This window comes from Macaca mulatta, chromosome 14 (genome assembly GCF_049350105.2).
Source record: "Macaca mulatta isolate MMU2019108-1 chromosome 14, T2T-MMU8v2.0, whole genome shotgun sequence".
Lineage (NCBI taxonomy): Eukaryota > Metazoa > Chordata > Mammalia > Primates > Cercopithecidae > Macaca > Macaca mulatta.
Genome location: NC_133419.1, coordinates 54947613 through 56070370, shown reverse-complemented (window position 1 = coordinate 56070370; position 1122758 = coordinate 54947613). Strand labels below are relative to the sequence as shown.

At 40.9% G+C, this 1122758-nt stretch overlaps 8 protein-coding genes, 12 long non-coding RNA genes, 4 other non-coding genes and 3 pseudogenes across 106 annotated transcripts; 12 read left to right on the top strand and 15 right to left on the bottom strand.

Moving 5' to 3' along the window:
- The first annotated feature begins 10788 nt into the window (after positions 1 to 10788).
- ZNF143 (zinc finger protein 143) lies at positions 10789 to 74261 on the top strand. Of its 36 annotated transcripts, none has more exons than XM_077963440.1 (16): positions 10789 to 10853; positions 20595 to 20709; positions 22260 to 22352; positions 23521 to 23601; positions 24130 to 24210; positions 27688 to 27884; positions 28773 to 28847; positions 43247 to 43366; positions 44916 to 44991; positions 46688 to 46813; positions 50144 to 50323; positions 54723 to 54950; positions 58548 to 58696; positions 62287 to 62448; positions 70881 to 71027; positions 73524 to 74261. In XM_077963440.1, exons 1-16 carry the CDS (start codon positions 10812 to 10814, stop codon positions 73605 to 73607), a joined length of 1956 nt encoding a protein of 651 aa, XP_077819566.1. In that variant the 5' UTR covers positions 10789 to 10811; the 3' UTR covers positions 73608 to 74261. The 36 variants fall into 36 exon arrangements, 30 of the variants coding, with proteins under 30 accessions (XP_077819566.1, XP_001101763.2, XP_077819565.1 ...); XM_001101763.5 differs by having other exon boundaries at positions 23521 to 23604; XM_077963439.1 differs by having other exon boundaries at positions 23521 to 23604; positions 24127 to 24210.
- LOC144334314 (uncharacterized) lies at positions 31991 to 35238 on the bottom strand. The gene is made up of 2 exons (XR_013404035.1): positions 33708 to 35238; positions 31991 to 32226 (listed from the first exon to the last, which is right to left on the bottom strand). It is a non-coding gene; the product is annotated as an uncharacterized LOC144334314 (long non-coding RNA).
- An 11681-nt stretch (positions 74262 to 85942) lies between the features above and the next one.
- Positions 85943 to 86050, top strand: LOC114672464 (U6 spliceosomal RNA). The gene has a single exon (XR_003722880.1). It is a non-coding gene; the product is annotated as a U6 spliceosomal RNA (small nuclear RNA).
- Positions 86051 to 102604: 16554 nt separating this feature from the next.
- LOC703865 (myosin light polypeptide 6 pseudogene) lies at positions 102605 to 103225 on the bottom strand (annotated as a pseudogene).
- A 12062-nt stretch (positions 103226 to 115287) lies between these two features.
- Positions 115288 to 134871, top strand: WEE1 (WEE1 G2 checkpoint kinase). Of its 5 annotated transcripts, XM_028833695.2 has the most exons (12): positions 115288 to 116163; positions 117587 to 117792; positions 117929 to 117992; positions 118183 to 118355; positions 118836 to 118957; positions 123172 to 123318; positions 126407 to 126502; positions 126591 to 126676; positions 127603 to 127773; positions 127865 to 128010; positions 129878 to 129966; positions 134640 to 134871. In XM_028833695.2, the coding sequence occupies exons 1-12, from the start codon at positions 115588 to 115590 to the stop codon at positions 134705 to 134707; spliced, it is 1944 nt and encodes a 647-aa protein (XP_028689528.1). In that variant the 5' UTR covers positions 115288 to 115587; the 3' UTR covers positions 134708 to 134871. The 5 variants fall into 5 exon arrangements, with proteins under 5 accessions (XP_028689528.1, XP_014970371.2, XP_077819556.1 ...); XM_015114885.3 differs by lacking the exon at positions 134640 to 134871 and having other exon boundaries at positions 129878 to 131174; XM_077963430.1 differs by lacking the exons at positions 115288 to 116163; positions 134640 to 134871 and adding an exon at positions 116377 to 116915 and having other exon boundaries at positions 129878 to 131174.
- LOC114672552 (small nucleolar RNA U13) lies at positions 119707 to 119809 on the top strand. The gene has a single exon (XR_003722958.1). It is a non-coding gene; the product is annotated as a small nucleolar RNA U13 (small nucleolar RNA).
- Positions 134872 to 179477: 44606 nt separating the features above from the next.
- LOC100423423 (large ribosomal subunit protein eL39 pseudogene) lies at positions 179478 to 179869 on the bottom strand (annotated as a pseudogene). The gene has a single exon (XR_001439577.3). The product of XR_001439577.3 is annotated as a large ribosomal subunit protein eL39 pseudogene (transcript).
- A 28909-nt stretch (positions 179870 to 208778) lies between these two features.
- On the top strand, positions 208779 to 292468 carry SWAP70 (switching B cell complex subunit SWAP70). 11 transcript variants are annotated; one of them, XM_077960548.1, is made up of 13 exons: positions 208779 to 208980; positions 237535 to 237675; positions 254691 to 254864; positions 266278 to 266505; positions 269509 to 269655; positions 270763 to 270871; positions 273898 to 274079; positions 279553 to 279660; positions 281509 to 281675; positions 287318 to 287516; positions 288560 to 288656; positions 288897 to 288987; positions 289330 to 292468. In XM_077960548.1, exons 1-12 carry the CDS (start codon positions 208882 to 208884, stop codon positions 288947 to 288949), a joined length of 1704 nt encoding a protein of 567 aa, XP_077816674.1. In that variant the 5' UTR covers positions 208779 to 208881; the 3' UTR covers positions 288950 to 288987; positions 289330 to 292468.
- On the bottom strand, positions 209870 to 218495 carry LOC144334310 (uncharacterized). Its single transcript, XR_013404025.1, has 2 exons — positions 218107 to 218495; positions 209870 to 210811 (listed from the first exon to the last, which is right to left on the bottom strand). It is a non-coding gene; the product is annotated as an uncharacterized LOC144334310 (long non-coding RNA).
- LOC144334312 (uncharacterized) lies at positions 244535 to 260926 on the bottom strand. Its single transcript, XR_013404027.1, has 2 exons — positions 260754 to 260926; positions 244535 to 248511 (listed from the first exon to the last, which is right to left on the bottom strand). It is a non-coding gene; the product is annotated as an uncharacterized LOC144334312 (long non-coding RNA).
- LOC144334311 (uncharacterized) lies at positions 275430 to 280055 on the bottom strand. The gene is made up of 2 exons (XR_013404026.1): positions 279202 to 280055; positions 275430 to 276027 (listed from the first exon to the last, which is right to left on the bottom strand). It is a non-coding gene; the product is annotated as an uncharacterized LOC144334311 (long non-coding RNA).
- LOC106993338 (uncharacterized) lies at positions 289740 to 312226 on the bottom strand. 3 transcript variants are annotated; one of them, XR_013404018.1, is made up of 3 exons: positions 311983 to 312226; positions 296895 to 296970; positions 289740 to 289935 (listed from the first exon to the last, which is right to left on the bottom strand). It is a non-coding gene; the product is annotated as an uncharacterized LOC106993338 (long non-coding RNA). The 3 variants fall into 3 exon arrangements; XR_013404019.1 differs by lacking the exon at positions 289740 to 289935 and adding an exon at positions 296277 to 296453 and having other exon boundaries at positions 311983 to 312142; XR_001439559.3 differs by lacking the exons at positions 289740 to 289935; positions 311983 to 312226 and adding exons at positions 296277 to 296453; positions 298167 to 298285.
- On the top strand, positions 298380 to 348933 carry LOC114672343 (uncharacterized). The gene is made up of 3 exons (XR_013404020.1): positions 298380 to 298587; positions 323744 to 323816; positions 348418 to 348933. It is a non-coding gene; the product is annotated as an uncharacterized LOC114672343 (long non-coding RNA).
- SBF2 (SET binding factor 2) lies at positions 318780 to 847740 on the bottom strand. Of its 11 annotated transcripts, none has more exons than XM_077963415.1 (42): positions 837883 to 838087; positions 744134 to 744219; positions 600250 to 600387; positions 586316 to 586438; positions 585056 to 585166; positions 583730 to 583835; positions 556641 to 556773; positions 555288 to 555396; positions 552292 to 552405; positions 549005 to 549082; positions 548041 to 548154; positions 547149 to 547277; positions 544253 to 544351; positions 523023 to 523227; positions 518507 to 518616; positions 516380 to 516529; positions 496298 to 496384; positions 436118 to 436186; positions 397593 to 397763; positions 395829 to 396091; positions 394607 to 394779; positions 393728 to 393801; positions 390749 to 390944; positions 387773 to 387900; positions 386421 to 386596; positions 383445 to 383590; positions 380519 to 380717; positions 373261 to 373457; positions 370436 to 370576; positions 369296 to 369391; positions 358084 to 358268; positions 353769 to 353945; positions 349474 to 349575; positions 348570 to 348755; positions 336717 to 336843; positions 331475 to 331602; positions 330030 to 330263; positions 328585 to 328689; positions 325812 to 326005; positions 325040 to 325127; positions 321515 to 321646; positions 318780 to 320529 (listed from the first exon to the last, which is right to left on the bottom strand). In XM_077963415.1, the coding sequence occupies exons 1-42, from the start codon at positions 837935 to 837937 to the stop codon at positions 320431 to 320433; spliced, it is 5733 nt and encodes a 1910-aa protein (XP_077819541.1). In that variant the 5' UTR covers positions 837938 to 838087; the 3' UTR covers positions 318780 to 320430. The 11 variants fall into 11 exon arrangements, with proteins under 11 accessions (XP_077819541.1, XP_077819542.1, XP_077819550.1 ...); XM_077963416.1 differs by lacking the exon at positions 837883 to 838087 and adding an exon at positions 761419 to 761486; XM_077963424.1 differs by lacking the exons at positions 369296 to 369391; positions 496298 to 496384; positions 837883 to 838087 and adding exons at positions 844358 to 844449; positions 847194 to 847740.
- LOC144334307 (uncharacterized) lies at positions 337041 to 339792 on the top strand. The gene is made up of 2 exons (XR_013404022.1): positions 337041 to 339589; positions 339727 to 339792. It is a non-coding gene; the product is annotated as an uncharacterized LOC144334307 (long non-coding RNA).
- LOC114672500 (U7 small nuclear RNA) lies at positions 384641 to 384702 on the bottom strand. Its single transcript, XR_003722909.1, has one exon. It is a non-coding gene; the product is annotated as a U7 small nuclear RNA (small nuclear RNA).
- On the bottom strand, positions 404616 to 425188 carry LOC144334309 (uncharacterized). Its single transcript, XR_013404024.1, has 3 exons — positions 425135 to 425188; positions 413072 to 415949; positions 404616 to 404841 (listed from the first exon to the last, which is right to left on the bottom strand). It is a non-coding gene; the product is annotated as an uncharacterized LOC144334309 (long non-coding RNA).
- On the top strand, positions 408173 to 416227 carry LOC144334308 (uncharacterized). Its single transcript, XR_013404023.1, has 2 exons — positions 408173 to 408845; positions 412895 to 416227. It is a non-coding gene; the product is annotated as an uncharacterized LOC144334308 (long non-coding RNA).
- Positions 504430 to 508124, top strand: LOC144334313 (uncharacterized). Its single transcript, XR_013404028.1, has 2 exons — positions 504430 to 507856; positions 507990 to 508124. It is a non-coding gene; the product is annotated as an uncharacterized LOC144334313 (long non-coding RNA).
- Positions 512997 to 514334, bottom strand: LOC106993337 (glutamine synthetase pseudogene; annotated as a pseudogene).
- Positions 847741 to 848978: 1238 nt separating the features above from the next.
- Positions 848979 to 851300, top strand: ADM (adrenomedullin). 2 transcript variants are annotated; one of them, XM_015114882.3, is made up of 4 exons: positions 848979 to 849135; positions 849572 to 849690; positions 849842 to 849991; positions 850223 to 851300. In XM_015114882.3, the coding sequence occupies exons 2-4, from the start codon at positions 849593 to 849595 to the stop codon at positions 850527 to 850529; spliced, it is 555 nt and encodes a 184-aa protein (XP_014970368.2). In that variant the 5' UTR covers positions 848979 to 849135; positions 849572 to 849592; the 3' UTR covers positions 850530 to 851300. The 2 variants fall into 2 exon arrangements, with proteins under 2 accessions (XP_014970368.2, XP_001100827.2); XM_001100827.5 differs by having other exon boundaries at positions 850220 to 851300.
- A 63797-nt stretch (positions 851301 to 915097) lies between these two features.
- On the top strand, positions 915098 to 934493 carry LOC144334306 (uncharacterized). The gene is made up of 3 exons (XR_013404021.1): positions 915098 to 915587; positions 921861 to 922296; positions 932854 to 934493. It is a non-coding gene; the product is annotated as an uncharacterized LOC144334306 (long non-coding RNA).
- An 11397-nt stretch (positions 934494 to 945890) lies between these two features.
- Positions 945891 to 946015, bottom strand: LOC114672546 (U6atac minor spliceosomal RNA). Its single transcript, XR_003722953.1, has one exon. It is a non-coding gene; the product is annotated as a U6atac minor spliceosomal RNA (small nuclear RNA).
- A 51369-nt stretch (positions 946016 to 997384) lies between these two features.
- On the top strand, positions 997385 to 1055618 carry AMPD3 (adenosine monophosphate deaminase 3). 18 transcript variants are annotated; one of them, XM_077963403.1, is made up of 15 exons: positions 997385 to 997909; positions 1008542 to 1008767; positions 1025283 to 1025487; positions 1028762 to 1028924; positions 1031487 to 1031706; positions 1033915 to 1034044; positions 1039993 to 1040187; positions 1041546 to 1041677; positions 1042319 to 1042482; positions 1043563 to 1043689; positions 1046824 to 1046987; positions 1048207 to 1048327; positions 1049510 to 1049683; positions 1051348 to 1051458; positions 1052828 to 1055618. In XM_077963403.1, the coding sequence occupies exons 1-15, from the start codon at positions 997897 to 997899 to the stop codon at positions 1053002 to 1053004; spliced, it is 2322 nt and encodes a 773-aa protein (XP_077819529.1). In that variant the 5' UTR covers positions 997385 to 997896; the 3' UTR covers positions 1053005 to 1055618. The 18 variants fall into 18 exon arrangements, 16 of the variants coding, with proteins under 16 accessions (XP_077819529.1, XP_077819539.1, XP_014970365.3 ...); XR_013404016.1 differs by having other exon boundaries at positions 997895 to 998122; positions 1048207 to 1048715; positions 1048765 to 1049683; positions 1052828 to 1054978; XM_015114879.3 differs by having other exon boundaries at positions 997895 to 998122.
- Positions 1028972 to 1029559, bottom strand: LOC144334305 (uncharacterized). Its single transcript, XR_013404017.1, has 2 exons — positions 1029513 to 1029559; positions 1028972 to 1029468 (listed from the first exon to the last, which is right to left on the bottom strand). It is a non-coding gene; the product is annotated as an uncharacterized LOC144334305 (long non-coding RNA).
- Positions 1055619 to 1056853: 1235 nt separating the features above from the next.
- On the bottom strand, positions 1056854 to 1086217 carry RNF141 (ring finger protein 141). Of its 2 annotated transcripts, XM_015114744.3 has the most exons (6): positions 1086140 to 1086217; positions 1078873 to 1079066; positions 1075548 to 1075656; positions 1070126 to 1070307; positions 1063937 to 1064044; positions 1056854 to 1059984 (listed from the first exon to the last, which is right to left on the bottom strand). In XM_015114744.3, the coding sequence occupies exons 2-6, from the start codon at positions 1079013 to 1079015 to the stop codon at positions 1059834 to 1059836; spliced, it is 693 nt and encodes a 230-aa protein (XP_014970230.1). In that variant the 5' UTR covers positions 1079016 to 1079066; positions 1086140 to 1086217; the 3' UTR covers positions 1056854 to 1059833.
- A 16262-nt stretch (positions 1086218 to 1102479) lies between these two features.
- On the bottom strand, positions 1102480 to 1119072 carry LYVE1 (lymphatic vessel endothelial hyaluronan receptor 1). Of its 2 annotated transcripts, none has more exons than XM_077963398.1 (6): positions 1118883 to 1119072; positions 1114245 to 1114416; positions 1113982 to 1114121; positions 1105764 to 1106110; positions 1105129 to 1105229; positions 1102480 to 1104603 (listed from the first exon to the last, which is right to left on the bottom strand). In XM_077963398.1, exons 1-6 carry the CDS (start codon positions 1118965 to 1118967, stop codon positions 1104417 to 1104419), a joined length of 1032 nt encoding a protein of 343 aa, XP_077819524.1. In that variant the 5' UTR covers positions 1118968 to 1119072; the 3' UTR covers positions 1102480 to 1104416. The 2 variants fall into 2 exon arrangements, with proteins under 2 accessions (XP_077819524.1, XP_001100103.2); XM_001100103.5 differs by having other exon boundaries at positions 1105129 to 1105207; positions 1105808 to 1106110.
- Between the last annotated feature and the right edge of the window lie 3686 nt (positions 1119073 to 1122758).

The following is a 1122758-nucleotide window of genomic DNA, read 5'->3' as shown; positions in this document are numbered from 1 at the left end:
CTTTTTTTCTTTTTATATACAGCTTTTCCTAGTTTTATTACCCTATAATTTTTTTTTTAGTTGTAGAAGTTAATTCTGATTTTGTGTGGATTTCAGTATTTGTCTGTTAATGGCAGATATTAGCATAAATCACTTTTGTAAATGTAAGCTATCTTTTTTTTTTTTTCTTGAAAAAGGCTTTCTGTTTATCAGTATTAAATAAATGAAGTTAATCTGTTTCTCAGCAGGTAATAAAATAGTGACACATTGTATTAAGATAGTGACTGCTGGCCGGGTGTGGTGGCTCACACCTGTAATCCCAGCACTTTGGGAGGCCGAGGCGGGTGGATCACAAGGTCAGGAGATTGAGACCATCCTGGCTAACACGGTGAAACCCTGTCTCCACTGAAAATACAAAAAATTAGCTGGGCGTGGTGGTGGGCGCCTGTGGTCCCAGCTACTGACCCAAGCTGAGGCAGGAGAATGGCATGAACCCAGAAGCGGAGCTTGCAGTGAGCCGAGATCGTGCCACTGCACTCCAGCCTGGGAGACAGAGCGAGAATCTGTCTCAAAAAAAAAAAGATAGTGACTGCTATACTCAACTCTGGAAGAGACTAGAGTATAGAGCATGAGTGGCAAAACCACAGCCCTTGGCCCATATGCTGCTATTCAGTCCCAGATGTAGCCCCTGAAGCAAGCATAAAGTAAAATGAATTAAAAATTGAATTAATATGGAAAATTTTAAAAATGAGTTACATTAATATGACTAAATCATGTATTTGGCAAAGATCTAACACAATGTCTTAAGTATAATAGGTAGTCTCTCAAATAAATGACAAAGTTAAAACATCAGTTATAAAACTGTCAGTTCTGTTCTTTGTAATTTAAAATTTGGTAAAGATTTTCTGTGACCATTTATCAGTGCCTACCGAATTCTGGCTTTTATCTTTGGTGAGCTGGCCATTCTTGCAATAGCCGCTTCACACTTTGTCTCATGGTAAACAAAGGTTACCTGGAAAGTGCTCTTGGAAATAGTACTGTCATCTCTCATTTGGGGGAATTACCTAAATCAGACTTCCAAATTAGAGAAGGCTAGGCTAATAGATTCTTTAACATAAACAGTTACATTTTAAGTTGACCTGGCAATCCAAAAACTAGCATTAGCAGAAGCAGTATGTTTCTCCAAAGGTCTTCTAGACCCAGGCTGTAACTCAGCTAACTAAAGTTATCCAGTACTGTTCTAGGCCCTTCATCCTTTATATGTAGTATTACTACTGAATAAAAACAAGCAATGGGGACAGATATATCCCTTTCGTTTAGGAACCAATACAGCAAGCTATACTCATTGTTGCCCCTTATATAAAGGGTCAAAACATATTCTTATGACCATGCATATCAAAAGAAGCTGGACAATGTGGTTCTTAAAAAGGAGAGTTAGGCAAAATCTTTGGTTTTAGCACCATAGGAGAAATAAATATCAAGTTTTTGCGTATGTATGTGTCTGTATGTGTGAGGTAGTCATCCCCCCGCCAGGTGTTTTTAAGGCACAGGTGAGAATTCACCTTTATATATTTATAGATGCTGGGCCAGGCACGGTGGCTTATGCCTGCAATCTAAGCACTTTGGAAGGCAAAGGTGGGAGGATCGCTTGAGCCCAGGAGTTCAGGACTAGCCTAGGCAATACAGCAAGACCCTGTCTTAATAGGCTGGGCATGGTCGATGACTCATGCCTGTAATCCCAGCACTTTGGGAGGCTGAGGTGGACGGATTACCTGAGGCCAGGAGTTCAAGACCAGCCTGGCCAATGTGGTGAAACCCTGTCTCTACTAAAAATACAAAAATTAGCCAGGTGTGGTGGCACGTGCCTGTAATCCCAGCTACTCGGGAGACTGAGGCAGTAGAATTGCTTCACCCTGGGAGATGGAGGTTGCAGTAAGCCAAGATCGCACCACTGCAGTCCAGCCTGGGCGACAGAGTAAGAACCATCTCAGAAAAAAATAATGATAATAATAGATTCTGCTTTCATATATAAGTTGGAATTTGTCGATTACATACAATATTTGAGCTCTATAACTACCAGAGCCTCTTTTTTTTTTTTTTTTGGAGTCTCGCTCTTGATACCCAGGCGGGAGTGCAATGGCATGATCTCAGCTCACCTCAACCTCTGCCTCCTGGTTCAAGAGACTCTCCTGCCTCAGCCTCCCCAGTGGCTGGGATTACAGACATGTGCCACCATGCCCAGCTAATTTTTGTATTTTTAGTAGAGATGGGGTTTCTCCATGTTGGTCAGGCTGGTCTCAAACTCCCAACCTCAGGTGATCCGCCCGCCTCAGCCTCCCAAAATGTTGGGATTACAGGCGTGTCCCACCGCGCCCAGTCTACCACAGCATTTAAGGTTTCTTTCTGAATCTTTTCTTTAAATAAACCCAAGAAACTAGAAAAAGTAACTTCCTTAACCTGATAAAAGGGATCTAACAAAACTATAAAGCTAATAGACTTAATAGTGAAAGACAAAATGCCAAAGATGAAAACAAGGATGCTCCCTTCTGCCACTTCTATTCAACATGGTACAGGAAGTCCTAGTCAGGGAAATTAGGAAAGAAGAAATAGAAGACATGCAGATTGGAAAGGAAATTAAAACTATACATCAAAACATGAAGGTCTCTTCACATTACACATAAAAATTAAGTAGATTAAAGGTCTAAATATAAGACCTCAAACTATAAAATTAGGAGAAAAACAGGAATAGGGCTGGGCATGGTGGCTCACGTCTGTAATCCTAGCACTTTCGAAGGTGGGTGGATTCCTTGAGCCGAGGAGTATGTGGCCAGCCTGGGCAACATGGCAAAACCCTATCTCTACAAATAAACACAAAAATTAGCCAGGCATGGTGGCACACAACTGTAATCCCAGCTACTCGGGAGGCTGAGGTGGGAGGATCACCTGAGCGCAGGGAGATTGAGGCTGCAGTGAGCTGTGATCACACCATTGCACTCCAGCCTGGAGTGAGACGCTTGTCTCAAAAAAAAACATAGGCATAAATTTTCATGACTTTGGATAAGGGACTGGGTTCTTAATACAACACAACACAAGCAAAGAAAAAATCAAATTGGACTTCATCATAGTTACAAATTTTGTGCTTCAAGGACACTTTTTTTTTTTTACACGGAGTCTCGTCTCGCTCTTGCCAGCCTGGAGTACAGTGGCGCAATCACAGCTCACTGCAGCCTCTGCCTCCCGAGTTCAAGCAATTCTCCTGCCTCAGCCTCCAGAGTAGCTGGAACTAGGAACTACAGGCCAATTTTTTTTTTTTTTTTTTTTTTTTTGAGACAGAGTTTTACTCTTGTTGCCCAGGCTGGAGTGCAATGGCACAATCTCAGCTCACTGCAACCTCCACCTCCCAGGTTCAAAGGATTCTCTCAGCCTCCCGAGTAGCTGGGATTACAGGCATGCGCCACCACACCTGGGTAATTTTGTATTTTTAGTAGAGATGGGGTTTCTGCATGTTGGTCAGGGTGGTCTTGAACTCCCGACCTCAAGTGATCCTGCCGCCTCGGCCTCCCAAAGTGCTGGGATTAAAGGTATGAGCCACTGCGCCCAGCCTTAATTTTTGTATTTTTAGTAGCGATGGGGTTTCACCATGTTGGCCAGGATAGTCTCAATCTCCTGACCTCATGATCCACCAGCCTGGGCCTCCCACAGTGCTGGGATTACAAGTGTGAGCCACTGCGCCTGGCTTTTTTTTTTTTTCCTGAGACAGAGTTTCACTCTGCTGCCCAAGCTCAGATGCAATGGTGCAATCTCGGCTTACTGCAGCCTTTGCCTCCTGGGTTCAAGCAATTCTCTTGCCTCAGCCTCCCAAATAGCTGGAACTACAGGCACCCACAACCAAGCCAGCTAACTTTTTTTTTTTTTTTTTTTTTTTAAAGACGGAGTTTCACTCTGTCGCCCAGGCTGGAGTGCAATGGCATGATCTCGGCTCACTGCAACCTCCGCCTCCGAGGTTCAAGTGATTCTCCTGCCGCAGCCTCCAGAGTAGCTGGGATTACAGGGGCCCACCACTATGCCCAGCTAATTTTTATATTTTTATTAGAGATGGGGTTTTGCCATGTTGACCAGGGTGGTCTCGAACTCCTGACTTCAGGCGATCTCCCCACCTCGACCTCCCAAAGTGCTGGGATTACAGGTGTGAGCCACTATGCCTGGCCAATTTTTTTGTATTTTTAACAGAGATGGGGGTTTAGCCATGTTGACCTGGCTGGTCTTGAACTCCTGACCTCAGGTGATCCACCTGCCTCAGCCTCCCAAAGTGCTGGGATTACAGGCTTGAGCCACTGTGCCCAAAAGACACTTTCAAGAAAGTGAAGACAAGCCAGAGAAAGGGAGAAAATGTTTGCAAAGTATATAACTGAATATATATATATATATATATATATATATATATATATATATATATATATGAATAACTTTTACAACTCAACAGAGACAACCCAGTTAAAAAATGGGCAAGGAATCTGAGTAGACATTTATCTGACGAATACATACAAATGGCCAGTATCACAGAAAAAGATGATCGACATCATCAGTCATTAGGAAACTGCAAATCAGAAACAATGAGATGCCACTTCACACCTACTAGTGTGACTATAATAAAGAAAAGATGAGCTGGGCGCAGTGGCTCACGCCTGTTATCCCAGCACTTCCCCAAGCCCAGGCAGGTGGATCACTTGAGGTCAAGAGTTTGAGACCACCCTGGCCAACATAGTGAAACCTGTCTCTACTAAAAATACAAAAAAAGTTAGCCGAGCCTGGTGGTACGAGCCTGTAATCCCGGTACACGGGAGGCTGAGGCAGGTGAATCACTTGAAGCCGAGATCACGCCACTGCACTTCAGCCTGGGCGACAGTGTGAGACTCCATCCAAAAAAAAAAAAAAGATGGACAACTGGAAGTATTGGTAAGAGTATGGAGAAATTCGCCTGTAATCGCAGCACTTTGGGAGGCCGCGGTAGGCGAATCACGAGGTCAAGAGATAGAGAACATCCTGGCTAACACGGTGAAAACGTCTCTACTAAAATTACAAAAAATTAGCCGGGCATGGTGGCGGGCGCCTGTAGTCCCAGCTATTCCGGAGGCTCAGGCAGAATGGCGTGAACCCGGGAGGCGGAGCTTGCAGTGAGCCGACATCGCGCCACTGCACTCTGGCCTGGGCGACAGAGCAAGACTCCGTCTCAAAAAAAAAAAAAAAAAAAAAAAAAAAATGGAGAAATTGAAACCCTCATACATGGCTGATGGGATGTAAAATGCTTATTTGCTGTGGAAGTTTGGCAGTTTCTCAAAAGGTTGAAAATACTGTTTTGTGAGGCCGGGCAGGGTGGCTCATGCCTGCATTCCCAGCACTTTGGGAGGCCCAGACGGGCGAATCACGAGGTCAGGAAATCGAGACCATCCTGACTAACATGGTGAAACCTCGACTCTACTAAAAATACAAAAAATTAGCAGGGCGTTGTGGCGTGCACCTGTAGTCCCAGCTACTCGGGAGGCTGAGGAGAGAGAATGGCGTGAACCCGGGAGGTGGAGCTTGCAGTGAGCCGAGATCACCCCACTGCACTCCAGCCTGGGTGACAGAGCAAGACTACGTCTCAAAAGAAAAAAAAAAAAAGAAAAGATTGTTTTATGTAGACATGACCCAGCAATTCCACTCCTAGGTATATATACCAAAAGAAATGAAACACAAGGTCTGCAAAAAAAACTTGCACACAAATGTTCATAGTAGTGTTATTGATAATAGCCAAAAGGTGGAAATAACCCAAATATCTATCAATTGATAAACAAATCGGGCATATACACAACCAAATACCTGGCAATAAAAAGGAATTAAGTACTGTTAACACCCTACAACCTGGATGAGGCTTGAAAACATTGTGCTAAATGAAGTCAGACAAAAAAGGTTCCATTAATATGTAATGCCCAGAACAGGCAAGTCCAAAAGAGCAGAAAGTTAGAGTCATGGTTGCCAGGAGCTGGGGGAAAGAAGGAATGGAAGTGACTGCTAATGAGTATGGGGTTTCTTACAGGGGAAATAAAATATTTTGGATTAGATAGTGGTGTGTGCACAACCTTGTGGATATACTAGAAACTACTCAAGTGTATAAAATGGTGAATTTTATGACAAATTTATTATATCAAAAATAATTTTCACAGGTTTATTTTATTATTATTAATTTATTTATTTTTATTTTTATTTTTTTTGAGACAGAGTCTCGCTCTGTCACCCAGGCTGGAGTGCAGTGGCGTGATCTCGGCTCACTGCAAGCTCCTCCTGGGTTCACATCATTCTCCTGCGTCAGCCTTCCGAGTAGCTGGGACTACAAGCGCCCACCACCACGCCTGGCTAATTTTTTTTTTTTAATTTTTAGTAAAGATGGGGTTTCACCATGTTAGCCAGGATGGTCTGGATCTCTTGACCCTGCTGCCCGCCTCGTCCTCCCAAAGTGGTGGGATTACAGGTGTAAGCCACCATGCCCAGCCTAATTTTTGTGCTTTTAGTAGAGATGGAGTTTCGCCATGTTAGCCTGGTTGGTCTTGAACTCCTGACCTCAGATGGTCCACCTGCCTCGGTCTCCCAAAGTGCTGGGATTACAGGCATGAGCCACTGTGCCTGGCCCAAACTGCAAACTTTTTAGTATATTTTTCATAGCTCTCATCAGAATCTGAAAGGAGTTGTTGAAGTACTTAGGTATGACTCTGAATCATAAAGTGGGAATGGTGGAGATGGGCTAACATTTAAGCACTTTAAAAGCATCTCTGTTATCATATATCCTCCTTATCATATTGTGTAATGGGTGGTTTTGCCTTACAGATGAGGCAACAGGTTCTGAGATAACTGACAAATCTACAGCCACAACTTCCAATGCAGAACAAGCCACTGGTTTGGATTTAAATTATTTTATGTTTAAAAAATCTACTCTCCACCCTTAGGGAAGTTTACTAAAATAATAAAGTAAGTACACGATAAAAACATTCAAATATATTAGAAATAACTTGGTAGGGCACGGTGGCTCATGCCTGTAATCCCAGCACTTTGTGAGGCCGAGGCGGGGGATCACAACCTCAGGAGTTCAAGACTAGCCTGATCAACATGGTGAAACCCATCTCCACTAAAAAATACAAAAATTAGCCAGGCACAGTAGCACGCGCCTGTAATCCCAGCTACTCGGCAGGCTGCGGCAGGAGAATCGCTTGAACCCGGGAAGTGGAGGTTGCAGTGAGCCGAGATCGAGCCATTGTGCTCCAGCCTGGGCAACAGAGAGACTCCGTCTCAAAAAAACAAACACTGAAAGAAAAAAACAAAAACAAACAAACAAACAAAATCTTAATGAAGTCATCTATAATCCCTTTTCCCAGAAATAATCGTTTTTTTTTTTTTTTTTTTTGAGACAAAGTTTCGCTGTTGTTGCCCAGGTTGGAGCACAATGGCGCGATCTCGGCTCACTGCAACCTCCGCCTCCCGGGTTCAAGCGACTCTGCTGCCTCAGCCTCCCGAGTAGCTGGGATTACAGGCACCTGCTACCACGCCCCGCTAATTTTTGTATATTTAGTAGAGATGGGGTTTCACCATGTTGACCAGGCTGGTCATGAACTTCTGACCTCAGGTGATCTACCCTCCTTGGCCTCCCAAAATGCTGGGATTACAGGCGTGAACCACCGCACCCGGCCTTTTTTTTTTTTTTTAGATGGATTCTCACTGTGTCACCCAGGCTGCAGTGCAGTGGTGCTATCTTGGCTCACTGCAACCTCCGCCTCCGAGGTTCAAGCCATTCTCCTGACTCAGCCTGCTGAGTAGCTGGGATTACAGGCGTCCTCCACCACGCCTGGCTAATTTTTGTACTTTTAGTAGAGACAGGGTTTCACCACGTTGATCACGCTGGTCTCAAACTCCCGACCTCGTGATCAGCCCGCCTCGGCTTCCCAAAGTGCTGGGATTACAGGTGTGAGCCACCGTATCCAGCCTGAAATAATTGCTTTTAAGCTTAACTCATCGTTTATCTTTTTTCTATATATATAGGAAATATATATCATATATAATTTCTATATATGTATAGTAAACATATATACTACTTTAATGCTTATAGCATTGTATAAATATGCCAAACCAACCAATTCTCCGGTAAGTTTTGAATTACTGAAAGAAGTGTTTTAGAAAATATGATCTTAAGAGTTTTTGAAGGGGGCTAGAAATAAGTTACCTCTTATTTAGGAAGTTGGGGAAATTATTTAATTTCTGTATTTAAGAGCCTGGACTAATGCTGATTGACAGGGAAACATTTTCAAGCCATTAATTTGACCGCATGTAACATGATAGAAAGGAAGGGAGATTAATTGGAGAACATTTTAAGCTTATGAATGGCTCTTTGAATACTATGTACATTTGAACTCTGTTCTATAGTCACTGGTAAATACTATTAATACAAGGTTCCATTACCTGTGACAAATCAGAATTAGGTTTCTCTCTGAATCCAGTTAGAATTACAGCATCCTATCCACCACCACCATCACCGCGATTCAATTTTTACAACCACTCAGTAATTTCCAGGGACACAAAGATGTCCTGTAACTGTTATCTACAATAAGAGGGCGATTTAAAAATTCTTGAGATTCTGTATTACAGTGCTTGAATGAGTAGCCTACAGGCATGGGACTTAGTGGAACTGCATAAAAATATTCTGATTGGTTAAAAAACCCTTCTGATTAGAAAACACAGAAACATGTGGAAGGAATTGAAAGTATAAATTAAAACCGTTTGTTTTTCAGTTAAGCTCTGTACTTCTCTGTAACAGAGAATGTATCCACTGGGTAGGAGACTGATTTAACTGAGCAAAATCCTCCCGTTAAAAGTAACCTAATCCTTTTTTTTTTTTTTTTTTTTTTGAGACGAAGTCTTGCTCTGTTGCCCAGGATGGAGTGCAGTGACGCAATCTCAGCTCACTGCAAGCTCCGCCTCCTGGGTTCTCGCCATTCTCCTGCCTCAGCCTCCCGAGTAGCTGGAACTACAGGCGCCCGCCACCACGCCCGGCTAATTTTTTGTATTTTTAGTAGAGACGGGGTTTCACTGCGTTATCCAGGATGGTCTTGATCTCCCGACCTTGTGATCCGCCTGCCTCGGCCTCCCAAAGTGCTGGGATTACAGGCGTGAGCCTCCGCGCCCGGCCACCTAATCCATTTTGTATATGTGACACTTTTATTTTAAGGGCTTAAAAAGCAATCCAGGCCGGGCGGGATGCCACTGCATTCCAGTCTGGGCGACAGGGCGAGACTCCGTCTCAAAAAAAAAAAAAAAAAAAAGTAATCCGGACGGATTTAAACTTCTTTATTAACAGAATATGTGTTCTAACAAAGCTTAAAGTCCTATTTTCTTTAGAATGGCGTCTAGGCCGCCATTACTCAACTATCCGTTGGTTAGGGTCCGCACCTCAAAGTAGACTTAATTGTAAATCAAAACATTTACTATCCACACTTAGAGGGCTATCTTTAACATCTTTTTTATTTATCCCCGTCCATTCGATAATCGTCTGAAATGCAAGACATTAAGTTGAACATCATCCAGATTTCTGTTTTTCTAAGCGGGATCTAAATCTTTCACAACAGGGTAGCCTCTCATTCTCTTGGTAGCTCAATTCTAACCCTGGCCTGGCCAACTTAAGACATTTTGAGTCTAATACACCCACCTCATCTTTAGTCGGCCGGGTGCGCCAAAGCAAATTTGTACTGAGTGCCTTCGGAACTGACTAGTAAGTATATCCAACGGTTTAGAAAGGGCTGGGTTGAGAGCTACAAGAAGCATTACCACAACGGACACAATTAAGTTGTACCCATTCTTAATAACTTTAGGGAACCAGACTGAATGCTTTTCCCATCCTTTTGAATTTCCTTTATTAGTTCGCGACACAAGAACATACAAAAGACCGTAGCGACACCATTTCTGATGCCTTCAAATTTTAAACCGAAACTACGTGAAAGCACAAAGCATCCGTGGTGTCTCCCAGCGGAATCCAAGACCCCCCAGCCGGTTGCCAAGCCGCCAGAATTTCAGCAGGAGAGGAAGGCTCACCCTCCCACCGCATGGCGATGCCCCGGGGACTGGAGAAGCTCAGACAGGCTTGGAAGCCAATCCCCGGCATACAGCAGCTCTCGGGAATGCAGGGCCCTAGACCAAGACCAAGGGCCTCGGCCGGCACTGAGAGCCTCCAGGGAAAGGTCAGGTCTCTCATTCTGTCCTATTCCTCCCTTCGACTTCCCTCCCAGCGGGCTGCTATTCAGCATTCAGCAATCGCTAGGCAAAGCCCTTCTGGTCTGCAGAACGCACTCCGGCAAGCCCACCGGGAGAACCAAGGCCGACTCCTCGCCCCTGTGGGGAAAATGGCGCTCGTCACCCCTTCTCCCTCCCGGGTAATCACAAGGACCAGCCTCCCTCCCTCGCTAAAAAATGGCGCCTCCCGCTGGGGCCCCAGAATCGGTGTAACTCACTAGTCAGTGAGGCGGTGTCCGTCTGGGATGAGCGGTTCTGTCAACCAGTCAGACACAGGAGTTTTGACTCTGCACTTTGCGCGAGCCACTCAGGGGCGGGCTGTAAAGTCAGGCTTGGATGACGTCAGATGAGGGGGCGCGGCTAGGGCGGTTTTCTTTTGCGTCGACTAAACGTGGGCCAATGGAAAACCGGAAGCATCCTGTGAGTGATGTAATGACAGCCCAATGGAAGCTGGGGGCGGGCCTCAGACACACTATGCGGGTTGCGGGGCCTGGGGGCCGGACGGCTGTTTCCTGTCCTGGTGCATGGTGGTCGGACGAAGGAATTGTTGGAAAATTTTCTCGGAGGTTCGTATATAAATGTGTTTTTACCCAGTGTGCATTATTCTCCGCCCGGCCGCCGCCCTCAGCGCGGCGGCGCGGGCCCGCTTGGGCCCGGGCTCCGGCTCCCGTTGCTCAGCCTCCGCCGCAGGCCTTGCCGATTCTATGGGCCGGCCGCAGTAGCGCCGTCTGGGCAGAAGCGGAGTTTATTAATAACCCGCGGCCGCCACTCTAGGCGGCGGAGCTTTTCTCGCTGAGGACTCAACCCCCCCCAATCGTCTCTGAGCGATACGCCCCGCCTGTTTCCCTCAGGGGACCGCCAACGGGAGGGAGTGAAAGAGGGGAGGGTGGAGCCCTCGGGAACCTTGGCCGCGTTTCTCGGCCTGACCTCCGCGCGGAGCGAGTCCCCAGGCGCCGCGGAGGCAGAGTTCCGCCGCCTGGGACGCCGGGCCCACGGGCGGCACCAGGCCGCAGCGGTGGCGCCGAGGACAGGGCTGGCCCAGGCCCTCCCAGCACCCCGCCTGCCGATCGCACGTAGCGGTTCCCTCCCATCCATATCGTGGGCAGATTGTTTCCCCGACACCCTTTCTTTTATTAAAAAAAAAAAATAGGTTACTGAGGTCTAACATCGAATATTAGAAATTTACAATTTTATCGTCCTTTTCTCCAGTTTTGGCCAAAAGAGTGAGCAAATCCTTATAAGTCGCTTTGAAACATATTATTGTGGAACGTGAACCAGTTTTTATTCCTTCCCCTTTTGCTTTTGACATTTTTTTCCCCACATAGTAACGAAGTTAAAAAGACGAAAGAAGAATACCATCGCCAGCCCATTTATTTGTTTAAAATCAACGTCAGCCTTTGCCTTGGAAGTGTTTAAATCAGCTGGTATAATCAAGTGAGGATGTGGGGAGAAATTGTAGGTTCGAGATTGTGGTCGGGTTTGTCCTGAATCTTACCAGAAGATACTTATGTTTTCCTGTAGTTGACAGAAAACGGTGCAGTATTTAATGTTTTTTCTTGCTGAGTATGTAAATCAAATTTACATTTAGTAAGAAAATACGTAACAAGGAGATCACTCAAAAGCACCCATAACATGCATCGCTAATTTTATCCTGCGTATTTTGACTGTTTGGAAATTTTTTTTTGTCAGTGTCCACTATTTGGAAATTCTGTGAGCGGTCAGCTGTCTACAGATATTTGAGTGTCTTTTTTTTCCTTTACAGAAGCCCCCCCTTTATTTTTTTAAAATAGCTTTATTGATGTAATTCACATACCTTACAGTTCACCCATTTAAAATGTGTAATTAGGCCTGGGCAGCATAGGGAAACGGCCCTCCCCCGTTTCTACAAAAAAACCATTTTTTTTAAGTCAGATCAGCGTGTGCCTGTAGTCCCAGGTTCTTGGAGGCAGAGGTGAGAGGATCACTTGAACCCAGGAGTTCCAGGCTACAGTGAGCCATGATTGTGCCACTGTACTCCTGTCTGGGTGACAGAGAGACCTGTCTCAAAAAGGAAAAAAAAAAGTTACAATTAGTTTAATTTTAGCCTGGGCGTGGGGGCTCACACCTGTAATCCCAGCACTTGGGGAGGCCGAGGCGGGTGGATCACCTGAGGTAAGGAGTTTGAGACCAGCCTGGCCGACGTGGTGAAACCCCCTTCTCTACAAAAAATACAAAAATTAGCTGGGTGCGGTGGCAGGTGCCTATATCCCAGCTGCTCAGGAGACTGAGGCAGGAGAATCGCTTGAACCCAGGAGGTGGAGGTTGCAGTGAGCCGAGGTTGCACCATTGCAATCCAGCGTGGACAACAAGAGTGAAACTCCATCTCAAAAATAAAGTTGAATTTTAACATATTCAGAGTTGCGCAACCATCACTACAATCAATTTTACAACATATTCATCACCCCCAAAAGAAGCTATACCCATTAGCAGTTACTCCCCATTTCCTCTCAGTTGTCCCACCCCACTACTAGTTTGCATATTTGCCTATTCTGGATATTTCACGTAAATGGAATCATGTAGTATGTAGTCTTGTCCAGGATCATTTATGTTATAACGTATCAGTACTTTCTTTTTATTGCCAAATAATATTTCATTGTGTGAACATAGTACATTTTACTTATCCATTCGCTGCTGATGGACATTTGGGTTGTTTCCACCCTTTGGCTATTATGCATAATGCTATGAACATTTGTACAAAAGTTTTCGTGTGGACATAGGTTTTCATTTCTCTTGAGAGTAGAATACCTAGGAATAGAATTGCTGGGTCATATAGTAACTCTGTTAAACTTCTTGAGGTACTCTAAAACTTTTTCAATGTGGCTGCACCACCTTTACATTCCTACCAGCAATGTGTAAAGGTTCCAGTTTCTCCACATCCTTACTAACACTTGTTATCATCAGTCTTTTTGATTATATTTTTCTAGTATGAATGAAATGGTGTCTCTTGTAAGTTTGATTTGCATTTCCCTGACGGTTAATAATGTTGAGCATTTTTTTGTATGCCTAGTGATCATTTATAATCATTGGAGAAATGTCTGTTTGGATCCTTTACCGATTTTAAAGTTGAATTATTCATCTTATTATGACTGGGTTGTGAGAGTACTTTATACGCTCTAGATAGAAATCCCTTATCAGATACATGGTTTGCAAAATGTTCATAGTCCTTTCCTGTGTGTTGGGATGTTGCTGTGAAGTAAGGGCTCATTGTGTTCTTCACAGAAATATAGCATGACTGTATTGAACTGTGCCTCTACTACATGGTTTTATTTTTAAAATAAAAAACCACTCCACCCTCATAGCATAGTTCCATTTCTGGAAGGTAAGCACTGAATTTTTAAATGTTCAGGCAAGCATATACAGATATCTATATACATTTTTAAAAACATGAATGCAATCATATGGTATCTGCTCTTCTGCAACTTGCTTTTTCCCACTTACCATGTGTCTTGGACATGTTTCTCACTGTTTCAAATAGATAGATCTCATTCTTTTAAATGCCTACATGTTTCATTTAGGGATGCCGTGTGTGTGTGTGTGTGTGTGTGTGTGTGTGTGTGTGTGTGTATTTGTGTATAGATATTTTTTTAAAAATCAATTTTTTTTAAGAGACAGGGTCTCACTCTCACCCAGACTAGAGTGCAGTGGCATGATCTCAGCTCACTGTAGCCTCAACCTCCCTGGCACAAGCCATCCTCCCACCTCAGACTCCTGAGTAGCTAGGACTACAAGTGCACACCACCATGCCCAGCTAATTTTTTAAAAAATGTTTGTAGGCCGGGCGCGGTGGCTCACGCCTATAATCCCAGTACTTTGGGAGGCTGAGATGGGTGGATCACCTAAGGTCAGGAATTTGAGACCAACCTGGCCAACATGGCAAAACCCTGTCTCTACTAAAAATATAAAACTTAGCCGAGCATGGTGGTCCATGCCTGTAATCCCAGCTACTCGGGAGGCTGAAGCAGAAGAATCGCTTGAACCCAGGAGGCGGAGGTTGCAGTGAGCTGAGATTGCACTACTGCACTCCAGCCTGGGGGACAGAGCAAGATCTGTCTCAATCAAGCAATCAATCAATCAATAAATGGTGCATGTTAATTACATAATAAGAATAATGCTCATGCCTGTAATCCCAGGACTTTGGGAGGCCGAGGCGGGTGGATCACAAGGTCAGGAGTTCAAGACCGGCCTGACCAACATGGTGAAATCTCATCTCTACTAAAAAAATACAAAAAATTAGCTGGGCGTGGTGGTGGTCACCTGTAATCCCAGCCACTCAGGAGGCTGAGGCAGGGGAATTGCTTGAACCCGGGAGGCTGAGGTTGCAGTTAGACAAGATTGCGTCGCTGTGCTCCAGCCTGGGGGACAGAGGGAGACTCCGTCTCAAAAAAAAAAAAAAAAATACTAAATGGCCTGTAAGGGTAACTAATTTGTTAAATGTGAGTTAAAAGTGATCAATTTTTGACAACTTAGGAAAATTTATAGAAATGAAAAAAGCTGAATACCAAATGTTATCTGTATGATAATTATGCTGTAAAAATTATGTATGTGTGTGGCTAGCAAGGCTAGAGAATAAAACCAGGAAAAATGAAAATGTTTGATTTGTTAAGCTATTGGGACTTATTATTTTATTTATTTTATTTGTTTTGAGACGGGGTCTTACTCTGTCACCCAGGCTGGGGTTCAGTGGTATGATCTCAGCTCACTGCAACCTCCACCTCCCGGTGGTTCGAATGATTCCCCTGCCTCAGCCTCCCAAGTAGCTGGGATTACAGACATGCACCAGCACGCCCAGCTATTTTTTTTTAATTTTAGTAGAGACAGGGTTTCAGCATGTTGGCCAGGCTGGTCTTGAACTCCTGACCTTGTGAGCCACTGTGCCTGTCTGGGACTTATCTTTATTTATTTATTTATTTTTTCTAAGATGGAGTCTCACTCTGTCGCCCAGGCTGGAGTGCAGTGGCGTGATCTCGGCTCACTGCGAGCTCCCCCTCCCAGGTTCACATCATTCTCCCATCTCAGCCTCCCGAGTAGCTGAGACTACAGATGCCTGCCACCACGCTTGGCTAATTTTTTTTTTTTTTTTTTTTTTTTGTATTTTTTGTAGAGACAGGGTTTCACCGTGTTAGCCAGGATGGTCTTGATCTCCTGACCTCGTGATCTGCCCGTCTTGGCCTCCCAAAGGACTTATTAAGTTTTAAATTTATATTACAATATTGTGTGCAAGGAAAAGGGTTTTTTTTGTTTTTTGTTTTTTTGCTTTTGGGAGGATTTCTCTCTGTTTCCCAGGCAGGAGTGCAGTGGCACAATCACAGCTCAGTGCAGCCTGTACCTCCCAGGCCCAAGTGATCCTCCCTCCTCCTCAGCCTGCCAAGTAGCTTGGTATTACAGGTCCAAGCCACTATGTCTGGTTAATTTTTTTTTTTTTTTTTTTTTTTTTTTTTTTGAGATGGAGTTCGCCCAGGCTGGAGTGCAGTGGTAGATCTCGGCTCACTGCAGCCTCCAACTCCCAGGTTCAAGTGATTCTCCTTCCTTAGCCTCCTGAGTAGCTGGGATTACAGACACCCGCCACCACACTTGGCTAATTTTTGTATTTTTAGTAGAGACAGGGTTTCACCTAGTTGGCCAGGCTGGTCTTGAACTCCTTACCTCAGGTGATCCACCCACCTCAGCCTCCCAAAGTGCTGGGATTACAGACGTGAGCTACCATGCTTGGCCTAATTTTTTTCTTTTTTTTTTTTTTTTTGAGACGGAGTCTTGCTCTTGTTGCCCAGGCTGGAGTGCAGTGACACAATCTCGGCTCACTGCAACCTACGTCTTCCGGGTTCAAGTGATTCTCCTGCCTCACCCTCCCAAGTAGCTGGGATTGCAGTCATCTGTCACCACGCCTGGCTAATTTTTGTATTTTTAGTAGTGACTGGGTTTCACCACGTTGGCCAGGGTGGTCTCAAACTCCTGACCTTAGGTGATCCACCCACCACGGCCTCCCAAAGTGCTGAGATTATAGATGTGAGCCACTATGCCCAGCATAATTTTTTTCTTTTTTCAGTAGAGACAGGGTTTCACTGTGTTGCCTGGGCTGGTCTTGAACTCCTGGCCTCAAGCCGTCTTCCCTCCTTGGCCTTCCCAGGTGCTGCAATTACAGGTGTGAGCCACCATGCCCAGCCTGCAAGGAAAATTTTAGTGGTCTACAAAACACAATAAAATAGCTGACAGTGTTACTAGACTGAAACGATGAGAACATGGCGCAGACAGATTACTGTAATACTTTTAAATATTACAATAGGGTAATACTCTTAAGTGAGAGGATGAAAAAGAAGTGGTTTTTTTTTTCGAGATAGAGTTTCACTCTGTTGCTCAGGCTGGAGTGCAGTGGCACGATCTTGGCTCACTGCTGCCTCCACCCCCCGGGTTCAAGTGATTCTCCTGCCTCAGCCCCCAGAGTATCTGGGATTATAGGCACGCATCACCATACCCGGCTGATTTTCTTGTATTTTTAGTAGAGACAGGGTTTTGCCATGTTGGCCAGGCCGTTCTCAAACTCCTGACTTCAGGTGATCCACCAGCCTCACCCACCCAAAGTGCTAGAATTATAGGTGTGAGCCACCATGCCCGACAACAAAAATTTTGAAGAGTAAAACTCATGGCTGGCTGGTGCAATGGCTCATGCACTTTGGGAAGCTAAGGTGGGTGGATCGTGAGGTCAGGAGTTCAAGACCAGCCTGGCCAGCATGGTGAAAACCCTTCTCTACTAAAAATACAAAAAATTAGCTGGGCATGGTGGTGTGTGCCTGTAACACCAGTTTACGAAGTTTAAGAGAAGTGTTTTTTGTTCTTTTGCACATCAGTGGTTCAGTTAAGATCAAACCATCACCAAACTGGGCATACCTGATGACTAGACCTAGATGTTCATTTCTAAATTCTTGTCTCTGCTCTCAGCTCTTTTCTGTCAGGTATTTTTAGCTTTAAGCCTAGCAGGCCCTATCTCTGTTGTCACTTCAAAGGTATCAGGCTGTACCTACCTGCCAGTCAGTTTCATATATTCAGTTTTGGAATAGTCCTGGAACTGCACAAAGCCTTCAAGTTTCAACATTTCACCCATCCAGTAGGATATTCTACTGCCCCAATTAAAATTGGCAGTATAAACTCTTTCCCCATACTTTAACCCTTAGCATCTTATGGAGTCTGTGAGAACTTTGTCTCATTTGCCAGCACATTCTAATTACTTTTTACTTCACTAAATGATGTTTATTTAATGGAACATGCTTAGACTCTGGCTATATTTAAATATAACTCAACACTGGGTGTGGCTTATTTCTATAATCCCAGCTACTCAGGAGGCTGAGGCAAGAGGATCACATGAGCCCAAGAATTTGAGGTTGCAGGGTCCTGCCACTGCAGTCCAGCGTGGGTGACAGTGAGACTCGACTCTCAAATATATATCATATATTTTCTGGGCGCAGTGGCTCACCCTTGTAATCCCAGTACTTTGGGAGGCTGAGGCATGCAGATCACTTGAGGTCAGAAGTTTGACACCAGCCTGGCCAATATGGTGAAACCCCACCTCTACTAAAAATACAAAAACGAGCCAGGTGTGGTGGCACACACCTGTAATCCTAGCTACTTGAGAGGCTGAGGCATGAGAATCGCTTGAACCTGGGAGGTGGAGGTTGCAGTGAGCTGAGATCACGCCATTGCGTTCTAGCTTCGGCTACAGTGAGACGCTGTCTCAAAAAAAAAAAAAAAAAGGTGGAGTAATGCAGTATTTGTCTTTTTGTGACTGAAAATTAGCCTATGCTAATTTTATACTCAGCAGGGGTCTTTTTCTTTTTTACCTCCCCCACGCCCCGAGACGGAGTTTCGCTCTTGTTGCCCAGCCTGGAGTGCAGTGTTGTGATCTCGGCTCACTGCAACCTCTGCCTTCCGGGTTCAGGCAGTTCTCCTGCCTCAGCCTCCCAAGTAGCTGGGATTACAGGCGTGCACTACCACGCCCGGCTAATTTTTGTATTTTTGATAGTGACGGGGTTTCACCTTGTTGATCAGGCTGGTATTGAACTCCTGACCTCAGGTGATCCATCCACCCTGGCCTCCCAAAGTGCTGGGATTACAGGTGCGAGCTGCTGCACGCAGCCCACGGGTCTTAACAGTAGGGTACTGGTGTTACTTTGAGTTTTCTCTGTCAGCCTTTGGAGGTGCCAAGGAAATGACGTTCCATCTTGTTCTATGAACAGTTATAAATTATGGATCCTTTTGTACCTAAAAGGTCACCCTTTAACTTTTTATTTTTTTTCTTAAAGTGTGCGTGCGACCACATCCAGCTAATTTTTTTGTATTTTTAGTAGAGACAGGGTTTCACCATGTTGGCCAGGCTAGTCTCAAACTCCTGACCTCAGGTGATCCATCTGCCTTGGCCTTTCAAAGTGCTGTGAATTCAGGTGTGAGCCACTGTGCCCAGCCTTGACTGACTTTTATCATAGCACTGATACCTTTTTGTGTATATGAACAGTAGTTCCCACTTTTGGTCTAATGAGGGTACAGTTCATAGTATTTCCAAGACAAATTTCTTCAAACAATCCTAAACGTAAAATGAATTACAAATTATTACTACTATCTGTGTATTGCTCTTTTATTTATTTATTTATTTATTTATTTATTTATTTACTTATTTATTTTTTGAGACGGAGTTTCACTCTTGTAGCCCAGACTGGAGTGCAATGGCACGATCTCAGCTCACTGCAACCTCCGCCTCCTGGGTTCAAACGATTCTCCTGCCTCAGCCTCCTGAGTAGCTTAAGATTACAGGCTTGCACCACCATGCTCAGCTAATGTTTTTTTGTAGTTTTAGTAGAGACAGGGTTTCACCATGTTGGCCAGGCTAGCCTCGAACTCCTGACCTCAGGCGATCCACCCACCTGGGCCTCCCAAAGTGCTGGGGTTACAGGCGTGAGCCACCGCGCCCATCCTGCTTTTTAAAATATTGGTGCTAAGTCAGATCTTTGGACCTGGAAAGGTCATCCTCAAGACATCTGGTTCAGTTCCCTGGCCCAAGGCAGCTAAATTATCCTAGCTACTGTTTGAGGTAAGCCAAGGTCCACAGAGGTAAGGAGACCTGGAGGTAGAAGGGAAGAAGGAGGTTGTGTTGGTGATTCGTAGAAGAGTTGCCCATTCATCCACTTATTCAATACCTATTGTACTTCTGCTATGGGCCAAGCACTTTTTAGGCACTAGAGTCAGCAGTGAGCAAACAAAAAAAAAAAATCTCTGTCCATTCTCATGGAAGGGGAAATAGATAAACTAAATAAGTAAATACATGTAATTTGTCAAATAATAAGGACTGTGCAGAAATATGGAGGGGAAAAAAAGGATGGGGTTTACCGTGATTGAGCAGTTGGGAGGTACAGTTTGAAATGGGATGGACAGAGAAGCTCTCATTCCATTTGAGCAAAGACTTGAAGAGGTGAGGGAATAAATACTGAAGATACTGGGGAAAATGTTTCAGGCAGAAGGAAACTCAAATGAACACGTCTTAAGGCAGCAGAACATCCAGTATGCTTGAGGAAAAGCAGGGATGCCACTGTAGCTGAAGTGGAGTGAATGAGATGGTGAGTAGTAGGAAATGAGGGGCAAGATCATTAGCCTCATTGGTCAGTGTAAGGATTTGGGGATTTTACTCTGATGAGGAGTCCTCGGAAGGTTTTGAGTAGAAGAGGGACATGAGCCCACTTTTCCCTTCAAAGGACACTGACTGCTGTGTCAAAAGAAGAGTGTAGGAGGCTAATGGAGAAGCAGGGAAATAAGTTAGGATGCTGTTACAGTAATGCAGATGAGAGACTGGTTGTGGCTTGGATCAGGGAAGTAATGGTGAAGGTTGTGAGAGGTAGCCAGATTCGGGGTAGATTTCTGAAGATTAAGTCAACAAAATATGCTGACACATTGTAAGTGGGAATCTTCAACAATGCTAAACCCAAAGGAGTCAAATTATGGGAATTTTAGGGATCATACAAAACTGATGGGTACAATTTGTCAGTGTGCTTCTAAGTTGCTGAGCACACTGATAAAAGATTGTGCCCATCAGTTTGAATTGTTGAATTATGAGATGCATGCCTTGGACTTCGGGCTAATACTCTTACCCTACATATTGAGTGAAATTTTATCTTATTTCCAACACCATTACATCCTCAGCAGTTTTTTGTGATTCACAAATATTCTTTGTAACTTTCATTTCATATGTATCATTCTTTGTTCCCAAGTGTCTTTATTTTTCTTCAAGGTAGAAGATGTTGTTAGCCCAAATAAATCGAGATTCTCAGGGAATGACAGAGTTTCCTGGAGGAGGGATGGAGGCTCAGCATGTTACCCTGTGCTTGACAGAGGCAGTCACAGTGGCAGGTGAGCAGTTGTGTTTGAAGGGATGAGTTTGAAAATATCATTTATCTTAGAAGAAAATGAAAATTTACAACTTCCTAGTTCCTGATTTAGCAGAAAACAATATATATAAACCTAGGTCTTTCTATGAGGGTTTTTTTTTTTTTTGAAACGGGACAGAGTTTTACTCTTGTTGCCCAGGCTGCAGTGCAATGGCGCAATGTCGGCTCACTGCAACCTTTGCCTCCCAAGTTCAAGCGACTCTCCTGCCTCAGCCTCCTGAGTAGCTGGGATTATAGGCACGCACCATTACGCCAGCTAATTTTTGTATTTTTAGTAGAGACAGGGTTTCACCACATTGGCCAGGCTGTTCTCAAACTCCTGACCTCAGGTAATCAACCTGCCTCGGCCTCCCAAAGTGCTGGGATTACAGGCATGAGCCACTGCGCCTGGCCTCTATGTGTATTTTTTACCTTGGTGTGGGTACAGTAGGGCACGTAATTTTTTTTTTCTTTTTCTTTTTTTTTTTTTTTGAGACAAGGTCTCGCTTTGTTGCCCAGGCTGGAGTGCAGTGGCACAATCTCGGCTCACTGCAACCTCTGCCTCCTGGGCTTAAGACATCCTGTCACCTCAGCCTCCCAAGTAGCTGAGACTACAGGCATGCACTAGCGTGCCCAGCTAATTATTTTATTTTTAGTAGAGACATGGTTTCACCATGTTGCCCAGGCTAGTCTCGAACTCCTGGACTCAAGCCATCCACCCACCTCAGCCTCCAAAAGTGCTGGGATTACAGGCATGAGCCTTTTGTTCGCAGCCTATTTTTTTGGTAAGTACTAAATCTCACTTTTTTTTTTTTTTTTTGAGGCGAAGTCTGGCTCTATCGCCCAGGCTGGAGTGCAGTGGCACAATCTCAGCTCACTGCAACATCTGCCTCCTGGGTTCAAGCAATTCTGCCTCAGCCTCCCAAGTAGCTGGGACTACAGGCGCGCACCACCGTGCCCGGCTAATTTTTTGTTTTTTTTTTTTTTTTTTTTTTTTTTTGAGACTGAGTCTGGCTCTGTCACCCAGGCTGGAGTGCAGTGGCCGGATCTCAGCTCACTGCAAGCTCCGCCTCCCGGGTTTACGCCATTCTCCTGCCTCAGCCTCCCGAGTAGCTGGGACCACAGGCGCCCGCCACTTCGCCCGGCTAGTTTTTTGTATTTTTTAGTAGAGATGGGGTTTCACCGTGTTAGCCAGGATGGTCTCGATCTCCTGACCTCGTGATCCGCCTGTCTCGGCCTCCCAAAGTGCTGGGATTACAGGCTTGAGCCACCGCGCCCGGCAATTTTTTGTATTTTATTAGAGACAGGGTTTCACCACATTGGCCAGGCTGGTCCCAAACTTCTGACCTTGTGATCCACCCATCTCTCCAAAGTGCTGTGATTACAGGCGTGAGCCACCACACCTGGCCACTAAATCTCATTTTGAGTCTGAGTTAAGCAATCTACCTTTTTTCTGATCTTTATTTTTTAAAAAAATTAGCGTGTCCATATGCTAGCTGTCTAAAGAAAATACTGATTTTTTTTTTGTAATAGATGGTGACAACTTAGAAAATATGGAAGGCGTAAGCTTGCAAGCAGTAACACTTGCAGATGGTTCTACTGCTTACATACAACACAATTCTAAAGGTATGTGCCTCACATATGGCTGATTGGTTAACACCAGTGATTTATGACCTGTGAGTTGGAGCACCTAGAAGCTATCCCACCTTTCCTATCTCTCCTAAAGATGTTGTATTGCACATGATAATTTTAAGTCATTTCAGTTTAATTCCTTTTTTTTTTTTTAAATATAATTTGGGGTCGTCCCTTGAGATACTTGGAAGATACCCTGGGATATCAAAATTAGTGGGGGAGAGGAGAGCAAGGAGTATGTCTGGACTATTTTCTAGTAAGACCTTTCTTGCTTCTTTACTTCAGGTCATTATTTCATATCTTTACCAAATATGTGTAAGAGTAAAGACATTTGGGGCTGGGCACGGTGGCTCATGCCTGTAATCCCAACACTTTGGGAGGCCGAGGCGGGCAGATCACCTGAGGTCGGAAGTTCGAGACCAGCCTGACCAACATGGAGAAACCCTGTCTCTACTAAAAATACAAAATTAGCTGGGCATGGTGGTGCATGCCTGTAATCCCAGCTACTCAGGAGGCTGAGGCAGGAGAGTCGCTTGAACCCAGGAGGCAGAGGTTGCAGTGAGCCGAGATCATACCATTGCACTCTGGCCTGGGCAACAAGAGCAAAACTCTGTCTCAAAAAAAAAAAGACATTTGGTCTTGCTTATCTAACATTGTCTCTGAATTAGTGTTTGCTTTGCTCCAGGAAACAGCCAAGTCCTCAAAAACTCTTTGTTTTTATGGAAACCTACTGAACACATGCATACATAAACAAGGGTCTTTTAGCCCTCAGGGATGAGAATGACAACTGACCTCACATACACTGACATATCTGTCTGTCTTCCCAGCTTCAGCTCCCCCCGGTCATGGTCACTGATTCTAAGTGACTCTGAAAATACCTGTATAGCAGTCGAACTCATGTAGCCTGCTGTGATGAGCCACTCTTCCTCTTGACCTCATCTAATTGAAAATTGCAGGGGAGGAAGGATGGCTGAGGGAGGATTTTCTGCTTTCTGTAGGATCACTGGATGTGTTATTGAATTGCCTCAGAACGTTGAGGGAAGAATCAAGATGAACACGAGCTTAAGTTGTGTATGTTTTTATAGTTGATATCATTTTGAAATTGTATAAAGTTTAAAATTTTTGTTTGTGCCAATTTATTGTCTTGAATCTTTTGTTCTAGATGGAAAACTCATAGATGGCCAGGTCATTCAGTTGGAAGATGGTTCTGCTGCCTATGTTCAACATGTACCCATACCTAAAAGTAGTAAGTATTTAAGATAACAGCACAGGAAACCATTTTAATTCTCAGCTTTTAGTATTTGCTGCCTGCAGCTCCCTCTTACTACCTAAACTTGGGCTCGATCTCAAGTCCTCTTTCTGTAAAGGGAGATTATAGATACCACAGAGTGGATCTTAACCAAGACTTTCTCTTAAAGATAATGGAAAAGAAGTTACTGGACTGCACTGTGGAGATTGAGTAACAGTCCTAAGTGAATGTTTCTGTTTTTTGAGTTGAATCGTACATGTCTCTCATTTTCTTCATTTTTCCCCTTCTTTCAACTCTCTTTAATACTGGTATATATTCCTAAAACCAATATTCTAATATCTTTTTACCTTTAAACACTGACTCAGAGAAGCTTTGCTGAACTTACTTAAATGTTCAAAGACTCATGAAGCAAATATAGATTGTTATAATGTGTTAATGGTTTATTGACTCTTGTTGCTAAGTGAGTTAATTGGAATGTGCTAGAAAACATGAGATCTAAATGTAAGCATTGTTCTTGAGCAGGGGACAGTTTGCGTCTAGAGGATGGTCAAGCAGTGCAGTTAGAAGATGGTACCACAGCATTTATTCACCACACCTCCAAAGGTAAAATAACTTTGAAAGTACGAATAAAATAAGGGAGAAGTGAGAGTGTAGGGGGAAAGAAGACCTGCGTTTAGCTTCTGAAGTGTTGTCATAGGAAAGAATTGTATTTCTTCATTAAAGTACAGGGTGGCATGATTTAAGGAAAAATTTTCCTACAATTTGAGATGTCTAGTGACAAGTTGGAACAGCAAACCAAATGATTGGTCCCTGGAATACTTAAAGTAGAGGCCACATTTTGTTTTTTTGGTTGGCTTTTTTTTTAAGAGACAAGGTCTCACTCTGTTGCCAGGCTGGAGTGTGGTGGCGCAAGCACAGCTCACTGCAGGCTCAAACTCCTAGGCTCAGGGATCCTCCCACCTCAGCCTCCTGAATAGCTGGGACTACAGGTGCACGCCGCCACTCCCGGCTAATTTTTTCATTTTTTGTAGAGATAGGGTCCTACTGTGTTGCCGGGCTAATCTCAAACTCCTGACCTCAAGCCAGCCTCCCAAAGTGCTGGGATTATAGGCGTTAGCTACTGCACTCAGCCTTAATTTCATATTTTAAATGCAGCCTTGGCTACTTTTTAAAAAGACTAAGAAATAAAATCACGATGTAACATTGAAATGGTTAACTTCATATTTTATTTATTTCTGTATTTTAGAGATAAGATCTTACTCTGTTAGGCTAGAGAGCAGTGGCACGATCATAGCTCACTACAGCCTTGAATTCCTGGGCTCAAGGGACTTTCCTGCCTCAGCCTCGTGAGCATCTAGGACTATACGTGTGTGTCACCACAGCCAGCTAATATTTTAATTTTTATTTTCTGATTAAATTTTTTTTGTTAAATATAGGGTCTTGCCCTCTGGCTTCAAGCTAGTCTTGAACTCCTGGCCTCAAGAAGTCCTCCTGCTCCGACTTCCCAAAGCACTGGGGTCATATACATGAACCACTTTGCCTAACCTGTTTCTTCCTCTTAAATAGAATTTTTTAGCTGGACACGGTAGTTCATGCCTGTAATCCTAGCACTTTGGGAGGCCGACGCAGGCGGATCACCTGAGGTCAGTGGTTCGAGACTAGCCTGGCCAACATGGCAAAACCCTGTCTCTACTAAAAATACAAAGATTAGCCGGGTGTGGTGGCGCATGCCTTTAATTCTGGCTACTCAGGAGGCTGTGGCAGGAGAATCGCTTGTACCCAGAAGGAGGTTGCAGTGTAGTCGAAATCGTGCCACTGCACTCCAGCCTGTGCAACAAAGTGAGACTCTGTCTCAAAAATTAAAAAAAAAAAAAATATATATATATATATATATATATATACACATATATATATATATACACACACACATATATATAAAATTTTAAAAGCAAGGTCCTTTGCCTACTGTGTTTAATTGAAACTAAGTATACAGTTTCAAAAATATTTGAAGCAAATACAACAAAACGTTAATGCTTATTACATTTGTTTAAGGAAGTTCAGAGTTTTGAGGTGGAATGTGTAGGAATGATGAGTACAGCTCTGCAGCCAGACTATGTAGATTCAAAACTACTGTTTTGTTTTTTTTTAGTTGTGTGACGTTAAGCAGATTACTTCTCTGTTCTTTAGTTTCATCATCTGTAAAATGAGGATTATAGTACGTGTCCATATCATATGTAGGGTTGTTGTGAGGGCAGAATGCACAAACATGTAAAGCACTTAGAACTGTGTTTGTCACATACTAAATGCTCAACAAATGTTACCTATTGTTACTACTTTAGAGAATATTTTATTTTATTTTATTTATTTATTTTTTTTGAGAGAGTCTCACTCTGTTGCCAGGCTGGAGTGCAGGGGCGCAATCTCGGCTCACTGCAACCTCCGCCTCCTGGTTTCAAGTGATTCTCTGGCCTCAGCCTCCCAAGTAGCTGAGATTACAGGCACCCGCCACTACGCCCGGCTAATTTTTGCATTTTAGTAGAGATGGGGTGTCACCATGTTGGTCAGGCTGGTCTCGAACTCCTGACCTCAGGTGATCCACCCACCTCAGCCTCCCAAAGTGCTGGGATTACAGGAGTGAGCCACTGCGCCCAGCTACAGAATATTTTATTACAGAATGACATAACACATTTTAGAAAGACTGTTTTGTTGTGAATCTAAAGGGAGGAATCTTTAAAAAAATTAAAACACTTAAATTTATAAATAAATTTAATTACAGTTGGAAAAATGTAAAGTCTACACCCCTTCCTTCCTTCCTTCCTTCCTTCCTTCCTTCCTTCCTTCCTTCCTTCCCTCCCTCCCTCCCTCCTTCCCTCCCTCCCTCCCTCCCTCCCTCCCTCCCTCCCTCCTTCCCTCTTTCCCTCCCTCCCTCCCTCCCTCCTTCCTTCCTCTCTTCTCTTTCTTTCTCTCTTTCGACAGAGTCTTGCTCTGTCATCAGGCTGGAGTGCAGTGGCACGATCTCGGCTCACTGCAACCTCCACTTCTCAGGTTCAAGTGATTCTCCTGCTTCAGCCTCCTGAGCAGCTGGGACTATAGGTGCGCGCCACCATGCCCAACTACTTTTTTTGTATTTTTAGTAGAGATGAGATTTCACCATGTTGGCCAGGATGGTCTCGATCTCTTTACTTTGTGATCTGCCCAGCTTGGCCTCCCAAAGTGCTAGGATCATAGGCGTGAGCCACTGCGCATGGGCACACTTTTTTCTTTATCAATAAGTTTTAGTCATAAGTTAATTGTAACTGGCTAGATTTATTATTTCACTCTCTCTCTATATATATATATCGATATAAAATCACAATTTCATATCGATACCATTATAGATATAGATATATCTTAGTGTGGACATTTAGAGGGTAAAAAGAAAAACACCGTGGAGGGACTGTGGAGTTATACTGACATGAGTTCAAATTCTGATTTCTCTACATATTGTTTTTGACTGTTAATTGTTAGTGTGGTTTTTTTTTGTTTGTTTTTTGAGAGGGACTCTCGCTCTGTTGCCCAGGCTGGAGTGCAGTGGCGTAATCTTGGCTCACTGCAACCTCTGCTTCCCAGGTTCAAGAGATTCTCCTGCCTTAGCCTCCCCAGGAGCTGGGAATACAGGCGTGTGCCACCATGCCCGGCTGATTTTTTTTCTATTTTTAGTAGAGCGGGTGTTTCACCGTGTTAGCCAGGATGGTCTCAATCTCCTGACCCTGTGATCTGCCCGTCTCGGCCTCTCAGAGTGCTGGGATTATAGGCTTGAGCCACTGCACCCGGCCTGTTAGTGTTTTTTAAATTTTCTGATTCCTAAGGAAAGTGATGTTACTTCTCCAAACCTGAGTTCCCATTTATACAATGAAGGCGGTAAATATACCTGCCTTGCAGAATTACTGTGAGGATTAAATGAAATAACACATATAAAGTACATGGTCCAGTACTCAGAGTAAACTACTCAATAAAAGCTCATTTCTCTCTTCCTTTCAATTTGTAAATATTTGTCAGATTTTACCTTTAATTTAATGCCATTCTCTTCCACTCTCTCAGATAGTTATGACCAGAGTGCATTACAGGCGGTTCAGCTGGAAGATGGCACCACAGCTTATATCCACCACGCAGTGCAAGTCCCGCAGTCTGACACCATCTTGGCAATTCAGGCTGATGGGACAGTGGCAGGTCTGCACACTGGGGATGCCACAATTGACCCCGACACCATCAGTGCTTTGGAACAGTATGCAGCAAAGGTACAGCATTTCACAATGTTAAGAATGTCCAATATATAACTTCTTTATTTTTCATGAAAAGAAAACAAAACAAAAAAGTACACCTCATCAAAAAAAACTGGCCAATTTTGGCCAGCCATGGCGTGATATCACACCTATAATCCTAGCAGTTTGGGATGCCAAGATGGGAGGATTGTTTGAGCACAGATCCCTGTCTCGAATTCAGAAATTAAAAAAAGAAAAAGACACTAGCAATTCAAAGTCAAAATCAGTCAGTATCGAAGAGATCAGCATTTATCTTAAGTGAAGTGTAGAAAGACTGGGAAAAAAAATAAGGGAATAGGGTAAAGGCTTATAGAAGAGAAATGAGTGGCAGGTAATTCACCAAAAGATATACAAGGATGAAGAGCTATAAAAGAAAGTATAAATGGAACTGCTTATGAATTAAGAAGTAGTAACTATAGATGAGGAAAAGTAAAGGAAAGTCTCAAGTTTTATATCAAAAGGGCTGATATTTTCCCCCTGCATTGAACATGTATCTCTCATATAACTTAAAAGGTTTTGTTTTTTTTTTTTCACTTTTATTAGGGAAATTTTCTTTTTTTCCTTTACAAACAAAATAAATAGAGACAGAGTCTTGCTCTTTTGCCCAGGCTGGTTTTGAACTCCTGGGCTCAAATTATCCTCTTGCCTCAGCCTCCCAAAGTGCTGGGATTACTGGCGTGAGCCACCATGCCCAACCTATTATGGAAATTTTCAAATATACACAAAAATAAATGATAACGAAGCACCATGTACTTTTTTTTTTCTTTTGTTGTTTTTGCAAGCTTCTCCCTGAACCATGTACTTAACCAGGCTAAACCATTATCAAAATGGAAAATGTTTTAAAGCTTTATTTTATTCCTATAGGTGTCCATTGATGGAAGTGAAAGTGTAACAGGTACTGGAATGATTGGAGAAAATGAGCAAGAGAAAAAAATGCAGGTATGTAAAACTACTTTTTAATATAAAAATCTATCTTAGCATTTCTGTGCCCTTCTGTGGATGAAAGTAAGAATAGGTAACTCACTACCTCTCTAGGAAAATCTCACCAATTCAGAAAAACAATGTATGTATTAGGCAGCAGCTTTCTCAAACTGCCTGAGGTCCCAGTGTTCATTGGTGGATGCAAAATGACACTAAAGAAATGGAAATATCACAGAAATCCAGTTGAAACTTGTGTGCTGAATTCTAAGGCAGTTTTCTGGACAAGGCAGTTGTGGAGACGAGGTGATTTCCTGACTGCCCCCACCCATGGCATGGCAATTTGTGGATACTTTTTCTGGGACTCCATCATGATTCTTTCTAAATAATCTTCACTGCTTTGCTTTTTGTATTTTTAAATTTCTTCTCCTTCCAACTGATTCCCTCCATATTTTCCTTTTCAACTTCTGAAGGGGGAGTCCAGCCTAGCTAATCTTGGACAAAGCTGTTTATACTTTTTCTACCAGACTGCTTCCTGGTCTGCAGGTGGCCTATGGGCTGGTTTCCCATGGTTCAAATGTTCACCCTGGGTCCAGTCATTGGCTGCCCCTTACCTAATTAACAGCCTAGAGCACCAGTGCTTCTCCAAGTTTTGTAGTATGTACAAAGTAGTCACAGGTACATTCTTGGGTATCTCCTACAATCAAAAACTCAAAACTTATGTTATTCAAGAATTGTTTTTGTGTTTGCGGGGGATGTTTGTGTGGAGGGTATGCTTGGAGCTTATACAATCATTGTAGGACATTCCTGCTTTAATGCTGCTCTTTATTTTCTCACCAATTAGCTCTAATATTTTGTTGACTGTTCCTTTATAGTAGTTTTTTTTTTTTTTCATTCTTCAGAGTTTTATTATATTTAACTCCTTAAATTGCTACTCAGGGTCACATTTATAACCTTGAGCATTAACATGACCACTTATGACATTGAGTGATACTGTTAGGGGTTGTCAAGAAGATTTTACATTTATGCTAATAGTAAGTGATAAAATAACAGGAATCACTGAAATCACTTGTAGAAATATGCTTCTGGCCAGGCATGGTGGCTCATGCCTGTAATCCCAGCACTTTGGGAAGGCTGAGGTATATGGATGAGTTGAGGTCGGGAGTTCGAGACCAACTTGGCCAACATGGTGAAACCCTGCCTCTACTAAAAATACAAAAAATTAGCCAGGCATGGTGGCTAGTGCCTATAATCCAAGCTACTCAGGAGTCTGAGGCAGGAGAATCGCTTGAACCCAGGAGGCGGAGGTTGCAGTAAGCCCAGATCGCACTATTGCACTCCAGCCTGGGCAGCAAGAACGAAACTGTCTCAAAAAAAAAAAAAAAAAAAAGAAATATGATGCTTCTACACATTGCTGAATAGCCAGTATTTCTGTTTACCAGCTGAAGTGATGCCACAAAGTGGCAATAGTATAAATACAGTTTTCAGTTCACTAAGCCCATCAGCTTTGATGCTGTGTGATTCTTAGCAAAATTTTCAGGTCTCAATTCATATTCATATTTTGTGAATGAAATGAGACTTTAAGGTGGGTGTGGTGGCTCACACCTGTAATCTGAATACTTTGAGAGGCTGAGGTGGGAAGATTGCTTGAACCCAGAAGTTTGAGACCAGCCTGGGCAACAAAGTGAGACTCCGTCTGTACAAAAAATTTAAAAATTAGCAAGACATGGTGGCACACATTTGTAGTCACAACTATTTGGGAGGCTAGGGCAGGAGGATCGCTTGAGCCCGTGGTTTGAAGTTATAGTGAGCTGATTGTGCCACTGCACTCCAGCCTGGGCAACAGAGCAAGACCCTGTTCTCCCCCACCCCCCAAAAAATGAGACTTCAATATTTTTTGTACAGTTCTATGTCAAATCCACCTAAGTCAACCTCTATTAAGATGCAAACACAGGGCTGGGCACGGTGGCTCAAGCCTGTAATCCCAGCACTTTGGGAGGCCGAGGCGGGCGGATCACGAGGTCAGGAGATCGAGACCATCCTGGCTAACACGGTGAAACCCCGTCTCTACTAAATACAAAAAACTAGCCGGGCGAGGTGGCGGGTGCCTGTAGTCCCAGCTACTCGGGAGGCTGAGGCAGGAGAATGGCGTAGACCCGGGAGGCGGAGCTTGCAGTGAGCTGAGGTCTGGCCACTGCACTCCAGCCTGGGCAGCAGAGCGAGACTCTGTCTCAAAAAAAAAAAAAAAAAAGATGCAAACACAGGGTAAATATATGCGGGAGTTATAGGTCAGTGGCTTGGAGTATTGGAGTGGCCCAATAAGTTATCTGTCTTACTGGTGACTGACAGACAACTACATTTTAAAAAAATAGAATATTTTAAAGAAAAGGCTGGGTGCAGTGACTCACGCCTGTAATCCTAGCACTTTGGGAGTCCAAGGCGGGTGGATCACCTGAGGTCAGGGGTCTGAGACCAGCCTGGCCAACATGGCGAAACCCCATCTCTACTAAAAATACAAAAATTAGTTGGGTGTGGTGGTGTGTGCCTATAATCCCAGCTACTCGGGAAGCTGAGGCAGGAGAATCGCTTCAACCTAGGAAGTGGGGGTTGCACTGAGCCAAGATTGCACCGCTGCACCCCAGCCTGGGCAACAGAGCGAGACTGTCTGAAAAAAAAAAAAAATTTCTGAACTCAGAAACGTAACTAGGAATTCAGAACTGCTGAGGCAAAATGTCATAAAAAGCCCCATTACTCTTTATCTGTAGACATATTACCATTTGGTATGGGTACCAGTAGACAAATAGAAGACTGTTGAATAGGATTCTTTTTTTTTTTTTTACTGTAGCTCTTTCTCCTTTGCCTTTTATACCTCTTCCTTACAGACTAGATCTGCAATGTCCAGTACGGTTGCCACTAGCCATATGTGGCACTTGAAATGTGACTAGTCCAAATTGAGATGTGCTGTAAGTAGATTTTGGAGACGTAGTACGATAAAAAGAATGTAAAATATCAATAATTTCTTATATGGATAACATCGAAATGATAATTTGGACTTACTGGGTTAAACAAAATAATTACTATTAATTTCACCTGTTTCTTTTAATTTTTTTCAGTTGGTTACTAGAAATATTTTATTTTATTATTTTATTATATTGATTTATGTATTTTGAGATGGAGTCTTACTCTCTTGCCCAGGGTGGAGTGCAGTGGTGTGATCTTGGCTCATTGCAACCTCCACCTCCCAGGTTCAGATGTTTCTTCTGCCTCAGCCTCCCGAGTAGCTGGGATTACAGGCATGCACCACCACACCCAGCTAATTTTTGTATTTTTTAATAGAGACGGGGTTTCCTCCTGTTGACCAGTCTGGTCTTGAACTCCTTACCTCCAGCAATCAACCCACCTCAGCCTTCCAAAATGCTGGGATTACAGGTTTGAGCCAACATGCCTGGTATTTTTTTTTTTTTGACACAGAGTCTTGCTCTGTCAGACTGGAGTGCAGTGGCGCAATCTTAGCTCACTGCAACCTCCGTTCAAGCCTGCTCAGTTCAAGCAGTTCTCCTGCCTCAGCCTCCCGAGTAGCTGGGACTACAGGCATGCACCACCATGCCTGGCTAATTTTTTGTATATTTAGTAGAGATGGGGTTTCACCATGCTGGCCAGGCTGGTCTCGAACTCCTGACCTTGTGATCTGCCCATTCGGCCTCCCAAAGTGCTGGGACCACAGGCGTGAGCCACCACGCCTGACCCCTATTTTATTTATTTTTTTATTTTTTGAGACTGAGTCTTGCTCTGTCGCTCAGGCTGGAGTGTAGTAGTGCAGTGTTGGCTCAAGTGAGCCTCCTGCCTTGACGTCCCAAAGTCCTGGGATTATAGGTGTGAACCAATTTATGTGGCCAGGGTTTTTTTTTTTTTTTTTGAGATGGCGTCTCACTCTGTCACCAGGCTGGAGTGCAGTGGCGTGATCTCAGCTCTCTGCAACCTCCGCCTCCCGGGTTCAAACAGTTTTCCTGCCTCAACCTCCTAAGTAGCTGGGACTACAGGCACATGCCACCACACATAGCTAATATTTGTATTTTCAGTAGATACAGGGTTTCACCATGTTGGCCAGGATGGTCTCGATCTCTTGACCTCGTGATCCGGCCGCGTCAGCCTCCCAAAGTGCTGGGATTACAGGCGTGAGCCACCGTGCCTGGCTCAGAAAATTTTTAATTACATATGTGACTTGCACTTGTGACTCATTATATTTCTCTTCATTAGTGCTGGATTGGAAGTTCATGACTTCACCATTCTCTAAAACAATTAATTACCATATTTAAGGTTGAGAACCTAGTACTTTGGTTTTTTGTGGTTTTTGTTTTTTGAGACAGGGTCTTGCTTTGTTGCCCAGGCTGGAGTGCAGTGGCCTGATCTCAGCTCATTGCAACCTCTGCCTCCTGGGTTTAACCGATTCTCCTGCCTCAGCCTCCTGAGTAGCTGGGATCACAGGCACATGCCACCATGCCCGGCTAATTTTTTATATTTTTGTTAAAGAAATATAAAAAAATTTTTTTTTGTATTTCACCATGTTGGCCAGGCTGATCACAAACTCCTGACCTCAAGTGATCCACCTGCCTCTGCCTCCCAAAGTGCTGGGATTACAGGCGTGAGTCACCATGGCCAGCCTAAACCCTGCTTTTCTAAGTCTCTATCTTTCCACCTCTAAAAGAAAGCTATTAATTAGATCGATGACTGTCTTGGGGGCAAGGTTTTTTTTTTTTTTTTTTTTTTTTTTTTGAGATGGAATCTCACTCTGTTGCCCAGGCTGGAGTGCAACGGCCTGATCTCGGCTCACTGTAGCCTCTGCCTCCTGGTTGAACTCCTGACCTCCAGTGATCTGCCCACCTCAGCCTCCCAAAGCACTAGGATTACAGGCATGAGCCACCACACCTGGCCAAAGATTTTTTAAGATAATATTTGTAGTAGTTTTTTTTTAATTCAGAGAAAGTACAAAGAAGAAAACCCAAAATGACCCATAATCTTACTCTACACATATCTATTTTACATATTTTTAAAGATAAAAGTAATCATGTTTATGTTTAGAAAATCCAAATAGTATAGATTAGTAAAAAATAAAAAGTGAGAGATTTACTACCTGATGATAATTATTGTTAGAAATCGACTGTTTTTGTTTTCTCTCTCTCTCTCCTTTTTTTTTTTTATGAGAAGAGTCTCGCTCTATCACCCAGGCTGGAGTAGAGTGGCACAATCTCGGCTCACTGCAACCTCTGCCTCCTGGGTTCAAGTGATTCTCATGCCTGAGCTTCCCAAGTAGCAGGAATTACAGGCTCACACCACCATGCCCAGCTAATTTTTGTATTTTTAGTAGAAACAAGGTTTTGCCATGTTGGCCAGGCTGGTCTGAACTCCTACCCTCACGTGATCCATCTGGCTTGGCCTCCCAAGGATTATAGGCAGGAGCCACCGTGCCCCGCCTTGTTTTTGTTTTTTAATCTTCCTGGCAGTGCTGATGTGTCTCATGGTTCCTTAGAAGTTCCTCTGGTGCCACACTTCTAGGATTGTTTCCTTTCTTCAAAGAGAACACGTTTTTTAAAATTCAAATTGTTTTTATTTTATCCTCCCCCAAGAATATAGATTATTTACATCATACAAATTAACAAATACCAGATTGTAAGTTATATCTCCCATGTGCATTAGGCCATTACAGTAAATGGGATTATAACTACTAAACCAGACAATATAATGCAATATTTATCCTCAGCCCTACTGAGTCTCTCACTCTATGATTACAGAAGCTCTGCTAGTTAGGTGCCACTAGACTACAGCATCCTGAAACCTGGTAGGTTAATAGCTTGAGCTCTAGAGCCAAACTCCTTCAGATCTCACTTCCTAGATTTTGGCCATGGGCAAGTTACATTACTTAACCCCTCTGAGTCTCATTTTTTTCTATTTGTAAATCATAGATAATATTGAATTCATTGGGTAGCCAGGGGGGCATACATTAGACAGTATGTGTAAAGCAGCCACCACAGTGCATAACATAAATGCAACTGCTCAGTAAATGCCAGTTAGCCTCTTTATTTTTGAGGTCACTTTGGAATTTAATCTTAGCTCCAGTCATGTATCTACCTCTGGAATTTGCACCTCTTTAGAATATAGTGGTCCTAGGTGCTAGTATAACTATCACCTCCTAGATTGTTTAAGCCTAAAAGGACTTAGGTTATCTGTCTAGTATGAGCTTTTCAAGCCCTGTTTTTTGAGGTTTCAGTAGTCCTGTCAGGGACTCGCAGATCTCTGATCTACCCTCATCTGCCAAGGCCAGCAGCTCCAGTTCCTTTGTCTGTTTTACACAGTAGAATGCTGTGTAAGATTTTATCTGCCAAAGGTGTTTGACTCCTTCAAAAAAGAAAAAACATTACTGACTTAGAACATTATGTGTGTGATTTTGTTTTTGTTTTTTTTTTTGAGACAGTCTCATCTGTCACCCAGGCTGGAGTGCAGTTGCACAATCTCGGCTCACTGCAGCCTTTGCCTCCTGGGTTCAAGCAATTCTCCTGCCTCAGCCTCCTGAGTAGCTGGGACTACAGGCACCCGCCTCCGCGCCTGGCTAATTTTTTGTATTTTTAGTAGAGACAGGGTTTCACTGTGTTAGCCAGGATGGTCTTGTGATCTGCCTGCCTCAGCCTCCCAAAGTTCTGGGATTACAGGTATGAGCCACTGCACTCGGCGTTTTTTTTTTTTTTTTTTTGAGATGGAATTTCACTCTTGTCACCTAGGCCGGAGTGCAATGACGCAATCTTGGCTCACTGCAACCTCCGACTCCCAAGTTCAAGCAATTCTCCTGCCTTAGCCTCCCGAGTAGCTGGGATTACAGGTGCCCGCCACCACGCCCGGCTAATTTTTGTATTTTTAGTAGAGATGGGATTTCACCATGTTGGCCAGGTTGGTCTCGAACTCCTGACCTCAGGTGATCTGCCTGCCTCGGCCTCCCAAAGTGCTGAGATTACAGGCTTGAGCCACCACACCTGGCCACAATATGTTCTTTATAGACAGGCAGATACGCCCTATGTATCTTGCACAATATTACACATGATGAATTTATGGCAGAGCTAAGGTTATGTCTTAATTCTCAGAACATACATTAAATACCAGTTAAGTCATTTTCTATACATGGTTCTTGGAAGCTGATTAATATTTCATTGGTGTTAGCTTCAAAATTGCCCTTGAGAGTTTTCCCTTGTGATGATATTTCAGATTGCTGTTTCTTTGACAGAGACTGCACATATCTCATGCTACATAACCCTGAAGTACCTATTATAGTTTTGGTCTTTTAATTGAGCTTTTGAGTTATGGATTCTGTCCATTTTTGCCCCTAAAACATCTGTAGAATCAGCTATTGCTTTCTATTCCACAGTCATTATCCTAGGTTTGTTTTTATCACTTCTTTCCTGCATATTTATGATTATACAAACTTCTTTTGGTTTCCCTAGCTTATTTGTCTTTTCAGTCTGTTCCCCGCCATTACTGTAGTTCTCTTTCTAAAATGCAGATAGCCAGGCATGGTGGCATGCGCCTGTAGTCCCAGCTGTTCGGGAGGCTGAGACACAAGAATTGCTTCAACCTGTGAGGCGGAGGTTGCAGTGACCTGAGATTGCACCACTGCACTCCAGTGTGGGCAACAGAACGAGACCCTGTCTCAAAAATAATAATAATAATAATAATTAATTAATTAATTAAAACACAGAGCTGATCTTGGCTTGTCCCTTACTTAAAAATTTTTAACACCTTCCTTTGGCTTTCATTGTCTAGGCTTACTGTTTGGGGTAGCATCTATTGCTTTTCACTAACTTGGTCCTAAACTTTCATTTTCATGAAACTCATTCTATTATGTAAGCATAATACTCTCATGTTGTTTCCACTTCTTCTAGATATACTGTAAACCTTTGATCATACTGTTCCTTCTGCCTGGACAGCACTCCCCAGTCGTCTTCTTCAGCCTTCAAATTTCACCCCTAGACAGCTTGCCCTAACCTACATCTCCCTACTTTTGCATTTTGCCCTGTTAGATCTTTTCATAGACTCCTGTGATAGCAATTATTATGTTCCATTATAATCCTTCATTAATAGCACAGTTTTACTAGCTAGACTGAGAGCCCTACAAAGGCAGGAACAGTATTTTATTTATCATTTTAAGAAGTAGGTATTTAGCCAATCATTTATTAAACATTTATTATTTTATAATGTTGTGATAGGAAGTGGTAGGGAGTTGTGATGGAGGGATAGGTATAAAGGGTAGTTTATTGGAAATAGAATAAGGTATAGATACAAAGCGGGTTCCAAATAGAAAAAAAACATTTATTTGGGAATTGAGAAGGTAAATGTTAGCCTAGATTGGAGATAAAGAGCTTTGCAAGGAAACATTTCCAATAAAAAGAGAGGGAATCCTGTCACACCCAAATACTCTATGCATTGAGATAAAAGCCAGAATGACTTTTTGACTGTGTCTTCCTGGCCTTTTATTTTTCCAACTACTGTATACTGTAGGTCATTGCTATTTTTGTAGTTTTCTTTCCAGAGGTTCCTTTTGTTAGTTGGGTGTTTGTACAGGTATTCATCCTACTGCACTTCGTGAGAATGCCTTTAAGAGAGGTCTGTTTTGGGTAATTAGATAGTAGTGGAAATAATTCTGTTGGACACTGCCCTTACTAATAATTCTCATAGCATGCCAAATGCTAGTGACTTCAGCTGGCTTACAAATACGAAACCTTGCTGTTATCACCCATGTCCCCACCCCATAGGCACACATTCAGAAACCTCAGTAGTTCTCCCTAAACTGAATTTTCTGACCCTTATTTTACTACTGTAAGTTCTTAAAGTCTCCACTATAGACATTAAGAATAGGAGCAAAAACAAGTACATTTTTGGAAAAAATTTCCAGTACTCATCATTGGTTAGGAATTCAACATTGTTTCCTTGGCTTAACTAAATTAGATGCCAAATTCCTGGTATGTGTTTCATACCAGAAATGAAGCTCCTAATAAATTGTCTTAGGAGGAAGCAATAGAAGAACAGAAAAGATTCAGATATGAGTCTTTCAGGGATTATTTGCTGCTGCTACCTAGTCTGAAAGTGTGAGCAGCTGGGCTTAGTTTGACAGATGTGGAAAGGTGGTAAGCACTTTCATTTCATAGTGCTCTTAGAGAGGAGGGGAAGAGAACAGGAAGAAGAGTCCTTTTCTCTTAATTTGGAGTCTTTCGTCAGTTGAAATCTGCCTTTACAAATCATATAAAGCCTGATGTCAATTCTACTAAAATAAAGCTCTACACTTATATGTGTATTTAAAAAACACTGGGCTGGGCATGTGGCCCACATCTGTAATCCAAACACTTTGGGAGGCTGAGGCAGGAGGATTGCTTGAGGCCAGAAGTTCAAGACCAGCCTAGACAACATGACAAGACTCCCTCTGTACAATTTTTTTTTTTTTTTGAAAACAAACTGAGCGTGGTGGTACACACCTGTTGTCCTAACTACATGGGAGGCTAGGCAAGAGGATCACTTGAGCCCAGGAGTTGGAGGGTGCAGTGAGCTGTGATTGTGCCACTGTACTCTAGCCTGAGCGACAGAGTGAGACCCCATCTCTAAAATAAATAAATAAAAAATACTGAATGGAAATAGACCAAGAAGTTGACAATGGTTTTCCCTGGATGGTGGAATTATAACATGCTTGAGCTTTTTTTTTTCTTTTTTCTTTTTTTTTTTTTTTTTTGAGACAGGGTCTCATTTATTATCCAGGCTGGAGGGCAGTGGAACAATCTTGGCTCACTGTAGCCTCAACCTCCTGGGTTCAAGTAATTCTCCTGCCTCAGCTCCTCAAGTAGCTGGGATGACAGGCACACACCACTATGCCCAGCTAATTTTTGTATTTTTTTGTAGAAATGGGGTTTTGCCATGTTGCCCAGACTGGTCTCCAACTCCTGGGCTCAAGTGATCCATCTGCCTCAATCTCTCAAAAGTGCTGGGATTACAGATGTGAGCTACCGTGCCTGGTTGAACTTTTTGTTCTTCACTATGGTATCCAGATTCCTCCAGAGTATATGTGTTGCTGTTACAATACATGAAAAAAATTATAATGAAGTTATTAAAATAATAGCTAATTTTTAAAGGGTTCATAGAGGCTCTTCTGTTTTCATGAGATGTAAACAGAAACTGATTTTTTTGAGACAGGATCTCATTCTGACGCCCAAGCTGGAGTGCAGTGGGGCGATCATAGCTTACTGCAGCCTTGATCTCCCAAGGCTCAGGTGATCCTCCCACCTCAGCCTCCCATGTAGCTGGGACCACAGGTACACACCACCACACCCAGCTAGTTTTTTATCTTTTGCAGAGATGGGGGTTCCCCCATGTTTCCCATGCCGGTCTCAAACTCCTTGGTTCAAACGATCCTCCCACCTTGGCCTCCTAAAGTGTTGGAATTATAGGCATGAACCACTGCATTTGGCCTAAGAAACTTTTTTGTTCTAATAATATTTGATTTCCATTTCTTATAGTTTTATTAAGATATATTTCACATACTAGCTGGGCAAAGTGTTACATGCCTGTAGTTCCAGCTATTCAGGAAGCTGAGACAGGAGGATTCCTTGAACCCAAGAACTTGAGTCTAGTGTGGACAACATAGCAAGACTCCAATTTCTTAAAACAAGAAAAAGATATATTTTACATACTTTTTTTTTTTTTAAATTTTTGAGACAGGGTCTCGCTTTGTCACTGTAATTTTATCTATTTTATTTCTGTTACTTTTTTGTTTATTAAGACAGGTGTCAGCTGGGCATGGTGGCTCACACCCCTAATCCCAGCACTTTGGGAGGCCAAGGCAGGCAGATTACAAAGTCAGGAGATCGAGACCATCCTGGCTAACACGGTGAAACCCCGTCTCTACTAAAAATACAAAAAAAATTAGCTGGGCATGGTGGCGGGTGCCTGTAGTCCCAGCTACTTGGGAGGCTAAGGCAGGAGAATGACATGAACCCGGGAGGTGGAGCTTGCAGTGAGCCGAGATTGTGCCACTACACTCCAGCCTGGGTGACAGAGCGAGACTCCGTCTCAAAAAAAAGAAAGACAGGTGTCTTACTCTGTCACCCAGGATGGAGTGCAGTGGCACAAACACAGCTTGCTGCAGCCTAACCTCCTGGACTTGAACAATCCTCTCACCTCAGTCCTGAGTAGCTGGAGTTATAGGCAGGTGCCACCATGCACAGCTGATGTTTTTGCATTTTTTGTAGAAATGGGGTTTCACCATTTGCCCAGGATAGTCTCGAGCTCCTGATCTCAAATGATCTGCCTTTCTTGGCCTCCAAAAGTGCTGGGATTATAGGCTTGAGCCACTGTGCCCAGCCTACATACTATTTATTTATTGATTCATTTAGTTTTGTTTGTTTGAGATGGAGTTTTGCTCTTATTGCCCAGGCTGGAGTGCAATAGCATGATCTTAGCTCAGTGCAACCTCTACCTCCTGGGTTCAAGTGATTCTCCTGCCTCAGCCTTCCAAGTGGCTGAGATTATAGGCATTCGCCACCACACCTAGCTAATTTTTTTTTTTTTTTTTTTTGAGACGGAGTCTCGCTCTGTCTCCCAGGCTGGAGTGCGGTGGCGCGATCTCCACTCACTGCAAGCTCCGCCTCCCGGGTTCATGCCATTCTCCTGCCTCAGCCTCCCTGTGGCTGGGACTACAGGCGCCCACCACCACGCCCGGCTAATTTTTGTATTTTTAGTAGAGACGGGGTTTCACCGTGTTAGTCAGGATGGTCTCGATCTCCTGACCTCGTGATCCGCCCATCTCGGCCTCCCAAAGTGCTGGGATTACAGGCTTGAGCCACCGCGCCCGGCCTTTTTTTTTTTTTTTTTGAGACGGAGGCTTGCTCCTTTCCCAGGCTGGAGTGCAGTGGCTTGATCTCGGCTCACTGCATCTTCTGCCTCCCAGGTTCAAGCGAGTCTCCTGCCACTGTCTCCCTGGTAGCTGGAATTATAAGCACATGCCACAACGCCCGCCTATTTTTTGTAATTTTTAGTAGAGACAGGGTTTCACTGTGTTGGCTAGGCTGGTCTGGAACTCCCAACCTCAGGTGAATTCGCCTACCTTGGCCTCCCAGAATGCTGGGATTACAGTTGTGAGCCACTGCACCCAGCCCTAATTTTGTATTTTTAGTAGAGACAGGGTTTCACTGTGTTTGTCAGACTGGTCTCGAACTCGACCTCAGGTGATCCACCCACCTTGGCATCCCAAAGTGTTGAGATTACAGGCCTGAGCCACCGTGCCTGGCACAGCCTGCATACTTAAATTTACCCATTAGAGTATACAGCTTAGTGGTTTTTAGTAAATTCAAAAAATTGAACAGTTACCACAATCTTAATTTTAGAACTTTAAAAATACCCCTAAAAAGAAAAATTTCTTGTAATTCTGTTCATATATTTTAGTGGTATGAATCCTTTTATAAATCTTACGACATTTTCAGGGTGAACCTAGCACTGTGAGTTATGAAGGCATATAAGACATAGTTCTTGACTTCAAGTAACTGATAGACTAATAGGGAAGAGAAGGAAATATAAATATCTTTACAACAAGACAGTGTGAAGGTCAAGTTTCATACCAGTGATATAAGCTAAATATCACAGGTTTGCTGAGGAAGTGAAGAATCATCTATGTTTGGAATGATGAGAACAGGCCTCATGGAAGTAGAGAGATGGAATTTTCTAGACAGAAAAGATGTAGAATTACATTATTCTTTGTATAGGCACTTTTCAGTCTATAATGAACATTTCCCTTTTGCCCATTGGGAATTATGCATACTTTTTTTTTTTTTTTTTTTTTGAGACAGAATCTCACTCTGTCTCCAGGCTGGAGTGCAGTGGCGTGATCTCAGCTCTCTGCAACCTCCGCCTCCTGGGTTCAAGCGATTCTTCTGCCTCAGCCTCCCGAGTAGCCTGGACTGTAGGCCTGTGCACCTCCACGCCCAGCTAATTTTTGTATTTTTAGTAGAGATGGGGTTTCACCATGTTGGCCAGGATGTTCTCGATCTCTTGACCTCGTGACACGCCCACCTTGGCCTCACAAAGTGCTAGGATTACAGGCGTGAGCCACTGCACCTGGCCTATGCATACTTTTATACAAATATTTTATCAACAGATCTACCTTCGTTCAGATAATTATGGTCTGCAACGTTTAATAGACATACCACAGTATGGGGATGACAAAATAAATAGCTTGTAATTTAACAATTACACTGAGATCTCTCCTGCTTGTTTTTTAGTTGATTTATATTACAAGGAAAAGTCAAAGTCTTTCTATATTCTTGTCACCTAATGCAGGGTATTTCTCAATTCCCCCACTGTTATTCTAGCCTCTGTAACTCCTCCTTTCTCTCCCCTTACCATTCTGGGATGTGTGTAATTGTAGTAGGTCATTACCCAGAATTATGTGCCATGTGTGACAGTCTGCAGAGATAGGATGTTGCAACACTATCACCACATGGCCCACAGAGTAGAAAGTCATTCTTCAATTTTTATGATACCCTAATTTCTATTTTAAAAAGCCTTTAAAAATCAGTGTTTGGATTTTTATGGTATTACATCCCAGAAAAATGATCTTCTAATGAATATAAGTGCAGAGTAGTAATTTTTTTGTATGGATTGTAATGTTTCCTATAGGTGACTCAGATGATCTAATTCCCCCCTTTCTCATTGCTTTTGAAATTGAAAACACTTCTGGCATTGTTTTTAGGACACAGATTCTTAAAAAAAGCAGGTAGACGGATCACTTGAGTATATCAAGGAATACCTGCATCCAATGAAGATGCTACTTATGTTGATTTTCTAGAGTGGGAATAATCTGTGAGCTCCAGCTGTGTATTTCTGTGACTCTCCTTTTGACTGCTGTACTTTCAGAGTCACTGAATTCAGCCATGCAATGGAATTAATGTGACTGACTTAGGGTGAGAATCCTAATAAAGTGATGACCTGAGATTGGAAACCCACATAACAGTTTTATCTTTTTTATTCTGAAAATCATAATTTGTCCATTTTATTTCTGTATTATTGATGGATTGATTGAGACAGGTCTCACTCTGTCACCCAGGCTGGAGTGCAGTGGTGCAACCACAGTGCACTGCAGCCTTGACCTCCCTGGGCTCAGGTGATCCTCCCACCTCAGCTTCCCAAGTGCCTGGAAACCACAGATGCACCACTACACCTGGGTAACTTTTTAATATTTTTTTATATAGAGACAGGGTTTTGCTGTGTTGCCCAGGCTGGTCTTGAACTCCTGGGCTCAAATGATCAGCCTACCTCTGCCTCCCCATGTGCTAGGATTACTGGCATGAGCCACTGTGCCTGGCTTAAGTAATTTAAATGATACTATTTGTTTTATTTAGATTGTTTTACAAGGACATGCTGCAAGAGTAACTGCTAAATCTCAGCAGAGTGGAGAGAAGGCATTTCGATGTGAATATGATGGATGTGGAAAATTATATACAACAGCTCATCATCTCAAGGTATATATAAAAGAAATGTTCTATCTGGTTATGAGAATACCTAGGATATTAAATACTAAGATCATATTTTTGTGTAATTCAGATGCCACTGTTTTGTCCCAGTTATCAAGATACTGGGACTTGGTCACACTCATACACAGACATGTAAAAACCTATGCAGACTTTAGAGACTGTTAATTTTTTGAGGGCTTGGACTGTGTTTTTTTCATCTCTGTATTCCTAGTGTCCAGGATACTACCTGGCACATGGTAGGTACTCTATGTATTTGAATATATGTTGTCAAGTATGAAATCCATATAATTATATGAGAGATATGTGTGTAGTCACACATCTCTGTTAATTCACTGAAATCTAGCAAAAGTTGGTATTAATTTGTCTTTTAAATATTTGGGCTAAGGCCGGGTGCAGTGGCTCACGCCTGTAATCCCAATACTTTGGGAGGCCGAGGTGGGTGGATCACCTGAGATCAGGAGTTCGAGACCAGCCTGGCCACATGGTGAAACCCTGTCTCTACTAAAAATACAAAATTAGCCGGGCGCGGTGGCAGGCGCCTGTAATCCCAGCTACTCGGGAGGCTGAGACAGGAGAATTGCTTGAACCCGGGAGGCAGAGGTTGCAGTGAACCAAGATTGCGCCACTGCACTCTAGCCTGGGCAGCAAAAAGCGAAACTCCATCTCAAAAAAATAATAATAAATACATAAATATTTGGGCTAAGTATTATTATTTCACTTGTTGCTATATGTAACAGAATATACCATGACTCAATAATAGCTAAGATTTGTTAAAGAACTTCCAATGTGTCACGAAGTGTGCACTTAGCATATCTGGAATAGTGACCCTAGGGCCCATCTTCACTATTTATCAGTAACCTTGGCATGTTAGTTGACCTCTTAGTACCTCATTTTCCTCATCTATAAAATTGGATCCTAAGAGTTGTCTCCCTCTCAGAGTGGTTGTAAAACTTAAATTAATACCATACACATAAAGTACTAAAAAGAGTGGCCTGATGTGGTAAATGTTCAGTAAATGTTAGCCATTGTCATTGTTACTCATTTGTCACAGCATCCCTCTATGGTAGATACTATTGTGTCCCTACTTTTCAGAGAGGCCTTTGAGGCTTAGAGAAGGCAAGTGCCCATGTCCACACCACTGGGCAGTGGTGGATCCTTGCCTCAGATCCAGGCCCCTCTAGCAGCAGCCTCCACACTCTGAACCTTACGTTGTGTAGCCTCTCCCAGCCCCCTGCTTCTAGTTTCTCATCACGTGTATGTTTCATGCAAACACCTTTGACCACTCGAGAAAGCTCACACCTCAAACGTTCCTGTTCCCTACTTAAAATATTATTAGTAGGTACCTCTTAATATTTAACATTTAGGTCTATATTGAGAACTATTGGGCTATCGTTTTTGTGAAGTTGTCTTTTTTATAAGGAAAAAAAAGCATACAACAAAATCATTTAGCAGTGTGGGAAAAAGTAGGTCTGTGTTGCAACCATATTCCTGAGGAATAGGTAAAGGAAATAGAATCATGCCTGCATTTTAATCACAGGTCCATGAGAGGTCACACACAGGAGATCGGCCTTATCAGTGTGAGCATGCAGGCTGTGGGAAGGCATTTGCAACAGGTAAAAGTATGAATTTTGTTTTTTTCTTGGTTCTAATTAGGGGTCAAGTAGAGACAGGCTAGTGGAAGGAACTGACCCCTTGGCTGTGTCTGAATCTGCAGAAGCACATGATCAGTTCTTCAGTCTCTCTCATAACTGCCTTTTGTCCTGCTTGCTCTAGACCCCTCTGTTCTTTCTTCACTGACCTGTCTCTGCCTGCTGTGTTTTTTCCTTCCTTCCTTCCTTCCTTCCTTCCTTCCTTCCTTCCTTCCTTCCTGCCTTCCTGCCTTCCTGCCTTCCTGCCTCCCTCCCTCCCTCCCTCCCTCCCTCCCTCTCTCCCTTCCCACAGTTTCACTCTGTCGCTCACTCAGGTTGGAGTGCAGTGGCAGGATCTTGGCTCACTGCAACCTCTGCCTCCCAGGTTCAAGCAATTCTAGTGCCTCAGTCTCCCAAGTAGCTGGGATTACAGGCGCGCGACACCATGCCTGGCTAATATTTTGTGTTTTTAGTAGAGATGGGGTTTCACTATGTTGGCCAGGCTGCTCTCAAACTCCTGGTCTCAAGTATTCCATCCGTCTTGGCCTCCCAAAGTGTTGGGATTACAGGTGTGAGCCACTGCACCCGGCCTGCCTGCTGTGTTTGATACTTTTCACTCCTCCACATTCTGTTTATTTTAGCAGGAAAATAAAAGCCAAGCTTTAAAGGCTGCCATAGACTCCAACATCAGGACAGGCCTTAGCAATGGGATGAGACCTCTGCATCCAGCAGGGCCAGGACTGGCACCAGACCTCCTGGCTTCCATTCTTCATTCCATGTCTTGATTCTACTTTGAGCTTTTGGAGTATGAGAACATCTGATAAAACTGAAGCACTTGCCAGGCGCGGTGGCTCACACCTGTAATCCCAGCACTTTGGGAGGCTGAGGCGGGTGGATCACAAGGTCAGGAGATCGAGACCATCCTGGCTAACACGGTGAAACCCCGTCTCTACTAAAAATACAAAAAATTAGCCGGGTGTGGTGGTGGGCACCTGTGGTCCCAGCTACTCAGGAGGCTGAGGCAGGAGAATGGCGTAAACCCGGGAGGCGGAGCTTGCGGTGAGCCGAGATCACGCCACTGCACTCCAGCCCGGGTGACAGAGCAAGACTCTGTCTCAAAAAAAAAAAAAAAAAAAACAAAACTGAAGCACTTTAGAAAGAAACACACAGCCTCTTCTAGACAGAAATGAAACTATTGAATTTTTAGGATGGCAGTCCTGAGCTGTGATACTTTTGTACATTTTTTTGTTTGTTTGTTTTTGAGATGGAATCTCACTCTGTTGCTGGAGTGCAGTGGCGTGATCTCGGCTGACCGCAACCTCCGCTCCTGGGTTCAAGCGATTCTCCTGTCTCAGCCTCCCAAGTAGCCGGGACTACAGGCATGCACCACCACACCCGGATAATTTTTTGTGTTTTTAGTAGAGACGGAGTTTCACCATGTTGGCCAGGCTGGGCTGGAACTCCTTACTTCAGGTGATCCGCCCGCCTTGGTCTCCCAAAGTGCTGGGGGTACAGGTGTTAGCCACCGTGCCTGGCCCTTTTGTACATTTTAAATAGTTATTCAGTGTATTTGCCTAATATTTTATACTTGGTATTGACTATATTTTTCAGTGACTTAATCTCAGTGTGCACGTTTAGAGGAATATTGTGTAATGACATTTCTTTTAATTTTTTCTTAAAGGTTATGGATTAAAAAGTCACGTCAGAACTCATACAGGAGAAAAGCCATATCGGTGTTCAGAAGATAATTGTACTAAATCTTTCAAAACTTCAGGAGATCTACAGAAACACATCAGAACTCATACAGGTACTAGTGGAAACAGAGTGTCATATTAGGCCAGGAATTCTTAAATCTGCAGGGAGGGGACTTGAGGAAGGAGTCTCTGGAAGAGTTTCAGGAAGTCAGTATCAAGGACCTCTCTTAAAACCCTGAAATTCCATATGACTTGCTGTTTGTGCATGTCTGCTGCTTTTCAGGATGAGGTCCCATAGCTCTGTTAGATTCTCAGAAGGGTCTATGTCCCAGAAAGGATTAACAGTGGCCCTAGACCACGAACTCTCTCAGGTTTTAGGAGTTGTCTGGGCAACAAGTTTATTTACCTAGGATTACACATCTAATTAGCAGCCGAGCTGAGACAGAACCTAAGGCACCCAGTTGTTTTCCTGCATTAAGCAGCTGCTAAAGAAAGTGTCTGAACCCCAACAGCCCCACAGAAAGGAAGACTCATTATTTTTTGTGATCATTTCTCTTTAAATTTTATCTTCTTTTCCTAAATAGTACTTTATTCTTATCTCCCCGACCATCTCCTCTCCTCCTTATACTTGATTACTTGTGGAGTTGGTATTAATAAGGTAAATATTTGCTTTGGATTGGAGCTAAAAAAAGTTCAGCAGCTATTGATAAGAGATGCTATTATGAGCTGTTGACTAAATAATGCAGCATTAAGGTAATTTAGTTTGGGATTTTAGTATAGATGTTTTAAACATGGTGTGATAGCTGTGTCCCCATATGTGGAAATATATGAAATAGTTTAGCTAATTTCCATGTAGGATTCTTGCAGCTATTAATGTTTAACCTGCAACTCAAGTGTGACCCCAAATTGGCTTTACTTTACAACATTGAGGAACAGAACTGTAGGTCCCTGCTTCCATCTCATTCATGCACTTTTTATTTATTGTATCAGAGGTGAGTATTTCCAAGCTCCCATAAATTCTACTTGAATTTGCAAATAAAACCAACTTGTTATATAAAAGCTATATCAAACCAATAATCTAGTTCTATAAATATTGATTTAAAAACGTCAGAATTGTGATTTATTTCATTGTATTCATTTGTCAAACCACATGTTCATATAACAGCTTTAAAATCATGATGTTTTCATTGGTATAGTGTGGGATTGAGTAAGGGGCATAAGGACTTCTGTAACAAATACAGAAGATTTCAGTGCAAAAACAAAGCAGGATGTTACGGTATCAGAGTAGTAATACAGTGAAAATTATTCTAGAACAGTTGATTCCCTATCATTAGCATGTCAGAGCTGGGAATACTTTAGAGGTCATCTAGATCCAAGAGAAAAAGACTTGCCTAAGATAAACTCTTTGTTTTCCTTAGGCTGACATAGTGAATAAAACTTACTAAAGATAGGATCAAAGATTCCTGCTCCTTTTAAAATGATTTCATACTTAAGGGGAGAAATCTTTTGGAATGCTTTGCACCAATAGGGAAATCATAATTTCATTTGACCAAAGGAAAAACAACAAACTAGCCAGGCATGGTGGCATGTGCCTGTGGTCTCAGCTACCTGGGAGGCTGAGGTGTGAGGATTGCTTGAGGGTAGGAGTTCGAGGCTGCAGTGTGCAACCGTCGTGCCTGTGAAGAGCCACTCCATTCCAGCCTGAGCAACGCAGTGAGACTCCGTCTGTTAAAAAAATTTAACATCCGGCCGGGCGCGGTGGCTCAAGCCTGTAATCCAGCACTTTGGGAGGCCGAGACGGGCGGATCACGACGTCAGGAGATCGAGACCATCCCGGCTAACAGGGTGAAACCCCGTCTCTACTAAAAAATACAAAAAAGCTAGCCGGGTGAGGTGGCAGGCGCCTGTAGTCCCAGCTACTCGGGAGGCTGAGGCAGGAGAATGGCGGGAACCCGGGAGGCGGAGCTTGCAGTGAGCCGAGATCCCGCCACTGCACTCCAGCCTGGGCGACAGAGCGAGACTCCGTCTCAAAAAAAAAAAAAAAAAAAAAAAAAAATTTAACATCCTTACTATATATAGATAAATATCTGTATCTGTCTACATAAAGAAATATTTTTTTCCCTTCCCCAGAAGTTGTTTGCCTAATTTGAGCTCTACCTAGAAAAGGGTACATGGGAATCAAAAGCAAAGGCTACTTCTTGCTTGACAATTTAAAGGCCTTTTGTGGTCCAAGATTGTATAAAGCAAATATGAAGGAAAGAAACATAATTGGTAAAGCAGATTTTTTTTTTTTTTTGAGACAGTGTCTCACTTCAGTGCCTAGGCTGGTGTGCAATGGCACAGTCACAGCTCACTACAGCCTTGACTTCTCGTGCTCAGGTGATCCCCCGTCTCACCCTCCCGAGTAGCTGGGACTACCAGTGTGCACCACCACACCCAGCTAAATTTTTGTATTTTTTTTGTAGAGATGGGGTTTCGCCATGTTGCTCAGGCTGGTCTTGAACTCCTGAGCTCAAGTGATCAGCTTGCCTTAGCCTCTCAAAGTGCTGGGATTGCAGGCATGCACTACTGTGCCTGGCCAGACTTTTTATAAACTTAGATAATGAGAGTAGTAGTAGTATGTCCAGCAGGTGTTTTTGACATATGTGCTAGGCGCTATATTTTCTTTCCTTTTTTTTTTTTTTTTTCTGGTTCATTAACACAAGTGTTTCTTGAACACCTACTATTTCCTGACACAGTTAATATTAGGCATTATCTTGTTGAACATTACTTAAAACACCTTTTTTTTTTTTTCTCTCGAGACAGAGTCTTGCTCTGTCACCCAGGCTGGAGTGCAATGGCACGATCTCGGCTGACTGCAACCTCCGCCTCTTGAGTTCAAGCAATTCTCCCACCTCAGCCTCCTGAGTAACTGGGATTATAGGCACCCACCACCACGCCCGACTAATTTTTTGTATCTTTAGTAGAGACAGGGTTTCACCATGTTGACCAGGCTGGTCAAAACACCATATTTTTAAAGAGCAAAATTTTTTTTCCTGCAAGATATTGTAGAATAAATCAAGTAGGATACAAGCTTTTAGGAAATTCTGGGTTTGTTCTAATTTAATTCATGTTCCTGACTGTACTTTTCTTTTATATTTCTTATGTTTTTCTCTCTGCTTTTCTCAGCTCATTTTTTTGCCTACCTGGATGATTCCATCTTAGAGAACTATGTAATCAGTGATTAGTTTTGAATACCATTCCCAGTTTCTTATGTAAATTTAAGTTTGGAGTGGAAGATGCTGTTTCCCCAACGCCCCCGCCAAAAAAAAAATGCCGAAAGGGAAGTTCAGCACCAGAAGGCTAGAGTCTTGAGCATGATCCTAGGCAGGATTGAAGGATAAGACATTTCAATCTTCTATATATTTTTGCACCATTTAATGTATTACCCTTTATATTTGCAGGAGAAAGGCCCTTTAAGTGTCCCTTCGAAGGCTGCGGTCGGTCCTTTACAACATCAAATATCAGAAAAGTGCATGTTAGGACACACACAGGAGAAAGACCTTATTACTGCACAGAGCCAGGATGTGGGAGGGCATTTGCCAGTGCAACAAATTATAAAAACCACGTGAGGATACACACAGGTAACAATCTCTGATCTTTTGGTCTTTTATCATTCAAGGCTTGTAACTCTTGCCTCTTCCAGAAACCATTTCCAACTAATCTCTTCCTTCCTTTCTATCACTTGGCATGGTGGAAGGAGATTAAGCAACTTAAAAAAGTTTCACCTTAACATTCATACATTCATTTATCCAACAAACAGTTATTGAGTATCTCCTGCCAGCCATCAAACAGAGAGAGAGAGAGAAGACATTGCCAAGGGCAGGCTACTTGGGAAGAGATAGTAGACATCAAGTTGCTGCAGTGTCTCCCATTATATGGACAAGATGCTGTGGGAGCAGAGAGGGGGGCAGTCACTTCTGCAGGAATGGGAGAAGCATTTTGGGAAGGCTTTCTGGGGGAAATTCGGCATACAGACTCAATCCTGAAGTTTACCACATAGGAGAGAAGGGTATTCCTGGCAGGGGAAATGTCATGGGGAAAGGCACAAAGGTATGAAAAAGCATGATACTTAGTGGTTCCATATGACAGGAGCATCAAGTACATGTAGAAGATTTGTACAAGGTGAGTTCTGAGAGGTAGCCAGAGGCCTTGCGTATTGTGCTGTCACAGTTAAGGTACCTCCTAAACCTTTTTTTTTTTTGAGATGGAGTTTTGCTCTTGTTGCCCAGGCTGGAGTGCAATGGCGCAATCTTGGCTCACTGCAACCTCCGCCTCCCAGGTTCAAGTGATTCTCCTGCCTCAGCCTCCCTAGTAGCTGGGATTACAGGCATGTGCCACACGCCCGGCTAATTTTGTATTTTTAGTAGAGACGGGGTTTCTCCATGTTGGTCAGGCTGGTCTCAAACTCCTGACCTTGTGATCCTCCCATCTCGGCCTCCCAAAGTGCTGGGATTACAGGTGTGAGCCACCACACCTGGCCAAAGCATCTTTTTATGTATTTATTAGTCGTGTAATATCTTCTTTGGAGAAATGTCTATTCAAATCCTTTGCCCATTTTAAAAATTGGGTTGTGTCTTTATTACTGAGTTGTGTAACTTTAATTCTGGATCTAAGTCTCTTATTAGATATGAGTTACAGATATTTTCTTTCATTCTGTGGCTGGTTTTTTTTTTTTCTCTTGATGATATCGTTTGCAGTATAGAAGCTTTTAATTTTAATCCTCCATTTTGTGGATATAGTTTTGGTGGGTGAGAATGGAATGGCAAATGTGAGAGTAAGGCAGAATATGCATTCGTTTTATAAGAAAAATTTTAATTATTGTTTTATTACTGGTATTAAGAGTAAACTTTTGTTAATTCAAAATTAAAATACTTTTTTCTTTAAGACGGAGTCTCGCCCTGTCACCCAATGTGGAGTGCAATGGCATGATCTAGGCTCACTGCAACCTCCGCCTCCTGGGTTCAAGCGATTCTCCTGCCTCAGCCTCCCGAGTAGCTGGGACTACAGGCGCACACCACCACACCCAGCTAATTTTTGTATTTTTAGTAGAGTCGGGGTTTCACCATGTTGGCCAGGATGGTCTCCATCTCCTGACATTGTGATCCACCTACCTTAGCCTCCCAAAGCACTAGGATTACAGGTGTGAGCCACTGTGCCCGGCCAAAATACTTTTTTTTTTTTTTTTTTTCTGAGACGGCGTCTCGCTCTGTCACTCAGGCTGGAGTGCAGTGTCGTGACCTCAGCTCACTGCATCCTCTGCCTCCTGGGTTCAAGCAATTCTCCTGCCTCAGCCTCCCAAGTAGCTCGGATTACAGGCCCCTGCCACCACACCTGGCTAATTTTTGTATTTTTAGTAGAGACAGGGTTTCACCATGTTGGCCAGGCTGATCTTGAACTCTGATCTCAGGTGATCCACCCGCCTTGGCCTCCCAAAGTGCTGGGATTATAGGCATGAACCACCACTCCCAGCCCTGATACTCAATTTTTATGTGCTATACATAAACACGTACCTACAAATGAGTTCACTTACTGTTAAATAATTATGGCCAGGCGTGGTGGCTCACACCATTGCACTCCAGCCTAGGTGACAGAGAGAGACTCCGTCTCAAAAAGAAAAGAAAAAAGTAATGGAATACAGACTAATTATCTGAAAGCTAGCCATTCAACACATGTTATGGGCAAATTAGCATTCAATAAGAGAGATGCCTACATTAAGTTTGGCCATACCGATATCTTTGGAACATTTAGGTAGAGCAGTGCTCTCAAATGAGGCTGCATAAATCAGTCTTTAAAATAGACTGATAGACTGATTTTCCAGATCCTGTCTGCAAAGATTCTGACATAATTGGACTGGGGTGAGGCCCAGGCATCAGGATGTATTAAAAGCTCCCCAGGTCTTTTAGTAGACTGTTTGAGAATAATTGGAGTAGAGACAGTCAGTATGCAGTTATAAATGTTGGTCTGACCTAAGAGGTAGTTGTGGGCTGGAAGAAAAGATTGGCTAATGATCAAGTAACTGCTACAATAACTGGTCACAATATCTAGTAGAGTGTAAAGATTCAGCCCTGAGAAATGCAGTCCTTCTGCCCCCCCCCCCCCCCCCCGCAAGGCTAGTCAGATGACCCAGTTGAGGCAGGCTATGCAACTAGCCAGTAAGGGAGCTCAAAAGCTCAATCCAAATCCTTTCGCCTCTTGGCTGTGGTTTGGTGCCACCTAGTGGCAGTTTCTGCTCCAGCCTAAATATCACTTGGGCTGATTTTTCCAAGTTGAGATTGGCTGCCCTTTCTCTTGCCCTCACCACATCTCAACAACCATCCACCAAAATAAGAACATTAACCTGCCTGCTTTGAGAATGGGAACTGGGCAGAGGACAGGAAGCAGTCGCCAATTACGTTATGTATAAGACTTATGTTCCAGTACATTAGTGTAATATCTTATTATTTTGGGTGGGTTTAGTGTGTTTAGAACCACTGGGAAAGGTGCAGTTACCCAAGGAATGTGTGAAATGAGAATAAATCAGGACATGTATATGTATACACACTTTCATATGTACATTTTAAAAATCTGAATTCACACCAATACCTCCAATTCCATTTCACCACAGGGTTCTTCTTTTTTTTTTCTTCCCCCATTCCATATTTGTATTCTCCCTTTTCCACAGCTGGAGCCCTTACTTCCAGCAGCATTTGAAATATTTACTCATTTGCTCAGTGTTTTATTCCAACTAAAATAGTTTCAGAATCTCTTCACCCATACCACTGCAGTAAACAAGCCTACTGCAGATGAGCTGAATATTTGTTTGCAATTCTACCCCTCACCCATACCACTACAGTAAACAAGCCTACTGCAGACAAGCTGAATATTTGTTTGCAATTCTTCCCCTCACCCTCACCACTGAGCCCAAGACTGAGGGCATAAGTCAAATACTGTGTAAATGAGCTACCTTAATTAATTTATTTGTTCCCCCACCCCAACCCCTTCAGTGTAGTTAAAAGTATTCATTTCAACAATTAGGTTAATTTGTTCCAGTTTGCTTTCAGTTTTAGGTCCGTATACCACCACATGTTAGCACTGTCTAGATATTTTGTGATATTAAGTAATATTAATTTTGTTTACATATTTTTTAAGCAGGAACACATCTTTTAGGTATACAGTCTGAAAGAAAAAGAGTGTTACCTGGAACTGTTTCAGAATAATCCTGGTCAGGAAGAAGGGGGAAATGGGTAGTAAATATAAGAAACAATATTGGTCATGAATTGATAGTTGAAGCTGGATGATTGGTACATGGGGTACTATTTCTCTATACTTCTGTGTATATTTGAAATTTTCTGTAATAAAAAGTCCTAAAAATATATGTACTGCCTATAATGTTCTCAAGCTGTTTCATGGGACAAAAATTTAAGTATTTACTTCCCTATGTATTGCCTGCTTGCTCTTAGTAAATACTCAGTAGCTTTTGATTGGATGCAAGAAGTCAGGTTAAGTTAAATGAAACATGTATGTCCTTTCAGATGTATTGACATATCTAACTAGGTTTAATAGACTTTTAAATAAAATCCTTTTTTATTATCTTTATAAAATTCTTAGGAAGCTGCATAAGTTACAGTAATAATAGCATTTATTATTGTCATTATTAATAGAGTATCACTAACAGTATCTAGGTTATCTAATTATGGGAAACAATAAATTACAGTTTCATTAAAGTTAAACTGGGCAACATCTCCATCCTTTTCTCATTCCTTGAGATTAAAGGGAACCTGGTGTTGATGCATGGAGACAGCACTAAGGATGCATACTACCTTTTGAGTCAAGTCAAAACCATAGTTAGGGAATCTTTTCTTGTGTGCTGCCTCATGGTGGGATGAGGAGGGATTTGGCAATTATTTATTTTTAGAGGTATTTTACCCCCTGGGGATGAAGTATGGAATGATTATGCCTACATATGTAAAAGTTGAACTTTTTGTTGGTGCTGTTCTTTAGGGGAAAAGCCATATGTTTGTACAGTTCCTGGGTGTGACAAAAGGTTTACAGAATATTCCAGTTTGTACAAACATCATGTTGTCCACACTCATTCCAAACCTTACAACTGTAACCACTGTGGGAAGACATACAAGCAGATCTCCACGCTGGCCATGCACAAACGGACAGCCCACAACGATACTGAGCCCATCGAGGAGGAGCAGGAAGCCTTCTTTGAGCCACCCCCAGGTGAGAGTTTTGTCTGTTATATTTTGTTTCTGAGTTTGAGGATCAACAGTTATGAACATAATTTATGATTCATAGCATTTTCTCAAATCATAATGTGTCAGTCATATAATCACACAAACACAATTCACAGCTGCAGTAAGTGCTATTGAAGAAAAGTATGTGGTGCTCTGGGATGTATAGAAGGGAATGTTAGTCTGGGAGGTCAAGGAAGGAATTTTTAGAGAGATCTGGAGGTTGAATAGAGGTTAACTGGGTGAAGAAGCAGAGGTTGCTGGGAAGGGAAGCAGGAAGCAAAGGCAAGAGAATGTTCCAAATAGAGAGAATGGCACATGCAGAGAGCCAGGAGGTTGGAGAGACCAAAGTAAATTGGAGATACTGGATGAAACCTGGCCAGTAGGGCAGTACTGCCTGGGAAGGTGGTGAAACAAGACTGGAGAGTGAGGCAGGGGCAGCCAGGCTGTTTGGGTCCATTAAGGATGTTGGTCTTAATCGTAACAGTAGACAAGTACTCCCAAATAACTCATCATTGATTCAGGTGCTATTAAGTATGTTATTGTAAGAGACAAAATTATTTGTTTCAGTAAACTCTTGGAAAAATATTTTAGAGAATTACATTGAATTATTTCAGGTAAATAAGCATAGGTAAGTAGGTAAAAGGAAGTAGGTTCTTCTAAAACACAAAGCAAGTTGTCTTATAGTTTCACTGAGTACCTCTAAAATGAAGTAAATTTGAAAATTAAGAGATGGCATCTTTTCTCATTTTTAACAACTGATATTGAAGCATTGAAAAACATTTAGGTGGAAAAAGTTTGTTGAAGAATAAGGGAAAGAACAAGTCATCTGCTCAGATGATTCCTTGTAGTCCTGATTTGTCTTTTCAGGTATTTGTTAGGTGATGGTAGGAGAATAGCAATTCCATCAGTCTTCATGGTGATTATTTTCTAGCCAAAACACTGTAAGTGTGCATGGTTAGATATTACATCAATTGGGGAGATACTGGTCAAAGAGTACAGAGTTTCAGTTAGTAGGGATAAGTACCATAGATCTGCACAGCGTGTGACTACAAGTTAATAATAATGTACTGTATATTTGACAATTGCTAAGAGAAAGGAAGTAAATAAGATACTACAACAACTGCTGAATCTTTTCAGTTAGAAAGCAGGCTTTAATGATATCAGACTTAAGTTTGCAAGACTCTTTTTTTATTTTTTAACCTTCCTCAAGTCTCTTCCTTAAATGTTGATATTTCAGATTATCAGAAGTTCCTATATTCTTTTTTTTTTTTTTCTTTTTGAGACAGAGTCTCGCTGTGTTGCCCAGGCTGGAGTGCAGTGGTGCAATCCCAGCTCACTGCAAGCTTCGCCTCCCAGGTTCATGCCATTCTCCTGCCTCACCCTCCCAAGCAGCTGGGACTACAGGCGCCCGCCACCAAGCCCGGCTAATTTTTTGTATTTTTAGTAGAGACAGCGTTTCACCGTGTTAGCCAGGATGTTCTCGATCTCCTGACCTCATGATCCGCCCACCTCGCCCTCCCAAAGTGCTGGGATTATAGGCATGAGCCACTACGCCTGGCCTGGAAGTTCCTATATTCTAGAAAATAGTCTATAATATAATAATATACATTTTCTTTTCTTTTCTTTTCTTTTTTTTTTTTTTTTGAGACGGAGTCTCGCTGTGTCGCCCAGGCTGGAGTGCAGTGGCCGGATCTCAGCTCACTGCAAGCTCTGCCTCCCGGGTTTTTACGCCATTCTCCTGCCTCAGCCTCCTGAGTAGCCGGGACTACAGGCGCCCGCCACCTCGCCCGGCTAGTTTTTTGTATTTTTTAGTAGAGACGGGGTTTCACCGTGTTAGCCAGGATGGTCTCGAACTCCTGACCTCGTGATCTGCCCGTCTCGGCCTCCCAAAGTGCTGGGATTACAGGCTTGAGCCACCGCGCCCGGCCCATACATTTTATTTTCAAAAAAAAAAAAAAAAAAAAACTAAGATTGCTTTTCAAAGTATAGGGATGGATTTCTGTTTTCTCTCACATGGTTCCCTGGGTTTTGTAACCTATTGGAATAATGGTATATAAATAGCTGTGAAACAGAACAAAAAGAAATGAAGTAATGTCTGTCATGGAAATTACACCTTGATGACTGTAGCCATATGAGTGCATGGATTAACCATTGACTTGAGAAGTCCTCTTAGATTAGCATATTAAGTCCTTTGAGGGGGAAACATTTTTTTTGCTCTCTTTCTGACTTCATGGGAGGTGGAAAATGATGAAAGACAGAGGTACCAGGAATCTTCCTGGTTGACAGTTATAGCAGTAATGAACTGTTGAAATTGCTGTTTACTTGCTGGTTCTTTATGAAATAAAGAAGTGATGGAGTTTCCTTTTGTGTCACTAAATTATTAACCATACCTCAGATAATATGCCATACATTGTCTTTACACAGTGAGGTCATTGTGTACTGATGCCTTGCAATCAATCACTTGTGCTAAAGACCAAGTTTAGTATCAGTGAGTGTGTTTACAAACCGTTCTGGCTTTGTGGTTAATGTTTATGAAAATGAAAATAGTCTTAACCACTTTTAACAGCTTCTTTTTTTTTTTTTTTTGAGATGGAGTTTCGCTCTTGTTGCCCAGGCTGGAGTGCAATGGTGCAGTCTCATCTCACCACAACCTCTGCCTCCCGGGTTCAAGTGATTCTCCTGCCTCAGCCTCCCGAGTAGCTGGGATTACAGGCATATGCCACCAGGCCTGGGTCATTTTGTATTTTTGTTTGTTTTTGTTTTTGAGACAGAGTCTCGCTCTGTTGCCCAGGCTGGAGTGCAGTGGCGCGATCTCGGCTCACTGCAAGCTCTGCCTCCTAGGTTCACACCATTCTCCTGCCTCAGCCTCCTGAGTAGCTGAGACTACAGGCACCTGCCACCACGCCCGGCTAATTTTTTTTGTATTTTTAGTCGAGATGGGGTTTCACTGTGTTAGCCAGGATGGTCTCAATTTCTTGACCTCATGATCCACCCACCTTGGCCTCCCAAAGTGCTGGGATTACAGGCGTGAGCCACCCTGCCTGGCCTTAATTTTGTATTTTTAATAGAGACGTGGTTTCTCCATGTTGGTCAGACTGGTCTCGAACTCCCAACCTCAGGTAATCTGCCCGCCGTGGCCTCCCAAAGTGCTGGGATTACAGGTGTGAGCCACTGTGCCTGGCCTTTAGCAGCTTCATAAGTGAATGCGAGAACTTAGTGCATACTTGCTGTATTTGAAGGGTTATTTGCTAGTCTTCCTGTACAGTTCCTCCCCTCCCTGCCCGTAATACACATGCAGTATCAAGTAGTTACTCCAACTAAGAGAATAAAACAGGTCCCTAAAAATCAGAGCATTTAAATATGATACAGAAAAGTTTTTTGTTTGGTCTGCTTTGATGTGGTTTGCCTTTGCAAAAGTGGAGGTGGAGGAATTGGAAGGAGGTCCTGGAAGCCATTTTTATGACTTAGAATATGATATATGTACATTTTAATTTATATAATTTTTTCTTTAATATTTAAAATATCCTATTTTCTAAACAAATTGGTTGGTTGGTCAAATAAATGATTGATTTGTTTTAAACAGGTCAAGGTGAAGATGTTCTTAAGGGGTCCCAGATTACATATGTAACAGGTGTAGAAGGGGACGACGTCGTTTCTACACAAGTAGCCACAGTAACCCAATCTGGGCTGAGTCAACAAGTTACACTCATATCCCAAGATGGAACTCAGCATGTAAGTATCAATCAAAAGCCAAACAAATTAAATCTTTCCGTGAACCTGGGCTTGAAAGGCAGGCTGGCTCCCCATTGAGGAAAACTTTGAAATACCAGGGCACAAAGTTTGGAAACCCTGAGGTTTTCCAGGAGTCTGCTTAAAGAGACTGTGTGCAGAGAGATGAGGAGAAAGAGAATGTTTGTGACTGCAGAATCCAAATGGTATTCTTGGTGTAGCTCAAAGGTGAGATGATAAAGGTCAGCCACAGAGAGGCTGAGGTCTTGACAAGTACTGGATCCATGTGAAACACAGCTCAGAAAAGGGATAGGATTTGGTGGCTGATGAGATCCAGGAGGTGAGATTGAAAAAACAAAGATTTGGCTGAGGTGATCAGCATATGATGGCACCATTAAGAGATCAGGAATCATGAGAGTTCACTCAGCTAGCTTCACAGAGTCGATAGAATAGGTATGTTGATTTCCCCCAGAAAAAGCGCAGTGTAATGGTTCTCTGATAGTCAAACTTGTTATTATTTTCTAGATGTTACTAGCCTAAAATAATTCCACCTTCATTCCATTTTTAAGCTCTAGCAAAGGCCGTCTCAATACCTGGTGGAAATATGCACAATGTGCTTCTTTTACCCTTCTGTGTCTGCCCCTTTCATGAGAATGCTCTCCTTACCCATCTCTCTTAGGGTTTAATGATTAATCTGCCCTGTTTTGATACTCAGGATTCAAAAGTACAAAGCTCTTACACCATCTCATTTATCTCCTTCCTCATTTTGACGTCACTAATTTCACACTATACTCTTTGTCCTCTGACTGGTATGCAAGATTATTAACCAAGTTTTAATTCTGCATCAGCCTTAACACTTTCTTGAATTAGATCATCACATACAGAGGTCCTCTGGAGGTTGTTTTATATAACCTCCCTCTTCCCTATACATGAAAAATTCCCACTATAGCAGGTCTGAAATAGCCGCTACTGAGAAACCCCCAGTGATTAGGCAATTTCTGTCTTAGGCAATGTTGGGCTGGGTGCAGTGGTTCACACCTATAATCACAGCACTTTGAGAGGCCAAAGCGGGTGGATCACTTGAGATCAGGAGTTTGAGACCAGCCTGGCCAAAGTGGTGAAACCCTGTCTCTACTAAAAATATTGAAATTGGCTGGTGTGGTGGCACACTCCTGTAGTTCCACCTACTAGGTAGGTTGAGGCAGGAGGATCACTTGAACCCAGGAGGCAGGGTAAGACAACATTGTGCCACTGCACTCCAGCCTGGACAATAGAGTGAGACTCCATCTCTAAATAAATAAATAAGTACATTTTAAAAAGAGGCAATCTGTTCCATTGTTGAATAATTCTAGTGTTTGTTTGTTTGTGTGATTTTAGAGATGGTCCCACTCTGTTGCCCAGGCCAAAGTGCAGTGGCACAACCATAGTTCAAAGGACTACAGGCGTGTACCACCACACCTGGCTAATTAAAGAAACATGTTTTTTTCAGAGGTGAGGGCTCACTGTGTTATCCAGGCTGGTCTTGAACTCCTGGCCTCAGGTGATCCTCCTGCCTCAGCATCCCAGAGCACTGGGATTTCAGGCATGAGCCACCGTAATTCTAGTATTTATCAGACCAGAACCCACCCCTGTATCATCCAGTCATGGCTCCTCTCCGACCATACTGATAAGTCTAATCCTTCTTCATATATTCCAAAACAACTATCTTTCCCTTCCCAATGTTGTACTTTCTCTACACTTAACCTTCTCATTTCCTTCAGGAATTAGATTTCCATTCCATTCCTTTAATCAGTCAAACGATAGACATTTATTGAGCATCTACCCCATGCCAGACATTTTGGTCAGTGGACTTAGTGTTGGAATCACAGGAAGGGCAGTATCACAGTCTAGTAGGAGAGAGACCCTTTTAGAATGAATAATTTTTCATAATGAGGGGTATATAATTGAGGGATATAGAAAGTGCTGTGGCACCCTGGAGGAGAGAGTAAATTTTTCTTCCTAAAGTAATCTTGCAGATCCTCATAGAGAATGGGTGTTCAGTTGGGTCTTGAAGGATTTTCATGAACTCACCAAACAGTGAAGGGAAGAGAATATGATATTTTCTAGGACTACAAATGACTAGTTGTGGCTGGAGTGTCAGTTGCTAGTTTAAAAGTAGTGGAAGATGAGTCTGGGGAAGTTGGTAAAGGCCAGGTCATGAAAGGTCAAGAATGCTATGTAAGAAGTCTGGGCTGGGCACGGTGGCCCACACCATAAACCCAGCACTTTGAGAGACTAAGGCAGGCAGAGCACCTGATGTCAGGAGTTTGAGACCAGCCTGACCAACATGGAGAAACCCCATCTCTACTAAAAATACAAAATTAGCCAGGTGTGTTGGCGCATGCCTGTAATTCCAGCTACTCGGGAGGCTGAGGCAGGAGAATCGCTTGAATCCGGGAAGTGGAGGTTGTGGTGAGTCGAGATCATGCCATTGCATTCCAGCCTGGGCAACAAGAGCAAAACTCCTTCTCAAAAAAAAAAAGACTAAACTATAGGTGATGGGCAGTCACAGAGGATTTCAGCAGCAGAGAGCATAATAAGATTTTGTTTCGTTTTGTTTTAGAAAGATGTCAACATGGAGGATGGTTAGGGAAGGGTTAGACTGGATACCTGGAGAGAAGTTGGATTCTCGTAGAAATTCAGATGGGAGAAAAATAAGGATCTAAATTAGCAACAGGAATGGAGAGGAGGAAATGCAATTAAGAAAAACTGTATTGCCGGGCATAGTGGCTCACACCTGTAATCCCAGCACTTTGGGAGGCCGAGGCAGGCGAATCACAAGGTCAGGAGATCAAGACCGTCCTGGCTAACACGGTAAAACCTTGTCTCTACTAAAAATACAAAAAAAAAAAAAAAATTAGCTGGGTGTGGTGGCGGGCATCTGTACTGTAGTCCCAACTACTTGGAAGGCTGAGGCAGGAGAATGGCGTGAACCCAGGAGGCGGAGCTTCCAGTGAGCAGAGATCGCACCACTGCACGCCAGCCTGGGCAACAAGCAAGACTCTGTCTCAGAAAAAAAAGAAAAAAGAAAGAAAGAAATACTGTATTGCCTGTATTGTGTGAACAGTGGCTCACACCTGTAATCCCAGCACTTTTGGGAGGCTGAGGTGGGAGGATCACTTGAGGCCAGGAGTCTGAGACCAGTCTGGGCAACATGGTGAGACCCCATCTCTACAAAAAAAAAAAAAATACAAATAATTAGTCAGGAGCAATGGGTCACGCCTGCAGTCACAGCTACTTAAGAGGATGAGGCTAGAGGATCACTTGAACCCAGGAGTTGTAGACTGCAGTGAGCTATGATTACATCACTGCACTCCAGCCTGGGCAACAGAGCAAGGCCTTGTCTCCAAAAATAATAATAAAATAATAAAATAAGAATTTTAAAAGAAATATTGTATTGATTTTTTTCTGATGGCTGAATGAGTTTATTTCATTCTAAAAGACTTATTTACATTCACAGAGCAAACTTATACAAGGATTAGTCCCAGTCCTTATTCAGATTGTCAGCTATAACAGGAAACATTGACTGCTTTGTAAAATTCACTGTATTGCAGGTCAACATATCTCAAGCTGACATGCAGGCCATTGGCAACACCATCACAATGGTAACACAGGATGGCACGCCCATCACAGTTCCCGCCCATGATGCAGTCATCTCGTCAGCAGGAACACATTCTGTTGCTATGGTTACTGCTGAGGGTACGGAAGGGCAACAGGTAATTACTTTTTTCTGTTATATCAATCAATACATATATCAGTACCAAAACTGTTACATAGATGTACAATGTGGTACAACAGTTAAGCACACAAACTTTGGAGTGAATAATATTTTGCAACTTCTTAGCTACTTAACCCTCAGAGCCTGTTTTTCCTCATCTGTAAAGTAGGGTGCTAGTGGCATCTACCCCATAAGATTGATGTAAGGATTGAATGAGATAATGTATATAAGATACTCAGCCTACATATATATTAAGTGTTCAGTAGTGGTAGTTATTGCTATTATCATCATTATCAGATACTTAGGAAATAATTGCAAAATTTACTATTTAATTTTTTGAATATGTCATATATTCATATGGTTTAAAACTCAAAAAATATATACAGGTGTGTAATGAAAAGTCTTCATCCCACCCCTGCCTTCATCAACTCAATTCTTGCCTCCACAGATAATCAACTTTTATCAATTTTTTGTGTATTCTTCCAATCATTAAGCATATACAAACAAATACAAATAAGTAAATAGTCATCTCCCCCTTCCTTTTTTGTTAACTAGCCCACAGCTAACATAATAGCTCTCTTTTGGTTTTTGAGACAGACTGGAGTGCAGTGGCACGATCACGGTTCATTGCAGCCTCCACCTCTCAGGCTCAAACAATCCTCCCACCTCAGCCTCCCGAGTAGCTGAGACATGGTGGTATGCACCACCATGCCTGGCTAATTTTTCTGTCTTTTTCTTTTTTCTTTTTTTTTTAATTGTAGAGACAGGGTCTCACTATGTTGCCCAGGCCTTGGCCCCCCAAAGTGCTGGGATTACAAGCATAAGCCACCATGCCCAGCCTCCATTTTTTTTTTTATTGATAGTAAACTAGTCTGTTCTGCATCTTGTATGTTGTCTTTTAGACTTAACAATACATCTTCAAAATCTTTCTATTTCATTATATAGACAGATTCCTCATCCTTTTTTTTTTTTAAGCTGCATTGTATTCCACTTACCGATGTGCCGTAATTAAAGTCTTTTGCTATTTCAAACAACACATAACCTTGTGCACATGTGATTTTACTTATATAAGTGTGAGTATATATGCTAGATAAATTCCTAGAGCAGGATTGCTGGTGCAAAGTTACATGCATTCGTAATTGTGTGTGTTTTAATTTTCATTTCACTTAAATAACGTAATATATTTAAAAACTGTTCTTGTACTATACTAAAGGCAATGTTGAGTCTCACTCTTGAAAAAAGAATGAAGTTGGTGGTCTTATAACACCCTGAATGCAAAACTCAGAATCATAAAGCTTCTAGAAGAAAAGAGAGGCAAATAGTTTTGCAACCTTAAAGATTTCTTGGACTGTATTCAAACTGTAGTAATAATGAAAGAAAAAAAACTGATAAATTGGACTTAATCAAAATTAATTCTGCTCACCAAAAGACACTGTTAAGAAAAAGATCAGACAACTCCCAGACTGAGGAAAAGATATTCACACCATATTCACACCCTATATTCACACAATACAAGTCTAAAAACAGACTTGTATTGAGAATGTGTAACAAACTTCTACAAATCAACAATGAAAAGATGAACAACCATTAAAAATGAGCCAAAAAAATGTTTTAAATGTACAAATCATTCAGTTGCTCATTGAACAGACCTCCCACAAAAGATACATAACACAAGTGCACATCTCTTATCATCAAAGAAATGCAAATTAATATCACAATGAGAGAGCATTTCAAACCCAAGAAGATGGCTAAAATAAAAAACCAAATGTTGATTTCTCCTAAGAAACTAGTGAGGAAACAACCACCACCACCACCTCCAAATGTTGGCAAAGATGCGGAGCAACTAGAACATTCATGTACTGCTAGTGGGAGTGTAAAATGATGTACGTAGCCGATAAGCATATGAAAAGATGTTCAACATCATTAGTCATTAAGAAAATGCAGGCTGGGTGCGGTGGCTCACTCCCGTAATCCCAGCACTTTGGGAGGCTGAAGCAGGTGGATCACCTGAGGTCAGGAGTTCAAGACCAGCCTGGCCAAACATGGTGAAACTCCGTCTCTACTAAAAATACAAAAGTGTTAGCCAGGTATGGTGGTGTGGCACCTGTAATCCCAGCTACTCAGGAGGCTGAGGCAGGAGAATCACTTGAACCCGGGAGGCAGAGGTTGCAGTGAGCCAAGATTGCACCACTGCACTCCAGCCTGGGCAAAAAGAGTGAGACTCCGTCTTAAAGAAAGAAAAAAAAAAAGGCTTCTGGTTATTTTCATAGGAAACAAATTTTTGTATTAACAGTTTAAGCTATTTTAAACTGCTTGTTACATATTGCCAAATTATTTTTCAGAAAGGTTTAATAATCATGTTATGGATCTAAAAGGTTTCTTTTTCACTGTACTCTTGCTAGCATTGAGGTTTTTTTTTTTTTCATATTTACAGAATTAACAAGCAAAAGTTAAATTCTGTTTATTTTCATTTGACCACTAGTGAAGTTAAACCTGTTTTTCATATTTGCCTGCAATTTGTTTTTTTCTTAATTGAGGTAAAATTTACGTAACAATGAAATGCATAGATCTTAAATTTACAATTCAATGAGTTATGTTAAATATGCACCCATATAACTAACATCCTAAACAAAATGTAGAACATTTCTATCATGCCAGAAAGTTCCCTTGTGATTCCTTTGTAGCCAGTACTCACCCTCCTTAGGCAGAAACTGTTGTGATAGAATTAGTTTTGCTTATTATTATTATTTTTTTGACAGAGCCTCACCCTGTCACCCTGGCTGGAGTGCAGTGACACGTTCTCAGCTCATTGCAACCTCCCGCGCCTGGCTAATTTTTTTGTATTTTTAGTAGAGATGAGGTTTTACCATGTTGGCCATACTGGTCTCCAACTCCTGACCTCAAGTGATCTGCCCACCTCAGCCTCCCAAAGTGCTAGGATTACAGCGTGAGCCACTGCGCCCAGCTTAGTTTTGCCTATTCTTGAACATTACATAAATGGAACCACAGTATGAACTTTTTTGTGTCTGGGTTTTTCTACTTAACATTTTGAATATTTACTCACATTGTTGGCATATAATAACAGTTCATTCTTTTTTATTGCTGAGCAGTATTCTATTGTAACAATATACCACAATTTGTTGATATATTCTCCCCTTGGTGAACATTTGAAATGCTTCCAGTTTTTGACTATTATGAATAAGATGGCAATAAAAATTCTAGTAAAAATATGTTTGTAGATGTATACTCTCATTTGTCTTGGATAAATACCTATTCATGGAATTGCTGGGTCATAGAATAGAGGCATATTTACCTTTCTATGATAGTACCAAACAGTTCTCCAAAGTGGTTGGGCCGTCATACACTCCCACTAGCAATGTATAAGAGTTTCATTTGTTCAGTGCTGCTTCTTGTGGTTAAAAATTTTTTTTTAAATAGGCTGGGTGCGGTGGCTCACACCTGTAATCCCAGCACTTTGGGAGGCCAAGGTGGGAGGATTGCTTGAGCCCAGGATTTTAAAACCAACCTGAGTGATGTAGCAAGACCCTGTCTCCACCACATTTGTGTTTGTTTGTTTGTTTTTTGAGGCAGAGTCTTGCTCTGTCACCCAGGCTGGAGTGCAGTGGCACAGTCCCGGCTCACTGCAAGCTTCGCCTCCGGGTTCATGCCATTCTCCTGCCTCAGCCTCCCGAGCAGCTGGGACTACAGGCGCCCACCATCATGCCCGGCTAATTTTTGTATTTTTGGTAGAGACGGGGTTTTACCATGTTGGTCAGGCTGGTCTCCAACTCCTGACCTCAGGTGATCCACCCCCCTTGGCCTCCCAAAGTGCTGGGATTACAGGTGTGAGCCACCATGCCTGGCCAATTTTTTTTTTTTAAATTAGCCAAGCATGGCAGCGTGTGCCTGTAGTCCCACGTACTCTTGAAGCTGAGGTGGGAGGATCACTTGAGCCCAGGAGGTTGAGACTTTGGTGAGCCATGTTCATTGTACTACAGCCTGGGTGACAGAGCAAAACCCTGTCTTCTAAAAAAATTAAAAAGAGGCCAGGCACAGTGGCTCACGCCTGTAATCCCAGGAATTTGGGAGGCTGAGGCAGGTGGATCATGAGGTCAGGAGTTCGGGACCAGCCTGGCCAGCATGGTGAAACCCCGTCTCTACTAAAAATACAAAAAAAATTAGCTGGGCATGGTGTGGTGCGCACCTTTAGTCCCAGCTACTCGGGAGGCTGAGGCAGGAGAATTGCTTGAACCCGGTAGGCGGAGGTTGCAGTGAGCCAAGATTGCACCATTGTACTCCAACCTGAGTGACAGCGAGACTGTCTCAAAAAAATGAAAAATAAAAAAGAGTTCTGTTTGTTTCATATTATCACCAACATTTGGAGTTGTTTTAAAGTTTTAGCCATTCTACTGGATGTGAAAGGGTCTAGCATTGTGTTTTTAATTTACATATAAAAAAGCTAATATATCACTTGATTATGATGTGTTTACTTTTTCATATTTTGCTGGATTGAGTTCACTAATATATTTTTTAAAGATGATTTTTTTTAGAGCAGTTATAGGTTCACCACAAAATTGAGAGGTAAGTACAGAGACTTTCCTTATACTCCCTGGCCCCACACATGCATAGCCTCCTGTATAATCAACACCCCCACCAGAGGAGCACGTTTGTTACCGTCGTTGAAACCTACACTGTACATATCATAGTCACTCAGAGTCCATCATTTACATCCGGATTCACTGTTAGTGTTATATATTCTATGGGTTTGGACAAACATATAATGACATACATCTATCAGTAGAGGATCATACTCCATCAGAGTATTTTTACTGCCCTTAAGATCCTCTGTGACAGTTTGCTAGTATCTTGTTAAAGATTTTGGTGTCAATATATATGAACCATATTGATCTATAATTTTTTTTTTTTTTTTTTTGAGACGGAGTTTCACTCTGTCGCCCAGGCTGGAGTGCAGTGGCACGATCTTGGCTCACTGCAAGCTGTACCTCCCGGGTTCACGTCATTCTCCTGCCTCAGCCTCCTGAGTAGCTGGGACTACAGGCGCCCGCGACCACTCCCGGCTAATTTTTTGTGTTTTTAGTAGAGACGGGGTTTCACCGTGTTAGCCAGGATGGTCTCGATCTCCTGACCTCGTGATCCGTCCACCTAGGCCTCCCAACGTACAGGTGTGAACCACCATGCCCAGCCTTGATCTATAATTTATTATGAAATTATAAGACAAAGTTTAATCTCCTGTTTCAATATCGGGGTTATGCTTGCCTCATAAAATAAGTTGGGAAGTGTTCTATTCGGTGGTATTTTCTGATAGTTGTGTAAGATTGGTATTATTTCTCCATAAAAGCTTGATAGAATTAATCAGGACACCATCATCTAGGTCTAGAGTTTTCTTTTTTGGGAGGTTTTTTTTTTTTTTTCCCATGGATTCAAGTTTTTAAGTAGATCTATACTATTCAAGTTATCTACGTTTTTTTGTTTCCATTTTGCTAAGTTTGTTTTTATAAGTTTTTTTCATCTAAGTTTTCGTATTTATTGATATAAAGTTGTTCATACTATTTCCTTATTATCCCTTTAATATACATAGGATCTGGGGACCAGGCGCGGTAGCTCATGCCTGTAATTCCAGCACTTTGGGAGGCTGAGGTGGGTGGATCATCTGAGGTCAGGAGTTCAGGACCAACCCAGGGCAACATGGTGAAACCCCGTCTCTACTAAAAATACAAAATTAACCAGGTGTGGTGGTGCATGCCAGTAGTCCCAGCTACTCAGGAGGCTGAGGTGGGAGGATCACTTGAGCCCAAGAGGCAGAGGTTGCAGTGAACTGTGAGATAGCACCACTACACTCCAGCCTGGGCGACAGAGGGAGGCCCTGTCCCCCCACAAAAAAGAAAAGAACAGGCAGTGGAAGCTAAAGCAATTCTTAGGGGAAATTTTGTTTTAAATGTTTGTATTGGGAAAAAAAGTTTTAAATGCAATGATCTTAGTTTCTACCTTAAGAAAAATTAAAAAGTAAATGGAAGGAAATAAGGACTGGGCACAGTGGCTCATGCCTGTAATCTCAGCACTTCGGGAGGCTAAGGCAAGCGGTCCCAAGTAGCTGTGACCCAGGCTGGCCTCAAACTCCTGGGCTTCAGGAATCCCTCAGCCTCAGCCTCCCAAGTAACTAGGACTGCAGGTGGAAGCCACTGCTTCTGGCAAAAAAAAAAAAAAAAAAAAATTAATTAATTAAATTCTTTGTCTACTGCCTTCTGGAACTCTAATTATATGTATATTAACTTGGTGTTGTCTTACAAGTTGCTGGGGATCTATTTGGTTTTTTTGCCTTTTTGAGACAGAGTTTTCGCTCTTGTTGCCCAGGCCAGAGTGCAAATGGCACGATCTCATCTCGCTGCAACCTCCACCTCCCGTGTTCAAGCGATTCTACTGCCTCAGCCTGCCAAGTAGCTGGGATTACAAGCACTGGCCACCACGCCTGGCTAGTTTTTGTAATTTTAGTAGAGATGGGGTTTCACCATGTTGGTCAGGCTGATCTCAAACTCCTGAGCTCAGGTGATCCACCCGCCTCAGCCTCTCAAAGTGTTGGGATTACAGGTGTGAGCCACCACACCTAGCCTATTTGGGGTTTTTATCAATCTTTCTCCAGGTTCTTCAGATGGAGAATGTATATTAATTTGTCTTTGACCTTGTTCTCCTCCCTCCGCCTCCTGAGTAGCTGGGACTACAGGCACCTGCCACCATGCCCAGCTAATTTTTGTATTGTTTTTGTTTTTGTTTTTTTTAGTGGAGACGGGGTTTCACCATGTTGACCAGGCTGATCTCAAACTCCTGACCTCAGGTGATCCACCTGTCTCAGCCTCCCAAAGTGCTAGGATTACAACGTGAGCCACCATGCCTGGCTAAGCAATTGTAATTTCAAAATTGCATTCTGGACCTTGTGGATGACACATTATAGAGATTATGAATTTTGTTATCTTTCTGTGGAGAATATTGATTTTTTTTTTCTATTAACTAGTTAAATTATGTGTTGAGGCTGGGTTTTGTACTTTGTTAAGGCAGATCTGTTTCAGTGTTGCCATTATGTCTTAGGGTGAATATTTAATCCTGGGATGTAATCTTACCTCATAACTTGGTAAGATTGAAACTTCAAATTCCATCTCTTTTTGGTGAGTTGCACTGAAAGCTCTCCTTAACTTCTCAGCCTTCTAGATGCTGCTTTGCCAATCTTGTTGGAACGTTATTGGAAACTGGAAATATTTGTGTTCAGGGATCTTAAGGATTTGACGACAGTTTATACAAAGATTTGGGGGCTTCCTGCTCAGATTCTTTGCTTTCTGGGCTATTCTCTGTACCGCTATTCTGGCAGCCCTGGACTCCATTATCTTTAACATTAAGTTGCCCCATGCTGCTCAAACTGGGTAGTGCCCTCAGTGTGAAATCTGTAAACACAAATGTAACACAGTGTGACTCCCTTCTTTCGAGAATCCCCTCTAGTTTCTTCCAGCTTTTCATTGCTGCTCAAAGCCTTCAAATAGTTGCTTTTTCGTATTTTTGTCAAGGGTTTGTAATTGTTATCTGCAGGAAGGTAAGCCCAATATAAGCTACTTAGACATTGCTGGAATGAAATCTGTTGTTCTTATAGAATTAGGGAACATTACTGGGATTGATCCAAGCTAAATATCTGTTAGCTTAAAATGTAGCATTTTTAGTGGGTGAATAGCCAAGTAAAACAGCAGTTTTCATTTTTAATCTATTCTTTCTCTGAATTGGCTGAGTAAAATTTTAGAATATCATCTAACAGAAATAGTTAATTGCCATTTTCCATGTTATCTGCCTTTTTAAAAAAGTTGTATTTGTGGTATAAGAGCCACAAAAGCACGTTTAATCCTCCTGGCTAGATGCTGCAAGAGGAGTATGGGGAGATTCCATACAGTCTAAAATGGGAAATGAGTGTGAGATGAGATGCTGTTTGTCAGTAATACCACTGGACCTTTCAGTTTTCCTAGTTAAATGGAAATCTAATTTTAAATACGACAAACCGGAAAATAGTCATTTATTTTCTCCTATGATCCAATCTCAGGGAAAAAAATGGACTTTTGAGGTACAAATTAGTCCACATGCATAACTTCCCAAGCAGCCCCTTAGGGGTAATTGAACCTAGGTACAGCCACATCTCCCTGGCTAATGGGGCCTGGCATAGCAGATCCATTTCTCCAGTGTCCTCTACCCTGTTTTGCCGTTGGCTTACTTCATAACCTTAAATAATGAGCCTCAACTTCCTTCCAATATAGGCTTTGACAAGTCTATGGTCAGAGGAGTTTTTCTTTTTCAATTTGAAGACAGTCCATTGTATTAAGTGGACTTTAACCTATTTAAATCTCAGATTTAATTCTTCATGTGTGTGATTTGTTTTGTTAGGTTGCAATTGTAGCTCAAGACTTGGCAGCCTTCCATACTGCCTCATCAGAAATGGGGCACCAGCAGCATAGCCATCACTTAGTAACCACAGAAACCAGACCTCTGACCTTAGTAGCAACATCCAATGGCACCCAGATTGCAGTTCAGGTGAGTACCAAGGCAGGCTGTCCTCAGTTGACAGCAGTGCTGCTCATAGCTCTCAACTTTGTACACTGTGCTTTGTGTATAACCTTTACAGGAGGCAAGGTACAGAATAATCTCTATCACCTAGCCTACTTTAAGGAAATTGCAGTGTTTGAGGTGGACTCAAAGAGACCAGCACTTTGTTCTCTACCCATCTTTTCATATTCTAGGGGAATTTATAGCAAGAAAAAAAAACCTTCAGGTGTACATCGCTGTGTGCACCCACCCAGGCATCTTCAAATTAGGCAGGGGTCTATAAAGCACTTAAGAGCTACTCCTTAGAGCGAAACCTAGTGGAAACACAAATCCTAAATAAGTCTTCTGAGAATCTGTGCATAGCCCCCATTTTAAAGAGGGGAATGTCAGAAGAGTTAGAAGGAATCATTCTCTGGGAAGCAGAGAATTTAGAATCTTAGGTGCAGCTGGGCATGGTGGCTCATCCCTATAACCCAGCACTTTGGGAAGCTGAGGCACGTAGGTAGCTTGAGCTCAGGAGTTAGAGACCAGCCTGGGCAACATCGTGAAAACCCGTCACTACAAAAAGCACAAAATTAGCTGGGTGTGGTGGTGGGTGCCTGTAGTGCCCAGCTATTTGGCGGGGGGCTGAGGTAGGAGGATTACTTGTACCCAGGGTATTTGAGGCTGCAGTGAGCCAAGATTGTGCTACTGCACTCCCGCCTGGGTAACAAATGAGACCCCAAAATAAAAGAGACCAGCCTGGGCAACATGATGAAACCCTATCTCTACAAAAATACAAAAGTTAGCTGGGTGTGGTGGTGTGCACCTGTAGTCCCAGCTACTCTGGTGGCTGAGGTGGAAGGATCACTTGAGCCAGGGAGGTTGAGGCTGCAGTGAGCCAAGATCGCACCACTGTCCTCCAGTCTGGGTGACAGAGCGAGACCCTGTCTCAAAAAAAAAAAAAAAAAAAAGAATGTAAAGTAATATAGAATCCTAGGGGCTAGGTGCAGATTACCTGTCCTTAGGGAGATTTTTCCCCCCATGTGTTTACTTGATAAAGAGTTAGAACACACTAGAGGAAATGTCAGCTGTTGGTTTTATGTAGTTTGTGGGTGTAGAAGCCAAAGGCTCAAGAAGCTCTCTTTTGTTGGCTGAGGTAAGCATCTTTTGTCTCTTGCATGTATGAAGATTTTTTTTTTTAAGTTTTTATTCATTTAAAAATAGAGATGGGGTCTCACTATGTTGCTCAGGCTGGTCTTGAACTTCTGGGCTCAAGTGATCCTCCTGCAGCCTCCCGAAGTGCTAGGAATGTAGTCATGAGCCATCATGGCCGGACTGTATGAAGATTTTATCAGAATCCCAAATAAATTGCAGGCCAGGCACAGCAGAAAGAAAGAAAAAGAGAGAGAAAGAAAAAGAAAGAAAGAAAGGAGGGAGGGAGGGGAGAGGGGAGGGGAGGGGAGGCTGAGACAGGATAGGGTGGCTGAACCAAGGAAGCGGAAGAGTCTGCCCCTCAGCCTCTTCCTCTGAGGTGGGAGCCTCAGCCTCTCCAGCAGCTGAGACTCCAGGTGCATGCTGCCATGCCCAGCTAATTTTTAGTTTTTGAGACAGAGTCTTGCTCTGTTGCCCAGGCTGGAGTGCAGTGGCGAGATCTCGGCCCACTGCAAGCTCCGCCTCCCGGGTTTACGCCATTCTCCTCCCTCAGCCTCCTGAGTAGCTGGGACTTCAGGTGCCCGCCACCACACCCAGCTAATTTTTTTGTATTTTTTAGTAGAGATGGGGTTTCACTGTGTTAGCCAGGGTGGTTTTTTTTTTTTTTTTTTTTGAGACGGAGTCTTGCTCTGTGGCCCAGGCTGGAGTGCAGTGGCGCGATCTCGGCTCACTGCAAGCTCCGCCTCCCGGGTTTACGCCATTCTCCTGCCTCAGCCTCCCGAGTAGCTGGGACTACAGGCGCCCACCGCCTCTCCCGGCTACTTTTTCGTATTTTTTAGTAGAGACGGGGTTTCACCATGTTAGCCAGGATGGTCTCGATCTCCTGACCTCGTGATCCGCCCGTCTCGGCCTCCCAAAGTGCTGGGATTACAGGCTTGAGCCACCACGCCCGGCCAGTTTTTATATTTTTTAAGTAGAGATGGGGTTTTGCCGTGTTGCTCAGGCTGGTCTTGAACCCCTGGGCTCAAGCAGTCTGCCTGCCTCCACCTCCCAAAGTGTTGGGATTACAGGCATGGGCCACCGTACCCCGCTGAGACCTCATCGTATCACCAGGCCTGGCTGCACCTAGGATTCTAAATTCAAAAAAGAAAAAGAAATTGCATTGCATTATCCTCCCCTGCAGAAAATTGTTTTGTTCTCTTAATGATTGAGTTAGCAGTAGTATCTTAACAATACCAAGTGTCAGAATTACAGAGGGAAGTTTTCCTTCTAGCATATAACATTTCTTTGGCATTTTCTTGACTGTGGCTTTTGAATTGTTAGCATTTGATGTGTGTGTTCCTGTTTCAGCTTGGAGAACAGCCATCTCTGGAAGAAGCCATCAGAATAGCATCTAGAATCCAACAAGGAGAAACACCAGGGTTGGATGATTAATCCTCAGAACAATGGAGCAATAAAGCAAGGAGTCTTTCATCTTCTGGCAGCAGAAATCCATGAAGCCTGGGCCCAGGAAAATTAGAAGTTTTCCATTCCTGATACACTGTACACATTTTTATGCGAGAGTGGAGAACATTTTATTCTTGACACTTTTGTGTGTATAACCCTTGGAATAGATTCTCAGAGTGATTCATTGTGTACAAGGAAGTATGAAATTAGGGCAATACAGTAAATTTTCATGTTACTCTTTTATCAGATCACAAACTCCTAGAGTCTACATGCAAGACTAGTAGAGTCTTATGGAGTCTTATGATGGATTTTTAACTTCCCATGGAAAAAAAAATAAAGGCTGTATCTAAAATATCAAAGGTTCTATATGTCACACAATCGTAATTCCAAAAGCCATTATGGATAATAAAGGATGTAAAGCCTTCAGATATTTCCCCAGTTAGTAGAGTGTCTGCGGTTTTTGTTCTACTATATGTTTGTCCATTTTTATTTGTATCTCATGGTTTGCAGACTATTTGAATAATTTATAGTTTCCCATCCCTGTTAAAAACCAGCTCTTCAAGCTGAAATGCTAATTATATTGGCATTACGTTGAATTATGTACAAAATTATAAAATTTATTTAAAATTAAAAAGTTAAATCTAGTGGTTTTGTTAAAGATTTTGCTTAGTATTCAGTTTTTATTACTGTTTTTTAAAAATAATGAATTATCAAAGTTTAACCACAGGCTGGTTCCCGAGATAACAGTACTGTAATTGGAAATGGCTTTATTCTGAAAATTAGGTTAGTGGGTTGGTGTAAATTATTTATTTTTGCTTATGTACTTTTGTTTTAAAGCTTATTTTCCCCAAAGTTTATTATTAATTTTGAATACAGCAATTTTTAAAATGTTACTTTTATTTTTTTTATTTATCAAATTGGGGGGATGGGGGAATGCTGCAGAAAATATCGCAAATGGAGTGTAACTTAATACACACATTGAAAGGATGTTGTGTATCAAGTACGGAATAAGTGCTTTTCCATATATTTTTATATATTCACAACAATTTTGTGAAACATAGGGGATTTACTGCCTCCATTTTACATATGAGGAAACCAAGAGTCCAGGGAGGCTGACTGTCTTACCAGCCCTCACAGCTACGGAGAGGCAGGACCAAGATGGGAACCCAGACCTTCTGGCACTGCACCACAGTTACCTCCTCGAATGCTCACTTGTGGCAGAGATTATCAAAATGAACTTTGGTGATACCTGATTGCCTAATGAATTGAGCCATGGAAAAACCATTTTCTAATGTTGAAAATTCAGCATTCACAAAGGTCAAAAAAAGAAAAAAAGATGAAGGTGTGTTCTGCAGCAGCCCTCCTGCACTGTCGTTCAGCGAGCTTTGTTTGCAGAGAGCTGAAATGTGGCTTTTTCATTTCAAGCTTTACAGTAGAAAGGGGAAACCATTGTGCTATTTTGTTTTACATAAATGTTATCTGTGATCAGGTTCTATGAACTCTTGCTAAAAAGGATGGTGACTTACTTGAAATAGGAACCCTTTATAGATATATAACATTAGCAAAAGCCCTAGTCAACCACAGATCCAGTCTTCATTCTTGAGAGAGACACAGACCCACACAGAACTCTTTGCTGAAGCCCACTGAGGCTCAGAAAGGGGCTGTCGGGCTGAGATAGAAGACCAGAATCTGTGAAATCGCGGGCAGGGTGGCACCCAGCCTCCCAGTGCTGGTCCTGGCTCCTGGCTGCTGGCCAGGAGCTCCTCCCCACTGGGCCCAGCCAGGCGCTGTGCTTCCCAGGACCAAAACCAAGCTGTCAGCCTCCCATGGCCCCTTAGATCTGACTTTGCTCAAATTTTCAGGGTGTTTCTCTTTACTCCCAGCACCTTTGCCAGTTGAATTGGGCAGGGCTCGACCTGGACTGTTTTGGTTAACCTGATTATCTCTCAGCTCAAAAGCAAATGACTTCCTACTGGCACCCAGAGAAAAGGATCTAGGGTCACTGCTAGTTTTCCCTGACCTGCCGTCTTGGGAATGGGGCTTCAGAAGCCTAGCGAGGTGGCCTGTTTCCTCCAGGGGAAGGGTGCAGTTGCTGTGCTGACAATTGCTAGGAAAGCTGCTTTGGGGGGGTTCTCTTCACAGTGCAGGACACGGAAACGTCCAAGGTTGAAAAATCCCAAAAAGACACTTGAAATAAGAGTAAACGCGGCCAGGCGCGGTGGCTCAAGCCTGTAATCCCAGCACTTTGGGAGGCCGAGATGGGCGGATCATGAGGTCAGGAGATCGAGACCATCCTGGCTAACACGGTGAAACCCCGCCTCTACTAAAAATACAAAAAATTAGCCAGGCGAGGTGGCGGGCGCCTATAGTCCCAGCTACTCGGGAGGCTGAGGCAGGAGAATGGCATAAACCCGGGAGGCGGAGCTTGCAGTGAGCGGAGATCCGGCCACTGTACTCCAGCCTGGGCGACAGAGTGAGACTCTGTCTCAAAAAAAAAAAAGAAGAAATAAATAAGAGTAAACGCTAGCAAACAGAACCAAGTGGGGCATAACCCTCTGGAATTTGATCCAGACAATGCTCAAGGAAAACCTCTCCGTCCAAAAAAATCACCCTGCTTTGCCCTAGACACACAGCTTGAGGCCACTACAAAGACAATGCCTTGCTGGCAGTCTGAACTCTTTGTAAGAACTTAGAGTTAAGGGAGGGACGAGGCTTTCTCAATTCTCTACAGGTGGCAGCTGCCCAGAGAGCCAGATCTCTCCTTCCCCTCCAACCCACCAGCAGGAGATAAACCTTCTGGGATGAACCACAAAATTCAAATTGTATAATTTCAGTGATTCCAAATATGAGATAAATATTCTGATATTTACATTTAAAATTGGCATTGTATAATACAAAACTGGAGGGTAAAATGCATGCCAAAATTTTTAATTTGTAGTTTTTCTTGCTTTTTTTTGAGACAGAGCAGCTCTGTTGCTCAGGCTGGAGTGCAATGGTGCGATCTCGGCTCACTGTAATCTCCACCTCCCGGGTTCAAGTGATTCTCCTGCCTCAGCCTCCCGAGTAACTGGGATTACAGGTACCAGCCATCATGCCCGGCTAATTTTTTGTATTTTTGTAGAGACAGGGTTTCATCATGTTGGCCAGGCTGGTCTTGAACTCCTTACCTCAGGTGATCCACCCACCTCGGCTTCCCAAAGTGCTGGGATTACATGTGTGAGCCACTGAGCCCCGCCTGTAGTTTTTCTTAGAATGACATTAAGTAGCAAATAAGCACCATGACAAGTCAAGAGAAAGACTACAAAAGAAGGAAAAAGCTTATGTCTACCATTTTGTGTGTGTAATAAAATATACATAAAATTTACCATTTTAACTATTTTTGGGTGTGCTGTGGTACTTAGCCAACCCTCTGTATCCTTCAGTTCCACATCCCTGGGTTCCACATCCATGGAGTCAACCAACCATGGATCTAAATATTCAGGAAAAAGGCTGGTGTGGTGGCTCACACTTGTAATCCCAGCAGTTTGGGAGACCTAGGCAGGAGGATCACTTGAGGCCAGGAGTTCAAGACCAGCCTGGGCAACATATTGAGACACTGTCTCAACCAAAAAAAAGAAAAAATATATTCAGGACAAAAAAAAGACTTAAGTTCCAAAAAGCAAGTCTTGAATTTGCAAGGTACCGAGTACTATGTTGAATTCATAAGAGTGATGTGTAGGCATTGTATTGGGTATCATAAGTAATCTAGAGATGATACAGGAGGATGTGCGTAGGTTATGTGCAAATACTACGCCATTTATTACCAGGGACTTGAGAATCCATGGATTTTGGTGTCCTTGATGAATCCTAGAACCAATCCCCCTCCAATACCGAAGGGCAACTGTACATTCACACTGTTGTGCAACCATCACCACCATCCATCTCCAGAACTTTTTTCATATCCCCAAACTGAAACTGTACCCACTAAACAATAATTCCACATCCCTCCTCGCTCCAGTTCCTGACAACCACCATTTTCTTTTCTTTTGATTTTTTCAGACAGGGTCTTGCTCTGTCACCCAGGCTGGAGTATAGTGTCACGATCTTGGCTCACTGCAACCTCCCCCTCCTGGGTTCATGCGATTCTCCTGTCTCAGCTTCCCAAGTAGCTGGGACTACAGGCATGTGCCACCATGCCTGGCTAATTTTTGTATTTTTAATAGAGATGGGTTTTTGTCATGTTGGCCAGGCTGGTCTCGAACTCCTCACCTCAAGTGATCTGCCCGCCTCAGCCTCTCAAAGTGCTAGGATTACAGGCATGATGAATTCATAAGAGTGATGTGTAGGCACTGTATTGGGTATCATAAGTAATATGATACTAGCCACCATTCTATTTTCTGTCTCTATAAATTTGACTATTGTAGGCACCTCAGATTATATTTGTCTTTTTGTGGCTGGCTTTATGTGTACCTTTAAAAGCACATTTTTCCTGTCTTTTGATCAAGAGGTTGCGCATTTTCATTTTTGCACGGAGCCCCACAGATTATGTAGCCTGTCCTGCTGAGGCGTGCGCTTCTACTAGCCCTTCCGTTTTTGCTGCAGATATGTGACCTGTGTTTTGGGAATATATTATCTCTTGTTAGATTATGGGCTCCTTTAAGACAGCTGGGGGTTTAAATTTCCCAGTAACTCCTGAAGGCCTTGCAGAGTAGTAGGGCACCTCTAGCTGTTCCCTCCAGTTCCAAACTCATGGGGCTTGAGATGTACAGAGAGATTCCTCAATTCTCCATGCAAGAGTTTCGTTTTGCTTCTAGAGCACCGCTAAACTGGAAGGACAGAAAATCTTGCTGAGAATGAAGAATGCTCAAAATTCAGGATAATTGCATGAATAGTTAAAACTGCCTGGCAAAAGCTTTTTCTGCTCACTTTTCTGCATTCAGATTGTGAAAGAAAAATAGAATCTCGGGACCTCAAATTCAGTATGCCAAAGGGAAAGTTAAGTTTGGGAACTGAGTCATGCAAACAAAAAAGCAAAAACAAAACAAAAACAGCCTCTTGTTCCCAAACAGCTGTAATTTCACATGCTTACCTTATCTTATAAAAAATGTAGATTGACTGAGCATGAGACTAATGCATAATTGATTTTTCCTCTACCCTTTCCTTTTCACATGTAAAACATAGACTCACTGAACTCTAACCAGAGCCTCACAAGAATGTAACCACTTGCCTCATTGTCTACCCACCCTCCTTTTTTTCTTTCTTCCCCTCCTGCTTGCCCTTTCCTCTGTGAAAGGAAAATAAAAACTTGGGATGCTAATTTCACTATGCCAAAAGAAAAATATTAAGCTGAAAGCTGAATTATCCAAGAAGCTACTTTTCCTTTTGTTCCTAAGCAGGTAGCTACCGGAAAAAAGTTATCTCCACAGAGCTACTCTATGTTCACCTTAGCTTCTGTAAAGAGGAATATATAATTGACTGTCCCCTACCTGCTCCTTTTCTCTTGCAACATGTGAATTCAGTCATGTGACCATACCCTCCGTCTTTCCCCTCCAGCCTGCTTTTCCTGCTTTGAAATACTGAAGCCCTCAAAAACATCTTTGGAGAAAGGCACAGACCTCTCTCCCAAGTGCACATCCTTAATGATGGTAACGTAAATTTCTAAATTAATTGTTACCTATCTCACATACTTTTTGGTTTACACTTCTTGAAATATTGAAGTTCCCCAAATCCTCTTTGGAAAAAGCACGGGTCACAGATCCTATTGTGACTTGGGTTTCTTTTTCCCAGGCAAAAGTCCTCAGACTTGGCAAAATAAACCTCTAATCAATTGAGATCTGCCATGGTCATGTTTTGGTTTACAAGATGAAAGAAAATGAGATTCCAGCTCTAATGTCAATTCCAGACTTCTTCCTACTTTGCCTCACTGCTGCAGGGGTTCCCTGGCACACACAGGTCACAGCACACAAAAGCCTCCCACAAGCCTAAGCATGAATCTGCCCCAAAGCCCCCCAGCCTAGGAAAGGGATGTGGGAAGCAGCTCTCATCTGGGCTGCAGACTCAGTGCCAATGCCCTTCACACAAATTCTGCAAATTCTAAAGAAAACCCAAAGCAGTAAAAAATCTCTGCTGCCCCAAGGGGTTTGGCTTATCTTGTTAAATAGGAAACCTTTACTCCAAGCCAGTGACAGGGCTTTTGTGCTGATGAGGGCCCTGGGAGGACAGTAGGTCCTGCTTGAGGGCAGCTCCCACACTCACCTGATGTTTTATTCAGATAAAACTGATTAGGCAAGTTTCCTCACGCCTTAGGACTTTTCTAATATCCTGAAATCGCTTCATGTTCTTTCAACTGAAAAAGCAGGGGCGACAGAAAAATGGAAGCGTTTTTTTTTTTCTTTTTTTTTTTTTTTTCTCCCCTCTACAAAGGTGGACTTCACTATTGGAAAGCTGGTGGAACCTCTGCGTGTTTCAAAGCCAAAAAGAAAGGAGCCGGTTAATAAATTAAAGGCAGGATGGTGGGCCTTGGGGTCGACCACCAGCAGGAGGCGCTGTGGAGGCTCAGGGAGCAATCCATCTGCTTGCTTCATCATTTCCTTCTGGGACAAATGAGCCAGCTGTGCCTTGATGGGGGCAGTCAAAACAAGGCAAGTGATGAGAAGAACCCTGACAGCCTCAGGTCATTGGGACGTCACTGAAGACGACATGCCCTCACCAGACCTGGAAGACTAGTTTTGCCTCCTTGCACAATCTGGCAGCCACTTTTGGTTTTATAGCCAGTGTTGACCAAGATGATACTTCCAGGAGTAGCTCAGATTTGGCTTCCTGAGACGCTAGTTGCAATCCTGTGAAAAGAAGGTGCTAAGAATTAAATATCATTCTCACACAGGCACTTCCAGGGCAAACCTCTGCCAGGCCTAAGGAATCTCTGGCCCCAGTCATTCATTCCTAGCAATATTCCACACTCTTTGTTTTGTTTTTGAGATGGAGTCTTGCTGTGTTGCCCAGGCAAGTGGTGCGATGTCGGTTCACTGTAACCTCCGCCTCCCGGGTTCCAGCAATTCTCCTGCCTCAGCCTCCCAAGTAGCTGGGAATACAGGCGTGAGCCACCATGCCCGGCTAATTTTTGTATTATTCGTAGAGATAGGGCTTCACCATATTGGCCAGGCTGGTCTTGAACTCCTGACCTCAGGTGATCCACCCAGCTCAGCCTCCCAAAGTGCTGGGATTACAGACATGAGCCACCAGGCCTGGTCTGTTTGTTTGTTTGTTTGTTTGTTTGTTTGTTTGTTTTTGAAACAGAGTTTCACTCCTGTTGCCCAGGCTGGAGTACAGTGGCACGATCTTGGTTCACTGCAACCTCCACCTCCTGGGTTCAAGCGATTCTCCTGCCTCAGCCTTCTGAGTAGCTAGGACTACAGGCGCCTGCCACCACAACCAGCTAATTTTTTGTATTTTTAGTAGAGATGGTGTTTCACCATGTTGGTTAAGCTGTCTTGAACTCCTGACCTCAGGTGATCCACCTGCCTTGGCCTCCCAAAGTGCTGGGATTACAGGCGTGAGCCACTGCATCCAGCCCATTCCACACTCTTAAATCCAGTCCTAAGGCGAGGCCAGGTTGCTGTAGTATTTGCCATTTGGCATGCCTTCTACAGTCTTAGGAGAAGGTCTATAGGGTCACCTTCCTTCATCCCCACAGGGAAAGTCACTTGCCCATCCACAGGCAGAGCCCTGTCCAGGGCTCCAATGTCAACCATGACTGGAGACAACATGCTATCAATAGCTTCTTTTTTTTTTTTTTTTGAGACAGAGTCTCACTCTGTCGCCCGGGCTGGAGTGCAGTGGCCGGATCTCAGCTCACTGCAAGCTCCGCCTCCCGGGGTTATGCCATTCTCCTGCCTCAGGCTCCCGAGTAGCTGGGACTACAGGCGCCCGCCACCTCGCCCGGCTAGTGTTTTGTATTTTTTTAGTAGAGACGGGATTTCACCGTGTTAGCCAGGATGGCCTCGATCTCCTGACCTCGTGATCCCTCCGCCTCGGGCCTCCCAAAGTGCTGGGATTACAGGTGTGAGCCACCACGCCCGGCTGCTATCAATAGCTTCTATCCCAAGTTCTTAGACAAGAAATTTTGGAATAAATGCCAAACTTATGGGATAAATGCCAAATTCCTGTCCAAGAACTTGGGATAGAAGCCCCATTGCTGCCCTGCCCTTGGACCCAAGTCTAAGAAGTGGGCTCTGATATTGTTCTTGAGGATTGACTCTGCCTTGATTACCTCTCCTGGCCCCCAGACTTGCTCAACTGTGGCCATGTTTATCCCGGCAAAACTCCAGAGGACTCAGAGTTATTGAAATCCAGGCTGGTAACAAGGGGTCTTATTCATGGGGTCTTATTCCTACCATAACTCCTCTCTTCTCCTGCCCCTGAATTCTGTACCCTTCAGAGGAGCTTTGCTTTGTTTTATTTTATTTTATTTTATTTTAATCCTATGACACTACTTTTTCACCCGATTGCCACTGTTTATTTTTATTTGAGACAGGCTGGGGTGCAGTGGTGCAATCTCTGCTCACTGCAACATTTGCCTCCTGGGTTCAAGTGATTCTCATGCCTCAACCTCCCAAGTAGCTGGAACTACAGGCGTGCACCACCATGCCCGGCTAATTTTTGTATTTTCAGTAGAGACGAGGTTTTGCCGTGTTGGCCAGACCGGTCTCAAACTCCTGGCCTCAAGTGATCTGCCAGCCTCGACCTCTCAAAGTGTTGGGATTACAGGTGTGAGCCACTGCGCCCGGCCTGCCACTGTTGACTATGCCTTCAGATACAGTGTTGCATGAGGGACCAATAAATCACAGAAAAGATAGAGAAATGGCAGTTTCAACTTATGAAAAAATGTATAACCTCACTTATAATAACATAAATTAATATTAAAACAATACCAAAATTATTTCAAAAAGTTTTTCAAAGTTTAAAAAACCTATACTGGGCTGGGCGCAGTGGCTCACACCTGTAATCCCAGCACTTTGGGAGGCTGAGGCGGGCAGATCACTAGGTCAGGAGATCAAGACCATCCTGGCTAACACGGTAAAACGGTGTCTCTACTAAAAATACAAAAAAATTAGCTGGGCGTGGTGGCAGTCACCTGTAGTCCCAGCTACTCGAGAGGCTGAGGCAGGAGAATGCTGTGAACCCAGGAGGCAGAGCTTGCAGTGAGCTGAGATCGCGCCATTGCACTCCAGCCTGGGCGACAGAGCGAGACTCCGTCTCAAAAAAAAAAAAAAAGAAAGAAAAGAAAAAACCTACTATACTGAAATCCCATTTTTCACCTATAAAATTGGCAAATATTTAAAAAGTTGATAATGTTGGCAGAGATGCAGGAAAATAGGTTTTTGTTTTGTTTTGTTTTGTTTGAGACAGTCTATTGCCCAGGTTGGAGTGCACTGGTGCGATCACAGCTCCCTGAAGCCTCAACCTCCCAAGTTCAAATGATTTCCCCATCTCATCTTCCTGAGTGGCTGGGACTATAGACGCAAACAACCACACCCAGCTAATATTTAAATTTTCTTTCTTTCTTTCTTTCTTTTTTTTTTTGAGACGGAATCTCACTCTGTTGCCCAGGCTGGAGTGCAGTGGCACAATCCCCACTCACTGCAACCTCCACCTCCCAGGTTCAAGCGATTCTCCTGCCTCACCTCCCAAGTAGATGGGATTACAGGCATTTGCCATCACACCCAGCTAATTTTTGTATTTGGTCTTGAACTCCTGGGCTCAAGCCATCCTCCTGCCTCAGCTTCCCAAAGTGCTGGGATCACAGGTTTGAGCCACAGTGCCTGACCAGGAAAATGATTGTTTTGTTTGAGACAGGGTCAGGCTCTGTCTCCCAGGCTGCAGTGTAATGGCGTGATCTGGGCTCACTGCAAACTCTGCCTCCTGCGCTCAAACCATCCATCCTACCATCTCAGCCTCCTGAGTAGCTGGGACTACCGGCACGTGCCACCACGCTCTGCTAATTTTTTTTTGCTGTCATTGTATATTAGGTAGAGACGGCGTTTCACCATGTTGGTCAAACTGATCTCAAAACCTCCTGGGCTCAATTGATTCTCCCATCTCAGTCTCCCAAAGTGCTGGGATTATAGATGTGAGCCACTGAACCCGGCCAAAAATAGATTTAAAGTGCATATATCCTTTAATTTGGCAATTCTTCTTCAAATAGTGTATCCTAAGGATATATGAGCAGCATTGCTCCTAATAGCAAAAGTTTGAAAACAGCCTAATGGAGAGCTGTTTAGATAAATCATGGGAAAAATCATGCTGCCCCAGGCTCTTCCCGGCCCCAGCACTGCATGGGAAGCTGTTGGGTAGGTTGCTCTTGGGTGTGAGGTGTCGTAGGCTGAAAAATGCCCCCACCAAATATGTCCATATTCTAATCCCCAGAAGCTGTGAATCTTATTTTATTTTTATTTTTGATTAGAGACAGTGTCTTCTTGCTCTATAGCCCAGGCTGGAGTGCAGTGGCATGATCATAGCTCACTGCAGCCTTGACCTCACAGGCTCAAGCAATCCTCCTGCCTCAGCCACCTAAGAAGCTGGGACTATAGGTGCACACCAACATGCCCAGCTAATTTTTTCTTTGTTTGTTTGTTTGTTTTTGTGACAGAGTCTTGCTCTGTTGCCCAGGCTGGAGTGCAGTGGCATGATCTCGGCTCACTACCACCTCCAACTCCCAGGTTCAAGCGGTTCTCTTGCCTCAGCCTCCGGAGTAGCTGGAACTACAGGCACCCGCCACCACACCTGACTAATTTTTGTATTTTTAATAGAGATGGGTTTTCGCCACGTTTGCCAGGCTGGTCTCAAACTCCTGGCCTCAAGTGATCCACCTGCCTCAGTCTCCCAAAGTGCTGGGATTACAGGCGTAAGCCACTGTGTCCAGCCTCCAAATAATTTCTTTAAAAAGCTTTTGTAGAGACAGGGTCTCACTACGATGCCCAGGCTGATCTCAAGCTCCTGGTCTTCAAGGGATCCTTCCATCTCAGCCTCCCAAAGTGCTGGGATTACAAGCATGAGACTGCACCCAGCTGAATCTTACTTTATATGGCAAAAGGGACTTTGCAGATGTTGATTAAGCCTCTTGAGATGGGGAGACTATCCTGAATCATCTGGGTGGGACCAATGTAATCATGACGGCTGTATAAGAAGGAGGCAGTAGGAGACAACAAGACAATTGTTCAGCGACACAGCAGAGGTTGGAGTGATGTGCCTTGAAGACAGAGGAAGGGGCCACAAGCTAAGGAATAGAGGAGGCCAGTAGGAGCTGAAAAAGGCAATGAAACAGATCCTCCCCTCAGAGCCTCCAGAAGGAACCAACACCTTGACTCTTTTTTTTTTTCTAAGAGATGGGACATGTCAGTATGTTGCCCAGGCTGGACTCCAACTCCTGGGCTCCAGTGATAACTCCTGTCTCAGCTTCCCAAGTAACTAGGACTATAGGGATGTGCTCCTATGCCCAGCTAACACCTTGACTTTAATCCAGTGCAACTCATTTCCGCTTTCGGACCTCCAGAACTGTAATAATTTTTTGTTGTTTTAAACCACAAATTTGTGGTGTTTTTTTGCAACAGCAATAGGAAACTAAGGCACAGACATCCTAGCCTTGAGAGTTCAGGGTCGCTGGCCTAGCCCAGGCTGGCCCAGGGACAAGGAAGTCCTTCTGAAAGGGAAATCCAGTCTCTGTTCTGGCTCTCCACATCCCCATACATTCACTGGTGTTAGAGTTTGATCTCCTTCAAGAGAAGGGGAAACTGCAGAAAAGTCACATCACAGACATACAGGCCCCTGGGAAACAGTGATCAGGCTCTTCTCAGATATGAGTTCATGGAAAGGCACCCAGAGGCCTCCCTTCACAAGGCAGCTCTAGCAAGGGCATCTGTATCCAATGGCCCATTGACATTTCAACCTTCTACAGAGATTTCCCCTGGCTCCTCTTCTTTCTGGCCCCTAAGTTTAAATTTCTGAGCGCATAGATGTGTTAGCTAGACAGTCATCTCCTCTCTGCAAGTTGAGTCACAAGAGTGCTTCCCAGCAGGAGGGAAGCATCACCTCAGGGAGAACCCAGGTTGACCAGGCAGTGACTTCCTTGTGCAGATACATTTTTTCCCCTGAACAGCCTGGGTGTGTCTGATACCACTGCTAGGAGCCAGGACCAGGGAAAGCACGTAAACCCTTCCTCCATTCTCCCCTAGGGCCCTGTTTTGATCATGCAATCTGCTCTCCTCTCTTTCCTGTTGAGATAGAAGAGAACAGGATTCATCTACTTAAATTTGGATTGGAGAATTACTCATTTGGAAGGTAAAAATGTGCTCACCTCAGCAGCACATACAGTAAAAATTGGAATGATATAGAGAAGATTAGCATGGCCCCTGTGCAAGGATGACATGCAAATTCATGAAGCCTTCCATACTTTTAAAAAATAAAAATAAAGGGGCCGGGCACAGTGGCTCACGCCTGTAATCCCAGCACTTGGGGAGGTTGAGATGGGTGGATCATGAGGTCAGGAGTTCGAGACCAGCCTGGCCAACATGGTGAAACCCCATCTCTACTAAAATACAAAAAATTAGCTGGGCGTGGTGGCAAGTGCCTGTAATTCCAGCTACTCCAGAGGCTGAGGTAGGAGAATCACTTGAACCTGGGAGGCGGAGGTTGCAGTCCAGATCATGCCACTGCACTCCAGCCTGGGCAACAATGTGAGACTCCATCTCAAATAAATAAATAGAAAGAAAGAAGAAAATAAAACATAAAGAAGGCTGTAGATGAACATTAGGGAATAACTATAGGCACGCACCACCATGCAGCTATAGTTATGTCCCTAACAGGTAGGTACGTAACTCTGATATTAGAACTGAGGAGAAAAAAAGGCCTGAGAAAAACAAAAAGTATCCTAATTTTGGAAGAACAATATCAGAGAAAATAATTTTTACTTACCCTGTATATTTTAGTGTGATATTTCCTGTTCTGAGTACTAACTATGGACAACCTTATATGTGAGGCAAAAAAGTAGTGAGTAGAACTGAGAGCCCATTCAAAGAAAAGCAAAAACCTCAGCAATGGATGATCTTAACATACTTTCACATTCTAGACCATGTGATGACACTGCTACCACCTATTCTCCTCCTGGTGCCCCCTATTCCATTGCAGGTATGTACGCTGGCCATGGGCTATGGTAGAAGGAGTCACACATAGTCTCTCATTAGCCTTGGGGATAATCTGCTAAATGAAGGGTAAGCGCCTGTCCAAGATGGGGTGTTAGCAAATGTGGGGAGGTCACTTGCCTCTGCGTCTCACGTCTCCCAGGGCAGTCTGTAACCACTGTAACTTAGCTAATATTTATCACAATCAGCCATCTTCTGGAAGGAGAGAGCAGATAGATGCTCATCCATCTTCTCCAACCTGTCTATCATCTTTAAAACTCTACTTATTCTGATTATCATAGTATGCAGAGCGAAAGAAAGAGGGACAGCAAACAGCTCCCTGGCAGAATGTTCAGGATATGCTATACCTCAATCTGTAAATTCACAGCAATTTTTTTCAACTGAATGAAAAGAACGATAGTTATTGTTTAATAGAGAGTACCAGCACTGTTTGAGTTTCGAGGTGCTCTCCTGACACATCTCTGCCACTCCAAAACCTACCCAGTGTTACAAAACAAAGAATCACAACCTCAGGAAAGGTTAAAACAAATTACTGAAAGGAAAAACAGTTTGATTAAATGATTAAAAGATAAATTATGGGAAGAAGAAAACGGGTGAGAGCAGTGTTCTAAAACTTGATTGTGGTGATGGCTGCATAACTATTAATTCACTAAAAATCACTGAACTGTATACTTGCAGTAGGTGAATTTTATGGTGTGTAAATTTACCTTTAAAAAAGCTGTTAAAAAAAGACAAACCTTTTTTAAAAAAGTATGGCTCATCATCCAGACAATGAATATTATGCAGCCTTTCAAAAGAATGAGGCAGTTTCCATCCTGGCTAACACGGTGAAACCCCGTCTCTACTAAAAATACAAAAAATTAGCCAGGTGTGGTGGTGGGCGCCTGTAGTCCCGGCTACTCGGGAGGCTGAAGCAGGAGAATGGTGTGAACCCGGGAGGTGGAGCTTGCAGTGAGCCGAGATCACACCCCTGCACTCCAGCCTGGGTGACAGAGCGAGACTCTGTCTCAAAAACAAAAAAAAAGAATGAGACAGTTCTGTATGCATTAATATGAAACAATCTCCAGTAAATATTAAGTGAAAAATAACGAAGCAGAACAGTATGCATAATATGGTATACTTTCTTATAAAAACATTTGAAGGATTACATATATTTACATAGATTATTTCTGATAGGATATACAAGAAACCTGGGGTTGCCTCTGGGGAATAGGTGGGAGCTGGGAGTGAGAGGAAGACTTACTTTTCACTGTATACTTTTTTATGCCTTTTGAATTCTGTGTTATAAGCTTTTTATGGTCTATTTTATTTTTTATTTTTATTTTTTTGACACAGGGTCTCACTCTGTCACCCAGGCTGAAGTGCAGTGGCACAAACACGGCTGACTGCAGCCTCGACCTCCTGGGCTCAAGTGATCTTCCCCCAGCCTTCTGAATAGCCGGGACCACAGGTGCATGCCACCATGCCAGGCTAATTTTTAAAATTTTTTTAGAGACGAGGTCTCACCATGTTGCTCAGGCTGGTCTCAAACTCCTGGGCCCAAATGATCCTCCCACCTTAGCCTTCCAAAATATTGGGATTACAGGGGTAAGCCACTGCGCCTGGCCTGATCTGTTTTTGAATAAACAAAATTATTACTTGTTTTAAAGAAACAAACAAAATGACAGGCCTTCCACCTCAAGCAAATAACACTTTGAAAAAGATTTTCTATCTTTGGTCATCAAATTTGAACTACAGGTCTTAAAATAAGGCTCATATAAGTTGATTATAATAAAGTAATTTGAATTTAGGCTCCAATGTTAGGTTTGAAGTGGAAAAGTATGATTGGTTTTTAGCAACATATTCTTTTTTTTTTTTTTTTTGAGATGGAGTCTCACTCTGTAGCAATATTTTTTTTAAGGATGGATGGACTACTTGTTTGGGTTACTTATCTCTATCCTCTGAATATCCAACTATTCTCAATGTCAGGACTGCACCCAACTGTACCCATAAATAGAAAGGACCCCCTGGCTGCTTCTCCAGGACAGTGAGGCAACAGATCCATGACAGAAGTGCTGTGCCTCCCTTGACTTGTTAAAGAAGGAGCCAATTTCTTCCCAGTTTCCTTGAGAATTCACAGCTGACAAGACAACTTCAGTGCCTGTGTCCACAGTCAGTGTGTGCTATTATACTTTGCCTGGAGAGGAAAAACCAGTTACCCTTAACTATTCTCACTGGCTCTTTTCTTCCTCATTAAGTATCAGAAGATCAGGAGGAGAAAATAAAGCTTGCTAGTTTCTTACCCATATTGTATATTCTATGAGTAAAGACCCATTCCTTCAAAGAATAGCTCCACCCCTGAAACCAGGAACTTGGTCCTTAGCCCGATGAAGTCAACCTCTTGGAGAAATTTTAAAGTTCTTCTAAACAACCTTTTTTTTTTTTTTTTGAGAGGGAGTCTTGCTCAGTCACCCAGGCTGGAGTGCGGTGGCGCGATCTCGGCTCACTGCAAGCTCCGTCGCCTCCCGGGTTCACGCCATTCTCCTGCCTCAGCCTCCCGAGTAGCTAGGACTATAGGCGCATGACACCACACCTGGCTAATTTTTTTGTATTTTTAGTAGAGACGGGCTTTCACAGTGCTCGCCAGGATGGTCTCAATCTCCTGACCTCGTGATCTGCCCACCTCGGCCTCCCAAAGTGCTGAGATTACAGGTGTGAGTCACTGCGCCCGGCCTAAATAACTCTTTAATCAGTGACAAACCAAAACTGAATTACAGACTTTTTTTTTTTTGAGATGGAGTCTTGCCCTGTTGCCCAGGGTGGAGTGCAATGGTGGGATCCCAGCTCACTGCACCCTCCACCTCCCGGGTTCAAGCAATTCTCACGCCTCAGCCTCACAACTAGCTGGGACTACAGGTAGGTACATAACTCTTACTCTTCATTTAGCAGATTATCCCCAAGGCTAATGAGAGACTATGTGTGACTCCTTCTACCATAGCCCATGGCCAGCGTACATACCTGCAATGGAACAGGGGGCACCAGGAGGAGAATAGGTGGTAGCAGTGTCATCACATGGTCTAGAATGTGAAAGTATGTTAAGATCATCCATTGCTGAGGTTTTTGCTTTTCTTTGAATGGGCTCTCAGTTCTACTCACTACTTTTTTGCCTCATATATAAGGTTGTCCATAGTTAGTACTCAGAACAGGAAATATCACACTAAAATATACAGGGTAAGTAAAAATTATTTTCTCTGATATTGTTCTTCCAAAATTAGGATACTTTTTGTTTTTCTCTGGCCTTTTTCTCCTCAGTTCTAATATCAGAGTTATGTACCTACCTGTTAGGTGCTGTGTGCACCACCATGACAGGCTAATTTTTTTTTTTTTTTTTTTTTTTGAGATGGAGTCTCATTCTGTCGCCCAGGCTGGAGTGCAGTGGTGCGATCTCAGCTCACAGCAAGCTCCGTTGCCTCCCGGGTTCACGCCATTCTCCTGCCTCAGTCTCCCAAGAAGCTGGGACTACAGGCGCCCACCACCACACCTGGCTAATTTTTTTGTATTTTTAGTAGAGACGGGGGTTTCACAATGTTGGCCAGGCTGGTCTCGAACTCCTGACCTCGTGATCTGCCTGCCTCAGCCTCCCGAAGTGCTGGGATTACAGGCGTGAGCCACCACGCCCGGCCTAATTTTTGTATTTTTAGTAGAGATGGGGTTTCACCATGTTGGCCAGGCTGGTCTCAAACTCCTGACCTCAGGTGCTTGGCCTCCCAAAGTGCTGGGATTACAGGCCTGAGCCACTGCGCCCCACCCAAAGTTGTTAATAATATTTGAATAAAGGGCTGAGCATTTTCATTTTGCACTGGGTCCTGCAAATTATATGATTGGTACTGGTAATGTTCTGTTTCTCAATCTGGGTGTTGAATTTGTGAATATTCACCAAACTGTACGTATTTTGATATGTTTGCTTTTCTGTATGTGTATCATACTTCAATACAAAGCTTAGAACTATAGACTATTCTAAAAATAACTCATGAAACACTATCTATATAATGCAGCCAAAGTAGTTTTCACAAGAAAATGCATGGCCGTAAACACTTTTATTGCTTAGTGAGAATAAAAGTTCATTATTTTAAAAATAAAAGCAGACAATGCAGGAAATTAAAAGGGGAAAATGTCACAGTAAGGCAAAATCTAAAGAAAGCAAAAGGAAAAGATTAAGGATAAAAGCAAACAGAATTATTTCAAAACCAGAAAAACAATATAATTGGCCAAGTGTGGTGGCTCATGCATGTAATCCCAATGCTTTGGGAGACTAAGGGAGGAGGATCATTTGAGGCCAGTAGTTCAAGACTGGCCCAGGTAACATAGCAAGACCTTGTCTCTACAACAATGACAACAAAACTAGCCAGCCATGGTGGCGCATGCCTATAGTTCCAGCTACTCAGAAGCTGAGGCAGGAAGATCACTTGAGCCCAGGAACTGGAGGTTATAGTCAGCTATGATCACATCACTGCACTCCAGCCTGGGCGACAGGGAAAGACTCTGTCTCTCTAAAAAAAATTTTGGGGGCCGGGCGCGGTGGCTCATGCCTGTAATCCCAGCACTTTCGGAGGCCGAGGTGGGAGGATCACGAGGTCAGGAGTTTGAGACCAGTCTGGCCAACATGGTGAAACCCTGTCTCTACTAAAAATACAAAAATTAGTCATGCATGGTTGCAGGCAACTGTAATCCCAACTACTTGGGAGGCTGAAGCAGGAGAATCACTTGAACCCAGGAGGTGGACGTTGCTGTGAGCCGAGATTGTGCCATTGCACTCCAGCCTAGGTGACAAGAGGGAAACTCCGTCTCAAACAAAACAAAACAAAACAAAACAAAAAAGTAAGACAATATAGTTGATGAATAACTCTAAGATCTGGTTCTTTGGCAAGAAGCAAGCAACAAATTTGATAAACCACTAGCTAACAAAACAAACAAAAAAAGAAATGACATAAATATACACATCAGGAATGAGAAAGGGTTTATAGCCATCAGTACAGAGGAAATGAGAATTACAAGGGAATACCTTGCCCAACCCAATACTAATACAATATAAAACCTGGATGAAATAGATAATATTTGAGGAAATATAAATTACCAATTGGGACTCAAAAATCTAAACAGATAAATAATCATGAATAAAAGCTGCCAAAAGATATACTCAAGGACAAAAGCTGAAACTAGATAGGTTAATGAGCAACTTCTTTCAAACATTCAGGCAATCAATCATACTCATATTCCAAAGTATAAACATCCCAGTGTTTCATAAAGCCAAAATTTTACATCATACAGCAGAAAAACTATGAACCAATCTCATGTATAAATGTAGATGTAGAACACCTTAAAAAACACAGGCACATCTTGGGACTTGATTGTAAAATAGAAAAGTATAATTAAAAATTAAGGATAGGCGCAGTGGCTCACGCTTGTAATCCTAGCACTTTGGGAAGCTGAGGCAGGCGGATCACCTGAGATCAGGAGTTTGAGACCAGCCTGGCCAACATGGTGAAACCCGTCTCTACTAAAAATACAAAAATTAGCCAGGTGTGGTGGTGTGTGCCTATAATCCCAGCTACTGGGGAGACTGAGGCAGGAGAATCGCTTGAACCTGGGAGGTGAAGGTTGCAGTGAGCTGAGATGGTGCCCTGCACTCCAACCTGGGCAATAGAGCAAGACTCTGTATCAAAAAACATTTGTTTTAATAAAAAAAAAAAATCAAAAAATTAAAATTAAAATTAAAAAATTAAAAAGGAAAAACAAAATTTAAAACTCAGGCATATCTCATTTTATTGCTCTGCTTTATTAGGCTTTGCAAATACTTCATTTAAAAAAATATTTTTCAGACCTCAGGTAACTGAAACTGCAGAAAGTGAAACTGCAGATAAGCAGGGACTGGTTTTGTTATAAAATGGGGCCCCCTGTGCTTGGACGTCTTCTTTTATTATTTTATTTATTTTATTTTTTTTTGTTTTTTGAGATGGAGTCTCGCTCTGTTGCTCAGGCTGGAGTGCAGTGGAGTGATCTTGGCTCACTGCAGCCTCTACTTCCCAGGTTCAAGTGATTCTTCTGCCTCAGCCTCCTGAGTAGCTGGGATTACAGGTGTGTATCACCACATCCCACTCATTTTTTGTATTTTTAGTAGGTACGGTTTTTTGCCATGTTGCCCAGGGTGATCTCGAACTCTTGGCCTCAAGTGATCCGCTTGCCTCAGCTTCCCAAAATGCTGGGATTACAGGCATGAGCCATTGTGCCCAGCCAAATACTGCATTTTTACAAATTGAAGGTTTGTGGCAACCCTATATTTAGCAAGTCTATCAGGCCATTTCTCCAACAGCATGTGCGCATTTCGTGTTTCTTTGTCACATTTTAGTAATGTTTGCAATATTTCAAACTTTGTCATTATTATTGTATCCATTATGTTGATCTCTGATCTTTGATGTTACAACTGTAATTGTTTCGGGGTGCCATAAACCATGCCTATACAAGATGGTGAATTTAATCTATAAATGTTGTGTGTGTTCTGACTACTGAATGGACTGGGTGTTCCCCTGTGTGTCTCCCTCTCTTGGAACCTCCTCATTTCCTGAGACACAAAAATACTAAAATTAGGCCAGTTGGAACCCTACAGTGGCCTCTAAGTGTTCAAATGAAAGAGTCACACATCTCTCATTCTCAAAAACTAGAAATAAATAAGCTTAGTTAGGAAGGCATGTTGAAAGCTGGGAAAGGCTGAAAGTTAGGCCTCTTGCACCAAATAGTTAGCTAAGATGTAAATACAAGGGAAAAGTTATTGAAGGAGATTAAAAGTGCTACTCCAGTGAATATGGAAATGAGATAACAAAGCAGAACAGCCTTATTGCTGATATGGAGGATGTTTTAATGGCCTGGATAGATCAAACCTGTCACAACATTCCCTTAGGCCAATGCAAGGCCCTAACTCTCTCCCCCTTTTTTTTTTTTTTTTAGAGGAAGTCTCCCTCTGTTGCCCAGGCTGGAGTGCAATGGTGTGATCTCGGCTTACTGCAATCTCCGCCTCCAGGGTTCAAGTGATTCTCTCACCTCAGCCTCCCCAGTAGCTGGAATTACAGGTGCCTGCCACCACGCCTGGCTAATTTTTGTATTTTTGTAGAGATGGGGGTTTCACCATGTTGACCAGGTTGGTCTCGAACTTCTGACCTCAGGTGATCCACCCGCCTCGGCTTCCCAAAGTGCTGGGATTACAGGCATGAGCCACTGTGCCTGGCCCAATCAATATTATTATTAATATCCCATTAAAGTCAGGAGCTAGACAAGGATTCTCACCACCTGTTATTTAATGTTGTTCTGGAAGTGCTAGTTAATGCAATTAGACAATAGAATAAAAGTCAAAATACTAAAGTGGATGAGAGAATTATTATCAATTACCTGATTGGTCAGCCTAGAAATCCAAAATGATCAAATGAATAGTTGCTAGAAATAATACAAGAGCACAGAATATTCTTTCTATATTTATTTTATTTGCACTTATTTTATACTTGTGATTTTTCTGTGCTGTGTTGTTTCTAACAATTGGCTGACAAGCATACTGACAGAGCCAATTGTTTCTACCAGTTGGTTTCAAGCACACAAGACCCTGAAAGTCAGGAGAGCTTGGTAGTGGAGACTGAGAGTGGGGATGGGATGGGCAGAAACAGTTACAGCTTGAATCCCTCAAAAACCTTAAATAGGGCTGGGTGCAGTGGCTCACACCTGTAATCCCAGCACTTTGGGAGACCGAGATGGGCAGATCACTTGAGGCCAGGAGTTCGAGACCAGCCTGGCCAACATGGTGAAACCCCATTTCTACTAAAAATACAAAAACTAGCTGGGCGTGGTGACTGTGCCTGTAATCCCAGCTACTTTGGAGGCTGAGGCACGAGAATCACTTGAACCTGGGAGGTGAAGGCTGCAGTGAGCCAAGATCGCGCCACTGCACTCCAGCCTGGGGGACAGAGCAAGACCCTGTCTCAGAAAAACAAAACAAAACACAAACCTTAAAGGGAAGGCAGGTGATGCAGTCAACATCAGCCGGAGTGTGTGTGAGCAATCCTAATGTTCTGAGGCTAGAATGGGGTTGGTGGGGGAGACACAATAGAGCCTTTGACACTGCTCTTGACATTGCACTGTACCACATTGAAGTGAGGCTACAATGAACCAGAGGGATCCAGGAAACCCTCTTCCTTATCAGCACCTCTCCACGGACTGCAGCCAGAGCACAAAGCTGTTTGTCTGAGGGTGGCGGGAAGGTCATTCCAGATGAAGGAACCAGATTAAAAAACAGAAGTACAAGCTCCTTTCCCAAGAGCAAAGCTAGAGGAGGGACAAAGCCATGTGAGGAAATGAGGAAGGGTCAGGAATACGTGGCTTAAAAGAGAGGAGAGCTCTAAGTATATCAGAAAAGGCAAGGGGATGGATCTTCAGGACTCATGTCATAATTCTGTCTGCCCTATCCTGTCTTAGAGATGACAAGGCCTTCCTTCTGGCTCTCTCTTTAGTATGCACCTAAGCACTTTGACTCATTGTTCTCTCATTCAATCCATGCAACAACTCTTAGAAGTCAGATTTTTTGACAACGCTTAAAATTTACTTATAAAAATTTTATTTTTAATTTTTAAGGGTATATAGTAGGTATATGTGTTTACAGGGCATATGGAATATTTTGATACAGCCAAACAATGTGTAATAATCACATCAGCGGAAATGAGGCATCCATCCCCTCAAGCATTTATCCTTTATCCTTTGTGTTATAAACAATCCAACTATACTCTTTTCGGTTTTTTGTTTTTTTTTTTAAGAGATGTCACTCAGGCTGGAGTGCAGTGGCACAATCTTGGCTCACTGCAACCTCCACTTCCCGGGTTCAAGCAATTCTTCTGCCTCAGCCTCCCAAGTAGCTGGGATTACAGGCACATGCCGCCATCCCCAGCTAATTTTTGTATTTTTAGTAGAGATGGCATTTCACCACGTTGGCCAGGATGGTCTTGAACTCCTGACCTCGTGATCCACCCACCTCAGCCTCCCAAAGTGCCAGGATTACAGGTGTGAGCCACTGCGCCTGGCCGATTTTTAAATTTATTTTAATTTTATTTATTTATTTATTTATTTGAGATGAAATTTCACTCTGTTGCCTAGGCTGGAGTGCAGTGGTGCGATCTCAGCTCACCGCAATCTTTGCCCCCCAGGTTCAAGTGATTCTCTTGCCTCAGCCTCCCGAGCAGCTTGGACTATAGGTGCACACCACCATGCCGGGCTAATTTTTGTATATTTAGTAGACACAGGGTTTCACCATGTTGGCAAGGCTGGTCTTGAACGCCTGACCTCGTGATCCACCCGCCTCTGCCTCCCAAAGTGCTGGGATTACAGGTTTGAGCCACCATGCCTGGCCTAGAAATGATTTTTATATGTCATGTTCTCTTTTTTTTTTTAACCTAATAATAGCTGTGTGTACTGATATATGTTGATTTTGCATGTTGACTTTTGTATATTATTTCCTGCAAGTTTACTGAATTTGTATATCTGTTCTGATAATTTTTCAGTGGTGTCTCTAGGTTTTACTAAATATAAGATCCTATCATCTGCAAACAAAGATAATTTGATTTCTTCCTTTCCAATTTGGATGCCCTTTCTTTCTTTCTCTTGTCTGATTGCTCTAGCTAGGACTTCCAGTGCTGTGTTGAGTAACAGTGATGAAAGTGGGCATCCTTGTCGTGCTCCAGATCTTAGAAGAAAGACTTTCAGTTTTTCATCATTGAGTATGATACTAGCTGTGGGTCTGTCATGTAGGGCTATGTTGAAGTATGTTCTTTTTTTTTTTTTTTTTAAGACAGAGTTTCACTCTTGTGGCCCAGGCTGGAGTGTAATTGTGCAATCTCGGCTCACTGCAACCTCTGCCTCCTGGGTTCAAGTGATTATCCTGCCTCAGCCTCCTGAGTAGCTGGGATCACAGGTGTACACCACCATGCTTGGCTAATTTTTTTGTATTTTTAGTAAGATTTCTAAAATCTCTACTGGGTTTCACCATGTTGGTCAGGCCAGTCTCGAATTCCTGACCTCAAGGGATCCACCTACCTTGGCCTCCCAAAGTGCTGGGATCTCAGGCATGAGCCATGGTGCCCAGCCTAAGTATGTTCCTTCTATACCCAGGTTTTTTAGGGTTGTTATCATGAAAGGATGTTGAATTTTATCAAATGCATTTTCAGCGTGAATTGAAATGATAGTATAGTTTTGTCCCTCATTCTGTAGATATGATGTATCACATTGATTGATTTGCATATGACAAACCATCCTTGCATCCCTGGGATAAATCTCACTTGGTCATGATGAATGATCTTTTTAATGTGTTGTTGAATTCAGTTTGCTATCAAGGTGAGTGAGAAAGTATTGCAGTTTTTGCATTGTTGGAATTTGCCATTTGATACTGGAATACATTCTTCAATAAATGTGGTTATGTTATACATCATTTTAATGGACATTTCTCGCTTTATGTTTTCTTGCTAATGACTTATTATTTGCTGTTTATTTTATGTTTATTTTAGACTATGGAAATGATGTTAGACAAAAAGCAAATTCCAGCAATTTTCTTATTTGGGTTCAAAATGGGTCATAAAGCAGCAAGAAAACTCATAATATCAATAAGGCATTTGGCCCAGGAACTGCTAATGAATGTACAGTACAGTCGTAGTTCAAGAAGTTTTGCAAAGGAGACAAGAGCCTTGAAGATGAGGAGTGTAGTGGCCAGCCATCAGAAGTTGACAATGACCAATTGACAGCAGTCATCAAAGCTGATCCTCTTACAACTACACGAGAAGTTGCCAAAGAACTCAATGTCAACCATTCTATGGTCATTTGGCATTTGAAGCAAATTGGAAAGGTGAAAAAAAAAGGGGTCTTGATAAGTGGGTCCTTCATGAGCTGAGCAAAAAATTTTTAAAATGTTGTTCTGAAATGTTGTTTTCTCTTATTCTATGCAATAACAGTGAACCATTTCTTGATCGGATTGTGACATGTGACAAAAAGTGGATTTTATACAACTGGCGATGACCAGCTTTAGTGGTTGGACTGAGAAGAAGCTCCGAAGCACTTCCCAAAGCCAAATTTGCACCAAAAAAGGTCACGGCCACTGTTTGGTGGTCTGCTGCTGGTCTGATTCACTATAGCTTTCTGAATCCCGGCAAAACCATTACATCTGAGAAGTATGCTCAGCAAACAGACGAGATGCACCAAAAACTGCAACAACTGCAGGCAGCATTGGTCAACAGAAAGGGCCCAATTCTTCTCCACGACAACACCCAAACACACGTCACACAACCAACACTTCAAAAGTTGAGCGAATTGGTCTATGAAGTTTTGCCTTATCTGCCATACTCACCTGACCTCTCATCAACTGACTACCACTTCTTCAAGCATCTCAACAACTTTTTGTAGGGAAAACACTCCCACAACCAGTAGGATGCAGAAAATGATTTCCAAGGGTTTATTGAATCCTGAAACATGGATTTTTACAATATAGGAATAAACAAACATTTCTCATTGGCAAAAAATGTGTTGATTGTAATGGTTCCTGTTTTGATTAATAAAGATGTGTTTGAGCCTAGTTATAATGATTTAAAGTTCAAAGTCTGAAACCACAGTTACTTTTGCACCAACCTAATAGTATTTGGTTGAAGATTTTTGCATCAATGTTCATCAGGGATATTGGCCTGTTGTTTTCTTTCTTTCTTTCTTCCTTCCCTCCCTCCCTCCCTCCCTTCTTTCTTTCTCTTTCTTTCCCTTTCTCTTTCTTTCTTTCTTTCTTTCTTTCTTTCTTTCTTTCTTTCTTTCTTTCTTTCTTTCTTTTTCTTTCTCTCTTTCTTTTTCTTTTTTATGTGTCTTTGTCTGGTTTTGCTATCAGGGTAATAATGGCCTCATGGAATGAGTTTGAAAGTATTCCCTCCTCCTCAAATTTTTAAAATAGTTTGAGTAGGATTGATATTAGTTATTTAAATCTTTGGTAAAATTCATCAGTGAAGCTATTGAGTCCCAGGCTATTCTTTGCTGGCAGACTTTTTATTTTGGCTTTGAACTTGTTACTTATTATTGGTTTGTTAAAGTTTTGAATTTATTCATGGTTCAACTCAGTAGGTTGCATGTATCTAGAAATTTATCTTTTTTTCTAGGTTTTCCAATTTATTGGCATATACTTACTCATAGTAGTACCTAGGATCCTTTGAATTTCTTGGTATCATGTGTAACATCTCCTTTTTCATCTCTCATTTTATTTCAGTCTTCTCTCTTTTTTTCTTAGTCTGGCTAAAGGTTTATCATTTTGTTTATCTTTCCAAAAAATTAACTTTTTGTCTTTATCCTCTGTATTGTTTTATTTGTTTCAATTTCATTTATTTCTGCTCTGGTCTTTATTATTTATTTCCTTCTACTAACTTTGGGTTTGGTTTGCTCCTGCTTTTCTAGTTCTTTAAGAGGCATCATTAGGTCGTTTACTTGAAGTTTGTATGTTTGTTCATTTGTTTGTTTGAGACAGAGTCTCACTCAGTCACCCAGGCTGGAGCGCAGTGGCCAATTTTGGCTCACTGCAACCTCCGCCTCCCAGGTCCAAGAAATTCACATGCCTCAGCTGCCCAAGTAGCTGGGACTACAGATATGTGCCACCATGCCTGGATAATATTTTTGGTATTTTTAGTAGAGATGGGGTTTTCCCATGTTGCCCAGGCTGGTCTCAAACTCCTGAGCTCAAGCAATCCACCCACCTCAGCCTCCTAAAGTGCTGGAATTACAGGCATGAGCCACTGCACCCAGCCTTTTTATCTTTTTTGATGTAGGCACTTACAGCCATAAACTTCCCTCTTAGTACTGCTTTCACTGTATCCCACAGGTTTTGATATGTTGTGTTTCCATTATTGTTTCAATAAATTTTTTAATTTTCTTATTAATTTCTTAGTTGACCCACTGGTTATTCAGGGGCATATTGTTTAATTTTCATGTGTTTGTATAGTTTCAAAAATTCCTCTTGTTATTGATTTCTAGTTTTATTTCATTGTGGTCAGAGAAGATCCTTGATATTATTTCAATTGTTTTAATGCTTTAAGACTTGTTTTGTGACCTAACAGGAGCTATCCTTGGGAATTATCCATGTGCTGAGGAGAAGAATGTGTATTCTGTAACCATTGTGTGAAATGTTCTAAATATCTATTAGGTCCATTTGATCCATAGTGCAGATTAAGTCTGATGTTTCTTTGTTGATTTTCTGTCTGGATGATCTGTCCAATGCTGAAAGTGGGGTGTTGAAATCTTGTGCTATTATTGTAGTGGAGTCTGTCTCTCTCTTTAGCTCCAATAATATTTGCTTTATATATCTGGGTGCTCCAGTGTTGGGTGCATATATATTTACAATTGTTATATTCTCTTGCCGAATTGACCCCTTTATCATTATATAATGACCTTCTTTGTCTCTTTTTATAGTTTTTGTCTTTTTTCTTTTGAGACAGAGTCTCACTCTGTTGCCCAGGCTGGAGTGCAGTGGTGCAATCTCAGTTCACTTCAACCTCCACCTCCTGGGTTCAAGCAATTTTCCTGCCTCAGCCTCCTGAGTAGCTGGGATTACAGGTGTGTGCCACCATGCCAGGCTAATTTTTGTATTTTTAGTAGAGATGGGATTTCACTATGTTGGCCACGCTGCTCTTGAACTCCTGACCTCAGGTGATCTGTCCGCCTCAGCCTCCCAAAGTGCTCAGATTACAGGTGTGAGCCACCACACCCAGCCTAGATTTTGTCTTGAAATCTGTTTTGTCTGTTATAAGTATAGCTATTTCTGCTTTTTTTAGTTTCCATCTGCATAAAACATCTTTTTCCATCCCTTTATTTTCAGTTTATGTGTGTCTTTATAGGTGAAGTGTGTTTCTTGTAGGCAACAGATCATTGAGTCTTTTTATCTTTTTAAATCCATTCAGCCATTCTGCGTCTTTTGATTGGAGAGCTTAGTCCATTTACATTCAATGCAATTATTGATAAGTAAGGACTTACTCCTGCCATTTTGTTATTTGTCTTCTGGTTGTTTTGTGGTCTTCTCTTCCTTCTTTCCTTCCTTCCTGTCTTCCTTTTAGAGAAGGTGATTTTCTCTGGTGGTATGTTTTAATTTCTTGTTTGTTATTTTTTGTGTATCCATTGTATGCTTTTAGATTTCAGGTTACCATGAGGCTTACAAATAATATCTTATAACCCATTATTTTAAACTGATGATAATTTAACACTAATTGTGTAAACTAATAAACAAAAAGGAAACTAATAAAAACTAATACAAACTTTAACTTTGTCTCCCCACATACTAACTTTTTGTTGTTTCTATTTATATCTTATTGTGCTGTCTATGTCTTGAAAAGTTGTTGTTGTTGTTGTTGTTATTATTATTATTATTATTATTATTTGGAGACAGAATCTTACTCTGTTGCCCAGGCTGAAGTGCAGTGGCATGATCTCAGCTCGCTGCAACCTCTGCCTCCCGGGTTCAAGTGATTCTCCTGCTTCAGCCTCCCGAGTAGCTGGGATTATAGGCGTGTGCCACTATGCCCAGCTAATTTTTGTATTTTTAGTAGAGATGGGGTTTCACCGTGTTAACCAGGTTTGTCTCCATCTCCTGACCTCGTGATCCACCCGCCTTGGCCTCCTAAAGTGCTGGGATTACAGGTGTGAGTCACCTCACCCAGCCCGTAATTATGATTTTTGATTGGTTCGTCTTTTTGTTTTTCTACTTAAAATATAAGTAGTTTACATACCACAACGACAGTGTTATTATATTCTGTGTTTTTCTGTGTAGTACTTATTGTTACCAGTAAGTTTTGTACCTTCAGATTATTTATTTATTTATTATTATTTTTTATTTTTTTGACAATGTCTCACTTTATCACCCACGCTACAGTCCAGTTGCTTGATTATAGCTCACTGTAGCCTCCTAGCCTTAAGTGATCCTCCTGCCTCAGCCTCCCAAAGTGCTGGGATTACAGGCATGAGCCACTATGCCCAGCCAATTAAAACAATTTTTTTTTTTTGTAGTGATGGAGTCTCACTGCATTGCCCAGGCTGATCTCAAACTCTTGGATTCAAGCAATTCTCCCACCTTGGCCTGGATGATTTCTTATTGCTCATTAACATCATTTTCTTTCAGATTGAAGAACTCTTTTTAGCATTTCTTATAGGATAGGTCTTGTGTTGATGAAATCCTTCAGCTTTTGCTTGTCCAGGAAAGTCTTTACCTCTCCTTCATGTTTGAAGGATATTTTCATCAGATAAAGTAATACTATTCTAGGGTAAAAGTTTTTTTTCCTTCAGCATTTTAAATATTGTCATGCCACTCTCTCCTGACCTGTAAGATTTCCGTCGAAAAGTCTGCAGCCAGACCTATTGGAGCTCCATCGTATGTTATTTGTTTATTTTCTCTTGCTGGTTTTAGAATCCTTTCTTTATCCTTGACCTTTGGGAGTCTGAATATTAAATGCCTTAAAGTAGTCTTCTTTGAGTTAAACCTGCTTGGTATTCTATAGCCTTCTTATACTTGAATATTGATATCTTTCTCTAGGTTTGGAAAGTTCTCTATTATTATGCCTTTGAATGAACCCCACCTCTCTCTCCACCCCTCTTTAAAGCCAATAACTCTTAGATTTGCCCTTTTGAGGCTATTTTCTAGCTCTTTTAGGCATGTGTCATTCTTTTTTATTCTTTTTTCTTTTGTCTCCCCTGACTGTGTATTTTTTTTTTTTTTTTTTTTTCTTTTTGAGGGTCCAGAAAGCAAGTTTATTTAGTGAATGCTGATGGCAAACATCATCCAAGGGAGACAAGATGGGAAAGGTGCTGAGACAAGAGAGCCTAGGGAAACTTCAGGGTAGATACAAAATTCACACAGGGAAAGGCACAGACTCTGGGGAGACTGGGAAGGTCCTCAGCCATTCAGCACCATGTGGACGAGCTCTTCCTAGTTGATACAACCATTGCTGTCCTCATGCCCTGCCACCAGCATCTCTACTTCTTCCTCTGTCATCTTCTCACCCAGTGTGACAAGAACATGACGGATTTCAGCACCCATGACGGTGCCATTTCCTTCCTTGTCAGATACCCAAAGTCCTTCAACATAATCCTCATAGGTGCCCTGGTCCTTGTTCTTGGCCACTGTCTGCAGCATGGGCAGAAAGTGCTCAAAGTCCAGCACCTTCACATTCATCTCATCACTCTTGGGATTCCCCAGGACCTTGAGCACCTTGGTGTTGGTAGGGTTCTGGCCCAGGGCCCTCATCACCTCCCCACACTGGCTGTACAGGATCTTGCCTTCACCTGTTCGGTCAAACAGCTGGAAGGTCTCCTTGAACTCTGTGGTCTGGTCTTCGGTGAAGTCACACATCTTGACTGCTCAGCTCTGCAGGACCTTTTTGACTGTGTATTTTAGAACAGCCTATCTTCAAGTTCACTAATTCTTCTGCTTGATCAATTCTGCTATTAAAATACTCTGATAAGTTTTTCAGTATGTCAAATGCATTTTTTTTGGCTTTAGGCTTTCTGCTCAATTCTTTTTAATTATTTCTATTTCTTTGTTAAATTTATCTAATGGATTCTGAGTTCCTTCTCTGTGTTATCTTGAATTTCTTCGAGTTTCTTCAAGACAGCTATTTTGAATTCTCTGTCTGAAAGGTCAAATTTCTCTCTCTCTCTGGGATTAGTCCCTGATGTCGATTTCCCTGGATGGTCTTGATTCCTGCGGATGTTTGTCAGTGTCTGGACATTGAAGAGCTAGGTATTTATTGTATCCTTCATAATCTGGGCTTGTTTGTACCTGTCCTTTTTGGGAAGGCTTTCCAGGTATTTGAAGAGACTTGAGTGTTGTGACTTAAGTTTTTGGTCATTAGCGGGCCATTAGTGGGTAACCCACAATGTAACCCAGTAACGCCATAGTTCTTGCAGACTCATAGAGGTACCACCTTGGTTACCTTGAATAAGGCCTGGAAGAAGTCTTTGGATTATCAGGCAGAGACTCTTGTTCTTTGCTCATATATTATATTCCTTCTTTTCTTTTCTTTTCCTTTTTTCCTCCCCTTCCTCCCTTCCTCCCTTCCTCCCTTCCTCTCTTTCTCTCTTCTCTCTTTCTTTTCTCACAGGGTCTCACTCTGTCACCCAGGGTGGAATACAGTGGTGCAATCTGGGCTCACTGCAACCTGCGCCTCCTGGGTTCAAGCAATTCTTATGCCTCAGCCTCCCGAGTAGCTGGGATTATAGGCGTGCGTCACCATGCCCAGCTAATATTTGTATTTTTAGTAGAGACAGGTTTTTGCTATGTTGCCCAGGCTGGTCTTGAACTCCTGGCCTTAACTGATCCACCTGCCTCAGCCTCTCGAAATGCTGAGGTTACAGGCATGAGCCACTGCACCTGGCCCCATACTTTCTCCCAAACAAACAGCATCTCTCTCTCTCTCTCTCTGTGCTGTGCTGCCTAGACGGTGGAGAGGTTAAACAAGCACCCCTGTGGCCACCACCCCTACTCCTGTGCTGGGTCAGACCTGAAGCTGGCACATCTTAGTCTCACTGAAGGCTCACAGCATGTACTACTTGGTTACCACTGCTGCTTATATAGGGTTCTTAAGTTAGCTGGTGATAAATCTTGCCAGGACTGGGTCCTTCCCTTCAAGGCAGCAGGTTCCCTTCTAGCCAAGGTTGTGTCTAGAAATGTCATCTAGGAGCTAGGTCCTAGAATGGGGGCCTCACAACTCTGCCCAGCGCCCTTTCCTAATGTGGTTGAGCTGGCATCCAAGTTGCAAGACAAAGTTTTCTTTACTCTTCTCTCTCCTCAAGTGGAAGGAAGGGGTCTCTTTTGGATTTGCAAACTGTGTTGCCTGAACTTGAAGGAGGGGTGGCACAAGTACTCCCTTGACTGCCCCAGCTGGTGTCTTACTAAATTGTATGGCTCCCAAATCCACTGGCTCTGAGACCAACACAGGACTAAGCCTTGCCTAAGATTTGCAGTCCTTGTGGCCTAGACAGCCTTCCAATTTTATTTAGGACCCCAGAGAACATTAGCCTGTGGTGGCAAGGCTTGGCAAAACTCAAGTCCTGACCCCTAGGATGAGTGATTCCCCTCTGGGTAAGGCTGGTCTAATGCTGCCTCTACGGGCACTGGTGGAGTTCTGCCCAGTGTTGGTAGCACTGTGTTCCAATGCAAAATCCCACAATCGCTGCACTCGCCCTCCCTGAAGCACACAGATTGTCTCTCTGTGCCATGCAGCAGCTGCTGGGGAGTGGGGGAAGGGTCCTGTCAAGACTGTACAATTCAAGACTGTATTTCTTACCCTCTTCAGTGGCTCTTTCAGTGACATGAAGTTAAAACCAGGTACTATGATCGCTCACCTGATTTTTGGTTCTTATGATGGTGCTTTTTTGTGTAGATAATTATTCAGTTTGGTGTTCCTGTGGGGAGGATGATTGATGGAGGCTTCTATTCAGCCATCTTGCTTCCAACCATCCAATTTTCAATTTTTGTTTTGTTTTGTTTTTAGACAGTCTCACTCTGTCACCCAGGCTGGAGTGCAGTGGCATGATCTTGGCTCACTTCAACTTCTACCTCCCAGATTCAAGCGATTTTTGTACCTCACCTTCTCCAGTAGCTAGCTGGAATTACAGGCATGCACCATCACACTCAGCTAATTTTTGTATTTTTGGTACAGACAGGGTTTCACCATGTTGGCCAGGCTGGTCTGGAACTCCTGACCTCAAGTGATCCACCCGCCTCGGCCTCCCAAAGTGCTGGCATTACAGATGTGAGCCACCGTGCCCAGCCCAATTTTCAATTTTTTGTATTTCTTCAGATGTTCTCCCTGTGATAAATATGTTTGCTTTAGGTTAATTTTCTCATTTGTTTGTTTTAATGGAATCACTATACAGTTTTGTAACTTTTCTCCATTATATGTTTTTGTTTGTTTGTTTTTTGAGACACAGTCTCACTCTGTCACCCAGGCTGGAGTGCAGTGGTACAATCTCAGCTCACTGCAACCTCCGCCTCCAGGGTTCAAGTGATTCTCTCACCTCAGCCTCCCGAGTAGCTGGGATTACAGGCATGCACCACCACACCTGGCTAATTTTTGTAATTTTAGTATGGTCTGGGTTTTACCATGTTGATCAGGCTGGTCTAGAACTCCTGACCTAAAGTGATCCATGTGCCTTGGCCTCCCAAGGTGCTGGGATTACAGGCGTGAGCCACCACAACTGGCCCTTTTCTCCATTATCTTATAGACATCTTTTCATTTTGTACATATAGTTCCAGCTCATTATTTTGCAAACTATAGTTACTTAGTATTTAATGGAAATTTGCGTGGTTTCCAATATGGAGTATAATAAACAATGCCAATTTTTGGTTTTGTAAACTTTCTCCCAGATCTCCATGTGGCTGATTTTCTCACTCCTTCAGGTTCCTGCTCAAATGCCACTTCCTCAGAAAAGCATTCCTTGATTTCACTATTTAAACTAGCACTTCCCTCCAACCCTCTACCACTTCTTCATCCCTTACTTTACTTTCTGATATCAATCTTTGTAATCTTTCCTCTCGATTTTAGAGTTTAAAATACATTTGGGTTTTATGATGAAACAAAAAAATAAGATACAAGTCTGACTCCCTCTGGATCCCATTGTCCACACTCACACCATCAAGTTGTGTGCTGGGCTACCTGGAAGGATGACTCTAGACATCACACTGTTCCACTAGCCTGGCCTACCAGCTGGGTCCAGCGTGACACTGCCTTCATCAAATCTCCCTGTTTCGCCCTTCACCTTACCCCCTTCTTACTGGGGTAGGAAGAACCAGGCTTTAAGTCAGCAGTCATAAAGTCTCAGAAGGCTGGGCATGGTGGCTCATACCTGCAATCCCCACACTTTGAGAGGCTGAGGTGGGAGCATCCCTTGGAGTGTGAGAGACTGGTCTGGGCAACATAGTGAGACCACGTCTCTACAAAAAAAATTCTTTTTTTTTTTTAATTAGCCAGGTATGGTGGCATGTGCCTGTAGTCCCAGCTACTCAGGAGGCTGAGCTGGGAGGATTGCTTGGTTCCAGGAGATTGAGGCTGCAGTAAGCCATGATCGTGCCACTGCACTCCAGCCTGGGTGATGGAGACCCTATCTCAAAAAAAAAAAAAAACTAAAATAAAAAATATTGATAGGTCATTGGATGGATAAATTTAAAAATTTTTAAATTTTGAAATTAAAAATAAAGTTTCAGAAATGCAGTCTCAGTAATACTAGTTCTATGATTGTATGATGAAGGCATTTTTTAACCTGTGTTTCCTTTTCATCTGTAAAATGTGAATAAAAATAACTCTCTTACAGAGTTTCTGTAAAGATTAAATAAGTATGTAAAGCATCTGGTTCAGTGCCTATCATATAGTTGGCACCAAAATGTTCTCCCCTCTCCCAGCTCCTGCAAAGGCACCCCAGCTCTTTGTAGCACTTAGGGCATTTCTCATATTCTGACCTGTATTAAGCAAATGTGCAGTTGGTAGGATAGATGCTTGAACATAGTAGACACTCAATAGAGGACTGCCAAGCAGAGTTGATTTCTGTAGTTAGAAACTAGTTCATCCTCACCAGTACTTTTTTTTCTTGTATACACTCCCAATCGGCTTATCGGCTTATCATGTCACACACAACTGGTTACTCTCTACCCAGCTAGATACTGGATGAGGTCATCTCTCAATCCTGTCTGAGCTGAACAAGGCCTTTTATAGAACTTTAAAGTTGACTCACCACTGAGTCATCAAAACACAGCAATACCTAAACACACTCCTGTTGCTAACAAAAGACCAGCATGGGATGTCTGTCTTACCTCCTTTCCCTCCCCTAATGAGACAGGGCCCCTTGACTCACTGGAGAAGAGTCATCACATCTTTTGTGCTGCAGTAATCTGAACAAAGCCAGTTTAAATAATCACAATGTGGCCAGCAAACAACTGGCAGTCCTTGTGGTCATTCAGGTCATTTCCTGTGTATGTCACTAACCCAAAAGGAGAGGCAATTAATCAATTACTTGAATATTTAATGAGTGCCCGTACTCTGTTGGGCACTCACAGTTGCCTGTGTTTATGATATTTCTGTGAAGTGAACTTTTCAGTTATTGAAACTCATTAAAAATAACAGCAACATTTGTGCCTCTGTAAAGGAAATAAAAAAAGGAATATTGGAGAAAATGGGGCTATTCAGTTCCATTGCAATACAAAAGAATTACAAAATAGCAAATAGGAAGGGGTTATTTGCTAATGTTTTAGCTAAATGCTTCAGAGAGCTATAATTTTAAAATACCTTGGTTGAGAACTACTCCCTTATCTAGGAATGAAATGGTCAGTGGTATTTTCTCTTGGGAAAAATCTTGCATTAGTACCACTGCCTGACCTATTGCAGTGGACTATGAAGTGTTTCAAGATTAGGGGCCCTGTGTAAGACTGAGAACTGCTGAAATAACTAGGAGTAGGCCTAAGGGCTCCTTTCACAAATAAGGCTGGTTACAGCTGTTTCATATATGAACGGACACAACCTTTAAGTACCCTACCATGGTCTCTCCTAGCTGAAGACCCCAAGCAAAACCTGAATGAAAATCTCAGATCTTCAGACATTTTGTATAGAATCCATACAATTGATATGCCCATATCCAAAGGATACAATGATCTGTCCTTGATCTATCTTAAATAAATATCAGAACGATACATGGAAATTGCATGTTAGTAGTCCTTAAAGATTAATTCAGCATGACAAGAAATGTTTATTTTATTAAAATACAAGCTCTTAATTGGTTGTTTTTCCTGGGTTATGCTTGTCAAGTTCTTATTACAAAGATACTCTATTCTGATTTGCTCTTCCTAGCTGGTTGTGCATAAACTCAAGCCCATCCATATTAAGTAAACTTATTTTGGGGACATCAGGAGTCATATATTGCAATTACTGACTATAAAGCCATTAACAATTATGAGTTTTTCTCAAACAACATTGCTATAATTGAAAGTATACTTGTAACTTTTTTTTCCCCCCGACAGGGTGTTGCTCTGTTGCCTAGGCTAGAATGCAGTGATGTGATCACGGTTCACTGCAACCTCTACCTCCCAGGCCCAAGCAATCCTCCCACCTCAGCCTCCAGAATAGCTGGGACCACAGGCGCATGCCACCATGCCGGGCTAATTTTTTAAATTTTTTGTAGAGAGGGTGTCTCCCTATGTTGCCCAGGCTGGTCTCCAACTCCTGGGCTCAAGGAATCCTCCTATCTTGGCCTCCCAAAGTGCTGAGATTACAGGAGTGAGCCACCACGCCAAATCAGAAAGCACACTTATATTTATTGAACACTATTCGCAAGAGAGAATGCTAGTCTCACATTTAATAAACTGAACAATTGGCCGGGCGCGGTGGCTCACGCCTGTAATCCCAGCACTTTGGGAGGCCAAGGCGGGTGGATCATGAGGTCAGGAAATCGAGACCATCCTGGCTAACACAGTGAAACCCTGTCTCTACTAAAAATACAAAACATTAGCCAGGCATGATGGCGGGCACCTGTAGTCCCAGCTACTCGGGAGGCTGAGGCAGGAGAATGGTGTGAACCCGGGAGGCGGTGCTTGCAGGGAGCCGAGATCGCACCACTGCACTCCAGCCTGGGTGACAGAGCGAGACTCCGTCTTAGAAAAACAAAAAACAAAACAAACAAACAAAAAACCTGAATAATTACGGAAGAATTGACTTTGACTGCACTGTACTCTCAGGGTGTGCTGATGAACATGCGGTGAAATGGTCAAATAATCACATCCATCAGAGGTTATTAAGGCAAGTGACAAAGTAGAGAAATCTAATTTATACCTGGGAAGTCAAACAGGAGCAGTCTAGGAGTTCCCGCATTCTAGCCTGAGATTTGTATTCCTGAGGCCAATAGGCAGCTGGTAACAGAGCTGGGTTGAAATAAAGTGAGACTTGCTGCGAGAACAAGCAGAAGGGGAAAGGTAAAGATAACAAGGAAGATGAATAAAGTTGAACTCTTTAAGCATATTATTTGTCTTTTAAGTGAAAAACTGACATTTGACTAATGTGTCTTTTTTTAAAGTTAGAAATCGATCAGAGTAGGGTCTTTAGAGAAACTGATTACTTCTCCAGAACAAAGAGCATATTAATAGAAAAGATTCAGCTTTTGGTAATGGCTGACTAGTCTTAAGAAACATTCCTGAAGGCTTTGTATCACTGAGAAAAGTTGGTTCCTAGTTCTGAAGGATTTCATTCAAAGTGCAAGGCTCATGTTAATAGGAATATGCATGCATATTCATGTGCTATATGTGTTAAAAATACTTGAGAAGGTGACTTAGAAATCTCAGTTTTAAATCTTCAGGGCAAGAATCTTGCTTGTTTTGTTGCTAAGGAAGGTGAACCGGTTGAAAATAGTTTTAAAGCCCTTTATGTGCTAAGTCATGAGTCTAAGGAGGATAAACGGGTTAGGTTTGTTATCCCAGAAGCTAGAGGCAAGATTTTTACTCAGTTCTTACAACATTACCACAAGCATGTGGATTCTGCAAAAGTTGCCTAGCAACATTAGTTGGAAACAACATTGGTTGGAGAAAGGAACTGGAAATTTGAATTAGATATGGCCTGGGGCAGGCGGGTGTAACCCATCTCTCCAGTACAGTGTGTGCTGTACTCAGAGGAGCGTGAAATTTAAAAAATCAGAACAGTCACTTAAAATTTCAGTTAGGATGTTGCTACAGTTAAACCATAATATTGTGCCATGTTCTCAGCTTGAAGAGGCAGGGCCTGGGTTTTTCACATATTTTGGCACTTTTGTTTTAAAGATCACTGGATTTTCATTAAATTATTCCAGAAACATTTATTAAGCACTTTCTCAGGGGCCAAGGCACAGTGCTGGTTGCTGGAGCTCTGAAGACAAATACAGTTTGGACTCAGCCCTGAGCAGTATGAAAACCAGACAAGTAACAAAGTAAGAGTGTTACATAGTCTGTGCTGGGTGCGGTGGAAAGTCTGGAGTAGGGAATGGAGAGTCAGGAAAGGCTTCATAGAGGAAACGGCTCTAGCACTGAGTCTTGTTTTCAACTTAAAAAAAAAAATCCTTCAGCCAGGTGCAGTGGCTCACACCTGTAATCCCAACACTTTGGGAGGCTGAGGTAGGTGGATCACTTGAGCTCAGGAGTTCAAGACCAGCCTGGGCAACATGGTGAGACCTGGTCTCTACAAAAAATACAAAAATTCACCAGGACTAGTGACACTTGCCTGTAGTCTTGGCTACTCAAGAGGCTGAGGTGGGAGAATTGCTTGAGCCCAGAAGGAGAAGTTGCAGTGAGCCATGAAAGCACCACTGCACTCCAGCCTGGGCAACAGAGCAAACCCTTGTCTTCAGAAAAAAAAAAAAAATCCTTTCCCCTAGTCATTCTACACATTCATTGTGAGCTTACCTCTTCAATTTTGTGTGAGGACTTCAAAGTCCTGGGTCTGTGGACCAAGAACTCTTCCCTTCCCATCCACAACCCAAGCCCTTCTGCCTTAGCCTACTTCAAAGACCTCCCAGTTTAGGGAAGCAGACAGGTGGCAAAGTAGGAGTTGACAAAACAAAACAAAACATTGTTAAGAGTGTTTACCTTCAGGAAGGGGAACTGGGCTGGGAATTGAAGGGATAGGTGGGAGAATTTTGTACCATTTAAATTTTTGTTATTGGAGTGGGGAAAAACCATGGGGAAAAATATAAAGTGTGATGGCTGCTACCTGTACAATCTTGCATTAAACAGAGTAATAGAGTGGTGATCTCTGTTCAATTTTTTTTTTTTTTTTTTTCCTGAGAGAGTTCTGGCTTGGCTGCCTAGGCTGGAGTGCAGTGGCATAATCACGGCTCACTGCAGCCTTTGTCTCTCAGGCTCAAGCGATCCTCCCACTTCAGCCTCCTGAGTAGTTGGGACTACAGGCATATGCCACCACACCCAGCTAATTTTTAAAGTTTTAGTAGAGGTGAGATCTCACTGTGTTGCCTAGGCTGGTCTTGAACTCCTGGCCTCAAATGATCCTCCTGTCTTGACCTTCCAAAGTATTGGGATTGCGGGTGTGAACTATCACGCCCAGTTCAAAATCTTAAATAGGCAAACTTATCTGCAAATGTGCCAATTTAGGAAGCGAATAAACCAACAATTATTTAAATAAGGGCTCTTTTATCACTCACAAGGGAGTGAGCACCTAATCCACATAAGAATACTGCAATAAACAAGGAATAGAAGGTCCCTACCCTAGGGGACCTTATTTTTCTAGAAGGAGATAGTAATAAACTAACAACATACTTTGAGATAGAAATAAGCCTGCTAAGGAAATAAAGCCAGATGTTGTGAAAGAGCAAAGGGTGAAGGAGGGGACGTGAGAACAGAGATACAGAATTCTTACATAGGAGGAGTTCAGGAGCATCAATCTAGTTGTGGAGAGGTATCTAAGGGGCTTTAAAGTCCCATTTACTTAGAAGCACACTATTTTCACATGCAGTTTACGTTACAGATTGATAAAAGTAGTGGTTCTCTATTTTTATTTATGCTTCATCTTAGAGAAAATGTCAATTATATCAAATAATTATATTTGTCATCAGGAGTGGCAGGAGGGGACCCACAGCCTGGGCAACATGGTAGCTCATGCCTGTAATCCCAGCACTTTGGGAGACAGAGACGGGTGGATTGCTTGAGCCCGTCTAGACCAGCCTGGGCAACATAGTGAAACACAGTCTCTACTAAAAATGCAAAATTAGCTGGGCGTGGTAGCACACATCATTAGTCCCAGCTATTTGGGAGGGTGAGGTAGGAGGATCTCTTGAGCCTGGGCAGGTCGAAGCTGCAGAGCCGTGATTGCACCACTGTACTCCACTTTGAGACAGGGTAGGCGGAGTGAGATCCTGTTTCAAAAAATAAAAATTTTAAAAAAAGGAGTGGCAGGAGGAGAAGTGTTGGAGGGAGGGTTCTGAAAATCACACCTTGGCTTTGGCCACTGTGGATCAGAGATTAACTCTCCTTATACAAGTCGAGAGTTCTTGTCCTCCAAGAGCTTAAAATTAAGTTTGCATGACCATATAAAAAACACATTTATACACCGGTTAGCAAATGTTGGGAGAAAAGACAGCTATTGATCCTTCACTGTGTCTTCAGTTGTGTGATCTCAGGAAATTCCCGATTTGACGTGTTAAGTACTACCGTGTGTTTCATGAAAAATTCAGCTTGAGTTTATTTAGCCTTTGAAAAGCATTAGAACAACATATATGACAAAGTGTTAATATCCATAAAGGGGCCGGGCGCCTGTAATCCCAGCACTTTGGGCGGCCGAGGCGGGCGGATCACGAGGTCAGGAGATAGAGACCATCCTGGCTAACACGGTGAAACCCCGTCTCTACTAAAAATGCAAAAAATTAGCAGGGCGTGGTGGTGGGCGCCTGTAGTTCCAGCTACTCGGAGGCTGAGGCAGGAGAATGGCGTGAACCCAGGAGGCGGAGCTTGCAGTGAGCGGAGATCGCGCCATTGCACTCCAGCCTGGGCAACAGAGCGAGATTCTGTCTCAAAAAAAAAAAAAAAAAAAAAAAAAAAAATCCATAAAGGGCTAACAATAAGAAAAATAGGCAATAGAAATAAATGTAAATTATCATTAAACCCATGACAACTGTTCAACAATATGAATCAAAACAATAAAACCACATCAGCGAACATTAAATATCCACTGATGTCCAGAATTCACAGAGTGTGCTCTAATCCACTGCAGGTGAGAATGTATGGTGTTTCTGGAGGGCAGTTTGCCAGTTTATATCCTTTGACTGAGGAATTCTCACTCCAGGGAAGTAGCCAAAAGAATATTTTAAAAAGGCCAGGCGCAGTGGCTCACGCCTGTAATCCCAGCACTGTGGGAGACCAAGGCCGGGGGTGGGGGGGTGGGTGGTGGGATCACCTGACGTCAGGAGTTTGAGAGCACTCTGCCAACATGGTGAAACCCCGTCTCTACTAAAAATACAAAAATTAGCCGGGCCTGCTGTGTGCTTGTAATACCAGCTACCCGGGAGACTGAGGCAGGAGAATCGCTGGAACCCGGGAACCCGGGAGGTGGGGGCTGCAGTGAGCCAAGATCGCACCACTGCACTCCAGCCTGGGCGACAGAGCGAGACTTCGTGTCAGAAAATAAACAAACAAACAAAAAACATGGAGAAGGAAGAATATACACCACGGGGTTATTTACAACAGAAAACTGGAAGAGGCCGGGAGGGGTGGCTCACGTCTGTAATCCCAGCATTTTGGGAGGCTGAGGCGGGCGGATCACTTGAGATCAGGAGTTGGAGACCTGCCTGGCCAACATTGGGAAGTTCGTCTCTACTAAAAATACAAAAAGTAGCCAGGTGTGGTGGCAGCCGCCTGTAATCCCACCTACTCGGGTGGCTGAGGCACGAGAATCGCTTGAACCCTAAAGGCGAGGTTGCAGGTTGCAGTGAGCCGAGATGTGCCACTGCACTCCAGCCTGGGTGACAGAGCAAGACCATGTCTCAGAAAAAAAAAAGAAAACTGGAAGAAACGTGTAAGTGCATTAAGGGACGGATTAAATCAGTTTAACGAAGCACTAGGAAGATTTTTTTTAAAATTGCGTTTAAGTTTGCAGCGAGCCGGGCCAATCGGTTTTGCCAACGCATGCCCACGTGCTGGCGAACAAATGTAAACACGGAGATCGTGTGCTGAGCACTTGGTTTCATGGTGGGCGACTGTGCTGCTGTTCCTTTTGGCCGCGGACAAGGTCAGCTGCAGAGGTGGACCTCTGCTTGGGAGAGCTCTTCTCGCTGTGCAGACACCCGCCCCTAACAGCCACCCACCCGGGGAAATAATGGGGCTCGGAGGCCTCCTCCCAGCCAGTGTCCAGCCTAAGCACATCGGCTCCCGCAGTTCAGAAAGGTCCTGAGGCCTGAGTCACCATTTCCGGCTCAGACCTCCACCCGAAACGTGGATACCCACTGCCACGCCCACTACGCCTCAGTGGCTTGCCCCAAGCGACAAGCGGCAAGAAGCGGACTCCGGGGACAGCGGCCGAAGGCCATTCGGTCCCTGGCTCTTCTCAGCTCGAAGAGACCGAGAGGTGCTGCTCGGCCGCCTGCCCCTCTTCAGATCCCCCAGCACGGGAGGAGCAGCGACCAGGCTGCGTCCACGCCGGCTTTCGGGTCGGCTTCGGCAAGTCCAGCTCTCTTTTGCCCCTCCCAGAAGGCCGCCTCGGGTCCCGGGCCCAGCCCTGTCCGGGCGGTGTTCCAGCCACCCCGGGCTAGCTCATAGGCCCGGAACACTACAGCCAGCCCAGATTTGGCTGGCGCCGAGACGGGGGCGGAGCCAGCGGGTTCCCGCCAAAATCGCGTAGCTGGTCCTTCCCCCGCGGGCTACGTCGCGCCCTCCTTTTTTTTTCAAACCCGGAGCTGGACGGGGATTGGTGGACTGGGCACTCACGTGGTTAACGGTCGCGGGAAGCCGCGGAGCCCGAACCTGAGACTGGACCTGAGGAGACCTCAGCCTCGGTGCTCGGGCCGCCCCGCCTCTGCCGGACAGTCCGCGCAGCCGCTGCCGCCACCGTCCGCAGCCCGAGCGCCCCGGAGCCGCAGGCCGCCGCCGCGCAGAGACGCCGCGACTGCGACTAGGCGCGCCCAGCCGCACGTGGCGGACCCGCCCCCTGGTCTGCCGTGTCCTGGACCCCGTGGGTCTCAGCTCTCCGGTCCTCGGCCGGGTCCCCCGGGCCGCGATGAGCTTTCTGAGCCGGCAGCAGCCGCCGCCGCCCCGTCGCGCCGGGGCGGCCTGCACCTTGCGGCAGAAGCTGATCTTCTCGCCCTGCAGCGACTGTGAGGAGGAAGAGGAAGAAGAGGAGGAGGAGGGCAGCGGCCACAGCACCGGGGAGGACTCGGCCTTTCAAGAGCCCGACTCGCCGCTGCCGCCCGCGCGGAGCCCCACGGAGCCCGGGCCCGAGCGCCGCCGCTCGCCCGGGCAGGCCCCCGGGAGCCCCGGCGAGCTGGAGGAGGACCTGTTGCTGCCCGGCGCCTGCCCGGGCGCGGACGAGGCGGGCGGCGGGGCGGAGGGCGACTCGTGGGAGGAGGAGGGCTTCGGCTCCTCGTCGCCGGTCAAGTCGCCGGCGGCCCCCTACTTTCTGGGCAGCTCCTTCTCGCCGGTGCGCTGCGGCGGCCCGGGGGATGCGTCGCCGCGGGGCTGCGGGGCGCGCCGGGCGGGCGAAGGCCGCTGCTCGCCGCGTCCGGACCACCCGGGCACCCCGCCGCACAAGACCTTCCGCAAGCTGCGGCTCTTCGACACCCCGCACACGCCCAAGGTGAGAGCGGCGGGCGCGGGCACCCAGCGGCCGGGACCCCGGGCCCGCGCCGACCCAGCCTTTTAAAAAGGCCGCGGCGCCGGAGCCCAGCGCCGCTGCCTGGGTTCGGTTACATAACCGGCCGGCTGCACCCCCGCTCGCTTTCCTGCGCCGCCCCCCAAAGTTGGCAGCCCTTGTTTTTGGCCCTGTCCCGAGGTTGTCCGTTGAGATTATGTAACTGAACAATGGGCCTCGTCTGGAACTTTTTCATCTTACAAAGGGGCCGATCGGCCCGTCCAGGTGGCCGAGGATTTGCCGCCTGTTGAGTCCGGGCCGCCCCGAGCGTCAGCCTGGAGTGCGGCACCGATAACGCGGTTTGCGAGGATGCTGGAGGGTACTGGCTCGGCCACCTGACACCTCCCGAGCCATATGGTGCCTTTTAAACACGGTGATCGGGCCTGTAATTTGGGCGGCGCAGGCAGAAGGAGTTAAAAAAAAAATTGTCCTGCGCTGATCGTGTCGTGTCGTGTCGTGTGGCGTTGATGCGGGGAAAGTCTGGGGCATGCAGGGAGACTGCGCTTGGACTTGGGAGTAAAGGCTGGCCTTCCAAGCATTTGCAGTCCTAGAAACTCATCCTTATCCGTAAGTCCAGATAGCGCTGAAGCCTCTGTCTGGACAAGGTCTTGGCCTAGCGTTTGTTTATATCGTTGGGTTTGTAGTGCCCAGAGTTTGGCCGGCCTCCGTGCGATTAGGAACATCCTACTGTTGATAAGGTATCTTAAAGAAGGTGTTCAGCACCTGTGTTTTGAATGGCCTTCCAGTACTCTGCAGATTACCACTTATAAAACTGCGGATTTTAAAGCTGATACTTCCAGAGATTAAGACAAGCCTCGCATTTGTAAGATTAATATGGAAAATGCACCTTTTAAAGTGAATTTGTTTTGTTTTCAATGTACCGTTTGTCATCAGCCTCAGGAATATGTGTGCTTTTGAGCTTTACGGTTTATTGGCCGACTTGCTCAAGGCAAAATCCCACTGGAAGTGAGGGGAGGAGTCCAGTGAAGGTGGTTATCCAAGCCCTATTTAGATGGGGGAGGGGAGCTTTTATGGGGCTCTCGGACTGCTTTCTATTTTTGGATGAGTTCAAATAATTTGTTAACTTTTAGCCACTAGAATGAACTTAGTTTTAGGCAGCATTCATTTTCTTTTTAGGGTTAGAGGCAGATTTTACTTGGCTATTTTTTTCCAGAAAAGGTAGTTAATACCCAGCTTCAGTCTTCCTAAATTAGCCACAATTTATTTTGCTCGAACTCTAACAAAGGCTTGTGTGTCGCTTTGACCTACGCATTCAGCCATACGAATAAGGCTTGTTGAAGGTTAGGTTGAGAAGGCTGAGGATAGGACTTGGATCCTAAAAATTGTATTTGTATTTTTCCTTCCCTAGAGTTTGCTCTCCAAAGCTCGAGGAATTGATTCCAGCTCTGTGAAGCTCCGGGGTAGTTCTCTCTTCATGGATACAGAAAAATCAGGAAAAAGGGAATTTGATGTGCGACAGACTCCTCAAGTGAATATTAATCCTTTTACTCCGGATTCTTTGTTGCTTCATTCCTCAGGACAGTGTCGTCGTAGAAAGAGAACATATTGGAATGAGTAAGTTGTTTATTTAACAATTTGGTTATCCAAATAACCTAAGATTGGTTTGGTATACTTATAAAAATTTAGTTTCTGTTAAATGGCGTGGATGTGTCTGTCAGATATATTGATAGAAAAATACATATTTTTTCAGTTCCTTTGGTGAAGACATGGAAGCCAGTGATTATGAGCTTGAAGATGAAACAAGACCTGCTAAGGTAAATAGCTTTTTATTTTTTTTTTGAAATTTACCTTTCTACCACTTAAAATATGCTATGAATATGTTAAATAAGCATTTATACATAAGGTAGAATGGTTTTTAAATTTCACACATAGCCCTATCACCATAGCAAAAAATAATTGTTTTCGTATATTTGTATTACATATATGGAACCCTTTTTATTACAGAGAATTACAATTACTGAAAGCAATATGAAGTCCCGGTATACAACAGAATTTCATGAGCTAGAGAAAATTGGCTCTGGAGAATTTGGTTCTGTATTTAAGTGTGTGAAGAGGCTGGATGGATGCATTTATGCCATTAAGCGATCAAAAAAGCCATTGGCCGGCTCTGTTGATGAGTATGTATTAAACATTTTGTCTTTTGCTCTTTTGTCCCCTATGGTGTTACTAACATTAAGGTTTCAGCTGATCAAACACTGAATTCCATCTCTAACTTTGGAAGTTGTAATGATTTAATCAGGTCTTTTTCACTTAGTACCATCAGTTCTTATTGGACTTGTTGAATAATATGAGTAGTCTGATTTGGAACCTAACTTAAATTTCTTATTTCTAGTCAGCATCCATGAATTCACAGTAAAATGGAGTTTATTCTTACCTGAGTCCTCGGGCAAGCAACATTTCTTCTTTCTGATAAATCTTTAGTGGAATCTGCCTTTGGAAAAATCTCTTACAAGTCTAAACCCCTTCTCTCTTAAGCAAGTTGCTTTTTAGCATAACAATAGATACAAAAGTTTATTGTATGAAGTTTCAGATAAATTAATTCAGTTTAAGCTTGAGTGAAAATTATTTACCATTCTATTAATCTCAAATTCTCCTAGGCAGAATGCTTTGAGAGAAGTATATGCTCATGCAGTGCTTGGACAGCATTCTCATGTAGTTCGATATTTCTCTGCGTGGGCAGAAGATGATCACATGCTTATACAGAATGAATATTGTAATGGTGAGTGATGTAATGGTTTTCTTGTGAGTTTGAGAAAATGAACACCGAGGAAGAATTTATGGTTATCTAAAATCTTGCTCTATTTCTGTCACTTTTATCTTTTATAAATTTAAAGATCAGAGGCCTAACAAATTTCAAGTACAAGATTAAAAACCTTGTCCCTTCTGAAGCACCTAGTACATACCCAGTAGTAGAACTTTGCGTACTATTTATGTGCTTATCACTCCAACTGAACTTTTTGAGAAGACAATGGCCTCGCCACATATACTTTGGTGTCCTTAGTACCTAGCATAGTGTGTGGAGCATGTAGTATTATGAAATGTTATGTTGAATAGATTCTTCTGTGTCTAGTCTTTTATTTCCTTTTCATGTGGTGTGGTGCTAAAACTGATGTTTGTTAGTCAGTGAGTCTCCATTGATCTAAATTCAGCTGTTTCTTTAAGCGTTCTGTAGTCCTGGTGTCCAACCTAGTCTACCACTAGAATCCACTAACACTTTTATTATGTTACATTATTTTAGTTCTCTAGCTTGTCTTCTCTGCCTTCTCTCCCCCAAGGATGAAACAAACAGGCATGTATGGATTCAACTTTGGATGTCTCTGTATAGCTTTCAGTTTCAGTAAGTCCTTCAAGGGCCGACTTACGTCTGTCCTTTTCTATTAAAAACCTTTACCAAAGTCTTGGTCAGAATTCTGGTTCTTATGGACGTCTGTCATTATTATACACCAAATCTTTTATAGATTATTTCTCAACATTTTGTAGTTATAAGCATGATGATTGGGTTTTCATACTCAAGTGTGAAATGTGCCTCCCTCTAACCTTGTTACAACATCAGCACATTACCAGTCTGAAATGAAAAATATCTATAGATTGTTTCTGTTTCTGTATATCTTTTGTGAATATAGAGAATTTAGAGTTTAGTGAACAGTTGAGAGGAGATAACAAAGATTTATTTTTGTTGATTCTTTTTATTCCTTAAATAAACAAGACCAGTTATCTCATAACTTGTAAATAAATAAGTGGTGTAGGTATGGATTCAGGTCCCCCATATTTAAAAACAGTGAACAAAACAGAAGTAAAAGATCCATTTTTCAAACCTGATTCCTCGTTAAGTTATTTAATAAAGTTCTCCACACTTGAAAGAACTTGAGTGTCTAGTATACAGCATTGCTGCTAGTTTTTTTCACACAGCTTTTGAGATGTTTCTATTCATACCATCAAAATGTTTATGTAACTATCACAACCTTATGGATTATTCTATTTCTTAACCTTTATTTTTCAGATATTGCATTTGACCTAGAACAACTTGACCATAATGTCATGTCCATTCCATATTTGCTAGACACCATCTCTTTTCAGTTTCCTTTTTTCTCTTTCTCACCTTGTTGATGTGAATAGTTCTTTTAACAGAATAGTTCATTAGTAGTCCAGGAATGGCAAATATGTAGCAACCTACCAGTACATGGTTGTGTAAATCAGATGATTTTGAGAAAACTTACTTGAGCCTGGGAGATAGGGAAGAGTGACTAGTCTTGCTATCCTCTCAGATTACAAAAACCTTGACCTGTAATAATGTTAGATTATAAATAATCTATTGAAAATAAGTTTTTATTTAATTTATTATTTTGTTTTGAGACAGAGCCTTGCTCTGTCACCTAGGCTGGAGTGCAGAGCAATCTCTGCTCACTGCAACCTCACCTCTGGGGTTCAAGTGATTCTCCTGTCTCAGCCTCCCGAGTAGCTGGGATTACAGACACGTGCCACCATGCCCAGCTAATTTTTGTATTTTTAGTAGAGACCGGGTTTCAACATGTTGATCAGGCTAGTCTTGAACCCTGACCTCGTGATCCGCCTGCCTCAGCCTCTTAAAGCAATATAAGACTCTTGAAGAAAATAAGTAGTCCTGCGTGAAACAGGACTGCCTCTTTGTGTGGCTGTTTGTCCTAGTTAGATAAAAGAAAGTAAGACTATCTGGATGCATTTGTGATCTCTTCCTTTTGTTTCCTGTGTCCACCATTCCTCTTTCCACATAAAGCTTTGAATATACTAATAGGGCTCATCTTCACATCTTTTCCACAGTTTCACAGGAAAATGATTCTGTTATTTGTACATGAGTAACTGATTCCCTTTATTGCGATTTAATTTCCTTATTATCTTATTCACTTACATTATAAGCCTTTTGTCTTGGTTTGGTGATAGACTGGAATTAACCTGTATAAACAAGTGTAGAAAAATGTTGATGGATAGGGAAATAGAACCTGAAATGTCAGAACCTGTTTTACTCTCGTCACCTTTCTTGCCCTTCTAGCAATAAAAGAAGAAATTGGCACAGCTAAGGTTGCTGAATCTGCTAAAAAAAGAATTAGCCATATTCTTTCTAGCAAATTTGATCTAGGACTTTGCCTGTCTTGGCTGACAGTGTTATTGGTTTGCTCTCTTCTAGAGCACTCTTTTCCCCCCCTCAGTTCAAGATTTGTACAAGTAAGGAGAACATACTCAAGACTAAGATACCGAGATGGTAATTTATTTTTATTTTAAAAACACGTTTGACATTATATTATTCAGTCTTATTTAAATTGTAGGACCTCCTTTTCTGACTAATACATCATTGACCTTCCTAATTTTATTACCCAGATCTGATTTTTTTATTCCTAAGACTTAAACAGAAGATGTTTAAAACAATTCCTCATTGCCTTTGAGATAAAATATAAACTTTAAAAGTTTGAAAAAATATAAACAAATTAACTGATTGATTTAACTAATTCTATAAAAGCAGGTTATAGTCTCATTCACAGTAAGAATAGTATAAATTAATAAATTAAAACTATACTAAAATACTGACTTTTTACCTATAACATTTATAGACTTGTCAAGGGTATGGGGAAACAGGTATTCTCATGCATTGACAATGGGCATATATATTGCTACAGCCTTCTCGATGGAGAAATGTGTATGTGTAAAACACACAATCTCCATATATTACAAACGTGCATACCCTTTAACCCAGCAATTTGGCTTCTAGGTGATATACTAAATGTATGTGAAATGACCAATGTACAAGGTTATTTATTAGGCCATAGTATGTAATAGCAAAGACTTGGAAATAATTTTAAAATGTCCATCAAATGGGGGACTGATAAATGCATTTCTTTTTTTTTTTTTTTTTGAGACTGAGTCTCACTCTGTCGCCCATGCTGGAGTGCAGTGGCCTGATAGCAGCTTACTGCAACCTCCGCCTCCCAGGTTCAAGCATTTCTCCTAACTTAGTCTTCTGAGTAGCTGGGATTACAGGTGCGTGCCACTGCGCCCGGCTAATTTTTGTATTTTTATTAGAGACGGGGTTTTGCCATGTTGGCGTGGATGGTCATGACCTCTTGATCATGACTTGTGATCGAACTCCTGACCTTGTGATCCGCCCACCTCAGCCTCACAGAGTGCTGGGATTACAGGTGTGAGCCACCGTGCCCAGCTGATAAATGCATTTCTATTCAATTATACAATGGAATTCTATACAGACAAGAAGAAATGGGTTGTCTTTGTATATTGGTATAGAAGGATCTTTAAGATAATAAACATATGCCATTATTTATGCAAAAAGTTGAAAAGAATACGTAGACCTGAGCTGGGTGTGGTGGCAATGCCTGTAGTCCCAGCTTCTTGGGAGTCTGAAGCAGGGAATTTGAATTTGGGTTTGGGAATTCTAGGCTGTAGTGCACTATGCCGATCTAAGTTGAGCATCAGTATGGTGGCCTCTGTGGAGTGGGTCACCACCAGGTTGCCTAAAAAGGAGTAAACTGGCTTAGGTCGGAAACAGCACAAGTCAAAACTCCTGTGCTGATAAGTAGTGGGATCAAGCCTGTGAATAGCCATGCATTCCAGCTGGGCAACATAAATAGACTCTGTCTCTTATAAATTAAAACAAACAAACAAAAAAACAAAAAACCCTGATAATACTGGTTTACTCTGGGAAAGAAACAGGTGGGTTGCTGAGGTGTATGATTGGGAGAGAGACTTTACATTTTATTTTGTACCCATGCAGATGTATTACCTATTGAAAAAATAAAATTTTGATTTCACAAGCAGGTTGAAGGGAGAAGGTCCTATAAAATAACACTTTCTTGGTTGAGATTGGTTGGTTGAGACTCATTCAGTAAAGATGGAAGAAAGAAAATATTTCAGAAAGAAGAAAATGCTAATATTTTCTATTTTTGTCAGGTGGAAGTTTAGCTGATGCTATAAGTGAAAACTACAGAATCATGAGTTACTTTAAAGAAGCAGAGTTGAAGGATCTCCTTTTACAAGTTGGCCGAGGCTTGAGGTATATTCATTCAATGTCTTTGGTTCACATGGATATAAAACCTAGTAAGTATTGCAGATCTTCTGACCTGTGTTCTTTGGGGTTATAGAGAACAAATTACTTCATTATGACAACATTGAAAAAATACGTATCTTATGTTTTCTCATTGTTAGTTTTAAAAGGCCTTGGATCCACTTACCAATATTGTTTTATGATTTCTGTTTATCTCTTCCCTTGTTAACCCCCAAAATTTGAGATGATAAACTTTTTTGGCCTCCAGGCCGGAATGCAGTGGCACCATCTCCACTCACTGCAACCTCCCCATCCCATGCTCAAGTAGTCATCCCACCTCAGTCTTCCGAGTAGCCGTGCTACAGCCATGTGCCACCATGCCCAGCTAATTTTTTGTATTTTTAGTAGAGACGGGGGTTTCACCATGTTGGCTAGGCTGGTCTCAAACTCCTGACCTCGTGATTTGCCCACCGTGGCCTCCCAAAGTGCTAAGATTACAGGCGTAAGCCACCGTGCCTGGCATGTGTTTTATTTTCAAAAGAGAAAAATATCTTTGGACTTAAGGCAGTAAATGTGAATTCTTAAGGAATAGCTGTATTCATATAAAGTGTTAGACAAATATAATAGACCCTTATACGGTATAAAAGTTGAAAATATGAAGGGATGTGAAGTTTAAAAATCTTCAGATTTAGGCCAGGCACAGTGACTGACACCTGTAATCCCAGCACTCTGGGAGGCCGAGGTAGGTGGATCACGAGGCAGGAGTTCGAGACCAGCCTGGACAATGTGGTGAAACCCCGTCTCTACTAAAATTACAAAAATTAGCCGGGTGTGGTGGTACGTGCCTATAGTCCCAGTTACTCGGGAGGCTGAGGCAGAAGAATCGCTTGAACCCAGGAGGCGGAGGTTGCATTGAGCAGAGATCGCGCCATTGCACTCCAGCCTAGGCGACAAAGCGAGACTCTGTCTCAAAAAAAAATTGGCCTGCGTAGTGGCTCACACCTGTAATCCCAGCACTTTGGAAGGCCGAGGCGGGCGGATTACATAAGCTCAGGAGTTCGCCACCAGTGTGGACAACACAGTGAAACCCCATCTCTACTAAAACACAAAAAATTAGCTGGGCATGGTGGCAGGTGCCTGTAGTCCCAGCTACTCTAGAGGCTGAGGCAGGAGAATTGCTTGAACCCGGAAGGCAGAAGTTGCAGTGAGCTAAGATCACACCACTGCACTCCAGCCTAGGCGACAGAGCGAGACTGTCTCAAAAAAAAAAAAAAAAAAACCTTCAAATTTACAAATACCATCATAAAATAAGTTGTCCTATGAAGAAAGTAAAACTGTGTAGATGACTCCAGTAAATGTAACATAAGTTTAATACTATATATTTTTGTGTATGTGTGCGTGTATATATATATATTTTTTTTTTTTCTTTTTTTTTTAGACAGAGTCTCGCTCTGTCGCCCAGGCTGGAATGCAGTGGCGTGATCTCGGCTCACTGCAACCTCCGCCTCCCAGGTTCAAGCAATTCTTCTGCCTCAGCCTCCCTAGTAGCTGGGATTATAGGCGTGCACCACCATGCCCAGCTAATTTTTGTATTTTTGTGTTTTTGTTTTTGTTTTTGAGACGGAGTCTCGCTCTGTCGCCCAGGCTGGAGTGCAGTGGCCGGATCTCAGCTCACTGCAAGCTCCGCCTCCCGGGTTTACGCCATTCTCCTGCCTCAGCCTCCCGAGTAGCCGGGACTACAGGCGCCCGCCACCGCGCCCGGCTAGTTTTTTGTATTTTTTAGTGGAGACGGGGTTTCACCATGTTAGCCAGGATGGTCTCGATCTCCTGACCTCGTGATCCGCCCGTCTCGGCCTCCCAAAGTGCAGGGATTACAGGCTTGAGCCACCGCGCCCGGCCTAATTTTTGTATTTTTAATAGAGACGGGGTTTTGTCATGCTGTCCATGCTAGTCTTGAACCTCTGACCTCAAGTGATCCACCCACCTTGGCCTCCCAAAGTGCTGGGATTACAGGTGTGAGCCACCACTCCCGGCCTTATTTTTCAAAGATAGTCTCACTCTGTTGCCCAGGCTAGAATGCAGTGGTGCAATTATAGCTCACTGCAGCTTTGAATTCCTTGGCTCGAATGAACTTCCTGCCTCAGACTCACAAGTAGTTGGGACTACAGGCGTGCACCACCATTCCCAGCTGTTTTTATTTTTTCTTTTTCTTTTTTTAGAGACCAGGGTCTCACTATCTTGCCCAGGCTGGTCTCAAATTCTAAGTCTTAGGCAATCCTTCTGCCTCAGCCTCTCAAAGCACTGGGATTACAGTCTTGAGCCACCATACCTGGCCAATACTATACTGATAAAACTATTAAAATCTGCCACTAAAACCTCATGTTAGTCATGATCTTACCTGAATTTGAAGAAAAAGGTAATGTGTATACAGTAGGAAATAGTGAATCACAAAGCCATATTGCAAGGTAGATGCTGTATGGTCAGCCAGACTCACTGGCTAAATGACTCATTCGGCTCACACCAGCCTTATAGCACTACATTAAAATTTGGGCTTTCACAGAATTTCACAAATTACTGATATTACCTTTTTTGCTGAAGAGTAATGTGCAGAAGACAAGGGCCTCATCCAGTTTAAAGTGTTTAGGATCAGTGATAGGCTGGAAAATATATTCCCAGAGGCCCAGAGTGGTGGCTCATGCCTGTAATCCCAGCACTTTGGGAGGCTGAGGCTGGAGGATCACTTGAGGCCAGGAGTTTGATCAGCCTGGCCAACATAGCAAAACCCCATCTCTACTAAAAATATCAAAGTTAGCTAGATGTGGTGGCATGTGCCTGTGGTCCCAGCTACTCAGGAGGTTGAAGCATGAGAATTGCTTGAACCTTGTTGCAGTGAGCCAAGATCATGCCACTGCACTCCAGCATGGGCAACAGAGCAAGACTGTCTCAAAAAAAAAAAAAAATTCCCAGCAAATATAACCCTGGTCTCTATCCCCTGAGATGCTTATTCCATGGGTTTGGGCTAGAACTTGAGAATCGGCATTTTAAAGAGTATTCTTGATGATTTTGGAATATGATCTTGTTTATGAACTCTGGCTTTATTATTAATTGTTAGTTTGGCTTACATAATTAACTGTTTGACAGGTAATATTTTCATATCTCGAACCTCAATCCCAAATGCTGCCTCTGAAGAAGGAGACGAAGATGATTGGGCATCCAACAAAGTTATATTTAAAATAGGTAAGAAAGGTAACCAGATTATTACCTTAAAATAAAGAGAAGGCTGTTTTGTTTTTGCTCTTCACTGTATTTTTTTCAATACTTCCAGGTGATCTTGGACATGTAACAAGGATCTCCAGTCCACAAGTTGAAGAGGGTGATAGTCGTTTTCTTGCAAATGAAGTTTTACAGGAGGTAATTTTTCTTCTCCCTTAATCATAGTTTGCTTTGTAACACTTAGCAGTTGATAGAATAATATAAATTCAGATATACTAAACTTTTTAAGTTTAACTAATAGAAGGGAAATACAATCTAAACCATCATCTGAGGGCATTTAGTTAGCAAAAAGTCATGAAGGCAAAGATTTATAATGGAGTTGTGGTAAAAAATATGTTCTCATACACCACTGGTGGAACCTTAAAATGGCATATCCTTTTTGGAAATCAGAGTATTAGTATTGCATTAATATTTAAAAATCATGTACCCATTGACTCATAATTTTTACTTCTAGGAGTTTTTCCTATGGACATATTCATATACAAACACAAGTTGAGAACAATGTAAATAAGTGTTTACCAATAAGAGAATGATTAAGTAAATTATGGCACATAGTTTTTAGTATGGCATATAGTTTCAAAAGAGTGTGACAAAGTATTTCTTGATAAAAATTTTGAATGAAAATAGAATAAGTAGAAAAATTTAAAGTGTAATTGTCTGATCCCATTGTTCTTTGTAAATATGTGTGTATATATATGTTTGATTTATCACGTATATGTGTATTTGTAACTTGTCAGTGTGTTTCTATGTGTTTTGTGTTTGCATATGAATCCCTAGAGGTAGAGGGGTTTCTTTTGAGAGTTGAATTGAGCTGTTGACAAAGAAGAGGCATTTACTTTATATATGTGTGTGCATTTTCCCCCTAAGAGTGTATATTACTTTGTAATTTAAAAAATAAACCTCCCCAAATTTAGCAGTTTATTCTCTGAATAGGTCCCAAACTTAAATGTGATATTAGACATTTTGATTAAGTCTTATTTTTCACCTAAGTCATCTTTGAGGTGTAGTCTTGTTTTATTTTGACCATGTTTACATTCCTTAAAAAAATTGTTTTAATTTTACAGAATTACACCCATCTACCAAAAGCAGATATTTTTGCGCTTGCCCTCACAGTGGTATGTGCTGCTGGTGCTGAACCTCTTCCTAGAAATGGAGATCAATGGCATGAAATCAGACAGGGTAGATTACCTCGGATACCGCAAGTGCTTTCCCAAGAATTTACAGAGTTGCTAAAAGTGAGCATTTTATATATGAGGCCCTTTATTGACATGGTTCTATGTTTTATTAAATGCATGTCTGTACGTTAATTTTACTTTTCTTTTTAAGGTTATGATTCATCCAGACCCAGAGAGAAGACCTTCAGCAATGGCACTGGTAAAGCATTCAGTATTGCTGTCTGCTTCTAGAAAGAGTGCAGAACAATTACGAATAGAATTGAATGCCGAAAAATTCAAAAACTCACTTTTACAAAAGTAAGTGAGGGTTTTATGTTTTCTTTTTACTTTTTCATTCGTTTTGATTCTCAAATTTTAATGAGAGATGATTTAAGCTTTCTGTCAACCAAGGGTATGGTGGTTTTTTGTGTTTTTTGTTTTTTGAGACAGGATCTCACTTTGCCAGGCTGAAGTGCACTGGTGCTATCATGACTCATTGCAACCTCCACCTCCTGGGCTCAAGCTGTCTTCCTATCTCAGCCTCCTGAGTAGCTGAGCCACAGATGCGTGCCACAACACCCAGCTAATTTTTATATTTTTGTAGAGATGGGGTTTTGCCATGTTGCCCAGGCTGGTCTTGAACTCCTTTGGCTCAAGCCATCCACCTGCCTTGGCCTCCCAAAGTGCTGAGATTATAGGAGTGAGCCACCTCACCCGGCTCCAGTAGTTCTATATGTTGTTATACAGTGAAAGCCTGGGGACTTCTGCCATAAATTAGTATTTTACCTATTAAATTTGTGTTGTTTCTAAACTTTAAAATTATGAACTTTAAAAATGTTGAGACTAACATATATTTGCAAGTGGTGATAGTCCCCAAGCCATAAATGGTAGTAAAAGCTAAGTGAGCCTATACCAATGTTTTCTTCCCAGATTGTCACCAAAAATTAATATTGTCCTTAAAACATTCTATTATTTTATGAAAGGATGAAATTAATGTCAATTTGGTTAGTAGATGATTCTTATACATATGTTTTTAATTTCTGGCTAAATCTTTTTATCCTGAATGAAGATTCTCATATTTGACTTCATGACTGGATATTTTCGAAAAACTGGTTGCAATGGTAAAGGTTATTAAAGAGAATATTAGAGAATATTAAGTTACCACAGATCACATTTCTAATTTTTTGATTTATTGCAACCATTTTGCTTTTAACGTAATAAAACTGACTTGAAAAGGTTATGTTAAGTATTAAGATTTAATATTTAAATTTTAAAAAGTGGGCCGGGCACGGTGGCTCAAGCCTGTAATCCCAGCACTTTGGGAGGCCGAGATGGGCGGATCACGAGGTCAGGAGATCGAGACCATCCTGGCTAACACGGTGAAACCCCGTCTCTACTAAAAAAATATTAAAAATTAGGCGGGCACCTGTAGTCCCAGCTACTCTGGAGGCTGAGGCAGCGTAAACCTGGGAGGCGGAGCTTGCAGTAAGCTGAGATCCAGCCACTGCACTCCAGCCCGGGCAACAGAGCAAGTCTCCGTCTCAAAAAAAAAAAAAAAAAAATTTCAAAAAGTGTATATTAAGAGGTTTACTTGCCACTAGTTTGGTATCCATCATAGTTCATACAAATAGGAAATAAAGTGTTCCTTTCATCTCTGTTATGTAAGGATAGATTCACAATATAAATTGGAGTTTTTGAAATTATTACTTATTTTTAATTTTTTTTTACTGGGGATAGGTTTGTCTGGAAATTATTTATTATTATTTATTTAAAAAGATGGGGTCTCGCTCTGTCACCCAGGCTGGAGTGCAGTGGCACTATCATAGCTCACTGCAGCCTCAAACTCCTGGGCTCAAGCAATCTTCCAACCTCAGCTTCCCGAGTAGCTGAGACTACAGGCATGAGTCACCACATCCAGCTCAAATTATTTTATAAGAACCAAAGTCATTACTAGCATCTTTACTACTTGTTTTCAAGTATATGTGATATTTTAATTCAAAAAGCACAAAATAATTTCATAAATTTAAGTTGTTTTGATAGAAGCTTCAGTTTCATGTTTTATTTTTCAATTATGTCTTAGAATAATGATGGCATGCAAATATCTCCCAATCGACAATATAGTTTGTGTTTAGTTTTTTAGGGTCTCTTCCTAAGAGTAATACCTTGTTGTCTATTTTTATGTCAGAGAACTCAAGAAAGCACAGATGGCAAAAGCTGCAGCTGAGGAAAGAGCACTCTTCACTGACCGGATGGCCACTAGGTCCACCACCCAGAGTAATAGAACATCTCGACTTATTGGAAAGAAAATGAACCGCTCTGTCAGCCTTACTATATACTGAGCTACTCATTTCCCACCTCCCCCTGAACACTGTGACAAGAGGAAGCTAGGTTGAAATCACTGATAGAATCCAGTTTGCAATTACTTTCTCGATTGGTGTCAGTAGTTTTACTGATTAGGACTTTTATTGTGAATTACAGTTGAAAGCTGTATTTTGACCATTGCTATGTCAGGCTTTCATCTAATCTTACCAGTCTGTCTTCTGTAGGATGTGTCACTGTTGGATGTTACACCAGCCTTTCCAGGGTTAACCACTGTGGTGGTGTGCTGCTTATAGTTTGCTGTTGCATTGTAATAAAAGGTGTCTTTCCCTGTAGTGACCTGTAAAAAGTACTGAAGGGCTTTGTTACAGACATACTCTCCCTTTGAAAAGGGACATGCTAAAAGACTCGTTACTACTCAGCCTTCAATGTACCTTTGTGTCCATCTTGTATTTTTTTAAATTGTGAATTAGACTTGTATATCCCACTGGGAGCACTTTGTAGGCATTTCATGAACCATGGGATGATGATTCTGTGGAAGTATTGCCTTGTGAATTTGCTGCTATTTTAGTTTTGTCTTTGCTGTAAACTTGTAGCATTAAACAATCATTGTTGTTAATAGGTCTTCTTTTTGAAACAATTATGTGAAATGTATAGCTGCTTTTGATGAAAAGCAGCTATTTGCCTTTTTTTTTTTCCTTTGAACTTTGAAGCTAGTGCATTGGAAAAATGCACCCTTTCCCCCCTTTGGAATGCTGTATTAATGTAGTATAATAATTACTGGTTTTGTAACTTGTTCTGGTAATGTCCTTCCCTGACTCTTTTAAAATGTCTCCCCTCAAGTTTTGTACTTGATTGTATTATTAGTCTGTTTTTAAATGTTTTGCCCGGTTTCTCTTCAATATTTGTGTATATAAACTGATCTTCGTGATATTGTATATAGCTGTTTGAAATGCCAGAATGACTTCTGACATTCCAAGTTTTTCACAAAATATATTTTATCTGTGATTAGCCATTTGACTAATAATACTGGCTAACAGATGTTGAAAAAAATTGTCTATTGTTTGTTTTCTTACTAATTTTGGTCTAAAACATGTTTGCACTTGTCTTTGACTTGTGTTTTATTAACATTGATTGGCATATTAAAAGTCACTCTGAGCTTACCTTAATTGTCTAAATCCTTGTGATGCCTGTTTTCTAATATTTTATCTCTATTCACTATACTATAAAATGTATAGTGTGTATAATGTACTATTATAAAAGCAGAGGGCACATTTTTATTGAATATGGAATTTCGTGGTGGGCTTTAGAACAAAGCTACATTTTGCCATTGAAAAATTTACCCATCAACTTTGAATATATTTTGTCATAAATGTTTAGTATTTTTATATCACATTGCATGTTGTGCATGTGACTTGCTAGAAATGTAGCATGATGTAATTTAAAATATCTTCAGATTATTAAGTAATACGATTCACAGAAGAAAACTTTGGGGAGGTTTTGTTTTTGTTTTTGAGACAGAGTCTCACTGTATTACCTAGGCTGGAGTGCAGTGGCATGATCTCTGCTCACTGCAACCTCCACCTCCTGGGATCAAGCAATTCTCCTGCCTCAGCCTCCCGAGTAGCTGGGACTACAGGCACGCACCACCACACCCAGCTAATTTTTTGTATTTTTATTAGAGACGGAGTTTCACCATGTTGGCCAGGCTGTTCTCGAACTCCTGACCTCAGGTTATCTGCCTGCTTTGGCCTCCCAAAGTGCTGGGATTATAGGTGCCTGGCCCCTAAAGTGGGGAGGGCTTTAATTCTCACTAAACTAGGCTGGGTTTTAAGATTTGAGGCGAGGTGTCTTGGCTCATGCCTGTAATACCCACCACTTTGGGAGGCCAAGGCAGGAGGATTGCTTGGGGCCAGGAGTTCGAGACCAACCTGGGCAACACAGTGAGACCCTATCTCTACAAAAAACAAAAGAATTGAGTGCAAATTGAAGTGATAGTGTTATTTCTATGGTATCTTTTTCTGATGTTGATTAGAATCAGAGATGGGGACTCATTGTTGCTTAGGCTGGTCTTGAGCCCCTGAGCCCAAGAGATCCTCCTGCCTCTGGAGTAACTGGGACTATGAGTGTGTGTAATCATGCCCAACCTCTGCCATAAATACTTCTAACAAACTTGATTATATTAGCTTTCTAGTCTATGGTATCTTAAAATTTAGAGGTGTGAGATGAATTGGTGCAGACAGAAGAATTAGATATAAAAGCTGGTGAGTATGTGTGATAAGACCTAAAAAGCTACAGGAACTGGAGCATGCAACTCACACCTTTTAGTAGCTACTGATGACAAAGCTATAAAAAGATCACGATAATTGGGCTGGGTGCTGTGGCTTGCACCTATAAAATAAGCTACGATGCTGCCATTGCATTCCAGCCTGGGTTACAGAGTGAAAACCTGTGTCCTAAAATATATATAATTGGTGTTAATTTATGATCATTTTAAGTCACTAAGGTGTATTTTTCCAGTGCACTAGCTTCAAAGAAACATTCAGGTGTTTTTCATCAATATTTGCAGTAAAATTTTCACATAAGAATATTGGATTAAGAAGGAAAACTGATATTTGGTGTTCAAAGAGGGAATTCTTAGGCCATCTAAAAGCTGATATGAGAGTTAGACTCATATTTAACCTAAAGGTACTTTTGTTGAGTGCTATGTGCTGACTATATAGTAGACCAAAGACCAGTAAGAATTAGTTTTTGCCCACTAGGATATCAGGAAAAAATAGAGGAGACTTTTGTAAATATATAATGACAATAAAATGTAATAAATGCTAATGCTGGAGGGATTGTGCAAGATAGAATGAAGGTTCGAAAGACTATACATATCTTATGAAGATACTGGTGGTAGATTGGAGAATAGATCCAGGGAATTATGTTCAGACTAGTTTCAAGATTATTGTATAGTAATGACTATACAAGAAAGGAGGGCCTGAACTAGGACCTTGCTGTGGATAGAAAATAAGTGGATAGGGATTTTCTTTGAACAGTTTGAAACTTTGAACAGTTTTTGTTTGTTGCTAAGATTGAAGCATTGAAGGTTTTTTCAGAACACTTAACTAAAATGCAGGGGTATGTTACTGTTTGAGACAGGTATTCGCCATCGATAAAACTTTTCTTTTTTGGAAAGCTGACTTTGGTAAGGTAGAAAATTTTTAAGTATTGACTATGTAGTTGGGTAGGAGGTATTACATATTGTGATTGACTGCAAATTGAAACTGTTGCCTTAACTTTATCCTGCCAAGAATACAAGAGCAGTAGGCTTTAATTAATGAACTAATGTATTTTGAAGAGTCCATTATTAAGCTTTGATTTTCACTACACTTTGTTCTGGAAGTCAAGAAACTATGGTATTTTTTTGAGGCCAGGCACAGTGGCTCAAGCCTGTAATCCCAGCACTTTGGGAGGCCAAGGTGGGCGGATCATGAGGTCAGGAGTTCAAGACCAGCCTGGCCAAGATGGTGAAACTCCATCTCTACTAAAACTACTAAAATTAGCCGGGTGTGGTGGCAGTGCCTGTAATCCCAGCTACTTGGGAGGCTGAGGCAGAGAATTGCTTGAACCCCGGAGGTGGAGGTTGCAGTGAGCCAAGATCATGCCACTGCACTCTAGCCTGGGCAACAGAGCGAGACTCCTTCTCAAAAAAAAAAAAAAAAGCAGGGCATGGTGGCTCACGCCTGTAATCCCAGCACTTTGGGAGGCCGAGGTGGGCGGATCACCTGAGTTCAGGAGTTTGAGACCAGCCTGACCCACATGGAGAAACCCTGTCTCTACTAAAAATACAAAATTAGCCGGGCATGGTGACCCATGCCTGTAATCCCAGCTACTCGGGAGACTGAGGCAGGAGAATTGCTTGAACCCAGGACGGGGAGGTTGCGGTGAGCCGAGATTGCGCCATTGCACTCCAGCCTGGGCAACGAGAGTGAAACTCCGTCTCAAGAAAAGAAACTATGGAGTTTTTTTAAAAGTTCATAACAGCTAGGTTTAATGCTAACTGTCCTGGGATGCTCCAGGCTGTCTCCCAATTCTTAAGCAGCAGCATCCTGACAATAGAGTAGTTTTCCTTCTTCCCCAATCTTTACAAAGCATCTCACTGACTTTGACCAACAGAGCAAATAAACTGTTGCATTTTTTTTCTAAGTTGGCTTGCTACAGAATTTGTTGCATTCTTAAGGTATCTTTATTTGTGAAATTTGCAAAGGCCAATTAAAGCCTTAATACAAGGAGGATAGACCAAAAAAGAATTTTGTAAGTGTTTTGGATATCATGTAAATCTTAAGTGAAGCCTGGAACTAGGAATTTGGAGGAAACTGCCTCATTCAGTATTTTTGAAGGTATTTGTATAACTGTAAAAAGCATCACTGAAACTGACACTGCAGAGTAAGTGAATCTAGAAATTTCTCTTGCAAACTGATACTATTGCTGGACATTTCTTGGAAGCTCAGCAAAGTAGATGTTTATAAAAATGGAAGAATAAGACATCATTGAAACTGTCCCTCTCCCAACATTTAACATTCAAACACTTTTGAAAGGCATTCATCTGAACATCACTGAACTTTCTTTTTTCTTTGTGGCAGATGACCCTAATTTTCAATGCAAATTCAAAGGTCTCTGGAGTAAGGAAAAATATCTATGTATGCCCTAGGAAGATTCACCAGGAAAAGATGGCATGTTGTGTCCAAACTTCATTAAACTAAGAGGCAAAGAAACTTCAGCCAGTCCAGTCCATGAAGAAAAATACCTCAAAGGAACATTTACATCACAGTTCACATTGTTTAGTTTTATATGGTTAATAAACATTTTGAAGAGCATATATTTGTTCTGATTTTTGACATAGTTATGGTATGAAACAGGTTTCCAGGCCTGGAATTCCAATTTATGCTTACTAATTCATTATGCCAATGGGAAATACAGTTTTTTTGTTTGTTTGTTTTGTTTTTGAGACGGAGTCTCACTCTGTTGCCCAGGCTGCAGTGCAGTGGCACAATCTTGGCTCACCACAACCTCCGCCCGCCAGGTTCAAGCGATTCTCCTGCCTCAGCCTCCCAAGTAGCTGGGACTACAGGCACCCGCCATCATGCCTGGCTAATTTTTTGTATTTTTAGTAGAGACAGGGTTTCACTATGTTGGTCTAGAACTCCTGGCCTTGTGATCTGCCTGCCTCAGCCTCCCAAAGTGCTGGGATTACAGGCGTGAGCCACCGCACCCGGCCTGGAAATATAGGTTTGGTATACAATTCAATTTAGGATGACTATCCAGGAGAGGAGGAACTTTCTTGCAGGTGAAAGTATGAAGGCTCAAGGGAGTAAAATAATTTAGGAAATCAATTTAGTAGGTAGCAGAGTCAGAATTCCAACTCAGATCTCATAGTAAAGAATCATGCTTTTGGCCGGGGGCGGTGGCTCAAGCCTGTAATCCCAGCACTTTGGGAGGCCGAGACGGGCGGATCACGAGGTCAGGAAATCGAGACCATCCTGGCTAACACAGTGAAACCCCGTCTCTACTAAAAAATACAAAAAACTAGCTGGGCGAGGTGGCGGGCGCCTGTAGTCCCAACTACTCGGGAGGCTGAGGCAGGAGAATGGCGTGAACCCAGGAGGCGGAGCTTGCAGTGAGCTGAGATCCGGCCACTGCACTCCAGCCTGGGCGGCAGAGCGAGACTCCGTCTCAAAAAAAAAAAAAAAAAAAAAAAAAAAAAAAAAAAAAAAAAATATGCTTTTTCTAGACATATGAAAGTTGAAGACAAATACTAATTAAAGAGGTGATCCCCAACCTTTTGGGCACCAGGGACTGGTTTTGTGGAAGACAATTTTTTCACCGGGATTGAGGGGTTGTAGGGGAATGGTTTCAAGATGATTCAAGCACCTTACATTTATTGTGCACTTTATTTCTATTATTATTACATTGTAATATATAATGAAATAATTATACAACTCACCATAATGTAAATCAGTGGGAGCCCTGACCTTGTTTTCCTGCAACTGGATGGTCCCGTCTTGGGGTGATGAGAGATAGTGACACATCATCAGGGATTACGTTCTTATAAGAAGCATGCAACCTAGATCCCTCGCATGTGCAGTTCACAATAGAGTTCGTGCTCCTATGAGAATCTAATGCCATGGCTGATCTGATGGGAGGTGGAGCTCAGGTGGTAATGCAAGCAATCAGGAGGAGCTGTAAATACAGATGAAGCTTCTCTGGCTTGCCTGCTGCTCATCTCCTGCTGTGCAGGCCAGTTCCTAACAGGCTACGAACTGGTACCGTAGGGTTTTCACCTTAATTCAGGGGTTGAGGACCCCTGACTTGAAAGAGAGTTGAGGAAGCAAAGGAGAGTTAGAAGGTGCAGGCTGAGAATTAGGAAAACTAGATGGAATCTGATAAAGAACAAGATAATTTTGAAGGAGAAATTGATTAACTGTGACTAATACAGAAAAGATTGAACAATGCTCTGTGAAGATATCTAGAGTGCATTAGAAGATATTTGGTGAGCAGGGGAAACAGCCAGATTACAATGGGTTGAGATGTAAATGGGAGATGAGGAAATAGAGATAGCAAGCACAGATTACTTGCAAGAAGCATGACTGAAAGAGAAGGGGAAGGGAGGAGAGGGCTATAATTAGAGGGGAATCTTCTTTGGGTTTTGCTGGGGTGTTTTGTTTTGTTTTGTTTTGCTGAGATAGGGTCTCACTTTATAGCCCAGGCTGGAGTACAGTGGCCCAATCTCGGCTCACCACAGGCTTGACCTCCCGGGCTCAAATGATCCTCCTGCCTCAGTCTTTCAAGTAGCTGGTGACACAAGTGTGCATGACCATGCCTGGCTAATTTGTGTATTTTTGGTAGAAACAGGGTTTTGCCATGTTGCCCAGGCTGGTCTCAAACTCCTGGGCTCAAGTGATCTGTCTGACTAGACCTCCCAAAGTGCTGGGATTACAGGTGTGAGCTACCGCACCTGGCCTGGGTTTTGGTTATTTTGCTATTATTTATCATCTACGTGCTAAGTGTTTTATATACATAATGACATTTAATCCTCGTAAGAACTCTGTGACAAAATCCCCATTTTACAAATGGTTTTTAGAGAGGTAAAATGTTTCCCCAATTACAAAGCTACAGCGTCAGGATTCAAACCTAAAGGTGTTTGGCTGAACCACTAGCCAAATTTGTAGCAAGTTCTCTGAGCCTGGAGCAGAGGAAGAATAAGTGTGAATGAGACAAGTTTTGAGAAGTGCAGGAAATGGGGAGGGGGAATTCCAGTGTAATGCCCTCTCCTCTGAAGTCGGAATTGTGTCCCAGGAACTTAAAGTGCCTCCGGGGACTGAGGACAGAGGCACATGCACAGAAGGAATGCCTCCTCACTCAGCTGCCGCTGCCTTCTTTCCTTCTGGATGAAGTGGTTAAAAGTCTTCAGAGGGCTGGGAGTGGTGGCTCACGCCTGTAATTCCAGCACTTTGGGAGGCCAAGATGGGTGGATCATTTGAGGTCAGGAGTTCAAGATCAGGCTGGCCAACATGGTGAAACCCCGCCTCTACTAAAAATACAAAAATTAGCCAGGTATAGTGGCAGGTGCTGTAATCCCAGCTACTTGGGAGGCTGAGGTAGAAGAATCACCTGAACCCGGGAGCTGGAGGTTTCGGTGAGCTGAGAATGTGCCACTGCACTCCAGCCTAGGTGAGTCTTTAAAGTATACTACATAGCTATTTAAAGCAGCGTTTCAAGAAGTTTTTATGATTAGAGAAATGTATGTGTTATAATAAAGTAAAAAAATCAGCAAACAAAATTGTACACATGGGATTGTTGTTAAAGCACTAAAAGAATAAAGGCCAACCACAGCTGTCATTTATGTGAGTGGTGGGATTACCGAAGCTTTCCCACTCCTTTGCCTTTTAAAAAATATTTGAGGCCGGGGCCGCGTGCAGTGGCTCACGCCTGTAATACCAGCACTTTGGAAGGCCAAGGTGGGCGGATCACATGAGGTCGGGAGTTGGAGACCAGCCTGCCCAACATGGAGAAACCCCTGTCTCCACTAAAAATACAAAATTAGCTGGGTGTGGCGGCGCATGCCTGTAATCCCAGCTACTCTGGAGACTGAGGCAGGAGAATCGCTTGAACCCAGGAGGCAGAGTTTGTGGTGAGCTGAGATCGTGCCATTGCACTCCAGCCTGGACAATAAGAGCAAAACTCCATCTCAAAAAAACTATATATATATATATATGTATGTATGTATGTATGTATGTATGTATATTTGAGACATGGTGGCTCACACCCGTAACCCTAGCATTTTGGGAATTGCTTGAGCTCAAGAGTTCGAGACTAGCTTGGGCAACTTGTGAATCCCCATCTCTACTAAAAATACAAAAATTAGCCAGGTATGATGGTGTGTACCTGTAGTCTCAGCTACTTGGGAGGCTGAGGTGGGAGGATCACCTGAGCCTAGAAGGCAGTGGTTGCAGTGAGCCAAGATCTGCACTCCAGCCTGGATGTCAGAGTGAGACCCTGTCTCAGAGAAAAAAAAAAAAAAAAAATTATTAGCATATGCAGTCAATAGAAATTGAGCAAGTCACCTGGCTTGCAAAGATTTGTCCAATAATCATCCTCTACTCCCCCTACACATTTTTGATAATGGGCACCACTCCCTTGAATACAGGGGCACCTATATGATCTGGGCTGAACCAAATGGAGTTTCTCCTGGAACCTTGCAGATGCTCCAGTTGCTGGCAAAGATAAGGAAGCCAAGCTGCTTAGCAAAAGCTGATTTGCAGGTGAAGTGAATGAACCGACACAGAAGTAGAATTGAGAAATGAGGAGGGCAAGATCTGAGAACGTCTGAGTCCCTGACGCCAATCTTAGTTTGGTTCCGTGAGCCTATACATATTCCTCTTTTGGCTTAAGCTATTTTAAGGTGAGTCAGTTGCTTGAAATGAAAAGAGCTTGCCTAATGCAACATATTTCTCTAAACTTGTAGCCATCAGTTAAATCATCTAGATACTGTATTGTTGCCAGAAAAATGGATTTTGATCCAGACCCCAAGAGAGGGTTCTTGGATCTTGTATAGGAAGGAATTCAAAGTGAGTCACAGAGTGCAGTGAGAAGAGATAGTTTATTGAAAGCTACTGTCAGCCGGGGGTGGTGGCTCATGCCTGTAATCCCAGCACTTTGGGAGGCTGAGGCGGGTGGATCATCTGAGGTCAGGAGTTTGAGACCGGCCTGACCAATATGGTGAAACCCTGTCTCTACCAAAAATATAAAAATTAGCTGGGCGTGGTGGCGGGCGCCTGTAGTTCCAGGTGGAGGGTGAGACAGGAGAATTGGTTGAACCCAGGAGGCGGAGGTTGAAGTGAGCTGAGATTGTGCCATTGCACTCCAGCCTGGGTGACAGAGTGAAGACTCCATGTAAGAAAGAAAGAGAGAAAGAAAGAAAGAAAGAAAGAAAGAAAGAGAGAGAGAGAGAGAGAGAGAGAGAAAGAAAGGCTACTGTTACAGAGTAGAACATTCTCAGAAGGCAAGAGGAGGAATACCTCATCTTTAAGGTTTTCTTATATAGAGGTCTTGTCTACATAAAAACTAGGCTAAGATGTGTCTACATGAGAGTAGGTTGACAGCATCACAAAATTTATTGTTCTGTTGATTTAAAGAAAGCTATCCTTGACATTCTAGTGTGTCAGTACCTCAAAGTGTAACTACAGTTATATTTTGGGTTTTTTTTTTTGGGGGGGGGGACAGAGTCTCACTCTCTCACCCAGGCTAGAATGCAGTGGCACAATCTCAGCTCACTGCAACCTTCACCTCCCAGGCTCAAGTGATCCTCTCACCTCAGCCTCCTGAATAGCTGGGACCACAGGTGCACACCACCATGCCTGGTTAATTTTTTTTTACTTTTGTAGAGATGGGGTCTGGCTGTGTTGCCCAGGTTGGTCTCAAACTCCTGGGCTCAAGGAATCCTCCCTCCTTGGCCTTCCAAAATGCTGGGATTACAGGCATGAGCCACTGCATCTGGCCATTATAATTATCTTGAAAGCATATATTGTTATGGGTATTGGGACATCTGGACTTTTAGTTGCTGTAGGAGTATGTCCTTGCAAGTATCTTTAAGCTGTTTCCTCAACTGTAAACAGCTTGTGATCGTGAGTCATGAGTGGCAAGGAATGTGCCTTGGCTAGTTTTAAGATGGAGTTTAGGCCAGGCATGGTGGCTCATGCCTGTAATTCTAGCATTTTGGGAGGCTGAGGTAGGTGGATCACTTGAGGTCAGGAGTTCAAGACCAGCCTGGTCAACATGGTGAAATTCCGTCGCTACTAAAAATACAAAAATTAGCCAGGCGTGGTGGCATACACCTGTAATCCCAGCTACTCAGGAGGCTGAAGCAGGAGAATCACTTGAACCCGGGAGGCGCAGTTTGCATTGAGCCAAGATTATGCCACTGCACTCCAAATTGTGCCACTGTACTCTGGGTGACAGAGTGAGACTGTGTCTCCAAAAAAAAAAAAAAAAAAAAAAAAGATGGAATTGATTTTAAAATGCTGTCTCTCTGACTCTCCTTCCCTAACAGCACGGCAGAGAATTGCATGCCAAAGATCTGAGGGTGCCTGGGTTCATTCCTTGGTTGAGGTTTCTGCTATGCCAAGAATGGTATGTGATAGCAGCAGACCCCACAGCATCTGCTCCTGGCCTGCCTCACTTTCCTGGTTATATGTACTTATAGCATTAACTTTCTAGTGGCTACTTGGTGCAAAGCACCAGACACAGCAGTTCCAGAAAGAATTTTACTGCTAGACCTTGACTTCTGTTGAACAAGATTAGACATCCCATAGTTCCATTAATAATTAAAGAGACCTATGCAGCCAGGTGATTTGGACAATAAAATGTGCGGTTTGTTTTCCTGTCACACACTATTGCTACAAGTATTGAACAACATATTCCTGGGGAATGAAAATGGAGATAAAAGTTCCTGAGGCAGGCCAGGCACGGTGGCTCATGCCTGTAATCACAGCACTTTGGGAGGCCAAGGTGGGCGGATCACGAGGTCAGGAGTTTGAGACCAGCCTGACCAACATGGTGAAACCCCATCTCTACTAAAAATGCAAAAATTAGCCGGGCATGATGGTGCACGCCTGTAATCCTAGTTACTTAGGAGGCTAAGGCAGGAGTGAGCATCACTTTAACCTGGGAGTTGGAGGTTGCAGTAAGCCGAGATCACACCACTGCACTCCAGCCTAGGTGACAGAGTGAGACTCCATCTAAAAAAAAAAAAAAAGCCCATGAGGAGTCTTAAATTTGTATTTGAAATTGGGAAAAGGTGGTATTTCAAGGCTCCTCATTCTTTATTATTATTATTATTTGGAGATAGGGCCTTACTCTGTCACTCAGACTGGCGTGCAGTGGCATAATCATGGCTCACTGTAACCTTGAACTCCTAGGCTCAAGTTATCCTCCTGCCTCAGACCCCAGAGTAGCTAGGACTACAGGCATGCACCACCATATCTAGCTAATTTTAAATTTTTTTGGTAGATATGGGGTCTTGGTGTGTTGTCCAGGCTGGCCTCAAACTCCTAGCCTCAAACAATCCTCCTGCCTCGGCCTCCCAAAGTGCAGGGATTACAGGCATGAGCCACCAACCCCAGCCTTAAGCTTCCTTGGTAAAAGATTGAGCAAAATACTGAAGCTAGGGAAGACAGAGGACCTGGCTCCACCACGTGCTTCCCAATTAGATTCCTGGCTCCGACATTGAAGGGACCAGGGCATACAGGAAAATGGCACTTAGGTTTACTTTGTTGATTCAATTTTTTGGTTCATTTTTTTCAATAAACATTTTTTTAAATTTTATTTTTATTTTTTGAGACAGTCTCACTCTGTTGCCCAGGCTGGAGTGCAGTGGCATGATCTTGGCTCACTGCAGTCTCAATCTCTCAGGCTCAAGCCATCTTCGCACCTCAGCCTCCCAAGTAGCTGGGACTACAGGCTCCTGTCACCATGCTTAGCTAATTTTTGTTTGTTTGTTTGTTTGTAGAAATGGGATTTTACCATGTTGTCCAGGCTGGTCTCAAAGCCCTGAACTCAAGCCACCTGCCCACCTTGGCCTCCCAAAGTGCTACGATTGCAGGTGTGAGCCACCATGTGCAGTAACATTTACTTTAAGGATTTGCACTGTGCTAGTCCTTGCACCCTCATGTCTCCTGCGTCATCCTCCTGCTCCCAGTGTTCTGGTGCTGTCTCCTCTGTGCCCAGGCCTCTGTGCCTGAGACTTGAGCAATGTCAACCCCAGGTCCCCTTCTTTCTCCTGGTACCTGAATGCTGAGCAGTTACTAGCTAGTGCTAGACACAGATACAGATACAAATACAAACAAGATAATCCTTCCTCCTTCTCCATTGTACATAGTTTAGTGGCAGTACTAGGCAGAAACAACTAACTATATACAATAAAATAATGTTCTTTTGTGGCAAGCATAGGTCACTATGGGGATCAAATGATAAGCAATTAATCCATGGGATAAAGAGGTGGGTATTGCTGTTCCCAGGAGAGGCGACACCTCAACTAGGGCTTGAAAGATGGGTAAGAGTTTGCCAAGTGGATGAGGCAGAAGGGTTTCCTAGGTAGTGGGATCCATCATCATGAACAAGGCCCACAGGAATGCAACTGTGCAGGTTATTAAGGTGGCAAGAGCATAGTGTGTTTCACTGCAGTGAAGCCAGTTTCACTGCCAGGTTCATGTTTTCCATTGCTGGGTTTCAATTCAATAAGCAAACTTCTGAAAAATATGAATTTCTGTTTATTCTTGTTCAGACAAGAGCTAAAAATATTGATGAATGAGCAAATGAAAGGAATGTATGTAAGAGAGCCTAGGCTTTTTCCACCAAGGAAGGAGTCACAACAACCCTGGGAAGAAAAGAAGAGAAGGACTTGTGTCACCATTGCAATGTTGTCCTCTTTGGAGCCCCATCTTCTTCTGGCAAGGGCCCAGAGCAGCTACTCTTGCTGTAACACCAGCTCTGCTGTCTGCTCCTTCAGCAGGCTAGATCTAGGCACTGTCCCTCATGCCCCCTACACCATCCTCCTGTTCCCAGTGTTCCTGGTGCTGCCTCCTCTGTGCCCAGGTCCTTGTGCCTGAGTCTTGAGCATCACCACCCACAGGTCCCCTTAGGTCCCTTCCTATCTCCTGGTCCCCAAATGCTGAGCGGCCCCAGTAGAGACAGAGCTGGAGGCTGGTGGTGGAGGGCAGAGCTGTACTTCGGAGTTGAGCATTTCTTCCCCTTTGGCAGGGCAGCTGCTTCTCTATCTTTCTTACTCCTTGGTGCCCAGACAGGACCAGGAAGAATCTAGCTCCCTCCCCCACCGGAAGTAGTATGCATATTTGCTGCTGAGCCCCAAGACTGTTGCTGGTGTGAGGTTGACTGGAGGACTTTCCCACAGGCTGGGTTTGGGGTTTAATGTGAAAGCTGAAACTAGAGGAGGAGATGCTAACCAAAGTGGCCAGAAGGTGAATAAGAGCTCAGACCTTAGGGAGCAGCAAGGGCCAGTGCAGACGTCAAATTCAATTGCAAGCCAGAGGCAGAAGGCTTGGATCCCAGCTTGCACCTGGAGTGAGTGGGAAGGGCCTGGGACAATCACCGCCCACTCTCAGCTGCACACTTGTCAGTTGTACGCAGTTGGTCTGTCACACAGGCTCATGCATGAGCACACACACACACGCACACACACACACTGGCTCACACATCTAGGGGGGCAGAAAATCCCCTCACTCGGGGAGGGACCCAGACCTATTTGGGGAGTCTGCAACACAAATGCCCCTTCCCCTCACCTATTCTTCTGCATCAGGTTTTTTTGTTTGGTTGGTTTTGGTTTTTTGGGTTTTTTTTTGAGACAGGGTTTTACTCTGGTCACCCAGGCTGGAGTGCAGCGGTGCGGTCTTGACTCACTGCAATCTCTGCCTCCTGGGTTCAAGTTATTCTCCTGCCTCAGCCTCCTGAATAGCTGGGATTACCGGAGCTACTGTGCCCGGCTAATTTTAGTATTTTTGTAGAGACGAGGGTTTGCCATGTTGGCCAGGCTGATCTTGAACTCCTGGGCTCAAGAGATCCGCCTGCCTTGGCCTCCCAAAGTGCTGGGATTACAGGCGTGAGCCACCGTGCCCGGCTGCACCAGATCTTAGAAGGAAACTCTTCCTCAACTGCCAGTCTTATGGAGCGCATGCAGATTTATATCTGTAGATGTTTCCCTTCCAGGAGACTTCAAGGCTCTCCCTTTGGGCATAACAAGAAACGAGATCATCTCAGAGGGAGGGAACACAGAGGGCAGGGTTTGTGTAGACACTTTTGCAAGCAGCCTGGGAGAGGGGCTGAGGCCTTGGAAGCCAGGAGAGGGGGCACAGCCCAAGGGCCTGAGGGACTGACAGAGCAAGGAGAGAGGGTTCAGCCATGTTCTTATGTGCTTTGGCACATGACCTCATTATCATGGGCAATGTGCTAAGGCTATTTGACTGTGTTGTGGGAAAGAATTAAAAAGCACTTAGCGGCCGGGCGCGATGGCTCACCCCTGTAATCCCAGCACTTTGGGAGGCCAAGGCGGGGAGATGGCTTGAGCCCAGGGGTTTGAGACCAGCCTGGGAAACATGGCCAAACCCCGTTTCTACTAAAAATACAGAAATTATTGTATTTCTGTATTTAGTGAGGCAGGATAATCGCTTGAATCCAGAGTATGGAGGTTGCAGTGAGCCAACGTTGTGCCACTGCACTCCAGCCTGGGTGGTAGAGTGAGATTCTGTCTCAAGAAAGAAAAAGAAAAAAAAATTACTTAGCAATGATGTAGTAATCCCACTAGGGTGGCTGCCCATATTCTAATTCTAATATTGTAATTGCAGTCCAAATTCTAATATTCTTTTTCCTTTTTTTGTTTTTTGAGACAGAGTTTAGCTCTTGTTGCCCTGGAGCTCTATGGCGGAATCTCAGCTCGCTGCAACCTCTGCCTCCCAGGTTCAAGTGATTCTCCTGCCTCAGCTTCCTGAGTAGCTGGGATTATAGGTACCCGCCACCACGCCCAGCTAATTTTTTGTATTTTTTAGTAGAGACGGGGTTTCACTATGTTGGCCAGGCTGGTCTCGAACTCCTGACCTCAGGCGATCCACCCGCCTCAGCCTCCTAAAGTGCTGGGATTACAGGTGTGAGCCACCCCACCAGCCCCAAATTCTAATATTCTTATACATCCTTCTACCCTGGAAATTGTCCTTGTTACACAGGGTGAGTGCCCAATGACCAGGTCTGTACTATGCAACTCTGTCCCCATGGCATATAGCTAATTGATCCAGTGGCAGACTTGAATCAAGAGGTCTCATCAGATCTCTTCACAGCTCAACCACCAATAGTTTGGGGGTCTCCCTCCAAGCCAAGCCAGGCCAGAGTCCCTTTGCAGAGCAGAGTGAGAATAGACCAGTACCTCTCTGCCAGTGGCAGGTGGGATGTGAATGAGGCCAGGGAGCTAACGGCACTCAGTCACACTGAGGAGTTCAGGCAGTGGTGGGGAAAGTTGAAGGCAGCGTGCAGAGGAAACCAGAGAACTAGACATTGAATCCTTGGTTCCATTCATATCTGACCAAGGCCCCAAATCAGTTTCTCTTTTATTCTTCTGGTTTAGTTGCTACTTGAAACACTCAATTATCCTTCCAGTAAGCTTCAACCCCCGCTTTTCCTTCTTAAAGTAGTTGATTAGGTTTTTTGTTTCTTGCACCACAGACCAAGAAAACAGATGACAAACTGAGTAGGTTAAATTAATGTCATCCAAAGCTTTGTTCATTCTGAGACCTCAGATTACTTTGCATCCCTCAATCACAGTGGCTCCCAGGAGGCGCTGTGTCAATAGGGACTGCTTTTCCCCTAGGCAGTTTTGGAAGCTCCATTACCAGAGCTGGTGCCTCCCTTTCTAGAAAATTCTCAGTCCATTTACATAAGACCTGGAACTACCTGGTAAGAGCCCACAGTTCAAAAGGTGATATGAGACCCTCCTGGAGTGTCCTCAGAGGACATGCTGGGGGCTCATCTCTTTTCAGCTTTACACACGACTCAACTTTTTTTCTTTCTTTCTTTCTTTTTTTTTTGGTTGAGATGGAGTCTGGCTCTGTCACCTAGGCTGGAGTTTAGTGGTGCGATCTTAGCTCACTGCAACCTCCGCCTCCCGGGTTCAAGCAATTCTCCTGCCTCAGCCTCCTGAGTAGCTGGGATTATGGGTGCGTGTCACCACGCCCAGTTAATTTTTGTATTTTTAGTAGAGACGGGATTTCACCTTGTTGGCTAGGATGGTCTTGAACTCCTGACCTCAAGTGATCCACCTGCCTCAGCCTCCCAAAGTGCTGGCATTACAGGCATGAGCCACCGCACCCAGCCATACGTTCTGTTATGTCCCACCGAGTGTAGGGTAGAGAATAGAAAGTTCAATTTGGGAAATGCTGAAATTAAGGTCCCTACAGGACATGTTAGTGGCAATACCCAATGAGCAATCAAGGCCCCAAATTTAGGTTTGGATATCATTAGCATTTAGGTGGTTGTTGAAACCTTGGGTATGAGTGAGATAATCCAAGAAGAATTTGTAAAATGAAAGGAGAAGTAAACCAAGACAGAGCTCTAGGAACAGCAACATTTATGGGGCTGATGGGAAGAAAAGGAATTAGTGAAGAAGAAGGAGAAAGCACATTTGAGGAGATAGAAGAAAATGACAGGTGACCGGCAATTTAGTGGCCGCAGAAGAGGATTTCAAGAATGAAGAAGTGGTCAACACAGAGAAGGAGACTAAAAAGATAAAGACCTAGAGGACTAAGAAGATAAGAGATCCCTCTAGTTTAGCAACAAGGAAGTCCCTGGCGACGTTAGTGGCTTCAGTGGTGTAGTAGAGAGAGAATCCAGATGTCAGGGGGTTGAAGACCCTGGCACCAGTCCACAGGGGAACGGAGCTTTCCCTACACTGCTCAGCACTATGTGAAGACAAGAAGATGGAAGGTTAAGGGGACACAGATGTAATGAGATAAGGAAGGGGGAGCTATAAGAACAGGGGCTTATGTTTGGATAATCGGATTTTGTCAGAGTATTACTTTTAGGTGATGACAAGGCTCAGAGTGTGACCAAGGGGATGAGTGGCCTGAGCAGTAAGAAGGGCTAAGGTCACTGAAGACAAGGGGGCTAGAGACTTTAAGATTAAGATATAGAAGGTGTTATCCACAGGGATACTAAATCATCCAGGATGAAGGCAGTATTTCTCCTGGGAAGTCTATGAGTCAGGGGCCAAAGTCCTCAGTGAACGTAGGGGAAGTGCCGAGGAAGGGAGCCCAAAGAACAGTGGTGATCTGAAAGAGGCAGTGAGGGCAGGGGATGCAGACCACCTTCCTCCTTGTCACATGGTAGGTGGGCTATCTTGATGAAGTTAGCAAGGCCTCATGCCATGTCCTCAGCCAGGTTTCAGTTAAAGCAGAAGGTGGAGGGAGCTCCCATCTATAAATGAACCAAGGTTCCAGGTGATACAGGCTCACGACGCTGTAGTAGTAGCAGGAAACACAGAGGGCAGCATCATCCTAAGAGTACAGGAGAGGCCCACTCTCTGGATTCACTTGCATTAGGATGACAGGAAGAGTTGGGGGCATCATGGGGCTGATTGAAGAGGCATTAAAAGAGACCATGATTGACTCGGCTTCCACGCTGTGCAGACCAAGGTCCTAGGTGATGCCTACAGCCTGGTATGCACCAGGTTCCCAACAGATATTTGGTGAGCCTCTGCAGTGCCTGGCCCTGGTGAGGAGAGGGATAACTAGACCCAAGTCAGAATAGAAGTAGACAGTGGTCTCCTGGACCCCCCTGGGTGGATATGTCTTTGTCATGGATTCTGTAGTTGGTCCCCCATCCATTCACACACTGCTCCCTATGGAGGAGCTGTTTAGGTAGGATTGGCTTCACTTCCAGCCTCAGTGGCGTGTCCTAAATCAGTTAGAAAAATCCCATCCCCGGGCCCAGTGTTTGGATCAGGGAATGGCCCAAGCCAGCTCTACCCTCCTTTGTGTGTTGACTTTTCTCTGGTCACAGGGGTTGCTTTAGAATGAATCTATGACAAATGACCCAAACAGATTGAAGCCCAGTCATTTGAAGTGATAGATTGAAGTCTAGTGCAAAGATGTAAAATCTTGAAAAATTGCAGCCATTTCTGCCCCTATAAGGAGAAACAGCCTTGTCTGAGTCCATTCTTTTTTTTTTTTTTTTTTTTTTTTTTTGAGGTAGAGTTTTGCTCCTGTTGCCCAGGCTGGAGTGCAGTGGTGCAATCTAGGCTCATCGCAACATTTGCCTCCCAGGTTGAAGCGATTCTCTTGTCTCAGCCTCCCTAGTAGCTGGGATTACAGGCATGCGCCACCATGCCCAGCTAATTTTGTGTTTTTAATAGAGACAGGGTTTCTCCATGTTGGTCAGGCTGGTCCTGAACTCCCGACCTGAGGTCATCTGCCTGCCTTGGCCTCCCAAAGTGCTGGGATTACAGGCATGAGCCACTGTGCCCAGCCACCTGGCTAATTTTTTTGTTATTATTAATTTTTAGTTTTTGTAAGCAAGATACAGGGTCTTGCTTGGTTTCTCAGGCTGATCTTGAACTCCTAGGCTCAAGTGATCCTCCCACCTCAGCCTCCCAAATGTTCTTTATCATTGACACCAGTTTGAACTGGATTTTCTGTTACCATGCCTTACCTGAGAGTATCCCAGCTGAAAGAAACATACCTTAGGCATCCCTTTGCCCCATTAGCTCCCACCCATCTTCCGGGACCAAGGTATGTATGGGGGCTGGGCATGTGTAGATTCTGGAGTTCTCAGCCCTCAGGGGACTGTGATTCTGAAGATGGAGCTGGATGTAAACTGTGAGTCAGGGAGGGAGTCAGTTTTCTCTGTCAGAGACTATTTGACCCCCAGCCCCTATCTTGGTGACTCAGACATTTAGTTATATTTTGTAGAATCTTTTGCATGACCACACCTGACTTTCTTAGTAATCTCCCTAAATTAGTTTTCTGCTAATAAGAATGTTTCCTGTTGTCTCTGATCCACACCACATGGTTATTATGTGCTTTTCCTTCCCACTCTTATTCAGTCAGTGAATATTTGTCAAGTGTCTACCAGGTGGCAAGCACCATTCTGGGCACTGGGGATACATCAGTGAACAAAATAGACAACAATCTCTGCCCTTGGGGCTTATAGGATTACATTCTAATAGGGAGATACAGACAATAAACAAAATAAACAAGTAAAAAATATATAACTTTAAACAGTGATAAAATGGGCCAGGCATGGTGACTCACTCCTGTAATCCTAGTGCTTTAGGAGGCTGAGGCGTAGGATTGCTTGAGGCTCGGAGTTTGAGACCATCTTGGGGAACACAGTGAGAGCCCTGTCTCTACAAAAAATAAAAATAAAAAATTAGCCAGGCATGGTGGCACATGCCTGTGGCCCTGGGAGGATGGGGCAGGAGGATTGCATGAACCCAAGAGTTCAAGGCTGTGGTGAGCTATGATCATACCACAGTACTCCAGCCTGGGTGATAGAGCAAGACCCTGTCTTGAAAAAGGCAATAAAATGCTAAAGTGGAAAATTCAAATCAGGGAGTTGTTTGTGTGTTTATTTTAGATAGGTTGTATAGGGAAGGCCTCACTCAGAAAGTTGCTTTGTCTTTTGTGTAAAGACCTCATCAAACTGAGACAGGGACCACGGTTGAGTATGGAGGGGAAGATCACTCTCAGTAGAGGGAACAAGTCCAGGGCCTTGAGGTGGGCACATGTCTGGTGTGTTTGAGGAATAGCAAGGGGGCCAATTCGACCCAGAGGGGTGATGGAAGGGTAGAGTAGGAGGTCACAGAGGTGATGAAGCTGGTCACATGGGGCCTTGTGACTTGCTATTAGTTGGCTGGGTGTGGTGGCTCACGCCTGTAAACCCAGCACTTTGGGGGGCTGAGGCCGGTGGATCACTTGAGGCCAGGAGTTCGAGACCAGCATTGGCAACATGGTGAAACCCTGTCTCTACTAAAAATACAAAAATTAGCCAGGTATGGTGGCACATGCCTGTAATCCCAGCTACTTGGGAGGCTGAGGCAGGAAAATTGCTTGAACCCGGGAGGCGGATGTTGCCGAGAGCTGAGATGGCACCACTGTACTCCAGCCTGAGTGAAAGAGTGAGACTCTATCTCAAAAAAAAAAAAAAAAAAAAAAAAAAAGAATTGCCTTGCTATTAGTTGTTAGAGAAACTATGCGTGTGTGTGGGGAGGGCAGATGGAAAATCAGTGGTCAGTTTTGGGCATTTAATTTTTTTTTTGAGACAGGGTCTTGCTCTGTTGCCCAGGCTGGTGTGCAAAGGTGTAATCATGGCTCACTGCAGCCTCAACCTTCCTGGCTGACGTGATCCTCCTGCCTTATCCTCCTTAGTAGCTAGGACTTACAGGCATGTCCCAACATGCCTGGCTAATTAAAAATTTTTTTTTTTTTTTTTTTTTTTTTTTGAGACGGAGTCTCGCTCTGTCGCCCAGGCTGGAGTGCAGTGGCCGGATCTCAGCTCACTGCAAGCTCCGCCTCCCGGGTTTACGCCATTCTCCTGCCTCAGCCTCCCGAGTAGCTGGGACTACAGGCGCCCGCCACCTCGCCCGGCTAGTTTTTTGTATTTTTAGTAGAGACGGGGTTTCACCATGTTAGCCAGGATGGTCTCGATCTCCTGACCTTGTGATCCGCCCGTCTCGGCCTCCCAAAGTGCTGGGATTACAGGCTTGAGCCACCGCGCCCGGCCTCAAAAAATTTTTTTATAGAGACAGGATCTTGCTGTGTTGCCCAGACTGGTCTTTAACTCCTAAACTCAAGTGATCTGCTCGCCTCTGCCTCCCACAGTGATGAGATTACAGGTGTGAGCCATGGTGCCCAGCCTGGATATTTAAATTTGCAGTGCCTACCAGACATCTAAGTGGAGAGGTCAAGTAGACAGGTGTATATTTGAGTCTGGAGTTCAGGGTTAAGGTTCAGGTTAGGGATTTATTTGAGACTCACTAGAAAAGTGATAGTAATTAAAACTACAGAACTGGCCAGGTGCAGTGGCTCACGCTTGGAATCCCAGCACTTTGGGAGGCTGAGGTGGGTGGATCATTTGAGGTCAGGAGTTCGAGACCAGCCTGGCCAACATGGTGAAACCCTGTCTCTACTAAAAATACAAAAATTAGCCAGGCATGGTGGCAGGCGCCTGTAATCTCAGCTACTCGGGAGGCAGAATCGCTTGAATCCAGGAGGCGGAGGTTTCAGTGAGCCGAGATCAAGCCGCTGCACTCCAGCCTGGGCAACAGAGCACAACTCTGTCTCAGAAAAAAAAAAAAAAAAAACCCAAAAAACTACAAAACTGGATAATCCCACTCAAGACTTTCTGTCTTTATTGTGATGACCCTTTTTCTGAACTGTGACAGTACTTTAATTCACATGTTTAGATATTATTTAGAAAAGGACTGAACATGCTGCAAATGAAGACATAACATTTCATGTCTGGCAGACTCTAGCTTTGAGAAGAAGATGGGGTGAAGCAAACTTTTGGCAACGTCACCTTCCACCAAGGTTAAGTTTTGGTTTAGTTAAGATAAAAAACAGATATTTGACTATATTGCTTCTGCTTAATACATTTATTGTGGTATGTATATAAAGTAAGTTAATTTAAACATTTCTTCAGTGTTACTGTGTGCATGGTTAAAAGGCAATCAGTTGATGTTCTACCACAGTATGATCTTGCCTCAGGGTCACTGTACTTTCTGTTCCCTTTGCCTGGAACACTCTTCCCACAGGTGTGAATGAGGTTTGCTCCCTCACTTCATTCATGTTGCTCTGTTCAAATGTCATCTTATCAGGGAGGCTTACTTTGACTAACCAAGCCGAATGCAATTAGCATATCTTTATTGCTCATGGTTCTATTTTTCTTCCTACCACTACCACCACCTTGCATCATGTATGTTTGTTTCTTTATTCTCTCTTCCCTCCATTATAGTGAGATCTTAGAGTAGTGTTTAACCTGCAATAGGAACTCCCTAATAGTGGTTTGTTGAATAAATGAAGATCACTATATTGCTATTCAAAAGAGTTGTATGGGTCGGGCGTGGTGGCTCACGCCTGTAATCCCAGCACTTTGGGAGGCCAAGGTGGGTGAATCACATGGCAAGACCCTGTCTCTACTAAAAATACAAAAATCAGCTGGGTGTGGTGGCACACGCCTGTAGTTCCAGCTACTTGGGCAGCTGAGGCAGGAGAATCGCTTGATCCTGGGAGGTGGAGGTTGTAGTGAGCCGAGGTTGCACCACTGCATTCCAGCCTGGGCAGCAGAGCAGTGGAGTTTGAGACCAGCCTGACCAATATGGTGAAACCCCATCTCTACTAAAAATACAAAAGTTAGCAGGGTGTGGTGACGTGTGCCTGTAGTCCCAGCTACTCAGGAGGCTGAGACAAGAGAATCACTTGAACCTGGGAGGCAGAGGTTGCAGTGAGGCAACACTGCACTCCAGCCAGTGCAACAGAGCAAGACTCCATCTCAAAAAAACCAGAAAGAGTTGTATGAAGCAATGGTGACTATTATTTTACCATGTTGCTAACATTATGCATTATTATTTTATTTTACTTATTTTTATAGAAACAGGGTCTCACTATTGCCCAGGCTGGAGTGCACTTATGTGATCATAGCTCACTGTAACTCTCAGGCTGAAGGGATCCTCCCACCTCAGCCTCCTGAGTAGCTAAGACTACTAGAGCACAGCACCGTGCTGGACTAATTTTTTAATTTTTTTGTAGTGACAGGGTCTCATTATGTTGCCCAGGCTGGTCTCCAACTCCTGGCCTCAAGGGAACCTCCTGCCTCGGCCTCCCAGTGAACTGATATTACAGGCACGAGCCACTGCATCCATCCTGCATTATAATTATAAAACATTTTTGCTACTTTAATAGATGTAAGGTGTTATGTCATGACTGTTTTAAGTTTAAAATTTCTGATTATCAATGAACATTTCCCCATGCACTTGGGTATGAATTTTATTTCTTATTGTGAATTACAGTGCATGTTTACCTTCTTTGTCTATTTAGCAATTGCTACTTTGATTGTTTTTATATATATAAACAAGCTTTTTTTGGGGGGGGGAGGTGGATGGCATCTTGCTCTGTCACCCAGGCTGGAGTGCAGTGGCGCCATCTCGGCTCACTGCAACCTCCACCTCCCAGGTTCAAGTGATTCTCCTGCCTCAGCCTCCTAAGTAGCTGGGACTACAGGCACATGCCACCATGCCCAGCTAATTTTTGTATTTTTAGTAGAGATGGAGGTTTCACCACGTTGGCCAGGCTGGTCTCAAACTCCTGACCTCGGTTGATCCACCTGCCTTGGCCTCCTAAAGTGCTGGGATTACAGGCGTGAGCCACTGCACCTGACCTATAAGCAAGTTTTTATACATTTCAGGTAGTATTTGCTTGTCACTTGGTGCAGACATTTTTCTCAAGTTGTCTTTTTAAAATTATGTCCAGCTTTTATATTTTTGAACATTAGTCTTCCTTTGTTGTTTCTTCTGTTGTTTCAAAGTTTTGAGAATGCTGACATTTATCCATAAATATAACTGCCTTATCCTATTAAATATATAGTTTCTATGGCTGTTCTTTAAAATATTTAACACTTTAATCCACTTGGTGTTTATTTTGATATACGATGTGAAACTTACATTTTTGTCCTCCAAATTTTCATTCATTTATCTGCGCATTCTTTACATAGTTCATCGTTTCTTACTGCCGTGTTTGGGAATGTTATTTTACTATGTGTCCCATCATGATTAATACGTGTGTTTGTTCAGTCTCATTCCTTTCCATTGATCTCCGCTTCTATTTTTGTGTCTGCTCTTAGTCACAGCCCAGCAGTGCCAAAGGAACATCTCGCCCCCTGCAGGCAGCTGGTGTCCCCCACAACCTGGGAAGCCTGGGACAGGGCCTCAGGGGACTCCTGGTGTCAGTCCTCCGAGCTCGGGTGGACGTGTTGCTCTGTCCCTGCGGGAGGATTCGGGGCCCCTTTGACAAGCCTCTTTCTATGCCAATTTCCCGGGGCCTCGAGCTTCCTGGGTTCCACGTCTCTAGTAACCAGTAGAGACGGGCCTTTACCCTGCCGTCGCGTGGGTACTGTCCCCTTCTGGGCTTTTCCTTTCAGGCCTTTCCACCTCTCCGACCCCAGGGCACCCGCCCCACCATGTTGCTGGCACAGCGCTGGCCCCGCGGTCCGCGGTTCTGGCAGTCAGCACGGAATGCCACGGCACCGAGCCTCTATGTCTAGATGAGTTCTGGGCGCTGATTTTCCAGCTCACTCGGAAGCTGCTCTCTGGGCCCTCCTGTTTCCCTTCACTTTGCCTCCTTGTCCTGCTTCCCTCGCAGTATACCACTCACTGTATCCCTCCTAAGAAGGACCACTGCTGGAAGCGTTATTAAAGCAGACACGGTTCAAACACGAAAAACAAACTCCTCTTTATTCAACAGTGTGCATGAATCTGTTGTGTGTTAGATACTGATAAGTGTCTGTTAAGTCGTGCACTGAGCCAGCCCGGGCTCCTAGAACCGGGTTTACGTGCCAAAGTCTCAATCAGGTTAAGAGCGTCTGGGGAGAGGGGGGCGAGGGCATAGAAGGAGGTGTTGGGGCTAGCGGGAGGACTGTTCTGGGGGCGCGAGTAATGGGGAAAGGGCTGTGCTGTGCGCCCCTCCCCTCGCTGTCTCCCCATTCATCCGCAAGCCCAGGGCCTCACGCGCCTCTCCGGGGCCGTGCACCCGGAAGGCGCCGAGGCGCGCCCAGCAGAGGGAGCACGCGGGCAGGGCATTCCACCGGTACCTGTGCAGCAGGACGGCCACCCACGTCCCTCCCGGGGCTCCACCTAGGGCGCACACCCGGAGCTACCCAATGACTGCGTTTCGCGCCTGGGCGCACGCTGGTTACTGGGCACGCGCTGACAACCCACATCTGGAAAACCCGGTCCTAACTGGAGAATAAAACTTAAATACACGTGAACCCACCAACAGCTGAACATTTGCGTGGGAAAACCCCGAAAAGCCAGCGCCGGCTCTGGCGGGGCCACAGAGTCAGGCTCTGGAGCCAGGCTCTCTCCAATGCCGGAGCCCTGGGACAGAGCAACTGTTCCAATTGGATCCCTTTCGGGCGTTTGGAAGACGGCTTTGTTGCAGGGATAGGGGATTCTTTTAACATGTTCCTTGGCTTGCACAGGCATTCACTGGTCCTCTGGAGATCACACGTAACAAGAAGTCTCTAAATTCAGTATTTCTTTTAAATGAAGTTGTATTTATTCATCACATTTCTATCAATAGACTTAAAAAACAGCATACACATTGTCTCTACATTGTATGTAGGACATTGTATTAATTCAGGTCCATCAGAGGTTCTTAATCTGGGGTACGGGGACAACTCGGAGTGGATAGGATTCAGGGAACCCATGAAACTCCTGATACGGTTTCATATTTTAGGGCAAATGTGCAGTTTTTCTGGGAAGAAGTTCTGTTGTATTTATGATTACCAGGGTTCATAACCTTAGTTTGGTTAAGAAATGCTGTTCTAAAGTCAATGCTCAGCCGGTTTACGGATTCAGAACTCATTGTACTAGCACTGAGGCCCCCTTGAGGGCCTGAAGCCCCCGATCTGGACCCCTGCAGGAGAGTTTGGTTCTCCAGTGAAGGTCACTAGAGCCTGGACTTGATTTTCTCTCCTTATAGGAAGGCCCCCCAAAACTCCAAGGCGCACAGTTGTTTTCGTTTTAAAGCCATATTAGGTTCAAGTAGATTTACTTCTGCATTTCTCTGTTTTAAATAGAAATAACTCTCTGGTGGGTATTTTCCCCTGGGTTAGTCATGCAAATGCCCTATGCTTCACTTACCATTCGTTTCAACCTCTGGGACAGCCCTTCTGCACAGACCTGGCCCAGGACCCTTCTGCCACCCACACATGGGAGTCTCTGGGGAACTTGGGTACTGACTTCATTGGGCTGGGATTTTCCTCAACCAATGTGCCCAGGGAGTTAAAACGTGTTCCTTTTATGGGAAAAAGGAGTATACTTTTTTTTTTTTTTTACTTGTGAAGAATTAAAGATTACAAAACTACCCATAATCCCCTTAATAGGCCTAACACAATAACTAATTTTGTTTTAAATCTCAGCTTTCCTATGTGTATGTATTTTGCATTGTTGTGATTACAGCAGTACTGTATGTAATTATATATTAAGAGCCAGTCTGTTTTACAATTGATTGTATTACTTTTCCATACCATACTGTAAGAATTTTACTGTCTCTGTAATTAGTGTTTTTAATTACTGTATATTTCTCTTTTCTTTTCTTTTTTTTTTTTTTTTTGAGACGAAGTCTCACTCTGTTGCCCAGGCTGGAGTGCAGTAGTGTGATTTCGGCTCACTGCAACCTCTGCCTTCAAGAGATTCTCCTGCCTCAGCCCCCCAAGTTGCCGGGACTACAGTCATGTGCCACCACATCCGGGTAATTTTTGTATTTTTAGTAGAGATAGGGTTTCACCATGTTGGCCAGGCTGGTCTCAAACTCCTGACCTCAGGTGATCTGCCCACCTTGGCCTCCCAAAGTGCTGGGATTACAGGCATGAGCCACTGCACCCAGCCAGTCACTATATACTTTTCTACCCCACAAGCACACTTTATCATTTCCCTTTGTTGTACATTTGCATTGGTTCCAGGTTATTTAATATGTGTGTGTGTGTGTGTGTGTGTGTGTGTGTGTGTGTGTGTGTGTGTGTGTGTATGGTAGTGGTGCTCATACTGAGGTCTCTTCTTTTCCCTAGCCAGTTTCTTCTTTTCCCTAGCCAGTTCCTAGCCAGTATATACATATATATACTATAGATATACACGATATATATACTATATATATCTATATATTAGATATACACTATATATACATATATAGATATACACTATATATACACTATATATACTATGTATACACTATATATAGTATATACATATATACTATATACACTATATAGTGTATATCTATAGTTTATATATGTATGTGTGTGTGTGTGTATATATAGTCAGGTACTGGTAAGTGTAACAGAGAGAGATGAAGCAAGGTAAGGGAGATCTGATGTACTTTGGAGTAGAGCCAGGACTTGACTTTCCCTGCTTATAGACTGTCGCTCCCCGAGACCCCAGAAAAATTCCAAGGGCATAGTTGGTTTCATTTTACAGCCAAGTTAAGGTCAAGTAGATTTACTTGATAAGTAGAACTTTCTGATAAGGTGACATTTGAGCAGAGACATGAAGGAAATGAAGAAGTAACCTTTTTGCAAATCTGGGAAAAGGGATTTCTCTCTCTCTCTCTTTTTTTTTTTTTTCAGACAGAGTCTTGCTCTGTTTCCCAGGCTACAGTGCAGTGGTGCTATCATGGCTCATTGCAGCTTCGACCTCTCAGGCTCAAGCAATCCTCCCGCCCCAGCCTTTCAAGTAGCTGGGACTACAGGTGTACTCCACCACATTTAGCTAAGTTTTTCTTTCTTTTTTTTGTAGAGATGGTGGGGGCGGGGGGTCTCATTATGTTGCCCAGGTTGGTCTCAAACTCCTGAACTGAAGGGATCCTCCTGCCTCAGCCTCCCAAAGTGTTCGGATTACAGGTGTGAGCCATTGCGCCTGGCTGAGGAAACTGCTATCTAGGCAAAGGAAACATGATTGCAAAGGCCCTGAGGTAGGAGGGTGCTTAGCGTGTTGAAGGAGGCCAGTGTGACGGGAGTGAAGTGGGCCAGGAGGAGTGAAAGCTATTGTGAGTAGGAAGGTGAGTCGTAAGTGGTGGGCCCACACCCTGTGAGGCCTATAGGCTTTCACTCTGAGAAGAAGAGCTGTTAAAGGGTTTTGTGCAGAGGAATGAGATGCTCTCATTTTAAAAGAATGAATTTGTCAATGGAGAACAGACTGTCAGAGTTATCCAGGCAAGAGACGAAGCCCTTCTTTGGAGCGGGGCACAGTGGTGTGAGTGGTAGGGATAGCCTGGGGACAGTTTTTTGTTTTTTTTTTTTTTTTTTTTTGAGATGGAGTTTCGCTCTTGTTGCCCAGGCTGGAGTGCGGTAGCACGATCTCGGCTCACCGCAACCTCCGCCTCCTGGGTTCAAACAATTCTCCTGTCTCAGCCTCCCAAGTAGCTGGGATTACAGGCATGAACCACCACACCTGGCTAATTTTGTATTTTCAGTAGAGATAGGTTTCTCTTTGTTGATCAGGCTGGTCTCGAACTCCTGATCTCATGTGATCTGCCAGCCTTGGCCTCCCAAAGTGCTGGGATTACAGGCGTGAGCCACCACGCCCAGCCCTAATTTTTTTCTTTTTAGTAGAGACAGGGTTTCACCATGTTGGCCAGGTTGGTCTCGAACTCCTGACTGCTGGTGGCGCACCTCAGCCTCCTAAAGTTCTGGGATTACAGAGGTGAGCCACAGCACCCTGGGGATGATTTTAATGGGATTCGTTGATGGTTTAAAAGTCAGAAAGGGAAGAGTCAAAGATGATTTCAAGGTTTAGGAAGAATGGAACCGCTATTGTGTTTTCTGAGTTTTGTTGTTTGTTCATTTGTTTGTGTTTTGTGTAGGGAGATGGGGAATTAGGAATTTAGTTTTGGACATTACTAAATTTGAGATGTCTGTTAGAAATCTAAGCAAATAAATCAAGTAGGAAGTCAAATATAAGAACTTAAAGTTTATGGGAGAAGTCAGAGCTGATTTTGGAGACATGAGTGAGGATATATTTAAAGCATGAAATGGCATGAGATCCAGCCCAGACTTCTCTCCCAATCATTTATCCATCTGTCTACTTGACATCACCACTTGGATGTCTAAAAGACAACTCAAGCTCAAAACATCCAAAACAACATCTGATCTTAACTCCCCTAAACAATTCCACCTGTAGCCTCCCCTACCTCAGTTAATGATAGCACCATTCTTTCATTGCTCAGGCAAAATACTGGAGTGACTTTACTTTTTCTCTCATCTCCCACATTTAATTGGTTAGGAGGTTCTCTTGGCTCTGCCTTGAAAATATATCCAGAATCCAAACACTTCTTACCACCTTCATTGCTACCATTCATTGGATCAGAGTGCCATTAGTTGTTTCTTGCCTAGCTTACTCCTAACAATTCCTCTGCTTCTGCAACTGGCCTTCCCCATCCCTGACCACTCTGTTTTCAACAGAGGGATTTTACAAAAACCTGTCAGATCACGTCCCTTCTCTGCTCAAAACCCTCCAAACAGCTTGCTGTTTCCGAGTAAAAGACAACGTCCTGGGCCGGGAGCGGTGGCTCACGCCTGTAATCCCAGCACTTTGGGAGGCCAAGGTGGGCGGATCATAAGATCAGGAGATCGAGACTATCCTGCAACATGGTGAAACTCCGTCTCTACTAAAATACAAAAAATTAGACAGGCGTGGTGGTGCGCACCTGTAGTCCCAGCTACTTGGGAGGCTGAGGCAGGGAAATTGCTTCAACCTGGGGGGTGGAGATTGCAGTGAGCTGAGATCGCACCACTGCACTCCAGTCTAGCAACAGAGTGAGACTCCATCTCAAAAAAAAAAAAAAAAAAAAAAAAGACAAATGACTTATGATGACCTACCCTATCTGACCCAGAGCTTCTACCTATGACCCTACATCCTACTGTTCTCTCCATCACTCAATTGGCCCCAGCAACATAGCTTTGTTCCTCAACTATGTTGTTCCTCAACCATGCCAGACATACTCCTGCCTCAGTTTCCTCTGCTTACAATGCTGTTCTCTCCGCTAGCCCCCTTGTCTCATTCATTACCTTCCTAAGATTTTGCTGAGACTTCTTCTGGACTGGGTGAAGGGCACAGGCAAAAAATTACAAGGGCCTGGACCAAGGCAGGGAATGAAAACATATTTTAAAACATACTGCAGTGACAGTCTTAAAAAACAGGAAGTTAGAGAAACCATGTAGTCATTTGTTCATTCATTCATTCAGTTAATCATTCATCAAATGCCTTTTCTGCACTTTCAACGTGGAAGACACTGAGAATATCAGTACTATGTCCAGACAGATCCTTAACTCAAAAGGTGAAGCACTCAGGCAGGTGCAGTGGCTCACACCTGTAATCTCAGCACTTTGGGAGGCTGATGCAGGTGGATCACCTGAGTTTAGGAGTTTGAGACCAGTCTGGCCAACATAACGAAACCCTATCTCTACTAAAATACAAAAATTAGCCAGGCATGTAATCCCGGCTACTCAGGAGGCTGAGGCAGAAGAATTGCTTGAACTCAGGAGGCAGAGGCTGCAGTGAGCCAAGATCCTGGGCAACAGAGCGAGACCAAAAATAAATAAATAAAAATAAAAGGGTGAAGCACACAAGTGATATAATCTTTGAGCAGCACATTTGTCTCACTCTCACAGAGCTACCAATATGTTGCAGGAATAGCCAAACATCTCAGAGGTGGGACGAGGGAAGTGAATTGGCTAGTGCTCCTCCAGTAAATGCTGTCCTTTTATTGCCCAGGGGCTCTGGACCTGCCTTGGGTCAAGAAGGGCACAAAAGCGGGATCAGAGCATCAAAGCTTCCCAAGCAGCTGTGTGGGGCAGCTGTGCAGCTGAGACCACGCTCCACCTTCCCTTCCTCATCCCCTGTGAACTCTCTGAGGCCAGTTAAGTCCTGGGGTAGGACATGCTGGTGGGTGGAAGGAATATGGGGAAGAGCTACCAGTTAGACCAATTAGAGATTCACCCAGGTTAACCAGCAGGTTTTTCAAACATGCAAGTCCCTGAAAGGACTGAAATATATGGGTACCAGAGTTAGTAGAGCCCCAGAAGGGGAATCTGCCTGCAGGGTCTATGCACAGAAGAAGTTCGCTGGGCCCTGAGTCTCAGAGGCATCTGGAAACACAAAGAGTATGGCAGTGTCATTCCTTACTACCCTCAGGGTGTGAGTGTACCCACAGTTGAGCACATTGAGTTAGGTCTTCAGGGCAGGCACGGATCCAGATCTAGACCCAGGGTGATGCAGGAGTTAGGCTTCCTCACCTTTTGACTCCTCTCCTCTCTAGCTAGTCTATGTTTTTTTTCCACCTGAGGTCTGGTATTATAGAAATCATCCCATTTTGTAACTGTGATAGCTTTAAGAAAATGACATGGGTGGGACAAAGGGGTTAATTTTTCACTTTATTTATTTTGGTGTTATATGAGTTCTTAAAACGAGCAGGGGCTATTTTTGTTATTTTATTTTATTATTTGAGATGGGGTCTCACTTTGTTGCCCAGGCTAGAGTGCAGTGGTACAATCATGCCTTGATGCAGCCTCAACTTCCCCTGGCTCAGGTGATCCTCCCGCCTCAGCCTCCCAATAAGCTGGGACTATAGTTACATGCCAACACACCTGGCTCATTTTTGTATTTTTTGTAAAGATGGAGTTTTGCCATGTTGCCCCTCAAACTCCTCAGCACAAGAAATCCTCCTGCTTTGGCTTCCCAAGTGCTGGGATTACAGGCATGAGTCACTACGCCTGGCTCCAAGAAAATTCTTACCAAAACTTGACAAATTAATATTATTTGGCCAGGCGCGGTGGCTCACATCTGTAATCCCAGCACTTTGGGAGGCTGAGGCGGGCGGATCATGAAGTCAGGAGATCGAGACTATCCTGGCTAACATGGTGAAACTCCCAGCTGCTTGGGAGGCTGAGGCGGGAGAATCACTTGAACCCTGGAGGCAGAGGTTGCAGTGAGCCGAGATCATACCACTGCATTCCAGCCTGGGTGACAGAGTGAGATTCCATCTCAAAAAAAAAAAAAGTTGACCAGGTGCGGTGGCTCACACCTGTAATCCCAGCACTTTGGGAGGCCGAGACGGGCGGATCACGAGGTCAGGAGATCGAGACCATCCTGGCTAACACGGTGAAACCCCGTCTCTACTAAAAATACATTTTAAAAAATGAGCCGGGCGTGGTGGCGGGCGCCTTTAGTCCCAGCTACACAGGAGGCCGAGGCAGGAGAATGGTGTGAACCCGGAAAGTGGAGCTTGCAGTGAGTGGAGATCGCACCACTGCCCTCCAGCCTGGGTGACAAAGCAAGACTCCGTCTCAAAAAAAAAAAAGTTATTTATATGTTTTATTCTTTAATGTAGAGGCACCTTATGTAGCCCAATATACTCAGAAAGAATTGGAAACATAAAAATATTAATTTTAGTATGTCTTGCCAATATAATTTTTTGTTTGTTTGTTTGTTTTAGAGACAAAGTTTTGCCATGTTGTCCAGGCTGATCTCGAACTCCTGGACTTAAGCAATCCATTCGTCTCAGCCTCCTAAAGTGTTAGGATTACAGGTGCAAGCCACCGTGCCCAGCCCAAATATAATTATTTAAAAATAAAATGCTTTATCTTACTATGGGCTTTATAGTTTGTCGGAATCTTGGAGCTACAGAAGCAACTAATTCAACTTAGGAAAATATCTGTCATATAACCAAATTGACAAAACCAGTCTTTTTTTTTTTTTTTTTTTTTTTTTTTTGGCGGAGTCTCGCTCTGTGGCCCAGGCTGGAGTGCAGTGGCCGGATCTCAGCTCACTGCAAGCTCCGCCTCCCGGGTTCACGCCATTCTCCTGCCTCAGCCTCCCGAGTAGCCGGGACTACAGGCGCCCGCTACCTCGCCCGGCTAGTTTTTTGTATTTTTAGTAGAGACGGGGTTTCACTGTGTTAGCCAGGATGGTCTTGATCTCCTGACCTCGTGATCCGCCCGTCTCGGCCTCCCAAAGTGCTGGGATTACAGGCTTGAGCCACCGCGCCCGGCCTGACAAAACCAGTCTTATTATCAAATTAATAGCCAATGAGGCTTCAGTTTTCAATTTTGATAAAATGTGTGTTTCCCTATCTCTTGTCTGAATTCTAGTTCTAAACTGAATAACTATCCAAGGCAGAGAGTAAGGCCCTGAGTTTGTGCCGGGATGACAGAAGGTGCTGCCACGCTTGGTATTTCCTACTGAACTTCTATTTGTTTTGCCCTCATAGGATTCTGTCTTGGAAGCAGTGCATTCTTTCACAGCAGTGGAGAGATAGGAGAAGGAGTAAAGCCTGTTATTATTCCTTGGTCAATATCTCTAACATCTCAACATGTGCCAAGTTACACTGTTTCCACTGTGGTGCTTCAAACTTAACAGAAATATGTATAAGACAGGGAAAGATATGAAGCCTCCTATAGGTGTCCTGTTAAAAGAGATGAATTTTTAATATCCTGGGCCAATTTACAATGTAAGATTCAAGATGGGTAAGAAATGTACCTTTCTTTTGCAAAGAGAAAGGGAGATTGTGAAAGGGGAGATGGGAAAGGACAACAGGCATGGTGGTAGACACTGAAGGCATCCTTAGGTCAATTTTATGCAAAAGTACCTATGAGTTGGCATGGTGGCTCATGCATGAAATCCTACCACTTTGGGAGGCTGAGGCAGGAGGATTTCTTGAGCCCAGGAGTTCAAGACCAGCCTGAGTAACATAGCAAGACCTGCTTTCTACTAAATATAATTTTCATTAAAAATTTAAAACAATTTTTTTAAAATTAAGAAAAGTATCTATGGAAGTCAATGTTCCCCTTAAACTGTTCATTCTTGCATAACCCTTGATATCCCAGAGACCAATATCTCAAAGCATAGTTATAATCAGTAACTTCCCAACCAAAGGCTTTAGCAGCTTCTGCTTGCCTGCAGTTGTAGCTCCTAATCTGATTATCATCAGAAGCATGATGATTCAGACTAATCATAATCATGATTATGATTCAGGATTGCTGGAGTGGGGCTCCAAAACATGCATGTTTATGAAGTTCTCAAGTAATTCTGATGGTCGGTGAGACTAAAGCCTTTTGATGAGAACTCGAACTCCTGCTTCATAGCCTTTCCCTCCACCCCTGCTGCGTAATTATTGTTGATGACTCCAACATCCAGGTGAGTGACCTCCCAACACCCAGGCCTCTCAATTCTTTGCCCTTCTAGCCACCAATGACATTCCCTGTACTCCTCTCACTCCTGCAGATACACCCTGAACCTTACCGCCAGAATCTTCCCACCTCTAAATTCTGCACCTTCTGTTTCTTTAGCTCACTTGTTCTAGTCACTTCATGTTGTGGGAGGCAGGATAAAGGTCTCCCAAGATGTTCACATGCTAATCCCAGGAACCTGTGAACATGTAACCTTGCGTGGCAAAATGAACTTTGTAGATATAATTAAGGTTATAGACCTTAAAATAGGTAGATTAGCCTAGCTTATCTAAGTGTGCCCAATCTAATCACCTGAGTTCTTAAAAGCTGAGAACTTTCTCTGGCTGGAGTCAGACAGATGCAACAAAAGAGAAAAGCAGAAGAGATGTGGCTGGAAGGGAAGTCAGAGAGACCTGAGGTGAAAGAAGGACTCCAGGCTGGGTGCAGTGGTTCATGCCTGCCTGGAATCCCTGCACTTTGGGAGACTGAGGTGGGAGGATAACTCAGGGCCAGGAGTTTGAGACCAGTCTGGGCATCATCGTAAGGCCCCATCTCTACAAAAATAAAATAAAATAAAAATAAAAAAGAAGGACTCCAGTGCTGTTGCTGGTTGAAAGATGGAGGAGGCAACTTGACAAGGGATGCAGGTGGTTTGAAGAAGCTGATAGAAGCTCCTGACTGACACCCAGAAACAAAATGGTAACCTCATTTCTACAGCCACACGAAATTGAATTCAGCCAATAACGAGAATGAGCTTGGAAGCAGATTTATCCCTAGAATATCCAGAAGAATGCAGTTCCACCAACACATTAATTTGAGCCTTTATGAGACTCTAAACAGAGGAGCCAGCTGAGACATGCTGTACCTGGACTTCTTACCTCCAAAACTGTGGGATAATAAATGGCTATTGTTTTAGCCACTAAGTCTGTGGTATTTTATTCCGGCTGCAATAGAAAATGAATACATCATGCTACAATTATTTGAGCTTATTACATTCCAAGACATTGACCCATGACTTTATCACTATTGAACAGCCCCCTCATACCTTTCCTGTCTTCCTTTTCCAATTTGGAATCCGTAGCCTGCCATTTTAATCATCTCACATAAGCATCCTCAGCTCTCTTGTTCTTCTCTCCCTTTATTACTGTGGTGCTCAGACTTGGCACACCATCAGAATTGCCTGGAGGGTTTGTTGAAGCACCCTCTACTGGGCCCAGCCTCCAGAGTTACTGATGCAGGAGTTTGGGGTGGGGTCTGAGAATGTGCATTTTTCACCAGTTTTCAATGATTTTGATACTGCTGGTCCAGGGACCACACATTGAGAACCACTGCTTTGCTACAGTCACCCTGATTGCACTTGACAGTCTTCTTCACACCTGCAACCAAGGAGTCTGGGGTTGCTCAAGAAAAAAAATCACCAAACTGGGCCTACTGCTTTCATTTAAATTCATGTTATAGCCCCTAAATAACCCTCAATAACTGCCAAGCTGCCTGTCCTTTCCCATTTCCCTAATAAAGTCCCTTTGTCTTTCTCATACACTGTCCTCTCTTCTCAAACCTCCCGTGTACTTCCACTCCTCAGTTTCAGCAGATAATCTCATCTCCCACACTTCAGTGAGGAACCAGAGGCCAGAAGATGGGAATTCCCTTATCTTCCCTCCCACGAGGCTGCAACCCTGCCTGAGACTGTTCCTTCTTCCCTCTTGTTACAGTGGAAGGACAGATCTCTGCCCACTATCGGCCACTCTCTCCTCCTGTCTCTGCACCCCATTGCTCTTACCTCTCCAAGAACCCTGCTTCTTTAATTGCCTCCTCTTTCCTATGATATTAGCGTATGTGTCCATCAGAATTACTTGCTGGATCCCCATCTTCAGCCCCTCCTTGGCCCCATGTCCTCTTCCAGCCACCATCCAATTTCTTTGCCCCCATTCACAGCAAAAATTATTGAAAAAGTTGTTGGCTCACTGTGTGTCTATCTCCTCTCTTCCCATTCACCCTTTTAAAAGATGTATGGAATGTGTAGTCATTGAATAAATATTACATCGGATACCTGATATTTGTTGAGTGTCATCCTGCGATCCCCCTTTCATGAAGTTTGTGGACAAAATCCCTAAATATGGCATTTACAGTTAGTGACAAGTGCCGTGTAGAACACAGAGGGATGTGATGGCTTTCACGACCCATAAGGGCATTCAAGAAATACATATTGAGCAGCCACTATGCGCCAGGAACAGTTTATATTCTAGTAGGAAAATATAGGGGAAAAAAACACCCAGCAATAAAAAGTAAAACATGTATGTTAGTGATACATGAAACAAAGAAAGCAAAGTGAGTTGGGAGTGTAGGCAGAGGGATAATGATCCTTAATTAGCGTGGTCAGGTAAGGTTTCATTGAGATGGTGCTTTTAAGTGAAGACCCAAGGGAGAAGGAGTTAACTGTGCAGCTATCTCGGGGGAGAACATTCCTGGCAGAGAAAATGGCAGAAAATGGCAGGGCAGAAGCGTGCCTGGCTGTTTGGAATAACCGCAAGAAACTGGCAGCAATAGAAAATGAATCAGCAGCTGGGCGCGGTGACTCACGCCTGTAATCCCAGCACTTTGGGAGGCCGAGGCGGGCGGATCACGAGGTCAGGAGATCGAGACCATCCTGGCTAACACGGTGAAACCTGTCTCCACTAAAAATACAAAAAATTAGCTGGGCGAGGTGGCGGGCGCCTATAGGGAGGCTGAGGCAGGAGAATTGTGTGAACCTGGGAGGCGGGGCTTGCAGTGAGCCGAGATCGCGCCACTGCCCTCCAGCCTGGGTGACGAGCGAGATTCCGTCTCAAAAAAAAAAAGAAAAAAAAAAAAGAAAGAAAAAAGAAAAAGAAAACGAATCACCATGCTACAATTATTTGACCTTATTACCTTGCAAGACATTGACCCACGACTTTATCACTATTGAACAGCCCCCTCATGCCTTTCCTGTCCTCCTTTTCCTCATGCTTTTCCTGTCCTCCATGCTTTCCGGGCGGAAGCATGCCTGGCTGGTTGGAAAAACTGCAAGAAACTGCAAGGAATGACAAGGAGGCCAGTCTGCCTGGAGTTCTGTGAGCAGAAAGAGTCAGGCTAGGGGATGAACTCTGCATCACAAAGGGGCCAAGTTGTGTGGGGCAGAGGTCAGCAAGTTTTTCTGTAAAGTGCTAGATAGTAAATATTTTTAGCTTTGCAAGCCACATGTGGTCTGTGTGAATGTTCTTTCTCTTTTTGAAAAAAGTGTGAAAGCCCTGTCTTCCCACTGGCCATGCAAGGATTATGCTGGCCGGCCTCAGTTTGCCGCCCCCTGGGACCTTGTAGGCTGTTCTAAAGATTTTAGCGTTTACTCGGAGTCACATGAGAAGCACTAGAGGATTCTGAGCAAAGGAGTATTAGGCCCTCTCTTACATTTTAAGAGGATCTTTCAGTTTCGTTTGTTTGCTTTTTTTAACCACAGGCACGCACCACCATGCCCGGCTGATTTTGATATTTTTTGTAGTGATGCAGGGTCTCATTATGTTGCCCAGGCTGATCTCGAACTCTTGGGCTCAAATGATCCTCCTGCCTCAGCCACCCAAAGTGCTGGGATTATAGACATGAGCCACTGCGCCCAGGCTTTAAATATATGTTGGGAAACCTGGCCAACATGGTGAAACCTGTCGCTACTAAAAACACAAAAATTAGCCGGCGGCAGTGGCGCCCGCTTATGATCCCAGCTACTTGGGAGGCTGAAGCATGAGAATCGCTTGAGCCCAGGAGGCGGAGGTGCTCACACACTGCACTCCAGCCTGGGAGACAGAGCAAAACTCTGTCTCAAAAAAAAAAAAAAAAAAAAAAGTATATATATATGTGTGCGTGTGTGTGTGCGCGCGCATGTGTGCGAGTGATATGTATGTAGTTTATTTCATAAGATGCCTGTAAGTGTTCAGAATCTTTTAGTTTTTATATGCTGACTCTTTTTTTCCTCCCCCCCAACACTCTTGAATGATAATCTAGTTGAGCACACATTTATTTCATTTATAGGGCATTTTCTTCAATTCTAGGGGGAAAAACTCAGTAATTTCCTCATCAAATACTGCTTTTTCCATCTAATTATCTTTTTCTGGAACTCCTATTATTTTATAAGTGTTTGAATCTTGTAATCTGTTCTCCATGTTTTTAGCTGCTGTTTTTTGTTTATCTTGTGCTATATTCTGGATGAGTCCTCAGTTTTGTCTTCCAATTCTCTAATTTACGGTTGGAGTGTGTTTAATCTAGAGTTTCTCCCACTTATGACCTTTAAAATTTCAATTAGTGTATTTTTTTTTTTTTATTTCAAGGATTTCCAGTTAGTTCTCTCATACTGTTTCATTTCTGCCTATTTTTGCTGAATAATTTCATTTGGAAATGAAAGTTATGCATTCATCCCTGAACATTTTTAAAATCTAAAGGAAATCTGAGAAAAGTTCTGGTCTCGATTGTTAATTTCAAAGGCTATCTTTCTGTTTTGCAATTGTGGTTGAAAGCTCTTTTAGTGTGAGAAAGTATTCATTTTTGTTTGGTTTCTCTCTCTCTCACTCTCTCCTCATTCCTTTCCAGGATGGCTCTAGCTGGCCCTCTGGGCCTCAAACTAGAGTCAAAGTTTAGGATTATGGTTTTTCTAGCCTTAGATAATAGGGATGTGGTAGGTCTAGTTATGGGTCCAGCAGACAGCTTGACAATTTCTGGTAATGAGGTGTTCTCTTTGCTCCTCATCTCCCTAGGCTCTAATAAAGTCTCAGTCCATAGATTAACAGCTATTATCTTCATCTTCTTGTCACAGGCGGTGGAGCTCACTTCAGCCTCTGATATCAAGCTGGAAGCTTCTGTCTCCCACCTTGTGGGGAGTGCTTTAGCCCCACCCCCCTGCTAAACCCTCATCCAACTGCCAGTGTCCAACTTCCAGACTTAGAGCCCCACAAGCTTGAGACTTCAGCCCCACTTAACTTAATGTGTTTCCATTCTATTTCTGGTTCATGGAGATATATAAGAGTGCAACTTTGTCTTTTTTGAAAAAATCATTTTTATATTTTAAATGTCATACCTAGGTGTTTGAAGCAAAGGGGGTTTTGGAGACAAGCTCACTTCCTTGTGTTGACTTCAACCTCCTCATATCTGGTTTCTGTCCGCTACCCCTCTACTGAAACCACCACGGTTAAGGTCACTGGTGATCTTTAGGATGCCAGATCCAATGGACGTTTCTTTGTCTTAATCTTACTTGGCATATTGTCAGCTTTTGACATAACTGACCACTCTGTTCTTAAAACATCACTCTCTGCTTGACCACACACTCTCCTGAAACTCATTCTCATTGTCCTTTACAGCTCCTTTTCCTCTCCTTGAATTCCACATACAGAAGTTCTGGCCAGCGCAGTGGCTCACACTTCTAATCCCAGCACCTCTACAGGCCAAGGCGGGAGGATCACTTGAGGCCAGGAATTCAAGACCAGACCAGGCAACATAGTGAGGCCCTGTCTCTACAAAAAGCTTTTAAAAATAAAAAATAAAAGCAAACTGAAAAACTAATATGGAAATTCTACACCTCTGGGCCTGAGGCTTTTTTCTCTATCTACACCCTTCCCTTGAAGATATCCTCAGTTCCATAGTTTTAAATACCATTTATAGTCTGATAACTCCCAAATTTTTATTCTCAGATTAAATGTCCTATCTGAGTTCCAGACAGGCTACATACGAACTTCACAATTACTGTTGCATGTTTAATAAATATCTTAAGTTTAACATATTCAAAATAAAACTCTTGATTTCTTCCTGCAAACTTCCTCCTCTTTCAGTCTTTCCCAACACATGGCAATATCATTTACAAACTGAGAGCCATTATTATTATTTTTTCGTGTTTAAGTCTTTTACGCTCCAAATGTAATACAATTGTTCAGCTATAACAGGAATAACGGCACAAAATGTTCCTGAAAAGTACAATAGGAATATATCGTTCACTGGTTTATTTTTCCAAATGAGCAACAGGCTATTTATAAATAAGCAGATCTCCAATGATGTGTATTCAAATGCAAGTCTATCATTGTTTGAAATCTAAATGAAAAAAAATTATTCAGGCACATTTGATCTGAGACAACAAACAAGCTTTCTGGTATAATGACAGATTCATTTCACTTTTGTCTCCAAAACATGTGAGCACCGAAATTGTCAAAGAACACTTAATATTTAGTAAAACAGTAAGGAATGTAAAAATTAAGGAGGGGGAAAAGCATTTTCAAAAGGAAATCTTTGGAGATCGGTTTACTACAAATAAAACATACTAAACATACTCCTGATACACATGAATAATAACTAACAGGTACTCAAGAAATAGCAGACCTTGCTGCGCGCAGTGGCTCACGCCTGTAATTCCAGCACTTTGGGAGGCCAAGGTGGGCGGATCACCTGAGGTCAGGAGTTTAAGACCAGCTTGGCCAACATGGTGAAACCCCATCTCTACTAAAAATACAAAAAATTAGCCAGACATGGTTCTGTGCACCTGTAATACCAGCTACTTGGGAGGCTGAGGCAGGAGAATCGCTTGAACCCAGGAGGTAGAGGTTGCAGTGAGTTGAGATCGCATCATTGCACTCCAGCCTGGGAGACAGAGCAAAGCTCCATCTCAAAAAAAAAAAAAAAAAAAAAAAGGAAATGGCAGACCTCTGGACAATGGATATTAAATAAATTAAAGGTATTTCAGAAACAAAGGAAAAGACAAAACAGTCATGAAAGAATGAAAACCATCTCCACCCAAATAACACAGACAGGATGAAGGGAACAAAACCAAATACATTTTTCCCTAATGTTATTAGGGTGTGTGTGTTTTTTAGCTTGTATACATCAGATATATTACAATTAATTATCTTTGTCATTCTAAACATTAATAGTTTACCCTTAAAAGGGAAGAGTCAGGAAGAGAAAATGCCAAATCTTCCTTGAAATTTAATGCCAGGTCCATTTAGACCAAATGAACTACCACAAGAACAGCCACATATCTCTCTGTGCTGTCCTCACACTCCTCGCTTTATAAATCTACGTGACCATGATGACCAGAGTAAAGTTCGGGGAAATGATCAACGTTGGAAAGCTCTCCTGAAAACAATGAAGAGACAGCTATTATCACATTTCCTTATCTTACAACTGGAATATGAAATGGCTTTTAAAAAAATTGTAGGCCGGGCGCGGTGGCTCATGCCATGCCTGTAATCCCAGCACTTTGGGAGGCTGAGATGGGCGGATCATGAAGTCACGAGATAAAGGCCGTCCTGGTTAACATGGTGAAACCCTGTCTCTACTAAAAATACAAAAAAATTAGCCAGGCGTGGTGGTGGGCGCCTGTAGTCCCAGCTACTCGGGAGGCTGAGGCGGGAGAATGGCATGAACCTGTGAGGCAGAGCTTTCAGTGAGCCGAGATAGTGCCACTGCACTCCAGCCTGGGCAACAGAACGAGACTCCATCTCAAAAAATAAATAAATAAATATACACACACACATATATGTGTGTGTGTGTGTGTGTGTGTGTGTGTATGTGTGTGTGTGTGTGTGTATATATATAGTTTTTGGCTGGGCGTGGTGGCTCACGCCTGTAATCCCAGCACTTTGGGAGGCCGAGGCGGGTGGATCACGAAGTCAGGAGCTCAAGACCAGCCTAGCCAACATGCTGAAACCCTGTCTCTACTAAAAATACAAAAATTAGCTGGGTGTGGGGGTGTGCGCCTGTAATCCCAGCTGCTCCGGAGGCTGAGGTAGGAGAATAGCTTAAACCCGGCAGGCAGAGGTTGCAGTGAGCTGAGATCACGCCACTGCACTCCAGCCTGGGTGACAAGAGCGAGACTCTGTCTCGGGAAAAAAAAAACTGTTTTGTTTTTGCTTTTGGAACTTTCCCATTATAAACAATCTTTGGGTCACACTGGCTGAAGATGATTGGAAAATGTATTTGTTGGCCCAGAACTGTATTTGCTTGACATCACTGAAGGAATTCTGTAGTAAACACGAGGACATCGCAGAATAAAAGCAAAGACTCATTATTAAATTGGGAAGATCCTACTTCCAGGGCTGGAGCACTTGAAAGCTTTTCAGACACAGGCAAAATCTGCATGTCAGCCTTAGGATACTTAATGCAATAGTCTCTCATCAGTTCAACTTGTTTGGCCTTGTCAGGGTTGGAGTCAGAATTGAAAAGCAGAACCACGAGCTTGATGTTCTGACTAGGGGTAAGACACATCTTAGGGTAATTATATTTTTTGTTTTTAGGATCCAGTTGTATTTCCTTTTTTTTTCTTTGAGACAGAGTCTCACTTTGTTGCCCAAGCCAGAGTGCGGTGGTGTGATCTTGGCTCACTGCAGCCTTCACCTCCTGAGTTTAAGCAATTCCCCTGCCTCAGCCTCCTGAGTAGCAGGGATTACAGGCACATGCCACCATACCCGATTAATTTTTGTATTTTTAGTAGAGATGGGGTTTCACCATGTTGGCCAGGCTGGTCTTGAACTCCTGACCTCAGGTGATGCACCCGCCTCAGCCTTCCAAAGTGCTGGGATTATAGGTATGAGCACTGCACCTGGCCTGTATTTCCTTTTTATGATCTGTCTACAGCTTTGTCTTTTTTTGTTGTTTTTAACTGTTGGTATTTTTCTTTTCTTTTTCTTTCTGATTTTATTGTTGTTGTTGTCTGTTTGTTTTGTTTTTTCTTTTTGAGACTGAGTCTTGCTCTGTCACCCAGGCTGGAGTGCAGTGGCGCAGTCTTGGCTCACTGCAACCTCTGCCTCCTGGGTTCAAGGGATTCTCCTGCCTCAGACACCTGAGTAGCTGGGACTACAGGTGCCCGCCACCATACCCAGTTAATTTTTGTATTTTTAGTAGAGACGGGTTTTCACCATGTTGGCCAGGGTGGTCACAAACTTCTGACCTCAAATGATCTGCCTGCCTCAGCCTCCCAAAGTGCTGGGATTACAGGCATGAGCCACTGTCCCTGGGCCGGTATTTTTCTACTTATTTGCAAGAGCATTTTACATATATAAAAAAGAGGTCTTTATCTATTACATGATTTGCAAATAATTTCCCCAATTATTAAACTCTGTCTTACAGGTTTTAAATTTTTTTCTTTTATTTAAATTTTTAAATTAAAAAAATAGAGATGGGGTCTTGCTATGTTGCCCTGGTTGGTCTTGAACTCCTGGGCTCAAGCAATCCTCTTATTTTGGTCTCCCAAAGTGCTGGGATTACAGGCATGAGCCACCATGCCCAGCCTATAGTTTTTTTAATTGCCATGTAGAAATGCTTTTATTTTCATGTGATTAAATGTATCAGATTTTTAAAATATCTTCTGAGTTTTGTGTTATGCTTAGAAGAAACTACTCTGAAACTCTAAAATTATTTAAAAATTTTTTTCCCATGTTTTCTTTTAGTACTTCTATGGGCCATTTTTTTCATTAAATTTTTTGCTCAATTATCGTACTAACTTGATATAAGATATGGATTGGAATAAGTTGGACTGAAATCCAACTTTATTATGTTTCAGATCACTACTCAGTTATCCAAAATTACTTATTGAACAATCAATCATATCCTGTTTTGAAATGCCACCATTAGCACATATTAAATTCCTGTATGTACTTGAGTTTTTTTAGACTTTTTATTCTGTTCACTGATATGTTTATTAATGCACCAATACTCTCTTTTTAAAATAATTATAGCTCTATATTTTGTTCTTTGGTAGGGCTTGTTTCTCCTTTTTTTTTTTTTTTCTTCCTCATCAGAAATTTTCTGGCTATTTCTGCTTGTTTATTTCTTTCATATGAACTTTAAAATCAGCTTATCTGGCCGGGCGCGGTGGCTCAAGCCTGTAATCCCAGCACTTTGGGAGGCCGAGACGGGCGGATCACGAGGTCAGGAGTTCGAGACCATCCTGGCTAACACGGTGAAACCCCGTCTCTACTAAAAAATACGAAAAACTAGCCGGGCGAGGTGGCGGGCGCCTGTAGTCCCGGCTACTCGGGAGGCTGAGGCAGGAGAATGGCGTAAAAACCCGGGAGGCGGAGCTTGCAGTGAGCTGAGATCCGGCCACTGCACTCCAGCCTGGGCGACACAGCGAGACTCCGTCTCAAAAAAAAAAAAAAAAAAAAAAAATCAGCTTATCTGCCTTAAAAAATGTACTGGTGTTTTTAATAGGATGATGTTTATTTGATGGACTAAATTGGCCAGATTGATCAGTCTTTATGAAGTGTGTATTCCTATTAAGAACATGTTGTGCCTTTCTAATTATTCAGTTACTCTTTCGTGTCCTCAAGTAGAAATGGAAAGTTTTCTTTATAAAGTTTTCTTTCTTTGCACATTTTTGCTATGTTTATACTCAGATATTTCATTGTCTTTGTTGCTATTGTAAATGGTGTTTGCTTCCATTTTATCTTTCAGCTGCTTATTTTTGATATATTTGGGGACTAATAATTTCCCTACAGTTATTTTTATTCAAGTTTCTCATCTATTTTTCTTATTATTCATAATAACTATTTATTTGATTATTTTGGGTTTTCCAGGTCTATCTTATTTTTAACCAACTGCTTTGAGTTGGTCTTCTTTTTTTAAAAAGCCAATACTTGCTTAGACTTATCTGTTTGAATGCCTATTTGTTGTTATTACTTCAGGTATTTGGGGTTCAATTTTCTCTGTGCTGACAAATATTTTTAATCATTATTTCAGGAAGAAACTGGGTGGTCATCTTTTTTACTCTGTATTTGCCTCTCCTTCTTTAATGCTAGTTTAGCTCGATAGAATTTGAGTTTGACAATTATTTTCCATCAGTAATTTAAAAGCTATTCTTTGTCTTTGGGCATCTATTGTTGAAGAGTAGCTTGCAGTGGTTTGTTATTCTTTTGTAAGTAGTCTGTCTTTTTCTACTAGTTATTTTTAAGATTTGGGGTTCTTATGTTTGATGTTTTCCAAAGCTATCACACTGGCTGGACATGAATTTATTTGTATTTTACTCAGTGTCTATGGCCTGTACCTGATAGATTAAGTGGGCTCATGTTCCATTGTTGCAGAAACAGACTTGAGGTTCCTATTTTTCATAGCTGATTCTTTTCCTCCCTGTGGTCCAGGCCAATGGTAAGTCTTCTTGTTCCTTCCCCAAACTGGTAAGTAGAGTTTTTCTTTTCTCCTGTGGGGAGCAAATAAAACCTTTATTCCAACTTCAGATCTTGTCAGGACTCAAGGCCTCACTTCCTGCTGCCATGCCAAGACCTATTCTGTCTTAGCTTCAGATTCTCTTTACTGTGGTAGCTTTGGGTTCTCTTTTGATTTGTGGCACCTGGGAATGTCTCTTTCTTACCTTCAATCTCAGATATATCTTTAGGGATTTTATCATAAAGGGATGTTGAATTTTATCAAATGTTTTTTCAGTATTGGTTGAAATGATCATATGGTTTGAATCCTTCATTCTGTTGATATGATGTATCACATTGTTTGATTTGCACATGTTGAACCATCTTTGCATCCCATGGATAAATCCCACTTGGTCATGATGAATGATCTTTCTAATCTATTGTTGAATTCGGTTTGCTAGGATTTTGTTGAGGATTTTTGCATTAGTATTCATCAGAGATATTGGCCTGTAATTTTCTTTTTTTAATGTGCCTTTGTCTGGGTTTGGTATCAGGGTGATACTGGCATTGTAGAATGAGTTTGAAAGTATTCTCTCCTCCTCTATTTTTTCAGAATAGATTGAGTAGGATTGGTATTAGTTCTTTAAATGTTTGGTAGAATTCAGCAGTGAAGCCATTAGGTCCCAGGCCTTCCTTTACTGGAAGATTTTTCATTATCGCTTTGATCTTGTTACTTGTTATTGTTCTGTTCAGGGTTTGGATTTCTTCCTGGTTCAATCTTGGTAGGTTGTATGTGTCTAGGAATTTTTCCATTTCTCCTAGATTTTCCAATTTACTGGCATATAGCTGTTCATAGTAGCCACCAATGATCCTCCGAATTTCTGCAATATCAGTTGTAGTGTCTCCTTTTTCATTTCTGATTCTATTTATTTGGATCTTCTCTCTCTCTCTCCCTCTTTCTCTGTTTTATTTTGAGATAGTGTTTCGCTTGGTTGCCCAGCTGGAGTGCAGTGGTGCAATCTCAGCTCACTGCAACCTTGATCTCCTGGGCCCAAGCAATTATCCTACATCAGCCTCTGGTTAGCTGGGATTACAGGTATGTGCCACCACTCCTAGCTAATTTTTGTTTTTTTTTGTAGAGACCAAGTTTCGCCGTTTTGCCCAGGCTGGTCTCGAACTCCTGGGCTCAAGTAATCTGCCCCCCTTAGCCTCCCAAAGTATTGGGCTTATAGGCACGAGCCACTGCACCTGGGCCTTCTCTCTTTTTTTCTTAGTTTGGCTATCATATATGTCTCTAAAAATTACTCAGCATTTCTGTTTGTGTGAGAGGTGATTCCTGCTTCAGTTCAGTCAGCTTGTCTGATTTTGAGATACTATTTTGGGCTGGGAGTGGTGACTCATGCCTGTAATCCCAGCACTTTGGGAGTCCGAGGCGGGTAGATTGCTTGAGCCCAGGAGTTCAAGACTAGCCTGTGCAACATGTCGAAACCCTGTCTCTACCAAGAAAATACAAAAGTTGGACGTGGTGGCATGTACCTGTAGTCCCAGCTACTCAGGAGGCTGAGGTGGGAAGATCGCTTGAGCCCTGGAGGTAGACGCTGTAGTGAGCTGTAATCATGTCACTGTACTCCAGCCTCGGTGACAGAACAAGACTCTGTGTTAAAAAAAGAAAAGAAAGGCCGGGCGCGGTGGCTCAAGCCTGTAATCCCAGCACTTTGGGAGGCCGAGACGGGCGGATCACGAGGTCAGGAGATCGAGACCATCCTGGCTCACACGGTGAAACCCCGTCTCTACTAAAAAATACAAAAAAAAAAAACTAGCCGGGCGAGGTGGCGGGTGCCTGTAGTCCCAGCTACTTGGGAGGCTGAGGCAGGAGAATGGCGTGAACCCGGGAGGCGGAGCTTTTAGTGAGCCGAGATCTGGCCATTGCACTCCAGCCTAGGTGACACAGCAAGACTCCGTCTCAAAAAAAAAAAAAAAAAAAAAAGAAAAGAAAAAGAAAAAAAGACACTATTTTGGAACTCAGAACCAAGAATTTGACTTTTTTTCCTGACTGAGTTCTTTTGAGTTCTCTTTCCTGGGTCAATAGCCTCATCCCCAAGATATAGGGCAACAAAGCTAGCCAAAATTGAGTGTCAGTCACTTGCAGCCAATCTGTAATACAGTGGGGTCTGAGAATTTCTGGCCTTCAGGATAAAGTTCAATCCTCCAAACTTTCTGCCCCAAGTATGTTTCTAACTCACTTTCCTACTCTCCTCTCTTATCCACCCAATGCTTTAGAGAAACCAAAGGTGTTTGTTATTTTCCTCAGTGTACCTCTGAGCTTTCTCATATCCATGTCCTTGCATGTAATGCGCTCTTTTTTGTTTGTTTGTTTGTTTTGAGACGGAGTCTCACTCTTTTGCCCAGGCTAGAGTGCAGTGGTGTGCTCTCGGCTCACTGCAATCTCTGCCTTCCAGGTTCAAGCGATTCTTCTGCCTCAGCCTCCCAAGTAGCTGGGACTATAGGCACGTGCCACCACGCCCGGCTAATTTTTTGTAGTTTTTTAGTAGAGACGGGGTTTCACCACATTTTCCAGGATGGTCTCGATCTCCTGACCTCGTGATCTGCCCGCCTCGGCCTCCCAAAGTGCTGGGATTACAGGCGTGAGCCACCACGCCTGGCCCCATGTCCTTGCGTATGATAAGCTCTTTACCCAGGTACTTTTTTTTTCCCCAGGTGACTGGGTCTTGTTCTGTTGCCCAGTCGGGAGTGCAGTGGCATGATCCTAACTTACTGCAGCCTCAAACTCCTGGGCTCACACAATCCTCCTGCCTCAGCCTCCTGATTAACTAACCATACACTTTTGGCACTATTGCAGGCCAAATCCAACTGATCTTTCAAAGTCTAGCTTAATGGGTGCTGCTATGAAGCCTGACTAATCTTCTCAGCTTAAAGTTTTGTGTACTTCCTCTGTATTTCTGCAATTGAAGAAGTCCACTGCAGTGTAAAGGACTGAACCTGTGAATTGATACCAGGACTTAGGGGCTCAGGACCTGGCTCTGTTACTCCTTAGCTGCCTCTTTTTACCTATCTCAACTTCAATTATTATCTAAAACAGATGGAAATATTTCCCTCACAGAATTAAAGTCACTTTTATGACCACTTTGATTTTGAGTGAAGGAAAACCTAACATGAAAAGAGTATAGATTGGTTTATATAGGTGAAAAGTTCAGGGGTAGAGATGACTTCAGGCATGGGGTGGACTCAAAGCTCAAATGCTATCAGCAGGAGTCTGACTCTGTCTTCTCTCAGAGCTGCCTTTTGCTCTATCACCTTTATGCCCAGGTTCAAAGAGTAGCCTGATGGCTGGCAGCACTCCCAGAACCCAATCTTTCTGCTTCAAGTCCAGCTGACTAGCTTGAGAACATCTTTCTCAAGTCACAACAAAATTATCATGGGCTCTTATTGGGTCATCTGCCCATCCCTGAGGTGGTCACTATGGCCAGGATAATTTGATGCTTGGATTGCCTAAGGCCCAGGGGACTTGTTCTACCTCAGACCCTGGGGTACATCCCTGGCAGCAACACATGGGATGAGTGTGGGTGGGTGGAGGTTCTGCAATGAGAAGTTACGGTGCATTTCCAGCATGGTGAAAGGATGCTGGATGAGAATAACTGCAGAGGTTCACCACAGATATTCTGGGGATCAAATGAGACAATATGAGGAAACTGACTTCAAAAGTCCTGACAGGCTGGGTGCAGTTATCCCAGCACTTTGGGAGGTCAAGGCAGGGAGATTGCTTGAGGCCAGGAGTTCGAGACCAGCCTGGGCAACATGTTAAGACCCTGTCTCTACCAGAAAAAAAACAAACAAAAACAAAAACAATTTAGCCAGGTGTGGTTATATATACATGTGCCTATAGTCCTAGCTACTCAGGAGGCTGAGGTGGGAGGATTGCTTGAGCCCAGGAGTTCGAGGTTGCAGTGAGCTATGATCGTGCCATTGCACTCCAGCCTGGGTGACAGAGAGAGACCCTATCTCAAAAAAACAAAAAAGAAGTCCTGTTCAAACATAAATGATTATTATTATTTGGTTATGTTTCTCTGTGGCACTTAGCACTTTTTTCCTTCTCTCCAGAGTCATCCACTTCATGGTTTATCTTCCCTATTCCACCCTGAGCATCTGGAGAGCACAGTCTGTGTTCTAGTAATCTCTAGAGGATTCTACCATTTCAACTCAGCACCCAGAAAATATAAAGTACCCAATAGATGATTGTGGAATAACTTGATTAATCTGAAATCCAAAGCATTCCCCCCAGAATTCCTTTTTTTTTTTTTTGAAATGAAAGGCCTCACATATTTATTACTGAACCCAGCCCAACCAACGCATTCATAATAGATTCAGAGAGGAAAATACGTCGAACTCTCCAGAGAGTGGTGACATTTTCAGTTTGATATGGTAATGTGATCGTGACCTTCAGACAGCACAAATATATGTGCCATCTCATGTGCAATTCCTTATAGACCCAGCTTGGTTCTTCTCCAATGTCTCCTTTTGGAGTTGTACCTTATTTTTCCAGTTTTCATCCGAATCCACTGGGGAATGGGGCGATTTTGCTTTTGTTTCTTGGCCAGGAATCGCTTAATCCTGAAAGTCTTGTGAGAAGACATGGCGAGAAGTGGAGGAAAGAACACACCACGATGGCGGAGAAAGGAAAAGAGGGGCTCCCCCCAGAATTCTGTTAATTCCTAGGCCAAAATCTCAAAAGGCTTTTGAGAACTTGAACCTTTCCCTGGAATCATAGCTAAATAAGCTCTGACCTTTTTCATAGTGGGTGGGATGAGATAAGTAATTTCAGGAAGATGTGTCCTTGCATTGATTTGTTCACCTGGCCAACCTAAGGCCACCCAGAGAAAGAAAAGTCTTGGTTTGTTTATTTTCTGTTTATTTATTAAATTTCTGGTTTATTTTGCTCTGACTGCCCTCATTAAAGGGTGTAGGCTTCAGGAAAGTGCAGACTGAATGAAGTAACTTCCCGAAGGCCCTGACCTGCAGGGCAGATTTGGAGCTCCCTCCTGGTCCAAACTTAAACTTCCGGGAAGTTTTGAGTTTAATGAAGGGAATTGGTGGTCAGTTCTAGTCAAACATCTGGGAGCCCAGCCCCGATGTTCTCCCTCATGTCTGTGTTGTATTCATGTCCTTAGATTTCCTGTCTGAACACAGAGTCTGGAGCTCCTAAGGATCACAGGAGTTTGGAAAACAAAAAAAAAACTTTTCTCTTTCTTTTTTTTTTTCTGAGACAGAGTCTCACTCTGTCGCTCAGGCTGGAGTGCAATGGCAGGATCTTAGCTCACTGCAACCTCCATCTCCCGGGTTCATGTGATTCTCCTGCCTCAGCCTCCCAAGTAGCTGGGATTACAGGTGCCCACCACCACACCCAGCTAATTTTTGTATTTTTAGTACAGACAGGGTTTCACCATGTTGGTCAGGCTGGTCTCGATCTCCTGACCTCAGGTGATCCACCCACCTCAGCCTCCCAAAGTGCTGGAATTACAGGCGTGAGCCACCATGCCTGGCTGGAAAACCAAACTTTTAAAAGAGGGAATGAAGGACCCAGATCACCTATTGAAATAGTCTACATGTGGCCCCAGTCCCAGAATTGGCTGGAGCTACTTTTTGGCTGATTTTGCAATGGAGACATTAACTCTTTTCAGCCACAAGCATTAAGTTGAAAAGGTAATGTGGCTTAACTTATAACATACTGACCCACTAGTTTTCAACCTGCCTCATCTTATGTTGCAGCAATGATGCTATTCTAGGAACCTGGGCCTTACCAGGGCAGAAACGACAGGGCCATGCCTTAGAGAAGGAAAGTTCCATTATTGCAGGTATCTGAGGAAGTTCATACGCACATAATTAAATTACAGTCTTTGTTAGAAACAGGATTTCAGCTCTTGTAGACCAAAGACAATTGCTGATGGGTAGGGAGTGGGAATGAGAACAGTCCAAGGATATTGTTGGCAGGCCAAGGATCACCAAAGGAAACTCTGAGCTGGGCGGGTCAGCAGCACTCGGCCAGTGCTTGGCAGGCTCTGCAGCATAAGCTGGATATTGCTTAAAAGGAACTCCCTGTACCACATCTTCCCTTCCTGGATGGTCCAAGCCACTCCCAACTCACTTCTGGAAGGATGTCCCTTGACTTCCAGGTTCTGACCTTTCTTCCTCTTGGTGCCTCTGTCTCCTCCCCAACTGATATCTTATCTCTCTTCCTGACCCTGGCTTCCTGTCTGGGCCTCAACAATGCTCTGACAACTTCTTTAGGTAATGCTCCCCTTGCCTAACTGCCTTTTGGTCTCTCTTCCCCACATGCAATCACAGGTGCTCTTCCCAGGGACCTTAGGCAGCATGGCCTGATGGAAGGAGACTGGATTTTGAAGCCAAACAGCTGTGTGTGTTTTTGTTTTGTTTTGTTTTTTGAGACAGAGTCTTGCTCTGTCACCTAGGCTGGAGTGCAGTGGCACAATCTCAGCTCACTGCAACCTCTACCTCCTGGGTTCAAGCAATTCTCATGCCTCAGCCTCCTAAGTAGCTGGAATTACAGGTGCCTGCCACCATGCCCGGCTAATTTTTGTATTTTTAGTAGAGATGGGGTTTTGTCATGTTGGCCAGGCTGGTCTCAAACTCTTAGCCTCAAGTGATCCCCCCACATTGGCCTTCCAAAGTGCTGGTATTATAGGCATGAACCACCATGAAGCCAAACAGATGTGTGTCCTAATCCTGGCTCTTCCATTTGTTAACAGGGTGAACTTGAGCAAATTATTCCATTTCTTCAACTGTAAAATGGGAATACTTTATCTTACTGGATTTCTGTGGGGGCTTGGTGAGATAAGGGATGTAGGACACTGAGCAGGTTGACCCTTTGTAAATGGTGGCTCTTACTAAAAGTGAAGACAGACAGGAGCACACACATTGCATAAATGCCACCTTCTCGCCTCAACAGTGATAACATCTGACCAAGATACCAAGCATTTACCCTATGTGGAAAAGTCCTGCATAGATGGAGCTGCCACTTCCTCATTTGTAGCCTGCTCTAATATTTCACAATCTGTGTAGTTAGGAAATAGTTCTTAATATCTAACCTAAGTTCCTCCTGCTACAGTATGTCATAGCACACTTATTTTTAAAATAACACACAGGCCAGGCACGGTGGCTCACACCTGTAATCCCAGCACTTTGGGAGGCTGAGGTGGGCAGATCATTTGAGGTCAGGAGTTCAAGACCAACTTGGCCAACATGGTGAAACCCTGTCTCTACTAAAAATACAAAAAAAAAAAAAATAGCTGGGTGTAGTGGTGTGCTCCTGTAATCCCAGCTACTTGGGAGACTGAGGCAGGAGAATTCCTTGAACCCAGGAAGCAGAGGTTGCAGTGAGCCAAGATCGTGCCATTACACTCCAGCCTGGGCGACAGAGCAAGACTCTGTCTCAAAACAAACAAACAGCAAACCACACACACACACACACACACACACACACACACACACAGAGGCCCATGAAAATGAGCAGATTTTTCTATGAGTCAGGCATTCACCTGCCTTGGGTTTGCTCTTATCTTCAAGAAACCAGTAAATATTTGTGGTGTGGCTACTGCAGGCAGGGACTATGCTAGGCTGTGCTGGGGAACTCCAAAGAGGTGTGACAAGACTCCAGCTCTAGGAATCTCAGTCCTTCTTCTCTCTTTAGTTTTCAATTGCAGGTGAATGACTGTGTCAGTTTACATATTCTATAAACACAGCAAAGGAGTTTAGTGGGACTGATCACATTGGTAGCTAATCAATGACTGGATGTACAGCTTGGCTCTGGCAAGGATTGAAATGAAAATTGTGGGTCAATCTTCAACATTTAAGCAGATGACACTAAGTGGCCCCAGGAAACAGGTTATTTCATTCAGCTACTCAGGTGCATCTTGCAGCTAATCCTTCTTGGTGGGCTGTTAGAATGAACCGTATCTTTTCAGCTATGTGGTCCAGAATCCAAGTGGCTAAGAAGCTCCTGTTGAGGGAAATGTTTGCCCTGCCTGAAAGCAAGGGCAGACTTCTCAACTTTACACATGTCCACTCTGACCCTCCCTGCGGGCTGAGAGGATACCCTGTGGACCACAGACAGCCTATAGATGTGTTTTGTTTGGTTCAATGGTGTTTTACTTTTGTTTTTTAAGTTGAATTGTTTGCCAAAAATCTAAAAACTGATAGATTCACATGATCCAGGTTTCTGGCTTTCCTTTTTTTTTTTTTTTTTTTTTTTGAGACGGAGTCTCGCTCTGTCGCCCAGGCTGGAGTGCAGTGGCCGGATCTCAGCTCACTGCAAGCTCCGCCTCCCAGGTTCACGCCATTCTCCTGCCTCAGCCTCCCCAGTAGCTGGGACTACAGGCGCCCGCCACCTCGCCCGGCTAGTTTTTTGTATTTTTTTTTTAGTAGAGACGGGGTTTCACCACGTTAGCCAGGATGGTCTCGATCTCCTGACCTCGTGATCCGCCCGTCTCAGCCTCCCAAAGTGCTGGGATTATAGGCTTGAGCCACCGCGCCCTGCCGGTTTCTGGCTTTTCTTGAAAAATGGAAGCTCTGGAGATACTGAAGCTCCATTTCCTCATAGTAACATCACCTAGATCTGAGTGAAGATGCTGTCGCTGGGTGGGGCCACCATTTCCTACTGCCTCACTCTGGTCAGTTTCATTCATCTATGGAACTTGCCTGGGCTCTGAAGGCATTTGAATTTTGGACTCTTGGCCTGTGAAGTCCTCTTTGGTCACTGATAGACAGCACAGCTGCCAGTGATCTGTTTCTTTGTATTCTCTGCTCTCTCCCCCTCTATGAGAAATGATACTAGCATATCAGTGTTTGTGACTCCTGCAGAATCATATCTTCTCCAAGTTTACATTTAATGCCCACTATTGAAGATATTTCACTACAGTTGGAAACATTTCTCATGTTACCTCTTAGTCCTCATATAAGGAGTGAGGGCATGAATCCCCACCCCCTGTTTTTTTTGAGCTGAAGTCTCACTCTGTTGCCTGGGCTGGAGTACAATGGCACAATCTCGGCTCACTGCAACCTCCCTGTCCTGGGTTCCAGGGATTCTCCCATCTCAGCCTCCTGAGTAGCTGGGATTATAGGCGTGCACCACCATGCCCAGTTAATTTTTGTATTTTTAGTAGAGATGGGGTTTCACCATGTTGGCCAGGCTGGTCTTGAACTCCTGACCTCAGGTGATTCACCCTCCTTGGCCTTCCAAAGTACTGGGATTACAGGTGTGAGCCGCCGTGCCTGGCCTGATGAATCCATTTTTGAAATTTGTCTCTTTGCACTGTTTCTAGGTTCTTTATAGTCCAAGGGGCTTCTGTGTGGGCAAAGGAATACCCTTTACAACTTCCAGTATAATTGATGCTCACTTTATCAAATTTATATTCCTAGGGAACAAAATCAGGAAATAAAAATTTTTTTCTTTCCTTTTTCTTTTGAGACAGAGTCTTGCTCTGTCACCCAGGCTGGAGTACAGTGGCATAGTCTCTGCTCACTGCAACCTTTGCCTCCTGGGTTCAAGTGATTCTCCTGCCTCAGCCTCCTGAGTAGCTGAGATTACAGGCACATGCTACCATGCCCGGCTAATTTTTATATTTTTAGTAGAGATGGAGTTTCACCATGTTGGCCAGGCTGGTTTTGAACTCCTGACCTCAGGTGATCTGCCTGCCTTACAGGCGTGAGCCACAGAGCCTGGCCAGAAGTAAAAATTTCTAAGCCACATTTTTGCATTTAAATCCTGATTACAAACTATATGTCTTTTGGGTGAAAATAATAGAAAAGCTTGACTCAAAATGTCCTAAGCAATAAGGATTTTTTCTTTTTTTTTGAGATGGGGTCTCACTGTGTCACTCAGGTTGGAGTGCGGCGGTATGATCAAGGCTTAGTGCAGCCTCAACCTCCTGGGCTCAAGTGATCCTCCTGCCTCAGCCTTCCATGTAGCTGGGACCACAGGTGCATATCACCATGCCTGGCTAATTTTTTGATTTTTTTTTTTTTTTGTAGAGATGGGGATCTCAATTTGTTGCCCAGGTTGAAAGGAAATTTATTATCTCCCATAACATGAAACCAGGAGGTAGGGTGGACTTCGGGCACAGTACGTCTGGGCTTGGGCTCCATTTCCTGTGATTCTTTCATTGCTGCCCTTCTCAGTGTATTTGTATCATTCTCAGCTAGCAATGTGACTGGTACAGTGACAATGTCATATCCAGGCACAGTTTGGAGCAGGAAGTGGGATTCTTACTATTTCCTTTTTGGGGGGACTGTGGAAACCTCTCCTAGAAGCCTCACAGTGAACTTTTCTTGAAACCTCATTGGCCAGAATTGTGTAACACACCTGTTCCTAAATGAACCACTGGCGAGAATGGGACTGCCAGTTGGCTTTTACTAATCATCTCAGAGTGGAATGAATGTTGGGAGTCTATCATAAGGATCATTACATAAACTTAAATTAAATTCCCTTAAAGAATCTAAATTACAATAATAAATTCAATAAGACTGATCTCTTAAACCTGCGAACATCCTAACACATCAAATAACGGACAGAAACATGAAAATAAAATGATCACGAAGGCTAAAATTATACTTAAATCTAATTTTAAAACATTAAAATCATGGATTTAATTTATTTTTATTGCCTCTACACTTATTCTTTTTTTTTTTTTTTTTTGAGACGGAGTCTCGCTGTGTCTCCCAGGCTGGAGTGCAGTGGCGCGATCTCGGCTCACTGCAAGCTCCGCCCCCTGGGTTCACGCCATTCTCCCGACTCAGCCTCCCAAGTAGCTGGGACTACAGGCGCCCGCTACCACGCCCGGCTAATTTTTTTGTATTTTTAGTAGAGACGGGGTTTCACCGTGTTAGCCAGGATAGTCTCGATCTCCTGACCTCGTGATCCACCCGCCTCGGCCTCCCAAAGTGCTGGGATTACAGGCTTGAGCCACCGCGCCCGGCCGCCTCTACACTTATTCTTATAAGTAATATTTATTTTGACATTTTTCTAGGGTTACAGTAATATTACTAAACCCCAAATTCAAGTAAGACTACTTCATACTGGCAAAGGTTGTAGTTGTTTATATTATTTGTTTGAGATTGATTCTTGGCTGGAGCAGGGGGCTTGGTGGCACCTTCTAAACCTTAGTCAGCATGCATTAGGGTGCCTCTTACATTCTTTTAATAACAGGATTGTATAAATAAATTTACATACCATATAATTCACCTGTTTAAAGTTTAAAATTCAATGGTTTTTAGTATACTCAGAGTTATGCAACCATCACCACAATCAGTTTTACAACATTTCCATCACACCAATAAGAAACTGCTTAAACAGTCATGCTCCAATTCCCCGCTCCTCCTGGCCCGGGCCACCGCCAGTCTCCTTTCTGTCCCTTTGAATTTGCCTTTTCTGGACAGTTCATGTGAATAGAGTCATACACTCTGTGGAGGCTGGGCACCTTTTAATCATTAAACTTTGCTTGCTCTATCAGTGGCACTTGCCATGTCTATACTCTTCCCAGGGGATTTCCTGAAATTATGTATTCAAATTTTTTTTTTAGAGACAAGATCTTGCTCTGTTGGCCAGGCTGGAGTGCAGTGGTGTGATCATAGCCCACTGTAGCCTGGAACTCCTGGGCTCAAGAACTCCTCCCACCTCAGCCTCCCCGGTAGCTGGGACTATAAGCAAGCACCACCATGCCTGGCTAATATTTTTATTTTAATATTTGATAGAGACAGGGTCTCTCTATGTTGTCCAAGCTGGTCTCGAACTCCTAGCCTCAAGTGATCCTTCTGCCTAGGCCTCCCCAAGTGCTGGGCTTACAAGTATGAGCCACAGCACCTAGTCTCTATTTTTAAAATTTTGCGGCCGGGCGCGGCGGCTCAAGCCTGTAATCCCAGCACTTTGGGAGGCCGAGACGGGCGGATCACGAGGTCAGGAGATCGAGACCATCCTGGCTAACACGGTGAAACCCCATCTCTACTAAAAAATACAAAAAACTAGCCGGGCGAGGTGGCGGGCGCCTGTAGTCCCAGCTACTCGGGAGGCTGAGGCAGGAGAATGGTCTAAACCCGGGAGGCGGAGCTTGCAGTGAGCTGAGATCTGGCCACTGCACCCCAGCCTGGGCGACAGAGCAAGACTCTGTCTCAAAAAAAAAAAAAAAAAAAATTTTGCTTGGTTAGTATTATATAATTGATTATAGTGTCTTTGTTATATATTGACCCAGATGTTTGGAATGATTGGAAATATTCACATGCCTTATATTAGACATTCACACCCTTCCTTACTTCATTCATGTCTGCTTCCATTCCCCTTTCCTTTCTTCCTTCCACAAATATGTATTGAGCATCTTCTCTGTATCAGGTATTGGAGTGGCAGGCACTGGAGATCCAACAAGTGAACATGCATGCATGGCCCTTTCCCTCGTGGACTCATGGTTTGGTGTAGTCCTGTCCCTTCTGCTGATGACTGGAGGAGGCCATGCCATATGGGTGCTGCTGAGTTACCACTCAGAACGATACAGCAGGCCCTTAGAGCAGCTTCCTCCTCCTTCCCATGTTTCCAGTCTTTCCTCATCTCTTCAGCCATCTAACCCTTGACATACTATCTTCAGATGTGTAATTACATATATATGCAGACTTTTCTGTACATACGTAACAGAATAACAACTCATAAATATATGTCAGATTTGCTTTGTTATCAAGTTTTATTTGATTAAAATACTAAACTGTTCGTTTATCTCATACTTAGATTCTTCCATGAAAAGATTAAATTGGAAGCATAGCACAGGTTATTTATAAATAGCCAAAGTATAGATGTGCAGAGCTAACTGGAAAATCTTACAGTTGAGCACTAAATTTATTTTAGACTAAAAATGAATGCAAACAAATTTGCAACAATGAAGAGTTCTGAATGGTAATATATTATTCAAATAAAGATTATAAAAAAGAAGAGGTTACAATAATAAATTTGGAGACAGGTTAAAAATTAAGGAAGTATGTGGTAGAGAACATTACTGAAATTTCTATTTTAGAATAAGATAGAGTTGGATAAAAAATCAAACATTTTAATAAAAACTGATGGTCTTAAAAAGAAAAGTATTCTTCAGTTGTATCCCCTGGAAACAATGTCCCTCTAACTCATTATCAAACTGTTTCATTTCTTGTTTTTTTTTTTGTTTTTTTTTTTTTGTTTTTTAGACAGAGTCTTGCTCTGTCACCCAAGCTGGAGTGCAGCGGTGCGAACTTGGCTCACTGCCACCTCTGCCTCCTGGGTTCAAGCGATTCTCATACCTCAGCCTCCTGAATAGCAGGGATTACAGGTGTGCACCGCCACACCTGGCTAATCTTTTTTTTTTTTTTTTTTTTTGTTTATAATACTTTCTTTTATTTTCCATAAGTTATTGGGGTACAGGTGGTATTTGGTTACATGAGTAAATTCTTTATTGCTTATTTGTGAGATTTTGGTTCCCCCATCACCCAAACAGTATACACTGCACCCTATTTATAGTCTTTTATCCATTGGCCCCCTCCCACTCTTCCCCCCAAGTCCCCAAAGTTCATTGTATCATTCTTATGCATTTGTGTCCACATAGCTTAGCTCCCACATATCAGTGAGAACATACGATGTCTGGTTTTCTACTCCTGAGTTACTTCACTTAGAATAATAGTCTCCAATCTCATCCAGATCACTGCAAATGCTGTTAATTCATTCCCTTTTATGGCTGCATAGTATTTTTTTTTTTAATTTATTTATTATTATTATACTTTAAGTTGTAGGGTACATGTGCATAACGTGCAGTTTTGTTACATATGTATACTTGTGCCATGTTGCTGTGCTGCACCCATCAACTCGTCATTTACATCAGGTATAACTCCCAATGCAATCCCTCCCCCCTCCCCCCTCCCCATGATAGGCCCCGGTGTGTGATGTTCCCCTTCCTGAGTCCGAGTGATCTCATTGTTCAGTTCCCACCTATGAGTGAGAACATGCGGTGTTTGGTTTTCTGTTCTTGTGATAGTTTGCTAAGAATGATGGATTCCAGCTGCATCCAAGTCCCTACAAAGGACTCAAACTCATCCTTTTTTATGGCTGCATAGTATTCCATGGTGTATATGTGCCACATTTTCTTAATCCAATCTGTCACTGATGGACATTTGGGTTGATTCCAAGTCTTTGCTATTGTGAATAGTGCTGCAATAAACATACGTGTGCATGTGTCTTTATAGCAGCATAATTTATAATCCTTTGGGTATATACCCAGTAATGGGATGGCTGGGTCATATGGTACATCTAGTTCTAGATCCTTGAGGAATCGCCATACTGTTTTCCATAATGGTTGAACTAGCTTACAATCCCACCAACAGTGTAAAAGTGTTCCTATTTCTCCACATCCTCTCCAGCACCTGTTGTTTCCTGACTTTTTAATGATTGCCATTCTAACTGGTGTGAGATGGTATCTCATTGTGGTTTTGATTTGCATTTCTCTGATGGCCAGTGATGATGAGCATTTTTTCATGTGTCTGTTGGCTGTATGAATGTCTTCTTTTGAGAAATGTCTGTTCATGTCCTTTGCCCACTTTTTGATGGGGTTGTTTGTTTTTTTCTGGTAAATTTGTTTGAGTTCTTTGTAGGTTCTGGATATTAGCCCTTTGTCAGATGAGTAGATTGCAAAAATTTTCTCCCATTCTGTAGGTTGCCTGTTCACTCTGATGGTAGTGTCTTTTGCTGTGCAGAAGCTCTTTAGTTTAATGAGATCCCATTTGTCAATTTTGGCTTTTGCTGCCGTTGCTTTTGGTGTTTTAGACATGAAATCTTTGCCCATGCCTATGTCCTGAATGGTACTACCTAGGTTTTCCTCTAGGATTTTTATGGTATTAGGTCTAACATTTAAGTCTCTAATCCATCTTGAATTAATTTTCGTATAAGGAGTAAGGAAAGGATCCAGTTTCAGCTTTCTACTTATGGCTAGCCAATTTTCCCAGCACCATTTATTAAATAGGGAATCCTTTCCCCATTTCTTGTTTCTCTCAGGTTTGTCAATTTTTTTTTTTTTTTTTTTGTATTTTTGGTGGAGACGTGGTTGTGCCATGTTGGCCAGGCTGGTCTCAAACTCCTGGCCTCAAGTGATCTGCTCGCCTCAGCCTCCCAAAGTGCTAGGATTACAGGCTTGAGTCACTGAGCCTGGCCTATTGTATTTCTTCTGTTAAGTTCATTTTGTATATAAAATATATTTCTCTCTGGTAACGGGGGAAGAATGTATTCAGGGAACTTGTGAGTAAGCCAAAGAGTATTGTAAAAAAGCAGCAATTATACCAAGAACAGGAAAAACTGAATAACCTTCATGGTCACTTAATAACCAGATAAAAAGAGAGTCTGATAATGTGTTACAAAATGGTGTGTAAATCAGATGCCATTAAAAAAAAAAAAAAAAAAAAAAAGCTGACTCTGCAGACTCAATCCTTTCTTTCCTGGCTGCTAAAACCTTTGAAAGACACTATTAATAAAGATTAGATAATGGAGGACTGGAAACATGGGAAGGAGGAGGAAGCCGCTCTGAGGGCCTGCTGTATGGTTCTGAGTGGTAACTCAGCAGCACCCACATGGCATGGCCTCCTCAAGTCATCTGCAGAAGGGACAGGACTGCACCAAACCATGAGTTCACGAGGGAAAGGACCGTGCATGCATGTCCACTATTGGATCTCCAGTGCCTGGCACAATACCTGATACAGAGAAGATGCTCAATACATATTTGTGGAAGGAAGAAAGGAAAGAGGAAAGGAAGGCATGGAGAAAAAAAGAAAGGGAGTGAAGAATGGAGGAAAAGATGTTCGATGCTTTCCCAGAGGGAGAGGATGAGTGGAGAGTGATGACCTCTTCTCTACTACTCTCTGCTGTTAGTTTCTTGTGTGGAGTCAGAGGCCTGAGTTGTTCTGTCCTTATTGAGTCAATAATGGGGCAGAGGACAGGTGGATATTCAGCCTGAGGCTGAACTGGACCTTGGAAACCAGTATTTGCCCTGTCCCACTTGGATGCCAATATTTGCCTAGAAACTCTATGGATACATGGCTGTCAGTTAGAGGTTTGCATCAGATTCAAACCATAGATGTCCTCATTAGAAGATGTTGGGAAAGAGGAAACACATGAGTATCCCAGAATTAGGACTTCAGAGCTGCTTCCAACTGTCTCCTCTGCTTCTCTCCCACAAGCTGAAGTCAATGGCTACAGTAGCCATAATTGAAGCATTCTTTGCCACTCCCAGGTCAAGTAGGCTAAAATTTCATCCAGTGGAGATTAATTTACACTTGTAGGTTAATACCCATGATGGCTGAAGCATTGGTCATTCACACCTGAATATAAATTGCTTTAATTTAGATTGGTTTCCCACACTTAGGAGATTTTGATGGAGAGGGTGAAAGGGAGACTTTGGACCCCTCTAGTGGCACTCCTTCCTTGCATCCTCCCTCCCTCCCTCCCTCCCTCCCTCCCTCCCTCCCTCCCTCCCTCCCTCCCTCCTTCCTTCCTTCCTTCCTTCCTTCCTTCCTTCCTTCCTTCCTTCCTTCCTTCCTTCCTTTCTCCCTCCCTCCCTCCTTCCCCTTCTCTCTCTCTTCGTTTCTTTTTTTTTTGAGACAGGGTCTTGCTCTGTCACCTAGGCTGGAGTGTGGTAGTACAATCACAGCTTACTACAACCTTGAACTCTTGGGCTCAAAAGATCCCTCCACCTTGACCTCCTAAGTAGCTAGGACTACAGGCAAGTGCTACCACACCTGGCTAATTTTTAAACTAATTTTGTAGAGATGGAGTCTCACCCTGTTGTACAGGCTGGTCTCAAACTCCTGGCCTCAAGCAATCCTCCTGCCTTGGCCTCCACAAGTGTTGGCATTACAAGCATGAGTCACTGCACACTGCTGTGGCTGCACTGTCTTAGTCTTAGTCTTTTTCATGGGCTCCTCTATAAGCCACTCCTTAATTTAAGCCACAGCTTAATAAGCTGACCCCTATCCCCACCCAATGCAGTTGAAAATTCTCATATAACTTTTGACTTCCCCAGAATTGACTACTAATAGCCTCCTGTTGACCAGAAAAGGAAGAAAAAAGCTGGAAGCCTCACACTTCCTGGTTTTAAAAGTACTACAATGCTATAGTAATCAAAACAGTATGGCACTGGTGTAAAGACAGACATACAGACTAATGGAATAGAATAACAGTCAATAAACATAAACAGTTGATTAACACATATTTTGTATGTTATATTTATTATATACTGAATTCTTACAATAAAGCTATAGAAATAAAATATTATTAAGAAAATCATAAGGAAGAGAAAATACATTAACATTTATTAGGTGGAAGTGGATCATCATAAACTTCTTCATGATGAGTAGGCTGAGGGGGAAGATGAGGGATTGATCCTACTGTCTCTGAGTGGCAGAGCAGAAGAAAAACTGCATGTAAGTGGGCCCACACAGTTTAAACCTGTGTTGTTCAAGCATCAACTGTACATGTATGTTACACCTGAGCTGGGCATTACCCACAATTCCTCAGACTACCCATAGGGACCATGAGAAAATCTCAGTCATTTCTTCAGGCTTTGCCTCTTGCCCTTGGGTTTGGATCCTTGACTTGGCCTGTTCTTCCTGATTTCTCCACCTCTGGTTTTATACCAGATTTCCCTCCTCTTTGTCTTGTCCTGAGATTTCACTACTTGGCTTGGCTTTTTTTTCTAATTTTTTTATTGTGGTAAAGTACACATAACATAAAATTTACCGTCTTAACTATTTTTAGGTATACAATCAGTAATATTAACTACATTCATAACATTGTACAACCATCATCACCATTCGTAACTCTTTTCATCTTGTAAAACTAAATCTACACCAACTAAACAACAGCTCCCCATTCTCCTCTCCCCACAATCCTGGCAACCACGATTTTACTTCTGTGTCTATGATTTAGATTAGTCTGTAAGTACCTCATATAAGTGGAATCATATAATGTTGGTCTTTTTGCAACTGGCTTATTTCATTTAGCATAATGTCCTCAGCCTTCATCCATGCAGCATGTATCACTATTTCCTTCCTTTTTAAAGTGGAAGAATATTCCATTGTATGCATATGCCACATTTTGCTTATTCATTCATCCCTCCATGGACATAGGTTGCTTTTCCTTTTCAGCTATTATGAATAATGCTGTTATGAAATAGATACACAAATAACTCTTTGAGACCCTATTTTCAATTCTTTTGGGTAATACCAAGAAGTGGAATTGCAGGATCATGTGGTAATCCTACTTTTAACATTTTGAGGAACCATCATATTGTTTTCCACAATGACTATATCATTTTACATTCCTACTGTCCATGCACAAGGTTTCCAATTTCTCCACATCCTTGCCAACACTCACTCTTTCCTTTTTTTGATAGTAGGTATCCTAATGGGTGTGAAGTGATAGCTCATTGTAGTTTGATTTTCATTTCCCTAATGATTAATAAGGTTGAGCATCTAATCAACATTAGTAATGTTGAGCATTAGTGTTTTTGCATACCTTCTTTGAATATTCAAGTCCTTTGCCCACTTAAAATTTGAGGGTTTTTTGTTGTTGTTGAGATTGAGGAGTTCTTTATATATTCTAAATATTAAACTCTTATGCGATATATGCCTTGCAAATATTTTTGCCCATTCTGTGGGTTGTCTTTTTGCCCTGTTGAGATTGTCTTTTGATGCACAAAATTAAAAAATTTCCATGAAGTCCAATTTGTCTATTTTTTCTTTTGTTGCCTATGTCTTTGGCATCAAAGCCAAGAACTCATTGCCAAATCTAATGTAGTGAAAATTTGTCCTATGTTTTCTGCTAAGAGTTTTAGGTCTTACCTTTGGGTCTTTGATCTATTTTAAGTTAAGTTTTGTATATCATGTTAGGCAAGAATCCAACTTCATTATTTTGCCTGTGGATGATATCCAGTTTTTTCAATATTATTTGTTGAAAAGATTGTCCTTTCCCCTTTGAAGGGGCTTGGCACCTTTGTCAAATGCCACTTGATGATGTATGCAAAGGTTTCTTTCTTGGCTCTTTATTCTATTCCATTGGTCTATATGCATGTCTTTATGCCAGTACAAACTGTTTTGGTTACTGTAATTTTGCAGTAGTTTTGAAATCAGGAAGTGTGAGGCCTCCAGCTTATTCTTCTTTTACAAGATTGTTTTGGCTATTTGGGGTCCCTTGAGATTCCATATGAATTTTAGGATTTTTTTTCTTTATTTTTTCAAGAGGGAGTTTTGCTCTTGTCACCCAGGCTGGAGTGCAAGGGTGTGATCTCAGCTTGACCATCTCCCAGGTTCAAGCAGTTTTCCCACCTCAGCTTCCTGAGTAGCTGGGATTACAGGCACTTGCCACCACACCCAGCTAATTTTTGTATTTTTAGTAGAGACGGTGTTTCATCACATTGGCCAGGCTGGTCTTGAACTCCTGACCTCAGGTGATCCTCCCACCTCCGCCTCCCAAAGTGCTAGAATTACAGATGTGAGTCACCATGCCTGGAGTAGGATTTTTATTTTTTTCTATTTCTGCAAAAAATGTCATTGGGATTTTGATAGAGATTGCATTGAATCTGTAGATTGCTTTGGGTAGTATTGACATCTTAACAAAATTAAGTCTTCTAATCAATGAACATGGGATAACTTTCCACTTATTTGTGTTTTCTTTTTTCTTTTCTTTTCTTTTTTTTTTTTTTTTCTGAGACAGAGTTTCGCTCTTGTTGCCCAGGCTGGAGTGCAATGGCACAATCTTGGCTCACTGCAACCTCCGCCTCCTGGGTTCAAGTGATTCTCCTGTCTCAGCCTCTTGAGTAGCTGGGATTACAGGCATGCACCACCGCACCCAGCTAATTTTGTATTTTTAGTAGAAATGGGGTTTCTCCATGTTGGTTACGCTGGTTTTGAACTCCCGACCCCAGGTGATCTACCTGCCTCTGCCTCCCAAAGTGTTGGGATTACAGGTGTGAGTCACTGTGCTTGGCCTATTTGTGTTTTCTTTAATTTCCTTCAGCAACGTTTTGTAGTTTTCATTGTACAAGTCTTTTACCTTCCTGGTTAAGTTACTTATTAAGTATTTTACTCTTTTTAAAATATACATCTTAACATTTTATACTTTTTTTTTTGAGATGGGGTCTTACTGTGTTGCTCAGGCTAGTCTTCAACCCTGACCTCAAGTGATCCTCCTGCCTCAGTTGCCCAAAGTGTTGAGATTACTGTGCCTGGCCATTTTATTCTTTTTGATGCTACTATAAATGAAATTGTTTTTGTAATTTCCTTTTTGGATTGTTCATTGTTAGTGTATAGAAATACACTGATACAGCTGATTTTTGAGTGTTGATTTTGTATCCTGCAACTTTGCTGAATTCACTCACTAGTTCTAAACATTTTGAGAGGTGGAATCTTGGGGTTTTCTACATATAAGATCATATCATCTGTGAACAGAGATAATTTTATTTTGTCCTTTCCAATCAGAATGTTTTCTTCTTTTTTTTTTTCCTTGCCTAATTGCTCTGGCTAGGACTTCCAGTACTATGTTGAATAAAAGTGGTGGGAGTATGCATCCTTACCTTGTTTCTGATCCTAGAGGAAAAACTTATAGTTTTAGACTATTGAGTATAGTCTAAATAGTCTTATAGTTTTAGACTATTGAGTATATTTTTTTCTCCTTAAAAAATCCTGTCTTGTGCCACCTTTCTGACCGCAAAGACCAAAGAATCTTGGCCAAAATACCATTCTACAACATTCCGCAGTCCTTTTTCTCCTTCATCTCTCACATACTTTTTTGTTGTTGTTTTTTTTGTTTGTTTGTTTTTTGAGACAGAGTCTCCCTCTATTGCCCAGGCTGGAGTGCAGTGGCGTGATCTTGGCTCCCTGCAACCTCCACCTCCCAGGTTCAAGCAATTCTCCTGCCTCAACCTCTTGAGTAACTGGGATTACAGGTGTGTGCCACTGTGCCTGGATAATTTTTTAATTTTTATTAGAGACTGGGTTTCACTACATTGGTCAGGCTGGTTTCGAACTCCTGACCTCATGATCCCCCTGCCTCGGCCTCCCAAAATGCTGGGATTACAGGAGTGAGCCACCGCACCCGGCCTGTTTTGTTTTGTTTTTGCTCCCATATGTCTGCACATGCAGCTACCTGTTTTTGGAATGTCATTCCTTCCCCTCTATAGCTATCTGTGAACTTTAATTCTCAAGTCTCAAATGCCACATGTAGTAAGCTTCTCCTAATTGTACTCCTAGCCCTGTCCTCAGTGGGTCAGGCTGACATGGATTTTCATGCATTCAATGTGGCAGTAGATCTGGACTTTGTCGCAGTGGAATTATCACTAAATTGGGGTTTTTCATGGAATGCTGGTCTCAGCCGGAACTCCAGTTTGTAATGTCTGAGAAGTCTTTCAAAGTTAGTCCTGTCACCCAGTTCTTATCATTAAAAGATGGTATTTTGCTGCTTTTGTACCTTGACCAAAACACCCAACCCCAAGGCATCAGAGGCCTTTGTCCTCTTTGGCATCAGAACTCTATTATTATTATTCTCCTTTTTCCTGTTTGTCACTCTCACCCCTCCCATTTGGATAGGCTATCGTGATTATGCCATGCTTTCACAGCTGTTATTATTTTATTCATTCTTCATAATAACTCAGTGAGGCAGAGAGGGGTGTTGTTTTTGCCATTTGAGGAGCCTGCAATCTCACCTGACTCTGAAGACATGAGACAGGCCTAACTTCCTAAGGCTCTGGTTAAATCCTGGACCAGCTTATGAAACTTACCATGGAACCAGAAGTGACCTTTCCTCCTCAGGAAATGGCAGTAATGAAGATGCTATCAGCTACTGCTGAACCCAGTGGCCAGGGGGACCCAGTGGCCAGGGGCTGGATACCACTATCACATCTGCCAACTTTAGTCACAGACATTCAACATTTCTGCTTCCTGTTGCCAGATTGTGTCCACTGATTACAGGGTATTTGGAGGAAGATAAGAGCTCTACTGAAGTAACTGACAGGCCTGGTGCTCCTGGCTTAATAGACTCAGATACCAACCAATTCCCTTCTGTCATCTCAGCACTCTTCGCAGTGTTCACCACACTCTAGACCTGCTGGCCTTCATTTGGGTTTCTTTACTAAACCATTCTCCTTTCAGGCTGATCTTTCTGTCTGGAAGGATCTTCCCCCATTTTTTTGCCCAGTTAACTGCAACTCATCCTTCAGGATCCAGACTCATTGTCAATTTCTCATTTGAAGCCTTCCCTGATCCCAACAGACCAGCAAGTTCACCAGTGTATATTATCATATCAACCCCTACATTTTCTTTGTAGCACTTAGCAGGATAACTCTTAGAAAGCAATGACTAAGCGTCAGCCATGACTGAGCTAGCCCTAAATGTAAGAACACAGTCCACGCAGCCAGAACAAATTTAAAAATATTCCGTATACTTTATTTGTACATTTTGAACACTATAGAAACATTTAGCTTCCCATGAGACTTCTTAGAATTCCCTCTTCATCCCTTTCCCATCCAATGTTTTCACATACTGTAGCTGCTCTTTCTTTTTTTTTTCCAACGACTGCCCCTTCCCTCCAAAAAACTGCATCGTGGTCCTCTTTCCTTCTTCCTTTCTTCTTAATTCTCCACTGAAACAAAACAAAACAAAACAACTGGTCTGGGAAGGTAGGACCCTCCTTGGAAGGCAGGGGAGGGGAAGAATCTGAGTAGGCCAAGACAGAATCTTCTCTGGTGGGCAGGAGAAGGTAACATTTTCTTGGGGACACTATCATGTTACTGCTGCTTGGTTATCTAATGCTACATAACCATCCTTTCCAAAACTTAGTGGCATAAAACAACTACTGTGTTTTTGTTTGTTTGTTTGTTTGTTTTTTTGAAATGGAGTCTCGCTCTGTCTCCCAGGGTGGAGTGCATAATCTTGGGTCACTGCAATCTTCGCCTCCTGGGTTCCAGCAATTCTCTGCCTCAGCCTCCCAAGTAGCTGGGATTACAGGCGCCTGCCACCACTCCCGGCTAATTTTTGTATTTTTAGTAGAGACAAGGTTTCACCATCTTGGCCAGGCTGGTCTTGAACTCCTGACCTTGTGATCCACCCGCCTTGGCCTCCCAAAGTGTTGGGATTACAGGCGTGAGCCACAGCGCCCGGCCCCACTATTTTATTATACTCATGATCAGTGGGTTGGAGTTTGGGCAAGGCAGAGCAGGAATGGCTTGTCTTTGCTTCCCAGCATTAGAGGTCTCAGCTGGGTTGGCTCAAATGGCTGGAGATGGCAAGAACAGGTTGACCAGAGTCATATGTCTGGGGCTTCAGTTTTGCTCCATGTAGCGTCTACTGGGTCTAGAGTGTCCCAGGTAGCTCCTTTCCTCCTTTCCTAACATATCTTATTTGTGGGCTGTGTGGTTGAAACAGCTGGGGGTTGGCCAGCATTATTCTCTCTCTCCATGCAGCCTTTCCATGTGGCTTTAGCTTCTTAGAGGATGGAAGGAAGTTTCCAAGAGGGAGCAACCCAAGAGTGAAAATTCCAAGAAATCCAGGTGAAAAGTTTACAACCTAGTTTTAGAAGTCCCTGTTCTGCCACATTCTATTGCTCAAACAAGTCACGAAGTTTAGCCCATATTCCAGAGGAGGGGAATTAGACTTCCTTGATGTGTGTCTATAGGAAGGAACAGAATGAACAGCACAGGCTACCACGATTCATGTCCCTTTCATGGTATTGGCTTGAAGTCCAGGCTCGCATATAAATTAGGTTCAGGTGTGAATGAGGCTCCTTGATTGCAATCTCCTCTGGATCAGAAGAGCCACAAACTAGAGACAAATTATTTGTATCTCTTGCCTGTGTTAGGGGTCCCCCAGCCGCGGTTGAATGATTCACTACAAAGACTCACAGGACTCAGCAAATAGTCATATTCATGGCTAATATTTACTACAAGAAGGTACAGGGCAAAGTGGCCAGGCGTGGTGGCTCTTGCCTGTAATCACAGCTCTTTGGGAGGTCGACGTGGGTGGATCACTTGAGTTCAGGAGTTCAAGACCAGCCTAGGCAACATGGCAAAACCCTGTCTCTACAAAAAATGTAAAAATTAACTGGGCATGGTGGTATGAGCCTGTAGTCCCAGCTACTCGGGAGGCTGAAGTGGGAGAATTGCTTGAACACAGGAGGCGGAGCTTGCAGTGAGTCAAGATCGCACCACGGCACTCCAGCCTAGGCAACAGAGCGAGACTCCGTCTCAAAAAACAAAACAAAACAAAGGCTAACCTTGGAAGCAGACCTTTCTGTCTTTTATCTTTTTTAGAGACTGGTTCTTGCTTTATTGCTCAGGCTGGAGTGGAGTGGTGCAATCATGGCTTACTGTAGCCTCAAACTTCTGGGCTCAAGTGATCCCCCTGCCTCAGCCTCTTAATTAGCTGGGGCTACAGCCATGCACCACCATGTCTGTCTAGCTTTTTACTTTTATTTTTTTGAGGTAGGGTCTCATTTCACTCAGGCTGGAGTGCAGTGGTGCAATCACAGCTCACTGGAGCCTTGACCTCGTGGGCTCATATGATTCTCCCATCTCAGCCTCCTGAGTAGCTGGGACCATAGGTATGCACCACCATGCTCAGCTAATTTTTTTTTTTTTATTTGTAGAGATGAGGTCTCATTATGTCGCCCAGGTGGTCTCAAGCTCTTGGGCTCAAGTGATCTTCTGCCCTGGCCTCTCAAAGTGCTGGGGTTACAGTCATGAAACACCATGCCTGGCCTAAGCAGACCTTTCTAAGGATAAGTAGAGGGGCCTGCTATGGTTAACTCTATTTTGCACACTGGCCAACATGTAATGGTGATATAAGTACAGCAAAATTATAGCGAATACTCCCATTGAAAAAGGTGGAGGAAGGGCCAGGTTCAGTGGCTCACGCCTGTAATCCTAGCACTTTGGGAGGTCAAGGAGGGTGGATTGCCTAGGTGAGGAGTTCAAGACCAGCCCAGGCAACACAGTGAAACCCTGTATCTACTAAAATACCAAAAATTAAGCCGGGCGTGGTGGCGTGTGCCTGTAATCCCAGCTACTTGGGAGGCTAAGACAGGAGAATCTCTTGAACCTGGGAGGCGGAGGTTGCAGTGAGCCGAGATTGTGCCGTTGCACTCCAGCCTAGATGACAGAGTGAGACTCCATCTCAAAAAAAAAAAAAAAAAAAAAAAAAAGAAAGAAAAAGAAAAAGAAAAAAGAAGAAGGTGGAGGGGCCAGGCATGATAGCTTACGCCTGTAATCCTTGTACTTTGGGAGGCTGAGGTGGGTGGATTGCTCAATCTCAGGCTTTTAAGACCAGCCTGGGCAACATGGTGAAACCCCGTCTCTACTAAAAATACAAAGAAATTAGCTGGGCATGGTGGCATGTGCCTGTAGTCCCAGCTATTTGGGTGGCTGAGGGAGGAGAATCGCTTGAACCCGGGAGGTGGAGGTTGCAATGAGCCAAGATCACGCCACTGCACTCCAGCCTGGGGGCATGAAGTGAGACTCTGTCTCAAAAAAAAAAAAAAGAATAAGGAAAAGGTGGAGGGAGGAAGAATGAGAGGCACATAGCAGTTACTGGCTCATAGCAATTCTGAAATCCATCCAGGCACATATTTCTAGTTCCTTGACTAAGGCCTAGTCCTGCTCCAAGGGAGTTTTTCTCTGTGATTCTTGGCTCTTCCCTTTGGACCCTTGGCTCTTCCCTTTGGACTCTTGGCTCTGCATTTAGCTTTGCTTCCTTTTCCATAAAAAATAACCTGTGTTTGCAAATAAGTTGCCTTTTCAGTCTGCTTCCTCTCTATATAAAGTTGGGTGCCCTGAGGTCTCTTTTCATTTTGAATTATCTGTTCTTTTCAGTTCAAGTTCATGGTGCTTCTACCAATATAATTCTCTTAAAAACATTTTGAGTTTTCTATTAACAGTATTGAGGTTCACTCTATTAGACAAAAGCCACACTCTAAAGTCTTTTAAGAGACAGGGTCTTGCTCTGTCACCCAGGCTGGGGTGTAGTGGCAAGATCTAGCTGACTGCAGCCTTGACCTCCCAGGCTCAAACAATCTTCCCCACCTCAGCCTCCAGAGTAGCTGGGACTACAGGTGCATGCAACCATGCCCAGCTAATAAGAAAAATTTCTTTTGTAGAACTGGGGGATCTCACTATGTTGGCCAGGCTGGTCTTAAACTCCTGGACTCAAGTGATCCATCTACCTTGGCCTTCGAAAGTGTTGGGATTATAGGCCTGAGCCACTATGTCTGGCCCCCTAAAGTCTTTAAAGGCTATTTTCTCTCTTCCTTGGACTTAGAATCAATGTACTCTGAGATAATGCTCTTAAAATTCCTGAAGCCTTTTTGTCTAATTGGGAATGTCTAGGAAGCATGCCCTTCAATCTCACAGATGTTTCCTGAGCTGAAAAAAGCCCTTAAGATTATTATTGTTTATTTTTATTTTTATAGTGGCCAGGTCTCACTATGTTGCCCAGGCTGGTCTTGAACTCCTGTCCTCAAGTGGTTCTCCTGGCTTGGCCTCCCAAAGTGCTAGGATTACAGGTGTGAGCCACCATGCCTGGCCCCCCAAGGTTATTTTTTTATTTTTATTTTTTATTTTTTTGATATGGAGTCTTACTCTGTTGCCCAGGCTGGAGTGCTGTGGTGCAATCTCGGCTCACTGCAAGCTCTGGTTCCTGGGTTCACACCATTCTCCTGCCTCAGCCTCCCAAGAAGCTGGGATTACAGGTGCCCACCACCATGCCTGGCTAATTTTTTGTATTTTTTAGTAGAGATGGGGTTTCACCGTGTTAGCCAGGATGGTCTCAATTTCCTGACCTTGTGATCCACCCACCTCAGCCTCCCAAAGTGCTGGGATTACAGGTGTGAGCCACTGTGCCCGGCCTCCCCGAGGTTATTTTTACCCAGAGGCCATACTTTACTTAAAGTGTATTGAATTTAATCTTTGCTATTAGGTCATCTCCTGCTGTGAAAGTCTTTTTGTTGGGAGATACTAGAGGTTAGAAACAGGTTTATTTTTGACCTAGCAAGTCTTGACTTTTTAATATTCTAAGTGCTGCTTGAAAATTAAACAATTCCTTAGTTCAACTTTCTTGTATTTTGTCTTAGACAAATAGAAGACTCCACTTGGCAGTTTCAACACTCTGACTGGAAACTTCCCCAGCCAAACCCATGAGATACAAGATCATTAACTGCGCTTTCTAATCTTCATGAGATACCCTTTCTTTCCTTTCTTTTTTTTTGTTGAGATGTGTCTCACTATGTGACGCAGGCTGGCCTTGAACTCCTGGGCTCATATGATCCTTCTGCCTCAGCCTCCTGAGTAGCTGGGTCTATAGGTACACACCACATACTCACTAGTCTTTCTGTTTTTTACATTACCTTAGACAACAGTGCTGCCAAACTTGCTGCCACTATACGACAGGAGTCGCCTTTTATCCAACTGTATTAGTTTGCTAAGGGTGCCATAACAACCACAAACAGGGTGGTTTAAACAACAGAATCGGTGGCTTAGACTACAGAAATTTATCATCTCACAGTTCTGTTTTTTTGTGTGTTTGTTTGTTTGAGACAGAGTCTCACTCTGTCACCCAGGCTGGAGTGCAGTGGCTCAATCTCAGTTCACTGCAACCTCTGCCTGCCAGGTTCAAGCGATTCTTGTCCCAAGTAGCTGGGATTACAGGCACGTGCCACCATGCCCAGCTAATTTTTTGTATTTTAGTAGAGACAGGGTTTTGCCATCTTGGCCAGGCTGGTCTTGAACTCCTGGCCTCAAGTGACCCACCTGCCTCAGCCTCCCAAAGTGCTGGGATTATAGGCATGAGCCACTGCTTTTGGCAGCCTCACAGTTCTGGAGGCTAGACATCCAAGATCAAGGTGTTGGTTGGGTTGATCCTGCCTAAGAGCTGTGAACAATAATCTGTCCCACGTTTCTCTCCTAGATTCTCGTGGTTTGCTTGCTGGCAGCAATGTATGGCATTCTTTGGCTTGTAGATCCATCACTCTGATCTCTGGCTTCAGGCTGGCATGGTGTTCTTTCTGTGTACATGTTTGGGTCCAAAATTTGGACGCCAGTCATAATGGATTAGAACCTATTCTAATGACATCATTTTAAGTGAACTACCTCTGTAAAGACCCTATCTTCAAATATGATTACATTCTGGCTCGGTGCAGTGGCTCATGCCTGTAATCCCAGTGCTTGGGGAGGCTGAAGTGGGAGGATCCTTTGAGGCCAGAAGTTTAGACCAGTGTGGACAACATAGCAAGAACCCATCTCTACAAAAAAAGTAAAAAAATCAGCTGGGCATGGTGGTATGCACCTATAATCCTATCTACTTGGGAGGTGGAGGCAGGAGAATCACTTGAGCACAGGAGTTCAAGGTTACAGTGAGCTATGATTGCACCATTCTACCCCAGCCTAGGTGACAGAGTAAGACCCTGTCGCTAAAAAATCCCAAAAACAAGAGCAAATAAGATCACATTCTGAGGTACTGGGAGTTAGAATTTCAATATGAATTTTGGTGGGGACACAAGTCAACTCAAAGCACTGACCTTCAATAACAATTCCTTCACTGTCCTTCAAGACTTCACTTGAGGTCCTTTTGGCTTCCGCCCACCCCTGTCCAAAGCCAATGACACATGTTTTTCCTTTTGTTTTTGAGACGGAGTCTCGCTTTGTCACCCAGGCTGGAGTGCAGTGGTGTGATCTCCACTCACTGCAAGCTCTGCCTCCTGGGTTCACGCTATTCTCCTGCCTTGGCCTCCTGAGTAGCTGGGACTACAGGCGCCCGCCACCACATCTGGCTAATTTTTTGTATATTTAGTAGAGACGGGGTTTCACCATGTTAGCCAGGATGGTCTTGATCTCCTGACCTTGTGATCCACCTGCCTCAGCCTCCCAAAGTGCTGGGATTACAGGCCTGAGCCACCGCGCCTGGTCGACACATTTTTCATTGTTGCAGTATCTAACTTCACCAATTTCATTATCAGTTATGGGCTGATCAGGAAAGTGGCCACCACTATGGAATTAAGCTTTATTCTAAGAGTTGGGGCTGGGTGCGGTGGCTCAAGCCTGTAATCCCAGCACTTTGGGAGGCCGAGACGGGTGGATCATGAGGTCAGGAGATTGAGACCATCCTGGCTAACCCAGTGAAACCCCGTATCTACTAAAAAATACAAAAAACTAGCCAGGCGAGGTGGTGGGCGCCTGTAGTCCCAGCTACTTGGGAGGCTGAGGCAGGAGACTGGCGTGAACCTGGGACGTGGAGCTTGCAGTGAGCTGAGATCCGGCCACTGCACTCCAGCCTGGGCGACAGACTGAGACTCCGTCTCAAAAAAAAAAAAAAAAAAAAAAAAAAGAATTGGATACAATACAACTGCAGGAGAAGCTAGGGAAGAAAAGGTCTGAAAGGAGATGGCTGGACAATCAGAAAAGTCACTCAGCAGAGATCACAAAGGAAAGCTGACGAATGAGTCCATGGAAGGCTGTTCCCTCTGCATCCAGCAATGGGCCTGAAGTTTATGATAGGTCATCAGGGCTAGCAATCAGGAAGAAAACTTGGATTGCATTGAGGGAGAGTGAGGACAAACTAGAATCCACAGGACAAACTGGAACCCACGAAGACAAAATGGAACTCACAGCTATCTTTCACATTGATGAGCATGTGATATGTAGCATAAGCTAATGCCCTTACCACGGAACTACACATGTGCCTTGCCCCAAGGCTTGGAGACACTGAAATAGAAAATCTGGTGGAAGCTGAAAGAGCTGTGGGCTGGTTAATGCTCTGTACTAACAAAGTATATTAGCAGATCAGCAACAACTCTTTGATCTGCATAGCATGTGATATTTCCATCCACCTTCAGAACACAAGGGCTGCTGCTTCCAAATCTTACACAAATCTTACTTGATCCTTCTAAACTTACATGAAATGCTTTTGTGGACAATCCTATCCTGGAACCATATTGGGAAGGGACATTTGAGGAACCATATTGGGAAGGGACATTCAACTTACCTAATTGACACAGTACAAACACCAGTGACTGTCAGATACCATGATGCCGAAGCTATGTCTTATACACACTAGCCTCTCATTTAAACTTCATATCAGTCTTGCAAAATAGACCTCATCTGTAAAGACCTCATCTGTAAAGACCTCATCAAAAAATAAAAATTAAAAAAAGAGGCCAGGCACAGTGGCTCACGCCTGTAATCCCAGCACTTTGGGAGGCTGAGGTGGGTGGATCATGAGGTCAGGAGTTCAAGACCAGCTTGGCCAAGATGCTGAAACCCCATCTCTACTAAATATACAAAAATTAGCTGGGCGTGGCGGCACACGCCTGTAACCCCAGCTACTTCAGAGGCTGAGACAGGAGAATTGCTTAAACCCAGGTGCCAGAGGTTGCAGTGAGCCAAGATCAAGCCACTGCACTCCAGCCTGGGAGACAGAGCAAGACTTTGTCTCAAAAAAAAAAAAAAAAGAAAGTCTTGCAAAAGAAATATTAGCATTCCCATTTTACATATGAGGAAATGAAGCCTCATGTTTATTCATAGACGAGTCAGTGGGGAAGCCCGGATTCTTCCCAACATCTGTGGGGTAGCCATCTTCCAAGATGACCCCCATGATTCTTGCCCATTGGTACTCATACCCTTTTGTAGTTTCCCTCCCAAATCAAACAGATTTGACCTGAGCAATCAGTAGAACATTGCAGAAATGATGGTGAATGATTTTTGATGGTGGATCATAAAAGACATTGCAGCTTCCATCTTTCTCTTTCTTGAATCAATTGAAAGCCAGCTGATGTGTTGTAAGGATACTCAAGCAGCCTGAGGACAGGCCCATATAGAGAGGAACTGAGGCCTTCTGTAAACGACCCATCCACGTGAAGTAGATTTTCCAGCACCAGCATAGCCTTCAAATGACTACAGCCCTATATTTTACTGCAACCTCCTGAGATACTTCAAGCCAGAACTATAGAGCTAAGTGGCTTCTAAATTCCTGACTTACAGAAAATACGAAATAATGTTTATTATAGTTTTAAGTTGCTAAATTTGGGGTTAATTGGTTACACAGCATTAGATTAATATAATCTGTTAGATTCTGAAGCACAACTCTTTATTTTTCTTTCTTATTTTCAATTTTTTGTGGAGATGGAGTTTTGCTACCTTGCCCAGGCTGGTCTTAAACTCCTGGCCTCAAGCAATCCTCCCATCCCAGTCTCTCAAATTGTTGGGATTACAGGCAGGAGCCACTACACCCAGGAAAAGCACAGCGCTTTCTGTGACATTATGCTACTTTAAAATTTGTTTGGACAGGAAGGGCGTGGTAGCTCACGCCTGTAATCTCAGCACTTTGGGAAGCCAAGGCGGGCAGATCACTTGAGGCCAGGAATTTGAGACCAACCTGGCCAACATGGTGAAACCCAGTCTCCACTAAAAATAAAAGAAGTTAGCTGGGCGTGGTGGCTGGCACCTGTAATCCCAGGACTCAGGAGGCTGAAGCAGGAGAATCGCTTGAACCCAGGAGGTGAAGGTTGCAGTGAGCTGAGATCGTACCATTGCACTCCAGCCTGGGCAACAGAGTGAGACTCTGTCTCAAAACAAACAAACAAAAAACCAAAAAAAAAGAAAAAAATTCGTTTAGATTGTATGAATGAAGATTATGGGAGAAGTAGGACTTTGGAAGTCCACAATGTCCTGGTCTTGTCCTTAAAAAAAGGTTTTGAAATATGTTTGGTGCTTCCAGATACTGAGAGAGAAGGAGTGTCACATAGTGGTTAAACTGAACCTTGAGAATTAGGAGGTTTTTTCGTTTCTTTTTTCTTCTTCTTCTTCTTTTTTTTTTTTTTTGCCACTCAGGGTAAGCTGAGTTCGCATGAATAAATTAGAGGTTAAACCATGTGTTTTTGCTGACTGGCAGACTTGGGCTGGAAATGGGGAAGACAAATGATAGAAATTGGATTCTGGTAGGGCAAGAAAAGTCCTGACAAATGGTGATGAAATGGGGTGGAACCTTCAGGACAGTCACAGTGAGGGGCTGGCCACCCTTTTGCTCCCGCCCTTTCTTTCGTCAGTGGGGCCATCCTCTCCTCTTACCCACCAGTTCCGTTTTGATCTCAAACTCACTGAAGAAGCTCCTCTTTGTTCTGATCTTTCCAAATATCCCTTTCTTATGAAGATCTTTTCCTTTCTTAATAAGGCAAACATGTGCATTAAGGAACTTAAAAAAGCAAAACAAAATCAAACTTCATCTGAGAACCACCTCATTTAAAAAACTCTTGGTGTTTATTGTTCTCTCCAGTTGGTCTAGGATTGGAGAGAAGAGGTACTGAGCTTGGTGACTTAATCAGACCTTAGTTAACCGGCAATAGTTATTATCCTAGGATACTAGTACTGCAAGAACCTTCCAGAACATCTGGTGCAACCCTGCTCTTTTTATACAGGATAAATTTGAAGCCCAAAGAGATCAAGTGACCATTGTGAACAGATACTAATTCAACGGCTGCAATCGAATACTTTTTTTTGCTTGAGACGGAGTTTCACTCTTGTTGCCCAGGCTGGAGTGCAACGGCCCGATATTGGCTCACCGCAACCTCCGCCTACCGGGTTCAAGTGATTCTCCTGCCTCAGCCTCCCGAGTAGCTGGGATTACAGGCATGTGCCACCACGCCCAGCTAATTTTGTTTTAGTAGAGATGGGGTTTCACCATGTTGGCCAGCCTGATCTTGAACTCCTGACCTCAGGTGATCCGCCCACCTTGGCCTCCCAAAGTGCTGGGATTACAGGCGTGAGCCACCACGCCTGGCCAAATACGTTCTTTTAAATAGTCCATCTGTTCTGATTAGTAAAATGGGTGGAGTGATTTGGAGTTGGCGCAGATCTCCTATTTTGCAAGCACAGAAACACTACAGAGAGGCATTAACCAGGTCAAACCCTTCCTAAGATGTGAACTGAACAACAGTTAGGCGTTAGGAAGAAAATGCTGCCTGACCCTGACTTCTAAACTCCCCTTAAACCTCGTCTCTGTGTCCCTAGAACCCAAGATAGAGTATGCACGAATAAACTTTTGCGAAATGAACGAACAAACTTCCCTCGAGGTCCTTCCCTGTCTCCCCACCGCCCTCCCCGACTTGGGACTGCGCTATCATTTGAGTCCCTATCTGGGGACTTTTCGGGGTCTTCTTCGGCCTCCTCAGACAGTGACTGCGTTCCCAAGACAGGACCAGGGCTCCCTTTTTCACTGCGGGGCGCTGGGAAGAGGCGGGTAGGCTGCTCACCTAATCTCTCGGCTTTTTCCTCAAGACGGTGTCATTTGTGTAAGGTGTTGTACTCGAGCACCCAAAAAGGCCCGAACTGGTCTGGGAAACATTAGGGAGATGTGTTTATCGTCCTGGCTGACAAAGAAGGCCAGGCATTCCTGTCACCACGGGTGGCTTGACCCGCAGAACCCACGCTCCGGCTGCTGTGGGCGCGGCACCGGACCGGCGCCGGCAGCAGGGCGGGGTCTGGCGGGGGCGGGGCCTGGCGGGTCAGGTGACCGCGCGGCGGGCGGCGGACGCGGAGGCTGAGGGGCGTTCGAGGCGCGGAGGGGCTGGCTGGGCCCGAGGGGTTGGTGGGGCAGCAGGGCCGCGGCCATGGGGAGCTTGAAGGACGAGCTGCTCAAAGCTATCTGGCACGCCTTCACCGCACTCGACCAGGACCATAGCGGCAAGGTCTCCAAGTCCCAGCTCAAGGTGGGCGCCTCCTGATCCGGCCCCCGACCCGACCCTCCCCGGCGCGCTCTGTACTTCCCTTGGGTGGAAGCGGGACCTGGCGGCCTGTGACCACAGGGCGGGGCGGGCCGGAATGCGCCCGGTAGGCCCGCTTGGGGCGGAGTGGGTCTGAGACCGGGATTTGGTGTTTACTGCCTACCCCTTCCTTCGGGCCTTGCCCTTGGCTGGATGTGTTAGTTTCCGCGGGTCTCCCAGGGACTGGGAAAGGTGGAGGGCATAAGGCTGGGTTGAAGTCTGTGAGGGGCAAGTGTGGTTCCTTCTTGGCGTTGGAGAACGAGGGGCAGAAAGTGGATTCTGAGGCGTCAATGGGAAGCGAGCTTACACAACCTTCCCAGAATTTTCCTCTTACTCCAGGAGAGGAAGGGACTTGCCCAGGGTCGCTGGGCAGAACCTTCTGCAGCCCACAGCCTCACACCAGCACTGTCCTCTAAACGGCTAGCTGCCCCGGAGGCTCCCGGGCAGTCCGGAGACGGCAGAAATGCCCCGAAGCCCGGCCTCCAGCGTCTTCCTCCTTTGGGAGACTTTTTGACTTGAGAAGACCTCCCGCCCAGCGTCTTTAGGTTTGGAACTAGTGGACCGGGTGTGCTGTGTCCCACAGGGACCTTAGTTCCGGGTGAGGAGGGCTGATCTTTCTGGCACCCTGCAAAAGCGACTGCTTTTTCAGAGTCGTTATTGTGACTGCCAGAGACCCCAGAGTATAGGGTATAAATAAAGGGATGCTTGTAAATTGAGTAACCCCAAGCAGGGAAATTGGCACTCAGCCAGGAGAAATTGGCAGCTGCTTCAAAGTATAAAATATAGAAACAGACAAGAAGAGCTATTCATAGGCATTTAAAAATATACACATTTTAGATACGAATGTCCGGTTTTCTTAGCCCCTTCTGGGAATAAATTCTGAAGATTGGGTTTGTTTTGTATATTTTTGTACAGTAATCAGGTTCTTGTGAGTAGTGGCTTTTATGCCAGTAGGATTAGCATTCTCCTTGTCTTCCTTTTGCCTCTCCTCTCTTTTTCTCACTGATAGAATCATAGTCTGGAAGGGTCCATGGAGATCATCCACGTAATTTTTATTTTACTTTATTTTTAAAAATTAACATACAGTAAAATTGACTTTTGGTGTACAGTTCTATGAATTTCAACATATGTATAGATTCATATAACTGTCACCACAACCATGGCTTCCACAGTTCCATCATCCTAAAAAACTCCGTGATGTTGCCCTACTTCCATCTCAACTGTTGGCAGCCATTGATCTTTTCTAATTGCTATAGTTTTACCGTTTCCAAAGTGCCATGTAAATGGAGTCGTATAGTTTGTAACTGTTGAAACTGATTTCTTTTACCCAGCATAATGCCTTAGAGATTAATCCATTTTGTTGTGTGTACCAATAATTTTTTAAATTGCTAAGTAATATTCTGTTGCATGGATGTATGGTAGTTTTTAGCCATGCATCCTTGAGAATTTGTGTAATTTCCAGTTTAGGGGAGTTATGAGTAGGTCTACATTTTACTTTTATTTTTACTTTTAACTTACCTATGCCATTTTATTTAAAGTAAGTTTTTAATAAATAGATGTAGCTGTGTCTTTTTTTTTATTCTTTCTGACAATCTGTGTCTTTTAATTGGCATCTTTAGGCCATTTACATTTAATGTAATTATTGATATGGTTTGATTTAGGGCTACCATTTTATTATAATTTGATTTCTGTTTTTTTTTCCTCTACTTTTCTTCCATCTTTGGGATTATTTGAATATGCTTCAGTTTTTTTTTTTTTTCTCTTTTGGAGACACAGTCTGCCTCTGTTTCCCAGGCTGGAGTGCAGTGGTGCGATCTCAGCTCACTGCAACCTCTGCCTCCTAGGTTCCAGAGATTCTGGTGCCTCAGCCTACCAAGTAGCTGGGATTACAGGTGTGCGTCACCACGCCTAGCTAATTTTTATATTTTTAGTAGAAACGGGGTTTCACCATGTTAGCCAGGCTAGTCTTGAACTCCTGAGCTCAGGTGATCTGCCCTCCTTGGTTTCATAAAGTGCTGGGATTGCAAGTGTGACCGACTGTGCCTGGCCAATATTCCATTTTAATAGTGAGTTTTTTACTATATTTCTTCGTGTAGGTTTTTTTAGTACTTGCTCTAGGAGTTAGAATATCCATCCCTAACTTTTCATAGTGTACTTAGAGTTAATATTTTGCCACTTTAAGGAGAATGTAGAAAACTTATCACCATATAGGTCCCTTTACCCTCACTACTTTATGTTGTAATTGTCATATTTATTAATCTACATACATTGAAATCCCCATCAGAAAATATTAAATTTTTTGCTTTCAACCATCATTTCTCTTTTAAAGATCTTAGGAGAAGGAAAGTTTGTTCTTTTTTTCCAGATATTCCCAAATAACCTCTTAATTTTTTTTTTTTTTCCTGTGCGGGAGTCGCACTCTGTCACCCAGGCTAGAGTGCAGTGGTGGGATCTCAGCTCACTGCAACCTCTGCCTCCCGGGTTCAGGCGATTCTCCTGCCTCAGCCTCCCGAGTAGCTGGGACTACAGGCACATGCCACCAAGCCTGGCTAATTTTTGTATTTTTAGGAACGATGGGGTTTCACCATATTTGCCAGGCTGGTCTCAAACTCCTGACCTCGTGATCTGCCCGCTTTGGACCCCCAAAGTGCTGGGACTACAGGTGCCCACTGCCATGCCTAATTTTTTTTTTTTTGTATTTTAGTAGAGATGGGGTTTCACCATATTGCCCAGGCTGGTCTCGAACTCCTGAGCTCAGGCAGCCTGCCCAACTCGGCCTTCCAAAGTGCTGGGATTATAGGCGTGAGCCACCATGATGATATGTTTAGTGATTTGTCCAGAGTCACAGTTGTAAGTAGTAGCTAAATCTAGAACCAAGATTTTCACACGTGTGTGTGTGTGTCAGAGAGAGAGACAGGGTCTCGCTGTGTCACCCAGGCTGGAATGCCGTTGCGCTATCTCGGCTCAAGTGATCCTCCAGCCTCCACCTCCCAAGTAGCTGGGCTCACAGGCATAAGCCACTATGCTCAGTTCATTTTTGTATTTTTTTGTAGAGATAGGGTTTTGTCGTGTTGCCCAGGCTGGTGTTGAACTCCTGAGCTCAAAGATATCCACCCGCCTCGGCCTCCTAAAGTGCTAGGATTCAGATATGAGCCACCTTGTCCAGCCAACTCTTTATAATTCTTTTTTCTTTTTTTTTTTGAGACAAGGTCTTTTTGTTGCCCAGGCTGGAGTGTGGTGGCGTGATCATGGCTCAATGCAGCCTCAACCTCCTGGGCTCAAGCAGTCCTCCCACTTCAGACTGCCGAGTAGCTGGAACTACAGGCACAGGCCACTATGCCCAGCTAATGTTTGTACTTTTTGTAGAGATGGGGTTTCGCCATTTGCCCAGGCTGGTCTTGAATTCCTGAGCTCAGACGATCTGCCTGCCTTAGCCTCTCAAAATGCTGGGATTACGGGCACGGGCCACTGTACCCAGCCTGTTTTCACACTTTATTACTATTACTGTTTTATTTATTTTTTTGAGATGGAGTGTGGCTCTATCACCCGGGCTGGAATGCAGTGGTGTGATCTTGGCTCACTGCAACCTCCGCTTCCTCGGTTCAAGCGATTCTCCTGCCTCAGCCTCCCAAATAGCTGGGATTACAGGTGCCCACTACCACACCTGGCTAATTTTTGTATTTTTAGGAGAGATGGGGTTTCACCATGTTGACTGGGCTGATCTTGAACTACTGACCTCAGGTGATTCACCCGCCTCAGCCTCTCAAAAGTGTTGGGATTACAGGCGTGAGCCACCATGCTTGGCCTATTTTCACACTTCAAAGCCAATGGTTTCGTCATTTTCTTCTCTTCCAGTTGATGGCATAAATGAGATTTTTTTGGATTACTTTGATTATATTTTATTCACAATTGTCTTTATGGCTGCTTATAGGAAAAGCGTCTTGGCAGAAAGTGATAAATACCAGTTCATAGGTTTCACCCACAGTACGTTGATAGTGCAACTGCGCAGTTGTATTTTGTGTCTCTCTTGTCTGTGTGAGACTTTGGGATTGGTTCAGTTCTGTTCATCTTGCCAGTGTTTGTAGAATTGAAAATATGTAAACATTTTTATTTAGGTCTCCTTTTGTGTTTGACCCTAGTTCTGTGTTCTGTTGGCTGGGAGTAGAGTTTTTGCCTTTATTTGTTGATTGATTCATTCATTCATACAGTAACCTTCTGTAAGTCTACTATGTGTAAGGTACCATGCTCATTTAATAATAAGGTTAGTATTTTTAGGCTCTTAAGATTATCTCCTTGGAGGAAATGTCAAATAATTGATTTATTAAGCAGCAGACTAATAATTATATATCCAAAATGATGGTTAAAATGTATTGCTTTGGAAAGCTATGTGGGTATTCTAAAAAATATTTTTGATACTTGCCTTTTTGAGTTATCTTCACAACTTTTGAGACAGAGAATGGATATATTCACAAGATAAGGGATATGGTGGTGAAAGGCAGAGAAAAAAGAAATATGAATCTTTGCCTTCAAAGAGTTTAAATTTTGGTAGGTAAATTAAAAGACTAAACGACCATTAAAGAAGGCACTCTCTCTCTCCCCAGATGGAGACTGTATTACTCAGACAATTACTGATCCTTAAAAAACATAAAGTCTGGTGGTAAAGAAAAGAAACGGAAATATTGGGTAGAAGATACTGAGTGTGACAGAAGATATGGGGCCATGAGATTTTAAAGGAAGAGGTGATTTCTTCTCACTGGTGTGATTGCTTTATGAAAAAAGCTTCTTTGAAATGAACTCTGAAGGAAGTTAGGATGTGATTATGTAGGAATGGGGGAAGATTAAGCCCGTTCTATTAATTAATTACTTAGTTTTTTGAGACGGAGTCTTGCTCTGTTGACCAGGGTAGAGTACAGTGGCAACCTCCATCTCCCTGGTTCAAGCGATTCTTCTGCTTCAGCTTCCCGAGTAGCTTGGACTACAGGTGTGCACCACCATGTCTAGCTAATTTTTGTATTTTTAGTGGAGACAGAGTTTCACCATGTTGGCCAGGCTGGTCTCAAACTCCTGACCTCAAGTGATCCACCTGCCTCGGTCTCCCAAAGTGCTGGGATTACAGGCATGAGTGACCACGCCTGGCCTAATTTATTTATTTAATGGATATTTATTGATTGCTGTTATCCCTAGGGGACACTGAACTACTGCAAGAGACGGGAATGAATCAGGTATTTAAGGGGACTTCTGTGTAACTTATTTTGATTGTAGTTAGAACATACACATGTGTGTTCCTATGTGTGTATGAGAGAGAATTATTGCTGGTGATAAAGCTATAGAAATAGATTGGGGTTAATGCATAGAAAGCTTTGATTGCCAGACAAATTAGGTAGATGCCAGGGGCCCCCCAGGTTTTCAGAGGATGAGGAGTTGTGATCAGAATTGCACTTTAGAAAGTTACTTGCCAGGCGCGGTGGCTCACACCTGTAATCCCAGCACTTTTGGAGGCTGAGGTGAGTGGATCACCTGAGGTCAGGAGTTTCAAGACCAGTGTGGCCAATGTGGCGAAACCCTGTCTCTACTAAAAATATAAAAATTAGCTGGGTGTGGTGGCACACACCTGTAGTCCCAGCTACTTGGGAGCTGAGGCAGGAGAATCGCTTGAACCTGGGAGGCAGAGGTTGCAGTGAGCCGATATTGCACCACTGTACTCCAGCTTGGGTGACATAGCAGAAGTGCTGGCTAGAGTGAATTGGGAAGATAAGAGAAACCATTGCAATAGCCCCGATAAGAGGTAATAGGGACTAGAGACAGTGAAGGTGGACAAGAGGGAAATGGTGGGTCAAGGTATGAGCCTTGACCCATGATCCCATGATTGGGTGGGAGGAGGACGGGAAAGGACAGATTCAGAAATGTCTCAAATGTCAACTGCAGTTGACCAAATATATAGTAGTGGTTTTTATTTTTTTTAATAATGGTTTTTAATAGAAGTGGGTTTTAATAGAAATGGAAAAGCCATGAGAAGGAGCTGTTTATGCAATGATACAGTTTTGAACATGAAAACTTTTGTTTGTTTATTTGTTTTTTTGAGGTCCTTGATGGGTGTATGTTCAGCTGGAGATGATACTCCTGGGAAGTGTGGGGTTGTCAGTAAGGAATTTGGTAGTTGAAGCTTGGAAAAAGAGGAGAAGAGAACCATCGACAGTCTTGGGGAATGGCTATAGTAGATGGTGAGAGGAACAAGAAAACCAGAGGACCAGAAATCAGAGAACCCCTTTGGGGCAATGTTGGAGCTGAGGAAGAAGAGTTTTAAGGAAAACATGGTCTCATACCTTTGAAAGTTAATTTTGTTTTGTATATATATACACATATATATATAGGAGACTGTAAAGTAATCAGGTTGGTTCTTCCTTTCCATGTGTCATAAACTTCATATTTCTTCTCTAAAGAGAAGTTATGAAAAGCTTGGAATATTGACATCATCTTTGGAATAAATATATTTTTTACTTATTTTAAAATTATTTATTTATTTTGAGACAGGGTAACACTCTGTCACTCAGGCTGGAGTGCAGTGGCATGATCATAGCTCACCATACCCATGACCTCCATGCTGAAGCGATCCTCCCACCTCAGCCTCCTGAGTAGCTGGGATTACAGGTGTATGCCACCACACCTGGCAAATTTTTTTGTTTGTTTGTTTTGTTTTTTGTAGAGACAGGGTCTCACTTTGCTGCTTAGACTGGTCTTAAACTCCTGGGCTTGAGCAATCCGTCCATCCACCTATAAGTGTTAGGGTTACAGATATGAGCCCCCACATCCAGCCTGTATTTTTCATTTTTAAGAAGATTACTTTGTAGAATGGTATTCATTGAAATAAATGTGCTTGAGTCAATGCTATAATTGGTAAATATTGGCCTTGAGGGCCTCCAGTGTAGTACAGACAAAGCTTATTTATATACTGAATTTTTAACAAATAGCATATTATTAAGTAAAAGAAAAATTATCCAAATAAAATTTGAAGCAAAATCTGTAGAAAAATTAACAATGTAATTAGATATCATTTTAATATTATGTCAGTGGAAACAACACGCAAACTGTTTTTTTCTCTGCTCTCACACCACAATAACAATCAACACAGAAGATTTCTGGTGACCAAATGTGTGGAGGTTTCTCCCCACACACCAAGTAAGCAATCAGTTCTGCAGTGGACACCAGTTGGGTATCCTCCAGTTCAATTCCAACACTATCTAGCTGGAGACAGTGTCAGATACCACAGAGTGTCAGATCCCACAGATTGAGGGCTCAGTCCCACAAGACTGTCCCCTTCCTTCCTACCAGTTGCAAATCTGGGCTTCTGGAACTTCTGATGGACCAGCTTCGAGTTGGGGTCTTCGTGACCCTGTCTTTGGGTTCAGTTACTTTGCTAGAGTGGCTCATAGAACTCAGGGCGACATGTTTATTGATTTATTACAGAAGATATTTTAAAGGATACAAATAGACAGATGAAGAGAGACACAGGGTGAGGAACCTCTCATGGAGTTTGGGTGCACTGCCCTCCTGGTACATGAATGAGTTCTCATTAACCTTCCTTTAAGTCTCCACATGTTCAGCTCTCTGGGAGCTCCTCAGACCCTGTCCTCTTGGGTCTCTTATGGAGACTTTATTGGATAGTCGTGATTAAAGTACAGACAACCATGTAGGAATGTGATTAGACAAAAAGGGTATGATCTAATATTAATAGACTGAGTGGGAAAGTCCAGCAAGGATTGTCTGTTCAAATTCTTCTTGGTCTGTCTGTGCAGCCTTCCTTCCACAAGGGTGTGGGGGAGGACCCCTTCTGAAATGAAGGTCTTGTGGCCTACAATTAGACAAGGAAGGTCAGAGAATTTCTTTATGACCAGCTCCAAGATAGAAGGATTGGGGGAGATGAGATTATATTTTTAGTTTCTACGGCCTGCCTTGGGGAGAAAAAGGAGCAGGCGAAGAAAGGACAGAAGGTTAGAGAGAGAGAGAGATCTATTTTTTTTTCCTTCCTTCCTTCCTTCCTTCCTTCCTTCCTTCCTTCCTTCCTTCCTTCCTTCCTTCCTTCCTTCCTCCCTTCCTCCCTTCCTCCCTTCCTCCCTTCCTCCCTTCCTCCCTTCCTCCCTTCCTTCCTGCGATTCTCCTACCTCAGCCTCCCAAGTAGCTGGGATTACAGGTGTACACCACCATATCCAGCTAAGTTTTGTATTTTTTAGTAGAGACCGAGTTTCACCACATTGGCCAGGCTGGTCTCAAACTCCTGACCTCAAGTGATCCGCCCGCCTTGGCCTCCCAAAGTGCTGGGTTTCAGGTGTGAGCCACCATGCCCGGCTGAGATTCTGTTTTCTGAGACCTGCTTCTGAGGCCTAAAGTACCCCAACATTATAACAAGGGCTATGGCATTATGAGCCAGGGACCATGGATGAAAACCTATGTATATTTCTCTCTATATATCTCTTGTCTCATAATATCACATGTTGCAAACATAGACTTTTGTCAGACTTATCAATAAAATTGAACTATAGAACACAGATTTAAACCCTTGGGAAGCTGGGTGCAGTGGCTCATGACTATAATCCCAGAACTTCGGGAAGCTGAGGCAGGAGGATTACTTGAAGCCAGGAGTTTGGAAACCACCTGGAAAATATAGTGAGACTTTGTCTCTACAAAAAATTAAAAAATTAGCTGGACATGGTGGTGGGCACTTGTGGTCCCAGCTACTTGGGAAGAGGAGGTTTCAGTGAGCTGAGATAGTGCCACTATATTGCAGCCTGGGTGACAGAGCAAGACTTTGTCTCAAAAATAAATAAATAGGTCAGGCGCGGTGGCTCACACCTGTAATCCCAGCACTTTGGGAGGCCGAGGTGGGCAGGTCATGAGGTCAGGAGATCGAGACCATCTTGGCTAACACGGTGAAACCCCGTCTATACCAAAAATAAAAAAAAGAAATTAGCTGGGTGTTGTGGCGGGCGCATGTAGTCCTAGCTACTCAGGAGGCTGAGGCAGGAGAATGGCATGAACCCGGGAGGCGGAGCTTGCAGTGAGCCGAGATACTGCCACTGCACTCCAGCCTGGGTGACAGAGCAAGATTCCGTCTCAAAAAAAAAAAAAATTTGAAATAAAAAAAATAGAAGCCACTCCTAGTCCGGGTGTAGTGGCTCATGCCTGTAATACTAGCACTTTTGGAGGTTGAGGCGAGTGGATCACTTGAGCCCAGGAGTTTGAGATCAGCCTGTGCAACATAGTAAGACCCTATCTCTACAATAAACTAATAGAGTTAGAGAGGTATGGTGGCACATGCCTGTAGTCCAAGCTCCTTCTGTAGCTGAGACAGGAGATGGCCTGAGCTCAGGAGATGGAGGCTGGAGTGAGCTCTGATCCTGCCACTGCACTCCAGCCTGGAAAACAGAGTGAGACTCTGTATCCAAAGAAAAAGAAAGAAAGAAACAGAGAGAGAGAGAGAGAGAGAGAGAGAGAGAGAGAGAGAGAGAGAGAGAGAGACAGGGAGGGAGGGAGAAGAGGGAGGAGGGAGGGAGGGAAAGGGAGAAAGAAAGACCTCTTATGACTTACATAAACTACAATAGAAACAGATGTTTGCTGGTTGTCTAGTCACAGTAATGTTTTCTTGTTAAAACAACTTTTATATTTTATATATTTTACATATATTTATAGCCATAAATAAGGTCATTGCAGGTCAGTAGGTTTTCTCAAATCTTTAAGCCCTCCTCCACACACCACCCTCCTCCCCAAAAAGGAAACCACTTCTGTCTGCTTCCCTTTACTTACCTTGATTTTTTTTCTCCTTCCTTCTCCCACATTCCCTGTAATCTCATTGGGTATCTTCCTGGCAATCTGTGCACCTTCTACAGGGGAGCTCTGTCTCTCTGGCTCCAGTTGTAAGTTTTCTGGCTTAGTTGTAAGCCAGTCTGGCTCCAGTTGTAAGTTTCTGGAGTTGAGGGTACGCAGGCCTTCTTCCCTACACTCATCCTGTGCAGGCACCGTCATAGAAGTCATCAGCTCTGTTAACTTAATTTGCAATTGGATTGTTAAAAGACAACTGATTGTCATGTTGATTTGGTATTACTTTGTTTTTCAGGCGGAACTACCGAGCAACACTAAGTGATTGTTTTGAGCTTTTTCTTAAGCAAAGATTTACTTGCTTTTCAGCAGCTGAAGTAGATAGCAATAAGCTAATAGTGGGGAAACAGTATTCCAGAAACACATTTTCTACTTGCTTTTAAACTTGTATTCATGAATAGTCCTTTCTTAGAACAAACCGTGTAGTTTAAGACTATATTATTTGTTTTGATTGCAATTTTAGTATATTCTGTGATAACTGATGGGAGACTGAAAACTGTATTGAGAGAGAAGGAAACTTTTCTTTATATCTATAGGAAGGTGCATATAGGTAGCTGAGTAAATGTAGTTTAATTGAATGTTAGACTTTTTTTTCCACCATTGTTTCCCCTTGGTTTGGTTTTGGTGCTCTTCTTTTGTTTGTACAGGCTGTCCCTTGGTATCCGTGGGGGATTGGTTCCAGGACTCCCTGCAGATACCAAAATCCTAGGACGCTGAAGACTCTTATATAAAATGGCATAGTATTTGCATATAACCTAATCTTTCTTTATATTTTTAATTATCTCTAGATTAATTATAATACCTAATGCAATATAAATGCTATGTAAATAGTTGTTAAGTTACATTGTTTATGGAATAATAACAGGAAGAAAAGTTTGCCCATGTTAAGTACAGATGCAGTTTTTAAGGGGAATGTTTTCAGTCCACACTTGCTTGAATCCACAGATACAGAACCCAGGAATACGGAGGGCCAACTGTATTTCTTCTTCTTCTTCTTCTTTTTTTTAATGAGAGCTATTCGTATATGAATTCTATACTCTCTGATAATAATAAACCTTTTTAATGTGGCACCTGAAACAGAGATTGTTACTTTTAAATTATGGTATAAATTTTCAGAAGTCATAATGGAAATAGGAATAGGGCATCTTATTTGAAGTAGAAGCAATAATTGTTTCTCCTCTACTGGTGCTAAAAATTTTTTAAAAACTTTTTAAGAAATTTCAGTGGTCTTGCTGAAAGATGCTAAATCTCCAATGTTACTTAGAAATACAGTACATGTAATTCTAATAAAATAAGAGGTTATTATTTAAACAGGTATATTAAAAAGAAACTTTTTGAATATCTCATATAGACACATATAAAAGTTATAAAATTCTAAAGGGTATTTACAAAAGTGAAAAGTAAGTTTTCCTTAACCCTTGGCCCACATTAGTCCCCTGTTCTGGAGGTAACCATTATTTCTAACTTCTTCTGTTCTGAGATCAAAATGAAGCTTAAAATTAATATCCTTATTTAGTAAATGTTTTCCTCTTAAATATAGCAGAATCTAGTGATATTTTTTGCAACCTCTGTTATAGCTTTACTTTGCAATTATGGTTGCAGGGTGAATTACATGTCAGTGCTGGAAATGTCTCGAAATGAACTCATTGGCTGTGAATTTTTATCCTGTTGTTTTTAGAAATAGAGCTTTTAAAAAATTTGTTGTAGCTTTTTGAAATAAAAGAATTTACAACTCTGGTATAGATCTAAATGAAAAAATTTTGACGAACAACATGGGTAGTTTAAATCTTTATTATTTTCTCAGTGATAGATTTTCAACTAAAATCTCTTTTTTAGTTTTTTTTTAATATTTTGCCTCACAGTTGGTTTAGATATCTTATGAATCATACCATATTTTCTGTTCCCATGTCGACATTTAGCCTCAAAAAATTTTAACCTTGCTAGTTACAAAGGTAATTCAGCCAGGCCATTGGTAAGTTGAAAATATAAAGGAAGCAAATTATGAGACAGGGTTTTTATTTGTGGAACACAATATACAAATGTAGTTAATTCTTTTGTGAACTTGGCATGTATAGTATTCCCTCCCTAATCTTTTGTATTATGTTTCTGTTAATCTCTATGGTAAAAGGTTCTCTTGAGGAACAACAACAATCAATTTTTAAAATGGGGTTGGGGATCAGAGTCTTGAGTGAGCCTATTAAAGTGCTGGGATTACAGGCGTGAGCCACTGCACCCAGCCTAAAGTCTTTGTAAATATTTTTTGTGTAGATATCACCAAAATAAAATAGTAAAGACGACTCTCTAAATAAAGAGAAAATTAGACATTTAGAAATCTTAAAATAGGATAATGAATGTTGGATTATTTCTGGTTTCTATTCCTTACTTGTTAGAAACTTTTCAGTGAGATAACTTGGACATTTTTGTGGTTTTTTTTTTTTTTTGAAATACATGTACTTTTATTGAAAATAGCATGTAAACGGTGAGGTGCTTTTTTTTTTTGGTATTTGACCTTCAATCTTAATATTAAGTCAGTACATTTCTGATCTTATGACTCAGAGTTCTAAACCTCTCTGATCCCCATTTTGTATTTCCTTTGGGGTCTCATCACGGTCCCAGAGGTACATAGTAACAAAGCTAGAGACTGAAGAGGCTTTGGGCAACCTTCTCCCATGTACTCAGCATGCCATCACTCAATAGATATTTCTCATTCTTTCCCACCATGAGGGTTATAGAGCCTTAGTCCCGTCAGTGGTGATTATTGATTATTAGCACATTAGCACTCTCACTCGCTTCCTTAGTCCCTTTTAGGCATGTCCTTGTTCCCCTCCCACAACGCAAGCCTAAGGTAGATCCTTGTCTCAGCTTCCTTTTTCTTCCCCAAGGCTGCATTTCATAAAACTATTTTTCCTGCTCTACCTTCTGCTTTATTTCCTTCTTCTCATCCCACCTTCGTGTTCCTTTTTTTAAACTCAAAATCTGTGTCAAAAACTGTAGTTTTCAGCAGTTGAGGGAGAGATATTTAAATGGAAATCTGTATGTATACTTGAATTTCATATAAGGAGATCTTGCGGTTAAGGAGAGATTTCTGCAATATTAGAAAAACTAATTTTTTGATCTTAAGACTCTTCTGTTTTCTATACCTTTTGCTTCTCCCTATACCTGTAAAGGAATAATTAGCTTTACAACATTTGATTTGAAGGAGGAGAATGGTATTATGTGGGTATGGTGTATCAGCTGGAAGTGACATTAGTTAGGATGAAAGTTGTTCTGGTCATATGGACAGTGTTGGAAGGTATTACATTCCACTGGATAGACAGCTGTGGGAGGATGGGGCACTGTCTGCCTTGGCAGGCAGCACATACCCATCCATTCTTTCAGTTCCTAGGATAATGGATACTCAGCTAGCTGGCTGTTACCCTGAAATTTAGCCTTCTAACTGAACCTTGTAGCTTGATGAGCAACTGACTCCAGTCTCAGTGATCGTCTTCAGTGATGATTTGAGAAACACTGTTAGGTAATAGGACACCAGACGATTAGTAGATCAGACTACATTGGAATTCTGAGGTCCTTTACCTGCGTGACTTTGGGAAGCTTACTTTGCTTTTTATTGTTTTTATTTTTATTTATTTATTTTTGAGATGGAGTCTTGCTCTGTTGCCCAGGCTGGAGTGCAGTGGCGCGATCTTGGCTCACTGAAAGCTCTGCCTCCCAGGTTCACGCCATTCTTCTGCCTCAGCCTCCCGAGTGGCTGGGACGTAGGTGGCTGCCACCACGCACGGCTAATTTTTTTGTATTTTTAGTAGAGACGGGGTTTCACCATGTTAGCCAGGATGGTCTTGATCTCCTGACCTCGTGATCTGCCCTCCTTGGCCTCCCAAAGTGCTGGGATTACAGGTGTGCGCCACTGCACCTGGCCTGCTTTTTATATTTTAAGATTATAATAGAGCTCACAACCTTTATATGTGACAGCAGAAATTCTGTCTTATTTTCTACCAAACACTGATGTTGAAGAAAATTAATGTATAAAACATTATATGAGTTTGAAGGTTTCAGTCTACTGAACACTTTTTGTTAGGCACCCTGGGGAAGAAAAAAACATGCAGCCTTGTCCCTTATGTTCAGGATTGTGTGATGTAGTCAAGAAGACAATACATGAAATGACCACAATGATGCAATATATAAGCAAGTTCTAGAAAGTGTAGAAGATGACCCCTGTAAGCTGTGTCATCCAGTGTTAGCCAATAGCCACGTTTGGCTGTTGATTGCTTGACAAGTCGTGAGCCTGAGTTGAAATGTACTTTAAGTATAAAATATGCATTGGATTTCAAAGACTTAGTACCAGAACAAGAGTAACATCTCGTTATTTATTTATTTATTTGAGATGGAGTTTTGCTGTTGTTGCCCAGGCTGGAGTACAATGGCACGATCTTGGATCACTTCAACCTCCGCCTCCTGAGTCCAAGTGATTGTCCTGCCTCAGCCTCCAGAATAACTGGGATTACACGTGCCCGCCACCTTGCCTGGATAATTTTTGTGTTTTCAGTAGAGACAGGGTTTCACCATGTTGGCCAGGCTGGTCTCGAACCCTGACCTCAGGTGATCCACCCGTCTTGGCCTCCCAAAGTGCTGGGATTGCAGGCATGATTTTTAAAAATACTGATTACATGTTTAAATTACAATATTTTGGATATAGTATTTAAGTTAATATTGCCTATTCCCTTTTACTTTTTTTTAAATGTGGCTTTAAACATTCTAAACTTCATATGTGGTTTGCAGTATATTTCCATTGGCCAGAACTGCTGTAGAAGTTCAGGGCAAATAGTGAAAAGGATATAGACAGTTGCAGACAGTTTCATGAAGGAGATAGAACTTCAGCTATTTCTTGAGGGAATGGTGAATGTTGAGGGTGATCTGGCTGTGACATCTGTCACCCCATTGATCACCAGGGTTGATTTCACTGATCTGACTGGCTAGGTGGTTGTCCCCTTCCTCCCTCACCACTCCATGTGCATCCCTCCCAGTGCTGTGTGCTCAAAGAGAATGACCATCCTCGATAGAGGAGGACCGGTCTTTGGTCAAGGGTATATGAGTAGCCGTGCTCCCCTGCTAAAACCTCCAGACAAGCTCTCAAGGTCTTGAGAGAATGGAGCAAATCTTGTCCAGTATAATTGCAGAAAGGTGACAAATATGGTGGTAGCACTGTAAATTAAGAGCAAGAGCCTCAACTTGGAGTATTTGAGCAGAAAGGAAATACTGTGAGTGGAGTGGAAGGTTTGTTTTGATGCATAATGGAGAATTAGGATTTAAAGAGAGATGGGGCTACATTTTAGATGTCATTGAATGTTTTTGCACAGAATAGATAGCTAATGTATGTTTATTGAGTGACAGTCTGTTAGAATTAGTTCAGAATTGACCCTGTAAAGAGGGTAAGTCATTTAAAGTTTTTAGGTAGATAAATGGCAGAGATACGGTTTTAAAATTATTCTGATGATGTGGGTGTGATGATTAAAGATGAGAGGCTGGAGATTGGGGGACTTGTTAGTGGGGTGTTATGAAGTCTGGGTAAGTTGGTGAGTATGGGACAGGAGTGGTGGCTATGGAAATTAAAACAGATATGTACCCTCCCCTTATAGAGCTTAAAATCTTGTGAGTGATACAGATGAGCAAACTGGCAACTCAAATACAGTGAGATACAGAAGGCAGAATGCAGAGGAAGGGAACCTGTTTAGCTTGGGGTAAGGACATGAGGAGTTAGCTCAGAGAATGCTTCCTAGAGGAGGAGACATTTGTCACTAACTTGAAAAGGATGTGTGAAATTCCTCTGTAAGAATACTATGATGAAAGATTCAGAAAGTAAAACCTTTAGAGGAACATGAAAAGTGTTAAGAGAGAACGGAGTTGGGGAGTAAGGAGAGTTACCTGTACTCCATTACTTGTGTGGTCATGGGAAGTCACTTCTCTTTGCTGAGCTTTAGTTTCCTCATTTTAAAATGTAGGGTAGCAGACACACTCTTTGAGGTTTAGCCTTCTAACTAAACCTTGTAGCTTGATGTGTTTACCATGGTTATATCCTGAGGAGTGGTTGCTCTTTGTCAGGGCCTGAGAGGGGAGAATGGGACCTTGTACTGGGAGGTGAGGGGAGGAGCCTTGTTTCCCCAGCCTCACACTCTCTGCTTGGTTAGTCTGAAGGTGACAGAGCCGCTCATGCAGTAGAGACAGGAGTTGGCATTGGCTGGGGCTGAAATAGATCCAGAAGGTGGACAAACTATATGAAAAAGAGATATAAGAAGAGACCATAGTTTTATTAAGGCAATGGTGATACCAAAGTTAGAATCAGGGTTCAAACCTATTTTGGGGAGAAAGGTGATGAGATCTCATTTGGATCTTTTGGACGAGAGGCAGATTTAGAATAGAAATCTCTAGTATTGTTTAGTGATATAAACCAGAGCTTATTGGAGAGGTCAAGAGCAGAAAGAGATCTGTGAATCATTTGGATAGAGATGACTTAAGGTTGTCAGAATGAAAGCATTTTCCTTTTTTCTTTTTATAAATTTTTAAATTTATAAAATATAAAATTTAAAAAAATTTAATTAAGTCTTTTGATTCATAAATACAGAATTGTCTTTTTATTTATTTATTTATTTATTTATTTATTTATTTATGAGACAGGATCTTCCTCTGTTGCCCAGTGCAGTGACACAATTCTCGGCTCACTGCAACCTCCGCCTCCTGGGTTCAAGTGATTCTCGTGCCCCAGCCTCCCAAGTAGCTGGGATTACAGGTGTGTGCCACCCCACCTAGCTAATTTTTATGTTTTTAATAGATACGAGGTTTTGCCATGTTGGCAGGCTGGTCTTGAACTCCTGGCCTCAAGTGATTACCTGCCTTGGCCTCCCAAAGTGCTGGGATTACAGGTGTGAGCCACTGTACCTGGCCAAAAGCACTTTCCAAGAAGAAATTAAAGAACTCAGGGTTGAAAATTGACCTTTGGGAAATGACCAGATTGGGAGAATGAGGGATGATGGATGTGACTGCATAAAGGCACCTTTGAAGAACTTAGAAACTATTCTGTCTGGGTTGGGTGTGCTGGCGCATGCCTGTAATTCCAGCACTTGGGAGGCTGAGACAGGTGGATGGCTTGAGCTCAGGAGTTTGAGACCAGCCTGAACAACATGATGAAACCCGTTTCTACAAAAAACAGAAAAATTAGCTGGGTGTCATGGCAGGTGCCTGTAGTCCCAGCTGCTGGGGGTGAGGGGTGGGGGATGGTGGCTGAGGTAGGAGAATTGCTTGAGCCCAGGAGGTTGAGGCTGTGGTGAGCCTGGATCGAGCTACTGCACTCCAGCCTGAGTAACAGAGCAAGACCCTGTCTCAAAAAAAAAAAAAAAAAAAAAGAAAGAAAAGAAAATGGTATGTCAGGGACCAAAAACGTCTAAGAGGAGGGGGGGTGATTCAGACTGCCAACTGCCAGACCTTTGGGAGAGTGACTTGGCCAGAAGGTACCTGTCCCAGCATGGGTTCTCCAGGAAGCCAATGCTAAGACAGTGTTAGGAATACAAAAGTATTATTCCTCTATGGGGTGGGAGAGAGAAAATGAAATTGGGAAAAGGAACTGTCAGACCATCATATGGATTTGGCAAAACCGGGAGCTCTGAAGCAAATATTGCCCCTTATGGGACTCCCACGTTGAGGAAAAGTGATCCTACCACCCCACTCTGTCACTGGGACCCTGAAAGTAGCTGGAGGCTGTCAGCTTAACACAGTCCTTGTAGCTGGGTAGCAGTTACCTTCTTGAGGGGACATCTGAGTGGTGCATCTCTGTGTCTACTTCAGAATCCATTTAGAAAAGCAATTTCAAGAGATTGATAGGGATAGAAGTCATATTATCATGCGGGGTCAGGTAGGTGAGAAGGTGGGGCAGCTGAGGGAAACCTCACATTTGTGATTTTTTTTCATTCTTTTAATTTTATTTTACATATTTTTGATTTCTGTATATTTTAATGACTTCAGATTTGTGATCTTTCTTAAATTAAAAAATTTTTCTTTTTGAGACAGGGTCTTGCACTGTCACCCAGGCTGGAGTGCATCATGGTTCACTGCAACCTTGAACTCCTAGGCTTTTGTGGTCCTCCCACCTCAACCTGCTGAGCAGTTGGGATTACAGGCGTGCACCACCATGCCTTGCTAAGTTTTGTATTTTTCATAGAGACAGGGTCTTGTTATGTTGCCCGGGCTGGTTCCAAACTCCTGACCTCAAGTGATCCTCCTGCCTCAGCCTCCCAGTGTTGAGATTACGGGCATGAGCCACTGCATCCAGCCAGATTTGTGATCTTTGTCACCACCTGAGTGCACACTGTGACGTCACATTTTCTCTTGGAGATGAATGTACTAAATTAAACTTCCAAGGAAGGTGATAGTCAAGGAGTCACAACTCAGAGCCCCCTCTTCTGTTATAGAGCCTTCTCTCACACATGCTTGTTAATTCTTATTGTGTCCTTTTCTCAGAAGTCTGTACTTGAATTTTAAGGAACTGGACTTCTCTACTAGATCTCAGGCCAGATGAGTTACACTTGACTAGTTCTGGTGGTGTTAAGAACTAATGGAGGCATTGTTTTTCACTCTGAAAGTGATCTGATCTAGACATTCCAATTAAAAATTCTTCTAGAAACATGGTAGTATAGTAAAATAAATGCAGAGACCCAGATCTAGATGAAGATGGTAGAGTAGCAAAATGAAATTTAAAAAAAGAAAAAAATTCTTGGAAATTCTTAAATGGGACTAATTTAGCAAACATTTGTTGAACAGCTCTCTCATTAGGTACTTCATTAGATTTTGGTATTGCACAGATGGCTAAAATACGTGTTGCACAGATAGCTAAAATATAGACCCTCTCTTTAAGGAACTTACAGAGTAGTGAGAAAGATAAAGAAGCTTGCTGGAGTTAAATCTTCTCACAAATGGTTTACCTTCTTAAAAGACATTTGTGCAATATTTTATTAAGGGGCTGGACTCTCAGGAGGCTGTCCCAAATTGGGGGACTTTGTTGCCCATTAGGGTGACTTTTTTTTTTTTTTTTTTTTTTTGGGATGGAGTCTCACACTGTGCCCAGGCTGGAGTGCAGTAGCACCATCTTGGCCTGCTGCAACCTCCATAGGGTGGCTTTTTAAAGGGGTGTGGGAAAGCATGCTTTGTGGATGACTCACATGAGTTAATTTTATCAACTTCATAGTTCTGCAATGATCTTTTCATTTTCTAATTTTACTGGTGTTTTCTGGCAGGATCCCTGTTTTCGCTTATTCCTGATACTGCAGCAAAATACCACAGACTAGGTAATTTATAAATAATATAAATTTATTTATCACAGTTCTGGATACTAGAAAGACCAGGATCAAGATGCTGGCAGATTGAGTGTGTCTGGTGATGGCTTGCTGTCTGCTTCCAAGATGGTTCTTTGTTGCTATATCCTCATGTGGCAGAAGGGCAAAAGAGACTAGGGAACTCCCTCCCTTCAACCTCTTTTATAAGGTCATTGATCCCATTTGCGAGAGTTCTGCTCTCTTGACTTAATCAGCACATAAAGGCTTCACCTCTTTTTTATTTTGAGATGGAGTCTCGCTCTGTCACCAGGCTGGAGTGCAGTGGCGTGATCTCGGCTCACTGAGACCTCCGACTCCCTGGTTCAAGCGATTCTCCTGTCTCAGCCTCCCAAGTAGCTGTGACTGCAAGCACACACTACCACACCTGGCTAAGTTTTGTATTTTTAGTAGAGATGGGGTTTCACCATGTTGGCCAGGATGGCCTTGATCTCCTGACCTCGTGATCCACCCACCTTGGCCTCCCAAAGTGCTGGGATTACAGGCATGAACCACCGCTCCCGGCCAGGCCTCACCTCTTAATACTGACACATTGGAGATTATGTTTCAACATATGAATTTTAGGGGACACATTCAGACCATAGCAAGCCCTCAGCCCTACTTAATTTTTAAATTTTGTATTTAAAATATATAAAATATTAAAACATAAAAGCTTCATTTTCTGATTAAAAGGTAATACATAGAATACTCAATGTATTAAAGTACAGAGTCCAAGGTAAAACACTCAAATTCTACCACCAGAGGCAGATGCAATTAATTTTTCAGTGAATATCTTTCTTATATATCTCTCTTTCTCCCTTCCCCTGTCATGCACACACATGCATATACACATGTGTAAATACAGACATATATGTCCTTTTGTGTAAATAGGGTCATATTCTGTGTCCTTTCATATCCTCTTTTCTTATTTATTTATTTATTTATATTTTTTTGGGAGACAGGTTCTCGCTCGGTTGCCAGGGCTGGAGTACAGTGGTGCTATCACGGCTCACTGCAGCCTCAACCTCCTGGCCTCATTTGATTCTCCTACCTCAGCCTCCCTAGTAGCTGGGACCACAGGCGCACACTACCCCCTTCAGCTAACTTTTGTATTTTTTGTAGAGACAGGGTCTTACTTTGTTGCCCAGGCTGGTCTTGAACTCCTGGGCTCAAGTGATCCTCCTCCCTTGACCTCCGTAAGTGCTGGGATTACAGGTGTGAGCCACAGTGCCGAGCCTGTAGTCTCTTAAGCATTGTGTTAGGGTCATCTTTCTGTATCAATGCATATAGATAACAGACACCATCCTTTATAATGACTGTGAACTATTTCATTGTGTTGATGCATCGTTCTTTAACCATTTCCTATTCACAGGTATTTGAGATGTTTTAAATGTTTTTAACCCAGGATATTGCTATACATTGTACAATGCGTAGGTTACCTGCCCTGTCCCCCCAAAAAATAATTATTCAGCCCAAAATGTTAGTAGTACTGAGGTTGAGAAAACCTGCTCTGTACCTTCTGTAGTGTTGGATATTGGTAGTCTTTACTCCCTTATAGCTCCTCAATCACCAGGTATTATTACTTAGGCAAAAAGTAATAGCTCTTTTAATGTGCATTCTTTTGATTACTAGCAAGATAAAGCATCTTTTCCTATATTTTATTTACCTATTTTTGAAGTAAAAGGTGGGGTTTAATCTTTAGTTATATGATACTGCAAGCTATGAAATTCCATGTAGAAACAAGGAACCCATTCAGAGGACAAGCTTCATACAGTATGTACAGTTTGGAACTGTTCAAGTATAGTTTCCTTGTAAAAAGTATCACAATAACAAACCACATTTAAAGGAGTTCTTAGTAGAGAAACAGTAAGAAAAGTTATACCAAATATAATACACAGCGAACAGCATTACACCGCCTTAGCCATTCAGTCTAGAAGTTAAAGGTCCCCGGAGTTCCACCCCAACTTGAAAGGTACCCTCTTTTATTAGTGATTAGTTTCTTTTATGAATTTTCTATTCATGCCCACTAGAATGATTTGAATATTGGAGCTATTTACCTTATTTGTTTGTTTATGGTTTCTTTCTTTTTAAAAGAAAATATAAGCATTTTTATGTGGTCAAATTTACTGGTATTTTCTGTTTCATTTCTGAAGAGGGGTAAGTTGGTAAGTTATCCAAAATAAATTTAAAAAGGTGGTTCAGTTCAGTTAGAGTGTAATCCAGTGCCACTGTATGACATCAGTGGCATGCAGTCTGTGGACAGCATTCCAACAGATGACTTTGAGTTACTTTTCCTTAATCTGTCTGTAAGTGTTCTGCTCTTACTGAATCTTCCCTTAGCCCTATGCTAGTCACTGAGGGATGTAGAAGGAAAATATTTGTTTCCTCCCTTATTGATCTACAGTTAGATGAGATACCATTAGTATCTGAAACAGAACATAGTTAAATGCTGAATAGGAGTTCATGGGGCAGGGTGGTAATCCATGAACATTTCCCAGAGTTTATGAATGACCCAATCTTGAAGGATGTGACTAGGCAGAAGGGAAATGTTTCCAGCACCGGGCATCACTGTGGGATAGATAGTTAAGAGATTTGAGTTCTAGTCCCTACTTTGTTGCTAATTATTGTGTGACTTAGGCCAAGTCTCAGGCCACAGTCTTTTTATCTGTGAAGTGAGGAGATAGAGATAGTATATTTTCTAAGATTATTGTTGGTCGGGTGCAGTGGCTAACACCTGTAATCCCAGCGCTTTGGGAGGCTGATGCGGGTGGATCATGAGGTCAGGAGATCGAGACCATCCTGGCTAACACGGTGAAACCCCGTCTCTACTAAAAATACAAAAATTAGTCGTGTGCAGTGGTGGGCGCCTGTAGTCCCAGCTACTCAGGAGGCTGAGGCAGGAGAATGGCGCGAACCCAGGAGGCAGAGCTTGCAGTGAGCCTAGATAGTGCCACTGCACTCCAGCTTGGGCGAAAGAGCGAGACTCCGTCTCAAAAAAAAAAAAAAAAAAGATTATTGTTAATAGTAAAGTCTCACGGCTTTAATGTTAAGATAATTTTTAGAAAGAATTCACTTAGCAGTTATTGAAAGTCTTCTGGATTCTGGGCAGCATGCTGGGTGCTGTGGGCATGCAATGTTGTGTAAGATATGGGCCTTTCAGAAATGTACAGTCTTATAGGAGAGAAAAATCATGTGTGGTAGTTAGCACAAGAGGTACTGCTTGGGAAACAGAGTGAAGAAAGATCATCTTGGTTTGGGTGATGAAGGCTTCAGAAAGAGATGGCATTTTTGTTAGGTAGGAAAGGAGGCGGGGGTAAATTGAGCAAGGGCCCAGGGGAGAAAAGGGTGTGGTACAGGGTTTGCCTGGAATGCAGTTAGTAAGCTTATTTGGCTGTATTTGTATGGTTCGTGCAGAGGGGTGGGAAGAAATAAGGAAGGTGAAGTGGGCTGGCTTGTGGAGTGACTTAAATATAGAACTCACATATTTCCTTAGCTTTTACTTCTGTAGTCTTCTGATGATTTTTAGGCAGGGGAAAACGTGATGTTAGTGGTACTTGAAGATTTGGTGTAGGTGTCTAGGATGGTAATTGATTGCACTTAGGTATCGAGAGCAATGTGAACAGTGACTGAGATTTTTGAGGCTGAATAGATTAAAGATAAGAGAAAACAAGCAAGACTTAAACAGTGACAAGCAGGATGAAAAGATGTTTGGAAGTGGAAAATGAGTCCATGCGGTAATGGGCCGGACTTAGAGTAGACAATGCTCTTAAGGCAGGGCATAGCTGTGGTAGGAAATTGGTCATGCTGGTCCATTGTTAGGAAGAATTTTCTGGTAATTTGCCATTAGCTTGAAATTTTATAAATCAGACAGGAATTTTAATGTTTTAAAAAAAGGTTACCCATTATGAGTTATAAGTCTATAATTGTGTCAGTTCAGATAAGTCTTTTGGAATAGAAATCCACCCCCTCCCCTTTTTTTCAGTGTTGAATCTTGCCCATTACGCACATCCTGTAAAGGGAAACTGTGTTACTGGGCGGCACATTTTAAATAACTTTTTAGAATCTCTACTTTGGAGAAAGGATGGTGAACACTAACTTACTCATGTGTTAAAACACTGTTCACCATCCTTGATTTTATTTTCATGATGGCTGGAGCAAAATGCTTAAAAAGGGTAAATGGCAAGCAAACCACTGAATAGGAACAGACTACACGAGCAGGGCTCATGCAGTTAATTAGTCATCTTGTCAGCAGAGGCCCTGCAGAGGCAACTGCAGACAGCTATGAAGGAACTGGAGAGATGAGTTTCTGGCATGGATATGGATCTGTTATTGTGGTAACAATAGTTTATTCTTCAAATTAGCAGAATGAGAGCAAAGCTGCTTAGCAATTATGTGCGTGCTGAAAGAATGGCCTTTGGAGGAGCAGGCATTTGAAGTGGGATAAATTCAGCTTTTTCAAGAAACTTGCAAACACCCTGATTAGAGTGATCTGGGGCAGTCCTTTTACAAATCAAGAACTTGTAGTCCTCTCTCTGATTCTTTTGTCTTAATTTGCTTTTCAGCTTTCTCATCTGGGGAAGGGGTTAGTGCCTCTTAATGTGGTTTCCCCCAGAGGGATAGGGTACTGGGAGATGAGGGCTCCCAGAGAGAGAATGGTCCCAGACTTCTAGGTCCATGTACTTCCTTGCCACTGGCACTGACTTGGCCCTGCTGAATAGTGCCAGTCATCTCTGTTGGGTCCTGTGGAGCTGATGGGGTAGGGCTAGGGTAGCACCAGCACATCACTGAAATTTGGAAACAACTTGCAGGCATGTTCATCTTTGTATTGGCAGGGCTCTCTGTTTTTCCAGAAACAGAGGGAAAGTGGCAAAGCATGGAAAAGACACCAGAGTGGGAGACTTGGGTCTAATCCCAGTTTCACTACACATAAAACTCTGTGATTTGGGACACATCTCCTAATCTCTGACTCAGCCTCTTCATCTGTAAAATAGCAATAATATCTACTCTCCCTGTGGAGAGGCTAAAACAGATTAATAGATGGTATGAGTCTACTTGAAAAAGCATAAATTGCTGTATAAGTTTATGGAGGAGCTTTTACTTCTTTTTACTAGTTTATATTTCAGCCATCAAAAATTTTATTTCTTGTATATTTTATTTTTATAAAAAGAAAACCTTGGCCAGGTATACTGGTTCATGCCTGTAATCCCAGCACTTTGTCAGGCCAAGGTGGGTGGATCACTTGAGGTCAGGAGTTTGAGACCAGTCTGGCCAACATGGTGAAACTTTGTCTCTACTAAAAATACAAAAATTAGCTGGGTGTGGCGGCAGGTGCTTGTAATTCCGCTACTTGGGTGACTGAGGTGGGAAGATTGCTTGAACCTGGGAGGCAGAGGTTGCTGAGATCATGCCATTGCACTCCAGTCTGGGCGACAGAGCGAGACTCTGCCTCAAAACAAGAAACAAACAAAAAACCTTGTTGAGACTGGGCATGGTGGCTCATGTATATAATCCTGGCACTTTGGGAGGCTGAGGTGGGAGGATCACTTGAGCCTAGGAGTTTGAGACCAGCCTGGGCACACATAGTGAGACCCTATCTCTATTTTTAAAAAATAAATATAAATCTTAAAAAAGAAAAAAATACTTGAGATACTGTCTAAGCTTTAAAGAAAGGTTGCTGATGAAAAGTTTTAAAGATAGTACACAAGTTTTTTCTCTTTTAGAAATACTGTTTCATTGTTGCTTTATTCAGTTGGTTGTTTTATATATACATATATATTATAATTAATTAATTTTCGAGATGGGACCCCCTCTGTCACCGAGGCTGGAGTGCAGTGGCATGATCACAGCTCAATGCAGCCTCGACCTCCCTAGGTCAGGTGATCCTCCCACCTCAGCCTCCCATCTCAGCCTCCCAGGTGGCTGGGACTACAGGCACGTGCCACCACGTCCAGCTAGCTTTTGTACTTTTTATGGAGATGGGGTTTTGCCATGTCGTCCAGGTTGGTATTGAACTTCTGGACTCTAGCTATCCATTTGTTTCAGCCCCTCAAAGGGCTAGGATTATTGGCGTGAGCCTGTTGTTATGTTTTTTGAAGAAGACTTCCCTTTTATAGACCTTACTAATGGTGAAAAAGCTGTCACAAAGCTGGACTTCTTATCTAAATTATGAAATGAGTTTGGGTTGATAGTTAAGGGTTTTACAAACAAGTCCAACTCCTCATTTGATAGTGAGGATGCAGAGACATTGGAGTTCAGGTCCCTTCTAGGTGCCTTGTATAATGTGCTGCCTTCCTCACAGTTTGCTTAACTAAGTAAATGTAGTTAAGAAAATTATCACTGAATTTAGCCATCCCTGTGTTTAACAGGAGTGCTGTTTCATTGTCCAAGGCTGAAATCTTGAGTTCAAATCTGTATCTTCTTCAGTGGGATCACTTAAGCGTCTATATGTACAAAGAGCACTGTTGACTTTAGAGAACTGAAGACATAATGTTTCTTATTACTGGAGAGTGCTGGACCAGAGATTACAAAACCTGAGTTCTAGTCTCAGTTCTCAGTAACTTTAGTCAAGAAAAACAAATTTAATATCTGTGAGTCTGTAGTCACCATTTATAAGATGAGGATGACAATATGACATCCAAGGCCTCTGCCAGGACTTTAGTTAGACGATCTGTGAAACCCAAAGGTAGAGAACAGGCTGGGTATGGAGGAGATGGTGTTTTTTGTTTCCTGAGTGCTTTGGATTAATCAACTACTTTTATCATGTTATTCCCCTATCTGGAAATTTTTCTATTTGCCTCTATTCCTATCCTAAAACTATCCTTATTTATCCTGTAAGCAATAAGTTACATTTCTTTTTTTTTTTTTTTTTTTGAGACGGAGTCTCGCTCTGTCGCCCAGGCTGGAGTGCAGTGGCGCGATCTCGGCTCACTGCAAGCTCCGCCTCCCGGGTTCACGCCATTCTCCTGCCTCAGCCTCCCGAGTAGCTGGGACTACAGGCGCCCACAACCGCGCCCGGCTAATTTTTTGTATTTTTAGTAGAGACGGGGTTTCACCGTGGTCTCGATCTCCTGACTTTGTGATCCGCCCGCCTCGGCCTCCCAAAGCGCTGGGATTACAGGCGTGAGCCACCGCGCCCGGCCAAGTTACATTTCATTTCCTCTGTGAAGTCCCTGTAACACATACTATTTCTCCTTTTCTGAGCTCATTTATTGCCATTAGTCATGGTATATTGCTGTGGAATATGTCTTCCTTTTACACCTTATCTCTAGTCAGCAGGTTAATGTAGAAGAAAAAGTATAGGCTATGAAGATAAATAGATTGATCTTTGTGATCTTAGGCTGGCCACTTTATATATATATATGTATATTTAATTTTTAAAATATGTAGTACATTTTTGAGTAGGTTAATTTTTTAAAAAAACTTAATACAAAGAAGAGGTGCAGTGAGGTCTTTTTCTAACCTTGGTCTCATCAAACCTGTCTTCCCTTCACAGTTACTAATTTCTTATATATCTCTCCAGAATTTCTTTTCTTCCTCCCTTTTCTTTCATACAAAAGATGACATACATATTCTTAAGTACCTTGTTTTTTTCACTTAATTTATGTTGGAGATCTTTTCATATCAGTACATAGCAAGCTTTCTCATGGTTTTTATGTTTTATGGATATACCGTAATTTAACCAGTAGTTGGGAATTGTTAACTTGGGTAGAGTTCCAAATGATTTTAAAATTTGAATCACATTTGAACCTGATCTGAGTAATGTGCATTTCATTTCTTTAATACTTGTGTTTCCATAGCATTTTACAGTTTTTAAGCACTTTATATTCTTGAAATTGATCTTTAGTATGTAGGATTTACTAGGCTAGTAGAAATTAAATATCTATTTAAAATTTTGCTGACTGTGGTGCAAGATTCTCCAATAAAAGCTCCACCATAGTCTTTTCATGTGCTTTACTGGCAAACACAGGGTTTGCTTGAGAAACACAGGCTGCTTTGTAGAGGCTCATAAAAGTCTTCATTACTGCATTTATAATCATTTGTGAATTTACTTCCTTAACTTACTTCCTTAAAACCAGTAGAGCGTGTAGAAAAGGATCTCCACATAAATGAAGCTTTGAGAAACAAAACAAATTTAGAAAGAAGATATGCAAATTATTTTATAGATTAAAATTTTTTAATCTTAAAAAAACAACTAACTGAAATATGTGTATGCAGAAAAAGGGACTCGCTTAATGCAAATAAAAGTATTTATTGATATGAATGTGGCTCCTTAAGGTTAAATGTTTAGGGCTGAGAAAAATAAGGAATGTTTTTATCTGGGGTTCAACTAGGAAGATTCTCTGTTGAAGAAAGTACAGCCTTAGCTATATAATTTGACCTGTTCAGAAAGCACAAATGAAATGGAAGGGACTTAAGTTCTATTTTAAAATTTTCATTTAATGTAAAACAAGATTAATACTAAGGTAGCCCAGACTGCTAATTTAACTACTGTATCTGGACACTGAAGTGTGAACTTAGGTTATTGCAAGACCCGTAGCCCTTTATATGTATTTAGGCTATGGAATGCAAGTTTTCTATAAAGTATTTTTAACCATGTTGGTGACTCCAATTTTTGCTATTTAATTTTTTCTTATTTTTAATCCAGGCCCTGGATTTCTTTCTCTTTTTATATTTATATTCTTTTACACTCATGCTGAAACTTAGCCTAGTCATAGAATTTTAGAAATATTTAGATACTTAGAGATTCCTAATTAATATTTGGTATATTAATTTGGCCCCTTTCTATTGAATAAATGAGAAAACTAAAGCCTGGAGAGGTTGTGACTTGCCTAGGTCAGCCTCCTTGTCCAGAACCCCTGGCTGCCGTCCCAATACCAGGTTCTTTCTCGGAACAGCTCTAATTGGCTGACTGTGCTCTACTTGGCAAAAAGTTTAATTTTGAACGCATTCTCTTACACTTCTCCCCCCGCTTTTCTTTCTGATGTGGATAAATTAGTAAAAGACCACAGGAGTATTATATTCACATATCTCGCATGGAGCGTGACTCATAGTGGGCATGTAGGAGAGACTAGTTCTGAGTGAACCAAACCTGGGAAGAAATGAGAAAGAGTAACAGGTGACAAGTAGGGGCTGGCAGCTGAGCAGCCCTCACCCTGTTTTTGCTAGTTTATTTTCCATCTTTCTCTATCCAGGACAGGGAGCAGCGTGTTGTGTTCACGGTGAAGGTGTCATGTGCTGGTTAGTGGGAGTCTTTAAACGATTTTCTTTTCCCTTGCAGGTCCTTTCCCATAACTTGTGCACGGTGCTGAAGGTTCCTCATGACCCGGTTGCCCTTGAAGAGCACTTCAGGGATGATGATGAGGGGCCAGTGTCCAACCAGGGCTACATGCCTTATTTAAACAGGTTCATTTTGGAAAAGGTATGATTCTAACATTTTTTTGGGTGCAGCATTGTTTGCTTTGCATGTTTCAAGTGGGCCCCAAAGCCCCCTGTTGGTGCATTCACTAAGGAGTTGAGGTACAAAGAATCACTAGATAAATCAGAAAGGAAGAAAGAATGAGAGACTGACAGTGCTTCTTATTCTTCCCTCTCCTCCACTGTCTTCTAAACTTGGTTTGATGTTTTTCCAACTTGGTTCATTCTTTGAAATTAAGAACTGTGTTTTGTGTTAATCTGTACCTGTTCTCTCTCAGGGCGCTTTAAAAAAATCAGGTCTAATATCTAGAATTTGCAAGGAACTTAAACAAATTTACAAGAGAAAACTCTATCAAAAAGTGGGCAAAGGATATGAACAGACACTTCTCAAAAGAAGACATTTACACAGCCAACAAACGTATGAAAAAAAAGCTCAACATCACTGATCATCAGAGAAAAACAAATCAAAACCACCATGAGTTACCATCTCATGCCAGTCAGAATGGTGATTATTAGAAAGCCAGGAAACAATAGATACTGGTGAGGCTGTGGAGAAATAGGAATGCTTTTACACTATTGGTGGGAATGTAGATTAGTTCAACCATTGTGGAAGGCAGTGTGGCAATTCCTCAAGTATCTAGAACCAGAAATACCATTTGACCCAGCAATCACATTACTGAGTATATACCCAAAGGAATAGAAATCATTCTACTATAAAGATACATTCATGGCTGGGCAGGGTGGCTCACACCTGTAATCCCAGCACTTTGGGAGGCTAAGGTGGGTGGATCACCAGAGGTCAGGAGTTCGAGACCAACCTGACCAATACGATGCAACCCCGTCTCTACTAAAAATACAAAAATTACCCAGGTGTGGTGGCATGCTCCTGTAATCCCAGCTACTTGGGAGGCTGAGACAGGAGAATCGCTTGAACCTGGGAGGCGGAGGTTGCAGTGAGTCGAGATCACGCCATTGCATTCCAGCCTGGACAACAAGAGCGAAACTCCGTCTCAGAAAAAAAAAAGATACATGCACACGTATGTTTATTGCAGCACTATTTACAATAGCAAAGACGTGGAACCAAAGATGGATGGTCATTGAACCAACCATCAATGATAGCCTGGATAAAGAAAATGTGGTACATATATGCCACGGAATACTATGCTGCCATAAAGAAGAATGAGATCATGTCCATTGCAGGGACATGGATGAAGCTGGAAGCCATCCATCATCCTTAGCAAAGTAACCCAGTAACAGAAAACCAAACACCACGTGTTCTCACTCATAAGTGGAGGTGAACAATGAGAACATATGGATACAGAAAGGGGAACAACACACAGCAGGACCTGTTGAGGTTTGGGGGACAAGGGGAGGGAACTTAGAGGATAGGTCAATAGGTGCAGCAAACCACCATGGCACATATATACCTATGTAACAAACCTGCACGTACTGCACATGTATCTGTTTTTTTTTTTTTTTTTTTTTTTTTTGAGACTGAGTCTGGCTCTGTCGCCCAGGCTGGAGTGCAGTGGCCGGATCTCAGCTCACTGCAAGCTCTGCCTCCCGGGTTTACGCCATTCTCCTGCCTCAGCCTCCCGAGTAGCTGGGACCACAGGCGTCCGCCACCTCGCCCGGCTAGTTTTTTGTATTTTTTAGTAGAGATGGGGTTTCACCGTGTTAGCCAGGATGGTCTCGATCTCCTGACCTCGTGATCCGCCCGTCTCAGCCTCCCAAAGTGCTGGGATTACAGGCTTGAGCCACCGCGCCTGGCTTTTTTTTTTTTTTTTTAAAGAAAACAATTTGGTTTCATATGTACTGGCAATTTTTTTTTTTTTGAGGGGTCTTTATATACTTCTAATTTCTAAATTCTTATTTATTTTTATTATTTTTTGCTCAGACCATTCTCTGTAACAAGTATATTTCAGTAATGCCTTTCAAAAAATGATAATGATAATACTTTCGAATTAAAAGTAAAATACTTGCAGCTGGGTACAGTGGCTTACATCTGTAATACCAGCGTTTTGGGAGGCTGAGGTGGGAGGATTGTTTGAGGTCAGGAGTTCAAGACTAGCCTGAGCCACATAATAAAAATATAAATAAAACATTTAAAAATTTTTAAAAACTCAATTTTTGCATCAAACCTGAATCCACAACTATATACGTGTTTTTCTGTGGCTTCAGATTTTTTATTATTTTTATATAATTTTAAAACAGTTTAATGTCTTTTTATAATAGTAAAGTATAGTAATTAACATTTATAATAATAATTTAATAGTTTGGAAAATGCCAAAATGTTGGTCAGGATTCTTTTTTTTTCTTTTTTTCGCTCTTGTTGCCCCGGCTGGAGTGCAGTGCCACGATCTCGGCTCACTGCAGCCTCTGCCTCCCGGGCTGAAGCAATTCTCCTGCCTTAGCCTCCTGAGTAGCTGGGATTCCAGGCACACACCACCACGCCCATGTATTTTTTGTATTTTTAGTAGAGACGGGGTTTCATCATGTTGACCAGATTAGTCTTGAACTCCTGACCTCAGGTGTTCCTCCCACCTCAGCCTCCCAAAGTGCTGGGATTACAGGCATGAGCCACTGTGCCCAGCCAGGATTCTTTTTAGAAACCAACAAATATTTTTCAAGAATTTTGCAGTAAAGATTCTAAAAATTACAATGTTCATCTGTGTGGTAATCTTTGTATCTATATCTGTTATTCCATATCAGCCTCACAATACAATTTCATGATCTTTCTTTATGTGTATGCATGCCTGTGTATATGTGTGTGTGTATTTCATGTGTTATATGTGTTTTTTGGTTTTTTGAGACAGTGTCTTGCTCTGTCGGGTAGGCTGGAGTGCAGTAATGCCGTCACAGCTCCCTGCAACCTTGAACTCCTGTGCTAAATAAAGTAGTCCTCTTGCCTCAGCCTCTTGAGTAGTAAGGACTACAGCTGCGTGCCATCACACCTGGCTAAGTTTTAACATTTTTTATAGAGACGGGATCTCACTATGTTGCCCAGACTGGTCTGAACTCCTGCCCTCATGCAGTCCTCCCACCTGGGCTTACCACAGTACTGGGATTACAGATGTGAGCCATCATGCCTGGCCAATACATGTTTTTTGTTTGTTTGTTTTTGAGACCAGGTCTCGCTCTGTCACCCAGGCTGGAGTACAGTGGCATGATCTCAGCTCACTGCATCCTCCGCCTCCTGGGTTCAAGTTATTCTCTTGCCACAGCCTCCCCAGTAGCTGGGATTATAGGTGCATGCCACCACGCCCGGCTAAGTTTTGCTTTTTTTTGTAGAGATGGGGTTTTACCATGTTGGCCAGGCTGGTCTTAAACTCCTGACCTCAGGTGATCTGCCCGCACTGGCCTCCCAAAGTTCTGGGATTACAGGCGTGAACTACTGTGCCTGCCCTGTTTTTTTGTTTATTTGTTTGTTTGTTTGTTTTTTGAGACGGAGTCTCTGTTTGTCCCCCAGGCTGCAATGTGGAGTGCACTGGCATAATCTTGGCTCACTGTGGCCTCTGCCTCCCGGGCTCAAGCCATCCTCCTTCCTCAGCCTCCTGAGTAGCTGGGACTACAGGCATGTGCCACCACACCTGGCTAATTTTTGTATTTTTAGTAAAGATGGAGTTTCACCATGTTGGCCAGGCTAGCCTCCAACTCCTGACCTCAGGTGATCTGCCTGCTTCAGCATCCCAAAGTGTTGGGATTACAGATGTGAGCCATTGTGCCCAACTTCAATGCATGTTTTTGAAGAATTTCCCTTGCAGAGATGATAACATTGCCCTGATGGTGCTTTTTTCTCTTCTTCGTGTTTATTTTTTTAATTGACCAAAAAAATATATTTATGGGATACAACATGATGCTTTGCAATGTGTATACATTGTGGAATGGTAAAGTGAAACTAGGTAATGTGCATTACTTCACATCCTTATTTGTGGTGAGAATAAAATCTACTCTCAGCAATTTTTAGGTGTTTAATACATTGTTATTAACTATAGTTATCATGTGGTACATGATCATGCTTTAATTAGGAAAAAAAGAAGGAAGAAAAACCACATGATAATGAAAGGTAAGATTTCATTAAATCCACAAAAGCATCATATGGTATGATTCTATTTATATGAAATGTCCAAAATAGGCAAGTAAATAGAGATACAAAGTAGATTAGAGGTTTCTTGGGGTGAGGGGGAGGTAGGAATGGTGAGTGATTATTAATGGTCTTGGGTTTCTTTTTGGGATGATGAAAATATTCTAGAATTAACCAGTGATAAAGCCTTATGAATATATTGAAAACCACTGAATTGTATACTTTAAAAGGGTGAATTTTATGGTATGTGAATTATATCTTAATAAAAAATAATTAAATTGTACCAAAATTGATGTGTAAAGTCTCAGCACTTTATAGTATGATGCTTTTTTGTGTTGCTGTTCTGTTTATTGCTCAGGTAGCTTATTGATGTTCTATAGTTTTATTATGTGTAAGTATGTCTAATATGTCAAATATTTGCTGAATATATTTCATATATACTTATAATAAAACTATAGAACACAAGTGTTTGATGATCTGCTGTGTGTATGTGTGTTTAATGATAGACACTATAGAACACAAATATTTGATGATCTGCTGTGTGTATGTGTGTTTAATGATAGACACTGGTTGGGCACAGTGCCTCATGCCTGTAATCCCAGTGCTTTGGGAGGCTGAGGTAGGAGCATCATGTGAACCCAGAAGTTCAAGACCATCCTGGGTAACATAGTGAGATCCTCTCTCTATTAAATAACTTAAAAATTAGCCAGGCTTGGTGGCACATGCCTATAGTCCTAACTACTCGAGAGACTGAGGTGGGAGAATCAGTTGAGCCTAGGAGTTTGAGGTTACGGTGAGCTGTGATGGTGCCACTGCACTGCAGCCTGGGTGACACAGTGAGGCCATATATATATAGTCTCTAGATATAGACAGTAAATAGAATTGTGTCTGTTATTAAAATATTATAGAACATACTGGGAAATTCTTAGAAACCTGAATTTGTTTTTCTTATTTCAGTGCTAGAATTTGTGTGTGCTGGGCTAGTGAATAGAGAAACATGGTTTAATATCTTGAAGTGGTGTACCCTACTACTGCATTTTGTTTTCCTTGGTGTGACATTCTTTAAACTTACTGAATTTTATTTAGTTTTAAAATGTTCTTTGTTTTAGTATTTCAATGTTTTAAAAGTTTTATAACTGGGGGAGGAAATGTAGTAGTATTTTGAAAGTCCAAAATGAGCCACTAAATTTGGAGAGAAACTTATTCACGGAAGGAATGAGGATGTGATGAAACAGTGAGCCCTTGTTTATTATTGCTTAGCCACCTGGAGTGGAATTTTGCCAGTCCTGCAATTCAAGTAAAGCAGCCGAGGTTTCCATGGTTTGAGTTTAAATTGAGCAAAGATTAGTGCCTTGTTTGAAACTTGGTTGAAAAAAGAAATGCTAACAGTGACTGAAGAATGTTAACATAAAACTTAGAGATTATAATCAGTTATGCAGAGAAAATATGAAATAGTTATTAAACAGTCACAAGGTATACTGTCATGTATATGTACTGTCCCATTTGATCCTCATGTTAATTCTGTGAGGCAGAACTGGAATTATCCCCCATTACCTAAGGAGGAAATGGCTTAAGGTGGCCTAGCTAATAAGGGGTAGGTAGATTTTTGAACCTAAGCTATTTAACTTCACCACCAATGTTTCTTTAACTGTACTATTGAAGGATTAATTACTCCCCTTAGGAATTAAGTTTTTTTTGAGTGTCTAATATTTGGATACATAGGGGAAATCTTGGTCGAAGGCAGGAAGGGGTAAAGTTGTTTAAAAGCCATTTTGATTACCTCAAAGTAGCTCAGCTTTCATGCAGTTTTCTTCTGTTCTGTCTCAAGTTGTTTTAAGGTGATTCTCTTGTCTTAGTGTGTGGTGTTCCTTAGTATTCATTTTGGTCAGTTTTTTCGTTTTTTTTTTTTTTTTTTTTCCCAGGTTGTTTTAGGGGCTTTCTGCCTTTGCCTGGGAGAATTATTCTGAGGAGGTTGGTACCAAGAGTTAAATTATATTGAAACTTCCCAAAAAGTAATTTTTTATGGTTGGTTTTTGTATTTACTTTGTTCTTTTACATCGATAGAATTAATTTGCAGCTTTCCTGAGACCTCAAATGATAACCTGTCTGTTATTCCTTTACCAAGTATTTTATCCTTCCAAATGTTAACTTTTGTTTTTAGACGAAGTCTCACTCTTGTTCCCCAGGCTGGAGTGCGATGGCGTGATCTTGGCTCGCTGCAACCTCTGCCTCCTGAGTTCAAGCGATTTTCCTGCCTTAGCCTCCTGAGTAGCTGGGATTACGGGCACATGCCACCACCACGTCCGGCTTATTTTTGTATTTTTAGTAGAGACGGGGTTTCACCATGTTGGCCAGGCTGGTCTCGAACTCCTGACCTCAGGTGATCCGCCCGCCTCAGCCTCCCAAAGTGCTGGGATTATAGGCATGAGCCACCACGCCTGGCCCCAAATGTTAAATTTTTGAATTCCTTCTTGGCTGGGCGTCGTAGGTTATGCCCATAATCTCAGCACTTTGGGAAGCTGAGGCAGGAGGATCACCTGAGCCCAGGAGTTCTAGAGCAGCCTGGACAACAAAGTAAGACCTTGTCTATAAAAACAAACAAACAAACAAAAAAATCATTTTTTAGTAAAGGAATGTTCTTTAAACATCTAGAAAGAAACTTGTGGGTTTTGTTTTTTTTTTCTTTTTTTTGTTTGTTTTTTTTTTTTTAGACAGAGAGACACTATTGCTGAATTATCTGACAGTGAATAATTGAAGAAAGTGGTATATTACTACCTTCTAGTTAGTAACAATAAAGTATGTAAAAAACTAGTTTTCCTTCAGCATATTTTTAAGGCAGTCTAATTCTTCCATGAGATTTAATGGCTGATTAGGCTTGCTAGTCCAAATCTTATCAGTTATTTTCTCTGATTCTCATATTAAGGCTTGGTTTGGGCTGTATGATTAAAATCATTAATACATTGGCAGTATGCCAAGCTCCAGTTGGGGAATCTGGTGCTTTCCAACAGAAGCCTTTTTGTTTTTGTTTTTTTGGAAACATACACAAAAGAAAAACAGAGACATTTCAGTTCAGTATGTCTATCCTCTAGAGCCTAGCTGCCTCTGCATTGTGTTTCTCTAGTCTAACATTTATGCTTTTCCCGTTGGTGTACTTTCTCATTGTTCATATGTCACTTATAATTCTTGTATAAAGTGTTGTTTCAAGTTTCTGCTGTTAATTAAATGACTATCCTGTCAGCGCTGAAAGCACTTCAGATGTGTGCCTAACAACGTCATTTAATCGGAAGTGGTACTGTTCTTTAAACACTCAAACCTGTGCTTTCGTGTGGTTCTTTTTTATTGCCCTTTAGCCTGTGTTATGTTTTCGTTCATTGTTGTTTGAAAGTTACATAGTTACATAGTGTGCATTTTCTTTGTTTTGTTTTGTTTTTTTGTTTTCTGAGATAAGGTCTTGCTCTGTTGCCCAGGCTGGAGTGCAGCGACATGATTGTGGCTCACTGCAACCTTGCCCTGCTGGTCTCGAGAGATCCTCCCACCTTAGCCTCCCAAGTAGCTTGGGGAATAGCTGGAATTACAGGTGTGCACCACCATGCCTGGCTAATTTTTAACTTTTTTTTTTTTGTAGAGATCTCACTATGTTGTCCAGGCTGGTCTTGAACTCCTGGGCTCAAGTGATCCTCTTGCCTTGTCCTCCCGGAGTGCTGGGATTATGGGTATGAGCCACTGCACCTGACTGAAAGTTACATAGTTTTAATTTGGTGCAATGACCAAGTTGGACTCTACATTTTCATTACATTTGTGAAACTATAGAGGACTATAAACTTTTGAGGAAATAAAGGGGTTTCATGCTAAGAAACGTGAATGACTTTATACTGATGAACACTTTGGCCAACAATATGAGTCACGTGCTGTAAAGATATATTGTTTTTTAAAATAGCAGTTTTATTGAGATATAAATCACATACCATACAATTAGTCTATTTAACATGTACCAGTTAGTGGTTTTTTTTGTTCATTCACTATAATCATTACCACAATTGATTTTAGAATATTTTCATCTCACTGCTGCCCCCAAAATCTCATACCCACTTAGCAATCACCCCCTCTCCCCTATAGCTCTATGCAAGTGCAAATCTACTTTCTATCTGTATGTATTTGCCTATTCTGGACATACAATATTAGTAGAATCATACAATAGGCAGCCTTTTGTATCTGGCTTCTTTCACTTAGCGTAATGTTTTCAAGGTTCATCCACGTTGTATCCTGTAACAGTACTTCATTCCTTTTTATGGCTGAATAACATTCCGTTATGGATATACCATGCTTTGTTTACATATTCAGTTCATCAGTTGTTAGACATGTGGGTTGTTCACTTTAGTGCAACCATGTTGGCCTTTTCTCTGTACCTCAGGTTACCAAGACCCTTCCTGCCTCAGAACCTTCAGACATGCTGCTTCCTGTGTTGTAAGGCCAACTCCGCCCATCAAATGCAGAGAATTTTTGTTCATCCTTTAGCTCTGAACTTGATTGTCACTTCCTCAGGGAGGTTTCTCCTGGTAGCACCCACCCTTCCCAGAGCTAACCAGCTCTCCTGTAATGTGTTTCCCACAGCAGCCTGTGCTTTTCCTCTATAGCACTTACTAGTGGTTGGGTTGTTGTGTGTGCTGTATTGTTTGGTATCTGATTCCCTCTCCAGAGTATAAGTTCTGTGACAGCAAGAACTGGTTCACTGTTATCCAACTCTTAGCAGAGTAACTGATACCTCGTAAACACACACAATGATTTGAATGAATGAATGAGCAAATTAATACTGCAAACCAGGCAGAGGGGATACAAAGCTAAATAAGATATGGCCTTTGATTTCAAAGAATTTATGATTTCATGTGAGTTGTAATAAAATATAGAACTGGGACTCAGGAAAGAGTTTGAGGTTAGAAATGTATATGTAGTTATATGAGAAGAGCCTACCATTTTACTTTCTCCATTTTCTTGGCTCTTGGACTTTTGCTCTGGTTTAAATGGTCTTATGAAAGTATAAAAACATTGAGATAGAATTCACATAACATAAAACTTACCATTTTAAAGTGTACAGTAAAATGGTTGTGAGTGTATTTATTATGTTGTGTGGCCATCATCCCTATCCAAATTCTGGATTTCTGTTAATTTCCCAGTATGGTCTATAATATTTTAATAACAGGCATAATTCTGTTTACTGATATATAGAGAGACCATATATATATTTATGGCCTTACTGTGTGTATATATGGCCTCACTGTGCAAACACACTGGTCAATTTATCCAGCATCCAATGCTTTGGAGCTGCTACCTGCTTCATATGCTTCTTGGGACCACGAGCCATGGCTGCATTAGGCAAGGAAAGAGAACGTCCATCTTCTCTCTCTCTCTTTTTTTTCTTTGAGACAGTCTTTCTGTGTTGCCCAGGCTGGAGTGCAGTGGTATGATCTCAGCTCACTGCAACCTCCACTTCCCGGGTTCAAGTGATTCTCGTGCCTCAGCCTCCCGAGTAGCTGAGATTACAGGTGCGAGCTACCACGCCTGGGTAATTTGTATTTTTAGTAGAGACGGGGTTTCACCATGTTGGCCAGGCTGGTCTCGAACTCCTGGCCTCAAGTCATCTGCCTGCCTTGGCCTCCCAAAGTGCTGAGATTACAGGCATGAACCACTGTGCCCTGCTGAATTAGATGCTAGAGTTCCCTGTATTCCCCTTTATTAGAGCATTTGCACATAACTGTTAGTCTGTCTTCCTCCCTGCACTAGAAGCTCCTTAGAGAGTACATATGTCTTATTTTATGTGGGACTCCTCCCATACCAGATGCTGACTGACCTATAGTAGACAGGTAACACATATTTGCATATCCATAGATACACAGTAAAAGACAGGATCTAGAATAAGAGTTTCGAGCTGCAGTTCAGCTCAAAGACATATTGATGCAGACATTGCTACACCTTATACAAACAGCAAAGATGATCTGTTCTTTCCCCTTTGTACACAAATGGTTGATCTGTATACACTTGGTGATCTGTATATACTGGTGATCTGTGTACACTTGGTGATCTGTATACATTGATCAGCACTTGTTTTTTTTCCCCCATTTTGTCTTTTTATTTATTTTATAATATGATATATACAAAAGAATATTTGTAGGATATATGAAAATTATAAAGCATAATAAAGTGAACATCTGTGAACCTACCACTCATTTTGGGAAACACATCACTAATGTTGTTGCCTCAACCCCTTTGCTCTTCTCTTTTTTCATTTCCCTGCCTCCTCCCAAGAGGAAGCCACCATCCTGAATTTTATGTGCATTTTCCTCTCACATTAGAAAAAAGTTTTGTCATATATGTATATCTTAATGTATGATTAATTTTTACTCTGGAGACATAAAAATAGGATCATGTTCTATATAGTATTTTGTGACTTGCGTTTTTCACTGGACATTGTATAATTCTTTGTGTTGTGTACCTTCATGTCATATCTTGGTGATTATTTCACATTAACACATAAAGAACTCGTTTTTTTGTTGTTACAGCTGTGTATATGGTCAGTACATCATATAATTTAATAATAAATACTTTGCAGCATTTTTCTTCCTTTTTTTTTCTTTATTTTTACCTATCTCCTACAGGAAGGAAGCGTTTTTCTTCTTTAGCAAGATTCTTTCACATATATTTCTTTATTCTTGTTCTTAGAACCTTGAAAACCATTTGGTATAATTTATGATATATGAAATTCTGGAAACCCAAGATTGAATTTCCTTATTTTGTTTGACATTATACCTTGTGTGAAAACACTTGAATACTAATGCTTTATGCACTATTTTCTATGAAAACTATGGATTTTGTACTTAAAAAAACTGGTAAAAATATATAATGTAAATTTATCCTCTTAACAGTTTTAAGGGTATAGTACAGTATTTTTAATTGTATGCACATTGTTGTACAACAGATCTTTACAACAGAAAGTACAACAACTTTACAAAAAAAAGTACAACAACAACTTTTTTTATCTTGCATAACTGAAACTCTATACCTTTTGAACAACACATTTTTTTCCTTTCCCCCCTGTTCCTGGCAATCACCATTCTACTATCTTTTTAAAGTGTGTTTGATTACTTTATTATAAGTAGAATCATGCTGTATTTGTCTTTTTTTGATTGGCTTATTTCACTTAACATGGTGTCCTCAGGGTTCTTCCCTATTGTAATGTATGACAGGATTTCCTTCTTTTTTTAAGGCTGAATAATACTCCATTTTATATATATAACACATTTTCTTTTTTTTTTTTTTTTTTTTTTTTGAGGCAGAGTCTTGCCCTGTTGTCCAGGCTGGAGTGTAGTGGTGCAGTCTTGGCTCACTGTAGCCTCTGCCTCTGGGGTTCAAGTGACTCAGCCTCTCGAGTAGCTGGGATTACAGGTGCCTGCCACCATGCCCGGCTAATTTTTGTATTTTTTGTAGAGACGAGGTTTCACCATGTTGGCCAGGCTGGTCTCGAACTCCTGACTTCAAGTGATCCACCCGTCTTGGCCTCCCAAAGTGTTGGGATTACAGGCGTGAGCCACTGGGCCTGGCCCTCATTTTCTTTAAAAAAATTTTTTTTTTTTTTTTTTTACTTTTTAAAACTTTTAATAGTTTTGGGGGAACAGGTGGTTTTCTTGTTATATAGATAAGCTATTTAGTGGTAACTTCTGAGATTTTGGTGCACCTCTCTCCCAAGAAGTGTACACTGCACCCAGTGTATATCACATTTTCTTTATCCATTCATCCTTGGATGGATATTTAGTTTGCTTCCACATCTTGGCTATTGTGAATTATGCTGTTGTGGGTATAGGTGTGCAAATGTCTCATTAAGGTCCTGTTTTCAGTTCTTTTGGATACATACCCAGAAGTGGGGTTGCTAGATCATATGGTCATTCTATTTTTAACTTTTTGAGGAACTTCCACACTGTTTTCCATAGCAGCTGCACCATGTTACAATCCCACCAACAGTGTGCAAGTGTTCAGATTTCTCCACATCCTAATAACACTTGTTATTTTCTGTTTTTTTGATAGTGACCATTCTAACAGGTGTGAGGTGATACCACATTGTGTTTTGATTTGCATTTCCCCGATCATAAGTGATGTTGAGCATCTTCGCATATGCTTGTTGGTCGTTTGTATATCTTTGGAGACGTGTTGAATAATTTCTTTGTCCATTTTAAAATTCGCTTATTTGTTTTTCTGTTATTGAATTGTAGGAGTTCTTTATGTATTTTGTTCTAAAATCCTTGAACTGTTTTCCTACAGGCTATTTCTTAAAATTATGAAGCCCTTTGTGATTTGGTCTTATGTTTGCTTTTCCAGCTGTATATCTAGCCACTTCCCCTCAGGAACCCTATGATTCACCACATAATCCACATAGAATCACTTCTTGTTCTCAGAGCAAGGCTATCAGCTTTTGTGCACATGTCATTTCCCCTGTGTGACATATCTTCCACTTAGTGTTTTGTGGGGTGTGGATAGATAAGAGTTGGTGGTAGTGGCCTTGGAAATGTTCTGCGTAGATGGCGTTCATCCCATAGATGACCTCCACCTACTGAGTTCTACAAGCAATTTGGGATGGTGGGAAGAGCTGGCATTTGAGACAGAGTTGCGCTTTGTCACCCAGGCTAGAGTGTGGATTTGTACAGTGGCATGATGACAGCTCACTACAGCCGTGAATTTCTGGGCTCAAACGATACTCCCACCTCAGCCTCCTGACAAGCTAGGACTATAGGCACAAACCACCATACCCTACTAATTAAAAAATGTTTTTCTTCAGAGACAGAAGTCTCACTATGTTGCCCAGGCTGGATTTTTTTTTCTTCCTCAGACAGAGTCTCACTCTGTCGCCCAGGCTGGAGTGCAGCAGCACAGTCTTGCCTTTATTGCAGCCTCCGCCTCCCAGGCTCAAGTGATCCTCCTGCCTCAGTCTCCTGAGTAGCTGGGGCTACAGGCACGTGCCAACATGCTCAGCTAATTAAAAAAAAAATTTTTTTTGTAGAAAAAGGATGTCACTATATTGCCCATATTGGTCTCGAGCTCCCGATCTCAAGCAGTCCTCCCACCTCAGCCTCACAAAGCATTGGAATTATAGCCGTGAGCCACCACACCCTGCTGAGCTTGAGTTTAAACTTTGGTTTTGATATTTACTAGCCATGTGAAGTTTGTAAATGTACAGTTGACCCTTGAACTCACACAGTTGAAAATCCAAGTATAACTTTTTTTTGAGACAGAGTCTCTCACTTTGTCACCTAGGCTGGAGTGTAGTGATGCGATCTCCCCCCACCCTCAGCCTCCTGGCTGATTTTTTGAATTTTTGATAGAGACGGGCTTTCACCATGTTGCTCAGGCTGATCTCAAACTCCTGAACTCAAGCGATCCACCCGCCTTGGCCTCCCAAAGTGCTGGAATTACAGGCATGAGCCACTGTGCCTGGCCTCGAAGGATAGCTTTTGACTCCCCCAGAACTTATCTTCTTATAGCCTACTGTTGACTGGAAGGCTTACCAATAACATAAACAGTTGATTAGTACATATTTTAATGTAAAATGTATTATGTACAGTTATTCTTATGATAAAGTAGGCTAAAGAAAAAATGTTATTAAGAAGTTCATAAGGAAGAGCAAATATATCTACTATTCATTCAGTGGAAGTAGATCATCATAAAGGTCTTTATCCTCATTGTCTTCTTATTGAGTAGGCTGAGGAAGAGGCAGAAGTTGTTGGTCTTGCTGTCTCAGTGGTGGCAAAGGCAGAAGAAAATCCAATCCACATTTAAGTGGACCCTTGAAGTTCAAACCTATGTTGTTCAAGGATGCTCAGTGTTTTGGAACCTTTATTTTCTGATCTGTAAAATAGGGGCAGTAATTAACCTTATAGGACTAATACAAAATTTAAGTTAGAAATTTTTTTTCTAACTCTAGAGATTAGAAATCACATATAAAATGCCTAGCATATAGTAAGTCTTCAAGGTGATAGTGATAAGCCAAAAAAGAAAAGCAGCAGCAATTGCTGCTTCTGCTGCTGCTGCTGCTTTCCCTCGATGGGATCAATTGTTTTTGATGGGGCCATGGGAAATGGTGTTAGACTGAGGCAAAGTGCTAAAGGCAGAACACAAAGGAGCTCTTTCTACTCCTGGAGGACTAGTTTGCCAACTACAAAATAAAATTAGAGATCAGGTGAAACTTCTGCCTGCAGACAGTTGGTGACTTCTTTCATAGAGTAAACAAAATGCTTTGTTCATATCTTTCTAAAAAGAAATGCTTTGGTGATATTATTCTGCTGCCCATGCCTGCCTCCTCTAGTATATCTTCTATGCTATTCCAGGATATGGCTTTTTTTTTTTTTATTTTCAAAAAAAAAATTTTTTTTTTTTTTTTGAGAAAGTGTCTTGCCCTGTCTCCAAGGCTGGAGTGCAGTGGCATGATCATGGCTCACTGCAGTCTTGACCTCCTGGGTACAAGCAATCCTCCTGCCTCAGCTTCCTGAGTAGCTGGGACCACAGGCATGCACTGTCGTGCTCAGCTAATTTTAAAAATTATTATTTGTAGATACGGGGTCTCTCTATGTTGCCCAGGCTGGTCTCAAACTCCTGGGCTCAAGCAGTCTTTATGCTTTGGCCTCCCAAAGTGCTGAGATTACATAGGCATGAGCCACTGTGCCTGGCCTATTTTTTATTTTTATTTTTTTAACATTGTTTATATTAATTTAAAAAATAAATAGAGATGAGGTCTTGCTATATTGCCCAGGCTGGTCTCAAACTTCTAGCCTTAAGCAATTCTCTTGCATCAGCCTCCCCTAGTGCTGGGACTACAGGAGTGAGGCACTGCACTGGTACAGAATGTGGCTTTTAAAATGAAGAGTGTATTTGTTACTACCTTCAATTTTTTCAGTCCAGATAAAGGCCTAACTCCTTAACATGAATGATAAATCTCTTAATGATCTGGTCTTCACCTACCTCACTGGCTCGTCTTTCACTGTGTCCCATGTAGTGGAAATTTACCTTTGTGTGTGTGTGTGTGTGTGTGTGTGTGTGTGTGTGTGTGTGTGTGTCTGTCTGTCTGTCTGTTTAGCATCTGAACTTTTTTCTTACATTTGGGAAATTCTACAGAGTTGTGGTGGGGAACAGGACCTGTCTCACACCTCAACATCTGGAAAGTTCAGGTACTGATTTTTTCCCTGCTCCTTGGCAGCTAGAGCACAGGAATGTGACCCAGGCTCAGCCAATAGAACTTCGAATCTGCAGTGAGTGACACAGAAGATCATGGACGGGGCAGTGGTAGCAGTGGTAATAGTGAGAGTGCTCTCATGTTATACAGGTAGTGGTGTCTCCACCGGACTGTTCCCATGAGTGGTTCAGCTGCAGTTCTGGCTGCCTACTCTACCTTGATACCAGCCTAATTTCAGAGCCTAGATTTTTCTAGCCTTTGCATTAGATCTGTGAGGTTACCCATTGTTTTTCCAATAAATTCCACCCGAGGTGGTTTCTGTTACTTGCACTTATGAAGAGCCTTGATTATACCACCCTCCAGCACCAGGTGCCTCATTAAATACTCACAGTTCTTCCAAACTGACTATGCTTGCCTCCACTTCGGGGCTTTCTCACATTCTCTTCTACCTGGAATACTCTTTATCCCATTCTTGATCTGTTTGACTCTTGATGCTCCTTGAGAACTCAGCTCTGTTGTCCTGGCACTCTTTCTGTGAATCTTTCCCCAGATCTCAAGATTGTGTTAGCTCCTCAGTGCTCCCACAAAATCCTCTGCTTATCTCTATTGCAGTACTTGTCACACTCTGCTGTAATTGTCTTTACATTCCTTGGGAACAGGCCAGTATTATGTTGAGTATTTTTGTACTGTCTTTGGCAAATAATAATTAGGATCTAAATTTTATTTGTCAAATGAGTGAACAATTCTGTTGAATTATACACTGTTAAATTATACACAATTATATTAAAATTTATTTACATATCTGTTTTCCCTAATAAACTGTGAACATTTTAAGAGCACAGACCTAGTTCTTCATCTTTGTATCCTTAGTTTATAGCATAGTACTTGGCTCGTAGTAGATGCTGAGGGAACACTGGATACGTGAACAAATGAATGAATCGCAGGATTGCTGTTCTAGAATTTCAGTTAAATAATTTTCCACAAAAGAAGGTATCTTCTTCCTCTTTTTTTTTTTTGAGATGGAGTTTCGCTCTTGTTGCCCAGGCTGGAGTGCAATGGCGCTATCTCAGCTCACTGCAACCTCCGCCTCCCAGGTTCAGGCCTGCGCCACCATGCCTGGCTAATTTTTGTATTTTCACTAGAGATGGGGTTTCTCCATGTTTGTCAGGTTGGTCTCAAACTCCTGACCTCAGGTGATCCACCTGCCTTGGCCTCCCAAAGTGCTGGGATTACGGGCATGAGCCACCGTGTCCAGCCTCTTCTTTGACTGTATATGTAAAGATAAGGTACCTGTACTTGGCTCATACTGAGTAATTGACATTCTCAGTTTATTCTATGTGCTAGGATTGGTAGTTTATTTATTAATAGGAAGATAGTGTATACACATGAAACAGTAACTATTTGAGAGGTCAGTGCTAGGATTGGTAGTCTATTTATTAATAGGAAGATAGTGTATACACATGAAACAGTAACTATTTGAGAGGTCAGTATTTTATGTGCCAAGGGAGTGATATGGACAGATGTTGGTTCAGTGTCATGCTAAATGTAACATCTTAATTGAACCACTGAAAGTGTAATATCTAAAGCAAATATGTAGGATATGGCTGTTGGTTAATTGGAGTGATTAAAATGGGAGCCAAAGGAGGCTTTGTCTTTCTATTTTACTTGCCTTATATACTGCTTATATCGGACTGATTTGTTGGAGTTTTTCCTTATTCCTTTTTAGGTCCAAGACAACTTTGACAAGATTGAATTCAATAGGATGTGTTGGACCCTCTGTGTCAAAAAAAACCTCACAAAGAATCCCCTGCTCATTACAGAAGAAGATGCATTTAAAGTATGGGTTATTTTCAACTTTTTATCTGAGGACAAGTATCCACTAATTATTGTGTCAGAAGAGGTAAGGGGTGTGGCTTGGGGAGTTTTTACTTGGTCATTTTAGCATTTAATAGACCTGGCTTGGTATTTTTTCTGTTAATTCAGCATAGATATGGAAGGAGATCCTTGACTAGTGTTTTTGGATCAGAGGCAAAGCAGCTTGAATATAGAAAAGCCTTCCAAATGTAGTAATTTGGGGCATGTAATACCCCTGGAGGTTTGCAGGGAAAGTGGGTCTCTTCCTCTCTAAATGACTATGATGATAAGTGAATCTATCCTCATGTTCAAAGAATATTCTGTACAAGTCACAACATAATTTTAATTCTACTTGCATATTGACAAAATGTAACTACTGAGTGCTGGTACATGGGAAACACATAAGATCCAGAATGTTGTTTTCAGGGCTGTTTTGTGTGAGCAAATACTATTCTTGTTTCAAAGCCCAGGGTGATGACTTTCCATACCTTTCAAAGTAAAATAAACAGAATGCTTGTTTTGTTATTTTCCCTACGCTTCCAAAGGAAAAAACTAATAGGAGTAAGGCTTCTGTGTTATCTTACTGTCCTAAAAAGTGACACATGTTAATACATGGTTATTATAGTAGAAAATTTAGAAAAGATTAATATGCACAATTAAAATCAGCTGTAGTCCCCACACTTAAAAAGAAGTCATCTATAATCCCTTAACCTTGGACAAATGATTTAACCTGCAAGTCTTCATTTTCTCATCTGTGAAATAAAGCTAATTACAGTGTTTACTCTAAGGGTTGTGAAGTTCTGCATTTAAAGGATTTAGCTTAATGACTGGCACTTAATATGTACTCAGTAACTCTTGTGACTACTCTTATTACATACATTTTTGCATACTAGTCTGCTTATTTTCTTTGGATAAACTTCCAGCAGGGGAATTTTGAGTCCTAAGAAATGCACACTTTCAGGGTATTAGATGAACAAGGCAAAGTTGCCCTTCAGAAAGGCCGTACCAAGGCCTTAAAGGGTGGGAAAGATTTTGAACAATAGTGAAGGCAGAGGAGAATTCTGGATGGAAGCATCAGTGGGCAGTGTTTTATGAGTCAGGGAAGCAAAGGGCATGTTCTAAAAGGACTGAGGGAGGTAGCCAGCTTGACTGAGTTGCCAGTCAGGATGCTTACTTAGAAACAGCCACACTGGCTGATTCAAGCCAAAAGGGGAATTTTTTTTTTTTTGAGACAGGGTTTCGCTCTTACTGCCCAGGCTGGAGTGCAATGGCGCAATCTTGGCTTACTGCAACCTCCACTTCCTGGGTTCAAATGATTCTCCACCCCTCCAAGTAGCTGTGATTACAGGTGCCTGCCACCACATCTGGCCTTTTTTTTTTTTTTTTTAAGAGACGGGGTCTTACTCTGTTGCCCTGGCTGGAGTGCAGTGGTGCAATCATGACTCACTCCTTTCTCAACCTCTTGGGCTCACGGGATCCTCCTGTCTCAGCCTACTGAATAGCCGGGACTATAGGCATACATCACCACATTCAGCTAATTAAAAAAAATTTTTTTTGTAGTGATGGGGTCTTGCCATGTTGCCCAGCCTGGTATCAAACTCCTGGCCTCAAGTGATCCCTTTACCTCAGCCTCCCAAAGTGCTGGGATTACAGGCATGAGCTACTGTGCAGGGCCTAAAAGGGAATTTTTAAAAGGGATACTGGATAGCTTACAGAATCATCATGATGGCTTAAACAACAGGTGTGGAGGCTATGCCATTTGGTCTGTTCTATTTACTGTACTGGCCACTTCAGTGAGGAACCACAAGGAAAATGCTGCTGCCACCAGAGGATGGGTGTTGCACTTATACCACGGAATACATCTGGTCCTGGACGCTGATTGCTGCCTGTGTTAGTCCATTTTCATGCTGCTGATAAAGACATACCCAAGACTGGGCAATTTATATAAGAAAGAGGTTTAATGAACACACAGTTCCACGTGGCTGGGGAGGGTTCACAATCATGGCAGAAGGTGAAAGCATGTCCCACGTGGTGGCAGACGAGAGAAGAGAGCTTGTGCAGGGAAACTCTCCTTTATAAAACCATCAGATCTCATGAGACTTATTCGCTATTACGAGAACAGCACAGGAAAGACTTGCCCCCATGATTCAATTACCTCCCACCGGGTCCCTCTCACAACACCTGGGAATTCAAGGTGAGATTTGGGTAGGGACACAGCCAAACCATATCACTGCCCCAGAACTCAAATCTTCTTGCAACTGTTCTTCCTACGAGGGAGAGTTCTCCATAGTGCCCACTTCCCAATTACCATCAGGGTATGATGTATCTAATTGGCATGGCCTAGGTCAGGCACCTTGCACTAGCTGCAAAGGAGTCTTGGAAAGGATACATTTGCATTTTCAGCTTCTACATTGGCAGGTAGGGATTTCCCCAGACATAAGAAAAGGGTTAAATGCTGGGCAGTCAAAAAAGAATGATACATGTCCTTTCTCACTGGAACATGATGACTGTGAAGAAGACAGGTGGTAGACGAAGCTGGAGAGTTTTGACTTTATCCTGTAGGCAGTGTGAAAAGATGAGCCGCTGATGATTTTTGAGGAAGAGAGTGATAGGTGAATAGACGAAATATGGAGACATGGGCGGTGAGAAGAAGCTAAGTGGCATTGAGGACTAAAATACAGTGAGAGGCCGGGCGTGGTGGCTCAAGCCTGTAATCCCAGCACTTTGGGAGGCCGAGATGGGCAGATCACAAGGTCAGGAGATCAAGACCATCCTGGCTAACCCGGTGAAACCCCGTCTCTACTAAAAAAATACAAAAAAAACTAGCCGGGCGAGGTGGCGGGCGCCTGTAGTCCCAGCTACTCGGGAGGCTGAGGCAGGAGAATGGCGTAAACTCAGGAGGCGGAGCTTGCAGTGAGCTGAGATCCGCCCACTGCACTCCACCCTGGGCGACAGAGCGAGACTCCATCTCAAAAAATATATATATATATAGTGAGAATGGAAAAGAAGGCCAGACGGGAAGAACCTAGAGGTCACAGGACCAAGCATATAGTGCCTGGCTGTGGGGAAGTAGAGACAAGTTTCAGGCCTGGGCAACTGGGGAGTAATGTAGTATATTTGTTTAAAGCATGGTCTCTGAAATCAGACTGACTGGTTTGAAACCCAACTCTACCACTTATTAGCTGTGTGACAAATTACTCATGTTCTCTCTGTTTGGAGTTCCCCATCTGTAAAATGGGGATAACTACTTTCTTCATTGGACTCTGTGAGGATTGAAAAAATTGATGTATGTGAAACATTAAATAAAGTGCCTGGACCTATGGTAGCTGCTCACTAAAAGGGGTGTGTGTGAATGAATGGTAGGACGATGAACAAATTTGGGACATATTGCATGATGGTGAGTTTGGTACATTTGGGATTTTAGGTGGAACACTCGTGTGGAGCTGTGCACTAGAAGTGTTTATCTAGAACTTGTGAGAGGCCAGGGCTGGAGACAGAGATGGGAAAACCAAAGGAGTAGGTTAGATCAGGGAGGAAGACTGTAGTTGGAGACGTGAGTGCCAAGGATGGAACCTTGGGACCATTTCTGTAGCAGAAAGAGGAAGTAGTTTGGCAAAGGAAGCTGAATTGAACAGGCTGTGAGGTAGGAGAACTGGGAGAGTGGTGAGTCATAGATGTCTAAGAAACACAAAGTTTTAAGAAGCACAAAAGTAGTTACTGGCATTAGATGCTATGCAAAAATTAGACAATGGTAAGTGAGAAGTTGCCCTTGGATTTAACAATTAGGTGCTCATTGGTTTCACTGTAGTGGTGGGAACAGTTTCTTAGTGCTTAATAACAATAATGATGTAATCGTATATGTATGTTAAAAAGGAAATGAAAAATAAAACATGCTATGAAATTTTTGTCCAAGGAAATTGTCTAGCTTAATACAGAGGTGTATAGAGGGAATGTCTGTAGAAAAGATATACCAGTGGTGATTTTAAAACCTAGCTGCTGCTTGAAAGAACTGTGCAAATAAAATTCACAGTATTTTAGACTAGGTACATTGGCTGAAGCCTATAATCCCAGCACTTTGGGAGGCTGAGGCGAGCAGACTGCTTGAGCTCATGAGTTCAAGACTAGCCTGGGCAACATGGTAAAACTGGTAAAACCCCATGTCTACAAAAAAATACAAAAATTAGCTGGGCATGGTGGTGTGCACCTGTTGTCCCAGCCACTTGGGAGGCTTAGGTGGGAGGATGGCTTGAGTCTGAAAGGGTGGTTTGAGCCTGGGAGGTGGAGCTTGCAGTGAGCAGACATCATGCCACTGCACTGTAGCCTGGGAGATAGAGCCAGACCTTGTCTCAAAAAGAAAAAAATTTATAGTATTTTAAAACATTTTGTAGTTATACTGTGTTCCACAATTAATTGTGTTTTCTTCAAAAAACTGAATGTGGGGTGGGTCTTTTACCTTTGATGTTTTGTTTTTTTTCCATCACTAAAATATTTGGTGGACTTGAAAGTGACCTTGTCCTGATTTCAGAATTAGAAATTAATGAGTATTTTTATTGCCTTAGGTGGCACTTGCTTAATGTGGATGACATGTCAATGGCTTTAAATCACCATTGAGCCACAGGCTGTGAAGGGAGCCAGTCAGCATCAGTTTTCTGACTACTCTGCCTAAGAACTTGAAAGATTTGTGCTGCAGGTGTCCCGAAGAATTGGGACCCACATGGACCTTGATGTGTGTTTCTGTAGGCCAGAGCCCAGCCAAGGCTCCTGGCATGTTTATCTTCGCCTTTGCAGGCTAACAGAAATGTCTTGATTCTCTTTCAAATCAAGTTAATTTCATTTGAGAAATGAACAGACTTTCTTTGATTTGTTAGAATAGCCAGGCAGCATACCTTGTCGTGTTACTGTTTGGACTCACTCTGTGCTTTGACAGCTTTTACTCTCTCAGCATTTCTTCTTGTTAGAAGTAGAATTTGAGTTAGTTTTACAGATTTTCCTCTGGGGCCAGGAGTGCTTGTGTGGGGAAAGAAGGGATCATTGGAGTAGATTTATGTGAGATTGCTTTGTCTAGCTGCTGAACTACCCTCCTGAGGTTAAACACATGGATTTGTATTTATGGAGCTCTTAGCCTATCACCTGGCCTTTGACCAAGCACTGCAAACTCACGGTCATGCTATATTATGAAAAATACATTCTCTGTTAGCTTTTGCTTCCTTTCTGAATAATAACACTTCAAAAACTATATTTGGACTGATTGTAGACTTACAGATTTTAATAAAATTTAATGTGAAAACAGATATATTTAAAAAATAAATTCTGTAGTATAATGTCTTAATTTTTCATGAACATATAGCTGGGTTTAACTTGTTATCTTATCAATAGTTTTTAGGCTTATAAATTTAAAGTAATATTTGTTTCCAATAATCCACTTACCGTAATGATCATTTGCATTTTGTTTAAGTCTAGAGTGTTTTTTAAGGAAGATTTTTTTTTTTAAGCCTTAATTAATACAATGTAGGATATAACCAGCCTGGCTCAGTGGCTCATGCCTGCAATCTTTGAGAGGCTGAGGCGGGAGGATTGCTTGAGCTTGGAAGTTTGAGACCGGCCTGGGCAACATGGTGAAACCTCGTCTCTACAAAAAATACAAAAATTATCTCGGCACAGTGGCACATGCCTGAAGTCTTAGCTACTTGGGAGGCTAAGGTAGGAGGATCACCCAGGAGGCGGACATTGTAGTAGCTGTGATCGTGCCACTGCACTCCTGCACTCCAACACTCCAGCACTCCAGCATGGGGGACAGAGCGAGACACTGAATCCAAAAAAAAAAAGATACAATTGTCAGCTGGGTGCAGTGGTGCACACATGTAATCCCAGAACTTTGGGAGGCCGAGGCAGGCTGATCACTTGAGCTCAGGAATTCGAGACCAGCCTGGGCAACATGGTGAAACCCCGTCTCTGCAAAAAATATAAAAAACTAGCCAGGCAGGGGTGCTGAAGTGGGAAGATCGCTTTCGCCTGGGAGGTCAAGGCTGCAGTGAGCCAAGATCACACCACTGCCTCCAGCCTGGGTGACAGAATGAGACCCTGTCTCAAAAAAAAAAAAAAAAAAAAGATAGAACCATGGCAGTTAGCCAGGTGTGGTGGCTCATGCCTGTAATCCCAGCTATTTGGGAGGTTGAGGCAGGAGAATTGCTTGAACCCAGGAGGTGGAGGTTGCAGTGAGCCGAGATAGTGCCACTGGGCAACAGAGCGAGACTCTATCTCAAAAAAAAAAAAAAAGAGTTAATGTTTGCTTTTGATTCAGTTTCCTGTTACTCAGAAAGTAGTGTCAAGTCTGTTAAATAAATATTTAAGTGACTTACATAGTGAAGTTAAGATGTTTCTGTCACACAGATGTAAGAAATAGTGTGTCCCCATTTGAGTTGGTTCCATAATTTTTGTAAGAATATATTCCTGGAAATATGTGCCTGCAAAGTATAGTTTTTATTTAGTATTCGTTTCTCACAGAACCAGGAACAAAACAGGATGTGTCTCTTGTGTACTTATTTGGAAGAATTGCCTTGATGCAGTTAAAAATTGAACCTGAAATAGTTTTAAGAGACCCTAAATAAAATAAAACCTATTAAGCCAATAAAATGCCCCTTATTAATGATTATAAAGAATTTTTAATAAAATAAATTTTGGAACTGAAGGCCTCAAAAATCACATGTATCTTGAAAGTTTATTCTTTGTTATTTTTGGTGAAACTTGCTTGGAAGGAGGAAGTCAGCTGCTTCCTGAAACTGAATGAGCTCTTAGAATTGATGCAGGCCACTAGAGACTAAAACGGCAACACGTGATTTATTATTTAGTATAATTGAATAGTGGAGAATGGTAATGTTTGTCTCTCCTTGGCCCCATATAATGAATCAAAAGGCCCTTAAGTTATTTGGTTATGGTAAGTATATGATTGTGTTGAAAGTCAGCAGGAAACGAATCTAGATTAGTTGTCTGGCACAGACACTGGGAATGCTGAGCATATCGAAGCTGGGTGCTAATGACAGTTTCATAAAGCTTGGGAGGGCACCTTCAGAAAGGTTCAGGATGAACCTGGCAAGCTACTTCTAGAGCTGAGTTTGCTGCTAATAGGTGCTTTCTGAATTACAAACATAAAAAGTCATCTGATTTTGAAGAGGAAACTGAAGCTTGGAGTGTGAATGGCTTGGGTTCGGTAAGAGGTAGGTGAGGAAGAGCTAAGACTGATTCTTGACTTCTGCCAGGACATGGTCAGTCGGCTCCACCATCTTGTCTCGCCCACGTGTAGTCATCCTGCACACACATGTGGCTATACACATGTGCTTCCTTTGCCTTGCTACTGAAACTTCGACTTGTGCCTGTACTCCTTTTACCCTAAGTTGTAATCTGCCAGCCTGGGCCCTTCTTTTTGCTGCCTTAGGGAGATTGAATTTCTGTACCTGTTAATGCTACTGATTATTTTACCTTGAGCAATTGTTTACCTTAATGTCCTTTTTGACTCTCTTTTTCTTGCTTTTATCTCTTCAATCTCTTCTTATTTATTTATTTATTTTTAAAAGATGAAGTCTAGTTCTGTCTCCCAGGCTGGAGTGCAGTGGCACGATCTTGGCTCACTGCAATCTGTGCCTCCCGAGTTCAAGCGGTTCTCCTACCTCAGCCTCCCGACGAGCTGGGATTACAGGTGTGTGCCACCACACCCAGCTAATTTTTGTATTTTTAGTAGAGATGGGGTTTTGCCATGTTGGCCAGGCTGGTCTGGAACTCCTGGCCTCAGGTGATCTGCCCACCTCAGCCTCCCAAAGTGCTGGGATGACAGGCATGAACCACCACGCCTGGCCTTCAATCTCTTAATCTTTTTATACCTTTCTCTTTTCTGTCCCCTTTTCTCCTTTCCTCTTCCCTTTTCCCTCTTTTTCTGAACATTTTCTTTTTTTCTCTTCCTCTGCCTATCCCTGTTACTTCTCTTTAAAGAGCCAAGGAAAACCTGATAATATCTGATAAGTTTAAAAGTAGATGACATATCTCCAACAAGAGAAAGGAAAGATCTAATTGTGTTTTTCTCCAACAAGTAAATTTTGGTGAACACTTACCATGTGCTGTTTTTAGGGTGTAAGATAAATCTTTGTCCTAAAAGAGCTTGCAACATCTCACCAAATTAAATCAGTAGACATATATATATATATATAGGTATGTATGTATGTACTTTTTTAATGAGATAGGGCCTTGCCCTGTTGCCCAAGCTCAAGTGCAGTGTTGTGATCATAGCTCACTGTAACCTCAAATTCCTTGGCTCAAGCAATCTTCCCTTTTTAGCCTCCTGAGTAGCTGAGACTACAGGCGTGTACCACCACACCTGGCTAACTTTTTAATTTTTCTCTAGAGATGAGATCTTGCCATATTGCCTAGGCTGATCTTGAATTCCTGGCCTCAAGTGATCCTCCTGTCTCCGCTTCCCAAAGAGATTACAGGCGTGAGCCACCACACCTGGCTTCTCTTGATATTTTTTGAACTTGGGATATTTTGTGAATGTATATGCCCTTGCAAACATGCATGTCTATTTTTCTGTTAAAATATGTTATTTTACAAAAAACATTATAACTAAATTATTGGAAATGCAAAGAAGAAAAAAAAAATAACTCATGATCCTATAGTAACAAATTAAACCTACTATTTCTGGTTTATTATTATATTTTATTATATTATAATATTTTTAATATATTAATATATTTTTATATATTAAAATATTTTGACAAATATTTGTCAAAATAATTACATAGTCTTTGTGCAGTAGAAATCATAGGTAAATTTAGTTTTGCATTCTTCACTTTCTTTTGTTTCATAAATGCTTTCTTTAAATGTAATTTTGAACGGTTGGATAGTATTTCACTCAGTGTAGAAGGGAAGCAACATTAGTGGAGTACCTGCTATGTGATGGGCATTGTGCAAATTGCTCCATATTTGCCTCATTTCACCCCACAGCATTTCTGTAAGTATTATTATGCCCATTTCATAGAAGAGAAAATTGAGGCTTAGCTTAGCTAATTTCAGATTAGCAAACACTAGTTGAACTCTGAGGTACCACGCTGAGTTTTGGGGATTAAAGATGAGTGGGACGTGGTTCCTCCTACAAGGAATACAGAAAATCATAGAAAAACAAATGAGTGTAAATACGCTAAGTGCAGTGACCTAGAAAAGGAACATGTGACCTGGGTTAGGGTTGGTCAGAGCAGGTTTGCTAAAGCAGCAGTGCTTCTCAAAACTTCAGTGTGCATATGGAAGTACTAGGGGTGTTTGTTAAAATATGGATTCTCATTTTTGGTCCTTTGGTTGGTCTGACAGTCTTCATTTCTAACAAGCTTCCAGGTGGTGCTGATGTCGCTGGCCCGCATACTTCATTTTGAGTAGGAATATTCTAGAGGATGTAGGACTTGAATAAATACCAATTAGCTGGGTCGAGAGGTGGGAAAAGGTATTCTAGACAGAGAAGACAGAGTGGGGAATGACATAAAGCATAAGGAAAGTATGGTAAGAGGGTAAACTACTTATAATCTATGGCAAGTGGTGGCAAACTATAGCTTGCTGGCTAAATCCAGCCCACAGCCTGTATTTGCATGGCACGTGTGCTAAGAATAGTTTTTATATTTCTAAAGGGTTGTAAAAAAACAAAATCAAGGAAAAACACGTGATAGGGAGGCACAAAGCTTAAATATTTACTGGTCAACCCTTTACAGTAAAAGTTTGTGCCCCCTGATCTGTGATATTGGCGGTATTGGTGGAGTGTAAAGTCTGAGGTGGGACATGTTTGAGAAAGCAGGCTGGGGGATGATCACCAAGGGATGCAGAGGAGCTTGACCTCTGTCTTTGAGGTGATCGGGAGCCAGGGCAGGGCTTAAAGAGGGGAGTGTCAGGCTCTGGCTTGTGTTTTAGAAAAATCCCTCTGGCAGAATATATATAAAAGGGGGCGACCTGGAGGTAAGGATACCAACCAGGAGGCCTGACCAAAAGCAGATTGTGTAGGAGTGACAGAGTTCAGAGCTGCCTGGGACAAAGTTTTAAATTTTATTATCACTGCAACCCCTAGGAAGATAAACATTTTATATCATGACCCAGCATGCATACACACTCAAAGCAAAACTTATCACAAAACACTGTTTCTTTATTGTGGATGAACTCACATGTTTTTCATTCCATTTAAAAAAAAAAAAAATGCTGTTGCTACCCACTAAGTTGACTTCATAGTGGGCCGTAACCCACAGTTTTCAAACTTATTAGGGAGCTCATTTGGGGAAATAAAACAGCAGGATTTTGTCATTGGTTTGATGTGGAGGGTGGGGAGCAAGAATCCCGACATGGATGTGTGAATGGTGTTATTTCCTAATGGAAATCAATAATAGAAGGGGGAAGCCATTTGGAAGGTAGAGAAGATTCATTTATTTTTGTACGTATGTTGAGTTTGAGAGCACTATAGGATATTTGGGCTTTCCAGAAGATAAGAGGTATCAATTCTCATTCAGTTTTACTGCCTTATTGTTTTGTTTAACTGCTGTTATTTCTTTCTTTACTATTTTTTTTTTTTTAAACAAGAGTCTTGCTCAGTTGCCCAGGCTGGAGGGCAGTGGCACGATCTCCGCTCACTGCAACCTCTGCCTTAGGTTCAAGCGTTTCTCATGCGTCAGCCACCTGAGTAGCTGGGATTACAGGTGTGTGCCACATGCCTGGCTAACTTTTTTGTATTTTTAGTAGAGATGGGGTTTCACCATGTTGACCAGGCTGGTCTTGAACTCCATGCTTCAAGCGATCCTCCTGCTTTGGCCTCCCAAAGAGTTGGGATTATAGGCGTGAGCCACCACTCCTGGCCTAACTGCTGTTATTTCAATAGCAGTATTTTCTACAAAAAGTATGATGTTTTAGGATTTAGTAAGCTTTTCCTGCTCAGGCTAGGTATTCCACCATTATTTACAACATTGTAGTGTTCCAGTGGGAGGAAGCAGCATGAATTTTGAATAATTGGCTTATGTGGAAAGTTTGTAAATTGATCGATAACTTGTACGTATTACTTTGATATGTTTAATTTAGCACTTATATGTTCAGTAAGACTAATGTTCTGATATATTGAAATATTTAACAGAGTAATTGGATCACATTAATTCGTTTGTATATTCTCATATATGTTCAGTTTGTTTTAGCTCTGCATACAAATATACTGCACTATTAGAGGGTTATCAGTTTTTGATTACTTTACTTATTCTGCACTAATACAGAACAGTGGCATTTATTTATACTCTTCTCCCTGTATTTTAGGAGACTCTTTAAAGATAGGCATTTCTGGAATGGTAAAGAGTATTTCCTAAGTTGAACATATCAGTGTTTATAACATAAATACATAACTATGTTAAAAAGTTTTTTTTAACTAGGAAATAATTGTTCCTTTCACATTCTTTATATAGATTGAATACCTGCTTAAGAAGCTTACAGAAGCTATGGGAGGAGGCTGGCAGCAAGAACAATTTGAACATTATAAAATCAACTTTGATGACAGTAAAAATGGCCTTTCTGCGTGGGAACTTATTGAGCTTATTGGAAATGGACAGTTTAGCAAAGGCATGGATCGGCAGACTGTGTCTATGGCAATTAATGAAGTCTTTAATGAACTTATATTAGATGTGTTAAAACAGGTAAGAATTCTGTTACTGTATTTTTTTCTCATCTTTAGAATTTGACATTTTAAAATTAATATTTTTATCACAAAGATGAGTATAAGTCACTTATTTTCTTACACTGATTGCGGTTTTTTTTGTTTTTTGTTTTTTGTTTTTTTGTTTTTTTGTTTTTTTTTGAGGCAGTCTTGCTCTGTCGCCCAGTCTGGAGTGCAGTGACATGATCTTGGCTCACTGCAACTTCCATCTCCTGGGTTCAAGGGATTCTCGTTCCTTGAAGGCATGCACTCCCATGCCCAGCTAATTTTTGTATATTTAGTAGAGCTGGGGTTTTACCGTGTTGGCCAGGCTGGTCTTGAATGCCTGACCTCAAGTAATCCACCCACCTCGGCCTCCCAAAGTGCTGGGATTACAGGTGTGAGCCACTGGGCCTGGCCTGATTTTGAATAGGAATAAAATTTCTTATTTTTCCAGTCTTGTATTAGGCTTTTCATTTAAAAAAATTATTGGTGCAATTTTAAAGTACAGTTAAGAATTTTAAGTACAGTTAAGAATACATATATTATTATATATTAACTTTTTTTTTTTGAGACAGAATTTCACTCTGTCACCAGGCTGGAGTGCAGTGGCATGATCTTGGCTCACTGCAACCTCCGCCTCCTAAGTTCAAACAATTCTCCTGCCTCAGCCTCTGAGTAGCTGGGACTATAGGTGTGTGCCACCATGCCCAACTAATTTTTGTATTTTTGGTAGAGATGGGATTTCACCATGTTGGCCAGGATGGTGTCGATCTTTTGACCTTGTGATCCACTAGCCTTGGCCTCCCAAAGTGCTGGCATTACAGGTGTGAGCCACCGCACCCAGCCCATTTCCAAAGTATTTTTAAAGTATCTTTCTGTCATGTGTGCATTCATAACCATTTATCCAGAAAGATCTCCATGGCATAATGCTGAGTGGAAAAAAAACCACATTGCTGAACAGGAGATACCTTTTAATCCCCTTCAGATAATGTTAATGTGTGTGTGTAGAGCTGTCAGGAAGATGCTTGCCAAAATGTTTACAGTGATCACCTCTAGATGGTGGGATTTTGGTGAATTTTTTTCTTCTTTATTCCTTTCTGTATTATTGGACTTTCTATATGATTTTATATTATTTTTATAAAATCAGAAAAATGCCTCTGTTTGTAGAGAAAAAAATACCTTTATGTAACAAAGTTGCTTTTGTCTTACTTAGACTGTCATCTTTTTCTTAGCACCCAGCATAGCAGATGAAGCTTGATGCTTGTTAAATACAATTTATATTTTTTTGGTGACTCTTTGAAACTTCTTACATTATTATATTGAATAATAACTGATTTGGGATTCCCTTACTTTGATCCTTTCTTTCTTCCATAGGTAATAGTGTTGTCTTTGTTCTTTTTTTTTTCCTAATGGAGCACATCATAAACGTTGAGGCTGAATTTGTATAGGTTTTTGGTGCTACAAAGAGGTATGAGACGTGGTCTCCATCTGAAGTGGAATTCTCAGCCTCTTAGGATGGCAGGATGTGACTGTAGTAGAATTGCAGTATGAGATAGCTTTTGCTTAAATGTCCAAAGATTAGGAAACTGAATATGTAATATGATTAGAACTTAGTATAATAACCAACTGAAACTTCAATCGATATCATATATATTTAATGATACGTATATTCTGTCATGCGCTATCACACCTGTAGATTTAATACTAAAAGTAGCAACTATTCTTAAACAAGCCTGAAGGGCTTTGGCCTATAATAATGTATAATTTTGCTTAAGTAAACATTTGAGTCACACACCTTTGAGGCCAATCTGTGGGAAGGAAATACAGAGCTAGTGAGTGTTAGCTTAGAAGCCACATTTAGAAGCCAGTATTCGAACTCCTGGTGCAGTATTTTCCTGCTGGTCTGGGGCACAGTTCCTCCTTCAGAATACTGAGAGGTCAGGCAGAAAGGTAGGTTGGTACCAGAGGTGGAAGTCCTTGAGTATTTGTTGAGAAGATATATGTGGCCAAGCTTTAGCATTTTCATTGATTGAGGTTTTGCTTATTTTATTTAAAAATTTTGGCTGGGCGCAGTGGCTCACGCGTGTAATCCCAGCACTTTGGGAGGCTGAGATGGGCAGAACACGAGGTCAGGAGCTAGAGACCATCCTGGCCAACATGTTGAAACCCCGTCTTTATTAAAAATACAAACATTAGCCAGGCATCGTGGCTTGCCAGCTACTCAGGAGGCTGAGGCAGGAGAATCACTTGAACCTGGGAGGCAGAGAGATTGCAGTGAGCCGAGATCGCACCCACTGCATTCCAGCCTGGGCGACAGAGTGTTACTCCTTCTAAAAAAATTTTTTTTTGTAGAGATGAGGTCTTACTATGTTGCCCACGGTGATCTTGAACTCTTGGCCTCAAGCGATCCTCCTGCCTTGGCCACCCAAAGTGCTGGGATTACAGGCATGAGCCACTGCATCAGGCCTAATTGAGGATTTAATTTACAGAGAATCATTGTTAGGGGTTCATTCTTTCTTTTTAAGTGGAATAGACCAGTATAATGAACTCCCACATACCCATCAGCCAACTCCAGTAACCACCAACATATGGCTAATCCTACCCCACCTACTTTAACCTCTCCTGTATTATTTTGAAGCAAATCTCAGGTATTTTATTTTGTTTATAAACATTTCAATAGGTATCTCTAAAAGATAATGATTTTTAAAAAAATGTCAAATGCTACTTAATATCAAGGGGGTTCTGTTATCTGCATATCATTTTTGGGAGGGGTTGTCTCTGAAGTGTCTGAAATTGTATGCAAATTTTTGTCTGGTTATGCTTGCCTGACTGGGTGTAATGCCCCTCGCCTTCACAGATTCTCAGAGGGTCCAAGAACAATTGGTGTTCATGTTTTCAGGATCATATATCAAATAATGGAGTAGGCAAGTATATCAAGGAAGAGATGTCAGCTCTTACAAGTAAAAGGACAAGAATTTATATCACATTTTATCTTTCACAGGGTTACATGATGAAAAAGGGCCACAGACGGAAAAACTGGACTGAACGATGGTTTGTACTAAAGCCCAACATAATTTCTTACTATGTGAGTGAGGATCTGAAAGATAAGAAAGGAGACATTCTCTTAGATGAAAATTGCTGTGTAGAGGTGAGTCTAGTGTTACTTCTTTGCATTATTACCCCATGCTGCCCCCTGATGCTGAAGTAGCTTCTCACCTTCTTCCACCTAGACTCTAGAACCTTAAAATAATCCCCAAATTTACATTTCCAAAATAACATAGGCATACAGTTGCCATGGTTTCTGAACCAAACATTAAAGACAGCTGACAAAATTTTTTTCTAATATGAATTTATTTTCAACCTTATACTTGTGAACAAAATATAAGGATTAAATCATTTATTGGAACATTTAAGGAATCATTTATTGAATAAAATGGAGTCATAAAAGAGATAATAAAGTAAAAACAATGTTCAGTAAGACAATATTTGGAATCACAAATATGCCAGAAAATCTGGGACATTTTGAGTGCAAGAAGTAAAAGAAGATGTAAGCATTGTCTTTGAATACTTTGGGTGACTTTCAGGACACTTTGTTCATAGGTACTAATTCTTGAAAGAAGTGAAATTCTCAAGAACATAAATTTTTGAGTTTTTAATTTTTATATGAACTGTCCCCGTGTCTGTATGTGTTGAAGAACATTTAAATACCTGAAATCTCACGCATAAACTATAATGTATTTTAGTGAATAATAATGTCTTGAGATGTGTAAAGCCCATGAAGGAGTCTGCTTTTAACTAAGCATAGAGAACTACAAGGCTACCAAAGGCCAGTTTACTCATAAACATATAGGACAGAAACCACAGGTTGCCAGCCACAACATTCCAAGTGCAAGGAAAGAAAGCCACATGATGCAGATGTAGGAATCACCCTAGCTTAGGTGCTTCATATCCCACAGGGTTAATACCTCTTGTAACATCATCACAGATATACCTTCCAGGATTCCTGCAAGGGAGGTGCTCAGGGTAAGAGCTGCTATGCCCAGGAAATCGCAGTGCATGGCATTCTATCAGGTGTTTATAGTTTTCCCAATCTAGATGTAGTATACCAATGGGGTCATTTTTACCGTAAGTAATGTGCTTAGGGAACAGCATTAGTAAATAAGTAATATGCATTTATAGGTATTTTTCATTGACATTAAGTTTCAGCTGATTTTTACTTAAAATTTTGAAGAACTAACTTTGCTTTCTGTTTCAGTCCTTGCCTGACAAAGATGGAAAGAAATGCCTTTTTCTCGTAAAATGTTTTGATAAGACTTTTGAAATCAGTGCTTCAGATAAGAAGAAGAAACAGGAGTGGATTCAAGGTAAGGTGATTTTTATTATTTGCCATTATATAACTTGAGAGCTCTGAATTTCTTTTTTTCTTTTGAGATGGAGTCTCGCTCTGTCGCCCAGGCTGTAGTGCAGTGGCGTGAACTTGGCTCACTGCAACCTCCACCTGTGGGTTCAAACAGTTATCCTGCCTCAGCCTCCAGAGTAGCTGGGACTATAGCCAGCATGCCCAGCTAATGTTCTTGTGTTTTTAGTAGAGATGGGGTTTCACCATGTTGGTCACATTGGTCTCAATCTCCTGACCTTGTGATCCACCTGCCTTGGCCTCCCAAAGTGCTGGGGTTACAGGCGTGAGCCACTACGCCCAGCTGAGACCTCTGACTTTCTAGTTTTGAATCTCATGAAGGATACTAAGGCATTATTTCCTCATTGTCTGTAGTTATTTCTGCATGTGATACAGTAGCTGAGAGAAAAACAAATTAAGATGAGCTCTCAAAGTTTTCATTAGTTTTGTTTGCATAATGAACCTGGGGTAAATTATAAATGGGAGATTTACTTTTTAAATAGATTTTGGGGTTGCAAGTAAAGTTTTGCTACAGTAATATATTGTGTAGTGATGAAATCTGGGCTTTTAGTGTAACCATCACTTGAATAGTAGCTTTTAGGTAATTTCTCATCCCTTGCCAGCCTCCTGCCTTCCCACATTTCTGAGTCTCCAATGTCTAGTATTCCATGCTCTATGTCCACGTGTACACATATTTTAGTTCCCACTTAAAAATAAGAACATGTAGGCCCGGCACGGTGGCTCATGCCTGTAATCCCAGTTCTTTGGGAGACTGAGGTGGGTGGATCACAAGGTCGGGAGATTGAGACCATCCTGGCTAACACGGTGAAATCCTGTCTCTACTTAAAAAAAAAAAAAAAAGCACATGTGGTATTTTATGTTCTGTTTATGGGTTATTTCAAGAAATACTTCAAGATAATAGCCTCTAGTTCTATCCATATTGCTGCAAAAGACATTATTTCATTCTTTTTTTTTTATGACTGAGTAGTATTCCAAGGTATATGTGTATATGCACACACTACAACTGTTGGTGGACCACGTGGGTTGATTCCATATCTTAGAGATTTTAGGTTTTACTTACTATTTGAAGAGTATAGAATTTTCCCCTTTAAGGACTGTGAAGAATTTTAAAGTGGCCGTCTTGAGGTTGAGGTAATACGTAAAAGAAAAGAGGAATTATGCAATAGTTTTTTAATACTTCAAGTGATTTTCAAGATCCATTACTTCCATGAGAAATTACTAATTTTAGGTAACTCAAGAACACAAACTTTTGAATTAATAACCTTTTAAAAAAATAATTTCAACTTTTATTTTAGATTCAGGGGTACATGTGCAGGTTTGTTACATGGGTGTATTGTGTAATGCCAAAGTTTGGGGTATGATTGAATCTATCACCTGGGAAGTGAGCATTGTACCCAACAGAGTTTTCCAACCTCTTCCCCCTCTCTACCTCCCATCCCAGTAGTCCCTAGTGTCTGTTGTTGCCACTTTTATGTCCGTGAGTACCCAGTTTTTAGCTCCCACTTATTAGGGAGAACATTCATTAATTGGTTTTTTGTTCTGTGTTAATTTGCTTAGGATAGTGGCCTCTAGCTGCATTCATGTTGCTGCAAAAGACATGATTTTGTTCTTTTTTATGGCTCCGTAGTGAATGAATAACTTTAAAGTGTTTCATTATTCCAAAATTAGTAAAGAATAAAATACAATATAAGAGGGCTTTTTAAAAAAAAATCCTGAAAGGAGATTCTGAATATTATATTCTTAGACATAGATAAAATTATGTTATATTGGAGAATTTTTGATGTGGTTTAAGAGTTCGAGGCAAATGCATCTGGTTTGAATGCTCTTTCCTGGGTCTCTTGGGTTGAGTTATGAATTCTGTAACTGCTTTTCTCTTCTGTGCAGTGGGGATAATAATAGTACCTTCTTCCCAGGGTGGTGGTGAGGGTTAGAAAATAGATAATGACAAATATACTGACACATTTTTCAAAATGACATAGATTGCAAACAATCTAGCTAGCTGTTAATAGGGAAATAGTTGAATAAGTTATGGTTTAGCTGCACAATGGTGTGTACAATGCAGTACTTTATGTACAGTACTTTATGTATCGATACTGGGAACTGTGAGATAGATTAAATGAAAAAAACTGAGGGTCAGAAGAGTGTGTTGTGCCATCATTGTGTGAAAAGAAGGTGGAAGACATATATACATATTTATTTGTATAGGCTTATACTATCTCAGGAAAGATGCATAAGAAACTGTTACCTTTAGTTACTAGTGGGGAGGGGAATCCAGTACTTGAGGTACAGGAGTAGAAGGGAGCTTTCCTGTGTGTCTTTGAATTTGAACTATGTGAAAGTATTAGCTATTCAAGAAATTACATTTAAGTAATTTAAACTATCAAAAGAAAAATCAGATGTTGTATAAAAGTTAGATAATGCATGTAAAGGATATATTTATTTTATTTTTAAAATAAATGACAGCTGCTGTTACCTGTTATCTCAGGAAGGGGTTGCATAAGGCATAGATGATAGGCCAACTAAACACAGTAAGTTGCAAATTAGGTATCAGAAACTTGAATCTCTGTCCTTACTATGTCTTAATCTTGTTTGGCTTTTTGAGAAGTATAGAGAAAGGAGTTGAAAGTATTGTCATTAGTTCTTAAAAATGTGTGCAATATTCCGAGATTGAGTGCTTCTGAGCACAGATACAGTTACGGAATTTTGGAGCTAGAAAGGACTTTATAGATCATCTCTCATTTTAGAGATGAGGAAACTGATGCTGCAAGAGGTTATTTCTTGAGGGGAACTCTGAAAACAACCAAGAGGTTATGTGGCTGCTCAGGGTCACCCCACTACGGAGTGGCAAAATCAGAATCTACACTGGGCCTCTGGCTCCCTGTCTCGTTTTCTTCCCACTGTGCCATTTGCATAGTAGGCTTACAAAGAATAACTATTATTTCCCCATTTTTTTTTCTCCTACACCTTTTACAGCCATTCATTCTACTATTCATCTGTTGAAGCTGGGCAGCCCTCCACCACACAAAGAAGCCCGCCAGCGTCGGAAAGAACTCCGGAAGAAGCAGCTGGCTGAACAAGAGGAACTGGAGCGACAAATGAAGGAGCTCCAGGTTGCCAACGAAAGCAAACAGCAGGAGCTGGAGGCTGTGCGGAAGGTGGGAATGGGCGCTGGGCTGGGAGAGGGCCTTTCATTCCCCTGCAGAAGCCATCGTGCCTTGCTTAGGGGCGTTGGTTCTACCAAGACGAATGTAGTGCAGTTTTAGGGAGATACTTGTGGTGAACTGTTCTCAGAAGTGTTTCCAGACCATCAACTGAGACACACTGGTTTTCCTAGCCCTGAAACCATGTTGATCTCGGCAGCAAAAACATTTCGTTGGCTAGGAAGGAATTTTAATAATAATGAGCACAGTTGAATTTTGTCAGAAGAAGATGGGAAATTTCATTCCCTTGAGGATGTCAAGGCTGTTTTTAGTGACCTGGGCAAGGTGTGTTGCTTTTTAGTTTTCTCCTTAGCTCCCATCTTCACTCATGAGTACCTTGGAAGACGCTTAACTGTTAGTTTTACGTACTATTTGGAGTTAAGATACAGTCTGGGTCAGCTTTTCCTTCCATCTCAAGGCTAGGAGGTCAAGTACCATATGCTGTATGAGATAGTTGATGTTCACTGGGAACAGTTCCTTGGTTATGTCATGATCCCAGGGGTGGTAGTGAGTTCCCAGTATATGCGTATGATCTTTATTTGAGACACTTTTGGGCTGAGTCTGTCTGCCTTGAATCAGTGAGCACCTGCTAACCACAAGCTCAAGGACGCTTTCGTGCAAATCTGTGCAAAAACTTTGCCCTGGGATATGGGGGCGCTCATAATCTATGACTCCACATTCCTAGTGGGGTTCTCCCTTGGTAACCCATAGAAATGCCACATTGTGTGCTGAACTTCCTCTGAGTAGGGTAGACTCATGAAGATTTTAAAGAATGCTTTTATAATCTTAGGAGTTGCATGGGCATATATATAATCTTAGAAACAGTTATTACTATCACACACTTAACTTTGTAAAAGCAGCTCCTCGTTTCTGACTGCCTCCCGCCCCCGAAACACTCTTGCATCTTGCCTCTTTCTGCTGCAATACATTTTCTGCAAAAATTCCCTTTAAAGGTTACACTGAGCACCTGCAGTATGTGATTGCTGCTGCTTCCTTTCACTGTGCACACATCAAAAGTGGGTGTTATGAGGGAATGGCGGGGAGCTAGAACTTGGTGTCTTTTTTAAGAATTTTAAAATTATAAAGTACCTTGTACCTGCAGAGGAGAATATGAAATGTGTATATACAAATAATCATACAGTGAATACCCATGAAAATACTACCCAGGTTAAGATAGATTATTGCCAGTACAGGTTGGGTATCCCTTATCCGAAATGCTTATGACTCGAAGTATTTCAGATTTGGGATGTTTTTGGATTTTGGAATGTTTACTTTATATACCGTATTTACCAGTTGAGATCCTCTTGCCTCAGCCTCCCAAATCCAAAAGTCTGAAATTTGAAATGCTTCAGTGAGCATTTCCTTTGAGCATTATGTGAGAGCTCAAAAAGTTTCGGATTTTGGAGCATTTTATATTCTTTATTCAAATCTTTTCCTCATCCCTAACCCCTGGAAACCACTGATCAATTCTCTGTTCCTGTATTTTTGCCTTTTGCAAATTGTCATATAAATGGAATCATACAGAATGTACATTTTAAGACTGGATTCTTTGACTTAGCGTTGTATATTTGAGATTCATACATCGATGCCCTTTTTAACACTACATGCCATCCAGGAGCATGTAGTGTTCTGCTCTGTATAATGTGAAGAAGGCATGCCTGGTGTTAGCAAGCTGTAGACCTGTGTAGACAGCTTTCCCACTACCTAGGTTTATAGAATTATTTAAATGACTGATTTAGGATTCTTGGATAAGTGCTGAAAAATTCTTATAGATAGCTTAATAATCTTTGATTTTCTTGTCAACTAACACAGTTCTCCAATTTTTTCATGGAGGCATTCTTAGAAAAACACAGCTTAGATGAATATTTAATTAAATTTATTTATTTTGGGACAGGGTCTCACTCTGTTGTTCAGGCTGGAGTGCAGTGGTGCAATGGTTGCTTACTCCCCTGCTCAAGAGATCTTCTTGCCTTAACATCCCAAGTAGCTGGGACTACAGGATAATTTTTTGTATTTTTAATAGAGATGGGGTTTTGCCATGTTGCCCAAGCTAGTGTTAAACTCCTGGGTTCAAGTGATCCACCCACCTCAGCCTCCCAAAGTGCTGGGATTACAGGAATGAGGCACCATGCCCAGCTGAACCTTTTAATCATCTGGAATTAGGTTACGTATCTGTGGGTTTCTTAAAATTTGACAGGCCTCATTTTAATTAGAAGAAGGAATAAGAAATCATGGTAGTTTTTATAAATTAATAGATTTAAAGGGTTTACTTAAATTTTTATTTCTACTTTTGTTTCTTTTAAAAAATCATTTGGGTAGGTTCAAAATACACATATATAAAAAGGCAGCTGTGAAAGATTTCCTCCCCCTCCCCCACTTAGGAATTTCCACCCCTTGCCCAAGGTTAGGAAATATGAATATACATTCTTGTTTTCCCATTTTTTAAACACACAAAAGTATATACCAGTATTACTGTTCTGCCTCTAGTTTATTTCACTTAATTTATTTTTTAGATCTTTCCATATCAGTATAAAGAGAGTTTCCTCTTTTTTTTTTTATGGCTGTAGAGTATTCTGTTATACAACAGTGTCATTACTTAATCATTCCCTGTTAGTGAACATCTGGGTTGTTTTAATCTTTTAATAGGTAATGCTGTAGGGAATTATCTTGTACCTGTGTCATTGTATATGTGTTCACATATGTTCTGATATCTCTGGGGAATGAATTCTCAGAAGTGGGAATGCTGGGTCAAAGTGTGTAATTATGAAATCCAGGCTGATGGACCAGCCACCATCTTGAGTGTTGCTATTCACTGTGCTGGAACAAAAAGTGTTCTAGGGTTTGGCAGTGCAGTGCTCCAGCCCAGAAATGTCACACTATACTTCTATTTATAACATTTTGGTCAGAACTAGTCAGAACTTTCTGATGAGAAGTCAGCTGTCAGGCTTGCAGGAGTGCGCTTGTGTGTGGTAAATCATTTTTCTTTTTCTGCTTTTGAGATTATTTTTTGGTCTTTGTCTTTCAGCAGTTTTACTGTGGTGTATGTGGGTGTAGATCTCTTTGTGTTTATCCTCTTTAGAGTGTATTGAACTTGAATATGTAGATCAATGTTTTGCCTTAAGCTGGATAAGTTTTCAGCCACAAATATTTTTTCTGCTTTTTTCTCCCTCTTCTGATACTTCCATTATGCAAATGTTGGTAAACATAATGGTGTCCCACATTTCTCTAAGGCTGTGTTCATTTTTCTTCTTCTTTTTTTTTCTTTCTGTTTTCCAGTTGCATAACTTACATAGATCTATCTTTAGTAGATTTTTCTTGTAGCGCAAATATACTGTTGAGTCCCTCTAGTGAATTTTTCGTTTCAGTTATGGGACTTTTTACTTCCAGAATTTCCATTTGGTTCTTTCTGTGATTTATATCTCTTTATTATTCTCTATTTGATGGGATATTATCATTCCTTCCATTACTTCTGTAAGTATGGTTTCCTCTAGTTATTTGAGCATACAATATTTTATAACTGCTTTGAAGTCTTCATGTGCTAAATCCACCATCTGGGCCTCTTCATAGGCAGTTTCCATTGCCTGCTTTTTCCCCTGTATGTGGGCCATACTTTCCTCTTTCTTTACGTGTCTCATAATTTATTGTAGAAAACTAGACATTTTAGATAATGTGTGGTAGCAACTCTGGATTCTGATTCTACCCTTCTCCCCAAAGGCCTGTTGTGGTTTGTTCCTTTATTTGTTTAGTGACTTGGCTGAACTATTTCAGTGAAGTTTGTTTTCCTCACAGTGTGAAGCTTCTGACTATTGCTCCTCAGAGGCGCAGGCTTGGACAGGAGCACAGTCACCCTGTGAAGACCCTGATTTTTGCAGGGCACTCTTTGGGTGTCTTTCTGTGATCTCTCATTTAAGCTTTCCACCTCTGTTGGTACCACACCAACAGCTGTTAGAGTTCACTAATTTTGTTCTGTTGTTCTCCACAATGCCCTGAAACCTGAATTGCCTCACAGTCTGAGATCATTTAAATTCAGGCCTACATGTAGTCTTTAAGGTCAGTCTTTGAGACTTGTTCCTGCTACATGAGAACTCTTCTTGGCTGTCTCTTTCTCTGGTTCTCTCTGTCAGACGTTTGGCTAGTCTGGCAAGAGCAGTGGCTCACACCTGTTAATTGCTTTGGGAGGACAGGGTGGGAGGATCACTTGAGGCCAGGAATTTGAGACTAGCCTGGGCAACATAGCAAGACCTCATATCAGTCAACCAACCAACCAACCAACAACACTCTTAACTGGTCTGTGGGTTAGCGTGTTGTTCTCATGGAGCCACCAGCCTCCTCTTAATTCTCAGCCACTCTTGCCTGGAATAAAGTTTCTGCAACATGCAGCTGGGGACAAAGAGAAATTCTGGCAGCCAGCCTGCCCCTCTCAGGAAGATATCATAGCCCTAGACCTGAGCTGAGGGGAGGGGAACCCTTGTTTGGGGTTCCATTTGCCAGGAGAAGAGCTTCCTTCTCACTGACACTGTGGGGGAGGGGAGGGAGTGCATCATATGCCACAGACCCTCACTGTTCTTACTGAGAGTTAGATTTTCTTAGATAAATGTTCTCTATTTTAGAATGTCCTTAGCATAATTTCTAGAGACTTTTAAAGGTTTTGTTTTTTTAACAATAATTTTCACCAGTTATGGTTGTTTTACTGGGGAAAGGGTCTGTGGAGTTCCTCGTGCCACCCTTCTAGAAATTGGTTCTGGTAAAAGTTATAAGGAATAATGTATAAGATGACAAAACTGTACAGAAAGAGCTCAAGAAACAGCTCTCGAATCTCATGAATGTGGCTGGGCATGGTGGCTCACACCTGTAATCCCAGCACTTTGGGAGGCTGAGGCAGGCAGATCACGAGGTCAAGAGATCGAGACCACCCTGGCCAACATGATGAAACCTCGTCTCTACTAAAAATACAAAAATTAGCTGGATGTGGTGGTGGTGTGCACCTGTAGTCCCTGCTACTCGGGAGGCTGAGGCAGGAGAATCACTTGAACCCGGGAGGCGGAGGTTGCAGTGAGCTGAGATCGTGCCATTGCACTCCAGCCTGGCGACAGAGCAAGACTCAGTCTCAAAAAATAAATAAATGAATAAAAATCTCATGAGTGCAATTGCAAGTGAGTTTAATTCAGTGACTATACTAAAACTTTCTTTGCAAAATGTTGTTCAGGCTTATCAATAGTCTTTCATTTACCTAATTTATTTTATATGTTGACTCAGCAGATTGTTAGACTGGAATTCTAATGGAGCTGAAAGTTTTTATTCTATTATCTTTATTGAATGTTAAGAATGTTTGGCTTTTCCGGTACTTCAGTGTGACTGTCTCTCTCTCTCTCTAATGTACTTCTACTCTAACATCTGCTTTTCTGTGGATGGGTTTTTCATTGGCTAGAAACTGGAGGAAGCAGCATCTCGTGCAGCAGAAGAGGAAAAGAAACGCCTTCAGACTCAAGTGGAACTTCAGGCCAGGTTCAGCACAGAGCTGGAAAGAGAGAAGCTTGTGAGTGTCACGTGGCTGGAGAAAGCAGCTGCAGTAGCTCAGCCTGGGTCTGTGGGAACGGGGAAGGGCTGGAGGCTACAGTGAGGCATGTCGTCAGCTTGGCTTTGCTACTGACCTGGAATGGGCTGTAGGGGAAGTTGCATGTTTGTTCATTCATTCATTATCTGTTTATTGAGCACCTTCTATGTGCCAGGCACTGTGCCAAAGATGTAATGGCAAAAGACATAAACCTTGTTTTCAAGACTCCTAAGTGGAAATTTATGGAGCCAGGCACGGTGGCCCACTCCTGTAATCCCAGCACTTTGGGAGGCCAAGGCATGAGGATTGCTTGAGCCCAGGAGTTCAAGACCAGCCTGGGCAATATCTACCAAAAAAAAAAAAAAAAAAAAAAGAATTAGCCAGGCCTGTTGGTAAATGCCTGTAGTTCCAGCTACTCAGGAGGCTGAGGTGGGAGGATTGCTTGAGCCCAGGAGTTCGAGGCTACTGTGAGCTGTGATTGTGTCACTGCACTCTGCACTCCAGCCTGAGTGACAGAGCAAGGCCCTGTCTCCAAAAATAAAAATAAAAGAAAGAAATTTGTGGAATGATGTGATAAATGCTTGGTTAGGGTGACTATATTTCCTAGTTTGCCTGGGAGAGTCCCTGCCATTCTGGTATAATTATTAATAACATTCCTTTTCATTCTCAAAATAGTTCTGATTTGGAAAATGAATAGTTATGGAAAAAGTAAGCATAGGTTCCATGGCATTTCTCCTCTGTAATAAGCAAGGATGGCAGGGGTGAGATCCTGAAATTGTGAGAACATCTAGATTCTGATTTGTTGCTCTTGGCAGCTCTGGTTCATCCTAGAGGCTTCCATCTTCAAGAGACGCAAGATCCAGGTTGTCTTAGGTAGTTACCTGTTTAGCTAGAACACAGGTCTTCTTACATTGAGTGATACTCTGTCGGAGAGTGCTGAGTCCAGTACCTAAATAGATGCATGCGACATTTCCTCTAGTCACTCTTTGTTATTTAGAGTTGAAAGAGATGTGTTTGTGGTTTGAGAGAAAAGAGGAAGGCAGATGTGACGTAGAGAAACAGCCAGAAGGTCTGGTCTTGTTTCCTCTCTGGTCCTTCTTATTGAGCACTGGCTTTCTCTTCTTTAAGTACAGGATGATCACATGCTCTCTCATGACTCTTATGAGGACAGAGTGAGCTAATGCAAGTGAAAATATTTTAACAACTGCAGAGAAGTAGGCTAATGTGTTTGTTATATTTAGGATGTTCTTGTAATTTTTAAGGCAGGGATTCAAAACTCTGTAATCCAGAAGGGAAAAACCATTAACTTACACAGACTAACTGAAATGCTTGAGTTCCCCTAGGGCTGGAGGTGCCCCAGGGAGTGGAGGCAGCCAGAGAAGTGCCAGAGGAATCCCATGCTGGCTGATCTTTCCTTCTTTAGTGTAACACTCTACTGTTCTGACTGGGAAAAGGTTCGTTCCTTTTAGAGAAGACTCTATTGGTAAAAAGATTGTGACTTTAAGACAGAAAGGAATTTAGAGAGAAATTATACAGGGAAACATTTTTTTCTTGACTTGAGTCTTAAAATGTGGAGTGGAAGGGACGGAAAATACAGCAGGGCAGAACATAATTTGGGTTATAATTTGCTCTTCCCAGACTCCTTCATTATTGCGATTGGGTGTGGTGCCCTCATCTCCTCCATCTTCAGTCCTTCAACGATTGAAGGACAGGGTCCTGCCACCCTGATGGGCTGAGGCTGCAGCTGTAGGCAACCCCTCAGGTGGAGGGGAGGCTTTCCCTGAAAAAGAAGTCAACCTGCACTTAAACAAGACCCTTCTATACCAACAGATCAGACAGCAGATGGAAGAACAGGTTGCCCAAAAGTCCTCTGAACTGGAACAGTATTTACAGCGAGTACGGGAGCTGGAAGACATGTACCTAAAGCTGCAGGAGGCTCTCGAAGATGAGAGACAGGCCCGGCAAGATGAAGAGACGGTGCGGAAGCTTCAGGCCAGGTGCTATATTGGTTTGCAGACTGCCTTTGTGTACTTTGCCTGGGCTAATACAGTTTCTTGGAATGACTAACACTCTGGTGGAGAGGGAGAAGTGTCTCTGCTCTGGCTGTGACTGAGCTCGAGGTGCTGTCCAGATTAGGGAGACCATGGATACTCGACTGGCTGGGGTGTTTCTTTTCATTCTGGGGCTCTGGGAAACCCTTGCTTCTGGGGCTAAATAAGGGCCTATTTTGGAGCAGTCTGGTAGGTATGTTTGATGGGATACCCTTAGTCATATCCGAGAAAATCCACAAACCCAGAATTAGCTCTGATGAGAGCTTGGCATCTTCAGTATGTTCCAGACCAGAGAGGGCCATTGGTATGCAGGCAGGGGCCTATTCAGACCAAAGTTGCTGTCAGGTTTTGGGGAATAAGAAGGAAATATGCAGTTTCTATTTGGCCATTCGGGATTGGTAACATTCCTTCAGTAGTTACTACTTGAAATCCTAATTTTAAAAGTATTTGAAACCTAGATTTTTTTTTCCCCTTAGAACTTTATTTATGATAGTCATGTTCTCAGATGAAAATTCTCAATTTGGGGTCTTCATAGCAGCAGGGAGGATAAAATAAAATGAAGACTCCCAAAGGGAAAAATTGAGCATATCCTCTGCCAGTTTCTACTTTGCTGCCCCATTTACATTCTTTAAGATGTCTGGGATGGGAGACAACACTAAAAAGTATTTACTACAGTAGCAGCACATGGTCGAGTCTTTGATCTCTGACCCCCTGTTTTGGGGAGCAGTTATAAAATGAGCTGGGGTAGATTTTCCATGGCTGCCATTTTACATGTGGCAGCAAAAGATGTTTCGTTAGTCTTCAGATAGGAAGAGAAAGAAGAAGCCATCTTTAGTTGTTTATTTTGCCAAAAGTGACTTCAAAAATAAATAAATTGTTTTGGAAATTTAGATTTTAAATCTAATTTTTTTAAGGAAAAATTATTTTCTAAATAGAAAATTAAGCATGTAGCATATTGCCTGGCATTTATAGGCTCCACAGGTACAAACTTACTGCACTGTGAGGTTAACCAGGTTCTTGGAACTCCCTTCCAGTGCCACTGGGCAGTGATTTTAGCAGAAGATTCACTCTATGGGAATGTTTGAGTGCTGTGTGACGTCCAGAGTGACGTTCTACATGACACTCAACATTTTTTGAGCCTCCTCATGATTTGAGCCATGTTGAGAGTTTATAGATTGTTTTTGTGCAGAGAATTCACAGGTAAAATATGCTATATGTATTACTGCAGTTTTGTGGGAAATTTATTATGACACAGCAGAGACTAGATCACAGAAGGAACTGGATAACTCTAGAAATTCTAGTCTTTGTTATTTAGTGTTTATAGGATGAGTGATATTTTGAATAAGGGATAATTTTGGATAATTGAAGCCAGTGGTTTTTTAACCAATGTTATATATCAGAATCACCTGACAAAGCTTCTGAAAAATACACATGTAGGGCCTCACTCTAGATTTACTGAATCAAAATATGTGTGGATAGGAGCCAGACACAAGTGTTGTTATTTAAAAAGCTCTGGCTAGGCCAGGTGTGGTGGCTCACACCTATAATCCCAGCACTTTGGGAGGCCGAGGCAGGAGGATCACTTGAACCCATGAGTTTATGACCAGCCTGGGCAACATGGTGAAACCTCATCTTTTTTTTTTTTTTTTTTTAAAAAAAAGGCTACTTGGGAGGCTGAGGCAGGAGGATCACTTGAGTCCAGGAGGTTGAGGCTATAGTGAGCTGCGTTTGCACCACTGTACTACAGCCTGGGGGACAGAATGAGACCCTGTCTCAAAAAAAAAAAAACACAAAACAACGACGACAAAAAACTCCAGCTAATTATTTTGCACACTCTGATTTAAGCAATAGCAAAATGCTTTCAACCTTTTGAATCCAGATACATACAGCTACATACAGCTCTGCTCTAATATGCTGAAAGTACTGCACACAAATTTAACTTTTTCTTGATGTGCAAAGGGCATTTTATGAATGTAATTATTTTATTATTCCAAATTATTTTTTTCTCTTAGTTTTTGGAACCTGAAATGGACAAATTTGCCACCCCCGCCCCCCCTTTTTTTTTCTGAGACGGAGTCTTGCTCTGTTACCAGGCTGGAGTGCAGTTGTGTGATCTTGGCTCACTGCAACCTCTGCCTCCTGGGTTCAAGCGACTCTCCTGCCTCAGCCTCCTCAGTAGCTGGGACTACAGGTGTGCACCACCACACCTGGCTAATTTTTGTATTTTTAGTAGAGATGGGGTTTCGCCATGTTGGCCAGGATGGACTCGATCTCCTGACATCATCATCCGCCTGCCTCGGTCTCCCAAAGTGCTGGGATTACAGGCGTGAGCCACCGCGCCTGGCCTAGTGGTCATTTTCAAGTGAAGTGTGTTCCTCTTTCCTGAAGTCACTGAAGGCTGTGCCTGATTCAGAGGGACTTTCTGTCAGATTGGCATGGAGGGTTTGTTCTTTGCTCCTCAGGATAGGCCTTTCTGGATAGAAAAAACAAGGGAAGTCATTCTGGAGTTGGGTTGGAAAACCAGCACTAATGAAATGAACATAATCTTATGCCAAGGGCCTGTGTAAAAGCCTGCTCAGTTAACTCTTCTCACTCCTTTCTTAAAGCAACAACTAATCACTTGTGGAATATTTGGAATCTCATTATTCTTCCTATGAATAGTTCTTTCTCTGTCAGTGTCTTAAGTTTACCCAGAGAAACTTTTTATAGTCAATTGTTTAAATAAAAGACAAGAACTTTAGCTTGAAACATCTAGATCTTGTAATTTTAAAATTATGATTGAAGTTTTTTTTTAACTTTTAATTTTTGTGGGTACATAGTAGGTGTTTATATTTGTGGGGGTACATGAGATATTTTGATACAGGCATACAATGTATAATAATCACATCAGGGTAAATGGGGTATCCATCACCTCAAGCTTTTATCCTTAGTCTTACAAACAGTCCATTATACTCTTTTAGTTAGTTTAAATGTACAATTAAATTATGATTGACTGTAGTCACTCTTTGTGCTATGACGTTTATTTTTTTTATGTGTAATCCTGAAGGTGATGTAGCCTCTTCTGAATGAGAACTCAGAAGAAAACTGTTCATTTAAAATTTAGAACACTTAAGTTACTGGCCGGACACCATGACTCATGCTGTAATCTCAGCACTTTGGGAGGCTGAGACAGGTGGATCCCTTGAGGCTCGGAGTTTGAGACCAGCCTGGCCAACATGGTGAAACCCTGTGTCTACTAAAAATACAAAAATTAGCTGGGCATGGTGGTGCATGCCTAAAATCCCAGCTACTTGGGAGGCTGAGGCATGAGAATCACTTGAACCCAGGTGGTAGAGGTTGCATTAAGCTGAGATAGTACCACTGCACTCCAGCCTGTCTCAAAAAAGAAAAAAAATGAAAAAGAAAAAAATAAGAAAAATCAAGTCATTGGAAAGTTCTTGAAGCTGAGCCATAATCTGTCCTATTATAACTCTTACCCACTTTGGATCTGTAACACCCAGGAGTATACCTTAGTCATGTCTGTATTCCCAGCAACTTGTACCTAGCACACAGTAAGTACCCAAGGAATATTTTTTGAATGAATGAATGGATCCAAGTTCTACCCAATGGGGCCACATGAAACAACAGTCCCTCTTCCATTTGATATTATACTTTTCATATATGTGAAGGGCGGAGACTGGGCTCTGGAGTGAGGCCACGGTTTGATTCCTAGCTCTGGTACTTTTAGCCGTGTAACTTGAGAGAATTACCAACTTTATACAGTTGTTGTGAAGATGAAATGAGATGATGCATGCAGAGTGTTTTAGAGTAATGCCTAGCATTTGGGAGTCACTCAGAGTGTGTTGCTTTCTGTTCCTTTATCTCATTTGCAGACAGCGAAGATATATAATGTGTAGAATGTAAAAATAAGCATTCAGAAAAAAGATGTTGACAGGCTAGAATGATGGTTTTAGACCAAGAAGATAATTTAACATATCAAAAGAACAAGCACAGGATCCAGGAGACTTGGCTTTATAGAAATTCATTTGAAAAGTTCTACAGTTTCATATCCCTGAAATGTGGTTGTCAAAACTCTATACACTCTTAGGCAGCCTTAATGAATGTGAAGTATCCAGAGCAAATGAGATAATTGTCCCTCTATAATGTGAGCTGTCCTTGCTACCAGTCCTTGCTGTAGTAGGCATGTAAATACCTTATGTGCATTATCACATTTAATACATTAATAAACCTTTGATGGTAGGTGTAGTTTCTATTCCTTTTTTGATAAATGAGGAAGCTGATACACAGAAAAAGAGTGAGGCACTAAAGTCTTTAGTCAGGAGTCTTGTTTGCAGACCACAGAAACCACCTTGTATTAGCTAAAGCAATAAAACAATTTGTTGAAAGTTTCTTAAATAATTTGCCAGTTCCACAGAAAGGCAGGTGACCAGGCCGTGAACACAGGCAGGAACCACAGGGGGATGAGTAGCCTCAACTACAGCCCAAGCCAGGCCATGGGAAGAGTCCAGTGAGGATGCCATTGGCGCCCATGTTGGTACCAGGCATCAGCAGTGCCATCGCGCCTACTGTCATTCAACACTGGATGTTACTGCCACCAGCAAGATGAATTCTCTACTGGCTTTGCTTCTTTGTGCCAGTTGCTTCAGAGTCAAAGTTCCAGAAGGAGCATCTACTTAGCTAAGCCTAGCTTGTGCCTCCACCATACCCTAGCTGCCGAGGGGTGGGAGGGCAGGGGTCTGGCCTGTGAATTTAAATTTCCAGGTGCTTAGGCTGCCCAGCCTCTGAACTCCTTCATGTGTCTGGAAATGTCCATTGCCCCTCCATATTTTTACCACTAGAATGAAAAAACAGACCCATCCAATATTGTTCATTCTCACATCCTCAGTGCCTAGAAAAGCATGTAGAAGGCACAGAAAATACACATCACCTGAGTGAATAAACTCTGCGCTGGTCAGACCACATCTGTAGTGTTGTGTTCTGTTGTGTACATCAAACTCCAAGAGACATCTGAGGAGACCTCAGTGTCTCCAAAGAAGGATATTGAGTCTGGAAGCTGGAGTTAAGGCTGGAGGTGGTCTTCTTAGGGAAGGATGTTCTCAGCAGGCAACAAAGCTGCCTTCCAGTTGCTGAAGGGCTATCACAGGGAAGAGGGAGTAGATACCTCCTTTGTGGAACTAGAGTAGTGGATGGGAGAGCTCATCTTAGTATAAGAAAAAAGGCCACTGAACCTTCGTGTCTCACTTGCATCATCTCTAAAATACGAGTAACAGCACCTAAATTTACTGTGAGGATTAATTGAGAAAATACACTTGCCTCTTAGGCCAGTTCCTGGCACACATTAAACTCTGGATAAATGTTATTTTTTATTTCACAAAAGGGTGAAACTGAGAGAGCTTACAGCAGGACACATGGGCTGCTTTACCAGCTTTGTGAATATGAGCTTCTCTGACTCCTGCTTTCCTCCTGGTGGAATGAGAGGCGGATTAGACGACCTCAAATATTCTCTTGTCTAAAATGCTTCCCTCGTCTGCTGGGTCAGGGTGGTGACTTGGGCAGGATTTGATCTGGAGCTTTCTTCCACATCGTAGGTTATTGGAGGAAGAGTCTTCCAAGAGGGCTGAACTAGAAAAGTGGCACTTGGAGCAGCAGCAGGCCATTCAGACAACTGAGGCGGAGAAGCAGGAGTTGGAGAATCAGCGTGTCCTGAAGGAACAGGCCCTGCAGGAGGCCATGGAGCAGCTGGAGCAGCTTGAGTTAGAACGGAAACAAGCACTTGAGCAGTACGAGGTGATGAGACTTGGCCCTGCAAACTTCTGTATTTAAATTTTTGAAAAACATTTCTCAATAATAGAATTATTTATTTAGCTGCCAATATGAAGCTGTAGTAAGAATCTTGCTTAGCTGTAAGAAAGAAGAAAGAGGGCGTTTTTATAGGAGATAAGATGTATTATACATCCATCAGAGACAGAAACTGTACAGTAATTTGAACAGGGAAAGTTTAATATAAAACATTATTAACTGTAACAGGGAATTACCTACTGTGTTGTAAAGAAGGCTTTGAGAATGCAGGAATGGCAGACGTAGGGAGCAGCCACTGCCTCAAAGACTGAGGCAGAGCACCAGGGAGGGAATGGATCTGGAAGAGGATTCTTTGCTCCTTGCCCCATAACCCCAGTGCTGTGATCCAGACCTCTGTGGAGAGGGTGGCTGGATGGCAGAAAAGTTTGTTGAAGTGCTGTGCCAGCAAAGCTCAGTGGGAGGCCACCTTTTGGGGCACTGGCAAAAGCTTCCCACAGGGAGGTGCTACAAAAACTCACCGGTGGTGAGCACTTTGGGTGTTCTGAGTGCCACAGGAGCCACTGAGTGGAACCTAGAAGAAAAGTCCCTCCCTCCTTGTGTCCCTTCAGCACCCTCTAGTGACAAAGCTTTATGCTGCCAGCTAGTTAGGGAGAATTATTTTAGTATCACCAGCAGGATGGTTCAGGGTGGATTTGGAGTGGAGAGGCAGTAAACTGTAACCGGCACACAGAGCCATACACTCATTATAATTAGTGTGCAGATGGTAGAAGAATAGGCTTTGGAATCAGACAGCCTGGGTTCCAGTTCTGGCTCTACCATTTCCTGTTGTGTGACCCTAGGCAGGTTACTGACCTTCTCTGAACCCATTTTCACTCTGTACAATGGGGTAATAGTAATTCCCGCTTCTTAGAATGGGCTATGAGAGGATTTAATGAGATAATTCACAAATATGTAGTAAGGGCCCAATAGTTGTGATTTGGTTCTTAAACTACCTGTGTGTCTGCATAGTCCAAAATCTACTTTTGTTTCAGGAAGTTAAAAAGAAGCTGGAGATGGCAACTGATAAGACCAAGAGCTGGAAGGACAAAGTAGCCCATCATGAAGGATTAATTCGACTGATAGAACCAGGTAACAACAGACTCTATGAAGTAATCATATTTTAATTTTAATTTAATTTAATTTATTTATTTATTTACTTTGAGACAGAGTCTTGCTGTCACCCAGGCTGGATGGAGTGCAGTGGTACGATCTCGGCTCACTGCAAGCTTGCCTCCTGGGTTCACACCATTCTCCTGCCTCGGCCTCCGGAGTAGCTGGGACTATAGGCGCCCGCCACCACGCCTGGCTAATTTTTTGTATTTTTAGTAGAGACGGGGTTTTATCGTGTTAATCAGGACGGTCTCGATCTCCTGACTTCGTGATCTGCCTGCCTCAGCCTCCCAAAGTACTGGAATTACAGGTGTGAGCCACTGTGCCCAGCCCATATATTTATTTTTAAATTTATTTTTCTGTTTCACTTGTGTATTTGAATTGTACTAAAGAAACTTTTTTAGCCCAAATGTAAAAAAAAAACAAGCTGTTTAGGGTAAATTTCTCTTGAAAACCTTATCCCCTAACAGGTAAGAGCACCCAGTTAATCCCCTCGGTATACATCTTCTAATTGTTTTAGCTGGTATGACATTTATGGATGTTCCTCAAAGAAGAAATAAAGTAGGAAAGTTACTGTTTTGTCTGTAGAAAAATGATGGAGTACCCTGAAGAATATAATACTTCCTGTATTTAAAGCATGTTTGTCTCTTAGGTTCAAAGAACCCTCACCTGATCACTAACTGGGGACCTGCAGCTTTCACTGAGGCAGAACTTGAAGAGAGAGAGAAGAACTGGAAAGAGAAAAAGACCACGGAGTGACTGAGCTTGCTGGCAGTCACATCAGTTATGTAGATACTGCATGGCAGGAGAGCTTTACGCTAAAGACAAAAGAAATGGCTTTGGGGGCTGGGCGCGGTGGCTCACGCCTGTAATCCCAGCACTTTGGGAGGCCGAGGTGGGTGGATCACCTGAGGTCAGGAGTTCAAGACCAGCCTGGCCAACCTGGTGAAACCCCGTCTCTACTAAAAATACAAAAAAAATTAGCTGGGCGTGGTGGTGGGCGCCTGTAATCCCAGCTACTTGGGAGGCTGAGGCAGGAGAATCACTTGAACCTGGGAGGCGCAGGTTGCAGTGAGCTGATATCATGCCATTGTACTGCAGCCTGGGTGACAGTGTGAGACTCCATCTCAAAAAAAAAAAAAAAAAAAAAAAAAAAACCGGCCTTGCTGCTTTTAACTGTTCTTCCTTCCATGCCTCTCCAAGTGGGTCAATATCCTAAGGAAGCCTTCTTATTTATCTTCCTGCAAACAAGGGCTACCTGAAAAGAGAAAAAAAAAAAAAGTCAGCATTGTTAAGCTGTTTATTTACTCTTTCTTTGAAAACATCACCTTCTGAAATTTGTCTTTTAGCTCTCTCAGATTCTTCCCCAAATGAGGCAGGGTGCAGACAGCACAGTCAGCTCTGCAGAGTTTGGAGCGGCTCACTGCCATTGGGTACTCAGAACCCTGTGGACTGGATGTTAGCTCTTTCCTTTGGCAGCGTGTTTCCTTTGTTTCCTTCTCTGAGTATGTGCTGTTAAACTAGATTGGCCAGTTTGCTTTCCATTCCCTGACACTTGGCATGGAATGCCTTTGACTATTGGTGCTCTGACAGAGAAGTCACGGAGTCACTGCCATTTCCTGGTTGCCCTTTTGGAATGTAATCCTGTTAGTAGAGGTTTTCTAGCTTCTGCTAAGATATTTCTTTCCCTAACCATCATACACTTGGCATGTTTCATTCCCATCTCCTTTCCCTTCACCTTAAAGGAGACTACCCCTTTGCCCCATATTGTCAACCTAATTTTCTTTCGTCCTCTCTCATTGAATGATGTGCTACCAGGTATATGCCAGGCTGTGAGAGGATTATGCTGAGTAGTAGAAAGAAGCTAATTTGAAATAAAAATTATTTGGATCATAAAGAAAGCAGATGAGATGCACATGGCCAACAGGAAGTTGACTGTATGTCTGCTAGTTAGATTCAAAACATCATAAAGATGATAGCATGTCAATATATTAGCCTAGCCATAATGTTAGCCTTTGTTAGGTGGGCAGCTTTTCTGCCTTTTCCCTTCCTCTATAGTGACAATGGAGAAAATATCTAATAGAAATAAGTGTAACAGGGAAATTGGGATCATAGTTTATAGGCATCTGATTTGAAAGGAGTATTAAGGAAGGTTTTCTATCTTTAGATTAAAAAGAACATTTATGAAATCAAGCCTTCTAACACTAGTTATAATTGAGAAGCAACAGTAACTCCATGGACAGCAATCAAGCTTAAAATTGTAAATAAATATGAGGATAATTCAGTTCTTGCAAAAAAGGGCAGAATTCAGTAGAATAAAGTCCTTTTCTCTCTATAAGTATTAAATGAGGACAGAGAACCTCAGGTGTTCAACCTCAGTGCTTGCTGAGTGCATACTAAGAAAGCAATTCCAAACAGATGTATACATCGAGAGAGAGTGGTATTAGAGGTTTCAGTATATGTATTTATTTACATGAGAGGAAACTGGAATATAATCCCATAAATTATCACATTTTACGACTGGAAAATATTTGCCAATGAAGAAATGCTCTGTAGGTATTTGTGTTAAGATTTTGGGCTGTTTAATAAAAATGTAACTTTATTTAATGATTTCTTATAGTTGCCTTTATAAAGTTTATTGTCTAAAATATTTTTGTATCATGTGCCTTTGAAATTTGCCAGCTGATTTGGGTGTTGGATTTCTGCCCAGACATTTATCAGTATTACCATTTTATTCAGTAGCTGGCAGGTGTATAGACCAACGAGACTTAGGTAAGGAATGGAACCTTTCCTGTGGTTTGATTGCACATTACACCAGAAGACTCCAGTATCCGTCATTCCAGAATGAGGAAACAGTATTTTGCAAAGAACCTAGTCACCTATGTGAAATCTATGGGATGGAAACAGTGTGGCCTTGGGAGTCAAATAGTCTCTGCATGGTGGGGAGGGTCATGATGGAATGTGTGAATTTCTACTTCTAGAAGTTGTGAAATAGGCCCTGCACTTTTGCAGAATGTCCTTCCTTAAACCTTGCTTATTCTACAACTGTAGCTGATAACATGACCTGGGGCTTAGCTGCTCTAGCCCTGGGTTCTTGAAGACCTCACTGCCTGACCCCTGGTCATCCGCCTAATGACTGCATGCTTTCTGGTCACATGTGAACCTTGACATGACCAAGCTGTTATATATGTGGTTGCGCAAAAGCTTTCTGTTTAATGCGTAGTGTTATTACATCTTGGTTTTCAGTGGCACTATGTCTAGAAGGCAAAATCCTTTTAAACAGTGCTTTGGCTAAGATAGATACTTGTGAATCAAAGATGGCAAAGAAATGAACTAAGTATATTCCATTTGGAATTATATTTTGATACTAAGTGAATTCTTCCTAATATTTAAAATGGTTTCACCTGTCAAAGGGCCAACAGAACTCTTGGTTTTACTTTTGTAATTACTGTACAGAAAATTTCAGGAGTGTTTGAGTGCTTGTCATCAGGTGTTTTCCTTAATAAGTAGGGATATGATCAGTTACAGGAATTATACATGAAAAAAGTTTTTGAAATGTATTTTTGTGATGTGCTATGTTGAGAGGAAACCAAATATTTATGATTTTAAAACATTCGTATGAAACCATTGTACAATGTAATATGCTCAACTTTCTCAATTTTTTGCTGATTTTTCTAAGATACATTAAAAATGTTTTGTATTTTTTTTTTAAGTAAAATGGACCCAGTAAGAAAATTAAAAATACCAGAATATACATTTACTGTCTGATTTAATAAAACAGTGGGGGTAAAGTTGGGTGTATCTGTATGTGTTTTCATATGAGATGGACTTTGGTTTAGGGACACTTCCTGAAAACACTGGGTTTGCAGTTTAGAACCCAAGAAGTTAGCTATGGCCTCATCTTTGGTGTTTGAGTCACGAATGTGGGCAAGCCATGGCTGATGTGTCAGCTCACAAACGGGAACTTACAAAGATGATTTCTCATTCATTGTTGCTGTTACCTTCAAATTTTCTTACCTCTGTTTTCCTTAGTTTTTTTTATGCCTTTCAGTTTTTCTTTCACCAGAGTAAACCATGTGGCTTTTTGTTTGTTGTTGTGGTTTACATTGTTGCCAAGATAAAATGCCTATTGTGGACTAAGTGGGCCCACTCAGTCCAGCTTGAGTGTATATTGGAAAACTGATCTTTCCCTCTTGGAGGGAGGGAGAGGACACTGGTTGGTGTGTTTAAAAACTGTTCTTTCGGCCGGGCGCGGTGGCTCAAGCCTGTAATCCCAGCACTTTGGGAGGCCGAGACGGGCGGATCACGAGGTCAGGAGATCGAGACCATCCTGGCTAACACAGTGAAACCCCGTCTCTACTAAAAAATACAAAAAACTAGCCGGGCGAGGTGGCGGGCGCCTGTAGTCCCAGCTACTCGGGAGGCTGAGGCAGGAGAATGGCGTAGACCCGGGAGGCGGAGCTTGCAGTGAGCTGAGATCCGGCCACTGCACTCCAGCCTGGGCGGCAGAGCGAGACTCCGTCTCCAAAAAAATAAATAAATAAATAAATAAATAAATAAAAACTGTTCTTTCGGGCCGGGCGCGGTGGCTCAAGCCTGTAATCCCAGCACTTTGGGAGGCCGAGACGGGCGGATCATGAGGTCAGGAGATCGAGACCATCCTGGTTAACACGGTGAAACCCCGTCTCTACTAAAAAATACAAAAAACTAGCCGGCCGAGGTGGCGGATGCCTGTAGTCCCAGCTACTCGGGAGGCGGAGGCAGGAGAATGGCGTGAACCCGGGAGGCGGAGCTTGCAGTGAGCTGAGATCCGGCCACTGCACTCCAGCCTGGGTGACAGCGCGAGACTCCGTCTCAAAAAAAACAAAACAAAACTGTTCTTTCTGAGGCGGGCAGATCACGAGGTGAGGAGATCGAGACCATCATGGCTAACACGGTGAAACCCTGTCTCTACTAAAAATATAAAAAAATTAGCCAGGCGCGGTGGCGGGCGCCTGTAGTCCCAGCCATTCGGGAGGCTGAGACAGGAGAATGGTGTTAACCCAGGGGGTGGAGCTTGCAGCGAGCCGAGATCGCGCCACCGCACTCCAGCCTGGGCAACAGAGCGAGACTCCATCTCAAAAATAAAAAAAACAAACTGTTCTTTCTCTATCACAGTGGTTCTCAACTGGTGGTGATTTTGCCCTCCAGGGGACGTTTGGCAATGTCTGGAGACATTTTTCATTGTCACAACTGGAGGGACTGTTGCTGGCATCGAGTAGGTAGAGGCCAGGGATGCTGCAAAACATCTCACAATGCCTAGGACAGCCCCCAGTAACAGAATTATCTGGACTAAAATGTCAGTAGTGGCAAGATTGAGAAAACCTGCTCCACAGAAAGGCCAGTTCTGTTATCCAGAACACTTGTCTTTCAGATGTCCTAGGAGTTGACTGACCTCTTCGGTGCAAATGAGGAGCACCTGGAAGGGAGAATGCCTGTTCTCTGTGAGCTGGCAGAGAGCAGAGGGCAGGGACCTCTGACACACCCAGAGCCTCTGGAGGGGGTTGCTTTGGATATATTTTAAAGACTATGATGCAAGTTGCTGAAGCGTGAAGTGTAAAAGCTGCCTTAACCCTGATTTCTTTCCAGGTGCTGAAACACAGGGTGAGTCTGTCAGCACCATTTAGCAGCTTGTGAGGAATGAATGTTCACATTTGCCACTCAGGTGGTGATGTGTCCTGCACAGCGCTTGTGCTTGTTCTAACTGGCCAAGCCTTAATTGCAACCTTCTGGGTAGTTCCAGCAAGGCACAGCTGCCCTAGCGGGGTGAGGATCAGGTGAATAAGGTCAAGACATAATGAAAGCGTGGGAAGAGGCACTCCTCAGCTTTTACAGTGCAGAGGAGGTGCTCCAGATTTGTTAAAGGATCAGTCTTGGGAATAGTTTATGGAATCTCTATTTCTTTCCTCTCTTTCCCCCTCTACTCCTTTCTTTATATATTAGAGACTGTAATAATCACCTCCCTACTTCCTACTTGGCAATATCCACTAAAGCTAAAAACAACAGCTACCCTCTGGCCCAGCAGTTTCCACTCATTTCAGAGAATGAGGCTGGTGTCCACCAAAAAACTTGTATAAGAAGATTCACAATAGTTTTATTATAATGGCCCCAAACCAGAGACACCCAAATATCCACCAGTAGAGAACAGACGAATTGTATATCCAAACAAAGGATACTACACCTAAATTAACATAAAATTAACATATTACAGAGAGAGGCAACAACATGGCTGAATCTCATGGACATCATGTTGAGCAAAGAAGCCAAACACAAAAGAGCACATACTATATGATTCCATATAGATTTCCAAGACACTGCTAATCAGTGGATTTAGAAGTGGTTGGGAGGCGGGGGGCTGTAAACTGGGAAGAGACACTTTAACTTTCTGAGATGCTGTAAATGGTGGTTACATAGGAAAAAACAATCAACTTTACACCCAGGATTTGTGCAGTTTACTGTCTGTAACTGCAGTGCCTCTAGAATGCCTGAACTGGCTCACCTTTAATTTTTTTTTTTTTTTTCCCCAATGGAGTCTCGCTCTGAGTGCAGTGGTGTGATCTCAGCTCACTGCAGCCTCTGCCTCCCAGGATCAAGGGATTCTCCTGCCTCAGCCTCCCAAGTAGCTGGGATGACAGGCATGTGCCAGCACACCCGGCTAATTTTTGTATTTTTAGTAGACAGGTTTCACCATGTTGGCCAGGCTGGTCTCGGAACACCTGACCTCAATGATACGCCCGCCTCGGCCTCCCAAAGTGCTGGGATTATAGGCGTGAGCCACTGCACCTGGCCTCACGTTTCAATTTGCAGAGAAGGAACTAGAAGGGGACATGCGAAATCTGTACCGGACTTCTAGGATGCTGTTCATTATACCATCCACCTCCTCTCAGGTCCTGATTACATTTTTATGTCAAACATTTAATTTCTCAGTTCCCCATCACCCAGCTAGTTGCCATGTGCCACCCCTACATGCACAGGAGGGCCCTGACCCTTTCTAGTCCTGTGCTCAGCTTCCATTGAGGCTTCTGAGGCTACCGAGTCTTTGGCCCTGGGTAGTGGATACATCTGTGGTGGACACTAAATTCCAAGCGGGGCTACACTCAGCTGCCTTTTCCTGTTCCCACCACACAGACGCAGTCCATGGTCTCTTAGGGTTATGCACCCACAGGAATGCAGGACTTTGTTTAAATCCCCCTCAACAGCAGTTCACAGGGGCCAGCTGAGGTCCAGCAGGACTAGAAAACTCTGTCTAGCAAACCCCATTCTGTTCAGTTCCCAAGACCCGCAGCCCACTGCCCCCTCCTCCTCATCGGAAGTCCTCGTTTCCTGTTCCATTTCACCCTGCCTCTCCCCCTTCAGCAACACTTTCTGCTTGAACCAGCAACCCATGGGGGTTTCAGGGAGCAGCCTCCCTGCCCCACTTTCTGCATTTTTCCTCTGTTCTCAGGTTCCATTTTCTTCCTGATGCATGGACCAGGACCTCCTGAGCAGCTCCCCTGGGAAGACTGTCCTCCCACAGGCTGGTTTCAGGGGATACCAGGGCTGCTGCACCTCCACACTCACCGGTTTTCCACTCCCCTCAAAGTCCAGGCTGATACGAGACCAGCGTCACTGTCCAACTCTGCCAAACATGTGTCTCCATTCCCATTTGGAGGGTGTGTCTGGAATCCTTGTTTACAAGGTGTAGAGGTGGAAGACCATCCCAGAGCCCCATGGCCCTGTACATCTGACTGCAGTTAGCTGGAAGATGGGTAAAGCAATGAATGGCTTTTTTTTCTAAAGCTGTTGCCCTCCCAGCCTGGGCTACAAGCAGTCAGTGCTTGAATCTTCCTCCCTACCCCCACCCCAATCAGGCCTTTAGGGCACTAAGTTGGAAAGGAGCCTGGACGTCAGAGTCAAACAGGCCTGGGCTCTACTGTGGTTTTACCTTACTGTGTCATCTTGGGTGGGTTAGGATACTGTACAGGTGATGTGTCCTCACGGTGTCACACCTAAGGCACCTGGTGTTTTGTCTTCATGCATGTTCTTTAGAAACTCACGTGGAGGGGGGTTTTCCATCTGGGCTGGGCCAGGCCACTTAATGGGCATGTTGCTGGTGGGCTGGCCAGTTCTGAGAAGATCTGGCAGGTGACTGCGGTAGGTCAGCCATTCAAGGCTACTACTGGAGAGTTTGGGAAATACCTTAGGTGCTCTATGCATGTCCACAGGCAGGTCTGTAACTTTTGAGGTGTCCGGCAAAGGCAGGTATCTGGCAAATCTGTGAATGGATGAGTGAACAGATGAGGTCCTAGGTGAGGGCAAGAGCCCAGCAACACACTTCCCCAGTCACACCTGCTCTTTGGAAGGTTCCAGCAAGGCTGTGGAGAGGACCCAAGAGCCTGTGACTGCCACCTCCCAGTAGACCCCAAGGACCTCCAGCCTCTGCTCTCCCCTCAAGGGTCCTGTCGCTCCGTTGGTGGCCATTAGCTGTGGGGGCCAGAGCTGTTCTCCACTCTACCTCCCAGGGCCTGTATCAGCCGATGACGGTTCCTGCGGCTTGTAATGTTCCTGCTGATCTGCTTCACTCACTACCTGTCACTTCTGATGAACTTTCCCAAAAGTCAGCCCAGAACTCCTTAAGGGCAGGGGCAGCCTGTTGTGGTAGTTCCAGCACCCTGTACCAAGCAGGTTCTTAGTAAATGCTGGCTTTTGAGTGGCCCCTTTCTGAAATAAATTCCTTGTTCTCAAATATATCCTGGATCTGGTCCCCTTGGGTCCAATCAGAGCTTGAACCAGACAGCAGTGACTGACCACCTCAACTCTCAAGAGTTTCTGGTTTATTTGGAGGCTCTACCCCACGTTACCCTAGTAAGGCTGGGAACTCTTGCCTTTCTTTTATCTTAAAGGAAGTTAATCCCAGCATATGTGAAAGATGGACCATCCACCCCAATGCCTCAAGTCCTGGGCTTCATTTCTCCATTTCTCCCAGGGGACCCTGGGAGTCTACATGCAAACAGTGATACTAGAAAGTTAACTTCCGGAAATCCCCTTGATAGGCCAGTTCGTCCCCCACTCTCTCTCCATGTGATTTTTTTTTTCAAAAAGTAACTTTTGTAGTTTTTTTTTTCCTTATCACCAATACATACCCAATGTGGAAAATTGAGAAAAAGCAGGTATGTAAAAAGAATAAAATGCTTCGCCATAATCTCACTCTGCAGACAACCGACAATGGCAAAAACCGCAATTAATTTTGCACCAACCTAGTGCTAGGATTTCAGTACACAGCCTTCCAGGCCTACATTTAGGTTTGTTTGAAACAGGAACACGCGGTTTAACCGCCAAACTGCGTCCGCCCCCCCTTAAGGCTAATCCCACCATCCTGACCCTCCTTGGGAGGTCCCGAAATGACCCCGGTTCCAGGTGTAAGGGTAACGAAATGCACACGTTTTTGAGGGAAGGAGGGGAGGAAACGACCTGGTGGCGCAGGTCTGTGCGGCCGAGGGGGTTCGCTGGGCTGGTGGAGGGTCGTGGCGTGGCCTAGGGGGTCCCTGGGCGAGGGAGGCGGGGCGCGGCGAGGTGGGGGCGACTGGGTGGTGCAGGCCTGCGCACGCGCGCGGCCGTGGGCGGGACGGGCGGCCAGGTGGCTTCGCCGCCAGGTGGCAGGCGTGCGCCGCGCCCGCAGGTTCCAGCCCCGACCCGGGCGCTCAGGGCGGACCAGGGTCGGGTCGGGTGGGGTGTGCGGTGGCGGCTCCGCTCCTGGCTGCTCCGCTCTGGGTGCCAGGGCGCGGGTAGCTGCCCCGGGGTTCTGCCCACCGGGGAGGAAAGCCACGGGCACTGAGCGCCTCCTGAGAGCCAGCCCTGATGTGAACTCATTTTATCTGCCACGACCCAGAAGGTGGGCGCAATTTTCCCATGTTCCAGGTGTGAAAAGTGAGGCTTAGGGAGCTAGGCAGTTGCTCAAGGGGACACAGCAGTGACGGCTCTGGGACGAAGCCCTGGTGTCCAGACGCGATGGCCTCTTCCCTCATTCCCCGCGGGTACGGCGCGCCGCCGGCCTGCGGCCTGCGGGGAGGTGGTCGGGTGGCCGCCCGGGCTCCTCCTCGGGCCCCTGAGGATTTCCGGCCGGGACCCCGAGGAGGGCCCTGTGGCCTTCCGGCATCCGTGGTCACGACTCCAGCCCCACACGGCCTCCCGCTGGTCCCTGCGAGTGCCCAAGACGGGGCCGTCCTCCCGTCTCCTCCCTTCTCTCCCCGCCCCCGGCGTCTCCCGCGGAGGGCGCTGCAGGCGGCCTAGTTGGGATGAGGGCGGGCGGGCGGCCCACAAGCAGGGGCCTGTTTCCTGACTCGTTTGACCCTGGCTGTCCCCGCGGAGGCCCCCGGCAGACCCAGCAAGGTCATCTAGGGCGAAATTCCAGTCTGAGCCCTGAGCAGTGACTTAAGTTTTCCCGATAAGGCTCAAGAAGGGACACAGAGTGTCCTGCCCACACCCTCACTCTGTCAGCACCTCCGCTCTGGTGAAGCCTCTGCTGCAGACAGCCCGGCTCGAGAAGAGACAAAGATAGACTCGGGACAGATAAGGACAGAGACAGCCAGGGAGAGAGGGGCAAGGAGCTCAGAGGTGAAGATGGGGCCGCGCCGATGGGGAGGCAGCGGGCCTGCGGCCGCTGAGATGGGAAGTGGGCCTTGGAGCGGGCTTGCCGAGCCTACGACCGGGGCTGGGATGTTGGAGTAAGACGCCGCCATGGGATCTGGAAAAGAAGGGGTTTTTGGCATAGTAGAAAAATGGATTGGGCTGGCAGCTTGAAGGTCACAGCCCTGTACCTCTGGGCCTGGTCTCGTGTGTGCACCTGGGACCAGTGGGTGAGGGGTGATGTAGAGTCAATGAGGGACGCGCTCGCTGAGTCTCCAGGAGGCAGGAGTGGAGAGGGCGAAGTGGGGAGGGTAGGACCTGTATACCTACGGTGGAGGGGGCAGGCGGGGGACACATGCTGCTGGGCCAAGACTACTGAGTCTCTCTTGCCTGCTGGAGGTCCCCGGCTCAGGACTTATTCCATGCACATTCTGATAAAATATTTGTGCCCAACACTAACTGTTTGGCTTGGCAAATAAGCAAAGCCATAAAGTCATAGCTGGCTTGTAGGCTCCCAGTCACCATGTGCAGCTGAGTCACAACCACTTCCCCCACCCCCTGAGGAGCTAGCGCCTATGCTCATGCCTGCACTCAGACACATATCCACACAGGTACCCACAGATGCCACGTGCCACTGAGTCATAGCTACCTCCTCAGCACGTGCCTGCATGCACTTGCACACAGGTCCCCACAGATGCCATATACACCTGAGTGTGAGTCATCATCACCACTGAACCCGGAGGGAGGACACCCAGAGTATGTTCTGCCATCCCTGCTTAGAGAGAACCACATATATACATATACAGATATGTGCCCACCGCACATCCTGTTGTACCTGCTGCATCATACCAGCAGATCAATAAATGTTTGTGGAATGAATAAATGAGTAAACAAATGAATGAACTAACAAGTGAAAACGTGAGTGACAATCACACTGCGTGGATACTGGGTAAAATTGGTTGGGGCAGCCCTGCAGGGTGGGTCCCAAGCTCTGTGTCCAGAGGGAGTTGTCTTGCTCCAAATATAGTCTCTGTGGGCTGGCAAGGAGCCAGGGCTGCCTCCCAGACCCTGACTTCACTGGGCCAGAGGCCCAACCTCTGAGGAGTTGAAGAAAATTAACAGAGAAGAGGCCCTTGCTTTCTGTAGCCAGGGCTGAGCTGTGAGATGAGTTGGTGGGGGAATGTGTACTCTGGAAATATCACTTACTCAGAGACTTGAGATGTAGGACAGAGTGCTCTGCTGAAGGGCCCAGAGAAGACTGGTTCTGGATTGGGCTTCTTGGGAACTCTGCCCCAAATGTGCAGAATGTGCAAGAGGCCTGGTCCCACTTGAGATCTGGGGCAAACACAGTGCCTGCGCTGAGCTGGTGATTGCAAAACTGAGGCCCCCTATTAGGCAGTTTTTTGTCTAGGCCTGCCCTTCTGGGCTGGGCTTGTTCCCAGACCTGCTTCCCTGTCTCTCCCTTGAATCTTCTTTTCTGAAGCCCCTGTGCCTCTGCCCTAATTCATCATCTGGAATATTTTAATATTACCCCAACTGGTCTTCTTGCCTTTAGACAGTAAGTATCTTGCTCATAGCTGTCAGAGTTATTTTTCTAAAATACAGATCCAACTATATAACTTTCCTGTTCAAAATCCTTCCATAGCTTCCCACTTTTCAGCATTAAAGTTGGATGGCCTCAGCCCTGTGATGAGATCCTTCATGACCTGACTCCACTCTACCTGGAGGTTATGAAAGGAGGTTATCCATCCACATGTGGATGGATAGTTGTTGGTTACATGGATCGATGGATGATGGGTGGACTCTAGGATAATGGACGCTTATAGGGATGAACGGACTAGTGGACTGATCTGTAGACAGATGATTAGAAGTATAAGTGATCAGCCAAGCACAGTGGCTCATACCTGTAATCCCAGCACTTTGGGAGGCCGAGGTAGGTGGATCACCTGAGGTCAGGAGTTTGAGACCAGCCTGATCAACATGGTGAAACCCCCTGTCTTTACTAAAAATACAAAATTAGCCAGGCATGGTGGTGCATGCCTATAATCCCACTTACTCAGGAGGCTGAGGCAGGAGAATCGCTTGAACCCGGGAGGCGGAGGTTGCAGTGAGCTGAGATTGAGCCATTGTATGCCAGCCTGGGCAACAAGAGTGAAACTCTGTCTCAAAAAAAAAAAAAAAAAAAAAAAAGGGGAAAAAAATGAAGTATAAATGATTAGGAGGGCATGTGGGGATGGAGAGATGGGTGGATGGATGGTTGGAAGGACACTGCTCAAGTCAAGGTTGTTTTTGTTGCAAGGAACAAAGAAAACTCCAGTGTTTTTAAGAATGAGGGGTACAATTGTGAGAATACAATGGACAACCTTGCAGAGAGCACTGACATTCAGGCCTTGTGAGATTGGAACTGGAAAGTCAGGAACAGTGGCTCTTCTCTCCATCTCCCGAGGACCTCAAGGTTCCTCTCTTTCCCACATTTCTCTGTACTCATTCCTGTCTCAGCAGTCTCCCTCTGCTCGATTTTCCTCCTCATGGTCTACTCTCAGCCACTCTTACTCATTCCTTCCACAAGTTTTTACCAAGTGCTTATTTATGTGACTCTTTGTACCTCAACAAAGCTCCTACGTGTTGAAAAATAGCAAGCAAAACAAAGTTGCTGCATTTATGAAGCATACTTTCTAATGAGGAGAGAGAGAGAGTAGGCAGTTATATGTGAGCTGACGTTAAATGCTATGGGAAAAATAAAGCAGGGAGCAGTTTGGGGAGGGGTTGGGTTTCTGCTGCATGTAGGATACTCAGAGAGGGTGTCCCTGATATGGTCATATTTGAGCAGAAATCTGAAGAAATTGAGGGAGTGAGCCGTGAAGATATCTGGGGGAAGAATGCTCTAGGAAGAGGGCATGGCAAGTGCAGTGGTCCTGAGGTGGGAACTCTGTGGCACTGTGTGAGGAACATCAGTAAGGATGGTGTGGCTGATGTTGTGTGAACATGGGGAGGATAGTGGAAGATGAGGTCAGACGGGTAGCAGGACAGATCATGAAGTGTGTTACAAGCCATTGTGAGGACTTAGACTTTTACTGTAAGAAGGAGGGGAGGCATTGGAGGATATTGAACAGAGAAATGACATGATCTTAGATTTTAAAAAGGACCTCTCTGGCTACTGTGATGAGAATAGACTGAAAGGGACAAGGCGGGAAAGGGAGACAAACAGGGAGACCACTTAGGAGGCGACTGCAGAAATCCAGGTGAGAGATGTTGGTAGTTTGGACCAGGGTGGCAGTGGTGAGGGCAGTGATAAGTGGTCCAGTTTAGGATTGATTTTGAAGGTAATCAGGATTTGCTGATGGATGGGATATGGTGAGGTGGCCCTGCTCCAATCAGCTGTGGACAGGGAGGATATGTGGTATAGTGTGGTCATCTAGCTCCACCCTCCAGCAGAGGCAGCTTGACGTTTGTCTTGGATAATGAGGGCTAAATGCAGGGTTGCAGAGTCACGCCCGCAGCACAGTTGTTTCTGTCTGAGCTATAAGGTCACTCTAAATCCCACTCTTTCAAAGCAGACATATTCAGCAGGCTTCATTGAAAACTGCTTACCATTGTTAGGATAGAACTGGAGCTTGAAGTGACCTGACTTCTCAGTGATACCAAACATTCATACTCTCCAAGGAAGAGAATGAAGGAAGAGAATGTTTATGACTGGCTAAGTCTGTCACCATTCAGTACAGACAACCTCCTTTGGGCAGAGTTTTATGGCAAGCTATTGAAGTTATATATGTACACATATGTGTGACAGATCTATATCTATAGAATATATCATATCTCTATGTAATACTTAAGCTACTGTGTGTGTGTGTGTGTATATATATATATATTAAGATTATACACATACAAACACAGTTGCCTTTAGTTGAGGAACCCCAAGAACCTGCCCCTTGTCCAGTCAGGGTTGCTGCCCAGAGAAATAGAACTGATTTCACTTAATACACATGATATGATCCTGAAACTTTAAGCAGAAAGAAATGTTTATGTCCATTTTCCTTAGAAAGGGGAGGTGGGTGTGGTGGGTACCAGAGCTTAGATATTCTTTTGTGTCATAAATGAGTTGTGAAGATAGTGAGTAGATGTTTGTAACATAAATAAAGAAATATTTAGAATGATGACTATTTAGGCTGATGATAGACTAGATTACATGAGATTAGATAGATAGGCACAGGTGGCTGGACAGAATGCGAACGTGGATTGTTGATAGCTAGTTCTCTGTGAGCCAGGAAGCAGGCTCTCACCAGACACCAGATCTGCTAGTGCCTTGATCTTGAACTTTCCAACCTTCAGAATGGCAAGAAATACATTTCTGTTGCTTATAAGCCACCCAGTCTGTGGATGTCCTGTTATATAGCAGCTCAGACTGACTAAGACAGATGGTTGAATTGCACTGAGAAATGGACAGTTGGATGATGGCTGTTTAGATTGGTAGATGTCTGAATTTTAGGTTACTGGACGGACAGCAAATGGAGGGATGAAAGGCTTGATACCTTAGAGAAGTGGTGCCTCAAAGTCACTTGGAAACTTTGTTATACACACACTGCTGGACTCTACCTCCAGAGTTTTTGATTTGATAGATCTGTGGTGGGGCCTCAGAGTTTGCATTTCCAACTAGTTTCTAGGTAATGCTGATACTCCCAGTCTAGAGGCCATCCTCTGAGAACCACTGCCCTGTGGTATGCCTGGGAGTGTCCTATGCCAGTAGAGCCAACATGGTATTGCCAAGCTGGAATGGAGGCATCTGGGGACCCTGGACTTAGAGATACCATCCAGCAGGGCTCCAGGCATCCTGTCACTGGCAATGGGCTCAATGTCCACAATAGGCCTAGAGGCCCATGGCTCTTCTCCCAGGGATGTAGCACCCTTGTTTAGGACATCACGGCCCACCATGGTCTGTCCGATCATCTCTAACTCCTGCCATCCTCAACTAGGGTTGAATAGGGTCCATAAGGTACATGTACTTGGCCATCCAACGGTGCTGGCCTTGGCTGTGGGGCATATAGAGCACTCAGAGGCAGTGCCACAGCCAGCCTAGTGCCCAGGAGCCAGCTTCAAAGGATTGGAGATGTTCCCTCTGAGCCCTACCCTGCTGAGGGGCCCTGGCAAGCCCTCCTGCTTTGTCAAAAACACTTTTATGTTTGTTGTCCTTGTTTTCTCAGGCATTGTCAGTCTCTCATCTGAACAAGATTCTGCTTATCAACATTTAAACATGTTTGAATCTCACTTACCTTAAAAAACAACAAAAGCCCCTTTCTTCGACTCCTTGTCTTACTGCAGCTACTGCCCCACCCTCCTCTCACCCACAGTCAAACGTCTCCAGAGCACTGTCTCTTTCCTCACACCTCACGTGCCTCCTGTCGGTGACAGTCTGGCCTCTCCCTGCTTCACTTCACCGAAACAGCACTCCCTAAAACACTGGTGAGGTGACCTTCAGGACACTAAATCCAAAGTGCATTTTACATTCTCCTCTTTTTTTTAGATTTTCCAGCAGCATCCGAACATTCTCTTCCTTCTTGAAACACTCTTCTCCATTCATTGCAAGGCACAATATGCTTATGGTTCTTCCTATATCTTCGGCTGCTCTTTCTCTGTTCACCCTCTATTCCAGGTTTTTCCTCCTTTACCTGGCCATTGAACATTAGTGTCCTTAAGGCACAGGCTGGGCTCTTTTCTTACTTAATACTCTTCCTTCTTGGCAGTTTTATCCATGTCCTTACCTACCATCTACTTTTCTCCCTCCCAAATAAGTATCTTCAGCTTATTCCTCTCTGGATATCCATGTGCTCAGCCTCTTCACTGGGACAGCTCAAAGGCGCCTCAGCCTCTAACTAAGGCCAAACAGGATATTTTCCCTCCTCAACCCAACCCTGGTCATCCTTTGGTGTTCACCATCTCAGGGAAAGATACCACCATCCATTCAGCTGGGCAACTCGGAAACCTAGCAGGCCCTTTGACACCTGTGTCCCTCAGCCTTCATGGCCAGACCATCACCAGTATCTCTCCATCTTACTTCCTAAATATGTCTCCAGTCTATAGTTTTTGTCATCTTCACCATCCCATCCTAGTCCAAACCATCTCTTCCCTGAAACATCACAGTTGCATCTGAGGTGGTCTCTCCACTGCCCCTCTTGTGTCCCTCCAACCCATTCTCCATGTTGCAGCCACTCTGCATGTGGGTTCCCTCTCACAGCTCGGAGATGGGGAGATGAATCGCCTGGGGGTAGGCCCTGCTCAGGGTCATGGCAGGGGCTGGGCCTCAGGCTTCCCTGCACCACTCTTAGCCAGGGCCCTTTCCAGGACAGGAAGGCAGGCCCACACGTAGGCTGGAGGCCCCACTAGACACACAGCTCAGCCAGGCCTCCAGGGAATGGAGAAGAGGCTTTGAAATTTGCAGTATCAAGTTTCAGAAAACACAGGGTCAGGGTCAGCAGAGCAGCTGGTAGTGGGGAAGGCCAGGCCCAGCTAATTTCCTGTCAGAAGGGCCCAGAGGCTCCAGCCCCTCTCTGGGCTGGCCACAGGGGAGGAGATGCCGGGAATGGTTCACATTCTTCTGGCTGAGGCTGCACTGAACCTCGGGGGACCTGTGGGGAGTGAGGAGGTGGATCTGCTGAGGCCAGAGTTGGGGGCTTTCCGTAGGGACCAGGCATCTGTTGTTCAACTCTTAGGCTTGGATGAGGCCAGGGACTGCAGAGGAGATGCAAAAAGACCATTGCAGCTGTGAGAGCTGTAGGATAAATAAGCCTAACTTCACGTTTTACAGATGAGGAAATAGGCTCAGACAGGGCCAGATCCTCACCAGGATCCTGCAGAGTATCTCATTCTAAGCCCTGAGCTCTCTGTTTCTAATTGCCCAGGTCTGGATTTCCTGGAAGGCCCAGCTATGGCTGAGCTGTGTGACAGTGGGGACGTGCTGAACTGGGCTGGGCCTGGGCTTCTCCTGCTCACCTACAGACTAGGAGATGCACTTCTTAGGTGCTCTAGCTGTGGGGTGGGTGGCCACGGTGTGGAGTGGGTATGAGAGGGCTAAGTTAGCTGTGGGGCCATTCCGCCTCTCCTTGGAGGGCCCAAGGTCATTCTACCCACAAAGAGAACTTTTTGTCCTGGTCCATTGTCTAAGAGAGTGAGGCAGTCCTGGCTTTGAATGGCCCTGTAAGTGGCCTGGCCAGGCTGGGTGTGACATAGAGGTCAGAGGTCCCCTGGATTCTTAATTCTCTGGTGCCAAGACTGGCCTGGTTGACCTGTTGGGACTGGGGAGAAGAGCACAGGATGTAGTCAGACAAGCCTGGGTTCAAATCCCAGTTCCATCAGGCACTGCTCTGTGGCCTTGGACAAGGTCATTTAACCTCTTGAAATCATGGACTCCTCAGCTGTTAAAATGGGGAGGGGCTACTTAACTTCTTTCTCTAAGCCAAGAAGATGTGTGATTGGTGTGTGTGTGTGTGACGTGGGGAACCCCTCCCAGATTCAGGAAGTGCTGCACATACCCTCTCTACCAGCTGACTCCTCCCCAAGGAAGCATATGCCTGCTGCTGAAGTCAGCACCAGGGCCTGCATGCCCCCAGCCTGGTTATCCTTTCTTTACGCCTGGCACTTGACTCTGAGACTGGGGCCATTCTTAGATGTCCCAGCCATCAACCTGACAGTCTTTAACTGCTCCCTCTCCCTTTATCCCCTCTGTCCCCATCAGTTAGGCCCTACATCCTACAGATACCACCTCAGGCATGTCTCTGGAGCTCCCATGTCTATCCAGCCCAACTGCCTTCTCAGGTTGGGATAATTACAGCAGCTGCTCACTGGCCTGCCTTCCTCCCAGTCCCCCTTTGCCATCCTCACCAGGGAGATCTTTCTAAAATACACATCACAAACCTGACTTAACTTCTTTTCCTTGCTCCTCCTGATTTCACCTTTGCCCAGTGATCTTATTCTTTAATACTCAGCCGAAATGTCATGTACTCATGTCTCTTACCCCAAGGCTGGGCTATGAGCTCCTCCTATCTTTCTGCAGGCTCCTACTTGCTCTCACCCTATCATAGCTCTGGTTACACCAGAAATCATATCTTGGATAGTAGCTTATTTTACTTGGGGTCCAAAGTATCCAGGAGCAGGCATTAACACAGAAGAAGCATCAATAAATGTATGTTGAATGAATGAAAATGGACAGACAAATGCATGGGAAGATGGACACACTGGTTTTGGGTGACCAGCTCATTCATAATAGGTTCCATCATACAGCTGTGAGGGGAGAGACTGAGATTTGGGAGAACATGTGCAAGGTCAGGGCTTACCCTGACACCTTACAAACTAAAATGCTGGGCAGGTAAATGATTTCCAGCTGCCCCCCAACTGGTGAGTCTCAGCCTCCCAGTGTACCTCCTGTTCAGGTGAAGGCTAGTGACGGAGCCATGGTAGACAAGCCCTGTCCCCACCTGCTAAATTCAGCTGCCCTCAGGAAATATGGTGTTCAGAGATGACAGAGTTGATATGGTTTGGCTGTGTCCCCACCCAAATCTCATCTTGAATTGTAGTTCCCATAATGCCCACATGTCATGGGAGGGACCCAGTGAGAGGTAATTGAATCATGGGGGCAGTTACCCTCATGCTGTTCTTGGGATCGTGAGTTCTCACGAGATCTGATGGTTTTACAAGGGGCTTTTCCCCCTTTTGCTCAGCACTTCTTCTTGCTGCCGCCATGTGAAGAAGGACATGTTTGCTTTCCCTTCCACCATCATTGTAAGTTTCCTGAGGCCTCTCCAGCCATGCTGAACTGTGAGTCAATTAACCCTGTTTCCTTTATAAATTACCCACCCTTGGGTATATCTTTATTAGCAGCGTGAGAATGGACTAATACAAGAGAGGTCACCAAAAACGGGTGGAATCCAGGCAGTGGGTGGGCCTGTGTCAGAAAGAGTCTGCATGTGTAAGTGCCAATAACACTAGGGTGTGTATATGTGAGAACATGTATGCCCTTGTTTGTGTTGCATGTGTGTGCACAGGATTATATGTTTGCATGTGTGAGTGTCCCTCTTGGCCTTGCAGCAGCTGCCTCTGCATATCACATTGCACCTCTGCCCCTCTGTCTCACTCTTTTTTCTCCCTAGGCCATCCCTTATCCAATTTGCTTGTTCTGAGCTCCTGCCCCCTGTACACAGCTGTTGTACGAATACAGTGCAATTGCACGAATCACTGTGGTTCATTATATAGCCCTATTAGTTTCCTATTGCTATTGTAATAATTACTACAAATTTAGCAGCTTAAAACAATACAGATTTATTCTTAGTATTCTGGAGGCCAGAAGTCCAGAATGGGTGTTACTGGGCTAAAATCAAGGTGTTGGCAGGGCTATGTTCATTTCTGGAACTCTGAAGGAGAATCCATTTTCTTCCTTTTACTAGCTTCCAGAGGTTGCCACATTCTTGGCTCACGTCTGTCCTCCTTCCATCTTCAAAATCAGAAATGGCTCATTAAGTCTTTCTCCTATTGAGTTTCCTGTTGGGTCTTTCTCTGACATTTGCTTCTGCCTCCCACTTCTACTTATAAGGACCCTTGTGATGACATTGGACTGATCCAGGATAATGTCTTGGTCAGCAACCTTAATTTCATCTGCAACCTTAATTTTTGCCATGTAAGATGACATATTCACAAGTTCCAGGGATTACAACATGGACATCTTCAGGGAAGGGGGGTGGGGATTGTTCTGCTTACAACAAATAGTCTGTGTCTACTTTAGGTTGTGAGTTCTTTGGGGGCTGAGCTGTACTGTGTTCATCCAGAGATTCCTTGGGATCCATTCAGTGCCCAGTATGCACCAGATGTTTGTAATTTATTCAACATATTTGTTCCTTCCTTCCCTCTCTCTTTCACAGCGGTCCACCCCCATCATGGTCTGATAGCCCTCCCAACCTCTCTGGCCTCCCTGCCCATTGTCCCTCACAGGTGCTTCCCTTAGAAAGGAATGGTTCTATATCTGAAAATCAGCTTAGGTTTGAGAACTATTGACTAAAGAGGTGGCCAGCTCTCTAAGAGGAAGGACTTTGCAGAATTGCAGCAAGTGTATGTCACAATGATTCCTTCATTTTTCCCCCCAAAGAGACCTATGGCCATTTAGGTGATCATTCACTAGAGAAATGGGGATAACAAGACATTTTGAGTAGTAGATGCAGAGTTTGAGTTGACATTAACACTTGGAGCTCAAAGCATCATCATGGCCCCCCTTTAAGAGGCCTTTTGGGCTGGGCGCGGTGGCTCAAGCCTGTAATCCCCGCACTTTGGGAGGCTGAGACGGGCGGATCATGAGGTCAGGAGATCGAGACCATCCTGGCTAACACGGTGAAACCCCGTCTCTACTAAAAAATACAAAAAATTAGCCGGGCGTGGTGGTGGGCGCCTGTAGTCCCAGCTACTCTGGAGGCTGAGGCAGGAGAATGGCGTGAACCCGGGAGGCGGAGCTTGCAGTGAGCTGAGATCCGGCCACTGCACTCCAGCCTGGGCGACAGAGGGAGACTCCATCTCAAAAAAAAAAAAAAAAAAAAAAAAGAGGCCTTTTGGAGATCACTGTGATGTGATATGGCAGAAGAGCCTAGGGGCCTTTGAATGTCCAGTGTGTCAGCAACAGAGACCAATGCTGAGCCCCTGAAATGGCACTGTTCCTTGAGACCAACACATCATTTGGGGCAAGTCAACTGCATCAGGCCCTTTCCATTCTGGAAGGGCCAATGGTTCATCTCTACAGGGATAGAGACTTATTCTGGGCATGGGTGTGCCTTTGCTCACCACAGAGCCTTAGTTAGCATCACTTTCCAGGGACATACAGAATACCTGATCCAAAGGCATGGAATTCCACACAGCACAGCACTTAACTGGGGGACACTATGATGGCAAGGGTCCTATTGAACTATGGTTTGTGGCTGCTGCAGGGCACTTGGGATTCTTCGTGCTCAGAAACCAGCAGACAAGAAGAGTCATCATACTGGCAGGGATAACTGACCCTGATCAACAGGAAGGGGCAAGGCTGCTCCTGCATAATGAGGGCAGGAGGAATGTGTGTAGAGCCCATGTGATCCACTGGGCACCTCCAGGCAGCCCCACTGTAATTGTGAAAGGATGTGCAGCAACCCTGAGAAGGGTTTGATTATTTAGCATTTATCGCCTTCCCTCCCCTCCCGCTCACCCCCGGAATGAAGGTTTGGCTCACACCACCAGGTAAACCACCAGCATCTGAGGAAGTTGTTGAGGGTGGGGGGAATTCGGAATAGATAGTGGAAGAGGGAGAGAATGAAGGCCAGTTATGGCTCCAAGATTAACTTCACTGGTAGGGGCCATAGTTGGTCCCACAGACCTCCTGCATTCTTCTGAGTTCCCCTTGGGAATAGAGGCCCAAGGGAAATGGGGAGGAACTTCTCCCTGAACCTGGTGGAGAGTAAAGATCTGTGTGGCACAAGGGGTAGACTGTGATGTTAACACTATAGTTGTAGTGTATTTTAGAGAGTTCAAATTATGACTCTTATTTTTTTATTTTTAGTTTTTTTGAGACAGAGTCTCGCTCTGTCACCCAGGCTGGAGTACAGTGGCATGAACTCAGCTCATTACAAACTCTGCCTCCTGAGTTCAAGTGATTCTTGTGCCTCACCCCCCCAAGTAGCTGGGACTACAGGCATACACCACCACGCCTGGCTAATTTTTGTAATTTTGGCAGAGATGGGGTTTCACCATATTGACCAGGCTCTTTTCGAACTTGTGGCCTCAAGTGATCCACCTGCCTTGGCCTCCCAAAGTGCTGGGATTACAGACACAAGCCACCATGCCAGACCATTTGAGCTCTGAATTTTCCTTGATATGATTTGTCCATTAGTATTTGTTGTTGTTGTTTTTATTTTTGAGACAGAGTCTCGCTGTGTTGCCCAGGCTGGAATACAGTGGTGTGATCATGGTTCATTGCAACCTCAACCTCCTGGGCTCAATTGATCCTCCAGCCTTAGCCTCCCAAGAAGCTGGGACAACAGGTACATGCCACCATGCCTGCCTAGTTTTTATATTTTTTGTAGAGATCGCGCTTTGCCATGTTGCCCAGGCTGGTCTTGAACCTCTGGGCTCAAGTGATCTATCTGCTTCGGCCTCCCAAATTGCTGGGATTACAGGCGTGAGCCACTGCACCTGGCCCATTAGTTTAAATATATTCATGAGATAGACCATAATATGTAGCTGGCTGGAGTCTCAGAAAACCTTGGCATGCCTTAATATGTGAGAATCCCATTTCATTTCTTATTAATCTCTTGAGAGCAAAGAAAATCCTATAAATCCTGTCAGAGAATGTCAAGAGTTTGGACCCATGTTTTAGATAGTGGTGACTGTCCTAGTGGCTTTTAAATAGCCATCCGGCACCCGCCATTTAGAATATTTATTTTTGCTCTCAGAAGAGTTTTAGAAACAAGCAAGGGAAAGGAGCCAAACCATTTACAGATTCATGTAACCAAACCAAAATGAAACCAAGATAAAAGTGTTCACAAAAATGTTAACCCAGGAATGTAGAAAAAAATTAAATTATGCATGCATATATTAGTCAGGGTTCTCTAGAGGAACAGAACAGATATATATATAAAAGGCAGTTTAGTAAGTATTAACTCACGTGATCACAAGGTCCCACAACAGGCCATCTGCAAGCTGAGGAGCAAGGAGAGCCAGTCTGAGTCCCAAAGCTGAAGAACTTGGAGTCTGAGGTTCAAGGGCAGGAAGCATCTAGCACGGGAGAAAGATGTAGGCTGGGAGGCGAGGCCAGTCTCTCTTTTCACATTTTTCTGCCTGCTTTGTATTCTATCTGTGCTGGCAGCTGATTAGATGGTGTCCACCCAGATTAAGGGTGGGTGTGCCTTCCCCAGCCCGCTGACTCAAATGTTAATCTCCTTTGGCAGCACCCTCACAGACACACCAAGGTTCAATACTTTGCATCCTTCAATCCAATCAGGTTGACACTCAGTATTAACCATCCCAACGCAGAAAGAAACAAAAGTAAATTTACCAGAGAAGACATGTCTTGCAGACAGAACATGGATTCTGGAGAAACCAGAGTACTCAATCCAGAAAGACACTTGTCTTTAAACCAAAAGATAAAAACCCTTTTATCATTCCAGGAGGACGTACAGTCCTTTATTAAAGGCGGCTTTATCACTAAACCAAATCCTGAATAAAGTTGATATAGGAGTTAAGAAGAAATTATTTAGGCATAGGGTAAGGAAGTCCTTAGTAAGGTTTTCCTTTTAATGAAAAGAAGCTTCCAAATAATTTTCTAACAAAGAGCAGCCTGTAAAATTGAGCTGCAGACATAGACAAGCAAGCTGCAAGTTTGCACGGGTGAATGCCAGCAGCTGTGCCAATAGGAAAAGGCTACTGGGACTAGGCATATCCAACATGACAGCTCCATCTTCTCTTCTCTTTGCCAGCCACGCATACCATAAGGAGCAGACAAGATGGCGCCAGTCAAGCAAAGACCTCATTTGCAAAATAAGATTAGGGTGGGGCAGTCATTCCCTGGACAGTATGTAATGTCACACCTGGTCCAACCAATCTTTGGGCCCTGTGTAATCAGGTATCACCTCCTCAAGCCTGTCTATAAAATCCAGTGCACTCCACTGTGGTCCAGGCTCTCTTGAAGGGCAGAGCTAGCTGTTCTCTTTCTTTTGCCTAGTAAACCTCTGCTCTTAAACTCACTCCTTGTGTATGTCCGTGTCCTTAATTTTCTTGGCACGAGGCAATGAACCTTGGGTATTACCCCAGACAACAACTCCGCTTCCAAGTCAAGAGCTTCTACCAAAAAGGGGGAGGCTTGGCCTGAGAGGAAATCCACCAGGGCAGAAAATGTGAGCCATAGAAACAGAGTGCTCAAAGGGCTCAGGTGAGTATTGTACACTAGTTCCAAGAATCATGAATTCCTTCTGATACTCTTTTTCAGGTCCTGCTTCTGGACACCATTTATGTCACCTTAAATAACAGAGAGGCTCTCTAAACGAAAATAATATTTATATAATAGGGCTGTATTAGTCTGTTCTTGCATTGCTATAAAGAAATACCTGATGCCAGGTGCGGTGGCTCATGCCTGGAATCCTAGCACTTTGGGAGGCCAAGGTGGGAGGATTGTTTGAGCCCATGAGTTCAAGACCATCTTGGGCAATATAGTGAGACCCTGTCTCCATAAAAAAATTAGCTGGGCATGGTGGAGCACACCTGTAATCCCAGCTACTCAGGAGGCTGAGCTGGGAGGATTGCTTGAGTCCTGGAGGTCAAGGCTGCAGTGAGCTGTCATTGCGCCACTGCACTACAGTCTGGGTGTCATAGCAAGACCCTGTCTAAAAAAAAAACAAAACAAACAAACTATAAGCGGTTGAACTAGTTCATGGTTTACAGGCTGTAGAGGAAGCATAGTGGCATCTGCTTCTGGGGAGGCCTCTGGAATCTTACAATCACGGTAGAAGACCAAGTGGGAACTTGCATGTCACATGGCCAGAGCAGGAGCAAGAGAGAGACGGGGAAGATGCTACACACTTTTAAACCTCAGGAGAACTTACTCACCATCATGAAAATAGTACCAAGTTGACGGTACTAAACCGTTCATGAGAAATCCACTCCCATGATCCAATCAACTCCCACCAGGCCCCACCTCCAACTGGGGATTACATTTCAACATGAGATTTGGGTGAGGACACACATCCAAACTACATCAAGGGCATTGCAATGGGAATACCTATATAACACATAGTAAGCTATGTGTGTATTCAGGGAGGTAAAGGACCACAAAGGTTTTTTAAAGGAAAAGTGAGGATCAATACATAATTGTTTTGAGATAATTATCCTGGCTACAAGGATCAATAACAAGGGTGACACTAATCCAAGGCTGGACAGGCAGTTGCTGGACAGATGCCTTCAAAGGAGTAATTTTTGTGTAAGGTTGCAATGGCCTTTGTGCAAGGTTGCAAGTTTTGCAGTTTTTTATGATAGTTTTTGTTATCAGGTATTTATGCATGAGTACTCTCTCTTCATAGCTTTTCCTGGCTCAATTTATCAGGCTTTTTTGTTTTGTTTTGTTTTGCTTTTTATAAACATAAGTGACTCCATTTTGATTCTGACAACTTTAACATTGACAACCATGAAAGATTTCTGACTGCAGTGACTGTCATTGACTGTTGGCCTCAGCTGGTATATTCTGAAATCTATTACTGTGTTTCCACCAAAACCATGCTTCCCATGAACTGCTCCTAGCCAATGATTGAGCATGGCAGGGATCCTAGGAAGGCCCATTCTTGGAATATGTGGGATTCCCCTGATGGCTCAAGGACTTCTTATCTGCCTTGCTGAACTTCCTTAGAACTGCACTGCAATCCAAGTCTTCTCCACTCAACTTTGCTTCCCTTTCTTTTTCAAAAGGATTATACCAGCATCATGGTCTCTTGGCTCTTCCAGCCTTCCATGAGTTCCTGCCTATCAGGCATCTGCTTCTCAGAGGACTGAGACACATTTCTGTTACTCCAAGAACAATTCTGTTACCAAGGACCAGTGTTGTGGTCCTTGGACCAGCAGCACTGGCCTCATTAGAAATGCAGAATGTCAAGCCCCACCCCAAACCTCTTGAATCAGAATCTCATTTTAACAAGATGATTCATATATGCATTATAATTTGAGAAGCACTGATTTAGATGATTTGGATTTTTCAGCAAATCCTTTAAATCTCAGTTTGGAAACTAAGTCCTTGCCAAGGTAAATATTTGGAATCACAAAGTAACAGATCATCTGTGTCCTGCATTTTTGTAAGTCAACGCCCAGCAAAGTTAAGGGACTGGTTCAAGGTCATAGATGAGATTAGAAGACAGCCAGCACTAGAAGCCAGGTCTCTTGCCACCCAGCACGGCTCTGCTGTGAGCAGGCTATTTGCTGTAAATATGTATTGTTTAGTGTGGTAGCAGTGGAAATAAGGCTAGTTGTGGTAGAGTACAAAATATATTTGTTCTTTGTTCTGGGTTCCTGGCACACAGTGTCTAAAACCCTAGAAATTTCTGAAGTGATAGTTTCTTTTAAAAGTTCCTAACACACCCCACCCTTTAGGAGTATCTTTTGTTATTCATAACTGCCCTTCGCAACACCTGAGTTTATGCTAACAAGGTGATTCAGGTGGGGTCCCTAGCTAGGTTAAGGATGCGTGCTGGTCGTCTGAAAGGCCAGACTAGTGAATAGAAGGTGGGAACTTTCAGCCACCCCCAACCTCGGGGGAGGGAGGGTAACTGGAGACTGGGTTGTAAAACCTCTTGAATAATGAGATAAGGAGTGCCTCTGGGTTGGTGAACACATCAGATGCTGGGCAGGTGGTGTGCTGCCTCCCTCCATACCGTGCATCTCTTCCCTGTGGCTGATCCTGAGGTTTATCGCTTAGAAATAAGCTGGTAAATGTAAGTAAAGTGTTTTTCTGAGTTATGTGATTTGTTCTGGCAAATTACTGAACCTGAGAAGGGGGTTGTGGAAACCTTCATATTTATAGCTGGTTGGTTAGAAGTTCTGGTGGCCCTTGGAACTTGCAACTAGTGTTTGAAGTGGGGGCAGTCTTAAAGACAGACCTGAACTTGTGGAGTCTGTGCTAAATCTGGAGAGTTAGTGTCAGACTTGAACTGGATTGTTGGATGTCCAGTTGATGTTGGAGAACTGGTATAGAAACATGATATGCATTTGTTTTATCAGAAGTGGCCTCTGAAAAAAACATATTAGTCCAAACTCAGATGTGCTGTAAGTATAAAATACACACTAGATTTTGAGGATTTAGTATGAACAAGGAATATATTTCATTAATTTTTTTGTATTGTTTACACATTAAAATATTTTTGATATATTGGAGTAAATATATGGTAAAAACAAATATATTAAAATTAATGTCATCTTTTTTTTAAACTTAAAGATACCTATGTGGCTTGCATTATATATGCTTGATGGTGCTGCTGTAAACCCTATCTCTTCATCAACACTGTTTTATTCACTGCTTAATTAATAGCTTTGGCTGGGATTGCTGAGGGCACTTCCCTGTTATCAACTTGGGATCTTTCAGAAATTCTTTATGGGATGATAGGGCTACTTAACAACTCTTATAAGAACCCCTGATTAAATACCTAAAAATGTCAGTTTCCCTTGAGAAGCAAATCTGCCATGTTATTAGCAGTTTAAGCTCTAGCTCCGGGGTGGAGACTAGTAGAGTGAAGGGGTTTGGGAGGTGGGAATAAAGGATTTGGGTCAAAGGGGTTGGGAAGTGACTTTATGCTATGTGCTCCTTTGAGTTTGCATCTTTCAAGAGCCCACATTAGAAGGGTTTTGTCACTGGGACCACAGAAGGAAGGGCCCTGTTAAGGCTCTTGCAGGCAGCCAAGCTCTGGTCTTTCTCCCTTGGAACTGTAAAGCAAAAAAGTATATGAGACAGGTCTCAATCAATTTAGAGATTTATTTTTCCAAGGTTAAGGATTGTGACCCAGGACACAGCCTCAGGAGGTCCTGAGAATACAAGCCCAAGGTGGTTGGGGTAAAGGCTCTTGTTTTTGTATGTTTTAGGGAGACATAAGACATCAACCAATGCATGTGAAGTACAAATTGGTCTGGCCTGGAAAGGCGGAAGCTTATAGGTCACAGGTGGATTCAAAGATTTCTGATAGGCAATTGGTTGAAGGAGTTATTATCTAAAAGGCTGAAATTGAGAGTCTAGGTTAAGATAAGGGGTTGTAGAGACCTAGTTTCTTATGTAGACGAAGTCTCATAGGTGGCTGCCCTTAGAGGCAACAGATAGCAAATATTTCCTATTCAGACATTTAATAAAAGGCACTAGACTCTTAGCTAATCTCTTCAGGATCAGAAAAAGACCTGGGAAGGGAAAGGGATCCTCTATAGAATGTAAATCCCCCCAAGATACAGCTTTGCAGGGCCATTTCAAAATATGTAAAAGGAATGTATTTTGGGATTAAAAAAGCTTTGATTTCCTTTAGGGCTTACTATCTGTTATGTGATGCTATACTAGAGTCAGGTTGGAATTTGGTATTTTATTGTGACAGTCTATTTTGTCAGTCTTAAGATCTGTTTTAATGTTAATGCTAGTCTGTTGTGTCTAAACTCCAAAAGGGAGAGGCTATAATGAGGCCTGTCCACCTCCTTGCCCCAGCATCATGACTGGAACTCATTTTTCAGGTTTCTTTGGAACTCCCTTGGCTGAGAAGGATCCATTCAGTTATCTGGGGGTCTTAGAATTTTATTTTTGGTTTACAGAACCCAGTATTCTCCCCTTTTACAGTTAAGACCTGAGGAATGAAGGGCATCCAGATACTGACACTGTGAACACAGCTTCTACTCAACCCCTAATCCCAGTTGTTTCCTGCCTGACTGAATCTCAGGGACACAGCAATGCGTAATGGTAGCTGTTGAGAGGCCCAGGACCAAGGAAAGGCTTGAGGGCCCTTGGCTTAGATCAGCATGCTCTTGAGACTGAGGAGAACCGAAAGCTCAGGGAATATGTCACTGTCCCACCTTGAGCCTCAGTGGCTCTTTGGGGTCCTCTTGCTTGGCTCAGAGGACTCTGGATGTCAAAGGACTTAAAGGCTCAGCCCTGAGATGAAAACTTGCATTCTCTGTTGGCTACATGAGGTAAACTCATGGGCTTAACCAGAGAAGTACTGTCTAGAACGGAAATCACTGATCATTTGTGCTGTTTAACAATTCCCTGTTTGGGAGGCCGAGGAGGGCAGATCACGAGGTCAGGAGATTGAGACTATCCTGGCGAACACGGAGAAACCCCGTCTCTACTAAAAATACAAAAAATTAGCCGGGCATGGTGGCAAGTGCCTATAGTACCAGTTATTTGGGAGGCTGAGGCAGGAGAATGGTGTGAACCCGGGAGGCAGAGCTTGCAGTGAGCTGAGATCGCGCCACTGCACTCCAGATCCTGGGTAACAAAGCGAGACTCCGTCTCAAAAAAAAAAAAAAAAAAAAATTCCCTGAAGCAGAAAAATCTGCTGCTCAGACTTCAATGTCTCATGCCTAAAATTTTCACAAATTACTATATACTCTAGGTGGTGGAATGGACCCAGAATAGGTAAGGGACTTAAGCAATTTCAGACAAACAGCTTATTAGACAGTGGTAGGAGTGGCAGCACACGTGAGAATCTTGGCCTCAAGTCTCTTACCTAAACTCTGCAGAAGTGTGTCTGGAACCCAGAAGCTCATGCTAACATGTTCAGTATCCCTGGTTACTTCTTGAGCAAAGGGCAGTGATGACATTAGGAGAATGAAGGCACAAAGTGGGCCATGCTTTGTTTTATTCTTGAACCTTTAGTCCCATGTATGAATCCTGAGTGTTACCCTCCTGCGTGCTGTGCACTACAGAACGAACTTCGGTTCACAGTAAATGAGGGATGCTTTTTCTTAAGAAATAAATTTAATTCAAGGTGGTTAGTGAATGTGAGGCAATGTAATGCCTTCACGAAAGTTAAAATAGTCCAGTTACAAAAGAAGCACTGTGTATAGTCTCAAATAGCTGAAGGTACAATGGGGTCCATATTTTACAAAGTACAAAAAATTATTTCATATACAAAGAAAAATACAAATAATGTGCAAAAACCATTTTCACAGGTGGCAATTTATAAAATGGAAATGATAGAAAAGTCCTTCATTCTTAATTATCCCCGAATTTCTTATATATTAACACAGTTCTATTTCCTAGTGTGTAGACAATTTTAAATTTGAAATTCCGACATTTTTAATCTACAAAGACAATGTATTTTTATTTTTAAAAAAGGGAACCATTTCATTATTGAAATCTTATGAATGCATCAGTTAATTTATATTAAATTATAAGCAGGCTATCTGAAAAGCAAGGATATAGAAATCATATATACACATTTTTGAAATATTAGTTTAGTATTTAACATATTAACATTTCAAAACAAATGCAATGATCTAGCTACCTATGACGCCAGCTGGTGTCAGTGGCTGTAGCAAAGATGCTGTTTCTGTTTACCATGAGCAAACAGCATTTCTTGGGTCTTAAGCTAAACAAACACAAGTTATCAAAGTAAAGAAAATCTAAAGACAGTTCTTACTTTTCATGTGTAGAAGTGTAGTTTGGGTATCCAGTCATGCCACAGTGTGACTGTGGTCAACACAGCCCTTGTCACAGGTGTGTGTGGTCCTAAATAGCTGGCCTCTGTCTTTCCAACATCTTCACTTCATTGGGAGTTCAGTGCAAGTGTTTGTGAGTTAGTGCATTCAGCTTTTTTTGCATGTTATTTTGAAAAAGAAACTGTCAGGAAGCAGAAGATACATAAGAACACAAGGCCCTGGATCCTCAGAGCACCTCTGGTCTAGAGAATTCAACGTTTTGGATAGAGAATTTAATGTTTTGGAAGTAGTGTTTTCCTGCATTGGGCTGGTCATTGTACCATTCCCTGGATAATCTTTTTCCATCAGAATAATGCTGTGTGCTTCCTCTTTGCCTGCTACTGAACAATGACATCTCTTGTTGTGAACCCCAGTGGCAGAGAAGGGACCATGGAAGCACCTTTTGGCAGCACCAGAGAACTGAGCATCTCAAAGGTCAGGCAGTACAAGTAGATGCCTCTCATAGGAAACCTAGTCTAGGTAGAATATGAGACAATCTTGGAGGGTTTTGATTTTTGCTTGTTAAACAGGTCTCCAAGCAAATTATGACCCTGGAGAACAAAAAAGGATCTATAGCTTTCATGAAGAAGGACCCAAGTAGGTGGTAGCCATTTTGCCTGGGTGAGGTTCACAGTTGGCTCAGGAGACATCTTCTGATCATTAACCACTAAGACCCTGTTAGAAAAATGTAGTGCAAGATATAGGGAGTGCATGGGGCTATTGACCAGACCTGTGTGAAACACCTATTCAGGTTAAGTAGATATAGCAACCCCTGCAAGAAGGGATTGGGCAGGAGAACCTCAGGCCCTGGGATAACGTGTTGTCAGCTCCTCAAGGATCCATGCTTTTTTTTTTTTCTATCTGGCAGCATGAGTTCCTCTATTTCTTCGGCATAGGTTGACCATGGGCATCAGGCATCAGAGATACAGCTCTGGATCCTGTCCATCCATTGCTGGGCACTCTGTCCATCCTGCGCGCAGAAGTTATACACACGTTTGCTGGTCTTGAGCTACAAAACCAAATGACAGAGAACCAGAGATGAAGGGCAGGGCTGTTTTATAGATTTGGGTAAATGGTAAATCAGTCCCTGTGACCTTTCTTTTCCATACTGCCCCAGAACCTCCGTATGAATTTTTCTCCTCAACTACCATACTGTTACTGCCTTTACTTTTCTGGTCTCTAGAGTCATAGGGGATGTTGGTAGAAGGGTACTGGCAGGAAAAGGAGACACACTGAGAGCGCCTTACTTTGCATTTTCTTAGTGTCTTCTTTGACTAAGGAGGAAGGGTCAGCAATGAATGGTGCCTTTAACCTCTCCCATGCACTGCACCAATGCACTAAAGGTGAGGGAGCTCCTTGTGCTCCAGGGGGATGCCTGAGATTCATCCATACCATAAAGTTGGCCTTTGTGTCCCCTTTCTTCAGTTGGAGCCATATTGGAAGCCCACTGTCAGGAAAACGATCTCATGGCCTGAGCAGGGCAATAAAGGATGACCTATCTTCTTTATGAAGCCCTGCTTGACTCCAGGGACTACATAAGTCCCCTTCTATTATGTGGCCTATAAAGTGCCCCATAGCCCACGTGAGGGCTGCTGAAGATGTTAGGGTAGATACTTCTCATGTGTGCCTAAGGACAGTCTTTTGTGGGTGGTCAAGCATGAAGACCGCTGAATACTAGGGAAATAGCATCTGTTCTTGAAAGTAGGTAGTAACTGAACTAACAGCATTTAACAAGGAGTTCATCTGTTTCCATGTGTGGCTGGACTCCTTTTGCATAAAGCAGTATACAGCTTTTCTGAGACATACAGACAGGAAGAGAGGATAGCCTTGGGGTCAATAATGCTGAGTTCAAGCTCTGGAACAATTCCCATAGCCAAGGGGGTCTGTCATCCATCTGTAGTCACCACCAATTGCTCTGAGGGCTCCATCATTCTTGGAGACAGATAGAATGATGTGCAGGCAGAGCCAGTAAAAGAGAAGTAAGATCAACTTACATCAAAGAAAGCCTTGTCACTTGTGTGCTTTGGGGCTCCCATGCTGGGGCCAGCAGGGATGACCATTTCTACTTCAGCCAGATCAATGTGGCCTTTACAGCTCGTGTCCTCACCTGAGTCATAGTATCGCAGCTGCAACCAAAAGGATACAAGTGAGATATCAGAGACGCAGAAAGAGAAAATGGCATGGCTTTTCAAACTGTATTTGAATACCTTCCTCTGTACCTTGGTTATATATGCTAAACTATGCCTGGAAGAATACACAAAAAATTAATGTTACTTGTTGCTTCTAGGAAGAACTAGGAAGAACTTGGAGAAAGCACTGAGGGAAAGACTTATGTACTGTTTAGAAATTGAACAAATAAATGTATTACATCTTAAAAAATAGAATTAAGGCTGGGCATGGTGGTTTATGCCTGTAATCTCAGTACATTGGGATGGATCACTTAAGCCTAGGAGTTCGACAGCAGGCTGGGCAATGTGGTGAAACCCTGTCTCTACAAAAACATACAAAAATTAGCCAGTCGTGGTGGTGCATGCCCGTAGTTCCAGCTACTCAGGAGGCTGAGGTGGGAGGATTGCTCGAGCCTGTGAGGTCAAGTTGCAGTAAGCTGAGATCCTGCCACTGTACTCCAGCCTGAGTAAGACCCTGTCTCAAAAAACAAAATAATAAAAAAAAAGAAGTGAAGTAACAACTGTAAAAAGTATATGTAACATATAAAAAGGGGGCTAATGTTTAGTAATATACAGAATTCCCAGAAATTGATAAGAAAAAGATAAACAATCTAGTAGAAAAATGCTCAAAATATCTCAACAGGCGAGTCACAGAGAAATACAAATGACTTACAAATATTTGAAAAGATGATCAACTTCATTAATCAAAGAAAAGTAAATGATAATAAATGAGATTCCACTTTTGGATTGAGAAATATTAAAAATGGCTGATGATATCCAATAAGGTACTAGATCATCTCAAATACTGCCAGTGTGAATATAATTTGTTGGAAATTTTTTGGAGAACAAATTGGCAATATCAACTAAAATTTAGAATGCTTATGCCTATTGAAACATCTTTCCACGCTGGGTGCAGTGGCTCACGCCTGTAATCCCAACACTTTGGGAGGCTGAGGTGGGTAGATCACTTGAGGTCAGGAGTTTGAGACCAGCCTGACCAATATGGTGAAATCCCATCTCTACTAAAAATACAAAAATTAGCTGGGCATGGTGGGCACTAGTAATCCCAGCTACTGGGGAGGCTGAGGCAGGAGAATCGCTTGAACCCAGGAGGCAGAGGTTGCAGTGAGCCGAGAATGCACCACTGCACTCCAGCCTGGGTGACAAGAGTGAAACTCCATCTCAAAAAAAAAAAAAAAAAAAAAAAAAGAAACACCTTTCCCACCTTTATAAAGTAGTCCTACAGAAATACTCCTATAAGCATGCAAAGAAAGATGTATGAAGAAGTTTCCTTCAGCTTTATCAGCTAAACATTGGAAAAGACATATTTGTCTTTCAGTGCAGCAGTGAATACATTAAATGACAATTCATCAATAAAATGGAATACTATAGAGCTTTTCAAAAACAATATGGAAGATCTATATGAGTTCATACAGAACTCATATAGGAAAACTGTTCAAGACATTTTAAAGATCAAGTTGCCAACAGCATGTAGATAAAAAATGATTTTTGAAGAACACAATAAATAGCTTAGCGTTTGACTACACAGGGGATTTTGAGATCTGTATGAAATGTTTGAATGTGGTATAATAAGCATATATTGCCTTTTGGAATAATAAAAAAAGGAAAAAAAAATCATCCCAGCACTTTGGGAGGCCAAGGCGGGCAGATCACAAGGTCAGGAGATCGAGACCATCCTGGCTAACACAGTGAAACCCCGTACCCAGTCTCTACTAAAAATACAAAAAATTAGCCGGGTGTGGTGGCGGGCGCCTGTAGTCCCAGCTACTTGGGAGGCTGAGCCAGGAGAATGGCGAGAACCCAGGAGGCGGAGCTTGCAGTGAGCCGAGACTGCACCACTGCACTCCAGCCTGGGCAACAGAGCAAGACTCTGCCTCAAAAAAAAAAAAAAGGAAAAATGTCAAAGAGACTGCTAGGGAATAAGCCTTATTGGGCCATAATCTGTGGATTTTACTCTCTAGTGTACATGGCAGGAAAGTAGTGCTTCTGACAATGTGGCTCTGGCCTGAGACTTTTCTCTCTCTCTCCTCTCAGGCATGGTATAAGCAGGGCTAAGTGGAAAAACTGTATCTTTCATGTTAAAGAAGTCCAGAAGACTGGTAAGAATGTAAGTATAATTTGATGTAATTGTAAATTATAGAAAAATTATGACGTTCTCCTACGTTATATTTAGAAGTTTAATGGAACTTTTTTACACAGTGTAGGCTCTATGATTTCAGAGTATAGCTCCCTAACAGGGCTTCCATTTGTATATTTGAACATAAATTATCTATATTGTCCCACAAAGACTCTGTAATCATTATGAAATTCCTTAAGTAGAGGAAAAGCTGGACCCCAAATATAGTCTTCATTTGGAAGGAGTCTTCTAGATGCAGGTCCAACCAAAGCACTGTATTATAGGAGTAACAGTTCAGGTTTTTCCTAACAGATTCCATTTTATAGTAAATGCATTGACAATCAAAATGTGTAACCCTCAGCCTCAAGGCTGAGTGGTCAATTCCAAGGTAGAGTAAGGCCTGCAGTCAGAACACAGGAGACCATGCAGCTCTCAGTAATGCAGGGTGCAGAGCTGCTGGAGGTTTGGGTAGGAATTGCTCTCCCTTGAAATCACTGGAGTAAAGACTATGATGCTAAGGATTGCAGAGGCTGCTACAGGAATAGCTAAGAACCTAACAGTAGTCAAAAGATTTCTTGACATAGTCAGCAAGGTCCAGTCTAGTACTTGCCCACGGTGAATTCCAAGTTTGGGTGGGCACATCCCCTTCTGCCTCTTTTGGGGCCCCTTTGCTCCCCTGTTGCTGCCATCTTTGAAGGGTAACAGTGCCTTCTTTACTAACCAGTACAGCAATGGGCACAGAGGTGGTGTTCAATAAATGTTTGTAGAATAAATTAATGCCCTCCGTTTTGAATGGATGCTTTCTGCTGCAAGGACAAAGGTAACCTGTATTCTGAGGAGGGTTCACAGGCACAGGCTTATATGTGCATGTATGCAACAGGCTGAAAACCTCAGGAATCCCCTCACCTGGGTTTTAAGATCAGGCAGCAAGAGATATCTGAGCATTAAAAAAGAGTTCTATTGCTGTATGCTCTGGGCTCAACTGTTGCTGCCTCAGCCGCAAGTACCAGGCCGAGCTACTTGGGAAACTTCCTCGGAAGGCTATTGCCCTTACTCAGGGACATCTGGGGCCCTTGAGGAGCCTCCAGATTGCATATGAGAGGCACTAAAAAAGCAGTCTGTACATGAGGAATCTGTCTGCTAGAGCCACATAATAGCCGGGGACTGGGACTAGCCTAGACAGAAATAATTTCTTTTGGCTTTAAGAGTATTACCTGATGTTTTGTTACATCCAAAACAAACCAACGGGGCTTCCAACCTTTCAGCAAAGCCCCTCTTTTATAAAGTGTTCCCTCAAAGGACCTAGAAGAAATGATGACAGGAGAGTTAATTTTGATTTACACTTACGAAATGCTGTAAAGGGGAGGGGATGTCTGTTGTTTTTGTTAAGTCTCTATTTCCCCTAGATGATCCAAAAATGGCCAATAAGAGTTCTCCCTGGAATTTTGCTACTAGACCCCTGGGGAAAGACTGCTGCTTTCTGCTGGGATTACCACATCTGTGAGGCTTGGAATGATCAGTAGCCATCTTTTGTGCCATGTTGGGACTGACATAACACAGAGAGAGGGCAAAGCAGAGCCGGGAAACGGATAGAAGATACTGTGTGAGAAGCTAGCATACCCTTGACTGTCCTAGTTTATGTGAGTAAATTCCTTTTTGCTTCAGCTAGCATAAGCTGGATTTCTGATGTTTGCCACTGACAAAGTGCTGGCTAACACATATTCCCTCAAACGTTCTGGCAGACAGGAGATAAGAGCCATCAGGACTCAACTACAAATAACTACAACCTCTTGGCATTATTTTTAGTTGTAATTTTTTTTTTTTCTTTTCAAAGAGACATCTAAAACATTACAAAAGTTAAAGCAAATCCATTTCAAGTTTATAAAAGACTGTACTGCACAGGCCTAGCTTATTGAGGGGCCTGTGGTTTAGCCTCAGGTGGTGTGGGGAAGTCTTCAGCACACCGAGCAGGATTCAGCATGTCACCTGTTTTCCTCATTCTTGGACGTATACTGGCTATAGAGCGTGGCTGCTCTTCGCTCCACTCCATTGGATGGGGAGATGCTGGAATTCTGTTCCTCCCCCATGCTGCTGTCTGGGAGATGTAGCAGAGATCTCTTCTGATAGGAAGGGAGGTTGGCAGACACAATTCCTGGGGACCTCGACAGGTGTCTTTGGGACTGAAAAAGACAGGACAGGAGCTAGGAAACCTTTACAGACACTTACGCCACTGATTGGAACATTTCATTTACAAATATTTATCTCAGGGAAAAAACTGGACGAATAAGCAATGATAATGTACAACACTATCAGTCCCAGAGTTAGTTATCATGGTAAAAAACTGGAAACAACCTACCCGTCCATTATTAGGGACATTAAACAAATTATGGCATTTCCATACAGTGGAATTCTAGACAGCCATTAAAAAATGATGTTGCTATGGCCAGGCGTGGTGGCTCACACATGTAATCCCAGCACTTTGGGAGGCCGAGGTGAGTGGATCACTTGAGTCCAGGAGTTCGAGACCAGCCCGGGGAACATGAAGCCCCATTTCTACAAACAACATTTTAAAAATGAGCCGAGTATGGTGATGTGTGCCTGTAGTCCCAGCTACTTGGGATGATCACCAGAACCCGGGAGGTTGAGGCTATAGTGAGCCATGATCACACCACTGCACTCCAGCCTGGGTGACAGAGTGAGACCTTATCTCAAAAAAAAAAAAGATGATTTTTTTTTTGAGACAGGGTCTCACTCTGTCGCCCAGGCTGGAGTGCAGTGGTGTGATCTTGGTTTACTACAACCTCTGCCTCCTGGGTTCAGCCTCCCGAGTAGCTGGGATTACAGGTGCACACCACCATGCCCAGCTAACTTTTTATATTTTTAGTAGAGACGGGGTTTCACTATGCTGGCCAGGCTGGTCTCAAACTCCTGCCCTCGTGGTTTGCCTGCCTCAGCCTCCCAAAGTGCTGGGATTACAGTGCGCCTGGCAGACATTGGTTTACACACAGTGACAGATGGAAGGACATGTATGCCAATGTGGAGTGAAAAAGCAGGTTTATTTTATTTATTTTATTTTTATTTTTTTTTTTGAGATGGAGTCTCGCTCTGTCGCCCCCAGTGGTGCGATCTTGGCTCACTGCAAGCTCCACTTCCCAGGTTCACGCCATTCTCCCGCCTCAGCCTCCGGAGTAGCTGGGACTACAGGCGCCTGCCACCTCACCCGGCTAATTTCTTTTTTTTTGTATTTTTAGTAGAGACAGGGTTTCACCATGTTAGCCAGGATGGTCTCGATCTCCTGACTTCGTGATCTGCCCGCCTCGGCCTCCCAGAGTGCTGGGATTACAGGCTTGAGCCACCGCTGCCGGCCGAAAAAGCAGGTTTAAAATAGTATGTCTAGTAAATCTCTTTTATATGTGAATTTGTATGGTAAAACAAGTTTGATAGCACAGTGGTTTACTTCTAGGCTATAAATTGTGGGTGATTCTCATCTTCTATTTTATAACTTTGTGTGTTCTTTCAAAAAAATGAACATTATTACTTTCATTATCAGAAAAAATCAATAAACTATTATTTTTCTAACAAAAAAGCATTAAGGCATCACCCACCTGTTGTCTGTCTGATAACAGCTCCTGAATTGCTATTTGAGGTTAAGAGATAGAGCCCCAGATGGTCTCTTTTTACCACAAAGGTTTTCTTCTACCTTCCATTCTTCTTGACCTTTCTGCAACATCTGACCTGCTGGCCTCTTCTTCCTGAACTGTTCTTCAGAACACTCATCTATCCTAATTTCCCTTCTGTTGCATTTGGAGCCAGTCTGATGTGGGTTCGATTGGTGGCTCTACCAGTTGCCACTGGATGATCTCTGTGCCTGTTCCTCACGTAGGAGAGGGAATACTATTCCCTCACAGTGGATTAAATAGGATGCGAAGGTGTGTACCATATTAGATCAGAAATAGGAAATGGGGTATGAGAAGCAGAAAACAGAGTATTTCGTTCATATATATATATATATATATATATATATATATATAAAATTTTTTTTTTTTTTGAGATGGACTCTTGTTCTGTCACCAAGCTGGAGTGTGGTGGTGCAATCTTGGCTCACTCACTGCAACCTCTGCCTCCCAAGTTCAAGCGATTCTCCTGCCTCAGCCTCCTGAGTAGCCAGGATTACAGACGCCCAGCTACTTTTTGTATTTTTAGTAGAGATGGGGTTTCACCATGTTGGCCAGGATAGTCTCGATCTCTTGACCTCATGATCTGCCTGCCTCGGCCTCCCAAAGTGCTGGGATTATAGGCGTGAGCCACCTTGCCCAATCGTTAAAATATTTTTATGATAAATGTTTCTTAAGTCAGAAACAGAAAAGGGATTGTGAACAACACAAAGTGGCATGTTTTGTTGTTTTAAAATACTTTCTGTGGAGCAAACATGGTCTTGGCATTCCCCTCCTCCCTCATGTGGTAGAAGATCCGCTGAAACCACACAGGCAGTGAGACAGGAAAGAACCCAATAATTTCCCTTGGATTTGGGGTGCTGAGACATAAGTAGTATGTCACTGTGGTGAAGTGAGACACTCAGGAAGTATTCAGTCATTTGGAACTTTCTGCCCTGGACCCCCAGGACATGACCCCTCCCCTTTCCACCCTTCCTTCTGGCCATAAACCCAGCTGGGTCTTGTCACCTGTGGCAGTGGGCTCCACCTGACTTAGCACCCTCAGAAAACTCAGAAGTAGCTCTTAAGGGGCATTGCCAACTCACACGATCTGTTCTTGGTTCTTCTTTAAGGTCCACAGTTACTCTTTCCCACAGCTGCTGCCACTTCTCAGGGGCTTGGTTCAATTTGTGCTCCAATTTTTCAATTTCCTGCAAAGAAATGAAAAGTTTTCTGATCAGTATTTCATAGAAATCAGGATGTGCCCCAAAGCCATACTGCTTCTGTACTAGGCCCAGATGAGCAGCATGGCCAGAGGGCAGTTAAGTGGTGGACATGGGTCTGAGAGGTCTCCCAGCCAGAAATAGTGGTGAGAGCTCTAGCTGGTGTGCCGCACTGTGGCGAAGATGGTTTATTAGGACCTATAACTAGGCCTTTTTGTACAGGATAGCTTACATACTAGAATGTGAAATATGTATCTCAGACATCTGCACCCTTGGGCAGCCCATGGGAAATCTGATAGCCAAAGCAAGAGGTCAAGCACTGGCCCATGGCCCAGCCCTAATAGCTGAGGTAGATGAGAAGCCAGTCCTTGACAGGAGGAACCCCTCAACTCTGATGATTCAAACCAGATGTGGAAAGAATAAGCCAAGAAATACCTAAGGAAACAGATATACGTTCTGACAGAGAAGCTGGAGATCAGGGCAGCTGCCTCTGTGACAGTATGACTACTGAAGCATACTCTTCCTGGTCAGGAAACCAGAGGGGGAAGACTCTTTAGGAAGTGTCTGGCCTATATCAGGGCTCAAAGCTATTCCTCAGGCTGGCTACTGCCAGGAGGGGTTGGTTCTGGAACATTCCTTGCAGAAGATGGTTGGCAGCACTCCCATCAGGCCACTGACCACCCACACTTCTGACCAGAGGAAGTAAAGCACCCACAAAAGCCACAGCCAAGGCCTGACTAAGGCTGTTCAGGCAACTGAAACAGCTGGGAAGCTGCCGGAAGGAGTAAATTGCTCCATTTGCTTGATTGCTTCCTTGTAATGCTGGAAAATCATTTTTTTTTTTTTCCTGAGAGTCTTGCTCTGTCACCCAGGCTGGAGTGCAGTGGCGTGATCTCCACTCACTGCAAGCTCCGCCTCCCAGGTTCACGCCATTCTCCTGCCTCAGCCTCCCGAGTAGCTGGGACTACAGGCGCCCGCCACCTCGCCCGGCTAGTTTTTTGTATTTTTAAGTAGAGACGAGGTTTCACCGTGTTAGCCAGGATGGTCTCGATCTCCTGACCTCGTGATCTGCCCGTCTCGGCCTCCCAAAGTGCTGGGGAAAATCACTTTTATTGAGACTCTTTTCCAGTAGTGAAGCCTGGTTCCCCACTGATGATAGGAAGCAAATCTGGTTTCTTCATACACGGAGGGTGCTACCATAACCCTAGCCCAGAGTAAGCAGAGCCATGTTCAGAAGTTTGTAAACCATTCTTAACTTAGCCTGGTTCCTCTGGCCTCGTGCCTCCAGGGCCCCTGGTGCCCCAGGTGTGTGTCTACAGTTGACTTACACTGAAAAGGCTGGTGAGAGCATCGGGCTGAGTACAGCTGACATCATCATAGCATGGCCACACTGTTCTCCTCTGGCTCCGTGGCCCAGCTTCTCCAGCCAGGTCAGAGTCTTCGGAGGGGAAATGCTTGGGGGTTAGCATCATCCAGTCATAGGAAGGGCCTGTGGACAGGGTCTCTTCTATGTAGTAATCCCACTTCTTGAGGCTGGAGACATTTACATTGGGCTTTAGAGCCTGTTAAAACAGAAATATAGTTTCATCTTGACCCCAAAGTACCCCAAGCTCACTGTCAGGCAAACCCCTAACATTTGTAGAGTCCAGAGGAGGAAGAGTATGAATGGAGTTCAAATACCATATGTCTAAATCTTAATTTAAAAGTCATACATCAAGATAAATTATTAAATAAAACATCTTCCAATCCTCCCTCCTACACTGAGAAATGTAACTTCCTAATGACCTAGAAGGTCAAGTTCAATAGAGAATTCTTGGATTCCTCAGAATTTTATACTAACAAGTGGTGGCACTGGGAGAGCTGGCCCCAGCCCCCTGTCCTGGGCCTCTCTTCTTCTCCCACCCCTATCTTTATTCTAAGGGTCTTACATGAATGATTATGTATACCCCAGCCCAGAAAGTCAAACTCTGTCCACTCTGTCAAACCTGCTACTTTTTGCCATTCTTTGGGCCTTGGGGTCCATGTACTAACATAGGAGACTGACTTGGAGAAGTAGCCTGGTGAGCAGCCTGAATTTGGGCAAAGAATTCTGAAGTGCCCAGACAGAGCATGGTTTAGATGAAGGAGGGGCATCTAACCATGTACCTTTGGTTTCTTGTACTCCTCACCTCATGAGGAGGATGCAGCTGGAGGAAGGCCAGACTAGGGTTCTATGATTGGGGCCCAGGGGAGGGACCTCTCTTGGCCCTAAGTAATGGTGGAACTGCTTATCAGACCAATCTGTTCCATTCCAGGGCGTGTGTTATGTAGATGTGCATGGTGGGGCACAGTTGCCTTGAGATATGTTATCCTTCTTGGGCTCAGCTCCAAACATCTCTGCTTCCTATAGGGGTCCTTCCATGGCTTTGGTACAGATAGACTTAAAGAAACTTTTTCTAAAGTATTTTAAGGTTTTTCAGCTTAGACCACCTGTTGATATTTCAAATTCTGTTAGTTCTTTCTTTCTGGGGAAAGTTGTCTTGCTTTGATTCTCTAGAAGTTTTCCCTTCTAGGTTTTGGGAGCCAGCTCTTAATTTTTGTGGCAAGAATTTAGGGAACAGTCTCCATTTGTGTCACAACCCAAAACTATAATATCTAAACTTTGACATAGCTTTTTGGTATGAAACCTAGTCCAATGTTTATAAAAAGCTTAAACAGCTTATATATGTTAAAACTAAGGAAAACCTTAACACAAAATTTCAGAAAATGAAACATAAATGATTTCTTACTCTACCTCTATTTCCAATGGTGAATATAAATAATTAAAGAAAATGGGACTCCTCTTGTGCATTCTGTCAATACACTCCCAAATACAGATTCCCTTTTTGGCATGCTTTTCTCCTTTATCATCAAATAAAGTTCCTGTAAGTTAAAAAAAATCCAACAAAACAAAATTCAATAAATTTTAACACTTTGCAAAAAAAAAGTATGATGCATGTAGCAGATAAAAAAGTGGATTTTTTTTATGGCTTTAAAAATAGCAACATTTGTGCAAAAACGTTAGAAAATAACTGCAAAGCTAAAGACAGGAATGAATTTCATAGCTATAGGCAAACAAATCCAGATGGAGGAAACATCCGATGAAGTTTGCCTCAGCAACCAGCAGTCTATCAATCATGACTCTTCCAACCCTCCTCCTGCATCTATATCTAGATTCAAAGAAGTCCATGCAGGAGGCGGTCTATAGTTTTCAAGAGAAAATGGAAGGACTTCAGAGTTGATTCGATGAAGCTCAGTAAAAACCATAATTTTATGTTTCTCTTTTAAGTTGTTGGCTGTTTATTATGAAGCCGTTTAAAGTGTTTTCTTGTTTAGGAGTTTATATATACCACAGATCATGGTTACTGAGATTCTAGATGACAGAAGGGTGTAGTCTGTGTCCTTGGGTGATTTAAAAATAAAAACAGAACTTTTATACCTTTTTCAAATAGTCAATCTATTACTAACATGAGCCCACTTTGTTTTTAATAGGGAGGAAAATGTGTTGGGGTGAGGCAAAAAGTAGTTCTTTAAAAGGCCATGAAGGGTGTCTCAGCAGTGGTATCTTGCTTGGAATGAAGTGACTCAGTCAAAATCAACATGCATTTTACCAGTTTATATATATATATAAAAAAATGTCTCAAGCCCCAGATGGCATGAAATTCATAATATGTGGGGCCCCTAAGACTAATTAACAGTTTCTTCTCTACCTTTTAACTGCAGGGTCCAGTGCAGTAGTTCTCAACCTTGGATGTACATTTGAAAAACCAAGGGCTTTAAAAAAAATCCCAATGCCCAGGTCTCACCTCAGACCAATTAAATCGGAATCTCTGGGGATGGCCCAAGATATTAGTTATTTTAAAAGTTCAAGTGACTCCAATGTCCAAAGTTGCGACTGCTCTAGGGGTCGCAGTAAGATTTGGACAGCCACCTTGTATATTGCTCCATTTGGCGCCTTGAGGCATGGATTAGACTGAAAGGCTGTGTGGTAGTCAGCCCCAGTTGAAATAGGCTCTAGGCACCTTTGTAGACAGAAAGAGAATGAGCTGAAAGCAGAAGAGGAGATGCAATACCTGGCCCTCTGTTCCTCAGGGCTATTGTAACACCTTGTAATTGGAACCAAGTCCAGTGGACTTTTCTTACAATATCCATATGGCTGGCTTAGGGCAACATGTACACATATAAGGAACATCTTAAAAACAGTCCAAATCAGACAGCTAGTGCCAAATACTATCACAGTCCAAATCAGACAGCTAGTGCCAAATACTATCAAATTACAACCCCATAATCCAGTATGTAATAATCAACATATTAAACTTTTAGGACACAGGATAATTCATTGTGTTTAAGTTTTTCTGCTAAAGATCTTAAAAATTATGACTCAGCGTGGTACGGTGGCTCACGCCTATAATCTCAGCACTTTGGGAGGCTGAGGCGGGCAGATCACTTGAGGTCAGGAGTTTGAGACCAGCCTGCCAACATGGTGAAATCTCTCTCTACTAAAAATACAAAAATCAGCCGGGCATGGTGGCGGGCACCTGTAATCCCAGCTACTCGGGAGGCTGAGGCAGGAGAATCACTTGAACCCAGGAGGTGGAGGCTGCAGTGAGCTGAGATTGTACCACTGCACTCCAGCCTGGCAACAATGTGAGACTCCAGCTCAAGGAAAAAAAAAAAATTATGACTGATGAATTCTACCAGCAGTGGTTGAGATTACTTACTTTATCATCTTGGCATATAGAGGGTAGCTACCACAGCTGTTCCTAAACAAGGTTTCACTGTAGACTTGATAACGAGTGCATCTACCAGCACACAAGAAGGAACCGACCTCAAGTAGGCAACCTAGCCTGGACTAGGGACACAAAACCAGGCTTCTTTGATGCTGATTAGATAGGTGGCCTAACATCCAGAGAGGAGGCTGGGTAGATGATTTCTATTGAGCCTTCGGCAATGACATTCTAGGATTTGAAATGCATGTTTATTTGTTGTTGTTTTTGAAACAGGGTTTCAACCCTGTCACCCAGGCTGGAGTGCGGTGGTGTGATCTTGGCTCACTGCAGACTTGACCTCCTGGGCTCAAGTGATCCTCCCACCGCAGACTCCTGAACAGCTGAGACTACAGGAGTATGCCACCACACCCAGCTATTTTTTGTGCGTTTCTTTTTCTTTTTTTTTTTTTTTTGAAGAGATGGGGTTTTGCCATGTTGCCCAGGTTGGTCTTGAATTCCCCGGGGCTCAAACAATCTGCCCACCTCAGCCTCTCAAAGTGCTAGGATTATAGGTGTGAGCCATTGCACCCAGCCTGTGTTTTTGAGTTTTAAGAGGAAACGTGTTTCATAGGATGGAAATGCTTATATTTTCCAATAATCATGACAATCTTCCAATATATACCAAATGTATCCTTTTATCTGCATCATTTTATTTAATCTTTTCAACAGCCCTGTGTGATAGGCAGGGCTATTTAGTTTTTCAGATGCGGAAACAGATGAAGTAATTTACCCAAAGTTACTGACATTTTCTGACTCTTGATCTATGGCTCTACCTGTGGGACCAGTGGTGGGTCTCAGACTTGGCAGCATAATAGGCTCACCTGGGGAGTTTTTATTTTTTATTCTTTATTTTTGAGACAGGGTCTCACTCTGTCACCCAGGCTGGACACTGCAACCTCTGCCTCCTGGGGTCAAGAAATTCTTGTGCTTCAGCCTCCCAAATAGCTGGGATTATAGGCACATGCCACCACGCCTGGCTAATTTTTGTATTTTTAGTAGAGATGAGGTTTTGCCATGTTGGCCAGACTGGTCTGGAATTCCTGGCCTCAAGCAATTCACCCGCCTTGGCCTCCCAGAGTGCTGGGATTATAGGCGTGAGCCACCGTGCCTGGCCTTACCTGGGGAGTTTTAAAAGCTCTTGATGCCTGGGCCTTACCATCACAGATTCTGATTTCAGTGGTTGGGGATGTTGCCTGGACCTTAGAAGTTTTAAAAGCTCCGCAGGTGATTATAATGTTCAGTCAAGTCTGAGAACCACTGCACTAGACCTTGTTGCTTCTCTAATGAAGAGAACAGTCATCTGCTATAGGAGAAGCCTTGGTCTTTGGCCACATCTGCATGCTGCTAAGGTAATTTGCTGATCAGCTTAATTCAGCAAAACAAACTGCTTTGTTAAAAAACCAAAAACCTAGCCTGGGCAACATGACAGAACCCTATGTCTACAAAAAATAAAAAAATTATGTGGGCGTGGGGGCACGTGCCTGTGGTCCCAGCTACTCAGGAGGCTGAGGTGGGAGGATGGCTTGCGTTCCAGAGGCAGAGGCTGCAGTGAGCCGAGATCCTGCCACTACTGCACTCCAGCCTGGGAGACAGAGCGAGACCCTGCCTCAAAAACAAAACAAAACAAAATAACCCCCCCACCCCACAAAACAAAAAAACAAACCCCCAAAAAACACAACTACTCCAGGGAGGCAAATACCTGCGTTTTACTCCCACCAATATTTGTACATGTTGTTCCTTTCAGTGATAAAGCTGAGTGACATGGTGACCCCTGTAGGTATAGGTCAGTCCACTTAAGACCAGACCTGGCCAGGCGCGGTGGCTCATGCCTGTAATCCAGCACTTTGGGCGGCTAAGGCAGGCAGACTGCTTGAGGCCTGGAATTCAAGACCAGCCTGGCCAACATGGTGAAACCTTGTCTCTACTAAAAATACAAAAATTAGCTGCGCATGGTGGCACGGGCCTTAATCCCAGCTACTCGGGAGGCTGAGGCAGGAGAATTGCTTGAACCTGGGAGACAGAGGTTGCAGTGAGCCAAGATTGCACCAATGCACTCTAGCCTTGGAGACAGAGTAAGTGAGACTCAATCTCAATAAAAAAGGAAAAAAAAAAAAAGATCAGGCCTGGGGCAGTTGTAACCAACTATACTTACTACCTTCCCAATAAGCAGTATGCAGATGCTTTAGAAATTAAGGTTTCTGATTGTGATGTGAAGAATAACAATTCCATGAGTTAACAAAGGACTGGAAGTATAAATAGGATGGGAAATGGTCTCACCAGTGCTCTTTACCTTATCAAAAGTATGAAATATCATACTAGACAATTTCAATAGGATGCCCTGGAAAGCAGTATTTCCTGATTTCAGATTTCAAACTGAGAACATCAGTAAATATTTTTTTGGAATTAAGAGTTCTCTTTATGATACTGAGTGCATATAATACATTGAACAGGGCTGATTTTTGTTTGCTTGTCTTAACAAAAATAGTCATGTGTTTCCTTTCCCCCTGTAACAGTTACAAAAGAATGTAAAATCCCCTTGGGAAATGTTTTTACCAGGGCTGACTTTCAGAATCTACTCATTACAACTATCACTGCTATTAAAAAAATAGTTCATCACTATCATTAATAATGCTAGCGATGTCTAAAATTTACTGAGTGCTTACTATGCAGTAGTGACTGTGCTAAGAGGCTAAGTGACTGTGTGAAGAGTTCACAACTATTTTCTCATGTGATCATCATGACCCTGACAGGTGGGATAGTATCACTGTCCTCGTTTTAAAGATGAGGAAACTGAGGCTCAGAGAGGCATTTAACCCCTCCCCAAAATACTCAGTTGGTGCTGGGATTTTACCCTGGTCTGTTTGGTCCAGACCACAGTGTCTTAGCTGCTATTCAAGCTGTCTCCAAGGGCAGGCACCCTTCCTACCAGAGTGCATCAGGATTGGAAAAACTATGAGTCAAAGTTCCTTCTCAAACAGTGTGATCACTTTGAGGTATCACAATAATAAACATTTTAATTTTACAAAGATGCTATAGGAATGACCGCCTGCTAAGAGCTAACATGGTACATAATTTCAGAATTTGGCCACTTATCCACTCTACATTCATAGTTCAGAGTTAAACCTTAACTCAGCTTGTCACTCTTGGGAGTAGTTACATTATTAGAATTTTCATTAAAAACATGCAGAACCAACAAAAAAGATGAAACAAGGGCATACAAACACATACCGTGCTCTAATCTTTCATAGTCTGAATCCAGGAGAAATGTTTTAAAGCGATTAGACACATAATGGAAAGCCAAGAACTTTAAGTAATAGAGATTGAATTCAAACTCAGTTGGATACTGGTTGTGAACCTGAAACACACAAGGCAAAGAATAGAGTAAGAATCAAACAGACAAAAAGGGATGCCAGGCCACTGAAGGCTCAACTGAAACATGCAGGAGACCATTCAGTCATTCACTCAACAAATACCTGAATCCCTACCATGAGTAGAGATGGGAAGGGAACCAGCTTTTCCAAGTACTTACTATGTGCCAGACACCAGACGAGGTTTTTTTTTTTTTTTTTTTTTTTTAAATAAACATAATCTCATTTAATCTCTATGTATAGCAAGAGAGGCATTATTATCTCCACTTTACAATTGAGAAAGCAAAGGAGCAGCGAGATTAAGACATTTACCCGATGATATTAAACAGTAATTAGCGAGCCCAAATTTAACCCTGGCTTATTAGGCTCCAAAGTCTCTACCCCACTCACTACATTATACTGTGCTTGGCACGTGATAGATATATATTAAATTATGGTTCTTGCTTTCCAGGTAACTGTGGTGTAATAGTGTGACATACAACAAGGAAAGCTATTCCTACAGAAGTTTAGCAATGAAAAGGATTGAGAAGAGAAGGTGGTGGCTTAAGGGGACAGCAAGAGATGTTTTCTGGTCAAAAGAAATGTGTGTGTGTCTGAAGGCAATCCAGAAGGAGCCAACAGAACACATTTTAGAAAAATTTGTTAGCTAATAACTAAGATAATAAGATCCTAGGAAAGCAAGAATGAATGAGGCTTGGGCCCAGATTTAGGGAACAGCTTTGGAAACAGGGAGGGCTGAAAGGTAGGCAAGAGAAAGACAGTTCAAGTGCCAAGGGAAAAGGCAGGAGCTAATACCTTTTAGCTCTAATTTTTCATCAGTAAATTAGGCAGTGAGGTCACTGGGCACAGGAAAAGGAATGAGTGAATGACATGGGAGGTAGAAGGCTGGGCAAAGCTTAGAATGGTCATTGAGCCATAGCATGCTTTAGGCAAACCGTATACAGACTGTGGAGCCATCTCACGTTGGCAGAGGGTAGGCTGATGATCCTGTGAAACTCCCCAGCCCGCCTCGCAATCTCACCTCTATATTGCTCAAACAATCTCTCATGACCAGCTAGAAAATTTTGTTTGGTTGAAATAAGTTCCAGTCATAACTGCACTTGCTTAAAACCTGGTTCAAATGAACACTAAGGCAAGCTGTCTAAAAGTCAGCGTTCTCCTCCAAGTTTAATTTGGCAATACGGCCCTGTAGTCAGTCAGCTGGGTCAGCCAGAGTGAGCAGGCATGTGTGTAGTATGTTGACTGTCCAGTGGACCAATGGGAATTTAAAGTTATGATCTGGACATTGATTTATCAAAATTTATCATCTGGTTAGGAACCTGGTTTTCTGTGATGATTAAAGGCCTTTTTTTCCTACATTTTCTTATTGGCTTTTTAATTGAACTAAAATTTTAGCTTGCAAGTAATGCAAAATAAAATAGATTTTAGGAAGATGCATTAAAAAAGTTTGACTCCTATGCAGTAGGCCTGCAAACCATGAAACTGCTTCCTTGATGTGAGCCAATGCCTTCCTGTTGCATCAGATCTCCACAGGACAGCAGAGCTTTCCATGGGACATGGTTCTGAATAGCTAGGTAGTGTGCCATACTCCAGGTTTTTAGAACTGCAAGCATTTGTATTAAGTATGAGTTTTCTCCTCAGTGAAAATGAAGGGATAAGAAATCATGGGTTTCCTATGATCATGTAATATGAGCAACTAATTATAAAAACTGGCTGGGCACGGTGGCTCACTCGGTAATCCCAGCACCTTTGGGAGGCCAAGGTGGAAGGATCTCTTGAGGCTAGGAGTTTGAGACCAACTTGGGCAACACAGTGAGACCTTTTCTCTACAAAAATTAAAACCATTAATCAGGTGTGGTGGCACGTGCCTGTAGCCCCAGCTATTCAGGAGGCGGAGGAGGAGGATCGCTTGAGTCCAGGAGTTTGAAGCTGCAGTGGAGCCGTAATTGTGCCACTATACTCCAGCCTGGGTGACACAGTGAGACCCTGTCTCTGAATGAATGAATGAAAAAATGATAAAGGCTAAACTTGAATAGTTTATAGTTACAATAAAACAAGCAGATCTGACACATAATTAAGGATCAATATTAAAAAATACCTTTTATTTCCTTGTTTTGTTAGCCTTCTATGTGTGTCTCAGTAGTCAACCATGTCCCTTAATACAGCAATTCTCATTCAAATGCTTGCCCCTACTAATACTTATGCACAGCAAAGAAGGCCCTGGGTTTGACTCTCCACTAGGCCTGGTTCTCTGGCCTTCCTGGCTCCTTCCTTAAGCATTGCTCAGACCTCAAGTTTCCCCCTCAACCTGTCCTGTAATGCCATACAGAGCTCTCCAGTCTGAGCTGTGGCTTTGGAATCAACAGCCCCACCCCAAGGGGCCAGTGGTGGACAGGGGGGTGACTCAGATTGTGGGTGCTGGTACAGAAGAAGGGGACAGGGAAACTGAGGATGGAACTTGGTTCCCTACCATCTGAGTCCGGGGAGGAGAAATCTGCAGTGTGCTCAGGCAGGGTGAGCTCCAAGGGCAACTGCCCCAACAGCCCTTGGAATAAATCTTCAGTAGTCACAGGTCAGCCCCTCGCTCACTGTTTCCAGGGAAGGAAGAGTTCTTTCCACTGATCCAGTCTATAATATGTTCTAAAATCTCTTTTAAAAATCTTTATTAAAGCCTCAAGGGCCAGGCACAGTTGCTCACGCCTGTAATCCCAGCACTTTGGGAGGCTGAGGCGGGTGGATCACGAGGTCAGGAGATCGAGACCATCCTGGCTAACATGGTGAAACCCTCTCTACTAAAAATACAAAAACAAAACTAGCCGGGTGTGGTAGGGGGTGCCTCTGGTCCCAGCTGCTCAGGAGGCTGAGGCGAGAGAATGGCTTCAACCTGGGAGGCAGAGCTTGCAGTGAGCCAAGATTGCGCCACTGCACTCCAGCCTGGGCGACGAAGCGAGACTCTGTCTCAAAAAAAAAAAAAAAAAAACTCTTTATTAAAGCCTCAAAACAACATTTCTCTCAATGACTGTTCTCCACAGAAACCACATGCCTCATACATACTTGTATCTTTTCTTGATTATTCTGATATTTAATCTACTCAGGAATACAATTTTGAAGAACCACTTCTGAGGTAAAAGTAGAATGGAAATGATAATAAATATGATCTTAAGTTGAACTTACAGGCATTTCAGAGAGATCATAGACTCAGATTAAAAGTGAAATTTCTTTACAAGTCAAAAAATGCTTTCATAGCCCAGTATATTGGCCTCACTACAAGCCCTCTACAATTATGCTAGAAAGGTTAGACAATTTTCCGAGGCCTCTTGCACCCACTCCACTGGGACAGGAATGGGTGCTTGGGGAGAGCATCAAGGTGTATACACCTCGGGGCACTATGCTTGTGTCCTCCTGTGTGCCACAGGAGCACCTCCAGTTGCTGTTTGGGGTTGAAAAACAATCTGCCCCCAAACTGGGGTTAATGATCAGGTCTACTGGAAGTGGAAGAGAAGATGCTGAGCAATTTGTTTTACTCTTCAGCAATAAAGTAACAAGCATGTAAGCATTTCTTTGGTGGAAAAGAAAAGTCAGATAGACCTCAAGACTGGGTTGATTAGTACCTAGATACTATGTTTAGAATCTGACATTAAGAAAAATAAGGAATTTTCTGAGATGTCTTTCTTCTATCATGTATGAAGAAATGAGGAGATGGCTGAACTCTTACTGGTGCTTAGATTTCTAGGAAGCAAGTAAAATCATACTTTCTCCATTGAGCCCTGCACCCCAGTGACACAGTTTGTCCACTTCATTGGCTTCTTTTCCTCTTTGCCAATGGAACTCACCTAGACTCTTGTGATTTTAATTTGCATTTTCTAATGAAGAGTGATGTCAAGTATCTTTTCATGTGCTTATTTGTATATCTTTGGTGAAATCAGTACAAATGTTTTGCCCATTTAAAAAAATAAGTTGTTGGCTGGCACAGTGGCTCATGCCTATAATTCCAGCACTCTGGGAGGCTGAGGTGGGTGGATCACTTGAGGTCAGGAGTTTGAGACCAGCCTGGCCAATATGGCAAAACACCATTTCTGCTAAAAATACAAAAATTAGCCGGGCGTAGTGGTGCACACTTGTAATCCGAGCTATTTGGGAGGCTGAGGTGAAAGGATTGCTTGAACCTGGGAGGTGGGGTTGCAGTGAGCCAAGATTTTGCCACTGCACTCCAGCCTGGGGGAAAGAGCAAGACTCCATCTCAAATTTAAAAAAGGTTGTTTTCTTATTATTGAATTTTAAGGTTTCTTTATGTATTCTAGATAAATTCTTCAGCAAATATATGGTTTACACATATTTTCTCCCACTGTGTGATTTGTCTTTTCATTTGTTTAACAGGGATTTAAAAAAAAATTATTTATTGCTTTTTTTAAGAGGTGGGGTCTTGCTGTGTTGCCTAGGCTGGTCTTGAACTCCTGGGCTCAACTGATCCCACCTTGGCCTCCCAAAATGCTGGGATTATAGGCGTGAGCCACCATACCCGGGATCAGCCTTATAATATCTGTAGAATCTGTAGTGACGTCATCTTTCTCATTTCCAGTGTTAGTAATTTGTGTCTTTTTTTTCTCAAGCAGTCTAGCTAGAGGTTTATCTCTAGCTATATCAACAAATATTTATATCAATAAATATTCCCAAAGAACAGCTTTTGGTTTCATTAGTTTTCTTTATTGTTGACCACAAGATTTTGGGGGCCTAAAGGCAATGTGCTTCAAATAAATGTAGCTTTATTATATTATATAGAATTGGGAATGATAGGTATTTCAGCTAGTAAATTAATTCTGTGTCAGCATTTCCCTAAGTATGGTGATGAACAGAGTTTTAGACCTCTCACAGGCATCATCTGGATTTTGTTGTTCAAAATAATTTTGTATTTATTTTGTTGCAGGTTAAAAGGTAGATAGATTTAAAAGACTAAACTGCATGAAGCATTTTAGTTTTGTTTTTCCGTTATGGAGTGAAACTTGCCAACTTCACTTATTTACACGAAGAGAATCTGAAATGGAATTTGGAGCAACATGAATTTATAGGGTCTTGTTTTTTGCCCATGTGCCATTAAGTACTTTGTAAAATTTAAAGGCCCATAAAAATAAGCTATGACTCAAATCCCTGGAAAGATCAACATTTTGGAAATAAAATTTAATACATTAAAACTGGATTCTGCTTTCAGAATTATAAATATTGAGCTATAAGAGACACTATACATCAACACGTGAAAAACTGTGGATAGGGTTAAACAGACCCTAGAGCAGTATGTACCTAATATTAATTTTTGTATTCACAGATTAAGATTTAACAAACATTAATTGTGTACTTTGTGTTATATCCTTCCATATTATATGGCCTTAAATATTAAGCTTTGATGCAAAATTGCCTTGTTATAAAACAGATTGGATTATGTTCATTTTTGCCAGTTTGCAGTTGAATAGGAAGCAGACAGCAGAAACTCTTGAATATACCAAGAATCCATCAGCTACAGCTATTTTGCCAATATTAATGGATAAATTTTAGAATAACCAACCTGTGTGCGGGCAGCTTAGCAGCTCACATATGTGCTCACAAGGAAGGCTCATATCTTCAAAAGGCAAATAGCTTTTCTCTTTGGGGTCGGACCTAGCATAGTGCTATCATAAGGTAACCATGAGGAGAATCACATAGAGCCAGACCAGACTGAATCAATTTACAATTTGAATAAACTTTGAAATCAAAGTAAAAAATCCTGAAAAAGTTCTAAGATGCCCTCAAAGATTTACTCTAATGCCAGAATAAAGGGGATGCTTTCTTCATGTTTTTATTCATACAATTCATATGGTTTTCTCTTGCTATTATATTTTTAAAGGAAATTTTACATAAAAATTTAATCCTTGTATATTGGAGTTTTTAAAAATTTGGCTCAACTATTTTAAGAAAAGGAAGTCCTATAATGATATCATTTGAACTAAGCCAATTTGTTTTAGAAGCAAAAAATCTGCCAGATGTTGCTATTATGAAACAGTGAGCTAGCATTTATAATTCATTTGACACCTGGATATACTGGCATAAACAATGGCTTTTTATACAATGAGGCAGTTCTAATTTAAGATCAGTGCTTCATCTGTTTTCTTGTAACTTTATTAGTACTAATGGACAAGTCTAGGCATATGTCCATGGACTGCCTTTTGGCATTCAATGTTAGAAATGGTTAGTAAGCAGGGAATATATTCCATCTGGGAAAGCTTCACTTGCTGCTGTGTAATTTTGAACCTATTTTTTTGATGTTCTTGGGCCTAGCCGGGTTGTGTGTCCGTGAGAGACTGAGGGCCGCACTAATTCGAATTATCTGGTAAAAGCCAGAGTCATGTAAAGCACTAGTGTTCACTTGAAAGGCATTCAAAGAAGGCATTTTCTAATGCCTAAAACCGTATGTCAAAGATGATGAAACACTACCTTATAATTAAGTCAGCAAGAGTCAGAAAAACTATTTGTTAACTATAGTCTTCTTAGATTCCTCTGTTTTTGAGTGAATAAACAATCCCTTTTCAGCACAAAATAATTTGCATCACCAAAGCTGATACCTCTGGTAGCCAAGCATGCTTTACTTACTGCAATTAAGGTCATATGCTTGCTTTGCTATGACTTGTCTGCACTTAGGTTATTACGTATGAGGTATTAAGTGAAAGGAGGATTAAGGCAAATTCTTAAAAATTTATGTTTTAATTTTAAAAATTTTACTTTGGCACAGCCAGATTTGAAATCATACTAATAGGGTCTCTAGATCCTGAACAATGCTACTTTTTACAGTTTGTGAAGCTTTCACCTACAAATAATCGAACTTTAATTAAAAGTTAACTTCTGTTTTTGATTTCACAATCAACTGGTTTATATAGAACATTTGAATTTTAACTCTTTACTTGAAAAAGAAACCCAAATGAATCTTAAATTCAGCTGATTAGTAAATAAAACAGCAGAAATTAAACATATACCCCAAATTGTTTTAATTAACTTAGCATTTTGTAGTTTTAGCATCTATTGTAATGTATTCTAAAGATAATGGGAATGTAAGTTATGCTACATCTTAGTGTATGTTAAATTGCTTTAATCATACCGCTTAAGGGATACTCACAGAATATAGGTTACCTTCCAGCATCTAGACCTCTCCCACTCCTCCCGCCCTGAGCCCCATTCCCAATAATAAAATAGAAGAATTTCATTGCAAGTAAGCATTATTGTACTTGGGAGATAATGATGCTCCCATCTTTGAGGATAGCATGTCTTACATGGGAACCTCCTTTCTCTTACTGATTGTGGGTGGATTATTTTGCTGACCCTAGTGTTTAGGTGTGCAGAATTCTGCAAGTTGAACATAGAGATTTAACATATTAAGTAGTACATTTAACTTAAGCCAAATTTGGCTGTACAAGCTCATTCCCCTGGAATCCGCCCCCATTAAAGGAATTTTTAAGAGGTAAAAAAACCCAAAAGGGAGTGGGGAGAATGGGAGGAGACACAGTATTGGGCCAAAGCAATTCAGCAAATTTTTGAAAGACGGAAAATAGAAGGAAGAATAGCAGTAAATGATAGAAGAGGAGAAGCTATATTGGGATCCCTACCAGGAGGAAAACGATTTGAGAAGGTAACAATTTGCTGTTAAGGTAAACCCATAAAGGCTCAGGGCACAGAGGCCCAAGTATTGAGTACTGCAGGGGTGAAATGGAGGCTATCATGGGACTAGCTAGAAGTCTATGGAGGCAGTACGTAGACCCCAGGTCCTTTCCCACTCCATGTAGTCATATGATTACTCTTTTCAGAGCAACAGATCAGAGGTTTATTTTCTGAAAAACAAACAAAAAAACAAACCTGATAAGCTCTAGACTTGGGAACACCAGACACAACTGGGTTAGTGATGAGACTTAGGAGACACTGAAAATAGCATGGAAAAAACGAAAGTCTGCATACTGAACTGGGATTTCCCTGGACCTATTTCCTGCCCTGTCTCCAGAAAGCAAGCAGGCAGACCTGCAAGTACTTTCTGGGGCCCCAGACAAATTCTTCTCCGTAGAAACAAGGTAGCTGCTGTTTTCTTTTTCTGGAACTCTAGTTTACTGAGATGTTGGACTTACTAATTATAGATTATTATTTTTTCCTCCAGATTTATTGAAGTATTATTTAAATATAAAATTTCCCTACTTTAAGTGTATAGTTTTATTAGTGTTGGTCACTGTACACAGCTGTGTAACCATCACCACAATCACGATACAGAACAGTTTCCTGATACTGAAAAGTTTGCTTATGCCGTTTGCATGACGATTCATCCCCTCCCTTGGTCACTGGTCCCAGGCAGTCACTGATCTGCTTTCAGTCACTATGGTTTTGCCCTTTTTAGAATGTCATATAAATAAACTTATGTAGTAGATAGTCTTTTCTGCCTGGCTTCTTTCACTGAGCATAATGATCGCAAGATTGGTCATGTCTTTGTAATATTAATATTTCATTCCCTTTGTGGAGTGGTATTCCACTGAATTAATATGCCAGAATTTATTCATCTCTTCATCGGTTGATGGACATTTGGTTTGTTTTTCATGCTACCTCTTTATAGTCACACTCATTTCCTTCTCCCCTACTATCTTGAATCTGGCAACCAATAATTTATGATCTTGTCATTATGAAAATATTAGCTGGGCATGGTGGCTCACGCCTGTAATCCCAGCACTTTGGGAGGCCAAGACGGATGGATCGCCTGAGCTCAGGAGTTCAAGACTAGCCTGGACAACATAGCAAAACCCTGTCTCTACCAGAAACACAAACAGTTAGCCAGGCATGGTGGTGTGCACCCCTGGTCCCAGCTACTTGGGAGGCCAAGGTGGGAGGATTGCGTGAGCCTGGGAGGCCGAGGTTGTAGTGAGCTGAGATCACACCACTATACTCCAACCTAGGTGACAGAGTGAGACTCTGTCTCAAAAAAAAAAAAAAATTATATACATGGAATCATACCCAATTGGACCCTTTGAGATTGCCTTTTTTTTCCCTTTCAATATAATGTCCTTGAGATCCCTTTAAGGTGTTGCATGTGCCAGTAATTCCTTTCTACTACTGAGTAGTAGTCCACGGTATGGATGTATCCCAGTTTGTGTAGTCATTCACCTACTGTAGCGCATTTTGGTTCCCCCCAATTATATTCAAATTGGATATGTGGAAGGGTAATTCTTTTGGAAATGTGGAGCCACTGAAGGTTTTTGTTTGTTTGCTTTGAAGACTTTTGTGGAGGGGAATAAAAGGATTGTATCTGAGTTTTTGGAAGATTATGCCAGCAATTCTACTTAGGATATTCTAGATGGGTTTTTTGTTTGTTTGTTTTGAGACGCAGTCTCGCTCTATCACCAGGCTGGAGTGCAGTGGGGGATTCTCAGCTCACTGCAACCTCCACCTCCCAGGTTCAAGCGATTCTCTTGCCTCAACCTCCCAAGTAGCTGGGACTACAGATGCGTGCCACCACATCCGGTTAATTTTTTGTATTTTTAGTAGAGATGGGGTTTCACCATGTTGGCCAGGATGGTTTTGACCTCTTGATCTCGTAAGCCTCCCACCTTGGCTTCCCAAAGTGCTGCGATTACAGGCATGAGCCACCATGCCTGGCCAGGATATTCTAGATGGTCTTGATGAGGGTGGTAAGAGCATGAACAAGACTTATGGTCTTTCAAATTCTCATATATTCATTGAGATTATCTATTTATTGTCTATTATATTCCAGAGACAGACTGTAATTGTGTTAGATACTAGGGATATGAAGACTAGTATGACATAGTCCTTGTTCCTGGGAATTCTCAGATTAAGTAGAGGGCAATACTTACATACAAATAAATATACTTTCGTGCTATCGATGCTATCAAAGATGTCTATACTGACTCATTAGAAATATAAATGAAGTGGGAGGGTGAGGGTCAGCGAAAGATTCAAAGAATGATGAACTAAACTAACATGTGTAGTGCTCAGAACTGTTCCTGGCACATAGTAAGCAGTCGACATAAATTAGTAATTGTTAGTAATGGTGGTATATGGAGGCAGGAAATAGTCTAGTCCAATTGATAAGCATAATAAAAAGATAAGAAGTGCTTTCATGAAGAACTCATATGCTTTCACCTGCCTAGAAGTGAGAAGAGATGCTTGCTCCTCTCCTTTGGCCTCAGGTAAGCTTTCTGTTTCAGAGACAATGGTCTCCAAACTTCTCCTTTGTCTATTTGCCAAAAGGAGTATGAATAAAAGGGCCAATATTCAAACAGAAAACAAATATAGTATACTATTTGCTGCAAAGAGTTTAAAGGTACATGCTTAACCTTGTAATGAGCTCCTCCAGTTACTGCTTGGACAGATCAATGAAATTCTTCAATAGGTCTTTTCGTTAATAAGTAAATTAGAGCAGTAAAAAAAAATAGCTTCCTGTGTGTGGGGTGGAAGGTTGGAAAGTCACTGCTCATGAGTATGGAGTTTCTTTTTGGAGTGATAAAATGCTCTAAAATTGACTGTGGTAATTGTTACACAACTTTGTGAATGGATTCAAAACTATTGAACACTTTAAATAGGTGAATTGTATGATATATAGTTCAATAAAGCTGTTATTAACAAAAATTATGTAGTGATTTGGAAAGCTGATCAAGTGATTACTAGAATAAAAACAAAATAAAACGTAACCACTTACTAACTTGGTGTCATCAGAGTTCGTTTCAACTCTGGTTCCTGAAAACATAGTTCTACTTTTCTTTCCAATTGATATTTGAGGCCAGTGTGTTTCAAAGAGGCTCACCATTCCCACAGACAGGTTTGACATGCCAGAACTCATTCATCCAACCCTGGGATTATGGTCAAATGAAAGCTGGAAATAGGTCTGCTTTTCCTAGGCCAATTCAGTCTTCAACTTGCAAACTCGGTGCCATCCAATTCTCAAACCCAGTCCTGACCAAGGTCCCATCCAGAGGTCTGTATCTGATGTGCCTGCGATGAAGGCAGGAGGGTGCCTAGAGCACTCACATCTCCCCTACCTTCACTGCATTTGAATGGATATACCTGGGCTCCCACTTATAAGTAAGAACATGAGGTATTTGGTTTTCTACTTCTGCATTAATTTGCTTAGGATAATGGCCTCCAGCTACATCCATGTCATTGCAAAAGACATGATTTCATTCTTTTTTATGGCTGCATAGTATTCTATGGTGTATATGTACCACGGTTTCTCAATGTGGTAGAAGTGACCAGTGTTCTCAAGCCTGTATGTCCGTCTGGCTGGGCCCTGATTATTTCTCCAGGGGTTAGGCTTTACCTCTTATGTTCCTAGGCACAAGCTGGGGTCCTCCTGAACTGCGCAGACCATGTGCTGGATTTCAGGACCCCTATTACCTAGAGATTTTGTTCTTAGGTAATAAGCCCAAGTTTGCTCCTCTTCTTTGAAGATGGTCATTTAGAGTGCTGGCTACTTCACTTGGGGCAAGCCCAGTAGCCAGCTTAGCTGTCCTCGTTTCAGAAACCAACTAATTTTTTTTCTTTTCCATTTCTAGGAGTCTACTGCTAAGATTTCAGCACGTCCTATGGCTGAGTTAATCAGAGTTATGATAGGAAGGTACCTGGCACACCATCGCAGTGCTCCATCAGTGCTAGTATGTTGTGTTGTTTCCTTCACATCAAGTCAACTCAAGCTTGCTCTACTTACCTGGTGTACACAGTCTAAGAACTGTAAGAAGACTGGAGCAAAACCACTCCCCTGACAGTTGAGGGTCAAGCTGCTCCGCTGACTGAATTTGTGACCAAAAGAGAGCCACTCTTTTTCAACCAACATCCGGAAGCCTTCAAGTGTCCTATAAAAGGGATCACTGAGTAACTGAACCAGGGATGTCACCTAGGGCACAAACAGGATGGATTGTTATTAATTTTAGTTCTGAAAAAGTCCTATTACTAAGATAAAAGCACTTCCTTCTGATAATAGCTAATTCACAAATTTACCTGGACAGCAAATTTGTTCACTAACCATTCCAGGATGGCCAATAAAATGAATTTTGTAAGCTTTCCAGTAAAAACTAAAGCTCAAATTCATTTTGGCTACAAGTTTACTTTCAGGGAATTAAGCCTTTAATCCTTAAACGGCCAGTTTGCTGACAACAACCTTTTCCTAAGTTAATCAGAGGCCAGAGGATCAGTTAAAATCAATTCTACTTTTTGGCAGATGCAGATTAATGTCTTAATGTAGTCTGAACTCACGTTTCACTCTGGAGTGGGTTAAGGTGGGGCTTACAGAGAGCCAGGGGATGGACTGACAAAACCCAGAAAGGATGGTCCATGCCTCACACTGCTGGTCAAGGGCTCCATCCACAAGCCTGCATGGTAAATCTGTGGGTGGGAGAGCCTGATGCCTGGAGCCAGAGCTCCAGGCTGCGTAGGGGCTAAGAGCTCATGGTACAGAGTTTTCTGATGGATAACAGGTGGTGTTTAACACAGGACTTTCTCTGTCCATAAACACATTAGTCATTATACAAAACATTCATCTGAAGAATTTAAAAACCACCAAATGGAAATATAAATATAAAATGAAGTATCAAAAAATATGTCTAATAGTTTACTTGTGCAGTGATGTCCCAGCCTTCCTCCAAACAGACCAAAACTGAGGAACCATTTTCAAGTACTTCTGATACAACCACAGCCAGCTGCATTATCCTGTGAAGCTAAGAGATAGGAAGGAGAACACAATTAGACCAAGCACTTTCTGAGTGCAGAAGTCAGAAAGAGTTACTTTCCCTGGATAATCAAACAAGTTAGGGATAAAGCACTTGGATAAAAGAACCACATAATGTTTTAAATACTTAAAGTTCTTTCAAACCAAGATTAAACAATGACACTTTTGTCTGGGTGCAGTGACTCATGCTCGTAATCCCAGCACTTTGGGAGGCTGAGCTGGGCAGGTCATTTGAGGTTAGGAGTTCGAGACCAGCCTGGGCAACATAGTGAGACCCCATCTCAATAAAAACAACCACAACATGACACTTCAAAAAGGTAGACACATTTTAAAACAATACATAATGAAATAAAATTACATGATTCCCCCAAAAGTAGGTGAGCTATAATTCCATAGAGTACAAAAGATATTCTATGTGGATTTCCCAGCAAAGGAAGGAAATTCACATGAATTTTATTGGATTTAAAATTTGTTTTTCAAAAAAAAAAATTTGTTTTTCCATGATGTAGTAAGTTCTATTTCAGATATTCTTAATTTTTTGGGAATTAGATAGTGGTGATAGTTACAAAACGTTGTGGATATACCAAAAAGCATTGAGTTGTACACTTTTATCATAAGGATAAATTTTATGGTAAATGAATTATATGTTAAAAAAGATACTCCTGGCTGGGCGTGGTGGCTCAATGCCTGTAATCCCAGCACTTTGGGAGGCTGAGGCGAGAGTAGTGCTTGAGCTCAGGAGTTTGAGACCACCTGGGCAACATGGCAAAACCCCATCTCTACAAAACATACAAAAATCAGCCAGGCGTGGTGGCATCTGCCTGTAGTCCCAGCTACTCAGGAGGCTGAGGTGGGAGGATCGCTTGAACCTGGGAGATATAGGCTACAGTGAGCTGTGATCGTGCCACTGCACTCTAGCCTGGGTGACAGAGCAAGACTCTGTCTCCAAAAAAAAAAAAAACAAAAAAAAAACTCCGATTTGTCTGTGCTGTGTACGAAATGAGAAAAGAACTTTTATATTTTTGCTAAGTTTTGTTTTTTTTTTTTTTTTTTTTGGAGACGGAGTCTCGCTCTGTCGCCCAGGCTGGAGTGCAGTGGCCGGATCTCAGCTCACTGCAAGCTCCGCCTCCCAGGTTTACGCCATTCTCCTGCCTCAGCCTCCCGAGTAGCTGGGACTACAGGCGCCCGCCACCTTGCCCGGCTAGTTTTTTGTATTTTTTTTAGTAGAGGCGGGGTTTCACCGGGTTAGCCAGGATGGTCTCTATCTCCTGACCTCGTGATCCGCCCGTCTCGGCCTCCCAAAGTGCTGGGATTACAGGCTTGAGCCACCGCGCCCGGCCTTTGCTAAGTTTTTAAAGCCACATCAATTGGCTCAAAGTCCTTGATAAACAATTAAGGTGTGAGAACAATATATAGATTTTAAAACCAAATGTATAACATTCTAGTTTTAAAAAATATTTTAATGATCATCAGACATAATTTGCAATTTGAATCCAACTCTGAACAAGAACAAAAATGAAAAAACCCATATCTTAAACAGAGCTAGGGTACTTTATTTATTTATTTTTTTTATTAAAAAAATTTTTTTTTTTTTGAGACGGAGTTTTGCTCTTGTTGTCCAGGCTGGAGTGCAATGGCGCAGTCTCGGCTCACCACAACCTCCACCTCCCAGGTTCAAGTGATTCTCCTCCCTCAGCCTCCCAAGTAGCTGGGATTACAGGCACGCGCTACCATGCCTGGCTTATTTTGTGTTTTTAGTAGAGACGAGGTTTCTCCATGTTGGTCAGGCTGGTCTCGAACTCCCAACCTCAGGTGATCCACCTGCCTCAGCCTCCCAAACTGCTGAGATTACAGTTGTGAGCCACTGCGCCCGGCCTAGGCTACTTTAAACACAGGAATAAGGCAAATGTCCTACTCAGTAATGAGAAGCTCCTCACGTAACTGTTTCTACAACATAGCTATCACCAGGCCTGAATTCTTTTGGGCTCAGAATTCGTTCTAAGAAATGGCTATTATTAAAAAATCAAAAAATAACAGATGCTGGCGAGCCTGTGGAGAAAAGGGAATGCTTATACATCTCTGGTGGGAATGTAAATTAGTTCAGTCATGTAGAAAGTAGTTTGGTGATTTCTCAAATAACTTAAAAAAGAATTACCATTTGACCTAGCAATCCCATTACTGAGTATATACCCAAAGGAATATAAATTGTTCTGCCATAAAGACACATGCACACACATGTTCAGTGCTATACTATTCACAATAGCAAAGACATGGAGTCAGCCTATATGCCCATCAACAGTAGACTGGATAAAGAAAATACAGTACATATACACCATGGAATACTACACAGCTATAAAAAGAATGAGCTTATGTCCTTTGCAGTAACACAGCTGAAGCAAACTAACACAGGAATGGAAAACCAAATACTGCATATTCTCACTTATAAGTGGCAGCTAAACATTGAGTACATATGGACACAAGGAAGGGAATAGATGCCTGGGGCCTACTTGAGGTTGGAGGTGACAGGAGGATGAGGATAGAAAAGCTACCTATCAGGTACTATGCTTATTACCTGGGTGATGAAATAATCTGTATACCAAACTCCCAAGACATGCAATTGACCTATACAACAAACCTATATATGTGCCCCTGAACACAAAATAAAAGTCAAAAAAAAGAATTTGCTTTAAGAGTTAACTTTTAAGATGTCAATATCCCAAGTGGGCAATTATTTCCACTGTCTTTAGTCCCTAACTTTCGGTACAGGTCTACTTTCTACAAAGAGCAGAGCACAGAACGTATCAGAAACGCGGACAGTTAAGTTGGGTGGTGGGGTCTGTCTGGAGCTGGGGCTCATAGCCTGGGGACAGAAGGGAGTATTGATCAGTTCCTTCCATGGGTATGCAAAGCACCCTAAATTGCCTTAATAATAATGAACACGGCATGATACATTTATAGCCAAATGTATATGTGGTAGTGTTTCTCTTTGGTTTAAGTATCTTGAGAACAGTCACTGCCCTGCCCTGGGTACTGACATCATTCCTTTTTTTTGTTTGTTTGTTTTTTAGTCCAATGTGCTGTGGGAAACAAGAGGCAGGATGCTTGCAGGTAGATGGAGGCAGGGGACTGGGAATTTCTGCAAGGTGATAACAAATAATGGGGGCCAGGCATGGCAGCTCATGCCTGTAATCACAGCACTTTGGGAGGTCAAGATGGGCAGATTACTTGAGGCCAGGAGTTCAAGACCAGCCTGGGCAATATAAGAAATAAAGGAGCTTAAAGACAAGGCCCTTTAATTTCTCAATAAAAGTTCCATTAAGAATATCCCAAAGTTGCCGGGCGCGGTGGCTCACGCCTGTAATCCCAGCACTTTGGGAGGCCGAGACGGGCGGATCACGAGGTCAGGAGATCGAGACCATCCTGGCTGACACGGTGAAACCCCGTCTCTACTTTAAAAATACAAAAAACTAGCCGGGCGAGGTGGTGGGCGCCTGTAGTCCCAGCTACTCGGGAGGCTGAGGCAGGAGAATGGCATGAACCCGGGAGGCGGAGCTTGCAGTGAGCTGAGATCCGGCCACTGCACTCCAGCCTGGGCGGCAGAGCGAGACTCCGTCTCAAAAAAAAAAAAAAAAAAAAAAAAAAGAATATCCCAAAGTTGACTGAACTGAAAGACAGACACTGTGTTTTTTTTCTCTAGCCTTAGGTAGGCTTGGGGGCATCCAGTGTGCCTTTGGTGGGTAGTTTGGGGTGAATCTAAAATCTAGAGACCTGGGATAGGCAGACAAATGAAAGGTGAGTGCTCTTGGAGTCATGCAGAAGTTGTCCTCTGCCCTGGATCCTTACTGTACTGATAACAGAGCAGGAGTTCTATATATACATGCTGATTAAATTTACTACATCAAAAATTTCCATCTAAAAATAATTTTCTCCTTAGTGTCCTATAGACACCAAACTTTGAATTACACAGAGATAAAAACCCAGCAGTCAAGACTTCTACTCCCTCACCTCCTATATCAGATGATTTCCTGAAACTGAAAGGCCTTTACTGATGGCACGCAATGAAGGAGGAGAATGTTGGTGAGTGAGGGAACCAAGTATTTTTTTTCTCAAATACAGTTCTGTATATCTACTTGGGCCTCTGTTTCTCTGAGTTATAAAGAAAGAAGCTGCTTCAGACATTACCTGTGGGAGCCACTCAGAATCTCCCAGCGCTTTCAGGAAGGTCACTTCTGAGTCAGTAGGGATGGTGCTTGGGATACAAGCCCTCATCAGCTTCTTAAAACTGGCTTTCACTTGCCGGATTTCATGAAATTCAACAGGAACAAACTCACAATTTAAAGCAAATTCTACCTTGAAGTTCTGTGGATGAAGATTCAGAGAATCAGGCAGATGAAGTGCTATAGGTAAAAGAGTGATGTTTCCAATGGGGCAGTGCATAACGGTAAACAGTTAGTTGGGGCCAAATAGCTGCAGAGGCTGCCAATGGGTCAAAAGAGTCAATCTTGTATGGCAATGTGTCAGTGTTGATGGGAAGAGCCATTCAGTACAGTCTAGTGGTTTGCCTAGAATGGCAAATCTAGTCCTTACTAGAGGTAGATTACTTAGCCTAAGAGTGCTCTCATTCTGAGAACTGGAAGAGACTACTGGTAGACTGGAACTTGATGGAGCTTATAATACCAAATATAAGTCAATTATAAGGCCATGAACCCGGAACTTTAAAGAGCAACTAACGATACATGGACAGTATGACTACTCCAATAGTGTAAACTAAGTCTTCCCAAGATGTATATGGGAAAGGATAGGTAATACACTGTTGGAGTTCCAGACTGTACATGTATTAAAGTTTGTAGATATGCACATATTTGTTTCTTATTATGCAAGTAAAACATATTCATAATAAAAATGAAAAAAGGTAGAGATAAATATTGAGAAAGAAATAAAAATCACTTTCTTGCTGCCCCAAGACTACCAACATTGTGGTGACTTTTTGTTTGTTTGAGATGGACTCTCACTCTGTCACCCAGGCTGGAGTGCAGTGGCACAATCTCGACTCACTGCAACCTCTGCTTCCTGGGTTCAAGGGATTCTCCTGCCTCAGCCTCCCAAGAAGCTGGGACTACAGTCGTACACTACCACGCCCAGCTAATTTTTGCATTTTTAGTAGAGATGAGCTTTCACCATGTTGGCCAGGATGGTCTTGATCTTTTGACCTTGTGATCCGCCCACCTCGGCCTCCCAAAGTGCTGAGATTACAGGTGTGAGCTACTGTGCCTGGCCCTACTTCTTAAAAGTCAATAATAAAAAATTACATGGCTGGGCGTGGTGGCTCATGCCTGTAATCCCAGCAGTTTGGGAGGCCAAGGCAGGCAGATTACCTGAGGTCCGGAGTTCAAGACCAGCCTGGCCAACATGGTGAAACCCCATCTCTACTAAAAATACAAAAAGTAGCCAGGTGTGGTGACGGGCACCTGTAATCCCAGCTACTCAGGAGGCTGAGGCAGGAGAATCACTTGAACCCCGGAGATGGAGGTGGCAGTGAACTGAGATGACACCACTGCACTCCAGCCTGGGCAGTAGAGTGAGACTCCACCTAAAAAAAAAAAAAAAAAAAAAAAAAATTTACATAAAAAAACCATGAAAGGCTTTGTTCATTTCTATCTTTGGGATAACATTTTTTTCACTTAATATTATATATGTATCAACCTATATTTATTTGAGTACTTTCTCATTTACATCTTTAATCCATATGGAATTTGTGTGTGGTATGAGTGTTGCATTTGTAATTAAAGAATGCTATACTGATGGCCTACTGGTATATTTCATTTTAATAACCTAGCTGTGAAGATTTAAAAGTCCTCTAACTTTTCATGCCAAAGAATGAATTAATTTTCTCAAAATGTTTCCACTTTCTTTTCATTTTGCCCAAATTACTCTACTGGACCATCTGCTTTTCTAAGAGTAAAACTGCTTTCTGGAGATTGGTTGCACAACAACGTGAATGTACTTAATAATACTGAGTCATATATTTAGAAATGGTTAAGATGGTAAATCTTGTTATGTGTATTTTATAATTTTTCCTTTGTCTTAATAATTCCATTTTAAGGAAGCTACTCTGAGGAAATAATCTAATCGGAAAAAAACCTCTGGGAATGGTATCTCAATAAAAAAAATAACAAAAGAACCTATTTGCTTAGAATTGTGACTGTAATTTTATATACAGAAGATAAAGAAACCTAAACATCCAACAATACGGGTTGAATAGTGACTAAAATAGTTATGGAGACTACTATACGACATGGAAACATGATGTTAAGGCTTCAGATAAAGAACCTAGTGATATACATGAGTTCCTTTCTATTATTTTTAAAAACTTATAATAGACAAAACATAGTTTACTTTTCAGGAAAGGTAGATTCCTATTTCCCAACTATACATAAGCTAGGTATGCCTATCTTAGAAGCCAGGAGTTACTAACCAAAGTAGTGAGACACTCCATTAGGTTGGAAGGAATTTGTTCCCAATAATCAAGTATTAAAGTATGTGAATTTACCTAGGTAAAGGTCAAATTCAAGATTATTTTCAGAATAACTCACTGTAATTTATTGACTTTCTTTTATGCCTCTTTGTTGGGAGAAAAAGGTATGGAATTGTAACTGGATGGCATTGTGCTAGCTAGAATGTGGCACATATCAGACAGATACAGAGCCGTATTCTACACACAAAATCGAATAAAAGATAAAACCTGAATGGAATACATAAAATTGCTGACAACTACTGTGCCAGAATGGTGGGATTACATTTTTAAAAATAATAATACTTGGCCAGGCGTAGTGGCTCACGCCTGTAATCCCAGCACTTTGGGAGGCCAAGTGGATCACGAGGTCAAGAGATGGAGACCATCCTGGCCAACACGGTGAAACCTCGTCTCCACTAAAAATACAAAAAAAAAAAAAAAAAAAAAAAGCTGGGCGTGGTGGTGCGTGCCTATAGTCCCAGCTACTCGGGAGACCGAGGCAGAAGAATCGCTTGAACCTGGGAGGCGGAGGTTGCCGTGAACTGAGATCATGCTACTGCATTCCAGCCTGGCGACAGAGTGAGACTCCGTCTCAAAAAATTAAAAAATATATAATAATGATACTTTATTGAGGAAGGACAGACAGAAAGAAAAAAGAGAGGGAAGGAAAAAGGCAGCATCCCAACTCTTTCTTACTCAAATACGTATGATCACACAGCTAATCTGAGAAATCATGTGCAAAGAGAATGGCAGAGGGGAGTATTAAGGAGCTAAACCTTGGAGAGTGATTCGGATCACGAGTAAGTGTTGTGCTGAAGCACGGAAAGTCTGTGCTCTGGAAAAGACACTGGCACTAGCAACCCTGGATTGCTGTAGAAAAGTGTTCTATTTTCTGGATATAAAATTATTTACTGTATCAGAAGACAAATATGCAGATTTAAAAATTGAGCATTACCCAGCAGTTTTATGCCCTCTACCCTAAAGGCTGATGACTAAGTGGTTGCAGCAGTCCAGGCAGTGGGAGAAGAGCTAGCAAAGCCACCAGCCTGCTCCAGAAGAGATGACTCAGTTACTGGCGTCTTAAGGGCCAAGCATGTGGGATCTTGCTAATGGCACCCTGCTCACAGTTTCTGCTCCATGGTTCAGCCAGAGGTCTGTCTAGGTTGTCCAGTGCCAACTGGAGCACTGGACTAAACGTTGAAATTTCTGAGTTAACAGGTAACTTTCATGTCCTATACACCTATTCGTGGTAATGAAATTTATTTTGTAATGCGTGACTTGCAAAACATTAAATTCAAGGAATTATTGTTGCTTTTGGAGGAAAAGACCATCTTTACAATTTATGGCCCCTCAGCATGGTGAAGCTCTTTAGCACAACAACTTAACAGTAAGAATACAGTTGATTAGCATCTAGTATTTTGAATTTTCTGACATGTCTTAGGACATGTGTCTCTTTCTGTATAGCCTTGAGAAGTTTTAACAAGTGTTACTCAGAAAATCTAGACTTGGCCTTGCCTTGCCTCCATACGTGGCACCACAGTCTTCCTCTCTCCATTCTTCTGTCTTTCTGTAGCCTTTTTTATCCGTAGGTTTACAACAACGAAACTATCTGTTTTGCCATGGGCAGATTCCTGTGGAAACTGAATCAAGGCTGTTGAAAACACAGCCTGATGAAGCCTTATTTCTTTTTTCGTATGTACACTTCCTAGTATTCCTAATGTTTATGTTGATTTTTTACTGTCATGAATAAATACTTATTTTCGTGGCTAATAAATATGCATATGTATATATGTGTATGTATCTATATAAAAATTAATATATATAAATAAATTCAAAAGGAGAGCTAAATTTTTTGAGATTATTAACTCCAGGTTAAGAATCATGCTATAAAAAAAATTCTAGCAAACCTGGTTTGTGATACATGTTTTATAAACAGCCCTAGTGCATCCACAAAGTTTCTAAGTGAGAAAAAAGAAATCTTACCCTTAGTTGCGACTTTTCACCAAATATGTAAAGCGCTGCTTGCCGTTTCAAGAGCTGGTTTTGTAGGTAGGTGCTGTTACTGAAGGAGGCCGAATGGTCCTTGCCTGCCAGCCGGGCGCCAACATCAATGAAGGATGTTGGAGAGCTGATCAAGCGAGTGCTAGAGCGAAGACTTGCCCACACACCTTCACGAAAGCCAAAGTCATGGAGTGAGATAATCTAATGTGGGAATACCACTGACTAAGGAAAAAGGTGCATGCTCTGGAGCTACAATTTTAGAGGTCATAGCAAGTTGATTAATCTAAAAATCATAAGTCATATGGTCATTTGCTACTTCTGTAACATAAGCATTATCCAATATAGCATTTCAAAATCACAGAATCTTAGCCTCAGAATGACCTACCAAACCCCCCAAATCAATCTTATTTTATATTTTGATGTAAATTCAGGATTTAAAAGTAAATACTAAGATCATAAGTAGAAACAGTACATTGACACTGAAAACAAAACAAGCTGGCAGGAGGTACTAATAAAGTCTAGCAAGGCAAATGCTGAGTTACTCAATTTCTCAGGGCTTCATGAAAAAAGTAAGGAACATTCTTCTGCTTATTTGGTCAATTTCACATGACATTTAAAGATATAAAATAGAAACTTCGAAGTCTACTAAAATCTGAAGCTGGATTTGTAATTAATATTTGTATATCATGCCAAAATGATGTAATTCTAAACAAGATTATATTATAGTTTTTTTTTTCAGTATCTGTGAAGAATGAGAAATTATAAATTTAGTAATGGGCACAGTGCCTCATGCCTGTAATACTAGCACTTTGGAAGGCCAAGGTGGGCAGATTGCTTGAGCCCAGGAGTTTGAAACCAGCCTGGGCAACATGGTGAAACCCCGTCTCTACCAAAACAAAACAAAACAAAAAACAAACGCCTATAGTCCCAGTTACTTGGGAGGCTGAGATGCGAGGATCGCTTGACCCCCAGAGGTGGAGGTTACAGTGAGCCAAGATAGCGCCACTACACTACAGACTGGGCAACAGAGTGAGACACTGTCTCTAAAATAAAATAAAATAAAATAAATGAATAAATGTACAGTCAGAAGCAGATACCTTTATTTTATTTTATTTTTTTTGAGACAGAGTTTCGCTCTTGTTGCTTAGGCTGGAGTGCAATGGCATGATCTCAGCACATCACAACCTCCACCTCCTGGGTTCAAGAGATTCTCCTGCCTCAGCCTCCTGAGTAGCTGGGATTATAGGCATGCACCACCATGCCTGGCTAATTTCGTATTTTTAGTAGAGACAGGGTTTCTTTATGTTGGTCAGGCTGGTCTCAAACTCCCAACCTCAGGTGATCCGCCCGCCTCATGCCTCCCAAAGTGCTGGGATTACAGGCGTGAGCCACCACACCCAGCCAGAAGCAGGTATCTTCTAAGAGAAAGGGCAAGCTAAAATGCTAGAAGAGTCTCAGTGAGATAAGTTGACCTTAGTTATATTAATTAGAAAAATCAAGGATTTCTATATGCAAGTGAGACTATTAAATATCAAATATCCAGACACAAAGGCATACACTAATTCTCAAATTTGACTAGCACTGTATCACCTTCAAATCAAGAGGCCCTCATACATGCCTGTAGAACTGTGGTGTTTATCTCAGTGATGGGGTCACAGGGATATAGGACTTTCCTACTGCCTCCCTAAAGTGGGTTTTCCTCTTTAGATCTAGAAAGCCTGTTTGAGAAGCTTTAGTCTTTTCCCAGTATTAAATTGAAGTCATGTTTCTAGGTGACCAGAAGTCACCATGATAATGTCACCTCTGCTTCTCTTTCTCTTTATAAGCATTTATGGGGTCAAGAGACCAGTTCCCAAGAAAAGTTTTTATGGCTCATTTCAGCTTCACATGCATGAATCTTTGAGACAGAGTTTCACTCTTGTTGCCCAGGCTGCAGTGCAATGGCACGATCTTGGCTCACCACAGCCTCCGCCTCCCAGGTTCAGGTGATTCTCCTGCCTCAGCCTCCCGAGTAGCTGGGATCACAAGCGTGCCCCACCACGCCCGGCTAATTTTTGTATTTTTAGTAGAGATGGGGTTTCACCATCTTGGTCAGGCTGGTCTCAAATTCCTGACCTCAGGTGATTGCCTGCCTCAGCCTCCCAAAGTGCTGGGATTACAGGCGTGAGCCACGGCGCCCGGCTGCATGAATCTTTCTATGTAGTTTATGAGTTTTTCTTAGACATTATGGCAATTATTAATTTTTTTGTAAATGGAATCGGAGGAAATTCAGAATGTAGATGAGAATAAAGGATATAATTTTACAAATGCAAAAAAATTACTTGTAACATATGTAGTTTCACATGAAGATGGTTTAAAAGAGTGACATATCAGGACACATAATACAGTACCTTGATTATGGACTCTTCCCTTAGCTGAAGATTTGGGATTTGACTGAGTAAAACATTTATCTCTGTACCCATGCACTGGTAGGTAAGATTAAAGACAGAAAGAGAAATAAAATGTATATAGTAGCAAATGTCAGAGCAGATTGAGTAAGAGAAGAATAGGCTACTTAATTTTTAAAATTAACAGGGGAAAAATGTAAATATAATAAAAGTAGAAGATTTAATTAACAAACAAAAAGCTGCAGTCACAAAAAAAAGATGCATTGAGTACCTGTTAAATGAAATTTCAGCACCTGTTTATAAATACTATAAGCACAATGAAATGGACAGCACACAGCAGAAGGTGCCACTAAAAAATTATACCAAATGGAATAAGCTTTTAAAGATTATCATTCAGTCAGAAACAAATTTATATAATAAAATTAAGGAATTTGGGGTGTATATGTGTAAATGTTAGGAATACACTGGTCCTCATATCGAAGGAGACTGGCGAATGCTCTGTGTTGTACAACACATTTGTTCTTTGAGCAAGGTCATCACACCAGGAAACAATGAAGCTCTAGCAACCATTTGGAATAACTAAGGGCATATTTTTGCAGTAGAGCATTAAGCATTGCCACGCTATCTTCCTTCTCTTTCCATTTGGAAATTACATTTATTTTCCATAAATACTTATGAGCAGCAAAAATTCATAACCCTGTGACAATACCCAGTACCACTAATAATACAGCTTGTGATGACTGATGTAATGACGTCTCTTAAAATCCCTACTTGCACCAAAATGATAGGCAGTATTAGAGATAATAGTTTTGTAATTTGAGTAATATATTTTTTCCGACAGAAAGAAAGGAGTTTATGATGATGGCACACCAAAAATTGTGAGCAGTTTTAGCACTTTCCAAGCAAACAAATTGCTCAAGTCAATTAGAGGAAATGATTTTATATTTATTCAGTCAGGATTGCAATCTTTAATAGTAGTATTAAGTTATACAATGCAAAATTGTGTAACATATGACATAACAAAAATCATTCGAAGTGAGTTTTCATTCCCACTTCACTTCTTTAGAAGCAGAAAATGAAGGGCACTGATGGCTCTGGTGGCCAAAGGAAGTCAGAAAGTAAGGGCTGCAGAGGTGCTGGCTGATGACAGACAGAGAATGTGACTGCAAGACAGAACAAAGGCTTGGGACGACATGGCCAAGGCACACTGTGTGGCCTCCTCTGTGTTGGCTGACTGCTCTCCTTTCTGCCAAAATTTTGAACTTTCCTATTGAAAATGGGACACTAAGATGATGATAGTGATACTTGAGTAGTTCCTGATTCTGAGATACAGCTTCCTTAACACATCACACTTTCTTACGCTAGTCTTATTGCCTGGAATGATTTCTCCCATTTCCTTACCTGACACATTCCTACGTAACCCTTAAGATCCAGGTACAATGTTAGTACCTCTTCAAGGCATTCCTGACTGCTCCCAAACTGGGGAGCTCTATTTGAACTTTGATCACATTGCATCATGATTATCTGCATATTCTTTCACTCTACAAGATTGTATGTGTGAAAGGAAAATAAAAACTCAGGACTCCAGTTCATTATGCCAAAAGGAAAAAATTAGGCTGAAAGCTGAGACATACAAGAAGCTGCTTTTCCTTTTGTTCCTAAACAAACAGCTACAGTTAAAAGGTTAAATTTATCCACAGATAGCTACTGGTATGTTCACTTTATCTTATAGACAAATACATAATTGACCATTCTCCTACCTGCTCCTTTTTTCTTGCAACATGTGGATTACTATACCCTCCCTCTTTCTCATTTAAATATTAAAGCCCTCAAAATCATTGTTGGAGAAAGGCACAGACCTGTCTCCAGGGTGAGTCCTTAACCTTGGCAAAATAAACTTCTGAATTTATTGAGACCTGTTTCAGGTACTTTTTGGTTTACATGTGCTAGTGAGGGCAAGCACCCAATCATGTTTATTCTTGTATCCATGCTGACAGCCTGAAATACAGGCACTCAAAGAATTTGTTGATTATTTACTTTTTGCAAACCAATACATTGTGAGCTGTTGTGACTCATTATTATACCTTCAACCCAATTATTTGCACTGAAAGAGTGAAAAGAGGGGTATTAAACAAAAAATAGTAAGGACTCCCCCAAAGAAGGGCTCATCAATGAAAAACTGCCAAGTTTTGGCCAATTAGTAGAAAATCAGCAATGATAAAATGGCCAGTACTGATATGGGGCCAGCAGGGGGCTTTGAGAATTCTAATTCCATCTGGAAGTCATTTTAACCAAAGGAATTAGACTAGCGCATTGGTTGTTGGTGGTGAGGTCTACTTAGATTTCCTGAATGATTTCTAGATGTCCTGGGCACTTAACACCAGCAAAGGGTCTCAGGCAGTGTTTTTCCAAACTGCAGGATCATCCTTAGTGGCTTGGGAAGTCACTCTACTAGGTCAAATCAGTATTTTTTTCAAAATTAAACATTACAGTTGAAAATACTAATGAGCACTGCATGTGGTACAGATGAATATTGTTTCACAAAACTTTTGTTTTAGTGTATATATTATACATTTTGCATGTGCCTTAGTACTACCTGAATTGTGATATAAAATGAATGGGTATGTATACATATAAATATAAAATACATTTCTTACTGTGAGTCATGATCAAACAAGTTTGAAAGTCACTGGCTAGACCTAGGGCATATGCCTTCTATCTCTTGCCTTAGATCAGTAAGGCTCAAAGCAATTTAAATGCAAACGTCAACTTTCTTCCCATTTCAGCAGAGTATTAGGCAATGGCAATGATAACAGTAACTATAATAATAATAATGACAACTAACATTTATTAAAATACTACTATGGGCTAGTTACTAAGTTAAATGTTTTACATATATTATTTCATTTATTCCTCATAACTACCTTAAAAATCTGTATTATTTATTACCTTAATTTTAAAGATGAAGACACTGAGAATTAAGAGGTTTCCTAAATTGTTTAATCATACAGTAAGTAGTGGGACTATGGTTTGAATTAGAAAGTAACTAAACTCTTAATATACTGTTTCCTGAGGAACCATGTGACCCTGGAACCAATCAGTAGGACTGGCTAAGGGGACTGCTTCAGGGAAGATAAGACACAGTTCATTTTCCCCATAGGAATGCATTACTGTTCAGAGAACCAGTGTTTCCTAAGCACTGGTGTTATTTCCTCTACTCTGTTCTGACGGAAGGGGAAAAGGAAAAGAGATGCTTAGGTTACATGTGGTGCCTTATTTATCATTTTGATCTTATAACTGGCCCAGTGCATGAGACACAAGATATATTCAGTAAATATATCTGCACTGATACGATGCAACACTGAACTAATTCTAGTCCCAGTTGTACTGATACTTGCTGTGTGGCCTTGACCAAGTCACTTAATCTCCCTGGGCCTCTTTAAATACCTATCCTGGAGGTTATTTCAAGGATAAAATAATACATGGAGAAAAACTTAAAATGTAAAAGATGAAGAATTAAAAAGCTGCCTCCAAGTGGCTACTTCTCAAATATACCCAGCTATTATATTTTGGTATTTGAGAGGCAGTACTGATTTTCTCAAGGCATTTTTCTACTCAACAAAGAAATTTATCCAAGTTGTAAATATAGGTGCTTCCCCCACTGGGCTTAAATGTTATTTTAATTTTAAATGAAAAACAATGTGATCTATTCACTTCTTACTTTTAAAGTGATTCCTGTGTAAAAAAGGATGCATCCCTTGTATTAGGAACTCACCAACATGCATGCTGAATGCAAAGTGATCATCCTGACTGAAAAAGAGGTGAAGGTCAATTTTAACCCTGGCTCATCAGACCAGGAGAGACACACAGTGGAAATAACATAAGAAAAGTAGGCCAGGCGCGGTGGCTCACGCCTGTAATCCCAGCACTTTGGGAGGCCAAGGTGGGCGGATCACGAGGTCAGGAGATCGAGACCATCCTGGCTAACACGGTGAAACCCCGACTCTACTAAAAATACAAAAAATTAACTGGGCGTGGTGGCGGGCGCCTGTAGTCCCAGCTACTCGGGAGGCTGAGACAGGAGAATGGTGGGAACCCGGGAGGCGGAGCTTGCAGTGAGGGAGATTGCGCCACTGCTCTCCAGCCCGGGCAACAGAGCGAGACTCTGTCTCAAAAAAAAAAAAAAAAAGAAAAGTAGGAACTAGGACTGTATGAAAATGAAAGCAATGAAAAAAATTGTGAAAATAGGGGAGCAAAAAGAAAAAGGCTAGGAAGAACTAGGGGTCAGGGTAAAAAAAAAATAATAGAAGAAGAATTAGATGATAGGAGGCTCCTCCCACAGTGGTACCTAACTCTGGAAGAATGAAGAGACTCTGTACTGTGAGTTGATACAAGGAAATGAATTCCTTGCAGGGCATGGGCATGTCTAACCTAGTCTTGCCTTGTCAGTCTAAATATGTGTCTGCCTGGCATGTTCACATAATAGAGAATCTTCTGAGATCCTTAACTTGCCTGCCCCAGTTCATTCCTCCTACTTTGAGAAGGAATGACACTATCAGAAGAAACACAGAAACAGTTCTAGAGATCACAGAGAATGTTCAAGGTGTCAGGAAACAGCAGTATCTCTTTGTCCAGTTTATCACTGGGGCTTTAGAAGGTTTTGGAGGCTTTGGGAGTGAAGAGTTAAGAGATGGAGTAAAAGAATTAGATTTGCGTTTCTGGATTTTAGCTTAAGATACCAGAATGACAAGCACCTGGTTAGGAGTACAAAACTGTCATAAGGAAACAAGCCAAATTCACAGTAATTTTCAGCAGAAAGTATTTGAGAAAGGTGTCAGAAATAATAATTATAGCCTCAGATATGCACATAGAGGTCATAAATTAAATAGGAGATTTTAATCTGAAAAGGTAAATACAGCCTTTTGGGTGCCTTTAGGATTAGCAAAGAATGGAGTCATAAGAATATAACCACTACTGGGAATTCCCTTGTATAAAAGAAGCCAAGAGCTGGAGGCCAGGGTTAAAAAAGAATATAATGTAGTTGAAAAAGATTGTTAAGGCTGGGCGGAGTGGCTCACGCCTGTAATCCCAGCACTTTGGGAGGCCGAGGTGGGCGAATCACGATGTCAGGAGATCGAGATCATCCTGGCCAACATGGTGAAACCCCATCTCTACTAAAAATACAAAAATTAGTTGGGCATGGTGGCACATGACTGTAATCCCAACTACTCGGAGGCTGAGACAGGAGAATTGCTTGAACCAGGGTGTCCGAGGTCGCAGTGAGCCAAGATCAAGATCGCACCACTGCACTGTAGCCTGGTGACAGAGCGAGACTCCATCTCAAAAAAAAAAGAAAAAGAAAAAGATTGTTGAAAATCCATGAACCTTTGGTACCAACATAAAAGTAGAGACAATTGTGTAGCACAATTTATATTATAGGCCACCTGGCCAAATGTTGGAATTGATAACATGGTGACGTGTACAATGGCAAAATACAAGATCAGGTTGTGGGTGCGAGGGCTTCAATTAACTAGACATCTGCTGAAAGCTGCGTTCTCTAAAAGTTGAGTGGAAAAATTACTGACTTGCCTTGCTGACAATATAAACTTTCATATGGTAAATAAAGCAGTAAGGGGAAATGCAATCTCAAATCGAATTCTGACAAGAGTGCTTAGCAACTGAAATACCAGGACCCTAAGGAGAAAAATCACTGTACCATCTTTTAGTTCAAATTCACTGAGAAAGAAATGATGAGAAGAACAAAGTTTGTATCTTAAACTTTAAAATAGTAGTACTCTAAAAATCCAGAAAAATGAAATATATGGCTGTAATGGGTTGAAATATGTCCCCCTCCCAAAATTTATATTAAGTCCTAACACCCAGTGCCTCAGAATATATATAATTAGTTAAGATGAGGTCATAGTGGAGTAGAATGGGCCCCTAATTCAATATGACTGGTGTACTTATAAAAGGAGAAATTTGGAGCTAGACACAGAGGGCGAATGCCATGTGAAGAGGAGGGCAGAGATTTAGGTAATGCTTCCAGAAGCCAAGCAATGCCAAAGATGGCCAGCAAACCTCCAGAAGCTAGGAGAAAGGCATGGAACAGATTCCTCCTCACAGCCCTCAGAAGGAACCAACCCCCTTGACACCCTGATCTTGGACTTCCAGCTTCCAGAACTGTGAGACAATAGTTGTTTAAGCCACCCAATTTGTAGCACTTTGTTATGGCAGCCCTAGGAAACTAATACAATGACTTCAAGGCCTGACACAGTAATTGGAAAGATGACTCAAGAAGGTTGAAAGCTCTTAGGAAATCTTGCAATTACAGAAAGTTCTGACGAGGCAGGAAAAGAAAGTATCCAAAAAACAAGTATGACCACTAGGAGATGAGTATGGTTTTCAAAAGGGAAAAAAGTGAATTTTGTAAAGTAGAATCTTTATGTTGATTCTGAACCAAATTCTAGGAATGGATTATCAATGAACTATTTATAATTACTTTTAAAAAAAAGCACTGATTCCTATAATAAGTCACAGCAAAGTAACTACAAAACCCTTGTTGATGCAGTTAATTATTTGAAAGACTGGCAAATAGTGGATTAAAATGACTGACAGAGATTTAGAAATATGGGCCTGGTGAGTTTTAGTGGGAAGACTCATAACCAGTATAGATGAACAGATTGATCTTTTTCTTCAGAGAGGTTTATGTTATTTTGCTGTAGGTCTTTGTCTTTAGCTCTGGCTTGTTCAACATTTTTTTAAACAAAGAATCACATGAGAACAATCATCAAATGTATGGATGACAAAAGGCTTGCAAAACAGCAAATGCACTGCTAGACAGAATCAGGGTCCAAAGGTCTAAAATACCAGTCCACATCCCAAAACATGAAATTTCCTAGTTATAACACTGCTAGTGGGTCCAAAAAGCAACCATCAAGGCCAGTATGTTTTTAAGAACAATAGCACATATGAAGCAGACAGGGACTTCAAATGATATTAATCTCCACATGGGTTAACCTAGTGATGGAGCCGAATGCAGTTTTAGGCTGTGAGAACACCTAGAGTGCTGGGTTCAACTCTGTGGAGTGTTCACAGTGATAAGGATGGTGAGCGGACTACTACCATTTGAACTGGGGATATTCAGAGTTAACTAAAGGCAGGAAAAGAAAGTATCCAAAGGGCCAATATTGGGGATGTGTATGGTTTTCAAAAGGGAAAAAAGTGAATTTTTTAAAGAGTGAATTTTGTAGAAAGCAAGCCTGACAAGAGTTTTTCCTGAAGGGTTTTAGGTGTGGGAGATTACACTTACGTTCTAACCTCAGAGGATAGAGCTAGGGCCAATAAGTCAAAGTGGTGGTCAATATGAGAAAGCAACACATAGAGTTGCTCCCAAATGTAAGGGATTATTTTGGGGCAAGAAATGAGTTTCCCATTACTGATGATATCCAAGCAGAAACAAGATTACTTGCTTAGTGTGTACATATGTGTGTATGTAATTTTTTTGAGATGGAATTTTGCTCTTGTTGCCCAGGCTGGAGTGATCTCGGCTCTTGTTTTGCTCTTGTTGCCCAGCAATGTTGCGATCTCGGCTCACTGCAACCTCTGCCTCCCGGGTTCAAGTGATTCTCCTGCCTCAGCCTCCTCAGTAGCTGGGACTGCAGGTGTGCACCACCAAGCCTGGCTAATTTTAGTATTTTTAGTAGAGACAGGGTTTCACCATGTTGGCCAAGCTGGTCTGGAATTCCTGACCTCAGGTGATCTGCTTGCCTCAGCCTCCCAAAGTGCTGGGATAATAGGCATGAGCCACCGCGCCCGGCCTACTTAGTATCTTTTTAAGACTATTCATCATTATATGGGGATGAGAGGAAAAGTCTAAGATTCTGTGACTTTATTGTGAGACAGTGGGACTTCACAGTTGAGATATCTGGGGCCAGGTGCTTTCCCATGCCTGTAATCCCAGCACTTTGGGAAGCCCAGGTGGGAGGACTGCTTCAGGCCAGGAGTTCAAGGCCAGCCTGGGCAACATAGTAAGACTCTGTCCCAAAAAATATTTTAAAAATTGAGCTGGGAGTGGTGGCACACACCTGTAGTCTCAGCTCCTTGGGAGCTTGAGGCAGGAGGATTGCTCAAGCCCAGGAGCTGGAGGCTGCAGTTAGTTAGCTATGATAGTTCCACTGCACTCCAGCCTGGGCAACAAAGTGAGACCCTGTCTTAAAAAAAAAAAAAAAAAAAAATCTGGTCTGGAATTTCCTCTGCAGAGTGAAAGAATCTCACATAAACTTCCAGAGAACAAAGTGGATGACCTTATGGAGCTTAAAAGAACGAATACTTAGCCTTTCTCTATTTCCTCATGCCAGCAGCTACCTGGATATCACGACGTCTTATTCTCCAAAGCAGTATTTCAGAAGACAAGAGCAAAAATAACAGGACTTGGAGTTCCTTGGATCTGGAATCACTTCTCCTTAACTATCTATACTTCTGTGATTGATTGGTCTTTCTGCCCTGCAAATCTGGAGTATCATGGAGTACTCCCAGGGCTGACTCGTCATTTAGACATGCTCCCCTTACCTCCTAATGCTCCCAAACTTATCAATATATATGACATCAGCAATTATTATACTTCTTGTCCCACGAGGCTAAGTTCATCTGTCATCATGCTAGTAATAAATTTGACCATTCATTCAGAAGAGGGTAATTAAGAACAATTTGAACCATAATTAGTTGATTGAAAATATCAACTATCTAGAAAAATGCTTTCTGCTTTTAAGCTTGCATCAGTGCTCAGTTATAAAATCAATCTTACTAACCTCCTCGAGCAAAGCTATTGGATGGGTTTACATCCAAATGTCCTGGCACTACCTGCTTAAGCACAGTGGACATTCTTGAAGTCCTCCTTTCAGTCCCTAAAGTCAGCCAAAAAGAAGAACAAAAACCATGTTGTTTGGGTTAACATTACTCAAATGACAAAAAGTTATCTTCATGTGTAGCATGTTTAATTGCTGCCAAACATTGTACTTTTAAGTACCCAAAGCTTTATTAGAGATAACAAGGCAATGTTATTATTAATCAGAGATAACACACATATGCAAGATTATAGAGAGTTAGGTTTGGCAAGTGCAATCACAGAATTTAATGATAAATGGAGCAAGGCATGCATGGTGTTACTTTACAAGAAAAGCCACTTTCTGCTTATGTTGAGCTAATTCAAATAGCTGATTAAGCCAAAGAGACCAACTTCTCAAGTCACATGCTCCTGTGTCTAACACATTAGGGTTACCTCTACATGAACCCTTTGGGGTTCCATCACATGATAACTGAAACAGAATATTAGTACAAGTCTTAATGGCTTCATCCAAATCCAGTGAAAACAAACTGTACTGAAAATCATAAAGGTTGCAGATATTTTGGGAATTTCAAACTTATAAATGATGATTTAAATAAATACACATTTAATAAACATGTTCCACTTACATATTCCATGTCATAATAATATTTTAAAGTCTATGAAAGATAAATATGGGAATAAAGGGTGACTTTATTTATATTCCTCACTTCCTCTCCAATTACTCTTTTGAAAAGGGAAAAACTGAGCTGGGTGTGGTGGCTCACACCTGTAATCCCAGTACTTTGGGAGGTTGAGGCGGGAAGACTGCTTGAGCCCAGGAGTTAGAGGCCAGACTGGGCAACATAGTGAGACCCCATCTCTAAAAAAAAAAAAAAAGAAAAAGAAAAAACTGAATCTCTAAAGTTCATTACTATTTACTAGAGATTAATAGTAGTAGATTTTTAAGTAAAAGGAGTTAAACTTATAATCCTTCCGGGTAAAACTTTTAAGAAGTCCTGGTGAAGGAACAGTACAAATAACAAATAACAGTACAAATAACCCTGGGAACAGAATTGACCTTTCATTAGAAGCTGTCAAGAAGAAAAGGATTATCAAGTCTTACCTGGAGATAGAGCAAAGGCTGGTCTGACAGTAAGAGTGCTGTTGCCTCTGAGTTTCTGATGGACAGAAACAGCATTCAGTAAGGCTTGCAAGTATTTCTCTTGTTCTATGCTACTGGAAGATTCTAAAGAGGAGGTAGGAGCTATAAAAGGAAAATATATTGAATAAAATAAACTGTCTCTGTATTAACAAAACAAGTTATCTATCTATCTATCTATCTATGCTTATTTTTCTCCATATAGGCTACAAGTTACCACACCCAAATATAGAAACCAGCCCCACTTAGATTGCCAGTATATTAAATGGCTAATCCTCCACTGTAATGCTGGTTTTACCATACCTACTTCTTGATTGCCTCATTATCTTTTCAGAAAGAGCCCAGGTCTGGAAAACCAGCACAGGGCTATCCTTCCAAGCATAGATTGGGCTTGAAAGCACAGGGCATAGCTTCTCATTATCCAAGCAACTTAAAATGAAGATTTACAAACAACAACTCCTTGATGATATCCTCCAACCATCCTTACCAGGTTATTGTTTGGGAGTGGGTTCCTTTGACATCCCAGAATGGGTAGAGTTAAGAACTTTCCAATATCAGTAATTTTATTTCAATAATTTGCCACACAGTCCCACCAGGGGACATGAGCCTATAAGGATTTGTAGAGGGAAGAGTGGAAGAACATGGGGAGAAGACAGGAGCAACTACTGCCAATCCCTGGTCCGTCTAAACGAGGAGCAAAAAGTATACACAATTGTGAGAGCAATTCTGGGTTGATGGGCATATGAGCCTGGTTTGGGTGAAGCAAAACAGAATCACTGAAATCAGCCCAGACATTTTAAAAGAGGAATAGGGGATGGACTCACTACAAGGACAATAGATATTCATAAATTTTCTTACAATCTGAATAGAAAATAAATAATTAGCATTATTGTATTTTATCAACTTTAATATGTCATCAATTCTAAGATGCACTGTTAGTTTATTGTCTAAGAATAAACACTGCTTATCAATAAAAAACACTGCCATTTAAACTATGACACTATTCTTTCTGATCACATCAACTGTAAGATGCATTGCAATTTCAAAGATATTAGTTGTCGGCAGGGCGCGGTGGCTCACATCTGTAATCCCAGCACTTTGGGAGGCTAAGGTGGGTAGATCACCTGAGGTCAGGAGTTCGAGACCAGCCTGACAAACATGGTGAAACCCCGTCTCTACTAAAAATACAAAAATTAGCCAGGCGTAGTGGTGGGCGCCTGTAATCCCAGCTACTTGGGAGGCTGAGGTGGGAGAATCGCTTTAACCTGGGAGGCGGAGGTTGCAGTGAGCCAAGATCGTGCCATTGCACTCCAGCTTGGGCGACAGAGTGAGACTCCGTCTCAAAACAAAAACAAAACAAACAAAAAAACAAAAAACAAACAAAAAAAGATATTAGTTGTGAGTAAAGGTGTGAGTTGAATATGAAATACAGTAAATTTAAATTAAATTAAAAAAAATCAGCAACCAGTGGAATAAGTTTCAATTGTTTTCCAACTAAAAGCTTAGCGATACACTTATCGGTGCTCCTAACATCATTTGCTCATTTTACATAACTTATATACACTTGTGTTCTATTTTATTATTATTTTATTTAATTTTTTTGAGACAGGGTCTCATTCTTTCAGGCTAGAGTGTAGTGGCGCAACTGTGCCTCACTATAGCCTTTACCTCATGGGCTCAAACAATTCTCCCACCTCAGCCTCTGGAATAGCTGGGACTCAGGTGCATGCCACCATGCCCGGCTAATTTTTGTACTTTTTTGTAGATATGGGGTTTTGCCATGTTGCCCAGGCTGGTCTTGAACTCCTGGGCGCAAGCAATCCTCCCACCTTGGCCTTCCAAGTAGCTGGGACTACAGGCATGAGCCATTGCACCTGGACCCTTCTTATGTTCTAATATACCCACCAGGTGGCTTGGGAGCACACAGTGTTTCACAGGAGAAACAGTAAAAAGTCAATTGCCTTCCATTACACCAATAGTGAGACTCCAAGGCAGGTGGAAGGCTGCCCTCAGTCAACCTAATGATCAAAACATTGGCTGACTTTCAAAAAGCACATGGTTGTACCTGATGAATCAGATTCTGAGTTTACTTCATTTCCAAAGGTGGAAGAACGCAGCCATCCCTAAATTGGATCTGATATCTTAGTGGCCCACTGTTTCATTTTTTTTTTGAGTATCTATTATGAGGCAGAAGCTATGAGAAACGTCAGCAAAACACAGCTCCTGACTTCAAGACCTCAGACCTGGTACTCACAAGCAGCCTCAGAATATGGGGCAGCTGTACGTATTATTTCGCTAGCTTCCTAAAAACCTCTTTGCTTGAAAGCCCCTGAAGCAGCATTTGCAGTCATTAGTTTGTGCGTATGACTTGTAAGAATGAGGATGGATATCTCATATCATATGGCACAGAATCTCGTCTTGCCTCTGAAGCTGTTAAATGTATTTGGATGCTTCCCAGAAGAAAAAAGATTGGTATAACCTAGTTTCCATCTGTGGATACTCTGGTTTGCTGGAATGAAAATTGCCTAGGACCAAAGACTTTATTATATTAATTTCTATTAAAATCCAAGTACAGACCAGACATATTAAGATGTCAAATTCAATGTGGAGCCTCACACTACCAAGTATAGTTCTTGTTTAAGCTGTACATGTTGTATGTAGCAAAATGGAAAAGTTCGTGTGTGAGACAAGACTTGATGAAAAGGTTCCATTCCCAGATTTTACTTCCTTTATTTTTAGTAATACCCTTATGTGAACGGGTGGTAATTGTGTTACAGAGAGATGCTTACCGGCCTGAGGGGAGTTTTGAGATTTGAAAAGACCAACGACTCCCTTCCCATGGAATCCTCCAGATCGGAGGAGCAGAGTACCACTTCTTGAGTTCTTCCAACATACAACAGGCAGGCGATTGTGTCGATAGCAGCGAGCTACTCTCGGTAAACTACTGTCCTGTACAGCTTGAGGTACAACTAAAAGGCCAGGATAGCTTCAGAGACATAGAAGGGAGAAAAGAATGATTGGGGGAAGGAGCAGAGGGGAAGAGATGGGGAAAGAAATGAGAGAAGAGGGAGAGAATATAAGAAATTGAATATTAATATCATAGTAATTTTCTAAGATTCAGAAACATATTAGTTGAAGGGTAAGATATATTTCTTTTCTTTTTTAATTTAATTTTTATTTTTGTAGAGACAGGGTCTCACTTTGTTGTCCAGGCTGGTCTCAAATTTTTGGGCTCAAGCGATCCTCCTTCCTCAGCCTCCCAAAGTGCTGGGATTATGGGCATGAGCCATTGTGCCTGGTCAACATATTTCAAATATGGAACTTAGTTTCAACTCCTGAATTCTTCAGGGATTGAGAAGAAAATCCCTAGATGGTGAAAATAGCTAACTCATCCACTGATCTGTAGTCTTTTTTGGAAAAAGCCCCTTTCACTGATATTGCAGACTTCTGCTGAATAAGTTTAGAAAATAAAAATATTATGTAGAATTCTTTAAAAGGCCTCTGTTGAACTTGCCTTATACATTACTTTTCCACAACTTGAAATAAAGATTGTAAGATTACCGGATTAATGTCAACCTCATGAGAATGACAAGTCAAACTGTCAACAATTCACAGATCACTGAGATGACATCAGAGAATAGAGCATGCCAATATTAGACTGCCTGAGATGGTGAAAGGCTAAAAACCAAAACCAAATTATTTTTGGCATGAGAACAATATGTTCAAATGTCAAATGAGTTTAAATAGTTAATAACACTACATGTTGATACTTACTTCAAAATACTAGCTTATAAAGTTACAGGATATGGTGCTGGGAAAATAACATTTAAGAATACATACAGATTAATAAATGCAAGAAGATAGGCAGGTTTCAGAGTCATTTCCCTTTTTAGTTTACTTAGAAATATTACACTAAACAGATTTTGTATTTATAACCTCCTAACTACTAAGCCTATATCTTTTTTTTGGTGATATATATATATTTTTTTAGATGCAGTCTTGCTCTGTCACCCAGGCTGGAGTGCATTGGCGTGATCTCGGCTCACTGCAAGCTCCACCTCCTGGGTTAGCCATTCTCCTGCCTCAGCCTCCCGAACAGCTGGGACTACAGGCACCTGCCACCACGCCCGGCTATTTTTTTTTTTATTTTTAGTAGAGACAGGGTTTCACCGTGTTGACCAGGATGGTCTCGATCTCCTGACCTCGTGATCAGCCCGCCCCAGCCTCCCAAAGTGCTGGGATTACAGGCATGAGCCACCACGCCCGGCTGGTGATTTTTAAATTTTGGTAAAATATACCTAACATAAAATTTACCATGTTATCCTTTTTTTGAGACAGAATTTCACTCTGTTGCCCAGGCTGGAGTGCAATGGCGCGATCTCGGCTCACCACAATCTCTGCCTCCAGGGTTCAAGCAATTCTCCTGCCTCAGCCTCCCGAGTAGCTGGGATTACAGGCATGTGCCACCATGCCTGGTTAATTTTGTATTTTCAGCAGAGATGTTTCTCCATGTTGGTCAGGCTGTTCTTGAACTCCCAACCTCAGATGATCCACATGCCTCGGCCTCCTAAAGTGCTGGGATTACAGGCATGAGCCACTGCACCCGGCCCATGGTATCCTTATTTATTTATTCTATTTTTTATTTATTTTTTGAGACAGAGTTTTGCTCTTTATGCCTAGGCTGGAGTGCAGTGGTGCGATCTCGGCTCACCACAACCTCCGCCTCCCGGGTTCAGGCAATTTTCCTGCCTCAGCCTTCCGAGTAGCCGGGATTACAGACATGCGCCACCAAACCCGGCTATTTTTGTATTTTTGGTAGAGATGGGGTTTCTCCATGTTGGTCAGGCTGGTCTCGGACTCCCGACCTTAGGTGCTCCGCCCACCTTGGCCTCCCGAAGTGCTGGGATTCATGCTATCCTTTTTTATGTGTACAAACCAGTGGCATTTAGTACATTCCCAATGTTGTGCAACTACCACCACTATCCATTTCCAGAACTTCTTATCCCTTATCTTGATAAGAACCAGTGCCGAGAGGAGGGAGAGGAAATCTAGTTTATGGTCACATAAATCATAACCTTCAACTACTTTACTGAATGCCAAATTAACTTTCCATACTTAACCAATGATACCTTAGAAGCATTTGGAAAGCCTAGGGCTTTGGTGCTCTAGGAAGTTGTGACCTGAATTTTTCTAATACCACAAACTGATGAAAAGACCAAGCTATAGACATAGTCACTCATGAAGACTGAAAAGGCAGTTCCATGATTAGGACCCTCTATCTCCACCTGAATATCAGTTTTTCCCAACTTGCTTCAAGATACAGTGTGTATTAGATAAGGGAGTAATGTTTAATGGCTCCAGGAGCTACTTCAATAACTGGTAAAGAAGGAGCACACTCCTTCACTCCCTGCCCTTCATCTCCTTGCACTGTGAATGAGCACTACACACAGACCATGCTCTGTTACATACAACATCTACGACTCTCTCCTGCTTCCTGATGCGGGCTTGCATGACAGCTGGATAGCCCCTAGTGCTGGGGCAAATAGTGTGAAGCCTAAAGACCAATAGAAGCTACTCTCAGTACCAGTCTCATTTCATAATGAAAGATATCAATTTCCCATCCTAACCCACTACTCAGAGCCTTCAGCTCTGGGCTCCACAGTTAACTCTCAAGAGGTAGACTAGGCTTCAGAAGCTGTTGTGGAAACTTTTTAATTCAAGCATAATTCACATACAAGTGCTCAAAATCTAGGTGATATCACTACCACCTAGGTCAAGAAATGGACCACTACAAGCATCCAAGATCTAGTATTTCCTCCCAGTCACTATTTCTTCTTCCTTCTTAAAGATTACCACTATCCTGCCTGGCACAGTGGCTTACACCTGTAATCCCAGCACTTGGGAGGCTGAGCTGGGAGGACTGCTTGAGCCTAGGAGTTCGAGACCAGCCTGGGCAACATAGTGAGACCTCTTCTCTACAAAAATAAATAAAGTAAAAAGAAAATTAGCCAGATTTGGTGGCATGCGCCTAGTCCCAGCTACTCAGAAGGCTGAGATGGAAGGATCGCCTGAGCCAGGGAGGTTGAGGCTGCAGTGAATTGGAATCGCATCACTGCACTCCAGCCTGGGAGACAGAGCAAGACCGTGTCTCAAAAAAAAAAAAAAAAGATTACTACTGTCCTGAATGCTAATAATGTGGATGAGTTTCGCTCCTTTTTGAATTCTAGATAAAGGGAATCAACAGAGTTTATTCTTTCATGTTTGGCTTCTTTTGCTCAATATTATGTTTATGAGATCCATTCGTGTTATTGTACTCATGTGTAGTTTGTTCATTTTCATTACTGTATAGTATTTCACTGTGTGAGTATAATACCATTTATTTACTCTCTTGTTGATTTTGAGTAGTTTCTAGTTTTTTTAATTATTAAGAATGTTGCCATGAACATTCTTGTAGATGTCTTTTGGGAGCATGTATGTATTTCTGTTAGAAATTCTACTCCACCTAAGAGGAGAATTTCTAGGTAATAGGTTATGAATATGTTCAGTAGATGTTTAAATGTTTAGATAGCATTAGACAACTTTCCAAAGTTATTTAACCAATTTATAGTCCTTTTTACTCTCTTGATGATATCTCCTGATATACAGAAGTTCTAACTTTATTAATTTTTTACTTTATAGATAATGTTTTTCCCATCCCAAGAAATCTTTCCCTATACTTCAAGGTCATGAAGACATTCTCTTATCTTCTAGAAGCTTTATTAAGTTTGTTTTAACCTTAATAACAAACCTATTGTTTTATTGTTTTACCCTTTTACATATAGATCTATATGTCAATGGGAATTAACTTTTGTAAATGGTATAAGGTAGAGGTCAAGATTAATTTTTCCCAGCATCCTTTATTGAAAAAAACATCTTCTATCCGCTGCTCTTGTGTTATTTTTATCTTAAATCAAGTATCCACATATGTTGGGGTGTTTCTGCTTAATATATTCCCTATTTTGCTCCCACTGGTCAATTTGTTCATTCTCGTGTCAATCCTATACTGTCTTAATTACTGTAGCTTTATAAAAAGTCTTGACATCCTATAGTATTATTCTGTAATACTTGGCTACTCTTTGTCTTCTGCATTTTTATGTAACTCTTAGAATTACCTTTTCAGTTTCCATTAACACTTTGCTGAGATTGGGACTCTGTTGATTCTATAGAACAATTTCAGGAAACTTCAGTTTTAGAATATTGAATATTCTAATCTAAGAACCTGAAATATCTACTTATTTAGCTCTTCAATGATCTTCAATATTGTTTTAAGTATTCCATGTAGAGGTCTTGCACAGGTTATTAGATTCATCTAAGTAATGTTTTTTAGTGCTACTGTAAATAGTAGGAATAGTACCAAAACAGCATCACTTTTTGAAAATTTCATTTTGTAATAATGTTTTTAGTATATATATGACTAATTATTATAAATGACCTTGTACTAGTGACCTTATCAGTGACCCTGTACTAAGTCCACTTAATAATTTTAAAAGTTTATGGGTAGATTCCTTCAGATTTTCTACATGTGCATTTTGGTCATCTGTGAGTAATGGCAGTTTTATTTCTTTCTTTTCAATCTTTATACCTTTTATTACTTTTCTTGTCTCTCTGCACTACCTAAGACCTCTACTACAACACTGAATAGAAATGGTGATAATGGGCATCCTTGTCCGGATTTCAGAGAAAAAGCTTTTAATATTTTATTTATTTTTAAGATAAGTAATTTCCTTGTAGGATTTCTAAGACGGAAGATTAAGGAGCTACCCACTGTTCCACTGCAGATGCCTCTGAGGCCTTCGGGGCGCTACTCATGGGGAGCTCGTTCTTACTCTATTTTGCTGAGAGCTTTTTTCTAAAAGTCATAAATGTGACAAAAATATAGAATTTACATACATAAATTCACATAAGTAAAACTCATAAGTGTACTTTGCATTTCCAAAATGCTTTTCTTTATATAATAAACTTCTTTTTAATTCTGTTAATGTGGTAAATTACACTGACTGATTTTCAGATGTCAAACCAGTACTCTATTCCTATAATAAACTCCATTTGGTCTTAATGAATTACTGTGTGTAAAATAAACCTTTTGTCATTATGAACCATCCTTTCTTATTGCTTTTAAAGTCACTTTGATATTCATATAGTGACAACAACTTTTTTTAAAGTTAGTTTTGTGTGGTATATTTTTTCTATCCTTTTACTTTCTACCTTTTTACACACTTGTATATTAGATTTGTCCCTTAAAAGCAGCAGAAAGCCCTTTTTTTTTTTTTTTTTTGAGACAGAGTGTTGCTCTGTCACCAGGCTGGAGTGCAGTGGCGTGATCTCGGCTCACTGTAACCTTCGCCTCCAGGGTTCAAGTGATTCTCCTGCCTCAGCCTCCCGAGTAGCTGGGACTACAGGTGTGCACCACCATGCCCAGCTAATTTTTGTATTTTTAGTAGATACATGTTGGCCAGGATGGTCTCCATCTCTTGACCTCGTGATCCACCCGTCTTGGCCTCCCAAAGTGCTGGGATTACAGGCATGAGCCACTGTGCCCATTTTTTTTTTTTTTTTTTTTTTAAAGCAAAGCCTGATCTCTTTCTTTGAATTGGAACATTTAGTCAATTAATAATTAATGCAATTATGGATATATTTGAATTTAAATCTACCATCTTAGTACTTGTTATTTATTCCATTTGTTCTATGTCCCCCTTTTTTTTTTCCTTTCTTGCCTTCTTTTGGATTATTTTTTATTCCATTTCCTTCCTGCTAAAACTTAATGGATATATATTACTTTTTACCACCATAAATGCTTTATAAACAGTGTTCTAATAAGTCATCTACTAAAATTTTATTTTACTTCTGACAGATTGGAATGATAAATGAGTCTGTTTTCTCAATGGCTGGCATAATTTTGATAGCAAACTTTCCAAACAGCAGGACATCACACCCCAACAACATGACTTATCTTCAGAGAAAATTTAGTTAGAATGACAGAGAATTCCAGAAAAATTACTGCATACTGAGAGTCCCAGTTTTTCAGAACTTCATTCAAAATGTTTATTTGGCCACAATCTCAAAACTATATTCCCAACTTGTTTCTCAAGTTTCATATTAATATTTGTAAACTTAAATTGTCATTTAAAATGACATATCTATCTTTAAGAGCAACAGGGTTGAAACCAACAGTAACATTAAGACAACTTTCTAAAATATGTACAAAGCTTACAATTTACAAAGTGCTTTCACAGCTGTTTAAGCAGGAATTTATAAATGCAAAGAAAACAACCTACCTAGAGATGAAAATGACTAAACTTGTGAATGGTGAAAACGTAATTTTAGAAAATACATATTTACATATAGTAAAGCATGGAATAAGGCTCAAAATATTCGAAAAACAGTGAGAGATGACAAGAACAGGAAAAAGAAAATGTCTCTTTATTTACATCCTTTAAGTAATATTCCCTTGAAAACATTCCAGTTAGACGGCATAAGAAACCCTTGCCTACACCTGGGTCAGCAAATTATAGCCTGTGGGCCACAAATGGCCATGCCCACTCATTTCCTCACTCTCTGTGGCTGCTTTTGCGGCACAGTTGAATAGTTGCAACAAGAGACTCTATGGCTCATAAACTGAAAATATTTACCAACTGACCCTTTATAGAAAGAGTTTGTGGCTCCCCAGCCTACAAAAGACTTTCATGTCTTCTATTGGCCTGGGAAAATCCTGTTCTTCAAGTTATCTTTAGTCATGCTAGAAAAGAAGCAAACTGGGAAGAGAGAGACAAGAGAAATTCATAGAGGGGTGAGTAGTTTACCTTTCACCTTCTTACCTACTGGAGGTACTTTCAGTAAGGTAATTGTTCCAAAAATGCCAATGAGATACTTGCTCATATCCTAGAAACCCTGTTCTTATTTTCAGGCATTTTTATCTATCTCAGGGCTATGGATGCAAATGGCCTATTAAAGATTCAAATGAGAAGAAAGGAAAGAAGACCTCTTTTTGGAGCCCACTGACACACTTACCTCCGGCAGAGTGAATACATCCTGTTGGAGGCAGTAATTCGAAAATACTCGGGTCTTGAACGGGAAGAGCTGCCACTTATGGTTCCTAAACCTAAACGCTGATAGTCTCTGAAACAAGCCTTTTCCACCAACTGCTCCATTGTAGACTTCTCGGAGGCCTTCAGGGTGGTACTTGTGGGGAGCTCACTCTCATCTGAAACTGGGATGGTAGAGACAGATATTAAAGAAATGATTAGCTCAAAGCACAGGATTAAAAACTTCCTTTTGGGCTGGGCATGGTGGCTCACACCTGTAATCCCAGTACTTTGGGAGGCTGAGGCAGGTGGATCACGAGGTCAGGAGTTCAAGACCAGCCTGACCAACATGGTAAAATCTCATCTCTACTAAAACTACAAAAAATTAGCCTGGCGTGGTGGCAGTCACCTGTAATCCCAGCTGCTTGGGAGGCTGAGGCAGGAGAATCACTGGAACCCGGGAGGCAGAGGTTGCAGTGAGCTGAGACTGTGCCACAGCACTGCAGCCTGGGCAACCGAGCAAGACTCTGTCTCAAAAACAAACAAACAAAAAAACCCAAAAAAGTCCCACTTCCTTTTGAAGAAGACCCTTACACCAAGACAGGTTTATATTAGGATGACAAGTATTATGTATATCACAAATTAAATCATATAACTTCTGTGAGGGATCACACTTAAATAAACATAAATTAAAAGTGTAATGAATAGTCAAGAAATAAAATATCAGTAATTCAACTAAAAAATGTCAGGAAAATAATACCTTTAAATAATTTCTAAAAACAATATAATTTTGAATTCATTACCTACACTGTTCTGTTTCACGCAGGCTTGCTTATTGTCAAATTGCAGTGATTTCCATTTAGGACTCTATACAAACACCCAAAGTTTGTCAGAGGCTAACCCATCAGTAAAATTTATCTTTCGTATAATCACTATACAAGCTCATCATCCAGATTTCAGTTTACTTTTCAGACCATAAGCTTTTATTAGAAATTTCTGGATTAACCAGAAGTTCATTAGAGGGAAAAAGAACTGTATTTCCTCAGAGAGGTATAAAGAAGTTACACTTTTTTCCTGGAAATATTTTTGTTAGAGGATGTGGTGTACGTGGGAAACCCCCTCACAGTTTTACAATCACAGGTTACAGAATCCTTTACGATTTTAGATGTGGAAGAATTTACTCAATAATCAAATATTTTAGGGAGGCTTTTTTTTTAAAAGGACATTCCTAATTGGTACTGCATGTTCTAACTGAAAAAAACAAACAAATAAATTCCATGTTAAAAACTGTCCTAATTTACTTCCTTATTTATTTTGAAAGTAAGAGACATCAAATCAAGCTTTCAAAGTTTTTGAAAATGTACTCAAAGTACTAATGTGCAGGCAAAGCTATGGCCCTCTTTCATTAAAATATATTTTTAAAAAGCAGAAAATCAACAGCTGCGTTTCAATTTGTGAACTTTAATTCGTGTTTCAATTTGTGAACTTCACAATGCAATATAATCAGGTATCAGTTCTGTGTTGGCCTTTTATTTTCAGAGGAGCAAAGAACATTATATAATTTTGTCTTTTAGTAGAATAATCATCATAGAATAATAAGTTTTGTTCCATGAAACATAAAAAAATTGAGTTAGAAGAGTCAATAGTGATGGGTAGCAATACTATTTTTATGGCTTGACATACGACTGCGAAAAGATCAGGGTTCCAACAAATGGTTATTTCAGTAATGTAATGGTGGGTATTTTCACTGCCCCCAGAGGCAAGCTTGTATGTACACATTCTCACCCAGGGCATGCATACATACATACAAAACCACATAGGTTCTTTTTTATTTTTATTTTTTGAGGCAGAGTCTTGCTCTGTCTGACCCAGGCTGGAGTGCAGTGGTGCCATCTTGGCTCACTGCAACCTTCTCCTCCCAAGTTCAAGCAATTCTCATGCCTCAGCCCCCTGAGCAGTTGGGACTACAGGTGCATGCCACCATGCCTGGCTAAAATTTTGTATTTTTAGTAGAGACAGGGTTTCACCATGTTGGCCAGGCTGGTCTCGAACTCCTGGCCTCAAGTGATCTGCCTGCCTTAGCCTCCCAAAGTGCTGGGATTATAGGCATGAGCCACTGTGCCCAGCCCACATAGGTTCTTTATCCCAGCAACTGAAAATGGAGACCTGTTAGCCAGTGCTTTCTCTAAAGATGAGGTTTCTTTTTTAAAATGTTGTTGTTAGTAGTAGTAGTTCTTGCATAACCACTTGTGACTGATTCTAAGATCCTGAGGGGAAAAAAGGGTGTAATGGCATTCTGCCTCCCATTATATCACCTTTTCTGTAGTGCTGATTCCATAGCATATTTGATACTGGGTTAAGAATGGGAAACAGTCTCTCAGACATTTTGCTACTAGCTTTCTGCCTCTATTTTTCCCACTCAGAGGTATTGTAGCTGTTCTTTCAAATATTTAGCAAGTATTTTTTCTTATGACCTAAGTGTTCCTTCATCTTAGGTCCCCCATTTTGATTAAGAGCACCAACAACGTTCTTACCAAAAACTGAAATCTTCAACTTGAAATGTTCAATGTCTTTACCTTAAATTCTTATTCTAGAAGAATAAGATACAGGGGACTACCCTATACCTAAATTTCCCATGCAGTGAGGTTTCCTTCTTTCTTCTTTTAATGAGACCCACATAAAAATGACCAATTAGCTGTATGGATTTAGTAAAGAAGAAGTATAATTTAACAAAATATTACCTGAACAATGGAATACTGGGAAAATATTTTCCCCCCCGTTCTAAGAAGCTGGTAAGTGCTTCCATCTTCTCATGAGATCTAGGTTTTCATGAATCAAAATTTAAGCGACATCTTAGTCTCTTATTCATATAAGAAAGTTGAATAATGAAGGAAATTCAAGTTCTCACATACCAGATACATCATCATCTTCATTCCATCCAGGACGACTTACTCTTTCTTCCACAATTGTCCCTGTCTTCTTCTTCAGTAAATATTGCCGTCCAATTGTCATTTTCCCTGCCCTTTTGGCACCTTTCACAATTGTTTTTGAGAAGGTACTACAAGTTATAAAACCAAAAAGAATGTCAACTTAATATAAAAGCACTACTTGTATTGTTGATACCTACTTAGCTCAAATTGTTTCTTTTCCTTTCCCACAGCCACTACTGGTCCAGACTTTTGTTAAGCCTCTCCTTCTTTAGGTTATTTTTAATACGGCAGTAGACTAATTTCCCATAAAACATCATTGTCATCAGGACACTGTCTTAGGCAAAACGTGCAGGAAAACGTAAAGTGAGACGCAAACTACTTATCACCCCAAATCTAAACTCCTTGGTTTGGCTTTTTGGGGAGGACTGCCCTGAACCCACTCTGGTTATCCCCATGCCACTGTCCCTACCACAGTTCCCACAAAGCATGCTTGTTGGAGTCCTCCTACATGGAAAGCTAGCCTGCCTGCTTCTCTACTTACTCAAACTCTCTTTCTACCAACTCCCAAGACTTTCTCTGAGATCATATGACCTTCATAGCTGGCAACACATTTGCTTATTTCTTAACTGTTTTAAGTGTGTATATGTGATGTCCTGACTCTAATTAGCTGTAAACCTTAAGAAGCATAGAAAAATAATATAATTCCCCTTTTTTGAGAGGATAAAAATAAATCAGAAACTTGAGTATCCTTTTGAGAATCAGCTTTAATTAAAGGGAAATTAAGATGTAAATCATTTGGAACTAAAAGTACTTTATTTATTCAAACAATTTACCCCTTCTTGCTGACAGAAAATCTAGGCAATCCAGAGAATTAAACAGAGAACCTATTTCCTGACTAATCAGATGGAGGTGAAGATTCTGAAGACTGTTCTTGATTATATTCTTCTCTATCACAAAGAACTCTTCTGGTGTTTTCCTGCCATTCAGTAAAAAGTGATAAGGCTTCTTTTATGGTCAGTTTCACCAGACTCCGTCTTTAGTTATTTGCAATGTAAACCTGAAGGTTATGAAACAAGTTTGAGATAACTGCTGGGAAGCATAAAATAGTGATATTTGCTAAATTAAACCTATTGTAAGTCACTTGTATAACTTTTATTTTTATTTTTAAATTTTTATTAGTGGGCTTTCTGGCAAAAAATGGAAAGCCCGCTAGACAAATTCCAAAAGAGCTGTAACACCAGGTATAACTTAAACTGTATGGGAGTTTTGAAATTTTTTCCCAGCTAAAGCTATATCTTTTGTTTCATATACCCAGGCAACTCTTAAAATTTTCAAATTGCTATATCTCTGTTGCAGCTGATACAACAGGCTTGATACAGGTATATATTTCTGAAACTAATATAAATATACATGTTTCTGATAGTTTGTAAATATAAAATATCACACAAAGCTTTGTCTCTTCCATTGAAGACTGAGATAACAAACATCATAGGCTCCTCTGCAACCCTATGGTGCTAAGACAAGATGCTTGGTCCACTGCTATAAATCCCTAGGAACTTGGTCATGCTTCAGCATACCATACCTGGATATTTCTGGTCTCCTTTGCTTACCAGGTAATACAGGTGGCTAGCTGTGCAACTGAGAAATAATATACTGTCTGAAACCTCAAATCTTCTATAATCCCCAATCTACCCTTCTTTCAGGCAAAAGGAAAGGCCTCTTTTCCAAAGTCTGTAAAGCTCTCCCTAGTATTATAATTTGTATTGGCAGATGCCCACATTCTACATGGTTAACAATGAATGAAATTTTAGCCCTTATATTTTATCACTGATGGAAGATAACTTAAAACAATTGTTATTTTGTAATAACTGAAGTTTAAAACTTTCAACATAAATTTCTAAAAACTTTCTAGAAAATAAGGGTTCATACTAAAGAAATATGACAACCAAATGCAATGCCTGATCCTGGATTAGATCCTGGACCAGGAATAAAAAAGTTTAGGTTCTAAACTAAAAAAGGATCATTAACACAATGTGAATATAGACTCTGGGTTAGGTAAAAGTTTTATATTAATTAAATTTTCCGGTATTGATTACTGTGCTTATGTAAGATAATGTTGGGCAAGGGGAGAGAGGGCATTAGGACAAATACCTAATGCATGCGGGGCTTAAAACCTAGATGACGGGTTGATGGGTGTAGCAAACCACCATGGCACATGTATACCTATGTAACAAACCTGAGTGTTCTGCACATGTATTCCAGAACTTAAAGTATAATAAATAAATTTAAAAAATAAAACAAATAAAAAGATAATGTCTTTGTTCTTAGGAAATATATTTAAGGATAAATACATTACTTAACGTATTTATGTGATGTACTTAAGGATAAAGGGACATCTTATATCTAACTCAAATGGCTCAAAAAAAAATACGTGTATATATAAGAGAGAGAATGATAAACAAATGGACCAAAGTAGAAACTATTGGTGAATCTGGGTAAAATATATACAGAAATTCTTTGTACTACTGTTACGAATTTTCTGTAAGTTTGGAAGGTTCAAAAGGGTTACGTAAAACAGAAAATAAAGCCTCCTGTTTCTAGATAAAAGCAAATCTGTCCACTGGGCCTGGATATTAATAAAAGCTGAAGGAATTGGTCAAAAGCATTTAGAAAGTGATCAATATGGAAAAAAGAGAAAATAGAATTTCACATTCTAAAAAAGGATTGTGAGCAATGGACATGACAGTCAAAGCCTCTGATAGCTTTTAGTGTTTGAAACTTGCTACATTTATCAATGCTGCTGTTCTATAACTTTATGATCTTGGCCCCATGGGCTTGACAGAAACAGAACAGTGAATGAAAAGAGCAATTGCTTACACCTGGACACAAAGGATAGGTCACTCCTTTTGCAATCAATTATGGGAGGGCTGAAATTAACAGACTCGTCTTTCTTCTTACCGAAAAGAAGTGTTCTTTTCCTTCTGTTTTGGTAAAATTATTTGTGGGGTAGTCTGTCCAGCAGCAAAAGCAAAGGTGCTGAAAATGGACTGAGGATAACGGAACTTCATCAGCTGTTTCTTAAAGATCTCTACTACTTCTGGACTGACTTCTTCATCAAATGCTACCTTAATCAACTAGAAGCAAAAGAGATTAAACACAAAAGAAGCATTAAGGATTTCCAGGCAACTTTCCCCCAAACAACAGAATATAATAACACAAAATGGCAAGACTGGAGGTTGAAGGGACTCTTTGGATAACATGCACACAATTTTTAAATTTTTAAAAATAAAAGGCTCAAAAAGGTTTACTTGCCATAAATGGCTAGTTGGCAAGGAAAATCATGTATCTTCAAGTCAGTTTCTTTAAGATTATTTCTTCTACAATGGGATAGGGAATTGTACTAGCAAACATGCCCTTCTCATTTCTCAACTGGTTGGTTCCAGATAGAGAGTTTGGCCTAATAAGGACTCTTCCTACCCAGATACAACAAATGTAGGAAGAAAAAAAATCCATTTGACTAGAATCCTAATCAGTACAGCTAGGCAATATTCAAGTGTGGAGTTCTTTGGAAGTTGGAACAGTGAGGAAATCCTTAGGCAGCCAATGTTTTCAGGTGATGAGAGGTCTGGAGCCTAAAGATCAGCAGCCTTACATTTCACACAATTAGCACAGAAGCCAATAGGAGAGATCCTTGACTAGAAGGTATGAGGCAAGAACTGAAATCTGAAAAGTGATGAAGAATAAGAAAAGCAAAATATTACAAACTGAGAATTTAAAAAAAGGAAAAACTAAGAAAAGGTCACTTCTTCCAGGGTCTGGTTTGCATCAGTAATTCTACAAAGTTCTGACATAGTCATAAACCCCTGGGAAACCTCTTGCTTTATCAGGGGTATGCAACTAGTACCAATAGAACTTTAGCCCTAGCTATACTTTTTATCTCTCCACAGAACAGCCACAGGGCGTTTCCTTCAAAACAGATGCCAAGACAACTGCTTTTTATCTAAAGGCTTCATCAAACAGGTACTGAGGTATAACTTGGGAAAGAATAAGAACCAACTGTATGTGTCTAAGTTTCTAAGATCACTCATTATTGAGTATCTGTTGGTACTCTGAGTTCACTAAGGGGCTCCAGGGATTAAATCCAATACCATTCATGAGTTTACTGAGTTGATGATTACCTCTCAGAGCCTATGATCTTCCCCATTCTCATCCTCGTAACTTCTGAGCACATGACCACAGAAAATGGCCACAATATCATTTGACTTTTGAAAATTTTTGAATAGTAAAACAATGGCTTCCTTTTTTAATACCTGAAAAGATGCTGATGTGATCTGCAGTCCTTCTTGCATGTTCTGCTGTAGTTGGTTCTGCATTGTAATCTTCTTCTCCTTGGTGATGGAGGCAATGGGAAAGCTCCGCACAACTGTCTGCTCACCCACTGTAAACAGACAGGACACAGGTTTAGCAACAACACTTTATGGCTCACTTCTAGAGTGTCTACTGCTCACTTCATCAGTCACTGCTGGAGAAATGTATTTGAAGAGGACACTGCCCAGGGATGCAGTGAAAGAAAGTGCCCTTCACTCCAGGAAAGGATTATGTCTCAGGAGCGGCAAGTGACTTACATTTCACACAATTAGCATAGGAGGCAATAGAAGGGATCCTTGACCAGAAGGAATGAAGCAAGAACTGGAATTCTTGGAAATCTGAGAAGTTAGAGACAAGTGACTTGCCACTCCTGAGACAGAATCCTTTCCTGGAGTGAAGAAACTGTCACAGCCTGACTGCCTTCATTCTTTCTATCTCCCCAACCTACTGTGTGCCACACAAGATCACCTGGTTCAAGGCAATTTTATAGGAAGGGAGGTTTTGTACAAAAAAAAAAAGTGCTCCTCAAGTATTGAAAAGACATCGAAGATATTTAATGTAAGGATGAAGCAAAAGAGAACAGGTTTTTAAAGTTTGTTTCCATATATGGTAAAAGGTGTTATACTATGTATGTGTGACTTTGGAAAACAAGCCTGGACTTAGGCGCAAGATTTTTAGGAGTTTATTAAAGCAAACATGGGAAAATATAAATAATTATTTATCAAGTACCTGAGGTTACGAAGATGAGAGTCTAGAAAAAAGTAGCACACTCAAGACCTCCCTTGAAGAGCTTCCAATTTCCCATGGGAGGAGAGTCACATGCAGAATATAATAATATGTGGTTAGCTCTTACGTTTGAGGGAACAGACTACAGGGATTTAAATATTTCAGAGAAGGATCTCTGCATGCTAGATGGATAGAAAATGATTTCTGGGAGAAGTGAGGGAGAAGCTGAGCTTTAAAGGAAGTGTAGAATCTGGATTTGCAGAAGGGAAAGGAAGAGCATTTTAGGCAGTGGTAGAGGAACATAACAGGAGTGGCAATGAACAAGGCCTCCCAGCTAGTAAGCCAGGGTGGGGAGGAGGTGGGGAGATGTGAACTAGGCTCATCTTATTTAACAGCCCATACATTTCTTCATTTATTATAATTAGAATCCTAATTCCCTGGATCTATCAACCTGTAATCTAGAAAAATTCTGACTATCTTTTTACATCAAGCTCATATCCAGAGGCTAAGCAAAGTCAGGATGTACATAGGATTTAAGTTCTAGGATGTATTTAACACCTACATTTATATAACATGTAAAATTATAATATTTAGATGTGTCATTAAAGGAGAAATTTTAAATTAGAAATTTAAAAGGAAATAAAAATATTTTCTTTGACAAAAATAATTTTCCTAAGTGAAATTAATCCAAAATTTGAAAGGAAAAAGCCAGAGAATATGAGATTTCACACTAAGCATGACTTTAAAATAAATTACAGCAATTTAAATGACCATGTAAGTATCACATGTTTATGTGTCCAAAATGTATGTTTATGGCCATTAATCTCACAAAAGTCCAACTATAAAAAATGGTAAGTACTGTATGGTTTCTTTTAGAAGTACGTTTACTTTCAAATACAATTTGTGTACAGCAATATGAAGGAGTGGGCTAAGACATTTTTTCTCCTTTTCACTTTTTCAAAATAAGCAGAACTATTCTTACAAATTCATCTTTTCTTATTTAATTTTACGAACTTGTTGCACATTATATGGTAAGCAGTCTTTTATGACTGATATACTAAATCATCTTGATTCTATTCAACCTAGGGATAATGCAACTGTTAAGATTTAAAAGAGAATACATTTTATATATCTGAATTCAATTGTCCAACAAATGAGTAGCACATAGTGCATACTCATCAAATGCTACTAAATACATAATTTCAGAGGAGAAAGGCACTTTAGTGACCATTTAGCCCAATGGTTCTCAATCACAATCACTTGTGGGGCTAAAGAAATACACAGATGCCTGGGTCTCCCTATTTCTACTGCTTCAGATTCTAATTCAATTGTTTGAGGGTTGGGCCCAGAAACTGGTATTTTTTTTTAAAGATTCCCAGATAATTCAAATATGTAGTCAATGTTAAGAACCACTGAATTATCACCAAAGAAAGCCCAATCTCCCAATTTTATAAAAGAGGAAAATAAAGTACAGAAATGTTAAGTGACTTAAGTCACTGAGCTCTGACTTGGAGTCCTATTGTTTTGCCCAAAAGTCTTACTTATGTGCTTTTCCTATCAACAAGAGCATTTTACATACAGACTATAGTGACTTTAAGAAGATAATGTAGATTACTTCTGGTAGGGCATGCTATTCCTTTCTAATATAGAAGGCTGTACTGAATAGTAGAAAATAGAAATAGAAGTTATAGGAGTTTGGCAAGTAGAAGAGAAGTTGTCTGCCAAAAGGGAAGTGGGGTTAATTGGAATGGAATAAGAGGGAAGTGGGATTGGTGCTGGACAACCTTGTGATGGTTAGCATATCCTTCCACAAAAAGGTTCAAGTATCTGCAAGACCTTAGTTTTACAGTTAACTGTAGGACTCAGAAAGCGGAGACAAACCAGCAAGGAATATATTCAGCAGTTAGAGTGAATATCTCTAGTAAGTTATAATACTCTGCCCCATGAAATTATGATCATTTCAGCAAATGAACCCTTGATTTATTGTTTAGAAGACAACCCTTTGTTCTTCAAGTAAAAAACTATGACCCAAATTATCATTAGCTCTGTTCATCTAAAGTATTTCACCAAAATACCTGTGTGGCAAAAAGCTTACTTTGGATTTAAAATGATCTGCAAATCACTGTGCACAGATGGGATCGACACCTCATGTACCACACAGATATCCATGTTCTGATGGCATAGAGTCGTACCTAACTGATCATGGGGGGTTCCTCTGAAGAGAATTCTGTATGTGGTGAGGAACAAGGCTCCTTCTGCTGGCAGGAGCTGAGGGCCTCCAAGAAGACCTCCAGTAGCTTCTTCTCTTCCATCAGGATCCAGTAAGACTCGAAGACCCTCACAGACAATTTCCTCTCCTGGCAGCAGAGCAGGTCTAAGAATCTTGGGCTTACAACAGAAAAAGATTGATTCACTGATTGACAAATTGATTGATTTTTGGAGACAGGGTCATGCTCTGTTGCCCAGCCTAGAATACAGTAGTGCAATCATAGTTCACTGTAGCATCAAACTCCTGGGCTCAAAAGATCCTCTGACCTCAGCCTCCTGAGTAGCTGAGACTACAGGCATGCACCACTATGCCTGGCTGATTTTTAAATTTTTTTGTACAGACGGGATCCTGCTACATTGCCCAGGCTGGTCTCAAACTCCTGGCCTCAAGCAATACTCCTGCCCCAGCCTCTCAAACTGCTAGGATTACAGGCATGAGCCACCATACCTGGCTAGAGAAAGTATTGTAAACACAACTTTTGTGGAGTTTCTAATACTCAGACCATGGTGATCTTTTCAATTATAGACCTAAAAATCTTAAGCCAGACTTCCCAGATAGTCACATGAGAAAGCTGATTCGGTAAGAGGCAGAAATGAAGTTTATACATCCAAATGTGGGAGGATTCTTTGCAGAACTGTCTAAAAGTAAAATCAGTGGGAAACAACTCAAATATCTGAAATATTCATTCAATGAAACATTCTGTAACCTTTAAAATATGACATAGATCTATATGTGTTAACATGGAAAAATATTCAGAAGGCCTGGTGCGGTGGCTCATGCCTGTAAACCCAGCACTTTGGGAGGCCAAGGCAGGTGGATCACTTGAGATCAGGAGTTCGAGACCAGCCTGGCCAACATGGTGAAACCCTGCCTCTACTAAAAATACAAAAATTAGCTGGGTGTGGTGGCAGGTGCCTGTAATCCCAGCTACTCATGAGGCTGAGGCAGGAGAATTGCTTGAACCTGGGAGGGGGAGGTTGCAGTGAGCCAAGATCGTGCCACTGCACTCCAGCCTGGGTGACAAAGCAAGACTCCATCTCGAAAAAAAAAAAAAAAATCCAGAATACATTGATAAGTTAAAAAAGCAAGTTAGAAACCAGTATGTACATTATAATCTCATTTCTGGAAAAAGAAAAGGAATTGTAAGACTGTGAACTAAACTATTTTTTTTTTTTTTTTTTTTTTTTTTGAGACGGAGTCTCACACTGTTGCCCAGGCTGGAGTGCAGTGGCGCGATCTCGGCTCACTGCAAGCTCCGCCTCCTGGGTTCACGCCATTCTCCTGCCTCAGCCTCCTGAGTAGCTAGGACTACAGGTGCCCGCCACCGTGCCCGGCTACTTTTTTGTATTTTTAGTAGAGACGGGGTTTCACTGTGGTCTCGATCTCCTGACCTTGTGATCCGCCCGCCTCGGCCTCCCAAAGTGCTGGGATTACAGGCTTGAGCCACCGCGCCCGGCCGAACTAAACTATTAAAGGCAATGGTATCATAGTTAAGGGTGGAGGTGGAGGTAGTATAGGGAGGACTACAAGGGACTTTCACTTTGTACAATGTGTATTTCTTTTATGCTCAAATTTATACAAAGAACATTATTACTTTTGATATTATTTGGACATTATTATTTCTGTTTTTGGAAAAAAAAAATACGGAGGAGCTTTTAACAAGACCTGTCCTTCTTGGCCACGTAATGAACATTTACACAACTCAGGAAATTCTGACTCAGTAACCACATAATACATTCCTCTGAAGAGTTTAGGGCTAGGAAAAAAAATCTCTCCTGAATGTCTAATATGCTTATTTTTTACTAAGCAATAAAAACTAATCAGCAGTATTCTTTTTGTTGGCTCTAGTGACTTTAGAGCTAAATGTAAAGCCAAAGTATAATAATCACTATGTCTCAGGTTTCTGTTAGAATTATATTCCTACCTATCTGGCTTCTGCTCGCTCCTATGAATGAATGAATGAATGAATGAATGAATGAAATTAATTTACTTATTTATTTATTTATTTGTTTATGAGACTGGGTCTTGCTCTGTCACCCAGACTGGAGTGCAATGACATGATCTCAGTTCACTGCAGCCTCAACCTCTTGGCCTCAAGTGATCCTCCCACCTCGGCCTCCTGAGTATCTGGAACTACAGATAACACTACCATAGTTGGCTAACTTTTAAATTATTTTTTGAAGAGATGGGGTTTCATCATGTTGCCCAGGCTGGTCTCAAACTCCTGGCTCAAGTCATCTGCCTGCCTCGGACTATCAAAGTGTTGGGATTATAGGCTTGAGCCATGGCTCCTGGCCTCAATTTGTTTTTGTTCTATTATAAAGTTCTGTTATATAGGCAACAGGGTCCTGAACCATAGTCTACTGGCACCAGACTACAAAGTACTCATCTGAGAGCCTTGTTAAAATACAGATTCCCAGATATGTCCTGAGGTACTCCGATTCAGGAGGGTGGGGTTGGGTCCAGGACTCTGAATTTTTAATAGACTTTCCAGCTGTTTGGGATGTATAGTCAGATTCAGAAACCTGGGTTTTTTATGATAATTGCCTTAAATCCTTTTTTAGGGGTGGGGGAGGGGGAGAAAATAGGCACAAAATAAAATCTTGGGTTGGGCTCAGAGGTTAGAAATGTTCCTAATTTATGCCCTGCCTATAAAAGTAGACTCAATGAGAGGTTATTATCGCTCCTTTGTTGAATCCAAGAAAAGATTCTGTTCCTATTTCAGTATCCTTTTTATAAGGTTCTATATGACAAACTCCTCTGAAAGTTTAACATATCATTAAAACTGGAGCTAGTGTCTGTAAAAGGTTAGGTGAACACACTTTCCTGGCACACAGCAGTCTATCGTTTGTTTTTAAGAAGAGAGGCTATGCCCTGAAAGCATGTAGTCTGGAATTATTACCTTCTGAATAGGTGGAAGTCTTCTGCTTTCTCGATGTACTGCTTCCAGGGTCTCAATGTGCATAGCTACAATTCCTAGGATGAGTCAGAGTATTCAAAATGAAAGAACACAGACAAGCAGAATAAAAACAAATTCTGGATATTTTAGAATTAAAAGTTAATTAAAGTTTAGTGGTTCCTCAAAAAAGTTAAAGAGAATTACCATTATGACCCAGCAGTTCCACTTCTACATATATACCCCAAAGAAATGAAAGTAAGGACTCAAATAGATACTTGTATGTGGATATTCATGTATTATTATTTATAATAGCTAAAAGGGAGGGAGAAACAACTCAAATGTCCATCAACAGATGAATGGATAAAATGTGGGACAGCTATACCATGGAAAATTACTCAGCCATAAAAAGGAATGAAATTCTGATACATGCCACAACACGTATGAACCTTAAAAACACTATGCTAAGTGAAATAAATCAAACCCGAAAGTACAAATAGCATCTAAGTCCACTTATGTGAAATATCTAGAACAGGCACTTTATAGAGACAGAAAATACATTAGAAGCTACCAGGGGCTGCAGGATGGGGAAACAGGAGTTATTGCTTAATGGGTAGAGTGTTTGGGGTAATAAAAAAGTTTTAGAAATAGATAATAGTGATGGCTGCACAACATTGTAAATGTAATTAATGCCACTGAATTGTACACTTAGATTGTTTTATGTTATATATGTATTTCACAACAATTTAAAAACATTTTAAAAACTAATCAGAAAATAAATAAATAGCATGGCTGAACTATATGGAAGACACGTATTGCCAGGTTTTATGCTGAAACTCAATAATCTCCAATATTCTGATTCTCTAATATCTGCAAAGTGATTACCTGGTATCATGCAATGAAGGCTCTTGATGTGATCCTGAGTAACTCCACTCTCTGTACAAACTTTGTCAATAAATCGGGTAATGAATCGCACAACAGAATTGGCAATGTCATTATTCTCTGAATCTTCAAACCCACTCTCTGTATCATAGCTCTCAGCTACACTTCCTGCAATACTAAGACAGTCAAGGAAAGAAATCATGGTCAGTACTCAAATGCAACAAATGACTACTATATAGTAGTCAATTTACATAGCAAATGAAATATGATCAAAGAGATGTCTACTCAAGTAGAAGGCTCACTTAACTCCATGGCTTCTTAGTAAGTCATGGTGATAAAACACAACGTTCTACTTGTCTACATTTGGAAACTACTGTCAGGTATTATCCTTTGGACCCAGATTTGTTTCTGTAAGGAATACCTTTTGTCACTCTCCCAAAAGGAACCCAGGAACCACAGAAAATAAAGCAAAAGAGGATTCTCTCGTTTATTATGGACTACCTGGGCCTTCTAAAGCAACCTGTCCTCCCAAGTTAATTATTACATAGAGACCAAGTAATATGGCTATCTTTGGCAATTTGGCAACTGAGGAACATGTTTCCTGGTAGGCAAAGTAAGAGAATTTTTCTCAGCAACAGGCATATTCTTCGGTATGTAAGGACCAAACTGTCCTATGAACCTTTCTCTTGCCAGGATTTATCACTCTCTGAGTAAACTGCAACCCATTTGGGTTTTAGTTTCAGTGGTATGAGAAGTCACTGGAGGGTAGAGACACGGAAGGCATGGTTGAGGATATGACTATAAGGTTGAGGAAAAGGAGGGCTGAGAAACAAACAGTCACTTTTGCAAGAAGGTGCTCACTAATTTCTCTGGAATGATTTCTGTAAATTGCTTTGGCAGACAGTAACTAAAGGGCTGGATCAGTAATGGGTGAGACATTTGGAAAAATTAGGTCATAAAAAAGAAGAGAGTGTGGAAAGTGGTTAAGAATAGTAGGATGAAGTGAATCTTTTAGAGAGAAAAGCTGAAAAAGTCCAAAGGTGAGGAAAAAATGGTTAACTTTTGAAATATGTTAATGGTTAACTTTTGAAATATGTCAATATGTTAATAATCAAATATGTTAAAATTTGAGCAGTATTTGCTCAAAATGTTTAATATTATCTGTCAAGCCAAGACTGGTCCCAAGAAGAGTAGGAGGAGGGTCTGTGTGTTCACATTTCGGTACCTGTTTGTGACAATGCTGTTGCTTCCGCTCTCCCAGTCACCTGGTGCTGATGTTCTTAGGAGCTTGTTTTTACTTGTGTCGAGTGGAACTAGCAGGTTCACCATGAGGTTTGCAAAGTGAATGGCCTGACTAAAGACAGTGCTTTCCTCATGTTGCACTAGCTCTTGCTGAGTTAACTTGCTCAGGGTAGGCCAAAGGCGTAGTTGCTCAGCTGCCAGGTCCATTGCTGTCTTTTCCTGATACTGGTTATCAGGAAGCTTATCCTAAAAAATAAAGCAACACAATCCAAAAGAGAACCATCACTTCAGGTGAGCTTAAAAAACATAGATGTTTTAAATAACTATTCTATTAAATGCTTACATCAGCAAAAATGAAAACATAAACAAAACATAACAACCACAAAACAAAACCTAGTCTTCTTTCCCAGATCCAACAGGCCTTGAGTGGAACTATGTGACAAACCTCAGGAAGCAGCAGCAAAGCACCTTATAGCTTGTGAAGAGCTGGTATGTCTATGGTCTCACTTGTACCTAACCTAGGGCTGGCTCCGGGATAGACTTCTTTAGAATGGCTGGCAAAGAAGCAGTGACATGTGTTTGCTCTATGAATTCTTTCGAGATGTGTCAATATTAACATTACAGCTGCTTAAAAAATTATCGAAAGCACCCCCAAAGCCCAATAAATTTCTGAAGTATAATGATAATCAGCCTTTAAGGCTGCTTTAAATTCAATTCATAAGGATAATTTCTAACACTTATTATTACTGCATGCCAGGTACTCTTCAATGCACTTTATATATTAGACACTAAAATCTCATAATAATCATATCCATTTTACCAGTGAGGAAATAAGGCACAGTGAAGTAACATGACTTGACCCAAACCAGAGAGCTAGTAAATGATATTTTAAACTTTCAGAGTATTTAAAACTACTCTTTCAAATTAAAAACAATTTCCTTGATTTTAAAATATTTTGATATTTTTCATAAAAATATTTTATGCTGATGAAACAGAGAGAAACATATAGAATATTCCTAGAAGAAGACCTAGATTTATTACTGGCATTTTTAAAAAATAGAACTACTAAATTTTACATTTATTTTGGAGTCAATTAACTTTAATTTGACATTCCTCCAGGAAAGTTAGTTGCATAGAGAAGTATGCCTGTTATTTTAGGTTTGTTCTTTTTTTTTTTTTTTGAGACGGAGTCTCGCTATGTCTCCCAGACTGGAGTGCAGTGGTGCAATCTCGGCTCACTGCAAGCTCCACCTCCCAGATTCACGCCATTCTCCTGCCTCAGCCTCCCGAGTAGCTGGGACTACAGGCGCCCGCCACCACGTCCGGCTAATTTTTTGTATTTTTAGTAGAGACGGAGTTTCACCGTGTTAGCCAGGATGGTCTCGATCTCCTGACCTCGTGATCCACCCGCCTCGGCCTCCCAAAGTGCTGGGATTACAGGCGTGAGCCACCGCGCCCGGCCTAGGTTTGTTCTTTCTATTCAACTTCCTATAATCATTTCCAGGAAATTCTTATTTATTAAAGTATATTAAAACAATCCTAGTGCTGAAGAACTGAATTAAGAAGTTATTATGGAAAAACATAATGTCTGAAAACAACAGAAGAAAGATATCACAGGGCTCCCTAAATAAAACCCAAATACACTGATAGGAAGTAGCTAGAGCTTTTTTTTGCCCTGGGAAGGTCTGCTTTCCTTAAAGCCAGAATCCTAATCCCACACAATTAGCGTTCTTTTCTTCTCTCTTACCTTTTGCTTCAGATGCGGGGCATGATTGTCTTCCTTGGCTGAGAGATAAAGGGAGCGAACCTGTTCCTGCACTGCATTGTAAAAGGTTGTCTCCCAAAACTGCTGATTTGTCCAAATGGGGTGGTCTTGTACACATGTATAAGCAAACTGGCTGACTCCAGGGGCAAGTTTCTGTGAGAATACACAAAATATATCACCATGGGGCTGGCAGAATTATAACAGTTCATAAGGTCACAGGGGCCACAGTTAATCATAGATGTGATCAAAGGATTTCTCTAAAGAATATCTTATGGTAGTACAGGCTTAGCAATCAGCAACTTACTCTTTTTTAACTGGCAACTGTGGGCTTGCTGTTGGATCCTTGAGAGTCTCAGTCACTTTATCAAAATGGGTATTTTAGTAACAGCTAAAAATCAAAGCTGTTATTATATCAATTAGAAAATACAGGAAAAGGAGGCACTGTAGATTTAGTGAATATTATTACAATTAGGGCATATAATAAAATCCATCACGATGTAAACATAAAACTCCAGATAATTTAACATTTCCTCTACTTGGCTTTAGGGTACTCTTTTTAAGAGACAGCAATTGATATGTGAGTGAACCTACAGCTTTGGCCTTACACACAGAATGAGGATATAGCATGAATTAGGGACTCAGGAGAACCGCACTTTTCCTACTGCTCATTCCAGCCCATTACCTCCCCACCAAAGCTGCTGCCTGGCTCACGTACTCTCTAGAAGACTGTCCTGGGCTTCAAGGGCATTTTCTGGTAACCAAATTTGTGCAGGGAAAGATAAACACAAATCAAACCGCCTTCCTTTCAGGGACTTCCTGCTGGGTTTCAGAGTAAGAGTAAACTTAAGAGATGATTAACAACAGAGGGAAGGAAAATGAACTCTGCAGGCATTTAGAAGGCACTTCATATATATTTAAGTTTGTTTAGTTCCAAAACCCCTGCTCATTTTACAACATCAAATTGTCTTTCAAAAGAACTGAAAGTAAATCAAAATAAATTAAATGCCAAATTAACTGCCAATTAGCACTTCTGTTTTCCCCTCACTTTATGATTTTGTTTCTAAAGTAATATTCTGCCTTGAAACCTCTAAAAAAACTTATATAACATTGCTTTTCAAATTTTAAAGATAATTTACACTGCTAAATTTCAGTTAGTGACTTGAGTCATCTTTCTAGAACTACTTCTCTCACCTCTAAAAGTTAAGGATGTTTCAAATTTTAAAAAATTCATAATTTTCCAAGAAAAAGTAGGTACCATTTTCCATAAACATTTTTTTGGCCCATTTTATTCTTTGGAATTGAGTTCATCTATTTTCTGTGAGTAGAACTAAAGTTTCTGGTAAGTTTTCTTTTGAAGCAATTTAATAAGCCGAGTCTCTTCTGAAATGTTGGACACTGAAGATGATTACTAAGGTTATATAACAGTTACACAACAAAAGTTGGTTTATTTCTTAGGAATGTATACCAGATATATAAGACATCCGGTAAAAATTATATGCTTAATACATGCTAATCTCCTTTTTGGTCTAGAGCTGGAATAGGTATCATGAAGACCACAAAACGTAGTGCCTGTGTAGTCAGAAGCCAGGTGGTTGTGGTTCTGCCTTGAAGAGTCTCTGTGTACTACACGCCATGTGTAAGACCTTTTCAAGATAGGACTGTGTTACTGCTGCTGAGCTAACTGGCTATAACCTCAATTCTCCCTATTAAGTGGCTGTAAGTTGTGGCTATGAAGCAAAAATCAGGAGTTCTTTGAGGGTGCACAGGGATCACTGTTGGATTTCATGTCGTCTATCTGCTCATTTAACAAACAGCTACTGTCTACCTATGGGAAATCATGAACAAAATGTGTGTGGTTTTGTGAGTGCGTAAGCAGAAGCCACACACACTGAATCACAAGCTCCTTATATACTCTGCATGAAGACACTTGGGACATGGATTACACACTTTTTCCTCCTTCATTTTTTAGTCCTTTACTGTAAGGACCAGCAATTATTTCAGTAGCAGTACACAAGCCTATTTTGTTTTTTTTTGTTTTTTTTTTGAAGCGGAGTCTGGCTCTCTTGCCCAGGCTGGAGTGCAGTGGCCGGATCTCAGCTCACTGCAAGCTCCGCCTCCTGGGTTCATGCCATTCTCCTGCCTCAGCCTCCCGAGTAGCTGGGACTACAGGCGCCCGCCACCTCGCCCGGCTAGTTTTTTGTATTTTTTAGTAGAGACGGGGTTTCACTGTGTTAGCCAGGATGGTCTCGATCTCCTGACCTCGTGATCCACCCGTCTCGGCCTCCCAAAGTGCTGGGATTACAGGCTTGAGCCACCGTGCCTGGCCCACAAGCCTATTTTGAAACAGTTTTTTTATTTTTTTAGACAGGGTCTGGCTTTGTCACCCAGGCTGGAGTGCAGTGGCATGATCGTGGCTTACTGCAGCCTCAACTTCCCAGGCTCAAAAGATCCTCCCACCTCAGCCTCTCTAGTAGCTGTAGTAGCTGGGACTACAGGTGTGCACCACTATACCCAGCTGTTTTTTGTAGAAAAATTTGAAACTGGGAGGTGGAGGTTGCAGTGAGCTGAGATGGGGTTTTTGTAGAGATGGGGTTTCATCATATTTCCCAGGTTGGTCTTGAACTCCTGGGCTCAAGTGATCTACCTGCCTTGGGCTCCCAAAGTGCTAGGATTATAGATGTGAGCCACCATGACCAGCCTGAAAGAGATTTTAAAGGCACTAAACTCAAATGAGATAAAACTGTAATTCTCAACTGCCTTTACCATGAGTATACTAAGGGCAGTACCATTTCTTACAAATGCAGCATAACATAATCAACGGCGACTCTAAAAATGTTGAAGTCTTGAAATTATATTAATATAGATAAGCTCCAAAAAAACGAGCTTTAAACAAATCCTTATCAGATTCTCATAAAGCACTTTTAGGATAATCAACACACCAAAAAAGTTATTAATTAAACATCTTTTATTAAAACTTAACAGAGATGTACAGGAATCTGAGTGTATAATGAAGCCCCACCTTTCTTCAGCATTTTTCTCACTGATGGTGTATATTTGCTTTCCTTGGCACATGTGAGTTGACATTACAGGTTGAGTGTCCCTTATCTGAAATACTTGGGACCAGAACTGTTTCAGATTTTGGAATATCTGCATTATATTTACTGGATGAACATTCTAAATCTGAAAATCTAATATCTGAAATGCTCCAATGAACATTTCTTCTAAGTATCATGCCAGCCTGCTAGAAGTTTAGAATTTTGGAGCATTTTGGACTTTCTTTTTTCTTTTTGGAGACAGGGTCTCATTCTGTCACCCAGGCTGATGACAATCATAGATCATTGCAGCCTAGAACTGCTGGGCTCAAGGGATCCTCCCGCCTTAACCTCCTGAGTAGCTAGGACTACACGCATGTACTGCCATGCCTGGCTAATTTTAAAATTTTTTTTTTTTTTTTTTTTTTTTTGAGGCGGAGTCTCGCTCTGAGGCCAGGCACAGTGGCTCACGCCAGTAATCCAAGCACTTTGGGAGGCTGAGACAGGCAGATCACTGAAGGTTGGGAGTTTGAGACCAGCCTGGCCAATACGGTGAAACCCCATCTCTACTAAAAATATAAAAATTAGCTGGGTGTGGTGGCGGGCACCTGTAATCCCAGCTACTTGGGAGACTGAGGCAGGAGAGACACTTGAATCTGGGAGGCGGAGGCTGCAGCGAGCTGAGATCGTGCCACTGTACTCCAGCCTGGGCAACGGAGCGAGACTCCATCTCAAAAAAAAAAAAAAAAAAGAAAAAGTTTCTTGAGACAGGTTTTCACTATGTTGCCCAGGCTGGTCTTGAACTCCTGGCCTCATGCAATCCCCCTACCTCGGCCTTCCAAAGTGCTGGGATAGGATTAGGCCACCAAGTGTGGCCCAAATTTTTGAATTAGAGATACTCAACCTGTATCTTCATGTTTATTCACAAACTAAAAGTTGAATATGCAAAAACTAATCTAAGTAATTTGAACAAAAGGGGGACTATATATGTCCCAAGGAAGAAAAATGGTGCAAGACAGAGTGACAGTGGCCCAAAGGGGCCCACAGCCTGCTTACTAGGTGAGAATCACAGCAGGGTAAAGTGACTATAGTACAAACACTTGGTGGCAAGACAGACACAAATGGCTATGGCATCTGTGATAGTGGCAGTAGTCTTAGTAAACAGAGAAAATAAGTGCCTGTAGATAAAACAATTTCCTGATATGTGCATTAGAAATCATTAACCTCCAAATACTTAAAATATTATTCTTTTTCTAGACATGCAATTTGCCTTCTTTCTTTGTGGTTTCTTGCTTTGTCTGGTCAACCACAAGCAAGGAGCCCTGTGTGCCTCAGTGAGGATGGGCAGGGCCATTTCACTGATGGGTGTTCTCAGGACCAGCAGAGGGCAGTATCACTTTATTCTGCCTAGACGCTATCATGGCTTGATCTACAAATTGCAAAAATGGAACTTTGCAGTCAGCTTGGGATAGAAAGTGGGTGGTAAGGTAAATATTTCAGGTGTTCACTGTGCATTTGAGAGAATCTATAAAGAAAAAGAACTGTTCAGGGTCATATGGCAAGGTCATATGGCAAGATGAGTAGAACAGATGGGAACAGAAATAAAGCTTTCCATTACTCTATGTTGTCTCTGTAAGATACAAAATTAAGATATTTTACAAACAAACCTGTAATATAATTATGTAGAAAAAGATGTAATGAGACTTTAGGGTTTCAAATTCAGTATAACCTGGGACAGTAGCAGTAGTTTTAGTAAACAGAGAAAATAAGCATCTACGGATAAAACTATCTTCTGATTGTAATAATTTATTTTTAAAAATTTTCTTTATTATTTTGTATTTAATTTTTTTATTCTAATAATTTCCCTGGTTTGAAGAAAAAACTTTCCCAAGACAAGATGGTTTTACAAATTGGTCTGTACACTAGCATCATAATCTTTTAACACTGCACAAAGATGAGATTTAACTCATACTGAGGGTGTGAGAGCGGTGGTGCTGGTTGGGAATGCTTTTGCCAAATCACATCTCTCATTCTCTTCAATTCTGGCAACAATATTTATATTTCATAATAATTTTTATGATTCTGTCCTAAGGAAACAAGTGATATTGTGCCATGCAATTTTATGAGATGTTTAAGAATGCGTTGACTTTCTTCTTTATCTAGAAAAAATAGCCCTTGAATATACCAGATTAAGCAATGCCATTCATTTTCCACAAAGCTTTCAAAGGAAACCCAGCATGGGACAGGATATGAAGAATAAACTCATGGGGCTCACCTACCAGCAGGCCAGTTTGAAATCCAAATAAAGGACGTAAATCATCTGAGAGATGAGATGGTCCAGGGAAAGGTTAAGATATCAGCATGAGGGGCCTGTCAAAGGCCTGTCTGGCTAGATATGTTTGTTCCCCAAGCTCAAGGCTCTAGTTTGGGATCTCAGGGAAAACCAGATTTCAGGAAAGAAGGCTAGCTGGCAGGACTTATCCATAAACATGTAATGGTCTTAAAGAATAATGCAGAGATTCATTGTTTAAATTGCTGGTGATTTCCTATCTAGTTCTGGTCCCTGGAATGTAAGTGTACCTAACTAACCGCACAATTCAAGGATGGTGCTAGCAAGTCCTCCTGTGATTCTGCTCTGGTCTCACCAAGTCCAGATAATAAATCCCTTTAATAATTAATTTTAGAGCATTTTCTGATGAAATTGGGAGTCTTTCTTTTGCTTAGTCTTGAGAGACAAACAAAAGGAAGATAGGAATAGGAAAAATATGTATCCAAAACCTGGCTTTATCACATCTTAAACATATTTGCTTTGTCCCTCCCCCCCTTTTTTTTTTAAAGAAAGGACATACAATACATACAAGTCCACTGTATACCTCTCCTGATTCTATTTCTCTCCTATCCTAGAGGTGACCATTATCATGAATTAGGTATTATCATTCCCATTTTGTTTTTTACCTGTGTATGTCCATAAAGAATATATCAGTTATATTGCAGGTTTTATTCTATCCCTTATTGATGCTTTTCATGTATATAACTCATACTTCATCTATTTATGTGATATCTAACAAAACTATATAATTAATTGGGACAAAACACAACTGGCTTTTGTAAACATACAACTCAGCAGGAGCAGAAAGAGAATGGCCTATAAGCAATGAGTATTTAGAATATTATGTTCATTAGTTAGTGGGATTTACAGAATAGTGAGTAATCCATTTAGTTAAATGGGGTGACTAAAAGCGTATTCCACATTTTTTCCTGTTTTACTACCTGATACTCAGAGATTGAACAGTACAAGTATCCTTAAACTCAGAATAGTCTATACCCCTTCTGGATTGCTCCGAAGATCGAGGCATACAATTTCTGCATGAGAGGCATATTCATCCACCAGCATTGTCCAGTATTCACTTGATGTGCCAGGTTCTATAAATGTCAGTAGTTGGGATGATAGGATTAAAGTCCTTTTTTTTCAAGACATAGTCTCGTCTTGTGACCCAGGCTGGAGTGCAGTGGCACAAACGAGGCTCACTGCAGTCTTAACCTCCTGGGCTCAAGCAATCCTTTTGCCTCAGCCTCCCATGTAACTGGGACCACAGGCGTACACCACCATGCCTGGCTAACTTCTGTATTATTTGTAGAGATGGGGTCTCACTTTGTTGCCTAGGCTGGTATCAAACTCCTGGGCTCAAGTGATCCTCCCGCTTTGGCCACCCAAAGTTCTAGGATTAAAGCCATGAGCCACCAGGCCCAGCTGAACTCCAGTTTTAAACCACTTAGGCTTCTAATGATTCTGTGTCTTAATTTGTTTAGTAAATATCAAGAGTTCAGAGGATAAATCAATTTCTTTCCTTTGTGGTCCAGAAATTTGTAGACATCAAATGCAAGACAGTTGTCAAGTCCTTTGCCTGGGTTTGGTGGTCTCAAAAATATAAGATACGATCTAAATTCTCCTAATCCTCTTATTTTTGGCCGGTTTTAATTTTTTTTTTTTTTTTTTTTTGAGACAGGGTCTCATCTGTTGCCCAGACTACGGTGCAGTTGGCATGATCTTGGTTCACTGCAGTCTGAACCTCTGGGGCTCAAGTGATCCTCCCACCTCACCCTCCTGAGTAACTGAGACTAGAGGTATGCATTACCATGCCTGGCTAATTATTAAACAAAATTTTTGTAGAGATGGGGGTCTCACTATGATGCCTAGGCTGGACAATTTTATACAAGTAGTACAATGTTGTGTTTCATTCTGCAACTTGGTTTTTCATGCAGTATGTTGTTAGATTTATTCAGGTAATGAGAATTATCTGACAACTAAAAATATCTCTGTAAAAAGTCTTTAAAATAAGAAAAAATTATTATAACCAACCTATTCTGAGTATAATACATTTTCAGTATAAATATTTATCAATTCAGTTAATCCTCACTACAATCTTATGACCCGCTGAGATAGGTACCATTATTTCCCCTGTTTAAAAATGAGGAAATAGCCAGGCTCGGTGGCTTATGCCTGTAATTCTAGCACTTTGGAAGGCTGAGGCACGTGGATCACCTGAGGTCAGGAGTACAAGACCAGCCTGGTCACCATTGTGAAACCCTATCTCTACTAAAAATACAAAAATTAGCTGGGCGTGGTGGCATATGCCTGTAATCCCAGCTACTTGGGAGGCTGAGGCAGGAGAATTGCTTGAACCTGGGAGGCAGAGGTTGCAATGAGCCAAGGTCGTGCCATTGCACTCCAGCCTGGATGACAGAGCAAAACTGTTTCAAAAAAAAACCAAAAAAGTCGGGGGGGGATTGAGGCAAAAAGAAGTGACTCGTTCAAGGGAACACTGATAGGGAGTGACAGGCCAGAGATGGGATTTGAACCCAGCCAGTTTGGCTTATAGAGTCTTGTTTTTCAACTACTGCACAATTTAACTATTGTATGGAATTCCATGGTATGAATATACAGCGTTGTCTTGTTTCTGTTAATAGACAGTTGTATTATTTCCAACTGTTTGCTATTATAAACAATGATGCATAAATATCATCATATATTTCAACTGCCAACTATTGATTATTGGTTTCAGCACCATTTAGTAGGGCCTGGAAGTACTTGACACGGGTCCCAGTAAATGTGGTAATTCTCATTGTTATCTATACCAATAAGCATTTTGGGGTTATTGCATATTGGTTATTTTTCTAATAAGAAATCATTTCATGTAGGTATTTTGCAAATCCACTATTTTAAAAAATTAACAGTAATTCTTTAATATCAGGAAGTCCTAGCCAAACAATCTTAAAATTCATATGGAATCACATAAGAAAGACCCTGAATAGCCAAAGCAATCCTGAGGAAAAAAAAAAACAAAGCTGTAAGCATCCCACTATCTGACTTCAAAATATTCTATAAGGCTGTATTAGCCAAAACAGCATGGTACTGCCATAAAAACAGACTCATTGACTAAAAAAGCAGAATAGAGAACCCATAAATAAATCTATGTATGCATAGCCAACTGATTTTCCACAAGGGTGCCAAGAACAGATACTGGGGAAATAACAATCTCTTCAATAAATGGTGTTGGGAAAACTGGATATCCATACGTAGGAAAATGAGACTAGACCTCCATCTCTCACCTTATACAAAAATCAAATCAAAATGAATTAAAGACTTCAATGTAAGACCTGAAACTATGAAACTACTGGAAGAAAATATTGGGGAAATGCTGCAGGACATTGGTCTGGGCAAAGATTTCTTGGGCAAGACCTCAAAAGCACAGGCAACAAAGAGCAAAAATAGACAAATGGGATTATATCAAGTTAAAAAGCCTCTGCACAGCAAAGGAAACAATCAGCAAACTAATGAAACAACGTACAAAATGGGAGAAAATATTTACAAACTATCCATCCAACAAGGGATTAATAACCAGAGTATATAAGGAATGCAAGCAACTCAAAAGCAAAAAACTGACTAAAAAAATGGGCAAATGATTGAGCAGACATTTCTTAAAAGAAGACATAAAAATGGTCGACAGGCATATTTAAAAATGCTCACCATCAGGCCAGGCGCTGTGGCTCACGCCTGTAATCCCAGCACTTTGGGAGGCCGAGACGGGTGGATCACGAGGTCAGGAGATTGAGACCATCCTGGCTAACACAGTGAAACCCCATCTCTACTAAAAATACAAAAAATTAGCCGGGCGTGGTGGCGGGCGTCTGTAGTCCCAGCTACTCGGGAGGCTGAGGCAGGGGAATGGCGTGAACCCAGGAGGCGGAGCTTGCAGTGAGCCCAGATCGCTCCACTGCACTCCAGCCTGGGCGACAGAGCGAGATTCTGTCTCAAAAAAAAAAAAAAAAAAAAAAAAAAAAAAAAAAAAAAAAAAAAAAACTGAAAAAAAAAAAAAAAAATAACAGTAGATCTACCATACCACTGCTGGATATATATCCAAAAGGAAGAAAACTAGTATATCAAAGAGATTACATTTATTATAGCAGTATTCACAAGGGCCACGATATGGAATAAGCCTAAGTGTACAACAACAGATGAATGGATAAAGGAAACATGGTATATATACATAGTGGAATAATATTCAGCCATAAAAAAGAATGAAATCCTGTCATTTGCAGCAACATGGATGGAACTGGAAGTCATTATGTTAAATGAAATAAGCCAGGCACAGGATAAATATCACATTTTCATGCATATGTGGGAGCAAAAAACGTTCATCTAATGGAAGTAGAGAGTAGAATGATGGTTCCAAGAAGCTGGGAAGGGCTACTGGGGAGGGGGGAATAAATACATTTAGAAGGATAAGTTCTAGTGTTTGAAAGCACAGTAGGTGATTACAGTTAACAATAATTTATTGTATATTTCAGAAAAGCTAGATTTGAAATGTTCCCAACACAAAGAAATGACAAACGTTTGAGGTGATGGATATTCTAGTTACCCTGATTTGACCGTTACACACTGTATACATGTATTGAAATATCCTTGTACCTCATAAAAATGTATAGTTATGTATTAATAAAAATTCTTTAATATCAAATATCTAGTCATTGTTCAAATTTACAATTGTTAAATGTAAAAAAGTTTGTTTTTCTGCTATTTTTACCATCAGTTTGCTTAACTCAAGTAGGAATTAAGGTCAAATAATTATATATTACCATTAGTCTGCATATTGCTAGCATCGATTTTATTCTAGTTTCTTTTTCCACTTGCAATTTATTTGTTGAAAAAACTGGATCATTTGTCCCATAAAGTTTCCATCAGTCTGACTGCATCCCAGTGGTGACATCTGACACATTTCTTTTGTCCTCTGTGTTTTCCTACAAATCAGTAGTTGAATCTAGAGGCTTATCAGATTCAGGCTTGTTTGGCAAGAATACTTCAGACAGTACTACCCCGAGGCGTAGCACTCACGGGGCACATCTGTTTGTCTCTCCTTTTGTTATGTTAGACGATGTTGATTGTCAATGCCCAGATTTGTTAATAATTAGAAGTGGTAAAATTGTGATATTCTAATTCTAGCATTACTTCCTCACTCACTAGTTAGAGTACTTCTTTTTTTTTTTTTTTGAGATGGAGTCTTGCTCTGTTGCCCAGACTGGAGTATAATGGCATGATCTCAGCTCACTGCAACCTCTACCTCCTGGGTTCAAGCAATTCTCTGCCTCAGCCTCCCAAGTATCTAAGATTACAGGTGCCTGCCACCACGCCCGGCTAATTCTTTTATGTAGTTTTTGTAGAGATGGGGTTTCACCATGTTGGCCAGGCTAGTCTTGAACTCCTGACCTTGTGATCCGCCCACCTCGGCCTCCCAAAGTGTTGGGATTATAGACATGAGCCACCGCGCCCGGCCTAGAGTACTTCCATAAAAGAAAGTTTCCCTTATCAACTGTTGGTGAACCACAGGCATAGTCTGTATTAGAAAAGCAGGATAAATATTTGATTCAATCCCTTTGTTTAACAATTTTAAAAACAGTAAGTTGTTTTTCTAGTGTCTACCACAGGTAACCAATTAGTTCGGTTTTTAAAAATTAATATCTTTATCAACTCATAAATTTTAAAACATATTTGGTTCACCATTAAATTATCATTAAATCTAAGTTTAGAAACAAACCCTCCCAAAAAATCTATCCATAAGCATTCACTGAAAATTTGTTCTGTTTTTGTTTTTGTTTTTTGTTTTTGGAGACAGTCTTGCTCAATTACCCAGGCTGGAGTGCAGTGGTGCGATGGCAGCTCACTGCAACCTCCGCTTCCTGGGTTCAAGTGGTTCTTGTGCCTCAGCCTCCTGAGTAGCTGGGATTACGGGTGCATGCCACCATGCCTGGCTAATTTTTGTATTTTTAGTAGAGACAGGGTTTTGCCATGTTGGCCAGGCTAGTCATGGTTCAACATATGCAGATCAGTAAATTTGATTTATCACATAAACAGAACTAAAGACAAAAACCACAAGATTATCTCAATAGATGCAGAAAAGGCCTTTGATAAAATTCAATATCCCTTCATGTTAAAAACTGTCAATAAACTAGGTATTGAAAGAATATACCTCATAATAATGAGAGCTATATATAACAAAGCCACAGCCAATATTATACTGAATAGGCAAAAACTGGAAGCATTCCCTTTGAAAACCAGAACAAGACGATAGTCTGATTTCCCTCTTCCCCCAAAAGGCAAGCACAAGGAGCGGCAGGACGAGCATGGCTACATCTCCCGGTGCTTCACGCGGAAATACACGCTGCCCTCCGGTGTGGACCCCACCCAGGTCTCCTCCTCCCTGTCCCCTGAGGGCACACTGACCATGGAAGCCCCCATGCCCAAGCTAGCCACACAGTCCAACGAGATCACCATCCCGGTCACCTTCGAGTCGCGGGCCCAGCTTGGGGGCCCAGAAGCTGCAAAATCCGACGAGACTGCCGCTAAGTAAAGCCTTAGCCCGGATGCCCACCCCTGCTGCCGCCACTGGCTGCGCCCCCCCACCCTCAACCTGTGTGTTCTTTTGATACGTTTATCTTGTTTTTCCTCAAATAAAGTTCCAAGTAACAACAACAAAAAAAGAAAACCAGAACAAGACAAAGATGCCCTCTCTCACAACTCCTATTCAACATAGTATTGAAAGTTCTGGCCCAGGGAAACCAGGCAAGAGAAAGAAATAAAGTGTATTCAAACAGAAAGACAGGAAGTCAAATTATCTTTGTTTGCCAATGGCATGGTCCTATATCTAGAAAACCCCACTGTCTCAGCCCAAAAGCTTCTTAAGCTGATAAGCAACTTCAGTGAAGTCAGCATACAAAATCAATGTGCAAAAATCAGTAGCATTCCTATATACCAACAACAGGCAAGCAGAGAGACAAATCATGAATGAACTCCCATTCACAATTGCTAGAAAAACAGTAAAACACCTAGGAATAAAGCTAACAAGGCAAGGGAAGGACCTCTTCAAAGAAAACTACAAACCACAGCTCAAAAAAATCAGAGAGGACACAAACAAATGGAAAAACATTCCATGCTCATGTATTTGAAGAATCAATATTGTGAAAATGGCCATACTGCCCAAAGTAATTTATAGATTCAATGTTATATCCATTAAACTACCATTGACATTCTTCACAGATTTAGAAAAAAAAAACTGTATTAAAATTCACATGGAACCAAAAGAGCCTGAATAGCCAAGAAAATACTAAGCAAAAAAGAACAAAGATGGAGGCATCATGCTACCTGACTTCAGACTATACTAGAAGGCTACAGGAACCCAAGAAGCATGGGATTGGTACAAAAACAAATACATAGACCAGTGAGAATACAGAACTCAGAAATAAGACCGCACACCTACAACCATCTGATCGTTGACAAACCTGACAGAACAAGCACTGGGGAAAGAATTCCCAATTAATAAATGGTGCTAGGAGAACTGGATAGCTATATTGAAGAAAATTGAAACTGGACCTCTTCCTTACACCTTATACAAAAATTTACCTGGCCAGGCACAGTGGCTCACGCCTGTAATCCCAGCACTTTGGGAGGCCGAGGTGGGGGGATCATGAGGTCAGGAGATCGAGACTACCCTGGCCAACATGGTGAAACCCCATTTCTACTAAAAATACAAAAACTAGCTGGGCATGGTGACGCACGTCTGTAGTCCCAGCTACTTGGGAGGCTGAGGCAGGAGAATGGCGTGAATCTGGGAGGCAGAGCTTGCAGTTAGCCGAGATCAGACAGAGCAAGACTCCATCTCAAAAAAAAAAGAAAAAAAAAAAAAAAACTCAGGATGGATAAAAGACTTAAATGTAAAATGCGAAACTATCAAAAACCCTAGAAGAAAATCTAGGCAATACTTTTCAGGATATAGGCATGGGCAAAGATTTCATAATGAAAACGCCAAAAGCAATTGCCACAAAAGCAAAAACTGACAAATGGGATCTAATTAAACTAAAGAGCTTCTGCACAGCAAAAAAACTATCATCAGAGGGAATAGACAACCTACAGAATGGGAGAAAATTTTTGCAATCTATCCATCTGATGAAGGTCTAATATCCAGAGTCTACAAGGAACTTAAGTAAATTTACAAGAAAAAAAGACCACATTAAAAAGTAGGCAAAGGACATGAACAGACACTTCTCAAAATAAGACATACATGTGGCCAACAAACATATAAAGAAAAGCTCACCATCACTGATTAGAGAAATGATAATCAAACCTACAATAAGGTAACACCTCACGCCAAACATGATGATGATGATGATTATTATTATTATTTTGAGACGGAGTCTCGCTCTGTCACCCAGGCTGGAGTGCATTGGCGCGATCTCGGCTCACTGTAAACTCCGCCTCCCGCGTTCATGCCATTCTCCTGCCTCAGCCTCCCGAGTAGCTGGGACTACAGGTGCCCGCCACCTCGCCCAGCTAATTTTTTGTATTTTTAATAGAGATGGGGTTTCACCGTGTTAGCCAGGATGGTGTTGATCTCCGGACCTCGTGAACCACCCGCCTTGGCCTCCCAAAGTGCTGGGATTACAGGTGTAAGCCACCACGCCCGGCCAGGGTGACAATTATTAAAGTAAAAAAACAGATGCTGGTGAGGTTGCACAGTAAAGGAACACTTTTACACTGTTGGGGGGAGTGTAAATTAGTTCAACCCTTGTGGAAGACAGTGTGGTGATTCCTCAAAGATCTAAAGGCAGAAATACCATTTGTCCCAGCAATTCCATTACTGGGTACACACCCAAACGTAAATCATTATATTATAAAGAAACATGCATGCATATGTTCATTGCAGCACTATTAACAATAGTAAAGACATGGAATCAACCCAAATACTCATCAATGACAGACTCAATAAAGTAATTGTGGTATATATACACCATGGAAACTATGCAGACATAAAAAGGAATGAGATGATAATCTTTGCAGGGACATGGATGGAGTTGGAAGCTATTATCCTCAGCAAACTACCACAGGAACAGTAAACCTAACACTGCATGTTCTTACTTATAGGCAGGAGCTGAATGATGAGAACACACGGATACATAGGGAAGAACAACACACACTGGGGCCTGTCAGAGGTGGGTGAGAGGAGGGAGAGCATCAGGAAGAATAGCTAATGGATGCTGGGCTTAATACCTAGGTGGTGGCATGATCTGTGCAGCAAACTACCATGGCACACATTTACCTATGTAACAAACCTGCACATCCTGCGTGTACCCCTGAACTTAAAATAAAGGTTGAGGCCGGGCATGGTGTTTCACGCCTGTAATCCCAGCACTTTGGGAGGCCGAGGCAAGTGGATCCCTTGAGATCAGGAGTTCGAGTAAATAATAATAATAATAAATGCTAAGCCAAATAACCTAAAGAAACTGCTGAAGAGTTCAACATAGTTGTGTCTGAAAAGCACATCATAAAAGAAGAATAGGGACCTCTGTTTTTGTAATAAACTGTAATCTTTATATTTCTGAAATGTATGCATATATGCCACAGATCATGAGGTCAGGAGATTGAGACCATCCTGGCTAACACGGTGAAACCCCGTCTCTGCTAAAAATACAAAAAATTAGCCGGGCACGGTGGCACACGCCTGTAGTCCCAGCTAGGCAGGAGGCTGAGGCAGGAGAATCGCTTGAACCCCGGAGGTGGAGGTTGCAGTGAGCCGAGATCGCACCACTGCACTCCAGCCTGGGCGACAGAGTGAGCCTCCATCTCAAAACAAAAAAAAAAATTACTAAAAAATGCTCTATGTAGTTCGTCACAAAGGTTTAAAGTGATATGGATTAGTGCAGCGTAAAAATATTGGTTCACAACAACAAGTGTTGGTTATAGTCATTCACCACAGTCTGACAGTGCAAAAGAAACATGGACACAAAGCTGAAAAGATTATGGTGTATAGTGCTAACTTCATTTCAGGGCAGCTCTACCACATGAACACAAGAAGATCCACCAATATGTATTTAGAAAACAGAAGCAGCAGCCAGGGGCTCAAGGGATAGTGGGGGCAGCAGCATAGTTGCACAAGGTCATGGTACAACAGCAGAAAACTCACATAGGCAGTCATAGATAACTGGAAAATAGAAGCAACTGCCTAGGTAGAGGAACAGTGAGCAGTTTTAGGGATCTGCATGGGCAGTGAGGTGGCATATACCTAGAAAGCTGGCTATCATTTAGCTCCAAAGATCTTTCATTTAGTAGGTCAGCACTATATTAGGATTTAAAGAAAAGACAAAGGTAAGTCCCTTGAAAGAGTATGTTTCTTTCCTTGTATGACTGAACTTTAGAGTTTAAATCCTCTCATTATATCCGGATAATGTTATTACTATCTTAGAGACTACTCTAATGACAAAGAGAATCTAGAAGCAAAACACAATTAGGAAGCTCTCATTCTAAGTGATTTTTAACTTGAATTTTTATTGCCAAGTACATAATAGTGAATCTAAGTAAAAACTTATTCCTTATACTATTTTCTACTTACTAGATGAAGGCAGAAATCACAGTACTATTGAATTACAGTTTTATACTACATCTCTTCTTTCCTTAGTTTCTGTCTACTCAACTTTTCCAGAGACCCCTAAAAAAATTATCAGAGATACAAAAAGCAAAGTCTTAAAAAGCATTTCCTATAAACAAGAAAATCAGTATCTTTTAGGGGCTCAATTTTTCAAATTTCACTGACATTTTGACAAAAAAACTTAAGACTCTTGTCAATGACCAAACAAAGACTCAAATTGTAGGTTGCCTCCATGATACAGTCAACCATGGGTGCATTTAAACTGTAACTGTTACTTCAGTGCTTATACTTTCTAACGGTTTTATTTTGATGCTGTGGTCTTCTGAGAATGAGTGACAGCCAGCCAGTGTGATTCACTGAGGTCGTGTCTACACAAAGTGGAGGCTACAAAGCAGTAAATATGGGGTTGGGCCTTGAAGAGGCTCTGACTTACAGAATATTATCGGATGAGTCACCTAAGCTCCTAGCTTAAGTTTATTATTAAAATAACACCTCTTGACTTGCACGTACATCTGCTAAAAGTAGACTAACCAATCAACCTTGATGAGCCAATAGTATAAAAAGTTAAAATATTACATGAAGATAAAGAAGGAGACCAACCTATTACTGGAAGAAAAACTTAGCATTGTAAGCTGATTATAAGAACATTTATTTATTGAGGAGAAATATGCCTCTGTTTCTGAGGAAAACAGCTCTTCAACTTTAATTCTAGACGGTATTTATTTTGGAAAGATTCATTAACACTGAGCCTCTAGAATGACAGACAAGCTGTTTACCTATTGGCCATTTCCCAGGAAGAATTATCTATCAAATCATATAGACTGGGTCAAAGTTATCAAAGTAGTTGCATGGGTAAGCCAATAATTATGCCTAGAATTCTAGAAAATGAGTAAACAGCAGTAATTATCTAGCTAAAAATAACCAAGACGGGTCCAGTGCTAAGAATAAACAGCTATAAAGTTACATTAAACTGTTCTAGGACTGAAGATGGTCTTCAAGCTCCAGAGGATCATTTCTCACTTCTAAGGCTTCTAGGAACACCATAAAATCCACCTTCCTCCTACCCACTAGCTCCTCTATTTACTAATGTGTAGAGGTTTGCTATTTATGTTTCATTTGCATAGTTTGAGGCCTACTTCCTAATACAAAGCAAATGTTACTATAGGCTTGAGGATACCTTTACCCAATTTCCATAACTGAATATGAAAGAAGGCTTTGGGATTAAGTTTCCGTAACAGGGGAGAAAGACCAGTTATGAGGGAAATGAAGTCAAAAGCAGGAGAAAATAACAGGGCCAGAGAAGTGGAAAAAAGAGTGTGGAACAAGGCAGGGGAAGCCATATATCTTCTCTATTTGCCTGGTCAATCCTCCCTGCGAGGTCCAGTTTGGGTACTTGAAATATGCTGAATAAGCTTCCCAATTCATGGAGGGGCTGGGCGGGGAGGGAATTGAAATTCAACTTAGGAAGCCAAAATAGATTTTTCTGCCTATTATCAAAAATTTGCAGAAGGTGCACATCTGCTGGTGTGAGACACAAACGTGAAAGTATGCAGGCACACCCAAACACATAACACTCAAACTTGAATCACTTACTTGTTATTCAGTATAGACTCACTGAGTTAGAACAAACCTCAGAGATTTTTTTTCAGTAATACATGGGAACGCCGAGATAAACAGAAGTAAAGAAACATAACAAAGGTCATACAGCTAGATAGAGCAGTGCTGAAGCTAGCATCAGATGTTTTATAAGGTATTAAACAATCTGGTCACATCCTCCCTTTCTCAACTTTCTGAATATTATTCACTTCTATAGGTGTATCCACAGGTGAACGAGCTGAAAGCTCTGTGTACTAAGTGCACTCTTTGCTTTCTCCCTGCCATGATATTGGTCAAGCTGTTTCATCTACTTGGAATCCCTCCTTCCAATCTCTAATGGTTCAAATCCATTCTTCAAGGGCCTATTCAGATGCTACTTCTTTCAAAATGCCCTCCCTGTTTGCTCCCTCTTTATTTACTACATGTTATAAACTGAATGTTTGTGTTTCCCTCAAATTCATATGTTGAAACCCTATCTCCAGTGTGGCCATATTTGTAGTAAGGAAGTAATTAAGGTTATATGAGCTCATAAGGGTGAGGCCCTGATCCAACAGGATTAGTATCCTGAGATAGAGAGCTTGGTCTTGCACACGCTCACGCGTTCTCTCTCTCTCCCTGCCACCCCACATTCTGAAGATGGTCGTGGGCCCCTGTAGTCCCAGCTACTCGGGAGGCTGACACAGGAGAATGGTGTTGAACCCGTGAGGTGGAGCTTGCAGTGAACCGAGATGGCGATACTGCACTCCAGCCTGGGCGACAGGGCAAGACTCTGTCTCAAAAAAAAAAAAAAAAAGAAACGCCACATGACATAGTGATAAGGCAGCCATCTGTAACCCAGAAAGAAAACCATTCCCGGAAAGTGAATTGGCTGGAACCTTGATCTTGAGAAAATAAATTTCTGTTGTTAAAACACCTACTCGGTGGTATTTCAATATGACAGCCTGAGCAGACTATGACACTATCTTATGTAGAACTTTGTTGTTGTTGTTGTTTTGAGGGGTAGTCTCGCTCTGTCACCCAGGCTGGAGTACAGTGGGGCGATCTCGGCTTACTGCAACCTCAGGCTCCTTGGTTCAAGCAATTCTCCTGCCTCAGCTTCCTAAGTAGCTGGGATTACAGGCGCCCACCACCATCCCCAGCTAAATTTTGTATTTTTAGTAGAGACACGGTTTCACCTTGTTGGCCAGGCTGGTCTCAAACTCCTGACCTCAAGCAATCCACCCACCTCGGCCTCCCAAAGTGCTGGGATTACAGGCGTGAGCCACCATGGCTGGCCTAGAACTTTGTTTATACTTCTTTAACAATTATTTCACTCTATTTTCTATTACATTTAGGACTATTTTTTGCTCTAAAATGTGCCGAAATGCTATGCTACAACCTTTCTTAGGCTTGATACAAGATAAAATAGTAGCCATAATAACAATATAAAGTATTAGTATTTCTACAACAACAAAGATGATCAAAGTAGAGTTTTTAAAAAATAAATAATACTCTACTGTTTTATAAGAAAATATATTATATGAAGTTCCTATGTTGTTCCTATTTTTGTATGCTCATTAAGAGATAATATTTTTAAAATGCCAACAATTAGGTTTTAAAAACTAAACACTAAACCATTAATTAAACCTAAATACTTTTTTTAAAATTATACTTTAAGTTCTAGGGTACATGTGCACAACGTGCAGGTTACATATGTATACATGTGCCATGTTGGTTTGCTGCACCCATCAACTCATCATTTACATTAGGTATTTCTCCTAATGCTATGCCTCCCCCAGCCCTTCACTCCACGACAGGCCCCGGTGTGAGATGTTCCCCTTCCTGTGTCCATGTGTTCTCATTGTTCAACTTCCACTTATGAGTAAGAACACGTGGTGTTTGGTTTCTGTCCTTGTGACAGTTTGCTGAGAATGATGGTTTCCAGCTTCATCCATGTCCCTGCAAAGGACATGAACTCATTCTTTTTTAAGGCTGTATAGTATTCCATGATGTATATGTGCCACATTTTCTTAATCCAATCTATCATTGATGGACATTTGGGTTGATTCCAAGTCTTTTCTATTGTGAATAGTGCCACAATAAACATGTGCGTGCATGTGTCTTTATAGCAGCATGATTTATAATCCTTTGGGTATATACCCAGTAATGGGATGGCTGGGTCAAGTCGTATTTCTAGTTCTAGATCCTTGAGGAATCGCCACACTGTCTTCCACAATGGTTGAACTAGTTTACATTCCCACCAACAGTGTAAAAGCGTTCCTATTTCTCCACATCCTCTTCAGCATCTGTTGTTTCCTGACTTTTTAATGATCACCATTCTAACTGGTGTGAGATGGTATCTCATTGTGGTTTGGATTTGCATTTCTCTGATGACCAGTGATGATGAGCAATTTTTCATGTATCTGTTGGCTGCATAAATGTCTTCTTTTAAGAAGTGTCTGTTCATATCCTTTGCCCACTTTTTGATGGGGTTGTTTTTTTCTTGTAAATTTGTTTAAGCTCTTTGTAGGTTCTGGATATTAGCCCTTTGTCAGATGGGTAGATTACAAAAATGTTCTCCCATTCTGTAGGTTGCCTGTTCACTCTGATGGTGGTTTCTTATCCTGTGCAGAAGCTTTTTAGTTTAATTAGATCCCATTTGTCTATTTTGGCTTTTGTTGCTGTTGCTTTTGGTGTTTTAGTAATGAAGTCCTTGCCCATGCCTATGGCCTGAATGGTATTGCCTAGGTTTTCTTCTAAGGTTTTTATGAATTAAACCTAAATAATTTTTTAAAATCTGTGTACATATAGTCTCTCTCTTAATAGCCTTTGAGGGCAGAGACCATGTCTTGCACATCTTGGCATCAATTCAAATGCTAGGTTAAAGCATCTTAAATATAGGTACTGGCGGTACATACAATGCTTGTTAAATTCCAAAAGGTTAATTACATATTTCCCAGAGGCTTGCTTCTAAGATTATAATTTTAATTCTAATTTTATTAGCTGGAAATGTCACCCAAGAGTATAATAAAACCAGCTAACTCCACAGTCATTCCAGATGGTTCTCTGACTTCTTCCAGGTAATCTCCTGCTATCAATACTGAAACATGCCTGTGACTGAGGGTTAATCCCATGTTTTCATCTCCCCAATACTTAAAACTCCCTCTGAAAGTGACCTCTCTTTATCTTTATGTCTCTCTTAACATGTAAAAATCTATCAGTGACAAAGAGGAACAACTGCAAAGCTGTAGAAATTAAAAACAGACCTTTTGAGTTAGGTACAAAATGTTTGCACTTTGGACATAAAGGGAATTGGCTGAGTTACTGAGTCAAGTATTTATTACAGCAACACATAACTGATTTTCTGCCATAATAATTTCTTCTGTAATTCAGCAGCTCCTCCACAAATCCTCATCAAATCTATGACTTCTCAAAAATGCTAACAACACTGGCTAATACAAAGGAAACGGTGCCACTGAAGCAAAATTAAACTAGAATAATAATCTGTTCATAAAGTTCTTTTTAGGGATACATAGTTATTAAAATCTTTGCTTTTGTTATTCACGAGTCATGAGTTTTGCATTTTCCATTCTTTTCTCAATTATGTTATTAGGCTGTATCTCACTAAAAGTATTCTAATTCCTATCTTCAGGCTACAGAGTCCTTGCCCTAAATGAAAATATTAGGGTCCACTAAAAACCAACATAATCAAGTATGCCCTGTGACTTCCAACCCCAAAGGTGGAGGATGCTGACATGCATCATCATGGGTTTTGCCATTTGCCACCTGGAGGACCTGGGCTAAGCTTGTTGAGCATAGGGACTGTGTCTGTTTTATTTGTCAATATATATCCAGTGACTGGTGAAGCAGACATTCAATTTATGGTTGAATTCATGTCTTGTCTTTCATTCAACAAATATTCGCTGTGCACTTACTATATACCAGGCACTATGTTAGGTGCTTTATGTGAATAATGAAAAAAATTCCATCTTTAGTTATCACCATCTTCGAGTAGAAAAATAAAAGTTCAGACAGTTAAACATTTGTTTAATAAAAGTTCAGACAGTTAAACACGCCTGGATGAGGCCAGGCGTGGTGGTTAGTGTCTGTAATCCCAGCACTTTGGGAGGCCAAGGCAGGCGGATCACTTGAGGTCAGGAGCTCAAGACTGGCCTGGCCAAAGTGGCAAAACTCCATCCTCACTAAAAATACAAAAATTGGCTGGGTGTAGTGGTGTGCACCGGTATTTCCAGCTACTCAGGAGGCTGAGGCAGGAGAATCGCTTGAACCTGGGATGCAGAGGTTGCAGTGAGCTGAGATCGTGCCACTGCACTCCAGTCTGGACAACGAGTGAGACTCTGTCTCAAAAAAAAAAAAAAAAAAAAAAAAAAAAATCTCAGGATGAGCCAAGATTCAAATCCAGATCTTTCTGGCCCCAGAGTTCAGGCCTTTTCCTTACAACTTTCCACACAACTACAATTCACAACCAGAAGCTAAAAGCTAGAGGTTGTGAAGCTCGCATGCTATTAACTACATCTGGCCGCATATGTGCTTTGTTTTGGCTGTCTAGGATTTTTGAAAAATGAAGTCAACATTTGAAAGTGAAGAGGTTTTACATACAATCTAAATTTCGCACTTCTTTTGAAAAGCCTAAAGATGTGATAGCAATGTTCCTACATCCCTGCGTGGCAGTTCTGAGCAGAGGCTGCCCCTTAGATGGGACATGTGCTCTTCATGTGGCCTGCTAACTCATTTGTCTTATTTGTTTGGCCCCTGTAGATTTGGTTTGTAACTGTTGCTACCTCTATGTGGATCTCTCTCTAAGTACCCTCATCAGCACTTGTCTGTTATATTAGCCTACTAAGTGGCCTCTGTTGCTCTAATCTCTCATCTTCCTATCTTCTACAATGCTCTAGTTTATTTCTGCAACAATCACGTCACTGCCCTACTCAAGAGTATTTTGTACTCCTTAGTGACCAGAGAATAATATTAGTCTAAACTCCTTAACATGACATTCTAGACATTCTGTGATTTGATTCCAAATTACTTTTCCTGTCATATTCTCCTTGTCTAATGACTGCATGGATTGCAGCTATCCTAGAAGGGGATGTCTAGCAGCCTGCTACAAAATTCTGCCCTGTCAGCATTTTAATCAATGACTTGGATTACAAGAAATATGATTTTCAAATTTAAGAAGAAGGAAAAGGAAACCTATAATTTATTTCTATCCAGCCTCAGAAATGCATGCCTTAATCCTTTTACTGCCCTCAGAAGACTTTGGCAAGTGCTTAACAAAAAGATCTGGAGTCAATGATGGTTTTAAGATTATATACAAGCCACTCACAGAGATACTAGTGCTCCTTTGCCTTTTTATAGCATAAAAAGGCATTTTTGGATATAGAATCTCATTTCTTCAAGTCCAACAACAAAAATAGCATGACATATAAAATATTTAAATGAACCAAATGAATGATTAAATAAGGTAAGATATGTATTTGGACAGAAAGCTCTTGGCACGGCACTAGTACCTAAGGCTAAATTATCCCCCAATGGTTGTTCCCCCAAACAATCATTTTATTACCTCTCACTAGTCTACTGATGGTTAAGGGAATAGGTTCTGAAATCAGACTGATGGTTAAGGGAATAGGTTCTGAAATCAGACTAATTCTCAAGGTTATGTTTGTGAAGATTAAGTCCTCACATGTGTGTATGTGAAGTGCTTAGAGTTCCAAAGATGTGTTTAGCACTCTGCTGGGGGCTGGGATGGTGATTCTAAAATGTACTATCACATATGAGGTTCAAAACATGGGGATGAAGCCAGTGAAACCGATAATACAGTTGTTTTAGAAAGAACGAGTAACTTTTAATTGTTACATGCATCTCATCTCTCATAACTACAGAGAGAGTTATGCTGTAAAAATTTAGTTTATTAATTCCAAATAAGGGGATACTGTCCAGATACTTTTCCCCTGCCTTAATCCTTCCAGAGGATTCAAATCTCACTCCTGTTGGACTGATTTCTCATGGTAACACTTTGGCATGGGGCACGCCCAGAGGTCACCTGCAAGGCACTTCCCAGAAGTCATGTCAGCTTCAGTTAGCTCTCTTGGATGGAAAAGAGAACAGATTTTAGCTGTGGCCAAGTAGAGTCTCTACAACTCTCCCCATCCCCCCAATTAAACAAAGTTGATTTTGTGAGGAAAGCAATAAAAGCCTGGGCAACATGGCAAAACCCCATCTCTAAAAAAAAAAAAAAAAAATGATAATAAGAAATAGGCTAGGCATGGTGGTGCACACCTGTAGTCCCAGCTACTCAAGAGGCTGAGGTGGGAGGATCCCTTGAGCCCAGAAGTTTGAGGCTGCAGTGAGCCATGATCATGCCACTGCACTTCAGCCTGGGTGACAGAGTGAGATCTTGTGTTTAAAAAAAGAAAAACAATAAAGCACAAATGTGTCGTTTTTCCACAGCTCTCCTTGTAACACCACAGATCTTTATACAACATAATGAGAAGTTATTAAACATGCAATTTGGAAACCAGTTACTTAGTAAAGAGACAAAAATTCCAGACCAATACAAACGTCACCTTGGCTTAAAAGACAGCAAAAATGCAAGCAGTCGCCAGACAACATTTCAGAAAAAGTATTCTAGGGCTTCCTTGGGTGAAAACAAACCTCTTCAAAATTTTTTAACCTTGAAAACTTTGAATTTTACTTTTGTTGTTTTTAGAAAATTTCCTATAAAATTCACAAGATTAGGATGAAGCCAGTAAAATTTTGATCGTTACCATGAGGAAGAATAATTGTTAATGGTGACACAATATCCTAAATCACAGAAGGTATACAATTGTATAACTTCAGCAGATATCTGTAATATGTAATTTTGTGTTGAACCACTGATTTGCACTTCCATACAGTTCTGTTTTTGTGAAACTTCTAATACAGTGCGTAAACATATCTTCTCTTGCACTAATCAATATTTCTTTTAAGCCATACTTCATTACAAACTTAATAAAGTATTATCTAATTCACATTGCTCTCTTGCCCAAGCATCTAAAATAGCTACCTATTAGCCTGGGCAACGTGGTGAAACCTGTCTCTACCAAAAATTCAAAAATCAGCCAGTTGTGGTGGCATACTCCTATAATTCCAGCTACTAGGGAAGCTGAGGTGGGAGGATTGCTTGAACTCGGGAGGCGGAGCTTGCAGTGAGCCGAGATCATGCCTCTGTACTCCAGTCTGGGCGACAGAGCGAGACTCCGTCTCAAAAAACACAAACAAAAACACACACAAGAAAAAGTTCCCTACTGATCACATATCTGGATTTTATAACCTAGCATCAAAGATCTACATAATAATAGCAATATTAGCTAAGATGTCAATAGCACTTACTATGTACCAGTATTTCTACCATCTATTGCTGTATGGGGGAAAAAAAAAACAGCCAAAACTTAGTGGCTTAAGAACAACCACTTTGTTTTTTTATTTTAAATTGATTTTAAAAATTTTATACCCAGGACATAGCAGAGGACTCCAGCTCTGTCCCCGCAAACAGCCATTTTATTACCTCTCACTAGTCTATGGATTGACTGATGGTTAAGGGAACAGGTTCTGAAATCAGACTAACTCTCAAGGTTATGATTGTGAGGATTAAGTCCTCACATGTGTGTATGCGAAGTGCTTAGTGAAGTGCTCAGTATAGCATCTGGTACCTAGGAAGTGTTCAGTCAATGCTAGGTATCATTATTATTATATTTTATGAGTTCTTTTTCCTCAACTCAATGATAATAAATCACAAGTTCCTCAAAGGCAGAGGCTAGATCTTCTATGTTGAGGTTCTTCATTTTGACTGCCAAAGGGTTCTGAACACAAGAGCTGAATAAACACTGTTGATTTGAATCATCAGGTGTGATAAATTAAAAATAAGTATCCCTCATTTTTCATTAAGCTTTTAGAACCCTAAACTTACAGAAACTTACAGACCTAAGTTATTTTTTGGAGGCTAGAATCTCCAAGTACTCTGCCATGCTAGCCTGGAGAGTACTGTCTTTATAACCAGTGTCTACTGGTGAAGTATGTCATTAAGCTGTACTAGATATCATCAGCATTTACATAGAAGTGAATGACAGACTCTTAGGGTTCTGAGATCCTTGAATACTTCTGGAATTTTTAAGACACTGATGGCTTTAGCCTCAAGGATTTTGTTTTCAACTACCCTTTGATGGGGGCTTTCCATCTGTTGTCTTTAAAAGCACTCCAGGGCCGGCGCAGTGGCTCATGCCTGTAATCCCAGCATTTTGGGAGGGTGAGACAGGTGGATCACAAGGTCAGGAGATCGAGACCACCCTGGCTAACACGGTGAAACCCCGTCTCTACTAAAAATACAAAAATTAGCTGGGCGCGGTGGCGGGCGCCTGTAGTCCCAGCTACACGGGAGGCTGAGCTTGCAGTGAGTGGAGACCACACCACTGCACTCCAGCCTGGGCGACAAAGCGAGACTCCATCTCAAAAAAAAAAAAAAAAAAAAAGGCACTCCAAGTGATTCTAATGTGCAGCAGAGTTAAGAGTCACGGGTCCAGGTCAAAGGATTAGAGCCCATATTGAGCAATAACGGATCTGAAATCAGGACACCTGGGCTCTTGTATTGAATATTAGATCATCAGTTCAATTTGAGAAACTGTTTTTGTGAAATGCTCTATGCTAGATGAAGAACGAGGAGCCAACATGAAGAAGAGGAGCCAATAATCCGGACCTTTAGTTTTTGAGTCTGATCATTTAGAGATGGGAGGGGGTTTCCTACTTTAAAAAAATGTGGTTTCAGCTTTTAAAAATGAAATCTTACATATAAGTTCAATATAAGTAAAAGAAACAAAAGGAGGCCAGGCGCGGTGGCTCAAGCCTGTAATCCCAGCACTTTGGGAGGCCGAGACAGGCGGATCACAAGGTCAGGAGATCGAGACCATCCTGGCTAACACGGTGAAACCCCGTCTCTACTAAAAAATACAAAAAAAAAACTAGCCGGGAGTGGTGGCGGGCACCTGTAGTCCCAGCTACTCGGGAGGCTGAGGCAGGAGAATGGCGTAAACCCGGGAGGCGGAGCTTGCAGTGAGCCAAGATCCGACCACTGTACTCCAGCCTGGGTGACAGCGCGAGACTCCGTCTCAGAAAAAAAAAAAAAAAAACAAAAAACAAAAGGAAAGTAGGTTGGCATTAGGAATTCCTACTATACTGTATTAGCTCCTCCCCCTGCTTTTCTCAACTGGAAGATGACTAACTGCATTTTCCTCCTATAGTTTTGGTGGTGTACTTTCTCCTTATCCTAAGGTTGCAAATTTCAGTTTTCCTGGAGCACAACGGAAGAGAAGTCAAGCATTTGCCACAGAGCTGTGGGTGCATAAAATACTCATGCTGAATGGAACCTTGGCTCAGAAGAGTCCCTATCTGCTCATCTTATGGGAGGCACTGTAGTTTGTGCCATTTCTGACTTTCTGCTTAGACTCTCCCCTGTGTTTTCTGGGCTAAATTAGCCACTCTTCTCCAATTGTTCCAAGTAATAGTCTGGGAAAGGAAAACCTAACAAAATAACTTAAATATTCAATCATGTAAACACATTCTCAACATTTCATGGAAACAATCTAAGGCAGTAAATTCATAAACCAAAGAAAGTTTTTTGGGACCTAGATATTCAAATAGTGTAATTATGGTCTGGCGTGGTGGCTCACGCCTGTAATCCCAGCACTTTGGGAGGCTGAGATGGACGGATCACTTGAGGTCAGGAGTTTGAGACTAGCCTGGCCAACATGGTAAAACCCCATCTCTACTAAAAATACAAAAATTAGCTGGGTGTGGTGGTAGGTGCCTGTAATCCCAGCTACTCAGGAAGCTGAGGCAGGAGAATCACTTGAACCCGGGAGATGGAGGTTGCAGTGAGCTGAGATTGCGCCACTGCACTCTGGCCTGGGAGATAGAGACTTTGCCTCCAAAAAAAAAAAAAAAAAAACCACACAAAAAATACCAGAGTAATTACTTCCCATTACTGAACATGATGCCAATACTCTTGAGTGGCTCATGATGAACTTTTCGTTGTATTATTTGAACATTTTAAAATATTATTGAAAATTTAACTCTATACTGTCTAATATTTTCTTCCAACCCTCATGTTGCCCACGAATAAAACTCTTTCAAGTCTAGGTCTGTATACTTCACAATCATTTTTTCTTCAAGTTTTATAAGACATAAGACAGTGGGTAGAAACAGTAGATATCTTACTGGTTCTGAGAAAAATCACAGTAGACATTAAAGCTTGCTACTTCCTTTTTCAATTTAGTGGGGACAGACACTTTGTATTATATTCTATACATGGTGATAGCAAAGTAAGAAGAGGTATACTTCTGGAAGAAATCCATTTTTTCTGGAAGATGAAAAATTTCAATAAAAAATTTCATGTTTTTATTATTTATTCTGTTGTAAAAATTTTACTTTTAAATGTGTATGTCAGGAATTATTTGATGGTTCTGGAATCCTCCTGTAATAGGGTCCAGGATGATTGGTGAACTAAGGCCAAGGCAGAATCAGAATTGAAACAGACTCACACAGGACAACCTCCGTAGCCTTGCCCCCAATCTTCCACAGCATGACTTTCTAGGAGATGGGATGCCTCCTCCCTTCAGTGCGACCTTCGCCTTCACCTCCTACTGTCTCAGAATTAGAAGAGAGGGCATTGTTCCTTTTGTCAAACACGTGCTGCCTTTATCTGTTTGTGGGAAGTGTTACGATCTTCTAAAACAGAAAACGTAGTTTGAGGGGCCAACAGGAATAATCAAATACCATGCTACTGTAGAATAAATTAGAGCCTGGCTCAGTCATAATTATGTTTCCTTTCTCACTGTTTTCTTGCAAAATAAATGATCAGTTGATTTTTAATGGCACTACATAACCTACTAAAGACTGCTCAAATTAGCAACTTTCTTTTAACTTCTATTCCAAAATAGGAATTCTGCAACTTCACCTGATCTTCACATGATTCTCTTGTGCTGTCTCATTCTTTAGCTTTTCTTCACTTTGTTATTCCATAGATTTTTCTTCCATGTTTCTGACCTCTATTCTTTTTTCTTTTATCTTCTTCCAACAGAATTTGGTAATCATCTCTCTGTAGAAGTCTCTTGAATTTATATTTTTAGCTGGACCTATCTTTCAAGTTAAAATTTCAAGTTAAAATTCTGCAATTTTCCGTGTTTCTGGACAGATCCACATAGAAGTCCAAGCTACGGGTAGCCTGTTTTATTATTAATAATTAATTAGGAAATCTTTAAAAAGTGGATTTCTGCCTTTTTTTTTTTTTTGAGACGGAGTCTCACTCTGGAGTGCAGTGGCACCATCCTGTTCCTTCTGCCTCCATTTCCAGTCACAATTCCCAGTAAGTGATTCAAGTGTTTTTTTTTTTTTTTTTTTTTGCCTGTAATATTTATGTCATCTCATACTTCACTCACTGTTTATCTCATTCCCACCTGTAAGACAAATGCTCATTTACCATTCATGGGCATATATGTCACAATTTTTGGGGAGTGTTCCTTGGGTCACCAGGAACTAATGTATTCTTACAATACTTAGATTATATCTGTTTTAGAATACATATGCTATAATTTGTTTTACTAATCTATCTTCTCTGTACATGCGTGTGTTTAAGGGTGGAGATTTTGACTTGTTGGACTTTGTAGTCCTAATACTCAGGACGTGGTAGTATAGGACTTCAATGTCTCTGAACTGAACGGTACTATATTTCTTTTGGAGTAGAGAAACAGTCTTAGTAGGCTGCCTCATTCTTCTGAAGAATGAACAAAAGGGTTCAAACCTTTTTTCATCATATAAAAAAAAACTGTCCATCACATGAAAAAAGTTAATCATCACACAAAAAAAGTTGACAAGTTCAGAAAAATATTTCATAAATTAAAAATTAATAAATATTATAAAAATAAATTTAATAAGATTAAAAATACTGTTTATTCACTGGAAGACACAATTTAATTGTTGTAGAGCTTCTGAGTAAATTGCCCCAATTTCCTTCTATCACTAGTTTAAATAGTACATATAAACTAATCTTAATAAAGAACATTAGTTCTAAACTAATTATAATAATTCACAGTTTCTCAGAAGCAGAAGTTTTCCAGCAGCAGTAGGATAGAGTGACAGTCTTTCACAACTAGAAAGGAAAAGTGGGAGAAGCAAGGAGAGGTTGTGCTGAAAGGGAAGAGGAGGAGGAGGAATGCTAAACTGTCTTAAAGAACAAGAAGAAAATGAAGGGAGGAAATAAAAGCAATACACTAATTATCTGACCATTCTAAAATTCTGCTGTGCTGGAAAGATGTGCTGTAATAAACACATTCACATCTTTTCCAGGCCAAATTTGGATTCAGCCAGCACTGATACTTGTCTTCACTCGCAAACATTTTTCTGCTAATTTGTTTTTAAGTTTAATATTTGGTTTACAGCAGAAAAAAAGATGAAAAAAGACCCTTCATCACCCACTCACTCCCCCATCTTTTTTTTTTTTTGAGACGGAGTCTCGCTCTGTCGCCAAGGCTGGAGTGCAGTGGCCGGATCTCGGCTCACTGCAAGCTCTGCCTCCCGGGTTCCTGCCATTCTCCTGCCTCAGCCTCCCGAGTAGCTGGGACTACAGGCTCCCGCCACCTCGCCCGGCTAGTTTTTTGTATTTTTTAGTAGAGAAGGGGTTTCACCGTGTTAGCCAGGATGGTCTTGATCTCCTGACCTCGTGATCCGCCTGTCTCGGCCTCCCAAAGTGCTGGGATTATAGGCTTGAGCCACCGCGCCCGGCCCCATCTTTTTTTTTTTTGGGCAAAAATATAATCCCTTGAGACCTATTGTAGGAAATGCAATGTATCCAGATCATGAAGTCTGAAAAAAAAACAAAATTCTTTTCCTATTTTGTAAATTTTTAAGAACCTATCATTTACCAATTAAAAGTGATGACTTATGAAATATCTATTTTTTATATTTCTATAAGATTTTTCTTCTAGCCACAATATCAATACTATGGAAAATAGGCATATTTGTATTCCATCAGAATTACCTACAAACTCTCATATCTATAGTAGGACAATCAGAATCCATATTAATTACTAAGGCAAAACCAGTATTCAAGGAACTTCTGAATTATCAGTGAAATACAAAAGTGTATTTAGTGTAATTTTGAAAACTATGTTTCCTATTAGAAATATGTGAAAATGGCCAGGCATGGTGGCTCATGCCTATAATCCCAACACTTTGGGAAGCCAAGCGGGAGGATCACTTGAGCCCAGGAGTTTGAGACCAGCCTGGGCAACAGAGTGAGATGTCATCTCTACAAAACAAGAAAATTTTAAAAAATTAGCTGTGTGTGGTGGTGCATGCTTGCAGTCCTGCTACTGAGGAGGCTGAGGTGGGAGGATTGCCTAAGCCCAGGAGATGGAGGTTGCAGTCAGCCAAGATGGCATCATTGTACTCCAGCTTGGGTGACAGAGCTAAAAACCCGTCTCAAAAAAAAAAAAAAAAAAAGAGAGAAATATATGAATATTTGAAACTTATAAATAATACTATGTAACAATTAATTAAACCATAACATCTTGACTTTGCCCCCTCTAAGCCAAAACTTAATGAAGTATCCTTGCTGGTTATATGTGTGAAAATGGCTGAAGAAATTAGAGAGTAGGAGTGATGCCAACTCAATATCTCTAAGCAAAAATATTTTTTAAAAGTTTCTAGAGGTATGCTTCATAAATTGTAACTCATTTGAAGAACTCTATTATAGTTAAAGAACATGAGGTTTGAAATAAAACAGAATTGAGTGAGTCCTGATCTGACATTTACTAGCTAGGTAGTATAGATTCTTTCCAAGCCACATTTCCTTCACCTTAAAATGGAATAAAATTTCATTGGGTTAGATTAGGTACTGCAAGTCAAACGTAGCATCTTGTATGCAGTAAAAGTTCAGTAAATATTAGCTCTCTTTATTATTCCTATCATCTTCCTCTGGACTGCCATTCTTTACCGTGTTCTGTTAGGTAAATGGACTTACACAAGAAACACCAGGCTGTGACATGAAAAACACAGATTTTACTTTACTCATGTTAGGGAGTATCGGCTGGGGGAAGAATTAGTGCTAGAGTCTGATGGTGGCAGGAAAGTCACCACTTAGCTAGCTCAGGAAATGCTGTGACTCTCTATACTTTAACGACACTAACTGATTAGGTCAGTTAGATTTACACAAATGACACAAGTGACTTTTCTAACTGCTTCTCTGGTTAGGTAAGTTAGATTCATACAAATGACACAGATTACTTTTTCCAGGTAGACTTTCCTATTACCCTACCCTGAATTTACTTGCCATCGGCTTTCATATTTTGAAATGGAAATAACAACTAGGTCTAAAAATTTTATTTACAGCCAGAAAAACTAGTGGGTCTTTATGTAGAATGTATAAGCCAAAGCTAAAATTCAGCAATCAAGAAATTAAATAACTATAAAATCAGGTAGAAATGTAAATTTATATTTCTTTAGACTGAGGAGTGATGTTGTACATCTCACATTTTTTCCTAATATATTTATAAGATAATTAGTTTAATTATATATTATATACTGAATTAGACACATTTTGAAATAGTACAGGTTACCTAAACCCTCCAGGTGTGGAAAATTCTTAATAATTAGCAGTCTTAAAGAAATCTTCTAACGACATGGGTGAACCTCAAAACCATCATGCTCAGTGAGAGAAGCAACACACAAAAGAACATACATTGTATAATTCCCTTTAAATAAAATGCCTAGAAAAGACAAATTTATAGAGACAGAAAGCAGATTAGTGGTTGCATGGGGATGGGGAGTGACTGTGAATGGGCATAAGGTTTCTTTTTGGGGTGACAGAAATGTTCTATCTATCTATTTATTTATTTCCATTTTTTATTTTTGAGACAGTCTCACTTTGTCGCCCAGGCTGGAGTGCAATGGCATAATCTTGGCTCACTGCAAACTCCGCCTCCCAGGTTCAATTGATTCTTCTGCCTCGGCCTCCCAAGCAGCTGGGATTACAGGAACGTGCCACCACACCCAGCTAATTTTTGTATTTTCAGTAGAGACAGGGGTTTCACCATGTTGGCCAGGCTGGACTTAAACTCCTGACCTCAGGTGATCCAACTGCCTCGGCATCCCAAAGTGCTGGGATTACAGTCATGAATCATCACTCCTGGCCTATTTATTTATTTATTTACTTACTTATTTTTGTTTTTGAGAAATGTTCTAAAATTAGACTGTGGTGATGGTTTTACCACTCTGTAAAACACTAAAATTACTAAAATACATACTTAAAATGGGTGAATTTTATGATATATAAATTATACGTCAACAATCTTCTTCAAACAAGTAAGTCTTTTTAATGGCTAGATACTAGAAAATAATTTTTTACATGTTGGAGAATTTTGAAGAAAAAATATGTTTCTCCTGAGACTGAGTGTCTGAATAATGCTCTTATTCTGAAGACCTAACTCAGTCAATAAAACTTCCTCAAATGCCAACTACATGTGGGGATCTTTAGAATCTGGAAAGGCTTCATGTCAGGATGATTACATTTAAGGTGAATAGGGTATTTATTTTTCCTCCCAGGGTAAACATAGGCTATAATGGGTACCAAAGGAGAAAGTGTTAGCTCTCCTGGGAGTCATTTTGAGTATCAATAACAGATGTGCCTCAAAGAAGTAATGGGAGGGCTTTGCCATATTTTGACAGATTCCAGGAAACCCTCAGGAATACCCTGGTTATTAAGAACTACAGCAGGGTGACCCTGAGGTGCATGGTTCACTGCAGAGAAGGCATTAAGTTAAAGGTGGCAGCCGGGTATGTGGCTCATGCCTGTAATCCCGGCACTTTGGGAGGTTGAGACAGGTGGATCACCTGAGGTCAAGAGTTCAAGACCAGCCTGGCCAACATGGTGAAACCCCATCTCTACAGTAAAAATACAAAAATAAGCCAGGCATGGTGATGGGCACGTGTAATCCCAGCTACTCGGGAGGCTGAGGTGGGAGAATCGCTTGAACCCAGGAGGCAGAGGTTGCAGTGAGCCGAGATTGCGCCATTGCACTCCACCCTGGGCGAAAAGAGCGAAACTCTGTCTCAAAAAAGAAAAAAAAAAGTTAAACGGTGGCTTGTGGTAAAGGGGCCATGACTTTCACTGTTGCTCACTGTTATTGTTGGGAAGGAATAATACAAAAGTATTCTATTGTGGTTCTATTTCTGCTCTATTGGGTTTTACTTTATTATTTCCCTTCTAAAAAAGTAACCTTTAGATATGAACCCCTGCTTTACATATTCTCCGTATACACTCTGGCTCTGAATTTAATAAACATAATCTTTAAATGAAAAGGGCATAAGTAAATCAATGAGTAGCTCAATGTTATTATTCATCAACTTTGAAATGATTCCTCTACTGTCAACAGCTGACCAATGGATATGAAAGGCCATTAGTATGTGTCCTGAGGGTAAGGATTATGTGTTACTACTAATCTGTGATTACTCTGAAACAGACATAAGCACAGGGCTTGCCATATCTAATAAACTGAAATCAAAACTGAAAGTACCATATAAACAACAAACATAAGTATAAAAGATTACATTATTTTTCACAGTAAAAGTAATCCTGAGAATTTAAACCTGGCTGTTAAGGTACCACCTTCAAAGAAGGCTTCCATAAGAGTTAGTGAATCACATGTAACTTAGTAAAAGAGGAAAGAAGGAAGAAGGAACTGTAGGCTTACAATCTAGGGGACAAAGTAATTTGTGGTGGCTGTTGCATGACAAATTCCAAAGGATCTAAGACAGGAAATGTTACAAGTGGGAAATCTTGAACACTTTGACACTAAATAAAACTCTAAAAGATAAACATAACCTTTCATCTGGGCTAATGAAATATTCTGCTCATATGAGATTAGTAGGTACATATATGCCATCTTTTCATTAAAAATATAAATGGAGTAATTAAAAATAATTAGGTATATGTGCTATTATGAGAGGATGACCAAGACGTACTACTAAGTGAAAAAATCAAGGTGTGAAATTAGTGTAAATGGTTTCTTTTTGTTAAAAAGATACTTTTTAAAAAAATTATTTTTTATTTTTATTTTGAGACATAGTCTCGCTTTGTCACCCAGGCTGGAGTGCAGTGGCATGATCTCGGCTCACTGAAGCCTCTGCCTCCTGAGTTCAAGCGGTTCTCCTGCCTCAGCCTCCCGAGTAGCTGGGATTACAGGTGCACTCCACCATGGTTGGCTAATTTTTGTATTTTTAGTAGAGATGCGGTTTCACCATGTTGGCCAGGCTGGTCTCGAACTCCTGACTTCAAATGATCCACCACCAAAAAAAAGAAAATTTTAATCTGCATATGCTGGCAGTAATGCATGACTCTTCCCTGGCCCCTCACCCCCACTCCCACTCCTTTTCGCCAGGAAGGAAACCAATGGTTCAGAGGAAATGGGATGAAGGTGGAAAAGGGAACTTTTACTTTGCATTTTGTTCCTTTCTGTACTATCTGGAATATATATATATGAATTTCTTTTCTTTTTTTTTTTTTAAGATGGAGTTTTGCTCTTGTTGCCCAGGCTGGAGTGCAATGGTGTGATCTCGGTTCATGGCAACCTCCACCTCTGAGGTTCAAGTGATTCTCCTGCTGCAGTCTCTCAAATAGCTGGGATTACAGGCATGCGCCACCATGCGCCGCTAATTTTGTATTTAGTTTCTCCATGTTGGTCAGGCTGGTCTTGGACTCTCGATCTCAGGTGATCCGCCCGCCTCGGCCTCCCAAAGTGTTGGGATTATAGGCGTGAGCCACCGTACCTGGCCCGTGTATATATATGTATATATATATACACACACACACACACATAACTTTTACTTAAGATAATGTCCATCTGGTTGGTGGCATTGCGGATCAGTTTGATTTTTAAAAATTATCTGCAGTATTAGACTATTAATATAAGTTCCTAGGGACCATGTCAATGTTTGATTAATGTTGCTGCCCATGATGTTGCCTGTCATAGTAGCTTTTTATATTGAGATACCCAATAAACTTTTGTTCCATTGAAAAAAATTAATAATGTTATTTAAAATATTTTAAATATTTTTAAATATTTGTTTATTTAAATATTTTAAATATTTTAAATATTTAAATAAACAAGACAAGCAGCTGAGTCCATTCTCTGAAGCAATGCTAGCAAGACCCAGGAGTTTATACTGGCTGGACAGTATAAGGATGGCTAATTTGCAATTTGTGCCCAGGATAATGCAATTTATATCTACTTCCTTAATCAACAAATCTAATATGCACTAGAAATAATTTTCCAAAAGGTACAGATTTAGAAAATATCCGAGAATCAGTGTGATCTACCTTACCTAACCCCTCTGTAATCAATGCAGTACTTCTTTCTTCCAAACTTATCCTTCTCTGTCTTGCTTTGTGATACTGGAACTGGCCCTTATAAACATTTCTCCTTTGCCAAAATGCAGAATATTAAGCTTTGCCAGTAAAGATGCTGAAGGAACACTGCAGTAGGAAGTGGATTCTCTTCCTAGTTCTGGTGTACTTTCTCCTTCTTGCTACTGTGGTAGGCACCTACTGGTGGTGTGTGGGACTACAGTGGCAGTGCTCACTATCTATACAGTTTCAGGGGTACCCCAGGTGGTAGCTTCCTATCAAGTTTCACTGGCACCCTAGAAGTTTCAGGGCCATCCTAATGGGTGGCTTCCTAGCAAGTCTTGCCAGCACTCCAGCAGGCAGTTTACTGCTTGCCAGTTCTGGTCTGTTGAAATTTTATGCCATCCAGTGGCCACAACACCTCTCCAACATGATCTGAATCAGCCTAGATCTGGGGAGGGGCTTTCTTCCAAGTCTGCTTCTTTGTTGGGTACTATGTCTGAGCTCTAGAGGCAGTAGTTGCTCCCTATATTCTATTCCTGTACTCTTAAGAATTCTCTTTACCTCTTAGTACTTAATCCCCTATTACTACTTAATAACTCCCTATATTAAAATTTCTGGTCAGGTGTGGTGGCTCACCCCTGTAATCCCAGCACTTTGGGAGGCCAAGGTGGGCAGATAGCTCGAATTTAGGAATTTGAGACCAGACTGGGCAACAAGGTGAAACTCTGTCTCTACGAAAAATTACAAAAATCTGCTAGACGCGGTGGCTCACACTTGTAATCCCAGCACTTTGGGAGGCCAAGACAAGAGGATCATGAAGTCAAGAGATCAAGACCATCCTGGCCAACATGGTGAAACCCCGTCTCTACTAAAAATACAAAAATTAGCTGGGTGTGGTGGCACGCACCTGCAATCCCACCTACTCAGGAGGCTGAGGGAGGAGAATTGCTTGAACCTGCGAGGTGGAGGTTGCAGTGAGCTCAGATCGCACCACTGCACTCCAGCCTGGGTGACAGAGCAAGACTCCATCTCAAAAAATAAAACCAAAAAAAAAAAAAGATTAGCTGGGTGTGGTGGCGTGTGCCTGTAGTTTCAGCTACTTGGGAGGCTGAGACGGGAGGATCACTTGAGCCCAGGAGGCAGAGGTTGTAGGGAGCTAAGATTGTGCCACTGCACTACAGCCTGGGCAACAGAGTGAAACCCTGTCTCAAAAAAATAAAAATAGGCTGGGCACGGTGGCTCATGCCTGCAATCCCACCACTTTGGGAGGCCGAGATGGGTGGATCACCTGAGGTCAGGAGTTCGAGACCCACCTGACCAACATGGTGAAACCTCATTTCTACTAAAAATACAAAAAATCAGCCAAGTGTGGTGGTGTATGCCTATAATCTCAGCCACTTGGGCAGCTGAGGAGAACCGCTTGAACATGGGAGGAGGAGGTTGCAGTGAGCTGAGATTGCGCCATTGCACTCTAGCCTGGGCAACAAGAGCTAAAACTCCATATCAGTAAATTAATAATAAAAATAAAAATAAAAATAAAATAAAATTTCTCTGTTCAAATTACTGGTGTGGTTTCTGCTTCCTGATTGGACCTTGACTGATTCATCCCTAAACCAAAACAATCCAAAACAAACTCATCCAACAACAAACCATGCCAACCACAAAAAATCAAATCCAAGCCCACCACTAAAACATTAAGTATGTATGATTACTCTGCTAACAGAGAGAAACAGTATGGCAGTTACCAAACTTGTTACCTTATTGCTTCTTGAAGCTGACTGTGCATGTGGCTGAATAGTAAGTGAGCTGCTACCACAGAATTACTGTGCATTATTGCATATTTCAAAAGGACGTATTAAATGCATTGTTCCAAGTGTGGGTGGTTATCTAATGCTTTACAAGTCTTTCACGGGAAAAGAAATTTGCTGATTTTTGTCTGCCATAAGAATTAATCTATTTATGAAAAAGCATAGATATAACTGTAATAAGTGACAGAATTTTAAAAAATCACTTTGAACATTCCGGAAAATTCTCAGAAGGTTCACAGAAATTACCAGTAAAGTTAAACTCTAATTTCCGGCTTCAATGTCATTCATTCAATAAATATTTACTGAGTGGCCCTGGAACATAGCAGTAAAGAAGACAGACAATATCCCAGCCTCATGGAATTTACTTTCTATGATGGGGAAAAAACATGTAAACAAACCAATATGTAACATAAATTCAGATGTTTTAAAGTGTTATAAAGAAAATTAAGGAAAAGGATGTAATGGGTGTGGGTGCTATTTTAGGAGATGATTTAGTGTTCTATATTAAATTTCCTACACATAGCAATAAATGTTATAATAAATATAACCACAGATATATCTTAGGCATACTACTAAGAGGACAGGACTCATGTAGTTCCATAATAAATCAAACTGAATACATTTATGTAAATCGTAACAAGCTTATATATGGACCAATGAAACTTACCCTATAGAAAGCACTGGTCAAAGGGAGTAATGCTGCGGCAATGTTATATTCTTCTAAACTTGAACAATCCTTTAAGCAAAACAAAGACAAAAGAGCATTAGGATACTTTTACCAGAAATCACAAATATATGGGAACTAACATCTGGAATACACTGTTTACTGTCCTATGGGGTTTTTACCTTTTTATTTTTATTTTGCAGAGGACCTGATGGAGGGGTTTGTACTTTTATTCCAAACTGCCATTAAGGCATAGCTAGGTAAGTTTTGGGGTAAAAAACTGTGTGTGAAGCACATTCTTTTTTTTTTTTTTTTTTTTTTTTTGAGATGGAGTCTTGCTCTGTTGCCCAGGCTGGAGTGCAGTAGCGCGATCTCGGCTCACTGCAAGCTGCGCCTCCTGGGTTCACACCATTCTCCTGCCTCAGCCTCCCAAGTAGCTGGGACTACAGGCGCCTGCCACCACACCCAGCTAATTTTTTTTACTTTTAGTAGAGATGGGGTTTCACCACATTAGCCAGGATGGTCTTCATCGCCTGACCTTGTGATCCGCCTGCCTCGGCCTCCCAAAGTGTTGGGATTACAGGCATGAGCCACTGTGCCTGGCCCACATTCTTTTGTAAATAATGTAAAAGTACATTTGAGAAAGGTATTTTCATACACTATTGCTGAGTAGCCACTTTTACTTTCCTGCTCCACAAAGATTGTGTTAAAAGTTGTGTAACTTACACAAATTTTTTTTGGAGGGGGTTTTAGTATGTTTACCAACTATATTCCATTGAGACTAAGATACATTTTTTGCACATTTTAACACTTCTGAGATTGGGATCATCTTATAATTGACTGGAGGTATTTTTTTCTCTCTCACTGTTATATAAAAAGGGTTATCTTGCAGGCCGGGTGCGGTGGCTCATGCCTATAATCCCAGCACTTTGGGAGGCCGAGGCAGGTGGATCGCCTGAGGTCAGGAGTTGGAGACCAGCCTGGTCAACACGGTGAAACCCTGTCTCTACTAAAAATACAAAAATTAGCCAGTCATGGTGGCGGGCACCTGTAATCCCAGCTACTTGGAAGGCTGAGGCAGGATAACCGCTTGAACCCAGGAGGCGGAGGTTGCAGTGAGCCAAGATCCTGCCACTGCACTCCAGCCTGGATGACAGAGTGAGGCTGTCTCAAAAAAAAAAAGGAGGGGTGGGTGGCGTGGGGGATCTTGCTATTGATCCGACAAGATATATCACTGATTCTAAAACCCATTGAGTGAAATGCTAATGAACAGAAAGTTCAGGAAATCTCAGTGGGAATGTAAAATGGCACAGTGACTGTGTATAGCAATTCCACACACACAAAAAATAAAGAAATATATAATTACTGTATATTACAGTTATTCTTCTGGACATATACCCAAAAGAATAGAAAACAAGAACTCAAACAGGTTTCTGTATACTCATATTCACAGAAGCATTATTCACAATAGGCAAAAGGTAAAAGTGACTCAGGTGTCTACTGACAGATAAGTGAATAAACACAATGCGGTGGAGAGAGGTTCCAAGATGGCTGAATAGGAACAGCTCCAGTCTGCAGCTCCCAGTGTGAGTGAGGCAGAAGACGGGTGATTTCTGCATTTCCAACTGAGGTACTGGGTTCATCTCACTAGGACTTGTCAGACAGGAGGTGCAGCCCATGGAGCAGGGCGGGGCATCGCCTCACCTGGGAAGCACAAGGGGTTGGGGAATTCCCTTTCCTAGCAAAGGGAAGCTGTGACAGATGGTACCTGGAAAATCAGGACACTCCCACCCTAATACTGCGATTTTCCAATGGCCTTAACAGATGGCACACCGGGAGATTATATCCCGTGCCTGGCTCAGAGGGTCCCACACTCATGGAGCCTCACTCACTGCTAGCACAGCAGTCTGAGATCGAACTGCAACGTGGCAGTGAGGCTGAGGGAGGGGTGTCCACCATTGCTGAGGTTAGAGTAGGTAAACAAAGCCACCAGGAAGCTTGAACTGGGTGGACCCCACTGCAGCTCAAGGAGGCCTTCCTGCCTATGTAGACTCCACCTCTGGGGGCAGGGCATAGCTGAACAAAAGGCAGCAGAAACTTCTGCAGACTTAAACGTCCCTGTCTGACAGCTTTGAAGAGAGTAGTGGTTCTCCCAGCATGGAGTTTAAGATCTGAGAACAGACAGACTGCCTCCTCAAGTGGGTCCCTGACCTATGAGTAGCCTAACTGGGAGGCACGTCCCAGGAGGGGCCCACTGACACCTCATATAGCCGGGTGCCCCTCTGAGACGAAGCTTCCAGAGGAAGGATCAGAAAGCAACATTTTCCGTTCTGCAATATTTGCTGTTCTGCAGCCTCCGCTGATGATGCTCAGGCAAACAAGGTCTGGAGTTGACCTCCAGCAAACTCCAACAGACCTGCAGCTGAGGATCCTGACTGTTAGAAGGAAAACTAATGAACAGAAAGGACATCCATACCAAAACCCCATCTGTATGTCACCATCAAAGACAAAAGATAGATAAAACCACAAAGATGGGGAGAAAACAGAGCAGAAAAGTTGAAAATTCTAAAAATCAGAGCGCCTCTATTCCTTCAAAGGAATGCAGCTCCTTGCCAGCAACAGAACAAAGCTGGATGGAGAATGACTTTGATGAGATGAGAGAAGAAGGCTTAAGACGATCAGCAGTAACAAACTTCTCTGAGCTAAAGGAGGATGTTTGAACCCATTGTGAAGAAGCTAAAAACCTTGAAAAAAGATTAGATGAATGGCTAACTAGAATAAACAGTCTACAGAAGTCCTTAAATGACCTGATGGAGTTGAAAACCATGGCATGAGAACTACATGACACATGCACAAGCTTCAGTAGCCAATTTGATCTAGTGGAAGAAAGGGTATCAGTGATTGAAGATCAAATGAATGAAATGAAGCGAGAAGTTTAGAGAAAAAGGAGTTAAAAGAAATGAACAAAGCCTCCAAGAAATATGGGACTATATGAAAAGACCAAATCTATGTCTGACTGGTGTACTTGAAAGTGATGGGGAGAATGAAACCAAGTTAGAAAATACTCTTCTGGATACTATCCAGGAGAACTTCCCCAACCTAGCAAGGCAGGCCAACATTCAAATTCAGGAAATACAGAGAACACCACAAAGATACTCCTGGAGAAGAGCAACTCCAAGACACGTAACTGTCAGATTCACCAAAGATGAAAAGAAGGAAAAAATGTTAAGGACAGCCAGAGAGAAAGGTTGGGTTACCCACAAAAGGAAACCCATCAGACTAACAGCAGATCTCTCGAGAAAAACACTACAAGCCAGAAGAGAGTGGGGGCCAATATTCAACATTCTGAAAGAAAAGAATTTTCAACCCAGAATTTCATATCCAGCCAAACTAAGCTTCATAAGTGAAGGAGAAATAAAATCCTTTACAAACAACAAATGCTGAGAGATTTTGTCACCACTAGGCCTGCCCTACAAGAGCTCTTGAAAGGAAGCAATAAACGTGGAAAGGAACAACCAGTACCAGTCACTGCAAAAACATACCAAACTGTAAAGACCATTGATGCTAGGAAGAAACTGCATCAACTAACGAGCAAAATAACCAGCTAACATCATAATGACAGGATCAAATTCACACATAACAATATTAACCTTAAATGTAAACGGGCTAAATGCTCCAATTAAAAGACACAGACTGGCAAATTGGATAGAGTCAAGACCCATCAGTGTACTGTATTCAGGAGAGCCATCTCACATGAAGACACACACATAGGCTCAAAATAAAGGGATGGAGGAAGATCTACCAAGCAAATGGAAAGAAAAAAAAAAAAAACAAAAAACAGGGGTTGCAATCCTAGTCTCTGATAAAACAGACTTTAAACCCACAAAGATCAAAAGAGACACAGAAGGCCATTACACAATAGTAAAGGGATCAATTCAACAAGAAGAGCTAACTACCCTAAATATAGATGCACCCAATACAGAAGCAGCCAGATTCATAAAGCAAGTCCTTAGAGACCTACAAAAAGACTTAGACTCCCACACAATAATAATGGGAAACTGTAAAACCCCACTTTACACTGTTGGTGGGACTGTAAACTAGTTCAACCATTGTGGAAGACAGTGTGGTGATGCCTCAAGGATCTAGAACTAGAAATACCATTTGACCCAGCCATCCCATTACTGGCATATACCCAAAGGATTATAAATCATGCTACTACAAAGACACATGCACACATGTTTATAGTGGCACTATTCACAGTAGCAAAGATTTGGAACCAACCCAAATGTCCATCAATGACAGACTGGATTAAGAAAATGTGACACATATACATGATGGAATACTATGCGGCCACAAAAAAGGATGAGTTCTTGTCCTTTGTAGGGACATGGCTGAAGCTGAACCATCATTCTGAGCAATCAATCGCAAGGACGGAAATCAAACACCGCATGTTCTCACTCATAGGTGAGAACTGAACTATGAGAACACTTGGACACAGGGTGGGGAACATCACACGCTGGGGCCTGTCGTGGTGAGGAGGGAGGTGGGAGGTATAACATTCGGAGATACACCTAATGTAAATGACGAGTTAACGGGTGCAGCACTCCAACATGGCATATGTATATATATGCAACAAACCTGCACGTTGTGCACATGTACCCTAGAAATTAAAGTATAATAATTTTAAGAAGTAATAAATAAGAAATAAATATTTATTTATTTTAAGAAATAAATAAAAAACAAAACAAACAAAACACACAATGTGGTATATAAGCACACACACATAGATGTATGGAATATTCAGCCTTAAAAATAAATTCTGGCACATGCTACCACATGGATGAACCTCGAGGACATCATTATGCTAATCTTTTTTTTTTTTTTTTTTTGAGACAGAGTCTCACTCTGTCACCCAGAGATGGAGTGCAGTGGCATGATCTCAGCTTACTGCAACCTCCGTCTCCCAGGTTCAAGCGATTTTCGTGCTTCAGCCTCCCGAGTAGCTGGGATTATAGGCACATGCCACCACACTTGGCTAATTTTTATATTTTTAGTAGAGACAGGGTTTCATCATGTTGGCTAGGCTGGTCTCAAACTCCTGACCTCAAGTGATCTGCCTGCCTCAGCTTCCCAAAGTGCTGGGATTACAGGCGTGAGCCACCATGCCCAGCAGATATTTTCATACAGTTATATTAACCAGTTCTTCCTCTATCTGGCAGCGGGGTCCAACGTGGCCAGAATCCAGAATAGTGCCCACAATGGCTGCAAATGTGGCAACTGATTTCCCTAGTGGCTGAAGAATAGTGATTAAAGCCCTGACCTTAGACAATGTAGCTATCTCCATCAAAAGTCCTCATCCATCCATTATTTTATATGTTTGCATGAAATTATTTTAAACTCATAGAGCTGGGACCTTAGACATCAATTATTCCCGTGCAATTCCTCCACTTTCCAGATTAGAGAAAAGAGGCATAGATGTCAGCCACAGAACCACAACTGGAATCTAGATTTATCTACCTATTGGTGTGGTGTTTTTTCCTCTAGACACTGCCTTTTGTACTTGCTTTCCTTTAATTTGTGAGGTAGAAAATACGGATTGTCTGAACTTCCAGCACTAATTTTAGAGTGTGAGGGTGGTGAGAACAGACCTGACCAGGAGAGCAGCAAAAAGCTTAGAGCTGCCTAAGTGCACTAATGCCCGAGACAAGCACTCTAGAAAACAGGAGGAAGAGTCAGAAGGGAAAAAGAATATACCACAGATAATCTTTGCCTATTTCAAACTACTGCTGTGGATGGGGAGGTTGTAGTACTGCCCTGAGGAAAAAGGAAGAAACTTTCTTTCAAGAGCTTAGCCTAGAAGTGGCTATCTAGTCTAAAGCCAGTCTTTCTAGCCTGAGTGCTTTTGGTACTAGGATCAGCTAAAAATGTTTTCAATTGAATTTCATGTATTGTCAATTCTGAAAAACAGTTTAGAATCTACTGCATGTTCTATTGCAATGACTACTGAAACAATAACGGCTGGGCACAGTGGTTCACGCCTGTAATCCCAGCACTTTGGGAGACTGAGGTGGGTGGATCACCTGAACTCAGGAGTTCAAGACTAGCCTGGGCAAATGGTGAAACCCTGTCTTTACAAAAAAATACAAAAATTAGCTGGGCACAGTAGCCTGTGCCTGTAGTCCCAGCTACTCAGGAGGCTGAGGCAGGAGAATCACTTGAACCTGGGAGGCAGAGGTTGCAATGAACTGAGATGGTGCCATTGCACTCCAGCCTGGGCAACAGAGTGAGATCTGTCTTAAAAAAAAAAGGATTATAAGATACATCTCAGCAGTAAAAAGTCATTCTCATATGCTCACATTCTGTGACCCAATTAAAAATAAAAAGGTAAAAGATAGGCTCAAGCTTTCTATATTATGCTAAAAATAATATTTTAACTAATTCATCCTATTGAGTAAATGTTTATTGGAGAAATGAATAAGTGAATAAATAAAGGAATAAACGTAAGGAGAATAACGAGAAAAAGGAGCTAAGGACAGAAACTTGGGAAAGATGTGTATTTATATAAAGGGAGTGAGGAAAATCAAGATGGGGAAAGAGAACTGTTGAGAATGGATCATAGATATTAAGAGGAAATCACCAATAGTGTTACATGCTTTAGAGAAAGTTTAGTAAAATAAACATTTAAAAAACAAAAAGAGAAACTGATGAATATAAGAGGTCACTGGTAACTTCTGAAATTATTAGGGAACAGGTGAGTAGAATAAAACAAAAGGCCCTGACTATAAATCTTCAAGGTTGAAAAGGAGAGCAATAAAATAGCCACTTAGGCTGGGTGTGGTGGTTTATGCTTATAATCCGAGTACTTTGGGAAGCCAAGGCAGGCAGATTGCTTGAGCCCAGGAGTTTAAGATCAGCCTGGGCTATATAGGGAGACTTTGCTTCTACAAAAAAATTTAAAAAATAAAAAATTGGCAGGGTATTGAAGGTCCCAGCTACTCGGGAGGCTGAGATGGGAGGATCGCTTGAGCTTGGGAGTTTGCAGTTGCGGCAAACTATAATCACGCCATGACACCCCAGCCTGGGTGACACAGACACTGTCAAAAAAAAAAAAAAAAAAAAAAAAAGCTTTGTTATTACATCTAAATTTATTGTCTAATGAATCTCGATAGGGCTCAACTAGATGAATGGTGAGATTTTATCCAATCCTTTGATTCTTGAGAATTAGGAGGGCCCCAAGTACACTAAAATGGAAACTCCAATGGAGGAGAGAGAGGAAAAAGAAAGATCACTAATAGACTGAGGACTCTGAGATACGTCTGGTAGTCAATATGGTCCCCATTTCTAAGGCAGGATTAGACCCTGAAAACATCATTAAAAGCAAATATCTAGAATTTATATTAAACAGCAAGATTCCTGATGATATCATCAGATATAACATATGAGGAAAAAGAAGCTTGGTTCTGCAAGGAAGACTCAGGACTTCCTATTTTTATGGCGGGGGGAAGGATGAATGGGGAGAGCTCTTTAAAGTATTCTGCAAATACTAGTTCTGTAGAGCACTGATAGCTGTTACTTGGGGGGAATTGGGGAAATGCTGAGTAAACAAAATCAAACAAGGTTTTCCTTCTCTTTCTTCTTCTTTTTTTTTTTTTTTGAGATGGAGTCTCGCTCTGTCACCCAGACTGGAGTGCAGTGGCGCTATCTCGGCTCACTGCAAGCTCAGCCTCCCGGGTTCACACCATTCTCCTGCCTCAGCCTGCGGAGTAGCTGGGACTACAGGTGCCCGCCACCACGACCGGCTAGTTTTTTGTATTTTTAGTAGAGACGGGGTTTCACCCTGTTAGCCAGGATGGTCTCCATCTCCTGACCTTGTGAACCGCCTACCTTGGCTTCCCAAAGTGCCGGGATTACAGGCGTGAGTCACCGCGCCTGGCCTTCTTTTTGTAAAAAAAAAAGAAAAAACAAAACAAAACAAAACAAAACAAAACAAACAAACAAAAAAAACCCCAGGATTTTGCGAGAGTTTAAACTGTGACTCTATGAAGGGAATTCGGCATACAACATTTGTAAACCCAATTTAACTGAGTATTTTAAAAGAAGGCAGTTGTAAAATACATTTTGGAAAATGATTATTTAAGATCATCAAAAATCCTATGATAGAATTCCAATCAAAATGTTAAATGAGTTCTAAATTTCGTTTCAAAGAATCAATATGTCAGTATGTTCAATTCTTTGCCTTCTACTTTTAAACTTAACTTCCTCATAAAGCAACCTTTCTCGATTACTGTTCCACCCTGACTCATTCCGGTTACCTGTTCCACCCTGACTCATTCCAATTACCTGCTACCTGCTCTGCCCTGACTCATTCTCCACCCTGCATAACCATTTTTGCCGCCAAACCACTCACCCTGTCACTCTCTTCAAATTAGCCAATAGGAATTAGTTTAACCTGTGCCATCTAACCCTAGCCAATAGGGAAACGACGCAGCAGCAGGGGCCACGTGCATCAGGAATAAGAACCCCTTCCCCTCCCTTGTCCAAGTGTGAGCTCACCATTGCTCCATCTGTAAGGGCACACACTTCTATAGAAGTAACTTGCCTGGCTGAGAATTAAAAAGACAATTTTACATTTGAGTGCTATTTCTTTTGCGGCACCGAAATCTTATTTATAACAAAAAGAATTTAAAAATTTAAAAAAATTTCTTTCTTAGAGACAGGATCCTGCTCTGTCGCCTAGGCTGTGCAGGGGCACAATCATAGCTTACTGCAGCCTTGAACTCCTGGGCTCAAGGGATCCTCCTGCCTCAGCCTTCCAAGTACCTGGCACGCACCACAGCACCCAGCTAATTTTTTATTTTTTTATGTAGAGGCAGAGTTTCACTATGTTGTCTAAGCTGGTCTTGGACTACTGTGTCCTTCTGTCTCCACCTCTCAAAATGCTGGGATTACAGGCATAAGCCATGACACCCAGCCCAAAAGATCATTTTAAAATTTACTTATAGATTTTTATTTCTTGACTTATGGTTGTTTTCCTAATCTGATAGGCAATTCTTCTAAAAATAATTTTCAATGATAGATAAAATATTTTAAAATCTTTAATACAATGCAATAAATTGGCAAGAAAGCAAGGAATATGCAGACCAAAATATAAGTAGAAACTTGGAAAGATAAACAGAACACTGAAGCTAAATTTTAACTTAGGAACTGGTGGTGAGCAAATTTTAGTATTAGTTTTGAACTCAAGGGACTCAAGGGATAGGACAAAAAGACTAGCATTTGCTAAAGGCAGAAAGTCATTTAGGAGAATATAAACCAAAAATGAAATGCTGAGCCCCACAACCAAATGAATAGACCCCTGGCCAAAGTGATCCCAGGAAACGTGAAAAACTGAATTCCCGGCCATAACAGGAAGGGAGGTCGGACACGCCTCATTAGCCCCCTCCCTTTTGGTGTTTAGGTAAAATTACAGATCTGACAAAACAGACTCTTGGTGGCAATAAGATACCATATTATAAACACGACCTAAGGCCATGCAAGGCAGGGGTTAAGTCATACCCTATAAACCATAAAATCTCATTAAAGGGTTGTTTTTTTTTTTTTTTTTTTAATTTTTGTATTTTGAGACAGGATCTCACTCTGGAGGCTGGAGTGCTGTGGTGTAGTTTGCGCTCACTGCAACTGCGACCTCCTGGGCTCAGGTGATCCTCCCACCTCAGCCTCCTGAATAGCTGGGAAAACAGGCATGTGCCACCACGCGCAGGTAATTTTTGTATTTTTTGTAGAGATGGGGTTTCACCATATTGGCCAGGATGGTATCAAACTCCTGAACTCAAGTGATCCACCCACATTTGGCCTCCCAAAGTGCTGGGATCATAGGCATGAAAACACGTTTTTAAAATTATCCCAGTATAAAGCAGCTTCCTTTCCAACCTGACTCTGATACAGCATCACATGATAGACAGGAGACCCTGAAGGAAATCAAAATATTTTTCTTTGACATATTTTGAAATGGCCCTGCAAAGTCATCTGCTGTGGGGGAAATTTGCATCTGTAGAGACTCTCCATTAATGCAGCCAGGCCTTCCCTTTCTAGGACTTTCTCAGCTGTGGGAGAGATTAACTGGGAGTCTGACACTTTTATGGTCTAAAAAGAGACATGTACCATCCATTCTCTCTGAGGGCTACTACCTATGAGGCTTCATCTACATAATAAACGCTTTGACCTCCATGACCCCCTTATCTTGACTCAAGCATTTCTTTCTACTGACATCAAGTATTTATACAAAGCTTAATTCTTTCAATCAGTAGCCAATCAGAAAATCTTTGAATCCACCTATGACCTGTAAGCCACCACCCCACAAGATATCCCACCTCTTTAGGATGAACCAAGGTACACCTTCCATGTATTGATTTATGATTTTACCTACAATTTCTGTCTCCCTAAAATACATAAAATTAAACTGCAACCTGACTGCTGGGCTGTGGTCACTCCTATTGGCTCAGAATAAGCCTCTTTAAAATATTTTACAGATCTGGTTTTTCAGTTAACAAGAATGACAATAATCCTGGGATCTCTAAAGCCACCTATGACACCAGATAGAAAGTCTGAGATGGAAGAAGATAACTGAGCCAAAAAAGAGATAAATATGTAGGTAAATCTAAACACACACTGACTGTATAAAATGACAATATTGTCTTTTGATGGCAAAGAAAATTAAGATACAACTAAACTATACAACCATGGTAGCATAGACTTTGTAAGGGAGTGGATTGGAGTTAGATTTTGATAAATCTGATAGATTTTGATAGATTTTGATAAATTAAGTAAGCATTTAAGAATGTCTGTATTATCACCAAAGAAATAGAAATAGAGTGGGTTGCAACTTCCAAACTAGTGGAGAAAAAAATGGAATAACAGGAAAATAAAAAAAACATAACAAACCTGAACCCAAGGGAAACAAAAACGAAGTGGAAAAAGAAACTCAGAAAAGGGAAACAATCAGAAAAAGAAAAAAATAAGATGGTAGGAATAAATATGTTAGTGGTGGCAAATATCTGAGTATCACAGCACCAAATACGTTGCCAGTCAAGGTATCCAAGGTATTACTGATGGTGAATCCCTATGGGTCTGCAGCAACCTTATTTCTTGCCTCCTCAGAAGAAAGAACTGGACTGAGGAGCATAAGGCAGAAAAAGAGACCAAGGCAAGTTTCAGAGCAGGAGTAGAAGTTTATTTTAAAAGGCTTTAGAACAGGAAAGAAATGAAATAACACTTGGAAGAGACCCAAGTGGGCACATGAAGGTCCAGTGCCATTTTAACCTTGATCCTAGGACTTTATACCCTGGCTCCTTTCCCATGATTCTTCCTGTAGGCTGGACTACTCATAAGTGCAGTGCCCTCCTTACACTTGGGAGGTGAGCATGCATAGTGTGTTTAGGAAGTTGTATGCATGCCCATCTGTGGCTTTCTTCCCTTTTTGGGTGGTGTGCCCCTGGAAGGTCATACTCTGCCATTTTGTCTCTTAATGCTCATGCCCAGGAAGTTGCTTCTCCCTGGTGCCTGCATTCAATTAACACTTTAGTGTACCAGGTGTGGACAATCAGGAAATGGCCTGTCCCTGGTGCCAGTTGCCAATTTATCACTTTTAGAGAGGCAATGTGATAACTGCCCAACCATCACCTGACATTCCTAGTGGGTGGGGGACAGCTTTCTCCTGCCTCGCTCATGCCTAACTACTTGTAACAAATACAACAATAGCACAAATGGACCAAATGTTCTGGTTAAAAAAACAAAGATTGACACTGAATCTAAAACCAGAATCTAAATATTTGTTGCTTATAAACAACATATATACAAAACTTAAGGATACACAAAATTTAAAGGATAAAAAAATATGTACCAAAAGAAGTTGGGGTAGCTACATTAACAATCAGACTATAAAATACTCTTTAAAGCAAAATGCATTACTAGGGATAAAATGAAGCATTACATAATAATAAATAGCTCAATCTACCAGAAAGCTATAACAATTTAAATGTGTATAAACCTAGTAACTTAGCCTCAAAGTATATAAAGCAAAAACAGATGTAAAAGGAAAAATAGATAAAATAGATAAATTTACAATCATGCTAAAATATTTTAATATACCTCTCTCAGTAACTGATAGGTCAAGCAGGTAGAAAAATCAGTCATCGTATAGTAGATTTAAAGAAATACTGCAAAAATTAGAGCTAATAGATATGTACAGAACACTGTATATAAAAACTTGCTTGCTCTAATGGACACTGCACTCTAACATTGTACTCAGAACTGTTCACATGGATTTAAAAAAATTGACCTCATACTGGTCCATAAAATAAGTATCAGGGCTGGGTATGGTGGGTTACACCTATAATCACAGAACTTTGGAAGGCCGAGGTGAGAGGATCTCTTGAGCTCAGGAGTTCAAGACCAGCCTGAGTGATGGTAAGAGCTCTTCTACAAATTATTAAAAATTAGTTGGGTGTGGTGGCATGTGCCTGTACCCCCAGATACTTGGGAGGCTGAGTTGGGAGAATCACTTGAGCCCAGCAGGTTGAGGCTACAGTGAGCCATGATTGCATCACTGCACTCCAGCCTGGGTGACAAAGCAAGACCCTCTCTCAAGAACAAAACAAAACAAAAAACTATCAGTAAATTTCAAAATGTTCTGAATCATACAGATAGAATTGTCAGCTCACAATGCAATCAAGTTAGAAATCACTAATACATGTAAAATACTTAAAATTGTACCTGGTATATAGTAAGTACTCAATAAATGTTATTATCACTGAGGCTAGGAAATGCTTAGCATATCACACTCTATTGTGATTATTTACTTGTCTCTTTACTAGACTATAAGCAATTTAATGGCATTTTTATAGCAGTGAGTAAGAAGCAGTTATCAATATTTATGGCAAGTTGTTGAATGAGTGATGTGCCTTTTTGAATGTCATACAAAGCTGAAAGAACAGTAGAACAAATGATCTTACTAGGTCTTAGATTTCCAGAATTAGCATTGAGTGTAATCAGGATTTTCCTTTGAATAATGATTTTCATTTATTCAACAAATATTTATTGAGTATCTACTATGTGTCCTAATGAACTCAGGAATCTCTTTATCCCAAGAGGGAATAGGGATGACAAATAAGAACACATTTTAAAGGGATGAGATAAATTCATGGCTGAATAAGGTACATCCTTAAATTAGAGGGACAATGATGTTCTTTCATGATGTCTCTGTGGGGAACTTTGTTGGAGCTCAGTTACTGGTTAGGCAGATTTTTAAGTTAGAACAAGTGATCTTTTGTTTTAAATTCAAGAACATGAGTTTTACACATAAAAAGAGTGACTGTTAAAACTAAGTAGCATCTCTCCCTCAGTCAAACCTCTGGAAATGAATGTGTGTGAGAAAGGAAAGGAAGAAAAGAAATATGAGTCAATGGGAACTTCCTTCAAAGAGAATATTAAAATAAACTGAAATATTACTTTGAAGGCAGTCATTACCTTGGAGTCATGTTTAGGTTTTTATTTTAGAATACAGTCAGGCCATGTAGGAAAACACCGCACCTTTTTCCTATGTGGTATCACTGCAAGGTCTCCATCTTCTCCATGGATTTTATATAATAATCCCAGAATGCGGCAAAAAGTATGAATCATCTTTTTCTTCCTGACTTATTCCTCACCCCCTTAGGACACTGCTATGCACAAGAATGTCATCTGTGTCCTAGCACATCTGAATTTCTTTAACAGAAATGCCTTGCATGTTTCTGAAGACTGTCATGAGGCCCAAGGCAATAAAGTTCAACTGACTTGAGCTGTAATCTTCTCCCAAGGAAATGGTTGGGATGCCAAGATGCCTTTTGACTTTGATTTTACAGCAGGGCTTCATTTGTAATGACACTGTCCAAACTTTAAATGACAACAGCTGTGATATGAAGCCCTACACACTCATTTATAATAATTTTCCACAAATTAAAAAAATTAAACAATGGGGAATTTCAATCCATGACCAATTAGCAGGGAACAGGCAATCATAAAACGTTTAGACTAGTAGGCACTATTTATTATCTTACAAAATGTTTACACATTGTAGTGCATGTCTCAAACCTGTGTGCTGGTCAAATGCTGATTGCAAAATAGAAATAAAAAATTCTTTGCAAATCACGTTAGAGACATTCTAAGTTAATTAGGTTGAAAGAGAGAACAATTTTACAACAATAAGTCTACAACTATTGACACAGCAACAGCATTCCAGAATTGTGCAGTTATCTGTTGGGGAATCAGTCCATAAATACATAATCTGAAGTCCCCTGTGCTTTGGCCAAATAATAGCATTATAGTAATAAACATACCAAGCATTTTATAACTTGCAAGGTCTTGAATACTGACACATGTTTTATTCTGAACTTTGCTTTGTAATTTACCTTTAATTTTCCTACTACAATTGAAGAGTGAGCCCTGCAATCTTAATTTCCCATTATCCTCAATTACTTCATACTTTTAACCTAGATACTTTTGAGCTGTTGTGGCCAACATTCCAGTTTGATAAAACTCTGGAATCTCTAAAAAATGTTATATTTAAACATTAAAGAAAAAACTAGATGGAAAGGAACAGTGTGTTACAGAACTGACTTTCCGTTAGAGTTTAGATTAGACACAGCTTAGAAAAAAGTTTTTTGAATTGCCCAAAACATTGAAAACATTTGCATCTTCTACATAAGGGCAAAAATTAAAAACACAAACTCCTCTTTGTATCATATTACTCTCCTATTCAAAAATTCGGCAATTTTCTGACCATTTTAGAATAATGACCAAACTCTTCTGCCAGGCGTATTAGTCCTCCTTGGTACGGATCCACCTCTATACCCACCTGACCATATGGGCCCCTGTCACAAGCTGCTGCTTTAGTCAACCTATTTTATTTATCACCTTCTATTCCACATCATACTTATTCCTACCATACCTAATATGGCTGAAGAAGCCCATCCATGCTTTGGTTTGTCATTTACATGCTCTCTCCTTGGTATTTTCATATGCATGCCCCCATATTTCTCCCTTCTTTCCAAGTACAATATTAAGCAAAAAATAGGCAAAAGGATTTTTTTTTATACAGTTTCAGCTTCAAGTTATATTTTATTTTATTTTATTTTGAGACGGAGTCTCGCTCTGTCGCCCAGGCTGGAGTGTGGTGGCCGGATCTCGGCTCACTGCAAGCTCCGCCTCCCGGGTTTACGCCATTCTCCTGCCTCAGCCTCCCGAGTAGCTGGGACTACAGGCGCCCGCCACCTCGCCTGGCTGGTTTTTTTTTGTATTTTTTTTTTAGTAGAGACGGGGTTTCACCGTGTTAGCCAGGATAGTCTCGATCTCCTGACCTCGTGATCCGCCCGTCTCGGCCTCCCAAAGTGCTGGGATTACAGGCTTGAGCCACCGCGCCTGGCCTTCAAGTTATATTTTAACTTTAAATAAACCTATAAAACCATAAAGGATGTATCACAGTTTTGAATACCACTGTTATTTATATGTACAATGACTCCCATTGAGATAGAAGGTGAATGCTAGACTTGACAAATAATATTAAGCTTTATTTTAAGTTATTTGAGTGAAAGGACCAAGTCACTTTCAACTTTATATGCCTGGAAACTAGAACACTGCACCTGGCATATGGCAATAATAGTTAGCACTTATTAAGTGTTTACTAAGTATCACACATATTCGAAGTATGAATTTACAGATATTATTTCATTTAATCTTCACAACATCTTGATTAGATAGGTACTGTAATTATGTCCTTTTTGTTGATAATGAAACTGAGCCTCTCAGAGGTTAAATTATTTGCCTGAGATTATATGGCCACAAATGGCAGAGCCAGAATTTGAACCTGGGTAGTCTTACTCCAGTATTTGTGCTTGAAACCTCAATGTTCTCTTGCCTCTCAAGCAAGATACTGAACTGAATATAAAAACGAAGTCTATGGAAACATAATTCATGAAAAAGAAACTTTCTTGTAAATGATAAATAATATCCTCAAGAGAGTTTGAAACTATACATCTATGAAAAAACAATTAAAAACATAATTGTTACAATTAAACTGCAATGGAAGGGCTTGAAGAAATTTTTTTTTTCTTTATGTGTTCATTTTATCTCTATATTTAGGAATTTAAAAACATTACAAAATATAGGGGATGAAATTAAAGCTTCTAAAATATACCTAACAGAAGTACCGGAAATTGTGAATAGAGAAGGCAGATGGGATACCGTAGAAGAAATAATTTTAAAAATTTAGTCTTCAGATGCAGACAGTCCACATAGGACAAATCAAAGAGAACTACACTGAGACACATTGTGGTATAATTTCATTACACCAATGATTAACAAAAAGACTCTAAAAGCTGTTATAGAGAGAGAGAGAAAAAAAAGCAGTTCATCTACAAAGAAACAAGAATTAGGGGTGAAAAAAAGTTCAACAATGTTAGATGATAGAAAATCACACTGGGCACTACTAGAGGCAGTGGAGAAGGACGGGGGCAAGAGTTGAAAAACAGTTGGGTACTATGCTTACTACTTGGGTGATGGGATGAATCTGTATCCCAAACCCCAGCATTATGCAATATACTTGTGTAACAAACCTGCACATGTACCCCCAAATCCAAAATAAAAGTTGAAATTCCTTAGAAAAAGAAATAAAATCACAAACAGCAATGTTTTCAGAGTGCTGAGAAAAAATACTTAAACATCTATTTTATTTTATATTTAAAAATAATATACAGTAAAATAGACTTGTTTTCTGGCTATACAGGTCTATGGATTCTAGTACATAACCACATTAGATTGTATAACCATAGTCGGATTCAAAATACAAAACAGTTCCATCACTCCCCACATTTCTCATTGCCATCTGTTTATAGTCATGCTGTCCTGCATGACTACTAGACCCTGGTAATTACTGGTCTCTTCTCTGACACTATGGTTTTGTCTTTCTGAGAATGTTATGTCAATGAAACTGCACTATTTATAACCTTTTGTGAGTGGCTTCTTTCACTCATAAAAACATCTTTGAGATTCATCCACACTGTTGTATACAACGGTTCATTTTTATTGCTGAGTAGTATTCCATTGTATGCATGTACCAGTGTGTTTATCCATTCATCTGTAGAAGGACATATGGGTTGTTTCCAGATTTTGGGAATTACAAATATAGCTGCTATTAATATTCAAGTACAGGTTTTTGTGTTAATGTAAGTTCTGATTTCTTTTTTTCCAGGGTAAATCCCTAGGAATGAGATGGGTAAGTCATATGGCAAGTATGTTTAACTTTATAATAAACTGCCAAACTGTTTTCCAGATAGGTTGTACTACTTTATTATTATTTTTATTTTGAGATGGAGTCTCACTCTGTCACCAGGCTGGAGTACAGTGGTGAGACCTTGGCTCACTGCAATCTCCGCCTCCCAGGTTCAAGTGATTCTCCTGCCTCAGCCTCTTGAGTAGCTGGGACTACAGGCATGCGCCACCACGTCCAGCTAATTTTCATATTTTTTGGTAGAGACGGGGTTTTGCCATGTTGGCCAGGATGGTCTCGATCTCTTGACCTCGTGATCTGCCCACCTCAGCCTCCCAAAGTGCTGACTTTACAGACATGAGCCACCATGCCTGGCTGGTTGCACTATTTTATTTGAGAGTTCTGTTATCTCTGCATCCTTGTCAGCCTTTGATATTTTCAGTGTTTTTATTTTAGCCATTCTAGTATATGTACAGTGGCATTTCTTTTTATTTTTTTATTTTTTATTTTATTACTATTATACTTTAAGTTCTAGGGTACATGTGCATAACGTGCAGGTTTGTTACATATGTATACTTGTGCCATGTTGGTGTGCTGCACCCATCAACTCGTCAGCACCCATCAACTTGTCATTTACATCAGGTATAACTCCCAATGCAATCCCTCCCCCCTCCCCCCTCCCCATGATAGGCCCCAGTGTGTGATGTTCCCCTTCCCAAGTCCAAGTGATTTCATTGTTCAGTTCCCACCTATGAGTGAGAACATGCGGTGTTTGGTTTTCTGTTCTTGTGATAGTTTGCTAAGAATGATGGTTTCCAGCTGCATCCATGTCCCTACAAAGGACACAAACTCATCCTTTTTTATGGCTGCATAGTATTCCATGGTGTATATGTGATAGTGGCATTTCTTTAAGGTTTAATTTGCATTCCCTAATGGCTAAAGATATTGAATAGATTTTTATGTGCTTATTTACCATCTATATATCCTCTGTGATAAAATGTCTGCTCAACTCTTTTATCCATTAATACAAATCAAGCGGCTTGTTTTAATATTTTGTAAGAATTCTTTAGATATTTAAAAATATAAGATCTTTGTCAGATATGTTTTGCCAATATTTCCTCCTAGTGTGTGGTTTGCATTTTAATTTTCAACAGTATTTTTTGTAGAAAAAGTTTTAAATTCTGATAAAATCCAATTTATCATTTTCTTCATTTATGGTTTGTGCTTTTGGTGTCCTAAGAAATCCTTGCTTTACACCAAGGTCACAAATATTTCCCCTGTTTTCTTCTGAAGTTTTATAGCATAAGCTCTTATATTTATGTCTACAACTTAATTTTTATAAATGATATAAGCTAAGGGTTGAATTTCACTTCTTCTCCCATGTGGATGTCCTGTTCCAGCACCATCTGTTGAAAAGACTATCCTCTCCCCGTCAATTACCACGCCTTTGTCAAAAATAAATTATCTATATATGTGTAGGTCTATTTCTGGCCTCCCCATTCTGTTCTATGGATCTATATAGCTATTTTTTTGTTTTATTTTGTTTTTGTTTGTTTTTGAGATGTTGTTTCGCTCTGTCGCCCAGGCTGGAGTACAGTTGCTTCATGTCGGTGTACTGCAACCTCCGCCTCCCAGGTTCAAGTGATTTTCCTGCCTCAGCCTCCTGAGTAGCTAGGATTACAGGTGCTCACCAACACGTCTGGAAATTTTTGTATTTTCAGTAAAGACAGGGTTTCACCATGTTGGCCAAGCTGGTCTTGAAGTCATGACCTCAAGTGATCTGCCTTACTTGGCCTCCCAAAGTGCTGGAGTTACAGGCATGAAGCCACTGTGCCTGGCCTATTTAGCTATTCTTACACCAATACCACACAGCTTTGATTACCATAGCTTTAATGTAAGTTTTGAAATCAGTTTTTCAATTTCTTTTTTTTTTTAAATATGGAGTCTCACTCTGTCACCCAGGCTGATGTGCAGTGGTACAGTCTCAGCTCACTGCAACCTCTGCCTCCTGGGTACAAGTGATTCTCCTGCCTCAGCCTCCTGAGTAGCTGGGATTACAGGTGTATGCCACCACACCCGGCTAATTTTTGTATTTGTAGTAGAGACGAGGTTTCACTATGTTGGTTAGACTGGTCTTGAACTCCTGACCTCAGGTAATTTGTCTGCCTCGGCCTCCCAAAGTGCTGGGATTACAGGCATGAGCCACCATGCCTGGCCAATTTATTCTTAATAATTGTTTTGGTTATACTAGGTCCTTTGCATCTCCATATAAATTTTAGAATCAGCTTGCTAATTTCTACAAAAGAGACTGCTAGGATTTTGATGAGAACTGCACTGAATAAACATGAATTTGAGAATTGACATCTTAGCAATTTCGGGTCTTCTAACCTATGAACACGTGTTATGGGGTATCTTTTCATTTATTTCAGTTTCTTTAATTTGTCTCAGTAATATTTTGTACTGTTCATTGTATAGGTCTTGGCATGTAAATCTATCTCTAAGCATTTCATGTTTACTGGTGCTATTGTAAATAGTGTTTCTAAAAATTCTAATTGTTACTATTATATAGAAATCAATTGGTTTTTAAAAATTTACCTTGTACTTGGCAGCCTTGTTAAACTCACTTGTTCTAGAAGTGTTTTGTGTATGTCTGGATTTCTGAAGATTTTTTCTATATATGATATCATATGTGAATAAATACAGTTTTACTTCTTCCTTTCCAATACTTATCCATTTTATTTCTTTGTATTGCCTTATTTCACTGCCAACAAACTCCACTATAATGTTGAGTAGAATGGCGAGGACAGACATCCTTACTTTTCCTCTGAAATTTATAGGGGGGAGAGCATTCAGTCTTCTTCTATTCGATCTGGTATTAGCTGTAGGTTTTTTGTGTATTTATTAGATTGAGAAAATTACCTTCTAATTCTACTGTGAAGAAACTTTTTTTAGTAATGAGTGGGATATGAATTTGTCCATACTTTTCCTACATCTACTGAGATGATCACATAGCTTTTCCATCTTGGTCTGTTAATATGGTGAACTTGTTTTCAATTGTTTAACCAACTTGCAACCCTGAGATAAATTCCACTGGTTCATGATGTATCATTTTTTTCTTAAATATTTGGTACAAATCATCAACATCATATTCATTTTTAAATATTCACTAGACACAGTTTCATTTATTTAATCTATTAAAATTATCGGGGGCAGTAAATAAAACTAATTTTCACTTTATAAGATATACAGAATAATTTATGATTCGAAAGAGCTGATTCTGGTCTCAAAAAAAAAAAATTATTATCATGACTTCCTGGTAGCTTCTAGAACATACTACAAAAAATGCTGTTCAAACTGATTTCACAAAGATATCAAGTATTTTCTTAAATAGCATGCAAACAGTACCAGTGGAAGTATTTCCGGAAACTGAGCCCAAATACAGTGCCACTTCAGGACTTGTTGGAAACCTGAATTAACATTTCTACATAGTTCAAGTATGCGTAGCAATAAAGGTCCTACACATGTGCACCAAAATCACTGAAAACAGAACATCTTTTATGTCTATCTGTGAATACAAAGATGACTGGGTTTCTCAATAAGTAGTTTTCTACTTTAAACTTTTTGTAAATATTCATACCCATTGATAAAATTTTATAGACATTTACATATCAATATTTTCTTGTTAGTTTTGACAGTAGGTGAAAGCAAGTTATTAAGCTGGGATGCAGCTGGATTACATCTGTTTTTTAGAATGACCACTCTGACAACAGTGTGGAGAAAGAGCCATGTAGAGGACAGATTCAACCATTCAGCCACCATTGAGCTCCCATTACGTGCCCAGTGCTATTTTAGGTGCCAGTTATATAGCAGTAAACAAATCAAAGTCCCTTTTATCATAGAGTTTACATTAGAGTAGAAAGATATTGGAAATATACTCCTTAATCTTTAGATATTAAAATCTTACATTTAAATTTTTGGCCCAAATGCCATCTGTTCATAATCTTTTGTTGTTGTTGTTGTTGTTTTAGAAAGGGCAGGGTCTCACTCTGTCCCCCAGCCTGAAGTGCAGCAGTGTGATTTTGGCTCACTGTAGCCTCGACCTCCTGGGTTCAAGTGACCCTCCCACTTCAGTCTCCTAAGCAGCTGGGACTACAAGCATGTGCATGGTTTTTTTTTTTTTTTCTGTAAAGATAGGGTTTTGCCATGTTGCTCAGGCTGGTCTTGAACTCCTGAGCTCAAGTGATCCTCTCACCTCGGCCTCTAAAGTGCTAGGATTACAGGTGTAAGCCACCATGCTCAGCCTATTCTTTAGTTTGTATTAAAATTATATATATTATATATCCTCCCTAATTAGTCATAAGGCCTTTTGAGGGCAATGACTGTGTTAACATAATAGATGTTCAATAAATATTACTAAACAAAAGAACTATTACTCTAAAAATGAAAAGAAAGTTATTTTACAAATATAACTAAAAGAGAAAATAAAGTATTAGTATAGTGATTCCTTTTTATGAAATCACTTCTCGGGGCTGGGTGCGGTGGCTCACGCCGGTAATCCCAGCGCTTTGGGAGGCCGAGGCAGGTGGATCACGAGGTCAGGAGATCGAGACCATCCTAGGTAACACAGTGAAACCCCGTCTCTACTAAAAATACAAAAAATTAGCCAGGTGTGGTGGCGGGCACCTGTAGTCCCAGCTACTCAGGAGGCTGAGGCAGGAGAATGGAGTGAACGTGGGAGGCGGAGTTTGCAGTGAACCGAGATCATGCCACTGCACTTCAGCCTGGGTGACAGAGTGAGACTCCGTCTCAAAAAAAAAAAAAAAAAAAAGAGATCACTTCTCAAATGTGCACTTTTATTCTAAGGAACTCACTTTAGCCTAACTACTTATTTTGGAGAGTTCTTGTTTTCTGTTCTGTTGGTTTTGTATTTCCCCCCAGAAGGAAGGCAAAAAACAAAACAAAACAAAACAAAACCTGACTTACGCAACAGAAGATACCCTGAGGCCTTTGTGGTAAAAACACTCAAATCTTACTGAGAAGTTAAGTTGTAAACATCTATACTCTGTGGGTTTATTTTCAGAAGTTACCCTACTAACTAACAGGTATAGCTCAGAATCTTCATTAACTATTGGCATAGTATCTAGGCCTAGGACTTCCCATCAAAAAATACTGCCATTTCTGACAGAAGTGGCATGGCAGATCAAAGAAGAAATGATATATATTTTAATATATGATGCTGAGGCTATTGGGCAGACGTATGGAAAAATAAAATAAAATTGGACTGTTACTTCAAACTACATGCAAAAATCAGTTGCAGGTGGGTGAAAGTTAGATGATAATATAAAAGAATGACTTCATGACTTCAGGTTAGGGGAACATTTCTCATGATACAAAAAAGCACAGTCACAAAGAAAAAGACTAATAAATTCAACCATAGTCACATGGCCTTACAATGATGTTTTGGTCAACAATGGACTGCATATATGATGGTGGTCACATATGACTATAATGGAGCTGAAAAATTCTCATTGTCTAGTGACATTGTAGGCATTGTAACATCCAAGAGATCACAGTTTAACACATTACTCAGACATTTGGGGTGATGTTGGTGTAAACAAACCTACTGTGCTGCCAGTCTCATAAAAATATAGCACATACAATTTGTACAGTACATAATAATGAAGGATAATAAATAAGTATGTTACTGGCTTATGTATTTACTATACTATACTTTTAATCATTATTTTAGAGTGCACTTCTACTTATTAAAAAAATAGCTAATGGTAAAATAGCCCAAGGCAAGTCCTGCAGTAGGTATTCTAGAAGGCACTGTTATCGTAGGAGATGACAGCTCCATGTGCGTTACTGCCCCTGAAGAACTTCTAGTGGGACAAGATGTGGTGGAAGACAGTGATATTGATGAACCTGACCCTGCGTAGACCTAGGCTAATGTGTGCATTTATGTCTTCATTTTTAATAAACAAGTTTAAAAAGTAAAAAAAAAATTTTTTTTACTTTTTTCTACTTTTCTATTAAAAATAGAAAACACAGCTGGGGCTGCACACGGTGGCTCATGCCTGTAATCCCAGCAGTATGGGAGGCCGAAGTGGGTGGATCATGATGTCAGGCGATTGAGACCATCTGGCCAACATGGTGAAACCTTGTCTCTATTAAAAAAAAAAAAATCAGCCGGGTGTGGTGGTGCACGCCTGTAGTCCCAGCTACTCAGGAGGCTGAGGCAGGAGAATCGCTTGAACCTGGGAGGCGGACGTTGCAGTGAGCTGAGATCGCCCCACTGTACTCCAGCCAGGTGACAGAACTAGCTTCCGTCTCAAAAAAAAAAAACCACAACCGGGCGCGGTGGCTCATGCCTGTAATCCTAGCACTTTGGGAGGCCGAGGTGGGTGGATCATGAGGTCAGGAGTTCAAGACCAGCCTGGCCAAGATTGGTGAAACCCTGTCTCTATTAAAAATGCAGGCCAGGCGCGGTGGCTCAAGCCTGTAATCCTAGCACTTTGGGAGGCCGAGATGGGTGGATCACTAGGTCAGGAGATCGAGACCATCCTGGCTAACACGGTGAAACCCCGTCTCTACTAAAAAATACAAAAATCTAGCCAGGCGAGGTGGTGGGCGCCTGTGGTCCCAGCTACTCCAGAGGCTGAGGCAGGAGAATGGCATAAACCTGGGAGGCAGAGCTTGCAGTGAGCTGAGATCCGGCCGCTGCACTCCAGCCTGGGTGACAGAGCCAGATTCAGTCTCAAAAAAAAAAAAAAAAAGCAAAAAAATCAGTCAGGTGTGGTGGTGGGTGCCTGTAATCCCAGCTACTCAGGAGGCTGAGGCAGAGAATTACTTGAACCTGGGAGGTAGAGGTTTCAGTGATCCAAGATTGTGCCACTGCACTCCAGCCTGGGTGACAGAGCGAGACTCTGTCTTGAAAAAAAAAAAAAAAATTGAAAACACTTATAAAGATAAAATGAAAGAAAATATTTTTGTACGGCTATACAATATCATGGCTTTTAAGCTAAGTGTTATTACAAAAGAGTCAAATAGTTTAAAAAATTAAAAATTTTGTAAAGCAAAAAAGTTATAGTAAGCTAAGATTAATGTATTTTTGAAGAAACTAAAAAAGTAAATTCAGTGTAGTCTAAATGTAAAGTGTTTATAAAGTCTACGGTAGCATACAGTGATGTCCTGGAGCTTCACATTCACTCACCACTCACTCACTGACCCACCCAGAGCAACTGTCAGTCCTGTACGCTCCATTCATGGTAACTGTCCTATACAGGTGTACCATTCTTAATCTTTTATACTGTATTTTTGCTTTACCATTTCTATGTATAGATATGTTTAGATATACAAATACTTACCATTGTGTTACAACTGCTTACAGTATTCAGTATAGTAATGTGCTGTACAGATTTGTAACCTTGGAGCGATAGGCTATACGATACAACCTAGGTGTGGAATAGGCTAACTAAGCTTGTCCAATCCGCGGCCCACAGGTCGCATGCAACCCAGAACAGCTTTGGATGTGGTCCAACACAATTCATAAACTTTTTAAAAACACTATAAATTTTTTTGTTATTTCTTAAAAATTTTTTTTTTTTTAGCTGGGCACGGTGGCTCACGTCTGTAATCCCAGCGCTTTTGGAGGCTGAGGCAGGCGAATCACAAGGTCAGGAGTTCAACACCAGCCTGGCCAACATGGTGAAACCCCATCTCTACCAAAAATACAAAAATTAGCCGGGTGTAGTGGCAGGTGCCTGTAATCTCAGTTACTCGGGAGGCTGAGGCAGAATAGCTTGAACCAGAGATGTGGAGGTTGCAGTGAGCCAAGATCACTGCACTGCACTCTAGCCCGGGCAACAGAGTGAGACTCCATCTCCAAAAAAAAAAAAAAAAAAAATTATTTTTAGCTTATCAGCTATTTTCAGTGTATTTTATGTATGGCCCAAGACAATTCTTCTTCCAATGTGGCCCAGGGAAGCCAAAAGATTGGACATTCCTGGTACCATCTATAGCACACTCCTACTTATTTAAAAAAATGAGTTTGCCTAAGCATACAACAACAAAACTGTCAAGCTACACATTTCTCAGCATGTATCCCCAACGTCAATTTAAAAATTTATAAAATGGCATCATAAAGAGTCAAATGACAAGTCACTGCATACAAGAAGACATATGTAAAACATATAACTGTTATCCAGACTATATAAAGAATTACTATAAAACATTAAGAACAAAAGAGATAACTCAGAAAAAGTTGGGTAAAAATGTAAACAGGTACTTCAAAAAAGAGAAAATCGTGCTGGATGTAGTGGTTCACACCCATAACCCCAGCACTTTGGGAGGCTGACAGGGGTTGATGGCTTGAGCCCAGGAGTTCAAGACCAGCCTAGGCAACATGGTGAAATCCTGTTTCTACAAAAAAATACAAAAATTAGCTAGGCGTGGTGGCATGTGCCTGTAGTCCCAGCTATTCAGGATGTTGAGGTGGGAGGACCATTTGAACGGAGGTTGCAGTGGGCTGAGATTGCACCACTGCACTCCAGCCTGGGCGACAGGGCGAGACTGTTTCAAACAAACAAAATGAGAAAACCAGAATGGCCAAGAGACATGAAAAACTGCTCAACTTCAGTAGTAATGCAAATTATAATCACAAAGAGATAGCATTACACAGCCACCAGATTGGGAAAAATAAAAAAGTCTGACAAAACAAGTGTTGATGAGGATGTGAAAAAATAATGGAGTTTCTTGTGGGAATGAGATTAGTATAATTACTTAGAAAAAAAAAATTTGACCTCATTTAATACAGTTGAACATATGCATATCCTATGACCTAGCAATTCCATTCCTAGGTATATATTCTAACACTTATATATCTGTGTACTAGAATTGTATGACAATGATGTTTTTAATAGAGTTGTTTAATATAGCTGAGATGTGGAAAAAACCAAAATGTCCACATGAATAAAATGCAGCAGTGACAGTCCAGAGGTACAGGCTCACCAGAAGACTAAGACCAAATCACAGAACTACAGAACGCTTCTCTTCCCTGACACCTTACCACAATACATTAGTAAAGACCTACTTACAGCAGCTCCTTTTGGCTGTTGTTGTTGTTTAAATAGAGACAGGGTCTCACTATGTTGCCCAGGCGGGTTTCTAATTCCTGGGCTCAAGCCATCCATCTGCTCTGGCCTCCCAAAGTCCTGGGATTACAGGCATTAGCCACCACACCAGGCCTTGCAGCAGTTCCTTTTACATAGTATATCACATTTGGCTATCAAGATAAAATTATAAGGCATACTAAAAGGCAAAAAACACAGATTGAAGAGACAGGAAGTATCAGAACCAGACTTAGATATGGAGGTATGTTGGAATTATTAGACCAGGAATTTAAAACAACTGTGATTAACGTGCTGGATAAAGTAGACAGCACACAAGAATAGATGGACAATATAAAGAGAAAGATGGAAATTCCTAGAAAGAACCAAAAAGTAATGCTAGAGATCAAAAACACAGTTAACAGAAATAAAGAATGTCTTTGATGGGCTTAGTGGTAGACCGGACATGGCTGAGGAAAGAATCTCTGAGAGCCACTAAATAGACCCGCATAGATATAGTAAATTGATCTTTGACAAAGGAGCAAAGGCAATAGAATGGAAACATAATAGTCTTTTCAACAAATGGTGCTGGCACAACTGGACATTCACATGCAAAAACTGAACCTGGACAGAGACTTTACACACTTCACAAAAAATACGTCAAAATGGACCAGATATCTTAGTGTAAAATGCGAAACTATAAAACTCCTGGAAGACTACATAGGAGAAAATCTAGATAACCTTGGGCTTGGCAGTAACTTAGGACACACTATCAAAAGCATGATCCACGAAAGAAATAACTGATAAATGAGGCTTCATAAAAATGAAAATTTTCTGTTCTGCGAAAGACACCATCAAGAGAATGAAAAAATAAGCCACAGATTAAGAGAAAATATTGGCAAAATATAAATCTGTACAACACCAAGAATGAACCCTAATGTAAAATGTGTACTTTGGATCACAATGATGTGTTAATGTAGGTTCACCAACTGTAACAATTATACCACTATGTTACAGGGTGTTTATAGTGGAGGGGACGATAGATGTGTGGGGGGCAGGTGGTATACAGAAAATCTCTGTACCTTTTGCTCACTGTTACTATGAACTAAAAACTGTTTTAAAAAATAAAGTCTATTAAAGAGAAAAAGAATATAAGGCTTCAAAAATTAAAAGACAAGTGGAAAAGGATGAACTTGTGAAGATGGAGATGAAATGGCCAGAGAGACAGAAGGATATGCTAGAAATGTTTCATTATGGAAGCCAAGGAAAGAGAGTACTTGAAAAAGAAGGCTGGGTGCAGTGGCTCACGCCTGTAATCCCAGCACTTGGGGAGGCCGAGGCGGGCAGATCACGAGGTCAAGAGATTGAGACCATCTTGGCTGCCATGGTGAAACCCTATCTCTACTAAAAATACAAAAATTAGCTGGGGGTAGTGGAGCGCGCCTGAAATCCCAGCTACTCAGGAGGCTGAGGCAGGAGAATTGCTTGAACCCAGGAGGCGGAGATTGCAGTGAGCCGAGATCGCGCCACTGCACTCCAGCCTGGCAACAGTGCAAGAGTATGTCTTTAAAAAAAAAAAAGAAAAGAAAAGAAAAGAAAAGAAAAGAAAAGAAAAAAAAAGAAAAAGAAATTCTAGCTGATAATTTGTTTCCTCTATCTTCAAAACAAGGAAAAGCTGGACTTACCCATGAAGAGGTAACATTAATAATTTGTACAGTTTACATAGTTTCAAAGTCGCTACTGTAATTTTTTTTTTGCTTTTCTTTCAGAAAAAAATAAAATAAAATACAGACCAGACTTAAAGTTCCTGTGAGATAAAAGGAAACTGAATTATAAATTTGTCATACTTAGAAGGGTTAGTAGGATGACCAAACAAATAAAATGTACAAAAAACCATTCTGTACATTAGAAAAGGCTTCATGCATACAAAAAATGTCATAAGAAACCAAATAGGCCAGGCACAGTGGCTCATGCCTGTAATCCCAGCACTTTGGGAGGCCAAGGTGGGTGGATCACCTAAGGTCAAGAGTTCGAGATCAGCCTGACCAATATGGTGAAACTCCATCTCTACTAAAAATACAAAAATTAGCCAGGTGTGGTGGCATGCGTCTGTAACCCCAGCTACTCTGGAGGCTGAGACAGGAGAATCGCTTGAACCCAGAAGGCAGAGGTTACAGTGAACCAAGATTGTGCTACTGTACTCCAGCCCAGGTGACAGAGCGAGATTTCGTCTCCAAAAACAAACAAACAAACAAAAAACCAAATAGTAATTTTTAGCATTTTAAATCTATGAGCTGTCATAATATTGCCTTTATAATACTAGCAAAGATAAAGTAATCAAATACTTATGTAATCAACTATCACAAATAACTAGGGATAATTTTCTTTATGACATATCATAAAAAGATGATAACAGAAGATCAGAGAAAAGCTTACCTAGTTCTCAGTTTCAAGAAAAATATTCTGGAATGTTACTGTAAATGGTCAAAAACAAACAAACACTGGCAGAAAAATTTTAAATTTTAAGAATGTAATTGTTCCTGCTGAGCATTATTAATGAAAATGTTTTTGAAATTCACAATCCAGTTCCATACAACAAATGAAATATATTTATATTTATATTTCACATATTTGCCTGTGCTTAAATATATTTTTTTTCGGATGCGCTGACAAACACACTCAGTGAAATGTGAAGTATTATAGGTAGTCAGGATAGTAACATGAAAGCGGCCTGGGAAATACTAAGAAACTATGTGCAAATCCTGAACTTACACCTTTTTCTTTCTTTTCCTCTTTTTTTTTTTTTTTTTTTTTTTGTGACAGGGTCTTACTCTGTTGCTCAGGCTGGAGTGCAGTGGTGCAGTCATGGCTCACTGCAACCTTGAACTACTGGGCTCAAGGGATCCTCCTGCTCAGCCTCCTAAGTAGTTGAGACCACACACATCTGGGTATTTTTAAACTTTTTGTAGGGATGGGGTCTCACTGTGTTGCTCAGGCTGGTCTTGAACTTCTGGCCTCAAGTGATCCTCCTGCCTCAGCCTCCCAAAGTGCTAAGAGTACAGGAGCAACTCACCATGCCCGGCCCTGAACTTGTTTCTTAATGACAACATAAAATTGGGTATTAGTCAGAAGATCAACAGCCTCTTGTTTGGCTTGGGCCTTCTGTACCCCACACCCTCATCAACCAAATGGATTATATTTAGACATTTAATTTAACATCTGTACCATTTAAGATTAAACATGTGTTCTTTTTTTTTAAATTTTCATTTAAAAAAACCTCACGAACTTCCATTTCAATATAAAAGATGTAGGAAACACAGGTAGGTGAAAAGAAAGCAAAATATCTTGTGGATAAATCCCGCCATCTTTGAATGATCAGTGTAACTCTTTGGTGTCAATACTTCATTTTCTTCCTAATTGCAGATTACATATTTATTCATATAATTTCTCTTTTATAAAGTCACTTTATTCTTGAACTGATTTCCTTCCTTGGCCTCTGTGACCTTCTTTTGTCTCAGGTTCCATTACAAGTTTTTATTATTCTGTCTACCCCCTTAATATTAGTATTCCTCGGCCGGGCGCGGTGGCTCAAGCCTGTAATCCCAGCACTTCGGGAGGCCGAGACGGGCGGATCACGAGGTCAGGAGATCGAGACCATCCTGGCTAACACGGTGAAACCCCGTCTCTACTAAAAAAATACAAAAAAAAACTAGCCGGGCGAGGTGGCGAGTGCCTGTAGTCCCAGCTACTCGGGAGGCTGAGGCAGGAGAATGGCGTAAACCCGGGAGGCGGAGCTTGCAGTGAGCTGAGATCCGGCCACTGCACTCCAGCCTGGGTGACAGAGCGAGACTCCGTCTCAAAAAAAAAAAAAAAAAAAAAAATATTAGTATTCCTCACTTTGTGTTTTCATCTTCAGATCTCTTCTTATGGTACCTGCCCTCCTGAGGTTAGGGCAACAATTTTTGTGACATAAAGCACCACTGGAATCTGTATCTCCAGCCGAGACCACCCTCCTCAGCTCCATCTGACTGGACACCTCCAATTTCATGTCTTTAAAAACCCCAAACTCGATATATCCTAAACTCAATTATCTCCACCCAGGTCTCTAACACTCACCCCTAAGCATGATCCTCTTCCACACTGCCTTGGTAAACAGGACCAGCATTTACTCAGTTACCTCGCCGAAAACTTTTCCATCACATTATGCCCTGCGATTCCATCAGATGTCAACTTGATGCCTCCAAAGTGATGTTCTTTCTACCTAGCCATCCAACAATATGCTTAGTTGAAATAGGTGCATCTAGGGACCATGAATTAAGTAGTTATATGATCATTGCCCTCTTGAAGCTTGATCAAGTACTGTTATTTCTATCTTCACCACATTTGTCATCGGTTCCCTCTTATTAACTTACTACTTTTAGACTTTCACCATGGCTATAACCTTTACTCCTACCCATTTTACAGCCTTTGGGGGAACTTTGTAGTACAAATCAGATTGCTTCTCTGTTTTCCCCCCATCCTCCTATTTTTAGCTTTCCCATGTCTACTAAGTCCACTTGTCCATTTTCTTTTCTTTTTTTTTTTTGAGACAGGGTCTCACTTTGTCATCCACGCTGGAGTGCTGTGGCACAATCATGGCTCACTGCAGCCTCGATCTCCTGGGCTGAAGCCATCCTCCCACCTCAGCTTCCTGAGTAGCTGGAACTACAGGTGTACGCCACCATGCCTGGCTAATTTTTGTATCTTTGTATTTTATTTATTTTATTTTATTTATTTAATTTTTTTTTTTTTTGAGACGGAGTCTCGCTCTGTCGCCCAGGCTGGAGTGCAGTGGCCTGATCTCAGCTCACTGCAAGCTCCGCCTCCCGGGTTCACGCCATTCTCCTGCCTCAGCCTCCCGAGTAGCTGGGACTACAGGCGCCCGCCACCTCGCCTGGCTAGTTTTTTTTTGTAGTTTTAGTAGAGACGGGGTTTCACTGTGTTCACCAGGATGGTCTCGATCTCCTGACCTCGTGATCCACCCGTCTCAGCCTCCCAAAGTGCTGGGATTACAGGCTTGAGCCACCGCGCCCGGCCTATTTTATTTTTTTGTAGAGACAAGGTTTTGCCATGTTGCACAGACTGGTCTCAAATTCCTGGGCTCAAGTGATCCACCCATCTTGGCCTCCCAAAGTGCTGAGATTACAGGCATGAACCACTACGCCTGGCCCCTTTGCTTTCTATATTCTAAAATTTTGTCGCGAATACCTCTTTATTTTCTTTTCCTTGTGGATTTACATCTTTTTTTTTTTTTAATCCTCTACTATCCAACTTTTAGGAGAAGAGTAGAAGTAAATGGAATATGGAGATAAATGACCAGGAGCCCAGAATTAGGTCATTCTTGAGTTCATAATTCCTAGAAACTTCTTTATACCACTATTGTTAGAATATTTTAATCTCTTTTCTCTCACATTCTCTAGCTGATTTTCCACCAAGATTTGAAACAACCTCTCCTTTCTTCTTCTTCTCTTTTTTTTTGAGACAGAGTTTCGCTCTTATTGCCCAGGCTGGAGTGCAATGGCGTGATCTTGGCTCACCACAACCTCCACCTCCCGGGTTTAAGCAGTTCTCCTGCCGCAGCATCCCGAGTAGCTGGGATTACAGGCATGCACCACCACACCTGGCTAATTTTGTATTTTTAGTAGAGACAGGGGTTTCTCCATGTTGGTCAGGCTGGTCTCAAACTCCTGACCTCAGGTGATCTGCCCACCTTGGCTTCCCAAAGTGCTGGGATTACAGGCATGAGCCACCGTGCCCAGCCTCTTCTTTTTTTTTTTTTTTTTTTTTTTTTTAAAAAAAAAAAAACTTACTTATTTCTTATCTCATATAGACCTCTAGTCCAAAGAAATAGAAAATAAGACTTAGTAAGTCGCCAAGTATATTGGGAGAGTATAGCAACCACATATAACTCATAAGGCTCAAAACTGCAAATACTGTGTGTATATATATACACATACATGTACATTTATTTATTTATTTTTGGCATGGAAAAACAGGCAGAATTGGGAAGTGGGAAAAATTTACTCCAAGTTGTGTAACTGAGCTTTGGCAGGGAGATAGGGAGGCAAGAGTCAGGCCAAGTTCCTGATACAGAGAAGCTACCAGCTTTGTGTGAAGTTTACAAGACCTAATCTAGACATTGTAGGCACCAGTGCAAGAATTATGTACTATTAATTACCACATATATGCCTTAGCATATGCCTACATAAAACCTAGTCTGTCTTTCAGAACATATATTTAAAGGAATTTTATAATTAGGTTGCAGATCATTAGACTCTCTGCTTATTGAGTGATAAAGTATCTTCTTTCACACATGAGAAGAGACATTAATCTAAAAAAATTTCTTTATGATTTTATCTATTCTAAGATTTCAGTGCTGTGTGGAAAAGTAGCCCTTCAAAGTACTGGTTTTAAAAGACTAGTTGCAGAAGGAGGCCAATTTCCCAAAACAAAAGTGACCGGATATTAAATTGCAATGCGGACACTGTGCCCTGTACCTTTATTTCAGAATGTCCAGGCATGAGGACAGTGATACCCTAGTCAGGGAAGCATGCCATGGAGAGAGGCCAAGTCTTTCTAATGCCCTGGTGTTCTGTCAGGGTTCCACAACCTACCCTTAAGTGTTCCTCCTACCCTTAATTTTCCCATTCATTGCATCCTTTGCCCTACTTTTCTTTCTTCCTCTTTTCTGGTTTACCTCTCTTCCCTTCTCAGCCTACTGCCTATAGTAATAGTTTTCAAAATATGGTCCCTGGATGATATGCATCAGTATGACCTGAAAACTTTTTTTTTTTTTTTTTTTTTAGATGGAGTTTTGTTCTTGTTGCCTAGGCTGGAGTACAATGGTGTGATCTCGGCTCACCACAACTTCCACCTTTAGGGTTCAAGCGATTCTCCTGCCTCAGCCTCCCAAGTAGCTGGGATTACAGGCATGCGCCACCATACCTGGCTAATTTTGTATTTTCAGTAGACATGGGGTGTCTCCATGTTGGTCAGGTTGGTCTCCAACTCCCGACCTCAGGTGATCTGCCCACCTGGGCCTCCCAAAGTGCTGGGATTACAGGCTTGAGCCACTGCTTCTAGCCAGAACTTGTTAAATATGCAAATTCCTGGGCTCCATCCTAGACCTACTTAATCAGAAACTCTGGGTGTGGCCCCAGCGACCTGTGTTTTAACACGCTCTCTAGTTATTTTAATACTTGCTAAACTTCGAGAATCACTGCCTTATAGTGTACTAAAATTATCCTTTCTGATATGGCCTTGAAACATTCTAGAAAACTAGAATTATACCTGATTTAGATTCAACCAAATGTGTGAAATTCTTTGCATGATTAAAATTACTCTGTATTTGCTTAAACTTGTCACCACATTTTTACAATTAAAATCTAAGTGTTTTAAATAAATATGCTTGTGTTACTTACTTTCTACTTATGTCTTTATTTCTTCACCAATAAGTATGAGCCCAGTGTATACAAAGTAAAAACCTGCATACAGTCTCTTACAATTGGAGTTATTCTGTCTTCAAAGGGCTTTCAAGCTAGTGGAACTAACAGATATGCAGGCTTACCTATAGCTAATATAAATCCATGTGTTTAACTTGCCACAATAGAAGTAGAAAAAGATGTTATGGGATTATAGAAGAGGGAGCGATTCCAATAGCAACCAGAAAAGCCTTCATGGGCTGGGCATGGTGGCTCATGTCTGTAATCCTAGTACTTTAGGAGGCCAAGGTGGGAGGACTGTTTGAGTCCAGGGGTTTAAGACCAGCCTGGGCAACATAGTGGGACTCCAATTATACAAAAAACTTAAAAATTAACTGGCATGGTGGTGTGCACCTATAGTCCTAGCTACTCAGGAGGCTGCAGTGGGAGGACTGGTTGAGCCCAGGAGATGGAGGCTGAATGCAGTGAGCCATGATCATGCCACTGTACTCCAGCCTGGGAAACAGAGCAAGACTGTCTCGAAAAAAGAAAAAAGTAAAAAACCAGCTTCCATAAGTAAGATATATTTTAGCTGGACTGGAAGATGAATAGTCTATTTGGACTCATTTTTCTTTCACATTTTCCTCTAATTTTTTTCTCTTATATCCCAGTAGTTAATGGCTGTTATTTTGCACATAGTTTACACTATACCTATAATTTACATAAAGTTTTTACACATATCTGCACTAAAAATTGGGTCTACTGATTTTCATTTTTAAGCATTATGTTTTGCCTAAATAGAAGTTTACAAAATGAAAGTAGTTTATCATTATGTGAATTCAAAAATTTTTTTTTCCTTTCACACAAATTTAAAGAAATGTTATTATGGTTATAGACCAAACACCATTATCATTTAAAGACCATATGTAGTAAACTGAAAAAAGCATAGGACCTGCTTTGAAACATACCCTTGTAACTGAGCACCCCCATTTTTCTAAGAGAGAGAGGATGAGCTCGTTTTTTTCTCTTTTCTCCACTTCCCCCTTTCTACTTCCTACTTAGCCCTTTAGAAATGCAATTATAACCTTTTACCTCCCTGTTACCAGACACTCCCTACAGAGCAAGTTCATTTAACTACATGCTTAGAAGCTCCAGAGTGGAACTCACTTGCACCCACCAGGAGGTTACCTCGAGAGACAACAGTCAATCTACAATCCAAAGTATGCCCTAGGAAACTTTCTCCTACCTGGAGAGTTTCAGCTACCTTTACAACCTAGTTCTGCCTACAAAGGCACCAGTGCTTGCCAGCTCAAATGCTGGGCAGACAGGGTACTGAAGCAAGGCATGTGGATCCCCTCCTCTTCCTTCCTCCCCTGCATGCCATTCATGCCAAACTCCCTTTTAAAAGCACTTCCTGCTCCAAAAGCGAAGCAGTACCCTTAAGGCAGGAAGCCTGTACTTCCCCTAAACTAGCTTTGGAATAAAGTCATTTTCTTTATACTAGATCTCTCTCTTGTTAATTGGACTCTGCAAGTGACGAGCAACTAAACCTGCATTTTGGTTACACCTGAGTTAACAACAACAACAACAACAACACAGACAAGGCATGCTGAGTTCTACAATGGAGAGACTAAGCAATTTAAATCCAGTGGCAGAATTTTTGGCTACACTGAGACAAACTTTACGGACAGACGAGACTCTCCAAAAATGTGGTTAGAATGGTTTCAGTCTAAATGCAATTCTTAGAAACATCATGGCCACTGTTTACATATGGTCATGAAATTTTGAATCTGTCAAAAGTTGTTTGAGTAAGTAATCTTAAAGAATGGAAAGCTATTTACAAAGGGACGTATTTTCTTGACTCTAAAACAATAAATGGTTGTAGATCTTCACCATTTTCTAGGCAGGCTCCTCCTGGCACATGGAGATCATGCTGTGAATTGCAGGAGGAAGGGTTTAGCAGTAAACTTTGGAATGTAACCTCTTACTGGCAAAGTATCTGTACCTAATTGATTTTCTTTACCCTTTAAAAAAAGAATATCTAGTTCCAGGCCCCAAACGGCCACCTAAACTTCAATCAAATATTGCAATAAAATCCAAACTAAGTGGATTTCACTGAAGTATAAAGTGTGAGGCAGAGAATTAGAGACCAGATTTATTAGCTTAGGTTGAATTTCATGCTAGTTCTGAAAGGACACAAAGATAGATGTGTACCCGCCCCCCACCCGCTACACCCTTGTTCTGCTCTCTAATCTTTGCACATACCAGAGATTTCGTAAGTTCTGTGAGTACCTGGTTTTCTGCACGTACCAGAGATTTTGTTTTGCACATACCAGAGATTTTGTAAGTTCTGAGGCAAGGTCACAAGACGTGTTTAAGTAAGATAAACTCTTGCTGCCATAAACCTGCTCTCCCGCCTCAAAGTTTGAACCAAAATATCAGAAATGGCGGGAACCAATCATAGTTAGCCAAATCGCCTTGTTCAAACACTAGCCAATCATATATCTGATTTGTATAATAACTCTATGCCCACTTTTCTTAGACTATATAACACTGCTCGGAGCTCGGTGGGGGAGCTCTCCTGCCCGTCTCGTTTCACGAGCGAGGGAGAGTTCCAGGTTCGAACCTGTGATAAAGATCCTTGCTGCTTAGCTTTGACTCTGGACTCTGGTGGTCTTCTTCGGGGAATAAACGGTCTGGGCATAACAAATGGGGGCTCGTCCGGGATTTCCCCCAAGCCCACCAGACCCCCAAGTCAATGGATCTTAATCTGTAGGTAAGCCGGCTTTGTCACTGTCTCTGTCTTTGTCTCTGTCTGTCTCCCTGAAATTTCGTGAAATCCGTAATCTGTAATCTGTATTGGTCTGTTTTATAAGTGGCATGGTCTTGGCGGACGCGCTAAAAGACAGCCACTCGGGACTGGTGGGAGACGTCCCCCAGTGCCCATCTGGGGGCCTCCATCCTTGGTTGCCCCGTCTGACTCAGGTCGGAAGTCCGACACGCGCTCGCGAAGGCTCATCGTTTCTCACTGTCTGTCCGTTATTGTTAAGTGTTAAGTGTAAGTCCAAAACGAAACATAAAACCTTTTCTTCCCCTTCCAGGACCGGACCTGTCGGATACTCCCCTCTGCTTCACACTCATTTTCGTCCCTCCTTCTCTTTGTAGGAGCAGTCCAAAGATGGGCAACAACCAGAGCACGCCGCTCTCACTCCTTGTTACCAATTTTAAGGATGTGAAGGCTCGGGGGCGTAACTTAAGCGTAGAACTAAAGAAGGGAAAGCTAGTTACTTTCTGCCGTTCGGAGTGGCCCTCTTTCGGCGTAGGGTGGCCCTCCGAAGGAACTTTCTGTCTCTCTATTATTACTAAGGTAAAAACTAAGATTTTCCTGCCAGGGCAGTCAGGACATCCTGATCAAATTCCTTATATTCTAGTGTGGCAAAATCTTGTGGAAGACCCACCGCCCTGGATAACTCCATTCATCCTTGAGCCTTACAAGGTCCTAGTAATGCGACCTACAGGACAAAGGACTCCCTCTGCTCCCTCGGCCCCTGTGCTGCCAGACAGCCAGGACCCCCTAACGTTAGAACCCACACTTCCCCCACCATATCCGCACCTTATCCCGCAGGACCCAGTCCCCCAGGGTGGTGCTTCCGTAGAGGGAAACCGAGAAGCGGAAGCAGCCGAGAGCGAAAGTAACCCGGGGGGGCCGGCCGGCCGAACGCGAGGCCGCGTACTGCGGGACCAAGCTTCCCGACTCCCTGACTCCACCGTAGCCCTGCCTCTCAGAGAAATAGGATCGCTCGATGATACCGGGCTCTCCCATCTCATGTATTGGCCTTTTTCCACTAGTGATTTATACAATTGGAAGTCCCAAAATGCTCGGTTCTCCGATAATCCCAAAGATCTAACCTCGTTGTTAGACAGTGTCATGTTTACTCACCAGCCAACCTGGGATGACTGTCAACAGCTCCTCCGAATCCTGTTCACAACGGAGGAGCGGGAAAGAATCCAAGTTGAGGCCAGAAAGCTGGTTCCAGGAGATGACCGCCAGCCAACTGCAAATCCTGACCTCATTAACGCGGCTTTTCCTTTGACCCGGCCCAGATGGGACTACAACACGGCAGAAGGTAGGGGACGACTGCTCATTTATCGCCAGACTCTAATGGCGGGTCTCCGGGCTGCAGCTCGCAAGCCCACCAATTTGGCTAAAGTATATTCTGTGTTACAAGGTAAGACAGAAAGCCCCGCTGTGTATTTAGAGAGATTAATGGAAGCTTTCAGACAGTATACCCCTATGGACCCGGAAGCACCGGAAAATCAGGCTGCGGTAGTAATGTCCTTTGTAAACCAGGCAGCATCAGATATTAGAAGAAAACTCCAGAAATTAGAAGGTTTAGAGGGAAAGCAGATTCAGGACCTCCTTCAGATGGCCCAGCGAGTTTATAATAATAGGGATACTCCAGAAGAAAAACAGTTCAAGGCAACCAAAGAAATGACCAAAGTTTTAGTAGCAGCTTTCCCCCAGGCAGGGAATGGCCAAAGCAGAAAGCAGACAAAGCAAGGCTCTAGGCAAGGATTAGAAAAGGATCAGTGTGCTTATTGCAAGGAACATGGTCACTGGATTAAAGACTGCCCAAAGAAACGGAGACCAGCTAACCCTACCTCCGTACTCGTTACCCAGGACTCTGACTAGGGAAGACGGGGTTCGGACCCCCTCCCCGAACCCAGGGTAACTTTGTAAGTGGAGGGGTCCCCAGTTCGCTTCTTGGTCGATACTGGGGCGGAACGCTCAGTCCTAACCAAACCAATTGGAAAAATGTCTAAGAAAACATCCTGGGTGCACGGGGCCACAGGCATCAAAAAATACCCCTGGACAACCCAGAGGACTGTAGACTTAGGAACGGGAAAAGTCTCCCATTCCTTCCTAGTCATCCCAGAGAGCCCCTGCCCTCTACTAGGGAGGGACTTGCTGACAAAAATGGGGGCCCAAATCCACTTTGAGCCAGAAGGGCCCAAGATAACTGATTCCCAAAACAGGCCAATATCTATCCTGACTGTCACCTTAGAAGATGAGTACAGACTCCATCAAGAGCAAAAGCCCCCCGATCAGGAAATTGACTCTTGGCTCCAGCGTTTCCCTGAAGCGTGGGCAGAAACTGGGGGCTTAGGGCTAGCTAAACATCGACCTGCCATATTTGTGGAAGTTAAGCCAGGGACGGACCCGGTTAGGGTTCGGCAATATCCTATGCCCCTGGAGGCAAGAGAAGGAATTACGCCCCATATCCGGCGACTCCTAGACCAGGGAGTCCTACGGGTTTGCCACTCATCCTGGAATACTCCACTGTTACCTGTTCGTAAACCCAACAGTACGGACTACAGGCCAGTACAGGATTTAAGAGAAGTTAATAAAAGGGTCATGGACATACATCCCACTGTGCCCAATCCATACACCCTTCTGAGTGCTTTACATCCCGAAAAACAGTGGTATACCGTTCTTGATCTAAAAGATGCTTTCTTCAGCCTTCCTCTGGCTCCCAAAAGTCAAGGACTCTTTGCATTTCAATGGACGGATCCTGAGAGGGGCATCAACGGTCAGCTAACATGGACCAGGCTGCCACAAGGGTTCAAGAACTCGCCAACCCTGTTCGATGAAGCCCTTCATGAAGATCTGGGTGAGTACCGGCGGCAACACCCTGAAATAACTCTTTTGCAATATGTTGATGATCTCTTAATAGCAGCCAGATCCCCGGAAACTTGTGTTCAAGGGACTGAGGACCTCTTGAAGACTCTGGGGGAGCTAGGCTACCGAGCCTCAGCAACAAAGGCTCAGATCTGCAAGTCGGAGGTAACTTATCTGGGGTACCTATTAAAAGGGGGACAACGCTGGCTAACCAAAGCCCGAAAGGAAACAGTCCTACGCATCCCTAGACCCCAGTCAACACGGCAAGTGAGAGAATTCCTGGGGTCGGCAGGGTTCTGTAGGTTATGGATACCCGGATTTGCTGAGTTAGCCAAGCCCCTATACCAGGCAACAAAGGAACGGCAGCCCTTCAATTGGACGGAAGAGGCTGAGCTGGCCTTTCAACAAATCAAAACTGCCTTGTTATCAGCCCCCGCGCTGGGGCTCCCTGATGTCTCCAAGCCCTTCCACTTATACGTAGATGAAAGTAAGGGTGTTGCAAAAGCCGTGTTAACACAGTACCTAGGCCCCTGGCAGAGGCCAGTTGCCTATTTGTCAAAAAAATTAGATTCAGTGGCTGCTGGCTGGCCACCCTGCCTGCGGATAATCGCGGCGACCGCCCTAATGGTCCAAGACGCTGATAAACTTATCATGGGGCAAGAGTTGCGCGTTATAACCCTGCATGCCATTGAAGGCGTCCTCCGGCAGCCGCCGGACCGATGGATGAGTAACGCCCGGCTCACCCACTATCAAGGACTGCTGTTAAACCCCCTCAGAATAACTTTTCTGCCCCCAACCTCTTTAAACCCTGCTTCACTGCTGCCAAATCCAGACTTGGATGCCCCGTTCCATGAGTGCACTGAGATACTGGCTCAGGTGCATGGGGTGCGGGAGGACCTGCAAGATCGTCCGCTCCCCGACACAGAACTCACCTGATTCACTGATGGCAGCAGCTACGTCCACCAAGGCCAGCGGTATGCAGGAGCGGCTGTAACGTCAGAGACTGAGGTAATCTGGGCGGAACCCTTGCCTCCAGGGACATCGGCCCAAAGAGCCAAACTGATAGCCCTCACACAGGCCCTCACCCTAGGGGCAGAGAAAAAACTAACAGTATACACGGATAGCCGCTATGCTTTCACTACTGCGCACATACATGGGGCCATCTACAGAGAAAGGGGACTATTAACAGCCGAAGGCAAAGAAATAAAAAACAAGCAAGAGATCCTAGCTCTATTAACTGCTTTGTGGAAACCAAAGAAATTGGCTATCGTACATTGCCCTGGGCATCAGAAACCAACTACGCCAATTGCTCGAGGCAACTTCTTAGCCGACCAAACCGCAAGGAGCATAGCAAAAGCTCCCAGTCAGCTCCTCGCGCTCCAGCTCCCCGATCCTGGCCCGCGAAATTTGCCATGTTTTCCCGACTATACCGAACAGGATCGCGAATGGATGAACACGCTTCCCCTAAAACAGGTTAAAAATGGGTGGTGGACTGATATAAATGACCAAACCATCCTACCAGAAAAATTAGGACGGCAGGTGTTGGAACACATCCACCGGACAACCCACCTGGGTGCCCGGCGAATGATGGACTTAATCAGGCACGCCAAGTTTAGAATCAGGCGCATAGCTGAACTGGCCAGCGATGTCACAACAAATTGCAAAGCCTGCCAACTAAACAACGCTTGCCCCCAAACCCAGACCACCGCAGGAATTAGGTGTAGAGGAACTAGGCCTGGTATCTATTGGGAAATAGACTTTACTGAGATAAAGCCTGGAAAATATGGGTATCAGTACTTACTTGTCTTTGTAGATACTTTTTCAGGATGGACAGAAGCGTTCCCAACTAAGGGAGAAACTGCTCAGGTTGTAGCAAAGAAAATTTTGGAAGAAATCCTCCCCAGGTATGGCTTTCCCGTCCAAATAGGGTCAGACAATGGACCAGCCTTCGTTGCTAAGGTAAGTCAGGATTTGGCTTCCATTCTTGGGGCAAATTGGAAATTACATTGTGCTTATAGGCCCCAAAGCTCAGGACAGGTAGAAAGGATGAATCGGACTCTGAAGGAGACCTTAACTAAATTGACCATGGAGACTGGCGCTAATTGGGTAGTACCTCTCCCCTACGCTCTGTTCCGGGCCCGAAATACCCCTTACAGACTGGGCCTCACACCATATGAAATCATGTATGGCAGACCCCCACCCCTGGTCCCCAGTCTAAAAGATGACTTACTCAAACCTGAAACTGAAAATGTCTCTGAGCTCCTGTTCTCCTTACAAGCCTTACAGAAAATTCACCAGGAAATTTGGCCCAGACTACGAGAACTGTACGAGGCAGGACCTCCGCCGACGCCTCATCCGTTCCAGCCGGGAGACTGGGTCCTAGTCAAGCGCCACCGGCAAGAAACTCTTCAACCCAGGTGGAAAGGACCACTGCAAGTACTCCTGACTACTCCCACCGCTCTCAAAGTAGAAGGCATCGCTTCGTGGATCCACTACACACACGTCAAACCAGTGGACCCAACATCCGACCTTCTCGAGCCGTCTGGAGCACCGGTTACATGGACTGTAGACAAAGCTAAGAACAATCCCTTAAAGCTAACCCTGCGCCGTCACCCACATAGCCGTAACCATGTCTAGCTTGCCTATGCTTTTATGCCTTATACATCTGACTCTCCTAACTGCTGCGCCGTCTAATCCCTATGTCTGGAGGTTCTGGCTCTATGAGAACAAAACTCACCCTGGGGAAACCCCCCAAGCGGGTAAACTGCTAGCTAGTGCAGACTGCCCCCCCTCCGGGTGCAATACTCCAATTTACCTCAATTTCACTAATTTCCAAATTGCCCAACCGGGGATACCCATGATTTGTTTTGAATATGATCAGACTGAATATAATTGTAAGAATTATTGGTGGCACCAGAATGCAGGTTGCCCATATCACTATTGTAAAATGCACTCAGCCAGGGTATGGGACGAATACCCGAGAAAGTCTAACCTCCTCAGGACTCGCTACCCGACAGGGACTCCCAACATATTCACTTGGATAATAACAGATCCAGGGCACTCCCGGTGGACATCGCCTCAACATGGGGCAGTCTACTACGATGCCAGTAGTAGCTGGCCTAGTAGCCACCTGTACTTGTGGCGGAGTCTAGTCCAGATTCGACCCTTAATCCATACACAAATCCACAGACAGGAAACTAAGCTATCACAAGACTTGCAGCCCTTCTCCTGGCTAACCCTATTACAAGAAGGGCTAGCATTCGCCAACCTCACTGGTTTAGGCGACCTGTCCTCTTGCTTTATGTGTGCAACCTTAGGAAGACCACCATTAACCGCTGTTCCCCTTTCCTCCCCACCCACAAACTATATGCCAGATTCGAATTCATCAACAGTTGCAATACCTGATGTAGCCCTGTACCGTGACCCATACCAAGAGAAATACCCCTACTGTTATTCAGCATTTAGTAGCAGCCTCTGCAACCAGACGGCTACATACCCTAATAGCCCCATACGTGCTCCCCCTGGTGTGTTCTTCTGGTGTAATATGACTCTGTTAAAAACTCTGTCCAAAAGCATCTCTGACGGACAGTTGTGCATCCCTGTTACACTAGTTCCCCGACTGACCCTGCTGACCCCGGCAGAGTTCATAGGCTGGGCAGGGACTGCCCCAACTGAAACTGCGCGACATAGACGAGCAGTTTTTCTACCACTAATTGCCGGAATATCCTTAACCACCTCTGTCGTCGCAGCGGGGTTAGCAGGAGGGGCCCTACAACACTCCATGATAGAAAACGACAAGCTGTTACAACAGTTCTCTGTTGCTATGGAAGACTCCGCCTATTCCCTAGCCTCCCTTCAGCGGCAGCTCACCTCCCTAGCACAGGTCACCCTTCAAAACCGCAGAGCCTTAGACTTACTCACGGCTGAGAAAGGAGGTACCTGTATGTTCCTCAAAGAAGAATGCTGTTTCTATATAAATGAGTCAGGGTTAGTTGAGGAAAGAGTCCAACGCCTACACGAACTAAGCTTAGAAATGAAAAAGCAACAATTCACTACAGCCGCTAACAATTGGTGGAGCTCTTCAATGTTTTCCCTTCTGGCACCCCTTTTAGGCCCCCTAATGTCTTTACTACTTCTATTCACTATAGGCCCCTGTGTGGTAAATAAAATTTTACAATTTGTCAGAGAAAGGTTTGATACCATCCAACTAATGGTCCTCCGTAGCCATCACCAGCCTCTCCTGCACCCAAAAAGTGAGGCTATATTATAAGACTCTGGAAATCCAAGATTGGACATCCAGTTACTTATGAGAAGGGGGAAATGAAAGGACACAAAGATAGATGTGTACCCGCCCCCCACCCGCTACACCCTTGTTCTGCTCTCTAATCTTTGCACATACCAGAGATTTCGTAAGTTCTGTGAGTACCTGGTTTTCTGCACGTACCAGAGATTTTGTTTTGCACATACCAGAGATTTTGTAAGTTCTGAGGCAAGGTCACAAGACGTGTTTAAGTAAGATAAACTCTTGCTGCCATAAACCTGCTCTCCCGTCTCAGAGTTTGAACCAAAATATCAGAAATGGCGGGAACCAATCATAGCCAAATCGCCTTGTTCAAACACTAGCCAATCATATATCTGATTTGTATAATAACTCTATGCCCACTTTTCTTGGACTATATAACACTGCTCGGAGCTCAGTGGGGGAGCTCTCCTGCCCGTCTCGTTTCACGAGCGAGGGAGAGTTCCAGGTTCGAACCTGTAATAAAGATCCTTGCTGCTTAGCTTTGACTCTGGACTCTGGTGGTCTTCTTCGGGGAATAAACGGTCTGGGCATAACAGTTCCATTACCTAAAAAGCAATTTTGCTAAATCTCTGTAAGGGCTTTGATGCTCTCAATTGTTCTCACTTACATCCACCACTACTTCAGGGGCTTCTATCATCACGATCAAAGGAAAACAAGTGGTGGAAAAGGAAAGCAAGACTAGTGTCTTAAGCTTGAGTTTGAGCATGGGATTCTAGAGCAATGATGTCTGACTGAAATACAGATAGTCCTAGACTTATGATGGTTCAACTTACAATTTTTTGAGTTGAAGATTGTCGGGCCTCTGAGCCCAAGCCAAGCCATCGCATCCCCTGTGACATGCACATATACGCACAGATGGCCTGAAGTAACTGAAGAATCACAAAAGAAGTGAAAATGCCCCGCCCCTGCCTTAACTGATGACATTCCATCACAAAAGAATTGAAAATGGCCAGTCCTTGCCTTAAGTGATGACATTACCTTGTGAAATTCCTTTTCCTAGCTCATCCTGGCTCAAAAGCTCCCCCACAGAGCACCTTGTGACTCCCCCACTCCTGCCCGCCAGAGAACAACCCCCTTCGACTGTAATTTTCCTTTACCTACCCAAATCCTAAAAAAGGCCCCACCCTTATCTCCCTTCGCTGACTCTCAGACTCAGCCTGACTGCACCCAGGTGATTAAAAAGCTTTATTGCTCATGCAAAATCTGTTTTGTGGTCTCTTCACATGGACGTGCATGACAAAGATGATATGAAAGTGATATGCATTTGGTAGGGACTATACCTCGAGTACCCATACAATCATTCTATTTTGCACTTTTAGCATAGTATTCAATAAATTACATGAGATATTTGATACTTTATTATAAAATAGGCTTTGTATTAGATGATTCTGGCCAACTGTAGGCTAATGTAAGTGTTCTGAGCATGTTTAAAGTATACTAGGCTATGTTGTTCAGTAGGCTAGGTGTATTAAATGCATTTTCTTATTTTTATTTATTTATTGATTGAGACAGGCTCCTGCTCTGTCACTTATGCTGGAATGAAGTGGCATGATCACAGCTCACTGCAGCCTCTACCTTCCAGGCTCAGGCAATCCTCCCACCTCAGCCTCCCAAGTAGCTGGGACCACAGGTGTAGGCCATCACGTCCAGCTAGTTTTTTTTATGTTTCATAGACATGAGGTCTCACTATGTTGCCCAGGCTGGTCTTGAACTCCTGGGCTCAAGCAATCCTCCCTCCTCAGCCCCTCAAAGTGTTGGAATTACAGGTATGAGTCACTGCACCCGGCCTAACTGCACTTTCAACTTAGGATATTTTTAACTTACAAAGAGTTTATCAGGAATGTAATCCCACTTTAAGTCAAGCAGGATCTGTGTGATGTGAGCTATATGTGTAATTTAATATCTTCTAGTAGCCTAATTTAAAATAGTAAAAGGAAACAGGTAAAATTAAATAGAATAATATATTTTATCTAATCAAACATATCTAAAATATGATAGCTCAACTTAAAATTAATATAAAAATCACTAATGATACATATATATTTTTTAGATGGAGTTTTGCTCTAGTTGCCCAGGCTGGAGTGCAATGGCGCGATCTTGGTTCACCGCGACCTCCACCTCCCGGGTTCAAGTGATTCTCCTGCCTCAGCCTCCCAAGTAGCTGGGATTACAGGCATGTGCCACCAAGCCCGGCTAATTTTGTACTTTTAGTAGAGATGGAGTTTCTCCATGTTGGTCAGGCTGGTCTCAAACTCCAGCCTCAGGTGATCTGCCTGCCTGGGCCTCCCAAAGTGCTGGGATTACAGGCGTGAGCCGTCACGCCCGGCCACTAATCAGATATTTTATACTCCTTTACTGGACTAAGTCTTCAAAATCCAATGTGTATGTCACACTAACAGCACATCTCAGTTTGAACTAGACACATTTCACTAGTCGAATCTAGTTCCACGTGTCACATGAAGATTTTGGACTACATTAGACTACAATACCCTTAAAATATAGGTCTCATAGTCCTAAAGTTGTAGAAAGTGTGATCTTCTATCTCTTTTCTTCCCACAACTGCCATTTCCTTAGGCTTTTGGCTGCTATTTTTGGAATACTGTTTAGAAAATTATGGCAGGGGACATCAAATCAGGGCACTGAACTTGTTATAGGGCAACTAGAAAATGTCAGTCTCCCCAGGCTAAAAAAAAAAAAAAGAGGTTTGGAACCATGTAATAACATGTTTTCCATGAAATTAGTTATAGAAAAAAGAGAGAACAGTTTGAACTTCAAAGGGTATCAAAGTCAGACAGCCTCAAAGACTGATATGTGGATGCTTCCTCTTTGACTTTGTTACGAAACCGGGCTGTCTCCATTGCAGACTATCTGTATTCTGGCTTAAGTTGTACTTATAAAAGTGTTTTAGTCTCCTTGTTTTTTTTCCCTTTTCATATTGAACTTTGGTCATTTCCACACTGCATAAGTAGAAAAATATTTGGGGTAGACTGTATTTGATTTTCCTGTAGCTATTAGAAACTTGCAAACCTTTTTCTCACTGGTGACAACTCAAAATTGAAGTTTAGCCTTAAGAATTAAAAAAAAATTGTCTTTTTTTTTTTCCTTTTAACAAACTACCATTGGAACGACTGAAAATCTTAAGTAGGGAAAAAAACAAAAGGATGGCCCCCTACTTGAAATTTCATAATGCTACATCTATCAAAATTCATATATTAGAACACACATTCTTTTCTTAGACCATACACTGGACCATAAAACATCTCCCAATTAATTTAAAAGCATGTTATCTGATCACGATAGACGTTAGCAAGCATTAACAGAAAAACCTCTGAAAGATCCACACAAAGATTATAATATAAACTAGATAACATAATTCTAAATAACCTAAGCGTTCAAAGAAGAAATCAAAAGGGAAATGAGAAAATATTTAAAAATGAATAAAAATGAAAATATATAAAAATTTGTTGGCTGCTAATAAGGTGGTATTTAGTGAGAAATTTATAGCACTAAATACTTGTGTTAGAAAAGAAGAAAAGTTTCATATCAATCACTTTAGCATCTACTTTAAGAAAATGGACAAAGAGCTAATTAAATATAAAGCAGAAGAAAGGAAATAAAAATTCGTGTAGAAACCAACAACAGAAAACATAAAAACAACAGAGAGAAAATCAATGAAACCCAAAACTGGTTCTCTGAGAAATTTAGTAAAACATATAACTCTCTAGCTTGACTGAAAAGGATAAAAAAGGGAGACCACAAATTATTGCCATGAGGAATGAGAGAGATGACATTACTCTAGCTTCTATAGATATTAAAAAAGATAATAAAGAACTAGGATTAACATGTTATATCCATACATTGGACAATTTTGACAAAATGAACAAATTCCTTTTAAGATACCAATTGCTGAAGACCTCTTACAAAATAAATAACCCTAATACATTACAACTATAAAATAATTGAACTTGAAGTTAAAAATCTTCTCATAAAGAAAAATCTAGGCCTGGATGGCTTTATTTGTGAATTCCACCAAATAAGGAAGCAATAATACCAATTCTAGACAAACTCTACTGGAAAATCGAGTTGGAGTATACACTTCCCAATTCATTTTACGAGGCCAGCAATACCCTGCTACCAAAACTAGACACAGAAATTAGCAAATCAAATCCAACAAGTTAAACCGGATGCAGTATTACACGCCTATAGTTCCAGCTATTTGGGAGGCCAAAGCAAGAGGATCACTGGAGCCAGTCTGGGCAAGATAGCAAGTCCTCTGTCTCTAATAAAACAAAAACTTAAATAAAAAAATAAAAAATACATCATGATCATGTGGAATGGAAAGATGGTTTCACATTAGAAAATCAACCAATGTAATTCACTCTGTTAAAAAACTGAAGAGAAAAACTACCTGATCACCTTAAAAGATACAGAAAAAAAAATCTGACACAATACCATAAAAATTATTTGATTCCTCCATATCCTAGGAATCAAAGGACACTTCCAAAAACAGTTAAGAGAGTATCTACAAAAAACTCTACAGCTAGTGTCTGCACTTAAATCTATACTATTTTTCACAAAAGTGCAAAGGCAATTCGGTGAGGAAACAAATGATGCAACAACTATATACCTGTTTGTAAAAGAAATGAACTTGGTCCCACACCTTGTACCAAATTAAAAAGATAAACTAGAAACAGCTGAGACCTAAATATGACACCTAAACATTTAGCATTTTTAGAAGAAAATAGGAGAAAATTTTTGTCACTTTGGGTTTAGAGAAGACTTCTTAGATATGATACCAAGTGCATATCTATCCATAAAGAAAAAATTGATAAACTGGACTTTATCAAAATAAAAAGATTCTGATCTTTAAAAGACACTGTTCAGAGAATAAAAATATAAGACAATATCCGAAAGTAATTGAAAATGATATATTTGAGAAAGGACTTGTATTCAGAATAAAAATTTTTCCAAACTCGGTAATAAGAAAACAAAAAACCCAACTTAAAAAGGGCAAAATAATTGAACAGATACATCAACAAAGATATATAGATGGTAAATAAGTATAAATCAAGATGTCCAATATCAGTCATTAGGAAAGTGCAAATTAAAACCACGTAAGACACCACTATAGGATGGCTTCAAATCGAAAGACTGACTACAGGAAGTGTTGGAGAGGGTGTGGAAATACTGGAACTTTCATATACTCATGGTGGGAATGTAAAATGATACAGCTGCTTGACACACAGCTTAGACATTTCTTAAAAAGTTAAAAGTACACATACTATAGGGTCCAGCCAATACACTCCTGTGATTCTAAACAAGATAAATGAATGCATTATATCCATCAAAGACTTATGTATGAATGTTCACAGCAGTTTTACTTGTACCAGGCCCCAACTGGAAATGAATCAAATATTCATTAACATGAGAATGGATAAGCAAAAGTAACTGAGGTATTTGCATTGTTGCAAGCTGCCGTTTGATACTGGAATACATTCTTAAATAAATGTGGTTATGTTTTATACATCTCTTTAATGGGCATTTCTCACTTTATTTTTCTTTTGTTAATGACTTATTACTTGGTGTTCATTTTACATTTAGACTATGAAAATGATGTTAGATAAAAATTAAATTGGAGCAATTTTCTTGTTCAAGTTCAAAATGGGTCATAAAGCAGCGGAGATAATTTGCAACATCAACAACGCATTTGGCCCAGGAGCTGCTAATGAATGTACAGTGCAGTGGTGGCTCAAGAAGTTTTGCAAAGGAGACGAGGAAGATAAGGAGTGCAGTGGCCAGCCATCAGAAGTTGACAACAACCAATTGGGAACAATCATTGAAGCTCATCCTTTTACAACTACACGAGAAGTTGCCGAAGAGCTCACCATTGACCATTCTACTGTCATTTGGCATTTGAAGCAAACTGGAAAGGTGAAAAAGCTAGATAAATGGATGCCTCATGAGCTGAGCCAAAAACAAAAACAAACAAACAAAAAACCTCATTGTTTTGAATTGTCATCTCCTCTTACTCTATGCGACAAGGAAACATTTCTCAATCAGATTGTGATGTGCCACAAAAAGTGGATTTTATATGACAACCAGTGATGACCAGCTCAGTGCTTGGACCGAGAAGAAGCTCCAAAGCGCTTCCCAAAGCCAAGCCTGTAGTAAAAAAAGGTCATGGTCACTGTTTGGTGGTCTGCTGTCAGTCTGATCTACCACAGCTTTCTGAATCCTGACGAAAGCATTATATCTCAGAACTATAGTTGGCAAATCGATGAGATAAACCGAAAACTGCAAGGCCTGCGGCTGGCACTGGTCAACAGAAAAGGCCCAATTCTTCTCCATGACAATGTATGTCACACAACCAATGCTTCAAAAGTTGAACAAATTGGGCTACAAAGTGCTGCCTCATCCACCATATGCACCTAACCCCTTGTCAAATGACTACCACTTCAAGCATCTCAACAACTTTTTGCAGGGAAAATGCTTCCACAACCAGCAGCATGCAGAAAATGCTTTCCAAAAGATCATTGAATCTTGAAGCACAGGAATACAGAAACTTATATGCTATAGGAATAAAGAAACTTATTTCTTATTGGCAAAAATATGTTGATTGTAATGGTTCCTAGTGTGATTAATAAAGATGTGTTTTCATTGTTCAGCTCCCATGGACACAGGGAGGGGAACAACACTTACTGGGGCCTGTTGGGGGATGGTGGGGGTGGGAGAGCATTACAGAAAAGAGCTGATGCATGCTGGGCTTAGTATCTAGGTGATAGGTTGATAGGCACAGCAAACCACCATGGCACACATTTACCTATGTAACAAACCTGCATATACTGTACATGCACCCCAGAAATTAATTTAAAAAGTTTCAAAAAAAGTAAAAACAGGTGAAAAAAATGTGTTTGAGACTAGCTATAATGATGTAAAATTCATGGTTCAAAACTGCATTTACTTTTGTACCAACCTAATATTTATACAATATATAACAGTACTATTCACCATTAAAAAGGAATGAACTATTGATGCATACTACATACATCAAAACAATGACATTGAGTAAATGAAGCCAGACCAAAAAAATTACATATTTGATTCCATTACATAAAATTTAGAAAATGCAACCTAATTTATAGTGTCAGAGAAAAGATCAGCAGTTACCTGGGAATGGGTATAGAGGCAGGGTGTTGAGAAGAGGAGAGAGTACCCTTTGTATCCCTTTTCTTGTGCAAGAGGGTACAAGAAACTTTTGGGGATAAGGAATTTGTTCATTATGTTGATTGCTGTGATAGTTTTTTTATTTTTATTTTTTTTTTTCTTTTTTGAGATGCAGTCTTGCTCTGTCACCCAGGCTGGAGTGCAGTGGCGCAATCTCAGCTCACTGCAAGCTCCGCCTCCCGGGTTCACGCCGTTCTCCTGCCTCAGCCTCCTGAATAGCTGGGACTACAGGCGCCCACCATCATGCCGAGTTAATCTTTTGTATTTTAAGTAGAGATGGGGTTTCAGTGTGTTAACCAGGATGGTCTTGATCTCCTGACCTCGTGATCCTCCCGCCTTGGCCTCCCAAAGTGCTGGGATTACAGGCTTGAGCCACTGTGCCTGGCCTGTTGTGATACTTTCAAATAACATGTTAAAAAGTTATTAACTTGGGGAGATTCGTTCCAAGATGGCCGAATAGGAATGGCTCTGGTCTGCAGCTCCCAGGGTGATCGACACAGAAGACGGGTGATTTCTGCATTTCCAACTGAGGTACCTGGTTCATCTCATTGGGACTGGTTGGTCAGGGGGTGTAGCCCATGGAAGGTGAGCCAAAGCAGGGTGGGGCGTTGCCTCACCTGGGAAGTGCAAGGGGTCAGGGGATTTCCCTTTCCTAGCCAAGGGAAGACGTGACAGACTGTACCTGGAAAAACAGGACACTCTCACCCAAATACTGTGCTCTTTCCAAGGTCTTAGCAACTGGCAGACAAGGAGACTCTCTCCCATGCCTGGCTTGGCGGGTCCCACATCCATGGAGCCTTGCTCACTGCAAGCTAGCGCAGCAGTCTGAGATTGAACTGTGAGGTGGCAGCCTGGCTGGGGGAGGGGCGTCCACCACTGCTGAGGCTTGAGTAGGTAAACAAAGTGACCAGGAAGCTCGAACTGGGCGGAGCCCACCGCAGCTCAGCAAGGTGGAGCTCTACAGACTCCAGCTCTGTGGGCAGGACATAGCTGAAAAAAAGGCAACAGATAGCTTCTGCAGACTTAAATGTCCCTGTTTGACAGCTCTGAAGAGAGCAGTGGTTCTCCCAGAATGGCGGCTGAGCTCTGAGAATGGACAGACTACCTTCTCAAGTGGGTCCCTGACCCCCATGTAGTCTAACTGGGAGATACCTCCCAGTAGGGATCAACAGACACCTGATATAGGTGGGTGCCCCTCTAGGATGAAGCTTTCAGAGGAAGGATCAGGCAGCAGTATCTGCTGTTCTGCAGCCTCCCCTGGTGATACCCAGACCAACAGGGTCTGGAGTGAACCTCCAGCAAACTCTAACACACCTGCAGCTGAGGGACCTGACTGTTAGAAGGAAAACTAACAAACAGAAAGGAATAGCACCAACATCAACAAAAAGGACATTCACACCAAAACCCCACCTGGAGTTCACCAACACTGAAGACAAAAGGTAGATAAAACCACAAAGATGGAGAGAAACCAGAGCAGAAAAGCTGAAAATTCTAAAAATCAGGGTGCTTCTTCTCTTCCAAATGATCGCAGCTCCTTGCCAGCAATGGAGCAAAGCTGGATGGAGAATGACTTTGACGAGTTGACAGAAGTAGGCTTCAGAAGGTCAGTAATAAAATCCTCCGAGCTAAAGAAGCATGTTCAAACTCAAGCTAAAAATCTTGAAAAAAGGTTAGACAAATGGCTAACTAGAATGAACAGTACAGAGAAGACCTTAAATGACCTGATGGAGCTGAAAACCATGGCACGAGAACTTCACGACGCATGCACAAGCTTCAATAGCTGACTCGATCAAGTGGAAGAAAGGGTATCAGTGATTGAAGATGAAATGAATGAAATGAAGTGAGAAGACAAGCTTAGAGAAAAAAGAGTAAAAAGAAACGAACAAAGCCTCCAAAGAAATATGGGACTAGGTGAAAAGAACACATCTACGTTTGACAGGTGTACCTGAAAGTGATGGGGAGAATGGAACCAAGTTAGAAAACACTCTTCAGGATATCATCCAGAAAACTTCCCTAACATAGCAAGGCAGGCCAACATTCAAACTCGGGAAATACAGAGAACACCACAAAGATACTCCTGGAGAAGAGCAACCCCAAGACACGTAATTGTCAGATTCACTGAGGTTGAAATGAAGGAAAAAATGTTACGGGCAGCCAGAGAGAAAGGTCGGGTTACCTACAAAGGGAAGCCCATCAGAGTAACAGCGGATCTCTTGGCAGAAACCCTACAAACCAGAAGAGAGTGGGGGCCAATATTCAACATTCTTAAAGAAAAGAATTTTCAACCCAGAATTTCATATCCAGCCAAACTAAGCTTCATAAGTGAAGGAGAAATAAAATCCTCTACAGACAAGCAAATGCTGAGGGATTTTGTCACCACCAGGCCTGCCTTACAAGAGCTCCTGAAGGAAGTACTAAACATGGAAAGGAACAACCAGTACCAGCCACTGCAAAAACAGGCCAAATTGTAAAGACCATCGATGCCATGAAGAAACTGCATCAACTAACGAGCAAAATAACCAGCTAGTATCATGACAGGATCAAATTCACACATAACAATATTAACCTTATATGTAAATGGGCTAAATGCCCCAATTAAAAGACACAGACTGGCAAATTGAATACAGTCAAGACCCATTAGTGTGCTCTATTCAGGAGACCCATCTCACATGAAGGCTCAAAATAAAGGGATGGAGGAAGATCTACCAAGCAAATGGGAAGAAAAAAAAAAAAAAAAGCAGGGGTTGCAATCCTAGTCTCTGATAAAACAGACTTTAAACCCACAAAGATCAAAAGAGACACAGAAGGCCATTACACAATGGTAAAGGGATCAATTCAACAAGAAGAGCTAACTATCCTAAATATATATGCACTCAATACAGAAGCAGCCAGATTCATAAAGCAAGTCCTTAGAGACCTACAAAAAGACTTAGACTCCCACACAATAACAATGGGAGACTGTAAAACCCCACTGTCAATATTAGACAGATCAATGAGACAGAAGGTTAACAAGGATATCCAGGACTTGAACTCAGCTCTGGACCAAGTGGACCTAATGGACATCTGCAGAACTCTCCACCCCAAATCAACAGAATACACATTCTTCTCAGCACCACATCACACTTATTCTAAAATTGACTACAAAGTTGGAAGTAAAGTATGCCTCAGCAAATGTAAAAGAACAGAAATCACAACAAACTGTTTCTCAGACCACAGTGCAATCAAATTAGAACTCAGGATTAAGAAACTCACTCAAAACCACACAACTACATGGAAACTGAACAACTTGCTCCTGAATGACTACTGGGTACATAACGAAATGAAGGCAGAAATAAAGATGTTCTATGAAACCAATGAGAACAAAAAGACACAATGTACCGGAATCTCTGGGACACATTTAAAGCAGTGTGTAGAGGGAAATTTATAGCACTAAATGCTCACAAGCGAAAGCAGGAAAGATCTAAAATCAACACCCTAACATCACAATTAAAAGAACTAGAGAAGCAAGAGCAAACAAATTCAAAAGCTAGCAGAAGGCAAGAAATAACTAAGATCAGAGCAGAACTGAAAGAGACAGAGACACCAAAAAACCTTTCAAAAAAATCAATGAATCCAGGGGCTGGTTTTTTGAAAAGATCAACAAAATTGATAAAATGACAAAAACCACATGATTATCTCAATAGATGCAGAAAAGGCCTTTGAAAAAATTCAACAGCCCTTCATGCTAAAAACTCTCAATAAACTAGGTATTGATAGAACGTACCTCAAAATAGTAAGAGCTATTTATGACAAACCCAAAGCCAGTATCATACTGAATGAGCAAAAACTGGAAGCATTCCCTTTGAAAGCTAGCACAAGACAGGGATGCCCTCTCTCACCACGCCTATTCAACTTAGTGTTGGAAGTTCTGGCCAGGGCAATCAGGCAAGAGAAAGAAATAAAGGGTATTCAATTAGGAAAAGAGGAAGTCAAATTGTCCCTGTTTGCAGATGACATGATTGTATATTTAGAAAACCCCATCTTCTCAGCCCAAAATCTCCTTAAGCTGATAAGCAACATCAGCAAATTCTCAGGATACAAAATCAATGTGCAAAAATCACAAGCATTCCTATACACCAATAACAGACAAACAGAGAGCCAAATCATGAGTGAACTCCCATTCACAATTGCTACAAAGAAAATAAAATACCTAGGAATACAACTTACAAGGGATGTGAAGGACCTCTTCAAGGAGAACTACAAACCACTGCTTGACGACATAAAAGAGGACACAAACAAATGGAAAAGCATTCCATGTTCATGGATAGGAAGAATCAATATTGTGAAAATGGCCATACTGCCCAAGATAATTTATAGATTCAATGCCATCCCCATCAAGCTACCAATGACTTTTTTCATAGAATTGGAAAAAACTACTTTAAAGTTCATATGGAACCAAAAAAAGAGCCTGCAATGTGAAGACAATTCTAAGCAAAAAGAAGAAAGCTGGAGGCATCATGGTACCTGACTTCAAATTATACTACAAGGCTACAGTAACCAAAACAGCATGTTACTGGTATCAAAACAGATATATAGACCAATGGAACAGAACAGAGACCTCAGAAATAACACCACACATCTACAACCATCTGATCTTTGACAAACTTGAAAAAAACAAGAAATAGGGAAAGGATTTCCTATTTAATAAATGGTGCTGGGAAAACTGGCTAGCCATATGTAGAAAGTTGAAACTGGATCCCTTCCTTACACCTTATATAGAAATTAATTCAAGGTGGACTAAAGACTTAAATGTTAGACCTAAAACCATAAAAACCCTAGAAAAAAACCTAGGCAATACCATTCAGGACATAGGCATTGGTAAGGACTTTACGACTAAAACACCAAAAGCAATGGTAACAAAAGCCAAAACAGACAAATGGTATCTAATTAAATGAAAGAGTTTCTGCATGGGAAAAGAAACCACCATCAGAGTGAACAGGCAACCTACAGAATGGGAGAAAATTTTTGCAATCTACCCATCTAACAAAGGGCTGATATCTAGAATCTACAAAGAACTTAAACAAATTTACAAGAAAAAAAACAAACAACCCCATCAACAAGTGGGCAAAGGATATGAACAGATACTTCTGAAAAGAAGACATTTATGCAGCCAACAGACACATGAAAAAATGCTCATCATCATTGGTCATCAGAGAAATGCAAATCCAAACCACAATGAGATACCATCTCACACCAGTTAGAATGACAATCATTAAAAAGTCAGGAAACAACAGATGCTGGAGAGGATGTGGAGAAATAGGAATGCTTTTACACTGTTGGTGGGAGTGTAAATGAGTTCAACCATTGTGGAAGACAGTGTGGTGATTCCTCAAGGATCTAGAACTAGAAACACCATTTGACCCAGCAATCCCATTATTAGGTATGACCCAAAAGATTCCAAATCATGCTACTACAAAGACACAGGCACACATATGTTTATTGCGGCACTATTCACAATAGCAAAGACTTGGAATCAACCTAAATGTCCATCAATGATAGACTGGATTAAGAAAATGTGGCACATATACACAATGGAATACTATGCAGTCATAAAAAAGGATGAGTTAATGTCCTTTGCAGGGACATGGATGAGGCTGGAAACCATCTTCTCAGCAAACTATCACAAAGACAGAAAACCAAACACCGCATGTTCTCACTCATAGGTGGGAATTGAACAATGAGAACACTTGGCTACAGGGCGGGGAACATCACACAATGGGGCCTGTCGGGGAGTGGGGGGTTGGGGGAGGGACAGCATTAGGAGAAATACCTAATGCAAATGATGAGTTGAGAGGTGCAGCAAACCAACATGGCACATGAGAGCAAGAACTCCTTTACTCCCTTGAGGATTAACTCAGTTATAAAAGAGTAGCATTAATTCCTGTCAATGATCTAATAATCATCTCTTAAAGGTCCCACCTCACAACACCAACACATCAGGGGTCAAATTTCTAACACATGAATTCTGAGGAACACACTCAAAGTCTAGCAAGGGCCAACATGTGAATAGTATAAATCCCAGAAGAGCAAAATGAGAAAAAGAAGGAAGATGAAATTGCCCGGAATTTAAGGACAAAAGCTTCCAGATTAAAAGGGCTTGTCACATATTCAGCACAAGATATGCAAATACCCCAATGACATCAGCAGACATCACTATAACATTTCAGAAGACTGGGGTCAAAGGGAAGATCCTACAGGCTTCCACAGAGAAAAGACAAAGTTTTGTGGGAAGCGTAAAGGAATGCAATCATGGGTCAGTGTAAAAAATTTATCAATTTCATCTATTAAATCAGGACATTAAGGAAGAGGAAAACATTATAATGAGTGCTGAAAAGCAACTGAAAAATATTTATCAACCAATACAAATAACAAGTAAAATGGGAACAGAAGAAAACTAGTTCAAGATAATAACAATTATTTACTAAAGCCAAATAAAAAATAATTATCCCAAATAACAAAACACTAACCATTTTGATTAGGATTAAGAGAGTGATAATTTTTATCAGATTTTTATTTAACTATGTCTTGGAGGTTCTGACAAATATAATACGACAAGAAAATGATATAAATAAATTGTATAAAAACGGGCAAAAAAGACATAAAACTTTCTTTTGAACTGGTATTATTGCATGCCTAGAAAGCCCAAGACACTCTAATAGAAAACTGAAATTAATAAGAAAATTTGGTAAAATGGATAATAAATATGTAAAAGCAATAGATTTGATTTACTATCGCAAAAAAGCAACTGAAAATGGAAATTTAAAAAATGCTTCACTCACAACATCAGTATAAACTATAACATGCTAAAGAATACATCTAATAAAGCAAAGAACTTGTAAGAAAACTTTAAAAGCTTACTGAAAGGCACAAACAAAAAGTGAAAACTGGATGTTATTAGATGGGAAGACTTACAAGTTTAAGAAAATATTAAATTTTCAAAATTAACATATAAATAGAAAGCAATTCCAAATGGTTTGCACTCTCAATTCCAGTGGATTTTTTTTCAGGGAACTGAACAGTATTGTCTTAATGTTTACATTAAATAATCAATGCCCAGGAATGGCTTAAAAAGTACAAAAAAAATCAATGTAGGATAATTTGCTTTTGGAACATAATGTTATTTTGGAATCAAATAAATATGGTATTTGTTTAGAAATAAATATCCATAGATTAGAATAACAATCCAGAAATAAATCCCAGTATGTATAAAAATCCAATATATGACAAATATTACAGTTCAATTCCGTAGGAAAATGTCAAATTATTTAATAAATTTTGCCAGAATAACTGGCCATTCTTTCAGAAGAAAATAAACTGGATATTTCTAATATAATATACAGTTATAAATTCCAGCTGCAATAAGAATCTTGCAAGAAATTCAGACAACATATATATCTTGATGAAGAAAATGTTCTAAACAGACTGAAAATATGGAGGCTATTTAAAAAAAGGCTAGCCAAAATAAGCAAGTATAATTAAAAGTTTTTCTATGGCAAAAGTTAAAATACAAAGTCAATAGATAAATAATGTATTTGGGAAAAAATTGTAAAGGGTAATATCTAAACTAAACAAAGTGCTCTTATAAAATGGCAAGAAAAAGTTAACCCAAAAGAAAAAAAGGCAAAAAATATGCATAAGCAAGTCAAAGAAAAATAGAAAGGCCAAACAAGCACGCTTTGCTTCACTTCATTTCATTTTACTTTATTTTATTTTACTTTTTGAGACAGAGTCTCGCACTGTCGCCCAGGCTGGAGTGCAGTGGCATGATCTCGGCTCACTGCAACCTCTGCCTCCTAAGTTCAAGCGACTCTCCTGCCTCAGCCTCCCAAGTAGCTGAGATTATAGGTGCCCACCACCATGCCTGGCTAATTTTTTTATATTTTAAATGGAGACAGGGTTTCACCATCTTGGCCAGGCTGGTCTTGAACTCCTGACCTTGTGAGCCGCCCGCCTCGGCCTCCCAAAGTGCTGGGATTACAGGCGTGAGCCACTGCACCCGGCCTAAACACGCATTTAAAATAATGCTCAAATTCAATTAATACTCCAGGGACTACAAATTGAAGTAAAAATAACATAAGTTAGTTGACTGATTCCTGCATCCATTCACTCAACAAATATTTACTGAAACTTTTATGGGCTAGGCCCTATTTTAGGTGCTGGGGATCAGAAGCAAACTAAACAAGTTCTTTATATGTACTTTTACCATCTTTTTTGCCTATATAGCAAACAATATTTACAAGAGCAACTGAACCGATTGTTGGTAAGGATGTGGGAAAGGAGATACTCTGAAAAACTGCTGGTGGTGATATGAAACCTAGCCTTCTGGACAGCAACCTGCCAATACTTATTAACTACAGGTACCAGTAAATAAAGACATATGTACAAGCATGTTTGTACATATGGGCAACAGAGCAAGACTCCATCTCAAAAAAAAAAAAAAAAGTGCATACTATGCTAAAAGATAGAAATGTTGGTGGTGCAGCCAGTCTAATACCAAAGTCTGAGCAGCTGTGTGTACCCAACAGGAGCACATATACCATTAGTAAGCAATTGTAGTTATTTTTAAATGAAATAAAAATATTACTATTTTTGAAAAAATTTAAGTGTATATTTTTTCCCAGATGGCTATTAAGTTGTAGGAATATAATACACATTACTTGGCCTGAAAGATTTACTAAATGAAGCTGTTAGGTATTCGGTTTGGCCCAGGGAGCACCAAGAAAATACTGCTGAGATACTAAGGACTCATCGTGAACTCAGAAAATTTGGGAACCTCTTAAACCTGCAACTAAAGAAGTAAAAAATAACAGAACAAGTGAAAAACTTAGATGAATGGAAATAACAAAGATAGAAAAGAAATTAATTAGACAGAAAGCAAAGATACAAAGGCAAAGCGTTTATAGACTAATGAAATGGACAAAACTAATTTTAACAAAGAAAAAAGTCACTAATCAATAGAAATGTTCTTAGGAAATAATTACCAAATGAACTCAAGAAAAGTTGAAAATCGGAATAGACTATAATTAGAAATTAAAAATATTCTCCCAAAGGCTGGATGTGGTGGCTCATACCTGTAATCCCAGCACTTTGGGAGGCCAAGGTGGGAGGGCTGCTTGAGAATTCAAAACCAGCCTGGACAACAAAGCGAGATCCTGTCTCTACAAAAAAATTTAAAAATATTTCAGCTGTGCATGGTGGCGTATGCCTGTGGTCCCAGCCACTGTGCCCAGCCCATACAATGTTATGAAAGACATTAAAGATCTAGATGTACAATACTATGTTTAGAGATAGGAAGACTTGCAAAAATGTCAATTCTTCCTACATTAATCTATGGATTCAACGTAATTTTAATTCAAGTTCCAATAGAGGTTCTCATGGAAGTAACTAAGGTTATTCTAAAATGATATGGAAACACAAGGGGAAAGAATATGCAAGATATTTCTTAGGAAGATATAGCATGGGGGCTTGCCCCAGCAGGTATTAAAATTTATTATAAAACTTTAATTAAAACTATGTGATGGGCAACATGGTGAAATCCTGTCTGTACTAAAAATACAAAAAATTAGCCAGGCGTTGTGGCGTGTACCTGTAGACCCAGCTACCAGGGAGGTTGATGTGGGAGGATCACCTGAGCCCAGGAGGCAGAGGCTACAGTGAGCCATGATCACATCATTGCACTCCAGCCTGGGTGACAGAGTAAGAGAGTAAGACTCTGGAAAGAAAGAAAGACAAGACAGACAAGAAAGACAAGAAAGACAGAAAGACAGAAAGACAGAAAGACAGAAAGACAGAAAGACAGAAAGACAGAAAGACAGAAAGACAGAAAGAAAGAAAGACAGAAAGACAGAAAGACAGAAAGACAGAAAGACAGAAAGAAAGAAAGAAAGAAAGAAAGAAAGAAAGAAAGAAAGAAAAGAGAGAGAGAAAGAGAGAGAGAGAAAAGAAAGAAAAAGAAAGAAAGAAAGAAGGAAAGAAAGAAAGAGAGAGAGATCGTGATGCTCTTACATAAATAGGCAAATGAATGAACTGAATAGAAATCCTGAACTGAGTCACACATTTATAGAAATCTGATGTATAAAAAAGGGGTCATTGCAAATCAGTGGTGAAAAGACACAGTATGAAATAAATTGTTCTGGGGCAACTGGTTATTCATTTGCAAAAAATTAACTGGATCTCTACCTTACACAATTCACAAAAATCAATTTCAGACAGATTAAGGACTTAAATAGGAAAGGTAAAATAACTAAACATTTTAAAAGAGTATGAGAATATTTTTATGGCCTCATGATAGTGAAGGATTTCTTACACAAGACACAAAAAGTGTCAAAACATCGAGGAAATGATTAATGAAGTTGATGACATTAAAATTACAAACATATTTGCCAAAAGACATCAGAAAGAGAAAAGACAACCACAAACCAGGAAGAAATACCAGCTACATATATAAGTATCAAAGGACTGGTATTCAGAACATACTAAAACTCCCATAAATCAATAAGAAAAAAAGAAACAATGCAAAAGAAAAAAGGGCAAAAGAAGCAAAGGCATTTCCTTATATAGAAAACATGCAAAGCCAATGAACATGAAAAATTGTTCCATTTATTAGTCATCAAGGAAATGCAAATGATAATCACAACGATATGTCCTTTTATAATCACTGGACTCGTAGAATTTAAGAATCCAGAATTTTTAATACTAAAAGTTGGCAAGGATGTGAGGCAACAGAAACTCTCATATATTGCTGTCAGAGTATAAATTTGTAATACCATTTTGGAAAATAATTTGTTATAATCAAACACAGCTGAAGTTGCACATACTCTTGACTCTGATTTCATTCCTATGTAGTTATCCAAGAGAAGCTCTTGCACAAGGGAATCAGGAGACATCTATTAGGAATGGTCATTACAACACTGTGTTTAGTTATAACACCGTTTTCATTGCCAGGGCAATGCAATAACCCTCAGTAGTAGAATGGACTTAAACATCAGTGCAAATAAATAAGCCATAACTACATGAATCAACATGTATGAATATTATAAGCAGTTGCTCAATGAACACTTATTTTATCAGTGAATAAACAGGATGATTCCAATCACAAGAAGGTCAAAATCAGGCAAAACTAAACTGAATTATATTTTAAGAGTACGTCCTTATTGGGTGAAACTGTGGGAAAAAGCAAAGAAATGATTAAACCAAATTCAGGGCAGTGGTTCTAAAGGAGAGGAAGAATGAAAGCAGTTGCAGTGCAGCTTTGAGGACTTCAGTGCTCATCTCCTATTTCTTAAACTGGGTGTTGGGTACACAGATATATTTTGTTATTATTCTTTAAACAAAACATATATTAATAAATACTATATATTTCATTTCATAGGTCATACAATGACTACTAGAAAATAATGCCAAGTTGAGATGCAGAATGGGTAGTGATTAGCAAGGTTTACACACTAGTGTTTCACTAGCACATACTGGCATTACATGTATAACCCAAATTTCTGCTTCAGCAAAAACACAAATTACTACATATTATGGATATTCTCAAATAGCCAAACACATAGAATATTAAATTTTCACAAAAGAGTGAAATACCTAGGAATACAGATAACCTGGGAGGTGAAAAAATCTCTGCAATGAGAATTATAAAATACTGCTCAAAGAAATCAGAGAGCTGACACAAATAAATGGAAAAAACAGTCCACGTTTAAGGATTCGAAGAATCGATATCATTAAAATGGCCATACTGCCCAAAGCAATTTATAGATTCAATGCTATTCCTATCAAACTACCAATGTTATTTTTCACAGAATTAGAAAAAATCCTAAAATTCACGTGGGGCCAGGAGTGGGAGCTCATGCCTGTAATCGCACCACTTTGGGAAGCTGATGCAGGAGGAATGCTTGAGGCTAGGAGTTTGAGACCAACTAGGGCAACAAAGTGAGACCCTGTCTCTACAAAAAAAAAAAAAAAAAAAAAATTAGCCAAGTGTGGTGGCACATGCTTGTGGTTCCAGCTACATGGGAGGCTGAAGCAGGAGGATCACTTGAGCCCAGGAGGTTGAGGATGCAGTGGGCCATGCTTGCACCACTGCACTCCAGCCTGAGTGACAGTGCCAAGATTCTATCTCAAAAAAATAAAATTCATATGGGACCGAAAAAAGCCCAAACAGCCAAAGCAAACAAAGCCAGAGGCATCACACTACCCAACACAAAGCTATGGTAACCAAAACCAGGATGGTACTAGAACAAAAACAGATATACAGGCCAATGGGACAGGTTAGAGAAATAAATAAATAAAGCCACACATCTACAACCATCTGATCTTCAATAAAGTCGACAATAACAAGCAATGAAGAAAGGACTTCCTATTCAATAAACGGTGCTAGGATAACTGGTTAGCCATTTGCAGAAGATTGAAACTGGACCCCTTCCTTTCAATGTATGCAAAAATAAACTCAAAATGGATTAGTGACTTAAACGTCAGACCTAAAACTATAAAAACTCTAGAAGAAAATCTAGGAAATACCATTCTGGACACAAGCCTTGGCAGAAGTTTCATGGTGAATTCTCCACAAGCAATTGCAACAAAATAAAAAATAGACAAGTGGGATCTAAATAGTGAGCTTTGGCACAGCAAGAGAAACTATCTAAAGAGTAAACAGACAACCTAAAGAACGGAAAAGAAATATTTACGAACTATGCATCTGACAAAGATTTAATATCCAGAATCTAAAAGAGACTTAAACAAACCAACAAGCAAACCCAAATAACTCCATTAAAAAATGGGCAAAGGACATGAACAGACACTTCTCAAAAGAAGACATATACATGGCCAACAAATATATAAAAAATGTTTAACATCACTAATCATTAGAGAAATGCAAATCAAAACCACAATGAGATACCATCTCACATGAATCAGAATGGCTATTATTAAAAAGTAAAAAACAAAAACAGAGGTTGGTGAGGTTGTGGAGAAAAGGGAATGCTTATACATTGCTGATGGGAATGTAAATGAGCTCAGCCACAGTAGAAAGCAGTATGGAGATTTCTCAAAGAACTTAAAACAGAACCACCATTCAACCCAGCAATTCCATTTCTGGGTATATACCCAAAGGAATATAAATCGCTCTACCAAAAAGACAAGTATAACCTGTATGTTCATTGCAGCACTATTCACAAGAGCAAAGACATGGAATCAACCTAGATGCCCATCAATGGTTGACAACATGGATGGAGATGGAGGCCATTATCCATCCTAAGCAAATTAATGCAAGATCAGAAAGCCAAATACCACATGTTCTCACTTATAAGTGGTGGCTAAATGTTGAGTACACATGGACAGAAAGACGGGAACAACAGACACTGGGGCCTACTTGAGAAGAGAGGGTAAGAGCTGAAAAACTACCTATTAGGTCCTATCCTGATTACCTGGGTGACAAAATCATTTTTATACAAAATCTAGCAACACACAAGTTAACTACGTAACAAGTCTGCACATGCACTCCCTAAACCTGAAATAAAAGTTGGGGGAAAAATGCCAAATCTACAACTGCTGACAGGCTATTATATTTCTTTTTTTTTTTTGAGATGGAGTTTCACTTTTGTTGCCCGCGCTGAAGTGCAGTGGTGCGATTTCGGCTCATGGCAAACTCCGCCTCCTGGGTTCAAGCGATTCTCTTGCTTCAGCCTCCCGAGGAGCTGGGATTATAGGTATGAGCCACCATGCCTGGCTAATTTTGTATTTTTAGTAGAGATGGAGTTTCTCCATGTTGGTAAGGCTGGTCTTGAACTCCCGACCTCAGGTGATCCACCCGCCTCGGCCTCCCAAAGCGCTGGGATTACAGGCATGAGCCACTGTGTCCAGCCTATATTTATATTAAATGTCCCTTATATATGTGTAACAAACACTTAATACAATTTGATATAACTAGGTAAGATACTATTTTAAATTCTACTTGCAAAAGCAATTATCCAGAATATTTGGAAATTACTGTCTTTTCTATACACTTAGACAGATATAACTGGGATAAGTATAATAAAGACTTGCAGAAAATAAAGAGTGTTACTTAAGGAATTTCCTAACCTGTAACAGAAGTTGTTTTAGGAGAAATGAAACTTAAGGATTGGAATCTAGAATTAGTTATTTGATCTAATTAGATTGAAAAGCATTAATAAGTTTTTTTGCCAGTGGTTAATGAGAAACTGGTAGTCCGTGGCATGCAATGGCAAAACAATTCATTAAATAAATGATCACCTATGGACAACTATAATCAAGTGCCTATAGATAACCAAATAGTTACTGCCATAAAATATTTTAGTTCAAATAAGAACAATGGGGTTAGTCCATTGTTTTATTTTTTTATTTTTATTTTATTTATTTATTTATTTATTTTTTTTGAGACGGAGTCTCGCTCTGTCACCCAGGCTGGAGTGCAGTGGCCGGATCTCAGCTCACTGCAAGCTCCGCTTCCTGGGTTTACGCCATTCTCCTGTCTCAGCCTCCCGAGTAGCTGGGACTACAGGCGCCGCCACCTCGCCCGGCTAGTTTTTTGTATTATTTTTAGTAGACACGGGGTTTCACCGTGTTAGCCAGGATGGTCTTGATCTCCTGACCTTGTGATCCGCCCGTCTAGGCCTCCCAAAGTGCTGGGATTACAGGCTTGAGCCACTGCGCCCGGCAGTCCATTGTTTTAAAGTGTGCTAGAGAATTTTGAAAAAGATCACAACGAGCTCAGGCTTTAGATTCCTATCACAAGTTTCAGGTAAGGGAACAGAAAAATGTCTATGACCGCTCTAAAAGATAAATCAAGTAAGATACAGTAGCTGCAGTGTTGAGATGTCTAACTATAATATACAAAGTCTAATCTTTTAGCTGACTCAGCTGAGACACACTGAGTTCACAACCTTACAGGTCTTTTAGGTTAAATTCGATACTGACGGGGAAGAAGAGTGTGGTGACTAGGTACTGTCAATTTAACTAAGCTGGTACTATATTATCTCTAGTTCCTTTCTCTGTATGGTGCTGTTAGTGTCACTTCGTGATTGGAAGGTGGAAGCGAAGCGGCATCTATGCTTATGCTCAGAGGTCAATGTAGGGTCAGGTACTCTTGCAGCTTGCTCATACTGTCACTAATCAAAAAGATGCTCAACACCACTCCCATTAGGGAGATGCAAATCAAAACCACAATGTGATACCCAGTTCACATACATTAGGATGGCTACTATTGAAAAAAAAAAAAAAAATCAAGCGTTGGTGAGGATGTGGAGAAACTGAAACCCCTGGGCTGGTGGGAATGTAAAATGATGCAGTTACTACGCAAAACAGTATGACAGTTACTCAAAAAATTAAAAGGAGAATTACCATAAGATCCAGTAATTCTACTTTTGGCTATATACTCAGAATAACTGAAAGCAGGAGCTTGAAGAGATGTTTGCATACTCATGTTCATAGCAGCATTATTTACAATAAGCAAAAGGTGACAGCAACCCAAAGTGTCCACTGACAGATGAATGGGTAAACAAAACATGGTATATACATACAATGGAATATTATTTAGCCTTAAAAAGGAAGGCAATTCTGATACATGCTACAATATTATGCTAAATCAGCCAGTCACAAAAGAACAAACAATGTATGATTTCATTAAGTACTCAGGGTAGCCAAATTCATAGAGACACAAAGTAGCATGGTGGTTGTCAGGATCTGGGGGCAGGGGGAAATGGGAGTTACCGTTTAATAGATAGGAAGTTTCAGTTTGGGAAGACGGAAAAAGTTCTGGAGATTTAAGGTGGTGACATTTGCACAACAATATAAATATATGTAATGCCACTAAGCTGTATACTTAAGGATGGTTAAAACAGTAAGTTTAATGTTATATACATTTAACCACAGTTTTTAAAAATCCAACTAGAGTTCATTGATTCTTTAAGCACTTCTGTACTTTTTGAAATAAAAAGATGTTCAAGCCCTGCTTATATTTTCCTTGCCCCACCCCTGCTGCTAGCCATTTCTTCAAGGAATCCTAGTTCCTTTTAGTAGACTCATATTTAGAAACCAAGATCTGGACACTAGATATGCTTATTGCTATAGGGTGTCTGTTGCCAGACTCTCTCAGAACAGAGCGAGGAAATACATATATGCATTCCTAACTCCTCCCCTCATATACACATAGATACACACCCACATTTTCCACCTGTATTTATTTCAGTATTTATTAAAAGGTAAGCATCATTAGCTTAAATTCATCCAAAACTATATGATTCATTCTAGCTTTCTCCTTTTCCATATTTGAACTCACTTCTCTATGTGTGAAAAACTTGGCTAACATTACCCTCAGTAGATTTACGTATTTGCTTTGTCTTCTGAGTATAAACAATACCCTGACTTCACTAGGCCACTTATACTACCTCATTTAAACTCAATGTTTGTAAGTATAAGCCCCAGCTACCATTTGGCTGCCATTACTTCTCTGTCTGAGCCTGCTGAATGGTGCCTGGACAAGGAAAGAAAGAAGGAAAGAAGGCAGGGAAGGAGAAAGGAAAGGTGGGAGAAAAGAAAGAATGGGAGGGGGAAGAGGAAAGGTAGAAAGCACAATTTCTAAAAAATTTTACTTTTTAGTTGTTTTTTGCTGATGAAAATAAATGCTATTGATTTTTATAGGCTAATCTTATATTTGAAAACCTAACTAAATCATCTTATTAGTAAAAATAGTTTGTTCTATCTGATACATTTTCTAGGTAGAGGATCAGAAATCTGATTTTCTATCTAAAAATAATGACAGCTACTGACACACTAATAATATTGTGAATAGTGTAATAGTAAGCATCTTTGTCTTGCTCTGATTTTAAAGGAATGCATATAAAGTTTCTTCATTAACTACAAGGCTTGCTGTAGGTTTTACCAAACATGGAAGCTCTTTTCTAATAATAGCTTCTAAGAACTTTAAAATAAATAGGATTAAACTTTATTAAATGTCTTTTCTTAACTGACTGAGATAATCGTAATTCTTTTCCTTTAATCTATTAATGGGGTGCATTACACTGAAAGAATCCTAAGTTAAACTCCACTATATTATGCATTTTACTTTTTTAATGCACTACTAGATTAGATTAGCCAATATTTTTCTTAAGAGTTCTGCATTTACATTCATAAGAAAAAGGGGCTTTTTTGCCTTTCTTTATATTGTATCGATCTGATTTTGGAATCAGATTTACTCGAGATTCACGTTTTATTAAAAACATAATACTGACTGACAAAAGACATAAACAGAATGAAATACATAACACACCATTTACATAAATTAAAATACATGTGTACTAAACAACATACATTTTTCAAGGACACCTGCATAGAAAATAATACATTGAACACATTAAAATATCCACAATATATACATACTTCAAAACATCATGTTGCACATGATAAATATACAATTTTATTTGTCAATTAAAAAAGCACATTTAAACACTTGAGGGAGATTGGGAGCATGCTGATAAAAATAAACAAATACATAAAAGAAGGAAGGGACCAAAGATGATAATGTGTTATGAACTGGAGAACCAGGAATGCTTCTCGTAAGCAGGGATTAAAAAAAAAAAGTGTCCTGAGATCATGAAATTCAGAGGAGGAGACACGTTAGAGGGCACTTAGTCCAATCTCCCTGACAATGTAGAAATCCTTTACAGTTTTCCTGACAAATGACTATAAGAGTGTTTGATGGCACACTCTATGAGATGGGGATTGCATTTCTACAAAGCTGCTCATTTCACTGTTGAAAAGTTTCAAATGTTAGCTCTGATCTACCCCTTCCCAAACTTTCCAAATCAGAACATCTGATGATGAGGCCCAGAAATGAACATGAAAAGTTTTAAAAATGACTACTCCAGATAACAGGGCACTGATATTTCAACTCTAGGTATATATCAAATTTACTTGTGGAACATTAAAAAAATACAGATGTGTAAGCTTTAGCTATGGTAATTGTAACTCAGCAGTATGAACATTTGCACTTTAAATATATCAATGACACTACTGTCCACTGGCACAATATTGACCAGCTATATGCAAACTTTAAGTTTTACTTTCAAGCTAGGTCATGAATTATCAACATATCCATCAACATTCTCTAACCTAGAGATTACCGTACACAAAGACACAAAGGTGGATAGAGCTTGGCTTGGGTTGATGGTTAGATTATAGCCAAGAAAGGGGCAAAAGCTACTGGCCTTTGAAGGGATAGAAACTCAGTATAGGGACTAAAATTCTAACCAGCTGAGGTAAGCAGCTACTTACAATACATTCATTTATTAATTCATCAAATTTTTAGTGAGAGACTACTCCATGCCAGACAAAACGGGAATACAGATGTCAACAGGCAGTATCATTATATGTGGTAAGTGCTACTGCAGGATCATGGTGGATAGTATAGGGGAAGTACAAGAAGAAGTAGAGGCACAGAGTGGCTACCAATCCAGGCTTCATGGGCTGAGGAAGGCTTATAGGAAGAAATGACATCCAAGTTGAAATTAAAGGATGAGGAGGAGTTGGCCAAGGGAAAGGAAAGATTGAGGGAGCAGGGAGGAGAAAGGAGAGGGGGAAGAAACAGTGTTCCAAACAAAGGCAATAGATGTGTAAGGCCTGGGGACTGACAGCAGTGAACGATGAGACTATAGATATAGGCAGGGGCCAAGATAAGATCAGAATTTGCTCTGAAGGCAAAGGATTTTAAATTGTGAAGTGACGAGATACAACTTGAAATATACGAGTATCACTTTGGTGAAATGGAGAACAGTTATATTACAGAAATGGGTCAGGATGGAGGTAGGGTGATCAGTTAAGAAGTTGGTGCAGTAGCAGAATCATTTAGGAGATGAATTTAGGCTTGAGATTTGGAAGGCAGAAGCAAGAGACGGTAATGCAGATGAGTAAGATTGTGTAGGGAGAATTTTAGACTGAGAGAAGATCTAAAGATAGATCTAAAGAGGCAAATGAAAATACCAGATTTTCATTTAGAATTCATCGCTTTAATTTACTAGTTGTGTGATTTCAAAAATGTACTTAATTTATTTAAGTCTATTTCCAGAGGGTAACCATGATTGTGGCTTACCCAGTTTCATGGACAAATAAGAGCTGAGATTATCTGAGGCAGTACAGAGTGATACAGGCACCCAAGAGGAAGAGGATAGGATAATTATAAATGCTGACTGAATGGTTCTTCTACAAGGAAAAATGGAAAATGAAAGCAGACTTGGGGGAACAATGGTGTGGAGCAGCAACTGACTTTGTTTGATGGTCCCTTCTGTTTAGGTTATTTCCTGAAAGCAGAAGTAAACCAAAGAATGACAAAAGAAAATAATGTCCACATGGATGAAACTTGTTGAGTGACAGCTTCATTGTAGTATGGCCTGGGAGAGCTGTTCTACTGAAAAACATCAATCTCCACATCTTTAATAAAGTGTTTTTCTCTTTGGCTGGTCACATTTTCCAGAGAACAGGTTTACAATCTCTTGCCTTGAGGGTAGGCTGCCAGAGTTCTGGAAGCTGAAGGTGGAAAGCCCACTGGCATTCTCAGTATTTGGTATTCACATAACCTCCTTGTTTACAGCAAGACAGAATTTCCTTCAACCAGACCTAGTATCTTCCGGGCCAATTACAGCCTTTCTCTCATAAAAATAAATACACAAACAAACAAACAAACATCTAATCTTTTGCCATGGTAAAGGAGAGGCAGCTGGCTGTTTATACCGAATTAAGAAAGGATCTGGGAGGGGGAATCCAACAGAATCTTAAGCAGCTTTCAACCAATCCTCTATTTTTATGTTTTAGCCCTACCTTGTCCTTCTGCTCCAAGAGATACATGATGTTACTAATTCCTGAGCCTTTTGGGGTTTTGTAAACTGGGCTGCTTCAACGCTTTTCCCGCTGCTACTTAGGAAAAGGCTTTCTTGGGTCTGCTAAGTAAAGATCACTCATCTATCAGCTTTCTAGTTTCTAAGATGTTGCTGTTGTCTCCTCTCCTGTTCTGCCTGTGGGTTTATGTATTTTTTTAAAGTGGTTTACTTTTGTTATAATGGGGTTTTGGGTGGTAGCAGAGATTAATGCACATATACAATCTGCTTACTTTAACCATAGGTTACTCCATCTACTGTTCTCATCTCTTCTCCAACCACATTTCTAGACCATACTCACTAATATGGAAATATTCTTCAGTTTTCAAAAACACAGGCTCTTTCCTGCATATCAAAACCACAATATGATACCACCCTATTCCTGCAAGAATGGCCATAATCAAAAAATAAAAAAATAATAGATGTTGGTGTGGATGTGGTGAACAGGGAACACTTCTACACTGCTGGTGGGAATGTAAACTAGTATAGAAAACAGTGTGGAGATTCCTTAGAGAAGTAAAAGTAGAACTACCATTTGATCCAGCAATGTATCTACCCAGAGGAAAAGAAGTCATACCAAAAAGATTCTTGCACATGCATGTTTTTAGCAGCACAATCTGCAATTGCAAAAATGCAGAGCCATCCCAAATGCCCATCAATCAATGAGTGGATAAAGAAACTGTGGCATATTGGGTTGGACGCGGTGGCTCATGCCTGTAATCCCAGCACTTTGGGAGGCCGAGGCAGGTGGATCACAAGGTCAGGAGTTCAAGACCAGCCTGGCCAAGATGGTGAAACCCCATTTGTACTAAAAATACAAAAATTAGCCGGATGTGGTGGCATGCGCCTGTAATCCCAGCTACTCGGGAGGCTGAGGCAGAGAACTGCTTAAACCTGGGAGGCAAAGGTTGCAGTGAGTCGAGATCACATCACTGCACTCCAGCCTGCGTGACAGAGCGAGATTCTGTCTCAAAAAGAAAAAAAAAAGAAAAAGAAAAAAAGAAAAAAAAAGAAACCGTGGCTTATATATATGATGGAATACTACTCAGCCATAAAAAGGAATGAATTAATGGCATTCACAGCAACCTGGATGAGATTGGAGACTATTATTCTAATATTCTTTTTCCAGTGTTCCAGCTTGATGCAAAACTTTCAGGTTCAACCAGATGGCCAAGACTTATAGAGGCCACGGGTGTACTCACAAATATGATTGCCCTAACTGCTAACTGCTCAGGGCTTGGTTTTCTCTATTTGTCCTTTTCTTCAGAGTATAAGGAGGTATACATTAGAGATTTTCTTTTCTTCTTGGGAGACGCAATGTAACAAAATAATGGTTTATATTTGTTTGTAATTTTCTGAGATCTATTTCTATGTTAGTGAGAGGATTCCTTATAGTATATGCAATTTAACATGATGCTGGAAATAGAAGACTTCACTGGGTTTTCAAATTATAATTTATTCTCAAAAGACCTTAGCTAGGATCTAGACACATAAAAAGCCTTAACTATATATTTGACAAAGTAAAAAGTTAAGGCCATGATATTTTTGGAGAGATTTTTAGTAATCTCATTTTCAAAAAATACTAAAATATGATCAGTTCTTTGAAATGAAATGATATATAGGAATAGTCTATAACCTCTATGAAACAGTGCTGTAAAAAATTACACTGGCATTGAAATAACCTGATAAACAGCCTTTTGGCAGTACTCATGTTCCATTTAATTTTCCCTTGTGGACAGGAAAGACACAAGAATAACTTCTAGGTCATGAAAAGCAAAAATTACCAAAGTTTTTGAATCACTACCTAAAAATTAGTTCATTTAGTTAATGTTTCTTTCTTAAAACATCAACACAGATGTTTGGCCACTCTGCCTTGAAACTCTATGCTTTTGTAAAAATATGTTTAGAATGTCATGTCAAATCCCTGTTGATAAGCATGTTGTTGCGTCAAGAAGATAAATACTAACAAATCCCAAGTGGGTAACACATTAAACAAATAACACATTAAAGTAAGAACATCACATATAAGCCCATTCATAACTGGGAAGGGCCTCTATATAACGTTCAACAACAGCATGTGCTTAATGAAGCACAGGATCTCTTTTTATGTATATATGAAATAGTGAATTATAAAATATTAAGTGCCCCTCAATCCAAATGTATTTGGTTTTTTTCAAACAACTCCTGAGTAAATCAATTGTATTTGAAAGCTGCAAAAAAAACTCCATGTCTTTTTTGTTTCTAGAAATATGATTAGTCAAATGAAAAATATTTGTAGCCTAAGGGTATCTGCTATTCTGTAAGTGCCATAATCGTAAATGCTAAAATTAAGTTTAGAGAAAGTCTTAAAAGTTAGTTCTTCAGCTAATAAACAGCACAGAAAGTACTAATAGCAAAAAGCTCCAAAATAGTTTTTGTAATTTTAATTCCAATTATTGGGGAATCAGGAAATCACCTGACTTTAGGACTTCTAGAGACCTTAATCTGTTAATTCTATTGCTTTATTCTCTATAACAATGATAACAAAGTAACTGTAATAAAGTAACAAAAGACGGGGCCTTTTTTTAGGGCAAGTTCTTCTCATAGGATGTTAAAATTTCCTTTCTAAAAAACTGAGGACTTTTTTCGAATCATAAAAGTAATATACACTTGTTATATATCTTATGTAATGTAGTTAGATGTGTATGTTTCAAGTAGAGAATGGTTTAAAATGGAAATCAAAACTCTTCTAATCCATATCCCAGAGATAATCATTGGTATCTCTCTTATCAGGATAATCTTAACAGGGTTTAGTGTAAATATCCTTCCAGATTTTTACTATCATATACATACATACATACACACATACATACATACATACAATTTTAGGTGAAAAAGAGATTCATATCTACTTTATGTAACTTCCCTTTTGCCTACCTAGCAATATATAGTAGAAATTTTTCCATATCAGTACATGTATAGATCTACTTGTTTCTATTTAGTAGCTGAACAGTGTTTTAAAGAAGAGTTGCACCATATTTAATCACTAGCCAAGTGGTAGGCATTTAGGTTGTTTTTGATTTTTGTCATTATAAAGTATTATATCTACTGTCTCACATGCTAAAGAATATCCATACTCTAAAGAAATAGAGAATATCCATACTCTAAAGAAATACAGTAAAAGTGACTCATCCCCTAACTTGTCAATCAGCTTATACAATCTACAAACTGTTTGATGTGAGTTTGAGAAGATAAGTATGTCCTGTAAAAAATCTAATAGCAGTCAGTACTTTAAGACATAAAATATGCATAAGCTACAAGGTTATCAAGAATGATACAATGAACACCCATGTACCTAAATAGAATATTACCATCACATTGGAAGATCCCCACGTTCACTGCTCTTCCTCTGTGTCGAACAGAGGTAATTTTCTTAAATATTTTCTTATTACCTTAGCTTTTTAAAAATATTTTTGCCACATATGTTTGTATCATTAAATATCCTTAGATAGTATATAACATGCATTTGAATTGTGTAAAGTAGAACTATATTATAGTTGAATTGTCCTTTTTTTTCTTTTTTCCTTTTTATTTTTCTGTAACTCATGACAGTGCTGAATATTTTTTTAATTTTTGTACAGAATTATCTCCTTTAAGATTCATCTACATTATCCCTTGTAACTGCAGTTCATTTATTTTCTCTGATAAAAAATATTCTAGTTAGTGTAAGGAGATATTATAAATTATCCATTCTAGTGCTGGTTGGCATATGAGTCATTTCAAGTTTTCTGCTATTTTGAACAATCTTGCCACTATCATTTTTGTACATGTCTCTTGAGGTATGTGGGCAAGAGCTCCTCTAGGAATGAAATCACTAGGTGATAGAGTATGCTTCACATGCAGCTTGATAAGATAATGACAAATAATCTTATTTTTCATATCTTATTAAATTTGCTAAAGTAGCTATACCAACTTACACGCTCACTAGCAGAGTTTATACACTCTATTTGTTCCAAACATTTGTTTGATATTATCAGACTTTTTAATTCTTGCCAAATAGTGAGTGTAAAAGGCTCTCCTTATAGTTTTAATTTGCATTTCTTCAATTATTATCCAAGTGGGTTTCCTTATATCTTTTATCTTTTATCTTTGTTTTTTTTTGGAGATCTTATGTTAGGCTGATTTATAAGTGCTGCTCTAGGCAGTTACACAATTTGTTTACAGTAAGGAGTTGTCTGACTTTCAGCATACTGCACATGGCGATTAGAAGTCATCATGGCAAGAGAAAACCACAGCTGGCCCCCTGCAGCAAACACAAAAACCAGAGAATGGTAGGGGAAATGCAGAGATAAAGGTGGGGTTTGTTTCTTATTACAAAAGAAAAAAATAACTCCTCAGTAGTCTTAACAAAAGAATGGAATATTTCACACTGGGAGAAAAGACACTGGGATACAAAATTTCAAGTGTTTTGACTCTAGCCCTGTCCCCATATCCTTCAAGAGCAGAGGGAGGAGACAGTTAAAGCAAACAAGCAATTCTGTAAAAATTACTTAGAAACCCTACAGATTTAGATTTTAAAATCTAACTTCTATTTTGTTTTTTAAAAATTCAATATATCAAAAGGCCTGCTTTAGTGACATGTTATTCCCACCAGAAAATAACTCCAATATCCCCTCTATCAGTAACATGCTCAAGTTGACCAGCTAACTCTTACCTGTAAACTCATGTGGACAAGTATATGTCTTTTAAACCAAAGCCATGGGGATCAAGTGACTGCTAGTAACATGTCATCTGTTAACTGACCAGTATTCATCTTCTCCAGAGGGTGGGCAGGGCACAGAAACCCTAAAGTGGTCATGAGGGACTAACCGCAAATCAACAACTTTTCAAGCACTACTTTCCTCATTCCTTACTCAAAAGGGGCTACTTGATTTCGATCTAGACTATTTGCCTCGAATTTGGTACCCCGTGACCTGTATGTTGTTTTCCTTTAGCAAAACACACATAAGACACAAAACTATATATATAAACTTTTTGTTTTTACATTTTTTTTTTTTTTTGAGACGGAGTCTTGCTCTGTCGCCCAGGTTGGAGTGCAGTGGCATGATCTCAGCTCACTGCAACCTCCGCCTCCCAGGTTCAAGCGATTCTCCTGCCTCAGCCTCCTGAGCAGCTGGGACTAGATGCCTGCCACCATGCCTGGCTAATTTTTTGTATTTTTAATAGAGTCAGGGTTTCGCCATGTTGGCCAGGATGGTCTCAATCTCCTGACCTCGTGATCCACCTGCCTTGGCCTCCCAAGTACTGGGATTACAGGTGTGAGCCACCGCACCCCACCCTTGTTTTTACATTTAAATATAAAAATACTGCTCTGTTTTGTGTGATAAATAGAGGACCAAGCAAAAAGAACCTTTTCTTTTTTTAAGGTAGGGATATCCATCAGTTTATACTGAGCTTTGTGTTCTGAGGGCATTTCACCCCAAGCCAGGCTAGTTCCACACAAGCAAGAGACCAAGGCCATTCTCCTCCCTGATCCCCAATCCCTACCTTCTCTCTTAATCCCTAATTTTAATAGAAAGTTGGTTATAACCTCTTAAGAAACATTTCCACCACAAAGGGAAGTCCTAACCTAACCAGAGTTAAGTCAGGTCTTCTCCTCTCAGGTACTTCAAAGAAAAAGTCCCCATCCTGCAAACATGCACTCTGTTTCCATAGCTACGCTTACTGAACAGGCACACCCCATTAAATGGAAGCAGTGGTTATGTTTCACCACCCACCTCCCCACTAATGTACTAAAAACCGTCAGTGATAGGGAAAAAAAGGAGGGTAAAGATGTGAAGAAATTAATTATGTGACCCCTCTATCCCAGCCAAACAAATAAAGCAAGATTGACTGGGCACAAGGAATAAAAAAAAAAGACCTTGGTATTCCATCCTTTGAGTTACAATTAGGACAATTGGGAGAGGGGAAGAGTTGGAGTGAGAGGAAGAACTAGGAGGGGCTTGACAGCTGGAGGTCTAGTCCACTTAGTTTTTGTACTGGAAGGGCTCAACTTTGGTTTGAGAAGACACAGGCAGATGAGGGCTTCTGTCACCGAAAATGGGTCACATTTGGCAGAAAGGCAGTGATCTTCAAAGTAACCCTTCTTCTCCTGGCCAACAGTCTGGGGAATGTGTATGCTGGCACTATGATGGGCTATAAGAGCAGAAAAGTCACTGATGTTGGAAGTTTCATGGAATCCAATTAGGTGCCAAGCCGGGCAAAAATGCAGACGTGGTACTGCTGTCACTTGCTTAGTTTCTTGATGGCCTCCTCAGTGTACTTCAGACCATTCTCCTCCCGCATGGCCTTGGTGCTAAAGTTGGTATGGCAGTCTGAGCCATTCCAGTCCCAGGAATGGGCTTAGGATCAAAGGTTGCTATCACTCTGAAGTCTTCACATACACGATGCATGATGAAACAGGTCACCCAGAAATGATCTTCCATGCTGATTCCTTCACAGCGTCCAATGTGGAATTCCCACTGGGCAGGCATGACCTCAGCATTAGTCTCTGCAATCTTGACTCCAGCATACAAGCAGGTCCGGTAATGAGCCTCCACAATATCCTTGCCATAGACTTTGCTCCCATACCACAGTAATACGGACCCTGGGGCTCAGGGAGTCCACTGGAAGGCCAACCAAAGGTGCCCATCTGTCCCCATGAGGTTATATTCCTGCTCCATGCCAAACCACGGGTGCTGGTTGCTCACCATGTCCATTATCCATTTATAGTTGTGCCTCAAATTGGTCTCTGCAGGCTTTCAATTGCACTTGAAAACTTCACAGAATACCAGCTTGTGGAGGTCCTTGCGGAAGGGCTCCCAAAACATGGCAACAGGCATGAGATACATGTCACTGTTAGAACCTTCCAAGTACTACAGCCATCAAAATTCTACTCAAGTAACTTTTCCACACTCTTGGGCTCACTGTCCAGGGTCTGGGACTTGCAGCACAGTCTTGCTTCAGTACCATCGACTCAGATATACATGGCCTGGACTTTCTCACACTGAGGCAGGGACATGTACACCTGCTTGATGCCTCTGTTTAAGTGGGAGCTTGCTGAGGTGGTCATGGTGGAAGGTGTTTTGGGCACTGAGCAGGCAGGTAGGTAAAGGTAGGCTGCGAGAGTGGGGTGAGGAGAGAGGAGGGGAGGCCGCTGTGCTGCTCAGAAACTCTGCTCTTCTCCCATTCTCAGCTCTACCTTTGTATCCTTTTAATTAAGACACTTAAATCTTTTGCTCATTTTTGAATTAGGTTGTCTTTTTGAAAAAATATTGATTTGTAGGGTTTTTTTCTTTTTTAAAGAGATGGGGTCTTGATAAGTTATCTAAGCTTGAGTTCAGTGGCAATTCACAGATGCAATTATAGTGTACTGCAGCCTAACTCCTGGGCTCACGTGATCCTCCTATCTCAGCTGCCTGAGTAGCTGGGACTATAGACGCACACCACTATGCCTGACTTATAGTTCTTGTAATCTGAGCACTAACCTCTCACTCTGAGGTTTATGTTTTCACTCTCTTTATGTTATCTTTTAATGAACAGAAGTTCTTAATTTTAATGTAGTAAAATTTATCAATCTTTTAACACTGGCACTAGTCGTGACTAGTTTAACAAATCTTTCCCTATCCCAAAGTCATAAGGATATTTCCTGTATTATGTTTGAAAACTCTTAAGCCTTATAGATTGGCTTTTTTTTGGCTCTCCATATTTAAGTCTTTAATACATGTGGAAATGATTCTTGTGTGTGGTAGGAGGTATGTATGCATTTTTTGTATCAATGGTATATTATGTGTACATGTCCCAGCACTATTAATTAAACTGCTCATCTTTTCACTGCCGGTGCCAGTTTTGTCATAAATAATGTTTCCATATATGTGTGCATTTGTTTCTGGGCTTTCTATTTTATTCTGTCGGTCAATTTGTTTATGAGTGTGCCAATTCTACACTATCTTAAATAATATAATATTAATATACTATTTTTTTTTGAGACGGAGTTTCGCTCTTTCACCCAGGCTGGAGTGCAGTGGCGCGATCTCGGCTTACTGCAACCTCCACCTTCCGGTTTCAAGCGATATTCCTGCTTCAGGCTCCGGAGTAGCTGGGATTACAGGCACCCACCACCACGCCTGGCTAATTTTTGTATTTTTAGTAGAGACAGGGTCTCACCATGCTGGCCAGGTTGGTCTCAAACTCCTGACCTTGTGGTCCGCCCACCTCGGCCTCCCAAAGTGCTGGGATTACAGGCGTGAGCCACTGCGCCTGGCCAAGTAATATAATCTTAAACTAAATTTTTGATACCTGACAAGGTAAACTGCTACACTTTGTTGTTTTTCTTTAGGAGTATGTTGGTAGTTTTAAGGCTTTTATTCTTCTATTTAAGGTTCTGATAGGAACTGCATTGTCTCTGTAGATTGTTTTGGGGAGAATTGACATCTTTAACATATTGAGTCTTCCATTCCATGCACATTTATAAATCTCATTTATTTAGGCCTTGTTTCATTCATAAATTTGATTAATTATATCCTATAATTCTTGCTTTCCAATGTACCAATATTTAACATGCATTTATTTACTTTTTCTGGAGTCCCACAGATGATCCCACAGTTTTAATATTTAATTACATTTCCATCTTGGGCAAAATGTTTGAGAGAGGAACTTTACATTACCTCTCGGCAGAATGCCAATGTTAAAGACTATCTAACATGGGAGGCAGGATAAGGAAACAAGATTAGCTTCTCCTAAATTGTCTTCACTGTTTTGTGGGAAGTTTGTTTCTGAAAGATCATATACATATTTTGAAGCCAAGTGGAAATTTTGTTATTGTGCTTTACAAACAAAGTACTTAAATACTTAATTGAGTAGTTCATTTATCATTTGGATTATCCACCATTCATTGTCCTCTGCCTGAACAGTACAACTGAAAACTGACTGAAAAGGGCTGATGTGACTACAGACATGAATATACAACTGAATGCTTTAAAGACGACTTCTCATTTTCAAAGAACTTGCTTATATTACAAAACTAGTAAAATAATCTAGCATTTTCAGAGAGAAAACAAAGAAAGAACAAAAAACTCTTAATATTTATGCCAAGTAATAAAAAGTATTTGACAGAAATGATATAGATACTGATGCTTCATCCTATTAGCTGTGGTAGGTTCAAGAACTGATATACTGGTAATTACAAAATATTCTGGAAAAATGAAAAGTATTCTCAAATGAGAGGAATAATCTGAAAGAACTACAAATTACCTGTAGAGTACAATTCATCATCCTTATTATGTAGTCAAACTGTTGATGGTCTAATATTGCCCGGTTTTGCTGGACATGCAAACCCAACTCATCAGTGAGACACTGTCTTGCTGCCTTTCCTTTAAGGGCTCTGAGTGCAGCAGGAAGGGTCTGAGGACAAGAGAGGTACAAATGACCAAATGGTACCACTGGGGGAAACAATAACTTTCAAACAATCATCTTGAAAATTCAAATGCACCCTGTAATTTATTTAACACAGTTATTAATAAAATTAAACTCCTAGGGAAGAGGTGATTTATTAGTAAGACCAATGATAAAATAGATTTGTAGTTATTTTTATACGTAAACCAGCAAGAAATATAAGAGAATTATGTGATAAATTGAAAAACATTTAATTTCACTTTTTTTTCTTCAACTTAATAAAACTTTGGTTACCAAATTGACTGTTGCTTCAGATTATGAGTCAAAGCCACAGATATGTAAGACATCTTCTTTCTATAACTAGTCAATTTTCCATGGCAAGAACAGAAAGAAAAAATAAAACAATAAGAAATACAAGTGATTTCATACTTTTAAACTGGTTGGCTGCTTAATCACTATTCAGTTTTAATTTATGACTGTAAAGTTCTACAATCTCTTTTCATTTAAATATCATAAAAAAGGAAAGAAAAAGGACTCGGAGTTGCAAAAATAGATTATCTCTAGGTGTATGCATTAAAACTCTTTTCACTTTACAACAAGAACATCCATAAAGATGCCTCCTTCAGTTCACCATGTAGGATTTAGTTAATTTACTTCACATATAATAATAATAAGCTTATTTAGCTAAAAAATCAGAACAAAGGAGAAAATAAGAAGGAAGTAGAAGGGCATGATATCACTAAAGGCAGGCATAAGAAATAGGATGTGGAAGTTGAAAGCAAGAGAAGTGAAAGACTCCAACTATAAGAAAACACAGAAACCAAAAAGCACAAAATGTAAAGGGCACTGGGTCAGTTAGGTTAAAGGTAAACATTTCTATAAGCTTTACCAGTCCCTGAAAATAGATATTCAGAACTATGACAATGAGTCAGTAAGAAAGGGTTATATTATGTTCAGCATGTTTCACTGAACAAGGCAAGAAAACATGCTCTAAGGAGGCACATTTAAAGTGAATACTACAGTTCTTATAATCCATTACATATTCTAACTAGATTCTTTGCAATACATAAAATTATATTAAAATGTTAAGTTTTGGCCAAGCGTGTTGGCTCATACATGTAATTCCAGCACTTTGGGAGGCTGAGGTGGCTGGATCACTTGAGGCCAGGAGTTCGAGACCAGTCTGGCCAACATGATGAAACCCCATCTCTATTAAAAATACAAAAATGAGCCGGGTGCAGTGGTGCATGCCTGTAGTCCCGGTTACTCAGGAGGCTGAAGCAGGAGAATCACTTGAATCCGGGAGGTAGAGGCTGCAGTGAGCCAAGATCACGCTACTGTACTCCAGCCTGGGTGACACAGCAAGACTCTGTCTCCAAAAATAAAAACTAAAATAAATAAAATGTTAAGTTTCTAAGTAATATGCCAAAATAGTGTTTAGTGAACAACGTTTAAAAGTTTGAGAGAAAAAATTACTATGAATATTTTTCTGCTGGTCATATAATTAAGCTTGGCCCAACAGCTTTATATCTTAGACACTATTCATTTAAAATGATCCAAACAATGAGAGGAGACTTTATTAGGAAAAGGGACAGAATTAAAGAAGAGAAGCTGGCCGGGCGCGGTGGCTCACGCCTGTAGTCCCAGCACTTTGGGAGGTTGAGGCGGGCGGATCATGAGGTCAGGAGATCGAGACTGTCCTGGCTAACATGGTAAAATCCCGTCTCTACTAAAAATACAAAAAAATTAGCCAGGCGTGGTGGGGGGTGCCTGTAGTAGTCCCAGCTGCTGGGGAGGCTGAGGCAGGAGAATGGCATGAACCCGGGAGGCGGAGCTTGCAGTGAGCTGAGATTGTACCACTGCACTCCAGCTCGGGCAACAGAAGGAGACTCCACTGAAGAAAAGAAGAGAAAGCTGGTAACTTCAGCATGTAAATCTGAAAGGGAAATGATAAACGCTTACTTGGGAAAGATGATATTTCATTACCTTTTCAGTTTCTAAAATTTTATTTTCAAATATGAATGAGATGCAGTTTCTGACAACTTCTAGTCTCTGTGCACTGTTGAAAACTGTCGTCACCTTGTCCATTATCGAAACTAGTAAAAGAATATAAAGAAAGCACAAATAAATTAAACTCCTTTGGTAATTACAAAAGCAAAGAGACTATTACTTTAAGACTGTAGGTTGAGTGTGGAGGCTCACGCCCATAATTCCAGCAATTTGGGAGGCTGAGGTGGGATGATCCCTTGAGCCCAGAGGTTTGAGACAAGCCTGGGCAACATAGCAAGCCCCTTCTCTACAAAAAATACAAAAATTAGCCAGGCATGGTGCCTTGCACTGTAATCCCAGTGACTTGGGAGGCTGAGGTGGGAAGATCACTTGAGCCCAGGAGTCCAAGGCTGCAGTGAGATAGGACAGCACTACTATACTGCAGCTGGGTGACAGAGTGAGACCACATTTCTTATTAGAAAACAAACAAACAAAAACTATTGATATGACCTACACTTTATTTTTTCTCTTATTACAGAGCATTGAAAATATTCCACATCATTATTTTGATTACATGTTGCAGTGCTGAAGTATCAGGCTAGTCGATTAATAATTTCACAGGATAGATTCTAATGAGACACTTAACTTTTATGCGAACTAATTCACATTGCAAAGTAAAGTTATATTAAACAAGGGCAAACATCTATTTGAAACTTTGTAACTAGTAATATTGTTAATATTTCTAAGATATTACTAAAGAAAAACTACATTCCACAAAATATTAGATATTACACATTTGAGTAGAGGTGACTTAAAGGAAAGAAGTAGTGCAAAAAAAGAGAAATAATCATGATCAATGAACTGCTATACTGGCTTAGGAAAGTCACTTTTTAGTCATGTAAACTTAGCACCTTTCACCTTTTACCATAGGGTTAGAAAATTCTAATGTATTACCTAGGCTACTAAGCTGGTTACCTAAATAAATTTAACTTATTAAAATAATATTAGAAGGATATAAATCAAAGTAGTATTTATACAAAATTTATACTTTCACAAAGAACTATACTATGTCATTTGTTTAAATGAGGTAGTATCAATAATTCTTTTTTTTGTATAAATTTAAGGGGTACAAGTGCAGCCTTGTCACATGGACGTACTGCATAGTGGTGGTCTGGACTTTTAGTGTAGCCATCAACCAGAATAATGTATATTGTAGCCATTAAGTAATTTCTCATCCCTCAACCCCTTCCCACCCTCCCAGCCTTCTGAGTCTCCAGTGTCTTATTATTCCACACTTAATGTCCATGTGTACACATTATTTAGCTCCCATTTATAAGTGAGAACAGTATCAATGGTTCTCAAGCCAAAAAGACTACTTATACTTTAAGGCTACTCTTTGGATTCTAAAGGCCCAATCCCTTTACCTTCTCCCATACCTAAGAAGAAAGACTATTATATTTTACTCATTAGTATTCCTTTCATCTCATCAATACCAAACCTATATTCTTCAAATAATGTTTTAAACTTTTTTTTTTTTTTGAGACAGAGTTTCGCTCTTGTTGCCCAAGCTGGAGTGTAATGGCGCGATCTTGGCTGCCTCCCGGGTTCAAGCAATTCTCCTTCCTCAGCCTACTAAGTAGCTGGGATTACAGGCATGCACCACCACACCCGGCTAATTTTGTATTTTTAGTAGAGATGGGGTTTCTCCATATTGCTCAGGCTAGTCTTGAACTCACGACCTCAGGTGATACGCCCACCTTGGCCTCCCAAAGTGCTGGGATTACAGGCATGAGCCACCGCACTCAGCCTTAAACATTTTTATAAAAATAATTATATGCTTACAATAAGGTGCAAACATAATACAAAGAAGATCCTTGTACTCGTCACCCAGCTTCCCTCTATGGTGACATCTTTCATAATCATGTTTTATTAGAATCAGGAAAACAACTGGCACAATACAATGAATGAGACTATAGCCCTTACTTGAATTTTACCAGTTTCTTCAAATAATTTTTAATCATGTAACATTAATTTTCTGGTTAAACTGATTATTTCGCATGACTTTTCTCTCTGAAATGCTCATTCATAATTGTGGGCTCTGGTGCTTCCCACACACATAGGTTGGTGGCATAAACTGAAAATCTATCCATATTAGAATAGAAAACTTACAATCTCCAATAACACATACTTCATTGAGAGAGCAACATCTTTATGTTTATAAGCTTTTAATTCTAAAATATCTTTAGCAGTATTTTAAATTTTCTTTAGGCTGAGTTATTAGGAAACATATTTTCTTTTTTTTTCCTTTTTTTTTTTTTTTTGTAAGACAGAATCTTGCTCTGTCACCAAGGCTGGAGTGCAGTGGCACGATCTTGGCTCACTGCAACCTCTGCCTCCCAGGTTCAAGTGATTCTCCTCCCACCTTAGCCTCCCAAGTAGCTGGGACTATAGGTGCATACCACCACGCCTGGCTATTTTTTGCATTTTTAGTAGAGATGGAGTTTCACCATGTTGGCCAGGCTGATCTTGAACTCCTGACCTCAAGTGATCCGCGCACCTTAGCTTCCCAAAGTGCTGGGATTACAGGCGTGAGCCATCACACCCAGCCAGAAAACATATTTTCTTATAATAAATATGTTTACTATCTGGAATTTTTTTCCTTTGGAGAATCCAACTAATTCACATTTTATACATGCACCTAATTAACCAACTTCAAAATATGTCAAGAAAAACAGGAAAAACTGAGAAATAGGGAATTCTGCTATTATAATGGGAGATTTTAATATATCTTCCTCAATAGCTGAAAAAACGGGATAAAAGTTAGTAAAGGAAGACAACTCACAGATTGGGGAAAAATTTGCAAATAATATATCTGGTAGGGGACTTATCTGTAGAATATACAGAGTATGCTTACAACTCAGTAATAAAAAGGCAAATAGCCCAATTTCAAAATGGGCAAAGAGACAGTGAAATGGCCAATAGTACATGAAAAAATGTTCAGTACCAGTGGCTGAAATTATAACCCTTATACACTGCTGACAGAAATCTAAAATGGCACAACTGCTTTGGAAAATGGTTTGGCAGCTCCTCAAAACATTAAACATAGAATTACCATATGACCCAGCAATTCCAATCCTAAGTATACATCCAAGAGAACTGAAAACATATCTACACAAAATCTTGCACATAAATGTTCACAGCAGCATTATTCATAATAGCCAAAATGTAGAACCAACTCAAATATCCATCAACTGATGGATAAATAACCAATGTGATATATATCCAAACAATGGAGTATTATTCAGACATTTAAAAAGAAACGAGGCCAGGTGCAGTGGCTCATATCTGTAATCCCAGCACTTTGGGAGGCCAAAGTGGGCGGATCACGAGGTCAGGAGATCGAGACCATCCTGGTTAACACGGTGAAACTCCATCTCTACTAAAAATCCAAAAAAAAAAATAGCCAGGCGTGGTGACAGGTGCCTGTAGTCCCAACTACTCAGGAGGCTGAGGCAGCAGAATGGCGTGAACCTGGAAGGCAGAGCTTGCAGTGAGCCAAGACGGCGCCACCGCACTCCAGCCTGGGCGACAGAGCGACACTCCATCTCAAAACAACAACAACAACAAAAAAGAAACAAAATACTGACACATGCTACAACATAGATGTACCTTTGAAATATTATGCCAAATGAAAGAAGCCAGTTATAAAAGATTACATATTGTATAATTCTATTTATATAAAACGTCCGGAATAGGTAAAGCTATGAAAATAGAAAGTAGATTACAGTATAATGCTGAGGAGGAGATGGTTTGGGAAGGAAATGGGGAGTGACTGCTAATAGATGTGAGGTTTCTATTTAGGTTATAAAAATATTCTCACCAGGTGCAGTGGCTCACGCCTGTAATCCCAGCACTTTGGGAGGCCAAGGTGGGCAGATCACCTGAGATCAGGAGTTCGAGACCCGCCTGACCAACATGGAGAAACCCTGTCTCTACTAAAAATACAAAATTAGCTGGGTGAGGGGGCGTATGCCTGTAATCCCAGCTACTCAGGAGGCTGAGACAGGAGAATTGCTTGAACCCAGGAGGCAGAGGTTGCGGTGAGCCAAGATCACATCATTGCACTCCAGCCTGGGCAACAAGAGTGAATCTCCATCTCTCTCTCTATATATATGCTCAAATTAAATAGTGATAATGGTTGAATGAGTGTGTAAATATACTAAAAATCAAGGAACTGTACATTTTACACTGGTGAATTTATGGTATGTAACTTATATCTCAATAAAGCTGTTATTAAAAAAAGAAAAGATTCTATAGTGGCAGCGGTTGGGTTATGATTACCCTTTTTGGGAGGCAGTGAATGAAACAGGGTTTCTAAGTGTTGATAATGCTCTGATTCTAGCTACAGGAGTTTGTTCACTTTGTGAAAATTCATCAAATTGTACACTTTTCCTTTTTGGGTCTTATATCTTTATAAAAAGTTTACTCTTAAAACAGACAGGCAAATACATACCAACAGGTGGACCAGCTGGCACAACACATTTCTTTTCTACTCTTGTGGCAGGAGGTGCATTCTGGTTCTTAGCAAGGTTTTCCTGTATTAATTCCTGAACCCGGGCTTCATTAATCTTTGGGAAAGGAAGAATATGAACTCGCAAGTGGGATCCTTCTGTTGGCCGCGGAACTTTCTGGAATGCCATATGAGGGTTTGGATTCTCCTGTAATATTAGACATAGGTAAAATTATTCCAAGTTAAAATAACTGGCAGATCGCCAGGAAGGGAGTGGGAGCTTACAGAGACACGAGCTGGGTGGTTATACATACATTCATACATACGCCATAAAACATGAAGTACCAAAATCTTACTTCTTCTTACATGCTCTATCAGCAGCATCTGATACAGCTGGACATCTGTCTTCCTCTTCCACGAACACTTTCTTTACTTGGTTTCTAGGTCTTCTTGCTACATCTTTGTCTATTTCTCATCTCCCTACTCTCTTTAACAATGTGAATACCTCAGGGCTCAGTCCTTGGGTCTTTTTTTCTGTTAACACTCCTTCCTTGGTGATCACTTCCAGTCTCCTATCTTTACCATAAAAACACCAACAATTCGCAAGTTTTTTTCTTTAAACAAGCTTTCTCCTAAACCCCATACCCACATGTTTAACTCTCTATACAATATTTTCAGTTGGATTTTAAAAAAAATTCTAAATCTATGTTGTCCAGAATGGAGCTCTTACTCTTCACCCACCTCTATCCTTGCTTTGTTCAGTCTTCCTCACATCAGTATATGGCACATTTATTTTTTCCAATCACTTAGGCAAAAAGCTTAGAGTTATCTTTAATGCCATTCTCTAACACCCAATTATCCGTTCCTCTGCAGATCTTGCGGACTTTACCTTTAAAATGTTTACAACTTGGCCAGTTTCACAACACTTTGGTTCAAGTCAACACCTCATGTTACAGCACTACAACAGTCTCCTAGTTCCCCTGCTTCCACCTGTACTCCTTCATTCAACATTGCAGACTACGTGATCTAGTTAAAAGTATGTCAATTCATCACATAACCATTCTATTCATTCCAATGGCTCGTCATCTCACTCACAATAAAACCCAAGGTTCTTTTTTTCTTTTTTTTTTTTTTTTGAGACGGAGTCTCGCTCTGTCGCCCAGGCTAGAGTGCAGTGGCCGGATCTCAGCTCACTGCAAGCTCCGCCTCCCGGGTTTACGCCATTCTCCTGCCTCAGCCTCCCGAGTAGCTGGAACTACAGGTGCCCGCCACCTCGCCCGGCTAGTTTTTTGTATTTTTCAGTAGAGACGGGATTTCACCGGGTTAGCCAGGATGGTCTCGATCTCCTGACCTTGTGATCCACCTGTCTCGGCCTCCCAAAGTGCTGGGATTACAGGCTTGAGCCACCGTGCCCGGCCAAACCCAAGGTTCTTAAAACAACTTACAAAGCTCGACAAGATCTGGCCTTTCTATGTGATGTGTTCTACCATGATTTCTTTCATTTTTTCTGCTCTAGACACACAGAACTTCTTGTTCCTGCCTCAAAGCCTTTGCACTTAACTGTTCTCTCTGCCTGGAATGACTGTGCCCCATGAATCTGTACAGCATCCTCCTTCCTTTCTTGCATTTCTTAGCTCAAAAGCCACCTTTCCTGATCACCTTATCTAAAATTATACTCTCTCCCCCAACACACTCCCTATCCCTGTTATATTTTTCTCTATATCACTTATCACTGTCTCACATACTTTACATTTTATTTAACTTGTTTATTGTCTATCCTTCTCTCCAGAAAATAAAGCTCTATGAGGGTAGATGTATACCTACTGCATCTAGAAACTGCCTGGCACATAGCAGGCACTCTAAATCTCTTCCTACTGCATCTTAATGAGCGGGACACAGTTGAATACACATAAGAATTGCAAGAATTGAATTAACTGTGTCAGCTAATACTTTTATAGACTCTTGGGGTTGGCATGAACTTTTTAGTCATCTAGTTAAGCAGGATTAGATCTCAAACACTCCAGGTAGAATGGAATCCATTCTTTTATAAAGTTCTCTAGGGAAGGCTGCTTTACAACTATTCTTGACCAATTCTAACACTTACCCTTTGCAGCCAGAAAATTCCTTATTCCCACTGAACCTATGTTATTGATGCATAGATTAAACTCAATACTATCCCATACATCCTCTTGATAGTTAAAATGGCCAACTGCCATCACCTTTGAGGGCTGCTCCCCACAATTCTTTTTGGTTATATGGCCCAGACCTGGATAAAGAAAACGTTGGGCTGAGGCAGATGATATAGTTAGTATGTCTCAGCAATGTAACAGAAACACACTGCTTCCTCCCACTGCTTTAAGTGTCAAAACACATGGGTTCCAGTTCTTGCTCTACTCCTTATTATGTGATGCAGGACAAACAACTTTGCCTAAGTTATATACTTAAGCTTATCTTATATAAGGCTCCTCAGAAGGTGAAATCAGATTTAAAATCTGTTCTTGCCAAAGTAGCCTTCATACATGCTCTGTATTTCTCCCCCATATCTAGCAAAGACAGGGAAAAATAAGTAAGTAAATCCTTAGTCCAACTCTTAGTAATCACTCTTTCTGAATCAAGTGTTGAAAAACTGTTTTAGAATTCTGTCTGGATTTAACACCAAGTCAACATTTAACAGTCACTGGCCTGTAGTGTCTAAAACTGCCCTTTTCAAAAAGTAGTATTTTTGTTCTCTGTTCTTTAGGCATGACTCTTACCCACATACTGTCTTCTCAAAAATAATAAATACCAATTCTCTAAAATATATTGGGTAGATACCTTTTTTTCAGGTGGGTCAGGTAATTCATGTGGATCTTGAGGTCTGAATTATTTAAAGTATATTCATTACTTTGGTTTCTATTTATACTTTCTTTATAATAAAATTAAAACTCTAAATATATTTCCCATGAAGTAAATATTATAATAAAATTTAAAACATAGAAAAATAAAAGTAGAAATAATCTTAGTAACACCAGTATTTTTTCTAGTTTTATATATATATATATATTTTTCTTTATCACTACATTATCTGTCTTGTCTTGTTCCAAAAATGACTTGCGGTGGTTTAGAAAAAGCAGGATGCACTGGCCAGGCAGTGGCTCATGCTTATATAATTTCAGCACTTTGGGAGTTCGAAGTGGGCAAATCACTTTAGTCCAGGAGTTCAAGACCAGTCTGGGCAACATAGTGAGATCCCATTTCTACAAAAAATAAAAAATTAGCCAACCATGGTGGTGCCTGCCCGTAGTCCCAGCTACTCAGGGGACTGAGGGAGGAGGATAGTTCAAGCCTGGGAGATGGAGGCTGTGGTGAGCTGTGATTGCACCACCACACTATAGCCTGGGTGACAGAGTGAGACCTTATCTCAAAAAAGGAAAAAAAAAAAAGAAAAAGAAGGATGCACATATCACTTTTAGTCAAAATCTTTAAAGAGTTGGTCCTGTAATTTGGTAAGTTCATCCTAAACTTTATAGGGACATACAAAGACCAAAAATAGTCAAGGAAATTCTGAAGAAGAGTTAAGTGGGAGAGTTAAGATTTCCAGGTATCAAAACTTATATAAACCTTTAATAATTAACACAGTTATTAGTTAATTATTAGTTAATAATTAACTAATAACAACTGTTATTAGTGAAGAGTTAAAAGGACGAATGGAATAGAACAGAGAGTCCCAAAACAGGACTATGTGAGAAAATATGATAGGTGGCATGACAATTCAGGGGGAAAGGTTAGATAATTCAATGAGAGAGGTAGTTTAACAAAGTATTTTTAGTTCATAATCTCTGATTTCAGAACGCCTGGTTTCAAACCCTAGCTTGGCCACTTACTAGTACTGTGACCTGGTGCAGTGTCAATTCACTTACCCCTGTGTTTTAGTTTTCATATCTGTAAGGAAGATAATAATATAGTACCTACTTCATAAGGTTCTTATGAGTATTGAATGAGCTGTTACAGTAAAGTTGTTAGAACACACACACACACACACACACACACACACACACACACCCCATCCCAGAATGAATCTAAAGTCTGTTTTCCAAAAATTTTGGCTACATTCATTTTAAAAGTATTTATTCTCTTATTCTCTGCATATTCTATGGCATGGTACCATGCTTCTGTAACTAAAGCCATCTCTTTCTTCCAAGATTTCCATCATATTACCAACTACTTATATTTGAGTAATTATAGTAGTGGTATCTGATATGTTTTTTGTTTGTTTTTGAGACAGAGTTTCACTTTGTTGTTCAGGCTGGGGTGCAGTGGTGTGATCTCTGCTCACTGCAACCTCTGCCTCCTGGGTTCAAGTGATTCTTCTGCCTCAGCCTCCCAAGTAGCTGGGATTACAGGTGTGCACCACCACGCCCGGCTAACTCTTTTGTATTTTTAGTAGAGATGGGGTTTCACTATGTCGGTCAGGCTGGTCTTGAACTCCTGACCTTGTGATCCGCCTGCCTCGGCCTCCCAAAGTGCTGGGATTACAGAAATGAGCCACCACGCCCAGCCCTCCAATAAGTTTTAAATAGAAAACATTTATGTAAAAAAGATGTTGTTATAAGTTATTAACAGTCTTCCCAGAAGCAATTAGAAATATTGTAAACCAAATCCATACACAATTTAGAATTATAAGCATTTAAAAGATCATGTTAAAACAAAGTTCAAAGTTGAATATCTGTAGTTGTATAGATATTTTACACCAAAATGCAGATTAGGGGTTAACTTTGTTAAATTATGACATTTAGCTGTGTTTAGAAGATTCAAAAAAGACTCATGCCCCAGAATCTAATAGTATTTGGTTTTCTGGCTCCTGAGTCTGTATACTACTGCCCTCTAACGGGCAGCATGATAAATGTAAAGGACCACATTTGCCACCTCGAACCTAATTTGGTCACAAAATGACTCTTGAGAAGACAACAGCAATGAGAGGAGGTTTAGGGTAGGGCTCACTGTATTCTGCATATACTTAAAAACATCTGCTCTTACTTGTAACACAAAATGTGTTTGGACTGGTCCCTTGAAGGTCACCAAGCTCATTAAAAGCTACAGCCCAATTTTGTGTTGAATCTCCTTGTTGAAATAAGGAAATCCATTATTTTCTGACAGTACAAAGCAGCAGCCAAATTTTCATCTCTGATCCCAGAGAAATGCAAATATAAAGTAATAAACAAGGGCCAGACAACCAAACACTTACAGTGAATCTGGCAACATTTATTTCCAAAGTAACCAAAATAAACTACTGAAAAAAGTTTGGCAGAATGCACTGTCTTTTAAATTTTGAATTTGGATGATGATTTTCAAGGAATCATCTTTATAATCCTGCTTTAAGAGTATACTTTAGTAATTTGAGGTACAATGATTTTTTTCAGACATGAAAAAATGACATATACACACATCATCTAGTCTGCAACACTCCCCCAAACCTCCCAGCTTTGGTAGACTAAGTGAGAATGTGCCTAGGGGTTACAGAATACAAGGCTTGAAACTAATTTCAAATAAAAGCAAAGCAAGGCACAACAAAAGCCCCAAATCCCAATGGAAATTCAAAGTAGGCAACAGCCACCATGGGAAAAAGAAAATTTTTCCTACTCATTGGTCTCAGCACTGAATGACAAATCAATATGATATTGTTAGAGCTTACCAAACTTCCCAGATTAATTCAAGTATTTGAAATTATTTAATGTGCACCAATTATACTTAGAGCTATGTGGGATAGCAAGTTACACAAATTTTTTTCTAATACAGTTGATGGCAATACTATCACTGGAGTAAATTGTTAAACATTGTCAAAATGTAACTGGACTCTTTAGAGTTGCCTGGTAGTGTACATGACGCTGATGGAATGACTCATCCTCAATTTTCCAACTTCATAGGACTTTCAAGGATCACATCCTTGTGAGATGACTGAGACATTCAACTGAATGTCTTATCCTTTTTTTTTTTTTTTTTTTTTTGAGGCGGAGTCTCGGTCTGTCGCCCAGGCTGGAGTGCAGTGAGGCGGTCTTGGCTCACTGCAAGCTCCGCCTCCCAGGTTCACGGCATTCTCCCGCCTCAGCCTCTCAAGTAGCTGGGACTACAGGTGCCCACTAATTTTTTGTATTTTTAGTAGAGACGGGGTTTCACCATTCACAGGATGGTCTCGATTGCCTGACCTCGTGATCCGCCCGCCTCAGCCTCCCAAAGTGCTGGGATTACAGGCGTGAGCCACCACGCCCGGCCTGAATGTCTTATCCTTAATACAAATACATTTGGTGGATGACTTTAATATCTGATGTGCTGGTTGCCCTAATTCAGGGTTTCTCAACCTATGCACTAATTGACATTTGGGCTTGATAATTATTTGGGATAAAGAGTGGGTGTCTTGTATATTGTAAGATGTTTAGAAGTATCTTTGGCCTTTATCCACTAGATGACAGTAGCACAGTCCCTCCAACTGTGACCACCAAAAATGTCTCCAGACGAATTTCATGAAGTAGGGTGGGAGGGTTGCTCCTGTTGAGAACCAATGCTCTAATTCATGACTCCAGATGGAGATTTCTTATTTTAAGACAAGTACTCTTGTCACAAGTACGAAGGCAACATACAGTGACCAGCTAAGAGTCCTACACTCTCACTTACCTGCTAAAATACAAAGTAGAATCACAATGAGATACCGCCACATAACTGTTGGAAAGGCTAAAACAAGACCCCCCTCCCCAACCAACCACCAAAAAAAAAAAAAGAAAAGAAAAGAAAAGAAAAGAAGGAAACCAGCCGGGTGCAGTGGCTCATGCCTGTAATCCCAGCACTTTGGGAGGCCGCGGCGGGTGGATCATGGGAGTTCAAGACCAGCCTGACCATCATGGAGAAATCCCCGCCTCTACTAAAAATATAAAATTAGCCAGGTGTGGTGGTACATCCCTGTAATCCCAGCTACTTGGGAGGCTGAGGCAGGAGAATCGCTTGAACCTGGGAAGCAGAGGTTGTGGTGAGTGAAGATCACACCATTGCACTCCAGCCTGGGCAACAACAGTGAAACTCTGACTAAAAAAAAAAGAAACCAACTGACAATACCAAGTGTGAGTAAAGATGTGGCGCAAATGAAATGCTAATATACTGCTGGTGAGAATGCAAAATAATATAGACACTTGAGGAAACAGTTGGGCAGTTTCCTATACAGTTAAATATTATATTACCATATATTCCAGCATCCCACTCCTAGGTAGGTAGAAATGAAAACTTATATTCACACAAAAACTTATGCAAATGTTTGGGGTGGTTCTATTCATTACTGCTAAAATTGTCTTTCAGTTGGTCAACAGGTAAATAAAACTTTAGTCCATCCATAAAGTGGATTACCACTCAGAAAAAGGAATAAATAATTGTATGAAGCAACATGACTGAATCTGAAATACATTGTGCTAAGTGAATGAAGCTAAACTCAAAAAACTACATAATGACATTATGGAAAAGGCAAAACTACAGAGACAAAAAAATAGATCAGTGGTTGCCAAGTGTTTGAGGTGATGGGAAGATGTGACTATAAAGGAGAATTAGGGAACTTTGGGGGATGATAGAAATACTCTATGTCTTATTGTGGTGCTAGTGGTTGTATGACTTCATGCATTTGTCAAAACTCATAACTGTAGATTAAAAAGTATACATTTTACTGTATATAAAAATTAGATCATGATAAACCTGACTTATAAGTGAACAAAGAAATCAGATAGGACGGGACAGGGGGTTCAATTTGAAGCCCATGCTTTGGGGTAGGGCTTCATTTCATCATCATAATCTATACAAGTCATTTATGTCATGTCTTGACTCTCTAAAGGTAATCACAATATTTTACTTCCATCCTATAATTTAAAAATTCCTTTATTCACAGTTGGCAAACAGTATAAATATTATCAGTGTAGACTGCATTTGCCTGGTAGTGAAATTAACATTTTGCAGAAATGTAAAGGGTATAGATTTTATTTGATTTACACTAGTTATTTCTTGTATGAGTTTTCTTCTCCCATTAGGACTTCTAACACCTATTTGGTTCAATGCTGGGCAATGAAATATCCATAAGGCACAATTAGAAATTTTGTATTATTATTATTACTCTTTTTTTTGAGACAAAGTCTCGCCCTGTTGCGCAGGCTGGCGCACAATGGCATGATCTTGGCTCATTGCAACCTCTGCCTCCCAGGTTCACGCGATTCTCCTGCCTCAGCCTCCCAAGCAGCTGGGATTACAGGCACATGCCACCATGCCCGGCTAAGTTTTTGTATCTTTAGTAAGAGACGGTGTTTCACCATGTTGGCAAGGCTGGTCTCGAACTCCTGACCTCACGATATGCCCGCCTTGGCCTCCCAAAGTGTTGGGATTACAGGCGTGAGCCACCGCACCCAGCCCAGAAATCTCATATTATTTTACAAAGAATTCTAGGTTCTTTAATATTTCCTTTAACTTTTACTAAAACTGTCAGATAAAGCCAGGTATGGTGGTAAGTGTCTGTAGTCCCAGCTACTTGGCAGCATGAGGTGGCAGGATCGCTTGAGGCCAGAAGTTTGAGGCTGTAGTGCACTATGTTTGTGCCCGTGAATAGCCACTGTACTTCAGCCTGGGCAACAAAGTGAGACACCATCTCTAAAATAAAAAGCAAGAAACAACAAAACAAAAATTGTCAAAGTACATATCTAAAAAATATTTTTATACTATCACAGATGCAAAACAAATTAGAAAAACTGTACTATGTAAAACAATAAAACACGTCCAACTGATTTCTTAATGCCCTGAAGTAGAAGTTTTATGAAGTTCTTGTCTTGGCCTGTCTTTTTATCTTGGCCTATCTTAACGTTCTCACTTTGTGAAAACATTTGTTAGTGGCCCTTTATATGTGCATATCAAGAGTCATAGTGGTCAGGGGCACTGGCTCACCCCTTAATCCCTGTCTCTACAAAAAAATTACAAAAAGTTAGCTAGGCATGGTGGTGTGTGCCTATAGTCCCAGCTACTAGGAAGGCTGAAGCAGGAGGATTGCTTGAACCTAGGAGGTCAAGGTTGTAATGAGCTATGATCAAGCCACTGCACTCCTTTCTAGGTGACAGGGCATGACCCTATCTCTTTAAGAAAAAAAAAAAAGAATCATAGGGATAGGGCAGGGAAGTAGTTAAATGTGTTCTCATGCAGACACTGAAGATTCTGAAAGCCAAAAAAGTAGGTCAATCCCTACATTATCAATTGGAAATGGAAAGAAGCTGCATAGATGTGTTGCCAATAATCTCTGTGGTATAAACCCTGCCAATGCTTACAAGGTTTGTCTCTAGTGGATTTAGTCCTTCTCTTCTCCTTCCTTCCACCTAAACCATTCCCCCAAAGTCACCAAATGCCTTTCTTAATTATTTGGGAAGCTCCAGAAAGCTAAAAGAGCAGCTAAGCTCAGTTACAATTCATCCTACTCACATTCCTGAAATCTCACTAAAAAGCAATACAAAGGAGTGGTGAGAAGAGACTGCAAAATGAAGGTACATTTTTGAGGTGCTTCAAAGGGAAATGAAAAGAGGGCCTAGATACACATACCAGACTTCAGTGCAATAAAGTATTTACAAACATCTGAATGGAATCACCAGGTCTCAATTCCAACCCAATAATAAGGAAAGAGTCAAATTATATGGTTGGTTCTTGCTTACCAAAAGGGAATTTTAGAAATGTGATTAAAAAAAAAAAAAAAAGACTGACTAGTTAAAAATAGAACCATGTGGATTATTTTCCTTGCATTGACACTATCCTGCCTCCCTTCCCCCAATTTCCTGCATAACCTATGAAAGTAACTTTACTGTCATGTTCTGCTTTTTAACTTTATGAAGTGTTTACTTCATGAATGATGATTTTATCACGGACTTCAGAATCTTAGCACTAGAATGAATCTCAGACAATCTAATGACAATCCACTGGGATAGTCACAAATTCTTACTTGTCATGTCTGTGTATCCTTTTCTGAAGGATATTAGGAGAATTATGTATCTAGAAAATGCTTGGCACTAATAAGTACTTAAGGAATAGAATTTATTAAATTAAATGAAATATAATTAGATTGTGAAAAAAATTTCCAATAAGGCCCATGAAATGTAGAAGATATTTGAAGGGCTCTTACCTAGTAATACAATCTCTTAATAATACTTCATGATGCTCACTTTTGAAGCGTCAGTTTTAAAGGATAGGGACAGTCTGTGTTTTTGTTTTTGTTTTCGAGACAGAGTCTCACGTTATCACCCAGGATGGAGTGTGGTGGCAGGACTTTGGCTCAATGCAGCCTCAACCTTCTGGGCTCAAGCCTCAACCTCCTGGGCTGAGGCAAGTGGATCCCTTGAGCCCAGGAGTTCCAGATCAGCCTTGGCAACAAGGTAAAACTCCGTCTCTACCAAAAAATAAAAAAAAAGTTAGCTGGGTATGGTGGCATATGCCTGTAGTCCCAGCTACTCAGGAGGCTGAGGTTGGAGGATCGCTGGAGCCCAGGAGGTCAAGGCTGCAGTGAGCCGAGATTGTGCCACTGCACTCCAGCCTGGGCAACAGAGTGAGACCTTGTCTCAAACAAACAAAAAGAACAACATCTAAAGTCAACTATTGCAAACATCATTGTTTTTTCCAATTGGAGATGATCCAGCTTTATAGTGAAAGAACACAGGCTTAGGAAATGAATAGATGAAAATTCCTAATTTAAAATCTGGATTTCATCACTTAAGAGTCATATGATTCTGAGTCAATTAGCCCCACTAAAATGGGGATAATGATACTTGCCTTACATTGTCATGAGGATTAGAGATCATTGTATGTAAAGTGCTTAATCCCATGCCTGACACAATGTAGCTAAATGTGCTCTCATGCAGACACTGAAGATTCTGAAAGCCAAAGTGGGCCAAGTCCTGCATTATCAGCTGGGCATGGAAAGAAAAGCAGTATATTTATATATGAACTCAATATTATTATTATAATAGGTCAACAAAAATTTCTCAGATGATCATGCTGTAATTACTTCTACACAGCCACCATAAGTGGCAAAGACCAGCACACAACACAAGTTTTCCTTCTAACAGAATTCTACCAGATTTCTTTTTTAAGTTTTAGTATACTAATCAGGAAACACATTTATTATATTGGGCATAGTTACAAACAACTAAAAATGTGATCAGTCCGGCTGGGCGTGGTGGATCACTCCTGTAATCCCAGCACTTTGGGAGGCTGAGGTGGGTGGATCACAAGGTCAGGAGATCGAGACCACCCTGGCTAACACGGTGAAAACCCGTCTCTACTAAAAATACAAAAATTAGCCGGGCATGGTGGCGGGCGCCTGTAGTCCCAGCTACTAGGGAGGCTGAGGCAGGAGAATGGCGTGAACCTGGGAGGTGGAGTGCAGTGAGCCGAGACTGCACCACTGCACTCCAGCCTGGGCGACAGAGCAAGACACTGTCTCAAAAAAAAAAAAGTGATCAGTCAATAAATTCAAGTAACAGATCTTGGCATGCAAGTTGCCAGAAAAATAATTTCTTTGTACTTTTGCTAAACCGATATTATGATTTAATGTGTGATGTATTTAGAAATCTGAAAGTATTGCTTCTTAGTAAAGAAGCCAATAATCTACAAGTAACAGTCAATTAAAGTACTTCTGTGTTAAGTAATTTAAAATTGAAATTAAATTCATCTTTTTTTTTTTTTTTGAGACAGGGTCTTGCTCTGTTGCCCAGGCTGGAGTACGGTGGCTCAATCATAGCTTTCTGCAGCCTCAAACTCCTTGGCTGAACTCCTGGGCTCAAGCAATCCTCCCACCTCAGTCTCCTGAACAGGCAGGACTACAGGTGTCCATCACCACATGTAATTTTTTTTTCTTTTTTCAAGACAGAGTCTTGCTCTGTCACCTAGGCTGGATGTGGTGGTGTGATCTCAGCTCACTGCAACCTCTGCCTCCTGGTTCAAGCAATTCTCCTGCCTCAGCCTCCCAAATGGTTGGGATTATAGGCATGTGCCAGCATGCCTGGCTAATTTTTGTATTTTTAGTAAAGACAGGATTTCACCATGTTGGCCAGGCTGGTCTTGAACTCCTGACCTCAAGCAATTCGCCCACCTTGGCCTCCCAAAGTGCTGGGATCACAGGCATGAGCCACCACACTCAGCCTAAATTCATCTTTTAACAGGCACAAGAAACGTTATGGCTAATGATTTCTGCATGTGTTAGTAACATTACTGTTCCCTTAATATTACAGGCAGACTATATCTATTTCCAGAATTTATAATGAACCACTAGCAATTGATAAAACAGAACTTAAGAATTTTCTATTTACCAAAATTTAGATAAGCATAATTAATAAAAGATGGATTTTTTGTTTTAATATGAAACCTCTGAACTTTATGTTGTTCTCTTTCAAAAAAGTATATATTCCCTCAAAGAAAGATCACATTCTAAATGTAGAACCTAAAACTCAGAAATAATGGAATAACATTAAAAAAGGCATTTTTTAAAGTATCCCTGCTTGTATCCAATTGGTTCTCAAATTTCAAATGAATGTGACAAAGCACTGACTGATAATCCAGTGTCCAAAAAGGTCCATCTAGTCAAATCACTAAATTAAACAACACCTGTTGCCGGTCAAGATACTGACCCTGAATTCTTCTTCACTATTTCCTTAAAATTACATCTTCCCCAGAAGCTAAGTAAGTGGTACTCATTAAAGCTGGCAACAATAGACACTGAGGACTACTAGACAGGGGAGGAAAGGAGTGGGGAAAGGGGGTGAAAAGTGACTACTGGGTACTCTGCTCAGTACCTGGGGGATGCCATCAATCGTACCCTAAATCTCAGCATCACACACTAAGCCCAGCTAACAAATCTGTATATGTGGCCCCTAAATCTAAAATAAAACTTGAAATTATTTAAAAAATGTTTGAAATAGGCAAAAATAAAAGTTTACTTGATTTATAATTTCTCTTATTTTTTTCAAGAGGTATACAGTCAATAACCACCATCTTATTAGTAAGATTTTAATGTTCAATTCTACATTTCCCTTATGAAAAGACTAATGAGAAAATGTATAACCATTACTGTATTTTAATCTTTGGATGCCAATACTCTATTTAAATCAATGATATGGCTCTAATTTTAGATTGGTTGAGTTGTCTTTGCAGAAGTTATTTGCTATACAGATAAAGTATATGTTAGAACCACAAATTAAAAGAAAATTTCTACTTTGACAATGTTTAGATTAGAAACAGTATAGAATGTTACATTTCTGTCTTCCAGAATATTTTTTTGTTTACTAAATTAAAGTCAGAATCTAACCATAATGAAAAAAAATTAAATCTTCCCTCAACTTTTCCCTGGAGGACTACAGTTCCCACTTACTTTACTTTTCTTAGGACTGAAAGCTCCACAGCAGGAGAAATAAGGAACACTCATGAGCCCAAATCCATTTTTCCATATGAATATAATCTCTGTCATTTTAGGCTCTTTTCTTTCCTGGTGTTCAAATAGTTATTTCACATTTTACCACATCTGAATCCTTTTAACTTATTGCATTTCCTCTATCCATGGAATATTTTCATCCTTGTGTTTCTGTGGTCACTTCCCAATTTGCTATTTTTCTTTCAGCTTTTCGCTCCCTCTCTGTTCAAAACAATACAACTCCTGATCCAGCTGACAACCACCGTACCAAGCCAAAGCAGAGCACACTGGTCAGTTCTGTTTGAGGTGGTTCTGGTCTCCAGTGAGTCTCACCTTTATGTCTTACAAGAGACCCAAATAAAAACCATAATGAGGGCAAATGACAAACTGAAAAAACTGTGACTAACATGTTTTCATAACACACTGATTGACAGGAAAATTACTTTGAAAAATGTGGTCTATTTTGATATACAGTACCAACTGTAATATCTCATAATTTATAATCTAGAGCAAAAAATCTATCACAGAAAGAGGAAGCTTTCTAGTTCTGTCAACAAAATACTTTAATAGTATATTTTAAAAATTAATGACTGTCTAAAGAGAGGGGATCATGGCAGATGAGAGGTAGGACTAGATTGCAGCTCCAGATAGAGCAGCATGTGGAGGCTTGCATTGTTTTAGCTCCAGATCAACTGCAAGAACAAACCAGCAATCCGGAGAGGACCCAGAGACCCTCGGAAGGAAGTGGACTGCTCCTGCGGGATTCGAGGCACACCCCAAATACTGTGAGTGCCCCAACTGCGTAAGTGGGAAAGGGAGACCCTCCTCTCCTGAACACACGGTGGAGAAGCTGAAGGTCTGTTTGTGAGAGAAGTTTTGGTTTACCTAAAGCTGAGTTAAGTTAGAGAGCCAAGCGAAATACAGGGGTAGAGAAAGCAGCAGAAAGGCCCTGGAAGCTCGCTGGGTTCCAAAGCAGCCCATTCCTGCCTGGCACCACAGGGATCCCTCGGGAGGGTGGCCAGAGGAGTGGCGGGTAAAACTCCACAGGGAGAAGGAATTCTTTTTTTTTTTTTTTTTTTTTTTTGAGACGGAGTCTCGCTCTGTCGCCCAGGCTGGAGTGTAGTGGCGCGATCTCGGCTCACTGCAAGCTCCGCCTCCCGGGTTCACGCCATTCTCCTGCCTCAGGCTCCTGAGTAGCTGGGACTACAGGCGCCCGCCACCGCGCCCGTCTAATTTTTTGTATTTTTAGTAGAGGCGGGGTTTCACCGTGGTCTCGATCTCCTGACCTTGTGATCCGCCCGCCTCAGCCTCCCAAAGTGCTGGGATTACAGGCATGAGCCACCGCGCCCCGCTGAGAAGGAATTCTTTGGTTGAACTTTGTAACTATTTGAATGGGGTGAGAAGCCCCGGGGGTTGTGGGGGATGAAAATCTGGGTTACAGACTTCACAGGCCGGGGAAGAACTTAAGCACTTTTCTTTCACAGCTGGGAGGCGGATAGCCTCACGTAAGTTTTCAAGCCCATCTTGCCCTCCACCTGGAAACAGACTCAGGGCTACTAGGGGGCACAGTGGGAGAGAAACTGGCCCTTCCGTTTGCGTGGGAGCTGGGTGAGGCTTGTGCCTGCTGGTTTCCCCCCACTTTCCTGACAACCTGCATGACTCAACAGAGGCAGCCATAATCTCCCTAGGTACGCAACTCCAGTGACCTGGGAATCTCACCCCCATTCCCCACAGCAGCCACAGCAAGACCTGCCCAAAGAGAACCTGAGCTCAGACAGGTCTAGCTCCGTCCCAACCTGATGGTCCTTCCCTATCCATCCTCATAGCAGAAGACAAAGGGCATATAATCTTGGGAGTTCAAGGGCCCCGCCCACCGCTGGTCCCTCTCCACATTAGTACAGCTGATGCTTTCTGGAAGGCACCACTCCTGACAGGAGGGCAATCAGAACAAAAATAGAGCATTAAACCACCAAAGCTAAGGGCCCTCAGGGAGTTCACTGCACCCTCTGCCACCTCCACCAGAACAGGCATTGGTATCCACAGCTGAGAGACCCATAGACGGTTCACATCACAGGACTCTGTGCAGACAATCCCCAGTACCAGCCTGGAGCCGGGTAGACTCGCTGGGCGGCTAGAGCCAGAAGAAAGACAACAATCACTGCAGTTCGGCTCACAGGGAGTCACATCCATAGGAAAAGAGGGAGAGTACTACATCAAGGGAACACCCTGTGGGACAAAATAATCTGAACAACAGCCTTCAGCCCTAGACCTTCCTTCCCTCTGACAGTGTCTACCCCAATGAGAAGGAATCAGAAAACCAACCCTGATAATATGATAAAACAAGGCTCTTCAACATCCCCCCAAAAATCACACTAGTTCACTAGTAATGGACCCAAACCAAGAAGAAATCCTCGATTACCTGAAAAATAACTCAGGAGGTTAGTTATTAAGCTAATCAGGGAGGAAGCAGAGAAAGGCAAAGCCCAATGCAAGGAAATCCAAAAAATGATACAAGTAGTGAAGGAAGAAATATTCATGGAAATAGATAGCTTAAAGAGAAAACAATAAAAAATTCAGGAAACTTTGGACACACTTTTAGAAATGGGAAATGCTCTGGAAAGTCTCAGCAATAGAATTGAACAAGTAGAAGAAAGAAATTCAGAGTTGGAAGACAAGGTCTTCGAATTAACCTAATCCAACAAAGACAAAGAAAAAAGAGTAAGAAAATATGAACAAAGCCTCCAAGAAGTCTGGGATTATGTTAAACGACCAAACCTAAGAATAATCGCTGTATCTGAGGAAGAAGAGAATTCTAAAAGCCTGGAAAACATATTTGGGGGAATAATCGAGGAAAACTTCCCCGGCCTTGCAAGAGACCCAGACAGCCAAATACAAGCAGCACAAAGAACACCTGGAAATTCATCACAAAAAGATCTTCACCTAGGCACATTGTCATCCGGTTATTCAAAGTTAAGACGAAGGAAAGAATCTTAAGAGCTGTGAGACAGAAGCAACAGGTAACCTATAAAGGAAAACCTATCAGATTAACAGTGGATTTCTCAGCAGAAACCCTACAAACTAGAAGAGATTGGGGCCCTATCTTCAGCCTCCTCAAACCAATTATCAGCCAAGAATTTTGTATCCAACAAAACTAAACATCATATACAAAAGAAAGTCATTTTTCAGACAAACAAATGCTGAAAGAATTCACCATTACCAAACCACCACTACAAGAGCTGCTAAAAGGAGCTCTAAATCTTGAAACAAATCCAGGAAACACATCAAAACAGAACCTCTTTAAAGCAGAAATCACACAGGACCTATAAAACAAAAACACAAGTTAAAAAGCAAAAACAAAAAACAAAACCAAAGCACACAGGCAACAAAGAGCATGATGAAAGCAATGGTACCTCACATTTCAATACTAACACTGAATGTAAACGACCTGAATGCTCCATTTAAAAGATACAGAACTGAAGAATGGATAAGAACTCACCAACCAACCATCTGCTGCCTTCAGGAGACTCACCTAACACATAAGGACTCACATAAACTTAAGGTAAAGGAGTAGAAAAAGGCATGTCATGCAAATGGACACCAAAAGCAACCAGGGGTAGCTATTCTTTTTAGTTATTTTTGTTTTGTTTTGTTTTGTTTGAGAGAGAATCTGCTCTGACACTCAGGCTGGAGTACAGTGGTGCAATCTTGGCTCACTGCAACCTCTGCCTCTCAGGTTCAAGTGATTTTCCTGCTTCAGCCTCCCAAATAGCTGGGATTATAGGTGCCTGCCACCATGCCTGGCTAATTTTTGTATTTTTAGTAGAGATGGGGTTTCACCATGTTGGCAAGGCTGGTCTCAATTTCCTGACCTCAGGAGATCCTCCTGCCTCCGCTTCCCAAAGTGCTGGGATTACAAGCGTGAGCCACCATGCCTGGCTGGGTAAGCTATTCTTATATGAGACAAAACAAACTGTAAAGCAACAGTGGTTAAAAAAGACAAAGAGGCACAGTATATAATGGTAAAAGGCCTTCTCCAGCAGGAAAATATCACAATCCTAAACATATATGCACCTAACACTGGAGCTCCCAAATTTATAAAACAATTACTAATAGACTTAAGAAATGAGATAAACAGCAACACAATAATAGTGGGGGACTTCAATACTCCACTGACAGCATTAGACAGGTCCTCAAGACAGAAAGTCAACAAAGAAACAATGGATTTAAACTATATCTTGGAACAAACAGAGTTAACGGATATATACAGAACATTTCATCCAACCACCGCAGAATACACATTCTATTCAACAGTGCATGGAACTTTCTCCAAGATAGACCATATCATAGGCCATAAAACAAGCCTCAATAAACTTAAGAAAATTGAAATTTTATCCAGTACTCTCTCAAACCACAGTGGAATAAAACTGGAAATCAACTCCAAAAGGAACCTTCAAAACCATGCAAATACATGGAATTTAAATAACCTGCTCCTGAATGAGCATTCAGTCAAAAACGAAATCAAGATGGAGATTAGAAAATTCTTTGAGCTGAATGATAATAATGACACAACCTATCAAAACCTCTGGGATACAGCAAAGGCGGTGCTAAGAGGAAAGTTCATAGCCCTAAATGCCTACATCAAAAAGGCTGAAAGAGCACAAACAGACAATCTAAGGTCACACCTCAAGGAACCAGAGAAACAAGAACAAACCAAATTTAAACCCAGCGGAAGAAAGGAAATAACCAAGATCAGAGCAGAACTAAATGAAATTGAAACAAAAAATTTACAAAAGATAAATGAAACAAAAAGCTAGTTCTTTGAAAAGATAAATAAAATTGATAGACCATTAGCAAGATTAACCAAGAAAAGAAGACAGAAAATTCAAATAATCTCACTAAGAAATGAAACTGGAGATATTACACCTGACACCACTGAAATACAAAGGATCATTCAAGGCAACACCTTTACACACATAAATTAGAAAACCTAGAAGAGACTAATAAATTCCTGGAAAAATACAACCCTCCTAGCTTAAATCAGAAAGAATTAGATACCCTGGACAAACCAATAACAAGCAGCAAGATTGAAATGGTAATTTAAAAATTACCAACAAAAAAAAGTCGAGGACCAGATGGATTCACAGCAGAATTCTATCAGACATTCAATGAAAAATTGGTACCAATCCTTTTGACACTATTCCACAAGACACAGAAAGAAGGAACTCTCCCTAATTTATTGTATGAAGCCAGCATCACCCTAATACCCAAACCAGGAAAGGACATAACCAAAAAAAGAAAACTGCAGACTGATATCCTTGTGAACACAGATGCTAAAATCCGTAACAAAATACTAGCTAACCAAATCCAACAACATATCAAAAAGATAATCCACCATGATCAAGTGGGTTTCATACCAGGGATGCAGGGATAGGTTAACATACATGTCAGTAAATGTGATACACCATATAAACAGAATTAAAAAGAAAAATCACATGATCATCTCAATAGATACAAAGCACTGGACAAAATTTAGCATCCCTTTATGATTAAAACTCTCAGCAAAACTGGCATATGAGGGACATACCTTAATGTCATAAAAGCCATCTATAACAAACCCACAGTCAATATAATACTGAATGGGGAAAAGTTGAAAGCATTCCCTCTGAGAACTGGAACAAGACAAGGATAACCACTCTCACCACTCCTTTTCAACACAGTACTGGAAGTCCTAGCCAGAACAATCAGACAAGAGAAAGAAATAAAGGGCATCTAAATCAGTAAAGAGGAACTAAAACTGTCACTGCTTGCTGATGGTATAATCATTTACCTTGAAAACCCTAAGGACTCCTCTAGAAAGCTCCTAGAACTGATAAAAGAATTCAGCAAAGTTTCTGGATACGAGATTAATGTACACAAATCAGAAGCTCTTCTATAAACCAACAGCGACCAAGCAGAGAACCAAATCAAGAACTCAACCCCTTTACAATAGCTGCAAAAAAGTTAAAATACTTAGTAAAATACCTAACAAAGGAGTCAAAAGACCTCTACATGGAAAACTACAAAACACGGCTGAAAAAAATAATAAACGATGCAAACAAATGGAAACACATCCCATGCTCGTGGATGGGTAGAACCAATATTGTGAAAATGACCATACCACCAAAAGCAATCTACAAATTCAATGCAATCCCCATCGGAATACCATCATCATTCTTCACAGAATTAGAAAAAACAATTCTAAAATTCATATGGAATCAAAAAAGAGCCCACATAGCCAAAGCCAGACTAAGCAAAAAGAACAAATTTGGAGGCATCACACTACCTGATTTCAAACTATACTGTAAGGCCATAGTCACCAAAACAGCATGGTACTGGTATGAAAACAGGCACATAGACCAATGGAACAGAATAGAGAACCCAGAAATAAACCCAAACACTTACAGCCAACTGATCTTCAATAAAGGAAACAAAAACATAAAGTGGGGAAAGGACATCTTTTTCAACAAATGGTGCTGGGATAATTGTTTAGCCACATGTAGGAGAATGAAACTGGATCCTCATCTCTCACCTTATACAAAAATCAACTCAATATGGATTAAGGACTTAAAACCTAAGACCTGAAACTATAAAAATTCTAGAACACTGGAAAAACCCTTCTAGACATTGGCTTAGGCAAGGATTTCATGACCAAGAACCCAAAAGCAAACGCAATAAAAACAAAGATAAATAACTGGGGCCTAATTAATCAGCTTTTGCACAGCAAAAGGAACAGTCAGCAGAGTAAACAGACAACCCACAGTGTGGGAGAAAATCTTCACAATCTATACATCTGACAAAAGACTACTATGCAGAATCTATAATAAACTCAAACAAATCAGTAAGAAAAAAACAATCCCATCCAAAAGTGGACTAAGGACATGAACAGACAGTTCTCAAAAGAAGATATACAAATGGCCAACAAACATGAAAAAATGCTCAACATCACTAATGATCAGGGAAATGCAAATCAAAGCCATAATGCGATACCATCTTACTCCTGCAAGAATGGCCATAATCAAAAGATCAAAAAACAGTTGATGTTGGAGTGGATGTGGTGAACGAGGAACACTTCTACACTGCTGGTGTCAACATAAACTAGTACAGCTACTATGGAAAACAGTGTGGAGATTCCTTAAAGAACTAACAGTAGAACTACCATTTGATCGAGCAATCACACTAGGGGGTTTTACTCAGAGGAAAAGAAGTCATTATTCGAAAAAGATACTTGCACATGCATGTTTATAGCAGCACAATTCACAATTGCAAAACCATGGAAACAACCCAAATGCCCATCGATAAGTGGATAAAGAAACTGTGCCATATATATATATATATATATATATATATGCATACATATATTGCGCAGCCATGAAAAGGAATGAATTAACAGCATTTACAGTAACCTGGATGAGATAGGAGACTATTATTCTAAGTGATGTAACTCCGGGATGGAAAACCAAACATTATATGTTCTCACTGATACATGGGAGCTAAGCTATGAGGACGCAAAGGCATAAGAATGATACAATAAACTTTGGGGACTTGGGGGGAAGAGTGGGAGGGAGGCGAGGGATAAAAGACTACAAATATGGTGCAGTGTATACTGCTTGGGTGATGAGTGCACCAAAATCTCACAGATCACCACTAAAGAACTCACTCATGTAACCACATACCACCTGTACCCCAATAACTTATGGAAAAATAAAATAAAATAAATAAATAAATAAAATTAATGACTGTCTAAATAAATATACTTACTTACATTTTTGAATAGTTGCTCAGCAAGTTCTCTGACATGCTTTATCATCTTCACTGGGCTATTTTCTTCAACTTTAATTCTCTCTACTTCAAAGGCTACCAACTAGGAAAAAGAATCAAAAGGCAAAACATCAATTCCAAAATATGCCAAATTCAAAAACTGTGATAATTTCATACAATTTGCAAGCCAAAAAAATCCAACATATACATTATTTTTAAAACAAAATATTTTAGGTTTTGGGGTTTCACCTCCATTCTGGGGTTACAGGGTCAATCAAACCCTTGAATTGTATAGTGGTCCCTCCCTGAGGATTTAGGGCCCTATTTCTTCTAGGGAAAAGTCATTTCTGGAACTCAGAGAGACCCTGTCATTCCACAGGCCTCAGTCAGAGAAATTCAGACAGTTAGAAAGTGTCTAAACACTTCCTTAACTCACAAAACATGAACCAAATGTCCAAGTCAGGATGCTCAGACTTTAGTCCTAGCTCTGCTGATACTGTGTGATCTGGGACAAGGCACTTAAACTCCTGAGCTTCAGTTTTCTCATCTCTAAAATAAGATAGAAGAACAAAATGGCCTTTAGATTCCTTCTAGTCTCAAACTATCTCTTTATTAACTAATTTACTGGGAGAACTGTGTGAGTCTGTATACTTAGGGTAAAGAAAAGAAGGCTGACAGGAAAAAAAATTGTGGAGGGTAAATAGATGGACAATAAAAATAAAAAGGTACAATACAGGATTCTTCTAGGAACTAATAGATTCGCTGCATAGGCATATAAAACTATGGCTTACCTATTCTAGGCTAGGATTCAGAAAGATGATCAAGGGCAAACATTCTTTTCATTCTAAGACATCTAGCTGATGGGAGTGTGAGGACAAGGCCATGCACAATGCAAGCTGCCTCTCAAAGCCCCCGTAATACCCCATTGTGGTAGACTGCCCTAGGCTAAGTGAAAACAAGGATCACTTTCCCAGGAGCAAATGCTATTTTTCTACCAAAGCATTCCCATGCAAATGGCCAAAGAGGGTAGAATGAGAAATTAGTTAGTTCTGATGGTTCATTTTTCTTAGGCTCTTGACTGATATATACATATGATTTACTGGCAGTCAAGTAACAAAAGTAAAACACCCAAAGTCACCACTGTAGGCCAAACAGAGAACTGGATGAACACTAATGGGTGACCCAATAGGAACCTTGGCTTATCATTGTTTCCAATCTAGAGTATATTTGTATAAACAATAAATAAATAAAAAATAAGTTAGCACATAAAGTTAGAGACATAAAATGAAGCCTAACGCAGTCGAGTGGCTCTCAGAGTCAATGACTTTGGGAGAGTTTGGAAGAGGTGGTGAGATAAGAGCAGAGCATGAAGAACAGAGGAGGGCACTCCAAGCACGGGAAAGACCTACAAAATAGAGGCTGTGGCAAGTAAGTTTTCTGTAAGTAACTAATCTTGCTTTTTAGTTGTGATGAAGCTGTGAGAGGAAGATAAATTTGAATAGAAAAGAGAGAATATATAAACCAATGTTACTATTCATAAAGCTTCAAAGACTAACAAAACGTAGGTGCTAGAAAAGACCTTGGAGACCATCTATTTTAAACCCATAAAATATTATGTTATGAACTTAGTACAGAATCTAAAGGCTGATATGTTAGTAGAATCAATAACCAATCATGTTATATGTAGTATTAGAGAATCAATGACCAATAATTGATTACAAAAAATTGTCCACCTCAGGATGTTTCCTAAATCTTCGTATGCTTTGTGTTATTAATTAAAGCATCTGATGCAGTAAACATATTCTACACAGAACTAAAACATGTGCCTCTTCTTTAAAAATTCTTACCTGTGAATACTTCACTATCTTTTAAAAAAAAAAAAAGATCCTTCTCCTCTGAACCAAAGATATTTAAGACCTTCATTCCTACCTTCCCTATATAAAAGAAAATCACCAGAGGCAAAACATGACCACTATCACGATTCTCCAATATCCTGGGATCTAGGAATGTGGTTTTTTTATAGATATCAAGAAACTTTTTAGATTTTTGGTTCTAATACAGTACTCTTTCAAAAATTGAAATGAGAATAATATTCTTGTTCTATCCACCAGAGTGGGCTGCTGTGAATATAGAGTTAAATGATAAATGGAAAGGTGCTTTTAAAAAAGAGCACAATAAATGCAAATAGCATTCTTATTTTGAGTCACATCTGCCCTATTTCTCCCTTTATATGGCTAATTCCTTGAAGACAGAGACAGAAATCTGTTTTCCATATATTTAATGTCTCCTAAGACAGGTAGAGAAGAGTTGAAAATTGATTAGTGAGAATGCCACAAACTTAAACTATGGCTCTATGATTCTGATAGACCAAATGTAACTCCAGTTTGAAGTAATTTCAGCTATCTTAGCTTCAAATTAGAGCTTTCTCCCTATAACACTGACAAAAGAATTACTGTATTAGGGCCTTTAAAAATAAGAGTTCTATTTATACAATCACTGTTACCTTTTCAAAAAGATTTTAATCAACTATTTTAAAAAATATAATAGTTTAAAATATGAATAGTTTTTGGAGTATGAGTGGTTTTCGGTTACATGGATGAATTATATAGTGGTGAATTCTGAGATTTTGGTGCACCCATCACCTGAGTAGTGTACATTGTTCAATTAATTAAAATTCAGTTGTTCAAAAATTATATGTACTTTCAAGGCATCTTATATTTTTTTTGGTAATTTTTATAATCCACATTAAAATATCGAGATTTGATAAGCATAATAAATAACATTGGGATTAATACCTGATTTATATATGACTATATAAATATGAAAAATGTTACTTTTTGCTTTTAACTACTAGTCTAATTATGTCTATAAATAATGCCTTCATTTAATAAGAACTATACCTCATCAAAGAGATCACAAGATCTATAAGGAGGACCTCTTTCTGAAACAAAACCTGCAAATGCCATTCCATTGAGTACTTTAGTGAGGAAATCATTCTCGACCAAACCACGCTGCCCCAAGAATGCTGTCTGTGAAAAAAGAAAACGTGAAATAATAATTTATCACTTGGTAATGGACAAATGGTCAAAACAAAAATACAATAAAAAGAGCAAGGCCTATATAAATCCCTTCATGTATAAATATGTGTTGTCATAAAATACTTTCTCTCAAAGGGAGTTATTCTGAAATACTACATACATTGAAAAGAATAAAAATGAATCTGTCTCCATGTCAGGAGAAGAAATCAGAAATTAACATTCAATTTTAAAAGAAAAATTGATTTGGCCGGGCGCGGTGGCTCAAGCCTGTAATCCCAGCACTTTGGGAGGCTGAGACGGGTGGATCATGAGGTCAGGAGATCGAGACCATCCTGGCTAACACGGTGAAACCCCGTCTCTACTAAAAAATACAAAAAAAACTAGCCAGGTGAGGTGGCGGGCGCCTGTAGTCCCAGCTACTCGGGAGGCTGAGGCAGAAGAATGGCGTGGACCGGGAGGCGGAGCTTGCAGTGAGTTGAGATCCGGCCACTGCACTCCAGCCTGGGAGACAGAGCCAGACTCCGTCTCAAAAAAAAAAAAAAAAAGAAAAATTGATTTAAAGTTAACATATTCTAAGACAGTATGTGAGTTCCATATTATTATTAAGAACCAATATCTAACCACATAGAGATTTTAAATAATCACATTTGATAAATCAAGGTCAAAATAAATGGCTAGGAAAAAAAAATCAAGTAGTTTTATTAAATTAGAATATATTTCTTGGACAGACACAATACAGTACTCTATATCTTACTTTGTGGAAATGTATTACTGGCTCTGCATGAATTCTTATAAGTTGCAGGCAGGATCTATATCCTTGGAAGAGTTGTGCAAATAATCTAAGGAAAACTGCTCGCACCTCTTTATCCTAAAAATATAAGAAGAAAGGTTAGGTAATTTAACTTTTTAAAAACAAATGAAATATCAAGTCAAAAAGGTGACCTTTTCATACATCCCAAGGACATTTGGCATATATCCCAAGTCCTTTGATTTTTATATGCACCAAAACAATTACAGTCACAACCAAATATAAGACAAATATAAGAAGAAAAAACTCTTAAGATTGTATTTAATCCAGCTTTTATTGGAATCACAGTTTAGAACTGTAAGAAAACTGACAGATTCTGTTAGTCAATGCCTTACTTAATTGATCAGGAAATGAAGGTCAAGAATGCTTAAGTATATGTGTTCAGCCCCCTGAGGTTCCTTATTGGTTACAAAACCCACTGCTAAGAAATGCACTGAGCAAAATAAAAAAGGGGCCTCTGTTATATATATAACCTTCTATGGCTTCTAATTGGAACTATTTCCATCCACACACTCTTCAAACTTGATTCTCTCCTATAACCAACATTCTTTATATCCATTTTTGTAAGCATCTCTTCTGTTTTTAATCCTTGCCTGGCTGTTTCAATTTGATGCTTGGCACAGTTTTCCAGGCTGTAATCTAGGCTCTGATTTTCTGTCCTACACTTAACTCATGCCTCCTCAGGGCAACAGTCTTAGCCCTAGTGGCCTGTTGCCCAGTGTGCTTCCCTGTGCTTCCTCCTTGAGAAGGACATAAGGACAGTCAGTGGCAAGTCTCTTAATTTCTAGTTTTGGGCACTTTTTACTCTGCTGTCCATCTAACTCTAACTTCACTTAGCTTCTTTAAAAACCCTACAAATAAAAGAACAGCACTCTTCAACAGCATTAAATGTAAATATTAAACTTCTTACCAGCATTTTTGAGTGGGATAAAGCTGTTCGTGGAGGAGGAAAAGCATGATCTGCTACTTCCAAATCTGGGTGTAAAATCTAAAGCAAAAAAGTTTTGTTATGTAAAATATCTTAATATCAATGAAATCTATTATTGGGACATTAAGATGAAAATGTCAGCATATGAATTATAATATATTCCCTCCATTAATACAATTCAATTAGCTGGGATAGTTCTATATGTACCACTGTAGAAAGATCTCCAAGACAAAATATTCAGTTGAAACATGTTCTAGAAAAATATACATAGTATGGTCTAACTTATTTGAAAATAAAACAAAATAAACCCTAAATCTACATAGGTATATATATATATATATATAGAGAGAGAGAGAGAGAGAGAGAGAGAGAGAGAGAGAGAAATGAGAATGAAAAGTTCTGGAAAAAAAATACACTAAACTATAAAATAGTAGTCATGTCTGGTAAGGGAATAATCTATATAGCTGAATTTTTAAAAACAGCTGCTTGTTTTTATGTTCTAAGTGTAATGAAAAATTACTGAGGAGAGGCCAGGTGCAGTGGCTCATGCCTGTAATCCCAGCACTTTGGGAGGGCAAGGTGGGTGGATCACTTGAGGTTAGGAATTCGAGACCAGCCGGGCCAACATGGTGAAACCCTGTCTCTAGTGAAAATACAAAAATTAGCTCAGCATGGTGGCACATGCCTGTAGTCCCAGCTACTTGGGAGGCTGAAGCAGAATAGCTTGAACCTGGGAGACGGAGGTTGCAGTGAGCTGAGATCGCACCACTGCACTCCAGCCTGGGCGACAGAACAAGACTCTGTCTTAAAAAAAAAAAAAAAAAAAAAAAATTACTGAGGAGAAAGAAAATAAGATTTTGAACTTTGCAGTCTAAACAGGTAAAAGTATAAAACCATGTCACAAAAGTGCTAAAATATATAAAGTGCAATATGTGAAATGTAAAGCATAATTAATTCAACTTAGGGAAAACTAAACAAAAAATAAAGTAACATTTGAGTTAAGCTTTGAAGGAAAGCAGGTTGGGGAGCAGCTGTGAAAGAAGGGCCTGTGTAGGACTTACACAGAGAAGATGAAATTGTATCAGTATGTAGCAAATTTTCTCCTTGCAGAATCATTTTCAAATACTAAGATTTTTGATGGTATGCTGAGAACAGACCAAAAGACTCAAAACAACACTTAAAGACAACACTAAAATATTGGCAGTTCAAGTCATTGAATCACAAGCATAGCACAAAATATCTTGGTGTCTATAAAATAATCCATTGTTATTACACAGTTTAAGTATAGTGTTGCCATTTGATTATAATTATTTACTAATGAAACAAAGCTTATATGCTTGTGTGTTGATGTTCCCAATCATCCATGAAATGTAGTTTCTTTTTGGTCCTAGTTTGACAATACATTATGCTCCTATTTCTTTTTTTCTTTTCTTTTTTTTCTTTTTTTTTTTTTTTTTTGAGACGGAGTTTCGCTCTTGTTGCCCAGGCTGGAGTGCAATGGCATGATCTCGGCTCACGGCAACCTCCGCCTCCTGGGTTCAAGCGAGCCTCCTGTCTCAGCCTCCTGAGCAGCTAGGATTACAGGTGTGCACCACCACAGCTGGCTAATTTTTTGTCTTTTTTTTTTGTAGCGATGGGATTTTGCCATGTTGGTCAGGTTGGTCTCGAACTCCTGACCTCAGATGATCCACCCACCTCAGCCTTCCAAAGTGTTGGGATTACAGGTGTGAGCCACCACACCCGGCCCTATGCTCCTATTTCTTATTCACGGAACAGTAAGTAGTACCTAATCCACCATTGTGCTTAGTAACTATAACAATATGTATACTCAGTTTTACCAAAAAGGAATTTTACATATTGATCAAATTTGGTGGCACAGGTGTTGCAGGTTTAGGTATACGAGTATGCAGCAGAACCCTTACCAGGAGCCATTGGCTTAAGAAGTACAATCTTACTCTTTGTTAATTTTGGTACTTAACCCCTAAATAACTATTCATATCACTAGTAAGTAACCACACATAAGATTTAATCCCTATAGGAATTCTAGAAACATTAAACTTTCTTCAGTCATTCAAATACTACCTTCTCAGCTTTTGCTATATATACATATACCATCTATGCAATTATATAGTCAAGATTTCTCTTTAAATTGTCTTTAAATCAACTCCTTTTTTTTCTTTTTTCTTTTTTTGGTGAGATGGAGATTTACTCTTGTTGCCCAGGCTGGAGAGCAATGGCGCGATCTCGGCTCACCGCATCCTCCACCTCCCAGGTTCAAGCGGTTCTCCTGCCTCAGCCTCCTGAGTAGCTGGGATTACAGGCATGTGCCACCATGCCCAGCTAATTTTTGTATTTTTAGTAGATTCTCTAACTGTTCCCATTTCACAGATACCACTATGACAACAAAAAAGACCAACACAAATTTGAAAGTTTTCTGAGAATAAAATCCCTCCTGGTTATCCTAGGCTTCTAAGTTTCTATTTAAGAGGGAAAAAATGTTTTAAATAGCCCAGAATAAAATATTCTTAAAGTAGAATATGAAGGCCTTAGTTCTAGTAATGTGTTGAAAAGGAATGCAGAATTTCTACACTTCAATTTTCTGATGATAAGCACCTAAAATGCTATCAGTAAAACAAAATACCATGTTTTCGGAATTCAGCTAAGATAAAATAACTGCAAAAAAAATTCAATCTGTTTCAATGAGAAAAACTGAAGCCACAAGATGTTTTAAAGCTTTACTTGGCTTGAATGTAGTGTATACTTCTCCTTCTTTGGTATTTCTATTCATATGGCATTTAGAGTGGAATGTTGGACATTTTATGTATCAATAAGACACATCTTTCTGTAATAACCTGAAAGTATTGGCAAGACAATATTACAGTGTTTTGTAGGTACCAAAGAGGAACGAGATGCCAATAGGGAGGCTAGAGAAGAGAAGCCAACACCTAATGGGGGATCTTAGGGGAATCAGGGATTTCAAGGCAGAGCCTTGTTTTCACAGGTGAATTTCCAATACCTAGGACAGTACTAGGTCCTGTACGCTGAATGAAGGAAGCAATGTAGAACAAATATTCAGTTAGGATCCAAAATATATGTTTTAGATAACTACCTAGTAAATAATTCTAAATACTATAAAAGAATATGTTCATGTTTCCAACATATAGCTCTCTTTAAAGTAACAAACTGTATTGACAAACATTTTCAATTTCAGCTATCTTAGCTTCAGATTTAAATAAAGAGAAAGTTACTATTACAAAAACATGTCATACCAAAGAAAGAGCTGATTGCGTCTGATGTAGAAGTGGTTCTGGGAGAGAAGACAGGTGAATACATTCAGGAATTTTAATAGTGCCTCCATCCAAATCTGCTATGATTACATCTAACTGAAAGAGATAAAAAAAATTAACCTATAATTACGGAAATACATTTGTTGTTAAGCAAATTATTTTTCCCTTGACTAATTCAAAATGAGAAGAATCACGTGTAGAAGAGACACTTGTTTGTCCATAGTAGTACAATTTTGGGCTAACAAGTTCCCAGCAACACTGTGTTTCCCAGCTTCCTTTGAAATTAGATGTGGCATGTGGCTTAGATTCTGCCAATAAAACATGAGAAGTGACATATTCCTGTCCTTCAAGAGAGGGGATATGTAAAGCTCTCCTATGCTGTCTTTCCTTTTCCCTTAGACTAAAATTATAAACGACAGCAAACCAGCCTTCAAGCATACACATGATGACAATGCCTGGGAGGATTCTGTTGGAGAAACAAGAAGGATGGAAGCTTGGATCTTGAATGACTTCATAGAGCAGATTGGTCTGGCATAATGGAACATGTCTATGGACTGCTGCATGAGTGTTCAATGACACTATTTTGTTTCAGCCATTGCCTTTTGTTCTGATTTTACTGTATATGCGGCTGCAGCAAGCACAGAGGATTGCATTTCAGACACTTTATTCAAGTAGTTTAGTAATATTCTAAACAAATTAGTATTTATTACAAGAATTAACAAAGCAATTAGTATACATCAAAAGGGTACTGTTTAGCCACTTAGAAAAATCTGATTTTTAGCATTTTACAAAAGTCTATTTAAAAATAACTTACATAAAAATGTAAGAGAAAACAGCCAAAATGAGTGAAGCTGTTATATTGACAATATAATTCATTCTAATTTATTCATTACGATTTTAAGAAATTTGCATTTGGCAACACTTGGTTTGTCCTACCTCCAGCGACTGTTTTTATTTATTTATTTGGCAACACTTGGTTTGTCCTATCTCCAGTAACTGTATGTATGTACGTATGTATATGTGTATGTATGCATGTTTGTATGTATGTATTTTTGAGACGGAGTCTTACCCAGGCTGGAGTGTAGTGGTGCAATCTTACCCAGGCTGGAGTGTAGTGGTGCAATCTTGACTCATTGCAACCTCCACCTCTCAGGTTCAAGCGATTCTCCTGCCTTAGCCTCCTGAGTAGCTGGGATTAGAGGCATGCGTCACCAAGCCCAGCTAATTTTTTGTAGTTTTAGTAGAGGCGGGGTTTCTCTATGTTGGCCAGGGTGGTCTCAAACTCCTGACCTCAGGTGATCTGCCTGCCTTGGCCTCCCAAAGTGTTGGGATTTCAGGTGTGGGCCACCATGCCCGGCCTCCAGTGACTGTTTCCATTTAGAAGAAATAAAATTACCTACAAACCAGGTGGGTATGCTTCTAATTAGTATTAATTAGGTTTTATTGAATGTTTATTGATTTATACATATTTTTATATGGTGATACCAAAATTAAATAGGAACTAAGTGTCAACACCTAAAGTTAGAAAGAATGATGACTATACGAATGAAAGTCCTGTTTATAATGTTGAATAATATTTTGTTACTTTAAATGATACCTCTGATTTGGTTACAACTGTAATTACTTAGTTGCTGGCATTTAAAACTAAAACAGAAGCAGAATTACAAAATCTTAGGGATCTGTGGAACACAGACGTTATGCAGCCTAATTTTACAGTAAAGAATTTCTCTCAGACTCCCTGTAAAGTGTCACATAATCTTTTCCTTACACTCTACTTACAGTGCTTGAGAGTACACTCCTCATCTCACATAAGGAAATCCATTCTATAACCGGGCAGTTCTAATTGTTGGAAATACTTTTAATGGGCAGAAATCCGTTTCTATAGCCACTTTATCCACCGATTCTATTTCAGCCTTTTAGAGTTACAAAAAATGAATCTCAACCCTTCTTCTATGACAGTAACTTAAATACTTATCTTTACCTGTGAAATAGTATCAGCTTATTACCTGAGAAAATTTCCTTAGGCCCTTACAGAATATAGTTTCTAAATACTTGATAATCCTGGATGTCCTTTTCTGATAAGCTTTATTTTGTTACAGTCCCTCATGAAGAGTGATACACAGAACTAAATGAATTATTCCAGAACTGGCTTGAATGTAGAGTATACTTTTCCTTCTTCGGTATTCCTATTCATATGGCATTAAGAATACAAAACCTTGGTGGAAGCTCATATCAAACTTGTGTTCTACTAAAACTCTTCACTCTTTTGAATATGCTTTCTGCTTTGTTAGTTATCAGCAATTTGGTATCAAGACAGGTCTCGGCCGGGCGCGGTGGCTCAAGCCTGTAATCCCAGCACTTTGGGAGGCCGAGACGGGTGGATCACGAGGCCAGGAGATCGAGACCATCCTGGCTAACACAGTGAAACCCCGTCTCTACTAAAAAAATACAAAAACTAGCCGGGCGAGGTGGCGGGCGCCTGTAGTCCCAGCTACTCGGGAGGCTGAGGCAGGAGAATGACGTAAACCCGGGAGGCGGAGCTTGCAGTGAGCTGAGATCCGGCCACTGTACTCCAGCCCGGGCGACAGAGTGAGACTCCGTCTCAAAAAAAAAAAAAAAAAAAAAAAAGACAGGTCTCACTTCAAAATATAAATCAATTATGCACTAATATCAAAAGTATAAATAGAATATTAGATTAATTTATCTTTTGTCATATGTAAGATGAATAATAAAGATAAACAATGCACCAAAAGAGGGATATTTAAAAATATTAATAAATTCCTTTATAAAACCTTCTATACTTGTATATGGCAAAATTAATATACAGACTTTTCAATGATATTTTTCTTCTATCCAATCTTTTCTACTGGAAATGCTACAGATCTGAAAATAGTGATTAGTTGAAATGTTATAGGACCCAAAGTAATATGATAAACTTCTGGACTCAATAACTGGAAACTTTAAAGATGAATACTTACAAGTTCGTGGATATCAGTTTTAAAGACAGAATGTACTCCAATAATGAAAGGTGTTGGGGAACTCAGAACTTCCAGTAGCTGAGCCGGGAGAATAGGGATATAAGGATAACTGGAAAGAATAAAAATACGTGTCACATATATTTTTCTTTAACATAAACATATTTTCTTTCATCCTTATGCTGTATAAGTTGCATATTACTTAGGTTTAGAAATTATCAATAATGTTTTCATGCTTTTTAATACTAAAATTTTGGAAAAAATGATTTAAAAATCTTCATGTGAAAAATACAATAAGATATAAGACATAAAGTGAATGGAATCCAAGCCTGCTTCCTTAACCTTTGTTTCTTCTAGGCAAGCAGTCTCTTTAGGTCTTCTAATATTGTTTGAAAGCATTTTTCCTTACATAGAAACCCGACATTAGACAGTAACACTGACTCTCTGATAGGGCCTCCTCTCTCAATATGAGGCAATGATTTGTCTATATAAAATAAGCACTCAAATTCCACTGTCTATATTTGATTTTTGCATTCAATAAGAATGGCAAAAACAAAAACAAAAACAAAAAACCAGGACCAATAATTCTCTATCTTATCTAAAAAGTTAAGAAAAGTACCTAAATTTAAAAATATTTTTTAAAGAAATTCTGGAGTCTAAAATTTTATCTAGTTTATATGAACTAATTTCCTAGATGTTAGATTATCAGTTGATTAAACAGTATATTAGAGGTATGCTATTCTAGTTATAGCACTATTAGGCATCACTGTTTTGTTTTTTAAGTTTTTATTAGGAAAATTTTTTTAACATATCCCATAAAAAAACAGAGGAAAAAATTATAATGAAGCCCTGCAGTAATTGTCAATTTTGAGAATTACCAATGCACGGCTACGTATATATCTCTACCCACTTTTTTTCTCTTCTCTACTGTATTATTTTCGAGCAAATCCCGGATGTCACATTGTTTACCCATAAATACTTCAGTGGGTATCTAAGAAAGATAAGAGCTTTTTATTAATAGAATCTCTACCATTATAACTTCTAAAAATTAATAATTCTTTAATATCAAATAGCACTGACTAGACATTTATGCCAAATGTGTTAAAAGACAATTAAAAGTTGCTGACAATACTATTCAAATTAAGTATTTTTACACTAATCAACATTCAGTAATGGACAACTTGGAAAGTCTCAAATTCTAGACTAGATTTTATCAAAACTATGACTCATGTAACAGCATAACTTTGTGAAATACCCCTATGTGGTTCAAAACCATTGTGCCATAACATTATGACTTATCGACAATAAGTGATATGTAGTTTAGGAATAAATAAAATTAACAAATGAAAACCTCACCTATATTTAAGAGGAAACATTAAAGATTCCAGGGCTCTACAAGCATCGCTAAGTCTCTGGAAACTTGCAGAATGGAAGAGAACCTTATTTTCTGTGAGGACTGCACAAAAGAGGCTGAGGACATTCTGAATTCCTGAAAACATAAGAGCAAGGACTTACCAAATGCATTTAATTTTATATGTGTTGTCAACAATCATAGACAGTATACATGGAAAGAAAAAGCCAGTAATTTTGGACTCTGAAGGAAAATACTTGGTTAAACTGTAAATTCCATGTAATCTATGAGTATTTGTTTTCCCAAACTTTCAGTTTTGCCTTTATTCTTCAAATCACGTAATACTCATTGAACATATTAGTTGTTTGGAAATACACTATTACCTTCTTTTCAATTTCATCTCTAAGGCCTGTATTGAGGTTCCTGTTTTAGAATGCTAGCATTGTTCTAAAAACTAACCCTTGCAGAATCTATTTGTCTGACGTTACTAATACCACACCAGCTTTGTTGTTGTTGAAATTTGCCTACTATATCTTTTCCCATCTTTTAATTTCAACCTTTCTCTACTTCTTGTAAACAGCATGCACAAATGCTCTGCAATTTAATGATGGGGTTACGTCCTAATAAACCCATTGTAAAGTTGAAAAATCTTAAATTGAACATAAATCAGAGACTGTCTGTAACTGAAATATTTTAGTCTGACAACCTTTGTCTTTTAACTAGTTCACTTAATCCATCTATACTTATTGTAATTATTGAGATATACACTAATATATAGAGATATATGTGGTATCTTATTTTACGCTTTTTATTCTATCTTCTCTTTTTTCTTTCTTTTCGATTTCTCCTGTCTCTTCTTTCATCCCCTCTGTTAGTATGGTATTTATAAACTCTTTTTCTATTTTTTTAGTGGCAACTCCAGAAAATACAACATACATACTTATGACATTGAAGTTAAATAAATACATAATTTCTTATTTTCTCCTGTTTATTACTGAACCAAATTATCTTTCTTTATATCACTTCAACTTTAATCATACAGATCCAGTAAAGCAAGAGTCCCCATTTGTTTTCTCAAGGTAAAATACTATATTGTCCCTTTATCATAGCTTATTTCTTCATGTGACATGTAAATTTCCATAGTCTATTATTAATTGCTATTCCCTCTTATCATTTCCAACTTATCCCATGTGATACATCAGAATCTTTAGTTCAGATTTTAATCTTCACTCATTTTGATTAATGTAATAGTTTCATAAGTGATTTTCCTAATCCAGTCCTTATTCCCTTCAAATCTACCCTCCAGATAGTTTCTAGAATAAAGGAAAAAAATGATATAATGACTAAAGAAATCTAAATACATTTTCAAGTGGTTTAAAAAATTCATATTAAATCCACAAGAATAAATGCTACAAATTTTACAAAATACATTCTTGTGGATTTCACATGAATTTTAAAAACCCACTAAGGTTTTGGTACACTTGAACAACAGTGGAAATGAATGAGCTAGCATTATATGTATCATCATGACTAACTCTCCCAAGTATAATACTGAGTGAAGGTAGTAAGGCATACAATGATGATATAGTTGTGAAAACAAAATAAATCTCAGGATCCCCAAACCACCAAGCCAAAGGGAAGTCAAGCTAGAAACTGCACCAGGAAAATCTACCTCCTATTTTATTCCTAAATAAGATAGCTACAAAGATTTAAAAAAAAAAAAAAAAGGCTGGATGTGGTGGCTCACACCTGTAATCCCAGCACTTTGGGAGGCCGAGGCAGGTGGATCACTTGAGGTAAGGCGTTTAAGACCTGCCTGGCCAACATGGTGAAACCTTGTCTCTACTAAATATATAAAAATCAGTGTGGTAGCAGACGCCTGTAACCTCAGCTACTCGGGAGGCGGGGGCAGGAGAATCGCTTGAACCCAGGAGGCAGAGGTTGCAGTGAGCCAAGGTTGCACCATTGCACTCCAGCCTGGGCAACAGAGCAAGACTCTGTCTCAAAAAAAAAAAAAAAAAAAAAAAAAAAAAGCTACATACGTCCCATACCTCCCTCACAATTTGCCCACAAGGAAATTCCTTGTGGACAAAGGACAGACAAAACTCAAAGTCATCAAAGTCATCCCTGTACTCCTATGAGACAAATGTGTATCTGATTGCTTCCTCTGCCCTATTATTTCACTAAGCCAGACTAAGACTTAAGTGACTATTCCTCTATCTGCCACTCACATGTAAATTGTGTATTCAGTAAAAGGCTAATCAGAGACTCAAAAGAATGCAACCTTTTTTCTCTTATATACCTATGACCTGGAAGCCCCCTCCCCTGCTTTGAGTTGTCCCGCCTTTCCAGACCGAACCAATGTACATTTTATGCATATTGACTGATGTCTCATTTTTCAGCAGGTGGCTAGCCAGACATGAGCAGGGAAGGAGAGGACCCCTTCACTCCCACGCCACCACCAAGAATGTCAGGCAACCATCAGGTGATGGTCAGGTGATTATTAAACTGTCTCTCTAAAATAATAATTGGTCATAGCTGATGCCAGGGAAAGGCAATCTTCCAACAGACAGAAACATCTGAAACTGGTGATCAGTAGCTTCCTGATAAAATCTCAGGAGTTGGAGAGTGGGCTCATGCCTGTGCACTAAGAGGCAAAATGGCAGAGTTTAACTGGTATATGACCCTCTAGGAACATTTGGACTGGTAAAGGAAGAATGCCTCCAGTGAGCATGTGTACAACTCCAGTAAACACATGGCACATGTGACCCCTACCAAATGCTGACAGGTCTTTGTGCATGTGGAGTGCCCACCCCAAGGGAAGAATCCAAGGAGGAGAGATGCAAGACCCTGAACACATGACAACATATAAAATCCCGAGTCAAAGCTCTAACAGTGCACTTAATCTCTCAAGTTGTCTGCTTGGCCCTCTTCCAAGTGTACTTTACTTCCCTTCATTCCTGCTCTAATGCTTTTAAATAAACTTTCACTCCTGCTCTAAAACTTGCCTTGGTCTCTCACTCTGCCTTATGCTCCTTGGTTGAATTCTTTCTTCTGAGGAAGCAAGAATTGAGGTTGCTGCAGACCTGTATGGATTTGCTGCTGGTAACATACTTTGGTGCTGTGGCTTGGATACATTCCCTAATATTAACATACTTTGGTGCCACGTGATTCGAATATGCTTCCACAGTGGTAAGACATCTCTATGCCTCACCTTCTTTGGCTGGAGGTGTTTAACCCTTGTACACAGTTTTGTTTGCTCTTTTCATTCTCCGGCTTACTAACCACCCCCCAGAACAATTCTCTGCCACAGTGGCTCTGTTCCCCAAGCTCATCTCTCAGCTCCTGCTGATGGGTAGCTCACAGGGGTAGGAAGGACCTTGGAGTCCTTCACAGGTAAGATCCTTGACCTGAGACACAAAGGTTCTCCTAGACAAGAGGCTCATGAGAGTGGTAAGGCTAAAGCCTAAAACTGTGCAATGTCTGGGGTTTCCTCTGCTTTTTCAACTAAAATTGGCTCTTTCCCAAAAACCCACACCACCTATTCTCCCGTTTTCTGTGTGTATTCTGAAATGGCCTTGTACACCCTTCAGACTGTCCACCTCGAGGCAAGTTAGCCTCTTTTGCTTTCACTTTGCATGCCATGTAACTGTTATTGGTACACCCTCAGCTCTTGCGGAATTTGCGCAGCAGCAAAAACATGGGCTCCCTTGTGGATATCTCGAGACTTATACTAGTTTTTACCCTACCAGCTCAGATGACTTCTAATCCTTCCTCTGTCTGTTGGCACACTGCTAGGACAGACACTAATTGGATCCCCAGTCAGCTCCTTATGACTTACCATATGCTTTTCGATCCTGTTACGGTCCAGGGCTGAGTTTTCCGGTGGCTTCTGAAGTAGTTTCCTGCCCGCATAGGGCCTCATTCTAGCCCTTTAAGGACCCCATCTACCTGCTTTTTTTGAGTTAGCACCCCTTCGGGAGGAGGGGAAATTCTTCCTTTGCCATTTGTGAATTCTTACATCAAGCCCTAAGTCCTCCAGAGGTTACTACTTTATGTTAAGACGACAAATAAATGTTGCCCTCTCAAATCCAAGGGATGTTGTTTTTGGAAGCCTAAGAAAGGTTTCCATGATTATTCCTCTGGCTTCTTCCTACTTCCTCCTGGAGCTTCCATTTCTCTAATCACTTCCATGCCTTTCTCAATATTCATCAAGATCTTCAAGGTCATATTTGAAGGGAGGGAAGTTCAGCCCCCTTGCAGCAGTTAGCTGAAAAACAGGTTTCTTGTCTAGTTAGAGAACAAGGGAAATGGGAATCTGAGAAAAGGGATAATCATTTTGTTGCTAGAATGCTCCAAGTGAGAGTCACTGTAAGGTCATGGAGGCAAGAATATAGGATGGCGCAAGGCCGCCGGCACAAGAGACCCATAGGACAGAGACGGAGGCTGGTCCCAAGTTAACAGATTATCATTAGAACAGAGATGAAGGCAAGGTTAGGGGTAAATAGTAAGACCAGTTCATTCCGGAACCCCACGGATGAACAGGAGAGGGCTCTCTGTTCACTCTGGTATCTCTTCTGTGAAAAGAGGGTACCGAAGTTAAGGGTACACGGTAAGATCAACTCATTCCAGAACCCTAAGGACAAATGGGGGGCGTCCTATTCAGGATAATAGGAAGAGAAGACACTTTTTTTCTTTTTTTCTCGTCTATTCTCTCTTCACAGGTGGGTAATTCCATCTTCATACCACAGGACACAACCCTCAGATGCATTCTCAAGAACTGGGAAAAGTTTGACTCCAAAACCCTATAAAGGAAAAGGCTAATGTTTTTCTGTAACACAGCCTGAGTTGAATACAACTGTGCTCCAAGACCAGGAATCTTGGACAGAAAACCAAAATATTAACATAATCTATCAACTAGATTTACTTTGCCACCAGCAGGGAATATGGATAGAAATCCCCTATATACAGGCCTTCATAGCCCTATAAAACAACCCTGACCTTTGTTGGGCTTGTAAAATGGATCTAGTGATGATAGCTGCCATAGCCAGACAGTCCCCTCTGGTTGGTTCGGGATACTCCTTATTGGGTATACCCTGGTTTCAAGCCCCAGAAGGGCAAAAGATGACAGCTCAAACCCCACTGCCCCTTCTACCTCATTATATTCTAGTCTCCCAGGCCCGTAGCCCCTCCATATCCAGGGCTATCATCTGGATACCACCCTCTTAGGTCATGCCCCCTTCAAGAGGCCAGTAGCCCCAGTGTACCCACTAGATCCCAGACTCCATTCACTATGTAAGGCCTGAGCCAAATTACAGTAGAACTAGGGGAGTTTATGGAGGACCCTGACAAATACATCAAAGGGTTCTGTAAACTGGGATTAACATTTGAACTCACTTGGAGGGATTTCTCAGTCATACTAGGGCAAATTCTGTCTAAGGGAGAAAGTGATTCCATTACGGAGGTGGCCCAACAATTTGGAAATCCAATGCGTATGACTGACCCTGGTGGCTACCCTGTAGGAGCCATCACAGTTCCCCAGGTTAACTCTAAGTGGGATTACAATACCCAGGGAGGTATATGGGGATGAAACCACATGTTCCTCTGCCTGGTAGAAGGGATAAAAGCTAGCAGAACAAAGGCTGTGAACTATAATACATTGGCCTTAACAGATCAAGGTCGTCTTGAAAACCCCATCACTTTCCCAGAGAGGCTACAAGAGGCCCTAGTGAAACATACTAACCTAGACCCAGAGACATCAGAAGGGCAACTGGTCCTACAGGACCATTTCCTAACTCAGGCAACCCCAGATATTCAGAGCAAACTCCAAAAGCTACCATTGGACCCCAATACCCCTATGCCTGACATTCTCAAAACAGTTGCCTTGGTCTTTTACAACAAGGACCAAGAGGAAGAAGAAAGGGCTCAGGAAAAGGAAAGGCAAATGGAAAAGTGGCAGCTCCAACTATTGGCTGTCTTAGAAGTCCACCAGCTCCCTCCAATTTGCCCTAGGAATATCTTCCCAAATAATCGCCATTGGTATAAGAAGCCAGGCCACTGGAAGGCCAACTGCATCAATGGGACAGATGAGAAAAAGCCTTGCATGGCTTGCCCCCCTCCACCACAAACCTGGCAACTGGGAATAGGACTGCCCAGAGGGCTGGAGGGCCCCTGGGAGAGAATCCCTGACCTTGAGCTGAAGTGGCCTACAATCCAGCTGGCTCCCAGATCAAACATCACTATTGAAGGGACAGAGCCAAGGAATGCTTTGGATGTAGCAGGTAGGACTATAAGTTTTCTTTTGGACACTGGAGTAGCCTACTCAATGCTTACGTCTTTTCCTGGGCAATTATCCTCCAAATCCTGCCAGATAATGGGGATAAATGTAGTGCCCATAACCAGGAGGTTTACTCCTCCTTTGTGCTGCCTATCTGGGGGAACTGTCTTTTCTCACTTGTTTTTAGTGATGCTAGAATGTCCCATACCCCTTTTGGGAAGAAATATTTTATTTAGTCTAGGGGCTCAGTTAACCTTTCCTCCAGGGCAGACATCCCTTTTCCAACTGCAATCTTACGCCTCAAGGAAACCACACACAAGAATGAACTGCCCATGGACTGTATCATTAATCCAGAGGTCTGGATATGTTCCTACTGTCATATATAACATTTAAAAATGTTACAACTGCAAAACAGTTAAAATTATTACTTTCTATGTATTTTTATTAAAGTTCTAGGATACATGTGCAGAATGTGCAGGTTTGCCAAATAGGTATGCGTATGCCATGGTGGTTTGCTGCACCCATCAAACTGTCATCTATATTAGGTACTTCTCGTAATGCTATCCCTCCCCTATCCCCCGACAGGCCCAGGTGTGTGATGTTCCCCTCTCTGTGTCCATGTGCTCGCGTTGTTCAACCCCCACTTAAGAGTGAGAACATGTGGTGTTTGGTTATCTGTTCCTGTGTTAGTCTGCTGAGAATGATGGTTTCCAGCTTCATCCATGTCCCTGCAAAGGACATGAACTCAACCTTTTTTTATAGCTGTATAGTATTCCATGGTGTGTATGTGCCACATTTCTTTATCCAGTCTATCACTGATGGGCATTTGGATTGGTTCCAAGTCTTTGCTATTGTGAACAGTGCTGCAATAAACATATGTGTGCATGTGTCTTTATAGTAGAATATAGTAGATTTATAATCCTTTGGCTATACACCCAGTAATGGGATTGCTGGGTCAAATGGTATTTCTGGTTCTAGAAACTTGAGGAATTGCCACACTGTCTTCCACAATGGTTGAACTAATTTACACTCCCACCAAGAATGTAAAAGAATTCCTATTTTTCCACATCCTCTCCAGCATCTGTTGTTTCCTTTTTAATGACTGCCATTATGGCTGGCATGAGATGGTATCTCACTGTGGTTTCGATTTGCATTTTTCTAGTGACCAGTGATGATGAGCTTTTATTCATGTTTCTTGGATGCATAAATGTCTTCTTTTAACAAATGTCTGTTCATATCCTTCACCCACTTTTTGATGAGGTTGTTTTTTTCTTTTAAGTTTGTTTGAGTTCTTTGTAAATTCTTTCAATATTAGCCCTTTGCTAGATGGATAGATTGGAAAAATTTTCTCCCATTCTGTAGTTTCTTTTGCAGTGCAGAAGCTCTTCAGTTTAATTAGATCCCATTTGTCTATTTCAGCTTTTGTTGCCATTGCTTTCAGTGTTTTAGACATGAAGTCTTTGCCTATGCCTATGTCCTGAATGGTATTGCCTAGATTTTCTTGTAGAGTTTTCAATAATTTTAAGTCTTACATTTAAGTCTTTAATACATCTTGAGTTAATTTTTGCATAAGGTGTAAGAAAGGGGTCCAGTTTCACTTTTCTGCATATGGCTAGCCAGTTTTCCCAACAGCATTTATTAAATAGGGAATCCCTTCCCCATTGCTTTTGTCAGGTTTGTCAAAAATCAGATGGTTGCAGATGTGTTATTTCTGAGGTCTCTGTTCTGTCCCATTGTTCTATATATCTGTTTTGCTACCAGTACCATGCTATTTTGGTTACTGTAGCCTTGTAGTATAGTTTGAAGTCAGGTAGCATGATGCCTCCAGTTTTGTTCTTTTTGCTTAGGATTGCCTTAGCTATACGGGCTCTTTTTTGGTGCCATATGAAATTTAAAGTAGTTTTTTCTAATTTTGTGAAAAAAAGTCAATGGTAGCTTGATGGGGATAGCATTGAATCTATAAATTACTTTGGGCAGTATGGCCATTTTCATGATATTGATTCTTGCTATCCATGAACATGGAATGTTTTTCTATTTGTTTGTGTCCTCTCATGTCCTTGAGCAGTGGTTTGTAGTTCTCCTTGAGGAGGTCCTTTACATCCCTCATAAGTTGTATTCCTAGGTATTTTATTCTCTTTGTAACAATTGTGAATGGAAGTTCACTCATGATTTGGCTGTTTGTGTATTATTGGTGTATAGGAATGCTTGTGATTTCTTTATGCTTTTTTTAAAAACTAAGAGAAGAAATAAAAAAATACACATATAGTCTATTTACCCACAGATTTGCCATTTCTAGTGTTGTTTGTTCGTGTGAAATCAAGTTATTAACTGGTCTCTCTTTCCTGCAGTCTTAAGGATTTCCTTTGATTTTTTGTTTTTTTGGAGAGACAGTCTCACTCGATCACCCAGGCTGGAGTGTAGTGGTGCGATCTTGGCTCACTGCAACCTCTGCCTCCCAGGTTTAAAAGACCCTTCCAACTTAGCCTCTCAAGTAGCTGGGACCATAGCTGTATGCCATCACATCTGGATAATTTTTGTATTTCTTTGTAAACATGGGGTTTCACCATGTTGGTTGTGAACTCCTGGGATCAAGTGATCCACCCACCTCAGCCTCCCAAAGTATTAGGATTACAGGTGTGAGCCACCACATCTGGCCTTCCTTTTGTATTTCTTATAGAGCAGGTCTACTAGTAGCAACAAATCTGTTTTTGTTTACTTGAAGATGTCTTCATTTTATCTTTGTTTCTGAAAGATAGTTTTGCCAGTGACAGAATTCTTGTCTGACATTTTCTTTCAGTGCTTTTAATACATCACATCAATGCCTTCTGTCTCCCATTCTTTCTGTTGAGAGACCCACTGTAATAATATTCTAGTTCTTTTGATTCATATTGATGAATTATTTTATCTTGCTATTCTCAAGAGTTTGCTTTCACCAGTTTCACAATCATGCTGTGTCTACATGGGGATTTTTTTACTGTTAATCTGGGCTTCATTGTGTTTCTTGGGTCTACAGGTTAATGAATTCAACAAATTTTGGAAAGTTTTTGAGATTATTTCTTCAAATACACTCTTCTAATCACCCCCATATCCATCCAGTGGAGATGATCTGTACCTAAAAGGTATTATTGTCTCAAAGGTCTCTGAGAATCTGTTATTTTATTTCAATCTTTTTCTCTATGTTCTTTATACTGGATCATTTCTCTTGGTCTTTCACCAAATTTTATTTTTATTTCTGACATCTCAAATGTGCTATTAAGCTCAGCTAGAGAATTTCTGTTCTAGTTATTTATTTCGAGAAAGGGTCTTACTCTGTTGCTCAGGCTGGAGTGCAGCGGCATAATCACAGCTCACTGCAGCCCCAGCCTTCTGAGCTCAAGCGATCCTCCTACCTCAGCTTCCTGCATAGCTGGGACTAACGGGTGCACCACCACACCCGACTAATTTTTTACTTTGTAGACATGAGTTCTCACTATGTTTCTCAGGCTGGTCCTGAACTCCTGGGCTTAAGAGATCCTCCTGCCTCAGCCTCCCAAAGTACTGGGATTACAGGTATGAGTCACAATGCCTGGCCTGTTTCAGTTATCATACTGTTCAATCTATAATGTCTATTTGGCTCTTTTTCAGTTTTTACTTCACTACTGAAATTGCCTAGGTGTTGAGCCACTCTCATTATATTTTGTCTTAATTCTTTCAATATGGCTACCATTAATTCTTTTAGCATATTTATAATAGTTGATTTAAAGTCCTTATCTGCTAAATCCAGTATGTGTGTTCACTCAAGGCAGTTAATACTATTTTTTTTCCCCTGAGTATGGGTTACACTTTACTGTTTCTTTGAATGTCTCTTGCTTTTTGGTAAAAATTGAACATTATAAATAATACACTGCATTAAATTTGAATTATTTTTTCCTGAAAGCTTTTTTTTTTTTTTGAGTGGGGGAAGGTGGTCACTGCTTTAAGCTGCAAAATCTGCTTGTGATGTTAGGCTGCTGCTGTCTCATTTAAAAATTTTTATTGTTTAGCTTGGCTTCCTAGGGGTTATCCCTGCGTTTGCATGGTCCACTTGGTCAGTCCATAATTTGGGCAGAGGTTGTGCTCAAAGACCTTGAACCAGTAAAGCTTCTATGTACTGCTGACCAATTTTGCACGGGTTGAAGTGTATTCACAGTTTATCCAGATTTTAAGTATGCCTTCAGTTCCAGCTGAATTTTATTGGGTCTTCCTGCATATGTGCATAGTTTCCCAGGCAGCCAGGGATGTATAGAGACACTGTCTAGTCCTTCTAAGACTTTCTCCTCTCCACAATTTCTCTGTTAAATTTCTGGCTGATGTGCACTAGCCCCAACTATGACTGTAATTCAGACAGGCATCTGATGTTTTTCTCCTTTCATCTTCTACTGGGTTCAATACTTATACTGATAATGATGCCATGGGTTTTAGCCCTCCACCCCAAATAAATTCCACTCCATCTGGCAGCAAAGCTGGTTTGCTACCCAGCCCTACTCTGCCACTACCACTCTCACTGGCAGAGATGGGATGTAGGGGAGAGAGGGCAACCACCAGATAAGAATGCTGCAGACTCCTGCAGTTTTTACACAAAGTTCTAGCATGAATAAACGTTTCTAAATTTGTCATTTGCTTTTGGTCAATTTCCAGAGCCCTGAAATAGTTGTATTCAACAATTTTGTCTAGTTTTATACTGGTTCTTTGGGGGAAAGGATTTGCTAAACTCTTTGTACTGTCTTTGGTGATGTTAATTTTGTTCTCCCAAATTTTGTCCAATGCTGTCCAATTTCTCCAATGAATACTTAGTATTTTTCCTGCAACTAAAAAGCAATCTGTAGCAAGGCACTTTAAGATCACGTAAATATCTCATCTCTCATCAAAATGCCTGGCTAGATTTAGCATCTATTGATAATTTCTGCCTGAATAGATCTTTACTATAATGATTATAGAATTATTTTCCAAATCCAGCACTCACTCTGTGTTTACCAGTCAGCACTTGGCATTCTACATAGCAAAATCCTCCCTTTTTCTCTACTTACTTTATTCATTAGCAGTGTGGACTCATGAATACCTATATTTTTCCTAACAGTCTATAAGTCATTACTATCCTTAATTATTCTGGTGCTAAACATGTCCTAGATTTATGCAGTAGGAACCCTTTAACTTAGTTCCTGCGTCCTTGAGACAGAGCTCTTTTCTTTTTCCAGGCTCATATTGTACCTACCCTGTCCTAGCCCCAATCCAGCCATTTCTCCTAAGAGTCCTGGTTCCCTTTGGTGAGAAATGGTATCAAAGACCAAAATTTTAGGTGTTAGGGCATGTGTTAGATCATTTTTACTGGGGTGACTTTGCTTCTAGGCCACTTTTGCCTATAGATGGAGCTAGGAAATATATGCATGTACATATATACATACACATACATACATGAGAACATATACATGCATATATATTTGAGAAATCCTGAGTCTATGCCATTACTTTCAATTCCATTCCATCCCCACAGGGTATCCCTCACTATCCCAATTCATATTTGTATGTTCCTTCTTCCACTGAGAATCCTGGGTCCTAATAACATCAACATACTTATTCATTTGCTAAATCCTATATTACACATAAAAGAGCTTCAGAATTGTTTCAGCCATTTCAACTAAAAATGGCCGGGCGCGGTGGCTCAAGCCTGTAATCCCAGCACTTTGGGAGGCCGAGACGGGCGGATCACTAGGTCAGGAGATCGAGACCATCCTGGCGAACACGGTGAAACCCCGTCTCTACTAAAAAATACAAAAAACTAGCTGGGCGAGGCGGCGGGCGCCTGTAGTCCCAGCTACTCGGGAGGCTGAGGCAGGAGAATGGCGTAAACCCGGGGGGCGGAGCTTGCAGTGAGCTGAGATCCGGCCACTGCACTCCAGCCCGGGCGACAGAGCCAGACTCCGTCTCAAAAAAAAAAAAAGAAAAAGAAAAAGAAAATGGAGTTCACTATTTGTTTGCAATTCTGTTCCCAAAACTGTCCAAAGCTGAGTTTGTACAGTCAAATACTCGTAAGTTACTAAAGTAACTTAGTTTTCCCTCTTCAGTGTGGTTACATTATTTGAATGACAGTGGAGTTTGTTTACATATGCTTTTACTTTTAACATAATATTTTCTTTCTTTTCCTTTCTTCTCATCCTAATTTTTTTATATAAGACACAAATATGCTGCCACAAGTCAAAATAATTCAGGAAGACACCCTTAGAAAAGTGTCATTCCCTCCCTCAGTTAATAGTACCGTACCAGGCCAGGCGCAGTGGCTCATGCCTGTAATCCCAGCACTTTGGGAGGCTGAGGTAGGTAGATCGCTTGAGCCCAGGAGTTCAAGACCAGCTTGGGTAACATAGTGAAATCCCATCTTTACTAAAAAATACAAAAATTAGCCAGGCACGGTGGTGTGTGTCTATAGTCTCGGCTACTTGGGTCGGGGCTGACATAGGAGGACTGCCTGAGCCTGGGAGGTTGAGGCTACGGTGAGCTGAGTTTGCATCACTGCACTCCAGCCTGGGCAACAGAGTAAGACACACCCTGTCTCAAAAATAATAATAATAATAATAATAATACTGTATCAATGCCAGTTCCTGATATCCATAATGTACTATGATTATGTAAGATATTGTTGTAGGAAGGTGGGTAATGCATACATACGGACTCCAGATGAATTTAGTTATTTCTTGTGAGTCAAACTATTTAAAATAAAAAGTGATATTTTTTAAAGTCTGTGCATGTATTAGTTTTTTATGGCTGCTGTAACAAATTACCACACATTTGGTGGCTTAAAACAAGACAAATTTATTATTTCACTGTTGTGGAAGTCCTGTGATCAAATTTTCCAGCTTCTGTTGACTTTTCACATTCTTTGTCTTGTGGTTTCCTTCCATCTTCAAAGTTGACAATGGCCAGTCATACTGTATTACTCTGAAGGTGAATCTTTTGCCACCCTATTTCATCTTTTAATGACTCGTGAGATTATTGTGGGTCCACCTGGGGTGGGAGCTTCCTAAAGGGACTGACCCTTGAAGTAGATTTTGACAGAGAAGCATTAGTTAAGGAGAAAAGAAAAGCATAGCATTCAAAGCTGACAAAAGAGTGAGGAAGTAAACGGCATTAACAGACCTACAAGTAACTTGGCCAAAGACAAATTTATGAAGAATCTGTATGTCATGTCAAGTCTAGTCTTTTTAATGAAGACTCTGGGGAAAAACTTACCCCTCTTTCTTTTTTTGAGATGGAGTCTCACTCTGTCACCAGGCTGGAGTGCAGGGGCATGATCTTGGCTCACTGCAACCTCCGCCTCCCGAGTTCAGCAATTCTCCTGCCTCAGATGCCCCCCTCACCACTCCAGCTAATTTTTGTATTTTTAGTAGAGATGGGGTCCCACCTTGTTGTCCAGGCTGGTCTTGAACTCCTGATCTCGGGCGATTGACCCGCCTCGGCCTCCCAAAGTGCTGGGATTACAGGCATGAGCCACCATGCCAGGCCCCCACTTTGCTCTTATCTGAACTCTCTGCCCTACCCCACAAAAATTCACAAGTAGTTCATCAGAAAATAAAATTCATAATCAGTATCATTTAGTATCAGATAAATTGTGAAGAATGGAGGCATGCAGTTGTGAGGAACTTTACCTTACTCATACTAGTAAAAACAATCAGTTGATGTTGTCAAGAGAGGCAATATTATACTATATTTACTGAGAGGACATATGTCTCATAATGTAGAAATGAGATAGGAACAATAATCTAGTGCTTAAAGGGTAAGTTTTTCATTATCCAGAAAATTAATAGTATAATACAAAACAATTTACCCAAGCCTAGTTGAAGTACCACTTATATTCTTTATTCTTAAATGTCACACGCTTTCTTAAGTTTTACATAATAATAATAATAATTATTATTATTTTTTGAGATGGAGTCTCACTCTGTCGCCCAGTCTGGAGTGCAGTGGCGCGATCTCAGCTCACTGCAAGCTCTGGCCCCAGGTTCACACCATTCTCCTGCCTCAGCCTCCTGAGCAGCTGGGACTACAGGCACCCGCCACTGTGCCCAGCTAATTTTTTGTATTTTTAGTAGAGACGGGGTTTCACCATGTTAGTCAGGATGGTCTCGATCTCCTGACCTCGTGATCTGCCTGCCTCGGCCTCCCAAAGTGCTGGGATTACAGGCGTGAGCCACTGCGCCCAGCAAGTTTTACATAATTAATAATCTCAAATATTTTAAATTACATTAATGATTTTTATTCCTATGTAGCAGTCTTTGTTGCTGTGTTCACAGTTACATAGCTATTGAGAAATCCAGTTTCTTTGAATTTTCTAAGTCAAAATCAGTTTTCTATATAACTGAATTGTCTCATCTTCTGTAGCCCAACATCCATTCAAAGCTGCACAATAACACAGGAGAAGAAAATATGAAAAGCAGACATTCCAGTGATAATTACTAGTGATTTCACTACAATGGTACATATACATCCTGTTGATTATTCAAAGAGTAAAACATTCTGAAAGATGGCTTCCTGATCTCAATTTTCTTGAGAGGTTAGAGTTCTAAAATTCATTGCACCACATGTTAACAAATGTATCTGTTTCTTTTTGGGGGAAAGAAAAAAACTTTCTCCAGACTCCTCCATTCTTTTAATAATAATGATACGTTACAAAATAGAAGACTATGTGTCAGCTTTCAAATGGGTAAATGGTGGAACAGAAGACCATGTTTCAAAACAGAATATAGTTCAAAAAGTCCTGCACATTTTTAAATTTAATTTAATTGTATTTTTTTTGAGACGGAGTCTTGTTCTGTCACCCAGGCTGGAGTGCAGTGGCGTGATCTCAGCTCACTGCAAGCTCTGCCTCCCGGGTTCATGCTATTCTCCTGACTCAGCCTCCCGAGTAGCTGGGACTACAGGTGCCCGCCACCACGCCTGGCTAATTTTTTTGTATTTTTAGTAGAGATGGGGTTTCACTGTGTTAGCCAGGATGGTCTTGATCTCCTGACCTCGTGATCCACCCGCCGCGGCCTCCCAAAGTGCTGGGATTACAGGCATGAGCCACTGCACCCGGCCTGCACAATTTATTATAGTTCTTTCTGGTCAATCCACAATGGGGAAAACAGTATAGTACTGGTCACAGCTTAATGTAAATCATGAAAAAGGAGATTTCTCATTCACTGAACCAACATTTATTGTGTACTACAGGCACTAGGATATAGCAGTGAATGAAGACAATATCCCTAACTTCATGGATTAACTAATAAAGTTTCAAATTTATCACTGAGAGGTAATGTTTACTACCTGTTACAAATTTAGCATTAGTTCCACATATGGTAGATATGGCAAATATTCTAAGTAAAAAAGTAAAAAGTGTGGTCAGTTGGGCATCTGAAAGGAGGTGTAGTTTAGTCCTTATGAACACAGGCTTACCCTCCTGACTATGACATGAATTAAATATATTTTACACACACAAATAGAGCTTAGCAATGTGGGAGACTAAATATAAGAAGTCAATTACCAAAAACATATGACTAAAAATGATTCAAATACGTAAAAGGCCAACTCAACCAAAACTGTGTAAAAAGGTACAGCATACCTTTTTCCTTCTTGAACATTCTAATTGTTTTTCTAGCTCTAAGGTAATAACATCAGATTTTTCCAACCTCCAATGACCCAAATTCCTAGACTACATCTGTTCTGAATGACTTGGTTTTTAATCTACTTTCAATTTTAAATTTAAGAATTAGGAAGCAAAAGGAGCCTTGTGAGTAGAGCACAAGCAGTGGGGAAGAAGAATAGAGAATAACTAGAGAATTATGCAAGTAACAAATAGGAGGGAATTGTACTGGCAGAAACAACTCTTTTAATTCAAACTTCCTCCTTTCTTTTCCTCTTTCTTCCCTTCTGCCAGTATTACATTATTACTGAACTACTGAGATATATTAGCAATCATAAAATTCTAGGGATGGATATATAGAAATATGAGGCAGGCCGGGCGCGGTGGCTCAAGCCTGTAATCCCAGCACTTTGGGAGGCCGAGACGGGCGGATCACGAGGTCAGGAGATCAAGACCATCCTGGCTAACACGGTGAAACCTCGTTTCTACTAAAAAATACAAAAAACTAGCCGGGCCAGGTGGCGGGCACCTGTAGTCCCAGCTACTTGGGAGGCTGAGGCAGGAGAATGGCGTACACCCGGGAGGTGGAGCTTGCAGTGAGCTGAGATCCGGCCACTGCACTCCAGCCTGGGCGACAGAGTGAGACTCTGTCTCAAAAAAAAAAAGAAAAGAAAAGAAAAGAAATATGAGGCAGGCTCTTAGGAGCTCACAGTTCAGTGAAGATGAAAGACTGGTAAATAAACGGTTAAAGCATAAACGAACAGAGCTATGTACCAAATGTTACAGAGCGCAGGAAAAAAAAAGGTACTTCATCCTGCCACCGTTTGGAAGCTATATACTTAAATGCTGGAGTAGCCATATTTTATAAAAATATTAAAGACTAAAATGCTGAAAGAGCAAACAGAAATTTTAGACAAGAGAACTTTGTGACAAGGAAGAACAATACCTAATGACTCTCTTGCCTTAGAGCATTTATATTCTTTATAGATAATTCAGTACAAAGATAGAGCTATTTAATATTAGCACCTAAGTGCCATACAAAGACAATGGGCAGGACAGTTTTGAACCAGGATCTTTCTGAACTTTCCTCAGATTATATCATGTAGCAACTACATACTTTCTTCACATGTGATCTGAGCAAGCATAGTACACCAGTTCACAAGGACTCAATCGGTCAATGACTGTCAGTCTTTGATATTTTTACAATGGTTTCTTTATAGAACTAGCATAAATATTTAGTCTTTAATTTTGAAATTAAAGCAATCAGTTTCTTAATAACATTCTGACTACTTCTTACAACCCTGTGATCAGGCTTCACCAAACATCTTACTATTCCATGAAGGCCTTTTGTAACTTCCTATATTGCTAAATATGCTTTTCCTTCTAGAATGCCCTTCTTCCACTTTTCTAGCAAGTAAGAGTTTGCTCTTGGTATCTCTATTATTGCACTAATTATATTGCACTGTAGTTTTAAAACGATACCTGTTTTACCATTAGGCTAAAAGTGTATCTGGGATAAGGGCTGTGATTTGTTCATCTTTATATCCCCAGTGACTAACTCAGGAGCTAGCACATAAAAATGGCTTTGTAAACATTTGGTGGAAAAAACATATTTCTACCATCATATAAGCAGGAGGGCATTATGGGGACTTTATTACAGACTCCCATGCCATTTATTAGAAGAAATTACATTAGAACTGTCTTCGTTAGAGATCCTTAGGCCTCTAAAGGTAAGCACATGGTATACGTGGTAAGCAGTTTCTTCAGAAAAGTGCTCCAGAATGCTAGCAAGGAGATTAAATTTGCTTCAAATCCCAAAGAACATAGCTGACATTCAACTGTCAAAAAATAAGTAATCATAGATATAGTAAAATAGGGCACAAGATGCCGTTATTAGTAATAGTTTAAACTCTTGTGTACTCAAATTTGCAAACTATCTTTTTATGATTGGAGAGGAAATATATTTTCTTTAAATATTTTTTTAGCCCTGATAAGTTTGTTGTTGGGACAGACCCTTATGAAAAAAGACAGATTAATGAGAAACATAAGCAAGCTTCCTTCAAAGTCAAACATTGAAAAAAAAGGACTACTTCATTTTTTCCCCTTATAAGTGAGAATACGACTAAAACAAGTAAATAATGCTATATGAATAAGCTGAGAAAACTAAGTGAAGACAGAACCATGATCTGAGGCCCTAGATGTTGATCATTCAAGTAAAAAGGACAAAAATCATCCTACAATTGATGCATGAATTGGGTGGTTCAGCAATTTACCAATCAGTATTTTCTTTTTAAAGAAAACATTTTTACACATCCTAAGCTTCATTTTTACCTCTGGCATCTTTTCATCTTGATGTTTTGGGAACATAAGTTATTTTTAAGGTTCCTACAAATGTTCCTATTGTTATAGTAGGTATTCAGGCAGACATAAGCAGAGCAGGAGAACCTCCTCCCCCTGCCCAACCCCAACCAGCAATGTCAGGCGACCATCAGGTGATGGTCAGGAAAGTTGTTAAACTGTCTCTCTAAAATAATAATTGGTCACAGTGATGCCAGAGAAGGGCAGTTTCCCAATAGATAGAAATACCTGAAACTGGTGATCAGCAGCTTCCTGATAAGAGCTCAGGAGTTGGGTGAGTGGGCTCATGCAGGTGCAGTAAGAGGCAAAATGGCAGAGTTTAACTGCTATATGACCTTCCTCTAGGAACACTGGATTAGTAAAGAAAAAAATGCCTCAAGTGAGCATGTGTACAACTCCAGTAAACACACTGCATGTGAAGCCCCTCCCAGGTGCTAGCAGGCCACTGTGTATGCAGATAGCCCACTCAAGGGAAGAATCAGGGGAGGAGAAATGCAACTACCCAGAAGCATGCCAACCTATAAAATCCCAAGTCAAAAAGTCAAACCGTGCACTTGCTCTCTCAAGTTGCCCGCTTGGCCCAATTCCAAGTGTACTTTACTTCCTTTTGTTCTAGCTCTAAAGCTTTTTAATAAACTTTCACTCCTGCTTTAAAACTTGCCTCGGTCTTTCACTCTGCCTTAGGCCCCTTGGCTGAATTCTTTCTTCTAAGGAGGCGAGAATTTTTGCTGCAGACCCCTAGGGGTTCACTGCCAGTAACGTTATCACTTCAAAAATAATCACATAGTGTTACAGATAGAAGTTTTTCCAGGGAAAGACAAAAGTGAGACTACCAAATGTTTTCCATTAAAACATTTTAAAACTGAAACAACTTTCTGAATAGCAAAGAATGGCTACAGTCAACATTTTAATAACTTTTAGGTACAATAGCAAGGAATGGCTACAGTCAACATTTTAATAACTTTTATGTACAAAGTAAGAATAATATTTGTATGATAAACTGAACAAAAACTTTAAGAACTTAAAAAAAATCTATATTTAATATCAGAGATCAATAGAGACATATTGACCCATTAATAGCTAATAAAAAACTGGCCAAAGTTAAACATAGACAAGTAAAAAGAAAGCATGCATAGAAAAAGGTACAAACACAAATGACACAAGATTAATGTGGTTTAACTGTGGAAACAAAGAGTTGATAGCTGATGGCCCAGGATCATTTTAGTCAGTTTTCAAAAATGTCTGTTAAACAGTATACTGTGCACTGTGAAAACTGGGGGATACATATTCTAAAACTAGTACATGTGCTAGTAAAATCCAAATTACAAGTGAACAGACATGACAAAAGATGTCAAGAGCATTTTACAAGATTATTTGGGGCAGGGAGGGACACCCAAGATTAAACGGGTATGGATTAGATTAAAACATCACAGGGTCTATAAAAACTAGTTCCTATGAATACAAACTTATTAACATTAAAAATCCCAGCATTGTTAGTACACTTAAAACACTAATCCTCAGGTAAACAAAAATAGTTCACATAGGCTGCCAAAAAATAAAAAAAAAACCCAAATAAACAAAAAAGACAGTAAACAAGAGATGAAAGCGATTAACAGGAAATTGTAGGGAGTGAAGCTTGGAACGGCAGAGTCCATATAATTATTTCAGAAAAACACAGAGACCTTTTAAACTGTGAAAAACAAATTCATTATGATAACAATTCTTAGAGAGAAGAACAAAGGAAATGCTATCATTACATTTAGACCTTTCACAGGAAAACTAGTCAAGGCTACAAAAGGATCTTATAGTCTTATCTGCTTCCTGTCTGTGCTTTGTAAAATCTGCTACCACCACTACCCCCAACTCAGCTCGAGAACTCTGATAATGGCCTAATATTGGCCTTTGACAAAGTCCAAACAAAATGGTGATAACAGAATGCCTTTACATAGAATTATCGCCACCATATGCTTTGGAAACAACAACTCTGCACACTGCACTGCATCTTTCTTTCTGCTTTCCTTCCTTATCTTTTCCCTATTCTTTCCCAGAAAAAAGTCAATTTACAAAATGCAAGCAAAAGATAATGAAGCTGAAAATATTAGAGAGTAAAATAATATAACAAAATTTGATCTTCAAATGAGCAATTATTATGTATTCCAGCACACTTCATCAGTACACAGAAAAATCTTCTACAGTATGATTATGACTTCCACATAGCTAGTGCCTTCTTTTATTTATTCAATAAACACTGATGCCTTTTGCACCTGAGGCACTATGCCAGATATAGAGTACACAATAATAAGACATGTAAGTTTTAGGAAAAACTTCTTATAAACAAACGGGAAAAAAGCATAGGAGAGAATTTCTGTAACATCCCTGAAGATATACTGGAACCAATATACATCAGCCCTGGACTGCCTACCTGTAAGCAGACTTTTTGTTATGTGAGAAGGATAAAATCTGTATTTTGCTTAAATATATATATTTTTAAGGTTTTTAAAAAATATTAGGTATGCACATAAAGGACATAAATAATTTTACAAGTTTAAAAAATCTTTTTATTATAAAACACAGATATAGAAAACCACGCAAATCAAATGTATGGCTTAATACATTATCTTAAATATACCACCCATATCAAGAAAGAGAACTTTGCCAGCAACTGTAAAAGCCTCTGGAAGCCCCTTTTATGTGCCCCCCAATCATAATCTCCTTTCTACTGCCAAGAGTAACCATGCTTTTATTTAATATTATCCACTTTCCTGATTTTTTCTATAGGCAGTTTTTATCACCCAAAAGTACATCTGTAGACACTATAGTTTAGTCCCACTCTATTAAAAAGTTGGATGTCTTTTAAATTTCTTTCAATCTCGAGGTTGAGGAACCTCTAGATTGTTAAAGAACCTGGGACATTTGACTAGGAGAGTTTCCAACAGCCTGGATTTTGGCAATTACATTCTCTTGGTGCAGTTTAACATGTTCCTCTATTTTCTACATTTTCTGTGATCAGACTCAGGTTTAATCCCTCTGGCAAAACAATAAGTAGTGTTTCGTAAGGGTAGACACATAATACTTGCTTGTTTTTCTTTTTGTGGTAACAGCTGTTGATACTTAGATCTTGGTTCACTGAGGATTGCAAAATGATACTCTATTTCTATCATTTCTTTTATGTTTATTAATTAGAAGACTTTCTAAAACAGATAATTGCCCTCAACTACTATTGGTTATCATGATTTTTTCTTTACTGATAAGTTTTCAAGATAAATTGCTCTTTATGATATTCTGAGGTAGGTGACAATTCCTTTTAATTTAATTTTTTTTTGAGACAGAGTCTCCCTCTGTTGCCCAGGCTGGAGTGCAGTGGCCGGATCTCAGCTCACTGCAAGCTCCGCCTCCCGGGTTTATGCCATTCTCCTGCCTCAGCCTCCCGAGTAGCTGGGACTACAGGCGCCCACCGCCTCGCCCGGCTAATTTTTTGTATTTTTTAGTAGAGACGGGGTTTCACCGTGTTAGCCAGGATGGTCTCCATCTCCTGACCTCGTGATCAGCCCGTCTCGGCCTCCCAAAGTGCTGGGATTACAGGCTTGAGCCACCGTGCCGGCCCGACAATTCCTTTTTAATATTATGAATTCATGGATCTTAAAATATTTGCTGGGTTTCAACCAGCTGCAATTATTGTAATTTTTGAAGCTCAAATTCTATCAGCTTAGATCAGTTGTGAGCCTCTTCAAGATGGCTCCTGAGTTCTTTTAACAAGCCTCTAAGAGTAATTTTTTTTTTAATTCTCATACCATAAATTCACCATTTTAAAGTATATAATTCAGTGGTTTTCAGTGTAGTCACAAGGCTGCACAAGCACCATTAGTATCCAATTGTAGAAGAATTTCATTCCTCAAAAGAAACCCCACACCCATTGGCAGTTATTTCTCATGGCCCCATCCCTCAAGCCCCTCATAATCACTAATCTGCTTTGCCTCTATGGGTTTGCCTAATTCTGGACATTCCACATAAACAGAATCACAGAATATATGGTTTTTGTGCCTAGTTTCTTTTACTTAGCATGTTTTCAAGATTCACCCAGGTTGCAGCACATATCAATACTTCATTCCATTTTGTGGCTGAATAATTTTCCATTGTGCAGATATATCACAATTTGTTTATCCATTCATCAGCTGAAAGACATTTGGATTGCTTCCACTTTTTGACTCTTATAAATAAGGCTGCTATGAACATTCATGTAAAAGTTTTGGTGGGAATATATGTTTTTCTTTTTTTTAAGAATCTGATACGTTTTGACATATGTACATACTTATAAAACCATCACCACAATCAAGACTGTATACACAAATATCATCCAGAAAGTTTCCTCATGTCCCTTTGTAATCTCGCTCTTCCTATCCACAAAACAACCAGTGACCTCTTTCCATCACCATAGATTAGACTACATTTTTTAGAACTTTAGAGAAACCGAATCATATGATATATAATTTTTCTGACATTTTTCATTCAAAATAATTATTTTCAGGTTAATCTATGTTGCGTGTATCAGCCATTCATTTTTCATATAGCTTAGTAGTATTGCATCATATGAATATACCACAGATGTTTTATCCATTTCCATAATCAATTATCCGTTACCACTGGTGGACATTGAGTTTGTCTCCAGTTTTTCACTACCATAAATAAAATGGCTATGAACATTCACATATAAATATTTTCATGAACATTTTTAAACTTAAAAAAAATAGTCAAACTGTGTTCCAAGATAGTGGTACCATTTTATATTCCTATTAGCCATGAATAAGAGGTCTAATTCATTCACATCTTCAACAGTACTCAGGGAAGCACTCTGAAGTCTCAACACAAAACGCTCCTCCCCCTTCTCACCAAGGGATAAGCCTCAAGTTGTGTGCCTTCTTCCAATCACACCAAGCTGTGTAGGTCACAGCAAGTGTCTCCCCAAGCCCCTTCTTTGTTCTTTGTTCTCAGCCACCCCAGACATCCAAACTATGTCAGTTCCTGCTTGTACTTCCAATGAGGCAACACAGAAACAAATCCCTTAGGCAGCTTGCTCAACAGCCAGAATTTGGGATGCAAGCTCCACTCTTCCCTCCTCCCTGTACCCCCAAGCCTTAAGAGAGTTGAGGAAGGGGCTGATACAGGTAACATAAAATTGCTCTATTTACACATTTCAATGCTGCTATTCTCTGCTTTGTGCAAGTCTGAGGTACTGTAATTTCTTAACTGGAATCTGGAATTGTCATGCAGGGATTTTTGTCAGTAAATCTTTGTTAAATCAGTGTTTCTGTCAGGGAGGGAGGACTGGAATTTCCTATTCCTCTATCTGGTTAATGTCACTCCCAAATTCTCAGTCTTGACTATTTCCTTCACTATTTTAAATATAGTTATTTTAATAACTGCATCTGATAACTCTATTTGCTAAAGTCCCTGTGGTCCTTCACATTGTCTATGGTTTCTTTTGCATTTCTTTCATATAGTTTTGATTCTCACGTTTCTGGTTATTTTTGATTGAGTACAGGGCAGGTATATAAAAGTTTAAAGACAAATTGGAGGTCTAGAATGTAGTTATCTTGTTTCAGAGAGGATATACTTTTACTTCTATGAGATGGATAGACAGTAGCATCAAGGATTACCTTAATCCAACTCAAGAAACTGAAATGATTTCAGGCTGTAATGTAGTTCCCAAGGGAGCCAATCTACTTCTGATTCACCCACTCCTAGGCTGTGGCCTTTTATGGTCTCAACTCAAATTATGAGAGTTTCATTAAAAAAATCCACCTTGGTAAAACTTGAATTCCAATTTTCCCTCTTCCCCATAAGATATCAATAGCACTGATCAGCTTCTCAGCCATTTCTTCAAAAATCAACATGTGCCCTTAGGAAAAAATGGTCCCAAATGTTTGGCTCACTTCATTTTCTCTTGGATTGTGGTTTGGCAATTATTTACTGGGTCTGATGCCTTCAAGCAGATCTTATTTTTATTTGTTTATTTTGAGACGGGGTTTCACTCTGTCACCCAGGCTGGAGTGAAGTGGTATGATCTTGGCTCACTGCAACCTCCTCCTCCCGGGTTCAAGCGATTCTCATGCCTCAGCCTCCTGAGTAGCTGGAACTACAGGCGCCTGCCACCATGCTCCGCTAATTTTTTCTATTTTTAGTAGATACGGGGTGTCAGCACGTTGGCCAGGCTGGTCTCAAACACCTGCCCTCAAGTGATCCACCTGTCTTGGCTCCCAAAGTGCTGGGATTACAGGCATGAGCCACTGTGCCTGGTTTAGCAGATGTTGTTTATATTTGTGTATCTTTTCAAGTTGACATTGTTAAGAGGATTATTCCGAATTACACAGGCCACCATTACTGGCAGAGAGGTCTGGGTTTTATAAATGTATACTTTATCTACAGTTTTTTTTTTCTTTTAAAGTATTTGGGGTAAAATTTTTTCTGGTACCTAAACATCAAACAAACTGCAGGATGCTTAATATCCCTGGTCCTTGATGCTAAATGCTGGTTACAACCTTCTCCTCTCCTCCCCACTCACAACTCATTGTAAAACTAAGACTGTAGAGGTTTATAAGGTACTCATTAAGTTCACAAAAAATGGTAGCATTTGGAAATGTGAAATAATTTCATTTGTGAAATATTTGTGTCATATCCTTCTATTCCTCTTCATAGTAAATCTCTGCTTTGACCCTTTAGAGGTATGCAACCTTTTTTTAAAGTAAAAACGTCAAGTGAATGGTGCTTGGCCAAAATCAATTAAGTCAATGGTTAGTAGGGACCACGGACAAGCTGCATGCAGGTAGTCCATGAATCTACTAAATTTACTTCCAGGCTGGGTGCAGTGGCTATGCCTATAATCCCAGCACTTTGGGAGGGCAAAGCAGGAGGACTGCTTGAGCCCAGGAGTTTGAGAACAGCCTGGGCAATATGGCAAGACCCTATCTCAATAAAATAAAAAATTAAAAAAATTAACTGGGCATGATTGCATATGCCTATCATCCCAGCTACTCAAGAGGCTAAGGAGGGAAGATTGCTTGAGCCCAGGGTGTTGGAGGCTGTAGTGAGCTGTGTTCATGCCACTGCATTCCAGCCTGGGTGACGACTAAGAGCCTGTCTCCAAAAATAAATTTTTTTTTAATTTCCAAAAGTTTGTGGAGGGAGAATGTAATCAACAAGATGTTCTTTGGAGATATGCCACCAGGAAGGGATTATGATTTCATATTAAATAGATATGCATTAAATATCTAATATGAAATGAATTTAAAGAAAATAGCTTTAAATATTTTAAGGCTTAACTATGATTGCTCAATGAGTAAAAACTTGCACTAATTGACAAAAAACTATATATTTACAGTGTACAATGTGATGTTTTGAAATACGTACACTTTGCAGATAGGCTAAATTGAGCTAATTAACATATGCATTACTTCACATACTTTTTTTTGTGGTAAGAACACTTAAAATCCATTCTCTTAATGATGTTCAAGTATATAATACATTGTTATTAACTGTAGTCACCATGTTGCATAGTAGATATCTTGATATTTCTCCTAATTGAAATTTTATATTCTTTGACCAAAGGGAAATATTATTTTAGAGTTGGCCTGAGAAGAGGCAAATGTAGCTGGAAAGAATTACTTTGAAACTGAGATCACCATTCATTTTAATTCAGATATTAGAAGACTCTATTTATATTTATACTAATTTCCTCTAAGGCTTTCTAACTTTCACTGATTGAAGTTAAAGCAGAAGAATATGGACAGGGACACTGATGAAAAGGGTGGTAAGTTACAGAGCAAAACTAAGAGCAAAATTCAACAAGAGACAAGAGGGAAGCAAGAGGGCAGAATTTCTGTGCAAGAAATTAAGAATTTCATGAAGAGGCAGGGTATGGACCTTAGGGAAGGGAAGATTTCAGCATAACTAGGAAAAGACAAACACAGATGGAGAACAATGAGAGTGGGACACTCATAGGCAGGTATATATAAAGGACAAATCAGAGGTAATGTAAATGGGAATCTTTGGGCAGCCCTAGTTTGAAACATCCTCATTTGTGTTATATTTTTCTTAAATAATGTAAAAGCTGTCCAATGTACAGTAGACACTTTCTAGAATCCTCCCAATCTTTCATCCTAGCCATTGCTGAAAAACTGGAGATAAAGTCCTCATATAGATGGTGGGATGAGAAGAATGAGACTCATAGTCCCACCTGACAAGGTTTCTATAAAAGCAGTTCATCTACGGAAATGCTAAATATATCATCTATTCGTCTTTTAGCATAAAGAAAATGTGTCCACTTTCTTTCTTTCTATGTTAGAGTACAGAGGCACCATCACAGCTCACTGCAGTCTTGAATTCTTGGGCTCAAGTGATACACCTGCCTCAGCCTCCCTAGTAGCTGAGATTACAGTGTGCACCAACATGCCCAGCTAATGTTTTAAAAACTTTCTGTAGATATGGGATCTCACTATGTTGTCCAGGTTGGTTTCAAATTCCTGGGCTTAAACAATCCTCCTGCCTCGGCCTTGCAAAGTACTGTGATTACAGGCATGAGCTACCACACTCATCCCATCCACTTTCTAAAAGTCTAACTGACCTAAGAAAAAAAGGGGTCTGGGTTAAAATTTTTAAAAAGAATGAATACTAGGTAAGATCAGGACCCACAAAATTATATATATCCTATATATAAAATATTTAATGGTTTAAAAAATATTTTCTTGATTCATGTGAGGTGATGTCAACTTAAAATAAATCCTTTAATCACAGGTTTCTACAAGATGACATTGAAAATGGGAGAAAAGACATACCCAATTGCTGGAACAGGAGAGCCACACTAGTGCCCGTGACAGGAAGGCTATCATGTAAAGGAGTCTGGATCAGCTGTCTATCTCCTGCACCCAAAGAAAACAGCTTCTGCAGAATGGGAGAAACATACACACACAAACACACACACACACACACACACACACACACACACACACACGCACACACGATTTCAGACATTTTTTAAAAAATAAAAATATCTTTGATGTTCATTTTTAGAGCAAACAACCATATAAGATCCAATTAACAGATACAAAGGGCAACAATGGATACCCCATAACATTTAAGTTCTTTGTATACTTAAGTGGCATTGAAAGTTGCAAATCTAGTAAAGATAAGACACAAAAATCATTGATAATCATAACTGGCTAAAAAATAATGAAATGTTAAAGTCAACAACATTAATAAAGGCTCATAAAGCAATTCAAGTTTAGAATCATCTGTGATCAAACTCACATTTAATGTTCTGCCCTTTAAGCAGAGGTAGAAGAATGAAGGAGGAGAGAGCAAGAGAGAGAGAGAAAAAAAAAGGATAAAAATTTAAGACAAAAGACAATGAGAAAGACAGAAGAGAAGCAAAAAGGCGAAGGGCAAGAAAAAGAAATGCCAATCTCACTATAAGCAGGATCTTTGTCAGATTGAAGACAATGTGATTTTTAGAAGGCTGTCCTCTTCCCCAATATTATATAAGAATAAGCAAAATAAATTATCAACTATTTTTAGGGTTTAAGGAAAAAATCTATTCTTTTAAAAGTGTGGTTGACCAAGAAACAATAAATAAATCATAGCAGCAGAGATTATTTTTTTACTTTAGAGACAAATATGAAAATCTCAAGACATACAGAATACATGAATCTATTAATAAGTAGTTACAATGTAACAAAGAACTGTGTTGAGAGTTTTCTTAGAGTTATCTTCTAATTTTTATCACTCCAACATTTTTCAATTTAGGTTAATAAAAATGAGGTGTAACTATATACAAGAGTAAGAAAGGTAAAAGAGCACATTTAAAAGTTCAACTTAATATATTTCCAAGAAAATACAAACTGCAGTTCAAGTTACACGAAATATGACTTCTAATTATGCTATGTGAAAGACGAACCCTGTGTTAAAATTAACCTCATGACCTAAGAAAAGAATGGAATCTTGAGTGTCTAGAAGGCAGACCATGGGGACAATGCTTAACTAAACTAGGATCTTCCCTAAAACAAAAATATTTAAAGAATTCTTTCTTTCACCATAAATTAAATTAACTGGAGGAGAGGGGAAGAGAAACAATCCTTCTCCACCCCTCTTTCTATTCTATTTACCTGAGACCCTCCAGCCGCTGGGACAAGGCAGGCACAAAGGTTAGCAATTAGACTTTCCAAGGAGACATTCAGGCTATCCACATACACGGTATAGATCAAACCCAGGCAAGCCTGCAAAAAGATAGATACATGTAATTATTTCATGGAAAAAGCATTAAAAATAAATTGTTATGACATCTGTTCTAGGACAATTTCTCTTTGAACCTAGTAAAGTATATTATACAGTGAACATGGAATACATTTTAAACAGCAAAAATTAAGTTTATTAAATTTTCCTTAGAACCAGAACCTCCAAATGAGCTTCTGAGATGAGTTTATGGAAAGCAGAAATCCACAATTTGTAAAACAGATGTGTGTGCTCTGATAACTACTTTAGCAAATCTGTAGCGCTAATATTGTTTTTGCCTCAACTTAGTTTGTTAAACTCCAAATCTCAAGATAGAAACTTAGAAATTTTATCTTGTTTGGTGGTTTTTATAAATCTGGAATGCTTATTCTACAGAAAAATTTAACATGTGAATTGTAAGAAAGGATTGCAAAACAGAGACAAGATTGTAAGATTAACACTGAGTTCAGAAGAAGGTAGGTGGTAAAACAGACATAATGCAATCTTTATGAATCTCTTTCAGTATAGTGAAATTTGTGACTTTGAAAACTTAGTATTGGCTTGGAGTTACCCATTGTCATTGAAATCTTGGCACTAAATTAATTCTTTCTTAACATAAATAATCTCAATTTCTGGAAAAGTTTTACAGAAATTTTATGTTAGCACAAACATTTACAATGAATAAAAATTTCCTCTTATGTTTGAAAATTCTGTGTTTCTAAAATAAGAAAATAAATGGAAGCAATATTTTAAGGTATTTTGACAGAAATATGATCAGAATTATTTGAAATCTCAAACATTCATCCTATTTACTTAAACCTGATTCCGCGTAAGGTGAATAAACATACATAAAGTTGTTAAATCACTCATGCATTTACATTTACTACAGGTAATCAAATTATTTCTTTAGGATGTATACATTCTGGATTTAATAAATGTGGGACCTATCCTTAGAAGTTTTAGTAGTCACATTAACTTATTCAGGTATTTATTTCATCCAACATGAAAATATTTCTTCTGTTCACGCTAACTGTATTTCATAGATGAATTCCTAAATCAATCTAACAATATTTTCAATCCAAACAAATTGTACCATGGTTCACTCAAGAGACTCACACAATAATACAAATTAATAATAACTATGTGTTCTTTACCCTAAAAATTTCTGGATAATATAATCTGGATACCAACACCAGGCTTTTGGGAGCAAACACTTCTGCAGGCTGAATTAAACCAGACACTTCTGCTTCACCTTCAATCTCTTCCTTCTTTGTTCCCTAGAAAAAGAGACACTGAAATCAACAAACAGAAGGGATTTCCTAGACTCATAATTTACAAAAGATGAACATCACCTTAAACATAACTTATACAAATTCAAAATTAATTATAAAATATAATTCAAAAAATCAAACTACAAATAAAGAATAGACTTTAAGAGCAATCTAAAAGTAAAGTAGACAAATTATGAAGCAGGGAATACTTATTTCATTCTTGAAAAGCTCCTTAAGCTCTGGAAATATAACACAACTTTATTTGAGCATTTCCTTTCTGAGTGAATCAAAGGCAAATAAGACATGTTCAAATTATTTTAAATAGTGACCCAAACAATTTAAAATTATACTCACTTAGATGAAAAGTTAAAAAATGATATTTAAATGAAAAGTAGTTTTCAAAAGAAGAAGATCTGTTTTGGAAATACGATGCTAATTTTCATTTTGGTTTTTCTACTTGTCTCAATCTCTCAAACAAGGATTCTAAGGCTTGCAGAATGCTTGGTGCTCAATGCTCTTGGCAGTAAAGCACAATTGGCTCCAAATTGCTTTTGTTCATAAGCGATAATGCTGATATTTTGAGAAAAGTGAACTTTGTTTTTGTTTTTGAAACAAGGTCTTGCTCTCTTGCCCAGGCTGGAGGGCAGTGGCACAATCACAACTCACTGCAGCCTCAACCTTCTGGGCATAAGGGATCCTCCCACCTCAGCTTCCTGAGTGGCTAGAATCACAGGCACACGCCACCATGCCAGGTTAACTGTTTAGTTTTTGTAGAGACAGGGTCTCCCTATGTTGCCCAGCTGATTTCAAACTCCTGAGTTCAAGTGATGCTCCTGCCTTACCATTCCAAAGTGCTGGATTATAGGTGTGAGCCATCATGCCTGGCTGAGAGAACATTTTTACATACAAAACTGAATTTCAAAATGTATTTAATGCCACTGAACTGAATACTTAAAAATGGCTACATGGCAAATCTTACATATATATTTTACCACAATAAAAAAGGCTTAAAACAATACATAAGTTTTAATAACTAAACACGAATTAATAAACTTGGAAAAATATGATTCTCCCACTTAACAAACCAAAAAATCCTGATTCCCTTCTTTTTAATAGCCTATATCCCACTGTCAACAAATCCTGATTTCTTACCTACTCTATTGCTACCATAATGCTGTGAGCTACTATAATCTCTTGTGTGGATTACTCTACCAGCCTCCCTTCATCTCCTTTACTCTTCTTTAGCCCCACTTTGCTTCCTTGCTGCTCTTTAAACACACTGGGCATGCCCCCATCCACTGATCTACGCACTTCTGTGTTATTCCTTTGCCTAAATACTCTTTCCACAGATATTTTAATGACTCAATTCCTCATCACTTTCAAGTTTTCATTCAAGCATCTTCTGCTCTGCTAAGCTTTTGCTGACAACATTATTTAAAACTGCAATGCCCTAACACTCTCTACCCACTTTCTCTGCTTTATTTTTCTCCATGGCACTTGTTACTATCCAACATATTGGATATCTATTTCACTTATCTTGTTTTTTAGTTTGTCTGTCAACCACACTAGCACATGCTCCCATAAAGGCCAGGATTTCAGTTTTGTTCAATGGTGATCTCCCAGTTCCTAAAATAAGGGCTGGGCCCATAGTTGATACTTAATATTTATTCATTGCATACATGCATGAATACATTTTCTTGGCATAGTTTTTTAAGCATTTTATCAAGGGAAGTCTTTTCCCCCCTATTCATAGAGGCCAAGAATTATATTTTCTATTTCCTTTAGAGCTCATTTAGTTTCTATTACAATGCAATATAACAGTATTAGATGTCTGTGGAATGCGCACATCCAAAGGGAACTGTTTACTTTTTGTATGTATGATAAAGGCCATATGCTCTTGAAAGATTTTCATTTATTACAAAGCAAAAACAAAAATTAGGTTGGTTGGTTTCTGGAATCCTTAGAAATAATAAAAATGTGATGAATATGAATTTACCAAAGATTTCCACACTTAATGAATCATATTCTTCATGGATTACCAACAAATTCAAAATGACAAAAGAATGACTAAAATTCTTGGAAGAGATAAAGCTATCCACATTTTTATGGGATTGTGATAAATGCCCTAGAGTACCATTAGAAGCCAGCGAGAGTAAGTAGATAACCATTTCAAATATATGACCATTAATTTACTTTGACCAAAACACAAAATAGAATGCCATTGGTCATTTCTTAAAGTTGCTCTTCAATTAAACACTCACCAAAAGAAAAAGTTATTAACAAGAAAGAAAGGCCGGGCGCGGTGGCTCACGCCTGTAATCCCAGCACTTTGGGAGGCCGAGGCGGGCGGATCACAAGGTCAGGAGATCGAGACCACGGTGAAACTCCGTCTCTACTAAAAATACAAAAAATTAGCCAGGCGCGGTAGCGGGCGCCTGTAGTCCCAGCTACTTAGGAGGCTGAGGCAGGAGAATGGCGTGAACCTGGGAGATGGAGCTTGCAGTGAGCCGAGACTGCGCCACTGCACTCCAGCCTGGGCGACAGAGCGAGACTCCGTCTCAAAAAAAAAAAAAAAAAAAAGAAAGAAAAAGGTCCAATAGAGTGAAAATCAGTATTAAGTAAAAAATAATTTTTATTTATATCACTTTTTATTATAGATGTTGACTTTTCCTTTGTAAATGTGCTACAAATCCTAAAATATTCTTAGTTCTTAATTTTAGTATCTCTAGGAATGCAATGTCCCAAGTTTAGAGAAAAATTCTTATTTCTGCTTTTAAAGCAAAATGTACTGCTGTGATTAAACACGCACACACACACACACACACACACCCCCCAAATAAACCCCAAATTTGTTAGGTAAAATAAAGTTTGTTATAGAATGGTAAAGTGACACTTTTGATAAAATTTTTCTAGAAATAATTTATTATGTAACAGAAATACTCCCTCTTCTACACAGCTGCTAGATATATCCTGTGTAATAATTATATAATGACACTAGTTTTATTTGGTGTGTGTTTTACAATGACAGATTTCACCTACTGAAAAGATGTGAGAAACTTAAAAATAAGCAGGAAATTCAAAACATAGTTTATGAATATGAGATACTCTAATAATGCTTCTAAATTCAATATTTTTCAGTATAAAACAGTTTCACATATTTTATCCAGCTGAACAATATTTTAAAGGCTTTGCCAACTTAAGATTATTTCTTCTCATTAAATTGGCCACTTAAAGATTATTCCTTGCTTTTAGTAGGTCTCATTAAAGATACAAATTTAACTTAAACACTGTTTACTCAATTATCTCACATTGACTTACAAGGTCAATACATATCATAATCACATGCCACAACTTGCCCATTTGTAGATATCTTTGCCTACCAATTACTACTATGGATTACATTTGCCAGTGATTCCCAGCTTCTGTGTAACTTATATTATGTGTAGTTCATAGTCTCTGTGCTTCAATAATATGGGATAAATTAGTACTCACCATATCAATCTGGACTAAAAGTGCTACTACTGCTCCTAAAACATATCCTGAGACAAAAAGTACTAGATTGCTGATTGCATGCAATAACTCGATGTAGCAGATCAGCACAAGCTTTAAGGAAGTTTATCTTACCATTCAGGTTGAACACTTCAGCCTCTTCTTTGTTGTATCTTGATGCTTAATTTTAGTATCAAAATAACTGTCAAGTCCTGATCCTTCTATCCTTAAAGGACCTGTGCCATCCAACATCTCTCTGCTATGTTCATTTTTAACAATACTGTATCACAGTAAAAATCTTCCCACAGCATTTCTTAAATAATCACTTATAAAAAGAGGATAAAATTAATTCCACAAGTAAAACATTTTCAGTCCTAAATTTCCTTTCCAAAATGTAATATATAGCAATTGTACCACTATATAGAATTGTCTCAGTAAAGCAATTTAAGAACTTAAAAATTTTCCAGAATTGGAAATAATGGAGCCTAAGTAGTTGCAAAATTCTATAAGTTCTAAAATTCTCCCCAAAACCCTTCATTTCTTGCCAAATAATCTTTTAATCATGTTGACATGTCCACATGATCAAACCAGGTTTGCCCTTTCATTGGTCTGGAAAATAATGAATACATAAGAAATACACATTTTAGGATAACAAGCCTTCAAACCATCTAGGCCACCAGTCTTCAGTTCAGAATCAAGTTTACCTCTAGCAAAGAGAATATACTGCAGATTTTCCCCTTCAATAGCAGAGCCCTGGGGCTCTACAGTATTCAGAAGACAGGACAAATTCTATTATATGTCTACTATATATCTGCTCATAAAGAATTCCGGTTTTAGCATGTAGTGAGCCAAGATCGCACCACTACACTCCAGCCTGGGCAATAGAGGGAGACTCCGTCTCAAAAAAAAAAAAAAAGAATTCTGGTTTTAGTGGCACTAAAATAGGAAGTGTTTTCTCCTGGAACCTAAAAGACATTACTGAGCAAAAGGGTCTCCTAATGAAAGAATGTTGGAAACAATACGTTAAAAAGGTTGCTTTACTGCAGGATTTCTCAAATTTTGATATGAAAGTATTGTTTGTTCAATTCAAAGCACAGTATTTGTCAAAATTATTGGATCTCTACATTATGGCACATCTAGAAGACCTGGTGCCCTATGGAACACATACTGGGAAATGCTGTCATGAAGTATTATATGATACAAAATGTCAAAACCTTGTTTAATGACTATGTAATGTGGCATATTAAAATACTGCATGAAGAAACAGGACATTTGGTTATAAACAAGTATCATGCAATAAATTCTACAACACACATTCATCTATAAAGGACCTCTTCAAGGAGAACTACAATCCACTGCTCAAGGAAATAAGAGAGGACACAAACAAATGGAAAAATATTCCACACTCATGGATAGGAAGAATCAATATCATGAAAATGGCTATACTGCCCAAAGTAATTTATAGATTCAATGCTATCCCCATGAAGCTACCACTGACTTTCTTCACAGAATTGGAAAAAAACTACTTTAAAACTTCATATGGAACCAAAAAAGAGCCCACATAGCCAAGACAAACCTAAGCCAAAAGAACAAAGCTGTGGGCATCATGCTACCTGACTTCAAACTATACTACAAGACTACAGTAACCAAAACAGCATGGTACTGATACCAAAACAGATATATAGACCAATGGGACAGAAAAGAGGCCTCAGAAATATCACCACACATCTACAACAATCTGATCTTTGACAAACCTGACAAAAACAAGCAATGGGGAAAGGATTCCCTGTTTAATAAATGTGTTGGGAAAACTGGCTAGCCATATGCAGAAAACTGAAACTGGACCCCTTCCTTATATCTTAGACAAAAATTAATTCAAGATGGATTATATTCTTTTTTTTAAGATGGAGTCTCGCTCTGTCACCAAGGCTGGAGGGCAGTGGTGCAACCTCGGCTCACTGCTAGCTCCGCCTCCCAGGTTCACACCATTCTCCTGCCTCAACCTCCTGAGAAGCTGGGACTACAGGTGCCCACCACCACACCCAGCTAATTTCTTTTTTTTTGTATTTTTAGTAGAGATGGGGTTTCACTGTGTTAGGATGGTCTCGATCTACTGACCTCGTGATCCGCTCACCTTGGCCTCCCAAAGTGCTGGGATTACAGGTGTGAGCCACCGCACGCAGCCTAAAGTCTTAAACGTAAGACCTAAAACCATAAAAACCCTAGAAGAAAACCTAGGCAATACCATTCAGGACATAGGCATGGGCAAAGACTTCATGTCTAAAACACCAAAAGCAATGACAACAAAAGCCAAAATTGACAAATGGGATCTAATTAAACTAAAGAGTTTCTGCCCAGCAAAAGAAACTATGAGCAGAGTGAACAGGCAACCTACAGAATAGGAGAAAATTTTTGCAATCTACCCATCTGACAAAGGGCTAATATCCGGAATCTACAAAGAACTTAAATTGACAAGAAAAAAACAACCCCATCAACAAGTGGGCGAAGGATATGAACAGACACTTCTCAAAAGAAGACATTTATGCAGCCAACAGACACATGAAAAAATGCTCATCATCACTGGTCATCAGAAAAACGCAAATCAAAACCACAATGAGATACCATCTCATGCTAGTTAGAATGGTGATCATTAAAAAAATCAGGAAACAACAGATGCTGGAGAGGATGTGGAGAAATAGGACATTTTACACTGCTGGTGGGAGTGTAAAGTAGTTCAACCATTGTGGAAGACAGTGTGGCGATTCCTCAAGAATATAGAACTAGAAATATCATTTGACCCAGCCATCCCATTACTGGGTATACACCCAAAGGATTATAAATCATGCTGGTATAAAGACACATGCACACGTATGTTTACTGCGGCACTATTCACAATAGCAAAGACTTGGAACCAACCCAAATGTCCATCAATGATACCGGATTAAGAAAATGTGGCACATATACACCATGGAATACTATGCAGCCATAAAAAAGGATGAGTTCATGTCCTTTGCAGGGACATGGATGAAGCTGGAAACCATAATTCTCAGCAAACTAACACAAGAACAGAAAACCAAACACTGCATGTTCTCACTCATAAGTGGGAGTTGACAATAAGAATACAGGGACACAGGGCAGGGAACATCACACACTGGGGCCTGCTAGTGGGTAGTGGGGTTAGGGGAGGGATAGCATTAGGAGAAATATTTAACATAGATGACAGGTTGATGGGTGCAGCAAACCACCATGGCACATGTATACCTATGTAACAAAACTGCATGTTATGCACACGTACCCCAGAACTTAAAGTATAATAAAATTTTTTTTAAAAGTACACTTTATTCAGAAGATGACTTGCAATAGTGTTCTGTGGGACATAATTTAAAGTGTATCTGCTATGAACAATATTAAAATATATCTTTAAAATCAGACATAGTTAAAATGACAGAATAAGAAAAATAATACAGTAGTGGAAGATATTTAAAATCTATGCTACCTGCTTCATTTTATAAATCAGTAATCACATGCCCAGAGAGATGAAATGACTTGCCAAAGTCATACAGATCATTAAAGGCATAACTGGGATTAACAAGCCAAGTCTTCTCTTAAGCTACTTCTCCTTTCAGTATCTTATACTCTTCTGTGTAAACTTTGTAAGAAATAACATATTAGTTCAAATAAGCTGTTTAAGATAACATCTGAGAAGCCAAACAGCCAATCTGAAAAGATGTTCAGATTTGTTTTCCTTTAATTATAATTGAATGTAGTAATCTTTGTTTTAAAATGAAATAGTAACAATACACAATTCTCACTGCAGCCCTTCCTAGCCTGAAATTGTTGTCAAAATTTAAGAAAAAGTATTTGATGTTGAAGGATTCTGGAAACTTACTCCTAAAAGTTTCTCCTGCTGTTTTAATGTCTTATATCATTTTAAGCATGTAGTACCAATTAATCGTAGTTAATTCAGTGATAGTTTTTTCCTACAAAGTACAACTGTGAGGGACACCAAGGTGACTGTTAAGATCCAGCATTCTGTCCATTTGCCAATTCTCATTTCAAAAAGGGGGAGGAGAAGACAGATGCTTTGGTAAAAAACATAATCTTCACCATCCATACTCTAAGGAGAATCCCATGTGGATATTTGCAAAGGTTGTAAATTATCAAACTATAGAATAAACTCAGAACATACAAGTCTCCCAATTTTTTCTCTGTGTGAATTATGTTACACATGCTAGTTTTCACTAGACTCTAACAAAGTCTAGTCTTGTTGAATAAGACCTAAGAATTAGTCTCTAGAATGCTACCAAGTGTAAAGTTGATTATAATATCAGCAAGCCCAATTCCCAAACGCCGCTATTTCTAACTTTTAGTTCAAAGAGTTGTATTACCTTGTACTAAGTTCTTCTTGAAGGAATCAAGATTTTTCCAGATATTCATCACAGTTATTCATAATACTGACAAAACAGGAAATACATGTCCATCAGGGAATTAATTAAACCTACCCATATGGTCAATTAGTGTACAGCAATTTTTGTAAAGAAAAAAATCCTTTTTATTGGAAGAAAATATGTCCATTTTTTTCTGTTCTCTCAATTTTTTTCCTGCATGTTCTTTCTATGTTTTCTACAACGAGCATAGTTTACTATGATAAACAGCGGGACAGTGGGGGTGGGGAGTACCAAAAATGATTGGGTTGTAGTACTTCAGCTAAATCTATATAATGTTTTGTATGTGGTGTTCTCCACTGTTTTATAACATATAGAGATGAATTTTTTTTTTAGACAGAGTCTCACTCTGTCGCCCCGACTGGAGTGCAGTGGCGCGATCTCGGCTCACTGCAAGCTCCACCTCCCAGGTTCATGCTATTCTCCTGCCTCAGCCTCCCGAGTAGCTGGGACTACAGGCACCCGTCACTATGCCCAGCTAATTTTTTGTATTTTTCTTTAGTAGAGACGGTTTCACCATGTTAGCCAGGACAGTCTCGATCTCCTGACCTCGTGATCCGCCCGCCTCGGCCTCCCAAAGTGCTGGGATTACAGGTGTGAGCCACTGCGCCCGGCCTAGAGATGAATTTATAAATTCCTTTTTATGACTCCATTTTCCAGGTAATTACTTAACTACTTGGAATTAATTGTATGATATTATGTTTAAATTTATTTTGTTTTCTCAAATAGCTCATCAACTGTTTAAATAATATTTGTTGAAATACACACATTCCATTGATTTATAAAGCTTCTATTGTTGGATACTGATTTATACACAATAGAGTCTGCTCCTGGGTATCATTTTTGTTCCCATAATTGTTTTTATCCTTGACACTTAATTCTTGAACCTATAGCACACTGATACAATTTTCGCAGGTTTGTAGTAAATGTGGTTATTATTTGGTCCTTGGAGACACAATCAATCAAGCACTTCAACTTGGTACTGAATGTCCCTAAGGAAGCCTCATCTGTAAAATGGAAATGTTAAAACCTATCAAATGCTGTTTTGTGAGAATAAACTATATGTGAGTTAAATAAAACAGAATGAAATAAAGTGTTGTGAAACTTTTAGCACAGTGCCCAGAACGTAAGACTTTAATTTAGCATAAGCACTACAATCTTTTTTCCTTTTCACAAGCTTTTTGTTTGAATTGCTCTTTTTCTTTCCCTTACTCTAGGTGTTGGCTCTTATTAAAATGTCCACTGAGTCTTTTAAACTCCGTATGATTTATTCCAGTTGCTTGGTCTGCAATTATTATCTATTTCACTGAATGATACTTAGCATATGGTACTTTGGAATGTTTTTGTACTTAAGTTTTGGTTCTGCTTCCCAAGCTAGATTTGAAGCCCACTGAGATGGAGAAACATATCTCATGCTTTCTATGTCTCTCTCTCTTTTTTCCTCATCTTATCTCTCGAAATTACAAAATTCATTCCCTCTCTCTTTCTTTGATGACAATTTGATGACATACCAAATGTTCTCACTGAGAACTGCATAATTATCACTGATTCAGAGACAAGTATATAAACATATGAAATAACTTTAAAAAGATACAGAACTAAATTTAAATTTTAGATATTTAAAATTTTATACTTAATATATTTTAAGATAATCAACTTCTTATTTAGTTAAGTCATAAAAGTCAATGTAAATCTATCATATTTTACTGATTACTTAAAAAAATTTAGGATCACATTACCTAGTTGAGTAATTTTGGGAACATATTATCAAAAGTTTAATGCCAAAGGTTTGCTTATGATTACTGACAGTGTTACTGTATCTTGGAAAGATAACAGAGCTAACATTTTTAAAGTTGCACAATCATATTTTGGATGGTGTATGTCCCTAAGTTCCCCCTCTTTAGGATTCCAAATAATGTGTCATAGTATATTTGGTATGAAGTAATTCACACCAAACAAGAATTAAAAGATCTATTTTGAACTGATGATATGATCCAAAAAGAAAAGAAAAACACATTTTTCAAGGGACGTAAACAGTTCATGCCAAAAATGAAAACAACTTTACTGATGACCAAGAAAGAAACATCTTCTGGGTTCTATTTTTTTTTCAAATTCTGCCTCATTGTTTGTCCCTCTTTCCGACCAAGCCCAAAAGACATTAACTTATGTTTCCAGAAAAGTGATCTTACAATTCTGGCTAGTACTTAAGTACAATTATATAGAATCCAGAATTCTCACAATCTATCTACATTTTTAGAATCTTGGAAAAATCTGGTATGAAGCAAACTGTAACCTTCTGTAAGGTGATCGTAAAAAATAAATTATGATTTCTGGGTCCACTGAAAATAGCAAGTAGGAAAATATCTAAGCTAAAAAGAGAAATAACTTTTGACATACAGATTCAAACTACACAAGAACCCAGATCTTAGCTTCTAATATTATTCCCTACTCAAAACAGCCAGACTCCTTGAAGAAATGGCTGATTTCAAGGCAGAGGCAGGGAAGGAATAAAATGATCCTAGATCAACTTGTTATGATGAAAAGTTAAAAAGTACTTTTTCTAAAAGGACATCTGTGAAAAGAACACGGAAATCTGTCTGAGTGGTGCACGCTGGTCAAATATGGGATAATTTGTGCATTAAAATAATAAAAAGCATTAATGATTTATATATTATTGGGGGAAAAAACCTGAATCCACGAGTCTATAGCTCAAATAGACAGGAAGAGAGAATTCTAGCTTATAGTAAAAGGTCAACTGCTGACTGCTAAATATAGAGGGAGTATGGAGTTAGAAAATAATCATTTTTTGTTATCAGAATCAAAATTGCTGTAGGCAAGAATCATTAGTAAATGCTGAATCTAGGGGAACATGATTGATGAATAGTAGGATATTTGCATAGTCTTAGAATGCCTTCCAGTAGACTGATTATTAATTGCAAACATAAAAATAGCCACTATAAAGTGGAGAAATCTGACAACCATCTGACCAAGTTACCAAAATTAACATCATCAATGAGGGACAGATAGGCATTGTGTACGGATCACGAGGTCAGGAGATCAAGACCATCTTGGCTAACACAGTGAAACCCCGTCTCTATTAAAAAATACAAAAAACTAGCCGGGTGAGGTGGCGGGCGCCCGTAGTCCCAGCTACTCGGGAGGCTGAGGCAGGAGAATGGCGTAAACCCGGGAGGTGGAGCTTGCAGTGAGGTGAGATCCGGCCACTGCACTCCAGCCTGGGCGACAGAGCAAGACTCCGTCTCAAAAAAAAAAAAAAGAAAGAAAGAAAGAAAAAAGAAAGAGTCCCTTAGAAGGAACACAGGTAATATTCCAACTGTTGGTGCAGAGCCTGAAACTAACAATGAGAGACATTGCAAACGCAAAATAAGAAACATTGTATTAAAAATGGGGGTGAAAAGTTACATTATTTAAAAATGTCCACATTATAGACAAAGAAAGGCTGCACAACTATTCCACATGGAAAGAGACAAAAGAGAAATGACAACTAAATGCAATATATGTAGTATGTTCTAGATCCTGTACTGGAAGAAAAAAGGGATGGGGGTGCTATAAAGGACATTATTAGGTCAAATGACAAAACTGGAACATGGATGGTAGGTTTTATTATATTGATGTTAAATTTCCTGAGGTTGATAACTGTACTGTTTACATACTGTCCACGTACCTCTGAAGCATATACTAAAGAATTTAGGGTAAGGGTAAATGATACATGCAACTTTCTTTCAAATGGTTCAGAAAAAATAAACTGTGTATGTGTGTATGGGGGAGAAGGGGAGGGAAGGGAGGGGAAGAGGGGAAGAGGGAAAAAGGGATAAAGGGAGAAAGGAACGGTAGGGAAGAAAGACCTCAAATAAATCAATGGGGCAAAATATTACAACAGGTGAATATGGGTAAAGGCTATATACATGTTTGCATTATTCTTGCAACTTTTCTTTAAGTTTAAAATTATTTCCAAATTAAAAGTTTGAAAAATACCCAAGAATTCCTAGAACCTATTTATAAACATCTGCTATTAATATAATGTCAATATATTGCCTTTCTGATAGTTTGTCTAGAAGAAGAGGGGTGAATAGTGAAGAGGGAGAATCTAAATAATTATAGTTAGTTTCATTAGATAATTCCAAGGAGTTGTGAAGCAATACCCTCAAGAATATGGAAAAAACAGAAAATATTGAATTCTCAGCATTAACTTAAATGCTAAAGATCAACAGAGAAATGAAAGGCCAATAAAAGAGACAAAGTGGTTCTTGGGTAGAGAACACTCTCTAACTTATTCAGATTGAATTGATCAAAATGAGAAGTTGATTAGCTATTTGTTGGCAACATACATCCACACATTATCCAGGGGAAAGGAGACTTTAAATCACACTTAAAGTTTTCTGTCCCCATTGATAACATAATCTCTGATTTCAAATAGAAGCAACAGGCTATGTTCGTCTGATAGTCTTTAAGTATTTAACATCAAATATCCCTTAGTTTGATTCCATAATCAAAAGTCCATACTTTGATATGGCTTTCTACTAAGATCTGGTGACAGGAAGACAACGTGCTGATGATGCATATTTTGTTCTATATGCATTTTCAGCACTTTTCACATTCTCTATAAATTAGTAATCTAGCATGTTGGTTTTAATACATCAGTCTAATGAACTTGAGTAATGAGTCTGCATCATGAAAGGTAATTTGTCTCCTCTTACTCAAAAATCAGATTTCTGCATCCAAAAAATTCAGATCTTAGAGTTTAATAAACATAATCAAAACTACCAAACACTCCTTTGTTAAGCCATTTCAGAAAGCAGGCCAATCTTTTCCCCCCAGTAGTGATACTCTATATGTAGCAGAAACTACAGCAGATTATGCAAACTGGCTTACTCAGTATCTTCCAAATCCCCTTTACAGTTTCCTTCTTGTATTATAGAGCCTGGAAAGAAAAACCACCACCACCAGCAGCAACAAAAAAAAATCCCTTCATTTTTTGGGGCAAAATGGGCTCTGTATGCAATCTTACTTCCACCAAAGAAACAACTCATGTAAAACTTAAAAGAAGTCAGCAGTGTGAGACTAAAGCAGAAGTCAGCAGTGTGAATATCTGCAGGAGAATGGATATTCTAGCACAACTATGGTGAAGGTTATAATGTCTGATATATACCCAGCATCATAAGTGCCAAGTGGTAAAAGGTGGAAGGAATATGGTTTCTATGAGACTAGCACCAAGCTGGGCTGTTCCTAGTACCCAGAATTGGTTCCCTGCTTGTCCCTCACCCCTAAAATTTCATAAGCTGCCAAATACTTTGTTATGACTCCTTTCTGCTTAGAGAAAGTAGAGCCAGTAGTGTGAAATTAAGAACCTCAACCAATAGTCTGAAAGGGCAATTATTTTCTAAGTCTTCATAGTTCTAGCTTATGAATTTCTGCCTGATCATGTTGATAACATTACCCCTAAGAAGAATGAGTTAACATTTGGATGCCTAAACAATAATGTCAGGCATTGTAATTACGATTTGCAAACATTTTGAGTAAATGTTCCACATTCTATGAAAGACCTCCCAGGAGAAGGGCTGGCAGGGAAAATCATAGGTTCACCAAGAGAAGAAATTAATATTCTTAATAAACCAATTCAAGGATGCACTATTTTTAGAAATATTCAGATTATGATCAATGTTTCGAAAAAGGACAATTAAATCTGGAAAGTAATTTTAACATGTTGCTCTCCTCTCCAACCTTAAACATAAAAATTTCTACACGCTTCTTAAGCTAGCCCATAAAACTCAAACTTGCAGTTTTAACAAAAATATGGCATATAAAAAACATTCCTAAATGTTGTACCTTCAACTGTACTTTAGCTAGTAAAGGTTTTTGTACCTGAAGATTAATCTCTGCCTCATAGAAGGTCAGGCATGAGCAGTAATGTCGATCTGAGTCAATATCTGTCAGGACAACCACAAAGAACGTTGGCTGCTTCCTCTCTCTGGACAGTTGCCACCCGCCAGGCTGACAAAACTAAATGAAATAGAAAAAAAAAAAAGTAACATTTAAAAATAATAGAAGTTAATTAGTAGTTAATCTCTGAGAAATTTTAAATGTTTGCCCATTTTAACAAATTCCTACCTGATGAGGTATGACTCTAAAGCCAATATTTTAAAAAAAAGTTCATGTACAGATTCATAATGTTGAAAACTTTCACCAATGTGCATATATATTTCATGAAGACAGCCTAGATTTCCCACAGATGCCACTCTGGGTGCCATTTCTGAGACCTAGGTTGGCATATGTAGGAACACCACATCAAAATGAAAGACTCCCTCCTAACTATGAGAACAAATCATGGAATAAATTGGAAATCAAGTGCAAAATATGTATCACTGAGAGAAAATAGTGTTATTTTAAAATTTCCATATGAATCTGAGAGTCTTCAATTCATTACAAAAAAAAGAGATATATTGTTCAGCAAGACAGACCATATTCTTGTCCATAAAACATACTTTAACAAATTAAAAGAAGAGAAATCATACAATGTCTGCTGTTAGACCATGACAGAATTAAACTAGAAATCAGTAACAGACAGATAGCTGGAAAATCCAGAAATACTTGGAGGTTAAACAACACTTTTTTTTTTTTTTTTTTTTTTTTTTTTTTTGATATAGGGTCTTGTTCTGTCACCCAGGATGGAGTGTAGTGGCATGATCACAGCTCACTTGAACCTCAACCTCCTGGGCTCAAGCAATTCTCCCATCTCAGCCTCCTGAGTAGCTGGAACCACAGGCAACTACCAGCATATCTGGCTAATATTTTTTATTTTTTATTTTGTAGAGAAAGGGTCTTTCCATATTGTCCAGGCTGGTCTCGAACTCCTGGACTCAAGCAATTCTCCTGCATCAGTCTTCCAAAGTGCCAGGATTATGGGCATGAGCTACTGCACCCAGCCAAATAATACTTTTTAAATAACATTATGAGTCAAAGATGAAATCTCAAGAGAAATTTTAAAAATATTTTGAGCTAACTGAAAATGAAAATCCAACATCAAAATTTGTGGGATGTGGTGAAAGCAGTGCTTACAGAAAAATTTATATCACTGAATGCACATATTAGAAAAGAAGAAAGATCTAAAGTCAGTAATCTAAGCTTTGACCTTTGGAAACTAGAAAAGAGCAAATTACATCCAGAGTAAGCAAATAAAGAAAATAAAAGTTAAAATTGAAATCAATGATATTGAAAACAGAAAATCAATAGAGAAAAATCAATAAAATAAAAGGCTGCTTCTTTGAAAAGATTAATAAGCCTCTAGCCAGGCTAATTAAGAAAAAAAAAGGCACCAATTACTAACAAATGAAATGAAAGAGGGAATATCAGTACAGATTGTTCTGGGCGGGAGACCCGCGAGAGAAGAAAAGGCACACACACAATACTTTTAAAGGTAAACAAGCTTTATCCCATATGTAGATTTAACAGGCAAATGATACAATAAGCAAACTAATAAAATAAGCAAATTGATATAATAAGCAAATGATATAATAAGCAAATTGCAATGCGAAGGGGAGAAGGGAAAAAGAGATAAATGTCTTTACACCCACCAGACTATGGAGGATTCACCACCAAACTGGGAAGCAACAGCCTGGGCTCCAGAGCTGGACACCGCACTCACCAGACTATGGAGGATTCACCATGCCAGAGGTGGTGAATTCCTCTTCAAAGGGTTTAATTGTGTAATGTCCTTGGTTCGAAGGCCCTATCTCCTTGTACTTTCTCGTTTTTAGCCTGCAAGCAGCCCTCCTGCTCTTGCCGTGCCCTAACTTGCCCAGACATGTCCAGACACATCTTGTGCCATAGCAGAAGAACAATTGCTACCCACTCGCTTGCGAATTGCGCATCTACCCTATTTGTTCAGTGTGCTCTTGCAATCGTGGCTGATGCAGGGAGCACCCTTCGGCAGAAGTAAATTGCCTTGCTGAGAACGCTTTTTGCCTGAGTGCTGGTTTCACTTTGTGGCTCCGAGCACTTGTTTCTAACAACCACCAGACTGGGAAGCAACAGTCTGGGCACCATAGTCAGCCACTTGTCTGTACACAGACAAGGAGAGGTCTCATGAAGCTTCGGCGCAGCGTGGGAACCTAGCTGTTTTTGTAACGAGTTGTTTGGCAGGAGGTCCAGTCACGAAGGCCCTTGGTGAGTGTGCTCAAGGAACACAAAAAGGTCAACTTGTTTTTATGATTGTCTATTGGTTTTCTTTTTTTTTGGGATGAGTCCTGCTCTGTCGCCCAGGCTGGAGCGCAGTGACACGATCTTGGCTCACTGCAACCTCCGCCTCCTGGGTTCAAGTGATTCTCCTGCCACAGCCTCCTGAGTAGCTGGGATTACAGGTGCCCGTCATCGTCCCCGGCTAATTCGTGTATTTTTAGTACCGATGGGGTTTTGCAATGTTGGCCAGGCTGGTCTTGAACTCCTGACTTCAAGTGATCCACCCGCCTTGGCCTCCCAAAGTGCCGGGATTACAGGTGTGAGCCACCGCACCCAGCCTATTGCTTTTCAATAACCAAGGTATAGGAATAGATTGAAATAGAGATTTCTCTGAAACAGTGCTGGAAGAACGCCTCAAGGGGCTCACACAACCTGTTCCAGGACTTGGTGACCATTGTTTGTGTCCACGTTCAATTGAGTTCAAATTTAATATTTAACTTTTCCTCCACACAAAAGTTCCCATGAACTTTTAAAAGATAATCAATGAATATTATAGACAACTCTATGCCCAGAGCTGTGACAATGTAGATGAAATGTACCAATTTCTTGAAAGACACAATCTGCCAAAACTCACACAAGAAATGGACAATCAGAATAGTCCTATATTGTCAGAGAAACTGAATAATTAATAACTTTCAAAACAGAAAGCCCCAGGCCCAGATGAATTGACTGGTGGATTCTTTTAAACATTTAAGGAAGAAGTTACAGTCAGCCCTCTGTATCTGTGGGTTCTACATCTGTGGATTCAATCAACCATGGATCAAAAATATTTGGAAAAAAAAAAAGAAAAATAACAATACAACAATAAAAATAGTATATATAAAAATCCAGGTAGTAGCTATTTACATAACATTTACATTGTCTTAGGTATAAGTAATCTAGAGATGATTTACAATATAAAGGAGGATATGCATGGGTTATATGCACATACCACACCATTTAATATAAAACATTTGAGCATCTTCGGATTTTGGTATATGTGTGGGATTCTTGGAACCAATCCCCCTGCAGATTCCAAAGGACAACTGTACACCAATTATCTGCAAACTCTTTCAGAAAACAGAAGCAAAGGGAATACCTTCTTTATTCTATGAGGCCAGCACTATACTAACACCAAAACCAGATACAGACAGTTACAGAAATAAAAATTATTGACCAATATTGCTCATAAACATAAAAGCAAAAATATTAGCAAGTTGAATTCAACAATGAATAAAAAGAATATCATAACCAAGTGGAATTCATCCCAGGCATGCAAGGCTGGTTAACCATTCAAAAATCAATTAAACCATTACATCGTATCAACAGGCTAAAGAATAATCATGTGATCATACCAATAGATGCAGAAAATGCATTTGACAAAATCCAATACCTATTGATGATAAATAGCCTCAGTACACTAGAAGTAGAGGGAAGCTTCCTCAACTTGATAAAGAATATCTTTAAAAAAAAAAAAAAAAAAAAAAACTCCTATGGCTAATAGCATACTTAATGATGAAAAACTCAAATGATCAGGGGAATAAAGTTAAGGATGCCCCTCTCACCACGCTTCTTAATATTATCCTAGAAGTCCTAGCTAAAGCAATAAAATGAAAAAGAAATAAAAAGTATATATATTGGGAGGAAAGAAACAAAACTGCTTTTGTTCACAGATGACATGATTGTGTAAACAGATAATCTGAAAGGACAAAAGAAACAAACAAACAAAAACCACCCCTGGAACTAATAAACAATTAAAAACAAATTCTAAGGCCGGGCGCGGTGGCTCAAGCCTGTAATCCCAGCACTTTGGGAGGCCGAGACAGGCGGATCACGAGGTCAGGAGATCGAGACCATCCTGGCTAACCCGGTGAAACCCCGTCTCTACTAAAAAATACAAAACACTAGCTGGGCGAGGTGGTGGGCCCCTGTAGTCCCAGCTACTCGGGAGGCTGAGGCAGGAGAATGGCGTAAACCTGGGAGGCGGAGCTTGCAGTGAGCTGAGATCCGGCCACTGCACTCCAGCCTGGGTGACAGAGGGAGACTCCGTCTCAAACAAAACAAAACAAAACAAAACAAAACAAAAACAAGTTCTAAGGTACAAAGTTAATATACAAAAATCAACCACTTTTCCTTTATGTCAGAAATAAGTGGAATTTGAGGCAAAAATATAATACCATTTACATTAGCACTCCACTAAATGAAATAATTAGGTATAAATCTAACAAAATATGCAAAAGATCTATACGAGGAAAACTATAACACTCTAATGAAAGAAATCAAAGAACTAAATAAATGAGAGATTCCATGTTCATGGAAAGGAAGACTCAATACTGACAAAATGTCAGTTCATCCCACTTTGACCCACATCATAATTCCAAAAGCAATCCCAGCAAGTTATTTTATGGATATTAACAAAATGATCCTAAAGTTTATAAAGAGAGGCAAAAGATCCAGGATAGCCAATACAATATTGGGGAAAAACAGTTGGAGGACTGACACTACCAAACTTTGAGACCTATCAGGAAGCTATAGTAAATAAGACAGTGTGGTACTGGCAAAAGAATAGGCAAACAGATCAACGAAACAGAACAGAAAGCCCAGAAGTAGACTTACATAAATACATTCAACTGATCTTACATACACATGGCAAAGTGCTCAGAGAAGCCCCTGGCATATAATCCAGTGGATGTAAATGTTAGGTATTATGACCGTGACCCTCTTTGATCCAACCCATGTTTCTATCATCATCTCTTTGACATTTTCCTCTTTTGCACAGACATTTTTCAAAACTAGCTCCTGCTTTCACTGTCTCATTGCCTACCTTGTATGAGTCTAGAGACATCAGAAAATAAGATCGACATGATTTCCTACATTTGGAGAGGGATGTTAATCATGTTCACAGTTTCTCTAGAGAAAGGCTTAACCGTACCTTAATTAGCAAATCAGTAAAAACATTTCTATTATATATTCAGTTTAAAATAGCAATTTATTCAAAATATTACTGATCACTTAAGAATCATTTATTCTATGAAGTCTTCTTTGAAACTTCCTAGCTTCTCTAGCCCTCTCCAAACCAAAGAATCAGGCCAGGCTGTTCCTCTACTATACTCCAAAATCATCTTTATTATGAATAACAACAACAATAATAATGACAACCTATTCTCCTCTGTATTTCCCTAGAACTTCTTATCTATTAATACTAATCTGGTAAAGAAAAACCGACATCATTGTCTTTATGTGTCCCTTGGTATCTGTGGAGGATTGGTTACAGGTCCCCTCACTAATATCAAAATCTGCAGATAATCAAGTCCCACAGTCAGCCCTCAGGAACCTGCAGATATTAAAAATTGCCCTTGATACCCATATATTTTTCTCTCAACAACCCATCTATACTAAATTCCATAACCCTATATCTCAGGCTTATTTGTGACTGCAATAAACCTATTTTATTCTAGAACAGCAGCTATCAAAAGAGTCCCCAATGTCAAAATTATTTTCATAATAAAACTGAGATATTGGTTGTTTCTTTCCTGTGAGTAAAACTGCTTGTGTCTTAATAGGAATCAAAGCAGTGGCACCAAACCATACTAGTAATTGCTGTATTCTTTATAGCTGCACATTTGCAATAAAAAAGTCAGTCTTAATTGAAAAGGCCCTTGATGAGGCAATAAACATTTTAATTTCATTATAACTGGCATTATATATGCCAAACATATTTTGGCAGACATGTATTTGGCAGATATTTTCTCAACATGAATCATCTGGGCCTGTCACTTCAAGATAAAGATCTGAGAGAAAATTTGTTATCAATGATAAAATATGAGCTTTCAAGTACCTGACAGTTTTGCAATATTTTAAGACTTCTATGACAAATATTATACTATTAGTTAATGTTATATTTTAAGTATTATATAGTGACATGTGTCAATATTTGGAAGCTGTATATAACTCACTAAACCCATATTTGCCAAATGACCAGTGCATGATATAAAATCATGCATGTGAAAGATCCATTCAAAGTGCCCAGTACACCAACAGATTTTAATGTAACAATATAAAAAATTCACAGACGTGGTTACAAATTCCACAGTAACTAACCTTTAAGAAACTACTATTCATTGGATATTGGAGCAGTATATAAAGAAGAGTATCCGTAATTATCTGAAAAAGCTACTAAATACTCCTTACTTTTCCAATGACATATTTGTGAGATTTGATTTGCTTCATATACTTCAACCAAAAAAATCAAATCCAAGAGCTTGAATGCAAAAGCAGGTATGAGAATCCAGCTGCTTCTATGAAGCCAATATCAAAGACGTTTACAAAAATGTAACAGAGTATCACTCTTTTCTGTATTTTTTTTGTTTTGGAAAAGACAGTTATTTTTCATAAAAACATGGTATTTTTGTTAACATGGAATGGGATTTTGTTATTTAAAAGTGGGTAAAATTTTTTAAAAAATTATTTTAGTTGTGGCCGGGTGCGATGGCTCACGCCTGTAATCCCAGCACTTTGGGAGGCCAAAGTGGGTGGATCAATTGAGGTCAGGAGTTTGAGATTAGCCTGGTCAACATGGTGAAACCCCGCTTCTAATGAAAATATAAAAATTAGCTGGGTGTGGTGGCACATGTCTGCAATCTCAGCTACTTGGGAGGCTGAGACAGGAGAATCGCTTGAACCTGGGAGGCAGAGGTTGCAGTGAGCAAAGATCGCGTGATTGAACTCCAGCCTGGGCAACAAGAGCGAGACTCCGTCTCAAAAAAAAAAAAAAAAAAAAAAAATTAGTTGTAATTTCTAATATATAAATGAACTGATAAAACCACATAAACAAAATTCTTTTAGAGTTCTCAATAATTTGTGACAGTATAAAGGGTATTGAGACTAAAATTATGGGAACTGCTATTTTAATGAGAATGGGTGTTAACATGTAACTACCCTTGGCTTAAACTGCTTGGGTAATAGAAAGGTATAATCCTTGGTAGAACTGGAACGTTTTATCAGGCTACAACAAAAGCCAAAAATATCTTTCAAAATCCTTTTACTTTCTCTCAACAAACTTCTTTCGTGAATAAGGTACATCATTTTCTAAAATGAGCCTCAGAATCAGGAAAGAAGTATGTGAGCTTGGGTTATAACATAATGTAATGATACAGCCTGCATCATCAGTTCTACCACCACCACAAACTGCCCCTCTGATAAAAAGTGAATCAGTTCTGTGAATTAACAGCAAATAATTCCATTTGCATAGAAGTCTGTCATTCATGATCATTAGCTAATCACTAGGCTTGGTAAATGGTACAAAAAACATACACTAGAGAATGATGACTGCTTATTTTCACATTTTTAAAGAAACTACAGGTTTTCAATAAGAAAAAGCAAAATCTCTTCATTTTAGTTCTAATTCTACCAAATATATTTGACTTCTCAAATTGAAGTTACCTAACAGAAATAACAATGCAACTTTTTATAACCATATACATATAGGCATATAAGTCCCCTCTTACCCTGGAGGATATGTTCAAGATCCCACAGTGGTTACCAGAAACTGTGGATAATACTGAGCCCTATATGTACTATGTATGTATGTATGTATATGGAACCCTATATGTACTATGTTTTTTCCTATACATACATAACAATGATAATGTTTAGTTTATAAGTATACATAGTAAGAGATGAACAATAACTAATAATAAAATATAACAATTATGATATTAGACTATAATAAAAGTTATATGAGTGGGGTCTCTCTCAAAATGTATTATTGTATTATACTTACCTTTCTTGTGATGATGTGAGATGATTTAATGCCTTTGTGATGAGATGAAAGGTGAATGACATAAACACTGTGACACAGCTATAGGCTACTATTGACCTTCTGATGGTAAATCAGATAAGACGGTTACTGACTAATGCATGCATAGTGTATACAGTGTGGATATGTTGGACAAAGGGATGATGCATATCCCAGGTGGGATAGTGTGAGATTTCATCATACTACTCAGATGGTGCATAATTTAAAACCAATGAATTATTTCTAGAATTTTCCATTTAATATTTTTGGACCTCAGTTGACCATGGATAAATAAAACCACAGAAAGCAAAACCATGGATTAAGGGGGAAACTACAGTAAATCTATTACTTAAATGGGCAGTGAGATATTTTGCTGCCTGAAACTAGAAAAAATAACTATTAATGTGCCCACTTTTCTCAAATGCTTTGCACACACAGACAATATAAGAAAAATATAACAGAATAACAAAAGATGTCCATAGCACTGTGACTAAATTAAATGATCTCTTGAAATGAAATATTATAGGTTCTCAATATTTCCCAAGACCTTTGCTATTGAGCCATGTTTTAATGTATAACCTTTAAATTAAATGTGTCTCTTTTTAAAAAGCCTATAAGAAAATTCCTTCTTCTAATAGAAAATAATAAACATATAACATCCAAAAAAAGAATGTGAGTGTTTAGGTAGTAAGACCACCTTAGTTACTTAAATAGCCTCATAAATATGTTAGTTTACACTATAAGATAATTCTGCGATTAGGAAGTATTACCCTTAAAACTTTTGGGAATTTCCAAGGATCAATTTTCAGATCCAACAGACTTCTTCAAAACTCAGCTTAATGTGACCACAGCTCAAATAGTATAGTAATTAACGGTTGGCCTGGTCAGATGTTTTTTTACCACATTTTTGACAGAGAGGTTGTCAAGATAGTTAACTAGACACTGGTTACATATGAGATTCTCTATTTCACATGTAAATGACATTAAATATACTGTGCATTTAAAAATACCATTAGAATCACATTTTACAGAATATTTTGAATTCTATATTCTCAAATAAAACAAAACACTAACAGACATAGTCAGAAATATAACAATAATTTACACAATTCAGTTTACAAATATTCTTTTTCAAAGGATGAAAAGAAATGACCCTAACTTGCAGTTAAATGACTCTTTTTCAAATTCACCGTATCATAAGATTAAACAATAATAGATTCTGAAGTATAAGAATACAAACCCACAATTTAAAGAGAAGTACTCCTCATAGAATTTGGGTTTCAAATGTAATAATGCTAGCTGGCTTAGTCTTTTCCATTCTTAACTAAAAATGTGTTAGAGAAATAAACAATGAGGATGTGGACATCCCAATTCTTGAACCTGGGTTTAAGTCACACTTCCGACAGGAACGTGAGGAAAATGTTTAGACAGCTGGAGAGTAGTCACTAAAAGATAGTAAGCAGGATGATAAGCATTAAACAAACAGGATAAAAATCAGGATTTTTCTCTCCCCAGTGTCTTTATAGGCAAACAGAAAAAAAAAAAAAAAGCTATCACAGGTGCAAAACCCAAAATGTTTAGAACTGACTTCATAACAGACTGACTTAACACTGCGCCCTCCTTTTTTCAAGTCACTGAGAAAACACATATATTTGAAGTGACAAAACATACCACATAATCGGACAAATAATACTGTTTTCATACATGCATGAGTGTATGAGCAATGACGTATGTTTTTGACAACTCCCTTCTACCTTGACCTCACCATTTCACACATACCATGCCCATAAAAATGTTACAACATGCATTTGTTTATCTCTACTTCTCTTCAAGAACTTAGTATAACCTATAAGCAAATTATACTTCAAGGTTGCAAGGCTGGAATTGTTAGACATTGCTAAAGTCTATACGTTAATGCATTACAAACACCTGCTTCGTTTACTTGCTTGTTTAATTGCCAAAATGTATGAAGTAGATAATTTGCAATTAGGCCATCCATCTGCAAATAAAAGGTACGTGCTAATATAATAATCTCTCTAGTTGGTAAGATACTTTATATATAACCATATCTCACAAGACTCATTCTACAAACAGTGAAACCAAGACTGTTAGACATTAAGGTTATAAAGAGTTTGTGACACTGGCAGGACTAGAATCCAAGTCTCTGCATCTCTAGAACCCATGTTCTTTCACTTCTAAATTATCTTCATAAATCACCTTATGCATATTATTTTATACTAATATAAATACATGGCAGAAAAATTTAAATAATATGAAAGTGAAATAAATTCTGTAACATGTAACATTTCCTAGCAACCATTTATCTGTTTTTTTTTTTTTTTTTTGAGACGGAGTCTCGCTCTGTTGCCCAGGCTGGAGTGCACTGGCCGGATCTCAGCTCACTGCAAGCTCCGCCTCCCGGGTTTACGCCATTCTCCTGCCTCAGCCTCCCGAGTAGCTGGGACTACAGGCGCCCGCCACCTCGCCCGGCTAAGTTTTTGTATTTTTTTTTAGTAGAGACGGGGTTTCACCGTGTCAGCCAGGATGGTCTCGATCTCCTGACCTCGTGATCCGCCCGTCTCGGCCTCCCAAAGTGCTGGGATTACAGGCTTGAGCCACCGCGCCCGGCTGCAACCATTTATCTCTGAAGGTATGCGTGTGTGTGTCTGTGTGTGTGTTTATCCAATGGGGGCATACTGTATATACAGTTATGAATCCTGTTTTTCTCCACTTCCTCTAACATGTATTTTCCCATGTATTTATATATTTTTAATATTATATAAATATTATTATGAATAATATTTATATATTATATATTTATCATGAATATTATACTATCATGTAGATATAAATAAAATATAACCAATTCCCTATTGTTGGTTAAGATGTTTATTATTTTTTATAATTAATGCTGAAATAAGCATAGTAGTATATAAATATTTCCAGACATGTCTTTTTATTTTCCCAGGGAAATAGAACTGGTTTTCTAGAGCATGCACAAGTTGAGCACAAAAATGTTTAATTGTCCTTGAATTCCTTTTTAAAGGTTAAGTAACCCCAAAATTGTTTTGTTTTTGCTAATACATTTCTAAAGAGGATAGAAAAGAAGTGATAACAAAGAACTGTTATTATAAACTATATTCTGACCAAAGAATAACTGATTTGTGAATAAAGTAATAGAAGCTTTAGGAGACTGAAGTCTGTGCCAAGCCAGGCCAGGGCAGAGTCAGATGTGTGCTCTGAACATTATATAGATATTCTTCAAAAAGAAAAAAGACCCAGCGTGGTGGCTCATGTCTGTAATCCCAGCAATTTGGGAGGCTGATGCCAGAGGATCACTTAAGCCTAGGCATAAGAGGCTGCAATGAGCTGAGATCGCACCATTACACTTCAGCCTTGGTGACAGAGTGAGACCTTGTCCTGAAAAAATAAAATAAAATAAAATAAAATAAAATAAAATAAAATAAAATAAAATAACCAAGGGGAGTGGCATGCACCTGTAGTCCCAACTACTCAGAAGGTTGGGGTAGGAGGATTGCTTAAGCCTGGGAGGTTGAAGGTGCAGAGAGCTGTGATCACGCCACTGCACTTTAGCCTGGGTGACAGAGCGACATTCTGTTCTTCCACCAAAAAAAAAAAAAAAAAAAAAAGTTCAGAGAAAATATAGTGGGCAGAAGACTTTGGAAGAGAAGTCAATTTAAGAGTTTGTGAAATCTCAAATATTTTGTTTTTACAGAATAATGCATGTCACATATATGCCCAATTTTAATAAGCAGCTTTTGATAAAGTATATACTTAAAAGGGACTATCCAAAATTATTTGCTTAAAATGGAAGCTTAACTGAAATGGGAGACCTATATTGCTTTTGGCAAAAATTTACATCCAGATATTTTATTACTACCATACAATATTTGCATTGTCCTCACCACTCTAATAAAACTTTCATTATGTGTAAGATAATATGATTGTCTGCCTAGAGAATACATACAAACTGACTAAACACTGTTTGAATTGGTAAGAGTTTAATTAGGTAGGCAGACATACAAATATACACAAATCAAAAGTTTTCTTTGACACCGGCAATAAGCAATTAGAAAAAAAGATCCTATTTGTAATCTTAATATGTTCTCAAAGACAAAGGATAAGCTAACCTAACTTCTAAGTTTTGAATATTTGGGTATATCAGTCTCATGAACAGATTAAGGCTTTAAATGCAAAAATTTCATGACTAAGGCCCCAAAAGTAAATACAACAAAAACAAAAATAAATGAAGGGGACCTAATTGAACTAAAAAAGCTTCTGCAAAGCAAAAGAAATAATCAACAGAGTGAACAGACAACTTACAGAATGGGAGAAAACTATTTTTAAACTATGGATCTGACAAGGACTAATATCCAGAATCTGTAAGAAATTTAAATTAGTAAGAAGAAAACAAATAATTGTATTAAAAAGTGGGCAAATGACATGAACAGATATTTCTTGAAAGAAGATATACAAATCGCCAGGAAACATGAAAAATGTTCAACATCACTAATCATTAGGAAAATGCAAACTAAAACCACAATGAGATACCACCTTACCGCAACCAGAATGCCCGTTATTTTTGTTTGCTTTTTTTTTTTTTTTGGTTTGTTTGTTTTGAGACAGTCTTGCTCTGTCACCCAGGCTGGAGTGCAGTGGCGAGATCTCGGCTCACTGCAACCTCCACCTCCCAGGTTCAAGCAATTCTCCTGCCTCAGCCTCCCAGAACTACAAGTGTGCGTGTCACCATGCTTGGCTAATTTTTATATTTTTAGTAAAGATGGGATTTTACCATGTTGGCCAGGCTGGTCTGGAACTCCTGACCTCAGGTGATCCACCCACCTTGGCCTCCCCAAGTGCGGGAATCACAGGTGTGAGCCACCAAGCCTGGCCAGAATGACTATCATTAAAAAGTAAAAAAACAAAAGATGTTGGCATGGATGTGGTCAAAAGGGAACACTTATATGCTGCTGCTGGGAATGTAAACAGTAAAGAGATTTCTCTAAGAACTAAAAGTAGATCTACCATTTGATCCAGCAATCCACTACTGGGTATCTTACCAAAAGGAAAACAATTCATTATATGAAAAAGACACCTGCATGAATTATGGTTATCACAGCACAATTCACAATTGCAAAGATAAAGAATCAACCTAAGTGCCCACCAACAGATGAGTGAATAAAGAAAATGATACATACACACACACACACACACACACACACACACACACCCACCCACCATGGAATACTACTAACTCATAAAAAAGAACAAAATCATACCTTTTGCAGCAACCTGGATTAAACTGGAGGGTTATTACCTAAGAAAAACAACTCAGGAATGGAAAATCAAATACCACATTTTTTAGTTTTAAGTGAGAGCTAAGCTATGATTATGCAAGGGCCTACAGTGGTATAATGCACAACAGAGTCCCAGAAGTGGGGAAATGGGGAAGGTAGACGGGGTAAGAAATGAAAAACTACCTATTGGGTACATAGTACACTATCTTGGTAAAGGGTATACTAAAATCCCAGACTTTACCATGCTATAATCTGTCCATATAACCAAAAACCACTTATGCCCCACTAAAGCTATTGAAATAAAAAATATTAAAAATTATAAATGAATATAAAAATTTCAAGAAGAAAATTAAAGAGAAAAACAAACATTTGGAATAGCTTTGAAGATTCAAGTTTTGAAAAAACAAAACAGGCCGGGCGCGGTGGCTCAAGCCTGTAATCCCAGCACTTTGGGAGGCCGAGACGGGCGGATCACGAGGTCAGGAGATCGAGACCATCCTGGCTAACACGGTGAAACCCCGTCTCTACTAAAAATACAAGAAAATTAGCCAGGCGAGGTGGCGGGCGCCTGTAGTCCCAGCTACTCGGGAGGCTGAGGCAGGAGAATGGCGTGAACCCGGGGAGGCGGAGCTTGCAGTGAGCCGAGATCGCGCCACTGCACTCCAGCCTGGGGCACAGAGCAAGACTCCGTCTCAAAAAAAAAAAAGAAAAAAAAAAGAAAAAACAAAACAGATACAATATCCTGCAAACTAATTATAAGCTTAAAATAATTCCAAGACGAAGATCACAAAAGAAAAGTTTCTGTACCAATGCCATGTTGTTTTGGCCACTTGTAGCCTTGTACTACAGTTTGAAGTCAGGTAACATGATTCCTCCAGCTTTGCTCTTTTTGCTGAGGCTTGCCTTGTCTATTTAGGTTCCTTTTTGGTTCCATATAAATTTTAAAAAAATTTTTTCTAGTCCTGTGAAGAATGTCATTGGTAGTTTGACAGGAATAGCATTGAATCTGTAAATTGCTTTGGGCAGTGTAGCCATTTTAATGATACTGATTCTTCCAATACATGAACATAGGATGTCTTTCCATTTGTTTGTGTCTTCTCTGATTTCTTTGAGCAGTGTTTTTTAATTCTCATTGTAGAGATCTTTCACCTTCCTGGTTAGCTGTATTCCTAGGTATATTATTTCTGTGTGTGGCAGTTGTGAGTGGGGTTGCCTTTCTGATTTGGCTCTCAGTTTTGGTTGTTGTTGGTGTATAGGAATGCTAGTGATTTTTATACATTGATTTTGTATCCTGCAATTTTGCTGAAGTTGTTTATTAGCTGAAGAAGCAGTTCTAACAAAACGTGGCCACACTGCTGCTTTACATGGGTGGGTGATCCTGTTCCTCAACACTCAGCAGGACCTCCCAACCAGGGCCTCCAGCCACCCCCGCCTAAGGTCTCCAGCCAACAGAGAACTGAATTTCCCCTGGGATGGTGCTCCAGAGGGAGGGACTGGCCACCATCTTCGCTGTTTGGGTGACTTAACCGTTCCAGCCTTTGGGCTTTGGAGTGTCTGAGGCAACTGGGGGCTGAATTGGACCCCAGCACAGCACAACTGCTCTACTAAAATGTGGCCAGACTGTTTTTTTAAGCAGTCTCAATCCCATTCCTCCTCACTGGGCAGGACCTCCCAAACAGGATTCTCCAGTCACTTCCTACAGGTGCCTTTGGGTTGGCAACAGGTCAGTACCTCCCTGGGACAAAGCTCCCAGAGGGAGAAACAGGCTCCCATCTTTGCTGTTTCACAGCCTACACTGGTGACACTTCTAGGCTCTGGAAAATCTGAGGTGACTAGAGACTGCTGTGGGCCCCAAGCATACTATAGCAGCCCTATGGAAAAGTGGTCAGACTGTTACATGGGTGCCTTTTCCCATATCTCCTCACTGGGCAGGTCCTCTAGGCCTAAGCCTCCAGCCACCCCCTGCTAGAACTATTAACCCAGTACCAACTCAGCAACACCCTGGACACAGCCTCTCTGCCACTATCTCTGCAATGTAACTGCCCTTGTCACTCTTGGACTGACGAAGGAGCAAAGACTGACTCTAAGTACCTTATCCACACCTCCAACAAGTGGCAGTTGACCCAAGGAGAGGAGACTAGTCTGTCTCCCACGGGTCCCACAAACCCCCCATGTCTTATCATCAGAAAGGGAACCCCTGGCTTGGGTCCACAGCACAAACTCTCCATCCTGGGATGACTGCACTGAGCAATTGCTGACTTGCATCTCTCTAGGGTGGAGCCTCCAGGAGCCAAGCAAATGACCCTTGGCCACAACTACTACTAAGATCTCTTCCTCTGCTGCCTCTAAGCTGAGGAAGGAACATAAACACAGAGATTGCCCCAAAGTTGCAGTGGGCAGCCCAGGAGTACCAAGTCATGAACTACAGCCAGTTTTCAAGTGGGAGAGGAACCCATACTTTCACAGCACTGAGAAGGAACATGGCTACACTGTGAGGAAACACAGGGAAGACACACAACCAAGCAAGAATCAACCAACTGACCAATAAGGCTAAGTGTCACCTGCTGGATCATACCCCAAAGCTTCAACACCAAAAATACCTCATTAACATACCCCCCTTCTAAAACCAGAGACAAGAAGTAGGCTTCAAATAAAGACCCTACACAAAGTCTTGGCCTGGTGAAAACATCCAGAAAAGAAGTCTATTGAGTGTACTCAGTCTACACTGCAATTAAAGAAACACCCACACACACAGATGAGAAAGAACCAATGCAAGAAATCTGGAAACTCAAATGGTCGGAGTGTCATTATGTCCTCCAAATGACTGCACCAGTTTTCCAGCAAGAGTTCTTAACCAGGCCAAACTGGATGGATTGACGAATAGAATTCAGAATATGGATAGAAACAAAGATTGTTAAGATTCAGGAGGATGGCAAAATCTAATCCAAGGAAAATAAGAATCACAATAAAGTGATATGGGAGCCAAAGGACAAAATAGCTGATATGAAAAAGAACCTAACGGGTCTGATAGAGCTGAATAACACAATACAATAATTTGACAATGCAATCACAAGTATTAAGGGCAGAATAAATCAAGCTGAGGAAAGAATCTCAAAACTTGAAGACTGGTTCTCTCAAATAAGATGGTCAGAAAAAAATAAGGAAAAAAGAATAAAAAGGAATGAACATAACCTCCAAGAAGTATGAGATTACGTAAAGAGACCAAATCTACGAATCACTGGCATCTCTGAAATGGAGGGGGAGAAAGCAAACAACTTGGAAAATATATTTCAGGATACTGTCCATGAAAACTTACCCCACCTTGTTAGAGAGGCCAATCAGTTGGAAATACATTAACACCTGCAACAAATTAAGGAAATATAGAGAACTCCTGCAACACTCTATACAAGAAGATCATCCCCAAGACAAGTAATCATCAGATTTTCGAAATGAAAGAAACAATGTTAAAGGCAGCTAGAGAGACAGGGCAGGTCACCTGCAAAGGGGACTCCATCAGGCTGACAGTAGACCACTCAGCTGAAACCCTACAAGCCAGAAGAGATTGGGGGCCTATATTCAACATTAATAAAGAAAAAAAACCTTCAACCAAGAATTTCATATCCAGCCAAACTAAGCTTCCTATGTGATGGAGAAATAAGATCCTTTTCAGATAAGCAAATACTGAGGGACTTCATTGCCATCAGACCTGCCTTACAAGAGATCTTGAAAAGAACATTAAATATAGAAAGGAAAGACTTCTAACAGCTAATGCAAAAACAAACACACAGACTAATGTCACTGTAAAGCAACCACACAAACATGCCAACATAATAACCAGCTAACAGTACAATGACAGGATCAAATCCACACATATCAATATTAATCTTGAATGTAAACAGGCTAAATGACCCACTTAAAAGGCACAAAGTAGCAAGGTGGATAAAAATAAGACTCAATGATATGTGGTCTTCAAGAGATCCATCTCATGTGTAATTACACTTATAGGCTCAAAATAAAAGGATAGAGAAAGATCTACTAAGCAAATGAAAAACAGAAAAAAGCAGAAGTTGCAATGCTAATTTGAGACAGAACAGATTTCAAAGCAACAAAGATAAAGACAAGAAATAGCAATACATAATGATAAAGGGTTCAATTCAACAAGAAGACCTAACTATCCTAAATTAAATAAGAAAATTAACCAAAATATTCAGGACCTAAACTCAGCACTGGACCAAATGGATCTCATAGACCTTTACAGAAGTTTCCACCCCCAAACAACAGAATATACATTCTTCTCATCACCATATGGCACATGCTCTAAAATTGACCACATAATTGGACATAAAACAATCCCCAACAAATGTAAAAGAACCGACATCATACCAAACACACTCTTGGATCACAGTGCAATGAAAATAGAAGTCAACACAATGAAAATTGCTCAAAACCATATGATTATTTGGAAAATAAACAACATGCTCCTGAGTGATTTTGGGGTAAATAATGAAATTGAGGTAGAAATAAAGAAGTTCTTTAAAAATAATGATAACAATGATACAACATACCAGAATCTCTGGGACACAGCTAAAGCAGTGTTAAGAGAAGAATACACAGCACTAAATGCCCATATAAAAAAGTTAGGAATATCTCAAATTAACAACCTAACTTCACAAAACAGAAGAATTAGAGAAGCAAGAACAAATCAACCCCAAAGCTAGCAGAAGATGAGAAATAACAAAAATCAGAGCTAAACTGAAGGACATTGAGACACAAAAAGCCATTCAGAAGATCAATAATCCAGGAATTGGCTTTTTGAAAAAAATTAATAAAATAGGCCAATAGCTAGACTAATTAAGAAGAGAGAAAACCCAAATAAACACAATTAGAAATGGCAACGGGAATGTTCCTACTGAACCCACAGAAACAAAAATAACCATCAGAAACTACTATGAACACCTCTACGCACACAAGAACTAGAAAACCTTGAAGAAATGAATAAATTCCTGGACACATATACCCTCCCAAGACTAAGCCAGGGAAAAACTGAATCTCTGAACAGACCATTAACAAGCTCCGAAATTGAATCAGTAATAAATAGCCTACCAACCAAAGAAAAGCCCAGGAACTGATGGATTCACAGCTGAATTCTACCAGGTGTACAAAGAAAAGCTGGTAATGTTCCTATAAAAACTATTCCCAAAAATTGAGGAGGAAGGACTTCTTCCTAACTCATTCTATGAGGCCAGCATCATCCTGATACCTAAACTTGGCAGAGACACAACAGAAAAAGAAAACCTCAGGCCAATACCCTTGATGAACACTAATGCAAAAATCCTCAACAAAACACTTGCAAACTGAATACAGCAGCACATCAAAAAGCTAACCCACTATGACCAAGTAAGCTTCATCCCTGGGATGCAAAGTTGGTTTAACATATAAAAATCTGTAAATGTGATTCATCATATAAACAGAACTAAAGACAAAAACCACATAATTATATCACTAGATGCAGAAAGGGCCTTTGATAAAATAAAACATCCCTTCATGTTAAGAACTCTTAACAAATTAGATATTGAAGGAACATACCTCAAAATAATAAGAGCCATCTACGACAAACCCACAACCCACATTATACAGAACAGGCAGAATCTGGAAGCATTCCCCTTGAAAACTGGCACAAGGCAAGGATGCCCTCTCTCACCACTTAGTATTGGAAATCCCAGCCAGAGCAATCAGGCAAGAGAAAGAAATAAAGGGCATCCAAATAGGAAGAGAGGAAGTCAAACTATCTCTGTTTGCAGATGACATGATTCTAGAAAACCCCATAGTCTCAGCCCAAAAGCTCCTTCTGCTGGTAAACAACTTCAGCAAAGTTGCAGTATACAAAAATCAGTGTACAAAAACCACTAGCATTCCTATTACACCAATAACAACCAAACTGAGAGCCAAATCAGAAAGGCAACCCATTCACAATTCCCACACATAAAATAATAAAATACATAGGAATACAGTTAACCAAGAAGGTGAAAGACCTCTACAATGAGTATTACAAAACACTGCTCAAAGAAATCAGAGTAGACACAAACAAATGGAAAAACATCCCATGCTCATGTATAGGAAGAATCAAGATCATTAAAATGGCTACCTTGTCCAAAGCAATTTACAGATTCAATGCTATTCCTATCAAACTACCAACAACATTCTTCACAGGACTAGAAAAAATTATTTTAAAATTTATATGGAACCAAAAAAGAGCCTGAACAGCCAAGGCAAATCTCAGCAAAAAGAGCAAAGCTAGAGGAATCATGTTTCCTGATTTCAAACTATAGTGCAAAGTTACAGTAACCAAAAATAGCATGGCACTGGCACAAACACAGGCACACAGACCAATGGAAGAGACCAATAGAGAGCCCAGAAATAAAGTCACACATCTATGACCATCTGATCTTTGACAAAGCTGACAAAAAACTAGCAATGGAGAAAAGACTCCCTAAATGGTACTGGGATAACTGGCTAGCCATATGCAGAATACTGAAGCTGGACCCCTCCCTCACACCATATACAAAAATCAACTCAAGATGGATTAAAGGCTTAAATGTAAAACCCAAAACTATAAATACCCTGGAAGACAACCTAAGTAATACCCTCATGGATCTAGGAACAGGCAAAGATTTCATGACAAAGTCACCAAAACCGATTGTAACAGAACCAAAAATTGATAAATGGGGTCTAATTTAACTTAAGAGTTTCCACACAGCAAAAGAAACTATCAACAGAATAATGACAAAGTCACCAAAACCGACTGTAACAGAACCAAAAATTGATAAATGGGGTCTAATTTAACTTAAGAGTTTCCACACAGCAAAAGAAACCATCAACAGAGTAAACAGAAACCTACAAACTGGGAGAAAATTTTTGCAAACTATGCATCTGACAAAGGTCTAATATCCAGAATCTATAAGGAACTTAAATTTATAAGGGAAAAACAACCTCATTAAAAAGTGGGCAAAGGACATGAACAGACCATTTTTTTAAAAAAAGACATACATGTAGCCAATAAGCATAAGGAAAAAAGCTCAATATCACTGATCATTAGAGAAAGGCAAATCAAAACCACAATGAGATACCATTTCACACGTCAGAAAGGCTATATTAAAAATTCAAAAAATAACAGATGCTGGCAAGGTTGTAGAGAAAAGAGAACCCTTATACACTGTTGGTGGGAGTGCAAATTAGTTCAACCATTGTGGAAAGCAGTATGGTGATTCCTCAAAGAGCTAAAAGAAAAACTACCATTCAACTCAGCAATCCCATTACTGAGTATATACCCAAAGGAATATAAAGCATTCTACCATAAAGACCCAGGCACATGAATGTTCACTGCAGCACTGTTCACAACAGCAAATACATGGAATCAACGTAAATGCCCATCAATGATGGACTTGATAAAGAAAATGTGGTACATATACACATGGAATATCATGCAGCCATAAAAAAGAATGAGATCATGTCTTTTGCTGAAACATGGATGGAGCTGCAGGCTATCATCCTTAACAAACTAATGCAGGAACAGAAAGGCAAATACCGCATGTTCTCACTTATAAGAACATATGAACACAAAGAAGGAAACAACAGACACTGGGGTCTACTTGACAAGGGAGGGTGAAAGGAGGGAGAAGAACAGAAAAGATAACTATTGGATACTGGGCTTAATAACTTGGTAAAGTAGTAATATGTATGACAAACCCCCTGACACATGTTTATCTATGTAACAAACCTTCACATGTACCCTCTAACCTAAAGCAAAAAATATATATATATATATTTTTTTTGAGACGGAGTCTTGCTCTGTCGCCCAGGCTGGAGTGCAGTGGTGCAATCTCGGCTCACTGCAAGCTCCACCTCCTGGGTTCACACCATTCTCCTGCCTCAGCCTCCTGAGTAGCTGGGACTACAGGCACCCAACACCACGCCCAGCTAATTTTTTGTATTTTTAGTAGAGACAGGGTTTCACCGTGTTAGCCAGGATGGTCTTGATCTCCTGACCTCGTGATCCGCCCACCTTGGCCTCCCAAATTGTCAGGATTACAGGCGTGAGCCACCGTGCCCAGTCAAAAATTTGTTAAAAGTTAGAAATGATAATATAAAAAAACTCAAACCTCTAAGGTTTAAAACCATAATGTCTGAGATAAAAGACAAATCAAATGATATTCACAACAGATTAGATGCTATGGAAGAAAAGATTAGTAAACTTGAGTTTACACCAATAAAAATAATCTAAAATAAAACACACACACACACACACACACACACACACACACACAGAGAGAGAGAGAGAGAGAGAGAGAGAGAGAGAGAGAGAGACAGAAAATGAAAAGAGGATCAGTGAGCTGTAAGACAACTTCAAGTGGCCTAAAATATAAGTAACAGGAATTAAGGTGTCAGGGGGAGCAAAAATATTTTAAGAAATAATGGCAAAAACTAATACCAGATTAAAATATGACTCTACATAAAACAATGAAGAATACCAGAAGGAGTAACTACACAGATAAATGCATAAGACTTTTTCCTTATTATTTAAATCTCTTTTAAAGATGATTGACTATATAAATAAAAATAACACTGCAGCATGGGGTTTATAGCATATATAAAACTACAATATATGTCAACAATAGCACAAAATTTGGGAAGGGAGAAATGAAAGAGTACTCTTGCTATATAGTTCTTATAGTATAGGAAAAGTGAAACAGTATCACTTGAAAGTAGAATATTCAAATTAAAGACTGCATAGGTTATACAAGTATTGTTTAAGCCCAAAAGTAACCACTAAAATGAAAAAACAATGAGTTGTAACTAATAAACCAACAAAGGACTAACCTAAAAGAAGACTGAAAACTAAAGGGTAGAAAGGACCAATGGAATGAACAGAAAACAGTAAAATAATAGATTCCAGCCTAACCATATTAATCATCACATTAAACAGATTTTAAGACCACGTAAAAAACCAAGACCCAACTACATACTGTGTACAAGAAACACTTTTAATACAAAGACTCGAAAAGGTTAAAAGAAAAAGGAGGGGAAACAGATATATTATGCTACCATTAAATAAAGCTAGAGTGGCTATATTAATATCAATGTAGATTTCAGAAATTTTTTTAAACAGGAACAAAGAAGACGTTTTATAATGATATATGGGCCAATTAATCTAGAGAACATAAAATCCTAAACATTTTTGTACATAATAAAGATCTTTGAACTATATGAAAAAATCTGATAGAACAGCAAGAGGGAAGAGAAAATATCCTCTATTTCAGTCAAAGATTTCAAAACCCTCTCTCAATAACTGATAGAACAAATAGAAAAATAGTAAGGATACAGATGATCTGAACAATCTATCAGTCGACTTCACCTATTTGATGTTTATAGAATACTCCATATAGCAGAAGCAGAAAATGCATTCTTCTCAAGTACATCTGAATTATTTGCCAAACCAGACCATATACTGGGCCACTAAATAAGCCACAATACAATCAAAATGATTTAAACAACATAAAATAAGTTTTTATGTCAAAGGGAATTAAATTAGAAATGAAAAACAGAAACATCTCTTGAAAATTCATAAATTTAAAAACTAAATACGTATCTAAATAACTCATGAGCCAAAGAAGAAGTCAAAAGAAAAACTGGAAATTATTTAGAACTAAATGAAAATGAAAACAACCTATAAAAATTTGTCGGATGCTACTAAAGTAGTACGTAAGGGGAAATTTATAGCACTAAACACTTAAAATGTTATAGAAAGTTTCAATCAATGAACTCAGCTTCCACCTTAAGAAATTAGATGAAGAGGGAATTAAAGTAAATAAACAAGAAAAGAAATAATAGGGATAAATACAGAAATCAATAAAACAAAAAGTAGACACAGTAATAAAAAATCAACTAAAGCAAAAGTTTGTTCTTTGAGATGGAAAAAAAAAAACTCTAGCCAGACTGATCACACAAAGAGAAAAAATATGCTAATATTTGGAATAAGATGATATTACTAGAACTTCTATAACTATTAAAAGGACATTAGGGAATATTATGAAAAACATCCTATAAATAAACTTGACAACTTAGATGAAATAAAGAAATTCTCTAAAAGACACAAACTACTTGCCAGGCGCGGTGGCTCACGCCTGTAATCTCAGCACTTTGGGAGGCCAAGGCGGGTGGATCACTTGTCAGGAGTTTGAGACCAGCCTAACATGGTGAAACCCCGTCTCTACTAAAAATACAAAAACTAGCCAGGCGTGGTGGTGCCTGTCTGTAATCCCAGCTACTTGGGAGACTGAGGCAGGAGAATCCTTGAATCCAGGAGGCGGAAGTTGCAGTGAGCCGAGATCGCGCCATTGCACTCCAGCCTGAGCAAGAAGAGCGAAACTCCTTCTCAAAAAACAAACAAACAAACAAACCCAAACTACCAAACCTCACTCATGAAGACACAACCTGAATAACCCTATATCCATTAAAGAAATTAAAACTATAGTTAAAAAAACTTTCCACAAGAACAAAAAACCCTACAGTTCCAGATGGCTTCACTGGTAAATTTTACTAAACATTTAAGGTTTTTTCCTTAAAAAAAAATAGCTATTCTACCCAAACTCTTCTAAAAAAATGGAAAACTACAGAATACTTTCCAACCTATTCTATAAGGTTGACATTACCCTGATACCAAAACTTGATAAAGACATTACAAGAAAACTACAGTTCAATATCCCTCATGAACACAGTTGTAAAAATACTAAAAAAAAATTGTTTTATTTTAGCAAATAGAATCCAACAATGTAATAAGACTAACATATCATGACCAAGTGGGGTTTAACACAGGAATACAGGGTTGATTTACATTTGAAAAGCAATCAACAGAATTCTTTTTAACATGTTTACATGAAAAAGAAACAAACTAAGAAAATGTTATGATCATTTGGATACAAAGAGAAAACGCATTTGACAAAAGTGAGCATACACTTCTGTTAAAACCTCTGAGTATGCTAGGAGAAAAACCAGATTTCCTTAACCTAATAAAGAGCATTGATGTGAAATCTACAGCTAACATCATACTTAATGTTGAAAAACTGAATGCTTTTCCACTAAGATCAGAAACAAGATAGCACGTCCTCTATCACCACTTGTATTCAGCTTTGTGCTCCAGATTCTAGCCTGTGCAATCAAGCAAAAAAAAGGAAGGAAACTGATTGCTGAAAATCTACAGAGAAAATCTACAAAGAGTGGAATCTACAAAGAGTGTCTAGAACAAATAAGTTCAGCCAGGTAGTAGAACACATGATCAATATATATAAAAATCAATTACATTTCTTCCTACTAGCAATGAGCAAACCAGAAATTTAAATAAAAATGTCATTTATGATAGCATCAAGAATATGAACTAGTCTGGGTATGGTGGCTCACACCTGTAATCCCAGCATTTTGGGAATCTGAGATGGAAGGATTGGTTGAGGCCACGAATTTAAGACCAGCCTGGGCAACACAGTGGGACCCTGTCCCTATTTTTTAGAAAATGAATTACTTAGGGATACATATGTCAAAAGATGTGAAAGAGCTGGACAATGAAAATTACAAAACATTGCTGAGGAAAACTAAATAAGACCCAAACAAATAGGAAGATGTATGTTGTTCAAAGGTTGGACAACTTGATATTGTCAAGATGTCAATTCTCCTACAAGTCAATCTGTTTGAATAAATCTACAGATTTGATGCAATCCCAATCTAAATGTCACCAGGTTTTTTGGTTGTGTGTTTGTTTTTTTGAGGGGGAGGGAGAAAGTGAGGACAGTAGAAGTTGTAAAACTGAGTTTGAAATTCCAGTGAAAATGTAGAGAACCTAGAAGACCAAAACAACTCTGGAAAACACTAAATTGGAGAAGTAACACTATTGATTCCAGGAATTGTGGTAAAGCAACAGTAACAAAAAAAAAAAAAAAAAAAAAAAAAAGCTCAGCATACTACTGGAGTAAAGAAATGCAAATAAGGTCTGGTGTGGTGGCTCACACCTGTCATCTCAGCACCATGGGAGGCCATGGCAGAAGGATTGCTTGAATCCAGCAGTTTGAGACCAGCCTGGGCAACACAGGGAGACCCCGTCTCTATAAAAAATAACGACAACCAAAAAACAAAAACTTAGCTGCCTGTGCATCCAGCTCGGGAGGCCGAGGTGGGAAGATCAATTGAGCCCAAAAGGTTGAGGCTGCAGTAAGCTATTATCATGCCACTACACTCCAGCCTGGGCAACAGAATGATACCCCTCCCCCACCCCCCCCAAAAAAAGAAATGCAAACAGACAAATAAAACAAAACACAGAAACCCACACATACAAGGACAACTGATCCCTGTACATTAATGAGAAACTTTAACACTCGCTCAAGAAAACTATAACTAATGTTAGGTGTTCTTAAAGCAGGGGTTAATGAAATCATGAAATGAAGCAATGTGTTAATAGAGAAGGTACCTTGACAGCAGAAATTCTCCCTGCAAATTGGATTACCTGATCTATTGCTACCTGCAAACTGCCAACTGCAACCCCAGCATAGCACCCACATGATTAAATTTTACTTTACATGTATTTATACAGTATTAAGTGCTTCCTTAAGTGATTTTTAAGAATAAATCATAGGCAATTGAGATCTGATTACAATTCACCCTTTCCTGAATCCTCATTTTGGTCAGTTTGAGAAACAAGGTCCTTTTCTGTCTGAATCCAAGGTCTAGCCCTCTGGCTAAGGGTTCTACATACCACTGACCTGACCATTTTAACCACTTTCAGAACTATGACTTTAGAAATACTGTTTTCCTATTTCTTCCCTATTCTCATTATTCAGACTCTAGCACTGTGGTTTAAGACTTGGGATTCTAGAATAAAAGACATATTCAAATTTCAGCATTGCTCTTTACTTAGCTATGTGGGCTCCCCACACTCTTTAATTAATAAAATCCTAATGAAAATACTGTGGTATACCTTACCTAGTCTTTATAAAAAACTATTCTATGCACCTAAAATGTTTAACACAGTACCTAGCAAAGAATAAATATTTAATAGTAGTTGTTGTATTATCATTATTACTAATATTATTACCGACTCACCCCCAGTCACTCCCTTCAAAATAATTTCAACTTGATTCTTCTCTACTTCAAAACTTGAATTAATTCACAGCATTGTTGCCCTCAAGGAGCTGATAAATGAAAGTACATACTGATTATTTTGAATTTTTTAAACAATTAAAATAAGAATATATTTGTATTGTTAAAAACTCAAATACAGAAATTTGTAGGGAAACCATTCAAGTTCTTGCTGCCCAACCCAATGATGTGGGGCACTCTACCCATCACCTCCAGCCATATGAATCATTATTAATTGCTTTATGTGTTTCCTTCCAAATATTTTTATATGTATTTACATACACATGTATGTGTGCATATAAATAATCAGGCATAATTTGAATAGTACAATGAAACCCATTTACCCTTACCTAGATTCACTAACTGTCAATAATTCACCACATAAAAATATCCAATTTTGATTTTTTTAAATTCTACTTTAAGTTTTACGGTACATGTACACAATGTGCATGTTTGTTACATAGGTATACATGTATCATGTTGGTTTCCTGCACCCATCAACTCATCATTTATATTAGGTATTTCTCCTAATGCTATCCCTCCCATAGCCCCCCACCCCCAACAGGCCCTGGTGTGTGATGTTCCCCATCCTATTCCAAGTGTTCTCATTGTTCAATTCCCACCTATGAGTGAGAACATGTGGTGTTTGGTTTTCTGTTCTTGTGATAGTTTGCTGAGAATGATGGTTTCCAGCTTCATCTATGTCCCTGCAAAGAACATGAACTCATTCTTTTTTATGGCTGCATAGTATTCCATGGTGTATATGTGCCACATTTTCTTAATCTGGTCTATCCATTGATGGACATTTGGGTTGGTTCCAAGTCTTTCCTCTTGTAAATAGTGCCACAATAAACACATATGTGCATGCATCTTTACAGTAGCATGATTAATAATCCTTTGGGTATATACCCAGTAATGGGATGGCTGGGTCAAATGGTATAATGGTATTTCTTTTTTTTTTTTTTTTTTTTTTTTTTGAGACGGAGTCTCGCTCTGTCACCCAGGCTGGAGTGCAGTGGTGGGATCTTGGCTCACTGCAAGCTCTGCCTCCCAGGTTCATGCCATTCTCCTGCCTCAGCCTCCCAAGTAGCTGGGACTACAGGCATCCGCCACCACACCCGCCTAATTTTTTTGTACTTTTTAGTGGAGACAGGGTTTCACCGTGTTAGCCAGGATTGTCTTGATCTCCTGACCTTGTGATCCGTCCACCTCGGCCTCCCAAAGTGCTGGGATTACAGGCGTGAGCCACCGCGCCGGGCCTCAAATGGTATTTCTAGCTCTAGATCCTTGAGGAATCACCACACTGTCTTCCACAATGGCTGAACTAGTTTACACTCCCACCAACAGTGTAAAAGCGTTCCTATTTCTCCACATCCTCTCCAGCATCTGTTGTTTCCTGACTTTTTAATGATCGCCATTCTAACTATCATGAGATGGTATCTCATTTTGGTTTTGATTTGCATTTCTCTGATGACCAATGATGATGAGCATTTTTTCATGTGTCTGTTGGCTGCATAAATGTCTTCTTTTGAGACGTGTCTGTTCATATCCTTTACCCACTTGTTGATGGGGCTGTTCTTGTCTTGTAAATTTGTTTAAGTTCTTTGTAGATTCTGGATATTAGCCCTTTGTCAGATGGGTAGATTGCAAAAATTTCCACCCATTTTGTAGGTTGCCTGTTCACTCTGCTGATAGTTTCTTTTGCTGGATAGAAGCACTTTAGTTTAATTAGATCCCATTTGTCTATTTTGGCTTTTGTTACCATTGCTTTTGGTGTTTTAGTAATGAAGTCCTTGCACATGCCTATGTCCTGAATGGTACTGCCTAGGTTTTCTTCTGGTTTTTATGGTTTTAGGTCTAACATTTAAGTCTTTAATCCATCTTGAATTAATTTTTGTATAAGATGTAAGGAAGGGATGCAGTTTCAGCTTTCTACATATGGCTAGCCAGTTTTCCCAACACCATTTATTAAATAGGGAATCTTTTCTTAACTTCTTGTTTCTGTCAGGTTTGTCAAAGATCAGATGTTTGTAGATGTGTGGTGTTATTTCTGACGCCTCTGTTCTGTTCCATTGGTCTCTCTCTCTGGCTTGAAACCAGTACCATGCTGTTTTGGTTACCGTAGCCTTGTAGTATAGTTTGAAGTCAGGTACCATGATGCCTCCAGCTCTGTCCATTTTGCTTAGAATTGTCTTGCCAATGTGGGCTCTTTTTTGGTTCCATATGAACTTTAAAGTAGTTTTTTCCAATTCTGTGAAGAAAGTCATTGGTAGCTTGGTGGGGATGGCATTGAATCTATAAATTACCTTCGGCAGTATAGCCATTTTCATGATACTGATTCTTCCTATCCATGAGCATGGAATATTCTTCCATTTGTGTGTGTCCTCTTTTATCTCGTTGAGCAGTGGTTTGTAGTTCTCCTTGAAGAAGTCCTTCACATCCCTTGTAAACTGGATTCCTAGGTATTTTATTCTCTTTGTAGCAATTGTGAATGGGGCTTCCCTCATGATTTCGCTCTCTGTTTGTCTGTTATTGGTGCATAGGAATGCTTGTGATTTTTGCACATTGATTTTGTATCCTGAGACTTTGTTGAAGTTGCTTATCAGCTTAAGGAGGTTTTGGGCTGAGACAACAGGGTTTTCTAAATATACAATCACGTAATCTGCAAACAGAGACAATTCGACTTCCTCTCTTCCAATGTGAATACCCTTTATTTCTTTCTCTTGCCTGATTGCCCTGGGTGAAACTCCCAACACTAAGTTGAATAGGAGTGGTGAGGGAGGGCATCCTTGTTTTGTGCCAGTTTTCTTTTCTGTTTTTCTTTGAGAGGAAGTTTCACTCTGTTGCCCAGGCTGCAGTGTAGTGGTGTGATCTCGGCCCACTGCAAGCTCCGCCTCCCAGGTTCACACCATTCTCCTGCCTCAGTTTCCCGAGTAGCTGGGACTACAGGTGCCCACAGCCACGCCCAACTAATTTTTGTATTTTTAGTACAGACGGGGTTTCACTGTGTTAGCCAGTATGGTCTCGATCTCCTAACCTCGTGATTCACCCGCCTTGGCCTCCCAAAGTGCTGGGATTACAGGTGTGAGCCACCGTGCCCAGCCATTGTGCCAGTTTTCAAAGGGAATGCTTCCAGTTTTTGCCCATTCAGTATGATATTGATTTTGAGTTTGTCATAAACAGATCTTATTATTTTGAGATACGTTCCATCAATACCTAGTTTATTGAGAGTTTTTAGCATGAAGGGCTGTTGAATTTTGCTGAAGGCCTTTTTAGCATCTATCGAGATAATCATGTGGTTTTTGTCATTGGATCTGTTTATGTGGTGGATTATGTTTATTGATTTACATGTGTGGAACCAGCCTTGCATCCCAGGAATGAAGCTGACTTGATCATGGTGGATAAGCTTTTTGATGTGCTGCTGGATTCGGTTTGCCAGTATTTTATTGAGGATTTTCGCATCAATACAGAAATTTGTAGGGAAACCATTCAAGTTCTTGCTGTCCAACCCAATGATGTGGGGCACTCTACCCTTCACCTCCAGTCATATGAATCATTATTAATTGCTTTATGTGTTTCCTTCCAAATATTTTTGTATGCATTTACATACACATGTAATGTGTGCATATAAATATTCAGGCATAATTTGAATAGTACAATGAAACCCATTTACCCTTACCTAGATTCACTAACTGCCAATAATTCACCACATAAAAATACCTAATTTTGATTTTTAGCCAAAATATATTTTATATCTTATATAGCCTTTAAGGTAGATACTAAGACTATAGTTCCTAAAGCCAAAACTTTACAAACAGTTTAAGAAAATATAACTCATATCATCAAGGATTTATATATTTTAAGGGAAATTTAAGATTCTAGTCAGCACAAAGTGCTGACATTTCAAAATCTCTCAGGCCCAACAACCTACTCACTTCTTGAAGCTCACTACCTTTTAAGAGTCAGAAATCTTATGTATAATGATTCAGGAAACAGTTGAAGATATACTTTTCTTTCTTTCTTTCTTTCTTTTTTTTAATTGAAATTGACAAACAGTAATAAGAATTCTTTGATTTTTAAGAATAAGTTTAAAAGTACTTAAATAGAGGAAATAAGGTGAGTTCCATTTCAATTCCTTTTCCTTTCTTGTAAATTATAAACGTTGGAATTTTACTAATTTCCTGGACAACAAATAGAAGGAATGCTATCATTTGGGGCTTTTCCACTAATAGCTGCATTACTACGTTCTCAAAAAACAAAAGACCCAGTGGAATCTTTTTTTTTTGGAGACAGCATCTCGTTCTGTTGCCCAGACTTGAGTGCTGTGGCACCATCTCAGCTCACAGCAGCCTCACCCTCCCAGGTCAAGCAATCATGATCCTGTCAAGTAGCTGGGACTACAGATGCGTGCCATCACATGTGGCTAATTTCTTTTTTGTTGTTGTTGGTTTTTTTTGGTAAAGACAGGTTTCACCATTTTGCCCAGTCTGGTTTTGAACTCCTGGGCTCAAGCAATCCACCTGCCTTGGCATCCCAAAGTGCTGGGATTACAGGTGTGAGTCACCACACCCAGTGGGAATCTTGCTTTCAATTGACTCCTTCAAAAGGCCGATATATAATGTGATCTAAGTAATGGGATGCATTGCAATATGGGGTCTACAGGGTTGCTGTGAATATGAAAGTACTTAGAATTGTGCCTAGCAGGTAAGTAATTAATAAAGGTTATCTGAAGAGAAATAAAGTAAGTTTTTACTTACAATGAGTTATATTTATGTGTTTTCTATACCCCTTGTAAAGTTGAAATAAAAATTATTAAAATTATTTTCATTTTATTATTATTAAAATTTTCAAATACCTTATTAAATTGAAATTAAGGAAGAGCAATTTCCTTAACAAATTACATGGAAGAAAATCAAAGAAGAAATTATAGATTAATAAAGATTTAAGTGGCCCAGTGCAGTGGATTACACTTGTAATCTCAGCACTTCGGAAGGCCCAGGCGGGCAGATTACTTGAGGTCAGGGGTTTGAGACCAGTCTTGCCTACATGGTGAAACCCTGTCTCTACTAAAAATACAAAAATTAGCTGGGTGTGGTGGTATGCACCTGTAGTCCCAGCTACTCGGGAGGCTGAGGCATGAGAATTGCTTGCAACTGGGAGGCAGAGGTTGCAGTAAGCCAAGATCGCGAGATCGCACTACTGCACTCTAGCCTGGGTGACAGAGTGCAGCTCCATCTCAAAACAACAACAACAAAAAAAGATAAAGATTTATGCAACTAAATGCATATGTAGACCTTGTTTGGATATGAATTCAAACAAACCAACTGTGAAAATATAGTAAATGAGCAATATGCACACATACATACTACAAGTGGGGAAATACAAAGACTGCAGATGGTTGGGGATATTATTAATTATCATTTTTTAGGTATGATAAATGACACTGTGGTTGTGTTAAGAAAAAAGATCTTTTAGAAGTACTCTAATATTTACGAACAAAATGATATGAAGTTGAATCATATGTAATTTATCATTTTATAGGTTAAAATAAATGGACGTAGACAATTTCATATGATTCAATTAATATAGTATCTCTAGTTTGCTTCACAATAATCCAGTTAGAAGGGTTTGAGGCCAGTAGGTATACAGGTATAATAGAGGGGAAAGAAAGAGTGACCCAGAGTTAACGATTGCAGTAGGTGTATGGTGAGTACATGGGAGTTCATTGTTCTCTATTTTTATGTTTTAGTTTTTCAATGTTTTTAACAAGAAAACCAAGAGAACCCTACCTTATACAACTGTGCCTTGCCTAATGCTTATTAGCACTATATTTTATAAATAATAAATACCAAAAACATATATGTTGAACATGTTTAAATCAATATTCTTAGAAAGGTCCATCTGTAAGAAATGATGAATTCACAAAAACACAGACCGGCAAAGGAAGATCAAATGGAAAGACAAAAATTAGAAACAAAATGTTCTTCGAATTTTATAAAACTCTCACATGTGACTGACTTTTCATTCTGCAGATTTTATTATCTCTCAAAGTTATCTCTCAGAGTTTGTGATAGCTATATATTCCTCTTTTCCTTATTTTAAGTAAGTGTTTTATATTATTTTACTTAGGCTAATTAAAAAACATTTGCACTGAACTCCATTACCTATCTCTGTTTATGAAGTTTAGATGTAGGTGTAGACTAGAGAGAATAGAGAAAATTGAAAATGTATACATTAAGCTCCCTGGAGTAATTTTGTTTTTGCTTTTTACATCAGACACATGCAATTTTAAATACCAGTTTATCCATCTGAAAAGAGATTTCTTGCTTATAGTCAGGCCAGTTTTGTTTATACATATATTAAACAAAATTTGCTAAATATAGCCAATGTTAATAAGTATAGATTCATTTTACCCTCTGTATATCTGGAAGGGTTTATTAAGATATAATAGTTTAAAAGTTACAGAAAAATATATTAATGTTTCCTTAATATTAGGGAGAACCTGTTAACATTTAAAGTTGTCAAACAATGGAATAAACTATGTCCTAGAGAATGAGAACCCCTTACTTCACATATTAAACCAGAAGTTGGATGGCGATTTATCAAACATACTGAAAGAGACTCACAGAGAAGGCTAAAACTTGATAATCTCATGGCCTGTGCCACCAGACAGACAAGAATCTTGATCTGACCCTTAACTTAGGTTATGATTTTGGTAAGTTACCTAATTTCTCTAAACATCAGTTTTCCTTGAACACAAAATATATCATTACTGTCAAGATTAAATAATATCATGCATGTAAATTGGTTAGCATACTGCCTCAGACATCGTCAGTGATTAATAAACACTGTTATAGAGTTATGACCAATCACACAATCAGTACTCAAGTAATGAGTAACATCTTCACTACTACTGCTATTGCTATATAAGAGAATAATAGGTAGTTGATATGGTTTGGTTCTGTGTCCCCACCCAAATCTTATGTTGAATCGTGATCCCAAGTGTTGAAGGTGGGGCCTGGTGAAAGGTGATTGGATCATGGGGGCAGATTTCTCCCTTGTTGCTCTTATAATAGTGAATGAGTTCTCACGAGATCTGGTAGTTTAAAAGTGTGTAGCACTTTCCCATTCATTTGCTGTCTCTCCTGCCACCATGTGAAAACATACTTGCTTCCCCTTTGCCCTTCTGCCATGATTGTAAGTTTCCCGAGGCCTCTCTGCCATGCCTCCTGTACAGCCAGACTGTGGAACTGTGAGTCAATTAAACCTCTTTTCTTTATAAACTACTGGTCTTGGGTAGTTCTTTACAGCAGTGTGAGAACAGACTAACACAGTAATTGATGAATGGAACAGAGGACACCTCTAGCCTGAGACATAAAGGATGGGATTGTAGAGGAAACAGAATACCATTTCTGGTAGTTTTTTTTTCTTCTTCAAGATGGCAAATTAGAGGCTTTGTTACCATAACTCGCCCACTCAGAAATAGCAAAAGTGTGTACAGATTCACATGGTGAACTTTTATCCAAGAAGGAAAATGGGAACTGAACATAAAAGCAAGAGAATAATTGAATACTTTGAAAAATACAGTGGGCAGTAGGCTGCGCTGTAGATCTGGTGGAAAACTGTGAGTGAATCACCAGTGTATGACAAGGGAGAGAGTATCTTACAATACATATTTCCACTAAGGAACAAGGCAATCCAGGCCACTGGGGAGCTCCGTGACCCTACTGAGAGCTAGATCTAACTTGGAGAACAACAGGGAGACTGTGAGAAGGAATGGCGGTGGAAAGTGCTCCACATGCACTCCCATCTTCCGGTACTGACAGACCATTCTTGATCCTAACTAAGGGGACTGCATGAAAACCAGCCAGCCAGCACAGGTGGCAGATGCTGGTTTGGAGAATCTTCAGACCAGGATTTGCAATCAAGTCTCTAGTGGGACAGAAGCCCCTACGGCCAGAACTGAGAGGTGAGTATATGTGGGCTCCAGCTATGGGTACAGGAGTTGGGCATTACCTGTTTGCAGGATAGGACCAGGAGGGGTGTGGCCTGGGAGTCATGTTTTTGGTCTCAGGCAGGGAGCTTTGAGACCTGGGTGGACTTTACAATCTAAAGAAGGACTGCTGATAACCTGGCTGGCTGTATTAGCATACTACTGGCAGCAGGCTATGGGACGGAGCCCTGCCAGGTTGAAAGTGTGGATGTCAGGCAGGTCCCACTACTGCCTGCTAGGCTGTGGAGACCAAACGACCCTTCTCTGTATTGGCTCTTTGACACAGCAACAGTTGCTCTGCTCCTCCCTAGAGCATTGTCCCAGGGGCCTGAGAACTGCTTTCTGATCCTTGTTGGGGACAGCACTTGTGCTTGGTGCTGGGGATGCCAGAGCATGGGACTGTCCAGTCTAGTCCCACTTGGCCTTGCCCCTATCAACCTGCATCTGAGGAAGAGCATGGGAACAGGGCCCCTGGGAGTTCCACAGCTTGGTCCATCACCTAAGACACCACAGTACTTCTGGTTAACAAAGGTCAAGCATACTGCCACCACCTCAGCTGGATCTCACATGCTATCACCACCTACTGGCTGCAAGGTCAACCCATAGAGCTTATTACATTATCTGCTGATACAATGGCATGGGGTTTGACCACTGCTCAAGGAAATAAGAGGACACAAACAAATGCAAGAACATTCCATGCTCACGGATAGGAATAATCAATACCATGAAAATGGCCATACTGCCCAAAGTAATTTATAGATTCAATGCCATACCCACCAAGCTACCAATGACTTTCTTCACAGAATTGGAAAAAACTAATTTAAAGTTCATATGAAACCAAAAAAGGGCCCACATAGCCAAGACAATCCTAAGCCAAAAGAACAAAGCTGGAGGCATCATGCTACCTGACTTCAAACTATACTATAAGGCTACAGTAACCAAAACAGCATGGTACTGACACCAAAATAGATATATAGACCAATAGGACAGAACAGAAGCCTCTGAAATAACACCATACATCTACAACCATCTGATTTTTGACAAACCTGACAAAAACAAGCAATGGGGAAAGGATTCCCTATTTAATAGATGTGTTGGGAAAACTGGCTAGCCATATGCAGAAAACTGAAACTGGACCCCTTCCTTATACTTTATACAAAAATTAACTCAAGATGGATTAAAGACTTATTTGTTAGACTTAAAACCATAAAAACCAGAAGAAAACCTAGGCAATACCATTCAGGACACAGGCATGGGCAAAGACTCCATGACTAAAACACCAAAAGCAATGGCAACAAAGCCAAAATTGACAAATGGGATCTAATTAAACTAAAGCGCTTCTGCACAGCAAAAGAAACTATCAGCAGAGTGAACAGGCAACCTACAGGATGGAAGAAAAATTTTGCAAACTATCCATCTGACAAAGGGCTAATATCCAGAATCCACAAAGAACTTAAACAAATTTACAAGAAAAAAACAACCAATCCCACCAACATGTGGGCAAAGAATATGGACAGACACTTCTCAAAAGAAGACATTTGTGCAGCCAACAGACACATGAAAAAAATGCTTATCCTCACTGGTCATCAGAGAAATGCAAATCAAAACCATGATGAGATACCATCTCATGCCAGTTAGAATGGCGATCATTAAAAAGTCAGGAAACAACAGATGCTGGAGAGGATGTGAAGAAACAGGAACACTTTTACACCATTGGTGGGAGGGTAAATTAGTTCAACCATTGTGGAAGACGTGGCAATTCCTCAAGGATCTAGAACTAGAAATACCATTTGACCCAGCCATCATATTACTGGGTATATACCCAAAGGATTATTAATCATGCTACTATAAAGACACATGCACACGTATGTTTATTGCGGCACTGTTCACAATAGTAAAGACTTGGAACCCACCCAAATGTCCATCAATGATAGACTGGATAAAGAAATTGTGGCACGTATATACCATGAAATACTATGCAGCCATAAAAAAGGACGAGTTCATGTCCCTTGCAGGGACATGGATGAAACTGGAAACCATCATTCTCAGCAAAGTAACACAAGGACAGAAAACCAAACACCACTTGTTCTCATTCATAAGTGGGAGCTGAACAATGAGAACACATGGACACAGGGAGGGGAACATCACACACCAGGGCCTGTCAGGGGTTCGGGGGCTGGGGGAAGGATAGCATTAGGAGAAATACCTAATGTAAATGACGAGTTGATGGGTGCAGCAAACCAGCACGGCACATGTATACCTATGTAACAAACCTGCGGGTTGTGCACATGTACCCCAGAACTTAAAGTATAATAATAAAACACAAATTTAAAAAAACTGAAAAACAGACAAGCTTTGTGTGACCTCTACTACCAACATCACACCCTGGCTACTCAGGAGACCTTGAACCCATGTGCTCAACCTTACATTATGACTGCAACTAGCACTTAAGAAATCCACCAAACTGAGGTTATTTATAACCAAGGAAATCATACATAGTCTATGCTACTAAATGCACCCAGAAGCAAAGCCAGAGAACCCTACTCAACATACATCATAGATGCATCCTGAAGAAGGAAAAAGTTACTTTTCAGTAAAAGTAAATTCAAAAATAAGAAGAAGCAACTGTCACCCCATGTGCAAATGTATCAGTGCAATAATACTGGAAATATTAAAAAAAAAAAAAAAAAGGTGCTATGACACCTCAAAGAAACACCATAATTCTAACAGCAATGGAGCCTAACAAAAAAGAAATCTCTGAACAATGTATAGAAGAAACCAGAAAACCAACACAAATAAATTAGAAAATGATTTCAGGATATAATTGAGAAATCTGCAAAGATATATTATACAACTACATCAGTATCTACATTTACAGGATATGACTGAGAAATTCACCAAAGATATCTACATCCATCTATCTTATCTATAAAGCCAAACCAAACTTTTGGAAATGAAAAATTTATTGAAGAAATTCCAAAAAGCAGTTGACAGTTCCAACAACAGACTAGACCAAATGGAAGAAAGAATCTCAGAAACTGAAGACAAGTCTTTCAAATCAATCCAGTTAGACAAAATTTTTTTAAAAAAGGATTTAAAAAATGAACAAAACATTTGAGAAGTATGGAACTATGAAAACAGGACTGAACCTAGAAATCATAGGTACTCCTGAAAAAGAAAAAAGTTTGGACACCTGATTTGAGGAAATAATTATTGAAAACTTCCTTATTCTAGCAAAAGATCTAGATATTCAAATACAAGAGGCTCGATGAACTCCAGAAAATACATTGCAAGAAGAAACTCACCATGACATAGTCATCAGAATGCCTATGGTTAACATTAAGAGGGCGAAAAAAATCCGAAAATCAGCAGGAGTAAAGCAAATAGTGACCTATCAAGGAAACCCCAACAGACTAACAGCAGACTTCTCAGCAGAAACCTTACAAGCCAGAAAGATTGAGATTCTATTTTCAAAGTGCTTAAAGAAAAAAAAAATGTGGGCCGGGCGCGGTGGCTCACGCCTGTTATCCCTGCATTTTGGGAGTCTGAGGCGGGTGGTTCACCTGAGGTTAGGAGTTTGAGACCAGCCTGGCCAACATGGTAAAATCCCGCCTCTACTAAAAATACAAAAATTAGCCGGGCCTGGTGGTGTGTGCCTGTAGTCTCAGCTACTTGGAGGCTGAGGCAGGAGAACTGCTTGAACCCGGGAGGTGGAGGTTGCACTGAGCTGAGATCGCACCACTGCACTCCAGCCTGGACAATAAGAGTGAAACTCCATCTCAAAAAAATAAAAATAAAAAGTCAACCCCAAATTTTATATCCTGCTAGAGTAAGTAAGAGAGTAATAAAGTCTTTCCCAGACAAGGAAACGCTGATGGAATTCATCACCACTAGACCAGTCCTATTAAAAAAACCCAATGACGTTTTTAACATGGAAACAAAAGGTTGACACTCTCCATTCTAACAACATACAAAAGTATAAAACTCACAGGTCTTATAAAACAATTATACATATGAGAAAGACAAATAAATCATATGGCCATGTGACAAAACCCTACTAAACCTAAAAAGACAGACAAAAAAAAAAAAAAAGAATCCCAAAGGCAAGTAGACAATAATTAACATTATGATAGAAACAAAAACCTTACATATCAGTATTACTCTTTAACATAAATTGATTAAATGCTCCACTTAAAAGATACAGATTCATGGAATGAATTTAAAAACAGATCCAACTATATTCTGTTTATGAGAAATGTGTCTTACTCATAAAGACATGTATAGACTGAAAGTAAAGGGGTAAAAAAACATATTCCATGCAAACGAAAACCAAAAGCAAGCAGAAATAGCTTTACTTACATCAGATAATACAGACTTTACATCGACAACAGTAAAAAAAAAAAAAAAAAGAAGTCTTTATGTAATAATAAAGCAATCAATTCACCAAGAAAATATAACAATCCTAAATATATATGGATCCAACAGTGCAGCACCCAGATTCATAAAACAAGTATTACTAAACTTAAGAGAAAAATATAGATAGCAATACAATACTAGCGGGGGATGTCAGCATCCCACTGACAGCACTACATAGAGTATCATGACAGAAAATTAAAGTGGACTTTAGACCAAATGGACCTAACAGACATTTATAGAACATTCTATACAAGGAATATATCAACAGATGGAACATTCTTCAAGACAGTACATATGTTAGGTCACAAAAGAAGTCTCAATAAATTTTTTTAAAAATATCAAAATCATACTAAGTATCTTCTTGGAACACAGTGGAATAAAACTAGAAATCAATTCCAAGAGGAACTTTCAAAACCATACAAACACATGGAAATTAAAGAATATGCTCCTGAATGATCTATGGGTCGACAATGAAATTAAGGCAGAAATTTACAACAAAAATGGAAAAGAATGAAAATGGAGACACAACATACCAAAAACCTGTGGGATATAGCAAAAGCAGTGCTAAGAGGGAAATTTATAACATTAAATACCTCCATTTAAATAAACGGTCAGGAGCGGTAGCTCACACCTGTAATCCCAGCACTTTGGGAGGCTGAGGCGGATCGATCATCTGAGGTCAGGAGATTGAGACCATCCTGGCTAACATGGTGAACCCTCATCTCTACTAAAATTACAAAAAATTAGCCAGGCATAGTGGCATGCGCCTATAGTCCCAGCTACTTGGGAGGCTGAGGCAGGAAAATTGCTTGAACCTGGAAGGCGGAGGTTATAGTGAGCCGAGATGACGCCACTGCACTCCAGCCTGGGTGACAGAGCGAGACTTCAGCTCAAAAAAAAAAAAAAAAGGAAAAAAAAACAAATATTGCAAATTAGCAACCTAACATTGTATCTCAAGGAACTAGAAACCAAGAACAAACCAAACTCAAAGCCAAAAGAAATAACAAAGAATCAAGCAAATAGAAAGAAATTGAGACCAAAAAATACATCACAAAGGATCAACCAAAAATAAAAAAGTTGATACTTACAAAATATAAACAAAATTGATAGAACACTTGATTAACCAAGAAAAAAAAAAAGAAGATTCAAATAAACACAATCAGAAAAGAAAAAGGAGACATTGCAACTGATACCACAGAAATACAAAAGAGCATCAGAGACTATGATGAGCAACTCTTCATTCACAAACTAGAAAACCAAGAGGAAATGTATAAGTTCCTGGAAACACACAACCTCCCAAGACTGAACCAGAAAGAAATAGAAATTATGAATAGACTAATAATTAGTGAGATTGAACTAGTAATAAAAATTCATCCATCAACAAAAAAGTCCAGGACCAGAGGATTCACAGCCAAATTCTACCAGATGTACAAAGAATAGCTGGTACCAGTCCTACTAAAACTGTTCCAAAAAATTAGTGTGGAGAGAAACTTCCCTAACTCATTCTCTGATGCCAGTATTACCCTGATATCAAAGCACAGCAAATACACAATAATGATGACAAAAAAAGAAAACTACATATCAATATTCCTGTTGAACATAGACCCAAAAATCCTTGACAGAATACTTGAAAACTGAATTCAACAGCATGTCAAAAGGATAATGCACCATGATCAAGTAGGTTTTATTCCCAGGATGCAAGAATGGCTCAACATATGCAAATCAATGTGATTCACCAGATAAACATAATAAAAAACAAAAACCATATGATCATCTCAACATATACAAAAAATCATTTGATAAAATTCAGCATTCCTTTATAATAAAAACCTTCAACAAAATAGGTACAGAAGGAACATATCTCAATATAATAAAAGCCACATAAAACAAACCCACAGTCAACATCACTAGTGAAGGGGGAAAAAGATGAAAATATTTCCCCTAAGAGCTGGGACAAGATAAGGATATCCATTATCACCACTCTTGAATTCAACATAGTACTGGAAGTCCTAGCCAGAGCAACCAGGCAAGAGAAATAAAAGGTGTCCAAATTGGAAAAGAAGAATTCAAATGATCTCTGCTGACAATATGATCTTATACCTACAAAACCCTAAGACTCCTCCAAAAGACTCCTGTATTTGATAGAATTCATTAAAGTTTCAGCATACAAATCAACATACAAAAATCAGTACCATTTCTATACACCAATAACTACCAAGGTGAGAACCAAATCAAGAAGTCAATCCCATTTACAACAGCTACCAAAACCAAAACAACAACACAACCCTAGGAATACAGTTAATCAAGGAGGTGAAAGATCTCTACAAGGACAACTATAAGATACTGATGAAAAAAACTGAATATGACACAAACAAATGTAAAAACATCCCACACCATGAATTGGAAGAATCAATATCATTAAAACAATGATGCTGACAAAAGCAGTCTACAGATTCAATGCAATCCCTATCCAAATAGGAACATCATTTTTTCACAGAATTAGAAAAAATAATCCTAAAATTCATATGGAATCAAGGGAGGGCTGAAATAGCCAAAGAAATCCTGAGCGAAAAGAACAAAGCTGGAGGCCCCACAGTACCTGGCTTCAAATTACTCAAGGCTATAATAACCAAAACAGCATGGTACTAATATAAAAACAGACACACAGATCAATGGAACATAACAGAGAACTAAATAAAGCCACATGCCTATGGACAATTGATTTCTGACAAAGTCAACAAAAACATACAATGGGGAAAGGACACCTTATTCAATAAATGGTGCTAGGAAAATTGGAGTGCTATATGGAGAAGAATAAAATTGAACCCATATCTCTCACCATATACAAAAATTAATTCAAGATGGATTAAAGACTTAAATATGAAACCTGAAACTATAAAAAGTACCAGAAGAAAACCTAGGAAAAACTCTTCTGGACATTGACCTAAGCAAAGAATTCATGAATAAAACCTCAAAAGCAAACGCAATAAAAGTAAAAATGGCTGGCCATGGTGGCTTACACCTGGAATCCCAGCATCTCTGAAGTCAATAGAGTAGGACTGCTTGAGGCCACAAGTTTAAGACTAGCCCAGGCAACATCGTGAGACCACATCTCTATAAAACATACAGAGACAAATAAACAAATGTGAATTAAACTAAAAAGCTTATGCACAGCAAAAGAAATAATCAACAGAGTGAACAAACAATCTGCAAAATGGCAGAAAATATTTGCAAAGTATCTATCCAGCAAGGGACTAATACTCAGAATCTATGAGGAATTCAAACTAAGAACAAGACGAAACAAAAAATTAACCCCATTAAAAAGTGTGGAAAGATGTTTGCCTATGTAACAAACCTGCACATCTTGCACATGTACCCTGGAACTTTTGGGAAAAAAAAAAAAACAAGTGTGCAAAAGACAAGAACAGACACTCTTCAGAAGAAGACATACAAATGACCAACAAGCATGGGAAAAAATGCTGAAAATCAGTAATAATCAGAGAAATACAAGTTAAAACCACAATGAGGCATCATCTTACACCACACAGAATGACTATTATTAAAAAGTCAAAAAATAACAGATGTTAGTGAGGATGCAAAGAAAAGAGAATGCATATACATTGTTGGTGGGAATGTAAATTAGCACAACCTCTGTGGAAAGCAGTATGAAGACATCTCAAACTAAAAAGTATACCATTATATCCAGCAATTCCACTAGTGGGTATCTACTGAAAGGAAAATAAGTTACAACATCAAAAAGATGCCTACACTTGTGTATTTTTATTGTAGCACTATTCACAATAGCAAAGATGAAACCAAACTAAGTGTCCACGAATGGATGACTGGATAAAGAAAATGTGGTAGGTATATACAATAGAATACTATTCAGCCATAAAAAAGAATATAATCATGTATTTTACAGCAATATGGATGGAACTGGAGGCTGTTATCTTAAGTGAAATAACTCAGAGTCAAATGCCACATGTTCTCACTTACAAATGGGTGCTAAAAATGAGTTCACATGGATGAGAGAGTGGAATTATATATATAAGGGAGACTCAGGTGAGGAGCTATGGCGGGGGTAGCATGGTAAAAAATTGGTTAATGGGTGCAATATATATTAGTTGGGTGATGGATACCCTAAAAGCCCTGACATGACTTCATAATCTATGCATATAATAAAATCGCATATGCATTCCACAAATTAGTACAAAACAAAACAGGAAAGACTAGGATGTTGAGGTAGAGACAAATCTATGGGAAATTCACAGATTAAGAAACAATTTGAAAATATCGTCTTTTCATGCTGACTTCAAACATCCAGTTTCTTGATTCATTTTTCTTTTGTTCTCAAATCCTTTTAGCAATTATTGTTTCTTCACTGTTTCTTTTAATCCCTTTCTCTCAAACTCATATCAGAGTCTTTCAGTCTACCTTATATGTCTTTTAGTTGTGGTAAATTAAATTGCTTTTTTCTGACCCTATACTGGGTTTCTGGTAAATGTATCAGGACTACCTGAATTCTCTCTTTAACTCTATCTAGAGAAGCTTTTATTTAATGTACTGATTTATGTTTACTTCAACGACTGTATTTTTCATTTTCAAGTTTCTAACTGGATTCTCTTCATCCATACATTTCTGTCCTGCTTTTGTTTTTATCATTTTCTGTTCATTTTTATTTGATGTTTTGTCTGCATTTGACTTTTTGAACATTTGGTATGCACATATTTTTAAGGTTGTTATTTATTTCTGTAAAATTAATTTCATATTAAGCAAATTCAGGTTCTGACTTTTCTTCTTCTGGCTGTAATTTTTAGCAGCAGATTTCTCCATATGATTTTGAATATTGTTTTACTGGCTCATTTTGAGTGGAAGATGTTTTTGTGAGGCTGTTTTCTCTCACTTCCTTCTCCCTGCTCATACCTGTCTGTCCTTATCTTTCATCTTGACCCTCCTGTCCCCTGCCAAAAATAATTCTTCTTCTATCACCAGTTATATTGTACATATGGAAGACTCTTTCATAGACACATTTGATACTTTGGTTCCGTTTCTAATAGATTAATAGGTATGTCAGCTGTCCTTCCCCCCAACCCCCCAAGTATACTCAGGCAAGCAGTTTGTTAAAAAATGTAAATGGAGGTTGGCACACATGTGCATGTGTGCATGCATGTGTGTGTGTGTTCTAACCTGCCTTCTTAGAGACAAGTGCTGGTGTGTTACTAAACTGTCATTTCTGTTTAAGTTCTATCATCAACAGGCTACTTCCTTTTTCTACTTTATACAATTTCTGTTTAATTATTGGCAATTGAGGTGTTTATCTTGCTTTTGAACTTGGCTCTGTCTTTTATCTTTTCGTATGTTTTATATGTCCTGGCCATATTTTTTGTGTGCAATCAGTGATTGATGGTTCACTATCATGCCATCCTGATTTGAAGACAGGTTCCTAAGTTAGTAGATTTTTGAATATACCTGACATAACTCTTACCGATTTAACTGGACAAGGAAAGGCAAGGAAAAGTTAGGATGATAAATGTAATGTAATTCACTTGCTGGTCCTCTGCAGTAGATAATATATAATTGGTTTCCTTATTGATAATGTGCAATTGCTTGGCTTCATTCTGAATTCTGTAAGTTCTCCACGAATTCCTGCCCCCAAGTTTTCTAAGCACTATGGTACAATCAGAGGAGAATAATTAAACCAGAAGTCTAAAGTCCTGGAGCCTAGGTGAGTGAATTTGGGCACTTTTGTATTTCAATTTCCTCCTTTATAAAACAGGTATAATAATGTCTATGTTCACCTTAGCATGGAGTTGTTGAGGATACTGCAGGGAAAAAAGTGAAATTCAACAAAGTTTTACTTAGCTTCTGTTTGGACAGAGATATATTGCTAGGTCTAGGGAAATAAAAATTGAAGCATAGCCCTTTGGCTATTTATAATACTGTGGTCCAGATTGCCTGTTTTATTATCAGTTGTAACAAAGCAATGTGGACTGTGGTAAACACTAAATTAGGTATTAACAATGAATTAAGACCACCCTCCAAAAGGTGCAATTAACACTTGAGGAAGTGAGTAAAAACTTCACTTTGATCTAAAGTCCTTTGAAAATGCCAAGTGCTATGTAAATGTAAGATGTGCTATTATTTTATTTTATTTTATATACCAAAGTTTTCTCATGAGTGAATCTAACTGGAGACCACTTAGCCATTTTGTCTTTTTTGTTGTTTGGTGTGTAGGTCAGACCTTGCACTTAAATCTTCCTTCTTCTGGGTCCTGGTGCTTGTCAGTCAATCATTCTCTCATCTGTGATGGCTAATTTTGATGTGTATTTTCAAGGGAAAAGTTTGTCACTGTACGTTTTACTTTTGATAATGTAATTATTGAAAATCTTCTCCTCCAGGCTGCTTTTCAATCTGAAGTTCCAAGGAAACACCCATTTTGCTATTATCCAGATACAATTTAGACTGAGCCGTTGCAGTAGAACATTGTGTTCCATTTGCCGTAATTTTTTTTCAAGAGACAAAGATAAACAGCTTAAACAGATAACCATCTCTGGTTGCTGATTCTAACAATAACATTTAGCAGCCAGTGAATATTCTGCAAGTGCTTTTCTCAGAAAGGTTGCATTAAGTAAACAAGCAGTAAATATTCCGAATGACTGCGATAACAGAAGTTAAATTTAGTTAGCTAACTGCCCATATCTGTCTAAAACGTTGTTTTTCTGTTACGGTAAATAATACTCATCTTGTTTAGACAGGTTTTTATCAAAAACAGTGTTAGTATTTCATACCAAACATACTTTTATGAAGCTCATGAAGCTCATGAGGGCTAAAACTAACAAATTTTGAACTGCTTCAGTCATATTTCATTAGTTTTCTTTAGATGTATATTTTGATTTATTTCCAAGTCACAAGTTATACCGTATCCTGTGATTTGAAAAACAATAATGACTGTGGAGTATTTCAATCAGTCGGCATTTTCAGTAAAATCTGGGTTGTTTCTGCCATTGAAATCTCAGCCATGATTTGAACTGGTATTTTGGAATTTATTTTCATTTGATTCCTGGCAGGCAAAGAATGATTTTGTTACAGGTGTTTTTTGAGATTTATGTACTTAATATGTGGTAGGTTCTCTGTCAGATATCACTGTAATCTGAAGTGTCAACGTGTCATTTCCTTTGCAAGCTTTAAAATTACTTTTTAATTTTTTTATTTTTGAGACAAGTTCTCACTCTGTTGCCTAGGCCGGAGTGCAGTGGCATGATCTTGACTCACTGCAGCCTTGACTTCCTGGGTGTAGGTGATCCTCCCACCTCAGCCTCCTGAGTAGCTGGGACTACAAGCGCACACCACCATGGCTGGCTAATTTTTTGTATTTGTAGTAAAAGACGAGGTTTTGACATGTTGCCCAGGCTGGTCTCAAACTTCTGGACTCAAGCAATTCACCCACCTAAGCCTCCCAAAGTGCTGGGATTACAGTCGTGTGCTACCATGCCCAGCCCTTTGCAAACTTCATAGCATGAGTAGTCTAAGAGATGTAGCCATTCGACAGAAAAGACAGTTACTATACACTACATCCACAGTGTCTTCATCTGTTTATCATTGCTATAAAGGAACACCTGAGGGTAGACAACTTATAAAGAAAATAAGTTTATTTAGCTCACGGTTCTGCAGGCTGGACTCCAAGATTAGCCACCTGGTGAGAGCCTCAGGCTGCTTCTACTCAAGGTAGGGGAAGGGAAGCCAACATGTGCAGAGACTACATGATGAGAGAGAGAGCAAAAAACTGAAGGGGAGGTGCCTGGCTCTTTGTAACAACCAGCTTTCGCTGGAAATTATAGTGTGAGAACTCACTCACCTCTTCATCCCCCTGCAGACAGGCATTAATCTATTTTTGAGGGAGTGTACCCCCATGATCCAAACACTTTCCATTAGGGCCTCACCTTCAACATTGGGATCAAATTTCAGCATGAGGCTTGGGTGGGACAAACAGCCAAACTATGGTAATCAGAATAATGAGAAACACCAAAAAGCAAACTTCCACAGGGCAAGGATTTTATCTTTCTCATTGTATTCTCAGATCCTAAAACAGGCCTTTCCATATAGTGGTTATTCCATAAACTAAGTGAAATAATTATCATCAGCCCCAGGATCATCATCAGTATTCCCACTGCTTATGTAAATACTGACACATAGAATCTGGGTCCTGCCCTCCTCCAAAAGATGGTCTTTAAAAAATGTATAAATTTAGTGGGTACAAGTGCAGTTTTGATACATGGATATACTGCATAGTGGTGAAGTCTGTACTTTTAATGTAACACATATCACCCAAGTAGTGTACATTGAACCCATTAAGTAACTTCTCATCCTTTAAACCCCCCCACCTTTCAGGTCTCCAACGTCTATGAGTCCACACTGTATGTCCGTATATACACCTTGAGGTACAGTAAAAATATGGCATTAATCTTATGAAATTACCATCATATACGCAGCCTGTCGTTGACTGGAATGTCATTATGCAGAGCACGACTGTACTTCTTTGGCCTAAACAACCTACATGCCAATAAAAGTTTCACTGTTTCTTGATTCTGTGTCTTTCAAAATGTTTCTTCTTGAATGCCTCCCTCATTTTCCAACTATTCATCAAAATAGTATAAATTGTTCAAGTGTTGGCTCAATCTCACTTTCTCTATTCCCTGATTTACCTTAATTAAAACAACTTTGTTACATTCATGGATACCCAGAGTACTTTAATACCTCTTGTAAACAAATATTACATGTATACAGGGCAGTTACATACCAAAAAAGCTTGGAAATGAAAGAAATAAAGCTGTTCTCCAAGATAAAATTTTAAACATTAACATATATTTCAATAAAGTGTCATCTTTTCAAAAATTTCTGGTCCACAAGCCAGACCAACACAAAACTAATGGCATTTACTTAAAAATATATTCTCAAGAGAATTATATTAAGTAGAAAGGAGGTGGGGAGAAATGAGAAATATTCAAATACTTAACAATAAAAACTCAGTGAGTATACCAATAGTCACAGCAGTATTATTCACAATAGCCAAAAGGTGGAAACAACCAAAATGTCCATCAATAGATGAATGGATAAACAAAATGTGGCACAAGCACACAATGAAATTTATTTAGTCTTAAGATGGCCGGAAATTCTAATACATGCCACAACCTGGATGAGTCTGAAAGACATTACGCTAAGTGAAATAAGCCACACAGAGCGATACATATTGGGTGATTCCACTTATATAAGGTACTTAGAATGGTCAAATTCCTAGAGACAGAAAATAGAATGGTGATTACGAGAGGATGAATGATGGGGGAAATGGGGTTATTATTTAATGGGCACAGCATCTGTATGGGCTGATTAAAAAGTTCTGGGGATGGATAGCAGTGCTGGTTGCATAACAATGAGAATATACTTAATGTCACTGAACCATACACTTTAAAATGGTTAAAATGGCGTATTTTATGTTGTATATATTTTAACACAGTTATATATATAAACTTAGTGGAGGAAGAGTTGACAGGTCTCACCCAAACATTGACCCAGGTACAGACGACCCATGCCCACCTTACAGATATAACTTTACTGTGAAAAATAAGCAATAACCACATAAAACTATTAGAGGCTTGGGGGCACAGTGGATTATGCCTATAATCCCAGCACTTTGGGAGGCTGACACGGGCGAATCACTTGAGGTCAGGAGTTTGAGACCAGCCTGGCCAACATGGTAAAACCTCGTCTCTACTAAAAATACAAAAATTAACTGGGTGTGGTGGCACACGCCTATAGTTCCAGCTACTTGGGAGGCTGAGTCAGGAGAGTCACTTGAATCTGGGAGGCAGAGGTTGCAGTGAACCAAGATTGCACTACAGCACTCTAGCCTGGGAGTCAGCGCAAGACTCCATCTCAAAACAAAACAAAACAAAACAAAAAAAACAACAAAAAAAAAACCTCTTAGAACCTAGTACAACTAAACAATCAAAAAAACAATTCCCCTCTTCCTAAGTTCCAAGTGTGAGGTCAGTATGCTAAATAAAATGCAATTCCTTTTTTCTTCAATTTCCAGCTCCAGGGGCTATGAACAAGGAGCTTCTACTATAAAACCTAACTTATAATGCAATTCTTACACACCAAAATCCAAGAAAATGGTATCTGAGAAATAATTATTGAAAACTCATCAGCACACCTTCTAGGGATTGATACAGCTACTAAGCATCACAGAATACCTACTATACTCAAGATACTATGCTAACAAATTAAGTACAATGAAGTATAATACTATCCTTACTCTCTGGGAATACAATGCAGTTTGGGACTAGATAGGTAAGCATTAAAAACTATATACAATACAAAGCAACATATTCAAGGTTCAAAATGAGTGGCACAAACAAAGATTTTAAAGGAGCTAAGACAAGAAAGGAACCTCCAGACGTGATACAAACTTTCCTATAAACTTGCCTATAGAGTTGAAGAACTATCAATTCTCTACTTAGTTACTGTCCTTCTCCACAGAAGTCTTCCCTAATTATTCTAGCCTCTATATGTCATTTGCTGTACTCTACACTGTAATCTATATTCAATTTTCTTATAAGCCATCTTGTCACCCTAACAACTGAGCTAAAATAAAGTACATTATTAAGTATAATTCTGTACATAAAGAAAGTGCTCCATAAAGACCCAATGAACTGAAAGGAATGCTTCCGTTATAAGCACTCAGGAATGCTGCCTGTGTACATAATAAAGCAAACAATTACTAGCTAATGTTTGTTATACAGATAATTCTAGGGGTGGGGAGGCTGCATAGAGGAGGAACTATATCTCATCATTTATCCCACTCCAAAAAGTTTTAGCATTATGGATATGGCAGTCATTCAACAACTACTTGCTGCCTTTATTTTGGGACAACCCAGTACATACTTTTGTGGTCTCCTGCACAAGGAGATAAAGAAAGCATGAAATGATCTAAAACCAAGACAGTTGTTGGTTATGATGAGACGTTAGTTCTTGGTAGATTCCTAGGGAGTTTTTGGGTTTTGCTTCCCTGATTTCTGTTACTTGGAAGAGGTCCAGAAGATATCAGTACAATTTGGATTAGTCAAGTAAAAATTTAGTTGAATTTATTTATACTGTAAAATGTAATAACTGTAATCTGATTTTTAAGAAATTTAAAATAATTAAACATTTCAAGACTACCAAAGATAATCAAATTCCCCATACAGAGGAAAAATAATGCAAAATATGATATGAAGACAATATTTAGAGAAAATAACTCTTCCAATCACTTATAAAAGTAGAGCAAAAGTAAAGTAAGTAATTTGGAGAAACAGAAATTAAAACAAGTCCCAAGGGAACAGTAAGGGTGTAGGGCCCTAGAAAGATCCATCATTTGGCAATCAAAATGACTGCTAATACCCTAATTTTTTTCTTGGAGATAACATATACATGATTTTAATTTTTCCTAGAAAATGTAATTTTTATTCCTATATTTAGTTTTAAACATTTAAAACATTTTACTCTAAAAAGAAGGACTCTGTAAATACAAGGCCGAAGTTGTAATTTTTGCAGCTTATGTATGGCTGTAATTAGCTGAAGAACGAAATCACAAGTGAAAAACTTTGACTTGTCTAAGACAGAATCTGATTTTCCCATACTGTTATCAGAAAGGAGTGTATCATTAATCATTTGTGCTACCATGCAATCATACAGCTCCACTAAACTATTTATCACAGATCTGTTTTCTCTAATATTCTAGAACTAGAAATTAATTCTGGCAGATCTGAGTCAACTTGCTATCTGCACAGAAGCCGTAATTTCTATTGGTGATAGGAATGAAAGAGGGTATGATTTAGAGAAAAAGAACATCCACTAATGCTAAAATAAAGGGATGACACAGACACATGCATTTAAATTCAAGAGTTAACTAATGGAGCTTGACCAACACCCAAGTGAGACAGACAGAGTATCATGAATGCAGTGTAGGCAATTTTACTTGATATTCCTCTCAGTAAGATTATACCCTGGAATGAACATAAGATTCAAAACAAAAACGCATTATCCACAATGTACCTCAATTTAGGAATGCCTTTTAGGAAAAAGAAAAAAAAAAAAGAATACATTTACACTGTGTGGATTCAAGTATTGAAGTCACACAATTCCTCATTCTCTTTTCTTTCTTTTTTCTTTTCTTTTCTTTCTTTTTTTTTTTTTTTTTTTTTGAGACAGGGTCTTGCTCTGTTACCCAGGCTAGAGGGCAGTGGCATGATCCCTGATCACTGCAACTTCCTCCTCCTGGGTTCAAGCGATTCTCCTGCCTCAGCCTCCCAAGCAGCTGAGACTGCAGGTGCATGCCACCATGCCTAGCTAATTTTTGCATTTTCAGTAGAGACGGTTTTGCCATGTTGACCAGGTTGGTCTTGAACTCCTGGACTTAAGTGAGCCACCCGCCTTGGCCTCCCAAAGTGCTGGGATTATAGGTGTGAGCCACTGTGCCCAGCCTACAATTCATAATTTTTGATCAACATAAACTCCAAATATACTAACAGCTTCATCCAGTAGTCAGCTGGAAAAAAAACAAAACAAAACATTTCTTCCAATGTTGAAAGAATAAGCTGCTTTAGATGTAAGATTTAACCTTATATTAACTCTGTAATTATACAGATAATTTATCATTTTCTTAAGACAACCTTGGAAATACAAGATTTTTTTCCTTATGTGTTAACTTTAGAACACAGTTATAACATATGATGTACACATATGTACTAAAAACTATGCATGATAGTTAACATACGCTAAATATCTATCTAGTTTTATTTCTTAAAGCAATAAATAATAGATATGTAACTTCTATTCTCCCACTAAATTGTGATTGTTTCAAAAATAATACCTTTTAAAGTATGTTCTCTTTTTCTAAATAGAGAAAGGTTATCCCAAAATACCTTTGTGTACAGTAAACACCAATTTTGGATATTTTGTAGTAGAGTGAAATCTTGAAAAACTGTGGGAAGAAAAGTAAATAATACCAATATTCTTGTCACATATAAATCACAAACTACATACAGTAGTTAAATAGACACAATAAAGTTTAGACAATCCCATTCAGTAATGGTAAGATGACATAAACATTAAAAAGCATTAAAAAGTACAAACAAGGATATTTGGTAAAGCATAAAATTTGGAAAGTACTTCTCAGAGTTTCCTAAAAGTTCCTATAAATATATTAACTTCTGGCTGGGCACGGTGGCTCACACCTGTAATTCCAGCACTTTGGCAGGCCAAGGCAGGCAGATCACCTAAGGTCAGGAGTTCGAGACCAGCCTGACCAACATGCTGAAACCCCGTTTCTACTAAAAATACAAAATTAGCCAGGCATGGTGGCACATGCCTATAATCCCAGCTACCTGGGAGGCTGAGGCAGGAGAATCGCTTGAACCCAGGAGGCGGAGGTTACAGTGAGCTGAGATGGTGCCATTGCACTCTAGCCTGGGCAACAAGAGCGAAACTCCATCTCAAAAAAATATATGTGTATATATAAAAACTTTTTATTCAAAATAAGACCTGGAATTTCCCACTTTCATTTAGAATCACTTTCAACATATAGGCATTTATTTTTAACAATTAAACCCAACTGCCTATAAAGGTTGTGCATATGAGTCTGTGGGTATGTGACTATATACATTTAAAAATTTTTTTCCATACTACAAATACATACAGATTTTCTTTTTCTTTTTCTTTTTCTTTTTTTTTGAGATGGAATTTCACTCTTGTAGCCCAGGCTGGAGTGCAATGGCGTGATCTCGGCTCACTGCAACATCTGCCTCCCGGGTTCAAGTGATTCTCCTGCCTCAGCCTCCCGAGTAGCTAGGATTACAGGCGCCCGCCATGACACCTGGCTGATTTTGTGTTCTTTTAGTAGAGACGAGGTTTCATCATGTTGGCCAGGCTGGTCTTCAACTCCCGACCTCAGGTGATCCACCCGCCTCGGCCTCCCCAAAGTGCTGGGATTGTAAGCATGAACCACTGTGCCTGGCCCAAATACATACAGATTATATGTGTATTAATATCATATGATTTTTGGGTGGTGGTAATGGGAAGTGAGTATCACTGACAAGCCTTCTTAGACTCATGAACCATAACAAAAAAAATAAAAAGGAATCCTACACAATCGCATTTTTAAACAGCATAGCTTATGGCCAGCTGAGAAAAAAACGAAAAAAGGAACCACCAAAGCCATTAAATACACACACACACACACACACACACACACACACACACACACACACACATACACAAGCACATTTTAAGAGACAGGGACTTGCTCTATCTCCTAGGCTGGAGGACAGTGATGCAATCAATCATAGCATACTGTAACCTCAAACTCCTACCTTGGCTTTCTGAGTAGCTGGGACTATACACATATGTACCACCATGCCCAGCTAAATTTTTTTCTTTTTTTTGGTACAGACAAGGTCTTGCTATGCTGCCCAGGCTGATCTCAAGCTGCTGGCCTCAAGCAATCCTCACACCTCAGCCTCCCAAAATGCTGGGATTAGAGACATAAGCCACAGTGTCCTGCCTATATCTGGTTTTTAAGTAGTACAATATCACCTTCAAGTTACTGTAAACATTTAAACGGTAAGAAAATACTATTAACAATGAAGTAATAGGATTTAGTCTGTATCAGCACTAAAATGACAACTCCTGATGTAAGACTGGTGGGCTAAACATGTACAGAGAATGCAAGATATCACCTGCACACAAACTTAAGATACACAACATAGAAATAGTTTAATGCAAACAGATTTAAACCCACAATTTAGTACTTTCAACAGCCAACTATGACAGTATTATACATTTTTTCCCCAAATAAAAAGGAATATCACTGAACTCCACCAGCTTATGTTTTTAAAAAATCAACTGCTGCTAGATGTAATAATATGGCATAGAATAAGAAAATGAAAGCACATGGTATATTTGATGAGTCATGTGCCAAAGAAAATAGTCCATTTTTAAAAGGTTTAAAAGAAAGTTGCATGAGGAAAACAAAAGGATTCAAGTTTTTGTCTCAGAGAACAAACTAATGGCCACACATACTGATTTTAATCACATATTACCTGTTTCTAGACTTAAATAACCTTATATTACACAGCTGAGCAAAATGTCCCAAATAAAACAGCCATATAGAGTCTCAGAGCAGAGGAAAAAAAGAAGTATGCTAACATCAGAAGCACATATCTAAACAAATAAATGTTATTTTCATTTCAACCTGCCATTGCTTAGTTACTTTAACTAAGTGACTATTCAAAGGTAAACTGAATCAGGAGACATAACCAGTGAACTATTTCAAAAGTAAACTGAACCAGGAGCCATAAAATGTCCTAACACCTAATAAATACAAATGAACCATGCCACACTGACTCAACACAAACGAGACCTTCATAAACAAATCTCTTCATATTTTAAAAATATTTGGCTAAATAGATGCTAGAGGTTTTCTAAAACAAGAGAATTGTATTTTTCTACATGTCAGTTAGTTTATCATCAAGTTTTAGGTATAGTTTACACGCAGAGATTTAAAATCAAAACTACCTATACATTAATAAACAATACAGGTGAATCAAGATTTTACTTTGATTGATACGTAAGATTTGGTATATAACAAAATGAAATGTTTCCCTAGAAATACATCTTTTTAACAACTTAATTAGATTAGCCTTATATGTCAAAGTTCTGTAAAAAAAAAAAAAATGCAATGAAATGAGCAAAAGGTCTTACTTATCTCTATTACTTTATCAGGAATTAGTTATTTAAATCTAAATTCCTTGCTGTCTATTACACAAGGCATTAACAATATTGTTATCATAACAATACTTTAAAAAGCCTTATGAGACTTAGAATAAAGTAATTATGCAAGTACAAAATAACAGAACTGCTCAAGATCTGGAACAAAGTATTCACAAAATCTCATACAAGTCTCTTTAGGTCTTTTAAAAATATTACTTTTCTGTTAATGTCAAAAGGCACCTCAATAGTACATGTGTGACAATAATAATGCACTTTTTTTATCACCTTGCAATGAGTCATTACTTTTTCTCATAAAACTTAAGGGAAAAAATTCTTTTATAAAGTACAAAATAATTTGCTTTCCAAATTATAGTGTTAATGATTCACTTTTTTCTGACAGGCAGCAACAATAGAAATTAAGGAAACTGGACATGTATATAAAGGATGAATAAAGAAGAAATAAACCAACACATTTATAGTATTCAGTCAGTATGACTCTCTCTAGAACCTACTATTCTGATTGCTATGGTCTAAAAGGCCCCTAAATTCATGTGTTAAAATTTTATCAACAATGTGATAGTGTTAAGAGGTGAGGCCTTTAGTAGATGATTAAGTCATGAAAATACAACCCTGATGATTGGAATTAGCAACCTTTAAAAAGGAGCTTGAGGAAATGAGTTCACCCCGTCTGTCACTTTCGCCATTTGAGAACACAGCATTCTCTCCTCCAGAGGATGCAGCAACAAGGACTTTACAACAGAGAACAAGCCATCACCAGACAACAAACTCTCTGGAAAGCGTGGACTTGCAGCCTTGAGAACTGTGAAGAAATAAATATCTGTTCTTTATAAATTATTGTCTGTAGTATTTTGTTATAAAAGCACAAACAGGCTGACACATTGACCCAATTTGGTTCTAGAGTAAACGGGTAAAAAAGAGGCAGTGAAACGGCATTACTTTCCAGGCAAGTGCCTCTTTATTCAGGCAGAGGCCACGAAACACAATAAAACAAAACAATTTAAAATATTCCAAAACACATTTTTTAAGAAAAAGTTGTTAGAAAGAAAATTCTCAAAAATTTGGCATCGAGATGTAGAAATAGGAAATTTCAGCCATCATCCTCCTGCAGAAACAATTTTGTCAACCACTCACAGATGAGAGTAGCTTTGTGGGAGCCCAAAAGTCAGGCAGATATGGCCAGCACCCCATTAGGAAAAAAAACTTAAATAAATAGATGCAGTGAAAAGCGTAAGAACAAGTTTACTTTAGCTAGTTCTTCATCCCTCCCCTAAAGCAGCACAGCCCAGTGCCAACAGAGATCCAATCAGCCTTGGATCTGTCCCAGAAAGGAAAGTAAAAGCATAGTGAGTTCCTATCTTCTACAGCTCTAAGAGTCACGCCTAAGAGGCCTACTTCTTTCTAACCCCACCCACAACACACAGAACACTCACGAGAGAAGCTAGAAACAGGAGAAAAGGGTTGGGACTCAAAACAACTATGGCACAGAACTCAACAAAACACCATGGTTTCTGCTAATTGCTTCCCACACTCCACCAAGAGGTATTTCCAAGAACATCTCACCTGTGGTCCCATCTGCCAACTAGGCTATATGTTCCCCTAACACACCATGTGCCCCTCTCTCCTGTACATGGCACCCTGCATGTACCCCTGCAGACAACACATACAAGCATCCACAGACTTGGTTTGATTCTAAACATTTCAAGACACTACCACAGGGAAAATTAAAGGAGGCTCTCAACAATGGGTATAGCTTTGCAGAATTGAGAGAAGGAACATAAACCTAAGATTTCTCCCCCCAAAAAGGGAAGAAGTAGAGTGGTTATATCCACAGAAAAGGTCTGAAAGACCTCCAGAATCCCTACCTCAGCTGACTGGTGAAGGTCTTTTCTCCTGAAGCCAGTCACTACAGAGCAAAGAAGATAACATCACTCTTTAATGTGAAGATGGCAAGGCAAGTCTTCAAGGAAAATTAAAAAAAAAAGAAGGAAACATGATACCACCAAAGAAACAAAGTAAATTTCTAGTAACTAACACCAAAGAAATTGAGATCTATGAATTGTCTGACAAAGAACTCATAATAATTATTTAACAAGCTACAAGAGGACACAGACAACTCAATGCAACCAGAAAAACAATATATCAACAAAATACAACCAACAAAGATAAAAAATGCACACACACACACACACACAAGAAATTCTGGAGCTGAAGAACACAATAAATGAAATAAAAATGTAACAGACAACTTCAGTATCAGACTTGATAAAGAAAAGAAAGAATCTGCAAACTCAGAAACAGGTCATTTGATTTCCAGTCAGAGGAGAAAAAGAAAAAAAAGAATGAAAAAGAGTGAGGAAAGCCTGCAGGATTTATGGGACAAAATGAACCATATATATATATATTCATTATAGAAGTCCCAGAAAAAGAAGACAAAAAGAAAGGAGCAAAAGGCTTCTTTATATAAATAATGGCTTAAAACTATCCAAATCTTGAGAGAGAGATGGAATTTCATGTTCATGAAGCTCAAAGACCCTTAAAATCAAGACCAACCCAAAGAAAATTACACTAAGACATGTGTTAATCAAATGACCAGAAGTCAAAGACAAAGTAAGACTTTGAAAGGAGCATGAGAAAACTGACTCATCAGAGACAAAGAAACACCAATGAGACTAGTTTCTCCCTAAAAATGTTACGGACCAGAGAAAGGGATAATATGTTCAAAGTGCTGAAAAAAACCATGTGAACCAAGAATACTATAACTAGCAAAAATGTTTTTCAGAAATGAAAGATTAAAAACTTTCCCAAACAACAGCTAAGGGAATTCAAAAACAGTCGACCTGCCTTACAAGAAATGCTAAATGGGGTTCTTTAACCTGAAACAAAACTATTCTAATTAATAACATGAAAACATGAAGGTATAAAACTAACTGGTAAAGGTAAGTAGACAGTCAATGTCAGAATATTATACTATAATGATGATACACAAACCACTTTTAACTCTGGTATAAAGGCTAAAAGACAAAACTATTAAAATGACTATAGCCATAATAATGTGTTAATAAGTATATTAAGATACAAAGTTGTAAATTGTGACATCAATAACAAACTGTTGGGGTGGGGGGAGTAAAAGTGCAGAGGTTTTATATGTGAGTGAATTTAAGATGTTATCAGTTTAAAAAAGACTGTTAAAACTATAAAATCTTTGATATAAGTCTTACGAAAACCACACACACACACACACACACACACACACACACACACACACCCCTCTAATAGATACACAAAAAATAGAAAGAAATCAAAGTATACCACTATAAAAAAATTAAGTTACAATGAAAAACACAAAAGAGGAAGAAAGAATCACAGGACCTACAAAGCAGCAGGAAAAAAACTTAACAAAATGGCAATACTAAGTTCTTATCTATCAATAATTACATAAAATTGCAAATGAAACTAAATTCTTCAATAAAAAGACAGAGTGGGTGAATGAATAACAAAACAAGACCCAACTGTATGTTGCCAACAAAAGACTCATTTTAGTTTTATAAACAGACATAGGCTAAAAGGGGATGGAAAAAGACATTCCGTGAAAATGGAAACCAAGGAGACAGATGTGAGTAATTATAAAACTCCAATCTCCTGCACAACTGGCTCTGCATTAATTACTCTTTCTCTACTGCAATTCACCTGTCTTGATAAATCAGCTCTGTCTAGGCAGCGGGCAAGGTGAACCTGTTGGAGAGTTACGAATTTGGGGGCTCGTCTGGGTTTGCCCTTGTGGCTGCCTGCCTGTGGTTCAGTAGCCCCCTCTCTGGTGATAGATCCAAAGGCCAGCCCAAGCGGTCACAGTTGTCTTGGACTGGGGGCTGATTCTGGTAATCTCTCCACTGGCAGGGTGCTGCTGATCCAATGTGCATGGATTTAACTGCAATAGAGAAACAGTACTGGGGAGACGCCCTGTAACTATAGCCCTACCACAGGGTGTCTGTCTGTAGCTCCATGGCAGGGTGTATGTCTATAGCCTGGTCATGGAGTGCTCATAGCTGTAGCCCCATTATGGGGTATCTGGTTTGGTGAGTATCCTAGGTGCTGCCCATGCCGCCTTCCTTCTCCAGATCGGTTTGGCTCCTTCAGGGGTGTTTGTTTTTCTGTAGCCCCATGGTGGAGTGTCTGTCTGTAGCCCCATTGCATGGTGTCTGTCTTGGTTAGGCTCCATCAGGGGTCTTGGTTTTTTTGTAGCCTTGTGTGGGGGTGTCTGTAGCTCCACTGCAGGCTGGTTATCTTGGTCCAGCCCTTTTGGGGGTCTTGGTTGGCTCTCCCTAATTAGTAGGAGTCGTCTTGGTTCAGCAGACATCTCAGTCAGGAAGATTTCAGGGAGATTTCTCAGATAGAAAATAGGATAGTTTAGAAAAGATACTCTTAGAGTTCTTGGTTAGGGATTTGGATTTGGAAGCCCCTCTGCCTGTCGTGTCTTTGTGTGCGTGTTTGTTTATGTGAAGGGAATCTCTAGAGTAATTGCTGACACAAGTTCTGCACGCCTAACTCAGAGAACCCTCCTTATTTGTCTGGTCACATTCAGTGAGCCCTGAAGAAATCTCAACAGGCCTGACCTGGGGAGACTATCCATTCTTGGTCTTACCCAGCAACTACCCAATGAATTACCATTTGGAGGTCATCCCTCCCCACCTGGAGTGAACCAAAGGCAACAGGGACCAAGAGGAGAAAGTTTGAGCCTTGTCAGTTTAATATTGGGTGCTGAATGAGTTGACTAGTGTCCATTTTGTTCTATGTATTTTGCTTCAGTTGGGATGGAAAATGTTAACTCAGTTCCCCATGCAGTCTGTTGGGCAGCATCTTGCAAAATTGGGAATCTTTTGCCAATAGTTCCATAAAACAGAAAAGGGTGATTTCCTTTTGTAAAGTGGCTTAACCCCCACAGTTATGGCACAGTGAGCAGTGTCATCAAAAACCGCTCCATTTTTCTGGAAGCTGCAGAGAAATGGAACCCGGAAACCTGGTAGGCCGGCAAAAAGGGTAAGAAATTCTTGCCAGTCAAAAGTTTCTGGTGTCTCTATCTCTCACTCTGTGTGTGTGTGTGTGTGTGTGTGTGTGTGTGTGTGTGTGTGTGTGTGGTAAATGTCAGTATTTATCTCCTCTGCAAGGGTTTGACTAATAGAAAAAAGGATTTGTGAGACTAGTCTTAGGCTGTAGCAAATCTGGTGCACTTTGTGCTAAGAATTTTCTTTCAGTGTCATTCTGTAATGGAGAGGGGGGTATCACAGGATAGAACATGGGTTTAGGACCCCTATAAGCCTACCTTTCAGGCTGGTCAGTTGCAAACTTTGCTAGGGGTCCCTGAAACCAATACTGGATGAAATGTCTTTGTCTTATTTTATGTCCTTAAGAGCTTAACCTTGTGACCATGCGGTGATACTTTCTCTTGGTTTCTACCATCCAGAAGACATGTGACTTTAGTAATCTTATGGGAATAAAGACAGTTTTAAAGATTAGTGGTAAAATTAAAAGGCCTCGAAATTTAGACATTTGGTCTAAATTAAGGTCAGATATCAGATTTGCTAAATGCTTTAAGGTCCTAAACTGCTTCTCTGACTTTTGAAAATTGTTCAGTTTACCTACTTTGGAGCATTAGATTTTAGATAAGGCATGGGAACATGTGGATTTAGCCTGGTTCCCTAGCTATGCTGGAAAGAGTAAGACTTCATCTGCACTTTTGTCTCATCTCATCTTGCACTAATGTCCTAGCCTCCACACCTAGTACATAATTAAAATCACCCATTTATCAGCTTTTTCACCAAAAATAAAAGTTGCTAAGAGATAAACACTGTAATATGTAATTGAGACTATGGAGAAACAGCTTGACATACAAGGTTGCAAGGTATAGTAGGAAAGTTTTTGTGCGAGATCAAAAGAAGGCATGGGGATATGGTTTTGTGAAAGAAAATGTAATTTTGTGTAATTCAGAGGGTTTTAAAGATTGTCTTAACCTAAAATAGTAAAGGGACAAAACTAAAAGTTTAAGCAAGTTGAAAAGGGTGTGTGAAGGGTTGATCCTCTAAAAAGTTCCGGGGGTACAAGCAAGTTGGCTAACGTTTGAAGGGATTATTTCGTTTTTTCTGTAGGTTGAACACTAAAATAAAGGCACACTGATGTGGGGCCAGAATCTGGGCCCATGTGTCTGAGTAACGGCGTTTTCTTAGAAAATTTATCTGCTGCTTAACAGAAAATTATAAAAAGATCTAAAAAGTTCACAAAAATCTTACCTTATGGTAAAACTAATAAAAAGTGGATGGATTTATAAAATTTTATTTAAAAACTAGCTTTAGCATTAAAGATACACTAATAAAAACATAAAATTTTTCTCTTTTGAAAAAGATTTTTATGTAATATTGAGAGACAATGAAAGATTTTTGCTTGCCTTTTAAATAAACTACAAAAAATGGGGGGAGAGAGGAGAGAGAAGAAACAGATTCAGTTGGCCTCAGGGTGTCTTCATTGGGTCCTAATACATTGTTTGGAAAGCTGAGTCTCCTATCAGAGTAAAGGTTTTTTTTAAAAAAAAATTTTGAGTTATCATTTTGGCCAAATGAATGACTTATGGTGACCTGAAATTCTATTTTGTGATATCCAGTGTTTTAAACCTTTGATATTTAACAAACTTTCCAAAATCAAATTATGAAGTATGTCTGTTTCTGACTTAATTAATCTTTTAGATATTATGTCCTCTAAAGCCCAAAAATGACACACTTGATTTATTTGGTATAAAAATCATAAAAGAAACACTCAAATATGAAATAGTGTTTGGCTTTCTTTGTGCTATATTTGTGTAAATGTGTTATTGGTATATGTTGTAAAATTATATGAAAGTCGTAATTCTAATATAACTTAGTATATGGTACCAGGAATAATTATGTTAAATTATTGTGTGCCCCAAAAGTAACAAATTTCCTTGTCAATTTTGCCTTTACCTGTGGCTAACCTAAGACTTTTTGTAATACACAGACAATTATTGTCTTGCTTTGATCCTCTTTAAATGGTGATTTTATAATCAGCTGTAAAACTCTAACAGATGTTCTTAAATGCAGGTTTCTGATAACTTTGAAGATTGTGATATTAGAATGAAGGGAAATAACTTTCAGGACTCTCATGGAGAGCTGATATGTTCATGAATATCAAGCAAAACAGGAGTTAACTGAATGGACTGAACTAACAGAAAATGAAGGCCAGGTGTGGTGGCTCACGCCTGTAATCCCAGCACTTTGGGAGGCCGAGGCAGTGGATCACCTGAGGTTGGGAGTTCAGGACCAGCCTGACCAATATCAAGAAATCCGTCTCTACTAAAAATACAAAAATTAGTTGGGCATGGTGGCGCATGCCTGTAATCCCAGCTACTTGGGAGGCTGAGGCAGGAGAATCACCTGAACCCGGGAGGCAGAGGTTGCAGTGAGCTGAGATCGTACCATTGCACTCCAGCCTGGGCAACAAAAGCGAAATTCCATCTCAAAAAAAGAAAGAAAGAAAATGGAAGTAAACTTTTTTTTTTTTTACTTTTTTGCCTAAAATGTTGCTGATCCTTTTTGTTTTTCAGAGCCAAGAACTTTCCTTTTGAGCTATTTACAACTTTTAACCATTGAGTAAAACATACTCCTGTTAACAAAATTTGGAGCATATTTGCTTCTCTCTACCTGATTTCTCCAGAATATAAAAACTGTGAGTCTTCTCAACTCATGGCAGTATAGTTATTTGCATAAGTACAATAAGAATATGTTTTCCGGCCGGGCGCGGTGGCTTAAGCCTGTAATCCCAGCACTTTGGGAGGCCGAGACGGGTGGATCACGAGGCCAGGAGATAGAGACCATCCTGGCTAACACAGTGAAACCCCATCTCTACTAAAAAATACAAAAAAAACACAAAAAACTAGCCGGGCGAGGCGGCGGGCGCCTGTAGTCCCAGCTACTTGGGAGGCTGAGGTAGGAGAATGGTGTAAACCCGGGAGGCGGAGCTTGCAGTGAGCTGAGATCCGGCCACTGCACTCCAGCCTGGGCGACAGAGCGAGACTCCGTCTCAAAAAAAATAAAAAAATAAAAAAATAAATAAGAATCTGTTTTCCTTAACAGGATACAACTAGAGAAACTAGTTATTTTACCAAGGCTTTGAGTGGAATGGAGTGCTTTCCTTTAAGGAATCAAACTTGACTTAGAGTGCCAATCAAATCCCCTTGGGAAAACTGGTGTCATACCTTGTCTACACAGTCCCTGTGCAGGGTTCCTGACCTGTGGTAAGTAAAGAATGCCACTTTCTGACAGGCCCAGGAGCCCCAAGTTATCTTCAGACCTCAAGAGGAGAGGAATTTACCCAACTTAGAGGTATTTGAGGGTACACATCCATGGCTGGGCATGGCTTTTAAAGTCTTATCTGAGATTCCTTAGGGAACAGAGTTCCATCAAAACCTATGGGGAAAACGATTATTCTTGCTGCATTTTATGCAAATAATCAGGCCAAGTATAATCAGACTAAAGTTTGTTTTGCAAATAAATCAGTCCTATCATGATTTATGTTTAATAAAAATGGGTACTAGAAAGAGAACAATTATGCTTTACAAGAACTATAGTACATCTGTTTTTAGCTGTTCTTAAGGTTTTTTTTTTCCCTGCAGTTTGGACTAAATCCCAAATTCTTGGCAGGCTACCAGTCCCCATACTAATGCTTTCAAATCTTTACTTTTAAAACTGAGAATTGCACCCCTTAATCTTAATATTCATGATTTACCTTATAGTACACTGTTCTCTTAAATGCAGTACTAAAACTATATATGACAATACTAACTCCTTTGTCATGCAAGCCTTGGAACTCCAGCCAGGCCTGCGAGAGTACATTCAGACAGTTGCAAAGCAGTTCCACTACTCTTGCCTTGGGGTAACACCTACCCCCATTATGCCCTGGTCAGTAGGAAGAAATTACAGCAGTATTCACCCTTTCCCCATTTTCATTAACCAACACCTTAGTTTAAGGTGTTAACAAAACCCAAAGGTAGGAATTGAAACCGCCAGTGCAAAATATATAACAGACAGTGAAAGAGATCTGACCTAACAACCTCCATCTTATTTCTAACCTCTAAGCTGTTCTTGTTTATTCCTGCGCATAGGCTAAACTACCTTTGGGAGGAACTTAGTTTAAAACTTAGTTTATAGTTTAAAACAAAGACGTTAAAAACGGCCCTTCCACCAAACAAATCCCTTTTTACTAGGGGACTAGACTGCTTCTGTAGGACTAACAAATTAGTCAAAATATTACAAAGTATGGTTTAAGAGTCATGCAGCTGGACGCTACAAGATTGCGACCTTCGACAAATTGCTCCTGGGGATAAAATCACTATTGTAAAACCTAAGACCAGTGCTTGAGATATTCTGCAGACCCTACACTCAATGGATCCGCTAGCACCACCTAAATAGATAAATTGGCTCCTCTGATCTTGTGGTCCCCACCCAGGCACTGACTCAGTGCAAGAAGACAGCTTCAACTCCCTGATTTCATCTCTGACCTGACCAAACAGCACTCCTGGCTCACTGGCTTCCCCCAACCCACCAAGTTGTCCTTAAGAGTGGAGGTTGCAATACTTAAAACAGACAAAATAGACATTAAGTAAGAAACTTTAACAACAGAAAAAGAGATTCGTTACATAATAATAAAGGGGTCAATTCATCAAGAGAATATAACAATTTAACAAATATATGCAGTCAGGCGGTGGCTCATGCCTGTAATCCCAGCACTTTAGGAGGCCGAGGTGGGTGAGAATCACTCGAGGTCAGGAGTTCAGGACCAGCCTGGGCAACATGGAGAAACTGTCTCTACTAAAAATACTAAAATTAGCCGGGTGTGTTATCTGGCACCAGTAACCCCAGCTACTTGGGAGGCTGAGGCAGAAGAATTACTTGAACCTGGGAGATGGAGGTTGTAGTGAGCTGAGATCCTGCCACTGCACTCCAGCCTGCGTGACAGAGTGAGATTCCGTCCCAAAAACAAAAAAACAAAACAACAAACAAAAAAAATATATATACGCTTACATATATGTACCTAACACTGAAGGACCTAAATATAAAGAAAATATTAACAAATTTGAAGGAAGAAATAGAAAGCAACACTATAATATTAGGAGCTATCCAATAGCTCTTTTTTCAACAATGAATATATCATCCAGACAAAATATAAACAGGCAAATAATGGTCTTGAACTACACTTTAGACTAAATAGACCCAACGGATACATATAGAACATTCTATCCAATAGCACCAGAATACAAATTCTTCTCAAGAATACACAGAACATTCTCTGGAATATATCATATGTTGGCCCATAAAAATAAATCTTAACAAATTCCAAAAGACTGAAATCATATCAAGTATCTTTTCTAACCACAAGGGTTTGTTGGGTGTTTTTATCATGAAAAGGTGTGGAGTTTTGTGAAAGTCTTTTTCTGTATTACTTGGGGTGATCATGTGATTTTTTTTTCCTTTACTCATTCAATATGGTGTATTACATGATCAATTTGTTTAATGTTGAACCATCCTTATATTACAGGACTAAATCCCAGTTGGTTGTGGTATATAATCTTTTAACATACATCTAAATTTGATGTGCTAGTATTTTCTTGGGTATTTTTACATCCATGTTCATAAAGGATATTGATATATAGTTTTCTTATCCTATAGTGTCTCTGTCTGGCATTGGTATCAGGGTAATGTTGGCATCATAGAAAGAGGAAGTGTTCCTTCCTCTTCAATACAGGCATGATTCACTTAACAAATGGGATACATTCTGAGAAATGCATTGTTAGGTGATTTCATCACTGTGCAAAAATCACAGGGTATACTTACACAAATCTAGAGGACAGAGCCTACTATACAATCCAAGGCTGTGATATAGCCTATCGCTCCTAGACTATAAATCTCTACAGCATGTTATTATACTGAATACTATATGCAACTGAATACAATGATAAGTATTTGTGTATCAAAGCATACCTAAACATATTAAAGGTAATGTATTATGCTATAACATTATGACAGCTATGACATCACTAGGCAAAGGAATTTTTCAGTTCCAATATTATCTTATGGGACCACCATCATATAAATGGTCCATCATTGATTGAAAGGCATTATGTGGTGCATTACTATATTTTGAAAAAGTGTGACAAGGATTGTGATCTGGTTTGGCTGTGTCCCCACCCAAATCTCATCTTGAATTGTAGCTCCTATAATTCCCACGTGTTGTGAGTAGGACCTGGTGGGAGATAACTGAATCATTGTGGTGGTTCCCCCATACTGTTCTCATGGTAGTAAATAAGTCTCATGAGATCTGATCGTTTTATAAGAGAAAACCTCTTTCACTTGGCTCTCATTCCCTCTTTGCCTGCTGCCATGTGGAATGAGCCTTTCACCTTCCACCGTGATTGTGAGACCTTGCCAGTCATGTGGAACTGTGAGCCCGTTCATTCAATCTCTTTTTCTTTGTAAATTAGCCAGTGTCAGGTATGTCTTTATCAGCAGCATGAAAACAGTTTGCTATACAGATTGGTATTAAGTCTTCTTTAAATGTTTGGTAGATTTCACCAGTTAAATCTTTAACTTCAGGACTTTTGTCACAAGATTTTTTTATTACAATCCCTTACTAGTTATAGGTCTTTTCAAATTTTCTATTTCATGACCTAGTCTTGGTAGATTTTGTTTCTAGGAATTTGTATATTTCATCTAGGGTTACCCAATTTCTTGGTGTAGAACTGTTCATAGTATTCTCACAGTATGATCTTTTTTACTTCTGCAGAATCAGTAGTAATGCTCCCACTTTCATTTCTGATTTTAGCAATTTGAGTCTTGTCTCTTTTTTTCTTAATCAATCGATCTAACTAAAACTTTGTCAATTTTGTTTTAAAAAGCCAACTTTTGGTTTATTGGATTTTCTTATTTTCTCTATTATCTTTTTTACTATCTCTGCTCCAGTATTTATTATTTCCATCCTTCTGCTAGCTTTTGGTTTAGTCTTTTTTTTTTTTCAATAGTACCTTAAGTTGTTAAGTTAAAATGTTGATTTGAGACCTTTCTTGTTTTTTAAGGTAAGTGTCTATAGCTATAAATTTCCACCTTAGCACTGCTTTCACTGCGTCCTGTAAATTTTGGTATGTTTTGTTGTCATTTTTATCCATCTCTAAGTATTTTCTAATTTCCCTCATGATTTGGCAGGGTGCGGTGGCTCACACCTGTAATCCCAGCACTGTGGGAGGCCAAGGCAAAAGGACTTCTTGTGCCAAGACAATAGCTGAGACTAGCTTGGGCAACGCAGTCAGACCTCATCACTCCAAAAAGCTTTTCAAATTAGCCAAGCATGGTGGTGCACACCTGGAGTCCACGCTACTCAGGAGGCTTAGGTGAAAGGATCACTTGAGCCCAGGAGGGGGAGGCTGCAGTGAGCTGAAACTGCACCACTGTACTCCATCCATCTTGGGCAAGAGAGTGAGACCCTGTCTCAAAAAAAAAAAGAGTGCCATTTTATTTCCATAAATGTGAGAATTTTTCAATATTACTTCTGCTAGTGAGTCTAACTTCATCCTGTTATGGTCAGAGAAGATACTTTGTATATCTCTTTTAAATCTGAGGCAAAAATTTGTGTCCTAAAACATGATCTATCCTGGGAAATATTCCATGCATAACTGAGAAGAATTTGAAAAGAAAAAAGAAAAAGGAAACAGTACCAGCCCTTTAAATCCCCTGGAGGTCACTTGTCAAAAGAAGAACAGTTTGAAACAATGGTGGAAGGTATAACAACAATGGCTGCCCACCTTTTTGTCTGGAAATCTGTGATCAGAAGCAGCAATCAGCAATCAGAGGAAAGATACCCAATATGTGGAGAACAGGCTCCTCTCTTCTGCAATGTGGGTGCAAACTGCTCCAGGAATATGTACTTGGCTGACCATCATGGGGCTGGGTGTGAGAGATGGGGAGCTGGTACTGTGCTAAGAGCTGAAACTGACCAAAACTAACTACATTTATCGTCTAAACCTTTTCCTGGAAACTGTAAGCATTAAACAGTCTCCAGAGTTCCAAAATAGTCACATTAGATTCTACCAGTGCAACTGTTGTCTAGGTGGGGAGACAGATTCCCACTGCTTCCTACTCAGCCTCTTCCCATAATTCTCCAATAGATTTTCTTAAATAAATTTTCCTTTATTTGCTACATGACCTTAGGACCATTTCCAGAGACTTAAAATACTTGAGCATCTCACGCTATCATTTCAGAAGTCATGTTTGACTATATTATTTTCTCTTCTTCACAGAGTATTAAACAAGGCTTGCATTCCCGGGATAAAGTCTACTTGGTCATAGCATATGATCTATTTTATATATTGCTAGATTCAATTTGTTAATATTTTGTTAAGGATATTTTTATTGTCTTCAATGGGAACACCGGCCTTTTTCACCCCCTGTACGTGTTTGCCTGATTTTAAGGTGAGAATAATGCTGGCCTCATAATTAGTTGGAAAGTATTCCTCCTCCTCTATTCACTGAAAGACTCTGTGAACGATCAGCTACAGATAGATTAGCGCAGTAGGGATTCAAAAGAAAACACTGTGTCTTGAGAGGACTGATACAGTTGGTGAAATCTGACCTGCTAAAGCCAGTCTTAGGAAGGGTGAAGAAATACCATAACTAAGGGAACAAATATGAGAAATTTTAAAACAAACCAAGGAAATAAGCAGCCTACTTTGCTGTAACTCAGAAACTTTTGGTACATTGGTAATAAGCTACTAAAACATGATGATAGAAACATACAAGGAATTTATATCTCCAACTTTCAATCACTTCATGAAGAATAATCACACTGCTATAATCTTACTAAAGTAAATAGATTAAGTAAATGGATTGTACCATTCTTCACTTATACAATGTGAACATGGTATCACTACATGCTATGTAACTTTTGAATAACAGAGAAGGCATTTGATATTCTTTTAGCCTGTGAAAAGTAAGAGCTCACTTTTTTTATATTTACAGAATATCCAACGTAAGGCCATTTCACTAACATATGCTGTAAATGTCAAACACTTGCTCTCTTAGTCTTCTTTGCAGCCAGGGAAAGGCACATGACCTAACCTATGTCAATCAGCCATCAGCTGAAGCATGAATAGGTAACTGGAAGCAATAGTCAAATCCAATTTTCAAAGCACATTCTGGCTTCTACAGCTATATCAACCTCTAAAAATACAATGTAATGCATAGTGACAGAAAGCATATCAGTGATAGCTGACAGAGGGAGTCACATGGGGAAGAGCAGGAGGGAGATTACCAAGAGGCAATAGGAAATTATTAGAGTTGATGAATATGACATTATCTTCAAAAGTGACTTCATATCTGTTTAGATATGCCAAAGCTTTTCAAATGTGTGTAGTTTTATTTTTTATTTTTATTATTATTTTAGACTCAGGAGGTACATGTCCAGGTTTGTTACATGGGTATATTGCTTGATGCTGAGGTTTGAACTTCTAATGATCCCATCTTCCAAGTAGTGAACACAGTACCCAATAGGTGGCTTTTGAACCCTTACCCCACTTCCTCACTTCCCTCTGCAGTTTTTAATATGTGTAGTTCACTGTGTGTAAATTATATCTTTTTGAATACCTTTTTGAAATAAAGAAAATAAAAGATAGGGAAAAGCCTTTGTTCCAGGAGTAAGGCAGTAATCCTTTAGATACACACCAAAAAACACAACTGGCCAGGCACAGTGGCTCATGCCTGTAATCCCAGCACTTTGGGAGGCAGAGGCAGGCAGATCACCAGAGGTCAGGAGTTTGAGAACAGCCTGGTCAACATAGTGAAACCCCGTCTCTACTAAAAATACAAAAAAAATTAGCTGGATATGGTGGCGTGAACCTGTAGTCCCAGGTGGCATGTGCCTGGAGGTATGAGAATCGCTTGAACCCAGGCAGCAGAGGTTGCAGTGTGCCAAAATCGCACCACTGCACTCCACCCTGGGAGACAGAGCGAGACTCCAACTCAATTAAAAAAAAAAATCCACACAATTTAAAAAATTGATGAAATTGTTAAACCTCAGTTTTTTTTTAAATATAAAGTAATAAAAAAGCCACAGATTGAAAGAAAAACATTTGCAAATCATATAACTGAAGGACTTGTATCCAGATAGAGTTTTTAAAATCTCTAAACCAAGAAAAATCAAATTTAAAATAAAAATCCAACTTAAAAAATGGGCCAAAGAGTTGAACAAGTACTTTACCAAATAAGATATACAGATGGAAAATGAGCTCATAAAAATGCTCAATATTCTAATTCATTAGACAAATGAAAATTAAAATACGAGATGCCACTACACTGTAGTCCAATGATTAAAATTACACCAATTGTCCCTTCCTAGATGTTAGCAGGATGTGGAGGCAATGGACCTCACTCTACTTGAAGAAATGTAAAATGGTGTACAATATATTTGAAAAATACTTTTGGCAGTTTATTCCAAAAGTTAACTATATACATATATATAGTTAAATAAGTCAGGCCATTCAACTTCTACAAATTTACCCAAGGGAGATGAAATCATGTGTTCACTTGACACAAATATTCATAGTAACTTAATTTATAATAGCCAAAAAACTAAAACAACCAAACATTCATCAACAGGTGAACAGATAAAGTGTGGCATATACATATAAATGGAATACTATTCAGCAATAAAAGATGAATTATTAATCCATGCAATAACAAAGACAGATCTCAAAATAATTACACTGAGTTAAAGAATCTAGATAAAAAAGAATATTGTATGACTCCATTTAGGTAAAATTCTATAAAATACAAACTGATCTTGTATTAGTTTCACAGGGCTGCTGTGACAAATTACCAGAATCTTGGTGGTTTTAAACAACAGAGATTTAATCTGTTGCAGTTCTAAAGGCCAGGGTCCAAAATCAAAGTGGTGGCAGGATTGGTTCATCTGGAGGCTCTGAAGGATAATGTATTTTGTGCCTCTTGCCTAGCTTCTGGTGGCTGCCAGCAATACTTGGCATTCCTTTGCTTCTAAATGCATTATTCCAATCTCAACCTCCATCACATCACCTCCTCTTTATGTCTCCTCCCCTCTCTTCTAAGGATATTTGACATTGGATTTAGGGCCCATCCTAATACAGGATGATCTCATCTGAAACCTTCAATTACATTTGCAAAGATGTTTTTTTCCAAATAAGGTACCATTCACAGGTTATGGATAGACATATCTTTTGGGGTGGGGGCACCATTCAACCCACTACAAAGCTCTAGTGACAGAAAGCACATCAGTGGTTATCTGGAGATGGGGAGGGATTAGAGGAAAGAATTACAAAGAGGCATGAGAAGACTTCTAGGGTGATAGATATATCCACTATCATGACTGTGGTAGTGACTTCATAGATATAAATGTATATTAAAAGTTATCAAAGTATATACTTTGTGACAAGAATATCATAATTTCTCACGTCTGAGTCTCTGAATACAACCATCAAATATAACCTAAGTAAGTAACCATAAATTCCAACACGATAGAAGAAATAGTTTTAAAAAGATGTGGAATTGAGAAAGGATAGCAGACCACTGAGTTATAAATTAATAAATGACAGAGACTAAGGAAGAACGAGTTCTGCTACCCCAAAAGGGAAGACAGGTAAATCAGACAGTTTAAAATTAGTTCCCTAAGCATTGCCTTCTACATAGACCCTAACACAAATATTGCTGGAGTGAGTCAATGGATCAATGAAGCACTAATTCAGAGTTCCCTGTGTTAACTAGGAAGCAGTATTTATAGATTCAGGGCAGTTTGGGTGCTTGTTGGGACAAAGTAAGGCACACAGAACCTCAAAGAAGGCTGCAAAAACAAACAGTAATAGTTACCTTCTTAAGCGGACTGTATGTACCAGTACAACAAACCAGATTTCTATAGTAACATTAGCAAACATAAGATCAAATAAATTAAGGTTTCCACTTGAACTCTCATTTGCCAAGAAAAAAATTTTACATGGTGCAGACTAGAGGAGGAGGAAAAGTTAGAAGAAAGAATAAGACGAAAAGAGTAGGAACCTCCAAAGGCTGGCCCCTTCTAAGCCTCTTATAATACCTACAATTTGGTGATGTGCTGGAAAATATGCTGAACATAAAAATTCCTGCCATATTGTTTAGAAACCGCCAAATACAATACATATGCAAAAGGCATTTTTTTTCTATTCCACAGAAAGTTCAAAGTCATATATATATATGCAAATAGCTGTAGATTTATCTGTGAATAAACTTTATAATGTTATTACATGAAAAATATATTACACATTAAAGGACCAAAAAATAATCCTTGAGAAAGATCAAACATCTTCTTTAATGAGGGAGATTTACTAAGCAGCAACCATTTGTTCTAGTGTACTGAGTTTAATTCACATGACTAGCAGCTTGATTTGGCAGTCTCAATGCATAAGACAAATAATTCACAAAAGTTTGACAATATTATTTTTAGCTCACATGCTTCTTAGATTCAGCCCACAAATGCTCCTGCTTTATGCTACTCTAGGGACTCCATTCAGATACAAATACATTTGTTAGTGACTGGGAGGCTGAGGGAGGCACTCAGTGCACACAACATGATATTGTGAGAATCCAAATTTATCATCTTATTTGGGTAGACACTTAGAATAATTTAAAAAGGACAGTTGTTGCTTCTACATGGACTCAATGAAATAAGATGGTATAATTCAGACCACATAACATTATGTACTAGAAGTATGTTTCTAGTAAGGGTTATGGTTACCAATGATCATTACCTAGTAAGTTTAACAATTTAATTGATCACCCTTTCATAAAACAATGTTTGAGAATGGTCACCTAAAACATCTTGTTAAATGTAAACCGTGTTTTCACATACCTTGATTATATTATGAAGCACAAAACATTTTTATTTTTCATGAGGGAGAACTATATCTAAAATTAGAACTTAACACAAACATGTGAATCAATTGTTTCCCCAACTACTTCCAAACAAAATATTTCAAATTCCTCACAAGATTCTGCAAACCCATGAGTACAAGCTCTAATCTTGACACTGAATTTGGATCATCTCCATGGAGGAAATCCACGAACCAGATGTGGATTTATTCTTCCAGATGTATTTCACATGTATGAGGAAAAATAAAACATTTCTTCATTGCCTTTATTTGAGGCCACTTAAAAATACACTAGATAAAAATAGCAAAAAGGAAATCCTACAAATCTTGAGTCTTCCACTGTTCTGAAGGAATCATTTATTGAATTATTACTAAATTAACCAAACTACATATAGAGTAGTTTTCATATTATCAATGCACAATAAAGTTACTAGTAAATCAGAATCAACTGAACATCATTTTTATAATCCACCATTTTTCTCGGTATTCAGTAGCCATACTAATTAAAACAGAAATTTTTAAAACAATTTTTGTTTTCATATTATTTGCAAATTAAAGAAAAAAAGTATTCCTTCAGTTTTAACTAAAATGTCATGACTTCAAGATCTAAAATAAACTTCTATGCACAGAGAAAACACGGATCTACATTGGCAAATTAATGATCACAACAAAATTTAATAAAATTAGTAATACACCTGGATCTAATTGCATGGTCTCAAAATTTCAAATTACTTTAAAATACCAATGACACGAGTTTTAAAAGCTATAAATTTAATATCACAAAACCAACCTCCATCATATTAAGAGTTCAACTAACTAGAAACAAACAAAAATGGTTCTGTTGGCACATATATTTCCTTTGCCCTCTACCAGAGATCCTTCAAATGCTTAACAATTCTTTTTAAATGTTAAAGAAAGTCAAATCAGGAAAATGGATGATCTAGTTGAAATGTTTAATTCTACCCAGGAAAAGAATGTACACATATACTATTTAGTTATAATAGTTGTAAACAGGTATAACGATACTTATTTTATATGAAAATTGTTTAATTTACCAAGACACAGTAGCTAGTCATATATCAATGCAAATTACAAGAGTATAAATATACACATACAACCACATTAAACTGAATTAACTTTTGTACAGCTTAGGTTGTCAAGGATTTAATAAGAATGTTAAAATTATTATATGCTGGCATAAAAATGAATATTTTAAATTTAGTAACCCATTTTAATTTAATAAAAATATGATTTTAAATGATTTCACAGAAACACTTCATGCTTACTCCAAAAATTAAAATTCTAAACAAAAAGAAGAAACTTTTCCAGTTAAGAAATATTTTATAAATAATTACTTTTTAATTATGGAAGAGGGATGGTTTCCCATATGCATCAGAAATAAATGCGAAGTAGTCGGCAAGAATGTATGTTTTTTGTTTTGTTTTTTGTTTTTTTTAAGAATGTATTTTTTAGGCTTCGGTAAAGTTGTACAATCACTCAAATCATAGCAATAGTATTTTGTTTCTATAAAGTATTTACATAGTATTTTATACTATAAAAAAATCAGAAGTAGATCATTTTCATAAACACATATTTATTTAATGCATAATTTTGGTGTGTGTCAATAACTCTAGAGCTTTAAGAATTTCTCTTTAGAAAAAAGTAACTGTAGTTGGATTTTAAATACAAATAAATTAAGAACAAAAATTTTACTTGACTGGGCACAGTGGCTCATGCCTTTAATCCCAGCACTTTGGGAGGCAGAGGTGGGCAGATAACTTGAGGTCAGGAGTTCAAGACCAGCCTAGCCAACATGGGGAAACCGCATCTCTACTATAAATATGAAAAATTAGCTGGGCGTGGTAGTGCACGCCTGTAACCCCAGCTACTCGGGAGGCTGAGACAGGAGAATCGCTTGAACCCGGAAGACGGAGTTTGCAGTCAGCTGAGATCACACCACTTCACTCCAGCCTGGGTGACAGAGTGAGAGTCAGTCTCAAAAACAAGCAAACAAACAAACAAAAAACCTTAGAATTCTGTTAGAGATGTTTTGTTTTACGATTTAACAAATTCTAACGAGGGCAAATCTCCTATTTCAGAGGAAACCAGTTATAAGCTGTATTTAGATATCATATTTGAATGACATAAGTTACTCTGAATCACAGAAAGATGTAGTCTCTAATTTCAAGAATCAAAGTATGAATAAGACCAGCCATGAACTAAATGTCACATTCTACACATGATAAAGCTTGAACCCTTAATTTCTAAAACACATCTGGTCTTTATTTAAATTCTTGAAAGCAAAATAAAAAAACCTGAGAGGAAAGAGCGCATTTACCACCTGATATGGTTTGGCTGTGTCCCCATCTAAATCTCATCTTGAATTGTAACTCCCACAATTTCCATGTGTTGTGGAAGGAACCCAGTGAGAGGTGATTGAATTATGGGGGCGAGTCTTTCCTGCACCATTCTCGTGATAGTGACTGAGTCTCACAAGATCTGATGATTTTTAAAATGGGAGTTTCCCTGCACAAGCTCCCTCTTTGCCTGCCACCATCCATGTAAGACATGACTTGCTCCTCCTTGCCTTCTGCCATGATTGTGAGGCCTCCCCAGCCATGTGAAACTGTAAGTCCATTAAACTTTCTCGTATAAATTACCCAGTTTCAGGTATGTCTTTATCAGCAGTGTGAAGTGGACTAATACACTACCAGACAAGGATAATGCAACCTTTAATAAGTCAGTTAGCAAACATATCTTTGGGGAAAATAAAATTTGTAAGGCTCAAGAAACAGAACACAGAAGCAAAATGAATAAACAGAAGACATAAGATCAGGGAAAGCAAAATCATGTAAATCTGACTCTGACACAGCTCTTTAAATAATAAGAAGTACATTAAAGAAAATAATATGAGAATGTTCCTTATTAAAAGGAAAACCTACTGAAGTATGCTGAAAACAGAATGAAGAATAAATAGGAAAGAAGTGCATTAAATATGTGTACTTATGATGGAGAACAGAAAACAATTTTTCTATCATCTCTCCTGAATTATTTCTAAAAAGTAATAAAACAAAAAACACTCTTGTATCTCATAGAGATCATTCTCTCGTTTTGTTTATTTGCTGTTGTTGTTGTTTTTGAGACAGGGTCTCACTCTGTTGCCCAGGCTGTAGTGCAGTGGATCAATCTCAGCTCACTGCAACCTCTGCCTCCTGGGCTTACACGATCCTCCCATGTCAGTCTCCCAAGTAGCTGGGACCAGAGGTGCACACCACCACATCTGGCTGATTTTTTTATTTTTTGTAGAGATGGGGTCTCACTATGTTGCCCAGGCTCATCTCAAGCCCCTGGGTTTAAGCAGTCCTCCCACATCAGTCTCCCAAAGTGCTGGGATTACAGGCATAAGCCACTACGCCTGGCTGAAACCATTTTCTAACAACAACATACATATTCAAAGTGACACATATTAAAAATCTTAAGTATTTAAACCTGAAATATTTGCAGAGAATAAATAATAAGATATAAAAAATATAAACAAACTTGTTTCATCTGATATTTTTCTATAGGAATTATGATAGTTCAAATATTGAGAGCAAATATAATTATGAAAGACTTCTAAATATTTTAAAAACATTAAGATATTACTATATTTATTTTTCAGGCAAATATTTATTGAGACCATAACACATGCCAGGTATTTCACTATAAAGACAAAAGATGTAGCTGGCAAATAAGAAAAACATGGTTTTTGCCCTTATAAAAGTTACTTTTTAGTGGGGCAGTGAAACATACATTAGGTAGAGATGTGTGGTAAATGCTACTCAGAAAAACTATTCAATTTTACATTTTCTGGAAATACTAATAGAAGTTTTGGGAAAATTCACAAATAAAATGTATGAGACTGGTGTTTCTCTTACATGCAGTTTTTAAAAAAATGAGTCAATGTCTTTAAAGGTTAGAGTTCTTTAAGATTTTCTATTTGCTTTTACATTTCTCCAGAAAATTGGTAATTCTTTGTTCAAAATTTTCATAATTTTAGAATAAACTTGTTCAAAGCTGCTATTATAATTTTTAAAATATCAACAGGTGCCTTTCACATTCCTAATATTGTTACTGTGTATTTCTCTTATTTCTTGATCAATGTCAGGAAGATTGCACAATTTCAAACACTGGTTCCACCATTTACTACTTGTGTGGCCTTAGGTAGGTTACTTCTCTGGGTCTCAGTTTCCTCAATTTTAAAAAAGGAATAAAAACAGTACTTTCTCCCAAAGCATTAAATTAGATAATGCATGTATTTAGAACATGCCTGGGATATAACATAATAAGTGTTCAATAAATGTTACGTATTATTTTTAAGTGTAGATTTATTTGCATATACTTTATTTGGAACTCAGTATCTGTCTTCAATCTGAGATCTCATGTTTTTCTTTAATTTTGGAAAATATATATGCTTTATCTTCCTTTCAGATGGCATTTCTTATTCTTTCTATTCTTGGGTTCTAAAACTCCTATTAGGCATAAGTTGAAGCTTCTCATTCTGTCTTCCATGTTCTTAACATTTCTCCTTTCCTCTTTCTTTATATCTACATGCTGTTTTCTAGGTGACATCCTCAAATCTTCCTTCAGATTATGTAAGTCTGTCTTTGCATGATCATAAAATACTATACTAAGAACTACACAGTGGCACATAGAAAGAACTCAAAAGTTTGCGGAATGAAAACCAATGACATTTTAATTTCAATTACTGTTATGCCTTCATTTCTACGTATTGTTTGACCTCTTTCAAATCTTCCTGTTCCTTCTGTATTGCACAGGTTTTCCATTATGATCTTATTGTCCTTTTTGTCTATAATCATTTCAAACAAATTTGTTTCACAGTCTCTTTGAGGTTTTTCTATTATCTCCAGTTCTTGCTGTGTTTATTATCTTACTTATGTCTGCACATTCTTTCACCTGATGGTTTGTTTTCTCCTGCGGTTTATAATATCTATAACCGTCAGCAAAGGTCAGTTTATTCTGTGGGAGCCTGGTGTGCCTGGAGCTACGGAAACCCATCTACAGGGCAGTTGCATTTGGACATTTGCTTCTGCCAGGCTCCAAGAGCTCTTATTAGTTCCAACCAGGGATATGGTTGCAACATATGCAACTCAAGTTTGTAGGAATTGTTTATTTACGCATACTTTTTTGCTTATTTTACAGTATTTTTGATTTTGATATGAATGACTTCATCATTGTTAATGAAATTCCTGGCCTCGGTAGACAATTTAATGTTCCTTTAGATGTTTTTCTCTGAACAATATATTCAAATCATACCAGATATGTATACTACTATCCCAAGTACTGGCAGTTCTAACCTTTTCTATAAATCATCTTTTTAATAAAGGACTACAATATATTGCTGTGTATTTTTAGAAGTAATCATGATAAAAATGATATTAAATACATTCAAGTTGTATGCTAAGAGTTTATATAATCCTTTAAGTAAATTCAAAAAATGGTGTATTCCATGTATTCCTGGCAACCATCTTGGGAAGAAAGGGCATGGTTTACTAATTCCATTTGAGACATGAAGATCTGAGATCCAAACCTACTGTCTCATGTGCATACACAGAAATATACTACATTCCCACTTACTGTTCATTTGGAGTACACATATTTGATATTCTCACATTGGTAATTATTCTTTCTTGTTTTCTGCTAAATTCTAGATACTAAATCCTGCAACTCTTCCCACCTATTTTCCTTCTTCAATTATTAACATATAACACTAATTGGCACTCCTAATCTATGAGACACATAATGCTATGGACATCATGAAAACACTATATAACCTCAAACCTAAAAAATACCTTTCACACTTTAATGTTTCTACAATCAGGATGTATCTCTTTCAATTAATGTCAAAGGAAACTTTATGATGATCAGGTAGAAAAGTAAGTTATAATACTACTGTAAACACAATTGTGCACATAAAATACTTGTTTATTTGGGCAGAAGGCGGTGGTGGCTCAGGCCTGATCTCAGCACTTTGGGAGGCCAAGGTGGGCGGATTACGAGGTCATGAGATCGAGACCATCCTGGCTAACATGGTGAAACCCCATCTCTACTAAAAAAAAATACCAAAAAAATTAGCCAGGCGTGATAGTGGGCACCTGAAATCCCAGCTACTCAGGAGGCTGAGGCAGGAGAATGGTGTGAATCCAGGAGGGGGAGCTTGCAGTGAGCCGAAATCAAGCCACTGCACTCCTGCCTGGGTGACAGAGTGAGACCCCCTCTCAAAAAGAAAAAAAGAGAATATATATGTTTGTTTATCTGAATATTACTTTGGTTGAGGTATTTGCATTTGTATGTCATTGTGACTGAATTGTAATTCATTTAATCCCTGGTTGTCTAATTTTCTAAAAAGATTATACTGTGATACTGTTCTGAAACAGAAAGTAAGACTATACATATAAAGTTGATTGTCATATACCAGGTAAGGCATTTAATTAAATATAGTGGAAAACATGAAGTCTTTAAGAACTGGTTGCTGAATTACAACGCCAGGAGAGGATTTATGCATCAGAAAAAAATCAAGATATTCTCTTCTAAATTTTTCAAAAATAATTGATATATTATTTTTCTAAAACATTGCATTTGTCATATTAATTCCCTGTTCAAGAATCTATAATGGTTTCTAATTGCTTCCCAATTCAAATATAAACTTCTACACAACTTTCAAGGCCCTCTATTACCTGGCTTCATCAATTTATGCAATTTTAATTGTCTTTTTTTCCTCCACAATTCTCCATGAGCTCTCTGCTTTAGTCAGATCAGTCTCTTTAAGTAAGTACCCATCTTGCTTACAACTCTGCCTTGGTCCTCACTTCCTGTGTCATCCTCTTACTAGCAGGAAAAACCCTGCCCAGCCTTCAGGCCCATTCAAGTCTTAATCTACATCATTTTGAGCTCCTATTTATAGTCAGAGTCATTATTATGTAAGTTATCCATGGCATTTGTCTATTCTTTGTTTCAAAACTATTACTTTTTTCAAATTTATGTTGAATATGGAAAACATTATTGATCATTTCTCTTTTTCATTAGAGGAAATTCTATTAAAAAGAAAAGAGATTGTAAAGACAGAAAACTAAATTTCAGAGAAATTAAGTGAAGTGCCCAGATCAAATAGTTAAATATTTCAAGCTAGTCAAAAACCCAGGTTAGTGACCTTTTACTTTCATAGTACTGATACATGAAGAAAGGAGCAAAACAAAAGATATGTATCAAATCCTGTGTCCTATTTTGCTTTTCAGCTAGCTTAATATAAAAATGAAAATCACAAATGGGGCCCATTCCACATTTCTGTTTATTGCATGTTAATCCACTGACATTCCTCTTTCCTGATGAGACTGAAAGTTTATGAACTTTCAAGTGTAAGTTCACATCAATACAAATTAGGTGTGATGATTGAGAGCTGGGGAGATGGGGAGGATTAATTATGGATTTGCTTAGAGACACAAGACATATTTGAACTTGGGAAAGCAGTCTTAAGAGTCTCTCTTGGGTGCTATTTCCATGTTGTTGGGTTTTTTTTTTTTTTTTTGGTCTGATTATACTTATGCAATATGACTCCATTTGGGATTTCAAGTAAAATTGGAATGCTGTATTCTCTAAAGAATTAATACTGTTTAGTTTTTTGTTAAAACAAAGAATGTGATACTTCTGGTCAAAAGTTCTTTTTCTGGAATTCATGATAAATGAAAAGAATTTTGGCAGTTTCTATGTCATTCTGCATCTCACAAGCAACGTGCAATTCTTCATGTCACTACAACTTGGTTATTCACTGAAACAACTGATCTTATTACAAAACAAGTTAAAGAAACAAACAAAGCCTCCTTCAGTTCCTGCCTTGATTCATTATTAGAATTCACCTTTCCTTTCACCTCACCCACAATCCCAGATATTGAAGGCCAAATGTTGTTCTCTCTGAAAGACAGGACATTAGACAATTTAAACATCAGCAAATTGAGTTCAGCTATCCTTAGTCACTGACTGATGACTCAATTCCTATTTGTACATTTTTAAAGTAATACTTATGTCCTTCCCGGAAGTTCTTTTTGCATTCCAGATTACGACAGGGACTAAAGTACAACAAAGAAAAAAATGCAAAAAGTCAAGTGTCAGGCAGAATAAGATCCATAAGCATACACATATGTAGGTAAGTCTGGGTCAAATTCACCAGGGTATTAATCTTTATTTTAAAATTACAAAGAATATTATCAAGTTTCGCCCAAAGAAATTTAATCCTGGCTTAATATTAAATTTTAAAATATAGCCAGAAGGTACACGTTTCTAACATATGTAAGCAGAAAATATTTACAAAGAATTTAAATTCTATAATAATATTTGGTTGTACCATATATCCTCTTTCTAATGTCATGTGATAATCAGATGTAAAAATTGCTACCATCAATTTTCCAACTCCAATTTTAGAAGATGGATTAAATGTACCTGCTATCCCCAAAATCAGAGATGACATAATTGAATGAGTTAAAATTTCTAAAATTTCCCTAGAGGAATTTCAAAGAAAATAAGCAATTTAAAAAGAACTTTAGAAAATCTCAAACATTTTTAAATGGTATACTCCCTCTATCTCTAAATTAACTAGGGTTCATTTAGCAAATAACTATTGTCTTTACTTTTGCTGATTACCTGAAGTACTGGAAGGAAGAAAAAAAAAAACCAACAAAACTAAACAAACAAACAAACAAACAAAAAAAACCACTCAGCATCTTCCTCTGTTAAAGTCACATCTGCAGGAAAAAGGCTACTATAAAAAGAACAATCTGCTGTTCCAAGTTCATATCCTGCCAGTAGATATTTTGCAACGCTCAGGGTAGAACAATGTTTGAAAAAAATAGTTTTATAGGATCAAATATTTAAGGTGGAAATTCCATACTCAGAATATTTAAATGGTAGTTATATTATTAATTAATATATTTTACTAAGTCTGCCACTTAGTGTCTAAGTCTCCAGTTTGTACCATGTTTTCTAAAACTTTACATGATAAAACTTGTCTCAGTACTCCCTGTTCCGCTTGTTTTTCCCAAGGACTATATTTACCATTTATGATTCTCATGAGTAAATACTAGTATGAAGAACAAAGTAGAGACAATTTTTCTGGAAAAATCCAGAAAAAATTTAAAGATATATACAGATAAAAACAATAAAGGCATAAGCAACAAACACTATTCCAGTTGAACTGTACTTAATCTCCCAAAGCAAAAGTTTAAGTTAAAGAAATGTTTAACTGTACACAGGTCACTGCAAGGTCAAAAATAGATTCAAAAGTTCTTAACCAAGTGATAATGCTGTTATCTTGTATACACTGGTCAAAATCATTGATAAGAGAATCTGACATATCTGTTTTCACATATTTCTTCATTTATTAAAATTATTCTCTGATTTAAACTCTGATGGCTAAATTAATAAATAATTGCTTAGTAAATTGGAGTCTGACAGTATGTGAACCAAAGAATGTTTAATCTCCTGGAATAAAATTACTTATAGGGTCATAAAAAAAATCACCTACCTAGTACCTTGTGGTTACAATTACTTATGTTTTTATGTTTACTTCAGTGTTTCTCAACTCTGTGCTGTGGAATCAACCTGGGAGGCTTTTTAAATTTTCCAATACCAAGACTCCATCTCAAATTGTATAAATCAGAATACCTTGGCAGTCAGGCCTTAGAATCAATATTTTAAATTTTTAAATTGTGGTAAAAACATAAAATTTACCATCTTATCCATTTGTAAATGTATAGTTCAGTAGTGTTAATTAGATGTACATTGTTGTGCAACAGATCTCTAGAACTTTTTCATCCTGAAAAACTGAAACTCCACTGAACAACTCCCCATTTTCCCTTCCCTTAGCCCCTGGCAATTCCATTCTACTTCCTGATTCTATGAATTTGACTACTTCAGAGACCTGTTATAAATGAAATTATTAAGTATTTGTCTTTTCATGACTGGCTTGTTTCACACAGCATAACGTTCTCATGGTTTATTCATGTTATATTATGTAATAGGATTTTCTTCTTTTTTAAGGTTGGGTAATATTCAATTGAATGTATACACCACATTTTCTTTATTCATCCACTGATAGACATATGGGTTGCTTCTACTTCTTGGCTGCAGTGAATAATGCTGCCATGAATATGGGTGTGCAAATATCTGCAATTCTCCTTGAAGCTCTTCTGGAAATACACCCAAAAGTGGAATTGTTGGATCATATAGTAAATATAATTTTTCTAATTTTATTTTTAATTTTTTAAGGACCCTTCATACTGTTTCCCACAATGGCTGTAACATGTTACATTTCCGCTAATAGGGCAAAAGGGTCTAATTTAATCCACATCCTCATTAACACTTGTTGTTTTCTATTTGTTTTTTTTTCTGTTTTTTGAGACAGTCTTGCTCTGTCACCCAGGCTGGAGTGCAGCGGCGTGATCTCGGCTCACTGCAACCTCTGCCTCCTGGGTTCAAGAGAATCTCCTGTTTCAGCCTCCTGAGTAGCTGGGATTACAGGCGTGCACCACCATGCCCAGTTAATTTTTGCATTTTTAGTAGAGACAGGGTTTCACCATGTTGATCAGGCTGGTCTCGAACTCCTGACCTTGTGATCTACCTGCCTTGGCCTCCCAAAGTGCTGGGATTACAGATGTGAGCTACTGTGCCCGGCCATGCCCAGCTAATTTTTTATATTTTTGGTACAGACGGGGTTTCACTATGTTAGTCAGGTGCTGGGATTACAGATGTGAGCTACTGTGCCCGGCCATGCCCGGCTAATTTTTTATATTTTTGGTACAGACGGGGTTTCACTATGTTGGTCAGGTTGGTCTCAAACTCCTGACCTCAGGTGATCCTGGCCTCAGCCTCCCAAAGTGCTGGGATTACAAGCTTGAGCCACCACGCCCAGCCTGTTTTTTTTTTTTTTTTGGTTGTTTGCTTGTTTTTTAAATAGTATCCAACCTAATGGGTGTGGTGTGGCATCTCATTGTGGTTTTAATTTGCATTTCTCTAATGATTAGTGATATTAAGAAACATCCACATAATAACATCCAGTCAGAAATATGGGATCAGCACTCAGAAGATAATGCATAGAGAGGTAATGGTTGAAATACAATTAGATGATAGACAAAACTTTCAAGTAAGACTGGTTTGCTCCTTCCATCTAAGACAGCCTGCTTCCCTCTTTGAAATCTCTCCAATCTCTCCTTTTTCTATATTCTTTCAATTCAATTCTGCTTTTAACAAATGATTTAATATGACTTGAGGAACATTTTTTATTTCTCCCAGGGACATTTATGTATGAAGTCTTAACACTGTTAAAGGAAAGATATATCCTCCTCCCACCACCACATGGTAAGGAGGATGGGATAAAGCCTTAAGACTTAGCTACGAGGTAGAGGTATGCAGGGCTGGTATTCTCACAGCCAATTTTAAATATGACTAGTAGCTGATCCCCTATTTCACCTAAGACTGACGATTTTTAGAAACAAAAACAACCGACATTAATATAAAAATATGCTTTTGTACAAGCCAAGCATTTACTCGGGAACCTGTAGAATAAATTACAGTTGTCATCTTTTACCCACAGTTTCATTTTCTGTGCCTTCAGATCTGAAAATATTAAATGGAAAATTCTAGAAATAAATAATTCATAAGTTTTAAATTTCATGCCATTCTGCACAGTGTGATGAAATCTGCCACCGCTCCATCCAGCTTTGGACATAAATCACTCCTTTGTCCAGTGAATCCACAATGTGTATGCTATCTGCCCACCTGTTACTCAGTACCACCTTGGTTATGATGACTGCTGAAGTATTACAGGGTTTGTGTTCAAGTAACCCTTATTTTACTTAATAATGGCCCCAAAATACAAGAGTAGTGATGCTGGCAATTCAGATATGCCAAAGAGAAGCCATAAAGTGCTTCCTTTAAGGGTAAAAGTGAAAATTCTCAAGTGAATAAGGAAAGAAAAAAATCGTATGCTTAGGCTGCTATGATCTATGGTAAGAATAAATCTTCTACCCATGACATTGTGAAGAAGGAAAAAGAAATTCCTGCTAGTTTTGCTATCACATCTCAAGCTGTCAAAGTTACAGCTACAGTGTATAGTGAGTGTTTAGTTAGGATGAAAAAGGCATTAAATTTGTGGGTGGAAGACAGGAATAAAAATGTATTCCAACTGATGGCAATCAAGTGGGTACTGTCCACAGTTTCAGGCTGGGAGTCGTGGAATATATACCCCTCAGATAAGTGAGGACTACTGTATATTTATGTATTTAGAATGTACAGCTAGAACTCAGAACAGGCCCTAAAAACTTGCTTAATATTTGAATTATGAGACTTTTCCAACATCTCACTTGTTCAACACCCTCAATTATGTGGCACACAGCCACGGTCCTAAAAGTAGGCCAAACAAGCAAACTATAAAAAACTAAAATTAGATATCACAAATCTTTATTAAAAGGCACTTGATTTTCCTCATAGGAGAATCATTTGACACTCACTCAGTTATTAAATACTATTAGTTTACCCATAATTCTAGCAATTTCAACTAAGTCATTTTGCAATTTATAACAAATGCATTTACACTGGGGGTGAAGATGGAGACATGGGAGTCTCAGCACGCACAGTAGGCTAGGTCAGCCCTTCATAACTACACACTTACATATTACTTGTATGCATCATTTACTAGAGTAGATTACAAGAATTGAAACTCTATATAATAGCCTTAGTCATCAAAGGTTAAATTATATTAGTATGTGCTCTCAGAAATATGCATAGCTTGTACAGCGTGTAGTTACACACACACATACACACCCATACCTTGTCTCCGTTTTTCTTCTGCTTTCTGCCAAAAGCTATTCAAACCTCAACCAATTCATGAGTCACCCACACAGGCAGCTCTTACTTTGGCTTTACCTCTCCCTGCTTGGTTTCACCACTCCAATCACCTGGCTCAACTATAGAAAACCCTTCTGATTTTCCCTACTGAAGGAAACATCAGGGTTAGTTAGAGTGTCACAAAACACTACAAAACCAAATGAATCCATGTATGCTCATCTTTGAAAGAGAAAGTCAGGGAGGAAGAGTTCGACAAACAGAAACTGGAATAAGAAGGGAAACATAGGGTTCAGCTCACAAATACTTGCAATTTATTTGAGTACAAAATATTCATTCCTCCTCTCTAAGTAGTTTATTTCTGACAGACACTTTGAGGTACTATATACTCTAATCACTTGTTCTACTTTATCTGTCTTTAAAATTACTAGGAAAAACGGAAGGATTTCCCTGTTATCTGGGTAGTTTTATAAATCCCAACAATAAGAAATCTACCAAGAGAATGTGATATTTAAGTTTTCGTATTTATATTTTTTGAACTCTTTTTAAAAATACAAAAATTAAAATCACTTATCCCTACTTGAAAAAAGTGAGAGAAATCTACTTTCTAACAGTGCCTAATGGTTATAGATCTCCACTAGTTCCTGTTGTATTCAGAGTCAAGTTTAATCTCTCTCCCCCCAGTCTTGACTATAAAGTCTTCCTTACAAAAAAAAAAAAAAATTTTCCTTACTTCCACTAACATAAATAAGCTTTACTGTCTATATTATTCAGACCTAGGTACAAACATACACATGCAATAGCTTTTTAAAATAAAAATGTACATTTGTCCACATCTTGCTTTTCTCACTTAACAATCTCATTCTTTTCTACACTTCTAAAACATGGTGTATTTACCTAACATCAAGACTACTGAGAAGGGTTTCAGTATTTTGCTATTCCAAGAAACACCAATGAATATGCTTATAACAAATCAGAACCTCACTATTAAAGTGTGAGTATTAACAGCCTAACACTAATAGTTATAAAAACATTTTATAGTTTGGCCAATCTGATAGCCAAAATCTTCATTCACTTTTATTTTAGATTGCCTTTTAAAAATTATGACAGATTGGAGGCAGCTTCTCATGGTTTCTGGCAATAGGTACTTCTTCAGTGAACTGACAGTTTGTATTTTTGTTGTTGTTGCTTAGTTTTACTATTAAGTTCTAAGGTGCTTTTTGATCAAGGTAATCAACCTTTTTATCTTTTAACTTGGTTGACAATGTCTACCACAGTAAGAAAATTTATCCTTCCAGTGGCATACTAGAAAACTGTTAACCTGCCTACTTACTCTATCTGATTAGAGTCTAGACACTGTGAAGTTCCATGTAACTTGTACATTTCTGTCCTAGAGAAAGCATAAACCCAAAGGTTATAGTTTTATAACTTTTTAGAAAATTAACCAAATTTGTATCTAATCACTATTATTCTGAAGGCATCATTTTTCAATTGTCCTGGAAAGGTGGACTATATAAGTCTCTATTATTCAAATGCTCTAATATCAAGTTTTATCATCTTACTGGTTCCTAAGTTTTTGACACATGTTCATTCTATATTTTCATAAGAGTCATTTTTTCTAATGTATGAAAATTACCTGACATTTAATTTATTTGTAGATAGATCTATCAATGTTATTCCTTTAAATCACCTGGGCTTTCTCATTAACTGAGGAAGGTCATCTCCATCTCTGCACTGTGAATAATATATATATGTGTGTGTGTGTGTGTGTGTATATATATATATATGTATATATACATATATACACACACACTCATCTATTTTCCACAGATTAAAAAAATTTTCTGGCCGGGCGCGGTGGTTCACGCCTATAATCCCAGCACTTTGGGAGGCCGAGGCAGACAGACTACCTGAGGTCAGGAGTTGGAGACCAGCCTGACCAACATGGTGAAACCTCGTCTCTACTAAAAGTACAAAAATTAGCCAGGCGTGGTGGCAGGCGCCTGTAATCCCAGCTACTCAGGAGGCTGAGGCAGGAGGAGAATTGCTTGAACCCGGGAGGTGGAGGTTGCAGTGAGCCAAGATCTTGCTACTGCACGCCAGCCTGGGCGACAAGAGCAAGACTCTGTCTCAAAAAAAAAACAAAAAAAAATTCTACTTAGAATTTTACCATGAATAGTATGATTATGCAGTTTTACTCTTTCAATATGTAATGAATTATATTGACACATTTCATTACAATGAAACATACTGTACATCTCGAATGAAAACTACACAGCATATTACTCTCTCAACAGACTACGAGATTCAATTTTCTAATACTTTGCTTAGGATTTTTGCATCCATATTTTCTCTTTTTTGGTATCTTCATTAAGTTTTTTTTGTACTGAAGTAATGCCGCCTTCATATAATACAGTGAAATGCTTTCTATATTTTTAATATTTTGAAATAGTTTTAATAGTAATTTAAAAATTTTCAGTTACTTGTTAATGAACGACACTAGAAAGGGCAGTAAGTCTATAAAACTACATAGCCTGCTGCCTTGTGTGTGTGTGTGTGTGTGTGTGTGTGTGTGTGTGATCTTTAACAACTCGAGATTTAAAGAAAACTGTAAATATAGAATAGAGTCCTTATATACCCTTCACCCAGCATCCCCCTATATTAACATCTTAGAGACAGGGTACAGTTGTTTGAACTGAGAAGTTAGCATTAGTATAATACTATTAACTAAGCTACAGACTCTATCCAGATTTCCCCAGTGTTTCCACTAATGTCCTTTTCTCTTCCAGGACACCATACTGCATTTAGCACCGTGACTCTTTAATCATTCTCCTCTGCTCTGTGATAATTTCTCAACCTTTTCTTTTTTCTTTTTTTCCCATAAACTTGGCAATTTTAAAAAGTATGAGTCAGAAATTTTGTAGAATGTTCCAAAATTTGGGTTTACTTTCTGTGTTCTCATGCCTAGACTGTGTTACAGATTTAGGGAAGGATACCACAAAGGTGAAGTGATCTTCTCATTGCATCATATTAGGAGGTACATTCTACCCACATGACTTATTTACTGGTGATGTGAGTCTTGGTTACTTGGTTATTAACAGTTCTTTTCACTTCATCCATTGTTATCAGTTTGTTCAGGTTTTCTCTCTCTTCTTAAGTTTCATTCTGATACTTTATATTTTATTTTAAAATGTATTTGTCTCATCTAGATTAATAACTATGTATGTTTAAAACTGCACAAAATGTTTTATTATTTTTGGTATTATCTAAATCTGTGATTATACTGCTTTTCTCAACCCTAATGCTGTATATTACTGTTTTCTTTCTCTTTTTTCTTAGGCTTCTTTAGGGTATACCTAATTTGTTCATCTTTTGAGTTTCATTATCAATTATATTTTGGTTTTCTAATTTACTATCACTATTTAATTCCATTATGTATCAAAGGAATGGTATTTAGATCTTGATAAATGGTCAACGTGTAGACAGAGCAAGAAGGAAAGTGGAAGGCAAAGGGAACAAGCCAGATGACTACAGCCACAGAAGGCTGGAAAATACGGAGCATATAATCTGTAATCTGGTCTAGCTATAATATATAATACATGCAGGAATGAAAAAGAATAGATGTAAGCAACATTAAACAAGTGGGAATAAAATATTATATTTAGTAAATAGACACTGAAAAATTAAACACTAGTATTTAGTAAATAGATACTGAAAAATTGTTGGATTTTCATACAATCCAACAATTTTACTTCTGGGTATATATCCAAAAGAACTGACACCAGAAATTCAAACAGATATTTGTCTATCCATGCTCATGGCCGCACTATTCACAATAGTCAAAAAGTGAAAGTAATCCAACTGTCCATCAACGGAAGAATAGGTTAAACAAAATGTACTATAATCATATCAGGATATTATTCATGTTTAAAAAGGAAAGAAATTCTGATACTTGCTATACCATGGATAACCCCTGATGTCACTACACTAAGTGAAATAAGACACAAAAGGTCAAATAATTGCATGATTCCACTTATAAGGGGTACCTAAAACAGGCAAATCATAGAGACATACAAGGGAACAGAGTTTACCAGGAGTTGGAGGCAAAGGGAAATTGAGAGTTTTTTAAAAAATGAATACAGTGTTTCAGTTTCAGATGAAGGAAAAGTTCTGGAGATGAATAGCAACAATAGTTGCACAACAATGTGAATGCACTTAATGCCTCTGAATGGTACACTTAAAACACTTAAAATGGTAAATTTTATGTGTATGCATATTTTATCATAATTTAAAAAATTAAATAAATACAGATTCCTTACTACGTGGAATTGAAGATCCTACATAATTAGTTTGAAATGTTTTTCACATATTATGCTTTACTATTTACTGACAAAGTATCTGGCTCTCAAAGTTTAAAGAATGAACGGGCAAAACTGTTTCCTCTGTTAGGCTGGTCTTATCCTCACAACCTTCTAAAAGAGTCATGCTAATTCCTGCAATGCATCCTTTCCTATTGCTGTTATCTCATCAACATCCCTCCATTGCCTCCGCAGTCCACCTCCCCATCTATACCGTTATCTTAACCATCTTCTAAGGGTCAGTTCTCCTCCATGGAGTCTTTCCCAATAATTCTACTTGATGGTTCTCTATCTCTATTTTCTATCCCAAAATCCTTTTGTGTCAAAGTATGTCACTTGACTATACTTTTAGAATTTTATCTATTAACATCATCTAACAGTTAAATATGTTGTCTTTACTGGAATAAGACCGAAAGCACCTTAAGAGATAGGGATTTTGGTCATGTTTCTTTTATATCACTACATGGCCTAACACAGTGCTAAATAATACAGAACAGAATACACAGCGGTTAAGAGCTCAAGATCTGCTATTACTAACTCAATACAAAAACCAGTTCTACCACTAAATAGGCTATGCAAATTATGAGGCTAAGCAAGTTACGAGGTTAGGCAAGTTACTTGATCTCTGAGTCTCTTTTTTCTCACTTGCAGAATGGGAAGAATAAAAGTCTCTATACTTTATAACATTACACGAGCATTACATAAAATAATGAATGTTAAAAGAACATAAGCACTCAATAAAGGTTAGCATTCAGTATTACTATTAGAAGTGCCTGATACTATTTAGCATAAATGATGTTTAGCAAATTTCTGAGAAGTGAAACTCGATTTTGGTGACTCTACAGCACACTGGTGACAAACTTGAGAAAATAATATGATTAAACACACACTTGTTTGTTTGCCAGTTCTTTAGCTGTCTTCCTAACTACACTACCTTCGTGAAGTCAGGCATTTTATCAGTTTTACCTATTATCATATAGACAGCACCCAACACAGAAGCTGGGAGAAATATACTGCACACAAATTTGGCATTCAAATAACTACTGAATAAATTAATCAAAAAGCTAATATTTTGTAAAATTCAAACACAGATGCTTACATTACTAACAACAACTCCTCTTCCTCTTTTCCCTATAAGAAAAGATGATTCTGCCTTCTTGAACAGCAAAAGCAGAAATTACATTTTTTACAAAGGTAACCATAGAATATCAATCTGTTTCAGTCCCTGCCTATTTTACAACATGGTCTAATCCCAAGAACATACGCTAGATAAAGAAAAATAATCTGTAGTTGTACATTACACACTGGTTAAAAACTCTGATGACTCTGGCATTAGATGAAACTACAGTACTAAACTTCGAAGTCCTAAAGAAAATACTGCTGTTTAGACTGAAAATGAGAAACAGTACACTTTGGCAGTTTTATTAATTTATAAACTCAATTTGTAGAAAAAAGAATGCTCAACAAAATAAAAGAGAGTGAATTTAGAGAACTGTAAACATTTCATCTGTTTAAAACATGTAGGGGAAATAAGTTTGTTTTCTTTCAAACTACATTTGCTAATAATTTTATATGAATACATGTTTATTTTCCTACTTGTTTTCTTACCTAGTTCCATTCAGCTATCAAAACAGGAATTCCTTTCCACCTGCACCAATGCAGATAGTATCCAAACAAGTTGACTACAGGCTAAAAGAGTCATGTTTCCCATGAAATACTATTTCTTACTCCTTTGTTACCATTTTCTTGGTGATAAGAAGCATTGAGAAAAATGATTTTGTTATTTGCATGCAATTTTCTCTCCCCTTTTTTTTTTTTTTTTTTTTTTGTGACAGAGTCTTGCTCTGTCAGACTGGAGTGCAGTGGTGCAATCTTGGCTCATTGCAACCTCGACCTCCCAAGTTCAAGCAATTCTCCTGCCTCAACCTCCCAAGTAGCTGGGATTATGGCATGCAGCACCACACCCAGTTAATTTTTGTATTTTTAGTAGAGTCAGGGTTTCGTCATGTTGGTCAGGCTGGTCTCAAACTCCCGACCTCAGGTGATCTGCCCACCTCGGCCCCCTAGACTGCTATTACAGGCATGAGCCACTGCACCCGGCCATTTTTCTCTCCTTTCTTCAAAAGAATCAACAGCTATATATCAAACACATAGCCATGTGCCGTGTTTAAGAAGTGAGAAAACTAAAAAATAAATTATAAGTAAGGCAGGTGCTCTCTTATATCAGCTCACACCTAATTAGATCGTCCTTTACTTTTGTTGAAAGCAATTAGTTGGGAATCATCTAACTTCTAATAGGGTTTGTACACAGACATAAGAATTATTCAGTTTCTAATCTTCTGGGAAGTAAACCAAAATGGTTTTCCCAAAAACTATCTTATGAATATTAATGATGCCTCTAAATTTTTTACCTAGAGACAGTATCTTTAATCAAATATAATAAAAAGGCAGTAATCATAGCAGTTTGGGAGGCCCAGGCAGGAGGGTTGCTTGAGGCCAGGAGTTCAAGACCAGCCAGGGCAACATTGCGAGACCCCCATCTCTAAAAAACAAACAAACAAACATTAATGCGGTATGGTGTTGCATACCTGTAATCCCAGCTACTTGGGAAGCTGAGGTGGGAAGCTCATTTGAGCCCAGGAGGTCAAGACTGCAGTGAGCCAAGATCGTGCCACTGCACTCCAGTCTGGGTGAAAGAAGGTGACCCCAATCTCAAAGTATTAAAAAAGAAAAAACCAAAAAGGGACTGGAAAACTTAAAGTAGTCTTAAATTTTAATACATCTCACTGGCGCGGCGGCTCATGCCTGTAATACCAGCACTTTGGGAGGCTGAGGCGGGCAGATCACGAGATCAGGAGATTGAGACTATCCTGGCTGCCATGGTGAAACCCCATCTCTAGTAAAAATACAAAAAATTAGCCGGGTGTGGTGGTGGATACCTGTAGTCCCAGCTACTCGGGAGGCTGAGGCAGGAGAATCACTTGAACGCAGGAGGTAGAGGTTGCAGTGAGCCAAGATCGCACCACTGTACCCCAGCCTGGGCGACAGAGCAAGAAACCATTTCAAAAAAAAAAAAAAAATGAATAGACCTCTTAACACTCTTAACAATACACCCCTAAACAATTTTTCTAGTTTTTATTTTTAAATTACAGAAATTCATCAAGTTACAAGGCAATACAATGAGGTCCCCTGTACTCTTTACTCAATTCCCCTCATGGTTATTTCTTATATAACTATAATACAATGTCAAAACCAGAAAAATCACATTGGTACAATGTGTATATAGTTCTATGCCATTTTATCACACGCATAGATTTGTGTAATCACAATCACAATCAATAAATAAAACTATTCTACCACTATAGTTTCCTCATGCCACACTTTTATAGTTTCACCCAACCCCGCCCCCACAAAAATCCCATGACTACCATTAATTTGTCGATGACCTCTACAATTTTGTTGTTTTGAGAATGCTATATAAATTGAATCATACACTATGTGTCCTTTTGAGACTGATTTTTTTCACTTACATAATGTTCCTGACTGAGATCTGTCCAAATTTTTGAGGGTATCAATAGTTCATTACTTTATATTGCTAAGAGATATACCATAGTACAGATGTATCACAGTTTAATCATTCCTACTATTGTAGGACATTTTGGTTGTTTCCAATTTTGGTCCATTGAAAATAAAACCATGTACGGGTTTCCGGTGCAGAAATAAATTTTAATTTCTCTAGGAGAAACTCCCAAGAGCACAATGGCTAAGTCATATGGTTAAGTGTATAGTTAGCATTTTAAGCAATTGCTAAACCATTTTCCAGAGCAACTATACTATTTTACAACTCCCACCAGCAATATGTGAGAGACTGTATTACCATATCCTTGCCAACTCCAGTGGCTGTTCCTTGCCAACATTTAATATTGCCACTAATTTTTTTTTTTTTAAGATAGGGTCTGGCTCTGTCGCCCAGGCTGGGGTACAGTGGCATGATCACGGCTCACTGCAGCTTTGACCTCCTGGGCTTAAGTAGATTCCTCCCACCCTAAATCCTTTGTTGCAAAATACCTTTTTGTGTCTTTTGCCCATTTTCTAAATGAACTGTTGCTTACTGTTGTTTTTAAAAAAGATCATGATTTGAGAGTTCTTTATATATATATATATATATATATATATATATATATTTTTTTTTTTTTTTTTTTTCTTTTTCTTTTTTTTTTTTGGATACGGAGTTTTGCTCTTGCTGCTCAGGCTGGAATGCAATGCCGTGATCTTGGCTCACCGCAACCTCCACCTCCTGAGTTCAAGCGATTCTCCTGCCTCAGCCTCCCAAGTAGCTGGGACTACAGGTATGCATCACCACATCTGGCTAATTTTTGTATTTTTAGTAGAGACAGCGTTTCTCCATGTTGGTCAGGCTGGAGGCTGGTCTCAAACTCCAGACCTCAGGTGATCCGCCTGCCTCGGCCTCCCAAAGTGCTAGGATTACAGGCCTGAGCCACCACGCCTGGTCTAGAGAGTTCTTTATATATTCTATATACAAGTCTTTTGTCAGATAGTGGTTTGCCAATATTTTATCCTAGTCTTTTCATTCTCATTACAGGGTATTTAGCACAGCAAAAGTTCTTAATACATTCCAATTTAGCAATTTTTTATAGATCATGTTTTTTGTGTCATGTCTAAGAACTCTTCACCAAGCTTTAGTTCCCAAAGATGTTCTATGTTTTCTCCTAAAAGTTTTATAGTTTACATTTTGAACTTCAATCTATTATCCATTTTGGGTTACTTTGGTACCACTGTGAGTCTTAGGTCAAGATTTTTTTTTTTTTGGTCTATGTTTTTGTCTATGGATATCCAATTGCATTGGCCCCACTTCTGAAGAATATTATTCTTTTCCTTTGAATTGTTTTTGTACCTTTGTCAAAAGCCAGGTGGCTGTAATTGGATAGGCTATTTCTGGGTTTGCTGTTCTGTTCCACTGACCTAGTGGTCAATGGAACAAACCAAATATATATATTTGGTTTCTGCCCCTGGTTTTAACACAAAGCTCCTAAAACTCTGGTAATTTCGTGAATGACAGGGGTCCTAAGAGCATCTTTTGTTCTAATATTTGGTCTTTGACCTTGGTTCCTGACACAGAACTCCTAAAACCCCTGACTGATAGCAATGATAGGAGCATCTTACATACAGCTTCTAAATTCCTTAGACTTAGTATTAGTCCGATTTTATGCTGCTAATAAAGACATACCCAAGACTGGGCAATTTACAAAAGAAAGGCATTTAATAGACTCACAGTTCCACGTGGCTGGGGAGGCCTCACAATCATGGTAGAAGGTGAAAGGCATGTCTCACATGGCAGCAGACAAGAGAAGAGAACTTGTGCAGGGAAACTCCCCTTTATAAAACCATCAGATCTCATGAGACTTATTCACTATCACTAGAACAGCACAGGAAAGACCTGCCCCCATGATTCAATTACCTCCTACTGGGTCCCTCCCATGACAACACATGTCAATTGTGAGAGCTACAATTCAAGATGAAATTAGGGTGTGGCACAGCCAAACCATATCATTCTGCCCTGGCCCCCTCCAAACCTCATGTCCTCACATTTCAAAACCAGTCATGCCTTCCCAACAGTCCCCCAAAGTCTTAACTCATGTCAGCATTAATGCAGAAGTCCACAGTCCAAAAGTCTCATCCAAGACAAGGCAAGTCCTTTCTGCCTATGAGCCTGTAAAATCAAAAGCAAGTTTATTACTTCCTAGATAAAATGGGGATACAGGCATTGGGTAAATACAGCCATTCCAAATGTGAGAAATTGGCCAAAACAAAGGGGTTACAGGCACCATGCAAGTCCAAAATCCAGCGGGGCAGTCAAATGCTAAAGCTCCAAAATGATCTCCTTTGACTCCAGGTCTCACATCCAGGTCACAGGGATGCAAGAGGTAAGTTGTATGGTCTTGGGCAGCTCTGCCCCTGTGGCTTTGCAGGGTACAGCCTCCCTCCTGGCTGCTTTCACAGGCTGCTGTTGAGTGTCTGTGTCTTTTCCAGGCACACAGTCAAGCTGTCAGTGGATCTACCATTACAGGGTCTGGAGGATGGTGGCCCTCTTCTCACAGCTCCACTAGGCAGCAGCCCAGTGGGGACTCTGTATGGGGGCTTCAACCCCACATTTCCCTTTTGCACTGCCCTAGCAGAAGTTCTTCCTGAGAACCCAGCCCCAGCAGCAACCTTGTTCCTGGACATCCAGGCATTTCCATATATCTTCTGAGATCTAGGCAGAGGTTCCCAAACCTCAGTTCTTGACTTGTGTGCACCCGCAGGCTCAACACCATGTGGAAGCTGCCAAGGCTTGGGGCTTGCTGCCTCTGAAGCCACAACCCATGCTGTACCTTGGCCCCTTTCAGTCATTGCTAGAGCAGCTAGGAGGCAAGGTGCCAAGTCCCTAGACTGCACACAGCAGTGGGACCCTGGGCCTGGCCCAGTAAACCATTTTTTCCTCCTAGGCCTCTGGGTCTGTGATGGAAGGGGCTACCACAAAGGTCTCTGACATACCCTGGAGATCTTTTCCACATTGCCTTGGAAATTAACATTTGGCTTCTTGTTACTTATGCAAATTTCTACAGCTGCTTGAATTTCTCTTTAGAAAATGGAATTTTCCTTTCTATCACATTGTCAGGCTGCAAATTATCTGAATGTTTAATGCTCTGCCTCCCTTATACAATTAAATGCCTTTAACAGCACTCAAGTCACATCTTGAATGCTTTGCTGCTTATAAATTTCTTCTCCCACACCCTAAATCAACTCTCTCAAGTTCAAAGTTCCACAAATCTCTAGGGAAGGGGCAAAATGCCACCAATCTCTTTGCTAAAACATAATAAGAGTCACTGCTACTCCAGTTCCAGTAAGTTCCTTATTTCCATTTGAGGCCACATCAGCCTGAACTTCATTGTCCATATCACTATCAGCATTTTGGGCAAAGCCATTCAACAAGTCTAGGAGGTTCCAAACCATCCCACATTTTCCTGTCTTCTGCTAAGCTCTCCCAACTGTTCCAACCTCTGCCTACTACCCAGTTCCAAAGTCACTTCCACATTTTTGGGGTATCTTTACTGCAGCGTCCCACTCTCCTGGTACTAATTTACTGTATTAGTCCATTTTTATGTTGCTTTATCAGCAACATAAAGACATACCTGATACTGGGCAATTTACAAAAGAAAGGCATTTAATAGACTCACAGTTCCATTTGGCTGGGGAGGCCTCACAATCATGACAGAAGGTGAAAGGCATGTCTCACATGGTGGCAGACAAGAGAAGAGAACTTGTGCAGGGAAACTCCCCTTTATAAAACCATCAGATCTCATGAGACTTATTCACTATCATGAGAATATCATGGGAAAGACCTGCCTCCATGACTCTACTCCCACAGGGTCCCCCCCGACAACACATGGGAATTATGAGAACTACAAATCAAGATGAGATTTGGATAGGGACACAGCCAAATCATATCAGGCTTCCTTGGTGACAGGCATATCTTTGCTCTAATTAGGAAACTCTTGGTGGGCTCCTGAATGGCTTCAGGATGGGGAGCTGATCACCGAAAAGACCAAGCCATAATTTGAAGCTGGGGACTTTTAGCCCCATCTGCATTCTCCAGGGAGTGGCTGGAGATTGAGTTAGTATTTGATTATGTGTACACACTGAAGCCTCCATAAAAAGTCTATCTGCTGAAGCCTCCAAAACTACAGGGCTTGGAGAACAAACAAATTATCAAACCTGAGGAGGGGGCTGTATAGCCAAGTCAGACAAAAGTGTGGATACTCCATACTTGCAACTAGCACCTGAAATGGGAGGTACGGTACTCTTGTGGGACTGAGCCTTTAATTCGTGGGAATTCTAGGTAATTAATGTCAAAAATTGAGTTAAACTATAGGACACATTATCGGTATCCACAGACAACTGAGGAACTGCTTGGTGTGGAACACCCATACGTTTGATATAAGAAGTGTTGTGAATAAAGAAACTGTTTTTCTTTCATTATCTTTCTGCCAATACAATAGGATGATTCTTCCCACTTTTTTCTTCTTTTTCTAAATTGTTTTAGCTATTCTAATTCCCTCATCTTTCCATATATATAATCTCGTCCATGTATTGAAAAAATCTTTGGGGATTTTGATAAGAATTGCTTTAAACCTGTATATCAACTTGAGTGGAATTAGCATCTTTATTGTATTGAGTCTTCCAATCTATGTACACAGTATTTCCATTTACTTAGATCTTTTAATTTTTTTCCCAACATTTTGTAGTCTCGGCATATAAGTCCCGTATATGTTTTGCTGGATTTACACCTAAAATACATCATTTCTTTTAGAAACTATAAATTACACTGTATTTTAATTTTTTTTCACATCTTCATTGATAGGATATACAAAAATACAATTAGTTTCTGTATGATCTCATAACCTATGAATCTATATAACTCACTTATTAGTTCTAGATGTGTTTTTGTGTACTTTTTGGAATTGTCTATATACATAATGATGTCAACTACAAACATGGTCAGATTTATTTCTTCTGTTCTGATCTGTATGTCTTTTATTTCCTTGTTTTGTGGTACTGAGCTGGCTAGAACTTCCAACAGCATATTGAATAGCAGCAGCAATGAGAGCAGACATCCTTTCTTATTCTCAATCTTAGGGGGAAAGCATTCAATTTTTCTTTTTTTTTTTTTTCTTTTTTTTTGAGACAGAGTCTTGCTCTGTAGCCCAGGCTGGAGTACAGTGGCCAGATCTGGGCTCACTGCAAGCTCCACCTCCCGGGTTTACGCCATTCTCCTGCCTCAGCCTCCCGGGTAGCTGGGATTACAGGTGCCCGCCACCTTGCCCGGCTAGTTTTTTTTTTGTTTTTTTTAGTAGAGATGGGGTTTCACCGTGTTAGCCAGGATGGTCTCGATCTCCTGACCTCGTGATCCGCCCGTCTCGGCCTCTCAAAGTGCTGGGATTACAGGCTTGAGCCACCGCGCCCGGCCCAATTTTTCACCAGTAAGTATAATGTTACCTTTGGCTTTCTGTAGCTGTTCTTTATCAAGTTGAAGCAGTTTCCCTCTATTCCTAGCTTTCTAAGATTTTTAAAAAATCATAAATGGGTGTTGAATTTTGTCAAATGCTTTTTCCACATTTATATACATTTTGTAGTTTTCTGTTTTTGTCTTTGTCTTTGCTTTTGGTATCAGAGTAACACAGGCTTTAAAAAATAAATTGAGGTCGGGCGTGGTGGTTCATGTCTGTAATCCCAGCACTCTGGGAGGCCGAGGTGGGTGGATCACCTGTGGTCCAGAGTTGAAGACCAGTCTAGCCAACACGGTGAAACCCTGTCTCTACTAAAAATACAAAAATAAGCTGGGTGTGGTGGTGGACGCCTGTAATCTCGGCAGGCTGAGGCAGGAGAATCACTTGAACCCAGGAGGCAGAGATTGCAGTGAGCCAAGATCGTGCCATTGCACTCCAGCCTGGGAGACAGAGTGAGACTCCATCTCCATAAATAAATAAATAAAGTGTTCTTCTCTCTTCTGTTTTTTTTGGAACCAATTGTATAGAATGAATGTTAATTAGTCTTTAAACATTTACGATAATTACCTGGTAAAATCATCTAGGTTTGGAGATTTCTATTTTGAGAATTTTAAAATTATGAATTCAACTTTCTTAATAGTTATAGAGTTATTCAAATTATCTATTTTATATTGGGTGAGTTACAGCAGTTTGTGCTTTTCAAGTCATTTGTCCATTTCATCTAAATGACTCAAATTTACATGCAAAGAGTTATTTGCAGTAGTTTCTTATTAACTTGTTGATGGCTGACTATAAGGTCTCTAGTGATATCTCATTTCATTTCTGATATTGATCATTTTGTCCATTTGTTCTAAGGGTGTAACAATTGTGTCATTCCCTCAAAGGGCCAACTGTGTGTTTCACTGATTTTTCTCTATGTTTTAATTTCATTGATTTCTGTTTTCATGTTTATTGTTTCCTTCTTACTGCTTGGCTTAACTATTTTAAGCTTTTTTTTTTTTTTTTTTTTTTTTTTGAGGCAGGATTTTAGATTATCAATTTTACACTTTTCCTCTTTTCCAGTATACGTAGGTAGTACAGTAAGCTTCCATCTGAATAATGCTTTAGCTGAATCTCAGAATTTGATATGTTATACTTTCATTCAATGTATTTTTATTTCTTTGAACCATTAACTATTTAGAAACATACTGTTTACTTTTCAAGTGTCCAGAGATTTTCCTATTTTCTTTCCATTATTGATATCTAGTTTGATTCCATAGTGGTTAGAGAACATACTCTATATGTTTCAAATTTAAAAAAATTTTTCAGATTTCTTAGTGGTTCAGACTATGGTCTGTCTTGGTATATTTTCCATGAACATTTGAAAACACTGTGTATTCTGCTATTCATGGATAGAATGTTCCACGTCTGTGTTTTCCTTGGAAAGTGTTCATGCATCCCAGGATAAGATTGCTAATTTGCCCATCAACTGGACTCTTTAACAAATGTGACTATAGAAAATCATGTAAGAAACTAACCCATATAATAAGAAAGTATTAATGGAAGGGGAGATTATTCATATCATAAACTATTACTACAATAACTCCAGAAAATTACATATTTAAATTTCATTTGGGAAGGAGTGTGTATTATTTTTAGTTTACATGAGTATTAAAAATTACTTACTTTTGGGAAAATGTTAAGATTTTCATTTATTTAGCCCATCAACAAATATTTACTAAGCACTCTATCATATACAAAGGACTGTGGTTGGTCCAGACTTTCTAGGGGATCATAAACCAGGTATCTTATAGACTCTCCAGCAGTTTTTTCCTTGTGTTAGATCACTGCCATCCAAAAGCATTTTCTGTGATGATGGAACTATTCTTCATCTGTGATGTCAAAGACTGTAGTCACTAGATACATGAGGCTATTGAGCACTTAAAATGTGGCTAATGCTACAGAATAAATTTTTATAATTTTAATTTATATAATCACATGTGGTTAGTGTCTACCATATTAGAGAGCGTAGCATCAGAACATAATACAGGCCCCTTGCATTTATTACACCTTCTTTGTTTAAAGCTGTGCAAGATTTGTCTGAATTTAAAGCGAATAAGACAGGAGTGACTAGGATACCTAGTTTTACATTAGACTGCTTCAGATTTTACTTTTACATTTTCTATCACATGGGCTAAAACTGCTCCTGTATATAAGCTCCTGTCCAATCTTAGCTATTTGCTTTATTTAATTTTTGTTCAATAAAATGGATAGTGTTAAGTAATTGTCTTCCTGCCTTCATTCCAAAAATATGACTAATCTCGGCCAAATAAGAGTTATTGTCCTCATTAGTTTCCCTGCCAAGGAAGAATCAACAGAAAATGCCAGCCTTCTACATAGCTCCTTCCATCTACATTCCTATGTAGCTACTTGCTAGATCTTTCTGCTCCTACCCACTGGGTGTGGATCAGCAGAAGCATAAGTCAACTATGATGCAGATGCTATCCGGAGATTCAGAAGGGAAATCCTTAGGTGTGGTTTCCATGAATAAAAGGCCTTTGGACATGTAAATATAGGAGATTAAACTTGTATTTCACTTTGATATTGTGATTTGCAGTAAGAAATATACATTTGGTCTTTGCCACCAGTTCCCGGCACAGTGCTTCTAAAACCCTTGTAATTTCCTGAATGACAGGAGTGCCAGGACCATCTTTTGTTCTAATATTTGGTCTGTGACTAGACACACCGCTCCTAAAATCTCTGGAATCTCAGAAGTGTCTTTTTGTATGCTAATGAGATATCCGGTGGCTAAAGGCTCCTGAAAAGCCTTAGGTTGGAGAATGGCTTCCAGGGAAACCAACAAAATGATTAGAGCACTGAAGTTTCAGCTCTCCTCTCCTGATGTCTTACAAAGAGGGACTGGTGGTTGAGTTAATCAGTATTGGCCAATGATTTTAATCAATCATGCCTACACAATGAGGCCTCTATAAAACCCCAAAGGACCCGGTTTCAAGAGATTCTGGGTTGGTGAACACATGGAGGTTCTGAGAGGTGGTATGCCTAACTGGGGCATGGAAGCTCTGTGTCTCTCTCCCTTAATTGCCCTATGTGTGTCTTGCATTTGGTTATTCCTGAGTTGTACTCTTTATAATAAACCGACACTCATAAGTAAAGTGTTACCCTGAGTTTTGTCAGCTGTTCTAGAAAATTTTCAAGCCCAAGGAGGGGTCATGAGAACTTCCCATTTATAGCTAGTCAGTCAGAAGCACAGGTGACAATTTGGACTTGAGAGTGGCATTTGAAGTGGGGAGCAGTCTTGTGGGACTGAGCCCTTAATTTGTGGGGTCTGTAGTAACCCCACGTATATACTATCAGAATTGCATTGACCTGTAATACACCCAGTTGGTGTCAGAGAGTTGGAAATTGGTTGATGTGGCAAAAATTCCCAGACATCTGTTTTCAGAAGAGAAATATTTTAAGTATAGGAAAACAGTTTATTTTTCCTTTTTTATTCATATAACTTTCTTCAAAGACAAGCAAATGATGATTGGTGGTAAAATATGCCCAGAAAAAAAGAAAAAAGGAAGAAAAATAAAGATAAGTAAATGAAAACAACTCAGTCCAGAGAGATGCATATATCCTTACTGTGTGGCAAACATAAAAATGCTTGATCTCCTCTTACCAAAAATACAGACTTAAATCTATACCTGTGAATAAAAGCATAAAACCCATGTAATAGCTACAGTATCGTGTTCTGTATTCAGAAAAGGTTTATAACAGTGTTTCTTGGGACCCAGGAAAGAAGAGAAAGCTACGTTATTAGAAGTCACTATGTACACAATTATCTCTGAATGTAAACTGTGCTCTTGATGGGAATAGCTAAAGAAATATCAAATTTAAAGAAGGAGCCATTAGTTAATTTTTCCATTTCAAACAGTGCTTTCTGTGCTTGCTGGTTCTGACCTTCTTTTATTCCTTCAGAGGCCATCTCCTCTCTCTCTGGAAAAGACTGTAAATATGTATTTATTTTAGAACAAGAATGGGGCTTGATTCCCTTAGCTAATGTAATATGCATACTAGTCTGTATGAACGCTATAAATCATTTCTTTCAAAAGACATTAAAACTTTTATTATCCATCAAACTAAATCATCAAAATTATAGTTTCCCTCAAATTTTTAATAAGGTGATGTTGCTTGATAAACTACCACACATCTTTTGTCCTCAGATAAATATCATAGTTTCATAGCCCTCTCATAAATACTAGTAAGTATAGGATTGGAAATCCTATCAGAACGTAAATCATAGTGAAGCATCTATCCAGTTCTCCAACAAGACTCCCCAGCTGATATATCAGTTCAAAAATAATCTTAAAAGCAGTCACCATCAAACTTATTACAAAACTTGCATTCACCAAGAAACCATGTCATAAAATTTCTGAGTTTAAATGTGTTCAAATGTGACTTCGTAGAGCATTTGACGTAACATTCAGGATAGTAAGAACAGAAGTAAAAGTTATCCATCCTCTTTAAGCTCTTAACCTTAGAGCTCTGCACCTTTTCTTAGAAACATCATTCCTCCAATATTTCAGCCTAGATTTTTCTCACTGCTAATATTGCAGTTCTGAGAAGGCGGCAAATACTAAAGTTATCATCATTAGCAGAGGAGTAAACTGTGTCATGGATATGAACTGCACCACTTCTGAATGTTTTAGACATTTCTCTTAGCAAAGAAGCATGGATAGGGATAACCAGTTCTATAACCTGAAATACTGCACAAAGGCTTATAATTTCTTATCTTGCATCTGTCATTTAGAGGTAAATTAATTTCCTTATTTGCTAGAGACTCAGAAATACATTTTGACTCTGTATTTTTCAATATTTAAGGGAACTATGTTGTTAGGTCCTCTTGCAATGTGAAAGGACCGCAAGGTCTGACTCTCACAACTAATTTAAAAATTGGGATCATTGTAGAAAGCTTCTTCCATTAAAGCCACAGGTTGTAAGAATAACCTTGCTTTTCAAGATTAGTTATACTGGAACAAAACATTTTTCCCTTCTCTCTACCCAAATTCCTGAAGTCCCATTATACTTTTCTCAAAGAAGAGTTTATAATATAACTAGCATGAAGTCACCATTGTCTATAGAAATGGTTTCTGATAAGTGAATTACAAATGATAGCATATAATTCCATAAAACACTGATACTTAGCACTTCCCCACAAACCACAAAAAACTTGTGAAGTCACCATTCTCTACAGAAATGACTTCTGGTATGTGAATATCATAAATGATAGGCTATAATTCTATAAAACCACTGATACTTAGCACTTCCCTACAAATCACATAACACTCGTAGACTGATTTTAATCAACCAATACAACTACTTCACTTCTGTTTGAGGAAGGATTCAAACTCAGAATTTATTTTGACTGTTTTAAGACTTTGTAAATTGAGATGTCTCCAAAGAGAATGGTCTAAAGAAAGGTACAACTTGGCAATGCAATGATAGCATATGTAACCGATACAAACACTCTTAGGGAATCACTCTGCAAACTCCTGAACTTGTAAGGGTAGGTACTATTAAGTAGACGTCTCTGCTACAAACCTAACAGGTTTGTGAAAGTATTCCTCTTCTTAAATTATTGCCAATTCTACCCGCTTTGGTTACTCTATAAAATACTGATACAGTGGACCCTCATCCTCACTCTTCCCATTAATTTGACATTGCAGGCTCTAGTCAATTATATGATTTTTTTTTTTTTTTTTTTTTTTTTTTGAGACAGAATTTTGCTCTTGTTGCCCAGGCTGGAGTGTAATGGCACAATCTCGGCTCGCCGCAACCTCTGCCTCCTGGGTTCAGACGATTCTCTTACCTCAGCCTCCCAAGTAGCTGGGATTACAGGTGTGTGCCACCACGCCTGGCTAATTTTGTATTTTTAGTAGAGACAAGGGGTTTCACCATGTTGGTCAGGCTGGTCTTGAACTCCCAACCTCAGGTGATCTGCCCTCCTTGGCCTCCCATGAATTTTTGCCCATAAAATGAAATCAAAGAAAGGCATAGCAGGGAGAAACCACCTGGCTCTGTGTGATATAATCCCATGAGAAACAACATGCAATGAAAGAAAGTAATACTAATTACTACTATACCTATACTAAAACAGTAATTGGAGAAAAATTCTGGGTTCATAGATTGGTAGATCAATATCAGTAAGATGTCATGTCTCCCTAAATTGATCTACAGATTTCAGTGCAATCTTCACCAAATTTATAGCACACATTTTTGTAGATATTAACAACTGAGTTTTGACAAAAGCACAGAGATATGTATCCCCACTAAATAATATTTCCTGATCTTCATTTAACCTTCAAGCCTTTTCTACTGCATTTATGCTTTACATATTCAATATGATTACTTAATATATGCAAGTAGCCAAAATAATTTTTAGTGCCCTATTTAGAAATAAAAATAACATAATAGGTCAGGTGTGGTGGCTCATGCCTATAATCCCAGCACTTTGGGAGGCCGAAGTGGGCAGATGGTTTGTGCCCAGGAGTTTGAGACCAGCCTGGGCAGCACAGTAAAACACTGTCTCTACAAGAAAACACAAAAATTAGCCAAGCTGGTGGTGTGCACCTGTGGTCCCAGCTACCTGGGAGGCTAAGGTGGGAGGATTGCTTGAGCCCGAAAAGTGGAGATTACAGTGAGCTGAGGCTGTGCCACTGCACTCCAGCCTGGGTGACAGAGTGAGACCCTATCTCAAATAACATAACATAACATAACATAACATAACATAACATAACATAACATAACATAATATAACATAACATAGCATAACGTAAAATAAAATAAACATTATATCTGGCTTTCTTACTCAAAACAATTTCATGAAAAAAATAAATATTTTCACTTTACAAGAACTATGCTTCTGGCAGAATGTACATGTTCGAGAAATGTTTGCTGAGTGAACATATATAAGTATAAACTTTAAACACATTCCAGGAACTTGAGATGATGTAAAACAAAGTGAGAAAGTTCCATAGTCATTTTCTACATGTTCTTCTATGCTCAAAAAATCTTTATAGTCTCATGGCACAAGGGAAGAAGTTTAGACCCATTAATGAAACATTAGGAGCCATAAACAATTGGCCCCTAATGACTTTCCAGACTTCTCTTCTATTACAACCTAACATCCTTCCAAATCCAAAATAAACACTAAGGGTCAAGCAATTAAACATACTACTTCAGGACTTTTGTTAAAGCAGTACAAATGCCTCTTCTCTTTAGCATGTGTTCGAGTTCCACCTATGTTACTGTTACTACTATTACCAGTTACTGTTGCTACATAATAAATTACCAGTTACTGTTGCTACATAATAAATTAATCCCAAACATAGCTTAAATTAAGGATCATCTTAACATGGTAAAAGGAGTCTGGGGATTAGGAATTCAGATAGCACAAAGAGGCAATGGCTTGTCTTTGCTCTACAATGTCCGGGGCCTCAGTTAGGACAACCTGGAGACTGAAGATGATGCAACATTTGGAGGCTGGAATCATCTGAAGTCTTGTCCCCTCATACGCCTGGTACCTGGGCTAGGAGACTCAAAGGTTACGACTGCCAAACAGAGTACCAACCCTTGGCCTTTTCAAATGGCTTGATTTCTTCAAAGAATGCAGACCTCAGAGTAGTCAGACTTCTTACACTATAGGCTCAGGGATCTAAGTGCAAGTATTCCAAGAAAAAGGAATACACCTGGATCATCGTTTATGACCCAGCCTCAGAAATGCATATTCTTTTGTTCCAATCAGTTATGAGACCACCCAGATTTAAGGAAAGAAGAAAGAGGTATACATCGTGATGGGAGGGGTATAAAAGAACTTGAGGGCTATGTTTAAAAACTACCACAGCTTTTATAATCATGCAAAATTTTTACCTCCAAGAAAATGTTTACAAACTCTTCCTAGGCAAACTTAAATTCTCCCAATATACTCTTAGTATTTTATAGTTATTATCATCACGGTACTTAATATAACCTCCCATTTAATTGGGAGTTCCTCGAGAGATGGGCTTCATAATTTGTATATCCCATTACAGCACCTGGTATAGTGCTCTATACTAATGTCACAAATACAGTTTTTCAATATTTATTCTATAGTCAAACTATCCCTGTTTGCAGATGACATGATTCTACACCTAGAAAATGTCACAGTCTTGGCCCAAAAGTTCCTTCAGCTGATAAACAACTTCAGCTAAGTTTCAGGGTACAATATCAGTGTACAAAAACTACTAGCATTCCTATACACCAACAGTAGCCAAGCTGAAAGCCAAATCAGGAATGCAGTTCCATTTACAATTGCCAAAAAAAAAGAAAGAAATACCTAGGAATACAGCTAACTAGGAAGGTGAAAGAGCTCTACAATGAGAATTACAAAACACTGCTCAAAGAAATCAGAGATGACACAAACAAATGGAAAAAAAATTCCATGCTCATCAGAGGAAGAATCAATATTGTTAAAATGGCCATATTGCCCAAAGAAATTTATAGATTTAAGGCTATTCCTAGCAGACTATCAATGACATTCTTCAAAAACTAGAAAAAAAAATTTTCAATTCCTATGGAACCAAAAAAGAGCCAGAATAATCAAGGCAAATCTAAGCAAAAAGAACAAGGCTAGAAGCATCATGTTACCCTATTTCAAACTATACTACAGGGCTACAGTAACCAAAACAGCACGGGCCGCCACAAAATCAGACACACAGACCAATGGAACAGAATAAAGAATCCAGAAGTAAGGCTGCATAAATATAACCATCTAATTTTGAACAAAGTCAACAAAAACAAGCACTGGGGAAAGGACTCCCTATTTAACAAACAGTGCTGCAATAACTGGCTAGCCATATGCAGAACATTGAAACTGGACCCCTTCCTTACATCATATACAAAAATTAACTCAAGATAGAATAAAAACTTAAATGTAAAACCCAAAACGATAAAAACCCTGGAAGACAACCTAGGCAATACCATTCCAAATATAGGAACTGGCAAAGAGTTCATGACAAAGATGCCAAAAGCAATTACAACAAAAGAAAAATTAACAAGTAGGATCTAATTAAAACTAAAAAGCTTCTGTACAGCAAAAGAAACTATCGACAGAGTAAATGACAACCTACAGAACAGGAGAAAATTTTTGCAACCTATGTATCGACAAAGATCTAATATCCAGCAACTATAAGGAACTTAAATTTGCAAGAAAAAAAAAAAAACCATTAAAAAGTGGGCAAAGGACACGAACAGATATTTTTCAAAAGAAGACACACATGTGGCCAACAAACATGTGAAAAATGCTCGATTTGACTGATCATTAGGGAAATGCAAACCAAAACTACAATAAGATACCATCTCACACCAGTCAGAATGGCTACTATGAAAAAGTAAAAAAAAAAAAAAAAAAAAAAAAAGATGCTGGCAAGGTTGCGGAGAAAAGGAAACACTTATACACTCTTGGTGGTAGTCTAAATCAGTTCAACCATTGTGGAAAGCAGTGTGGCAATTCTTCAAAGAGCTAAAAACAGAACTATCATTTGACCCAGCGATCCCATTACTGGGTATATACCCAAAGGAGTATAACTCATTCTATCATAAGGACACATGCACCCATATGTTTACTGCAGTACTGTTCACAATAGCAAAGAGATGAAGTCAACCTAAATGTCCATCAATGGTAGACTGGATAAAGAAAATGTGGTACAAATACACCATGGAATACTATGCAGCCATAAAAAAGAATGAGATCATGTCCTACGCAGGAACACGGATGGAGCTGGAGGCCATTATTCTCAGCAAACTAACAGAAAAACTGAAAACCCAATACTGCATGTTCTCACTTTAAGAGGGAGCTAAATGATGAGAACCTATGAACAAAAAGAGGGCAACAACAAACACAGTGGCCTACTTGAAGGTGGAGGATGGAAGAAGGGAGAGAATCAGAGAAAATAACTGCTAGGTACTAGGCTTAGTACCTGGGTGACGAAATAATCTATACAAACAAACCCCCATGACATAAATTTACCTATATAAAAAATCTGCACATGAACCCCTGAACTATAACAAAAGTTTAAAATGTGTATTTTTATTCCACAACTACTACAAATTCTATAACCTACTAGTGATAAATAGCAGTGAATAAGGCAGACTTTGTGTCTGGTTCTTAAAACACTATTGTCCATCAGAATGAAATTAAATAAGTAATGATGGTAAAATACGAACCCAATAAATAGCAGCTACTAGACCAAGTTACTTATAAGTGTTCTCAGCTTTAGATTCCTAAATCTCTGTAACAGGAATAACATTCACTTCCGATAAGTGATAAATAAAGAGCAAATAAGATGACAATGTGCTAAATGCTTGGCATGGTACCTAAAACATTGTAAATAATCAAGAAATGTTATTTTCTAAATGTCGCCAAAATATTATAAATGTAAAATATTTTTATATGTGTGCTTTATTGTATAATACTGAGTAAGTTTACTGCTATAACCCAAATCTCAATGTCTTAACACAATGAAAGTCTAATACTCATTAAATAATAATTTGGGGGTGGGGGTGAGCAGGAGTATTGCAGTAGAGAGAGAATACTTGGTACATGGTCATTTAGGGAACTAAGTTCCAAAATCTTGTGAGATCTACTTTTGAGGACATAATTGAAAGGGAAAAGAAAGCAAACCCTACCTTTGCCTTGAAATGACTTCTGCTAACATTCCATTGACAAGGAATAGCCTTCATACATGAGGGCTATCTGAGTCTCTGTATGCCCCAGAAGAGCAAAGACAGAATCTAATTAGTTTCTGCCACAATCCCTAATTTAAGTCACTAAATACCTATTTTTTAAATTCTTCCTCCCAGATACAGAATGCACTCAAGCTCTCCACTAGGAAGATTACCAAAGATCCCAGCCAGGACAAAATCTAGGATCTCCAGTTCATATATAATCTTCTTCATCAGATGTAGATGTTGCTTTCCATGCCCCTACAACATATGCCTGTCCCATCTCCCTCTGTACAAAACACATACCATGGGAAAACAGAGAAAGGATAACCACATTTAGAAAGGCCAAAAAAAAAGGAAAATATTTGGTGGTTGCTAATCTGTAGCATTCTGAAATCCCACTGGATGTTTGAACATTGTGAAGGAAGAAATTCCTTGTTAAGGCCCTAATTTTGTTCTCCAGGAGAAACTCCCTAGTCCTTTGTTGTTCTCCATGGTTCCTGATTTCACCCTCTATGAGTTTTCCTTGCCTGTTATTTCCCGTGGCCACAAATGAAGTTGGTGTTGAGAAGTATGCCACTTGAGGATAGCCAGAGCTCAGTGAACAGTCACATGCCTTCTAAGGCCAAGTTCACAGTTTCTCTAGCAACAAAATTCCATCAGAATCATAGCAGCTTCCAGTCAGATCCAAATGCTAATAACCAACCCCAAAATTACTTTTTATCATTCTCAAATCTGCTTTATTTATTTGCTTCTTTTCCCAATGCCTCATCTCTTCGTTAATTTACTGGTGGCTACTTTGACTTTTCAGGCTCAAGAAAGCCACATATCTTAATCTGACCATTGTATCAATGTGTAGCCACTCGGCTCAACTGAGAAGTCTTATGGGGTCTTTTTTGCTCAAAGCCTTCTTAAAACCCATCTTTTATTTTTGAGAGTTTAAAAACAGTCATTTTTTTCCAATTCTGAATTTCTGGTTATTATTTTCTTTCACTCCTGGAAACAAAACAATACTTTCCTAAACTCATCTCCTCCTTGACTACATTTGGCAAGGTAGTGCAATTACAATGAACACATACTACTAACAACTTCTTTTCTTAAACCTTCAATCTTGGTAGAAACATGGAATGGCCTCCAAGTTGCCAAAGGTAAGAGTTTTGCAAATATTCATCACATGACATGGATATCTAGCCATCCTACTATGCTGTATGTGTTCCCTACTGCCCAACCTTAAGCCAAGGTCATATACCTTGGGATCTTGTTACAGCAGCAATCCAATTCAAAATGTCAATTTCTGTGTTGATCAGGGTAAGTAACTCTCTCTGCTGTAACAACCAACTCCAAAGCTTCAGTGGCTTACACAACAAAAGTTCTCCCTCATGTCACAATCGATTTGGGACAGGGAAAGATGGTCTTTTACTATGTGACTCAATGACATTTTGTCTACTAGTGTCTATTCTAGGGCCTTGGAAATTCCCACTAAATATTCCTCAATGAAGAGAGTATGGAAAGTTTTGAAGGAAATTTTAGGGTTACGTCTAAACGTCATGTTCATTATTTTCACCTACATTCCACTTTCGAGAGCTAGTATCATGGCCCCACCTAATACAAAAGGAAGTACAGTCTAACAGTATGCCACAGAAGAGAGAAAATGGTTATAAAAGAATAAGCACCCAGTCTCTGCCATATCTCTATCCTTGAACAAAAATTGCATACTCTTATCTATGCCAAAATCCAAGACTATCATTTCAAGCAGACCCTTCTCAGCCCACAGATGAAGAATACTAAATAAGTGAATTCAGTAGGTTCATTTAGTTACTGTAAAGTACAATTCTGACATAACCATATGAACTTAATCCAAATCAAAAATTTTATCATCATTCTTTTAAAGATAGATTATCTTAATCATGATTGGATAAAATTTATGACAGAAAACTCATTACTTTTTCAGGGAAGAAACACCATTTTCATTCCTGACCAAATATCTACATAAAAGATTATGATGAACAAATCAAGATCTGTTATTTCTGGAGAATGGGATTACTGATGGAAGAGGGGGGTACTTAAATGGAAATATAATAATTTAATATTTAAATTTACTTTAAGTTGACTAAAATGTTTTAAAATCTATTTCAAAGAAAAAAATTGTTTTGTTACAATAATCTGTCTTGTTTAAACAATTAAAAATATTTTGTTGACTAGAAATCAACTCCAAAAGCTAGTTTTTAACCTGTTCAGTTGAAAACTCTTTATCAAGAAATAACTGATCATCTGTTTTAGTTCTACCTTAACATAAATGTCCCACATGTTGTACTTGGATAAAACAGTAAAGACTTAAATGCTTCAAAGAAAAACATACTTTAAGTATAAATGGAGGCATTTAGTTGTTGTTTTTTTCCCTCAAGTCTATATAAAAAGATCAACTGCTAAGTAAAAACAAGAATAGGAATGAAATGGGAGGATAAATTACCAAATAAGGATAAAGGTAGAACTGGAGCAATTACTTAATATGTTAAATTATTAATCACATATGACTTAAACCTTCTGGAATTGGGGTGAAATCATTATAGAAACACCAGTCAGCATTTCTTGTAAGACTCCTAGATAAGTAAAAGGTTCTTCCCAACTTTCAATGCTAAAGGTTGACATGTATTTCCCTTGGAGAACATGTCTATATGTTATCAAATATTATATTCCAAAATACACAGTCTCTAGCCTTCAGGGACTCAATGACATTTGAAAACATCTATGCATACATACACAATACTTTATACCTCTAAAAATATCCAGTAATCCAGTTCTAAAGAGGTTCTATAATGTTGACCAGAAAATCCCTTGGCATCTCTTTGCTTGCTCAGCCATCTGGATCCATCTTTTTTCATGAATTAGGGAGGAAGAGCACAAGGTTCCATACATCCACTGATATCTTCAATTAGGATTTCTTTACTCCCCAAGTTGTTGAAAGTCAAAGAAATGGCACACCCAAAATATCTTTGAAAATGGTAAAAGTGGTATTCAAATGTTACTACTGCACAGAGCTTATTTTCTTGGTTATAAGAATAACTCCCATTCATATAATTATTTACAGATCAAAAAGTATACAGCAGGTTAATCTGATTACTTAAACTAGTTGACAAATGCAGGAAATCAGAAAAAATGATAAACATCTCTGACTGTTCATTTTAGCTTAAAACATAAATGTACAACTTTTACTATAATAAAACACTTTTAGATTTAGAAGAAATGTGATGATTTCCTGAATAACTTTCCTACTGTTCTATCGTAAATTAAACTAAATTATTGAGTATAACATAAAATTATGGACTAGGGATCTTTGGCTAGCACAGAAGAAATTTCTAGCTTTGCAGGTAATTTTTGGCCATCTTCCTCTTTATATTTAAATAGGTCTATTGCTGTCACTATGAGTATGATTCCTACATCACCCATAATTTCATTTTCCAGTGAATAGTCAACATTAATCAACTATTACTGCCATCTTCACTAAACTTTCAGGAACACATACTTTTATAGCTATCGGCCAATAAACTACATTTTTAGTTCTTTTTGTGATTCATTATTTTCTGTAGCATTGTCAAAATTAGTTTTTGTTTTTCTCTAAGATTTACTAAAAATTAGGCTGGGAATTCTGCTGTACCTGTGGAACTGAACTGGGAATTCTGTTCTGTTGTAAAAACTATCCATAATGCAGATGACTTGTAAAAGATGTATAGAATCTATGATTTTGAATCCAATTTATCTTAAAACATAACTTAAAAATTTTCTTCATGCCAGGACCCATTGATCTATACGCTGAATTAAGGAAGGCATATTTATTAATTAGAAAATACCCCAAATAGGCCAGGAGCGGTGGCTCACACCTGTAATCCCAGCACTGTGGGAGGCCGAGGCGCGTGGATCACCTGAGGTCAGGAGTTCAAGACCAGCCTGACCAATATGGAGAAACCCCCTCTCTACTAAAAATACAAAATTAGCCGGGTGTGGTGGCGGGCGCCTGTAATCCCAGCTACTTGGGAGGCTGAGGCAGGAGAATGGCTTGAACCTGGGGGGCAGAGGTTGCAGTGAGCTGAGATTGTGTCATTGCACTCCAGCCTGGGCAACAAGAGTGAAACTCTATCTCAGAAAAAAAATAAAATAAAATAAAAATAAAATAAAATAAAATACTCCATATATTGTCCTAATTTCCTCACAACTGAGATACAGTGAATGCCTACTGTATTTCAGGTGTTAAAAGATTTGTAGGCCGGGCGCGGTGGCTCAAGCCTGTAATCCCAGCACTTTGGGAGGCCGAGACGGGTGGATCACGAGGTCAGGAGATGGAGACCATCCTGGCTAACACGGTGAAACCCCGTCTCTACTAAAAAATACAAAAAACTAGCCGGGCGAGGTGGCGGGCGCCTGTAGTCCCAGCTACTCGGGAGGCTGAGGCAGGAGAATGGCGTGAACCCGGGAGGCAGAGCTTGCAGTGAGCTGAGATCTGGCCACTGCACTCCAGCCTGGGCGACAGAGCGAGACTCTGTCTCAAAAAAAAAAAAAAAAAAAAAAAAAAGATTTGTAGAAAAATAACATTTACTCAGAGGTGAGAACAATGACACAAATAGTGTCACCCAAAAGTATACCATAAGAAACATATAAACAATGAACCAAAGATAAAGCAGGATTCTGACTAAGGGAATCAAAAATGTTCCACATGTGCTGCAGAATCAACCATGGGTATTAAATGGAAAGCAAGAAGGCGAGAAAAGGGGAATGCAAAGAGAAAGGAATAGCTTGATAGAAGGCACAGAGGTCTGAAAATCCATAATACATTTTCTGGGAAAAAAAAAAAAAAAAACAATAAAACATGGCTCATACAGAATGTTTGGGAAGAAGCAGAAAAGGATGATAGTACCAGATGAGGTTTTCATAGAAAAATAACTTATAGGCAATTAATGAAAGGCATTTTCTACAATGATAAAGAGGATTCATTTCATTCTACAGATAGTGGGATGTCCCTGACACTTTTGGAGTAAGATAAAAGTGACAAAATCAAATTACTGTTTAGGAATAATAACTCTGGTGACAGTGAAATGTAAGCAAGATAAACTAGAGGAAGACTTGATAAGAAATGTTTATGATTACCAAGAAGAAAGATAATGAGAGCCTTAAATTTAAGTAGTAGAGGCCAGCCAGGCGCGGTGGCTCAAGCCTGTAATCCCAGCACTTTGGGAGGCCGAGACGGGCGGATCACGAGGTCAGGAGATCAAGACCATCCTGGCTAACACAGTGAAACCCCGTCTCCACTAAAAAATACAAAAAACTAGCCGGGCGAGGTGGCGGGCGCCTATAGTCCCAGCTACACAGGAGGCTGAGGCAGGAGAATGGCGTGAACCCGGGAGGTGGAGCTTGCAGTGAGCTGAGATTGTGCCACTGCACTCCAGCCCGGGCGACAGAGTGAGACTCCGTCTCCAAAAAAAAAAAAAAAAAGTAGTAGAGGCCAAGATGGACCAATTTGGGGTCACAAAACTAGCATTCATAAAATTTAAAATAATTTGAATCATACAAATCTACATCTTCTGACCACCATGGAATTAAATTCAAAACCAATTTATCTACAAAATCTCACAATATTAGGAAATACTACTCTAACACAATTCTAAATCAGTCATGGGTCAAGAATAATTCAAAAGAAAAATTTGAAAATATTTTAACTGAATAAAATAAAACACAATTTAATAAAGTTTGTGAGATGCAGTTAAAGCAGTACTTGAAGATTAATTTATAGCACTAAACACTTTTACCAGAAAGGACTAAAGGTCTCCAATCAGTGACTTCAGCTTCTACCCTAAAAACTTGAAAATGTAATGCAAATTAACCCAAAAGTAAGCAGAAGGAGGAAAATAATATAGTTGCGAATGGAAATCAATGAAAGTGGTAACAAAAGTAACAGAAAAAAATAAATGAAAGCTGGTTTTGAAAAGATCAACAAAACTTATAGATTGATCAGGGAAAAAAGAAAGAAGGAAGTTTTATAATTTTAGAGTTTACATTTAGGTCTACAATTAATTTGGATCATTTTTAATATACTGTGAGATATGGATTGAAGATCATTTGTTAATATGGTTATTCAGTTATTCTGCACCATTTGTTGAATAGACTATCCTTTCTCCACTGAATAATCTTTATACATTTTTCAAAAAAATCGGTTGTCCATATATGTGTGGGTCTGTTTGTATTCTCTATTTAGTACTATTGATTAAATTAATATTGTTTATTGTCTATCTCGTCTACAGTATTAAACTATTTTTGTCATTATAATGTGTCTTCAAGTTAATTAGTGGAAGTCCTCAAACTTTGTTCTTACTTTTCAAAGTTGTTTTGCCTAGTCTAGGTCTTTTGCATTTACATATAAATTTGAATTTCAATAGATTATTGCTATCCTATACAAAAATAACTTTTGTAAATTGATCTTTTATCTTGCAACTTCTAAGAACTCCTTAATTAGTTTTAGTAGTGTTTAGAGATTCTGGAAAGTATTCCACATACCGGATCATTTTATCAACTCTTTTCTGTATTTTTTATCTTTTAAAGAAAATCCCCATTAAATAGTTTCAGTATTTTCTTCTGGCCTACATTTTAGTTCACTAATTTTCTTCAACAATGCCCAATGTGCTGCTAAGTCAATCCTCTGAATTGCTAATTTCAGTTATCATACCTTTTCAGTTCTCATATTTGATGTAATTCCTAGTTTCTAGTTCTCTGCCACATACTAAGTCTTTTTCCCCCTTAAACATATTAAGCACAGCCATGTGTGATAGTGTCATTAGCTAAATCCCCTGTGAGTCTGTTTCTACTAATATTTCTCTTAGTTTCTTAATCACATTGTCTTACCTCCTTGAATGTCTGACTACTTTTGATTGAATGCTAAATGCTGTATGTTTTTTATGTGGCCGTAACTTGAGACTCTCAATGGTGCTACCTTCATCCAAATTAAACTTATGTTTTCTTTTAGCAGGCAGCTAGCCTAATGGCCCTAGAAATAACAAATCGCCTTAATCCAATCAGTTAAAATTATTCAAGGTTAGGATTCAGTCCCAGTAAGAGCTGAACTATTTCTAGTTCACCAATACACATACAATATAATCTATTTTGACAAACTAAATCCAGAAACTGATTTAAGTTAAAAGAATAAAAGTTACCCAGTTTCTGACTCCATTAAAGTCAGAAAATTCTGACTCCCTATTTTAGTACTGAAAGCTCTCCCAAAAATTAAATGCTCTCTATCTTGATTTTGTGTTAAACTCCAACTGGATTTCTTTATTAATTAGAAAACAAACCATTTGCAGTAAGCTATAATGTTAGTCACATAGAAAACACGTTAGGTAACAATACTTTCTGCATATAGTTGTAATTCAGTAATTGTTTCACTATCACTCAGAAGAGAATTATTTTATACACTGGTTGCATTTAGTCCAGAATTTAAATCATTTTCCCTCATTAGAGAACAGTAAAATGTAAGAGAAACATAAATTTAATGTTTTTAATTTGTTCAAAATTTTAAAACATTAAATTTTGTAACACTGTTGCCATGTTCTGTTGATAGATATATTAGAAGAGGGTGGAACAAATTCATAAAGTATAAGGCCTGCTTGGTTCAAAGAACATAGAGACAGAACACTCAAATATATGTTATTTCCATTTATTTGTTTTTTTTTAAAGGGGAACTTTGGGGTAATGCCAAACAATAATATTTATGTTTATAGTCCAGAATTTTATGTGTTCTTCTGTTAAAATTTCCCACCAATTTTATTCTCATTTCAGAGGGGAAGGTCATACATATTTTAAAACTTCACATATATAAAGGATTAAATAGTGAAATAACGTTTGTATTTCTGATAATTTTCAACTCTACCTTATTCTAAAATAGAGTAACGTCTTAAATGTCTTCATAATTTTATTTTTCCATGCCTACTGGTGTTTTCACATTATTGAAACAGTTACAAATGGGGAAAATTACCACGCACTTGATACTATTCATATCTTTTCAAGGATACAACTTATCAAGCTATCAGATCATTTACTTTACTGAAAGAATGAATACAAATTGATGGTGGCAGTGGTCAGTTTGGAAGAGCCACTGTGGGGATGCCAGCTGCAGTCGGGGACGTGGGGCTGGGGCTGTGCACTCCACAGAGCCCATGGGGGTAGGGAACAGGTGGGAGCCCCGCCACCAAACAAGTCCTGTGCTACCAGGCACAGCTGCAGCTGCCCAGCTGCAGCTCTGGACCCAGGCATCCCTGCACTCTCGGAAGCCCAGGAAGCCCCCCATCCCCACAGGCTTGGAAGTGCCTGCTCCTGTTCCCTGGCCTCTCCGCGCTCTCAGTGCTCACTCCGATTTCGGAGCAAAGTTGTGGCCGAGCCCGGGTGCTGTCGCCACCTGGCCAGGTGTGTGCACTCAGGGTAGTGCTGACATGCCAGCCCCTTGCTACCTCACCCACCTCTGGACTTTGGTAACCGGTGAGTACGGGAGGGAGGCTTTGGGGTGGTGCTGAAGACAGCTGGGTGCAGGCCTGCCGCTGACCCTCTGTGCGAACAGCCTGGCACCATGGACAGCATGTCAATGGCAGTGGGAGGCAGATAGATTACCAGGCAGGAAGGGGCGGGTCCCCAGTGAAACCCCCACCTTAAGGCCAAGGATAGCCTGAAGCCTGGGGTCTAGGCCATCCAGTTCTGGGTGAAGTTGGGGTGCCAGTTCTGGGTGAAGTCTGGGGCTCAGAGTGAGAACTTCATTGATGACTGTTCAGCCAATCAGATGGTGCTTTTTCCAGGCCTGCCCGTGGCTACCCATGGATCAATCAGCACGCAGAGCCAAATCAGGAATGAACTCCCATTCACAAAGGCCACAAAAAGAATAAAATACCTAAGAATACAGCTAACCAGCGAGGTAAAGGAGCTCTACAAGGAGAACTACAAACCACTGCTCAGAGAAATCAGAGATGACACAAACAACTGGAAAAACATTCCATGCTTATCAGAGGAAGAATCAATATTGTTAAAATGGCCATACTGCTCAAAGTAATTTATAGGTTCAAGGCTATGCCTATTAAACTACCATTGACACTCTTCATGGAACTAGAAAAAACTATTTTAAAATTCATATGGAACCAAAAAAGAGCCCAAATAGCTAAGGCAATCCTAAGCAAAAAGAACAAAGCTGAGAGACATCATGCTACTCAACTTCAAACTATACTACAGGGCTACAGTAACCAAAACAGCATGGGACTGCCACAAAATCAGACACACAGATCAATGGAACAGAACAGGGAACCCAGAAATAAGACTGCACACCTACAACTATCTGATCTTCAACAAACGTGACAAAAACAAGTACTGGGGAAAGGATTCTCTATTTAATAAGTGGCACTGGAATAACTGGCTTGCCTCATGCAGATGATTAAAACTGAACCCCTTCCTTACACCATATACAAAAATTAACTCAAGATGGATTAAAGAGTTAAATACAAAACCCAAAATGATAAAAACCCTGAAAGACAACCTAGGCAATACCATTCTAAACATAGGAGCTGGCAAAGAGTTCACGACGAAGATGCCAAAAGCAATTGCAACAAAAGCAAAAATTGACAAATGGAATCTAATTAAACCAAAGAGCTTCCGCACAGCAAAAGAAACTATCAACAGAGTAAATAGACAACCTACCGAATGGGAGGAAATTTTTGCAAACTATGCATCCGACAAGGTCTAATATTCAGCATCTATAAGGAACATAAACCTACAAGAATAAAACAAACAACCCCACAATAAGACGGGAACTTCTAGTTGCAAGAAAACAAGCTCAGGTCTCCCACTGATTCTACATTATGGTGAGTTTTATAATTGTTTCATTATATATCACAATGTAATAATAATAGAAATAAAGTGCACAATAAATGTAATGCACTTAAATCATCCTGAAACCATCCCCCTGCCCAGAATCCATGAAAAAACTGTCTTCCACGAAACTGGTCCCTGATGCCAAAAAGGTTGGAGACCACTGCTCTGGAACAAATGGACCTAACAGACATATACAGAACATTCCACCCAACAACAGAAGGATAAACATTTTCCTAAGCACACATTAAACATTCTCCAGGATAGATCAAGTTAGGTCACAAAACAAGTCTTAATAAATTTACAAAAACTGAAATCATACCGAGAATATTTTCTAAACAAATTGGTATGAAATTAGAAATCAATAATGGGAGGAAAAACTGGAAAATTCACAAATCTATGGAAATTAACACACTCTTAAGCAACTAATGGATCAAAGAATAACTAAAAAGAGAAGTCAAAAAATATCTTGAGAAAGTGAGAATGAAAAAATAACATATCAAAACTTATAGGATGCAGCAAAAGCAGTTCTAAGAGGAAAGTTTATAGTACTAAATGCCTACATTAAGAAAAAAATCAAAGATCTCAAATAAACAACTTCACTTTATACCTCAAGAACTAGAAAAAGAAGAGCAAACTAAGTCCGAGTCAGCAATAGAAAAGAAAATAATGAAGATTAGAGCAGAAATAAATGAAATATAAACAAGGAAAGCAAAAGAAAAAAATCAACAAAACTAAGAGGTGGTTTTTTGAAAAGATAAGCAAAACTGACAAGCCTTTATCCAGACTAGGAAAAGAGAAGACTCAAATAGATAAAATCAGAAATAAAACAGCAGACACTACAACTGATGTCACAGAAATAGAACCATAAGAGATTACTATGAACAATCATATCCAAACAAACTGAATAACCTAGAAGAAACGTATAAATTCCTAAAAACATAAAACCTACTATCACTAAATCATGACAAAATAGAAAATCTGAGCAGATGAATAATTAGCAAGGAGACTGAATCATACAAATCATAAAAAGCCATATAAAGACTACAGAAAAAGAAAAGTACAAGCTAACATCCCTGGTGAATACAGACTCAAAAATATTAAACAAACGGAATTCAACAGCACACTACAAACATCCTATACCATGATCCAGTAGGATTTATCCCTGGAGTGCAAGAATGGTTCAATATATGCAAATCCATAAATTTAGTATACCACATTAACAGAATTATTAATATCACACGATCATCTCATTAGATCACAAACAGCATTTGATAAAATTCAATATATTTTAATGATAAAAACTCTCAACAAATTAGGTAAGAAGGATGTACCCCCAAAATAATAAAGTCTATAACATCATATTCAATGACAAAAAGCTTTTCCTCTGAAAGTTCTTCCTCTAACATCAGAGACAAGCAATTATGAAACCGCCTTTGCAAAATTATGACTGAGACAGTGAAAGAGATCTAACTTACCCGACTCCATCTTGCTTCTAATCTCCAAGCTGTCCTTGTTTGTTTCTTGGCGTAGGTTGAACTAACTTTGGGAGAAATGTAGTTTATCGTTTAAAAGAAGATGGTAACAGCCCTTTCACAAAGCAGACCTCCTTCTGGCCTGGGTACTAGATTGCCTTTGTGGGACTAACATTAGCCACAAGATTAGAAATGATGGTTTAGGAGTCATACAGCTGGAAGCTACAAGATTCTGACCCTCCCTAAATTGTTCATAAGATCAGTGCTTGAGATGTTTTGCAGACCCTGCACTTGAGGGATCAGCTGGCACCACCCAGATCAATAAACTGGTTCATCTGATCTTGTGGCCCCCACCCAGGAACTGACTCAGCACAAGAAGACAGCTTCAACTGCCTATGATTTCATCCCTGACCAATCAGCACTGTGGGCTCACTGGCTTCCCCCCAAGTTATCCTTAAAAACTCTTGGGGAGACTGATTTGGGTAATGATAAAACTCCGGTCTCCCGCACAGCTGGCTCTGCGTGAATTACACGTTCTCTACTGCAATTCCCGTGTCTTGATGAATCGGCTCTGGCTAGGCAGCAGGCAAGGTGAACCCCTTGGGCAGTTACAATTAGACATGAAAAGTAAATAAAAGACACTCAAACTGTAAAAGAAGAAGTAAAAAATGTCTTTGCAGATGACGTAATATTATGTATACATAGAGAGAAAACCCTAAGTATTCCACCAAAAATCTGTTAGAACTAATAAACAAGTTCAGTAAAGTCGTAAGATACAAAATCCACATATAAAAATCAGCAGTGGGCCAGGCGTGGTGGCTTATGCCTGTAATCCCAGCACTCTGGGAGGCCAAGGCAGGCGATCACCTGACGTCAGGAGTTCGAGACCAGCCTGACCAACATGGTGAAACCCTGTCTCTACCAAAAATACAAAATTAGCTGGGTGTGGTGGTGTGTGCTTGTCATCTCAGCTACTTGGGAGGCTGGGGCAGGAGAATTGCTTGAACCTGGGAGACGGAGGTTGTAGTGAGCCAAGATCATGCCATTGCACTCCAGCCTGGGCAACAAGAGCGAAACTCCATCTCAAAACAAACAAAAATCAGTTGTGTTTCTACATATTAACGAGGGACTATCCAAAAAAGTAAATTAAGAAAACAATCCTATGTATGATAGCATCAAAAAGAATAAAATACTTAGAAATTGAACATAACCAAGGAGGTGAAAGATCTGTACCTGGAAATCTAGAAAACATCAATGAAAGAAATTGAAGTAGATACAAATAAATGGAATATTTATCATGTTCATAGCTTGAATAAATTAATATCATTGAAATGTCCATACTACCCAAAATGATTTACAGATTTACTGCAATCCCTATGAAAATTTCAATGGCAGTTTTCATAGAAGTAGAAAAAACAATTCTAACATTTGTATGAAACCTCAAGACCCTGAATAGCCAAAGCAATCTTGAGAAAGAAGAACAAAGCTGGAGGCATCACATTTCCTAATTTCAAATGGTATTACAAAGGTACAGTAATCAAAACAGCACAGTACTAGAATAAAAACGAACACGTATACGAATAGAATGGAATAGGGAGCCCAGAAATAAACTCACACATACACAGTCAGCTAATTTTTGACAAAGTTACCAAGAATATACAATGGGCAAAAGACAGTCTCTTCCATAAACGGTGGTGGGAAAACTGAATATCCACATGCAAAAGAGTAAAATTTGACCCTTTTCTTACATCATACACAAAAATCAACTCAAACTGGATTAAAGTTTGATATAACATAAGACCTGAAACTGTAAAACTCCTAGATAAAAATAGAGGGCAAAAGCTCCTTGACATTGTTCTTGGCAACAATTTTTTAGATATGACACCAAAAGCATAAGCAACAAAAGCAAATATAAACAAATAAGATTATATCAAATTTAACTTTTTCTGCACAGCAAAGAAAACAATCAACAAAATGAAAAAGCAGTCTACAGAATGGGAGAAAATACTTGCAAACCATATATGTGATAAGGGGTTAAGATCCAAAATGTATAAGTAACTCAAATGACTCAACGGCAAAAAAAATAAATAAATAAAAAATAAAAATAAAAAATAAAAAATAAAACAAAAAAACCTGAATAGACATTTTTCCAAAGAAAAAATACAAATTACTTCCAGATATATATCCCTAGACCTAACCTGTTCCTGGGTTTCCAATGGATAATCGCATGCCTACTGAATATCTTTACTTGACTATCTCACATATATTTTGGCCTCATTCTGAGAGGTAGCATAGCATAGTGGTAAAGAGCATGATCTCTGGAGCCAGAACTGCCCTGATTTAAATCTAGAGCCTGGATTTCAGTTACTAGTTTTGTTAACTTTAAACAAATTACTAGATCTCTTTGTGTCTCAATTTCCTCACCTATAAAATGGGAATAATAATACAGTTTAAACATCCCTAATATGAAAATCCAATATCCAAAATCTGTAATTCTCCAAAATCTGAAACTTTTTGAGCACCGAGATAACACTCAAAGGAAATACTCATTGCATCATTGCAGACTTTGGATATTTGGATTAATGATGCTCAACTGGATGGTATCTGCAAATATTCCAAAATCCAAAAAAATCCAAATTTCAAAAACACTTCTGCTCCCAAGCATCTCAGATAAGGGATATTCAACCTGCTCTTACCTTGCATGATCATGAAAAGGTTTAAATATGTAATTTTTAAAGCTCTTAAAATAGAAGTGGACACATATTACATGCTACATTAGTTTCGGTGAAATAAAAACATGTCTAATGACCAAATTCAAACTCTCCATTCCCAACATTATATCTTTTTCTATAATATTTATTTCAGAAAATGACCCTAAGATAAAAACCCTGCCTCTTTCCACCCCTAATCTCTATTTTCAGTTGAGTGCTTCAAGTTTTTGCCATAAGGGCCAAAAAGATCTGGCCAGAGAAGAGGGAAAGAGAGGAGAAAAGGAAGAAGGAAAAAAAGGAAAGACAGGAGGAAAAAGAGAGGGGGAAAAAAGAGAGGAATTATGGCAGTACATATGCCAAAATGTTAACAGTGGTTATCTCTGGTTGAAGAGATTATGAGTCATCTTCATATTTTTCTTTATACACCTTTCTGTATTTCTGAGATTGTCCTTAAAAACTGCTTCCTTTTTCACCAGAGAGAGAAAAGAAGTTGTTTTGAAAATGTCTTTAATGATATTCTAAAAGAACTCTAAGCCCTTCATTATCTGGTTCATACATCTCCTGCCACACCCCATACCCTTGTATCTTTTCATATCTGTACCTCTGCACAAGCAGCTATCTCTTCCTAGAACATTATCCCCATTTACCTGCACCTGGCTAATTCCTATTCATCCTTCAAAACTACACATGTACCACTCCTCCATAAAATCTTCTTGTACCACAAACCTGCTGTTTCCATACTCACTGTTCCAAAACCTTGTTTAAATAGCCCTTTTAGGTGCATCTTTAGGACCCACTGTACACATATAGCATTTATCACAGTAATTTCAATAATTAAAGTCCTCTTCTTTCCTTGATAAAAGGAAACACATTTTGTTTTCCTATCTCCAGTACCTAACACAGTACCTGACACATCTTAGGGGATCAAAAAACATTTGTTATGCAAATGACTCCAAAGTAACATTATTTGAACCATATTGTTTTGCCTCTCTAATTTCCTAAAATAACAGATTCTCAATTAGTCAGGAGTGTTCAAAATGAAACAGAACACTACCTTTTTTTTTTTTTTTTTTTTTTTTTTTTTTTTTAAGAGATGATGTCTCACTCTGTCACCAGTCTGGAGTGCAGTGGTGCAATCATAGCTTGCTGTAGCTTCAACTCCTAGGCTCATGCAATTCTCAGCCTTCTGAGTAGCTGGGAATACAGGGGGGTGCCACCATGTCCAGCTAACTTTTTTAACTTTTTAGAGACAAGGTCTCACTATGTTGCTCAAGCTTGTCTCCAACTTCTGGCCTCAAGCAATCCTCCCATCTCAGCCTCTTGAGTAGCTAGGATGACATGTGCATGCCACTGCAGCTGGCAGAATGCTACCATTCTTGTTCCTTTGGTCAATCATTTATTCATCAAACACGTATTTAGTACATGTCATATAAGCCTGCCATTAGGATACAAGGATGAGTAACAAAATACAGGGTTCTTCTCTCATTAACCTTTAAGGTAGGAAGAGGAGAGGAGAGATATTGATTAAATTTTCAAAGCTACTAAACAAACACTAGAGAATTGCCTCTAAAGTTAAAAAGTACATTTCTATTAAAACATATAACAAAATACATTATGATGCTTAGAAAGATCAGAGATTCTAAATGCAAATAAGATTCGGTCACATGAGGCCAGGCTCAGTGGCTCATGCCTGTAATCCCGGCACTTTGGGAAGCCAAGGTGGGCAGACCACTTGAGGCCAGGAGTTCGAGACACGCCTGGCCAACATGGCGAAACCCCATCTCTACTAAAAATACAAAAATTAGCTAGGCGTGGTGGCACATGCCTGTAATCCCAGCTACTCAGGAGGCTAAGGCAGGAGAACTGCTTGAGCCTGGGAGACAGAATTTGCAGTAAGCCTAAATTACACCATTACACTCCAGCCTGGGCAACAAAGTACGACTCTGTCTCAAAAAAAAAAAAAAGGGGGGGGGGTCATAAGAAAATAGCAGTTTTCAATCATGTTTTTCTGGCTGCCACAAACATGGACACATCGAAAGTTATGTATTCTTCCCACAACATGCTAAATAACTCTACTCCTAATGAATAGGGTATGAAGCCTCATAGTGTTTGCCAGTTATACTGCCTCATCTTTAAAAGCAAGCCAAAGCAGTCTGTTATAATTTATAAAGCCAAGAATGACAAGAGAAACCAATTTTAACTTCCTAACCACAAATGATTAGCACAGGAATGACTAGCTGAAGCCTGCACTGTTAAGAACTCTCCATATTGGATAATATGGGAGAGACTGCTGGCTGTCCATCAATATCCATTTTTCCATATTGTATATGGCAATATGCCTAACTCAAACAAATACACATTAAATTTCTCTGCCTCCTTTGTAGTCAGACATGGTTACACATCAGTTCTGGCCAAAGAGATACCACTGGAAGTCACTTGGCACACTTTCAGGAAAATTCTTTTTAAAAGGAGGAAGAGGGTGGGCGTGGTGGCTCATGCCAGTAATCCCAACACTTTGGGACACCAAGGCAGGAGGATTGCTTGAGGCTAGAAGCTCAAGACCAGCCCGGGCAACATAGCAAGACCCCCTTCTCTACAAAAAAAATTTAAAAATAAGGATTTGCCAGGACTGGTGGCACATATCTCTAGTCCTAGCTACTCAGGAGGCTGAAGCAGGAAGATTGCTTGAGCCCAGAAGTTCAAGCCTGTGGTGACCTGTGATTGTGCCACTACATTCTTGGCTGGGCAACAGAGTGAGACCCTGTCTAAAAAATAAATAAATAAAAATAGGAGAAAGACTCAGTTGCATTTTTAGCACTGTTTCCCTTTCCTCTTCCTTTTGTGTAGGATGACAACATGAAGATAAGAGTGATATCCTATATAGGAAGGAATAAAAAGCTGGACAGAGCATGAGTCTTTGACAACATCACAAAGTTACTATAACAGCCCCAAGTTATCTACCTTGTCGCTTTTTCCAACAGGGCAGAAAAATACATCCCTACCTCATTTATTCCACTATAGTGTGAATATTCTGTTATAGGCATTTAGTTGAATACATGCCTCAGCGGAGACTGAGGATAACTAGTGGAACTAACTGAAATCTCTATCCTTGCAGCAAAGGAATAATATAATAGAGCATGATAAATATAGCCAAGAGTGAAAAGACAAACTCTAATGCTGAGCACCCAAAGAGTTTTTATTATGTCTTTGAAATAAGAACGCAGGGTTTCATGTTGTCTGAGCTTCACTGCAGGCCAGAGCAGTAACTAAAATAGCATTGGTTTCTCTTCCATTCAGAAAGATATCAGAATGCAGAAAAGTGAGAACAACTTTATTTTATAGATACCCTTAAATGCACTCTTTTTAAATTTTTTAATAAAACAGTCACAAGTTTTGACAGTCAAATTATCAGAACCAAATTACCAGTACTCCACCCCCTTCCATATTCTAACATCCTTATCTGACATGCGGTTAAATAGGCAGGCTCTATTTAAAACACTGAATGAACAGAAATGGATATGCATAATTTATTTAAATAGTGATAGATGGAAGGAAATCAGAAGAAACATCCAAAACTATATGACCTTTACAGATCCAAGAATAACTAGGAACAGCCCTGTTTATATGTGGGGCTTCTTCCAGTCTGACAGCATTCCTCAGACTGTCCCTTTCATCTGGAAATTTCCAAAAAACCCAGCTTTTTCAGCTGAGTCTTCAGACTAGTTTTAGTTCCTCTAAGAATACAAATTGCTTCCTGTATGTTTCATGAAAATATCAGGGAACGTATGAGGGTCGAAGAGAGCATAAAACATGAAGTCCAAAGGACTAGACAAATTCACTGAGGGACAAAGCTAATGTCATTAAGTGAGGTCTAGTAGGAAAAAAAAAAAAAGCTGAAATCACAACTCTGAACTGAAGCTAAACACAGTGTCCAGATGAGAATGACAGAAAGTGGGAAATAAACATTTTCAATATGATTCTTTAAAATTCAAAAAGAATTGTAATTACAGCCAAAAAAATTTTTTTCAAAGACTCTCTCTCGTCCCTAAAATACACAACAATGACAAGATTTAATAATTAAAATTGCACAACTAATTTTCCACACCTTGGATCTACAAGTTTGAGGGGGCAGAGGTGGCAAGTAAGGAAAGAAAATGAAGTTTCCTAGAACTGCTCCTAATGAAAGAGATCCTTTTGGTAACATTAGATTTTATACTGAAACCACAGTATTATTTTTGAAAACGTACCCTAAAAATGACAATAAGAATAGCAACAGCTTTCACTTTTATGCTTACTATATACCAGGAACCATTTTAAGCACTTTATGTGTTTTAAGCCATTTGATCCACATGTCTCCCTTCCAGATATATACCAAACACAAATTTGATAAGTAACACTTTAAAAGAAGTCAATCACATTTCCTATTCAAATGAAATGCAGAGCCTTTAAGATTTTAGTACTGCAAACATTTAATAGATACATAAGGATCAAATGACTTAATATACATAAAGTGCTTAAAATGGTTCCTGGTATTTAGTATATGAAGTTTATCCCCATTAGACTGATAAAAAAAGGTACAGAGCCTTTAAATAATTTGTCCAAGGTCACAGTGTTACCAAGTGGAGAACTCAGAACTAAAACTCAAGAAGACTGGTCTAGAGTCCATGATATTGACCACTTTACCAAATTACTTTCTCAGTGTTATACCTTAAGTTCATTTAGAGAGTCAAGCTGGACAAAGCTGCAATTATTTCTATCTTCTCACTACTCTATCAAGGTACTATTTCTCTCCCAGTTATCCAAATTTGAATCAGTGAGATAACTTTTGGTCCCTCAGTGCATCCCATATTCAATTAGTCATCCAACCAAACCCTGTCAATTAAATACTCCATTCCCACTCCTATTGTCACTGATCTTGGATATTCCACAGCCAAAAACTGCATCAGCTTTTCTATAAGCTAACAGCTCATGCCAGTCTTATTAATAAAACATCTAGGTCTTTTTTACATGAACTGCAGGTCTTACATCATAATTTTATAGGACATAATTATAATAAAATATTTTACATTTCCTCATAAAAATTCACTTTATTAATTTCAGTCCATTATTCCAGCCTACATATTAACTCTCCCTTCCAGATATTTACCAAACACAAATTGGATAGGCAAAACTTTAAAGCAAACTAAAAGAAATCAATCACATTTCGTATTCAAATGAAACACACAGCCTTTAAGATTTTAGCACTGGAAATATTTAATAGAATCTATAGGCAGGGAGAGTAGCTGAATCAAGTGACTTTTTAACACATAAGTTACACTTTGGAGTGGGGCACTCTTAGTTCAATTACCAAAATCCCTATTTATATAACTGTCACAGGAGCACGGTGCTTCCTTTAATCTATCTTGGGTTCCACTGAGTATCACTGAGACAGTTTGAAGACTAAAAAGACTACCAAATGGAAATAACCAAATAGCTAAAAACAGTCCATAGAATACAATAAATTACAGTGCTCTCCAACCTTTTTCACTTCATGCGACATACAGGATGTTATCTATACACCATACGACGGCTAATCACAAGACTGCTCACAGAGATCTCAGTATCTCAACACACTTAGGGCTGAGCCAAGTGCCTCAGGGCATCTCTTATCAAGTTTCACACTAAACTACCACAATTTATTTGCTCTCAGCATTAATAAATCCTAATCTATTCCAAACCAGATAGTCATCCAAAACCTTGGAACAACTCTGAAGGTCCCTCAAATGGATTCCTTGCTTCCCAGCTCCCTTTACAACAGGATGTAGAAAGTGCTGTCTTCTGTACTTTCTCTTGAGAGACAGAAAGAAAGAAACAATGGCTAATTCTGACCTATACCTTGGGCCCTCCTATTTTCTATTTTTAATCTGGAGAAATACCTCTTCTAGCAGCCTGGGTAACTTACTATATAAATGATTTTGGTCTTCAGGTGAGCTCTTGCCTCCACAGACAAGGGACAGCTACATGATCCAAAGCGCCAAGGTGATGTGAGATTATAAGATATAATACATTGCTATTAGTATTTGAAGCTTGCCACAGATATTAATCCAGTGTGATATGGATTAGATCAACTTTACATTATCCAATGCCTTGCCATGCTTTCATGCCCTAATAGCACTACAGCTAACATCTCTAAAAATGACTGCCAGAATAACAGCAAGAGCTCATGGCTCCATTAGCAATAGTTGGCACTAGTTTCCAGTTTCCAATATGATCTGTTGCAAAATTAGCCAAAAATGGTGTCCAAAGATTTGTCGAAGTTGAATTTCTTTTTGAAATGCAGACGACAACTTCATTAAGATTCTACCAGTACATTGTAGCACTGTACACTGTACCAGCACTAAACGGAACCAAATCTCCATGTCAGTCACTTCAACTAGATAGTATCTAAAATCTCACCCTTAGTATAATCTACTTAAATGAGATGGAAATACTCCACATTCTGCTCTAAGTTCTAGAAATCTGTATTAGGTTAAGGGTTCTATATTTATAACTTAATGACACATCCATACATATTAGGACCTTCAACTCTTGAAAAAGGAATTTGAATATGTATGTATTTTAACACAAATTTAGCAAATAGGCTTCTGAGAAGAAAAAGATCTCACAGTATTTTCAATTATAGTAACTGTACTTTTCGCATACGTCAAGTTAATGATCCTATAAACTCAAGGAAAAAGAACAAGACTCCTGAAGATAATGTGGATCAATGAAGGTGAGTATATATACAAGAGGAAATTCACAATCACTGCAAAAACCATACAATACCAAGTCCATAAGGGCATTGCCACATTGGTTTTATTTGCCACTATATTCTCAGCACCCAACACCTTGACTAGCACATAATAGGCACTAAGAAAATACATAAGGCTGAATGAACCATAGCAAATATTTAATATAAACTAAAATTAGATGATCACTTGACAAGGGTATTGTATACAAACTTATTTAATCAGTAAAAGGAAGGTTAGAATTTGACCAGGAAATCTTTAAGGTGCTTTCTAAACCCCAAGACTTCATAACATTTTCATCACTATGCCAGTGAAGGTATTAAATGAAGGTCATGGCCGGGCGTGGTGGCTCAAGCCTGTAATCCCAGCACTTTGGGAGGCCGAGGCGGGTGGATCACGAGGTCAGGAGATCGAGACTATCCTGGCTAACGTGGTGAAACCCCGTCTCTACTAAAAATACAAAAAACTAGCCGGGCGTGGTGGCGGGCGCCTGTAGTCTCAGCTACTTGGGAGGCTGAGGCAGGAGAATGGCGTGAACCCGGGAGGCGGAGCTTGCAGTGAGCCGAGATCACGCCACTGCACTCCAGCCTGGGAGACACAGCGAGACTCCGTCTCAAAAAAAAAAAAAAAAAAAAAAAAAAAAAAAAAAAATAAATGAAGGTCATACTCTATTATAGAAAGGACTACTAGAAACAAGTCTATCAATAACCACAGGATGCACTATAATCTACCAGTAAGGATTTTTATACAAATAACTGTCAAGTGCGAGGGGGGAAAGGAAGCACAAGAGAAACCATAAAACATTAGTGATCTTAAAGGATAAACTAACCTTGTTTATATACTTCTATATTTAGACACAAAAAAAGTTAATCTAAAAATGACAGGTCTATGAATTGTGTTTAAAGAATAAATCCAAAAATGATGTATTAATAATTAGGGGGAAAATCCCTGGTATCGAAAGTAATAGAATTATTTTTTCCTTAAAAGCTGCAAATTAGCTGGGCACGGTGGCTCATTCCTGTAATCCCAGCACTTTCGAAGACTGAGGTGGGGAAGATCACTTGAGGCCAGGAGTTCAAGACAAGCTTGGCCAACATGACGAAACCCATCTCTACTAAAAATACAAAAATAAGCCGGGTATGGTGGCGCACGCCTGTAGTCCCAGCCACTTGGGAGGCTGAGGGAGGAGAATCACTTGAGCCCGCGAGTCAGAGGTTGCAGTGAGTCAAGATCATGCCACTGTACTCCAGCCTGGGCAACAGAGCAAGACTCTGTCTCAAAAAAAAAAAAAAAAAAAAAAAGGGGGCTACTAATTGAAAAGTTCAGTACCAGTTAAGCAATTGTTCAGTTACAGGATTAGTTTAGAAACACACAAGATTTTTATACTTGTACTTAATAAGCTGCAAATATCTGACTCTGTATTTCCCTACTCTTTTCTCTGCCCTTCTATAAAATACAAATATTTTTGAAATTTTCTTATTAAATACAAATAGGTCACACATTAAATAATGGTTAATTTAAGGTAAGAAACTAATGTCCACCATTAATGAACTTCACATAACTTCCCACAATATACTTCACATTAAAGATATTTTCTTCAGTAATTTGTTAAGATTAAAAGTCTAGTTACAGGCCGTGCGCGGTGGCTCATGTCTGTAATCCCAGGAATTCCAGACCAGCCTCAGCAACATACTGAAACCTGGTCTCTACAAAAATAAAAATTAAAAAATCAGCTGGGCATGGTGGATCATGCCTATAGGCCCAACAACTTGGAAGGCTGAGGTGGGAGGATCACTTGAGCTCAGGAGGTCGAAGCTGCAGTGAGCCCTGACGACAGACTGTACTCCAGCCTGGGCAACAGAGGCACACCCTGTCTTCTAAATAAACAAACAAATAAATAAGTAAAATCTAGTTACAATTTGTTTGGTAATATAGGAAATATGAAAAATGCTAAAAGTTATTTTACCTAGACCATTTGCTTTCCTTAGACTCTGTTTGGCAAACAGCAGCAGAAAACTGGTTGCCTTGGTTATTTACGGAGTAATAGGCCATGGCCAAGCACGGTGGCTCATGCCTGTAATCCCAGCACTTTGGGAGGCTGAGGAAGGCAGATCACCTGAGGTCAGGAGTTCAAGACCAGCCTGGCCAACATGGCAAAACCCCATCTCTACTAACACTACAAGTATCAGCTGGACATGGTGGCACATGCCTGTAATCCCAGCTACTCGGGAGGCTGAGGGAGGAGAATCACTTGAGCCCTGGAGGCGGAGGCTGTGATGAGCAGAGATTGTGCCACTGTACTCCAGCCTGTGCAACAGAGTGAGACTCTGTATCAAAACAAAAAACAAAAACAAAGTAATAGGCCACATTCCATCCATCACTGTTTTATTGTTTTTTAGAGTACTTATCAATTATCACATACTACATAATTTACTAACTTATTATGGTTAATACTGGTCTCTCTCCACTAGAAATTTAAGTTCTGAGAAGATAGATTTTATCTGGTTTACAGTTATATCTTCAACCCTGATCTCAGTTGCTGGCACATAGTAAGTACCAAATAGATATCATTAAATGAACAGACTAGAATCCATCATTGCTAAATATTCAAAAAGGCTATAAATTTTAAAGCAAAATTCTGCATAAATGAGCAATGACCAAAAAAGGTTGTTTTTCTCTAAGTACCTGGAAGCCAGTTGTGAGTGATCTATAACTAACTTATTAGTTTCTAGACTCCACCCTTACCCCTGTTTCATGTTCAAGAAACAATTCTTCCCTTTTACTAATATCAGCATCACATGGTCATTCTACTCAAAGATGTCACTGTCACCAACGGGAAACAGGTTGCTATGCGAGATGAAATCACAGATAATACCCAGGTAGAACAATATTAATCCAGGTAAATACTTATGTGAATTTGAAATGTATCTTCCAGAAATTTTAAAGAGGCTAGAATCAGTCTAAAAGAATCTGTAGTTAATAGAATGAGGGGAAGATATTATTTATGAGCAGGTAGCCTTCCTGTGCTGCTTCTTAACTAAGGACATGTCTCTTCTTCTGCTTCTTTGGCTTGTCAGAAAATAAAATATTTAAAACAATCCAGGGTTCCACCTCATCTTTTTATCAAAGTGCAGAAGTCTCAGGAAAAGCAGTTATACTGCATAAGGGAAAAGCCAGTGAACTTCAAGCAAAGGAAACCACAATAAATTAACCAACTGACCACATTTCTCACACAAGTTTTAAAGCAGTTTAATCCTCTTTCCAAAGTAAGTACATAATATTGTACTGTTTTTCTTTCTTTTGAAGAGCATTTAATTGGAGAAAAATCCTGAAGCTGTTAGTACTTTTAATGAAATCTTTTTTGAATTTTTAATTTTTATGAGTACACATGTGTATACATTTATCAGGTACATGAAATATTTTGATATGGCATACAATGCATAACAATCAGTAAATGCGGTATCCATCACCTCAATCATTTATCCTTTGTGTTACAAAAATGCAATTATACTCCTTTAGATATTTTTAAATATACAAAAATTATTGTTCACTGTAGTCACCCTGTTGTGCTATAAAATACTAAATCTTATTCATTCTACCTAACTATATTTTTGTGCCCATTAATCATCTGCACTACCTCCTTTCCCCTGCCACACTACCCTTCCCAGCATCTAGTAACCGTCCTTCTTCTCTATCTCCATGATATCAATTGTTTTAATTCTTAGCTCCCACAAATAAGTGAGAATGTGTAAAGTTTGTCTTTCTGTGCCTAGCTTATTTCATTCAACATGACTTCCAGTTTCATGTTGTTGCAAATGACAGAATCTCATTCTTCTTATGGCCAAAGAATACTCCATTGTGTATTGTCACTTTTTTTTTATCCATTTGTCTATTGACGGACACTTAGGTTGCCTCCAAATCTTGGCCATTGTGAATAGTGTTGCAATAAACATGGGAGTGCAGATTATCTCTTCGATAAACTGATTTCCTTTCTTCTGGGTACATGACTAGCAGTGGGATTGCTAGATCATATGGTAGCTCTATTTTCCGTTTTTTGAGGAACTTCCAAACTCTTCTCCATAGTGGTTTTACCAATTTACATTCCCACTAACACTGTGTGAGGGTTCCCTTTTCTCCACATCCTTGCCAGCATTTGTTATTACCTGTCTTTTGGATATAAGCCATTTTAACTGGGGTTAGATGATATCTTGTTGTAGTTTTGATCTGCATTTCTCTGATGATCAGTGATGCTGAGCACCTTTTCATATAACTGTTTCATATGTCTTCCTTTCATATATCTTCCTTTGAGAAATGTCTATTCAGATCTTAATAGACATTCATATGTCTTCCTTTCAGAAATGTCTATTCAGATCTTTTGCCCAGCTTTTAATCAGATTATTAGATTTTTTTCACTACACAGTTGTTTGAGCTCCTTATATATTCTGTGGGTTGTCTCTTCACTTACGCTGATTGTTTCCTTTGCTGTGTAGACGTTTTTAAAGTTAATGTGATCCTATTTGCCATTTCTGCTTTGGTTGTCTGTGTTTATGGGGTATTACTCACGAAGTCTTGGCCCAGTCTAATGTCCTAGAGTTTTTCCCATGTTTTCACGTAGTAATTTCATAGTTTGAAGTCTTACATTTAAGTCTTTAATTGATTTTGATTTTATTTTATTTTTTTAAGGCGAGAAAGAGGAGTCTAGTTTCTTTCTTCTGCATACGGCTATCCAGTTTCTTCAGCACCATTTACTGAAGAGACTGTCTTTTCTCCAGTGTATGTTCTTGGCACCTTTTTCAGAAATGAGTCCCCTGTAGATAAACAGATTTGTCTCTGGATTCTCTATTCTGTTCCATTGGTTTGTGTGTCTGGTTTTATGCCAGTACCATGCTATTTTGGTTACTATTTCAAGTCAGATAATGTAATTCTTCCAGTTTTTTTTTAATTAATTAATTTATTTATTTATTTATTTATTTATTTAGCTCTGGATAGCTTTGGCTATTCTAGGTCTTTTTTGCCTCCATGTAAATTTTAGAATTGTTTCATCTATTTCTGTAAAGAATGTTATTGATATTTTGACAAGGACTGCATTGAATCTATAGACTGCTTTAGGTGTATAAACATTTTAACAATATTGATTCTTCCAATCCATGAACATGGAATATCTTTCCTTTTTTTCTGTGTCCTCTTCAGTTTTTTTTTTCATCAATGATTTATAGTTTTCATTGTAGAGATCTTTCACTTCTTTGGTTAATTTCTTGATATTTTATCTGTAGCTACTGTAAATGAGATTACTTTCTTGATTTGTTTTTCAGATCGTTCATTGTTGGCATATAGAAATGCTACTGATTTTTGTATGTTGATTTTGTATCCTGCAGATTTACTCAATTTGTTTAACAGTTCTAATAGTTTTTTGGTGAAGTGTTTAGATTTTTCCAAATATAAGATCACATCATCTGCAAAGAAGGATAATTTGACTTCCTCCTTTCCAATGTGGATGCCCTAGACTTCTTTCTCTTATCTGGTTGCTCTAGCTAGAACTTCCAGTACTATGTTGAATAACAGTGGTAAAAGTGGGCATCCTTGTCATCTTCTAGATATTGGAGGAAAGGCTTTCAGTTTTTCCCCATTCAGAATGATATTAGCTGTGACTTTGTTGTATATAGCTTTTATTGTGTTAAGGTATGTTCCTTCTATACCCAGTTTTTAAATGGTTTTTATCATAAAGGGATGCTGAATTTTATCAGATGCTTTTTCAGCATCAATTAAAATCATCACATGGTTTTTGTACATTCTATTGATAAAATGTATCACGTTGATTAGTGTGTGTGTCTTGAACCATCCTTGCATCCCTGAGATAAATCCTACTTGGTCATGATGAAGGATCTTTTAAACATGTTGTTAAAATTGGTTTGCTAAAATTTTATAGAGGATTTCTGCATCAATGTTCATCAGGGAAGTTGGCCTATGGTTTTCTTTTTTGCTGTGTCTTTGCCTGGTTTTGGTATCACGGTAATACTAGTCTCATAGAATAAGGTTTGGAAGTATTCCCTTCTCCTCAATTTTTTGGAATAGTTTGAGTAGAAATTGAATTAGTTCTTCTTTAAAAGCTTGATATTAATAGAAATCAGCAGTCAAGCCACTGGGTCCTGGGCTTTCTTTTGCTGGGAGACTTTTTATTATGGCTTTGATTTTGTTACTTGCTATTGGTCTGTTCAGGTTTTGGATTTCTTCATTGCTCAATCTTGGTAGGTTGTAAATCTCTGGGAATTCATCCATTTCTTCCAGGTTTTCCAATTTATTGGCATATAGTTGGTTATAGTAGTCACTAATGGTCCTCTGAATACCTGCAGTATCGGTTGTAATATCTTATTTTTAATCTCTGTTTTTATTTATTTGGGTCTTTATTTTTTTCTTACTCGGGCTAAAGGTTTGTCAATTTTGTTTATCATTTCAAAAAACCAACTTTTTGCTTTGTTGATCTTTTGTATTGTTTTCTTAATTTCAATTTATTTCTGCTCTGACCTTTATTAGTTTCTTTTCTTCTCCTAATCTTGGGTTTGGTTAGCTCTTGCCTTTCTAGTTAAGATGCATCATTAGGTTGTTTATGTGAAGTTTTTCTTCTTTTTTGATGTAGGCACCTATAGCTACAAACTTCCCTCTTAATACGATTTTCACTATATCCCATAGACTTTGGTATGCTGTGTTTTCACTATTGTTTGTTTCGATAATTTTTTTTTTTTTTTTTTTTTTTTTTTTTTTTTTTTGAGATGGAGTCTTGCTGTGTTTCACAGGGTGGAGCACAATGGCGCATCTCAGCTCACTGCAACCTCCACCTCGCTGGTTCAAGGGATTCTCCTGCTTCAGCCTCCCAAGTAGCTGGGATTACAGGCACCTGCCACTGCACCCAGCTAATTTTTGTATTTTTTAGTAGAGATGGGGTTTCGCCATGTTGGCCAAGCTGGTCTCAAACTCTTGACCTCACCCTGAAATGTGGGTGAGATAGAGGTATGAAATGAGAGTAAATAAGAAATTGTAACATTACAAATATTAAAATATTAACAGATGATCACCTAATAACATCCTGTAGGAAAAATACTATTATCAGAGAGAGTAAATTAACTTCGCTCAAGGCTTTTAAGTTTCAAATCCCGTATTCTTTCTACTGAACCACATTAGTCTCTTAGAGAAATTGGGACAGCAAATGAAGAGTCACTGAAAACATTTTATAATAAAGAAGAAATAGGATAGTAGCTAAAACATAAAGTCAAGAAAATTTTTTTTTTTTTTTTTTTTGCTAAAATTATAGGTACAATGGAAAAAGGATGAATAGAAATAGAATAGTAGCAAAAAGGAACTGGAACTTAAGAAGTACAGAATAAGCCATAAGGGTGATATGACAGACAAGCACATGAGAGATGAGTAGCAGTATGGTACCATGTAATGAAGTCCAGGTTGTCTGCAAACAATACACAGACGTAGTGGATGAGGCCTATGTAGCTCTACATCTTCCTCAGGAAGTTCTCTTTTGTCTTAAAGCATCAGGTAGAGCAGAACCCTAGCATGACAAGAAAATTTTGTCTAAAGTGGTTCTGAGAGCAGTAGTGAAGTATGTGACTGTAGGGGAAAGATTTTCTAGCATAACTGAGGGTATCAATGCACTGGCAAAATAAGCAGAATTGAGAGACACTAGTTCTAGTACAGGATAAACAAACCATTGTAGTGAGTATGGAGAAGTGTATTAGAACCATAACACTAAAATTAACTGATCTCTTCCTCAGAGATGATAAAAGAATCTACTACCTCAAATGTACCTTCCAGACTTCATCAGGTACCCTGCCCTGTGGTTTTATTACTTCAAAGAAACAACAGTCTGGAAGTGGGTACCAAAAATATGAGCTCAAACCAACGTTTTCTGGCTTAACCCCCATTTATATCCACTTGCTTTGTTGTGAACATAACTTTTAAAATCCTTTTTATAGTTCTTAGTGTGTTTTAAAAGCCATGTCCTCATACTTCATAGCAGTATTCTTAAGTTTTCAGCCTCAACTCTATGCTAAATCCAGAGTCCTTCCACACACCGTTTACACCAAGCTTTGGACCATCTTTAAAACTGAGTATTTTATCTTGCATCCTACCTCAGCACAGAGGCTTCAGATGCTTTCTATAGTATCTACCATACATACCTTTTATAAACTTTTAAAAATCTGTCTTCTTATATTTCTCAAGCCTCTCTAGCTGGATATGATTACTTATAAATCTAGCTTTATATACTCACATGCAAGAACTTAAAGTTTTACTTATTATATTTCATTTTCTTAAACATCCCATAACTCCTGCCTTTTAAAATGTTTGTGAACCCTGATTCTGTCAGCTCATTCTCCTTTCAAGCATATTCTTCTACAAAAAGGAAAAGTCTCTTCCATCTTTTCTACACTCAGTTTCCTAACCATTTGACATAGTATTTATATCTATGTCAAATGGATGATTGTTACCCATTTATTGCATGTATTGCATTATAAACAGCTTAAAGAATTAAAGTATTACATGGTACTTATATTTACCTCTCTGCCCTCAAATAACATCCCATATTAAAGTCACTTTTCCTATGTTACACCTGCACAATGTGGAATACAAGCTCTTTTTCCTCTCTTCTCCTCAATCTACATTTACAGAAGACCTAATTCACATTGCAGGTAGTCGAATCGCTAGTGTATAATTTAAATAACAGAACTAATTTCCTAAGAATATTAAAGTTAGATATTCTAACTGAATGCTTCTCTTTTTCAAGCCACAAAATTTATTTATCACAGTACTTTAGTATTCTAAAAAAATCAGGCACGTCTAACAAAAATCTTAGTACAGGCATGCCCTATTGAGATTGTGGCGTATTTTCTGAATCATGATATAAAAACATTCACTCCTAAGACAAGGCATCTTAAAAAGGAGCTAAGGTAGGCTGGGTGTGTTGGTTCATACCCTTAATCCCAGCACTTTGGGTGGCCAAGGCAGGGGGATCACCTGAGGTCAGGAGTTCGAGACCAGCCTGACCAACATGGTGAAACCGTGTCTCTACTAAAAATACAAAATTAGCCAGGTGTGGTGGCACACGCCTGTAATCCCAGCTACTTGGGAGGCTGAGGCAGGAGAATTGCTTGAACCTGGGAGGCAGAAGCTGCAGTGAGCCAAGATTGTGCCATTGCACTCCAGCCTGGGCAACAAGAGTGAAACTCTGTCTTAAAAAAAAAAAAAGGAGCTAAGGTCAAAACAATACTATTTTGCTTTAATTCTTTAAGCTGTTTAAATGTCTCTGATCTAGCCAATAAAAATATTGTTCCTATAATCAGGAATAGATTGTTAACCATAGAATGCCTCTGAAAACCAATTTAATTTTCTTTGAAATGCTGTTACTAAAATTAACTGCAACTTTATTTATATGACTGTCTGTGGTTTTCATGTATGCCTAAAAAGCACAAGAGAAAGAAAAATATCCCAGAACTAGAAAAGTAGTCATTATGTTCAGTTTAGCTTACTTTCATATTTCTATTTTTAAAATACATCCAAATTAAAGTTCACCATTTTTCAATAGAAAAACAGAAGGCAATTTCTTTATGTAAAAATGGAAAAAGAAATTCGGCATCTTCTAAATTAAATTTGGAATTTGATTAATTAGTGAATGAATGCCTAAAATCCTTTTCCACCAGTTGTAAGGCTGAACATATCTATTTTTCATTTAGAATTTTAATACATTTAGAACTCCCTGGGAAGGAGAAGTGGCAATAGAAAATAATTTGAATATAATATTATATTCTGAACCCATGTGTGTTCTCAGATAAAATAAATAATAAAGCTCGTCCCTATTCAATAACACAGCCTTCTCTTAACATTTCTCAACCTTAGTTCTTCCAAATCATGGAATTCTGTTTTCAGATTCTGCATTTATACTAAAATACTAACCATTTACACTAAAATGCTAACCATAGCTAAAAGTGTCACTCCCAGAAATCTCTCAGATCTTGGCTGACACTAAGAGTCAGAAGATCAGGGTTTGAATCCTAGCTCTGCTGTATCCTAGCTGTTAGATCTCAGTAAAGTTATCTAAACTTCCTAAGCCTCTGTTTACTTATTTGTGAATTAATATACTACTACCATTATGTACGTGAGTTCATCATAATTTATTAACCCTATACAACTGTCAGATATTAACATGAATGTTATATGCTAACGTTGTTCCACCATTGTGGAAGGGGTAAGAATTTTTCCCATAAATCATCAGAAAAGGGTCATGACTACACCAGAAACAACAAACCACTTAAGGACTAAGCCAGATCACCTTCAATTAGACTAAAATTGTAGTATATGTATCTTTGGTCTTGAAGCCACAGGGTTACTCAAGATCACATAAGGCATCACAATTATTCAAGTTATTGCTGTTCATATACAGACTATTCACACTCTCTAAACATATGCAAAAATACGGCAATAAAGACTAGACAAAAAATTAATAGTGATTTATTCTGTTTTAAAAATGTACTTTGATAGAAAAAGTTTGAGTAAGGTAGACAGTCTAGTTAGTAATATTGTACTAGTGTTAATTTCCTGTTCTTGATAATTGTATATTTTTGTGAGATATTAAAAATAGGAAAAGTTGAGAGACAGAAAAAAAATGTACTTTGATAGATACAAGATAAATTTATGGCCGGGCGCAGTGGCTCAAGCCTGTAATCCCAGCACTTTAGGAGGCCAAGACGGGCGGATCACGAGGTCAGGAGATCAAGTCCATCCTGGCTAACACGGTGAAACTCCATCTCTACTAAAAAATACAAAAAAACTAGCTGGGCGAGGTGGCGGGCGCCTGTAGTCTCAGCTACTCGGGAGGCTGAGGCAGGAGAATGGTGTAAACCCGAGAGGCGGAGCTTGCAGTGAGCTGAGATCCGGCCACTGCACTGCAGCCTGGGCGACAGAGCGAGACTCCGTCTCAAAAAAAAAAAAAAAAAGATAAATTTATTTTGTATTTGACAACATTATAGACATTAAAGAATTGAAATTGTGATCCATTATGGAAAAAGGAAAAAGAAAATTTCTGACATAATCCAACAGATTACTCTTTAAATATTAATCTAGCCCAATGAATCTTGAAATGCTATGTTAAGAATATGCCAAGATGTCATCTAGGAAAATCTTAGGGAGGAAAAGTTCTGTCTACCTCTTAAGCACCTCCATTTCACTATTCTAGCAGCACAAGACTCCACTTATTGGAGAGACATTTATAGCACTTGAACATGGCAGTGTCTGTCACACAAAGAGAAAATATCCATTTACTAAGTAGTAAAACCAGTATGTTTCTCTCCCTTGCTACTGGAGAAACAAGAGAGGCATCATAGGTAACTATTCTCTTGGCTTTCAAAACAACATTATCCTTTCTCTGTCCTAGCTAAATAGCTATGCCAATCCATGATTTCTCTCTCCCTCTATGATGTCTGCTGTTCTTGAAACTTATGAAGGTGAATCACTGCTCATACTGTTAAATTGGTATAGTTTATATCTCTCCACACTTTGATGTGAATGGAGGTAGGAACCCACAAAAAGTTCTAACAGATCCCCAGCACCAAAAATTTCCCCTCAATACACTAAAAGGGACATTGAAACAGGGTTTAAAAGCTTTTATAGAACAAATGCCTGGTTATTCACACTGTAAGGCCAAGTACTGGTATTTGCAGGCATATGGGGAAAAAGAGAAAGGAATACAAAGGGCTCTCCAAAAAGCCATTTTCCTTGGATCCTCACATTCCTTCCCCATTTTTAATGCCAAAATTCAAGATTTATCCCCTCTGTAGGGCTACAGAACCCTCAGCTTTCTCTACATGGCTGAGTTGTAACAATCAAAACTAAGGACTTAGCAACATATCTTTAATTTTCAGTGAAGCAAAATTGGACAGTTATTAGCTAGGATGAGAAAATTTCAAATTTTCAATACAAAATATCTAATAGATATTTCCGATCCATGCCAACAAGAGAATGAACAATTGTTCCTGTGGGTAAGGTGCTGAGAGATGCTGAACAAACAGCAACAATATTAATTAAACAACCAGACAACTCATTTATGGAAGACATTGTTCTAAGCATTTTATGTGTATTTTTTCCACTTTATCTTTACAACAACCTATGAGATTGATATAACAATTATTCTCATTTTATGGATAAGTGTTCTGCTGGCTCAAAGTAGTTGAGTAACTTCTCAGAAGTCATACCATGCAGCTGAGATTTTAACCTAGGCACTCTGCTCCACAGCCTGCACTCTTAAGTATCATATTACACCAAATGGCCTCTCAACAGGACTGCCTTGAAGACACTGCTTCTATGTGTGTATGTGTGTGCGTATCCATAAACACAATATAAATAAGTACACACACACACCCCCCAGTAAATTCGGAGAACCAAACTTCATAGACATATATTGCAAAGTACTTTAGTAATCACCTTTCTAGTCCCTCATTTTACTACCATGGATCCACCACCAGACAGAATATCTTGGACAGCATAAATTATGTTCAATTAATAAATTCCTTTAAAATGGCTAACCACAACAACAACAACAAAAGGAGTTGAACTGCACTATTATAAAATGACCTTCAGACCTTGTAGCTAAAAACAAAAGAAATCTAATTTGTGATTTTAAGATCAAATTCAAACCATGACTGGTTAACATTAAACAAACTTTTGGTATTTTATTTATCTGTGTTTTTTTGTTTCATTTTTACTAAGACAATAACCTGGACATTTTCAGGAAAAAAAAATATATATGTGTATCCCTAAAGTTACTGGGCTAAGACTTTTACTAAAGAATCAGTGGAATTTTTCTCCTTCTGAGTATATGAAAATCATCAATTTCATCTTTAATATTACAAATTTAAATGAGAAAAAGAAGAGCAAAATAGGCATTCTAGAATTAATATACTCAAAGATGACTGTACTTGAGGGACTAGGAGGGAAGATAATTATTTCTAGTACTGTAATACTTACAATTAAATTATCAAATTACTTAACAGCAAATGTAACATAAATGTAAAAATCAATGTGACAAAAAAGAAAAATAACATTATAAACATGCAAAAATACAACAACCACTTACCAACTCAATTCCCTGTGGAAAAGGTGTATCATCCCAGTCCTTCTGTGGAAATCTCTGGATTATTTTCCCTAGACCTTCTCCTGACCCTGTTAATAAAACCAAAGTGAATCAGTTATGGGATACTAAAAAATACAATTACTCATTCTACTCTTACTTATTTCTAAATGAGTATTTGGTAAACTGATTAAACATTTTCAAGTTTTAAAAAACATGTAAGTATGCATCATCTAGAAATTACACAGTTGGACCTCCATATCCATGGGTTTTGCATCTGCAGGAGACACCCAACCATGAAATGAAAATATTTGGGATGAAAAAAAATAAAATTAACAATGCAACAATTTAAAAACGCAAATCTTAAAAATACAGTATAACAAATATTTCCACACCATATTCATTGTATTAGGTATTATAAGTAATCAAGAAATTATTTAGAGTATATAGGAAAATATGCATAGGTTATATGCAAATACCACACCATTTTATATAAGGGTTCTGGAACAAATCCCCCACAAATACCCAGGGATAACTGTACTGAAATAAAAGGCAATCTCTAGTCTACGAACCTTTTTTTTTTTTTTTTTTTTTTTTTTGAGGCAGAGTCTTGCTCTGTTGCCTAGGCTGGAGTGCAGTCGTATGATCTTGGCTCACTGAAACCTCCGCCTCCCGAGTTCAAGAGATTCTCCTGGCTTAGCCTCCCAAGTAGCTAGGATTACAGGCACCCACCACCATGCCCAGCTAATTTTTGTATTTTTAGTAGAGACGGGGTTTCACTATGTTGGCCAGACTGGTCTTGAACTCCTGACCTCAAGTGGTCCACCTGCCCTGGCCTCCAAAAGTGCTGGGATTACAGGTGTGAGCCACCGCACCCGGCCACTGTTCTATAAGATTGACTGATACATATGAAAAGCTAAAAAACACTAGCCAGAGGCACTGAAATCTAGAGTCTCTACCACATTATGGGAGTAACCGCCCTTTGTGCCCCAATAAGGAAATTAATCCCAAATTGAAATTTAAGAAGAACTTTTCTATGGAGATGAAATAATTTTAAGTAACAAATGAAATGGCACCACTAGCACTAAGTTTCAGTTATGGGCTATAAGTACTGCTACTGGTTAAAGTTTTTGAGGCTGGCCTGGGAACCTTACCATTGTTTAGGCAGGATTTCCCAACATCAGCACTACTGACATTTGGGGATGGATACTTCTTTGCGGGGATGGGGATTGTCCTGTGCATTGTAGGATGTTTAGCAGTATTCATAGTCTCAATTCCTAGATTCCAGTAGCACCCCCTACCACCAGCAAGTTGTTACAATGAAAAATGTGCCCAGACGTTACCAAATGTTCCCTGGGTTGAAAACCACAGATGTCTATCACTATTGTTATAAAATTATCCTGTGACAACGAAGAAGGAATCAACTTATCATTGAACTTTGGGGATGTAATTTGTGAGCAAATTGGGAATGGAAGGTACATGTTAAATCTAAACTAATTCTTGCTATAGTTTTTTAAGATCTTCATGTTGCTTGTATATTCTACATGTTGTCCTAGTTCATATGAAATGAAGGCAACAATATTCTGATTATTTGTTTTGTATATCTAACTTGAGGAAGTCTGCACAACGAATTCATTTTGTTAATATACTTTAAAATTCATCCACTATGATTTCTCAACCTCATCTCTATGAATGCAGCTTCTCCCTTGCCCCTCACCTAAACTGCAACCAATTTACGGCCAAATTTCTATGTTTAAAATGTAAATGGAAAGTGACATTCACTTTACTGACCAACTCAGAACTGTATTCTGAAACGAGGTCTAACCAAAATCTATTTGAAAAAGACAAAATAAAAATATTCTCAATCAAAATTAATAATTGCTACTGTACAGTAACTTATCTGTCTCTTGTTATAGGGGAATGAAGGATTTTGTTAAGACTAAACCAACTTTTTATCATAGGCACTCATTCTTCAAAATCTACCTCAAGCATCATCACTTACGACATCCCAAGCAGAGTTAATGAAACAAATTGCTAGGTGCTGGAGGTACACAAATGAAAAAGACATAGTCCCTATCCTAAAGGAACTCATAATTAATTCAGGGAAACAAACAAATGAACCGATAATTTCAGTTATGTTATGGTAAGCTCAATCAGTGATAGAAAGACCATATAAAACTTTCTGGAAGAAATGACAGCAAGCTTGCTTTCTTTCAGTAACCAACTTGTTTCCCCAAGCACCTGGCACACTGAATTCCTGGCATATAGTCTATACTGAGCAAAATGTTTACTTTAATAAATTCATTGGTACTGACCGAAATTGTTAAGTTTATTCCTCCCTTCTTTTGAAAGAGATAAATTAACGTACTTATTCTATCATGTTTAACCATGTCCCTATATTGTTTATTCAACTCTGAAGGCCATACCTAATGTATTTTAGGTTCAAGAAATATTTATCATATTAATTTTTTTTTTGGACAGGGTCTCACTCTGTTGCCCAGACTGGAGTACAGTGGCAAAATCATGGCTCACTGCAGCCTTGACTTCCCAGACTCAAGCGATCCTCCTACCTCAGCCTCCAAGTAGCTGGGACTACAGGTGCAGACCACCACAACCAGCTAATTTTCATATTTTTTTGTAGAGACAGGGTTTCGCCACATTGCCCAAGTTGGTCTTGAACTTCTGGACTCAAGCAATCCACCCACCTCAGAATCCCAAAGTGCTAGGATTATAGTGTAAGCCACCGCACCCAGCCCAATCACATTAACTCTTACTAATTATAAAAGTAATGTTAAGTGCAGAAAGAATTTTAAATACATAAAAATATAAAGAAGAAATCACCCATAACCCCACACCTGGAGACAATTATTATCAACATTTTGGACTATCCATTTATTCCTAGGTTTCCTTGCATAAATACCTATTTTTTTCCTACCGAATGAATACCACACTAAACCTAACTTTATATACGGGCTTATTACCTGATATTTTACAAAGGGCCTTTGAGGTTGTTGAACATACATTTTCTAGTTTCTCACTATTATAAATAATACTACAATAAACATCTTTATTTACAAATCTTTATCCTCATCTCACTTTTCCTGAAAAAATAGTCTTTTCCAGATTCTACCTCTAGTAAACTGTGGCAGCACTGTAGCATCTGTCAGCAAATGTCTGAGGCATTTTGACAATACTTCTTCTTTTACATGAAGCTAGAATTGGTGTGTATTCCTCATAAGAAAAGAACCTAAATGAGACCACACTACTGTAAGAGGCACTTTGATTGATAGAGTTCTTTCAAAGTAGTAGAGGATCTGGAAACAATTACAGTCATACTTGGGAGATACTGCAGGTTTGGTTCCAGTCCACAGCAATAAAGTGAATATTGCAATAATGTGAGTCACACAAATCTTTTGGTTTCTCAATGCATATAAAAGTTATGTTTACACTATACTGTAGTCTATTAAGTGGGCAACAGCATTATGTCTAAAATATGTAAATGCTTTATTTAATTTAAAAATGCTTTATTGCTAAAAACTGCTAACAATCATCTGAGGCTTTAGCAAGTTGTAATCTTTTTGCTGGTAGAATGTCTTGCTTCGATGTTGATGGCTGCTAACTGATCAGGGTGATGGCTGCGGCAATTACTGAAAATAAGACAACAGTGAAGTTTGCCATATCGATTGACACTTTCCTTCACAAAAAATTTATCCATAGCATGCAATGCTGTTTGATGGCATTTTACCCACAGCACAACTTCTCTCAAAAATTGAAATCATTCCTCTCAAACCCTGCTGCTGCTTTATCAACTAAATTGATGTAATATCCTAATCCTGTGTCATTTCAACAAAATTCACAGCATCTTCTCCAAAAGTAGATTCCATTTCAATAAACCACTTTCTTTGCTTATCCATAAGAAGCAAATCTTCATCTGTTAAAGGTTTTATCGTGAGATTGTAGCAATTCAGTCACATCTTCAGGCTCCACTTCTAATGCTAGTTATTTTGCTATTTCTACCACATCTACAGTTCCTTTCCCCACTAAAGTCTAGAATCCCTCAAGGTCATCCATAGGGTTGGAATCAACTTCTTCTAAGCTCCTGGTTAATAGGTTCATATTTTTACCTCCTCCCATAAATTATGAATGTTATAATGGCATCTAGAATGGCGAATCCTTTCCACAAGGCTTTCAATTTAATTTGCCCAGATTCAATCAGAGGAATCACTATCTATGGCAGTTACAGGCTTATGAAATGCATTTCTTAAATAGTAAAACTTGAAAGTCAAAATGACTCTTGATCCATGGGCTGCAGAATAGATGCTGTGTTAGCAGACATGAAAACAACATTAATCTCCCTATACACGTCCATCAGAGCTCTTATGTTACCAGGTGCACTGTCAATGAGCAGTAATATTTTGAGAGGAATATTTTTATGAGCAGTAGGTCTCAACGGTGCACTTAAAATATTCAATAAACCATGGTATAAATAGATGTGCTGTCATCCAGGCATTGTTGTTCCATTTACAGAGCAGACAGTAGATTTAGCATAATTCTTAAAGGCACTGGAATTTTCAGAATGGTAAATGAGAAATAGTTTTAATTTGAAGTCACCAGCAGAATTAGCTGCTAAAAAGACAGTAAGCCTGTTCTTTGAAGCTTTGAAGTCAACCATTTACTTCTGCTTTCCAGCTATGAAAACTCTAGATGGCATCTTCTTCCAATAGAGCCTGTTTCGTCTACATTGTGGTTGTAGTGTGGCTGCCCTCATCATCTTAGCTAGATCTTCTGCATAACTTCCAGCAGCTTCTACATAAGCACTTGCTGCTTCACCTTGCACTTTCACATTATAGAGACAGCTTCTTTCCTTAAACCTCATGAGCCAACCTCCAGCTTCAAACTTCTTTTGCAACTTTCTCAACTTTCTCAGCCTACACAGAATTGAAGAGAGTTAGGGCCTTGTGCTCAGGATTAGGCTTTGTCTTAAGAAAATGTTGTGGCTAATTTCATCTATCCAAGCCACTCAGACTCCACATCAGTAATAATGCTGTCTCATTTTCTTATCATTTGCATTCACAACTTGGCTGTTTGGTACAAGAGGCCTAGCTTTTGGCTTATCTTGGCTTTTGACATGTCTTCCTCACTAAATGTAATCATTTCTAGATTTTGACTTGAAGTGAGAGACATGCAACTCTTCCTTTCACTTGACCACTTAAAGGCCATTGTAAAGTCATCAACTAACCTAATTTCAATACTGACGTGCCTCAGGGAATAGAGAGGCCTGAGGAGAGGAAGAGAGATGATGGAATGGCTGGTCAGTGGTACAGTCAGAATACATAATTCATTTATGGATTAAATTTGCCACCTTTCATGGTAGTTCGTGACATGCCAAAACAAAACACTAATATCAAAGATCACTGATCACGCATCACCAAAATACATATAATGGAAAAGCTTGAAAACTGGTGAGAATTACCAAAATGTGACACAGAGACACAAAGTGAGCCCAAGATGTTGGCAAAATGGAGCTGACAGACTTGTTCAACATTGGGTTGCCACAAATCTTCAATTTGTTTAAAAAAAAAAAAACCCCACCCACAATATCTGTCAGGCAAAATAAACAAGTAATAATAAATAATAAGCAAAGAATAAAACAAAGTATGTCTGTCTATAAAAAGGAGTTTTAGTCAGAAAATTTTAAGCGAAAAGTAAAGCAAGGTGCACTGGCTCACACCTGTAATCCCAGGGATTTAGGAGGCCCAGGAGTGAGGCAGTAAGAAGTTTAAGACCAACCTTCGCAACATATTGAGACCCCATCTCTACAAAAATTAGCTGCAAATGGTGGTACAAACCTGCAGTCCCAGCTACTCGAGACTCAATTGGAACCCTTGTGCACTGTTGGTAGGAATGTCAAATGGTGGGCCTACTATGGAAAATATGGAATATGGAGGTATGGAGTATGAAGGCTTCTCAAAAAATATTCAACTTGCAAGTCCCAAGTTTCCCATTTGTGATTTGGAAAATCTGCTTTTGAGCAAATGATATTTTTTTTAAATATTATTTTCATGTTCCCTAGAAGACCTGTGTTATAATGCCAAGACAGCCAGAAAATCAAAGTTCACCAAAATAAGTAGATCTAATTGTTCCAGTATAGACCAACTTTCAAAAGATAAGGAAAATAAAAGCTGTTCATTCACTGAAAAGAAAGCATGCAGGAAATCATTCTACAAAAGGCTTTCATATTTGATCCATTTAGCATTTAATGAGAGAAGTCTGTTTATTTCAACTGACATAAGCCTTTTTTGTGGTTATTTAAAAATTTAGGTAGGAATGTAATGTGAGTTTCTGATTGTCCAGTACAATCTCCTGTTATTCAAAAGGTTTATTTGGAACACACAAGCTATTTTTCCCAGACTTAAACTTAGCAAAGAGCTCATAGGCTTTTACAGAAGTGAAAAAGAATGCATTTTTACTGACTCATGCCTGTAATCCCAACACTTTGGGAGGTCAAGGCAGGCGGATCACTTGAGGTCAGGAGTTCGAGACCAGCCTGGCCAACAAGGTGAAACCCCGTCTCTACTAAAAATACAATCACTGGGTGCTAGAACGAGACTTCGTCTCAAAAAAAAAAAAAATGCATTTTTAAGTTGATGAGAATACATAATGAACAAGGTATGTCACTAAAAATAATAAACAAATAGCCGCTACAGTTTTAATCCTTATAAATTCACAGTTCATTGAGAATGTATAAATCCAGCAATTTAGAGAATGTCAAGATTAAGAAAAACTGAGAAATGAATACAAACTGAAATTAAAACTAAACATATGATCTAGAATTTTGATGCAATTCTTCAGACTGTGTCATTTTACTGAATTAAATAAAATGTCTTCTTTAACAGCAATGAAGAAAGAATGATTGGCAGTCTGGAATGCTGCAAAAACTGTATGGTTGTACATCAACATTTAAGAAAAGAAAGTCTTATCAACTCCCTTCTCCAAATATGCATCGAATGTGTTCCCACCCCCAGCATCATTCACAATCATTCTAGTAGTTCAAACTCTCATTATCTTCACCCGGATAACAGCAGCAGCCTCATCATCTCCCTGCTTCCTATTTCACTTCACTCATAGTCATGTTCAAGTTTCTGGCAGTCTAGAAACAAGCTCTGCAAAACCGAATTTCTTCACACTAACATCTCTGATCAAAATAATTCAGTAATTCTTCCACTAGCTACATAATAAAATAGTCCAAAATTGGCCGGACGCAGGGGCTCATGCCTGTAATCCCAGCACTTTGGGAGGCTGAGGCGGGCAGATCACGAGGTCAGGAGATTGAGAACATCCTGGCTAACACAGTGAAATCCAGTCTCTACTAAAAATACAAAAAAAAAAAAAAATTAGCTGGGTGTGGTGGCAGGTGCCTGTAGTCCCAGCTCCTCGGGAGGCTGAGGCAGGAGAATGGAGTGAACCCAGGAGGTAGAGCTTGCAGTGAGCCGCAATCGTGCCACTGCACTCCAGCCTGGGCGACAGAGTGAGACTCCGTCTCAAAAAAAAACAAAAAAATTGTCCAAAATCATCACCTTAGGGACTTCTACCTCATCGGAGGTAAAGTAACAAGGTCTGAATTTACCCTCCAACCTACAACAATTAAAAAACCAAAATCTACAAAACAATGGTTTTCAGACACCTGACATCAGGCAATAGAGGACAATGAACCCAGAGAGAAAGAAAACAAATTATATGAGCCCTATAAAGTCCCCAGCTTACTTCTTGGTAAGAGTTTCCATGCAGGATCTAGATGCTTAGCTGGGGTGGGGGGTGGGAAAGGGGTGCAGTTTCTAGACTGCAGTCCAATCAAGGAAAATCCAGAAGTCCTGGTGAAACTGAAGCAATTGAGTTGGGAATCCAGGGAACTCAAAGAAGTTAGAGTTCACAGAGTATCAAAGAGAAGAGAGATTAACAGGGAGAAAGAAGTTCAGAGACCTGCAGAAGGCTGAATGAAGCACATGAAAGGAACAGAAAGGACAATCCCTAGAAATCACACAAGGCCAGGGACTGTTTTTGTTCCCAACAGCCAAAAGGAAAAAAAAGAAAAAAACTTGCATAATTCACTAGGCATCAGGCAGAGAACCCAGAGGGTATTGCCTCAGTGTGAAAAATTAACCCTAGATAAAATGCTGCTGTAGACCTACCTAACAAAGCTAGAAAACGAGCCTCAAAAAGATCAAACTATTTCCAGGTGGCTTAATTACATCTCAGAATGAAGTTCAAGAATATTTACAGGAACACAGAAATAGCCAGCAATCAAGAAAGTAAAATTCACAACTCTAACATGCAAACAAAAATCACTAGACATGAAAAGAAGCAGAAAAGTATATGCCACAAAGAGGGAAAAAAATCAATCAACTGAAATAGACTCCAAAATGATGCAGGTATTAATTAGTAGATAAAGATATTCTAAATTACCATTATGTTACATATTTTCAGGAATATAAATGTAAAAAATATATTGGATATAGCTAATGAATTAGACACTACAAGGAAAAAAAGGTTAATGAAGTTATAGTGATAGAAACTTCCAAAATGAAACAGAGAAACAGACTGGGAAAAAGACAAAAAAACAAAAACAGAGCTGTGGAACAACTTCTAGTGGCCTAATATGCATGTAACAGGAGTCAGGAGTCCCAGAATGGAATGGAGGAGATGGAGATATATCTGAAGTAATAATGGCCAAATTTAATGAAATTTGACTTTTCCAAATTTGATGAAAACTATAAACACACTGATCATAGAAGCTCATCAAATCCCAGACACGAAGAACACACAGAACTCACAAAGGCATATCAAAATAAATTACTTAGATATGCAAATAAATATCTAAAAACAGCTGGAGAAAAAAGATACATTGTGCGGAGTAACAAATATAAGAAGGACAGCAGACTTCTCATTATAAACAGTACAAGCTAGAATACAGTGGAGCCACATCTTTAAAATACCTAAAGGAAAAAAAAAAAAAAATCAACCCAACATTTTATACCCAAGAAAATATCCTTCCAAAAAAAAAAAAGCTGAGTATAGCTATATAATCGAATATTGTTTGAACATAAAAAGCAATGAAAGTTGGCTGCAGTGGCTCATGCCTGTAATCCCAACACTTTGGGAGGCCAAGGCAGGTGGATCACGGGGTCAAGAGATCGAGACCATCGTGGGCAACATGGTAAAACCCTATCTCCACTAAAAACACAAAAATTAGCTGGGTGTGGTGGCATGTGCCTGTAGTCCCAGCTACTCAGGGGACGGAGGCAGGAGAATCGCTTGAACCCAGGAGGCGGAGGTTGCAGTGAGCCACGATCACACTACTACGCTCCAGCCTGGGAGACAGAGCAAGACTCCATCTCAAAAAAAAAAAGAAAAGAAAAAAAAGAATGAGGTACTGATACATGCTATATATCATGGATAATCCTTGAAAACGTATGCTAATTGAAAGAAACCAAACACAAAAGGCTACATATTGTATGAGTCCATTTATAGGAAATGCCCAGAAAAGTCAAATTCAAAGAGACAGAAAGTAAATTCATGGCTAACAAGGGCTTAAGGGGGTAAAGGGAGTGACTGCTAATGGATATAGGGTTTCTTTGGGGTGATGAAATATTTTAAGTAAATAGTGGTGATGTCGCATGTTCCCACTTCCATGTGGAAGCTGAACAATGAGAACACATGGACATAGGGAGGGGAACAACACACTGGGGCCTGTTGCGGGGAGGTGGGAGCGGGGAGGGAGAGTATTAGGATAAATAGCTAATGCATGTGGGGTTTAATATGTAGGTGACAGGATGATAGGTGCAGCAAATCACCATGGCACATGTTTACCTATGTAACAAACCTGCGCGTCCTGCACATGTATCCCAGAACTTAAAATAAAGTTTAAAATAAATAAACAAATAAATAAATAGTGGTAATGGTCGCACAACTCTTTGAATATACTAAAACCACTGCATTTTACATTTTAAAAGGATGAACTTTATGGTATGTAAATTATATCTCAATAAAGGATTTTCTTTAATGAATCTCTGATCAGACACAATGGTATAGACTCCTTTCTTCTTGCTCTTCCCGACTAAGTATAAGCCTAGAAATAACACATGAGGCAATCAAAGGAGAACTCTGAAAGGTGGTAAGAGGAAAGTAAACTGTTTTGTAACCCTAGGATTGGAGGAATAAGACAATGGCAGGACATCTTACGTATCTCTACCAAACAGAAGAAGCCAACCCAGGCCTAGCGTGTCCCAGTCCCCAAACTAACAACAGAAGGCAGCCAAGGTAGGCTCTCTCATCTCCCAGATCAAACAGAAGTTTCACTAACAACACAGGGAAAGCCCAGAACCATGAGCCACAATGATAATAGCCACAATATAATAAGCAGTAGACAGCCACAATGATAATAAGCAGTCAGGGAAAGCACTTTCCTTCACTCCTGGCCCTGACTCCCTTCCCCTAAAGAGAGATACTGGTAAGTAGGCATCACCAGCAAGAGAGACCCCATCACAATAAGCAGGCTGGCCTGGGAAGCCTTTGTCCCCACAGGCCTGAGGCTCTCCTATACAACCAAGAGATATTGAGGTGTCCAGCCAGTACCAGCAAGAGGCAACTCGCTGTATCAAGTGACCTCGGCAGACATTTTGTTTCTATGGGCTTAAGAATTCCCTCCCCAATCCAGAAACACTGGGGTAGTCAGAGGACACCAGTAAGAGGGACTCGACCATAACAAGCAGTCTGGCCCAGGGAGCCTCTTTGTCCTCATGAGTCAGAATCTCTCATGTACTCCCCAGTGACATGAGGGCAGTGAAATGGCACCAATAGCGAACATTGTGCCACAAAAAGTAGCCTGGTCCAGCAAAACCTCTTTGTCCCTGTAGCCTGAGAGTACCCTCCCCCACCAAGAGACATCACACAGCTCAGCCTGGGGAATGCTTTCGGCCACCTCAGGCAGCACCAGTGGGAGCTCTAGTGCTGCCTGAGGTGACAGAAAGGCTTTATTTAATGGCCCCAGCATTAAATAAACAAACAAAACCAAATAACCAAGAAAATCAAAATAACACTGGAAAGGCTCTGAAAATTAAACTGCCACTGGAACAACAGCCTACAAAATTAGACTATGGTCTACACACTAACTCTAAACACAAAAACTAACATAACAGCCAAAATGTCCAGGATATAGTAAAAAAGCACCCATCACACCAAGAACCAGAAAAGATCACAACTTGAATGACAAAAAGACAATTAATTGATGCCAACACAGACATGAATCAGATGTCAGAATTATCTGTAAAGATTTTAAAGCAGCTACCTTAAAAATACATCAAATCATAAATTATCTTGAAACAAATGAAAAATAGAAATATCAGCACAGAAATATGTTATAAATCAAACAGAAATTATAAAACTAAAAAATAAAATATCCAAAATTAAAATCTCACAGGATGGTTTCAATAGTAGAGTGAAAATGGCATACAGCATAGAATCAGTGAACTTGAGGTGAAATCAGTAGAATTTACCCAATCTGAACAACAGAGAGAAAATAAATTAAAATATAAAGAAAAGAACACTGGGGACCCACAGGAGATCCATAGACCATAACAAAAGATTCACTATTCATATCACTGGAGTCCCAGAAAAGAGAAGAGGAAAAGGGGAACTGAAAGAATATTCAAAGAAATAATGGCTAAAACACTCCCAAATTTGGTGAAGCACCAAACATATTCAAAAAGTTGAGTGAATCTCATACTGACTAAACTCAAAGAAATTTACATTAAGATACATTATAATTAAACATCTGAAAATTAAAAACAAAAAAGTCTTGAAAGAAGCCAGAGAGAAACATTTTACCTACAGGAAAACACCAATTCAAATGAAGATTGGCTGAAGGAAGCTGTTTAAACAGAAAAGAAATTATAAAAGAAGCAACACTGGAGCATCAGAGGCAAAACAAAAATGCAAATCCAAGTCATCCTCAGTCTACTACTCAAACACTTCTCCAGTCCAATAGCTGGTGTCCTGATGTCAATTGGCTCTAAACCTCTTCCCAGGGCAATATTCTTCACCCTTATTCCAACAGTCTTTAAGATTGCTTAAAACTTCTCTGTCCTTGAAGCTTACTGCTTGCCTGATCTGCAACCTTTAGTTGCCAGGATAGGGTGAGGAGGGACCAGAAGGCACTGTCAGAATTAACTCTTTTTTTCAACACAAAACTTAATCTGAGTATGACCCTAACAGAGAAGTTGAGTCCTAGGGCCCTCTCTCCTAGTATTTCCTTTTCTATGAGAAAAAAATACATCATACAAGGGCAAGCCCAAAGGCACAATAATTAATATTTGTTCTCACTGTAACAAATGGAAAACAAGCTCAACCCTCTCTCACAAGCAGTTATTTAACTACTTAAAGAAAACTGTCTTTTATCAAAGGTAAATATGATATCCATTTCCCTTATCTTCTGAGTACAAGGGCCTATTAAAACACCACTACATTAAAGCTATCAACAGTAATTATGAATAAACAAAAAAACCTAAAATATAAATACCTTCCCATGGTTGATATCCTCAAACTAATCTAACAGAGTCCTCAAAAAAAACACTGCCATGTTTTGAAAAGAATACTACATTGGTAATCAGGAGACCTGAGGCTTATCTTAGCTCTGTCACTAAGTGGTGACCTTAAGCAAATCCTCTAACTTCTCTGAGCCTTGGTCTCCCACCTGTAAAGTGATCTTAGGTCCCTCCTGGCTCTAAACTTCTAGGCATGGTAAACCAACAAAAAATGTGAAATACATACATCTGCCACTAGATGGCATAACACTAATATTGCTGATCTGAAAAGCAGACCAAAATCTCCTCCAAGACAGATTACCTTGTTAAGAAAACTACACCAGTTTAAATTATGCCAATTTAAACTAAGCCTCAATAACTCGTCTGCTGGCAAAGAACTCCCGGCTACTTCAGAAACACTTTTATTTTGTATGATGTAGAATGAGAAACCTCTTTCTGAACTAGTTACAGTTATCATGAAACAAACTGAAAATTTACGAAGACATGCTTATTATATAATTCTGAGAAAGTAAGTTTACAACAAAGGAGGGGTTGAAGGAGGTGGCAGAGACGTGGGGCAGGAAAGAACATAGGTGGAGGGACAGAAGGGAGAAAAAAAAAAGCTGTGTTTTGGCAATTTCTGCAGTATTATCTATGCCTATCAATGTATTATAAAAATGTATTACCATTGTACCACAGAATATTTAGCCTCCCTTGATAATTCAGCAGAGAAAACACTGCCACATTAAAATTTCAGACAAATTTTTGGAACCAGCTTTAAAAACATTAATATATTGGTACTATCTATAAAACATTGATCCTTTCAGAATAAAAAGACAACTGAAAATTTAAAACGCAATTCTCTACTATGACTTAACTATCACTTTCACTATGTTTAAGTTATATTTACATTTTCCTCCAATTGAAGATAAGACTAGTACATAGCAAGTGCTTAGTTTTAGCATAGATTTTTTAAATACAACCTTTTTAAACTAGGGAGGAAAGTTATTGATTGAAAAACAAGGCCGGACGCGGTGGCTCAAGCCTGTAATCCCAGCACTTTAGGAGGCCGAGACGGGCGGATCACGAGGTCAGGAAATCAAGATCATCCTGGCTAACCCGGTGAAACCCCGTCTCTACTAAAAAAATACAAAAAAAACTAGCCAGGCGAGCTGGCGGGCCCTGTAGTCCCAGGTACTCGGGAGGCTGAGGCAGGAAAATGGCGTAAACCCGGGAGGCGGAGCTTGCAGTGAGCCGACATCCGGCCACTGCACTCCAGCCTAAAAAAAAAAAAAAAGAAAAAGAAAAACAGCAAAGGCTATTATGTTAATCTTCCTTAAACGAGAAATTCGTATCTGTTGCATAATGCAACTGGACATGATACACATAAATTTCTCATTAAAACTCATTCAATGTGTCCCTATCAATGTATTCCCTAACCCTAAGTCAATAAACGAGAAGATACCAAAATCCTTAGTTCTCCAGCAACCTGTGCCTTCAAAATCAATGAGGCCTTTCTCGTTACAGAAATACAGGTGACAAATTTCTTCTTCCCAAATACAGTTTAAACATGTCCCCAGCGTACAATGCTCTCCTCTCCACAAATTTCTGTTTTTTTCCCATCTCTAACTTCCTATCTGCAACTCAAAGTTCACCTTGGAGCATCTACACCACAGATAATCCAAGCCATGTGTTTTCTGCTCAACTCTTCTCAAATGCAAACTTCCTATCCTGCAAAAAGAATTACAGATTGTTTATCTGTCCAAACAAGTTATGAGGCTGGTTACAATACACTTTACTACCAGCTGTTTTCCTTAACATTTCAATCTCCTGAAGACAATCATTTCCTTCTCCCAACAGATAAAACAGAGTATTTCTCAAAATCCCAATGCTGTTTGTACCCCCTATTAAGCATTTCTATAAACACAGCAAATGAATCATGACCAAATTGGGATTTTTCTATTATTTCTACAAAATCTGTATCTTCTCTCCCTCCATTCTGTATCTCAGAGAATGGCACGTTATCCATCTAAGCATTCAGTGTCTCCATTAGGAATATGTTCCTCTGTATATGACAGAAAACCTAAAACATTAATAGCTTAAACAAGATAAAAGTTTATTTCCTTTCATATAAAAGATGTCTCAAAGACAACATTCAGGATTAATGTTAGATCTAAGGTCTCAAAGATCCAGCTTCTTCAGGTTCTTCACTCCACCATCTACAGGTTTAGACCCTTGTTCTCATGGTTTAATATGTCTGCTGGAGCTCCAAACATCACATCCATGTTTCAAGTAGAAATCAAGAAAGAAGGAAGGAAGGAAGCTGGGCACAGTGGCTCATGCCTGTAATCCCAAGCACTTTGGGAGGCTGAGGCAGGAGGATCACTTGAGCCCAGGAGTTCCAGTCCAGCCTGGGCAACATGGCAAAACCCCATCTCTACAAAAATTAGCTAGGTGTGGTGGCACACACCTGTGGTCCCAGCTACTCAGGAGGCTGAGGTGGCAGAATTGCTTGAGCCTACAAGGTGAAGGCTGCAGTGAGCCAAAATTGCTCCACTGCACTCCAGCCTGGGCAACAGAGCAAGACCCTATGCTCCCTGCACAAAGAAAAAAAGAAGAAAAGGAAGAAGAGGAGAAGAAGAAGAAAGGAGGAGGGAGAGAAGAAGGAGAAGGAAGAGAAGAAGGAGGAAGGTATAGAATATTTTAAGGAGAATTTCTGGAAGAACAATTTCACTTACATATCACTTGCCAAAGCCTTGTCACATGACTACACCCAACAGCAAGGGAGTCTCTTAGTCTCTTAGACAATTGCCCTGCTAAAAAACAAGAGTTTTATTTCTAAAGGAGAAAAAATAGTATTAGGAGGCAACTGGCCATTTCTACCAGAGTCTGCTCTTAGTCTGATAGGTGCCAACACATCATGTAGAACCATCTGTTAACCAAGAACACAGCAGACTGCCCAGGAATAAAACCATGGGTGTGGGGTTGTGAAAGGAATCACAGTATAGAAAGAGCCTCTTGTGGCCAGGCGAGGTGGCTCACACCTATAATCTCAGCACTTTGGGAGGCCAAGGGAGATGGATCACCTGAGATCAGGAGTTCGAAACCAGCCTGGCTAACATGGTGAAACCCCGTCTCTGCTAAAAGTACAAAAATTAGCAGGATATGGTGGCATGTGCCTGTAATCCCAGCTACTTGGGAGGCTAAGGCAGGAGAATCGTTTGAACCTGGCAGGCGGAGGTTGCAGTGAGCTGAGATCGCATTACTGCCCTCCAGCCTAGGCGACAAGAGCAAGACTTTGACTCTAAAAAATAAAAAAATAAATAAATTTTTAAAAAAGAGCCTCTTGCTTGCTCAATGTACATGTGTTTTCAGTACTTCCATTTTGCCCAATCCCAGGTATATGGCTTCTATTTGATGATGTAATACTGCTATGCATGCTCATGTCACTGGTATCCAGTATTTAGAAATTTGTTCTCTATCACATATAACAACAAAGCCAGTAGCTTTTTCAGAGAAGATACAGTTAGCTCTAAAATGAAGGATCCTTCACTGTGATTCTCCTCCTGTCAGAGCCTGCCACAAATTCCACATAGCAACCAGATGGCAGTCTTTATGGATTGTTGAGTCAAGAGGTTGGAGCAGTACACTTAAAATTTAGTATATCCTGACTTCAAACCCAGAGAGACCCACCAGTTACTGTACTTCTTTTTGGTAGCAATGAATATAAGATGCAGTAGTTTATCTTCCACTTCAGAAAGGACATCCCAATATATCCCAAAATACTGTTACCTCAGAAACTTCACTAAGGTGTCAAGTCCTCCAATTTTTTATGGACTTCATGTCCCATCATCAGCTGTGTCTTTAGCATCTTTACAAAGGATCTAAGCCGCCTACTAGTTCACTATCATAATGTCCTATCAATCAGCATGATGTCATCACTATAGGGGACCAGGATGATGTACTGTGGGATAGTGAGATGAACAAAATCCCTACAGAGCCAAAATGCTGACCTAACCATGGAGGCAATATGATGACAGTGTACTGCATTGCTGGGTATTTCTGATGTTCTCTGTTAATTAGATTCAGTAAGGCAGTTGATAGATCAATAGTTAACTACCAAGTGCCAGGTTCTGTTTCTAGAAAAGAGACCACATGTGGAAAAAAAGATACAACTGGAAGGGTAGAAGAAGCTTATGATAATACATCATCATTCTCCAAAAGGTTATCTATCTTCTGCATAGGTAAAACAAGAGTCAGCAGGCTGAACCTTTCAAGTCTTTAATATGGCACTAATCTCAGATTCAGGATGTAAGACTGCTTTGGTAAAAAGAACTTCGGGGGGTTACACTTGGCTCTTCCTACCATAAAGTTCATTAACTCATGGATATGGGAACTAATTTGGGGATTCTTCCATTTGTTGAGCATATTTATTCCAAACATGCAGTAAGAAACAAGATATAATCACAGTACGAATTCATGGATTGTGAAATAATTTCAAGCCAAAGCTCCATTCCATGCCTGATTTCCATAAGCTCCCATCTGCCTCATGGAGCACAATGGTATCCTCAGTCACTGGGAATTATCATTAGCTCAGGTTCCAATAACTCCTGAAAGGTTTGAGTATTTGCCTTCCGATGAACAGTTATGCTTGTAAATAACAAAAGACCCCTTTCTTTAGGGAAGGTTATGAAGAAAATTAATTGTGCTTACCCATGATATTATCACAAGGTCCTTCCATAAAGGAAGGTATGCTGCCTCTTTTTTTCTTCAAGGAGTTCTAGATCTGTAAAGTAATAAAGCTATAGGTATTAGACATTATGGGGACCTAAAATCAATCCTACATTCATTAGACCTAAAGTGTTCTGTTTTCATTTGTTCAGTTCCAGTATCTAGATCAAGACCTTAGTGAGCTACTCTTCCACGTCAGTCCTAGGAACCCCTTAATCAATTTGCATACTATATTAAGCAAGCCTATCTTGTGTCTGATGGTTACGTTCTGTTACTTGCGGTAGGGCACGCTGGCTCACGCCTGTAATCCCAGAACTTTGGGATGCCAAGGCAGGCAGATCACAAGGTCAAAAGATCGAGACCATCCTGGCCAACATGGTGAAACCCCATCTCTACTAAAAATACAAAAATTAGCTGGGCGTGGTGGCATGTGCCTGTAGTCCCAGCTATTCGGGATGCTGAAGCAGGAGAATTGCTTGAACCTGGGAGGCAGAGGTTGCAGTGAGCTGAGATCCCATCACTGCACTTCAGCTTGGCAACAGAGCGAGACTTTGTCTCCAAAAAAAAAAAAAGTTCTGTTACTTGCCTCTGCCATTCCAGGATTCCACTACATTCAGAAAGCTCATTTTGTAGCAGCATCTCTTACATTCATGCCAAGGCCAGAGAAGACAGCCACTAGAGTACTTTTTAAGGATGCTAGCGTTTCTCTCACTGTTGTATTTTCTTAAAGGTAGTAGAGAACACCTATCTTGGGGGATGTACTTACAGAGTAAGGAAGCCAGCTGCACAAAATAAGTCCACCTCAACATTCTTAACTCCCCAAGTCTGCCATCTCAACTTTACTCAATGGAGGTCACCACCAAATCCACATGTCAGTCAAACAAACAAGCAGACAATTAGAACCAGTCCTAGCTGCTTGAGCAAGAACCAAATCTAAAATCTGTCATAGATGAATCTACATTAATAGATTCAGCCCAAACTAAAATTAGGTTCCTCCTTTCCTGGTCCAACATCTCTTTGAATTTGATTTCATATCAATTGCATAGGTTTTTGCTAACATAAACTAGTAAAATTCTTGCAATTCTTTTGATGCATAAAACTTGTCTTTCATCATAAAGTTGGCCCCTTGAACTTCCTGGGATCTGACTCTAGCTACTGGTCTACAGGCCAGAAGGTGGTGGGAATGAGCTATCACTCAACAGCTATCACTCAACAAGCTGAAGTCATTACAGCATCTTTAAGGATCACTCAAAGCAAGAGGGGTTACTTCTGCTGGCAAGGGAGGCTCAGTACAAACCACAGGTTAAGAATACCTGGAGTCATTCAAATGGTTCCATGTCATGATTCCAATTCCTGGAATCTTACTCTTTCCCAATCAATAACCCAATTTACACCTATGAAATCTGATGAAGCTCTGAGTTCACTCTGCACTGAACACAGTTTAATAACTTGTTGGATCAGACTCCGTACCTTAGACTGTTAACAGTCCTGGAGTCGTAAGACATAAAAGAACTCCTTTAAGCCAATCACCAAATTCCTTAGTACTCTAACCATAACTTTAGCCAAGATTTAAAAATTTAGCCCTGTGGTTTAAATTTACTTTAAACCAGAATTTCTCAAACTAAACACTATTGACATTTTGGGCCAGGTAACTCTTTGTTGTCGTGGTGGGGAGGGGACAATCCTGTGCAGCAGCGTTCTTGGTCTCTACTCACTAGATACCAGTAGCATCCTGCTCCCCCAGTTCTGATAACTAAATATGCCACCAGACATTTCCAAATATGCCTTGGAGAGCAAAATCACCCCAGGTTGAGAACCACTGCTTTAAACTCTACAGTGGAGTTAAAAACAGCCAATTGGCCAGGCGCGGTGGCTCACACCTGTAATCCCAACACTTTGGGAGTCCGAGGCAGGTGGATCATGAGGTCAGGAGATCCAGACCATCCTGGCTAACACGGTGAAACCCCGTCTCTACTAAAAATACAAAAAATTAGTCGAGCGTGGTGGCACACACCTGTAGTCCCAGCTACTCAGGAGGCTAAGGCAAGATAATCGCTTTAACCTGGGAGGTGGAGGTTGCAGTGAGCAAAGATAGCACCACTGCACTCCAGCCTGGGCGACAGAGCAAGACTCCGTCTAAAACAAAAAACAAACAAACAAACAAACAAAAACAGCCAGTCCTCTCATATCTTTACTTTCCTAAATGGATCATCCATTAGTTCAGCAAAGCTTTGCCTCCAACAGGTACTTCCATCCCAGGTAACCACAGATCAAAAACAGTAGGTGCCATGAACTGGTTACCAGCGACCCTTCTAGATTCCTTGAGGATTTGTTACCCAAAACAGTTTTACACCAATTTAATGGTCCAGGATCAGAATCCACTCCAGGTAGTTTAAGCAAAAAGGGGGTTTAAGATAAGAATCAGATGCTCACAAAATCATTGGAAAAAGTAGAGAGGCAGGGTTCAGAGTGACTGAACTCCTAGAAACAACTCCTAGCCCACAGAACCATTCTGCCTCAGCCATAATCACAAAAGCTGGTACCATCATTGTAGGAAGCTGGCAAGCCAGGAAGCTCCTGTAGAAGCTGCAGAATTAGAAAGCCACTGCTAAATGAGAAAGCTGCCCCACAAACTATTAGCTCAGAACCATTCTACTTTTCTCATAATCTAAGCCCACAGCCTTCCTCTCTCCCCAGGTGGTTCACTTCCAAATCAAAGTGCATCCGAAGGGTGGAACCTAAATCATGTCCAGAAAACAAAGCAGCCTACAGGAAAAAAAAAAAAAAAATTTACTAGCCAAGAAGACTATTAGGCACTCTCATGTTTTTCATTGTCATCTTAAAAATTGGTATTCTCCAAGAGATGTAACCTATCAATTATTGCACTGTTGCATTTTTAACCTATCAATAATGCGGTTTCCTGAGCCTGGATTACTGGAATATAGATTCCAAACTAAGGTTAATGTCACCTTGTAGCAACCTCTTTGTGTAATCATCTGGACTTCCATAAAGGAAAATCCTCTGCATCAATAACAACCAAGGTGGGAGGATCACTTGAGCCCAGGAGGTCAAGGCTGCAGTGAGCCATGACCATTCCACTGCACTCCAGCCTGGGTGACACAGCAAGACCTTGACTCAAAAAAACAAACAAAAAACCACGTACCTCTTGTGATTCTGAACCGCAACACTCTCCCACACTTACTACAACGAATCCTTATCATTTCTTGCCCAGACTACTGCAATACCTTCATAACTGCTCTCCCTGACTTCGCTTGTTGTCCACTTCATTTTCCCGAAAGTACCAGAATTTATATAGCATGTTACTCCACTTGACTTCTCATCACATTCAGAATAATGACTGAATTTCCATCTGACTTACCAAATGCTCATCTATGTCCTTAAGAGTGCTCTAGTTTCAACAACCTGTTTACAGCTCCCCAAATAAGTCAGGTCCATTCAAACTCATTTATCTGCTTTTAAGTATACTGTCCCTTCTGTGGACATTCTCCTCTTTAATCTCACCTCCGTTTCTCCCATTACCAGGTTAACATTTACACATTTCAAAGTGTCATCTCTTTTTAGGAATGTTTCCTGACACCTTATTCCCCTAGACTAAGAGTGGTCCTTCCCTATGCTTCCATAATATCTTACTCAAAATCCTTAAGGGAGGAAATGCAAACAGTTATGTAATCTTCTCCAGTAGGACTTAACTCTAAGACATAAAAGAAAAAAATAAAAATGATTCTAAGAGAAGGCTGAGAGATTATTTCATTCTGTTGTTGAAAGATCTAAATCATTTAGAAACTTTCTTTTTCCTTACACTGAGTCAAAATCTTTTTGAAGTACTCTCACCAACTGATGTTACCTGACATAAGAAAAAATGCATCTATTCCTTCTTTAACATGATAGTGATAGCTTCTCAGCTGTTTGAAGGCCATAATCATGATTCGCCAATCCTCTCTAACGTAACTAGTTTTCCCATCTTAGACTGCTCTAATCCTTAATAGTGTTCAACTAAAGTGAAACAATTTAAAGAATGTAGAAGAATTAGTTGAGAGTAAGAACTTCTAAAAGGATTAAAAAGTAGAAAGAGGGCTGGGTGCAGTGGCTCACGCCTGTAATCCCAGCACTTTGGGAGGCCAAGGCGGGTGGATCACTTGAGGTCAAGAGTTCGAGACCAGCCTGGCCAACATGATGAAACCCTGTCTCTACTAAAAATACAAAAACTAGCCGGGTGTGGTGGCAGGCTCTGGTAATCCCAGCTACTCATGAGGCTGAGGCAGGAGAATCGCTTGACCCCAGGAGGCAGAGGGTGCAGTGAGCTGAGATTGCACCACTGCACACCAGCCTAGGCGGCAAAGGGAGAATCTGTCTCAAAAAAAAAAAAAAAAAAAAAAAAGGACAAAGGGATAAAAAGTGGAAATCATCTCAGGAAAATGCAAAGATTTAACTTATATAAATAATTGCCTAAATGAATATTTTAAAAAACCATAACAAATAATACAGCGGCTAAAAATACAAAGTAAACCACTTTCCTTGTCTTTCATAGTAGGTAATCAATGGATAGTACACATTTGATAATTCAAGAAATAGAGGTTTACTGTAATAAAGTATTCTCTAGACTGACAACATTAAATATTAACATGGCAAACAGATACCAGGAGGTAGAAGGAGAAGATTACTATTAAAAATACAAAATTCCCCATCCTTCATATTGGAGAACTAACAGATGCTGTCTGAAGTTGTCCAATATATTCATTGCTCATAAAGCATCCAGCAACAGAACAAAAACTGACTGAAAAGAGGTCAGTCTTATTTTGTAGGACTGAGTGTGCAAGAAGATTATTTCTTTTTTCTTGGAAAGGAGACTTTTTACTTTATGTTTTCCAGTTTAATGACTGTTTTGTTTACAAAAAACAAAAAACACACATACAAGTAGCTTAATAAAACAGTTACCAATGCTATAACATGGTAGAAAACAAGTAGAAAATCTGTGATTACATACTTAAGACAATAAAAAGCAAATAACCCCTGACAACTTTAAGTAGTTTCTTCTATTAGTTCTAAAGTATCATTGCTATAAAATCACAAAATGTTCACTGCTACAAGTCAGAGATGATGAGATGCCTCTATCAGAGGCCAAAATGTGCTGCTACTTCCTGATAATTTTTATGAGAGAAAAAAACTCTAAGCCTTGGAGAGGTATTACTCTATTTTATAAAAATCAGTGAAGGGAAGGATAACCTCTGTATTAGTCTGTTCTCACGCTGCTAATAAAGACATAACCAAGACTGCTTAATTTATTTAAAAAAAAAAAAAAAAGAAGTTTAATGGACAAACAGTTCCACATGGCTGGGGAGGCCTCACAATAATGGTGGAAGGCAAATGAGGAGCAAAGTCACATCTTTTTTTTGTTTTTCCTTTGAGACAGAGTCTCACTCTGTCACCCAGGCTGGAGTGCAGTGACACAATCTCAGCTCACTGCAACCTCCGCCTCCCGAGGGTTCAAGCAATTCTCCTGCCTCAACCTCCCGAGTAGCTGGGATTACAGGCGTGTACCACCATGCCCGGTTAATTTTTGTATTTTTAGTAGAGACAGGGTTTCACCATATTGGCCAGGCTAGTCTCAAACTCCTGACCTCATATGATCCACCTGCCTTGGCTTCCCAAAGTGCTGGGATTACAGGCGTGAGCCACCGTGCCAGGCTGCAGTCACATCTCACATGGCAGCAGGCAAGCGAGTGTGTGCAGGGGAACTCCCCTTTATAAAAGCATCAGATCCCGTGAGACTTATTCACTATCACAAGAATAGCATGGGAAAGACCCACCCCCGACCATGATTCAATTACCTCCCACTAGATCCCTCCCATGACACGTGGGAATTATGGGAGCTAAAATTCAAGCTAAGATTTGGGTGGGGACACAGCCAAACCCTTCCACCCCAGCCCCTCCCAAATCTCATGACCTCACATTTCCCAACCAATTATGCCTTCCCAACAGTCCCCCAAAGTCTTAACTCATTTCAGCATTAACTCAAAGGTCCACAGTCCGAAGTCTCATCCAAGACAAGTCCCTTCCACCTATGAGCCTGTGAAATCAAAAGGAAGTTAGTTACTTCCTAGATACAATGGAGAGTCTACAGCCACACCACCCTGAACATGCCCAATCTCATCTAGATACAACAGAGGTACAGGCATTGGGTTAACACATCATTCTAAATGTGAGAAATTGGCCAAAACAAAAGAGTTACAGGCCCCATGCAAGTCTGACATCCACCAGGGCAGTCATTAAACCTTAAAGTTCCAAAATAATCCCCTTTGACTCCATGTCTCACATCCAGGTCATGCTGATGCAAGAGTTGGGCTCCCACAGCCCTGGGCAGCTCCATTCCTGTGGCTTTGCAGGGTATAGCCCTGCTCCTGGCTGCTTTCATGGGCTACTGTTGAGTGTCTGTGGCTTTTCCAAGTGCATGTTGCAAGCTGTCAGTGGATCTACCATTCTGGGGTCTGGAGGATGGTGGCCCTCTTCTCATAGCTCCATTAGGCAGTGCCCCAGAGGGGACTCTATGTGGGGGCTCTGACCTCACATTTCCCTGGTGCACTGCCCTAGCAGAGGTTCTCCATGAGGACTCCACCCCTGCAGCAAACTTCTGCCTGGACATCCAGGAGTTTCCATACATCCTCTGAAATCTAGGTAGAGGTTCAACAAACCTCAATTCTTGATTTCTGTGCACCCACAGGCTCAACACCATGTGGAAGCTGACAAGGCTCAGGGTTTGCACCCTCTGAAGCCATGGCCTGGGCTGTACCTTGGCCCCTTTTAGCCATGGCTGGAGTGGCTGGATGCAGGACACTAAGTCCCTAGGCTGTATACAGCAGGGGGGCCCTAGGCCTGGCCCAGGAAACCATTTTTTTTCTCCTAGGCCTCTGGATCTGTGATGGGAGGGACTGCCTTAAAGGTCTCTGACATGCCCTGGAGACACTTTCCCCATTGTTTTGGTGATTAACATTTGGCTCCTGGTTACTTATGCAAATTTATGCAGCCAGCTTGAATTTCTCTCCAGAAAATAGGGTTTTCTTTTCTACTGCATTGTCAGGCTGCAAATTTTCCAAACTTCTATGCTCTGCTTTTTCTTGAACTCTCTGCCGCTTAGAAATTTCTTCCACCAAATACCCTAAATCATCTCTTTCTGGTTCAAAGTTCCACAGACCTCTAGGGCAGGGGCAAAATGCCACCAGTCTCTTTGCATAGCAAGAGTGACCTTTACTCCAGTTTCCAACAAGTTCCTCATTGCCATCTGAGACCACCTCAGCCTGGACTTTATTGTCCATATCACTATCAGCATTTTGGTCAAAGCCATTCAACAAGTCTCTAGGAAGTTCCAGATTTTCCCACCTCTTCCTGTCTTCTTCTGAGCCCTCTAAACTGTTCCAACCTCTGCCTGTTACTCAGTTCCAAAGATGCTCCCACATTTTTAAGTATCTTTACATAGTGCCCCCCTACCACAGTACCACTTTACTGTTTTAGTCAGTTCTGATGCTGCTAATAAAGACATACCAGAGACTGGGTAATTTACAAAGGAAAGAAGTTTAACAGACTCACAGTTCCATATGGCTCAAGAGGCCTCACAATCATGGCGGAAGACAAAGGAGATGCAAAGGAACATCTTACATGGCAGCAGGCAAGAGAGCATGTGCAGGGGTACTCCCCTTTCTAAAACCATCAGATCTCATAAGACTTATTCCCTATCATGAGAACAGCATGGGAAAGACCCACCCCTGCCCTGCCAGCCCATGATTCAATTACCTCCCACCGGGTCCCTCTGATGACACATGGGAATTATGGGAGCTACAATTCAAGATGAGATTTAGGTGGAGACACAGTCAAATGATACCTCCAATCATTCTAGATTCTTGTTCATTAACATTTACAGCACATACAACAAATCTGTTAAATAGACCTATAGCTTCTATTGATACATTCTCATGTGAGTTCATCCCTCTTTCCACCACCACTCCCTTAGGCCTTCATAATTTCTTGCCTGACTTGGTATCCCTACCTCCTGTTTCTTACCCTGTACATTGCTACCAAAATAATCATTCTAACATGCAAATTTGAAATCATACTCACATTTAAAGCGCAACAATGGCTTCCCACTATCTATAATTTAAAGTTCAAAGTCCTTGACATGACATTCAAAGCCTTTAATGATCTGGCTCCAGTTTAACTTCTCTGGCCTCATAGTTTGACACTTCCCCCTCTCCCCATATATACCCTATACTGTGGCCCCACCAAAACTACTTGCAATTCTTTCAACTGGTCATTCATTCTTAGGCCCCCACATACATATTTGTGTTCCTCTCTCTTCTTCCTAGAAAGCCCTTTATTTAATTCCTCACTTGGCACCTCCTATTTCTCACAGATAAAACACAGGAATCACCTCTTCTAGAAAGCCTTCTTTCACCTCTTCTCTTTCCTGTCAGATTGGGGTAAGCTTCTATTCCTCTGTGTTCTCCATAGTGTCCTGTATACCTCTTGTCATGGCTCCTTTCACTTATATTACTATTTTCTATTTACCTATTTGCCTTCCTTACTAGACTGTTACTTCCTTTTTTTTTTTTTTTTTTTTTTCAATTGAGACAGAGACTCGCTCTGTTGCCCAGGCTGGAGTACAATGGCACAATATCAGCTCATTGTAGGCTCTGCCTCCCGGGTTCAAGTGATTCTCCTGTCTCAGCCTCTCAAGTAGCTGGGATTACAGAATGAGCCACCATACCCAGCTAATTTTTGTATTTTTACAAAAATTACAATGTTTCACCATGTTAGCCAGGCTAGTCTCAAACTCCTGACCTTGAGTGATCTGCCCGCCTCAGCCTCCTAAAGTGCTGGGATTACAGGCGTGAGCCACTGTGCCCAACCAAGACTGTTACTTCTTAAAAGCTGTGGCTTTTCTCACAAGTCAAGCACTTTACAATAGTGATATTCAAAATGACAATTTCTTAACTAATTTATGCATCATACAGCTACAAAGCTAGTATCTACATTAGGGGGAACAATCTTGAAGGGAATTTCCCCACACAAAAAGGAATAAGAGAGAATTCTGTTTATGCTATGGCTGAGTAAGCACCTACCAGATTAACCTTCCCACAGGTAACAACTACAAATTCTGAACAAAATATAAAAATCAGCTACCTATATATAAATAGGCATATATCAAAATATAAAAATAAGGCACTGAAGAGTGACCAAAAGCAGGCAAATATTAGAGGGCAGTCAATACTTGGAAGAGTATGGCATTAGGTGAATTTCCCATCTACAACTTTTGGCCTGAGGGCAAAAGTTGACCGGATCCAGTCAGCACCATAGCAAGTGCCTAAAACTCTAAGATAAACCCCACTGTTTTACTATCTTGAAGAATCAAAGGAGAGAGTTCAGGAAGACCACAGTGGCTGAAAAGTGAGAAACACGCCCTAGAAAGAAGAGACCCAGAAAGGTAGAGACACAAAATCTAGGTACAAACTCTGTACAAATTTCTGGCTGACCCCAAACCAAACATGCAAAGGATGGATTGCAAGCAGTCCAGGTAGAGATAAAAGAACTGAACTAAGAACTACCGCTCAAGAGACAGAGCTTGCAGTTTGTGTCCCATCATGTTAACTGCCTGCTAAATAAAAGCATCAACACTCTCTGGAGGATTATAATGGAATTCAGAGGCTCCACAACTTCATATTCACAATATCCAAAACACAATCTAAAATTCCTTGACTAATAAAAAAATCAGGAAAAAGTAGCCAATTTGCAAGAGAAAAGAAAACCAATAGAAACTAACTCCAGGATGATCCAGATGTTGGAATCAGCATAGATTTTCAAGCAACTATTATGATTCTGCTTAATGATGCAGAGAAAAATACAATCATAACAAGTTAAAAAAAATAAAGCAATAGAAACCTAAAAAATAACAAAGTAGAAATTCTAGATCTGAAAAATACAATATCTAAAATAAAACCATTCACTGATGGCTTAACAGCAGAATGTAGATGACAGAGAAAAAGGTACACTTGAAAACAGATCAATAAAATTACTGAATTTGAAGAATTGCAAAAAAGCGAATTGGGGAGGAAAAGGAACAGAGCTTCACGACTGGTCTGCACATACAATGCTAAAAGATTCTGAAGGTCGCTAGATGGAAACTCAAGTCTTCAGAAGGAAAGAAAGCATCAGATCTGTCTTAAAATACACTCATTAATTCAACAAATATTTATTAACCCATTTATGTTGGAGGTTGCAAATTTCTTTTGTGAAAAAAGACCTTGAGCAGTAGGATATAAATAACTCCCACAAGCTTAGCATTCCAATAATGGAACACTAGGCATAAATGGGTTAATTACCCAGGACAGATAATGTCCTTTAGGCAATAAATCAGTTTCAGTAACCTTATGTATAAATCGTTTTTATTAATTTGTGCTACATCTTCAGAGATGTTTTATTGGTAGATCTCTATATTTAGACCATTTACCTCTCAAACTGTATTTGCAAGTCATATTCATTTTATAAAACCAAGAATACAAATAAAAAGTAACTCAGTAGAAACAAATTATTTGTTAAATAAATACTTTTATGCAGTCACTGATTATATAAAATCTAACAAGCTAGAAGTACTAACATCAATTATGTTTCCCTACTGTCCCACATTCAATTCCTCAATGAGTCCTGTCATTTTTATCTTCTAAATATACAGATGACCCTTGAACAACTTTGGGGTTAGGAACCCCAACCCCCACAGCAGTCAAAAATCTGCACATAACTTTTAACTCTTCAACAACTTATCTACCGATAGCCTACTACTGACCAGAAGCCTTACCAATAAACAACACATATTTTGCATGTTATATGTATATATACTGTATTCTTACAATAAAGTAAGCTAGAGAAAAGAAAATGTTTTAAAATCACAGGGGAGAGAAAATGCATTTATAGTATTGCACTGAATTTATCAATACTGAAAGTTTATGTCATCTGTTTATAAATGAATCTCTGAAATGGTGGGCAACTAAAGCTGCAGACCTCAATCTACACTACATATCAAGCAATTAAACTTTTTCTTGTAATGGCGTGACTTTTGTCTGTTTCTCAGGAACACTTCCAGCATCGCTAGTGGCACTGTGTATGAGTCCCATAGTGTTATTCAACTAAACATGATGAAAAATAATCAAGAGAGATCATTTTTAACTACCGTATGCAACTTACTGGAGAGATAAACTGTTCACTTGGAGATGACTGGCATGACACGGTATTTTAAGCAGATACAAGATTTGAGCTCACAACAACAGCAACAGGAGGCAGCTACAAAATTATTACAATACTATAGTACATACTTCAGTACACTTCATGCAGTTTTAATACTGTATCTTTACATTTGTTTACATTTCCTTTTTTTTTTTTTTTGGGGGGGACGGAGTCTCCCTCTGTCGCCCAGGCTGCAGTGCAATGGCCGGATCTCGGCTCACTGCAAGCTCTGCCTCCCGGGTTTACACCATTCTCCTGCCTCAGCCTCCCGAGTAGCTGGGACTACAGGCGCCCGCCACCTCGCCCAGCTTGTTTTTTTTGTATTTTTTAGTAGAGATGGGGCTTCACCGTGTTAGCCAGGATGGTCTTGATCTCCTGACCTCGTGATCAGCCCGTCTCGGCCTCCTAAAGTGCTGGGATTACAGGCTTGAGCCACTGCGCCCGGCTTGTTTACATTTCTTAACTGAAAGGTATCATGTATAGTCTACAGTGTTTGTGGCATAAGTTTTCATAAATTTTAACTTTTTATAATAGATTTGTGTATATTTTATGGTAAGATAGACTAGTACCTACTTATATTTTATGTATTCATGCCATACCTTTTTCTTAATTTTTCCAATATTTCTAGGCTATGCAGTTTGTCTGCAAGTTTTTTCAAATTGTCACACATCGCCAAATAATTTTCCAATATATTTCTTGAAAAAAAATCCAGGTATAAGTAGAACTATGTTGTCTAAGCTCATGTTGTTAAATGGTCAACTATATTTTGAATGAATGTATTTCCCTCAATCTCTATTGCTTTTACACTAGATACAGCCACCATCACTTCTTATTAGTCTCCCCACTCCCCATCCATAATCCTTACAACAGCCAAAATAAATTAGATCATGTCACTTTACTTCATTTGCTTCCCATTGCACTTTTAATAAAATCTAAGCTCCTTACTAAGCTTACAAGATCTGTATGATCTGGCCCCTACCTCCACAACCTCATTCATCCAATTCTAGTCTCAATGTCACCCACCACATTCCAGCCACAGAGGTCTCCTTTCAATTCCTTGAACATACCAAGTTCTTTCATACCTAAAGTTTTTTTAATAGGCTGCCCCCTCAAACTGGTTTACTCCCCCTTCTGCATACATGGCTGGTTCCTTCGAATCCTTCACATTAGTTTGTACGTCAACTCTTCAGAGTACCTATCCTGACCACCTGTTGAAAACAGATTTTCCCATTATTATCTTAACACTATATTTTCCCTTCATAGTACTTGTTGCAAATTGTAATTACGTTGTTGTTGTTTTGTTTTGCTTTTATTGTCTAAGACCCCTACAGGCCTACAGCTCCACGAAAACAGGGACCACACCTGCATGATCTACCAAGATGCCCAACGGCTAATACAATAAGAGTAAGCGATGGTGCTTATAAATTTTATTAACTGAAAGCTCAAGATAAACTCAAATTTTCACAAATTTCAAATAGTGTTTCATTTTAAATAGGTTTGCCATCTTGGAGATAGAGAGGTATGAGGAGACTAATTTGATAAATGCTCTTGGTGTATTTTTATTAAAAATAAAGTGAACATAAAAACATTCCCTTTGTTGTCCCTGATAATCTATGTTACTCAGAATTAGGATGAAAAACAACTGAACTTATATAAATTAAAAAACTCAACAAATCACTGGCAATCTTTCAAATAAACTCATATCTTAAAATATACCTATTTGAGAATATTTTTGATAATATTTCACTGTTTCAACAAACAAAAACACTTCTGTAAAAAAAAAAAAAAAAGACACAAATGGAACATGAAATTATGCCAGATAAATGAAAAAGACCTTTTTAATAGAGGCAGCATTTTGAAAACCCAATTTCCTACCAAGAAACAAACAAACAAAAAAACAGTTGTCTAAGTGGTATAAGAATGTTCTTAAGAAAATAGTATACATCTAAATCCCACACAAGGAGTATTCTCTGTCTCTAAAAACTAGTCATAGAGGTTGTATTTGTGCTATTATAAATAGAAATTTATTTCCTAATAAGTGTTCTATTTTTGTGTCTTATCTTTACAGAAATTCTAGATGACGCATCATTTTTAAAAAGAAAAAAGTGCTGAGTTTTTTACCTCATTTAATTCTATCAAAAACATTCATCCATTCTGTCATTAAAAGTTCTTAAAATAACATTTTGTGCAGTTTACTTCTATCTCAAGGGAAATTATTTCAACTTCTTCCCAAAAACATTTCATCATTTCAGACTCAACCATTTGTAGTAATATTGGCAAAAGTTAAATTGACTGATAATGCCCACAGCCGATGAGATCTTTTTAAAAAAGAAAAAAGCACTCATATACCCCACTGTTCGAAATAAAATGTACAGGAGTCAATTGGTAGTATGTTTTTAAAGTCTTAAAAAATATTCATGCCTTTTAAACCAGGATTGTCATTATTAAAATTGTATTAGCAGCCAAAAGTTTTACTATAGTTTTACTATAAAACTGAAAACACTGAAAAAATTTAAATGACCTATGTGTCATGTGGATATTTAACACTGGCAATTTTTTATATAAATTATGGCATATTCATGGTCATAATCCAGTCACAATAAAGGTTATTCATTTTTTAAAAGACAGTGTACAGCTATTAAAAATAGCATATATCTTTATTTATTAGCATAGAAAGAAGTCCCAAAAAACCTAGAAATAAAAAAAGGGGTCACAAAACAGCATTATACTATGAAGTAATATTTAAGAAACAAAACATGTTTTTTGCATGTGGTACACATGTATTTTTAAGAAGTCAGGAAATACACAGACCAAAATGTTAGCAGAATTACATGAAAATAGTAGCATTTCTTTTTCATATTTTTATTTTGTCTGAATTTTTGGGTTTTCCTTTTTTTTTTTTTTTTTTTTTTTGTAAGGGACAAGGTCTTGCTCTGTCACCAAGGCTGGAGTACATTAGTGAGATCATAGTTCACTGCAGTCTCAAATTCCTGGGCTCAACCAATCCTCCTGACTCAGCCTCCTGAGCAGCTGGGACTACAGGTACACACAATTGTGACCAGTTTAGACCTTTTAAAACGAGCATCTTCTACTTCTATGACAAGGGAAAAGATGCTTTCATTTGGGAAAAGTTTATTTCCTAAATATCAAGCCTATTTTTAAGCTTCCCAAACTAAATTCTGTTACTTCTATAACAACAAGGAGTCCTTCAGACAAGTCATCTACTTTGTACCTAGAATTAGAAGTTGTTATCTCTGATAGGGAGTGATGAATTTGTGCTGTTTCATTCAGGAAAACCAACAGTACAAATTTGCCATCTGCATAACCCCAGTTGCCAGGGGTCACGAATGCAGTCTATAATGTAAAACACTGAAAACATAAATGGTCTACACCGTCCTTTTAAGCAAATATTTTCAGCCAAAGAAGCTAATTAGCCACATATGAAGACCTGTTTTTAGATTTTTAGTACTAATTATCATATCTTTTCATTTACTCTATCATGTCTTCCCTTTGAAAGTTTCATATTTATATACAAATTGAATTCTTTAATTTTTCCTTACAAAGTAGTCATTTACAAAGTGACGTCCCTGGTCACGTCTGCCTAACATGGGACTCCTTCGATATGCAATCTTTACTCTTGGACTCCCTACTGGGCTGGCTGAGACTGTCAGCTCTGCATCATGGTGAGGAGACTCCCCTGGCCCTATGCTGTTTTCATTAATCCTTCACAGACATTGTTCCCCAATCAACCTCTTGCACTCCTCACTCCACCTCAGCATCTTCTTCCCAAAGGACCCAATAGACAGAATGTTTTAATATTGACACATGAATATTATTCAACAAAGATCCAGATTTAAAATTATAATTCTAGTACAAATATCTGTTTATCTCATTTATATGCCCCCTTACATTCTGCCATAATTATCAGATAAAATTTTTTAAATACGGGTATATTAAACTGTTAAAAAGAGGCATGCAGAGGATTTGAGATGTTGGTTGAGGCAGCTGTTTTTACTCTTCATTTTGATCTTGTAAATGCTTTTACCCTGACATCAAGGATGTATTTTTTTTTCCTGAGCCAATTTCACTAAGCCAATATCCTATCTTGATTTTCTATAGCATAGTCAGACCATTTATTTATTAAAAAATGTTCATTTCACTGAATTGCTAAAGCAATTCATGTAGATTTTATAACAAATTTAATTTGTTTTATAACCATATCAATTTTTTTTAAATGTTAGCTTGTATCACAGTAAAATTTGGGAGAGTGGCCCAATTTTTGCCTTTTTCTAACCAAGTCTATTTTTCCAAGGTCAAATTTTACAGATCTAAATTTTGTCAAGATGATAGGGTTCCTATCAGATTTTAATCGACAACAAAATTTTCCATGTGCTGTTATAACAGCTTTTATTTGTGTTACGTCTACCCCATCCAAAGGTAGGATCAAATATTATTCGGATTTAAATTCTCTACTTCAAAATTATCTTCAAATTCAGGTCACAAATGTCGTCTTCTCAAAGGAACAATCCTCCATTTCTATGATGAAAAGAATGCATGCATCCAAAATAGAAAGAACAAGGGGAACAACCTTAGTGTGTTGGCTAGACAAAAAGAAAGTCAGCACGGTTACAGCTTGGTAAAAAAAGGGATACAGGTGGCCAGGCGGTACAGTATCTCTTATATGGCTCAGCCCAGACATGGCACATCAATTTGTTAAAATTTCATTGCCTAAAATTAGTTACGTGGCACTTCCTATGTACAAAGAGAACTACATAGGGTTTGTGCCAAGGAAGGAGAAACAGGTATGAGTAAGCACTGGTAGCCTCAAATACAAATACCTTCCTTATGGTACTTATAAAGATTGAAATGAGATAATATCAAGTTCATAGCTCATTGCCAACATTTTGGAGTATTTAATAAACAAAAACTAATTTACATTTTATTGTTTTTCAAGAATACATCTAATTATACTTCCTCTTTTAAGTGAACGTGAAGTATTTTTTAAAAGTAATTAATTGAGGCTGGGCACGGCAGCTCACGCCTGTAATCCCAACACTTTGGGAGACCAAGGCAGGCGGATCACCTGAGGTCAGGAGTTTGAGACCAGCCTGACCAACATGGAGAAACCCAATCTCTACTAAAAACACAAAATTAGCCAATAGTGCATGCCTGTAATCCTAGCTATTTGAGGAAGCTGAGGCAGGAGAATTGCTTGAACCCGGGAGGCAGAGGTTGCAGTGAGCCAAGATTGCATCATTGCACTCCAGCCTGGGCAACAAGAACAAGACTCCATCTCAAAAAAGAAAAAAAAAAAAAAAACCTCAACTGAGAACCTTGACCAACACTAACAGCAAGCCTATTTACATAAATTTCCCTTTTTTTGAAAAATTGGAAGATACTTTCACATCAACAATCCTCTGAACATTTCTATAGTTCATATTATAATTTCTCAATGACTATCACTGACCAGATCCGAGGAACTATCATTGACAATGTCCTAGAACTTTATTAATCCGTAACAGGAAAACTGAATCATTGCTGCATCCAAATATCCATCATCCAAGATAGGTAGCAAATTTGCTTTTTAAAAATGTAGTCCAGGATGAGGCCGGAGGATCACCTGAGCCCAAGAGTTCAATATCAACCTAAGCAACATAGTTAGACCCCCATCTCCACAAATAATAGAAACAATTAGCCAAGTGTGGTGATTTGTGGCTGTGGTCCCAGCTACTCAGGAAGCTGAGGTGGGACGATCATTTGAGTCCAGAAAGTCAAGGCTGCAGTGAGCCGTGGTCCTACCACCACACTCCAACCTGGGCAACAGAGCGAGACGTTGTCTCAAAAAGGAAAAAAAAAAAGGAGTCCTCATATAACCAGAAAGTGTACAAATGAATAAAAATGAACAAAGAACATCTGAAACAATGTTCAATTTAGGTCCAGCATGGTGGCTCACGCCTGTAATCCCAGCAAATTGGGCGGCCCAAGCAGGAGGATTGCTTGAGGCCAAGATTTTGAGACTAGTCTGGGCAACATAGGAAGATCCCTTCTCTATTAACAATTTTTTATAATAAAAAAATTATTTGGGTATACTAGTATGCATCTGCAGTCCCAGCTACTCAAGAGATTGACGGTGAGAGAACCACTTGGCCCCAGGAGTTCAAGCCTGCAGTGAGCTATGATTGCACCACTGTACTCCAACCTAGACAACAGAGTGAGTCCGTCTCTTTTTATTTATTTATTTATTTATTTATTTTTTATTTATTTATTTTTTATTTATTTATTTTTTTTGAGACAGAGTCTTGCTCTGTTGCCCGGGCTGCAGTGCAGCGGCGTGATCTCGGCTCACTGCTACCTCCGCCTCCTGGGTTCAAGCGATCCTCCTGCCTCAGCCTCCCAGGTAGCTGGGACTACAGGCGTGCGCCACTACATCCAGCCAATTTTTGTATTTTTAGTAGAGACAGGGTTTCACCTTGTTGGTTGGCCAGGATGGTCTTGAGCTCTTGACCTCTTGATCCACCCACCTAGGCCTCCCAAAGTGCTGGGATTACAGGCATGAGCCACCGTGCCCAGCCAAGAGTCTCTTAAAATGTTTAATTTAAAGAGCGTTCAATGTAAACAAATTACATCATTTCTAGTAATGTGTATTCAGTAATTTGGACTAACTTCTCTGATGCAAACAAATAGAAAAGCTTGATAAATCTGATTAAAGGCATTAATGAGTGAAGAAAACAGAAAATAAATTACAGGACACAGATCTGGAAAGAAAAAAAGAAAACCCAGAGATTAAGTCAGCATTTGGGGGCACTTTTCCCCTAGGGTATCTGCACATCTGAAATCCAGATGAAGGTTTAGAAGATAGGCAGGGCTTTTGACAGGCATAAAAGAATACGGAACAAAATTGGAGCCACACTTTGGGAGGCTGAGGCAGGGAGATCACCTGAGGCCAGGAGTTTGAGACCAGCCTGGCCAACATGACAAAACCCCATCTCTACTAAAAATACAAAAATTAACTGGGTGTGGTAGTATATACCCGTTATCCCAGCTATCTGGGAGGCTGAGGCATGAGAATCACTTGAGCCTGGGAGGAGGAGGTTGCGGTGAGCCGAGATGGCGCCACTGCACTCCAGCCTGAGCAACAGAGCGAGACTCTGTCTCAAAAAAAAAAAAAAAAAAAAAAAAATTGGAGACAAATAAGAGTGTTATTAAATACCTGATGCTTGGAGACCATACACTGAAGGCTACCCTAGGAAACCTAAAATAAACTGACTATCCCTGGGAATCTTGCCTAGCCTCAAATCATCTCAGTACTTAACACTGGATTAAGGTGATATAGAATTACTAATACCCCTATCTTGTCTTTTATTTCTTTGAATGTATTGAGCAGGGTTATTTTCTTCAGGTTTATTGTGGTATAATGTTAAATAAACTGCACATATTTAAAATGTACAGTTAAATGAGATTTGACATGTATATACACTGGTGAAACCATCATCACAGTCAATGTAATTAACACAGCCATACCCCCAAAAGATTCTTTGTGCTCCTTTGTAATCCTTGCCTTCTACCTGTTCCTACCCTAGTACTCCACATTCCTAAACCACCACTGATGGACCTTCTGTCACTATAGATTAGTTTGTTTAATTAGTTTATAATTTCATGTAAATAAATGGTATGTACTTTAGGAGGGGTCACTTCTATTGTATAAGTAGACCTGAAGTTGTTGATCCGTTAATCCACTGAAAGACATTTGGGCTGTTTCTGGGTTTTGGCTATTACAAATAAAGCTACTAGGAACATCCTTATATAAGTCTATGTATGGACATAAGGTATGAATATTTTGAAGCCTGTTTCTGATAACACTCCTATTAGATTCTAAAGTACAAGAATACAGAAAGGATAAAAGGATTCAAAAATATAACATGGAGGCTGGTGTGTGGTGGCTCATACCTGTTATCTCAGCACTTTGGGGGATGGATGAGGGAAGATTGCTTGAGTCCAGGAGCTTGAGATCAGCCTGGGCAACATGTTGAAACCCTATCTCTACAAAGAATAGAAAAACCAGCTGGGTGTGGTGGTGCACACCTGCAATCCCAGCTACTCAGGAGGCTGAGGTGGGAGGACTGCCTGAGCCTGGGATGGCAGAGGCTGCGATAGCCATGATCGTACCACTGCACTCCAGCCTGGGCAACAGAATAAGGCCCTGTCTCAAAAATAAAATCAAATAAAAATAACATGAAAACACTAACCAAAAGAAGGCTGGTGTAGCTCCATTAACTTCAAAGTGGGCTTTAGGAATACTTCATATTGAAAAAAGCTTGAAGGCCGGGCGCGGTGGCTCAAGCCTGTAATCCCAGCACTTTGGGAGGCCGAGACAGGCGGATCACGAGGTCAGGAGATCGAGACCATCCTGGCTAACACGGTGAAACCCCATCTCTACTAAAAAATACAAAAAACTAGCCGGGCGAGGTGGCGGGCGCCTGTAGTCCCAGCTACTCGGGAGGCTGAGGCAGGAGAATGGCGTGAACCCGGGAGGCGGAGCTTGCAGTGAGCTGAGATCCAGCCACTGCACTCCAGCCTGGGCGGCAGAGCAAGACTCCGTCTCAAAAAAAAAAAAAAAAGAAAAGAGCTTGAATTCCACAAGAAGATTAACATATTCTTAAGTATCTAATAGTATAACCTTAAAAGATATAAAGCAAAATTGAGCAACACAAAGATAAAAAGACAAATCCAAAATAACATGGCTGGATGCAGTGGTTCACACCTGTAATCCTAGCACTTTTGGAGGCTGAGGTGGGTGGATCACCTGAGGTCAGGAGTTGAGACCAGGCTGGCCAACATGGTGAAGCCCTGTCTCTAATAAAAATACAAAAATTGGCCAGGTGGCACGCATCTGTAATCCCAACTACACAGGAGGCTGACGCAGGAGAATCGCTTGAACTTGGGAGGCAGAGGTTGCGGTGAGCCAAGATTGCCACAGTGCACGCTAGCCTGGACGACAGAGTGAGACTTCATCTCAAAAAACAAACAAAAAATAAATAAATAACAGTAGAAGATTTTAATATAACTCTTGCAGCAACTGATGAGAACATGCAAACAAACAAAGCAGGAATACAGAAGAAACAAAACTGACCTGAATTATACATATATACACAAATACACGTTTATGTGTATATACATGTATAAAATATGTATGTATATTAACAAACGTGTGTATATGTGTGTATATGTATATGTGCATGTATGTGAATATATATAAAACACTGCACAAACTACAGAAAAAAATTCTTTTCAAGCTCATACAAAATTTTACCAAAATTAAATTTGTTTGCAACATAAAGCAAGTTTCAGCAGATTTAAAAGGGCTGAAATCATAGAGTTTCTTCCCTAACCAACTCAATTAACCTAATACCAATAAGACTAAAATAAATAGAAAATTGACATATACTTGGAAATTTTAAAATACGCTCCTAAATAATCCATAGGTTAAAAACTAAATTTCAATAAAAACTGGAAAATATGTTAAACAAAACGATTAAAAATACAATATCAAAACTTGTGAGATGCTTCCTTAGCATTCATATTTTGGTGTCTAATACTCTATCAGTAAACAAACCACAATATAATGGAGTAGGAGAAAAAATTGGATATGTCTATAACATCCTGTTGTAAATGGAAAACAATTTTACATAGACATCACTAAAAAACGAGGAAAAGGTAAATAGGGGATTATACTAACTACATTTTGAAAAACTGCACATAAAATAAAAATACCAACTAATGATCATCAACGTTTTTTATTTTATAAAAGACTATGACGTCACAACAATGCTCAAGAGAAAACGTAAAATACACTATGTAAACCTAATGGTAAATATAGTAGCTTGTTTTTATAATTTATTGAAAAGTATTGATATATACGTACATTTTGGGTTTTAAAATTGAGTATGTTTTATGTGTTCATTACAAAACACATAAATGTGTCTGTTTTTATCTTTGTAAGCAGAGCATGAATAAAATTAGTAGTGAGCCAAACAGCATTAGCCAAAAGAAGGAATTATGCTACAAACAAGAAGACCCAATCAGCACTGGAGGCGCCCTTTAGTAACAAAGTATAAGGTGAGTCCCACAGCTGATTAGTATTGGCAGTCATATCCAAAAACCAATTAAAAGAAAGATTCTGCAATGTGTCCCAATAATACATTAGACAAGAGTCCCCAGAAGTAAACTAACTATATAGACTTAAAACCTTATCTCAGGAGATGAAACCCGAGATGAACATGAGTAATGAAGTGCAGGCATAAGTTGCTGATCATTTTAGGAGATATGCATACAATTAAAAGAATAAAGAAAAAAAAAACAGGATTACCTGTTAAGTTTGTCTGGCCAAACAAAATTTAAAGACTTCCTTATTTCTGAGAAAGGTAACAAATTTTCAAAATAAATTTATAGGAAAGATGGGAATTTAAAAGTACCATGATATAACACATAAAACTCAGATTAAATGGAGACTTGGCCTAGAGAACAATAACTGAAATATGAATCATCATGGACTAAGAAATCAGTTTTCATGTCCAACACAAAAATCAACTGGTCAGTGACACAGAATCAGTATCTTTGCTGGTCTGAGAATGCATGCTCTTTATATTTGAGTTTGGTGATATGACTAAAACCCAGAGAAGATAAAAGCAAAATATAATTGCATCTGGTTGAATTACCTATACCTACAAAAACAGAAAAATTAGAACAGTAGAATTATATTATGATCAGGATAAGAAACAGTTAAATTCATGGTATTTAATGATGTAACTGGTTTGGGGTAATAATTTAGATATATGGTGTGTTTTTTTTCTGCTTCTTAATGTATTTAGATCACTTAAAAACACTTATTATTAAATTTCATTACTCCAATCAATAAAAGTATTTAAGTTTGCAATACGTGTTTAAATATCTGGGAATGTTTATTGTGTTATCAATAAGTTTGATTATTTGCATAAGAAATATAAGAATACTTATCTAATACCTAAAGATATACCAATTTGAAAAATTAATATTAATAGATTAAACAAATTTGTGTCACAGATTAGAGTGCTTAAAAAAATGTATAGCTTGAAATGCATATACAAGAAAGAAAGAGGCTGGGCGCGGTGGCTCACGCCTGTAATCCCAGCACTTTGGGATACAGAGGAGGGGGGAATCACTTGAAGTCAGAAGTTTGAAACCACCCTGGCCAACATGGTGAAACTCCATCTTTACTAAAAATACAAAAAAATTAGCTGGGTGTGGTGGCACGCGCCTGTACTTCCAGCTACTTGGGGGGCTGAGGCAGGGGAATCACTCGAACCCAGGAGGCAGAGGTTGCAGTGAGCTGAGATCATGCCACTGCACTCTGGCCTGGGTAACAGAGCGAGACTGTCACAAAAAAGAAGAAAGTAAGTAATGCTAAAAGTCAATGATGTAAAAATTCATCCAAGGAACTTTGAAAATGGACAGCAGATTAAATCCAATGAAGGAAGTAAATAAAGATGAGAACAGAATTTTTAATAGAAAAAAATTATACAATAGAGAAGAACGACAAAGCTAAAAGTTGGTTGTTAAGCTCCCAGCAACACAAAACAAAAAAAGAAGGCAATAATAATCAAAATCAGGAAACACTACAGATCCTACTGACGTCAGATAAAAAAAAAAAAAAAAAAAAAAAAGTATATTATGAACAATGTTATGGTAATAAATATGAAAATTTAGATGAAATGGACAAATTCCTAGAAAACAACTTCTTGAAACTGGTTCAAGAAATTGAAAATCTGAGAAGCAGGTATCTATAAAACGGCACAATAGGAGGTTCCAAAATTCATCTCTCCATAGAAACACAAAATTAACAACCATCTAAATACAAAATTACCTTTAAGAGAACTCCAGAAATCAGCCTCCAGCAGATTCCCTTGGCCCACAAGTTCTCCCATGGGAGAAAGAGTAAGGTGAGTGTCTACCTTCACCACAAATCCTAGCACCAGGCCTGTCCACCTACAGACCACACCACCAGGCTGACCCTACTCCCTGCAGACCCACTTACCCATAGACCCTAGGACCTAACATGCCTGCCCACAGACACCAGGGCAGGTGTGTTAGGTCCTAGGGTCTATGGGCAAGTTAGGTCCACTGGTATCTATGGGCAGTGGTAGGTCCAAGGACTGATCCTAGCACCAAAGTATTAAAAAAATAAAAACTACCCACAAAAATGTGCTGATAGATACACAACATAAAGAGTCATTCTGACATAAATAACATAAAGTGTGTGGCAAAGGCAATATAAGTGTAGAGTTTTTATATGCAATTAAAGACTGTATCAGCTTCAAATGGACTGTCATAACTATTAAGAAATTTTATGCAAACCTCATGATAACCATGAGGAAAACACCCATAGTAGGTAGAAAAAAAAGATTAAAAAAAAAATAGTATATTATTACAAAAAAACGTCAAATCAAAAGGAAGACAGCAATAGAGAACAAAAAGAAATATAAAACAAACAGAAAAAAATTAATAATGTCTAGTTAGTTCTTATCTATCAATCATGTTAAATGTAAAATTCACCAAAGGAGGCAAAGTAGTGAAAGGAATTAAAAAACAAGATCCAACTATATGCTGTCTGCAACAAATACACCTTAAATTTAAGAACACATACAAGCTGAAACAGAAGAGATGAAAAAGGGTATTTCATACAAATGGTAACCAAAAGAGAGCAAGGGTGACTGTAGTTATATCAGACAAAATAGATTTTATGTCAAAAACTGTTAACAAGAGACAAAAAAGGTCATTACATAATAATAAAAGGGAAAATGGAATACAGGAAAATAAAACAATTATATATGCATGCAACATAAAAGCTGCTAAATACATAAAGATTGACAGATCTGCAGGAGAAATAAATAGCAATAGAAAAATACTAGGATATTTCAATCACCATTTAAAATAATGAACAAATCATCCAGACAGACAATCAAAAGAAAATACCAAACTTGAACAACACTATATATATCAAATAAACCTAACAGACAGATACAAAACATTCCACCCAAAAGTAGCAGGACACAGTGTCCTCAAGTGCAAACAGAACATTCTACAGGGTTGATCACATGCTAGGTCAGAAAACAAATCTTAACAAATATAAGAAGTCTGAAATAATTCCAAATATCTTTTCCAGTCATAATGGAATGAAACCAAATCAAAAACAAAAAGAAAAAAATTCAAAAATATATGGAAATTAAACAATATATTCTGGAACAACTAATGGGTCAAAGAAGCAGCCAAAAAAGGAAATTAGAAAATACCTTGAGACTAATTAAAACAAAAATATATCTCAAAACTTATGGGATGCAGCAAAAGCAGTACTAAGATTGAAGTTTATAATGATAAATGCCTACATTAAAAAAAGATCTCAAATAAAAACCTAACATTATACCTTAAGGGTCTAGAAAAAAAAGAACACACCAAGCCTAAAGTTAAAAAAAGGAATCAAATAATAAAAATTAGAGTCAAAATAAATGAAAAAGAGATGAGAAAAAAAAATTTTTTAATGACAAAATTAAGGGTTTATTGAAAAAATAAAATTGGAAAACCCTTAGCTAGACTAAGAGAAAAAGACAAAAGAAGACTCAGAATCAGAAATGGAAGAAGAGACATTACAATTGATGCCTCTTAAATAAAAAAACACGATAAAAGACTATTGTGAACAATTATATGCCAACAAACTGGACAACCTAGAGTAAACAGATAAATTCCTAGAAATGTATAATCTACCAAGACTGAATTAAGAAGAAATGAAAAGGCCAAAAAGACCAATAACAAATACGGAGATTTAATCTATAATCAAAAACCAACCAACAAAGAAAAAGCTCAAGACCAGATGACTTCAGGGATAAATTCTACCAAACATTTAAAGAAGAATTATCACCAGTTCTTAAATTATTTCAGAAAAATGAAAACAAGGAAATTTTTAATCTTCTTTTATAAGGACAGCATCAACCTGGTATCAAAGCCAGACAAAGAAAACTACAAGGCAAAATCCCTGAAAATAGATGCAAAAATCCTCAACAAAATATTAGCAAACCAAATTCAACAGCATGTTAAGAAGATCATAAACCATGACCAAGTGGGACTTCCCTCCTGGGACGTAAGCATAGGCCAATATACATAACTCAAGACAAGTGATTTTTTGTCTTTCTTGCCTGTGATTTTAGTGTCATATCCAACAAATCATTGCCAAGGTCAAAAAGCTTCTTCCTTACATTTTCTTCTAGGAGTTTCATCATTTCAGGTCTTACATTTAAGTCTTTGAGTTGATTTTTGTTTATGGTGTAAGGTAAGGTTCCAAATTGATTGTTTTGCATATGGATATCCAGTTTTCACAACACCATCTGTGAACAGATTGTTCTTTCCTCATTGTATATTCTTGGCACCCTTGTAAAAGATCAGTTGACTATATGCACGGATTTGTTTCTAGGTACTCTATTCTGTTCCATCAGTCTACAAGTCTGTTTGATACCAGTACTGTACTGTTTTGATTGCTGCAGCTTTGTAACATATTTTAAAATCAGGAAGTGTGATGCCTCTAGCTTTGTTGTTCTTGCTCAAAACCGCTTTGGGTATTTGGGCCCTTTTTGGTACCATACGAATTTTAGGCATGTTTAGGGGTTTCTGTAAAAAATGCCAATGGGATTTTGACAGGAACTACACCAAAACTAAAAGCTTCTGATCATCCAAGGAAACAATAAACAAAATACAAAGGCAACCTATGGAAGAGAGAAAATATTTGCAAACTATATAACTGATAAAAGATTAATATCTAAAATACACAAGGAACTCCTACAACTCAATAGCAAACAATAATAATAACATAATTTAAAATGGGCAGGCCAGGGGCGGTGGTGCATGCCTGTAATCCCAGCAGTTTGGGAGGCCAAGGTGGGTGGATCACTTGAGCTCAGAAGTTCAAGACAAGCCTGAACAACACAGTGAAACTCTGTCTCTACAAACACAAAAAAATTAGCTGGATGTGGTGGCACACGTGGGTAGTCCTGGCCACTTAGGAGACTGAGGTGGGAAGACTGCTTACGGCCAGGAGGTCAAGGCCACAGTGAGCTGAGATCACACCACTGTACTCCAGCATGGGCAACAGAGTGAGACCCTGTCTCAAAAAAAAAAAAAAAAAAAATTAAAATGGGCAAACTAATTAGATATTTATCCAAAGAAGAAATACAAATAACCAACAAGTATATGAAAAGGTGGAAAACATTACTCATCAAAATCAAAACCACATGGAGTCTTGGTGTGGGAGTGCATGCCTGTAATCCCATCTACTCAGGAGCCTGAGTCAGAAGAATGCTGCTTGATCCCAGGAGTTCCAGACTATAGTGCACAATGACTTTGCCACTGAATAGCCACTGCACTCCAGCCTGGGCAACACAGCGGGACACTATCTATAAAAATTTTTAAACAAACAAAATTAGATATCACCTTACGTTAGAATGGCTATTATTTAAAAAAAAAAAAAAAAAGATAAGTAATCTTGGCAAGGATGTGGAGAAAAGTGACCCTTTGTATACTGTTGGTGGGAATATAAATTGGTGCAGCCACTATAAGAGAAATTATGAAGGTACCTCAAAAAATTAAAAATAGAACAACCATATGAGCTAGCAATCTCACTTCCAGATATATACCCAAAAGAACGGAAATCAAGATATCAAAAAGATATCTGCACTCCCATGCTCATTGCAGCATTAATCACAATACTCAAGACATGGAAACAACCTAAATGTCCACTGACAGATAAATGGATAAGAAAAATGTGGGATATATATACAACGAAGTGTTATTTAGCCCTCAAAAAGAAAGGTATCTTGCCATTTTATCTGGAGGACACTATGCTAAGTGAAATAAGTCAGACCCAGAAGGACAAATACCACTTATAGGGGGAATCTATAATAGTCAAACTCACAAAAGAACAGTAGAATGGTGGTTACCATGAGTTGGGGGTGGAGAACTGCGGAGGTATTCGTCAAAGGGTATAAAGTTACGGTTACACACGTGAATAAATCCTAGAGATCTATTGTCCCACATACTGCCGATAGTTAACATTACTGTATACTTAAAATTATACAGAGACTAGATCTTCTGTTGTGTTCTTATCACACACAAAAAAAGAAAGAGTGGGGAGAAGCTTTTGAAGGTCCTGGATATGTTTATGGCATACACTGTAGTGACGCTTTAAAAGGTCACTTATTGCCAAACTCATCAATTTGTATACATTAACTATGCACAGGAGGCCGGGCGCGGTGGCTCAAGCCTGTAATCCCAGCACTTTGGGAGGCCGAGACGGGCGGATCATGAGGTCAGGAGATCAAGTCCATCCTGGCTAACACGGTGAAACTCCGTCTCTACTAAAAAATACAAAAAAACTAGCCGGGCGAGGTGGCGGGCGCCTGTAGTCCCAGCTACTTGGGAGGCTGAGGCAAGAGAATGGCGTAAACCCGGGAGGCAGAGCTTGCAGTGAGCTGAGATCCGGCCACTGCACTCCAGCCTGGGCGACAGAGCGAGACTCCGTCTCAAAAAAAAAAAAAAAAAAAAAAATGCACAGGTTTCTTTTCTTTTTTTTTTTTTTTTTCTTGAGACTGAGTTTCGCTCTTGTCACCCAGGCTGGAGTGCAATGGCGCGATTTCAGCTCACTGCAACCTCTGCCTCCCCATTCAGGCAATTCTCCTGCCTCAGCCTCCTGAGTAGCTAGGGTTACAAGCGTGTGCCACCATGCCCAGCTAATTTTGGTATTTTTAGTAGACACAGGGTTTCACCACGTTGGCCAGGCTGGTCTTGAACTCCGACCTCAGGTGATCCACCTGCCTCAGCCTCCCAAAGTGCTGGGATTACAGGCAAGAGCCACCACACCCGGCTGATATGCACAGGTTTCTGTCAATAAAAAGACAATCACATGTCAATTGATATATGATAAAAAGAAAATCATATGTCAATAAAGAAATTAAAAATCTGAAAAATACTACAACCATTAAAAACAATGAATCTAATATCTTTCCACAAATAAAACTCCAAATCCGGATGGCTTCACCACTGAATTATAACATTTAAGAAAGAAATAACACTGGCCTTGCATGGTGGGTCATGCCTGTAATCCCACCACTTTGGGAGGTCAAAGGGGGAGAACTGCTTGAGTCTAGGAGTTCAAGCCCAGCCTGGGCACCATGGTGAGATCCTGTCTCTACAAAAAATTTACAAAAGTAGCCCAGCATGGTGCTGGGCATGGGGTATACACCCATAGTCTCAGTTACTTGGGAGGCTGGGGCAGGAAGATCACTTAAGCCCAGATGTTTGAAGTAAAAGTGTGCTATGATTACATTACTGTACTAGGTGACGTAACAAGACCCTGTCTTTAAAAAAGAGAAGACAGACAGAAATCACACCAATCTTACATAAACTTTCAATGAAAGAAAAATGGGGTGGAATGTAACACTTTCCCAGCCAGCACATTATTACCAAAAAATGACATGGAAAACACAAGAAAAGTTACAAGACAACGTGACTCATAAACACATATGCAAAACTCCTAAAACATTAGCAAACAAAATCAAGCAAACTACACAAAGGATAATATAGCAAAGCAAGTTGCACTTACTTCAAAAGTGTAAAATAGGCTTAACATCTGAAAATCAGTCTCTGTCATTCACTACAATTTAAGAATGTAAAACAACAATCAGGCCAGGCATAGTGGCTCACGCCTGTAATCCCAACACTTTGGGAGGCCGAGGTGGGAAGATCACTTGAGGTCAGGAGTTTGAGACCAGCCTGGCCAACATGGTGAAACCCCGTCCCTACTAAAAATACAAAAAAAAAAAAAAAAAGCCAGGTGTGGTGGCAGGCACCTGTAATCCCAGCTACTCAGGGAGGCTGAGGCAGGAAAATTGCTTGAACCCAGGAGGCAGAGGTTGCAGTCAGCCAAGATCGTGCCACTGTACTCCAGGCCTGGATGACAGAGCAAGACTCCATTGCGAAAAAACAAATGAATAAAATAAAATAACAATCAAAATAAGAGGCAGAGTAAGATGGCTACATAGAAGCCTACAACAATCATCCTCCTCACAGGAACACCAAATTGAACAACTATCCACAGAAGAAAACACCTTCATTAAAAAACAAAAATCAGGTGAGCCCTCACAGTACCTGGTTTTAACTTCATATTGTTCAAAGAGGCACTGAAGAGGGTAGAATGAACAGTCTTGAATTGCTGACACTGCCACTTCCCAGCTTTAAAGATTATTGGTAAAATAAAAATGTCTTCAAAAGTATAAACATTTGGTCTAAATTATGCAGGTCGGATATTAAGTTTGTTAAATAGTTTAAGGTCATAAGCTGCTTCTTTGACTTTTAAAAATTGTTCAATTTATTTTGGAGCATTACATTCTAGATAAGGCCTGGCAATATGTGAAATTACCCATGCCCCCTAGCTAGGCAAAGAAGGTATTAAAGAAAAGAGATTTTATATAAAAAAGGATCTTGTGTAATAAATATTTGTCCTAAAGCTAAAGTAAAATGACTGTCATTTAAAAAGAGGGATGTTTAGGACAAGTCAAAAAGTCTAAGCATGTTGTAGATGGTCTGTGTAAGTCATAATTGGTGAAAGGGAATTTATGCGAGAGATGTTGTACAATTTAAAGGTGATTAGGCCTCTTAAATTCTTCATAAAATGCCACTATGACTCTTAACTGTACAACTTGCCTGCTTTCCAGTTAGGTACGGCTTGGGACTTGTGGAGTGAGACGCTGGAAAGAGTCAGACCTCACCTGCATTTCTGTCTGGGTCCTAGACTCCATACCTAGTACATAAATAAAATGCCGAACTTACCAAGATTTTTCAACAAAAGTAAAAATGCTAAGGGTTAACAGTGTAATGTGTATTTGAAACTACTGATAAAACAGTTTTACATGCAAGGTGTGTAAAGAAAGTTAAATGTGTTTTTGGTAAAAGATTATTAAAAGTCATGGGAATGGGAATTTTTTTGCCTAACTTTAGTTAAAAGATTATTTTAAGAGAAATAGGAAAAATTTAAAGGTTTAAACAACTTGTGGAAAGTTTGTAAAAATTAACTCTGTAAAACAAATTCTAGGCCGGAAGTGGTGGCTTATGCCTGTAATCCTAGCACTTTGGGAGGCCGAGGTGGGCAGATCACGAGGTCAGGAGATTGAGACCATCCAGGCTAACACAGTGAAACCCTATCACTACTAAAAATACAAAATAATTAGCTGGATGTGGTGGCAGGAGCCTGTAGTCCCAGCTACTCAGGAGGCTGAGGCAGAAGAATGGCGTGAACCCGGGAGGCAGAGCTTGCAGTGAGCTGAGATCGCACTGCACTCCCGCCTGGGTGACACAGCGAGACTCCATCTCAAAAAAAAAAAGAAATTCTATGTGTGAAAATATGGATTAAATTTAAAGGGGTATTATCCAGTTTTTCTGTAAATTGAACATCAAAATAAAAGCACAACAGAGTTTTCTTAAATCACTCATCTGTTCTTTAACACAAAAAATATTAAAGGGTTATAAAAGGTTTATAAAAATCTCTCCTTATGGTCAAACTGATTAAGATTGGATAGATTTGTCTATAAGATTTTATTAAAAATTGGGGTTGACATTAATAGTCTACTAATGCAAGAGTGAAATATGGCTTTCTCTCTTGAACAAGATTTTCATGTAATATTAAAAGATAATGAAAATTTTATTTACCTTTTAAATACACTACCAACAAAAAAAAAGAAGGGAAAGACAAAGATTGCTTGAAAAGCTAAGCCTTCCCTCTATCAATGAGTAAACATTTTTGCCTTTTTAAAAATTTTTGACTCATTATTTTGGCTAAATGAATGACTTACAGTAACGTGGAATTCTAGTTCATAATATCAAGTGTTTTAAAGCTTTAACATATTTAATAAGCTTCCCCAAATCAAATTTCAGCTTCCAAATAGTCTCTTCTGACTTCTAACTTTGGAATGCTATGCAGGGCCCCTCCCTGAAGCATCTAAAAGAGAGGTAAAGAGAATTATTTAACATGTTAAGTTACATGGGAAGCACTGTCAAAGTAATGTTTAATCTTATATTTTATATTTTAGTGAATATTAATGTATGCTCCAAAATTATATGGGATTTCTAAAATTCTAATATGTCTGAGTATATGCTATCAATCATAATTACAGTTATTATGTTTTGTACGCCGCAGAAATAACCAAATATCCTTGTGTAAAACTGCTAACCCAAGCAGAACAAAAAAATTAATTAAATACCAAGAAAATACTTTGCCAGATTTTCATGTTAAACTAGCTGATACTAAAATTGTTTAGATACACAATTTGAACTCCATGGTCTAAGTTAAACTACCTATGATAACCCATTAGTTATCTGTGCTATGCACCTGAATTGTAGAAACAAGTGGTATTCAAGAGGACGTAAGTCCAATGTTAAGCCTGGACTCAGAACCAGGACAGCTGCCTTGTCCTTCCTGAGTCCTTTAAGCTCTTGTTATTAAAAGGTCTGCATTCCATGACTCACCATGGAAAGGATAAAATGATCCAAATTGAATATGTAGACGTGGTGACTTATAAATTGTGTAAATAGTTTAAAACCAATGTTTGGTTCCATATTCCTGGGAAGATAATCAAACCTTCAGGTACATTTGGCTACCTGATGGGTCATTTAAACATTTATAAAGGGATTTCATTCAATTGTCATTTTCAATGTATGTTTCATGTTATAACAGTTAATTATTATGCCACAGTATATTTTCACCAGGTAAAGAAAGTTTTTATGGTTCACTAAGGACAATCAACCCCTTCACAATCTAGAACTTCTGAGAACATCAGAGAAAGACTGCCCTTACCATTCACACTGCAACAAAACTTGGGAAGCCTGAACCTTGGGTTAATAGTCTCACAACCAAGAAGGGTCCCTCCACACTCTTGGAAACTGTACACCCACTGGAACCCTTAAGGTAAAACTAACCAGGCAGGTTTCTCCCCAGAAGAAAATGGCATCCTTAATGTGAACAGCTTTTCCCAGGATCATGGATCAAGACTTCTACTATCATTAGACTCTTATCTTTGAATATTTTTTCCTTGTTTATGCCTCCATGAACTATAGAAATGTAAAGGGGGTCTATTATGTGCACTTATTTGTAGAGGATTTTGCAGCCAGCCTTATACAGGAATAACCTTATACTTTGGTAGATAAAAGATGAAGGCCCAATGTAGATGAGAAACCTTAATGGTACATATGTTGCCTCATAATCAGTCAAAACTCCTCTTAAGCCACATCATGGGCTACAGAGAATATTGTCAGGAAGCCTTCACTCTTCTAGAAGGACATTATTTGTTAGATCCTTTTTCCATGGTTTAGAATAAAAGAGGCAATAATCAAAATGTATCCCTCATAATAGGCTCTATAGCAGATTCTACTGTAAAGGCTATGGTTACACAAGAGACTTTAAATTCTCTTGTGAAAGACATGCTAAATAATAGAATTGGCTAAACAGAAAAGTACCTATGCAGCCACTGACACTTGTGGCCTATGGAGAAATCCACCAAGTGTAGATTATAAAACTTCAGTTGTAGGGGATTAATGAAAAGACTACTTAGTCAAGCGAGTAGACTCTTCATCTAGCTCTTTCTTTAATCTATTTAATGTTAGGTGGGTTTGGTTTATGGGGACCCTGGGTAAGGAGCACACTCCAAACTCCTGGTATTATCCTCCCAATAGTCATGATAATAGTCTCCCTGGTGCGCTGAATTCTCTCAAAGGTTTTAAATGTTTGCATGCAGCCATCTCTAGAAGGTCAGATGGTCTTTCTTCAACTGGAATGGCAAAAGCTGAAAGAAACATGCGATTGTGAGGACACCTTAACCTATGAATGATGTGCTGAGACCGGAAACCCAAAATGATAGAAACAGAGAGTGGCACTAAGGCCCTAAGTTTTGGTCACTCTCTCACCTAAGTGAGAAGCTGACCAAAATGGGGAAATTTTTTTAAGCAAAATTATGGGAGGCTACTGTTTTGGACTAAGCTCATGCAAGAGGCCCCACCAGGCCAAACCAAACTAAAATGGAGTCATCATGCTAAATGTGACATAATCAAACTTAAGACTTCAAGGAGCCGGGCGCGGTGGCTCAAGCCTGTAATCCCAGCACTTTGGGAGGCCAAGACGGGCGGATCACCAGGTCAGGAGATCGAGACCATCCTGGCTAACCCGGTGAAACCCCGTCTCTACTAAAAAATACAAAAAACTAGCTGGGCGAGGTGGCGGGCACCTGTAGTTCCAGCTACTCGGGAGGCTGAGGCAGGAGAATGGTGTAAACCCGGGAGGCAGAGCTTGCAGTGAGCTGAGATCCGGCCACTGCACTCCAGCCTGGGCAACAGAGCGAGACTCCGTCTCAAAAAAAAAAAAAAAAAAAAAAAAAAAAAAGACTTCAAGGAAACACCTAGGTCCTAGAACAGACCAGGTTTTGTTTTTCTCTTGTAAACAGGATGTTCCAGCATAAGGAGGTACCCTCTACTCAGTCCTTGTTCTTATCTTTGCAAAACTCACTGTTCTACTGTTTCCCAGTGGGTTTCAAGACCAAATAACTACATTTACAATGGTGATAGTGACATCAGTAACTAAAGTTTTGGTCAATCTCGCAAAATTGAGAAAATGACCAAAAGTGGTAAATTGTTAAAACAAACTAAATATGGCCTGAGAAGGACTCTGTACTTCCATATTTGAGTCCTTGTGGACGAACTGCAACCTAGCTTAATATGTAGACAAGACTGAAAACCTAACTTAGGAGTAAGCTAAGTCTTAGCCAATCCCATCGGCCATACTTCAACCATTCATACACTGCTGAGTGTTAAAACTGTTCAAATAAGGCAAACACTGGCCAGGTGCGGTGGCTCTCGCCTGTAATCCCAGCACTTTGGGAGGCCAAGGCGGGCGGATCACGGTTCACAAAGTGAGGAAATCGAGACTACCCTGGCTAACACAGTGAAACCCTATCTCTACTAAAAATACAAAAAATTAGCTGGGCGTAGTGGCGGGTGCTTGTAGTTCCAGCTACTCGGAAGGTTGAGGCAGGAGAATGGTGTGAACCCGGGAGGCGGAGCATGCAGTGAGCTGAGATCGCGCCACTGCACTCCAGTCTTGGCGAAAGTGCAAGACTCCATCTCAAAAAATAAAAATAAAAAAAAAAGAAAATAAGGCAAACACTGAGTTATAACCATTCCAGCAATTCTGTATCTCACTTCTGATTTCTCTATGTCATTTTCCATTTTTTGTCTATAAATTTTCTTTCACCATGTGGCTGCACTGGAGTCTCTGTGAATCTGCTGTGATTCCAGGGACTGCCCAATTAGTGAATTGTTCATTGCTCAATTAAACTCCTTTAGATTTAATTTGGCTTAAGTTTTTCTTTTAACAGGGGAAAAACATACTGGCAGACAACTAGCAACCTCCACACAGGAGGTAAATACCAAAAAAAAAAAAAAAAATTCAGCTTTAGAAGTTTCCAGAATTTGCCTCTGGAGAAAAGAAAATGATAGCAGGAATTAGAGCATGGTGGTAAGGAATACTAGTTTCTGTAATATGCTTTTACATAACTATCTGACTTTTTAAACTATGTGCATATATAATACAATGAAAATAAAAAGAGTTATGAGAGAAAGGAAAGCAGAAATGAGCCACAACTTGTTTCTGAAAGCCTGTCTTTTTCTTTTTGGGAGGAGATGCAAGAGATAGAAGTAAGAACTATGTAAAATCAAAAGTAAACCCTGTCTGCACATTAGTACGTGACCTTTAAGACAGTGATTTTAACTGCTTGGAAACGCTTTTCTTAATTTCTTTTTGTTCCTAGATATATCCTTGATTCCGTGGAGAAACAGAATATTATGGCAAAGAATCTCTAAATCACAGACTCTACCAATACAAAACCATAATGATTACTTTTGGGAAGTCTGCATTAGTTTTTGCTAAAAGGGGCACTTTTTCTCATAAAGGAAAAATCACTATTGCCCTGAGATATTACTATAATGAATCACAGTATAATTTAGTTTGTCAGTTATTTACCATAATTCACACATTAGGAATCTCCAAATCTCAAAAAAAAAAAAAAAAAAAAATGCCTTCTTTGGTCTTCTGCCCCCTTATCAGGCTGATCCCAGATAAAAAGCCTAGGTAAGCACTGAGTGAAAAACAAATCTGGCCAAAAGATACATGAAAAAAATTCAACATCGCTAATAGTACGGGAAATGCAAATTAAAACCACAATGAAATATCACCTCACATCTGTTAAATAGTTATTATTAAAAAGATAAAAAATAGCAAGTGTTGGTGAGGATGTAGAGAAAAGGGAACCCTTACACACTGTTGGAAGGAGTGTAAATTAGTACAGTTATTATGGAAGACAGTATGGAGGCTGCTCAAACAATTAAAAATACTCAGGTACGGTGGCTCATGCCTGTAATTCCCACACTTTGGGAGGCCCAGGAGGGAGGATCACTTGAGCCCAGAAGTTCAAGACCAGCCTGAGCAACATAGTGAGACTCCTATCTCTACAAAAAATAACAATATTTTTAAAACTAGCTGGGCATGGTGCTGTGTGCCTGTGGTCCCAGCTACTCGAGAGGCTGAGGTAGTAGGACTGCTTGAGCCCAGGATGTCGAGACTGCAATGACAGTGCACTCCAGCCTGGGCAACAGAAAGAGACCCTGTCTCAAAAGAAAAAAAAAGAACTACCTATATGATCCAACAATCCCACTACTAGGTATATATCCAAAGAAAAGGGAATCAATATCTCAAAGCGATATATGTGCTCACATGTTCATTGCAGCATTATTTACAGTAGCCAAAGATATGGAATCAACTTAAGTATCTATCAACAGATGAATGAATAAAGAAAATGTGGTATACATACGCAATTGAATATTATTCAGCCTTTAAAAAAAAAAAAAAGATGGGCACCATGGCTCATACTTGTAATCTCAGCACTTTGGGAGGCCGAGACGGGTGAGTCACTTGAGGTCAGGAGTTTAAGACCAGCCTAACCAGCATGACGAAATCCCATCTCTACTAAAAATATTTTAAAAGTTAGCTGGGCATGGTGGTGCATGCCTGTAGTCCCAGCTACTCGAGAGGCTGAAGCAGAATAGCTTGAACCCAGAAGGCGGAGGCTACAGTGAGCTGAGATTGTGCCATTGCACTCCAGCCTGGGCAACAGAGTGAGACTCTGTCTCAAAAAACAAAAACAAAAAAAAAAAAAAGAAAGGAAAAAGAATCCTATTATCTTCAAAAACATCAATGAACCTAGACGACATTATATTAAATTAAATAAGCCAAGAAGAGAATGATCTCACTTATATGTGGAATCTTAAAAAGTTGAACTCACAAAAGCAGAGGGTAGAATGGTGGTTATCAGGGACTAGGAAGTGAGGATTGAGGAGATAGTCAAAGGACATAAAACTTCAGTTAGCCAAAAGAAAAAGTTCAAGAGATCTATTGTACATCATGGTGACTATAGTCAAAAATAATACACTGTATTGAAAAGCACTAAAAGAGAAGATTTTAAGTGTTCTCAGTATAAAAAATCAGTAAGTTAATATATATGTTATTCAGCTAGATTACGTATTTCTCAATGTATACGTATTTCAAAACATTATGTTATACATGATAAATATACATAACTTTTGTCAATTAAAAATAAAAATTTTTAAACAAAAAAACAAATATATCGGTTTGTCAAGTTCTTTGGGGGAAATGGTTATTAATATTTGAAATATAAATAAAGGAGAAAAAACAAAAACACATGGTAGCAAAAGCAAATAAGTTACTGTCACTTCTGTGATGATACATTATCCTCCAAATATTCCTTTTACATAAACAAAAGTGGCAGAGTAACACTGAATTCTATTAGGCTTTCCTAGCGCAGCTGCATCAATATTTTAATGTTTACTTAGATTGACTATAATAGTTCCTCCTTTTCTAACTTTTTTAAGATTTATTATCTCTGACCATTTCTAAACACTTATGAACAATAACCTTAAAAAGCATTTTTTCTGAATCAAAAAGTCAGTTTGACTAATTCAAATTATAGAAAGAAAATGATCATCCATAAAATTAAGAGTTACCTAAGATCATACACAGCTAATGCATGGCAGAGACATAAAACCAGGTCTCTTTACCCCATTACTGAGGGCTCCCACCTGTCAAATCAGTCAACACCATTCACATCAACTAAGTAAATTATTGTGCTTTACTTACAGGATGTATTACGCAAGATGGACTCTTTCCAACTGCCAAACTATAGGCAGACTTATTTGACTACTTCATAAAGAAAATTTAGTACAAGAAAATGTGGGGGAATATGAAAATATAAGAAAAATCTCCACAATCAGGCTTCACTGACAACTGGAGCACTGGTCAGAATAAAATAAAATTGGTATCCCAATAGGAAGGAATTCTGGTTGATTACTGTCAAACTTTAGCTTCCCAACTCTGCCGCCATTATGACTGTAGTTTTATTTTACTCTCCACGATGACTACTCTCTTTCTACTATATGATTTCTTCTGTACTGCAGCTTCTGCTTACTGCATTCTCTGATATCTCACACTGAAATTCCCTAAGAAAGATAAGATTGAATTAATTCATCATTTACAGAGCCGTTAGAGTTCTTGGGCTAGGCCAACCTATAAGTCACTGGCCTATCTATATATCACTGATGCCAGCTCCTGGTCCAGGTAATTGTGAGCAAAGAAGAATGGCCTCATAACAAAGCATAACAACTGATACAAGCCCTTGAAGCTGCATTAGTCAGAAATGAGCTATGGTTGTAGCTCCCACTAAGAGCACTGTTTGCCCATATACATTTGGATTATAAACCAAAACCTCATTAGATAAATTCAGACTTAAAAATCTGGCCTACCCTCTCCAGGGAATAGTCTCATACTGTCACCCCTATACATAACACTCCTTTCACAGCAGATCCAAAACAGCAATCTCATCTCACACCAGCCCCCATAATTTCTACTCCCGACCTGGAAAATGTAATAGCCTCTCTCTCATCAAAATCCTTTTTCTCTAAATTGAAATTTCCCTTTGACCCAGCATTTATTCCATATTTATCCTACAATGAAATCTGACACAAGAATTATGCTAGGCAAAACTATTCAGATGAAAGATAATTATTTCTTATTATAGAAGAATGATTGTACTAACTGGTACATCCAAACATTTCCTAGTAAAAACACACAGGTAAATTTTATTTATCACCATTTATTAATTATTACCATGTCAGGCACTGAGCTAAGCACTTGACAGGAAACATCACGCATTAGCAAACTGAGGCCCAGAAAGGTTAAGGTCTTATCCAAGATCACATCTAATAGATAGCACAACTGAAATTCAAACTCTATCTCTGTGATGCCAAAGTTCATGTTTTTAACTATTATCCCATACTGTCAATTACTGCAAAGTAGAATCATCAAAAGGATTTTATAACATTGACTTGAGGCCATTCTTCTTTGCAACAATTACCTGGACCAGGTAATTGTGTATAGAATTTATGACACTTATAACATTGTTAACATTTATAATACTTATAACATTTTCCCCACAAAAAAATCCTCCAATATGCTCTAATGCAATGATTCCCAAAACACTATACAGTGAGATATCATACAATAAAAAAGTTCTATGACCAAATAGGCATAAGATACGTTACAGTCCAGGCTCAGTGGCTCACGCCTGCAATCCCAATACTTCTAGAGGCCTAAGTGGAAGGACCACTTGAGCTCAGAAATTCAGGATCACCTATTATCAGTAGAAACCTTGTCTCTACTAAAAATTAAAATTAAAAAAAATAGGCATGGTTGTGTGTGCCTCCAGTCTCAGCTACTCAGAAGGCTAAGGTGAGAGGATCACTTGAGCCCAGGAAGTAGAGGCTGCAGTGAAATATGATAGCATCACTGTACTCTAAAAAGAGCTTGGCCAGGCACAGTGGCTCATGCCTATAATCCCAGCACTTTGGGAGGCCAAGGCGGGTGGATGACTTGAGCCCAGGAATACGCGACCAACCTGGGCAACATGGTGAAACTCTGTCTCTATAAAAACTAGAAAAATTAGCCAGGAGAGGCAGGAGGACTGCTTGAGCCCAGGAGGCAGAGGTTGCAGTGAACCGATATCGTGCCACTGCACTGCAGCCTGGGTGACAGAGCAAGACTGTCTCAAAAAAATAAAATAAGTAAAAATAAATTTTTAAAAGAGCTCAAACTTCTATATTGTAGGACATATCAGTATTTTTAATATGCCAATCCAAACTATGAATCTCTAAGAGGTATAAATACACACACACACACTTTTTTTTTTTTTTTGAGACAGGATCTCCCTCTGTCACCTGGGCTAGAGTGAGTGGTGCGATCAAACCTCATTGTATCCTCAAACTCCTAGGCTTAAGCAATCCTCTTTCCTCAGCCTCCAGAGTAGCTAGGACTACAGGTATGCACCGCCACATCTAGCTAATTTTTATTTTTATTTTTTAAAGGTAGGGTCTCTCTATGTTGCCCAGGTAGGTCTGAAGCTCCCAGCCTCAAACAATCCTCCAGCTTCCCAAAGTGCTGGGATTTACAGGCATCAGCCACTGTGCCCAGCCAAAAAGTAAATAAGTAAAGATATTAAGCCGAGTTTCTCATAATTATTTAGCCAAAGTTACCACTCTTCACAGGCCATTGCCTGGAACTCATGTTTTGTGGAATGCACCTTAGAAAATGCTTATCTAGTAAAAAAAAAAAAAAAAAAAGTCACATGACCATCTTTTTCTTTGATAATTTCAACTAAACTAGGTCAGTTACTAATCAGTAAATCTTATGATTACTGCTCATCCATACACCCCTTCTAGATGAAAATGTCATGGCCACGCGGAGGGCCAGTGACCATGTTTTGGGTCATGTAACTTTACTCCTATTCTGAGATAACTGGACAGAATAGTCACCAAAGGGATATAGCCCATTCACTTACATAGTCTGCCTCAAAAAGATTAGTTGGGCAATTAAAAATAATCTATTTTTAAAAATGGGAAACAAACAATACAGCAGAGGGTTCAGAAGAGCCACACCACAACAAAAGGGCAGTCCATGGAAATCACAAAGGAGTAAGAAACTACTAATAAGCAAAGAAACAGAGCAAAGGCCAACGGAAAAAAGGGAGGGGCAGGGAACAGAGAAGGCATAGAGAAAAGTAAGAGATGGAGTCTGTGTTCACATTTGGAGCTAGTTCTAGCTCCTGGGAACCTAGTCCTTGGACTTCTATGAGATCTTTGTTGTACCCTTATAATATTGTACCCCTTTGATTTAACTAGCTTGAGAAGTTGTCTTTTCCTTGCAACCAACAGTATTTAAATTCAAACAATGAGAGTTTAATTACACTGAAATGAAGTAGTACCAGTCAGGTGTTAAGAGCACAGGTTGTAGAGTTAGAATACCTGTAATTAAGCCCACATCTTTTATTGTTAAGATGCAACATTTGCAGAAAGTTAACTAAAGCCTCCAATTCTCATGTATAAAATAGAAATCAAAGTATCTACACCTCAGTAAGGCTGCAAAGATTAAATGAGCTGTCTGTAAAGTGCTCTGTACATAGAACGCACTGAATAAACGTTAGCTATTATCACTACTAATCTGCATGATTTTCTTTTCTCTCACTCAACAGGAAAACCTTGTCCTTAGAACATAGAACTAAGAAAAAAGAAAACTCCTATTTCTGGAGGTAAACATCTGATAAATATTGCTTTTCAAAAAATTATTAGTACACTGTAGCCACAAGGCCTTAGCCGTAGGGAATCTCTCACCCTTTGTAGTTTTTATAGAACTAATAATATTAAATACTCTGAAAATATGTTTGATCATAACAAAATAATTCTTCCAAAACAGGATAAAAATGTTACATCAACACCAGATATAACTTATCTAAAGCATCAACATTTTTAAAGATTCTAAAACATAACAAATTTTAAAGGGCAACAAAATAAGTCTACTTTATAAAATAAAAATAATTTTTTATTCTAAGATTATTATATTTGGAATAAATATGCAGACCTACTACAATAACAAAAAATTAAAAAGAAAAAAATAGTAGCTTCTCTTGAGGCCTTTTAATAACAAACAATTTCAAATCCAAAAACAAGTGATCTCATTACCATTTATTAGCTGATTTTAACACAACTAATGCCTGATTCATGTTAATTTCACTATCTACATCACTCTCCTCTGATTTGGATAGTTTGGGTTCTCCTGCCTGACAGCAAAATAGTTATTCAGATCAGCTTTAGAAATAATATAAAAAAACTTAAAAGGCCACAATAGTTTTCTTATTTGCCCCACAACCCACAATGTGTTAATAAAATTAGAAGTCTGCATTACTTTTATTTCAATAAGACTATTACTCATCTTTCATAAGTAATTATATTCACTAAGGGCATATTTTGGCATATGCAAAGAAGAGCCAATATTTGCAGAGCACAATGCCACACACCTGTAATCTTAGCACTTTGGGAAGCCAAGGCAGGAGGATCACTTGAGGCCAGGAGTTCAAGACCAGCCTGGGCAATATTGTAAGATCCCATCCCTACAAAAAAAATTTAGAGGCCGGGCGCGGTGGCTCACGCCTGTAATCCCAGCACTTAGGAAGGCCGAGGTGGGCAGATCACGAGGTCAGGAGATTGAGGCCATCCTGGCTAACATGGTGAAACCCCATCTCTACTAAAAATACAAAAAATTAAGCCGGGTGCGGTGGCTCACGCCTGTAATCCCAGCACTTTGGAAGGCCAAGGAGGGCGGATCACAAGGTCAGGAGATCGAGACCACGGTGAAACCCTGTCTCTACTAAAAATACAAAAAATTAGCCGGGCGCGGTGGCGGGCACCTGTAGTCCCAGCTACTCAGGAGGCTGAGGCAGGAGAATGGCGTGAACTCGGGAGGCGGAGCTTGCAGTGAGCCGAGATAGTGCCACTGCACTCCAGCCTGGGCGACAGAGTGAGACTCCATCTCAAAAAAAACAAAAAAAACAAAAAATTAGCCAGGCATGGTGCCGGGCACCTGTAGTCCCAGCTACTCGGAAGGCTGAGGCAGGAGAATGGCGTGAATCCGGGAGGCAGAGCTTGCAGTGAGCCGAGATCATGCCACTGCACTCCAGCCTGGGCAACAGAGCGAGACTCCATCTGAAAAAAAAAATCAAAAATTAGATGGGCCGGGTGGTGTGCACCCATAGTCCCATCTACTCAGGAGGTTAAGACAGGAGGATTGCTTGAGCCCAGGAGTATGACGTTGCAGTAGCTGTGATTGTGCCACCGCACTCCAGCCTAGGCAACAGAGAGACCCTGTCTCAAAAAAGAAAGAAGAGGGAGGGAGGGAGGGAGAGAGAGAGGGAGGGAGAAAAGAAAAAAATAGCCAATATTTAAGCACCACTACACATATAGTAACAACTCTGTAATAAAATGGCCATCCAATTATAAAATAGGCAAATGATCTGAACAGACCCTTCATCAAAGAGCACAAGAAAAAAATTGATCAACATCATTAATCAGCAGAGAAATCTAGAAATTAAAATCACAATGAGATACTAGTACATGTATCTCAGAATGACTAAAATGAAAAAGACTGACAATGCCAAATACTGATGAGACTATAGAGTAATTGAAATTCTCTTTTTGCTGTAGCTGTTTTGATTTTGCAACAGTGTCTCACTCTGTCACCCAGACTGGAGTTCAGTGGGACCATCTTTGCTCACTGCAACCTCCACCCCCTGGGCTCAAGCAATCCTCCCCATCTCAACTTACCAGGTAGTGGGGACTACAGGCACATGCCACCATGCCCAACTTATTTTTGTATTTTTTGGTCTGGTCTGAAACTCCTAGGCTCAGGTGATCTGCCCACTTTGGCCTCCCAAAGTGCTGAGATTACAGGCGTGAGTCACTGTGCCCAGACAACTGCAATTCTCATACATTGTCGGTGGGGACATAAGATGGTATACCACTTTGGGAAAAGATGTGGTCATTTCTTACAAAACTAAGCATACACCTATCTATAACCCAAAAATTCAACTGCTAGGTATTTACCCAAAAGAAATTAAAAACTACACTTACAAAAAGACTTATAAGACTATTCATAGCAGTTTATTCATTATTGCCAAACACTGGAAACAGTCCAGGTATTCATCAATAGAATGGACATGCAAACTTGTTGATGCACATAATGGAATATCATTCAGCAAAAAAAGGGAACAAACTTCTGACAGACATAATAATGTGGATATACTTCAAAAACATGCTGAGTGAAGGAAGCCTTACATAAAGAAATATATGCTATATGATTCCATTTCTGTGATGTTCTAGAATAGGAAAAATTAACCTATGGCAGACAAAAAAATCAGAGCAGTGACTGCCTCTGGGAAGACAGGGCAGGAAGTGACTCAGAAGGGACATAATGTATTGTATCTTAATAAATGCTTATTTTACAAAGATGTGCAAAATTCCAGGAATGAAAATTTAAGATTTCATTATAAAAGAATAAAAAAGAATAAAAGAATAAAAAAGTCCCCCAAATCGCATTATGGTTAATTATATGCATGCCAAACTAGTTTGGGAGAAGACAACTGCTATCAATAATTTACTGTGAAATGCATCCAAAAAAAAAGATAGATTAGTGGATGATATAGGAATCAACAGATGGAGTAAGATATAAAACAGGTATAATAAAATGTTAATTGTAGAAAGTGTAGGTAGCATGTATACAGGTGTTCAGTATAAATTCTTTCAACTTTGTTGTATTTGAAATTTTTCATAATCAAATGTTGTAGAGGAAAAAAAGCCTCACCCAATCCTTCAAAGTGCAACTCAAAATCAACTATTTCCATAAGCCCTTTCCTGTCACCCTCAGCCTTCTGAACCCTAGTCTTAGTGCCTAGAGCACTCATCTGGCAATATGATAATTATCTTTCCATATACATCTCATCCTTATAGACTATAAGCCTCTTAGGGCCTGCTCTCTGATGGGAGGGTAGAAAAGAGTTTAGTGATCTGTTTATTATGCTTTCTATGTACATATAAATTATTTTATAAACCATAACTTCCAAAAGACAACTGTCAGTCAACTAAAATGTAAATACATGGAAGTATATGCATACGCTACACACACACACATTGAAAGCTAAAAACTTTTAACCAAGTATCCTTGATTTTTTTGAGTCCTTGATTAATGAAATATCCTATACCCACTGAATTCAACTTAATAGTTCATGTATGCAAAAAGAATTGGTTGATGCTTTCTCTAAATGTTCTGCAAAGAGCTATGACACCAGAGGTCTCAGATTCTTTATCTGAGGATAAAAGGATCCTCAGGGAGTCTATAATTTTACTACCACATTAAGACCAAAAAAAAAAAAAAAAACTTGCATAACAAGTAATGACATTCTTTAAAACTAATAAATATTTTATCAGTGTTCAATACAACATTTAATCCTAAAGAAATTGTACTACTTCCTTGTTTCAAAAATTATATACATTTAGAATCTTAAAACCTCCTCCTTATAGATACCTTCTTTTTACACCTATTGAAGGCCAATTAATAAACCATTCAAGAATCTTCGGTTATCCTTTTAAATAAAAATAATCAGCATAATAAATTCAACATTTAAGGACAAAAGAAAATAAGCACATTATTCATATTTTACATTTTAATAATGATTACACATTTTTATCCCCCAAAGAAAAATTATGAAGCTGGAAGTATCAGATACAGTTTTTATCAGATACAGTTTTCCAAGTTTTTTTTAAAATTTATGTGAATTATAATGACATAATGCTGGAGGAAACTACACCCTACTTTCTATTTAGAGGGGTTGCCCTGACTTCCATGTAGGAATGACCAAGAGAATGAATTATGGTCTTCTTAAAACTTTAATAATAACTATGGTTAATTCAAGCTATAATAGGTTAATTACTAGTACCAAGAGACATGCAGTAACTTCTACTAGAATAAACTCTGACCTTTAAATAAGTGAGAGACTCTTACTAATTTGCCATGTAAACCTAGTAAGTACCTAATTAAACATAGGTTCCTCATTTACAAAGTGAAGGGTTTGTATAAAATCTCTGTTGTACTTAAGAACAGAAGCCTTTGGCTATATTAGAGAATATTCGACTCCGTTCACCTGGGAAAATGACATCGAAGACTATACCATATCAAATGAAAACTTTATCCTGGCTGAAATTAAACTCTCTGGAACATATTAAACACATTTGAAAATCCTTATGGGAAAGGTGAGGAAACACTTGAACAGTCTAAATTACCCACTTTTAAGTTTTTAAGGAAAAAAAACGACAATATCCAAAAACCATATCATTCAAGCATTATCTGAGGAAAATTATCCAAACGGGTCTTAACAATAACCTGGTAACTACAAAAATATTCATGATTTATAAAGTCAATATTAAAAAATAAGAACTACAAGATAATCCTAGGTGGTTATGTGAATGTGCTTCCATCTTAGGTAAAGCTTACTAAGGAATATTTGTCAACAGCAGGCAGCTTGGACATCTTCAAGCTTTACGTCGTCAAATTCCAAGATGGTTTTACTGCTAAACTGCCCTCTTTATAGTTCTTGAGTATTCCTTATAATGGGGAAGGAATGCTCAGCAACCATAATCTTCCTCTCACTCCTACCAGTAACTGGTACAGTGATACTTGGTCACCTTCTTCTCTAATCCTAATAATCACAATACTTTAGGGAAATTAAGCTCAGCTTCTCGTTAGAAAAAATGTTGAGAATAACTGACAGAGTTGTAATAAAGATCTCACCCATGTATACTAAAAATTCTTTTAGGGAAGATGATATAGGGAGATGCATGCTTGAAAAGAAAATGGGAGCAGAAGGACAGCATCTAGGCTGCCATCCCATCTTAGTAAATTGTTCATTCAATATTAATTCAATATTTATTTACCAAGAGTCTTCCATGTGCCAGGTACCAGAAAAAAATGAGCAGAAAACAGTTCCTACTTTATTTTTTTTATTTTTGTTATATTTTTTTAATTTTCATTATATTTTAAGTTCTGTGGTACATGTACAGAACGTGCAGTTTTGTTACATAGGTATACACATGCCATGATGGTTTGCTGCACCCATCAACTCGTCACCTACATTAGGTATTTCTAATACTATCCCTCCCCTAGCCCCCCACTCCCCAACAGGTCCTGGGGTATGATGCTCCCCTCCCTATGTCCATGTGCATTGTTCAACTCCCACTTATGAGTGAGAACATGCAGTGTTTGGTTTTCTGTTCTTATGATAGTTTGCTGAGAATGGTTTCCAGCTTCATCCATGTCCCTGCAAAGGACATGAACCCATCCTTTTTGATGGCTGCACAGTATTCCATAGTGTATATGTGCCACATTTTCTTTATCCAGTCTATTATTGATGGACAATTAGATTGGTTCCACGTCTTTGCTATTGTGAATAGTGCCGCAGTAAACATAAGCGTGCATGTGTCTTTATAACAGAATGATTTATAATCCTTTGGGTACATACTCAGTAATGGGATTGCTGGGTCAAATGGTATTTCTAGTTCTAGATCCTTGAGGAATCGCCACACTGTCTTCCACAATGGTTGAACTAATTTACACTCCCACCAACAGTGTAAAAGCATTCCTATTTCTCCACATACTCTCCAGCATTCTGTTGTTTCCTTTTTAATGACTGCCATTCTAACTGGTGTGACATGGTATCTCATTGTGGTTTTGATTTCCATTTCTCTCATGACCAGTGATGATGAGCATTTTTTCATGTGTCTGTTGGCTGCATAAATGTCTTCTTTTGAGAAGAATCTGTTCATATTCTTTGCCCACTTTTTGATGGGGTTGTTTTTTTCTTGTAAATTTAACAGTTCCTATCTTTAAAAACTCACAGTCAAGTACAGAAATCGGGGGGATAGGGGTGGGGTGATCAACACACGTTATCTTTTTAAAATATGTCAATGAATATACAAACATACAGTCAATATAAAAACATCTAGAGAACTCAATGAAAACCACACACAGCTTAAACTCTGTGAAACATGCCTAAATATTATGGACTTATGTGAAGAACATATATGCGTATATGTAAATAATAACAGTTGCCTTCTTTTTGAGACAGGGTCTCACTCTGTTACCTGAGTTGGAGTACAAGTGGTGCAATCATGGCTCACTGCAGCCTCAACCTCCCAGGCTCAAGCACTCTTCCCTCTTGTCTCAGCCTCCCAAGTAGATGGGATCAAAGGTGCACACCACCAGGCCAGGCTAATTGTGTGTGTGGGGGGGGGCGTGTTTTAGAGATGGGAGTCTCACTTTGTTGCCCAGGCTGGTTTAGAACTTCTGGCCTCAAGTGGTCCTCTCACCTCAGTCTCCCAAAGTGCTGGGATTACAGGCATGAGCCATCATGCCTGGCAGCTCAACCTGCCATTTTTTTAGTACTTTTTCTGCTAGGCAGAAGACCTTGCTTATCGGTTCATTTAATCCTCATAACAATCATATGAGGCAGCTACTATTGGTACTTTTATCCCCGATTTACAAAGGATAAACTCAGCTCTGTAGTTAAGTGATTTGTCCACAGCCACACTCCAATGGGTGGCTAAGCACAAACTCAGGTTGTTTGATGCTAGAACTTATGCTACTTGTGACCAATCAATCTGCCATGCTACCTCATATAGACCCTCACGGCAGAATTACAGAGGACAGGACACTATTTGTGCAATTAAAGACCTCTCGGCCAAGGACAGGGCACTGAGACTGTAAAGGACGAGAAGACACTGATCACTGTGGGAAGGAGGGGATATCCCTGCACGCAGGACAACAGGACCCAGTCTAGATACAGGTAAATACAGATTTCCTCTGCTACTGACACTGTTTAGATACTGTGAGACATTCTGAGTATGAATTTGAAGCTAGTAGCAAACTACTAAAAGATTAAATACAAAGTGACATAAACATTCTTTTTTAAAAAAATTACTCTGGTGGCAACATGGAACTAGCTAGAGAAGAATTTAACTGAAAGCAAGGAAAGAAAGAGATGTCTACACCTGATTAGTTATTTCCTAACAGCTATGATGATGATGACAATCATGATGACGGTGATAACAGAAGCTCCAATTTTAACATGAGGGATATGGACCACATTTCCCAGGATAAGTTTTGGCCAAAGAAACGTAGTTGATTTGGGCCTTTAAAGGGAAGAGGGTCCGGGCATGGTGGCTCACGCCTGTAATCCCAGCACTTTGGGAAGCTGAGGCTGGCAGATGATTTGAGGTCAGGAGTTTGAGACCAGCCTGGCCAACATAGTGAAATCCCATCTCTACTGAAAATATAATACAATAATTAGCCAAGTGTAGTGGCACATACCTTTAATCCCAGCTACTCAGAAGGCTGAGGCAGGACAATCACTTGAACCTGGGAGGATGAAGTTGCAGTGGGTTGAGATCGCGCCACTGCACTCCAGCCTGGGTGACAGTGAGACTCCATCACAAAAATAAACAACATAACATAACATAACATAACATAACATAACATAACATAACATAACATAACATAAAAAAGGGAAGGGGTCTATCTCTTCTTCCCCACTTCCCCCATCCTCCTACTTGGAATATAGATGGGATGGAGCCAAGATGCTAAGTACAAAGCTAGAAGCAGCCTGGTCCAGATGGCTATACAAACCCAAAACTGTCTACACCCAGACTTTAACTTTTAAAGAAATAAGTTTCTATATTGTTTAAGACACTTAAGTCCCTATTACTGGTAGCCAAACCTCTATCCTAACAGAGTGCACTTTATAGTAATCCGAGTAAGAACTGATAAGGGCCTAAACTATGGCAGTGACTGTGAGAACAGAGAGAAAAAAAGAAATGTGAGAAAATTTTGAGGGGGAAAAAAAAAACAACACTTTGAAGTGAAGGTGAGAGAGAAAGGAAAGAGTGTGGCAAGTTTCTGACTTGAGCGAATGGCCAAGGGGAAGAGGTTTGAATGAGCCAGATATACTTGAATGTGCTGAATTTTCTTTTTTCTTTTTCTTTCTTTTCTTTTTTTTTTTTTTTTTTTTTTGAGACAGGGTCTTACTCTGTCACACAGGCTGGAATGCAGTGGTGTGATCATGGCTCACTGCAGCCTTGAACTCCTGGGCTCAAGCAATTCTCCTGCCTCAGCCACCCAAGTAGCTGGGACTACAGGTGCGTACCACCACACCGGGCTAATTTATTTATTTATTTATTTTTCTAGGGATGGGGTCTCCCTATGTTGTCCAGGCTGATCTTGAACTCCTAGCCTCAAGTAATCCTCCCACTTCAGCCTCCCAAAGTGCTGGAATTACAGGTGCAAGCCACTGTGCCCAGCCTGAATTTTCCATTCTTATGAAACATCTAGGTGAATTTTTTTTCTGTAGGTAGTTCCACGTCCTACTCCCTTCCTACACATCCATGCTAGTTCCTCCTGATGCCTCACAGCTGTCCACAACCACCTGATTGTTACAAATTTAGCAGATTGAATACTATTAATAATATGGATGTGAACTTTTGTTTTTTTGTTTTGTTTTGTTTTTGAGACAGGGTCTCACTCTGTTGCCCAGGCTCCAATGCAGTGGCACAATCTCATAATCTCTGTCTCCCAGGCTCAAGCCATCCTCCTACCCCAGCCTTCTGAGTAACTGAGACTACCAGTGCACACCACCACACCTGGCTAATTTTTGTGTATTTTTGTAGAGATGGAGTTTCGCCATGTTGCCTAGGCTGGTCTTGAACTTCTGAGCTCAAGTGATCTGCCCACCTCAGCCTCCCAAAGTGTTGGGATTACAGGTGTGGGCCACCACAACCAGCCGATGTGAGCCTTTTAAAAGAAGAATTTTTCATTCCTCTGCTAATAAAGTTGATTAAACCTAGCAAAACTGGATAAATTCCTTAGGAAAAAAGCCAATACCCCATCACTCTATAGATATTTGACTGAATGGCTAAAAGGATGTCATTTAGCACTCCACTTACGAAAGGCTGCTAACTCTTCCTTAAAGGAGAAAAGCCTCACTTTTTCCTAAATGAGCTAGTTCTACTTACTCCAATCTGCAAGCAGGCACATTCAGTATCTGACTTGCTTTATTTTAGTGGCATCATGCCATGCACATAATGGTCAATAAACACTTCTCAAATAAACAAATAACTAAATAATATTTGGGGATTCCCCCAAGGTCAACAGAGGTTTTGTGCATGGTATTAAGAGCATGGGTCTTGGACTGAAAAAAAGAAAAAGAAAAAAAGACTTAACTCAGTTACCAATATCACCACTACCAGCTGTATAACCTTCGGCAAATTACTTAATGTCTCCAAATCACAGTAACTTCACCCATCTTACCAGCTTGTTGTGAGAAATTAACACAATTAGATAAATTCTGGCATATAGTAGGAATTACATGTTCCATCATTCATACAATTAAAAAAAGGCCAAAGACTGTCACCATATAATCCTCTTCTAATTCATATTGCGATAACTTTATCAGGTGCTATACTCTTAGAATTTTCTTTATTCTTCTACAACTAAATTCCCCCAACACACAATCTGAACAGTAGCAATGAAAGGGAGTTTAAGGTGGGGGTGAGGGAGAAGGGAGTAATACGGTTTTTTGGTAATATAGTAATTTATATTTTCAAAAATCTTCAGTGTTTCACTATCTTAAATTTATATTTATTCTGTCGTTCCCTCTCATTTCTTTCCTCCTGTTAAAAAAAAATGAGTTTTGCCGGGCGCGGTGGCTCACGCCTGTAATCCCAGCACTTTGGGAGGCCGAGGCGGGCGGATCACAAGGTCAGGAGATCGAGACCACGGTGAAACCCCGTCTCTACTAAAAATACAAAAAATTAGCCGGGCGCGGTTGTGGGCGCCTGTAGTCCCAGCTACTCGGGAGGCTGAGGCAGGAGAATGGCGTGAACCCGGGAGGCGGAGCTTGCAGTGAGCCGAGATCGTGCCACTGCACTCCAGCCTGGGCGACAGAGCGAGACTCCGTCTCAAAAAAAAAAAAAATGAGTTTTATTAACCCCAATCTCATGTGGATTTGAGTTTACTGAGGCTAAGATTTGGTAAAACATCTGTCTCCAAAGAAAAACAAGTAACATTCTTTTCAAACTCCCTAGAAGACCATGTAGGACAAGTATATGAAGCATTTATAAAATTCACTCCAGTCCCAACTGCTACTTTGCACTGTGAATTAATTTTCATACTATTATTGTCCAAGTTTGTTCTGACACTTGATTTCTCTCTGTGAATGTTACTAGAATTAACTTAAGCTAGGAAAAACAAAGGACATAGTTTTACCTACAAGCTGATGTCATTAACTATACAGATTTTTTTTTCCACTTAAAAACTTGCTGCAAAACCAGTTATTTTCTTTAAACAAGAATCTTCCATTTAAAGTTCTTAAACCTATATTTTAAATTACTATAAGGATAGAATGTTTGCTTGAAGAAAAAACAGAGAGAGATGTCAAGTTCCCAAACAATTTGTTTTCTTCAAATCATGGTATTAGTGAATCTTGTAAATTATTAATACAGTACACAAAAAGCTACAATGGATCAAGGAAAAAGATGACATTTATAGAATGGTCTCATCAGTGGAAAATAGGCCTTTCCAGAAACAATACGAATTCTTTCTCCTAACTCAGTCTGTTAGGAAAATTGCCAAAATCCCTTCAACTGTCTACTCAATAAACAATCAGTAAATAATTGTTTACTTCCCAATATGTAAAGCATTCTGCTGAAATAACAGTAGTATCTCTGTTGAAAGGACTTTTTTTCCAGTTTCAAAAGTTTCTCTACTGATAACATACTGGGATATATTTGGGCCATGCTCTCAAGGAACTCTTTTTCAGTCTAAAAAAATTAGACAAATATAAAAGGAAAGACCTTGAAATTTTCAGAACTCCAATTCCTTGTTTCGAACATTCTTAGGACACAATAAAGACCAAAGACAAGCAGCAAAATGTTTCAGAGATGTAACCTGAAGGTCTGATCTCTCTGAACCAGCCCCTTAGCATTTTCATCTCCATGAAGCTATGCAGTTTCCTCTGTTGTTTCTTAAGCAATACCTCATTAAGTGATTTTTTTTTCCTAATTAAAATCTCCCTGAAGGAAGTGGGTATACTTCTATACTACTACTGAGAGTATAAACTGACACATCTTTCTGAAAGGCATTTTAGCAATATACCTCAAAACTATTCAAAATGTTCTTTTGGCTTTCAGAAACAGCTGAAACCAGAAGTTTAGACAGTGTTTCCAAAGCTATGTCTGTCTTTTCACTTTTTGACTATCCCTGCCTCAGCTTGTGTTGAATACTCAGAGACTCTCTAAACACAGTAAGGAAAACACACACTAGCAGCCTCAACTTAATCACAGTATCTTACCTTAGTCATCCTAGTGGGAAAAGACAGGCGTGCCAGTTTGTTCCAAAAGAAAACACCCAAGCTCTAATTGGCCCACCTTAAAGTAGAGGGTAGGGTAACTAGGACTGAAACTTTCCCTGGAACCATAGGGAAAAGAAGGCATGGTTCCCAAAGGAAGGGATGCCAGGAAGAACATTCACATACATCCACATAAACATACATATCCTTGACCCAGCAGTTCCATTTCTATGATGAAAATGTAGCACTATTATTGTGTACCAGACACTGTTTGACTTTACATGAAATAACTCATTTAATCTTCACAATATCTCTATGAGGTAGATACTACTATTTACTATTATCCAATTTCATGAATGCAGAAACTGAGACAGAAAAATTAAGTAACTTGTCTAAAGCCAGAACTACTAAGAGGCAAAACTAAGAATCAAGCCCAGACTACGTGGCTCCATCCCACACTTTATCTATTCTTGTAGAAATGGGGTCCCACTCTGTCACCTAGGCTAGAGTACAGTAGTGCAATCAAGGCTCACTGGAACCTCAAATTCCTGGTTTGAAATGATCGTCCCACCTCAACCTCCCAATTTGCTGGGATTACAGGAGTGAGCCACCACATCTAGTTCATCCCACACTTCTAACTTTTCTACTACTAAACTTTACTGCCTCTCTATTGATCCTGAGAAATTAAAAATCAATGCAAAAATCTGGCTAGAACAATTCATCACAGCACTATTTATAATAGCAAAAATTTGAAAATAAAATTGTCTAATCATGAGATTAATTGATAAACTAATTTACTTTAAATTATATATTAAAATGATAAAAACATTTCACAGTTAATAAAAATTAATGTTGTTATGTTTTATATACACAAAGTTGTCCCTGGAACAACTCAAGGGTTAGGTGCACCAACCCCTGTGCAGTCGAAAATCTACATATAACTTTTGACTCCCCAAAAAACTTTACTAATAGCCTACTCTTGACCAGAAGCCTTACAGATAATATAAACAGTAGATTAATACATAGTGTTAATGTTTATATGTATTAAATAATATATTCCACAATAAAGCAGATTAGAGAAATGAAAATGTTATTAATAAAATCATAAGAAAACACATTTACTATTCATTAAGTGGAAGTAGATGAGCACAAAGGTCTTCATCCTTATTGTCTTCATGTTGAGTAGGCTGAGAAGGAGGAAGAGAAAGGGTTGTTCTTGCTGTCTCAAGGGTAGCAGAGGCAGAAAAAGATGTGTATAAGTGGACCCACGCAGTTCAAATCCATGTTGTTGAAGGGTCAACTGTATACAGAATATGGAAAGCTTCCAATAACATGCAGTTAAGTTTTAAAAACACAGCTTATATAAATGGATAGATGCTATAAATATGTATTTAAGAAGTAAAATTAGGCTGGGCAGGGTGGCTCACACCTGTAATCCCAGCACTTTGGGAGGCTGAGGCAGGTGGATCATGAGGTCAGGAGATCGAGACCATCGTGGCTAACATGGTGAAACCCGTCTCTACTAAAACAGAAAAAAATTAGCCGAGCATGGTGGCAGGTGCCTGTAGTACCAGCTACTCAGAGGCTGAGGAAGGAGAACAGCATGAACCGGGGAGGCAGAGCCTGCAGTAAGCCAAAATCGTGCCACTGCACTCCAGCCTGGGCGACAAACCGAGATTCCATCTCGGAAAAAAAAAAAAGAAAAAGAAAAAAAGTAGTAGTAAAATTAATGATACATATATATGTATATGGATGCACACAGAAATCTCTGGAAATACATATGTTAAAATGTCAGCAGTATGCCACTTCTTACCCACTGGAGTGGTTATGATCAAAAAGACAGAATAACAAGGGAGTAGCAATTGCAAAATCAAGGACAGCAATCTTGATTCTTTAGGAGAATGACAAGTAGTTCACTATAGCTAAGGCTTACTTATTTACTAGTTACTCGCTACTCACACAATTTCCTTCAGTCTTGCAACAATTTCTTCAATAACTTCAAACCTCATGAGCCACAAGTACAAACAACCCTGGGCAAACACGGTGATTTCACCATACCATTTCTTTAAAATTATTCATTAAAAACAAAAAATACCAGGCCAGGCACACTAGTTCACACCTGTAATCCCAGCACTACCAAAGTGCGCACTCACAAGTTCAAGACCAGCCAGGGCAACATGGCAAAAACCCGTCTCTACTAAAAATACAAAAATTACCCACGCATGGTGGCATGCACCTGTAGTCCCAGCTACTTGGAAGGCTGAGGTTGGCTTGATCCTGGGAGGCAGAGGCTGCAGTGGGCTCTGCAGATGACACCACTGTACTCCAGCCTAGGCAACAGAGCCAGACCTTGTCTTAAAATAACAACAATAATAATAATAACAACAGGCCAGGCACGGTGGCTCATGCCTGTAATCCCAGCACTTTGGGAGGCCGAGGTGGATGGATCACTTGAGGTCAAGAGTTCAAGACAGCCTGGCCAACATGGTAAAACCTCATCTCCACTAATACAAAAATTAGCCAGGAATGGTGGCCCATGCCTGTAATCCTAGCTACTGTGGAGGCTGAGGCAGGAGAATCGCTTGAACCTGGGAGGCAGAGGTTGCAGTGAGCCAAGATTGCGCCACTGCACCTCAGCTTGGGTGACAGAGTGAGACTCCGTCTCCAAAAAAATAATAATAATAATAAAATAACTAAATAAATCCCTGGAGTGAGCCTTTATGGAACATGTAAATAAAAGACTGTTCTGTTTTAGTTTTTGAATTAGATTATTTGATAACTAATTATTCTGTTTAATTATTAGTAGAAAGAACAGACCCATTATACAAAGCGGAGTCAAATGAAAGGGATAGGACAGCTTTCAGAAATCATTACTTCAACTTAATTGCACAAGTCAAATCAGTCCAGGATCTAGATGTTTTTGAACTCGAACTACTGTTTTTTAAAAAACTGCTTCAACATTCATGCTTCCTACGTAATAAAAATGGTATCATTATTTGTTCAGATTAAAATCAAACAGGAAAGACTGCAATGAATCAGTTAAAAATAAATATGAGCATATACTTCTAGAGAACTTATTTTTCTTGTAAAAGAAACAGAAAATATAAAGCTTATTTAGCTGTGCTTTGATTTGTACATGAATGTTATGACCACGTTTCTAGGTAACATCAAAGTTTTGTCAACGCTAGGACCATGGGTGGCAAACAGGTACAAAAACAAAGATGTCCCTTCCCACACTGCTGGATGTGTGTCCCTCTTCTTCTTGTGCTACATTATAACGTAGCAGACCAGTTAGTGCTGTAGTTTAAGGCCTTGGGTAAGAAATGGAATATCTCCTGAAGCATAGTACTGGTATCAATCATACAGAAAAGAAACAGACATTTGAATGGAAAACTAGAACCAGGAAAATGGACCTCATTAGATAGACCTGACAGGAATGGGCTGTCTGTCTGGCCACCATCTAGGGCCTAGACTTAAGGAAACATGTTGACAGGCAAGATGACCTTCATCATATGACGGCAGACCACAAACTAGGCAGGGTGGAATCCCTTTAGGACACTACAGACTGAAAAGGAGGAAACTATACCTTGCAAACCAGACAATTGACTTAAAAGTTATCCTCTGGTTTCATTATCTTATTTTTAACCTTTAGAAAAGTTTTACTTCACTGCTGCAGCTGTGCCTCAGCAAATAAAGGGATGAATGATTTGGCAGTGGGAGTTAGGCCAGAAGGTTAGGAAAAAGTGGCACTCCATGAGATCACTGGAGAAATAGAAGAATTGGAGCTTTGAGTTCAAGCCAATCCTTCCCATGTGGAGGCAGGCGCTCCTTCCCCTGCCAACCTTGGAGGACTAGGGTTTCCTTTTATTAAGAGAATTTAAAAGTTTCTGTTCAGGTACCTAGAACCAAATTCATTGTGACAAAATCTGAAGAGATATGGACTACATTCAAGAGTCAGCAGGTTTCTGTAGTGTTTAAAATTACAGGGTTTCATTTTATTAAGGGTTTCATTTTATTAAGATAATTAGAAAGTTTCATTTTATTAAGAGAATTAGAAAGTTTCAGCTGGAGTAGTGGCTCACACCTGTAATCCCAGCACTTTGGGAGGCCGAGACAGGCAGATCACCTGAGGTCAGGAGTTCGAGACCAGCCTGGCCAACACAGTGAAACCCCGTCTCTACTAATAATACAAAAATGAGCTGGGATTGGTGGTGGGCACCTGTAATCTCAGCCACTCAGGAGGCTGAGGCAGGAGAATCACTTGAACCTAGGAAGTGGAGGTTGCAGCGATCCGAGATTGTGCCACTGCACTCCAGCCTGTGTGACAGAACAAGACTCCATCTCAAAAAAAAAAAAAGAATTAGAAAGTTTCTGTTCAAGTACCTAGAAACAAATTCATTGTGACAAGATCTGCAGAGATATGTACTACATTCAAGAGTCAGCGAGTTTCTGTAATGCTTAAAATTTTTAACAAGTATGTATTACTACAGTAAGTAAAACAGTTTAGCATAGACACGTCAGTGGAAGCAATATGCAAAAGAATATGCAGGAGCATGCACCAGAAATGTGCAGCAGAACCACCACCATCCTGGTTACGAATTATAAGTAAAAATTGGGTAGAAAAATAGATGAGCAGCAGTTTCCAAATCACATGGACACGTGAACTCAATAGCCAGGGAGAAAGAATCAGTCAGAAACTAAGTCTATAAGGAGGTAAAGTCAAATGTGACTAAAACAAAACACACAGTTTGTAGAGAAAGGAGACCAAGAAAAGAGAGAGAAGAGAAAAAAAAAAAGAGAAAGAACACCAGACAACCAATCTGAAAGCAAAGGCAATTAACCTGGTTCCTTTGAAAGCCAGTACTTTTCCCAAGGTGTTGCCCCCATTTGTGCATGTAACTATAAAAGCACGATATGGCTTTAAAAGTCTTTAGTGACAAAACTCTAAATTCTAAGACCAAAGTATATTTTATTCTCTGTTGGAGCATCTTGATGGGTATGACACCCATCTCTGCATGATTTCCTACTTACACAAGATAAAACTAAAATATTTTAAGTTATTTGTAGGATGTACTGAATATTGTTTCACTATTCATGTCCTCAGTTTCTACGGTAAAACACATGTATACCTTACAAAACTAAAATTACTTTTTACTTACATGACTTGTCATTAACTTGTATTCTATGGTTTAACATTCTATCATTAATTTAAAAAAAAAAAGTATCCCAATCCTCCTCATTTCCAAGGCTGCAACACAATCTTAAAACAAAACAAAAAATCCAATACACTAGAAGGGGTAAAACAAAAATTGCTTCTTGGGGAACTATTCATTATTTCAAAATAAATATTTTAACATAAAATTCTATAGGCTCTATCCATTTTTAATCATACATATCAGTGAGAGTCTACTAGGTGACTTCTTAAGTCAACATTTAAGAGTGAGGAAAAAATGTGATGTTTCATTGCTGTCTCTAAATTTATGTGGTATTCATAACACTACAGATTACAACACACTATACAGGTTTCAACATTTGAAAATTCTCTGGAGTTGTAATACTACACTACAGATTACAACATGCTATACAGGTGTCAACATTTGAAAATTCTCTAGAGTTGTAACCATAGTTAAAAGCAAAGCATTAAATTCAAGAAGCTTGAAAAGAAACAATGTTTTCTGAGAATGATCTTCTAACAGTAGTCAATTTGCATAGTTTTTTACTTCCCACAAAAATACTTTACTGATAAGGGGAAAAATTATTTTCTACCATAATTAGGAATCTGGACTTACCTGTTATGCCAAAAACAGCAACCATACTTTGCAACAAAAAAAAAATTTGCAAAAGCATTTTCAATCTTCCTGACTACCAAAGTTTCCACTACCAAAAGTGAAAACACTTTTAAACCTTCCTGTGTAACAAGTTTTAAATTTTCTTTTATGTATTTGTATCAATTTTATCATGTGTGGCTGCCAAAATATCAAGAATTTCAACCCCAGAGATGAAGGACAGACGAAACACAATGTAAAGTGGTTGGCCTGGAAAAACAGTTGGAAAAAAACCTGTTTTGGCTGCTCTAATATAATCTTCATTTATTACTTATTAGTTTTCCTCTTATGGTCCCAATATTCCAGCCAAATTGAGAATCTACTCATTGTTTATCAATTCAGTGCCTTTGCCACTACTCATCTTAACCTCCCAGTCCCCACAATGTATTTATAGACAAAAGTTTTTATTTAAAGCCAGAAACTGTGTTCAAGTTTCATTTAATCCCTTTTAATTCCATTCATGATCAGTATGAACATGGGCAAATTATTTAACCTTTATGCACCTTCAAGGATAACTCAGTGTAACCATGAAGAGTCGATGCAATAATGTGAACACACTCAATTTTTTTTAATGAATGAATATTCAATCTGATAGTCTCTGCTTGTAAAGCAAGTGTATAGAGAAATAAATGTAGGCTGTGACACTAGATCCAAAGAAAGTATCTACTGGTTATCAATATAATAATACAGAGAAAACAGGTGGCACTAGTAATTTAAAGTTAGAACAAAGAACACAACACAAATTTAAGCCTTTCTTAAAACTGTGTAAAGCAGGCTTGGCACAATGGCTCATGCCTGTGATACCAGCACTTTGGGAGGCCAAGGCAGGAGGATCCCTTGAGGCCAGGGGTTCAAGGCCAGCCTGGGAACATAGGAAGACCCCATCTCTACAAAAACATTAAAAAAGACAGTGCCACTGCACTCCTGCCTGGGCAACTGAGTGAGACCCTGTCTCAAAAACAACAACAAAAAAACAAAAACAAAAACAAAAAAACTGTAATCCCAGCACTTTAGGAAGCTGAGGTGGGCAGATCGCTTGAGCCCAGGAGTTAGAGACCAGCCTGGGCATCACAAAGACTCTGTCTCTAAACAAGCAAACGAACAAACAAAAATCATGCAAAGCTATGTATCTGTCTTCCAAGGAATTATGAACTTTCTACAGCATATTTTTCAATGAAGTATTTAGAGTGGATGCTGATTTAACTTATAATGTTGTGAGAATGATTTCTATTTCATATATTTGGCTTTTTGAATAATTTTGTTTGTTGCAAAATAAAAAATTAAGCCTATTTAGCACTGTTCTATCCAGATAAATTTCCTAATATTTACAAACTACTATTATTATAAAGACCGCATGAACCATTGTGTTTGTGGTGAGTTGAACAGCGTTTTCCAAAAATTCACGTCCATCAGAAAGAATCTCATAATGTGACTTTATTTGGAAATAGGGTCTTTGTGGATATAATTAGTTAAGGACCTTCTGATGAAAATTATCATGGATTTAGGGTGAGCCCTGAATCCAATGATTAGCATCTTTATAAAAGAAAGGAAAGGGAGATTTAGACACAGTAACAGAGAAGATGGCCACGTGATGAGAGAGAAAGCGATTAGAGTTATGCTACCACAAATCAAGGAACACCTGGGGCCACCAGATGCTGGAAGAGGGAAAGGAAGGATCCTCCTCTAAATCCTTCAAAGAGACTAAGGCCCACCTGTCACCTTAATTTCAGACTTCTAGTCTCCAGATTGTGAAAGAATGGTGTTTGTTTTAAACCACAAGTTTGTAGTAATTTGTTACATCAACCCCAAGAAACTAGCACAGTGTTGGAGCTTAACTAAGTACTACTGTTAAAACATTTTTGGCTGGGCGCGGTGGCTCACGCCTGTAATTCCAGCACTTTGGGGAGGCCGAGGCGGGCGGATTACCTGAGATCAGGAGTTTGAGACCAGTCCGGCCAACATGGTGAAACCCTGTCTCTACTAAAAATACAAAAATATTAGCCGGGCGTGGTGGCAGGCGCCTGTAATCCCAGCTACTTGGGAGGCTGAGGCTGGAGAACAGCTTGAATCAGGGAGGCAGAGGTTGCAGTGAGCCAAGACCGGCAGGCGCCTGTCCCAGCTACTTGGGAGGCTGAGGCTGGAGAACAGCTCGCAATCAGGGAGGCAGAGGTTGCAGCGAACCGAGACCGCACCCCATTGCACTCCAGCCTGGGCAACAAGAACAAAACTCCATCTCAAAAAAAAAAAAAAAAGAAATACAATTCCAGCAACACAATGATTTAATTAATGCTTTCACTTTCCTAACAGTTTTTAATAAAAATGATCTTTATCATATTGGGCATAACAACCTATAATCTACAAATTAACCTACAATTGGGAATAAAACTACTCAAAAAGTTATTTCAAGGCTAGGTGCAGTGGCTCTGGCACACTCTTGCAATCTCAGCACTTTGGGTAGCCAAGGTGAAAGAATGGCTGAGGCCATGAGTTTGAGGCTGCAGTGAGCTATGATTGCACTTCTGCAGGCATTCCAGCCTGGGCAACAGAACAAGACCCCGTGTCTTATTAAAAAAAAAAAAAAAAGGCCAGGCGTGGTGGCTCATGCCTGTAATCTCAGCACTTTGCAGGGCTGAGGTGGGTGGATCACCTGACGTCAGGAGTTTAAGACCAACCTGGCCAACATGGTGAAACCCTATCTCTAATAAAAATATAAAAACTTAGCCGGGTGTGGTGGCGGGTGCCTGTAATCCCAGCTACTCAGGAGGCTGAGGCAGGAGAATTGCTTGAACCTGGGAGGTGGAGGCTGTAGTGAGCTGAGGTCGCACCATTGCATTCTAGCCTGGGCAACAAGAGCGAGACTCCATCTCAAAAAAAAAAAAAAAGTTATTTCAAGAGGTTAAGTCTCTTGGAATTCATTATTTAGATACTAGTACCTGAAATTTAAAAGCTTACCCTGAAACTTCTTGGCACACATCACCACTATCTTCCCAATACCTCCCTGTCCGTTAGCGCTAAGTTTACCTGTAGATTTCCAGTTTTATTATATGCCTATGTGACTTGTCGCCTCCCAAAGTGTCCTTACACCTGATCAGTGATATGTTTTTTTGTTTGTTTTTGAGACAGAGTCTCCCTCTGTCGCCCAGGCTGGGGTGCAATGGTGCGATTTCAGCTCACTGCAACCTCCACCTCCTGGGTTCAAGTGGTTCTACTGCCTCAGCCTCCTGAGTAGCTGGAATTACAGGTGCACGCCACCACGCCCGCCTAATTTTGGTATTTTTAGTAGAGACGGGGGTTTCACCATGTTTGTCAGGCTGGTCTCGAACTCCTGACCTCATGATCCGCCTGCCTCGGCCTCCCAAACTGCTGGGATTACAGGCCTGAGCTACCACGCCCAGCTGATCAGTGATATGTTTTAATGTACATCATTATAGAATACAGTTTTCAGTATCATTTATCTGAAATGTTTGGCATCAGAAGTGTTTCAGGATTCCTTTGGATTTTTAAATATTTGCATTATACTTACCAGTTGAGTATCTCTAATCCAAAAATCCGAAATCCAAAATGCTCCAATGAGCATTTCCTTTGAGTGTCATGTCAGTGCTCAAAAAGTTTCAGATTTCAGAGTATTTCAGATTTTCAGATTAGGGATACTCAACCTGTATCTCCAAGATTAATGAAATGACAATTTTATTTTCCAAAGTACACACTCTAGAGGGGATGACTAAGAGCTGGACTGATAATATTTGTATTCCCAATACATGTGCTTGAGACCCTCACATCCTAAGGAACTTTATTCCTATACATACTATCCCCACTTTCTCCAGCATCAACTGTTCTCATTCCATTGATTTCCACTCTTCTGCCTTTAAAATGGTCACATCTATTCCACACATTTTTTAAAACTCTCATTGTATCTTATTAAGTCTGAAATTTAATTCAACGAACATGTTACTGAGAGCAATAATAAGCCAGGTAACTCTGGGATACAAAAAATTGTCTTTTTACCCTGAAGAATAAGCATTCAAAGTTTTCCAACCAGATACTCTTACCTCTCAAAATCAGATTACTGAAACAAATCATCTTAATATGCTGCCTCTACTTCCTATTCTTCATCCTGCTAAAATTCTACAATATGGTTTACAACACAACATTCCAGCTGAAACAATTTAGGGGTAAAACTACCCTTGATACAGCATGGTGTACTGGAGTATGGGCATGAGAAAACTTCTAGGACAGGATTTACCACTCAATAGCTGTGTAACTACCCACAGGTAACAACTGGGGATTGGGGGTGGGGGAGGCGGGCAGCCTTCACTGGTTTCTCCTTACCCAAAAATTGGACAGAAATAGAGTATGTGTACAGTTAACTTTCAGCCCTAAAGTTTTGTGAAATGCAAAGCTTTTCATTAACTCCTCATCTTACTGATCACTATCTGCCACACCTGACACTAAGAAATACTCCTTCACTTTCTATGACTTTTCTGATCTCGCCTTCTTCTGTGTATCTGGATTTAGATTAGCCACATGAAGCAATAAACTCAAATTTATAGTGGTTTAAATATACAAGATTATAGCCTTTCATGTCAAAATAAATAAATAATTTTATAATTCATATTAAAATAATAAAATAAATCCAGAGGGTAGCTATCCAGGTCTGCTATGACAATCCCACTATAAGTCATTAGGGACTCAGGTTCTTTCTAGCTTTTTGCTCTGATATACCTAGGGTTTGGGCCTTACCCTCTTGGCCCAAGATGGCTGCTGGGCTGCAGCCTTCATATCAGAATGCCAGTCTTAGGAAAAAGAAAAGCTAGGAAGGCATACCCTCACCATTTAAGAACACTTATAGGATACTACATTCATCATTTCCACTTACATCCAACTGACTAGAACTTACTCACTGCTTATAGCTGTCAGAAACTTGAAAAGAGTCTCTCTTCGGCATGTCCACATGATTAGTCAAAACCATCAAGGAGAAGAATCGCCATGGAGAACCAAATGTCTCTTCCAAACTCTCCAAACCCTTCTGCGGTTCCTTTTCTTTTACATCCTCTTATCAATAGTGTTTCCAAAGCTTGGTTCTTGGTACTCTATTCTTCTGTCTCTACGCCAACTTCTTGGGGACACCTACACAATTTCATAACTCTATATACCCTAATGACTCTCAAGTCTTTGCACCCAGTCCTTACCTGTCCCATCTTTTGAAGTCTCCACTTGGATAGCTACAAAATAAGCACCATTCTATGTCAAGCGCACAAACACAAATAAGTAATTTTAAAAGAAAAACATTCTCATTCTTCCAATTTAAGTCACAACATCACAAGTACCCCAGATCCCCAGATCTGCAATTTTGAAGTTGCCTCTGACTCCTCTTTCCATTTTCAACAAGCCATGAGTTGCAGGTCATATTAAACTTCTAAAAAGAAATGAAACAAACTGGACTACATGAGGTTTATATAGCATATGACTTGGGGCATGCATTCATTAAAATGACTATGGCCCCCACAACTCTACTATAATGTTCTAAAGTTATCCTAATTATTAAATCCATAAGCCTATTTTTAGTCCTTATTATACATGACATTTTCAGCACATTTGACATTTGCTATTTCCTCCTCCTCAAAATTCTCTATACCCAGGGTTTCCATAAGACCATATCATGCTATATTGATTCTTTTGCAATACCTCTGACTACTTCTATTTAGTTTCCAGGCTGCCACTGCTTTATCTACCTTTTGAATATTGATTTTTCTCTGAGTACAATTCTGAGGCCACTCTTCTTTTCACTCTATGCACATTTCCTACGCAATCTCACGTTTTTCTTCATATTTGACAATCAGCTGGCTACTGACAATTGCCAAGTTAAATCTCTATCTTCACTTTTCTCCTTACCTCCTGACTCACGTCTAAACACCTAAATGACATCTCTACCTTGATCATAGACTGTCACCTTTCACTCAGCATTTCCTTCCCTCATCCAAATTCATTTCTTCTCCTGAATTCCCTATTTGTATCCATAGCATCACGACACATATTACCCAAGCTACAAACTTTGTTAGCCTCATCCACTCTTTCTACTTTACCCCTCACATTCATTCATTACTAAGTTTTACTAACCTCAACTTTCAAATTTCTCTAGCATCCACACCTTCCTTGCCATTTCCACCATAAAAACGCTTGAGCTTTCTCATACTGGTCTTTCTCCCTTCAGTTCATTGCCATTTGAGTCACATTTCTGTTGTTTATTGCTTTTCAAGAGCTACCGTTTTTCAACAGACCCTACCATCTATAGATTAAAGGCTAAATTCTATAGCCTGATGTACAGAGCTTTTCCCAATTGTCAACCCACTCAGGCATCAAAGCCCATCTCAGTTTCCATCTACATTCACTTCTCCATTCCTGTAACAAGACATTCACACACACACATTTTTCCTCTATGCCTATAATCTCCTCTGTCCTCTTTTCCACATAGCGAATGTTTATGCAAACTATACAACTTGGTTTAAACATCACCTCTCATAAGAAGTATTCTCTTTTTCCCTCAGTAAAGTGGGTCCATCCTCCTGAAATAATTTATCATTACTTGTTTCAAGATTCTGTCCACTAAGGACTAGGTTAGGGATAGAGTTTTAATCTTGACTCATTTGTATCTAGCCTAGCACTTAGCACAATGCCTGGAAAGCAATAAATAACTGTTAAATCGGTGAATCCCAAATGGTTCTTGACAGGTGGCAACAAACAGCAACTAGAAAATACCAACTACTTCAGGGGAGAAAACTCAAGCTATGTATTACAATGGTTTAATCACAATCAATTATCAATTTTTTACAATGTCTCAAAATGTATTTCAGGTGTTATACATAAATTTACATTCTAGCTTATCTCACTTATACTGCTTAGATAAATACTGCTTAAATACTGATTAAATGCCTAAGAAACATGTCAAACATTCTCTAATATATATATATATATTTTTTTTTTTTTTTGAGACGGAGTCTCGCTCTGTAGCCCAGGCTGGAGTGCAGTGGCCGGATTTCAGCTCACTGCAAGCTCCGCCTCCCAGGTTCACGCCATTCTCCGGCCTCAGCCTCCAGAGTAGCTGGGACTACAGGCGCCCGCCACCTCGCCCGGCTAGTTTTTTGTATTTCTTTAGTAGAGACGGGGTTTCACCGTGTTCGCCAGGATGGTCTCGATCTCCTGACCTCGTGATCCGCCCATCTCGGCCTCCCAAAGTGCTGGGATTACAGGCTTGAGCCACCGCGCCCGGCTCTCTAATATATTTAAGCAGATTGATATGAAAAAAATACAAGAACTTCAAATGATTAACATAATTGACTCCAGATGAAATACCACCAAGATAAATGAATTATAAATGTATTAATGGACAGCAGAAATAAAAAAAAGTAAAGGCATATAAAATAATTAACCCAGGTAGTCATTATCAATTTTTCTGGACAAATCTCAGTAAAAGAAAGTAAAAACAATAAGAAAAATATGGTTGGCTAAATAACCACATATTAGAAGCTAATGATATTTCCTAATTATTCTGCCATAGTACACAGGCAGAGTCAGAAAAACAAGGTCTTAATTTCAAATTATCAAAACCAAACTGTCATAAAAAATCAGTGGTTTTCAAGCTATGTTCTCCTCAGCCATAACAGCATTATAAGAACACAAAACTGGAAACAAGGTCCAATAGTAAAGTGACTAAGTTAAAATGATACACTCAAATTATATAATAATACAGCCACTGGACATTATGTTTTTCTAAAATTTTATAAAATAAATTTTCCTTATGTCATTAATAGTTTTTAAAAAGATAGTAAGGGTATCTATCTTTCTTATAGCTTTTTTAATTGAACTTTTAATTTTGAGATAGTTGCAGATTTACACATAATTGTAAGAATTAATACAGAAACCATGTACCTTTTACCCAGTTCCCCCCATTGGTGACATCTTGCAAAATTAAATTACAAAATCACCACCAAGATATAATAGAATCCACCAATCTCATTCACATTTCCTCAGTTTTACCTATACTCATTTGTGGTTGTAAGTGTGTATTTAGTTCTATGCAATTTTTTCATACATGTAGATATAGGTATCCACCACCCAGTCAAAATATAAAAGTTTTATCACCACAAAAATTCCTCCCGATTACTCTTTTATAACCACATCCACCTGCCAACCTCCTTTTTTATAGCTTTTTTCCCCATATTTTCAACAACTGTGTGTTCATTCTGTGTCATCTTTGTTAACTACCTATGATGTACCAGGCACCCTTCTTTCTTTTTTTTTTTGAGACGGAGTCTCGCTCTGTCGCCCAGGCTGGAGTGCAGTGGCCGGATCTCAGCTCACTGCAAGCTCCGCCTCCCAGGTTCATGCCATTCTCCGGCCTCAGCCTCCCGAGTAGCTGGGACTACAGGCGCCCGCCACCTCGCCCGGCTAGTTTTTTGTATTTTTTAGTAGAGACGGGGTTTCACCGTGTTAGCCAGGATGGTCTCCATCTCCTGACCTCGTGATCCACCCGTCTCGGCCTCCCAAAGTGCTGGGATTACAGGCTTGAGCCACCGCGCCCGGCCCCTTCTTTCTATATAATTCAAATAGCATGCATTACCTCTTTTTTCCAGTTTGTAAAAGAAATTTTTCAAAAGACAAGGGGTTTTTGCTTTTGTTTTTGAGACGGAATCTTGTTCTTTCACCCAGGCTGGAGTTTGTTCCATTACCCAGGCTGGAGTACAATGGCACAAACACAGCTCACTGCAGCCTCGCCCTCCTGGGCTCAAGTAATGCTCCCACCTCAACCTCCCAAGCAGCTGGGACTACAGGCATCCATCACCACACCTGGCTAATTCATTTTTACGTTTTTTTATTTTTTAGTAGAGACGAGGTCTCACTATGTTGCCCAGGCTGGTCTCAAATTCCTGGGCACAGCCTCCCAATTACAGGTGTGAGCCAACTGCACCTAGCTGAGTTTGGTTTTTTTTTTTTAATCCAATTATAAAATATAAATATTTAAAAATTCAACTGCAAGTATTGTTAATTGCAAAGACACTTTAGGAACAAAAATAAAGAGTGTATCATTTGGCCAGTGAGGTGGCTCATGGCTGTAATCCCAGTGCTTTGGGAAGTTTAGGCAAAAGGAGTGCTTGAGGCCAGGAGTTCAAGACCAGCCTGGGTAACATGGTGAAACCCCATCTCTACAAAAAATACAAAAATTAGCCGGGCATGGTGGCGTGCACCTGTAGTCCCAGATACTCAGCAGGCTGAGGTGGGAGGATGAATTGAGCCCGGGAGATAAAGGCTTCAGCAAATTGTGATTGTGCCACTGCCTTCCTGCCTGGGCAACAGAGTGCAACGAAAGGTAAACGGAAAGGGAAGGCAAGGCAAGGAAGAGAGGGGAGAGGGGAGGAAAAAGGGAGGGAGGGACAGACTTGTATCTAGAATTAGAAAAAAAAATCTCAATAATACTGAGGCAGGAGAATAGGGTCTGGTGGCAGGGAACCTAAGGACTTTGTAGAACTAAATCAAACAGAAAAACCCCAACTTTCTACATCCAAGTAAATAATTGTGTAACTTCACTTCAGCTATGTCAGGAAACATCTTCTTTATTTGCATAGGGTGTACACCAAGTAAATAACTTTGTAACTTCACTTCATCCTCTTCATTTACATAAGGCATACACAGCATAACCAATGAGAAACCTCTACAGGGTATTTAAATCCCAGAAAATTCCATAACCAGCACTCTCAAGCTGCTTGCTCAAGCCCATTCCCACCCTATGGAGTGTACTTTCATTTCAATAAATCTGTGGCTTTTCTGTCATTGCTTTGTTTGTGCATTTTGTCCAATTCTTTTTTCAAAACACCAAGAACCTGGACACCCTCCACCAGTAACAGTAAGAAGTCAAACAACCCAATAAAAAGAGCACAAATTTGATCAGACACTTTACAAAAAAATACATAAATGGCAACAAGCACTTGAAAAGGTGTTCAACATCATTAGTCACCAGGAAAACACAAACTAAAACCACAAATGAGGTATGTTAAGAGAGTAGATCTCTTTTTTGAAGGAAAAAAGCCTGTTGCCCACGCTGGTCTCAAAATCCTGGACTCAAGCAATCCACCCACCTCAGCCTCCCAAAGTGCTGGGATTACAGGCATGAGCTACTGCACCCTGCCAAGACAGATTTTAAATTTCTTCACCATAAACACACATACACACACACACACACAGGGTAACTATGTGAAGTGATGGATATGTTAATTACCTTGACTGTGGTAATCATTTCACAATGTATACATGAAACATCACACTGTCCACCATAAATATATATGATTTTTATTTGTAAATTACACCTCAATAAAGCTAGGGGAAGTTTTTTTTGTTTGTTTTTTTTTTTTAAAGACAGAGTCTTGCTCTGTCATCAGGCTGTAGTGCAGTGGCACGATCTCTGCTCACTGCAATCTCCGCCTCCCGAGTTCAAGCCATTCTCCTGCCTCAGCCTCCCAAGTAGCTGGGACTACAGGCGCCCGCCACCACCCCCAGCTAATTTTTGTATTTTTAGTAGAGACGGGGTATCACCATGTTGGCCAGGATGGTCTCGTTCTTCTGACCTGGTGATCCACCCACCTCGGCCTTCCAAAGTGCTGGGATTACCAGCGTGAGCCACTGTGCCCAGCCTGTTTTGTTTTTTGTTTTTGTTTTTAATGAAAGCAAGTTTATTAGAGAAGTTAACAAAAAAAAAAAATGGCTACTCCACAGGCGGAGCAGCCAAAAATATTTTTAAGTAATAGATTAAATTTAAAAATAACTAGAACTCTCATACATTGCTAGTGAAAATGTAAAATGGAACAGCCAATTAGGAAAGTTTGTCAGTCTCATACAAACAAGACACTTACGACCTAGCAATTCTTCTCCTACATATTTACCCAAGATAAATGAAAACAGGAACATATAAACATTCCAAGATCTGTATGCAAATGTTCAGAACAATTATGTTCACCATAGCCCAAAACTAGAAATTCAAGTGTCCTTCCACTGGTGAAAGGATAAATCGTATCATATTCAGCAATAAAAAGCAACAACTGTCAGTAAATACAACATAGATAAATCTCAACTGTATGATCCTAAGTGAAAAGCCAGATGCAAAAAAACTGTATACTATTTATATGACATTCTAGAAAAGACAAAAACATACAGACAGAAAACAGATCAGTGACTGCCAGATGCTAGAAAGGGAACTGACTACAAAGAGGCATGAGAGGAATTTTTAGAAGCATGAAAATGTTCCCTATCTATCTACCTACCTATTTTTAGAAACGGAGTCTCAATCTGTCACTCAGGCTGGAATACAGTGGAGTGATCATGACTTACCGCAGGTTCAAACTCCTAGGTTCAAGCAATCCTCCCATCTTAGCATCCCAAGTAGCTGGAACTACAGACATGTGCCACCACACCAGGCTACTTTTTTTTTTTTTTTTTCAAAGATGGGGCTCACCATGTGGCACAGGCTGGTCTCAAACTCCTGGCCTAAAGCCATCCTCCAGCCTCAGCCTCCCAAAGCATTGCCATTATAGATATGAGTCACAGCAGCCAGCCCTATATCTATACCTTGATTGCAGTAGTGGCTACACTAATGTATATATTTATCAAAACTCACTGAAATGTTCACTTAAAAGAGTAAATTTTATTGCACGTAATTTATACTTTATTAGACATTGTTATGGCATCTTTAGGGTGTCACTTTTCTGGCCAGAAACCTGTGGCCGGTGGCGCCTCTGCCTGAGTTTTGCTCAGATCCGCTACGCTTGTTCTGCCCACTCGGCCTGGTAGGCTACACTCAGCTCACGCTACCAGCCTGGACCCCATGCCTCCAAGAAAGACTGGAGTCAGGCGTGGAGCGGTGAGGGGTATGTAAGCGAGCGTACAGTCTGGCCACTGCACAGTTAGACATGCCAGCTGCTGCCACAGGGTGGGCAGCTCTAGGTACTGGCATGAGTGCCAGCTCTCTGCAAGGCTGTGGCTGGACCAGGTGCACCACAAGCAGCTTCCCTGGCCGGCACCGGGGAATGCAGTGAAACTCAGAAGCTTGAAGATGCCAGGAACCATAGGGCCCCAAAGATGGAGTCACAGCCCTAGCTTGGGGCTTTACAAAAAAATACACAGGTCTGGGCTCCCAGAAGGGCCACAGCTCTTCTCCCCCTTCCTTCACCTGCAACATGGTGAGCAATGGGCATGCTTCAGCTCTGCTTGTGTTACAGCTCTTTTACCCTTGCCATTCAAGGGTCCCAAGTTCTTGTCCTGTGACCAGGAAGAATGAGGTCCTCAGGTAACAAGTGGAGGGTGAGCAAGACAAAGAGGAACTTTATTGAGCAATAGAACAGCTCAAAGACCCACAGTGGGCAGCTCTACTCTGCAGTAGCGTATCCTGATGAGTGTTCAGCTCCTAGCAGAGAGGGTAGCTCCTTTATGCAGGCAGGTCACCCCAGCAAGTATTTTCTCAGCAGTGAGAGTGGTTCCTCTCTGCAGCTGGTCATCCCAACAGGTGTTCAGCTATCAGCAGAGAGGGCAGCTTCTCTCTGCAGCTGGTTGTCCTGCTGTCTGCAGCTCTCAGCAGAGAGGTCCTAGACTAGAGTGGGTGGCTCCTCTCTGCAGGCAGATCGTCCCATCATCTCTTCAGCTCTCAGCAGAGAGGGTAACTCCTCTCTGTAACTGGTTGTCTCATCATCTCTCCATTCTCTGCTCTGCTCTGGGCTGAGCCTGCAACTTTTATGGGCCTCAGAGGGCGAAAAGGGCACACCGATTGTCTATTGGTGGGCCCAGAAAAGGTACCACAAGTCCTCACTCTAGTCCATAGGACTGGCAGCCTGGCCCCCAGCCTTCAAGCCCTCCCCAGCCTGAAGGTGGGGCCTCACCAGAGAACTGCTCACTTCCGCCCAGGAGCCTGTCTGCTTCCTGCCGCCATCCATGAAGCCCAGGCTGCTCGCATCAAGGGGTACCTGCAGGCCTGCACCAAGCTGCCCTCAAACCCCTCCCACGGTGCTTGTCAGGGCCCAAAGTCCAGAGGGGGCTGAGGAGGCAGGGGCCTAGTGTGTCAGCGCTGACCTAAGTGTGTACACATCCGGCTGGGCTGTGACAGCACCCTGGTTTGGCCCCTACCCCGCTCCGAGATTGGAGCAGGCACCTCCAAGCCTACAAGGGGAGGAGGGATGCCTTCCCTGGCCCCTAAGAGTGCAAAGAGGCCTGGGTCCACAGCCCCAACTTGGGCAGCTGCAGCTGTGTGGGGTGGGGGACTCCTACTCGTGGCCCCCAACAACACAGGGAGAACTGGGTCCACAGCTCTGACTTGGGTGGCTGCAGCACACCGAGGAGGGCGGAGCTGCTGCCTGCTCCTGGCTTTCCTCAGGTCTGTGAAGTGTGCCCCCTTGTAGCCTGGAGCAGGGGCTCCAGGTTCTCGCTGGGCCCAGGCCGGTATCCAGGGCAGAAGCAACATCTCTACCAGCTCCCCCTCACCCAGCTTGTGGCCCTGCCTAGGGGGATGCCTCCAGGAGCAGATTGTGGGTCCTGGGCCCGGCCCTTGGGAGTGTCAGGCCTGGCAATCACCCTGATGCAGGGTGGAACCCAGGGATGCGGCCCTGGGCAGCCCTGCTCAGAGCCTCACTGTGAGGCACAGGAACCTGGTGCCCTCTGCAGGGTGGGTACAGTGACCACGCTGCTGGCCAGGTCCCTGAAGCAGGCACTGCTCCCACTTCCCGCCCCAGACCCCCAAACTGCACCTCCAGCTCCACCTCCTACTCACACCCTCCCCGCAGCATTGGTGGGCAAGAGTGGTGACACAGGGTCAGGAGCCCGGCAGGCTCTGGCCCTGAGGGCAGGTCCTGCCAGAGGCACAAGGGCGGGGGCGGTACAGTCGGCTATCTCAGGGACACAGGGCACAGGGGACCCACCAGCATGCCTGTTATTCCCACAGCTGCTCCTGACACCACCGCCCGCACCTCCCCATGACTAAAGAAGAATTATCCCAAGTTAAAAAGTTACACATTTCACTATTGACATTCTACAATTTATACAAGCTTCTGGATTGTGTTACTTAAAAAATTAATCTTCCTTCTCCTTCCCTTTTCCTGCTGTGAGAAGAGCAGTTGTCATGGTACCCCTGGGGTGAAGGTGGATCCCTGGGGTGGAGCCTGTCATATTGTCATAGACGAAGAGAGCTAAGGAGGGAGAATGTGTGGTAGGGGAAGAGCCAAACATTTTGCTTCAGAGCCCAAGCATTAAGGCAGGAGGGGGAAACTGGCAAAGGGCACTGGGGTACAACAGAGTGAGAAGGATGTCTTCCAATGGAAGCAGCTCACCGTGGGGTGTCAGAGTCTGAGTGGGGTAAGAAGTGTGTCCACCAACAGTGGAGAGACCAACATGAGGAGTCATAGCCACAGCGCTGGGGGGGGTGTCCCTGTATTGAAGCATGCTGGTATGGACTCTTAGATCCAGAATGGGGTAGGGGGATGGAGGAGATGTAATGAAGAATCCAAGTCCCAGCAGTGAGAGGAATGGATGGTAGTGAAGATGGAAGACTGAACAATAAGTATATACATTAAGGATAATGGAAGCCAGATTTCTCACTGTCAGTGAAGAACATTACAATATGAAAAAGGAGAAAACTAGAATAGATCCTGGAATATTTTATTGAAATTGGAGGTATCAGTATGAATTCATAGTTTTCAATATACAGAGATAATAAATATAGATATAAATACATATGTATGTTTATGCATACATACCTATACTTACCAGCCCTGACCATTAACAGGACCTGAAAGCAGTAACAACCCAACAGCAATAAACATACTAGCCTTGATTGAGATCTTAGCTTCTAAATGTCATTCTCCACTCAAAGGAACCAGGGATCCCTAAATGGCTGATTCCAGAATCAAGGCAGGGAAGGTACAAGATGAGCCAGGTACAGGTTCTTGTACCAAAAAGTAAAAAGATGTTCTCAAAGAGTGATGGGGATGTACCATAAGAACACAGAAGCCAGCTTGAACAGCTCTCATTGGCCAAATAAAGAACAATTTGAACATCAAAATAAATAATGCTATAGTCTGAATGTTTATGTACTCTCCCAAAATTCATATGTTAAAATCCTAACACCCAAGGTAATGGTATTATGAGGTGAGGACTTTGGGAAGTGATCAGGTCATGGGGGTGGAGCCCTTGTGAATGGGATTAGTTCCCTTTTTAAAGAGACCCCAGAGAGCTCATGTGACCCTTAAGCCTTATGAGGTTAAATTGAGAACATGGCTATGAGGAAGCAGGTCCTCTGACCAGACACTGAACCTGTCAGTCTTAATCTTGGATTTCTCTGCCTCCAGACTGTGAAAAATAAATTTCTATTGTTTGTAAGCCACCCAGTTTGAGGTATTTTTGTTATAACAGCCCGAATGGACTACGGCAAATAGTAACAGAATATAATCCACTAAACACATACACACACACATACACACACACACACACAAAACCAAGACTCCATGTAGATGTCAATAAATGATTAAGAGTTTAGTGAGGAACAAGATATTTACATAGTTTCAAAGCACATGACAAAAACAATTAACTATTAACTTTATAGTGGAGAAAACTGACAGATATTACTTATATCAAGTAATCAAAGTAAAAATAACAATGAAACAAAGTGAAATTGTGCACCACCTGACAGGATGCAGTGAGCATCACTTCTGTGATATCCTTCCCAAGCACATATTCGTATGTATCTAATCATGAAGGAACAGACAATCCCAAATTGAGGGGCAGCCTCCAAAGTAACTGACCTGTAATTGTTAAATGTCAGGGTCACGAAAGTTAGGAGAAGATAAAGGAAATGTTCCATATTGAGGGAGACAAAAGACACATAACATGAATGCAACACATATTGCTAAACTGGATCCTTTTGCCAGTAAAGAGATTAACAGCACAATCAACAAAACTTGAACCAGTCCGAGAACTAGATGGAGTACTGTATCACTATTCATTTCCTGTTTTGGTTATTGCACTGTGATCATGTAGGAGAACATTCTTGTTTGCAGAAAATGCACATTAAAGTATTCTGGGATGACAGGGCATCAGGTCAACAGCTTCCTCTCAAATTGTTGGGGGTGGGGGAGAATTTTTTCTACCATTCTTGCAACTTTTTTGCAAGTCTGTTATTGTTTCGACACTGTTGGCCGGGCGTGGTGGCTCAAGTCTGTAATCCCAGCACTCTGTGAGGCCGAGGCAGGTGGATGACAGGGTCAAGAGTTCAAGACCAGCCTGGCCAGGATGGTAAAACCCCGTCTCTACTACAAATACAAAAATTAGCTGGCGTGTTGATGGGCAACTGTAATCCCAGTTACTCCGGAGGCTGAGGCAGAGAACTGCTGGGGTTGTTCTCTGGGAGGCAGAGGCTGCAGTGAACCGAGATGGCACGACTGCACTCCAGCCTGGGCAACAGAGCAAGACTCCGTCTCAAAAAAAAAAAATATTGTTTAAAAGTGTGGGGTGGGGGGGCGGCACAATGTCACTAAAAACTAAACAAGGTTAAAAAACTGATTTCCCACACTTAATCTTGACAGAAAAGAAACATCAGACTATGCAAAATTACTAGGAAACAAAATTTTGGAGCCAGAAGTTTAAAAATTTAATATTTCTCTTTAACAACTGACCTCAATCATGTCATGACTGGTGAGAGACAAAAGAACATGAAAAGTTCCCACTAAAGGAGAGGAAGTTCTTAGGAGAGGAATGATAAAAGAAACAGTGGACCACGAGTGGGTAGAACAACGGCATTCTGGGCTACCAATGGCTATAACCATCAGGAAAACACAATCTCAGCATCTCTGAAAAATGAAGGGGCTGTAGAGCTGATATCTAAAATTCCTTGCAAATGTGGGACTAGAATTGCCCTGAAATAGAAGTGGTTCCCCAGTTCAATTTGTTATTACATTATGCTTAGCTACACAGGAATACAAAAGAATACAAATACAGAAATAAACGTGCATGAACCCCGAATTCTCTTAAGTTGTGGAAGTCCATCAATTAAAGTATAAAATACAATGCATTTGCCCAATTGTTCCTAAGAAAATTCTGTGACAAAAGAACAATGAAAACACATTAGAGTGAAACAAGATCACCTTCAGCGGTCAGCTGGCTGTCCCTAGTTAAAAGACAAGTCATGTCATTGTTAAGTGACCATCACATTTGTCCTGAAAGAATAGGGAGCATTTCCTAGAAAGGTGTAAAAGTACAAAGAATCCTTTCCCCTTCCCTGGTACTACGCGTTCCTTAGGACGGTCACTAGGCCCCCAACAGCACAGGGGTGAGGTAGCACTGGACTCTCAGCACTTCCTTTCGGAGAGGACAACCCCCTGCGTCACTGGTTACTCATTCAGGATGCAGGGCAGAAGTTTATCCCTGAGGAACTTAGCACAGTTGGCTCCTGCCCTCCCAGCCTTGCGGTCCTGGGCCCAATCCCAGGGCTCTGCCCCGGGTACCCGGCAGCCTCCAGCGGGAGGGTAGCGAGACCCCAACTCGCCTCCGGCCGGCCCAGCGGGTGCGCCCAGGGGCTGGGCAGACGCGGCTTCTTCCCTCCCACTACCGTCATGCCGGCCCCCACGCCCACCGCCAGGCTCGGCCCAGCCGAGAAGGCCGGACGCCGACCGCCCGCTCCTCCGAGACTCGGCCTGGCCCTCCCCGACGCCCGGCCCCGATGCCCGGCCCCGCGGAGCCCACTGGACAGCGGCCGGGGGGCGGGGAGGCCCGGGGGCGGCGCCGCCCCACACCCTTACCTGGCTTCTCATGGTCATAGCCTACCACGATGAAGTAGTCAGCCAGCCGGGCCATGGCCGCCGCCGCCGCGCTCGGGAAGCGGGTCCCCGTCGCCGCCCTCGCCGCCGCCGCCCACCCGGCCCGGGAGGGCTCAGCATTTTCCCTGCAGCGGCAGTAGCGGCAGCGGCAGCGCTTCAGCCATGTTTGACAACCGAGGCGCGCTCTGCGCTTGCGCGGCGCCTCGTGCCCGCTCCTACCCCGCCCCCACCCGCGCTGGCTCGGCTGCCCCAAGCCCGGGCGGCGAGCCCACCCCAACCCTCGGCTGGCCTCGCGGACTGCTGCACTTGGGGAGTGGGCGGCCAGGCGCGTTCCCGCCACGCGCTGCCAATGCGGCCCCTGGAGGTGGTTTGAGGCCTGGATGTTACTTCACGGCCCCCTCCCCCTCGTTGTTTTTCCTAAAGCAGGGGGTCCTTCCTTCCGCCTTCTCTATTCTGTTTGGATTTGCAAGAAGGGACGTGGAGAGTTGAGGGGTCACTTGGAAAGCTGGCTGCTTCTTCTGCTCCCCACCACCACCAAAGATGAAATTCTCCCGCCCTCGGTTGGAAGCAAGGAATTTGCACCGACAGGGCTTTTGCTGCATGTTTCCTGTTTATGTTGTGTAGATGGGAATTTTAGAAACATGCCACCGAGCAGACGGGGGAGGGAGAGGCTTTTGCGCAATTCTCCAAGGCGCCTCGGGTTTCAATGCCGGGTGGGCCGGGGGCGGTCGGCCTGGGCTTCCCCCGGAGCGCCCCGGGGAGCCAGATTCCACCGAGGAACGCGGCATCCCCGGGATCCTCCCGAACTGGGCTGGCCTCTCCCTGGGGAGCCCCGCCCGCCTCGGCTTGCTTCCCTCGCAGCGGTCCCAGGGCTCTCGCAGCCCGTACAGGTGGTGACTTCCAACTTCCCTGCTCAAACACGCACAAAAATGAATAAATGGTCCCGTCCTTCCGTCTCGGGATTATCCAAGTCGCATGCTTTTTTGTTGAACCTCATATTGACCATTTCGAATTTAGGTGGTGCGACATTCAGGTGAACTTATTTTGTCATTTGTTAATCTCTCACGAAGTTTTGGTAGGAGAATTTGAACAAGTGGTAGACCAAAGTTTTGGAAATCTCTGGTTTAGAAGTTGTCTTTGTGGTTGCTTATCACTGTTCACTATTAATTGAGGGTTTGATTCTTCATATTTACATATAAGACAAGGCCTCTTGGCAAAGTGTCTAGTATGTAGTAAGTGCCTACCAAATATTTTTAATGAGTAAAAGTGCGATTTTCCCCAACGACCACCAGGAAGCCGCAGTGGTTCCAACTCTGAACTGAGGGAGTTGACATCTCAGCTCCTGCAGATTTACTCTGCTGTAATTTACTATTTCCCCTTCCTCTGCCACACTTGTTTCATCTACAAATTGGGAGGGTTGGGGGGCACTAGAACTGAAACTGAAGGAATACTTTAACTCCAGGAGCTCTATGTCAATTGCAAATGGTAAAACTGAATCAGCTGAATTTGCAAACGTGGAGGGAAGATAGCTTGATCCTGAGATTAAAAAAAAAAAAAAAAAAAAAAAAAAAAAAAAAAAAAAAAACCTCAGTCATACCCCATGTAGCAATCCTCTCTGTAACTTCCCTGAGAGCTCATCATCCAACTTGATCACTTTCAGCAAAGAATAATCTTACTTCCTTGGGAGGCAGCCCATTCCACCGTTTAACAGCCCTCTTGTTAGAAAGTTCTTCCTTATTATTTTAGAGTTGTCTTACTGTAATTTCCCCTGATTCTGCTCTCTGGAACTATCCAGAAAAAAAATAAAATCTATCTTCATATGATAGATTTTTAAGGCAGCTATCATATTCCTTCCCGACTTCTTTTCTAAAAATAGGGTAAAATTCACATATCGTAAAATTAGCCATTTTAAAATGTAGAATTCAGTGGCATTAAGTACATTCCCAATGCTGTACAACTACCGTGTCTATCTACTTGCAAAACATTTTCATCACCCAAAAGAAAACCTCACAACCATTAAGCAGTCATTCTCGTTCCCCCATCCCACAGCCCCTGGCAATCACCAATTTGCTTTGTCTCTATGGATTTATCTATTATGAATATTTCATGTTTATATTATACAATATGTGACTTTTTGTGTCTGGGTTTTCTCATTTAGTATATTGTTCTCAGCTTGTATACGGGCAGATGCAGTACAAGGTTGTAGCATCACATTGAAGTATCAACACTTCATTATTTTTTATGACTCAATAATATTCCATTGTATGTTGTATTAGACTGTTCTCACGCTGCTAATAAAGACAGGGTAGTTTATAAAGAAAAGAGGTTTAATTGACTCACAGTTGCACATGGCGGAAGGCAAGGAGGAGCAAGGCGGCAGACAAGAGAGCTTATGCAGGAGAACTCTCCTTTATAAAACCAACAAATCTCTTGAAACTTATTCACTATCACGAGAACAGCGCGAGAAAGACCTGCCCCCCATGATTCAATTACCTTCCACCGGATCCCTCCCATGACAGGTGGGAATTATGGAGTACAATTCAAGATGAAATTTGGGTGAGGACACAGCCAAACCATATCATATGTATATACCATATTTTGTTTATCTGTAACAACCCATATAGACATATGGGTTGTTTCCACCTTTTGGCATTGTAAATAGTGCTGCTGCAAACATGCATGTACATGTATTTGAGTACCTGTTTTCAATTTCAGGGGATATATTCTTGGGATTGGAATTACTGGATTAAGTAGCAATTCTGTTACTACTGTTTCCCACCGTGGCTGCATCATTTTACATTTTCACCAGCAATGTACTAGGGTTCTAATTTCTCTGCATCTTTGTCAACTCTTGTTTTCCTGTTGTTTATGTTTTGTTATAGCTATCTTAGTATGAAGTGATATCTCATTGTGGTCCTGTTTTGCCTTTCCCTAAAGACTAATGATGTTGAGGATCTTTTCATGTGTTTATTGGCCATTGCTAAATCTTCTTTGGAGAAATGTCTATTCAAGTCCTTTGCCCATTTTAAAATTGATTCTTTGTCTTTTTGAGATTGAGTTGTAAGAATTCTTTATATATTCTGGATACTAGTCCTTGTCAGATATATGATTTGCAGATATTTTCCCCTTGTGTATGTTGTTTTAATTTTCTTTTTAAAATTTTTATGCCCTATTCCCCCCCCCCAGATATTTCCTATTTTATTTTATTTTTCATTTTATTTTTATGTAGAGATGATGTATCATGATGTTACCCAGGCTGGTCTTAAACTCCTGTCCTCAGGCAATCCTCCCATCTAGCCCTCCCAAGGTACTAGGATTAGAGGCATGAGCTTCCACACCCAGACTTCATTTTCTTGATAATGTCCTTTGGCGCAAAACAGTTTTTAATTTTGATGAAGTCAAATTTTTTAGTTTGTTTCTATGCTTTTAGTGTTATATCTAAAAATTTATTGCCATATTAAAGGTGAGATGAAGATTTACTCTTGTTTCCTTCATAGTTTTAGTTCTTCTATTTAGTACTTTGACCCATTTTGAGTTAATTTTGTAGTGGTAAGGGGTCTCATTTTACCTTTTAAATGTCTTGGCTTTTATTTCATTTGCAGGTACTCATTTAAATTATTTTAATTTTTTAAAATTAAAGTTTATTTGTTTTTAAGCCCAGAATCAAATGCTATCTGCTTTTAGGCATATTTCATCTGTTACTGTCATAAATAGACTTCCAGTCCATTTGTAAATGCCCATTTTGTCACATAGAGATTTTAACATATCCTAGGTATACGTAGAAAGGCACTGTATGTTTGTATATACATGTGAACATATTTTGTATACACTAAAGCTGTGCTTTGCTTCTCAGCCAACAGCTGCCAGGCTGCTGAAACTGATAAGCCCTGACAAGGCAGCCTGATTACTGAGGTTGGCGGAAAGCCAGACCATCCCCTACGATAACCACCATCACCTTTCACCAAAGAGAGAGAGAGAGTAAAGCAAGCCCAGATTTGTTTTCCTGAAGGCTGGTGGGAGCAGGAAGGGAGGAAGGATATGTAACACTCTCACGATGTGTACCTGGCAGATGCCTTTCTTTTTTGCTTTAGAAGACAAAATAGGTGGAGCATGGCGGCTCACGCCTGTAATCCCAGCAGTTTGGGAGGCCGAGGCAGGTGGATCACCTAAGGTCAGCAGTTCGAGACCAGCCTGACCAACATGGTGAAACCATGACTCTACTAAAAACACAAAATTTAGCTGGGCGTGGTGGCAGGTGCCTGTAATTCCAGCTACTCAGGAGGCTGAGGCAAGAGAATTGCTTGAACCCGGGAGGCAGAGGTTGCAGTGAGCGGAGATTGCGCCATTGCACTCCAGCCTGGGCCACAAGAGTAAAACTCCAGCTCAAAAAAACAACAAAACAAAACAAAAAGACAAAATAGAGCTGATTATCAGTGAGCGAGGCGTATCAGCCCATTGCTCCTAGTGGGCTATTACGGAGTAAGTGGTTTGATCTGTACAGTCATTTCAAGTGCTTGCTGTGGTTAGCCACAGTAGTTCAAGGAGGCAGTATGAGAGTTAGACTTGAGCAAATGTCAGCAGGCAGGGCTGGGGCCTCTTCAGAGCGTCTCTACCAAAGCATAACAAAGGAGACTATGCAGCTGTGTTGGAAAATTCCCTGATCCATTGCTATATTTTCAACCATTTAGTTCCTAAGCAAGAAATTTAATGAATATTACCTTTGACAGCTGTCTCTCAGTCCCACATTCATCACTCAGTCCTATTGTTCCTACTTCCCAAATATGTCCACTTCTGTCCACTCTCACTGCCACCCCACTAGTCTGAGCCATTATCACCTTCTACCTTCATTATTGCAATAGGTTCTTAACTATTTTCCTAGCTTCACTGCTGGTTCCAAACTTTCTATATAGGTAAAAGTTAAGGACAGTAAGCAGGTTATTGAACCTGTCTCAAAATTAAATTTGTATAGCAAACCATTTCTATCTTGAGTGTGTTTGGGGTGCAAAGAAGAAGCTTCATAGATGACACAGAAAGTGTCCTGGCCGGGCACGGTGGCTCATGCCTGTAATCCCAGCACTTTGGGAGGTCAAGTCGGGCGGATCATGAGGTCAGCAGATGGAGACCATCCTGGCTAACACGGTGAAACCCCGTCTCTACTAAAAATACAAAAAAGTAGCCGGGCATGGTAGCAGGCACCTGTGATCCCAGCTACTCGGGAGGCTAAGGCTGGGGAATGGCGTGAACCCAGGAGGTGGAGCTTGCAGTGAGCCAAGATCGTGCTACTGCACTCCAGCCTGGGCGACAGAGTGAGACCCCATCTCAAAAAAAAAAAAGTGTCCTGCAGTTGAGGTCACATGTGTGATGAGATGAATGGTTGAATCTTAACATTCATTCATTTGAAGTATCCCTGACATTAGCAGCTACAGTATAGGTAGGTACTGTAAGAGTTTATAGGCTGCTTTTACTTAGATTGCATGTTTGATGAGCAGGACTGGCTACATAATATGTGGAGTCCAGTGCAAAATGAAATGTAGGACTGCCTGTTCAGAAGTGTTGGAGAATTTCAAAACAGCTTCAGCAGAGCATTCCACCAAGTGTGGGCTCTTCTGAGAGCAGGCCGTGTGCTACTGAACAGGATGCATGTCAGTGAAGCTGGTAAACTTCAGGGTGGAATGAGTATGTGTATGTGGGGGAGGGAGTATAATAAACAACGTTATGGGGGGACTAGACCCTCTCCAGTCTCTCTAGAGTACCACCACTGCGCTGCTTCCTTTCTTGCTCCTTTCTCGACTATCTACCACATTCAAAACGATCGTTTAAATAAATAAATGTATATCAGATTGCCAAAACGATCGTTTAAATAAATAAATGTATATCAGATTGCCAAAACGATCGTTTAAACAAATGTATATCAGATCATGTCTCTCTTGTCTTCAAACCTGTCAATAGTTTTCCATGTCACCTTAAATAAAGTGCAAAATCTTCATGTCTGAAAGCGTCCTATTTACTCTGACCCTGATGACCTCTTTAATCTCATTTCAGGCCTCTTTTTTCCATCATTCAATGCATTCTAATCAAACAGGACTCCTTTCATTTTTTCTAATGTACCAAGTTCTTTCCCATCTATGAGTGTTTGCACATGCTGTTTCCTCCATTTGGAATGTTAGATCCCCCAGTCTTGCTTTGTCCTTCAGAATACTTAACACAGTTTATAATCATGTAAATATGTAATTCCGATAAGGATTTGTTTATATCTGGCTACGTCACTAGGCTGTAAGCTCATTGAGGGTAAGTTTGTTGATGACTGCATTGGTGATTACTGTATGTTGAGAACTTAGCACAGTGCTAGGTACATAATACATAATCGGTAAATATCTGTTGAAAGAATGAATACACTATCAATTCATTCAGGCTTATACATCAGAATTGCTTCTTGGCTGAGCACAGTGGCTCATACCTATAATCCTAGCACTTTGGGAGGCTGAGGCGAGTGGATCTCTTGAGCTCAGGAGTTCAAGACCAGCCTGGGCACATGATAAAACCACATCTCTATAAAAATAAAAAATAAAAAATATAAATGTATATACATATATAAAATAATTGCTTCTTTCCAGGTGCTTCTAATCTGATACCACAAGATCCCTACATGATGGTTGCTCTCATTAACACCATTCTCTTTGGCTATGGATGATTCAAATAGCCTAATCATCATCTCTTTTATCATCCATTCATTAATGCCATTTATTGTGACCTCTGTAGCAAATTTCTCTTGAAGTAATTTCATTTTGTCTTGTTACAGGTGTTATTGTAACAAGCTTCTTTAGGTTTACTACTTTCTGTTCTCTCTCTCTCTGTCTTGTTTTTTTTTCTTTTTAGGGATGTATTTCTGCCATGTTGCCAGGCTGGTCTTGAACTCCTGAGTTCAAGAGATCCACTTGCCTCGGACTCCCAAAGTGCTGGGATTACAGGCATGAGCCACTATACTGGATAATCTCTTCTCTTTTATTTGTTCTGCAGCGATTTACCTTATTTAAGCTTCAGGGAGGTTTGCCTTCTGGCTTTATCAGGTACAAGAACTGACTGTTACTCTCTGCCTATTTTGTACAGGAGCACAAAAATGGGGCAGCAAAAGCATTACTTTTCTTTATGCTGATGCTCTGAAAAATATTATGCCCTAAAGAGGGAGGTTAACTGTCCTCCTTGCCCTTACCACTGCAAACCAGACAGAAATTTAAAATATGGAAACAGTGCTTTTTATTCTGTGTCAGGGTTTTAAACTTGGTCAACCTCCCAGAACTGTATGCCTATTTTATACTTTAATTGGTTTATGTACATGTTCATTTTTCTGGAAAGGATCTATATTTTTATTAGGTCGTTAGAGAAGTCAGAGATCCCAAAAAAGTGCCCTGGGCTTTGTATCCTGCTTTACTTCTCCCTGTAAGTGATCGAATCCACAAGGCCAATTGTGTCCTTTCTCTAAATCACTTTGTGTTATGACTTCAGGATGCATCTTGAACTTTGTTTTCAAGTGAACTTTGTAAACAGCTTAATAGACATTTTGAACTATATTAATAATAAATGCATCATAAAATGTCCTGTTTGATAAAGGAGGCATCTGAGATAATTATGCAATGCACTTAGCTACTTACATTTTATTTATTCTTATTAATATCATTGATATTTATTATTTTTCATTGCTTCCCTGAAAGACCTGAGTATGGCCACTCTGGCTTTAGGAACTGTGTCCACAGTGCTGGCTGATAAACCACTACCACACTTTTTTTTAAAACTCCAAACATTTCTAAGAATCAGGCTTGGATGTAGGGCCTAAAAATCATTCAATTGGAATGTGAAGAAGTTGAAACACCATTGTGCAAAAACCCTTTAGCATATGTGTATGTATGTTGCTCTAATGTCAGGATGTACACATTTATTACAGTGCTTTGGAGGTTTATTTATAATCTGACCTTTCAAAATTCTGGAGCACAAAAAAAAGTAGATCTTCATTAAGGGTTTTTTTTTTCTTTTTCTTTCTCTTTTCTTGCCAGAAACTTTAAAGATGTTTCTTCCTCCACTTCCTTCCTTCCTTGTACTGTCCTTGCTCAATGTGAATCTACAATCACTGCCACTTGAATGAATGCAACTTATGTTAACAAATCCCCAGGATCAGAACTCCCACTGCAGCATTTCCTTCTCCATAGAACCATTGAATCAGAAATGCATTCTAGTGATTTTTTTGTCGTTAACGATGATTAATTTGCAAATTTGAGATTTCACGAGAAAAAACATAGATGCCCAGATTTAACAAATTCCTTATCTTTTTTCGACTTAAACCCACGACGCTTTGGGGAGTACTCTGGCCCCTGCAAGTGGGGAGCGTGCACACACACACACACACCCCCCTCCAAGATAGGGGCTTTCTAGCAAAATCCTTTGAGCTGCCAATCCAAGATTTTACTTAAAGAAAGAATTGACTTAGTTCTCAAGTGACAGATCTCTAAGTGCCAGAGCGACAAAGTGCACCAGGCTGATAAGGTGCGTGCAAAGACTCTCAGGTGGGAATTCTTGGCACAGTCACAACGTTGCTGGCCTAGGCACCTGAGGCTGGCAGAGCCTAGCCTCTGAGTCTCCCTCCACTCCTGGGCTTGCTTTCCTTTTTGAAGCCGCCTGCAGCTCAAAGAGGTGTTTGAACCAAGAGCACTCGCTTCGCGATCCTCCTGGCAGAGCGACAGCTCAGTTTCCCCTACGGAATCACGGGCTTTTCTAAAGGGCAGGGAGGTACAGTCGCAGAGTTCTCTGGAGAACAAACACCCCCGCCCCGCCCCACCCCCCCAGGACTGGTGGAGACTGGAAGGAACGAGTCCAGACCACGGGACCTTCCCTGGCTGTGGGCCGACGCCTAGCTGTCCTTGACCTCTCCAGCAGTCAGAGGCGCGCGCGGGAGAAATGAAAGTAAAACCTGTCCTGGCGTGGACCCAAGTGGAAAGTGGCGACAAGTAGGTCGCATCCTCAGAGAGACTGATAGCCAGTCCTGGATCGGTGGGAAGAGCTTGATTGGCAGAGGATAAGTGAAAGGAAAAGGAAATGGGAGACAAGGAAGAAGAACAATAGTTAGGCTGGGGAGGCTCCTGGTCATCCAGCAGGCGTGCAGTAATAGCTGCTGTCTGCGGTGCAGACGGACTAGCCGCCCGGCCAGGCCGCTGCGGTGACCGCCCTGCGCCCAGCCAGGCGGTCGGATCCCGACCAGTGCTCCGTGCTACACTCCTCGAACCCCCTGCGTCCTAACCCCTTACTAGGGCCAGGGTCAGGGCCCAGAATTTGTCCTCCGTCTTCAGACGGAATTCAGGTCCGCTCAGGTGGCTTCTTCCAGGAAGAGTCCTTAAAATAAACAACCTCGGCGCGGCCATTTCTTCCCCAGGTGCAATGTCCACTGTAGAGTCCCGAGAGTGAAAAGGCGGCTGAGCCAGCGGTGCGCGGCCCAGACAGACCACTCTGGGCAAGGTCCACGAGACCCACCGCCCAGCCGCCTTTGCACCGGAGCTCAGAGCCATATGGCAGAGTAGGAAAGAAGCTTAAAGGTCTGCTGAGGACCGGCTCTAAGATGGGGACACGAGAGATGGGACGTGACTCGCCCACCTTCACACAGCGAATTGCCGGGAGGTGAGGACCAGAAGCCTCTTTGGCTAGTGGTCTTGCACCCTTGGCCTCTCCGTCGAGTCGCTGGGCTTCAGGACATTCGAGTAGAGGAGTGGTTTGTAGGACCCCAGAAACCCACAAGCAAGAAGCAGGAAGCCTCGTGGCTTAGCCTTTCCTTCCCAGTTTGGCCCCCAGGAGAGAAGTAAGAAAGAGCAGAAGCTGTGATGGAAGAGCACAAACGGGTGACAAACGTGTTTAGCGTGATTCATCATGAACAGGCACAAATTCTTTGGGCGGGGGCTAGGACTCTCCTTTCCCCCTTGAGAAGACGGTGACCCCAGCCTAGAGGAATCTACACCGCGCCCCAGTCGGCCGTGCTTGCGTGTCGGGCCGAGTAGGGACTCTGCTGCTTCCTACCTGCAAGGTGACTTCCCCTCTCTGCAGATACCTCCCCTTTCTGAGCTTGAATTTTCTACCTGCTGAAATGGGAAAAGTAATGTTACCTTCCTTGCCTGACTCAAGGGTGGGTGTGAAGCTCAAAGTAGACTGGGATGTGGCCGTGCTTGGTAAACTGTAAAATGATTAGCATACGTGAAGCGTTAGTGTGCTCCCTGGCAGTCAGTCCTCACGTTTACGATGGATGAATGAAGGCAGCCAGGCGCACTCTCAGGTTATGACCTTATAAGGCATAATAGGATTACAAGGAGGCAAAATGAAACAGTATATTTCCTCCTAATTTTGGTTATTCCTATGTTTCCAAATAGAAATGTAAATTCTGAAATTTCAGATAATTCCCCCCTCCAAATCCCAATTCTCAATTTAGCTTTTCTGAGCTTTGTCCCTACTGTGAAATCTTACTAGCCCATCCCGAAACCCCGGGGTCTCGGTCCTCTGGGGTACTAGTGAGTCCTGCTCCTCTCGGCTCTGCTGGGTCCCTGCCCCAGCCCCTCCGCGGGAGCCTGGGGTCGCGGCCAGGTCAGGCGCCAAGCCGGCAGGGGGCGCGGTCCACTTGAGTCCACAGCTCCCCAGGTCCGGGTCTCGGGCCATCCGCGCGGTCCCTCCCGCGGGCTCTTGCTATTTTTCGCCAGGAGGCTTTGCACTCTGGGCTTCATAGGTCCTGGATAAGGACCTCAAGAGGTTGTAGTGGCGCCCCTTCGCCCCGGCGTACTGTCTGAACCCTGTGCCCAAAGAGTTAGGGCTGTGGCTGTTCCTGCACCAACCGCCCGGAGCCCATACCTAAGCCCTCTGGGCACCAGGGACCTCCTCTCCCCCCAACTCCCCCTCCCCCCGTCCAACCCCAGCCCCAAAGGAAGCAATGCGCGCGTCCGAGAGCAGGAGCGCGCGTGGCTTAGGAAAGAAAGGGAAGGCAACTGGGCAGCACAGGCCCCGCCCCGCCGCTCCCCCACCCGTGCGCTTATAAAGCACAGGAACCAGAGCTGGCCACTCAGTGGTTTCTTGGTGACACTAGATAGAAGAGCTTGAGCCTTGCCACTTCGGGCTTCTCACTGCAGCTGGGCTTGGACTTTGGGGTTTTGCCATTGCCAGTGGGACGTCTGAGACTTTCTCCTCCAAGTACTTGGCAGATCACTCTCTTAGCAGGTAGGTGCCGCAGACGCTGCGGGTTAAGAGGTGGAGTGGGGGCAGTGCTTGCCAAGGCCCTAAACTGGGAGATCTGGGTGAGGGGAGCAACCCACTTTGGGGGTTCTCTGAAGGATACACCCCATATCCTGGGCCCAGCTCGTGCACACAGCTGGAGATCCAGAGACCCAGTCCCCTATGCTCCGTCAGCCAAGTTCCAAGAAGTTGAGCAGAGACCCTCTGGGAGCCTGGCGGGGTGCAGCGGCCTCCCGTGCGGGGCCTGTCACCCGGCCGGCGCGTGCAAACGTCTCTGGCGCCTCTCTGCGCCGAGGGAGATAAGCGCCAGGGAAAGCGCGGGCTAAACCCGCCTCGCCGGGGCCCCTGCCCGCCCTTCGTGCCCCGCCCGGGTGGTGCAGCTGGCCCGGGTGCTCACGCTCGACTCTTTCTTCTTTTCCAGGGTCTGCGCTTCGCAGCGGGGATGAAGCTGGTTTCTGTCGCCCTGATGTACCTGGGTTCGCTCGCCTTCCTAGGCGCTGAAACCGCTCGGTTGGATGTCGCATCGCAGTTTCGAAAGAAGTGAGTCCGGGGCAAACCCCGTCCCCGGTCCTGGTACCTGGCAGGCAAGGGGAACTGACCGTTGGTCCCGAAGGTCTAGAAGTGAATGGGAGCAGGGACAGGCCAGGACATCGCCTGAACGCACGCGACTCTGTCTGCTTGTGTTTTCCAGGTGGAATAAGTGGGCTCTGAGTCGTGGGAAGAGGGAACTGCGGATGTCCAGCAGCTACCCCACTGGGCTCGCTGACGTGAAGGCTGGGCCTGCCCAGACTCTCATTCGGCCCCAGGACATGAAGGGTGCCTCTCCAAGCCCCGAAGACAGGTAACTACGCCCTGTGCTGTCCAGGGACGGGAGGGAAGGAAGGTGTGCGGGAGGAGCTCTCCGTCTCTACTCCCCTGGCCCGGGGGATCGTCGGGGCTGGACGCAGCTCAGATGGCGCGAGCAGTTTCCAGCTCCCTCTGGTCCTAGAATGGCTCCCGTTCCCGGTGTTGGGGCCAAAGCTCTGCTTGATGGGGTCTCAAGTTGCCTTTCTCTCCCCCTCCCCCGAAGCAGTCCGGATGCCCCCCGCATCCGAGTCAAGCGCTACCGCCAGAGCATGAACAACTTCCAGGGCCTCCGGAGCTTTGGCTGCCGCTTCGGGACATGCACGGTGCAGAAGCTGGCACACCAGATCTACCAGTTCACAGATAAGGACAAGGACAACGTCGCCCCCAGGAGCAAGATCAGCCCCCAGGGCTACGGCCGCCGGCGCCGGCGCTCCCTGCCTGAGGCCGGCCCGGGTCGGACTCTGATGTCTTCTAAGCCACAAGCACCTGGGGCTCCACCCCCGCCGAGTGGAAGTGCTCCCCACTTTCTTTAGGATTCAGGTGCCCATAGCACAACGAACAGTCGCGCAAACATCCCGCTGGTGCCTCCCGGGACGAAGGACTTCCCGAGCGGTGTGGGTACCGGGCTGTGACAGCCCTGCAGAGACCCCGAATCCGGGAAGCACCGTCCGGCGGCGATCTCTGGCTTTGCAAGGGCCCCTCCTTCTGGGGGCATCGCTTCCTTAGCCTTGCTCAGTGCGGGTGCCCCGTGGGGGCGGGATGCAGCAGAATCCGAGTGAGTGTTTGCCAGGCTTAAGGAGAGGAGAAAACTGAGAAATGAATGCTGAGACCCCCGGGGCAGGGGTCTGAGCCACAGCCGTATTCGCCCACAAACTGATTTCTCACGGCGTGTCACCCCACCAGGGCACAAGCCTCACTATTACTTGAACTTTCCAAAACCTAGAGAGGAAAAGTGCAATGTGTGTTGTACATATAGAGGTAACTATCAATATTTAAGTTTGTTGCTGTCAAGAGTTTTTTTGTAACTTCAAATATAGAGATATTTTTGTACGTTATATATTGTATTAAGGGCATTTTAAAAGCAATTATATTGTCCTCCTCCCCCTATTTTAAGACGTGAATGTCTCAGTGAGGTGTAAAGTTGCTCGCTGCGTGGAATGTGAGTGTGTTTGTGTTTGTGTGCATGAAAGAGAAAGACTGATTACCTCCTGTTTGGAAGAAGGAAACACCAAGTCTCTGTATAATCTATTTACATGAAATGGGTGATATGCGAACAGCAAACCAATAAACTGTCTCAATGCTGATTCATTCTCTCGGCTCGGCTCTCGCGTCTAGGGAGGGAGTGTGCCCTGGTCCCGGCCCGCCCAGGAGCCTTGGGGTCGCGCCGCCGGGCTTGGGAACGTGGGACGGCAGCGCGCGCAGGTGCTGGCTCTACTCTGAGCCGGCTGAGCTGTCACGAGCTCTGTTCTCTGCGTGGGGCGCGCAGAGCACGTGTCCTGGGTGCGAACCAGGGCTTCGCGGAGACGCCGGAGGTCACCGCCTGGCGTGGCGGCCAGGCCGGGCGGGGGTAGGGGGAGCCCTAGTGGGTTGGCAAGCCTGGACTTTCGGGTTGCGCAACGGAGTCCTAGATTTATAGGGTTGCTCACAGAACCCTGCGCGAAAGCGCGCTTCGAAAAGTTGGGGTGGTCTCTGAGGCCTTCTAAGAGAGGCGTTCCCCCTGCCTGCCGCGGCTGTTAAAGTTCCAAGGCGCCCCAGCAATGCGTTGGGACACCTGCGGAAAACCCAGTAACCGCCAGTAACCCCCAGTAACCCCGGGTCTGCCCGGGCCTGAGCGCCCGCGAACCGCGGGCTCATGGGCGAGGCTGTGGCGCCCCCTGCAGGCAGCTGAGACAGGCCCAGCGCCGCCAAGCAGTACGTGCGGTTTAATAAGTTCTGCTACGTGGGAGTCAGCACATAGCCTTAATGAAAGAAAGAAAAAAAAAAGAAAAAAAGAAACAGTTTGCAGATGCCATCCAGGGCCGTCCCCCTACACCCCCCAGACCTGCACCGTGGCTCCCTGTTCTGGGACAGTGACTCAGCGCCCACACGCTGCGCTGTGTGCAGCTGCCGGCTGGAGGCGGGCGGGACGGACGTGCCGCCGGAACCGTGAGCCTCCGACGGCCTGAGACCTTCATTGTTCCGCCTCCCCTAGCCGCTCACCTCTTCCTTCCTCCTTCCCAAGCCGTTTTTCATTTTTTTTCTTCACTTCTCTCCAGCCTTCCTCTCTCTCTCTTTCCTTCCTTCCTCCTTACTTTCTTTATATGCCTTATCTTCTAAGAAGGTTGATCCCAGTTCCGGCGATAGACAGACACTAAGCCCTCCTTGAGTGACTAGAAAGGCAGGGGACATGGGAATAGTTAGGACATAAGGGGAGAGTAAAGAGAAGGACCCCTGATTTTGATTTCAGGGTGCCCCGTTTGTCTCATCCAATATCCTAAGGACCCAAGATGGAGATCAGCTACTTGTCCTTTCCAAAAAGCTTCCCTGGCCTCAATGTCAGTGCTTGTAGGTGATCTCAGAAACCTTCCTGGTGAAGAAAACCTGAAGGTGAGTTTGGAGAATGGAAATGTTTCCAGGGTGGCCTACGGCCTTCTAGGGCTTTTGCACATTACAAGGCCCCCTCTGAGGGACTAGATTGTTTAGTTTCTTGCAGAAGAGGACTGCATACTCACTGAGAGAGAGGGGTCCTAGTCTGGGGTCCAGAGATACCTCATTTCAAAGCAGTTTCAATTTAGAAGAAAGTAAACTCAAGCACGCAGAATTTCCTTAAGACCATACAAAGCCTCAGTTTGGGCACCTGGCTGTTGACAGTGCCAATCTCATATAGTTTATTGTCCTGTTTGATCTTAATAATTGTGTGAGGTTTGCCAGAATTGAGGGGATTAGAAATGCAGCTACAGACCATTCTTGTCCTCAAGGGCCTTTCAGAAAAAGATTCACTTTGTGGGAATTCTGTGCCAGGCACCGAAAATGTACCAGGCATGTATGAATGAAAAAGTGACTAAAGATTCCTGTCATGGAATTTCTGTGCCAGTGAGTGGGTTCTGGGTGGTCTGAAGGGGCTACAGAAACTGCAGAGAGCAGCAAACACTTCAGCCTTACAGACGGTGGCTCAAGATTAGACACTCACTCCTTTCCTTGAGCCAAGGTTTGTCCTGTAGCCACAAAGCACTCCAGCCAAACCTCACCCTGGCACAGCGTCAGCCAGCAAACAAAGCTGCCAAAGGCAGGTTGGGCACAAGCTTAGGGCGGTTATGAGCAGGGAACAGGCGTCTAGCCTTGTGCTGAGGAAGTCTTATGACTTAAGGGAATTCAAGGCAAGTGAAGAAGATGGTTCAGCTCTGAGATGAAAGAGGCAGCTGCTCAGCTGGAGTCCTTCCCGCTGAGAATCCTGTGACTGGAGACATGTGCAAGGAGACAGAGACCCTCCTAGGACCAGTTTGGTATGAGTTCAGGATTAACCGAAGGTCACCATCAAACCCTGGGCCCTTCTCTTTGAGGTGCTGAAGCTTATCAGGATAGGGACTCCTGATGCCAAGAACACATCATTTATCAACAATGATGAGTCATTTGTGAGCTGATTCGACCTGTCCACAGCTGAGGAGTAGTCACAGCTTTTATCTTTAGCTACTGTTGCTTGCTATGGGAATGGTACCATCCAAGTGTAATCAAACACAGGGTATCAGGCAATTTCTTGAAAAGCAAACACCTTGGCTGAACAGCTAAGGGTGAAGCGAAGTGATGGGGAGGAATGGAGACAGATTCTTTTTTTAGCACTTGCTTGGTGTCAGATATTCTCTTTGCCACTTTATATACCTTATCTCATTTAATTCTTATAACAGCCTTGTGAAGTGGGTGTTATCTGTTTATAGATAAGGAAACAACCTCAGAGACATGAAGTAACTCAGCCAAGGTTACACAGTGAGTAATAAGCGCTGGAGCCTGGATTTGCACCCAAGTGCTACAGGCTGTTTTGATGCTCTAAAGACATACGGAGTAAAGTGGGATAATTTTAACATTTAGATTCTCCAGCCAAATGTCCCCAAATGTCCTCTAAAACAGGGATAGCTTGTATAGGTGATTTACACCTGTGGTTCTGAAAGATTTACATGAGGGCTGGTAGAATAGGGAAGGAGAGCGGCTTCAGCAGTAAGCTCAATGAGTGCAAAATAAATAAATGAACTGAGTTTTAAATTCTTGGTCTTGGTTTGAAGAAGGGATTATAAATCAACCTTTTTCCCCTCCTGAGCTAAGCCACTGACCTCTTTGGTTTGAATTGCCAAATATAGTTAAAATATACACTGGAGCTTCAAGAGCTGGTTTCGGCGGGGAAGGCCTTCTGAGCTATTCCTGGCCAAATACAGTCCCACACTGTAGATCTTAAGTCGCCTGGAAGAACACCTGTGTCTACAAAACTGCAAATAGAGTTTCCACCCTTGAGGTGGGACCTTTTGTCTTGGCAACTGCTGCTTAAAGCAGCTTTTCAGAGGATGTTCTGAGCTGACTCTCAGAGAGTAAGAGAGAGCTATAACATAAGGCCCCTCCTTTCTCCAGCTGAGAAGGAGAAGGCCTTGTTATCCTGAGTCCCACAGAGGTTTCTGCCAAAGCCAGGCTGGAGGCTTGGTCTTCACGTGCATGAGAAGAAGGGTGAGGCTAGATAGCTATCTGGTGGTCCCACTGTTCTTGTTCCAGAGCTATTTGGAACATTCTGGAAAAACAATAAAAATAACTGTGGCCACACAGGCAGCCGAATTTAGTAGGTTTTTGTACATTTATCCAACATTAGGAAAGTAGTTTTGAGTATTAAGATACAATTTTAAAGCATAAAAAGGTGTTTTACTTATTTACAATATTTATTCAGTGTAGAAGAAAAAGATTCACCTGTGATACTACTTTCAGATATAACCACTATTAATATTTTAGACATTTTAATCTTTTATTTATTTATTTAGAGACAGGGTTTCGCTCAGTTCCCAGGCTGGAGTGCAGTGGTTTGATCAAGCTCACTGCCTCAAACTCCCAGGCCCAAGCAATCCTCCTGCCTCAGACTCCTGAGTAGGGGGGACTATAGGCATGATGCCTGGCTAACTTCCTTTTAGACATTTTTATATATTATACATATACACACTTTAAAAAATTGAATTCAGTGGAGAGAGTTGAATTAAACCTACTCAGTTTAAGGCAAATTGTCATTACCAATCTGTGCAAGGCTTCTCTCTTTTTAAAATTATTTTATTTTTTCTTCTTTAATTTCCATATCCCTTCACATCTCCTTTATAGGAACCCTCTTTAATGTATTTGATATCTGTGCTTATTATAGTATACAATCTTGTAAAATCTGCTGTTATTTCACAACTGCATGTTTTTAACCTGCAAACACATTGTGTTAAAATATTTATTGTTTCCTAATCTCACTCAACACTTTAAAAAAATTACCCAGGTAGATTGTTTCCTCTTACTGCTGAATATTACACTATTTTATGGATCTGCCACGTTTTACTTTTCTTGTATTTTAATGAGGGACACTTGGGTTGCCCCCAGTACCCCTCTGCCACAAACAATATGTAAATTAACATTCCATTTCATGTCCTCTTATGGGTCTAAATGAAAATTTCTTCGAGATATATACCCAGAAATGGCATCATTTACTTAAAAGCCTTCTACATATAGATTATTCTAAATTGTATGAGCTTGCTTTCCAAAATGCCTGTACCAGTATGCATTTACACGAGCAGTGCCTGAGAGTTCTCACCTCCCCATGTCTTTGCAATATTTATATGTATGATGATTAATTTCATGTGTCAACTTGACTGGGCTAAGGGATGCCCAGATAGCTGGTAAAAAATTATTCCTGGATATGTCTGTGAGGATGTCTCCAGAGGAGATTACCATTGGAACCAGTAGACTGAGTAAAGAAGCTCTCTCACCAATGTGGACAGGCATTATCTAATCTGTTGAGACCTGGAATAGAACAAAAAAGGCAGAGAAAGGACAAATTCTCCCCTCTGTTTTCTTGTGCTGGGACATCCATCTTGTCCTGCCCTTGGACATCAGACCTCTGGGTTCTTGAGGTTTCCAACTTACACCAGTGGCCTCACTCCATACTGAGACTGGTAGTTATACCATCAGTTCCCCCGGTTTTCAGTCCCTTGGACTTGGACCGAATTACACCCCCAGCTTTCTGGGTTCTCCAGCTTGCAGACAGCCTATCTTGAGACTTACCGCATCCATAATTGCATGAGCCAGTTCCCATAAGAAACAAATCAACAAATCTATACATATCCTACTGATTGTGTTTCTCTAGAGAACCCTGAGAAATATAGCATGGATCCTCTTCTGATGTTTGCCCTGCTGATGAGTATAAAAGTAATATTGTTTTACTTTCCATTACTGGTTGCTGGTGAATGTTGACATATCTTCATTTATTTATTGATCATTTGAACTTTTCCTAATGGGTTACACAATTAAAAAGAAGTGAGATCATATTTGTCCATGATCTGCTGATCTGCTTTTTTTTTTTCACTTCTCAGAATATTTGGGCATTTTTGATACCAATAAATATATCTGTGCAGCATCATTTTAATTTCCTGCACATTATTTCATTTTATTAAAATGAAATGAAACAAATTATGAAACAAATCATAATTTGTTTAACCATTCTCTGCTGTTGGATGTTAAGGTTATTTTGGTTTTGGTGTGTGTGTGTGCGTGTGTGTGTGTGTGTGTTTCTCACTCTGTCCCAGGCTGGAGTGCAGTGGCACAATCATAGCTTACTGCAACCTAAATACCTGAGCCCAACCAATCCTTCTGACTCAGCCTCTCGAGTAGCTGGGACTATAGGTGTGCACTACCATGCCCAACTAATTTTAAAAATATTTTGTAGACTGGAGTCTCACTGTGTTGCCCGGGCTGGTCTTGAACTCCTGGCCTCAAGTGATCCTCCTGTCTTGGCCTCCCAAAGTGTTGGGATTACGGACATGAGCCACTATGCCTGGCTGAATGTCAAGGTTTTCCCTCTGTGTTTTTATGATTAAAAATGCCCCTAGTATAGCTGGGTGCTGTGGCTTGTACCTATAATCCCAGCTACGAGGAGACCACGGTGGGAGGATCACTTGAAACTGGGTGTTCGAGACCAGCTTGGGCAACATAGGGGGATCCCATCACTAAACAATTTTTTTAAAGCCTTCAGTGAACATTTTTATGTGCATTCACTTCATCTTTGAGTACTTTTATGACTATTTTTTAGGATAAATTATTACAAGTAAAATTATTGGGTCATTGGGTCTGTCTTCTTTTTTGTTAAAGCATTTGAGCCAGATTGCCCTCTGGAAAGATCAATTTTTACTTCTACTAACAGTATAAAAAAGTCTATTTCTGGCCAGGTGCGGTGGCTCATGCCTGTAATCCCAGCACTTTGGGAGGCCAAGATGGGTGGATCACCTGAGGTTCAGAGTTCGAGACCAGCCCGACCAACATGGTGAAACCCCATCTCTACTAAAAATACAAAAAATTAGCCAGGCGTGGTGGCAGGTGCCTGTAATCTCAACTACTCAGGAGGCTGGGGCAGGAGAATCTCTTGAACCTGGGAGGCGGAGGTTGCAGTGAGCCAAGATTGCACCATTGCACTCCAGCCTGAGTGACAAGAGTGAAACTCTGTCTCAAAAAAAAAAAAAAAAAAAAATCAATTTCCTATTTCCTTTGAAACACTGAACATTATTCTTCTTTTCAATTAATAATATTGTGTCATCTAATAGGTAAACATGGTGTTTCCTATTGTTCTTTAAAAAGTTTTATTCTTTTCTCATGTTTTTGAGACTGCATTTTATATCCTTAATAATTTAAAACATTTAGTTTATAGTTTCATTCTAATAACTCTGTTACCTTTATCAGCTGACTCTTGTTCATTGTGATGTATTTCCTCCTATTTCCTGTAATTTGGGGTTCCGAGCTCATCTTTTTAAAGCTTAGTTGATGGTAATTCTTGTGGACTGGGTTGAGTCCCTTCAGAGAGATTTATGTTTGCTTCTGCCAATTGTCCCAAGGTTATTACCTATCTGAGACCATTCTTTATATTAATTTCTTAATGTTATGTTTATGAACCATGCAAAAGTGCATCTGTGCTGGTGATGTGGGGTGTAGCATTTTGAGAGTCCTTGGATTTATGTGAGTATCTCAGTTCCTTTTCTTCTGTCCCTAAACAAATCTCTGTTACCAAAAGGAGGAAACTCCTTCCCCAAAACCCAGGCAACTGCTTTTCAGCTCAAGTTTTCTACTCTGGTTTTTAGTTACCTTGGTTTAGTTTTCTGTGGATTTTCTGTATTTTCATGGGGTTCAGCTATGCATTTAAAAGGATATTAAGTGTATTTTACTTAACATTTCTAGATGTTTTATAGTAGCAGGATTTTCGACTTGGTCTGCTATATCACCAGAAAGAGGAATCAGCATTGTTTAAAAAACAAAACTTTAGATGAATTAAATTTAACATAGTTTAACTGAGTAAAGAAGGATTCACGAATCAGGCAGCCCCGGAGAGCCAGAGTAAGCTCAGAGCATCTCTGGTGCTGCTACGTGGTTGGAGAGGATTTATGGACAGAAAAACAAAAGTGACATTGAGAAAATGGAAGTGAGGTACAGAAACAGCCAGACTGATTACAATTCTGTGTCTGCCTTTTAAAAACAAGGTTTGAACACTTAGCCACCTGTGAGTAGTCAAAGTATGGCTTCTGTGATTGGCTGAGACTTGGCTACTTATTACAAGAGTAGGTTACAGTGTGTTTTCACATTGTTAGGTTACCGTTCACTATGTATGCAAAAAGCTTTTGGCCAAACTTAAAATACGTAAGGAAGCAGATTTAGGCTAAATTTAATTTAACAACATCAACTCTTCTCACTACTTTAACTTATTTCCTTGATTATTAGTGTAGCTTGAGTATTTTTCATGTACTCATGATCATTTATATTTCCCCTTACATATATTGTTATTGTTTATTTATTTACTTATTTATTTTATTTATTAGTAACAGACAGGGTCTCGCTGTGTCACCCAGGCTGGAATGCAGTGGCATGATCATAACTCATAGCTCATTGCAGCCTCCAGCTTCTGGGTTCAAGCCATCCTCCTGCCTCAGCCTCCTGAGTAGCTGTGTCTACAGGCGTGTACCACCCTGGTTAATGTTTAAATGTTTTGTAGAGAGGAGGTCTCACTATGTTGCCCAGGCTGGTCTTGCACTCCTGGGCTCGAGTGTTTCTCCTGCCTTGACCTTCCAAAGTGCTGGAATTATAGGATTGTAATTATAGGATTATAAACGAGCCACCACACCCTGCCATTTTTTTTTTGAGTTCTTAATTCATTCATTCTGTTGGAATTTTTTTTTTCTGTTGATCTGAAATACTTTAATATTCTTATTGATTAAGAATACTAAAGTTTTGTCACATAGAGACACACCTTTTTTCTTTTTGTAGAGTGTGGCTTATTTTTTGCCATATAAAACTTATGAATATTTATATAATCAAAGATATCAATCTTTTCCTTTATAATTTCTGTCTTTACTGGCTTGCTTACAAAGTCTTTCTCTACTTCAATATTTTAGAATAGCCATCTTTTTTCTAATATTTTTATAATTTTGTTTTGTACTTTAAACATTTTATTTTATTTATTTTTTTGAGACAAAAATGGTTTTTGAGGTTTTCAACTTATACCAGTGGCCTCACTCCATACTGAGACTATTTTGAGCCTGTTGCCCAGGCTGGAGTGCAGTGGGGTGATCGTGGCTCACTGTAGCCTTGACCTCCTGGGCTCAGGTGATCCTCTCATCTCAGCCTCCCTAGTAACTGGCACTACAGGTGCACACCACCACGCCTGGCTAATTTTTAAATTTTTTGTAGAGTTGAGGTTTCACCATATTACCCAGGCTAAACATTTTAAAGCAAATGGAATTTATTTTGGCATCTGATGAGGTAGGGATTTAACTTTTATTTTCCCCTAAATTGTTAGCCAATTGTCCAGTATTTATACTGAGTAATGCATATTTTCTGTAGGACCTGAGGATCTTCCTTCATCATATGCACTAGAGGTTTTTAAACTGTGTTCCACAGAGACACAGAGTTTTCCTGAGTTACTTCTGAAGTTTCCTGGGGAGAAAAGGGGGAAGAAAAAAATGCTAGTCTCTTTCTCCAGCTTCTAGTGGAACATCTCTATCCCTTTTTTGTTTTATTCCTTTTTGTTGGAGCTCCTTGTCAGATTTTATTTGAAGATTTTATTTGAACAAAGAATTCATCTTCATGCAAATCAGTAATATAATAATTCTTAAATAGTAAATATTTAAATTTGTTTCTGGCCCTTTTAATCTCTTCCATTGCTCAGTGTGTCTTTTTCTGCACCAGTTTTACAACTTAAAAAATTATGAAAGCTTTCAAACACACAACAGAGAAATAATAATATAATGAACCCCCATATACTCATCATTAAAATTCAATAATTATCATGACGTTGCCACATTTGATTCATCTATCCTTTTTCTTTTTTGTTTTTAAAAAATTTTTTTGCCAAAGTATGTTTTTTTCTTTTCTTTCCTGCCTATCCTTCTCTTTTCTCATCTTCCTTCCTCTTTCTTTTCTTAATAACTTTTTTGTTTTCTTCAATTTTCTTTTGTCCAGTCATCCCATCATATCACCCACACATACTTCAGTATGCATCTGTTTTAAAAAAATGAAAATAATATTTTCTTACGTAGCCAAAATGCCATTGTCACACTTAACATTAAAAATAATTCTGTGGTATCATCTCATACCCATGCCATAATCAACTTTGCCCGATTGCCTCAAAAATGTCTTTTGACAATGGTTTGTTCACAGTAGAATCCGGACAAAATTATTCTATCTCTAGTGTTTCTTTAATCTAGAGTAAGCTCCTCCCACCTTTTGTTTTTAGCCGTTGGCTTGTTAAAGAAAACAATGATTTAATAATTGTGATTTAGAACTTTTATTGTCGGCCGGGCGCGGTGGCTCAAGCCTGTAATCCCAGCACTTTGGGAGGCCGAGACGGGCGGATCACGAGGTCAGGAGATCGAGACCATCCTGGCTAACACAGTGAAACCCCGTCTCTACTAAAAATACAAAAACTTAGCCGGGCGAGGTGGCAGGCGCCTGTAGTCCCAGCTACTCGGGAGGCTGAGGCAAGAGAATGGCGTGAACCCGGGAGGCGGAGCTTGCAGTGAGCTGAGATCCGGCCACTGCACTCCAGCCTGGGTGACAGAGCGAGACTCCGTCTCAAAAAAAAAAAAAAAAAAATAACTTTTATTGTCAAGAAAAATCTTGATTCTCGTCTTCACTCTGCCTGTGTGGACTCAGCCAGAACATCCTGGCCTGCTCACTTGTTGGGGCTTGCCTGAGGGGAGGTGTGGCGTGGCCAGTGTTGCAGTATTTCTTACATAGAGAAAGGGTATCTTGAAATGTTATTGTTCATGCTTTTCTTTGCTACACTTTTTCCACTTGACCTTTTCCCTAGTAAATCAGAGGCATTGCCTTGAGGAGAATTAGGATTGGTACAACCGGAATGCTAACAGAAAGAAACAGAATAAAACAGTAAATGTTCAGTTTTCTGACTTTAAAATAGCCTCTTGAAGCCCACATCAAAAACAATAGTTTTGAAAGCCAAAGCCTTTTGTTTGCAGAGAACCAGGTTTTGTTGAGAGAAGAAAAGCCTCTTGAGAATCAAAAGGGAAGGCCCGGAAGCATGAGGAATTGGGCTTTACCCACACCGGAAAGAGACTAGAGGGAGAGCTGGACTAAGCCGCTTTCATCCAGGGTTGGGGGAGAGCAGGGACCTATGATGTTGCAGGGAGGCCTTGGGAAAGAGCCCCACAGAGAGGAGGACATCAGCATGGAGAGACTGCAGATCAGTCCCAGCAAACCTGTGGAGACCAATTAAATGCCTGGAGCTCATCCCGTGCCATCCAAGTGAGTCCTACTGTTGCCTGAGCCAAAGAGCCATGTTAGCTGCTCTTTTTACTACTGCCGGAGATCTTTCATCAGTAACAGCCTGCAAGTCATGATCAGATGGCCCAGCAGACATGATACCTGCCTATGTCTAGAGTCATTGCTGAACCTTACCCACATTGCCCTACATGGCAGAGGACACTAATAAGCCACCCCCAACTTCTGAGACCAAAGGGCAGAGCACTTAACACCAAACGGGTGCTAGAGCTGAAGGAAGAGTCACCCACCCCCTGTGTTTGGTAGGGACTGGACTCTGGGGAGGCGTACTCTACTACATTCACAAGTCACAGATGGAAGGGGATCCCCCAGCCTTGTTTTGCTCCTATGTTCAGCTAGTTGGTAACCTTTTGTCTCAATTTAATAGGTTTGTTCCACCAGATAAAGCAGTGATCCTTAACCTTTTCTGCCTATTAAAGTCACGTGGGAGAAGCTTTAAAAAAAACCCGATACCGAGCCTTATCCCTAACCAATTGAACTGGATTGTCTGTGGGTGGGGCCTAAGGTCATTGTGTGATTGTGAGTGACATTTTATCTTTGTGAAGCCACTTAACTTTGTCCGGCCCACACATTGTGCCCATACAGCTCTTTCAAAAATGCACCCTGATGGTACTAACAGACTGAGAACAAGAGTTTATTTATTTATTTGTTTGTTCTAGATTGAGGGTTGTATCTAGTTAAACAGCCAGAAATAGAAGGGTTAACTGCAGCCAGTGGGGCAGGTGTTTGGAGAGAAGACAAGCTGCAGGTGATGGGAAGGAGGCCAGCCCCAGCCAAGGGCAGGGTAACAGACAACAGGTGGTTGTGCTGCAGGGTGTTGGCATCAAGGAGGAACAGCAGGAAATGACAGGGCATCAGGCATGTCAGGGAGAACAGCAGCATGCATTTTAGGAGCAAACTATAGGCAGGCCCCAGAGAGGTCCAGCCAGAGGCAGCAGACAGGACTGGAATTATTCCTTATGATGGGCTTGATTGTGTTCCCCACCCCCATACGCCAAATTCATATGCTAAACTCCTAACCTCAGAATGTGACTGTATTTGGAGATAGGGCCTTTAAAGAGGACATTAAGGAAAAATAAGGTCATATGTGCGGTCCTCAATCTAATATGACTTGTGTTTTTATAAGAAGACTACAGGAGGACACAGAGAGAAGGCAGCCACGTGCCAGCCAACTAGAGAGGTTCCCAAAGAAACCAAACCTGCTGACTCCTTGACCCCATCACCTGCAGCTTGTCTTCTCTCCAAACACCTGCCCCACTGGCTTCAGTTAACCCTTCTATTTCTGGATGTTTGACTAGATACAACCCTCAATCTAGAACAAACAAATAAATAAATAAACTCTTGTTCTCAGTCTGTTAGTACCACCAGGGTGCATTTTTGAAATAGCTGTATGGGGACAATGTGTAGGCCGAACAAAGTTAAGTGGCTTCACAAAGATAAAATGTTACTCACAATTACACAATGACATTAGGCCCCACCCACAGACAATCCAGTTCAATTGGTTAGGGATAAGGCTCGGTATCGGTTTTTTTTTAAAGCTTCTCCCACGTGACTTTAATAGGCAGAAAAGGATTTCCAGCTTCCAGAAGTGTGGGAAAATAAATTTCTGCTGTTTAAGCCACATAGTCTGTGGTATTTTGTTATGACGGTCCTTACAAATGAATGTACTTCTGTCGAAGGGATTGGTGAGAACAGCACAGGGCGACAGGCCTAGAAACGTGGTATTGTGGCTGGATTTCAGCACCAGACACGCAACAAGAGTTAGGGAATCAGGACAGGGTAACTGAGTTAGGGCAAACAGGATTTCATTTATTCATTCAGTCAATGATGTTTTAGATCAACAATCTGCTCCATGCAGGGCCCTGTTCTAGACACTGAGTAGCCTGCCATTGCAGTGGTCCAGATAAAAAATGATGTTCATTTAGATTAGGAGGATATCAGTGGCTAGGGTGATTTGACACTCAAACAACCCACTGTGGAGGTGATGTCCTTTAAGTCTTACTGATCAGGCAAGTACCTATTTGCAAAGGGTTCCAGTAACTTCATTTTCAGAGAGGGAACTGTGGGAGCAGAGACCAGGCAGGTTATTTATAACTAACCCAGGTATATGAATTTTCTCTTCGAGAGAAAGAAATTTTCAGTTTACAGTTTTCACTGGCACCTAGGTTAGCAAACTTAGATGTTTGCCCAGATGTCTTCATCTCATGCTCTTAAATTTAACACATAACATTCCAACTTTATCTTAACTTTGTTAGTTTTTCTAAAACATCAGAGTTTCTTTCCCAAACCATGTTTCCATGGAAAACACAAGCATTTCCAGGCAATATCCCTATCATCTGTGCCACTGTAGACAACCATCAGATAAACTTCCTTAATTCATACCACATCTGCTCTCTTAGCCCAGTATGACCTTGAGCACACACACAGGCACACACACACACACACACACACACACACACACACAGGCGCACACACACAGAGAAAACAAAACTCCAATTTATTTTTTCCCAAAATAAGCATCTGACCCAAATTGCCCTTCCAATTTTCTATTAAATGAAAGACAAATTGTCAGGACCAAATCAGCCAACTTTTATTAAAAACTGGGAAATCTTTCAAAAGCTTTCAGGGTGAACTGTCATGTTAAACCTGACAAATAGATAATAGGTGAGAGTTGCATCTATATGGTCCCTGTTTATCTCTTTGCACATTCTGGTAAGTGAAGACTGCTTGGGCACAGGCATCTCTCTCCACTTTATCACTATGGAGGACTCTTTCTTCACCTCACTACTTGAAAAATTAAAGCAATGTGAGAGCCCAAGATATGTCAACTGATTTCTAGTCTGGCCTTGTTTCATTTGGCAGGCAGGATGGGGGCAGGGAAATGGTATAGTAGAGGACATAGGCTTTGAAGTTAGACAACCTTGAGTTTACACAGACTCTCCCTCCTCCTAGTCCTGTAATTATCTCTTAACCCAAGTCTTAGTTTCATTAGCTATAAAATGGGGATAACAATATTTACCTTATAGGCTTGCTGTGAGGATGAATGATATAACATGGATGAAAGCAACAACCCCTGCCTGGCAGTGTAGTATAAGCTCATTAAATGGCAACTCTGTTTAAGAGTAACGACTAAGGATGCTGTGGTTTAAAAAAAAAGAAAAAGAGAAAAAAGCACCTGCTCTTTCTCAATGCCAGAACACAAAGGTAAAGCAGTGAATATACCATTTCTCCTTAGATTAATCATCTCTAAAATGAGGACCTGGCATCAAGGATCTCCAAGATTCCTCCTCTATACTCCAGCCTTCTGAGGTCTTATATTCACGGAGAAATGAACACCGAAAAGCGGGAGAAATAAAACCATCTTTCTGACTAGTTCCTGGGGAGACTCAAGTTGTGTTTCATCAGTACTTTCAGTTCCAAAGTGTATAGGATCAAGTCAGTTCACCAGAGCAGGGCTTGGACAAGGAGACCTGGGTGGAGAGTACCGGTTAACTCCATGGCTGCAAAAACAATTCTTTCTTTGCAGTAATACAATGAGAGCAAAGGGGACATTTGACCTTTTCAAGATTTTTAAAATGCAAAATACAAGGTATGCACATAATTTTGTTTACTGACTGATCCTTTAAAAAATCTGGCATATTAATAACTCCACTTAAAATACTGAAGATGGGAGCCAGAAGGAAACTTGTTCTTTCTGTACAATGACTGAGAAGGGAATTCTAATGAATATTTTGGCACACATATCTCATTTTCTGGCTGCTTTAGGACCCAAGAGCCAGTAGGTCATAATTAAAGCCAATAATGGCAACTCCAGACAGCCCAAATATTTTCCTGGTGCTGTCAATTCTCTGCATTAAATGTTTTAACATCATTTTTGTGGAGTGTAGAACATACACACAGAGGGGGAATTAAATATTGATGTGAAATTTGGAACATTTGCTGCAAGTTGCCCCAAAAGATGTTTATTACATTCAAAGGAATTATACAATGTTTTTCTTATTAGATAATCTTAAATGACCCTTTCTGGGCTGAGAGCTGTGAAGTTTGTCCTTAAGTTGTCAAAACAAAATCTTATTTTCTGCAGAAAAAGAAAACAAAAAACATGTTTGGGGCTGAGGCTACATGTCATGTAAATAAATGAACGTCTTCTACCTCCACCGGATCTTTCAGGAATGTTCTCTTTGGTCACCAGGAGTTGTGCTGCTACAGAGTTAAAGCTACTCACTTTCTGTCATCTCTACTTCCAAAAAGAAAACCCACAAATATATGTTTGCAAAATCTGTTTGGGATCCTGGAAACAAGGTCCTTAACTTTATCTTTTTCCTGAACAAGTTTTATATTTAAAAAAAATAGCAACAATTAAAAATCCTCCAGCCCTACCCCCACCTTCCTCCATCCTTTCATTTCTACTTTAAATGATAAGAAAGTTTCCTCTTGGATGGGAATTAAGCATCTCAGCATGGGTGAGGCGGCTCACGCCTGTAATCCCAGTATTTTGGGAGGCGGAGGCAGGAGTCTTGCTTGAGGTCAGGGGTTCAAGACCAGCCTAGGCAACATACGGAAATCCCCCTTCTCTAATCTAAGGGAAAAAAGAAATAAGTATCTCAGTCTAAGGTATGTCTGAGAGAGTTCTGAATCACCATTTTGGGATGGAACAAACTGACCAGTCACTTCTTTTCTTTTCTTTTTTTTTTTGAGATGGAGTCTTGCTCTGTCGCCCAGGCTGGAGTGCAGTGGCGCAATCTCGGCTCACTGCAAGCTCCGCTTCCCGGGTTCACACCATTCTCCTGCCTCAGCCTCCCAAGTAGCTGGGACTACAGGCGCCTGCCACCACGCCCGGCTAATTTTTTGTATTTTTAGTAGAGACAGGGTTTCACCATATTAGCCAGGATGGTCTCAATCTCCTGACCTCGTGATCCACCCGCCTCGGCCTCCCAAAGTGCTGGGATTACAGGTGTGAGCCACGGCGCCCGGCTGACCAGTCACTTCTTAAAGGCAAAACTGGATTTGCTCTGCAAAACAATTCAGCAAAAACTTGGGTTCCAAACTCTGGTGCTGCACTGTGACAATGGAAACTTTCCAGCTACAACTTGGAAGCTGGGAGCCAAGCACAATACTAAGTCAAGGAAGGTATTTGAGGCCAAAGCAGACAGTGGTCTTGGCATGGCCTGCTGCTGAGCCCAAGCTGCAGCAGCTGTGGGGTGGCGATGCAGTTTTCAGAGATCTCTAAATCCCTAAGTACACCAGAAACCAGATTTTATTAACTCCCCTTTTCCCATCCACTTTTTTTTGCCCCCACATTTCTGCCATAGATTGTATCATAATAGATGGTGAAAATGCTGTGAGGTGTATATTCAGTTCCTAGCCATACTTCCACTTAATCATACTCGGTTTTCTTGGAGGGCTTCCACACTGTAAATGAGCAACACCTTGATATTGGGAAAATGAATATGAAACTCAGGGCCACAGCCTCTGTGATCTGGTCATTCTGGGGCAGTCATTTTCCTACTTGGCCTACAGAACCAGGCAGGCCTCTGGCCTGGGGGTGGCGGGTGATATTGTATTGTCTTGTCAAAATGCACAGAGCCCACTCAAGAAGATGCTATACTCTTCACGTTACAAAATGGCAATATGCCCGTTTCTGGGCCAATTGGTTGACTCAGAGATGAGGAGATTATTGCTTGACACTTTGTTTTCATTCCAGACGAAAGGGTAAAAAAAAATGTAAAACTTTGCTGCCACCTGCTGTTTCTTTAGGAATACATTTTTGAACCGATTCTAGGTTGATTGTATATTGGTTTATCTTAGCCAAGTGCCTTAGTGGTGAATTTGGGGGATTTTGGAATATGTGCTTATATCGTTGTGTACCAACTGGACTGTCATTTCCTAGGATGAACTGTTGGGTCACATGGGTGGCTTCTGTCTTTCATTCCACTAAGTCCTGCCTGCCCCATCCCTTGCTGAGACTCAAGGGCAGACTCCTTGATCCCAGACAACTTTCCAAGGGAGTTCACGCAGGGCTCTGACCAGTGAGGCTCCAGAGCAAAGCCCAGGAGGCTTATAGGTTTGAGTGTCTTTTCCTTATGGGCCAAGGATGTCTGAAAACTGTAACAGCAGGTAAATTCCCCAAGCACAGACTGTTCTCCGCTGGGTGTCAGTGGGTGGTATTGGAAGTGCCTCTCAGAAGTGCTCTCCTCAGCTTGAGGTTCATTTGTGATGAGGTTCATTTGTGGTGTCTCCAAATGTTTCATCTTTGTCTTCCTTGAGGAAACTGAGGCAGATTAAGGAAGAGGGGTCCCCAGGAAAGTAAAGGCTAGCTCCATTTGAGTCACACCCACGTGAGAATACTTGAACTCAGGTTAGATGATGAGAGGGATGAGGAAAAACAGTGGCTTCTTGGAGCTCAAATAAAGAGCACTGGAGAGTTAATATAGTTATAAGCTTAGATGGGCTTGATAAAGCCCTTAGTCATCTTATTGGAGGCATCCAGAGGACAGAGGCTGCCTTGCCTTCACTGTATTAGTAGCTCGTTGCTGCTCCAAATCAGAAAGTGGGATTTTCCTTTTTGCCTTCTTTGGGAAGATCCATTTGTATGTAAATGAGTTCCTTTGATTGCGGTCATTGTTGTAGCTGAGAATTCTTTCAACCAAGATCTTTCTCTTGGCAGAGATTACTGAGTCTATTGAGTGTGTTTTCATGTAATTCTTTTTTTTTTTTTTTTTTTTGAGACGGAGTCTCGCTCTGCCGCCCAGGCTGGAGTGCAGTGGCCAGATCTCAGCTCACTGCAAGCTCCGCCTCCCGGGTTTACGCCATTCTCCTGCCTCAGCCTCCCGAGTAGCTGGGACTACAGGCGCCCGCCACCTCGCCCGGCTAGTTTTTTGTATTTTTTAGTAGAGACGGGGTTTCACCATGTTAGCCAGGATGGTCTCGATCTCCCGACCTCGTGATCCGCCCGTCTCGGCCTCCCAAAGTGCTGGGATTACAGGCTTGAGCCACCGCGCCCGGCCGTTTTCATGTAATTCTAAGTGACTTTTTAGATGGACACAGAAAGAAGTGTTAAGGAAATGACCCTTGGTCTTTTCTTCTATCAAAGATAAAAGGCATTTGAGTGTTACCCGTAAGCATTGAAGGTAAGTGATGGCTTATCACTGTGTCTGGCATTATAGCTGGCACATTTATTGACTGAATGATCGAACTTATCACCCGTTGTTCTTCCCAGAAGGTTTGTGAGACCTGTTGGGGAGGGATGGAGATAGACAGGAACAGAAGGAAGAGTCTCAGAGTTAATCAGGTGGAAAATCTGTAAGTGGAGTGAACCACGGGAGCTAGAATGCTATGGTAGGACCAAAATTAATACTGTATATGTCAAAATATATGTGTGTTACTTATAAAGTATATACAGTTCCTAAAAATTATCAAACAAGGTTATTATGTACAACATTTCTCCCTTCCTTGTCTCATTCCCTAAATATTATGATTGTTAATGTATTGCACAAGCTTGACCATGTTTATGCTTCATGTATTTTCTTGTTTATGTCCCCATTGTTCTCCCTTAGAATTTTGTAAAGGCTTTGGAAAAGTTCCAGCCTATCTCGGCTATGTGAATAAGAGTTCAGAGAAGGAGTTTGTGTAACACTAAAGAAACATCAGTATCTCCTCAGAGGTAGGGGCTAACATGATGCCACGACAATGGGAAATGAAGTGGGAAACCCGAAGCAGGAAGGAAAACTCAGGAGAACTGGGTTGGGATAGTGGTTTCAGCTTCTCCTTGCCTCCTAGAGAGTCTCTTGATAGTTCTCAGGCCTTGAAGGTTCTGCCTGCTCCCGGGCCGCCCACCCCAGGTAAAGAAGCAACTTCTCAGGAGAATAATGAGGTTGGTGTTTACCTCTGTGCTTCATTTGAGTAGCATGAGAGCACCCCATTCCTCGCATCTGTTCATTCTTCTCCCTTTAGAAATCTTGTCTCAGCTGAAAGTGTTTCATGCATCTATGTGAAGAGATCACCAAACAGGCTTTGTGTGAGCAACATGGCTGTTTATTTCACCTGGGTGCAGGTGGGCTGAGCCCGAGAAAGGAGTCAGCAAAGATGATGGGATTATCATGAGTTCTTACAGGTTTTGGGATAGGTGGTGGAGTTAAGAGCAATGTTTTGGGGTTAGGGGGTTGATCTCACAAAGTACATTCTCAAGGGTGGGGAGAATTACAAAGAAACCTCTTAAGGGTGGGGGAGATTATAAAGAACGTTGATCAGTTAGGGTGGGGCAGAAACAAATCACAATGGTGGAATGTCATCAAGCCAAGCTATTTTCACTTCTATGGATCTTCAGTTGCTTCAGGCCATCTGGATGTATACGTGCAGGTTACTGGGGATATGATGGCTTAGCTTGGGCTTACAGGCCTGACAGAAAGGTCAGAGCTAGAAGCCCCAGTCTGCTTCTAACTCTGACCTTCTGGCTCTGTCAGGAATCCCTATGAATTTGTGTTGTTGATTTTCTTTGAACTAAATACAGAACTTTGTCTGCACTCCAGGGTAGAGAAGAGAGTACAGTAATTGCCAGGAGAACTGAAGATGACCTTAAGGCAGGCCAGGTGACTGGTAAACCGTACCCTTCGCAAGGCTACCAAAGCTCTCGCCTGACCAATATTATTTTGCAGGGGAATATATTAGAATCCCTGGTGACTACATGAACATGGCCATCACTATTTCTACAAACCTGTCTTCTGATGAACATATACTCCTGCTGGATGGTGTCAAGACATGCTTGTTTCTTGAGTATTTTAGTTACCAGTTATTGCCCCTCCTGTTATGCCTGGTAACTAGGATGCTGTCAAGAAAATACAGCAGGACTTCATTGAGCTTAAAAAGAGCATTTCAAAAATATTGCATTAGCCTTTTGTCCTTTCAGTCTGTTTTCCCTAGAACAAACGTAATGTTAGTCGCTACAAATTCTGTTTAAAATAGCTCTTCTGGTGAGTCACCTAAAGTTAACTGCAGATATGGTATTGTTTTAGCCATGTCAAGCTTGAAATGTTATCCAAGTCCTAGTAACTATTCATTGGGGGAAGCTGATGATGTATGTGCCCTCACACGTGTTTTGAGGATGATCCTATAATGTCCAGAGAGAAAGAAATGCCTGAGATGAGCTGGTCAGCATTACATATCTCAGAACAGGCTGCAAGAGCTTCAGAAGCAAAAGGAGTGTTCTCTGTAGGCTCAGATGCTTACATTACCCAAGACACGTGAAAGTTCTGCCCATCATTCAACCCTCTATCCCCACAAGTGGTCAGAAAGTTAGGAAAATCTCCAAGAGGCCATGCAGAAGAGTCAAAGGATCTTGCAGATGTTCTGAGCAAAAAATGAAAACTTTAAACAGAACATTGTGCCATGACTTGAAAGGTCATTATCTGGTTCACACTTACATCAGACTATAAATATTGTCAGAAAAATGGATATGTTTGCCAGGACCATGAACAGTAAAATCACTCAAAATAGGCCACAGAAACCCCTCAAGGCCAGTGTGGCCATGGCAGACCATGACGCTCAAACCTGATGCTGCCTTGTGAGAGACCTCAGCAGGAACAAACTCCAACAGCTGCTTTTTGAAAAATTTATACTCAGTGGCCCTCAAAAATTGCAAAAGCCTTTCAAGTCATGTGAGCTAATTTTGTCTCCCTCTTCCATCAGGTAGAAGTGAGACAGGGAGACTCATGTTCCTTAAATGAAGTCCCTTGTCAAAGACCAGCTGTCTTACGGCCTTTGAATACTCTGCCCTTCCCCCTTCCTATGGTATAACTTCCTGTCCAGTTAGCACTGAGCAGAAGCTGCTCTCCTGCTGTCCCCACCCACTGTTGGCTAAGGCCAGGTCACCTCCTGCCAGGCAGCGGCTGGGTGAAAGTCCAGAGCAGCTCTCCTGAATAAACAAGTCAAACAAAGGCAGTTCCCAGCAGTGGATGGGGCTATACTCCAGAAGTCTATTTGCAAATCTGTCCTTTGGAACTTGGAAGACATTCCCCAGGAGGAGCAATGTTATGCACTGTGGCAAGGCTCCCAGGCTAGCCCACACCTCTGATTTAACCCAGAATGGGCTTGGAAAGCAGTGCTCTAGAACTCATCATTATGGGCAATACATTTGTAGTCTCTGCTCTTCAGTTTACAAATAATTGCTGAGCTAGGCATAGTCCCAGGTGATGTGAAGGTACAAAGCTACTGCAGCTTTGTGGAATAGGTAGATTCAGTGGCTCCTGGGTGCACAGTGGCTGAGATTTTCCCAGTCTCATGAAATCCCTGCGTCTCTTTCCTATCTACATGTTTTAGGCTGAAAGCGAAGGGATGACCATTCCAGCTTTTCTTTTGTTTGTTTCTTCAAGATATCCTGGTGTAGGGAAGGGTGAGAATCCTGACTCTATCATTACACAGAGCAGCATCTCCAAGCTTCAGTTTCTCCTCTGAGAAATGGGATAATATGTAGCTAAGAGAGCCTTGGAGTTGCCTCCCCAGCACTTATTCTTCTCTTGGTAACTACCATGACTTTTGTTAGGGTATCCACATCTCCCCCAATAGACCATTCCACTCCTGAAGACTCGGGCCTAGCGCAATTCCATTTTAAGGCCACTATTATAGAACCCAGTGATGGGTGCTGGCCTAATTCAGGCCAATGAGCTTGCATAAGTTTACTGGCTTATTTCCAGAAAAACTAGTTTCCTTTTTCCTGCTAGATAAGAATGGGAGACATATGTGGTCTCACTAGCAATTCAGGCCGATGAGTTTGCATAAGTTCACTGGCTTATTTCCAGAAAAACAAGTTCCCTTTCTCCTGCTAGATAAGAATGCACGACATATGCAGTCTCAGTAGCAATAGAAAGCCACTCTGAGACTAAAACAGGGGCAAGCCCTAGATGGAAGCTCTCACTGTGGATGGCAGAGTGGAGTGATGGAAAATAGAACTCCCTGACAAAGTTGTTGAACTCCTAAACGGACCCATCCTCAATCCTGTTATACTTCTATTGTGTAAACCAGTCATCCCCTTCACTTAGTATCCCATAGTGAGTTGAGCTTTCTGCTCCTTTTAATGGAAGTCATCTTAATTAATACATTATAGCACAGCATTTACTATGGGTATTAAATGAGATATAGCATTCACAGTATCTGTCTCATGCTGAAACAAGAAAAAAAAAATCATAGTATTTAGCACAGAATTTATATATGATCCCTGCCTGTCCAATCCAACGGCATTAATGGAGGAGACCATCGTTTCTCAGGCCTTTGTTGGATAGGGAAGAAGAGGGCATGTGTAGACTCCAGCAAGACCTTAACCTAGTTTGAGGCTTGAATATCTTGCCTAGGCTGGAAAGGTGGACCCTCTGGACTGGCTTTAATTTTAAGTTCAGTCCCTTTAGAGGGAGTAGATCTCATAACCTGGGGTTTCCCTAGCCCTTGGCAAGTATACATGTTGAAGAGGGTTGGGAGACAAAGAGGGAAGAAAGGAGAGAGCCATGATTTGCTGGTGCAATAACAAAAGGTCCTACCTATCTTTGGGATTGAGATTAATCTCTCCTCTCTTTCTTCTTTTTCCTCCTCTCTTCCTTACATTTTTTCTCACTCCCAGTTCTCATTAGGGCTGAAGAAGAAAGGGAAGTTAAAGCTGGGATGGCGGCCGGGCGCGGTGGCTCAAGCCTGTAATCCCAGCACTTTGGGAGGCCGAGACGGGTGGATCACGAGGTCAGGAGATCGAGACCATCCTGGCTAACATGGTGAAACCCCGTCTCTACTAAAAAATACAAAAAACTAGCCGGGTGAGGTGGCGGGCACCTGTAGTCCCAGCTACTCGGGAGGCTGAGGCAGGAGAATGGCGTAAACCCGGGAGGCAGAGTTTGCAGTGAGCTGAGATCTGGCCACTACACTCCAGCCTGGGCGGCAGAGCGAGACTCCGTCTCAAAAAAAAAAAAAAAAAAAAAAAAAAAAAGCTGGGATGGCAAAGGAATGGAAGTATATGCCAGAGGGAGAAAGGGGAACTTGTGTAAGCTAATTCTGATGACTTTGCATCCAAGTATAGCACAGATCTCAGTTTTCAGACTAAATGGTAGCTTTAGACTCCTATCGGAGGTTGGCAAAACTGGTTTCTTGGAGTTTTTGCATGAAGAACAGGAAACTAGGCAAAGCAGCCTGGTTCAAGGACGAAGGGTTATGTTATGACTAATAGAAAGGAGGAATCATTTGGAGTACACATAGTGGCTGTAAGTCAGATTTCGGTCATTTCATTATCCCCAGATTTAGCCCAAGTCACCAGGGAGAGGAGATTGCAATAAAAGAAAAAGTTAACAAAAAGCTGACATGACTGAAATCTGAAGGAACTTGATTCACATGACATTACTGCTTTGCAATTGTGCTATATTACAAGAGTAGAGCTCATTTTTCCTAGTTTAGCATACTGCGCTTCAGAGTATGCTAGAACACAGGATGGAAAAGGAGTGTGAGAAAACATTACTTCACAAAAGTGGGTCAAGGGTGCCATGTTCCAACTGTGAAATGGATGCTTAGAAATGAAAATAGAACTCCAGTGTGGTCTGACCAGAACAGGATTGAGCTGCCACCCTCTTATCGGGACACTAGATTTATGGCTGTGGTAGAGAATTGCCCTAGTCTTGTTTTTATCAGTCACATTCCAATAATGCCTCATAATGAATCCATGGTCCATTAAAAGCCCAGTTGTTTTTTACATGAACTGCTGCCAAGTCAGGAATCCCTATGAATTTGTGTTGTTGATTTTCTTTGAACCAAATACAGAACTTTACAATGATTCTTCTTGAAAGTCATGCTGGTCAGATATTTTGCATCTCGCTTATTTTGTCTATTAGCTATTACTCTAAACTTTATGCTTACCTTCTTCATCATTTAAGACATGTATAAAAATATTGACTAGGGCCAGGTGCAGTGGTTCATGCCTGTAACCCCAGTACTTGAAGCCAGGAGTTTAAGACCAGCCTGGGAAACAAAGTGAGACCCCCATCTCTGCCAAAAAATTAAAAATAAAATCAGTTGGGTCTGGTGATATGTGCTTGTAGTCCCAGCTACTTGGGAGGCTGAGGTAGGAGGATTGCTTGAGCCCAGGAGCTTGAGGCTACAGTGAGCCATGATCACTCCACTGCCCTTGTTCCAGCCTGGGTGATGGAGTGAGGATGGAGTGAGTGTGTGTGTAGCTATTTGGTCAGTGGCCAAACCATCTCACGGTATATATACACACACACACACACACACACACACACATATATATATTTATTTTTATTTATATTTTTTTTGAGGCAGAGTCTCACTCTGTTGCCGAGGTTGGAGTGCAGTGGCGTGACCTTGGCTTACTGTAGCCTCAACTTTCAGGGCTCAGGTGATCCTCCCACCTCAGCTTCCTGAGTAGCTAGGACTACAGACACACTCTACCATGCCTGGATAAGTTTTGTACTTTTAGTAGAGATGGGGTTTCACCATATTGTCCAGGCTGGTCTTGAACAACTGGGTTCAAGTGAACCACCTGCCTTGACCTCCCAAAGTGCTGGGATTACAGATGTAAGCCACCATGCCTGGTCTCATGGTACTTTTATACCACTTTCCCTCTCCACCTTATCCATCATTGGATCATGAGATGCATTGTGTATTTTCTTTATGAAATCAAGTTACACTGACTCTAGCATTTCTACCCTGGCGGCCTGGCCCTGGCCCAGTATCTTGCACGTAATAGGCTCTCAATAAAAGTTTGTGGAATTAAACTGAATTCTGTGAATCATCAGCATAATAAACACATATTTAAAAGAAGGAAATGAGGCATGATTCACTGATGAACCACTTGGGCTCTCAGTGCTCTTTATATTCCTTTTTATTGTTTTAAGTGAAAATGTCACACATTACAGGAAAATAAAATGTCAACTATGATTGATAATATACAGTATACCAACTATCATCATTATCAATACCCAAAATTATAATTTTTTTTTACAAAAAACATAATCATGTGCATTTTTAAAATTTAATCTATTTTTTTCATTTTTTGACTTCATCTATTTTGGCTACCTTCCTATTGTTCAGTAGAATTTTATTGCATGAACCTTAGTCTCTTCTAAGTGTTTAACACATTATCTGTTTACATTCATTAGATTCTGACATAAGAATCATTTATTTTCAAATTATGGAGTTAATCTATTCTTCCTTTTTTTTTTTTTCTAGATAGGGTCTTGCTATGTTGCCTGGCTGGAGTGCAGTGGTGCTAACATGACTCACTGCAGCCTTGACCTCCTGGACTCAAGTGATCTTCCCACCTCAGCCTCTCGAGTAGCTGGGACTCCAGTGGGTGCCACTACAGCCATCTAATTTTTGTACTTTTTGTAGAAATAGTGTCTTACTACATTGCTCAGGCTGATCTCACTAACTCCTGAGCTCAAGCAATCCTCCTACCTTGGCCTCCCAAAGTGCTGGGATTATAGGTATGAGCTATCATGCCCAGCCTAATCCATTCTTCCTAATGTATATTAAATACCCACCATATGTCAGACCTTGCGTCAGAACATTGAGGAATTAAAAAGAAAAACTGGTAAGGGCCTGGCCCTCCAGAGACTTGGAATCTGATAGAGGTCACAAAATAAGCACATTTATAGTGTTAGAACAAGGCTCTCTGTGTTAGGGTCTACTACAGGGGAGTATGCCATGTGCTCTGGGGCCTTGATTAAATACAAAGAACTATAATTTTCTCTTCTGTGAGGCTCGCTGGAACTTGGAGCAGCAGCCAAGAGATGTTCAGGCAGCTGAGGCTCTCATCACAAGCAAAGTTCTTCTGCCACTCTTGGACCTAGGATAGGAAAATTGATGGGCCCTCTGCCTTTAGGCAGCTCCTGCTTGGGCAGTGTGTGATAGAAGAGGCACTTACTTTCGGTGAGGGTCTGCTTCCCCTTCCTTTTTTCCATGGCCATCAGGTAGGCCATGTGGTCCTGACCACAGGGACCCTGACAGAGGGAGAAAGAGGAAAAGGCCAAAAAACAGGAACCATGAAGAAGCAGAAGGACTCTTAAGGTGACCTTCATGAAACCTCACCTCTGGAATTCATACCTTGGTATAATCCCCTCTCCTTGAGTGTGGATATGGCCTGTACCTTTTCTACCTAGCAGAATATAGTAAAGGTGATGAATTACATGTGATTGTTGATTATGTTGCACATGATATGAATATTAGTGCTGTCTTACTGAACTGCTGTCTCGGCTTGGAGGAAGCAGATGGCTATGTTGGGAGCCCCACATGCCAAAGAACTGTGGGCAGCCTCTAAGAGTTGAAGGTGGCCACTGGTTGACAAGCACCATGAGACTGAAGCCCTGAGTCTTATTAATGCAACCACAGGAAACAGAATTCTGCCAATTGAATTCTGAGTGAGTTTGGAGCAGATGTTTCCCTAGACCAACCTCAGATGAGATCACAGCCTTGGCTGACACCTTGATTACAACCTTGTGAGACCCTAAGCAGAAAATCCAGCTAAGTCAAACCTGTACTCCTGAACCACAGAAACCGAGATAATAAATTTGGGCTCTTTTAAGCAGTTAAACTTGTGGTAATATGGCTAAGCAGCAATAGTTAATTAATATCCTAATAGTTAATCTCTTTTACCTTCCATAAGAACTGCAGGAGAAAAAAAATGATCGTAGGGAAGGGAGATTGAAAGGGAACTCCAGCAACCTCTATGAAGAGAAGAAAGTGACTAGGGAAAGGACTTTTGCTGTGAAGCTCTACCACATGTGTTCATTCATTCATTCGTTAAAGATGTTAAAGTAGAGATATGTGTATCAGTCAGCCTTCAGGAAAAGCTATTGGCATGGACTGAATTGTGTCTCCCTGTATTAGTCCATTTTCACACTGCTATAAAGAACTATCTGAGACTAGGTAATTTATAAAGAAAAGAAGGTTTAATTGACTCACAGTTCTGTATGACTGGGGAGGCCTCAGGAAACTTACAGTCATAGAGGAAAGGGAAGCAGGCACATCTTACATGGTGGCATTAGATGGAGGGTGGGGGAAATTGACAAACACTTTTAAACCACCAGACCTTATGAGAATTCACTATCACAAGAACAGCATGGGAGAAACTGCCTCCATGATCCAATCACTCCTACCAGGTCCCTGCCCCAACACGTGGGGGTTACAATTTGAGATGAGATTTGGGTAGGGATACAGAGCCAAACCACATCAATCCCCAAATTCGTATGTTGAAACCTTAACTCCCAACATCTTAGACTGTGATAAGGCCCCTAGTGGGTGTGGTGGCATATGCCTAAAACCCCAGCTACTTGGGAGGCTGATATGGTTAGGCTTTGTGTCCCCACTCAAATTTCATCTTGAATTGTAATCCTCAGGTGTTTAGGGAGAGACCTGGTGGGAAGTGATTGGATTATGGGGACAGTTTCCTCCATGCTGGTCTCATGGTAGTGAGTGAATTCTCATGGGATCTGATAGTTTTATAAATGGTAGCTTTTCCTGCACTGACACATGCTCTCTCTCGCCTGCTGGCATGTAAGACATGCTTGCTTCTCCTCCCACCATGATTATAAGTTTCCTAAAGCCTCCCCAGCCATGTGGAACTGTGATTCAATTAAACCTCCTTTGTTTATAAATTACCCTGTCTCAAGCAGTTGCAGTTGTTTTTTGTTTTTTTTTTTCTTTTTCAGATGGAGTCTTGCTCTGTTGCCCCAACTGGAGTGCAGTGGCGCCATCTTGGCTCACTGCAAACTCTGCCTCCTGGGTTCATGCCATTCTCCTGCCTCAGCCTCCCGAGTTGCTGGGACTACAGGCACCCACCACCTCGCCTGGCTAATTTTTTTTTTTGTATATTTAGTAGAGACGGGCTTTCACCATGTTAGCCAGGATGGTCTTGATCTCCTGACCTCATGATCCGCCTGCCTTGGCCTCCCAAAGTGCTGGGATTACAGGCATGAGCCACCGCACCTGGCCAGTTAATTTTTTTTGTATTTTTAGTATAAATGGGGTTTCAGCGTGTTAGCCAGGATGGTCTTGATCTCCTGACCTCGTGATCTGCCTGCCTTGGCCTCCCAAAGTGCTGGTATTACAGGCATGAGCCACCTTACCTGGCCCAGGCAGTTCTTTATAGCAGTGTCAAAATGGACTAATACAGAGGCTGAGGTGGGAGGATCACTCAAGCCCATGAGCTGGAGGCTGCAGTGAGCTATGATCATGCTACTGCACTTTAGCTGAGGCGACAGAGTGAGATCCTATCTCTAAACAAACAAACAAACAAAAACAAAAATCTTGATAGGCCTTTAAAGAGGAAATTTAGTTAAAATGAGGTCATTAGGATAGGCCCTAATCCAATGTGACTGGGATCCTTATAAGAAGAGGAGATTAGGACATACAGAGAGATGACAAGAATGCACCCACACAGGGAAAGGCCATGTGAGGACAGCCAAAAGGCAACCATCTGCAAGCCAAGGAGAGAGGTCTCAGGAAAACCAAATCTGCTGACACCTTATTCTTGGACTTCTAGCCTCCAGAACTATGAGAAAATAAATTTCTGATGTTTTAGCCACCCAGCCTGTGGAATTTTGTTATGGCATCTCTAGCAAACTAACACAAATATAAAAACTACTGTAGATATTTTAAGCAGAGAAAGATTTAATATAGGAAGTTAGGTGCTTTCAAAATCTTTGGAAGAGCTGGAGTAGCTGGAGTTGGGGCTGCCACTAGAACTAATGTGTTTAAGAATGCACTGCCTGTGGTCTGGGGACTGTGAAACTGATGCCTCTTCTGTTGGCTCTGCCATGGCCATCATAGCTGCCTCTTCACAATTGAGTCAGTGAAAAGCTGAGGTCAACTGCCCATCTCAGGTGCCCATGATCTCAACCGCCAGGAGAAAATGGCAGCAGGGTGACGGCCTCCATCCCAGTTATACCTTCCAAATCTCATGTGAGGGCACTTAATTGAATCTAGTATCCTAGCTGCATGGGATCTGAAGTTTTTAACCTTCCAGCCTCTGTAGCACAGGAAGACACAAAGAAAGGAGCGGGAAAGGACACTGAAGCATGCAGACATATCCAGCACAGTATGCTAGATATCAGATGAAAGCAAGTGCCCAATCTGTAGGTACTCAGAGTAGACACCTGAAACTGACAACATAATTCATTAAACTTCCCTCCTATATCAAAGGTATCAAATGCATTAAAAAGGAGAGGATTCGTAAAGAGGATTTCTCTGGAAAAGTTGTGCAGTGAGTTGTATTTCCATCAACCCCCGAGGAATAAGGCTGACTGCTTTTCCTATCACCTCAGGTCAGGAGAGAAGGGATTAAACAGAACCACCCTGAGAACTTGTTATATATCTCCTGCCATTGTGGGGCGGGAGGTTCCATACTGGCCTTTCATCTGGCTTCTGCCTGGAAAATTTAAAAGATGGAGATGGTTTGACTAGATGCTTGAACCTTGGGAATAAAGGGGAGATGGTTGACCTGGGCAGCTTGCTCTTCTAGAGTTTGTTGTGAGCCGAGAGTGTGTGAATGTTTAAGAGCTATAGGATGACACAGGGGAAGTCAACTGGGAGAGGTGGGGAAGCACTGAGTTGAATAATTGAAATGTTAGCTAAGCTGAGAAGGGCAAAGTATGGCGTTCCAGGTAGAGGGACCAGCATATGCAAAGGCTCAGAGGCACAAAAGGGTCTAGAATGTCCAAGGAAAAGTAAAATGTTTAGTGTGACTGAGGTGTAATTTGGAGGCATGAGGAGAGTAAGAAATTCACTTGGGAAAATGTCCTAAGCAAATGCTGTTTGTCCTTTGTCCTTTGGGAACTAGGGGATTACTGTAGAGTTTTTTAAAATTAATATACTTTATTTTTTAGAGTAGTTTTGGAAATATAGAGAAACTAAGCAAATAGTATAGAGAGTTCCCACATAGCCTCCTAGTTTCCCCTATTATTAATATCTTACATTAGCATGATCCATTTGTTACAATTAATGAATCTATATTGATACCCTTTTTGTTGTTGTTGTTTTTTAAGACAGAGTCTCACTCTGTCATGTAGGCTGGAGCACAGTGGCATGATCATGGTTCACTGCAGCCTTGACCTCTCTGGCCCAAGCAATCTTCCCACCTCAGCCTCCTGAGTAGCTGGGACCACAGGTATGCACTACCAAACCCAGCTAATTTTCAAATTTTTTATAGAGACTGGGTCTTACTATGTTGCCCAGGCTGGTCTTGAACTCCTGGGCTTAAGTGATTCTCCTGCCTCGGCCTCCCAAAGTGTTGGAATTATAGGCATAAGCCACTGTGTCTGGCCTTTTGTTGATATACTATTATTAACTAAAGTCCGTCATTTATTATTTCCTTAGTTTTTGCCTAATGTTCTTTTTCTGTTTCAGAACCCTATCTGGACCCTACATTTTTCGCGTCTCCTTTGGCTTCTCTTGGCTGTGACAGTTTCTCAGACTTTTTTTCTTTTTTTGATAAACTTGAAAGTTTTGAGAAGTACTGGCCAGGCATTTTGTAGGATGCCCCTTTATTGGAATTTTTCTGATGTTTTTCACATGACAAGATTGGGGTTGTGGGTACTATGTGTTTTAAAGACCATTTGATCTGTGTTTTACAAAAGTGATATGGGGCCAATGTGGAAGGTGAACTAGTTCAAATTTATTAAGTCAGTACCCTTTCATTTTCAAGCCCTGCAGTGTCTTACCTTCACCATTATTAAAGAAACAAAACAAAATAACTCACTCCTTAATGTGGCTCACACAGCTTTCCAGGATCTGGACCCAGTCTGCCTCTCTGACTTCATCTGCTGACACTCTTTTCCCTGTTCTTTATGCCAAGCCCATGAGCTTCTGTTTCTTTTCTCTTTTTTTCGTTAAGAGATGAAGTCTCGCCGGGCGCGGTGGCTCAAGCCTGTAATCCCAGCACTTTGGGAGGCCGAGACGGGCGGATCACGAGGTCAGGAGATCGAGACCATCCTGGCTGACACGGTGAAACCCCGTCTCTACTAAAAAATACAAAAAACTAGCCGGGCGAGGTGGCGGGCGCCTGTAGTCCCAGCTACTCGGGAGGCTGAGGCAGGAGAATGGCGTAAACCCGGGAGGCGGAGCTTGCAGTGAGCTGAGATCCGGCCACTGCACTCCAGCCTGGGTGACAGAGCAAGACTCCGTCTCAAAAAAAAAAAAAAAAAAAAAAAGAGATGAAGTCTCATCCCTGTCTCCCAGGCTGGAGTGCAGTGGCGTGACTGTAGCTCATAGCAACCTTGAACTCCTGGGTTCAGGCAATCCCCCTGCCTCAGCTTCCTGAGTAGCTGGGTAGCTGAGACCACAGATGCACACCATGTCCAGCTAATATAAAAAAACCTTTTTTTTTTTTTTTTTTGAGACAGGGAGTCTTGCTATGTTGCCCAGGCTGGTCTTCAACATCTGGCCTCAAGTAATTCTCCTGGCCAGGTGTGGTGTCTCATGCCTATAATCTCAGCATTTTGGGAGACTGAGGCAGGTGGATCACTTGAGCTCAGGATTCGAGACCAGCCTGAGCAACATGGTGAAACCATGTCTATAAACATTTTTTTTTTTTTTTTAATTAGCCAGATCTGATGGCCTTTATTTACAGCCACTTGGGAGGCTGAGATGGAAGAATCACCTGAGCCCAGGAGGCTCACTGCATTCCAGCCTGGATGATGGAGTGAGACCCTGTCTCAAAAACAAAAATGAAACAAAACAAAACAAAAGATTATCCTGCCTTTGCCTCCCAAAGTGCTAGGATTACAGTGACCATGGCATCCAGCCCTCTGTTTCCGTTTCTTGAAGGTGCTAATAGTCCAGGTAGAAGATAATTGGGTTAGAGGAGGAGGAACAGATTAGAAAATATATATGTGGTAGAATTGACAGGATTTTGCTGATTGGATCTATGATATTAAAAAGAGAGAGAATTTGAGCACAGTTCTGAGATTTGTAGTTCAAATTACTTGATCAATAGTCGTGCCATTTACTGAGATGGGGAATACAGGAGTTTGGAGGGGGAGCATCATGAGATCACCCTGACATACTGAGTTTAATTTGTCTGTGGGGTATTGAGGTGTTCTTGTCCAGCAGGAAGTTGGAAATCATGAGTCTTAAGTTTAGGAGGGATGTTGGAATAAGTGTAATTGGCAAACAAGAGATTGTGGCAGGGGCTGTGATTATTAATTCAACTGGGATAAACCCAAGGGCCATATTTGCAGTAATTCAAACCCTTGGCAGTAAACAGTTGAATGTGAACTTCAGGTCAGCAGAGAAATTAAATTTATTTTGGAGACTATCAGGCAAGAGGAGGCCAGGACTTTGGGGAGGATTTTGTGGTCTTTCTACTCTCCAGGCTTAAACTAAATGCTCCTTCTTTTCTACTAGAATGAAACTCTGAGACTTAAAAAGGCTGCTGTATTAACCAATTAGCATAGCCTCAGAAAAAGTAACAGAGAGATTTGGGGCTTGGGCAGAATGACATAAGCAGAAAATGGAGTGTTAGATAGACCAGGTTATGATGAAATTACTCCCAGGTATGTTGTTTCCCTAGGGCCTTTTCTTTTCTTTTTTAAAGACAGGGTCTTACTCTGTTGCCCAGGCTTCAGTGCAGTTGTACAATCATAGCTCACTGCAGCCTCAAACCCCTGGGCTCAAGCATTCCTGTCTCAGCTTCCCAAAGTGATGGGATTACAGGCATGAGCCACCATGCTTGGGCAGTATCCCTATAGTCCTTATGTCACTATATTTACATTTTTTTTTTTTTTTTTTTTTGAGACAAGGTCTGTCACCCAGGCTGGAGTGCAGTGGTGCTGGTGCTATCTCAGCTCACTGCAACCTCTACCTCCCAGGCTTAAGTGATCCTTCCACCTTAGCCTCCTGTGTAGCTAGAACTACAGGTGTGCACCACTACACCCAGCTAGTTCTTTTATTTTTTTGTGGAAAAGGGGTCTTACTATGTTGCCCAGGCTGGTTTCAAACTCCTGGGCTCAACCAATCCACCTGCCTTGGCCTCCAAAAGTGCTGAGATTATAGGTGTGAGCCACTGCATCCAGCCTATATTTACATTTAAAAACTGACAAAAGTAGTATATTCATGGTTGGCAGATGCTGTGGACTGGCTCACTCAATAACCATCCCAACTGCTTTCTCTGTTGACTTTTTCTATTATAGAGGCTACAAACAACACACACAAATTCCCAGACTTCATCACAATCTAAGACAGCTGTGTAATATAGTGTGGTAAGTAAGCACATGTCCCTGAGGTGGGCTTTCATTTCTGAATAAAAAGGCAAAGACTTGGGGTCACTTCCAAGATGGCTGAATAGGAACAGCTCCAGTCTGCAGCTCCCAGCAAGACTGATGCAGAAGACGGGTGATTTCTGCATTTCCAACTGAGGCAACTGGTTAATTTCATTGGGACTGGTTAGACAGTGGGTGCAGCCCATGGAGGCGAGCCAAAGCAGGGCAGGGCATCGCCTCACCCAGGAAGCACAAGGGGTCAGGAGATTTCCCTTTCCTAGCCAAGGGAAGCAGTGACAGACTATACCTGGAAAACTGGTACACTTTGCCCAAATACTGCACTTTTCCCATGGTCTTAGCAACTGGCAGATCAGGAGATTCCCTCCTGTTCCTCGCTTGGCGGGTCCCATGCCCACAGAGCCTTGCTCGCTGCTAGTGCATCAGTCTGAGATCGACCTGCAAGACTGAAGCCTGGTGGGGATACCATTGCTGAGGCTTGAGTAGGTAAACAAAGCAGCCGGCAAGCTTGAACTGGGTGGAGCCCACTGCAGCTCAACAAGGCCTACTTCCTCTATAGACTCCACCTCTGTGGGCAGGGCATAGCTGAACAAAAGGCAGCAGACAACTTCTGCAGACTTAAACGTCTCTGTCTGACAGCTCTGAAGAGAGCTGTGGTTCTCCCAGCATGGCGTTTGAGCTCTGAGAACAGACAGACTGTTTCCTCAAGTGGGTCCCTGACCCCCGTGTAGCCTGACCTCCCAGTAGTGGCTGACAGACACCTCATACAGGTGGGTGCTCGTCTGGGATGAAGCTTCCAAGGAAGAATCAGGCAGCAATATTTGCTGTTCTGCAGCCTCCACTGGTGATACTCAGGCAAACAGGGTCTGGAGTGGACCTCCAGCAAACTCCAACATACCTGCAGCTGAGGGTCCTGACTGTTAGAAGGAAAACTAACAAACAGAAAGGAGTAGCATCAACATCAACAAAAAGGACATCTACAGCAAAACCCCATCTGTAGGTCACCAACATCAAAGACCAAAGGTAGATAAAACCACAAAGATGGGGAGTAAACAAGAGCAGAAAAGCTGAAAATTCCCAAAACTAGAGTGCCTCTTCTCCTCCAAAGGATCGCAGTTCCTCACCAGCAACATAACAAAACTGGATGGAGAATGACTTTGACAAGTTGACAGAAGTAGGCTTCAGAAGGTTGGTAATAACAAACCTCTCCGAGCTAAAGAAGCATGTTCTAACCCATCGCAAGGAATCTAAAAACCTTGAAAAAAGGTTAGATGAGTGACTAACCAGAAAAAACAGTGTAGAGAAGACCTTAAATGACCTGATGGAGCTGAAAACCACAGAACGAGAACTTTGTGATGCATGCACAAGCTTTAATAGCTGATTCAATCAAGTGGAAGAAAGGATATCAGTGATTGAAGATCAAATTAATGAAATAAAGCAAGAAGACAAGATTAGAGAAAAAAGAGTAGAAAGAAATGAACAAAGCCACTAAGAAATATGGAACTAGGTGAAAAGACCAAATCTACATTTGATTGGTGTACCTGAAAGTGATGGGGAGAATGGAACCAAGTTAGAAAACACTCTTCAAGACATTATCCAGGAGAACTTCCCCAACCTAGCAAGACAGGCCAACATTCAAATTCAGGAAATACAGAGAACACCACAAAGAGACTCCTTGAGAAGAGCAACCCCAAGACACATAATCATCAGATTCATCAAGGCTGAAATGAAGGAAAAAATGTTAAGGGCAGCCAGAGAGAAAGGTCGGGTTACCCACAAAGGGAAACCCATCAGACTAACAGCAGAAACACTACAAGCCAGAAGAGAGAGGGGGCAACACTGAACCTTCTTAAAGCAAAGAATTTTCAACCCAGAATTTCATATCCAGCCAAACTAAACTTCATAAGTGAAGGAGAAATAAAACCCTTAATAGACAAGCAAATGCTGAGAGATTTTGTCACCACCAGGCCTGCCTTACAAGAGGTCCTGAAAGAAGCACTAAACATGGAAAAGAACAACCAGTATCAGCCACTGCAAAAACATGCCAAATTGTGAAGACCATCAATGCTGTAAAGAAACTGCATCAATTAATGGGCAAAATAACCAGCTAGTATCATAATGACAGGATCACATTCACACATAACAATATAAATTAAATGTAAATGTAATTTAAACAATATAAATTAAAAAATGTAATTTAAACAATATAAATTAAATATAAATTAAATGTAAATGGGCTAAATGCCCCAATTAAAAGACACAGACAGGGAAATTTGATAAAGAGTCATGACCCATCAGCACGCTCTATTCAGGAGACCCATCTCACATGTGGAGACACACATAGGCTCAAAATAAAGAGATGGAGGAAGATCTACCAAGCAAATGGAAAGCAAAAAACAAAACAAACAAAACAAAACAAAAGCAGGGGTTGCAATCCTAGTCTCTGATAAAACAGACTTTAAACCCACAAAGATCAAAAGAGACAAAGAAGGCCATTACATAATGGTAAAAAATTCAATAAGAAGAGTTAACTATCCTAAATATATATGCACCCAATACAGGAGCAGCCCCTACAAAGAGACTTAGACTCCCATACAATAATAATGGGACACTTTAACATCCCACTGTCAATATTAGACAGATCAACGAGACAGAAGGTTAACAAGAGTATCCAGGACTTGAACTCAGCTCTGGACCAAGCAGACCTAACAGACATCTACAGAACTCTCCATCCCAAATCAACAGAATATACTCAGCACTACATCGCACTTATTTTAAAATTGACTACACAGTTAGAAGAAAAGCACTCCTCACCAAATGTAAAAGAACAGAAATCACAACAAACTGTCTTTCAGACCACAGTGCAATCAAATTAGAACTCAGGATAAAGAAACTCACTCAAAACCGCACAACTACATGGAAACTGAACAACCTGCTCCTGAATGACTACTGGGAAAGTAACGAAATGAAGGCAGAGATAAAGATGTTTTTTGAAACCAATGAGAACAAAGACACAACGTACCAGAATCTCTCGGACACATTTAAAGCAGTGTGTAGAGGGAAACTTATAGCACTAAATGCCCACAAGATAAAGCAGGAAAGATCTAAAATTGACACCCTAACATCACGATTAAAAGAACTAGAGAAGCAAGAGCAAACACATTCAAAAGCTAGCAGAAGGCAAGAAATAACTCAGATCAGAATAGAACTGAAGGGGATAGAGACACAAAATCCCTTCAAAAAATCAATCCAGGGGCTGGTTTTTTGAAAAGATCAACAAAACAGATAGACTGCTAGCAAGACTAATAAAGAAGAAAAGAGAGAAGAATCAAATAGATGCAATAAAAAATGATAAAGGGGGTATCGCCACCAATCCCACAGAAACACAAACTACCACCAGAGAATGCTATAAACAACTCTATGCAAATAAACTAGAAAATCTAGAAGAAATGTATAAATCCCTGGACACATACACCCTCCCAAAACTAAACCAGGAAGAAGTTGAATATCTGAATAGACCAATAACAGGTTCTGAAACTGAGACAGTAATTAATAGCCTACCAACCAGAAAAAGTCCAGGACCAGAAGGATTCACAGCCGAGTTGTACCAGATGTACAAAGAGGAGCTGATACCATTTCTTCTGAAACTACTTCAATCAACAGAAAAAGAGGGAATCCTCCCTAGCTCATTTTATGAGGCCAGCATCATCCTGATACCAAAACATGGCAGAGACACAACAGAAAAAGAAAATTTCAGGCCAATATCCCTGATGAACATCAATGTGAAAATCCTCAATAAAATACTGGCAAACCGAATCCAGCAGCACATCAAAAAGCTTATCCACCACAATCAAATTGGCTTCATCCCTGGGATGCAAGGCTGGTTCAACATATGCAAATCAATAAACGTAATCCATCATATAAACAGAACCAATGACAAAAACCACATGATTATCTCAATAGATGCAGAAAAGGCTTTTGACAAAATTCAACAGCTCTTCATGCTAAAAACTCTCAATAAACTAAGCATTGATGGAATGTATCTCAAAATAATAAGAGCTATTTATGACAAACCCACAGACAATATCACACTGAATGGGCGAAAACTGGAAGCATTCTCTTTGAAAACCAGCACAAGACAACAATGCCCTCTCTCACCACTCCTACTTAACATAGTGTTAGAGTTCTGGCCAGGGCAATCAGGCAATAGAAAGAAATAAAAGGTGTTCAGTCAGGAAAAGAGGAAGTCAAATTGTCCCTGTTTGCAGATGACATGATTGTTTATTTAGAAAACCCCATCGTCTCAGCCCAAAATCTCCTTAAGCTGATCAGCAACTTCAGCAAAGTCTCAGGATACAAAATCATTGTGCAGAAATCACAAGCATTCTTATACACCACAAACAGAGAGCCATATCATGAGTGAATTCCCATTCATAATTGCTACAAAGAGAATAAAATAGCTAGGAGTCCAGCTTACAAGGGATGTGAAGAACTTCTTCAAGGAGAACTACAAACCACTGCTCAACGAGATAAAAGAGGACACACACAAATGGAAGAATATTACATGCTTATGGATAGGAAGAATCAGTATCATGAAAATGGCCATGCTGCCCAAGGTAATTTATAGATTCAATGCCATCCCCATCAAGCTACCAATGACTTTCTTCACAGAATTGGAAAAAACTACTTTAAAGTTCATATGGAACCAAAAAAGAGCCCACATTGCCAAGAGAATCCTAAGCAAAAGGAACAAAGTTGGAGGCATCATGCTACCTGACTTCAAACTGTACCATAAGGCTACAGTAACCAAAACAGCTTGGTACTGGTACCAAAACATACATACATACATATATATATATATATAAATGGAACAGAACAGAGGCCTCAGAAATAACACCACACATCTACAACCAACTGATGTTTGACAAATCTGACAAAAGCCAGAAATGGGGAAAGGATTCCCTATTTAATAAATTGTGCTGGGAAAACTGGCTAGCCATATGTAGAAAACTGAAACTTGATCCCTTCCTTTCAGCTTACACAAAAATTAACTCAAGATGGATTAAATACTTAAATGTAACACCTAAAACCATAAAAGCCCTAAAAGAAAACCTAGGCAATACCATTCAGGACATAGGCATGGGCAAAGACTTCATGACTGAAACATGAAAAGCAATGGCAACAGAAGCCAAAATAGACAAATGGGATCTAATTAAACTAAAGAGCTTCTTCACAGCAAAAGAAACTACCATCAGAGTAAACAGGCAACCTACAGAATGGGAGAAAAATTTTGCAATCTACCCATCTGACAAAGGGTAATATCCAGAATCTACAAAGAACTTAAACAAATTTACAAGAAAAAAGAAACAACCCCATCGAAAAGTGTGCATAGAATATGAACAGACACTTCTCAAAAGAAGACATTTGTGCAGCCAACAGACACATAAAAAAATGCTCATCCTACTGGTCATCAGAGAAATGCAAATCAAAACCATGATGAGATATCATCTCATGCCAGTTAGAATGGTGATCATTAAAAAGTCAGGAAACAACAGATGCTGGAGAGGATGTGGAGAAATAGGAATGCTTTTACACTGTTGATGGGAGGGTAAATTAGCTCAACCATTGTGGAATACAGTGTGGCGATTCTTCAAGGATCTAGAACTAGAAATACCATTTGACCCAGCCATCCAATTACTGGGTATATACCCAAATGATTATAAATCATTCTACTATAAAGACACATGCACATGTATGTTTATTGCAGCACTATTCACAATAGCAAAGACTTGGAACCAATCTAATTGTCCATCAATAATAGACTGGATAAAGAAAATGTGGCACATATACACCATGGAATACTATGCAGCCATAAAAAATGATGAGTTCATGTCCTTTGCAGGGACATGGATGAAGCTGGAAACCATTATTCTCAGCAAACTGTCACAAGGACAGAAAACCAAATACTGCATGTTCTCACTCATAGGTGGGAATTGAACAATGAGAACACATGGGCACAGGGTGGGGAACATAACATACCTGGGCCTGTCGGAGGGTGGGGGGCTAGGGGAGGGATAGCATTAGGAGAAATACCTAATGTAGATGATGGGTTGATGGGTGCAGCAAATCATCATGGCACATGTATACATATGTAACAAACCTGCATGTTGTGCACATGTACCCTAGAACTTAAAGTATAATAAAAAATAGAAATTAAAAAAATAAAATTAGGAAAATAGTATCAACCAAAAAAAATTAATTACTTCAGAGAGTTGAAATTAAAAAAAAAAAAAGGTAAAAATGAGTTTTTGCCATTCTGCCCTCTCCCTGTCTGGAGCTTTGATCCAATGCGGTAGCAGCAGCCATTTAGTTACCAAGACAATGAAAGCTGAGAGCTAAGTATGGTGGAGCAGTAGGATGGAAAGATCCTGATTCCTTGATGACAACCTTTAGCAATTATGCTGGTTTTGGTCCACCCACTTCTGGATTTTGTGTTATGTTTAAAAAAAGCCTTTACTGGGCCGGGCGCGGTGGCTCAAGCCTGTAATCCCAGCACTTTGGGAGGCCGAGAGGGGCAGATCATGAGGTCAGGAGATCGAGACCATCCTGGCTAACCCGGTGAAACCCCATCTCTACTAAAAAATACAAAAAACTAGCCGGGCGTGGTGACGGGCGCCTGTAGTCCCAGCTACTCGGGAGGCTGAGGCAGGAGAATGGCGTAAACCCGGGAGGCGGAGCTTGCAGTGAGCCGAGATCTGGCCACTGCACTCCAGCCTGGGCTACAGAGCGAGACTCCGTCTCAAAAAAAAAAAAAAAAAAAAAAAAAGCCTTTACTTTTTGTTTTGTTTTTTGATTCAGGGTCTTCCTCTGTCACCCAGGTGGGAGTGCAGTAGTGCAATCACTGCTCACTGCAGCCTCAACTTCCTGGGCTCAAGCGATCCTCCCCGCTCAGCCTCCTGAGTAGCTGGGGCCACAGGTGCATGTCACCACACCTGGCTAAGCCTTTACTTTTTTGAACTAGTTAGTAAAGTGGCCCTCAAACTTAGCTACCCATTAAAATCACCTGTGGAGTCTTAAATTTCTCAGTTTTAAGATCTCCCTATATACCCCCAAATGAATAGGAATTTTTGGTGGTAGGACGTAAGCCTCAGTAACTAGAGGCAGGATTTCATTCTGTCTCCCAGGCCGGAGGACAGTGGCACAACCATAGCTCATTACAGCCTTGAACTCCTGGCCTCAAATGATTCTGCTGCCTCCCAAAGTGCTGGGATTACAGGTGTGAGCCACTGCACCCAGCCCTAGCCTTAGTAATTTAAAAAACTCTCCAGCAGATTCCAATACGTAGCCCAGATTAAGAACCAGTGGTTTAAAACACCTTTTTTGGTTGTTATTATTTTTTGTTACTTCCAGCTGGATACATTTGTAATTAATACATGTTTTGAAGCTATATTCAAAAAATTGAAGCATATAGGTTCTCCCGTTTCCAACCAGCTCCATCTCTACTCCCATCCCTAGCAGAATCATCATCCTCAGAATGCTATACCTCTTTCTTCAAAATCTCCTCTCTGCATCTACAAATGACATTAGTTTTCTATTACAAAAATCCTTGCAGGGACTATTCAAGTGAAACCAGAGAAGTGACATTGCTGTATAACTTAGAAAAACCAGGACAGCGCTGACTTCAAGTTTTCTATCTCCATAAGCCACCAGAATACCTGGAAAATATCAATGTTTTAGCATCCAAACTATAACTTCCAGCCTGCCTTTTGTAGTCTGAAATATCAGAATAATCATATTTCATTGATACAGTTTAATTTTCCACTTCAGATGTTTTAAACCTTGTATACAACTTTTTGTCTATGATTATTTAACTGTGAGAGACAGAGGATGTTGAAAATGATGTTTCTGGGCTTCAACATATGGAAACTCAATTTTTTTTGTAATAAAGTTCTCTTCTTTGAGTTCCTGCAAGTTTCAGTTGTTTGAAGGTAGGTTCTGCTGAAGAGACATTATCTTTGAATAACAAGCATCATATTTTTTGTCCTGTATTGTTTCATTTTAAGTTGAAAATCACATTGAGATCTAAGAGCAGTTGAAATTGGCACATAATAACATTTCCAGCAGCCCTATTGCACTTGTTATCATATATAAAAATGTATATTAAAATAACCCTCTGTTGAAAACACACAGTTCCAGGGTTAGGATTCCTATGGCAATCAAAGTATTAATTTTGGGAGTTTACAATGTAACTTGCAAAAACATATGTGAATTTGTTTTACCATGGCAGGCAGAATTGCATGACAGGTTTTAGAATGAGAAGGTATGGGTTCTAATCCCAACTCTGCCACCTAATGGCTATGTGATTTGGAGCGGGTTACTAAATATCTGTGCCTCACTTTTCTCATCTGTAAAATGGGAATATTATTGTGAGAATTAAGGAGATAATACATGTAAAGCATCTAGAACTGTGTCTGGTACACATCACATATTAAGTAAATGTTATCTGTTATGATTATCTGTATTAATTTGAAATCTATGTTAATTAATTTCTCTTCCCTCTCAATCTGCATCTGTGTCTTTTTTGGTAGTTCCCTATAACAAGTTGGCTGAAGACAAAAAATTCCAGGCTTTGTTTTAAGATGGTTCTGTCCAATATGCTGGCACTACCCAAAAGTAGGTGGTTGTACCATTGCAGTTCCACCACAGCATGGCCTTCAAAGATGGGGTGAAGGAAAATCTTCCCAGTGGACAGTATGAGTCTATATTGACTTAGGATAGTGGCTAATGGTTTGGCTGGATGGTCAAACCTTAGAAGGATCATGATTTAAAAACTGGTGGCAGGGAGAGCTGAGAAAGAGGTTTGTAGGTAGAATGTTATGAATTTGCACAGAATGGGAAGATAGTATATCCTGTGTGAATGCTCACCAAACAGCAATCTTATCAGAAGAAGATCTTAATAAGTAGGTGGATGAGATTGCCGGTTTTGTGAACATTTATTACCCTCTTTCCCTAGGTTCCCCTTTTTTGTTCTATGGAAGCCACATAAAATGGTCCATAGGGCTATTTAGGGGCTCAGCAACATGGACTTCGAATCACCACTGCTGAGTGTCCAACCTGCCAACAGCAGAGATTAACACAGCATTTATTTGGCACCATTCCCTGGGAGTACCAGTTTAGCCACCTTGTGAAAAATTGATTATAAAGGATCACTTTCATCATGGAAGGGACAGAACTTTGTTCTCACTGGAATGTATAGACACTTACTCTGGATAAAGATTTGTTTTTCCTGCTCACAATGCTTCTTCCAAAACCACCATCCAGGGATTTACAGAATGTGTTATTCACATGGTATTTCACAGAGCATTGCTTTTGACCAGGGAACTCACAGCAAATGAAGTGTGGCAATGGGCTCATGCTCATGGAATTCACTAGTCTTGCAAAATTCCCCATTACCTCGAAGCGGCTGTCCTGATAAAGTGGTAGAATGACCTTTTGAAGGCATAGTTACAGTGCCAGCTGTGTGGAAACACCTTGTAGAGCTGGGACAGTGTCCTTCAGGATGTAGCATATGTCCTAAATTAGTGACCAACATATATTGCTGTTTTCCTATAGCCAATTTTTCTGGGTTCAGGAATCAAGGAGTGGAAATGAGAGAGTTTCTTCTTCTTATTACATTCAGTCATCCACTATGAAATTTTATCTTCCTATCTACAACTTTAGGCTCTGCTGGTTTAGAAGTCTTGTTTTTCAGGGGAAGAATATTTCCTCCAGGGAGCACAGCAATTGTATCATTAACCTGGAAGTGAAGATGACCACCTGGCCACATTGGGCTCATCATGCCAGTGAATCAACAGGAAAAGGAGAGGGCTACTAAACTGGCTTGGGATAACTAATCCTGACTATTAAGGAGGAATTGAATTTCTCTTCAGAGAAGTTCTCTTAGAGACTGGTGTGACTCATATATCAAGGCCAAGTCTGCTGGATTAGACCTGTAGTTAGTTAAGACTCATTAATGGCAAGGCATAATGTCCTAAATCAAACCAGTTTGGAAAAATGAGGTATTTGCTTACAGAATTGTCTCTTGGAACTCAATGAAGTGGAACAAGCCCTCAGATGCTGGTACAGCTCCCCATATCCTATCTCCACTTCTATCTATTTGCACACCAATTTCATTCTTTGTTCTTATCGCAGACTGATTTCTGCCCTCAGTTCACGTGGCTGAAAACATGGCTGCTAGTAATAACAGCTTTAGCTACCTGAAGACTAATTTCTTTCCTATTCCAGTGGCAAGCATTCTGGGAAAGGACTCTGATATGCCAAACTTGGTTCAAGTATCTGGGGGAGAGGTCATATTTTACCAACATGTGGCTTCCATGGAAACCTCCTGGATAGAGTTGGTTGATCAGGAGGTTGAGGATGGGCGGGGAGGTGATTGTGAGAAAGTCTGTTCCCAGAAAAAGAAGGGAGCTGGGCTGACAAACTATGGGGCTCTATTACTAAGTAGACCCATTTTTCTACCTAATAATAATTACAAATATAAATAAATAAGTGGTAACTAATATTTACAGCATTTACTCTGTGAGACCACAGAAAGATATATGATGTTTAGCACAACATAGGGTTCTGAGAATTTAATGATTGTGTCTGTGTGTGTATACACAGTGTGTGTACATGTAATAACAGTCTTTAAGGTAAGTTTAATTTTTGTCCCCATTTTATAGATGAGAAAACTAAGACTTAGAGAGAATTAAGTAACTAGTCCAAGTAAATAGCTGAGCTTGAACTTGAACCCAATGTATTTGTTTCCAAGGACTGTCCTTGTAACATGACACTTGAGTCCCTTCCCCTCGTTCTCCAGGCTCTAGGCACCTAGTCTTACCACCAGACTCCAGAGTGCTCAATGGGTCCTGCAGCCCTCATTGGGTCCTGCCAGATGCTTTCTCTGGGCTGGAATTTGCCTCTGGGCCCCAAGTGTCTGATTTGGTTGGATAAATTAAGTCCAAACCTCTGTTTTTTTATACATAAGAATGGATTGCTATAAGGATTATGCAAGCTAGATGAGGGCAGATATTCATATTCACTGCTAATCTCCTGTACCCAAAACAGTGCCGGACACTTGACAATGATTTGTTAAATGAATGCATGAGACAAACTGAGGTTCACAAGGATTTTGCTTAAAGAGTAACTGGATATTCTTGCCTTTTGGCTATTATTAGGCTTTTGTGTGTGGGGTTAGGCAAGTGACCGGGGAAGATGTGGAGGGGATTTTGAAGAAGCTGTGTATATGGGGAGGCAGAGAGAGAAATGGGGAGAGAGAGAGAGGAAACTGTCACAGGGAAATTAGAGAGAACAGAAAGGGAAAGAAGGGAGAAGACAATGGAAGCGTTAAATTAAGTATTTTTTTCAAATTTATCTATTTATGTATTTAATTGACAAATAAAATTGTATGTATTTATTGTGTACAACATGATTTTTGAAATTTGTATAAGTTGTGGAGTGGCTAAATGGAGCTAATTAACATATGCATTACCTCATGTACTTTTTTTTTTGTGGTGGGAACACTCGAAATCTCCTCTCAGCAATATTCAAGAATGCAAGACATTGTTATTAACTATAGACACCGTGTTGTACAATAGATCTCTTGAAGATTAATATTTCCCTGTGGTCTGCAATATAAATGTCCCTTCTATGTCCCCATGGAGTTAGTGGTAGAATCTGCATTATTCACTATTGCTTTAAAGGTATCTTTGTGAAGTGCTGGCCTTAAGGCAGGTCCAGAGTAATGCCATGGGGCTGAGCATACGTGGGGTATAATTAAATGAGATAAGGTAAGTTAAATCTCCACCCAGCACCTGGCCCACGGAAGCTAATCAGTAAATATTTCCTTGGGAGCCCATGACCTTGGCTGACCTCCTGTGTGTCCCTTCCCACAGCACAGGGTTCTTTGCATGCCAAGAAGTCTCAGAATGTCTGCCTCCCTGCTAAGCCGATTTTGCAAGGAATCTTCTTGATGGCATCACCAAGCTCTGAGATATGGAGACTTTGTGCCACTTCACTCTATGCACAGTTCCTTCATGCTGTGTGAGGTAGGAGCACACACACTCACCAAAGAAAACACCCTTTAGCCTTGTTGGGAGACTCCTGGGTTAGGCGCTGATGTAATTTGTTTTCACAAAAACTGTAACAGCCTTCTGAGTTAAGCATTTGCTCAGCTGGTCTTTGCCAGACGACAGATGCTTTGTGTCGTTGCCTGTTGACCATGGCCATAGTCACACATTGTACCTCAAAGGCTGAAACATCCCAGGGTAAAATGATTATAAGGAAGACAAGCTGCTCCAGAGATCTAGAGGGATCACGTTGGGTACTCAGCCAGGCTGGCCCCAGGGATTCTGCTCCAGGTGTAAGAGAATTGGTTAAACAAAGGAAATGACAATCAGTTCAGGCCCTTACTGTGATTGGGCACAAATGTTCTCAGAGCTGCCATAGATAGTTTAATCAGGATGTCCTTTTCACTTGAATGAGAGGAATGCAAGTTCTATGTTTACTTGTTTGTCCCTTCTATCAGACTGTGAGGCCCAAGGGGGGCAGGCGCCTCTACCTGACTCAACAGCATGTGCCTGCTGCATAGCACAAAGCCAAGCACAAAGCCGGGCACGAAGGACGCACTTGGCAAAAGTTTGTGAGATGGAAGAATGAACACGGTGTCCTCCTCGGAGTCCCCTCTTTTCAGGCTCTGTTTTATACCCTTTCTCTGGCGCGGGTCCCTGCTGACTGCAGGTGTCTCCTAAGAGCTTATGTCCCTATGTTTCCTTCTCATCCTGGAAACGGAAGTTTATTTTGAAGCCTGCTCTATTGTTCATCCGGCTTGTAATCCCAAACTGAATGAGACTGATTTGTTGTATGCTTGGCTGGTCTTCACAAAGCGTGTTTTTGTGATACGTAACATTTCCTTTTAGATCAAGTGTGGCCTGGTATAGTTGCAAGGGCCAGAGCGTCCAGGGCAGCTGGTGTTCTGAATTTCAGCCTTCCCATTTTCTATTGTTTTATTTTTAAAAATTATTATTATTATATTTTATAGAGACGGGGTTTCCCTATGTTACCCAGGCTGATCTCTAACTCCTGGGCTCAAGTGATTCTCCCTCCTGGGCCTCCCAAAGGCGTGAGCCACCATTTCCAGCCCCATTTTCTAATTGTGTAATTCAGTAAATTGGATTTCACAGAACCTCAGCTTCCTTTGTCCATAAGGTGGCTATAACAAGGTGAACTTGGCTGAGATTAGACCCAAATATTTTTGGATCACTTGAGAAGTAGAGACTGAAAAAGAACTGTCATCTGTAATCCGTACACATTTTTGTGTCTCTAAAAAGAGGAAATGTCTCAGAAAATGCTTCTTATAAGCTGTACGCAAATACAGAGAATAAAGTCTTACCTTGGAATGGGGAAGGTCCGCTACTATGATTCCAAGAACTAAAATGTTTGGCAAAATTGTGTAAAATGTCAACATATTAGGCAGAATTGATCTCTTCAAAAGGTTTTATTTGGAGCATTTTATCTTTCCTTCTCTCTTTCTTTCTCTCTTTCTTTGTCTCTCCTTCCCTTCCCTGCCTTCCCTCCTTTTCTTTTCTTTTCTTTTTAGACAGGGTCCAGCTCAGTCACCCAGGCTGGAGTGCAGTGACACAATCATGGTTCACTGCAGCCTTGACCTCCTGGGCTCAAGCAGTCCTCCCATCTCAGTCTCCCGAGTAGCTAGGTATATAGTTATGTGCCACCACACCTGGCTAATTTTTTTAATTTTTATTTGTTTGTAGAGATGGAGTCTCACAATGTTGGTCTCAAACTCCTGTGCTCAAATGATCCTCCCACCTTGGCCTCCCAAAGTGCTGAGATTATAGATGAAAGCCACCATGCCCAGCCTAAAATTTCCTGTGTATTTACACTGCCATTTGTTGCTTTATTATTGCTTGCTCTTGAACATTTCTAACGGATAAGCCATTTTTCTTTTTCTTTTTTTTGAGACAGGTGAAATGGCATGATCTCTGCTTACTGCAGCCTCAGTCTCCTGGGCTCAAGCGATCCTCTCACCTAAGCTTCCTGAGTAGCTGGGACTATAGGAGCACCATGCCCAGCTAATTTTTGTATTTTTTGTAGAGATGAGGTTTTGCCCTGTTGCCCAGGCTGGTCTTGAACCCCTGGGCTCAAGCAATTGGCCCACTTTGGCCTCCCAAAGTGCTGGGATTAAAGGTGTGAGCCACCATGCCAGGCCGAATAAGCCATTTTCCAACTAGACAATCATAGAAACTCAAGAGCTGAGAGACTGAAGATGGCTAGGCAACTGTATAACCATGATCATGCTAGAGGACAGAATGAGGAAAATAACTTAATTGGGCTTTATGGGACTCAGCATTGACTGGGCTGTTATTATCACACACAGTGTTCCATGGTTAGAATGTTTGTTCTGTTATTGTTTAGAAGTTGGAGTTTTCCACGAAATAGACACGTTAATTCTCAGACCTCCTGGAACATGATCAATCCTAAGGCAGGAAATAAAGACTAAGGACATGGGGCTTAGGTCGAAGTGTGGGGGAGATAACTGCCTCCTTGAACTGAACCTCAAAGATTTGTAGAATGAAGTATCTTCCCACTGCGGGGAGGCAGGCTGGCCCTTCCTCCATGGCAGCAGTAGAGAGCAATGTAGAAGTCAAACCCAGAGACTGGGGAATCTGGGCAAAGGTACTGAGTTTCAAATTTCTCTCTGTTGCAATTCTCTTTTCTCTCCAAGCCTTTGGTAATGTCTTGTTAAAAGTTTCAGCCTAGGCTGCTTTATCACAACAGGGAAATGGTGGAGGAGTCTGTACAGCCCACATTGGGGCACAACAGTGGGGTTAGGAAAGTTGTACCCTGAAGGAAGCAGGTGTTCAGACATAGGAGTCCCCCATGTGGGGCCAGGCAGCTGGCAGAGATGAAAAGTACAGAGGAAATGAGTGGACCATGTAAGTGTTCCCCAGCAGAACTGGATAAAATCCTGATTTCACTGGGAGCCCGAGGCGGGTGGATCACAAGATTAAGAGATCAAGACCATCCTGGCCAACATGGTGAAACCCCGTCTCTACTAAAAATACAAAAATTAGCCGGGCATGGTGACATGTGCCTGTAGTCCCAGCTACTTGGGAGGCTGAGGCAGGAGAATCACTTGAACCCGGGAGGCAGAGGTTGCAGTGAGCCGAGATTGTGCCACTGCACTCCAGCCTGGAGACAGAGCAAGACTCCATCTCAAGAAAAAAAAAAAAAAAAAAGAAAAGAAAAGAGAAACAGTCCTGATTTCATTAAGTCAAGTAGGATGAGGCTCAAGCTACAATAATGGTGCATTACATAGAAGGATGAGTTTACAAACTGGTGAAGTCTGACATACTTGAGTTCTATTAGACACTAATATCTACTTCATTCAGCTATAAAGGACATACTATTATAGTCAGATCTCACTAAATGTAGCTACGATCATTTCCAGTATAAATTGAATTGATCAATCTTTGAGATGCCTTCATGTTCAGAAGTTCTGTGAGTTTATGGGGCACTGGAAATACCACTGGAGTCAGCTCGGCCTGAGTGTCCATTAGGTCCCCCAACCACATCCTCCTCGTTCACTGTCTTCTTTCCCCTCAACTGGCATGGAATGTGGGGCAATACAGGAATGTTTCAGAACATGTAGCCAGAGCAATGTTGTAATTTATTAGCAGTCACTCTTAAGTGGAGAGGATCTTGTTCTTCAGATAGTCATTCACATTCTTGGAAATTATCGCTCTGAGGTCTCCTTGGTTGCAGGAGGGGAAACTCCCATGAATCTTGTGACATGCTGATGAATTGCTTGAGAATTTCCTAAAAGCAGAGGAGACATGTCAGGAGGAACACAAACAAAACCTCAATTTCAAAATAGCAAAACAACATAAATCTTTCTTGAAATTTTCACATGAGCAGAGCATGCCATGCTACATGTCAAGGCCAAAGAGCCATGAGGCAGATTGTGTTCCCCAAAAATGGCCACAGCAGCATCTCTCCTCCCACATGTTCTTCCTATGATGACATGTTGGCACTTGTACACCCCTCCTTGTGAGACATGGAGTCTATATTCCATCTGCTTGAATCTGTGCAGGCTTGTGAATTTGGGGGAAATGATGCTATGCAATTACTGAGCCTTGGTCATAAAAAGCTATGGTTTCTGCCTGGTTCTTGTGAGATACTTGCTCTTGGAACCTGTAGTAGATATCTATTGCTATGTAACAAATAACCCCAAAACCTAGCAGTTTAAGACAATACACATTTATTATCCATCCCACAGTGTTTCTGAGTTAGGAATTCAACCACAATTTAACTGTGTCTTCTGCTTCAGAATCTTTCACGAGGCTATAATCAAGATTTTGGTCAGGGCTGGGGTCTCATCTGAAGGTCTGAATGGAGAAGAATCTACTTCCAAAGTCACTTATGTGGTTTATTTGTGGTTTTTGGCAGGATTCACTTCTTTAGGGATTGTTGGACAGAAGACCATTAGTTTTGTATAGCTATTGGCCAGGGTAACACTCAATTCCTTACCATGTGAGCTTCTTCAGTGTGGCAGTTTCCTTCATCAAAGCCAGAGAGAGAGATTATTTTGTGACCTAATGATAGCAGAAATATTCCTTCAATGTTGCCATGTTCTATGGGTTAGAAGCAAGTTAATCAAGGGGATGAGATTACACAAGGCTGTGAATACCAGCAGGTGGAAATCACTGGGGACCATTTTAGAGGCTTCTTACCATAGAACTTAACTAGCACACTATGAGAAAGTCCAGATGAGGAGGTCATATGAAGACTTTCTGACCTCAAACACCAAGACACATGAGTGAAAGAGCCTTCAGATAATTCCAGCTCCCAGCTATTCAGTAACCCTCAGCCTTGAGACTTTCCAGCTGAGGCTCTAAATGTTGTAGAGCAAATACAAGCTGTCCTTGTCATGTCCTTCCCAAACTCCTGACCCATATAATCCTTGAGAATAATAAACTGTTGTTGTTTTACACCATTAGGTAGCAACTGGAACAAGCCACATATCTTGAAGTTTCATTGTTCAGCTTGTCACCTGATTTGACCACATGAAATGACCATTGCGTTTTTGCCCGTGCCAATTTTTGCAACTGGATTGATATCATAGTTCAGCTCAAAGTTTGCAAGCTGAAAATACCTTAAGAGTCCACATAGATCTGAAAAATCTCATAACTTTCTGGCTACTGTAGGTACCTTTTTGTCTTATCTAATAAAAGCAGCACCCCATTTTGGGTGTCTTGCCTGTAGCAGCAGTTTGTAAAATACTTTCAAAGGGCACGAGACAAATCAAGTTTTCCCAGGCTCAGTTCTGGGATTCAACTGAGTTTTATGGTCAAGGGCATACTCCTAAATCAAATAGGATGTTCTAAACATTCTCATTAGTCCATTTTGAATAGGACTATCATAGTGCTTGGTCTGGCATGAACTATCCATCAGAATAACTCTACATACTTTTTGTTTACACTTGTGTATTAAGTAATTTTTTGAATTACCTTAATTAACATCTGGCACTAGAATTCTTGATGGGAAGGAAGTGTTTTTGTTTGAAAAAAAGAGTTTAATAATGAAGTAATAGAGGGATAATTTCTCCTTCCCCCACTAGAGCCTCTCTGCATGAGATAAGGAAAGGAATTTATGTCTGACTTTGGAGAGATTGGGTGGAGAAGAAAGAACAGAGGAAAGAGGAAAGAGAAGGAACACAGAAGAACCAGAGGAGCGTGCAAGGGTGGGTGCAGTGAGTTGAGGGTGGGTATAGTGTTGAAGCCAATAGAGAAAACCATCTTAAGTGGGTGGCTGACCAGGACTGCAGAGAGCAAGAATGTGCAATGAGGAATGAGACTTTTAGGTTGTCCAGGGTACAGTGAATGAGAGGACTCCCTTTCGGTGAAACCCCTCCCAACATTTTCAGCAAAGTCTTTTAAATTCATATATGGTATATTAAGATTTTTTTCTGTTAAAGAGCTAAATTTGTGCTTTGATTGATGTAGTACAGAGAGCAGAGACTACTCAAAGAACATTATCCCTGAGAGACTAGGACAGGAGAATGTATGTGTCCTGGGTATTTACAGAAATTTTGGAGAAAGCTGTAGACTTCCAAAGGCCATGGGGATGTGTATTTTAAGCCAATTGTTACCTAAGACTTATGAAGCAGAGAGGTCTCAACTGACATGTGGGCTACTTGAGCATCTCTGTGTCAGGTCCAGCCAGGTTTCTCGCCCCATATCCTTCCTGTCTCTTCTCACCTATGAGCCCAGCCCTGCTCCAGGTTCCTGGTACATTCTTGAGATGTAAGAAGCATCTTAAGATGACTAGATCCAGCCTGATGGTCTAGGGCTCCACATAAAATCAGTCTTGCTGCTCAGGACTTTCCTGATTCATGCCCCTCTTTTGAAAAGTAGAACTTATTTTATTCTCAAATCCTGGGGTCTTCTCTCCTCCACCCTGTGGGTCTCAGGCCTTGTAATTGGGCTTCTGCTTTGGAATATTTTCCTAAATTTCTAGGCATAAACTAGGAGGAGAGCAGTTTACCCTAGAATGGGGCTAAGTCTGCCTATGGAGGGGACTAGATTGCGAAAACCTTGAGCTCTAGGCCTAATATGATACAAACTTGCTATTTGACTTTCACAAAGTCACATTTACTCTATAGCCCTTGGGGTCCTCACATTTAGAACATTGTGATTATTATTAATAACTTAGCAGGCTTAGACACAAGTTATATAGGGTTCTCAGCACCATGGACTAGTCCCACAAGTCAACTGGTCATGGACTAGTCCCATGAGTCAACTAGTCTGCTGCTTGAGAACAGCAGCTAAAACTGGAAGGAGTTTGTTCACTTCAAACACACAGACTCAACCAGTGGAGCAAGGTCAGCCCCGACATGAAAGGATGCTGGCCAGGGAAGTCAGGGACTCAGAATCACAACCAGAACCCAAGCCAAGAGGACCTGGGTTCAGGACAAGTCTCAGTTTTCGTGGTAGGGGGGCACTGAAAAGACAGACTGAGGGAAACTGAGGCTGAAAGTCAAGTATATGGACTGAATCAATACAGCTGCTAGGTTGTGGCTAGGAGACCCTGGGGTTACTTCTAGCTTACCAGTTCTGGGGACAGAAGTATCAAGATGATGTCAGGGCAACTGGATCAGCTGGTGCAGTTGAGGTTGCTTAGGCTCTCCCTTTCCTGCTCAGGCCTGCCCTACCATGGTACCAAGCCTGTCTATGGAATGGGCTAGATTGCTAATGCCAGATCTGTCCAGGCAAGAGATTCCAGGGTTCCATGAACAATCTCAGATATGTTAGAAGGGGTGCAGGAACCCTGGCGAGGACAAGCTCCAATACCTTTCATAGTCCTCAGAGAGGATAGGCCAGGGCACATCTGGATTGGGTCTCTTTACATTCTGTGTATTAGATTCACTTCTGGGATTCACTGCAGTGTGGCAGAGAGAAATCATAGTGCCTGATACATAGTAGGCTCCTAATAAAGATTGGTTAAATGAATGATGAAAATTGAATAAAATAAATAGAAAAGGCTGATGGCTGGAGAAAAGATAGATTAGCAGTGATCCTGGGCTAACGGGATCAGGGAAACGGGCTGTTTTCCTCATGTGAGCCTTACCACCACCAAGTGAGCTTCAACCTTTCCCCTATAATAAGAAAAATAATTCTCAAAAAATATTTTCAGATTATAGATTGCCAGAACCAGAGAGATGTTCCTACTCTTGACCCAATAATCCTACTCTTGGGATTTTATCATAAGAAAATAATTCAGCAACAACAAAAAGCCAAGTGCGTAAAGGTATTTATGACAGCATCATCTGAGGCAGCAGAAGAATGGAAACAGCTCACGTGTCCACCGATAAGGGACAGGCTGACTAATTTTTGGTATGGATATTCTGTAACCATAAAAATGATCACTGTGAAGATTAGGTACTAAATACAGAAAACACAGAATAAATAATTTGGTCAAAAGAAGTATACCAAATGCTATATATGTTATTAGTGCAAATGTGTTGCATGTTTCTTCTTTGTCTCAAGCAACTAATTTTTTCCAAGTTCCTATCACTGTAGTTAAATCCCAAAAATAATACAAAAGTTACTTCAAAATATCTTTTTTTTTTGATAAAGTCTCACTCTATCACCCATGCTGAAGTGCAGTTGCATGATCATGGCTCACTACAGCCTCCACCTCCTGGGCTCAAGCGATCCTCTCACCTCAGCCTCCCAAGTAGCTGGGACTACAGGTATGCAACACCATGCCTGGCTAATGTAAAATTGTTTTGTAGAGATGGGATCTCACTATGTTGCCTAGGCTGGTCTCGAACTCCTAGGCTCAAGCAATCCTACTGCCTTGGCCTCCCCAAATGCTGAGATTACAGGTGTAAGCCATAGCGCCCAGCTTACTTCAAAATATCTAATGTTCCCCACCCTGCTCCAATCTAAAAAATCATAGATAGTATTGGGATTCTGGGAAGATGGCAGGAGCAGAGCAGCATGGTTTATGAATCTTCTTGAATCACCACATTAAAAAACAGAGCAATTAGCTAACAAAACTGAAGACCTGGGGACAACTTTTATAATAAAGCTAGGTGACAAAATGCAGTCACCAACAACCACAGACATATTATTGGCATCTGAGGGGGAGAAAGCAGTGGGAAGCAATAGGACATCCAACGGACCTGAGAAATTATGAGAAAACATCAGACACGATGAAAAGCACAGAGAGTCAATTTGAGAGCAGCAGCTAAAACTGGAAAGAAGTTTGTCCACTTCAATAATGGAGGAGAACAAAGGGCTAAGGTAAGGCCTGAAGAGACTGGGGAACTGTTTGAACATGAACTCTTGAAACTGAGTAGCCTGTGGTATGCCATTTAAAGACAGGCCCCCATCTAAGGAAACTTCTAGGAGGGGAATCAAAATTGAATAAGATAAGTAAAGAAGAAACTAAAGAAAGAAGGTTTAGATAAAAGTGGAGAAGGGCTGGGTGCGGTGGCTCACATCTGTAATCCCAGCATTTTGGGAGGCGAAGGTAGGTGGATCACAAGGTCAGGAGATGGAGACCATCCTGGCTAACACAGTGAAACCCCATCTCTACTAAAAAGAAAAAAAAATTAGCTAGGCATGGTGGCACACGCCGGTAGTCCCAGCTGCTCGGGAGGCTGAGGCAGGAGAATCACTTGAACCCGGGAGGCGGAGGGTACAGTGAGCTGAGACCGTGCCACTGCACTCCAGCCTGGGCGACAGAGCAAGACTCTTGTCTCAAAAAAAAAAAAAAGTGGAGAAGAAGAAAAGAACTAGGAAATCTCAAAAGAAAACTTTTAAAAATAAACGTTTTAATTTTAGAATGCAGACTGCTATTTCTTGACATTACATGAAAACAACAGAAGAGGGAGCTCTGTGAGATTTTGAAGGCTATCTGAACAAAACTTAAAAAAATGAAACTCAAGCCTGGGTGTAGTGACTCACTCCTGTAATCCCAGCACTTTGGGAGGCCAATGTGGGCAGATTGCTTGAGCCCAGGAGTTTGAGACCAGCCTGGGTAACATAGCGAGACCCTGTCTCTACAGGAAACACACACACACACACACACACACACACACTTAGCTGAGGAGTGTGCCTGTAGTCTTGAGGAGCAAACCTTTGGTACATAATCTTCATAGTGATCATTTTTATGGTTACAGAATATTCCATACCAAAATTTACTCAGCCTGTCCCTTGGTGGACACATGAGCTGTTTCCATTTTTCTGCTGCCTGAGATGATGCTGTCATAAATACCTTTATGTGCTTGGCCTTTTGTTGTTGCTGAATTATTTTCTTATGATAAAATCCCAAAAGGACTGTGCCTGTAGTCCCAGCTACTTGGGAGGCTGAGGTGGGAGGATCACTTGAGCCTAGGAGGTAAAGGCTGTGAGCTAAAATCAAGCTACTCCACTCCAGCCTGGGCTACAGTGAGACTCTGTCTCAAAACATAAAAATAAAAAATGAAACTCATAGCAACATAACCCACAGAAAAGTATCAAGGTCAAAAATGTTATGAAGAGGCCGGGCATGGTGGCTCACATCTGTAATCCCAGCACTGTGGGAAGCGGAGGTGGGCTTCTCTGAGGTCAGGAGTTTTCGACCAGCCTGGCCAACATGGTGAAACACTATCTCTACTAGAAATACAAAAATTAGCCAGGTATAATGGTACGTGCCTGTAATCCCAGCTACTTGGAAGGCTGATGCAGGAGAATCGCTTGAACCTGGGAGGCAGATGTTGCACTGAGCTAAGACTGCACCACTGGACTCCAGCCTGGGAGATAGAGCAAGACTCCATCTCAAAAAAAAAAAAAAAAAAAAAAAAAAAAAAATTCTATGAGGAAAAGGAATAAGCAATATTATACCTACAGATAACAAAAGCATGTATGTCAGAGAGACATACTCAAAAAGGAGATCAAAATACAACATTCTATTTCAAACAAAAGATTTGAGAGCAAAGTAAATTAGAATCAGAAAACTTGGAAATGAGATGATAGAACAAAAGATTTGAAACCACGGGAAAAAACTGTTTTAGAACTGAAGACTAAATTAGAAGACAATGGAAGGGGAAGACAAAACAAATAATGCCTTAAGATAAATAGAAGGAAAAAAGGAGAAATTGAACAAAATAACCTTTTAATTTGGGAATAATTTTAGATTTACAGAAAAGTTGCAAAAATATTTCAGATAATTTTTGTATGACCTGCACCTAGCTTACCTTATTGTAAACATGGCTATGGTGTATTTGTCAAACTAAGAAATTAACATTGTACAACGTTATAAACTAAACTACAGACTCTGTATTTCACCATTTTTTTCTCTAATGTCCCTTTTCTGTTTGAGGATATAAAGTTACTTACATTAGAGGACAACAATTTACAGCCATGTAACAACACAATGTTTACAATGCTCAGCATCCAAAAAATTACTAGTTATGAGAAGAAGCAAGAAAGTGTGACCCACAAGCAGGGGAAGAATCAGTAAACAGAAACAGATGTAGATATTAAATAACTAATGGAACTAGCAGAAAATAACTTTAAAACAGTTATTATAGGCCGGGCGCGGTGGCTGAAGCCTGTAATCCCAGCACTTGGGGAGGCCGAGACGGGCGGATCACGAGGTCAGGAGATCGAGACCATCCTGGCTAACACGGTGAAACCCCGTCTCTACTAAAAATACAAGAAAAATTAGCCGGGCGAGGTGGCGGGCGCCTGTAGTCCCAGCTACTCGGCAGGCTGAGGCAGGAGAATGGCGTGAACCCGGGGGGGCAGAGCTTGCAGTGAGCCGAGATCGCGTCGCTGCACTCCAGCCTGGGGCACAGAGCAAGACTCCGTCTCAAAAACAAAACAAAACAAAACAAAACAAAAAAAACCCGTTATTATAAATATGCTTAAGTATTTAAAGAGTAACATGAACCTAATAAGGAAGGAAACGATAGATATCAAAAAGAATGAAATGGAAATTCCAGAGCTGACAAATAGAATACATAAAATGAAAAATTCACTGATGGGCCTAATAATGCATTGGACACTGCAGAAAAGATCAGTGAACTTGAAAACAGAGCAATAGACTATCCCAACTAAAATGCAGAGCACGGGAAAAGACTGAAAAAGATGTTCAGAGCCTCTGCAACTTACTGGACAACAACAAGAAGTATAACAGATGTATAACTGGAGTCCTAAAGGCAAGGGGCAAATGGAATAATGGCAGAAAAAGTTCTCATATTTGACAAAAACTATAAATCCACAGACCTAAGAAGTTCAATAAACCCCAAGCAAGATAAGTACAAAGTAAGTCAAACCAAAGTAAAACATAATCAAATTGCTGAAAGCCAATGACAAAGAGAAAAATCTGAAACTCAGCCAGAGAAAAAGAGATACTTATAGGGGCATATAGATAAGAATGAATGCAAAAATAAGCCCTTGTTTCTAACAACACCTTCAAAGTACATATTAAAACAAAAAAAAATGCCAACCTAGAGTTCTCTACCCAGGAAAAATATCCTTTAAAAATGAAGGTAAAATAAAGACTTTTTTTGACAGATAGAAGCTGAGAATTTGTGACTATCACCTGGATACAAAAATGTTAAAGGAAATCTTTTTTTTTTTTTTTTTTTCAGATATACTCTTGCTTATTTTTGTAAAAACATTTTGTAGAGACAGTCTCTCTATGTTGCCCAGTCTGGTCCTGAACTCCTGGCCTTCAACAATCCTCCCACCTTGGCACTCCCCAAAGCTCTGGGATTACAGGCATGAGCCATCACACCTGGCCATGAAATTCTTGAGACTATAGAAATATGGTACTACATAGGAACTTGGAGCTACATAAAGGAAAGCAGAGTGGAGGAAATGATAAATATATTTATGCAATTTTTTTAATTTAAACCTTTCATTAAAAGATAATTCACTATTTAAAGATAACAACTTTTCCTGATGCTTAGAACATTATGACCACAACAGCACAAAAGATGGAAGGGTAAATAGAAGCATGTTGTTGTAAGATCTTACACATGAAGTGGTGTAATATTGTCTGAATGTGGGCTGTGGTAGGGTAAATATGCGTATGCAAAACAAGAAGCAACAGAACAAAACATGTCCAAATAAGTGCAGCTAAAAAACCTCAAATAGGAAGTAAAATGGAATACTGAAAAAGCAATCAAATAATTCAAAAGAAGTCAGGAAAAAGAAAAAAAAGGAACAAGAAAGAACAACAACAAAAAAGAAAAAATGGAGGCTGGGCACCAGCGGCTCACACCTGTAATCCCAGCACTATGGGAGGCTGAGGCGGGTGGATCACCTGAGGTCAGGAGTTCGAGACCAGCCTGGCCAACATGGTGAAACCCCATCTCAAAAAAAAAAAAAAAAAAAAAGAAAGAAAGAAAGAAAAAAGGCCAGATGTGGTGGCTCACACCTGTAGTCCCAGCACTTTGGAAGGCTGAGGTGGGCAGATCATGAGGTCAGGAGTTCAAGACCAGCCTGACCAATATGGCAAAACCCATCTTTACTAAAAATACAAAAAAAAAATTAGCCAGTCATGGTGGCGTGTGCCTGTAGTCCCAGCTACTCAGGAGGCAGAGTCAGGAGAATCACTTGAACCTTGGAGGCAGAGGTTGCAGTGAGCGAAGATCACACCACTGCACTCCAGCCTGGGTGACAGAGTGAGACTCCATCTCAAAAAAGTAAAATAAAATAAGGGAAAAAAAGTAAAAAAAAAAAAAAAAAAAAAAAAAAAAAAAAAAAGGAAAAGAGAAAAAAAGAAAAAATGGGACACGTAGAAAACAAACAGCAAGATGATAAACTTAATCTAACCATATACATAATTGCATTAAGCATAAATGGTCCAGACAGTCCAGTAAAAACAGAGATTAGCTTTGTGCTATCTATGGAAACCCACTTTAAATACAGAGACACAGTTTAAAATTAAAAGGATAGTAGCTGGGCATGGTGACTCACACCTGTAATCCTAGCACTTTGGGAGGCTGAAGTGAGAAGATCACTTGAGCCCAGGAGTTTGAGACCAGCCTGGGCAACGTGGCAAAACCCTGTATCTACAAAAATTAGCCGGACATAGTGGCACGCACCTGTAGTCCCAGCGAATGAGGAGGCTGAGGTGGGAGGATCACCAGAGCCCAGGAGGTTGAGGCTGCAGTAAGCAATGATCACACCACTGCACTCCAGCCTGGGTGACAGAATGAGACCCTGTCTCATTTATTTATAATAATAAAAAAACAAGGATAGAAAAAGATAGACATCACAAACACTTATCAAAAAAGTGCAGTGGCTATATTAATATTAAACAAAGTAGACTTCAGGACAAGAAATATTACCAAGGATAATGAGGGACATTTTCTAATGATGAAAATATCAATTAATCAGAAGATTTTAAGTATATATATATACCCAATAACAGAGCTTCAAAATATATGAATTGCAATTAGACAAAACTAAAGAAAAAAGAAAAAAATGAATAAAAACTAACAAAAATGAAAGGAGAAATGGAAATAATTCACATTTATGATTGGAGATATGAGCACTGCATTCTTAGTAATTGGTAAAAGAGACAGATAATCAGTAAGAATAAAGAAGGAGGCCGGGTGCGGTGGCTCACGCCTGTAATCCCAGCACTTTGGGAGGCCGAGACGGGCAGATCACGAGGTCAGGAGATCGAGACCATCCTGGCTAACACGGTGAAACCCCATCTCTACTAAAAATACAAAACATTAGCCGGGCGTGGTGGTGGGCGCTTGTAGTCCCAGCTACTTGGGAGGCTGAGGCAGGAGAATGGCGTGAACCCGGGAGGTGGAGCTTGCAGTGAGCCGAGATTGCGCCACTGCACTCCAGCCTGGGCAACTGAGCGAGACTCCGTCTCAAAAAAAAAAAAAAAAAAGAATAAAGAAGGCTAGAACATTATCTACCCACTGATCTAATTGGTAGGTAGAATGTTAACAACCAGTGATGACAGAACACACATTCTTTTCAAGTGCATGTGGAACATTGAACAAGATAAAACACATTCTGGGCCATAAAACAAGTCTCAATAAAATGAAAAGAACTGAAATTAAGCTGAGTAGGTTCTCTGTTTAAAAATAAAATTAAATTAGAAATCAACAACAAAAACATAACTGGAAAATTCACAAATATTTGGAAATTAAATGACATTCTTCTAAATAACTCATAGGTCAAAGAAGGGAAATTATATTTTGGAGTGAATGAAAATGAAAACACAACAAATTAGAATTGGTGGTATGGGCCAAGCACGGTGGCTCTCGCCTATAATCCCAGCACTTTGGGAGGCTGAGGTGGGTGGATCACTTGAGGCCAGGAGCTCCAGACCAGACTAGCCAACATAGTAAACCACATCTCTGCTAAAAATACAAAAATTAGCTGGGTGTGGTGGCCCATGCCTGTAATCCCAGCTACTAGGGAGGCTGAGGCATGAGAATTGTTTGAACCCGGGAGGCGGAGGTTGCAGTGAGCCAAGATCATGCCACTGGACTCCAGCCTGGATGACAGAGCGAGACTCTGTCTAAAACAAAACAAAACAAAACAACAACCGCCCTCACCCACCACACACAGAATTGGTGGTATGAAGCTGAAGCAGTACTTTCAGATAAATCTGAGCATTAAATGTTTGTATTAGAGAAAAAAAGGTCTAAAAAAAAAAATCAATGATCTAATCTTCCACCTTAAAACAAAAACTAGAAAAAGAGCAATTGAACACAAAATAAGTCGATGTAGAAACAATTAAGAATGTAAGGAAATGGGTGAAAATCAATGAAATAGAATATAGAAAAATAATAGAGAAAGTAAATAAAACCAAAAGCTGTTCTTTGAAAAAAAAAAAAAAGTCAATAATAAATCTCTTACCAGGCTAACAGAGAGAAAGAGAGAGAGAGAGAAGAGAAGAGAGAAATTACCAGCATTAAGAATGAAAGAATGAAAGAGGGGACGTGATTATAGATTCTATAGATATTTAAAAAACAAAGGAATATTATGAACAACTTTATGTTTAACGGGTAAATTCTATTGTACATTAGAATGGAATAACACCAATTCTATACAAACTCACTTAAAAAATAGAGGAGAAACACCACCCAACTTGTTTTAGGAGATTAGCATTATCTTGATACCACAAACAAAACTGAAGACCAACATCTCTCATGAATAGAGGTAGCAGATTAAAACCAATGGTAATACTTTGGCAAATTAAAACCAATAATATTTGAAAAAGAAAATATATCATGACCTAGTGGGGTTTATTCCAGGAATGGAAGGCAGACTTAACATTTGAAACAGAAAATCAACAACATCTAAAGATCAGTTAACTACTTACATATATTTCACCTAGTTTTTATATAGTTCTATTTTGTACATTTAAGATTTTAAATAATCTGAAATTAATTTGGGTGTATGGGGCTAGGGTAGGAATATAATTTTTTGCCAAAGTGGTGTTTTTTACAATATCATTTGGTGAGGGAACAACTTGATATTTCTCCATTAATTTCTCATTTTTCCTTTGTCTTTTAAGTTACTAATTTACATGTTGTGTCAGTACTTCTGCCAGTATTATAGTTGCATAGTGTTTAATAATAGTAGTTTTAAAATATATTTTCTGTCTGGCAAAGCAAAGGATGTCCCATACTTTTGTGAACGTTTTCCCCCATTCTTTCTTAAAATTAAATATATTTAATAACAGGTAATATATATACTTAGTTTTAAACTCAAATTATAGAATGTGGTATACATATTGAATAAACGTTACTAGTTTCTTGTATATCCATCCACAGATATTTTATACATAAACTAGTAAATATGATTTTTCCTGTATTTCAAATGTATATATACAAATGCTAGCAAACTGTGCATGGTCTTATGTATGTTGCTTTTTCACTTAACTTTGTATCTTAGAGCTCATTCCATTTTAATATATAAAAATCTTCCTCATTCTTTTTTACAACCGCATAGTATACCAATGAATGAATACCACAATTTATTGAACAATTTTCTGTTGATGGTTATTTAGGTCATTTCCATTTTCTTATGTCATGACAATAAATAAAAAATAATTTTGTACATACACTTTTTAACATAGATACAGGAATATCTGTCAGATTAATTCCTAAAGAGGAACTGCTAGTCTAAAAAGCAAGTGCATTTATAATTTTTAAATATTGCCAAATTGCTCTCCATAGAGGCTGTACCAATATATAATACTGTGAAACAATAAGAAATACATATATGTTTTTATTGGTCTCTGATCCTGGTTCCTGACACAGAGCTCCTAAAACCCTTGTAATTTCTGAAGTAAAAGGGTACCAGGAGCATCTTTGTTCTAATAAAATGACTCTTAGTGGGCTCTTAGGTGGGGGCTGTTCTCGAGGAAGACCAAGCCATGATTAGAAGCTTCGAACTTTCAGCCCCACCCCACCCCATCCTCAAGGAAGGGGAGAGGGGCTGGAGATTGAGTTAATAATGAATCATGCCTACGTGATGAAGCCTCCATAAAAGTCCCTGAAGTACAGGGTTTGGAGAACTTCTGGGTGGGTGAACACATCCGTGTGATGGGAGGGTGGTTCACCCCAACTCCACAGGGACAGAAGCTCCTATGCCTGTCCTGCTTTTGGACCTTGCCCTATGTACCTCTTCCTCTGGCTGTCCGTCTGTATCCTTATCAGATCCTTTATTATATAATAAACTGGTAAACGTAAGTGTTTCCATGAGTTCTGAGTCATCGTAGCAAATTATCAAACCTGGGGAGGGGGTTGTGACAACTCTCAATTTGGTAACCTGGGGACCTACTTGGTGTCTGAAGTTGGGGGCAGTCCTATGGCACTGAGCCCTTAACCTGTGGGGTCTGCAGTAACTCAGGAAAGTTGGTGTCAGAATTGAGTTAAATTGTAGGATACCCAGTTGGTGCCTACAGAGAATTGGAGAATTGGTTGGTATGGGAAAAGCTCATACATATTTAGTGGCCAGAAACATTATGAGAGTATAGAGAAAAAACGTTTTTGTCCCCCTATACAAAATACCATCAGCAACGTTTGAGGGTGCCTGTTTACCCAAACCCTTATCAACATTGTTTTCAAACTTTTTGACCATTAACATTCTACGTGGTAAACAACTTACATTGCCTATTGTTTTATTCACATTACTTTTATTAGTGATTTTTAAGTTCTTGTTTACTATTATTTTATTTCCGGAAGTTGCCTTGGAATTTTAAAATACAGCTTTTATAACCAAGGTATAGCACTGATAAGTAATGATAATTTTGTCTTCTTGCCACATCTGGTTTTTGTTTTAGTCCTTCCTTTATTGCATTGACTTTAACTGCTAGAACAATATTAAATAATAATAATAACATTGATGATTCTTTTTTGGTTACTGATTTTAATGGAACAATCTGTAGTATTTCAATTTTAAGTAAGATATTGCCACCACTCATTATGTTAAGGGATGTTTCTGCTCTTCCTAGAAATTTAAAAGTTAAAAATAAAACCCCCCAGAAATGGATGTGGAACTTCATCAAGTGCTTTTCAGAATATAGGTTTGGGTGATTTATTTTCTTAAGGATGAACTGTATAATTTTAATACATTTCCTAATGTCAAACCATCCTTAACGTTGTTAAACCCTCCTTGACTATCATGGATGATTTTTTGATGAGATTTAATTCAATTTGCTAATTTTTTTCCAGATGTTTTTCTGTCCCCATTCAAAAGTGAGACTGGTCTGTTTTTTCTTTATGTGTGTGTATGTGCTGTTCTTGACAGGTTTTGCTATCAGGGTTATGATAACCTCGTAAAATGAACTGGGCAGCTTTTCTTCTTTGCTTTTTTGCCCAAATTCTTCTCTGCTCTCCTGGCCTGGGGAGAACAAGGCTGGCCTGTGTTCAGACCTGCTCCAGGACCTCTGGTGACCTCCAGCTTGTTCCCAGCTCTCTTCTTGACCTTGGTGGTGTTGTCTCTGGCATCTCTCTGTTTCTCCTCTGGTCTGGCTTCCCAATGTGATCCCCTAGCATCTATGGCTCAACCTGAACTGGCCTCTGTGTGAACTCAAGGGAGGGGATTTCCTTGGCAGATGGAGGTTCTCCATGTGCCCCCCATCCCCCTACTTCCTCCAAGAGCTCTCCCAGCTGTGATCTTTAGCTCCTCCTTGGGCTTCTGCCTCTAGCTCTCTGCTGCCCTCTAGCCACAACATCTGTCCTTGTCGTGACTTCCCGCAGGCAGAAGCATTGAGAATGGGACTCTGTTCAACAGATCCAGTGTTCATAGATGTCTCGAAGCCCTTGGAAGGTCTCCAAAGTGACTGGTTTGAAGGGGGTGCTGCAATGAGGCAATGGGTTGTTTTGGCTGCCTCTGAAGAAAAGGGGTGCCAGAATAGACCCAAAGCCTGGACTCTGCCCTCAGTGGGGAACATGAATTACATTTCTGCCAAAGGACAACTCTGAGAAGGCTTGGTGCAGCCGGGCAGGACAGCTCTGCAAAGTCCGGAGTGGGGAATGGATCACATTCAGTCTGGACCTTTGCCCAATGTGCTTCTTTCCTGTCCTTCCCTGCTAACTGAGACAACGTATGTGTCCAGCCTTTCTGTTCAGCTGTCAACTGTGAATGACACCAGATAGGGACGCTTGAGCTGTGCATGGAATTGTCTGGCTTTAGGCTGACACCTTCCTTGCCATCCCCCTGATGCCATCTAAGACCAAGGCCATGGAGAGGCACTTTTGTAAGTATGCTGTTCATCACTATTTAATATCACCTAGTGGTTCTAGAATCAGGCAGATTTGGGTTTGAATTCTGGGCATGCCACTTACTAGCTCTGTGATTTCAGGCAAGTAACTCAGCATCTCTGAGCCAAGTTTTATCATCTTTAAAACAGAAAAATAATAGATATACTTGTTAAGCTGTTGTGAGATAATAATGCACAACATTATTGGCCTAATGCTCAACCTAGTAAATATTCTATAGATGTTAGTTGATATGGTTTGGCTCTGTCCCCACCCAAATCTCATCTTGAATTGTAGTTCCCATAATGCCCATGTGTTGTGGGAGGAACCTGGTGGGAGGTACTTGAATCACAGGGACAGGTTTTTTCTGTGCCGTTCTCATGATAGTGAATAAGTCTCACGAGATCTGATGGTTTTATAAAGAGTGGTTCCCCTGCACACGCTCTCTTGCCTGCCGCCATGTAAGACGTGCCTTTGCTCCTCCTTCACCTTTTGCCGTGATTGTGAGGCCTTCCCTGCCATGTGGAACTGTGAGTCCATTAAATCTCTTTTTCTTTATAAATTACCCAGTCTCCGGTACTTCTTCATAGCAGTATGAAAATGGACTAATACATTAGTTAAGATTATTCTTTATCCTGATTGTTCTGTGTCTCTCTTGAGAATCAGGGTAACTTCTTCACTGATATTCAAGGCTCTCTTGAGGTTGGGGTCAGTTTATGAACTGTCTTTCCAGCCTTATCTCCACTACTCTGTTACACATACAGTATTAGTCAGCTAAATTTTCACCTCTTTGTATATGCTGTTCTCTCTGCACTCAGACTAACCTCCTCAGCATCCTTGACTGAGAATCTTCCCAACTGTCAAGGCCCAAGTTAAAGTATGACCTACTCCATGAAGAGTTCCTGGCTGCCCCTTCAGAGGTGTTTCTCTGCCTCCTGTAGCAACACAGCCATGGTAACTATTTTCAGTCAAGAACTGGATGAGATTGGTCTCTGAGAATGAATTTAATGTCAAAGTTTGTGTGATGAATGTCCTAAGTTTTGGTGGACATCCCCCCAAACCCACCCCAAGAGTTGATCTCTGAGTGCCTGAGCCTGAGAGGTGCTATTGGCTCCAGCATTTCTTTTATTTTTATGTTATTTTCTTGAGACCGGGTCTTGCTCTGTTGCCCAGACTGGAGTGCAGTGGCATGATCTCTGCTCACTGCAACCTCTGCTTCCTGAGTTCAAGTGATTCTCCTGTTTCAGCCTCCTGAGTGGCTGGGATTACAGACACATGCTACCATGCCTGGCTAATTTTTATATTTTTAGTAGAGATGGGGTTTCACCATGTTGGCCAGGCTGGTCTTGAACTCCTGACCTCAGGTGATCCACCCGCCTCAGCCTCCCAAAATGTTGGGATTATAGGTGTGAGCCACCACACCCTGCCAGCTCCAGCATTTCTATGTTGGAGGGGTTAGGAGGCATTGCAGTGGAAGGGGAAGCTAGAAGTCTTGTTTTGTATGGAAAACATGCTGATTTCACTTACACTGCATAATTTTTAGGGATGGCTTAGGGGATGGGGGTAAGAGGTTGGGGTCAGGTGGCATTGGCCCTGCTGATGAACCATGGATATTCCTGATCTGTGAGTGAGCCAATGGAGTCCTTAAGAATGGCCAATTGGCTGGGCGCGGTGGCTCAAGCCTGTAATCCCAGCACTTTGGGAGGCCGAGACGGGCGGATCACGAGGTCAGGAGATCGAGACCATCCTGGCTAACACGGTGAAACCCCGTCTCTACTAAAAAGTTCAAAAAACTTGCTGGGCGAGGCGGGGGGTGCCTGTAGTCCCAGCTACTTGGGAGGCTGAGGCAGGAGAATGGCGTGAACCCAGGAGGCAGAGCTTGCAGTGAGCTGAGATCCGGCCACTGCACTCCAGCCTGGTCGACAGAGCGAGACTCCGTCTCAAAACAAAACAAAACAAAACAAAACAAAAAAAGAATGGCCAATAACTAAATCAGCACTAACCTAAGCAGTTGTTGGATGTAAGACTATGAACAAAAGTGTGAGGTCACATGGAGTCTGCAGAGAGACAAGCCAGACTGCTACCATGTGTTGTCTTATAGCCACCTCCAGATCTTTCTCTGAAAAGCCTGTTAGGGAGATGAGATATTTGGCCTGGTTGGGTAGGCTGGGCCAGCTAGTATGGATGAGAACTTGAGATTCTTAGGAGTTGGGCTTCTGGTCAAAAGAGAGAGAATGGGTTTAGGCAAGAAAGGGCTTTACTTCTCCAGGGACCTCTCAGGTTGATGGGAGCTTGGCCCAGCTCTATCTACCAAGAACCATGGTCAGGTGGTCAGATTAGGGCTAGAGGTATACGCATCTCTGGGAAGTGAGTTGAGGGCTGCCCCCACGGATCCCATGGCTTGGGTCTTGCTTTGCAACATGTGACCTGGTGTCTGGGCATCCTGCCCTGGATCAATGGGCTGGGTGAGGGAGGAAAACAGTGTAAGGTGAAGGTCGGGGAATGACCCAGGCCTGAGACAGAGGCCTCAAAAGATGCTTGCTCCTTTGGCCTGCTGTGTGAGGCAGCAAAGGATGAGCTGAGCCCAAGGTGGGGGTGGGATCACAGGCAGAGGACCTTGTAGAGCACAGCTCTGGAAAAGCCTCATTTGCAAGACTCTAGTCTAGTCCCCAGTAGTCCCTTCTATACCTTTCTCTCTGAAAAGTTTGTTCTTCTCTTAGACCCGGAGGAGTCATGAGTGCTGTTGCCAAATATTTCCAGTTTTCCCCTCTTCCAGGAACATGATAGGATTGCACTTTTTGGCTCCTTGGTGACCCTCTGTGGCCAAAGGGTTGTGAATGGAAGGGGCGTGAATCATTTCTGGGCCAGAGCATATTTCATGGCCAATACAAGACCCTCCAGAGCGCTCTTTCCACCCACATGCAGTGATGTTCAAATGATGGCTGCTTTATCAGCCTGGGCTCCCAAGTGAGGTGCAGAGTGAAGTCCCAACCATGGACAGGTAGCACAAGAGGGAAAGCACCTCTGCTGTTATAAAGCACTGACCTCTGTCAATATACCTCCCTGAGGATCGAGGCCTTCTGTCTATTTTCAGCTTTTACTGTCCCACAGTATTGCTTTTTTTTTTTTTTCTTTTTTTTCCTTCAAAGCTCTGTGCCCTTTGATTTACTTCTGTCCTCTTATGTCCTGCTGTTTCTTTTCCTGGTTCTTATCTTTTACACACATATCCCTGGGTCCCAGTGCTACTTTGCCATTGCTTAGTTCTATCCTCAGGGCCTCTAAACTCCCCTCTTTGACTTTGAAGAAAGATGGGCTCCTTTCAGGCAAGATTGTAGAGGCTGGAGCTGGAGAGGGCAGAGGGCGTATGGTGGCAGCTACCAAGGCAGCTCCCAGTGATCTCCACCTCATGATATTCACACTTTTGGGTAGTCCCCTCTCACCTGGTACCCGTGTAAGTCTGTGTGATCAGTAGACTATGGCAAAGTGATGGTATGTGACTTCCCAGATTAGGTTATAAATGATTGTAGTTTCTGTCTCAGTCACCCTGTCTTGGATAATTTGCTCTGGGGAGGCCATGTCATAAGCTGTGGAGAGGCTCATGTGGCAAAGAACTAAAGCCGCCTGCCAATTGAGCTTCAGATGCCTGCAGCCGTGGCTGACTCATTGATGGCAACCCTGGGAGAAGCCCTGAACTGGAACCATCCTGCTAAGCCACTCCCAGGTTCCTGACCTCATAACAAAAGCTACGAAGTGTGGAGTCATTTATTATGCAGCAATAAATAACTAATAGGGGGCAGGTGTTTGGGAGATTGTGTTTGGGATGTCAAAACCCAGTAGAATAACAATGCTAGATCTCTGCTTAGGATAGGTTGTGTCCCTTGATCTGGGACAGATTTGGCCACCATGGCTGGTGACCTGAAGGGTCAGGCTTCCCATATGTCTTTGTGTATGGTTGCTGAGAGCACTCTAACCCAGGGGAGGAGGGGTGAGAAATACTAATACAGATTGTTGTCTATCCCTTAGAAATCTCTCTTGATCTCGACTCAAAAGACTCACTCAGGCCTGTCTTGTGCTAAACAGGGAGTTCTAAGTAAAAACTCAAGCCATTTTACAAATAATGCAAAACACTGGTGCACCATCCACAGTTCTTTAGGATACTTTTGCTGGGTGTGACACACAGGGAGAGAGCCTACATGACACCGAGAAGGTTCCACACATCTCTGGTGGTGCTGAGTGCAAAGAGCAGTATCTGAAACTAGGAACCTGTGGGACAGCAGATGCCCCAAAGAGAGATTTGCTCATGGGCAAAAATAACTTCTGTGAGACACACTCCACAAAAGTGAAAGCCTAAGTTATTAAAGGGGAGCATTCGTTGGTGAAATCAGATCTATTACTGTTAAAGCATCTTCACTCATGCTTGCAGGCTTGCAGGGATTGGGAAAATTTGGGGTCCAATAATAACAACAAATATTATTAATCTACTTATTAAGCACTTACCATTGGGGTAGGGAGATTGGGAGATGTTGTTCAAAGGATATAAGATTAGACACAGAGAACAAATTCAATATCAACCTTGTGACTGTAGTTAATGACGATGTATTACATACTTGAAAATTGCTACGAGAGTAGATTTTAAATGTTCTCACAAGAAAAAAATGATAAGTATGAGACTTCAAAAAGTTCATGGAAAAATGGAATTAAAAAATTAAAATACAAAATATAAACATGATTTCTCACTATCAGCTCCATCAAGATCAAGACCCTGTTGTAACTGATGAAAGCAACCACTTAGTCCATTCCTAAAGAACCAAGGGGTCCTGGGAACTTAGCCATGTCAATTCAGTCTTTTTTACATTATTATTTGAAGAAAAATGGGTACATTTTAAAGACCTTTTAAGAGTAGGAAGCAAAAAAGAAGTCAGAAGGAGCCAAATCAGGAGTGTAAGATGGATGCCTAATGATTTCCCACCAAAACACTGTCAAAATTGCCCTTGTTTGATGAGAAGAATGAGTAGGAGCATTGTCATGGTGGAGAAGGACTCTATGTTGAAGATTTCCCGGACATTTTTCCACTAAAGTTTTGACTAACTTTCTCAAAACACTTTCATACTTAGCAGATGTTATCATTCTTTGGCCCTTCAGAATGTCAACAAGCAAAATGCCTTGAGCAGCCCAAAAAATTGTTGCCGCGACCTTTGCTTTTGACCTGTCTGCTTTTGCTGTGAGTAGACCATTGCCACCCCTTGGTAGCCATTGCTTTGATTGTGCTTTGTCTTTAGGATCGTACTGGTAAAGCCACCCCTCATCTCCCATTACGATTCTTCAAAGAAATGCTTTAGGGCCTTGATCCTACTTATTTAAACTTTCAATGGAAAGCTCTGCTCTTGTCTGCAGCTGATCTGGGTGCAATAGTTTTGGCGTCCACTGAGTGGAAAGTTTTCTCAACTTTAATTTTTCTGCCAGAATTGTGTAAGCAGAACCAATTGAGATGTCTATGGTGTTGGTTATTTTTTTGTGCTGGTAATTGTCAGTCCTCTTCAATTAGGGCACAATTGGGATGATTTTTTTCCTCACAAATTGATGTGGATGGTCTGTCACTGCAGGCTTCGTCTTCAACATTGTCTCATCCCTTCTTAAAATGAGGCATCTGTTTGCAAACTGCTGATTTCTTTTGGGCATTGTCCCTATCAACTTTCGTAAAGCATCAGTGATTTTGTCATTCTTCCACCCAAGCTTCACCATAAGTTTGATGTTTGTTCTTCAATTTTAGCAGAATTCATGTTGCTCTGATAGAGGCTCTTTTCAAACTCATGTCTTATCCTCCTTAGTGCCTCAAACTAGATTCTGTTCATACATATTATAACAAGTTAGTGTGAGTTTATGTTGTGCAGAAAAAAATTTAAATCCATGCGTAGTTTTTTCGTAAGACACATTTTTCATAAACTTTTTGAAGTCTCTTTGTATGTGAGATAATTGTTATGTTAATTTTTAGTCATTCCACAGTGTATTCATTATCAAACATCATGTTGTACATGTTACACAAATATATACACTTTTATTTGTCAATTAAGTAACTAGAAGTTCAAAGAGTGGACATATTATGAAGTATAGTATACTACAAGATAGAAATGAATTTGAAAAATTAAACTTGGGGAAAAAAGCACTTACCATATGACTGTTTTAAACTATTTACTACTTGAAAATCATCTTGAGCATCATCTTTTTCAAGCTTTGAAATAATCTATAAGGTGAATATTATTCCCATTTTTCAGATGAGGAACCTGACATTACATAACTTGCTTCTTCCAAGTGCCTCCTCCAAAGGTCAAAGCTGGGGCCACACAGGTGGGTGCCTACCACCCTGAAAGGCACAGTCCTCTGATATCCCCATCTGATGCAAAGAGTCCGGTTCTTGTGTTGTGAACACAAGTAGATCCACTCCTCTTTGAGACTGATTCCCTGGAAGGGATCCCATGCCACTGCCTGGCCCAAGACTCTTGGCTGCAGGAAGCTGACCTGCTTTTATCCACAGAGTCAGCAAAATGTGAAGATAATTTATAATAGCCATTAGCAGAGTGCATTTGAGGTCAAGTATGAACTTCCTGAACTTCCGCTCTACACAGATCTGTGCAGGAGCAAAGAGGAGTCAAATTTCTGGAAGCAATCTAACCATAACAAACGAAGACTGTGTTGCTTCAAGGCTTTTAGGTAAGTGCTAAAGGGGAGATGGAGAACAACAATGTGAACATACTTAACACTATAAACTGTACACTTAAGAATGGTTAACATAGTAAATTTTCCATTGTGCATGTGTTTTTTTGCCACAATTAAAAATAAAAATAAAAAAGGAGACCCATCTCCTTTTTTATTTTTATTTTTAATTGTGGCAGAAGTGATGATCTATAGCCTGCACAGATATAGATCAGATCAATTACTGATAATTTTCCATATTTATCAGTTGGTAAATGGGACCTGTCAAGGAAGTGCGGGTCTGTGTGGGACATAGATCATCAAGATGGAGAAATGGGGGAGCAGATGTACAATCAGATCAGGCAGAGGTAGACCATAAAAGGCCATCACAGAAACTCTACCTGTAGCCAGTTTCCTTCTGGTGAGGGGGATTGGCAGTTAACCCCAGGCCCCTAGGCCATGACTGTACTTTATTCGAAGTCACTGTATATGTGTATACGTGCATACGTACACACACACACGTATGTGTATATATGTATAGGCTATATATACACACATCTGTATATATGTGTATGTACATGTATATACATACACACATGTATACATAACGCATATAAATGTATATACATGTATATATACATATATGCATGGATGTGTATGTATATGTATGTTTATGCATGCATGCATGTGTATCTATATGTATGTATAATTCACAAACAGTATTACATGGTTAATATCATAGGGAGATTTGAGTCATTCAAATGATCCTTTTGTCATCTTTACAAAGTCCTGAATCATAGAAGCTTTTGTTCAGGAGGGAGGTCTGAATGAATGGACCTGCTGGCATTGTAGTCATCATTCCTGGACTGAGTGTATGTCCCAGATGAGCTGTCTCTTGTGCCTATCTGTTTGGGCTACATGTTAGACCAGAAGCAGCACACAGAAAGCCAGCAAGGCAGAAACAGCACCATGATTCTGATTATCTAATGGGAAGATCCAGCCTCGCTTCTCTTGACCAGACTTAGCTGCAGGCTCGCTGGGAGACAGGACCCTGACCCATCTCTCAGAGAAAAGCCCTGCCAGTGACAAGGTGACAAGTCTGGGAACAAGTTTGGAAATTTTGGCTTCTTTTGAAAGGAATGAGGCCTCAGATGCTGGGAGTGGGGCAGTGGGGAGGGAAGCTGTGGCTCTTGTATTTGCTCATGGAGAAATGGAAGACCTTTAGAGAAACAGGGCTTGACTTAAAGGTATGAAACTGGAGTGACAACTGATTCCCAGACCTTTAGAGCTCTCTCCTCTTTTTCAAGGTTCTGGGATAGTATTTAAGAGTATCCCTTCAGCCTAGCCAGCTTTCCTACTTCTAGACTGGAGAGGACCCTCTCTTTGCCCTTTGACCCTGCCATACCTAGCACAGGACTTAAAAGTGGCTCCTGTTGCATCCCACGGCGAGTGCAGACAGCCCTATCCTATACCCTTTTCATTCCTCTTAGCTTAGTATACAACAGTCTTTTACCCTAGTTTATAGTCTATGAGGGCTGACACCATGTCTTATTCGTCTTGGGAGCTTCCATAGCTTCTCTTTCCCTCCCCTTCTCCCCGTGCCTTGCATACAATAGAAGATCCCAGCAACATTTGTTAAAAAACACATCCCCAGATGCTCCTCTAGACAGTACTATCTTCTCCTTTTTGCCCTACAAACCAACTGCTGTGGTTTTGAAACTTTGCATTGTTGGCTGTGGGTTCTGAAACTGCAGTTGGTCTTATTCTGTGGTCTCTGGATTCTTGCTTGATTGCTCTCTTTCTGGAAATCTCCCAGATAAGTCACAGCCAGTCATATCCGCACTGCACCTCTCCGCGGAATAGTCAGCATGAGGGCAGAGGTAGAAGGGCCTTGAGAGAGCATCCAGGAAGCCCTTGTATTACAGATGGGAAAACAAAACCCCTGAGAAGAAAAGGGACTTGCCCGAGGTCATGGTTTTGAGTCAGGGCCAGAAATCAGATTTTCTGTCTCCCAGAGCCCCCAGGGCTCCTAATCCTGGCCTGGTGTTCTTCTTTACACTGGCTGAGTTTTAAAAAGGCATTTTTTCTGGCCCTCACTTTTCAGGTATCGCATCCAGAGAGGCAGGCTGGTAGCTCAGCCAGCCAAAGGGTGTCTGCTTCAGGGGACAACAAGTGTTGAGAACCTGAGAAAAGAGAGCTGGCCCAAAGAGTGGAGACAATAGCCAATGGCTCTCTTGATATTCTCTCCATGCAATGACTTCTACTGTGAAATCGTCGTTTGACAACAAACCTTATAAATGAAGTGTCTCGCTGTAACTCACCCTGAACACGAACTTGGTTAAGTGTTCGTGGCCATCGGAATTCCCTGCCCACCCCATCTCACTGTCTTCTGGCAGGAGGACTGTTTTGTTTTTGTGGTCTCATTGGTAATGTTTTTCTCATCAGCAGAGGCTAATTCCTGCCCGAGCCCTGACCAAGGCCACTGGTCGCATGCCATAGTGAGGACTGGAGGAAAAGAAGATAATAATGCTGCTTTTCAAAGCCCTTTCCCAAGCACTGCTTACTTGATCCTCAATGAAGCCCTGGGTGACAGGCAGGGAAGTCCTTATTAGTACCTAACTTATGGAAGACAGGATGGCCCAGAGAGAATGAGTGATTAACCCAAGGGCACATGGCTTGGTGAGTTATTGAGGTCAAGGAAACAGTGTTCAAATTCCACCTCTGCTACTTACTGTGACTATTTGAGGTTTATAACTCACTAGTGTGGGACCTCAAATGTTACTTAATCACTCTGCCTCAGTTTCCTCATTTTTAAATTAAGAATATAGTACATCTTTATTGAGATGTTGGGAGATTAAATAAGCCAATATATGTAAAGTAGTTAAGCCTGTGCCTGGCAGACAGTGAGTGGCAATGTTAGAAATTGTTGCTATTATTATTGTTATTATTATTTTTGGTGACAAAGTCTCACTTTGTCCCCCAGGCTGGAGTGCAGTGGCGCGATCTTGGCTCACTGCAACCTCCGCTTCCCGGGTTTAAGCAATTCTCTTGCTTCAGCCTCCTGAGTAGCTGGGACTACAGGTGCAAGCCACCATGCCCGGCTAATTTTTGTATTTTTAGTAGAGACGGGGTTTCACTATGTTGGCCAGGCTTGTTTCAAACTCCTGACCTTGGCCTCCCAAAGTGCTGGGATTACAGGCCTGAGCCACAGCGCCTGGCCAATTGTTGCTATTATTATCAAGTCTGTCTCTGCTGTGTGACAGGAAAAGCTTCCACAGAGCTCATATAACGATCCCTCCAGGGGATCTCTAAGAAGATAGATTTCAAAAGTCATAGCATTACAAAAGCCTCAGTGATAATCCAGTTTGTCTGCTCATTTGATTTTATTATTATTTTTCTGATCTGACCTTTGAAGATAATCACACACAATTATTAGATGCATAGTAATTAGGTGCATAAGGTCAGTGGTCCACATAAATCATTGACATTATTATAATTATGTAGCCAAATAAAATTATTATTATTTTTTTGATATTATTTCATGTCTATAAATATAGACATCCATGTTATCACATTTCTCCATGACATTCACCATTTCATCTTGATCACATGCACTGACAATGACTCATATTAAGAGGTAAAAACAGAAAGAAAGAACAGTATTACTCATAATATTTGGGAAGTGGGGGAAGGGAGGAAGGGGAAGTGTAAGAATGGTAATTTCCTTAACTTTTGTAGCAGTCAGTCAATTGATATTGCCTAAAATTGAAGCATGTAAAAAAGTTTATTCCAGTCTCTGAATATTTTTCATAACATATTTTCTTAACCTTAGAGGTACAACATCCTTGAGAAATACTATCTCCTTTAGGCCAGGTGCAATGGCTCATGTCTGTAATCCCAGCACTTTGGGATGCCAAGGCAGGTGGATTGCTTGAACTCACTAGTTTGAGACCAGCCTGGACAACATGGCAAAACCCAGTCTCTACCAAAAATACAAAAATTAGCCAGGTGTGGTGGCACATGTCTGTGGTCCCCACTACTTGGGAGGCTGAGGTGGGAGGATTGTTGGAGCCAGGGAAGTCGAGGCTGCAGTGAGCTGTAATTGCACCACAGCACACCAGCCTGGGTGGCAGAGTGAGACTCTGTCTCAAAAAAATAAAAATAAAAATATCTCTTGTGGAGAATACACCAAGTTAAGCAATTCCATTACCTTTATTAACATCTTTGTCTTCTCTTAAATTCAAGGAAAATTAAATTTTATACCTTTTATTAAATATCATGTAAGGTATGATCTCTCTTTTTTTTTTGGGATGGAGTCTTGCTCTGTTGCTCGAGCTGGAGTGCAGTGGCCGGATCTCAGCTCACTGCAAGCTCTGCCTCCTGGGTTTACGCCATTCTCCTGCCTCAGCCTCCCGAGTAGCTGGGACTACAGGCGCCCGTCACCTTGCCTGGCTAGTTTTTTGTATTTTTTAGTAGAGACGGTGTTTCACTGTGTTAGCCAGGATGGTCTCGATCTCCTGACCTCGTGATCCGCCCATCTTGGCCTCCCAAAGTGCTGAGATTATAGGCTTGAGCCACCGCGCCCGGCCGGTATGATCTCTTTCTAAACCACTTTTTATATTCAACTATCCATACATCCATTCACTCTTCCTTCTTAGTTACCTATCTATCCTTCTCTCTGTACACATAAGGAGAGTGACATCTGCAACAATGCTCACTTGTGTCAGCCATGGTTATTTGGTGGTGGTGGGATATTGAAGATTTTTAAATATTTTCTTTGTGTTCTACAATATTGTTTGATTTTTTTATAATAAGCATGTATCATGTTTATAAAAATAAAGTATTATCTTTAAAAAAACAGAGGGAGACAGTGCTCCTGAATTTCCCCCAAACAATTGGGGATTTCCTTGCTTTTCCTACTCTCCCTCACCCTATATACTCCAGAACCAAGGCTTTCAGGTTCATCTGATATCCCAATACCCATGATTGTTCCAGAGGCTTTTGCTTCCAGAGCTCGGGGGTCCTTAGTGCTGGGGAACTTGAGTGGTGGAAATTCTTTGCAAGGAGGCTGTGGATACCCTGGCAGGGAAACATACAGCTGAGGAGAGGAGGAAAGACAGCCAGAGGATGGTGAGACAGCAAAAGGGTTGTGAGTCCAGGCATTTCTCATCTTACATAGGAGGAGAGCAAGCCTAGAGGGGAAGAGTGGCTTGTTCAGAGTCAGCCAGCCTACCACACACAGCAAAGGCAATCAGTTGTCTCTTCAAAGGCATTCAGTATTTTCCCCCAAGTCCTATGAGTAAGGAAAGGTGGTAGGGCTTCAGCTCCTTATTCTCAGCACAGAAAGGGAGAAGGAAGGCAATGTTAGGGCATGGGAGGGGGATTGGGACTGCAACCTCCCGCTCTTCAGCAGCTAGTCTTGTTTTTCCTATTGGATCTGCCATAATTAGCATCTGTAGGGACTTCAAGACCTCCCTGGAGGCATCTATAGCATCCATCACACAGAATGTTTAGAATCAGAGTAAAGGAGTCCTGGCAGATATTGTATCTGGATTTGAGCAAAGTGGAGAAGATTCAGAAAACTCTCGGGGCCAATTCTTGTCTTTCCCATTCCAACTTGGGGGCATGGCCTATGTTTACATAAACCCTCACAATATTTTACTTTCTTTTTTTTTTTTCTGGGGAATGTGGTGGTAGTAGGGGTATGGAGTGGACTCTTTCACAACTCTTGAGGACGGTCCCCATCTAAACGCCAGGAAATTGTCAGCACCTCCCTAGTGGACAGCTCCCCATCAGCCACCAGAATCTCCCCCATCTCAGTGGGGCCCCTGGGCCACTGGTGTTCTGGGAACACTGGCTTGTCTTTCTCTTGTTCTTCTTTCTTTCTTAAAAAATTCACTTTGGTGTAAGAAGCTCCAATTTAAGAGATTTCATTCTTTAAGATACCCAATGTATATAAAGGAATGAGTTGGTCCAAATAAAGGACCTTTGGCTAAATATAAGAGCCTGAGTAATTGAATTAGAAACAGCTCAAGGATGGGTGTGTATCACAGCTCAGGAATCTTTTATAACAGAATTTTCAGAACCAAATCAACATCGAGAACACATTGTCTTACAAAAATTGTTTTGGGCTATTTCCCAGCATTAATGCAATATGGGAGAGGTTAGTTGGACACAGAAATCTTAGAATTCCATGGATATTTTAATGGTTTAAGGCTAAAGTTCAGCATATTTGGAATCTGGGTTGTCCCAGAAAATCCAGAGTTATGCTTATCTTGCTCATAACCAGCAGTCTAGAATGACTCAGGTAGAAGAGAGAAGTCTAATAGGAAACAGAGGTCCTGGCATTGTGAATGCCCTGGGAACTAAGGTACTAGAGGGTGCACAGATTTTCCTCTAGTAAAGGGAGGAAGCATAAAAGAGGGAGCATAGAGGTTTGAAAAATTGTGAAGCCATCTGTTATTGCTTCCCTTAACAGAGGTGGAACACTGCTACCAGAGCCTGTAAGAAGGTATGTGGCCAGGTCAGGTGCTGGCAGGAGAGGCTGGTTGACTTCCATTAGGCTCTTTATGAATCAGCTTTTAGGTTGGAAAGTCTCCTTGGCCCAGAGCCTGGTTCTCATCTTGGTAGGCTTGGAAACACACGTTTGTCAACACTGAGAGTGGCTGTATATCACTCAGAATAGGGTTTTGTTGTCTGAGCTTGCAAGTGCTTATTGTGTAAACTACTTGCTAAGTATTTGTTGGCGATGAGAAGCAAAACCACTTGGGGACTGGGCATTTGCTGCCTCTTGTCAGCATCCCCTCTTTTTTAATGGAAAACCATCTGGGAAACCAGGTCATCATCAGAAGATTGCTTGGTGAACTTGGAATCAGATTTAGGGGTGACAGTTTTGATGGTGGGGTTTGATGGCAACAGGTTCTAATCAACTGTTCCCCCATGCCTGGGATGGGGGAAGGCCTACCTTTGAAGCTGGGTAGGTTAAGGCCTTGGGTCAGGGGACTGCCCCTCTTTGTTTGAGTTCCTCCAGAAGCAGACCCTGAAACAAGGATTTGAGTGTAAACAGTTTAATTGGGAAGTGGTTCCGGGAAACAGTGGTAGCAGAGTGAAATGAAACAGGGAAAGGAAGGAAACCAATACAGGTATGTTATCAAACAAGATACCACTGTGGGTAAGTGAAGCTTGGCCTCACTGGAGACTCTGGGAGACAGTGTACAATATGCATCCCCATGTTAATCCAACCTAGGGGCCAGAGATCTGGGTCTTTTTATTTTTTTTCTTTGAAACAGAGTCTCACTCTGTTGCCCAGGCTGGAGTCCAGTGGGGTGATCTCAGCTCACTGCAACCTCTGCCTCCCGGGTTCAAGCGATTCTCCTGCCTCAGCCTCCCGAGTAGCTGGGATTACAGGCATGCACCACCACACCAAACTACTTTTTGTATTTTTAATAGAGATGGGGTTTCACCATGTTGGCCAGGCTGGTCTTGAACTCCTGACCTCAGATGATCTGCCCACCTTGGCCTCCCAATGTGCTGGGATTACAGGCACGAGCCACTGTTCTCAGCCGAAGATCTGGGTCTTTATGCACCAACTCTCATAAGTCGTTGACTGAGTGATACTCCTGACCAGGGAGCGGATTGGGTGGCTAATTTGTCAACACATCTTTCCTACTGTGTACATGGGAAGAACGAGCTTTGGTGGCCAGAGAGTCCTCAGGTCAAGAGAAGCAGATGTGGTGGTTAGAAGTTGTGCTGGTGGGTCTGAAATGGATAGTGCTGAGGGGATATAAGAAGGGCACAAGTCGCATATTTGCCCATCCCTGTATTGTAGGCAGTCATGAATTGACTTTGCTTAAAAAAGCTCATCGCTTTTTTTTTTTCTATACTTGTATCCTTGACCCTTTATGATTGGTCAATTCTTTTTATTTATGTGTGTGTGTGTATATATATATATATTTTTTTTTTTTTTTTTTTTTTGAGACAAGTTCTCACTCTGTCACCCAGACTGGAGCACAGTGGTGTGATCATAGCTCACTGCAGTCTCAACCTCCTGGGCTCAACCAATCCTCCCACCTCAGCCTCCCAAGTTGCTGGGACTATAGTTGTGTGCCCCCACGCCTGGGTAATTTTTTTATTTTTATTTTTTTGTAGAGATGGGTCTCTATGTTGCCCAGGCTGGTCTTTAACTACCGGGTTCAAGTGATCCTCCTACCTCAGCCTCCCAAAGTGCTGGGATTACAGGTGTGAGCCACTGTGCCCAGCCTCTTTATTCTTTATTCTTTAAAGTAAGTTTGTTAAGTGGAATCAATTAGGTTCTGTGCTTACTACTCCTGACCCCAGAATAGTCTATGATTATTGCTTTCTGCATGTTCTAATTTTATTTATAATGTGGGGGTTTAAAATTTTTACTTCTTAGAATTTTGGGAGTGCCTTGCTGATGACCATATGTACTGCTTAAAGGAGGTGGGATGGGAAGAAGGAGAAATAGATCAGTAACTAGAAAAGGAGTAACATTTAGAAACAAAGTATTTGGTGGGTTCTGAACTTTTTATGCAATTTGACCACAAATTCTTAAGTTCATCTGAAAGAAAAAATGCAGAAGTCTAGCCAAGAACATTTTGAAAAAGAACAATAGTGAAGAATTTTCCCTATTAGATATCAAAATATACCATAAAGCTATAGTGGTTAAAACATTGTGGGATTGGCACAAGTATAGACAAATAATTCAGTGGAACAGAATAGAGACTCCAGAAACAGATTCACCAACATGTAGAAGTTTAGTATATGATGAATATGGTATTTCACACTTGATCTTAGCCAAAAGACTGAGAAGTAATGAACACCGTATTTGAAATGACAGGGCAGAAAGAGGGGAATAAGGGTGACTATTATAACAGATGATGTTATTAGATATCTATCTGGAAAATAATTAGATTAGAATTCCTATCTCACACATATACAAATGAAAATACATTTGCAAATGGATTACGGAAGTAACACTAAAGAACAAAACTAAAATGTTTTAGAACACAACATTTGAGAGCAGTTTTTCAATCTTGGAGTGGGAAAGACCATTCTGAGATTCTAAACTTGAGAAGTCTTAATAAGAAGGGGCTGGTAGATTTGACTACATAAACTCGAAAACTTTTTTGCAAGTTAAGACACCATAAAAGCATTAAGAACACAAAAGAAACTTTTTCCGCATCTCTGTCCCCTCTCTCTGGTGTCTATCTTTCCAAGTCTGGCCTCTCCCCAGTCCCTGTCAGCCTGTCAGAGTCTCAGCTACTCCCACTTTGAGTCTCGGCTCCTCCCTCTCTGGGTCTCAGCCCCTCCCCCTTTGAGTCTGGGCTCCTCCTTCTCTGAGTCTCAGCTCCTCCCTCTCAGAGGCTGTTCCTCCTTCCCTGTTTTGGCTCCTTCCTTCCTGAGTTTCAGCTCCTAGCTCTGAGTCTCTCATCCTTGGTCTTTGGATTTCTCCGCTATCTTGTCTCCTCCCTCTTCTCTTGGGTTGTCTCACAATCTGTTTCCTCAAGAAAAGTAGACGAGTCCTGGACAGACAAATGATGAGTTTCATTCATAGGAAGCAATAAGGAAAAAGAAAAAAAAAAAAAACAGCATGGGAAAGATTTGCAATGTATATAGAACAAAATATCAAGATTCATAAAAAATATATAGCAAGTGTAAATCCATCAAAAAGGCACAACTGGCCAGGCGCGGTGGCTCACGCCTGTAATCCCAGCACTTTGGGAGGCCGAGGTGGGTGGATCACTTGAGGTCAGGAGTTTGAGACCAGCCTGGCCAATATGGTGAAACCCCATCTCTACTAAAAATACAAAAATTAGCTGGGCGTGGTGGCGCACGCCTGTAATCCCAGCTACTCAGGAGGCTGAAGCAGGAGCATCACTTGAACCTGGGAGGCAAAGTTGCAGTGAGCCGAAATTGCACCACTGCACTCCAGCCTGGGCAACAGAGCGAGACTCTGTCTCAAAAAAAAAAAAAAAAAAGTATATCCTGCCATTCCTATGAGAGAAGTCACACAGAAGTCTGAAATACACAAAAATGTCTTTATAATTAAGTGGTCTTCACTTTTTTTTTTTTCTTTGAGACAGAATTTCGCTCTTGTTGTCCAGGCTGGACTGCAATGGCACAATCTCGGGTCATCGCAACCTCTGTCTCACAGGTTCAAGTGATTCTCCTGTCTCAGCCTCTTGAGTAGCTGGCATTACAGGCACCTGCCACCATGCCTGGATAGTTTTGTATTTTTAGTAGAGACGGGGTTTCTCCATGTTGGTCAGGCTGGTTTCAAACTCCTGACCTCAGGTGATCTGCCCGCCTCGGCCTCCCAACACATTTTTGTAATTATAATTAAAAATAGTCTTCACAGTTTCATTATAATGCTCGTGTCAATTTCCTAAGTTTTTAAAATTTAATTTAAATTAAAACCTTGACTTTTCTTTAGTTTTTAAAATTTAAGGACTTAATCCTCTTCCACATAGAAAAGTGGCCCAATTTGCATTTATGTAGATTACATGTTATTGTCTAAACTAAACCTTTTTTGGTATTTGTTTGCTTTTACGTCAGGCTTTGAAGTTGTTAAGAAATTTGCTCTGCCCTCCCTACTCTCCTCAAAGGAGATGTGACTTCTTCCCTGGATTACCCTAAGGATACACCACCCTTCAGTACCCGACGGGGCCAAGGGCCAGGAAAGGGGGCAGCAACTGAATTCCTCTCTGGGATCTGACTGGCCTCAGAAGAGAGAAACACCACGTGGACTGGAGCAGAACCACAGTTCTGTGAGCTGTGAGTTCGTCAGAGAGATGTCCCTGACAACAACAGCTGGGTTTGTGATTGTGATTCCCCTGGCAGCTCTGTGAATCCATGTGCTCATCTTTCCTGATATGAGCCTCTCCTCCTTGCACGATGGGATTTTTACTATCCACCTGGAGCAGCTGAGGTCCAGAGAGGCCAAGGAAATAAACGAGAAGGACGACAGCAGGATTCGAAGCCAAATGCCACATAGCGTACATGCCTGAATGAGGGCATGGGTTCCCTAAAAAACCCTCCCTTTCTTTATGCTACACAGGCTCTTGTACCATTCCCAATTATGCCCCATTGGAAGTATCTTATAATTCTTTAACTATTCTTGTACACAGCTCTAACACCTCTGATTGTCAGGGATTCATGTACACCTGTGAAGACTAAAGGGTACAGCAAAGCATTTAATTTTCTCAGCAAATCATCCACTGGTTCATATAGAAGCAGCCTTAGATAGGCAAATGGGTGTTCTCTTTGCTCTCTTTGCCTCCCTTATGACCCCCTGTTTCTTTTTTGCACTCCTTGGCCTCCCCTAGGATTCCTACTCCATTATAGAGTGATAGCATCATATCCTGAGGTCTTCAGGTCTTAATGTCTTTCAAAATTGTCAAAGGAGCATCATAAACAAGTCTTTCTCAATCCCAGTACTTTGGGAGGCCAAGGAGGGAGGATCGCTTGAGCCCAGGAGTTCAAGACTAGTCTGGGCAACATAAGGAGACCTCGTCTCTTAAAAAAATGTAAAAAATTATCTGGGTGTGATGGCATTTGCCTGTGTTCCTAGCTATTCAGGAGGCTGAGGTAGGAGGATGGCTTGAGCCCAAGAGGTTGAGGTTGCAGTGAGTTGTGACAGCACCACTGTACTCCAGCATGGGTGACAGAGCGAGACTTTGTCTCAAATTCCCATGCCCCAAAACCCAAGTCATTCTCTTTCTAATATTGATTGCCTTCCATCGCTTGGGGTTTTTATGCTAACAGAGTTTCTGCCACTCTATGGTGACTATCTAGAGACAAGCCTTCTCTACAAGGATGGTGGGGTTATGTGTTGGGAAGAAGTGGGCAAGGGGAACAGGAAACCTTATCCTGCTACCACCGTTCCTCTCCCAAGTGGCAGGCCCCTTGAGGGCAGGGATGTGTCAGAATCCCGCCTGTCCCCACACTAAGCACAGGGTCTGTTGCAAGGGGAAAGCTCAGTGAACCTTGGATGAGTAAGCGAAAATACTCGGGCTGTAGAAAATCAGCCCTCAATGACATCCCTGAAGCCCATGCCTCCTCCACATGTGCAACCCACTTTGTCCCCCACCCACTGCCACTGGCATGACTCATTTTCATTCATTCATTTAACAACATTAAGAACTATGTTCACTGACTGTGCTGGAGCCCTCTAGAGGGGCCAGACAACCCCAACAATCACAACACTGTCTTCCGCTGCTAGGATGGGGTCGACACAGGGCATGGTGGGAACACAGAGGAAAAGGGCTGGATCTAGACAGGGCAATTGGGAAAAGCTTGAAGTTCTTTCTAGAAGCTGTAAAGTTCTGGGCCAGAGGTAGGGACAGGGTGAGGGTAGCCAGCAGAGAGAGAGAGCTGGCCTGCAATGGGGCCAACAAAAAATGTGGCTATTTTCCCAGCCGCTGGCCAGGAAGGGGAGTGAGAAGCCTCAAATGAAGCTTTGACATTGTTTTTCTTTCTTCTGGAGTGCTGCCACGTGCCGCCACACAGAGCATCTCACGGGTAGATGCATATTATTGCAATGTGTTTATCTAGGAAACCAGAGCCCAGCTCCAGCATCTGGTTTTCAGCACAATCCTGAGTGAGGTCCAATTTTCCAGTTGGGTTAATGAAAATAAAACTTGGGAAGTTGTGGGCTGGCTGCATCAGGAGTTGAATTCTGGGCTCATGCAGGGCCATGGATTGCAGAACCGGAAGGTCTTGAGCAGGTCATGGATTTATTGTGGACAACCTTGTGCAGGGAGGGAGTTGCTGCCTGGCCTGGCTCTGAGGAACACGCCTCACAGAGGAATGATGTCTTTGGATTTTCTGTCTTAACCTGACACCAGTTGAGTGAGCACCTACTTTGGCCGAAACACTGGGCTGTGTCATGGGGCAGGGGTGAAGCACAGGTGTGGACCAGCGCCTGAGCCCAGCTTGCCGGAGCACAGTGCAGCCGAGGAGAGATGCCCGAACAGACAGGCATTACACAGGTGGACTGCTGAGCGGGACCCTGATAGCTTGTCAGGGCTCACCACTTTGAAGCTGTCTGGAGACTTGGGATCCGAGAGAGACTCATTTTTAAAAGCCAGCTTGAAAAAAAGGTGCAGGCAGGTTTCAGGGAGACCTGGAAACCAGAACTAAAATCCACTGGCTCTCTTTGCACCTCTGTCTGCAAGTCTTGCATTTTTGTTTCATGTTTCTCTCTCCTTGCAGAACAGGTTTTTCTGATCACCTGACAGCGTGGCAGAAAATGCAATTGCCCCACAGGTCCTGAGTCCACATGAGCCTCTTTCTCTGTCTTTCTTCCCCCACTCCAAGTTCCTTGGGGGAAAGGTGCTAATTAGCCTTGGTGGCTGACAGGCTCACTATTGGTAAAAGCAGCGATGGCTAGGGGTTCAGAGTCACATGTATGAGTATGGCTAAGAGGAGCCCACCCTGAGGTCCCATGCCTGGGGGTTCTTGTTTATAGAAAGTGCTTAGTAGTGAACTATAAGTCACAGACAGCTTCTCCTTTGATGCAACTCCACCCTTGGGAGGGAGACAGGACAGGGAAATGGCGGCCAGGCATTAGTGTGAGAGTAAGGCTGGACCCAGGGCTCCTGACTCCCAGCCCAGTGCTCTTTCCACTACACTCTGTTCCACTGGTCCTGATGTGGAGCCAACAGTTGTGAAATGGACTGTGCCTATGTGGTTTCCCCTTGGGAGCAGCTGCAGAACGAGCAGTGTTGATTAAATAGGATTTTGTTGGCGGGCCTTGGAACGAGCCGGGAGCCAAACACCAGTGGTATGGCTAGCTGCAACCCTTGGGGAGGTTATCAGAAGGAGCGTGTCATAGATCCCGGACAGGGTGACCTCTCACAGGGTTCAGGATCCTGGGGGAAGGATGGGCCCTTACCAAGGATGGTCTTCTTTACCCTGAGGTTGCTTCCTAGACAGAATGTAGGGAAGGCCCAGGCAAGGCAGGGAAGAAGAGCCTCTCTCTCCTGAGTCCCACCTCACACTAAGGAATCACACTGAGGCATAAAATGGTGTTGGGGGAAAAGGCCTTTCTCTGAAGCTGGAGAGAAGGATCCCCAAGGCAGGCCAGAGAGCCAGCTCCTAAAGGACTACAAGGGGTAGGACATTTGGTGTCTCCTTAGTCATCTGTAATCCTGCAGAGCAATGACACTTTCCCTCATTCCACCGTCTTGGTGTGGGAAAGGATACTCATGTTTTTCCAGATGCTGTCAGTTTTATGTGCACCTTGCTATCCCTGCATCTGTCTCTCCAGCACCTCATGGCTGGAGTCACTGATGTTCCCACTTCCAGGCCTGAGCCCATCTGGGAACCTGAGCCAATCCTGACAACAGCCGCAATCCCATTCCATGGGGCTTGGAATCATCTTCCTGCTGGTAGCACCAGGCTGGGCTTCCTGCTTTGCTGTGTTGGTATATCCACAGGACTGGGGTCCTGCCTTAGTCCTTTCGTCCTAGTTCACTTGGTTATACTTCCTTGAACCCTTCCCGTGGGTCTACACTCAGGTTCTAAGCCTTCCTGGCGTTCTATACCTGCTTATAAACTTTGGCCCATTACTCCAGCCACTGATGAAGGGAACCCTGGGCATGGTGATGAACCTTCACCTGGCTCTATGTTACCTCCCATCTCTATCATCTCTGCCCACTGGCCTGGCTATCTTTGATACTGATGTTAACTAGGGATGACCCCTGAAGAGTTTACCAGCCCATTTTGCAGCTGGGCTGGAACCCGTGGCTCAGAGTTAGTGAGGAGGCTTTCTCCATTTTCTTTGTTCCTCTCCTTGGCCCTACATACTTTCTCTGTAAGCCCATTCTAATGACACTGGCATGGGCTATGCTTCCTGTTCCACTGAGTCATGCCCAGGAGTCTTCTCTCCTTTCCATTTGTCTCCCTTCTGTTGGTTGCAAAGGTCATTAGGAGTCTATGGACAGCAGCCCTTCCCCCAGTAAGTAGATCTCCTCATGTACCGGTAAGGGTTACTGACTCCAAAGTCAAATTCTTCATGTAGACATCTCCCAGAGTATTATGGGTCATCCCACATCAACTCATCAACCCATGTGATTGACCTGAGTCAAGGCAACTCTGGCCAAAGTGAAGAAGGAGAAAGTCAGACTATAGATATTCTTTATTCTTTTGGTTTTAATTCTCCCTCTCATGATGCAGGCAGGTATTACCTGAGCACATGCAAGGCTGACTTGTCCTAGTCTCTTTCTCATCCAGGTGCTAAAATGGCATTGTCTCTGAACTTGGGTCTATAGAATTCCTGCCAGTGCAGGGTCCGTTCTGTTCAGTCAACTCCCATTCTTCAGACATGGTTTCTACTGCCTTTTGCCCACAGCTGAAATTCCCCCATCCATCCATCCATCCACCCATCCATCCATCCATCCATCCATCCATCCATCCATCCATCCAGTCATCCAATCAATGTATCTGCCAAGTCCTGTGTAAACAACTCAGGCATGGTTTCTTCCTGCAAGGAGCCTTGTGTCTGCCTCAGGCCTCAAACCCTGCCTCTCTCTGGCGGGACCTGGACTGTCTCCAGCTGGACTCAGTAACATGCCTTCAGTCTAGGCTCATTCTTATGGGGATAGCAGACAATGGCAGGGAGACTGGCAATAAACATGTAAACATAGAGTTAATTGTCAACTGCTAATTGGCTAAATGTTATATAAAGAATAAATGAGACTGCAAAAGAAAATGACAACAAATTATGGGGGCACCTACTTAGGAAGGGTATTAGGAGTAGGCTTTCTGAGGAAGTGACTAAGCTAAGATCTGAAGGATGTCGTAGGGGAAAAAATGTGCAGAGAACGGAAAACAAGTGCTAAGGTCCTGAGGTGGAGAAGAAAACATGTTCCAGAACTGGAAAGAAGCTTGATGTGGCTGAAGTACAGCAAGTGAGAAAGTGGCATAAAATGAGACCAGGAAAGAAGGCAGGAGACATATTCATGCCCAGCTTTTTGGCCTCAGTGAGGAAGTTATAAAAGGAAACGACTAAAGCAGGAATTGATGTGATCTGATTTTAAAAATTGCTCTAGCTGCTACGTGGAAAATAGATTGGAGAGGGGGTCACATGGAAGCAGGGAACTGCTGGTCTTTTAGCCAAGGGATAACGGTGTCTTAATCTGATGGGACGGCACTGGAGACATGTTTGGGGTGTAGAGTAGGATGTGGTGGACAAGGGAGATTCATGTACTTTTGCCACATTTCTGGCTTGAGAAACTGAGTGAATAGTGGCATCTTCAACTGAGATATGAAGATCACAAGCAGAGAAGCTTCGGAGTTCAGGGAGGAAATCCAGAGTTCAGATTTGAGTGTGTTAAGTTTGAGATCTCCATTAGACATCTGCAAAAGGTCAAGTAGGCACTTGAATAAATGAGACAGGAACCCAGAAGAGGCTTGGGCTAGAGCGAAAGCTGAACTGCCAACATATGGAGAAAAGGTAAGGTAGGAGGGACACCCTCTTATCTGTTTCCCTGGGAGCCTTGCACTAAAGCTAAGGTCTTTCAAACAGCCTTGAGTAAATACGTCGGGCGCAGGGGACCTGGAATACCCTTCCAATATGAGGGCTCTTGGGTTCCTGCAGGGCCAGAACTGTGCATAATAGTGATTCAGGCCGGGCGCGGTGGCTCAAGCCTGTAATCCCAGCACTTTGGGAGGCCGAGACGGGCGGATCACGAAGTCAGGAGATCAAGACTATCCTGGCTAACCCAGCGAAACCCCGTCTCTACTAAAAATATACAAAAAACTAGCCGGACGAGGTGGCGGGCGCCTGTAGTCCCAGCTACTCGGGAGGCTGAGGCAGGAGAATGGCGTGAACCCAGGAGGCGGAGCTTGTAGTGAGCTGAGATCCGGCCACTGCACTCCAGCCTGGGCGACAGAGCGAGACTCCGTCTCAAAAAAAAAAAAAAAAAAAAAAAAAATAGTGATTCAACTGGGGCAGGAGAACTTTCTTGGCTCCACTGGGACTAGCCTTTCCTAGGATTGTTTTAAATTCCATTGATTATTCTTTGCTTTGCTCTGGAAACAACTACTCTTTATGTAAGCCCTCTCTGAAAGTGACAAATCATGGAAAAATTCTTTTGGATTTGAATGCAGTGAAGGCAGAGAGGGCACATCTTGCTCTGCGGTGTGGAGACCGTGCTGAGGATGTGCCGTGGGCCAGAGAGCTGGAAAGTAGGTTCAGGCAGCCAGGCTGAGTCACCCCTTCACCCCTGAGAAACTCACGCAGAGCATCACATGATGTGGAGGGAGAGGGGCACTCAGTCAGTCTAATATTCAAGGCAGGAAGGGTAGAATTGGAAAGAGAGGAGAAAATGTCACTTTGGTGTGGCATGAGAACACGACATGCTTCTCTGGCTTCCATGAAGAATGTTTCCTGCCTAGGGCTCTGGATTCCCTATGGCTGAGCTCTCTGGGATAGAGAGGGAGGGAGATGTTCATTCCCACTTGGAGATGTGGGCTGTTTTCTTGGGGCATCTGAGCTGGTACTTGTGAAAAGGACAGGACTTCTATAGGTGCAGTTTTCCCTTTACCTGCTGAACCCTTCTGCATGTCAAAAAAAAAAAAAAAAAGGTCCCCGACTTGACCGCAGGCGCCTCCTTCCCCCCACCATGGAGATTCCTGCTGTCACTCTTCTTGGCTTTAGAGGACACACTTGAGGAAGCAGAGTCTTTTCTGATGAGCTCCTTGTCCCTGCTCACCAGATGCAGTGATTCCTGAGCTCCTTCAGGGATGAAGTGTCTTAGCAGTTCCTTCCTGATCGTGGCTCTCCTCTCCTCTGGCCTTCTCTCTCAGCTCTCTCTTCCTTTGTCATATTTTTATTTCCTCACTTTCCCTCCCACAGTGGAATGAAGCACCGTATTGAGTAGAGGCTGATAGCGTTGGCCAGAGCTGCAGAATGCTGATGGATTAACAGGAAGTAAGTGAGGAAGGGGCAGAGGTGCTTCTAAGTGCTCTGTGCACTGACCCAGAAGGTCCTTTTTGGAGCCACCAGGCTGTGGTCTTGAGCATGAAAGAGGAGGGCTGGGGTGAGGATCAATACTCCAGAGGGCTAGGAAAGAGAGAGCCACTGTCTCCACGGGATTATTTCTGGAAGACAGTTTTCAAGGTGGTATAGTGGCACGACAGTTGTTAAGATGATGATGGAAAAAGATTAGACAAAGCAGCATTGAAAGCAGCAGCACAAACTTGTGGAGATGGGGGTTAGTGTGGCCCCAATGGTCCTCCTCCCTCCACCGCCCTTCTTCCACCCCCAGGTGTGTCACCCTGAAGTTAAAACTGGTCCTGTTTGGATGAGGCAACATAAATGGGAGGCAAGGCAGTAGCTGTTGAAAATTCAATCGTGGAGGCTTCTCTCGGGCATATGTGGCCCAGGAGTGACTGGCACAGAAGTGCTGGAAGTAAAACCACCCCTGCCCCTTTCTTTTTTCTCTACCTCTTATGAGTTTTATGGAGTTAGTACTCCTCCCCTGAACAAAAACTCCAAAGGCCTTCTGACTTCCTCAGTAAGATTGAAAGTTCTTCTCATGGACTTAAGACCCTCTATGACTTGGCCTCCAACCCCTTCTCCTGGACTCTCTTTTGTGTACTCTATTCTGGTCGTACTGGCCTCCTTGTTCCTGGAAGATGCCAGCATGCCAAGCCTCGGGGCTTCACATCTGCTGGGCCCTCTGTTGGGATGCTCTTCTCGCACAGTGCTGCCTGGCTCACTCCCTCACTCCTTTTAGGCCTCCGTTCAGAGGCTCCCTTAACAAAGAGGCTTTCTCTACACACCCCACATCAATTAGACACTTTCTTCACTCACACCCCCACTCCCCTTACCATGATTCATTTTTCTTTGTAGCTCTTTATCATCACCACATAACGTATTCTGTATCAATCTCTTTACTATCCATCTCTCTCTGCCTGAATGTCACTGTTTTGTTTGCTGCTGCATTCCTGATGCCTAGAAGAATGTCTGGCACATGCAGGCTTTCAATAAATATTTGTTGAGTGAGTGAATGAATGACTACATCTGACGAGAAGAGAGGCTTTGGTGACTCTTTAACATTGATATGTAATCTGTTGAGTGCATGTTTGCCGCATTTATCAACATTCTTTTAAAACTAGATTCATTTTCTGATTGTATTATCTCATTAGTACAGGGGACCGCCTGAGCATTAGGCCACAAGCCAGGCTGTTCCTGGAAGGATTGCAGGACAGGCTCGCAGGGGGATGCACAGGCTGGTACCCTGGGGCCCTTCATGTTTGAGAAGAGAACCACGGCACTTCTGGGACTTCCACAGTGACCTCACTCTTACTTGATTTTCCCTGGCTACTTCCTCTCTGCGGATGAAGTAGAGGAAAGGAGTGTATTATTAGTCAGGGCTCTCAAGAGAAATAGAACCAGTAAGATATCTACCCGTTTACCCTATTGGATGTGTATCCTATCGGGTATATAGATACACACATACATCCGGGAGGAAGAGACGGGGATGGAGGCTACTTCCCTCTCTGCGGATGAAGTAGGGGAAAGGAGTGTATTATTAGTCAGGGCTCTCTAGGGAAACAGAACCAGTAAGATATCTACCCATCCACCCTATTGGGTATATATCCTGTCGAATATATAGATACACACATACATATGGGAGGAAGAGAGGGGGAGGGAGGAAGGGAGGAAGAGAGAGGGAAGGAGAGAGAAAGAGAGGTGGGTTTTAGGGAACTGGCTCACATGATTGCGGGGCTGGCTAGTCTGAAATTTGTAGGGCAAGCCGGCAAGCTGACAACTCAGGAAATTTCTATATTGCAGTCTTGAGGCTGAATTCCTTCTGTTTCAAGAACTCTCAGTCTTTGCTCTTAAGGCCTTCAACCTATAAGCTAAGGCCCATCACAGTATGGAGTGTAATCTGCTTTACTCAAAGTCTACTGATTTAAATGTTAATTACATGCCAAAAACACCTTCACAGCAATGTCTAAACTGGTGTTTGATCAAACAACTGGCCACCATAGCCTAGTGCAGAGAATTAACTATCCCAGGGACTCACCTTGGCAGCAGTACACATGCTGGTGAACAGTCCACTAGCTGCAGTTTCTTAGAATTAGGAGGAGCTGCCAAGGTGCCTTGTCTCATTCATGCCTCTGGTGGAGTCCTCCTGCAGCAAGTCACACTAGTGAGCTGTGCGGCCCCATCAGGAAGGACTGGGAGGGGGTGCTCAAGCCCCTTATTCTGCCTTGTTCTGGCCCTCCTCTGGCCTGACCCTTACGTCAAACCCATATCCCTGGGGGCCCTGAGTCATTACCTAGTTTTTCCCTTTTGTCACTTCATTTATTCTGAGCTCCAGGACTAAAAAGAGAGAAATCAGTCCCTATTCACGTGGAGCTTACATTCTAGTTGGAAATCAGTCAATAACGTGAAGAAATAAACAAAAATATTTCAGCCCGTGATAAATACTATGAAGAAAATAAGACAGGGCAATGGGATTGGTAGTGATGGGGTCTCACCTTTCTGAGGAGGTGCCATTTGAACTGAGAGTGAGGGATGTGTGGGAGTCTGTCATGCCCAGATCTGGGGAGCAGGGGGGTCAGGAAGTGCAAAGGCCCTGAGCCTGTGGCTTCTTGGGGACCAGAAAGAAGGCTGTTTGCTAGGTGCACAATGAAAGAGAGAGAGTTGCACGAGGTGAGGTCAGAGAGAAAGAACGGCCAGGTCATGGGGGTCTTGCAGGTCATGGTTAGGATCCTGGGACTTGATTCTAATTTCAAGGAAGCTGCTAGAAAGTCTGTAGTGGTAGAATGCTATAATCTCACATTTTATAAAAGGTCACTCTGGCTGCCGTGTAGAGAATGGACCACACAGGGCAAGAGTGGAAGAGGATGCCTTGTTGGAGACGTCACCCAAGCCAGAGATGATGGTGGCTTGGAGCGGTGTGACAACAGTGCAGATGAAGAAAAGGTAAATTTGGTGCATTTTTGGAGGTTAAAATGACAGGCATTTTTGATGAATTGGATGTGGCAGATGAAGGAAAGAGGAATGAAGGAAGATTCCTGGGTTTTTGTCTAAGCAATTTGTTGAATGGTGCTTTCATTAACTGAGATGGGAGAAGCAATGGCTGGTGGAGGGTAAAAGTGGGCAATCAGGTTTGTAATGCCTCTTAGGTATGCAGGGATGTGGTCAGGCCTGGTCACCTATCTGGTGCCAGCTTCAAAGAGGCAGACCTGAGCTGAAACCTGGACAGGGCAACTTTTTCCCAGTGGCTGCCTGGAATTCACCTGCTTTCCTTTATCAGCAAGTCCACCTATGGGATGGTAACCCCATGAGCTATACCTGTGGGAAGTTCTACCTGAGCCTCTCAGCTCTCCTTGTATCTTGAGCCCCAGCCTTCTCTCTCTCTGAGGCAGCTCCTGCCTTCTGTTGAATTCAGCATAGTCCCACAAGTTCTTATGGACACCAACTCAGTTTCAGATCCTTGCTGGATGTTGGTGGCACAAGGACCTGCAAGGCATGGCTAGGTCAGCTTTCACAGTTCCTGCCTGCTCTCTGGAGCGAGACTTTTAAAACCTGGGTTCGTGGATGGACTGCATAGTCCGTTTTCACGCCACTATAAGGGCATACCTGAGACTGGGTAATTTATAAAGAAAAGAGGTTTAATTGACTCATAGTTCTGCAGGGCTGGGGAGGCCTCAGGAAACTTACAGTTATGGCAGAAAGGGAAGCAAACACATCCTTCTTCACATGGCAGTAACAAGGAGAAGTGCCGAGCAAAAGGGGTAAAAGCTGTCTATAAAACCATCAGATCTCATGAGAACTCACTCATTATCACAAGAACAGTAGGGGGGAACTGCCCCCATGATTCAATTATCTCCACCTGGTCCCTCTCATGACACGTGGGGATTATGGGAACTATAATTCAAGATGAGATTTGATGGGGAGAACACAGTCAAACCATATCAGACTGTAAGGGAAAGGTCTGTAACTTCCCAGACATGTGGTATAAAATTTGTGTTTAGGTACATTATATATTAATTTTTGTAGGAAGGGGACCTATGGCTTCTAAGAGACACTAAAAAAAGGTAGGTGACCCCCAAAATGCCAAGACCGCTATTCTGTGGGTGAGGTGCCCAATGCTTAATCCCTCTCCCTCCAGTCTTGAGTTACCACCAGCATCCAGCCTTTCCCAACCTTGCAGCTGCTTCAAGATGTGACAGGTATGATAAAATGCAGGGCAGGTCGGGATAGGCCAAGAAGCTGGATCTTAGGGTGTGTGAGGGACCGGTACAGAATTCACCTGGAGAGAGTGTGGGGGGCTTCAAATGCCAACTGAGGAGTCTGGATTTACTCCTGCGAATGATAGGGAGTTAGAAAACATTTTAAGCATGGGTGACATGGACAACTTTGTATATCAGATAGTCGTCTTTGTATATCAGATAGTTAGGTGGAGCGTGGACAGGAGATGGGTAAGGCTGGAGAGGGGGAGTCAGGAGGAAAGAATGGGAGATGAGAGAGTGTGGATTTGGAGTGGAAGGAAGAGAAATGGAGGGAGTGGCAGCTAAATGACCACTGCCTGTTGCTACAGGGGGAGGCTATTCTGCAAATGCTTAGCTTGGCAAAAGAGGCTTTGGGGTCTGAGGGGAGAAAAGAAGGGTAGCTTGTTGGCCAGAGATTGGGGAGACACCTATGTTGAATGAGGGTCTGCAGGAAGACTCCCTGGAAGATGGACAGCCTGACTCTGCAGTGGGGCCAGGCTTCTCTCGGAAGATACTCTCCTGAAGTCCTCGTGGGCAAATGGTTTGGGATCAGGGAAGAGGGGACTGAAAGTCAGGGACTGAAAGTCAGGGGACTGAAAGTCTCCCCTGCAGGAGGAGAACTGGGAGAGGTCAGAGGTTGAGGGCATGCCGAGTGTCAAGGGTAGGCTAAGCCAAAGCAGGGAAATCAGGGGAAGGGCGGAGGCTGTGATCACTAAGGGGGATTCCATAGGAACAGTTGCTTCCTCACGGTGACCATGCCCAGTGCCTCTGTTTATGCTCTTCCCTGGGGCTAGAACACTCCATCCTCCTTCATACACGTGCTTGGCGTCATGCCCCAGGCTGTTGTCCTTCTGTGACCTCGAGAGCAGAACCAGTCACTTCCTCCTCCCTGCTCTCACAGCCCCAGGGCTTGCCTCCTCAAAGCACTTTGCAGGCTGGATTGCTGGTGACTGTGTGTGCTTGCTACCCCCACCCCCAACCAGAGACTGGACTTCCTGGGGGACAGGCTTGTCTCTCATCCATGGGTCCCCTGAGCATGGTACAGCTGATTGCAGCCTTGCTATGGAGGTTGAACTGTTAGGTTCTGAGTGGGACACTCCTGCCAGTGGGTTTACAAAGGAGCCAGTGAAGGACATAATTTTAAAAAAAGTTTACCAATTTACTATAAAGGATATTACAAAGAATGCAGATGAACAACAGCCAGATGGATGGAACAGATGCCTAGGGCAAGAGATGTGTGAAGAGGGAGGGGCTCCATGCCCTCTCTGGATGCACCACCTTCCAGGAGCCTCCAGGTGTTCAGCTACCAGGAAGCTCCCCCAAAGCAAACCTTTTGCGTTTTTAAAAAGGATGGTTAGTGGAAGTAGTTGATGCCTTGAAGTAGGTGGCGATACCTTAACTGTATGCATGTTGTCAGGCTGCAGGGCCTTTTCTGTCATTGTCAAGAGGAGTGCTGACTTTCCCTCCTTTCTTAAAACATGCAACATGATGTTTTAATGTACATTTGTATGCATAATGTACATAGGCAGGAACTTGCTGTGCAACTATCAGTAGCTTCTTTCTATCAGTAGCCGAAGCAGTTACTATGGCCGAGGAAATTGACATATCCATTATCTCACATAGTTACCTTTCTTTCTTTTTTTGGTGAGAGAGCCTAAAATTCACTCTCTTAGCAAATTTCCAGTATGCAATACAATGTTATTAACTATAGTCCTCATGCTGTCCATTTAATCTCTAGTCTTATTCATCCTATACAACTACACCTTTCAACCCTTTGACCTACATCTGTCCAGTCCCTCCCATCAATCATCATTCTTCTGTTTTTATGTATTCAATTTTTTTTTAGATTCATGTATAAGTGAAATCATGCAGTATTTTTCTTTCTTCCTGTGTCTGGTTTATTTTACTTAGCATAATGTCCTTTAGGTTCATCTACGTTGTTACAAATGGCAGGATAACTTTCTTTTCAAGGCTGAATAATATTTCTTCGTGTGTGTTTACATTTATATATAAATATATGTAACACATATATATGTTTATATATACACAAAGAAATATATATATACACATATCTTTATACATATATATCATGATTTCTTTATCCATTTATCTCTTGATGGACACTTTGGTCATTTTCATATCTTGGTGGTTTTGAATAATGCTGCAATGAACATGGGAGTGCAGCTATCGTTACAAGGTGGTGATTTCATTTCCTTTAGGGTGTATACCCAATAGTAGGATTACCAGATCGTTGTAACTTTTTGAGGAACCTCCATACTGTTTTCCATAATGGTTGTACCAATTTACATTCTCACCAACAGTATACAAGGGTTACCTTTTATCTACATCCTTGCCAGCCCTTGTCATCTCTTGTCTTTTTGATAATAGTCAGCCTAACAGGTATGAGGTGATCACTCACTGTGGTTTTGATTTGCATTGTGGTTTTGATTTAACTTTTATTTTACCTGTTGGGCACTAGTGTATCTTTCTTTACTTTTGTTTTCCCTTTTCTTTCTTTCCTGCCTTTCTAACCTCACCTCTCACTTCTCCTGAAAAGTCCTTTCCGGTCTTCTACTCTGTTCTAGGAAGAGGTAATAGAAAGATCCAAACGAAAGATGGCCTCAGACATGCTGGGCCCAAGCAGGCCCAGACATCCACTGTGGCCTGATCTTGCCCTGTGGACCCCTCTCTGCAGTACATTGAAGCTGGACCAGCCTTTAGCGGGGGTGGTGGGGTACTCGGACAGTTGCCTCCTGCCTTTACCATAGGAGATCTGGGACTGTCTTTGGAAACCTCAATAATGCAGGTGAGAAAACAGGCACAGAGAGGGGAAAGAAGCTACTGATAGTTGCACAGCAAGTTCCTGGGATGTCAGGCTTGCTCTGCCACTCCGAGGCTGTGTGATCTAGTGCCAGCCTCAACTTAGTTTTCACATCTATGAAATGGGCATAACAAGAGGAGAATTAATTGTGAAGATGTTCTGAAAGTTTTTTCACATCTGTCATTGATAAACAGTGGGCTGTACCTAGGACCTAAATTTCTTGATTTCCAGCCTCATACTTTTTGTATCCATCAAATATGTTTGATGGAGCTAAGGGCAAACCGTTCTAGTTGGGATATGCAGCCACTCTGGGCACAGAAAGTCGTCAGCCAACCACTGTAAATGTGCTGGCTTGACTCCATGCAGACTTTTTATTATATGCTGGAGATCCAGTAGAGAGGAAATGTGGGCAGCAAAAGGGAGTGAAAAATATTAATTCGACAAATATTTATTGAGGACCTATTATGTGTCAGGGTTTGTTCCAGGCTCTGGAGATACAATGGTGAGCCAGACAGCAAAGTTCTTGCTCTCATGAAAATCCTAGATCTTTCTTCACCTCTGATATCCTGACGTATCCTGTCCTAAACTAGTTTCAGCCTCCCCTAAACCAAGGGCCAGAAGGCTTCTTCCCCTCCGCCCTGGATCCCAGTCCCTGCTGTCTCTAAATTACAGCTCTGTGCCCTGGGGCAAAGTGCCAGGCTCAGCAGGAACACTGGCAAGGCCTTTGGAAGCCAAAGATAACACCCCTCATCTCCACCCAACTCTTCCCTAGGAGTCGTGGTCCCCTCCTGCTGAGTTCTGGGCTTTGTCAGGGATGGGCTGCCCTCTGGGGATCTGGCCAGACTCTCCCAGAGCAAAGCATAGCAGAGCTTCAGGCAGGCTCCCTCTGCCCCTCTTCTACCTCACTCTTAGAGAATTCAGTCTTACTCAAATTCCCCAGCCTCAACTTTAGGCACCAGCTCAAGCCTTCCTGAATTTTCCCAATGTCCACATTTCTAATGCCTAGGCCTCTGTTTTTGCTCCAAGCTCAGAAGCCCAGGTCTGGTGCCTCTGAGAAGTGCCTGACAATCTCCAAGTTTCCCAGGCTGCCCTGTTGAGATGGAGGCAGCCTGGGCTGATACTAGAGCCCTAGGATGGGCACAGGTAGGCCTGGAGTTTGGTCCTGTTTCTGCCACTTGCTTCCTATGTGATATGGGGCAAGTCGCTTTCCATCTCTGAGCTAAGGTTACTTGTTTGTGTGTTCATCCACCCATTCACCTGTCCAGCAAGCCTTTTGACTACCCTTCACCTCCTGTTGGATCAAGTCTCAGCTCCTTGACACAGCATTTAAGGCCCTTCACAGTCTGTACCATCTAGGAGGAAGCTGGATTAGAGGTTTTGTTTCCTGAATGGCTCTTGTTCTGCCCTCTGTCTTACCAGTTCTTCACACGCCTCATCTGGAACCACAGCTGGTCTCCTGTGCCAGGCAACCGGGCAGGGGCACACTCTGGGCACCTGAGCACAGGGAAGCTCTGTCTTTCTCTAGGAACTCTGGCTGCCTGGTGCTAACAGATTTAGGGTTTTGAAAGACGATTTTCCAGTTCCTGAGTTCAGGCCTAAACTTGGAGGTGGAAGAGAGGGCACCGAGGAGTAGGTTATATCAAGAACCAGGGAGGGCCAGCTGGCCAACAGGCTCAGTGAGGTAGCCTCTGGGTGGACAGCCCAGGGGAAAAAAAAGATGGGAGGACAAAGAGTTCTGTAGAAGCTGAGACCTGGAAGTGGACATGGGCAGATTGGTTTGACTGAGAAATTGGGACTTGAGGTTGCTGCTGCCTTGGTGGCCAGACTTTAGAGGAGAGCACAGCTTGGATGTGTTGGGCATGTGTCCTGTTCCATCGCTATGACTGTAGTGGTTAGTTCAGGGACAGATGCGCGGCCCAAGAGTGCTCTTTCTGAGTGAATTCCAGGAATTGATCCTGAGCACTGGGGAAGAGGCTTGTTCTTTTCTCATTGGACATGTATCTGGGAAGGTGAAGCTTGGAATTGCTGGTAGCCATTTTTCCATAGATGTGAAGTCTGAGATTGAAACCAACAGAGACAGCAGAGCAGAGGCACAGCTAAACTGGGCGATGCCATTCTTTGAACCTAGTGTGAAGCTTTGCCTGAAGCCAGCTGACCCTAGTCCTTTTTAGTTTCATATACTCTTTTTTGCTTAAGCCAATTAGAATTTTTAAAAATTCACTTGCAACCAGAAGAGTCCTACCTGACACATATCTGATGATAAAATTTGTCTTCAGAAGGATCAGTGTGATCGGGGAAGAGTCCTCAAGAGATCGTCAGACCTCAGTCCCACAGGGACTCGGTGGAGCTCAATTGTTGATGACTGCCATCTTGTGTGGGATCTAATGGGGGCCCCACTGATCTAGAGACCAACAGTCTGGGGGCCCAAGACAGCTGCTCTTTGATTCCAAATGAGCTATGATCAGAGCCTGTCCACCTGGACACTGAGGCACCTGCCTTGTTGTGCCCCATGTATCTGTGACTAAGAAGAGATTTGGCTGGTTACTGCCTAGCTCTATAGCCCAGTAGGCTCACGTAGTCCAGGGAAAGGGATTAGTTAGACATCAGGACTAGGACTTGGCAAACCCATCTGGGGCAGAGGGTGCTTCTGAAAGGGGTCTACTTAGAAATAAAGGCTAGGAGAGAAATCCTGTATCCCTCTGATGTCCATCATAGTCATACAAGCTGCCACTCCTGTCTATGACTTACCCTTCTGACAGCTCTTCCCCAAATGGACTTCTGGGCCTCTACCTGGACAAAAGAGGGCTAGGCAGAGAATTCAGGGCTTTTGGCCTGCAGAGGTTGAAAATGTAGCAGAGCAGAATGAAGATTAGATGGAACTGAACACTGGAACATACTACAATTGTCCCTTGATTTCCATGGGGGATTTGTTCCAGGACCTCCCACAGATACCAAAATCTGAGGATGCTCAAGTCCCTGGTATAAAATGGCACAGTATTTGCCTATAAGCTATGCACATCCTCTGTATACTTTAATCATCTCTTGATTACAGTCATGTGCCACACAATGATGATTAAGTCAACGATGGGCTACATATACAATGGGTCCCATAAGATTAAAATGGAACTGAAAAATTATTATTGCCTAGTGACATCGTAGCCCTCATAAAGTCATAGTGCAATGCATCATTTATGTGTTGTGATGATAAACAACCATTCACATTGTTTCTGGTGTAAACAAACCTACTGCACTGCCAGTTGCATAAAAGTATAGCACATACAATTATGTGCAGTGCATAATACTTGATAAGATAATAAATGACTATGTTACTGGTTTATGTGTTTACTATATTATACTATACATTTTATCATTAGAGTTTACTCCTTCTAATTATAAAAAATTGTTAACTGTAAAATAGCCTCAGGAGGTCCTCCAGAAGGTATTCCAGAAGAAGACACTGTTAGGATAGGATGACAGCTCCTATCCTAGGATGACAGCTCCATGCATGTTACTGAAGACCTTCCAGTGGGACAAGATGTGGAGGTGGAAAACAGTGATATGGATGATCCTGACCCTGTGCAGGCCTAGGCTAATGTGTGTGTTTGTGTCTCCGTTTTTAACAAAAAAGTTTAAAGTTTTAGAGAGTAAAAAAAAAAAAAAGTTTATAAAAAATAGATGAAAGCTCATAGAATAAAGATATAAAGAATTTTTGTACAGTTATACTATGTGTTTCAAGCTAAATGTTATTACAAAAGAGTCACAATTTGCAAAAATTAACAAGTTTACAAAGTAAAAAAGTTGCAGTAAGTTAAGATTAATCTATTATTGAAGAAAGATAAAACTTTTAAAATAAATTTAGTGTGGCCTAATTGTACAGCATTTGTGAAGTCTACAGTAGTGTACAGTGATGTCCTAGGCCTTCACATTCCCTCACCGATCACTCACTGACTCACCCAGAGCAACTTGCAGTCCTGCAAGCTCCATTTGTTCATTTTTAAATATTTTATACTGTATTTTTACTGTATCTTTTCTTTGTTTACATATGTTTAAATACACAAATCCTTACTATTGTGTTACAGTTGCCTACAGTATTCAGTAGAGAACATGCTGTAGAGGTTTGCAGACTGGGAGCCACAGGCTGCCCCCTATAGCCTAGGTATGTGGTAGGCTATACAATCTAGGTTTATGGAAGTACACTCTGTGATGTTTGCACAACAAAATCACCTAATGACACATCTCTGAGACCATATCCCTGTTGTTAATGGATGCTTAACCGTAGTGATAATAGCTAATAAAATGTAGATACTGTGTAAATAGTTGTTATACTCTACTTCTTGGAAATAATGAAGAGAATAAAAGTCTGTATGTGTTTAGGATGGATGCCACTTTTTTTTCGAACATTTCCCATCCACATTTGGTTGAAGCCATGGCTATGGAACTCTTGGATATGTAGGGCCAAGTAGATATAGAATTGTAGTTTGTGGTCAGGCGCAGTGGCTCATGCCTGTAATCTCAGCACTTTGGGAGGCCAAGGCGGATGGATTACCTAAGGTCAGGAGTTCGAGACCAGCCTGATCAACATGGTGAAACTTTGTCTCTACGAAAAATACAAAAATTAACTGGGCATGGTGGCAGGCACCTGTAATCCCAGCTGCTCGGGAGGCTGAGGCAGGAGAATGGCTTGAACCTGGGAAGCGGAGGTTGCAGTGAGCCGAGATCTCACCATTGCACTCCAGCCTGGGCAACGAGAGTGAAACTCCATCTCAAAAAAAAAAAAAAAAAATTGTTGTTTGCTGGATTTCTACTCAACAGAACAGAAATTACCTCAATACAAAATATTCTATAGTTCTCATTTCAGATGGAAATTCAGCTGTTCTCAATAACTTTTTTGTTGTTTGCACAGGTGATCCTCAACTTTGATATGTTCCAATTTTCACATAATTTTCATTCATATATCTTTCACTTCTGTAACTATATACTGATAACTCAAACAGATACTTCATCCTTTAGTTGACGGATGGTGATTTTGCCTTCACTCTTGTGTGGCCACTTGCTACGTGCTGCTGCTTGGGGATAAAAGGCTGGGTTTCTACAGAGACAAGGGGGTATGGGAAGCATTTATGGTAGAGCTGCCCCCCTTTCCTCTGTGTGCCAAGAGAATCCCAAATTCTCTGAATGCCTGGAGTTGTCCGTTGATAACAAATTGTTGTACAATGAACAATTGGGTGTTTGCTTCCCAGGCCCATGCTCCCCTCTCCACCACTACAGTCCTTGCGTCTGGTAAGGGTGGGAAGGGGGTTCAGGGGCCAATGGTCCTAGGTGATGGCAAGGGTGGTGTCACTGGCTGGGGATGGTGGAGGCTTTGCCACATCACAGAAGTGGAGAAGATGAGGGCAGAGAGAAGTGGCGGAATCATGGAAGAGAAGCCACAGGCTCGACCTCTCAGGCCCCATGGAGCAACAGAAGGATACTTGTGAAAGCTTTTATCTGTCAGGACCCAAGATAGGTATAATGCATGTGACAGAGATGGCAGTTTTGCAAATATAAAACAGGTATATTTAATTACTCAATACATCACTGTTTTCCCTCTGAGACCCAGCTACAAAAATTATCACTAGAGGGCAGGAGAGGTCTCTTTAGCAAGAAAACATGTGTCTTAGCCCAGGGTACTGGCTTCTCCCGTAGTGTGGGGGCAGTGCTGACTAGTGCTTCCCTGTTCACAACACACTTAGAAAGTGAGAATATGCGTATGGCACACTGGGGTTAGCTAAAGGGCATTTGGGAACACCTACATGGGAGCTAGTGAAAAAGATTCACATTTTCTTCATGTTATATTATTACAATAATATACGAAACAAAATATTAAATATTGAATTTATATAACATTCTAAATAAAATCATTTAAATATTGTATTGTTAAACATGAGCTTGCTTCAAATTGGCATATGCTTTTTTTAATGTAGTTTTAGGCTTGAAATGGCTACATGGAATTTCTGATCAAGATTTTTAAGAGTTTCTTCAAATTCTTGTTTCAAATTTTATGTTTCTAATTTTTAAATGTTTACAGATTTAGTGAGTACAAGTGCCATTTTGTTACATGGATATATTGCAAAGTGGTGAAGTCTGGGCTTTTCCTGTAACTATCACGTGAATAGTGTACATTGTACCCATAATCATCATTAACAGGAAATTTTGTTTGTACAGATTGGTGGTAAAAAGTTAAAAACAATTTTGCACCTACTAAAAAATATATACCAGTTGACACTATATAAAGACTGTAACGGCATTTTCTTTTTTTTCAACAACAAATGTGGTGTTGAACTTTCTTGGATGTGCGTTGGATTTAGCACCCTTCAAACCTTTTGGATTCAAGTGCACTTGGGTAGTGGTGAAGCCCTAATCTGCAGAATACACATGCGCTTTTCATCAGATATCCTGCAGCCAGTGTGGATGTGACTAAAGAGGCTCACCTGCCGAGAAAGACAGGAATAGCCCATATACATCTAGTGACTGTTGTCCTGATTTGTCCCGAAGGGCTCTGATTCATTCTTCTGACATGACATGACTATTCAGAGCACTTCCTTTTGCTCAAAAACAAACAAGAAGTATGCCAGCTTGGTGTCGATACACAGTGTGGATGAATCTCGAAACATTGCCCTGAATGAAAGAAGCCAGACACAAAACAGTACATGCTGTATGATTCCATTTATTTGAAATTCCAGAACAGGCAAAACTAATTTGTAGTGATGGAAGACAGATGAGTAGTCGTCTCAGGCAGTGGTGGGGGTGAGTGACCGCAGTGGGGAACATGGGGCTTTTGGGGGGTAGTGACAACATTGTGTATCTTGATCATGGAGTGGTGACACTGGTGGATCACCCTTGTATACATTTGCAGAAACTCATACCAATATATAGTTAAACTAGATGCATTTTATTGTATGTAAATTATACTTCATTAAAGTCAATTTGAAAAAAGAAACTGTACTATTTTGGACCATGAATGATATGGTTTCTGTACACATGCGTGAAGACGGATTCAGGCCTGCCATTGCTACTGTGGCCGCCAGGAGCTCCCTCCTTCTCTCCTTGCCCCCGGCCCCATCCCTCCTGGCCTGTGCTCTGTGCTCACTCGACACAAGGGACACACACTCCTCCAGTGGGTTTCTGGCCCTGTCCATGTGGGGGTGGCACACTATGCAGCAAGCTGCCAAAGGACGTGTCCCGGGGGGCCGCCTCCCTCGCTGCTTGGGATGAGATCACTGTCCTTGCTGTTTGATGGGGCCCACTCTTGGCTGCCCTCCAAAGAGCTGTAGGTGAGGTTCTCCCTAGAGATACCCAACCTGTGCACTCCGGCTGCTCTCTCACCTGAGGACCCAAGGCATCACCATTGTGCTGCACACCTGTGGCCCATCTGAAGCACTTCCATGGGGAAGCTCTGGCCTAGGGAAGGTACCTGTGCCTGTCCCTAAGGCTTACTTGTGAGGTTAGAGTAGAAAGGGGGAGGATCTGACATAAAGGAAGCAAATAAGCACCCATTTCTTGGTCCCAGGGAATTGTGGGAGGAAGAAGGAGGGAGGACGGGAGATGGTGGAGAGTGGAGGGCGGTGGCGGGGGCAATGCAAGGAGAATTGGAGTGGGAGGGGAAGAGAAGTGAGAGTGGTCAGCCAGATGGGTCTTAAATTCTCTTTCTGGGCTTTGGTCTAGAGCAAGTGTTGGCAAACTTTCCTGTAAAGGGCTAGATAGTAAATGTCTGAGGCTCATGGGTTCATATAGTGTCTGTCACAACTACTCAACTCTGCCATTGCAGTGGAAAAGCAGCCAAAGACAATGGGTAAATGAATAAATGTGGTCATGTATTTCAAGAAAACTTTATTTATGGATGGTGAAATTGGAATTCATGTAATTTTCATGTGTCACAAAATACTCTTCTTTAGATTTTTTTCTCAACAATTAAAAATGTAAAGACAATTTTTTTTTTTTTTTTGAGACAGAGTTTTGCTCTGTTGCCCAGGCTGGAGCACAGTGGCAAGCAACCTCCGCCTCCCAGTTCAAGCGATTCTCCTGCCTCAGCCTCCTGAGTAGTTGGGATTACAGGCACACACCGCCACACCTGGCTAATTTTTGTATTTTTAGTAGAGACGGGGTTTTTAGGCTGGGAGCCACTACACCCGGCATAAAAAATGTAAAGATAATTCTTAGCTCATCATGCACATAAAGCGGGTGGTGGGCCTAATTTGGCTGTTGGGGCATCGCTTGCCAACTCCTGGTTTAGAGTTGTGTATGTAGTGTGGGGGTCCTGAGGGTGGAGGACTTAGGGAAAGGTGTGGCTCTTGGAATTCTGAGTGTCAGCATTGCTAAAGAAGCAATCACATTTAGCTTTTCTAGGATGTTTTCAGTTCCTGTGTGTTTTGTATGGAACCCAGAAGTTCTCTTAGCCCCTGGAGGCACTAATATATTTCAGTTCTAAAACTCCCATCCATAATACAGATGTATTTTTTGACCTTCAGTCATTTGAATTTGACCTTCAAAGAAGTTTTCAGAAATCATTAGGCATGACATAAGTGAAATAATAAAAGAGGGTCATACAATGGAATGCCTGCAACTAATGGTTATGAATAGTCAAATTCTGTGTTTTTGAGAGCTTAAAAAAAAAGATGTGTGTGGGGTGACTACCTGGATAAAGTCCAGGGTGGGAGCCCCTCGAGGTACCACTAGCAGTAGCTAATTTGACAGTGGAACAAGGGTGCATTGCAGTCACTTCCTCTGGTACCGGGGCAGGCACGCCCTGTGGGAAGGGGTGGGATTGGGCTTCTCTCTGGCCTTGCGTGATGCTGAACACCTGCACATCTTCAGCAGGTGTGCTTTAGCTCTGACTGCACTTGCGGCTACCCATGGCCAACTCTGCTTTTTGCTTGCTGTCTTCTCCCTCCTGAGTCCCACGTCTCACTCTCATTCTGCATCCCTGGATCCTTCCTTCTATGATTCCCTTTTCCTCCTCCTTGTTACAACACACACTGTCTTTTTGGTCTTGATCTTGGAGGCTTTTGCTGAAATCAGGAGTTGGTACCTCAGAGTGGTGCTGTTGGACAGCTCCCAGCCCTCCCACTCTGGTCACTTGGTGGGGCTCTCCTGGGCCCAATGTCTGTGAATTGAGTGAGAGAAAATGTCAGTTTGGCTCAGGAATAGTAAGCTGGCTGGGTGTAGTGGCTCACGCCTATAATCCCAGCACTTTGGGAGGCTGAGTCACAGTCAGGAGTTCTAGACCAGACTGGACAACATGGTGAAACCCTGCCTCTATTAAAAATACAAAAATTAGTCAGGTGTGGTGGCTCCCCAGCTACTCGGGAGGCTAAGGCATGAGAATTGCTTGAACCTGGGAGGCAGAGGCGGAGGTTGCAGTGAGCCGAGATTGCTCCACTGTACTCCAGCCTGGGTGACAGAGTGAGACTCTGTCTCAAAAAACAAACAAAAAAAAGTTACCAAAAAAAAAAAAAAAAAAAGAAACAAAACAAAACAAAACAAAAAACAAAAAAAAACCAGGACTAGCTAAGCTGGATAACAGCCCTGGTTCCTTTCACATCCTCCCCTGCCCCAGCCCAGGCAGCCCTGACTGCTGGTCTGTGTGTTACAGTGGCCTCTTGGGAGCTGGCCATCAGAGTCCTGCTGCTGGTGTGCTGTGGCTATGGGAGGGCTGGCCTCCCTGATTTCTTCTCTGCTCCCTTCCCTCACCTGCTCTGCCCTTCTCCATTCAGCAGGCATCTTGTCTGTGTAACCCACAGATTGTAATTATGGGTTCTCAAGCCTGCACCCCAACCCAGGGGCTGTGCCATGCTGTGTGTGCTTCATAGCTGCCCCTCTTGAACCCAGTGCAGGGCTGGGCCCAGAGTGGGCCTTGATAACATTTGTTGTCTGGAATTGAATCAGCAGCTCACTACTGGAATCTGCCCAGGCCTGGCTAGAAACTGGGAGCTGTAGCCAGTCCCTCCTGCCCTGTCCTCAGGGGGCCTCAGCCACCGAGAATGCCTGCCTGTTGCTACACTGCAGAACATTTTGTCATGTTTACTAACAAGGAATCTGAGGGGTGGAGTGGAATGGGGACCAAGGAGGGAGTCCTGTAACACCACAGGGCAGAGAGGGGTGGAGATGGACTTGGGGACAAGGTCAGGTTACAGAAAGGGACTTTGGTAGGAGCATTGACATGGGGCAGGGGCAGAGACAGCAGGAAGCAGAGGGCAGGGGGAGTGAGATGTGGGTTTCCTGTGGGGCCTTCCCTTCCCGGGAAGGATGGAGAGAAGCTGGATGCCTCCCATGCCTCGCAGGGAGAGCTATGTCTTACAGGCATGTGAGAGCTTCCTTGGCATCCCTGGGGACTGATCACGGAGCACTGGAGACTCAAACTCACAACTCTCCTGGGTTCTTATAAGAGGGGATTTCAACTCTCAGATTTTGTCTGCTGTGGGTGCCAGAGGATACCTGCTGTGGGAAAGGGCAATTTTAGGTGGAAGGAAGGGGATCTCTCTGGGCCCCATTGTTTTGTGGATAGTATGAGGCACCCTTGAAGCCTTGGAGAAATGGTGGACTGGACCATAACAGCGTGGCCCTGGCCTGAGCTGACACTGCTACTTGAGTCTTTAACACGTTTATTCTTTTCTTCACAAAGGACATTAAAAGGAGGCCTTTTAGCATCAGGTTATATGAAGGACAAGCAAAGTTCGGACAAATATGGGTCATCTTCCTGGAGCATCAATTTGATGTGAATATTGGAGGGGAATAGCACCCCCACCTGTATTTATATTAAAACAAATATACTAAATATACATAAAACAAAATACACAAAAAAATACATAAAACAAAAATACTGAATTTGCATAGATATATATTTAAGGAAATAGGGAGCCTGGAGAGAAATTTCGAGTTTTAGAGGCATATTTAGGCGATGCTCTCAGACCCTTGGAATTCATGTTCTTTCCTCTGCCCTTAGCACTGTCACTATGTCTATATTTTACGAATGAGAAAAACAAGGTCTGGAGGGGTGCGTCAGCAACTTGCCTATGTGATAACACAGAACAAGGAGGTAAGGGTAAGACCGGAACCCACATTGCTGGGCTCTGCATTCAGCATGTTACCTGCTACACAATAGTGAATCTAGAGCTTCATGCTTTAGTATTTTGATATCAGTAGTGCCATGGAAATAAGCAAATCTCACCTGTCCAAGTAGTCTTTGGGCACAGCCCATGTTTCAAATTAATCAAGTCTAGTGGGAGGCAATCTGGGGTAGTGGAAAGAGTTAGGGGCTGAAAGTCAAGAGACTGGAATTTACCTTTAACCAGTTCTTTGGATAATAAAGCTCTGTGACTTTAGACAAATGGCTTAATGCCTCTGGGTTTACCTTCCCTATCTGTAACATCTGGTAGCTACACAAGATATTGCCTAACAGCCTGGCCTTCTATGATGTGGGACCACTGCTTGCCTTTCTAGAACCTTCAGACCTGTAGATAGGCTCTTCTTGGACATTCTGGAGTCCCTGGGTGAAAGGGAAGTCTGCAGCTCAGTTGGCCACCTCTGCATAACAAATACCGAGAGCACTGCAAGTGGAGCTTGGACAAGGTCTAGAAAATCAGCCTTCTTCTGGATGCTTCCAGCCTTTGCTATAGATCATCTGCCTAGGAGGTTGGAAGCTACTCAAGCGGCTCAAGGAAAAGGTGTTGTGAGCATGCACCAGGTCATGAGATTGGAAGAGCTATCTGCTCCTGGCCTGAGGCCAGCACCCAAAGCTGTCCACATCTCCCAGGGACAGCAGCATCTTTCTTCTTTACTGCTTTCTCTCTCCTCTCATCTTGATTGGCTTCCTCTGCCTGTACATGGCCAACTTGGCTACCAGCTAGAGTGGGAGTAACCCACAGCCCCTCAGTCCCCTCCAGAGAGGACTGTCAACAGGGCTGGCTGCTGAACTGGGGAAGATGGGAGGGTCTTACCATCCCATATGTAGATTTCACTTAATCTCCCTGCTTTCAGGAAGGTGCTTCTTTAACTTCCTCTTTGCCAGGTATTGCTTATCCTTGAGTCTCTCTAGATCAATTTATCTGGAGATGAAATCATCTATAGCCTACCAGGGTAGTTTCCAGGCCGTGCAGGGTTGGGAGGAGGACTGGGGTAGGAACACTTTCTTATAAACACTTCTGCCCTATCCACCTGTTTTCAGCCCCATTTCTCACCCTGGCTCCAATGTATAAGGCTTTGTGGGGTTGGTGGTTGGAGCTTGCTTGCTTCTTGCTAACATTTTTCTTTGCATTCACCTTGGTTTCAGCTCTCTCTGCTTTGCTAAGTTGGTTTTCATCTAGCTTTTTACCTCTTCCAATAATTATTGACTTCTCTTGTCCTCTGTCATGTTCATGCCATTCTCTTTGCTCTTGTGGGCTCGCTTTTTTTCTTTTTAACAAACTTTCATTACTTTTACTTTAATGGGTGTCAGGATGGAATGGACATACCACATATGTTTACACCCCTATGTTTCATTAGAAGTTCTAGTCACTGTTCAGTACATTCTCTCGGCTCCATCAGTCCTTTGAAGCTATTCTTGTCAAGGAAACCATCATTTCCATGTTGCCAAATCTCATGGTCACTTTGCTGTCTGTCTTCATAATACTCAGTCTCTCAGCAGCATTCCACACACTTGACCACCCCGTTCTTGAAAAACTTGCTTCTTTTGACCTTCATGATAACACATGCTTCTGATTTGTCTGCTACATCCTTTGGGCATGCTTCACCCTCTTTTGGGAATTCCCATGGACTCTTTCTTTGGTCCTCTTCTTTTCTCTATCTATACACTTTCCCTAGTTGATCTCATCTAGTCCTAGGGCTTTAAACACCTTCTATATACCAATGACTCTCACATATTTATCTGCAGCCTTGATAGCTTCCCTGAATCTCAACTACCTGCTCCTCCCAGACATCTTCATTTGGATGCCTAATCTTAAACTTAACTGGGTAAACTTGAACTCTTGATTTTCACCTCCAAACCAGTTCCTTCTTAGTATTTTCCATCAAAGTCATGCTCATACACTGAGTGGCTGAAGGCCAAAACTCAGGATCATGCTTCACTCAGCTCTTCCCTTCTCCTTTCCCATTTACTGTATCAGCAAGCCCTGTCAGTGCCTCCATGATATATGATTAGTGAGTCTACTTCTCCATTGCCACTGCTGACTGACTGCTCCTGTCAAAGCCACCATCATGTCTTGCCTGGGCTATTGCAATTGACACCTGAGTGGTTTCCTGGCTTCCACTATGGCCCTCCAAGGATCCACCTTCCGCATAGTACCCAAATGATTCCATTGAACATGTCTATCAGGTTATGCCACTCCTTTGTTTAAAAATTTCCAGTGATTTCCTGTTGCCCTTAAAATAAATTTCACACTTCTTACCAAGGCCTCTGCTACTCTGCAAATTCATTCTCTTTTCTTTTTAGAGATGAGGTCTTACTATTGCCCAGGCTGGGGTGCAGCAGCTTCATCATGTTTCACTGTAGCCTCAAACTCCCAGGCCCAAGTGATCCTCCTGTCTCAGCTTCCCAAGTAACTAAGACAACAGGCGTACACCAGCTTACCTGGCTAATTTTAATTTTTTTTAAAAAAGAGGTTGGGTCTTACTATGTTGCCCAGGCTGGTCTTGAACTCCTGGCCTCCCAAAGTGCTGGGATTATGGGTGTGAGCCACTGTGCCCAGCCTAAACTTTTTTTTTTTTTTTTTTTACAGGCTTAAGCCACTCTGGCCTTTCTGGTCCTTTCTGATTCCTACCCCAGGACCTTTATACTTGTTCTTCCTTCTGTCCAAGAAGGAAGACTGCAGCCACAATCTTGACTCTCACTGCAGCCACAACGCCTCATCACTCAGGTGCAAGCTCATACATTCTCAGAGAGGCTCTCTTAGTCTATTTTATCTAAAGTAGGAACCCCTTCTCCCAAATCATTTGCTAGAACAGTGGTCCCCAACCTTTTTGGCACCAGGGACTGGTTTCGTGGAAGACAATTTTTCCAGGAATGGTTTTGGGATGAAACTGCTCCACCTCAGATCATCAGGGATTAGATTCTCATAAGGAGCGTACAACCTAGATTCCTCCATTTGCAGTTCACAATAGGGTTCGCACTCTTATGAGAATCTAATGCCACCACTGATCCGACAGGAGGTGGAGCTCTGGTGCTAATGTGAGCAATGAGGAGAGGCTGTAAATACAGATGAAGCTTCACTTGCTTGCCGGCCCACGGTTCACCTCCGCTGTGCAGCCCAGTTCCTAACAGGCCATGGACAGGTACTGGTTCATAGCCCTGGGGATCTGTGCTCTAGAACATCACTTTGTTTTGCTTGTCTTAAAAAATTCATAGTAGGTATCATTGTCCAAAATTATTTTGTTTATTTGTTTACTTGCATACCAGCTAACTCTCCCCATTAAAAAATGGACTCTGTGAGAAAGGGTCCTTGTCTGTATTGTTCATTTTTCATATCTTTATCTACCACAGTGCTCGGAACACAATAGGTGCTCAGTACATACTTGTACTCTAAATGAATGAATGACCAGTTAAGCTAAAGGGACTAGGAGCAGAGACAGTCCCTGGAGAGGGGGATGTGGGTAGAACAGGCATTCCACAGTGTGTCTCTTGAACTCTTGCTTCATTCTAGGCCACAGTATGACACAAAGTCTTCTAATTTTATAAAGGGTCAGCAAGCACAAATTGAAGGGAAAGGTGAGGCTAGGGGCAGTGGGTGTGGGGAGCGTGGCACGGCTCAGTGAAGGTGCAGTAGGTGTTGCTCTGCAAAGATTTTTTTCCATTCTTTTGTCCCAAGCGGCACAGCGTTTTCATCGTGACATTCTGTAACTTTCTGTGAATTGTTTTTTTACAGCTTTTGGGTAATTTTCCACGTGGTCAGCCAGCTCCATCAAGTGCAATGGTGAGGAGTGGGACTCACAATGGCTGGGAGGCCCCGAGACCATCAGACAGGGAAGACGCGTGTCATTTGCACCCGGCACTGACTCCCAGCTCCCCTTTGTGTAGGAGGCTACTGGACTGTGACATACAGGATGTTCCTTTGTGGCTCTTTTTAAAGAAGCATATTTTTCCTCCATGTTAAAACTAATATCTGTGGTTTATAGCTCGGAGCAGATGTTAAGAGCACACTCTCCCTAAGAGTTTGGACTGGAATGTGGGCAATGGTGATTTATCACAGTTTCCTTTCCTTTGTGTTATTGAAGTTTTTGGCTTGGGGAAAAACAACAAAAACAAAAATAGCAACATATTTATGAACAAAGAAGAGAGCTAAAACTTAACATCTGGAAGAGAGGAAAGAGGGGAGTCAGGCACCCGAAAATATTTCCTTTAGAAGTGACTGGAGGCTCCAGGGGGATCACAGCACTCCTGTGGAATTTTTACAGAACTAAGGAAGACTGGAGTCAGCCAAACTTTTGAAACCTCAGCATGCTAAACCTCAACTCCTGCTGCCCTGAGAAGAGCATGAGCCGACCGAGCCCTGGCGGCGGCTTCCCCAGGACCTCCCATCTCCTTCCTGATGTGCCTGCAGTCCTGGAGCTGTGATCGCCTCTTCTTTAGCTTCTTAGAAAAGAGGCGGCATGAGAAAAACGCTCACTCATCTTGCAGAGACTTGGCATCTCTCAGCGACATGTTCTCTCTCTCTCTCTTTTTTTTTTCCTCTGAGACGGGGTCTCCTTCTGCTGCCAGGCTGGAGTGCAGTGGCGCCATCTCAGTTCACTGCAACCTCTGCCTCCTGGGTTCAAGTGATTCTCCTGCCTCAGCCTCCAGAGTAGCTGGGACTACAGGCGCACACCACCATACCCACCCAATTTTTGTAGTTTTGGTAGAGACGGGGTTTCACCATGTTGGCCAGAATGGCCTCTTTCTCTTGACCTTGTAATCGACCCGCCTTGGCCTCCCAAAGTACTGGGATTACAGGCGTGAGCCACCGCGCCTGGCACGTTCTTATTAACTTGATGGCACAGTTGGCTGGCAGGTTCCCAGGTCATGTTCTCAGTGATTGGAGTTCTTGCTGTTTCTTGGACTCCTTCATGTCTTACCCAGTCCTTAGTCCCTTCCTTGCTTCTTAATTAATTTATGTCCTTGTGTAATATGTGGCACACCCACATAGCCATGAGGCATGTTTAGGCTGTGTTTTTTAATGTTCTGGCTTGTCCTACATTTGCTAAGGGGGCAAGGACAGCAGTTACCTGGTTGGCTCCATTCGGGCAGCAGGACCTAAACAATGACTACCTGTTGGAATCCACCTGGCCTAGGGATCTTTTTTTTTTTTTTTTTTTTTTTAAATAACAACAAGCATTTCTTATTACCATACCCAGAGAGGAGTTTTGTTTTCTCCTGAACTCTGTAAAGACCATGGCAACACAGAGGTCAGTCCAGAATGACTATACTGGCACCAGGAGATGAGAACTATACAAGCGGAATTAAGCAAATGTATAGACACAAAATCATCACAAAAAGGGTGAAGTGCTGTTCAGTTATTGATGCCAGTCCCTCTTCTCTAGGGGACTGTGACAGCTGTAGCCAGATGTGGCCAGGAGATTATCCCTGTCCTGATTCTGTCAGCATCCTCTTCATTTATTGTCTGGTTTTGCTTCTAAGTCCTTTTCTGCATTTCAAGCTGTCTGCATGCCATACTGTCTGCATTGAAATGATCTGCTTTCTTAAAATGGGTCTTGGCCAGGCGCAGTGGCTCATGCCTGTAATCCCAGCACTTCGAGAGGCCAAGGACTCCTGAGGTCAAGAGTTCGAGACCAGCCTGGTCAACATGGTGAAATCTCATCTCTACTAAAAATACAAAATTAGCCATGTGTGGTGCCACATGCCTGTAATCCCAGCTAAGACAGGAGAATTGCTTGAACCCAGGATACAGAGGTTGCAGTGAGCCGAGGTTGTGCCACTGCACTTCAGCCTGGGTAAGACAGAGTAAGACTCCATCTCAAATAAAAAGTGTCTTAATATCAATAGTAGGGAATTCTCAGTCTCTCCATCAGCAGGTGCTGAAAGCTCACAGTAAAGGAGAAAATCTTCAATAGCTATTTTTTTTTTTTAAAGAGAGGGGGTCTTTTTCTGTCACTCAGGGCGGATGCAGTAGTGTGGTGATCATGGCTCACTGCAGCTTCGACCTCCCTGGGTCAAGTGATCTTCCCGTGTCAGCCTCCCAAGTAGCTAGGACTACAGGTGTGTGCCACCACACCCAGGTAATTTTTAATATTTTATAGACATCTTGCTATGTTGCTCAGGCTGGTCTCAAACTCCTGGCCTCGAGCAATCCCTCCATCTTAGCCTCCTAAGTTGCTGGGATTATAGGCGTGAGCCACTGCTCCAGGCCCAGTAGTCATGTTTTTGAGGAAGTTTACTTTTATCCAGTATGTTTGGCTCTGCATGGGTTCCTTAAGATACCAAGGACTGCCTTTGGGTCACAAAGCCAGCATGACACTAACATGGGTCTCAATATTCTTTGCTTGATAGCTTTGGACCTGAACCTCAGCTGACAGCTCCACACACTGTGTTCTGGCTTGTTCCTAATCCTGCCCGTTCCTGACCTGGCATTGTTCCATGTTTGGCTTCACCTTGTCTTTTGCACCTGACATTTGATCCATGCTGCTGGTTCTATTCCACCTATGGCAACTGGAATAAAAACTCTATTTCCAGCCTTGTTTCTAAAGCTCTTCCTTGGCCTAGATCTGTCTGGCCAAAACCTAGATAAGATTTTCTCAATTATGATGGGTGTGCTTGCCTGTTCGTAAGTTCCTTCCAGTCTGGACACAGGAAGGTAATGCTACCCACACAGCTGCTGCACCATTCAACACATTTCTTTCTGTTGCTTTTAACTGAGTTAACATAGAACACCCTAGTTCACACAAACTAGTTGTGAATGGTAGTAATAGTAGGACACTCTTTCTTTTCTTTTTTTTGAGACGGAGTCTTGCTCTGTCACCAAGGTTGGAGTGCTGGATCTCGGCTCACTGCAAGCTCTGCCTCCCGGGTTCCCGCCACTCTCCTGCCTCAGCCTCCCGAGTAGCTGGGACTACAGGCGCCAGCCACCTCGCCCGGCTAGTTTTTTGTATTTTTTAGTAGAGACGGGGTTTCACCGTGTTAGCCAAGATGGTCTCGATCTCCTGACCTCTTGATCCGCCCGTCTCGGCCTCCCAAAGTGCTGGGACTACAGGCTTGAGCCACCGCGCCCGGCCAGGACACTCTTTCTACTTAACAAAGCAAAGTCTTCCTTTACCTTAATCCAAAATGCTGATAAACTTAAGGTCTCATAATCATTCTTCAATGTATATGAATGACTAAGCTGAGATAATTCATTCTCTTCTTCAGGCGCCAGTTATTAATTAAGCCAATTATTGATTCTGGGTTTCAAAAAGCAAGTGAATTTTTTTTTTTTTTTTTTTTTTTTGAGATGGTCACCAGGCTGGGGTGCAGTGGCACAATATCGGCTCACTGCAACCTCCTCCTCCCAGGTTCAAGCAATTCGCCTGCCTCAGCTTTCCGAGTAGCTGGGACTATAGGCGTGCACCATAAGCCCAGCTAATTTTTGTATTTTTAGTAGAGACGGGGTTTCACCTTGTTGGCCAGGATGGTCTTGATCTCCTGACCTCGTGATCTGCCCGCCTCAGCCTCCCAAAGTGCTGGGATTACAGGCGTGAGCCACCACATCTTGCCACAAGTGGATCTTTTACCCAACCGTTTTCCCTTAATGTTTCAAATTTTTCTTCTGGAAAGAAATGTTTAAAACTTTGAGATAGAGAAGTGAGATTCAACAACATCTCTAATTTTATTTCTTTCAAATGTTTTCATTAATAATATTCTCTTCAATATGTTGCAAAAATCTTGGAAACATGTAGTAGCTAGGACAGTTACTTTTAAGTCTTGCTTGCCATAACAATGATGTCTTTCAAAATCCCTGGATATGTTTGACATGTTGGAATACATCACAGGGGAACACAATACATTTTTTCCCTGTGGTTTTAAACTCAGTTCATTAAGAATACCAAAAGTATCAGTTAAATATGCCAATTTTTTAATCCAAATGTCATCTTCAAAAATATTTGTCAAATGAGATATTTTTCAATGAGAAAAAAAGTAAATCTGATTTCTGAGCTCATAAACCCTGCTTAGTATTTTCCATTGAGACAACCAATGAACTTTGGTATGACACAGAAAGTGGGTACAATTAGTTCCAATCTCTGAACAAAATGTTTCAAGAAGCTGGTTGTTCAGTGAGTTTCCTTTAATAAAACTGACAACTTTCACTACATTTTTCAATACTTCCATGAGATTCTGTGGAATTTCTCTGGATGCTAATCTTCATGACGTAGAAAACAATGATTCCACACAGTACAACTATTAGTCACTTCTAGTAATTTTTAAATTACTCTGCTATGTTTTCCAGTTCTGTTTGCTGTGCTGTCACCTGCAATTCCTTTACAGTTTTTCCAGTTTAATTTATATTGACCAACTATGTGCCTTTCTAATCCTGTAAAAATATCTAATCTACTTGGATGTGAGGTTAAATTTAAAAAACACAAAAGACCCTTCATAAAATCATCTTTCCACGCATATCTGACATAAACTGAATGTCTTGTGCAGCTCCCAATATCATCAGTGCTTTCATCACACTGGATTGCAAAATCTATACCAGACTGTTACCGAGTAATAAGCATTGTTTCTAAATGCTCTGCAGTAGTACAAACCCAAAGAGATAATTGTGTTATCATTAGGTATAGTTTTTAATTTATCAGCTGATTTCTCATCAAAAATCATATGCATCGTATCCAAACATGCTGGAAGAATAATTTTTTCAGCAGCTGTGTTAGCTATGTTCTTTTTGCCACATGATATGCAACTAGATATGATGATAAGACTTTCTCACTAACAGTAGTAGAGCAACTAAGAAATTGTGTTGATAATTTTATGTCTTTTTTATTTCTTTGAAAATATTACTTATCAATAAGTTTAGCATGCTGAATTTCTAAGTGCCTTTTAAATTTAGGTTTTAAGATTTCATTTGCAAGAATATTATCACAAATAACACACTGAGGTCTGTCGTTTTCAATGGGTTTTTCACATTTGATAAAGCCATACTTTAAGTAATCTTCATAATAGTGTCTTGCACTTAAGTTTTTCTTTTTGAAATGAGGCTCAAATGAAGTTTACGTTTGCAGATTAGAGTCTGTGTTTTTCTCCGTATTGTCACTACTCACACTTCCAAATACAACGGATGAACTTGAACATGCTTCTGTATATTTCATCTCATGATTCCTCTTTCTTTTAATAAAGAAATTATGCATTTTAATAGCAATTTGTTCCAGTTTGATTAAAATGGTATAATTGGTACTAACTCAAAAAAGAAGACAAAATACACATACACACATATATATATAGTTTAAATGACATCTTTTCAAAAACTACACTCCAAGTTTGCAATTGAATCTCAGTTGAATATCTCTAGTTTCAAGTCATTGTAATATAAAACTTGACTGCACAACATTAACTTTGCTAATATGAAAACCAAGCAAGACATCCAAGAGCAAATGACTGAAAACCACTTCTTAGCCAGTATACATTCTATTCATCATATCCCCTCCATCAAATACCGTTCCCACATATTGAAATTGACCTCAGTATTCCTTGCAACATGCACAATTCAGACAAAGGATCCATGCAAAGCACATTGATATTTTACATTTTTAAAATTATACTTTAAGTTCTGGGATACATGTGCAAAACATGCAGGTTTGTTACATAGGTATACACGTGCCATGGTAGTTTGCTGCACCCACCAACCCATCGTCTACATTAGGTATTTCTCCTAATGCTATCCCTGCCCCAGGCCCCCACCTCTCAACAGGCCCCAGTGTGTGATGTTCTCCTCTCTGTGTCCATGTGTTCTCATTGTTCAACTCCCACTTATGAGTGAGAACCTGCGGCGTTTGGTTTTCAGTTCTTGTGTTAGTTTGCTGAGAATGATGGTTTCCAGCTTCATCCATGTTCCTGCAAAGGACATAAACTCAAGCTTTTTTATGGTTGTGTAGTATTCCATGGTATATATGTACCACATTTTCTTTATCCAGTCTATTATTGATGGGAATTTGGATAGGTTCCAAGTCTTTGCTATTGTGAACAGTGCAGCAATAAACATATGTGTGCAAGTGTCTTTATAGTAGAATGATTTATAATCCTTTGGGTATATACCCAGTAATGGGATTGCTGGGTCAAATGGTATTTCTAGTTCTAGATCCTTAAAGAATTGCCACACTGTCTTCCATAATGGTTGAATTAATTTACACTCCCACCAACAGTGTAAAAGCATTCCTATTTCTCCACATCCTCTCCAGCATCTGTTGTTTCCTGACTTTTTAATGATCACCATTCTAACTGGTGAGAGATGGTATCTCATTGTGGTTTTGATTTGCATTTCTCTAATGACCAGTGATGATGAGCATTTTTTTCATATGTTTATTGGCCACATAAACGTTTTCTATTGAGACGTGTCTGTTTATATCCTTTGCTGACTTTTTGATGGGGTTGTTTGTTTTTTTTCTTGTAAATTTGTTTAAGTTCTTTGTAGATTCTGGATATTAACCCTTTGTCAAATGGATAGATTGCAAAAATTTTCTCCCATTCTGTAGGTTGCCTGTTCACTCTGATGATAGGATTTTTTTTTTTTTTTTTTTTTTTGCTGTGCAGAAGCTCTTTAGTTTAATTAGATCCCATTTGTCAATTTTGACTTTTGTTGCCATTGCTTTTGGTGTTTTAGACATGAAGTCTTCACCCATGCCTATGTCTTGAATGGTATTGCCTAGGTTTTCTTCTAGGGTTTTTATGGTTTTAGGTCTTACATTTAAGTCTTTAATCCATCTTGAGTTAATTTTTGTATAAGGTGTAAGGAAGGGGCCTAGTTTCAGTTTTCTGCGTATGGCTAGCCAGTTTTCCCAACACCATTTATTAAATAGGGAATCCTTTCCCCATTGCTTGCTTTTGTCAAGTTTGTCAAAAAGCAGATGCCTGTAGATGTGTGGCACTATTTCTGAGGCCTCTGTTCTGTTCCATTGGTCTATATGTCTGTTTTGGTACCAGTACCATGCTGTTTTGATTACTGTAGCTTTGTAGTATAGTTTGAAGTCAGGTAGCGTGATGCCTCCAGCTTTGTTCTTTTTGGTTAGGATTGTCTTGGCTATACGGGCCCTTTTTTGGTTCCATATGAAATTTAAAGTAGTTTTTTCTAATTCTGTGAAGAAAGTCAATGGTAACTTGATAGGGATAGCATTGAACTTATAAATTACTTTGGGCAGTATGGCCATTTTCATGGTATTGATTCTTCCTATTCATGAGCATGGAATGTTTTTCTATTTGTTTGTGATTTTTGCACACTGATTTTGTATCCTGAGACTTTGCTGAAGTTCCTTATCAGTTAAGGAGATTTTGCACTGAGATGATGGGGTTTTCTAAATATACAATCATGTCATCTGCAAAGAGAGACAATTTGACTTCCTCTCTTGTTATTTGAATACCCTTTATTTTTTTCTCTTGCCTGATTGCCCTGACTAGAACTTCCAATACTATGTTGAATAGGAGTGGTGAGAGACGACATCCTTGTCTTGTGCCGGTTTTCAAAGGGAATGCTTCCAGCTTTTGCCCATTCAGTATGATATTGCCTGTAGGTTTGTCATAAATAGCTCTTATTATGTTGAGATACGTTCCATCAATACCTAGTTTATTGAGAGTTGTTAGCATGAAGTGGTGTTGAATCTTGTCAAAGGCCTTTTCTGCATCTATTGAAATAATCATGTGGTTTTTGTCATTGGTTCTGTTTATGTGATGGATTACATTTATTGATTTGCATATGTTGAACCAGCCTTGCATCTCAGGGATGAAGCTGACTTGATCGTGGTGAATAAGCTTTTTGATGTGCTGCTGAATTTGGTTTGCCAGTATTTTATTGAGGATTTTCACATCAATGTTCATCAGGGATATTGGCCTGAAATTTTCTTTTTCTGTTGTGTCTCTGCCATGTTTTGGCATCAGGATGATGCTGGCCTCATAAAAGGAGTTAGGGAGGAGTCCCTCTTCTTCTATTGTTTGGAATAGTTTCAGAAGGAATGATACCAGCTCCTCTTTGTACCTCTGGTAGAATTCAGCTGTGAATCTATCTGTTTCTGGCCTTTTTTTGGTTGATAGGCTATTCATTACTGCCTCAATTTCAGAACTTGTTATTGGTCTATTCAGGGATTTGACTTTTTCCTAGTCTTGGGAGGGTGTATGTGTCCAGGAATGTATCCATTTCTTCTAGATTGTCTAGTGTATTTGCGTAGAGGTGTTTATAGTATTCTCTGATGGTAGTTTATATTTCTGTGGGATTAATGGTGATATCCTCTTTATCATTTTTTATTGTATCTATTTGATTCTTCTGTCTTCTTCTTCATTAGTCTGGCTAGTGGTCTAGTTTGTTGATTTAAAAAAAAAACAGCTCCTAGATACACTGATTTTTTTGAAGGGGTTTTCGTGTCTCTATCTCCTTCATTTCTGCTCTGATCTTAGTTATTTCTTGTCTTCTGCTAGCTTTTGAATTTGTTGCTCTTGCTTCACTATTTTTTTAAATTGTGATGTTAGGGTGTCAATTTTAGATCTTTCCTGCTTTCTCCTGTGGCCATTAAGTGCTATAAATTTCCCTGTAAACACTGCCTGAGCTGTGTCCCAGAGATTCTGGTATGTTGTGTGTCTGTTCTCATTGGTTTCAAAGAACTTATTTATTTCTACCTTAATTTTGTTATTTACCCAGTAGTCATTCAGGAGCAGGTTGTTCAGTTTCCATGTAGTTGTGCAGTTTTGAATGAGTTTCTTAATCCTGAGTTCTAATTTGATTGCACTGTGGTCTGAGAGACTGTTTGCTATGATTTCTATTCTTTTGCATTTGCTAAGGAGTGTTTTACTTCCGATTATGTGGTCTATTTTAGAATAAGTGTGATGTGGTGCTGAGAAGAATGTATATTCTATTGATTTGGGGTGGAGAGTTCTGTAGATGTCTATTAGGTCTGCTTGGTCCAGAGCTAAGTTCAAGTCCTGAATATCCTTGTTAATTTTCTGTCTTGTTGATCTGTCTAATACTGACAGTGGGGTGTTAAAATCTCCCATTATTATTGTGTGGGAGTCTAAGTTTCTTTGTAGGTCTCTAAGAACTTTATGAATCTGGGTGCTCCTGTATTGGGTGTATATATATTTAGGATAGTTAGCTCTTATTGTTGCGTTGATACCTTTAACATTAAGTAATGCCTTTCTTTATCTCTTTTGATCTTTTTTGGTTTAAAGCCTGTTTTATCAGAGACTAGGATTACAACCCCTGCTTTTCTGCTTTCCATTTTCTTGGTAAATATTCCTCCATCCCTTTATTTTGAGCCTATGTGTGTCTTTGCAAGTGAGATGGGTCTCCTGAATACAGCACACTGATGGGTCTTGACTCTTCATCCAATTTGCCAGTCTGTGTCTTTTAATTGGGGCATTTAGCCTGTTTACATTTAAGGTTAATATTGTTATGTGTGAATTTGATCCTGTCATTATGATGCTAGCTGGTTATTTTGCCTATCACTTGATGCAGTTTCTTCATAGTGTCAATGGTCTTTACAATTTGGTATGTTTGCAGTAGCTGGTACTGGTTGTTCCTTTCCATATTTATTACTTCCTTCAGGAGCTCTGGTAAGACAGGCCTGGTGGTGACAAAATCTCTCAGCATTTGCATGTCTGTAAAGGATTTTGTTTCTCCTTTGTTTATGAAGTTTAGTTTGGCTGGATATGAAATTCTGGGTTGAAAATTCTTTTCTTTAAGAAGGTTGAATATTGCCCCCTCTCTCTTCTGGCTTGTAGGGTTTCTGCAGATAGATCTGCTGTTAGTCTGATGGGCTTCTCTTTGTGGGTAACCTGACCTTTCTCTCTGGCTGCCCTTAACATTTTTTCCTTCATTTCAACCTTGGTGAATCTGACGATTATGTGTCTTGGGGTTGCTCTTCTCGAGGAATATCTTTGTGGTGTTCTCCGTATTTCCTGAATTTGAATGTTGGCCTGTCTTGCTAGGTTGGAGAAGTTCTCCTGGATAATATCCTGATGAGTGTTTTCCAGCTTGGTTCCATTCTCCCCATCATTTTCAGGTACATCAATCAAACATAGGTTTGGTCTTTTCACATAGTCCCATATTTCTTGGAGGCTTTGTTCTTTCCTTTTCATTCTTTTTTTCTCTAATCTTATCTTCAGACTTCATTTCATTCATTTGACCTTCAATCACTGATATCCTTTCTTCTGCTTGATCGATTCTGGTATTGTTACTTGTATATGCTTCACGAAGTTCTTGTGCTGTGTTTTTCAACTCCATCAGGTCATTTATGTTCTTCTCTAAACTGATTGCTGTAGTTAGCAATTCGTCTAACCTTTCTTCAAGATTCTTAGCTTCCTTGCATTGGGTTAGAACATGCTCCTTTAGCTCAGAGGAGTTTGTTATTGCATACCTTCTGAAGCCTACTTCTGTCAATTGGTCGAACTCATTCTCCATCCAGTTTTATTCGCTTGCTGGAGAGGAGTTGTGATCCTTTGGAGGAGAAGAGGCATTCTAGTTTTTGGAATTTTCAGCTTTTTTGCACTGATTTTTCTTCATCTTTGTGGGTTTATCTACCTTTAGTCTTTGATGTTGGTGACCTTCGGATGGGGTTTTGGTGTGGACGTCCTTTTTTTATGTTGATGGTATTCCTTTCTGTTTGTTACTTTTCCTTGTAACGGTCAGGCCCCTCTGCTGCAAATCTGCTGGAATTTGCTGGAGGTCCACTCCAGACCCTGTTTGCCTGGTTATCACCAATGGAGGCTGCAGCACAAGAAAGATTGCTGCCTGTTTCTTCCTCTGGGAGCTTTGTGCCAGAGGGGCACCTGCCAAATGTCAGCTGGAGCTCTCCTGCAGGAAGTCTCTGTCCATCCTGCTAGGAGGTGTCTCCCAGTCAGGAGGCACAGGGGTCAGGGACCCATGTGAGGAGGCAGTCTGTCCCTTAGCAGAGCTCAAGTGCTGTGCTGGGAGATCTGCTGCTCTCTTCAGAGCTGGCAGGCAGGAACGTTTAAGTCTGCTGAAGCTGCGCCCACAGCTGCCCCTTCCCCCAGATGCTCTGTACCAGGGAGATAGGAGTTTTATCTCTAAGCCTTTGACTGGTTCTGCTGTCTTTCTTTCAGAGATGCCCTGCCCAGAGAGGAGGAATCTAGAGAGACAATCTGGCTACAGCAGCTTTGCTGAGCTGTGGTGGGCTCTATCCAGTTTGAACTTCCCCGTGGCTTTGTACACATGGTGAGGGGAAAACTGCCTACTCAAGCTTCCGTAATGGTGGATGCCCCTCCCCACACCAAGCTCAAGCATCCCAGGTGGACTTCAGACTGCTGGGCTGGCAGTGAGAATTTCAAGGCAGTGGATCTTAGCTTGCTGGGCTCCAAGGAGGTGGGATCTGCTAAGCTAGACAACTTGGCCCCCTGGCTTCAGCCCCCTTTCCAGGGGAGTGAACGGTTCTGTTTCACTGGCATTCCAGGTGCCACTGGGATATGAAAAAAACTCCTGCAGCTAGCTCAGTGTCTTCCCAAATGGCTGCACAGTTTTGTGCTTGAATCCCAGGGCCCTGGTGGTGTAGGCACCTGAAGGAATCTCACCTGGGTTGCGAAGACTGTGGGAAAAGTGTAGTATCTGGGTTGGAGTGTACCACTCCTCATGGCATAGTCCCTCATGGCTTCTCTTGACTAGGGGAAGGAGTTTCCTGACCCCTTGTGCTTCCCAGGTGAGGTGACACCCCACCCTGCTTCAACTCACCCTCGGTGGGCTGCACCCACTGTCTAACCAGTCCCAATGAGATGAGCTGGATACCTCAGTTGGAAATGGAGAAATCACCTGCCTTCTGTGTTGATCTAGCTGGGAGCTGCAGCCTGGAGCTGTTCCTATTCAACCGTCAACCATCTTGCCAGCCACCTACATGTTTTTTTTTTTTTTTTAAATTTATTGTGACTCACAGAATTGATTTCATGCCTCACTAATGGGTCACACATATAGTATAAAAAATACTCACAGAGAGACATATTGTGCCCTTTGCTGTGTTGGTGCCTCGAGTATGTCAGCTTGATGAAAGAGACTAGCTGATCTGCTAGACTGTTGACTTGTATAAGAACATCTTGAAGTGGTAGGAATGTATCTTAAGTTTTCATTCCTGATACTTTTTCATGGGAAGAGTTTTTAAGAGTGCCAGCTATGCTTTGATCTAGTAAGGAGCCAATGAGGTTTTCCACGGTTTGGTCAAACATCAGGTTGGAGCTGATGATATATTTTTATGGAACTCTCCTGGAGTGCATCCTTAACCTCCAGCTCAGCCGCTGCAACCTGCCCAGGCCCAGGACTGCAAGCCTCATGTCTTTCCAGTGGAACTGCAGTTGGGCTTGCCCCTGATTCCCTCCAAAACACCACTTCCCCATATTCTCTTCTAATTTCTTTTGCAAAGAAGACTGAAAGCTTATCCATTAGGCACATTAGGGACCAAGGCCTATACAAAAGTATTAATTTTAATTTCTTTTAAATATAGAAAAATGAATATAAACTATGTAACAATGAACCCAAACTGGATTATATGTGTCTTTATACTCATGACCTCATAAAATATAATTTTAAGTATTATTTTATGGAGGAAGGACCTCAGGAAGACAAAAGTATTGGGGGGTCACGAAAGCCATAAATAATGTGGCCCTGATAGGACCCTGACTCATTGGTCATTTTGGTGCATTGACTTGCTGTGTAACTTTGGATACATTTCTTAACATAAGAGTTTTTTTTTCTGCCAGAAAAATGAGAAGAAAAATTTCTGTACGTGTTCATTTCCCAGGGCTTTTGTTAAGACAAAGGAAATAACTCTGAAAGTGTCTAAACTTTTCAGAAGACAGGCTTATATAATAGGACTATTTCAATTGCACATAACAGGTATCCATGTAAATCAACATAGAAAGAAAGGAAATATATTGGTGGTCATAACTGAAAACTCTAGTTTTCAGCTTTAAGTGTAGCTGGCTCAGGAAACCCAAAAATTTTGCCAGGAATCTGTTTCTCTCTTTTCCTGTCTTGTGGGCCTGCTTCTCTCTATGATGAATTTCTTCCCTAGCATACTTTTCCCACATGTTGAAAGAATCTCAAAGACTCCAGGTTTTCAGAATCCTTAAGCTTGTGACCTCAGAAGAAGAGACTCCTCCTAGAGACCCAGCCTGTTCCTCAGAGGACTCCAACTGCTCCTTGCTTGGGTGTCTTGGGCATCCCTGTGTCCAGGGGATGGGTCTTATGTCTGGCCAGCTTATCATATTTGCCCCACTTCCTCCCTATTACTTGAGTGGTAGTCCCACAAGTCTCCCTTGGAAGCACGGACAGAACAGTTTCTAAATGAAGAAACACAAGCAGACCAAATAACATGTCCATTCCAAGGCTGTATCAGTCTGAGAGGCATTGTTAATATTATTACTCTTGAAGAACGTTAGAACCAATTGAGATTCGTTCAGAACCTCTACTTAATTTTCCAGACCTGAGTTCTGTGGGTGCCCATCAGGTTTTAGTAGAGACTGTACAGACTCACTTAATTTTCACAAAACCTGTAAGGCAATTATTAGCTCTACTTCTAAAGATAATAAATGCAAAACATTAATGAGAGCTTGCCATAAACTAAACACTTTGCCCTACACATATCTAATAAAAATTTCATGAGGTGCTGAGTCTGTTGAGGTTCTTTAGATTGTAAGCAACAGAAACCAAATCTAGCTAGGAAAAGAAGAAATGAATTGAAAGGATGATAGAGTATCTAATGGATACCCTGTCAGAGGAAGGATTGAACAATCAAAACTTGGAAGGACAAGAACCCATTCTTTCCTGATCTTGTGCCCTTAGAAGGTGGATTTGGGAATAAACCTGGTGCAGCACTACTGGCTCCTAGTCCCTATTATCGCTCTGTTACAAATACCACATTTCAGGATGGGAGAATCTGATTGGCCTATCTTGGGTCAGGTATATATTCCTGGACCAACCAGGTTGAAGGACCCTGTAGCATAGGCATGGCCACCAGGCGCTCTCAGCTTTATATAGGAGCTGTGCTCAGAGAAATGGAATCCCTGTGAGCTGATTGGTCACTCAAAGAGTGATAACTGCAAGCACATAGTTGTATCAGTCAGGGTTTTGGCACACTCAAAAGTGGGTAATTGAAGAGCATTTAATAAGGGGATTAAGTAAGAAGAGTTTAGGGAAAGCAACAAAGGATATTGAAGTATCTTGGGGCTAGTGAGTGTGGGAGCTGTTACCATCCCAGGCCTGAAGGGGAAAGAGGAGGTAGTGGCTTCTGGAACCTATGGAAAGAGCTGTCAAAAGGCTGCCTGAAGGTAGCTTCAGTCTTTGGGAGAGAGTCATAAGCAACCCTCAAGCAACCCAGTGGTGTGGGTACCAGGGGAATAAGCACCAAGATGTCACTCTCCTCTCACCCTCCCGTTTCATGGGTGCAACTGGAAGCCAGAGAGCAAAGGAGTCCCTGGATATGGTTCGTATAAGTCAGCCTCCTGGGACACAGGTCAGGGTAGAGAGGGATGAGAGCACATATGGAAGGGCAAATAGAAGACAACCGAGACAATAATGCAAATCCCAGTTTACAGATGAATAATCTAAGGCTCGAAGGACTTAGTGACTTCTTTAGATTCACACAGTCAACTCAAGGGAAGAGCTAGTACTTGAAGTCAGTAAGTCTGACTCTGGAACCTGTGTTCTTCACCACCAGGCTCTATTACCTCTCAGGTGGAGACCCTGAAATCAGACAGCAGATTGACTGTGCACAGCTCAGATGAATTATGTTATCTCACAGATCCCCTTATAGTATCACCTCTTAGCTGTGGCAGCAACAAGAGCTCCTAGTCCTGCTGCCCAGAATGGTGCTGCAAGATTCACACTTGCTGTTTTCCCTCTAGGCTCTCCCACTGGGATTCACAGATCTACAGAGTGGTTAGAAATATCAGAGGCAGCCCAAGTAGAGTCCAAGCTTCTCGCCACCAGGCAGGCAGCTCTACTCTCCTGTGAGGAGGGATGTGATTGAGATTTAAATTGAACTTCAATTAAGTCTCTCCTCTCTTAGTCCTCAGGGGGGCATTCTCAGGCCTGGACTAATGCACTTCTGAGAGCTAATACCGTTATCAGATGCCTGTTCTTCTCATATAAGTAGGCCTATTAGCGCCTCATCTGTCTTGCCTCCTGTTTCCTGCCACTGCTTAGAGCCCCCAGACAAGAGCACTTCCAATCAGGCATGCAGAGGGAAATATCATTAACAATTATAATATTATCTGTATGGTTTTATTTCATGTCCCATTATTTTCTAGCTCTTTAGCTAATAATAGGTATATCTGTTATACATTTAATGTGTGCTAGGTACTGCACTGGAATGTCTCATTTCATGTTGACAATAAACCTAGGAGGTAGGTAATATTTAATCCCCACTTTACAGATGAAGAAACTGAAGCTTATAGGGCTTAAGTATGCCTAAGGTGACATAATTAATAGACAGCAGATCCAAGATTTGAACCCAGATGGACTGGCTCTAGAGCTAATACCACTTAATCATGATGCTTCTTAGAACTCTACATGGCCTGTATTCATAAAATAGTTGACTCTAGACAGTCTTCTCCCCTTTCAAAGGCGAAATTTTGATTTGTTTATGGAATAGAGGTGTGGTGGAGACTACTAGTGATCACCAAATACCAATGTGTTCCTATAAAGTCCTATTTCTGTTGTAGTTGATTTGGAGTTATGTGATTATGTGTAGCCCATCAGAAGTGAGCAGAAAAATTTGTGCCATTTTCTATCCTGGAAATAACACCCCCGACCCCTGGCCCCGCCGCATTATCAACCACTCCTCTTCACTCCTTTCTATGGCTCCAGAAATGAAGAGCTCTGAAATGCCTAAATTGCCAGATGTGAGCATCCTTTACTGCTTGGAGAAAGCCACACAAGAGTTACCTGACCTGCCTTGAATGGTGACATGAGTGAGAAATAAACCTTTGTTGTGTTAGACTGCTAATATTTAAACTTAAAAATGTTTTTTTAATGTTTAATTTTCATGACTGTATAGTAGGTGTGTATGTTTATGGGATATATAGAATCTTTTGATATGTGCATACCACGTATAATAGTCACATCAGGGTAAATGGAGTATCATCACCTCAAGCATTTATTCTTTCTTTATGTTACAAACAATTCAATTATACAGTTTTAGTAACTTAAACTATATAATTAAATTATCATTAATGATAGCCACGCTGTTCTACTGTCAGATACTAGATCTTATTTCTTTCTATTTTTTTGTGCCCACTGATCAATCTCTCTTCCCCCTCACCCCACCAACTACCCTTCCCAGCCTTCAGTAACCATCATTCTGCTCTCTATCTCCATGAATTCAATTGTTTTAGTTTTTAACTCGCACAAATAAGTGAGAGCATGTGAAATTTGTCTAACTGTGTCTGGCTTATTTCCCTTAACATAATGACCTCCAGTTCTATCCACATTTTTGCAAATGACAGGATCTCATCTTTTTTATGGCTGAATAGTACTCCATTGTGTATATGTATTACATTTTCTTTATCCCTTTGTCTATTGATGGACACTTAGGTTGTTTCCAAATCTTGGCTATTGTGAATAGACACTAAGATTTTTGAGTTAATTTATTACTAGGGTATAGTTTATCGTACTATGACTAATATAAATATCATACTAAGACAGATATAGGTACATTGAAATAAGGCACTGCTATAATAACTGATGGTGTGCTGAGAGGAAGACTGATGTTGGAGACCAGAAATATGTCAATGCATGTTATGTTGTGCCAAAATATTGTTAACCAATCTAACTTGGGAGGCATGCTTCGTGTTTACTTATATGGCATCTCTAGGAAAAAAGACTGAAAAACAGAACATTAGTAGATGTGTTGGCTACTATTTCTGCATTTGGCAAGTATTAAAAGAAAACCTCAGAATAGGACTGGCCATAGACTTGCAGAATGGATAATACATGATCCAACTATATGTTACGTATAAGAGACATATGTTTGATTCGAAAACAGAAATAGGTTCAAGGTAAAAGAATGGAAGAAGATATATCAGGCAAACAGTAACCAAAAGAAAGCTGGAGTGGCTATACTAATATCAGACAAAATAGACTTTAAGGCAAAAATTGTTATCAGAGACAAATAACAGTTTTATAATTATAAATAAATTAATTTGTCAAGAAGATATAAAAATCATAAACATATATGCACCTAATAACAGAGACCCAAAACACATGAAGCAAAAACTGACAGAATTGATATGACAATAGTTGAAGACTCCAATACTCCACTTTCAACAACGGATAGAACAACTACACAGAAAATCAGTACGGGAATAGAGACTAAATAACAATATAAACATACTAGACCTAATAGCAATAGAACCCTTCACTCAAAAACAGCAGAATATACATTCTTCTTAAGTGCACAAGGAGCATTCTCCAGTTTCGACTGTATGTCACGTCATTAAACAAGTTTCAATAAATCTAAAAGTTTTGAAATAATATAAAGTATGTTTCCTAACCACAAAGAATGAAATTAGAAATCAATAACAGAGGTAAATTCACAAATATTTGGAAATTAAACAACATTTCTGAATAATCAATGAGTCAAAGAAGAAATCACAAACAAAACTAGAAAATACCTTGAGATGAATAAAAATGAAAACATAACATACCAAAACTTATGGGATGCAACCAAAGCATTGCTTAGAGAATATTATAGCTATAAACACCCAAATTGAAAAAAAGGACAAAGACCTCAAATTAGTAATCTAAACTTCTACTTTAAGGAACTAGAAAAACTAAACACAGAACAAGCAGAAGGAGGAAACTAATAAAGATTAAAGCAGAAAGAAATCAAATGTGAATAGAAAAGAATAGGGAAAATCAACAAAACCATAAGCTGGTTCTTTGAAAAGTTCAACAAAATTAACAGACCTTTACTTTGACTGATGGAGAGAGAGAGAGAGAGAGAGAAAGAGAATCAAATTACTAAAATCAAGAATGAAAGAGGCGATGTTGCTACCGACTTTGCAAAAATAGAAAGGAATATAAGGAAATATTATGAACGTTTGTGTGTTAATGAGTTAGATAATCTAGATAAAGTTGACTCAAGAAGAAATAGAAAATTGGAACAGACCTGTAACAATTAAAGAGATTGAATTAGTGATTAAAAATACTTGCCACAAAGAAAAGTAGATGACAAATGGCCTCACTGGGGAATTTTATAATACCTAGTATTTAAAGAGTTAAGCCCAATACTTCACAAATACTTCCAAAAATTATAAGAGGAGAGAACATTTTCCAAGTCATTCTATGAGGCAGTATTACTTTGATACCAAGGGCAGAACAAAATATCACAAGCAGAAACCAATATTCCTTATAAATATAGATGCAAAATCTTCATAAAAATATCAGGAAACTGAATCGGCAACATATAAAAAGTATTTTATACCATGACAAAGTAGGACTTATGGCAGGAATGCAAGATTGATTCAACATAAAAAAAATAAATGTAATATGCCATATTAATAGTATAAGGGACAAAAACCACATTATCATCTCAATAGATGACGAAAAAGCATTTGACAAAAACCAGCACCTTTTCATGGTCAAAACACACAATAAAGTAGGAATTAGAAGGAAACTTTCTCAATCTTCTAAAAAGCATATATGAAAACCTCACAGCTAATATCATACCTAAAGGTGAAAGAATAAAAGCTTTCCCCCTAAGATAGGAACAAAACAAGGATGTCCACTCTTGTTACTTCTATTCAACATTGCACTGGAGGTTCTAGTTAGGGAACTTAATCAAGAAAAAAATTGGCATCCATATTTGAAAGGAAGAAGTAGAATGATCTTTACTTGCAGATAACATCTTATTGAATATAGAATATCAAGGGAATCCACAAAAAAGCTCTTAGAGCTAACAATGAGTTCAGCAAGGCTGCAGAATATAAGGTTAATATACAGAAATTGGTTGTATTTCTGTACACTGATAATGAACAATCCAAAAATGAAATTAAGAAAATAATTCCATTTACAGTAGCATCAAAAAGAATCATACATGTAGAGACAAACTTAACAAAAGAATTGCAATATTTGTACACTAAAAAAAGATGAAACACTGGTAAAGGAATTTAAAGAAGACCTAAATAAACGAAAAGACATCTCACATTCACAAATTTGAAGACTCAATATTGTAAGATGGCAGTATTCCCCAAACTGATGTATAGTTTTGAATAATATAAAATATGTTCCCTGGCCGGGCGCGGTGGCTCAAGCCTGTAATCCCAGCACTTTGGGAGGCCGAGGCGGGTGGATCACGAGGTCAGGAGATCGAGACTATCCTGGCTAACATGGTGAAACCCCGTCTCTACTAAAAATACAAAAAACTAGCCGGGCGTGGTGGCAGGCGCCTGTAGTCTCAGCTACTTGGGAGGCTGAGGCGGGAGAATGGCGTGAACCCGGGAGGCGGAGCTTACAGTGAGCCGAGATCACGCCACTGCACTCCAGCCTGGGAGACACAGCGAGACTCCGTCTCAAAAAAAAAAAAAAAAAAAAAAAAGTTCCCTAACCATAACAGAACGAAATTAGAAAATCCCAGCCAGGTTTTTGCAGAAATTGACAAGCTGATAATAAAATTCATGTGGCAATGCAAGGGATCCAGAATAGCCAAAATCATCTTGTGAAAGAAGAACAAAGTTGGGGCATTCACACTTTCAGATTCAAAACTTACTACAAAGTGTAATAATAAAGATAGTGTGGGACTAGCATAAGGATAGATACATACATCAATCAACAGAGAGTCCAGAAATTAGCCCACATATTTATAGTCAATTGATTTTCGAGAAAGGTGCCAAGACCATTCAATAGGGAGTGAATAGTCTCTTCAACAAATGGAGCTGAGAAAACTGGATATCCATGCAAAAGAATGAAGTTGGACTACTACTCACACTGTACACAAAAATTAACTCAAAATTTACCAAAGATTTAAACTTAAGAGCTAAAACTATAATACTCTTAGAAGAAATCTTAGGTATACCTGGCCTTGGATTATGCAATGATTTCTTACATATGATACCAAAAGCACAAGCAACAAAAGAAAAAGTAGACTTCATCAAAATTAAAGGACACCATTCAGTGTTTCAAAGAACACTATAAAGAAAGTGAAAAGACAACTCAGAACATGAGAAAATATTTGCAAGTCATGTACATCTGATAAACATCTAGTATCCAGAATATAAAAAGAACTATATAACTCAATAATAAAAAGAAATAACCTAATTTTTAAAGGCACAAAGGATTTGGCAGATGTTTTTCCCAAATAAGATATACAAATAGACAAGAACCACATGAAAAGATGCTCAAAATCATTAGTCATTAGGGAAATGCAAATTAAACCTAAAATGAGATACCACTTCTTGCTCTCTAACATGACTGTAATTAAATAGAGACAATGACAAGTGCTGGTGAGGATGTGGAGAAATTGGAACCCTTATACACTGCTGGTGGGAAGTCATATGGTGTTGTCAGTTTGGAAAACAGTTTGAAAGTTCCTCAAAATGTTAAACACAGAATTTCTATATGACCCATCAATTCCACTCTTAGGTATCTAAGAGCAATAAAACAACACATCCCCATAAAAATCTGTATATAATTTTTCATGGCACAATTATTTATAATAGCTCAAAAGTGGAAACAATCCACATGTCCATCCACAGATGAACAGATTAAAAAATAGTATATCTATACAATGGAATATGATTCATTCATATAAAGAAATAAAGTACTAATCCTCGTTACAACATGGCTGAACCTTGAAAACATTAACTGAAAGAAATTGGACACAAAAGGCTGTGTATTATATTATCTCATTTATCTGAAATGTCTAGGATGTGCAAATCCATATCCAGATCTATAGATAGTAGATTAATGGTTTCTAGGAGACAGGAGAAGTGGTAAATAGAGAGTGACTGTTAATGGTTCTAAGGTTTCTTTTGGGGCTGGTGATAATATTCTGAAATTAGATAGTGGTGATGGTTGCACAACTTTGTGAATATAGTAAATACCACTGAGTTGTACACTTCAAAAACAGTGAATATCATGGTATGTGAATTATGTGTAAATTTTTAAAAATTAAAAAAGAGTTGCCTGTTTTGCCAGTAGAAATTAACTAAAATAGAGAAAATCCAGAATATTGAGACCTGTAGAATTGAAAAAGTTGACTGTTTCTAGTTTCCGGAGAGTAAGAGATGGAAATTTAAAAGGCTTTGCATAATAAGGCCCAAGAAAATGCCTCAGTTGATTAAAATCCCAGCTCATGCCTATAATCCCAGAACTTTGGGAGGCTGAAATGGGAGGATTGTTTGAGTCCAGGAGTTCAAGACCAGCCTGGGCAATATAGTGAAACCCCGTCTCTACAAAAAAATTAAAAAACTAGCTGGGCAAGGTGGTGCACACCTGTAGTCTCAGCTACTTGGGAGGTGTAGGTGGGAGGATTGTTTGAGCCCGGGAAGTTGAAATTGCAGTGAGCCATGATCGTGCCACTGCACTCCACCCTGGACGACAGAGTGAGATCCTGTCTCAGAAAAAAAAAGAAAAAGAAAAAAGAAAATATCTGATTAAAGGTGCATTCCTTTGTTCTAGCTAGCTTCTAGACTCTATCACATTGAAAGAGAGAGTGAGCAGGGAGACAAGAAGGTGAAAGATAAAGCAACTGTATCTTACAAAAAGCAATCTTGAATGTGGATATTGGCAAATAGATCAGATACTTACCAAAAAACTGTATCTTACAAAAAACTGTATCTTACAAAAGCAACCTTGAATGTGGATATTGGCAAATAGATCAGATACTTACCAAATTTTTGAGGAAACAGTATTGTTAAAGAAACCACAAGGCTGTATAAAAAGTACCAGTCCGTTAGCTAAGCCTTAAAGCAACCTCTGGTAGGAAGTTGCACATCCCCTAAAGGGAGTATTCTCCCTAACTCCCTCTTTACATGTGGTCAAGCAGAATCAGGGTCCAGGAGGAAGCCCCTTAGAGTGTGGTGCCAAGGATCACAAACAATAGTGGAGGAGGGAGTTCCTGCTCTAGGGTAGGTAGTCTTTATAACATCTGCCCATTGGTATTTCAGCACTGTCACAGGCAGTGACTACTGTGGGTCTCACAGTCTTCCCCTTTCTGAATGGGAGTTATCCTGTTCCTGTTACTGTTATCCTATTCTTGTTCTATTATAGTATATTTGTATGCTGGCATGGTGTGTTAGTCTGTTCTCATGCTGCTAATAAAGACATACCAGAGACTGGGTAATTTACAAGAAAAGAGGCTTAATGGACTCACAGTTCCACATGGCTGGGGAGGCCTTACAATCATGGTGGAAGACAGAGGAAGAGCAAACTGACATCTTACATGTCAGCAGGCAAGAGAGCTTGTGCAGGGGAATTCCTCTTTATAAAACCATCAGATCTTGTGAGACTTATTCACTATTATAAGAACAGCCTGAGAAAAGACCCAACCCCATGATTCAATTAGCTCTCACCAAGCCCCTCCCATGACACGTGGGAATTACGGGAGCTATAATTCAAGATGAGATTTGGGTGGGAACACAGCCAAACCATATCACATGGATATGAGGCAGACATCTTGCCTTTTCAGTTCACAGATGTAAGAGAAGCCATGTCTTTTTTTTTTTTTTTTTTTTTTTTTGAGACGGAGTCTCGCTCTGTCGCCCAGGCTGGAGTGCAGTGGCCGGATCTCAGCTCACTGCAAGCTCCGCCTCCCGGGTTCCCGCCATTCTCCTGCCTCAGCCTCCCGAGTAGCTGGGACTACAGGCGCCCGCCACCTCGCCCGGCTAGTTTTTTGTATTTTTTTAGTAGAGACGGGGTTTCACCGTGTTAGTCAGGATGGTCTCGATCTCCCGACCTCGTGATCCGCCCGTCTCGGCCTCCCAAAGTGCTGGGATTACAGGCTTGAGCCACCGCGCCTGGCCGAGAAGCCATGTCTTTTCCTGATAGAGAGGACTAAGAAATGCAATGCTATAATAGATTGGACCTTGGATTGTCTTCCGTGAGGGGTGGTGGAAGATGCTCTACCTTCGGGAAGAAGGGAACAAAGGGATATTTCATGGCCAGAAGAGTGAACCGCAGTGGAGACTGTTGTTGCTCACCAAGTTGACTCACCATGTGCTTCTCTAAATTTCCCAGCATAAGATGTTGTCCAGTAACTTTCCTTTCTTGTAATATCTTTCTGAGCTTTTGGTATCAGTGTTTTGTGGGCCTTATAAAATGAGTTTGAATGTTTCCCTTCTTCTATTTTCTGGACACACCTCTGCATGCCAGTATTAATTATCCCCTAAATTTTTGTGAAGCCATCTGGGCATATAGGTTTTTTTTGGAAACAGTGTTAATTTCAGATTTGATTTCTTTGGTAGATATAGGGCTATTGGTATTTTAAAATTTCTTCTTGTGGCAATTTTGGCAAATTGTATTTTAAGAAATATATGTTTCACTTAGATTTTCTAATTTACTGGCATAAATATTGGTGTATAGAATGCCTAGATCTATTGGCATAAAGTGTTTTCTAACATCCTCTCATTATCTTTTTAATGTCTGTAAGGCTGGTAGTGATACTCTCTTTTTCAAGTCTGGTTTTTGTATTTATGTTTTTTTCTTTCTCTTGCTCTCTCTTTTCTTGAATGGTCTTGCTAGGAGTTTATTAAGTGTACTAATCTATTCAAAGAATAAACTTTTGACTTTGTTGATTTTCTCTATTAAATGTCTGTTTTCTATTTCATTGATCCTGCTCTGTATTCCTCTCTTCTACTTTTTGAGGGGGTTAATTTTCTGTTTTTTTTTTTTTTTTTTTTAGCACTTTTCCTATTATTTTAAAATATATTTTTAAGAAAGATTTTTCTTACATAGAGACAGGGTCTCACTGTGTTGCCCAGACTTGTCTCAAACTCCTGGGCTTAAGCAATCCTCCAGCTTTGGCTTCCCAAAGTGCTGGGATTGCAAGTGTGAACCACCATGCCTGGCAACTTTTCTCGCTTTTTGAGTTGAGAACTTAGATGATTGGTTGTTTTTTGTTTGTTTGCTTGTTTGTTTGTTTTGAGATAGAGTTTTGCTCTGTTGCCCAGGCTGGAGTGCAGTGGCACGATCTCGGCTCACTGCAACCTCCACTTCCTGGGTTCAAGCAGTTCTCCTGCCTTAGCCTCCCGAGTACCTGTGATTACAGGCACCCACTACCATGCCCGGCTAATTTTTGTAGTTTTGGTAGAGATGGGGTTTCAACATTTTGGCCAGGCTGGTCTCAGACTCCCTACTGCAGATGATCTGCCGGCCTCAGCCTCCCAAAGTGCTGGGATTACAGGCATGAGCCACCACGTCCGGCCTGATCATTGGTTTTTAACCTTTCTTATTTTTTAATATATGGACTTAGTGATATATATTTCCTTCTAGACACTGCTTTAGTAGTGTTACTGACCACATAACTTCTCTTTTCCACTCATATCCAGTAGTGAAAGACTTCTGGATATGATGGAAATGCAGAATGAATCTGCATGAATCTCTGAGTCACTGTCTGGAGGACAGCTGTGCAGGAGAGTTACCTCACATGCACTGGCTTGTAATATGTGCAAGAAACATAACTTTGATGTGTTGAACTGCTTTGTTTCTTTCTTAAGAGGCTTGCTAGGATAGGATAGGCCAAGAGGGCTTGTTTTACATCAGCTCTTTTATCTGTCCATATTGCAGTTTGCCAAGACTGCCCATTGATTCCCCAAACATCAATATTAGGAGATTGTTGTTGTAAGTGTTTTTCCTGAAGATGTGGAGTTAACAGAGGGGTATTACAGCATTGCATACGAGACAAAACAATTTTAATTTAATATACATTCCCCTCTTTCTCCCAGGGAATTTTTCATTACCTGTCTTTCAGGTTTGGCCCTGACCTATTGTCAAGTTTTAAGGTCTCCTTCTCTATTTAAATTCTTTCCTCACATTCCATATTCTCGCTTCTTCCCATCTGTCCTATTCCAAAGCAACCCGAAGCTCTCCAGCTTTGCTGTTATGGCTTTTCTTTACCTTGGATCAAATCAGATTCTTACTCAGGGTCTCTTTTCTGCTGACCAATGCATACTCAGATGTCTGTGAGGCAGCAGTGGAGCAGTGGGAAGACTGTTGGAAAAACAGGGCAGGCCCTCCTGAGCTGAGAGGGTTTTCCCCCAGAATCTAGAGTGGTATTTTTCTTTATTGTACTGCTACTTACTTACTTCTATGCTCAGGTTTTTATTGATTTTATTTCATTTGCTTTATTTTTTACATAGTTGAAATCATGTTCTTGTGGCCTGCTTTTCTAACTTAATGTTCTATCATAAGCATTTACCATATTACTGACTAATATTGGGAAACATCTGTTTTATATTCACATTTTTTCCTATTTAAAAATATAATTTTCAGTCCTAAAGGATATGAGAAGAACATGCAACTCTCCAAAATCCTACCCCCTGGGCAGAAAACATTTAACAAATTGGGCTGCATGATTTCAGCTGCTGACAGCTAGACAGAAAGAATATTTCTAAATGTGTCTGTGGAGAGACTGCTTGGACAGAGCTGTCCCTTGCAAGACTATGCCAGAGGCATGGTCTTAGTGGGACAGCCTAGTGTTCTGAGCACCAGGGCTGTCGGATTCACGTGCATTTGGATGGTCCAGAGCAATTGTGGTGGCAGAAGTCTATTTGCAGAAGGATCTGGAAACCTCTTGGGAAAGAGTCTAGCCTGCGAATGTTGTTCACTCTGGCCCAGCCTCAGAGGGAGGAGCCGTAGTAGAAAGTGAATAAAAACAGGGCAGTTCACTGAAATTGCTGTGAGAGCACAGGGTCACCGTGTTTTGTGTTCTCAGTAATAGTGATTCACAGGGGACAGGGAGGTGATAGTGGGAGGGATCTCTCCCCTTCATGGTGAAAACCCTGGGACACAACTGCTGAGCCTTAAGGCCATAAGCCATACGGCCTGACTGAGTGCAAGTCACCAGTTACAAAAAAGGCAAGGAAGGTCAGGGGGCAAAGGTTGTGACCCTTAGCACTGTTTACAGATCCTCACTGAGGAGGAAAGAAAAGCTAGAGGGACAGGTGGGCTTGGCCAGGTACTTGTAGCCATCAGGTTCACAGGAGGCCTTGAGGTCAGGTCTGAGGCAGGAAGATCCTGTGCTGAAGAGTAAAACTTGGAGAGGGGCCTTGTGAGATCTTGCAAGGGATCTGAAGATACAGGATAGGGTAGTGATTAAAAAGGCCTATCAGGACCACAGGAGTTAGCCAGGGAACACGATACAAATAAATAACTTGGAATCTGGCTTCATTGGAAGCTTGCTGCATAATCACTGTAGCTGCTCTCTCACCTTGGCCCTTTAGGCCCAGAAAGTAACAGCCCTGATATTAGCTCTTGAATCTTGCACAGACTCTCATTGTTTCCCTACACACTTGCCACACCTTTGAAAATAGTCCTTCTATTAAATGACCTGTTAAATCAATTAGCCTAATATGAATGCACCATCTGCCTGCTGCTGGGACTCTACTGATGCAGAAGCCATTCTGTTGATGGCTCCAGAGAGACCCTCTGGAACTCTGGCTCTCAGTAACCAGCTCTGGAGATAAAAGACAGGGACTGGAGTTTAAATGGTGGACCCCTTATATCACATAAAACTAAGGATACAGATTGTGACTTCATTGACATAATTCAGAGATCCCTGGTAGAAATTTGGTAATACATGGCAGCCTAACTCATCAGGATGAGTAGAGATTAAAGAGATCTGATTTGAGGCAGGAATGGGGTGGTGGCATTAGGGGACAGGAAAGCTACAGTCAGACCTCAGCCCAGGGCCATGATCATCACTCTTGCTCTATGGAGAGGAGCTGAACAGAAGGCCAGACCCTGGAAGAGAGGCATTAAAGTTGAAGTGTTCCCTGAAGAAGGGGTAGGGTGGAATGAGTGGGACCTGGCACTAGAGTGTCTGCACAGGGAGTGGCATGAGTGGGCACCTCTGCAACTTTGATGGAAGCAAGCAAGGTGCTTACAGAGTAGCTGTGGGGAGATGGACTTTCTTCCCCTCTGACGTTCAGAACATACTCATGTGGAAGGAATGCATGAGACACACAGCTGGAAATGTTGAGCAAACACAAGGGCTTTGGCCTGAGGAATCTTAAAATAGGTTTGTTATATATTTAATAAATGCTGGAAAAGTGACAGGATTTGGAAAAGTTAACAGAAAAACAGCACCACCCTGGAGCACTGAATCTGGTTTTATTTACCCAGGCCATCTGGTATTTCCCTTTGGTAAAGTAAGGAATTTATACACATTGAAAACCAAACTTTAATGTGTAAACTTAACAGAATGTCCAATCACAAGTATGTGATAGAAGTAAAGTAGGGGAAGAAATGACTCAGGTATTATTCCCCTCAATTCTCCCAGGGCCTTTGCACATGCCATTCCCAATGTCTCCTTCCTGATATCCTGAAGAAGTTTGAGTTTTCTTGTTATGCTCTGGTATGGTTCTTGTATTTTTTCTTCACAGTTCTATCATAGTTGGAAGTCATTTGATTAATGTCCCATGTGACCCATTAGCTGATGACCTCCATGAAGACAAGAATGGTGCTCTGCTCACCATTCTTGCTCTAGGACCCAGTGGCTGACACCTAGATGCCCAATAGATATTTCATGGATGACTGCATGAAGGACTTTTAAAGCATGTCAAGTTGAGACTAGCTTCCCAAATTAGAGAAGGTGACACGTACTATATTAATATAATCCTGGTAACCTCAGGCCTATGTTGCCTCCGTTACTCTGGGTAAAGACCTTTTTCTGACACGTTACCAGGAGGGAGTCCTGCTGATGTCAGGAATTCATGAGGAAGAGGGGTGAAAATTTTAATCAGATAAAATCTTACCTTTACAGCAGGAGAGGCATACTTCTCTTTGATCTCCCTGAAACTGCCAAAAGGTGCTTGCTGAACTCATAGGTCTTTGGACCTTTCAGTGGCTGCTACAACTATGCAAATATCGTGGTGCACCAAGACCAAGCTGGAGATTCTGAGGTTATGAGGATATCTAAACTGTGCTGTGTTGATATTTTTATCTGCTCTCTTTGATGCAAGCTTCTAGGCCTGGTATACTCAAGTTAACCACAAAAACCAATGGCGGTTATATTTGGAAAGGAAGACTATGCCCTGGTGAAATTATATGTGAGACACAAAAAATACTGATGTCACTGGTCAGTGATGTTAGAGAGCAGCTTAGTAAGGTCAGTGGGAGGTGTGATATGGTGGCTTAATTAAAAGGCCTCTGGCCTGTGCCCTCTGCCTGTTACTCTTCATCACTTCCTCCTTTCTGCTCCATGAAACATGGGTGTAACGGCTGAAGCTCTAGCCTCCGCCTCTTCATAACAAAGGAAGAGCTAATTCCCCACCCCCCCACCACAAAGCATGAGGGCCACACTCGAGGGATGGTAGAGTGATGGCTGGAAGAAGTGTGGGGATTTTGTGGAACAGCCTGTAATGTCCAACTCTGCATTATTTAGGGAAAGGAAATGAGAAAGAAACTTTTCTCTTGTTTATTGTGGGTCTCTGTGACTATCAGCTGAACTTAATTCCCGTGAATATATTTGTGAATACTAAATTACTGGTGCATCATAAGCTTTCACCATGTTCATTTAGATAGGGATCTGAACTTTGCCATAGGTGACTGGTAGTGATCTGGCTTCAGTGGGGATTGTCTGGAATGTGATCGAGACATGAAATGTGCAGATGGGCCAGTGACGGGGGCTTACCTTTTGGGAGCAGTTGACAGGTGATAGATACCGATGATTTCTAGCTGATTTATTCCTGTTTCTTAAAGATTCATCCTTTGAATGAATTGTGAGCTATGGAAGCGATTGCTCACCCTGAGCTGTTTGGGGCTTGTGTTCTTCTCAAGAGTTCTGAGGACCTGGCTGGAGCTTCTGTGTCGGAGTCCTCATTCTGACTATGGAGCCTCAGTCCTTGTTTGGTGTTTATATTCTTTCTCTGGCTGCTGCCCTCCTTTCCTCTTCTGAGCCTTGCGAGTGTGGAACATGACTCTTTCTTCTGTGTTCCCCTAGAACACAGCTAAACCGCTTTGCCTGAAGGCTTGGGAATACTGGATGGTGGATAGAGACCCACATGCCCTGCCCTGTTCATACTTAATGTTCCAAAGAAATAGTAGAGTTCTGAAATAACAGTTTCTAAAAAAAATTCAATTTTTAATTTTTGTTGTTCTTTTGATAATTTTTTACTGTAGTCAAAATATATATAAATATAAAAGTTACCATTTTAACCATTTTCAATTCAGCAGCATTAATTGCATTCACAATGTCATATAATCATCACAATTTTTTGATTTCTTAAATTAAATTCTTTAAAAAATGTTTAAACATTTAAAAAATTTGTGTTATTTTAGTTTATTTTAGATTCAGGGGGTATATGTGCAGGTATGTTACATCGGCACATTGTGTAATGCTGAGGTTTAGGCTTCTACCAAATTAAATTCTTAAGTAGAGTCCTCTTTCCTGACCCAGAGATGTAGTAGCCCCAGTGAGGTCATAGTTAGGCTCCTTTTTAAATAACAGGAATTCAGGAACTTGAAAAATCCCCATGCTTTTCTCTGGTATAATTTAAGCCACCCCTTCCTCCAGATGTCCGTGGTAGAATGCACAGAGTTGTGGATGTATTGAGTGTTGATGGTACTGTGGAAGGCTGATGGTGGCCAGCCCCTGGAGTCTGACATTCAACTGGGAAGAAAACACCATGGGACAGGAAGTCTACAGACCCTCACTTCAGATTCAGCTTTTGACCCTATTGCCCATTGAATGGTTGGGTGAGCAGTTCTGAACAAGGCACCGGGAGGAAGGTAGCTTGAGACTAGGAAAACTGGAAACTACAGTCAGGGAGCACTCTTGGGAAAGAGTATGGCCTAAGGGGAAAGTGTGTGTGGTGGGCAGGTGGGCGGCAATCGGGAAGACTGCATCTCTGGGAGACAGAGGTCATAGCCTCACCTGAGTTCCACTCTACTCACCTCCCTCTCCCTGCTTCCAAAAATTTTAGACAGCTATGGTCAGGCTAGAATTTGAAGTCTGAATTTCAGATGATAAGGCAAAAGAGTTGAAGCAGATTGAGGGCAGCGAGCTTGGGAAATTCTGTTTGAAGCTGTGACTCTCACCTATGGATGTTCAGCTGCAGAATCTCACCAGAATAATGTAATGTTGAGGCTGCTGGTGGCATTTTGGAGACTATGAAAGATACACAAACATGGAAACAAGATAGTGGTGACCTATTTCTATCCTAGGGTCAGGCCATATGCCATGATTTCTGTCCACTCAATTAGCAGAAGGCCCCAGGGCACTTTGGTTTGAAAACTGGCTATATCTGATGAGGCTTTGCTAAGCACTCTCAGAAGCAGAGTCCTTCTCTTGTTGCCTCCTGGGGGGAGATTTAGACCTCTGTAGCAGAGAACACTGTAAAGGTGATAGAGAAACTGGGTTTTCGGAGGCTGCCATGCCCATCTTGTATATATGTGTGCATTGTGCAACCATTATTCAGAAGGGAGCATAAGTCAGGGCATGCGAACAGAGACCCCAGACGGATATTGGCTTCCAAAAATGCATCCCCCAGTACATTAGAAGTCAGAGTATTGTTGGAGGTAACCTGAAGCTCTGGTCCAAGTGCTTTCCTAGGTGTTCAAAGGTCTGAATGAGTGGAGCATCAAGCCGATTGGAGGAGAGGAGCCGATGGCACAGAATGTCTGTCCCTGGTGTGAAGCTGGAGGAGAGACTGGTGGTACTCCTTGGGGTGAGGTGAGGGTGACAGTGGGAGTGAGAGCTGGAGGGGGTGAGGGGTCGGGGAGGTGGTCGTATTGGCAGACTAGTTAGGTGGTATTCATGTTGAACTGAGGCAATGGAAGGGTTACAGTAAATCAGTGGTCTTCACAGGAGGTGTAAAATGATCCATTAAAATGTAAAAGAAAAACTAAAACTTTTATTTTTACTTATTTTTTAGTCTAAAAATAAAAAATTAACCTTCACCAATGTTTACTACTATACATTTTACCCTCACTCAACTCATGCATCAGGTGTCCATGTCATGCATCATATCAGAGGCAAGTCAGGGAAGAGAGGAGGTTCTACAACATGGGGGATGGAGAAGGGGACCATGGCACCCTCCCCAGCCCAGCTGCCTTCAAAATGTATTGCTAGTTCTTAAGAACTATTTGCGTCCTGGGCAGTGGATAGACATATTATCTGGTTTTCACTAAACTCTTCTCACAAAAGAGACACGTGGTTTGAAGACGTTCCTCAAAGGAACCCATAGACTGAAAATAATATGAATAATGCAAGCAAAAGCAAACTCAGAAAATGGCAAAGCTGACAATTTCGTACTACTAATATGATATCCATTGTGATTAGTCAGCTCAGTAGTAGTCAGCTCTGACAATTAAGAAGTTCACCTTTATAAAAAAGACTACTTGAAATATGGATTTACACCACCATATATTGGCCCTTGAGGTATTAGCTAATAATAATATAAATATGACATCATGATCAGCAAGACATGTAAATGCTCTAAACTCAGGGCAAGAAGACAAACCTCTACAATTTTTTTTTCAGGGATATTCCAAGTCATGCAATACTTAGTTGTGTACTTTAAAAAAATTATTTTTTGGCCAGGCGTGGTGGCTTATGCCTATAATCCCAGCACTTTGGGAGGCGGAGGTGGGCAGATCACGTGAGGTCAGGAGTTGGAGACCAGCCTGGCCAACATGGTGAAACTCTGTCCCTCCTAAAAATACAAAAAAAATTAGCCGGGCATAGTGGCACATGCCTGTAATCTCAGCTACTTGGGAGGCTGAGGCAGGAGACTCACTTGAACCCAGGAAGCGGAGATTGCAGTGAGCTGAGATCACGCCACTGCACTCCAGCCTGGGTGACAGAGCGAGACTCTGTCTCAAAAAAAATTATTTTAAATATGTCATTTGCCCAGGCTGGACTTGAACTCCTAGGTTCTGCCTCAGCCTCCCAAATAGCTGGGAGTGTAGTCACACTTCACTGCGCCTGAATACTTAGTTGCGTGCTTTTGTGAACTATTACTGAGTGCATAAAAATGCTCAGAAATCTCTTTTGAGGCTTCTTACTTAACAGTAAAAGACAAAATATCAGTCAATATCACTGGAAAAAACAGCTGTGGCATTTGCTGTGGTTAAAGTGACTGAGTTAATACAGAGAGAAGATGGCAATACATAAAAATGTATTCTGTTGGAAGACACACAGACTTTAAGTTTGAAGAATAGGTTTTAGAACACATGGTGTGTTGTGGAGGTTGGCTATATGGTTGGATGCAAGTTGCTAACATGTTTCACCTTGAGTCTTTGCTATGCTTTTTGATAATGACATGCATAAAGAAATATTTTTGTGACCTACTAAAGGAAAGATAGATATGTTCACAACAGCGAACAACTTAGTAAAACATGCTGTGGTTTTATGGGTAAAAGTAAACCACTGAGGGAGTGGCTGCCCTCTCTGGAATACAAAGTGAGGGGTGGTTCATGTTTTGTATGACCAGCAAGACATGTAAATGCTATAAACTCAGCAAGACATGTAAATGTTTTGTTCTACCACTTGTCTCTTTTGTGAGAAGAGTTTAGTGAAAACCAGATAACATAATCTGTCTATCTACTGTCCAGGATACAAATAGTTCATAAGGCCTAGTAATAGACTTTGAAGGCAAGGGTGTCATGGTACCATTCTCTGTCCCCCATGTTGCACAACCTCCTCTCGTCCCTGACTATGCCTCTGATATGACACATGGCATGGTCACCTGACGCATGAGTTGAATAAGAGTTCCATGTAGTTAACATTGGTGAATGTTAATTGTTTTTTTCTATTTTTAGACTAAAAAATAAGTAGAAATAAAAGTTTAAATTTTTCTTTTTTTTTTTTTTTGAGACGGAGTGTTGCTCTGTCACCCAGGCTGGAGTGCAGTGGCGCGATCTCGGCTCACTGCAAGCTCTGCCTCCCGGGTTCCCGCCATTCTCCTGCCTCAGCCTCCCGAGTAGCTGGGACTACAGGCGCCGCCACCTCGCCCGGCTAATGTTTTGTATTTTTAGTAGAGACGGGGTTTCACTGTGTTAGCCAGTATGGTCTCGATCTCCTGACCTCGTGATCCACCCGCCTCAGCCTCCCAAAGTGCTGGGATTACAGGCTTGAGCCACCGCGCCCGGCTAAATTTTTCTTTTACATTTCAGTGGATCATTCTACACATTCTACTTTGAAGACTATTGATTTAATGTAACCCTTCCATTGCCTCAGTTCAACATGAATACCACCTAACTAGTCTTCTGCCAGTACAACCACCTCCTCTATCCCTCACCCCCTCCATCTCTCACTGCCGCTGTCACCCTCATCCAACTCCAAGCAGTAGCAGCACCACCAATCTCTCCTCCAAAACTGGGGGGTGGTTCGTGTTCTGGTCCATGGGGACTACATGTGAAATTCAGCAATTACATTATTCATTTACAAAGTACAACAAGAAGTTGAAGCAAGAAGAGCACAAAATACTATAGGATGTCAATAATATGGTTAATTAAAAATTAAAATATAGCAGAATCTTTATAGCACCTTGTATTGAGACGTGGAATGAGACTAAAAATCTTTCTTACGATTCAAAGGTTTACTGATTATCTCAAGGCAAACAACTTGAACGTTGTGAATTTAAAGATGAGTTTCTTTAACAAAGAACAAGTGCTCCAAATTTGCTGACCTCCGATGTGCTGGCCTGCGATTGTCACAAGTGTGATGCATAGCAGAAAGAAACACACACACACACACACACACATATATACACACACATACACACAGTGCCCTTTTGGGTAAACGTGATATTTCAGCAATGAACTGACATAACAAATGTGCTTTAGAAGAATTGTGTTACAGGGAAGGCACTTTGAAAATTGACATTTGGAACTGTTTCTGTTATCATGTGATTTTAATGCCAAAATGAAGCATGCCCCAGTGTCACCTATACTCTCACAGTCACAATCTGCAAAATGTAGAAGCATACTTCTAAATCCATTTTACAATATTCCAAATGCAGAATTTCAAGTGTTTTAAAAGTCCCATTTGTTAAAACGATTTGCAATAACAGCTGAGGAAAACACATTGAGAATGTTGTTTTCATGGACAAAGAAGAGTTTTCACATTTGCAAAATTGATAGATCAAATTTAAACAGTAAGAATTTTGATTTAATAAGTGCAAAGATACAGTTCTCCATTCAGGCCTATTTAATCTTATTTAATCCTTGTGAGATATATATATATATATATATATATATATATGTGTGTATATATATATATATATTTAATTTAAAGAATAGCCATTAGGACCAAGTACTACCATTAACTGAACTTACAAGCACACTTTCTGGTCTCATAAAGTATTAAACTAAGATTTATTTAAATCATTTTTAAGCATGTTACTCTCACTAAACAGATTATTGCTAATAACTTCAAAGTGAAAGGAAAAAGGTATATCGTACCATTCATAAAAATGAAGTAATTTAAAATTGTTTCATCTTTACCACAACCTTTAATGTTTTTAGTGTTCTTTATAATATGTAACTCATTAATGCAGTCTTATGTGCAAAACGTTTATGAATACATGAATTGTGAATACCAGACTAATCAGACTATGGGGTAGAAAGAATAAAACTTGGTGCTTACATGAGACAACTCTGTGAAAGTGGTTGACACAGTGAGGACACACAGTGGGGGCTCACTAATGAAGTTTCCTCTCCGAGCTTGGTGACTTACTTGGTGACAGAGGAAAGGGAGACCGAGTCAACAATGGCTCCCAACTGTGGCCCCGCGGTGGTGCCGACTGGAAACACAGAAGCCGATTGGACTAAGATTGGAAACACAGAAGCAGGCTCTGGCGTTTTCCTGGGAAGCAATTAGGAGTTTGGGTCTGGACAGCTTCCTCGAGGCTAGGAAGCGCTAGAGATGTTCCCTAGACAGTTAGATTCACCATCTTCAGCAGCTCGGGGGCATTCTGGACTGGAGATGAAGTTCAAGAGTCATCATCAGGCAGGAGGCTGTTAAAACCATGGGAGTGGCTGAGATGCCCAGAGTGGGCCTCGGAGTGGGAGAGGGGGCTGGCACAGTGGGACCCTGGGGTGGGACCACAAAGAAAAGCCAGACCGCGGAGGCGGAGAAGCTGTAGGTACCCAGGTATGTGAAAAATTCGGAGGTGGGGGCCGCGGGTGCCAACTCTGGAAACTGCACTCCAAGAGTTTCAGGAAGGAAAACGTGGTCAGCAGGCTCAGATGCCAGGAAGAGGTGAGCGAGGGAGGCTGCACGGCACCCAGTGGCTTTGGCAACTAGGAGGTCATTCAGACTTTGAGGGGCGGGTGAAGGCAGAGCGCGGAGGGTTGGAGAGGGAGCGTGTGCGTGTGCGTGTGTGTGTGTGTGTGTGTGTGTGTGTGTGTGTCTAAGTGACCAGAAGAACGCCTGGAAGAAACCGATGCTTGCGGGTTGCTGCAGCTACAGGGAGTAAGTCACCTGTGTGGGGCCGAGACCCCCAGAGTCTCGCCCCGGGAAAAGTTGTGTGGGGAGGGGAGGACGTCGGGTAAGCCCGGGCGGCACGGGGAGCTGTGTGGGAGCCCAGCGCAGTTGAGGTCTGGGAGCCCGGCTGGCATCTGCCCCGGGCTGCGGCGCGGCCCGGCGGAGCCCAGGAGACGGCGGGTGCTTCCGGCCAAGGGCCCTGGCGGCCGCCGCGCCCCTGCTGCTCTCAAGTTTCCCGTTGGCCGCGCGGCCCGGGCGCTTCAGGTAGCCCCTCGGCTCTCTCTGCTCTGCTCCGCGCCCAGGTAGGGCACCGACGGGGGCTGCACGCGGCCGGCCGGCTTCCTCCCTGCGGAGGCGGCCCTCCCGGCTCCCGCGGGGCCCGCCCGGCCGGGGATCCGCAGCGCTGCACCCTCTGAACGCCCGGCCCCCGCGCCTGCTGCGGGGCGCGGCCTGGTCCGGCCCCGGCCCTAGCTGGCGTCAGTGCCCAGCAGCCCCGCTCCGTCGTGCCCAGCGCATCCCCTTTGCTCCAGCCCTGCGGCCGTCCCCTTCGGCCCGCGGCATGGCCCTGTCTTCAGAACCGGGTGAGTGCGCGCGCGGCTGCGCGGCTGACCTTGGGCCAGCCCCGCGGACCCTGCGGCCCAGGCGGGAATCGGCAGCACCCTGGGGTCTGAACCGCGGCTTCCGCCTTCCCTGCTCGCAGAGGCGGTGGCGCCGACCCCGGTCTCATCCTTTGCCCTGTCCCCTATTCCTGTCCCTGTCCCTGCCCCTGCCTCTGCGGTGGCCCGAGCCCCAGCAGCCTCAGGTGAGCCGGCAGCATCCCGATTCCCTGGCGGCCTAGAATGGAATCGCAAGGTTTAGAGAAATAAAGGGACCTGGGACTTGCCGCCCCTTAAGCGCCTGGACAAGTTTCTAGGTGCTTGAGGGCTGGCTGGATGTGGACAGCTGAGGTGGACTTCTACCTGGAGGCGGAGGATAGACTGGATGATAGGGTGATGAGGTCATTTGAGACCTTCATCCTTACCTCTTTGGCTGTCTCCTGGCAAGGGAGGTGTACAGCCTTGGGCTCTGGCAGTCTGCTTTCTGCCCTTGATCTTCTGGTAGCTGCTTTGCCAGCAGAGCTGCTAATGGCTGGTCTAGGCTGGCAGAGGTCGTTGGGGAGAGTTTTGAGAGGCCTTGGAATAGGAGAGGCTTGCTAACTAGAGTATCATTTCCTCAAACTGTATGTGGCTGAAAGCTTGATGTTGACACATCAAAAAAGGAGCGGGGCCAAAGCAGGCAGAACAAGGAGGGATTTTAGCATGGTCTTGAGCCCTTGCTGGCTTTCCTCTGGATGTGGTGACCAACATTTGGCCATCGTCATGGAAAAGCTGCCTGCAGCTGGAACCTGCAGAGGAGAAATTCTTTCCTTGGCTGTGCAGCATTAAGGCCGAGTGTTAGTGGAGCCGTTGAGCCAGGCAGACAGAGCCTCTGTCACTTCACACCTCTGGGACTGTTGACAGCAGGTCTGGGGGTAGTTGACCTGGCCTGGCTGCAGCTCCATGGGGCCTGGCTTGCTCTGAAGATGATGGTATGGGACTGCCCTCTCTAGGAATGATGACTCTTGCATAGGTGGTGGCTGGGAGACTCTTTCACCTCTCAGCCCCATCCTTAGCTCAGCCTCAGTCTTCTAAGGTTCTCCTAGCTCTCAGCTAGGTCGAGAAGCTCTTTGAGAGATAAGGCTTTTTTTTATTTTTTATTTTTTAGTTTTTTGCCTCTACACTGACTGGATCACTCTTCAAATGACCTCAAAATCTGCCTCAGGTGTTGAAAATGTCATGGGCAGATAATATGTAGCCTTCAGGTTAACAGGGAGATACCCTTTCTCCCCTAAAGCTGCCCATTGGCCTCCATGATTCTTCCACCAGATATAATAATCTCTTAGTTCTTCTGTATGCTGGTTGCATATCTAGGACAACAGACAATTGCTTTGGGCTTTTGATTTGTAAGGAACTGACTGGGGCATGGGAAGATGAGCTCATGCTGGAGTCCTGGCTGTGTATAGTCACTGAGAAGTACCATTCATAGGGGAGAAGGATGTTCCTTCTGCTGATCTGGCTTCACATTTAAATATGTTTTCCTTCTTCCTGCACCCAGGTAATAGAAATGGAGAGTGCCAGGCACATGGTGGTGCTCAATAAATAAGGTTGAATAAAAGGATTCAGTGTCTAGATAAAACTTCATGTTCATTTTCCTAGTTATACTCTCTCGTATCTGATATAATGATAATGACAATGATGCTGGCAGATAATGCTTATAAAACACATACTCTATGCCAGGTACCAGTCTAAACACTTTACGTATGCTTGTTGTCATGGTAACCTATGAGATTGGCTTTTTATTATCCCCACTTTATAGGGAATAAAACTGAGCCACAGAAAAGTTATTTAACTTGCCCAAGGTCATGCAACTAAGTGGTGGAACAGGATTCAAATGCAGGGAGTCTAGCTGGAGTTTATTTGTTTGAGATGGCGTCTCACTCTGTCACCCAGGCTGGAGTGCAGTGGCACAATCTCAGCTCACTGCAACCTCCACCGCCTGGGTTCAAGCGATTCTCCTGCCTCAGCTTCCCAAGTAGCTGGGATTATAGGCACCCACTGCCACACCGGGCTAATTTTTGTGTTTTTAGTAGAGATGGGGTTTCCCCATGTTGGCCAGGATGGTCTCAATCTCCTGACCTCGTGATCCCCTTGCCTCGGCCTCCCAAAGTGCTGGGATTACATGCATGAGCCACCATGCCCGGCCATTATCTTTCTTGATGAGACACGATTTGATTCCATCCTCTTCTGTCTTTTAGAGTTTGTAAGGGGTGCTTAAGTGATAAAAGGGGATGCAATCTAGTCTCTTGGGCAGGAGAAGCAGGCCCTGTGTCTGGTTATCATAAATTGTCTTGATGTTTGTTCGAAATGGAAACAAGGCTTTAGCTTGGGATCAGTGGTCTTCAGTCCACGGAGACATCGTGGCTGCAAGGAGCAGCAACAAGTTACGCTCAAGGTGGAATTGCGAGGTCCTGAGAAGAGCTTGCTCTTCTGGGACAGAACTGTATTTTTCTTCTAAACTGCTCATGTTCTGGAGAGTCTTCCCTCCTCTTGGCTTCAGCAGGACCCTTGGCCATTGTTACAACCTGTGTCATCTTAGTGGAGCTGCTGCTGGTTTCTGTCTGAACCTGATGCAATGGGTCTCATACCTGTAAACTGGGCTCCAGGAAGGCAGCTTTCTCTAAGTTGGAAAATGAAGACTCAAGGTGGAGGGTGTTTCCCAAAGCCCATGCCACAAGATATTAATAGGTGTTTCTTTCCTATGATAGCAGTTCTAGGATGGTCAAATAAGTGGGTCGGGTTAAACAACGTTAAGCAGCTTTCTTTACTGCAGAAATTCTCAGGTGTTGAATCTGCTAGTAGAAATTGTGCATGAATACCCATAAGGGACTACGGGATGCAGTATTTTCGAAGTCTTCTGACCTTTCATGTTCTGCAGACTGCACTTTGAAAAATGCTTGTTTAGACTAAGGCTAGTTGGGATCTGGTTAAAGGTGCAGAATAAAATTCCCTGAACGTGTTGGACTTAAATCCTTGGGCTGGAATCCTTCCATTGCAGTCCTCACTCTACCTCCCCCTTCCCCAAAACACGAGCAGAAAAAAATCATCTGCCCCTCCTCCTTCTGGCAGAATAGTACTAAGGGCTTGAATTTTTTTCTCATACTGTAAGTTCATTTAATTGTTTAATGAATAAACATTACCTTCCCTCTAGGTTGCTTGTAGCCTGCTGATTGCACTGTTTATGAAACAGCTGTGAGGACAGGTGGGTCATAATCTCTGGGTAGCTAAAGCCCAGCAGCAGCCCGAGGATCATGTGTCAACCCTGTAATACTGCTCTGTGCACCAAGGAATTATGATGTGAGCTCAGTAAGACACAGCCTCACGATTGGACATGCAGAGGTGACTCAGGCCTAAGTCAGGGTTACAGCTAGCCTCCTGGTAAACAACTGACCCATCCTTCCTGGGCTCTTCTCCCCAGGATTTCAACAGCACCACAGAAATAGCCATTTTGCTCATGGTTATTTCCCAGACCCACGCGATTTGCCTAAGTCACTGGGAGGCTGTGTGTCTGTTCTGAGCCTTCTCACTCTTCTAAAGGGCAGATGAAGATCAGAGCTTTGCACCCTGTGATGCCATTTTAATTAACCCTGCTTGGTTTTAGAGGACTACTCCTGTGGGTCACTTGAGGCAGGCTCCACCTTCTCTAGGAGGAGTGGCAGAGTCCAGCCAGCACTCCGAGCTGGAGGCCCATGTGGGAGCCGTGAGCAGCTGTAAGCAGGGGAGGGTTTGGGGTGGGTTCCGGTGGGTCAGTTGGGGTGTACTCCTTTTCTGTGTGTGTGGATGGGGGTGGGGGTTCTGGTAAAGCTTGTCAGGCTTCGCAGTCACCTGTGATGTGGGCTTCTTTCTGGGAAGAAAGGAAGGAGTGGGATGGGGCTGTCAGCTTTTCATCCTAGCCTGCCCCTGTCTGCTGTCTGCCTCTCTGCTGAGGCAGTTCCCGCTCCCTGAGTCTCCCTGCAGTGCTTTCCTGGGAAAGGTGGAAGCAGTTCATGGTCTTTCCCTTCCAGAGGAGGAGGGGATGGAGAAAATTGTATTAGCACCTGGGAATGAAGCTCCCCCTGCCAGTTCTGGGGTGCCCTCGGGAGGGTTGCTTTTGGGGGGGGCTTTCTGAGAAGAGGCAAGGCGGGCTGTACCTGAGACAAATCCCCTTGATAAAATGGACCCAGTTGTCTGGCAAGGCCTGAAGCACGTTCAGAATGGAAGCAGCAAAGGTGATTATATCGCTCGTTGCTACTCAGCTTTCAGGAGGAGGCCGGGCGTTAGAGGGAGGCTGTGGCTTATCTCCTGCAGCTGGGCAGGACGGCTGAGTTTACTGTTGTAATGAGGAAGCCGCCGCTTTAGTTTCTTCTTATGAGGGCTGTGAAGAGGGCCAGAACACTACATTTGGGATACCACAGCCATTTTGCCTTAGATAACTGGCATTACCTGGGGACTTCAGGAGTCTTGGAAATTTTCCACTCATATTCCATTTTCACGAAAGAATTTCCAGCCCAGGCTTTTCCTGCTCTGGCTCACTGCTGCTCACAGATATGCAAAACAGAGACCTCCCACTCCAGCCGGCAGACAGGACCTAGCCAGCTGCACGCACGCACGCACTGACTCAGCTGAGCCTCCTGGGCGGCAGGCAGCACCTGGCCCGGGTGCATCGCTTGAGTGGCATCTTCAGGACCAGTCATGGAGCCAGGCTCAGGTCTGTGTCGGGGCTTCTGCGAGGGGAGTCTGGCAAGAGTAGCAACCAGCTTCCTTTGTATAAGGAGGGAATTTCAGTGGCACTGGGTTTCCTTTCTGGAGGGAGTGTGGCACCATGAAAAGTTACTGTTTGTTGAAACTGGCAGTGTTTTAGAACTTTCTAACTTTGGGACTCTTCTTCAAGTTCATCAGAACGTGTTTCATGTAACAGTGAGATAAGCTGTATCACTGGCTGACTGATGCTGGTAAATTCACAGCTGAGCCTCCCAAGCCTGCTGGCTTTAGCTGACAAATGGTTGGAAGCCAGGCGCGAACAGGCAGCTGGAGCTGAAGCTCTGCTTGGCATCTGCAGAGTGGGCTTTCCTTGTCATGCCTGGCCTGGCAGGTGTCTGGAGGGTCTGAGAGGAGAGATACTCTGGAGGGACAGGTTGGCAGGTGGTACCTATCTGCCAAGGACATCCAGAAGGCAGCAGATATGTGGGCAGCTGCTAAGGCCTGCAGCACCCCAAGGGGATTACTTGGTCCATGCTAAGATATGGAATTAATTCTTCTGTTGTTGTTGCCGTTGTTTTTTGCTTTGTTTTGCTTTTTTGAGAAAAGGTCTTGCTCTGTCACCCAGGCTGGAGTACAGCGGTGCCATCATGGTTCACTGCAGCCTCCACCTCCAGGGCTCGAGCAGTCCTCCCAACTCAGCCTTCCAAATAGCTGAGACTACAGGTGCGTACCACCACACCTGGCTATTTTTTTCTTTTCTACTTTTTGTAGAGACGAGGTTCCAACATGTTGCCCAGGCTGATCTCGAACTCCTGGCCTCAAGCGATCCTCTTCGGCCTCCCAAATTGCTTGGATTATAGGCATGAGCCACTGTGCCCGGCCTTGGAATGAATTATCTACCAACTATTTAAGACACTGGTCGTAGTTCTGCAGAAGACTTTTACGGGTTCTGTAAAACAAAAAGGGTTCCGTAAAACAAAAAGCGTTCTGTATGGTAATACTACTCTCTGATCCTTGATTTTTAATGAGCCTTGTGAATGTGAGTTGAGGGGCTGTGGAATGCAGCATCTCCCAATAACTGACTACAGGACCTGTTTTACTAGCAACAGGTATCAATTTCTTATGGCATCCAGTTCGGGAAAGGTTGATTTAAGCTAAAGAGAAAGGAAGATCTTTTATAGAAAGCTGTGTCCTGAAAAGTATATTTAGTTGATTGGAGCAAGCTAGAAATGCTTTGTGCGCCGATGTGATGGCTCCCACCTATAATCCTAGACCTTTGGGAGGCCAAGGCGGGCAGATCACTTGAGACCAGAAGTTCAAGACCAGTCTGGCCAACGTGGTAAAACCCCATCTCTACTAAAAATACAAAAATTAGCCGGGCGGGGTGGTGTGTGCCTGTGGTCCCAGCTACTCAGGAGGCTGAGGCGGGAGAATCACCTGAGCCCATGAGGTCCAGGCTGCAGTAAGCTGGGATTATGCCACTGCACTCCAGCCTGGGCAACAGAGACCCTGTCTCTAAATAAATAAATAATAGATAAATGCGTCGTGAACAAACATGGCAAGATCTGGCATAAGAGCCCTCAGACATCAAGGACTTGCTTCCCCCTCCAAATACCCATTGCCAAGGGAACCTGATTGGGGGTGTCTGAGTCAGGCCTGTGTGTGTCTGAGGTCATGGAGGAGGTAGGAAGGTGCTGGTGGTGGAGGACGGCTTCTGTCCATGGTAGGAGCTAATGCAGAGATAGGTCTCAATGGTTAAACTCTCTTTGGCCTGGTCTCTCAATAGTGTGGGTTAGGCTGATCTCAAACTCCTGGCCTCAGGTGATCCTTCCTCCTTGGCCTCCCAAATTGCCTGGACAACATGGCAAAACCTCATCTCTAAAAAAAAAAAAAAAAATTAGCCAGGTATGGTGATGCTCCCTCCCTCCCTTTGGCAATTAAGGAGGGAGCCCTAATTGCCAAAACCTGCCAGAAAAAGAAGTTTGATTTGCTTTCCTATTTTTCTCTCATTTCATAGAGTCTTAAGTCTACTTATTTTCTTTCTATTCTCTTTGTGTTTGTTAAAAATGGCATTATAATAGCACTCATCGTGAAAATAAAATATCCTCTCGCACACAGGCAGCCCTGCCACCTGGTCATTTTGAGTGCGTGAATCTCTTGCAGGTCTTGCCCATAAAGGGATGCATTTTCCTATCACTATAAATAAAGTATGGGTACAGTTCTATGTATTAATTTTTTCATTTACTGTATTTTTATGTTTTTTTAATGTGATTGCACCATCCTCATAATTATAATTCTCATTACTTAACATCTTTTTCAAGTGAGTATGCTCTAATTTGGGCATTTTAAAGCTATTTATGTAAAGAATGCAGGTAAATATCCTTGTGCTTTTCATTCCTAGGATTCTTTTTTTAAAAGAAATTTCTAGAAGTGGAGTTGCTTAGTCAAATCGTGTGGTGCTTTATGGCATTTGCGGCCTTTTGCCTGGGCCTGTTGGATGTCGTCTTCTGAGATGCAATGTGAGGTTTTGGGACAATGCTCTTGACTTGTGGCCTTGGCATAAGAGGGAGAGGTGAGGATCCAGCTTCATTTCAGCCTGATGGAGCCTCGTGGGTCTGGTTCTTTGTGCTGTTACAGACTTTCTCTCCCCTGTCACCTCCTTTGATGGCCTCCAGCTTCCCCACTCTCTGCTATCAAGACATGAAAATCTCCACAGTCAGCTCTGTTCCTCTTCCTCTTTGCAGAGGCCAGGCCTCACTGTCTTGGTGTCTGCTCCCCAGACAGTTGTGTGCTGAGAGGTTCTTCCCCACCAGCTCCCTCCCACTCCCCTCATCAGGGAGTGGCAGGTCCTTGGGTCTCAGAGTTAAGGGAGCCACAGACCTCGCTCTGATTGCCTGTTACTAGCCTGCTTTCCTCCTTCCTGTCTGTGTCATGACTTAGTCCCACAAGCCACTCAGACTCAGAGCAGCAAGCCCTCCTCAGGCACCGGAAATCTCTCTGGTACCTAGAATTATGCCACTTAGAGCTGAGAGGGCCTTAGAGACCACTTAGCTCAATCCCTTTATCTCACAGATGAGAACATTGTGAGGCCGGAGAATGCCCCAAGATGGCCTAGTATGTTCCTCTCCCCTGTAGTTGCACTTCTCCCTGCCAGACGGCAGCGGAGATCTGTCTCACCTTCATCCTTGTCTGTCTGGTCCACAAAACCACTTCTCTCTTTAAATCAACCTTAAAGAAACTGTGGTCATAGGTAGATGGCAAACTCCTCTTCCAGAGCTGCTTCCAGCGAGGGTGGCTTGTCGAAAAGTGTGCAGTATTAATCCATTCCACGAGTGTTATGCTAGGGACTGTGAGGAGCCCCTGCCTGGACATGTACATGGACAAAGAGAAGCAGCACAGCATGGTGGGTGAGGGCACAGAGGTGGGAACCAGGTGCCTGGGTTCAGATCCCTGAGCTGAGGATCGGAGAGGAAAGGGATGAGGAAGAAAGGCTGAGAACAGCACAAACCTCTGCTAACTTATTAAAAGTGTGACCCTGGGTGTGTTAGCTCTCTATGCCTTCATTTTCTCATCTGTCAAGTGGGAATAATAAGATTAACTGAGTTATTAAGTATGAAGTTCTTTGCAGAGTATACACACATATATATATATTATTTTTAAAATTAAGATGAAGTCTCACCCTGTCTCCCAGGCTGGAGTGCAGTAGTACGATCATAACTCACTGCAGCCTCAACCTCCCTGGCTCAAGAGATCCTCCTGCCTCAGCCTCCCTAGCAGCTGGGATTACAGGCATGCATCACCATACTTGGCTAATTTTTAAAATTTTTTTTAGAGATGAGGTTTTGTCATGTTTTCCAGGCTGGTCTCAAACTTCTAGGCTCAAGAAGTCCTCTCGCCTTGACCTCCCAAAGTGCTGGGATTACAGGCGTGAGCCACCACACCTGGCCCCAGAGTGTACTTTTTTTTTTTTTTCTTTTTGAGACAGAGTCCCACTCTGTTACCCAGGCTGGAGTGAAGTGGCTCAATCTTGGCTCATTGCAACCACCACCTCCCGGGTTCAAGCGATTCTCTTGCCTCAACCTCCCAAACAGCTGGTATTACAGGTGCCCACCACCACGCCCAGCTAATTTTTTTTTGTATTTTTAGTACAGACAGGGTTTCACCATGTTGGCCAGGATGGTCTCAAACTCCTGACCTCAGGTGATCTGCCCGCCTCGGTCTCCCAAAATGCTGGGATTACAGGCGTGAGCCACTGTGCCTGGCCAGAGCGTACATATTAACTGCTATATAAGTAATTGCAAAAAAGAAAAGAAATAAGGAAATGAAGAAAGCAAGCAAGCAAGAATGAAACCCAACCAACCAAGCAGGTGATTAAGGCCAGTGACTGTTAGTAAGGAATCAGTATGCGAGGAGGTAGATAGAGAAAGCTCTTTTGAGAGAGTGAGTTTTCAGCTGGGTAAAGAGTGTTCCTGTCCTAAAACCTTTATTTGCTGTGTCTCGTTAGGGGGTTCCAGAGGGTTTGAAACTGCAACAGCAGATTCTTTCTCTTCAGCAAAAGGCCTTGTTTTATGTAATGAAGAATGCAGCTTTGGATTTCCCAGGGCTCTGCTGTAATCTTGTGGGACCTTAGCTATTAAAGCCTTTGGACTTCCCCTCTGTGAAGTTGGGGAGTGAGGTTTGATTATTGTTGCAGCTATAACAGTATCCTCATAGTCTGGAGGAGGGAGAGCTGAACGCTCTCTTGTCCCTTCTCAAACATGGGAACAAAGTCAGAGGGCAGGGCTGCCAGGTGCTGCAGGTTCCCTGAGTTTGGGAAAATGGAAGCCCACCTAGTTGAACAGTTCATTCTTTGAATTTTGAACACTTGCTGTCTCCTGACGCGTAAGTGGCCCTACATGCTTCACATCCAGTTACTTATTGAGCTAATTTTGAAACTGGCATGCTGGGTTTGGTCTGGGCAATTCCTAAGTAGACAGTTGACCCCAAGTACCAGGTAGGCCTGGCCCTAACTTCAGTGCCTTCTCCTCCCCGGTGCTGTTGACTCAGGGCATCCCGCTATTCATTAAGTTAATGCTTGTTCTTTCTTTGCTAGCCGAGATGCCGCGGCAGTTTCCCAAGTTGAACATCTCTGAAGTGGATGAGCAAGTCCGGCTCCTGGCGGAGAAGGTGTTTGCTAAAGTGCTCCGAGAAGAGGACAGCAAAGATGCACTGTCCCTGTTCACTGTCCCAGAGGACTGCCCCATCGGGCAAAAGGAAGCCAAGGAGAGGGAGCTGCAGAAGGAGCTGGCGGAGCAGAAGTCTGTGGAGACCGCAAAAAGGTTTGTTCCCAAGGCTTGGTTTTCGTGTACACAGAGTCATGCAGACCACAGGCAGGCTGTGGGTGTGTGTCCTGATATGAGGCACCTCATGGAGACTGGTATGTCCCTGGAGCTGTGTTGGTTTCTTAACCAAGACCACTTAACTCACCTCTTATTTGTTGAGGGATGTCTCGGTGCCTCTGTTACACTGAAAAGATCAAAACCCACTTTGCTGCTGATGTGTAAAAATACACACCATTTCCAAATGGCATTTCTCTTTCCTTTTTGGAAATGTGAGGATTTCTTAGGAGACAGCAATTGTACTTCTTCTCATCACTTGACAAGCATTTTGCATTACTAATGAACGCAGCTTACTATTTGCCAGGTGCTGTGCTGGGACTGGAGATGTTATAATGAACAAGATAGATAAAGTCCCTGGGTCTAAACAATAATTAAGTAACTGGACAAATTAACTTAAAAATTACAAGTTATGATAAGTGCTGTATCAGTCAGGGTCCAATCAGAAGATCAGAAACCAATGAAGTATTAGAATTTTAATGCAGGGAATTGGTTACACAGGTGATAAAGAGCTGAGAAACCAAACAGGGGAGAGAGAGGCAGCTCAGAGATTAGACACAGTAAGGAGCAGCTACTACCCCGGACAGGAGTGACAAGGAAAGCAGTAGTGTTGCTGGTGGCAAGGTGGGATCGCACTGGGGAAGGTAGAACTGTGGTGGCCTTTCCAGTGGAAACTGGAGCCAAGGGGAAGAGGTGGCAGCTGCAGAGATGCCTCTCAAGGCAGAGATGGAGGCAGGCAATACCTAGCCTGACACTTCCTGCACGTTCGAGGTTCTCCCAGTGGCTGCCATGGGCCAAACCTAGCCAGAATCCTGCTGGCACCCTTGGGAAACACAGGAGAGGATAAGGAATGGATCTGAGGGCATACAGGCCCAGGAGCAGTGCAAGTGCTATGAAAGGGATGAATAAGGAGGAAAAGGGGTTGGGGGAGAGAGAGGTGGGGAAAGAGAGAGAGAAAATCCTTTTTTAGACTGGAAAGTCAGGGAAGGTCTCTCCAAGGAGGTGACATCTTAGCGGATGCTTCAGGGTATAAAGGAGCTAGCTATGTGGGCTTCCAGGTAGAAGAGTCAGCTAGGGCAAAGGCCTCCCAGTTTCTTCGAGGAGGCTCATGTGGTTAGAGGTCTGTTAAAGGAAGAAGTGCTGCGGCCAGGGTTGGAGGACTTGTGGGGCCCAGATCAGACTGGCCTTGTGCTCCCTGATAAGAAGTTTGGATTGGAGTCTAAGTGTAATGAGAAGCCCTCATCCTTTCACAGTTTATCTCACCCCGGGCTCTATCTAAGTTTCCGCCTGGTCTTCCACCCTGCAAACATCAATAGTTGACATGGTAGACCTTTGAACCCTCTCGGACCTAGTCCGTGATCACAGTAGATACTGCCTCAGTTTTAAAGGCAAGTCTTTTCCTGTCTTGGTTATGTAGAAGCAGAAGCTCAGCATTTCCTTAACTCGTTTGGAAAGAAGTAAAAAGCTGACTACTGGTGTAAAGGCAAGAACAGAGCTTCACCACTCATAAGACCAGTGCTTTCCTTCCTTGGAAGGACGGTGAGCCCATAAAGGCAGGAGTCATTGGTGCCATTGGTCAACCTCTGAGTGCCAGCCTTGTGTTGGAGAGGGTGGAGTGGACCCGGCCCCAGCAGTGTGCTCATCCCTGGAGGGTCAAGAAGAGTATGACTGTAGAGACTCTCAGTCACACTCCATGGGTGGAACAGAAGGGCTGACTTCATCAGCTGAATGGTCTGCAGGGCCTTCTGTGTGTTACGAATTGAGCATTTCAGACCCTTAACAATGAGAGGAAAAGGAATCCTGGCATTTTTTATTTCCAGGAACAGTAAGTTTCTAGGACCAGTTTCCACTACAGAGTGACACTGGGCCTGACATCTGCTGAAGAGACCGTGTTCTTTTCAATGCCCAGACTCAGGGCGAAATGAAAGCTTTCTTACTCTAAGTCCGAATGGTGCTCTGTGGTTTCCAGAAATTCCCCTGCAAACTTCTCTCCAAAAACTTTGTTCTGTCCTTGCCTAGGCTATGCTGTCTTAGTTTGTATCTGTCTGCCCCATTTGACTAGAAGCTTCTTGAGGACTAGATCCAGCGTGAAACTTAGTTGTTGGTGGGCAGTGGATATCCGGCAGAGGAAGACATCCTGCCTCCTCATTGCCACCACAGACACTACATCAGAGTGGCTGCAATTTCTTGGACCTCTGTGTTCTGCCACTCACTGGCATGCCCTGTGATCTTGGGCAAATTAGGAAACCTCTCTGGGCCTCGGCCCCGTCTTCATCTATAAAGTGGAGATGCTAACAGCTGTCCACTTTATGGGGTGTTGTGAGGAATGAGGGAATCCACAGGTAAAAGGCTTAGGACGGTGTCTGGTTACAGTCGATCCCGAGTAAATGTAAGCGATTTCTCTGAGTTCCTGCTGCTGAGACAGGGAGCAATAGCAACTCCTGCCATTGAATACTTACTGTGGACTAAGTACTGGCCTGTGTAGGTTGGATTCATTCCTTAATTCTCATATCAAGCTTATCAAGTGGATATTCTTAGTATTCTGATTTTGCAGATTAGGAAATGAAGGCTCAGAGAAGTTGAATTTACTTTCACAAAGACACATAGTGAGTAAATGACAGAGCAAGAACTAGAGCCCACATCTTTTGAATCTAGACCCCACACTTCAACCACAAGGCTATCCCCTCTTCAGGCAGGGGTGGAGTCTTCGGTTCCCTGGTCTGTAGACCCTGGAATGACACTAGGTGCTGCTCCCTAGAAAGTAGTTGTTGCTTCTAAATGAAATGGAGGGAAACTGGCCAAAGCTCCTGCTCTGTCCATTAGCTTCTTTCCTGAAAGAAAGCCTGGTGCCTGGACTGTCAGACGCCCCAGCATCCTCTTCTGGGGTCCATGCACACCCAATTTTGTCTTTTAGTTTCTCTTCTCACTAGAGGTGCCTTTATATGTAAATGTTCAAAAGTTAACATTTTCATGGAGGACACCCTCTCCCCAGCTCCCTCTCTGTTCGTGGCACCTCCCATCCCATCTCCTATTTATTCTTACTTTACACAGAGTTCTATAATCTGGCTATCTTGTTTCTTATCCTGTGACAGATTTAAAGAAGCAAATTAGAAGTAGAGAGAGAGACGCCTATAGGCAGGGTCACAGAGATGATGTGTGGTGATTATAAGCCTGGGCTTTGGGGTCAGACTTATTGGGTTCAAGTGGCAGCCCTGTCACTTACTACGAATGGCCTTGGTCAAAGCTCTTGACTGCCTGAGCTGGTTTCCTAAACTGCAAAATTGGAATAATAAAAGGACGTACCTTGTGAGAATTAAATGAGCTAATACACAAAAAATCCTTAGCACAGTGCTTGGAGCACCATTAATGTTCCTGTTTTGTTATTGTTGTTATTTGACAGTCAACAGTGAGAGAGGAAACAATTACAAAAAGCAGACACAAGAATTTGAAGCATAGTAGTTTAGGGATAACACACCTATGAGATCATCACTGGATAATACAGTGATAATCCTGAGTCATTGAGAAAACTTTAAATTATGTTCAGCATGCTTTGAGGAAGAATGCAGGAATTACGTATTTTTTGAAGAAGCCAGACCAAAATTGATTTTAAAAAAATTAGGATATAGTTAAGGCTGGCAAGATGGCCAGATAGGAACAGCTGTGGTCTGCAGCTCCCAGCGATATCAATGCAGAAGCTGGATGATTTCTGCATTTCCAACTGAGGTACAGGTTCATCTCACTGGGACTAGTTGGACAGTGGGTGCAGCCCATGGAGGGTGAGTCAAAGCAAGGTGAGGCATTGCCTCACCCGGGAAGCACAAGGGATGGAGGAATTTTCTTCCTTACCCGAGGGAAGTCATGAGGGACTGAGCCTGAGGAACTGTGCACTCTGGCCTAGATACTGTGCTTTTCCCACGGTCCTTGCAACCTGCAGACCAGGAGATTCCCTCTGGTGCCTACACCACCAGGGCCCTGGGTTTCAAGCACAAAACAGGGCAGCTGTTTGGGCAAACACCGAACTAGCTGCAGGAGTTGTGTGTGTGTGTGTGTTTTTTTTTTTTCCTGTACTCCAGTGGTGCCTGGAACATGAGTGAGATAGAATCATTCACTCCCCTGGAAAGGGGGCTGAAGCCAGGGAGCCAAGTGGTCTGGCTCAGCAGGTCCCACCCCCATGGAGCCCAGCAAACTAAAATCCACTGGTGGCCAGATGTGGTGGCTCATGCCTGTAATCTCAGCACTTAGGGAGGCCGAGGCGAGTGGATCACCTGATGTCAAGAGTTTGAGATCAGCCTGGCCAACATGGTGAAACCCTGTCTCTACTAAAAATACAAAAATTAGCTGGGTGTGGTGACAGGTTCCTGTAATCCCAGTTACTCAGGAGGCTGAGGCAGGAGAATCGCTTGAACCCAGGAGAAGGAGGTTGCAGTGAGCTGAGATTGCACCATTGCACTGAGCCTGGGTAACAAGAGCAAAACAAGTCTCAAAAAAAAAGATCCACTGGCTTGAAATTCTCACTGCCAGCACAGCAGCAGTCTGAGATCAACCTGGGACACTCGAGCTTGGTGTGGGGAGGGGCGTCAGCCATTGCTGAGGCTTGAGTAGGAGGTTTTACCTTCACAGTGTAAACAAAGCCACCAGGAAGTTCAAACCGGGTGGAGCTCACAGCAGCTCAGCAAGGCCGCTGTGGCCAGACTGCCTCTCTAGATTTCTTCTCTCTGGGCAGGGCATCTCTGAAAAAAAGGCAGCAGCCCCAATCAGGGACTTATAGATAAAACCCCCATCTCCCTGGGACAGAGCACCCAGGGGAAAGAGCAGCTGTGGGCACAGCTTCAGCAGACTTAAACGTTCCTGCCTGACAGCTCTGAAGAGACCAGCAGTCCTCCCAGCACAGCGTTCAAGCTCTGCTAAGTGTCAGACTGCCTCCTCAAGTGAGTCCCTAACCCCCGTGTATTCCTGACTGAGAGACACCTCCCAGTAGGGGCTGACAGGCACCTCATACAGGAGAGCTCTGGCTGTCATCAGGCAAGTGCTCCTCTGGGATGAAGCTTCCAGAGGAAAGAACAGGCGGCAGTCTTTGCTGTTCTGCAGCCTCTGCTAGTGATACCCAGCCAAACAGGGTCTGGAGTGGACCTCCAGCAAACTCTAGCATAGGGGCCTGACTGTTAGAAGGAAATCTAACAAACAGAAAGGAATAGCAGTCCAATCAGAGACCACATCTGAAGGTCACCAGCATCAGAGACCAAAGATAGATAAATCCACGAAGATGGGGAGGTAAACGAGTGCAAAAAGGCTGAAAATTCCAAAAACCAGAATGCCTCTTCTCTTCCAAATGATATAACTCCTTGCAAGCAAGGGAACAAAACTGGACAGAGAATGAGTTTGACCAATTGACAGAAGCAGGCTTCAGAAGGTGGATAATAACAAACTCCTCTGAGCTAAAGAAACATGTTCTAGCCCAATGCAAGGAAGATAAGAACCTTGAAAAAAGGATAGATGAATTGCTAACTAGAAAAACCAGTTTAGAGAAGAACATAAATGACTTGATGGAGCTGAAAAACACAGCATGAGAACTTCATGAAGCATACACAAGTATGAATAGCTGAATCGATCAAATGGAAGAAAGGATATCAGAGATTGAAGATCAACTTAATGAAGTAAAATGAGAAGACAAGATTAGAGGAAAAAGAATGAAAAGGAATGAACAAAGCCTCCAAGAAATATGGGGCTATGTGCAAAGACCAAACCTACGTTTGATTGGTGTACCTGAAAGTGATGGGGAGAATGGAACCAAGCTGGAAAACACTCTTCAGGATATTATCCAGGAAAACTTCTCCAACCTAGCAAGACAAGCCAACATTCAAATTCAGGAAATACAGAGAACACCACAAAGATATTCCTTGAGAAGAGCAACCCCAAGACACATAATCATCAGATTCACCAAGGTTGAAATGATGGAAAAAATGTTAAGGGCAGCCACAGAGAAAGGTCAGGTTACCCTCAAAGAGAAGCCCATCGGACTAACAGTGGATCTCTCTGCAGAAACCCTACAAGTCAGAAGAGAGTGGGGGGCAATATTCAGCGTTCTTAAAAGAATTTTCAACCCAGAATTTCATATCCAGCCAAACTAAAATTCATAAGTGAAGGAGAAATAAAATTCTTTACAGACAAGCAAATGCTGAGAGATTTTGTCACCACCAGGCCTGCCTTACAAGAGCTCCTGAAGGAAGCCCTAAACATGGAAAGGAACAGCTGGTACCAGCCACTGCAAAAACATACCAAATTGTAAAGACTGTCAACACTATGAGAAACTGCATCAATAAGTAGGAAACTGCATTTTGCATAATGGGCAAAATAACCAGCTAGCATCATAATGACAGGATCAAATTCACACATAACCATATTAGCCTTAAATGTAAATGGGCTAAATGCCCCAATTAAAGCACACAGACTGGCAAATTTGATGAAGAGTCAAGACCCATCAGTGTGCTATATTCAGGAGACTCATCTCACGTGCAAAGACACACATAGGCTCAAAATCAAGGGATGGAGGAAAATCCACCAAGCAAATGGAAAGAAAAAAAAGGCAGAAGTTACAATTTTAACCTCTGATAAAACAGACTTTAAACCAACGAAGATCAAAAGAGACCAGGAAGGGCATTACATAATGGTAAAGGGATCAATGCAACAATAAGAGCTAACTGTCCTAAATATACATATGCACCCAATACAGGAGCATCCAGATTCATAAAGCAAGTCTTAGAGACCTACAAAGAGACTTAGGCTCACACACAATAGTGGGAGACTTTAACACCCCATTGTCAATATTAGACAGATCAACGAGACAGAAAATTAACAAGGATATTCAGGACTTGAACTCAGCTCTGGACCAAGCTCCAACCCAAATCAACAGAATATACATTCTTCTCAGCACCTCATTGCCCTTACTCTAAAATTAACCACATAATTGGAAGTAAAACACTCCTCAGCAAACGCAAAAGAATGGAAATCATAATAAACAGTCTCTCAGACCACAGTGCAATCAAATTAGAACTCAGGATTAAGAAACTCCCTCAAAACCACACATCTACGTGGAAACTGAACACTCTGCTCCTGAATGACTACTGGGTAAATAATGAAATGAAGGCAGAAATAAAGATGTTCTTTGAAACCAGTGAGAACAAAGACACAACATACCAGAATCTCTGGGACACATTTAAAGCAGTGTGTAGAGGGAAATTTATAGCACTAAATGCCCACAAGAGAAAGCAGGAAAGATCTAAAATTGACACCCTAACATCACAATTAAAAGAGCTAGAGAAGCAGGATCAAACAAATTCAAAAGCTAGCAGAAGACAAGACAAGCAGAATAACTAAGATCAGAGCAGAACTGAAGGAGATAGAGACACGAAAAACTTTTCAAAAAATCAATGAATCCAGGAGCTGGGTTTTTTTTTTGAAAAGATCAACAAAATAAATAGACTGCTAGCAAGACTAATAAAGAGAGACAAAGAGAGGAGAATGAAATAGACACAATCAAAAATAATAAACGGGGTATCACCGCTGATCCCACAGAAATACAGACTACCATCAGAGAATACTATAAACACCTCTATGCAAATACACTAGACAATCTAGAAGAAATGTATAAATTCCTGGACACATGCACTCTCCCAAGTCTAAACCAGGAAGAAGTTGAATCCCCGAATAGACCAATAACAAGTTCTGAAATTGAGGAAGTAACGAATAGCCTACCAACCAAAAAGAGTCCAGGACCAGAAGGATTCACAGCCGAATTCTACCAGAGGTACAAAGAAGAGCTGCTACCATTCCTTCTAAAATTATTCCAAACAATAGAAGAAGAGGGACTCCTCCCTAACTCATTTTATGAGGCCAGCATCATCCTGATACTAAAACATGGCAGAGACATAACAGAAAAAGAAAATTTCGGGCCAATATCCCTGATGAACATTGATGTAAAAATCCTCAGTAAAATACTGGCAAACCAAATCCAGCAGCACATCAAAAAGCTTATCCACCATGATCAAGTCAGCTTCATATCTGAGATGCAAGGCTGGTTCAACATACGCAAATAAATCAACGTGATCCATCACATAAATAGAACCAATGACAAAAACCACACGATTATCTCAATAGATGCAGAGAAGGCCTTCGATAAAATTCAACACCCCTTCATGCTAAAAACTCTTAATAAACTAGGTATTGATGGAAATATCTCAAAATAAAAAGAGCTATTTATGACAAACCCACAGGTAATATCATACTGAATGGGCAAAAACTGGAAGCATTCCCCTTGAAAACCAGCACAAGACAAAGATGCCCTCTCTCACCACTCCTATTCAACGTAGTATTGGAAGTTCAGGCTAGGGCAATCAGGCAAGAGAAAGAAATAAAGTATATTCAAACAGGAAAAGAGGAAAGCAAATTGTCTCTGCAGATGACATGATTGTATATTTAGAAAACCCCACCATCTCAGCCCCAAATTTCCTTATGCTAATAAGCAACTTCAGCAAAGTCTCAGGAGACAAAATCGATGTGCAAAAATCACAAGCATTCCTGTATACCAATAACGGACAAACAGAGAACCAAATCATGAGTGAACTCCCATGCACAACTGCTACTAAGAGAGTAAAATAGCTAGGAATCCAACTTACAAGGGATGTGAAGGACCTTTTCAAGGAGAACTACAAACCACTGCTCAAGGAAATAAGAGAGGACAAAAGCAAATGGAAAAACATTCCATGCTCATGGATAGTAAGAATCAATATCATGAAAATGGCTATACAGCCCAAAGTAATTTATAGGTTCAATGCTATCCCCATCAAGCTACCATTGACTTTCCTCACAGAATTCGAAAAAAAAAACTACTTTAAATTTCATATGGAACCAAAAAAGAGCCTGTATAGCCAAGACAATTCTAAGCAAAAAGAACAATGCTGGAGGCATCACGCTACCTGACTTCAAACTATACTACAAGGCTACAGTAACCAAAAAAGCATGGTACTGGTATCAAAACAGATATATAGACCAATGGAACAGAACAGAGGCCTCAGAAATAACACCACACGTCTACAATCATCTGATCTTTGACAAACCTGGCACAAATAAGCAATGGGGAAAGGATTCCCTATTTAATAAATGGTGTTGGGAAAACTGGCTAGCCATATGCAAAAAACTGAAACTGGACTCCTTCCTTACACCTTATACAAAAATTAACTCAAGATGGATTAAAGACTTAAACATAAGACCTAAAACCATAAAAACCCTAGAAGAAAACCTAGGACATTCAGGACATAGGCATGGGCAAAGAACTTCATGTATAAAACATCAAAAGCCATGGCAACAAAAGCCAAAATTGAGAAATGGGATCTAATTAAACTAAAAAGCTTCTGCACAGCAAAATAAATTATCATCAGAGTGAATAGGCAACCTACAGAATGGGAGAAAATTTTTGCAATCTATCCATCTGACAAAGGGCTAATGTCCAGAATCTACAAAGAACTTAAACAAATTTACAAGAAAAAAACAACCCCATCAAAAAGTGGGCAAAGGATATGAACAGACACTTCTTGAAAGAAAACCTTTATGCAGCCAACAAACATATGAAAAAAAGCTCATCATCACTGGTCATTAGATAAATGCAAATCAAAACCACAATGAGATACCATCTCATGCCAGTTAGATTGGCAATTATTAAAAAGTCAGGAAACAACAGATGCTGGAGAGGATGTGGAGAAATAGGAACACTTTTACACTGTTGGTGGGAGTGTAAATTAGTTCAACCATTGTGGAAGGCAGTGTGGCGATTCCTCAAGGATCTAGAACTAGAAATGCCATTTGACCCAGCAATCCCATTACTGGGTATATACCCAAAGGATTATAAATCATTCTATAAAGACACATGCACATGTGTGTTTATTGCGGCACTATCCACAATAGCAAAGACTTGGAACCCACCCAAATGTCCATCAATGATAGACTGGATAAAGAAAATATGGCACATACACACCATGGAATACTATGCAGCCATAAAAAAGGATGGGTTCATGTCCTTTATAGGGACATGGATGAAGCTGGAAACCATCATTCTCAGCAAACTAACACAAGAAGAGAAAACCAAACACTGCATGTTCTCACTCATAAGTGGGAGTTGAACAATGAGAACACATATACCCAGGGAGGGGAACATCACACACTGGGGCCTGTTTGGGAGTGGAGGGCTAGGGGAGGAATAGCATTAGGAAAAATACCTATGTAGGTGATGTGTTGATGGGAGGCAGCAAACCACCATGGCATGTGTAACAAACCTGCACGTTCTTTACATGTACCCCAGAACTTAAAGTATAATTAAAAAAAAGAAAAAAATTAGGATATAGAGGGAACAAACATCATTGAAAAATTTGGCTATCTAGGACAGCCACTTCCCTAGAATGTTTTGAGTGAAATTGAGAAACATACGTGCATTATGAACTGAGCATAGCACAGCTAAAGCGTTGCTAAGTCACTTCATTTTATGACACTTGTGAAAATAAGAATGGGGAACTTTTTAAAAATTGAGGGTCATTGACAAAGGAGCTTCATTTGAAATAGTCAGTTTCTCCCCTTTTAAAGTTAGGGAGAGATTGGGCTGGGCACAGTGGCTCACGCCTGTAATCCCAGCACCTTGGGAGGCCGAGGCAGGTGGATCACCTGAGGTCAGGAGTTGGAGACCAGCCTGGCCAACATGGAGAAACCCTGTCTCTACTAAAAATATAAAAGTTAGCTGGGTGTGGTGGCACACGTCTGTAATTCCAGTAACTCGGGAGGTTGAGGCAGGAGAATCGCTTGGACCTGAGAGGCAAAGGTTTCTGTGAGCCAGGATCACCCCACTGCACTCCAGCCTGGCTGAGGGAGGGAGACTCGGTCTCAAAAAACAAAAAAAACAAAAGAAACAAACAAACAAAACAACAACAACAACAAAAAACAGGGAGATTGGGAAGCCAAGGTGGGTGGATCACTTGAGGCCAGGAGTTTGAGACCAGCCTGGCCAACATGGCAAAACCCCGTCTGTACAAAAAATACAAAAATTAGCTGGGCGTGGTGATGTGCGCCTATGGTCCAGCTTTTTGGTAGGCTGAGGCACGAGAATTGCTTGAACCCAGGAGGTGGAGGTTGCAGTGAGCTGAGATCATACCACTCCATTCCAGCTTGGGTGACAGAGCCAGACCCTGTGTCAAAAAAAAAAGCAAAAATAAAAATAAAGTTGGGGAGAGAGATTGTAACACTTAAGTTAACAGATAGTACAGATTATACTTCATTTTGATCTCCGTGTCTTTAGGGAGGAAGGGCAGCTGGGAAGGATTGAGGAAGGGAGAAGCAAAGGTGAGTGGCAGAAGATGAGTGGAGATTACAGTGGGCCAGGAGGGGTTGGGGGGAAGGGAGGATGGAGAAGGACGGGGTAGGTTTCCAGAGCGGAGCTCAGGGAGAGAGACAGGGTGGGGCTGTGGGTGTCCACACCGGACTGGCTGCAAAGTGTGAAAATCAAAGTTACACCCGCCTGGCCAGGATGCTGGTCATCTGGCTGCACATGCAGAGTGAGGGGTCTCTGTGGGCCCCTGCTCTCTCTGTAGGGACCCCTCTTATAGTACCCATCGTGCAGCATATTCTCCAGATAGGCTGGGACCTCTGGTCTCAAGTACAGAGGTGGTGCCACCTCCTCTTAGTTCCCTCCTTAGATGGGGGTCCCAATTCCAAGTGAGCCCATGCAGGGACAGCAGTAGCAGTGTGAGCCTGTGGAAGTGGAGGATGCCTGTCCCACCTAATGGCATTCAGATTCCCAGTATTCGCAAAACCCTGTGCTGGTTTGTGACTCCTGATTCCAACCTTTAGCGTAACAATTCTCATGTGGAGGGGCTGCCAGAATGGGCTGAGTGTGCGTGGGGGGAGGAGTTCAAACCAGCCTCCATGTTCTGAAATGTCCCCCCTCTGACCCCGTTGCTCCACTGCTCCCACCCCAGTCTGGATTAAGTGCCTCCTCTGGGGTCCCAAAATATCCAGGCCATCTCATTACCCCAACCACATTGTATGATAATCTGTGGAAGGGTCTGGGTTCATCTCGGCCATCAGTCAGCCCCTGGAGGCAGGAGTTATATTTTATCTACTCCTCTACCCCCAGGGCCTGGCACACAGTAGTTTATTGAATGAAGTGGGGTCCAGGTGTGGCCCCCGGCTCATAGTGCACATATGAGAGCCTGGTGAAAGGTTGGCTTCAGTGCCCCTCCCTGCCTGTTAGTCATCTGGACAGACCACACAGGGCAGTGGGCTTCAGATGGCCCCTGGGAAGATGCTGGATATTCTCTAGGAGAGCAAGGAGGGCCAGAAAGGCTCCTCACTTTAGCATATGAGTGCTATATAGGGAAGACCCTGGGAGCCTGATTACCCAGAGTGGAGGACGGCTGGGGAGTGGAGCAGAGTAAGGGAGGGGACTTAGTGACTGTCAGGGGCAACCAAGGGCCATAGAGCAGGTGGAGCACCAGACAGGTGCTGGGAGGTGAGATGCTGTAACAACAGCCCAGGTGACCTGATCAACTCTTTGTCTTGTGGACCTGGTTAGCAAGAATGTGCCTGTGCGTCAGGAGGACCATCTATTTCAGGGATGACAAAACTGCTTCTGGCCCTTTGAGCCCTCAGGCTTGGCCTGGAGCTGGTGTCCTCACAGCCCCACACTCTGCCGGCTCCTTGGCAGGAGTGTGCTTCTGCCAGGTGCAAGTGTGGGTGGGGGCAGGAGGGGGTGTGCCAGCTGTGGCCCAGCAAATGCTGGTGCCCCAGGGGCTAGTGCAAGGTGCAGCAGGTGAGACAGTGGACAGACAGACCTTGGCCCATCAGAAGGAAGTACTTTCTAACAGGGGCACCAGATCAGTTTTGTTCACACACACACTCATAGACACACTCACTCACTGTATTAGTTTGCACTTCTATACAAATACCTGAGACTGGTAATTTATAAAGAAATGAGGTATAATTGGCTCATAGTTCTGCAGGCCGTACAGGAAGCATGGCAGCATCTGCTTCTGAGAAAGCCTCGGGGAACTTTGACTCATGGTGAAGGCAAACTAGAAGCAGCTGTCTTACATGGTGGGAGCAGGAGGAAGAGGCAGCGAGGGTGGGTAGGGGAAGGTGCTGCACACTTTTAAATGCCCAGATCTCATGAAAACTCTATCACTAGAACAGCACCAAGGAGATGGTGCTAAACCATTCATGAAGGATCCACCCCCATGATCCAATCACCTCCCACCAGGCCCCACCTCCAACACTGGGGATTACAATTGCACATGAGATTTGGGCAGAGACATGGATGCAAACCATGTCACGCACACACCCTCTGACACTTACACCCACACACCCAGTCACTCAGCTCCAACCCTCTGCCTTTACTGGCTGGGCCTTGGTTGTATAGAATGGATGCTAGATTTGGGCCTAGGGGAGGTAGAATTTCTAAAATGGCCCACACAGATGTCCCTCCTTAATCTCCAGATGCGGTGAATAAGATGAGTGAATATCATCACTCCTGTGATGATGTTATGGAACATGGCACAACTGACCTTAAGATGAGGGTTTATTGGTAGGCCTGATTTAATCCCATAAGCCCTTAAAAATAGAGAGCTTTCTGAGAGTAGGAGGGGAGGGCAGAGAGAGTCAAAGCAACAGCACAATGACCACTCTTGGCTTTGGAGATGAAGGGGGCTATGTGCAGGGATTGGCATGAGGTCAGTAGGAGTTGAGAGTGACCCCTGGTCAAAGCCAGCAAGCAGCCTGGGACTTCAGCCTTATGGCCACTAGACCTGAATTCTGCCAACAACTGGAATGAACTTGGAAGTGAATTCTTTCCCAGAACCTCCAGACAAGAGCACAGTATGGCTAACATCTTGATTTTGGCCTTTTGATACCCTGAGCATAGAGCCCAGCCAAGCCCACCCAGACTTCTCACCTATAGAACTGTGAGCTAATAAATGGCTGTTGTTTTAAGCCATCAAGTTTGTGGCAATTTGTTCTGCAGCAATAGAAAACAAATCCAGGGTCATCCTTAGGCTCCACACAGCTTTTCCAATTTTCCGAGATACAAGCTGTGGTTAACTTCCAGTTCTTCCAAGCCCAAGGGGAGTGAGCCCTGAGGAGTTAGCCCATCTGTGGCTAAACCTATCCCTCGTGCCTGCAAAGTCTGAGCTCCCGGCCTGCAGATGCTCATACGTGACAATCTGGAGCTCATCTGATTGTCGCCATAATGGATATCCCCAGGAAGGAGAATTCTTTGGGCACCAGTTTGTGGGGCCTAACTTCCTCACTGGGGCAGAAGAACATTCCCAGGATAAGCCTGGCAGGCCGTTGGCTTAGGCAGCCTCCCAGCATTTGGGTTGTAGTGTTTGTGTGTGTGTGTTTTAACCTTTCTTAGCTGTTGCTCACCTTAGATGTCACCTGTTGCTTCTTGTTGGTAGGGCCAGACCTCAGGCAGCCTTGGCTAAGGCATTTGGGGGTGAGGTTGCATGGAAATAAAAACAGTGATCTGGCAGGCATTTGAGTGACACAGAAACCAGAATCTCATGCGTCTCAGCTGAGGTCAGAATGTTTTGGGGAGCCCGAAGTAATGGCTCTTTCTCTGGGTGTGAACATCCAAAAGATGCCAAAGGGAGAACCTCATCCTCAAGGTGAATCCGCCTGTGAGGAGTGACTGACAAGGTGGCATCCCTGGGGCAGGATGCTTGACTGAGCTCCATTTGATGGAGGACAGACCAGCGAAAGCTGAGGCTGGGGGCTCCCAGGGCTCAGGCTGAGTTTCCCGAAGCAGCCCAGTGCGTCTCTTAGCAAGACCAGAGGCAAGGGGAAGGTAAATTCCTGAAAAGGAGCCACCTCTGTCTTTCAGGTTAAAATAGCCTTGTCCCAAAGATGTGATAACACGGTGTAGGCAGGTGGGAACCAGAGGACCATGGCAAGCACTGGGTGTGTAAACACAGGAGGAAAACTGTGGTTCTTGAAAACTCGTCAGTGAGGAGACCTGGCCACAGGCCAAGAGGAGGAGAGCTGCTTCCAGGTGAGCCCTGAAACCTATTTGGGGATCAACCGATTTCTCCAGGCCTGTGGGTATCACACTAGTACCTGGGGAGGAGAAGGGCTCTGGTGGGTCACAGTTGTTACTGAGTCCTTGCTAGTGGCTGTGGTTGTGGTAGAATAAGCACTTAGGAAGCTACTGGGCCCATGGCACAAGGTAGGGCAGGTAGTTAACTGGTTTCTGGCATTGGGCACTGTGGGCTGGCACCGTGGGGAGGCCGGGTTCCACTGGAAGCAGAAAGAAACACGAGGTGGGAGAAGAGTACTGATGGCCTCATCTTAATGCTGGGTAATTCTCTTCCTGCAGAAGAGACTTGCGGTGACATCATGTGATGTCTATTTCATGAATGAGGAAGGTGGAGTCATCACAAATCAGCCTTGCAAATAAGCATGGGCTTGTGGCATTTTAAACCAACCTTGGGCCCAAGAGCCAGTGTACTCATCTTTTGGTGCCAAGGCAACGGGTCCAGAGGGACCTGCATTTGGTGCTGATCAATCCCTCTCCCCAAACAGAGGTACATATCTGTGCTTGCTCCAGCAGCGGCAGCCAGGATGGCACATGGCAGGCTAGAGGAGGGAGCAGCAGGGGTGGAGGCTGGATGGAGCAGCCACTGTGCCGTGTGACTTTGTGCCAGCCCTTTCCTATCTCTGGGAAAGTGTCTGTGAGAAGCAGGCTGATCTTGTAGATCTCCTTGGCACCCAGTAGGTCTGCTGCCCGCCATGGGGCCTATGATGCCTGTAAGCTTGGATGGCGGTCGCTAGTCCACGGGGGTCCTGAGCACTCTCTCTACTCCTTCTTCGTAAAACAAGGAGATCGGACTCATTGAGCATCCCTGTCTCTTCTGGCTCCAGTGCCCCAAATGTCTAACTGTGTGAAATGCAGTGTGCTTGTCTCTCTGTGACCCTATTCCTGGTCCTTTCTGAGACTGTTCATATGTTGGGACTGAGAGTTTGTGTTATCTGAAGCTAGCATGCTGTCCACACTGTGGGGAAAGCCCACATGATTTGCTATTGTCCTCCCCTCTAGTGCCCTGTGGTTTTAGAGCCCATGCAGTGTGGTCTGCCATTTGTCTGTCTGTCTCCTGAGGCATTTGCCTGCTTTAATCTTCTGTGGGCTGTGCAAACAGCCCTGAGTGGTGCATGGTGACCACAGGTAGGGGTGTCTGGAGGGCTGTGTTCTATCTCATGCAGACATGTGTAAGAGGAAGGCATGAATAATTAGAAACTTCTTAATGGTAGGGCCAGCACCAGTGATTAATCATAGCAAAATTCTCCTGCCACACACATAGCAAAGAGTCTTTATCACTCGCCCCAATTAGCTGCTGATGTCTCCCACTTTTCCTTGTCCTTGGCTCTTAGAAAGAAAAGTTTCAAGATGATTCGGTCCCAGTCCCTGTCTCTGCAAATGCCGACACAGCAAGATTGGAAGGGCCCCCCGGCAGCCAGTCCGGTCATGTCTCCCACAACCCCTGTGGTCACTGGAGCCACTTCCCAGCCCACGCCAGCACCCTATGCCATGCCTGAGTTCCAGCGGGTCACCATCAGCGGAGATTACTGTGCCGGGGTAAGGCGTCGGTGGGAGTGTTGAATGTGCCTTGCGTGCAGAGGCCGGGGCCCCATGGGCCACAGGGTCGTGCCCACCTCTGGAGCCTGGTCCTGTCCGTGGGTGTCTGGGAGAAGGTAAAGAGGAGGCACAGGAGGCAAGGAGGGTCCTAGCAGAGGTTGTGGGGTGTGGGTGTGGCGTCTCAGTGGCTGCCTGTTCCCTGTGAGGAGGGCCCCGGGGTGCAGGCTGGCACACTGTGTCTGTGGCTTGTAACTTCCACATGTTCTCTAAGTCTAGAAAGCTGGAATTGGTCCCTGTAGCCCGATGAGAAAGGTGCCAGCTTGGGCCTTTCAGTGTTGCCAAATGTTTAGTAGATTCAAAGTCATGGTACTGAATGGTTTGTGTGAAATTAGTTGTTGCTAAATCATCTCTTCTTACACGTAGGTTCAGTACCCTTAAATATAGATCCCCTCAGCTGGGAAGAGAGAATCTTGTTTAGAAATTGAGCAAATTGGTTTACACTAAGTGAGTTAATGCAGTCACTGAAAATGTGCTAATTTCACTGGATTGGATGATGCATTTTTTATGCATGCCTACTTCTTGGAGAGAAATATCACTGAGTTAGTGCCAGGGTTAAGTTTGGCTCCAGTGCCCTGGCCCCAACTCACTACTTACGCCTCAGTTGGCTTCATTAGTCTCTCTTTTTAACAGTAGCTGAGAAAATATGGTGAATCTGAGACAGCAATGCAGCTTATTGCTCTTCCTATAAAATTTCCCCTAGCTTTCAAAAGTTTTTTGGTTATATGTAATGGAGAACACTTGCATATGGTACAAAATTTAAAAGATACAAAAATGGTATCAATTCACCCATTCTCCTCCTCAGAGGCAACCATTAGTTTTGGTTTCTTATGTATTCTCACATATATGGTTTATGTACCTATAATTATTTATGCATACATAGTTTATTTACTTATTTTTATAAAAATCGTAGTTTACAATATACATTATACTGCATCTTGCATTTTCCACTTAACAATACATCTTAAAGATAATGCCATATCAATATGTACATAACTTCTTTGTCCTTTTAAAAAATATGTACATAGTATTCCTTTGTGAGGATGTATCATAGTTTATTTTAATTAAGTTCCCATGGTTGGGAGTTTAGATTGGATTGAGAAAAATGCAGGCCTTGTCTGGAGATTAGCGTCTTGACCATGAGTCTTTGGTGTTCACCCAGCCTCAGGCAGGTGGGCAGAGCATTGGAAAGCAAGAGTCGAGGTGGGCCGACCACCAGCTGAATGGGAGGACATCAGCCCGTACCATGTACTAACATGTACTAGCTTCTTTCTCCTAGTCTCCTGGCTGGCACAGAGTAGTACATGGAGCACCTGAACTGGGCAATTGGTCCTCAGAAAGCTAAGTGTCCATGAGAGGCAGGCTGATCTTGCAGATCTCCTGGCAGCAGTAGGTCTGCTGCCAGCCATGGGTCCTGTGATGCCTGTAAGTTTGGCGGGTGGCCACTAGTCCACAGGGGTCCTGAGCATCCTCTCTGATGTCCTTAGCCATGGCCTGAGCCCCTGTCATGCTGAGTCCATTGGTTGCCCAGAGAAAGTGTTTGGCTTTGTTGTTGGCTGGGACGTATTTTTGTCTAAGATGTCTGTGTCTGCTCACCTATTCCTGCTGCTCTCAGAAGCCATCCACTGGGAGGTATAAAAGGAATTAACATACCCTATGGGGACATTTAGAGGCAGGAAAGGAGAATCTACCACCGTAACAAAAAGCAAGAAGTAGTATTTAGTAAAAGTATAAAAACATGCATAGGAAAAATATATTCAGACTTCTTCCCTCTGAGGATGGGGTAGGGAGGAGGGTAGAGTTTTAGCTGTATCTGTGATGATTTATTTCTTTAAACTTGTGAGAAATTTGCAAGAATTATGCTAAATATTAATATTGTCAGCTCTAGAAGGTAGATTATATTATCTTTGGTGCCTGTGTGTATGTTTAAAATATTGCAAAATTGAAAATGATGATTTTATTAAAGCAGAGGGGAACACTTTCAGGCCCCAGCCCTCCCCACTCTGGGCTATGCCAGCATGTGGTGCTTCCCTCTGCTGCACCCCTTACCCCGCATTATGTCTGTATGGCCACTTGTCTCCCCAAGCATTTTTCTGTGATTCTCATCCTTCCCAAACAGATTAAGATTAATGAGCCCATTGGAAGGTGGGAATTTATCTCATTCATCTTTGAATATGAGGCTGCTCTGGTAAAGCAGAACATCCTTAGACTTTGGGACTCAATCAGGTTAGAGTCTGAAATTTGACTTTGTAGCTTCACAAGTGATTTATCCTCCCTGGGCCTTAGTTTTCCCATTTGCAAAATGGGTTGCAGTAAGGAGCAAAATGAAATCTATGGAAAGGTCTGGCACATAACACATGACAATGGGTCTTGTGGCCTGGATGAGTTGGGTGATTAACAGATTTAATCAGAAGTGTGGGGTTGGCAAAGAAGCAGGCTGAGCATGCAGAATTTGCTTTTGCTTTTTGTTTTGTTTCGACATATGAAGGACACATGAATTTTATCAACTGAAAATGATGGCGCTCATCGCCTTCAGGGGTAGGACTCAGGCTTTGTCCCTTCATGGGCCTGGTGCAAAAACAGACTTTTGGCTTAATTAGCTGAATGTGAAGCCAGCTTCTGGGTGTGCAGGCTGGAGCACTTGTCTCTCTTCCAATGACCCTCACTCCTCCTGTGTCTCCAAGACCATTCCCAGGTTGGATGATTCACCAGGAGGACTCACAGGACTGTGCATATAGCTGTACTTACAGCTTTCATTTATTACAGTAAAGGATACAGAGCAAATCAGCAAAGGGAGAGATACTTGGAAGATACGAGGTGCAAGCTTCCAAGGTCCTCTCCCAGCGGAGTCATCAGAACATACCGGATACCTTCAGCATCACATTGTGACAGCACATGTGGGAAGTGTTGTTTACCAGGGAAGCTCATTAGAGATTCCGTGCCCAGGGTTTTCACTGAGGCTGGTCACACATCTGCATAGCAGATCTCAAGTTCCAGGCTCCCAGAAGGAAGGCAGGTGTCCAACGTGAACCATATTGTTTGCACAAACAGTTTAGGTGCAGTGAACCACTCTTACTGGTCAGGGAGTGGTGAGAACCCTCCTGAAATCCAGGTTCCCAGATACCAGGCAGGGGCCAGTCTTACAAGCACGTCTTTCCAAGGATGGCAGTCTCAGGCCTGCTGCGTGAACCCTTTCCTGCCTGCCTCCCTTCTGCAGATCACTTTGGAGGACTACGAGCAGGCAGCCAAGAGCCTGGCCAAGGCCCTAATGATCCGGGAGAAGTATGCAAGGCTTGCCTACCACCGCTTCCCGCGGATCACATCCCAGTACCTGGGTCATCCGCGGGCAGATACTGCATCTCCGGAAGAGGGCCTTCCAGGTACAGAGCTCTGGCTGGAGGTTGGGTCCCAAGTGTGGGTGGACCGAGAGCTACTCAGGGCTTTTTGCTGGCTTGATCTATTTCCCCTGATGGTATTTTAAGAGGACAGTGTTCTTGCATTGACTTCTCCCACACTGATGTTTGATGGTTCCCCCAAGGATTGATTGTATGTGTACTGTATGCCTCACCTGTGCAGAGCTGAACTGTTGAAGTTAAGAGAGAGAAGTAAAAGACAGTCCTTGTTCTTGGGAGTCCATCAGGGAGACAGGCAGTCTCATGTGGGATTTTTTTTTTTTTTTTTTTTTGAGATAGGGTCTTGCTCTGTTGCTCAGGCTGGCATGCAGTGGTACAATCACTGTTCACTGCAGCCTTAATCTCCTGGGATCAAGCAATCCTACCACCTCAGCCTCTCGAGTAGCTGGTATCCAAAGGCACACACTACCACACCCACCTAATTAAAAAAAATATTATTATGTTTTGTAGAGATGGGGGTCTTACCATGTTGCCCAGGCTGGTCTCAAACTCCTGGACTCAAGTGATCCTCCTGCCCTGGCCTCCCAAAGTGCTGGGATTATAGATGTGAGCCACTGTGCCCGGCCTCATGTGGCATATTTAAAAGAACACAATCACACAGTAAATGCCAAATTGGTGGTAGGGTGGATTGGGGAGGGAGTAGGAACAGAGGGCATGTTCCCTGGGAAGATGATGTAGGCTCTGGTGTCAAACACAGCTGCATTTGTATCTGGCCTCCATCAATTTCTTGGGATTTGGGGAAAGATATTTCTCCAAGCCTCACTTTGTAAAATGTAATCTATAAAATGGAAATGCAAATAATATCTGTCTCCAAGAGCTGTCGTGAGGATTAAACAAGAGAATGCATGTCAAGTACTTAGTTCAGTTCTGGCATCTAGTGAGTGTTCAGTAAGTGGTAGCTGCATTTATGCTGCCGAGTTCAGGGAAGGGGAGATCGGAGAGGGCTGGGTGGTTTCCTCATGAAGCCTCGCCGTGAAGGACCTAACAGCAGCAGGGGCGGTAATGAGGACAATAGGAAACCCCACTCCTGAAAGTTGGTGGTGGGGAGACACATAAGGGCCCTGGTGGTCTCCATCAGTGCCTGGGACCCTGGCTGCCTCTGGGGGTAGCTGGTGGTGCCAAGTTGCCCCAGTCTCTGGCTTCCTTGAATTTCAAGTCCTGTATTTTGAGCATCTGGGGCCTGAGGTAAATTTCAGCCCTTTGGGTCCATTTCCCTATCTGAGGGAAGTGGATCCTACCATCTCGGTTTTGGCAAAGACAGAAATAACCGTCAAATGTGTACTTTACGTGGACAGAGGACCCCCGTGTTCCGGGCATGAGTATGGGGAAGAGGAGCAACTTCCGAGTGTGCAGGCTGTAGCTTTACCTGGAGCTTGAACTGCCTGCATCTCGCAGACCGCTACACGCATTAGGGCCTCCTGAGCTGGCCTGTGACCATACCTGATGGGGCACGTCCCTCTCCACCTCTGCCTGCATCAGCCCCTTTGTGGCTCCTTACATGTGCTCTAGGGATGGCCTGTTCCTTCCAAGCATGGATGGAGGAGGCCCAGGCAGGTCACTCTGCCTTGGCAACTTCCTTTGATGCAGATCTTGAGGTTTGCTCCTGTCTATGCCGGCAGCTGAGCAGCTGACCCTGGATGGTGCCGACTGAGCTGCGTGGAGTTGAAGCCTCCAGCTCTACTGATAGTTAGCATCAATACATTCCTTAGGGACAGAGTTTATCAAGAGTCAGGAAAACTAATTATGAGAATAATAAGAATAATATCCTATAATTCATTATTCGTAGTACATTACTCTTTATGAAGAATTTTCTATACATACTATTGCAACCCTCACAGCAGCCTGTTAAGGCAAGGGGTGTTATCTTCAGATGAGGAGATAGGCTCAGAGAGGTAAAGGAGTTTGCTGAAAGTCTCACAGCAGGGAAATTGCATAGAGGAGTTTTCTGCCTCCTGTTGGCTAATTCTAACCTTAACCTATAGTGGTGGGGAGCAGATGGCTTTATCATTGGCATTCCCCGCTCTGAGGGAGACAAGTTCCCTATCCTTTGCTCCTTTGGGGAGGGAGTAGCTTCTTTAGCCCCTCAGCTGGCCTGGGCCCAGGACAATTATTTCCACTGGGCAGTCCAGGTGCAATCTGTTCTCTTCCTGGGAGAAGACACTGCTGCCCTTCTTAATATTCCTGGGATCTCTGAAGTGCTGAGGAAAATGAAGCCTATTTCAGTTAAATTTTAAAAAATTGTTGAAGTGCTAGCCATGTGCCAGGGACTGTTCTAGACACGTAGCAGTAAACAGCACAAATCAGTCTCTGCCTGCATGGAGTTTCTATTGGAGTGGAGAAGACGTCACATCTGAGATAACGAAGTGACATGGTTTGACATGGTGGTAAGTGCTGGGAAGGAAGCAGGGAAGAGCACATCAGATGCGGGGCCGGTGTGGGGTTGGATTTTGGGCGGGAAGACCAAGGCAGGCCTCCGTGTCTTTTGAGCCCATGGGGGGCACTTTGCCATCCCTCAATCCTGTTTTGCAGACTTCCACCCTCCTCCACTGCCCCAGGAAGACCCCTACTGCCTGGATGATGCACCCCCCAACCTGGATTACTTGGTCCACATGCAGGGGGGCATTCTCTTCGTGTATGATAACAAGAAGATGCTGGAGCGCCAGGAGCCGCACAGCCTGCCCTACCCCGACCTGGAGACGTACACAGTGGACATGAGCCACATCCTGGCTCTCATCACCGATGGCCCCACGTAAGCCAGCTTCTCTGCAGCTGCCTTTCTTTGCACAGGTGCTGTTCTGTAGGAAGGAGATAAGAAAGGCCTTACCCCTCTGCCCTGGGGTCCTCTGTACTTAAAGCATCCCAGAAAGAGTGCGGTTTCTCCTTTCCTCAGTGCTTTGTGGGTTTCTGCAACAGTTTTCCTTCATAGGCTGGCATAGCCTTAGACTTGGTACTTCCTGTCCCCGCCTCCTTTTCTTTTTGAGACAGCATCTTGCTCTGTTGCCCAGGCTGGGGTGCAGTGGTATGATCTTGGCTCACTGCAGCCTCTGCCTCCCGGGTTGAAGTGATTCTCTTGCCTCAGCCTCCCGAGTAGCTGGGACTACAGGCATGTGCCACCATGGCTAATTTTTATATTTTTAGTAGAGTCAGGAGTTTCGCCATGTTGCCTAGGCTGGTCTCAAACTCCAGAGCTCAGGTAATATACCCAACTCAGCCTCCCAAAGTGCTGGGATTACGGGTGTAAGCCACCATGCCCGGCCTCCTTGTCCCTTCTGCATGCATAATGTGGAGCCTCTGCTTGCTGGTGGCCACCCGGGCGCCTCTGAATGGCTGTCATTCCTCTCCCCAGGCAGGACAGCAGCCTTGTAGAGAGTTACCAGCCCAGAGCATAACTGTATTTGGTGAGGAGTGATGAAAACATTGCTTCAGGCCTTGGATTTTCTGGGTTTCTGGAGAGGAGCATGCAGCGAGCCTGGGGAACTTTGCTCATGGGCATGATGCCCCATGATGCTCGTGGGCTTGGCTCCAGCTAACCTGGTGGGCAGCCATCTTTCTGAATTTGGCCCCCTCACTTCTTGGCGGGCACTTAGGCTGATCAGTAATGCCCGGACCCTGTGAGCCTCAGAGTGGCTGTGCTGGGAGTGGGAGTCTGGGTGAGGGGAGGTGCTGGTCACTCCTGAGGACCTTCTCTCTGGTTTTCTGGGAATCCTGTGATGCCAGTCTCCAAAGTGGCATAGTGAGCCCAAGGTTGATGGGCAGCATGACTCTTAGTCCTCCCTGATCTGAGGGCAGAACTCAGGCATGGGAAGGGCAGGGGCGGTTCCTCAGAGGCTGTCCTCAGCCAGGTGTGCAGGCAGTGGCTGTCCCATCTGGGAGGTTGTGAGGATCCTGCCTGGGGAGAGAGACTGAGTGAGGCGGCGTTTAAACTCCCTTCCGACTCTGAGGCTGTCCTGTGCTCTGTCCACTCTGGGGCTTGTCTGGGCAGATGGATGACTGTGCTGTTGCAGCGCTGACAGATGCTCTTATGGAAGTCTAGGTGATTAGATGCCAAGGAAGCTGCTGTTTGTTCTGGTGGCACAAGGAAGCAGGGTAGCATGAATTGTGGTCAAAGGTTCTGTGTGGCTGTGGATGCAGGTGTGTGGCTAGGCACCTGGGCTGGGTGTGGGCTGGTGGTTGGCCACAGCAGTGAGCATCCCCATCCCCAGTGGCCTTTACTGGCTGATAAATCATAAAAACCCCTTCTCTGAGTTGGTGGGAATCTGGGGGCATCAGTCCTTACAGAGATTTCTGTCTTGGTAACAAATATCCCTACAGTCCCAACCTGCCCATGATGCAAAACATCCTCCTCTTGTCGTGAAGCCTCAGAGTTGAGAGGTCCTTGGGCCATGTCCATTAGGTCGGGGGGCTGGTTCCTCTGCAACCCAAGGTGGGCAGGTCATGCCTTGGAGTTTGACTGTGTTATCAGTCCTCCAGGCAACAAATTCCTTCTTCAAGGAATGACAAGTGGCTGAGGATAGAAAAGAGGAAGGAAAGGAGGGGATGAAGGAGGGAGACCTCCACTGAGTGTCCACTGTGCTTGGAGCCAGGCCCTTTCCCAGGCGTAAACCAGTTTAACCCTTACTTCAGCCTTGGGTGTTACCACCTGATATTTACTTATGGGAAATGGAGGCTTGCGGTTAATTCCCTAAACACGTAAACTAGAAGTCAAAACACCTGTATGAGGTCCCAGAGCTGGCCTGCTATTGCCCCATCTCCTGACTCTCCACTGACTTTATAGAGTCTGTGGTGTGACTCAACAGTTCAGCAGGGTCTGCAGAAAGCCGGAACCTCCTCATTCTACCCTGCTCCATCCTGACCCTTCCAGCCAGGGTTGGCCCCTGCAGATGCTGGGGGCCTCCAAACTGGAGAGCTCGATGTGACTTCTGCTCAACTATGGTCTCTCCCCATCTCCAACTTGCAGGAAAACCTATTGTCACCGACGACTGAACTTTCTGGAATCCAAGTTCAGCCTTCATGAGATGTTAAACGAAATGTCTGAGTTCAAAGAGTTGAAGAGTAACCCCCACCGGGACTTCTATAACGTGAGAAAGGTGCGTTAGGGGCCAGTGTTCACAGCTGCCCCTCCCGGTCCCCCTCCCAGCCCGTGGGATGCCCTGAGCCAGTCTGAGGTTTGTCCCCTGTGAGAATGTCAGGGCTCCTGGCTAAGGGCCGCCTTTGTGGCCAGAGGGGTATGAAGCATACATGCAGAAGGAAGATGGGTGAGCTATGTTTGTGTCAGGCTGGGTCTCAGACAGCACTTGAATCACTCTAGGTGGAAACCTTTGTCCTCATTGTATATCTGTTGGGATGTGCCCTCTTCCTTGGAAAATAGGGCACAGCCTATTAATTGGTCATAAAAGTTGAGCACAGCCTACTTTTAAGGTAGGGGATGTATGAGAGTCATCAAGGAAAGACACAGCTGTAAAGATCTCTTTGGTCCCCTCCTTGTGTCCATGTGTTCTCATTGTTCAGCTCCCTTATGAGTGAGAACATGCGGTGTTTGGTTTCTCCGTTCCTGTGTTAGTTTGCTGAGGATGATGGCTTCCAGCTGGGCTTAATACCTAGGTGATGGGTTGATAGGTGCAACAAACTACCATGGCACACATTTACCTATGTAACAAACTGGCACGTTCTGCACATGTATCCTGGAACTTAAAGTAAAATAAATAAGTTAATAAAATAAAATTTAAATTCCCTGAAAAAAAAATCTCTCTGGAGTTGGGAGTTTGTGGTTTTGCATCCTTCAGGATCATGTGGATTTAAAGAAAAGTCTCCGATATGCTCAGATCTCTGCCTCTCTTCTCCCACCGAGGGGATGGCAGCCTTGCCTGGGGCTCCTGGCAGTCTTCGCCTGCAGGGGCTGCAGCTGCGGTAGGAGTGAAGGTTAAATGATCGTGGCTCCAGCCTTTCTATTCTCTTCTGCTGAAGCGCTGTGCAGTGAGGCACAGGGTCAGTGCTAGGCAAGGGGCGTTTGATGGTGAGCAAGAGTCACTTCCTGTCAACCAGGTGGTTTGAGGGAGAGGCCAGAACTAAGCTGGCTTAGAGTGAGTAGGAGCTTGCCAGGCAGAGGGTGTGGTAGGGGAATGGAAGTGGTGGCATTCCAGGTAGAGGCACGTGATGTGCAAATGTCAGGAGGGAGGGATGATATGAGAGAGTCAAAACAGTGCATTGACGTAACTGCAAGCAGTGCAGTGTGGCTGGAGCACAGTCATCGGGAGCAGGGAGCAGTGGGTTGTGGGGAGAGTAAGGCTGCAGATATGTGGGGAGGTCCTGGATCATGCGGGGGCTATGGGTTTCCCACAGAAGGCAGGGAGGTGGGCTGGGGTGTGTGGTGAGCTGGGAGAGAAGCTCCTTGGGGAAGAGTGGGGATCAGGCTTTGCTTGGAGGAGGGATGGCCAAAGCTGAATGGAGTCACAGTGGGGTTGTCATCTCCACAGGAGCTCTGTCCCAGCTGGGACCTCCTGGGGACTTCCTCTTTTTGGGGTCAGCTTTGATAAGGGAAGGTAGGCCAGGGGAGGATGTGGCTCCTCTGGGAAAGCCCAGCTCTAGGCTCCCTGACCTCCTGACTGGGAGCACTCAGCAATGCAGATGGAAGACCATATCTGGAGGCCCTAAGCCCACTTCTGTTACACGTCAGGGGGTCCAACACAGACTCCCACTTGGATGGGATCAAGAGCTTTAAGAAGTGTTTGGCTTCAGCTCATGTGCCCTGAGAGGCTTGCGGAAGTGTCTTGGCAATTTCCAGGCAGAAGTGAAAGGTGATTTAGACACCACTTACGTGGGCACCCTGGCATTTTTACCTTCAAGCACCATTTGTTCCTTCTCTGTGAGCCTTAGGTGTTCAGACAGGTGGATGTCTCTATCACTATGTGAATGCCTCTCAGCCCTGCCCAAAGAACTTCACATGCCTAGCACATGCCCAGGCCCATGTCCAAAGAAATGCCTCTCCCAGCCCGTTGCAGTCCTGTCCCGCGCATACGTGAATGCCCTGGGCTTACCTGCTTCCTGCTGCCTGGGGCCAAGGTGTCCTTACTGACTGTGCTGGCACTGACACTGTTTGCTTCTAAGGTGGGGCCCCCGTGGGTGTTCCTGGGTCTACCAACTGCTCTCTGGTCCCAACATGAGAACGAGTCCTGGCGTGGGGCTAGGGTAACAAATCAGAGCCTATCCCCAGGGTTCTCCTGCAGTCTTGGGGTTAATGTTTTCTCTGGACAGAGATGACCTTGATACCTATGACACAGTGGCCTGTTCTTAGGCACATTGTCAGTCCATAAACATGGGTGCAGGGCTGCTATGAGCCAGGCCTGTGCCTGCCCCTGGGTGCTGCCTACTTGATAGCACTCTCTTTTTTTGGTTTTTTTGAGATGAAGTTTTGCTCTTGTCGCTGGAGTGCAGTGGTGCAATCTCGGCTCACTGCAACCTCCGCCTCCTGGGTTCAAGCAATTCTCCTGCCTCAGCCTCCCAAGTAGCTGGGATTATAGGTGCCTGGCACCACGCCTGGCTAATTTTTGTATTTTTAGTAGAAATGGGGTTTTGCCATATTGCCCAGGCTGGTCCCGAACTCCTAGCCTCAGGTGATCTGCCTGCCTTGGCCTCCCAAAGTGCTGAGATTACAGGCATGAGCCACCACACTTGGCCTTGATAGCACTCTCATAGCCTCTACTATGGGGAGGAGAGCTGCTTTCTAAAATCCAGAATGGGCTGGATGGTGGCCTCCATCTGTCTAAAGTGCTGTTGGTGTCCCGGGGGCAGAACAGGGCTGTGGTCTGAGGCAGGAGCTGTGACGTGGCCATGGATCTGTGTGGGTGGTGTCTGTGGAGGGACCCGTCACATTGCAGCAGGTGAAGGGCTGAGATACCCCGAGGCCCAGCCAGCAGGACTGTGTGACCGAGACACTTGTTTTCTATGCAGAAGCAAGATAGAAGGGCTGAGTGTGTTTGCTGCTTGGGAATTGGGTAGAAATAGGTGAGGTCTACTGTGGTTTAAGTGTCATATTAAGAATAGCAAATAGGTTTTATCTTCTGTACTAAACCTGACCAATTAGGGGTAGTTACCAGAGGCCACTCCTAAAGCTTAGTGAAAAGAGTGCTGTCCTCGATTATCAATGCCTGCCATGGGTATGGAAATGGTCAGTGTTGGCTTAGGTCACAGGTTTGGAAACTCTGCTCTTTGTTTACATCTGAATCTTAGGTGAACATGGGGAATGCACTTAGATCCTCTGGTGAATTGAAAACACTGACCTCCAATGACTTTCAATTATTTTGTTCCTAAAATAATCACCCTTGAGATTCTGAAGTTTGGATGGGGTGCTTCCTGGATTGTCCAGTTGTTTTCCTCATTTATCTTGTGACTCACGGGGGTAAGGATAGGCTGACCCCCCTGTGGTGTGTCATTGGTAAGCTAGAGAACAGGATCAGAAAGCCCAGAATCCGCTGAGTCATGCTGAGTTCATTGCACCAAGCTGTGTCCAGCTGAGCTGAGCCAGGCTGACCTTCTCTTGTGCATCCCACGTGAGCCCAGCCTCATCTCTGAGGAGCCTGGATTTTGGGGATGTTTTAGTTTTCTGCTTTGTTTTGTTTCCCCAATGTCCAGTGGTCTGTCTTTCTGGTAAGAATGGCAAGATTAATGGCAGGAAGGACCCTGATGAGTGAGGGCTGTGGCTAATGACATGGGCTGGCTGGCATAATGCTCACAGAGGTCCAGTGGATCAAATATCTGGTTTGGCATGACTTGGAGATGCTCAGCCAGCCATGGACAGCATTCCCTGCCCTGAGGTCAGCCGCCTCCTCACCCCAGCCCAGGCTGAGCGCCCAGTCGGCCGCAACAGTAGCTCCAGAGTGTGGTCTAATGGCTGTCAGCAGCCTGGCCTGTGAGGCTGCTGTCATCCTCCCCGGGAGCTCCCGTAGGTCCCTTGGGCTCAGGGAGGGGGAGCCAGTTTGCCCACAGTGACTTCAGGCCATCCCTCAGCTTAGCTGGGGCTTCATTTCTCAGGGCTTATGGCTGTCCTGTGAGTGAAGCACAGTGAAAAGGGCGAGTGGGGATGAGGGATGGGGAGATGGGTAGGATCCAGGTAATATTAGCAGAGCCCTCATCCTAAGATTAATGAAGAGGGTTCAATAACAGAAACAAATTACATTTAAAAAATCCCTTCTAGCTTCTGTGTATGGAGAATGAATTGAACCAGAGCACAAGAAAAAGGAACAAGACCAGTTAGGAGGTCACTGTGAATTCAGGCCTGAGAACATGCAGGCTTGAACTCCTGTGGTGGCAGTGGGGTTGGAGAATATTGTATGGATTTGACATCCATTTGGAAGGCAGAATTGATGAGACTCACTGAGGGAAGGGAGTAGTAGGAAAGCCAAGGATGACTCCCAGTTTTTCAGCGTGACCAACTGGATTCAGGACACTCCATTTCCTAGGATTCCAGAATCTGGGAGATAATCATCAGGCTTGGGCTGGGGTCAGAGATGAAGAGTCCGCTTTTGGATATATTAAGTTTGAACTGCCTTTGGGTTATCCAGATAGAGGTGTCAAGTAGGCAGTAGTATGTACAGTTCTGGAGCTTTTGGCTGGTGACATAAATTTGGGAATTGGTATAAGTAAAATAATTAAATACACAGAAATGGAACAGATCACCTTTGGAGAGAGTTTATAGTGAGAGGACAAGAGAGCCCAGGACCAGGCCTCAAGAAATTCCATTATTAAGAGGTCTGGTAGTGAGGATGAGCTGGCTAAGGAGGCTGAAAAGGAGAGGACAGAGATGCAAGGGGTCAGTCTGGTATCATAGGACTTAGCACGATATAGAGGACATATTTCGAGATCTTGCTGGGCTCCTTCTGCAAAGGTGCCTTCTGCAAAAAACTGCCTTTTCCTGCAATGTGGGGAGAAGTCTAAGCTGACTGTTCATTTCTGCTTTTTAGGATTTGCTCTAAGATCTTTGGCCTTGGGCCCCATGGCTTGAGTCCATATGTTGGCTTAGGGTCACTAGAGCGGCTTCCAGTAGAGTGGCTTCTTCTTGGGACTTGGATGCCCTGGAGTTTGGGTGAGGTGTGACTAGTCAAGGAAGGGTATGTTTCGGGGGTTGGCCTCTAGTGTCTGTTCTCATTCATTCCCACTTGGAGGTTTGCTTTGGGAATGCTCTGAGGGTTCTGAGAGGGATCAATGGGAAGAGTGGGATTTGATGGGCCCTCAGAGTTATCACTGAAACCATGAGAACCTGTCACACCTCTTAATTTGTTCATTCATTCATCCATTGGTTCAACTTTGTACTAGGCTCTCGGGTAGGTGCTGAAGACTTAGAGGCATCAAACATGGCCTTTGTCCTTGAGGAGCTCCCAGTCTAGTGAAAGAGTAGACACCCAGACATGAGAGTGATCAGGAGGGTCTGCACAGCAATGGGATGCCTGTGCCAGGTTTTGAGGTTGGGCGAGCGAAAGAACATTCAGTTGTGTTTGGAGGAACAAGGTTGGCTCCCAAATGGAGGAGGTTGTGGGAAATTTCTAGGTGGATGAGATGGTGGAGAGAAAGTAGGGCATTCCAGACTGAAGAAACACATGGGCAAAGTGACACAGTGTGCTGTACCTCGGTGTCTTGTATGCCCATAAGTGGTTTGTCACGGCTGTAGCACAGAATGGGGCAGTGGCAAGGCGAGAGTTAAGGCTTGAAATAAGCCTTGAATCCCAGGCCAAGGCACTTGGACTGTATTGTGAGGCTGATGGGCCCACTGGTCGTTTGTTGACTGGGGAATGGCCTGATCCAATCTGCATTTTAAAAAGATTTCCTGGTGCTGTAAGGAGGTGGAATGGGCAGCAAGGCTGAAAGGGAGGGATGCCGGTTTCGAAGTCTGAGGAGAGATGCGGAGTGGGATCCAGGCATTGGTGGGGCCGCCCCGATGGCCCATGAGGTGCTGGGGTTCTGTGCACATTAAGGGTTGGATGTCTTAACTCTTGTTGCTAGGGGAGGTGGCCTGACTCAGGGCCTGGTGGGTGCTGTGTTCCAGGTGGACACGCACATCCATGCGGCTGCCTGCATGAACCAAAAACATCTGCTGCGCTTCATCAAGCACACGTACCAGACGGAGCCTGACAGGACTGTGGCGGAGAAGCGGGGCCAGAAGATCACCCTGCGGCAGGTGTTTGACAGCCTGCACATGGACCCCTACGACCTCACTGTGGACTCGCTGGATGTCCACGCGGTGAGTGAGCTTCCGCTCCAGTGCCGCCAGCAGACAGCAGACCTGGCTGGGGACTCAGCCCCCTGGAAAGCCACCGTGATTGTGCTTGCGGGGAGGCGCTATGGAAGCAACTCTTTCTCTTCTATCTGACTAAGAGATCATGTGGCCTCAGAGAATAACAGGTCTGGGGCAGCCATAGGACAGGGAAAGAGGGTGTGTGGCTTGGGGCCCGACAGGTCTAAGCACTAATCCCACTCCTGCCACTTAGGAGTTTTGTGCCCTTAGGCAACTCACAGAAGCTTTTATTTCCTTGCCTATAAAATGGTGACAGCCATGTGCCTTATTCACTTAAAAAAAAATATTGAAACACTAAATGATAGTGTAACTGCTATGGAAAACAGTATGGTAGTTCCTAAGAAAGTTATGTATAGAATTACCTATGCCTCAGCAATTCACTTCTAGGTATATACCCAAAAGAACTGAAAGCAGGAACTTGAAGAACAGATACTCACGTACCAATATTCATAGCAGTATTATTCATAGCAGCCAACAGATAGAAACAGCCCGTGTTCATCAACAGATGAATGGGTAAACAAAATGTGGTATATCCATACCATGGAATATCGTTCAGCCATAAGAAGGAGTAAAGTACTGATACATGCAACAACCATCAATGAACTTTTCAAAAGATTACACTAAATCGAAGCCAGACTCAAAAGGACAAATATCATGTGATTCCACTGATATAAGGTACCTAGAATAGGCAAATTCATAGAAATAGAAAGGAGAATAGAAGTTACCAGGGGCAGGCGAGAGGAAGGCATGGGGAGTTAGTTTAGTGGGTATAGACTTTGGGATGATAAAAAAAGTTCTGGAAATGGTTAGTGGTGATGGTTGCACACCAGTGTCAATGTACTTAAAGCCACTGGAACTGTACAGTTAAAAATGGTTGAAATGGTAAGTGTTGTGTTGTGCATGCTTTATTAGAACAAAAAAAACCTTTGTTAAACAGAACATTGAATGATATAATATGGAGAAAGTGCTTTACAAAATGTGAGCAGTGATAGGGAATGCTCTATTATTCAGTGGTCCAGCCTCTCTGCTCACTAAGCCAGCCGTGTCCCAAGCTGAGCTGTGGTGACTTGCAGATGGGGCCCCTGCTGTTCCTTCACAGGGGGCCTTGCCAAAGGATCCCAAGCTGACCGAGTAAGGATCCATGGTCCTGGTTCCCAGGAGTTTCTAAGGTTTCATGCAAGAATTGACATAGAAGATGTCTTTCGGTGTGGCCATACAGAAGGCCGTCTCGTAAAGGTCTAGAGAGGGGAATGTGCGTGGTGGCTGCAGAATGATGCGCCGATTGGTGTGGTCTCCTCCCGCAGGGCCGGCAGACATTCCACCGCTTCGACAAGTTCAACTCCAAATACAACCCTGTGGGGGCCAGTGAGCTGCGTGACCTGTATTTGAAAACTGAAAACTATCTGGGAGGAGAGTACTTTGCTCGGATGGTCAAGGTGAGTGAACCCTCAGTCTCTCTAAGGCCTCTCAGGTGCCTGCCAACATCTGCCTTCAGAGAGTGGGGGCCCTGTGTGCCCCTGGCTCCTTTCCCTCCCTTTGTTCACCATCAGCTCAGGGAAGGGTGAGGTGCCCAGGTGCCCAGTGCTGTGGCCTTCAGAGGGTGGGGGCCCTGTGTGCCCCTGGCCCCTTCCCCTCCCTCTGTCCACCATCAACTCAGGCAAGGGTGAGGTGCCCAGGTGCCCAGTGCTGTGGCCTGGCTGCCTGCTCCAGGCAGTGCTGCATGTGCCAACTGCAGGGAAGAGGAGGGAAGGGTATCCACCTTGGACGAGCTCACAGCACCTGGCCTGGCTTTCCTGTCTCTGCAGCATGAACCCGGCTGGGTGCAGATGAGCTCCGTGTGGAGACGCTTCTGCTGTGGCCTGGTTCTGCAGACCCAAGGCCTTCCTCCCCAGAGGGAGCTTCTGCTAAAGTGGAACAAGAGCTTACAGGAGCAGGCAGCCCTGGGGATTTAGATCAGTGCTTCCAGAGTGAGAACAAGGTGGCTGGGGGAGCCACAGGACCCTGCTGGTGATGGAGAGTGAGGGTCTCCTATGTAGCTGGGATGCACTGGGGCTGACCCAAGCTCTTCTTATGCCAGGAGGTTGCCCGGGAGCTGGAGGAGAGCAAGTACCAGTACTCAGAGCCACGGCTCTCCATCTACGGCCGCAGTCCTGAGGAGTGGCCCAACCTGGCCCGCTGGTTCATCCAGCACAAGGTCTACTCTCCCAACATGCGCTGGATCATCCAGGTGCCCCGGATCTAGTAAGTCAGGTGGCCCCGCTGTCTGCCCTGTGCCCTACGGAGGTGACAGTCTGTCCCTCGTGGGCTGCTGAATCTGCACTCCTGAGAGGTAGGGCCTGTTCTGGTGCCAGCTTAGGCTTGTCCTTTCCAGGGATTTTTCCATGGAAGGAGTGATAAGCAAAGATGTCTGCATGATACTAGAACTCTTTTTTTTTTTTTTTTGAAACAGAGTCTCACTCTGTCACCCAGGCTCTGAGTGTAGTGGTATGATCTTGGCTCACTGCAACCTCCACCTCCCTGGTTCAAGCAATTCTTTGCCTCAGCCTCCCAAGTAGCAGGGATTACAGACACCCGCCACCGCGTCTGGCTAATTTTTGTATTTTTAGTAGAGATGGGGTTTCACCATCTTGGCCAGGCTGGTCTTGAACTCCTGATCTCGTGATCCACCTGCTTCAGCTTCCCAAAATGCTGGGATTACAGGTGTGAGCCACCGCGTCCGGCCGACACTAGAACTCTTGATCTTTGAAAAATATAGCAGTGCAAAAGCCTTGGGGGAACAACCATCCTCACCTTCTTCTCATTGTGGGTTGAGGATGGATTGTCCTTCTGGTGAGACCCGGAGTATGGGGAGAGCTGGTAGTGGTCTACATTGCTGGCCCTCTCCCTGGATGTCACTCAGATGACTGCTGTCCTCTCCAGGTGGCTGGCCAGGGTGGAGCCCATGGCTCCAGGATGGACTGGGGTATGTGGTTTAGGGAAACAGAGCTGAGTAACAGAATGTTTGGGTCACTGGGAGTTTGAGGACTCATATCTCAGCCTATTGGTCAGCCAGAATGCCAACATCCCACTCCCAGTGGCCTCCGGCTTGAGAAAGTGCTCCGATGGGCGTGGGTAAGTGTGGAGCTTGCAAACCAAGGCAGAGTATTGCAGACATTGCTGGGAGAGGAGGAGAGAGGAGGGATCTGTGTTCAGGCCACATCTGACTTGACTCTGGGTGTTTGATGGGGACACAGGGTTCCTGAGGAAGTGACTGGGGCTGCTCTCTGACAGGGCAGCGGGCTGTTGGATCCACCTGATAAGCGAGTCTTTGCTGTCCCCCAGCGACATATTTAGGTCGAAGAAGCTGCTGCCAAACTTTGGGAAGATGCTGGAGAACATCTTCCTGCCCCTTTTCGAGGCTACGATCAACCCCCAAGATCATCGAGAGCTTCACCTCTTCCTTAAATATGTAAGTGTGGGTGGTGCCCCAGGCAGGGCTCATAGTGGCAGGAATGGATTCGCTGTGAGCTGGGTCAGGTTTGCTCCCGCCCTTCACCGAGGTATCTCGGGTCCTGCCACCTGTGATCCAGGCATGGAGTCACCAGCCCCAAGAAGCTGGATTTCTAAAAAGTCCCTTTCCCCTCAGGGGCAGCTCTGGGAGTCGTGGGTGGCGGGGTGGGGGGGGTCTTGGGGCAGGCCTTTCCAGAGAGGAAGGCAACAGTGGACAAAGACTGGGAACTCGGTTCCTGCCAGGTGGGGCTGGAAAGGCTGGATCTAGCCCCCGACAGCACCAAGCAGCAGCCTCAGGTTTTTTTTTTTTTTTTTTTTTTTTTAGAAATGCAAACACTTTAATTCACCTGCTTTACCAGCAACAAAGGTCCTCACACCATGTGTGATTAAGTACAAACCCCCAAAACGTATTTCCTTTCCAGATTCAGTTAGTTGTAGGAGAAGGAGAGGAGCAGTCTGGGAGAGACTTAACCAGGGAGGGAGGGAGAGGGGGAGGGAGCCAGTCCCTCCCTCTGATGCCTGGCATCCAGGGGGTGTCAGATGGTGATACAGGCCAGTGCCCGGTGATGGATGACTTTCTACAGGGAGAGGTGCAGGGGGGAGCCCGAGGGCTGGGGCACAGGGGGAAGGATTGAGTCTGTGTGCCCAGAAAGTGATTGGACAAGCTGAGGGACATCATCGAATTTATGTTTTAGACAAACATATTCTGGCTGTTGTGTGGAGATGGCCCAGAAGAGAAGGTAGCTGGAGGTGGGGGCAAGGGTGAGAGTCAGGGGCCTGCCTGGGGACAGGAGGGGAGCTTGACCCAGTGGAAACAGCTCACACTCGTGTGTGCTGCCTGGCCTGGTCAGACGCCACGATGTGATCTCACCTAAGCCTCACAATTACCCCATTACTATCACCATTTTGTTGTTAACAATAAGAAGAATTATTATGTGCTTGGTGTGTGTTGGACATGGTGTTAAGTGCTCTCCCTGGATTATCTCATTTAATCCTCGCCAAAGCCCTGTGAAGCTGCTAGCTCCAATTGACACACAAGGAAATTAAAACAGATCATAAAGCTAAAAGTGGCAGAGCTGGAATGCGTGTCCAGGCAGGCTGACTCCAGCGATGTGCCCCGAACCCCTATTCTATGTTGCCTCCCAAGTGAGAACAGTGAGGTGCACAGCAGCTTCCAGCTTGTGTCTCTGAGGTGTGGCAGTGCAGGGACTCTGCACAGAGTGTGGGGTTTGGTGAGAAGGGGTGGGTGTAGACCTGGCAGGACCTGGACAGAGACTGAAGGAGGCATTGGGGGGAGTCTAGGATGCCTCCCAGGTGCCTGGCTTTGCAGGAGCATGGATGACGCACTGTTCGAAGGTTGCTGCCAGCAGTGGAAGAAGAGCAGGTGTGGGGAGGAGGAGGAGGAGCAGGAGGAGGAGACAACGTATTTTGCGCCCAAGGCTGTGGGAGATGCAGTGGTGAGGCCCTGCTTCAGCTGGATAGAGCTCAGAAAAGAGGCTAAAGTTATCCCCATGTCAGGCCCCAGAAAGTTTGGGTGAAGTATGGGGCTAGTAAGCATAGAGCAGAGCTCACGGTCCTCCCTGGCCCCCCAAACCCGTCTAGGGCGTGCTTAGGGTCATAGCAGGGACCCTGTCATTTCCTTTGACACACAGGGCTCTGTGACACGGAAGATTCTGGCCAAGACCCTCATGCTGCCTTGCTCCTCTGGGCCCTTGCTGCCCCCAGTAGGAACAGGAGAAGCCGGCAGACCTGGCTGGGGCCTGGGGCCTGGGCTGGGAGCCCCCCAGTTTGGGCCAGTTGTGGATTAAGAGGGACAGTCTCTTTCTCCCTTCTGCTATTCAGAGGCCCCTTTGCAAGGCACTGCCGTGGCCTGGTAGCAAGCCTCCCCTCTGCGCTGACAGCCCGCACGCTCCATGAATGTGGTCTTGGTTGGGGATGACCTCTGGGATCAGCCAGAAGGCTCCAGTGACTCGGGAGGGGCCCCCAGGGGTCTCAGCTAAGGTAGAACTGCAGTGGAAGGGTGGGGGCTTCCTGAGGCTACTCAGACCCATCTCAGAGGGCAGCTCCCAGTGGGGATCAGAGAGCAGAGCTGCCTCCCAGGAGCCACGGCTTAGCCCAGCAAGGACCCTCTTGTCTGTCTGTGAGGCAGCTGGGTGGTTTCTCCTGGGTTCACCTGGACATGCGCTAGCGTATCCTCCAACTGCAGCCCCAAGGAGTGCAGACCCAGAGACCAGAACCAATTTTTTTTTTTCAGACGGAGTCTTGCTCTGTCACCCAGTCTGGAATGCAGTGGTGCAATCTCGGCTCACTGCAACCTCCACCTCCTGGGTTCAAGCAATTCTTCTGCCTCAGCCTCCTAGTAGCTGGGATTACAGATGTGTGCCACCATGCCTGGCTAATTTTTGTGTTTTTTTTTAGTAGAGACTGGGTTTCACCATGTTGGGCGGGCTGGCCTTGAACTCCTGACCTCGTGATCTGCCTGCCTCAGCCTCCCAAAGTGCTGGGATTACAGGTGTGAGCCACTGTGCCTGGCCGAACCTGGTTTCTTGAGCGACCTTCTTAGTTGCCTTGGCCCTGGTTTGCTCAACTGTAAAATGGGGCTGGCAGCCAAGCCCTCCCTCCCCGGTTGCTCTGAGTATGAATTAACTGATGTGAGTGAAGTGCTTCGAGCAGGGCCTGATGCGTGATGTGTACTAGGACCCTTCCCCCTCACAGCTTGTCGCTGCTGCTGATGGCAGTGACTGCTGCTCCCTGCAGGCTGACCTCGGCACAGCAGAGGGGCAGGTGGTGGGCATGGCTGGCTCACCCTTTACCTGGCTTGGCAGTTTCCCCCACTGTCAACCATCACCACACAGGGGCTTGGCACTCTCCTGTCTCACCTCCAGAGTACCTATGGATGCTCCGAAGGGGCAGAACTTGGTGTTGTACTCACTTTTCATCCCTGGGAGGAATGTGGCCTCAGCTAGGTTAAGGGGTCCCCAGCTGAGGTGTGAACCTGAGGGGCCCAGACCCCCAGGCCTCTGGCAGTTATGAGCCCCGGGAGGCTGAGCCGAGACTGAGTCCTTGGTGCTCAGGACCTCTCCTCCTGCCCAGGTGACGGGGTTCGACAGCGTGGATGATGAGTCCAAGCACAGCGACCACATGTTTTCTGACAAGAGCCCGAGCCCGGATGTCTGGACCAGCGAGCAGAACCCACCCTACAGCTACTACCTGTACTACATGTATGCCAACATCATGGTGCTCAACAACCTCCGCAGGTGCGTGAGGCCTGCCCTCGCACACGCTTGGGTTCATGTGTTAGCATGTGCACACATGCACACACTCATGCATGTGATCCTTGTGTCCATGTGCACCTGAACCAACACGCGTGTCCATGTGCCCACATACCTCAAAACACACAGCACTTTCCAGCTTGCTATATGAGGCGTGTCTCCACATGATCACACACATGCAAACATGCCCACCATAACACACATACCAGTACAGACATATGTCATGTACAGTATGCAATGTAGCCACAGTCCACACGTGTCTACACGTTTATATGTACACACACCAGTGCACACTCCGTGTGTACCTGTACATCCCTGAGATAACAGAAGCATAGGACATGCTATCACACACATGCATGTTCACTTACTGCCACACCAACAATATCCACATGTGCATATTTTCGTTCAGCAAATCACTGGCATGCGATAGGCACTACCCTGGGCACTGGACAAATAACAGGGAGAAAAACAGACTAAATCCATGCACGCCCTTACAGGCAGAGGTCTTACAGGCAGAGGCTCCCACCAATATGCACACAGACGAGGCACATTTGGCCAGGAGTTAGCTACCCAGGGCAGCAGGACACCAAGTCATTCCCTTCCCTACAAGTCTTGCATCCCACTTTCCCCTGCTGGGCCCTGGGGCCTCTCTAGCTCAGCCTAAACTGGTGCTAGTTGCTGGGTGTGGAGGTTTTGAATGGGGTCCTGACTGAAAGAAATGGCCTGGCAGGGTGGAGGCAGTCCTGGGCTGAGCTTTTGGAGATCGGGGCTCTGGTTCTGGCTTTGCCACTGACCTGTTCAGTGGCATGGAGCATAGACTTCACTCTCCGGGCCTTGGTTTGCTCATTTCCATAACACAGAGGTCAGACTCCATGGTTTCTCATGGCCTTCCCTGCCCTGGAGTTCTGCGAATGCGGGACACAAGGCCAGGAGAGGAAGACAGGAGAGTGGCTGGAGGGCACAGCAGGGTCCCTTTCTACCGCGAGGCCCACTCTCTGCCGGTAGAGGTGATGCTTCTTGCTTCTAAGGGGTCCTGGGGCCTGGGCCTCTGCATTTTAGGAGAGGTAGTTTCCAGGGTGCACTGGGTCAGCACAGCTGACCGTAGGTGGTCATTCCCCCTGGAGCTGACCCTGAGCTGAGGCTGCAGGCCCCAGGCAGAGCCAACTGGGGGGGCCTTCCTGATTCGGGGCCCCTTCTCTTACAGGGAGCGCGGCCTGAGCACGTTCCTCTTCCGGCCGCACTGTGGGGAGGCCGGCTCCATCACCCACCTGGTGTCTGCCTTCCTCACTGCTGACAACATTTCCCATGGGCTGCTCCTTAAGAAGGTAAACAGGCCACTCTCGGGAGTCTGCCCTGAGTGACTGCCCTGCCTTGGGCTTCTGGGAGGCTCGGCCAGTGAGGCCAGAAGGCTGGGCCCTCTTCTGGGCTGGGATGTCTGTCCTTATCTTGGTTTTATTTTTAATTATGAGAGTAATGTAATCAAACTCATTGCAATTTCGATTTTCCAGAAACTGGAGAAATGAAAAAAAGCCAGCCCTCATTGCTATTACTTTAATAGAAATAGCCATTATTAGCTTTTTAGTATATCTAATTTCCATCTTTTATCCACAGCATATTTTTAATGTGTTTATTATCATAATGAACACAGAATTTAGTTCCTGCCTTGTCCCTTATTGTTGTACGACAAGCATTTTTTTGACGCTGCAACATAATGTCTATCTCACAGAGTTACAGCTTTCCCCTCAAGAAGCCTTTCGCTAAGCCCTATGCTTTTCCTTCCAAAGGCTGTTGTAGGATGAAGGGTCTGCCACTTTATCTGTAATTGACTCAACCAGTCCACACTAGTTGGACACAGAGTCCATCCACCTTTTCACTGGTGTACCCTTGAGCTCTGTGCATGCAGTCTTCTCCATATTTTGGATCACTTTCCACTGGCACGATGTTTGATCAAAATGCTCCCTTTCCCTGATGCCGGTGAGGTGTAACCATGGGTCACGTGTTTGGGTAGGGTGGGTGCTACGGTAGAACACCACTCTGTCCTGGGCAGGTCCGCCCTTCCCATCCCTCCAGGGATCATCTCCCGGGAGCTGGAGTGTTTATAGTCTCAGCCTGGCTGTTTGCAGTCAAAGCAACAAAACAACTAAAGTGGGGCATCTTCTAGACTAGGTCCATGCCTAGAGGCAAGGAGCTGAAGGTATAGGCTGGAGTGGGCTGCCCTTCCTGCCCTGAGCCTTGCCTCCAGTTTGGAGCAAGAGTGAGCGCTTCCAAAAATAGGTAGAGGCACCAGGGAGGGCTGGCATGCAATGCAGGAACGAGATGAACAGTGGGGAAGAGGGAGAGTGGGTCTGAGTGTCCTTGCTTCCAGGAACTCGGGTTGAGGACTTGGGCAGACACTGTTCAGACCCCTGGTTTCCACTGGTGAATGCTTCTTCCCTCCCTTTCTCCCTTCCCTTTTCCCTTCTCCCCTCTCTGGCACTTGTCACATGAGTTTGGTGGTTCTTTTGCAGAGTCCGGTATTGCAGTATCTCTACTACCTTGCTCAGATCCCCATTGCTATGTCTCCTCTTAGCAATAACAGTTTGTTCCTCGAATATTCCAAGAACCCTCTGAGGGAATTCCTGCACAAGGGACTGCACGTTTCTCTTTCCACCGATGACCCTATGCAGTTCCACTACACAAAGGTGAGGACTTTGGGGTGAGGACAGTAGTGCCTCAGTAGGCACCAGTCCTAGCCTGTCTTCCCATTTTAGGGACCCGAACCCTTGGCTCAGTTCTGCTTTTGGGGTGGGGCTGGTGGCCCAGTGAAGGCAAAAAGGAAGCCACTGTTGGGGGAAAATTTTGCCTTCCAGGAGCCCTTTCTTTGGGGTTCTTGAACCCTCAAAGGCACAATTTAGTATCTTTGCCTTCCTCTATTTTTCCTTTCTTTGACATTTGTGAGCTCTGTGACCTTGGTAAAGTTATTAGACCTCTGGATCAAGTTTCTCTTCATCTGTAAAATGGAGATAAAATTGTCTCTATCTCTACCCTGTGAGGATTCATGAAGATAATGAATCAAAGGATTTAATATAGTGTTTGCATATATTCAAAATAGTTGCTACCTTTTAAGTCAATGCTATTATAATTTCTACACTTTGGGTCTCTGGGAAAAGAAAAGAGGAAGGTAAAAGTGGTGTCATGCATAGGTGCCAGCCGCAAGTGCACCCAGCATGTTTTGATAGTGTTGACAAGACCAGCCATTGCTTAACAAAAACAGAAGCACCAGAGTCTTTCAGGACAGAGGTTCTCCAACCTCTTGGTCTCTAGACCCCTTTATACTCTTAAGAATTGAAGCTTTCAAAGACCTGTTGTTTATGTGGGTTATATCTACTGATATTTACCATGTTAGAAATGAATAAGAAATTTAAAAATATTTATTATCTCATTTAAAAACCACATCAATAAACCAATGAAATGTTACATAATAACAATTTTTTTTTCCTGAAAAGTAAGTTTCCCCTGCCTTTGTGTTGCATTTTTAAGCCTCTTTAATGTCTTAATGGAAGTCAGCAGGACTCTCCTAGCCACTTTTGCATTCAATTTGTTTTTAATCAAAATATGTAAAAATAGAAATCTTGCCTCATGAAAATACATAATTGGAAAAGAGAAGACCTTTCAAAAAGTCTTAGGACCCTCAGGGATCCTTGACCTGTACTTCGAGAACCATTGCTGTAGGCTACAGCGGCAGTGGGGCGGGGAAGGGGTCACAGAGGGTTTGTGATGAATAGACACTTCACATCCCAGAAGGGAAGCAAAACCACAGCTCAAACCCAGATCCTTCTGGGATTACACCATTTTACCACTTATCCTATGATCACTTCTCTCTTTTTTTTTTTTTTGATGTTCTATCTCTGCTTTTAGTACTTTACTCTATGTATCTATCTATCTATCTATCTATCTATCTATCTATCTATCTATCTATCTATCTATCTATCTATGGCGAACTTGAGAAAATAGTGTGTTAGAAAGAAAAGCTAGAGGGCAAGTGCTAAAAGTGGTATGACTAGAGGCTTGTCACAGGACAGCAGAGACTGCCATCCCTGATGACTGGCACAGGGCTTCAACATGAGCTCTCAGTGCTGGTCAATGAACAAATGTGGAGGCGTGAGTTCAGATTTCTCTTTGACAACCCATGATTTCACAGAAGAAAAGATCTTAGGTGTTGAAGGTGTGATGTTTGATGATCCAGGTGTCATTCGGTGAGGAAAAGTTAAACCTGCAGTGTCTGATGTTGTTAGCTTCGGACATGTGTGAACGATTGACATGGAAATCCTCCTGTCTAATCCACATGCTTTGTTGGGGGGTCTAGGAAGCACTTATGGAAGAATATGCCATTGCAGCTCAAGTGTGGAAGCTGAGCACCTGCGACCTGTGTGAGATTGCCAGGAACAGCGTGCTGCAGAGCGGCCTCTCGCATCAGGTATGGAGTGTGACGGTGCTGCCTGTGTCCCTCCTGGGAAGGCTGCCTGCTGTGTGCCAGGAGCCTTCCAGGCACTGGGGATCTGTGATGAACACAGCAGGCAGGGCCTCTGAGACACTCAGGCACAGGGAGAGAAAACGTGGCAGCCTCCTGCGTTTTCATAGTTGCTTCCTCACCCTTCTCAGACCTCGACGCCTCCTTGGAGAGGCCTTCCCTGATTGCCCGTTCTAAAGTAGTCACACACTTGCTATTATTCTCTATCCCCTTAATCTGTTTTTCTCCGTACCATTTATTCCTGCAGATATTTAGTTATGTGTTTTTCTGTCTTTCCCTCTAGAATGTAAGCTCTGTGAGGGCAGAAGCTTGTTCAGAATTATATCCCTGAGCCCTAGATAGTCCCTGGCACATAGCAGGCATTCAATATTTCTTGAATAGATGAACAGTATCTAGACTGAATAAAAATCTAGACTATGGGACCTAGACATCGTCATTTTTAAAAAAGCCCCGTAAGTAATTCTGATGTGGAGCTAGCACTGAGACCCATGTTCTGATGTATCTTAGGTCCCCCGACACCTCCCTGGGTGATGTCACTGGTTAGGGAGAGGTTGCATTAGGGCCTGTGCTTGTCAGATGATGATGCAGCAGAGTTAAAGGCTTAAGATTCTTTTCATGTGCAGTGTGGTGCCTTGGATTGGCCCTCCCCAGAAACATTGTCTGTCCTTGTCAGCTCTCAGGAGGGACTTCTTTTTTTTTTTTGAGACGGAGTCTCGCTCTGTCACCCAGGCTGGAGTGCAGTGGTGCGATCTCGGCTCACTGCAAGCTCCGCCTCCCGGGTTCAAGCCATTCTCCTGCCTCAGCCTCCCGAGTAGCTGGGACTACAGGCGCCCGCTTCCATGCTCAGCTGATTTTTTGTATTTTTTGTAGAGATGGGGTTTCACCATGTTAGCCAGGATGGTCTTAATCTCCCGACCTCATGATCTGCCTGCCTCAGCCTCCCAAAGTGTTGGGATTACAGGTGTGAGCCACCACGTCCAGCCAGGAGGGACTTCTTAATTAGTCTTACCTCCTTCCCCTTGCCTTTCCCATCCCCAGCAGCTGCTGCAGACCTTATCTTTCCTCTCTGATCAAGGAAAGCACAGCCAGGAATGAAGGGTTGTCTGAGGATGACTGAGGTTGTCAGGGTGACATCCTTGAGGACACAGAGGCCAGAAGGAATTTTATGAGTTCTGTGGGGATAAGATGTCCTGACTAAAGATCTGCTTCAGGGGGACTAGTCTGATTTGCTGTGACTGATGTCAAAGCTGCCTACATGGCTATAGAAAGTGAATCAAAAGTACATCGTTTCATTTGTATTTCTCTTGGTCCACAGGAAAAGCAAAAGTTTCTGGGACAAAATTATTATAAAGAAGGACCTGAAGGAAATGATATTCGAAAGACAAATGTGGCTCAGATCCGGATGGCATTCCGATATGAGACCTTATGCAATGAGCTCAGCTTCCTGTCTGATGCTATGAAATCGGAAGAGATCACTGCCTTGACCAAATAGGTCCAGCATTTGACATGCATTTTAACTTTTCGGTTCAATTTCAAGTCTGCTGTGGCTAATAGTGGTCAAGATTCTAAACTAGGACTTTCCTCTGTTAAGAGGATGCCTCTGAAGAAATTTTAAACTGGTGATTTTGGTGGCACTGCTCACGTTAAGATTTAACATGCTCACTTGTATTTCTGAGTAACAAGATGGTGACTTCTCCTTGGGGATCTGGGAGCTGAGCACTTGTCTATACTTGTTCCCAATTTTCCAATTATTTCTCTTGAAACTGCCAGTGCCTGAACTGTTGGGGCCAGGATTTTCCATGGTCAGATGCCAAGTAACATGAGGTCTGTGAGGTTTTCTGCCATACTTTTCTCCATTGGCCCAAGTAGGCTTATTGGTAGTTGTTCATTTCAGCCTCTGGATGGCTGGCTGCCTTAAACACAATCAGTTTCAAAGCTCCATTTCATAAAAGGGCTACTTTGAGGGAGTTAAGATAGAAGACTTCCTTCTTGATAATTTCTGTTTTTAGTGAATTTCTTAAACCGTTTTATTTAGCCCTCTTCCCCCATTTCTAGTTGGAAGCCAAATGTACTCATGAAAACAGCCACTCCTATTCTTTTTTTTTTTTTTTTGAGTTGAAGTCTCGCTCTGTTGCCCAGGCTGGAGTGCAGTGGCGTGGTCTTGGCTCACTGCAAGCTCCGCCTCCCGGGTTCACGCCATTCTCCTGCCTCAGCCTCCCGAGTAGCTGGGACTACAGGCGCCCGCCACCACGCCTGGCTAATTTTTTGTATTTTTAGTAGAGATGGGGTTTCACCGTGTTAGCCAAGATGGTCTCGATCTCCTGACCTCATGATCTGCCCACCTCGGCCTCCCAAAGCAGCCACTCCTATTCTGAGTCTTGGTTTCTTCACCTAGAAAGTGAGGGTTTGGACTAGACAAGTGGCTTTCAGGGTGTTCTGTGAATCCCCTCATGAATACTTTAGGGTGGGGGACGGAAGGGAGTAAGTGATGCTCAGGGGCTGTCAAACTGACTCTGGTTCATCAGTTTCACACTGGGACTGCTACATAATACTTTTGTCTGAATGAAGAACTTCAAAAAGCACAGGACTGGATGACCTCTGTTCCTTTCGGCTCTAATATGCTACAACTGTAGGCCAATTATCACTTTACCAGTTAAGAGTTAGGCCAGACAAGTGAAATTTAACTGAAGGTCACACAGCTATTAAGTAATAGGCCTACAACTGGATTTTCTTATTCCAAATCCTGTCTTTTCCCCACTATTCCATTAGACCCCACAAATGTTAGTTGTGTGTGTGTGCGTGTGTTTTTTTTAAATCACTGTAACCGGGTGCATTTTTTTAAGGCAAAATTTCTCCCTTACCTACTATGATGACTTCAGAAGATAATGGTCCCAGGGGCCAGGTAGAAAGCATTTTAAAGACCAATCTGAATTAAGCTTTATCAATGTGCTCTTCATCTGTGTTACTAGTGCCTGGTATGTAGTAGGTGCTCAATAAATGCATCTTGAATGACTAAGTGAATTTCTTTTGGCAACCTTTTAAGGACATGTGCTCTTAGTACTCAAGAGGCTGCTCAAGGACCTTCCTATGTATTTCTGTGGTCAAATTCAGACTACAGGAGGTCTTTTTGAATCATTATATTTAGAAGAACCCGATTTCTGCCTGTGAACTTATCTGACTTTAGACTGTCTCATCTTGTGACTTTACAATGCCTGGTCAATTCAGCATATGGAACTACAAATGCAGTCTTTTTATTTGGCAGATATATATGCTATCTTGCAGCTAATTATGAAATTGAGTGAAAATCCATTGTTATCTTAGGGATTAGTTGTGAAAAGCCCCTATTTATATACATTTGCCCTAACATAGGAAGTATTGTGTAGTTTCTCATTGTCATTTTATCTGTATCAAGTATCTTTTAATTGTTAAATAAAGTCTGCTAGGACTGTGGCTTAATAATTTAAAACTAAAGATAATCATATTTAAAGCATATGTTAAAGTTTTTTTACTCTTAAGATTGGGCACCATGAAAAGCTATCAATAATAATAGCTAATTTATCTTTTACTAAGACTCAGACATGAATGACATTCACTAGGAAAACTCAAAATTTTCAAACTGAAGCTCACTAGACCTGGAAGATAAATCTTTTATTATCTTCTCTAACTTCTACCCTGTTATAGTTCATGAGCAAACTACACACGTTCATTTCCGTTTCCCGGGATATTATTTTAGTCTGTCCAGCTAACACCATGTTGGATTTTACCTGTCCTGCAAGCTTTTCCGACATCTTTTCTATAGCACTTTGTGCTTTTATTACATTGTTATACTTAATTGGCCTTTTGGGGGACAAATCCCTACTTTCCTTTGTGTTTGCAATTGGAATAAAAGGTAATTAATAGCATACTGGCTCAGGTTTCGAGAGGAACAGTTTTTGAGGCAGTTTTCCCTTCCTTATCCTTAAGGGCTCAAGTTCCCTTTATGTGTTACTTCAAATTGTACCGTTGAAACGATCGCCATCATTGCTCTTTGCCTCATGGAAACAAATCACAGTTCCTGGGTTGATATTTCTCATGGCCTCTTGGATTAAAAAAGAGCTGAAAGCACATTTCTCCTGCTTTCTCTTTACTTCTGAGTGTTGGTGAAACAATATTCTTCATTTCCTGGGTTTGAGACATGACTGAAGGTGATATACCCAAATACTCTCTGCCTAAACTATGACCGTTATAAAGAACAAGTGTAACTAATTCCAGTAAAAGGAATACTAACCAGATAAACATAGTTCCTTGGAAATTTTTGCAATTAGTAAGGTAGAAGATGACAGAGCTGCAAGAGTGTCAAAACCTATCTCTGCAAAGGCTTTTATGTCTTTTGACAGTAAAATGTGCATTTCTCCACAGTATGATGATACAGTCAATTTAACTACCAACTGCCACTCATTCTTATGTCTTTGCACTTTTCAGCACTGAGATTCTACGATGTTTCTCTAATTACATTCTTATATTTTGTAAACAATTTTACATGGTAAACAAACTACAATAGGGTTGAGCATTTTATTTTTACTGTCTGTTGGGGTAGGGGTCCACAACCCCTGGGCTGTGGACAGTACTGGTCTGCTGCCTGTTAGGAACCAGGCTGCACAGCAGGAGTTGAGCCGCAGGCGAGTGAGCATTACCGCCTGAGCTCCACCTGCTGCCAGATCAGCAGCGCTATCAGATTTTCAAGGAGCGTGAACTCTGTTGTGAACTGCACATACAAGGGATCTAGGTTGCATGCACCTTATGAGACTCTAATGCCTGATGATCTGAGGTGGAACAGTTTCATCCCGAAACTATTCCCACCCCACCCCTGGTCTGTGGAAAAATGGTCTTCCATGAATGCAGTCCCTGGGGCCAAAAAGGTTGAGGACCACTATGGGAGGTGAAAAGACATAAGATTGAGTCTGTTGTCAGCTGCTTATGTTTATATTATATTGTCATTGCGTGGCCCAGCATAAATGTGAGTGACCTGTTGACTTCCCTAATCTCCAAGTAGTTTTCTTATTCCTGGACTTGACTTCAGACAATAAAAGTTAAAATGGAAATTCTTTAGACTATCTTTTAATAAACTCAACTTCCCAATGTTAAAAATCACCAAATCAAAAGATATTTTCAAGCAGCCTTTTCTCCCAGATATATATTAGATATAAGGAAATCAAGTCCATTTTGAAATGAATTTTAAAACAGCACACAAACATTACAAGCCCCCAGCACACAATATAAAATAGTTCTCTACGGAATATAAACATTTAGTATATTAGAATGTGAAATTACGTAAGAAAAGAATCTCTTCAATTAGCTAAAATTACTTGCGAAAGATTATTTATTGCACAATTTATCAGTGGGTACTAAGAATAACACAGATACTATTATTCTCAACCTCTAAATTCAGTACATAGTAAAATTCATTTTCTCAAACTAAGGTTCTATACATAATCAGAGTAAACCCTGTTATTGAGTTAGGATAGGGAAAACAAATTCCTTGAGTTCATGAAACCACTTCACAAATCCTAGAAGGCACACATTATATTTCCTATCATGGTAAGTACATTTAAGTACTTCATATTTAAAAAAGACAAAGCTGTACAGAATACAAAAAGTGTACATTTCATCCATTAAACAAATTTACAACTTCTACGATTAGTTATTACAGTAGAACTGACCTAACATTCACATCTAAATAATTATCACCCAGTTTAATAGAGCGAACAAAGAGCTGTGCTCATTTATTTGCTAAGGCTATAATAACATTTTATATTCACAGTAGATCAGTAAGTGTCTTGGAGCTCACATTGTAAAATAAAAAGGTTTGGGCCCTATTGAGTCACTGGGCTCAATGTTAAATAATTCCTTGAAAGGTGAAGGATTCTGGGGGATAAAATCATTGGCTATCCTTGGAAAGATCCAAAACTCTGTAAGGTAACTTTGTTCACTTTCCAGAAACATTTTAAAATTATGCAAACTGAATTAAACTCAGCAAGTCTAATCTAAAAGGACAATTTAAAATCTTAGAGCTGGAAAAGGTTTCAGTGGATCATCTATCCCAAGGTTTTCAAAATACGTTCCATGGAATACTAAGAATCTATGGAGGAGATACAGGATTCTGCACATTTGACTTGAATTTAATTAAATTTTTTTTAAAAAAAACAACTCCCACTATATGTGTTACTCACCAAATTCAAACATGCTGGATATCACCAATGCATTAATATGTTTTTATTCATTGACTTAATCACATTTATAGTATATAAAGTTTATACAATAAATAAGGACATTTATATTAATTTGACTTTTATATAGTGGGGTGCAGGGTATGTGTGTATGCACGTGTGTTTAAGGGTTCTGTAAGATTTTCCTTGAAAAAGTTTTTGCTGCTGAAATAGTGTGAAAACCACAAATAAAGTCTCAGTTTCTAAAGTAGGAACCTACAAACAAGAGTAAGAGACTTTCTCAAGGTCGCACAACCACCAAGTGCATTGCCAGGTTGATATGATGGAGCCCCTGGTACTCCGCTTGCATAAACCTCCACGGGGAGTAGTTAGCTATTTGGTATTTAGCTGTCCCATTATGAATGTCAATGGATTAGTCTTCAGTATTTTGGGGGGCAAAATCAAGCTACCTCTGGCCAGATGTTTTTCCTTGAAATTAATTTTATTTGCTTGCCTATTAAAATCCTATTATCCAGAAATTCTGTCATCAATAAGTGGCAACTTAAATTGTGTACCCTGGTTTAGGAAAATAGTAATATTTGCAACTTATGAATAAGTCAAAAAATTATATGGAATGTTAAATTTTAAAGGAGACAGGCCCTTGCTTTATTACATGCTGAAATGTTAATTTTAGAAATTTTAGTTCATAAGCAAAAAAAATGGTTGAGGTGCGACTGAAGATCACAATTCCATTATTACTATATTCTATCAGAATATTTTAATGGAAAGAGTATTTCAATGGAAGTACTGTGAAACAGTAAGAATGCCAAATTATCTTCTAATTTTCATAAGTATTTTATGTATATATGGTAAAAAAGCCTCACTCTATTTTCATGTCTTTTTTTTTTGAGACGGAGTCTTGTTCTGTCTCCCAGGCTGGAGTACAGTGGTGTGACCTCAGCTCACTGCAACCTCCACCTCCTGGGTTCAAGTGATTCTCCTGCCTCAGCGTCCCGAGTAGCTGAGATTACAGGCGCCTGCCACCACGATTTTTGTATTTTAGTAGAGCTAAATTTTTGTTATTTTAGTAGAGACAGGGTTTCGCCATGTTGGCCAGGTTGGTCTCAAACTCCTAACCTCAAATGATCCGCCCACCTTGGCCTCCCAAAGTGCTGGGATTACAGGTGTGAACCACTGCACTGGCCTCTTGTCTCTTAATCTAAGAAATTTGAGGACTCTGAAATCTCAGAAAGATGTTTTCAAGTTAAGGAAATAAAAGCACCATAAACCAATATTAAATGACTTATAATAATTTAGAAATATAAAATTTAGTATTTGTGATGCAGAAGAATTTCCTTTTGAAACTCCAAGATGTGTGAGCATTATCAAAGCCATTTAGAACAGTTACCCAGCTGTGGGAAAGCACTTCCAGAACAGCCAAGAAAATTTCCCAGGAGAAATCCATTTGCAAAGGAAAGTCACACCCAACTTTGTAGACCTCACTCAAATTATACAGTATGGCAAAAACAAACAAACAAATCTTTAAGCACAGTAGTTCCAAAACACACTGTTAAAGTTATGAAATAATTGTGGATCATTTCAAGTAAAAATTATTAAAGGAGCAATAATTAACCACAAGGGGGCATATATACTCCTTAGATTCCAGCAGAAAGACTAGTTTTAAGTAGTAACATGCACTTTGAAGTATTCTACATTTTCAGTCACTTAAAATTTCCTCTCTCCGATGGCTACAACTTTTTAATATTTGAGGTTTATTTTATATCTAAGTAAAAAGATTCCAGAATACTCCTGCCCTGCAAAACAGTAGTGTTTCAGAAGCCTCTGGAAGTGCTGCTGTTACCTTTAGCAAAGAATTCAAGAGCTATTAGTTGTAATAATACAAATTTGAACAGATGAATAACAGGAAAATATGGTCTAAAACAGTAGCAAATTTTAGTACCACAAATGGAAGACATGGGAAGTTTATTTTTAAAAGGGGCACAAATGATCAGAATAGCAAAAATAAAAGAGTGGGCAAAATGGATTTTTTCTGTGTCTGTGCCATAACCCTGCATTCTTCCCCCATGACCAAATATTTGTAGCGCACAATAGCAACAGAAGACTTTCACTCCAAGGTCATGGCCTGTGGGGCTGGCCTGCCTCATCAGCCATGTTAAGAATATAGTTAGCCATATCATCTTCAGTAGGTGCATCTGATACCACCCAAGATTCATTTGCTCCAGTCATCTGTAGGCGACAAATAGGGCAATTCCTGTGTCGATCACTCCTATTAGAGAAGTCAAAACAAGAACAGTTTGCTTTTTCTTCTTTTTTAAAAACAGGATTTTATTTAAACTAATACATGCACATGGCTTTAAAAAAGGAAATAGCATAGAAGTATACAGTGAAAAATAAATCTCTCCCTCCTATCTCAATCTTCAATTCTCTTTCCCAGGGGCAACCACAGTTACCAGTTTCTTATATATTCCTCTAGAGATAGACTAAGCTTGATTAAGCTTTATGTGTACACACAAGCATGCACGTACACAGACATCACTGCTCCACTTGTCAATATATCTTATAGACTATTACGTATCAGCACCTGTTAGAGCTGTTTATTCTTTTTAACATACACTGTATCGCTATGCCATAATTTGTTTAACTAGTCTCTCGCAGAAGGACATTTAGGTTTTTTTTTTTCCGTCTTTTGTTGCTACCAACAATGCAGCAATTCACATTCCCATACCTAAACAGGTAAAGTTTTCCTTTATAATAAAAATTCCTTCTGAGTCCTAAGAGGAAATTCCCTCCTACCAATGGAAGAGTTGGTCAAAGTGTGAAGTATAAATGTTTATTTGTGATTATTTAAATGGAAGCCATTACTCTAGGAATAACTTCTGGGCAGTGGCAGGGGAATATGACAAGAGGAAAGAATATTATTAATTATTTTTCTAAATAACATCTACATGACTTTCAACACTATATGTACCTGTTGCTTGCTTAAAGGTCTGAAAAAATTCCTATGGCTCATAAGCAACAGGAAGACATATAAAAATGGAGCATACAAAGTTAAAATAAAAGACAAACTTTACATGCACAATAATTTTTCTGACAGGGAAAGAACTCATATATGATCACTTTAAGATTATGTTTTCAAAAAGGATTTTTTTCTTGTCAAACATTATTTTGGTAATTTAAAAAATACCATATTTGAGCCAGACACATATCATGCAGGGAAAAAACGTTTTTCTATTCATTTCTCAGTGAAATCTGGGACCAAAGTAATTATTTATATCAACTGCTCTTTGGCTTTTACACAAAAATTTCGAACTCTGTTCCAAAAATAAATGTGAAAGCTAGAGCTGGCATATATTATTTAGGTTGATTTCTGGTTCCTCAGAGATATTTTACAAGATAATTATATGTGTGCTCTTCTGTGCACAAAACATCACAATTTAAAAATAGTCAACTTCTGCTTCCAACCAACAGAGGCTAGATTTATCTTCCCACCTAAAATTACTAAAACAATGGTTTCATATAATCTTTCAAATAAAGCACTGGCCATCAGACAACAAAGGACAGTGATCCCTGGGACATGGGGGTCAAAGAAGGTGAGACCTATACTTGCCCCAGCTTACAGCCTCGAGAGTTTCTAGCCCCTGATCAAGAAGGGGGAACCTTGATGGAACATGACAAACTTCCTGAGCTGAACACACAGAGCTGAGAATCTTGGGGGGCCAAACAGCTAGGGTTTACAGGGCAGGGTAATGGAAAGCTGCACAGAGGGAAAATTCCAGAGGTCCACGCAAGTGTCCCCGCCAGAATACTCAGCAGAGTGCTGAATACTCAGCAGAGTACTGAGCAGTGTGTGCATGTGAGGACACTACCTGAGGCTAAACAATCAATCAAAGGGCTTTGAGGGGATAGTCCCTTAAAGCTCACTGGGCCTGGGAAACTGCCTGTTTCACCAGCCAGATTGGAAAGCCTCATAACTCTTGGGGCATTAGTACAGTTCTCTAAAGGGTCTTGCTATTAGTGGGACATAATTAGTTCTAAACTAAATACTGCTCTGGTCCTGCCTAACAAATCACAAAAGCAAGATCCAAAAGAATCAAACTGTTTCCAAGTCACTTAACTATATTCCAGAAATAAGCTCAAGAATATTCATAGGAATACAAAAATATCCAATACCCGAAAAGGTAAAATTCACAAAGTCTGGCATCCAGTTGAGAATTACCAGACACACAAAAAAGCAGCAGAAAAATATAACCTTTAATAAAGAGAAAAATCAATCACAACCACCCAGAACTAACACAGATACTAGAATTAGCAGGCAAAATGGAAAGTGATTATAGCTATATTCTATATAGTTAAAAAACTAGAGGAAACTCAAAGATACTAAGAAGAGACATGAAAGATAATAAAAACTCAAATCAAACTTCTAGAAATGAAAATTATCTGAGGTTAAAAAAATACACTGGATAGAATTAATGGCAAGTTAGACACTAAAGAAAAAAAAGACTGGTGAATATGAAAAGAGATAGCAATAGTAACTATCCAAGATGAAACCCAGAGAAAGACTCAAAAAAGAAAGAAAAAAAGTAGCATCAGTGAGCTGTGGGACTACTTCAAGTGGGCTAATATATGGTAATTGGAATCACAGGAGATGGGAGAGAAGATAGAAAAATATCTGAAAAAAAATGGCTGAAAAATTTCCAAATTTGATGACACTATAAATCTACAAATCCAAGAAGCTCAATAAACCCCAAGCACAAGAAACATGAAAAAACTACTCTAAGGCACATCATAATCAAAGTGCTCAAAACCAACGAAAAGAAAATAACCTTAAAAACAGAGGGAAAAAATGGCACATTACCTACAGAGGAAAAAAGGATGACAGAGTTCTCATTAAAAACAATGCAAGCAAGATGAGTGTGAAGCAACATTATTAACATAGTGAAAGAAAAAACACTCTCAAGTCTAGAATTCTGAATCAGAAAAAAAGTCTTTGAAAAATGATATTCAGACATTCAAGAAGAGCCTATGGAATCTACAAAAATACTACCAGAACTGATACATGATTTTAATAAAGGTGCAGGATACAAGGTTGATATACAAACATCTATTGTATTTCCATACACTAGTATCAATCATAAATTGAAATTTTAAATACCGTTTAAAATAGCATAAAAATATGAAATATTTGGGGATAGATGTCAAAGATATGCAACATTGAAAACTACAGAAATTGGTGAGAGAAATTAAGGCCTAAATAAATGGAGAAATATACGGTGTATGTGGATGGGAAGACTATTAGTAAGAAATTCACTCTCCCTAAATTGATATATTTATTCAATGTAATCTCATATGCTGCTAGTGAGGGTGTAAAATGGCACAAGACTGCTTGGGAAAATAGCTCGCAGCTTTTTAAAAAGTTAAACACACACCTACCATATGATCTAGCCATTCCACATCTAGGTATTCACCCAAGATAAAAACCAAAATACATCCATAAAATGACTTGTCCATGAATGTATCTAGTACCTTGATTTTGTAATAGCTAAAAATGGAAAACAATCTAATTTCCCTCAATAGGTGAATGGATAAACAAGCTATGGTATCCACATAACAGACATTACTCAGCAATAAAAAGGCATGAACTATTGATACATGCTACAACATGGATAAATACCAAGACAATTAGACTGAATGAAAGAAGCCAGACAAAAAAGCACATATGATTCCATTTATAAAAATTCATAATTTTTATGGGTGTGTATACATGTTGAAACATATTAAATTGTATATTAAACACATGTAGTTTATTGCATGTATTTTATAAATTCTCCTAAACGCTCAAGTCTTATCTTGTAAAATAATGAACTTGACTAGTTGATCTCTAAAGCTCCCTCAGGTCCAGTATTCAAGAATTTATTCCTTCTAAACACATATACAGAATAAAAGTAGAAATGAGGAGAAAAAAGGAGGAAAAAGGGAAATGTTTTAGACTTAAGTCAGGCACAAATTTTCATACAGCCAAAGTGTCAAAACTAAGGTACACCCCCACCTTTAATAAATGTTAGGTATAAAAATAAAAATAGTTTTAACCAGAAGACATGCCACTAAAGAATAAAATCTCTCTCATACTTAACCACAGTATTTTTGCACTTTTCAAAGTTTATTCGTGTACACTATCCCACTGACCTTGGCCTAGCCCATGAATGCAGTAGGTAACTTACCATTTATCAATACACTTCTGACAAAAGCTGTGAGCACAAGGCAGGATGAGGTCAGCCCGCCCATCCATGCAGATACAACACTCCTCCTCATCGGTCAGCTGCTTCACCCTGCAATGTGAAAACTGAGCTGAAACAATTATATTCTCTGTCATTATGCTTTATACTTTGTTTTTGTTGCTTTAAAAAGCATTATTAAACATCTATATGCCCACAGTATAAAGCACAGTATGACTCATGTGCAAAATCAGACTAAAGTTAACATTATCTTTTAGGGATAGCAAATATATTAGGGAAAAAGTATTAAGAGGGGTACATTTCATAAAGAAAGACTAGATAAAAGATACATTTTGTGATAAAACAGGCAAAAGTGTAAACAGTCAAATCTTTCTGGAAATAACAGCCCATTTTAATCATATTGGACTTATATAAACAAATTTAACCGATATAGTTATTGCATTACTGAAAGACAGGGATACGGTCTGAGAAACTCATTGTTACGTGATTTCACTGCTGTGTAAATATCACAGTGTACTTATACAAACCTAGATGCTTTAGCCTACTACATACCTAGGCTATATGGCATAGCCTGTTGCTCCTAGGCTACAGTAACATACAGCATGTTACTGTGTGGAACACTGTAGGCAACTGTAACACAATGGTAGGTACCTGTGTGTCTAAATATATCTGAACACAGAGAAGGTACTGTGTAAATATGGTATACAAGATTAAAAATGGTACACCTGTATAGGGCTCTTACCAAATGGAGCATGCAGGCCTGGAAGTTGCTCTAGGTGAGTCAGTGAGTGAGTAGTGGATGTGAAGGCCTAGGACAGGAGTGTCCAATCTTTTGGCTTCCCTGGGCCACATTGGAAGAATTGTCTTTCTTGGGCCACATATAACATACACTAACACTAACAATATCTGATGAGCTAAAAAAAAAAATGCAAAAAAAAAATCTCATGTTTTAAGAAGGTTTATGATTTTGTGTTGGGCCACATTAAAGCAATCCTGGACTGCATGCAGCCCGTGGGCCGTGAGTTGAACAAGCTTGGCCTAGGACATTACTATATAGCACTTGCACAGTAGTGTACAGAGTTTATGAACACTGTACATTTAGGCTACACTAAATTTATAAAAATATATTTCTTTCTTCAATGATAAATTAATCTTAACTTACTATAGATTTTTTAACTTTACAAACTTTTTACTTTTTTAACTTTTGACTCTTTTTGTAATAACACTTACCTTAAAACACACATTGTACAGTTGTATTGAAATATTTTATAAGCTTTTTTCTATTTTTAAGTTTTATTTACTTTTTTACTTTCTAAACTTTTTTCTTAAAAACTAAAACATAAACACACACATTAGCCTAGGCCTAAACAGGGTCAGGATCATCACCATCACTGTCTTCCACCTCTACCTCTTGTCCCACTGGAAGGTCTTCAGGGGCAGTAACATGCACGGAGCTGTCATCTCTTTTGATAACAATGCTTTCTTCTGGAATACCTGCTGAAGGGCCTGCCTGAGGCTGTTTTACAGCTACCTTTTTTTTAATAAGTAGAAGGAGTATACTCTCAAATAATGATTTAAAAGTATAGTATAATAAATGCATAAACCAGTAACATAATTATCGAATATTACTGTACATAATTGTAAGTGCTATACTTTTATACTATGAGCAGCACAGTAGGTTTGTTTACACCAGCATCACCACGAACATTTGAGTAATGCATTGCATTACAACATTAGGATGGCTATGACGTCCGTAGGCAACAGGAATTTTTTTAGCTCCATTATAATCTTATGGGACCACCATCACATATGCAGTCTGTCATTAACCAAAACATTGTTAGGTGATGCATGACTATATAATTTATTCACTATGTGTAACACAAATCTCCCTAACATACAGATCCTGCCATCAGGGCCTTACAATGCTGACATTGATAATGTGCATATAAGTGAAAGAATAGTTTGGTCTTAAGTATCAGGTGCTATGAGAGACATAAAGGGCATAAAAAGCAGTTTCTGTCCTCCAGGAGCTCTTTTATCTTCTTGGGAAGAAAAAAGATTTCAAACCTTTTGCCCCGGTCACAATTCAGAGAGCCCCTGAATGAGCCATATGCCTTTGCATATGGTATTTTCCTTTCCTGAAACTGCCCTTGTGAGTTTAGTAAGCTCCAACCTTGGTAACTCAGCTCAAAACATCATCATCTCTCAAAATCAACATTTGCCTCAATGAAAGGATTTAAATACTGCATATCGATTGGCTGGCCTTTCCATAAACTGTAAACTCTTTGAATACAGGATGTTTGTCTTAGATTCTCAATAAATACTTCTTGAAGTGATTTTAATTTCTTTTAACCTTTGTGCTTTTTTGTAATTTTTAAGGTTTTCTTCATCAGACATGTATTACTTTTGTAATCATATAAAAACAGAATGTTCCAAAGTACAGCCACTAGACTATAAACTTCTTAAGGATAGGAGCTATCACTACTATGTTTTCCATTCCCTGCTGTGTTTTTAGCACTGTATATAAGATACTGAGATAGTACTTAAAATTTTGATTTGAACATAAAAAAATGTCAAATGTATATTTAATATAGTAAGTGCTAAGTAAAGAAGGAAGAGATGAATATATCTCAAACTTGTTGAAAAGATTAGAAAGAAAAATAATAGGATTTTAATAGAGGACATTCTAGATGCATAAACAAAGTTGTAGAGGTAAAAAGCAAAATCATGTGTGTTTATGTCTGTGTATATGCAACCAGGAAGCTGGCATGATGCTTCGGTATGGAAAACTGAGGGAAAAAATTGATGAAAGTGGAGATAATCTCATGCTTAAATGTCAAAATATTAAGTTTGAATGTGTTCTGACAAGCAACCTACAATCAGGTATAATCAAGGGGAAGTGAACTCCCACTGATATAGTACTTTAGGAAGATTAATTGGGAGTGCAGTATGAGGGACAGTCTAGAGAGAGGAAAACTGGTTAGGACCTTATTTCAGTAATTCATCTGAGAGATAATTACGTCTAAGAAGCATTATAAAAGACAAATCTTTTATGTGGTAATAGATTAAGTGTTATGCTTTAGTAACAGGGAAAAGAGGGAAGCCACTGAATTGGAATGGGAAAACTGAATAGAAACCTAGATGGATATGGGTCTAATGTACCTGAGTTTCTCAGTAGCAGAGATATAACTGAATCCATACAGAGTGACAGAATATTCTGAAGGCTGGAGTTTAAAAGTGAGAAGCAGCAGACTACCAAGAAGAGCATTGTGAAGAGAGATAAAAGAATGGGAGACACAGAAATAGCCAGTGGAACCAGTACAAAGTTCTCTTAATTTTTTGCTACCTTCTTAGCAGCACAGTGACCAGAAGGAAGGAGAGTCTTGTGCTGTTTGTTCCTGTTAGATCACTTGTAGATTGGAGTATTTGGTTCTATGCCTCATACTCTGAAAGGCACACATACTGACAGAGAAAAGATCATCTGGGAAAGTCTCCAGTATGTAGACGAGACCCACATAAACAAAGGCCAAAGGAACTGGGGGTGTTTATCCTTGAGAACAGAAGGCTCAGTGAGAATCTGATGACTGTTTTCAAATATTTGAAAGGCTGGAAGAGAGAACAGATTTGTTTGGAAGAATTCCAGAGGGCACAGCCATTGAAAACAATAAATATAATATAGTAACAATAATAATGACAGTTAACTCTTATAGACAAATTATTATGTGCCAAGCACTGTTCTAAGCATCTCATGTCTTTTAATTCTCTCAGAAATCCTATAAAGCATACACTAGAGTTATCAACCTCTGTTAGAAGATGAGGAAACTGAAGACACAGTTTGATTTGTCAAAATAATCACACAGTAGAGCCAGGATTTAAACACAGGCAATTTGCTGCGAGAGTCTGTGCTGTGCTGCCTTAAGAAAGATTTTGGATACTCTGAGGAAAATGAAGCAATAGGAAAAACTTCATAGTGATTACAGCCATCTGAGTATGAAAAGGCTTGGTTTTTTGAGGCAGTGAGTCTCACATAACTGCAAGTGTTACTTGTACTTGCAAGTCGGACTTGGCAAAATGTGGGTAAGCAGAGTCTTGCTATTCAAAGTGTTATCTGAGGATCAGCAGCATTGGCCCCACCTGGGAGCTTAACAGACTCTCAGGCTCCTCCTCAAAACCACTGAGTATTAAAGTTTGAGAAGCTCTGTGAGCAAGATCTTTATGCACCATAAAGTAATAATAATGCAGAGGTTAGCACAGCTGTATTGCCAGACAGGTCTGAATGTGAGTCTTGGCTAGGACAATTTCTAATCATGACACTTACTTAGCTAAATCTCAAATTCTTCGGCTGAAATGGGCTGATAATTGTACTCCCATATGGGGTTGTGAGAATTTAATGAGTTTATACTTGTACAACACTCATCACAATTCTACACCCTGTAAGTAATCAATAAATGAAAACCATCAATGGAATTCTGCATCAGATGTAAAGTTCAACTACATAAATATCCCTTAAGACCTCCTTCAATTTAGCAAGTCTCCTTCTATGAACTAGTGTATAAGGGTATTATTATAAACTGAAAAACACACAAAAACAAGAAGCACTCCTAACAAACTAACCAGGAACTGAATTTCCAGTTTTGAGGGCACATGAAAATGGATAACACCTTTACCTTCTTCATTAAGAAGATTGCAACAAGAAAAAACAATACTTCCTTTTCATGTGCTACCATATAGCTTGAATACACTGGCAAACACCATCCTCAGCTTTTAAAACAATTAAACAAAACCACCACCACCATTCTGAAGAGGGAGAGGAAAAGCAGAAAAATCAGATCCATCTTTGAAAGATTACAGAATACAGGAAAGACAAGCCTAAACACTGCCTACCATGTTCTAAAAGTCACTTGGCATATCAGTAACACTTGTATAGACCAAACCTAGAAAACCAAGTAATTCTATTAATCAGGAAATAAAAAATGGAAAATACAGTTTAACTGTAACATAGTACTTGAAACCCAGTTGGTTAAGAATGAACCAGAAATTGCAACTGTAAATAGAGCAGTAAAAAAAAAAAAGAAATCACTGGCTGGGCGTGGTGGCTCATGCCTGTAATCTCAGCACTTTGCGAGGCCCAGGAGGGCAGGATCATGAGGTTGGGAGACTGAAATCATCCTGGTTAACACGGTGAAACCCCGTCTCTACTAAAAATACAAAAAATCAGCTGGGCATGGTGGCAGGCGCCTGTAGTCCCAGCTACTGGGGAGGCTGAGGCAGGAGAATGGCGTGAACCCGGGAGGTGGAGTTGGCAGTGAGCCAAGATCGCACCACTGCACTACTCCAGCCTGGGTGACAGAGCAAGACTCTGTCTCAACCAAAAAAAAAAAAAAAAAAAGAAAAGAAATCACTGTTACATACATTCTTAACTTTAAGGTAAAGGACACGGTGAACATAGATTTCTGCTATCTACCCAGTATGACAGTAAGACAGGAGGTCAACATGTTTGGACCCACGTAAATCTTTTTCCAATGAGACATTTACAAATTTAAATTATGATCATGATTGTCAAATGTCAAGAGGTAGGAGCTTTCATGTGCCAAAAGCATAACAGAGAAGGAAAAGAAAGTTTAGATAGAACAATAATGTATTAGGCCTGGGTAAACAAGCATCATCAGAGAAAACTCTGGCTGACTTCATTTCCTTCTGGTAACTCAGTATATGCATTCAGTTCGTTCCTGAATGGACTGCCAAGTCCTGAAGCCAATATTTAAAATTTTAATGCTTCAATTAGACATTTTTAAGAAAAACTTGGATAATTTTGCCAAATTCTTGGACCTAATTCCCTAAAAAGCTTTGACTGTTTAAGAACCTAAATACCTATTATAAGGAAGGTGTTAACTATCTCCTTTGTCAACAAATGCATGCATATAGAGTGGATTCCTAGAGACCAGTGTGACAGAAACAGTAACATTAAAGTGGCCCCACCGAGCCACTTTAATTTAGCACTGTAACAACATCCGAAGCACAAAATAACCCCAAAACTGATCTCAGATACAATACCAACTGAGAAAAAAAAAAAGATTTAAGATGCTACAATGAACACCAGCAAAAATATTAATAAGATTTTAGTTGTTTTCATATTAGAAAATAGGTGAAATACAGTACTTATGCATTATATACCTTCCCATCCAAAGACTAGCCTGACAAGATGTTACAGAGGATGAGTTTTCATCGGGTTCTTCAGAAGTGGAGCTCTGTGCCAACACTCCTGCTGCTTGACTTGTGATATCTTTATAAAGTTGAATAAACTGGTATAAATTCATGATCCGTGATGCCTCCACAATGCCACTGCTTTTGTTAATCTAAAAATACAAAGCACATGAAAAAAAGAAAAGTTGATAATTTCTCTGACCAATTTTTCCCAAAAAGCAGGAACAAATATTTAGTCAAACATCCTAGGAAATAGGAGTTTTCAGGATTTGCAAATTACATAAGAAAGCAAGAGTCTGAATAAATAATACCATGTCCCCTACATTTGTGGGGTTCAAAGTTCTTATACAAATTTATCTAATACTCAAAATAACCCTTTAAGATTAATTAGGCATTATCCTATTGATGGGTAAAGTGACTTTCTCAGAGTTAAGAAATAAATTTTAGAGATCAGTATTAACAATTCTTTCACTTTAATTTCTTAAAGAATTTCTTAACCAAAGGATTCATTTGAATCCAACAACCGCATGAGATTCTACAACTCAAACAAGTACTTTCTTAAATATCTTTAAGTTCTATTTTGTAGCAAAACTTCTAAACTAAAGCAAGAAAATTACTTTAAAATAAATCCTAACAAAAGGTGGATGGACTTTTCCCAGGCCATTTTGAGCTTTATCAAAAAACTCATTTAATACGAAGTGAAACCAGTGGCCCAAAGGTTGTACCTTTACAGGTTGCACCTCTCCCCCATCCAGTTTACAATCGAATGTAGAAGATATTTGGGGCAAGTAGAGGGACTGCTTTCATAAGCTTTGGGGAGCCATGGAGTGAGGCATAATGAAATGACCGAGGCCAGTAAGGTGAAGGTATAATGTTCTTGGATGAAGAACTTGTAATCAGAGAAAGACTAGAGATGTGAAAGACTTCCTTTCAGCACAAGACATAGGATGGAAGACTGGGGAAGAAGAAGTAAGCCATGAAATCTATTAAGTGCATATAAGAGTAAGTGGAACAAGCAAAATCAGAAAATATTTAGAAAGAAATGAAGAATATAGGAGACAGACAAAGATACAGGGCCATAAAATTGTGACTTAAGTTAGATTCTGGAATGCATTGATGGAACTAGGGATATCAGAAAGTGAGGTATATTACATATTGAAAAATATTATTATACATATCAATATTTTGAATGAAAATAATAGTTGTAACACATTTATTAATTGCTTACTATTTGAAAAGGCAGTGAAAAAAATACTGAGACACAAGAATGAGTCATGGGGCCGGGCGTGGTGGCTCACGCTTGTAATCCCAGCACTTTGGGAGGCCAAGGTGGGCAGATCACGGGGTCAGGTGATCGAGACCATCCTGGCTAACACGGTGAAACCCCATCTCTACTAAAAGTACAAAAAATTAGCTGGGCATGATGGCACATGCCTGCAGTCCCAGCTACTTGGGAGGCTGAGGCAGGAGAATCACTTGAACCAGGAGGTGGAGGTTGCAGTGAGTCGAGATTGCGCCACTGCACTACAGCCTGGGTGACAGAGCAAGACTGGGTCTCAAAAAAAAAAAGAATGAGTCATCATATACCATATTAAGAAATTTTAGAACCATCTTTAATAATCAGAAAGTTGATTAAATTTTGGGAAGGTAAAATCTATCTGGAGATGCAAATATAAACAGTTCTTTGAAATACGAGACTGTACATGAGTTACAGAAAAAACAGAATTAAAAAGTAACAGGAATTTAAGAGGCTTACAAAATAGATCTACAGAGCTGAGGAAATTGGGGTAGTCCTTTGGAACTGCAGAGTACAGAAGAAATTATGGAATAATCCATATAAGGTTAATACAGAAATAGCAAAGTGTATCACACTGTAACTATTCTCATCATAGGATTCCTGAAACAAGTATTTATTGAGTACCATTATGTGGATGTTATTGGTATTATGTGCACTACTCTAGGCACTAGCCACAGTGTGTATAAAACAAAATCCCTGCCCTCAAGCAAATTACATGATAGGTAGGAGAGACAGGCAAATAAAATACAGATACAGATTAGGTTAGATGAAAATAAGTGTAATGGAGAAGACGAAACAGGGGAGAAGGAATGCTGAGGGGTTATAGGGAAGGCCTTACAGAGAAGCTGACATTTAAAAACTGAAAGGTGCAGAAATGAGTCATATAGATGTCTAGGGGGAAGATCATTCCAGGCTGAGACAACAGGAAATGCAAAGGCTGTTTAATAGACGTGTACCTGGCAAGGAGCACAAAGAGTCTCACAAGAAGCCCAGAATGTTTGGAACAGAGTGACAGAGGGACAGAGGAAGGAGTGGTAGATAGAGGGTGAGGTGGGAGCAGAATATATAGGACTCTGCTGATCTCAGTAATAACTGTAGCTTTGATTCTAAGTGCATGAGAAGTCACTAGGGGGTTTTGAGCCAAGGAGTAATATGATCTAATTTACATTTCAAATTGTGATGTGGAATAGGCTGGTTGTTGTGCTTGGAATAGACCGCTTGTTGTGCTGAGAACAGACAGAAGCAGGGAGATCAGTTAGGAGGCTACTGGAATAATCCTGATGAGAGAGGATGGTCACTAGGAATAGGGTGGTAGTAGCATAGATGGTGAGAACTAGCCAGATTCTGAATACATTTTGATGTGACAGGATTCACTTACGGATTGATTGTGAGGTATGAGAGACAAAGAAAAGCCCAGAATGACTCTAAGAAGTTGGTCTAAGAAAAAAGAAGGATGAAATAATATAATTCATGCAGTTCTTAACAGTCACCTTAGTACCTAATTTTTAATTAATCTCTTATTTTTCTAATATTATTTCCATAAAATATTCCACTTAAACATATTAGATCATTTTTTATAGTGGATTAAATATTATTTAAGGATCATCATAGCAGATGGCAGAGAGTCAAGATAAAGACTGAATGTAAATACACAGGGTTAAAGTACAATTTTTTTTAAAGTTGTTTAACATTAAGAAATGTGAAACTCTCAGTCTCCTATCAGTTTTTCATGGTAGACTTGACCTCTTTCTAATATAAACACTGACCTCTCAGATTCTTTCAGAAAGAACCTAAGGAATGCAAATAAAAAAATTTCTTTAGAGTAGCTCTAAAATCAAGAAAAATCACACAAAAAAATTATCTAATTGCCTCTGCCTTTAGTACTTTTGTTTCTCTACTTAGAATCTTATTTTAAGGAAGATGTTTAAACTAATCACATACAGATGTTAAAGATATTGAGGTGAAAAGGAATTTGACTACTAATAAAATTAAACCTTAAGTCTGTGTTTGTCAAAGAAGAGCAACAAAAAACTAAGGGATGAAAAGCTTGACATATTCGTATTCCCTTAGCTTTCTACAATTTATATTGGCCTCTTCAATGTGAGCTGAGTACTTTATGAAATACAAACACACAGTAAGTGTAATTTAGATAATATACTGCATCAATAAACAAGCTTCAACCTATCCCAGTCATTTAAAAAGAGAGTATTATTTCAACAGATTTTGTTCACTTAATATATACTGAGTTCCTACTATGTGCAAAGCACTGCATTACAGATATAAGAGATACAATAATGAATCTAGACATAGTTCCTGCCCTCAGGAGCTTACTCTCTAAAGGGGAGCTAAGAACCTAAAAAACTTTTTTCGTATTGTAGAATTATAAAGTATAAATAATGTGCTGTTGGAATCTGGAAGAGACAAGAGAACTCCTATTCAGGAAGACAATGGATAAGACGGTATTTGAGGTGGGCCTTTAAAGAGACATCAGGTTTAGATATGCAGAAATAAAAGGTGTGGCAGAAACTGTTGGCTGATTATCCAAATACTGTTCCTTCTTTTCCTTGCCAGCAGAACCTGATTTTGTTTTCGTGTCCACCATTCCCTGAAATGACTCAGGAGTCAATCCTGGTTAGTCTAATCTAAACCAATCAGGCTAATTATATTCCCTCTGTCAGTGTAGGTGTATGAAAGGGATATGACCCAATACTGACCAGTGAGTTCAGAAGCAACATCTGCTGGGTCTTTAATTTAACCAATCCTGCAGTTAGTCTATGGAGCTAGGATTTCTCGATAAGTGAGAAAATAAGTATTGTTTTTGTTTAAACTGGTTTAACAGGAATTTTCCGTGACTTCCTAATGGAAGGAATGGACATCCTAGTTGAGAAAACACAATAAGCAGAAGCAATCAACTGGAAAAGAAAAGTAACAATGATCCAGTCTTAAGTTAGTTAAGCCTGATAAGAATGCAGAGCAAAAGAAGGTAATTGTGACTAATGCAGAAAAGATAGTTTAGAGTCATATCGTAGGAGTTGGGACTATTTGGTGGGCAAGAAGGAATTACTGAGGAATTTTAAGCAAGGTGAAATCCGGTGAAAGTTGTGCTTTAGAAAGGTTAATCTCACAGGAGCATAAATCAGAATTTGGAGAAGAGTCTGGAAGTATAGAGATTCATACAAAATCTGTGGTAATCTTGATCAGAAGAGAGAGATCAGTCTGCTTGAGAGCATGAAATCTGTCTTATTTATCATAGATTCCTAGTGCCTCTCACACCTGCTCAAATGTTTATTTGAATAAACTGGAAGCGAAACATAGTATGGGTAAAACTGACAATCTACTGAGGAAATAACGCATATTATTTGGGTAACCTCCAGGGTCCGTGACTCAAAGGAAAAATCTCCTAACCCAAGGAGTCTTTATGGGTTGGTCAGGAATGAACTTCAGAGCACTCATGAATGCCCAATTTATGGTTTATATGCATATGGATGATTTTGTTCTTTGTTTTAGAGCCAGGATGGGGACAGGAGGTGGCCTAATAAAATTCATGCCTTCATTTAATCAAAAGTTTGTGGCCCCAAAAAGGTTAAGAACTTTCTATCTGAATCCACTCAGTGGTGGTTGAGGCTTTCTAATACTCAATGACAGTTGGCAAAAAATCTATCCCATAATTAAAAATTACTAAAAAACAAAAAAGCCCTTTATCTTTTTTCTTTTTAATGAATGAATGTATTCTCAAAAGAAAAGATCTTGAGATAACATTAATTTTTAAGGTATCATCCTAGAGCTAAATAGGATGTCACCTTAGCACTCCACAGCCAGCTAAAAATCCAAAAACAGAAATAGATTAGTATGATGTAATGGTTACAGATATTGAGGCAAAAAAGAATTTGATTATAAAAACCCCTGCTGTATAGCAATTAGACAACTCTAAGATTCAAACAGCTAGCTAGAAGGCAATAACAGTATCAAAACTATGTTTTACAAAACCACCGAGTTATTAAAATTTATATGCATTATATTATCTTACACTATTAAATATGGTTCTAGCCACCAAAATAGCTTAAGCTCAGAGGCAGAAGTCTCCATCAGTCTCACCTTGGTACAGACCACCCGTACAACCACTTTCCAAAAAGCAGAGGAATCAGACCCAGGTTGTACCTCAAAGAGAAGATGTTTTTCCTGGCCAGAAGCCACTTTAGCAGTTCTGAAAAGACACAAGAACATGTTAATTTTATGAAAAATCATATATTAATAAAATAATACAGCCATGAAACTAGATTCAAGAAACACTTTCAGAGAAGGAAATACAAAGAAACACAAAAAGACAAATAATAATAATTATAATAACTGGATTCTTAAAACAGGGATAGAGAATATTTTGAATATAAACATGCAACTTAATTTCTAAGGTTTTTAAAGTCAACAGCTTGGTGAGATGATATTTATAAATCTCTCTTTGTCACATCTATATCTCAATGGTCTTTAAATTTCTAACAAAGACATTTAGGAAAAACAAGTCTGAGAAATCAGGGAATTAAATAAAAAGTTGGTGAGGGCAGTGGCTCAAGTCTATAATCCCAGCACTTTGGGAGGCCAAGGCAGACGGATCACGAGGTCAGGAGTTCGAGTCCAGCCTGACCAACACGGTGAAACCCCATCTCTACTAAAAATACAAAAAGTAGCTTGGTGCACACCTGTAACCCCAGCTACTCAGGAGGCTGAGGCAGGAGAATTGCTTGAACCCAGGAGGTGGAGGTTGTAGTGAGCCAAGAACACGCCATTGCACTCCAGCCTAGGTGACAGAGACTCCGTCTCAAAAGAAAAAAAAAGGTTAGCTAGTGTCATTTATCAAAATTTTTTGACTGTTGCCTTGGATGTATATAAAGCATGAAAAATATCTTGCTCTTGGATCAGTCCTTGTTTAAACAATGATATTAACAAACCTCTTGAAAATTTTTGTTCAGATAATTTGGGGCTGGATCAAGTAAAACAAATGACTTGAGACACTTTTTATGTACCTCTACCATCCTCCCCTAATTTAGAGAGCTACAGGATTTTAACATAAAAATATATCACTTTGAGAAGATAATTCAATATCATGCTATCAACATTAATTTAAATTAGTTCAAAGACATGCTTAAGTATTGCAGTTTCCTTTTATCATTACTAACAACTCTCTCTGAGCACCACTGGGGATATCACACTCAACTAACAGCTAAATAAAATGAGGCCACTGAAAGTTAAGCAACTAGGCTTAGGAAACAAAGTCTTCGGTGAAAATAATTCAGCTGTGCCAGTTTCCAGCTCTGTTTTCTAGCTGCCAAGCTTCGTCCTGTATAGGTTTAATTCTACAGTTCTCGGAGATCATTGCATGTCTGAAATGCCAACTCTGACTCATGGGAATTGGTTTTAAGAATCAAATCCAGTCAGAAATGTCCTGTGCTAAATAATTAAAAGGAAGACATCTGTATCACACGGTAAGCTTAGTTTGTGGATGGTTTTATAGGGTACATTTTATCTAATACCTGTATCTTTAGGCAAAAGGGCAAAATTTTATATAATAGACTGGGTTTATGAATATAAATTTCAAGACTCTAAAGGAATGGTAAATGTCATTGATTACTGCTCATAAGAGTTGAAAACATAAACATAAAAAAGCATTCCACTCTTATATTACTAAATTCAGAATCCTATTTTTAAAATTCTTTAAGAATATGGTCCCAGAAGTAATGCTTCGCACACTACCCTTTGGATAATTTTAAAAAATAAGTAAAATGCTAGAGTTTTTAAGACCAACTATATTTTTATCATAAAAAATAATACATAAATACACACAGTAAAATGTAAAATCTCCCTCTCTGCCCTCTTTTCCCACCATCTCCCAACCAAGAGACAAGCACTGGGAATAGTTTAGTTCGTTTTACACACACACACACACACACACACACACACACACACACACACACACACCCTACATCTATATACAGGTTTTTGTTTTGTTTAGTTTTGTTTTAATGAATGAAATCCAGTCTTCTTAAAAGAAACCATCTTCTAAGATAACTTTTAAGACAGTCTTTATTCTTCCCAATAAAGACAGTAGGTCTTCACATAAAGACAGTATATCAAGCTTATCTAATGTGTTCCAGATTGCCAGGTATGTCTCTTATCACCTAACACCATGGTTATAATGCCTAGGGAGTGGGTTCATATATCTTACCTTAAACTATTATTAGTGACTACAGTATTGTAAGTTTATATATTAAGGGGTCCTGAACTGCTAGTCAATTTCATTCAGCCTTTTTAGGGTTTAAGAAGAGGTAATGTGGGATAACAGGAAAACTGAGATTCAGAGAGGTGGACATGCCATTAATACCTGGGTAATCGACTTAGCCCTCAAAGGTCCAATCCTTAGTAGAGTGCCTGCATATACTATGTGCTCAGTGAATGTTAGCTAAGTTGAAGAGACTAAACAGAGAACCTTTAAGATCTCATTTAAGAGGTGACTCCATAGGTTCTAATTATACTCCCAGGGGTTAGAAGAGATATATAAATAAAGGTAGATGTGGATGTTGCCAGAGGCAGATTTAAAAGAAAGACATGACATCTGACCAATTGTCACCAAGGGAGAAAACAAACAGCAAAAAAGTCATATTTTAAAAGCACAGTGGTCTGGGGGCATTCAGAGACAAAGAGCCCTATATATTTTTATAGCTCCTACATAGATCAATACCAAAATTGATAAATAAATTAACAAGTAAAAGACTAAGTTGTATTAGGTGTGCTCTTTAAGAAGGCAGAGAATTTTATATTTCATTTTAGAAATTTAGTCAGTGTTAAGTAGAAATTTAAAGATGTTAGCTAATTAGAAAATATTAATAAATGAAATATATTATTTCTCAGTGATGAAAATAAGCTATTACTACATATGTATTCCTCTGACAAAATAATGACTCATTAAAAAAACAGTATATATGTATGTGTGTACATACACACACACACACGAATGAATTGCTTCATGTACAGAAACCTTCTGTGTTACCTTTGACTATCCTAGGAGTCTTTCTCCCAAGTGGCTAATTCTCATATTCCATTGTTATGCACCCCTTTAGGGCTTTCAAACAAGTGTCTATTGGTATAAAATTGAGATGCTGGGTTGTACTACTGTATCCTAGAATTGCTTCAATATGCCTGTGCTGTGTTCCAGGTTCCATTTTAAGTTCTTTCCAACTCTTCTGTCCCCATTATATACTTTTAAAAAGCTACATAGAAAGTCAACTTATAATAAATACTCAATAATATTTGTTAATGCTAACTGAAAACATTAAGTCTTACCAATCAATACCTCTGGTTATATCTTACACAGCCATGACATATGGGGCATACATACAACAAAGTGAAAAACAAAAAGAGCAAGCCTTACACATCATTAAGCTCAGCTACTCTCCCAAGAAATTCTTCATAAGTTAAGGAGCCACTTTCTCGAACCAATGTAACATGTTTTGCTACTTTTTCTGGTAACTTGTTAATAACCAACTGTGTCTGATCCGAAATTTGCTGTCCCATGATGAAATGATGTCTTTCAAAATCCAGAAAGAGTGTTGCTTCACATAGTTTCTGTCAAATATACAGAAAAGTTACTTTTACATATAATACAAAAATGGCAACATACTCATTTTTCAAAAAAATAAAGAAAAACTAGGAATACCTTTAAGTGAGAGTTGAGTAGACCTACATGAGTCTAAGGTAGAATTTAAATGACTCTGTTTTCAGATTCACATAGCCAAATGAGAAAACAGGATTCACTTATATATTATTGGGAGGGTGATGAACCTCTAATTCTTATAATTTTATCACGTCAAAAACCACTAAAGCACGTGTGCACGTGCACACACACACCACACACATATTCAAGTAATTGTATTTAAGAGGAAGTTTGTCTATCTTCTATAATTTTCCTAAGAACATTTCCTGACTGCTTATCACATGTCAGGCTCCAAACTGTTTTCCATATATTGTGTCAATTACTTCTTACGACAATCCTAAGAGACAGACAATATTATACCCCTACCTATTTCCCATAGACAGGGAAACTGAGCTAGGTGACTATCTAAAGTTACACAGCTGTAAGTGGTGAAAGTGAACTTTGAATTTGGTTTTCAGATTCTAGTACTTACATTCTTATCCACTATGACATACTGACTTACAATATACTTACATCAGCTAAATAATTCTGCTGTTGAATTACTTTATTTATAGACATGTACCTTAGTTTTAATTTTTAAAAATATATAAACAGACTTGTGGCTTGAAAAACCTAAGAAAATTAAAATGTTAGATATTTTAACCACCTCACATTTTCTGCTTGGAAAAAGATAGCTCTTTTGTTCATTAAGTCTTTTAGGTACCCCCCAAATATATATCTAATTATCAATTTTTTAAATGCCCCCAAAATCAGATGCCCCCCCAAGAAATTCTATTTTATTTATCCATCAAAGACTATCATTTTATTTCATCCAAATTAATACTCACATCACATAAAGCAGGTGAAACAGTAATACTCTTACGGAAAAAGTTTTTGTAGGAAGATTGCTTTATCATTAATCAAAAAATAGTTATAAATGTAAAATATAAAATATATAACTTTATGAAGTTATTAACCCAAAAATATGTAAAATTTTCTTTAGGTATTAAAATTTAATGTACTATATTTGAAGTTTATTCCTTTAGTTACCTAAAATAGGAAAAGGACAATTGTAATTAAAAAAGAAAAAACAACAATTACAATTTTGAATCTGAGCCTACCTGGTAATAGTAAATATCACATTATAGAGATAAATGAAAGGAAGCTGTTGAGGAAGATCCAGGCCAAAAAAAACCCCAAAAAAATCCCCGAAGTCAAATTATATGTAAATATTGCCAAGTGGATTTACAGCAACTGTATCCAAGAAGAAACAATATCTTAGCTTAGAAGAGGTCTCTAGGGCACTCAACATCAGTGATTGCTGAATTTCAAAGACTAGTAAAATCTCAAAGCACCATGGTGTTGGATACTTCTTTTAATTCCAAGTAAGCACAGTTTCCAAAAATAAACAAAAATTCCCCGAAACTTAACAAAATCTTAAAAAGAACTTATAACCTGAAAAGTAGGATATAATATTAGAAAAAAAATCTTTCCCAAGAAGGGCAGTAACTTCACAATGAGGTATACCATGTATTTACCAGGTATACTATACATTGTCCTTATTTTTCTTGACTGAATCCAAGCTTGCGAAAAATCATCAGGAGTCAAGGGTTGCAGACGGGTATTAGGGAGCCACTGTGCTACAGGACTTTTTAAAAATTAAACTCAACAAGTAGCACATGCCTAATGCTTATGTTCTGGAGCTACAACAGTGAACAAAAGAAACACTTTGGAGCATCCAATACAGTGGAGAAGAGACAGTAACCATACAAATAAATGTGTAATTACAAAATGAGAAGTGCTAGGTGAACAAGTACAGGTGCTATGAAAGCCCATAAAAGAGGGACTTGACCTAGTTTTGTATCAGGGAAGAAGTGCCTGGGCGAACAACATTTTACTTGAGGTCAGAACGGTCAGTCAGGGATTAAAAAAGAGGTTAGGGACATGGCAAAAGGAGGACACTCCAGGCAGAGGTTATGAAAAGTGCCTGAGATAGGAAGCAGCATGGTGACTTTGAGGTAATTTTTAAAAAGGCCACAATGACTAAAGCAGAGAGGCAAAGGGAGAGGGAAACTGGCACCAAGAGTTGGGCTGTTTAACATTTTTGTTGATGACCTGAAGACTGTATGCCTGCCCAATCTGCAGATGACGAAAACTGGAATAAATGAATAATATCCAGTGAATAATAGGATCAAGACTAAAACAGATACTTACATGCTTAAATGAATTATATTTAATATGACTAAAAGTTAAATCCTGAAGAGTCAACTGCACAAAAACATGTATGTAAGATGTGCTCAAAAACAGTTAAAATATAAAAGGTCTGGGTTTTTGTTTTTGTGTTTTTTAAAGAAATGGAGTCTCTCTATGTTGCCCAGTCTGGTAACAAACTCCTGGGCTCAAGCAATCCTCCCGCCTTGGCCTCCCAGAGCACTGGGATTACAGGCATGAGCTGCCACACCTGGCCAAGTCTGGGGTTTTTAATCAAAATAAGTCAACAGTATAACAGGGGCAACAAGTATGCTAAAATAATCCTAAACTCTTGCTAGAAATAGATGTGTTGAGCAAGCAGCCTACTAGTCCATTATGCTCTGCAATGGTCAGGCCACACTGAAAAGTCTGTATTCAGCTCTAAACAGTTGGCTTTAAAGGATACTAATAAATTAGAACATATTCATGGGCCTAGAAAAAAAAAAGAGGTTTATTCTAGACAGTCATAGTTTGGTAACAATGAAGCAACATAAGTTTGTTTAAATATTTGAGGAGCTGTCATGTGGAAAAACAAGATTCATTTACAGAGAACAGGATGGCCAATAAGTATAAATTAGTAAGTATAAATTAGAAAGGCAGATTTCAGTTGATTATAAGCATGTCCCAGCATCCAGAAGTGGAAATGGCTGCTACATGTGAGCCCCTCTCATGGGAAGTATGGAAGTGTTTAGGTAAAGATTAGAAGTACATCTAATAAGTGTTATAGGGATTTTTACCTGGGTGGGAAGTGGAGTAGGTGACCTCTAACCTAACATTTTATTCCCAAAATGAAACTTAACCTTCCTCTAACATTCCTGTACCAATTCAATGAAAATGTAATCAAGATTCTAATCAAAAAATTAGCCGGGCGTGGTGGCGGGTGCCTGTAGTCCCAGCTACTTAGGAGGCTGAGGCAGGAGAATGGCGTGAACCCGGGAGGAGGAGCTTGCAGTGATCCGACATTGCGCCACTGCACTCCAGCCTGGGCAACAGAGCAAGACTCCGTCTCACAAAAAAAAAGATTCTAATCAACCAGGTTGAAACTTTAAATAATATCTACATTACTTAACAAAGAAAACACTGAACTTTTGAAATATATAGTCTCAATATTTAATATAAATACCTATGATAATTTAACCAACGTGGTATAGGGGAGATAGAATTTCTCTCCCTCTGCTCTCTTAAGGTCTCAGCTGGGCCCAAGAATTAAACTAACCTAAGATAGATTAGCAGGAGAAAAACATACAAATTTTATTTAGTAATTTTTATACATACATAGGAGCCCTCAAGAAAAATAAGGACTAAAAAAACTAATTAAGGCCAAAAGCTTACATAGTAGATTGGACGAAGGAGAAGTAAACTGTGAAAACATGACAAGACATAAGGGTTTGGGTTGGGGCAGTTAATCGTAGAAAAGTGACTAGGAAGGTAAGGGTTACTTTAAGAAGGCTTGTTTGAACAGATTTCTCTCAGCTTTGATTGCCCACCTCTAGTAATGATAATGTCTTCCTCCTGGCATAGGGAGGACATCTTTCACATGGCTGTTTTATCTCCAGCCTTCCAGAAGAATAAGGAGGGTCAGAGGGCCCTTCTTACATCTGTTGCTTTTCAATGTGCCTTTAACTCAAAATAATCCTTATGCCAAAGTGGCGTATTTTGCTACCCTACATTACCCACCAAAACCATATTTGAAAAGAAGAGTTAGTTGCTTATGTATTGAGTTATTAATAGAAAATGATCCTCTTTGTTTCAGCATTGTTTTCATCTGCTGCCCTAACTCTGAGTAAGGTTTATAATTTGAGGCAGCATATTAACTTGTTATCTTGTCACCGTACTTGGTATCTGGGAAACTTCATCACTAACTCCTTGGATTAAAATGCAACACTATCTAGAGACTGAGAGAGCCTGCAAAAGTGGTTCTCAACCTGGTTCAAGAAAGAGGGCCTGAAATTTAGTTTATTTTGAAAACCATAAAATATTGATAAATATTAACATCTATCACTATATGGGTGTGAAAATAAGATATGACTCTGTGATCTACATACAATATAAAACCACAACACAGAGTGCATGTTCACAAAGACAATCTGTTGAAGCCATCCTCTAGTCAGTCACCCACCACAGCTTTTCACTGTCCCTCTTTGGTGACTGCACATATTTCTATCATACTACGACATTCATTAAGTCACTTGGCCATTTCCCTCTAGTGAGCTTCTTGAGGAGAGCAGCCATGGTCTCTCTTCTGGCAGATACACAAGCACTCAATAGATGTTTACTGAATAAATGCAGTAAATGCCATTGGCAGTTTTTGTTTTTTTATTATACACTTAGCATTCTTTTGACTTTTGTTAATTTGGTCAGCCATCTATTAGTACTAGGTTGGCAGAAGCGGAAGTTAAAAATACATATGAAAGAAAATGTAAAACTGTGAAAATTTATCATTAAATTAATGCTTATGTAAACTGAGAAACATTCACTATTTGATATTAACAAAATACCTCCCCCTAGATCATGCAACAGTGGTATTACATCGGAACATAATTTGCAGACCACTGGCATAGAATTCGACAAAAGACAAATTTCTGGTTAAGGTTTCTCAAAGAACTAGCAGCTCTCATATTATTGTGCCACCTATAACACAGTCATTTTTTGCAAGATAAAAACATGCTTTCAAAAAGCATTTGAAGGATTTTCTAAATAAAGAACTGTTATTTTGAAATGCACAAGATCAAGGATTCCAAAAATGCCACATTCTCTCGTGGGTGGTACATACAGAGAATCACTTATTTTTCTAACAAATGAATTGTGGTAGTTCAAATATTCTTTATAAAAATATAAAAATTACATCATGGGTAATTGGCCAAGCAAAAACGAAAAAACTGCTCAAAAACTCCTAAAAATTTAAACCATAATTCATTCATAAATTAACTAAAGCAAAATGGAAAAGGCTGAAAATGCACCAAAATGACTAAATGACAAGTACTGTACTGTAGTATTTTAAAAACCTCTCTGAAACCAGTTCTCCATCAAATTTTGTATCAACCTCATTTAAAAAGATTTAATTGAAATAAACATCAATGATTTACATTGTCAAGTCAACTTTAACATCAGTAATAAATACCAAGTACTGGGTCCCTAAGGATACTATTTACTTTATTACTCATTGTTTACTCGAACTGCAGATCTGTAAACAGGTATCAACTTTTTTTTCAAGACAAGTTAACATAGATACATAACGAAATAATTAGACCAGAGTCACTATAGAGTCTGGTATGCCTGTTCCAGGATCAAAGATCTTGATCAGAAAAAGATATATATATATATATATATATATGAGAGAGAGGGAGAAACTACAAAAGGATAGAGTGCTGTACTAGGAGATTAAGAATATGGATTTCTAACAGTACCAGTGTGTTTACTAAATGCATTTCATATTGGAAAAAGCACGCTAGAGTTGTAAGAATTCTCTCTGGACCTTCCTTGCCAGTTTGGGAAGGGAAGGGGAAGGAAAGTGTGTTTGTATTTAGACGGGAACCAAGAAGGATCAGGCTACACACATCAAATATGAAGTTCATTTACACCAAATGACAAATATTAATTTTTGAAACATACAGTCGTATTCTTGAGAAAAAGTTTAGAAACTGAAGTCAGGCAATGTGAAAGAAAAGGAGAAAAATCCATACTACTTTTGAGCTCTGAATTCAGAAAGCATCACTTCTCAGATGGGTGACTTCGACATAGAGGTGACTAATTTAGGATCGTAGGCCGGTGGCAGCTCATGTCTCCAGACAAAATTCTGGATAGATAGAGGTTATTTTATATCAAGAAGAACGGGGTGGAAGGGAGTGAAAACGAATAAATTCGTGCTGAAGATGTAAGAATTATAAACAACTGGAAGTGTTCCAGCAGCTTTACATATATGCCAGAGGCAAGAACTGAATTATCTGGCACCGCTAAATTGAGCAGTGTCAGAATACAGAAGGGTACACTACCTTTAATAAGGGGCATAGGGAACGATTTCAATAACAATCGTAAATCCACATTTTGTAACCCGAGACAAATAACTGAAGGAATAATTTCAAAAGCGAACACAGAAGCCTTATGCTCCTGCTGTGTAATCACTACCTTATTATTAGCAAGAAAACGTTCTTTTCTTAGCCGGGTCTCAAGGTAGCAGCAAGTTTGACGAGGAAAGATCTCTGGGAGGGGTAGCAGCCTAAGTCAGTTCAGAAGTGTGGGGCTGGCTAAGTAGATCGACGTGGCTATTTCTGAGCTATCGTCCCAGGCAAAAGGTTTCTTATTTGGAGTATCCAGCTCGGCGGGGACCGAGCCTGCGGGCCACCCTAGCGCTGGCTCTTGCTACGCCGCCTCAGCCCCTCCTCAAGCGCACCTGGACATTTAACCAACAGCTAAGTCCGGTGGCCGAATGACTGAGCCGGCGGCAATATTCAAACAACCTTTCTGGGATAGAGGAGAAAAAACTCTCTTCGGGTCCCTCAGAACCACCCGCAGCGGGACAACCACCGCCACCCCGGGCAACCGGAACCCGCCGGGCAGAAGACAGGCGCCACAGAAGGGCCTCCCCAGCCTGCCCCACGCCCCAATCCGAGGCCCGGGGAGGGCGGCGGGGCCGGGCCTATCTCCCCGGGGAAGTCTGGTTCGGCAGCGGAGGGCCAGCTGGAGTTTCTCTTCCCAGCCCCAGGGTCCTGGAGCAGCTAGCAAGGGAAACACGAAAGGACAGCGCCGCGGAGCTCACCCCAGGTTCAAGGCATCGCGCACCCTGCGGCAGCGGCGGCGCCGCCTCGGCCCGCAGCTCAGACCTGCCGGTGGCGGCGACTCAGCCCGGGACTCGGTCGCACCTCTGTGACGCAAAGCCCCGCCCCCAGGGCGTTGCCTGGAGACGGCGCCCAACCTTCCTCTCCAGCGCCCTTAGCGACCCGCGCTCTGCAGCTCCTGAGGGCTTCCGAGCCCAGATGGCCATCTGAGAGGAGAAGGCGCGGCGAAAGAGAGTCTCGCCTGTCAGGCTCCTGGAGCAGGGGCTTCACGAGGTGGCCTTGGAAACGGCCTGGCCGGCTCCCATCTCTCCTGGTGCCATCTCCGGGGCGGAAAGTCGAGCGCCCCACTGGCGACCAAGGCCGCACTGGGAGCCCTGGTTTGGGCTCCAAGATACCACTTCCCAGACCTCCAGCCTCTCCACTGATCATAGATACACAAAGATCATCTTGTTTCTTTATCAGGAAATGGATTGTGTTCACCTAGCCGAGTTGTTAAGCATAAGAGAATGTATGAAAAGTAATTACAAAGTTCAAAATCCTGAGCTTTGATAAATGATAGATATGATGATGAACACATATTAGTGATATTGCTGCTCTTCGGGACGTCTGAATCAATAATTGCTGTCTGTTAAGCATCTGTTGTGTGCCAAATACTGCACTAGGCACTTTACAGACATTGCTCTGGTTTAAGTCGTTTGCTCAAAGTTGCCTAGACAATAAACAGCAGAGCAAGGATTTTAATCCAGGTACAGCTGACACTGCTGCCTCTATGCTTAGTAGTTAAATGGCTTCTTATGCTTCTTAATATTTGGACACCCCTCCTTCACCAGTCACTTGTAGATTTACCCTGTGAAGAGCTAATTCTTCCCTCTAATAATAATATTCGTTGACCATTTACTATATGTCAAACTCTATTTTAAGGACTTTAAAGGTGTTAATTCGTTTAATCCTCACAGCAATCCTGTGAGTAGGTGTTATTAATACCTTCACTAAGACACAGGCTTAGAAAAGTCGATTAACTTTTCCAAGGTCAAACAACCATTAAGGAGCAGAGCCAGATTCAAACCCAAGCAGACAGAACCCTGAACCTGTGTTTTTAATTCCTCTTTCAAACTGCCTCCATAGTATGGTAAGACTTCGTTAGGGCTAGGTTCATGCCTGTTTGTGCACCATTATTTCCCTGACAGCCAGCATAGTGGTGGTTCAATATTTCAACACATGATGAATATTTGAACAGTGGAAAAGGGAAAAGCTTAAAAATGAAGTATAAATAATGATTTACTAAATTCCAAAAGATATCAAATACAACAAGATTCCATAGTGCAGCCTAATCCGGGCCTGGGAGTTAGAAATATCACTCTATAAAAATTGCCTTCAATTAAACATTGTATTGGAGGTTCTGGTCAATGAAATAAAACAAGACATATACATAAAAGGCATCCAAGCTGGAAAGGAAGTTGTAGCACTGCATTTAATTGCATAGGAAAATTGTGGAATACTACAAAAAAAGCTATTAGAACTAAAAAGTGAGTTTACAAAAGTTGTAAGATACAAAATCAAATACACAAAAATCAGTTGTATTTCTATATACTGGCCATGAACAACTAGAAATGGAAAATTTTAAAATATCTCATCAGCAAAAAAAAAAAAGTAGCAAATTTAGGGACAAATTTGACCAAAGATGTGAAAGACATATATACTGAAAACTATAAAATATTATAGAATAGCACAGAAATGGAATCAACCCAGGTGCTTATCAATAGTGGATTGGATAAAGAAAATGTGGTACATATACACCATGGAATACTATACAACCACAAAAAGGACTAGGTCATATCTTTTGCAGCAACATGAATACAGCTGGAGGCCATTGTCCTAAGCAAAATAATGCAGAAACGGGAAACCAAATACCGTATGTTCTCACTTATAAGTAGGAGCAAAACATTGGTACACAGACACAAATATGGGAACAATAAACACTGGGGATTCCAAAATGGTTGAAAAAACTACTATTGGGTACTACGTTCACCACTTGGGTGACCTGTATCATTAGAAGCCTAAACCGCAGCATCATTCAATATACCCAAGTGACAAACCTACACATGTACCCCCTGAATCTAAAATAAAATAAAATAAAAAACATTGTTAAAAGAAATTAAAGAAGACCTAAATAGAGATACATTATGTTAATGAATCAGAAGACTGAGAATTTCTAAGATATCATTTCTGCCTAAATTGATCTACAGATTTAATGAAATTTCAATAAAAATTCTAGCAGATTTCTTTTTGATGGAAATGACCAAACTAATTCTAAAATTTTTGTGGAAATGCAAAGGACCTAGGATAGTCAAGACTTTCATCTCATCAAGAAAAACAAAGTTTTGGAACTTACACTACCTGATCTCAAGACATTATAATAAGAGCTAATCAACACAGTATAGTATAGGTATGAAAATAGATAGAGTAATGGAACAGTATAGAGAACCCAGAGATGTATCTATATACATGTTGTCAGTTGATTTTCAACAAATACGCTGAGGCAATTCAATGGGGGAAAAGATAATCTTTTCAACAAATAAACCTGAAAAAATTGAACAGCATATGCCAAAAAACTCTTAATCTCTTGCTCCTTTCCTCATATAGTCACATATAGTTCCCTATATCCTTGGAGTGTTGCTTTTCCAGCCAGAAACCTCTGTGGCCAGCGGCTCCTTTGCCTGAGTTTTGCTCAGGCCCACTGGGTTTGTTCTGCCCATTTGGCCTTGCAGGCTGCACTCGGCTCACGCTACTGGCCCAGATCCCATGCCTGCCAAGGACGAGCCAGGCAGAGTGGTGAGGGGTGTGTGAGCCAAGTGAGCATGAGGTCTGGCCGCTGTGCACAGCCAGGCACACCAGCTGTGGTGGGGTGGGCGGCTACAGGTGCCAGCATGGGTACTGGCTCCTGCAAAGCTGTGGCTGTACCCGGAGTACCACAAGTGACTTCCACTGCTGGTACCAGGGAATGTGGTGGCACCTGGATGCTTTGAGATGCCAGGAAATGCAGAGCTCCAAAGAGGGTGTTACAGTCCTGGCTCAGGGAGCTCTTAGGTCTGGGCTCCCGGAAGTGTCACAGCTCTTCTGTCCTTCTCTCTTTTCTGCTTCTCATCGCTTGCAACACGGGGAGTGAGGGGGTATTTCAGCCCTGTTTGTGTTACTGCTCTTTCGGTCCTGCCATTTGGCAGGTCCCAAGTTCTTGTCCCACATCCAGGAATAATGAGGTATGCAGACAACTGGAGGGTGAGTAGGGGTGAAGAGGTGCTTTATTGAGTGACAGTGCAGCTCTCAGGAAACTCTAAGTGGGTAGCTCCTTTCTGCAGGCAGGTTGTCCGGATGTCTGACCAGCTCTCAGCTGAGAGGAGACCCACAGTGGGTGGCTGCTTTCTGCAGGCAGGTGGTCAGGATGTCTGCTCAGCCCTCAGCGGAGAGGAGACCTGGAGTGGGCAGCTCCTACATGCAGGCAGATTGTCCCCATGTTTCTTGAATCTGGCTGGCTGAGCCTAGGGTATTTATGGGCTCAAAAGGGAGGAAGTGCATGCTGATTGGTCCATGGGCAGCAGAAAAAGCACCATAAGTTCTCACTCCAGTCCGAGGACCTGGCAGCCCAGTCCCCAGGCTTCAGACTGTCAGTTACGTAAAGGTAGGGTTTCACTGAGGACCCACCCCTTTTTGCCCAGGAGTCTGTCTACCTCATGTCACTGTCCATGGCACCCAGGCTGTTTGGGCCAAGGGGAGCCTGCAGGCCCACACTGAGCTGCCCTCAGTACCCCCACAGTTTCCCCTCCCATGCTCATCAGCATCCAAAGTCCAGAGGGGGCTGAAGTGGCAGGGGGCTAGCATGTCAATGTTGCCCCAAGCATGCATGCACCTGCCAGATTGTGACAGCATCTGAGCTTGGCCACAATTTTGCTCTGCCCCAGAAGCAGGGAGCGGCCAGACAGCAGGAGCAGGCACTTTCAAGCCTGTGGGGGCAAGGGGCTTCCTGGGCCCCTGAGAGCACAAGGATGCCCAGGTCCACAGCTGTGGTTGGGCAGCTGCAGCTGTGCCAGGAGGGCAGGGCTCCCACCCCACCAACTCGGAAGTGGGTGGGGCTCCTGCCTGTTCCTGTTTTCGTGGTTCTATGGAGTGTGCAGCCCTGGCCAGGCCTCCCTCACTGCAGCTTGCATCTTTGCAGCAGCTGCTTCAGAGGGGCTACCACTGCCATCAATAGTATATATAAAATTTAACTAAAAATGGATCATACATCTAAATGTAAAAGAGCTAAAATCACAAAACTTCTCGAAGATATCTTAGTGACCTTGGATTTCTCAAAGACTTCTTAAATATGGCACAAAAAGCACAAACTGTAAATGAAAAAAAAGGATAAATTGTACTTCATCAAAATTAAACGCTTCTGCTTTTTAAAAGTCTGTTAAGAAAATGAAAAGGTAAGCCACAGACTTGGAGAAAGTATTTGCAAAACATATATTTGGCAAAGGACTTCTAACTAGGATACATAAATATCTCTTACAACCCAATAAGAAGACAACCCAACTTTTTTAAATGGGCAAAATATTTAAACAGACATTTCACCAAAGATTTATAGATGACAAAATAAGCACATGAATTAATACCATTAATCATTAGGGAAATGCAAATTAGAAAAATAAGATTTCACTGTGCACTGTAGCTACTAGAATGGCTAAAATTTGAAAGACAGATCATATCGCATGTTGACAAGCATGTGGAACAACTGACATTCTTGTATACTACATGTTGGAAATATAAAATAATACAACAATTTTGGCAAAGAGTTTGGCTATTTCTTAAAAGCTAAATATACACCTACCACATGATCTAACCATTCTACTCCTAGGTATTTACCCAAGAGAAATGAAAGTGTATGTCTACACAGAGGCTTATACATGAATATACATAGCATTAATTGTAATAGGCCCAAACTGGAAACAACCCAAATGTCCATCAATAGGTGAATGGAAAATAAATTGTGGTATATCCACAAAATGGAATATCACTAAGCAATAAGAAGGAATGGTTAGTGTACCTCAACAACGTGGATGAGTCTCAAAATAACTATTTTGAGTGAAAGAAGCCAGATCCTCCCCTGCAATAAAAGAGTACCTGTGGTGTGATGCCATTCATATACAATTCTAGACAATCCAAACTAATCTGTAGTGACAAAATGCAGATCAGTGGTTGCCTGGGAATGCGGGGGCGGTGTTGTGGAGATGGGTGGAGCAGTAGTACCACAAAGGGGTGAAAGGAAACTTTTTGGGGTGATGGATATGTTCATCTTCTTGATTATAAATGATGGTTTCACAGATGCATATGTTGAAACTTGTCAACTCATACACTTTAATCATGCACAGTGTATTGTATGACAATTATACTTCAATAAACTTGTTAAAAAAAAAGACATAGCTAGTTGAATTTTAAAGGGCTTTGTATTGTGGCCTAAACAGTCATGAAAAGTGCTCTGCAGTAATAAAGACAGTAATAAAGATTATCTTAAAACCAAAATAGAAGATATTAGAAATCCTCTGTGGAATAGGAATTTTGAAGCTACTTTGCAGCAGAATAAGGAAACCTTTATTTTTCTTACATATAAAAAAGTATGAGAAAACTATTTCTAGGAAACCACATGTATAAATAGTAAGAGTTATGGAAGAAGAAGCCATTAAGTTTTTTATAAGTTTTATAAGTTTTTTATAAGAAGAAGGATCATTTTGCCATGAGTCTTGTAATTTGTATGTTCAGATTTTCATAGTTTTTTAAATAAGTATTTTTCAGTTAAAGAAAACACAGAGGCTTTGATAAATTCTAATAAACATGGTCCTGTAGTGAAGATCAGGAAAATTGGCGACTTTTGGAAGGGCATATTTTTTCATTTATTTATTTATTTATTTTTGAGGTGGAGTCTTGCTCTATTGCCAGGCTAGAGTGCAGTGCCGCAATCTCGGCTCACTGCAACTTCTGCCTCCCAGGTTCAAGTGATTCTCGTGCCTCAGCCTCCTGAGTATCCGGGACTACAGGTGCGTGCCACCATGCCTAGCTAATTTTTGTATTTTTAGTAGAGATGAGGTTTCACTATGTTGGCCAGGATGGTCTCAATCTCCTGACCTCATAATCTGACTGCCTCGGCCTCCCAAAGTGCTGGGATTACAGGTGTGAGTCACCGAGCCCAGCCTGGTATATTTTTTTCTAGGAAAGTACGTCCAGTGTCTCATGCTTTTTTGTAAGGTTACTAAGCATCTGTGTTAGGACTGTGGGAATATATGAGGAAGACCCTGAGTTGCTATGGATTATAAACATTTTTGACTTTCTGTATGTAATTCATAAAATCATAAAGTTGAAAAAAACTGCCTAACAATCACCTGGTCCAATATTCTTTTAGAGGTGAGGCAGCTGAGACCCAAAGATGGAAAGTGATTCATCTAAGGACTACAGAGCAAGTTAATTAAACTGGGCTAGAATCCAGATTTCTTGGCCACTAGTCTAGTGCTTTTCCTAACAATTCTTTACTACTTTTAATTCTATCAGTGTAGAATAAGAGGAACACCTAGTCACCTACAATTAAGATGAAAGCTTCATCATTTTCTAGGACTTTGAAGCTTTTCTATCTCATTAATTTCTTCTTTCTGGCTGCATCTACTCAAACTTTGTTCTCAGCCCTCTGCTCTAATTTTTTAAATGTTTGTGGGGGGTGGGGCAGGGCTCATGCACTCACAGCTTTAATTTTCACCAGAATTCAGATGGTTTCCAAATCTACATTGCCAATTATTATGTTTCATTCGTGTTCTAATCCTGGATTTCCATGTTTACACATAATACCTCCCATAGGAATGAATGTACCACAGCAAGGGTGCCTTGATTTCCATACTAAAGTGGCTTCAGAATTCCAGCATATCCATGCTGGTTTCAGTCAATAGCAACCACAATAGTACTTGGCAGAGATGGCAGAGCCTGGAGAATTTTGTGGTTGCTGTAGGAAAAGGCAGCAGTTTCCAGTGGACAAGACATCATGTAGAGAAGTAGCACTGTTACTTGGTAGATGCCACCTAGGATATTACCAGGGAATCAGCAGTAGAGTCTGGGAGAGTCAGCAGTGCCTTGTGGGTGTGGCAGTGCCCAGAAGATATAGAAGCAGCTAGATGTGGTGATACCTAGAGGAAATAGTTATGGAGGAAAATGGACAAAACAAGTGGAAGTGGTTAGTATGCCTAGTGGGAGATATGATAGTACTCATTGGAGTAGAATTAGATCAAGAGCAGTGGGAAAACACAATGCCATATGAAAGCTGATCACACTTGTTCGTGAGCATATTTGAGTCACCTGCTTCCAGATATTTTAGAAGTTTGTTGTTTTGTAGGGAGCAGGATTCTGCTTTAATCGATTCAGAGAAAAGATTACATTGGCACATCCCAAGCCATCATTCTGGGAAAGGAGAATAAAAGAAGTTTGGATATTACAACAAAAATAATTATCTTTGCCCCAATCCATACTTCATTAATATCAACTAATAACCCTCAGTACAGAGTTCTCTGAGAAAACTCTTTTAAGCATATGGCTTAGGCCTGGAGGCCTAAGTAGGATCCACAAAGAGAAAGATGCAACAGGGGCTATGAGTCTAGCTATCTAACTCCATATGTAGAATAGAAGTAATGGTAGAAAGCGGCTAACCTGCCTCTAGGGCTCAAGTCCTGCCAGAGGCGGAGACAGGAAGCAGACAAATGAGTACCATGAATGGATGCTGAGCTTTAAGGTAGCTCAGCCACCTAGAAGTTTAAGGATAACCTCACGCATCAGTAAAATGTGTGTGCTTACCAGTAAAAGTCTTGGTCTTTATCAGTAGGCTTAGTAACTCCTCTTCCTATAAGGGGGGAGTTGGAAAGTGGACATGAAGAAGTGGGAGCAAGGATGGGAATATTCTACTGCTTATGTTACAGTCTGAAGTGTTCCCCAGCTCCGATTGCCACCACATGAGTTTTTTCCTTCAAGCAGATGCAGACTCCTCAGCTTTCCCACTGACTACTGAATGAATATTATATCGTTTTGATTGAGTATATTGGTGCTTTGATCTACCTGCCTTGGGGTTTCAGGCTTGGGGCGAGATCTCTTGCAGGCAAAGTCTTGTTTCTGTCCAAATCAGGATCAAGTTTGCCTCTTGCCTCTGCCCAGATGCCAGTCAATACCAAGTGTGAGTTGACATCATCTCTGATGCCTACTAATGGTGTATGCCTCATCCCACCCTCCTTTCCAGATTGACCACCCAGACATATTTTCCATGCTGGATCTTCAGATTTAAATATTCTTTCCCAATATTTTTACTACATAGAAATTTCTATTATGTTCTTTAACTTGCTAGTATATCTTTGATACATTCTTTTACTAATATTTACTAATGGAGAAAATGTAACATGATTTTAAGATATTTGGTTATACTATAACATCATATCGATGTTGTATAACATCAATGTTTTACAACATTGAAGTCTTTATTATTACTGTTATCATTTATGATGTTGACTTTGCTTAAGTGGTGATGATCTTCATAGGTTAAAAATATGCAGAGTGGAGTACTGAATTAGGTCTTTTGGTATTTTTTTTTTTTTCTGAGACGGAGTCTTGTTCTGTCGCCCAGGCTGGAGTGCAGTGGCGCGATCTCTGCTCACTGCAAGCTCCGCCTCCCAGGTTCAGGCCATTCTCCTGCCTCAGCCTCCTGAGTAGCTGGGACTACAGGCGCCCGCCACCACGTTTGGCAAGTTTTTTGTATTTTTAGTAGAGACGGAGTTTCACCATGTTAGCCAGGATGGTCTCCATCTCCTGACCTCGTGATCCCCCTGCCTTGGCCTCCCAAAGCGCTGGGATTACAGGCGTGAGCCACCACGCTCGGCTGGTCTTTTGGTATTCTTAATTGGTTTTGTCTTTTTTCTATCACAAAAATATTTTCAACTTCACTGAAGGCAAAATTCAAACGAAATAACGGTGGAGTTGTAAAATGAGTCTGGAAGTTATCAGAAAGGATTCTAATTTTCAGAAAATGATAGCATGTAGTGCAGAATTTCAGATTGCCAAGAAAGCATCCTAGGCTTCAAACACTAAAATAGAACTATGGAGACCAAGGAATCAAATTTTTGCCAATACTTACTAGCTTTGTTGTTACTGAGGGAACTCAATTTGTTCTTAATTACTCACATTAAGTAATTAAGAATTACTTAATTGCAGTTTAGTTTCTCTATTAAGATAAATATCAGTTTGATTCACAGAAGTGAGTCAATGGCCAACTCAGAGAGTAAAGTTCAAGTATAGTAGCCTTTATGCATTCTTCTGGCTTGTTCGCAGTTGCATTCTACACCAAAATAAAGTCTTCAAGAAGAACAAAATTTAAGTGGACGGAAACAGCCCTGTACTGAGTGATCTTAGCACTTAATGCAGATAACTGGATAAAGGTATAACTTGCAGCTCATGAAATCTTAATGAATGAATGTATACATGATGAATGTATATACATGTATTCATTCAACAACATTTACTCACAGCCTACTCAGTAAATGTGCTAGATTTACATATACTACCCAAGTGCTAAGAATGCAAGGAAAAATAAAATATGTACACAATTAACATAATAGAATGTGGCATATAACACAGATATATAAACAAATTTTAAAAAGAAGGAATGAGAAAAATTCATTAATGTGGTAGGAGGCAGCCTTCTAAAATGGCTCCCAATGATCTCCACATCTTGGTATTCATGCCCTTCTATAATCCCTTCCCCTTAAGCATGGGCTGGACATAGTGACTTGCTTCCAATGAATAAAATATGGCAAAAATAATTGGATGTCACTTCGAAGATTAGATCTAAAAGATGATGACTTTCATCTTGCTTGCGCATGCTTCCTCTCTGGCTCTTCTTGCTTGTTGCGCTGATGAAGCAAACAGCTATTTTGTGATCTGTGTCAAAGGAGAGGTCTGCTAGGAAAGAACTGAGGGAGGCCTTTGGCCAACTGCAAACAGGGAACTAAATCCTGTCAACAACCACGCGAGTGAACTTGGAAGTTAATTCTATTCCAGTCAAGTCCTGAGATGACTAAGCCCTGGCAGACACTTGAATTGCAGCTTTGTGAGAGACCCTGAAGCAGGGGACCCAGGTACCCATGCCTGGTTTCCTAACCCACAACAATGTTAGATAATAAATGCTGTAAAAGTCATGAAGTTTTCAGATAATTTGTTTTGCAACAATTGATAACTCATACAATTAGGAAGAAAAGGAAGGTGATTAAAATAGAAGGAATGGCAGTTGCAAAATGAGAGGGCATCGTAGAGATTAAATTCTAGAATGGTAAATGAATTTGTGTAGCCATAGCATGAAGTATCCTTGCAGGAATGAATAAGGTTTGAAAAGAGGATTCAAGGTCAAATTGTAAAATGCACTCAGCGTCATTTATTTTAGTGTTCTCTTACAGAAACCTCGCCAACTATTTTAAACAACAAAAAAAAGTTTAAGACAGGAAATTAGGTACTTATAAAATCATTGGAAAGGCTGGAGTAATTCTAGTCTCAGCCCCAGGAATGCCTCCCAGAACAATTATCTCTGAATGGGTCTACTAGGGAAGTTTCCATCTCCTCCATAATAAGAAAAGTAGGGAAGCAGGAGATGCAACTGTAATAGGTCTGTTGCTCAATGTGTATGGGAAGTCAATATGCCAAGACACGGGGGTTGCAGCAGAGAAAGAGGTTTAATCATAGACAGGGCTGCTGAATGAGGAGACAGAAGGAAACTTCAAATCTGTCTCCTCAGGGAATTTGAGGCTAGGGTTTTTAAGGGTTTTGGAATGGGCCAGAGTATGGAGATCACTGACTGGTCAAGGAGTGTGGGGAAGTCATGTGACAGGGAGGTAAAGAAATGATATTCTCTCTCTCTAAAGAAAAGGAGGGAGCAAGAATTCCTTGAAGAAATGGTTGATTCTAGAATCAGGGCAAAATAAGATACAAAAAAAGATACAAAATAAGAGGACACTGGAGCATCTTATAGTGCCAGAAAGTAGGGAAGTGCCCAATAAAAACACAAAGAAGGGAATATGTCAAAGGGATACAGGAGCAAATGGAAAGAGCTCCCAATAGTCAGTCTTGGAAAACATTGAGCAACAGCATAAATAAAATAGTATTGTATTATTACCTAAAGTAGAAAATATTCTTGAGTCCATAGTGATATGAATAAATTATTTAAAGAATAAATTAATGAGGGGGAATAGATGAATCTCCTGTGCAGGAAAAGCCCAAATAATTTATGCAGATATTCCACTTTTGAGGAAGCAGAGCATAACTCCTGTCTAATTAGGTGTGGGTTGTGCATAGTGATGTCTTTCCAAAGAATATGGTACAGAGAAGAGTAACTTTACAGTGGAGAAACCTGACAAACACTACCTCAGCGAGGTGCGTAAGGTGAACATCAGCAGTGATAGATCATGTTTATATTATGTACCCTTGATATAACACGATGAAAATGGCACTGTATTTCTGTGGTCTTCCTTCCCAAAACATATAGCCCCAGTGTAGTCATAAGAAAACATCAGAGAAATCCCAGCTGAGAGATATCCTATATAATACCCAAATAGTACTCCTCAGAACTGACAAAATTATCAAGAACAAGAAAAGTCAGAGAAGTTGTCACAGCCAAGAGGACACATGATGACTAAATGTAACGTGGTGTGCTGGGTGGGATATTGGAACAGTAAAAGGACATTAGGTAAAAACTAAGGAAATCGGAATAAAGTATGGACTTCAGTTAATAATAGCATATCAGCATTGTTTCATTAGTTGTTACAAGTGCACCATCAGATAATGATAACGGGGAAACTGGTGTGGGTGTATGGGAACTCTTGCACTATTTTCACATTTTTTTGGTAAATTTATTCTGAAATAAGTTTATTTTTAAAAAAGTGAATAGTCTTCTAGATGCTAACGGAGGAGATCTTAAATCACATCAGCACTGTTTGGAAATTTGGGCATTTCCTGAGGAACATAGAGACAGGAGAGAATTCCTATTTGATTTTAGTATTACGAAAAATGCTCTTAGATCAAACTTGACCTTATATATAGACTATTACAGGAGTAACCCACTAAATTTTATTTACTTTAACTAGAAAATCCAACTAACAAATAATTGCTTTTCCTCGTGTTTGGAGGCTATGATATTACGATTATATAAATATTAATATATTGGTTTTCATCCACAGTTCCTGGCTCATAGCTCCCAGAGTCCTTGTTACAGTCTTTTGTTACAATGTTGAGGTGCTTTAGGGCTCAGGAGCAGGTCTCAGGAAACAGAATCTCTCTCTTTTTTTTTTTTTTTTTTTTGGAGATGGAGTCTCACTCTGTCACCTAGGCTGGAGTGCAGTGGCGCAATCTTGGCTCACTGCAACCTCTGCCTCCTGGGTTCAAGCAATTCTCCTGCCTCAACCTCCCGAGGAGTTGGGACTACGGGTGCACACTGCCACGCCTGGCTAATTTTTTTGTATTTTTGTAGATAGGGTTTCACTGTGTTGCCCAGGCTCATCTCGAACTCCTGGGCTCAGGCAATCTGCTCGCCTCAGCCTCCCAAAGTGCTAGGATTATAGGCGTGAGCCACTGCGCCCAGCCAACAGAATCTCTCTGACCTTCTCCTGTCCCCCTTTTACCTGCTTCAAGGCAGGCCTCTAATCTGATTGTGGATCAAAAGACCATCATTCCAGACAGAGTACGGACCCATACTCTGGAGGAAGAAAAGCTGCACAGAGAGGACAAGGGGAACCCCAGGCAGAACATGCGGTGTTTGGTTTTCTGCCCTTGTGATAGTTTGCTCAGAATGATGGTTTCCAGCTTCAAAAGGTATGCCTTGCTGGGCTTCCCAACTCAGTCTATTCGTATGAGGTCATACCCTTTTTGTCCAATCACATTTCTATTCAGTTGTCAATCATGCCTATGAGAAAAACAAAAAGGACAGGGTTTGGAGAGCTTCTGGATGGCTGAACACATGGAGATTACTGGAGGATGACAAGGGCATAGAATCTCTGTGCCCCTTCCTCCCTGCCTGGCCCTACGCATCTCTTCAAGGTTATCCTTTGTAACAACCTTTATAACAAATCTGTAAATGTGTTTATCTGAGTTCTGTGAGCAGCTCCAGCAAATTAATTGAACCCAAAGAGGGGGTCATGAGAATCCCTACTTAAAGCAGGTCATTGGGAGTTCTGGAGGCCCAGACTTGCGACTGGTGTCTGTGGGGTGGGGGGCAATTTTGGGGGCCGAGCCTTCACCCTGTGGGATCTGACGCTATCTCCAGGTAGATAGTGTCAGAATTTAATTAGAGGATACCCAGCTGGTGTCTGCTGCTTGGTGTGTGGGGAAAAACCCCCTTACCTTTGGTCATTGAGTTCTTTGTTGATGACTGTTTTGGTGGTGTGAGAGCAGAGGAAAACCAAGGCTCAGGAGGTTTTCTGAAACAGAGGCTTAAAACATTTTCTTTTTTCTTTTCTTTTTTTTTTTGTATAAGCATATTTATTTATTTATTTTGTCTTTTTTATTATTATACTTTAAGTTCTAGGGTACATGTGCACAAGGTGCAGGTTTGTTTCACATATATACATGTGTCATGTTGATGTGCTGCACCCACTTAACTCGTCATTTACATTAGGTATATATCCTAATGCTATCCTTCCCCTCTCCCCCACTCCATGACAGGCCCTAGTGTGTGATGTTCCCTACCCTGTGTTCAAGTGTTCTCAGTGTTCAATTCCCACCTATGAGTGAGAACATGTAGTGTTTGGTTTTCTGTCCTTGCGATAGTTTGCTCAGAATGATGGTTTCCAGCTTCATCCATGTCCCTACAAAGGACATGAACTCATCCTTTTCTATGGCTGCATAGTATTCCATGGTGTATGTGTGCCACATTTTCTTAATCCAGTCTACCATTGATGGACATTTGGGTTGTTTCCAAGTCTTTACTATCTAGAACTAGAAATACCATTTGACCCAGCCATCCCATGACTGGGTATATACCCAAATGATTATACATCATGCTGCTATAAAGACACATGCACATGTATGTTTATTGCGGCACTATTCACAATAGTAAAACATTTTCTTTTTGGTGTGAGAGACCCTCCCATTCTTTAGTAAAAATGTATTTACTTGCATGTTATTATTGTCCTTACAAACTTGTTTTTCCCTAGAGCAATCGATTTTGCTTTAGGTACTAGCTGAAGGTCTAGAGGCAATACAATTTAGGATTCTTGTCTAGAAATCAGTATGATTCAATTCTGTTCAAGCCAAATGATATCCGTAGACTCTAATTGTGTGCATGCAAGCCTTGTGTGGAGCCTCAAGTCATCTGCGTTAGTCCAGCTTCCTATTCTTGGAAATCGGCTTTGCTTGATTGGACCTATATTGGCAAGTTAATGTTTGATAGTGGCCTGGCCTTTATAAAAGCATGCAATTTTGCAGACGACTCCTTCTCAGGATAGAGTATCTTTGCTCGAAGGAGTGGATTTATTCTGTGTGAGCCAGGGAGGCAGGCATGAAGAAGGGGCATTCTGAAAGGGCAGGGAAGATCTTTTGCAACAGTTGAAAATGCCATCACATGGCTCTCCACCTGCCTCTTTTGAAGATTGACTGTGGAGAGGTGGACTGTAGGTCTGAAGTGGGGAGATACCTTGTATTCTTCCAATTTCTCTTTGTTCAGTGGAGAATAAAGAAAATTTAAATAAAGAGAAGATTTCTAGACCAAGTGCTAACTTTAGTTATCTGTGACATTGGGCTTCATTTTATTTACTCTGTGAATGAAGGGTTTAGAGGAAATTATTCTGGATCCTTCTAAGTCTTACATTTTCTGACCCTATGAGCTGGCTCAGGTAGGTCTTTGTTGAGGTTGGTGTCTACAATGAGGAGGCAGTTCTCAAAGTTCTTTAGTGGTTCTCTTTTTCTTCTTGTCATTGCCAACGGTTTTAAGATAGATTCTGTGAAGTTGACACAGGAGTCCTAAATTGTTTTCCTTACTTCACCCCTGTTGTTTTTGGTAAGTGTCCAATTTCAAGCTTGCGTATTGGAATAGTTTACATTTATATATATATATATATATATATTTTTTTTTTTTTTTTTTTTTTTTTTTTTTTTTGAGGCGGAGTCTCGCTCTGTCGCCTAGGCTGGAGTGCAGTGGCCGGATCTCAGCTCACTGCAAGCTCCGCCTCCCGGGTTTACACCATTCTCCTGCCTCAGCCTCCCGAGTAGCTGGGACTACAGGCGCTCGCCACCGTGCCCGGCTAGTTTTTTGTATTTTTTAGTAGAGAAGGGGTTTCACTGGGTTAGCCAGGATGGTCTCGATCTCCTGACCTCGTGATCCACCCGTCTCGGCCTCCCAAAGTGCTGGGATTACAGGCTTGAGCCACCGCGCCCGGCCATACATTTCTATATTGTCATTTGCAAGAGAAGCACTGTAGTGTAGGGAAAGGAGCATGGGCTTTGCAGTCACTCTGACCTTTACCATTTAACTAGACCTGTGACCTCAGAAAGTAATTTAACTTATCTAAACATCCAGTTTTCTAATTAATAAAAATGGCAGTAGTTATCCTCACCTCTCAGGGAAAGTGTAGAGATTAAATGGGGCAACATGTAAAATGACTATCAGTAGATGCTCCATAAATCAGCCAGCCCTCCCTTCCTTCCTTCCTTCCTTCCTTCCTTCCTTCCTTCCTTCCTTCCTTCCTTTCCTTTCCTTTCCTTTCTTTCTGTCCTTCCTTCCTTCCTTCCTTCCTTCCTTCCTTCCTTCCTTCCTCCCTCCCTCCCTTTCCCTCCCCTCCCCTCCTCTCCCCTCCCCCTTCCTTCCTTCCTTCCTTCCTTCCTTCCTTCCTTCCATAATGATGGAAGTTACATTTTTATCAGTATGTTTGCACATATTTGGACTATTGAGGGATTCTATGTGGCTGGGTGGGGTTTTTCTCCTCCCCCCTGCCTCCTCCTGGATAGGGCACAAACCCATTTAACAGGAGAAGATGGTAGCATTCTAATCTGTAGTAGATGCCCACAAGATGGGAGATGTGGTATGGGAGATCTGGTTTTTTCAGCTAACACACAGAGAGAAGACCACTACTTAGGCGCTTTCCCTCTTTTCTTCACTCCCTGAGAACTGGATGAAGCTGATAAAGCTTAAGGATTGACAAACCAGTTTCAAACTCATAGACCTACAGGGCCAGGCAGGTGATATATATGAGGGACATGGGCTGGGTGTGGAAAAAAAGGCAACAGCATTAGAAAGTTCATAGGAAAGGACACCTTTACTTTGGCATGAGTGTGCAATAGAGAGTCATGAGGACTGTGGTGAAACAGAAAGCAGACCCCATTGAAAGGGGACAGCCACTACTCAGTATCAGATAATGATTGCTATGAGGGAACATGGGTTCTTTACTTCCAGATCCTTCCATTTTTAGAGGAAACCTAGAAATGCAAACATGTGAAATCTCTTGATTTTTAGTGCCTGGCAATGAAACCAAATTTTAAGATTATACTCCGTGGGCCAACTGAAAAAGATTATGCCAGTAGGTTGTGGCATCTGGGCTAAAGGAACCACGGAGCTGTGGGAGTCACTGGTGAGGGGAAGAAGATAATTAGCAGTCTAAGGGAGAGGGAAAGAGAAAACTAGAAAAGCAGGGCTGTCAAAAGGCCATCCTGAATCTCTAGCTCCCTGGTGAATTCTGAAATGGATGGAAATGTAGGGCCAGCATCTTGAGTAAAGGACTGCTTAATGTGTATGTACTTGGCCAACTCAAAATAAAATGTTTGGAGCATGAATAGCACCATATGATATATGCTGTTTGGTTGACATATGCTTGTATTTTAACAACCAACGTTGTCCCTTTTATTTTTGCAAACAATATGGTATGATCTGGTCCTCACTTTAATTTTACATGAAAGGTATAATGCATCTATGTAAATAAGAGAGCAAAGAAGTTTTCTAAATGCTTTAATTTTTTGTCACAAATATTTCTGCTTCTCTCAGGCCCTCCTTGCTGGAAAAAGGAGGGCTAGTGACACATTTGTTAATGGCACTTTAAAAATGTGCTTTGGTATATAGAGGTAAAAATGTACTTCTTGGATATGTTAATAATAAATTAAGGTTATAATGGTTGCCATATTAGAGAAAATGAGTAAGATTAGCCTCAGCAAAAGTAAAAATTAGTTTGGAAGTATTAAGCTAGGGATATCAAAACTGAAAAAAAAAATAGCTTCCCAGATAGCATTCTACTATATGCAATTTTTTGATGAATAATATTCAATTACAGAGTGTAATACCTTGCACAGCACTTGACATATAGTAGCTATTCAGCAAACGTTTGTTGAATTCTATTACGTTTTAAACAAATTACTGAGTAATTTCCCTCAGTAATCATTTCTGTAACTCAGATAAAAATAGAAATTTATGTTTTTATTTTTGTTACTTATAAAAGTATATTTCCTAGAGAAAGTATCAGCAGTGGTAGAGACCAGAAAAAGTAAGTGTGTGTGTTCTAAACAGTGATTCCAACTCCGTGTGTTCAGAGAAGAACACTTTGACCCTGTCTGTGTTTACAGTCCCTGATGACAGTGTTCTGTCAGTTCCTCAGCCTTGTTGTATTTCTTTCTTTATTTTGGCTTTACAGACATTAGGTCTCAAGTTATGAGAATCTCCCTGGCCTTCAGGACCTAAACTTTTTTCTGTCATTCTTTTGCTTTTACCAGGCTCAGAAGGACATGCCAGGTGGGAGACGTGTTTCTCTTCAGAGGTGAAGAAAAGGTCTGAGCTGTGGAATCAGTAGAGAAAGGCTTCGTCTCGGTGACTCCTTGGTTTTCAACCCACCTAGCCTCAGGCAGCCCGGAGGCCCTTTTACCGCTGGATACTGATGAGATGTTTTAGGTCCTTGCACTTTGCAAAACTCCTTTCTCCCAGTGGGATATTATTAGGACATAGCCAGGCTAGAAAGACCGTGGGAAGCTTTGGAGGTAGGAGGATAGGATCCAGACAGGGTTGCAATAAGAAGTAGGGCATTCTCTTTGGTGCACTCCATAGTCCAACGGCAGTCCTGAGCTGATTCCAGTAAGGAACTAAGGGTGGACTTTCTTCTTTGGTTCTTTGGCCCGTTTGATTTCCTCAGCTGGGGCAGGGTGAGGATGGTGAAAGAAACCAGCCTCAGGTGTGTCTCCTCATTTCTGTCTCATCTAAACTTCAGCTTCCAGGCATCGCACGGTAGTTTTGCTTGGACTCTTGGGCTCTTCTGGGTTGTTATCCGTTTTCTTTGATTCTTCATTAGGGTTGATATCATCGGCCTTCTCCTCCTTTACTACTTTGGTTTCAATCATTTCCTTCTGCTGATTCTTGTTTGTAAAAGGGAAGGCCTTCACATACCTTTAGGCATAAACATGAAATAAAAGTGAGAGACTGTGTAACACACATAATAATAGATAACACTTTTTTGGTCATGGTACATATTGGCACAGTACACTGGATACCTTTATTTCAGGGTGATGCTAGCACATGCATGCTCGAATACATTAACACATCACCACCTTAATGGATTCATTTAAGTGGGAAAATATGTTTGCAGGCCAGACTTTAGGCTGACCACATAATTCTTCCCATAAAAACAAAGAACCAAAAATCAAATAGAGCATATACATTTTCCCCAGATGTCAATTTTTTTTATTTCTTGATTTTCAAAGGACAGTCATTGACTGATGGCTAGATGACATGCATGTGCTGAAATAGAAAAGACTGGGCGGAAGGGAGAGAGATGAGATGAGAGAGAAATTTACAGTATAAGAGGACTGCTATCTCCATTTTGATCAGCAAAATGCCAATAGTGACCTTGAAAAAGCACAGGATAGAAACTTGACAAAGATTACAAGACTAGCAGTGCACCAGCAACCCTACCTTTTGACATAGCAAAATCCAAGACCAGCTGCAGCACCAAAAAAGAGGAGAGCAAGCACTAGCAGAGCCGTGGGGACACCTGCAAGGAACAGAGACATGGCCTGTTGGTCCTTCACTTAAACATTGTGTGTAATGCTCATTGAATGATCCAAGTGATTGAGACAGTAGATAGTGCAGGAGAAAAACCTTCTCTGTAGCCCTTTACGATGTTGGGCCCACACCAGCTTCTTTGCTTCATGCTTGTAGAATCATTGGCCTTGCCTCTCATACTCTGTCAATTCTATCAGTTGCAATATGACAGAGTTCATTTCTCCTCCATGGCCTTGAGACCTACTCTAGTCAACAAGCCTGCCTGAGAAAGCGATGACTGGAATAAAGTCATAGGCCTTTAGGGTATATATTTTAAAAAGAACTTCTACATAGGAACAGATAGTGATTTATTTTTAAAAGTCTTGAGTTTTCAACAGTGAAATTCTTTTATACTTATACTTTTTAGCTTAATCACTAAGGTTCTTTACAGCTCTCAGATTCTATGACTATGAAAGTTGAGTTTGTGTTAAGCTTTTGTTAGTATTTGACAGGTCCTGAGTGCCTCATCTAGAGACAGGCAGGATTCTACGAATTGTCTGTTATACATGAACATACATATATATGTAACGTAGACACAGAAACCATTTACCTCCAAACCCAGCAGCTTCATTCTTGAATGCTGCTTTATTTTCAACAAATGGTTCAGTTTCTGTAGACATGGTGCTAGTTTCCATAAAAACTTCTGTAATGCAAATCAATTTTTTTCTCCGTGGAATAGAAGTGGAAGCTGGAGCAGGAGTAGTAGTAGGGGCAGGTGCCGTAGAGTAAGGGGACGCCACCGAGTAGGTACTGTCACTGACAATAAATTCTGTTGTGTGTGTTGCAGTTTGAGTGTTGAATATGGGATCTTTGGTAGTGATAATTTCTGGAATGCACGAGTTAGTCCAAGTATCTGTCGGGAGAGAGAAACATGAAATAAAAGTATTGCAACAGCCTCCTAACTGTTCTTCCTGCCTCTAGTCTTACTACCTCCAAATCCCTTATACTGCAGCTGGAATGGTCTTTAAAAAGCACATCTAATCATATCACTTCCATCCTTAGAAGCTTTAGTGGCTATCTCTGTTATATGGCCTACAAGGCCTTCTGTGATTTGGCCTCTGCTGACATGCCAGCCTCATCTTCTCTTTTTCTCTCATTGCCCCTGCCATACTGAAATTACTTGAAATTCCTTGATACGCTTTATCTTACATCCAAGCCTTGCACCACGATGCTTTATTCACCTTTATGACTCTTTGCCTCTCTTTATTTAGCTTACTCTGACTCATCCCTCAGGTCTCAGATTGACCCTCTATTTTTCTCAGGCAGACTTGTTGACTTGATTGGGTCCCTAGGCATATGTTCTTGTACCTCCTTGTCACAGTTCTCATTACACTGTTCCCCACTGGACTGCAAGCGGGCTGGAAGCAGAAACCCCATCTGTCTCGGTCATCATGGTATGAGCACTGTGTGTGGTACACAGAACGGGCTCAATAACTATTTGATGAATAGGGAAGGAAGGAAAAGGGAAAAGAAGGAAAGTATAGATTGGAAGACCAAATATACACATGTGGTGTCACTTCAGGACAAAGATATGCTAAGACTTACTATTTTTGGGCTCATTAAAAAAAAAGTGAACAAAAAGGGGCCAGGAGAGGGATAAGGGTTTGCTTTCCAATCTGTTGAATATGCTAGAGAGGAAACACTTGTTAAAACATCTTAATCTGAGTTGATCATGGCAGTAAGTGTTTAAACAGGTACCTCATTGAACAATATTATCAAACCTTTGTTTACACAGGAGGGAACTGAAGTTTCGAGAAATTGAATAACTCACCCAAAGTCACATGGCTAGCAAATGGCAGAGCCATACAATATATTATAATATAAATTTGCATCTATTTTAAGTCCCTAATTATTTATGGCAGTGGGTAGCATCAGCTGAAATGTTTGCTATGAATAAATCATTATTCTATTAAGTGATTCATTTTTGAAAATTAAAATAAATACCAATCAAAATAATGATACTATTGATAAAACATTTTGACCACATGTGTACTGTTTTTACACTATTCATTTTACTTTGAAAAGACCTCCATTCAAATACATATAATCCTTGGCCTTATCTTCCCGGAACTGTTAACTACATTTCTCATTTTTAGCACATGCTAAGCCCTTCCTTCAGAAAATGAACATTTTTGAGTGTCAGGGGCAAAAAACATACTGAGCTCAATATAACTGAAAATACAGAGAAATATAAGACATCGCTCCCACCTCCAGAAGAACAGAGGATGCATTTTGATAAGGATAGGGGGAGATCACTAGGGAGTCAGAGGACATGGCATTTGGGCAGAGTATGGAGGATTAATGTGTTCATTCAACAAATGCTTATGGAGCACTTACTCTGTGCCAGGCATGGTTCTAGGTGCTAGGGACATGGAGCAAACAAGACAAAGGGTCATTCATGCTATTGGAAGCATAGAGATAATAAAAAATAGTAATAAATAAGCCAGAAATTTCAGAGGATAATAAATGTTGAAAGGAAAATTAAGCAGGAGATGAATTAGACTGATGAGGTGGATAATGGAGGACAGAGGGTGATAAGAGAAGGTCTCTTGGGGAGGCAATATTTACACTGAGTCCTGAATGATGAGAAGTAGTCAGTCATTGAAGATCTGGGGCAGAAACATTCAAAGGAAAGAGAACAGAAAGTTTAAGAGCCCATTTGATGAATAAGAAGGCCAGGATGACTGAAACACAGAAGCAGCACATCTAGTATAGAAGAGGGAATAGGATATCCCAGTCAATAGGAATAGCATAATCTGAGAATCCAGAAGTTTTAATGTGTAGTTATGTTAGAAAAATGACAATGAGGCCGGGTGCGGTGGCTCAAGCCTGTAATCCCAGCACTTTGGGAGGCCGAGACGGGCGGATCACGAGGTCAGGAGATCGAGACCATCCTGGCTAACCCGGTGAAACCCCGTCTCTACTAAAAAATACAAAAAACTAGCCGGGCGAGGTGGCGGGCGCCTGTAGTCCCAGCTACTCGGGAGGCTGAGGCAGGAGAATGGCATAAACCCGGGAGGCGGAGCTTGCAGTGAGCCGAGATCGCGCCACTGCACTCCAGCCTGGGTGACAGAGCCAGACTCCGTCTCAAAAAAAAAAAAAAAGAAAGAAAAATGACAATGAGCACAGTGTGACTGGAATGTAGGGGGTGTGTGTGTGTAAATGGAGGTATGAAAGACTGCAAGCAAGAGATGAGACTGGGAAGATAGATTGGAGTCAGACTATCAAGATTTATAATTGCTATGTTAAAGAATTTGGAATTTATTTTGTAGAAGAGGGAATTTTCAACTGAGTTTCACAAATCTTCCAAATTATATACAAAAGTCCTCATATATATCCACTTTCATGTACAAAAGGCTTCACAATTTACATCATATTCTCAAATAGGAGGTTATCTGAGGCTATGGAGCAGAGCGGTAAAATAATTATCAATGGAAGTGTGTGGAGGATGAGATGCAGAGCAGAGAGGGTATAGTCCAGGAGCAAAGAAGGAGGTTATTGCAATTCCACCGAAATAGGAGAATCAGAAGTTTCTGGACTCCTAAAACCTAGAGATCTTCTACAGAGAGGTGATTCCCACCCTTGGCTGCAGGTTAGAATCACCTGAGAAGCTTCTAAAAACTACTGATGTCCAGGACTCAACCCAGGCCTTGTATATTACTGATGTGTGGTCATCATCCTGGAAGGTGCTACACTGAAATAGCATGACTCAATACAGTTTAGCTCAAGATTTAAATCCTGGCTCTGCCCCTTATTGACCATGACCACAAGAAAGGTACACTCTAAGCATCAACTGCTGCTCCTGAAAGTAGAAATGATTCACAGGTTTCATTTTACTGAGGATCAATGAGATAGTAAATGTCTAGGGCCTAGTATAATGTCTGGGTGTAATGGTAAGATCTGCAAGAATTTGTTTCCTTGACCTCTCTGTTCATACATGTGCCTGAGAAGGACAGAGTATGAAGGAGTAAAAGCAATTGGTGGTCCCTAACTGATTAAGAGTACAGTGTATCTCACCTGGAAGTGAGATGCTCTCCTTCCCCTCCAAACTACAAATAATTTCTCTAGAATGTGCTGAGTGCTCTGATAGATATTAAACACAGGGTGAAGTGGGAGCCCAAGGGGAGAGAGAGGGTTATGGAAAATGCATCTGGAGAAGATGGCACTTGATATGTGAATGAAGAGTAGGAGCTGGCCAGGTGATGAAGAGGATGGGCATTGTGGCAGCAGGAACAGCACTACACAAGTGGTGTGTGCAGAGCATTAACAGCGCTTTGATCCCCAGACCTCACAGTAACAGCAATAAAAAAATAAAGTTAGGACTAGGAGTGGGGTTTGATCCCCTATTCTCACAAGGATAGCAACAAGAAAGACAATTAGGATAAGGTTTATATGGAGGGTTAGGGTTACTCCGATCCTCAAATCTCACAAGATAGCAATAAAAAGGAAATTACAAAAACAAAGAAAATTAAGGTAAGGTCAGGATTAGCATTAGGATCAGGGTTAGGGAACTCTAATTTTCACCAAGATGTCAATGGACACACACACACATGCACACACACGAGTGCACACACACACACATTTTGAACATCTAGGTTTCTATCCTGATGATATATCTCCATAGATGTGAAACAACATATTTTCAAGGTTACATACCTTTGAATTACTTTGAATAGAAAAAGATTGGAAATAGCTCAAAAGTTCATTAATAGAGGACTGGTTGAATAAACTATGATACAGCCACCCAATGGAGTACTATGCAGCCATTAATAAAAGAGACAAGTCTGTATGAACCAACATGGAGTAATTTCTAAGACTTGAGTGGAAACAGTTAGGTGCAAAGTGGTGTATATAGTATGCTAGCTTTTGTAAGAAAGGGCAACAAGACCACATACAAACACACTCCTTTATACACAAAGCAACACAGAGGAATAAACCAGAAATGAATGAAAGTGGTAGGTGGAAACTGTGGAAGGCATGAGAATAAGACTTCTTTGAATACAGTTTTTAAAAAGTGCATTTTGGATCATTGAACCATGTAAATATTTTAGTTATTAAAAAAATAAAAATAGGACAAAAGTCAAACCCTAAAATTGATTACAAAGAGAAGTGAATGAACCTCAGTTATTTCAAAATGATAATATAACTACACAGAGTAGCAAATTTTTAAAGTCACTCGTATACACAATTCACTGACTGTACATCCTTAGAGGAATATCTTCTAAGGACTAAAAGGCAAAGAAGTCTTAATTTTACTTAGTAGGTTATTATTCCTAATGCTGGTTTTGTAAGTTTGAAACTTGTAGGATAAGAAAATATATTAATATTATTTATTGTGAATTAATATTTTCATTATAAGAGATACAAACATAAAACAAAGTAGACTAACAAGGAACTCGAATTGTTAAATTTGAGTTGGAACTATCAATATAAACTTATGTACATAAAATTGTCTATCTGTCCACTGATAGGACTGAAAAGCAATGAAAACTCCAGGAGGAATGAGAACAACTTGTATCCAAATCTTGGTTTCTAATTAACATTTCCCTTTAAAAGGAACTAAGGCTCCTTGGAGAAATAAGTAGCTGATTCCATGCCTGAGATACAGAAAGTACGAAGTGAGCCTGGGACGTGGTATTGTGTAGGGAAATCAGGAATTACCTAAAAGCAAATGGGATAAAGGACACACAAATCAACTAGAAGGGGCTCCCACTTGCCAGATTCAGGACAATTTGAGCATCCAAACAAACAGAAGAATAATAATTGTAAAATGGATTATAAGACGTTGAACATATTGAATAAGTAAAATGCATGTGCCCATGATAGTGTAAGAGGGAGGAAAAAAGGGTGTGTGTGCATCTGTGTAGGTGTGTGTGTGTTTGAGAGAGAGAGACAGAGAGAGAAAGATTTTTCATCAAAGATGCCAACTAATAAATGTAAAAGGAAGGATAGATTTAGAAAAATCGCCATTTTCAGTCCCCCATATAATAACTGATTCCAAGAAGGATCATCGATGACTGCTTAAATGTCTAGGTAAAAAGTAGTTGAAGATCAAGATATTTGCATGGTGTCAAAATATCACATTGTAGATCACCCACAATTGCAAAGGGAAAGATACAGTGTTACAGTTTCATAAGCGAGATAGGGCGGTTGCCACTTTAATCAAGTCATCAAAGTTAGCATAATTAGTAGTGGGAAATACTGACATTAAGTGTCTTTTGTTGTGATGTGATCCAAAATACATAATATCATCTATGAAGTACTTTTGCCAAAAATATTGAATATGAGCCTAATCAAGCCTCTAGACTTCACTTTCAGCATAAGAAGTACACAGAAAATGTGGCACATATACACCATGGAATACTATGCAGCCATAAAAAAGAATGAGTTCATGTCCTTTGCAGGGACATGGATGAAGCTGGAAACCATCATTCTCAGCAAACTAACACAGGAACAGAAAACCAAACATCACATATTTTCACTCATAAGTGGGAGTTGAACAATGAGAACATATGGGCACAGGAAGGGGAACATCAGACACTGGGGCCTGTTGGGGGGTAGGGGGGCTAGCGGAGGGATAGCATTAGAAGAAATACCTAATGTAGGTGGTGGGTTGATAGGTGCGGCAAATCACCATGGCGCATGTATACCCATGTAACAAACCTGCACGTTCTGCACATGTATCCCAGAACTTAAAGTATAATAAAAATAAAATAATAAAATAAAATAATCTCTGGAAGAAAAAAAGAAATACATGGGATAGGAGTACAAGTTAAATGAAACCATGAGGAAATAGACAAATCTAAGTCCTCTTTCTCTGGCTCTTCTCTGTTTAGTCAGAGGGCTGGGTATCATCACATTGCGGGCTGGCAGGAAGGCAGTTAAAAAGCAAAGTCATTTGACAGGCACAGGCTGGTATGAGGTATGCAGGCATGTAGCTTACCAATTCCCCAGCCGGTGATGAGAGACCAAAGAGGCAGAGAAGGGAAGGAGGATGGCAAATACAATGTTAGGAAAAGCCCTATGTTCCAGTCTTGATTCTGCCACTAACTGACTGTAGGACCTTGAACAAGCTAAATCCCTGTTCTGAATTGTAGTTGTTTCATCTATGAAGTGAGGGAACTGGTCAAAGTTTCTCCATGGGCCTTTTCTGTGCCAAAGCCCTCCGGATCAGGGAACTACTTGGATCCTATATTGCCTTTCTGGGACAGCTTTTGCTAATATTGGCTGGTGCACATTTATCTCTGGGATCTTAGAGAATGATTTTGAAATCTATCCTGCGTATGACCTCTCAGCCACCTAACCTTCACAAGGTCAGATAGATGAGTATGTGTGAAGAGTAATAATCAGACAGGGGTCCTTATGACAAACTGAGAACAAGTGAGTATTTATTAAAAGAAAAACTTTCTGAGAAGTGCTTAGGTGAAGCACTTGGGCTAAGGCAGCCAAGGTCTTCAAGCAAATTTAGTGGGTGATTTCATGACCACGAACAAATCAGTGCTACCCTCTAGGTGTCAATTTCTTCCTTCATAAAATGGAGACTGGGTCTGGTTCTTAAAATTATAAAGGAATGTTGAACAGTAGAAAGAACGTGGTTTGAGTTAGACCTGAGTCTGAACCTTTACAGTAATGAGACCTTAGACAAATGCACTTAAATCCTTTGAACTCGGTTTTTTTTTCTTTCTTTCTTTCTTTCTTTTTTTTTTTTTTTTGAGACAGAGTCTCACTCTGTCACCCAGGCTGGAGTGCAGTGGCTTGATCCCAGCTCACTGCAAGCTCTGCCTCCCGGGTTCACGCCATTCTCCTGCCTCAGTCTCCCGAGTAGCTGGGACTACAGGCGCCCGCCACCATGCCCGGCTAATTTTTTGTATTTTTAGTAGAGACGGGGTTTCACTGTGTTAACCAGGATGGTCTCAATCTCCTGACCTCGTGATCCGCCTGCCTTGGCCTCCCAAAGTGCTGGGATTACAGGCGTGAGCCACCGTGCCCGGCCTGAACTCGGTTTCTTTATCTGCAAAATGGGGGTGATAAAGCATACCTCACAGGGAAGTTGTCAAGGTTCAGTGAGATATCCTAGTACAATAAGCCCTATGGATCTGTAGGTTCCATGTAGGCGGAATCAACCAACCTTGGATTGAAAATATTTGGAAAAAAAAATAACAATACGACGATAAAAAAGCAAATAATACAGTACAGTGACTATATAGCATCTACATTGTATTAGGTATTGTAAGTAGCTTAGAGATGATTTAAAGTGTACAGGAGGATATGTGTAGGTTATATGCAAATATAACCCCACTTTATATCAGGGACTTGGACATCTGTGGATTTTTGTATATGATGGGGTGCCGGAACCAATCCCTCACTGACACTGAGGGACGACCGTGCATTGCTTTGTCCATAATGGATGCATTACATATCATCTGTACCTTTGTTTCCCTCCCTTCTGCCTGCTTATCTTATAGGATGCAGGGATGGCGGCAGTGGTAACTGAGCCTCCTGAATGTCTTCTCCTGTGTTGCTATTCAGTCACATTTCTCCTAACTTTTTCCTCTGAGGGGCATATTGCCACCCCTAGCCTGGCCAGAGAGACAGTTTTGGGAGAATCAGATGACCGTGGCTGTGATTGCTTCTGCTGCTGCTCAGGGTTACTCTTTCCAGACAGGTCTCAGATTGAGAGATACCCAGAGAATGCCACATGGAAAGGCTGCAGATCAGACTCACCAGAAGAGTTGTAACAATAGGCTGCGAACTGTCGGTTCACTGCAACTTTCCAAATCAGGACACCCACCCCATTTTTCCCACACTTGGGGTTTGGGCTAATCCTAGAGATGACCACGAATCCATCTCCAATCCAGCCATAGCTGTAAAAGAATACACGCTAGTTGAACAGAAAAATGATTAGAAGGCATCATCTCTATTGCTGAACAAGAACACAGAGCTAAAAAAGAACTCCAGCAGCGACAGTGAAACCAGCTGTTTCTCACCTGCAAGTCTCAAAGCTAGCCTTCCAGGCTGTTTCAACTTGATCTTTGCTGGCCAAAGTTAGTCCCAGCAGCCTACAGGCCTCCTTAGCTTCTGTGAAATTCAGCTGCGGGTTTGCTTTTTTGCTCACAAGGGTGATCCCCATAATTCTGCATGACACCTGGATGGAAAGCTCTGCAAAGGAATCACATAAGTCCTCAGTTTGCTGCTGTCCTTGTTTCCAGCCCTTAGGCTCTCCTTCCTAGCAGAGCATATTGTCTTGATGCAGCAGGGAGGTCTATCTGGCTGGGACTGGGGTTTAGAATAACAGGACATAGACCAGGCATTTTCCACAAGGACCATCTGCTGGGCTAGATGGATGCTTGTTCTTGTCCAAGCTGTAAATGTCACCCGATCAAAGTCTATCCCATTCCACTGCATTAAGATGCCTTGCCTTGCTCACCACATGGGGGCTTTGCCTACCAGTTGTTGGGGTGCAGTTTAAGGGATGAAGTTACTGCAAACCTTTCTGGAGTCTATAAAATGAAGCATCCAAGACTTTGAGAAAGATAGCATTCAGGGCTCTAGTTGATAGCATAGTTAGCAATACTCCAAACCAATGTGGTTTGGGGACACTACTATTTGTGAGATGGGCTGAACATGTCACACTTGTTATAAAAGAATGTGAGTGCTCTCAGTTCCAGGTCTTTTGGCCATTGGGGGGCAGGCTTACTCAGAAGTTCCTGGAGGAGCTGACAGTAAACCTTGCATGGCAGAAAAACTAAATAAAGAAAGCAGAATTTTAGAGTCAGATTTGGGCTTAGATCTAGCATATGTCACTTGCTAGCTCTGTGACCTTAGCCCAGATACTTCATCTCTTTAATCTTCAGCTCTTTGAGCCTCCTTATTTATAAATCAAGAGAGTCACAGTGTCTACTGAACAGGGTAGTGAAAGTTACATGAGTAAATTCTAAACAAATGTTTAGCATAGTGCCTGCCACATGGTAGGTGCTTAATAAATCACACATAACATTATCATTGTCTTTAAAGCATTTTCGTTTTGGTCTGCTAATGATTGATTACCTCGCAGAAGCTGAGGCTGTTGAATAGGTAAGATGTGAATAATATTTCTACTCAAAATCTAATGGATTTGGAAATTCTTTTGAACCCTTTTCTCTGGGTTCTGGGATGTACAGACCGGTATGAAATTGCCAAGCTGTATTGTATTCAAGTACATTATTCCTACTGGGCTTCATCCATGAACATTCATAAAAGGGCATTTAAATCTCTCAAATAATTGCTTGTACACAGCTCTGCGTATTGGATGCTCAGTCAAATGCTTTGACCACTTTCTAGGTTGATATCTAATGGAAGTTTTTTTTGAAAACATGAAAGGAGCATTTCTAAGTCCTCCATGTGAACCTTGCTGTGGTGGCAGATTAGGAGCACACACTCAATTATGCCTGATTCTAAAACCCCAGTTCCTTTTTTTTCCTTCTTCTTTCCCAAGGATGGATCTTGCTGTGTTGCCCAGGCTGGTCATAAATTTCTGGGCTCAAGCGATCCTCCTGCCTCAGCCTCCCTGACTAGCTGGAACTACAGTGTGCACCAGTACGGCCAAGCAAGAACCCCAGTTTTTTTTTTTTTTTTTTTTTTTGAGACAGAGTGTTACTCTTGTTGTCCAGGCTAGAGTACAATGGCATGACCTTGGCTCACCGTAACCTCCACCTCCTGGGTTCAAGCGATTCTCCTGCCTCAGCCTCCCGAGTAGCTGGGATTACAGGTATGCAACACCATACCCAGCTAATTTTGTATTTTTAGTAGAGACAGGGTTTCTCCCTGTTGGTCAGGCTGGTCTTGAACTCCCGACCTCAGGTGATCCGCCCGCCTCGGCCTCCCAAAGTGCTGGGATTACAGGCGTGAGCCTCTGTGCCTGACCCTTTTTTTTTTTGTTTTGAGACAGAGTCTCATCCTGTCACCCAGGCTGGAGTGCAGTGGCATGATCTTGGCTCACTGCAATCTCTGCCCCCTGGGTCCAAGCAACTCTTGTGCCTCAGCCTCCTGAGTAGCTGGGACTACAGATGCGAGACACCACGCCCAGCTAATTTTTGTATTTTTAGTAGAGATGGGGTTTCACTACGTTGGCCAGGCTGGTCTCAAACTCCTGACCTCAGGTGATTCACCCACCTTGGCCTCCCAAAGTGCTCAGATTATAGGCATGAGCCACTGTGCCCAACCCAGCCCCCAGTTCTTAACAATGACACTGTTTTACCTTTCACCGTGCTATAAGGAAATGAACACACACACACACACACACACACACACACACACACACACACCCCTAGGTTGAACTCCCTGAACACACCATTTACCCTGAAATTTGGCTCTTTTAGCTCATGAGCTTGCTATTGTTCAGGTCTCTTATATAGCTACTTCTTTGGGAATGGATCGCAGAGGTTTATTTGTCACATTATCAGGTGGTCTTACTACCCTCTCATCATATGTCATTTGTACTCTAAATACTATTATTTAGAGCAGTGATAGACTTATTCTAGGTGAATAGACTTAGCTTTGAATATTTTTTTCTGTTGTTAACTGGCTGTTGGGACATCAAGCAAGTCAGCATCCTCATCTGAAATGGGGATGGATATATCTTCTTCACATGATTTTTATCAGAATTAAATTAGATAACTTGTACCTAGCAGAGGCGGGGCCCGGTAGGAAGTCAACAACATTAGTCATTTTATGCTTTCCTATTTCATTTAGGGATCAAAAGAGGCAGTTGGAATCTAAGGGGGACTCTAGTAACTCCTCCCTTAAGATTTCTCAGGAAACAGCAAACATAGTAGAAATAGTGTATGCTTAGGAGTTAGATATAAGGATGTGGAATCAGATAATAGTATATGCTTAGGAATCAGATAGGGCTGAATTCAAACCCATTATTTATTATGTACTGCCTGCATGACATTGGGCAAGTCACTTCACCTATAAACTGTCTTCTTGAGAGGATTAAATGAAATCGTATATACACACCTAGCTCTGGATCGCTATATAATTGGCCCTCAAAAATAGTTCCCACCCCCATTCACTTACCTTCATCAGCTACTTTATTCTGATATGGTTATGATGACTTTTGGTTGTTGCCAAAAATGTAATTTCCTTAAGAATGTTTTTTCCCTTGCTGAGCGTAGTCCAGAGTGTGATGGAGTCATTTTCAAAAAAACAGTGTCCAATAGTTTCAATAATAGCAGCTTTGTGGGGAAAAATAGTCTCCCCAGAGGATTTAAAAGAAGACCAAACTTATTTGAAAGTAACAGTATTTATTTATTTTTTTTTTTTTTTTGAGACTGAGTCTGGCTCTGTCGCCCAGGCTGGAGTGCAGTGGCCGGATATCAGCTCACTGCAAGCTCCGCCTCCCGGGTTCACGCCATTCTCCTGCCTCAGCCTCCCGAGTAGCTGGAACCACAGGCGCCCGCCACTTCGCCCGGCTAGTTTTTTGTATTTTTTAGTAGAGATGGGGTTTCACCGTGTTAGCCAGGATAGTCTCGATCTCCTGACCTTGTGATCCGCCCGTCTCAGCCTCCCAAAGTGCTGGGATTACAGGCTTGAGCCACCGCGCCCGGCTGAAAGTAACAGTATTTAAAAAAAACTAATCATATAACTCTGACCTCCCTTATAAAATGTAATGCAACAATACATAAATCAACTCCGGATGTCTGTTTCTAGCATATTTTATATCTCAGGTCATCTTCCAGCATACGAACACACATTTTCCTATTAAAGTGCTCAGATTTTCATTTGCCCAGAGCTGCAATGAGTGATTTGTGGTTACAATTTTTTGCCTACAGTGCAAAATGAGGTTTCCATTTAGGCATCTCAAAAGCCCAGCAATCACTTTAAGTCATTCCTTTAGTAGACAGCCGATGTCTTAATTTTCAAACTTATATTTTTACAGATTTTTTTCCTGTTAACTTGCTATTTACTGAATATTTTTTTGAAAACATTGCACTTCATTCATTGTATGATAAAATTAAAATTAAAATAATTATGCTAACACTCCCAAAAACATACAAATAGGCCAATTTTAGTGAAAGTTACCCATTATTCCCAAGCTTAGTGATTGCTTTACATTTTTTACAATCATGGTTTGCTTCTTCAATGAAATCTTAATAAAAATTATTACTTTTAATTTTTATAAATAATCTTAAAAAAATTATTACTTCTGGATGCAGTGGCTTATGCCTGTAATCCTAGTACTTTGGTAGGCTGAGGCGGGAAGATCACTTGAAGTCAGGAGTTCAAGACCAGCCTGGGCAACAAAGCGAGATCCCATTGCTACAAAAAATTTAAACACCACCCATACAAAAAAGAGTAAAAATCAAATGGTTTCTCTTCAATGTTTTATTTCAAAATGTCCTCATTAAAAATATTCCATAACCAAAAGTAAAAGTCTAGATGATACAAAGGTAAATGTCAATCATTTTGGTGAAGCTGACAATATGGTAAAATATTTTTGCCAGAGCAATACCACCAATTAGACCTGCTGTTGACATTGAGGGTCACCCTCATTCCCAGAAATCCATAGTCAACAGCTTAGGAGGCTTAGGACAGTTTGCAAGATCTTGCCTTGCTTCAGTTTGGAAATCTGGTAAGAAACCTACCTTCTGCATGCAAAGAGCCTTGGACCAGGAGCCTCGTGGTCCAGATGGAAGCGAGAAGCAACACCAGGCGGAAGCACCTGGCCATCGTGCCTACCCCTTCAGAGCCAGGGAAACACCTCAGATGGCCACTGGTGGTATGAGAGGCAGATGCTCAATCACTAGTCTGGATGGAGAGTTCGGGAACTATGCTGAGGCTCACACTCACTGCTTCACTTCATAACCGAGACATCCGGATTTCCCTGCTTTCAAGCTTCTGACTTGTCAAGGTCACTGGGGGAAATGAGTGACGTCCCTTGAACGCCCAGGCTGTACTTTGTGGATGGTCTTCTGGAAAATTTAGCTAATGCTGACTCAGAAAACACACAAATGAGGAAGGCAGATAGCACAGTGTGAACTGCTAAAGGTTCTCCCAATTCCCATATTCCCTGCCGTTCCTCCTCCCCCAGCAGCTCAGTTCTCACACCATTCACTGTTACTGCCTGTGGAGTCCATCATTTATGTACTCCTAGAAACATCTCTGTCCCTAAAGGAGACTGAGCATAGGTCGTGCCTCTTTTCCTCCCACAATTAGTGATTTTTCCACCCAGCTGTTCAGCCTTGTGATCTGCAGGGTATGATGCTGAAGCTCATGAAAGTAAATGTCCATTGAAATACTGAGTCTAGAACCTTCTGCCTTCCTTTGAGTCTCCTTTTACACATTTGAAATCTCTACACCACTACAGGTGATTCCTTTTTCAAAGAAACCAGGCACATATAAACATTCACATTTACATAACACAACCAGGAGGGCAATTTACAAAATTAAACGTTTTACACTTTCCCCAAGGATTTTTAACTTTACAATAGTAATCACCGCAGGGGTGCTTTATAAAATAACTTTCTCTTAATAACTCCTTTAATATTCTGGTAGGCCAGAATTCAAGTGAGACTCCACCTTTCTTGTTCGATGAACACGAGGTTTATCTGTGCTGTGTACTAGCAGAGTGTACTCTATGTTTTTCTAGCTGGATTATCAGTGGTTTGTGCTTCATGGTAATTATGGAGTTCCGGCTTGTAAGCAATGTCTTGGGCAAAGGTTTATGAGATTTTTCCAAAATGAATGTTTTTTATAGGAAAAGTATATGGATAATGAATTCTTTTTTATATAAGTGGTACTGGTCATAAAGTTAGATATTTTTGTGAAAAATATCAATCAAAAAAAAAAAAAGAATCTGCTCTAAACAAATGCAGGGAACTTCTAAGAGACCAGGGAAACAGCCCTTACACATCTCCAATACAGACCTCATGACCTGGGTGAGCACAAGCTCCAGTTTCCCAGAGACATGCATGAGTCTATCATCACAGTACCAGGGAGGCAGACAGTCAGAGTCCTGGCCTCTTCGTGATTATTCTTAAAACCTAACACCATGCCCGAAAGAGAGCTAGCTTTCTAGCATTTGTTCACTTATTACAATAAGAACGAAGGAAGACAGGAAGGGGAAGAATGAATCATGGAAGGCAAGGCTTTGTGTCAAGGAGGAGAATGAGAGCCACAGCGATCACCAGCCATAGAATTTCTGGAATACCAACGAAGAGGCCTGAGAAAGGCCGCTGTGCCAGCTTTCTATTGCTGTCCAACAAATTACGATAGACTTAGTGGCTTAAACAGTACTCATTTATCATTTCACAGCTTCTATATATCAGAGGTCTGAGTGGGTTCAATTGGGTCCTCTGCTTTGGGTCTCAAGAAACTGACATTAAGGTGCTGGCTGGGCTGGGCTCTTACTCAGAGGCTCTGGGGAAGAATCCACTTCCAAGCGCATTCAGGTTGTTGGCAGAATTCATTTCTTTGAGGTTGTGGGAATGAGGTCCCTGTTTCCTTGCAGGGTGTCAGCCGGGGACCATTCTCTTCTCCCACAGCCCTTCCATTTTCAAAGCACCAATGACGCACTGAGTCCTTCTCATACTTCTAGTCTCTCTTTCACTTCTACAGTTAGCCAGAGAAAGCTCTCTGCTCTTTTAAGAGACAGGGTCTTGCTCTGTTGGCTGGAGTGCAGTGGCGCCATCGTGGCTCACTGCAGCATCTACCTCCTGGGCTCAAGCAGAGCTCTCTGCTTTTAAGGACTCATCGGCCCACCTGGATAACCTCCCTATCTGAAGGTCAACTGTACCATCTAATGTAACACAACAAGAGTGACAGCTCCTATTCAAAGGCTCCAGGGATTGGGGTGGGACATTTTTGGAGGGCTATTCTAGAAATTCCGCCTTCCACAGTCACTTAACCTTGATTTGATTCTGATCTGCTTTCTGAGAGAAACTCCCACATCCACTGTTTTCCTCAGCCCTTTGCATCCCTCTGGGAGATTAATTTGTATATAATCTTCCTTGTCCACATTTGAAGTGGATATTAGGGAGTATGCCCTCCTTGGGAATAGCACAGCCTTTGCAGTCTGCTTCCTGCTGGCATAAGCTAAGATCCCAAAAGTCTTCTTAACTTTTGTTAAAATTTTATTTTTAATCAATACATAATTATACACATGTACATTTTGATGTTTCCATACAAACAAGATGTAGTGATCAGATCAGGCTAATTAGCATATTCATCATCTCAAACATTTATCCTTTGTGTTCGGGGTGTGCAATATCTTCTCTTCCAGCTATTTGAAAATGTTATCATTATCTACAGTCACCCTATAGTGTCATAAAACACTACAACTTGTTCCTCCTAATTTTATGTCCTTTAGCAAATCTGTCTTTTCCTTTTCTCTTCCCTTTCCAGCCACTAGTATCCTCCATTCTGTTTTTTACTTCCATGAGGTCTTTTTTTTTAGCTTCCATGAATTAGAACATGTGGTGTTAACTTTCTGTTCATGGCTTATTTTACTTCACATAATGGCCTCCATTTCCATCTCTGTTGCTGTGAATGTCAGGATTTTATTTTTTACGGCTGAATACTATTCCGTCGTGTATGTACACCATGTTTTCTTTATCTACTCATCTGTTGCTGGACACATGTTAATACCACATGTTGGCGATTGTGAATAGTGCTGCAATAAACATAAGGGTGCAGGTATCTCTTTGGTATATTTTCTTTCCTCCCAAAAGCTGTTTCCTCACTTGAACAATCAAAGAGGATTTTAGTCCTGACTTGTGTTTCTTTGTAAATTTCCTCACAAAGTTAGATTTCTGCTTCCATGTGCCAATAATCATACCCCAAATCCTTTCCCAGTCATAATTCCCAGAAGTATTTCTTGTTTCTCAGCACCATACCCCTCAAGTTTAGTGGTGAATACACTAAGTTCATTTGAACTCACAAAGGGCCACATCCTTAATCTAGCCTTTGCCGTAAGGCTGAGTTGCTCTGTTCGACTGAGACATTTTATTGGCTCCCACTCCAAGCTCTTTTTAGTCTGTCTGGGATTTAGAAGTTGTCAGATTTTCTCACCCTTCAATCTTTCACATTTCTGAATACTCTATATTCTTTTTCATTTCTGCTCCCACATAGCCAATTATTTCTCCTATAATACCTTGCTAAAGGCAGCCGAGTTTCCGTACTCCAACACTGATCCTTTCCACCACTTATAAAGCAATAGGCTAACCATAAGATGCTTTCCAAGTAATCACAGGTAAGACTTTACCATCTTACCATCTTTCTAGCAGTTTTCTTGTTTCTCGCCACATAGCTGGTAAGCTAGAACCTCATATTTTGGAATTTTGCTATTAAAGTACCCAATTTCTGGTTCAAATGTATGCATTAGTAGGGTAGGCTAACTATTATAAACATTCTGGAATCTCTGTGGCTTAATACATAAAAATCTTATCTCTTATTCATGTCACAGTTCAAAATTGGGAGTGCTCATTCATCCAGCTTCCATCTAGTGGTTCTGCCATGTTCTT

What these genes read in the sequence shown, in the direction of transcription:
- ZNF143 (XM_077963439.1), top strand. Translation starts at nt 10,812, where the DNA reads ATGGTGGTCGGACGAAGGAATTGTTGGAAAATTTTCTCGGAG. An exon ending in AGGGTACGGAAGGGCAACAG is followed by an intron (nt 62,449 to 70,880) that starts GTAATTACTTTT and finishes TTGTTTTGTTAG; the next exon opens with GTTGCAATTGTAGCTCAAGA. An exon ending in GCACCCAGATTGCAGTTCAG is followed by an intron (nt 71,028 to 73,523) that starts GTGAGTACCAAG and finishes TTCCTGTTTCAG; the next exon opens with CTTGGAGAACAGCCATCTCT.
- WEE1 (XM_028833695.2), top strand. Translation starts at nt 115,588, where the DNA reads ATGAGCTTTCTGAGCCGGCAGCAGCCGCCGCCGCCCCGTCGCGCCGGG. An exon ending in AAGAGAACATATTGGAATGA is followed by an intron (nt 117,793 to 117,928) that starts GTAAGTTGTTTA and finishes ATATTTTTTCAG; the next exon opens with TTCCTTTGGTGAAGACATGG. An exon ending in ATGAAACAAGACCTGCTAAG is followed by an intron (nt 117,993 to 118,182) that starts GTAAATAGCTTT and finishes TTTTTATTACAG; the next exon opens with AGAATTACAATTACTGAAAG.
- SWAP70 (XM_028832607.2), top strand. Translation starts at nt 208,882, where the DNA reads ATGGGGAGCTTGAAGGACGAGCTGCTCAAAGCTATCTGGCACGCCTTC. An exon ending in AGCTGGAGGCTGTGCGGAAG is followed by an intron (nt 274,080 to 279,552) that starts GTGGGAATGGGC and finishes TTCATTGGCTAG; the next exon opens with AAACTGGAGGAAGCAGCATC. An exon ending in AAGCACTTGAGCAGTACGAG is followed by an intron (nt 287,517 to 288,559) that starts GTGATGAGACTT and finishes CTTTTGTTTCAG; the next exon opens with GAAGTTAAAAAGAAGCTGGA.
- SBF2 (XM_077963415.1), bottom strand. Translation starts at nt 837,937, where the DNA reads ATGGCCCGGCTGGCTGACTACTTCATCGTGGTAGGCTATGACCATGAG. An exon ending in AAATTTTAGAAACTGAAAAG is followed by an intron (nt 516,530 to 518,506) that starts GTAATGAAATAT and finishes TCTTGTCCTCAG; the next exon opens with ACCCTTCCTGCTGCACTCAG. An exon ending in CCTTCATTGCATGATACCAG is followed by an intron (nt 393,802 to 394,606) that starts GTAATCACTTTG and finishes GACTCATCCTAG; the next exon opens with GAATTGTAGCTATGCACATT.
- ADM (XM_001100827.5), top strand. Translation starts at nt 849,593, where the DNA reads ATGAAGCTGGTTTCTGTCGCCCTGATGTACCTGGGTTCGCTCGCCTTC. An exon ending in GCATCGCAGTTTCGAAAGAA is followed by an intron (nt 849,691 to 849,841) that starts GTGAGTCCGGGG and finishes TGTGTTTTCCAG; the next exon opens with GTGGAATAAGTGGGCTCTGA. An exon ending in TCTCCAAGCCCCGAAGACAG is followed by an intron (nt 849,992 to 850,219) that starts GTAACTACGCCC and finishes CCTCCCCCGAAG; the next exon opens with CAGTCCGGATGCCCCCCGCA.
- AMPD3 (XM_015114876.3), top strand. Translation starts at nt 998,694, where the DNA reads ATGGCCCTGTCTTCAGAACCGG. An exon ending in CTCATCACCGATGGCCCCAC is followed by an intron (nt 1,031,707 to 1,033,914) that starts GTAAGCCAGCTT and finishes TCCAACTTGCAG; the next exon opens with GAAAACCTATTGTCACCGAC. An exon ending in AGAGCGGCCTCTCGCATCAG is followed by an intron (nt 1,051,459 to 1,052,827) that starts GTATGGAGTGTG and finishes CTTGGTCCACAG; the next exon opens with GAAAAGCAAAAGTTTCTGGG.
- RNF141 (XM_015114744.3), bottom strand. Translation starts at nt 1,079,015, where the DNA reads ATGGGACAGCAAATTTCGGATCAGACACAGTTGGTTATTAACAAGTTA. An exon ending in GTAGCTGAGCTTAATGATGT is followed by an intron (nt 1,075,657 to 1,078,872) that starts GTAAGGCTTGCT and finishes GTGTCTTTTCAG; the next exon opens with AACTGCTAAAGTGGCTTCTG. An exon ending in TACGGGTGGTCTGTACCAAG is followed by an intron (nt 1,070,308 to 1,075,547) that starts GTGAGACTGATG and finishes TTGTATTTTTAG; the next exon opens with ATTAACAAAAGCAGTGGCAT.
- LYVE1 (XM_077963398.1), bottom strand. Translation starts at nt 1,118,967, where the DNA reads ATGGCCAGGTGCTTCCGCCTGGTGTTGCTTCTCGCTTCCATCTGGACC. An exon ending in CTATTGTTACAACTCTTCTG is followed by an intron (nt 1,106,111 to 1,113,981) that starts GTGAGTCTGATC and finishes CTCTCCCGACAG; the next exon opens with ATACTTGGACTAACTCGTGC. An exon ending in ACATATATATGTATGTTCAT is followed by an intron (nt 1,105,230 to 1,105,763) that starts GTATAACAGACA and finishes AAGGACCAACAG; the next exon opens with GCCATGTCTCTGTTCCTTGC.